The following is a 1,104,480-nucleotide window of genomic DNA, read 5'->3' on the forward strand; positions in this document are numbered from 1 at the left end:
TTTATGAATGGTTCTTTGTGCACACAAGTTTTTTGTCTCATGGTCAAGCATTGTCTTTTGCCGCTTGTTGCTGTCTGCACCCAATGCTCATCAACATTGTATTACCAGCCCTGTGGTTCATACTGATACCAAATACCACAAGGACTTTACCTAAGGCTAACAACAAGAGGGGGATATGATCGTATGTTACAGCCGGAGACAAAAAAATTGTACTTGTAATTTATTAATAATTTTCACCTTACTGGTTAATAATTGAGTATTTTATTGAAAATGTTTAACATCTTCATTGAATTTCCATCTCCTCATCTCATACAAAGGGATTAAAACAATGATGTGTTAAGGTAGAAGATATGAATTAGAAATGTGTAATTTCTGATCACAGAGTAAGAAACATTCATCACTGAGTAAATTAAAGATACTGAAGTGTGGAGCCTTTTCATCAGTACATTTACACCTTATTACCCTAATTAGCCACCTAATTATCATAGACATTTACATAATGCCATCCTCAGAATACTTTTGGAAATGATTTTGATTTCAATTGTATATTCGGTGATCTGTTAAATTCCTCATTTATTAACTGGATTGCCCATAAAAGCCATTACAGGTGTTCGCAGAATTATCTCTGCACACGTTGTCTATTCTGACAACAAAGTTACCGCAACAGGCAGGTGCTGCTTATTTAGCATATTTTCTTTACAGTTTCGATTTGGTGTAGATGGCCCGACGTCTTATTTCTGTTGTGCACTCCTTCACCAATTGTGCAGCTTCCTTCGCAGTTCCCCAGTGGAAAGAAACTCCAGCCCCAGCGTGACCATAATTGTGCACCAAATACATGTGACGCCCGTCACGTTCCAGCTTCTCCTTTTCCAGTCTCAACACTGCCCTCGCTGGCCTCAGACCCACCCTTTCAAATAGCTTACGAGAGAGCTTGAGACTCGGTTCGTAAGCACAAGACCCCTCGAAAATCGCCTTGCTGTCAGATGGGTCGACTGCCATCCGCCAATCATCTTTCTGCCTTGTTCCGCCCACTGTAACACTGGAGATTCCTGGGTAGATATAAGAGGTGCCATCGCCTACACGGACAAAGTGTTTCAGCCAAGGAGCATGAACTTTATGGACTTGGCCCCTTATCGGATATAATTTCCTATCCCCAGTAAGTGCCCTGGCTCCAATACCTGAACAGTTCACAATAATGTCATACTTTCCATCAAGCTCCCAGAAATCCGTGATCGTCCCAGCCTGTAATTGGCCTCCAGCGTTCTTTAACCTGCAATTAATAATTCAATCTTCATCAATACACTGTGTTTACAATTACTGGTCTCAAGAAAATTGTAAAATCAGTGTTAATAGGTTTATTGAAAAATAGGAGAGTATCAGGTTCCCCTCCCTACCCCACAAGACCTGCCGGGATCACATTATTCTCCACTTGACTGTCAGGGATTTGTGCCTCTTCCCACTTGACTTGAATGCCTTTCCCATCAGACACTTTCTTCCCCCCAGTAGACCTCTGCAGCAACTGATATGCCACCCCCCCATCCCACCCCCATCTTTGTCGCTCTGGCTTCAGCTGCAACGTGAACAATCATGACTGTGTGAAACTAACAGCAGGAAATAAAAATAATGGTAGACGAGCAGTCAAAGGCTATCTCTAATGAGGCATCAGAACCTAAAGGATCAGATGTGAGTCGAATCCAGGCATTCAAGTGTTACAAATTTCAAGTCTGCCTTAGCTATTCCCTCGGGTACAGTGGTGACTCCTGTAAGCGATCCCAGGTCTTACTGTCAAGGCCGTGCTTGTACTGCTGACTATCTAATTATATGATAGCGTACCCTGGGGGTGTAACAGTAGTACCCCCTCGTGATCTGAACTGGAGATTGTGTTTTTCACACATGCCTTCATGTATGTTTCTCCAATCTTTCTAACAGCAAACTGAAACAGTTTAGTGAGACAAGGGCAGATACAAATCATTAAGAAGCTTTATTTTACACACGGCAAGTGAACGAATGGAGTAACAGTTATAATCAAGTCTCAACTTTATTCCACTAACTACAGAATCCTCCTCGAGGACAAGAAAAATAATTCAGAGGCACCACACTATCCCTATTTGTCGGCTTGCTTAACTTTTCCTGGTTAGTCTTCTGATTCTGTCCAGCTCGGAGCTTGAGATGAGTGAGCTTCCCCTTGTTAGGCTCGGCCTCCTCCAACATTTACCTGACTGACAGACTGCCCCTGTGTCCCATTGTCCTTTTTCTCTCCATGTTGCTGATAAGTGGGAGAATGCCACTGATTTCTTACCGATTCAGTGATTCACCAGTAGGCCTGTCAATAAAACCGGCTACTTCTCCTTCACGTCTCTGTGTGCGTGTTTAAAAAAAACCATCTCCTGCTTTTTCTCAAAATGAATAGGGACCATCCTGGTTTTGTGGGCCTGGGATCAGACAATTGGCTCTTATTGTCTCAGTTTGATATAAGACTGTGAGCCATGGCATTCCATAAGCCAGCTCATCTGTTTTTAATACGCATCTTCAATGTCTGGCCCATTAACAAATAAACCCTTCAAATAGATAGCATCAGCCTGTGGCTTTTTAAGCAAAGTGGAGTCATTTTGTTTCAAAGCAGAACCCTTAAACATAATTCAATCCCAAATCCTTTCCGTGAAGACCAACAAAAAAAAATCAAAAATTCCAAAATACTGCATTTGCAATTTGCACCCTTAAATGAATAAATACATACACACAAATAAAATAATAAGTAAAAATTATAAATGTTGGAAATCTGAAACATAAAGCTGGAAACAAACAATAGATCAATTAGAATCTGTGGAGAGGACAGACTAAATTAATGTCCGAGCTCGGCCCTTCTTCAGAACTGAAAAATGAACAAACATTTTAATCGAATCTGAACAAAGGAGAGAGGGAGCCAAAAAAAAACTAACACTGAAGGGAAGTAGTGTTGCAAAGTGTTTAAAACCAAAACAGGACCTTGAATAGATGACTGAGACGACATTTATATCAGACAATGGAAGGAAAAGTTAAAGGTATTAGAGAAACAAAGAACATGTAAAAAGCTCAGACAGTGAAAGGCAACCCAAGGAACAAGAAGATGGGAGACACTAAAAACACAGAAAACCTGCAAACCAGGTATGAAATTAGAACAGAAAATGCTGGTAAAATATTGTGGAGTCCAGAAGAACATAAGAAATAGCAGCAGGAGTAGGCCATGCGGCCCCTCGAGCTTGTTCCGTCATTTAATCAGATCAAGGCTGATCTTTGACCTCAACTCCACTGTCCCCCATCCCCTTATCCCTTCATTCCCTTAGTGTCCAAATATCCATCGATCTCAGTCTTGTATATACTCAACGACTGAGCATCCACAGCCCTGTGAGGTAGAGAATTCCAAAGATTCACAACCCTCTGAGTGAAGATATTTTTCCTCATCTCGGTCCTAAATGGCCGGCCCCTTATCCTGAGACTATGACCTCTAGTTCTAGACTCTCCAGTCAGGGGAAACAGCCTCTCAGCAACTACCCTGTCAAGCCCTCTAAGAATTTTGTACATTTCAATGAGAGCACCTCTCATTCTTCTAAACTCTAGAGAATATAGGCCCATTCTGCTCAATCTCTCCTCACAGGACAACCCTCTCATCCCAGGAATCAATCTAGTGAACCTTTGTTGCAGCCCCTCTAAGGAAAATATATCCTTCTTTAGGTAAGGAGACTGAACTGTACACGGTACTCCAGGTGTGGTCTCACCAGAGCCCTATATAATTGCAGCAAGACCTCCTTACTCTTATACTCCAACCCCCTTGCAATAAAGGCTAACGTACCATTTGCATAAAAACTTGCCGTTTCTTTTTACTCTCTTCAAGTCCTCTCACTGCCCTCCAATAAAAGCCTGACTCTCTGCATTCCCTTTCCCAGCTCTACTTTCCCCTCAAAACCGGCTCCTACACTTTTCGTCCAAAGTGGGCAATTAAACTCTCCCCCATCCCTTCCTGCCAAGAGAATTATGTAGCCCCATGAAATTGTCCTGTTACCCTCTTCTTTTTTTGCATTCTTCACCCCTTTTCTCTTCCAGGTGCTGGTACATGCTAGGTATGTTTCCCCTCCAGCACTCCACTCAAATGACCATTCTGCACGTATGAACTGGACAGTGCGGACAAACTATTTGATCTTGTGATGCATCGTGCCGTAGACTGATCCTGTCCTCACCCGAATTTAGCAGGGTCATTTAACAGTGGTCAGAGACAGAGACCCTGGCCCACGCAGGCTACGCCCAATTGTAGGACCCGTAGATCAGACGTGGCTCAGTAGTACCATTGAGTCAGAAGGTTGTGGGTTCAAGTCCCACTCCAGAGACTTGAGCACAAAATCTAGGCTGACACTCCAGTGCAGCACTGCCGGAGATACCATCTCTCGGATGAGACGTTAAACCGAGTCCCCGTCTGCCCTCTCAAGCGCACTTAAAAGATCCACTATTTCAAAGAAGAGCAGGGAAATTCACCACTGGTGTCCTGGCCAATATTTATCCCTCAACCAACATCACTAAAATAGATTATCTGGTCATTATCACATTGTTGTTTGTGGGATCTTGCTGTGTGTAAATTGGCTGTCGCGTTTCCTACATTACAACAGTGACTTCAAAAGTACTTAATTGGCTGTAAAGCGCTTTGGGACGTCCTGAAGTTGTGAAAGGCCCTATATAAATGCAAGACTTTCCACTGATGTCCTCTCTAAGATCAGATAACTCAACACAGAATTGGGACCATCATGGTGTGTATGGCCCAGTACCATGTGTGGTAGTGCATTTATCCACCTGATTGTACATATGTGTAAAAAACATAGGAACGCAGAGAAATCCTGACATCCAAATATTTACATTTAATCTGAATGTGATGAACCAAATTGAAAGATTGTTCTGCAACATGACTCTAGAGTTAAGAGGACGTTTCAACTGGCATTAATTTAAATCGTAGTAATAGCAGGAAATTCAAATCAGGCTGAAGGAGAAACTAATTACAAAAACTTACATTTCCATAATGCTCATTATGTACAAAGAGAAGTCTTGGAGTGCTTCACAACAACCACATTTATATAGTGCCTTTAACATAGTAAAACTTTCCAAGGCACTTCACAGGAGCGATTATCAAACAAAACTTAACACAGAGCCACGTAAGGAGATATTAGGACAGGTTGGTCAAAGAGGTAGGTTTTAAGGAGCATCTTAATGGAGGAGAGAGTGGTAGTGAGGCGGAAAAGTTTAGGGAGGGAAATCCAGAGCTCAGGACAATCAAAGTGATATAGATTTATACTTCTCTCCCAAATAATCTCTAGATCCTCTAATTCCTCCCCTTGATGTCCCTTTATGGTGTCTTGGCCCTATTCTTTACCCATAGACTGTGAAATGCTGTCTGAGTGGGAGGGACAACGGTGGTGAGAGGAGGTTTGGATGGCATGGATACTAGAGTCTGGGTACTGGGTCAGGCGATATCCCTTCAATGGTTATAGCTCTGATGCTGCGACCAGCAGCGTCTGCCCACTTCCTCAGACCTCCTCAATCATTGGAGGACCTAGGTGAAGAGGGAATTTGTGTGGCCTCTTTGAGCTACCAGGCAAACTTAAAATTTGTGTAAGTGGACCACTCAAGCCTGATGGCTTTTTCTAGTGCACGATAAAGGAAACACATTGCTTTTTAACTTTATTAAAAGACGTTTTATTATAACTGAACTGTGCTGAGAGTAAAAGATGTAAGGCAGGAGGCAATGAATACTTTACTGAGTAAGAACTCTCTTCCAGATAGCAATGGTGCCACAAAGCCACGTTACACTAGAAGTAAAGGGAATTAGGGGTTACGGGGAGCGGGCAGGAAATTGGACATGAATTTAGATTTGAGGTTAGGATCAGATCAGCCATGATCTTATTGAATGGCGGAGCAGGCTCGAGGGGCCGATTGGCCTACTCCTGCTCCTATTTCTTATGTTCTTATGTTCTACACTGTGTATATTGTCGTTTGGTGTGATTGTGTGTGTTTGCTGCAATAGAATTACAGGTTTATGAGATTGCAGCCCTTCCTTAAACAAATCCCAAAATATCCGCAGTGAAACCTGCTTGGTATATAATCAAATGCTGTACAGTGGTGTCTTGTGTGCAGTTCTGATGGAAGTAAATTATTAATGTTGTCACCCAGTTGGTTTCTCACAATCTGTAACAGTATAATCAGAGCTGTTAGAGCCAAATCTGGTCGGATGCTACTTTTTGTCTGCCCCGACCTATTGCATTCAAGAGGATTCCAATGTCTATGGTGAGCCTATCTTTGCTGAAACCTGTAAGTGTCCTTAACGGTTTCTCTCAAGAGTAGCACTTCCCTCAGTTGGGACTTCAAAAGGTACAGGATACTAGGACACTCCCCGGAAACAAACCTCACCATGCCCGTCGGTCCTCTATAAAGAGGCCAAAATAATCCTACCTTTTCAATGAACCTTCAGCGCTCCATGCCTAGGTGGGCACCAGAACCGCTATTCCGCAGGCCGGTACGCCTCATTAATTTCTATAATAGGCTGCCAATCTCCTAAGTGACATTTCCCAACCAAGGGGCACAGGAACCCTCAGCGTTGAGAGTCCCCACCCCCAGTCCTGCCCAAGACTGCATCGTTGGCCTTGTTTCGGACAGGTGGAGGGTCTGGTTCAGCAGGACCAAGGGGAAATTGTTAGGCTGGGATTCACGCACCTGGGGTCTGGTCTATGTTGTAGCCCTTTTGACGCACACCAGCTGGAGTTACGGTGGGAGTGATAGGAGTCAGAAATATAAGATGGTCACTAACAAATCCAATAAGCAATTCAGGAGAAACTTCTTTACTCAGAGAGTGGTTAGAATGTGGAATTTGCTACCACATGGAGTAGTTGAGGCGAATAACATAAGGTGCATTTAAGGGGAAGCTAGATGAGTGCACGAAGGAGAAAGGAATAGAAGAATATGCTGATAGGGTCAGATGAAATAGGGTGGGAGGAGGCTCGTGTGGAGCATAAACACTGGCACAGCCCAGTTGGGCTGAATGGCCTGTTTCTGTGCTGTAAATTCTATGTAATCCTATGAAATCCACAGATCTCTAGGACATTGCTCAGAGAATTGAAGGACATACTGTTTTCTAACAAGGTAGATGTCATATCATGATGTGGAGATGCCAGTGATGGACTGGGGTGGACAAATGTAAGGAATCTTACAACACCAGGTTATAGTCCAACAATTTTATTTGAAAATCTGTTGGACTATAACCTGGTGTTGTAAGATTCCTTACAGATGTTATATCATGTAGCACACAATGTGTTATTGTCAGGCCTACTTAATTATAAAAACTGAATGAGTGAAGCTGCATTTTTATTGGATGGTCTTCTGTGATTTTTGCTAGTGTTTTGGGGATTAAAATCTTTCAGTTCCAATTTTCTGTGAAAACTGTATTTCAATGGACGTGAATATTAGTTATGTTCTTTTATCTACGTACTCAATTTTTATCTTTTAACTAGTTTACAATGGCAACAACAACTTGCATTTATATAGTGCCTTTAACATAAGAAAAGTACATCACAATGCACCTCACAGAGGTGTAAAGGGAAAAAATGGGCTCCATGCCAAAGAAGAACATATTAAGATGGGTCACCAAAAGAGTGGGGGGGGGGTATAAAGGAGATGGAGATGGAGAGGCAGAGGGGTTTCAAGAGGAAATCCCAGAGTGTTAGTCCAGGCAGTTGAAAGCATGGCTGCCAACGGTGAGGCAAAAGGAAAGGAGGATGCACAACAAGTCAGAGTCAGGGGGAGATTGCATTACTGGAGTAGGTTATAGAGATGGGGAGGGGTGAGTTCATGGAGGGATTAAACCTTAGGGTGAGGATTTTAATTTTGAGATGCTGGGGACTGGGAACCAATGTAGGTCAGCAAGAACAAGGGTGATGGGTGAACGGGACTTGGTGCAGGATAGGATACGGACAGCAGAGTTTTGAATGAGCTGAAGTTTATCGAGGGTGGAGAATGGGAGGCCGGCCAGGATAGCATTGGAGTAATCAAGTCTAGAGATGACAAAGGCATGAATGAGCAGCAGATGGGGTGAGGTAGGAGCAGAGGTGAGTGATGTTACAGGGGTTGAATTAGACGGTCTTTGTAATGAAGAGGATGCTCAGCTCAGGATCGAAGTTGCAATCAGTCTGGTTCAGCCTGAGATTGTGGCAGGCGAGGGGGAGGGTCGAGTTGGTAGCAAGGGTACAGAGTTAGTGCCAGGGGCTGATGATGGCATTGTCTTTAGCCTTCCTGATCTTTAAAGTGTCGAATTTGGAAGGTATTAACGGGATTGGACAACGGGTTTATGAAAGGGAAATCATGCTTAACAAATCTACTGGAGTTTTTTGAGGAGGTAACTAGTAGAATAGATAGGGGAGAACCAGTGGATGTAGTGTACTTGGATTTTCAGAAGGCTTTTGATAAGGTCCCACACAAGAGGTTAGTGAGCAAAATTAAAGCATATGGGATTGGGGGGAATATACTGGCATGGATTGGGAATTGGTTGACAGACAGGAAACAGAGAAGGAATAAACGGGTCTTTTTCCAGGTGGCAGGCAGTGACTAGTGGGGTACCGCAGGGATCAGTCCTTGGGCCCCAGCTATTCACAATATATATCAATGATTTGGATGAGGGAACGGAATGTAACATTTCTAAGTTTGCAGGCGACACAAAGCTGGGGTGGAATGTGAGCTGTGAGGAGGATGCAAAGAGGCTCCAATGTGATTTAGACAAGTTGGGTGAGTGGGCAAGAACATGGCAGATGTAGTATAACGTGGATAAATGTGAGGTTATCCACTTTGGTTGTAAAAACAGAAAAACAGATTGTTATCTGAATGGCGATAGATTGGGAAAAGGGAGGTGCAACGAGACCTGGGTGTCCTTGTACACCAGTTGCTGAAAGCGAGCATTCAGGTGCAGCAAGTAGTTAGGAAGGCGAATGGTATGTTGGCGTTCATTGCAAGAGGATTTCTTACTGCAGTTGTACAGGGCCTTGGTGAGACCACATCTGGAGTATTGTGTGCAGTTTTGGTCTCCTTATCTGAGGAAGGATGTCCTTGCCATGGAGGGAGTGCAACGAAGGTTTCCCAGACTGATTCCTGGGATGGCAGGACTGACGTATGAGGAGAGATTGGGTCGACTAGGCCTATATTCACTAGAGTTTAGAAGAAAGAGAAGTGATCTCATCGAGACATATAAAATTCTAACAGGACTAGACAGACTAGATGCAGGGAAGATGTTCCCGATGGCTGGGGAGACCAGAACCAGAGGTCACAGTCTCAGGATACGGGGTATGCCATTTAGAACCGAGATGAGGAGAAATTTCTTCACTCAGAGGGTGGTGAACCTGTGGAATTCTCTACCACAGAAGGCAGTGGAGGCCAAGTCATTAGATGTATTCAAGAAGGAGATAGATATATTTCTTAATGCTAAAGAGATCAAGGGATATGGGGAAAAAGCGGGAACAGGATACTGAGATAGACGATCAGCCATGATCATTTTGAATGGCGGAGCAGGCCCGAAGGGCCGAATGGCCTACTCTTGCTCCTATTTTCTATGTTTTCTATGTTTCTGTGAATAGGCAGGAAGATCATAGGGAAGCTATAACAGGTTGGAGGTAGGCATCTGCTGTTCAGGAGCAAGGTGGTGCTGTGGGTGGGGGGTCCATAGGGTTTGGCAGCACTTTAGTGGACGATTGGTGGAACTGAGGTGAGGGTTATGGTGTTTGGTAGAATTGTGCTGGAGGTGCTGAGGTTTTGCAATGTAGCAGATTTCACTTGATTACAGACTTTTAACTTATATCTCTTTGGGTACAAAAATAATAAATTACACATCTCCGAAACTCTTTTAGTAAAACAAAACCTGGGCCAGCACCCATTGCAGAAAACTTAAATCAGAAGGTTTAGACAAACCACCACAGACCTCCATCATCTCTCGTAATAGATTAAAAAGAACTGTCACATTTATCCACAGAATCAGAAGCTTTTGGCCATAGGGGAATTCTCCCTGGTGTCCTGGCCAATATTTATCCCTCAACCAACATCACTAAAGAACAGATTATCTGATCATTATCACATTGCTGTTTGTGGGACTTTGCTGTGTGCAAATTGGCTGCCGCGTTTCCTACATTACAACAGTGACTACACTTCAAAAGTACTTCATTGGCTGTAAAGCGCTTTGGGATGTCCTGAGGTCGTGAAAAGCACTATATAAATGTAAGTCTTTCTTTAACAGAGCTGTTTGTTAAAGTGGGCTTCATAAAGTATCAGTGCCCCATCTCCTCAAAACCTGCCTGAACTCCTCCACTGCTTTCCAGATCAACAACAACCACCTGCATTTATATAGCACCTTTAATGTAATAAAACGTCCCAAGGCGCTTAAAATGTGGGGTTGGACAGGAGATGTAACTGATCATAGAACCATAGAATAGCATAGAAGGAGTCCATTCGGCCCATCGTGCCCATGCTGGCTCTTTGAAAGAGCTATCCAATTAGTCCCATTTCCCTGCCCTTTCCGCACAGCCCTACAAATTTTTCCCCTTCGAGTATTTAGCCAATTCCCTTTTGAAAGTTATTATTGAATCTGCTTAAAAAGTAAAAAAATACAATCACATTACTACAGAAGGTGGTGTGCTGATCGGTTGGCTGGAGGAGAATTCATATCAGTTCGTGCAAAATGACAGAGCGAGAGATTGCGACTGTAGTTTGCGCATGTAACTCATCCCAACTGTGTATAATGGTTTAAGGATCTCAGGAGAACAAGGAAACTGAGCACAAAGAGACTGCAACTGATCATAATAACTCGCTGCTTAAAAAAATCTCCTCATCTCGCCTCTGGTTCTTTTGCCAATTACCTAAAATCTGTGCCCACCGGTTACCGACTCTTCTGCCACTGGGAACAGTTTCTCCTTTTTTACTCTATCAAAACCCTTCATGATTTTGAACACCTTTATTAAATCTTCCCTTAACCTTCTGTGCTCTAAGGAAAGCAACCCCAGCTTCTCTAGTCTCTCCATGTAACTGAAGTCCTGCATCTGTGGTACCATTCTAGTAAATCTCCTCTGCACCCTCTCTAAGGACTTGACATCCTAAAGTGTGGTGCCCAGATTTGAACACATACTCCAGCTGGCACCTAACCAGTGATTTATAAAGGTTTAGCATAACTTCATACATTTGTACTCTATGCCTCTATTTATAAAGCCAAGAATCCTGTATGCTTTTTAACAGCCTTCTCAACTTGTCCTGCCACCTTCAAAGATTTGTGCAAGAACACTCCCATGTCCCTCTGTTCCTGCACCCCCTTTAGAATTGTACCATTTAGTTTATATTGCCTCTCCTCATTCTTCCTACCAAAATGTATCACTTCACACTTCTCCGCATTAAATTTTATCTGCCACGTGTCTGCCATTTCACCAGTCTGTCTATGTCCTCCTGAAATCTGCTATTATCCTCTTCACTGTTTACTACATTTCCCAGTTTTGTGTCATCTGCAAACTTTGAAATTATACTCTGTATACCCAAGTCCAGGTCATTAATATAGATCAAAAAGAGCAATGGTCCTAACACTAATCCCTGGGGAACACCATTGTGTACTTCCCTCCAGTCTGATAAACAACCACTCACCACTACTCTCTGCTTTCTGTCTCTTAGCCAAGTTTGTATTCACGCTGCCACTGTCCCTTTAAGCCCATGGGTTTAAATTTTGCTAACAAGTCTATTATATACGATTTGTCAGAAAATTTATAATCTCCCTCCTCTTGTTCATTGTTGAAATCTGCAGATTCTAATCAGTTAATTGTTGCATTACATGGAGAATAAAAATGACTGCATTAGAATGAATGGGAGGAATTTAGACAGGTCGATCAATAGTGGTAAGAAGGATAGACTGGAACTGGATAGAAGTATCACGGTACATCAGAAAATGGCTGCAGTGTATTCCATTAATTCATCACAGCTGAATTGCAAGCACAGTCAAATTGTGTCTTGAATGTAATATGCCTGTTTATCTGCTAGTGTTCAGTTCTGATAAAGGGTACACCCAATACATTATCACCTGCCTTTTCTTCTTTACAGATGCTGACTGACTATCATGTGCTCTCAGCATTCTCGGTTTTTATTGCAGATTCCAGCGTTTGCAGATCTTTCTTTTTGTGTGTGTCTCGCGAATCTGGTCAGTAAAGCACTTGTTCACACACCAACTCAAGACATTTTAAATGTCTACAGGATACCTGCCAGACGGAGGGAGAATAAACCCTTCAATCATGAAGAAAATTATTGAGGAAGTAGACGAGGATGCAGCTAATATTTCTAGAAATTTCCTCAGTGCAGGGATTGTGCCCAAGGAGTATAGCAAATGGAATCATGCTGTTGAAATAAAGCAGTGAAACATGAATCAGGGATAGAGATCAGTAGTAAAGAAAATGCTCAAGCATTTTATGGGACACTATCAATATTCCTCTAAAGAGAATAGAGGCCACAGGGATTAGTCAGCACGGTTTCAGAAGTAATGGGTCATGCCTTACAGTCTACTGGAATTCTTTGAGGCAGTAACTAAATTAGCCGACCAGTACTATCGGACGTAGGTCATTTTTCTTCATTTCCAAAATTCAGTTGAAAATTTGCAAACCTGAGGCTTTTAATTAAAGATAAAGGCATATGCAATTATATTCATTGCAAGTTAACTAGCTGTTATACATTTGTACTGATTGTTTTGCATACTGGAACAAATTTACTGTATAAAATATTCCTGATGCATTACCAGCAGTGTGCATAACTCTTGATCATTTAAACTGCTGACAAGACAATTCATTTTGGTGTACCCACTTGGCTGAACTGCCAATAGGTTTTCTCATCAGGCCCCTTGCACTTTAAAAAACCTCAGAGGTTTTACCTATTAATTTAATGATGTAAACAGGTCAAATTTGATGCCCTATGTATTGACTGGCTAAACACCAGTCTTTGGGAGCAGCTCCAGAATGGATGGTAGGTAAGTGGAGTCACAGGAAAACAGGTAATTTTATATTCAAACACATAATTAAAGAATATAAATAAGAAAAAATATCTGCACTATATTAAAAAATTTCATTCAGCTACATCCATGACTCTAACAGCCGCTGTCACTTTAACAAATATTGGTTTTCCAGCCCCAACCATCTCCTTTTCACTATGGACATACAGTCCCTTCACACCTCGATACCTCAACGGGCCTTCTGCTTCTTCCTTGAGCCACAGCCCAGCCAGTCCCCATCCACCGCTACCCTCCTCCGTTTGGTCTAACATGTTCTCACTTTGAACAACTTCTCCTTCAACTGCACTACCCCCCAGATAAAAGGCGTTGCTTTGGGAACCGATGTAAGCCCCAGCTATGCCTTTCTTTTTGCAAGAAATGTTGAACGCTCTTCGTTCCAATTTTACTCAGGCCCTCAAACACTCCTTCTGTGTGGGACAGCATTTTATGTGTACTTCCTCCGGGTGACTTGGGTGATGTCCACCCAGACGTGGTGCTGTGTCTTCCTCTAACCTCCTCAGTCCATTGCTGACTACCTTATCTGAACACTCTGTTTTAGTGCTCCCACCCTTGAAAAAAATTCAACTTCTGCGGTGGGGAAATTGCCTATGGTTTACTCTGTGGACACAGGGAATTCATTTAGCGCACTTGCTACCCCTTGGTCACAGGGTATCTTTCGATAGCCCTACCATTTCCTTTTTTACCTGCTTGCTGCAAGTATGCTTACAGAAGTGCTTCTTATTTCTTTTAATATACTCTGCTGTCCTAATCTAATTTTCTATTTTAGCTCTCCCGTACTGTTTCTTAAACTCCTTTACTGTGATTTGATATTTGTCTCGGTCTATGTGCTATCCGTACCTCCTTGTTGCCTTATTCCCCAAATTAATTCCAATGTTGATCCACATCAGTCTTTTTCTTCTATAATCCTTCTTCCCTAGTGGTGTGTGTCTGTTCTGCACTCTGTATTTCTAAACATGATCCACTTTTATTTCCTCCATGCACTTCCCTTCCAGCATCGCTTTCCCCTCCAGTTTCCTGAGCACACTCAAGGAAAATCAAATGCGTTCCTTTACGGCAAAACCCCACAATTGTAATCACTAGCGAAAAAAGAAATTGGTAATACAATAGTTATGTCCGCTGAAGAGAACGTTACTATCGGCTGAAATCAATGGTGTGATCACACTTGCAAAGGGTAGAAGGTTGAAACGTGACATTCATGAAGTAGTGTAGCGTGATTTACAGGCGGCCATGATAACATTTACTCATCACCTGCAATTGATTTATGAAGTTATTATGAAGTCAGTGTTGCATAAAGAATAATGGATATCCAAGAGAGATTACAGTCAGTGTTCTCATCAATAGGCTGTAATGAAGGGGATGAAAGTTCAAGAAAAATGTTTATAGCCATTGCACAAGCCTTGAGATTATTCACCTGAAATCAATTCTATGTATTGTTATTTGTTTATAGCACAGCCTGTGGAGTCCATGAAGGCTATTCTTGAGCCTGCTGTTTGTTGCTGCTGTAGATATCGTGGCAGTCATCAATAGTCAGTGTGCTGCATGTTGCTGATGTGTGATGCTGTTTAAACCGTAGAATTAATAACTGTGAGCTATGTTTGTGCAGTAATCATCCAGAGTTTAATACTACCAAACATCAATCCATATCAATATATTAAAATATAAGGGAAATAAAACGTCAGCCAGGGTTCTTGATCCCTATCCGGTGACCCTGTTGCAGTGGAGAGGATTGGACTCAGTTGCAACATTATCTTTTAAAAAGCCTGCTGTTTCCTCACTGACCAGGATCATACATAAACAATGGCCCCCTTAGTAAGATGCTGGAGAGCTATTCACAACCATGAAACTGTATCCCAGCACTAGTCAGGAATTGAAAGGAAAGGAGGAAAGTCAGGGGTGAAATAATGCATATGAGAGCAGCATCAATAGGTAATTATAACATTATGATTTTCCTTCCACAGAAAGTATTTGGAGAAAGAGTTATATTAATGTTACGTTTTTAAAAGGATATTCTATTCACACAAGTCAAAAAGAGGCTCTGAGATTCTAATGAGCTAGCATTGATGTTGTTTCCCCATTGACTGTAAATAAATCAGTTCATTAGACTGTCTCAGCAACTGAAAATGCATCTCACACCCAATGTGTTGGAAAGCTTTTGATCCTATTTCTGGCTATAAACAGCGAGAGATAAAACTCGCAGACACAGACAGTCAGGGAAACAGAATAATCAAGACACTGAGGCAGAAAAGGAAAGAGAGGATGGAGTACAGGAAACCATAGACAGCAATTATCATTTACGTCAAGTAAAATAGCCCACTAATGTCGGGACACATGGTGTGTTCTTTACTCTGTATTATTACATAAAGATAAGTTGCACTGTTTGAATTAAGTGAGTCCGATCATAACTGTTGTTCTGTATGTTCAACTTACTGTGAAATAAAGCTACTTATCGATTGGTATTGGGCCTCATCTCACCAAGTGTTTGCTTGGTCCACCTTTGAAAAGATTGAAGTACCACCCATATGAAAAACAAGAATTTCCACTTATGCCCCTGGGTTCACTATCATGCAAATGGATATAGGGCAGTGTGAGTCAACTCTATAAAAGAAAGATGCTCAGAGCGCTTATGGGAGCAACTGACACAACTTAACCTGAGAAAGTATTTATAGAAGACCTGCATTTGTTCTGGTGGTAGCTATTTGGGATTCCAATGATCTACATTGGTGACAAAGGCAATTCAAATCTTTTTTAAAAATTTAAGTGGACTGAACAGAAAATGTCCAAATCAAATGAAGTTGAACTTGAGTTAGTGAAGGAGGCAGCTGAAGGGAGTGAAGGAGAAAAAACTTCAATTAAAAGAGCATCAGTTTCAATTAGAACCTGAGCAACATGGTGGTTTATATGGACTTTCAAAAGGCATTTGATAAAGTGCTGCATAGTAGGCTTGTCATCAAGATTGAAGCCCATGGAATAAAGGGGGCAGTAGCAGCATGGATACAAAATTGGCTAAGTAACAGGAAGCAGAGAGTAGTGAACGGTTGTTTTTCGGACTAGAGGGAGGTGTACCGTGGTGTTCCCCAGGGGTTGGTACTAGGACCACTGCTTTTCTTAATATATAATAATGACTTGGACTTGGGTGTACAGGGCACAATTTCAAAATTTGCAGCTGACACAAAACTTGGAAGTGTAATGAACAATGAGGAGGATAGTGATAGACTTCAAGAAGATATAGACAGGCTGCTGAAATGGGCAGACACGTGGCAGATGAAATTTAACACCGAAAAATGCAAAGTGATACATTTTGGTAGGAAGAACGAGGAGAGGCAATATAAACTAGAGGGCACAATTCTAAAAGAGGTACAGGAACAGAGAGATCTGGGGATATATGTGCACAAATCGTTGAAAGTGGCAAAGCAAGTTGAGAAAGCAGTTAAAAAAGCATACGGGATCCTGGGCTTTATAAATAAAGGCACAGAGTACAAAAGTATGGAAGTCATGATGAACCTTTATAAAACACTGGTTCGAGCACAACTGGAGTATTGTGTCCAGTTCTGGGCACCGTACTTTAGGAAAGATGTGAAGGCCTTAGAGAGGGTGCAGAAAAGATTTACTAGAATGATTCCGTGGATGAGGGACTTTAGTTACATCAATAGACTGGAGAAGCTGGGGTTGTTCTCCTTGGAACAGAGAAGGTTGAGAGAAGATTTGATAGAGGTATTCAAAATCATGAAGGGTCTAGACAGAATAGATAGAGAGAAACTGTTCCCATTGGCGGAAGGGTCAAGAACCAGAGGACATGGATTTAAGGTGATTGGTAAAAGAACCAAAGGCGACATGAGGAAAAACTTTTTTACGTAGTAAGTGTTTAAGATCTGGAATTCACTGCCTGAGGGGGTGGTGGAGGCAGATTCAATCATGGCCTTCAAAAGGGAACTGGATAAGTACTTGAAAGGAAAACATCTGCAGGGCCACGGGGATAGGGCGGGGGAGTGGGACTAGCTGGATTGCTCTTGCATAGAGCCGGCATGGGCTCAATGGGCCAAATGGCCTCCTTCCATGCTGTAACTTTTCAATGATTCGAACATAGGCAGAAAGAAGAGCAATGTAAATAGGTAGCGAGGGAACAACGTTCATTTGAGTCCAGTAATAAGGAGAAACAATGCCAGCACAAGGCGGAAGAGAAGAAGAGACTGTGGCAGCGTGAGGACAACAAGAGAAAGAGGTTTGTCATGCTCTTGAACTGGCAGAGAAACCCACATCAGCATTAAGTCCATAAGTGGGGGGCGTGGAAATCAGGGCCCACCATCTTACTAATTCAAAATCTATTCCAAATATTAAAAGGCGGTGGAGGGGTTGACACTGATTGTTTCTGGGATTTGAATTGTTAACTAGGACCCAAGGCCATCTTACTTGACGTAAACGATAATTGCTGTCTATTGTTTCCTGTACTCCACCTTCTCATAGCCTTTGCTCCCTCAGTGATATTCAAGCTCCACAGGGAAGAGGAATTCAGGGCAACGCAGTCTAACTGGTCCAGTGCGGGCACCCGCAGAAGTCACTAATCAATTTGCACGAGTTCAAGGGCTCCCCACACCTGAAGAGACACAGAAGGATGAGGCGATTTCAGGCAGAGGACTTGCTGGGTTAGCTTGGAGCACCACAGAGGAGGGCAGGGTGGCAGCAATGGCACGCCACAGAATACAGGGAACCTCGATAGTACAGACTGAGTGCGGTTGGAAGAGGTGCTGCAGCTGCCCAACCATGCGCAGGGCCTCAGGGAAAACCAGACAGACTGATTCAAAAGGGCACCATATCCTAGTTCAGTCACACATGGAGGTCACAGGATGTGTGGGAAGCAGGTGTGTACCACACCTCATGCTGGATGAAATAGCCTTGTGGCATCCTACCTGTTAAAACGTGACACCCTCAGTACATGTCCCCCAGAGATTAAGTGTTCAACTTAATCAACAAAGGTTAACTTGATTAATAGGTTTGAAAAGAAAAACATCCTCCTCCCCCCCACCACCTGACTACAGGTACAAAATCAGGTTATAACGTTTCATTACGTAACTGCTTAGCACAACCACAGAAAGTCAGGGGGCAGAACTTTGTCAGTGCATTATATTTAGCCCAGTGGTTAACAAGCTCATAGCAATATTTTAACAAAATCATTAATCTGTTTATTTTCGTTAAAATAGCGCACATGGGAATTTGATGGAAACACTTTAATTAAAAATAGCCCAGAGAAGAATTGCAGCACCCTGGTTGGATTATCAGCTCCACTACTGGAAACATACACATGAACGTTTGTTCCCAAACTCCTTTTTGGTGAACCTCCTGTTAAAGTATGTGAATTTGGATGTATTTTGTGTGCAATTTACAAAGCATGAGTGTGACATCAGCTGGCAGAAAACGAGTACTGCACCCTGCACCTTGTCTGTGCGCAAAGTCTAAATTCGTAACTACAATAACTCACCTACATCCTTTCACTCTGTCGAAAGAGGGAATTTAAGAAGATTCTGCCTTTAGAAACCATCAAAATAAGAGCTTACAACAGTAATACCCATCTTGGTTTTGCTTCTGTGTCCTTGAAGAAATTCATATAAAAAGACCACAAGGACATTTAAAGACTGGTTAAAAGCAGCTTTTCTACCTTGGGTATTATCAGTGCCACTCACTTTTATGTCTAATGTCTATACTAGTGTCACTATTCATTTTCTACCTACATTGTTCAGCTACCACATCTAAACCATCACCTAAATACACATTCACCTGAACAAGTTCCATTTATTTTAATGTTGCTTATCCAGAAATAAGGAAACAGGGTTTTTATGCTGGGTTGTTTTTTTGGATGATAATAATAATAGCATCAATAATAAATGTGAAGGAGATAGATGCAGTAATTGTTTCAATTAAATATGTGATTAAAAACAAGATTAACTGAGATTAAAATTTTTAACTGCGAGATTAATCGCAATTAAATCTTTTAATCGCTCGACGGCCTTAATACTAACCATTTAGTACTGTTTCTGTAAATAAATAATGGTTCCTATGATGGTTTAGATGTTTATTTCTGTTTTGCACTCATTCACCAGTTGTGCAGCTTCCTTCGCAGTTCCCCAGTGGTGGGAAATTCCAGCCACGCCATGGCCGTAATTGTGCACCAAATACATGATGTGGAGATGCCGGTGATGGACTGGGGTTGACAATTGTAAACAATTTTACAACACCAAGTTATAGTCCAGCAATTTTATTTTAAATTCACAAGCTTTCGGAGACTTCCTCCTTCCTCAGGTAAATGTTCAGGAGCTCCCAAATACATGAGACACCCGTCGCGTTCCAGCTTCTCCTTTTCCGGCCTCAACACTGCCCTCGCTGGCCTCAGACCCACCCCTTCAAATAGCTTACGAGAGAGCTTGAGACTCGGTTCATAAGCATAACACCCCTCGAAAATCGCCTTGCTGTCAGGCGGGTCGACTGCCATCCGCCACTCGTCTTTCAGCCTTGTTCCGCCCACAGTAACTCTGGAGATTCCTGGGTAGATACCAAGTTTCCCACCAACAATTTTATGATTTCAGCTCTCTTCATATTCTCAGCAACAGCAAATTTGTACTTCCCATGACCCAAAACTTACAATTTAAAGCTTTGAATGGATACAGCGTGTCTCAAGGTTAACAATATATCCTGGCACTGTGGGTTATTCACAGAATGTCATGTGGATTTCCCAAAACATAGTATCATAGAATTGTACAGCACAGAAGGAGGCCATTCAGCCCATCTTACATGCGCCAGCTCTTTGACAGAGCTATCCAATTAGTCCCACTCCCCTACTCTTTCTGCTTCCACCACCCTTTCAGGCAATGCATTCCAAATCATAACAACTCGCCATGGAAAAAAAATGTCTCATCTCACCTCTGGCTCTTTTGTCAATTACCTTAAATCTGTGTCCTTTGGTTACTGACCCTTCTGCCAGTAGAAACAGTTTCTCATTACTTACTCTATCAAAACCCTTCATGATTTTGAACGCCTCTATTAAATCTATGGTTGTTAGACCTAAAACAACAAGTTGAATTTATTACAAGAATAAAATATAAACGGAAGCAAAATACACTAGCAAGTCAACAGCAAGATGGTCCTTAACTTCCAATAGCTATTTGTCAATTCAACACCATCAGGGTTCTGTGCACTGTCTCCTCTTCTTACCATGATGGATGGTCACCCATTTCCCTTCTTCACAAATTCACTCTGCTTGTAGGGTGACCATCTCCTAGAATGTGCATTGCAGGAACCCTTCAGCCTCCTGTATATCACAGTGTGTTCCCAGCTACTCCAACAAGCTTAGAAACTTTGAGCTTGGCCGCAAGTAGTCGGGGGCTCTGCCTGCATGTATGATCATCACTGATGCACAAAGCCCACGTCATGCAGGTACTGCTCATCGCAGTCTTCAGCTGTCTTCCCTTCGCCCCCCCCCCCCAAATACTAAACAAAACTGTTTTCACTTAAAAGTTTGATAATCTAATTTTGGGCCAACTGCACCTCAAGGCTGAACACTTGCTGCGGCTAAGCTCCACGCCCTCCTGACCTTTCACACTCCACCGCTTTCCCTTTTGCAGAAGACTAACCTCTTGCTAGCAAACTTAAATTTATAGGCACAGGCTTTCCGTGGCACTGATTTGTCATTGGGTTTGAGGCAAGCAGAGGCGCAAAGCTACTCAGGGGCACCCGTCAACACGTCTCCACCTCCCTACTGTTTTCCATGGGCCGAACTTGTCGAATAACAATATGCCTAATCCATGCATTGGTGGGTATATGTTAACAACGTGCAAATGAGGGAAACAGCCTCCGTACAAGGAGGAGAGCAGCCTGCGCCAATGCTCTCAGATCAAGGCTGTGCACAAGCCCCATCAATATGAAAATGTTTCTGTGAAAATCGTTTCTCTTTTTTTAAAAAAAGGTAGTTCACCGGCTGCCCTTTTCTCCCGCTGTGGCAGGGCTCCCATGGCGGAGGCCGGGGAGCCCACTGTCACAGGAAAAAAAACAGACAGAGAACAACTAATCGCACCAATTATGTAATCAAATATTTATTATCGGCTCAAACTGGCCCACGGGTAAAGCACCAAATAAACAAGCTTAAACCGTTCTGGTGCTGAATAACTAAAGTTAAGTAAATTAATGTTAAAATACAATTAAGACAAATAAGTAAAAATTCCAGTACTTTTGCACCAATCATTCTACACTCTCCTCGCAGTTTTGAACTCCACTGGTTTCTTGATGTACAGGGGCTCAGGAAATGAGTGAAGAAATAGGCAAGGCTTTCATTAAACATTTAGGAGCTTCCTTCCCAGGAGACAAACAATGCATGGTGTCAAAGTAATTAAGGACGAAGTTCAAAAAGATCTAGAGGTATAAATAGATTTGACTCTCAACATGTCCAGTCGGTGCTGAATAGCCATCATCAAAGCAAACAGAATGCTAAACTATAAAAACTGTATAACCAAACTGGTACATTACAAGTCAAAGGAAGGCGTGCTTAAAATATTTGTTGCCCTGGTCAGATCACGCCTTATTTGCCCTGTTCTGTTATGGTCACTGAGTCACAGGGGAAACATTTAACTCCTGGATGCACTGCAGAGAAGAGGTACAAGACTGATCCCCAGTGTCAGAGAACTGACTTAGAAGGAAAGCCAGGAGAAATTTTGTTATTTCAGCCTTTGAAGGAGTGACTGTGATGTGGACCTTAGGGAGAGCTCCAAGCTAGTAAACGATATAGAAAAGATAAATCCGGAATGCTACTTCCAATTGAATGATTACAGTAGGACAAGGAGGCGCAGGTTCAAACGAGCAAAAAAGCATATTTAGGACTGATGGCAGGAAGTTCTTCAAACAAATAGTGATTAATACCTGGAATGGTCTTCCAAGTAGGGTAGTGGAGACAATGGGCTCGATTTTCCCAGGAAATTGCAGGTGCGTTGGGGGCGGAGGGGCTCCGAAAATCAGGGAAATCCTCTTCGGGTTTGGAGCCCGGCTCCAACCCGCCGACGTCCGAGTTCCCCACGAATGCACCTGTGTGCGCCCGGGCGTCCTGAATCCAGAGGTCCCGCCAGCAATTAAAGCCAGTGGGATGATAGTTAAAGAGCCAAATGTACCTCATTGAGGTACTTAAGGCACTTTACTTGTGACAGAGTAAGTCATTAGAAAGATTTTTAACTTAACTGGGCGGCTTTCCCACAGCTTCTGATTCACACTTGGTGAAACCAGACATGAAGGGCCAGATCAGGCAAAAAGAAACAAAATAAATTACATAAAAAACCATTGCACAAAGTTAAAACACAAAATCAACCTATCTTTCCACCCTGCTCCGATGTCTCCCTCTCCGATCTCCCCTTCTTCACCCCCCGATCTTTCACTCTCCCCCTGATCTTCCACTCTCCCCCACCCCAATCTTCCACTCTCCCCTCTCGATCTTCCACTCTTCCCCCCCTCCCCACCCCGTTCCCCGATCTTCCTGTCAATCAGGCTGGCTGCCAGGCACAAAACCCTGAAAGAACATTAATCACCATCAATTATGATGCGATTGTGTTGGAAATGGTAAGTTTTGTTTACTCGGGTTTGCCACGCGCACCTTCACCACCACCCGTCCCCCGCCAACCCGCCACCATTTCAAAATTAAGCCCAACAAATCAGGAGTCATTCAAGAGATAGTTAGATGTTGCGATGGGGACTATCGGTTTCTACGGAATGACGAGTCAGACGGGGCTGTATGGCTTTCCTCATCTCTACATATCTTTCTAATCTTTGTTTGTGAACACACGGTATGTACTTCCAGGTAGGGTAGCAGAGGCAAAAACTCTAAATAACTTAAGAGACAATTGCATCTATTGGAGACAGGATTGTCATTTCTATCTGGATGGATGGACTAAGATGGTGGGGATAGCCTTCCTAATCCATATCTGTCTTTTGATATAAAGGCACATCGCCTTGGCTAGGAGGCTGTTCTTTTCCAAGAGGCAGATAAGTGGCAGATGTAGTTCAATGAGGAGAAATGTAAGTACATTTTGGGAAAAAAAAATCATGAAAGCGAGTATACCTTAAATGGTAAGGTCCTTAAGAATAAAGGGAAATTAAGAGATACGTAGTTCTTTAAAGCAAGATTGCAGTTAGAAATGGCCATAAAAGAGTAAATGGGACACTGGGTTTTATACTGAATGTAAAAACCAAAGAAGTGATGTTGAGTTTGTACAATACAGTGGTCAGGTCACAGTTGGGTACTGAATGCAATTGTGGGCATCCCATTATAGGATGGATATTAGAACCATAGAAAGGATACAGCAAAGATTCACTGGAATGATTGCAGGTATGAGGAGTTAGTGAAAAAGAAAATAAGGGCTTTTTCTCACAGGAACAGAGGCTAAGGGGACAAATCTAAGAGATTTTCAAAATTATGAAGATTTTGAAAGGGTAAACAGAAAGACTGTTTCCATTGGTTGACAAGGGGGCATAGACTCTGTGTTATCACTTAAAAGAATATAAAGGAAAATTAGAAAAATAATTCACAAAGAGGATTATCAGCCCAGGAAATGCTTCACCACCGGTGCCTATTGAGTCAGAGGTTAGAACATAACTTAAAAGGGGAATTGGATGGGCATTTGAAAAGGAAGAATATTAAAGGATACACGGAAAGGCAACTGGACTAAAATAAGCAGGTCTAGTTGAAGAGCTTGTTCCAGCACAGGTACGATGGAATAAATGGCCTCCTTCTGTGCTGCAAATTCAATGACTATGAATCTATGAGAAGGAAGACAAATAATCGGTCAACAACATGTAAAAGAGTTTATTTAGTTCTCAAGGTAGCGGGGGAGGGGGAGGAGGAGAGAGAGAGAAAAGGAGGGGACAAAGCTTGGGAGAAACAGAACATTACTTGGAAGTATACAACTAATTTTTTTTGACATAGTTCACTTTTCAGACTAGTGCATGACACGAACAGGGAATGGCAGCGATACTGAAGTTGTCTATGGTCCACCTGCACATCTTTGCTGAAAAGCTGTCAGGACCATGATTGACATCTGAGGTTTGTGCTGGCTGAATGACGAACTGTTCTCGCAGGATACTGCAAAGTAAGCTCATGAATCTAAGTCAAATAAGCTGCCTTCACCCGTTGAGGCTTGCGGAGGGAGCATGACTAAAGGGGGGGGGGAGGGGGAGAGACTGCAAAAATCTCGATAGCTTGCAGCATTTAAACTCGACTATTCCGATGCTCTTCTGGCCAGCCTCCCATATTCCACCCTCCATAAACTTGAGCTCATCCAAAACACTGTTACCAGCTGAGCCAAGCATAGTATGAATCCTCACTTTTTGCCTTAGTTTCTTGGTACCAATTCTTGCTGATCATTCCTATCCGGTCACTATTCACCCAATAATCACAAACTATAAACTGGAGAAAGGAACCAAACCAGCATAGGGCCGTTAAGAAGAAACCATGGAATGACTGCATTTATCAAGTGGCTGTAGGTTAAAAGCAATTAATGAATCATCTTTAGCACAAGAATGTGACTGGAAATGAAAGATCAGAGGAGGTGTGAGTCCAGTGAAGTGGAACGACAGGAAAGGTGCGCTTAGGTAGGTTCTAGTAGTGAGAAATGAGAGTGGACCTGAGAAAACTCTCAAACCACTAAATTAAAAGAGTTTAAAAAGTAACTAAATTATCTGAACTTCAGGTGCTGTTCCGTGTACACAGAAACACACAGGGCCATTGACTGCATTCAAGACTCCACTAACACCTACTGTCACTGCTGTTTCTCGAAAGCTCAGTTGCCAAAGTAGAACTATGCAGGTGTTCTTTAAACTGATATTTCAAAGTAAAACTTTAAAGCTATTCCACCAATTTTAGAATTACTAACCAGGTAATTTGTTGCTCTTTGAAAGGGTCTGTAATCATCATGTATAGATATTGACTTGATGTGCCACCAAGCAGCAGTCTTCTTCAAAGGAACATGACTTACATTTACCTCCCATCATTTGCATTGCAGCTTTCCTAGTCTCACTGTCCTGTGCACATGTACAATTTGGAGACTCAAAAATGCTGGCTTTTAGCATGTTTGATGGCAACGGGCTTAAATGTTGATTGGATTGTTAGTTTAATCACCAAATGAGGTACCAAATATTATAGTTACCATTCCTATTTCACAGGGATTTATACTCCTTCAGACTGCAACACAAGTATAGCAGATTTAATTTTGTACTGAAGATGACAGCAGTTCAATGTAATCAAAGACTGATATCAAAGTATATGAAAAATAGTACATCGTTTTGTAGGGGCAATATATATACCCTTTAAAATTTTGACTTGCAAAGTTACAAAGGGCTTCCACAGTACTATTACAGTACCTATATTGTAAGGTATGCTGAAGACATCAAAGTCAGGCAAAAGTGATTGAGAAAATCTAGTTAATCAGGGAATTTATCACAGCAGTGACTTTACTTGAATATAATTAAGAAGCATAACAGATTTAATCTCTCAAAAGTGGTTATCTGAATCTAAAATATTTAGCTTTGTTATGTTTAGCAACTGCAAAAATGTTCCAGTTGGATGAACTTATTGAACATTTTTCCCTCCCTCCTATATGATGTTTGAAGATTTGCCTTTGCTCATTCCTTGTGGGGTGTTGACCCTTAACTTATATCCTTCACTCTACCACCAAAACTCCAGAAAAGAAGTACAGTAGGGGTGATCCATACCGGTGCTGAAACCCTTACCTTTTCTCCAACCAAGGTAAATAGCAGGTACATTCGCAAAGCAAAGTGGTGTACATCCAGCCAAATGTGGCCTGTGGAAACCTCTTCAGCTCAGAATCATCCATGATCCGAAATCCCAGCACAGCATCAGACCAGAATGGGATCCGTTCCTTAGGAGGCACATTAAATATCTCCCATCTTGAAAGGTATAGAAAGAAAAAATTTAATCAGCCAGAAGATCAATGTAACATTTTATTTACAATTATGTTCCTAAACCTCTCCGCCTCTCCCTCCTCCTTTAAGACGCTCCTTAAAACCTACCTCTTTGACCAAGCTTTTGGTCACTGTCCTAATGTCTACTTCTTTGGTTCAATGTCAATTTTTGTCTGATAACGCTCCTGTGAAGCGCCTTGGGACGTTTTACTACGTTAAAGGCTCTGTATAAATGCAAGTTGTTGTTTTATTTAAAGTCACGATATTCAAAAGTTAAAGAAGCCATATCATTTCAAAGTCAATGAAAATTAATAAATGTTTTAAATGGCTATTTTCCCATTGCCAGCAATGATGAGGCCAGTGATTTTTGGAAGTTTTTTTCAAATAAAAATTGCAGTTCAGGTGATAAATTTTTTAAATGTCAGGGATATTAGCAGGACTTCCATAAAGCAAAATGGTGGGCATCACCCAGTGTTGCAACGTTACTTGTGAAAGTATAAAAGATAGAACATATGTCCAGCAAAATTTGAGTACTCAACAAATGGAACTGAAAAAGGAAAACACAAACTGGCCTAGTCCAAGACCACACTGAATCTTGTGTGACATTAGTGACACTGTCATGGCTTCCTGTACTGTAGGCAGAGCTTGAAAACATGCCGAATGGGCACACAGTGTCGGAGTGTGTGCTCCGTGCAACTATAGTTCCATGCACTGCAAGGTGACTTGTCTAACTCAACAGTGGGTTCATCTTTAACTACATTCTTGATGCTGCACCTTTAAAATAAAATACCAATTTCAGTTCTATGCCAGTGTAAAATTTGTGGAGATGCCGGTGATGGACTGGGGTTAACAATTGTAAACAATTTTACAACACCAAGTTATAGTCCAACGATTTTATTTTTAATCCCACAAGCTTTCGGGGGCTTTCCCCTTCCTCAGGCGGTGTGGAAACATGCCTGAGGAAGGGGAAAGCCCCCGAAAGCTTGTGGGATTAAAAATAAAATCGTTGGACTATAACTTGGTGTTGTAAAATTGTTTACAAGTGTAAAATTTAACAGAGAAAAGAAAACCTCATCCTGTTTTTAAATAATAAAATGTTATGCCATTTGCAATTTCATTCTGCAGTCTTCTGGGCTGAATATTAACTGTGGCAGCTTCAGATCACAAGATTGTTATGGATGAGGAAGGCCATTCGGCTCACCTTAGTTCATCCATCCAGAAAGACTCTGCATTCCCCCATTGCAGGATCAACTTGTTCGTTAAATGATTCCAGGGTTTTTCCCACTACTGCTCTGTCTGGAAACTCCATTTCAAGTATTGATCACTCCTTGTTACAACAGAGACAGCCCAATAAGTATATCAGACCCAGGTTGCAAAACCCAAGTTTGAATACAAATCTAAACAAGTACCTGGATATCCCACACCTAAACATTCTTTCCATGGAAGACAGTTATTATATTTATTGCAAGCTCCAATCTCCTGTATTGTACTCACTGATCATACTGTGGTATTTTCTATACTGAGGAGATCAAACCAAGATTGGGTGACGGTTGCCAAATATTTCCGTTCTGTCCCGTGGCCCTTTCAACTCCCTCTACTTTTCCAATTCTGGCCTTTCCACCATTTGTTGGCTACACCGATCCAACCAGGTTCAAGACACAATTCAGGAACAGCATCTCTTCTTCCTTCTGGCATTCTGCAGTCCACTGGGCTGAATATTAACTGTGGCAATTTCAGATCACAATCGGCCCACCTTAGTTTATCCACCCAGAAAGACCCTAAAGTCCCTTCATTGGCTACATCCATGTGTTGATCAATGTTTGGGTGAAGAAGAACTTCCTGATTTTAATTATTTAATTTATCTTTTACTAATTTGAACCTGTGTCCCCTTGGCTTACTCTTGCAATTTAATATTCTGAATTTACCTTTCTCAACTCCTTAACTGTCTTGTAAGATCAACTCTTGGGTGTCTCCTTCCCAGGCTGAAAAACCCATGTTTTTTTTTTATTCGTTCATGGGATGTGGGCGTCGCTGGTGAGGCCGGCATTTATTGCCCATCTCTAATTGCCCTTGTGAAGGTGGTGATGATGAGCCGCCTTCTTGAACTGCTGCAGTCTGTGTGGTGAAGGTTCTCCCACAGTGCTGTTAGGAAGGGAGTTCCAGGATTTTGACCCAGCGATGATGAAGGAACGGTGATATATTTCCAAGTTGGGATGGTGTGTGACTTGGAGGGGAACATGCACGTGATGTTTCTCCAGTCTTTCTGTCTAACTCAAGACCTTCTACACTAGGATCAGCTTGTGGCTCATGTCTGCATTTCCTCCAGTGCATGAATGTCTGCCTTATTTCTCAATGACCAGATCTTGGTATAGTACTGAAGGTGCAGTCAGAGCACTGTACAGTTTGATCATGACTTCCTCTGACTTACTGGGCCTGAAAATGTTTGATCCCGCTCCTCACTGGTGCTGTTGACGCTGCCAAAGTATCTAGGGTCAGGGCAGGTTCAGTACATTTATGTATCATGAGTGGGTGCTCAGGCCAGTATGGGTACATCTTGACCACCCACTATGGGGAGGGTTGCGGACAGTCACCCTTATCAGAAGGTGTAGCAGCAAAAATGATTGTCCCCCTTTATAAGACGGCTGATCAGAAAAGGTCCAGGGAACAATTTCCATAGGCCAGGACCCCTACCTGGAGACCTTGGTCAACCCCAATTCCAGCCTTAGCTGACCTATATGCCAGTTCATTCCAGCATCCAGGTCACTGGTTGGAAAAGAGGCCAGGACTGAGTAAATTCCCAGCGTGGGAAAACATACCCCTGACCCTGTCCCCTCTGAAATTATGGGCCATGTTCAGGAGTGAACAAAGGTTTTGCCCACCTCAGGCCCCATCAAAAATTGCCAGCCCAAGGAAATTTGGGACCATTTTTTACTCTCTTGGATATGTAGTTCAGCATTCTATCAGCTTTGTTAATTGCTGCTCTGCATTGGTTGAGCGTGTTAAGTATCAAATGTACCAGGATTCCTAGGTCTCTTTCAATTTTTCAATTGTGATTCTTATATCTAAAAAAGGAGATAGGACTAGTCCAGGGAACTATAGACCAATTAGTTTAACTTTGGTGGTAGGAAAAATAATGGAATCCTTACTTAAAGATGTAATAGAAAAACATCTAGAAAGCAAAAATATAATAAAGAATAGTCAGCACGGATTTCAAAAGGGAAGGTCATGCTTGACCAACCTTATTGAACTCTTTGAAGAAGTAACAGAAAGGGCAGGCACGGGTAATGTAGTTGTAACATATTTGGATTTTCAAAAGGTCTTCGATAAGGTACCGCATAGTAGACTCATGACTAAGGTCAGGGGACAATTAGCAGAATGGATAGCATGCTGGCTGCAAAACAGAAAACAGAGAGTAGGGGTTAAGGGTAGTTACTCAGACTGGGAAGCGGTGTTCCACAAGGATCAGTGTTGGGATCACTGTTGTTCACCATTTACATAAACAATTTAGAATTGGGAATTGGAAGTACAATTTCAAAATTTGCGGATGACACTAAATTGGAGGGTACAGTTAATACCGAGGAAGAATGCGACAAAATACAGGAAGACGTTAATAAACTTGCAGAATGGGCATGTAATTGGCGAATTAATTTCAATATAGACAAGTGTGAAGTGGTACATTTTGGTAGGAAGAATATGGAGGCCACGTACTCCTTGGAAAATCAGAGTCTAAATGGGTTAAAGGAGCAGGGGTATCTGGGGGTACAGATATACAAATCACTAAAAGTAACGAAGCAGGTTAATAAGGCCATTAATAAAATGCAAACAAAGCACTTGGGTTCATTTCTAGAGGGATAGAATTGAAAAGCAGAGAAGTTATGTTAAACTTGTATAGAAGTTAGACCACACTTGGAGTACTGTGTACAATTCTGGTCTCCATAATATAAAAAGGACATAGAGGCACTGGAGAAGGTGCAAAAAACGATTTACTAGGATGATATCAGAACTGAGAGGTTATACCAATCAGGAAAGATTGAACAGGCTGGGGATCTTTTCTCCAGAAAAGAGAAGACTGAGGGGTGACCCGATAGAGATCTTTAAGGTAATGAAAGGGTTTGATATGTTAGACGTAGAGAAGATGTTTCCACTTGCAGGGGAGGCCAGAAGTAGGGGCTATAAATATAAGATAGTCACTAATGAATCCAATAGGGAATTCAGGAGAAGCTTCTTTACCCAGCGAGTGGTTAGAACGTGGAACTCGCTACCACAAAGAGTAGTTGAGGCGATTAGCATAGATGTGTTTATCTAGCTTCGCTTTAAATACATGAGGGAGAAAGGAATAGAAGGACATGTTGATGGGGTTAGATAAAGATAAAGAAAGGTGGAAGGAAGCTCGTGTGCAGCATAAACACCAGCATGGACCTGTTGGGCTGAATGGCCTGTTTCTGCGCTGTACATTCTATGTAACTTCATCCTTAGCTTTTTTAACACCATTCATAGAGTACATCTTTCACCCATTCTTCTGTACTTTTCCCTTGACTGTCTCCATGATTTTCCTGTTGGTTTTTACCTTTATAGTCCACTTTGTTCCTTTCTATTTTGAAGTTATTTTATGCATCTTTTGCTCTTGAATGCCATTCCACAGTCTTCCATTTCAGATGGTGACATTTTCCAGTTCTGATGAAGGGCCTCTATGTCAAACATTAATCTGTCTTCTTCCTATCAGATGATGATGGATCTACTGTGCACATTCAGCATTTTCTGTTTTTATTTTGGCAATTTTCAAGGTTATGGCAGTAGCTTAATGATTTAAAAAACGTGCATGTCTTCTTTCCACTATACTGAAGTATAGCCTACAGTTCAGATCAGTTCTGATGCAAGTAGATGCAGATTGTCAGGAAGGTCAAAGAGAACACATCTAATCCATGTTACAAATTGACCCAGGAGCACAGCCCTCTTTCAATTTCACAGACCCAAAAGGATAAATTAACAAAATATGTAAAAAAAAAGCAGCTTTTAAGTCTCGGATTCCTATTTGCCTTGTTGAAAAGTGTTACTTATTACATCTTATTCAAGGATCTGTGTTAATTGTCTTCAATCCCTGTGGGAAAATTGAGTGAACAGAGTTCTGATGAAAGGTCATCGACCTGAAACGTTAACACTGCTTCTCACTCCACAGATGGTGTCTGAGAGTTTCCAGCATTTCTGTTTTTATTTAACATGTTTATACTGCTGGCTACCAGTAGGGCAGCTCCACAACTGTTCTTAATGCTGTGCATGCCAAGTACAGCAGATGGCAGTATGCTTGTTTACTGTGGATTTATTATTACAGTTTATCATACTGGCAGCAAGAGGGAGAAGCAGTGAGCTGCTCATAAATGATATGAGATGAATAAGTGGGAAAGGTAATGAAAGTGGCTTGTCTACAATTTTCATGAAACTTGCAATCACTACCAGTGTTGGCACACAGGTTTGGTGCAATTTACACAGTGATATGGCGATCTGATTTGGGTTGAATCTGACCTCCAGACACTAGTATTAAACAGTATTCATGACAAACAAGTAATCTAATCAGTGCCAACACCACTGAATCTGGTTAAAGATTTTCAGCATGGTTTTAGATGTTGCTCAATATTTGCTCCAATAGTTTTCATTTGGGAGTTGCTATTTGGTCTGGTTAAACTTCATTAAAGGTTAATCAAGCCATTATTATACTTTTCTGAGACATAAACAAGATAGCAAACATCAGAAACTGTCACATATTATGTGTCCATGTCATAACCTTGAACATTCATCTCTCTCGAGTGTTCTAGCATCAGAGTTACATATTAATTAGTTAGTTCCTTCTCCTCCCCCTGCCACTGTTGGCTAAAGTTGGGTTGGCAAGATCCCCACTGGATTTCTTTTATTTGTTCTGAGGATGATGCTGACAGGGCCACATTTAATACACATCACCTCATTGCCCTGAGAAGGTAGTGTGGGTCTTCTTGAACCCCTGCAGTCCTTGTGGAAATGATGCTCCCACAACAGTGTAAGGTAGGAAATTCCAGGATTTTGATCCAGCAACTATGAAGAAACAGCGGAAATGTCCAAGTCAGGACAGTGTGATGTTGTTCCCATGACATTGCTGCTCTTGTACTTCTTGGTGGTAGAGGTCGCAGTGGAGGGAGATGCTGTTGAATTAATCTGGTGAGTTGCTGGAATGCATCCTGTCAATAGTACATCCTGTGTCCACAGTGCACCAGTGATGGAGGGGGTGTCTATCGAGTCCAGTGGCTGGAACGGTGATCAGGGGAATGCTCTGTCCTAGATGATGTTGAGCTTTATCAATGCTGTTGCAGCTGCACCCATCCAAGCAAGTGGCAAATATTCCATTCTACACCTGACTTGAAATCAACATACCAACAGCAAAAACTGTCAACCATGCAGATCATTGGCTAGTATTGGCTATCACTACAGGCTCAAATTCATTCAACACTTCTGCTCATCCTGGTGGGCCAGCTAGATGGGGTGTCAGTCACCACTCCCAATAGCTCCTGAACAGCCATTCTTGCCCTGAATCCTTTCTCATGTGGTTCTTTGTAATCTGCCCCAATATTCTTTCCCCTGGGCTCTCAATCCTCTTCATCACAATATCAGCCTTAATTCCTCTCATTCCCAGTGCTAAGAGTCTCACCATTCATTCTATCACAGATCCCCAAAAACACATCTTTATGCAGTTCATGCATCTGCCTCCATCTCTGCACTCAACCACTAATTCTGCCTCCTCTAATTTGTCTCCCATTAGGGTACAGCAAGTGCACCCTCCTTATTTGCTCTGATCATATCACTGCATCTGGTATTGTTCCCCAAGGCCTTTCTAATCTTTCACACCTGTCAATAATCCTCCTTAACTCTTTTTCTTAATACTCTCCCTCTGCTGTTCCTCTTCACAAACTCAATTACTGCTTGCCCATTTTGATTACCATCATTTACTTGTTCTACCTAATACTGCAGCACATCCTTGACATCCCCTAACAACCCCTATTATGGCACCACACGCACATGCTCAATAAAGACCTGGAGGCTGACAGGATGTGCTTCAAATGGGCTATCGTCGGAATGCACTCCGAGATTCAATTTTTCCCAATTCCATCTAATTAGCTGCATTTCACAGGCGTCTGCTACTTCTAACAACAGCACACATTCCAGCCATAATATCCTACCTAAGCTTCTATGTTAAAAAAGATTTAAAAATGAACAAACTTGCATTCATAATAGCATCTTATACCATCAGGACTTCCCAAAGCACTTACTTTTGAAGTGCAATCACTATTGTTATGTAGGCAAGTTCAGAAGCCAACATGCACTCTGCAATCAAGATAAATCATCAGTTAATCTATGTTTATAGTTTTGGTTGAGGGAGGAATGTTAGCCAAGACACCGGGAGAGCTCTGCTGTTCTTTGAATATTACTGTGGGCTCTTTTCCATACATATGAGGGGTTTTGATAGAGTAGTTAGGGACAAACTGTTTCCACTGGCAGGAGGGTCAGTAACTAGAGGATACAGATTTATGTTAATTGGCAAAATATCCAGGGTGGAAATAGGAGAAATTTTTTTACGCAAGTTGTTACTATCTGGAATGCACTACCCGATAGGGTGGTGGAAGCAAGTTCAGTAGTAACTTCCAAAAGGGAACTGGATAAATACTTGAAAAGGAGTAATTTGTAGGGCTATGGGGAAAGAGCGGGGGAGTGGGACTAATTGGATAGCTCTTTCAAAGAGGCACGATGGGCTGAATAGCCTACTTCTGTGCTGCATTATTCTATGAATCTATGAAAAGGCAGATGGGGCCTGTGTTTAATGTTTGATCGGAAAGATGGAAGACCCTTCGAATATCACTGATAGATCAGAGCTCAAAGGTGACTATGTACAGAGAAGCTCTAGTAGATAATGTATTCTATTCTTTAAAATAATATATATATTAATATATATCAACTGAAAATTGTCTCCTTACCCAGATAAGAACTGCACACCTACATCAGGTGCCTCTGCTGTCTGTGCAATAGAGAAGATGTGACCAAATGTATCTTCAAACCAGCGCTTCTGACGATTGACTGGTGTCTCTGATTTTAACAAGAAAGGATTCTTTTCAAAACAAGAATCAGTAAAAACGAAAACATTTGTAATCACCAACATTGTATACACACACACATATATATACACACATTTTACAATCATTTATGTGCCTTACAATTTCACACCTTCACCGAAAAAGAGTACCGAAAGTAAAACCAGCTATTAAGGACACAAGCCTACCATCGTCGTCACAAAAACGTTCAAATTATGATTAAAACTGCAGGAGTGTTAGATTATATACCATTGATAATGTGATTCAACCTTCACGTTTGGATATTGTTATGTCATCCATCCAGGAAGAAACGCTTTGTGCCACTGCCTCTTTATACATAAAAGTACACAGAAGTTACAACACGGAAACAGGCCATTCGCCTCAACCAGTCCATGTTGGCATTTAGTCTCTATCCGAACTTGGCAAGATAAAGAACCCATGACAGTTATATGACCTTCTTCACCCCTTCCACACACATTATATTTTTGCATCGGTCTATACATTATTAAAAAGGATATAACGAGAGGGAAGCAGGTAGTGGAGACTTTATGGTTTGAATTAAGAAATAGAAAAGGATTTAAGACTGGGGAATAGTGGGAGTTGTGTATAGGCCCCCTGTTAGCAGCTATAAAGTGGCAGAATGTATAAATGTAGAGATTAGACAAGCATGTAGCAAAGGCAGAATGGTTTTAATGGGAGATTTTAACTTTCATATGGATTGGGATAAGCAGACGACCTCATGTCAGAAAGGTAGCGAATTTCTTGAGTGTATTCAGGGCAGCTTTCTGAAACAATATGTCCTAGTACCAACAAGGGGGCTGGCCATATTAGATTTAATAATGAGTAATGAGCCAGATTTAGTTAACAGCCTAACGGTGTGTGAACATAATATGATCAAGTTCAACGTTGTGCTTGAAAGGGAGAAAACTGTATCAGCTACTAAGATTCTAAATTTAGGTAAGGCCGACTTCAACGGGATGAGACAGAGAGTGTCCACAGTAAACTGTTAATGGGTAAACCGACAGAAAATCAGTGGGAGGTGTTCAAAAAAGAATTTAACGTGATACAGATCCAGTTTATATCCCTAAGGGGCAAGAGCTCTACTTGCCAAAAAAAAACAGCCATGGATGACAAAAGAGGTAAGGGACGACATAAAACTAAAAGAAAAAGCATACAAAAATGCAAAAAAGTAGCACAGATCCTGACGACTGGGAGAGATACATAGAAAAGCAAAGGGTGACATAACAGATAGAAAGAGCTACAAAAAAGGAGTATGAAGAGAAACTTGCAAGGGATATTAAAAGCAACCCAAAAAAAATTACAAATATATTAGGAAAAAGAGGGTGGTCAAGAACAATGTGGGCCCATTAAAAACTGATAATGGTGATATTGTAAATGAAAATTAGGAAATGGCAGACATGTTAAATAATTACATTGCTTCAGTATTTACAGTAGAGGACGAGGATAGCATGTCAGACACCCCAAGGAAACTAATTTTGAATCAGAGACGGGACTCGCCATAATTAATGTAAGCAAATTAACAGTATTGCAGAAAATAATAGCACTAAAGAGTGACGAATCCCCAGGACCAGATGGTTTCCACCCAGGATTTTAAAGGAAGTAGGTGAGAACATTGCAGCTGCCCTAACTATAATCTTTCAAAGTTCTCTCAATTCAGGAACCATTCCTTTAGATCGGAAAATTGCACATGTCACTCCACTATTTAAGAAAGGTGAGAGAGGGAAACCAGGGAATTATAGACCAGTTAGCCTAATATCTGTTGTCAGGATATTACTAGAGTCTATAATTAAGGATACAGTGACTGAAAATTTTCAGCAGATCAGAGACAGCCAGCATGGATTTGTAAAGGCCTGACGAACCTGATTGAATTTTTTGAATAGGTGACTAAAATAGTGGGCAGGGGAATGTCTATGGAAGTTGTTTATATGCACTTCCAGAAGGCATTTGATAAAGTCCCTCATAAGAGACTGTTAGCTAAAGTTGAAGCTCATGGAATTGAGGGCGAATGGCAGAAGGCAGAAAGTGGGGATAATGGGCAGGTACTCAAATTGGCAGGATGTGACTAGTGGTGTCCCACAGGGATCTGTGTTGGAGCCTTAATTATTCACCTTATTTATTAACGACTTAGATGATGGGATAGAGAGCCACATATCCAAGTTAGCCGATGACACAAAGATAGGCAGCATTGTAAGCAGTGTAGATGGAAGCATAAAATTACAAAGATATTAATAAATTAAGTGAATGTAGCAAAACTTTGGCAAATGGATTTCAATGTAGGCAAGTGTGAGAGCATTCACTTTGGACCTAAAAAGGATAGATCAGAGTACTTTCTAAATGGTGAAAAGCCCAAAGAGGTCCAAAGAGACTTAGGGGTCCATGTACATAGATCATTAAAATGTCATGGACAGGTACAGAAAACAATCAAAAAGGCTAATGGAATGCTGGCCTTTATATCTAGAGGATTAGAATACAAGGGGGTAGAAGTTATGCTACAGCTGTACAAAGCCCTGGTTAGACCACACCTGGAGTACTGTGTTCAGTTCTGGGCACCACACCTTAGGAAGGATATATTGGCCTTGGAGGGAGTGCAGCGTAGATTTACTAGAATGATTCCTGGATTCCAAGAGTTAAATTACGAGGACAGATTACACAAACTAGGGTTGTATTCCCTAAAATTTAGAAGATTAAGGGGTGATTTGATCTAAGTTTTCAAGATATTAAGGGGAACTGATAGGATAGATAGAGAAACTATTTCCGCTGGTTGGGGAGTCTAGGACTAAGGTACATAGCCTAAAAATTAGAGCCAGGACTTCCAGGAGTGAAGTTGGGAAACACTTCTACACGCAAAGGGTGGCAGAAGTTTGGAACTCTCTTCCGCAAACGGTAGTTGATGCCAGCTCAATTGTTAATTTTAAATCTGAGATTGATAGATTTTTGTTAACCAAAGATATTAAGAGATACGGGGCTAAGGCGGATATATGGAGTTAGGTCACAGATCAGTCATGATCTCATTGAATGGTGGAACAGGCTCAAGGGGCTAAATGGCCTACTCCTGTTCCTATGTTCCTAAATGTCTTGCAAATAGTGCGCACTTCCTGTCCACACAACCTTACTTCCTCTTTCATGATGGAGTCACACGTAGTTAAAATCAATATTTAACACTAAAAGTCTATATATAAACATTTATAATGGCAAAACATTGTATAAACATGCAAATCACATTGTTGTTTGTGGGAGCTTGCTGTGCACTAATTGGCCGCCGTGTTTCCTACCTTACAATTGTGGCTACACTTCAAATTGGCTGTAAAGCACTTTGGGATGTCCTGAGGTTGTGAAAGGCGCTATAAAAATGCAAGCCTTTCCCTTTTTCAACTTGCCATCAGTTTGCTGATGAACCAATCAAATCACTCAAAATGCTATTTGAAAACAATTTCATCCACCATTTCTCAGGAGCTGAAAATTCTGTTGTTCAAAACATATTTCACAACAGCATGCTTAAACTTACCCAATTAACTTCAGCATCTTTTAATACCTTCATTAAAATGTTTACTTCAAGGCCTCAACCTGTCTCAGAAACCTGACCTTCGACTGGATTTTACCTCACAATTGTGCAGAGCTTTCAACCATATCTCTGCATTCTGAGCACGTGCAATCTGCCGAATTTCCCAGTTTGCGCACCAACATGAAGGGTCTGTCAACCTCATCCTGTGAAGATTTGAGAGCTCCTTTGCTTTTTTCAAAAGACTTCAAAAGAAATTGGAGACTGAATCCTCAAGAGTTTTATTTTAGGCAAATCTGCCTAAATCGTTAACAAATGCTGCATTCTATTAAGAACTACTCGGACAAATACACCTGCAATTATGGTTTCAAGAAAGAGATTATTTATCAAGTGCATCTCTCTTTTGTTGTCCGTCACCTCTTTATTGTTTCTGAAAATTCAGTTGAAAAATCTCTCCTCTGAACTATTCTTAAGGCCTAAGGATTTTTTTCTGTAAAAACTTGGAGAAGGCGTAAACTTTGAACTTGAGCATTTGTCAGGTATTTTCTGTTTGTTTGTGGAAATTTACTTTTGTCAAAGACTGTATAAGTCGACAAATTCTCTATTAGTGCACAAAAGGGTAACTTTTTCCACTTCTGCACTCCTGGTGCACATCAGATGCGCATATTGTCAAAATGCAGACCCCACCCCTGCCCCATGATTTTCAATCCATTAATTTTAGGGGGCAGAAAATTTAGGTGTGAATGTATTGAGGTAGGAGGAACACGGTGGGGAACATGCCTGAGGATGCAAAAGAGGCTGTGGATCAGTCCGGGATGAGAGGCTGATGGGAAAGACTGCAGTGGAATTGGGGTCTGATGGTTTGAAAACAGTCAGGTTCCGTTCTCTTGGGCTTCCTGCACCACGCAATTGTCAACCCCAGTCCATCACCGGCATCTCCACATCATGACTACATTCAAAGAATGAGAGCAACCCTAAAGACTGGTAATGTTGCAGTTTTTCTCAGTGATTCAGTATCCATATAGATTATTGTAAGGAATCTTACAACATCAAGTCGACATATAGATTAAGACAGATCAGTATAGAGAACAGTGGGTTTGCTGAATATTGAGGACCACAAACCTTGAGGCAGTAATGGGGAAATAATTTCCTTACAGTCCCAGTCAGTTTCTCCTGTCACCAGCGCTTCAGTTTTAATACCAGCATGCTTTAAAGTGCTAGGGCTCTCCCTCTCGGGCAATCCAAAACTGAAGGAAGTTCCCAGCTGCTTACTGTAACTGGTTACACAGTCAGCAAGTGCTCAGTGCACTGGTGGTGTAAACCGGTGCACATCCAGAGTCCGCAAAACCAGCTGCTTACCGTGGAAACTGCACTTACAGTTGGTGCTTGCTCCATTCCACAGACTGGCACTTTGATTCAGACTCTTAAGTTGAAACAGGGCCGGTGAGCTGAAGATTTGCTGACTGTACGACCAGCTGTTACAATAACCTTCACTCTTCACTGGGCCGAAAGAAGCAGAACGATAAAACCTGGTTATTAAAATTAAAGTGCCAGCGAACAGAGCAACTGATGGGGATAGCTGCACTGTGGAGTGAAAATCATCGAATTTATTGACGATGTTGCACCACCTGCCCAAATTAAGGGAATGAAAACCGTGTTCTGCCACTAACTAGGAATGGGTGAAAAATCGAGACTAAAGTGTATGGTATTTTTTGAGATTTCTGGACCGCCCAGATAAGCATTATTTATTCTTGTTATATTCTTATGCAATTCAATAGTTTTTTTCCAGGAACTTAATTTGCAGTGTCAATTCCAATGTGATTCTTGCAATTGCTTTTCACTGCAAATCTGCATTCACATGTGGTGCAAACTAATTCCCTGCTAGCTCACCTGGAGAGAAGTGTGGGCTGAGAATTCCGGCAGCGAGATCACTGGTTGTGTGCGGAGAGAATTTTTCGGCAATCACAGTAACAGAGCAATGTGGAATCGACTCGGCTACACAGACAGCGGTAGATAACCCCACAACACCGGCTCCAATCACAGCAACTCGGATCTCATCCATGGTCTGTATGAGAAACAAGAGTCAGAAACCACATAAAAACATAAGAAATAGGAGCAGAGGTAGGCCAATCGGCCCCTCGAGCCTGCTCCGCCATTCAATAAGATCATGGCTGATCTGATCCTAACCTCAAATCTAAATTCATGTCCAATTTCCTGCCCGCTCCCCGTAACCCCTAATTCCCTTTACTTCTAGGAAACTGTCTATTTCTGTTTTAAATTTATTTAATGATGTAGCTTCCACAGCTTCCTGGGGCAGAAAATTCCACAGACCTACTACCCTCTGAGTGAAGAAGTTTCTCCTCATCTCAGTTTTGAAAGAGCAGCCCCTTATTCTAAGATTATGCCCCCTAGTTCTAGTTTCACCCATCCTTGGGAACATCCTTACCGCATCCACCCGATCAAGCCCCTTCACAATCTTATATGTTTCAATAAGATCGCCTCTCATTCTTCTGAACTCCAATGAGTAGAGTACCAATCTACTCAACCTCTCCTCATATGTCCGCCCCCTCATCCCCGGGATTAACCGAGTGAACCTTCTTTGTACTGCCTCGAGAGCAAGTATGTCTTTTCTTAAGTATGGAGACCAAAACTGTATGCAGTATTCCAGGTGCGGTCTCACCAATACCTTATATAACTGCAGCAATACCTCCCTGTTTTTATATTCTATCCCCCTAGCAATAAAAGCCAACATTCCGTTGGCCTTCTTGATCACCTGCTGCACCTGCATACTAACCTTTTGATTTTCTTGCACGAGGACCCCCAGATCCCTTTGTACTGCAGTACTTTCCAGTTTCTCGCCATTAAGATAATAACTTGCTCTCCGATTTTTCCTGCCTAAGTGCATAACCTCACATTTTCCAACATTGTATTGCATCTGCCAAATCTCCGCCCACTCACCCAGCCTGTCTATATCCCCTTGTAGGTTTTTTATGTCCTCCTCACTCTCTACTTTCCCTCCCATCTTTGTATCATCTGCAAACTTTGAAATGTTACACTCGGTCCCCTCCTCCAAATCGTTAATATAGATTGTAAAGAGTTGGGGACCCAGCACCGACCCCTGCGGAACACCACTGGCTACAGGTTGCCAGTCCGAGAATGTACCATTTATCCCAACTCTCTGCTTCCTGTTAGATAACCAATCCTCCACCCATGCCAGAATATTACCCCCAATCCAGTGATTCTTTATCTTGAGCAATAATCTTTTATGTGGCACCTTGTCGAATGCCTTCTGGAAGTCCAAATACACTACGTCCACTGGTTCCCCTTTATCCACCCTGTACGTTATATCCTCAAAGAACTCAAGCAAATTTGTCAGACATGACTTCCCCTTTGTAAAGCTATGCTGACTTTGTCCTATTAAATTATGTTTATCCAAATGTTCTGCTACTGTCTCCTTAATAACAGACTCCAAAATTTTACCCACCACAGATGTTAAGCAACTGGTCTATAATTTCCAGCCTTCTGCCTACTACCCTTTTTAAATAAGGGTGTTACATTAGCAGTTTTCCAATCTGCCGGGACCTTTGCCGAGTCCAGAGAATTTTGGAAAATTATTACCAAAACATCCACAATCCCCACTGCCACTTCCCTCAAGACCCTAGGATGTAAGCCATCAGGTCCAGGGGATTTATCCGCCTTGAGTCCCATTAATTTACTGAGTACCAATTCCTTAGTGATTTTAATCGTATTTAGCTCCTCCCCCCCAGAGCCCCCTGTTTGTCCAGTGTTGGGATATTCTTAGTGTCCTCTACCGTAAAGACTGAAACAAAATATTTGTTCAGCATTTTTGCCATCTCCATGTTTCCCACCATTAATTTCCCGGTCTCATCCTCTAAAGGACCTACGTTTGCCTTAGCCACCCTTTTTCTTTTTATATAACTGTAGAAACTCTTGCTATCTGTTTTTATATTTTTTGCTAATTTATTTTCATAATCTATCTTCCCTTTCTTAATCAATCCTTCAGTTACTTTTTACTGTCTTTTGAAGACTTCCCAATCTTCTATCCTCCCACTAAGTTTGGCTACCTTATATGTCCTTGTTTTTAGTCGGATACTATCCTTAATTTCTTTACTTAGCCACGGATGGCTGTCATTTCTTTTACACCCTTTTTTCCTCAGTGGAATATTTTTTTTTTGAAAGTTGTAAAATAACTCCTTAAATGAACACCACTGCTCATGTACCGTCTTACCCTTTAATCTATTTTCCCAGTCCACTTTAATCATTTCCGCTCTCATACCATCATAGTCTCCTTTATTCAAGCTCAGTACGCTTGTTTGAGAACCAACCTTCTCACCCTCTAATTGGATATGGAATGTAACCATGTTATGGTCACTCATTCCAAGGGGATCCTTAACTAGGACATTATTAATTAATCCTGGCTCATTACACAGGACCAGGTCCAAGGTTGCTTGCCCCCTTGTTGGTTCAGTTACATACTGCTCAAGAAATCCATCCCTAATACACTCAATAAACTCTTCCTCAAGGCTACCCTGCCCAATTTGATTTGTCCAGTTAATATGATAGTTAAAATCCCCCATAATTATAGCTGTTCCCTTATTACATGCCCCGACTATTTCCTGATTAATACTTCTTCCAGCAGAGTTGCAACTATTAAGAGGCCTATATACTACGCCCACGAGTGTTTTATGCCCCTTATTATTCCTTATCTCTACCCAAACTGTTTCATTATCCTGATCCTTTGTCCCAATATCTTTTTTCTGTATTACAGTGATTCCTTCCCTTATTAACATAGCCACCCCACCTCCCCTTCCTTCCTGCCTGTCCTTCCTGATTGTTAAATACCCTGGCATATTTAATTCCCAGTCGTTGTCACCCTGCAGCCATGTTTCTGTAATGGCCACAAGATCATACCCATACGTCGTTATTTGTGCCGTTAACTCGTCCATTTTGTTACGAATGCTACGTGCATTCAGATAAAGAACTTTCAAATCTGTTTTGTGACACTTAGTTCCTGCTTTTTCCTTTTTTAACACTTTACCTTTTACTCCATACCTTCTGTCCCTTCCTGATACGCTTTCCTCTGTCTCCCTGCGCAGGTTCCCAACTCCCTGCCACAGCTTTGATGCTGGGTTAATCGCCTTACGCCTTCTAGTTTTCATTTTATCTGTCGTGCCTAAAGTACCTAAAGTGCCTAAAGTACACTTTCTTTCCGCTGCTCTATGCTTTTCCCTTTCACTTGTTCTTGAACAACTGTTTGTACTATTTGTATTGTAGATTTCCCCTGGGTCTTCCCCGCTCTTGCTGCTCTCAACTTTATTCCCTTCTGAGTCCCCGCTCAGGTTCCCATCCCCCTGCCACTCTAGTTTAAACCTTCCCCAACAACACTAGCAAACACCCCCGCGAGGACATTTGTCCCGGTCCTGCTCCGGTGTAACCCGTCACGCTTGTACAGGTCCCACCTTCCCCAGAACCGGTCCCAATGTCCCAGGAATCTAAATCCCTCCCTCCTACACCATCCCTGCAGCCACGCATTCATCCTGTCTATTCTCCTGTTCCTATACTCACTAGCACGTGGCACCGGTAGTAATCCTGAGGTCACTACCTTTGAAGTCCTGCTTTTTAATTTATCTCCTAACTCCTTAAATTCACCTTGCAGGACCTCATCCCTTTTTTTACCTATGTCGTTGGTACCAATATGGACCACGACTACTGGCTGTCCACCCTCCCCCTTAATTAACCTCCACAATATGAGAATTACAATCCCAAAGAAGCAGCTGCAGTTAAATTCTGTTCTAAGGCAATAAAGCAGAACAGACAAAATTTTGTCCAGATTTTTATATAGTAGGAGAGCTGCACCATTACTGACCGTGTAAGGAAAAAAATCTCGAATTCTAACAATTGACTTACATTAGGTTATTTTCAGGGAGGGGGGGGGTTGCTTTCCTCAGGACTGCATGGGCTAAATTTTATCCGGGAGCTGGGAAAGGGAGGGAGGAATTCCTGACAGGAAACCTGGAAGTACGGATTTGCCGGACGTCCGTACGATTTTAATGTAATTTAAAGCATGCTGGTATTAAAATTGAAGCCCTGGTGACGGGAGAAACTGACTGGGACTGTAAGGAAAGTATTTCCCCATTACTGCCTCAAGATTTGTGGTCTTCAATATTCAGCAAACCCACTGTTCTCTATTTGTAGGTTTCCTGCCCGACAGGCCGGTAGGATTGAGAGGCTGGCTGTCAGTCGGATGGGAGAGCAGCCAGGGAGCGGATGCCAGCGGGTAAGTCTTAGATCAGGGGGGCAGGGTCGGTCACTGGTGGGGGGGGTGGTCAGGATCAGAGGTCATCAGGAGTCAATCATCAGGGGTCATCAGGGGTTCAGTCATGGGGGATTGGATATCGCGGGGGGGGTCGGAGCTCGTGGGGGGTCAGAGATCGCTTGGGGGGTCGGAGATCACGGGAGAGGGTTGGACGTGGGGGCAGGGTTGTGGTCGATCGCGTGTGTGGGATCACGGCAGGTAAGTTTGTTGGGCCTGGAGGAAACAATTCTGCTCCTCCTGGCCCATAAGCAGTGCAATAAAGGCCTGTTGATCCGGGCCTTCTCGCCTCCTCTTGTGTGGTGTGAATCAGAAGGCCCGGGAATTCCAACCCTCAGCTTCCTTAAAAGATTTCACTGACTGACCTGCCTCCTAAGAGCAGGTTGGTCACCCGCCCTTCGACTTGCCTCCGTAAAAACCAGAAGTGGGCGGATTGGAGGTGAGCTGAGGTCAGGTTTTACTTTTTTTACAATTTTTACCTTCCCACCTGCCCCCAACACACCCGTTCGTGGGGTTAAAATTTACCCCAAAGTGTCAGAAGGAATAAAACAATAAGAAATAGTGCATGTGCCCTATTTGACAGTTGTGGGAATCCCAATAGACAATGATTGCTCATCAGTATCCTTACAACCAATAAATACTGGCTTAGATTATTTTTTAAAAACTTTACAGAAAAAAAGCTACCATTAAGTTAGAAGACAAATTTATGGAGCACACTTTAAGGTACTGTACCTGTACCAAAGGAGTCTGTTTATATTTTTACATTTTAACAGCCTTGAAATCAATTTTGCATTCCTTGTGCTTCCCGCTCTCAGTTACCATTGACCTTCCCTGTGTATTTAGCCCACAATGGTATTTGGAAGTGATGGTGCAAAAACGATACATATTGTCATAGTGAATGAATAGTTGTTGCAACATCTCAAACAGAACAGCCTATTATCTGGTTACCAGTCAGAGCAAACCAATCTGTGATACCATTATTGGTCTGTGAGATTGTGTAACAAATCTCTCAATGCCAGCATGAGGTTAGAGCAGCAGCTGTCAATATTTCTGGAGCCTCTGATAATGTACAGAAGCCTAGCGTTATTGTGAAGGTGGTGTCCTGTAGTGTTATCTGATAAGGTTGCTGACATAGATCCGCAACTTCCTCTGAGGAATATATATTAAGTCAGAATAAATAGGTACTTGTCTTATTGCAATATCTACAACAAGAACTTACATTTATTGAGCGCCTTCAGGTAGTAAAATGTCCCAAGGTGCTTCACAGGAGCAATTATCAAACAAAATTTGACACCGAGCCACATAAGGCAATATTAGGACAGGTGACCAAAAGCTTGGTCAAAGAGGTAGGTTTTAAGGAGCATCTTAAAGGAGGAGTGAGAGGTGGAGAGGCAGAGAGGATTAGGGAGGGAATTCTAGAGCTTAGGGCCTAGGCATCTGAAGGTACGGCCACCAATGGTGGAGCGATTAAAATCGGGGATGCGCAAGAAGCAAGAATTGGAGGAGCGCAGAGATCTCGGAGGGTTGTAGGGCTGGAGGAGGTTTCAGAGATAGGGAGGGGCGAGGCCATGGAGGGATTTGAAAACAAGGACAAGAATTTTAAAATCGAGGCGTCCCCAGAGCTGGAGCCAATGTAGGACAGTGAGCATGGGGTGATGGGTGAACGGGACTTGGTGCGACTGATCGATTGGTGAAGTGTTTTTGGTCCAACTCTTTTCTTCCCACCTGTCATCGTTAACATGGTGGAGGTTATCAAAAATTATGTTGTTATTTATGATACCATCATCTACATACTACTTAATTTTCCATCTGAAAGGTAACTAGCAACTGAACTGCTGTAGGCAGTGATAGAAAGAATTGCAGCAGCAACACAGTAGCAGAGTTGCACCAAACACACTTCCCTGATCATCTAGTCTGTACATATTGCAGTAAGACAAATACCCATTTATTTCTGGCCTGATGTTTGTATTTTTTGAGGAAGCTGCTAGCACTTAGCAAAGCCTCCACATTCACGCTAAGAGATGCTGCCATTGCACCTCAACATTCTGTTATCAATCCAAAAAGTCTGCATAGAATACGAGTAGTGAACCTTCACACGCTCAAAAGCAAAATATTGCGGATGCTGGAAATCTGAAATAAAAACAGAAAACGCTGGAAATACTCAGCATATCAGACAGCATCTGTGGAGAAAGAAACAGAGTTAATGTTCCAGGCCGATGACCTTTCATCAGAACTGGAAGAAGTTTAACAGTTTTTAAGTAAGTACAGAGCCAGGCAAAGGGGAGGGAAAGAAGGGGAGGGGAGGAAAGAACAAGAGGGAAGGTCTCTGATAGCGTGGAGGGCAGGAGTGATTAAATGACAAAAGGGATGATGGTGCAAGGCAAGGAGGGTGGTAATGGGACAAGTAAAGAAACAAAAGACGGGTCTAGAGGAGCTGTAAATGGCAACAGCAGAACCATTACCAGCACCTGCCAACCGAAAAAATGGGAGCGGTGATTATGATCTGAAGTTATTGAAATCAATACCCACCTGTACTAATTAGAGAAACTTTGTCAGGGTGAAGATTGGAGTACTGAGTGGCGCCACTCCTGTTTCCAATTTACATAGATGGCTTGGATTCAATGCAAAGTGGCCAATTTCCAGATGCCAAACTAGGAGGGGCAGTGAATCTAGAGGAGGCAGCTAAGAAATGATAGAATGAGTTGGACAAAATATGTAAGCAGATTGATAAATGACAGATGCAATTTAATGCTAACAAGTGTAAAATACCACAGATGGGAAGTAAAATTAGATGACACACATACTTGATGAATAGTACTTAAATAGCTAAGGAGGAATCTGAGAGAGTCCCTATAGTCTCAGGCAACTCAACATGTCCAACCAATGTAGAGCAGCAATCAACAACACATAATAGGATGTTGAACTACATAACTGAAAGAATACAATATAAGTCAAAAGTACTGTGCAGAAGTCAGAAGCTCTGGTGAAACCACAGTTTGACAATAGTGTCCAGCTCTGGTTGCCGAAACTCAAGGGATATATTCAAGCACTAGAGACAGTGAAGAGCTAGAAGGCTGATTCCTGGTGTCAAAGGTCTGTGTTTTATGAGGAAAGATTGGAGAAATGTGTTCTTTTCAGCGTGGTATACAAGGTAAAAGGAATGGAAAAGATTAATTCTAAATATTATTGTTCAACCAAGTAAAAGGTAAATATAGGACGGATATCATGAAGTTCTTCACACAAAGAGCAATCAAACACATGGAATGGACTTCCAGATAAAGCAGCAGAATCACTTAAAAAAAGAGTTACATGCTGCAAGGTAAACTTTAGTATCTTTCTGGATGGATGATTTAAGAGAGCCAAATGGCTGTCCTCATCTGTAATTGTCTTATACAGTTGAATGGCCTGGCAACATTCATTATCTAAGAAAAACAAAAAGCAATATACTGATGATGCAAGAAATATGAAATATAAAACAGAATGGTTGGAAGAATGAGGAGAGGCAATATAATCTAAATGGTGCAATTTTAAAGGGGGTGCAGGAACAGAGAGACCTGGGGGTATATGTCCACAAATCTTTGAAGGTGGCAGGACAAGTTGAGAAGGCTGTTAAAAAAGCATATGGTATCCTTGGCTTTATAAACCGAGGCATTGAGTACAAAAGCAAGGAGGTTATGCTTAACTTTTATAAATCACTGGATAGACTCCAGCTGGAGTATTGTGTCCAATTCTGGGCACCACACTTTAGGAAGGATATCATGGCCTTACAGAAGGTGTAGAGGAGATTTACTAGAATGGTACCAGGGATGCGGGACTTCAGATATGTGAAGAGACTAGAGAATCATAGAATCATAGAATGGTTACAGCACAGAAGGAGTCCATTCGGCCCACCAAACCAGTGCCGGCTCTTTGTAAGAGCAATCTAGTTAGTCTCATTCCCCCGCTCTTTCCCCGTAGCCCTGTAAATTTTTCCCTTCAAGTATTTATCTAATTCCTTTTTGAAAGCCACGATTGAATCTGCTTCCACCACCCTTTCAGGCAGCGCATTCCAGATCATAACTACTCGCTGTGTAAAAACATTTCTCCTCATGTCGCCTTTCGTTCCTTTGCCAATCACCTTAAATCTGTGTTCTCTTGTTCTCGATCCTTCTGCCAATGGGAACAGTTTCTCTTTATTAACTTTATCTAAACCCTTCATGATTTTGAACACTTCTATCAAATCTCCCCTTAACCTTCTCTGCTCTAAGGAGAATAACCCCAGCTTCTCCAGACAATCCATGTAACTGAAGTCCCTCATCCCTGGAACCATTCTAGTAAATATTTTCTGCACCCACTCTAAGGCCTTCACATCCTTCCTAAAGTGCGGTGCCCAGAACTAGACACAAAACTCCATTTGTGGCCGAACCAGTGTTTTATAAAGGTTCAACATAACTTCCTTGCTTTTATGAAGCCCAGGATCCCGTATGCTTTTTTAACTGCTTTCTCAACCTGTCCTGCCATCTTCGAAGATTTGTGCACATATACCCCCAGGTCTCTCTGTTCCTGCAACCCCTTTAGAATTGTCTCATTTAGTTTATATTGCCTCTCCTCATTCTTCCTGCTAAAATGTATTACTTTGCACTTCTCTGCATTAAATTTCATCAGTCATGTGTCTGCCTATTTCATCAGCCTGCCTCTGTCCTCATGAGGTCTATTACTATCCTCCTCACAGATTTCTCCACTTCCAAATTTTGTGTCATCTGCAAATTTTGAAATTGTGCCCTCTACACCCAAGTTCAAGTCATTAATATATATCAAAAAAAGCAGTGGTCCCAGTACCGACCCCTGCGGAACACCACTGTATACCTTCCTCCAGTCCGAAAAACAACCGTTCACCACTACTCTGTTTCCTGTCGCTTAGCCAATTTTGTATTCATGCTGCCGCTGCCCCTTTTATTCCAATGACTTCAATTTTGCTGACAAGCTGATTATGTGGCACTTTATTAAACACTTTTTGAAAGTCCACATACACCACATCAACTGCCTTGCTCTCATCAACCCTGGCTGAAGCACAGAGCAGGCATTGCGAACAGAGTGGATCATGAACCAAGTGGGAACTTGAGAATTTGGTGAGAGTGGGACTCTGGTAAAGTAGTGGGTGATCGGAAATTAAAATTTAGTTTAAAATTTAACTTAGAACTTTAAAACTTTAAAAGAAGCTACAAGTCAGTTAACGGTTAACAGAAACTGCAAGTCAGTGGCTGTTAACAGTCAATCAGCTGTTAGTGATTGTCTGAATAGAGGGTAATTATTCTGAGCTAGAAACTGATTGAGCAGTTGTAACTGCTGTTCTCAAAAGGTGTGTAAAGTAGAAGGTTATCTGCTGAAGCACAGAGTGTGTATCGTGAACTGAGTGGGAACTTGAGCCCCAGGTATCAGAACAGAAGTGGGGTTGGAGCCGAGTCGAGAGATGCGGGGCTGAGCCCCAGGGGAGGAGCCCCAGGTATCAGAACAGAAGTGGGGTTGGAGCCGAGTCGAGAGATGCGGGGCTGAGCCCCAGGGGAGGAGCCCCAGGTATCAGAACAGAAGTGGGGTTGGAGCCGAGTCGAGAGATGCGGGGCTGAGCCCCAGGGGAGGAACACTTTTCCCATTCACTAAGAACAGAGTGACATCACAGTGAACAGAGAGGAGCTCTGAGAGACCCGGAATTAAAGGGTAGAATAATCGGGGTAAGTAAACAGTAAGTAAATTAATAATAGCGTATCTAAAGGGAGCTTAGGAAAAAAAGGTTTCTAAATATAATGGATGAGCAGCTGAGACCCATTGCCTGCAACTCCTGCACCATGTGGAAACTTCAGGATGCTTCATGTGTCCTGGAGAGCCACATGTGCAGGAAATGCCTCCAGTTGTTCAAACTCAAGCTTAGGGTTTCTGAGCTTGAGGGGCAGCTGGAGACACTGCAGAGCATAAGGGAGGCTGAAGGTTTCCTGGATCGTACGTTCCAGGAGGTGGTCATCCCGCAGCCACAGAGAGTTCAGGATAGCAAGTGGGTGGCCATTCGAAAGGGTAGGAAGAAGCAGGCAGTGCAGGAATCTTCTGGGTGTGTGGCACTCTCAAACCGGTATTCATACCAGTGAGGGTGACAACACCTCGAAGGAGCGCAGTCCTGAGCATGGCACCATGGGGCAAAGGACTGCACAGTGGGGCACAGTGAAGTGTAGAAATGCAGTAGTCATAGGGGATTCGATAGTCAAGAGAACAGACAGGTGTTTCTGTGACCACCGACATGCCGCATGGTGTGTTGCCTCCCTGGTGCCAGGGTAAAGGACATCACTGAGAGGGTGCAGAACATTCTGCGGGGGGAAGGGGAACAGCCACAACTCGTGGCCCTTGCGGGTATCAACGACATAGGAATGAAAAGGGATGAGGTCCTGTGGTCAGAGTTTCAGGAGCTAGGGAGGAAGTTAAAAAGCAGGACCTCAAAGGTTAATCTCTGGATTACTCCCAGTGCCACAAGTAGTGAGAAGCTGGGGTTGTTCTCCTTGGAGCAGAGAAAGTTAAGGGGAGATTTAATAGAGGTGTTCAAAATCATATGAAGAGTTTTGATAGAGTAAATAAAGAGAAATTATTTCCAGTGGCAGAAGGGCTGGTAACCAGAGGACACAGATTTAAGGTGATCGGCAAAAGAACTAGAGACGATGTGAGGAGCGATGTTTTTTTAACGCAGCGAGTTGTTATGATCTGGAAAGCATTGCCTGAAAGGGTGGTGGAAGTAGATTCAATAGTAACTTTCAAAGGGGTAAACACTTGAAGGGGACAAATCTGCAGGGCTATGGGGTAAGGGCAGGAAGTGGGACTAATTGGATAGCTCTTTCAAAGAGCCAGCATAGGCACGATGGACCGAATGGCTTCCTTCCGTGCTGTATCATTCTATGAAAATGCTGGAAACATTCAGCAGGCCAGGCATCATGGAGAAAGGAAAAAAGTTAACATTTTAGGTCTTATGACCTATGAAAAGTTATATCTAAAACGTTAACATTTTTTTCCTTACCTTTCTCCACAGATGCTGCCTGACCTGCTGAGTGTTTCCAGCATCTTCTGTATTCATTATCTAAAATTGTACATTAAGGATGGCCACTTGACCAAGGTACCAGGTGGCACAGGTACCTGTGGAATTATTCTGAATTTCTATCCCACTTAGGGATAGAAATTCATTAATTTTTTAAAAAAAACTTAACTCTCAAAACAGGCTAACTCTACAGTGAGGGCTGGAGATGACAGCATGCATGTCAGCCATGCTACCAATCAACATTTTGGGGACCATGGGGGTAAATTTAACCCCCAAGAACGGGTGGATGGGGGAGGGTGGGAGGTCAAAACAGCCGCTTTTTGGAGCGGGACCGCATCCCGGCTCCAACACGCCCACAGGCGCATTTGGATGTGTGAGCACAACAGACACCCGGAAGTCCTGCCCCCACTTAAAGCTGGCGGGCCAAAACTTAAAGGGGCAATGTACCTCATTGAAATAGTTGAGATACTTAATTTTTTGTGTATTGCACCAGTTAAATGAATTTAACCGTATCTGTTCGGGTTTCCCATCGCTTCCGATTTACGTCAGGAGAAAGCAGGTAGGAAGGGCCTGATCCATGAGGTGAGTGCCTTTATTGCACTGCTTGTGGGCCCGGAGGAGCAGGAGTGTTTCATCCAGGCCCAGCAAGCTCACCTGGTGCAACATGACGCCGCGATCGGCCAATAGTGGTGGCATTTGACATGACCAAATCTCATTGAGGTTAAATGGGCAAAGGCAAGTCTAGCTAACAGTGGTCGTCATTCGTTGACCGGTTACAGCAAATTCTGGGCCATTAACTGGGAAATTGGGAGGGTTGTGAAAGAATAGATATGTTTTTACATTATTTTGATACGGAACGAAGACAGAACAGCGTATGTAGCGATTATGGTTAAACCACATGAGCCAGCCAGAATTGGTTCAAACTGTATGCTGGCAGATCACAATGGGCAATAAATGCCGGCCTCGCCAGCGATGCCCACATCCCACGAACGAATAAAAAAAACAATGACACCCTAGGACAAAAGCCATAGTTCAGAAAGACCAAACATAGGAAGCAAAGGTTGTAAACATTCAACTCTTTCCTTTGGCCGAGGTACTGGAGAGCACTTGGAAGGTGTAAACATAGAACCAGAAAGCAAGCGCTCACACCTTCAGGACAGGAGGAGTTGACATTAGTGGGGACAATAACTCATTTAATTTACATAAGAATGCATTTAGAGAGGGTGCCGTAACAAAGCTGTGTTTTTTTTAAATCCCAACAAATAAATGCACTGTGGCAGAGTCAGGTACCAGCAAACATATAAGTGACAGTGACCCGAACTTTGGGGGAAAATGACCCCCTCAGCCAGTCGGGTTACGGTGTACTGACCCTCGCCGGGTTTAACTTCTCCAGAGGCGGCCGCCGCACTTCCTCCATTTCCGTGGAGCTGGGGAAGGTTGAGGTTCGGGGTTTGGGCTTTTAAATGTCTTTCTCCAACTGCACTAACGTTAGCAACTTCAACTGAAAACGTCTCCGTTCCGATCCCTACCTGTAGCCAACAACCAGCACTTACCCCGGGAAACAAATTATAAATAATCTCCGTCCTAACTCTTAGTGCAAGACAGAGCAGCAAAGTAACGCAGCAGGGACAAGAGGAGCAGCCAACTGGCTGGGAATTCATGTGACATCAATTGGCACAAACGCGAAGCAAGTGTCACTAAAACCCAACAGCCACCAGGACTCTCAGTATAAACGTTTCTTTAAAAAGTTGCATTTTTAAAAATATATAAAACCAATATATTTAAAATTAAATTCAAATATATTTGCCTGTGGTGCATAAAGAATGCATAATGGGTAGTGGTTAGGAAAATACCATAATTTGTGATGGCAGACATGTAATCAATCTACTGACATTAATGCAGGCGTTACTCTGTGGTATATTTTCTATCTGCCACCCGTACCCAGCTTGCATCCTCCTTCTATCAACCTGTATAGTGTCATAAACAAAGCCACTGATTTATGGTTTTCACAGTAAAATGGATGGAAGCAGAAAATTCAGTCCGAAATATCTGTAAAAAATCCTGGAATTCCATGTCATAAAAACAGAATTTGACTTATATGGTCACTATAAACTAATAGCCCGAATTGTAAATGGATCAAATCACAGACAGCGAGCCCAAGAACACCAGTAAAAATCCTGGAATTTCATGTTACATTAAAAAAAACAGCTTTTAACTTATTCAATCACAGTAGGATCAGTGGCCCAGGTTATAACACACCTGACCACAAATAGTGTGTTCCCAGCAGCCTGACCTGGAGTAGTGTGTACTGTAGTGGCCAGTCTTCCCGTTATCGAACCCCACCTGTTATCTCTTGAGCCAGGCTTTAATTTTTTTTCTCACTATTTGTGGTGGGGGGGTGGTAGTGATGGAAAGAGTGGGAACAGGTTTAAGAGTCATAACATAGGTGGCAGGTTCAACATACCCAAGAGAGGATAAATACATTTTATTCTAAAGATTAAATGGCACAGTAACTGGGTGCAGGTGGACGCAACTGTAACAAGAAACCACATGTCACAAAATTGACCCTGAAGGTTTCTGAGAGTACAGAAAGACATTGGGGAAACTGTACTGATGGACCATTGTGCGACTCAGATTCCCCACAGCCTGATGCATGTTTTAGGAATCCTAAGCGATGGTTATCTCTGCACTTGGACTTCCATTGCCAAAACACGAGTTCCAGGCATCAACAGTGTCTACGAGAGTCTTGGTGATGAGTAAGGTTATAAAGTGAAAAAGGCATTCCCGTGTGTTTTATATTGGATTAGAGAGCTTTGAGACAAATATTTGTCTGTGTGTAGTTGGCTCTCAGTCCCTTATTCTAAACTAAAACTTGCATTATCACAGTAAATTCCACAAGCTAATTTCTTAGGACTAGATATTTAAGTTTCTCCATCCTCAAAAGGACCAGAATGCATAGATTTTTAAAGTAAAAGCTGAAACCATAATACCACACCATCACTAATAGCACCTATACTTACACACCACCACTGGTGACTATGGACATATGCTTGCTACTACACTGCCAGAGAACACCCATGGCAGTGAAAACCTGGGAAGATCCAGGAGGAAACTGTCCTTAGTCAGCTATGCAAAGCAAAAGCATAGTCCTGATCTTTATAAATGGTTTATGATTTTGTTACATATAGTGCAAGAGTGAATTCTCCATCATGCCCTCCCCATACTGTTACAAATTTTAAAAGTCCAACTTTATCCCTACCCATGTCAGCCGTGGTAGCACTCTTGCCTCTGAGTCAGAAGGTAGTGGGTTCAAGTCCCAATCCAGAGAAGTGAGCACAAAATCTAGGCTGATTCTCCAGTGCAGTACAGAGGAGGTGCCGTCTTTCGGATGAGACGTTAAATCGAGGCCCCATCCGCCCTCTAAGGTGGACGGTAAAGACCCACAGCACTATTCAAAGAAGGGCAGGGGAGTTCTCCCAGTGTCCTGTCCAACATTTATCCCTCAACCAACACCTAAAACGGATTATCATAGAATCATAGAATGATACAGAACAGAAGGAGGCCATTCAGCCCATCACGCCTGTGCTGGCTTTTTGAAAGAGCTATGCAATTAATCCCACTCCCTGCTCTTTCCCCATAGCCTTGAAATGTTTTCCCTTTCAAGTATTTATCCAATTTCCCTTTTGAAAGTTATTATTGAATCTGCTTCCACCACCCTTTCAGGCAGTACATACCAGATCATAACAACTCGCTGTGTAAAAAAATTTCTCCTCACCTTGCCTCTGGTTCTTTTGCCAATTACCTTAAATCTGTGCTCTCCGGTTACTGACCCTTCTACCACTGGAAACAATTTCTCCTTAATTATTCTATCAAAACCCTTCACGATTTTGAACACCTCTATTACATCTCCCCTTAACTGTCTCTGCTCTAAGGAGATCAGCCCCAGCTTCTCCAGTCTCTCCACATAACTGAAGTCCTCCATCCCTGGTACCATTCTAGTAAATCTCCTCTGCACCTTCTCTAAGGCTTTGACATCCTTCCTAAAGTGTGTTGCCCAGAATTGGCCACAATACTCCAGCTGGGGCCTAACCAGTGATTTATAAAAGTTTAGCATAACTTCCCTGTTTTTGAATGCTATGGGGTAAATTTTAACTTCGAGCCTGGAAGGGGGTGGGGGGAGAGAGGGGGGAGATTTCCAGGTGCGAAGCCCAGAAGGTTAATGAGGCCCATCAATTACACTTCCAGGTTTCGCGCCGGGGATCAGAGGAAGGGAGTGATGATGGGCTGGAGAAAGGATTGGGGGGGGGGGGGGTCGCAGAGAAGATCAAGGGGTGGCCGGGAGAAGATCGGGGGGGGGGTGCTGAGGAAGAGATCGGGGAGCTGAGAAGAAGATTGGAGGTCGCTGGAGGTTGGGTGAAAAATCGGAGGTAGGTGGGGGCCAACATGCTGGGGGGGTCCACCATGGGTGGGGAGGCTTCATCAGGTTGGGGGGGTGGGGTTGGCGGATCGCAAGGGTCCTGTCGGCCAGATGAGCTTGTTGGGCCTGGATGAAGCACTCCTGCTCCTCCGGGCCCACAAGCAGTGCAATAAAGGCACTCACCTCATGGGTCTGTCCCTTCCCGCCTGCATTCACCTGACATGAATGGGAAGCGGTTAAATTTACTTTATTGTTCCAATGCACAAAATATTAAGTACCTCAAGTATCTCAATGAGGTACATTGCCCTTTTAAGTATCAGCCCATTTAAGTGGGGGCAGGACTTCCTGGTGTCTGCTGTCCACACAGACAAACGTGCCTGGGTTAAATCCAGAAGCAGGCATGTTGGAGCCGGGATGCGGTCCCACTCTGAAAACGGAATACTTTTACTCCCCATCCGCCCCCAACCCACCCGTTCTTGGGGGTTAAAATTCACCCCTATGCCTCTGTTAATAAAACCCAAGATCCCATATGCTTTTTTAACAGCTTTCTCAACTTGTCCTGCCACCTTCAAAGATTTGTGTACCTATCTGATCATTTATTTTATTGCCGTTGTTGGAGTTTGTTGTGTGCAAGTTGGCTGCCACTTTTCCTACATTACAACAGTGACTACACTTCAAAGGTACTTCATTGGATGTAAATCACTTTGGGGCGTCTTGTGGTCATGAAAGGTGCTATATAAATGCAAGCCTTTCTTTTTTAACAGAAGACCAAATCAATGAGTTCAGGCATGGTCTTAGCTCACCTATGATAAGAAAGTAGGAATGACAGAATGCCATCCAGGCATTCCAGCTCACTCCATCATATAGCTCCTTTTTCCATGCCTCGACTTGAATTCACCCGATTGGTGAGAAGAATTTGATGCAAGTTTTTTCTACAAAGGGACCCTAACTTTGTTACTCACAAGTGAAAAAGTTACAGTTTCATTACAGATACAAACTTAGCTTTGGTTATGAAAAAATACTTTGCACTACAACTTAAATCCAGTTCACAGTACATCAACTGGGACAAAGCAAACATTAAGTTGAGCAAGTAAAATTACAGAGTGTACTTTTCACAGTTTTTATGCCAGTTAGCAGCAATGCCAAGTCAGCATAAGCTAAGTTTAAGATAATGGGACAATGGGAGCATAAATATTTTCAAATTTGAGCTTTCAAATTACAAAGGCAGATATTTACTGCCATGGGTCTAATAGGTGACTTTCAGGGTGTTCATACATTTTAGCAGTGACTTCCTCTTTCACACTTTGTCTGTAGACATATTAAACTGTGTTCAATCCTCTGAGGTTCTGGTACTGGTGCCTTTTAAGCAAGAAAGACTGAAAGTAATTTTCAATTGTTCAGAGTCCTGAAAATGTTCTAAACCCTCCATCTTCTTAGTTTGCCACGGCAAAGTCAATCTATCTGTAACAAACTAAAAATATTCACCTGGAATATCCGCAGGGGTTCTCTCAAAGTCCTGCTGAAACTTCGAGAGAGGAGTGATGAAAACCACAGAGAAACGGTAAGCAGTCATTTACAACGTGTTGCAGGGTTTGTGCCGATCCTCTGCTGACGCTATGGAGGGAGATCGGGAGACTCCCACAGAAGTTCTCCCCTACCCTCCCTATGTGCTGAATTTGCATCATCAGCAGCAGCAGGAGTAGGAAGAGGAGCATGCTGGAGCTGTAGCAGGTCTTGTCAGAGCACCACGTATGACGGGGGTTAAACTCAGGTGATCCTACCCTCCACATAGGGTCTGTAGACTCTGAATTAGTTTCACGGAGCTCACAGAGGAACAATGTGTCAGGAGGCTCATATTCTCCTGCCAGATGGTTGCAAATCTGTGCAGCCTCCTGGTGGGAGAAGCGGCCCCATTTCTCTGCCATCTGGTCACTCTCTGCCAGTGGCGATCAAAGTGACCGTTGCCCTCAATTTTTATGCATTAGGGTCCTTCCGGGCTGCAATGGGGGACATGGCACATGTTAGGCAGGCAGCAGCACTTGGCTGCAGAAAGCAGGTGACATTTGCTCTGTTTGAGACAGCAAATCAATGCATCAACTTCCCCTTGGACATCGCAAGTCAACATGACAGAGCAGTGGGATTTGCTATTGACTGCACTCATGTGGCAATTAAGACACTGCCACATGAGCCAAGACCTTTCATTAACAGACAAGGGTTCCACTCTCTCAATGTCCAGCTGGCAAGTGACTATTGTCTAAGAATCATGCAGGTGTGTGCAAGGTACCCCGGGAGCAGCCATGGTGCGTTCATACTGCATCACTCCAACATCTCGGACCTATTTGAGGAAGAGCATCAGGTCCAAGGATGGCTACTAGGGTACAAAGGGTACAAGGGCTACCCGCTTTGGCTGATGGCACCCATCTGGCCACCCATTCACTCCCGCTTAAAGGTGATACAATGGGGATGACCAAGGCAGTCACGAGCCAGCAATTGGAGTGCTCAAACAGCATATCAGGCGCCATGATAAATCTGGCGGTTTTCTTCAGTACCGACTCCATCGCTTCTCCCCCATTGTCGTCGTCTGCTGCGACCTCCATAACCTCGCTTCGCAATGGGGGCTAGACATGGGGCCAGCAGCAGCTGAGGAGGAGTTCTCATCAGAGGAAGAAAAGGCTCAGGAACAAGAGGAAGCAGGAGAATGCTACAGCTAGACCTAGCAACCAGGGCTGTTAGGCAGCAGCTGATAAACCATCGCTTCCAGTGAAATAAAATTCAGAACCAACCCTTTCACATCACCCCTGCATCAACAGTTCTTCAACACCAATCCACGTAACCCTCCACATTGCAAGAAAAAGCCCCCAGACTCTGACCACCATTTCCGCAGATGCCATCTACCGTTGATGGATGAGTATCTCATTATAATCCTTGTAACAGCCAAATTTGCACCGTTCAGCTTTTAAAAAATTCTTTCATGGCATTGGGCATCGCTGGCAAGGCCAGCATTTATTGCCCATCCCTTGAGAAGGTGGTGGTGAGCCGCCTTCTTGAACCGCTGCAGTCAGTGTGGTGAAGGCTGTTATCATTTTTAATGCATTCACGCAGTGGCAAAACAAAACTATTTCACCCCCATCGTGCTCTTCTTAAGTGCATTCTTACCTATCTACTGTTTTTACAAGGTGCTCTCCCAGCAGGAGTGGTGGAAGTCTGCTTTTGCTCCGATCAGGGTCTATGAGATGCTCATAATAAGTGACCTCCAGCAACTCAGGCCCCTGAAGACCTGCCTGGAGACTGCGATATCTCGGCTGGTCCAGCTACCTTTCATGCACCATTGCGGGCACTGGTTGAAGGGGTGACGCAGGAGCTGACTTGCTATCGTCCTGAGAGAGGGCAACAGGTGCCACTCCCATTGAACCACTGCCACTCCCATCAGCCTGCAGGACCTCACTCCTACTGATCAATAGGAGAGCAGACCGTAGGAGATCGGTGACACTTTGGAAGCCCGTATCAATGTGTTCCACCAGAATTTTAAAGCTGGCGGATACTGCGGAACCCAGAGCCTGGGTGGCACCAGTCTGAGCTTCCATCAAAGCTGCCAGAACTGGTGACACAGACTCCTGTGCAGGGGTCCTGCCAACAGCATCCATAGAGGTGACCACACACTCCATGGTAGACTGCAGACTGCTCTGGCCAGAATACTGCACATGTTGGAATGGATCTCCTCCATACTCTCAGACAGGCTCCAGCAACTCCTAGGCAGGCTGTCCAACAACTCCTGGTGAATGTCAAGGAGTCTCCTTCTGTAGGCTGGAACTCAGAGATCTGCATCTCCATCCACTGCAGCACAGTTTGGACCCGGGCTTTCAATCCAGTAGGCCGTGTCCTGGACCTCCTTTTTCACTGCCTTTTGCCCCTGCTCACAAGTGCTGTGTGTGATTCACCCTGTGCATTCGCCTCGACCTCACTTTCTATCCAATCGGGGTGCCGATCCCTGAGCTGGTGCCCAGAGAAGATTGAGCGAGTGACAGTGCTTCTTTGGGAGTACTTAACCAGTTCCCTTTTGAAGGCCATGATTGAATCTGCCTCCACCACCCCCTCGGGCAGTGCATTCCAGATCCTAACCATTCGCTGTATAAAAAAGTTTTTCCTCATGTCACTTTTGGTTCTTTTGCCAATCACCTTAAAACTATGCCCTCTGGTTCTTGACCCTTCCGCCAATGGGAACAGTTTCTCTCTATCTACTCTGTCTAGACCCTTCACGATTTTGAATACCTCTATCAAATCTCCTCTCAACCGTCTCTGTTCCAAGGAGAACGACCCCAGCTTCTCCAGTCTATCCACATAACTAAAGTCTCTACATCCCTGGAATCATTCTAGTAAATCTCTTCTGCACCCTCTCTAAGGCCTTGACATCTTTCCTAAAGTGCAGTGCCCAGAACTGGACACAATACTCCAGCTGTGACCGAACCAGTGTTTTATAAAGGTTCATCATAAGAACATTAGAAATACGAGCAGGAGTAGGCCAATCGGCCCCTCGAGCCTGCTCCGCCATTCAATAAGATCATGGCTGATCTGATCCTAACCTCAAATTTAAATTCATGTCCAATTTCCTGCCCGCTCCCCGTAACCCCTAATTCCCTTTACTTCTAGGAAACTGTCTATTTCTGTTTTAAATTTATTTAATGATGTAGCTTCCACAGCTTCCTGGGGCAGCAAATTCCACAGAGCTACTACCCTCTGAGTGAAGAAGTTTCTCCTCATCTCAGTTTTGAAAGAGCAGCCCCTTATTCTAAGATTATGCCCCCTAGTTCTAGTTTCACCCATCCTTGGGAACATCCTTACCGCATCCACCCGATCAAGCCCCTTCACAATCTTATATGTTTCAATAAGGTCATCTCTCATTCTTCTGAACTCCAATGAGTAGAGTCCCAATCTACTCAACCTCTCCTCATATGTCCACCCCCTCATCCCCAGGATTAACCGAGTGAACCTTCTTTGTACTGCCTCGAGAGCAAGTATGTCTTTTCTTAAGTATGGACACCAAAACTGTATGCAGTATTCCAGGTGCGGTCTCACCAATACCTTATATAACTGCAGCAATACCTCCCTGTTTTTATATTCTATCCCCCTAGCAATAAAAGCCAACATTCCGTTGGCCTTCTTGATCACCTGCTGCACCTGCATACTAACTTTTTGATTTTCTTGCACGAGGACCCCCAGATCCCTTTGTACTGCAGTACTTTCCAGTTTCTCGCCATTAAGATAATAACTTGCTCTCCGATTTTTCCTGCCAAAGTGCATAACCTCACATTTTCCAATATTGTATTGCATCTGCCAAATCTCCGCCCACTCAGCCAGCCTGTCTATATCCCCTTGTAGGTTTTTTATGTCCTCCTCACTTTCTACTTTCCCTCCCATCTTTGGATCATCTGCAAACTTTGATATGTTACACTCCGTCCCCTCCTCCAAATCGTTAATATAGATTGTAAAGAGTTGGGGACCCAGCACCGACCCCTGCGGAACACCACTGGCTACTGGTTGCCAGTCCGAGAATGTACCATTTATCCCAACTCTCTGCTTCCTGTTAGATAACCAATCCTCCACCCATGCCAGAATATTACCCCCAATCCAGTGATTCTTTATCTTGAGCAATAATCTTTTATGTGGCACCTTGTCGAATACCTTCTGGAAGTCTAAATGCACTACGTCCACTGGTTCCCCTTTATCCACCCTGTACGTTATGTCCTCAAAGAACTCAAGCAAATTTGTCAGACATGACTTCCCCTTCATAAAGCCATGCTGACTTTGTCCTATTAAATTATGTTTATCCAAATGTTCCGCTACGGTCTCCTTAATAATAGATAATAGACTCCAAAATTTTACCCACCACAGATGTTAGGCTAACTGGTCTATAATTTCCAGCCTTCTGCCTACTACCCTTTTTAAATAAGGGTGTTACATTGGCAGTTTTCCAATCTGCCGGGACCTTTGCCGAGTCCAGAGAATTTTGGAAAATTATTACCAAAGCATCCACAATCCCCACTGCCACTTCCCTCAAGACCCTAGGATGTAAGCCATCAGGTCCAGGGGATTTATCCACCTTGAGTCCCATTAATTTACTGAGTACCAATTCCTTAGTGATTTTAATCGTATTTAGCTCCTCCCCCCCAGAGCCCCCTGTTTGTCCAGTGTTGGGATATTCTTAGTGTCCTCTACCGTAAAGACTGAAACAAAATATTTGTTCAGCATTTTTGCCATCTCCATGTTTCCCACCATTAATTTCCCGGTCTCATCCTCTAAAGGACCTACGTTTGCCTTAGCCACCCTTTTTCTTTTTATATAACTGTAGAAACTCTTGCTATCTGTTTTTATATTTTTTGCTAATTTATTTTCATAATCTATCTTCCCTTTCTTAATCAATCCTTTAGTTACTTTTTGCTGTCTTTTGAAGACTTCCCAATCTTCTATCCTCCCACTAAGTTTGGCTACCTTATATGTCCTTGTTTTTAGTCGGATACTTAGCCGCGGATGGCTGTCATTTCTTTTACACCCTTTTTTCCCTCAGTGGAATATATTTTTTTTGAAAGTTGTAAAATAACTCCTTAAATGAACACCATGAACATCATGACTTCATTACTTTTGTACTCTGTGCCTCTATTTATAAAGCCCAGGATCCCGTATACCTTTTTAACCGCTTTCTCAACCTGCCCTGCCACCTTCAACGATTTGTGCAGATATACCCCCAGATCTCTCTGTTCCGGTACCCTTATTAGATTTGTGCCCTCTAAATTATATTTTATCTCCTCATTTTTCCTACCGAAATGCACCACCTCGCATTTTTCTGCGTTAAATTTCATCTGCCACGTGTCCGCCCATTCCTCCTCTTGAAGTCTATCACTATCCTCCTCACTGTTCACTACACTTTCAATTTTTGTGTCATCTGCAAATTTTGAAATTGTGCTCTGTACACCCAAGTTCAAGACATTAATAGATATCAAGAAAAGCAGTGGTCCCAGCACCGACCCCTGGGGAACACCATCGTACACCTCCCTCCAGTTCAAAAAAAAAATGTTCACCACTACTCTCCCTTTCCTGTCACTCTCAATCTTTTTCATCATCCAGGGAGCTCTGGCTTTGGTTGCCCTACATTTCCCTCTTGCAGGAATGTACCTGATTATCGATTAGTTTTGCCAATCTTTGATTCCAATTTACCAGAGCCAGATCCGTTCTCAATCCACTGAAATTGGCCGTGCTCCAATTAAGTATTTTTACTCTAGATTGCTCCATGTCCTTTTCTATAACTAATCTAAACCTTATGATACTATGATTGCTGTTCCCTAAATTTTCCCCCACTGACACTTGCTCCACTTGACCCACCTCATTCCCCAGGACCAGATCCAGCAATGCCTCCTTCCTCGTTGGGCCGGGAACGTACTGATCAAGGAAGCTCTCCTGAACACACTTAATTTATATAGCGCCTTTAACATAGTAAAGCGTCCCAAGGCGCTTCACAGGAGCGTTAACAGACACAAATCGACACTGAGCCACATACTGGACAGGTGACCAAAAGCTTGATCAAAGAAGTAGGTTTTAAGAAGAGGTAGAGAGGCGGAGAGGTCTAGGGAGGGAATTCCAGAGCTTAGGGCCAAGGCAGCTGAAGGGGCAGCCGCCAATGGTGCAACAAAGGAAATTGGGGATGAGGCCAGAATTGGAGGAGCGCAGAGATCTCGGAGTGTTGTAGGGCTGGAGGAGGTTACAGAGAGAGGGAGGGGCGAGGCCATGGAGAGACGAGTGTCATGTGCATGGGAGGTGGGGTGACCCAAAACCGCGATGGAAAGATGTGTCCCATCTAAATGAAGACAGAAAGACCTGCACCTGAGCCTTGCTGTCCTGGCCAGATCATTGAACGTCTCGCTGCATTGCAGCTCGGTCCTTGGGGGTTGTGCTGCGCTGAACACCTCGGCAACCTCCCTCCAGGCCTGCAGCTGCGTTTTCCACACTCTGGTGCTAACCTTTGCCATATCGGCTCCACCAATTCCCCCCACCGCCCTCGACAGTGAAGATGGGAGATCGTGCCCTCGACAGTCAACAGACGCTGCAAGCAAGTGGAAAACCAGAATAAACAGCTTAGACTCAAATAGCAGAATTAAAGAACAGGACTTGCACTTCTCCGGGCCAGCGAACCAATAAGGTCCGCAGCTAACACTTTTCTCAGGGTGTCTGCACCCTTTAAAAATTGGAGGTCGGAGGCAGGAGTACCGCCTCACAATCGGGCCAAGGCCTGGCCGTGAAAGTCGGGCCAGGATCCCCCCAGCGCCCAGCAGCTGCCTCAATAGCACTCCGGGGGGGTCGTAACTTGTCTTTTCTCTTTACAGATGCCGACTGACCTGCTCTGCATTTTCAGCATTTTCTGTTTTTATTTCGGATTTCCAGTATTTGCAGTGTTTCCCCTGTGTGGTTATTTTTAACTGTCGGATAGGTACATTTACCATTATATTTACTGTTCACTCCTCCCAACAATAGGTGGCACTGCTGCTCCTCCCAGCTCCATCTCTCAGGAGCCTGTTGGCACTAAGGATAAGTTTTACTAATTTTATATTGTTTTCACTCTGTGCGCCACCTGCAGATTGGTTTAATTTTATAGTTATTTAACTTTTGATTAACTTTTAAGTTGCTTACCCTTTTAATTTTAACTTTAAAAAGTTGCTTACCTTTTATTTGCCATACCATGGCTTGCTGCCTGCATTTACCCTCTCTCGTTTTTGCTGCTCCCTCTTCCATTGCCGTCATTGGAAAAGAAAATAGATACGGCATATTACAGGCTGCCAATTTGCCATCGCCTGCTTCACGCTTTCGCCAAAAAAACAATTTAATCTCCGTTGACTCCTTGTTGGGAGGATGGTCCCATGTGTGTTGGTTGCCCAAATTGGTAATTTTTCCTGTTAGAGCCTAGACAGTGAATGGCAGCAGGCTACCCAACCACAAGAACCATCTCAGCTGAGTCTGTCCTCGCCCGATAGCCTCATACTTCCAGCAACAACAACATCTTGCATTTATCTAGCGCTTTTAACAGCAAAACATCCCAAGGCACTTCACAGGATCGATTATCAAACAACATTTGACACCGAGCCACATAAAGAGATATTGGGATAAGTGACCAAAAGCTTGGTTAAAGAGTTAGGTTTTAAGGAGCCTCTTAAAGGAGGAGAGAGCGAGGCAGAGAGGTTTAGGGTGGGCATTCCAGAGCTTAGGGCCTAGGCAGCTGAAGACACGGCCGCCAATGTCACTCAATAGCAATCAGAAAGGTGACCTCGTAACCAATTTTCCCCATCCTTCCTCGGGAGCACAGAGACCTTTTGGAATTCCCCTACTACTGTCTACCTGGGATCAGCTAATTCAACAGAGGCTTGGTTTGGAACTTAGAAACTTCCTAGTCTGAATGTTCAGCTGTGCAGTGTCACTAGAGGACCCTGAAAAAATTGATGAGTAATTGTTTTGCATTTCTTCCATAATTAGACAAGAATTAAAAACAAAATTTGCCACATCACTCATACAAAGATATAGTAAAGATCAAATTCAGTATTGCACTGTTTCCCTAATCAAATATTCCCAAATTGCAAAAAAACAAGGACTATGATGAATATGCGGCTAACCTGCCGTATTCCAGGATTTTTCTTTCCTTACCTTGCAAATTTCAAAGACTGCTGGCTTCAGCTCGGCTCAGATCATTCCCTTCTTGACTCTCCTTCCTGCTGGCTTTTCATAGGATATTTATACAATTTTCCAGACTCGCATGCTAAGACATAAAAATGTGATTCGCGAAAAGGTGTTGAGCATGCAAGTTCTACCTGCTCCTCCTGCATTTGGAGGACAACCTTTGGATCTAAGATTGCATGGTTAAAAATACAATCTTAACCACCATTGTCGCTTCTTGACATAATAAAACACGATAAAAGATTTCAGCATCCAAGAGCATTGATAATCATTGCCCTTGATAGATTTCCAACTTTGTGTGTAAAAAAAAGACCTTTACTAGTCTTTTCAGGCATTCACTGAAGGTAACAGAAACCTGTTAGTATTTAGAAATATTTTTAAAATGGCACAAAAGCTTTAGTGAGATGACTTTTTGGAGCATGCAGGGAAGGATTGAATGGTATTAAACCGTAGAGAAAAATAACTGACAGAACAAACTTCTTACAGATTGAATCCCATTTACCATCTGATGCTGCACCTGATAAACGTGGACTAAGTACTTATTTCAAATACAATCGCCTTTATCAAAACATTTAACAAAGTTTTCCCAGTGTATTCAGGTAATGAGTCGTCCCTTTGTGTTGAATAAACACAGAGGTAATTTGGTTTTGGAAAAAATTAAAACATTTGTTAATCAGAATACAAAGAACCTGCTCTACAATGGCAGACAGTGCAGATTTTTATTTTAATGATTACACAATATTTTGCAGTCAAGGACAAAGGCCATCTGAATTATGAACACTTGATAACTGATTTGAATAAAACAACGCATTGAATATAAAGAAAAAGAATTTCAGTAATTTCAAATCTGTATCCTTTTTTGGTATTTTCCTTTTCCACCCTTCCATATATATCAAAGGCATTTTCCCCTCCATTGGTGAAAAAAATGTGACAAGGTGGGAAACCTATCCAAAACAGCTTCTAATTAGTCTGAAAACAGACTGTTCACACACCACAAAGGTTGAAAAAATAAGGGACCATCAAAATGAGGAAGTAATGATTAATGGCATCAAGCTTGGATTTTAAAAGCATAATGATTGTAGGAGAAAGGAAAGATTGAGGGAAGTAGGGGATTCCATGTTTTTGAGGTGATGGGAAATAAGAGCAGTAGGCTGTATGATGATCCTTGATTCCAGGATCGAAGGGATGTAGGAAAAAGAAAGAGCGTATAGGATGTGAAAGAAAGTTAAGAAGAGCACCGACCATAGTAACGTTGATAAAATGGAGATAGAGAAGAAAGTTTCCGATGGGGAGAGAATGGTTGGAAACTATGATCAAAGATAGAGAGATAATTTGCCTCTCTCGTCTATCAAAGGCAAGCTTTCTCTTGTAACCTGTTCAGGAGTGTAAAGGACTTGCTAGAGAAGACTCCCGAGAGGTCAGAGCCGTATTTAAGTCTTTGAAGGGCATACGGTTTATAGACAGTTAAGAGTTGTGCAGGAGAAAAGAAGTGTTTGACATAAAACTAAGATTCTTAAAGACAGCTTTACTGATGGAGAAGCTGTAAAGTGACAGAATATTGCAGGCTGGTGAATGCAGAAGCAGAAAACCCTGGCCGGTGACTTGAGATGAAACAAGATAGCCGAGAAACATAGCTTTGGTGGGAGGCCATATGATTACAACTTGTTTAGAAGTCCCATGGTGCCAGACTCTGTCAAAGGCTTCGGAGATGTCTAGGCAATTATAGATGATTCACCAAATTGTTCAAGAACAGAGTTCTAGAGTTGTGTATCATAGAAAACAAGATGTCCAGTAGAACAGTCATGCTGAAAACCATACAGGTGATCAAGAATTAGGCCAGGACTTTGAAGAAACTGGATAATTTAGTTAGCAGTTTCCATAACTTCAGAAAGTACCAATGGGCCTAATTATCAACTCACTGGTGGGTTTCCCACCTGATTTACTGATCTGCCAGGAAACCTGCCCACTTCCGGAGCTCAATTTCTGGCAGGTCAGCCAGAGGCCTATTTAAAGCGGAATGGGATACCAACGTGAAGAAGCTGATGCCTGCTGAGGGAATGTTACTGGCTTATAACAGTCCAGCAGCTTGTCTGCTCCACTGATTTGCCAGTGTAATGGAAAAGTACAGGGCTCCCTGGTGAATAGGATTATTTTAAAAACTAATTGCTCAAACAGCTTCTCACAAACCTAGGGCTATGTACTTACCATTCTGAATACTTATCACCAGCTATTTCCACTTTTAAAGGAGCATTCACCTGGAATTTTCGTGGGGTTCTGCCAACTTTGGCGGAAGAATGGCTGAAGCCCTAGAGAAATGGTGCAAACAGATCCAGGGTTTCCGCCGACCTTCCGCCAAAGTTACTGTGGGTGATCGGGAGAACCATACGGCAATTCTCCCCTGTTGTCTTTATGAATAGAGGAGGAAAAAGAGAGAGGAGTGGATTGGCTCTGTGCCAATTTTGTCGCAATGAAGTTAGGTGCAAGCAACTTGATGGTATTTTCACATCACAGTAAGGCAGTTTGACATGACTTGTATGACGATGGAGTCTAGGAAAATGAAAAAAACGTTTGCCAAACACTTTTTGATGAAGTGTCCCTTTAATTAATTTGGAACTGATACCTGCATTCATTTATACAACAACAAAAACTTGCATTTATATCGCACCTTTAACGTAGTAAAACGTCACACGGCGCTTCACAGGAGCGATTATCAAACAAAATTTGACACTGAGCCACATAAGGAGATATTAGGACAGGTGACCAAAAGCTTGGTCAATGAGGTAGGTTTTAAGGAGCGTCTTAAAGGAGGAGAGAGAGGTAGAGAGGCGGAGAGGTTTACGGAGGAAATTCCAGAGCTTAGGGCCTAGGCAGCTGAAGTGGTGGAGCGATGAAAATCGGGGATGCGCAAGAGGCCAGAATTGGAGGAGCACAGAGGTCTCAGAGTGTTGTAGGGCTGGAAGGGAGTTACAGAGATAGGGAGGGGCGGGGCCATAGAGGGATTTGAACACAAGGATGAGAATTTTAAAATCAAGGCATTCCCGGACCGGGAGCCAATGTAGGTCAGCCAGCATAGGGGTGATGGGTGAACGGGACTTGGTGTGAGTTAGGCTACAGGCAGCAGAGTTTAGGATGACCTCAAGTTTATGGTGGGTGGAAGATGAGAGGCCGGCCAGGAGAGCATTGGAATAGTCAACTCTAGGGGTAACTAAAGCATATGCCAATTCAAAAGGACTATGCACAACACCAGTGCCAAAGCTTCAAAAACAATCTCGTACTGACAAGAACCTGGCGTATGGACGGTAACTTCTTCCCCCTCACCGATGTCTCCCAGCCTGGCTATACATTCCATCACTTGCTGTGGCAGTTGCGTAGCTCTTGTCAGTACGTTGCAACGTGCTCCTCCGCCTACTACTCTTGCACGTTCTCCTCCTTCAAGCACCTCACCCCCTTTCATTCCTCGCATCTCTCAGTTAAAATCCTTTACCTGTATCACACTTCCAAGGCCTCTGATGACTTCTTCACCTAGATCTCCTCCGTTAGCTTCTGCACTGAGCAACTCCTCATCCATCGTCACTTCAACCTACACCTAAACACCTCTAGTTCTCTTTCCTCTGACTTTTCTGGCCTAAAACAATCTGACTCTTCATGTAAGTTCCCTGACCCACACTCAATCTCACCATCTCTCGTGGCCTCTCCACTCCCAAGGTCTCATTCAACACCAAAACTATATTTGACCTTGTCTCCCTTACCACCCACATCTCCCAACATGTCCCCAAACCCACCACCCCCACTATCTGCCAATGGAAAAACTCTTCCCAATTCCCAAACTAATTCACTTTGAAATTCCTGATGCCCTCTCCTTTACTCCTCCACCTGTCCTTGCCACCTTTGCTACTGTTAACCTGCGAAGCTACTCCCTCACCTCGGCTTTCGGTGCCCTGGTTGCCACCAACTCACTCACAGAAAGCAACCACCGCCATTCGCCCATTTTCACTCTATAGTCAGAAGGCCGTAAGAACGAGTGTATCTTTGTTTACCTGAGGGCTGCTGTGACGCTAGTGAAGCCCGACCTTCAATCATTCTTTGTTGGCGGGTTCTTTGCACCTTGTCAGCGTGATAGAAATGAGGCCTGAAGCCCAATATCTAGAGCGCCTCGGGCCTCACTATTCAAGTGCAGGGATCGTACCCTGCACCCCCTTCCCCCTAGGTGCCCAAAAATGAGCACACCTGAATTTCTACCCCTCAGTCTCCTCAGCCAAATGCTCCGAATGTTATGGGTTTATCATTGAGGGCAAGGACAACCCTAGGCTCCTTTTCTCCATGACAAATTGCCTCCTTAAATATCTTTCCCCTGCCCCTGCTGTTCTCACCTTCAATTCAAATGGAAAGAGTTCATAGAATCATAGAATCATGGAAAGGTTACAGCACAGAAGGAGGCCATTTGGCCCATCAAGTCCGTGCCGGCTCTGTACAAGATCAATCCAGTTAGTCCCGCTCCCCCACCCTATTCCCGTAGCCCTACAAATTATTTTCCTTTCAAGTACTTATCCAGTTCCCTTTTGAAAGCCACGATTGAATCTGCCTCCACCACCCCCCACCTCGGGCAGTGTATTCCAGATCTTAATCACTGGCTGTGTGATAAAGTTTTTCCTCATGTCACCTTTGGTGCTTTTGCCAATCACCTTAAATCTATGTCCTCTGGTTCTTGGCCCTTCTGCCAATGGGAACAGTTTCTCTCTATCTACTCTGTCTAGACCCTTCATGATTTTAAATACCTCTATCAAATCTCCTCTCAACCTTCCCTGTTCCAAGGAGAACAACCCCAGCTTCTGCAGTCTATCCACGTAACTAAAGTCCCTCATCCCTGGAATCATTCTAGCAAATCTCTTCTGCACCCTCTCTAAGGCCTTCACATCTTTCCTAAAGTGCAGTGCCCAGAACTGGACACAATACTCCAGTTGTGGTCGAACCAGTGTTTTATAAAAGTTCATGGTATTTTTTGCCTTTATGACTGAACGTTTTGTGCAGCTGCCTGCTCTGCTACCTCCCCTTCCTCTTCCTCCACTGCTCCCAACCTCTCACCCCAGTTTCCCACTCCAGCTCCAATCCTCAGTCATTCTGCAGTTTCCCTGCCATCTCGTGGTCATTTTCAAATCCCTGCATGACCTTGCCTAACCCTTTCTCTCTAACCCCTCCAGCCTTATATCCTGTCCTGTATCCCTTAGTCCTCTGACTCTGTCCTTTTGTGCATCCTGCCCTCCCTTTGCCCCACCACTGGTGACAAAGCCTTCAGCCAACTCGACCCTACTCTCCTGAACTCTTTCTGTAAACCCCTCCAGCTCGCCACTTGCCCCTCTGCCTTTAAAAACCTAATGAAAACTCATCTTTTTGACCAAGCTTTTGGTCATCTCTCCCAACTTTCCCTCCACTGCTCAGAAGCTGTTCCTTTGTTTCTTGTCCTTCTCTCTCCGTCAAATGCCTGGGGATATTTTCTACATTAAAGGCACGATATAAATGCAAGTTGTTGTTTATTCTCCAGGTCTTGGAACACCTCAACAGCACCTCTTTGTGCACAGAGTCAAATGCACAATTAACCATCATTTGCTGTACCAGGATGAAATTTGTTCTAGGATTCCAACAGGCAAATCGTAAAATTCCCACAGACTAATTAATATATTCTCCAAGTCTTACTGTGTTGGTAGGAACCACAAGGGTCAATTCCGTGATCCATCAGTTCTTGTTGTAGACATATCCAGCTGGCTCCTTTATTATGTCTCATAACACTAAAAAAACACACACATACACGCAGATCCCTATTTCCATTTAGTCTTGGCAACATTGTAGCACATTCTGTCTATATTATCACAAGAGTTTGCATAAGGCAATCGGAATGCCACTGGTTCAGGCTTGAATGGGAATCAAGAATTTGAATTCAAGCCTGAAGTCGAGATGAACTTGAACTTTTTAATTCTCTTTTTTAAAGATTGATTGGTTGATTCACAGCTTGTCTTTGTACTGTGAAGCTAGACCGGTCGATAATGAGGCCTGATTCTGCAGGATCTGTCTAAGTGGGTTTTAGTCAAGATTTTTGCAATGAACAGAAGAGAAATGATGATGCATCGTACTTTCAAACTGTAGCCTTGATTTTAACTTAGGGTCAGAATCAGGCAGGTGGGGGGTGGGGGGCAGGAGCAGAGCGAGCGGGAAGCTCCCATGACGATGTCAGCGTGAAGCCTGGCCAATTTTAATGCCCGAGCCTCATATTAATGTGATTGACAGGCTGCTCACCCTATTGCGACCTAAGGCCTATTTAAAGCAGGGATGCACCTCTTAAAGTGTGGTATTTTACACCTCTTAAATCCAGGTTGCATTCCCTGCTTTCAGATCTCTGTCATACTTTTACAAATGTAAGGAATCTTACACCAGGTTATAGTCCAACTGTTTTATTTGAAAATCACAAGCTTCCGGAGGCTTTCTCCATCGTCAGGTGAGCAAGTGTCACTCGCTCACCTGACGAAGGAGAAAGCCTCCGAAAGCTTGTGATTTTCAAATAAAACAGTTGGACTATAACCTGGTGTTGTAAGATTCCTTACATTTGTCAACCCCAGTCCATCACCGGCATCTCCACATCATGGATACTTTTACAAGGAGGGGAAGCTCAGAAATGAGTCAGAGGGCTGTCCCCAGGTTTTCTGATGGAGGAGTTCAGGGCAAGGACGAAGGTAGTGTTCTCCAGCAGCCTCAGGAGCATCCCCAGTGCCACTATCTAGCAAGCCTGGGCTGAGGTGACCGACAGGGTCAGTGTCTCCAGCATCATCTCCAGGATCTGGCTTCAATGTAGGAAGAGGTTCAATGACCTCCCGAGAGCAGCAAGGTTGTGTACAGCTCTTCACCTCCCCACCTCTCTCAGCAGCACCTGACAACATTCCTTTCACCCCCCCCCCTCTCTCCCAACACTCTCAACAGTTTCCTCCCCACCGTCACATCCTTCAGCATTGAATCATAAAGCCACGCTGCAACACCTCTCTTTCTCATTTCAAACACGCTCACCTCTTCCTTTGCTCTCTTCACCCCACGCACTAGCAGCATTCTCTTCTCACATCCTAGCACAACAAGCAACTCCTCCCAGCGCTCCTTCCTCATCTCACATTCCGCACACAGCTTTTTACATTCACCGTGGCGAAGCCATGAGCATCGGGGAAGGCTGGGCTGGCGGCTTCACTGAGCAGGGCGTCTGCCTATTTATTATACGTGACTCTTCATTCACCTCAGCAAATATTCAGCAAGCTTCACAACTTCGAGCTGCATTCTCAAGACTGTCTCCTGCTAACGGCCAGCCTCTCAGTGCTATCCCGACTCTTGTCCCTTTTCGCTTTTCTCCACGCCCTTCTCAAGAGCTTCTCCTTCAAGAGCTTCCTGAAGAAGACAACTCAGAGGAGGACAACTAAGGATGCACCGTCACGAGGAACAGCAGCCTGCCACCAGCTTTGCTGAGGCCACTGGGTGGGTACCTCGTAGGAATAGTAGAGTTAGTAAACTCCTTATAAGAAATGGCACCATGCGTTGACACTTGGCTGAGAGGTAAATGGAAGGCAGTTTTTGTGTTGGGAATTGAATTCATCACCTTGATACTGCTTCAGTGGCTCTGAGAGACCAATCTGACTAGGTTTTACTGGTGGATTGGGCACTGGGCAGAACTTCCACAATTTTGTGTTAAAGGGCATTCTGTCATGGGGCTCCAATTTACAAGTAATCACGAGGCCCCTTCCTGCCTGTGGCAGGCGCCCCGACCAACTCTGAAAACTTTAGGGTTAAAATGGCAGGCGGCGGGAACACATCGGTAACAGATTGGTAAATATTCTGCAGAGATTTTAACCACAAACCTGCCCTGTTTAAGAGGGCAGGGTTAAAATCGCCCCTCGTATGGTGTGGTTCCTTCCTTCACCTCCAGATGCAAAAGACGCTTGTCCTATTCTGGCTATTAGCCAATGCCGAAGCTGCGGAATGGTGGGACATTCACAGCTACTGCAGTTTACATACGCATACCAAGGCCTCAAAAATCTGTGGGGAAATGTATTTCAGTGTAAATACCGAGATGTGCCCACCCCTGGACCTTGTTTGCTGGCCCTACCAAATTTTGTGGGGTCAGGGAATATCCCATGATTTGTGTCCCTTCAGTAGGATAAGGGCACATCTGATGAATGCCATGCCCCAGTGGCAGGTTCCTCCTCTTCCCCCGGATGAAAATTTAGGGCCAAGTATTCGTGGTTCAAGCTTCAAGCCCAACCTGGATCCCCAGGTGAGCCCCACAACTATCGGTCGGTTGGCTGGCATATCTGGTCTGGCCAGCCATATCTGAGACAACTGTATGTCAGGTCCCAAGGTAGGCGTGGAGTATGAGAATGCCAATGTTTGGAGTCCCTGCTCCGAGCCCCTCAACCCACCCTCACGGCGATGGCCTCGTTTTTGGTCATTCTAGCAGACACCTTCCAAAATTATGGCAGAAGTCTGCCAGAATGACTGCGGATCTTCAGAGCCCAAGCCTCTTATGAATCAAAATCTATGGCCTACAAATTCAATGGCGCCATGCACGGTTTGCAGGTGCAAAACGGGCGCCTAAGCGTCCAACAGGACAGGAAGGGGGCACGCACTCATTACGCGCCAGAAGTGCGCAGCCCGCCATATTGGATCAGGTTGCTCCACAGGCGTCCAAGGCACACGCCAGAACTATTTCAAACAATGAATAAATTATTCAAATTATGGTCTTTGCTTGTTGTAGGACACTTTTGTGAAACTGGGCTGCTCTGGTGCCAGGCTCGCTACGTGATAAACTCGCTCAGCAACTTGTGGCACTAACGAGCAGGAAGGACCCTCCAGCAGTGCTATTTAAAGGGCTCATCCATTACTTACAGGTTATTTGCTGATTTGGCATTAGAGGCTGCTGGTTAACTTCTTGCCATTTTCTGGCCTGTTTTCTGACTCTGAAAACCTTAATTCTGACTGCCGAGAAGAAACTTTTGCCGGTGCTGCACTGTTTTCGGCTGCCTTCTAATCATATTTACTGCTGCAGTCATGGGTTGTCTGGTAGGGTTGCCTTCGGGTCTGGAGGAGGAGGGAGAGCAGCAAGGAAGACAGGAGAGAGCCGGAGCAGTTTGCAGGTGACAGCGTTAGGAAGGAGTTAGGAAGCTATTGTTTTCTCTTTATATTAGTTTCTTTATATTAATTATGTCCAGTAACTTTTCAATTGCAGCTGATCTCACTCGCAGTTTAATTATCGCTTTGATATAAACAGGTTCTGTAACTAACTTGTAACAGGACCTTGGGAGTTTATAGGCCTGAGTTGGTGTGCAGACAACACGGCATCTTATAGGCTATTCATCTTTCAACTTCGCAGGGACACAGGAGATGTATGATATTCTTATGATGTTTAGATGTCTGCAAAGTTGAAGGTGGCAGGAAAGGCTTGTATCGATCAGATAAAAACGGCTGCATGTGAAGGCAACTTTGGAAGGTTACATCTGTCAATGGAATACGGCCTTGATTGATGGAAAAGTAACACCCTCACAGATTGTTAGAAGGCCTTCACTAGTTCATGAATTTCTGTAACTGTCTTCAGCCTAAATATTTGATTGACAGATCAATCAGGATGTGTAAAACTGAAATTATTGATAAGGGACATGAAAGGAAGATAAGGTATTGCTGAAACATAACAGGATTGAAAAAGAGTGGTTGCTGAGGGAGATATCTCAGAATTCGTTTAAGGTCTGATCAACCTGGAAAACTTTGAGCTCCAAACTGTTAACGTGTGTGAATTCTCCAGTGAACTCTCAAGGTTTTGCCGTAAGAGCTGCTGTTAAGTGTATGTTTAATTATTGTCAATAATAGTCTTATCAGATGCTTAATAAATCTGTGAATGTCCTGCTGTGATGCCTATTATTTTGAGGAGTAACTTATAAGTACGAACACTCATCCTCTAACAAGGGAGGAGGAGGGCACTGCACTGGGGGCCACACCCACAGTGGGTCTTCAGGGAGCACTTCTCCTACATAAACTTCTTAGAGGAGCAATATCTCAGGCACCACCGCTTCACAAAGGAGGCGGTCACTGAGCTATGTCACCTCCTGCAGCCACAAATCAACCCTCAGACCAGGGCATGGACAGCACTGCCTGTGGTTGTCAGGGTCAGCGTATTCCTTAACTTTTATGCCACAGGCTGTAGCGGGTGAGATCAGCGACATCTCCCAGTTTGCAGTCCATTGTTGTGTCAGGGAAGTCACTGAGGCTCTCTACACCAGAGGAAATACCTACATCTCTTTCCCCATGGACAGAGCGAAGCAGGATGAGAGAGTACTAGGCTTTGCACGCTTTGCAGGCTTCCCCAGAGTCCAAGGTCCCATAGATTAACTCCTGTACTCTCCATACACCAGCCTGGCATCTCTGTCAATAGAAAGGGATTCTACTCCCTCACATCCAGCTTGTTTTATGATCACAGGCAGCGCATCATGCAGGTCTGTGCCCAGTTTCCTCTCCTCATTCTTCCTACCAAAATGTATCATTTCACACTTCTCTGCATTAAATTTCATCCTCCATGTGTCTGCTCATTTCACCAGTCTGTTCATGTCCTTCTGAAGTCTCCTACTATCCTCCTCACTGTTTACTACTTTTCCGAGTTTCATGTCATCTGCGAACTTAGAAATTATACCCTCTATACCCAAGACCAAGTCATTAATATATATCAAAAAGAGCAGTGGCCCTAATACTGTCCCCTGGGGGACACCACTGCATACTTCTAGCAATTCCTGTGTTCCTATGCTGTAAAAGCACTGAGAAACAACTACATAGTGTGGACTTGGAGTAACATGTAGGCCAGACTGGGTAGACATAGCAGGTTTCCTTCTATGAAGGCCATTAGTTAGCCAGGTGGCTTTTTTGTGATCTAGGCTCAAGAGCACGACCTCAATGGTACTAATATCAGGATTAATCCTCTCGCCATGCACTGGGAGAGGAAGTGGTGCAGAAGACAGGCTTTCAGAATTCTGGGACATGGGGGCTAATTCTGGGAAGTGCAGAAGCTGTACAGAAGGAATGGTCTTCACCTGAATCGAAATGTCATCAATGACCTTACAGAGAGTATAAATCAGATAATGGAGTGGATTTAAACTTGTTAGACAGGGAGAGAGTCAAGTACCACAGGCCAAAAACTATAGGTGTTAATGAGCTTTGAGGGGTTTCCACATTAGAAAGGGAAAATGTTGCAGGGAGCAACGTACAGAGAGGAGTTTCTGTGAGTTGAACTAAGGGATTGAAGTTTTCAGCAGGAATCTCACTGGAGCTGTGGTAGAGTGAACTTTGTACCCACCCATGGCTCCCAATGCTAACCGAGGTGGATTTTACTGAGTCATCAGCTAATTTAAATACAGTATTGTTGGGCAGACTTCTGGCAGGATTTATGGCAGTGATGGGAAGCCTGCTCCTGGGGGTTTGGAGAAGCGATGTCACCACTGTAGGCCTCAGGCACTCACAGCAGCAAAGCATGGCAGCTGAAGAAGGCAGTGACTTTTTTCCCAGTTGTACATTTGGTGCACTAGCATCTATTGTAACAGAAGCCCAGGATGAATTCCTCACCTCTGATATGTAACTATCTCACAGCAGAATAAGACTGGTGGCTAACATAAAAGGGAATCCAAAAATCTTCAATAGGCATATAAATAGTAAAAGTGTAGTAAGAGGAGAGGTGGGGCCGATTAGGGACCAAAAAAGAGATCTATGCATGGAGGCAAAGGGCATGGGTGAGGCAGTAAATGATTACTTTGCATCTGTCTTTACCAAGGAAGAAGATGCTGCCAAAGTCAGAGTAAAAGAGGAGATGGTTGAGCTATTAGATGGGCTAAAAATTGATCAAGAGAAGGTACTAGAAAGGCTAGCTGTACTTAAAGTAGATAAGTCACCAGGTCCGGATGGGATGCATCCTAGGTTGCCGAGGTAAGTATTGGTGGAAATTGCGGAGGTGCTGGCCATAATCTTCCAAACATCCATAGATATGGGGGTGGTGCCAGAGGACTGGAGAATTGAAAATGTTACACCCTTGTTCAAAAAAGGGTGTAAGGATAAACCCAGCAACTACAGGCCAGTCAGTTTAACCTCGGTGGTGGGGAAACTTTTAGAAACGATAATCCGGGACAGAATTAACAGTCACTTGGACAAGTGTGGATTAATTAAGGAAAGCCAGCACGGATTTGTTAAAGGCAAATCGTGTTTAACTAACTTGATTGCGTTTTTTGATGAGGTAACAGAACGGGTTGAGGAGGGCAATGTGGTTGATGTGTAAAGAGATTTTCAAAAGGCATTGAATAAAGTGCCACATAATAGGCTTGTCAGCAAAATTGAAACTCATGGAATAATAGGGGCAGTGGCAGCACGGATACGAAATTGGCTAAGTGACAGGAAACAGAGAGTAGTGGTAAACGGTTGTTTTTCGGACTGGAGGGAGGTGTACAATGGTGTTCCCCAGGAGTTGGTACTAGAACCACTGCTTTTTTTGATATATATTAATGCCTTGGATTTGGGTGTACAGGGCACAATTCAAAATTTGCAGATGACACAAACTTTAAGTGTAGTAAACAGTGAGGATAGTGATCGACTTCAAGAGGACATAGACAGGCTGGTGGAATGGGCAGACACATGACAGATGAAATTTAATGCAGAGAAATGCGTAGTGATACATTTTGGCAGGAAGAATGAGGAGAGGCAATATAAACTAAATGGTACAATTCTAAAGGGGGTGTAGGAACAGAGAGACCTGGGGGTATATGTGCATAAATCTTTGAAGATGGCAGGGCAGGTTGACAAATCGGTTAAAAAAGTATTCGGGATCCTGGGCATTATAAATAGAGGCATAGAGTACAAAAGCAAGGAAGTTATGTTGAACCTTTATAAAACACTGGTTCGGCCGCAACTGGAGTATTGTGTTTAATTCTGGGCACTGCACTTTAGGGTGGATGCAAAGGCCTTAGAGAGGGTGCAGAAAAGATTTACTGGAATGGTTCCAGGGATGAGGGACTTCAGTTACATGGTAGACTAGAGTTCTCCTTAGAGCAGAGAAGGTTAAGAGGAGATTTGATAGAAGTGTTCAAAATCATGAAGGGCTTAGATAAAGTAAATAAAGAGAAACTGTTCCTATTGGTGGAAGGGTCGAGAACCAGAAGACACAGATTTAAGGTGATTGGCAAAAGAACAATGGCGACATGAGGAAAAACTTCTTTACGCAGCGAGTGGTTACGATCTGGAATGCATTGCCTGAAATGGTGGTGCAAGCTGATTCAATCGTGGCTTTCAAAAAGGAATTGGATAAATACTTGAAGGGAAGCTGACATGGGCTCGATGGGCTGAATGGCCACCTTCTGTTCTGTAACCATTCTATGATCCTATGATTCTAGCACACAGGAATCATTATGCTCATATTCTTCTCCGTTTCTTGTGTTTTATTATCCCTCACATCTTTGTCAAAGCAAGTCATTGAATCAAAGAACAGCACAGTCGGAGGCCGTTTGGCTCAACAGTCTCCTGTGAGCTCTCTGAAAGAGCTATCCACTCAGTCCCATTCTTTCCCCAAACCCTTTTAAATTTTTCCTTCTCAAATATTTATCGACTCCCTTTTAAGAGCAATTATGGAGTCTGCTAATTTGTGGATATTGCAACTTACTGGCCAACAAAAAGAAAAGCCTAGAAATTGTGCTTTAGAAGGGGTGGAAATCTAATCGACTTTTAATGGAAGGGAAGGAAACTGGAGCAGGAGGCATTTCTGTTGGGTTCTATCAAAAGGGTTAAATTATGAGGCCAGGTTGCAAAGACACGCCTTGTATTCCCTTGAGTATAAAAGATTAAGGGGTGATCTAATCGAGGTGTTTAAGATGATTAAAGGATTTGATAGAGTAGATAGAAACTATTTCCTCTGGTGGGGGAGTCCGGAACAAGGGGGCATAATCCTAAAATTACAGCTAGGCAGTTCACGGGTGATGTCAGGAAGCACTTCTTCACACAAAGTGTAGTAGAAATCTGGAACTCTCTCCCCCAAAAAGCTGTTGAGGCTGCGGATCAATTGAAAATCTCAAAACCGAGATTGATTGATTTTTGTTAGGCACGGGTGTTGAGGGTTATGGAACACAGGCAGGTAAATGGAGTTAAGGTACACATCAGCCATGATCTAATTGAATGGTGGAACAGGCTCGAGGGGCAAAATGTTCTTATGCCTTTCCTCACTGCACCAAGAATGTCCAACTAGAGTGGGGGGGGCGGGGGAGTGCTTCTTCCACCTCCTCCTCATCCCAAAATCACATTTGTTGCTGCATTTGGCCGGACCTCCTCCAGAAACCATGCCAAGTATGCCTCTTATACTGTCAGTGTGACTGTATGAAGCATGGGTACTTGCCGTACAGGGCCAAATCTGGGACTCTCAATGCTGTATTCAAGCAGCAATCAATCTCAGAGAAACCAATTGCTATCCCAATATGGAGCCCACCAGCAAGGGAGCAGCAGCCAAGAAGATTTGATCCATTAAAGCCTCCGGACAGACCAACCTTGTCCACTGCCTCCCCCACTCCACCCCACCCTTAGAAATAGTAAAGTGCCACTCCAAAATCCCGCATGGTATGCACCCCGGTACTAGCACGGGCACCCGGCCTTAATATGTAAATAACCCTTCCCCCGGGATTTGGGACAGGGTCATGACAAGGACAGACAGGTGGGCAGTTCTGCTCTGCTGAACTTCCAGCAGTGCAATGTTTCAGAAGATCCCGATGGAAGAATTTGCACCCTAAGCGAATAACAAAGCCAATTTGTAGAGAGAGGGGTCATCTGCAGTCAAGGGATTTTACAGAATTTTCTACGTATGTACTGATTTCCAACCTTGTGTTGTTTGGATATGTAGCATGATGTTTAAAAAGGTATTTGCCGAGTCAACTTTCTTTAGCTTGTTTTCCTAGAACTGCCGTCATGCATCAACAACATTGCCTGTTTTTTAAGGTCAGATGACGTAAGTTGTACGGACATGTTATTAAAATGGCTGTAATATTCGTTTTGAAAACTAAAACATTAATAAATTGCCATTGCACTTACAGCTAGATTTCTGTTCTTCAGCTTCGGGTGATGGATAAGAATTTGAAAGCCCGCCTCTTATTTTCCTGCTTAAAAAAAACCTAACAGCTTCTGGAATATTTAGTCTCTAAGATGTTCTGATGATACCACAATGCTTAATGCGAAGGGTCGTTATGATTGTGAAGAAAAAAGACTTGCATTTATATAGCATCTTATCATATTTCTCAGGAACCTCTCAAAGAGCTTCATGCACAATTAATGACGTTGAAATGTAATGACTGTTATGCAGCCATTTTACACACAAGGTCCCAAAAAGAAAAAATTAGATGACTGGCCGGTTAACCTTTTTAGGTGTTGGCCAGAACATCAGGAGAACTCTTTGGTCTTGTTGAAATAATTTCATGAGATCTTTAATATCCACCAGAACAGGCAGACAGAGCCTCAGTTTAACGTCTCATCTAAAAAAAACTGCACCTCCAGCAACACAGCACTCCCTCAGTACTGCACTGGAATATCAGCTTAATTTATGTAACCCAAATCCTGGAGTGTATGTATCCATTCAACAAGCGTACATTTAGGATAGTGCACTAGGGTAGTGCAATGTACTTCAGGTTCAAGAACATAAAGCAATGTTTAGAACATATTCACCAGTCTTCTGTGTTGATGCACCATGTTTCTCCAGACATGAGGTATAATAAGGTCACTTTTTTTCCACTGATGCATTCTGTGTGATAATTAATTTTTATTGTGCTGACTTTTCAACCACAGCATTAACTTGAAACCCAAACTGAGTTTTACTAAAACAAAAATCCAGACAAATGTGCCGATAATAATTTGCTGATTGCAGCTATGATAAAGCTAATGGGACCCACAAATAACAATTCAGATTAACTGTTGTTTTATTTCCACAGAGATTAACATTTAGTTGCTTTGATAAAGCTGCTATTATAAAAGCACGTGATGATGAATTTGTACAAGACATTGGTTAGTTCATAGTTGAAGTCATGTGTGAGGTTTGGGTGCCATATAATAAAAAGGATAAAAGGTGCAGAGTAGATTCATTAAGATGATACCAGGATGAGCAGATATAGTTATAGTTATAATGAAACATGAAAAAGGAGGGCTATATTTACAGGACCAGGGAAGATTAAGGAGGCTCTAAATGAAGTGTTCAAAATTATGAAAGGGTTGGATAGGATAAATAATGAAAGATTATTTTTACTGGGGTCAGAGGTCCAGGGATCATAAATTCAAATTCATCTACCTGCAATTTGTGAGTAACTCAAGTTACCTGTTCCCAATGGGAGCAAACTTTGAGTGTGGTTTTAATATTTATCGACACCACTTCAGTTTAAGATTAAACCAAAGATAAAGTATGTGATTGGATAGCTGTAAAGCAAGTACAACTCTGAACATTTGCACTACGAGGCAAAGATTTAAAACAAACAATTTATTTGCAGTACAGCTAATGACCAGTACCTTACTTTGGACATATCACTACCACCCTTATGACCTGCTGGTTGTTCACTTCATAATCTATAACTATGCAGTGTACACATCTTGCTAATTAACCCATGCCCCCTACAGCAGGACTGGGACAAAATCCAGGCTGGGGATAACATGTAGCAGGCAACATTCCCACCATGAGTGCCAGGCAATGACAATCTCAATCGTCATTGAGATTGTCAATGACGATTGAGATTGTCATTGCCTGGCAATGTCAATCAAGGTCGCCAATCTTCAATGACACTGCCATTATCATATCCCTCATGATCAATATTTTCATTGACCAGAAGCTTATCTGGACTAGGCATATCAGCAGCTTGGGTACAAGAGCAGGGCAGCGTTTGGGTACTTTGTGACACATCTCTGACCCCTCAGAACCTCTTTACCATCTACAAGGCTCAAGTCAGGAGTGTGATGCTATACTCACCACCCACCTGGATGGGTGAGGCTGCAACAACACTTAAGACGCTCAACACTAACAAATGAATCTGCTTGATCAGTGGCCATACCACTGGATTCAATATCTACCCCCTCCATCAACAGCGCACTGCGGATGCATTATGTACCGTCAACAGGGTACACTGCAGCAATTCACCAAGATTACTTCAATAGCACCTCACAGCCCCGCAACCTCTACCACCGAGAAGGACGAGCGGCAATGTCATGAGAACTCCATCACGTGCAAGTTCCCATCCAAGCCACACACCATCCTGACTTGGACATATATCATTGTTCCTTTATTGTCAAAATCCTGGAATTCCCTACCTACACCATTGTATAAGTATTTTTGCCACAAGAACTGCATCAGTTCAAGAAGAATGCCCACCAACATCCTATCAGGGAAAGTAGGGATTAGCAATAAATGTAGCATTGTCAGTGTTGCCCAAGAACAAATAAAAAAAACTTGCTTTCCCATGGTTTTTATTCAAGGTCATTTTTGAGTTACATAAGAACATAAGAAATAGGAGCAAGAGTAGGCCATACGGCCATTCAATCAGATCATGGCTGATCTTCGACCTCAACTTCACTTTCCCGCCCGATCCCCATATTCCATTATTCCCTTAGAGTCCAAAAATCTATCCATCTCAGCTTTGAATAAACTCAACGACTCAGCATCCACAGTCCTCTGGGGTAGAGAATTCAAATATTCATGACTCTCTGAGTAAAGAAATTTCTTGTCATCCAAGGTGCATACAGGAGTCTGCGAGCAAGTGAAGGTGTACCCCAGCATCTGACCCCCCTGTTTTGATGGCTATCCTGAAGCAGAAGTGGTGCCCTTAGAGGTGGTTGTGAGTATGGCGGTCTTCTCCATGGTAACATCCCCATAGGTTTGCGCTGCAGCATGCTTGCAAGGAAGTGGCAGCAGTTGATCATTTCTTCCGTTGGATGTGCACACCCTATGGTGCATGATAATTGCTAATAAGGCACATCAACCTCTGCTCATCCAGACCCTGAAAAGAATGTTTCCAATGGCCATTGCCAGCAAGGTGTGCCAGGGTTTGGCATCTTGGCATGATTACCCTGGCATGCCTTCGTTCATGCAGTGCCATTGAATGCAGGATGTCCTGTGATAAGAAGTGCTTCTGAGGAAACATCCAGCGGTACGGTTAGTCAGGCATTCATATCTTAGTGGACAACTGGAACAAAAGATCGTGAGAGTGTAAATGTCAGAGAAATTAAACATGGAGAAGAAGAAAAAATGTTCGAAGAATTTTTTTTTTTATTAATCATTCTGGGGATGTGGGCATCTCTAGCAAGGCCAGCATTTATTGCCCATCCCTAGTTGTCTTTGAGAAGGTGGTGATGAGCTGCCTCCTTGAACCACTGCAGTCCATGTGGTGAAGGTGCTTTCACAGTGCTGTTAGTTAAAGAGTTACAGGATTTTGACTCAGCAACAGTGAAGGAACAGTGATAAATGTCCAATTCAGCATGGTGTGGGACTTGGAGGGGAACTTGGACGTGGTGATGTTTTAAAATAAACTTAATAGATCTACCCTTTCCATGGGCTTTGGCAAATATATTAGAGCTCATCAATCTGAGGCAGCGGAGCAGAGGAGCGGTCCATAAAATGGCGAGAGTCAGGTAGGACAAAGATAGAACAGGAGTTAAAGTTTTCAATTGGGGAAAGGCCAATTTTACTAAGCTGAGAAGTGATTTAGCAAAACTGGACTGGAAGCAGCTACTAGAAGGTAAATCAATGTCAGAACAGTGGGAGGCATTCAAGGGGGAGATTCAAGGGGGTTCAGAGTAAACATGTTCCCACAAAGAAAAAGGGTGGGGCTGCCAAACCTAGAGCCCCCTGGATGTCATGGAGCATACAGGGTAAGGTAAGGCAAAAAAGGAAAGCTTCTGTCAGACATCGAGAACTCAATACTACAGAAAGACTGGAGGAGTATAGAAAGTGCAGGGGTGAAATTAAAAAGGAAATTAGGAAAGCAAAGAGAGGGCTTGAAAAAATATTGGCAAGTAAAATCAAGGAAAACCCAAAGATGATTTATAAATACATAAAAAGCAAGAGGATAACTAAGGAAAGAGTAGGGCCTATTAGAGACCAAAAAGGTAACCTATGTGTGGAGGTGGAAGATATTGGTACGGTTCTTAATGACTACTTTGTGTCTGTTTTCACAAAAGAGAGGGACGATGCAGAGATTGTAGTTAAGGAGGAGGAGTGTGAAATATTGGATGGGATAAACATAGTGAGAGAGGAAGTATTAAGGGGATTTTTTTTTATTCGTTCATGGGATATGGGCGTCGCTGGTGAGGCCAGCATTTATTGTCCATCCCAAATTGCCCTTGAGAAGGTGGTGGTGAGCTGCCTTCTTGAACCGCTGCAGTCCGTGTGGTGAAGGTTCTCCCACAGTGCTGTTAGGAAGGGAATTCCAGGATTTTGACCCAGCGACGATGAAGGAACGGCGATATATTTCCAAGTCGGGATGGTGTGTGACTTGGAGGGGAACGTGCAGGTGGTGTACCTGCTGCTCTTGTCCTTCTAGGTGGTAGAGGTCGCGGGTTTGGGAGTTGCTGTCGAAGAAGCCTTGGTGAGTTGCTGCAGTGCATCCTGTGGATGGTACACACTGCAGCCACAGTGCGCCAGTGGTGAAGGGAGTGAATGTTTAGGGTGGTGGATGGGGTGCCAATCAAGCGGACTGCTTTGTCCTGGATGGTGTCAACCTTCTTGAGTGTTGTTGGAGCTACACTCATCCAGGCAAGTGGAGAGTATTCCATCACACTCCTGACTTGTGCCTTGTAGATGGTGGAAAGGCTTTGGGGAGTCAGGAGGTGAGTCACTCACCGCAGAATACCCAGCCTCTGACCTGCTCTTGTAGCCACAGTATTTATATGGCTGGTCCAGTTAAGTTTCTGGTCAATGGTGACACCCAGGATGTTGATGGTGGGGGATTCGGCAATGGTAATGCCGTTGAACGTCAAGGGGAGGTGGTTAGACTTTCTCTTGTTGGAGATGTTCATTGCCTGGCACTTGTCTGGCACGAATGTTACATGCCACTTATCAGCCCAAGCCTGGATGTTGTCCAGGTCTTGCTGCAGGCGGGCTCGGACTGCTTCATTATCTGAGGGGTTGCGAATGGAACTGAACACTGTGCAATCATCAGCGAATATCCCCATTTCTGACCTTATGATGGAGGGAAGGTCATTGATGAAGCAGCTGAAGATGATTGGGCCTAGGACACTGCCCTGAGGAACTCCTGCAGCAATGTCCTGGGGCTGAGGTGATTGGCCTCCAACAACCACTACCATCTTCCTTTGTGCTTGGTATGACTCCAGCCACTGGAGAGTCTTCCCCCTGATTCCCATTGACTTCAATTTTACTAGGGCTCCTTGGTGCCACACTCGGTCAAATGCTGCCTTGATGTCAAGGGCAGTCACTTCTCACCTCACCTCTGGAATTCAGCTCTTTTGTCCATGTTTGGACCAAGGCTTTAATGAGGTCTGGAGCCGAGTGGTCCTGGCGGAACCCAAACTGAGCATTGGTGAGCAGGTTATTGGTAAGTAAGTGCCGCTTGATAGCACTGTTGACGACACCTTCCATCACTTTGCTGATGATTGAGAGTAGACTGATGGGGCGGTAATTGGCCGGATTGGATTTGTCCTGCTTTTTGTGGACAGGACATACCTGGGCAATTTTCCACATTGTCGGGGAGATGCCAGTGTTGTAGCTGTACTGGAACAGCTTGGCTAGAGGCGCAGCTAGTTCTGGAGCACAAGTCTTCAGCACTACAGCCGAGATGTTGCCGGTGCCCATAGCCTTTGCTGTATCCAGTGCACTCAGCCGTTTCTTGATATCACGTGGAGTGAATCGAATTGGATGAAAAATGGCTGCTGTGGTGGTGGGGATATCGGGAGGAGGCCGAGATGGATTATCCACTCGGCATTTCTGGCTGAAGATGGTTGCAAACGCTTCAGCCTTGTCTTTTGCACTCATGTGCTGGACTCCGCCATCATGGGGATGGGGATGTTTACAGAACCTCCTCCTCCCGTTAGTTGTTTAATTGTCCACCACCATTCATGACTGGATGTGGCAGGACTGCAGAGCTTTGATCTGATCCGTTGGTTGTGGAATCACTTAGCTCTGTCTATAGCATGTTGCTTCCGCTGTTTAGCATGCATGTAGTCCTGAGTTGTAGCTTCACCAGGTTGGCACCTTATTTTTAGGTACGCCTGGTCCTGCTCCTGGCATGTTCTTCTACACTCCTCATTGAACCAGGGTTGATCCCCTGGCTTGTTGGTAATGGTAGATGAGGAATATGCCGGGCCATGAGGTTACAGATTATGCTGGAATACAATTCTGCTGCTGCTGATGGCCCACAATGCCTCATGGATGCCCAGTTTTGAGCTGCTCGATCTGTTCTGAATCTATCCCATTTAACACGGTGGTAGTGCCACACAACACGTTGGATGGTGTCCTCAGTGCGAAGACGGGACTTCGTCTCCACGAGGACTGTGCGGTGGTCACTCCTACCAATACTGCCATGGACAGATGCATTTGCGATTGGTAGATTAGTGAGGACGAGGTCAAGTAAGTTTTTCCCTCGTGTTGGTTCGCTCACCACCTGCCGCAGGCCCAGACTGGCAGCTGTGTCCTTCAGGACTCGGCCAGCTCGGTCAGTAATGGTGCTACCGAGCCACTCTTGATGATGGACATTGAAGTCGCCCACCCAGAGTACATTCTGTGCCCTTGCTACCCTCAGTGCTTCCTCCAAGTGGTGTTCAACATGGAGGAGGACTGATTCATCAGCTGAGGGAGGGCGGTAGGTGGTAATCAGCGGGTTTCCTTGCCCATGTTTGACCTGATGCCATGAGATTTCATGGGGTCCAGAGTCAATGTTGAGGACTCCCAGGGCCACTCCCTCCTGACTGTGTATTACTGTACCGCCACCTTTGGTTGGACTCTTCCATCACCATCCTGGGTATGTCCTGTGCCGGTGGGACAGGACATACCCAGGATGGTGATGGAAGAGTCTGGGACGTTGGCTGAAAGGTCTGATTCTGTGAGTATGGCTATGGCAGGCTGTTGCTTGACTAGTCTGTGGGACAGCTCTCCCAATTTTGGCACAAGTTCCCAGATGTTAGTGAGGAGGACTTTGCAGGGTCGACTGGGCTTGGTTTGCCTTTGTCGTGTCCGATGCCGGGTGGTCCTTCTGGTTTTATTCTTATTATGACTTTTTTAGCGAGATTTTACAACTGAGTGGCTTGCTAGGCCATTTCAGAGGGCAATTAAGAATCAACCACATTGCTGTGGGTCTGGAGTCACATATAGGCCAGACTGGGTAAGGACGGCAGGTTTCCTTCCCTAAAAGGACATTAGTGAACCAGGTGGGTTTTTACGACAATCCGGTAGTTTCATGGCCACCATTACTGATACTAGTTTTTTTTAATTCCAGATTTTATTTTAATTAATTGAATTTAAATTCTTTGAAAGTAGATAAATCACCAGGCCCGGATGAAATGTATCCCAGGCTGTTAAAAGAAGCGAGGGAGGAAATAACGGAGGCTCTGACCATCATTTTCCAATCCTCACTGGATACAGGCATGGTGCCGGAGGATTGGAGGATTGCTAACATTGTAGCATTGTTTAAAAAGGGAGCGAGGGATAGACTGAGTAATTACAGGCCAGTTCGTCTAACCTCGGTAGTGGGCAAATTATTGGAATCAATTCTGAGAGACAGGATAAACGTCACTTAGAAAGGCACGGAGTAATCAAGGACAGTCAGACTAGATTTGTTAAAGGAAGGTCGTGTCTGGCTAACTTGATTGAATTTTTTGAGGAGGTAACCAGGAGGGTCGATGAGGATAATGAGTTAGATGTAATCTACATGGATTTTAGCAGGTTTTTGACAAGGTTCTGCGTGACAGACTGGTCAGAAAAGTACAAGCCCATGGGATCCAAGGGAAAGTGGCAAGTTGAATCCAAAATTGGCTCAGTGGCAGGAAGCAAAGGTTAATGGTCAACAGGTGTTTTTGTGACTGGAGGGCTGTTTCCAGTGGGGTTCTGCAGGGCTCAGTACTAAGTCCCTTGCTTTTGGTGATATATATTAGTGATTTGAACTTAAATGTAGGGGGCATGATTAAGAAGTTTGCAGATGATACAAAAATTGCCCATGTGGTTGATAGTGAGGAGGAAAGTTGTAGAATGCAGGAAGATATCAATGGACTGGTCAGGTGGGCAGAAAAATGGCAAATGGAATTCAATCCGGAGAAGTGTGAGGTAATGCATTTGGAGAGGCCAAACAAGGCAAGAGAGTACACAATAAATGGGAGGATACTGAAAGATGTAGAGGAAGTGAAGGACCTTGGAGTGCATGTCCACAGATCCCTGAAGGTAGCAGGACAGGTAGGTAGGTCGTTAAGAAGGCATATTTATTAGCCGAGGCAAAGCATATAAGAGTAGGGAGATTATGCTAGAACTGTATAAAACACTAGTTAGGCCACAGCTTGAGTACTGTGTACAGTTCTGGTCACCACATTACAGGAAGGATGTAATTGCACTAGAGAGGGTACAGAGGAGATTTACGAGGATGTTGCCAGGACTGGAGAATTTTAGCTATGAGGAAAGATTGGATAGGCTGGGGTTGTTCTCTTTGGAACAGAGGAGGAGTGTTTTAATTGAGGTACACAAAATTATGAGGGACCTAGATAGAGTGGACAGGAAGGACCTATTTCCCTTAGCAAAAAGGTCAATAATCAGGGGGCATAGATTTAAAGTGATTGGTAGAAGGATTAGAGGGGAGCTGAGGAAAAATGTTTTCATCCAGAGGGTGGTAGGGGTCTGGAACTCACTGCCTGAAAGGGTGGTAGAGGCAGAAACCCTCAACTCATTTAAAAAATACCTGGATGTGCACCTGAAATGCCGTAACCTACAAGGCTACGGACCAAGTGCTGGAAAGTGGGATTAGGCTGGGTGGCTCATTTTCGGCCTGCGTGGACATGATGGGCTGAATGGCCTCCTTCTGCCTAAATTTTCTATAATTGTATGATTCTTCAAATGGGCATGATTCATGTTGGACATTCCTGTTCACCAGAATGGCAGGAAATAGTGAGCAGGTCAGGCATGCACCCAAATTAATGTTTAATTAAAATTCGAGGAATGGTTTCATTGCCATTTAGTCCGGCCCACCAGAAAGTGCGTTGCCATACAAAGTGGGTAAAGTTCCATACGACTTCCATCCATTTTCTGATACCTCCTGCACAATCAATGCTGCAGCAAAATCCAGATTGAAGTATCTTATACGAGTCAGAAAGGCATTAATATGCTAATATTCCAATTGCAGCTTTGTTTACCCACTGGTTTTGCTCTAAAAGTAGTCTGGTACGACGATCTAATAAATGAGGGGTAACATCTTAATCGTTTCAGTGTGCTAGAAACTTTTAATTTGATACTGGGAAAGAGTTGGATACGTTCTGTCACACAAGCTTAAGGCAGTGGTTATTTTTGACTAAACCTTTTGAGATGGATAAGGGATTGGCTGAAAAAGAGTAACTGACATGAGTTAGGGGAGTAATGTGGGGCTGAGAGTTGTACTGATTGAAGTATCCCAGGGACCCTCTACTGTTTCTAATATATAGCCTGGATTTGGAAAGGCAGCAAAAGTTGGTCAAATCCAAAGTTGATATGAAATTGGGGGAAAGGAGATAACAGAGTCTAATGAAGCAGCCGAGCAGTTACAGTAAGACCTAGATAATGTTTGAAAATTCACAGAACACTGGCAGATAACTGAATTGGATCAGTAAATGAAAAGGAAGAACAGGAAATTAATTTAGACAGGTGCAGTTGAAGGGCTGAATGATTTTCTTCTGTGCTGCAATTTCTGTGATTTTACGAAAGGTTCGGAAAAACTCAAACTATTCAGCCTTCAAAGGAAATACATGAGAGAATTTATTGAGGTATGCAAGATATGAAGTGGATAGGAAAAGGTTAATCTGGAGCATTCTTCCCAGTTAAAATGCGATTGCTGGATACGGGGACATGCGTAGAAACCAGTAAAAGGCAAGTTCAGGACTTTTCATGCAAAGAGCGATTAAAACCTTGGATGGTCTTTTGGGTAGGGTGGTAGAGGCAAGAGCTCTGAACTCTTTCAAGAGGCTATGATGGGTGCAGATATGTTTCTGTGGAAAGATGAACTAAATAGGCTTAATGGCCTTGAGAATCCCTACGTGGTCAGTTTTCGGTAAAATATTAAGATGCCTATGTGGCAAAGAAGCAGAATGCAAAATGGTTAGAAAGGGTTAATTAGTTAGTAACTGAGATTGGTACAGGTGGCCTGGCCTCCTGCTGGGCCATATGTTTGCGTAGTCAGCAGGTTTGCATGGTCTTAGCAATGTAGAGTCTTTGATGTGATTCAAGGACTGGTCTGAATGTCTCCATGTTTATGGCAGATCAATATAGGTAACGAGCTTAGCCAAAGTTGAAAGACATTCCAGGTTGGGAGATAAGGAACAGAAGGAACAGGGAAGAACATTCCAAGTTGGAAGGTGAGGAAGTATCCCCTTTGATGTCTAACAGCAGCATGATCAGCACATGGACGATTTATGATTGGCCGGAAATAATGTAACCTCGCATGGCAACCTATGCCCGGCTTATGATTGGTGTTGACTCTCGTTAAGTATGTTCCAACCCTATTGATTTGTATAAAAACGTGTGGATTTCTGTATGTTTTTGTTCTTGCTCTGCCAGCATAGAGGGACTCTATCAGGAGTCCAAATCAATGCTGCAGACTAAGAACCCTGCTATTAAAGTTGTGCTGAACTTTAAAATGTATTCGACTTCAGTTTTTACTGAACCAGACTGAGGGGAAAGAATCCGGATCGTCATTTGGTGGCAGCGGTGGGATCTTAACGGTCGTTCACCGAGAGTTCGCGGAGTAAGAGGCGGATTGTCTCAGACACGGAGGAAGGAAATGGCGCCCCGATGTAAGTAGTCTTAATTTACTACGTCGGTTTTCCTCCAATCCGTCAGTCTGACGACGAATCGTCCAATCGCTAACACTCGTGTGGCGTCCTTACAAGATTCAGGTCAGTCTGGCGAATACACAGAAATAGCAGGAAGACGTCAGTGGTCGAATATCACTGGGGGTCAGCTCCGGCTGAGGGTCAGCGTACGTACTGAGGGAATAACTTGTAAGCGGTAGGTCAGTGGTTAATATCACTGAGGGTAGTCAGGGTTTAAGTTCCTGGTGATTGGATATAAACAGGAACTATTGATAAAACTTAGATGCCGCCAAAAAGGCTCAGGAATTAATTTGGAAAAATAACAGAGGTACCACAGCCAAAGAACTAATTGCTTTATGGAGACAGTACTGTAAAAAAAATATGGATAGAATTAAGTGACTAGACAAATGTTTAAAAGACAGAGACCCGAAAAAGAAAGGTTCTGTTGTTTAAGTGTACTGTCCCTTTAAAAAGCCTGTCTTGATCAGTGTTTTTTTTGTCGGTGTTGTGGGCCACGCCCCCTTCTTACTGTGTCTTACGTGTTTTCTTCCTTTGTGTAATGTATCTGTCTTGTCGTGTGTTTAATTCTGATACTGTTGAATTAAAATTGGAGGTATTGAGGTTAAGTGACCTATTAAATTCTGGTTCTTATAAAGTGTGGGCATGTTAAATTCCAGACATGGGATCTTCAAAAAATTGGCATTTTGAATGTTTATTTTGTGATTGGCTGTGGTTTAAAAAGAGGTTAAAAATTAACGGGATAGATTAAAAAAACTATCTGGTATCATTGTGATAGGAAAAGTCGGAAAGCTGGAACAGCTTGGAGCGTTGATTATAATCACATCCACTAAAAGTATGTGAAAAAATAGTGTGCAAAAATATAGTATAAAGCAATCCACAAATGTGAGAAGTAAAAAAATCAGTCAAACCTGTGTGAAGTGAAATTTTGAAGGTGGGAACTTAATCTCAAAAGGGAGAAGGATCAAGTTACTCCTACCACAAGAGCAAGTTAATGTTAACCCCTTCCATCCCAAGAAGCCAGACTGTCATGCCAAGACCAGTTCAAACAGATAGAAATGACCCAGTCGGTTGAGAACTGTCTGAGGCTAACCATTACACAGGTGAACATGAGGTAACAATTGGTATAGGTTATATTAGTAAAATTGTCCCAATCACTCGGAAATGCCAAAGGCTACAATTGACTGAGATATAAGTTTTCACGCTGCAGTGAAAAATTGATAAGAAAGGAATGTAAAACAAATCATATGAAAAGGAAGCATAGGTTAGACAATTGGAAGTCCATTACTTGAGCTATGTACTGACACAGGGTACTAAACGCCTATCAGTTTTACCCTGCCACAGTATGATAAGGAAGTTTTGACAAGTTCTGGGGCTATTCAATTTTATTTGAAATTAATAGTAGAATACAAGATCTGACCAAAGAGGGGAGACCTTCCCTGACAAATTATATAACTCGCATTGAGACTGCTAAGAAAACTCAACAATTAGATCAACACCTCCTAACTCAAGTGTTAAAACAAAGAGCCACATGGAATGGAGGTGGACATCGTAAAAAGAGATAGGCAAATATAGAGACGTAAAGATCTGTGATAAGTGATATAGCAACTGCCTTTGCCTCAGTTGTTAACACCATTGATTTGACAACATTAGATCAAAAGGTCAGAGATTTAGGGTCTCGCATTAAAGATATATTAAAAGATAAATGAAAATACAGATAAGGAATTGTCTGAGGATCAAATGCTGACCATATATTTGCAAAGGATAGCTACAGTGCTAGAAACACATGCCCAAACCATTAATAAATTAATAAAAGAGGAATATAACGTATCTTAGCAGGCGGCTGCTAATGATATCTGCTTAATGTGGTTACATCTTGAAAACACAGAGATTAGGACTTGGAGTTAGAAATTCCAGTCTGCAGCCCTGCGTACATCTGTATGTGGGAGAGACAGTGTTTATTTCAGACAGGCTGCGTGCTTCAGAGAGAGGGCGAGAGTGGAACTAGGCAATTTCTCTCTCCTGTTTTGTTTTCTGAATTTGTTTCGGGTATAGGGATTATTCCTTTGGATAAATAAATGAAGATTTGACAAATTAATCACTTGGGCTCTCAAGAAGAGCCGCAATGGATTTTCTGTGTTTCTTTTAAAACAGGTGACCCTGGTTTTTTTTTGGGACCACGTGAGTGTTGATGGTGCAGGATTACCAAGAGTAGTGACAAAGTTACGGTGCAACCTTTGCTGGAGAAATTTGGTGCAGGAAACGATCCAGTGGTGTTAAAGATTTAAGACTTTAGCTGCAGACATCAGCGGATACCAAATGTCACAGCGTGGTGATATCAACCTGATTCTCTTCTTTTGAAAACATTTTGATTTGTTTTGTTTTAACCTATTTGTTGTCTTCCGAGACAGAGTGCTCGAGGTGGGGAGATATGGGAATTTCTCTAAAGTCATTGAATTGCGCATGATAAAAAAATCAATCTGGCATAAATATACAATCTAGTGGAAGTCAGGAAAGTGTAGTTGAGAATAGTAAATTGATAGCTTTCTCGTGGAGATATTTGTGTCCTTGCCTATAATGAATAATGAGAAAACTACACTCAATAGCCTGGCCACTACCCTGACATCGGGACCATGCAGGGGGAGATAAGCACTCTAGACACCCCTGATCTTTTTGATAAGATAACCTGAAAACCTAAGAGTGGCTACAGTGGACATAAAAGATACAAATGTATGTTGCCATCATCTGAAATGGAGACCAGGATGAAGAACATGATTACAAAGGCCTATGGCCTGGTGAGCTAATGCAACCACTCTTTAAACAAACCAGTTGCTTTTACAGGACTGAATCCTACAGGACATATGATGTGTGCCATGGAAAATGTTCGGAAATACCATGAGGAAGAAGAGACTGGCCAGCAGAAAGTTAATATCCAAGAACACTAAGCTCATTCCTATGAGATGCTGCTAGTATGCGGAGATACATGAAGAAGATACATTGAAGAATGAGTCTCAGACAGGCTCAGTTACTTGACAACAGCACAACAGGAAAATGGTTAATGTGGTCCAGGCGAGTGAGAAATCCTTTTAAACAAGGCACTGAAACATGGTCCATAGAGAAACCAACTAATTAATGAAACAGTCAGGAAACACTGGTATCAATCAAAAGGACTGAAATTAAAGTAAAGAGGGACACAGTAATTTGGATTTCCAAAATTCAGGGTTAGGTTCCCATCAGTTAACAATAAAATTGGGAGAAACAATATTTAGAAGATATCCGCACGATGGATACAAAATTACAAGATTATGAGGGGCCCAGATAAAGTAGACAGGAAGTACCTGTTTCCCCTAGCAGAGGGTTCAAGAACTAGAGGACGTAGATTTAAGCTGATTGGCTGGAACAAAATTAAAGGGATGTGTTACTAGACATGCTGTCACTGTGTGTCCACATAGTGTTGGACACAGCCTAGAAGCACAGTGTGGGTTTAATACCGGTACCAATCGGGATATTAACTGTACCATGGAGGTCCTAGAGGCGGATCTAAAACCCACTTAAGTGGTATATGCCGGAGAGGGCGAATACTGTGTTACAACTAATTTGAAAACGTTTAAATATGCCAATCTAACTTGTGATATTTTAAGTCCAGAATTCTACTCCATTTCTGAAGTCCTGGTTCGGATTGGACCCGAGGAACTGGTAGAGATACACCGGCATAACCTCACCACCTTACAAGTTTCTGAGAATGTCAGAAAGGACTTCAAAGCATATCAGGACACATTTGGGTATCTGACACCCCTGTTGCCTAAATACTTGAAAACATTGCGAATGGAGATACGCCTCTCCCAGAAGGTTTATTATAACCTACAACAGGACAATAACAACATTAAGCATGACATTGACCAAATTAAAGTCACCACCTGGTGAAATGACCTCTGGAATTTGGGACTGAATATACAGATCCATCCTTGGATTAGATTAATTTCATATGTATTAGTCGTAGTGCAGTTTGTTGTAATGTGCTTCTTGATTTTCATTGCATGTAATAAATGTAAGCAGAGGATGAAGGGTTTGGCAAAGGTAGTAAAACAGAGCCTGGGTGAGAATGTCCCCATTGTCTCTGTGGTTTCAACTAAGAACACATCTTAATGGTACTGGGAGTAGCACCCGCTGGGGTAAGGTGCATGTAAAAGGGAAGACAATTATAGCTTGATAGGATTATCAGATGCTCTGCCTCTCTTCCACCCGGACTGGTGGCCAACACGAAGGGAACCTGGTTAAGATGAGGTACAGCATCTAACGGGATATTGTAGGGAGAATTTGGATTAAGGGATATAATGGGGAGGGCACCAATTCACAGGTGTAAAATGGTCTGAAAGGTACCATTCAGTCTAGTTAGGCTGGAAACAAAATATAAAGCACCATAGGATATTTGACTATGTTAGCCTTTTCAAACTAACATGAATAGGTTTAGCTGACCAAGGACATTCGCAGCTTACTTGAGAGATGTTTAGAAGGAGTCTGTTCCTGAGAACAGATAAGATACAAAGGCGTATTGATGAAACATGTCTGTGTTCTATTGGGACTTCTCTAGTTCAAGGGCTAGTCATATTCATTGTTATAATTCTTATAGTTTATTGCTTACTTAAATGTTGCTGCACTGCAGAACCAGTGAGCACCGTAATAATTGGTTATCATAAAATGATAAAAGGGGGGAATGAGAATCCCTACGTGGTCAGTTTTCGGTAAAATATTAAGATGCCTATGTGGCAAAGAAGCAGAATGCAAAATGGTTAGAAAGGGTTAATTAGTTAGTAACTGAGATTGGTACAGGTGGCCTGGCCTCCTGCTGGGCCATATGTTTGCGTAGTCAGCAGGTTTGCATGGTCTTAGCAATGTAGAGTCTTTGATGTGATTCAAGGACTGGTCTGAATGTCTCCATGTTTATGGCAGATCAATATAGGTAACGAGCTTAGCCAAAGTTGAAAGACATTCCAGGTTGGGAGATAAGGAACAGAAGGAACAGGGAAGAACATTCCAAGTTGGAAGGTGAGGAAGTATCCCCTTTGATGTCTAACAGCAGCATGATCAGCACATGGACGATTTATGATTGGCCGGAAATAATGTAACCTCGCATGGCAACCTATGCCCGGCTTATGATTGGTGTTGACTCTCGTTAAGTATGTTCCAACCCTATTGATTTGTATAAAAACGTGTGGATTTCTGTATGTTTTTGTTCTTGCTCTGCCAGCATAGAGGGACTCTATCAGGAGTCCAAATCAATGCTGCAGACTAAGAACCCTGCTATTAAAGTTGTGCTGAACTTTAAAATGTATTCGACTTCAGTTTTTACTGAACCAGACTGAGGGGAAAGAATCCGGATCGTCAGCCTCTTTCAACTGCACTTACTTTTGTGAAAATAATTCCTTCAGATCTGCTCCACAACCTTCCCAGTTTGTCCAAAAACTGATAGATTGTGGAATGTAGTTACTCTTCTCTTCCCTTTACCCTCTTTTGATAATTAATCATATTCACTTGAAATTTGATAGTTGAAGAAGTTTCCTATTTGGCCTTTCTCTGGGTGTCTGGGTTTTCGTTTATCTGAGAATTCTAGTTAAGGATTATTCTCTCAAGGCATGTGATCTTCTTGGCAGAAGTTCTAAACTCCTATTTTGGAAACCCCTACTCACATTTACCTCATTAGGCACTGTAACTTTGTGTCTTGCTCTTTGTGAATGTGTATTTATTCTGTCGCTTGGAGACAATTTAAATTTGCTATTTGCGCTGCTAATCTAAATAGCAATTTCACCAAAGCACTGTAAGAGAAATCAAGTTTATGGAAAAAGTTTATGGAGCCGAAAATCCGCAGCCCTTCTGGTGCATCCCTGTCATAACTCCAGCGGAAGTGCACCAAAAATTAGGCCTCACCCTCCCAGCAGGGAACTTCGCCCTCAAGCATATAAGAAAGTGCAGCACTTGACTTTCCAACCAGTAATCTAAATGGTCCCAAAAATGTGCTGGAATTTCCAATAGGTTCTCTCGGTAGCCAAGGACCCCCACTGGGAATATGAAATTGGAAAACTAGTTGTTATCTCCGTACCACTTTTTTTTACATTGGACTAAATTAACCCCGAGTAACAAAAGAGAAGCTATTTTGATTTGGAATCAACACAAGGATCCTACAAGTGATTTTTAATCAAGCTAAATTATAAATAGCTCTGATGCTTTTTGACAATCCTTTCAGTGTAAGTAACTATGTGGTAAAAGCTGCCTGGGGTCAAGCAATATCTCACCTGGGATCTGCTTTGAAGTACCATTCTTGATTGCAGCCACCAGTGCAATTGGCATATTATCAGAGAGTTGTGAATCTTTAGAATTCTCTACCCCTGGATGTTGAGTCGTTGAGTATATTGAAGACTGAGCTAGATAGATTTTTAGACTCCTGGGGAATCAAGGGATATGGGGATCGGGCAGGAAAGTGGAGTTGAGGTTGAAGATCAGCCATGATCTGATTGAATGGCGAAGCAGGCTCGAGGGGCCGTATGGCCTAATCCTGCTCCTATTTGTTATGTTCTTATCATTTCTCCCATCCTTAACTTTCACATCTAGCTAGCAGGTTTCTGATATATAGAGAGGAAGCACCCACAATAAAGGAGAGACTCCCTCCAATCATGGGAAGAGATTGAATGATCAACCAAGGTAATAAAATATCCTCTTCTGCTGACTAGGATATGTCTTTTCTTGGAATTATGTCACAAGCGTTGCTGGCCTGATTTAGCACTCAGGCCTCTTGCTGAGACTGCATAGTTCATATACATTTCACTATTAAAAGTTATAGTTTTGCTTATTTAATCTTCTTAACCTTCATAAACTTTGATTAGGCCCTTGTTCTTGATTGCACACATGATTCCTGTCTTGCCTTATTCGAACCAAAGACCTTGTGCTTGGCAACATCATCTTTTATATTAAACTGCTATAGAAATTTCTGATAAAATTTAGTCTGCATGTGCCCTAATTGTCTACAATTAAGAGCTTGGGATCATTGTGCCTGTAGGAGTTAAGATTATTGTGGTAATAGGTTTTTATATTGCTACTGGTCTATCAATGACCTTCCCTACTCACCATTGATCGAAGGAGGTCAGGGATGGTGTTTTGCTAACTCCATTGACAGTCACCAACTTCCTTTGGATAGCACACTTACAACCTCTTCTCACAGTGCAATGGCTTAATTACTCCATCTTGATTTCTTCTAAATCCTTCAATGGGGCAACAACAATCTTGTTCCTTTCAACATTTTAACGACAGTTTTCTCGTGTCTCCCAAAAGTCTAGTCAACAGCTACCAAACAGTCTTACCTGTTCACGTCCTTAGATTCACCATCTTCCTTGACCCTAAGTGGAACTGTTGCACTCCTCCATTGTTAAGGCTGCATTTTTTTGTACCAAATACATTTACCCTTAACAACTCTTTAAGCCTCTATGGCCAAAATTCATCCAAGACTTGAATACTCCTCCCATATGTGATGAAGCTCTTCCAGCACCCCTCTGACATTTCTCTGATCAGGATACAGGATAAAAAGTTGCTTGATGGGAAATCCTGCTCTTACCTCTAGCCTCTTCATTGCCTATCTCGTTATTTCACTATTTTATTAATACTATCATAGCCAATGCTGCTCTGTTCCTTCTAGGCTCCAGATATGCCATCTTACATGTTCTTCTCCTTAATTCAGTCTTAAATTGCATCATACAGTCACTTCTTCGCTCTTCTAAAACCCAAGTTTAGTATCACCTAATAGATATTTTCTGATATATCTCATCTTCTATTTTACTGTTTTCAAATTTAGTGATTTCCTGCACTATAAGCATTCACCTTGGTTTCACAATTTTAAAAAAAACAACACATCGTTATCGGCACAGCATTAAAATTGCTTTTCTCATGATAATTTGCCAGCAATTTTAGGTTAATGGAATGTAATGGGCTGGTCTGTACCACTTCGTCCCAACAATAAAACCACTATTTTCTGATGCGTGCTGGCAGCATACACTTGGGGAGAATTACCCCATTTGTTTCAAAAAGCCAGTAAATTACAATGATTAGTGTAAAGGAAATTGTTAGTATTGAAAAGAAAGCTGCTCAAGTTAAGCAGACAAGTTAAAGATTGGCATGTGGGTAACTATGAGCCTGAATTTTCCAAGTGTACAACGCTAGCCAGGAACCTCGCCCGCAGGCAGTGAATATCGGAAAATCGTAGGCTTGTTTCCCCTTGGAGTTATCATCCATTGAAATGAAAGTACCTGTGATTTTCTGATACGCATTTGTGGCGGGTGAGGGTCCTTGTGCCGGTCTGTACTCGGAAAATTGTCCCCAGATTGGAAGATGGAACTTATACATAATGAACGGTTGTTCATTTGCAAGGATGGGAAATGAACAGCAAAAGCATTCGAGTGTTATCGCTGACTGCTGAAAATTATCATCAAGAGTAAATGAGTATAAGGAGGACATTTGTTATTTTTAGTTATCTTGAGGGCAGGTTATTTTAACCTCTTATGACTCACTAGTAAAGCAACATTTAGAACATTGTGTGCACACTTGGATTTCTTGGCCCCACTTATGTGGAGGACTGCTTGGTCCTTCTGAGCACCTGCTGACGTGCAGCAGCCCGATGGGAAAGCTGCGGTGGCTTCTCTGCTCGGGGTCTCAGTTACAATGTCCTATTGATGTCGTAGGACCTCGATTAGCATTGATGCACTAGGCTGCCGCCTGAGTTTGGTGGGCACCTCGTCTGCTGACTAAACCAGTGCCGCTAAAATCGGAGATCATTAGGAATGGAGTGGGAAATAGAGCCATGTCATTTTAACTGCTTGCCCGCTTTGTTCCCGCCCAGTGGGCAGAGTACAAATTTCCCCCCTGAGTTTTTTTCAAGTTAACATGATCCAAGTTTCTTTTGAAATCCCAAGTAGCCCAGATAAAGTGGACATTAGGAAACTACAACTTAGATTGTGATCACAGAACCAGAAGACAGAAGCACAAAACTAACAGGCAGCTAGAGACTGCAGATGAGTAGAAGTTATTTAACCCACAGAATAGTGATATGTGGCATAGATTCATAAGAAATATAGATGATATGTATTAACTCCTTTTTAAAAGCATTAGTTGAGAACCGATCAAAAGGTCATAATCAGATCAAAAGGTCATATGGATAAGTATAGATATAGCTAATGAAATACTCTATGGAAGATGATAGTTTGCTGAGTGTGGAAATGTCATCCATGAAATGTAACTGGTCAGGGTAAAATAATATAGGTTGTAATATTAGATAGGTATCGTGGAGTTTATCTGTTTGTTTTCGGGGCTAGGAAGTAATTTTGTAGAAGTTTGTCATTTTTGTGGAACTTGTGTCTGGGTGGGAGTCCCCTCAGGAGATTAAGCATTGGGGCATAACCCATGATGGGGCAAGTTGTTTGAGGGGAGAGTGGTTTTGATGGGTTGAATGGTGTTTTCTCATTGACCTGTGCTATACCTCACTGGGAATAGTGGGGAACAGGTGGGAAAATTGATGTCTCTCATCTAGATAACTACATGGCCCCAAAAGAGGTGAGGTGAGAGTGACTGCCCATGACATCAAGGTAGCATTTGACCGAGTGTGGCACCAAGGAGCCCTAGTAAAATTGAAGTCAATGGGAATCAGGGGGAAAACTCTCCAGTGGTTGGAGTCATACCTAGCACAAAGGAAGATGGTAGTGGTTGTTGGAGGCCAATCATCTCAGCCCCAGGACATTGTGGCAGGAGTTCCTCAGGGCAGTGTCCTAGGCCCAACCACCTTCAGCTGCTTCATCAATGACCTTCCCTCCATCATAAGGTCAGAAATGGGGATATCCGCTGATGATTGCACAGTGTTCAGTTTCATTCACATCCCCTCAGATAATGAAGCTGTCCGTGCCCGCATGCAGCGAGACCTGGACAACATCCAGGCTTGGGCTGATAAGTGACAAGTAACATTCGCGCCAGACAAGTGCCAGGCAATGACCATCTCCAACAAGAGAGATTCTAACCACCTCCCCTTGACATTCAACGGCATTACCATCGCCGAATCCCCCACCATCAACATCCTGGGCGTCACCATTGACCAGAAACTTAACTGGACCAGCCATATAAATACTGTGGCTACGAGAGCAGGTCAGAGGCTGGGTATTCTGCGGCGAGTGACTCACCTCCTGACTCCCCAAAGCCTTTCCACCATCTACAAGGCACAAGTCAGGAGTGTGATGGAATACTCTCCACTTGCCTGGATGAGTGCAGCTCCAACAACACTCAAGAAGCTCGACACCATCCAAGATAAAGCAGCCCGCTTGATTGGCACCCCATCCACCACCCTAAACATTCACTCCCTTCACCACCGGCGCACTGTGGCTGCAGTGTGTACCATCCACAGGATGCACTGCAGCAACTCGCCAAGGCTTCTTCGACAGCACCTCCCAAACCCGCGACCTCTACCACCTAGAAGGACAAGGGCAGCAGGCGCATGGGAACAACACCACCTGCACGTTCCCCTCCAAGTCACACACCATCCCGACTTGGAAATATATCACTGTTCCTTCATTGTCGCTGGGTCAAAATCCTGGAACTCCCTTCCTAACAGCACTGTGGGAGAACCGTCACCACACGGACTGCAGCGGTTCAAGAAGGCGGCTCACCACCACCTTCTCGAGGGCAATTAGGGATGGGCAATAAATGCCGGCCTTGCCAGCGACGCCCACATCCCGTGAACGAATAAAAAAAAAAATGTACTACCTACAGGATTCATTGCAGAAACTCGCCAAGGCTTCTTCAGCAGCACCTCCCGAATCGCGACCTCCAGCACCTCAAAGTGCAAGGGCAGCAGGTGTATGGGATCACCATCAGGTCCAAGTTTCTGTCCAAGTCACACACCAGAAGAGTCCTCCTGGCCCACAATGAAACCTTAAAAAAATTTAAATAATTACGTACCTGGGTTGTTTCTGGGTCTTGTGGCCGCTTTCCCGTGTGACTCACGCGGCCCGGGGTTAAAGTCGGGTTCCGATTGACGCCATTAAACCCTATCTATTTAATATTTATAAGGCCCTCACCTGCCTGTGGCGAAGGTCTCATGCTTCCCAAAACCTGGGAGTTAGAATTTCGGCCGGCAAGATTTCAGCAGGAATGGGAAGGTGAGTGCTCTGCCCCTATTTTAAATCCCCGCAAGCCCTGTTCTCATCGGGCGTGGGGGGCTAAAATTGGGGCTATTGAGTTTTGGATGAAATGTTAAACTGAGCTCCATCCATCTGCCTGTAAAGTTGGACATAAAATAATCACATGGTACTATTCAAGGAGGAGAAGGGAATTCTTCTAGTATCCTGACTGACATTTCTCCCTCAACCAACACCATCTCATTTGCTGGTTTTGGGAACGAGCTGTGGGCAAATTAGCTACCACATTTTCTTACATAAAAACGGTGACTACACTTCAAGTAGAAAATTTATTGGCTGTGAAATACTTTGAGTGACCCAAGGATATAAATGCTCTTAAGTGCCTCACTGACCATTCAGTGAAGAAAATTGGAGAAATTATTTGAAATGCATAAAGTATCTGGCTGTAAAACAAAAAATGTACGGAAGAAATGGCCACTTACCTAAAAACTTTAAAAATGAATAGGGGAAATCCTGGGAGAACAGGGCTGTAAAATTTGGTGCCTGATGATCCATAAACATTGTGATTTTGTTTTTACTGCAAACTTCTGCCTCGTTATTACCGCCTGGTTTGTGCACTCTGTGCACTTCACCCAGTGTTCTGAGTAAGGAGCTATATATGGCTAAGTTTCTTTCCCCATAGACATCCAGCTGTTTCAACGCCTTTTCAGGAGGAATTGGCACTATTCCCTACAGAGGAGGCCTACCACATTTCATCTTCACCTGAAAGACAACTAGCAAGTCAGCAGGTAACTGTAAACACAATCCCTTTGGATGTTTAGTCCCTCTGAGTCTTCCACCTGATGGGAAACAACCACAACCGTTTGGAGTAGGTTTGCCTGGACTGCCTTTGTTGCAGCCGATATTGCGGACTTGCTAACATAAACCCATCAAAACTTGGATGCCCGTTATGTTTACAAGATCCGTAACCGTTCTGTACATCTGTGCCTTAGTTTGAACCAATAGCTGAGAGGCAATAAGTACTCAAAGATATGCTGAATTAGCAGTCTGACACTGGTTTAATTCTGAACACTGAGGAACTTCTTGGAATGTTGAGGTTCTTTTGCGCTGAAAAAAAATCAAGCTTGAACATTCTAGTGACCAGTAACTCCCTTCAACAAGGACAACTTGCATTTATTTCGCACCTTCAATGTAGTAAAATGTGGCAAAACGTCCCAAGGTGCTTCACAGGAGTGGTAGCAGACAAAATTTGACACCGACTCACATAGAGACATTAGGGCAGGTGATCAAAAACCTGGTCAAAGAGGTAGATTTTGAGGAGCAACTTAAAGGAGGAGAGAGAGGTAGAGAGCGGAGAGGTTTAGGGCCGAATGACAGAGTTGATCACTTTGACCACGTGTTAAATCTGGACCAGGGGCCCAATATTAGGGGGTGGCGGGTTGGCAGCGGGGGGGTCGACTGGGTGCGTGGGTAATGCGCTCAGTGAAATCGGGGTGCTCCACACGCAATCGCAGCTTGATTGAAGGTTTGATTGAAACCTTTGCTTTCGGGTTTCGCGCTGGAAAGCTGCGCAGTGGGCAGACTGCGTGGGCACATCATAGGCTGCCAGCTGGAGGAGCCCTATTTAAAGGGGCAGTCCTCCACTGACTGATGCTGCAGAAAATAGGCAAAATTACAGCATGGAGCAGCCCAGGGGGAAGGCTGCTCCCAGGTTTAATGATGCCTCAGCCCAGGTATCATTAGATGGGGTGAGGAGGAGGGGTGGGGGGGGAGGAAGCGGCCTGACTCTGCCACCAAGAAGGCCTGGCTCGATCGAGGTGGCAGAGGAGGTCACCAGCATATCGCGCACCTACATACAGTGCAGGAGGCGCTTCAATGACCTAAGTAGGTCAGCCAAAGTGAGTACACTTACTCATTCCCCTACACTCCGTCTGCCACATCACCGCCCCCACCCCACATCTCCTTCTGCACTGCCAACACTACTCTGTCACATCACTCCTCACACCCACTGAAAGCTCATCCTCATCTTACCTGCACTTACTCACCTCGCCAGTACTCATCCCACCACTACCACTCAACCCAATCCTCATACAATCTCATGGCTCTATCTCATACTCACCCTCTCGTGCATCTCTTTCACAGTCAGCCTCACTCAACCTGCCACTACCTGTGCTGCAGCCACAGGGCATGCATCACATATGTGCAGTAGGAAGCGTAAGGCAAACGTGTCGTGAGCATGAAGGGGATGCACAAGGGTGTTTGAGGGTTTGTCATGGTTTTTATTTATATTTGATTTCTGATCAACTCACATTACATATTATATTGTCACTACTACTGCCCTTTCCTGAGGATCACCATGAAGACCCACAACTGATGCCACCCTTTGTGTCACTGCAGAGTGGGCGTGGGTGTATTTGCAGGGCTCTTTTGTGCAGACGACTAAGACGTCAGCGATGTCCCCGGTGGCACCCTGGAAGGATGCGGAGGAGAAGTTGTTGAGGGCAGTGGTGACTTTGACAGCAGCAAGTAAGAAGATGGTGCTCGGGCCAGCCGGGAGCAGCTTGGCATGAAGGAGCTGCAGATGTCCACGACTACATGTCGAGTGACTCTGAGCCTCCGTGTGCACTGCTGTTCAGAGAGGTCTAGGAGGCTGAGCCTCGGTCTGTAGACCCTGTGGCGAGGGTATTGCCTTCTGCGATGCATCTCTCTCTGCAGTTGCCCTCCCTCCTGCTGTGCAGGTGGATGTGTCACAGCACTGTGTTGTGGAGCTCCACGTGTCAGAGGTGGACGGCGTGGCCGGCGAGGCTGGTGATGCTGTTCGCCCTCCGAGGAGGTCATGACTGCAGCTATGGCGGCCCCCATCTTGAGGGGGTCCGCAAGGTAGGTAAATGTGCCTGCACACCAGGGCAAGTGTGCAAGTTTGTGAATTTTATTGTTAGGAGGAGGATGGTGGAGGCCAAACTTTGTCCAAAGTGACAGAGTGGCCTCCTGCAATGAGTGAGGGTCTCCCCCCCACTTCCTGTCAAATGGACCTTTGCAGCTGCCACAGGCTGATGGCTGCAACACGTCCATTTCAACTGGGAGTGTTTCCCCCAGTACGGGAAACAGTCTCAGTTGTTTGGAAAATCCCACCCCTCCTAAAATATCATGTTAATCAGGTCTGTAAACGACCTGAAGTACCTACTTAATTAGTTTAAGTGGCATCCCGCCGGCTTTAATTGTCGGCGGGAGTCCCACATGCGGGGGCTGCGCGCGCATGTCAGCACGTCACTGGGGAACCCGGAAGTGGGCGGGTTGGAGCCGGGCTCTGGACCCGCCTCGGGAATCCCCGATTTTTGGAGCCCCCCCCCGCCACGAACCCGCCGGCTCGGGGGTCCAAAAATTGAGCCCCAGGTTTTTACACAAGGAATTCTCTAATGGCGATGGAAGGCAACACAGATAGGTGTCAATGATTCTCTGTTGCTGGGGAAAATTTGTTGTGAGATACAAATGTTGAAGCCATTGATCAGCAGCCAGACCCTGAGGTCTGAAATAAAAACAGAAAATGCTGGAAATACGAAGCAGGTCAGGCAGCATTTGTGGAGAGAAACAGAGTTAATGGGCCCGATTTTACCAGGGCTACGGGTTCTCGGCGGATGGGCTAGCGGGCGCGTGGGTAACGCGCCCGGTGAAATTAGTGGGTTTCCCGCGCGATCGCAGCAGGCAAACCACTAATTGGATTCACTTACCTGCTCCTCCGGGTTCCCCGCTGCTGATCTGCGCGTCGGGCGGGCTGCGCATGCGCAGTAAGATCTGTCAGCTGGAGGCGCTCTATTTAAAGGGGCAGTCCTCCACTGACAGATGCTGCAACCAATAGCAAAGATGACTGCATGGAGCAGACCAGGGGGAAGGCTGCTCCCAGTTTAATGATGCCTTACCCCAGGTATCAATACATGGGGTGAGGAGGAGGGGGAGGACAGAGATCTTCCACCTGGCGGGCGGGAGGAAGCGGCCCGCCTCCGCCACCAGGAAGGGCTGGCTCGAGGTGGCAGAGGGGGTCACCTGCGCCACCTACATATCGCCCACCTGCACACAGTGCAGGAGGCGGTCCAATGACCTCAGTAGGTCAGCCACAGTGAGTACACGTAGTCCTTCACCTGCACTCCGTCTGCCACATCACTGCCCCCACCCCACATATCCTTCGGCACTGCCAACACTACTCTGTCACATCACCCCTCATACCCACTCAAACCCCATCCTCATCTTACCTGCACCTACTCACCTCGCTAGTGCTCATCCCGCCACTACCACGCAACCCAATCCTCATACAATCTCATGGCTCTATCCCATAGTCACCCTCTCGTGCATCTCTCTCACGGCCAGCCTCACTCAACCTGCCACCACCTGTGCTGCAGCCACAGGGCATGCATCACATATGTGCAGTAGGCAGCGTAAGGCAAACGTGTCGTGAGCATGAAGGGGATGCACAAGGGTGTTTGAGGGTTTGTCATGGTTGTTACTTATATTGAATTTCAGAACAACTCACATCACACATTCTATTGGCACTACTGCCATGTCTTCGCGAATCCTGTCCGGTTTGTGCAATAATGCCCACTCCTGGGTATCACTATGAGGACCCACCACTGATGCCACCCATTGTGTCACTGCAGAGTGGGTGTAGGTGTATTTGCAGGGCTCTTCTGCGCAGACGACTGAGAGACATCGGCGATGTCCCCGGTTGCACCCTGGAAGGCTGCGGAGGAGAAGTTCGGGAGGGCAGTGGTGACTTTGACAGCGACAGGTAGGAAGATGGTGCACGGGCCAGCCAGGAGCAGCTCGGCATGAAAGAGGCTGCAGATGTCCACGGCTACATGTCGAGTGACTCTGAGCCTCCGTGTGCACTGCTGCTCAGAGACGTCCAGGAGGCTGAGCCTCGGTCTGTGGAACCTGTGGCGAGGGTAGTGCCCTCTGCGATGCATCTCTCTCTGCGGTAGCCCTCCCTCCTGCTGTACAGGTGGATGTGTCACAGCACTCTGTTGTGGGGCTCCACGTGTCAGAGGTGGACGGCGTGGATGGCGAGGCTGGTGATGCTGTTCGCCCTCCGAGGTGGTCATGACACCGAGGTGTTTCCCCCAGTGTGGGAAACAGTCCCATGTTGTTCAAAAATCCCACATAGTCCCTTAATCAGGTCAGTTAATGACCTGAAATACCAAACTGAATATTGTCAAGTGGCATCCCGCTGGCTTTAATTGCCTGCGGGATTCCCACCAGCGGGGGCTGCGCGCGCACGCCGGCGCGTCAGCGGGGAACCCGGAAGTGGGCGGGATCGAGGCGGGATCCGGTCCCGCTCCTGGATGTCCCAATTTTCGGGGCCCCCCCGCCGAGAACGCACCCGATAGCGGGTGGTAAAATCAAGCCCAATGTTTCAGGTCGATGACCTTTCGTCAGAACCCTGAGGTCTGACTGATTGATGAAAACCTGAGGAAGTTGCAAACCAATCCAAATGTGTACACAAGATGGCACACAAACTATTTTTCCAGCTAAACTCCAACAAAGCTTGAATTGAACTGCCCCTCTTGATGCCAAGGGGCTGAAAGAAATGATTTTACTAACTAGAAACTCAAAGACTTTTCTCATTCAAGATTACAGATCTGGGGGAGTGGGGGTGGATTGAGGACTGCCTCAGTACAAGGCTGTTACACATCAGATGGGGGGGCAGGGGGAGAAAACAGCTGACTGGCAGGGTGAACATTTTTTTCATGGGTCCTGGTAATTTTCCTCCTGTGTGATTGCAGTAATTCCTATTTATATGTGGAGGTTGAAAAAAATAGCAAAAATTGAACAGTTTGTTCTTTGTCTTCTTCAAACAGTCCTAGGTGAAGTACAGAATAGAATAGATTAAGGCATTATGGCCCAACAAAAGTAAATGTGAATATAAAGACCGCTTAGGAAAACCTACTTGAATATGCCTGAAACCCAAACATTACTTCCTGCTGCACCAGCATGGCATTCCCATTCCACTTATTTATTGTCTCTCCAGGATTGCCAATGTGTGTGAAATGTGGACCATTTGTGATGTTGCCACCAATTAGGAACCAAACTGAGACTGCTCAAAGTGATTTCACATAGAATCCTCCTTAAAAGCAGGCAGAGGAAGGTGAGGCGGAGCGGGAGAGAAAGAGAGAGAAATGACTTTCATTCCATCACTACGGCTGTATTTGAGCACAAATCCCTGTGGTGAAAGGTCAGTGTGCCAAACCATCTGGTCACCAGTCCAGCTTGTATTTATTTATATCTTTGTTCTGGTTTATTGAGCACGGTTTGCATTGTGATTCCAAGTGAAAAGGTAATATTAATAAAGCCCATACATTCAACTAAACTATTTCAATAAAATTTATTAAAGAAATTCATATCATGTATAGTAATGGAAAAGCAAAGAAAATTTCACAGAATTCCAAATGACCATCCTAGTCCATAAAGACAGTTCCCAAACTCAATACCTGTAGCACTGAAATTAGGGCTTTATGGGTCTACATTGAACGAGTCTGTTTTAAACTCGGAAAATGAGAACCTAAGTGATTGAATAGACTTTCAAACTGAAAAATTACTATCACTTTTATTCTTAAAGGAGAACTCCAGCCTGCTGTTAAAAAGGGTCAATTTTAATTATTTACTCAGATATAATATTGTCTATGGCACGGTGCTGCACCAGCACTCCATGACCTGGAGCGTGAGAATGTGCTAAGTTTCCAATCTCAATAAGAATGGAGGTCAGGCACATCATCCCAGGAAGCAAGGAAAAAATATTAATGGCAAATTGTCCTAGCCTGCTCTGATGCCTGAAAGCAGCAGTAGAGTGGGCCGCCCGCCTATTTGACCTTCTCTGACAAGGAATGGCAGGTGGCCTGCATAAGCTTATAGATAAAGAAAGATGAAAAGTGTTGAGGCAGGGGATCCTCTGACAATGTGTTCTGAACCACTCTGGATAAGCATTTGATTTCTTCACCATCAGGGCAATGTCACTACTTCTCCTACCTGCTATGCATTCCCATGGCTAGCTTGTGCTCTGCATCTAGAACATTCCACAGAATTTTGCTTTTTTTTTAAATTTACCATTTTTAAAATTGGATAGAGTTCCCTTTAAGCTTAAAGCAGAAAAAGCTTACTCAAAGCAGTCAGGAAAATATTTCACCACCATATCTAAAATATTACAGCAATGGTTTGTTTTTGTATCATTTCCTGAAGGTTGCTTGGACGGGCAATTAACAGCAAACTATATGACACCTTTCAGAAGTATTGGTCAATTCTCACATCAACAAAACTAAATGGTACTAATGCACAATATGTTTAGCTTTCTGGCTTAATTAAAGCCTACATTTATTCCACAGTGCATAACTGAAATGAAACTATTCAGCAAAGCACAAATCAATGAATTGCAATAGGTAAGAGTTAGTAGAGCTAGTATATACACAAGAAACTTAAGTTACATTCACAGCAATCAGATTTTAGGTCTTGTGGTCCAATACATTTTTCAGGTACAGTATAAACAATACACATTTTAATACAGTGACTTGAATACAGATTCTCTAATCACAAATACAGTTTAATTTCAAAGAACCACAAATAACCTGCCTAAACATCTAGAGCATAGGTCTATTTATAATTTGACCTGCCAAAGTTTTTGATTCGGTTCATATTATGAACACATCAAACCTAATTTTAGTTCATGTACGTAAATATAGTGAGGTGCTGTTTGCAAACCCACTGACTGTTTTCAGTGGTCTGAAGAGTTACGGCCAGTGCCACTAACACAGAAGCTGTGCTATGCTAAATATGTATACATTTGAATGTTGTTCGCATATTGTAAGTTTACACTGCCCAGAGTACTTTTTGTTCTGATTTAAGTTTGTGTCTGTGCTGGTGACAAGGTTAACATTTATCAGTTAACTGTATCAATAAATCCTCAGAGGATCAGTAGAACATCAAAGTGAAAGTGAGTTTAATGTTACAGTTTATTCAGATGATACTTTGATCAAGGAATTTTTCTCAGGTGTCTTCACTTTTGCTTTGTAATAGTGCCTTAGAAATTGACAGAAAATACTTTTTCACGTGTGCTGAACTTGAAACAGGGGTTCAAGTTTGGAAAAAAAAATCTTAGGGGACCCCTAGTGTTTTTTGTTGAACTTAATTTCTGTGGATTTCCACACATTTTAATACTAATGACATGAATGGCTGCGTCACTTTGTGGACAGCACAGAAATACTGAAATGGGAAATTTTGCGTGCCTTTGCATGACACCACTTTCACACAGCAGCAGTTCTGAAAAATCCATCGTCAATGCACCTGTTTAGAAAGCGCCATCCAACATTCTAAAGGTTAGAAATACTTAAAACTGTGAACAGTGTATCTTTCAAAGTAGTGTATTTGTTCATTCTATGGACCAATTATTTGAAACACAACTTTTTTTCTACCCGGGCCTTTTTAATATGTTCAATAAAGTATTATTTAAAAAATAACTGACTGTAGAAAAATGGCTTCTTAATTTGCTTAGTGTTGCATTATTTTTTAAAGGTGTGAGTTTAATTGCTTTAACAGACAAATTTCAACTCTACTAATTACTTTCCTGTAGGTGGATCTCGAATAGATTTTCCTGTTTCCACTTCTCCCCCTCCCCCACATAAAAGGTTTGTTAAATAGACATAATATACCTGCTTTTCATAACATCTCTGCAATGTCCAGATTTGTTCTCAAATCAAAGCACCATTAAATTTCCATCAGGACACTGGCAGTAAATCCAGTACTGCCCAAGATCCTCATGTCCTCTCATCCTGCACACATGAACCTGAATGTACTTAATGCACGAGAAACTTTGGCAAAGATGACTAGCTTCCAAGAGCTTCCTACAGCAGATCAGATTGACCAGGACATGCTGTACTTAATTTTTACCATAATGTTTAGATTAACTTTTAAGAAAAAAAATACAATCTGTTGTTTTAAGGGTAAAAGGCCGTGGGGGTGGATTTTAATATTTGGCGGTCGACTGGCGGAACGTGCCAGCCACACACCCGTTCCGGCAGCAAAGAGGCCGGAGCCATTTTGAGGCCCTGGCTTTATTTGGGGCACTTGTCGAGCTGCAGGCAACAAATTTGCATCTCGATGCAGCTTTCCGGATTCAGGCAGGTGCAAGGTAAGTCCTGGGGGAGGGGCACGATCGCGGTGGTTAGGGGTACTCGGCGTAACAGTGGCCCAGATTATTTTTGTGGGGCCCGGAGGAGCACTCCTGCTCCTTCTGGCCACACAAAAATAATTTAAAACGTACCTTTTTGGGGCCTCTTTGGTTGTGCATATCATAGGGTCCTAATTTGCATGTCAAAAGGGGCCCATCGCCTGAAATAGTTGTGTGCTTTGGTCGCCCAGCAGTAGGGACCTGTAAACATGGTAGCTGCCAGAGAGTTGGTGTTAACAGGGCCCTTTTATGAATGTTAAATTCATCTCTCAGTTGACAGAAATCTTCCAAATAGAATCAGATGCAGAGCACTACTGTCATCCATTAGATCCACCATTTCCCAGTGGGATGGACTTCACCGATTCCAGCTGTACACTCCTACCCCTCTGTAAACTCTCGCTATTGCCCAAGTAGCACGTGATACATGACAGATGAAGGGATTCTACATACTCCATTGTATCTGTCATTCTACCTGACTTAGAGGGATCTGGCTAGATTCTAGAAATGATTACCAAATGTATTAACTGAAAGTAATAAATAGAGTCTTTCAGAAACAATGTTTTCACATGGAACAAGGATACATTAAATTTATATTTAAAATATAAATAAATACTGATCTCCTTTAATTATGTGATATGTTTTCAAAATTCCTTCAAAGCACTTTGTATTTGGTAGAAAAGATGGCTGTTTAGACATTCCTTTTTGGGGTTTTTTTTGGTACATGCTCTTTTGATAGGGTACAACAGCTCAAAGTGTTGCTGAGAAGTGTCACAAAGATTAGTTTTCCCTTGGGCATTACAAACACAATGAGGCATGTGCTAGCCAAATTGATTTTCTAAACAGCTATTTTCAATGATAGATTGAATAGACATCTGTTTTCAGGTAACAAAGTTTAGGAAGGGCTGCACTAGCTGTACAATTTACTATCAAAGAATGGATTCTTTTCCCTTTAAAGACAAATGATCACCTATCAGCAATCACCTACACTTCGCTGTCTGTGCACAAGCCTCAAAGGTGTACAATATTGCCAGAGGTGTTGCATAGTGGCATAAGTCCACCTTGCATAAATTGCTATGTAATTTTAGCACCACTTCATATCAATGCTATGTTTTGGACTGGGACAACAGTGAGGTATAACAGTATCCAAATCTGCATTAGTTTGCCACTGGTCAAATGAGCTGCACTGTGTGACCAAATCTTGAGGTACACTGTTATTCCATTTTTTAATACTAGTATGTGCTGTCACCTACTGTTAGTAAAATGTTATAGATCTAATTAACACCCTTATCATTACTAGGGTTTTCACACCAGTATAAGAAGTATAAACTCAGCATGTAAATCCCAATAGAAGTAGCTGTATTGCCCTCTGCTTCAGCTGCCCTGCCTCCATCTGATATTGCAGCGATGTTGTGTCTGCTCCAGTATAACATTTCAAGCCAACTCTGTGTCCCAGAAACTAGTGTATCGGCACAGCTCTATCTACTTACCGGCACAAGTCTAATCGCTTTAAATGTGTGGCCAGCTGAAACAGGCCTCACACACAGGACACTCTGGTTTCCTCCAACATTTGGCATGGCAGTGGAAAAACAAGTAAACACTGAAGTGACGCCTACATGCGTGCCTGTGAATAATGGGCATCTGAGGTTTGGGCAATACAGGAATATCAATGACTGTGAGTGACTGATGCAAGCGAGGTGGCATTGTTTAATTCATCTCACTCCTGCCAGCCCTGTTTCCCAGGGTATAACAAGGGCATTAACTTCTTCATAAGCCATTAAATAATACAGCCATGGGTTCAAGTAAGTGGTCTCTAGTTCTCAAGTACTCAAAAGTAGGGACTGAGGATAAAGTTCCAAATTAGATTCTCAGTAAGCTGGAATCTTACCTCACAACCATTCAACTTGAATATTACGGGCAAATGACCGAAAGCAAGGACACTTTAGAAGCTCTTATATTGCGCTTGTGCTGCTGGGTTCCCCAAGCATGGTTCGTGCACTGCTGGCTAAAAGCCAAGTGTAAAACTACCAGGATTCTCTAAGACTGATGGCCTGGAAGATCCAACAAAAAAAATGGGTCTTCCCAGCAGCTGGTCATAACAAGTCCCTGCAGTTTTACATTTGGTTTTGTAGCCACCTGAAAGAGATCCGCACTTGGGCAACCCAGCGGCACAGGCATGGGTCTCGTGCAATAGAACAGTGCCCATTATTTTATTATATGTAATACATATTTTCACTTTTTATATTATTAATTAATTGCTAATAGGTTTAACGCATTGTTATGGATTCCACAAATCAAAGTACGATTTCAAGGAGTCTTCAGTTTTGTTTCTTTTTGTGCTTCTCAATTGGAAGGATTTCCTTGGGCTGCACACTAATTAATGTGTTAAGGTTAAATTCTTTAATAAGCTATAAAAAGTTATCTCTGCAGGTCTACTAAGAGTTGACATTGTAGTACCCTTGGAGGTATCTACAGTCTGTAATCTCTTGCCTTCCTGACTACAGAGGGCAGTGTAGATGTAGGAGAAAGAACATGGCTAACTTTGGGGCGGATAAAAAAATGAAAGAAGATTACCAAAAGATTTTTTAAAATGTTCTCATTGGAGGACAAACATCTTAAGGTTATTTGAACTCCAGCTTATGATGGACATTGCTACACAGTTTTGTATTTTTATTGCTGGTGCAAATTCGTTTTTTGGTTGGTGATAAACTAAAAATAATGTGATATTAGAAAATGGAAGACTGAGAGGTGATCTAATAGAGATCTTTAAAATTATGAGGTGTTTCGATAGGGCAGACTTGGAGAAGATGTTTCCACTTGTGGGGGAGTCCAAAACTAGGGACCATAAATATAAGATTGATTATTAATAAATCAATAGGGAATTCAGGAGAAACTTCTTTACCCAGAGAGTGATGAGAATGTGAATTTGCTACCACAAGGAGTTGTTGAGGTGAATAGCATAAATGCATTTAAGGGGAAGCTAGATAAGTACATGAGGGAGAAAGGAATAGAAGGTTATGCTGATAGGGTTAGATGAAAAGGGGTGGGAGGAGGCTCGTATGGAGCATAAATGCCAGTATGGACCAGTTGGGCCGAATGGCCTGTTTCTATGCTGTAAGTTCTATGTAATTACTGAGTGATGGGGTGTAGGTTCAATTCGGTTTGTTGCACTCAGTTCCTGTTCTCATGCACAGTGTTATGGATAGGTGCCAAGCAGAGATCAGGCACTTTCTCAAAAGAAGGACAACTAGAAGGATAATCACGTGTGGGCCATATGTTCTAATGCTGGTTCACAGTGACATTAGTGGAGAATTTTTGCCCAGAGTGCCTCTATGATCCAGGGTGGCCAGAAAATGGGGAAAACACCAGAGGGAGTCTTGCCCTCAAATATATATATTTAAATTTTGATACAAATTTGTCAGTCTTGGCAAAAATATGACACCACTAACAATAAAAATATGAAGACTGTGTTTCTTATGTCTACGTTTATAGTGGTTAGCATTTGTTGTTAAAGATCTAGCTAATGGGTGAGGATCAAGCCCAACAATTGGGTCCACTACAGTGGATTGTTTTTTTGTTGGACAACATGCTAATAGATAGCAGCTTATCTGACTCATGATTTGTGCAACTAATGCAACAAAATTAGTCTTAGCTACTTGTAGATCTGAATTCCCTCCCCAAAAAACACATCTCTCATCATCCAGTTCTGATTAATGTTATAGAAGACCTGAAACATTTATGTGTCAGTATTTTCTTAGAGGTCCTAGTGGATCAAAATTGAAGAGTAGATTTTTTTACCAGAAGAGACAGTTGCTAAGAGTATAAAATGCAGCCTACTGTAGGCTATGAGTTAGACTGTTATCAGTCAATATTCATTTTGCAGTTAAATTCCAATATATGTAAATTAGCATGCACTATAATTCATATGAAGTTGTTCTCTTGCTATCTAATAGGACTAATTCTTGACCATTATTAACTAGAGCAGGGACAAACTACTAAAAATCATATTGGGATCTACTTTTTTTTTGTTTGTATAGGTGCCAAACTGCTTCTATACTTTTGTTAGTTCACAGATTTAAGATATTAGTATCTAATCAATACCAGCTTTATAACACCTGCCTGTTTCAAGGCTTTATGTGATGAATAAATGAGCTTTATAACCTTGTTAAATGTTCAATCAGATTTTGCTCTTCCTTTGACTTCTCCATACCATCGATAATAAAGTCCTGTTTCTCAATATTTGCCATGGCAGCACTGCTACATCCTCCACATGACGAGACTTCTTTGGCTTTGTCTTGCTTAAACTTTCTTTGCAATTCTGCAGCCTCCTCAAAGGTCTGGGTCAGAGGCCTCCCGAGAGTTTCCGGGAGCAACAAGGTCAACAAGCCAGTCAGAAAGGACATGATTCCAACAATCAGCTGTCACAAAGGGACAAAGACGACATTAGTATTTTTAAATGTTTACTATTAAATTTATTGCATATTTGAAATCTTAAATGAAATCCAGAAGTATTTATTGTCTTCATTATGTCTGTTTATCATTACAAAGGAATATAAAACAATAATAAAACATTAAGAATGCCCGCTAAGTTAGAAAAGTGTAAAAGCTACACAGATATAACAAGCTAGACTAGCAGCACGCTGTAGTGAAGTTAATATTCCACAGCATCAGGAACAAATATTGGAACGATAAAAATCCATTCAGCCTACTAAGCCGATTCTTTCCAATTAACCCTGTACGTTTTCTATAAGGCACCTTTTTACAATCATATCATTTCACTAAGCGCACGTCTTTAGGTCGGATGTTACGACTGTTATTGGTTTCACTGCCACATACACTTATCAATCTCCTGTGGCATTGCACACGGGGAGTCAAGGCCAAGTGTAGTCTTCAGGTCAGACAGTGTTAGCGGGCAGGGGAGAATTGGACCAGGCTGCAGAGACAGCATTTAGTCCCCATTTTATCCATACATTCTGTACTTATTTTTATATAATACTGGGACTAGATAAATAGAAAAAACCTACAGCAATTTGGAAGTAGAATTGGTTGGAGCATAGAAGTTTCTCTGCAGCAGATGTCGAGGAGCTGAGAGAGGCAAAATTGAAGCACTACAAGGCCACTACTGGCAGGAGGGTGTAATTACAGCATAACAAATTTACATGGACAGTTTCCAATATAAATGTGCACACAGAAATTTGTAATGGAAAAAATTTTCATTAAAAGGAAGTAAGGTTTTGTAGCCCCGAAGTGCACATAGACTAAATAGTTTTAATATATTATACATATACAGGTAATTTCTATTTAAATCCATTATACATTAGCTAACTTTTAAATAAGAATCTTATTACCTGTGGTAGATAGAGCCACACCGACGAAAGGAGAACACAAAAAGGAGCCACTGTGCTTCCAACACGGGCCATCATACTTCCACTACCGACAGCCAACGAACTGAAAGAAAACATTTTTCACTATCACCTAGCAGTTCTTATCCAGAGTTATTAAACTCTATTAATCAGAAGAGTCTAGAATTTCCACAGAAATTCGCGAGTGGGAGATCGACAGAACCCACAGAGAAATGGCATGACAGCTAAATATGGCTGTTTAAGTTGGTACTCCAGGGATCCGCCAATCTCCCACCCAAGTTACAACAGGAAATTAGGAGAACCCTGCAGAAATTAGGGGCCAATGTCTGTTATCATAATCTGGAGCTGCATTTCCCATCATCATGCCTCTGAACTGGGTACTTAGTTGACCCATTTCGTTCATACACTTATACTGGGTTTTCAGCAAAACAAAATTGTAAATGTGTCACAAACGATCTCTGCATTGTGGAAGTCTGAAGACTAGCATTATTTCATCATGGAGGGATATACTTTCCTCTGCTAATTTTAGCAACAAAAAACGATATGAATATAAAGTGGGCTTTACATTTTATTACTCATGTCTTTTTTTTTTGTTAAAATGAATGGGAGAGCAAAGTATAGCTCTAATTGTCTACAGAAGATTTTGCAAAAGGAAAAAACCAATGAACCCAAACAAGTCTTATCAGGAAAGGCTGAAAAGGCTGGGGCTCTTTTCTCTAGAAAAGAGAAAGCTGCAGGGTGAACTCATAGTGGCCTTTAAGATAATGAAAGGGTTTGATAGGGTAGACATAGAGAAAATGTTTCCACTTGTGGGGGAGTCCAAAACTAGAGGTCATAAATATAAGATAGTCACTAATCAATCCAATAGGAAATTCAGGAGAAACTTCTTTACCCAGAGAGTGGTTAGAATGTGGAACTCGCATCCACAAGGAGTAGTTGAGGCAAATAGCATAGATGCATTTAAGGTGAAGCTAGATAAGCACATGAGGGAGAAAGGAATAGAAGGATGTGCAGATAGGGTCAGATGAAGTAGGGAGGGATGAGGCTCGTGTGGAGATTAAACATCAGCATAGACCAGTTGGGTAAATGGCCTGCTTCTGTACTGTAGACTCAATGTAATTCGATGCAAGTCCATTCCTGTTTTACAGATCAAATCTGCTTATCGATCTTCTCAATATACAAGGTGAATTTAAGGAGTTAGGAGATAAATTAAAAAGCAGGACCTCAAGGGTAGTGATCTCAGGATTACTACCAATGCCACGTGCTAGTGAGTATAGGAACAGGGGAATAGACCAGATGAATGCGTGGCTGCAGGGATGGTGTAGGAGGGAGGGATTTAGATTCCTGGGACATTGGGACCGGTTCTGGGGAAGGTGGGACCTGTACAAGCGTGACGGGTTACACCCGAGCAGGACCGGGACCAATGTCCTCGCGGGGGTGTTTGCTAGTACTGTTGGGGAAGGTTTAAACTAGAATGGCAGGGGGATGGGAACCTGAGCGGGGAGACAGAAAGGAGTAAAGTTGAGAGCAGCAAGAGAGGGGAAGACCCAGGGGAAATTTACAATACAAATAGTACAAACAGTTGTTCAAGAACAAGTGAAAGGGAAAAGCGAAGAGCAGCAGAAAGAAAGTGTACTTTAGGCACTACAGATAAAGTGAAAACTAGAAGGCATAAGGCGATTAACCCAGCATCAAAGCTAAAGGTCAGGCTAGGGTGTGTGGCCCAACTAAGAGTTCTATCTACAAGTGCGTAGAGTATAAGGAATAAATTAGATGAACTACAGGTTCAAATTCAAATTGGAGGGTATGACATGATAGCTATTACTGAGACATGGCTGCAGGATGGTCAGGAGTGGGAACTAAATATATCGGGTTATAAGGTTTACAGGGGACATAGGGAAAATGGAAGGGGGGAGGAGTAGCCTGAGTGATTAGAGATGAAATCAATTCAATGATAAAGGAGGATATAACGAGAGGTAAGCAGCCAACAGAGACCTTATGGGTTGAATTAAGAAATAGGAAAGGATCTAAGACTAAAGTGGGAGTTGTGTATAGGACCCCTGGCAGCAGCTCTGATGTGCTAGATTGTATAAATGCGGAGATTAGACGAGCGTGTAGCAAAGGCATAGTGGTCTTAATGGGGGACTTTAACCTTCACATAGATTGGGAAAAGCAGACTCGCAACTGTCAGAAAGTTAGGGAATTTCTTGAGTGTGTCCGGGATAGTTTTCTACAGCAGTATGTCCCAGAGGCAACAAGGGGGCAAGCCATTCTAGATTTAGTAATGAGTAATGACCAGATTTAGTTAACAGCTTAACTGTGCGCGAACATCTATCCAATAGCGATCATAACATGATCGAGTTCAATGTAGTGTTTGAAAGGGAAAAAAGTGAATCAGCTGCTAAGATTCTAGACTTGGGTAAGGCCGACTTCAATGGGATGAGACAGAAACTGTCCACAGTAAACTGGACAAATCTGTTAATGGGTAAAACGACTGATGATCAGTGGGAAATGTTTAAAGAAACATTTAACGTGATACAGAATTGGTTTATACCCCTGAGGGGCAAGAACTCTACTTGCCAAAAAAAACAGCCAAGGACAACTAAAGAGGTAAGGGACAGTATAAGAAATAGGGAAAGGGCATACAAAAAGGCAAAAAATGGCACAGATCCTGGCGAATGGGAAAGATACAAAGATCAACAAAGGGTCACAAAACAGATAGTAAGAGCTACAAAAAGAGAGTATGAAAAGAAATTTGCAAGGGATATCAAAACCAATATGAAGAACGTTTATAGTTATATTAGGAAAAAGAGGGTGGTCAGGAGCAGTGTTGGCCCCTTAAAAACTGAAAGTGGGGATATTGTCATTGACAATGGGGAAATGGCGGACATGTTGAACAATTATTTTGTGTCAGTATTTACAGTAGAAAAAGAGGATAGCATGCCGGAAATCCCAAAAAAACTAATATTGAATCGGGGACAGGGACTCGATAAAATTAACATAAGTAAAGCAACAGTAATGAAGAAAATAATAGCACTAAAGAGTGACAAATCCCCAGGACCAGATGGTTTCCATCCCAGGGTTTTAAAGGAAGTAGGTGAGCACATTGCAGATGCCCTAACTATAATCTTTCAAAGTTCACTAGATTCAGGAACTATCCCTCTAGATTGGAAAATTGCACAAGTCACTCTGCTTTTTAAGAAAAGAGAGAGGGAAACCGGGCAATTATAGACCAGTAAGCCCCATCTGTTGTGGGGAAAATGCTGGAGTCTATAATTAAGGATAGGGTGACAGAACATCTCGAGAATTTTCAGTTAATCAGAGAGAGCCAGCATGGATTTGTGAAAGGTAGGTCGTGCCTGACAAACCTGATTGAATTTTATGAAGAGGTGACTAAAGTAGTGGACAGGGGAATGTCAATGGATGTTATTTATATGGACTTCCAGAAAGCATTTGATAAGGTCCCACATAAAAGACTGTTAGCTAAGATAGAAGCCCATGGAATCGAGGGAAAAGTACGGACTTGGTTAGGAAGTTGGCTGAGCGAAAGGCGACAGAGAGTAGGGATAATGGGAAGGTACTCACATTGGCAGGATGTGACTAGTGGAGTCCCGCAGGGATCTGTCTTGGAGCCTCAATTATTCACAATATTTATTAACGACTTAGATGAAGGCATAGAAAGTCTCATATCTGAGGTTGCCAATGACACAAAGATTGGTTGTAAACAATTTTACAACACCAAGTTATAGTCCAGCAATTTTATTTTAAATTCACAAGCTTTCGGAGGCTTCCTCCTTCGTCAGGTGAACGAAGGAGGAAGCCTCCGAAAGCTTGTGAATTTAAAATAAAATTGCTGGACTATAACTTGGTGTTGTAAAATCGTTTACAATTGTCAACCCCAGTCCATCACCGGCATCTCCACACAAAGATTGGTGGCATTGTAAGCAGTGTAGATGAAAACATAAAATTACAAAGCGATATTGATAGATTAGATGAATGGGCAAAACTGTGGCAAATGGAATTCAATGTAGACAAATGTGAGGTCATTCACTTTGGATCAAAAAAGGATAGAAAAGGGTACTTTCTAAATGGTAAAAGGTAAAAAACAGTGGATGTCCAAAGGGACTTAGGGGTTCAGGTACATAGATCATTGAAGTGTCATGAACAGGTGCAGAAAATAATCAATAAGGCTAAGGGAATGCTGGCCTTTATATCGAGAGGACTGGAGTACAAGGGGGCAGAAGTTATGCTGCAGCTATACAAAACCCTGGTTAGACCGCACCTGGAGTACTGTGAGCAGTTCTGGGCACCGCACCTTCAGAAGGACATATTGGCCTTGGAGGGAGTGCAATGTAGGTTTACTAGAATGATACCCGGACTTCAAGGGTTAAGTTACGAGGAGAGATTGCACAAATTGGGGTTGTATTCTCTAGAGTTTAGAAGGTTAAGGGGTGATCAGATCGAAGTTTATAAAATATTAAGGGGAACAGATAGGGCAGATAGAGAGAAACTATTTCCACTGGTTGGTGATTCTAGGAGTAGGGGGCACAGTCTAAAAATTAGAGCCAGACCTTTGAGGAGTGAGATCAGAAAACATTTCTACACACAAAGGTAGAGGTTTGGAACTCTCTTCCGCAAACGGCAATTGATACTAGCTCAATTGCTAAATTTAAATCTTAGATTGATAGCTTTTTGGCAACCAAAGGTATTAAGGGATATGGGCCAAAGGCAGGTATGTGGAGTTAAATCACAGATCAGCCATGATCTTATCAAATGGCGGAGCAGGCACGAGGGACTGAATGGCCTATTCCTGTTCCTATGTTCCTATATAATCCCTCGATTCTTTCTCTTTCCAGGAACACACCCAGTTGTCTTTTGAACCCATTTACACACTCAGCCTCAATGGTCTTCCCTGTTAACTCATAGTCCCCATTCTTGCATATTACGTGTTCGGGTAGTGGTGCAGTATGTTGGAACATCAGAGTGCTATGCCACAACTATGGGAGAGGGGACTTGATTTCCCTTGCGCTACTGTGAAGAATATGATAGCATGTAAAGGACTGTTCTTTCTTTTTTTTAAAAAAAATTGCAGAACTTTCATTTATGTAGCGTCTTTCATGGCCTCAGGACATCCCAAAGCACTTTATATCCAAATGAAGTACTTTTGAAGTGTAGTCACTGTTGTAATGTAGGGAAACATGGCAGCCAATTTGCGCACAGTAAGTTCCCACAAACAGCAATTAAATAGTTACAAGATAATCTGTTTTACTGATGTAGGTTGAGGGATAAATGTTGACCAGGACACCAGTGAGAACTCCCCTGTTCTTCTTCGAATAGTGCCATGGGATCTTTTACGTCCACCTGAGTGGGGAGACGGGGCCTCGGTTGAACGTCTCATCAAAAGACAGCACCTTTTACAGTGCAAAATTTCGTCAGTACTGCACTGAAGTGTCATCCTAGATTATGTGCTCCAGTTTGTGGAGCAGGACTAGAACCCATAACCTTCTGACTCTGAGACAAGTACTACTACTGAGCTAAGGCTGATACCTAAAGATGTGCTTTATTTGCTAAAATCTCCAAAACTGCAATTGCTGAGGCTTGGAAGTACAAAGTTCCCGACGAGGAGCTAGAATTATTCATTTATGAGGCTACTGGCCACCAGAATGTGCTATTTGGGTGTCCCCATCTCAGGCTGAATCAAGGAGATCATAACAAATTTTGGCAGATGGCCAAGAAAGTCTAAATGGGGGCCAATTTTCATCTTTATGAGAGAAAACATGCCAGTGTGATAACAGTCAATAGCCTGATTGGCCCCACCCATCGAGATGCCACCAATCTTAACTGCAGACCTTGGGATATCTACGAGTGGAACTGTTTGCACAAGTGCCTAGTCAGTAGGGAACCAGGTGCAGAACTGTCCCAATTGCTGCAAGGGCAGCATACACCATACACCAGTTAACATACACCAAAAGGTTGGTACAGCCAGTGACAGTAACAGTCAGCTATGGCCTCTAACCTGCCTTTCCAAGCATGCTGCAACATTGACCTATGAGGATGATGCTGTGATTGGCAAGTCTGTCCATCCTCCTCCACTTCAACAGCCATCAAACTAGGGGTTGGGTGCTGTGCTGTGCTACTTCGTCATTTGTCTGCAGACTCATGTCTGCATTTTGGATTCCCTTCTCCTTCATTTTTGGCTGTTACTTTTTAAGCCTTCTCTCCCTTCAGCCTTGATAAAGCCAACCATCAGGTTCAATTCCCTTTTGAGCCTTTCCAAAGCCTGTGTGGACTTTTGTCCCTTCTATTCTACCACTTCCCTTTAATTGTGTGCATCCCTTTAAACTTCACCTACATGTAGTTTCCTGGTGACATCACTATGCTCCCTCCCTTTACACATCCAAATCTGTACTTGGGTCTGTGAATAATTACTGAAATGTATATGTAAAACTGTATTCTTATTACATTATGGCTTGACTTACACCAGTTCTTATTCACTAAGGACTGAAATACACCAGTATACGAAAGTTGGCTCCAAGGCTTCTTAAGAAAGAAGATCTATTAAAGATATCAAGCACGGGTGGCACAAGAAAATGGTAGTACAACAAGCCAAGCATTCATACAATAATATTATATAGCATAATTTCCAGCGGATCGTGGCTATATGTTTGACAATCCCTTCTATAGTTTGCCACATATTTTTCCATAAGAACTGTTAACTAGTTTACCAAATGGCTCAGTGGGTAAATTCATTATCTGATGTGGTACTGGACTACACAAATCGGAACGGTCCCTATTCTAATCGCTGATCTCCGCTGGAGCAGTTGAAACTCAGGGTTCCAGTTCTGGTGGAGCAATTAAAATCGGGGATGTGTAAGAGGCAAGAATTGGAAGAGCGCAGAGATCTCGGAGGGTTGTTGGGCTGTAGGAGGTTACAGAGATAGGGAGGGGCGAGACCATGGAGGGATTTAAAAACAAGGATGAGAATTTTAAAATCGAGGCATTCCCAAACCAGGAGCCAATGTAGGTCAGTAAGCACAGGGATGATGGGGGAACAGGACTTGATGTGAGTTACGAAACGGGCAGCAGAGCTTTGGATGAGCTCAAGTCTATGGAGGGTGGACGACGGGAGGCCGGCCAGGAGAGCACTGGAATAGTCAAGTTTAGAGGTAACAAAGGCATGGATGAGGGTTCCAGCAGCAGATGAGCTGAGGCAGGGGCGGAGAAGAGTGATGTTATGGAGGTGGAAGTAGGAGGTCTTGATGAAACAGATATGTGGTCGGAAGCTCATCTTGGGGTCAATTAGGATGCCAAGTTTGCAACGGTCTGGTTCAGCCTCAGACAGTGGTCAGGGAGAGGGATGGGGTCAGTGACTAGGGAACGGTGTTTGTGGCGGGGATTGAAGCCAATGGCTTTTTGCTTATCCAGTACTGGATGTCGGTCAAGCAGTGTGACAAATCAGAGTCAGCAGAGGGGACGAGGGAGGTGGTGGTGAGGTAGAGCTGGGTGTCATCAGCATACATGTGGAACCTGTTGTCGTGTTAAGGGTATTAAGGGTTACTGAACCAAGGCGGGTAGATGGAATTAAGATACAGATCAGCCATGATCTAACTGAATGGTAGAACAGGCTCGAGAGGCTGAATGGCCTACTCCTGTTTCTATGTTCATTCCACCTAAAGCTTTCAACTTGCTTTTTCTTTATTTTATGGTTATAGTCTGGCTACATCTCTCCATTCCTCATTTTGTTTTGCCAGGATACCAAATCAAATATATTCCATAGAAACTCATGGCATGGTAAATAGTGTAGCTTACTCTTATGGTGATAATACCTTACTCTTATGGTGTAGCCTAACTCAAAGCATTTGGATTCCAATATTTGTACCACTTACCGTATTATAGTAGGGTACAGCTCAGCAGTGTACAGGTAAATCAGTCCAAATGCCAGAGCTATGGCAAACTTTCCTATCATGCTGACAGTGATAGACAGAGCCTCAATGTCCTGAAAGTAGAAAAGATTTATTTAGTATCACTTCCCCCAAAACATTACTTGAAACTACTTTCCACTCTGGCAACTTCCTCATCTCAGCCGTGCTACATAGGAAGGCCAGAGAAGTCTCCATGTATGAGGAACAAATTCAGAGGGTGAGCTGCCATCGAGCAACTCTCACTCACTCTTTAGCGCAGCATTGGCAGAACCTGGAGTTTAATTGCCTGCCTGCTGTTAATGTGTGGCCTCGCAGATCCACAACGGGAGGAGAAAAATAAGATTAAAACATGGCAAAAAAAAAGTGAAGCAATAGGCACGTATATGAAAGAGACAGTGCAAAAGTGCAATGCTACATTGGTACTCCGGATCTGAACTTATTATACCTCGTCTATCAACCAAATATAGATGGGCTTTGGGCAAGGTTTCTGTTAACTTTGAATTGTTAGTAAGAAAAAGCAGAAATAAAGTCATCAAAAAATGAAGATACTTACTGGACTGCCAAATATGAATTAATTCCATAAACGAGTGGAACTGAGTAACTCATGCAATGTTAACTCCCGGGCCTCATCTGCATGGTGATCAGTTGACCACCCGATACCAGTGGAAAGCGGCACCTGGCCGGTGGGTGGGAGTGGAATGGTGGGCGGAAGGAGGCTGCTGGCAAGGACGGAAGGAACGATCCCCGGCATTCAGAGAAGTCGCGGGAAGGGGGTTTTGAGAGGGGCCTTGCAATTGGGAAGATGGGAGGCCCGGGCAAGGGAAGGACTAAACTTTTCTTGTGGGGCACAGAGGAGCAGAAGCACTCCTTCTCCTCTTGACCCCACAAGAAAATTTTTTTTTTTTTTAAAGTTTCAAAAACTGACTCCTTGGGCCTCTTCTGCCCCCAACTCTTCTTCCTGCCAGCTTCACCTAGCCCTCTCTGTTCAGGCCACTGGTTAAAATAGCAGTCAGGCCCCCGATGACATCATTGGAGCCCGATCTGCATATTTAAAGCAGGAATCTGCCGGTTTCTGGCGAGTGTCCTTCCTACCTGCTCAGAAGAACAGCTTAAAATTGAAGACTGCATAAAGGAAGCAGGACGTCAGCGGGTAAGTCTTCTGGGTAATTTTGACTGCCTTCCCTCCGGCCTGGTTTCCAAAGGCGGGTAGAGTTAAAATCGGTCCTCGCATCTCCAGAAGTACCGAGAACACTTTCTAACACCAAGATATCAGCATACAGTATGGGCTAATATCTCTGTTATATCTTAACCTGTCAGCATGTGTAAAAGGAAGAGACTATTGTTGGCTCACCTGTATCAACCAGGTTATACCGATGACAACGGAAATGCATGTTCAGGCTTTCTTCAAAGCTCAAAAGAACGCAATAAACATACAGATCCTATAGGTTCATACCTGTGCTGATGGCAAGCTATAAATGGCAGTTGTGACACACGCTGGACTACGTAACATTTGAGTAAACTCCATGCCTACTGCTCCATTGGACCACCACCTTGGGTGTGTCTTAGTGGAGTTGACACACTTGGTTCTCTTTTTGAGTCAGAGGGAGAAGAAAATAAGGCGGGGTGCGAAACGGGCTGCCGATTCATAACTGCCCGTTTTAGGCTATCGCCAAAGACCAATGTCACCCCCAGAAGCTCTAAACTTGTTTAATACAATGCGATGCCGGTACGTTTTCATCACACAATTTTTGAAATTACTGAGCCATTACTGAAATCGTATTGATTTCTGAGAATATAATGTTGTTAGCAATTTGTTAGTTACAGAGACAATCATGCGAGCTCCCACTTTTTGCTAAGAGGAATCCAGCATCACCCCTCCCACCGTTTCCCCAGCCTCGCACTCCAAAAGTTGGGCAATTAATATCCACCAGTGTAGCTTTGTGTTATATATGATTAGAGCATCTGGCCAAGAAATTGGACTTGCGCCCAAAGCGGCGTTGGGTCCGCCAATTTGCACATGTAAGGTGCCGAACGCCTGTTTCAGACGAATGCCCTAGACACCTAAAAGTCACCTGCTTCCAATTTGGCAGCCGGTGCACTTCTGTGGGAGATTGGGTGGTGGGAGATTGAGACGCAACACTGGTCTCCCCAACGTTAATTTTAGGCCCAAAAAATGGGCGAAACGATGTTGAATTTCTCCCACTCTAACTCTTGGTTTTTTGTTAAAGGAGAAATTTCAGTCCCAAATTAGATTATGAGGAAAAAGAAATGTTAGAATCTCACCTGAGGAATCACCATGCTGAGAATACAGGCCAGTCCAGCCAGGAAGAGGGATGGTGCTAATGTATTTCTTCTTCCCAGTCTGTCCATCACAAAGCAAGCAACAATATAGGAAGGAATTTCCACCGCACCTGTCAATGGGTACATGGTTATAGATAATGCATTGGTCGCATAGTGGTAAGCAACTAGAGGAGTTTATTCAATAGAAAGTACACACAAAGTTCTTTTTAATAGGTATTTTCTCCTTTTTACTACTTTCTTGATCCATCTATACCACAGGTACATCATACTCTGAGGTAGATGAGAGTGCCCTTGGTTGATCCTTCCCTGCGGGAAGTGCTCAGCCACCCCATGTAGCATGGCTAAGGTTGGTTAATCAGGTAAGAGGGATCACAACCACATACCCATGTCTTGATTAGATCTTTTCAGTGGTAGCTTAGCATTCAAATATTGAAACAGATACATTCATCAACCATATTCAAGTAAATAATATAACTGCTAAAGAATTTGTGAGTTGAGTGGCATGAAAAATATTAAATATAATAAGTAATTTGTTATATGCTTAAGTAAACCAGCTTTGTTCACTTCACATCTTTTGGTGGTGCCAAGACAGATATTTGAAATATATAAAAAGGGATTCTGAAGAAGGGTACACATCCGAAACGACAATAACCTGCCTTTTCTCTTTACAGATGCTGACTTATATGCTTTTCATTTCAAGGATTTTCTATTTTAAAGGCATCTAGATTGCATAAATAGACAATAAAGCTCAAATCAAAGAAGTTAAGCTTGAAGCAGTTGAATATAATGAAATGGAACAAGAAGTCGCACAATAGACAGCTGATCAGTGAGGCAAGTTTTGTATCATATTTCAACAACTTTTTTTATCCTTGTGTGCAGACCAACTGCTAAAAGGCAACTGAAGTTAAGATTTGTAGTAAACGTTAATATATATGTTTGTAATAGTTCATGAAAGTTCAACTAGACAATGAGTGAGCACCATTCCCCCGTGTATTTTTAGAATTAAATCTGAATTACAAAGTCAACACTGCAGCTAGGAGTTCTTTGCTAACAGTGTTTGCATTTGGTTTCACTGCTTCCAAACTAGAGCACAAAACCTTGTTTACTTCGTATATTCATAAATGTTTAAAGCACTTTTATAATTGTTCAACCTACAGGGGAACAGTTTCCACTTTGGGAAAGAAACTGGTGCTGTAACTGACAGCAAAGTTTTGTGCTCATTGTGAGATCACTGACTGACCTCGGAGGATTTTCCAACATGGGCCTGATAACATATACTCTGTTCATTTCTGGTTTGGATTGGGTCTGCAAGAGCTCACTGTTAGCTGGGGGAAGTTGGGAAACTACATGAAGCTGGTGACCTTAAGGGGTACATGAATTGTTGCTGAGGGAAGGAGAAATGACTTCAGGAAGGAGCAGATCTGCTCCATTTTCAGAAGCACTCTTGGAGATGCTGGGAGAAGAAGTGTAGCAAATGAGTATTGTCCCTTTGACATGAAAGGGCACCTTCCTCTCAGAAGCAATGCACAGGTCGTTTGGCTAGTAGGTAGCTGTCAGGATAAATGCAGTGTCAGATGTTCAGACAACCTGGAGGCAGATGCAGAAAAATCTCAGCAAGTCTGCCAAGGTAAGGCTAGCCAACACTGCACCATATCAAGTAGATGGGGAAAAACTTCAGGCTACTGTAATACCGGAGCCAGTGGAGTGGGGTGGGGGGGAAGGGGACCCCCCAATCATTTTGAGGTCGGCCAATGTGGCTTTGGAGGACCGCCTCCATTTTTCTCTCAGGAATCTCTGTCCTCTGTCTTCAGCCCCCAGGTTCAGCCTGCAGATCTGTGCGGTTTCCGCTTCTGCCTTCAGACTAGGTATGTCGGTATTGCCTAGTTCCCAGCTTGGTCCCCTTCCTGCCAAGTTAGCCAAATCTTGAGTACATCCCCACCAGTTGGCGAGACCTAGCTCCGCCACTAGGCTACTAACAGTTTCCTCTTAACCTGTTACTCCTTGACAGTAGCTGCAAGCCCAGCCCTCAGAAAATAGCTCTTTCCAAGCTTCACATGCATGTTTATATTTCAGCTGGGCACACCTTATGTTGCCACTTTGAACAGTAGCCACTTCAAATTGCAACTGTTGTCAGATGACCATTGGTAAAGGTGATCCCACAAAGCAAGCTTTACAAATAACCCACATTATAAATGTTCAGTTGCTCACACACAAGTTGTGATGCAGGATGGCCACTTTGTACTGACTCTTTCGTATGTTCCTCCATATGTCAGCTCGGCTCAGTGGTAGCACTCTCACCTCTGAGTCAGAAGATTGTGGGTTCAAGTGCCACTCCAAGATATACCTAGGCTGACACGCCAGTGCAGTACTGAGTGAGTGCTGCGTTGTCAGAAGTGTTATCTTTTAGATGAGACATTAAACAGATATGTGTCTGTTCAGGTGGATGTAAAAGATCCATGGCACCATTTGAAGAGCAGGGAGTTCTCCTGGTGTCCTGGCCAAATATTCCTCCTTCAATCATCGCCACCAAAATAGATAAACTGGTCATTCATTTCATTGCTGTTTGTAGGATCTTGCACAAATTGACTGCCAAATTTCCCTAAATAGTAACAGTGACTGCATTTCAAAGGTATTTCATTGGCTGTAAAATGCTTTGAGATGTCCTGATAAAGTTCTATATAAATGCAAATTCTTTCTACCTTTAAACTTGCACCATCTCAACATTACTTCTCTACTTGCAGAAAGAAGCTGTGCATGACACAAGGGAGCGGACCCAACAGAAAGAAGTCTCCCTCAGTTTAGGACCTTTAGTGAGTATGAACCGGCCATGCTAGATGTGGTGGTGCCTGAGAAAAGAGGAAGTGGGCCATTATAAAACTTGAGGACTCCCCCCCCCCCCCCCCCCCCCCCGGTTCAGGACTAGTACAATCCTTTTCTTGTTATTCCTCCCCCCTCATATGCATTAAAGAAAACTACCATGGTACACACTGTTACCTATGTAGAACTCTTTAGTGCAATTATGCCAGCATTCCAACAGACATTATTCTTCTGTTTCTATAAGCATCCCTGAAGAACAAGCCGTAGGCTTCAGCAGCCCCTAGCAACTTATATCACTCTACACCTGTCCTATGTACCAGCAGAGATACATACACCCTAGGGGATTTAGGCAGTCAAGTGAAACACTGAACACTTGTGAGCAAAAACGGGTGATGGAGAGAGAGGAATTTCAAAGTAGATACTTGCCATTTATCTAAAAATGGTGTCAACTGTATTTAATAGATCAGCAGCCGGTGAGCAAAGGAACAGAATCCTGAGCTCATGTGAATTCAGCAGTTTGAGCGAAAGCTGAGCCAGCACTTGTTTTGATGTGATCCAGCTTTGTTCAGTGGAAATGCATTTTGAAACTGTGCACAAGCAGGTAAAAGTACTCCTGGCTCTAATTTGGTAGTAGTTGGAAAAATTAAAGAGTAAATTTAGTGCTGTGTATTGTACAATCACAACTTTTGGACTTGAGCCCATATTTCAAGCCTGTCCACCTCTTCAAAGGTGCCTTCTCAGAGATTTTTTAACATGTGCTGATATCATGTGGAAGGGTCACAAAGATGCTTGGGGTGGGAGATGGAAATGTTCGCGTGGTACTCTTCTGACATTCTTGTTTGCAAATCCCTCCATGGTCTTGCCCCTTCCTACCTCTGTAATTTCCACCAGCCTTACAACCCTCCGAGATCTCTGCGCTCCTCCAATTCTGGCCTTTTGCGCATCCCCGATTTTAATCGCTCCACCACTGGTGACCGTGCCTTCAGCTGCCTAGGCCATAAGCTCTGGAATTCCCTTCCTAAACCTCTCCGCCTCTCTATCCTCCTTTTAGACGTTCCTTAAAACCTACCTCTTTGACAAAGTTTTTGTTCACCTGTCCTAATAGCCTCTTATGTGGCTCGGTGTCAAATTTCGTTTGATAATTGCTCCTGTGAAACGCCCTGGGACATTTTACTACATTAAACGGCACTCTATAAACTCTACAAGTTGTTTTTGTTGTTAAGGCACACTGTTGGGGACAGTAACGAAGAGAGGCTGAGGTTACACCTTACCTTGGAATGGTCATGCTGACAATGGATGACAAAGTATTCCACTGCCCAGCACTCCTACACTTCTTCCCGATGAGCACAAGAAGAAAAAAAATTAATACAAGAAAAGAAGAGCTGCATACTGAAGGTGGATTCCAGTTTCATTCCAGGCCTCTGCTTACGCTGCAGAGGCATGAAATTTATATGAATGAGCCAAGATCTATTGATAGAAGTGTTTGTTTCTGTGCCATATGCCCCTGGTGTGTGGATTACAGTATAAATTTCATAGTACAACTGAATGTGTCTGGGGATGGGGGTGAGGGGGGAAGGTTGAGTAACTTTCAAGAGTTCCCATACTAATGCAAGCACTTGAAATATAACATTTGGATGAACAGTTGCATGTGTTCTATTCTTAGCAAGTTTGGAACATAAACGGACCAATCACAGACAGAGGGAGGGTAATGTGCAAATAGCATGCTGTTGATGAACAAGGACATATGGAGATGACCTATCACACTGTGAAAGCTGCAAATTCCCAATATCAGAAATAAGATTAATGTCTGCTCGGAAACCCTGAACAAGGCAATCGACCTATAAAGAGCCTCTCTGAGCAACAGCCCCCAGAGCATGTTTACTTGAACAAAGCAACAGTTCAGTTTGAGCAAAGTTAAGTTAAACATTTGTGACATCCAATCGTTTCTGACAGGTTCAGACTGTTGTAGGGACTTTGTCACAGTTTCTCAGTAAGAGCAATTTGCTACATCTACACTCCCTTTTAGAAAATATTACACTCTTGTGGCTCCAAATACAACCAAGCTGGGAAGAACACTGAGCTGAAAAATTGTTGCAGGCCAATTCACAACAAAAATTAGTTATAAATTGTGTTATTATGAATGTCTTGAAAACTGGTTGCTAGGTTGTCTCCAGAACAAAACTAGTACACACTGGGATTAGGACTCTCAATTATTGGTACAGTACATCTGCAGTCTTTATTTAGTCATGCCTTAAAGGAAATAGCTAAACAGATGGTAAATTCCCATATCCAACCTCAGTTGCATTTATTGTTCACATTAAAAGATAAGGCAAGTAGGTTAATATTCTGCTTAGATAAAAGCAAGTTGGCAGCTTTTAAGTACAGCCGGGTTTAGTCACATAATTAAAAAAGGCTTTGCTTTCAAAACAAGAAACAAAATTATAGCAACAAGGTTTTTTAGGGTTGTAAAACAAGAGGAATCTGATTAAGCAAAAAATGGTGAACAGCAGATTAAAAGTAAATCTGATTCCCAAACAGCTTCTGACAACGGTGTATGTCAACCGCAAAACAATGTGGCAAAATGGCAGCTAACAGGTTAGGACAGTTACCTGTGGGGTGTCCCTGTAGCTTTGTTGCTAAAGAGATGGAGTCCTACTCAGAGGTTCTGAATTCTAATCCTTTTCTCGCTAGATAACTCCTGGGTGTGTTTCAGTAGCTCTGAACAGAGCTAGATGGTTCATTTTGTACCAATGCATCAATACATTTTGTGGGCAGGAAAAAGGTAAGACTTGTTGGCCGATCACAGAGCATTTTTAGCACCTGCCACAAGGATTGATTGCACACCTTCACAATATGCTGCTGTTCCAACCCTGTTGTGCCACTGAAAAGTCGGATATTGTAGATTAATAGTGGGTTATACCCACAGAAAGCCACTTGACAGGTCACCGCTCTCCAAAGCGCTGTCATGGGAAGGTACCAAGTGGAAGTCAGGAGCTTTCCTACAGGGGAGGAAGTGCAGCTCACCTACTTTGCCATTTGTTATGATGGGACTCAAGGAAGCCCAATGGGAGATAATCCCTTTAATAAAGGTAATGTCATCTTTAAAATAAACAACTACACGACTGAAGCCATGGCAAAGGCCATACCGTGTTACCTTCCTGACTGAAGAAAATTTGGTACAATGAGCCAATAGTGGAGACCTAATGAAAAAAATAGAGTAAAGAGTCATAAAATGCTTTTGTTTTAGAAACATAATCCAAGTACATGATGGCTGGTGAAAGAGTTCAACTATGTATGAAATACATTTGGCAGGAAAAAAATTGTAACCAAATCTTTGGAAGGAGAGGTGCATACTTCACAATTAGGTTGCTGCTGATTGCCACAACTTTTCTCTCAGGACTACTTCAGGACTGCTTGGCCAAGTAAGTTTAGTCAGTTGTTAGCTCTTTGTTGAGTCGTATTTTTGACAGTGGAATCTTGCACTTTGAGACAAAGGGGTCGATTTTAGCACCCGCTATCGGGTGCGTTCCTGGCGGGGGGGGGCTCCGAAAATCGGGGATTCCCGGGGCGGGTCGGGAGCCCGGCTCCAACCCGCCCACTTCTGGGTTTCCCACAGACGCGCTGACATGCGCGCGCAGCCCCCGCATGTGGGACTCCTGCAGGCAATTAAAGCCGGCGGGGTGCCACTTAAGCTATTTATTTAGGTATTTCAGGTCATTTAGAGACCCGATTAAGGAGATATTTTACATGGGGTGGGATTTTGCAAACACTCCCAATTCAAATGGATGTGTTGCAGCCATCAGCCTGTGGCAGCTGCAAAGGTCCATTTGACAGGTTGGGGGGGGCGGAGACCCTCACTCATTGCAGGAGGCCACTAAGTCACTTGGGACAAAGTTTGGCCTCCACCACCCTCCTCCTAACAATAAAATTCATCAACTTGCACACTTACCCCAGTGTCCAGACACATTTACCTACCTTGCGGACCCCCTCAGATGTACATCTTCCGGATGGGGGCCGCCGTAGCTGCAGTCATGACCTCCTCGGAGAGCGAACAGCATCACCAGCCTCGCCGGCCACGTCGTCCACCTCTGACACGTGGAGCTCCACAAAACAGTGCTGTGACACATCCACCTGCACAGCAGGAGGGAGGGCAACAGCAGAGAGAGATGCGTCGCAGAGGGCACTACCCTCGCCACAGGGTCCACAGACCGAGGCTCAGCTTCCTGGACCTCTCTGAGCAGCAGTGCACACGGAGGCTCAGAGTCACTCGACATGTAGTCGTGGACATCTGCAGTCTCCTTCATGCCGAGCTGCTCCCGGCTGGCCCGAGCACCATCTTCTTACCTGTCGCTGTCAAAGTCACCACTGCCCTCAACAACTTCTCCTCCGCATCCTTCCAGGGTGCCACCGGGGACATCGCCGACGTCTCTCAGTCGTCTGCACAAAAGAGCCCTGCAAATTCACCTACACCCACTCTGCAGTGACACAATGGGTGGCATCAGGTGTGGGTCTTCATTGTGATCCTCAGGAAAGGGCATTATTGCACAAACCAGACAGGATTCGCAAAGACGTGGCAGTAGTGGTGCCAATGTAATATGTGATGTGAGTTGCTCAGAAATTAAATATAAGTAAAAACCATGACAAACCCTCAAACACCCTTGTGCATCCCCTTCATGCTCACGGCACATTTGCCTTACGCTGCCTACTGCACATATGTGATGCATGCCCTGTGGCTGCAGCACAGGTAATGACAGGTTGAGTGAGGCTGACCGTGAAAGAGATGCATGAGAGGGTGAGTATGAGATGGAGCCATGAGATTGTATGAGGATTGGGTTGAGTGGTGGTGGTGGGATGAGTACTGGCGAGGTGAGTAAGTGCAGGTAAGATGAGGATGAGCTTTGAGTGGGTGTGAGGGGTGATGTGACAGAGTAGTGTTGGCAGTGCAGAAGGAGGTGTGGGGTGGGGGCGGTGATGTGGCAGACGGAGTGTAGGGGAATGAGTAAGTGTACTCACTTTGGCTGACCTACTTAAGTCATTGCAGCGCCTCCTGCACTGTATGCAGGTGCACGATATGTTGGTGGTGCAGGTGACCTCCTCTGCCACCTTGAGCCAGGCCTTCTGGGTGGCAGAGGCAGGCCCCTTCCTCCCGGCCGCCGGGGGGAAGATCTCTGTGCTCCCCCTCCTCCTCGCCCCGTCCAATGATACCTGGAGTGAGGCATCATTAAACCTGGGAGCAGCCTTCCCCCTGGGCTGCTCCATGCCGTAATTTTTCCTATTTGTTGCAGCATCAGTCAGTGGAGGACTGCCCCTTTAAATAGAGCTCCTCCAGCTGACAGACCTTATTGCGCATGCACAGTCTGCCCGACGCGCAGCTCAGCAGCGGGGAACCCGGAAGTCCAGGTAAGTGGATCCAATTAGCCTGCGATTGCGCGCGGGGCAGACTGATTTCACCGGGCGCGTTACCCACGCGCCCAATAGACCCCCGGCCGCCCTGGTAATATCGAGCCCAAAGTGTCAGCACTGAGCTCACTCCTTTATATTAGACCAAGTATAGACATGCTTCGGTAAGGCTCCTGGAATAATCTGAAACCTAGGTCATGATCTGGAGAAAAAGAGTAGAATGTGGGAAATAGAGTTGGGGAAAGTGTGTAAAAATCTTATCTAACCATGTATGCTGCCCAGAATGTAAATTTAAACATTCATAGTCTAATAATTTCTATTTGTGACCATTTTCTTGCAATATTTTTCTTGTTAAAAATGATCCAAATATGCAAATACAATGCAATTCCATCTTTCCAACAAAGAACTTAATTTAACTTTGGCAGATGCTCTGTGATGTCAAAGCATTGTCCTCCTTTCACTGCTGATAATAATGAAAGTGGGTAAAATCAGCAGGACATTTTTATAAGGGTGGTTTTAGTAGAGAAGATATGAGGAAATGTGTCCAAATCACTCTATGAAAGATGGCCCAATCCACTAAATCTCCCGAGGAAAGGATCTGCAAGTGTCTACAAGCTTTCCCAAAGGTACATACATTGAATCTCCAGAATATCTATTTATCATTACATCCTATATTATTCATCCTTGACCAATGGCCTTCCTTTGACATTTCCACACCAGTATCTCATTCTAGGAACATAGGAACAGGAGAAGGCCATTCAGCCCCTCGTGCCTACTCCGCCATTTGATAAGATCATGGCTGATCTGTGATCTAACTCCATATACCTGCCTTTGGCCCATATCCCTTAATACCTTTGGTTGCCAAAAAGCTATCTATCTCAGATTTAAATTTAGCAATTGAGCTAGTATCAATTGCCGTTTGCGGAAGAGAGTTCCAAACTTCTACAACCATTCTAGACAGCATTTGATCATCTCTACCTGTACGTATTCTTGGATTCCTCAATCCTATTCCTAACCACACTCTGCTTATTTAGCAGAATTTCAGTCCACGTACCATCAAATCTTTTAGCTTTGGACATGTAAAGGTCAGGGTAGATGCTGAGAGGTACTGTTAACACCTGTTGTGAAGGAAAATAATCAAAGCCACAAGAGCACTTTCAGCAGTAGGAGTATATCTGTCAGAGACACCTTACTGTCCAAATAAATCTATCGACGGCAGAAAACCTGTCTTCCGAGAAAGCAAATTTTTTGACAGGCAGGGCTTCTGTATTAGTTGAATAGGCCAGACGTGATCTCATCAAGCTTACCAAGATGCTCTTGGGGAACAAGGGGAAAGGAAATAGAGACCAATTTTCAGTGATAAATTCTTATTACATACTTTGGGAGTTCAGAGAGGAAGCCTGTAAACTTCTCCTCGTTAAATAGGACATCAAGAATCTGAAAAATCTTAACAAGTGGAAGGCTTAATCTAGGTCAGGTCATCAAATAACTGTCAGATGTTTTAAATTGGAATATAATTCAACTTAACTACCTTAAGTGGCATGTCTCAAAGCATATCAAGACAAATATTTGGACACAGTGGAACCCCAACGAAAACTGCTGCAAGATACAGAAGAAAAGCATCAATAATTGACTTTACTGCAACAGTAGTATATGGTGGCAAAGATGGTCATGCATCCCAGTGAATACCTTGTGAAAATGGAGACAAAGTGCAGAAGGGCAGATTTCTAAGAAGTGCTTAGTGGCACACCAGAACCAAGATACCTCTTTATTTGGGGAAGTAATTAGACAATTTTGGCAAGATCTTGATCGCAATGAGACAAGTGCAGCAGATTATAGGAGGTGGTGGCCATCACTGCGGTGTTTATGGATTTTCCAGGGCTAATAGGGAATGTATCTTTTCTTCATTGCATTTCCAACATCTATTTGCAGTGCTTCTAGCACTTGCACTACTTTCCCAGTAAAAAGTTCAAGCCCCAGAGGGAGAAATCATCTACAGTTAAGGGTTATTCAATTCTGTAAAAGCCCACTGAGGTGGTAGGGATGGTATTCTGGAAGGATGTGGTCAAATAGGCTAAGGGCCCTTATTCATCTGAACCTTTCTTGTGAAAAGTACCTCTTAAAGGAGCCTTATTTGCATTGTCAACTCTTCAGATTGGGTTGCACCAGCCGCATTATACAATTGCCTGGAAATTCTACGGGGGTCCTACAGCAGAATCCCTGGGAAACAAAGTAAATGGCTAAAATGGCCATTTCCTCTGTTTCTATGGGGTATCCCTGGTTACAGCAGGACACTGGGAGAAGCTCCTGGAATTTCAGGACTAATAATATAATACTGCCTCCAGCACAATAATTTCTGATATGAAAGGTACCTTATACACACACACACAGTTATGCCTCATCATGTAGATTGAGGTAATAGAATGAATTCAGGATCCAGGATAACCAATAGCTCCAAGATAGACTAGTAGGTACTAGAAAACAATTTTAAGTTAGGTCCATAAATCTTGATACAAGATAACCCCAAGTAGATACCCCAGCGGGCTTCATAGGTAAATCCTAACATGCTTAGCAAGTTTTATATTCATTCTCATGAATATAAAAGCATGGGCATCGCTGGCAAGACCGGCATTTATTGCACATCTCTAATTGTCCTGAGAAGGTAGTGATGGACCTTCTTCTTGAACTGCTGCAGTCCGTGTGGTATTCCTTGTAACAGTTTGATACAACTGAGTGGCTGGCTAGGCCACTTCAGAGGGACGTAGATAGCTGTCACATATTGGCCAGACCAGGTAAGGACGGTAGGTTTTGTTCCCAAAAGGACATTAATGAACCAGTGGGGTTTTTATGACAAATCGACATCTTCACGGTCACTTTTACTGAGAGCAGCTTTTTATTTCCAGATTTTTTAAACTGAATTCAAAATCTCAAACTACCATGGTGGGATTTGAACTCAAGTTCTCTGGATTACTAGTCCGGGAACATAACCACTACACTACCATATCAGCCTAAGTTGCAAGATAACCAGTAAGTGGGAGCCACAAGTCCTGAGGTAGGCAGCAGGTACACAGTCACCAGATAAGGTCATGGATCCAGTAAAATGGTAACAGGCACAATAGAGACTAACCAAGAATCTCAACAACTCCTATGAGAATTCTAGAGTAGGGCTAGACAAATACTAGCTATGAGGCCATTAAGTTTCAGGACAGCTAAGTAGCACGAGGTTCATGGCAAGTGCCCCACCATAGAAGACAGGACTATGAGCCCACAGGCAGTGCAGTATGCAATGCCAATATAGTTAAATCCTATTTATAACTTTAAAGCCAGATAAACTGGAAATTAAAAAGAAATATGGTTTACACTGTATTATACTAAATAGTAAAAATGAAGGTTACCCTTTACTTTTATACAATGAAAGACTATTATATTAATTTATGAACACGGTATAATTTAACTATTAATTTGCATTGTAAATACTTTCAGATTTCCACGTGAGAATAAAAACTGACATTGCACCAGATCTGGTGATTGTCAGTTGTGTGGAGTTATCTTTCTTATATTACTTATATCCATTCCCTTATATGAACCTTGAGATGAAAAATATCCTTAGTTAGGTGTTGCACTCACAGTTAAGAACTCAAGTGCTATACACCAGAGAATGGGAAACCTATCATCTTAAATAAAAGCATAGAGTTGCTTATTACACCTTTTGATGTATGATGGTCTCCCCATGCCACATAGTGTCCCTGACTGAAAAGACAGGCAGAAAATTTGTTACAATGCCTCTGCCAATGCCACTCTGCAGTCAGTGGCCAGGAGGAATGCAGCAACTGTCTGTCCATATGGTTGCACCTATCCTCTGCTTGATGCCTTTTAAAAAGATACCACATAATGTATTCAATTGGAAATTCATCTGGGAACAAAGGATACTATTTCACGGCACAGTGCCTTGCATCTCCAATGAGTTACCGTGCACCATATCACAAATGCCACTTAGCACAATAATTCCTTTTCGTAGTTTTATGGTTTCAGAGCTGTCTTGTGCCAACAAAATTCCTTCTTCTGCAAGGAAAATGGGATGAACCTTTCTTCACTCCCAAGCTTTCTAACATGATGGCGTGCTCCATTCGTGAATCAGGCCAAAAACTGCTAAAACCTTCCCCACTGATGGAAGGTAAATAAGAACATTGCTAAAGAGTAGGAATCACCCTTTTGGTTAGGAATCAGATGCTCTTCCACCAGATCAAATTTGATTCCATTTTTGGAAAAAAAACACCTGTATTAAATAACTGCATACTGCTATTTCACTCTTGTTATTTCACTCTTCTAAAGTTGCATCAAATAACTCAAGAAATAAATTTTGATATTATATCACAGCAAAAATACTGACTCTGGCACACAGGTTTAAGCAGAATATTCAACACCGAGCAATCAAGTTACTAAAGTACAAAGTAAAATCCTATCCTACAGCGCACTTGAATTGTAAAGGCTCCCATTTCACCGAGATAATGTAAAGCACTGCTTCGTCAAACATGCCAATTTTCCAGATTAATTTTGCATTATGTTATTGCCCCCTTTATAGTCTCTACCTCTTCCTTTTCAATCCCCTACATAATACAAATCATTTATTAAGACTACCAGCTCTTAGGAATCCCTCATTACCATCTTTGAGCTGATTTTGTCTACTTAGTAAAATACTTACCACCAATTAACTTTGAAATTAGTATTAGCAAATTAAACTGTTAGACCATCAGCAGTGCTTTGATCCTTCAGTTCTAAGTATAATCTGGTATCTAAGAATAGTTATTCACTTATTACATTACCTGTACAGCTTCTACCACTACAGGGAGAAAGGCTGGTTAAAGAAAACATCAAACATTATGTAATGTCTCCCTTCACTATTCAACATTGGCAGCAAAAAGAAAACAAGTGCTGCTTTTTTTTTTCAGACCTGGGTAACTTGAAGGTTTTGAATACTAAGCTCTACTAAAATATTAATGGGCTGCCTGCTATATTTGTATTCACCTCTGTTTCAATGCAAATTTTCTCTTACCTGCTAGAAAGAGGTTCAGATATTCATTTCCACCCAGATTGACAGAGCCCAAAGAGCTAACATAATAGCCCAAGCTCCCAGTGAACCACACCAGCCAAACCGTGATGGTCCTCTTAGCCAAATTCCAGGTACGGAAAAGATCCAAGATACTGGTTTTGTTTACTTTGGTCATGTTTTGCTTTTTTGTAATTTCATTGTCCGTTGAATCCTCAGGACTATTCATCTGGATCACAGAGAGGTGACAAGGGATCTTGACTCTGTTCCACCGGGCAATTGTGTCAACCAGCTTCTGGACCTCTTCAAGCCGCCCTTTAGCCAGAAGCCACCAGGGGGTCTCAGGTAATAGCCAGCAGCAAAAGATGAAAGGAATGGTCACAAGCGACAGTACAAGTTGGTAGAACCGCCAGGCCCGTACCAGGAATCCAACCAAGGCTACTACCATAATGCCAACAGCAAAGTAAGCATGGACATGCATAGACGCCCAACTGCGGGCCTTCAATCCAGTATATTCTGTCACATAGACAAAAACTACCACAAGGTAGCCACTAGAAACCTGTTTCAAATACAAAAAAAGTTAAATGTAAGAATTACATCTAATTCTACAAATTCCTTCATTCTTCTTTAAAACTTTATGTTACTCTCTTCACTTGGGGCCCTTTCTCTCTTGTAGCACACATCATCCACAATCTAAATGGTGGGAAAACAACCTGTCTATGCCTCGTTGGAGATGACTGCTAGGATGCATGACATTCTCCTGTATTCATTTCTTCCCCCTACTTAACACTTATACCATTTGCTTGGCTGAGATTAGGGTTCATCACATAGGTAATTTTTCTTTGTCACCTATTTTCTTATATTTTAAATATACTGTTGCTCTCTGTTGAATTTCTATTTAATTTGATCTACTGCCTCTCCCCCCCTAACTAGATGGTTATTACAATACCAGCAGCAGTAACATTGCTCTGATGCAATGGCAGCTGTGAAGGTATCCATGCTTCTCCAGCACATAGCCCATTCCAAGAATTACCATAATAAAATGGAGTATAGGTTCCAATGTAGTAAAAGCCACACCTGATACTTTTATAGTAGGCAATCGAACACCAAAGGATCACTCACACCCATAAACAAATCACCATTTTCAGATCATGAAAGTCCAGCTTATTTACTGGATTTTACTGTATAGACACAGTAAAGGCAAACTCAGCCAAGATTGGTAACAATGAGGTTATTTCATGAGTGTGAAAGACCCATCAAAGCAAGCACAATGGTAGCATAGGAATTTTGCACAAAGTGGGTAATTTTAACCTAACCTGCCAGGTAGGAAACCGGACTGGTTCGAGTTGGCCGCCTGTTTTACATCCCGTCCGATTTTACTCTCCAAGTCAATGGAGAGTAAAATAAAACGGGCATCGGACCCAAACCTGCCTGGCAGGTTAGGTTAAAATTAGCTATTAAGTGAATGAGCCAGTGTATTCAGAGCGGCTTCAGAGTAACTCATTTGTTTGCTGTACAGTGCTATTTTTGAAAAATACACCCAGGTTTGACAGGGCTAACAGGTATAATGAAATTACTTTTAAAGTGTGAAATATCATTTGTCATTTGTGGAAAATAACACTTTATTCAGGAATTATCAATGATGCCCACAACATAAGTAGTAGAAGCACAATTTTGAACAACTGTTTGCAGCATTAATAATAGAACCATAGAAAAGATACAGGACAGAAGTGGGCCATTTGGCCCATTGTGTCTGCGCTGGTTCGAAGAACAACCAGGTGCCCATTCTAATCCCACCTTTCAGCAACCGGTCCGTAGCCCTGCAGCTTACAGCACTTTAGGTGCAGGTCCAGGTACTTTTTAAAAGAGTTGAGGGTCCCTGCCTTTACCACCAATTCGGGCAGCGAACTCTATACACCCACCACCCCTCTGGGTAAAAAAGTTTTTCCTCATGTCCCCTCTAATCCTTCCGCCAATCAGCTTAACTCTATGTCCTCTAGTTCTTGAACTCTCCGCTAGGGGAAACAGGTACTTCCTGTCTCCTCGATCTGATTCCCTCAATCAAGTCTCCCCTCAGCCTCCTCTGCTCCAAGGAAAACAACCCCAGCCTATCCAATCTCTCCTCGTAGCTGCAATTTTCAAGCCCTGGCAACATTCTTGTAAATTTTCTCTGCACTCTCTCCAGAGCAATTACGTCCTTCCTGTAATGTGGTGACCAGAACTATGCACAATACTCCAGCTGTGGCCTTACCAGCGTTTTATACAGTTCCATCATTACATCCCTGCTTTTGTATTCTATACCTCGGCTAATAACGGACAGCATTCCGTATGTCTTCTTCACAACCTTATCTACCTGTACTGCCACCTTCAGGGACCTGTGCACATGCACTCCAAGGTCTCTCACTTCCTCTACCCCTCTCAATATATTCCCTTTTACTGCGTATCCCCTTTTACTGTTTGCCCTCCCTAAGTGCATTACCTCACACTTCCCCGGGTTGAACTCCATTTGCCACTTTTCTGCCCACTCCACCAACCCATTGATATCTTCTTGGAGTCTACAGCTATCCTTTTCACTATCAATTACACGGCCAATTTTCGTGTCGTCTGCAAATTTGCCAATCATGCCCCCTACATTCAAGTCCAAATCATTAATATATTCCACAAACAGCAAGGGACCCAATACTGAGCCGTGTGGCACACCACTGGAAACGGATTTCCATTCGCAAAGACATCCATCGACTTTTACCTTTTGTTTCCTGTTACAGAGCCAATTTTGGATCCAATTTGCCACATTTCCCTGTATCCCATGGGCTTTTACTTTTCTGACCAGTCTGCCATGTGGGACCTTGTCAAATGCCTTACTAAAATCCATGTAGACAACATCCACTGCACTACCCTCATCAATCCTCCTTGTCACTTCCTCAAAGAATTCAATCAGATTTGTAAGGCATGACCTTCCCTGAACAAATCCATGCTGACGATCCCTGATTAAGCCATGCCTTTCCAAGTGATAGTTTATCCTATCTCTCAGTATTGATTCTAATAGTTTGCCCACCACCGAGGTAAGACTGACCAGCCTATAATTGTTCGGCCTTTCCCTTGTACCCTTTTTCAACAAAGGTACTACGTTTACAGTCTTCCAGTCCTCCAGTACCTCCCCTGTATCTAGTGAGGATTGGAAAATGATCCTCAGAGCATCCGCTATTTCCTCCCTGGTTTCCTTCTAGGAAACAATCCATCCGTCTCTGGTGACTTATGGTTGACTCTGGCAACTTTCAAGGATTCCAGTCCCTCTAGTACTTCCTCTCTCGTTATGTTTACCTTATCCAATATTTCACACCTCTCCTTTTTAACTACTATGTCCGGATCATCCCTTTCCTTTGTGAATACGGAGACAAAATATTCATTTAAAACCCTACCCACATCCTCTGCTTCTACACACAAATTACCCTTATCATCCCTGATAGGTCACACCTTTTCCTTAGCTATCCCTCTTGTTCTTAAAGTACTGATAAAACATCTTTGGGTTTTCTTTAATCTTACTAGCTAATATTTTTTCATACCCTCTCTTTGCTTTCCTTATTTCCTTTTTTACGTCATCCCTGTACTTTCTATACTCCTCTAGGCTTTCTGCTGTATTTACTTTAGTATATAATAATGATTTATATATATGCATCTGCACACAAAGATTTTTTTTACAAAATAAAATTAGATATTTGGATATAATATATATTTATTGATTTGGGGGGCAGGCTGCACTGCACTCAAGCCCCAATCTATTGATCATCTAAGATGCAGGGTTGCACCCATAATCTTCCCTACAATAAATAACATATTTCAGCCATGCCATTATGGGGAGGCACCAAACAGATACCAGGTGCTTCGCCACAGGGTGAGAGGGAAAATTATAGGGAGGGTCGCTATTGGCAACTGCTGTCTACCTGCTAGCTGCTGATTTCGAGATGGCTTATTCAAAGTCCTGGAAGCAGGTCATCTGCCTGCCTCTTGGCAGGGGATGTGGTAATGGTTGTGAGACTCCAGACACTGAATGGGGTGGGATGTGGGGGGGGGGGATGTCTTCTTTTTAAAAAGGGGATTCTCGCTCTCAGATAAAAATATATGCATTATGAATGACTTTTCAGGCTTCTTTAACTTTAGCAGCCCTAAACTGGAATTCTTCCCATCCCAATCCCTAGTCTGTGCTGAATTAGCTTATTTCAGCCAGCATAGCAGAAGGGATGCTACAATTAGCTTCAGTGCTCCTGGGTTAGGGATAAAAAAAATATAGGTAGCATTCCTGCTCCTGATCACTATTACTGGGGGTCCTAGTGCAAGAAAATCAAAAAGTTAGTATGCAGGTGCAGCAGGTGATCAAGAAGGCCAATGGAATGTTGGCTTTTATTGCTCGGGGGATAGAATATAAAAACAGGGAGGTATTGCTGCAGTTATATAAGGTATTGGTGAGACCGCACCTGGAATACTGCATACAGTTTTGGTCTCCATACTTAAGAAAAGACATACTTGCTCTCGAGGCAGTACAAAGAAGGTTCACTCGGTTAATCCCGGGGATGAGGGGGTGGACATATGAGGAGAGGTTGAGTAGATTGGGACTCTACTCATTGGAGTTCAGAAGAATGAGAGGCGATCTTATTGAAACATATAAGATTGTGAAGGGGCTTGATCGGGTGGATGCGGTAAGGATGTTCCCAAGGTTGGGTGAAACTAGAACGAGGGGGCATAATCTTAGAATAAGGGGCTGCTCTTTCAAAACTGAGATGAGGAGAAACTTCTTCACTCAGAGGGTAGTGGGTCTGTGGAATTTGCTGCCCCAGGAAGCTGTGGAAGCTACATCATTAAATAAATTTAAAACAGAAATAGACAGTTTCCTAGAAGTAAAGGGAATTGGGGGTTACGGGGAGCGGGCAGGAAATTGGACATGAATTTAGATTTGAGGTTAGGATCAGATCAGCCATGATCTTATTGAATGGCAGAGCAGGCTCGAGGGGCCGATTGGCCTACTCCTGCTCCTATTTCTTATGTTCTTATGTTCATAACTGACGTGCTGGAAATAAACATGTGTGGAAATAGGGTAAAAGCAGAATTGAGCTCGGTTGTGATGTCCCCTTGTTCAAATAGCCTGCTGACACTCACTCTTAAAACTTACAATTGAAGAATGACCACTTGGGTGAGGTGTCAGGGGGCTTCTAACACTTACATAACTTCACCTCAGAATTAGTTACTGCCTGTAGGAGAGGTAAAGGGCAAAAAACTGAAGATTGTCATAAAGTTTAAGCTAAACCCTAGGCTGAACACCAGGAAGACCACAGCAATTGTTTTTAGGCCCTGCCAAAAAACTTTGCACCTTGCCATCAACACTTCTCCCGCTTCATGCCTGCTTGCTGATGTTGAGCCACACTGCACACAAATTTGGCGTTTTGTTCAACTCAAGAATTGAAATTCAAATCTCCTTTTCCCATCCAGTATATCACTTACTTTTGCCTCTATAATATTGCCTGCCCTTTACTGTACCCCCCACCACCCCCCACCCTCGTGAAAACATTATCCATGCCTTTGTCACCTCTAAGCTTGATTTTTCAAACTTGCTGGCTTCCCAATCTCCATCCTCCATAAAGTCCAATCGTCAAAAATTCTACCACCTACATCCTTCCCACTCGCCCATCATCTTCATCCTCCCTGACCTGGCTCTCTGTTCCCCAACGAGTTAAATTTAAGATCCTTGTCTTGGTCCACAGCCTCGCCTTGCACCACGTAACTATGCAGCAACATCCTAATCTGATTTTCCAACCCAAAGGCAGTTGTTGCAGCCTCTGCCTTGCTCTTTAAGGGAAAAACAAGGGACAGTAGATGCAGAATGGGACATTTTTCCTCTCTGTGTTTGATAAAAAGTGCATCGCAATTAAACCTTAGGTCATGTTAGAATTTGCAAAAATAAACCTGAAATGGCGTAATTTGCGGTTACAAATTTGGTTTGCTGCGCATTGGTTATACATGCAGTCCGAAACATAGTCTGAAGCCTGGTTCTAATGTTTACCTAAAGTGACTCAACTGTTTAACACATAGTAAAAGGAAATAACATTTATGTCAGTTCAATACATACCAGGGCCAGGAGGAAACGGACAATGATGAAGCTATAATAATCATAGGTAAATGCGACAGCAACTCCAAACACAAACTGAGCTGTGCTTGTGAACCACAGTATAGAACGTCGACCCAACCTAGGCAGGTTAGAAAAAGGATAAGAATAACAAATTCAAGTATCTGAATGCTCAATGAAATGTAGCAGTAAACCTAAAACTGTGCAGCTGTGTAAATGCATTTATTAGCTCAGAGGTAACTTTAGACAAAGATGCTCCTTAGGAAGGATCTAAAAAATTTATATTAAGTGCGTAAAGAACACTGCAGCAGAGCTATTGCTGCAAAGTCAAATGAATCAAACAATTGAAGAGAGTAGTATTAAAAATATCCATTCTTGAAACCTAATAGGATGCACAATAATAAACTTACATTTTTCTAGTTTTTAGCACACTAAGGTAAGTTTTGACAAATAACTTTAGCTTGTATCAAAGTGGCCCATTCATGCTAAAACCCACAGTCAATGCTTTCAATTTGGATACGTGGCAAGACGCAGGTTCGGTCCACTGAGTTACCACTCTCAGCTGTACTGAGCAGGTGAGGTGCCTTCCCACCGGGCAAAAGATTGGGGGAGAAGTTGTCCTTGAGACACAATTGTGAGGCTCCTTGGAGCAGCATTGGTGCACATAAGGAGTAAGTCATCAACCATCCCCTTGGTTGTAGATTGTGTATGGCTTGGTGAGAAAAACAGAGAAATGGAGGTATTTCATACTCTCAAAAAAAAATTAATATTTGGGCTTCTGAAGCACATGGCTACAGAAGACCTTAAATTCAGATTTGTGAAGTCAGAAAACAGGTTTCCTAGAATAGGGTACATTCTGAAAAACACTATGGGGGTCAAATGGATGCATCCATTAGCCCAAAGGAGAACACAGCCATACTTCTCCTTCACACAAGTGTGTTAGGAATCCGAGAAATACCACCAGCGAACATAAGTTCTAACAATAATTTCCAATGATACCACCAGGTACAAAAATAAAACACTGTACTGATATTCTAGCCAGATATCCTAGTTGTCTCCCATCATAACAATGGAAAACTAACAGTGAAATATGGAAAATGACAACGCATAGTTGGCCTCCATTGGTATGTCCATGGTCATTTTTAAAAGGATACAGGGACCCAAATTCAAAAGTGGCTCAAGTCTGGGTATTTATGAATAAAGCCCAAATTATGAAATATGGGTCAATATGGACTAAAAATTCAGTTAAACATTCATCAATAATAAACACAGACCGTTCATTATTATTCATTCACTAGCTGATCTGACATGGCATTCCTCAAGGAGAGAAGGGTATTATCAATAAAGTGTGACATGGAAAGCGTGACAGAAAGTAGATGATGACACTTAAAGGAAGTGAGTGCTATATGTGAGACATTTTATATATTATACTAATAAATTGCCTGTGGCATTGCTCAAGATCAGTTGATGAATTTAAGTTTTCTTTTTCTTACAAGATAGCGACAGTTGGGAGACAGACTTTAAGGCGATTTAGACAAGTTGAGTGAGTGGGCAAATACCATGGCAGATGCAGTATAATGCGGATAAATGTGAAGTTATCCACTTCGGAAGGAAAAACAGAAAGGCAGAGTATTATTTAAATGATGATAGATTGGGAAATGTTGATGTACAAAGGGACCTGGGTGTCCTTGTACACCAGTCACTGAAAGCAAACATGCAGGTGCAGCAAGCAGTTAGGAAGGCAAATGGTATGTTGGCCTTCATTGCAAGAGGATTTGAGTACAGGAGCAAGGATGTCTTACTGCAGTTATACAGGTCCTTGGTGAGACCACACCTGGAGTATTGTGTGCAGTTTTGGTCTCCTTACCTAAGAAAGGATATACTTGCCATAGAGGGAGTGCAGCGAAGGTTCACCAGACTGATTCCTGGGATGGCAGGACTGTCGTATGAGAAGAGATTGGGTCGACTTGGCCTGTATTCACTCGAGTTTAGAAGAATGAGAGTAGATCTCCCTCTATGGCAAGTATATCCTTTCTTAGGTAAGGAGGCCAAAACTGCACACAATATTCCAGGTGTGGTCTCACCAAGGCCCTGTATAACTGCAGTAAGACATCCTTGCTCCTGTACTCAAATCCTCTTGCAATGAAGGCCAACATACCATTTGCCTTCCTAACTGCTTGCTGCAGGGCTAGACAGACTGGATGCACGGAGAATGTTTCTCCTGGCTGGGGGGTCCAGAACGAGGGGTCACAGTCTCAGGATACGGGGTAGGACATTTAGGACTGAGATGAGGAGAAATTTCTTCACTCAGAGGGTGGTGAACCTGTGGAATTCTCTACCACAGAAGGCTGTGGAGGCCAAGTCACTGAATATACTTAAGAAGGAGCTGGATAGATTTCTAGACACAAAGGCATCAAAGGGTATGGGGAGAGAGCAGGAATATGGTATTGAGACAGAGGATCAGCCATGATCATATTGAATGGTGGAGCAGGCTCAAAGGGCCTACTCCTGCTCCTATTTTCTATGTTTCTATGTAACCCACTCCACAGAGCCACCTGGAGGCTGCAACGATATTGTGACCATTGACATTAGAACTGGATAGGAAATATTAACTTAACAATTATAGCATCACTAAAAGATGTGACAAGAGTAAGAAAGATTAATGGACAGGAAGTGGATGCCATTTGCAAGATTTTTAACAATATATAGATTAATGCCTTCAATAATCTTTGATCGTGCATGTTTTTCAAATGAGATAGTCTTATAAATCTAGAATTTTCAATGAACCATCAGTTTGGCGTTGCTGGGGAGGGGTATTGTAATGGTTGTGCCTCCTCTCTCAGGCCACAAAAGGGTAGTAGAAATCTGGAGCTTTTATCTTTGTGATTCATAGTGTACTGTATATACTTGCGCATGAGACTAGAAATTTACATCCCTGTTTGGGCCTAAAAGTAGGTGGGTCGTATTCTCCCTCAGGTTTCCCTATTGGCTGGCTTCCTCCTATTGAAAGAACTTCACTAAAGACGGTGGACCCAGCAGTAGCACTATAATCAGTGCATTCCTAACAGCTACTACTGTCAGCTGTTGTCTGCATCCAGAGTGCTGTGATACTTAAATGGCAATTTTCTCTCCTGACTGAAGTTCAAGCTCCATGCCGATTTAAAATTGGAGACGGATAGATATAGGGGAGGAAATTTAAAGTCAGTAGCAAGAGTGAGAGTTTAAGTCAGGACAAAGAGCTACAATTTGAATGTCACACAGCTGCAGAAGTCGAACAGCAGCAGTTAGGAATCCACTGACTAAAAAGAGAAAGAACAGAAAGAAATATATTTGGGGACACCAGCTGACAAAGAAGTTTAGTCATGTTGGCCCCCATCTCATAAAAGAGTCCTGGATTTCTTGGCTGAAATTTTGAGGGGCTGCTTTATTTGTGGTTGCCTTATACATGAGTATGTACGGTACTTTACCCATCAAAATGGTGAAGTACTCCATTCCTTGCACCAAATTCTCAAGACTTTCCCTGTCCCATTGCTTTCTTTCTGACTCTTAGAACCAAAAACGCCACTTTTGCTTTAAAATCACTCCTAAGCCTCCCAGGACGACCACCAGTAAGTTATGGAAAAACAACCCAAGCATGACAGGTAGTCTGATTTTTCCTCCTTGAGGCTCCAATTGGAATCTTTTGCTAAGAAATGAAGTAAAACTATCCTACACAAGTTACCACATCACAGCATTTGGCTCTGCCGCTACCATTATCCATTTAGTGGTAAACCAGATTCAGCATTATCAATCCAGTTTCCAATCAATGTTACGCTCAAAGCACAAATGCCCCAGTTACATGGTGTTAGGAGAGTGGGAGGTCTCAAGTCTGTTGCAATCGGATCTCCGATGTGCAATATAATCTTTAGGAGGCATGTGTGGCGAATGAGAACAGGTGCAAACCAGTTGAATTTTAGTAGGTTGGTTTTATATAGACACTGTTTCAGATCCTCTGCCAATATAGTATACAGCACATACAAAGCCAAATCAGCCCAACTTTGCCGGTCATACTTTTAAGTAATATGCGCAGTGGACATTTTTTCCACTCGCTGTCAGTTGAGCTCTTGCTACAGGTTTTTGCAAAAAGTGTTTTGCATTTTGAGATGCAGACAACATACATGCATGCACATTGCAAAAAACATTGCTGTTTTTGGGACCTTGCCATGTGCTCAATATGTGCCTACATAACAACAAATCACTTCCATGTAATTCATTGTATATGAAGTGCTTTGGGATGTTTCTGAGAGATATATTAAGGTGCTTATAAATCCAAGTTCTTTCTTCTTTCTCTTGCTAAGAGCAACCAGTATAAATTGAACAGCTCCACTAAAGAATATATTAGTAGATTACAGCACTGGGTCTCCATATAACAGACAAAAGACACTACTGAAATTTGCCACTTAAAAGATAGGCACTATAGGAAATAGGAAAATTGCTAGTGCACTGGAGTTCTTTTGGACAACCTGAGGATGCAATAAGACACTATATAAATCCAAGTTCTTTTTCTTTCTTTTGCAGCTGGTGTTTCGTGGGAACTTAGCATCTGAATAGAGCTGCACATGACCTGGAGTACTTGATACTTTCACAGTACACAGAAGGAAATATTCAGTTTCGCAATAGAATCCTAACTTATCATAATGAGCTAAGTACTCAAAATTTAAAAAGTGTCAATTTTCCAAAAGCAGCAAATAGGGCTGGCACACTGGTACACTGCAGTGGAGCATCAACATGCTGTACTACAGAGTGTTGGAATGTGGATCTGTGCCTGTGATTCCTCACAAAGAGAGTTCCCTGACTGAACAATGCTGCGGTGGGAAAGCACAAACAAAGGCTAATTGCTTTATAACAGCAAGAAGGGAAAATCAGAGGGGCTAATCACCATTGCTCCTGGTAGTCAGTTATAGAAGAGCATTGGTATAGGCCTGGGAGTAGGTTTCCAGTTTTCCAGACTATCAATTCAGCTGAGGAAAGGGTATGATGCTAGGAAACTTTTGAAAGGGAAAGAAATGAGAAAATAAATTACAAATAAAAATTCAAAGAGTTAGCAACAATAGGAAGAATTACCTGTCTGCAATGTCCCCAAATATTACAGCCCCTAGCAGGACTCCAAGCATAAAGATGGGCTGGGTAAGTTTTGCCAACCATTCCCTGTCACAGACCAGGTCCCACTCAGTCACAATGCTATTTTCAATGTTGCTTTGATCATAATTAAAACCATCAGAGCAGGAATAACGTGTCCTGTTGCCTTGAAAGTCTTTTACCAGCTCGAAGCTCCCGATTCTTTTGAAACGATTACACCGCTCAGCTTCCCAGATCTCTCCGTTTTCCATCCGAGCGATAACACTGCGTGATCCTGGAGTCCACAAGTTCCACAGATCTCCTGGGCCGGCTGTAGTATTTGATATGAGGATTGTGGTCACATTTCCTGGTAACTTGCACACAAACTGTGGTGTCACAGCAAGAAACACTGAGGCCAAATAGTGAATCCCACATGCTATAGTTTGGAAATTGACTACAAAATACACAGAAGCTTGGAATCTGGAAAATACAAAGACGTTATCATAAGTAGCAAATAAAAGCACAGCTGCACAGAGCAATGTATTTAATCTAACTTCAATGTTTTTTTAAAAAAATAAGCAACTTCTTCTAATATGGTCAAAAACTAGTAATGAAAGGGAATTGAAACCTGGTTTATTTTTAATTTACCTTCACACAATCTTAAAATCATAGAATCATAGAATGATACAGCACAGGAGAGGCCATTCGGCCCATTGTGCCTGTGCTTTGAAAGAGCTATCCAATTAGTCCCACTCCCCTGCTCTTTCCCCATAGCCCTGCAAATTTTTCCACTTCAAGTAATTATCCAATTTCCTTTTCAAAGTTATTATTGAATCTGCTTCCACCACCCTTTCAGGCAGTGCATTCCAGATCATAACAACTTTCTGTGTAAAAAAATATTTCCTCATGTCGCCTCTGGTTCTTTTGCCGATCACCTTAAATCTGTGTCCTCTGGTTACTGACCCTTCTGCCATTGGAAACAGTTTCTCCTTATTTACTCTACCAAAACCCTTCATGATTTTGAACACCTATATCAAATCTCCCCTTAACCTTCTCTGTTCTAAGGCAAACAACCTCAGCTTCTCCAGTCTCTCCATGTAATTGAAGTCTTTCACCCCTGGAATCATTCTAGTAAATCTCCTCTGCACCCTCTCTAAGGCTTTGACATCTTTCCAAAAGTGCGTTGCCCAGAATTGGACACAATACTCCAGCTGGGGCCTAACCAGTGTTTTATAAAGGTTTAGCATAACCTCTTTGCTTTTGTACTCTATACCTCTATTTATAAAGGCAAGGATTCCGAATGCCTTTTTAACCGCATTCTCAACTTGTCCTGCCACCTTCAAAGACTTGCACCCCCAGGTCTTTCTGTTCCTGCACCCCCTTTAAAATTGTACCATTTAGTTCATGTTGCCTCTCCTCATTCTTCCTTCAAAAATGAATCATTTCACACTTCTCTGTGTTAAATTTCATCTGCAATGTGTCTGCCCATTTCACCAGTCTCTCTATGTCCTCCTGAAGTCTGTTACTATCCTCCTCACTGTTTACTACATTTCCAAGTTTTGTGTCATCTCCAAACTTTGAAATTATGCTCTGTATATCTAAGTCCAGGTCATTAATACATATCAAAAGAGCAGTGGTCTTAAAATAGATGTTTAACATCCAGATTTTTTTTTAAAAAGTGTTTTCCCTGTTTAAATTGCATATCAGGAATGACAAGAGTTTAAGACAAAGTTGCCGTTAGTCTTTAAATGCTGCTGTGTGTGCTACATTAGTAGTTACTAAGCAATGTCCCTAAGCAAAACTATTATTTTCTTTTAATGAAAAGAAAACTAACAAAAGCCAAAAATAAAAAGTGTAAAACATTTACCTTCCAAAGTGGCCAAGTTTGTCAAAGAGCTTTTCCAGAGTCTGTGGTGCCATGGAGATAAGTGGTACTTGCTGCCCTGCCTTTCCAGAAAGAGTGAAAGTTTAAGAGGACTGAAGGTAATGGGAGATTTGGCATGAGGACAATGTAAGAAGATAAATGGGGTATGGAGCGGTTTGAACTCCTCCCACAACCCAGTGAAAAAAACACACACAAATTGCATATACAAGAGAAATAAACCATACAGTTACTTTCTTTCCTTTGAATTTTCACTTTTTAAAGCATAAAAAAGACTAAAATATTAATAAGTTACCATCAGTGTACTGTCCCTAACAAATATCTAATCCTGCTTAAAGACACATCCATTCTCCCCTCCACCCACCCACCCTCCCTCCAGTAGACCTTGCTTATTCTCACCCTGGATCAAAATTGATAAAATGTTTAATTCAGCCACAGCTTTGGAATACTGAAGTTACAGTTTTTTTTTTCATTTTCCAGAGCCTACTGAAGTCTATAACAATTTCATTTGAAATATTTCATATCGAACAGATTTTTTTTTGTTTCCCCCATCAGGTTTACTTACCCTACATTTTATCACCGGTACTTGAGGGTCCCGTCACATTTTGAACTTATGAACCTGATCTGAAAGCTGCATGACACAGTCATTGGAAAAAGTGTTACTTAACTTTTCATTGTTTTAGCACAGTACTGTAGGGGCATGACAGCTCTGTTCCAACAGCAGCTTCTTGTTACATTTTAAAGCTGTTTTTTATTCAATTATGTGTTTTGTTTCGCTACAGAGGCTGCTGTGTGGTAACTCGTGTCCCCCAACGTTTCATAAACCAATGATTACAATTTTTAAAACATTTTATTCTTTTTTTTACCGTTACCTGACTTTTGGATTGACTTATGAATGACATTTCGATCTCTGTAAATATTTGCATCAGAAGTCTAAAAGGGCACCATGTGATCTGTATTTTTTTTTACGTCAGTGGAAGCAAAAATCGTTTTGCTTCATACCTGAGACTACACAGAGTTGTGTAATTTTCTGTTATCTTGTGGCACATGATAAAATAAAACATAAACAATGCAGCCTCTCTTTCCTGAACTTTTTAGACTTAAACTGAAACAGATTAGAAACAGTACACTGCCCCGTGTTTCAATTTCTGCAGTTATTTCATTCTCCTTTAAGGCTACCTAACCTTCGGAGTACTTTCAATGTAAAATATTTCCACCCTATAAATTGTGAAAAGAAAATCTACTTCCCATTACTGTGCAACGGGTTGCTAGGATTCATGTCCACTAGAGAGACATTTCATGGACATATAGGGCCAATGTATCACTGAGAGGCTCTCAAGAAAAAGGATCAGCACTCTGCCTGGGCATGGATACCATGTTCTAGAGTTATTTAAGAACTCACACGACCTACAACTCAGTGCCTAATCCTCTCCACTGATCTATGCTCACTTCAATGAGAGCTGTTCACTCGTGGATCCATTGCACAAGTCAGTGGAGCAGTTCTTTCCCAGATGTGACACCTAATATGATGGCTTTGAGTAGGCTGTTAATAAGGACTAAAATGTGTAAATTCTTCTCAAAGGTAAAAGGTTTTAAAAAGTATTTGGAAAGTGTTCCCCCCTAAGATATAGTTCACTTCTGCTTCTTTTCTAAATCATCCACAGGATGACCTCTATAGCAGATTGACTCCGTACACAGATAGTTTCTACTTAATACTCAGTTAAATGCAATTCATGTAGGACATAAAGGATTTTTTGTCAAAAAAAGTGATATGCGCTTAGAAAGTTTAGGCTTAAAATTTAGTCTTTATTGTTTCCTGCAAAAACTTCCTCTCAGTGTATCTTTTGAATATTTTAACCATTTCAAGTCACATTTCCACTTTCTGGAAAATACTTTAATTTTATACCAATAGTAACAATTTACAGCTAGAAAACAGTGCCTAGGTTTTGGTTCCTGTTTTCTAGCTCCTGGACACTGACCTTTGATGAGGGGCTGCTAGCACTGACGGATATAGTTGTGAGCCGCAACCAGTGCTTAAAATAAAGGAGAAATAAAAGAGACAAGAGCATTTGTTTCTAAAATAAGTATAAGTTATCACACTAAAAATATTATTGAGGAAGCTAGGTGAAGAGCCAAGGCTCATAGTGCAGGACAAAACCAAGGTTGAAAAGAGTAGGAGAAAAGATGAGATAAATCAAGAACTAATAATAACAAATAAGTAATAACAAGGAAATATACAATGATGAAACTTGACAGGCACATTATTGGAAATGAGATATGTTAAATGCAGCTTCAGTATGCACATTTCATATTTGCATTAATCTTCTGCACCAAGTTTTCTCTAAAGGGTTTCAAAATACAGCAAGGATTTCTAGGTAGGGACAGATGGTTGCAAAATTGGGATATAATGTACTGTAAGTTAAAGGTAAGAAAATGTCCTAATCTGTTGGTAACTTTTTGTTTGTAACAGGTAAGTAATTTGGTCTTTCACACTGCGTCTCAGGTCAAAGCCCCATTGTTTGTAACAAGTAATTTGTTCTCTCACACTGCCTGTCAGGTCAAAGCCCCATCTCTTTTGCTTTACTCTAGTTGTTATGGAGTTTTATTCTTTGCTGCACCTGGCCTATTTGAAGAACATTGTTAAACACTGATCTACTTAATCATTTGCCATTTCAGGGTTTTCCATGCTTTTCTGATTCTCACATTAAATAATCTGTCGCATTATTTCAGATAATAAATATTTGTTTTCAGAACTTACAAAATGATTTTCCCTGTTTTGAGCAAGTGACAAGAAACTCTGCCATTTTGAACTGTGCTGTGTTCTGCTGATTGGATAATTATACCACTGATGTGGGCCTATTTTCTGGTAAGCTTACTGCATTTTCTGACAGTGGAAAGTTAAGTAATCCAATAAGAAGGGCATTGCAATAATCTATTTTAACTACCGTAACTAACTAGAAATGACTCGGTTGACTTCTATAAATTACTGCCTGACAATACCACCATCAGAACACCGCAGAAAATGGCAGAGAAGCAATGAGAAAGCTACATTTCACAGAGCCAGATGTAGAAATGTCTACAAATCAGCCATGGCTAGAAGAGTCTTATATTTGCCACATCTATGCACCCGGGGACATGCAGGCAAGCTTGGAAAGAAATATTGAGGTGGCTGAATGCTATCCGTAAGAATAAAAAAAACCACCGTCGTGTTTCTAAAAGAGTTAATGATGTTACAATAGAAAGGAAAAGACAGCATATAAATGCAAGGCTACACGTGCCACTTGGGAAGAACCCAGCGCCTATAGGGAACTGAAGCTCAAGAAGAACGTGTGTCTGAGATCTTCTCCCTAGAAACTCAGAAGTAATGATACTGGTAGCTGACTCAGATTCTGGATAACATTGTTAAAATAATTACTATTATATTAAAACTGTTTGCTGAAACAGTTTCTTAAAATGTAAAGGTGACAAGATAATGGAACAGCAACTACAATGTGAGCAAATTCTATTTATAGATGTGCCAGGACCATCATGATTTGCCTCCACCAGTTCTACCACATAACTCATAACAGAAAGCACTACTACAACTACTAACCCTACAGCACCCACCACTAGCAGTGGCACAGGGAGGCTGTATCATTACAATAGCTAGGTTATCACCACCTACACAACATAAGCATTCACAGCTCACTGCAGATATTGAACTGCACCAGGAGAAAGGATATGTAAAGCACCCTATTGATTCACAGGTGATGACATATAGCTACTGTACAGTAGGAGTCACTGTATAGTGCAATTACCTACTGGACAAAACTGCTTGGCAGCTTAAGATGTTAGAAGTAGGCAAAACACACCTGCAAACATGCAGTAGAGCAAACCATGCAGGAACTGCACACTGACATGCATAGTGCACTGGCCTTTTGCTTGACTGGAATTCAATTAATTATGGAGCATAACATGAGTGACCTTGTTGACAGTTTGCAATCTGAGCTCAATGAGGGTTTTAACCGCCTTAGTGAGGGATTGCAGACTGCACTGATACATGCTTCTATGACATCGGAGCTACAATGCAAATTGCTCTGATTGTGGCTTTTGGCGACGTCAGGGAAACACTCCAACAAAATCTGTGTGCAGAGGTAGCAAGACACTGGACAAAACTTACATTCTGCTCTCCTGATTGCGTCTTTCAGAAATTAGGGATGTCATCCACATTGACTTTTTACCACTGTCAGGTCAGTTCTCTGAACACATTTTAACATTTAGGATGAGGACTCTCTGGTTACTGTCTGTGGCATTGAGTGACCTTTGTGTAGAAGTTTCAGCAGAAGCCATAATGCTGTCCTCTGAAACTGCTATGGACACTAAACAATTCATAGTGTCAGAGCTATCACTCAGTGGCACTGAAGCCTCCATACTCCCATATCTGACTCTTAACAAACTGATGTGGGTGACAGTCCTTCCTCTAGTGGCACAAGATCACAGCCACCAATTCTAACATTCATTAAGGAGCAGTTCTAAGACATATGAAGTGTCACAATTAGAAACTGCACACACATTATTTAAAAACACTTATAAATGGTTACTAGTTTATGATTTTTGTAATTCAGTCAAGAAACTGGATTCTTCTATTCTCTGATACAACTGCGTCTCTTGAAGCTTAAGTCATTGGTAACTTTTAAGTCTATTAGAGTGAAAATGAAACCTATTGTGATATTTTAGCATAACATGTTTTTTTCCTAAGTAAAATATTAGTTTTATTGTATTCAGGTAATTTGTTATCAATGTCTTTTGGATGACTTGAATGTGACCATGGGAAAAGGAGATAGAGCTTTAAGTGAATAATTAATCATTAAAGTTTGAACTAGGCTCTCACCATGATGTCTCCGTCTCAGGATGTTCGAAGTCCTCTTCGTCCACTGCCAAAATACAGCCATTCTTCTTGTATGTCGAGATTTATGCCCTTCTAGATTGCAATGTTAAACAGAATCCATATGGCATACTTTGTGTGTTGATTAATGTACAGCACCTCCAGAATGATGCAAAACCAAGGATCAAAATTTCTTTCTGTAACAGCTTACATATACTTGCGTACCCAGTTATAGCCGTACTCAGTTTACATTTACAGGCAGTTCAAAGATGTCATAAGCTGTGGCTTCATAGATTGTAACTTTGGTCCCTCCAAAAACCAGTCAAGGAATGCTCCTTCGTTCAAATGAACTGGGTGTACAAAACTATCTAAGAATGATGGGGTCAATGTGTTAACACTTGATATTTCACAGAACTCTGGAGGATTATATTTGGTAAAGGAAGCACTTGCAGTTGACATATGCCACAGGATTGGCTGACTGCACCAATAGCTGTGTGTGGTTACAATCACCCACTAACAGTACTCTGGGAAATCCAACAACTGTATTCAACTTTTGCTATGTGGCCAACTGTTTCTATGCCAGCTCGCTGGATCACAAAGGGACATACTTGACAGTGCAATGTCACTGTTGTCTCCTCCACCTACCTGCATGGAGGTTGTATTATTACAATACCCACACCATCACCACCTGAACACTCACAGTTCACAGCGGATATAGAACTGCACCGGGAAGAAGGACATGTAAAGCGTCCTATTGCTTCATAGGTCATGACATATAGCTACTGTACAGCAGGAATCACTGTATAGTGTAATTGCCTACTAGACAAAACTGCCGTTGTTATATAAATGTATAGCATATCACCTTTCAGCAATAGGCTCAGCACCTGGAGTCACTAAAAAGGAATCAAGATTTTGTGTCATCACCTAACTGATGTTGGTCAATGTTGTCCTGGTTAAGTTGCAACCTTCAAACACACTGCTTCTCCAATAAGCAAAAGTATTTCATCCTCTGATGACGTACCCTTTGAACTGGATAAGGTATTGCAGGATTAACCTTCCATCTTTCCCACCTTAGTCTCAGAACTTCTTTATCCAGCTCCAGCAAAATTGCTGCCACTCCTATCTGTCATGGGGGTTGCAAGTCTGATTGGACTTCTGGCATATCTAGATCATGTTTTATTTAAAAACACAGAGAATGGAAGCCTTGTTACTGATATCCTCAATAATTGGTTCAACTGGTGTTTTTAATTTAACAACAGTAATCATTAAATGATGTCTCAAACCTTTGTCAGGAAATATGGTGTTAGTAATACCATCAAAATTATTCTTGCAGCCAAAATTAGCATTTTTCTATGGCAGTAACATTCCTTCACATCAACAATTTGATACTCCCTCCATGCAGTTATTATGGCAGGGGTTCATTTTGTGCCTTTTTGCATGAACAGCGCCATTTTGTTTAAAAAGAGGCCTCAAAATTCAAGACTATATGAATAAATCTAAAGCATAATGAATGAGACTAAAGGACATTACTAAGTGCACCACTATCTCCTTTTATAACATTTGGGAACTATGTGGGGACATTCAAGTAGAAAAGTCTTCCTCTTTGAATCCTTCCCACAGGTTAGGGAGGAATTTAGCCTGGACAGATCTGATTTTTGTAGAATACTGTAAATCAAACTCAACCAATATCAAAATATGAATCCAGTCACACCAACTGAGCTTGACCTCTTTATTAAAAATTGCAGTACAGCAAAACTAATGTTCATATTCTACTGTGAGGCAATGTATTTGAAAATAAGGAGCTTCTTAAATCCACCAGGCAGAAGGTCTTGGGACCACCCAATAGATAATGAAGTCTCCTGGTCCTTAGTCCTGAAGAAGGTAAACAAACTTTCCACCTGTAATCAGATGAAAGAGAACCATTTCAAAATTCTTGACAGAAACCATTCTCCTCCTCCTCTTTCTGGCTGAATAAAATCTCTCGAGCATAATGGGCATTGTGCGGGCGCAATGTTGAAATGGAGCCAACCATGTTCTGGTCTCAGCTAAATTATTTCCTGCTGTAACTGAATCACCCATCAACTACTGTAAATGTAATGATGAACCTGTACCCTGAGTTCTACTTACTTATTATATAAGATTATAAAGAAGGGCCATAGAACATTCTTTTTAGAAATATGCCTTTTCGGCTGTCAAAAAACATCCCAATGAAGTGGTCCCCCTCAGATCCAAACAACTCTAGATGAAGCTCTCAATAAGACTTTGCAGCTCATGAAAAATCATAATTTCTTCTAACCAGTGATAATTTTTTATCTGCTCAAGTGTTTTTAGGAAAGGGCACAATATACATGGTCACGGGTAACTGGTATTATACCATACATCACAATTCGTTCCAGCCAGTTACAGGACAGCAATGATAAAGGTCCAGGAACAGGTTGCACCCTCTCAATTAAGATATCTTGTTTGCCATAAGGGACCAAAGGAGGCATTTTTTAAAAATAATAATGATTAATAATATTCTAGCAACCCACCTGCATGAACCATTTAATTCAAAATAAGCCTTATGGTATTTAATACCAAAAGATCGCATGGAACTGTTTCAAAGAAGAGCAGGGGAGTTCTCCCCAGTGTGCCAGCCAATATCTATCCCTCAATCAACGTCACTAAAACAGATGACCTGGTTATTATCATATTGCTGTTTGTGTGACCTTGCTGTGCGCATATTTCCTACAACAGTGACTACACTTCAAAAGTACTTTATGAAAGTGGCTGTAAAGCACTTTGGGACGTCCTGAGGGCGTGAAAGGCGCTATACAAGTGCAAGTTACTTCTTTTCTTTTTAATTTGCAATGTTAAGTATATTCTGTATACTAGATGCCATTAAGCATACACAGCTCCCTGCTCACATTAGTGCTAAAAATTGAATTACTGCATCTTTTGGTGTTTTACAAAATAGGTATTTGATGTGGATTTAAGTTTGGTTTACCATTTTATGGAAGTCATTCACTACATATTCAACATCAACTGGGTTTAGTGGATTGTCCTGATCATTATTTATTTTGTTAAAAGCAAATACAAATTGCTGTTGTTTTCCATTTTCTTCCGTGAGAACAGTGAGTTCTATCTGAACTGTTAGTTTGTAATCAATAATCAGATTAGCAAATTAAGAAAAAAAGTTAGAAAAGCTATTTGTGCATGTTTTGCAAGTTCCTCAAATCAGTCACTGGTGTTTTTTATTTGCTACTTTTTAGCCCTCCTGAGGACTGCTAATTTGGCCACCATCCCAAAAAAGTAAAATTCTGAAATGAAATTTATTCCCTAACACTAAAGGGATGCGCTATGGTCTATTGCCTCTTAAAATGAACCTTTAACATACGGACCACAAATTTACCCATCCATCAATAACTCTTCCTGTTTTAATACATTTTTGTGTCAGAGATTGACCTAGACATGATCAAGCCAATTTTCATCTTTGTGCTTCCAATTGGCTGAAAACATTTTTTTAACCAACCAAAACCCTGTTTTTCTCCCATCGTCAAAACATATGGTGCAAGCCAGAAGGAAGAAACAAAAACAACTTGCATTTATGTAGCATCTTTAATATAGAAAAACATTCCACGGGGCTTCTCAGGAGCATAATCTCATAAACATTGACACCAAGCCAAAGAAGAGGTGACTAAAAGCTTGGTTAAAGAGGTAGGTTTTAAGGAGCATCTTAAACAAGGACTTGAGAGGTTTAGGGAGGGAATTCTACAGCTTAGGGCCTTGATGGCTGAAGGCACGGCCACCAATGTTGAGGCAAAGAAAGCGGAGGATGCATAAGAGACCAGAGTTGGATAAATGCAGAATTGAGGGTTATAGGTCTAGAGTTTAGAGAGAGGGAGGGACGAAGCCATGGAGGGATTTGAACAAGGCAAGAGAAGTAATTTAAAGTTTGTTTCTAGAAGAAAAGTTCAAATGGACTAGTGGATCTTTCATGGCAATGCTCATAAATTTGTACGATCAGGCTCTTACCTGTGGTGTGCTGCTGCTGGTGGCAGATAGGCAAATATTTGACCGAGTGCGATGCAGGGTTAATTAGAATAGAATAGATTTTGATAAAACAAAGTAAAATTAAAGTTAAAATAATAAAAATTGGTGTGAGCGAGCACAAGGAAGAGTGTTTAGGGAAATAGGGTAGACAGAAGAGGCTGAAGAAAAGTATTTTGTAAAATTTTTATTGTAGTTGTAACTTTATTATTGTCATGTTAGTGTTTGTTGCAGCATGACGAGCTGAAATTTTACGTGGGTTCAAGCCTCACTCCAGAGACTTGAGCACGTAATCTAGGCTGACACTTCAGCGCATTACTGAGAAGTGCTGCACTGTCGGAGATGCCGTCTTTCGGATGAGATGTTAAACCGAGGCCCTGTATGCCCTCTCAGGTTGATGTAAAAGATCCTGTGCCACTATTCGAAGAGGAGCAGGGGAGTTCTCCCAGTGTTCTGGCCAATATTTGTCCCTCATCCAACAATACTAAAAAAAAATTATCTAGTCATTATCTCAATACTGTTTGTGGGACTTTGCTGGCTACTGCATTTCCCTACATTACAAAAGTGACACTTGAAAAGTACTTAATTGGCTGGAACAATCAAGATATTATTGTACAGTAACAGTTCCTTGCAAATGACTCAAACTTTAATTCATTCCATGCCTCATTCACTATTTGACAGAAATATACATTAAAGCAAAGAAACAAGTCTGCACTAGAATTTTTATCCGAGTTTAATCCCATTCTCCCGGTTGAATCCCATAATGGGCCGATGGGCCTCTATCCGTGCCGTATAACTCTATAATGATTAATATTCCTCTATTTCATTTATCTAATTCCCTTTTAAAAAAAACTTCCATTAATCTAACCGTCCTGTGTAAATGATTTTTCTCTAACCTCCCCTTAATTCCTTGTGATTATCTTCAATTTGCACCCTCTTGCTACCATCTCACTGACCAGTGGAAACAGTATTACTATTTACCATATCATTAACCCTTCATAATCTTGAAAACCTCTATCAAGTTACTTCTTAACTTGCTCAGCTCTTCTGAAAAAGTCCTTAACTCTCAAGTATGTATTCATAACTGTAACCATTCATCTCTGGTAATATCCTAGTCAATCTATGCTACATCTTTTCCATTGCTTTTATATCCTTCTTATAATGGAGTGCTCAGAAACATTACAAAATACTCTGTCGTCTGCTCAACTAAGGCTTTGTACAAGTTCAACATTACCTCCTTACTTTTGCATACTATGGGCTGGATTCCTCTTTGGTGTGGAGTAGTGGCGGGGAGGGACTTTTGTCCACCCCTCCAACTCTGCCCTGACTCATTTCCTTGGGTCGGGGTCATTGAATATGAATGATGGGCTCGTGATGCCAGCTGCAAAATCCCAACCATGCTGCAGTGGGATTGTTGCTGCTATCAGAAGAGGCAGCCAGGTATTTAAAGGGTCAGAAGAGGCCTGGAGATGAAGGAAGTTGAAGTTTTGTAGGTCTACGCAGGTAAGTGACTGAGCAGAGACTAAGGCCTATATAAATAAGTGAATGGGGTCTTATAAGCTTGTGGGGGAGTCCAAAACTAGGGACCATAAATGTAAGATAGTCACTAATAAATCCAATAAGGAATTCAGGAGAAACTTCTTTACTCAGAGAGTGTTGAGAATGTGGAACTCACTGCCACATGGAGTGGTTGAGGTGAATAGCATAGATGCATTTAAGGGGAAGCTAGATAACTACATGAGGGAAAAAGGAATAGAAGGTTATGTTAATAGAATGAGACGAAGTAAGGTGGGAGGAGTCTCATATGGAGCATAAAGACCGGCATAGACCTGTTGGGCCGAATGGCCTGTTTCTGTGCTGTAAAATCCTATGTAATTCTATGAAGAGAAAGCAGCCTCTACTAGGCTCTCTCCCTCCAATCCCTAACCTCAGGGTTACTTCCACAGCTACTGGGGCCTAATGCCAATTTCCACCCCCTCTCGGCATTTGCACCTGGCATGACAGAAGAGGCGTGGCCTGCAGTGGTCTCTGCAGGGAAAGGAAACTGAAGTAGGGACAACGAGGGAGTGGTAAGCCTCACACTCCTGATTATACCTCAATCCCTGCCCCTATCCAGCCCCATTTCAGGCAGGGTCATGGAGGAAAATCTAACCCCATGTCTGTAGATATAAAACCAAGGATTCTGTTAGCCTTATTGATATGAACTTTTGCTGCCACCTTTGAAAATCTGTGTATCTGCACAGCCAGGTTCCTTTGCACCTCTCCTCCACTGAAAATCTTACCATTTAAACTATTTCCAATCCCTATTCTTACTTTCAAAATGTATTACTTCAAATGTTTCCACATTAATCTGCATCTGTCACTTTTCTGGAGATCCTGCTAGCCCATTTACATTCTGTAGTCTTTCACAATCCTAGTCACAATTTGCCATTACCTCCAATTTGTTGTCATCAACAAATTTTGATACTGTTCCATCAAATACTAAACCCAAATCATTTATGTGTATAGTAAATCAGTGGAACACTGATCCCTGTGATTTGCTTTGTAATTAATTTCAAAATTTATTTAAAAATAGATTTCTGAATAAATCTACAATAATTCATGTTAATTTATCTTGTGTAAACATCATATACCAATAAGGATCATTAAAGTCGGTTTTATTGCCAATTTAAAATCAATTTTCAGATGTTTCTCAGGTTCTATATTTAGTGTCAAAAGCTGGTAGAAAATCAGGGGAAAAAACTGGACCCCAAAAAAACATTTTTTATTTGGAAAATCAGTTTTTATTCGGAAAATCAGTTTTTATTCGGAACAAGACTAGAAGTCAATAAAACAAGCAAGAGACTAAAAAAAAGGTCACAGTTAAGCTGAATGACTGCCTACAATAATTTACGCAGTCCACCAGATGTACATGTAATGCACCGACCAAGCACACAACACTGCCACAAGCATCAAGTTTGAGGTACAGAGGTTAGGACAATAGAGTCGGGGAAGAAAAAGTTACAGATTTCAACTATATAACACTTTTAAACGTTTATGGTAGACAAGACTTTACAAGACAGCATTTAAAAATTTTTATTCACTTTTAGTGCACATTAATTAATAACAGTAAAGAGGGGAAGAAAATCTGATACAGCAAGTGAAACGCAGGAGAGAGCAAACACTAGGTTAAAGGAAATGCCTCATTCTTAACAAAAGAGAAAATGCTCAGTTCTTGAATACTGCACATATTTAAAGTAGTGGAGCAAACAGTATTGGGAACATGTACAAAGTGATCGTGTAATGCTAGAAGCAGTGAGGGCTCTATCAGATCACTTGAAAAAAATAATGGTGTTTGAACCATACAGATAGTCTACTCTCACTGCTGAACACTTCAAGTTTTCAAGAATTCTCCTTACTTCTTTAGAAGAATTTAGGGCTGAAAATCAGATTCTGAGATGCTTCAATCTGATTTTCAGTGTGAAGATCAAGAGAATGTGTGATTTTTAATTGATTTTTTTACTGATCCACCAACCTGAAAAATCTGGGAATTTATGGTGGAAATCAGTAAAAATCAACTTTAATGATCTCCATGTATCAACATAGAATCACTACCAGCAACTAAAAAAAATAAACTCTGAAATAATTTCTGGGTGATAATCTAATCGCAGATGGAAGTTATGTCATCTAGACCCCTCAATTCAATTCCTTTTAACCACTCCTGGATGTCTATTATTTTCTATATAACACTGCGGCTGTTATTTTCTAACATATTAGCAAAATTTTCCTTGCACCACTTGTCCTTTTTTCATATGACATGAAATTTATGTCATGATTTGACATCATGTGACATAATCAAAGAATCTGCAGAGAACTGACATAGCAGAAGAAGCACAAAGTAATATCAGTTGTATCATAAGATATAGGGACAATGATAATCATGATTCCAATATCATGCCCTCATTGTTTTTTGACATCACCTGAACATTTCAACTTTACTGAAGCCACAAACCATAGTCTGGTCTAATTCACTGCAACAATGTCAATGAATAACTATGTTAGAAGTTGCATAAGATGAACATGGACTAGCTTGTATCATTCAGAAAAAAAGGGGGGTGGCAGAGGAAGAAAGGCTGATACGTGGGGAAAGGTATGGCTCAGCCTTTTTCGTGCAGAGCTCCCCGATTTACAATTGTTACAAATAACACTTAGTCAAGGTTGTTGTTGGCCTCATACAAATAAGATCAAGATAGATTTTTTTTTGTAAATGTCACTTTTTAAAAAGAGACTAAAATACAAAACATAGTGTGCATATATATATATATATATCTTTTGCAAAGCTAAATTATCTTCACAGTATACAAATAACTTATAGCAAAGTGAGCAGAATATTGGCACTGTACTTATTGAGTACAATCACATTCCCTGCTCACTTTGTTCGCCATTATAATCAACAAGTGAAAATTCTGTCCTAGAACAATATTTGAAAGACTGCTTACTATAATTACTATTTGAAAAATTATTCACTGTACCAAAAGTAGTGCAATCTTATTCCAAAGCACAACTCAGCTATTGAATAGTCTCAAGTCACTTGTACACAACAGATAGGTTTCTATTCTGTACAAGTAGTTTATTTTTGGTTTTAGGTACATACCCACCTGCAAGTATGGGTGACGGCCAATCTAATTTTCTTTTTCTTTATCTTCTCTCCCCTCCTTTTCTGAAGGTGTCGAGCTCCACAGGTGATAGTCACTCTATGGTAACTCATCCAAGTGCCCACTATTCACGACTGCCAACAGGCTATCCAACAATGGAGGACATCACAACGGAGCCCAAATTTCCTCACCTGGCATCCACATGTGGAATTCCAGTAGTGGTTCCTGCTTCGTGACCAGGACTGGGATCCCTGGGTGATCTTTCCATCCTAACCCAGGGATCCTTTAGGCAATCTTCGCTGTCCTGGCTAAGATCAGCTAACTCAACAAAGAGCGACAACTGAATCTGGGATTTCCTATTCTGTTCATCTCAAAGACACAGTTTATTTCTGGGTCATTGGAACAGGTAGGCAACCTGCTTCTAAATGTCTATTCTGAACCAGCCAACGAGGAGCACGCAAGAGATGCACGTAATACTCTCCTTCAGATTCTCACTCCAAGTTGGTGCAGAACCACCTAGCCTCTCCACAGTAATGTATCTGAGGTCAGCAACTCGGCTCATTTAGTTTTAAACTTGCATTCCACCATTCTGTGGCAACACAAAGTGGTGCATCAATGCACTATTCCTTTCAATTATTTTAAACATTTGCTTCAGCTTCAAGAAAAAAAACTTGTTTAGTATAACTTACAAAAGCACAACAGTGTGAATACCATACAGTTTGTACCACAGCAGAAAAAGCCTTGAGGTTAGTTGGTGATATTAGCAGTAGAACACTAAATGCATTCATATCATATCGCTTTGTCTGCTAGCGCTACTGCATTTAAAACAAGTATATGTTGATGCCCACATTAAAATAGTGGACAGAGGAATCTCATTCAAATGCATTAAGTGTTCACACTTATTGTCAACAGTAACTTCTAACCTAGTGACCTGTCACTTTCACAGATAGCCAACATGCCCCTTTGATATGCTATGAAATAAACACCATTAATTTCCACAAGGGTTCTCCTGATTGGCCACTGTAACTTTGGCAGAAGATCCTGGAAACCCCGCAGAAATGGCGTGAACACTGTTGATACTGTTTCTTTGGGGTTGCCACGGACCTTCCGCTTCATATAAAAAGCAGCCCTCAGCAGAATTCAGTCCACGTGACCTCACTATTAAGTCCCATTACAATGGTTTGTCTAGCTAGTTAATGTCCTGCCATCAATATTATCATTTCACCACCCCCCCTCCCCCACCCCAATGCCACCACTTAATTTGGTTCACTTTTTAAAAATTCATTATTGAGATGTGGGCGTCACTGGCACGGCCAGCATTCATTGCCCATCCCTAGTTGCCCTAAACAGTTGGACACAGCTCAGTGGCTTGCTAGTCCACTTCAGTCAGCCACGTTGATGTGGGACTGGAGACACATATAGGCTAGACCTGGTAAGGATGGCAGTTTTACTTTCCTAAAGGACATTAGTGAACCAATTGGGTTTTTATGACAACCCAACAGACCAGCCATGGATATAATTAAATGCAGAACAGACTCAAGGGGCTGAATGGCCTACTCCAGTTCCCATGATAGATTTATGGTCACTTTTATTGACACCAACTTTTTTTTTTAAAAACTGAATTCAAATTCTCAAACTGCCTTGGTGGGATTAGAACTCATTTTCTCAGCATTATTAGTTCAAGCCTTTGGATTACTAGTCCAATAACATAACACTATACTACCGTGCCCCCTTATATACTTGTATTTTGCTCTTCATTTTGCGGAATAGTATCCACAACATCTTTACTTACCTCATGCTCAACCACGCAAGTTTCCACTCCATCACTGCGTTCTGAGGATGTACTCATTATTAACTCAGGATTAGTACTAGAAGTATAAAGGGGAAGGTTAGAAGGATTTTTTCATGCAAAGGATTGTTAGAATATGAAATTCATTACAAGTAGGTATTGAAATCAAGTCAATTAGCATATTAAGAGAGAATTAAATAAACACAGAGAAAAATAGTAAACGGTGAGGAGAAAGCAGGGAAATGTGATTAGATAGCTCTGATGTGCAGTTAGCAGACTTGATGGGCCAACTGGTCTACTTCGGTGCTGAAATTTTCATGCCAAAGGCCACAAGGGATTTTGGGAACTTCTACATGTCTGCAATATTTCAATTTTTGTTTTTAATTTAGCCACAACTTGCTTGAGTTGCTCTGTCGGTTTTGCATTTGAACATACAAATTGCACACTCATATTTACATGAATTTGAATATCCCACTAATCTACAATTCAAACTCTCCTTATTTAAATTTTTCATGATATTCACAATTTTCCTATTTTTTGGCTTACAGTAAACATGCCACTTGAGAATTTTTTTTTGATACGTGTAGCATTGTGTTGGAAAAAGGGCTTTTGGTTTGCAACGGCTTAACTCATTGAAGATGATCTGTACTTGACAAGTGGTGAACAGGCTAAATGTCAATTTGATAATGGAAGGCGTTTACTGAGGACTGGATGTGTGGTGTTGTAATCAGAAGTGCACAATGGCAGGTTTTGAGCCATCTAAAGGGGCTATCCAGCATGATGCAGCCTTTTCTGTCAGATAATCATACTCCTAAATCAAAGCAGATGCCCATTATTTTTCAAAATTATCCTTTTGTAGTCAGGAACTCTGGAGCTAGAGAGACATAACTCACAAATATTATTCAATAGTTTAAAAAAAACCTTTAAAATGGCCTAGTGAAAACAGGCGATGCAACAGATGAGCACACTATGTTTTCACCTCTGGGACCAGGGTTCCAAACCAACCTAGATTTAAAAAATGAAAATCTAATTTCTCTGCCTGTTGCAGGTGTCCTTTGTGAACTGATTGTAAGCAGCATCAAGCTAGTTCATATTGGGAGTAGTTTCTCCATACAAAATTGTTTATAATTTCCACTCATAAATTGGCAATCTCACTCAAGAGACCAGACCATAGGAACAGCTGGGAATTAGAAAGGATTCAATTCTAAGGGACAGGATAAACCATCACTTAGAAAGACACGGAGTAATCAAGGACAATCAGCACGGATTTGTTAAGGGAAGGTCGTGTCTGACTAACTTGATTGAATTTTTTGAGGAAGTAACAAGGAGAGTCGATGAGGGTAGTGGATTTGATGTGGTCTACATGTATTTTAGCAAGGCTTTTGACAAGGTCCTACATGGCAGGCTGGTCAAAAAAGTACAAGCCCATGGGATCAGAGGGAGAGCGCCAATTTGGATCCAAAATTGGCTCAGTGGCAGGCAGCAAAGGGTAATGGTTGACGGGTATATTGTGACTGGAAGGCTGTTTCCAGTAGGGTTCCGCAGTGCTCAGTACCAGGTCCCTTGCTTTTTGTGATATATGTTAATGATTGGACTTAAATGTAGGGAGCACGATTAAGAAGTTTACAGATGATACAAAAATTGGCTGTGTAGTTGATAGTGAGGAAGAAAGCTGTAGACTGCAGGAAGATATCAATGGACTGGTCAGGAGGGCAGAAAAATGGCAAATGGAATTCAATCCAGAGAAGTGTGAAGTAATGCATTGGGCGAGGGCAAACAAGGCAAGTGAATCCACAATAAATGAGAGGATACTGAGGTATAGAAGAACCTTGGAGTGCATATCCACAGATCCAGGAAGGTAGCAGGACAGGTAATGTGGTCAAGAGGGCATATGGAATACTTTCCTTTATTAGCCAGGGCATAGCATATAAGAGCAGGGAGGTTATGCTGGAACTGTATAAAATGCTGATTAGGCTACAGCTTGAGTACTGTGTATAGTTCTGGTCAGCACATTACAGGAAGGATATAATTGCACTAGAGAGGGTAGGGAAGAGATTTACGAGGATGTTGCTAGGACTGGAGAATTTTAGCTATGGGGAAAGATTGGATAGGCTGAGTTTGTTCTCTTTGGAACAGAGGAGGCTGAGGGATGATTTAATTGAGGTGTACAAAATTATGAGGGACCTAGATAGAGTGGATAGGAAGGAACTATTTCTCTTAGCAGAGAGATCAATAACCAGGGGGCATAGATTTAAAGTGTTTGGTAGAAGGATTAGAAGGGAGCTGAGGAAAATTTTTTTCACCCAGAGGGTGGTAGGGGTCTGGAACTCACTGCCTGAAAGGGTGGTAGAGGCAGAAAGTACCTGGATGTGCACCTGAAATCCCATGACCTACAAGGCTACGCACCAAGTACTGGAAAGTGGGATTAGGCTGAGTGGCTCATTTTCGTCCGGCACGGACATGATGGGCCGAATGGCCTCCATCTGTGCCGTAAATTTTCTATGATTCTAACCCAGAGCAGGATGACATTCTCTTTTGTGTCATAGTAGCGATAGCTTTACAGTATATCTGACTGTGCTGCATGTGACCTGAGAGTGCCAGGTGGCAAGAGTGAAGATTCCATTATCCAGCACTGATTGATATCCCTCAACTTGATGAACTCACAGAGGAAGCAAAAAGGGAGAAAGGAATTAATCACTGTAGTTAGCAGATAAGCAGCCCAGTGTTTAAGAGCACCAAAGTACAGCGTAATGGAAAAGAGGATCATTGGTTCGATCTGCCCTATTGTGCTGGGTTCCCAATTTTTCAACTACGCTGCAGAGGTGGCAAGTGGAAACTAGGTGGCTTCTTGGAGAAGCAAAAGTATAACAGGGTGGGGTGGGATGGAGCAAACTTCACTAGGCTACTCTTGTTCATCTGGCTAATAGTAGTACTGACAGAAACCTGGGAACAGGTCATCCACCCATAACTGGTGCATGACCCAGGAAAACCAAAGATATATGTAAAAAGGCAAGTATCTTCGCACAAAAAACATAATGAAGTTGAAAGAAGCACAGCCCCTCCTTCCCGTGACCTCTGAGGAAAGTATGCACCTGCTTGCAGTCCAACATGTCACAGAACAGAAGTAGTTAGACCCAATCAAGATTAGCTTTCTTAACTATGCAGGAAAACAGCAGCTGATTTCAGTACCTTAATTTGGGCAGCAATACATACTGTAATCTGCCAACTTCCTTTGATTAGCCGGAGTCAATACACAATCAGCAGAGTAGGGAATGTTAGGTTAATGTCACCTACTTGTCAGTCAACCCTCAATACTTTTCTCTGCCTTAAGAGGTTCGCCCCCATCCCTGCAAAAGATGATTTAGTAATGAGAGACGTTCCATATGGCATATGCTGGATGCTGTTCACATGTCACTCTGATTGCAGACCTTAGCCGTAGGAAAGCAACAACTAATGTGTCAATGCAACACTTCCATTTCTTACACTTATCCTCTCTAAGAAAGATTGCCAAGTTTAGTGTAATTACTGTATATTAAAAATATTTTCTAATGCAGTGACAGGGACGTAAATGTGTTCCTCCCAATATAACAATGAAACCTTTCAGTGGGTTGCCAGGAATTAAGACATGGACCACTTGAGGCAGATATGGATCAATAAGAAACAGATGCTCCCCACTACACTCGGTGTCTATTAATAAACAAAATGCTCACCTTTGTTGTTGCATCTCCAACTACAGCTGACCCGTCAACTGTCATGATGCTGAGAAAATTTATACCAGTTGATAAGACTGCAGCATGTGTGGCCAGGCCCATATGTCTGAATCACAAACATCCAGATTGCTTAGATTTGGATTTGAAATTCACTTTTTCTTTCCTAGTTGGTAGCAATTACATTCTTGGCATTCAGTCCTTTTCTGAGAGAAACAAGTATTGCACGGTTGAGGATTTGGATTTCGTGCAGCAGAGGGTACTTAAAAAAGTCCAGGGACACCATGATGTCCTCATAAGCAGTTACAATTGCTGTACTGTGCAAAAAAAAATCTTCACCGAAAAAAGATCAAGTCAAATTCCTGTGTTCTTCTATGTAGCTTCCCAAGCCACACGAACTGACGCCCAGCTAGAATTATGAGACTGGCAATTCCTGGTATCCCAGCACCCTACACCAGTACTGCTCCATGGACAGCTAGCAATGCGTGGCCTCAGGTCAACACCTGAAGATTTTTTCTGTTTTGTTTGTTGTATGGTTGGAGATGTGCCAGATGGCCTGGCTGCAGTCAGGATAACAAAACGCATATATGACTTTCAATTCATGAAGCAGTATATTGTATCAAGCCAGTAGGTCTGATTAACAAATTGTCTCTAGTTTAACATTTAATGTTTCTGAAATACTGTACCTGTAGATTATCCTGTGCAATCTGCACTGGTTTTCATGGCTTTAGGGCATAATCTTCTAGCTGCTAGACAAAGCCTAAAAAGCCTTTTAGAAATGGAATTTATTTTGGCTGTACAAATACTATATTTATATATAATTTTTTAAAAGTTAAGACTAATTTCCTATTTGGTAAGAAGCATCTTCAATTTGCTCAATCATTTCCACTCTGGTGGAAACCTATCATTTTGAGTGTCCATTCATATCCAGCAACAATGTAGTTTGAGCTCAGCCCATTATACATTCCAGAATAGCTCCAGATGGAAAGTTACTGCTTGAACTGCCCAGATACTAATCTTAAGGCATTAAAGCTAACAAATTTTAGTATTTGTGATCAGTAGCTAGGCTGCTTCAGGATGGCTGTGGGCCACTGTAATAAAGTTATTCCTGAGTGTAAATGAAAAGCAGAAAAAGGCAGGTCTACATGGGAGGAGAAATGTAAATATACTGAAGATATTTCCTAGCAAGTAGCAGATATATTCTTAATAAATGGAGGTGGGGGGGGAGGGGGGCTGTAAAATGAAGATAACTTTGTACTTAAAATACTCCTTTAAGCTTTCCCTCCGCTTTAAATGGTCATTTGTTTGTTGTTTGGCAAGAAGCAATTCAGCACAAAAATCTTAACTGTATACGATTGGGGATTTGAACTCATATTTAATAAAGTCAAAAGGTGGTGACCTCAGTGTCATCTGGTTTTCCTGGTATAAACTTTTAAGCCTTTACATCAACTGTCAGCAGCTCCATGTAGCATAAAAAGCGCTAATGTAGTACCAGCAGTAACTTCTGGTACAATCCCTAACAGGTGTTTAGCTAGTGTCCATTTCATTTATTTCAACATTTAGCTGCACTGTCTTCTTTTGCATTACTCTGTGGATCTGCAACCAGAAGAAAATCTCTTGGCTCAGTGTCAAATGTCTCCTCTTCGAAATAATTATTCATTTCAGCAGACAGCTGAAGAACAAGTCATCTAAAATTAATTGACATATATGAGTAGAGATTGGTATGAATTAATGGTTCTAGTCTCTAATAGGCCCCTTATATAATAAACTACTAGAAACTAATTATCCTCATTTGTCACTGCAACACATTTACTATTACACTTTCCAACCGTAAATAAACCAGCTAGCTGGAAAGTAGTTTGCTGGCTGGAACATGAATAAATTTATATCCCATATTAGGCATCCATTCTTTGGGTACAAGTAGAAGCTTGGTGGCATGATAAGCCCATGTCGTAATAGGTTTACATTTTATGTATATATATTTTTCCTTTTGTTTCCCACTGCAGTTATCTTGGTTGTAAATGCACTTCCTGGTCAAGTATTCCTTCTAGTTTAAGTTAAACAAGCATTGGTGGCCCAGTCCAAATACTTGAACAGATGAAGGTGCGGCCAACTATTGCTGGTCTTATCCTAGCTACTATTTTGAGCACCAATAACAAATAAAAATTGTGAAAAAGATCCCAGGTACTGCCAAACAACCGTGATGTGTAGTGGACCTCTCCTTCCATCTAGACTAAGCAGTAGTTCGCCACTGCTCATACTAGATAAAGAGGTAAATCTGCAACAGCCATTTCTCCAAAGGCAGAGAATATTATCATGCAGTGGTCAGCTACACATAGTGATCAGTGGGGTGACCAAGTGTTATTGGCAAACTTAAGAATGACTCACCCTCACATAAAAATTTGCAACGCTAATGGAAACAATATTCTTTGTTAACTACAGAAGATAAATAGTTTAACCAATGCAAACATGCACGTTGGTGTGCCCACAGGGAAGTTGCTAACTTTATCTTTGGAAAAGATTGTTAAAATAAAATCAAAGATGGTTGAGAAACTAATTTGAATCATGTAACCAAATCTTTCACTGTAAGGCACCAAGGTAAATTCCAGGATTCCAACAAGGAATCCACACTTTAAGGGAGCACATGTAGATGAGGCTACAACAATGTAGTCGGATTCTTCCACTAGCACTCCCTGTACATGTGGAATTTATCCTTATGTATTTGTCATTTCAGCCACAGTTATGTGTAGCAGATTGCTGGACATCATAGGGCAAACTTTACAAATTCATCTTTCCATCTGCAGAGCTTCACCTAATGGGATGCCTATCAGGAATTCAGAATCAAAGGTCAGCAGCCCCTATGGGGTTTCCTCCACACCTGAACTGATATGTGCTCCTACAGAATGAAGCTCTACACTAAGAACACAAATTTGTAGAATTTACTCTATTTTTTTCCCTTGCCCAGGAGTTACCATTACTAGCAGTTGGAGAGGGTGGTATGAGGTTGCACCATCAAGCATAAAAGCAGTGATAAGCTTAATGTTCTTTTTTCCCCATGCTGTAGGTTAGTCAGACTTTTGAAGAGTCGTACTAAGTCTTTTTTTTAAAGGGCAAAACTGAAAATGCAAGACTAGCATTTTTTTTCTTATGTAAAAAATGTGATCTAACATAGCACATTCTTAATATTTCATAGTATTTATCAAGATCAATGTTAGGCTTTAAACGTGTTTGAAGCATCCAATGTGAATCTAAAGTGACAAGCAACTGTTTACACGTTCTCACTCCAGTTACTGTGCCCCTTGAGAATTTTTTTTACTGCAATAGCAGTGAGATGACCTAGCATGATTTCACAGTAAGGCCTTCATAGTTGTTAAACTGTGATAATGAATCTTGTTCTGTTGTCTTCATAGGAATTCCAATTTGGTAGGCAAACAATCTAATAGGTCAGAAATGGTCTCTTTTTAAATAACAATTTTAAGAATGGGAAGAAGCAGAAAATGACCAATCATAAACAGCAGTAAGAACAAACTAAAGACAGGCAAGAGACAAGGCATTAAATGAGAACCACAGTCGCATTCATGATGAAGTCTTGCTGAAGGTGTTCTTCAGGAGTTCCTGTGATGGCCATCAGAAATTGGCTGCATCTGTAGAACTGACAGCATGTATAAGTGCCTCTTTTCTTTGATTTGGAATTTACTTATCCAGCTGTAATACAGATAATGACTGGTACGGGGAAAGAGATTATACAGTTAAGAAGCCTAGTATTAAAACAGGCTAGATGTTTGTTTATTTTGTCAGTAAATACCACATATACTTGCATGAAAAATCAAAGAGTCTGACTGGCACAGGGACTAGTCTTTCATATCTACCAAACAAAAAGTAGAAAAATATAAATAATTAGCTTGGGATCAGGTGTCTGCACAAGAAACTTGGGAATCAAAAGAAAAATGTAATTGACAAGAAACAGCTGCAGAAAACAAGTTATCCAGCAAGGATGAAAATATCAAGATCACACCATATGTTATAATGTTATAGCAAAAAAACAGTAAACACTTAGCACAGATACAATTTTGAATGATATGTAACTAATGGGGTCTATCAGGACAGGATATTCAGCTTCCACATTCCACTGGGGAGAATATCAGAAGAATGGAAAGGAAAAGAGGAAGAAGACATCAAATCTAATCCAACCAAAGGGAAGGGGTGGTGTAAGGTCATCCCCCAGATCCCACTGGCCACATCAACGCAAAACTTAAAGTGCAAAGAAAGTCTTTCAAACTTGGCCAGCTCAGAGTCATCACCAACACAATATTTTTGACTCTTTCTTGATATGATGATTGTCTAGCAGCTATTGTTAATATTTTAAATTTTTTTTATTGTTTTTCAGAATTTTACAAATTTCCAACTTTAGTTATGGTGCACCTTTTGTTTATAGTGTTGGCAGAAATCAATAGGTTGGTATATTTAAGTTTTTAGCACAGTTGTATTTACTTTGGGGCACTGCACATGAAGTATGTTGAGATAGCTTCTTGGCTGATGCCCAGGGAAGTAAGAGTAGTTGATTTGGTCCTTTGCACATTTTCTTCAGATGATGCTGGGTTGGATCATTGACATTTACCAGGCTTTGGTTGAATTAATGTTGCTTATTCATTTCCCTATCTGGTATCCTACAGAGGTTTAGAGTGTTCTTGAAAGTGAAGCTGTCTCAGCCTACAAGAAGATATCCCAGACTGCTTGATAGTTCTCCAGATTGTTCAAAATGACATCACCCTCAGACGTTTGCTTGGTGGAAGGAAAGGCACTCTCCTGCTTGCAGTGGGGGTTACTCTAATCTACAAGGAACAGCATCCAGATATGCAGTTTGAGGTGATATATTCTTGACCTCCTGCCTGGAAAAGCTAGAGGCAGAATGTGCAGTTGCGTAGTTCTCTGGCCCATCAGACTCTCACTCCTCCGGCAAAAAGGTGACATTTCCGGAACATGTGTATGGAGTGGCATGTTTTGAGTTTACATTCTGCACATTGGGAGGTAATAAGCTCTGCTTCCAAATTTCTCCCCAAAAATGAAAAAAATGTCCAAACCAGAACAAAATGTCCACTACTACAAAATGAGTTAAAGTTATCCTGACTAGTTTTGGCAGCTGTCCTACTTTTGACAGAATTAACACAAACTGACACTTTTCAGTTAATTAAACTGGATAGAGTTGCACAATGACAAAAACATCAAAACAAATATATTAGAGGTATCCTAACTAAAATATGCCAATCTGCAATTTTCCAATATATTTTGTTCACAATAAAGCACATTTGAAACAGAATTTAAAACATCTAATGAATTTAAGAAATGCTTCATCATAAATCTGCCTCACATATTCAGCTACGTATCAAGTTGGTGTTATATACAGAATTATTAGGATTCAGTAACATTGACTTTGATACGACCAGTGAAGTTTTAGGAATTTTAAGCAACCATTTAAAAAAAATAAACTAGCTATTTGCTAAATGTTTGCTGAACGCCTGTGACAAACTTTAGATAAATGGAAACTTCATTCTAACTTACTTTTGACACATACAGTAAGGAAAGAAGAGCTCAGATGAAAGGCATGGTAAATTGCCTCGCCACTGTCTCCAGTGTTTGCTCTGCTATGTTTTGAAAAACCAACTCATTTCCAACTTCAAAAGAAAAGGACAAGAACTTATAAAGTGATGAAAAATGGCTATTCAACAAATTCTACTTTTTAAGCTATCTCTAGTGAGATTTGCCACTAATTTCATGACTATGTTTAATTCAATGTTGACTCCAATATATACCACTTCCATCCTCAGGCAGATGTTCAAGGCAGCCCTTAACAAATATGACAGTCACCTGTGGAGTTCACCACATTCCTACTGAAGTTGATTCATGAAGAACTGAAGTCAATACTCCTCCAGGCAGATCATCTTCTTGCTTGGTCTGTCCCTGAATTAGTGCCCAGAATTCTGAAGGTTCATGCTTATGCAACTGAAGACCACATCTGTGAAGGGCATGCACGCTGGAGGGGTAGAAGTTAGACTACCTCCTTTCCAACAAAAAAAATTAGCAACTTAAATAAGGTCTCACAGAAATATTAGGACCTTTAGTACATCACAGCTGATCTTGATCCACACTTTCCAATAAATTACAAGAACCTGGCTGATTCATTTGCCCATCACACGGAGGCCAACTGCAGTGCCTCTACAACTGGCCTTGCTGAGATTAGGTAACTCATAACAATGTTATTTCCTTAAAAAAATCATCGCTAGTCATAAGCAACTTTTATCCCTCCCGGGAACGGACAGATGCAGGTGGCTGGAAAAGTCCTCATGGCTACTTTCTTTATATAAATGCTTATTGTATTTTCTCTCCTATTTCCATTTTTCTTGGTAGTTTATATCATCTCAAGCCATCAATAATTTGCTTCCTTGCAGCACATGCCAAACACTGTTATGCTATCTTTAATGCATGACAAATCACTGGTATCGCTGGTATAGCCATAAATACTCTGCATGGAGGTTGATCTGCAAAGTGGACAGGCACTGAGCATTGCTAGACCATGTTTGAAAGGGCCCTCACACTGATGGACTTTCATTTCTCTCCCTCTTTTTAGTATAGCATCGTCCCAAAGGATGATTAATATTTAATGTTAAGGGCTTAACTCCTGTCAAGAGGAGGAAGATTCTGTTATTCTTGCATAAAAAAAATTACACTATTATAGGAGACCCATTTCTACTAGGTTGAATGTGAGAAGCTACATTGAGCAGATCATTCTTGTTATCCTTCTCACTCCTCGCATGATCAGTCTGGACAGCCATCTTAATTCACAGGAACCATCCATTCAATGTTAAGCAAAACATAACACATGTGCAGAGGTACGGTAAATTGGTAGCATCAGATGAACAGATCATATTCCTTAATGTCTATATCCTGTCTATATCCTGATTTTCTGAGCTTTATAACTGATAGATTCCTGACTCTTGCGTCATTTGTGCTAATACACAATTGCAAGAAAGGATTTTTAACCATGTTTTCATTCCTTGAGCTGACAGCTTTCCATTAGCCTAACAACACCTTCAAGGATGACTTATGCAATTATTGTGCAAATCTGGGTTAAATCATGTTTGGAGAAGGTGGAGATACATTTCTTCAAACTTCATCTTTTACTCTAATCCTTAGACATGATACTTGAGAATTGATTTTTTTCCCCCCATCTTTTAATCTAATTCCCAAGGATCATACTTGGGTCATTTTTTTCCATCTTAAAAGCCATAGCAGGAACATTCCCCTTCATTTGCTTTGGTTATTGTATCAGTTGCCCTGCTTGGGCAGGCCTGTTCAGATTTGTGGTTTTGGACTGCTGAGTTGATGCCTGTAATATTACTATATTCTTTTAATGTATTTCCATTCTCTGTGAATTGCTCCTCAGGATCAATTATACCAAGCCAGAAACCACGGCATTAGGATCTGAGTTGGGGGTGCTACCCAATTAAATGGGTTTCAATTACCTGCACTCCCAGATAATTCTTTATAAAGCCAACTATCCTGCCATCCAGTGCATCATTAAAGAATATACAGGTGATTGGCATGCCATATCCTCTTGGGTCATATGAATGAATGCATTCCCCATGACCTCTGAACTTGCACCAAAAGCACAGGCCTAATATCCCTCATATCTGATTCAAGGAATTAGGCCAACAAATTACCTACTTATTACATACATACATACAAGTTTACAACATGGAAACAGGCCCTTCGGCCCAACATGTCCATGTCGCCCAGTTTATACCACTAAGCTAGTCCCAATTGCCTGCACTTGGCCCGTATCCCTCTATACCCACCTTACCCATGTAACTGTCCAAATACTTTTTAAAAGACAAAAATGTACCCGCCTCTACTACTGCCTCTGGCAGCTCATTCCAGACACTCACCACCCTTTGAGTGAAAAAATTGCCCCTCTGGACCCTTTTGTACCTCTCCCCTCTCACCTTAAATCTATGCCCCCTCGTTATAGACTCCCCTACCTTTGGGAAAAGATTTTGACTATCTACCTTATCTATACCCCTCATTATTTTATAGACTTCTATAAGATCACCCCTAAACCCCCTACTCTCCAGGGAAAAAAGTCTCAGTCTATCCAACCTCTCCCTATAAGTCAAACCATCAAGTCCCGGTAGCATCCTAGTAAATCTTTTCTGCACTCTTTCTAGTTTAATAATATCCTTTCTATAATAGGGTGACCAGAACTGTACACAGTATTCCAAGTGTGGCCTTACTAATGTCTTGTACAACTTCAACAAGACATCCCAACTCCTGTATTCAATGTTCTGACCAATGAAACCAAGCATGCTGAATGCCTTCTTCACCACCCTATCCACCTGTGACTCCAGTTTCAAGGAGCTATGAACCTGTACTCCTAGATCTCTTTGTTCTATAACTCTCCCCAACGCCCTACCATTAACGGAGTAGGTCCTGGCCCGATTCGATCTACCAAAATGCATCACCTCACATTTATCTAAATTAAACTCCATCTGCCATTCATCGGCCCACTGGCCCAATTGTGCAGCAGCATTTAAGTTACTCTCACGCCCATCCACATCCCACTATTGCTCTTTATATACCATATAGATAAACCATGTTATCAATGGGAAGAATTGTGGAAGCAATTCCCTTCAAGGCATCTTCATCAGTCGTGCCATTATACGGTTGGTATAATGATTCTCCCTTCCAAACTGATAAAAAAAAGTTGCAACTTTCCTGGGCATCATCAGTTTTCCCCAGAAGTGAAGTAAGCAATTAACATGGTAAAATAATTTTGATATTTAACAGTTATAGATAATACAGGAACCAATTGGGCAAGAACATGGTAAGTGGAGTTGCTTTACATTTGAAGAATGCAGAAGACTACCGGGTAAATAATTTGCCTTTTTGCTTCACTTGAAACCCAACCCTCCACCTCCCCCTCCTGCATACCACAAGGATCACAACTATCGCCTGCTAAGGAGTGTGGAATGATCTGGGGGAATGTTAATAAGGCATGTCTAAATAACAATCCTTAGAAAACATATGATGAATGTTCCATATCACCATATATTGAATGCTGATAGTTTCTTGGGCTAACAAGTATCATGGAACAGGTACAACATCTGTTAATCATTCCATATGGTTTTCTTTCTAGATAAAAAGAGATGATACTCCAGTAGCCTTGTTCCACAAGAAACAAATAATTATCCAGTTTTATTGATGTCCTTCATTCTCTGAACATAGAGAACCAAGACCTACTTAGCATCCTCAATGAAAATACCATTCCACCTCTGAGTAGTGATGTGGAATGCAAAAATAGGGGCTAATAGATTTATTATCCATTATTTTTAGGAAGAACTTTACTGGAGCCGAAGACTGCTCTATACTCATGCCAAGTGACCTAGGATTGGTCAATCATAAAGGCCTGGAGTTTTATAATCCTTCTTTCAAGGCTCCACAACTACCAAAATGATATTCCAAGTGAAAAGTTTTAGGTTGCATGTGTGGGTACAGAAATTCATGTAAAATCAGGTACAGATCCTATACCGTAAGTTGGCAGTTTTGATTCACTAATCATGTTCCCTCCATTAACTTGGAGATATGGTGAATGTTTTCCAAGGGACCTTTCTGTGAGCACAAAGTAGAAAAGTTATTCCTATTACGTGGCTGTGCGCTGAGCTTAGTTTAAATCCAATGTGTTGCAGGTATTTCAACTATGGCATAAGACATTTCTTTCATTATATGTAAACCCCAAAAATAAAGACTTTCCTTGTGACCAATAAGCACTCCATTTTTAGAATAAAATTTCAGGTAGCCTTGTTAAGTAAAACTTCTTTGGTATGGGCTGTCTAATTCAGATGAAAAATGCCTTCTGCAACTTTGTAGGTTTGGATCAGCAGTAGAGTTGCATTACCTCCAAAAACCATTCCTTCTTCAGTCAAATTGGGACTACTAGAATCAGTAACACTCCTTCCACCCGAGCCATTTGCAGGATCCAAGGAATAACAGGAAGGCATTTCACTACTTCACAAAAAGCAGATAATCTAGAAAGAGATTCCAGTGATTCACTTTCCCTGAAACAGGACTGGAGTAACACAATGTTGATAATGGTTGTGAAGAAATGTAATACTGGTCAACATCCTGTTTCACCGGAATGGCCATCAGCAGTGATGGACCATACAGTCTTTTTAGAAGAGTGGATCAACATAGAGCTCAGGGAATTAGAGAGTTGAGTTACCAGTTACTGAGCATGGAAACTTGGTTCTCACGCCAGAATAGGATTTGCAAGGTGCTAGAGCAAATGATCTGTTCTTGCGTCTTGATCATAAAGAGAACCATCTTTGGGCTTACTATCCCAAGGTGGATCATCTAGTAGGAACTTGTTCTCTGAAATGATATATTTAGGCAAATGCACATAAAGACCAGATTAATGAGTGCTCCATTCCAGGATTTAAGCACATAATTTAGGCTGACACATCTGTGCAAGTACTCAGTGAGTGCAGTATTGTTGGAGATGCTATCCTTCAGATGAGGCATTAAACTGAGGCTACACCTGCTTAGTCAGGTGGACAGAAACGATCCTATGGCACTTTGAGGAGCAGGGAGTTCTCCCAGTGTCCAGGCCAGCAACCACCCCTCAACCAATACCAACAAAAAAGAACTGGTCATTCACATCATTGCTGTTTGTTAGGAGTTTGTTTTGTGCAAATTGGCTGCCACATTTGCCTAAAATTAACTGATTCAGGGCTGTGAAGCACTTTGGGACAGCCTGAGGACATGATAGGTGCTATATCATAGTAGGTACAGTACAGGAGGCGGCCATTCGGCCCAATATGCCTGTGCCTTTGAATGAGCTATCCAATTAGTCCCATTCCCCTGCTCTTTCCCCATAGCCCTGTAATTTTTTTCCACTTCAAGTATTTATCCAATTCCCTTTTGATAGTTACTACTGAATCTGCTTCCACCACCCTTTCAAGCAGTGCATTCCAGATCATTACAACTCGCTGCGTTAAAAAAAAAGTTTCCTCATGTCGCCTCTGGCTCTTTTGCCGTTCACCTTAAATCTGTGTCCTCTGGTTACCAACCCTTCTGCCACTGGAAACAGTTTCTCCTTACTTACTCTGTCAAAACCATTCATGATTTTGAACACCTCTATCAAATCTCCCCTTAACCTTCTCTATTCCAAGGAGAACAACCCCAGCTACTCCAGACTCTCCACATAACTGAAGTCCCTCATCCCTGGCACCATTCTTGTAAATCTCTTCTGCACCCTCTCTAAAGCCTTGACTTCCTTGCTAAAGCGTAGTGTCCTGAATTGAACAAAATACTCCAGCTGATGTCTAACCAGTGTATTATGAAGGTTTAGCATAACTTTGTACTCTATGCCTCTATTAATAAAGCCCAGAATCCCATATGTTTTTTTTAAAACAGCCTTCTCAACTTGTGCTGCCACCTTCAAAGATTTGTGTATGTGCACCCCAGGTCTCTCTCTTCCTGCATCCCCTTTAAAATTGTACCATTTAGTTTTTATTGCCTCTCCTTATTCTTCCTATCAAAATGCATCACTTCCCACTTCTCTTTGTTAAATTTCATCTGCCTTATGTCTGCCCATTTCACCAGTCTGTCTATGTACTTCTGAAGTATGTTACTATCCTCCACTTTGTTTACTACATTTCTGAGTTTCATGTCATCTGCAAACTTTGATATTATACCCTGTATATCCAAGTCAAGGTCATTAATATGTATCAAAAAGTGCAATGGTCCTAATACTGACCTCTGGGGACTGTATACTTCCCTCCAGTCTGAAAAACAACCATTTCTGTACCCGAACTAATTTTGTATCTACGTTGCCTCCCTCCCTTTAATCCCATGGCTGTTAATTTTGCTAACAAGACTATTATGTGGTACTTTATCAAATGTCTTTTGAAAATCCATACACACAATATCAACCACACTACCCTCGTTAATCTGCAAGTCTTTTCTTTAAATGGGTTATTCTGGACCCTTATTCTGTGGCTTGCAGATGTGCAGGCTGAAAAAGGTGGAATGTGTAGCCTACATAAACCTCATTACAGTTATCAAAGCCACATATCCTGTCTCCCAAAAAAATCTAAAACCAGGCTTTCTCAAGCTTGCCATCTAAGGAGAAGGGAATAGGGAACCAAGCACAACTGGGTAATTACTAAACCGTAAGCTCTGACCCACATTCAAATTTTTTGACTGAACTTCACCACAGATGATAGAATTGCTCAATTCTGAATGAGGTACTTTTAAATTCCTTTGGGGGAAAAAAAAGGGTTTTCCTTTCAAGAAAAAGTCCAAGGACAGTGTTTGGATATATGATTGAGAAAACTAGAATACTCGCAACAAGTTTCTAATTTGGACTGGTATTCTATCATCTGAACTCAGACTGTGCAAATCAACTGAATGCTGCATATTGTGATATTCCTTCCAACCAGCTAAATGTTTACACTGACTCACAACCTTGTTTTAAGTCAAAAAAATGTGCTGCAGCATTAGCCAAAAAGAAATGTTTCAGTAGATAGAGAAGATCAGTCAAACTGAAGAACAGATCTGTCAGTGGAGTTACAAGTCCACGTTCAGTTCCAAACGTATTTCTTACGTTGGATGCAATCCCACTACCTCCCATCGTCCTGAAAGGGAGAGAATTGCAGGCTTCACGTCGTTGTGAATAAAGCAGAGTCCTTGGAACACCAGATCCGAAATCCATGTCAGGTATCAAAAGTTCCATTTAAGTGTAACAAACAACTAACCAAATGAAGATTAGCTTAAATCAAGTTAAACAGCTCCTTCAAAATTGATCCTAGAAAAACTGATGCCATAGGTTAGGGGTGTCCAAATTGCAGCCCATGGACCACATGCAGCCCCTTAACCCTAGAAGATCAGAAACTATTTGAACTTGTATTTATTATTCACTGCTTTGTCTTGCTTGGATTTTGTTTGGAAAGAGCTGCTCTTAGTATTTTTGCCACATTAGTGGATAAATCCTAAGTGAGCACACCAATATCTATTAATAGCCATAACTTAAGATATATGCAAATCAAATGAAATACAGATTTAAACTTTATATGTGGCCCCCAGGTTCTATGGTATACATCATTGCCTACAAAGGCAAAATTCTTTGGACACCTCAGCCATAGATACTCAGATTTTGAGCTCAATCTGAGGAATTAGTTACTCTTGCTCCCCCGAAGCAAACCTAGGTTTATTTGGGATATTGGTTTTATTACTTTATAGGGAAATCAGTATTTAAGCCAATAAGCATTAGTGATAGTACAATTTTAAAGGGAGCGCAGGAACAGAGAGACCTGGGGATGTATGTACACAAATCTTTGAAGGTGGCAAGACAAGTTGAGATGGCTGTTAAAAAAAGCATATGGGATCTTGGGCTTTATTAATAGAGGCACAGAATCCAAAAGCAAGGAAGTTATGCTAAACCTTTATAAAACGCTGGTTAGCCAGAGTATTGTGTTCAATTCTGGGCACCACACTTTAGGAAGGATGTCATGGCCTTAGAGAGGGTGCAGAAGAGGTTTACTAGAAAGGTACCAGGGATGAGGGACTTCAGTTATGAGGAGAGACTGGAGAAGCTGGGATTGTTCTTCTTCGAACAGAAAAGGTTACAGGGAGATTTGTTAGAGGTGTTCAAAATCATGAAGCGTTTTGATAGAGTAAATGAGAAACTGTTTCCAGTGGCAGAAAGGTTGGTAACCAGAGGGGACAGATTTAAAGTGATCGGCAAAAGAGTTAGCGGCGACATGAGGAAGCATTTTTTTTTTACACAGCGAGTTGTAATGATCTGGAATGCATTGCCTGAAAGGGTGGTGGAAGCAAATTCAATAGTCACTTTCAAAAGGGAATTGGATAATTATTTGAAGGGAAAAAATTTATAGAGCTATGGGGAAAGGGACTTATTGGATAACTCTTTCGAAGAGCCGGCACAGGCACAATGGGTTGAATGGCTCCTCCTGTGCTGTACCTACTATGATCATCCCCTTCAATTGCTCCCACTAGTAAGTGGCAGACTATAACAGCAACACTTCACTGTTCCTCAAGCAACTATTTCCAGTCGTAAAGGTGTCAGCCGTGGCTCAGTGGAACAGTAGGCCATTCAGCCCCTTGAGCTTATTCTGCTATTCAATTAGATCATGGATGAGCTGCACCTCAACTCCATTTGCCCGCATTTGTTCAATATCCCTTGATACCCTTACTTAACATTAATCTATCAATCTGATTTCAAGATTTCAATTGGCCCAGCATCCAGTCTTTTGGGGGAGCAAGTTCCAGATTTCCTCTACCCTGTGTGAAAAAGGATGTAGTGATTTCACTCTTAAATAACCTAGCTTTAATTTTAAGATTATGCCCACTTGTTGCAGATTTCCCCACCAGAGGAAATAATTTCTCTGTATCTACCCTTTCGAATCACTATCATTTTAAACAACTCAATCAGGTCACCCTTGAACAATCTAAACTCAAGTGACTACAAGCCAAGTTTATGCAACCTGCACTGTTAGTTTAACCCTTTAAGCCCTGGTATCATTCTGGTGAACCTGCTCTATACCCCTTCCAAAGTTAATATATCTTTCCTGAGGATTGGTGCCCAAAGCAACAGGCGCATGGGAGCATCACCACCTGCACGTTCCCCTCCAAGTCACACACCATCCCGACTTGGAAATATATTGCCGTTCCTTCATCATCGCTGGGTCAAAATCCTGAAACTCCCTACCCAACAGCACTGTGGGAGAACCTTCACCACACGGACTGCAGCGGTTCAAGGCGGCGGCTTGCCACCACCTTCTCAAAGGCAATTAGGGATGGGCAATAAATGCTGGCCTTGCCAGTAATGACCACATCCCATGAATGAATAAAACAAAACTGAATACTGTACTCCAGATGAGATCTGACCAAGGTTCTGTAAACCTGAAGTATCACTTCATTTTTTAATTCCAATCCCCTAGAGATATAGGTCAACATTCCATTAGCCTTTTTGTGTAGTTGCACTCTCACCTGAGTCAGAAGGTTGTGGGTTAAAGCCCCACTTTTAAAGTCCTTGTGCACATAATCCAAGCTCACACTTCAGTGCAGTATTGACGTGTTAGTGTTTGGTGGAGCATGACAAGGTGAAACTTTACATGAGTTCAAGCCCCAATCCAGAGACTTGAGCACATTATCTAGGATGGCACTTCAGGGCAGTACTGAGGGAATGCTGCACTGGTCGGGGGTGCCGTCTTTCAGATGAGATGTTAAACTGAGGCCCCATATGCCGTCAAGTGGCGTAAAAGATCCCATGGCACTATTCGAAGAAGAGCAAGGGAGTTCTAAGGTTGTTAAAGGTGCTATATAAATGCAAATCTTTTCCTTTAAACCAAATTTGGAAGGACAATGTTTGTAAATTAACTGCCGTGCTGGGTGTTTTCACAGTTCAGGGATACATGGTGTGTTTATTGAAAACCTACAGACAACATTATTTGACTTATCAACTAGTGTTGTTCCACTTAAATGGAAACCAGCAAAAAATATGCCCATTCACAAAAAGTGATCAGTCAAATCCTAATAATTAGACTAACATTCCTACTGCCATGACAATCGAGTCAAAGCTCATGGAAAAGATAGCCAGGGAGAAGTTGTTCCAGCTTCTCAATCACAACAACCTGGTAACTAGTCATTAATTCGACTTCAGAGCACATCACAGTGCGATGCTCACAATCTTAGTGTAGAAATGAAATGAGCCTCTCAATGTCCAGTATTTGGGGAAAGCAGTAGCCCTTAACATTTCCATACCTTTCAATAGCTTCCTACTCATGAAGAAGCTAGCCCCTTGCAAAATTCAGGTGAGCTGCCAAACTAGATGCACACGTGTCATAAGAGACAGGCACTGGGTCATGATATTCATCTCATCGAAACACCTTTTTGTGGATTATTCAGGAAAGCATTCTTCGCCCCACTGAATTTCTCATGTTCACCAACAATTTGGTGGATGCCATGACTGCTGCGGAAAAGACTGAGGTTGGTCCAATTTTGGCCTAAAAGGATATTTGCATGCTCTTTGGTGGAGTTTGCTCGTCTAATTTTTTTTTATATAGGAATTGCCCCCTGGTTTCATTTTTTAAAAAATATAGTCCTCAAATTTCTGAAGTTCATCTGCAAATAATGTCTCCCAGGGTGATGGCATTGCTTGAGGTTTGCATTGAAGATTTGTAGTGAAGCCTAAAATTCAGTCATAAATGTCTGTATTTTTGACCCCCTCCCCACCTCCATGTGTTTACCTCCCATGCCATTCCTTTACAGAAGTTACCTCATATGTCTGTTCACCAAATTGTTTAATTGCCAGTGCCAGGATTTAGTGTTGCTCCTTCAACAAAGCAAAGGGACAGTATTATAAGGTGCCCATTGCACAACTAAAAGGGCTCCACGATCAATTGTAAACAATTTTACAACACCAAGTTATAGTCCAACGATTTTATTTGAAATCTACAAGCTTTCGGAGGCTTCCTCCTTCCTCAGGTAAATGTCAGGAATTCCTGACATTTACCTGAGGAAGGAGGAAGCCTCCGAAAGCTTGTAGATTTCAAATAAAATCGTTGGACTATAACTTGGTGTTGTAAAATTGTTTACAATTGTCAACCCCAGTCCATCACCGGCATCTCCACATCATGTCCACGATCAACGCATAATGGAGGTTGGCACAGCTGTCTTGTGTCTCAATAGCATTCCCTTGTGTCATATTGGTAAAAAGCAAGAAGCAGGTTGAATCCCAACGCTGGTAGCTAACACCAACAGCAATATATTCAGGGAATAGAGGTACAAAAACATGTGCATCCAGTGGGCAGGATGTGGTAGGTAAGCAGTCACTGGATACAGCATATTTTAGACCTGCATCAAGGTACAACCCTTTTGGGGTGAGGTTCCAATGAAGGTGAAGATGATCAAGCAGTAGACAGCGACTAAAAAACAAATGATCATCTTTTGGGTTTCTGTTCAACATACTCTTGTCTGTGTAAGTTCCATGGATTTGTTATTTACAACTTGCCAATCCACTGCATTACATTGGTCCTGACACCAACCTTAAACACCTGCATTCAAGTCTTACTCAAAATTCAGCAGGCGTTAAAGGTAAAAGATAACATTCTTAGTACAACTGGAACACAGAAGTTCTTACCAGTATGGTCCCTTCGCCTGCATCATTGCCAGGAAAAAAGAGGAACATCCCCAAAAACCTATATCACATGCCTGAAGGGAAGAATAATAGGTTAAAGCTGGATATTGAATATATCAAACCAGGCAAAACTCGTTCACTGTCGCAACATGCGTATTGCTCTCTCCTATATCATTTACCAAATATACATCATGTATAAGACCCGATCTGTGTATTAAGCTCTGCTAGAAAATTTGTACCCAAGCATCAATCTTCTATTATACATGCATTTTGTCTGCATGACCACTGTATAAAACAAATTGCCTTGAAAAGTTTTTTTAAAAAAACCTCCTCACAATACTCAAGGAAATTTTGTAATTTCTATGTTCACATCTATAAAGAATTCATCTAAGTTATGGGTTTTCAAACTGGGATCCCTAAATTTTGCAAAGAGATTTAGAGGTGTCCGGAACTTAGGATTTCTGTTAGTGTGACTGGGCAGATGAGTGCCCATGAGCAGTGTCTCATGATTTTTTTTTTCTGTACTTGTTGATATGCTAGCACAGGTTTTCTGTTATTGTGCACCAATGAAATAGATTTTTTGCAACAATAACCCGGTTCTGCATTGGATTACTGGCACTGTTCTTCTGACATAAGGACTGGGTATCTGTGGGAGTGTGTAAATATTTGCAGGTAGTCCCACCCCCCCCACCCCATAAAAAGGTTTAAAAAAACACTAATCCAATAATTGCATGAGTAGATTAAGAACCTACTTCAGGAACCATATCTCTCAGGTGTCCCAGGAACCCTGATTTCAATGGCAAAAAAAGGCACTTTTTCTTCCTACAAAGACCGTGCTAACAATAGTCAGCGTCACAGTCCAGCAGGAGGAAAAAAAGAATTCAGATGTTAAAGATTGCAGTTCCCCAGAAAACAAAGCAAATTAACCAGGCAGGATCAATTAGAATAGCTGTCAATTGGCATGTAGCCCCGTCCATTCTCAACAGCAATTTGGTATGCAGCATGAGGTAGATGGTAAAACCGTTTCCAAGTGGCTGATTCAGATGCCAATAGGGTGAGTACCAATGTCCAGTAGTCTGGTTTGGTTTCTCCCATTGCCTAGCACAAGAGTTTGATGCTGCAAGAGAAAAAATGGCAACACTTCAAAAGCCAACACCTGGCAGGTCCTCAAGTAAGCAGATAGAAAGTTAGGTGAGGAGAGAAACATAAAAAGGATAGATAAAGAGAAAGCGATAGAGAGGTAAAGAGACATGTTCCATATATATACTGCACTGAAGGATAGTTTTGACTATTTTCACTGGTGCAAGCAGGAAGCAATGTGTTGCCTGTTGACATTGTTTCGAAGCTGGGGAAGACAGAGCTTCACACATGGTAGCAAACACATGCAAGAAGCACTGTTCACTTACCACCCCCACAGACTCAGTGCAATTTCTAATGACTAAAGTTAGCTGAAGAGATAAGAAGTCAGCTCTTTCCAATTATTAAAATGCAAATGGCTAGACAATGGACAACTGAAGTTTGCTTTTAACTGTAGCTTACCTTTTTAAAAAAAAACAAAAGCAGAACATTGCACCAACTGCATTTATACTATGGTCAGTGATCCTTACTGGTACGAGATGTCCTCTTCCAGGTGGCTTCAGTTACTCTTGTGCTTACCCAATTTTATATTGTATCTTTGGTGTTGAGTCTACACTCAAGAAGCCACTGCACCAACACCAAAACTGCAGTATAAGGTAATGTAACTGACATAATACAACATTCACGTGATATATAGTTTTAAGTGGCAGGTTACTACACTGCAGAGACACGTGAAAATTAGGGCCAGGGATGATATATGAAGCCAAAAATAAACTAATTTAGGTAATTTGTCCCCAAATTTAGCAGGACATGACTCCAAGTGGTTGATTCAAAGGAGCAGTTATGGCTGTGATTGAGGAAGGCAAATCCCAAGATTCAGTGGGTGAAATCTCACAAAAGGCAGATCTGAAGATCTACCTAAAATGTAGGAAGAAACATATCAACCACAGGGATCAGGAACTTCCCCCTCCATATCATAGTACAAAACCAGAACCAGCAGGATTCAAGGATATGGATACTATAAAGCCTGCATTACATCAGATGCAAAATTTAATATTCTTGTATCGGGATATGCAAGTAGGCTAACCAAAATTCATCAATCTGCTGACTATACTAATCAGCATCCAGCTGCTTTCCTCCACGGTGTATAGGGATGTCATAATATTTCTTCTTTGCAGTCTCCTAATAGCCAGTCTAGTGGGATTGTAAGATGAAGATCTTAAGAGGTACATGCCCTGGAGCTTGGCTCCAGATAATCTGATTCACATTGTTGTGCATCTACAAATTACATCAGGAAACTGATAGTAAAGTTATTATTTTATTATGCAACATAATGCAATACATTTACTTTTTTAAATAAACAATTTTTCATTGCTTCTGCATACATCTTTTTTCTTTGATCCTGGTAACCAGTTACCATTCCAGAGTTTTAAACATTAAAACAAAAAATGCTTAGTAGCAATTCTCCACCTCACTGAGCTTTCACTTTCTAAAAAGTATTTGGTGCATGTGATGCTTTTACCCTCCCCACCCTGATTTCCTCAATGCGCATACATTGAAGGTAGCTAGCTTATGTATGTCAATTAAAGGTGTGATTTCTATTCATATTAAAAGTCTGCTCCTTTAAATTAAGTGTACAAAATAATGTAATTAAATGTGGCAATTTTAAAAATTACATATTGTTGACATAAAATGCATTAGTCAAGTGAAAAATCAAAGTCCTATTGTACAATTCACATCAGATTCATACTTAGCTCAAAATATAGGGGATTTGTGAAAGTATGGGTTGGAGGTATTAAGTTGTTCTTTAAATGATATATATAAGCCATCTGAATTTAGGGTTAAATCCAATTAAACTCAGTAATAATTACCTTCCCCAAAATTAGTGTCAAACCGCTAAAACCCATAGACATTATTCGGTATTCTGCAGTTCTAGTGTAATACATGCAGTTGCTTTTCCCTTTTTGATGCAGGGTGCCATTCATCTTCTCTCGTAGCCACAGGCATCACCAGCGTAGAGTAGACCTTCGGTTGGCTGTCACATACAGGCAGTAGAATGAAGTTCTACAAGGAAGGAAGCACCAAAGGTGCAGCTAATGATGTACATTATACTTTGTGAAGAAAGTTATAAGCATTAAAATATTGTAGTTCTCCCTTCCAAAATTGTTTTGCTTAAATTTATTTGTTTCTTCCAAAGTTGTGTTGATTCAATCCAATTAAACTGAAAGTTTTCTAATTACAAACATTTTGTTTGACATTTGACAGGAGAAAAAAAAATGGTATTTTTTTGCACTTTTTTAATATAAATACAGGAATTAAAACTCTTGATAATCAGTAGTTCTACTTATATAGCGCATGTATAGACATTTTTCCTCCCCATCCCAAGAATGCACAATGCTATTTTAATTGATTTAATTAATGTGCTGAGTTTAACCCTGGAGCATCATATACAATTTATTTTGGAGGATTAAATCAGGCTTCTGGTGCACGAATGAGACAACTGTCTTGCAACAACTCTTGGTTTTTGATGCATAAAATGTGCAAAAAGCGAATGTAGTTTTTCAAGTTACTATCTCCTACATGCTTGTGTTGTGCCCATAGATTCAACAATATTATGGGAGATCAAAACTAAGACTGTCATGAATGTTTCAATTGGGTCCAATTCTCTGTATTGCATTTTGGGACACCATGTAGAGGCCCCTATGTCATTTGCTGACCTTTGTGTTTGAGCATATTGTCGAAGCCTAGTCTTTTCTGTCAGGAGAGAGTGCCTCCACATGGGTTAATAAACTGGAGGCTATCTTGGAGAAGATTATGCACTCCTTTTGTTTTATGCCAATTAAGTTTCTCATTTACCAAGAATGAGGTCAACGGGTGAAGTAGGGTTAGTGGGATCTTGTAATTGCAGGGTTCTGGGGTCATTGACAGTTAACCTGTAGTTGTGCTCATCTGGAAAAGGGGCTCTGCATTTCGTCCTTTGGAGCAACCCTGCCATTTCTTTCTTGGTTTGTTGGGGATTTTATTTTCTGTTCCTTATAGCTTCCTATCCTGACTATCCTCCCTATGTAAACAATTTTACAACACCAAGTTATAGTCCAGCAATTTTATTTTAAATTCACAAGCTTTCGGAGGCTTCCTCCTTCGTCAGGTGAACGATGTGAAAATGAAATCCTTGAAATGAAATCGCATTTATAATTCACAGAACAATGCTTGGTGAGTACAGACAGTTTTTTCAACTGCCCGTTGCCAAGGCAATCAGTGTGCAGACAGACAGGTGTTACCTGCCAGGTCTCACAGAATATACAAATCACCAAAAAAAAACAACAAACAAAAAAAAGAGATAGAGAGGTAGAAACATAGAAAAGACAGCAATTGACCCGTTATATTGCAGTCATGGACATTCATCCACCGACCTTCGGGTAAGCGTTCTCCAAGGCGGCCTTCGAGACACACGACAACGCAAAATCGTCGAGCAGAAATTGATAGCCAAGTTCCGCACCCATGAGGACGGCCTCAACCGGGATCTTGGGTTCATGTCACGCTACACGTTACCCCACCAGCGAACAAATGTTATCTGTTTTTAATATAACGGGTCAGTTGCTGTCTTTTCTATGTTTCTACCTCTCTATCTCTGTTTTTTTTGTTTGTTGCTTTTTTTTGGTGATTTGTATATTCTGTGAGACCTGGCAGGTAACACCTGTCTGTCTGCACACTGATTGCCTTGGCAACGGGCAGTTGAAAAAACTGTCTGTACTCACCAAGCATTGTTCTGTGAATTATAAATGCGATTTCATTTCGAGGATTTCATTTTCACATCGTTCACCTGACGAAGGAGGAAGCCTCCGAAAGCTTGTGAATTTAAAATAAAATTGCTGGACTATAACTTGGTGTTGTAAAATTGTTTACAATTGTCAACCCCAGTCCATCACCGGCATCTCCACATCATATCCTCCCTATGGAGGACATGGATGACATTCTTTAGATCCAACCCTTTTTTCTCTCCTTCTTGGCTGTCACGTAATTCTTAGGTATCCCTTTAACTGTTTGAAGAGCCTTAATTTTGTTTCAGGTTTTGTGGCTTTACTTTAATCTAGTTGGATGTTTATGGTGAGCTCCAGGTTCATATGATTGTTACATTATATATTCCTTGTGGAAATGTATGTTGATCTATGTTATGTGATTCTTTATCATTATCTTGTCTGGTTTTAGCACTGTTTTTGTTTATCATTCTGCAAATGAAAACTTTCAAAAATCTATTCATTTTAAATTGAGCTGGTCACATCTATATGACCATATCAATTTTTAGACTTCCAGCAGTTAATGGCTAACAAAAAAGTAATCAGTTTTCAGTCAGAAGCCATATTATTCAATCTGGGCCCCACCTCTAAAGTGGAACCCAGGAGGCAGAAAGTGTTACTCAGTAGAAGTACTGAAATAAATCAACGGCTAAAAAAAAATCACAAGAAGAGAATCAGGAAGAATAACAAAAAAACGACGTAAGTTAAAAGTTTTTAAAAATTTAGAATGTTGTTTATTTTAGTAGTTTGTTTCCTATGCGGCATATAAATCTACTTCTGATATGAGTAGTTTTGATATTACAGCAAGCTTTATTTCAGTGTGATAGCATATAGGTTAAAAGCCACCGAAAGGAGCTTAGAATTCCCTGGACCAGCTGGTGCTTTAAGGGTTACTGTGTCAAAAATATTCCAATGTTATATTACCAGCAGTAGTATCATACTGCAATAGCAGTAAAACGTGCAGTAAGGTTTGTGCACAAGATAATCCAGGTGAGTCAGCGACATCCATACGCTGAGGTGTTACTAAGTAGTCAGCTGTTCTTCTCTTCCAAGCACCTCTTGACTAGTTGAGAGCTGGCAAGGACAAGGATTAGAGTATGCGAATCCATGATGACATTCCTGGTGAGGCATACCACCTTATTTATTATGTAGAAACACTTCCCATTAAGATAGACATTCTTGAAATGTTCATGGATGGATATGTGGATACCTAAACATTAGGGAAGTTCTGAAATGGCAAAGGTCTCACTGGTTATTTATGGTTGCAGGGACACCATAAATCAGATGATATGATGCATTCCCCTGAGGCATTACACTTGAGAAGTAACTCAACTTTCAAGCTGAGTTGCATTGGCAACTGACTGATGCTCATAATTCAACAAAAAGTCAGCAGAAAAGTGGGAATTCTCAAGAAACCTCACCCCCACTCATCACACCTGGAAACTTGAGTGTTTCATCGTCTGTAACTGCCCAGTGATGGAATATTATAACCTTATTTGGCAGGCTACAGAGAACCCATCTTTTACTTGTGGACTCATTACAGTCCAAAGCAATTTAGACCATTGGTTCAGATTAAGTTGGCATACTCATCCTCCGCAACATCTGAGACATTGCTATTCTGACAGTCCTCTTCAAAAACATGACTGGAGCAGTGCCGCAGGAGTCGCACTGCTTAAGCTAGACCTCCATGTTTATGCCAGGAACACAAGAGCTGATGCAGTTGCACTTCAACATCCTGTATCATTCCAAACAGTCGACATGGAACACCAGCAGCAAAGCATCACACATTCCTGCTCCTACTTGTGGAGCTCTCTCCCAAACAGCACCGTCACCTTGAAGTCTGTCTCGTGCGCAGAAATTCAATCACAGTTAAGCATTACTTATTGAACCTGGAGTTGTTAGAGCACACATAGGCCATGGAAAAGCTCTGGCTTACCATTTGGTACTCCAGTAAAATTTCTCCAGACCTTTCAGTGCTCTAAACAAACCATCAGGGTCAAATCTGAGAGTCATCTGTTCTTGTTACAGTTGCCTCCGGCTGTACCCTGCTGTTATTCCACCTAATGTACACACACAGAAAAAAAACACTTGTCACACAGCATTTACTTACATTGGGTTATTAGAAACGTATATCTCTGAAAATAGTGCCAGTCAGACCAATTATTAAAACTAATGCAACATCAGTAAATCCTGACAAACTACTCTTTTCACAGTAATGTGCCTGTACCAACAATACCCACCCATCTTTGCAAACTAAACAAAACATGAAAACAGCCATTATTCAAAATCTCAACTGTTATTTACTCCAATGCAATGCAGCACAAAAGTCTTCCCTGGGCTGGATTCAAGAGATACACAGCAATGGAGTAAAGATACTAACTTTTAAACAGAGCTTTCATGAATAGAATTGTATGATGCACCAAAATGACTCGATGTATGTGCAAAATGCATTCTAACAACACACCCAATACAGAATATGACACACACAAATCAATGGCACACAACGCATTCTGTATGTATCAAGAATACAGTGCAGCTTTTGCATAAAATTTAACCATCTGGAAACTGGGTGGTGCAATTTACAACAATGTTCTTTCAACTCTAAATTTTAGGAATCAAACCCAGTCCAGACTAATGGAATGAGTTTGGGCAGCCTTAACCCAGTCCCGGAGTACAAAACTGCCAATAACAATTAGCATTGCATTAAATTGTCACTTACTTAAAAACCACAAAGATAGCTGGAGTAGGCAATGGAAATGTCAAACTACTGTGGTAGGAAATGCTAAATACCAACACTGAATGGAAATACTGTATATTCTTTCCCAGCAGACAACTCCAGCCTTTGTGACCACAAAATCCAACACCATTTTAAAAATGTGAATAATTTAGCTTATTGACATGCATTCTTCTACAAACATGTCAAGTGCTTCTTCATCCCAGGATATCCACCTCCCCTTTCCACCAGGTATTTTCTGTTGCCCCACCCCACGAACCACAACACTCACCCACCAATGCTGTATCAGTGCTCTATTTGCCAACATTAGCTTCCCATTCTCTTCCCAGGAGCCTGCCTCCCTACCCTTCAAGTCGGTCTCCACCCCCAATACAGTTGTCTCCTATCCATCACCCTTCTCACTGACTTCTATCCATTTCCCCTCCTACAACACACCAGTACTTGCCCACTATTTTTGCATTTGCCTCCATTACCACACCAAGCTTTCCTCTAGCCCCATATCCCCATCTACCACATGCTGCTGCTTGCCATTCACCCTGACTGGTAACTTCAAATATTCCCATCTCCTGTTCTCCAGCACACATTCTACTCATCGCCCTTTGGTGCCAAATGGCCACTCCCATCCTCCCTGTCCCCATGCTCTGCCACACCGTCCTGAGGACCCAACCACTCCCTCTGCTGTACCGCACTCAACATTCCTGACCCAAGTCATGGTCTTCATCTCTCCACTACAATTCTGCCTTCTTTCTCCACATCAACACTTCTCTTTCACATCCATCAACATGAGAAGCTCACATTGCCCCTCCCCTCCCAATCACACTCTTCTATGGCCTATGTCCACTCTCTTGTTTCTACTGTGCTCCCTCATGGTCCTGTCCTCTCTTTCTACCATGGTATTGAGGACCCCTACGTCACTTCACTCTCCTCCCCGGTTGCTGTCTGTCTCTCTCTCTGCCATGCACCTCAGAGTCCCATTCCATCTGCCTGCTGCACTCTCCCGTGTCTCTGCCCCTTAGATTGCTGACCTCCCACTCCCATTTTGCTGTTGCACCATTAGGTAGGTTTCCTTTCAGCCACACCCACTGAAACAATTGGCCTTTCAACCACACCCCCTCACTTCTATCCACTGTAACCCCCAACTTTGCATGGCCCACTTCCTCCGGTGTCTCCATCACCTCATTCTGTACTTCGGCAGCTCCACGTTTCACTATCTCTTTCCCCAGTTTCTCCATGTGTCACTTCCCAATCCACGTGGGCATATATCTGACTCCTAACTGAATTAACCAAACCATGTTCAATCTAAACCCATCTGTTCACTTTTCACCATCACCCTCGTTTCCTCACCTCTACCCTCTTTTCTTCCTGTGTGTTTCCCCCTATTCACACCACCATTACCTCCACCTCCCTTTTGCCCCAACCCCATAGCCAATTGCATGCCTGCCCTCCTGTCACCTCCAAACCTCAGTCTGCTTCCCATTGTCTATGTATCTCTAATCTTCACCTTCTTCCACTAGACTCTCAACTCTACACCCCATTCCAAATATTCAACTTCCTGCACTTGGTTCCCATCCTATCCACCTCCGTGCTTTACACTTTCTCTCTCCCCACCTGCCTGCCCCACCCGCACCTCACCCAGTAACAACCTCCAATTCCCAGCATACTTCTGTCCATTCCATTTCCCCATACTTCTGCATCTGCCTTTACCCAGCTGCTATTATCAGGATTCAGCCCTGCTCACAACATTCTTGGGGACATGGATTGCCTCTGGTTTCCACAGCACAAATAAAGGCCCTATTAACACTATGGTCCCATCATAGCTGATGCAGCATTTCTACTCATACAATGGAGACTGCGATTGTTACCCCCTTTGGAAAGGAACAGTACTGAATCCTGACAATGCCAAACTGGGAAATGGAATGCAAGGCATAAGGACACAGGCAGGGCTGGAGCAGAAATGGGAAGCAAAGGGAATTCCAAGAGATTACATGGCTTGTACAAAAGCTGAAGGTGGAGAAAAGAAATCTGTAGATCCACACAAAGCGTACATGCACCTACTGTGCCACAGCACACTGGAACACCAACTTTCTGTGGCACTATGCCCACACTAAAATATTACTTTTATTTGCCCCTATCAATTTTTCTGCCCCATTTTAAAACATCTCCACCCCAGTCATACCCAACAAGAGGCAAGGCCACTCAGCCTCCACCACCGTCATTCTGTAACTAGCTTTTAGATTTACTGCTGAGCATCATTAAGTGGTTTGCCTCCACCCCCAGATAAGGAACTCACTTGTGTGGGGAAAGAGAGTATGAACCCACATCTTACCACTGTTTTACACTCACGATTTTATTTCAATTGCATGATGCCCTCAAATTCTTACAACATATTCCTGTAGAGAGAGAATTTAAATAAATATTATACTCTCCAGTCTTTATTGACTGTAAACCTCGAGCTTTAAAAAAAACCAGTCACACGATTTTTAAATTATGGAGGTTGGCAAAAATATCTCGTTAGTAAGCGGAAATTTGCGCTGGCTGATTGGGAATTGCGAGTTTTCATTTTTTTTTTAATTTAATTTTTTTATAGGTTTAAATTGGCAATCCTTATAGTGAGGATATGGCCAAATCGATCGTTCGTTTATAGAATTCGAGTTAATTAGTTCAACATTTTAAGCCACAATAAATATATATATATATATATATTAGGAACTTGGAAGCCTCACATTGTTTGCAATTTCCAGATTTGTTTCAAGGTGTTATTATATGTGTAAAAATAACACCCTGAGAAAAAAAAATCCAATGCAACCACTAGGAGGCTTCCTATCCCCTACATGCGTAAAGTGAATGAAATCAAGACCATTTCTCCATCCTCGGCAGCCTGCGGCCATTATCCGCAACGCGGAACGTGGGTCGGTTTAGCCTCTGGCGAGATCCGTATCCCCGAGACGGGGTTTTTAAAAAAATAACGGTCGAAAGTCGGTTCCATTTTCATTCAAAAAAAGGGCACGTGCCGAGCCCCCAACCCCCTCCGTGTTTTATTCATTTTAAAAGTAAGTAACGGACATTAATATATTTGGTCCAAATAATAATGTTTTTTTAAAAAAAGTTATATTTTCGGTTACTTTTTTTTTTAAATCGTCGAATAAATAAATATCTTTGCTATCCTCGGGTTGCGAGGACGCGGTCCCTGCGGCGCGCTATTATCTCCGCGGGATGGACCAGAGAGAAAGAAACTCGGCACCATCATCCATGGCACCGCTTTTAATTCGTGTGATAATAGTCCCGCCACCAATAATACAAAAGGATTTAGGGAAGGGGTGGGAAAGAGAGAATCAAAACAAACCCCACACTTTAGATTAGATACCGATAACGCGGTGAAGATTAAAGCCAATTTTACTCGCCACACCGTATTGGCGGCATGGATGAAATGAGACGAGTTGAGGCAGGGGGGGGGGGGAAGGTGGGAAAAAAAAATCCTGAAAATTCAGGTTTTCCCGACCGCTCAGCCCGTATTCATCCATTTTTTTTTAACATTTAGTAAGAAAGGTGCTTTTCTTCTTACCTCGTTCCGATAAAAATCGGAAGTTTTGTGATTTTCTGTCTTGCCCGCCATTGCTAGAGCCGCGCACCACACACGTTAACCTCCCTTCTTGCTCCCCAGCTTCACCGACTAATGACGCACCATGGCTGAAACACGATACATCTCAGCAACTCCTCCTCCCCATCCCTCCTTGGGGGTCTTGTGAATGGAGGAGGAGGAGGGGGGGAAGAGAGAGAGAAAAAAAAACCTGCACCTCCGGAATCTGTCCAGGCCGAGGGTTTATTATTATATTCTTTATCGATTCCGATCTTTAATATTAAACCGTTGGAACGTGATTAATCCAGTTTGTGATGTGCTGGAATTAATTTCTTAAAATAAATGATGTGCGTATAAATCATTACCTCTTGGCCGGCCCGCATCATCCATGACATCTCAATGGCTATCGAAGCCGCGCGATTTAGGGGGGGTTAAGGTCAGTGGTTAGGGTTCGAGTTAGAAACACCTATTTGACCACTTTGTCTTGGAGCAGAATGTAAAGTCTCGATCGTGAAAAGCAGCGTTATTTGAATTTTTTGAGCTTATCCAGATGGTAGGTGCCAGTGCTGGAAATGGAGCTTCCTTGACCCCTTCACTTTCTCACCCTGCCCCATCATCAGGCTGGATACAGTGTAACCCAGATGTAGATGCCTCTGCTCTTGTCCCAACTGTGCACAGGTTTGAGATTAGCTCTGAATTTATGATTCTCAGACATTCTCCAAAGACTGGTCCATTCTGTTTCCAGCATCGAGTCCAACCACTAGCCCTGTAGAGAAGGATGGAGTTACCTGTTGTACAGAAATTCGCAGATAAAGTGGATTTGTTGAAAACCACAGTTGCTGAAAAGTCACCAGATATCCAAGGTTAGTGCTAAAAATCCAGTTGAATTGTAACATTGCAGTCGTCATCATTTTTCCTGCGCAGTTGAGGCGCATAAGTCAGTAGTCATTCAAAGCCATTCAGTTCTGTCTTGGGCTTTTGCCTCTAACACACATAGTTGCAAGTACTCTTCAGATGCATGGTTATTATTGTGTTGCATAGAGTTCCTCTTGGTCAACCTCTAGCTCTTTTCCCTTGTGACATCCATTTCCATGTTTGCTTAAGGATCTTTGTGTCAGGCATTCTCAGAATAAGAACATAAGAAATAGGAGCAGGAGTAGGCCATGTGACCCCTTGAGCCTGCTCCGCCATTCAATCAGATCATGGCTGATCTTCAACCTCAACTCCACTTTCCTGCCCAATCCCCATATCCCTTGATTCCCCTAGAATCCAAAAATCTATCCATCTGAGCCTTGAATATATTCAATGACTCAGGATCCACAGCCCTCTGGGGTAGAGAATTCCAAAGATTCACAACCCTCTGCATGAAGAAATTCCTCCTCATCTCAGTCTTGAATGGCCGACCCCGTATCCTGCGATTATGCCCCCTAATTCTAGACTCTAGCCAGGGGAAAAAAATCTCTCAGCATCTACCCTGTCAAGCCCCCTCATAATCTTATATATTTCAATGAGATCCCCTCTCATTCTTCTAAACTCCAGAGAGTATAGACCCATTCTACTCAACCTTCATAGGACAACCCTCTCGACCCAGGAATTAATCTAGTGAACCTTCGTTGCGCTGTCTCTAAGGCAAGTATATTCTTCCTTAGATAAGGAGACCAAAACTATACACAGTACTCCAGGTGAGGTCTCACCAATGCCATGTACGAATGTAGTAAGACTTCCTTACTTTTGTACTCCAACCCCCTTGCAATAAAGGCCAACGTGCCATTTACCTTCCTAATTGCCTGCTGTACCTGCATACTAATTTTTTGTATTTCTTGTACGAGGACACCCAAGTCTCTCTGAACACCAACATTTAATACTTTCTCACCATTTAAAAAATATTCTGTTTTTCTATTCTTTGTACCAAAGTGAATAACCTCACATTTTCCCACATAATACTCCATCTGCCACCTTCTCGCCCACTCACTTAACCTGTCTATATCCCTTTGCAGATTCTTTGTGTCCTCCTCAATGCTTACTTTCCCATCTAGCTTTGTATCGTCTGCAAACTTGGATACATTACACTTGGTCCCTTCATCTAAGTCATTTATATAGATTGTAAATAGCTGTGGCCCAAGCACTGATCCTTGCGGCACCCCACTAGTTACAGCCTGCAAACCTGAGAATGACCTGTTTTTCCCTACACTCTGTTTTCTGTCCTTTAACCAATCTTCTATCCATGCTAATATATTACCCCCAACCCCATGAGCTCTTACCTTGTGTAACAACCTTTTACGTGGCACCTTATCGAATGCCTTTTGAAAATCCAAATATAATACATCCACTGGTTCTCCTTTATCTACCCTGCTAGTTACATCCTCAAAAAACTCTAATACATTTGTCAAACATGATTTGCCTTTCATAAAACCATGTTGACGCTGCCTAATCATATTATGATTTTCTAAGTGCCCTGTTACCACTTCCTTAATAATGGATTCCAGCATTTTCCCGATGAACGATGTCAGGCTAAGTGGCTTGTAGTTCCCTATTTTCTATCTCCTTCCTTTCTTGAATAGCGGGGTAATATTTGCTACCTTCCAATCCACTGGGACCATTCCAGAATCTAGAGAACTTTGGAAGATCATAACCAATGCATCCACTATCTCTGCAGCCACCTCTTTTAGAACCCTCGGACGTAGGCCATCAGTCCAGGGCATTTGTCGGCTTTTAGTCGGCACTGGATACAGCAAAGACTATGGGCCCCGACAACATCCCAGCTGTAGTGCTGAAGACTTGTGCTCCAGAACTAGCTGCGCCTCCAGCCAAACTGTTCCAGTACAGCTACAACACTGGCATCTACCCGACAATGTGGAAAATTGTCCAGGTATGTCCTGTCCACAAAAAGCAGGACAAATCCAATCCGGCCAATTACTGTCCCATCAGTCTACTCTCAATCATCAGCAAAGTGATGGAAGGTGTCATCGACAGTGCTACCAAGCGGCACTTACTCAGCAATAACCTGCTCACCGATGCTCAGTTTGTGTTCCGCCAGGACCACTCGGCTCCAGATCTCATTACAGCCTTGGTCCAAACATGGACAAAAGAGCTGAATTCCAGAGATGAGGTGAGAGTGACTGCTCTTGACATCAAGGCAGCATTTGACCGAGTGTGGCACCAAGGAGCCCTAGTAAAATTAAAGTCAATGGGAATCGGGGCAAACTCTCCAGTGGCTGGAGTCACACCTAGCACAAAGGAAAATGGTAGTGGTTGTTGGAGGCCAGTTATCTCAGCCCCAGGACATTGCTGCAGGAATTCCTCAGGGCAGTGTCCTAGGCCCAACCATCTTCAGCTGCTTCATCAATGACCTTGCCTCCATCATAAGGTCAGAAATGGGGATGTTCGCTGATGATTGCACGGTGTTCAGTTCCATTTGCGACCCCTCAAATAATGAAGCAGTCCGAGCGCGTATTCTGCAAGACATGGACTACATCCAGGCTGATGTGGCAAGTAACATTCGCGCCAGATAAGTGCCAGGCAATGACCACCTCCAACAAGAGAGAGTCTAACCACCTCTCCTTGACATTCAACAGCATTACCATCGCCGAATGCCCCACCATCAACATCCTGGGGGTCACCATTGACCAGAAACTTAACTGGACCAGCCATATAAATACTGTGGCTATAAGAGCAGGTCAGAGGCTGGGTATTCTGCGGCGAGTGACTCACCTCCTGACTTTCCAAAGCCTTTCTACCATTTACAAGGCACAAGTCAGGAGTGTGATGGAATACTCTCCACTTGCCTGGATGACTGCAGCTCCAACAATACTCAAGAAGCTCGACACCATCCAGGATAAAGCAGCCCGCTTGATTGGCACCCCATCCACCACCCTAAACATTCACTCCCTTCACCACCGGCACACAGTGGCTGCAGTGTGTACCATCCACAGGATGCACTGCAACAACTCGCCAAGGCTTCTTCGACAGCACCTCCCAAACCCGCGACCTCTACCACCTAGAAGGACAAGAGCAGCAGGCACATGGGAACAACACCACCTGCACATTCCCCTCCAAGTCACACACCATCCTGACTTGGAAATATATCACCATTCCTTCATCGTCGCTGGGTCAAAATCCTGGAACTCCCTTCCTAACAGCACTGTGGGAGAACCTTCACCACACGGACTTCAGCAGTTCAAGAAGACGGCTCACCACCACCTTCTCCAGGGCAATTAGGAATGGGCAAAAATGCTGGCCTCGCCAGCAACGCCCACATCCCATGAACGAATAAAAAAAAACTCCTGCAGCAATGTCCTCAGGCTGAGATGATTGGCCTCCAACAACCACTACCATCTTCCTTTGTGCTAGGTATGACACCAGCCACTGGAGAGTTTTCCCCCTGATTCCTATTGACTTCAATTTTACTAGGGCTGCTTGGTGCCACACTCGGTTAAATGCTGCCTTGACTTGACTATCATCCTACATCTATGTAATTTACTGTGGGGAAAAAAACACTAAAAGTTTGGACAATAGGAATCATTGTCAAGATTTCCAAGAAGGGAGACAGAAATGATTGTAACATCTAGTGTGATATTACATTACTTTCTGTCGGTGGCATACTCTTCTGTACCATTATCTTCAGTAGAATTAGGGTGGCCTTTGATGTGGACTAAAAAAAGAGCAAGCTGGCTTTTGACAGAACAGATCTGGCATTGGCCAGATCTTTACTCTTTGCCATTCTTTGCTTTGCTCAATGATAGTACAATTACTGGTGGTGCTGAATTTCGTTGACTTTTTAGAAGGCATTTGATAGTGTTGCGAGAAATTCACTATGGCAGATTCTTGAAATGTATGGGTTACATGGGAACATAGGAATTGCTCGATGAAAAGGTTCACCTTCTACCATCCTGGTAATCGCATGATACAACAATAATGGAGTTGTTGACTAATCATGGCAATCAATCGCTATCTATTAGTCCACAACAGACCCAGACACGAGGCGAGGAAAAGCTTTGGAAACTACAGGTCCAAAGTCACCTGTTCTTCCCAAGCATGCTACACCTACCAAATGTCATTTCTCAAATTACTCATTTACTTTACCCCAAAATATTATTTCTGAAACAAATCTAACTAATTTGCATTTGAATAAATCAATGTTATCAGCTTCCACCATCCCCCTGGGAAGGTTGTTCCATAGATTTAGCACTCACTCGCTGAAATAATGTTTTGCACAGAATAGTTTTGAATTTACCCCCTTTCAAGCGCAGGCCGTGTCCTCTGGTCTTACAGTTCTGGACAAGGTGAAATAGCTTATGATCTACATTATCTAGTCCCTTTAGAATCCCAAAAACAGCAATTATATCACCTCTCAACCTTCTCTTTTCTAGTGATAACATTCCCAATTTAAGTAATTGCTCATCATAATCCAATCCATCCATCCCCTCAATCATTCTGGTTGCCCTCTTCTGTATCCTTTCAATAGCTTTATGTATTGCGGTGACCGGAACTGTACACAATATTCTAAGTGCGGTTGCATTAGTGATTTATAAAGTGGTAAGATTACCTCACTATTTCAACTCAATATTAACCTTTTAATATATCCAGACATCTGATTTAATTTACTCACCCCTACTGAGCATTGTTGCGATAGCTTCAATATATTGTCAGTCAGGACCCGCACATCTCTTTCATTTTCCGCACATGTTATTTTCTTTCCATTTAAGTAATAGTCCCTTCCTGGATTTTTTGCCTCCATATGAAGCACTGCATTTCTCTACGTTGAATTTCATCTGCCACCTGTCTGCCCAATTCCCAAGTATATTCAAATCCTCCTGTAGCTTATCCTGTTCAGCTTTGCAGTCTACCACCTTCATTAGTTTTATATCATCTGCAAATTTAGCCACTGTGCTTGTGACTCATTTTTTTTTATTCGTTCATGGGATGTGGGCGTCGCTGGCAAGGCCGGCATTTATTGCCCATCCCTAATTGCCCTTGAGAAGGTGATGGTGAGCCGCCTTCTTGAAACGCTGCAGTCCGTGTGGTGACGGTTCTCCCACAGTGCTGTTAGGAAGGGAGTTCCAGGATTTTGACCCAGCGACGAAGAAGGATCGGCGATATATTTCCAAGTCGGGATGGTGTGTGACTTGGAGGGGAACGTGCAGGTGGTGTTGTTCCCAAGTACCTGCTGCTCTTGTCCTTCTAGGTGGTAGAGGTCGCGGGTTTGGGAGGTGCTGTCGAAGAAGCCTTGGCGAGTTGTTGCAGTGCATCCTGTGGATGGTACACACTGCAGCCACTGTGCGCCGGTGGTGAAGTGAGTGAATGTTTACAGTGGTGGATGGGGTGCCAATCAAGCGGGCTGCTTTGTCCTGGATAGTGTCGAGCTTCTTGAGTGTTGTTGGAGCTGCACTCATCCAAGCAAGTGGAGAGTATTCCATCACACTCCTGACTTGTGCCTTGTAGATGGTGGAAAGGCTTTGGGGAGTCAGGAGGTGAGTCACTCTCCGCAGAATACCCAGCCTCTGACCTGCTCTTATAGCCACAGTATTTATATGGCTGGTCCAGTTAAGTTTCTGGTCAATGGTGACCCCCAGGATGTTGATGGTGGGGGATACGGCGATGGTAATGCTGTTGAATGTCAAGGGGAGGTGGTTAGACTCTCTCTTGTTGGAGATGGTCATTGCCTGGCACTTATCTGGCGCGAATGTTACTTGCCACTTATGAGCCCAAGCCTGGATGTTGTCCAGGTCTTGCAGAATGCGGGCTCGGACTGCTTCATTATTTGAGGGGTTGCGAATGGAACTGAACACTGTGCAATCATCAGCGAACATCCCCCTTTCTGACCTTATGATGGAGGGAAGGTCATTGATGAAGCAGCTGAAGATGGTCAGGCCTAGGACACTGCCCTGAGGAACTCCTGCAACAATGCCCCGGGGCTGAGATGATTGGCGTCCAACAACCACTACCATCTTCCTTTGTGCTAGGTATGACTCCAACCACTGGAGAGTTTTCCCCTTGATTCCCATTGACTTTATTTTTACTAGGGCTTCTTGGTGCCACACTCGGTCAAATACTGCCTTAATGTCAAGGGCAGTCACTCTCACCTCACTTCTGGAATTCAGCTCTTTTGTCCATGTTTGGACCAAGGCTGTAATGAGGTCTGGAGCCGAGTGGTCCTGGCGGAACCCAAACTGAGCATCGGTGAGCAGGTTATTGGTGAGTAAGTGCCGCTTGATAGCATTGTCGACGACACCTTCCATCACTTTGCTGATGATTGAGAGTAGACTGATGGGGCGGTAATTGGCCGGATTGGATTTGTCCTGCTTTTTGTGGACAGGACATACCTGGACAATTTTCCACATTGTCGGGTAGATGCCAGTGTTGTAGCTGTACTGGAACAGTTTGGCTGGAGGTGCAACTAGTTCTGGAGCACAAGACTTCAGCACTACAGCTGGGATGTTGTCGGGGCCCATAGCCTTTGCTGTATCCAGTGCACTCAGCCGTTTCTTGATATCACGTGGAGTGAATCGAATTGGATGAAGACTGGCTTCTGTGATGGTGGGGATATCGGGAGGCGGCCGAGATGGATCATCCACTCGGCACTTCTGGCTGAAGATGGTTGCAAACGCTTCAGCCTTGTCTTTTGCACTCACGTGCTGGACTCCGCCATTATTGAGGATGGGGATGTTTGCAGAGCCTCCTCCTCCCGTTAGTTGTTTAATTGTCCAGCACCATTCACGACTGGATGTGGCAGGACTGCAGAGCTTTGATCTGATCCGTTGGTTGTGGAATCACTTAGCTCTGTCTATAGCATGTTGCTTCCGCTGTTTAGCATGCATGTAGTCCTGAGTTGTAGCTTCACCAGGTTGGCACCTCATTTTTAGGTACGCCTGGTGCTGCTCCTGGCATGCTCTTCTGCACTCCTCATTGAACCAGGGTTGATCCCCTTGTTTGTTGGTAATGGTAGAGTGAGGAATATGCCGGGCCATGAGGTTACAGATTATGCTGGAATACAATTCTGCTGCTGCTGATGGCCCACAGTGCCTCATGGATGCCCAGTTTTGAGCTGCCAGATCTGTTCTGAATCAATCCCATTTAGCACGGTGGTAGTGCCATACAACACGTTGGATGGTGTCCTCAGTGCGAAGACGGGACTTCATCTCCACGAGTTCCAGATCATGTATGAAGATATTAAACAAACGAGGTCCCAAAACAGACCCCTGTGGGCCACTGGTAACATTCTTCCAGGTTGATGACAATCCCTGTATCACCACCCTTTGGGTTCTATCGGGCAATTAATCATGTATCCATTGTAAAATATTTCCACTGATTCCTGTTTTCTTTATTTCCAGTACCAGCTTTTCCAGAGGGACTGTATCAAAGGCCTTACTGAAATCCAAGTACACCACACTGCCTTACCCCTATCAAGCTCCTTTGTTACAGACTCAAAGAAAACCATTAAATTAGATTGGAACCCATATTGGCTATCTTTTATGATTTTATTTCTATCCTTATGCTCCATCATCTTATCTTTAATAAGAGTTCCCATAACTTTACCCACAATGGATGTCAGACTCACTGGTCTGCAATTTCCTGGGTTACTTTTGTTACCTTTCTTAAAAATAGGAGTAACATCTCCCTTTCTCCAGTATTCAGTGATTTCTGAAGATTTGTGCCAGAGTTCCTGCAATATCCTCACTTAGTTCCTTAAGGATTCTCAAATGCATCTTATCCAGCCCCTGAGATTTACTTACCTTAAGTTTGCACAACTGTTCGGCAATGATGTGAAGTATATGAATAGTGTCACTCTGCAATACCCTCTAGTTCCCTTTCCAGATCAAATAAGTTACCTGTTTCTTCCTTGGTAAAAACTGAGGCTTAACACTTAATTAGCACTTTTGCAGCCTGTGTAGTATCAGTTGTCATGTCTCACCCGATTTCACTTTCAATAGCCCCACCTCATCCCACGTTTTTCTTTTACTCTTAATATAACTTTAAAAAAAACAATTATTATCCTTCACTTTGCTTGCCGTATACAATTCGAAATTTGTTACCCAGGAAAGTGGTTAGCATCATCAAGATTCTGTATGAAGAAACACAGTGTGCGGTGAGAGCAGGCAATGAGCTATCCGACTGGTTCAATATAACAACTGGTGTCAGACAAGACTGTATCTTGTCCCCTATACTTTTTGACATTGTGAAGAATGCAATCAACCAATTCAAAATCTGAATCAAGAAAGCTAAACTTTTCCTTTCAAAAACTTAACTCTGAATATGTTACTGGCTCTTACGACATAGATGATCAGGCACTCAGAACCCTGTTCAAGAAATTGGCTGCTCCCTGACTCATCTGTTTCAGCTGTCACTGTCAACCAATATTGTTGCATAAACATAGAAAGTAGCAAATAACATGATTTTAGCTCGGAGCCAGGAACCCAGCATATCCGTAGATATTCGGAACCTGGAAGCCAAATGAGGGCATCACACTTTGCGATCGCAACTCAATTGATAAGTATTTGTACTTCCGGGTTTCCCTCGCGTCAGGCAGCCAGATTTACAGGCTGGCTGCCTGGTGAGAGGGAAAGGAGCTGCGAATCGGAGAGAGAGCGATCGTGAGCCCTGGATCAAATTGGAGATGAAGGGACGTGGACGACATTGGGTGGGCCTTGGAAAAGATTGGGGTGGGGAGTCCACCCATCGTTGGGGGGAGGGTCAGCCAGGTGAACTTGTTGGGCCTGGATGAAACACTCTTGCTCCTCCGAGCCCACAAGCAGTGCAATAAAGGCACTTACCTCTTGGATCCGGCCCTTCCCGCCTGCTTTCACCTGATGTGAAACAGAAGCAATGGGAAACCCGAACAGGTAAGGTTAAATTTGTTTGACATTTCTAATACAAAAAATTAAGTGCCTCAACTATTGCATTGAGGTATATTGCTCTTTAATGTATCGGTCCGCCAGCTTTAAAAGGGGATGGGACTTCCAGCCTTTGTTGCTTGCGTGCATCCTAACACGCCTGGGTTAAACCTGGAAGTGGGCGTGTTGGAGCTGGGATGTGGTCCCGCTCCAAAAATCTGCTATTTTTATTGCCCACCCATTCATGGGGGTTAAAATTACCCCCCTTGTCTTTCCATAAGAAAGGATCAAATTCAAACCTCATACCTACATCTCTTCTGCCAATCATATCAAAGCTTATGGAAATCATAGTGAATGAGAAGCTTCTGTAATATCTCAATCACAACAACCTGCTTACGTAGTTGCCAGTTTATTTTCAGAGTAAATCAACTGACTTGCAACCAGGGATGTAGAATTTAAAATTGTGCACACTCCTTACAAATACTACCATTTTGCCCAGTGAGTATGCATTTCTGGGGTGGAGGTCCTGGAGCATGCTCCCTGGAAAATAGTTTAAATTAAAAATAGTGCATTCTTATTAATTTTAGAACATAATTTTATTTCATAATTGATAGATTTTTAACTTATAAAAAAGAAAAATAAGTGGTTTTTAAGTTTGTTGATATTTAATAGATTAGCATTCCCTAAAAGCTACCTGACCAATCACCTTTCCTCCTAGGAGCACTCTCTCCCCGAACATGAACTGTTCACATAGGCACTCTTCCCTCATAACCATCCCATTTTAGAGGCAATATTCACCCAACTCCCAGTTCAGAGGTCAAAGACATTGAGATATCACAAGACTTACTGACTTCAATTGAATCAGACAGTAGCCTCAGAATAATGTCTCAACAATACCACTATGTTTTGGATATTGATGAACTGAAACAAAAGACAAACACAACAGAAATTCTGCAGAAATGCAGTAGATAAAGAAAAACAGACTGCCGTTGAGGTGAAACACGTACTAAATAATGTACGTAACGTATAGTATAGAAGTCCCAATTGTAATAAGATTTTGAGCCACCCTGATGCTCAAAAAAGAGTGAAGATGCTGTAGCATAAAGCTGAGACTCTTTTGATAGGCCAGAAAGGTGACACTGGAGTTTGACCCAGTGCCCTCAACGGAAAAATACATTCTACAAGTGCTCTCTTGAGAAGAAGGCACCACTAATACAATGGGCCAAGCAAAACTAAAATATAGTAAATCACAATATTATCATGCCCAAATAGTCAGCCAACCTATTTCCAGTGGTTATAACCCATATTCATTGGTTGCAGAAGGCTTGAAGTGCACTGATGGATACCACGTGATTCCTCTCCAAGGGCACCCGGGCATGCACAAGATCACGGAAGAGAGGCCAGCAGTCTGAGCAGTTCCTACATATCTTGGACCTGTAGATGGCAGTCTTAGCAAGGCCCAGGAGCATATCAACTAGGAGGTCACCCCACACACCAGGTGACCAAAGATAAGCAGGGTAGGCTAAAGTGCAGCCAGAAAGTGAGGAGCAGCTTTAGATAGTGAAATATGGAAAGTATCTTCATTCAGGCTTCAGTATGGGCAAGTGCCCTGGGTATCCGTAAAGTGGTTCAAAAGATTTGAAGGCACCGCGCCGTGCAACACTTTCCACCCCATGTCCCCAGTGATGTCAGGGAGGATCCCCAAAAACAGGGGTTTTAGAATGAAGCTGAATTATTATTATCTGTTGGAAGTTCTAAACTTGAATTATTAAATAGATTGATGAAAAGTTGTACAAATGCAGAAAGCCTTGGAGGAAAAATCACACAAACAAATATAACACCACTGGTCCTGGCTCCATCTCCAACCTGATGCTTTTGTATCACTCTGGGATCAGCCTCTGTGCCACGTGCAAGAATTCCTCAACATCTGGAATTCCCACAAGCAGCCCATGGCAAAGACCACGTGAAGCTGCGCCAGGACCGGCAATTAGAACTTTGGGAGCAGAGCAACAGCAAATTCCTGGCCCCTTCCCTTGGGGCAGCAAATCGACTGCTGCCAGTAGTGCAACCACCAACAAAATGGTGATTTGGGACGTTTATGTAAACTTTCTATAAAAGGATACAGAAGAAGGAGAGGGGACATGGGACTAGAGTATTTAGCTATAATTGAAGAGCTAGTACCAGTGGGCTGGGCTGAATGGCCTACTGCTGTGCTCTAATTTCTATATTCTACACTGAATAAATCAATGTAATTAGCTTACTTGTATCAGATGAAAATCTACATTTGGGAGGAAACACAGCTCACGAACTTTGCTCGGTGACTCACAGATCATATGTCGATACAAACAACATAATACGATAATATTGAAGAACTAATTGCTATTGAAGACAATTGCATTATCAGGCAATTCCATTAGCATTGCTGGGAAACATGGGTTGCAATCCCCCTGATGGAACCTTAGGACTTAGCACAAACATTAACAAATTTAACCATCTCATTGACTTGCTGCACTAACCTTATGAGTTTCTGTGAATTAATATGTCCAGTTCTCTAGCATGAATCATTCTAGTGAATACAATTTTACCATATATCTACAGATTATAGATTCCAGGAACATTCTAGCATGTTTGAAACACCAGTAGAGTCAAGTGGTGGTAAGTGAGATCTGAGAGCCCACAGTTGCCATGCATGATTAAGATCAGTGGCCAGTAGCTCTCTGTTTGCTGACCATTTATGTTCTATTTCTTTGATTCTAAATACATGCTCCTCCACAAAATGGAGGTTGTTTAATCTCTGCATGGAGCTATGATGGTGATGTTCTGATGCTACATATTGCAGTAATACGATGCTGGCTTGTAGCCATGTGCTGACCTCTGATCTTGGCTATGGCAAGGGACAACAACACACATTTATTCTCCAGACAGTGTCTGCATCTCATAGAATTCCTAACAAACACACAAAGACAAGTCATTGAGGAGGAAAAGTTTCATTTTAAAATGTTTGTGTGAGAGAAAGTTGCATATGGCATTTGCTTAGCCTGTTCTAATCCTAACCCCTGTGTTCCTCTCAATTGAAACTTCGGGGTGAATGCCATCTCATTGCAGATCCTTTCAACTGATTGGATATAGGGAACCCCAATTGACAATGGAATGGAGTACTCACAAGCCAAATTGCCCTTGAAATTGTAATATTGTTCATGTATCTCTATTCTGTAAGAGTTGCAAACTCTTTTTCACTTACAAACCTTTAGATCCTTGCTTTAGGATCATATCTTATGAATTTATGGCAAAGGTGGTTGGAAAAGGTAGGACTCCTCAAATTAGTTTAACCCTATTTATTGCTACAAGCAGCTTCAGTATCCTGCAAAGTCCATACATGCCCATTAGTGGATTATTGCCGATCAATGTACTGGATAAAGATGAATTATGCCATGCCAGAGTTCATCCTGCACTTAGTTAGAGACATGGCTGGGTTGTTCATTGCAAGATCACAATTGGAGTAGCCGCATAAGAAATTTTGTAGCACTTGAGCAAGTCCTCCATTTTCATGCCAGAGGCTCTTCAGCTGCATCTTGGCATTTTGTATCAGTCCAAAAAGTCTGCATAGAATGTCAATGGGCAAGTTTCACACATCCATCTTATGCTTGTGGGACTCTTTCCCAGACAGTGATATTGACTGTCCTTTAAGTGCATAGTTAGCTGTCTCTTACTGAAACTTGCTTGTTGGACCAAGCAGTAGGCTGTGGGAAATCTGCTGTTTGATACCCCCATGTAATTCTTCCAAATTCTTCTGAGTGCTCAGAACTAATTGAGTCAATATACTGAGCTTTTCTGTTTCCTACAGAAGTTATTTTGTGGCTTCTCTAAGAGACAGTGTATTATTTTTGGGAGCATTGTGCTGTGATCTTGGTAAGTTCCATTATCATAGTAGGTACAGCACAGGAGGAGGCCGCTCGGCCCATCTCTGTCTTTAAGGTCACTTACTGAGATGTACACTATAGCTTGGATGGGAAGGCAGGCTTCCAGACTGCTGCCAGTGCCACTTTGTAAATTATTGTCTTGTTGTTAGATCATGAGAGTAACTTAGTAAATTTTACTCTTCTCCCTTAATTCTTAAATCACAGAAGGAGGCCATTCAGCCAATCGTGCCTGTGCCGGATCTTTTAAAGAGCTATCCAATTAATCCCTGTTCTTTCCCCACAGCCCTGCAAATTTTTCCCTTTAAGTATTTATCCAATCCCCTTTTGAAAGTTATTATTGAATCTGCTTCCACCACCCCTTCAGGCAGTGCATTCCAGATCATAACAACTTGCTGTGTAAAAAAAAGTTCTCCTCGTTTCCCCTCTGGTTCTTTTGCCAATCACCTTATCTGTGTCCTCTGGTTACTGACCATTTGTGGAACATCTGCTCAGTTTCTCTCCTAATGGTAGGAGCGTTCAGAGATCATTCATCCTAATGAATATTCATCCAACCCCCAATTCAGAGGTCAAAGACATTGAGAGCAGGGAGGTCATGCTAGAACTGTATAAAACATTGGTTAGGCCAGAGCTTGAGTACTGCATACAGTTCTGGTCACCACATTACAGGAAAGATGTGATTGCACTAGAGAGGGTGCAGAGGAGATTTATGAGGATGTTGCCAGGGCTGGAGAATTTTAGCTATGAGAAAAGATTGGATAGGCTGGGGTTGCTTTCTTTGGAACAAAGGGGAAATTTAATTGAGGTATATAAAATTATGACTGGACTAGATAGAGTGGATAGGGAGGATCTATTTCCCTTAGCAGAGGGGTCAGTGACCAGGGGGCATTGATTTAAAGTAATTGGTAGAAGGATTAGACGAGAGCTGAGGAGAAATTTTTTCACCCAGAGGGTGGTGGGGGTCTGGAGCTCACTGCCTGAAAGGGTGGTAGAAGCAGAAACCCTCAACTCATTTAGAAAGTATTTGGATGTGCACTTGAAGTGCCATAACCTACAGGACTACGGACCAAGTGCTGGAAAGTGGGATTAAGCTGGATAGCTCTTTTCCTCCGGCACGGACACGATGGGCCGAATGGGCTCCTTCTGTGCCGTAACTGTCCATGATTCTGTAGTACAACTTATGTCAGAAACTCAATGTGTATGGTATTGTACATGTGAAGTTACCCTGGTACAGTGAGTGGGAGCTCTAAACAGGCCATGAATTCATCATTTTTTACTAGGCAATGATATGATTTGTTTTGAGAATTTGCAGCAATCAGCCCAAGTCACTTGGTATAGATAGATCAGGCAGGCAAATATAATGTGCCGTAAGGTCAGAAATCTCCCAGAATGTGGTAGAAAGTTTTTATGCATCTGAAAAGATTCCAGGACATACGTGTGGAATGCTGCTTGAGCAAACTAACCATTGAACAAAATTGACATGACACAATAGCCTAGATATTCTGATTAGGCATAAGCCTGACTGGAGGTGTGCAATGAGAGAAAAGCACCCATCTGACTTGTAATCTGCTGACACCATGTATATTTTTGTGGTTAATGATATTTGCATAATTTTAAGGAGCTCCCAGTGTGGAAAATGTCTTTGATTGGGAGTCTGCCCTTTGTTGGTCAGATAATCATGTGTTGTTGCAGGATTTAACGGCCTGCTGCATCTTGGAGTGGCAGGCATTGTGATTTACAAGGCAACACACTTCTTTTCCCAAACATGTCTGCAAACAGTTCAACAGTGCACAAACTATTTGACTGATGGGGCCATAGAAATTCTGATGGAGAAAGTGAGGCACACGAGGGAAGCTTTCTTTCGGACAGAGCGCTGCAGGTTCTCCAGGCAAGCTACCCAACAAGAATGATGGGAGGCAGCAACAGCATGAATGTCATGTAAACATATCAAGTAACTGGATCAATGTAAAAAGTTAAATGATGCCTGGTCAATCTAGCTAAGGTGTCTTACCGATATTTGACGACAAAGGCAAGTCTTGGGTGGCTCCTGGGCGGTTAAGGCTATCATACGGGGCCATGGTGGTATCCAGGACACCAGGTTGCGAAGTCTAGTTCCGCTTGAGACAGTGGCTGGAGAAGGGTGGGAAAGGAAGATAATAGGGTAATTTTGACTTGGGCGATAGTGAATCGGCAGCCTGTTTTACATCTCTCCCAATTTTCATTTCCATTGAAGTCAATTATAAAATGGGCTGTCGATTTGCTATCACCTTTTTTACACTATCACCAAAGTCAAAATTATCCCCAATGATTTTGGTCTTCTCAATGTTTGCAATGGAGGAAGTTAAACTCACCCAGGACTAGATGTTGAACAAGCAGCCTGAGCACAGAGGCAATGGAGGTGTTGAGAGCAGTTATGGAGAGGTAGCGTTGGGTGTCATCGACGTACATCTGGAAGTTGATCCCATGCTGGTGGAAGATGTCACCATGGGGATGCATGTAGATAAGGAAGAATGGATCCTTGGCAGACTCTGGAGGTGACTGGTGTGAGAAGAGACGCCTTTGGTATAGATGCTCTGGCTACGATTATAGAGTTACAAATAGAATCAAATGAGGACAATCCCACTGAGGAGAGGTGTTGGAGGAGAATAGTGTGATTTGACCACATTGACCTCTCTGCAATTTTCAAAGAGGATGACTTGCAAAATCTGAAATTGATTGTTGCACGAGTTGCCCTGAGAAGGTGGTGGTAGGCCTTCATCTTGGACCACTTGATGCAACTGAGTGCCTTGCTAGGCCACTTCAGAGGGCAGTTAAGAATCAACCACATTGGTGTGGGACTAGAGACACATATAGACCAGACTGGATAAAGACAGCAAGTTTCTCTTCCTAAAGGACTTTGACGAAGCAGTTGGGTTGTTACGACGGCTTTGTGGGCACTTTTACTAATCCCAGCTTTTTATTTCCTTATTATTGTTTTATTATTATTTTTTATAAACTGAATACAAATTCTCAAACTACCATGGTAGGATTTGACCTCCCGTTCTCTGGATTATTAGTCCAAGCCTCTGGATTACTAGTCCAATAACATAACCACTCCACCTCCGTACCCATAATAGACGCACAGAGCTACCTGGATGCAATCTATAATCCCCTGGACATTTGGATATCCTGCCACATGGTAAAATTACACAGCCCTCTCATGCTGTAGGCGTTGTCCAAGGAGATGAAATTACTTGTTCGAGCAAACAAGGCATTTGTCATTTGTTTTATATGTTTATGTAATGCAGATTATCTAATGTGGCTCATCTTGTCTTGGAATGATCTGAAGGGATAGATGTTCAGGGCTGTTGTGATCTTCACAGCCACTGGCAGTGCTGTGCATGTGGATGAGTTTGGCTGCAAGTCACTGCAGCATGTGGCACAACTCAGTTATAGCAATCCTTATGAATTTCAGCCAGCATAAACACGCTTTCTTAGACAGTTGGAGTTACATGTGTCTGGGTAGGTAAGTACAAGGGCCCCAAGATGTGAGTACGGATTGCGTCTGGTGAAGACTGTCCTATTTATATCCCTTCTTTGGCCTTCCAAAAAACGTAAGTACAGGAGAATTCCCATGGGAAAACCCATTGTCTGCTATTAATAAGGTTGGGCCAAAAATGGCACAGACCTAACAGTTGTGAATCAAAAAAGACAAACAAGAAGATCAAAGAGATGGTTATTAAGAAAGGTCTTAAACGAGGTGAGGGAGGTGGAGAGATGGAAGGGTTTACGGAGGGAATTCTAGTGTAGGACCATCTCAGCGGAAGGCATTGCCTCTAGTTCAGGGGGGAGGGGACTTCTATGTCTGAAGGTGATAGGGAGGGGCCATGAAGGGATTTAAACATGAGGATGATAATTTTAAATTTAAGGTATTGGGGATCCTGGAGCCAATAAGTCAGCGAGGACAGGGATGAATGAGCGGGACCGTGCAAGATGGGATACAGGCAGCAGAGTTTTGGATGAGCTAAGTTTACAGAGAGTGGAGATGGGAGGCTGGTCAGGGGATTATTGGAATAATCAATTGTGGAGATGACAAAGGCATGGATGAGGATTTCAACGACAGATGAGCTTGTAGGGACAGAGGCGAGCAATGTTATGGAGGTTGAAGCAGGTGGACCTTATGATTGCACGATATGAGATCGGAAGCTCAGCTCGGGGTCAAATAGGAGGCCGAGGTTGCGAACAGTCCGGTTCAGCCTGAGACAGTGGCCGGGGAGGGAGAATGAAATCGTTGGCAAGGGTACAACAGAAAGACATAAATTAGAGAAAAATTTAACAACTGGAATTCTGTTCCGATGAAGGATATACACCTGAAATGCTATAATCTGTCTTCTGGCTGTTAATTTACCACTGTCATGAAGCAAAGCTGCTGTAGGACATCTGTAAAACAGTTAAATGTTGTCACTAGAATTTTAATAAAGTGTAATGATGGGCATGTAGAATTTTTGCACTTTATCTGTACTATATTACAAACTGAAAAGCATCCGGCACTGTAATTATATATATTTTGTCCTGCTAAATATGGCAGGATAGAGCATTCTGAGCTTTATATCAGGGTGAAGTATAATGGCTACTGTTCTGTCACTGATGGGTAGTGATGGGAACAGTTTCAGATGAATTAAGAGTATCAGACAAGAAGCATATTTATACAGCATGCAAGTGTTAATATGACTTCCTCTACAGTGTATTGGCACTAATATATATTGCTTTGATACTAATACGCTGTGTAGGCCTATTGACAATATTGCAGTTAGTATGTGCATACGATGAGAGACCTGAAGCGTACTTGCTCGGTCTTACTTTGTATAATTTGTCTTGTGTCCATTCCCTTCCAAATAGCACTGAAATGCATCTCCAGCTGCCTTAATGGAAACCTGCCATGGAATGTTCTTTGAATACAATTTTAAAGTTGCCAACCATGCGTGAAGTAACTTGTTCCTAGGGAGCTATCCATAATTGTCATGATTTTTGCAAGAGTACAAAGTGTACCCTGGGAGGGAGGGGTTTAATGTTATATGAACACTTTCATTTATATACAAAATATTATGAATTTTTGTAATTTTTTTGCTGCATTCTTTTGGATGGTTATGTAAAGCAAAAAGAGTGCCCTTAGAACACGTCTAAAAACTATGCATGATACTTATTTAATGATGAAGACGTTGCAAGGAACGTTAACGTTTGTTTAGCAAAAGTGAAGTTGAAAGTTTTACAGTATTTTATTTATATAAATAAATACTTGTCTGCTTAATGTTTGAAGAATTTAAAATCCATCTTTACTTGAACTTCAACATCAACATCAACATACGCTATCAGAGTCCAAAAGGTTCGTTCTTCATAGTATATATTTATTTAAAGTGAAGTCTGTGAAGACATATTATAATTTTCAAATGTGGTGCGCATATTTGTCTCTCCAGCCCCTCTACATCCATGGAGGCTCTTTTAGAGGTTGGCTATGGCACAAAAATATAAGCCCCGATTTTAACTCCCGGCTGGGAATCGTGTGGGCGGCAGCCGGGGCGGACAGCAAATCGTCTGGCCCTTCTCAGTTTGAGACCGGGATGCTTTCAACTTCTGGGCCTCATCCGCATAGGCCTCATGAGTCTCCCACCCGAACCCAACGGAAAGCGGTAGCTGGGCGCTGGGCAGGAGCAGGATGTCGGACGGCAGGGGGCTACCTCTGGGGACCTGAAAGAACGATCCCTGGCACTTAGGTAAGTGGTTGGCTGGGAGCTTGGGAGGGTCTCGCAGTCAGGAGAGCAAGAGAGAAGCCCCGGGCAGGGAAGGTCCAAGGTTTCATGTGGGGCCTGGAGGAACACTCCTGCTCCTCCTGGCCCACAAGGAAACTAAAATTAAAATAAAATCCTCTTGCTGTCAGGTTTACAGGGAAGCCACAATGGCTTCCCCGCGCTAGCCTCCGGTTAAAATAGCAGTCAGGCCCCAATGATGTCATTGGAGCCCGGTCTGCACATTTAAATAAGGACCCCACTGCCTTCCAGCAGGCATCTCTCTTGATTGCTCACAAGAGCAGGTTAGGATCGCAACCCATGTGAAAGCAGTGGGAACTGTGCAGGATAAGTCACAAATGGCAGGATAAGCCATTTAAAAATCGGCTCTATAGTCTCTATGGATGACAGATCTGTAATAACTTTAAAACTAGCATGTATCTAGAAATCTGATAATTTAGTGCTGGGTTGGGTGGCTGTTGGGTGATGGTTTGTTTCCTTCAAAAGCCACTGATGTTGCTGCCTAATCAATTGCACCAAAAAAAAATCACGTGGTATAAAATAGATAAATAACTTGATACGCATTATAGAGTCGTAATGCCACTCAGGAATTTCCTTTTCAAATACAAACCACAGCTCACTATTGTTTACCTTTTTTATATAATTTCTTCAGTTGCAGAGTAGGAGCTGCATTTAAAATCTACTTTATTAGTTTCATATATCCTGGAAACAGATGGGTAGATTTTCAACTTCCACCCAGGCATAAAACTGGCATTGTGGATCGGCAGCCTGTTATAGAAATCACCCGATTTTAATTTCTAGCAGGTTGCCAATTCACAATGTTACTTTCACATCCGGTGGCAAGTTGAAAATGTACATTTGAGTTCCCAAAAGATGCAGCATTTCTCTGATTCCCCAACAGCTTTATGTGAATTTCTAATGAATTTTATAGAGTAAAATTACAAAAATGTGTGGGGCCTGGGAATAGTTCTTCTATCTTGTTAACAACTGGTAACCTGGAAGTAGGTGTGTGAAATCTGACTATTTGATTGGATGAATTAAATATAGCCAGCTTTCCAATTGTAAAACAAATCAGCTTCTGAAACAATGCAAATATTGCCTAGTCTAATTACACCTCTGTAAACCGTATTGGCATTTATAAGCAAATCATTTCTTTTTTTGAACTAGTGACCTCTGCTAGAAGAGACTTCGGGTCATTTCATTCATCAAATGTGCAGGAACTTCTTGGAGCCATAAAGGTTTGATTTTTACTTATATACTTTTTTAGCAGGGTAGGTGGTTAATCATTGTCTTTTATGTAGAGGATTAATAATTAAAAGGATACTGAGATACAGAATATTTGCATTGAAAACCAGGAATTTTTGCTTCTAACAAATCAACCACTTTGGAGATTCTAAGATAGCTTTGATTCATTGCAGCATTTAGAAAAGAGTTGTACCGCAGGAGTTTTAAAAGCCATGATCTTTAGATAGGAATTTTTATGTTAAAATTGTACTCTGAAGGATTATTTATTTAGAAATTGCTCTCCCGACACGATCATTACAGTAATGCTCAAGCTGTTCTAAAATGTTACCATTATCACACTATCATTATCACATGCTTCCTGACCCAATAACAATGTGCCTCCAATTCCTTCATATATATAGTTGGTGTAACTTCATCGGTTAAAGCTGGTGAGTTTTGAAACTTTCAATTTTTTCAAAAAACTGCGACAGGTGAAGAAATAAGTTTAAAAAAAAACTCAACAAGTTTAACATTTCAATTTTAGCCGTATTTGGCAGGAAGGGAAAGCACCATAGGAGCAGGTACTAGGTTCAGGGACACTTCTTTGGAACTGGAAGAATAAAGAATCCGACACATAACATTTTGGCTTGAAAGCCACTTTCGTTTGTTCACCTGGTGCATATGCTGTCTGGGCAAAGGAATGTTATTGCTGGGGCAGAGGTTCTGGGCTTGTGGGTACTGATGTAGAAAATCATGGTCTGAGAAGATGGTGTGAGGATTGTGGTGGTTGTGATAATAGACTATTCTTTCAGGAAAATATTTAGTTTACTAATGTTTGCCACTTGGCTCTAGCAGCTTTCAGCAGGCCTGCTGGTGAGGCCTCCTCATCCTCTTCTGGATCGTCAGGTCCCTTCTACATTTCCTCTTTTGAGGACTCCTGCTGCTAATTCTCTAGGTGCATGCCTTTGTCAATTGCCAGGGTGTGCAATATGCAGCACACAACAATGATCCAGGACACTTTGGTAGGTTGGTGCAGCAGAATGCACCCTGACCTGTCCAGGCACTGGAGCCACTGTTTCACCATGCCTATTGTGTGCTTAAAGATGTTTTTGGTGGAGTGATGAGCTTCACTGTATGAATTCTGGGCTGCAGTTGGGAATGGTGCAAAAGGGTCGTGAGCCAAGGCAACAGCAGGTATGCCGAGTCCCCTAGGAGCCAACCCTTAATTACAGGATGTCTGCAAACAACAAAACACTGTTGACTGCCTCAGAACAAAGGCATCAAGTGTTGTCAGGGAATCTTGCATTCACCTGCATGATCTTATGGCGATGGTCACACACAAGCCAGATATTGACAATAGGAACCCATAAAGGTGGCTCTACAGAGAAGCACAAAGGCCATCAATCACTTCCTGGACCTTGGTGAACCAAGCCATGTGAAAAAGCTAAATGCTTGGGCATGCTGATCCATGGATTCCATAGAAAAGATGGTTTATTGGCCAGCTTTGGAAAATAATGCATTAATCACTTGGTAAATGCACTGATACATTAATATGGAAGCTGAAATCATGATTACTGATGGTAGAAGAATTTTAAATCTTCTATTCTATTTAGACAGGAAATTATGTCCCCCCTTCATTGCCGTTTGACCTACCTCAGTTTTCGTATCGAAATGGAAATACACCATCATTTGGTCAAGAGATGAGGAAAAAGCATTTTCTTCTGGAGGAGGTAGGATTTCTTCAGTATTGACAAAAAAAAAGATTTTTTCTGATCTTTTCTATTTGTTGTCTTGCTCTTTTATTTACCAATTCTTCTGAACAGACCAATCATTTTGGTGCACAAGATTTATTACTTTGAGTTGATATTAACTCTGTGACTGATTGTCACAACATTGTAAGATATCTGGGGGGAGAAATTCAACACACGCCGGTGTCTGGTGGGAAATGGGCATCTTGATCGGAACGCACGCCTGATCATGTGAGGGAGAGGCACAAGCGAAATTGGTGCTTGTGCATTTGATTAAGATTGGCCAGTTGCCAGCGCTACTTGCGCTGTGTATTGGCAGCCTGCCGATGGGGGCGCGCGGGAAATCGGGTGTCAGTGATGCCATTTATAGGCAGCCTGCACCTCTTAAAGGGGAGGTGCACTTTGGCTGCCATCATCCGCATTGAAGTTGAACAGGCAAAAGGGCAGATACAGATGCTGCAGTGCTGCAAAAAGCCCTCAAACTTTTCTGATGCTGCTTTAGAGGTGTCGGTAGAGGAGGTGACCAGGAGGACAGAGCTGCACTTCCCTTCAGACGGTAGAAGAGTGCCAAGGCAAGTTGCCCGGCACCTGTGGGAAAAGGTGGCAGAGCAGTTCATTGCACCCGGGATCTGGCACCCTGCATAGTTCACAGGGTCAGTTAGAGGGGTCTGCACTCGGAGGTTCACCCAGCACATGTAAGCTGGAGCAAGGGCAGGGGGATAGGACAGCCCAGCAACAGCCTGCATTTTAGCCCTGCTACAGAGGGCACAGATGCTGACTTGTAAGGCCTGGTTTTTAGAATAGGCGCTTTTATTTTAATACCTTAATGAGGACCTCGCTGATTACAGGCGGCCGCCTGGACAACCAAAATGGCCCGATCCAATATAGTGGGAAACACACTTCCGGGGGAGATCGGGCGCATGAAATCATGACCTGAAACTCATTCCCCTAACGTTCATTTTACGCCCAATAAATGGACGCAACAATGTTGAATTTCCCCTCCCTGGTATAGTCACCAAGCATTTAATTGAACGGGCAGGAAAATTGGATGGATGGCTGTTGAGGATCAAAACTATCCACTGCAGCCATGACTGCTTACTCAATTGATGAACCTCAGGACGAGAGAAGAGGAGTAATATAATGAGGCACAATCTACCACCAGGATCTTGGTTGAGCACACCATTGGCATTCTGAAGCAAAGGTTCAGATACCTGGACCAATCAGGAGAGTGCTGAAGCACAGCCCGGCACAGAAGGCCAAATTATTGTAGCCTGTTGCATTTTACATAACTTTACCTGGCCTTACGATGAAACAGACTGCAGAGGGCAGCATCATGAGCTAGTCACAGAAGATGACCTTGACCAAAATCCAAAAGACATGTCTACCCAAAACAAGTAGGCATTCAACCAGATTGATAAAACAGTCTCTCATAGAAGACACTTTCACTTAACTACATAAATAGTAAAAGAACAACAGTCATTTCCATATGTGCTCAAAACCCGAACCAAATAAAACCTTGCTTCTTTTGTTGGTCGCCTAATGTCAGGACCTCTGAATATAGTTTCTCACTAAATACTTTGATCTGATTTGCACCAAATGAATAGGCGTGAGGTCTGGATCTCTGTGCTCAGCAGTTGTTGGAGTTCTTGAGCTGCCTTCTGGCCAGCTGGTTGTACCTCCTGCATTTCCACTTGCACCTGCTCCTCCTCATTTGTGCTCTATGCTTCACCAAGTGTTTCCTCCTGAGTCTCGCTAAATGAGTGCACATATATCTGTGCTAGTGCTCACCACCTCAGGAGTGGGTGATGCAGAATGCTGTGAGGTGCTCTGTTATTTTTTGTTGTTCCAGCAAATGTGGGCCTGAGGGATCGAGAGTCACAGTTGGCAATTGCTATATCTCCTCAGAGACTGATCTCAGAGCCTGCACATGACTTCTGGGTCCCATGACTCCATGTCATGGTTCAGGATTCTGTGGCCATTTTTTCCATGATTGGACATGGACATTAATTGTTTTAAAATGCATTTTGAGCAGAACTTTGGCTAATGTGGTTAGCTGCTCCAGACAGTCCCATACTGAGTTATCAATCAAGTGGCAGCTGGGAGATGTTTCAAAAGTGAGATGGGCTATTGCTTTGAAGAGTTCCCAAACATTGGCTCATTTTTTAGCAATGCCTGGTCATTCAGGAGACATTTACCACCTTGGTGCTGACAGATTTATTTGATTTCTGTTAGTCATTCCATTCCATTGCCTGTCTTGCAAGAGTGTGGTGTTAATTACATGTGTAATTCATTTTTTCTGTACATAGGTGTATTCTGGCTGAATATCAGTTTTATGATGTGTTTATTTCTTTATATAATGCAGTTCGGACTGTACAAGGTTAACACAGTGATTACATTTTTCCTCCAGCATAATTTACTGCCTATACATGAATGGATGAACTTAATAATGATCTTTTATATCAGAGAATGCACTGACTTATCCACTTTTCCTGGAGTTTATTTTGGTTTCTAAATTGCCCAGAATGGAATGTGTGAAATTAGGCAGATTGTGTTTTTAGGGAGAAGATGGGGACCGTTACAGGGTGTTCCATCTTAAAGCTTGGCACAGAACCAATGAAAGAATTTGCTTGTGTTATGCAGGCAGTCAGGTTACAGTGTTTATAAACCTCTAAAGTGGAATATCAAATAAAGTGGTGGAAATGTATGTTTGCTTCAATCCCTACAATTATTCATAGAGATTATTAATAGTTCCATTGTCTTATAAAAAGGCTTTCTATGAAGATTGGATTTCATCCAAAGAATCTTTTATTTGTAAAAGTAGCAGTGCATGTGCATTTCTGTCATCTTTGATTGCAGTATACCAGCAAATGTATAGACTATCTCCTGTATTCCAGGGTTGAAATTATCTTGGAAGAATTATGGCAATCAGATTCTGTCCGCAGTGAGTTAGATCCTCCTCTTCAAAATAAAATAATTTATCAAGAACATGTGCTTGCCAGTGATGAGCTCATTTTATTTAATGAAAATACACATTCTACAACAACTTGCATTTATATATGACCATACGAATTAAGAACAGGAGTGTAGACCATTCGGTCCCTCGAGCCTGCTCTGCCATTTGATAAGATCTGGGCTGATCTGATTGCGACCTCAACCCTACTTTCCTGTCTACCTACTATAACCTTTGACTCCCTTGTTAATCAGGAATCTATCTAACTCAGCCTTAAAAATATTCAATGATCCTGCCTCCACCGCTCTCTGGGGAAGGGAGTTCCACAGACTCACCACCCTCTGAGAGAAAAAATTTCTCCTCGTCTCCGTCTTAAATGGAGACCCCTTATTTTTAAACTGTGGCCCCTAGTTCTAGTCTCTCCCACAAGGGGAAACATCCACTCAGCATCTACCCCTTCTAGTCCCCTCAGGATCTTATATGTTTCAATAAGATCACCTCTTATTCTTCTAAATTCCAGGCCCAACTTGTCCAACCTTTCCTCATAAGATAACCCCCTCATCATATAGCGCCTTTAACATTGGAAAAATGTCCCAATGTACTTCACAGAGGCACAAGGGAAAAATGAATGACGAGCTAAAGAAACAGGTGGTAGGAGGGGCGATCGAAAGGTTGGTTGAAAAGTTTGGATTTAAGGAGTGTCTTAAAGGAGGAGAGTAAAGTGGAGAGGTGGTGGGAGCAAATTCCAGAGTGTGGGGCCTAGACAACCTAAAACACATGAATCTGATGTGTGCAAGTGGGATTGATTATCCTAATCTCAGTTCCAATGGCCTATCTAAAATTTGGACCTTTTGATGTTATTTGCTTAACGCTTTCGGTGGGCCATCTTTAAAGGAGACACTTGTTAAGTCCAATCCTGCAATTCCCACCAGCCTACTTAAAATAGGACAAATCCATTATGTCCACATATACATGCAATGCCAAAGGCTGAAGCACCCACTATGATTACTTGAGTGGTTTGCTTTTACATTTTTAATTTAATTGTCCTCTGACCCTGTTTATTTTGGGTCATCTGATGTGCTAGGGTAACTGTTCAGAGGACCTCCTGGAGGGTCTGCTTCTGGTCCAGCCGGGGTTGCCCACCTTCCCGGATTGCATGGGTGTCTCCTGGAATCGGTGATTGGTATCCCGGGTGCTGCTGCTGGCAACACAGTGGGAAAGGTTCCTTTTATGCGCTGTTTGCATTCAGCCAATCAGCAATGTATTCCTAGGCCTCTGCTTGCCAACTTGCCACTTCCAGTGAAGTTACGGTGGTGGAGGATGAGCTGTTGTGGAGTGCGCAAGGAAAAAGTTAGTGGTGGTGGAGGAGCTAGTGTGGGAGAGTAGGAGGACTGAAAATTTTGAAGAAAGAGAGAATTGGAATTTTGAAGATAGGATTACAAGGACCTGAGCCAACTATAGTTGAACTATAGTTCATGCCCAGGTAACCCTTGAACATGTGGGTTGAGGTTTTCCATTTTTGCATTCACCCGCCCACGATTTTCCATTTTTAAACTGAATGGGTGGAAAATCACAGGCTGCTGAGTGCGGAAGTGGAAAACTCCAGCTGTGGTGTCCAAAGGGTGGTCGGTAGAAACCAGATTGAATTAGGTTTTCCCTAATTTTACCATTTTAATTTAATTTTGTTATTTTTATTTTGTTTTTAAATAATCATTTCACGTGAGCCACTCCTTCCTCGTTGGAGCCTCTTTTTAAGTGCAGGCCCTTACTGTTTCCCTGTAGAGTTAGGCTCTGCCCCGATTTTAACTCGTGGGGAACCAGTGCAAGGAAGAAGCTTGGATGGCCTCGCCGGCATAAAGCCCATTTTAATTCCCCAGCCTCATTTTAATTTTCCAAATTGGTCTCCCACCCGAAGCTAGCGGAAATGATGTGATGGCCGACAGGCAGGAGCGGGAAATGGCGCAGCAGCAGGCCATCACCTGAATATGTTATCCTCTCAACACAGCCAAGGTTATTCCTTGAGGGTGCTCCCACCTTTCCCAATCCTCCAGGTACGGAACGGTAGGGTATGGTAGCACAGTGGTTCTGTTACTGGACTAGTAATCCAGAGGCCTGGACTAATAATCTAGAGTCATGAGTTCAAATCCCACTGGGGAATTTAAATTCAAATAATTAAATAAAATCTGGAATAAAATAAAACTAGTATCAGTAATAGTGGCCATGAAATGACCAGATTGTCGTAAAAACCCATCTGGTTCACTAATACCCTTTAGGGAAGGAAACCTGCCGTCCTTACCCAGTCTGGCCTATATGTGACTCTAGACCCACAGCAATGTGGTTGATTCTTAATCGCCCTCTGAAATGGCCTAACAAGCTGCTCAGTTGTCAAGAACGTAGCTCGTCACCACCTTCTCAAGGGCAATTAATGGATGGGCAATAAATGCCGGCCTTGCCAGCGACACCCACATCCCATGAACGAATAAAAAAAAAAAATCCCCATGTTCATTGAATCACAATCTAATCCCCCCTAGGTGAAACTCTGAGTTGTACCTGGGAGAGAGGAAGCAACTTGGAAGGGGTTGGGGCAGAGGTTATTGGCAAGGGTGCAATCAGGTGGAAGTGTAGCCTGGGATGGTTTTCCTCCTTCTTATCATTCTTGCCTTTTGGGACGAGGGGAAGAAAGACCCCCAGGTCCTCCTCAACCTCTTTCAGCTGAGCACCCCCCCCCCACTTTCCCCCTGTTGCTGTGGTTAATCAGCAGGAAAGGATGGCAGAAGATAAGAATGGGTGAGCATGAGAACCTCAGGGTGAAGGAGACCTAGAGAGGAGGTAGAAGGCTGAGTGTATGTGGTTCTCCAAAGGGCTGTCTGGGCTACCATTCTAGAGACTCAGTTACTAACCTGGTGCTGGCAAGATGCCACCAACCTTGGCTTCTATCACAGTAATAACTGCATGTGTGCCTATGAGCTGCATGGCCTTGTCCTCATAGGGAATGAAGGGTTTGAAGATGAGGATGTTCCTTCCGTTGGATTGCCTTGGTCGGCCATTGTGCGCCAACTACTCCTGCAAAGAGATAAGTAAATGAGGGCAAGGATGGCAGTGAAGGCGTTTGTGGCAAGTGAAGTAAGAAATATATGCATGTGAGAGTGATACAGTGCAGGAAGATGTTTTGGGATTGTGAAAGGCAAATGCTGTGTGCTAGGAGAGCTGTATACCTATAGTGCGGGATAAGTAGAGGCACCCTTAACCAGAGTGCAATGTGAAGGGTTAGTTGTGTGTGTTTTGCTTTAAGAGGGTGAACTGTGTGGTGGTGCCCAGGGAGGGCAACGACAAAACGGAGAGTGTGATCTGCCAGCCCTGGTCAAGTTGTTTAACTTCTTTCATCATTGTTCTGCAATTCTGGGAGTGGGGGAGTTGGCTCTCAGTGCCAGTGCCACCTCTGTCCAAGCGGCATGACTGACATGCCTGGCCAGCTTGGTGGATTACAGACCCAGGAATTTGTGCCTCCTGGCTTCCATCTCATTCAGGAAGCTTGGAGATCTTCATCGGAAAGGTTTTGGGTCCTTCTGGCTTTTGCCCTGCCCTGCTGCCTTCTGGGCAAGGATGGCATTTGACTGCCTGTAATACTGCCAAAATTTAATCAAGATATTGATGAGAAATGCATTAAAGTAATTTGGGGGAGAAATGAAAGAGAGAAGCAGCGTTTGTGACGTACCTGTTTGTCTCTCAGAGTGCTGCCAAAGAGTATAGGATGAACAACATGTTTAAAATGTTGCACAGAAACTTCCTGGAGGCTCAGCTCCTTCCACAGGATGTTTGCACCAGAGGATATGTAAATAAGCATACCCAGAAAACCTCCGTGTGTCACCCTCTAGAGGCCAGTGGCAGACGTGGAACTTCTATTAAAGGAGGAGCAGTGTACATCACATCAAGGAAATTCTGGGTCCATGGCATTACTAAGGGGGGAATTTCCCTGGGGCTTCTCTGCTCTGTCATTGTAAGTTTGGCAGAAATCCCATTTATGCCTATTAACTGGGTTTCTGTTGAACTTCCAACGAAGTTACGATGCCAGAGCAGGAGAATTTTCAAGGAAATTCTTGGCGAATGTGTGGAAGAATAGCCCAGTTTCAGTTACATTCCAGCTAATGGATAATTCCTTCTAAGAGAAGAGATGGTTGACAAAGCATCTCTTTGGCTGAATAGCTGTTTGTGGCATACTTAGTATGTAAGAGAGAATGAGTGATACAAGTGAAATCTCTATGCATATGTGAACGGGCACATCAGTTTAGATGGAGAAAGTGAATGTGGTGGGGTATACAAATTCTGGTGTTTTTTTTAAAAATGGTAATTCTCAAAATATGGAAGTGGGAATGTTTCATATTTTATACATGTTTTTTCATTGATGTTAATTGTAAAAAGATAATTGAAAAAAATTATAAGACATCCATAAGAAAAAAAAAATGCATATTGTGGGTTACAGTAATGTTTTTTTTAATCAACTGTTTCTGTTTGCTGCAGCAGACAACATTTATCAATCACGGTGCTTTTGGCGGTACTTTAAAAGATGCTCTGGATGTTGCACAGGTGCGATTCAAGTAATATTAGCCTAGAGACTATTGTTGCCATTACAAAGAATACCTATTCTATTTCTGGGTTACAGAGAAGTAATATAGTTCCCACCTGTTTACTGAATGGTGCCTAATTGCTGTTTGGATGAAGTGGCCGTGAGCACTACAGTGCTGAAGACTTGCGGTAACCCACCAAACTAATTATCACCACTAATAGGTAGTTAAGTGGAAAACATACAGTATATCAGATATGTGGCGTGTTGCTAACTCTTGCATTATAAACTGCTATTGATGTAATCTATGTGCCTGTACTGGGTAAGCTGCTACATAGATGAATTGAAACCTACACTATTTTGCCTACTCTGAGTATTGGATTCAGTGCTCCACTAGCACTCCAATTGGCTGAGGAAGAGCAATAAGAGCAAGAAAGGGATGCCTGTGATGTTAGGTCCTGCTTCTGCACATCACACCTGGTCTACCGTCTCAGATCTAGCTACCTTGACTGACAGAGGAACATTGCCTTAGGAAGCTGGGACTAAGCATTGAAACTGTGACACAACTGCCATTTGTTTCATGATGACCTCCATACATGATCAGTAACGGACTTTTAGTCCGTTAATCCTCCATTTCAAAACTGCTACCATCACCCCTTCCTCAAAAACACACACTCAACCCTTCTATCCTCACTAACTACCGCTCCATCTCCCAATTCCATTTTCTCTCCAAGGTCGTTGAACAGGTTGTTATCTCTTAGTTCCATGCTGATCTTTCTGCAACACCTTTTTTGAATCCCTCCAATCTAACTTCCAACCCTACCATAGCACCAAGACTCTTGGTGACATCATCCACAGATATTAGATCAGCTTTCACAAGTGCAGCAAGTACACACAGCTCTTAACTCCACCGTCTCTCTTGATCCCTTCACTGCCTCGTGCTGTCAAACTACATGGTTGACTTTTGATGACCTCTGAAGTGGGCTAGCAAGCCACTCAGTTGTAAACAATTGCTACAAAATTTAATAAAAAGAAAGAAAGTATTACACTTGTATAGTGCCTTTCATGACCCCAGGACATCCCAAAGCGCTTTACAGCCAATTAAGTACTTTTTTTGAAGTGTAGGCGCTGTTGTAATGTAGGAAATGAAGGAGGGATTCTGAGACTATTCTTTTTATCAGTGACCATCATGAGATGACATCTTCCATCAATGTTATGTGCGACGTAGCACTGGAGCAGCTGGTTCACACTCATGTAAACAGCAGTTCTGTATCATCATGTCACTTGTGCAGGGCTACCTTAGGTACTGCCTCTGAGAGCAAAGAGCCTAAAGCAAATTCAGCCACTCAAGAGCACAGTGCATTGGTATAACTGCATTCCAATTCATTACTGAACAGATTTTTATTTATCTTTGTTTTAAATGATCACAACATTCAGAAGAACAAAAGTCACTTTATTATTTTAAACTCTGTTACAGAAATGGCAGGTATATATTGAACGGCAGCCACTGCGGTTCTATGACAGAGAACTGCTTCCTCATCTTGTGTTTGTTACCAAGCGATTAGCTGAGTTTGTAGGTAGGAAATGTTGCATTTTTCTTTTTCTCACTCTCATATATTACACAGTATCTCTGTTTGTGTCTCACAATCATTTTGACATATTTGACACTGTTTACTATAACTGTATGTGTTAGAGGTTGTTTTTGCTGTATTTAAGGATGCTCTCCCACTGATTTAGTGCTGGTGCCAAATGTTACCATGGCAATGAACTGTGTTGTAAGAAGTCAGGATCTGAAGCAGGGAGACACTGCATTCATGCTAAATGTGACCTATGGTATGTACACTCTGTTTTGGTTAATTTGTAACTGACATTATTTCATCAAAAACAAAAATTCCTTGGGAGGTTCATCAACCTCCTGCTGTAACTTCAGTGGGAGACCGGTAGAACTCCTAGGAAAACAACTGTGACCTGGTTGTGCTGGGTTTTTGACATTTTCTGGTTGAGTTTGTAAGGGTGTATGTGAGCTTTACCGGTGAGGCCCGGGTAAAGCAAGCCAAAGAGAGGGTCAACTGGACTATCCACATAAATGCCATGGCTACAAGAGCAGGTCAGAGGCTGGGTCTGCAGCAGCGAGTGGTTCACCTCCTGACTCCCCAAAGCCTTTTCACAGTCTACAAGGCACAAGTCAGGAGTGTGATGGAATACTTTCCACTTTCCTGGATGAGTGCAGCTCCAACAATACTCAAGAAGCTCGACACCATCCAGGACAAAGCACTCCGCTTGATCGGCAGACCATCCATTACCCTAAACATTCACTCCCTCCACCACCGGCACACCATGGCTGCAATGTGTACTATCTATAGGAAGCACTGCAGCAACTCGCCAAGGCTTCTTCAACAGCACCTCCCAAACCTACGACCTCCACCACCTAGGACAAGAGCAGCAGGTGCATGGGAACAGTAGTGCCTCCAAGTTCCCCTCCAAGTCTCACACCATCCCAACTTGGAGATATACGGCCAGTACATCATCCTCGCTGGGTCAAAATCCTGGAACACCCTACCTAATAACAATGCGGGAGTATCTTCACCACATGGACTGCAATGGTTCAAAAAGAAGGCTCACCATCACCTTCTCGAGGACAACAAGGGATGGGCAATAATTGTTGGCCTTACCAGCGATGCCCACATCCCGAGACTGAATATAAATAAAAGGCAGATTTTTGTTTTTAAAAAAAAAACAATTTTGCAGTTAGGCTTAGTTGCTCAGGGGGCCAGAAGGGCGTGGGCACCCCTCTCCAACTGGTGGTTGGGTGCCAGAGTTTCAGGCAGCCATGGGCAGGTGGGCACCAAGGATGTGCCTCAAGTGGCGTGTGTGCCTTCTTGCCCCATGATAATTAGGTCTCCACCCACTGACCCCATAAACTCTGGCAGGGTCAGTGTTGGAGGGCACCCACAGGTTTTCAACCCCATTATTTTCAATGATCAAATACACTTTTTCCTTTGGATGATGGGGAAATTGCATTAGGTACTCAATCCTCAACAAGATTTAATGTGCAGTTTCTTTAAATAGTCTATTTTATATTTTATGGCCTGGTAAAGTATAAATTTAGCATTTTTTTTTGAACATTGAACTCCATCTCACCAGTAATTGAGTGAGCTGATTCCATGTTGATTTCCACTGAGAATTTCCTAGATGTAAACAAACCAGCTGCTCAGTGGTGCTAAAGATTGCAGTTAACTGAATTTGGCACTTAAAGCAGCACCCTATTTTGTTTAATTTGAATCTAATTTGTTCATTTATTATCTTCTCCTCCTGAATTAACTTCCTTCGTAGGTTGAAATTGTTGCCATATTTCCTCCTTTAATTGGTGTAAGGAATCTTACAACACCAGGTTATAGTCCAACTGTTTTATTTGAAAATCACAAGCTTTTGGAGGCTTTCTCCTTCGTCAGGTGAGCGAGTGTGGGATTCCATGGAAGGTTACCGCATTTATAGTCAGAGAACAATACCTGGTGATTACAGATAATCTTTCCAACTGCCCGTTGTCAAGGCAATCAAAGTGTTCAGACAGAGAGATGTTACCTACAGGACCCCCGAATACACAAACTGCCAGAACAAAAGACAGACAGAGAGAGAGAGAGAAACATCCGAAAGGAAGAAAAAGACAGAGAATGACCCGTTGTGTTAAAAACAGATAAGTTTTTTACGCTGGTGGGGTTACGTGCAGCGTGATATGAACCCAAGATCCCGGTTGAGGCCGTCCTCATGGGTGCGGAACTTGGCTATCAATTTCTGTTCGACGATTTTGCGTTGTCGTGTGTCTCGAAGGCCGCCTTGGAGAACGCTTACCCGAAGATCGGTGGCTGAATGTCCTTGACTGCTGAAGTGTTCCCCGACTGGGAGAGTTCGAGCAGGACTTCTTCACTGCACAGGACCTCCAACCAACGCTATACACCAGATTCATCGACGACATTTTCCTCCTATGGACCCATGGCGAAGAATCACTGAAGAGACTACACGATAACATCAACAAGTTCCATCCCACCATCAAGCTCACCATGGACTACTCCTCAGAATTGGTTTCTTTCTTGGACACACGAATCTCCATCAAAGACGGGCACCTCAGCACCTCACTCTACCGCAAGCCCACGGACAACCTCACGATGCTCCACTTTTCCAGCTCCCACCCTAACCACGTCAAAGAGGCCATCCCCTATGGACAGGCCCTGCGAATACACAGGATCTGCTCAGACGAGGAGGAACGCGATGGACACCTACAGACGCTGAAAGACGCCCTCGTAAGAACGGGATATGACGCTCGACTCGTCGATCGACAGTTCCGACGGGCCACAGCGAAAAATCGCATAGACCTCCTCAGAAGACTAACATGGGACGCAACCAACAGAGTACCCTTCGTCGTCCAGTACTCCCCCGGAGCGGAGAAACTACGCCATGTTCTCCGCAGCCTTCAACATGTCATCGATGACGACGAACACCTCGCTAAGGCCATCCCCACACCTCCACTACTTGCCTTCAAACAGCCACCCAACCTCAAACAGACCATCGTTCGCAGCAAATTACCCAGCTTTCAGGAGAACAGCGTCTACGACACCACACAACCCTGCCACGGCAACCTCTGCAAGACATGCCAGATCATCAACACAGACACCACCATCACACGAGAGGACACCAGGTACATGATTCATACTCCTGTGACTCGGCCAATGTTGTCTACCTCATACGTTGCAGGAAAGGATGCCCCGGAGCATGGTACATTGGCGAGACTATGCAGACACTGCGACAACGGATGAACGGACACCGCGCAACAATCGCCAGACAGGAGGGTTCCCTCCCAGTTGGGGAACACTTCAGCAGTCAAGGACATTCAGCCACCGATCTTCGGGTAAGCGTTCTCCAAGGCGGCCTTCGAGACACACGACAACGCAAAATCGTCGAACAGAAATTGATAGCCAAGTTCCGCACCCATGAGGACGGCCTCAACCGGGATCTTGGGTTCATGTCACGCTACACGTAACCCCACCAGCGAGAAAAAGTTACTGTTTTTAACACAACGGGTCATTCTCTGTCTTTCTCTTCCTTTCGGATGTTTCTCTCTCTCTCTCTGTCTGTCTTTTGTTCTGGCAGTTTGTGTAATTGGGGGTCCTGTAGGTAACATCACTCTGTCTGAACACTTTGATTGCCTTGACAACGGGCAGTTGGAAAGATTATCTGTAATCACCAGGTATTGTTCTCTGACTATAAATGCGGTAACCTTCCATGGAATCCCACACTCGCTCACCTGACGAAGGAGAAAGCCTCCGAAAGCTTGTGATTTTCAAATAAAACAGTTGGACTATAACCTGGTGTTGTAAGATTCCTTACATTTGTCAACCCCAGTCCATCACCGGCATCTCCACATCCTTTAATTGGGATGGAGAGGTGGGTATATGATCAATGCTACAGTTTCCTCTGCAACTGCTGTTTGAAATGACCCAAGTTAGTGCTGGGCAAACATAGTCTGAATTGTTTTTGCTCATCTCTCTTTTCCTCTTGTGCTTTTTCCACTTCAGTTTTCCCAAGATAGATGAACAGTATTGAAATTGATTAAAGAATGATGATCTAAAAGACAGTAATGAGTAATAGTAAATAGAAGGCACCTGGGAAAGTGTTATTAGTGGTGTGCCACAGGGATTGGGATTGGGACCAGTGCTAATTATCATCTTTACAAATAATATGCAGCATGGAGTCAGTTCAAAAATGTCTAACTTCCAGACGACACCAAAATAGGAGAGGCAAATAATTTGATCCAGAGAGAATTTCAGAAGGATTTGTAGATGCTGGGTTTATGGACAGAAAACAGGTAAATATAGTTTAATGCAGGTAAATGTTAGGTCTTGAGACTTGGTAAAAGAAAAAGGAACATACTGGAGATATCAGACTAGAAGAAGAGATCTAGGAATATTGGTGAACAGGTTAATAACACCATCAGCCCAGTTGTTATGAAAACAAAAAGTTGAGTTGCATAGCAAAAGGTACAACATATAAATTAAAAGAGTTGGTGTGGGGGGTGCGGAGTGGAGTAGATCTCCTCGAGGGTACTCCTGCTTTTCTGAGGTCTCTGCAGCTTTTTTGCCAAAGTTAAAGCGCACAAGGAGAAGTCTTATGAAAATTCATCCCTTCGATTTTAAAATTGTACATAGTCTTGATGAGAAGATATCTGGAAAATTGAGGGAGAAATTAGTTTAAAGTGGGCAGCACATCTAGGATGTGTGGCAGAGGACGAATTTGGGTCTTGGGGTTCTTCTCCATAATACAGGCGAGTTGCAGACACCAGTCAGGAGTAACGACACAGCTCGCCAGTCAGGGCCTTGCCAAAATCGTCCGGCTCGGATGCCGAGCCATCTCCCAGGTAAGTCCTGGGAGGAGGGGGAAGGCAAACGTAGGGGGAGTGGGCTGATAGCAGCCTGCAGTACTGTTGTTGAAGTCAGGAGGAGCACTCCTACTTCTCCTGGCTTCACTTTATGGTCATTAAAAGTTTGGAAACTTACCTTAACGTTGGTTAGGCTAGGTTAGACCTGGAAAACCTGAGCAGAGCATGCACAGCGCATACCCCATCCAGTTTCTGCCAAATTTCTCAGCGGGGTCCCAAATCAGACATTAGCATATTTAAGGGGCCTAACGCCTGTTTTAGGCAGGCTCCCCAGACACTCAGAAGGTGCCATCTGTCAATTTGACAGTGGGCACACATCCGGGTGGATTGGGCACGGGAGATAGCACTCGAAAATTGGTCTCCCCCAAAGTGCCTTTCCTGCCGAAAAAACATACACTACAGGGACCAATTTCTTCCCCATTGTGTCCAGTTTTAGAAGCGATATCATATAATTGGAGAGGATTCAAGAGGCTACAAGATTAATACTAAATCCTTGGGGACTGAGTTATGAAAATTGATTGAGAGAAGACTGAGAGCAGATTATGAAGGAGCTCATTAAGTTGGAATCAGAGAGGTTTTTGTGTGGTATTCAAAATTCCAGAATGAGAGAAATATAAAGATAAGGAAAGCTAAAGTAAACAGGCATTCAGATAACATTTGTCCAGAAAAATGTGCTCAAATATGGAACAAACTGCCAATGTGTGGTGGAACAAGAAACTAAGGGAGGTAAGAAAGGAATAGACAAATTCCTGGCATCTAAAGAGATTCCGGATTATTGCATTTTATATATTATATATGCACTTGTGTATTACAGAGAAAAGAAGATATTTTGATGGCCAGGCTAAACAGGCTGCTGGTTTTCTCTTGTTTAAGATACATTATTATGTTACTATGATTGTTATTTTGTTAAGATCACTTTTCAGCCACATAGTACTCCATCTAGTAGCTCAGGTAAAAACAAACTTGCATTCTGAATGGAGAACGGATGCTCCAATCAACTGCAAATTCTACTTGAATTTGACTTCTGAACATTTTCATTCTTCTGAGTACTCAGCTAATCTTTTTTGGGCTCCTTAGGTGCTGTGAAGAAGCTTCTTAAACAAGTTTGTGAAGAACGAGGGGCTACACTGCAGGAGGAAAGTCTGGAATTTCCATTATTAGGACCTAGTCAGGTGCTGCTTTCAGTGCAACTTTACACAAGCAATATCTCAAGTCCTCTTCTTCCTTCATTCTGGGATTTCTGCTAAACTCAGAGATACATATTGGATCTATTAGGACTAATTTGCCAGATACCAAGATTCGGTACAGTTCTATTGTGTTTTGGTTGTGATATGCTTTTCCATCTTTTAAAAAACATGTTATCACTATGTGAATCATTTTAGTTCAACAGCAACAAGAACAACATATTTAGAAAGCACTTTTAACGTAGTAAAAGCACTTTCCCAAAAGCACTTCATAGAAGAATAAAGAAAGAAATAGATGCTGAGCCAAAGATGGAGATGTTAAGAGACGTGACCAAAAGCTTGGTCAAACAGGTGGGTTTCAAGGACAGTCTTAGAAAAAGAGAGGGAGTTGGAGGGGTTTTAGGGAGGGAATTTCAGACCATGGGGTCTAGGTGGCTGAAGGCACAACCACCAATGGTGGGGCGATGGGAGGTATTGCTGCAGTTATATAAGGTATTGGTGAGACCGCACCTGGAATACTGCATACAGTTTTGGTGTCCATACTTAAGAAAAGACATACTTGCTCTCGAGGCAGTACAAAGAAGGTTCACTCGGCTAATCCCGGGGATGAGGGGGTGGACATATGAGGAGAGGTTGAGTAGATTGGGACTCTACTCATTGGAGTTCAGAAGAGTGAGAGGGGATCTTATTGAAACATATAAGATTGTGAAGGGGCTTGATCGGGTGGATGCGGTAAGGATGTTCCCAAGGATGGGTGAAACTAGAACTAGGGAGCATAATCTTAGAATAAGGGGCTGCTCTTTCAAAACTGAGATGAGGAGAAACTTCTTCACTCAGAGGGTAGTGGGTCTGTGGAATTTGCTGCCCCAGGAAGCTGTGGAAGCTACATCATTAAATAAATTTAAAACAGAGATAGACAGTTTCCTAGAAGTAAAGGGAATTAGGGGTTACGGGGAGCGAGCAGGAAATTGGACATGAAGCTGAGTTCGGATCGGTCAATGCCCTGTGGGTGGTGGAGCGGGCCCAGGGGCTGAGTGGCCGGGTCCTGTTCCTACTTCTTGTGTTCTTTAGATTTGAGGTTAGGATCAGATCAGCCATGATCTTATTGAATGGCGGAGCAGGCTCGAGGGGCCGATTGGCCTACTCCTGCTCCTATTTCTTATGTTCTTATAGGTAAGATGACAAGAAGCTGATTCAAAGGATCAGAGAGTTGAAGGAGGATTGCAGCGCTAATGTAGGTACGGCCACAGAGGCATCTAAATATAAGGGGATAGAGGATGGGGGTGGGGTGGGGTGGGGGGGGCGGCCTGGACACTATTGAAGTAATCGAATCTGGAGGTGACAAAGCCACTGATGATGGTTTCAGCAGATGAGGATTTAGCTGCAGATGAGGCAAGGTGGGCCATGTTACCGAGGTTGAAATTGGCAATCTCAATGATGGACAGCAGTTGGAAGCTCAGCTCAGAGTCGAACAGGATGCTGAGGTTGCGAGCAGTCTGGTTCAGCCTGAGATAGTGGATGGAGAGGAGGATGGAATTGCAAGTGAGGGTATGGAGTTTGTGCCAGGGGCCGAAGATGATGGCTTTGGTCTTCCCAGTGTTTAGCTGGAGGAAATTGCAGCTCATCCCAGAGTGGATGTCGGACAAGCAGTCTAACAGCACACAGGCAGTGGAGGGATCAAGAGATGGTGAGAGGTAGAGTTGGGTGTTGACAGTGTACATGTGGAAGCTGACCCCAAGTTTACAGATAATGTCACCAAAGGCAACATGTAAATGAACAGGAGGTGACCAAGGACACATCCTTATGGGACTCCTAAGATGATGGTGTGGGATGGGACGAGAAGCCATTGGTAGAGATGCTCTGGCTACAATTGGATAGGTAAGCGTGGAACCAAACAAATGCAGTCCTACCAAATTGGACAGTAGAAGAGTGGCATTGGAGGAGGATGGTGTGGTTGAACGTATCAAAGACTGCAAAGAGGCACCACAGTCGTAGAGAATGTTTATATCTAACTATACCACTATAGTGGCAGTTATGGGCAAGAGCCAGAGTAATAGAGGTTAATGGGTTGAGGAAAAAATGCCTTACCCTTATGCGTGTTTCTCATTTGTGGTAGTTTGAGTAAAAATTCCTAGAAGCCTGATGGCAGAATATTAGTTTTCAGAAAGGGGATGAGAATTGCAGGCAAGTGAACTCCATATTACTCTTGTGTGTTTAGTTGCTGGTTACAAAGTGGCAATGTCGGAGTCCTGGCATCCAATTTCCAAAGTACTCTGACATGGTATAGAACACAAGAGGGGACAAATAAGTTCAAGGAATTGTTTCCTTTCTCTTACCCTTTTTTAGTGTGACAATCTAGTCAGTTTTTTCAAATTGATGCTGATTTCTGGTTGAATATTTTAATTGATAATATATTGTTCTTTTTTGAATACTACAATATATTTGAAAAGTTTGTGTACCATTGTGTCGATTCAATTTGTCCCAAGGATTGATTATCATTATTTTCAGGGATTTAATTGACTGTTTCTGTTATTTGTGAAAGCATAGTGTGCAGTTCCTAATACATCATAATTAGGAACACTGCTCTTTTTGATATATACTAATGACCTGGACTGGGGTATTCAGGGCATAGTTTGCAGATGACACAAAACTCGGAAATGTAGTAAACAATGAGGAGGATAGTAACACACTTCAGGAGGACATAGACTGGTGAAATGGGCAGACATATGGCGGATGAAATTTAACACAGAGAAGTGTGAAGTGATGCATTTTGATAGGAAGAATGAGAAGAGGCAATATAAACTAAATGGTACAATTTTAAAGGGGGTGCAGGAACAGAAAGATCTGGGGGTTTACATACACAAATCTTTGAAGGTGGCAGGACAAGTTGAGAAGGCTGTTAAGAAAGCATATGGAATGCTTGGCTTTATGAACAGAGGCATTGAGTGCAAAAGCAAGGAAGTTATGCTAAACCTTTATTAATTACTGGTAGGCCCCAGCTGGGGTATTGTGTCCAATTCTGGGCACCACACTTTAGGAAAGATGTCAAGACCTTAGAGAGGGTGCAAAGGAGATTTACTAGAATGGTGCCAGGGATGTGGGTCTTCAGTTATGTGGACAGACTGGAGAAGCTGGGGTTGTTCTCCTTAGAGCAGAGAAGGTTAAGGAGAGATTTAATAGAAGTGTTCCAAATCAGGAAGGGTTTTGATAGAGTAATTAAGGAGAAACTGTTTCTAATGGCAGAAGGGTCGGTAACCAAAGGATACAGATTTAAAGCAATTGGCAAAAGAACCATAGGCGAGATGAGGGGAATTTTTTTTATGCAGCGAGTTGTTATGATATGGAATGCACTGCCTGAAAGGGTGGTGGAAGCAGATTCAATAATAACTTTCAAAAGGGAAAGATAAATACTTGAAGGGGAAAAATTTGCAGGGCTATGGGGGAAGGGCAGGGAGTGGGACTAATTGGATAGCTCTTTCAAAGAGCCGGCACAGACACGATGGGCTGAATGGCCTCCTGTGCTGTATCATTCTATGATAACAATACTTTAGCTACACTGCGGTGGCAGGAGACAAGGGCACAGATTCAGGATTGTGAAAGACAAGGACAGAAGTCAAAATGTATTTATTCATCTACACATCAGTTAGGAATGAGTTGCCAGGGAGAGTGGTTGAGTCTAGGACACTGGATTAATTTAAGAACCAGTTAAATACTGTATTGGGGAAAGTGGTACTGTTGGCATTCAGGAAGGATAAGATCAAATGGGCCAAAGGGGCTTTTCCATCCAAATCTTTCTTACAGTAAATTGTTATAGCACGGCTAACCAACTAGGTAAGGGACAACAGATATATCTGTGAGCAGAGATATATGTGGAACATACACTCTCAACCAAAGGATATTTTGTTCCTACAGCGCTGCTTAGTATGTAGCATTCAAGGAGAAAGAAATGTAAATATTATTTGTAAAAGTATTAAAATATGTAAATATTATATGTAGGCATATCAGCCTCGAAAATCTGATTCCAGCATAACTGCTGGGATCATGCCCATCATTGCCCTCCAGTGCTGACCACACTGGAGAGAGATTGCAGGCTCAGTGGGAGAGCATTTCTTTTGCACAGGGCAGGTGGGCACCAGATTTGCCCTTGTAGCGGCACTAGCAGCTGCCAGCCCCATGCAGCCAGCAAGTCCACTGGGGTAAGAGGGTTGCTGAGATCTCCTCCCTGCCTCCCCTCCCCCCATACACTCCATCCGTCTCCCCCTCAAACCCTGTGTAAGAGGACTAATAAATTACGTTCAGTGGTCCAGGTCAGTTGCTTCACCTGGACCTCCACCCTTCCCCTTATTGGGGCCCACTTGCACCTATCTGGAGTCCAGTAAATTTCAGCATACTAAAGTCCAGTAATTCAGCAGCCCCATTCTATGCTGGGGAAGCAGGAACTGCCAACGTAGGGAATCCCCACTCCTGGCTCTGCTCCCTTAATGTCATGGAGATTCCTTTTAAAGGCAACTGGGAATCCCTGGAGTTGGTGGGGACCTGGGTTCCTGCCTTTTTCTGGTAAGTCCTGCCGGACTTCCACCTGAATTATGGCAGGTGTCGGGTGGACACGTCCAGGAAATGCGGGGCCAATGTTCAGATATCACAATTTCGTTAAAAATTTGAATGCTACTTAGAGATATTTAACTACAAAACATATGAAAAATTGACAGGAAAAGACCTAATGGTCCATCCAATTTTGATGTCTTAAGTATCACAATACATACACTCCCTCCCCCTCACCCGGAAGCTATGTAATCTCCTGGGAGAGGCATAAAAACCCAGGCCAATTAAGGAAAAAAAATTTTGAAAGTTCCTCTCCGACCCCCTTAGGCGATCAAAACTTACCTAGGAGACCGCTGTAGCCCTGACTAATGTTATATGGTACCTACCTCTTGTACAAGGTGATCTCCATCCCAGCTCTCGCTTGTAGGAATTCAGTGAATCAGCATTCACTACACGAGCTGCCAGTCTGCTATAGGTCCACTATTCTCTGGGAAAACAACCACCTCCTAACATATAAACTAGTTCTAGCCTTTACATAACTTGAGATGGTGACCCCTGGTCCTCCCTAGCCTATTTAGTTGAATCTGTCTACACAAACACAATCTAGTGCCTTCATCATCTTATAAACCTCGATCGAATCACCCTAAGTCTATGTTTCTCTAAAGTGTAGAGACGCAGCTCTTTGAGCCTATCTGGATAACTGAGATGCTATAAACTGGGAATTAATCTTGTGGCCCTCCTCTGCATCCTTTCCAAAGCCTGAATATCACCCACCATGTGAGGAGACCAAAACTGGACACAGTATTCTAAGGCCTAACCAAGGTCTCCTACAAGGACAAAATAGTATGCTTTGTTTTATAGTTATTGTCTTGTAAATACACCCTAGTATCCTATTTGCCCTAGCTATCACTTCATGACATTGGTCATGAACCTTTAGAGATAGAACTCCCAGATCTCTTTCTTTCTCCATTGGCTTTAGTTCTTTTCCCTGAAGGGTGTATTCAGTATTCAACCTGCCCACATGTGTAACACTGCACTTTTCTAAGTTAAGCATCATTTGCCGGTCGTGGGCCCAATCCCCCCCCAGCACATCTAGATCCACTTGCAGTAGTCGAGCATCGTCTACAGTTCTGACTCTCGCACATATCTTAGTATCATTTGCAAATTTGCAGATCGTTCCCCCAACACCTACATCTAGATCATTAATAAAAATAGTAAATAGCAACGGTCCTAACACCAATTCCTGCGAGACACCTCTGGTGACTGGTCTCCAATCAGATCCAAATCCATCTACAACCATTTTCTACCTACAGGCTTTCAGCCAGTTCTTACTCCAGTGCAGTAGATTGCTACTAATACTGAGGCTCCAATCTTGTAGAGAAGCCCCTGATGCGGTACCTTATCAAAGGCTTTTTGAAAGTCTAGGTAGACAATATCTAACGGGTTTCCCTCATCCACTTTTTGGTGACTTCTTCAAAAAATACAATCAAATTAGTAAGGCAGGACCTCCTTTTTCTGAAGCCATGTTGGGCAACCCTGATGTGTCCCCTCTGTCTAAGTAGCCATATAGTGCATCCCTAATGATTCTGTCAAGCATCTTCTCTATTACTGACATCAAGCTAATTGGCCTATTGTTACCCAGATCTGTCTTAACTCCCTTTTTAAAGATAGGAACTACATTAGCCTCCTTCCAGTCAAAAGGAACAGCCCCAAACTAACTCAGCCTCGGCCATCGGGGGGAATCTCAGGCAGCAAGATGTGTAACCTACAAAGAGTAAACGTCCATGGAAATCCACGATGTGGAAACACAAACAGAATTAGCAGTAGAATCCTCACAGCAATAGACAACGCCAAAGAATGAATCCCAAGGCCCCATAGAAGGTCCAGAGGAGGGCCATTAGATTAATATCTCTGCAGGGAATTTCCTTAGGGCATCACCTGCTCCTTCAGGGTTTCTGCCAAAGTTACGGCAAGAGAGCAGGAGAAACCCCGAGGAAGTTCACCTTTCAAGTCTTAGGGCACTTAGTTATAAGGACTGGCTGAGGGAACTGAGAAACAAAGGGCATGGTTTTTAATTGGAGCAGTGGACTCAGCGGGTGGGTAGATTTTCGAGTGGGAAACCCGGAAGTGAAGTGCGTGCGTTGGAATCTGCGATCGCAAGTCTATTGAAGGCAATTATTTTTGCTTCCGGGTTTCCCATGTGACAACCAGCCAGATTGAGAGGCTGGCTGCCTGTTGTGTGGGAAAGCAGCCGAAGAGTGGATGCCAGGTAAGTCTGAGATCAGGGAGTGGGGGAGTCAGAGACATCACGGGGGGTCTTGGCCATTGTGGGTGGGGGTGGGGGTCAGAGACATTGCAGGGTGGGGTCGGAGACGTCGCGGGGGCTCTCAGCCATCGGGGGGGGGGGGGGGGGGGGAGGGGAGCCTCGGCCATCGGGGGGAATCTCAGGCTGAATGTTTGTTCAAATCCTAACTAGCAGTTTCTGAGATGGTGGTGAATGAGAGTTTTTGATCCTATGCCAGGATTTCTGCTCAGTGGTAGAAAGGAGGTTTGTTATTCTATCCTGGAATTTCTGCTGTGTGTTCGTTGTCCTATACCGTGGGGATGCATTTAGCCTTATGGTCATTTTTTGGGGGCTTGTTTCTGGATATATACTCATTGGCTTGGTTCCCAATATTTGCTCAGTGGGTGGGGTATTTATCTTTTATTTTTTTGCTCACTTGAGTGGGGGCTATGTTTATTATTCTACCAGGGGATGTAGAAAGTGATGCAATGGCGTTGCTGCCGGGGAGATATTTCTTTTAGTTGGTCGCAGTTTTTGCTAGTTGATCTCCCATGGCGCTGCACGGGGAGTCAAAACCAACTAAACTTTTCAGGTCAACCAAGGGAGATAATTGAACCAAGACAGGGAGGGGAGGGGTGAGAGAAAGGGAGAGGGTGAGAACAGTGAAGGCAGACTGAGTGAGGGGGAGAGGAAGGGTAGGGAACGGAGAGGCAGCAAGGGAGAGGAATTGGAAGGGGAGAGAGGACAGATAGAGGGTGAGGTGAGGGAGAGATGAGGGGAGAGGAGGATGGTAAGGGAGAGGAGAGGGAAAATGAAAGAGGAGGGAGGAACAGAGAGGGAGCAGGAGGCAGGGAGAGAGAGAAGAAGGTGAGGTGAAGGAGGAAGGAAACAGGTGAGGGGGAGAGAGGGATGAGTAGGGGAAGGGGCAATGAGGCAGGAGCTTGAGATTTATCCGATTTCTGGATGATGTGTCTTGGTGCTTCCCAAGAACTCAGCAACAAGTCTGATTGGTAGCTTCCTCGGCAGGTTGGAAGTTTGCCGAGCTATAGCAGGACATGTACACCCGCCGCCAGCCACAAGTGTAATCCAAGTAGATTTGTTAACAAACTTTCTCAATCATTTTTGGTTGGTTTCTATGTTTCATATTATTTGGGATTCATTCTTTGGGGTTGTCTATTGCTGTGAGGATTCTACTGCTAATTCTGTTTGTGTTTCCACCATCGTGGATTTCCATGGACGTTTACTCTTTGTAGGTTACACATCTTGCTGTATTTTTAAGGCGCTCTACACTTCCTTATGTTTACAAACAACTTTAGGTTTTTTTATTACTGACCGTATATTGGTCAATGGGATATACTGAAATTGAGCAGGGAGTCAATGGGAGCCATCAGCATCTCGCACCCCCTGCAATACATGCCGGTCTGCATTCAGGCTGCACGGGGAGGAGGGCATGAAGAGCAGGCTCCAGATTCAGGCCAGGAATAAGGAACATATACTAGGGTGAGCAGGAAAGAATCGATTTCATGATCAGTGCAATATAAGTAACATTCGTATTTAGAACTTGCTAACAGCACGAGCACTAGCCATAAGCATTAGAAGATGAAAAGCATAACGGATGTCCCTGGCAGTTATTTTCTGCTGCTTATGGGAAATTTAGTGGATTCTATCAAAGGACCTGTCTACCACTGCTGAGGGAAGACTCAGCAGGGGAAAAAGGACCTTTAGGAACTCTGGTGTGGAAAGTAGATTTATTACAGCAGTTATGACAGAGAAGGAGAAAGGATTGAAATATTTACTGGAAGTGGGGTGGGAACAAACACAATCCAAATAGTTGTGGGAGTCCGAGCTTGTAATAATTATCTATGGAAAGCCTATTGCCAAAGATGGAGAGAGAGAGAAAGCCAGAAAATGAAGGGAAGAGATGGAGCACACAGAGGTAAAGAATGGATGAGAATTGGAAACATATTTGGAGTGCTATAATTTATATTAGCAAAGTTCTTATAAAATTTTATGATTCTTTCAAGTAACTTGACTGCAGAATATTCCAATATTTCAGATTTTGTCATCATTCTTAAAAATATAAGCTTGTGCATATACTCAACACTGATTCAGGATATTAACAATTGATTATTTTCTGAATCTTTAATTTAGTTGAGTGATGGCTGGAAGAGTGAATAGAGACCCAACAGAAAGAACTCTCAGCTAAACGTTTGCCTGAGAGAACTGAGAGAGCAGCTGCAATACCTGAGCTGCTATTGATATGTGTCAATCACAGGTTTAAAGGGCTAAATCAACTGTAGCTGCACCTTGCCTCCGTTTCAATGGCGAGTTTGAGAAGCCATGGTAAATCTGTGCAGGTGAAGTAAAATTCATTTCAGGTTCGGAATCAACAAAAAATTACCTACCTCAAGTATTTTAAGTAGGTAAATTGCCCCTTTAACGATCTGCCCGCTGGCATTAATTGGGGATGCGACTTCTAGGTTTTGGCTGCGCGCGCATCCAAATGCACCCACGTTAAACCCGGAAGTAGAAATGTTAGAGCTGGGTTGCGGTCGCACTTCAAAAAGCCGTTATTTTAACCTCCAACCCACCCAATCTTTGGGATTAAAATTTCCCCCATAGACTTCAGGGGGATATGATTAAGGTATTTAAACTGATGAAGGTAATAGATTCTGTTTGGATGGATAGGATATCTCAGTCAGATACTGAGAGTAGGACTGGAAGGGAATCAGTACAAATAAAAGAAAGCATAGAGTGAGGTTAGTTGCCAGGAAGTACTTATTTTCACAGAGAGGCATAGACCTTTATACAGATTGCCAGGATGTGTGATGAGCATGGATTCACTACAGGCCTTCAAATAAGGGCTAGAAGACATCTGGGACTAGCAGGGATTAATGTATCAACAATGATAGTCTCCTGGATCTTACTTGATTGCATTCAAGAGTCAGAGACAAATTTCACTGTGATTTTTTCTAAACTTTCGAAGAATTTTTCTTTTTTTTGCCTTCTCCAGGAGATTGCATGACTTGGGGTTGGGTTGATGGTGCACATAGGCTGCACCATGTCTTGTTCGGACAGGCAGAATGGGCCAGTCAGCCTTTTCTTGTCCATGTTTTTGTATTTTCATAAAACATAAGAGATTGCCAAACATTTCTTCATGAAGACAATGCCCTAGAAATTTGATTGCGACTGGAAACGGGCATTCAGGGGGTGAAGTGCGCACTGCCTGCTGGCATCAACTCGAGCAGCACGCAATATTCATGATAATGAGCGGTTCCTGCTCTCTCCTGCCTTCCTTGCTGCTCCACTGCTCCTCCAGCCCCAAAGGCAGTCCTACCAGACCACTGTGCAGTATAACTGTTTGGAAGGAAATCAAAAACAATGCAACACCAATAAAATCATTTTCTTCACAGTCAGAAAACAAGCCAAAAAACGTTGAGATGTTAACCAGCAGCCTCAAATGACAAGCTAGCAACTAACCTTTAAGTAATAGATGAGTGCTTTAAATAGTGCTGCAAAAGGGTCCTTCCTGCGTGTTAGTCCCATGTGCTGCTGGACAAATTTATTCCATGACTAGTCAGGCATGGGGCATACCAATATCAGAAAAAGGGTCCTACAACAAGCGTAGGAAACTAATTTGAATATTTTATTCATTGTTTTAAATAGTTCTGGCCTGCGCCCCAGATGCCTTTGGATCTGACCGATCCAGTATGGTGGAAGGTGCACTTCCGGCTCGTAATGAGCACGCGCCACGCCTGCAATATTGGGTGCTTAGGTGCCCGTTTTGCGCCTGAACAGGCACACTCCCCTTTCTTTCAAAACTGCGATCCTTACTTTCCTCCTCAAAAAAACACCAAAAACCCCTGTATCTTTGCAAACTGGTGCCCGATCTCCAAACTCCCTTTCCTCTCCAAGGCCTTTCAACATGTTGTCACCTCCCAATCTGTGCCTAGCCCTCCAATCTGCTCCTTCCACTGCACCTAACGAGCCTCAACCAAAGTTACGAATAATATTCTTTGTGACTGTGACCCTGATGCATTATTCCTGCTTGTCTTTAATGACCTTTTTGCAACCGTCAACACAGGTGACCATAACATCCTCCTCCAACACCTCTCCTCCATTGTCCAGCTTTGTGGGTGTGCCCTCGCTTGATTCCTTCCACTTTTATCTATCCATTTGCAGCGAGAGCATCTCTAGTAATGGCTTCTCTTCCCACCGCTGTACTGTAACATTGGGAGTCTTGCAAAGATCTATCCTTGACCCCCTCTTACATGCTGCCCCTTGACAACAACATCCACAGCTATTGGATCAGCTTCCATGTGTACACTGATGACACCCAGCTCTAACTTTCTTGATCCTTCCACTACCGTTGTGCTGTCAGACTGCATGTCCGACATTCATCTTAAATGAGTTACAAATTCCTCCAGCTAAATATTGGGACGACCAAAGTCGTCGTCTTGAGCCACAACACAGATTTCGTACCCTTGTTACCAACTGCGTTCCCCCACTCCCCCCCGGACACTGTCTCATGCTGAACCAGACTGTCCGCATCCTTGGTGTCCTGTTCGACCCAAACTGAGCGTCTGACTCCATATGCTCTCCATCAGAAAGACTGCCTACTTCCGCCTCTAGTATTGCTCACCTGTTTTGCTACCTCAGCCTATTTGCCACTGCAACTCTCATTGGCAGCGTGCCTTCAGCTGCCTAGACCCCATGCGCTGGATTTGCCTTCCCTTCCCATACCAATCTGTCTCTCCATCATCCTCTCCTCCTTTGACCAAACTTTTGGTCATCCCGGTTAATCTCTTTCTGTGGTTCAGCATCCATCTTATCCTTACACCTCTGTGAAAAACCATGGGACATTTTAAACATTAAAGACGCTGTATAAATGTAAGGTGTTATTTGAGATGTAGTGCATAAAATTTCTGCGCTGGAGGCCATCATTCAACATTGTGACTAGGCCAGTGAATTCTCAGTGACTGCTGAATATAGCAAAATAAGAACAGTATTCCAAACCACTTTCATTATGACTGCAACCAACATTAATTCTCCAATTCACTTTGAGTGGAAAGTTTACAGAAATAGAAGGTTTTGCAGAGGTGAGCGATGACATTCAATCTGGTCTCAACCAAATTAATGGCAGCATTCAGCGTCAACAGAACTATAGTGCATGAAGTCAATAGCTATCAAATCTACAGCCTGTATACAGTGTCACAGAGCCTAAGCACACTCTTGTTTCAGGGCCTCCCAAGATATTGAGCCCTCTCTTGAGATGATTCAACCCATTCCATTTTGTAATGCCCCAATGTAAAAGAGTGCTGTTGATACCTCCCTAAACTCCACATTCTAAATTGCATCCTTCACACCCCGCGCCCCCCACCACCTCTTCTTGGATGTGACTCCTACCTCCAATATTGAAGGAATAGAACACCTTATGCTTGATGTACCTCAGATGAATTGACAGCACTCATGCCTCCATCTAAGTGCACTCTTATCACACCCTGGATGCTGGCAAGTCAGAAATAGCATTAAGCTTTTGCTGTCTGGCAACTGTCCCTGAGGATTCATAGATAATGGAAGAACTCACTAGTCTTCTAGAATAGTCACCTGCTGAACAAAGATGGATGGTGCTCTGATTATTGTCAGCAAAAATCATCCACAAAAATAAAGAATAACCCTGTAATAAAAGAAATTTACGATATTGTCACTTCAACAGCCATAGGCAGTGAAACAGAATGTAAATTATTCAGCATCTGTAAATGCTTTTTCAGGGGTAATGCATGGTAATCTTCCTCCATTGGTGCATTACTCTTTTCTGTTCCTCTTCTGATTCTGCTACAAACAATGCCATACCATCCATTTTTTTCAAATAGCTAGGCATAACTTACTCTGTTACTGGTTGACAAACTGGTCCAAATGTAACTTACTGCACAGGCATTCGTTTTTTTCTAACTAATGAAAATAACAGGATGATAATTGGTGATGGGCCATTTTCGGCCCATAAACGACAGCAAGCAAGGAATGCCGCCTCAACCAAATCCATATCCTTATAATTAGCTCGTTTGGTATTTTTAGTCTGCTGACAGAAATTATTTAACACTGAGGTAACCAACATGAGGAAATATGACATGGTGTTAACTGTAAATTGGCATAAGATTAACAGCACCATGAAAATAGATCCGAAGTGATAGAAACATAAATATTTTGTGGAAATATGAACACTAAATGCAATATATATTAATAGTAATTTTCAACTGAATGAAACACTAGTGTAATTATCAGAACAATACTGACATCTTACTAAAATGAACAGTGTATGTGCTAAAATTGGTCCAAATTAAGTGACTGCTAAGTAGTTCTGGCCCAGAAATTCGGGCCCATACTTATCCTGCACCAGAATGGTGAGATCCGAGGCTCCCCAGATATTGGCCTTTGGGACTCATTAGTGGAGCAGACGGGGCGCAACAGCCCACCAACGAAGAGTAGTGGAAAATTGTGCAACTGCTGGTGATGCAGTGGCCCTCAAGTAAGTGGGTCCGGGATCGGATCAGGGGGCCAGGTAATGCAGAGCTGGCGACTGGGAGTGCGAGAATCGGGGGGGTGAGGGAACGGGGGAACGTGGATCAGGGCCTTGTAACACCGAGCTGAGGGACGAGGAACGCAGGGCTGGGGTCTGGATCGGGGGTCGGGGCCAGGATCAGCGGCGATGGGGGGTGGCGAGCAGCAGCGATAAGTTGGGGGGGGGGGATTGGGATTGGTGGTTGGGAGAAGCAGCAGTTGAGGGGGAAGCTTTGGCGATCGGTTCCTTTAATTGTGGTATAAGTTACATACCTTCTTTGTTGCAGGCAATCTCTAGGGCTAGTTTCCCTGAGTGCAGCCCGCGATGGCACTGCCTGCCTCGGCAAATCAGTCTTGGAGAGGGGACCTCAAACAGGCGTTGGGGCCCTTATTTGCATATGCAAACGTTCTAATGCCTGCTCCAGGCGTGGCTAAAGGATGCCTCTTGTTTGTCCTTACCCAATATGGCGAACTGCGCACTTCTGGCTGGAAATGTGCGCATACTTTCTGCCCACCATATTGGGGCCTTAGTAGTCCGAATAGTGACCGAAAAACAGACAGTGCACAGACCAATTTTTAGGCCTCTGTTAGCTATGGTAAAAGTTCCTATTTATTGAACTTGACTGGCTAAGAGACTTGTAGATAAAATGTTGTTTAACATTCTGTCTGAAAATTAGAGAAACACTGCAGAGTGCAATAGATTTGATCAGTATTTTTTCTGTGCTTTAGATTATTACAAAAGTGAAGGAGTCTTTGCAGCCAGGGACAAAACTGGCTGTATTTGATCACATTCCCAGCAACGCGTCATTTGTAAATCCGTTGCCAGAAATCATTGACATCTGTCACCAAAGGTAATGTGCAAGAAAATCCAATTGAGTCATGCAATAATTTTTATAATTTGTTTTGGGGAAGGAATAGGATTGCCAACTCTGGGTGTATTCCTGGAGGTTTCATCACATGACCTCTCGCCTTGAACCGTCCCATCCCCACACTCCCGCCATTGGTCCATCCTCTGGACACACTGCCTTCCCACACTAAATGGAAAGCAAGCAGACTCTTTTGCCCTGATAATAACAGGGCGGTGGGAAGGGAGCAGTGGGGGGGGGGAAACCGGGAAATTTCCCGGAAGTCCTGCCAAATTTAACAGCAGGACTTGTATTAAATTTTTCAAATCGATTGTAAGGCTGGCTGGCTGTCGGGCGGGAAGGTCTGTGGCAATGGAGCGGAGAGGAGGTGGGGAGGGGGAGATTGTGGGCTGTAGATGACTTGGAGGGTGGGCGGGGAGGACATCGGGGGGTGGAGGGCTCGGGAGTTCGCGAACTGGATTGAGTTGGGAGGGGGTGGGGTTTGATGCTGGGTGGAGGAGATCGGGTTGGGAGGGTGTGTGCAGCCTTGAGGAGATGGGGCAGTGGGATCAATCATCGGGGGCCCGATTTTACCAGGGGTGCGGGTTCTCGGCGGGTAGGCCAGCGGGCGCGTTGAAAACACGCCCGGTGAAATTAGTGGGTTGCCTGCGCGATCGTAGCAGGCAACACACTGATTGGAGCCACTTACCTGCTCCTCCGGGTTCCCCGACGCTGATCTGCGCGTCGGGCGGGCTGCGAATGCGCAGTAAGATCTGTCAGCTGGAGGCGCTCTATTTAAAGGGGCAGTCCTCCACTGACAGATGCTGCCACAAACAGCAAAAATTACAGCATGGAGCAGCCCAGGGGGAAGGCTGCTCCCAGTTTAATGATGCCTCACCCCAGGTATCATTAGATGGGGTGAGGAGGAGGGGGAGGACAGAGATCTTCCCTCCGGCGGGCAGGAGGAAGTGGCCCGCCGCCGCCACCAGGAAGGCCTGGCTCGAGGTGGCAGAGGGGGTCACCTGCGCCACCAACATATCGCCCATCTGCATACAGTGCAGGAGGCGCTCCAATGACCTCAGTAGGTCAGCCACAGTGAGTACACGTAGTCTTTCCCCTACACTCCGTCCGCCACAACACTGCCCCCACCCCACATCTCCTTCGGCACTGCCAACACAACTCTGTCACATGACCCCTCATACCCACGCAAACCTCATCCTCATCTTACCTGCACCTACTCACCTCGCCAGTACTCACCCCGCCACTACCACGCAACCCAATCCTCATACAATCTCATGGCTCTATCCCATACTCACCCTCTCGTGCATCTCTCTCACGGCCAGCCTCACTCAACCTGCCACCACCTGTGCTGCAGCCACAGGGCATGCATCACATATGTGCAGTAGGCAGCGTAAGGCAAACGTGTCGTGAGCATGAAGGGGATGCACAAGGGTGTTTGCAGGTTCGTCATGGTTCTTACTTCTATTGAATTAAAGAACAACTCACATCACACATTATATTGGCACCACTACTGCCATGTCTTCGCGAATCCTGTCTGGTTTGTGCAATAATGCCCACGCCTGGGTATCCCTATGAGGACCCACCACTGATGCCACCCAGTGTGTCACTGCAGAGTGGGTGTAGGTGTATTTGCAGGGCTCTTCTGCGCAGACGACTGAGAGACATCGGGGATGTCCCCGGTTGCAGCCTGGAAGGCTGTGGAGCAGAAGTTCGGGAGGGCAGTGGTGACTTTGACAGCGACAGGTAGGAAGATGGTGCATGGGCTAGCCAGGAGCAGCTCGGCCTGAAAGAGGCTGCAGATGTCCACGGCTACATGTCGACTGACTCTGAGCCTCCGTGTGCACTGCTGCTCAGGGAGGTCCAGGAGGCTGAGCCTCGGTCTGTGGAACATGTGGCGAGGGTAGTGCCCTCTGCGACGCATCTCTCTCTGCGGTAGCCCTCCCTCCTGCTGTGCAGGTGGATGTGCCACAGCACTGTGTTGTGGAGCTCCACGTGTCAGCGGTGGACGGCGTGGATGGCGACGCTGGTGATGCTGTTCGCCCTCCGAGGAAGTCATGACTGCAGCTACGGCGGCCCCCATCCGCAAGATGTACATCTGAGGGGGTCCGCAAGGTAGGTACATGTCTCCAGACCCCGGGGTAAGTGTGCAGGTTGGTGACCTCGACCATCAGGAGGAGGGTAGTGGAAGCCATACTTTATACCAAGTGACAGAGCGGCCTCCTGCAATGGCTGAGGGTCTCCCCCCCCCCCCCCCCCCACCTGTCAAATGGACCTTTGCAGCTGCCACAGGCTGACAGCTGCAACACGTCCATTTCAACTGGGAGTGTTTCCCCCAGTGTGTGAAACAGTCACATGTTTATCCAAAATCACACACAGTCCCTTAATCAGGTCAGTTAATGACCTGAACAAGCAAAGTAAATACACTCAAGTGGCATCCCGCTGGCTTTAATTGCCTGCGGGATTCCCACCAGCGGGGGCTGCGCACGCACTCCCGCACGTCAGCGCGGAACCCGGAAGTGGGCGGAATCGAGGCGCGATCCGGTCCCGCACCTGGATTTTGGGATTTTCGGGGCCCCCCGCCGAGAACGCACCCGGTAGCGGGTGCTAAAATCGGGCCCCGGGTGTCCGATTGTGGGGAGTGGGGGAGGGGGTCTGATCGTGGGGGTCGGATCACGGGGTTGTTACAGGTGAGCTTGGTGGGCTGGGGGGGAAGCACACTTGCTCCTCCTGGCCCAAAAGCAGTACTGGAAATGCACTTTCCTGTTTCATTTAGCCATTTTCACCTCCCTGAACTGAATAATATATTGAAACTGAAATTTGCTTACCCAGCTGTTTATTTGTACTTCCCCATTTTTACCTTTTTGACAAGACTCTCACCTTCACGCATCCTCCTCCATTAGGGGAGGGTAGAATGACCAGGCCACAGACTGCTCCTTGACAGCCATCAATGTCAGTCAGCGATCGGGCAGCAGGAGACACAATTGAAACCCAGCTTGATGGATAACGTTACTATCTCCCTGCCTTCTGAAACAGAACATTTTTGAATATGACTCCTTTTAGGTGTCTGAGCGCTAAAAAAAAAATCCTCACCCAAATAAGGCAACTGAGTTTTATCAATAGGCAACAAGTTGAACTCACAGCAAGCTGGTTGAAAGTTATGTTTTCAACCATTGAGTATCTGGGCTGATCCAACACAATCCCTGTTCTGACTTTCTACGGAGATTGGACAGTAAACTCTTGTTTCAAGCACAAGCTCAGAATGGCTACCCAGATTGTGGAACACTGAGCATTGGAGCATTAAAGCTTAATGTCACAAAGTAGAAGATTCAGTTTCTCACCCCTACACTGTACAGTTTTTGACTTGAGTCACATACACATTGGGGTACTGGGTACAGCCTGTGGAATATTGATGTAGGGAGGAGAGAAAACTAGGTCTAGATTATCGTCACCAATCCCTATAATCGCATACCTCCTGGTAAATAGTAAAAGTGAGCATTGGTGGAACCGAATTAGCTGACTACCTTCTCCTGGCAGCAGGGATACAGGTCTATACAACCTGGGGAGAAATTTGAGAGTATATACCTTACATTGAGGGGAGATGCCCTCAGCAAAAAAAAAGAAAAAAACGATTAACTGTGTAAATTCATTTCATAGAAATGTGTTGAAATGTGTGTGCTAAATATTTTCATCAAAAATACTGACAATATATAAAAATGTTAGGTTTGCTGTTTTAAAATTCGTCAGCCGCTCTATAGGATGACCGATTCCACAGAAATGGATGGTGATTTTTTGTTTGATACTGATTGCCAGTTCAGACAGGCACCTGGGGAAAAGTGAAACAAAGATATGAAGGGCATATAGCACAGTTGGAGTATGAATGGTGAGTTAGGGCAACCAAGTGCTGGATGAAGCATAAACCAATGGCCAGTGGGTACCTGGAGGAAGATACTAGAAATTGGTCTGTCTGGGGTCAGTTATTTTCCAGTTAATACAAGACTCTCTGTCATAGAATGTGATTGAACAGGAACTTCAGCTGTCTGCTACAACTTCCCCTCTCAAAAAAAATGCAATGGTCCTGGTACCAACTGCATTACAAGCTGTAAGCAGAATAATAATACAGTAAAAGATAGCAAAGAAATGACCAGGATGCTAAATGACATTTTAGACAATCCCATTAATAATATAGATTTAGTTACTATTTAAAGCAAATCAGCAGGAGGAAATTTAAGCAAACCAACAGACATGTGACAGGAAATACCACCTGGAACATACTTTTATTCTGAAATTTATACCTGCTCTGTTTCTGAGAGATTGTTTTGTCTGACTCTAGTGAAATGTCAGTTCTTTTAATGCTGTGTCTGAGAACCAAATGTTAAAAGTGTTGTGGGAGAATTGGTAAATTGAATGTTCTTTATGGGTCATTTTATTACTGAGGGGAGCAATAAATGGTGTGTTTATATCAAAGGTTGTAAAGCAGTCTTATTCTGTATAATTCAACCATAATTCTGATCTGTGCATGCAATTTCACTGCACCATTCTTCTACAGTTTCCTTATTAAAATATAACATTTCTAATTAGGTGTGAATTTATCTATGATTTAGATGTAATTGCCAACTTTTTTTAATGAACATGGCTATAAAATTGGCTAAGTGACAGGAAACAGAGAGTAGTGGTGAACAGTTGTTTTTTGGACTGTTGGAAGGTATACGGTGGTGTTCCCCAGGGGTCAGTACTAGGACCGCTGCTGTTTTTGATCTATTTTAATGACTTGGACTTGGATGTACAGAGCACAATTTCAAAATTTGGAGATGACACAAAACTTGGAAGTGTAGTAAACAGTGAGGAGGATAAACTTCACGAGAACATAGACAGGCTGGTGGAATGGGCAGACATATGACAGATGAAATTTAATGCGGAGAAGTGCGAAGTGATACATTTTGGCAGGAAGAATGAGGAGAGGCAACATAAACTAAATGGTACAATTCTAAAAGGGGTGCAGGAACAGAGAGACCTCGGGGCGTATGTGCACAAATCTTTGAAGGTGGCGGGACTGGTTGAGAAAGCAGTTAAGAAAGCATACGGGCCTGGGCTGGGTCCTGGGCTTTATACATGGAGGCATAGTGTACAAAAGCAAGGAAGTTATGTTGAACCTTTATAAAACACACTGGTTCAGCCACAGCTGGAGTATTGTGTCCAATTCTGGGCATTGCACTTTAGGAAGGATGTGAAGGCCTTAGAGAGGGTGCAAAAAAGATTTACTAGAATGGTTCCAGGGATGAGGGACTTCAGTTACATAGACTGGAGAAAATGGGGTTGTTCTCCTTTAGAGCAGAGAAGATTAAGAGGAGATTTGATAGAAGTGTTCAAAATCATGAAGGGTTTAGATAAAGTAAATAAAGAGAAACTCTTCCCATTGGCGGAAGGGTCGAGAACCAGAGGATGCAGATTTAAGGTGATTGGCAAAAGAACCAAAAGCAACATAAGGAAAAACTTTTTTTATGCAGCAAGTAGTTACAATCTGGAATGCGCTGCCTGAAAGGGTGGTGGAAGCAGATTCAATTGTGGTTTTCAAAAAGGAATTGGATAAATACTTGCAAGGAAAAAATTTGCAAGGCTCCGGGGAAAGAGCGGAGGAATGGGACTAACTGGATTGCTCTTACAAAGAGCCGGCACCAGCTCGATGGGCAAATGGCCTCCTTCTATGCTGTAACCATTCTATGATTCTAGTTACTGAAATCTGTTCTATATCTAATAGGGGTACAAAAGTACTAATTGATGGAGCACACGCACTTGGTGTAATGGATCTGAAACTCAGGCAAGTAGACCCACACTGCTAATTTTAACTGATAGTGATTAGAAAGCTGTTGTGATTCATGGTGCCAATAGTTTACACAATATATTTACCTATCAGGAAAAGATGAAAGAAAATACTTGCATTTATCTAGAGCCTTTCACATTCTTAAACTGTCAAGCACTTCACAATCAACAAATTAATTTTGAAGTATAGTCACCATTTTGTAGATAAATGAGGCAATCCACAAACAATAAATGAGTCATTCAAATGCTGGAGACAGTGCAGAGAAGAGCTACTAGGCCAATCCCCAGTGTCAAGGTCCTGAATTATGACCAAAGATTGGAGAAACTTGGGCTTTTCAGCCTACAAAGGAGGCATTTGAGGTGATCTTATATGGAAGATATATGAGGATATAGAAAAAGCTAACCTGGATGTAGAACTGGGGGCACAAGTTCAAACTAATAAAAGGTAATTTTAGGACTGATATCAGGAAATTCTTCACACAAAGCATGAAATGCACCGATTGGTCGCCTGCATTCGAAGCGGCGCCAATGGCCCAGATTATTTTTGAGGGACCTGGAGCAGCCGCCTACTCCTCCTGGCCTCACAAAAATAATATCATACTTACCTTAGCTGATCTGTTTGTGAGTCCACTTAGCTCTGCCAATAGCATGCTACTTTTAGATGCTTAGTATGTAGGTTGCCCTATGTTGTAACTTCACTAGGTTGATACCTCATTCTAAGTTATGCCTGGTGCTGCTCCTGGCAAGCACTTCTACATTTCCCATTGATTCAGGGTTGGTGCCTGACTTGATGGTGATGAACGAATCAGGGATATCCTGGGTCACGGGGATACAGATTGTGCGGGTATACTATTCTGCTGCTGATGGCCCATAGCACCTCATGATGCTCCGTTTGCACTGCTTATCTAGCCCAGCAATAGTGCCATACTTGGCAATAGAGGGTGCCGTCACTGTAGGGATGAGATTTTAGTTTCACCAAGACTATGCAGTGGTCACTCCTACCAGGCCATTGTGGACAGATGTGTTTGCAGCAGCTGAGGATAGGTCAAGTAGGTTACTTATATTGGTTCCCTGACCTCCTTAGGCAGGGTCCAGTCTGACAGCTATTTGAACTCACGACCTCTGGGTACCATAACTGCTACACTACTTTACCCTTACCAAAATTGTATTGCCTTTGAATGATTAAAAGTATGTTTAACTATAATAATTCTGTATCTCAGCTCTCTAGGTGCTGATTACTATACATCCAATTGCCATAAATGGTTCTGTAGTCCAAAAGGTTGTGCTTTCTTATATGTGAAGCCAGAGCTCCAAAACTGCTTACACCCACTTGTGATTTCACATGGATTTGGCTATGGCTTCAATTCTGAGTACATCTGGACAGGTAAAGTAGGCATTCAACAACATGTTTACTGTGAACAGATGCTTTTACAAATGTTGTTTACAAATAAATATGAACAGTCCCTCAATTAGCTCAGGAAGTAATTATATTTGTAAATGTGCACCATTTGATGTAGTACTGAATCATGCAACCGTGGAAGATGCCCGGTTTGAACACTGGTTGCTGCTGAGTTAGACGATCTCAGCAATCTCAGATGACGGAGAGGTTGCTACAGTTGATCTCAGCATCCCCAAGCTAAGCGCAGAAAAAAGCAAAAGTTAGTGCACTTTGGTGTGTATGTCAGATGTTGGCAGAGGATTGGACTTGGCTGTGATGCTTTTCCTCTCCCGTCCGTTCCCATGGTCATATAGAATGAGCCACCAGAAGGCTCTCTTGTATAAATAGCAATTATTAACCTTTAAACAATAGGAAAAGTCAAACACAGTTATACCGTATTAGCAGAATAATACATTGTACATTACACTGTATAATGTTTCTTCATTTAAAAAACAGTGCATCATCCAACTTACCATGAGAAATACCATTATCTTATATCAACTACATCTACTCCATTTCCTCATCTTTCTGGGAACAGGAGTAAGCCATTCAGCCAGAGCCTGTCCGCCATTCAATTAGATCATGGCTGATCCTGATCATTTTAACCCATTAGACTCCAAGGGGTAGATTTTCAACTTGCTGCCCAGGCATAAAACTGTTATGGATTGGCTGCCTGTTATTGAAACTGCCGGATTTTCATTTCCATTGATTTCAATGGACTGTAAATTGATACCCAATGCTGAAATAAAATGTGTTTGTGCGTTTAGGGTACTGGATTTATTAAGAGGGATCAGCTCTGATAAACCCACGAGTGAGGCAGAATTTGCAGTCTGGGTCATGAGTAGGATAAATTCCATATCCCACGCTCTGGACAGAGTTCCTACTTATACTGCAAGGAACAATAAGATCATTTTTTGTTTTAATTTGAATCCATTTAGCATCTGACCTTTTGGTTTTGGCAGACAGCACATCTTGACTGTGTGCAAACTAAGACAGCTTTGTTGAGGATTTTGCTAACTCATGGGTACATAAGTCTCATGTAGGTGTGTATACAGATTATTATTTATTCCCTTCACATTTTATCCAGTATTGTCTAATTGGCAACTATTTAATTCATAAATTACCAATTGTTACTATATTGTGCCTGGCTGCAAAGGACAAATAGTTAATTTACCCACAAACACTTTTTCATTTCAAATAGCAATTTGTAAACTGGGGTTCAAAAATTAATGATCTGAATGTGTTATTGTACCGTATTTTTGCAGTCTTTAACACAGACTATCTTAAATCAATTGACTGTTATTTCAGGCTTAAAAGACTACAGTGCTTTCCTGGCTCTTCACACTGTGTTGGACTTCTGGGAATCTGTGGGTTTGCAGCAAATTCGAGGATATATCAAAGACCTTGTGTCCCAAGCTGGTGAGGGTGATTAATATAATTACCTTTACCTGTCAGCACCAAAATCTATTTGTTGGTTACTTCTCAGTTGACATTCAATTATACAGATTTAGGTTCCCACGATGTAACATTAATCTGCTTAAATGTGTAGGGCTTTGCTAGGTCATTGCTGACTACTTTTTAAAAGATGTTCTCACTAGTTTTCTCTGTTCCTCTCCTGAAGGTACCTTGTCCAAGTCACCATTATTCATACATGCACTTCCCATATAGGTTACTGCAATGAAAATGTAAAATACTGGAAATGCATAGCAGATCAACATCTGCAAAGAAAATAAGACAAATTATGAAGGGTACACACACGAAATGGCGTAACCTGTGTTGTATTATTTCAGATGATGGCTGACCTGCTGTGTATTGAGTAATTTTTAAATTTCAGATTTCCAGCAGTTGTTTTTTTTTCCTCTTTATTTTAATGGGTTACTCAATAGTGGTTAGTAGCAGGAACCTTGGTCAATTTTCCACTCACTAATAAGGGAACACTGAGGCATACTGTAGTGCCCATATCACTGCCCAATCTTAGATTACGAATACTGCTTTCTAATCACCTAATGGAGACTTTCAATTAAAAAAGGTGAACTTTAATTGCCCTTAAATTCAACATACAGCTAATTAGCTTGGATAAGGCTGAAAAGTCAGGAGTAGAGCTGTTTATATACAGCTGGTACAGCTATCAATAAAATTCAGTATGAGCTATAAAGGTTCTGGTTTCATAATAGTGTAGCATTTATTTGCTAAAATTAGACTATATGCTTTAGATGTGAAAATTTTAATTTATAGAGACCAACTTTGCTCTTTTACGGTAAGTTGTATGTAAATATTTAAAGATGCTGCTAATGCTGTCTCAGTGGTAACATGTTACTAGTACTCAAATTTCCTGGGTCAGCTCATTTGCATCTTTATTCACAGCTGCAGGTACAAACATGAGCAGGTGTAGTCAGCCCACTAGAGATAGGAGAGGAAATTTGTATGTAAAAGATAGGGATAATCAAATGGGAGTCACAGAGTGGTGGGACAAAAGTTCTGAATGCCTTTAGAAAAGCTCAAAAGATATCTCAGCTCATTAGCAGCCTTTGCCAAGGGGGAAGGAGCAGAGGATTAAGAAGTCACTGACAAAAGTGAAAGGAAAGGAAGCCTCATGTGCAGGTTTGAGGCTGCAAGTGACTGGCTCTGTCACTTGTGCTAGTTCCTATGGTGCATGTTACCAGCAGGTGTCCTTTCAGCAGATGGCACATCTGTGCATCTGGCTATGCTGGCCTGGATCCTGTGAAGAAATTTCCCACAACAGTTGCCAGGTAAGCGCAACGATGTCTACAGATATGGTTAGTGACATCTTGGGTGCAGCCAATCAGCCTTTGCTGGCTGATGATTACCCTGGCGTGCCTTTTCTCATGCAATACCAAATAAAGCATGACGTGCTGTAATTGGGATGCTTTTGAAGAATCTGCCAGCAAAATGGTCAGTTAGACTTTTGGGCATTAAGACATTGAGAGTTGGAGCCTCTACCTGCACTAATTGTGTGCCAATAGATCTGGTCACCTCCGTACAAAAAAAAAACAACTTCCATTTATGTTAAAAGAGAAAAGAAAGACTTGCATTTATATAGCGTGTTTCACGACCTCAGGACGTCCCAAAGCACTTCACAGCCAATGAAGTACGCTCTTGAAGTGCAGTCACTGTTGTGATGTAGGAAACATGACAGCCAATTTGCACTCAGCAAGGTCCCACAAACAGCAATGTGATAATGATCAGATGACCTGTTTTTAGGTGTTGGTTGAGGGATAAATATTGGACAGGACATTGAGAAGAATTCCCCAGCTCTTCTTTGAAATAGTGCCAAGGGATCTTTTATATCCACCTGAGAGACGAGACAGAGATATGTTGTGCTTTTAACAGCGCAAGGTGCTTCACAAAATAAGTATATGGAAAACGGACACTGAGCCAAGAAAGGAGAGATTAGTGGCTGGATTCTCCTTTCATTGGCAGGTTAACAGCAGGACAGGTTAGCAGTCAAACAGAACTTCTGCCCACCAACATGACCTGTCGCTAACCCACTGCCTTTTCCTCTGGGGTTCTTAATCAGTTATGCTGAGTAGGTTATGAGCAGTAATACCGCAGTTCGGTGGGTTATTACTGCTGGGATGGAGGGAAATAGAGTCATGCTGAAGTGTTTAAAATGTTGCAGCTAATTAGAGGGGTACATGACTTTTTCCAGAGGAGGAGACACAATGACAGAGAAAACAGCAGCCTCGAGAGGATCAGCAGCAGGAAAGGCTCCCGGATTCTCATTTACATCAGTCGATGTTTTACTGGCTGAAGTATGGGTTAAAAGGGAAAGACTGAGGACAAGAAGCCCCTTAATCGGGTGCTTCGAGTCATGAAGGAGGTTGCTGAAACAGTCAGTGCAACCGTTCTATGAACTCACATTACCTGCCACAAGGGATTCTGCTAGTCTTGAAGGACATTTGATATAAAGGGATAATGCACCGGCAGCTCTTGTCTTCATAGGATACATGCACTTGGAGAAGTATCTACACCACTCATATTCCTTTAACATTCTCTCCCTGCAAAGGAAAAGATTGTGATAACTTTTGCCAGAAAAATTAAACTGGCGGACGAACACCGCTATTTTGTTTCCTACCCTTCTACCAGTTTCGTATCCATTCCCAGGGTTTACCCTGAATCCCCGTAGGATTGAGCTTAATGAATAGTCTTTCATGTGGAACTTTGTGTTGGTTTTGTCACCTTTTTTAATATGAGCACCACATTAGCCTGTTTCCAATCTACTGATACCTCCCCATTGCCCATTGACTATCTCATACTGATTGTCGGTGCCTCACAGATCTCCCTAGTATCTCTCAGCACTGGGATAAATATCATTTATCCCTAGGGATTTATTTGTTTTTAGCATTTAGCCTGCCTAGGGCTTCCATTCTCATTGATAATTCCTACATTACAACAGCAACTACATTTGAAAAAATACTTAATTCGCTGTAAAGCGCTTTTGGACGTCCTGAAATTGTGAAAGGTGCTAAATAAATGCAAGTCCTTTCCATCCATCCATCCATCCCTCCCTCCCATATTCATCCCCTATCCCTCCATCTCATTTCCCTCCATCCCATCCATCTTTGTTTGGAGGGGGCATGTTGCACATGTCTTCCCTTGTGAATACTTAAGAGGAAATATTCATTCAGAATATTTACTATTTTATGCTCATTCTCGGTTTCATGCCAGTTTCTGTCTTTTATGGTTTTCACCTCCTTTCTGGCTGCCCAGTACCATGTTCTCACTACCACTATCTAATTCTCAATGGGTGAAAGAATCTGAGATGGTGCTTGGGGGTGAGGAAGAAAGTGCCACAGGTGGTGAGTTGGCAGGATTTTGGGTAGAGGAAGACAGGGCAAGATTAAGCAGCTGGGCAGGAAGGTGTCCTGCCTTTCATACTCCTCTTCCTCATCATCATAGTCTTATGACGAGGGAGAAAGATGTCCCCATGTCTTCCTTCTCATCATCATCATCTTCCTCTTCCTGTACCCCCTATTGCTGTGGGTACCCCTTATTGCTGTGGTGAATCTGCAGGAAAGGGGAGTGGAAGGCAAGAATGGGTGAACATTACCTCCTTGGGATTAAGACCAAGAAAGGGGGTGGAAGATTATGTCTGTGTGGTGTTTCAGAGAGATGCCGGGGCGACAATGTAGTAGCTCAATCAATAACCTGGCATTGACCAGATGCCACTGACCTTGCCATTTCAAGAGCTGGGTGACTACCCACAAGCTCCGTGGCTTGTCCTCGAAGGGGGTGAGGAGTTTGAATATGGGGATGCCCCCTCTGGTAGTCTGCCTTTGCTGGTCATTGTGTGCTATTTGTTCTGTAAAAAGATAAAATAAATGAGAGTAAGGCTATCCGCTGTGTACAAGTGGCTTGGGGGAGATGATATAAGAGATGTGGGGTTTGAGGCTGTTAAAGTGGAGGAAAGAGGTTTTCTGGCTGTGCGTGCTAGTTCTTGGTGTTAGGGGAGCGGTGTAGCCATAGTGCAGGATACGGAGTTATAGCTGCCCTTAACCACAATGCAGTGTGAATGGTTGGTTGTGTAAGTGTTGCTTTAAGAGGTTGAAGAGTGTGCTGATGCCCATGATGAGCAAGGAAGAAAGAGAGTGTGCCCTGGTGAGGTTGTTAAATATTTTCAAGCAATGTTCTGCAGTCTGGAGGGGTAAGGGAGTTGGCAGTCATTCCTGGGGCTGGATAGGGGAGAAAGTTCCATTTCCATTCCACGGGTAGAGGTGGCTAGGAATATGGGACAGAACCCAGTTACACCGGGATTCCACCCCATTTGCACAGGCCCGTTAAATTCTAATTAGGCTGTGGGTGGATCTTCTACTTGCCCAAGGTGACACGTCAGGGAGAGTTCCTGGGCTATCCTGGGAATTCCACCTATTATACCATCTGACAGCTGGGGGTAATTTTAACCCCCAAGAACAGGTGAGCTGGGGGCGGGTGGGTAATCAAAATTGTAGATTTTAGCAGCGGGACTGAAACCCGGCTCCAACACGCCCACTTCCAGGTTTAATGCACGCATCTGAAACCCGGAAGTCATGTCCCCACTTAATGCTGATAGGTGCATTGTTAAAGGGGCAATTTACCTCATTGAAATAGTTGAGGTGATTAATTTATTGTGCATTCTAATGTGAAACTAATTTATTCTAACCTGCATGGGTTTCCCATGGATACTCAATCTCACCAGTGAAATGGAGTGCCAGTATCTGCGCTGGTGTATGGCTGTACGTCCTGTGACAGTGCACCCTCAGAAGGAATGAGGTGCTCTGAGGAATCTTTGTCTTCCATCTCGCCACATTCTTCTTGAACTTGTGAAGGCCCTGGAAGACAGCATAAAGCGATATTAATTATTCATCGACAAAGTGACAATCTCTCCAATCACCATAATGTGGTCGTCAGAGTTCAGTCATTAGTGAAATAAAGTCATTGTGTGTGTAAAAGATATTAAAGTTCTGTCACCGGGCATCTGTGGGTTCCCAGTCTCTCCATCTCCGATGGATAGGGATGCAGTTATCCCACTTATCTCCACGGCCTCCTCCTCTGCATCTGTTAGCTGGACTATCTGTGGTCCAGTCCCCACCTTCTCCCTTGTGTTTTGCACTCTCTTCCCCTACGAGGGGAGAAAGAAGGTGCTGTGATTGAAGGTGCTATATTCACCAGATTAACGCATTGCTTTGGGTGAGGCTGACTATGAAACAGATGCATCAGAGGGTGACTATCAGACAGATGCATCACATTGCATCAGGATTGGGGTGAGTGGCAGTGGTGGCTGTGTAAATGGGGAGGTGAGGAAGTGCATAGAAAGTGAAGGATGGTTAATGCTGAAACTTAACTGGGTGTGAGGAGTGATATGATGGATAGGCATGCCAACACAGAGTTGGGGGAGGGGGGGGGGATGGAAAAAGAGGTCTTGCACAACACAGGATGTGGGTGAATCAGCACATGCACTCGCTTTTCCTGACCAGGTTAGGTCATTAAAATGCCCCCTGCACTGCAGCCAAGACCTGGGCACGGTGCTCCTGCCGGTGACCTCTTTTGCCACCTCCAGCCACGCCTTCTTGGTGACAGAACCAGGTTTCTTCCTCCGATCACTTGAGTAGATGACCTCCCTCCTGCTGCCCACAGCACCCAGTAGTACTTCAAGTGACGTGTCCGAGAACCTGGGAGCTGCCTTTCCTCTATGCGCTTCCATGGCTTTACTTCCTCCTTTCTCCTCCAAAATCCATTTTTGCATTGGCCCTTTAAATAGTGGACTTCAGATTGTGTCATGTGGGTGCGCAGTATGCCCACTGCGCAGCTTGGAGACGCAAAACCCGGAATTAAAATTAACTGCCTTCAATTTACTTGCTATCGTAGATTCCGATGCGCTCAAATTATTTCCGGGTTTCCCATGTGATTATCTACCCACCCGCTGAGTTCCTGGCTCCAGGTAAAAATCATGCCCCTGATGTCAGTCTTGTTAATAGCCTTGGGAGTCACCAGACCTTTACTAAGGAAGGGTAATTAATGTCAGAAGGGATCGATTACCTCCCCAAAGAGGCCGGCTTGCTCCATTGGGAGCAGAAGATCTGAATAAAAGAATTTTCTTCAGGACTTCAGCGGCCTCCTCTCTGCCACCAGAGTGACATGGCACAATTCTGACAATCCAGCTGGCAGATCGAGGTGGGTACTGCTGATACACACTCCTTGGCCATGCAAATTTGGGGTGGCCCAGGGTTGTGATCGACGGGGTTTAATTCTGCTGCAATTGCGCAAGTGGTAACTCCAGGAATTTGGAACCAATATATAAAATTTTAGGTTCCTGGAATAAACTGGAGGATGCAGGTTCTGTTACTGAAGTAGTTTGTAATTCAATCAGAGAAAAAGCTGCAGCTGCTCATCTCAATACATTCTAGACTGAAAATCCAATAGTTCATTGCTAATGATATTTAGCAAGCCCCACTCCAGAAACTTGAGCACATAATAGAGCCTGACACTTCAATGCAATACTGAGGGAGTGCTGTACCGTTGGAGGTGCTGTCATTCAGATGAGACATTAAATTGAGGCCCCACCTGCCCTTTCAGGTGGACGTGAAACGTCCCACGGCACTATTTGAAGAAGAACAAGAACATTCTCCTAGTGTCCTGGCCAATATTTATCCCTCAATCAATACCCCTAAAACAGATTATCTGGTTATTTGTATCATTACTGTTTCTGACCCTGCCGTGTGCAAATTGGTTGCTGTGTTCCCCTACATACAACAGTGACTTCACTTCAAAACAACTTCATTAGCCATGAAGTGCTTTGGGATGTTCTGAAGTCTTGAAAGGCACTTTAGAAAATGAGTTCATTCTTTCCTTTCTTTTAGGACAACTACTTGACAATTTATGCAGTATCAGGAAAGAAATGAACAGTGAGAGGTATTTTGTAAGTTACTGAAGGACTTCAGGGGGAAAAATTCAGTTGTAACTGCCTTGTGAGGTACTGATAACACACCATTGCAATGTTAGGCTGGTTGTATCTAGGCCTTAGTCCTTCAGGGAGTCAATCAGAGCTTACTCGTTTAACCATGAAAAATACAACCATATGAAACTGCAATATTATTAGCCTCAAACACAAAAAATTATGATGATCATTCAAAGAGCATGATAAAAATCATGGAATTTTAAGATTGCTAAGTACTATCATCTTTCCTTTTTAAATGTTTTTAATAATTGGCCATTTCTCTTGATATGATTTTATTGTATAGAGATATTTTTATGATTTTTCATTTTTTCTCTATTTTGCTGGTTCTTGGGAGTAGCATACTTGGCAACTAATGGCCAGCGAGGCACAGGGGAGGGAAGAAGGAAGATATCAAAGAGAAAGACAGGGAGACAAAGGTAGAGAAAAGAAGATAACAAAAAGGGAGAAAAAAGATGATGGACAGCAAAAGGAGAAAAAAAGATTTACCAATAGAGGAGAAAGGAGATAGCAAAGAGAGAGAAACAAAACTACAACGAGAGGTAAGGCTGCAGTTTTTTTCTTATTCGTTCATGGGATGTGGGCGTCGCTGGCGAGGCCGGCATTTATTGCCCATCCCTAATTGCCCTTGAGAAGGTGGTGGTGAGCCGCCTTCTTGAACCGCTGCAGTCTGTGTGGTGAAGGTTCTCCCACAGTGCTGTTAGGAAGGGAGTTCCAGGATTTTGACCCAGCGACGATGAAGGAACGGCGATATATTTCCAAGTCGGGATGGTGTGTGACTTGGAGGGGAACGTGCAGGTGGTGTTGTTCCCATGTACTTGCTGCTCTTGTCCTTCTAGGTGGTAGAGGTCGTGGGTTTGGGAGGTGCTGTCAAAGAAGCCTTGGCAACTTGCAGTAGTGCATCCTGTGGATGGTACACACTGTGCGCCGGTGGTGAAGGGAGTGAATGTTTAGGGAGGTGGATGGGGTGCCAATCAAGCGGGCTGCTTTGTCCTGGATGGTATCGAGCTTCTTGAGTGTTGTTGGAGCTGCACTCAAACAAGCAAGTGGAGAGTATTCCATCACACTCCTGACTTGTGCCTTGTAGAGGTGGAAAGGCTTTGGGGAGTCAGGAGGTGAGTCATTCGCCGCAGAATACCCAGCCTCTGACCTGCTTTTGTAGCCACAGTATTTATATGGCTGGTCCAGTTAAGTTTCTGGTCAATGGTTACAGAAAAAGAAAATCGCAGAAAGAAATTGGACCATTTTGGTTTACATGCAGTTGTGCTTTGCCACCCACCAGTTCATGGGAACCCAACTGAGAGAAGTGATAAGCTTACTATCATATCTGTCTCTTTAGCTTATCTCGAGGGAGGCAGGACCAGCTGAGTTAGTATGGGCACGAGCGCAACTCTAACAAAATTTTTTGTTGTGTGTTTTTTGTAGTGCTCCCTAATGGTATTTGGTGCACTTTATCCTCATTTTTGTGATTTCAATATGCCCTGGGTCTGCCATAGAAACAGTGGCATAAGTCACTCCTGTAAGTAGTCTGGAGCATTTTATTTTTGTGGCAGTAACTGCACTGCCCTAAATCTGCTTATACTACTGTTAATTAGTTGGCCCAATGCTGTATCAACTGCTTGAGATTCTGACCTTACGCCCTAGCATGCCCCAGCTGGTTCATCAATAAGAACATAAGAAATCGGAGCAGGAGTAGGCATACGGCCCCTCGAGCCTGCTCCGCCATTCAATAAGATCATGGCTGATCTTCGACCTGAACTCCACTTTCCCGCCCGATCCCCATATCCCTTGATTCCCCTAGAGTCCAAAAATTTATCAATCTCAGCCTTGAGCATATTCAACGACTCAGGGGTAGAGAATTCCAAAGATTCACAAGCCTCTGAATTAAGAAAATCCTCTGCATTTCAGTCTTAAATGGCCGACCCCTTGGCTTGAGACTATGCCCCCTGGTTCTAGACTCTCCAACCTCTCAGCATCTACCTTGTCGAGATCACCTCTCATTCGTCTAAACTCCAGAGCGTATAGGCCCATTCTACTCAATCTCTCCTCATAGGAATCAATCTAGTGAACCTTCATTGCACCGCCTCGAAGGCAAGTATATCCTTCCTTAGATAAGGAGACCAAAACTGTACACAGTCCTCCAGGAGTAGTGTCACCAAAGCTCTATTTGCTTTGTATAAGTGTATACAATTATACGATTGTAGTAAGACTTCTACTCTTGTACTCCAGCCCCCTTGCAATAAAAGCCAACATGCCATTTGCCTTCCTAGTTGCCTGCTGTACCTGCATGCTAACTTTTTGTGTTTCTTGTACGAGGACACCCAAATCTCTCTGAACACCAACATTTAGTAGTTTCTCACCATTTAAAAAAATATTCTGTTTTTCTATTCTTCCTACCAAAGTGAATAACCTCAGATTTCTGTACATTATACTCCATCTGCCACCTTCTTGCCCACTCATCTAACCTGTCTATATCCCTTTGCAGACTCTTTGTGTCCTCTTCGCAGCTTACTTTACCACCTAGCTTTGTATTATCAGCAAACTTCGATACATTACATACGGTCCCTTCATCTAAGTCATTAATATAGATTGTAAATAGCTGAGGCCCAAGCACTGATCCTTGCGGCACTCCAGTAGTTACAGCCTGTCAACCTGAAAATGACCTGTTAATCCCTACTCTCTGTTTTCTGTTCATTAACCAATTCTCTATCTATGCTAATATATTACCCCCAATCCCATGAGCCCTTATCTTGCATAACAACCTTTATGTGGCACCTTATCGAATGCCTTTTGAAAATCCAAATATGCTACATCCACTGGTTCTCCTTTATCTATCCTGCTAGTTACATTATCAAAAAAACTCTAATAAATTTGTCAAACACTATTTCCCTTTCATAAAACTGTGTTGACTCTAATCACAATATGATTTTCTAAATGCCCTGTTACCACTTCCTTAATAATGGATTCCAGCATTTTCCTGACAACTGAAGTCAGGCTAACTGGCCTGTAGTTCCCTGTTTTCTCCCTCTCTCCATTCTTGAAGAGTGGGGTTACATTTGCTACCTTCCAATCCACTGGGACCTTTCTAGAATCTAGGGAACTTAAGAAGATCATAACCAATGCATCCGCTATCTCTACAACCACCTCTTTTAGAACCCTCGGATGTAAGCCATCAGGTCCAGGGATTCATCGGATTTTCATCCCATTAGTTTCTCCAGTACTTTTTCCTTTACTGATATTAATTACTTTGAGTTCCTCACTCTCATTAGCCCCTTGGTTCCCCAGTATTTCTGGTATGTTTTTTGTGTCTTCTACTATGAAGACAGATACAAAATATTTTTTGTAACATCTCTGCCATTTCCTTATTCCCCATTATAATTTCTCCTGGCTCAGCCTCTAAGGGACCCACGTTTACTTTTGCTACTCTCTTCCTTTTAATATACTTGTAGAAGCTCTTACAATCAGTTTTTATATTTCTTGCTAGTTTACTTTCATATTCTATTTTCTCCCTTTTTATCAATTTTTTGGTCATCCTTTGCTGGTTTCTAATATTCTCCCAATCCTCAGGCTTATTACTCTTCTTCACAACATTATAGGCCTCTTCTTTTAATCTAATACTATCCTTAACTTCTTTAGTTAGCCACGGATGAATCACTTTTCCCCATGGAGTTTTTATTTCTCAATAGAAAGTTTATTAGTTGAGAATATTGAAATATTTAATAGAACCATAGAAAAGATACAGCACAGAAGGGGGCCATTCGGCCCATCGTGTCCGCGCCGGCTCGGAGAACAACTAGGTGCCCATTCTAATCCCACCTTCCAGCACCCGGTCCGTAGCCCTGCAGCTAACAGCACTTTAGGCGCAGGTCCGGGAACTTTTTAAAAGAGTTGAGGGTCCCTGCCTCTACCACCAATTCGGGCAGCGAATTCCATACACCCACCACCTTCTGGGTAGAAAAGTTTTTCCTCATGTCCCCTCTAATCCTTCCGCTAATCAGTTTAAATCTCTGTCCTCTAGTTCTTGAACTCTCTGCTAGGGTAAACAGGTACTTCCTGTCTACTCTATCTGGGCCCCTCATAATTTTGTACACCTCAATCAAGTCTCCCCTCAGCCTCCTCTGCTCCAATGAAAACAGCCCCAGCCTATCCAATCTCTCCTCGTAGCTGCAATTTTCAAGCCCTGGCAACATTCTTGTAAATCTTCTCTGCACTCTCTCCAGAGCAATTACGTCCTTCCTGTAATGTGGTGACCAGAACTGCGCACCCTCTTTAAGCCAGGTTTCTGTTATAGCAATGATATCATGCTGCCATGTGTCTATCTGTGCCCTTAGCTCATCTGCTTTGTTTGTAATACTCCTTGCATTGATGTATATATCCTTTAACCCCATCAAATTCCTGTGCAGAACACTATTTAACCTTTGCTTCTTTAGCCTTTCTGAGTCGCTAACTACGTCACTAACTGCTTTTCTACTTTCCGTTTCCTGGTCTGAATTTGTCCTATCTGTACCTGCCCTTTGGTTCCCATCCCCCTGCCATACTAGCAAATACACCCGCGAGAATATTGGCCCTGGATCTGCTTGGGTGCAACTCGTCCAGCTTGTACAGGTCCCGCCTTTCCCAGAATCGGTCCCAATGCCTCAGGAATTTAAACCCCTCCCTCCTACACCATCTCTCAAGCCATGCATTCATCTGGTCTATTCTCCTATTTATGCTCTCGCTAGCACGTGGCACTGGGAGTAATCCTGAGATTACTACCTTAGAGGTCCTGCTTTTTAATTTATTTCCTAACTCCCTATATTCTGCTTGCAGGACCTCATCCCTTTTTTTACCGATGTCGTTGGTACCGATATGGACCACGACGTCTGGCTGTTCACCCTCCCCCTTCAGAATGTCCTGCAGCCGCTCTGTGATACCCTTGACCCTAGCACCAGGGAGGCAACATACCATCCTGGAGTCACGTCTGAGGACGCAGAAACGCCTATCTATTCCCCTTACGATGGAATCCCTTATCACTATTGCTCTCCCATTCTTTTTCCTCCCCTCCTGTGCAGCTGAGTCACTCATGGACCTTGCTGCATTCCCCTGATAAGCCATCTCCTCCAACAATATCCAAAGCGGGATATCTGTTTGAGGGGGAGTTGGCCCTGGGGGACTCCTGCTCTACCTGCCTAGTCCTTTTACTTTACCTGGCGGTCACCCATTTCCTTTCTGGCTGCGTAATCTTTACCTGCGGTGTGACCACCTCACTGAACGTGCTATCCACAATAATCTCAGCATCGCGGATGTTCCACAGTGAATCCACCCGCAGCTCCAGCTCTGAAATGCAGTTAACCAGTAGCTGCAGCTGGACGCACTTCCTGCACACATGGTCGCCAGGGACACCGGTAGTGTCCATGACTTCCCACATAGCGCAGGAGGAGCATATCACGGGTGCAAGCTCTGCTGCCATGACTTGCCTTAGATTAAGCTCGTTAGTTACTCCTTTAAATTACTCTTAATTTAGAGAATGTTAACTACACTAGGGACCTTGATTCACTAAAAAATGCTACTTGCTATAACTAAATTAAGTTTAGTTTTTTAAAAAAAAATTAGTTTTATGCTATAAGTTACTTAGCCCACAGTCCTAAGAAAGAAGAAAACAGAAGAGATACTCACCACCAACCACCTACCTGCCTTACCTGTGACGTCACAGTGCAGTTTTGTTTTGTTGTTGCTGTGACCTGCTCTCGGTAAGCTCCTCTCTGCTGACTAATCAAATGCACCTCACCACTTACTGCATCGAATCCCCTCATTCACCAAATTCCCAATTGTAGACTCCGTCGAAACCAGACTCCGTCAATAGCTGCTACTCCGTGCTCCCTCACTCCCTTCTTTAAATGTTTGCCTTTGCTTACCTACTATCATACCTTTTCATCTAATTTCCTAATCTACCTTAGCCAACTCGCACTTCATACCTATGTAATCGGCTTTATTTAAGTTTAAGACTCTAGTTTCGGTCTTAAGTATGTCACTCTCAAACTCAATGTGAAATTCTATCATATTATGATCACTCTTCCCCAGAGGATCCTTTACTGTGAGATTACTAATTAACCCTGTCTCACTACTCAATACAAGATCTAAAATAGCCTGTTCGCTGGTTGGTTCCACGATGTATTGTTCTAGGAAACTGTCTCGAATACATTCCATGAAATCATCCTCCAGACTGCCTTTGCCAATTTGATTTGCTCAGTCTGTATGAAGATTAAAGTCCCCCACGATTATTGCATTACCTTTGTTACAAGCCTCTATTATTTCTTGATTAATACTCTGTCCAACTGTATAGCTACTGTTAGGGGGCCTATAAACTACTCCCACCATTGTTTTCTGCCCCTTGTTATTCCTTATTTCCACCCATACTGATTCTACTTCCTTATCCTCCAAGCCAGGATCCTTTCTCAGCATTGTCCTTATGTCATCCTTTATTATCAGGGCTACCCCCGCTCCCCCCAACTCCTTTTCCATTCTGCTTGTCTTTTCGAAAGGTCAAATACCCTGGAATATTTAGTTCCCAACCTTGGTCACCTTGCAACCATGTCTCTGTAATGGCCATCTGATTAAACCCATTTACCTCTATTTGTGCCACTAATTTGTCTGTCTTGTTATGAATGCTTCATGCATTCAGATAAAGAGCCATTAATTTTAACTTTTTACCATTTTTCCCTGCTTTGACCTTATTCGCTGATTCCCCATCTGCCATTAAACTCTCTGTCCCTTCCTGCCACAGTCTGCTTATCTTTACCCAAATCACTGCACTGCTCTGTTGCCTTGACTTTTCTCTTTCGATTTCTAATTTTCCCCTCCCCCCACCTTTTTTTTTAGTTTAAATCCTATCTGCAGCCCTAGTTATTCGATTCACCAGGACACTGGTCCTAGCCCGGTTTAAATGGAGCCCACCCCAACGGAACAGCTCTCTCTTTCCCCAGTACTGGTGCCGGTGCCCCATGAATCAAAACCCCTGTCTCCCACACCACTCTCTGATCTGTTTGACCCGATGCCAATTTGCGCATAACCTTCCCTCCATCGTAAGGTCAGAAGTGGGGCAGTTCACTGATTATTGCACAATGTTCAATTCCATTTGCAATTCCTCAAATAATGAAGCAGTGTCCACATGCAGCAAGAACAGGACAACATCCATACATGGGCTGATAAGTGGCAAGTAACATTCGTGCCACACAAGTGACCATCTCCAACGAGAGAGTCTGACCACCTCCTCTTGTCATTCAACGGCATTACCAATGCCAAATTCCCCACCATCGGGGGTCACAACAGACCTGAAACTCAACTGGACCAGTCACATAGGTACCGTGGGTACGACAGCAGATCAGAAGCTGGGTATTCTGTGGCGAGTGGCTCAATTCCTGACTCCTTAAAGCTTCTTAGAGCAGATAAAGCGCGGGAGAAGCGGCTGAGAGGAGCAGATAAAGCGCGGGAGAAGCGGCTGAGAGGAGCAGATAAAGAGCGGGAGAAGCGGCTGAGAGGAGCAGATAAAGCGCGGGAGAAGCGGCTGAGAGGAGCAGATAAAGAGCGGGAGAAGCGGCTGAGAGGAGCAGATAAAGCGCGGGAGAAGCGGCTGAGAGGAGCAGATAAAGAGCGGGAGAAGCGGCTGAGAGGAGCAGATAAAGCGCGGGAGAAGCAGCTGAGAGGAGCAGATAAAGCGCGGGAGAAGCGGCTGAGAGGAGCAGATAAAGAGCGGGAGAAGCGGCTGAGAGGAGCAGATAAAGAGCGGGAGAAGCGGCTGAGAGGAGCAGATAAAGAGCGGGAGAAGCGGCTGAGAGGAGCAGATAAAGAGCGGGAGAAGCGGCTGAGAGGAGCAGATAAAGAGCGGGAGAAGCGGCTGAGAGGAGCAGATAAAGAGCGGGAGAAGCGGCTGAGAGGAGCAGATAAAGCGCGGGAGAAGCGGCTGAGAGGAGCAGATAAAGAGCGGGAGAAGCGGCTGAGAGGAGCACATAAAGAGCGGGAGAAGCGGCTGAGAGGAGCAGATAAAGATCGGGAGAAGCGGCTGAGAGGAGCAGATAAAGCGCGGGAGAAGCGGCTGAGAGGAGCAGATAAAGCGCGGGAGAAGCGGCTGAGAGGAGCAGATAAAGAGCGGGAGAAGCGGCTGAGAGGAGCAGATAAAGAGCGGGAGAAGCGGCTGAGAGGAGCACATAAAGAGCGGGAGAAGCGGCTGAGAGGAGCAGATAAAGCGCGGGAGAAGCGGCTGAGAGGAGCACATAAAGAGCGGGAGAAGCGGCTGAGAGGAGCAGATAAAGAGCGGGAGAAGCGGCTGAGAGGAGCACATAAAGAGCGGGAGAAGCGGCTGAGAGGAGCAGATAAAGAGCGGGAGAAGCGGCTGAGAGGAGCAGATAAAGAGCGGGAGAAGCGGCTGAGAGGAGCAGATAAAGAGCGGGAGAAGCGGCTGAGAGGAGCAGATAAAGAGCGGGAGAAGCGGCTGAGAGGAGCAGATAAAGAGCGGGAGAAGCGGCTGAGAGGAGCAGATAAAGAGCGGGAGAAGCGGCTGAGAGGAGCAGATAAAGCGCGGGAGAAGCGGCTGAGAGTAGCAGATAAAGAGCGGGAGAAGCGGCTGAGAGGAGCACATAAAGAGCGGGAGAAGCGGCTGAGAGGAGCAGATAAAGAGCGGGAGAAGCGGCTGAGAGGAGCACACAAAGAGCGGGACCGACACTCTGAGACCAGCGGCAGAGTTCGGGGTGACGTCACCAGTCAAAGTGACGCGGCACAGGGGAGGCAGCTGATTGGTGACTAGGTTCATGTGAATATTTCTACCATTTTACTGTAAGTAAAGTAATAACAAAAGGAAGGTCTGCAGGTTTTATAGCAGGTAGTGTTTTTTTTTAGTGAACCGAGGTCCCTAGTATAGTTAACATTTTCTAATTTCAACGTAATTTAAGAGGGGTAACTAAGCTAAGGCAAGTCATGGCAGCAGACCTCGCACCCGTGATATTTTTTTTTATTCGTTCACGGGATGTGGGCGTCGCTGGCAAGGCTGGCATTTATTGCCCATCCCTAATTGCCCTCGAGAAGGTGGTGGTGAGCCGCCTTCTTGAACCGCTGCAGTCCGTGTGGTGACGGTTCTCCCACAGTGCTGTTAGGAAGGGAGTTCCAGGATTTTGACCCAGCGACGAAGAAGGATCGGCGATATATTTCCAAATCGGGATGGTGTGTGACTTGGAGGGGAACGTGCAGGTGGTGTTGTTCCCATGCGCCTGCTGCCCTTGTCCTTCTAGGTGGTAGAGGTCGCGGGTTTGGGAGGTGCTGTCGAAGAAGCCTTGGCGAGTTGCTGCAGTGCATCCTGTGGATGGTGCACACTGCAGCCACAGTGCGCCGGTGGTGAAGGGAGTGAATGTTTAGGGTGGTGGATGGGGTGCCAATCAAGCGGGCTGCTTTATCTTGGATGGTGTCGAGCTTCTTGAGTGTTGTTGGAGCTGCACTCATCCAGGCAAGTGGAGAGTATTCCATCACACTCCTGACTTGTGCCTTGTAGATGGTGGAAAGGCTTTGGGGAGTCAGGAGGTGAGTCACTCGCCACAGAATACCCAGCCTCTGACCTGCTCTCGTAGCCACAGTATTTATATGGCTGGTCCAGTTAAGTTTCTGGTCAATGGTGATCCCCAGGATGTTGATGGTGGGGGATTCGGCGATGGTAATGCCGTTGAATGTCAAGGGGAGGTGGTTAGACTCTCTCTTGTTGGAGATGGTCATTGCCTGGCACTTATCTGGCGCGAATGTTACTTGCCACTTATGAGCCCAAGCCTGGATGTTGTCCAGGTCTTGCTGCATGCAGGCTCGGACTGCTTCATTATCTGAGGGGTTGCGAATGGAACTGAACACTGTGCAGTCATCAGCGAACATCCCCATTTCTGACCTTATGATGGAGGGAAGGTCATTGATGAAGCAGCTGAAGATGGTTGGGCCTAGGACACTGCCCTGAGGAACTCCTGCAGCAATGCCCTGGGGCTGAGATGATTGGCCTCCAACAACCACTACCATCTTCCTTTGTGCTTGGTATGACTCCAGCCACTGGAGAGTTTTCCCCCTGATTCCCATGGACTTCAATTTTACGAGGGCTCCTTGGTGCCACACTCGGTCAAATGCTGCCTTGATGTCAAGGGCAGTCACTCTCACCTCACCTCTGGAATTCAGCTCTTTTGTCCATGTTTGGACCAAGGCTGTAATGAGGTCTGGAGCCGAGTGGTCCTGGCGGAACCCAAACTGAGCATCGGTGAGCAGGTTATTGGTGAGTAAGTGCCGCTTGATAGCACTGTCGACGACACCTTCCATCACTTTGCTGATGATTGAGAGTAGACTGATGGGGCGGTAATTGGCTGGATTGGATTTGTCCTGCTTTTTGTGGACAGGACATACCTGGGCAATTTTCCACATTGTCGGGTGGATGCCAGTGTTGTAGCTGTACTGGAACAGCTTGGCTAGAGGCGCAGCTAGTTCTGGAGCACAAGTCTTCAGCACCACAGCTGGGATGTTGTCGGGGCCCATAGCCTTTGCTGTATCCAGTGCACTCAGCCGTTTCTTGATATCACGTGGAGTGAATCGAATTGGCCGAAGACTGGCTTCCGTGATGGTGGGGATATCGGGAGGAGGCTGAGATGGATTATCCACTCGGCACTTCTGGCTGAAGATGGTTGCAGTGATATGCCCCTCCTGCAAGATGTGGGAAGTCATGGACACTACCAGTGTCCCTGCCGACCACGTGTGCAGGAAGTGTGTCCACCTGCAGCTACTGACCGATCGTATCTCGGAGCTGGAGCTGCGGGTGGACTCACTGTGGAGCATCCGCGATGCAGAGAAACTCGTGGATAGCACGTTTAGCGAGTTGGTCACATCGCAGGTTAAGGGTGTACAGGCAGGAAGTAAATGGGTGACCACCAGGCAGAGTAAGAGGTGTAGGCAGGTAGTGCAGGGGTCCCCTGTGGCCATCCCCCTCTCAAACAGGTATACCGTTTTGGATACTGTTGGGGGAGATGGCTCACCAGGGGAAGGTGACAGTGGCCAGGTTCATGGCACCGTGGCTGGCTCTGCTGCACAGGAGGGCAGGAAAAAGAGTGGCAGAGCTCTAGTGATAGGGGACTCGATTGTAATGGGAACAGACAGGCGTTTCTGCGGGCGCAACCGAGACTCCAGGATGGTATGGTGCCTCCCTGGTGCAAGGGTCAGGGATGTCTCGGAGCGGCTGCAGGACATTCTGGAGGGGGAGGGTGAACAGCCAGTTGTCGTGGTGCATATCGGTACCAACGATATAGGTAAAAAACGGGATGAGGTCCTACAAGCTGAATTTAGGGAGTTAGGAGTTAAACTAAAAAGTAGGACCTCAAAGGTAGTAATCTCAGGATTGCTAGCAGTGCCACTGGCTAGTCAGAGTAGGAATGACAGGATAGCTAGGATGAATACGTGGCTTGAGAAATGGTGCAAGAGGGAGGGATTCAAATTCCTGGGCCAATGGAACCAGTTCTGGGGGAGGTGGGACCAGTACAAATTGGACGGTCTGCATCTGGGCAGGACTGGAACCAATGTCCTAGGGGGAGTGTTTGCTAGTGCTGTTGGGGAGGGTTTAAACTAATGTGGCAGGGGGATGGGAACCGATGCAGGAAGTCAGTGGGAAGTAACGTGGTCACAGAAACAAAAGCCAGTAAGGGAGAGTGTACAAAACATGACCGGACAGATGGTCTGAGAAAGCAGGGCAAAGACCAAGGGAAGTCTGGATTAAACTGCATTTATTTCAATGCAAGAAGTCTGATGGGCAAGGTAGATGAACTCAGGGCATGGATGGGTACATGGGACTGGGATGTTATAGCTATTACTGAAACATGGCTAAGGGAGGGGCAGGACTGGCAGCTCAATGTTCCAGATAGAGCAGGAGGTAAGAGAGGAGGGGGAGTTGCGTTCTTGATTAGGGAGAACATCACGGCAGTAGTGAGAGGGGATATATCCGAGGGTTCGCCCACTGAGTCTATATGGGTAGAACTGAAAAATAAGAAGGGAGAGATCACTTTGATAGGATTGTACTACAGACCCCCAAATAGTCAACGGGAAATTGAGGAGCAAATATGTAAGGAGATTACAGACAGCTGCAAGAATAATAGGGTGGTAATCGTAGGGGACTTTAACTTTCCCAACATTGACTGGGACAGCCATAGCATTAGGGGCTTGGATGGAGAGAAATTTGTTGAGTGTATTCAGGAGGAATTTCTCATCCAGTATGTGGATGGCCCGACGAGAGAGGGGGCAAAACTTGACCTCCTCTTGGGAAATAAGGAAGGGCAGGTGACAGAAGTGTTGGTGAGGGATCACTTTGGGACCAGTGATCATAATTCCATTAGTTTTAAGATAGCTATGGAGAAGGATAGGTCTGGCCCAAAAGTTAAAATTCTAAATTGGGGAAAGGCCAATTTTGATGGTATTAGACAGGAACTTTCAGAAGTTGATTGGGAGAGTCTGTTGGCAGGCAAAGGGACGTCTGGTAAGTGGGAGGCTTTCAAAAGTGTGTTAACCAGGGTTCAGGGTAAGCACATTCCTTATAAAGTGAAGGGCAAGGCTGGTAGAAGTAGGGAACCTTGGATGACTCGGGAGATTGAGGCACTAGTCAAAAAGAAGAAGGAGGCATATGACATGCATAGACAGCTGGGATCAAGCGGATCACTTGAAGAGTATAGTGATTGCCGGAGTAGAGTTAAGAGAGAAATCAGGAGGGCAAAAAGGGGACATGAGATTGCTTTGGCAGATAAGGCAAAGGAGAATCCAAAGAGCTTCTACAAATACATAAAGGGCAAAAGAGTAACTAGGGAGAGAGTAGGGCCTCTTAAGGATCAACAAGGTCATCTATGTGCGGAACCACAAGAGATGGGTGAGATCCTGAATGAATATTTTGCATCGGTATTTACGGTTGAGAAAGGCATGGATGTTAGGGAAATAAATAGTGATGTCTTGAGGAGTGTACATATTACAGCGAGGGAGGTGCTGGAAGTCTTAACGCGCATCAAGGTAGATTAATCTCCGGGACCTGATGAAATGTATCCCAGGACGTTATGGGAGGTTAGGGAGGAAATTGCGGGTCCCCTAGCAGAGATATTTGAATCATCGACAGCTACAGGTGAGGTGCCTGAAGATTGGAGGGTAGCAAATGTTGTGCTTTTGTTTAAGAAGGGCGGCAGGGAAAAGCCTGGGAACTACAGACCGGTGAGCCTGACATCTGTAGTGGGTAAGTTGTTAGAGGGTATCCTGAGAGACAGGATCTACGGGCATTTGGAGAGGCAGGGACTGATTAGGAACAGTCAGCATGGTTTTGTGGGAGGAAAATCATGTCTCACAAATTTGATTGAGTTTTTTGAAGGGGTAACGAAGAAGATAGATGAGGGCTATGCAGTAGACGTGGTCTACATGGACTTTAGCAAAGCGTTTGACAAGGTACCGCATGGTAGGTTGTTACATAAGGTTAGATCTCACGGGATCCAAGGTGAGGTAGCCATTGGATACAAAATTGGATTGACGGCAGAAGACAGAGGGTGGTTGTAGAGGGCTGTTTTTCAAACTGGAGGCCTGTGACCAGCGGTGTGCCTCAGGGATCGGTGCTGGGTCCGCTGTTATTTGTTATTTATATTAATGATTTGGATGAGAATTTAGGAGGCATGGTTAGTAAGTTTGCAGATGACACCAAGATTGGTGGCATTGTGGACAGTGAAGAAGGTTATCTAGGATTGCAACGGGATCTTGATAAATTGGGCCAGTGGGCCGATGAATGGCAGATGGAGTTTAATTTAGATAAATGTGAGGTGATGCATTTTGGTAGATCAAATCGGGCCAGGACCTACTCCGTTAATGGTAGGGCGTTGGGGAGAGTTATAGAACAAAGAGATCTAGGAGTACAGGTTCATAGCTCCTTGAAAGTGGAGTCACAGGTGGATAGGGTGGTGAAGAAGGCATTCAGCATGCTTGGTTTCATTGGTCAGAACATTGAATACAGGAGTTGGGATGTCTTGTTGAAGTTGTACAAGACCACACTTGGAATACTGTGTACAGTTCTGGTCACCCTATTATAGAAAGGATATTATTAAACTAGAAAGAGTGCAGAAAAGATTTACTAGGATGCTACCGGGACTTGATGGTTTGACTTATAGGGAGAGGTTGGATCGACTGAGACTTTCTTCCCTGGAGAGTAGGAGGTTTAGGGTTGATCTTATAGAGGTCTATAAAATAATGAGGGGCATAGATAAGGTAGATAGTCAAAATCTTTTCCCAAAGGTAGGGGAGTCTATAACGAGGGGGCATAGATTTAAGGTGAGAGGGGAGAGATACAAAAGGGTCCAGAGGGGCAGTTTTTTCACTCAAAGGGTGGTGAGTGTCTGGAACGAGCTGCCAGAGGCAGTAGTAGAGGCGGGTACAATTTTGTCTTTTAAAAAGCATTTGGACAGTTACATGGGTAAGATGGGTATAGAGGGATATGGGCCAAGTGCAGGCAACTGGGACTAGCTTAGTGGTATAAACTGGGTGGCATGGACATGTTGGGCCGAAGGGCCTGTTTCCATGTTGTAACTTCTATGATTCTATGATTCTCCACCACCTACAAGGCACAAGTCAGGAGTGTGATGGAATACTCTTCACTGGTCTGGATGAGTGCAGCTCCAACAACACTCAAGAAGCTCAACACCATCCAGGGCAAAGCAGCCCATCCACCACTGTAAACATTTGCTCTCTCCACCACCAGCGCACTGTGGCTGCAGTGTGTACCATCTACAGGATGTACTGCAGCAAGTCGCCAAGGCTTCTTCGACAGCACCTCCCAAGCCCACAACTTATACCACTAGAAGGACAAGGGCAGCAGGCACATGGGAAAATCATCACTTCCAAGTTCCTCTCCAAGTCACACACCATCCTGATTTGGAAATATATCGCAGTTCCTTCATTGTTGCTGGTTGAAATGCTGGAATTCCCTACCTAACAGCACTGTGGGAATACCTTCACCATATGGACGGCAGCAGCTCAAGAAGGCAGCTCACCACCTTCTCAAGGGCAACTAGGGATTGGCAATAAATGCTGGCCTTGTTAGCTACTCCAATTTTCCAAGAATGAATTAAAAAGAAAACAATAGTACCTCTTTTGGCCTGATCCAATATTAGTTTCTTTTGCATCAATCTGTCTGAAGGCAGACGAAGCAAACACTTGGTGAGAAGGCCAGATACAAATCGTTAAGTGGATTTATTTCACAGTAAGGTGAAAATACAGAATAGCTGTTATGACCAGATTCACTTAATTCAAACTGTACAATTTATCTTCGCATAATAATACAAGGGAAAGAACATGCAATGCTGGTGCACAATCATGGGTTGTCTTGACAAATAAAATGGTTTCTAACCATCCTCCAGTATTTCTAACCTCTTCAGTCCTTATGCATGTCCTACCCCAGAGACCCACTTCAACAGTAGGCTGCAAAGGTGATAGGCTCAAAATAACTGTCAATGCCACTTTTGTCCCTGTCATGAGAAGGTTGTACACAAGCGCAGTCCTAGGTAGCTAGAATTTATTCAGGTAGTGTCCCCAGCAATATTGTTGAAATCAGAAATCATCAAGTAGGGAGTTTCAGGCACGAACTTGACTCTGTAGGAACAGCATGTTAGAATATCGGAGAATTGTGCCATTGCTTTGTCAGTGTCAGAAACAATGTTTTAAATTCTAAACCAATTCAAATAAGAAAATTCTCTTGTGTTGCTAACCTGTAGCTTTACTCTGAAAAGGGAAAAACTGATGGGTTTGACATAGCCTGACAAGGTCTTGCATGGCATCTTTCTAGAATTGTATCTTCTTGCTGGTGACAGATGGCAGATGAATTCAAACTGGGTAATGCTGCTTTTTATCCTTGAGCCAGGAGCGTCACTATCTGCACAGCTGTAAATATTCCTCCTATTTTTGTAACCAGATGAAATTCAGGCCTACATACTCTTGCATTATTTGGGTCTTTTTATCACATGTTGACATCTGCTAAGAGTGAGTCATAAACGATACAAGCGTACCTAACAGCCCACCACTTGTTTTTCAGAAATCCATCTATGACTAGAAGCTGGGTAGCGAATCATTGTGTTACAAAATGGGGTTAATCAAGGTGGAATTTGGTGACCTGCATCACTGATGAAAGTTGTGTAATAGAACAATTATTTGCATCAGTAAAAATGGCTATGTCAATTAGTGAATAATCTTGTTAAGCAGTTGGCCCATTGCTGTACCAACTACTTGAGATTCTGACAGTCGCTGAATTATTGATACAGAAATACTGAACCAGCTACTGAAGATGTGAATAAATTGAGCCACTATAACAATGAGGTATGGTAGATATTAATTATCACATAATTCCTGTTTGTGTTTCCCACATTGCCAGCATAAAATATTTTTGCTCTCCCACTTTCATGTAACAAAACCTGTAAGGGCCATGATTCCTCTCCCTGGTACTGTCCAGGAGCAATTTCGGTGCAGTGCAACAGAAGTGCACTGCACCAAGAGCACATCCTTAGCGCCCAAACTTCCTGTGGGGCCTAATTAAATCCTGCAGCTCAGATTATGTAAAATCAAACTGCATATTTAGTTTAATCTTCCCTTCCTTTGTAGTGGAAGGTTCAGGATGGAAATTATGGCAAGGAATCAGTGATAATTTTTCTTCTAGTATATGTTTACAGTATTTTTCCCCTTTCTGTTTATGGTGCACAAGCGCTTGTTTATATTTCTGTTATCTCCTTTTGTGTACATAGAAATAGAACTGATTTGCATTTAATATTAAAATATGCAAGTAATCACTTTGTCTTTTCTCAGTGGATTTACTAGTGAACCGCTGGAAAACTGGATTGTTGGCCCCAAAAGAAATGTTTGGCTCTATGGCGTGTGTTCAACTCCCAAAATGCCTACTTAAAGATGGATGTGCAAATTATGAACAAGCAGAGATCATCCAGAATGTCCTTTACAGCCAGTATAACATTGAGGTATGGTAGATGATTATATTTATCACCTAATTCCTGGTTTTGTTTTCCACATTGCCAGCAAAAAATATTTTTGCTCTCCCACTTTCATGTAACAAAACTTGTAAGAACCATTAATCCTCCCCTGGCACTGTCCATGAACAATTTGGGCGAAGTGTAACAGAAGTGCACTGCACCAAGAGCGCAATCTTAGCACCCAAACTTACTGTGGGGCCTAATTATCATCAAACTGATACACAGTGAGGCACACTGTTGGGCACGTGGCTAGAGCAAAAAGGAAATGCAGGCATTGCCTGAGTCTTAAAGACAACAACAATGTTAAAGGGGCAGGTAAAATGGGAGAGCCGGAAGGACTTTGACTTTTACAGGTGCAGGAGTTTTATCAGGACAGCATCTGATGAACAGTGGTATTTTTAAAAATTAATTTATGCCTGCCAGAAGTGTAATTTAGATGTCAGTGGTCTTCATGTTTATTTAAAGGTTCCATCCCCTGTGAATGAGATCATGCTACTGTGCCATGGCTTGGATGGCAGTAGCTGTCTGGGCACCCCTGCAATCTTCCTTAGAAGAAATTGGTAAGAAAGTGGCACAGTAGTTCTAACCAGTAGGTGAAGGAACAGGGAAACTGTGTGGGTATGAAGAAAGATGGTGCGGGAATAGGAGGGGGTGCTGGTTTTTATTCCAGGTGGGATGGAGCAGTTGTACAGTCGAGGGAGGAGGGATTCTGCGGTTGGGAAAACAGTGTTTGTGGCTCAGCAGCTATTAAGAGATCATATGGTTGTTTCTCCACGTCTGTCTCCAAATAGAATCAGAAGTATACAACATGGAAACAGGCCCTTCGGCCCAACATGTCCATGTCGCCCAGTTTATACCACTAAGCTAGTCCCAGTTGCCTGCACTTGGCCCATATCCCTCTATACCCATCTTACCCATGTAACTGTCCAAATGCTTTTTAAAAGACAAAATTGTACCCGCCTCTACTACTGCCTCTGGCAGCTCGTTCCAGACACTCACCACCATTTGAGTGAAAAAATTGCCCCTCTGGACCCTTTTGTATCTCTCCCCTCTCACCTTAAATCTATGCCCCCTCGTTATAGACTCCCCTACCTTTGGGAAAAGATTTTGACTATCTACCTTATCTATGCCCCTCATTATTTTATAGACTTCTGTAAGATCACCCCTAAACCTCCTACTCTCCAGGGAAGAAAGTCTCAGTCTATCCAACCTCTCCCTATAAGTCAAACCATCAAGTCCCGGTAGCATCCTAGTAAATCTTTTCTGCACTCTTTCTAGTTTAATAATATCCTTTCTATAATAGGGTGACCAGAACTGTACACAGTATTCCAAATGTGGCCTTACTAATGTCTTGTACAACTTCAACAAGACATCCCAACTCCTGTATTCATTGTTCTGACCAATGAAATCAAGCATGCTGAATGCCTTCTTCACCACCCTATCCACCTGTGACTCCACTTTCAAGGAGCTATGAACCTGTACTCCTAGATCTCTTTGTTCTATAACTCTCCCCAACGCCCTACCATTAACGGAGTAGGTCCTGGCCCGATTCGATCTACCAAAATGCATCACCTCACATTTATCTAAATTAAACTCCATCTGCCATTCATCGGCCCACTGGCCCAATTTATCAAGATCCCGTTGCAATCCTAGATAACCTTCTTCACTGTCCACAATGCCACCAATCTTGGTGTCATCTGCAAACTTACTAACCATGCCTCCTAAATTCTCATCCAAATCATTAATATAAATAACAAATAACAGCGGACCCAGCACCGATCCCTGAGGCACACCGCTGGTCACAGGCCTCCAGTTTGAAAAACAACCCTCTACAACCACCCTCTATCTTCAAGCCAATTTTGTATCCAATTGGCTACCTCACCTTGGATCCCGTGAGATTTCACCTTATGTAACAACCTACCATGCAGTACCTTGTCAAACGCTTTGCTAAAGTCCATGTAGACCACGTCTACGGCACAGCCCTCATCTATCTTCTTGGTTACCCTTCAAAAAACTCAATCAAATTCGTGAGACATGATTTTTCTCTCACAAAACCATGCTGACTGTTCCTAATCAGTCCCTGCCTCTCCAAATGCCTGTAGATCCTGTCTCTCAGAATACCCTCTAACAACTTACCCACTACAGATGTCAGGCTCACCGGTCTGTAGTTCCCAGGCTTTTCCCTGCTGCCCTTCTTAAACAAAGGCACAACATTTGCTACCCTCCAATCTTCAGGCACCTCACCTGTAGCTGTCGATGATTCAAATATCTCTGCTAGGGGACCCGCAATTTCCTCCCTAACCTCCCATAACGTCCTGGGATACATTTCATCAGGTCCCGGAGATTCATCTACCTTGATGCGCGTTAAGACTTCCAGCACCTCCCTCTCTGTAATATGTATTGCAGAAGAGTGGGTAGCACAGAACTGAACACAGCCTCCATCACTACATGTAAAAGATTAATAGCACTCAGGAACATGTTCTGAAGCTGCAACACCATTTTTAAAGCCATACGCCAAAAATGAAGATCATTCTTGACAATACCAGCCTGTCCCTTTAAGACAGAGCGCACCTAAATGGCAGCTTGGGATGTAGTGGGGTCAGGTTTTAATGGGGGTAGTCTGTCCCTGATCTGCACCCAGTGTATTAGAGGAATTCTGTGTGCAAAGTCCTGTAACAACTATTTGTATGTGATTTACATTGCTGCACCAGAAAAATCATAGAGGAAGTTCAGGTGCAATACTATTCAGTTGCTGTGTCCATTTTTCCTTTGCATTGCACCCGTTTTTCAGGCTCTATTTGGAAGCAAGGCAATGGAAAATCAGCCTGTAAACTGTTATTGTACATGTCCATTTCTTGTTTCCATTGATTAAACAAGTTTTTCTGTTTAATATCTAACAGATGCATTCCATGTAATGATACAGTACCGATTAGTGATTAGTTTGAATTTTACAAACTCTGTTGGGAAGTTTAATATGCATATACAACATAATTTCCCTCCCTTGCACACAGTTCAACCATCCATGTGGCTTATTTCTCAGTGCAGGGCACCTAATTCACTTGTGGCTACTCTAGTTTTTGAAGCTGGAGGGGCAATCATTTTACTGACAGGGTAGAAATAGTCATTGGAATTTCCACAGGTGTTCACCGGCAGGAGATTGGAAGAACCGCCGGAGAAATGATAGAAACAGCAAAATATGGCCATTCACATCATTTCTCCGGGAGTTCTGCAGATGTCCCATCAAGTTACTTCAGGAGAGTGGGAGAGTCCTGTGGAAATTCAAGGCCTTAAGATTCACCAACTGCTCCTGCAGTTTTTCATGGTATTGGCCTGTTGGTCAATTTACTAAGGGTAAATTTTGAAAGGCCCTGCTGGTGGTCTAAAGGCTCACATACATTAGGTGCAGGTTGGAAAATTGGGCTGATGGCTCTTGGGGCAGGTACGTAGGATCTGGATGATTGCAAAAACTGAGTCAGCAACCACCCTCCATAAAGCTGGCACCTGGGCTTTTAGTGGAAAGTGGCCAACATCCCCCAAAAGGGTCACCGTCTTTTGGTGCAACAGGAGCTCCAACTCCTCAGTATCAAAGGGATCAGTGTTGCTGTGCTATTGCAAACATTTAGACCAGTAGAGGGAACAGAGCGTGAGACCCGGTGAGTATAAAGAGAGCTCTGAAACTGACGGAGCGAGAGACCCGGTGAGTATAGAGAGCTGTGAAACTGACCTGGGAGACCCGGTGAGTATAAAGTGAGCTGTGAAACTGATGGAGTGGGAGACCCGGTGAGTATAAAGTGAGCTGTGAAACTGATGGAGTGGGAGACCCGGTGAGTATAAAGTGCTGCCAACTGCTCGAGCTCAGAGTTTCTGAACTTGAGGGACAGCTGGCGTCACTACAGTGCATACGGAAAGCAAAGAGTTTCCTGGACAGCACGTTTCAGGAAGTGGTCACCCTGCAGCTATAGAGAGTTCAGGCAGAGAGGGAATGGGTGACCACCAGACAGACTAGGAGGAACAGGCAGGCAGTGCAGGAGTCTCCTGGGAGTGTGGCACTCACAAATCGGGATTCATTGTTGAATACCAGTGAAGATGTTGACACCTCGGGGGAGTGCAGTCAGGAGCAAATCCACAGCACCGTGGGTGTCTCGGGGGCAAAGAAATGCAGTTGTTAAAGGGGATTCGCTAGTCAGGGGGATAGACAGGCGTTCCTGCAACCGCCGATGTGAGTCTCGCCTGGTGTGTTGCCTCCCTGGTGCCAGGGTAAAGGACATCACTGAGAGGGTGCAGAACATTTTGAGGGGGGAAGGGGAACAGCCAGAAGTTGTGGTCCATGTGGGAACCAATGATATAGGAAGGAAAAGGGCTGAGGTCCTGCAGTCACAGTTTCAGAAGCTAGGGAGGAAGTTAAAAAGCAGGACCTCAAAGGTAGTAATCTCTGGATTACTCCCAGTGCCACATGCTAGTGAGTGCAGGAATAGTAGGAAAAGACAGGTTAATGCGTGGATGGAGCAATGGTGCAGGAGGGAGGGCTTCAGATTCCTGGGGCATTGGGACCAGTTCTGGGGCAGGAGGGATCTGTTCAAAGTGGACGGGTTGCACCTCAGCAGAGCTGGGACCAATGTCCTAGCGGGGAGGTTAACTGGTGCTGTGGGGGAGGGTTTAAACTAATTTGGCAGGGGGGTGGGCACCAGGATGAAACATTTGAGAGGACTGGGAGGGACAAGTAGCACTAGAGTAAAGAATAGTTCAGAAATAGGAGGGATCAGATAGGGGGCAAATACAAGGCAGTCTAAGATGAGATTGGAGTGCATGTATGTAAATGCACGTAATGTGGTAAATGAGGTTGGTGAGCTGCAGGCTCACGTCGCCAAATAGAACTATGATATAGTGGCAATAACAGAGACCTGGCTCAGAGAATGGGAGGATTGGGTACTTAATATTCCTGGCTGCAAGGTATTCAGGAAAAATAGGGAAGAGAAGAAAGGAGGGGATGGCAGTATTAATCAAAGAAACTATTATAGCACTGTAAAGGAATGATGTAGTTGAAGGGACAAAGACAGAATCAATTTGGTTAGAAGTAAGGAACAATAGAGGAGCTATTACGCTACTGGGTATGTACTATAGGCCACCAAATAGTGGGAAGGATATAGAGGAGCAAATTTGCAGGCAAATTATAGAAAGATGCAAGAACTATAGAGTAGAGATAATGGGGGACTTCAATTATCCCAATATAGACTGGGACAGTAACAGTGTAAAGGGTGAAGAGGGGGAGGAATTCCTGAAATGGGTACAAGAGAACTTTCTGAAACAGTGTGTTTCCAGCCCAACCAGGAAGAAAACAGTGCTGGATCTAGTTCTGGGGAATGAAGTGGGGCAGGTGGAGCATGTTTCAGTGGGGGAGCATTTGGGGTACAGTGATCATAATATCATCAGGTTTAGAATAGTTATGGAAAAGGACAAGGAACAATCAAATGTGAAAATACTAAACTGGAGGCGAGATAATTTTAGTGAGTTAAAAAGGGATCTTGCCCAGGTGGATTGGAATCAGAAATTGGTAGGTAAAACAGTAATTGAACAATGGGAGGCCTTCAAAGAGGAGTTGGTTCAGGTACAGAGTAGACACATTCCCACGAGGGGGAAAGGAAGGGCATCCAAACCTGGAGCTCCCTGGATGATTAAAGATATAGAGATTAAAATGAAACTGAAAAAGGTTTATGATGAATTTGAGGTTCATAATACAGTAGTGAACCAAGCTTAATACAGAAAGTACAGAGGAGATCTAAAAAAGGAAATAAGAGGGGCAAAGAGAGAGTAAGAGAATAGATTAGCAGCCAACATAAAAGGGAACCCAAAAGTCTTTTATAAACATATAAATAGTAAAAGGATAGTCAAAGGAAGTGTGGGACCGATTAGGGACAAAAACGGAGATCTTCTTTTGGAGGCAGAGGGCATGGCTGAGGGACTAAACGAATATTTTGCATCCATCTTCACTAGAGAAAAGGATGAGCAGTAAAGGAGGAGGTAGTAGCGATATTGGAGAGGATAAAAATAGATAAAGAGGAGGCACTTAAAAGGTTGGCAGTACTCAAAGTAGAAAAGTCACCTGGTCCAGGTTACTGAGGGAAGTAAGGATGGAAATAGTGGAGGCTGTGGTCACAATCTTCCAATCCTGCTTAGATATGGGGACGGTGCCGGAGGACTGGAGGATTGCAAATATTACACCCCTGTTCAAAAAAAAAGGGGACAGTGATAAACCCGGCAATTACAGGTCAGTCAGCCTAACATCGGTGGTGGGGGAACTTTTAGAGACAATAATCTGGGACAAAATTAATTGGCACTTGGAAAAGTATGGGCTAATAAATGAAAGTGAGCACAGATTTGTTAAAGGAAAATCGTATTTGACTAACTTGATTGAGTTCTTTGATGAAGTAACAGAGAGTGTTGATGAGGGTAGTGCGGTTAATGAATGTATGGACTTTCAAAAGGCATTTGACAAAGTAACGCATAATAGACTTGTTAGCAAAATTAACGCCCATGGGATTAAAGTGACATTGGCAGCGTGGGTACAAAATTGGCTAAGGGACAGAAAGCAGAGAGTAGTGGAGAACGGTTGTTTTTCAGACTGGAGGGTAGTATACAATGGTGTTCCCTAGGGGTCTGTATTAGGGCTACTGCTCTTTTTGATATGTATTAGTGACCTGGACTTGGGTATAGAGGGTATAATTTCAAAGTTTGCAGATGAAACAAAACTCAGAAATGTAGTAAACAAAGTGGAGGATAGTAACAGACTTCAGGAGGAAATAGACAGACTGGTGAAATGGGCAGACACATGGCAGATGAAATTTAATGCAGAGAAGTGTGAAGTGATACATTTTGGTAGGAAGAATGAGGACAGAAAATAGAAACTAAATGGTACAATTTTAATGGGAGTGCAGGAACAGAGAGACCTAGGGGTTCACATACACAAATCTTTGAAGGTGGCAGGACAAGTTGGGAAGGCTGTTAAAAAAAGCATATGGGATCTGGGGCTTTATTAATAGAGGCTTAGAGTACAAAAGCAAGGAAGTTATGCTAAACCTTTATTAAACAGTGGTTAGGCCCCAGCTGGGGTATTGTGTTGAATTCTAGTCACCACACTTTAGGAAAGAAAAATTGAGGCCTTAGAGAGAGTGCAGAAGAGTTTACTAGAATGGTACCAGGGATGAAGGACTTCAGTTATGTGGAGAGATTGGAGAATGACATAGAATATGCAAAATATATTTTAGCACATAAATTTCTGGTGATCAAGTATCCGGTCACAGTGAAAATAACAGCGCCCATTCTAACTGAGGTTGTTCTCCTTAGAACAGAGAAGGTTAAGGGGAGATTTGATAGAGGTGTTCAAAATCATGAATGGTTTTGAGAGAGTAAATAAGGAGAAACTGTTTCCAGTGGCAGAAGGGTCGGTAACCAGAGGACACAGATTTAAGGTGATCTGCAAAAGAGTCAGAGGCGACATGAGGAAACTTTTTTTTAATGCAGCGAGTTGTAATAATCTGGAATGCACTGCCTGAAAAGGTGGTAGAAGCAGATTCAGTACTAACTTTCAAAAGAGAATTGGATAAATACTTGAAGGGGAAAAAATTATAGGGTTATGGGGAAAGAGCAGGGGAATCGGACTAATTGGATAGTTCTTTCAAAGAGCCGGCACAGGCACAATGGGCCGAATGGCCTCCTCCTGTGCTGTACTTACTACAATACTTTACTTCCACCATATGACTTCCTCTTTTATGGCCAGCTATGGTCCTTTAAAAGCTGCTGTTTTGCAGGATTCTGTGCCCCCTAGCCAAGTGTGCTACAGCAAAGGTCTGTGGGCAAGCTTTTCCTGTATCTATAGCCTATTCAAAATAGGTGGCGATCTTATATTATGTAATTCAGCACAATCTGCCCTGTGACTCCCTGCAGAGATGGGTCTGCATACTGAGCCAGTGCAGCTTCATTTTTGCCTGCCTCACAAAATTGAGGCTATAAAGTAATGTCTTTTTGTACTTACGCTGTGAAGATGACCCACCGGACAGATGTTATTTAATTTGTATGTAGTTAGAGTGGCCTGGGGTGCTGTTATTTTCACTGTAACTGATTACTTGCTGACCAGAAATTTTGTGTGCTAAAATACATTTTGCATACTCCGTCATTTGTGAATAACATAAATGTTAATTTACAGGGAAACTGCCCAGCAATACCAAGCCCTGTATTCCAACTTAATGATTATATTGCACAAATTTTCCAACAGAAGACAGCAGTTTAGGTGCCAAGGGAATACTTAGCAGTATTACTGCTATTGTGAACTTTATAGCTTAAACCGAGTGGTAAATGCTTATCACAAATGAAATCAAAATTACAATTTAAGTAATTAATAGGGACATTTGTTATCTTTTGATATTTATGAGCACCAAAAGTCACAATCCAGTTTTCATAACTACAAATAGAATTTAATGAATACATTTAATATAATGTTTGATATTTATGACAAAAATTGGAGTATAAATTGAGTATTTCACCCTCTGATGCAGGTAAAATTTTTAATATAAGGCAGAAATGCACTGTTTTCCAAGCACAGAAGCCTTATATGATTTAATGCACAATTTATCATTCTGTTGTTGAAGTGTAGGTGTGTGTCCCACATAAAGTGTAATTGCTCTGCATTCTTTCAATGGATACTAGGGTTGGTTACAGGTCAGGCTGGGATCATTTCACTCTTTACCTAAGTGCATAAGCAGGTTGAAAGGTCAGGGCACTGTAGAGACTGGAACGTGCTCATTAATCTCAGTTTGCAACTGAGAAGCACACTGTTTCGTAATATTGTATTGCATCTATAACAAAGTATGGCATCTGGAGTGTTGACGTACCACTTTTAATATATTACCATTTGATTTCCTGTGATGTTGCCCACAAGTAAAATGGGTTGATTTGCAATAAAAGGTGGTGAAGCTATAAATTGATAGAATGTTATTGTTAATGTTTGTGTGGAAGCGATTGCTGGAAAGTTGTTTATGTGTTTAGTGACAATGACATTTACTGAGAAATTTAAATGTAGTGAATAAATTAGTAATTTGGTAAGCTATTAAATGTTAATAGTGATTGAATAAATTAGGTAAGTCTAATGTCGTGGGTAGATTCAAAATGGAAAAATATAAAAGTGCTCTATGTGAGAAATGAGACAGTGGTCCCGATAATTACGGGTAGGTGGGGAGGGAGCAGGGGGGAATCCCGGAAGTACGGGTTTCGCAGAGGTCCTGCCGAAATTAACAGCTGAACCTGATCTAGATTTTTGGACTCCGTTTCCTGGCCACAGCCAGCCAGATCGAGAGGCAGGCAGGCAGGCTGTCGGGCAGGAAGGCCTGTAACACCAGGCCAGGGAAGGGAGGAAGGGGGAGAGATCGTGGTGGGGGAGGCCTGGAGAGATTGATCAGGGGCCAGAGAGGTGGATCGGGGGTCGGAGAGATCATGGTGGGAGGCAGACAGCTGACCGTGGGGGTCTGATCGTGTGGTGGGGGGTGATTGAGGGGAGGTTGAGAGGTTTGCTTGGGCGGCCGGGGGGAAGCACTCCCGCTTCTCCTGGAAAGGTACTTACCAGTTGGATCCAGCCTTCTTGCCTAACTTCAGCTGCCGGTTTCCCTAATCTTGCGAAATCCAGCCCGCAGGTGTTAAATCTTAAACACAGCTAACATTTGAGGCAAGCAGTCTCGTTACAACACACTCTCCTTCAAGCATTCACATACTTTTTTTTCTGAAATATGAAGGTTTTTTTTGAGGTGTCAGCTGAATCCTGTTGGTTGTCTTTTACTAGTTTTGTAGATCAGCTTATATGTTTTAGTCAGAATATGACCCCTCCTTGTGTCAGTTACTTAAACTGATCACATAAGAAAAAGTCAATTCATACAGTCTCTGACCACAGTATCTGGTGTGAAATTTGTGGGAGTGATACCTTTCATTTATTCCTGGCTAGTCATAGTGCATCCATGCTGACAGTGAGCATGTGATGTACCTCCCTATCTGTCAGTGCCAGATCTCTACCATCAAGGCTATGGAAAAGACTGGTTGCGATGGGAATGGGTTAGAAGTACCGCCAAGATGCTGTCCTTTAATTTAATTCCTACCACACACATATAGCACATCCATAATAGACAATTTCCCATGAGGAGTTAAGGCCAAACATAGTCTTCAGGTGAAGTGGGGTTACAGGCCAGGAGATAATTAAATCAGATTGTGCAGATTCATTCCCAAATTTAAAGTCTTACATTCTGTTTTTATTTTTGTATTTCCTTTATAAATTCCTATGTGCCTCAGAAGGCTGTACTTACCCCCGGAGACTGTTGAGATAGATCCGCTGTTGTCTGAAGAACTACAGCTTTGTCAGTTAAAGTCACCACAGCCTTGAATTTCTTTGCCATTGGAGTCTTCCAGGCAGCATTTGGTGACTTCTGTCACATTAGTCAGGCAGTAGCTCACCACTGCATCGAGAAGGTAATCAATGCTTTATTCAGGAGGGCCATGCAATTCATGTACTTCCTAATGGAACCAGGGAAGCAGAGAGCCCTCCAATTCTACTGACTGGCAGGTTTCTGACAGGTGCAAAGAGCAATTGACGGAATGTATACGGTACTCAAAGCCACGTATGAGAACCTCCCACCAATTTTACAAACAGGAAAGGGTTATTCAATTAATGTGCAGCTGCTGTGCGTTGCCAATCAACTTAAACTGCACATGAATGCCCGATACCCAGGAAGCTGTCATGACAACAATCTATCGTATCAGCACTTGTGACTCAGAGCCGTGTATCAGGATAGTTGTTTGGCGATCGGGGCTATCCACTCCAGTCATAGCTTATGATGCCAGTAAGGCTTGTGCAGACAGAGGAAGGTAACAGATGTAATTGAGTTCAGTAGAAGAAATGTCAGAGCAGTGTGTAGGTATTCTGAAGTCTTGTTTTTTTAGATGCCTGGATAAATCTGTGGAGCCCTGCAATACAGCCCAGCGAGACTCAAGAATCATTGTAGCTTGCTGTGTACTACATAAAATTGCAGTGAAGAAAGGCTTGCTGCTTCTGGAAGCCGGTCTAAACCTTGTCAATAGTTATCTAGGAATAGTTATCTAGGTCTAAATTCTTCCCTTAAGTTGAAAATCTTTCAGTGCCTCCAACATGAAGTGAAGGACACAGGCTTGTCCCAGCACTTCTCCTTACAATGATCTTCTGTTCTCAGCCTTCTCACTAGAGTAAACAATTTTACAACTCCAAGTTATAGTCCAGCAATTTTATTTTAAATTCACAAGCTTTCGGAGGCTTCCCCCTTCGTCAGGTGAACGATGTGAAAATGAAATCCTCGAAATGAAATCGCATTTATAATTCACAGAACAATGCTTGGTGAGTACAGACAGTTTTTTCAACTGCCCGTTGCCAAGGCAATCAGTGTGCAGACAGACAGGTGTTACCTGCCAGGTCTCACAGAATATACAAATCACCCAAATATACACGTTACCCCACCAGCGAACAAATGTTATCTGTTTTTAATATATCGGGTCAGTTGCTGTCTTTTCTATGTTTCTACCTCTCTATCTCTGTTTTTTTTTGTTTGTTTTTTTTTTGGTGATTTGTATATTCTGTGAGACCTGGCAGGTAACACCTGTCTGTCTGCACACTGATTGCCTTGGCAACGGGCAGTTGAAAAAACTGTCTGTACTCACCAAGCATTGTTCTGTGAATTATAAATGCGATTTCATTTCGAGGATCTCATTTCATATCGTTCACCTGACGAAGGGGGAAGCCTCCGAAAGCTTGTGAATTTAAAATAAAATTGCTGGACTATAACTTGGTGTTGTAAAATTGTTTACAATTGTCAACCCCAGTCCATCACCGGCATCTCCACATCATTCTCACTAGAGGGCAGCATTGGTTTAAGTCCTTATAGTGAGGAAGGGAAATCTGCAAGGAAAATCATCACCCCCCCCCCACCCCCGCTCTGTCCACAGCTACATGTCGGGGTTCAGGTATCAGGACCTTCTGGCTGCTGATCTCCATTGTGAATGTTCAACAGGAGGGTTTAAAAATGTTCAACAGCCACTTATCTCCTGTCTTTGCCTGCCCCTGGACCCCTGTAAGGCCCTCTGGTTGGCAGGAGTCTGGAGTTATGCCAGTGTGCCTTGTTTCACTAAGCATCCCTTCCTTTGGGATGCCCAGCCAGTGTTGCAGCAAGAAAATGAGATAGGAGGCTAGGAATAGTGTCTTATGCCTCATTTGAATGGGATTGTCAGGCCTGTGCCTACTGCAAGTGCAAGCCCAACTTCAGCCCCCCTCCGCATCCCTTCTTCCTGACTGCATCTGGGAAAATGGAATTTCCCCAGGGACAAGGGTTGGGAAAATTATTCCTTTATTTTGCACTTTCTAGCAGCTAGTTCATTAACATGGGAATAGGTCACCTCTTCCCTTCTCTTTTAGCCAAGGTACAGCTTTGTATTCAAAAAAATGGTTATGCTGCTGTTCCATTGTATATTTTCTGTTTATTCACACAAATCAAGGTAGAGAATATTATACATCAATTTTGCATTTAGCTGGTATTTAAAAACTGATTTCAAAAGTCTTTGCTACCCACACTGTATTGAAACTAATTTTGTTTTTTATGACGGGCAAAATTTGTTTTATGCACTTTGACCATTTTGTGTCTAATCAGGTGCCAGTCAAGGCATTGGGAGGAAAACTGTATGTTCGGATCTCCATACACATCTACAATGAACTGAAGCAGTACCAGAAACTTGCAGATGCAGTTGAAGAAATGACACTATAGAGTAGGCCAGAGAGACAAGGCACCTCCCCTTCGGTTTTCCGGCCAGCTGTGGTCTTACTACAGCACTTCTGATTTTACGATTTTTTTTACTTGTAGAAGTGCTATATATGGGAATCTACCATTGATACTCATATACTGTATCCCAAAATGTTATTTCCTGAAAGAAGTCTAATTTTCATTTGAATGAATCAGTACTAAGGTTGTTTTGTTTTGATTGCACTATTAACTGAGATCCAGTAGGAGCACAGCACCCGATAGAATCGGACTCCAGCCATGTTGCAGATTAATGGCATAAATTGGCATTTCGAAAGCAACTGAATGCAAACCACAAAATTGCCAGAGCCAATGGGCCGCCACAGCTGCTGGACTTTCCACGGGTACCAATGATAGTTTAGTCATTAAAAACTATCAAGGGGAAGGTTACATCCATTATACTGAAATGTCTGCATTTTGTTCTGTCTAGGATGCCTTATATTAATAAACAGAATGTTAAAAGAAAATACAGTACCAGCCCTTGGTTTTGATTGGAATGTGACATCTATCCCTATTGTTTATGTGAAGGGCTGTGCTTCTTTTATAGTCACTAACCTAGAAATTCAGGGAGCGCAGGGTAAAAGCCCTGTGCCAGAATGGCGTCCCTGATATTGGGCTTCGGACTTCAATTTAATAGAGCCAGGGTGGCATTGCAACTTGGGCAAAGAGAGGATTGGTGTGAAGAAAAATCGAGCCACTCGAGGTATCCGGTCGGGGATGGCGGGGAGGGTGCCGAGAGAACATGGGGCCACGGGTCAGGATCAGGCTGGGGGGCCTGGAGTCTTGAGGGAGGGAGTCGGGGCCGGGAGGAGGGAGATCGGGAGTCAGGGATCTCTGGGCCGGGAAGGGGGGAGATTGGGAGTTAGGGATCTCTGGGCCGGGAGGAGGGAGATCGGGAGTCAGGGATCTCTGGGCCGGGAAGGGGGGAGATTGGGAGTTAGGGATCTCTGGGCCGGGAGGAGGGAGATCGGGAGTCAGAGATCTCTGGGCCGGGAGTGGGGGGGAGATTGGGAGTCAGGGATCTCTGGGCCAGGAGGGAGGGAGATCGGGAGTCAGAGATCTCTGGGCCGGGAGTGGGGGGAGATTGGGAGTCGGGGATCTCTGGGCCGGGAGGGAGGGGGAGATTGGGATTCGGGGATCTCTGGGCCGGGAGCAGGGGAGATCAGGAGTCAGAGATCTCTGGGCCGGGAGCGGGGGAGATCGGGAGTCAGAGATCTCTGGGCCGGGAGCGGGGGGAGATTGGGAGTCAGGGATCTCTGGGCCGGAGGTGGGTGGAGATCGGGAGTCAGGGATCTCTGGGCCGGGAGGGAGGGGGAGATTGCGATTCGGGGATCTCTGGGCCAGGAGCGGGGGAGATCGGGAGTCAGAGATCTCTGGGCCGGGGTGGGGGGGGGTAGGAGATCGGGCTGATCTCCCTAGAAGGGAGCCAGTTCCATAGATTAACCTCTCGCTCACTGAAATATTGTTTCCACAGAAATAAATGGAATTTATCCCCATTCTAGCGCAGGCCATGTCCTCTGGTTCTACTGTTCTGGACAAGGTGAAATAGCTCATCATGGTCTTACATTATCTAGTCCGTTTAGAATCCTTAGAACAGCAATTGTATCACCTCTTCTCTTTTCCAGTGAGAACATACTCAATTTACATAATCACTCCTCATAATCCAATCCCTCCATCCCCTCAATCATCCTGGTTGCTCTCTTCTATAGTCTTTCTGTAGCTGCAACATCCTTTTTGTACTGTGGCAACCAAAACTATACACAGTATTCGAAGTGCGGTCGCACCAATGATTTATAAAGTTGGCAGGTTTACCTCACTATTTTAGTTCAATATTGAGAGGAATACATAAATTTTCATATGAATTTTGTTTTAACGATAAGGCACTTTGTAATTTGTACTGAGGTGTTTGGAATAGACTGAATTAAAAATATTATCTGAGAACCTTTCATATCAATTTTCCAGATGGCAGCTCCAATTTCAGCAAATAAGATTCCTTCTGGAATCATTTGTGGTGCACTGGCTGATTCATCAGATGATCTGCTGGCTCACAACTCTCCCATGCACCTAGCTGCAAGATCAATAAGGGTTCAGTAACCAAATTATTATTAGTGGGAAGTTGGAGGAACTGAGCCGTTCCCTTGAAAGTTTATTATTCAAATAAAAGCAGTGGGCCGTGGGCTTCCCCCTCAATTTATAAATTAAATAGAAGCAGTGGGCATTTCATCCACACGCTTAAGAAAATTTAATAAAAGGACGAAATAATACATAGTTGCTGCAAAATTTATTACTGAGATAAAAGCAGCAGGCATTATAAAATTAATCATACACCTGGTGGGAGCAGGCTGGGAACATTTTTAAATTAATTTATACAACTGCAGGGAGAACCATCAAAAGTTATAGAGGAAGCTCTCAGGTTAGATTTTTAAACTAAAAAGAGTTGAAAGGTCTGAATAAAAACTCCAAATAGAAATTAAGCATATTTATTTCTTGATGTTTAGATTTTGATATAGTCATGCTTTACGTATATCATATATAAACTATTTATATGTATATCTATAATTTTAGATGTATATTGAGCAGCAACTGGTAAGCTGAAGGAGGAGCTTTGCAGGCTGATTGAAGTAGTTGATTGAAGAAACACTGCGGGGCCCAGCAGGACAGCCGATGAGTGAACAGGGTAGGTCATTTGCTTGGGAGTGTTGCTAGTGGCTGGAGGGCTGGGAGAAGCAGCAGCATGGGGGCTAGCAGGAGAGCTGAAGATACATCGGGGTAGGCCGGGCCAGCTGATCGGGCATGGCAGTAGTGACCTGAAAGTAACTGGAGAGGGCCACAGGGTGGATCCCTGAACATGAGCCGCATGTACTCTGCTGAAAGACTAGGGGGAGAGGCAGAGTAGGGCCGAACAAAAGGGTCAAAAAGAGAGCAGCATTGGCTGGCCCAATGAGAGTGACGAAACTGCATGGAAGAGCAGAATAATTTTTTTAAAGCTAGAGGGAGGAAATATTAAATTAGTATATAAATTAGAAATAAAATATATTAAATTTAAAATGAACTTACCTGAGATGAAAATTCAGTTTAAAAAAACAAGATGGCAGGTGGAGCTGAGAGATGGACAAGAAACGAGCTTATGATTACCTAATGTTGTCACCCATCAGAATAGCTCAGATAACATTTTCATTCAGTCTATTTTAAAACATAACACCAATATAAATTCCAAGGACTTTGGCTAAATGACGTTCTACTGTATTGCAAAAATGACAGAAGAGGGATTATTTTTGGAAATAATTGCTTTATTATTGTTTAACAACAGTTTCTTGCTGTTAAATATCAAAAACAGGCACTTCATATTTTCAGAAAAAAACTGAAAAGCTTTTTAATCAACACACAAATGATCAAGAGCAGATTGAATTTTTTTTAGTGATAATGATTGCCATTTTAAATCACTGCACACTTTTATTTCCTTGTAAGCAAACATTAGCTGATTGTATTCTCTTGTGAGCTTTACATCCTAACAAGATTTACATGGGTGAAGGCATTTGGTGAATCATAATTAAATTCACAAGCACCTAAGTGGACAAAATGTGGAAATGGAACTAAAAGGTCATTGACCTGAATCATGAACCTTTTTTTCTCTACAGATGCTGCCTTACTTGCTGAGTATTTCCAGCATTTTCTGTTTTTATACCAAAATATACTTGACTGACCCCTAGATGGCAGGCTATACACATGCCATTAGTGATCATTGTATCAGAAATTAAAACAACCTTGTGTGCACAGGTTGGTGTTGCTAACATGCGCCCTCCCCAAAAAAATAATACCTGTGCCTTTTGAGTTCAAAGATGAAGAAATTAAGATATCATTTTGTGCCTGATGTTGCTCTTGGAAAGTTAGAGTTCACTGACTCCTGCCTGATGTAACACACTTACAAATGACACAATAAGCCCTTTGTCAGACATATCAGTGTTGCAAGTTGAGAACCTTTGCTCGAAATAATCATCAGACAACACATAGATGGGAGTCTAAACGGACAATAATGAGACAATAGTTACATGTGAAAGGACATATTCGGCTATGCATACTTGCAGCCACGGCCGATATAAGAGTAAACATACACATTGATGAATATGAAAGGAAAACTCCAATCAATTGTAATTGTACATAATGTCTTTGTCCTTAGAATAACTGGTACAGATTCTTTCCGTCTTTACTACACTAGCCCTCACATTTTTAATTCATGAATTCAACACTTCAGTGTCCTTGGTTGCCTGGAGATATGGAACTCTATCTGAATTGGCAAAGCAATATCACTTGCGTGGGCTGGGAATATTTTTCATATTTATTTTCCATACTAGTGATGTCCTTACGAACCCAGATACAAACTGGACCCATGGCATGACTGCTGAAGTTGGGGCTTGCTTAACTAACCTAATCTGGTCAAAGACACTTCTTAACGTGTCTTGGCTTGGCTTCTGTGCACGTTCTCCAGAAGCTGCATGTGCTGAGCACTGGAGGACCCTCAAGGCATAGGTGTGTCACTTTAGGTATAGTCTTGCTGTACCGTTTCCTGTCTGCCCATTGCCCTGTATAGCCCGGAGCTTGAAAGGTGACTTGAATCCCTCCAAGATGGTGCTCTGTGCTTCCTTTCCAAGGTTTGCAATCACATGGCATCAGCAAGGGTTCAGAGCGACACTGGAATTAATCACATAGTTGGGAATAGCTTTCAAATTGTGCTGGTCAATATCACTGGGAAACTTTGCATCACTTGCTGGTTTCCTTCTTCGTCAAGAGATCAGCTCTTAGCTGGTATTACAAAGATAGATGACTACCAAGTTGGAGTAGCTGATAGCTTCTGTGTGCTATCAATAATCATGCAAATGTGTTCAGCCACAAGGTGGATATTGCTGACTATGAATCCTAGCACTGCATCTCTGTGAGGATCGATAAGGCAGTGGAGGATGTGGCCTGTGATTTTCTTGCATCAGCTGCTGTTGTGAACATGTTTGTGCTAATGGCGGTTCATCCACTAAGCATGATACTGCTAAGATAACTGAACTGAAGAAGGTGGTGTAAGCAAAAGATCATTAAAGCATTTTCAAAGCCCCTTTGGAGCAACTGAGAGCTGCTGATTTAATGCTTCAGGATGGTAAGAGGGTCATTAAGTAGATAGAAAAAAAGAACTTGCATTTATATAGCATTATATCACATTCTCAAATGAATTTAAATGAATAATCAAATAACCTGTTTTTGGTGGTGTTGGTTGAGGGAGGAATGTTGGCCAGGACACCGGGAGAACTCCCTGCTCTTCTTCAAATAGTGCTATAGCGTCTTTTACATTCACCTAAACATGCAGGCAGGGGTTTACTTTAACATTTCATCTGAAAGATGGCACCTCCAACAATTCAGCAGTCTCTTAGTAGCCTAGATTATGTGTTTGGCCATAGTGAGTCTTGAATCCGCAGCCTTCTGACACAGAGATCAGAATGTTACCCAAATGACATGATGAAATAATGGGCCTGATCTTGCAGGATAGCGGGGCATCTGGTGGCGCACCCTGTTAGACTTTTTTCTGAACCCTTCAGCTCAACAAGTCTTTGCGCTATAACTTGCTGGAAGTGTGAGCTGATAATGTGTGGCCTAATGAAAGATTACGCACAAATTATCTTAGATTATTTTTCCATGGTTCAAAGTTGTTGTCAATTATGGTCAAAAATGTTCATTTGGGCTAGTGCCAATGGTTGTAAAATCCAGTACTCTTCACCAAACACATGAGGATATTCTCATGAAATCTGGAAGGAGCATTATACTGACTTGGCATCTGACCCAACAGGCTGCAATACGAACCCATCTGTATGGAGGCTGGACTGTACTGTGCAGATAGAAGATCTTAATGAAGCAGTTCAATAATAGGAAGCGGACATTGCACTATTTAGCTTAGCAGCAGCTATGGATGGTATTTATAATTAATTCCAGTACCTTTCGTTGTAGGCTAGGTGGAGAAGAATGGTAATGGTTTTAGAGATCAAAGCCAAAAACCATTGACTCACCTTAGAGCTAGCCTTCCGAGACTGCAGAATAGGATTCTGCTTGAGGCAGAACACAACTGTGGTTTTCTATCTACATGAAGGGACATGCTTGTCAGATCAAAACAAGCAAGGAATTACTAATGACTATTGAGATGGAATTTCAGGTTGCTTTTGGAGGCTGACAGTGTAATCAAAAAGGAATAGGCTGGATATTGTTCTTGTGAAGACATTACATAGAATTACACAGAAAGTACAACACAGAAACAGGCTGTTTGGACCAACCACAAGCGGTAGTCCTAATCCTATCTGCCCGTTCTGTTCCCATCTCTCTTTATTCCCCTTTCTTCAACCCTTATTTAACCTATTCTTAAATGTTGACATGGTCTCTACTTCAAACAGTAACTCTGGTAGTGCATTGCAGAGACTCCCAACCCTCTGTGGTAAAATTGTTTTCCCTGCTCTGTCTTAATAGTTTACATTTAATCTTACACATATATGTCCCCTTGTTCTAGACTGTTTCACTACTGGAAAATATCTGTTTCTCTATACCTATCCCATCCCTTCTTGGTTTTAAACATCTTTATCAAATCACTTTGTGATTGCCTCTGTTCTAATGAAAACAGCCTCAATTTAGAAGGGTTTAGATAAAGTAAATAAAGAGAAACTCTTTCCATTGGTGGAAGGGTCGAGAACCAGAGGACTCAGATTTAAGGTGATTGGCAAAAGAACCAAAGGAGACGTGAGGAAAAACTTTTTTACGCAACAAGTAGTTATGATCTGGAATGCGCTGCCTGAAAGGGTGGTGGAAGCAGATTCAATCGTGGCTTTCAAGAAGGAATTGGATCAATACTTGAAGGGAAAAAATGTGCAAGGCTACGGGGAAAGAGCGGAGGAATGGGACTAACTGCATTGCTCTCACAAAGAGCCGGCACGGGCTCGATTGGCTGAATGGCCTCCTGTGCTGTAACCATTCTGATTGTATGATTCTATAATTTTTAAAATCCTTCTTCATACCATATTCCCTCATACCAGGCAGCATCCTAGTGAATTTGTACTGCACCCTTTCAATTGCCTCAACATCCTTCCTATAGTGTGGAGCCCAAAGCTGCACACGGTACTCCAACTTTGATTTTACTAAGGTTTTATATAGATTCACCATCTCAGCTATTCTATACCTCTTGCTATAAAGCCCAATATTCTATTAACTTTTTATGGTCTTATCCACTTGAGGTACTGCCCCTTTAATGTCTTGTGAACCTAAACCCCCAAATCCCTCTGCTCTTCTGATGTACTCGACCTCTCCCATTCAAAGTATAATTATTACTTTCATTTTTTCTACCTCACACTGACTGACATTGAATTCCATTTCTCACTTTTTGCCCATTCCACCATATTATTAATATTCCCTTGCAGCTTCCTTTGGTCCTCAGAATTATTTACTATGCTTCCTATTTTAGCAGCATCTGCAAACTCCGACGCCACTCCCTCTAGCCCTATATCCAAATCACTGACAGTGAACAGAAGCAGTCCCAGGACCCTGTGGGAACCCCAACCCACTACCAACGACTCTGAAAACCTGTCCTTAACTCCTATTTTCCATTTCATCTTTTCCAACTAGTTTTTAATTTAACTTGCTACCCTTTCCCTAATTCCATATTGCTTAATCTTCTCCCAGTCTCCTGTGCAGTACCTTGTCAAAGGCTTGCTACAAGTCCATGCACACTGCATCCATTATATTTCCCCCATCCACCTTATCTGTCACCTCAAAGAACTTAATTAGGTTTGTTAAGCACAATCTGCCTTTCTGAAATCTGTGTTGACTGCTTCTAATTATTTTCTCTTCAATAAGTTATTTAGTAATTTTACCTTTAATTAAAGCCTCTAAAATTTTCTCTACCGCAAATGTTAAACAAACTGGCCTGTAATTACCTGGATTAGCTCTGACTCCCTTTTTGAAGATGGTTATTATGTTGGCCATTCTACAGTCCTCCAGTACATGTCTATTCTCAGTAGAACCCTGAACTATAATTTCTAGGACCTGTGCTATTCCACCATTTCTCTCAGGATCTTTGAATGTCCCAGTACTTTTTCCTCCTTTAGATTAACTAACTTTTCTAATGCTTTTTAAAAATTAATTATATCTCTAAGACCATGTAGTGCATGCAACTTGTCATTTTCTATGAGATCACAGAATGTTGTGAAACTCGAGGAGGCCTGCTTGTATGCTTTCATCAATTTGTAACAGGCTTTCAATATAGTGGCTCATGCAGCCCAATGAAGAAAATCAAAGCTATAGGGTATACTTGGACAAATCTTGGGAATTTATCTGGGATGTGTACTTCAGCTCTAAGATCTGTGTAAGAGTAGATTGGAGATTCACTGAGCCTGTATCTCTTGCCTCATTGTGGCATGCTTGTTCACTGTTAGCCCTTCTATTCAATGTCATCATCATTGGTGTTTTGGGTGGTAAGTGATTGTTGGTGGTGCCATCTTTTGGATGACACATTAAACCAAGGCCCCATCTGCCTATTCATTTGGATATGAGATCCCATGGCACTTTTTTGAAGTTGAATAAGGAGTTCCCTGGTATCTGGCCAACATTCATCTATCAACCAACATCACCAAAACAAATTAACTGGTTGATTATCTCATTCCCATTTGTGGGCCCTTGTGTGCAAATTGGCAGTTCGCTGGGGTGTGCTGTTGCTGCCAAGAGAATCTTTGATGCTGAAGCTGGGTAGGAAAAGAGGAAAAATGTGCCACTCCCTGCTGGTTCTTTCCTTTATTAGCCGAGGCATAGAATATAAGAGCAGGGAGGTTATACTAGAACTGTATAAAACACTAGTTAGGCCACAGCTTGAGTACTGCATACAGTTCTGGTCACCACATTACAGGAAGGATGTGATTGCACTCGAGTGGGTACAGAGGAGATTTACGAGGATGTTGCCAGGGCTGAAGAATTTTAGCTATGAGGAACGATTGGATAGGCTGGGGTTGTTTTCATTGGAACAGAGGAGGCTGAGGAGTGATTTAATTGAGGTGTATAAAATTATGAGGGGCCTAGACAGAGTGGATAGGGAGGAACTATTTCCCTTATCTGAGGGGTTAGTGACCAGGGGGCATAGATTTAAAGTAATTGGTAGAAGGATTAGAGGGGAGCTGAGGAGAATTTTTTCACCCAGAGGGTGGTGGGGGTCTGGAACTCACTGCCTGAAAGGGTGGTAGAGGCACTCTCAACTCATTTAAAAAGTACTTAGATGTGCACTTGAAGTGCCGTAACCTCTAGAGATACAGACCAAATGCTGGAAATTGGGATTAAGATGGATAGCTTTTTTTCGGCCGGCAAGGACACGATGGGCCAAATGGCCTCCTTCTGTGCCGTAACTTTCTATGATTCTGTGGTGATGGGCAAACATAGTGCCCAATAATCAACAATTTTTTCTTATGGACCAACACTCACCAGGATCTGTGTTAAGTAAGGACTCTGTAAGATAACTCCTTCAAATAGCTATGAGTGAGTTAATTTAGCAGGTTTTATTTAAGTATTTTTGAGTTCCATTTCTGGAAAGCAAATTTAAGAGGAATTTTGCTGTCTCTGAGATCACAGTGCCTCTACTGTGTGTCAGGTAGAGCTGCATGCTGTTACAGGAATACACACAGTATCACCTTTATTTAAAAGCTGTGATGGGCAACAAAAGAATCCTAACACCAAGTATGATCAGTCCAACAGTGTATATGGGAGGTTCATCTTAGTCAAATTCCATCTCAGAAGAGAGGAAAAACCTGTTAGCTCACTGTGTGGCAGCTCTGGAAAAGTCCTCTGGCCAAATCACCATTTCCCCTTGTCTAAAGGAGGAAGTTTGATTTCGGTCAGGAACTTTAAAAAAAAAACAAACACTAACTTTTGTTTAAAAAGCAAAGTTGTTTTTATTTTTTTCTCTTTCAATACTCTCATGTTTAGGTTGCCCATTGTTGCTTCCCTCTCCTGCCACCACATTTCCTCCTTCAACTTGGAGTTTTATTCAACAAACTGGCAGGCAGCACCTGTAAAGAACAAACAGGAAATGAGCTTGCACAGGACAAAGCAGTTATACCAGCCTCGTGAGATGGAAAATTCCAGTGTTATACTGTAGGTCCTCCAGCTGCACAGTGTGTCCTTCAGTGCTCCCGGGCTCTCTGGCCACTCTTTGCTGGTGGGAGGCCAGCTCTTTACTTTTGAAAGCTGCTAAGGAAAAATAATTCAGAAAATATATTATGAGCGTTTTAAGAATTAAATTGCCAGGTTCCTACCGGCAAAGAGCAGCCAGCAAGTCCTGGGGATACTGTGGCAAAATAAAGTGCAAGAAGGAGATGAAGGGGAAGGTAGATTGAGGAAGACTGAACACATAGGGTGACCGTAGACAAAGGAGGAGAGATTTTCCCAGGCAGTAAAGAGTAATGGGGCTAGAGACATTTCATCAGGTCTCCAAACCCCCGCCCCCCCAGGCCTGCAGCTATGCTCCTGTTTCTGCCCTCCTCCCCATCTCATTGCAAGACTGTGCCAGGGGGGCTAACCTGTGCCAGAAATGCTCCTGAACTATGCAAATAGACAGGCCAGGAAAATTGCAGCGTATGCTTCCTGTTGAGGACCCAGATAGGAAAACTGCCCTAAGATATGCTACAAGGGCAGGTACAAAGCAGCAGAGTAGAAGTGGGGAAGTAAGAAAGTGGAGATGACAAAAGGGGCAAGGCAATGGGGAGAGGGTTAAAGAGTGGGAATGGTGATGGCAGGGTAACACTGAGACTATGACGGGAGAATGAGAGAGGAAGAAGAAAATGGTGACAGCAAGAGGGAAAGAGTGAGGGGAAGGGGAGAAATAGTGGCAACAGGTAAAGAGAGACTAGTAGCAAGGGTGAAGGAAAAAAGGATGAACAAAGGCAGAAAGGAAGAAAGGGAACAAGACAAGAGGAAAGAAAAAAAAACTTACTTTAATGTAGTGCATCCTCAGGACGTCCCAAAGCACCTCATTGTAGTCACTGTTGTAATGTAGGGAAATGTGACTGTCAAATTGTACACAGCAAAGTCCCACAAACAACGAGATCAATGACCAGATAATTCATATAGTGATGTTGGCCAGGACACTGGGACAACTGCCCTGCTCTTTTTTGAATAGTGCCATGAGATCTTTTATGTCCACCTGAGAGGACAGACAGGACCTTGATTTAAAATTTCATTTGAAAGATGGCACCTTTGACAGTGCAACACTCTCAGTACTGCACTGAACTGTCAGCCTGCATTGTGCTTATTTCTCTGGAGTGGGGCTTGAAGCCATGATATTCTGACTGAGAGGCAAGGGTTCTAGCATTGAGCGAAGGACGACAAGAAGTGGAAGTATGAAGGGAATGCAAGAGGTGGAAAGGCATGGAGAGAAGTGGATACAAAGATGCGCATCAGGGAATGAACAGAAGTGCCAAACAATGGTGAAGGGGTAGAACGTAACAGTGGTGATATGCTGTGGAAAATGGGTAAGGAAATAGATAAGAATGAGGAGGGAGAGACTCAGCAACACAAAGATGACATGACAGATAAGACAGATAACATATCCAATGACTTCCTGTGAGCAATGCCACAAAAGATCTACAAAAAGAAATAACTTGCATTTATATAGTGCCCTTCACGACCTCAGGACGTCCCAAAGCACGTTACAGCCAATGAAGTACTTTTGAAGTGTAGTCACTGTTATAATGTAGGAGTGTATCTGTACATTTAATGGTTGCTTGGGAATTTTACCTAATTTTGGGAGCTGAGGGGAAACAACAGAACTTTCTCAGGAAACTAAATGTGTCTCTGCAGGAATTGCAGTGACTGCATCAGCATGAATTCCTCTTTGGGCTACTTTAATGCAATTGTTATCCTATTTAAAGTAAATGGATTCATGATTTTTTAAAAATAGTCTTCAATTTTATATGAAAGACTTGCATTTATATAGCTCCTTTCACGACCTCAGGACATCCCAAAGCGCTTCACAGCCAATGAAGCACTTTTGAAGTGTATCACTGTTGTAATGTAAGACATGTGGCAGCCAGTTTGCATACAGCAAGGTCCCACAAACAGCAATGTGAGAATGACCAGATAATCTGTTTTAGTGATGTTAGTTGAAGGATAAATATTGGCCGGGACACCGGAGAGATCCCCCCTGCTCTTCTTTGAAATAGTGCCATGGGATCTTTTAAGTCCACCCGAGAGGGAAGATGGGGCCTCGGTTTAACAAGGGAGAGTGTTTCAGACATGGAGGAGAGAGAGGGAGACGCTTAGGCACCGGGGACGGTGGGGGTGAGAGGGAGAGGGAGAGGGAGAGAGAAAAATTCAGACAAAGAGAAAAGTTCAGACATAAGGAGAAGTAGGAGTTCAGGGTGAAACAAAAGTTCAGCTACATAGAAAGAGTTCAGCAACACATAGAGAGATGGATAGTAATGCAAACATGTAAAATCATAGAAGTTCATAACACAGAAGATCTGTGAACTCACTGTGTCAATGGCAGCTCTTTGAAAGAGTAATTCAAAACTAATCCTACTGCCCTGCTCTTTCCCAATAGCCCTGTATCTTCTTCTACTTCAAATTTTTATCCAGTTTTGCCTTAAAAGATGTAATGGTCTCTATCACGACTCCCATTCCATTTATCCCCTCTGACAATTTTAAAAGGATGATAACTTGTCACTGACTGCCCAAGCATTGGACATAGTCTTTTGCTTTTCACCCCATCATAACTTTTTAAACCTCTTAAATCTCCTCCACTCTAGTGACAGATAGTCCCAGTATCTCAACTTTCCTCATAATTATATGAGAAGTTCAGGTTCAAGGAGAAATAGTTCAGACACACAGAAGAATATGTTCAAACTCTCAAGGAAAAGCAGCATTAAACACACAGTGAGAGGGAGAGTTGTTCAGACATGTGGAAATAGAAATGTTGACACAATAAATGGGTAGTAAGAGGAAGGGTGGGGCCGATTAGGGACCAAAAAGGAAATCTATTCATGGAGGCAGAGGGCGTGGCCCAGGTACTAAATGAGTACTTTGCATCTGTCTTTACTAAGGAAGAAGATGCTGCCAAAGTCTCAGTAAAGGAGATGTAGTTGAGATACTGGATGGGCTAAAAATTGATAAAGAGGAGGTACTAGAAAGGCTAGCTGTACTTAAAGTAGATAAGTCACCCAGTTCGGATGGGATGCATCCTAGGTTGCTGAAGGAAGGAAGTGTAGAAATTGCGGAGGTACTGGCCATAATCTTCCAAACATCCATAGATATGGGGGTGATGCCAGAGGACTGGAGAATTGCAAATGTTACACCCTTGTTCAAAAAAGGGTGTAAGGATAAACCCAGCAACTATAGGCCAGTCAGTTTAACCTCGGTGGTGGGGTAACTTTTAGAAACTGTAATCCGGGACAGAATTAACAGTCACTTGGACAAGTGTGGATTGATTAGGGAAAGCCAGCACAGATTTGTCAAAGGCAAATCGGGTTTAACTAACTTGATAAGAGTTTTTTGATGAGGTAACAGAGAGGGTAGATGAGGGCAATGCAGTTAATGTGGTGTATATGGACTTTCAAAAGGCGTTTGATAAAGTGCCGCATAATAGGCTTCTCATCAAGATTGAAGCCCAAGGAATAAAAGGGACAGTAGCAGCATGGATACAGAATTGGCTAAGTAACAGGGAACAGAGAGTAGCGGTGAACAGTTGTTTTTCGGACTGGAGGGAGGTGTACAGTGGTGTTCCCCAGGAGTCGGTACTGGGACCACTGCTTTTCTTGATATATATTGACGACTTGGACTTGGGTGCAGAGGACACAATTTCCAAATTTGCAGATGACACAAAACTTGGAAGTGTAGTGAACAGTGGGGAGGATAGTGATAGATTTCAAGAGGATATAGACAGGCTGGTGGCATGGGCAGAAACGTGGCAGATGAAATTTAACGCAGAAAAATGCGAGGTGATACATTTCGGTAGGAAGAATGAGGAGAGGCAATATAAACTAGAGGGCACAATTCTAAAAGGGGTACAGGAACAGAGCGATCTGGGGGCAGGGCAGGTTGAGAAAGCAGTTAAAAAAGCATACGGGATCATGGGCTTTATAAATAGAGGCACAGAGTACAAAAGAATGGACATCATGATGAACCTTTATAAAACCCTGGTTCGATCACAATTGGAGTATCGTGTCCAGTTCTGGACACCGCACTGTAGGAAAGATGTGAAGGCCTTAGAGAGAGTGCAGAAAAGATTTACTAGAATGATTCCAGGGATGAGGGACTTTAGTTACATGGATTGACTGGAGAAGCTGAGTTTGTTCTCCTTGGAACAGAGAAGGTTGCGAGGAGATTTGATAGAGGTATTCAAAATCATGAAAGGTCTAGACAGAGTAGATAGAGAGAAACTGTTCCCATTGGCGGAAGGGTCAAGAACCAGAGGTGATTGGCAAAAGAACCAAAGGTGATATGAGGAAAAACTTTTTTACACAGCAAGTGGTTAGGATCCGGAATGCACTGCCCGAGGAGGTGGTGGAGGCAGATTCAATCATGGCTTTCAAAAGGGAACTGGATAAATACTTGAAAGGAAAAAAATTTGCAGGGCTACAGGGATAGGGCAGGGGAGTGGGACTAGCTGGATTGCTCTTGCATAGAGCCGGCACAGACTCGATGGGCCGAATGGCCTCCTTCCATGCTGCAACCTTTCTATAATTCTGAAGGAGAGAAGTCAGATACATGGGGAGATGCAGTAAGGGAGAAGCAAAGACACAAAGGCAAAGAGAAATATAGAGGGACTTTCAGCCAATGATGGACACACACATGCAGTGGCAAGAGAGGAGACCATAAATATCCACGGGCTACATATGTATAATGAGAGATATGAGAACGTAGTCACGCACAAGGGCAGGGATTGGTTTTGATTAGTTATGGCCACTGATAAACTTGTTGCATGGGCCCATGGAAACGTGCTTATGAAATGTGAAAACAAAATCATATTGCTCCAAAGCTTCATGATTTTGCTCCAACAAAATACGATGCACCCACCCCTGTAATGACCAAAAAAAAAGTGGTTACATATGTACAAAGGTGACAGATTGTTATGTACTGTATTATGCTGTTACTTTTTAATAATACTAATTTCTCCTCTTTGACCTGGTTTCTTTATAACATGCATTACCCTGGCTGAGAGGCTAACAAGCAACTAAATAACAGGCCTTTGCCAAAAGCAGCAAAGAGGGAATTCCCTCTCTCATTTTTCTTTCCTTAGAATATGGAGAATTACCTTTCTTCCTCCCCAGATCTTCTGTTAGTTGAAATCAGAAAGTCACCATGTGCGATACGACCATTCCATGATACACAAAGCAGGAATTCCAAGGTGTAGTGACATGCAGGGTCAGTTACCTGATTTTGACAACGCAACTTCCAATAACTTTTAAACTCAGAAACAGTAGCAAGCAAGGCTTTTATTACAATTGAGGATATAAAATAAATTCACAGAACTCGTTAGTTATAACAGTCTTTTTTTAAAATCAGCAAAGTTTTTTTTAACATTTTTTATGCCAAAAGCAATTAATAATATGCTTTATAATTCCAGTGATGCTTTTCTATTCTCACGATGACATCTTTGTATTGCCATTGTTGAAAGCTATGAAATCACAGTAACAAAGCTTCAGAAGCTCACACATCAGATACATTACACAGTAGTAAAACTAAGAAAATGTTCATATTCATTTGCTCATACACAAAAGGGGAAAATATGATAAGCACATAACCTTCACAAGGAAAACTGGGAATAACAAGTGCAGTTTCCAAATGCTCAGTAATGTGTGATTATAATGTAATTTTTGGCGGTGATAAAGTTCATCATGCCCTTATTTCCGCTACATTACACTCTTTCTTTTAGAGTCTAAGTAGACAATTACTTATAAAAAATATTAAATACATTGGAATACTTTATCTAGAAGATTATGGAGATAACAGTGCTTTAAGAAAAAACTAAGCCTAGCAGTGAAGTCCTTTATTCTATAGATTGGTAAGAATATTGTAGAATATACACAGCATATTTTATTAATCTACAGGCAAATTAACATTTTAAAATAATTTGTCTCAGGCAATTAATTAAGGATTTTTTTGCCTTTGTAAGTAGTGCTTGTCTCATCTATAAAATATATGCGAGAACCTTTCTACAGACAATGGTTCTACTATCTGTCAATCTGAATAAGTAGAATACTACTTTTAAAAAACTTGATTGCAGATTAAATAATTGACTTTTTAGAAAAAAAACTTATTTTTTTTACAAATATGTTTGAAATTTAAACACAGCTTTCTTTCTGAAAGCCTTAGCTGCTCCATTTATGTATAGATACACTACTGCTGAGGTAAAGGATGAAAGGGAGATTTGTAGAAATTCACCCACAATTAACATTTTAGTGTGCAGCTAGAGATTGTTGTAGAGTTCGTACGGGCTGCCGGATCTGTTGTATGGTTATGTTTATTGCTGGATCAGCACTCTCAAAACATGCAGTTTATGGAACTAGTTTATAAACATGGAAACTATTCTAGGAAATACATTTATATACAGCTGAAATCAGAATACATTGTCTTGAGCTGCAATTACTTTTTTTTAAAAACCATTACACTTTAATTCCACACCACAGTAGCGCATTTACAGAAATGCAGGATGTAAACATCAGGGGAACAGGATATTAGATTACAGACAGTGCACCGTCATTGTTCTTTGACAGGTTTAAAACCGCCATAGTTCATTCACTGACTAGCTATGAAACCCTTTTTCATGAGTGAATGAACAGCAGTGCCCAGCACCTGCTATCGCATTCTGTTATGCTGCTGCTATTATTAGACGGGTGTAATGCAGGAATACAGTGGGACAGATTTCTGCTTTTTTAATGCACAAGTGCAAACATGGATTTCTTGCAGAACACAATCAATCCCTGTGCAATCTCATAATTTTTTCCTACTTGTGCACAGCACCCGCAGAATTTAGTATGTGGACATCTTGTGAATTGTAGACAGGAGAAATGGACATAGAGGGCACGCAAAAGGTTGTTCTCCTTCTGTGATTTGAAAACCTACCATAAAAACAGTCTCATCTGCATAAAGTCTCGACAGATTTAAGTTCACAGTTCAAAGTGGGATAACTGCCTTACTGGGTAGTGCTGTAAGTTTTACCATCCTAGTGCTTATAAGGAATTGAGAATTTCATGTGGTGTGGTCTTAGCATCAGTAACAAATTGAAAATAATTTTTCTGGGTGCAAATAGTGGGGAAACAAAAGAATAATCTTTTCTTAAAGTTAGGACACTGCAAAGTGCTAACAATTTGAAGACATTTAATTCTGTTATATTGCTTTTATTTTCAGTGAGTGGCATATCATGTGAAAACAGCAACAATTTTCATAGAAAATTATCCATTTCACACAGATTTGTTGTTAAACGGACTGTAAAAGCAGGTTATTTGAGTGAGTTTGCATATGATGAAATAAAGCAAAATAAAGTTGTGGATACAGGGCTGGGGGAAAGAAGAGGTTGATGGTTTTGTTGAAAAGAAACATCACAGGCTCATCGTATGTGGTATGTGTTAAAGGAACTATTTGGGTACTGGATCAATCCAGCTACTTCATGCCAGCATGCTGATTCCTTCATTGCCCAGTACCTCTGTTAGCATGAACTTTTAGCATCTATGGTGCTCTAATTGCATATATGTCACAAAAATGAAACCCTGCAGGCAGTATACCATTCTTAATTATGCAGGCAGGAACAAGATCTACCCAAGGCAGTAACCTTCCTGCTGTCATAGGAACAGAAGTAGGCCATTCAGTCCTTCGAGCCTGTTCCACCATTTTGTTAATTCATGGTTGATCTGTACCTTAACTCCATTTATCCGCCTTTGCTCCATTCCCTCGATGCCCTTACCCAATAAAAACCTATTGAGCTCAGTCTTGAAAATTTCAATTGACCCAGCATCCACAGCTCCATTCATACATCTAGATCCAACACAATACCTCAGAATCAACTGCATGTCACAACACATGGTGCATTTCAGTGTCACCAGTAGACTTATTTATTGGTATTAATCAGACTCCTCAGATTGACAGCAGTTGGACTGGTAGATAAGGTCAAATTATGTTGGCTGGTGACACTGGCTACATACATTAGATGATGTGGCTTTCTCTGAATTATAAAACATCGCCATTACCCTGATTTGACAAACATATATAGAATGTGAGACAAAATGCATTACATGTGTCCTTTTCTCATATGTGGCTGTTTTTCTCTGATACAGAGGAAGAAGGGTGGACAGAAAGTACAACTCAGCTGGCACCAATAGAACTGCATTACAATATTTAGATCTAAGGCACTGCAACTCATGCTGGAAGGTAAATGTAACTGCAACATTAGTATAGGATGTTGCTCATAAGGTAACTAGTTGTCTGCTTCACTAGACTACCAATGAGATCTCTCATCAAATGCTCAATGTTGCATTCAGAAAGATGTAAAATTGACCTGATCACCTCAGTAATGCAACCTGTTGATCCTTAATGCCTGGATGAAAAATATCCGTTAGAACTAGTTTTCAGCCAATTAGAAGGCAATTTTGGACAACACAGGCCTCTTCAACATAGTCAGGAAAATAGGTAAATTTAATTGTTAAAGTTAAGAAGAGAGTTAATAGCAAAGTTAAAATAAGTATATTTAGAAATCAAGTAAATTAAAGTTAAAACAAAAATAGGAAAGACATGGGAAGACATAACCTAGTTAACCTCGCACTCACCAAACTACCTGTTGCAGCTATGTTTGGCAAAGATAGCACTGGTAAGAGTGACCATCGCACAGTCCTTATGAAGGCAAAGTCTTAATTTCACAATGAGAACATTCTCCATCAAATAGTGAGGCACTATCACCATATTAAGTGGGACTGAATAAGGACAGATTTAGCAGTCCAAATCTGGACATCCATGAGGCGCTGTGGGCCATCAGCAGCAACAGAATTGTATACCACCACAATGTGTAACTTAATGGCCCGGCACATCCCTTATTCCTTGACCACCATCAAGTCAGGAGTCCAACCTTGGTTCAGTGGGGAGTGTAGAAAGGCATGCCAGGAGCAGCATCAGGCATACCTTAGAATGAGGTATCAACTTAGTGAAACTACTACATAGAGCTACCTGCATGCTAAGCACCAATGTCAGCAGGCTATATAAAGAGCTAAGTGGTCCCACAACCAATGGATCAGAGTAAAGTACTGTAGCCCTACCACATCCAGTTGAGAATGGTGATGGTCAACCAGGGAACTAACAGGAGGAAGTAGTTCTATGAACATTCCCATTCTCAATCATGGTGGAGCCCAGCACGAGTGCAAGAGACAAAGCTGAAGTGTTTACAAGTGTCTTCAGTCAAAATTGTGAAATGAATGATCCTACGTGGCCTCCTCCCAAGATCCCCATTGTAAACGCCATGATTATGTCCCTCCAATTTGATTCACTCATGTGACATTAAGAAATGGCTGAGTGCACTGGACACAGCAAAGATTATGAGCTCTGACAACATCCTGGCTGCAGTGTTGAAGACCTGTGCACCAGAGTTAACTGTTCTTCCAACCAAGCGGTTCCATAACAGCTATGACACTGGCATCTACCTGACAATGTGGAAGATTTCCCAGGTATGTTCTGTCACAAAAAAATAGGATAAAGCTAAGGCCCTATCACCCTATCAGCTTTAATATAATGATGGAATGAGCCATCAATAGTACCATTAAGTGACATCTACTCACCAATAACTTGCTCACCAATGTTCTGGTCAGACTGCACCACAATCATTCAGCTCCAGATCTCATCACAGTCTTGAATCAGACGTGGACACCAGCCAAATTCTAGATGGTAGCTGCCCTCGATATCAAGGTAGTATTTAACCAAGTATGGCACCAGGAAAATCTAACAGAACTAAGCTTAAGGAGTCAAAGGAAAAGTTCTCTGATGGCTGCAGTCATACTTGACACAAAGGAAGATCGTTGTGATGGTTCAGAAACCAATTATCGCAAACCCAGGACAGCAATTCAGTGTTTCCTCATGGAAGTGTCCTCAGCTGATTCATTCAGCTGCTTCATCAATGACTTTCCCTCCATCGTAAGATCATGAGTCGGGCTGTTCCCTGACAATTCAAGTGTTTGGCTTCATTCACAACTCCTCCAGGAATGAAGCAGTCCATGCCAGCCTAGAGTAGGGCTGGGCTGACCAAATGGAAGGTAACATTCGTGCCACATAACTGCTGGGTAATGACCATCTTGAACAAAAGAAATCTCAGTCAAATTCCCCACCATTAACATCTTGGAGGTCACCACTGAAAAGAAACTTACCTGGACCAAACATATGAACACCATGGCTACAAGATCAAGGCTCTGTTACAAATGGATCACCTCCTGATCCTTCATGTGTCTCCACCATCTACAAGGCTTAAGTCAATGCGATGGAAATACTTACCACTCACCTGGATTGGTGCAGTGCAACAACACTCTAGAAGCTTGACACCATCCAAGGTAGAGCAGTTCGCTTGATTAACACCCGTCACTGGACTTAATATCCAACCCCTCCATCATTAACACAGTGTGGCTGCAGTATGTACATTCTACAGGGTACACTAAAGCAACTCACCAAGGTAACTTTGACAGCACTTCCCTGCCCTGGAACCTCCACCACCAAGAAGGACAAATGCAGCAATGTCATGGGAATATCATCACCTCCAAGTCACACATCATCTTTACTTGAACATATATCGCTGTTCCTTCATTATCACTGGGTCAATATCCTAGAATTCTCTAACTAATACAGCCATCACCCCTGTGCTCGCTGACCTGCATTGGCTCCCAGTCCGGCAACACCTCGATTTTAAAATTCTCATCCTTGTTTTCAAATCCCTCCATGGCCTTGCCCCTCCCTATCTCTGTAACCTCCTCCAGCCCTACAACCCTCTGAGATCTCTGCGCTCCTCCAATTCTGGCCTATTGCGGATCCCTGATTTTCATCACTCCACCACTGACAGCCGTGCCTTCAGCTGCCTAGTCCCTAAGCTCTGGAATTCCTTCCCTAAACTTCTCTGCCTCTCTACCTCTCTCCTCCTTTAAAACACTCCTTAAAACCTACCTCTTTGATCAAGCTTTTGTTCACCTGTCCTAATACTTCCCTATGTGGCTTGGTATCAAATTTTCTTTGATAACACTCCTGTGAAGTGCCTTGGCACATTTTACTACGTTAAAGGTGCTATATAAATACAAGTTGCTGTTATTGTTGTTGGTGGGAGCACCATCACCACAAGGATTGCAGCGGTTCAAAAGAGAAGGTCCACCTCCACCTCCACCTTCTCTGGACAAATAAGGATAGGCAATAAATGTGGCCTTGGCAGCATTGCCTACATCTTAGGAACAAAAAGAGAATAAGAGGGAACCCTGTTTGTCTGAAGGAATCCAGATGGCTGGACTTTTGGAGATGATGTGGTTTTGCCAAGGATAATTTGGATGCAGATAGTCTATCACACCCAATGAGCAGGATGCTCAGATTGGAAGGTTTTCCAGATTCTGTTCAGGTCAGGTCTCCCCAATAGCCAATTCTGGTTAATGAGTTAACAAGGCATAGGAAGACACCAATCAAGGGCAAGAATCCAGTGCATTCTCTGCATCTTTCAAAATCTTGGTTTTCTTATTAACTACAAGAAATCTCAATTAGAGGCAATGTAGGACAGACAATTATGGAAATTACTTACTTGCCAAAAGGAACAATTTTTCACTTTTAAGAGTGTGCTGTCTCCTCTGCAAGAGGGGAACACAGATATTTATGCAATACTACTTAATGTGTTCAGTCTGATGGTAGCAGCTTTCTTTGTGGCACTGAATACAAAGCTCTTTGTAAGGCAATTACATCCAAACCTCCTTCCTCCAATGGTCGCCAAATTACCTCTCAATTTCACTAGTGATAATAGAATGCCAATTGGCTCTGGGCCTCCAGTAAGCTCCTTGGTGCATAATGGGCTCTCCAGTTCAGGTACAGCCCCTATCAACATCTTTGACATTGGGCCTCATAAGCAAGATTCATGGACCTTGCAGGAAAAGTGACCTTAAACATAGTGTTTTAAATTACCTTGATGAACCTCTGGAAGACTCAAAGAACTAATGTTAAGCATACTGGGAGGTTTACATTGCACACCTACACCAAAGGACTCTTACAACTAGCAGCATGCTCCAATTAGCGACTGGAGCAGATAGTCCTAGTTTGTCAAGGTCACAGCCTAGAGATAATGTATGGGTTATGCTGTCTGGGTAAGATAAGACAGACTGGGGAGTGACTTAAAGGAACGCCTCTTTTATCTGCTATCGTCTGATTTACTATTATTTAAGGCTGGGAAAATAAAAGGAGATTGCAGACGACAAGCAAGTCCGTTTCTTAATTGAATAATGAAAATTTGCTTATTAGAAGTCCTTGGTAAGTGACTGTTGAAGGCAATTGATACCTAAAAGTGAATCATTACAATGAGATTAGTCATCTTTATTGGTCAGTCATCAAAATATGTGTGAAACTAAATGTGAAACTAAGGGCCCGATTTTAGCAGGGCTGCGGGTTCTCAGCGGATGGGCTAGCGGGCGCGTGGGTAACGCGCCCGGTGAAATTAGTGGGTTTCCCGCGCGATCGTAGCAGGAAAACCACTAATTGGATTCACTTACCTGCTCCTCCGGGTTCCCCGCTGCTGATCTGCGCGTCGGGCGGGCTGCGCATGCGCAGTAAGATCTGTCAGCTGGAGGCGCTCTATTTAAAGGGGCAGTCCTCCACTGACAGATGCTGCAACCAATAGCAAAGATGACTGCATGGAGCAGCCCAGGGGGAAGGCTGCTCCCAGTTTAATGATGCCTCACCCCAGGTATCAATACATGGGGTGAGGAGGAGGGGGAGGACAGAGATCTTCCACCTGGCGGGCGGGAGGAAGCGGCCCGCCTCCGCCACCAGGAAGGCCTGGCTCGGGGTGGCAGAGGGGGTCACCTGCACCACCAACATATCGCCCACCTGCACACAGTGCAGGAGGCGGTCCAATGACCTCAGTAGGTCAGCCACAGTGAGTACACGTAGTCTTTCCCCTACACTCCGTCTGCCACATCACTGCCCCCACCCCACATCTCCTTCGGCACTGCCAACACTACTCTGTCACATCACCCCTCATACCCACTCAAACCTCATCCTCATCTTACCTGCACCTACTCACCTTGCCAGTACTCACCCCGCCACTACCACGCAACCCAATCCTCATACAATCTCATGGCTGTATCCCATACTCACCCTCTCGTGCATCTCTCTCACGGCCAGCCTCACTCAACCTGCCACCACCTGTGCTGCAGCCACAGGGCATGCATCACATATGTGCAGTAGGCAGCGTAAGGCAAACGTGTCGTGAGCATGAAGGGGATGCACAAGGGTGTTTGAGGGTTTGTCATGGTTGTTACTTCTATTGAATTTCAGAACAACTCACATCACACATTATATTGGCACCACTACTGCCATGTCTTCGCGAATCCTGTCCGGTTTGTGCAATAATGCCCGCTCCTGGGTATCACTATGAGGACCCACCACTGATGCCACCCATCGTGTCACTGCAGAGTGGGTGTAGGTGTATTTGCAGGGCTTTTCTGCGCTGATGACTGAGAGACATCGGCGATGTCCCCGGTTGCACCCTGGAAGGCTGCTGAAGAGAAGTTCAGGAGGGCAGTGGTGACTTTGACAGCGACAGGTAGGAAGATGGTGCACGGGTCAGCCAGGAGCAGCTCGGCATGAAAGAGACTGCAGATGTCCACGGCTACATGTCGAGTGACTGAGCCTCCGTGTGCACTGCTGCTCAGAGAGGTCCAGGAGGCTGCGCCTCGGTCTGTGGAACCTGTGGCGAGGGTAGTGCCCTCCGCGACGCATCTCTCTCTGCGGTAGCCCTCCCTCCTGCTGTGCAGGTGGATGTGGCACAGCACTCTGTTGTGGAGCTCCACGTGTCAGAGGTGGATGGCGAGGCTGGTGAGGTTGCTGATGCTGTTCGCCCTCCGAGGAAGTCATGACTGCAGCTACGGCGGCCCCCATCCGCAAGATGTACATCTGAGGGGGTCCGCAAGGTAGGTACATGTCTCCGGACCCCGGGGTAAGTGTGCAGGTTGGTGACTTTGACCGTCAGGAGGAGGGTGATGGAGGCCAAATTTTGTCCCAAGTGACAGAGTGGCCTCCTGCAATGGGTGAGGGTCTCCCCCCCCCCCCCCCCACCTGTCAAATGGACCTTTGCAGCTACCACAGGCTGACAGCTGCAACACGTCCATTCGAGCTGGGAGTGTTTCCCCCAGTGTGGGAAACAGTCCCATGTTGTTCAAAAATCCCACATAGTCCCTTAATCAGGTCAGTTAATGACCTGAAATACCAAACTGAATATTGTCAAGTGGCATCCCGCTGGCTTTAATTGCCTGCGGGATTCCCATCAGCGGGGGCTGCGCGCACACTCCGGCGTGTCAGCGGGGAACCCGGAAGTGGGTGGGATCGAGGCGGGATCCGGTCCCACTCCTGGATTTCGCGATTTTCGGGGCCCCCCCCCCCCCCCGCCGAGAACGCACCCGATAGCGGGTGGTAAAATCGAGCCCTAAATGTATGAAAGATTGTGCTTCAGTCACTCAAACTAGAAAAGAAAAAATAGTCTGGAGAGGTTTGGAGAAATCTGGGAAAGATTCTGATTAGATTACAAAGCAAATCTTCTAAGCTGAATATGTGCTAAGAGGGAGAATTCAAAAAGTTTACGAAGTCTAGTCAGATATATGCAGATGTTTAGGTGTATCACCTGCATGCAATAGTTCAAGTCTCTGAGAAGGACAGAAGTTAGCACATAAAGTAAGGTGCAATGTTAGATCATGACAGAAGAAAGAAGGAATACCACGATGGAAATCAACCTCGTTGGTGTCTTCAGAGGTGAATATGAGTGACCATGGGAGGCAGATCCATCTACTACAGCCAACCTGAAAGGATAAGGTTGTATGAAATTCTGGGATAATATTGTCAAATCTATTAGTTTATCAGCAATACACTGAAACAGTATTTAAATGTACTTGGATGGACTTGTTATCCAAAGCTGTTAACCAGTCAACAGTGTAACTAATATCTGTACTGATTTACAAATCTTGTATGAAGACCGTAATCCTGCATTGTATTAAGTAGAACTCAGCTAACACTAAGTTGTCGTGATATATTTAAACTATGTTGGAAGTTGTAACTATTGAACTTTTGTTAATTAATAATCTTTCCTCAACTATTTTATGTATTGCTTTATGCTAATCTTATGGTGGTATTAATTGTGTTGTAATAGAGGTATTAATGAAGTAATGTTAACTCATGTACATCTGTGTCTGGCCTCATTTTTGATGACTCTGGGAAGAGGAAGGTAACTAATTTACTCAGTGGTGTGCAGTGTTCCAGCTGGGATTGATTTGGTTTCTGTAACTTATTTTACTTTGAACTGGTTAATGTAAGACAGTTCAAATGAGCTATACTTTAGGTATCTAATAAACCTTTGATGTGGAAGGTATATCTCCAACTCAGTTCTATGATGTGGAGTTGAAGGAAATGGTTAAAGATTCATCTGATACCCTTTAACTGATAGTCCTTACATGGTTTATGAAATTAGAAACATAGGAACATAGGAACAGGAGTAGGCCATTCAGCCCCTCGGGCCTGCTCCACCATTCAATTAGATCATGGCTGATCTGTACCTAAACTCCAGTTACCCAACTTAGCTCCATATCCCTTGATACCCTTACCTAACAAAAATCTATCGATCTCAGTCTTGAAAGCTCCAATTGTTCCAGCATCCACAGCCTTTTGGGGGAGAGAATTCCAGATTTGTACCCTTTGTGTGAAAAAGTGCTTCCTGATTTAATTCCTAAATGGCCTAGCTCTAATTTTAAGATTGTCCCCTCGTTCTTGATTCCTTCATCAGAGGAAGTAGTTTCTCTGTATTTACCCTATCGACCCTTCCTGCCATATTGTTCTTTAACTTAGGATGTCTGAACTGCTGATGTCACATCAGCTGGCTTCATCTTTGTTGCATAGTGTAAAATGATGTCACTACTTGGTCTGGGATTCTCAGATCACCACAATTCCTCCTAAGGGCGAAGGTAAAGTTATATCTGTCCTTCATTCCTTGCAGCACTGCCAATATTATTATAATTTGCTCAAAATGAACTTCCTTAGCTCCACTTTGGTGCTACTTCCAGACTCCCTCTTGGACATTGTGCTAAGACTCCCTTTGAGCAAATCTACTTCCGGGCCCCCAAATCGCTTTCAGAGTAACAGCACTAGACCCAGGCCAAAGAATCCCTCCCCTCCACTAATTGCTGCAACCTCAGTCCCACATCCAGTCCATCCTCAGTGCTGGATGCAGTTGCAAGGCTTCTTCTAAAATTCTGGGTGTCTCCATACCTGTCAGAGCCAGGTAAATCCAAATTCACTACAATGCAGGACAGTAATTGCCTGTGGAAAGTTCAGTCCTGTATTTCTTACTAATGTTAATTCAACTTTCTTGTACTATTTGGGTGCAGCTAATTACTGACATCCAAAGGATGTCATCAATCTTCAGCACTTATAAATACATTCCTCCCTTCTCCCAAAAACAAGAAATGCTAAGATTAATTCTTTGCAATGGTTTGATTTTTTTAAACTGAGTACTATAGACATGGTTCCTACTTTCACCTCTTGCCTTATTAAACATTAAAATTAAATTTCTGTTTAGTGTAAAAATGATCTTGTTTGACTAATGAGTTAAATAAAGAAATCAAATATGTAGTTCATATTCAATCATGGGGGAAAAAAACAAAAAACAAAAGTTTTTTTTCCACTGCTTGAAACAATATTTTAAAAGACCACATTTTATAACCCAGTATTACCATAACGATCGGATGAAGGCAGGTTAATGATAGGAAGCCTGGAATTTCCACAGGGGTTATCCAGCAAAGACTGCCAGAACATCTGGATAAATGGTGTAAATGGCCATTTCCATCGCTTCTCCAGGGGTTCTGCTGATCTCCTGCTGAAATTATTGAATGAGATCGGGAGAAACCTTTGGAAATTCAGGGCCAAGTTATTTTGAAATCTCTCCTTGCACTTTGACTGTTGTGATCCACTGCAATGGTTTATTAATGTTTTAATTCACAATCCCAGTAGCTTTAAATCAAAAAATAAAATGTCTTGTATGTTCAAAGCTACTCTGTAATTTAGTTTTACCCTATCTGCAGAAACACTCAATGATGCACAGTATACACAAGTGTAACACAATCCTTCAACCCTGCAAAAGCACCCTCATTGATCGAGTTTGAACTGTCAGCACTGTTAGTGCAAGAATCTAAGTATTTGGACCATTGTGTTTGTAATCAGTTAACTCTTTAAGCACTACCAAGTAATTTATTTCAGGACATTCTTAATGCATGTGGTTGCACATGTCCTTGAAGAACATTATGGACTTTAAGGGATGAACATATTTTTCTTAAAAAAGAAAAAAAATCTGATATCAAAATGGATGGCCAGGGCAAAACTATATGCAGCTTCTTCTATCAATGCTGCTGCAGTGACACAATATTTACTGGAGTACCTGTATAATTAAAAACTAATATTTACAACTACACATAAAGAGAAAGATATTTCAAAGTGCTTAAATTTCCACAAATCTTAACATTTCACCCAATAGACTAATGGATACAGGTTGAGAAATCTGGTGAAAAGTATAGGCTGTATTACATTATACTTTCATTTTCTAACTTGCAAGGATGATAGCAGACAGAAAACACTACTTATATAGTCCTTGCTGCTTATTTAACAGGGGGCTTAGTACCCGTAAAGATAACAGCAAACAGATGACTGCTGCAACTACAATCTAATCCTAATAATTCAGTCATTTGTTGAGCTAAAAAGTTTGAATGATCTAATAATTTGAAGTAAGCAATGTAAGTAACATAGTGAAGTGGGAATTTATTGCTTAAAAATTGAGATAATTTAAATTAAGTGACTTTGTATTAAAAGGCATACAATCTATATCTTAAACAGTCTTTTGAGTATATATCTAAAAATATTACCATTACAGAAAATGCAGGTGTTTGTCAACAGGAGTTTGTTAATTCACAGGCCCTTTTGAAAGAGTGATGCTGGATTTTAAAGAGTATTTTACAAGTATGAAAGATAGCTTACAGAATAGCGTAAATAGTTACAGATGCAGCAAAGTCAGATTTCAGCATTTGGCTAGAACTTTGCACTGCAAAGCAAATGACACTCATTAGGAATATGTCTTACTAACTGCTGCATTTTGTTTTCAAACAGTTACCTCAATATCAATGCCTAGCTACATGGACAACACATAGGTGATTATTTCCCATGGCTTGCACTTCTTGAAATGGATCCCTGAGCAGTTTGAAGTTTAAGTAATTTGAAATGTGGTCAATTAATTCTCAAATTAAAAAAGTAGAAATATCAGCAAGTAACACTCTCTGTCGGATTGATCTATCAATAGCCTGAGTTACAATTCCATATTAGATAATGGTGTAGGGAAGCCTCAGGCTGATTAAAACGCTTGGCCATTGATCACCTTATGCTATAATCATCTTTCTGGACTTTAATCCAGAACGGAACTGGTGCATTTGCACACTGGGATTTGGTAAATGAGAGCTAGTTAATCTTGCTGTTAAAGTATATTTTCCCATGTCATTTCGGAAATACTAATAAATCAACATGAAGAGGATCAGGAGACTCTTCTGGCTGATAATTTTAAAGGACAGATTAACTGTCCATAATTTTTGCTAATGTGAATTAAGCAATGATCTTTGGAATGACTGAATAAAACTAAGTAAAAAGCTGCTGAATATGGCTGAAATAATATAAGTTGTGTGTGAATATAATTCCAGGACTGTAATCAGAGGAAATACCATCTTCAGCCTTCAGGTCAATATTGTCACCAGTGGAGGTGAAAATAAGCTATTAAGGATATTTTGCCTTTTATAAATCTACAGTTATTAAAAATAATGCAGATTATTGATACTGAATGCTTGGATCCATTTTTCCCTAATCTTAATAAGACACCATTACAAAATGATCAACGCATGGATAAATTTCTATAATTATTCTGTTTCTCATTTCTCTTGTTTTTTACAAGATTTAGCTACATGATTGTGAACCTGACTTTTAGGCAATACTTAAATTAAGTCAACAATCAAGTTAGTTTATGTCCATTACCTGTGGCTTCATAAATGGGCCTCTGGGGGGAAAAAAAGACAGGTGGAAATATCACGTGATCAGATATGTAGATTTAATGCAAAGCTGTGCACGTAGTAAGTTTAAGATGTCGTAACTGTTCAGTTTCTGCAATGCATGAGCTGTGGGAGGCAGCTACTGTCTTAATGATGTAAAAGAATTGCTGTATGTTCCACTGCGCTGACATAACAGGTAAAATGGCAGTTTAAGTCAATTCTCTGACCTGACATTTTACTGGTACAGAATTAATACAAAGATAGGAATTTCCCTCTAATCTACTTCTAACTGTTTCCCAATAAACCTGTAGTAAATGGTATCCCAAACAGTGACTAGGCTGCTGCGAATTTCGTTCAGAACTGCGCGGAAAGTTCCCCAAAATGGTAAGAAGCCCTGAAACTTCAAAAAAAAGGTAAACATTTTACAACACACACTTGAAATCACATATGCTAGAAAAAAACAACAGATCTTTAACCTAATCTCAGGTTTGGAAAAGGGTTTTAGATATTTCAAGTTTTGTTCGTGTATTATGCTATCTGAATACCTCAATTAGTTTATAACCTTACAAGCACACCCAGACAACTAATTAATTTCTGTGAGATATTATGGCTATTAGCAGTGTCAGTCACAGATATACATGCATAACAATTGGAATACTGGGAGTCAGTGAGTTGCCGCTAAAAATGAAACAAAATCTGTGAAATATATGGGTTTGATAGAAAAAAGAGAGCTGAAGACTCTGAAAACTGGAGATTCCCTGAGAAACTGGCCAGCTGGAGGCTCAAAGAGATTGTTCTGAAGATAAGGGAGAAACACAGGGATGGATTTTTAGAAAGTGTAGTAGAAAAGTAAGGTTACATTTTACAATTTAGTGCTCCAGGCATAGAGTGCATATTGGCAATTGAGGCATTTAGGTTGGTGCACCTGATTTGTGGCTTCCACAATTTTCCTCCCATACTTCATGGATATAATTTGTGCAGGCTGCCAATCGGGTACACTGACCTCCACGCCCAAATTCTGCATACGTGCGCCAATTGAATGTAGCCCTGCGTGAGAGCACTAAATAGTGGAATTTAGTCTGCAACCTCTTATGGTGAGCACCATTGAAGCACATCCAGTGTAATTAACAGGCAGGTTATGTGGAATAATGCTGAGGCCTGATGTGCATATTGGGCTATGCACTGCAGAATTAAAACAGAAAACGAATGATTTTCACACTTGCTGAAACCGAAATTGAAACTTTTAAACAAGGTGAAGGTTTAAAAATAAAGAAAAACCTTTCAAAATTATATTTCTGCAGAACATTTTAGATATGTAGCAAAATGAAAAAATGTCCTTATTAAAAGTATATGTTTAAAAACACAGAATCAGCCATACTGCATGAAACTGTATAGTGCTTGAAGAGTTAACCGACTAATGGTATATCAAGACAGCATATGTGTATGTGTGTTTTTTTATATATATAACATTTTTTCAGCCATAAGCCTAAAAAATAGAACTCCTACATTTAGGTCTTAGGACAAGCAACAGGAAACCCTGTTACTGCATCAAAAAGTGCTCTAAAAACAGTGAACACATTTCACCTGCTCCTTAGTAGAAGAGCTCTTGTGCTGGGTTCAACGTTATCTTCTTGTTTTTTTTAAAAAGATATTTACACATAGCTTCATGGAAATAGTCTTGACAGGAATCTTCTCAGTGGCATTGGTAATTGAAAAATTCCAGACTGTCAGAACATTATTTCGTGAACAATTTTTTCTCTCTAATAATTTTTGCTAAATAATGCCAGTTTATACTTCTGAATACAAGAAAATTTACATGCATCAGTCAAGTTCACTGGGCTCCTCTTATTGGAACCTTTTACCGTAATATTGCTGAAGGCTTTCCTTTGAAGTCCTTGCTGCCAGCAGTGCTGATCAGTACCTGTGAGACTGGTGTGAATACTGAGAGCTCTGCTGAGTTGAAGAGGAATATCCCGTAGTGCTCTGGGATTGGGAAGAACCCTGCACATTGCTTTGGAAACCCAGGCGTGTACCGGAGTGCTGCGAACAAACAAAAATGCAATTTCAATACAACAAGCTTTGCCACAGCTGTTTGACAATAGAGTGAAAAATCGAATGGCTGATTTTCCAGGTTTGCCCTGCCTGCAGACTCAGGAAATTATTCCTCTTGAAAATGCATTGCGGCTTTAAGAGCTAGTTTAACCACATTGTCAATTAGAATAATTGTAAAATATTAAACAAAGGATCATTACATTAATTAAAATTCAATTGAAAAGTCCCTTTTTATATAAGCAATATACATTTTTTGCCAGCTTTGATTTTTATGCCTTACCCCACTTCTGCTGAAGGCAGCGACTCAAGCAGGAGTATTGTTCCAGCGCTGCTGGGAGCCATCTGGATTACTATAATACGCTCTGTCAATAGGAGTACTCCCACACTCAGTGGGAGAGGGGAAGCTACAATATTTTAAGTTTCAGGGCACCACACCAGCAGGGACAGAATAACAGAGGCAGCATTACCATATTTAATTCACCAGTCTAAGGATTAAAGCAACAACATCCATTAGCTATTTATAGTACTGCTGAATAGTGACTGAGACCATTCAGCTGTCCATTCCCTTGCATGCCATATCTAAATATAGGGAAGTGCAACAGAGTTATAGATTCCAAGTGGTGGATTTTCCAGCTATCGCTGACCAAGGCACAGTGTCAACTCATTAGTAAATTTATGGACAGAATGATGAGCTCATTCAAACTCTGTTTATCTGTAGAGTGGAATTTACTTCTCTTTTTCTTCCTTCCAATCTTCTCACAGACTCCTGCTGGGATCTGGGACATGGCACTGGCAGCCCACTGGTATCTCACTCAAATAGGCATTCTTCATGTGCAAGCGTAGATGGTGAATATCAGGAAGCTATTCCCCAATGGAGGTCATCACATCCAAGGCTCATTCTGTCCTAGCCTAAGATCCACATAGGTGTACTTTCTATATGGGATCACTGGTTAGTGATCAGGAGCAAAAACAAACGTGGAACATTCTTTGTTCTAATTCTACTCAGGTCCCCTCCATCACCTCTTTTCCTGTTTCGTTGGTGACTGTATCGGTGCCGTTTCCTGCTCTCGCCCCGAACTAGAAAATTTCATCAACTTCTTTGACTTCTCTATCTCCATTTCTGGGGTAGGCTGTCAACCAATATCTACTATAAGCCCACTGACTCTCACAGCTACTTTGATTACACTTTCTCCCACCCTGCTTCCTGTCTATTCCATTCTCCCAGTTTCTCCGTCACCATCGCATCTGTTCCAACGATGCCACCTTCCACACCAGTGCTTCTGTTATGTCTTCCTTTTTCCTCAAATGAGGATTCCCCTCCACTGTGGTTGACAAGGTCCTCATCCGTGTCTGTCCCATTTCCCGCACTTCTGCCCTCACCCCTTCCCCTCCCTCTCAGAACCACAATAGGACAAGGTCCCCTTTGTCCTCACCTTCCACTCCACCAGCATGCATATTCAACGGTTCATCCTCCGCCATTTCCGCCACCTCCAGTGCGATGCCACCACCAAACACATCTTACCCTCCCCTTCCCTTTAAGCATTCCGAAGGGACCTATCTCTGCACGACACCCTGGTCCACTCTTCTATCACCCCTAACACACGCTCCCCTTCCATGGCACCTTCTCGTACAAGCGCAGGAAATGCAACACCTGTCCTTTCATCTCCTCCCTTCCCACCGTCCAGGGCCCCAAACACTTCTTCCAGGTGAAACAGTGATTTACTTGAAAATTCTTTCAATTTAGTAAACTGTATTCGCTGCTCACGATTCAGTCTCCTCTGCAATGGGGAGACCATCGCAGATTGGGTGATCGCTTTACTGAACACCTCCATTCAGTCCGCAAGCATGACCATGAGCTTCCGGTCACTTGCCATTTTAATTCTCTGCACCTCTCTGTCCTCGGCCTCCTACACTGTTCCAATGAAGCTCAACGTAAGCTCTAGCTATAGCACCTCAGCTTTCGATTAGGCACTTTACAACCTTCCGGACTCAACACCGATTTCAGATCATAACCACTAACTTCAGATCATAACCACTGCTCCCATTTTTTTCAGACAGCATGTGCTGGTAATGGTTCTGCTGTTGCCATTTACAGCTCCTCTAAACCCATCTTTTGATTCTTTACTTGTCCCGTTACCACTCCCTTTGCCTTGCACCATCATCCCTGTTGCTATTTTTAAAAATTTGTTCATAGGATGTGGGCGTTGCTGGCGAGGCCGGCATTTATTGCCTATCCCTAATTGCTCTCGAGAAGGTGGTGGTGAGCCGCCTTCTTGAACCGCTGCGGTCTGTGTGGTGAAGGTTCTCCCACAGTGCTGTTAGGAAGGGAGTTCTAGGATTTTGACCCAGCGACGATGAAGCGGCGATATATTTCCAAGTCGGGATGGTGTGTGACTTGGAGGGAAACGTGCAGGTGGTGTTGTTACCATGTACCTGCTGCTTTTGTCCTTCTAGGTGGTAGAGGTCGCGGGTTTGGGAGGTGCTATCGAAGAAGCCTTGGCAGGTTGCTGCACTGCATCCTGTGGATGGTACACACTGCAGCCACAGTCATAGAGTCATAGAGTCATACAGCACGGATAGAGGCCCTTCGGCCCATCGTGTCCGCGCCGGCCATCAAGCCCTGTCTACTCTAATCCCATATTCCAGCATTTGGTCCGTAGCCTTGTATGCTATGGCATTTCAAGTGCTCATCCAAATGCTTCTTGAATGTTGTGAGGGTTCCTGCCTCCACAACCCTTTCAGGCAGTGAGTTCCAGACTCCAACCACCCTCTGGGTGAAAAAGTTCTTTCTCAAATCCCCTCTAAACCTCCCGCCTTTTACCTTGAATCTATGTCCCCTTGTTATAGAACCCTCAACGAAGGGAAAAAGCTCCTTAGTATCCATCCTATCTGTGCCCCTCATAATTTTGTACACCTCAATCATGTCCCCCCTCAGCCTCCTCTGCTCCAAGGAAAACAAACCCAATCTTCCCAGTCTCTCTTCATAGCTGAAGCGCTCCAGCCCTGGTAACATCCTGGTGAATCTCCTCTGCACCCTCTCCAAAGTGATCACATCCTTCCTGTAGTGTGGTGACCAGAACTGCACACAGTACTCCAGCTGTGGCCTAACCAGTGTTCTATACAGTGCGCCGGTGGTGAAGGGAGTGAATGTTTAGGGTGGTGGATGGGGTGCCAATGAAGCAGGCTGCTTTGTCCTGGATGGTGTCGAGCTTGTTGGAGCTGCACTCATCCAGGCAAGTGGAGAGTATTCCATCACACTCCTAACTTGTGCCTTGTAGATGGTGGAAAGGTTTTGGGGAGTCAGGAGGTGAGTCACTTGCCGCAGAATACCCAGCCTCTGACCTGCTCTTGTAGCCACAGTATTTATATGGCTGGTCCAGTTAAGTTTCTGGTCAATGGTGACCCCCAGGATGTAGATGGTGGGGGATTCAGCGATGGTAATGCTGCTGAATGTCAAGGGGAGGTGGTCATCGCCTGGCACTTGTCTGGTGCGAATGTTACTTGCCACTTATGAGCCCAAGCCTGGATGTTGTCCAGGTCTTGCTGCATGCGGACTCGGACTGCTACTTTATTTGAGGGGTTGCGAATGGAACTGAACACTGTGCAATCATCAGCGAACATCCCCATTTTTGACCATATGATGGAGGGAAGGTCATTGATGAAGCAGCTGAAGATGGTTGGGCCTAGCACACTGCCCTGAGGAACTCCTGCAGCAATGTCCTGGGGCTGAGATGGTTGGCCTCCAACAACCACTACCATCTTCCTTTGTGCTTGGTATGACTCCAGCCACTGGAAAGTTTTCCCCCTGATTTCCATTGACTTCAATTTTACTGGGGCTCCTTGGTGCCACACTCAGTCAAATGCTGCCTTGATGTCAAGGGCAGTCACTCCCACCTCACCTCTGGAATTCAGCTCTTTTGTCCATGTTTGGACCAAGGCTGTAATGAGGTCTGGAGCCGAGTGGTCCTGGCGGAACCCAAACTGAGCATCGGTGAGCAGGTTATTGGTGAGTAAGTGCCGCTTGATAGTACTGTCGACTACAACTTCCATCACTTTGCTGATGATTGAGAGTAGACTGATGGGGCGGTAATTGGCCAGATTGGATTTGTCCTGCTTTTTGTGGACAGGACATACCTGGACAATTTTCCACATTGTCGGGTAGATGCTCGTGTTGTAGCTGTACTGGAACAGCTTGGCTAGAGGCACAGCTAGTTCTGGAGCACAAGTCTTCAGCACTACAGCTGGGATGTTGTCAGGGCCATAGCCTTTGCTGTATCCAGTGCACTCAGCCGTTTCTTGATATCAAGTGGAGTCAATCAAATTGGCTGAAGACTGGCTTCTGTGATGGTGGGGATAGCGGGAGGAGCCCAAGATGGATCATCACTCGGCACTTCTGGCTGAAGATGGTTGCAAACGCTTCAGCCTTGTCTTTTGTACACGTGCTGGACTCTGCCATTATTGAGGATGGGGATGTTTGCAGAGCCTCCTCCTCCAGATAACTGTTTAATTGTCCACCACCATTCACAACTGGATGTGGCAGGACTGCAGAGCTTTGATCTGATCCGTTGGTTGTGGAATCGCATAGCTCTGTCTATAGCATGTTGCTTCCGCTGTTTAGCATGCATGTAGTCCTGTGTTGCAGCTTCACCAGGCTGGCACCTCATTTTTAGGTACGCCTGGTGTTGCTCCTGGCATGCTCTTCTACACTCCTCATTGAACCAGGGTTGATCCCCTGGCTTGTTGGTAATGGTAGAGTGAGGAATATGCCGCGCCGTGAGGTTACAGATTGTGCTGGAATACAATTCTGCTGCTGTTGATGGCCCACAGCGCCTCATGGATGCCCAGTTTTGAGCTGCTAGATCTGTTCTGAATCTATCCCATTTAGCACGGTGGCAGTACCACACAACACGTTGGATGGTATCCTCAGTGCGAAGGCAGGACTTCGTCTCCACGAGGACTGTGCGGTGGTCACTCCTACCAATACTGTCATGGACAGATGCATTTGCGACTGGTAGATTGGTGAGGATGGGGTCAAGTAAGTTTTTCCCTTGTGTTGATTCGCTCACCACCTGCCGCAGGCCCAGTCTGGCAGCTATGTCCTTCAGGACTCGGCCAGCTCGGTCAGTAGTGGTGCTATCGAGCCACTCTTGGTGATGGACATTGAAGTCCCCCACCCAGAATACATTCTGTGCCCTTGCTACCCTCAGTGCTTCCTCCAAGTGGTGTTCAACATGGAGGAGGACTGATTCATCAGCTGAGGGAGGGCGGTTGGTGGTAATCAGCAGGAGGTTTCCTTGCCCATGTTTGATCTGATGCCATGAGATTTCATGGGGTCCGGAGTCAATGTTGAGGACTCCCAGGGCCACTCCCTCCTGACTATATCACTGGACCACCACCTCTGGTCGGTCTGTCCTGCCGGTGGGACAGGACATACCCAGGGATGGTGATGGAAGAGTCTAGTTTAATCACTCCTGCCCTCCACCCTATCAAAGACCTTTTCTTTTGTTCTTTCCTCCCCTTCCCTTTCTCCCCACACTCTTTACCTGGCTCTGTACTTGCTTAAAAACTGTTAAAATCTTTACCTCTTCCAGTTCTGACGAACGGTCATCGACCTGAAACGTTAACTCTATTTCTTTCTCCACAGATGTTGCCTGACCTGCTGAGTATTTCCAGCACTTTCTGTTTTTATTTCAGATTTCCAGCATCCGCAGTATTTTGCTTTTGGCTCGGTGTTTTTGCTCTATTGCTCGGTGGGGATCAGCCCAACTGCCACCTGCCTGAAATCAGCTAACTCGGCAGAGACCAGGGACTGAATCTAGAAACCCCCCTGGTCTGTATGGATCAGTACCATAACACAAGGTGCATTTATCTACTAAGCCATCAAAGCAACATGAGTGGAATCTATTGCTAAATAAAAATATTTTTCCAATGTCTCGGGTTATTGAAACATGTAACCCCGCTGGAACATGACCTTTCCCCCCCACCCCGTACCATTCTGTCACTCTTGTGAGGAATCACTGGTACAAATCATTTCTCTACTCCTCTGCACTACACCACATTGGTATGTAAGTTGTCTTTTTTTTGCTTGCTTCTAGGTGCAGCTGTGCCACACATTATTTTGCAGAGTGAAAGCTGGGCAGTGCTGTTCTTTTCCCCTCCTCCCCAGAAAGCATTGCTTATTGCTGTGGTGCAATTCCAATGCCATGATATTAATCCCCCACGACAGGCGGGTTTAAATACTTAAATACGTGAAACTCGACCATAACACACTGGACACGTGCCTGCTGCCATTTTTACTGCGGCGGATATCGGGGGCCTTTAAGGAGGGTTTCAGCCTCGCCCCTGCCAATCGTGGCCTCTCTCTTTCCCCCCACCCACCCCCCCCCCCCGCCGTGTTTGCTGATCTCCCCCTCCCACCCCCAGCCCCGATGGCCTCTCTCTCTCCCTTCCCCCCCCCAGACCCAATCGCCGACTTTCCCCTGTCCCTAAGGGACCCCGGCTGTGGCCTCCTGCCGTTGGTTTACCCTCCCCACCACCAGCCAGGCTGTCAATTTGGCTGGCTGCTGTGCGGGAAATGGAACAAAAAAATTATAATGAATTCCTGCCGGTAAACTCGGCAGAACCTCCATGGCCCCGGCCTTGCCAGGAATCTTTGGCCTCTCCCACACCCTCCCCGCTTCCCCTTAAATATCGGGGCCCGTAGGCGTCAGTATCTCACTGAAGTAGTCATTCTTCATGCACAAGCCTCGACAGATAGTATTGGCAGGCTAGATGATCAAACGAGGCATCACAGCTGAAGCTCAGTCTTGTCCTCACCCAACACACCCACATGCACAATCCCAGCATGTGTTATTTTCCTTCCGTAACCCAACAACTTTATGTAGTGTCAAGGGGCTGAATGTATTCCTACGTTCCTTATATTTAGAGAAGCTTCCAAGGTGTTTCATAGAGGGAGTAGCAGGCATCAAACAGAATTTAGCAGATGTGTTATGGCACTCCTTACTGCTGCCCCAGCTGAGATCAGCAGACCAAAGATTGAACCATAGATCTTTCTGGTCTGCAAAGCTCAGCTACTCACTGCCTTAATTAACTAAGCTATCTAGGGAATCATTTGGTAAATTCTTGATCTTAGCTAAATCATCAGGAGATGTGCATAGAAAATGACAGATGCTTTCCCAGGAGAGGAACAGGCTCGAGGGGCTGAATGGCCTACTCCTGTTCCTATGGGAGCACAAAATTGGGAAGACAGGTCCATCTTTACTGCCTTTATGCATATCCTACTGATTAGTTCAAGAATGACACTGGCATAGGCCCTGGGACCAGGTCACTGTTTGTTCTGCAAGCTGAAATAGTGCACAACGTAGGAGGGATAAAAGCAGAGGGGGAAATAAATCAGTTTGGTTTCACATCTGTAAAGACACATTCAAATGGTACTTTCAAAACATTTTTAAATGAATAGTTAAAGAATATTTAAATACTTTTAAAGACATCTGCAAGGTTATTTATTCAACTGGTGGCTTTGGATCTTTCATTTCAATGTTAATTAAATGTTTTAAAACCGATCTGGAAAGATTTATGGTTATGAAGTGAATTAAAGGATCATAAGGATAAATATAGCACATAAGATATTCATAAGCAATGTCATCCAAGATCAATAAAACTATACAGTGGTACTTAGTAAAAGCAGGACTGCTGCTCCATGTTATAGCTATATGTAAGTTTTTAAAATACAAAAGTACAGATTGCCCTTACTGCTCGTGAGGAAGACAACTACCAACTCATAGCAGATTATAGAGTCTACATCCACTGTAATGAACTTTGATCTGACATTAGATGACAGTATCTCTTATCCCTGTAACGCACACCTCCTCACCTAATCCCTGGGCTTTCAGCCTCTCTTCGTTTATAACTAGGTCATCACTGGAATTTTGAGATGGAAAGTCTTCCCTCCAAATTTAGGAAGACAGATACTCTGTGCTTCCCAAGGCCACTAAACTCAACTCTAATAAGGGGGGGATGTGTAAGAACAAAGAACTCCTACAACTCTGGCCTCTTGTGCATTCCGAAATCCCTTTCCTTGGAGAAAATCTAGGGATTTTTGTGAATCTTCTCCAAAAAATATAACCCTTGTTCATTCACATTCTCTTCTTATTAGTTGAGTTTAATGGTGCATTCCCAAGGTTGTAGCCGGTTCCTGCCAAGGAAATGTACAATTATGTTGTTCATGCTTTTGTGGGCAGAGGTCAGCTTTTCTAGTTTTAGTGCACTGCAGAGTAGCGCAGCCTAACTCAGGCTGCCTGCTTATCAGACTGCACTATGAGAGAAGCCTAGATGGCGATCAAGTGAGCCACTGAACAAGTACCACAGATTAAGCAGCTATATGTAAATGCACAGGAGTGGATACAATTTCAGGAGTTGCATGTTCTCCAAGCTAAAGCAACAAGCATCAGGTAATGATGACTCTGAAAGACTGGCCAGATTTCAGAAATAAAATCATTAAGCATAAAACAAACAGCACACAAAAGTGACAGCCCACCTGTGAACAGGATACACAATGGGAAACCAATCACAGAAAAACAGATGCATGGGAATGAAATAACTTCTATGTGTAATAAATGTGGCATTTTGGAGGTAATTATCCATCTAAAATGAGACAAGTATCCTATGTTGCCTCAGGTAAACTTTGCAGATTGAACAGCAAACAAACCTACTCTACAAGATGATGTTTTAAACTACTAGCTGGAGTGAGAGGATGGAACAAAGAGCAATTCTCCAAAGAATGGCAAATAATCCTTTTGCGTTTGTTTTGCCTGCTCATCACCCTTCACAGTACAATTTCAGTATTATCTGCACTATGGCATCAATATTGATTGAAATAACGTGAAAGAATTAACTCTAATTCAACCTTTGAACTTCTACAATGTGGAGTGAACACAGTCCAACCCTTACTGTACTAATGCAGCAGGTCAGACAGTAAATATGTTTGTGCACACGCCATTAAAACTCTATCGAAGAAATTCTGATTAGAGGGGAAAAGACAGAAGTTGGGATGAAACTCAGATCCAGCAGGGCTCAGAAATTCCAGCACTTTCAAGGGAAGGCCTATAATACACCTGCGCACAAATAGGCGGATGTATTATAATACAATATTAATGAGGAAAACGTCATACAGCGTGTTTTCCTCACACACCTTATGGTGAATGCTATGGAGTCCCTGGGTTCCAGTGTTGTTAGGGCCAGATTACCTACATTGGCTCCTGGTTCCTCAGTGCCTCTGTTTTAAAATTTTCATCCTTATGTGCAAATCCCTTCATGGCATCATCCTTCTCTATAACCTTCTCCAGTCCTACAACTCTCCGAGAAATCTGCACTCCTACAACTCTGGCCTCTTGTGCATCCCGAAATTCCTTTGTCCCACAATTGTCATTCATGCCTTCAACGATCTAGGCCCTAAATTCTGGAATTCCCTCCTTATGCCTCTCCACCTCCTTCTTCTCCTTTAAGACCTTAAAACCCATCTCAAGCTTCTAGTTACCCCATCCAATATGTCCTTCTTTGGCTCGGTGTTGATTTTTGTCTGATTATGCTTCTTTGAAGTGCTTTAGTCCTTTAATTGCTGTGGTTCATGCCTTTCAGATGAGACATTAGACTGAGGTCCTGACTGCCCCTCTCAGGTGAAGAGAGAATCATCGAATCATACAAAGTTACATAGCAACAGAAGGAGGCCATTCGGCCCATCATGTCCATGCCAGCCGAAAAGGAGCTATCCAGCATAATCCCACTTTCCAGCACTTGGTCCGTAGCCCTGTAGGTTACGGCATTTCAAGTGCACATCCAAGTACTTTTTAAATGAGTTGAGGGTTTCTGCTTCTACCACCCTTTCAGGCAGTGAGTTCCAGACCCCCACCACCCTCTGGGTGAAAAAAATTCTCCTCAGCTCCCCTCTAATCCTTCTACCAATTACTTTAAATCTATGCCCCCTGGTCACCGACCTTTCTGCTAAGTAAAATATCGTTATATACCTCAATTAAATAATTTTATATACCTCAATTAAATCTCCCCTCAGCCTCCTTTGTTCCAAAGAAAACAACCCCAGTCAATCCAATCTTTTCACATAGCTAAAATTCTCCAGCCCTGGCAACATCCTCGAAAATCTCCTCTGTATCCTCTCTAGTGCAATCACATCTTTCCTGTAACGTGGTGACCATAACTGTACACAGTACTCAAGCTGTGGCCTAACCAATGTTTTATACAGTTCTAGCATAACCTCCCTGCTCTTATATTCTATGTCTCAGCTAATAAAGGAAAGCATCCCGTATGCCTTTTTAACCACCTTATTTACCTGTCCTGCTACCTTCAGGGATCTGTGGACATGCACTTCAAGGTCCCTCACTTCCTCTACACCATTCCAGTATCCTCCCATTTATTGTGTATTCCCTTGCCTTGTTTGCCCTCCCCAAATGCATTACCTCACACTTCTCTGGATTGAATACCATTTGCCACTTTTCTGCCCACCTGACCAGTCCATCGATATCTTCCTGCAGTCTACAGCTTTCCTCCTCACTATCAACCACACGGACAATTTTTGTATCATCTGCAAACTTCTTGATCAAGCACCCCACATTCAAGTCCAGATCATTAATATATACCACAAAAAGCAAGGGATCTAGTACTGAGCCTTGCGGAACCCCACTGGAAACAGCCTTCCAGTCGCAAAAACACCCGTCAACCATTACCCTTTGCTTCCCTCCACTGAGCCAATTTTGGATCCAACGTGCCACTTTCTCTTGGATCGCATGGGCTTTTACTTTTTTGACCAGTCTGCCATGTGGGACCTTGTCAAAAACCTTGCTAAAATCCACGTAGACTACATCAAACGCGTTATCCTCATCGACCCTCCTTGTTACCTCCTCAAAAAATTCAATCAAGTTAGTCAGACACGACCTTCCCTTAACAAATCCGTGCTGACTGTCCTTGATTAACCCATACCTTTCTAAATGATGATTTATGCTGTCCCTCAGAATTGATTCCAATAATTTGCCCACCACCAAGGTTAAACTGACTGGCCTATAATTACTCGGCCTATCTCTTCTTTTTTAAACAACGCTACAATGTTAGCAGTCCTCCAAACCCCCGTAGTCAGGGAGGATTGGAAAATGATGGTCAGAGCCTCCGCTATTTCCTCCCTTGCTTCTTTTAACAGCCTGGGATACATTTCATCTGGGCCTGGTGATTTATCTACTTTCAAAGATGCTAAACCCCTTAATACTTCCTCTCTCACTATGTTTATTCCATCCAATATTTCACACACCTCCTCCTTTACTATTAAAGACCCCATGATACTATTCGAAGAAGAGAAGGGGAGTTCTCTTGGCCAACACCTCAACAATAGCACCAAAATAGATTATCTGGTGATTTATCTCACTGGGACCTTGTGTGGAAATTGTCTGTTGCATTTCATTACATTACAACAATAGTAAAAGTAATTCAATGGCTGTGAATTGCTTTGGGGCATCCTAAGGACGTAGAAGACGTTATACAAATGCAATTTGTTTATTCTTTCTTAAACTAGTAAAAGGTAACTTTAGGACGGATAGCAGGAAATTCTTCTTCACATATGTGGAATAAACTTCCAGATAGAGTAGTGGAAGCAAAAACCCTGGAATTATTTAAGAAACAATTGTATGCTACCATTGGTGTAGATTGATGAACTAGGATAGGCCTAATGGCCTTCCTCCTCTGTAATTAGCTTGTAATCTGTTCTGACTGGCTGGATTGAAACTAAGGTTCCTAAAAATGGATGGGCAGCACTCTCACCCAATGCGCCACCTAGTTCCCAGAAACATAAGCATAGAAAAAAATAGTTCCATATTTTGGAGTGAATACAGTTGTACATGCCAGTATTGAAACCAGTGCAGCCATTCAAAGCATCCATTGAATAAACAAGCTGTAGATATTCTTATTGACACTGTTCTAGGACAAGCAGATAAATCCATGTTTTTCTTCAAAGCTGCATGTGCAGTTTAGGCAATACTCCTGATTGCTTCATCTGCTTCTTTTCCCTTGAGTGAGAAGATAGGGAATCTGAACAGCAATGTTCCTAATAATCTCAATTTTTCACAGCTGTGAGTGAGGCGCTCAATGGCTCACTATTAGATTATCAGCAGGAACAATTTTGAGCTTCTGGAAAAGCAGAAACATACTTCCCCCTGCAGATGGAGCTGTGGAATGGGAAAGAGCCACTGATGTGTGGGGAAGATTAGATAAGTGGACAACTTATTTCTAGCTTTGTTACAAAAATTTTTCCCACCCCACAAAAAGATATTTACAATCATATAGACTGCTTTCTGAAAAAAGTGCTCCATGCATAGCTAAAAGGAATGGATCGAAACAGTGTCGATTCAACCAAGATGTGTGATATGGTTGAAGTTTCCCTACTTTCTTTAAATATGGAAACTAATCTACTATTCAGAGATTTCAGTATATTTTATAGGAGATTTGAGAAAAGTAAAATAAGAAACAAAAAGAAACAGTGAATGGAGGATTCAGAAGTGGAGCATTTTTCTGGGTTATTAGTGATTCATATGGGAGCAAGTAAATTCTCTTGTCTGCTTCTAATGACACTCCTGACTTGATTAGTGTATTTTCCAAGGTTGACATTTTACTCTAGATGTCAGTCTCACTCAAATCTGACAGTGCAATTTGAATCTAAAAATAAATAAAGTACTAAATAATTCTGAACTCTTGTGAAACCAGAATTTTTTTTTAACATTAACATAATAGAAACCAAAATATAACTGAGTAGCTTCAAAACAATTCTAACAGTGAAATCATCTGCAGAATTTTTTTTAAAATTCCATTTGTTTTGCTCAGTATTATTAAGGTCAGTAAATATACTTATAACAATGGAGGACTGCAACAAATTATTTTTTTGTCAGAAAACAGAATTTATTAGAGTAGGCCAGAGATAAAAACACATCAGATGTATTTAATAAAATAAAGGAATGGCTTTAAAACAGCTCTACATGTACAAACTTGCGCATGTCTAGTTCTGAAATTGATGTTGGCGACCATTTCTTTAGTATTGCTCCCTCTGATAGGGTGTTACAATTTGAGTTAGAGGCGGTGCTGCTTTCAGAGCTGTAGCTGAAAACTCCCATCTTTGGTGATGCGCACTGTCACCAAAGGTAGCAAAATTTCTGGGATGATCATGAAGCCACATGGTTTCCAGCTAGAGAGGTGATGGCAATGAAGGATGTATTTAACAAGCCACTTGTCGAGATATAAGAACATATGAAATAGGAGCAGGAGTAGGCTATACAGCCTCTCAAGCCTCCTTCAATAAGATTATGGCTGATCTTCGACCTCAACTCTACTTTCCCGCCCAATCCACTACTTGGCAAATGGCTTATCATGAACCTTGGAACCATAGGTTAATAACTGATGGGATTGATGGAGAGATATAGTATGGTCTGCAAAGAAAGCAAAGCTGACAGCTATTGACATAATAAATCAACATTCCAACTCAGACTTAAGGTGGAGTGGATAACTGGAAGGGATTGTAATTTCTAGTCCTCCAGTGGGAACTTGGGCATGTTCTAAAAATCGCTCGATCAGTGTCAGATCAGGTAAGGCCGATTGGTGACCAGTAACTATATCTCACTAATCCAGCAAGTGAAAACTAAAGCAAAGCTGACAGTGCAGTCTTTCTTGGGAGAACTTTGAGTTCATGAGTACTAAGAGATTTGAAAGAGACATCAACTTGTAAAAAAACTAAGATGAAGTTCCAATTAAGGTTAAGAGGTGGTCTGCATGGATTCAATTTCTAAATCATCTCATGAAGCAGGAGACAGGATACATTTTGCTAATGAACCTGATAAATACGGGTCATGGACGATCAAAATTGCAGTTGTTGGATATGGACCAGACTAGGTTTCAGTCATGCACTGACAATGTGTTAAAGATGTTCTAGGACAGAAGGAACATAACAGAAGAGTGGACTACTGGCTTTAGAGAGAACAACTGTACAAAACTTCTTGATGTTGTAAGCTGAGGTAGTGAATGGTATGGATGAGCCAAGCAGTGTGTCTACTAATGGTGAGGCACAAACCTGCATAACAGGCTTCTCTTCTTCACAGCCATATCATGAATCAGAAAATAACTGGGTCCACATATAGGACCTACCTGTCAGTTGAGGGAGGTCTATGCTATGGAATAGTGAGATTGTGAAGACACTGCTCAACTCCGGAGTGTCTGAAAAATCACAGTTTGCAGGGCCAGTCAGGGTTACCAAAATACTACAATTTTCAGTAACCTTAGAAATCAGAGGAAAGAAACATTAATTTCCAGGAAAAAGACTGTCTAACTTCCACACTTGGGTCCTTGAGCAGAAACGAGAAAATTGGTGATTATCTGGTGATATAAATAGATTGATTCCATGACACCCCTTGTATTGATAGGGAGACTCTCTGGAATACCTTCAGCAAGGATCCTCCAGTGTGTGGGTGAATCACTGAGTGACAGAGGGCATTAGCTGTCATTATATCTATCCTGAATAGATGTTGTGCTGAGACCGTCAGCCAGTAATTCATGCTTCAAAGGGTAAATAGTGTCACATCTTGACATTGGAACTGAAATTTGACATGTTGGCTGTGCAGTGACTCACTCCGCACCAGAACTTGAAAGTGACACAAAGCTAGTGTACTACTAGAAATTCGAGTCTGTTGCTGTGCCAAAGTCCACTAACCCTATGTGGAATCCCCCCCCCCCCACCACCCATACAAGAAAGCGTCTGTTAGCAGTGAATTGGATCATATCAAGGCTGTGAGGGAGTCATCAACACCGGGCATGATGCACTGGGCACCTGCACCAATCCTTATTGGTTAATGTCTGCACTTCGGCGTCAGCTCATGAAGGATTCCAAGAGATAGCACTGGCAGAGTTGAACTCTGGGCTTTCCCCGATGATGTACATTGAGAAGCAGGAGATGGACTGGTGATTGGCTCAGTTAGTTTGCTCCACCTCTTGGTGGAGGAACATCTCTGGTACGACCCAAACCTTTGCGAAAGGCTTTTCCAGGACCTCAAAATCTTGGAACTCCTTTCATCCCTCATTCTTTCCTTCCTGCTACAATCTTCAGGCTTTTAAAAATCAAGCTGGTTGCAATCTAATCACCGTTTCCCAATTTGCAGGGTCTTGTCTTTTATATTTTTTTTCCTTTGCTAATTTTAGTGAAGAAATAGATGCAAGTACAATGTAATTAATACTGCTGTACGCTTACATGCACTTTCCCGTTAAAACTAGCAAACAGACAAAAGTCTACCCTTTATTCTACCGCATTTATGGTGGCCTGTACCTTCACTTTGATTTCTTAGTTAAAAAGAAACTTAGCTAGGCTGGTTATGTCCCTACAGGGAGAGAGTGTGCACCCATATTGGGCAAACAGACACTGCACCTGTGTGGGTTTCCAAGTAGTTTGGTTTGGGGACTCTTAAATATGAATTACATTTAAAAATTTTTTTTATTCATTCTCGGGATGTTGGCATTGTTGACAAGGCCAGCATTTATTGCCCATCCCTAGTTTCCCTAAGGAGGTGATGGTAGGCCTTGGTCTTGAGTCGCTGCAGTCCTTTTTGTAGCGGTTTAATACAACTGAATGGCTTGCCAGGCCACTTCAGAGAGCAGTTAAGAGTCAACCACGTTTCCACGCATCGGACACCAGGCTTGCTAAAAAAAAACAGTAATCAACATAAATAGCAATGCTTGTAATGTTATCTCTTAAATAGTGAGATGTATAGATAGCACACTGATCCTCAAAGAACACATTACCAAATTGATTGCCGAGATTTCTTTCAAATGCATTCTGATGCATGCTTTACACAGAAAGTAATAGCAATAATACACTCTGCACTCATTTTATCTCAGTCACATTAGGAAAATGGTATTCTGGAGGCAGTGATCAAATAGTCAGTTACCGCAAAAACTAAAAACATAAAACCATAGAAATTAGGTTATATTAAATTTAAACCCTACAACTCAAACAAATTAATCTTTGACAGACTTGAGTAGATTTAGTCCAATAGAGACGGTTTATGTTTCACCGTTATAACTTGTGAATGTACCCCCTACCTACTTAACAGAAACATCTAGGGCACAGAAGATTAGTCCATGCACATCATACTAGCGGTAGCAGTAGAGGTAATCTATCTGTCCCTGAAGTGCAAACAAACTACAGCAAAGCTTCTCTCATGTTCAGGAGGTCAAGATTACACACTGTGCTCTATGCTAATGTGCAGTAAGCACTGAATCACAAAAACTATAAACAAAAGATTAGATAATATATTGAAATGACAGTGGTAATGAACTAAGTAACTAAAAGTGTCCAAGATTGTTCCATATTGATTTGCTTTCAATCTGTTTTGTCTCCTGTACTGTCTTGTGTTTGCTCACTGCCCTTGAGGGAAAACCCAGTTTAAATAACCTTTCAAATTTAACTGGGATATTGCTTTTTCCTGTCAAATTTATCCCACCTTTCCTGAAACCAGTAAGTTATACTGGGGCACAGATCGACAGATACCACAAGCCGTCTGGCCAGTGAATGTTGCTAGGTCATTCAATCATGTTGGGAAGGGAGGAATGGGCAGTCCTGCCTTCATCCAATGCCTACACAGGAATACTTTCAGGAGGGGTCAAGGGGTCATTGGAGAGTTATCAGGAATTAGGAGCACTGGTGATTCCCTTTCTGCCTCTCCAGCTTCGGACGGCCAACTGTAGTATCTCCACGCCAGCCTAGCAATCGAACATTTTTTATAAATATTCCTCAAGAAATATAAATTTTAAAAATGAAGTTCCTTAAAAAAAAGTAAATTTGTGTGTGTCTAGCCCACTGGATTTCTGTACCTTTAAAGTACCCTGATAATTATTTTGGAAATGAATTCATCACCAGATTTGTACAAATCTGGTGATGAATTACCCAGGACAAGTTCTGGATAATTCAGTGAGGAACAACTTGAACTTATTTAATGTCTCTTTATGCTTCAAGAGTTTATTTGCACCAGATTTGTACGAACATGGATTTAACTTGGATTTGAGAAAAAAAGCCAGAAAATTAAAAAAAACAGAAGAAGCAAAAGGTACTCATTTACACCATAAATAACTATGATTACATTTTGCACCAGCACTTTCCTACTAAAGTACCAGCTGGTAAACGGCACTCCATTTATCATGAGAGTATTATATCACAGTATAATCAACACCAGCTTCTCTAAATGAAAACAAAGAAAGAGGGTAGCAACACAGAAATCATAACTGAAGACAATTTTCTGATTTACTTCTTTCTTTAGGGCTATATAATGTGGGAAATATAGCACATGAAACCTCAAAGGATGAGGGTTTCAGAAGGAGAGCCCCAAATCTCCCTTTCTTGACCCCATGCTAACTAACATTGGAAATGGTTCCCTCTCCTCAGGCACTATTCCCCATCCTTGCAAAGCCGCCGCCACACCCATTCCTCACAAAAACACCCTCAGGCCCCTCTGTCCTTGCAAACTACTGCCCCATCTCTAACCTCCCTTTCCTCTCCAAAGTTCTTTAATGTGTTGTTGCCTCCCAGATCTATGCCCATTTCTCCCACAAGTCCTTGCTTGAATCCCTCCAATCAAGTTACCACCACCTCTGCAGCACTGAAACGGCCTCAGCCAAAGTCCTGAACATCCTCTGTGACAGTGGTGCACTGTCCGTCCTTATCCTCTCTGCAGCCTTTGCAACTGTCGGTCACAACATCCTCCTTCAATGCATCTCATCCATTCTCCAGCTTAGTAGGAATGCCCATATTTGTTATCTTCTTACTTATCCAAATGTAGCTAGAGCATCTCTACCAATGGCTTCGTTTGCCAACCCCTTGTCCTGATCTTGGGAGTCCCCAAAAGATCCATCTTAGGCATCCTCATCTACATGTTGCCTCTTGCTGATGTCATCTGCAGATATGGGGTCAGCTTCCACACACACACTGATGACAACATGCGCTACTTCTCCAGTGCCCCTCTTGACCCCTCCACTGCCTATGTCAGTCAGAATGCTTGTCTGACATCAGGTCGGTGTAATGTTGAGCAATTTCCTCCAGTTCATTGTCTTCAGCCCCCGCAACAAACTCCGTACCCTCACCACCAACTCCATCCCCCTCCTCAGCTACTACCTCAGGCTGTATCAGACTGTTTGCATCCCAGGCATCCTATTCGATCCCAAGTTCGCCTTCCAACCCATATTCTCTCTATCACAAAAGTTGCTTATTTCCATCCCCATAACATTGCCCATGTCTAGCCCTACATCAGCCCATTTGCTGCTGTAACCCTCATCCGTGCCTTTGTCATCTCCGGACTTGACTATTCCAGTGCTCTCCTGGCTGGTCTCCCATTCTCCTTAAATATCAGTTCATTCAAAACTCTCTTGCCCCCTATCCCATCTGCATCAAATGCAGTTTATTCAACACCCTGTCATCACTTACCTACATCATCTCATGGTTCCAAAAGACCTCAGAATTAAAATTCTCATCCTCATGTTTAAATCAATCTATGGCATTGGTCCTTCATATTTCTGTAACCTCTCCAAGCACCATAGCCCCCTTCAACACTCTCCATTCCTCTGTCATCCCCCTCTTTTCACCCGTCCATTGATTGCCATGCCTTCAGCTGCCTAAACTCCACACTGGGATCCCCTCCATAAACCCTCCAACCCTTCCAGCCACCTCTCCTCCTTTAAGAGCCTTCTTAAAACCCATCTCTGACCAGGTTTTTGGTCACACCTAATATCTCACTTGGCGTCCATTGTTTTCCTTATGCCCCTGTGAAGACATTATTAAAGACACCATATAAACGCAAGTTGCTGTTTTTTTCTACAACACCCATGTTGAATCTGAAGAGTGTTAATTATGGAAACTGAAATTCCCTGAATAGTGGATACTGATTCACAGTAAAATCCCATTAAACAAAACATATAATTTAAATATCAAAGGATACAACAACACCTTTCTAAAAAAAGATTTTACCAGGTTTTTTTTTCCATTTTTTTCCCCCAGTTATTAGTAATTCATGCGGGAGGAGATTTCCACAGGTGCTGGCAGCTCTCTGATACCTTGCCTAAGAGACCAGTCTTCATGTGTGAGCATACAGCCAGTGAGTGACAACTGGGTACTCAATCATGAGAGCCAACACAGCCAAAGCTGATCCTTTTCTCTCCCAATATCTACACATGTGCACTTCATATCAGGGATCATTGGATAGAAGCAAGAACCTGGGCTGTGTTTTTATTCAGTCCCTAGCTCGGAGACACCAAATCCAATTGTAGTGCCTCCATCATTGCCTCAGATAATTCGGTAAAGACCAGTGATTGAACCAGGGATTTTCCTAGTGGTGCATTTAGCCATTAAGACACCAAGACAAACCTACGCCACATTCATAAAAAGCCCACATAGCATGGAAATCATAAAATATAGTATTGATTAAGGACTACAGTACAGAAAAGCACATGTTCCATATGCTGGCAGACAGAACAACACATTGCCGTGAAGACTACCTGCCTACATCTTTAGTATTCTCACCTATCACAGCAACAAGAATTGGATGTTATAGGAGAAATGCCCAAAGAATTGTCTTAAATTGTTCTCAAATTGGAGACAGTAGTCAGACTAAATGCTGGGAAAGGAAAGGACTAATGCTAATTAAACCATGTAGGTTTATACAAACAAAACATTCTTTACCAGGAATACAAAACAAGCCATCAGGACCATCGGCCTGGAGATGGCTTGTTAAGGGGGACACAAAGATATCTGGCCTTAACTGGACCACTGCAAGACCCTTTCTGACCAAAGATTTGAGAAGTTAGGGAGTAAATAAGGCACCTTGGCATGTCTACATGCTGGTGTTTCATTGATTTGAAGATCATCATGGTACCAACAGCACTGTGTAACTGACACTAAAAAGGTGGAATTATTCTAATATATGTGTCCCTCAGATTGGTCAATAGAACTGAAAAGTAAAGATATACAAGATAGCAGCAGGACAGGTTGAGAAAGCGGTCCTGGGATTTATAAAGAGAGGCATAGAGTACAAAAGCAAAGAAGTTATGTTGAACCTTTATTAAACACTGGTTCGGCCACAACTGGAGTATTATGTACAATTCTGGGCACCGCACTTTAGGAAGGATGTGAAGGCGTTGGAGAGGGTGTAGAAAAGATTTACTAGAATGAATCCAGGGATGAGGGACTTCAGTCACGTGGATAGACTGGAGAAGCTGGGGTTGTTCTCCTTAGAGCAGAGAAGGTTGAAAGGAGATTTGATAGAAGTGTTCAAAATCATGAAGGATTTAGATAAAGTAAATAAAGAGAAACTTCCCATTGGCGGAAGGGTCGAGAACCAGAGGACAGAGATTTAAGGTGATTGGTAAAAGGACTAAAGGCGACAAGAGGAAAAACTTTTTTACGCAGCGAGTAGTTATGATCTGGAACTCGCTGTCTGAAAGGGTGGTGGAAGCAGGTTCAATCGTGGCTTTCAAAAAGGAATTGGATAAATACTTGAAGGGAAAGAATTTGCAGGGCTACGGGGAAAGATCAGGGGACTGGGACTAACTGGATTGCTTTTACAAAGAGCCGACACAGGCTCAATGGGCTCATTTTATGATTCTATGGTGTTTTTGACATGAAAGTCCTCAGTCTTCAGGCCTTAGTTTAGATATATTTCCTTTAGTAGTTCTTATAGTAGTCTTTGTAGTAGATGGTGTACGAGTTTTTGTCTAGTATAAGTAGAAAGGTGTATGTAAAATCGGAAAGTGCATCTCTGACAGAGAGAGAAACGTTACAGAAGCTAACGGCTATACCAGCCAAATATCATGTAAATGTACAAGTTTCCCTGAGATCAAAGGAGGTGAAATTTAAGCCAGCTAGTCAGCTAATAGTGGAAAGGAAGAAGAAATATGTAAGCAAATATGTGAAATGAGTAAAGGATATAGAATAATAATCATGGGAAATTTTAAAGAGATAGGTAAAGGGGTACAGGGAATGGAGTTTTTACAATGTGTGCAGGACTCCTTTCTTACCCAGTATGTAAAACACCCAACAAGAAAGGAAGCATGGCTGGATCTAGTAATGGGAAATGAACCGGAACAGATAAGAGAAGTTAACACAGAGGAACATCTAGGCAATAGCAATCACAACATAATAAGGTTTAAAATAAAGATTGTGAAGGACATTATTACAACAAGACCAAAATAATAAATTGGAAAAAAGCTGATTTTAAGGGGATAAGAATGGAACTAGGGAAAATAAACTGGAAAAATTTACTGACAAACAAAGAAATAGAACAGCAGTGGGAAAATTTAAAACAGTGATCAAGAGTCCAGGAGAAATATATCCCACTAAAAAGCAAGAACAAACTAGCCAGTAATGGCACATCATGGATGAACGAAGAAATAAGCACAAAGTTGAAACTGAAGAAAAAGGTATACATAGACAACAAAGGAGAGGATGACAAAAGAGAATACAAAAAGGTTAGGAAAGAAGTCAAAAAAACAATTAGGAAGGCAAAGCGAAACTAAAAAATTTTAATTATCAAGGAGTATAAAAAGAACTAAAGTATTCTGCTGACACATAAATAACAAAAGAAACATCAGGATAGGGATAGGGTCACTAAATAATTACTTTGCCTCAATATTTACCAGGGAGACGAACATGGTGGGCATGACATTAGATAAGAGATCAAGAAAAATATAAAGACATTTAAGATAGAAAGAGGGGAGATAATTGATAAACTGATCAAACTTAGAGAGGATAAGTTAGATAGATTCCTGATTAACATGGGAGTCAAAGGTTATAGTAGGTAGACGAGAAAGTAGGGTCGAGGTCACAATCAGATCAGCCATGATCTTATCAAATGACAGAACAGGCTCGAGGGGCCGAATGGCCTACTCCTGCTCTTAATTCGTATGTTCGTATAGGACCCCGGGTCTGGATGAATTGCATCCTCATATATTAAAAGAAGTTGGGGAAGAGATAGCAGAGGCACTATTACATATCTATAAAAATTCGTTAGAAAAGAGAATAGTGCCAGAGGAATGGTGAACCGCTAACATGATTCCTATATTTAAAAAGGGAGTTAGAACAAGTACAGGGAACTATATACCAATTAGCTTAACATCAGTGGTAGGAAAGATAATGGAATCCTTACTCAAAAATGTAATAGAAAAACATCTAGAAAATGAAAATATAATAAAGAATAGTCAGCGCGGATTTCAAAAGGGGAGGTCATGCTTGACCAACCTTATTGAATTCTTTGAAGATGTAACAGAAAAGGTAGACAAGGGTAATGCAGTAGGTCTAATATATTTGGATTTCCAAAAGGCCTTCAATAAGGTACCGCATAGACTCATGACTAAGGCCAGAGCATGTGGAGTTAGGGGACAAGTAGCAGAATGGATAGCAAGCTGGCTACAAAACAGAAGAGGGTAGGGGTTAAAGATAGATATTCAGACTGGCAAAAAGGTGGGAGTGGTGTTCCACAAGGATCGGTGCTGGCACCACTGTTGTTCACCATTTACAGAAATGATGTGGAATCGGAAGTAAAATTTCAAAATTTGACGATGACACCAAATTGGGGGTATACTGAGGAGGACAGAGACAAAATACAGGATCACATTAATAAACTTGCAGAATGGGCATGAAATTGGCAAATGAATTTCAATATAGATAAATGTAAGATGGTACATTTTGATAGGAAGAATAAGGAGGCCACATACCGGGTACGGTAGCATGGTGGTTATGTTATTGAACTAGTAATCCAGAGGCCTAGACTAATAATCCAGAGGAGAATGAGTTCAAATCCTGCCACGGCAGCTGGGGAATTTAAATTCAATTAATTAAAATAAAATCTGGAATAAAAAATACTAGTATCAATAATGGTGGCCATAAAAACTACTGGATTGTCGTAAAAACCCATCTGGTTCACTAATGTCCTATAGGGAAGGATACCTGCCGTCTTTACCCAGTCTGACCTATATGTGACTCCAGACCCACAGCAATGTGGTTGATACTTAATCGCCCGCTGAAATAGCCTAGCAAGCCACTCAGTTGTACAATCTCGCTACGAAAATTCATAAGAAGAATAAAACCGGATGGACCACTGGACATGACAAAAGCAAACCAAGCCCAGTTGACCCTGCAAAGTCCTCCTCACTAACATCTGGGGACTTGTGCCAAAATTGGGAGAGCTGTCCCACAGACTAGTCAAGCAACAGCCTGACATAGCCATACTCACAGAATCATACTTTTCAGCCAACATCCCAGACTCTTCCATCATCATCCCTGGATATGTCCTGTCCCACCGGCAGGACAGACCCACCAGAGGTGGAGATAGAGTGATATACAGTCAGGAGGGAGTGGCCCTGGGAGTCCTCAACATCGACTCTGGACCCCATGAAATCTCATGGCATCAGGTGAAACATGGGCAAGGAAATCTCCTGCTGATTACCACCTACCGTCCTCGCTCAGCTGATGAATTAGTCCTCCTCCATGTTGAACACCACTTGGAGGAAGCACTGAGAGTAGCAAGGGCACAGAATGTACTCTGGGTAGGGGACTTCAATGTCCATCACCAAGAGTGGCTCGGTAGCACCACTACTGACCGAGCTGGCCGAGTCCTGAAGGACACAGCTGCCAGACTGAGCCTGTGGCAGATGGTGAGCAAACCACCATGAGGGAAAAACTTACTTGGCCTCGTTCTCACCAATCTACCTGTCGCAGATGTATCTGTCCATGACAGTATTGGTAGGAGTGACCACCGCACAGTCCTCGTGGAGACGAAGTCCTGTCTTCACACTGAGGGCACCATCCAACGTGTTGTGTGGCACCACCACCGTGCTAAATGGGATAGATTCAGAACAGATCTAGCAGCTCAAAACTGGGCATCCATGAGGCGCAGTGGGCCATTAGCAGCAGCAGAATTGTATTCCAGCACAATCTGTAACCTCATGGCCCGGCATATCCCTCACCCAACCATTACTAACAAGCCAGGGGATCAACCCTGGTTCAATGAGGAGTGTAGAAGAGTATGCCAGGAGCAGCACCAGGTGTACCGAAAAATGAGGTGCCAACCTGGTGAAGCTACAACTCAGGACTACATGCATGCTAAACAGCAGAAGCAACATGCCATAGACAGAGCTAAGCGATTCCACAACCAACGGATCAGATCAAAGCTCTGCAATCCTACCACATTCAGTCGAGAATAGTGGTGGACAATTAAACAACTAATGGGAGGAGGAGGCTCTGTAAAGATCCCCATCCTCAATGATGGCAGAGTCCAGCACGTGAGTGTAAAAGACAAGGCTGAAGCGTTTGCAGTCATCTTCAGCAAGAAGTGACGAGTGGATGATCCATCTCAGCCTCCTCCTGATATCCCCAACATCACAGAAGCCAGTCTTCAGCCAATTCGATTCACACCACGTGATATCAAGAAACGGCTGAGTGCACTGGATACAGCAAAGGCTATGGGCTCTGACAACAGCCCAGCTGTAGTGCTGCAGACTTGTGCTCCAGAACTAGCCACGCCTCTAGCCAAACTGTTCCAGTACAGCTATAACACTGGCATCTAGCCGACAATGTGGAAAATTGCCCAGGTATGTCCTGTCCACAAAAAGTAGGACAAATCCAATCCGGCCAATTACCGCCCCATCAGTCTACTCTCAATCATCAGCAAAGTGATGGAAGGTGTCATCAACAGTGCTATCAAGCGGCACTTACTTACCAATAACCTGCTCACCGATGCTCAGTTTGTGTTCTGCCAGGACCACTCGGCTCCAGACCTCATTACAGCCTTGGTCCAAACATGGACAAAAGAGCAGAATCCCAGAGGTGAGGTGAGAGTGGCTGCCCTTGACATCAAGGCAGCATTTGTCCGAGTGTGGCACCAAGGAGCCCTAGTAAAATTGAAGTCAATGGGAATCAGGGGGAAAACTCTCCAGTGGCTGGAGTCATACCTAGCACAAAGGAAGATGGTAGTGGTTGTTGGAGGCCAATCATCTCAGCCCCAGGACACTGCTGCAGGAGTTCCTCAGGGCAGTGTCCTAGGCCCAACCATCTTCAGCTACTTCATCAATGACCTTCCCTCCATCATAAGGTCAGAAATGGGGATGTTCGCTGATGATTGCACAGTGTTCAGTTCCATTCGCAACCCCTCAGATAATGAAGCAGTCCAAGCACGCATGCAGCAAAACTTGGACAACACCCAGCTTGGGCTGATAAGTGGCAAGTATCTTTCTCACCAGACAAGTGCCAGGCAATGACCATCTCCAACAAGAGAGAGTCGAACCACCTCCCCTTGACATTCAACGGCATTACTATCGCCGAATCACCCACCATCAACATCCTGGGGGTCACCATTGACCAGAAACTTAACTGGGCCAGCCACATAAATACTGTGGCTACAAGAGCAGGTCAGAGGCTGGGTATTCTGCGGTGACTGACTCACCTCCTGACTCCCCAAAGCCTTTCCACCATCTACAAGGCACAAGTCAGGAGTGAGATGGAATACTCTCCACTTGCCTGGATGAGTGCAGCTCCAACAACACTCAAGAAGCTCGACACCACCCAGGACAAAGCAGCCTGCTTAATTGGCACCCCATCCACCACCCTAAACATTCATTCCCTTCATTACCGGTGCACCGTGGCTGCAGTGTGTACTATCCAGAGGATGCACTGCAGCAACTCGCCAAGGCTTCTTCGACAGCACCTCCCAAACCCACAACCTCTACCACCTAGAAGGACAAGAGTAGCAGGCACATGGGAACAACACCACCTGCACGTTCCCCTCCAAGTCACACACCATCCTGACTTGGAAATATATCGCCGTTCCTTCATCGTCACTGGGTCAAAATCCTGGAACTCCCTACCTAACAGCACTGTGGGAGAACCTTCACCACACAGACTGCAGCGGTTCAAGAAGGCAGCTCATCACCACCTTCTCAAGGGCAATTAGGGATGGGCAATAAATGCCGGCCTCGCCAGCGACGCCCACATCCTATGAATGAATAAAAAAAAACATACTCCTTGGAAATTAAGATTCTAAATGGGGTGCAGGAGCAGAGGGATCTGGGGGCACAGATGCACAAACTATTAAAACTAGTGACACAGGTTAATAAGGCCATAAAAAAAGCAAACTAAGCACTGGGGTTCATTTCTCGAGCAATAGAATTGAAAAGCAGGGAAGTTATGTTATACTTGTATAAAACTTTGATTAGGCCACACTTGGAGTACTGTGCACAGTTCTGGTCTTCATATTATAAAAAGGATATGGAGGCATTGGAGAAGGTACAAAAAAGATTTACTAGGATGATACAAGAATTGAGAGGCTATACCAGGAAAGATTGAACAAGCTGGGGCTCTTTTCTCGAGAAAAGAGAAGACTCAAGGGTGACTTGATAGAGGTCTTTAAGATTATGAAAGGCTTTGATAGGGTCGACGTAGAGAAGATGTTTCCACTTGCAGGGGAGACCAGAAATAGGGGCCATAAATATAAGATACTCACTAATAAATCCAATCAGGAATTCAGGAGAAACTTCTTTACCCAGAGAGTAGTTACAATGTGGAACTCGCTACAAGGGGTAGTTGAGGCGACAAGCATCGATGCATTTAAGGGGAAACTAGATAAACACATGAGGGAGAAAGGAAAAGAAGGTTATGCTGATGTGGTTAGATGAAGAAGGGTGGGAGGAGGCTCGTGTGAAGCAAAGCACCAGCATTGACCTGTTGAGCCATATGGCCTGTTTCTGTGCTGTACATTCTATATAATTCTGATGTGGAGATGCCGTTGATGGACTGGGGTTGACAAATGTAAGGAATCTTACAACACCAGGTTATAGTCCAACTGTTTTATTTGAAAATCACAAGCTTTCGGAGGCTTTCTCCTTCATCAGGTGAGCGAGTGTGGGATTCCATGGAAGGTTACCGCATTTATAGTCACAGAACAATACCTGATGATTACAGATAATCTTTCCAACTGCCCGTTGTCAAGGCAATCAAAGTGTTCATACAGAGTGATGTTACCTACAGGACCACCGAATACACAAACGGCCAGAACACAAAACAGAGAGAGAGGGAGGGAAACATCCGAAAGGAAGAGAAAGACAGAGAATGTCCCGTTGTGTTAAAAACAGGTAACCTTTTTACGCTGAAGTGTTCCCCGACTGGGAGGGAACCCTCCTGTCTGGCGATTGTTGCGCGGTGTCTGTTCATCCGTTGTCGCAGTGTCTGCATGGTCTCGCCAATGTACCATGCTCCGGGGGCATCCTTTCCTGCAACGTATGAGGTAGACAACGTTGGCCGAGTCACAGGAGTATGAACCATGTACTGGTGGGTGGTGTCCTCTCGTGTGATGGTGTTTGAGGTTGGGTGGCTGTTTGAAGGCGAGTAGTGGAGGTGTGGGGATGGCCTTAGCGAGGTGTTCGTCGTCATCGATGACATGTTGAAGGCTGCGGAGAACATGGCGTAGTTTCTCCGCTCCGGGGAAGTACTCGCCTTCAAACAGCCACCCAGCCTCGGGCAGACCATCGTTCGCAGCAAATTGCCCAGCTTTCAGGAGAACAGCGTCCACGACACCACACAACCCTGCCACAGCAAACTCTGCAAGACATACCAGATCATCGACACAGACATCAACATCACACGAGAGGACGCCACCCACCAGGTACATGGTTCATACTCCTGTGACTCGGCCAACGTTGTCTGCCTCGTGCGTTGCGAGAGGGGATGCCCCAGAGCATGGTACATTGGCGAGACCATGCAGACACTGCGACAACGGATGAACAGACACCACGCAACAATCGCCAGACAGGAGGGTTCCCTCCCAGTCGGGGAACACTTCAGCAGTCAAGGACATTCAGCCACCGATCTTCGGGTAAGCGTTCTCCAAGGCGGCCTTCGAGACACACGACAACGCAAAATCGTCGAACAGAAATTGATAGCCAAGTTCCGCATCCATGAGGATGGCCTCAACCAGGATCTTGGGTTCATGTCACGCTACACGTAACCCCACCAGCGAAAAAAAGTTATCTGTTTTTAACACAACGGGTCATTCTCTGTCTTTCTCTTCCTTTCGGATGTTTCTCTCCCTCTCTCTCTCTGTTTTGTGTTCTGGCCGTTTGTGTATTCAGTGGTCCTGTAGGTAACATCCTTGACAACGGGCAGTTGGAAAGATTATCTGTAATCACCAGGTATTGTTCTCTGAATATAAATGCGGTAACCTTCCATGGAATCCCACACTCGCTCACCTGACGAAGGAGAAAGCCTCCGAAAGCTTGTGATTTTCAAATAAAACAGTTGGACTATAACCTGGTGTTGTAAGATTCCTTACATTTATATAATTCTGTGTAGTCCAAATACAGCTACCAGCATGGAAGGTGAATTTATCCAGAAGCAGAGGATCCAGGAATAATGGACAGCACCTCTACAGACAGAGATTCATCACTCTGACGTCTCTGACACCATCCTCCCAGAGGAAGGCGTGCCAACCAGTTCATCCACCCCAGCCCATAAGGACAGAGTCATAGAAGTTCTGGAAACATTGCTGCCTACAAGCATATAGACTTTAATATATTCAATAGAATGGCTATGTAATGCTGTTAACTTGTCAGCTATCTATGGCGTCTAATCCTAAACTAATCTCAGCAAATTATATCAATCTAAGATACTGATTGCGACAGTAAATTTATAATCAGCAAGCAGTTAATGCTGAATTACTGTGACATAACTTCCTATTTATTTCGTTAATTAACCCTATCTACTAATTATCTGCATACTCAGTGTTTAAGTTTAACTGCTGTTAACTATGACTGTAAGGTTAATAAACAATTGTTCACAACTTTGTTGTCTGACTTCTTGTCAATTGGCAAGAAAGGTTTAATTCATTCACTCAGTAGCTTGTGCATATCCTGATGGGAGTTTGGTAATGTAAACGCTAATACAATTCACACTGGTTGATGTGAGACAATTCAATGAGCCAAATTTAGGCATCATTAACTCATAGGCATAAACTCCAGATGGTTCCATGACAAAGAGTTAAAATGAAGGGCTCAAGGATTCGTCTGGTGCCCTTGATGAATATTCTTGTCAGGGTATCGATCCCAGTGTTGCTACAAGGAATTGCTATGTTTACTGTTGTATACTTTCTTGTTTTCAAGTAACGACTATGCCACGGTTTTTCAAAAAAATCTCAATGTTTAGATATTATGAGAATCGTGACTCTTGTTGCAATAATGAAAAGTAACAGTTGACAAAATTGTAAGTACCTGGTAATCAGTTGTCATGACAGGTCCACCAGAAGTTGTAGCTGATGTGCCTATTCGAGGCTTCTTGTTCGGAGGTCCCTGATTGAGACTGCTGTCCTGGTTATGCGGGAGGCCTCCTCCAGTTCCTCCTCCACCACCTCCTCCTCCCCCAGCAGCTGTTCCATTTGTCTGTGTGCTATTTTGTTGCTGGGGTGCTTGCTGCTGTTGTTGATTCTGTTGTGTTGTTTGCTGCTGGTGTTGCTGGGTTTGCTGCTGATTCTGTTGTTCAAGATAATAAACACAGTAATTAATCTATCTATAGCCCTAACAACCTCACAATCCTGATAACACCTACACACTATCTTAGGCTCATATACACTGAAGAAACATCATAGACAGCAGACACATGGGGCTCGATTTTAAAAGGGCGGCGGGATGGCAGCGGGGGGGGGGGGGGGGGTCAATGGACGTGTGGCAAACCCGAACAATAAAAACTTACCGTTCCCAACGCGATCGCAACTTAATTCGTGCCCCTTAACCTTGTTTCCGGGTTTGCCATCGGAAAGCTGGGTGACCACCAGGCAGAGTAAGAGTTGCAGGCAGGTAGTGCAGGGGTCCCCTGTGGCCATCCCCCTCTCAAACAGGTATACCGTTTTGGATACTGTTGGGGGAGATGGCTCACCAGGGGAAGGTGACAGCGGCCAGGTTCATGGCACCGTGGCTGGCTCTGCTGCACAGGAGGGCAGGAAAAAGAGTGGCAGAGCTATAGTGATAGGGGACTCGATTGTAAGGGGAATAGACAGGCGTTTCTGCGGACGCAACCGAGACTCCAGGATGGTATGTTGCCTCCCTGGTGCAAGGGTCAGGGATGTCTCGGAGCGGCTGCAGGACATTCTGGAGGGGGAGGGTGAACAGCCAGTTGTCGTGGTGCATATAGGTACCAACGATATAGGTAAAAAACGGGATGAGGTCCTACAAGCTGAATTTAGGGAGTTAGGAGTTAAACTAAAAAGTAGGACCTCAAAGGTAGTAATCTCAGGATTGCTACCACCGCCACGGGCTAGTCAGAGTAGGAATGACAGGATAGCTAGGATGAATACGTGGCTTGAGAAATGGTGCAAGAGGAAGGGATTCAAATTCCTGGGCCATTGGAACCGGTTCTGGGGGAGGTGGGACCAGTACAAATTGGACGGTCTGCATCTGGGCAGGACTGGAACCAATGTCCTAGGGGGAGTGTTTGCTAGTGCTGTTGGGGAGGGTTTAAACTAATGTGGCAGGGGGATGGGAACCGATGCAGGAAGTCAGTGGGAAGTAAAGTGGTGACAGAAACAAAAGGCAGTAAGGGAGAGTGTACAAAACATGACCGGACAGATGGTCTGAGAAAGCAGGGCAAAGACCAAGGGAAGTCTAGATTAAACTGCATTTATTTCAATGCAAGAAGTCTGATGGGCAAGGCAGATGAACTCAGGGCATGGATGGGTACATGGGACTGGGATGTTATAGCTATTACTGAAACATGGCTAAGGGAGGGGCAGGACTGGCAGCTCAATGTTCCAGGGTACAGATGCTATAGGAAAGATAGAGCAGGAGGTAAGAGAGGATGGGGAGTTGTGTTCTTGATTAGGGAGAACATCACGGCAGTAGTGAGAGGGGATATATCCGAGGGTTCGCCCACTGAGTCTATATGGGTAGAACTGAAAAATAAGAAGGGAGAGATCACTTTGATAGGATTGTACTACAGACCCCCAAATAGTCAACGGGAAATTGAGGAGCAAATATGTAAGGAGATTACAGACAGCTGCAAGAAAAATAGGGTGGTAATAGTAGGGGACTTTAACTTTCCCAACATTGACTGGGACAGTCATAGCATTAGGGGCTTGGATGGGGATAAATTTGTTGAGTGTATTCAGGAGGAATTTCTCATTCAGTATGTGGATGGCCCGACTAGAGAGGGGGCAAAACTTGACCTCCTCTTGGGAAATAAGGAAGGGCAGGTGACAGAAGTGTTAGTGAGGGATCACTTTGGGACCAGTGATCATAATTCCATTAGTTTTAAGATAGCTATGGAGAAGGATAGGTCTGGCCCAAAAGTTAAAATTCTAAATTGGGGAAAGGCCAATTTTGATGGTATTAGACAGGAACTTTCAGAAGTGATTGGGAGAGTCTGTTGGCAGACAAAGGGACGTCTGGTAAGTGGGAGGCTTTCAAAAGTGTGTTAACCAGGGTTCAGGGTAAGCACATTCCTTATAAAGTGAAGGGCAAGGCTGGTAGAAGTAGGGAACCTTGGATGACTCGGGAGATTGAGGCCCTAGTCAGAAAGAAGAAGGAGGCATATGACATGCATAGGCAGCTGGGATCAAGTGGATCCCTTGAAGAGTATAGAGATTGCCGGAGTAGAGTTAAGAGAGAAATCAGGAGGGCAAAAAGGGGACATGAGATTGCTTTGGCAGATAAGGCAAAGTAGAATCCAAAGAGCTTCTACAAATACATAAAGGACAAAAGAGTAACTAGGGAGAGAGTAGGGCCTCTTAAGGATCAACAAGGTCATCTATGTGCGGAACCACAAGAGATGGGTGAGATCCTAAATGAATATTTCACATCGGTATTTACGGTTGAGAAAGGCATGGATGTTAGGGAACTTGGGGAAATAAATAGTGATGTCTTGAGGAGTGTACATATTACAGAGAGGGAGGTGCTGGAAGTCTTAACGCGCATCAAGGTAGATAAATCTCCGGGACCTGATGAAATGTATCCCAGGACGTTATGGGAGGTTAGGGAGGAAATTGCGGGTCCCCTAGCAGAGATATTTGAATCATCGACAGCTACAGGTGAGGTGCCTGAAGATTGGAGGGTAGCAAATGTTGTGCCTTTGTTTAAGAAGGGCGGCAGGGAAAAGCCTGGGAACTACAGACCGGTGAGCCTGACATCTGCAGTGGGTAAGTTGTTAGAGGGTATTCTGAGAGACAGGATCTACAGGCATTTGGAGAGGCAGGGACTGATTAGGAACAGTCAGCATGGTTTTGTGAGAGGAAAATCATGTCTCACGAATTTGATTGAGTTTTTTGAAGGGGTAACCAAGAAGATAGATGAGGGCTGTGCAGTCGACATGGTCTACATGGACTTCAGCAAAGCCTTTGACAAGGTACCGCATGGTAGGTTGTTACATAAGGTTAAATCTCACGGGATCCAAGGTGAGGTAGCCAATTGGATACAAAATTGGATTGACGACAGAAGACAGAGGGTGGTTGCAGAGGGTTGTTATTCAAACTGGAGGCCTGTGACCAGCGGTGTGCCTCAGGGTTCGGTGCTGGGTCCGCTGTTATTTGTTATTTATATTAATGATTTGGATGAGAATTTAGGAGGCATGGTTAGTAAGTTTGCAGATGACACCAAGATTGGTGGCATTGTGGACAGTGAAGAAGGTTATCTAGGATTGCAACGGGATCTTGATAAATTGGGCCAGTGGGCCGATGAATGGCAGATGGAGTTTAATTTCGATAAATGTGAGGTGATGCATTTTGGTAGATCGAATCGGGCCAGGACCTACTCCGTTAATGGTAGGGCGTTGGGGAGAGTTATAGAACGAAGCGATCTAGGAGTACAGGTTCATAGCTCCTTGAAAGTGGAGTCACAGGTGGATAGGGTGGTGAAGAAGGCATTCGGCATGCTTGGTTGGGATGTCTTGTTGAAGTTGTACAAGACATTAGTAAGGCCACACTTGGAATACTGTGTACAGTTCTGGTCACCCTATTATAGAAAGGATATTATTAAACTAGAAAGAGTGCAGAAAAGATTTACTAGGATGCTACCGGGACTTGATGGTTTGACTTATAGGGAGAGGTTAGATAGGCTGGGACTTTTTCCCTGGAGAGTAGGAGGTTAAGGGGTGATCGTATAGAAGTCTATAAAATAATGAGGGGCATAGATAAGGTAGATAGTCAAAATCTTTTCCCAAAGGTAGGGGAGTCTATAACGAGGGGACATAGATTTAAGGTGAGAGGGGAGAGATACAAAAGGGTCCAGAGGGGCAATTTTTTCACTCAAAGGGTGGTGAGTGTCTGGAATGAGCTGCCAGAGGCAGTAGTAGAGGCGGGTACAATTTTGTCTTTTGAAAAGCATTTGGACAGTTACATGGGTAAGATGGGTATAGAGGGATATGGGCCAAGTGAAGGCAATTGGGACTAGCTTAGTGGTATAAACTGGGCGACATGGACATGTTGGGCCGAAGGGCCTGTTTCCATGCTGTAACTTCTATGATTCTATCGGGCGGACAGCGCGCCCACATGACAGGCTGTCAGCTGCAGCATCTAGATTTAAAGGGCCACTGCTTCAATGGATTTTGCTGGAGCAAAGAGGAAGAAGTCCCAATGGAACAGCACAGGGGCAAGGCTGCTCCAAGATTCAACAATGCCTCACTTCAGCTGCTACTAGCTGGGGTGAGGAGGAGGAAGGAACTATTTTACCCGGCGGACGGGAGGAAGCGCCCTGCCTCTGCCACCAAGGAGGCCTGGCTCGAGATGGCAGAGGAGGTCACCAGCAGGAGCAACATATCCCGCACTTGGGTCGAGTGCACGAGGCGTTTCAATGACCTAACTAGGTCAGCAAAAGTGAGTACACTTACTGATTCTCCTGCATTCTGTGTTCCACATCTCAACCGCCCACCCACCCCAACTCATTCTGCACTGCCAAGACTACTCTATCACATCACTCCTCACACCCACTTAAGGCTCATCCTCAACTTACCTTCACTTCCTGACCTCCCCATTTGTGACCCCACCACTACCACTCAGAGTCATAGAAAGCATGGAAAGTGCCCATTCGGCCCATCGAGTCCGCACTGGCTCTGTGCAAGAGCAATCCAGCTAGTCTCACTCCCCCGCCCTATCCCCGTAGGTCTGCAAATTTTTTCCTTTCAAGTACTTATCCCGTTCCCTTTTGAAAGCCATGATTGAATCTGCTTCCACCACCCCCTTGGGCAGTGCATTCCAGATCCTAACCACTTGCTGTGTAAAAAAGTTTTCTGTCACCGTTGCTTCTTTTGCCAATCACCTTATGTCCTCTGGTTCTTGAACCTTCTGCCAATGGGAACAGTTTCTCTCTATCAACTCTGTCTAGCTCCTTCACGATTTTGAATAACTATCAAATCTCCTCGCAACCTTCTTTGTTCCAAGGAGATTAACCCCAGCTTCTCCAGTCTATCCATGTAACTAAAGTCCATCATCCTTGGAATCATTCGAGTAAATCTCTTCTGCACCCCCTCTAAGGCCTTCATATCTTTCCTAAAGTGCAGTGCCCAGCAATGGACACAATACTACAGTTATGGCCAAACCAGTGTTTTATAAAGATTCATCATGACTTCCATACTTTTGTACTCAATGCCTCTATTTATAAAGCGCAGGATCCCATGTGCTTTTTTAACCACTTTCTCAACCTGCCCAGCCACCTTCAACAATTTGTGCACTTTTAATCCCAGATCTCTGTGTTCCTGTACCCCTTTTAGAGTTGTGCCCTCTAGTTTATATTGCCTCTCCTCGTTCTTCCTACCGAAATGTATCACTTCGCATTTTTCTGCGTTAAATTTCATCTGCCACGTGTCCGCCCATTCCACCAGCCTGTCTATATCCTAATGAAGTCTATCACTAGCCTCCTCACTGTTTACTACACTTCCAACTTTTGTGTCATGTGCAAATTTTGAAATTGTGCCCTGTACACCCAAGTCCAAGTCGTTAATACACATCAAGAAAAGCAATGGTCCCACCACTGTACACCTCCCTCCAGTCCGAAAAACAGCCATTCACCATTACTCTCTGTTTCCTGTCACTTAGCCAATTCTATATCGATGTTGTTACTGCCCCTTTATTCCATGGGCTGCAATCTTGATGATAAGCCTACCATGTGGCACTTTATCAAACGCCTTTTGAAAGTCCATTTACACCACATCAACTGCATTGCCCTCATCTACCCTTTCTGTTACCTCATCAAAAAACTCTATCAAGTTAGTTAAACACGATTTGCCTTTAAAAATCCGTGCTGGCTTTCCCTAATCAATCCACACTTGTCCAAGTGACTGTTAATTCTGTCCCGGATTATCGTTTCTAAAAGTTTCCCTACAACTGAGGTTAAACCGACTGGCCTATAGTTGCTGGGTTTATCCTTACACCCTTTTTTGAACAAGTGTGTTACAGTTGCAATTCTTGAGTCCTCTGGCACCACCCCCATATCTAAGAATGTTTGGAAGATTATGGCCAGTGCCTCCGCAATTTCCACCCTTACTTCCCTCAGCAACCTAGGATACATCCCATCCGGACCAGGTGACTTATCTACTTTAAATACAGCTAGGCTTTCTAGTACCTCTTCTTTATCAATTTTTATCCCGTCCAGTATCTCAACTACATCTTCCTTTACTGAGACTCTGGCAGCATCTTCTTCCTTGGTAAAGACAGATGCAAACTCATTTAGTACCTCAGCCATCCGCTCTGCCTCCGTGTAGGTCTCATTTATGGTCCCTGATCGGCCTCACCCTTCCTCTTACTGCCCGTTTACTGTTTACATGCTGTAGAAGACTTTTGGATTCCCTTTTATGTTGGCCGCCAGTCTATTCTCATACTCTCTCTTTGCCCCTCTTATTTCCTTTTTCACTTCCCCTCTGAACTTACTATATTCTGCCTGGTTCTCACTTGCGTTATCAACCTGACATCTGTCATACGCCCCTTTTTTCTGTTTCATCTTACTCACTATCTCTTGTGTCATCCAGGGAGCTCTGGCTTTAGTTGCCCTACCTTTCTGCCTCGTGGGAATGTGCCTAGACTGTACCCGAACCATCTCCTCCTTAAAGGTCGTCACTGTTCAATTATAGTTTTGCCTGACAATCTTTGATTTCAATTTACCCAGACCAGATCAGTTCTCATCCCACTGAAATTGGCCCTCCTCCAATTGAATATTTTTTACTTTAGAGTGGTCAGTGACCTTTTCCCTAGCTATCCTAAACCTTATGATACTATGATCGCTGCTCCCTAAATGCTCCCCCACTGGGAGCTCCACTTGGTCCGCCTCATTCTCTAGAAACAAGTCCAGCAATGCCTCCTTCCTTGTTGGGCCAGAAACATACTGGTCAAGAAAGTTATCCGGAACGCATTTCAAAAATTCCTCTTCCTCTTTTCCCCTTTATATTATTATTGTTATCCCAATCTATACTCGGATAGTTGAAGTCCCCAGTTATCAATACTCTATAGCTTTTGCAACTCTCTAATTTTCCTGCAAATTTGCTCCTCTATATCCTTCCCACTAGTTGGAGGCCTATAGAATACACCCAGTAGCATAATGGCACCTCTTTTATTTCTTAACTCGAACCAAATAGATTCTGTCCTTGACCCCTCCGGGATATCCTCCCTCTCCAGTCCTGCAATATTCTCCTTAATCAATACTGCCATCCCACCTCCTTTCTTTCCTTCCCTATCTTTCCTGAGCACCTTGTATCCAGGAATATTTAGTACCCAATCCTGCCCTTTTTTGGGCCAGGTCTCCGTTATTGCCACGACATCGTATTCCCATGTGGCTATTTGCGCCTGCAGCTCACCAACCTTGTTTACCATGCTTCATGCGTTTCCACACATGCACTGCAAATCAGTCCTAGACTTTCTTGTATTCTCTCTTAGTCTGATCCCAGTCTAATACTGTACTATTTCTTGCTCCAGTGCTATCTTTCTCTCCCGATCCTTTGTGCCCCTTGTTTCTCCTTTCCAATGCTGCATCCTGGTGCCCACCCCCCTGCCAAATTAGTTTAACCCCCCCCCACAGCACTAGCAAACCTCCCTGCAAGGACATTGGCCCCAGTTCCATTGAGGTGCAACCCGTCCAGCCTGTACAGGTCCCACCTTCCCCAGAACTGGTCCCAATGCCCCAGGAATCTAAAGCCCTCCATCCTGCACCATCTCTCCAGACACGCATTCATCTGCTCTATCCTCCTATTTTTATACTCGCTAGCGCGTGGCACTGGGAGTAATCCGGAGATTACTACCTTTGAGGTCCTGCTTCTTAATCTCTTTCCTAACTCCTTAAAATCTGCCTGTAGTAACTCATCCCTCTTTCTACCTATGTCATTGGTACTGATATAGACCACAACCTCTGGCTGTTCACCCTCCCCTCCCAGAATGTTCTGTAGCCGTTCAGTGACATCCTTGACCCTGGCACCAGGGAGGCAACATACCATCCTGGAATCACGTCTGCGGCCGCAGAAACGCCTGTCTGCTCCCCTAACTATAGAATCCCCTATCACTATTACTCTCCTGACATTTCTCCTCCCTCCCACCCCGTACTCCTCTCCAGGATCTGCTCAGCTGGGCGCAGATGATGAACCCTGGGGGCCATCCATTAAAAGGAGAATGATCGAGGGACAGCAGCACATTTGCGAGGTACTGAATACTGGTTAGAGAGCGAGATGCATTCAGAGGACTCCTGCACTATCTGCCTGGTCCTCTTTGTCTGTCTGGCGGTCACCCAGTCCCTCTCTGCCTGCACTCTCTTAAGCTGCGGGGTGACCACCTCCAGAAACGTGCTATCCACGTAGCACTCAGCCTCACTCCAATTCTGATCCAATGTGCTGTCTCTGTCTGATACTCACCCTATGATGCACCTCTTTCACGGTCAGCCTCACCCAAACCAATGCATTTATTGGCTGACCACTTCACCATCACTCACATCTGTACTTTCTCCCCTTGTAGGAGAAGAGAGCGCAAAATGCACGTGAGAGGGCAAGGACTGGAGGTGAACAAATAGCGGTCCTCACAGAGGCGAAGGAGGAGGCCCTGCAGATCAGCCGCACCCTTGAGTGCCTGTCCGTTGGGGACGCCGAGACTGGCATCCCACAAAAGTCTGGTGACACAACTTTAACATTCATCACACACTACATGAACTGATATTAACAATGATTGGCACGTTGAATACCGCAGTATGCTCATCGCAACATGACACATCTGTGATGATGCTTAATATTGCCTTCTATTCTCTTACAGGCCATTCAACGACCACAGTGACAGGAGAGGGTGATTCCTCAGAGGAGCTCCTGGCCTCTGAGGGCGCACCGTCACATCTTAGTGAGCCATCCACCAGCACAGATACTCACAATCTCGGTGGGTCCTAATAGTCAGTTAGTTGGGTTGGCACCTGGTGAGTCACCACACACACGTGTGCGTTAGCACTCACTGGTGGCAGGGGTAGCTGTGGAGAGTCCGCGTCGGTGGGTGCACTCCTCTCCAGGCTCTGCTCAGCTGGACGTCATCCATTAAAAGGAGAATGATCGAGGGACAGCAGCACATTTGCAAGGTACTGGAAAAGGTGCCACGCACATTCTCCACAATAGCGCAGAGGATGGAGGAGTCCAACTCCTGCATGAGTGGAATGGAGACACAGGTACGTGAGGGAATCTCTGAGATAGTGTCACAGGGACATGAGGAACTGTCTGAGATAGTGTCGCACGTAACTGCTGAAATGTCTGAGATAGTGTGGCAGGTGACTGCGGGAATGTCTGTAATGGAGGGAAGGCTAGCCTCCGTTGAGCTTCAAGCACGGCTCACAAATGAGTCCATTCAAGCCCTGACAACGGCTGCTCGGACTCACGATGAACAACATTCTGCCGCCTTAAACAGGCAGACAGAAACTTTGCAACTGGGCTTCCAAGGCATCATACATGTCCTCCTAACTGTTCTCCAGCAGTGGGGGGGGGGGGGTGGGGGCTGGTGTTGGCGCTGCTCTTTCCAGGTGAGCCGCTGCTCTGCTCATGGGTTTGTCCTCTTCCTGCTCCTCCTCAATGTGGATGGGGATGAGGGCATGGATACCCCTCTCTGTTGCGCCATGTTGTCAGGACACAACACACTAGCATAATGCGACCCACTCTCGCTGATGCGTATTGAAGCACTCCCCCAGAATGATTGAGGCACCGAAATCGCATCTTCAGCAGTCCTATCGCATGCTCAATTATAAACCTGGTGGTGATGTGGCTGTCGTTGTATCGACGCTGTTGCTCGCTGATGGGCTTCCTCGGAGGTGTCATGAGCCACATGTGCAGGGGGTATCCCTTGTCCCCGAGGGGCCAGTCCATAAGGGCTTTGGGTGTGTGGAAGAGGCCTGGGATGTTGGATTCCCTCAGAATGAATGAATCTTAGCAGCTGCCAGGGAATCTGGCGCAAGTGAAGAAATCTTATGCGGTGGTCACAAACGAGCTGAGCGTTGATGGAGTGATACCCCTTTCTGTTGATGAGTAGTCCTGGCTTGTGCAGAGGTGCTCGGATTGCTTTATGCATGTAATCGATTGCACACTGAACACGTGGGAAGCCAGTCACAGAGCGGAATCCCACTGCCCTCTCTGTCTGGCTGAGGTCGACCATGGGGAGTTGATGTATTGCGAGGCCCTGCGAAACAAATTGTCGGTGACCTGCCTTATGCACTTGTGTGCAAGTAACTGAGAGACCCCGGCATGTCACCGGTGGCACCCTGGAATGATCTGGTGGCGAAGAAGTTGAGGGCAGTGGTTACTTTAACTACCATGGGTAATGAGATGCCGCCAGGCCCAGCCGGGAGCAGCTTGGCATGAAAGAGGCTGCAGATGTCTGCAACCATCTGGTGACTCACTCTCAGCCTCCGTATGCACTGCTCCTGAAAGAGGTCCAGGAAGCTGAGCCTCAGTCTGTAGATCCTCCAACGAGGGTAGTGCCTCCTGCGACGTCGGTCCCTCTGTTATTCCCCTCTGTGCTCGTGCAGGTGCCTGTGGCACAGCACTGTGTTGTGGAGCTACAAATGGCGTAAGTGCACGTCGTGCCTGGCGTGGATGATGATGTCCCCCATCCTTGGATGTACTGGTGAATGCAGCCATTGCACCTACCCCCATCCTGATGGTGTCAGTTTGAGGGGGTCTGAAAAGTTGGTAAATATGTGTAAACAGAACAATTCTGAGTGGAAACCAAGAATTTTCAGTCTAAACATAAAGATCTCCCAGCCAAAAGTTTGTCTGAGAGAACTGAGTGCCCTGCTGCAATAACTCACCTTTTATCCCCATCTGTCAAACAGGGATTTAAATGTCCAAATGGCTGCCAGCTGAAACACGACTCGTTCCCCATGGCATGTTTCACACAGCACGGGAAACATGCTGAGGCAGCGTTGAAATAGCTTACCTTCATACCTAATTGTATTTTTGGATTTTTAAATTAGGTCAACTAGTTGAATTGATGCTTTAAATATCGTCCCGCAAGCTTTTAATTGCCGGTGGGACTTCTGGGTTCGGGAATGGCGCGCTCACCCAGATGACTCTGGGTTGTGCGCATTCTTAGGCGTGTTGGAGCCGGGATTTCTGCCTGCTCCTGGAAAATGCGATTTTCTTCGCCCCCCCACCCCCCACGCACTCGCACTTTCGTTTTAAAATGTCATCACTGACTGTAATCTTCACTATAAAGGACTTGAGCTCCGGAGGTCTGATGGCATCAGAGACCGAGAAGCTTGAAGTCGCAAATGTTACTTGGAAACAACCAATTACATGTATGTTCATCCACATGCTGTTATAGCAATGTAACAATGTTTGGGCAGAGGACTATTGGTTCATATAGCCTACCCTTCCAATCCTCCCATCTATTGCCCTTACTGGATCCTGTATTCCCTTTACTAATAGGAACTCATCTAGTCCTTTTTTTAAAACTGGCATGGCTTTCTGTTTTAATTATTCATTCATGGGATGTGGGCGTCGCTGGCAAGGTCAGCATTTATTGCCCATCCTTAATTGACCTTGAGAAGGTGGTGGTGAGCTGCCTTCTTGAGCCGCTGCAGTCCATAATGGTGAAGGTTCTCCCACAGTACTGTTAGGTAGGGAGTTCCAGGATTTTGACCCAGCGACGATGAAGGAACGGCGATATATTTCCAAGTCGGGATGGTGTGTGACGTGGAGAGGAACGTGCAGGTGGTGTTGTTCCCATGTACCTGCTGCCCTTGTCCTTGTCCTTCTAGGTAGTAGAGGTCGCGGGTTTGGGAGATGCTGTCGAAGAAGCCTTGGCGAGTTGCTACAGTGCATCCTGTGAATGGTACACACTGCAGCCATGGTACGCCAGTGGTGAAGGGAGTGAATGTTTAAGGTAGTGGATGGGGTGCCAATCAAGCGGGCTGCTTTGTCCTGGATGGTGTCGAGCTTCTTGAGTGTTGTTGGAGCTGCACTCATCCAGGCAAGTGGAGAGTATTCTATCACACTCCTGACTTGTGCCTTGTAGATGGTGGAAAGGCTTTGGGGAGTCAGGAGGTGAGTCACTCACTGCAGAATACCCACAGCCTCTGACCTGCTCTTGCAGCCACAGTATTTATGTGGCTGGTCCAGTTAAGTTTCTGGTCAATGGTGACCCCCAGGATGTTGATGGTGGGTGATTCGGCAATGGTAATGCCGTTGAATGTCAAGGGGAGGTGGTTAGACTCTCTCTTGTTGGAGATGGTCATTGCCTGGCACTTGTCTGGCAAGAAAGATACTTGCCACTTATCAGCCCAAGCCTGGGTGTTGTCCAAGTTTTGCTGCATGCGGGCACGGACTGCTTCATTATCTGAGGGGTTGCGAATGGAACTGAACACTGTGCAATCATCAGCTAACATCCCCATTTCTGACCTTATAATAAGGGAAAGTCATTGATGAAGCAGCTGAAGATGGTTGGGCCTAGGACACTCCCCTGAGGAACTCCTGCAGCAATGTCCTGGGGCTGAGATGATTGGCCTCCAACAACCACTATCATCTTGCTTTGTTCTATGTATGACTCCAGCCACTGGAGAGTTTTCCCCCTGATTCCCATTAACTTCAATTTTACTAGGGCTCTTTGGTGCCACACTCGGTCAAATGCTGCCTTCATGCTCCATTACCCCTAGTGGTAATCTGTTCCACAATTCTATCACCCTCTTACTAAAAATAAGTTGCCTATTTTCTTGGAATTTCCTGTGTATTTGTACCCAGAGACACATGTAATCAGGGCATAAAGTAAAGTAAAAGATTGAGGAAACTCGGGTGCAAGAGTCTCACGCATATAATAATGCTACGCCCGAAGTTCCTCGATTTTATGCCTATATATCGATCTCTGGGCCTGAACGCATCTCGGCTCATTATAATGGCTCCTCCCCAGGTTAAAGAGCCGTACACGCGAATCTTCTGCAATTACGCTGGCTCAAAACAGGTGTAAAATTAAGCCCAGATTTTTTTTTAGGTGCAGCAGGAAAAAGTCATTTTTCTGGTGTTTTATTGCAATTTCTTGAGCAATTTTTAAAATTTAACTTTATTGAGACCTGCACTATGTTTTTTGAATACATTTGTATGGTATCAGTATAAGTCACAGTAAAATTTGAAAAGCTTCGCAATTGCATGTCCTTAAACATGTGCATTTATGATAGTCAGATGGCTTTAATTTTCATACTTAAAAAATAAATATATGGTGTGAGTTCAGCGATTTCCTCGGGCCCCGATTGTTTATGCTGATTTCCGATTGTTTACGCCCATTTTTACGTAATGGGGTAAGTTAATGAGATTGGCAGGGAATTTGGGTGTAAACAGACATCAGCAAAATGGGATCACGTGGGATTAATTTTGGGTGTAATTTCCTGATTACGTCCCTACAGGAAATTCCATCCCAACCTGTCCAGATCGCTTTGGATTATCACATTTTGGCTAGCATTGCACCAATTTGGTGAAATTTGCAAACTTAGACATCATGGATAATATTCTGTCCTATAAATCATTTATTAAAATTATAAACTACACTGACCCCTGTGAGACTCCACTGGCATTCAGTTTTCACTTCAACACTGTAGTTCAATAATAGCTTGATGCCATTGCATATGTGTTTTTTCAATAATAACAAAAGAATTGTGGTAATGAAATTTAAGAATTTTGAACATTTAGTGCGGAGAGCTGGTTTCTTGGAGGGTGATATCAAAGGGTGGCTATGATCTTGTGGAATCTGGATTTTATAAAGCAGTGTAAGACATAGGTGGTAGAAATAGGGCTCATCTGATGCAGCTGTTGGGCAACATATACTGCTGATAAAAAGGTCTGTTGCAGTACATTTTAATAAGATGTCATTGTATCGTCACAGGTCTACATCTAAAACTATAAGATCTCTAATCTGACAGCTGCCATAAATTCAATGAATACAAAGGATTTGTCACAAAGTAAATATAACACTATTTATTTACAAGACCTTAGTATTTTGCTGACCATGAATGCACAAACTAAAAACTAACTGGACTGGCCAAGTCATCTAATATAGTTTATAGAGACATGTCAGCAAAGCAAAGGTTTATCTTTGTATTTCATGTTGTGTGCAATAATTTTGTGTTCATTAGGATGAGGGATATAAATGTTATTTTCCTCCTTGCATCAAGAACACCTGGGTTGGGTACAGCAGATTGGATGCAATACAGAGCATTTTCCTTACACTGGCTCAACAATGTACCTCCCTCACTCTATCAATGTTATATTTTCATTTCATAAAATCACCTCTCCTTTGAACCACTAGATGCAATTACCCAATGCATAGTAAGCTATGGGGAAGTAAGTCCATTGGGAACTGAGTTACAAGTGGCCAGACATTTCTACTAGGACCTAGAATATCTCGTACTCTCTTTAATGTTCCAAAAGGATGTCAGATCCTCTTGGAATACTAATCAAACTAACTCTACTGAATATGACACCCTTTTGGGACATTAAATGACTCAAACTCAAGCTATGTAGCCAGACTTCAAATTGATAACCACATCAGTATTTGGACTGAGACTGAAATAACTGAGGTTCAGCTGTTTATTGGCCACTAAAGAGGAACATGGGCTTCCCAAATACCTAAAATCATCTCTTCATTTCTGCTGACCATGCTCACCTTTTCATCGCAGACTTGCAGCCCTGACTGTGATTTTTACCCTACTGAGCTGAACAACTTCACAGGACCAAATGAAGAAAAATGAAATGTAAAAAAATCTTTAAATTACTTTAACGTTTTACTTTTCTTTAACTGGTCCGAAGTAGTGGGAAAGCCCACAACACATGGGTGAAAGCTAACTAAAGGATGATGAAATTGAGCAGGGGAGGTGACCTTCATGTTTGAAAGCTGCCTGCTGATTAAAATGGGGAGGGGGGGGGGATTTTAGACTCAGCTGGAACAGAAATTGGAGTTAAAAATGTATTCTATTAAACCCAAGGACTTTCACTGTGATATTCTATTGAACAGTTTCAATAAACACAGCTCTTACTAGTTCACTGAAATATCCATCTCAGTAATTAAAAGGTTAGATTCTCACATTATGAAAGATCCTCAGACAATTCTCCGGTTTAAATAGTACTTCAACAGCAAACTACCTTCTCTGACACATTTATTGTTGTTTCTAAATCAACTGTTGAAATACCAGTTACATTGTTCTAGACATGTGAAGTTCCTGCTTACTCAATAAAATAAGGTTTAAAAAAGTTATGAAATACTATTGTCGTAACATGCTCTTCACTGCAATTCTTTGCCTTCCTGAAAGACTTGTGATAGCAATGGGGAACATACTTCATATGTTGCCCATTTAACTTTTGGAGGACTGCAGTAATGAATGCCCTTTGATCATAACCAAAAAATAATACATTCTCCATTCTCATGGTCTGCCATGTGCTTTTGACACTTTCGTTCCTTGAGGATGGAGGATTTTCATCTGCTTAGCAGTGTTCTCAGGGGAAGGTGCTGGTCTGAGGTCAGGTGCTTCTCAACAGAGTGTAAATTACACTGGGTGCACCAGTGCAACTTTTAGCGGCATGACAGCATTGGCAGAAGCCTATAAGAAGGTTGCTTGTCCATACTCTGTGAGCAGCTTTTGGAAGGTGAAACAATTAACTTCGGTTTTGAAATTGGCAATATGTTTCACCAAAAAAGGAAATTGCTGAAAACCATTCATGGAGCTAAAACCTCAGTTTTAACTTGGAGCTTGAATTCCAAAAGTAGAAATCTCAGGCTGCGAGCTGAAATATTTTGCAGTAGTAGAGTATTCCTTTTCAGGTGGGAGGACGAATTTGTCACCTTTTGACGAAGTTATACCCTAAACATTAATTTATTTTTCTGTTGAACATTTCTACCATTTTCTGTTTTATTTATGATTGTGTACAGGGCACAATTTCCAAATTTGCAGATGACGCAAAGCTCGGAAGTGTAGTGAACAGTGAGGAGGATAATGATAGACTTCAAGAGGATATAGACAGGCTGGTGACATGGGCAGGCACCTGGCAGATGAAATTTAACGCAGAAAAATGCGAGGTGATACATTTCGGTAGGAAGAATGAGGAGAGGAACTATTAATTAAAGGGTACAATTCTAAAAGGGGTACAGGAACGGAGAGATCTGGGGGTATATGTACACAAATCGTTGAAGGTGGCAGGGCAGGTTGAGAAAGTGGTTAAAAAAGCTTACGGGATCCTGGGCTTTATAAATAGAGGCATAGAATACAAAAGCAAGGAAGTCATGATGAACCTTTACAAAACACTAATTCGGCCACAGCTAGAGTATTGTGTCCAGTTCTGGGCAGTGCACTTTAGGAAAGATGTGAAGACCTTAGAGAGGGTGCAGAAGAGATTTACTAGAATGATTCCAGGGATGAGGGACTTTAGTTACATGGATAGACTAGAGAAGCTGGGGTTGTTCTCCTTGGAACAGAGAAGGTTGAAAGGTCTAGACAGAGTAGAGAGAGAGAAAATGTTCCCATTGGCAAAAGGGTCAAGAACCAGAGGACACAGATTTAAGGTGATTGGCAAAAGAACCAAAGGTGACATGAGGAAAAACTTCTTTACACAGCGAGTGGTTAGGATCTGGAATGTACTGCCAGAGGGGGTGATGGAAGCAGATTCAATCATAGCCTTCAAAAGGGAACGGGATAAAAACTTGAAAGAAAGCGCATCAAGGTAGATAAATCTCCGGGACCTGATGAAATGTATCCCAGGACGTTATGGGAGGTTAGGGAGGAAATTGCGGGTCCCCTAGCAGAGATATCTGAATCATCGACAGCTACAGGTGAGGTGCCTGAAGATTGGAGGGTAGCAAATGTTGTGCCTTTGTTTAAGGGCAGCAGGGAAAAGCCTGGGAACGACAGACCGGTGAGCCTGACATCTGTAGTGGGTAAGTTGTTAGAGGGTATTCTGAGAGACAGGATCTACAGGCATTTGGAGAGGCAGGGACTGATTAGGAACAGTCAGCATGGTTTTGTGAGAGGAAAATCATGTCTCACGAATTTGATTGAGTTTTTTGAAGGGGTAACCAAGAAGATAGATGAGGGCTGTGCAGTAGACGTGGTCTACATGGACTTTAGCAAAGCCTTTGACAAGGTACCGCATGGTAGGTTGTTACATAAGGTTAGATCTCACGGGATCCAAGGTGAGGTAGCCAATTGGATACAAAATTGGATTGACGACAGAAGACAGAGGGTGGTTGCAGAGGGTTGTTTTTCAAACTGGAGGCCTGTGACCAGCGGTGTGCCTCAGGGATCGGTGCTGGGTCCGCTGTTATTTGTTATTTATATTAATGATTTGGATGAGAATTTAGGAGGCATGGTTAGTAAGTTTGCAGATGACACCAAGATTGGTGGCATTGTGGTCAGTGAAGAAGGTTATCTAGGATTGCAACGGGATCTTGATAAATTGGGCCAGTGGGCCGACGAATGGCAGATGGAGTTTAATTTAGATAAATGTGAGGTGATGCATTTTGGGAGATCAAATCGGGCCAGGACCTACTCCGTTAATGGTAGGGCGTTGGGGAGAGTTATAGAACAAAGAGATCTAGGAGTACAGGTTCATAGCTCCTTGAAAGTGGAGTCACAGGTGGATAGGGTGGTGGAGAAGGCATTCAGCATGCTTGGTTTCATTGGTCAGAACATTGAATACAGGAGTTGGGATGTCTTGTTGAAGTTGTACAAGACATTAGTTAGGCCACACTTGGAATACTGTGTACAGTTCTGGTCACCCTATTATAGAAAGGATATTATTAAACTAGAAAGAGTGCAGAAAAGATTTACTAGGATGCTACCGGGACTTGATGGTTTGACTTATAGGGAGAGGTTGGATAGAGTAAGACTTTTTTCCCTGGAGAGTAGGAGGTTTAGGGGTGATCTTATAGAAGTCTATAAAATAATGAGGGGCATAGATAAGGTAGATAGTCAAAATCTTTTCCCAAAGGTAGGGGAGTCTATAACGAGGGGGCATAGATTTAAGGTGAGAGGGGAGAGATACAAAAGGGTCCAGAGGGGCAATTTTTTCACTCAAAGGGTGGTGAGTGTCTGGAACGAACTGCCAGAGGCAGTAGTAGAGGCGGGTACAATTTTGTCTTTTAAAAAGCATTTGGACAGTTACATGGGTAAGATGGGTATAGAGGGATATGGGCCAAGTGCAGGCAATTGGGACTAGCTTAGTGGTATAAACTGGGCGACATGGACATGTTGGGCCGAAGGGCCTGTTTCCATGTTGTAAACTTCTATGATTCTATGATTCTATGAAAAACAGTTGCAGGGCTATGGGGATGGGGCGGGGGAGTGGGACTACTTGGGTTGCTATTGCATAGAGCCGGCACAGACTCGATGGGCCGAATGGCCTCCTTCCATGCTGTAACCTATGATTTCCAGCAATTGTGGTTTTCTTTTCACTCTAACCATAATTTCTAATGTCATCACCACTTTGCCTTGTCTTTTTGTTGATGTATTCTAAATGTTCATGAATTCCAAAACAACAACAGACTCACAAAAGACTACTAATACTTTTTATATATATATATATATATATATATATACACACACAAATAATGTGCAACAGCCTCGTATACATAGCAAACTGATCTGATACCTAATATTAAGAAGGAAATATCTCCAAATCATAATGAGGCAATACAATTTTGGTGAACATTTTAGAGTCATAGAGTCATAGAGTCATAGAGTTATACAGCACGGATAGAGGCCCTTCGGCCCATCGTGTCCGCGCCGGCCATCAAGCCCTGTCTACTCTAATCCCATATTCCAGCATTTGGTCCGTAGCCTTGTATGCTATGGCATTTCAAGTGCTCATCCAAATGCTTCTTGAATGTTGTGAGGGTTCCTGCCTCCACAACCCTTTCAGGCAGTGAGTTCCAGACTCCAACCACCCTCTGGGTGAAAAAGTTCTTTCTCAAATCCCCGCTAAACCTCCCGCCTTTTACCTTGAATCTATGTCCCCTTGTTATAGAACCCTCAACGAAGGGAAAAAGCTCCTTAGTATCCATCCTATCTGTGCCCCTCATAATTTTGTACACCTCAATCATGTCCCCCCTCAGCCTCCTCTGCTCCAAGGAAAACAAACCCAATCTTCCCAGTCTCTCTTCATAGCTGAAGCGCTCCAGCCCTGGTAACATCCTGGTGAATCCCCTCTGCACCCTCTCCAAAGAGATCACATCCTTCCTGTAGTGTGGCGACCAGAACTGCACACAGTACTCCAGCTGTGGCCTAACCAGTGTTTTATACAGCTCCATCATAACCTCCTTGCTCTTATATTCTATGCCTCGGCTAATAAAGGCAAGTATCCCATATGCCTTCTTTACCAGCTTATCTACCTGTTCCGCCGCCTTCAGGGATCTGTGAACTTGCACACCAAGATCCCTCTGACCGTCTGTCTTGCCTAGGGTCCTCCCATTCATTGTGTATTCCCTTGCCTTGTTAGTCCCTCCAAAGTGCATCACCTCGCACTTTTCCGGGTTAAATTCCATTTGCCACTGTTCCGCCCATCTGACCAACCCATCTATATCGTCCTGCAGACTGAGGCTATCCTCCTCGCTATTTACCACCCTACCAATTTTTGTATCATCAGCGAACTTACTGATCATACCTTTTACATTCATATCCAAGTCATTAATGTAGACCACAAACAGCAAGGGACCCAGCACCGATCCCTGTGGTACCCCACTGGCCACAGGCTTCCAGTCACAAAAACAACCTAGGAAGGGGTTTTATAAAATTATGAACAATATTATTATTTATCAGCTAATTCTTTTCAATGTGCCCAAAAGGTAGTAAACCTTGGCCTTTTGTTGCTTTAACCTCTAGCAATCTAGACAATTAAAAGAAAATATCCTTAATATCATAGAGTGACATTTCTGGTTGAATTAAATCAATGAACTTGCATTTATATTTACATTGGATCACCTTTGCTCTAAAGACAAGAATTCTTCACTTTTTCAAGTTAAAAGATAAAAGCATATAACGCAATTAGGCTATACCAGAGATTCATAATGGGAACATAATTTTAAACATTAAGACACTGGCTTTACAAGTGCTGAATAAGCCAAATGAAATGATGTTCATTGAAAAAAGCATCACAAGGTTAGACAAGTTAGACTGACTTTAGATTTGGATTAAGCTGTGAATTCCATGCGTTGCTTTTTCTCTTACCTTGTCACCTTTCTCTTCTGGTTCATCCTCATTTAGAAATTCTCGTTTAGGATATGGGATCTGACAACCTGCAAACACACTAAAATTAAAAAAAATAAATTTGTAAATTTGGAAGGGAGGTAATAGCGGAAAACATAACTATAAATTATTGTTACATGTTTTACATTTATTTTTTAAAACTCAAAACACAGAATGCTATAGAAACAAAGCAGTTCAAAGATTAGGAAAAGACCTGAAGAAGCACCTATTAAATAGTGTATTCAAGTATTTTTACCAAGCCAACCTAACTACCCCAATATAAATGTAAAATACTGTGGATGCTGGAAATCTGAAATAAAAACAGAAAATGCTGGAAACACTCAGCAGGTCAGGCAGCATCTATGGACAGAGAAACAGAGTTAATGTTTCAGGTAGATCACCTTTCATCAGAACTTCTCTCACCATAGATGCTGCCTGACCTGCTGAGTGTTCCCAGCATTTTCTGTTTTTATTTCAACTTAACCACCCGATGTGCTAAGCTTTGTTTAATGGACATCAAAATAATAATGTTAAGATAAACTATGAGGAACAAAGACACATTAATATACAGTGAAACCAAGTTACTATAAACTTTATTATCACCAGCATGAGAAAATATGCCCTTACACTACAATCAGAACAGGAGTTTAAACTTTGATGGGATGAACTCTTGATAAAAACCATTTAGTCAGCCATAACAAGCCTGCTGTAATGAAGTTTGACTATATTTTAACATTATTGTTTAAAATCATCCTTTCATTTCCAGTTATCCTAATCTCTAGCTGTGCTGTTAAAGGGGTGTGGGTGTCTCAAGTGGAGGCCAGGTACTTCCCCATGTGGAGGAAGAGAAAGAAAGCTGGGAGGAAGAAATGTCATTGCTAACACAGTAGCATGTGTGCAAGCATGAGAGGAATTATGTATGTTGTGGTGTGCGGGAAGAGTAGGAAGAAAATGTAATGGGGTTATCTTATGCTATGCAGCTGATGTTTTTCCAATACTGACCAGTGCCACAAGGCTGTTGCAAAAGCAAACAGAATGCTAGACTGTGTGCCAGGATAATCAATTACAAATCAAAAAAAACTATACTGTCTTCATACCTGGGTTATTCATCTAGAATACTAGAATGAGAGATATAGAGGTAAAATAGAAAAGGTTCTGAGGAGGGCCACTGGATTTATACCTGGTATAAAAGTCCTTAGTTACCATGATAGGCTTTTTACTCTAGAAAAGCATAGAATTTAAGGAGATTTGATTGACATATTTAAATAATGAAAGGATTAGATTTGGTCCATGTGGATAGGCTATTTAAGTTTGACAGGTCAGGGAGGACCACGGGACATGAGTATAAATTACATAAGCATTCAACTAAGTTAGATGTCAGGAGGTGTTTCTTTTTCCAGACCCATGGAACAATTTTCCAGCTCGGGCAATGATCGTAGATTGACTGTAAACGTTCAAAAGGGAGCTAGGTGAGTTCCTAACTGTGACCAACATACATATAAAAGGTATTGAGGGATGTGTCCCCAATCATTGTGGTCTCCTGGAACTTGTTTAGTCACCTTTGAGGGTCGAACAGGGATTTCTCATTTTCCACCCCCCCCACCCCCTCACTCTCCACTCTCCAAATTGACCTCGGGTTTTTTCTCAGGAGATTGTGTGGCTGGCCGGGGGCGGGGAAGATTGGGGTTATGGCTTGCATAAGATGCATCATTACAATATGGGACAGGCTTAATGGTCTTTTCCTGTACACTGTTTTTTGTACGTTTCATATACGTTCATAAGCTGTTCAAAAGTATTTCAGTTCTTCTCAGTTCACTTATTTTCTGCATGTTGCTTTACAAGTTCTACTCTGAGAATGGATCATCACAACATAACCAAGCTTAACACTACCAACATTTTAATGTCAGTAATATCATGTAAGATCAGTAATAATTCAAGTGACATCTGCAAATGATTCCTTTTACAAGCTGTGGTTTAGATTATTTATAAACTTTAATGAAAGCATTTGTCAGTTTAACAATTAGAGATGTGCATTTTTTTTATTTTTCCCATCACCAGCTTTCTTTGCTAATCTTTTCCTGAAGATGTTGACTTCTTGCTGGGGTTTGGCTCCAAATGTGTCAGTTTCCCACTAGTACCTCACCTCAGTAGTCATTATTTATGTGTGAGCCTTTACAGCGAGCATCAGCAGGCTATTCAATGAACGTGAGCTGATCCTTTTCTTACCCATTGACCACACGTGTACACATGAAGCAAACAAGAGCAGGATATTTGGAGAATTTACCAACCTTAACCCAGGGGCCCTGCAGGCAGTTAAAATACCCCTATTACCAATGACTCCACTGAGCAAAGACCAGAGTTTAAAATTGAGACCTTCCTTGTCTGTAAGGTCACTCATTGGATAAGCTCGCTGAACCATCAGGGAAATGGCATAAACATCAAAAGACCTGCCGCAAACTTGCCATTTGTGTAACACAGTATTTGCTTTGAACTAATCTCAATTATTTTCCCATTCTCTTGACAGAAGTTCTTTTCTGTGTGAGAAAATGGAAAAACGGGGAGAAAATGTACTTAAAATCATCAACTGGAATTACTTACTAAGTCATGTGAGGTTAAGCATCAGTTTTATGTCAAGACACTAAAATGATTATAAACAAGTGCTGGACATGTTTACTGATATGCTGCTGTTTGATACTCTCTAGAAAAAGTCAAAAGTCAGCATCCATGACCTAAATACACACAATGCCATTGTTCACTGGATCAGACAATGAACAGTTACCAAAGGGTCAAATGTTGCATCCTTTCAGAAGGACAGGTTTGCATTGCATTGTATTCAGTTTCCCAGTACTTCCACATGAGAATGCTGATCCACTGCACACACCACAGACAGAGCAGACAATTCCCCACAAGGTCAGTCTCAGCTGTGCCACCATAATGAAGTGCAGGATAGGCACCCTCCTAGCAAAACCCAAAGCAGTTATCTTGTGGTGTGATCTGCTATCAAGCAACTCATCATGGGAAGGTATACAATGGCAATGACAGATATCTGTGGAACAGGTGTCCATTACATTCTCTAGGCTCAAGTAGGCAGGTATGCAAAATCAGAAGACTTAGAGGGACCTGGGTTAAAATAACTTACAAATCAAAAAATACCCAGGATTATCATCATTTACCTTAATGGCCACATGTATGTTAAAAAAAACTCATGCAAAAATAATAATAATAAAAGCATACACTGTCCTTCATATTAAAAAATGGACCGAGTGGTCAGGTTGATGAACTACCTTGCAACTAGATACTTCAGGTCACCCATAGTCATGATGTAGATCGAATGCTGTAAAAACAGATTCTTCAGAATAGAAATTAGGAGCAAGGTATGTGAGATGCTTTTGTGTGATTTTTATTTATCTCTAGTGATTTCCCCACCACCACCCCCCCCACCCCGAATTGCACAGAAAGTATAAATTGACAAAGAGCACTTCTGTTCACTGCTATTTAAAAGGATCTGTAGGACTCTTAAATTTAATTCATCTTCTCTCAAGACTTTTTTAAAAAATTGTCAGCTTATCAAAAATGCTGAAGGCATGAGATTTATTTACCATGGAGGTATGATCCCGTCAAAACAATATGATTTTTGATACCTGTTTTCGTGCACATTGGCATTTTGGAGCTTATTGTAATCCTAAGTGGAAATCTCAGTGTAATCATCACCCTACAGTGTAATCAACTCCACTCCCTAATTTTTTTTTCCATATCCTGAAATTCTACAAGTGCAATGACAGGAATTCGCAAATAAATGTATTTAATGCACCCACACCAGGGAACAGCCATCTTAACTTAAAATTGCAGGTGCAATCAGTCTTCAAGAATATAAACCTTCACATAAAACAACAGGTGGGCATGAAACCCTGACCGTCGGTTTGAAAAAGTGATGGTTTGCATGAATGTGACATGTCTGTAATAATTCTAATTTTCTTTTCTTGAACCAGCATTTGGATTTTACCCCTGTCATTTTCCCACAATTGTTTGAACTGCTAATGTCTAACACCAAAACAATCTTTGGATTTGATCAGTTAACAGTTAAATCTTTTCTAATTTATCAACAACTGCGTGTGATTCCATTATATAGTTTTGCTTTTCTGCAGATTCATTCCAAAAAGCAATGGAAATGAGGAAAACAAACAGAGTGTGTGGAAAATAGCTGTATTTACGGTACACAGAGTACGAAATACCCAAACATCACTCTACTGCTACAGAGTCATGTTCTAAGTTTATACGCTCATTAGAGGTTCTGAAGGGGAATGTTCCCAAGGTCAGTGCTCAGCCATTTTCATGGCTCATCATATGTTTTTTTCTAAATCCTTGACTTCATACTCTAATGTATTTTCCGTTCACTTGAAGTTTTTATTAAAAAACCCTAATTGCTGCAAACATATTATAGGCCCATCAAAGCATTTCGTAGATGAGGTTCTGTGATGTCATCTGAGTAAACTAAAAGGGCTCCTCGCTGGACGACTTCTACATATTGAAATCTGGGGACACACTTAGGGGATTTTTCTTCATTATTTCTTTATCTTACCAATTTTCTCCCTTTCCCTTCTGAAGTTGTTGACTCTGTGCTTGTGTAAGGTTTCAAAGATGTCATTGCCCACTAATACCTAGCCCAAGTGGCTATCATTCCTCTGTGAGCCTTGACAGTGAATGGTGCCATTCAACTGAGGGGGTTATTGCAGTTAAACCTGGTGCTGTCTTCACCCAATGGTCACACATACTCACTTCCATCATTGGTTGCTGGACAGCAATTTAGGAGCAGGAACCGCAGCTTATTTTTCTCTTTCTTAACTCAGGAGTGCTGAGGCCAATTGTATTGCCCCTACTCTGCTGCCGTGGCTGAGATTAGCTAACTGAGCTCATGCCCATCCTAGCTCATCTGTCCAGAAATCAGCAGATCTTTTTACTACGAAGAAAGTTTTATTTAAAAAAAAGCTTTGCAAAGTACAATGAGACATTTTTCAATATAATAGGCAACTATAATTTGGGCCTGGAGTATTTGTTTAGCTCTGCACTGATAATGTACTCTCGAAACCCTCCTCTGTGATATTCAACAGCAAAGCATTAAGAGATAGCATCAATTCACACACACATGCACGTGCACGCACAGAGAAGGGTCTCCTAAAGCACTTACAAATAGTTCTATATTTCACTACCCAAGCTGGAACAAAGCCCACTAGTCATTATCCAGCTTCCAAGTCTCTACCATTTGTCCCACTCCCAATCTGTTGCCTTGGTTACGAGTGCACTATAACACGTAAATGGAGATTAACTGAAGTGTAGTATGCACTGACAGCAGAATTTTGTAATTAAAATATAAACTGTGCCGTGCTGTTTTAATGCCGTGATTTTGACCGGATCATGTCACACAAATAATGCCATACCTGACTAGTTGAGAATGACTTTTGATTTACATTAATGATATGCCATTAGCAATTTTGACATTATTCATCACTCTCGATATTTTTCTTCGCCAAAATCTGTCAATTTTCACATAAGAAATTTCTAATCTCAACTGTAAGATAAAAATAAACGGTACTGGACAGAGATCATGCACCACTCTACTGATAGAGGAAGAAATTTGGAGGGAAATCACCCACGCCACTCTCACATCACAACCAATACAGATGTGGAAGGCTATTTGGCCCATCCTAGCTCATCTGCTCAGAAAAAACGTGTACTTCCCCATCACAGTATCCAATTATTTCTTAAACATCACCAACGTTTTTGCTTCCACTACCCTACTCGGTAGTCCATTCCATGTGTTGACCACTCTGTGTGAAGGCTAATTTCCTGACATCAATTGGCACGGGCTCGACAGGCCGAATGGCCTCCTTCTATACTGTAGCCATTCTATGATTCTATGATCAATTCTAAATTTGCCTTTCACTAGTTTGAACCTGGGCCCTCTTGTTCTCCTGTCATAGTTTAATTTGAAGTAATGTCCCAGATTTGCCTTTTTTCTTGCACAGCTCCCAAGAGGCAATCCAAATATGACAACGGTGGAGAGCTGGGAAATTCTTGACCAGGTGTGTCAGATAGGGAACAGGTAATGCAGTGATATTGATGCAACGCCTTCCATTTTTTAAGTTAAGTTTTTAAGAGCTACCATATATGAGACACAAAATCTTATCTTTAGATGCCAACATTGGGCTAAAGAGAGCCACAAATATTGAGACAGAAATGGAAAAAAAAGAATTTTTGAGACAGAAAGCCAGAGACCAAAATAATACAACTGGGAATCTACTTAGCAGAATCAAGAACTTACATTTTCAAATTTGAAGCTTCAGTAAGACCCAAACTTAAAAAATGTTTTTGTGATTCTCCCCACCCCATCCTCACCATTTAGAATCACTGTTTTCCTTTAGTCTCGTTTCATTCTCTGATTATTTCCTTTCATTTTATTTCTTAGTCTTATTCTTGTTTTTCATCTTTTGACAGTCCATTTATTTAATTTAGCTTATTTTCACAGTTAAAATTAACAATTAACCCATTTTAACTTGAAAGTGAAGCCTGTGCACAAGCAGCACGAACAAGAAATGCAAACAGGAAGTGGGAAGGCTCAAAAATCATAAGTAAATACATCAGACCAGGACATTGTTTAAAATATCTTTCTTGTGATATCTGCCCAAATAATTTAATCACATGAACAGTTTCTTGAAAATAAAAAGTACCTGTTTGGAATTATTAAAGCTGATTAGGTTTACAATCCTTTAATGAAGCTAAATGCAACATTCTGCAGCGTAAAAGTATCAGTGCACATTAAATGAGAATAAAACCATGACCCTTGTATCTTAGGTTTAAAGACTGCATTCATAAGTCCATGCCTTTCTTGAGGAATACCAGCAGTTTGTTTGTAGCCGGCACTCCTTACTGAGAAAGTCTCCACTGGCTCTGACTTGCTTGGAGAGAAGCCAAAATAGGTTTAGAAACTGCAGCTGATTAATCAATCAGAGAATCTCTTGTTTCCTCAAGACACTTGTCACTTGGTGTCAGAGTAGCATGATTAAGAGATCTGGAGTGAGGAGAAACCCAATTTAAATTTACAGGAATCGTCAGCAGAATCGCACAGTTCAAGTGGGAGAATGAATGGATGCCTAGCAAGGATTTTAAAATACCAGGCCATGGAGGAGTGAAGGCAACAGGACAGACAACAGAGGAGCTGGAACTTATGAAAGCAGCAAAGCTAAAACAGCTAGCTGTGCTATTGCAGTGGCATCCAGTGGGAAGATAGTGTGCCTGGGACCCTGGGTTGAATGTCTGCATATTCCCAAGTATTTTTAAAGAAAACAATACAAATTTAGTTCTTTCCTTTCTGGCCTTCTCTTCAATAACTTTTTCTAAACTTTAAGCATTATTACCCTTAAATAATAAGGCTCTGCAAGCATTCTACTCTTATAAATATTAAAAGCAATGCTCAAAGTGCAACAACTATTCAAATCATAGGTGCTTTTTGCAATATGATAGATTCTGACAACAGTGTGTTGTGGGAAATGGAAGACATGATATGGCAAGGTACAACACTTGCTTAGGGAAAGAGAAGGGAATATTTTCTAGAGCAGGGAATATTTTCTAGAGCAACATGGAGAAACGACATACAGATACATTCGAGAGCGACAAGGAGAAATATATGGATAGAATAATGTGACTAGGAATCTTGTTTGCAGGATCAGTAATTCATTGGCACTTCAAATTTCAAAATGTAAGGTCCAAGTTAAAAAAATTGTTTGTGGTTTTCCTCCCACCCCTCTTCACACCATCACCATTTGGACCCAATATTTTTACTTTTAGTCTTGGGATAGAGTATGGAGCTGCAAGAATATAGTGTAGACCTTACCAGCGTCACAAAACAATGACGGCCTTTGCCAGTCAATGCCATTAATAAGTGACCCACCATAATGTCTAACTTCTTACCACTGTATTGACGCATCTGTCTGCCTGAATGATGAATACGACTGGCAGAAAGAAAGGGAAAAGATATTTAACCTGCCAGAGAAGGGTCAAAGAAGCAAGCCTTAGTACTTGGTCAATAATAAGAGCTGCATTCTCTCATATTAATGTATAGCATTGTAAAAAAGAAAAGATCCAAAGCGGGTGGCAAATTCTGATTTTCCTGATTCACATACACATAATTCACCCACACAAGCACTGTATATATTGCAGCTTTGTGCAAGTGCAAGTGCAAAATTGGCCGTTACTGATACCAATGTAAAGTCAATCGAGGCAATAAAGGTGGGGAGATAGGGATTGTGTAAATGTAATTCAAAATTTTGACAAATAATGGAAGTGAGGAGTGCAATTCTGCTGCTGTTAATGTAGAATTACAAATGTTTGGATATCAATATTTTTCACATATACAAATGTGGAATCCAATTCTGGTCCGATTCAGTCTGTATAATCCACAATACCGAACTAAATGTTTCCAATACGATAGCATAGTGGTTATGTTACTGGACTAGTAATCCTAGAGGCCTAGAATAATAATCCGGAGTCATGAGTTCAAATCCCGTCATGGCAGCTGGGGAATTTAAATTCAATTAATTAAATAAAATCTGGAATTAAAATACTAGTATCAGTAATGGTGGCCATGAAACTACCGGATTGTCGTAAAAAACCATCTGGTTCACTAATGTCCTTTAGGAAAGGAAACCTGCCGTCCTTACCCAGTCTGGCTGATATGTGACTCCAGGCCCACAATAATGTGGTTGATTCTTAATTGCCCTCTGAAATGGCCTAGCAAGCCACTCAGTTGTACAATCTCACTTAAAAAAGTCATAAGAATAAAACCGGACTAACCACTCGGCACCGGACACGACAAAGGCAAACCAAGCCCAGTCAACCCTGCAAAGTCCTCCTCACTAACATCTGGGAAATTGTGCCAAAATTGGGAGAGCTGTCCCACAGACTAGTCAAGCAACAGCCTGACATAGCCATACTCACAGAATCATACCTTTCAGCCAACGTCCCAAACTCTTCCATCACCATCCCTGGGTATGTCCTGTCCCACCAGCAGGACAGACCAACCAGAGGTGGCGGTACAGTGATATGCAGTCAGGAGGGAGTGGCCTTGGGAGTCCTCAACATTGACTCTGGACCCCATGAAATCTCATGGCATCAGGTCAAACATGGGCAAGGAAACCTCCTGCTGATTACCACCTACCGTCCTCCCTCAGCTGATGAATCAGTCCTCCTCCATGTTGAACACCACTTGGAGGAAGCACTGAGGGCGGCAAGGGCACAGAATGTACTCTGGTTGGGGGACTTCACTGTCCATCACCAAGAGTAGCTCGGTCAGTAGTGGTGCTGAGTCCTGAAGGATATAGCTGCCAGCCTGGGCCTGCGGTAGGTGGTGAGCGAACCAACACGAGGGAAAAACTTACTTGACCTCGTCCTCACCAATCTACCTATTCACAAATGCATATGTCCACGACAGTATTGGTAGAAGTGACCACCGCACAGTCCTCGTGGAGAAGAAGTCCCGTCTTCGCACTGAGGATACCATCCAACGTGTTGTGTGGCACTACCATCGTGCTAACTGGGATAGATTCAGAACAGATCTAGCAGCTCAAAACTGGGCATCCATGAGGTGCTGTGGGCCATCAGCAGCAGCAGAATTGTATTCCAGCACAATCTGTAACCTCATGGCCTGGCATATTCCTCACTCTACCATGATCAACCCTGGTTCAATGAGGAGTGTAGAAAAGCATGCCAGGAGCAGCACCAGGCGTACCTAAAAACGAGGTGCCAACCTGGTGAAACTACAACTCAGGACTACATGCATGCTAAACAGCGGAAGCAACATGCTACAGACAGAGCTAAGCGATTCCACAACCAACGGATCAGATCAAAGCTCTGCAGTCCTGCTACATCCAGTCATGAATGGTGGTGGACAATTAAACAACTAACGGGAGGAGGAGGCTCTGTAAACATCCCCATCCTCAATGATGACAGATTCCAGCACATGAGTGCAAAAGGCAAAGCTGAAGCATTTGCAACCATCTTCCGTCAGAAGTGCCTAAGTGGATGATCCATCTCGGCCTCCTCCCGATATCCCCACCATCACAGAAGCCAGTCTTCAGCCAATTCGATTCACTCCACGTGATATCAAGAAACGACTGAGTGCACTGGATACAGCAAAGGCTATGGGCCCCGACAACATCCCAGCTGTAGTGCTGAAGACTTGTGTTCCAGAACTAGCCGCGCCTCTAGCCAAGCTGTTCCAGTACAGCTACACCGACAATGTGGAAAATTGCCCAGGTATTTCCTGTCCACAAAAAGCAGGACAAATCCAATCCGGCCAATTACCGCCCCATCAGTCTACTCTCAATCATCAGCAAAGTGATGGAAGGTGTCGTCGACAGTGCTATCAAGCGGCACTTACTCACCAATAATCTGCTCACCGATGCTCAGTTTGGGTTCCGCCAGGACCACTCGGCTCCAGACATCATTACAGCCTTGGTCCAAACATGGACAAAGGAGCTGAATTCCAGAGGTGAGGTGAGAGTGTTTGCACTTGACATCAAGGCAGCATTTGACCGAGTGTGGCACCAAGGAGCCCCAGTAAAATTGAAGTCAATGGGAATCAGGGGTAAAAACTCTCCAGTGGCTGGAGTCATACCTAGCACAAAGCAAGATGGTAGTGGTTGTTGGAGGCCAATCATCTCAGCCCCAGGACATTGCTGCAGGAGTTCCTCAGGGCAGTGTGCTAGGCCCAACGATCTTCAGCTGCTTCATCAATGACCTTCCCTCCATCATAAGGTCAGAAATGGGGATGTTCGCTGATGATTGCACAGTGTTCAGTTCCATTCGCAACCCCTCAGATAATGAAGCAGTCCAAGCCCGCATGCTGCAAGACCTGGACAACATCCAGGCTTGGGCTCAGAAGTGGCAAGTAACATTCGCGCCAGACAAGTGCCAGGCAATGACCATCTCCAACAAGAGAGAGTCTAACCACCTCCCCTTGACATTCAACAGCATTACCATCGCCGAATCCCCCACCATCAACATCCTGGGGGTCACCATTGACCAGAAACTTAACTGGACCAGCCATATAAATACTGTGGCTACAAGAGCAGGTCAGAGGCTGGGTATTCTGCGGTGAGTGACACACCTCTTGACTCCCCAAAGCCTTTCCACCATCTACAAAGCACAAGTCAGGAGTGTGATGGAATACTCTCCACTTGCCTGGATGAGTGCAGCTCCAACAACACTCAAGAAGCTCGACACCATCCAGGACAAAGCAGCCCGCTTGATTGGCACCCCATCCACCACCCTAAACATTCACTCCCTTCACCACCGGCGCACAGTGGCTGCAGTGTGTACCATCCACAGGATGCACTGTAGCAACTCGCCAAGGCTTCTTTGACAGCACCTCCCAAACCCGTGACCTCTCCCACCTGGAAGGACAAGAGCAGCAGGCACATGGGAACAACACCACCTGCACGTTCCTCTCCAAGTCACACACCATCCCGACTTGAAAATATATCGCCGTTCCTTCGTTGCTGGATCAAAATCCTGGAACTCCCTTCCTAACAGCACTGTGGGAGAACCTTCACCACACCGACTGCAGCGGTTCAAGGCGGCGGCTCACCACCAACTTCTCAAGGGCAATTATGGATGGGTAATAAATGCTGGCCTCACCAGCGACGCCCACATCCCATGAACGAATGAAAAAAAAACTAAAAGTATTGTTGAACTAAATGTAAAAGAAATAATTTTTTATTTTATTTTCTCACCAATTTTCCACCTTTCCTTGCCCTGTGGAAGGTGCTAACCCCTTGCTTGGGTATTACATAGAATTACATAGAATGTAAAGCACAGAAACAGACCATTCGGCCCAACAGGTCCATGCTGGTGTTTATGCTCCACATGAACCTCCTCTCAGCCTTCTTTATTTAACCGTATCAATAAATCCTTCTATTCGTTTCTCCCTCATGTGTTTATTTTGCTTCCCCTTAAATGCATCTATGTTAATTGCCTCAACTACTCCTTGGGGTAGCAAGTTCCACATTCTAACCACTCTCTGGGTAAAAAAGTATCTCCTGAATTCCCTATTGGATTTATTAGTGACTATTTTAGATACACTCTTGGAACATTATTCCATTGAATGAGTGTCTGTTTCGAGTTTTTACGTGGCTCGTCCACGTGGTAAAGTCCAGTTACACAACAGCCAAGGGGAGGGGGCAGCGGGTACTGTGGTGGGGAGAGTTGGGGGGGGGCCGTTGTTAGGGGAAAGTCGTATCACTGAGTCTCAAAATTTCACCAAGCGTTGAAGTCCAACCACACAGAGAGCAAACTAGGTCTATTAGTCGATAGGCTAGTGGCAATATATGCCAGGTTCCCTTATCGTCATCGATGTTTGTGCATTGTTACTTCTGTTAAAATAATTAAATCAATTATCATGCCCGAGAAACATACTACATCACATTAATCATTTACATTTTACAACTAACAGCAAAAACTTAACTTAAACAATAATAATAACTGAGGAACTATCAAGAAGATAGATGAGGGCTGTGCAGTAGACGTGGTCTACATGGACTTTAGCAAAGCCTTTGACAAGGTACCGCATGGTAGGTTGTTACATAAGGTTAGATCTCACGGGATCCAAGGCGAGGTAGCCAATTGGATACAAAATTGGATTGACGACAGAAGACAGAGGGTGGTTGTAGAGGGTTGTTTTTCAAACTGGAGGCCTGTGACCAGCGGTGTGCCTCAGGGATCGGTGCTGGGTCCGCTGTTATTTGTTATTTATATTAATGATTTGGATGAGAATTTAGGAGGCATAGTTAGTAAGTTTGCAGATGACACCAAGATTAGTGACATTGTGGACAGTGAAGAAGGTTATCTAGGATTGCAACGGGATCTTGATAAATTGGGCCAGTGGGCCGATGAATGGCAGATGGAGTTTAATTTAGATAAATGTGAGGTGATGCATTTTGGGAGATCGAATCGGGCCAGGACCTACTCCGTTAATGGTAGGGCGTTGGGGAGAGTTATAGAACAAAGAGATCTAGGAGTACAGGTTCATAGCTCCTTGAGAGTGGAGTCACAGGTGGGTAGGGTGGTGAAGAAGGCATTCAGCATGCTTGGTTTCATTGGTCAGAACATTGAATACAGGAGTTGGGATGTCTTGTTGAAGTTGTACAAGACATTAGTTAGGCCACACTTGGAATACTGTGTACAGTTCTGGTCACCCTATTATAGAAAGGATATTATTAAACTAGAAAGAGTGCAGAAAAGATTTACTAGGATGCTACCGGGACTTGATGGTTTGACTTATAGGGAGAGGTTGGATAGAGTAAGACTTTTTTCCCTGGAGAGTAGGAGGTTTAGGGGTGATCTTATAGAAGTCTATAAAATAATGAGGGGCATAGATAAGGTAGATAGTCAAAATCTTTTCCCAAAGGTAGGGGAGTCTATAACGAGGGGGCATAGATTTAAGGTGAGAGGGGAGAGATACAAAAGGGTCCAGAGGGGCAATTTTTTCACTCAAAGGGTGGTGAGTGTCTGGAACGAGCTGCCAGAGGCAGTAGTAGAGGCGGGTACAATTTTGTCTTTTAAAAAGCATTTGGACAGTTACATGGGTAAGATGGGTATAGAGGGATATGGGCCAAGTGCAGGCAACTGGGACTAGCTTAGTGGTATAAACTGGGCGACATGGACATGTTGGGCCGAAGGGCCTGCTTCCATGTTGTAAACTTCTATGATTCTATGATTATTAGTGTTGTCTTTGACCACTAGGATCTACTTTTCACTCATTACTAAGTGTCCATAAAGATTTGTAGGATTTCTAGTCAACTGCAGTGTTAATTTTGATGTTTGGCTTGCAAAGGTCGTGTCGTGGTTGATGTTTGATGCCTCGGTGAGGATAAGATGGTAGTACATCCTGGGAATCATATGGGTCTTGAGTATCACGATCCTCTGAGTTGGTTTCAGTTGGCTTCTTTTAGGCTCTCTATCCATTTTTCGAGTTTTGTTATCCACTGGTCTTCTGTAACTCCTGCTCATGGGTCTATCCGAGCACCAAAATACTTTTCTATACTTCCGGGGGCTATAAATTCCAGTTCTTTACCATTCATCTGCCATTTAGTCCCGTGGTTGTACCGGAAGGTTTTCTTCTTGGTGGACATGTGAAAGCCTGCGGTCTTTTTGATGTTTATTTCTAGCCCGGTTTTCTTACAGAATGACTCCAGTATCGTTAAATTTTTCATCATTCCGGAGTGGGAATCACTCATAATTGCAATATCATCTGCAAAGGCTAGGGCAGTACATTTAATGTCCTGGTTGTTATCCTTCATCCAGACCCCTGAGCCATCTCTTTCTAGCGTGCAAAGAAGTGGGTCCATGGTTAAATTAAACAATAGTGGGGATAGGGGGGCTCCTTGTTTGACTCCATTTTTTATGTTTATTGGATCTGTCTTACACTTCTCTCCTTCAATGATTGTTGTGGTGTCTGTATACAGATTTTCAATGAGTTTAATGAATTTTTTATTAATTCCCATTCTCGTCAGACCTTTGGTTATCATGATGTGGCCCACAGAATCAAAGGCTTCGGCTAGGTCTACAAACACTGCAAGTTGTTTTCTGATGTTTTTTGCCCCTTTCATGATGTTTCGGAGGATGGCGATGTTTTCGTTGCATCCTGGGGTCGCCGCGATAAATCCTTTCTGTCTGGGGTTTAGGGTTACTGCTTCAGCCAAATTCTTTGCAATTACTTTGGTGAATAGACGTAATAATATTGGTCCTATAGTTATGGGCCGCCAGTTGTCAATGTTTTTCAGGAGTTCAGTGTCTTCTGATTTAGGAATAAGTACTGCTCTACTTTTCTTAAGGATGTCGGGAATGGTCGCAGTCTTCATCCAGAGGCAGAAGAGTCTCGGTAGAATCGAGGGGTCGCTTCCGTCCCATTCCTTGAGGTCGTGCACTGTTTTTCTGTCCGGGCCTGGTGCACTCCCTTCTTTCATGTTGTTAAAGGCTTGTTTAATTTCTTCTTCACTGATATCGCTCATCAAGCCTTCCTTCTTAGCCATCCTTATACATCCTGCGAATTTACCAATGTCTGATTTATTGTTTGGTTTTGATAGTTTTGCCTTGTAGCTTAGTTCGAGCTCTTCCTTTGAAAGAGGGCATTTAATATTAGTTGGACAGCCCATAATTTGTCGGACTAATCTTCTCCTGTCCTTGATCAACATGGTCTGTGTCTTTTTGTATTCGGCTTTCTTTTCAGCATATCTTTTTGACGTTCTTGTATTGTTGGTTGTTAGGGCCTTTTTCTTGGTTTCTTTTGTTTTGGACTGTTTACTTTCTTCCTTCTCTAGCCTCATTTCCGTAATTACCTCGATTAGTCCGATGGCTTGGGCTTCTTCTTCTTCGTTTGTCCTGTTTCTAACCAGCTGTTCGGCATCTAATAATAGGTTGCCTAAGTCTCTCTTTTCCTTGCTCCCTTTTGATGGGCATTTCGCTTTAGGTTCATTGCTTGTATTGTTTTGGTTTGAATGTTCGTGGCTTGTATCTTGATCAATGTATTCATCTGTTGCGTTATTTTCTGGGGTCATGTTAGTTGATAGAGTTCTTTCTTTGTTGGCTATGGTTTCGAATTGTCTCCTTTTCTCTGCGATTTGTTTATTAGTCTTTGATTTTAATTCCACACTTATTTTCTTATTTATGTTCCAACAACCTTTATATTTAATTTCCAATTCTTTAAGTTGTCGAACTTCCTCGTCTGACCAAATGGATTTCTTGCCTTTTTTCTTTGGTTTGGTTTCTTCTAATCTTTTCTCGTTTCTTAATTCGGGATGCTGGTGTCTCTCATGTTGTCCCAAACCAATTTTTAGTTGTGAATTTAAGAGGACATAATGTGCATTCTAGTATGCCTTCTGGCATTGGTTGTTCCTTTTTGTTGCATTTGGCATGGTGGCATGCTATGGAATGATTATATTTATGGCCCCTAGCTCTGGTCTCCCCTGCAAGTGGAAACATCTTCTCTACAAACCCTATCATAATCTTGAAGACCTCTATCACGTCACCCCTCAGTCTTCCCTTTTCGAGAGAAAAGAACCCCAGTCTGCTCAATCATTGCTGATAGGTATAACCTCTCAGTTCTGGTATCATCCTAGTAAATTTTTTTTGCACTTTCTCCAGTGCCTCTATATCCTTTTTATAACATGGATATTAGAAAGTCCTTCCTCTAGCCACATCAAGCCTGAAAACAATAAATCATTTCCCTCCCTTTTTTTACAAAATCAACAGATATACCTACTCTGTAGTTGGCAACGGCTCTTCCAAGAAGTAAGGGTCCTGTAGAGCTTGCTCAGAAGTGATTCTCTTTGTTGGATCCATAGTCAGCAGTTTTTGCAGCTAAAACAACAAGAATTAATGATCAGGTAAGCATTAATAATGAGGTCTGTGCTGCATGCAGAGGTAGGAGATCACATTCCAACACAGATCAGGGTGAAACATGAAGCAATTATGTTCAAGGCCCAAGATAATTGCTTTGTACTGATCAGGAGGACTGCTAATCTCGTACAGATTAGCAGTTGATTGATTGTGCTAAACTGTTTCTAAAGAGTAGGTTAGTGACTCAAACCTAAATGCTTACAGTTTTCCAATACAACCACTTGCTAAACTGCATTATTTCACTTCTTGTACATGGCACCATATCCAACAGAACTACAGAGGATCAAGAAGGTCTGCCACCAGCTTCTCAAGGCAGCGAAGTAAATGGTGGTGCTGTGGGCCATCAGCAGCAGCAGATTTGTATTGCAGCACAATCTGTAACCTCATGGCCTGGCATATTCCTCACTCTACCATTACCCACAAGCCAGGGGATCAACCCTGTTTCAATGAGGAGTGTAGAGGAGCATGCCAGGAGCAGCACCAGGCGTACATAAAAATGAGGTGCCAACCTGGTGAAGCTACAACTCAGGACTACATGCATGCTAAACAGCGGAAGCAACATACTATAGACAGAGCTAAGCGATTCCACAACCAACGGATCAGATCAAAGCTCTGCAGTCCTGCCACATCCAGTCGTGAATGGTGGTGGACAATTAAACAACTAACGGGAGGAGGAGGCTCTGTAAACATCCCCACCCTCAATGATGACGGAGTCCAGCACGTGAGTGCAAAAGACAAGGCTGAAGCGTTTGCAACCATCTTCAGCCAGAAGTGCCGAGTGGATGATCCATCTCGGCCTCCTCCCGATATCCCCACCATCACAGAAGCCAGTCTTCAGCAAATTCGATTCACACCACGTGATATCAAGAAACGACTGAGTGCACTGGATACAGCAAAGGCTATGGGCACCGGCAACATCTCGGCTGTAGTGCTGAAGACTTGTGCTCCAGAACTAGCCGCGCCTCTGGCCAAACTGTTCCAGTACAGCTACGACATTGGCATCTACCCGACAATGTGGAAAATTGCCCAGGTATGTCCTGTCCACAAAAAGCAGGACAAATCCAATCCAGCCAATTACTGCCCCATCAGTCTACTCTCAATCATCAGCAAAGTGATGGAAGGTGTCGTCAACAGTGCTATCAAGCGGCACTTACTCACCAATAACCTGCTCACCGATGCACAGTCTGGGTTCCGCCAGGACCAGTCGGCTCCAGACCTCATTACAGCCTTGGTCCAAACATGGACAAAAGAGCAGAATTCCAAAGGTGAGGTGAGAGTGACTGCACTTGACATCAAGGCAGCATTTGACCAAGTGTGGCACCAAGGAGCCCTAGTAAAATTGAAGTCAATGGGAATCAGGGGGAAAACTCTCCAGTGGCTGGAGTCATACCTAGCACAAAGCAAGATGGTAGTGATTGTAGGAGGCCAATCATCTCAGCCCCAGGACAATGCTGCAGGATTTCCTCAGGGCAGTTTCCTAGGCCCCACCATCTTCAGCTGCTTCATCAATGACTTTCCCTCCATCATAAGGTCAGAAATGGGGATGTTCGCTGATGATTGCACAGTGTTCAGTTCCATTCGCAACCCCTCACATAATGAAGCAGTCCCTGCCCGCATGCAGCAAGACCTGGACAACATCCAGGCTTGAGCTCAGAAGTGGCAAGTAACATTTGCGCCAGACAAGTGCCAGGCAATGACCATCTCCAACAAGAGAGAGTCTAACCACCTCCCCTTGACATTCAACGGCATTACCATCGCCGAATCTCCCACCATCAACATCCTGGGGGTCACCATTGACCAGAAACTTAATTGGACCAGCCACATAAATACTGTGGCTACAAGAGCAGGTCAGATGCTGGGTATTCTGCAGCGAGTGACTCGCCTCCTGACTCCCCAAAGCCTTTCCACCATCTACAAGGCACAAGTCAGGAGTGATGGAATACTTTCCACTTGTCTGGATGAGTGCAGCTCCAACAACACTCAAGAAGTTCAACACCATCCAGGATAAAGCAGCCCGCTTGATTGGCACCCCATCCACCACCCTAAACATTCACTCCCTTCACCACCGGCGCACAGTGACTGCAGTGTGTACCATCCAGAGGATGCACTGCAGCAACTCGCCAAGGCTTCTTCGACAGCACCTCCCAAACCCGTGACCTCTACCACCTAGAAGGACAAGGGCAGCAGGCACATGGGAACAACAACGCCTGCACGTTCCCCTCCAAGTCACACACCATCCCGACTTGGAAATATATCGCCGTTCCTTCATCGTCACTGGGTCAAAATCCTGGAACTCCCTTCCTAACAGCACTGTGGGAAAACCTTCACCTCATGAACTGCAGCGGTTCAAGAAGGCGGCTCACCACCACCTTCTCAAGGGCAATTAGGGATGAGCAATAAATGCTAGCCTTGCCAGCGACGCCCACATCCCATGAACGAATAAAAAAAAAATGCAGCCTTGTCAGTGTCGCTCATAAAAATGTGACAATTCTCAGGCAAGGTTTTCAAACTGGGATCCCTGTACCTTAATGGGTCTATGAGGAGATCCATGGAGTGCACAAGGTAAATCAAATTTCTGTCCCTCTGCTGTCAGATTTCTTCTAAAATGTTGTACTATAGCTGTATACTAATGAAAAGAAACAGTTTCTGCAAATGACAGCAGTGTTATTTTAGGCAGATAAGACTGTCTTTTGAAAATTAGGACTGGGTCCTTGAATACAAGTCAATATTGGCAGGATGTTCCTGGGAGAGTAGCAACATTTCCATGTGCTCGCTCTCCCCAAAGAAAAGTTTGAAAACCACTGTTTAAACCATTACCATGTGGAAAGATTCACTGGTATGAAATGATGAAAAGATAATTAACAATTGCCTTATTAATAACAAAAGGGGCGGGGGTAGCTACAAATGTTAGAAATCTTAAACAAAAACAGAAGTGCTGAAAATACACACAACAGGTCTAACAGCCTTCGTAAAGACAGATTAACGTTTCAAACACAACCCTTTGTCAGAACTGAAAACTAAAAGATAAGCAAGAATCTTCGTAGGGTTGGATTGGAGAATCTGTCTCCTCGCCCTTCTTTTTTGAATTGTGTATTTCTAGCATTTTCCTGTTATTGTTATTCGTACCTTATTGTTTAGACTTAACTAAGTATTCATGAAACCTGGTCAGCTACATTTAGATTTGAGCAAAGGAGCAACAAATATAAATGCATTTTGCGTTATGTCTATTCTGGTGGTTTACATTCTATTTGATAGGCCCAATCTTATGGCATGGAAAAATGTTCAGAATGACTAGATGCCTGTTCAAATGAAACACACTGAGCTGATTGCACGTAATTCTGTGGTGTCGTGTTATTTGAATAATTAGCATAAATTCCGGCACTGCTTTGGCCTTGCACCAGCAGCTAACCTAATAGGGCTTGTGGAAAATCCAGCTAGCAGCTCAAATTTCAAAGATGAGCCCACTTACGGCTACATGCTGGGGCAAATATAATTTTCACACTTCAGAAAAATTTAAAAGCGTATTCCAACGATTTGTCAGTCTTTGAGAGTGGTAATCGGGGTGGGGGGGTCGGTGGGGTGGGGGGGGGCGGGGGGAAGCAGCAGCGATAAACAACTGCCAGGCAAAAATGAAAAGAAATCCAATGCAAAGGCAGAAAACACAGTCTCCATACAAGTGATGTTGTAGAACAGCACACAATGCTTTTGTTTGATGGTTGGCAAAGTAGACATCCTGCTGCATGAGGTGGTTGCCCTGTTTGGCATTCCTGGGCACCTTCCCCAGAAGAAACCAGTGCACCTTGCCTTTCAGACTCTGTGCATACTTGGGTGCTACCTGAGGATGATCCGCACTCTTGGGAACTTTGACAGCCAAGAAAACTCTATGTGCTGTTGACCGGATGCCTCCATCTCCTTTCCGGAGTGATGAATGCTAGTTGTTATGATCTGGAATGTACTGCCTGAGAGGATGGTGGAAGCAGATTCAATAATAACTTTCAAAAGGGAATTGGATAAGTATTTGAAGGGAAAAAAATTACAGGGCTATGGGGAAAGAACAGGGGTGTCGGACTAATTGGATAGCTTGACCAAATAACTGGCACAGGCATGATGGGCCGAATGGCCTCCTTCTGTGCTGTATCCCAATATGAATGTGTTGCCCCTTCAAAACAAAACCCCTGTCACTTGCTTGATGCATCTGTTGTTAATTGTATCTATGTGACTCAAATCAATTAGTGTTAATTGTATTCAGGTGGTAGGTATCAATTGGGGATTCTCTTGTATCCATTTATAGGAGAGTGTGTAATGTTGAGCTGTGTGAATAAAGGCTTGGAAGCAACTGAAGACCAAGCTCTAGTATTCTATCCTTCACCACCTGGCTATCCAATTTATAACATATATATTGTGGCCCATGTCACCAGTGGCTTGGAAAGGTCAGATGGCATAAAATTTTAAGGAAATAATGACCCTCATCCCCTTTGATACAAGTGGCCTGCAGGTGAAATGAAAATGCAGAGAAAGCAAAATAACAAGTTAAAAAAAAAATAACTTTCCAACTTACGTGTAAGAAATTTAATTCTACAGCCAGGCTGCCAACACTGCAGCACCAGTATGAAATGAGCGAATGTACTCCTAATGAGAAATCTGCAAGTTCCAGTGTGGGACTCATTTAAATAAAATTTGTATGTACAATAATGGTTGTGTTGGTCACCAGTGCAGCCTTGATAATTGTGGCATTTTTCCTCACTGAAAAGCTAGAGCACCTGGCTCGCACGCCACATTTTGTGACTCATGCTCGTTCCCAGTGAGGTTCCGTACTTCCAGTGGAGCCTCGAAAATTCAAGGCTTATGTCTTCAGTAAGCCACTGCCAGAACTATCTATTAATAGTTGTGTTGTGAGACCAGAAGCACAAGCATCAATTCCAAAGCAACAATAATTGCATCTAATATAACATCGAGGCTCAAACTGAGAGGGGGAGAAAGCTGCAGAATAATGCAAATTCGGAAAATCTAAAATAAAAACAGAAAATGCTAGAAAGACTCAGCAGGTCATGCAGCATCTATGGAGATAAAAATGCAGGGTTCATGTTTCAGGTCAATGACCTATCATCAGAATTCTGATCAATTACAGCATTATGCAATCATAAATGAGGCTGATTATCAGGTAGAGTGAAGATTTTTTTCTATTCCAAAAATCAGCACACTGGCTGCTCACTGCTTTCACAGAGCAGGCATCAAGTGACAAAATATGATATTTCTGCATCTAGTTTTCGAATCACCAGGGAAGTGATGCCTTGATTGAGAGCAGCAGCCTCATTGGAAATTTTTTAATAATTATTTTTAAAGTCATAATTTTTGAATTCAAGTACAGAGGTTTATTTTTACCCAGATATTTGAGGATAACCCAAATGTAGACTTTCACCTTAGAACTACTGATTTAACCAGAACTCCAAAAGGGCATCACACGATGCTTTCTTTTTCACTCCAATCATAATTGTGCCTCTCTGAACGACGGCCAATTCAATGTAAAATTACAAATGGATTTCTGTGGACTGGTGCTCCCTGTAACAGCCCCAATTCATTTCACTTAGGACCCATGTAATTGGCAAAAAGAAGACTTTGAACTCATCCGCCTAGGCTGTCAAAGATACAAGGGTAGTGTGCTAACCACCCAGTTCCCTTTTCTTTAATTTTGCTAATTCTAATTTATAACAATTCTTAATTTATAACAATCAATTATAAGTGTAAAGACATTTAAACTTGTGGATGTTGAACCAAGGAAAATAATTCTGTCATCTGAAAAGTTAAAAGGTATTTTAGGACTCACAGGGATAAGGAGGCATTGTCTTCTGGAAGTACTGGCTACTAAAATTTTGTATCTTTGAAGTTATTCAAATACATTTTTGTTCTGAAAATTACAACGCCACCCAGCTGGTTCCTGTTTATATGTAGGAATGTCTAGGTCACAAGCTGGAAGCAATTATATTGGAAAGCCTGAAACAAACAAAAGACCATTCGGCCCACCCATTTAACCTTCTCCTTCTCCATGCATGACTACCTGAATTGTGGACTCACCCCACCCCACCCCCTCAATTTATTCAGAGCTTGGGGTGGAGTTCTGGCATAAAAGGGACGGGTTAAGGCTGCAGGGACAGGAGATCAAGCGGAGTCCAGAAATGCGGAGTCTTCGTCCTTCAGAGCAACATATGGGAATTCCCGTTGGAGACGGGGGCAGCTGGGCAGAAGTTCTGTCCACCCCATTGGTGGCCTGACATCAGGAACAAGGTGGAGCCAGGAGGATGGTGTCACCTGTGGCAATTTCTGCTCCTCCTCCCTCCTTTGCTGAGTGACCTGGACACCAGCAAGTTGTTGCCATCTGGTCATGGAGAGGTAGAAGTGGGGCCCACAGGAATGTCCAGGACTGGAACACTCCAGAAGATTGAAGGCAACTACAATAAAATCAGCAGTCTTATAAACAGCGCTGATTTCCACTGTTGGCATTTTTAGCTGGTCATGCCAGCTTCTCTCCCCAGTAGCTTTCCAGCAGTGGAACTTTGTCATCCTCTCTTCCCCTATCTCTAGCGGGAACCCAAGATGCTCACATACATACTGTCGTGGATGCTTGCCTGGTTTATGTTATTCACCAGGCTCAAGGTTTGCTGGTTATCTGCCACAGTTATCGAGGAACTTTGGCCTCCCTGATCTCATTATGCTCTTCCTAATCCCCATCTATTAGGGGATGAATTTTGGCAGGGTTCTCCCACTTGTCCACTATAGCTTTGGCAGAATAGCTCTGGAAACCCAGGAAAATTCTTTTCTATACAGATATTGATTTAGTTCCATTTTAACAGCATCAATTGACTCAGAATTAACTGCTTTTCTAGTAGTCAGTTCCACATGGGAAAAAAAATCCTTCCAACTTGATCACAAAGATCCTTTACAGCAATTCTTTGCAAAAAGCTTGAGGGTAAAACTCACCAGAAGAAATACTTTACTGTCAGGCTTGACTTTGTGTTTCTCCATATATTTAATGAGGCTGCTGTTAGCATAGCTAAATGCAAGAAAAGATCAACAAGTTAGACTTGCTTACCTATTTAACCACAATTGGACAAGACAAGACAATACTTAGTGAACATGATTTGCTAATAAAATATTGATTTAATTGCATTATTTACTGTTCTTCACCATGCGAGTGACATCACCAGCAAACCAAAAACAAGCAGATGAGAAACCTGGTGCACACTCACACATCTCTCAGCTGCTTAAGAGCCACAATAGCCTGCCCTCCCTCTCAGTCAGGGTATAGTGTATGGCCTGGGGAGACCAAAGGAGAGGAAGAGAAAATAAAATAGCACACAAATATCTTTTCTTATTGATTGTTATTTGCTGTAACTCCCATTACAGTAGTTCTGATGGAAACAAATTACAATGGCTCCAGTCATAAAGCAGTTTCTAAAATACTTAGCAAGTTGATGGTGTGAAAGAGTTAGTCTGATATTCTTCTGTGTGGATGGGAAGGCAGAGACAGAAACAAAAGAATGCTTTTTTTAAAAAAATGTTCTCAGAATGTGGGTGATGAGGCAAGACTCTCTTTATTGCCCATCCCTAGCTTTCCTGAGAAGGTGGTGTTGGAATAGCAATTGTTTTGCTAGGACATTTCCATGAGGGACTGGAGTTACATTTATGTCAGACTGGATAACAGTGTTCCCTTCCCTGAAAGACATGAAGAGAACAGTTGAGTTTCATAGTCATTTTTTCAGGTGCCAGCTGACAAATTACCATATTTATTGAACTCAGTTTCATAACTTGCCATGGGTAGCTAGTCTGGTATCATAACACTACATTACCGTACCTTAAAAATTAAACAGTATTGTGTGTGCAAAGTGGGAGATTCCTGTTGTCCAGTGTCACTGGATAGGTAATTGCTGATAAAGTCATATGCTAACTATTTACAAAATGGGCATTTCCAGCATGGATAAATAGATTGCCTGTGGGGAAAGAGACTGATTTTCCATTTAAAATATCAAAGGAGTTTAATTTCTTCAGAATGGCAGAGGATTACAAACACACTTTAGTAGAATGTGTTTTGGATAATTTTCTGGAATTTCATGCATAGGCAGCAAAGCTCCATAGCAGCTGCTTGTATTTTTGCTGGATCATGAATTTTGTACGGTCTGTTCAGTAAAAACTAGATGAAATTTCTGATGGCCCCCCTAAAGCATCTTCAAAGACAAGAATAGCCTGCTTCCCACTGAAGAAAATGGGAAATACCGCACTCTGTGAGTGGTGTGAATGTACCTTCAGCATGTCACTATTTTACAATACCCATCCCAGACACGAGAATCATTATCCCGGTTACAACAGACTTAGCTCTTAAATTCAGAAACTAGTGGGAGCTTCAGAACTTACGTTGTTCTCCTGAAGTCTTTCTGCAAAGTTGGGTATTCAGGCATCTTGCGGATATCTTCCCAGTCTTTATCTTGCAAAAAAAAACAGTTGTCCAATATGTGTCAAGAACATATGTAAATAATATCTTTAAAGTATATTATTCCCTCTAACGTTCACAAGAGTCTGAATAACATCGTACAAAATCAGTGCAGTTTGAATCAAATTTGCCAGCTAGGAGCTTACTTTTTGATTCTGCTAGCAATTTTCAAAAAGGTGAAGTACATTGTTTAAAAATTCTATAGAATATAACGTATTTCAAGATTGGTATAGTGTCACTGATAAACTGCTTGAGCTCTATTCTTATGACATCATCTGAACCCCTCAATTGTTACTGACTCATGACATGTTAGTTATGTGTCATATTTTTGTATCACCCATGTAGGTTTTCTCAAGGGTGCTATATCTGGTGACTTTGCAACAGTCCTTCAATTACTGTGTATGCACTACTGCTGTGGGATAACAAAATGTCACTTCTGGCATGCTCAAGGCCATACCATCCGCATACTGAATGGTACAAATGTCATCCTTTTACAACAGCTCTATAAAATCCAATTAATATATGAGAAATAAACAAAACATTGTGGAGCTAAATACGATTAAAATCACTAAGGAATTGGTACTCAGTAAATTAATGGGACTCAAGGCGGATAAATCCCCTGGACCTGATGGCTTACATCCTAGGGTCGTGAGGGAAGTGGCAGTGGGGATTGTGGATGCTTTGGTAATAATTTTCCAAAATTCTCTGGACTCGGCAAAGGTCCCGGCAGATTGGAAAACTGCTAATGTAACACCCTTATTTAAAAGGGGTAGTAGGCAGAAGGCTGGAAATTATAGACCAGTTAGCCTAACATCTGTGGTGGGTAAAATTTTGCAGTCTATTATTAAGGAGACAGTAGCGGAACATTTGGATAAACATAATTTAATAGGACAAAGTCAGCATGGCTTTACGAAGGGGAAGTCATGTCTGACAAATTGGCTTGAGTTCTTTGAGGACATAACGTACAGGGTGGATAAAGGGGAACCAGTGGACGTAGTGTATTTAGACTTCCAGAAGGCATTCGACAAGGTGCCACATAAAAGATTATTGCTCAAGATAAAGAATCACTGGATTGGGGGTAATATTCTGGCATGGGTGGAGAATTGGTTATCTAACAGGAAGCAGAGAGTTGGGATAAATGGTTCATTCTCGGACTGGCAACCAGTAGCCAGTGGTGTTCCGCAGGGGTCGGTGCTGGGTCCCCAACTCTTTACAATCTATATTAACGATTTGGAGGAGGGGACCGAGTGTAACATATCAAAGTTTGCAGATGATACAAAGATGGGAGGGAAAGTAGAGAGTGAGGAGGACATAAAAACCCTACAGGGGGATATAGACAGGCTGGGTGAGTGGGCGGAGATTTGGCAGATGCAATACAATATTGGAAAATGTGAGGTTATGCACTTTGGCAGGAAAAATCAGAGAGCAAGTTATTATCTTAATGGTGAGAAACTGGAAAGTACTGCAATACATAGGGATCTGGGGGTCCTAGTGCAAGAAAATCAAAAAGTTAGTATGCAGGTGCAGCAGGTGATCAAGAAGGCCAACGGAATGTTGGCTTTTATTGCTCGGGGGATAGAATATAAAAACAGGGAGGTATTGCTGCAGTTATATAAGGTATTGGTGAGACCGCACCTGGAATACTGCATACAGTTTTGGTGTCCATACTTAAGAAAAGACATACTTGCTCTCGAGGCAGTACAAAGAAGGTTCACTCGGTTAATCCCGGGGATGAGGGGTCGGACGCATGAGGAGAGGTTGAGTAGATTGGGACTCTACTCATTGGAGTTCAGAAGAATGAGAGGCGATCTTATTGAAACATATAAGATTGTGAAGGGGCTTGATCGGGTGGATGCGGTAAGGATGTTCCCAAGGATGGGTGAAACTAGAACTCGGGGGCATAATCTTAGAATAAGGGGCTGCTCTTTCAAAACTGAGATGAGGAGAAACTTCTTCACTCAGAGGGTAGTGGGTCTGTGGAATTTGCTGCCCCAGGAAGCTGTGGAAGCTACATCGTTAAATAAATTTAAAACAAAAACCGACAGTTTCCTGGAAGTAAAGGGAATTAGGGGTTACGGGGAGCGGGCAGGAAATTGGACATGAATTTAGATTTGAGGTTAGGATCAGATCAGCCATGATCTTATTGAATGGCGGAGCAGGCTCGAGGGGCCGATTGGCCTACTCCTGCTCCTATTTCTTATGTTCTTATAACATATATCTTGTACTTGCTTTTGACTGTTAACCAGCTTGCCACTAATTTATCTTCCCCGCACAACATCAAAGCTTGTATAACTATCTTTATATGCAATAGCTGCTGTTACTAACAACTACCTTCAGCAAAATACAGTTTTTTCAAATGGCACCTTAACATACTGGATTACTTTTAGAATTGTAAATATGAGTAAACATTAATAATTTCACAATATTTACTCTAGTTTTTGGTTGTTCTTTTCCTCCTTTGCATCACACTATGTCCTATCCCATTCCTCAACATGGTAAGTACCAAAAACTTTTTTTAAAAATGACTGTTTCTCAGATTTTGTTTTTGCATAAGAGAAACAATATGTGCTGAGAGCATAAACAGGAATTTACAATGCTTTACAAGGAAAAAACACACCACCCTTCCTCAGATACAAGATAAAAAATAGTTTATGCATATCTATAACCGCATCAATGACAGAAGAGGACAGCTAATAACTACAAAGGGAACATCACTCTCCAAGCCAAGCCAACAAGGAGGAGAATACCCCCATCCAACTTGGTACAGTGCAGGACTGTTGTTGCCAGCAAATCAGGAAATTGAAGCCCATGGAATAAATGGGGCAGTGGCAGCATGGATACAAAATTGGCTAAGTAACAGGAAGCAGAGAGTAATGAACGGTTGTTTTTCGGACTAGAGGGAGGTATACAGTGATGTCCCCAGGGGTCGGTACTAGGACCACTGCTTTTCTTGATATATATTAATGACTTGGACTTGGGTGTACAGGGTACAATTTCCAAATTTGCAGACTACACAAAACTTGGAAGTGTAGTGAACAGTGAGGAGGATAGTAATAGACTTCAAGAAGACATAGACAGGCTGGTGGAATGGGCGGACATGTGGGAAATGAAATTAATGCAGAGAAGTGCGAAATGATACATTTTGGTTCGAAAAACAAGAGGCAATATAAACTAGAGGGTACAATTCTAAAGGGGGTGCAGGAACAGAGAGACCTGGGGGTATATGTGCACAAATCGCTGAAAGTGGCAGGGCAGGTTGAGAAAGCAGTTTAAAAAAGCATACTGGATCCTGGGCTTTATAAATAGAGGCATAGAATACAAAAGCAAGGAAGTAATGATGAACTGTTATAGAACACTGGTTCGGCCACAACTGGAGAACTGTGTCCAATTCTGGGCACCGCACTTTAGGAAGGATGTGAAGGCCTTCGAGAGGGTGCAGTTACATGGATGGACTGGAGAAGCTGGGGTTGTTCTCCTTAGGGCAGAAGGTTGAGAGGAGATTTTATAGAGGTGTTCAAAATCATAAGGTGTCTAGACGGAGTAGATAGAGAGAAACTGTTCCCACTGACAGAAGGGTCAAGAATTAGTGGACATAGATTTAAGGTAATTGGCAAAAGAACCAAAGGCGACATGAGGAAAATCTTCTTTACGCAGCGAGTGGTTATGATCTGGAATGCACCGCCAGAAAGGGTGGTGGAGGCAGATTCAATCGTGACTTTCAAAAGGGAATTGGAAAAGTACTTGAAAGAAAAAATTTGCAGGGCTACAGGGAAAGGGCATGGGAGTGGGACTAGCTGGATTGCTCTTGCAGAGAGACGGCACGGGTCCGACGGGCCGAATGGCCTCCTTCTGTGCTGTAACCATTCTAAGACTACATAGAATTACAAAGAATTTACAGCACAGAAACAGACCGTTTGGCCCAATTGGTCTATGCTGGTGTTTGTACTCTACAAGAGCCTCCTTCCATCCTACTTCATCTCACTTTATCAGCATAACTTATTCTTTTCTCCCTCATGTGCTTATCTAGCTTCGCCTCAAATACTCGATGTGGTAGCAAGTTCCACATTCTAACCACTCTCTGGGTAAAGAAGTTTGTCCTGAATTCCCTGTTGGATTTATTGGTGACTATCTTACATTTATGGCCCCAAATTTTGGACTTCCCCACAAGTGGAAACATCTTCTCTACATCTACCCTATCAAACCCTTTCATAGTTTTAAAGATCTCCATCAGCTCACAGTCTTCTCTTTTCTAGAGATAAGAGCCCCAGCCGATTCAGTCTTTCCTGATAATTCTAATCTCTCAGTTCTGATATCATTCTTGTACGTCTTTTTTGCTCCTTCTCCAGTGCCTCAATATCATTTTTGTAATATGGAGACCAGAACTGTTCACAGTACTCCAAGTGTTGTGCAAGTCCTTACATTTAACCAAGGTTCTATACAGGTTTAACATAACTTCTTTGCTTTTCAGTTCTATTCCTCTAGAAATGAACCCCAGTGCTTTGTTTGCATTTTTTATGGCCTCGATAATCTGCATTACTACTTTTAATTTAGTTTGTGAATCTGCGCTCCTTGATCTCTTTACTCCTCTACCTCATTTGGACTCTTATTTTCCAAGGAGTATGTGGCCTCCTTATTTCTCCTACCAAAATGCACCACCTCACACTTACCTATATGGAAATTCATTTGCCATTTACACGCTGATTCTGCAAGTTTATTAATGTATTCTTGTATTTTGTCGCAGCCCTCCTCAGTAGTAACCATACCCCGATGGCACCATTTCGAAGACGAGCAGGGGAGCTCTCCCCAGTGTCCTGGCCAACCAACATCACTAAAACAGATTATCTGGTCATATCACATTGCTGTGTGCAAATTAGCTGCCGCATTTCATGCATTACAACAGTGACTACATTTTAAAAGTACTTCATTGTAAAGCACTTTGGGATGCCCTGAGGTCGTGGAAGGCGCTATAGAATGTTACAGCACAGAAGGAGGCCATTCGGCCCATTATGCCCGTGCCGGCTCTTTGAAAAAGCTACCCAATAAGTCCCATTCCCCTGCCCTTCCCCATAGCCTTGTAAATCTTTTCCCCTCAAGTATTTATCCAATTCCCTTTTGAAAGTTACTATTGACTCTGCTTCCACCACCTTTTCAGGCAGTGCATTCCAGATCATAACTCTCTGCATAAAAGAATGTTTCTTCATGTCGCCTCTGGTTCTTTTGCCAATCACCGTAAATCTGGATCCTCTGATTACCGACCCTTCTGCCACTGGAAACAGTTTCTCCTTATTTACTCTATCAAAACCGTTCATGATTTTGAACACCTCTATCAAATCTCCCATAACCTTCTCTGTTTTAAGGAGAACAATCCCAGCTTCTCCAATTTCTCGACTTGAAGTCCCTCATCCCTGGTACCATTGTAGTAAATCTCTTCTGCACCCTCTCTAAGGCCTTCACATCCTTCCTAAAGTGTGGTGCCCAAATGTGGTGGCCTAACCAGTGTTTTATAAAAGTTTAGCATAACTTCCTTGCTTTTGTACTCTATGCCTCTATTAATAAAGCCCAAGATCCCACATGCGTTTTTAACAGGCTTCTCAACTTGTCCTACCACCTTCAAAGATTTGTTTTTGTGCACCCCCAGGTCTCTCTGTTCCTGCACCACATTTAAAATTGTGCTATTTAGTTTATATTGCCTCGCCTCATTCTTCCTACCAAAATATATCACTTCACACTTCCTGTTGCAGAGATTTACCACTTGCTCAACGAAATAATGGGGGGAATTTTACCCCCACCTCCCACGACAGGAGGTGTGGGTAAAATGCGACCACAACCCCCCGCGTACACGCCCGCTGCCATTTTTACAGCGGCAGGTTGCATGGCGTGTTTGTGTCACGCTCTCGAGAGGCGGGACGCTTCATTATAATATTTAAAGCAGGCTCCCACAGTGCAGTTGGGAGCCTGATTTAAATTTAACGCCGGCCAGCCGGCCGGATTTCCCAGCACTCGGGAAATCGGGCAGCTAAATTTAGACAGGAACAGCTGCATCAAGCAGGTAAGTGCTTTTTATAGCAGTGCTTGTGGGCCAGAAGGAGTAGGAGTGCTCCCCTCGGCCCCTCAAGCAAATATTCTGCCGCTATCGGCCAACCCACACACAACACCCCCATCAAACCCGTGATCACGAACATTCTGCCCTTAGATCTCTCCCAGTCCCTACTCCCTCTCAATTGCCTGTCCGAACCCCCCCTTCTGCCCCATGATCACTCCTGGTCCCCCTTCTCTTCCCTTCTGGTTGCCGGTCCGCCCCCCCACCCCACCACCCAGCTCTCGGTTTCCGGGGACCAGCCCCAACGGTCCCCGGTTGTGGCCTTCTACCGCTGACTTTTCCACCCGGCAGTCGGCTAGCCTGTCAATCTGGCCGGCTGCCAGGCGGGAAATGGGGTAAAAAAAATAATTCGGCAGGACTTCGCGTTACCTGAATTTCCGGATTCCCCCCATCAAACACGCTCCCCTGCTCCCTCCCTGTAAATATTGTGAGAACTATGGGCTTTTAAACGAGGTATCAATCTAGTGGCCCTACTCTGAACCTTTTCCAGGGCCTCTATAATCACCCACCATGTGAGGGGACGAAAACTAAACGCAGTATTATATATGAGGCCTAACCAAGGTCTTGTACAAGGTCATTATGATGCTTTTTGTTCTATATCGGATTGTCCAACAATACATCATCATAGAATGATACAGCACAGAAGGAGGCCATTCAGCCCATCGTACCTGTGCCGGCTCTTTGAAAGAACTATCCAATTAGTCCCACTTCCCTGCTGTTCCCCGTAGCCCTGCAAATATTTCCCCTTCAAGTATTTATCCAATTCCCTTTTGAAAGTTACTGCTGAATCTGCTCAGAGCACATCTGGAGACAGCCAAACAGAAGCAGAGAGTTCAATTCTTTTTTTGTCTGCTCTAGACTCTGTTGAGCAGATGATCCTGCCTAAGGGATTACTGTGGATTTAATAATTCCCTTTTCTTCTTAAACATATACAATAATATTACATAAAGCATGGGGGTCACACTCTTCCACAATACAGGGATTGACATCCTCATTATCAGAATCTCAGGTAAAGCAATATATTTCACATCACCAAATAAACACCATCCCCAGCAGACAGAAGGAATGCAAAAACATTATGGACACACATCCACTGCTGCCAAACACCAAAAAAGAAACTAGCCGAAACAAAAGAAGAAAAAAACCAAGAACAGCAGCAGATATGATTGAACAGAAATAAATGATTCTACCTGTATTGTGACAGGAAATTGAAGACAGCTGTCTCATTTGTCAGTCATTGTGGCTGTTAATGGTGAAGCCATTAACTCTTTTATTATTCTTGGTAAATAAAGAAATATCACATTTACAATATATAAAAAAAATCATGGTTGGGAAGTATGAAGCCATTTTATACTTGTGCTCATTTTAGTTCAGATTCAAGGAGACCAGTGTCCACGAGCCAGCTCCTGGCTGTTAAACTGATAAATCCGCCTCCCTTATCCTGGGGACAGACTCACAGGCCCAATTTTTTGTGGCTCTATGATTCTGCAGCCAGGCTATGTAAGCTGAGTTTAGTAGCATAAACACAGTTGAATGCTCACAGAGGCCAATCTCCCAGAATTGGAACTAAAATAACTACAGTTTTAAAACAGCGTAAAATATCTTTTATTCACAAGAAAGGAGAGCCCTGCGTAGTGTGCAAGGCACAGTCTCACTCTATAACTAATGTTTATTTACATCTGCTGATAAAAGGGTTGACAATGGGGAAACTGTAGGCTGAAATGGGAGTGAAACCTTCTCCCACAGCACATTCAAAAAGCAGTTATTTTCTAGATACCATTATTGTAATCATACTGTTACAATGCTTCGTAGGAATGTTTTAATTGAACTCTTATAAACAGGTCCTACTGATGCTAAAATTGTTTTATTGTCTATGAGCATACTGAACAGTGTGAGGTTCCACTTTAAAAAAACAAAAAGTCATATTTTGGTTTTCTGCTTAAATGCAGCATCTTGTTAAATCACTGTGGAATCAATATTAATGTTGCGATTGGCTGTCACAGCACTGCAAACCCCCCATGTGTCCTCACTCATAATGTTGGTGTAGAGTTTTAATTCTACTTTGCAGGGTTATTTAAATAGCAAGTACAACCAACTCATTTACTATACAAGGAGGTTGGATTTGTATGTAAATTTAGATGAATCTGACATACATAAAATGTTACATGCAAGAATTAATCTGAAATCAAATGTTTGTGTCAGGCTTATCAATCTGGAAAGCTTTATACATATCTCATATCTCACAGTTTAATATCACTCCATCGGACAGCACATTGGTACATCAACATGTTACATCATTGAGTATCCTCTCTATAGAACCTCCACTTATTAGTTCAGTAGCAGGCTTCACTTTAGTGGGGCAGTAGACCAGCTTTATTAAACTGCACCAGACTTTTTTCCTATTAGTAATTAAACTAGAAATAAAATTTTGCATCAGCTAAACAAACTCACCAGCAGGAAACCCCATAACACTGAAAATACGATCCAACTGGTCATGGTGAAAGGGGTTACTTGTTTTGATATCTTCCTGACGGCAATGAAAGATGGGTTCTGATGTTAAAAGTTCTGCAAAAATACACCCAATTGCCCAAATATCTAAAATAAAAGACAGAAATAAAATGAGTCAGAAAATTACAATGCTGAATTCACTGTGATCCATGATATGTCTTAGTTATCTCTGTTCTGATGGTGCTACTATTGTGTAGGCTTTCAATCAACTGTGACCAAAAGAAATTCTACAGGGAACAATGAGCATGCCTGTAACTTTTGTATTTTCTGAAACGAAAATAATAGCTTGTATCCTCCCCAGCTCCTTGATAAATGTAGGTCATAAAGGTGTTGGCCTAAAAGGTCAAAATTGTCTTGTTATACTTGATATACCAGGACCAGGTAGAATCATGAGGGGCTGATAATATTTGTTATACCGTTAACATATAAGAATTTTGGAATTATCACAATGTTTCTGTCACCATTTGAGAAAGGCAGCATAAATGAACAGGCTTAAGATATGGAGATGTATGTAGATAGCATGCGACTCCTCATATCCCGTTAATTAACTAATCTCTTCTTCGTGGGTGGCCAAATGACACAGCATTTTGGTGTATTCCGTCAAGTTTGGGGATACGAGTTCACCTGCATCTGGCCAGGTTATATCTGACTTGAGAGTGGATGATTTGGTCACTGATTGACAACGGTGGAAAATTATTACATTCCCAGCACTAAGATACCTCATATGAGAAAAAATTACACTTTACAAAGTAAATCAAAAGTTTTCATCCTCCACGTAGTGAGTGTTCCTGATCTCCGTTGCATGGGCAGGTTGGAGGCATCAAGCAGAGCTTAGGTATTTTCCCACAGCCGGACACCAAGTTACACAGTGACATTAGGTGAGGTCTGGGAGAAGGTTGTTGTTTGCTAGACAATAGTTATTGGTGATAGGATGAAATGAAGTAGGGTGGGAGGAGGCTTGTGTGGAGCATAAACACCAGCAGCACGGACCAGTTGGGCCAAATGGCCTGCTCTGAGCTGTAATTTCCATGTAACTCATGGTTTTGGAAGACTGAAAAGAGGGATGAAAATAGTAAAATCTGTGATATGAAAAGAAAGTACTCGGCTAGCAACTCAAAACTGATAGGAATGTTTACGTTTGAAGATAAAAATGACTGTTCACAGCCCAATACAGGGATGGCATACTGCCACATTTGAAAGAAGAGAACCTACTTACAGGAGGTCACATACCAAATATTCTAGATTCTTTTTCTTTAAATTTTATTTTTCCCTTCTTTTTCTAAATGACTCCATGGTGAAGTAAGATTCCTTAGACACCAATCACCCTCCGGTACCTCATCAATGAGGCCATTATTCATGGACAAGTCTCGACAGTGAACGTTCATATGTTACTTCATGGACAGCACTCCAATAATGGTGTTGATATTGAGAGAGACCAAGAATATTAGTAGACTTGATAAGAACATAAGAAATAGGAGCAGGAGTAGGCCATCCGGCCCCATTCTACAAAATCATGGCTGATCTTCTACCTCAATGCCATTTTCCTGCACTATCCCCATATCCCGTGATGCCTTTAATATCTAGAAATCTATCGATCTCTGTTTTGAATGTACTCAATGACTGAGCCTCCACAGCCCTCTGGGGTAAAGAATTCCAAAGATTCACCACCCTCAGAGAAGAAATTTCTCCTCATCTCAGTCCTAAATGGCCTACCCCTTATTCCGTGACTGTGACCCCTGGTTCTAGACTCCCCAGCCAGGGGAAACATCCTCCCTGCATCTATCCTGTCGAGCCCTGTAAGAATTTTGTATGTTTCAATGAGATCACCTCTCATTCTTCTAAACTCGAGAGAATACAGGCCTAGTCTACTCAATCTCTCCTCATATGACAATCCCGCCATTCCAGGAATCAGTCTGGTGAACCTTTGTTGCACTCTCTCTATGGCAAGTATATCCTTTCTTAGGTAAGGAGACCAAAATTGTACACAATACTCCAGGTGCAGTCTCACCAAGGCCCTATATAATTGCAGTAAGTCATCTTTACTCATGTATTCAAATACTCTTGTAATAAAGGCCAACATACCATTTGCCTTCCTAATTGCTTGCTGCACCTGCATGTTAGCTTTCAGTGACTCATGTACAAGGACACCCAGGTCCCTTTGAACATCAACATTTCCCAATCTCTCACCATTTAAAAAATACTCTGCATTTCTGTTTTTCCTACCAAAGTGGATAACTTCACATTTTTCCACATTACATTCAACCTGCCATGTTCTTGCCTACTCACTCAGCCTGTTTATATCCCCTTGAAGCCTCTTTACATCCTCCTCACAACTCACATTCTCATCTACTTTTGTGCCATCAGCAAACTTGGAAATATTACATTTGGTCCCCTCATCCAAATCATTGATATAGATTGTGAATAGCTGGGGCCCAAGCACCGATCCCTGCAGTACCCTCCTAGTCACAGTCTGTTAACCTGAAAAAGACCTATTTATTCCTACTCTCTGTTTTCTGTCCATTAACCAATTCCCAATCCATGCCAGAATATTAACCCCAATTCCATGTGCTCTAACTTTGTTCACCAACCTCCTGTATGGGACCTTATCAAAAGCCTTCTGAAAATCCAAATACACCACATCCACTGGTTCCCCCTTATCTATTCTGCTAGTTACATCCTCAAAGAACTCCAATAGGTTTGTCAAACATAATTTCGCTTTCATTATTCCATGTTGATTTTGTCATATCCTATTACTATTTTCTAAGTGTCCTGTTATCACATCCTTTATAATAGATTCTAGCATTTTCCCTACTACTGATGTCAGGCTAACAGGTCTGTAGCTCCCTGTTTTCTCTCTCCCTCCTTTCTTAAATAGTGGGGTTACATTTGCTACCCTCCAATCTGCAGGAACCATTCCAGAATCTATAGAATTTTGGAAGATGACAACCAATGCATCCACTATCTCCATAAACACCTCTTTCAAAACCCAGGGATGTAGATCATCAGGTCCTTGAGATTTATCGACTTTCAGTCCCATTAATTTCTCCAGCACTTTTTTTTTACCAATACTAATTTCTTTCAGTTCCTCATTCTCGCCAGACCCTTGGTTCTCTAGAATTTCTGGGAGGTTTTTTGTGTCTTCTTCTGTGAAGACAGACACAAAGTATTTGTTTCATTTCTCTGCCATTTCCTTATTCCCCATTATAAATTCTCCGATCTCTGTCTGTAAGGAGTCCCACATTTGTCTTCGTCAGTCTTTTCCTTTTTACATACCCATAGAAGCTTTTACAGTTTGTTATTATGTTTCTCGCTAGTTTATTCTCATATTCGATTTTCCCTTTCTTTATTAATTTCTTGGTCCTCCTTTCCTGAAATCTAAAATGCTCCCAATCCTCAGGCTTTTTCTGGCAACTTTATATGCCTCTTTTTGATTTAACACTATCTTTAATTTCTCTTGTTAGCCACCGTTGGACCACTTTTCCTGTTGGGTTTTTGTGCCTTAAAGGAATATATATTTGTTGCAAATGATGTATTAATTCTTTAAATGCTAGCCGTTGCCTGTCTACCATCATACCTTTTAATGTAGTTCCCCAATCAACCACAGCCAACTGGCGCCTCATACCTTCGTAGTTTCCTTTGTTTAGATTTAAGACCCTAGTTTCGGATTGAACTACATCACTTTCAAACTTAATGAAGAATTCTATCATATTATGGTCACTCTTCCCTAAGGGCTCCTTTACAACAAGATTATTAATCAACCCTTTCTTATTGCACAATACTAGATCTAAAATAGCCTGTTCCCTAGTTGGTTCCTCAACATACTGATCTAGAAAACCATCCTGTATACATTCCAGAGATTTGTCCTCCACAGTATTAGTGCTAATTTGGTTTGCCCAATCTATATGTACATTAAAGTCTCCCATGATTAATGTATTACCTTTGTTACATGCACTTCTCATTTCCTGCTTTATACCGTGCCCCACATTACCACTACTGTTTGGTGGCCTATAAACAACTCCCACCAATGTTTTCTGCCCCTTGATGTTTCTTAGCTCCACCCAAACTGATTCTACATCTTGATCTTCTGAGCCAAGATCCTTTCTCACTATTGTACTGATTTCATCCTTTATTAACTGCGCTACCCCACCTCCTTTTCGCCTGTCCTTCCTAAATGTTGAATATCCTTGAATATTCAGTTCCCAGTCTTGGTCACCCTGCCGCCATGTCTCCGTAATGGCAATTAGATCATACCCATTTACTTCTATTTGTGCCGTCAATTCATCTACCTTGTTGCGAATGCTGTGGGGATTCAAGAAACGGCTGAGTGCACTGGATACAACAAAGGCTATGGGCTCTGACAACATCCCGGCTGTAGTGCTGAAGGCTTGTGCTCCAGAACTAGCCGCGCCTCCAGCCAAGCTGTTCCAGTACAGCTACAACACTGGCATCTACCCGACAATGTGGAAAATTGCCCAGGTATGTCCTGTCCACAAAAAGCAGGACAAATCCAATCCGGCCAATTACCGCCCCATCAGTCTACTCTCAATCATCAGCAAAGTGATGGAAGATGTCGTCGACAGTGCTATCAAGCAGCACTTACTCACCAATAACCTGCTCACCGATGCTCAGTTTGGGTTCCGCCAGGACCACTCGGCTCCAGACATCATTACAGCCTTGGTCCAAACATGGACAAAGGAGCTGAATTCCAGAGGTGAGGTGAGAGTGACTGCCCTTGACATCAAGGCAGCATTTGACCAAGTGTGGCACCAAGGAGCCCCAGTAAAATTGAAGTCAATGGGAATCAGGGGGAAAACTCTCCAGTGGCTGGAGTCATACCTAGCACAAAGGAAGATGGTAGTGGTTGTTGGAGGCCAATCATCTCAGCCCCAGGACATTGCTGCAGGAGTTCCTCAGGGCAGTGTCCTAGGCCCCACCATCTTCAGCTGCTTCATCAATGACCTTCCCTCCATCATAAGGTCAGAAATGGGGATGTTCGCTGATGATTGCAAAGTGTTCAGTTCCATTCGCAACCCCTCAAATAATGAAGCAGTCCGAGCCCGCATGCAACAAGACCTGGACAACATCCAGGCTTGGGCTCAGAAGTGGCAAGTAACATTCGCGCCAGATAAGTGCCAGGCAATGACCATCTCCAACAAGAGAGAGTCTAACCACCTCCCCTTGACATTCAACGGCATTACCATCGCCGAATCACCCACCATCAACATCCTGGGGGTCACCATTGACCAGAAACTTAACTGGACCAGCCATATAAATACTGTGGCTACAAGAGCAGGTCAGAGGCTAGGTATTCTGCAGTGAGTGACTCACCTCCTGACTCCCCAAAGCCTTTCCACCATCTACAAGGCACAAGTCAGGAGTGTGATGGAATACTCTCCACTTGCCTGGATGAGTGCAGCTCCAACAACACTCAAGAAGCTCGACAACATCCAGGACAAAGCAGCCCGCTTGATTGGCACCCCATCCACCACCCTAAACATTCACTCCCTTCACCACCGGCGCACTGTGGCTGCAGTGTGTACCATCCACAGGATGCACTGCAGCAACTCGTCAAGGCTTCTTCGACAGCACCTCCCAAACCCGCGACCTCTACCACCTAGAAGGACAAGAGCAGCAGGTGCATGGGAACAACACCACCTGCACGTTCCCCTCCAAGTCATGCACCATCCCGACTTGGAAATATATCGCCATTCCTTCATTGTCGCTGGGTCAAAATCCTGGAACTCCCTTCCTAACAGCACTGTGGGAGAACCTTCACCACACGGACTGTAGCGGTTCAAGAAGGCGGCTCACCACCACCTTCTCAAGGGCAATTAGTGATGGGCAATAAACGCCGGCCTCGCCAGCGACGCCCACATCCCATGAACGAATAATAAAAAGAAAATTTTGCCTTCTTAACATTTATTCCTATTTTGACCTTATTTGCTGCTGGCCTTTGTTTCCTCTGCCTTCCAATTTCACTTACTACTTTTCTGTCTTCCGCTTCCAGCTTTGTTACTTTCCCTTCTGAATCTCCTCTCAGGTTTCCACCCCCCTGCCAAGTTAGTTTAAACCCTCCCCAAAAGCACTAGCAAACCTCCCCGCAAGAATATTGGTCCCAGCCCTGTTGAGGTGCAACCCGTCTGGCTTGTACAGGTCCCACCTTCCCCAGAACCAGTCCCAATGCCCCAGGAATCTAAAGCCCTCCCTCCTGCACCATCTCTCCAGACACGCATTCATTTGCTCTATCCTCACTAGCATGAGGCACTGGGAATAATCTGGAGATTACTACCCTTGAGGTCCTGCTTGTTAATTTATTTCCTAACTCCTTAAAATCTGCTTGCAGGACCTCATCCCCCTTTCTACCTATGTTGTTGGTGCTGATATGAACCACGACCTCTGGCTGTTCACCCTCCCCCCACAGAATGTTCTGCAGCCGCTCAGTGACATCCTTGATCCTGGCACCAAGGAGGCAACATACCATCCTGGAATCAGGTCTGCGGCCGCAGAAACGCCTGTCTGCTCTCCTAACTATAGAACCCCCTACCACTATTGCTGTCCTGACCTTTCTCCTCCCCCCCCCCCGACGTACAGCTGGGCCACCCACGGTGCTATGGTCTTGGCTCTGGCTGCGCTCCGCAGAGGAACCCTCTCCCTCACCAGTATTCAGAACTGAATACTGGTTGGAGAGTGAGATGCCCTCAGGGGATTGCTGCACTACCTGCCTGTTCCTCCTTGTCCGTCTGGCGGTCACCCAGTCCCTCTCTGCCTGCACTCTCTTAAGCTGCGGGGTGACCACATCCTGAAACGTGCTATCCACGTAGCTCTCAACCTCGCAGATGCACTGCAGTGACGCCAGCTGTTGCTCAAGCTCCTCCAGCTGACGACACTTCCTGCACCTGTGGTTGTCCAGGACACGGGAAGCATCCTGGAGTTCCCACATGGCACAGGATGCGCATTCCATGGGTGTGAGCTGCCCTGCCATGCCTCAAGTTTAGTTAATCTAATAAATCAACTAGAAATAAACTAAAGACTTAAAAAAGACACTCAACGGTAAAAGAAAACCTCATCAGCTAGCAGCCAATTAGCTCCTTCCCTTGTGCTGACGTCACTCTTGATTTTCTTACCTTGCTCCTTGGAGCTCCAAACTCTTTATCACTGATCCCGCGCTCCGCTCTCTCTCGCTTCTCCTTTTATCTCTGATCCCACGCTCCGCTCTCTCTCTCTCCTCCTTTTATCGCTGATCCCGCGCTCCGCTCTCTCTCTCTCCTCCTTTTATCTCTGATCCCGCGCTCCGCTCTCTCTCGCTTCTCCTTTTATCTCTGATCCCACGCTCCGCTCTCTCTCTCTCCTCCTTTTATCGCTGATCCCGTGCTCCGCTCTCTCTCTCTCCTCCTTTTATCGCTGATCCCGCGCTCCGCTCTCTCTCTCTCCTCCTTTTATCGCTGATCCCGCGCTCCGCTCTCTCTCTCTCCTCCTTTTATCGCTGATCCCGCGCTCCACTCTCTCTCTCTCCTCCTTTTATCGCTGATCCCGCGCTCCACTCTCTCTCTCTCCTCCTTTTATCGCTGATCCCACACTCCGCTCTCTCTCTCTCCTCCTTTTATCGCTGATCCCGCGCTCCGCTCTCTCTCTCTCTTCCTTTTATCGTTGATCCCGCCGTCCGCTCTCTCTCTCTCTTCCTTTTATCGCTGATCCCACGCTCTCTCTCTCTCCTCCTTTTATCGCTGATCCCGCACTCCGCTCTCTCTCTCTCCTCCTTTTATCTCTGATCCCGCGCTCCGCTCTCTCTCTCTCCTCCTTTTATCGCTGATCCCGCACTCCGCTCTCTCTCTCTCCTCCTTTTATCGCTGATCCCGTGCTCCGCTCTCTCTCTCTCTCCTCCTTTTATCGCTGATCCCGTGCTCCGCTCTCTCTCTCTCTCCTCCTTTTATCGTTGATCCCGCACTCCGCTCTCTCTCTCTCCTCCTTTTATCGCTGATCCCGCGCTCCGCTCTCTCTCTCTCCTCCTTTTATCGCTGATCCCGCACTCCGCTCTCTCTCTCTCCTCCTTTTATCGCTGATCCCGCACTCCGCTCTCTCTCTCTCCTCCTTTTATCGCTGATCCCGCGCTCCGCTCTCTCTCTCTCCTCCTTTTATCTCTGATCCCGCGCTCCGCTCTCTCTCTCTCTTCCTTTTATCGCTGATCCCACGCTCTCTCTCTCTCCTCCTTTTATCGTTGATCCCACGCTCCGCTCTCTCTCTCTCTTCCTTTTATCGCTGATCCCGCGCTCCGCTCTCTCTCTCTCCTCCTTTTATCGCTGATCCCGCGCTCCGCTCTCTCTCTCTCTTCCTTTTATCGCTGATCCCGCGCTCCGCTCTCTCTCTCTCCTCCTTTTATCGCTGATCCCGCGCTCCACTCTCTCTCTCTCTTCCTTTTATCTCTGATCCCGCGCTCCGCTCTCTCTCTCTCCTCCTTTTATCGTTGATCCCGCGCTCCACTCTCTCTCTCCTCCTTTTATCGCTGATCCCGCGCTCCGCTCTCTCTCTCTCCTCCTTTTATCGCTGATCCCGCACTCCGCTCTCTCTCTCTCCTCCTTTTATCGCTGATCCCGCGCTCCGCTCTCTCTCTCTCCTCCTTTTATCGCTGATCCCGCGCTCCGCTCTCTCTCTCTCCTCCTTTTATCGTTGATCCCGCGCTCCACTCTCTCTCTCCTCCTTTTATCGCTGATCCCGCGCTCCGCTCTCTCTCTCTCCTCCTTTTATCGCTGATCCCGTGCTCCGCTCTCTCTCTCTCTCCTCCTTTTATCTCTGATCCCGCGCTCCGCTCTCTCTCCTCCTTTTATCGCTGATCCCGCGCTCCGCTCTCTCTCTCTCCTCCTTTTATCGCTGATCCCGCGCTCCGCTCTCTCTCTCTCCTCCTTTTATCGCTGATCCCGCGCTCCACTCTCTCTCTCTCCTCCTTTTATCGTTGATCCCGCGCTCCACTCTCTCTCTCCTCCTTTTATCTCTGATCCCGCGCTCCACTCTCTCTCTCTCCTCCTTTTATCGCTGATCCCGCGCTCCGCTCTCTCTCTCTCCTCCTTTTATCGCTGATCCCGCACTCTGCTCTCTCTCTCTCCTCCTTTTATCGCCGATCCCGCACTCCGCTCTCTCTCTCTCCTCCTTTTATCGCTGATCCCACGCTCCGCTCTCTCTCTCTCCTCCTTTTATCGCTGATCCCGCACTCCGCTCTCTCTCTCTCCTCCTTTTATCGCTGATCCCGTGCTCCGCTCTCTCCTCCTTTTATCGCTGATCCCGCACTCTGCTCTCTCTCTCTCCTCCTTTTATCTCTGATCCCGTGCTCCGCTCTCTCTCTCTCGCTTCTCCTTTTATCTCTGATCCCGCGCTCCACTCTCTCTCTCTCCTCCTTTTATCTCTGATCCCGCACTCCACTCTCTCTCTCTCCTCCTTTTATCGTTGATCCCGCGCTCCACTCTCTCTCTCCTCCTTTTATCTCTGATCCCGCGCTCCACTCTCTCTCTCTCCTCCTTTTATCGTTGATCCCGCGCTCCGCTCTCTCTCTCTCCTCCTTTTATCGCTGATCCCGCGCTCCGCTCTCTCTCTCTCCTCCTTTTATCGCTGATCCCGCACTCCACTCTCTCTCTCTCCTCCTTTTATCGCTGATCCCGTGCTCCGCTCTCTCTCTCTCCTCCTTTTATCGCTGATCCCGCACTCCACTCTCTCTCTCTCCTCCTTTTATCGCTGATCCCGTGCTCCGCTCTCTCTCTCTCCTCCTTTTATCTCTGATCCCGCGCTCCACTCTCTCTCTCTCCTCCTTTTATCGCTGATCCCGTGCTCCGCTCTCTCTCTCTCCTCCTTTTATCGTTGATCCCGCGCTCCGCTCTCTCTCTCTCCTCCTTTTATCGCTGATCCCGCACTCCGCTCTCTCTCTCTCCTCCTTTTATCGCTGATCCCGCGCTCCGCTCTCTCTCTCTCCTCCTTTTATCGCTGATCCCGCACTCCGCTCTCTCTCTCTCCTCCTTTTATCGCTGATCCCGCGCTCCGCTCTCTCTCTCTCCTTCTTTTATCGCTGATCCCGCGCTCCGCTCTCTCTCTCTCCTCCTTTTATCGCTGATCCCGCACTCCGCTCTCTCTCTCTCCTCCTTTTATCGCTGATCCCGCACTCCGCTCTCTCTCTCTCCTCCTTTTATCGCTGATCCCGCGCTCCGCTCTCTCTCTCTCCTCCTTTTATCGCTGATCCCGCACTCCGCTCTCTCTCTCTCCTCCTTTTATCGCTGATCCCGCGCTCCACTCTCTCTCTCTCCTCCTTTTATCGCTGATCCCGCACTCCGCTCTCTCTCTCTCCTCCTTTTATCGTTGATCCCGCGCTCCGCTCTCTCTCTCTCCTCCTTTTATCGCTGATCCCGCACTCCGCTCTCTCTCTCTCCTCCTTTTATCGCTGATCCCGCGCTCCGCTCTCTCTCTCTCCTCCTTTTATCGCTGATCCCGCGCTCCGCTCTCTCTCTCTCCTCCTTTTATCTCTGATCCCGCGCTCCGCTCTCTCTCCTCCTTTTATCGCTGATCCCGCGCTCCGCTCTCTCTCTCTCCTCCTTTTATCGTTGATCCCGCGCTCCGCTCTCTCTCTCTCCTCCTTTTATTGCTGATCCCGCGCTCCGCTCTCTCTCGCTTCTCCTTTTATCTCTGATCCCGCGCTCCGCTCTCTCTCTCTCCTCCTTTTATCTCTGATCCCGCGCTCCGCTCTCTCTCTCTCCTCCTTTTATTGCTGATCCCGCGCTCCGCTCTCTCTCTCTCTTCCTTTTATCGCTGATCCCGCGCTCCACTCTCTCTCTCCTCCTTTTATCGCTGATCCCGCGCTCCACTCTCTCTCTCTCCTCCTTTTATCGCTGATCCCACACTCCGCTCTCTCTCTCTCTTCCTTTTATCGCTGATCCCGCGCTCCGCTCTCTCTCTCTCCTCCTTTTATCGTTGATCCCGCGCTCCACTCTCTCTCTCCTCCTTTTATCGCTGATCCCGTGCTCCGCTCTCTCTCTCCTCCTTTTATCGCTGATCCCGCGCTCCGCTCTCTCTCTCTCCTCCTTTTATCTCTGATCCCGCGCTCCGCTCTCTCTCTCTCCTCCTTTTATCGCTGATCCCGCGCTCCACTCTCTCTCTCCTCCTTTTATCGCTGATCCCGCGCTCCACTCTCTCTCTCTCCTCCTTTTATCGCTGATCCCACACTCCGCTCTCTCTCTCTCCTCCTTTTATCGCTGATCCCGCGCTCCGCTCTCTCTCTCTCCTCCTTTTATCGTTGATCCCGCGCTCCACTCTCTCTCTCCTCCTTTTATCGCTGATCCCGTGCTCCGCTCTCTCTCTCCTCCTTTTATCGCTGATCCCGCGCTCCACTCTCTCTCTCCTCCTTTTATCGCTGATCCCGCGCTCCACTCTCTCTCTCCTCCTTTTATCGCTGATCCCGCGCTCCACTCTCTCTCTCTCCTCCTTTTATCGCTGATCCCGCGCTCCACTCTCTCTCTCCTCCTTTTATCGCTGATCCCGCGCTCCACTCTCTCTCTCCTCCTTTTATCGCTGATCCCGCGCTCCGCTCTCTCTCTCTCCTCCTTTTATCGTTGATCCCGCGCTCCGCTCTCTCTCTCTCCTCCTTTTATCTCTGATCCTGCGCTCCGCTCTCTCTCTCTCTCCTCCTTTTATCGCTGATCCCGCGCTCTCTCTCTCTCCTCCTTTTATCGCTGATCCCGTGCTCCGCTCTCTCCTCCTTTTATCGCTGATCCCGCGCTCCGCTCTCTCTCCTCTTTTTATCTCTGATCCCGCGCTCCGCTCTCTCTCTCCTCCTTTTATCGTTAATCCGCGCTCCACTCTCTCTCTCCTCCTTTATCGCTGATCCCGCGCTCCGTTCTCTCTCTCTCTCCTCCTTTTATCGCTGATCCCGCGCTCCGTTCTCTCTCTCTCTCCTCCTTTTATCGCTGATCCCGCGCTCTGCTCTCTCTTCTCCTTTTATCGCTGATCCCGCGCTCTGCTCTCTCTTCTCCTTTTATCACTGATCCCGCGCTCCGCTCTCTCTCTCTCCTCCTTTTATCGCTGATCCCGCGCTCCGTTCTCTCTCTCTCTCCTCCTTTTATCGCTGATCCCGCGCTCTGCTCTCTCTTCTCCTTTTATCGCTGATCCCGCGCTCTGCTCTCTCTTCTCCTTTTATCACTGATCCCGCGCTCCGCTCTCTCTCTTTCCTCCTTTTATTGCTGATCCTGCGCTCCGCTCTCTCTCCTCCTTTTATCGCTGATCCCATGGTCCACTCTCTCTCTCCTCCTTTTATTGCTGATCCCGTGATCCGCTCTCTCTCCTCTCTCGATCCTCCTTTTAGCACCGATCCCGCACTCCGCGCTCTCTCTCTCGCTCCTCCTTTTATCGCTGATCCCGCGTTCCGCTCGACATGTCCAACTAACACCGAACAGCAAGCAATAAAGCCAAAGGAATGTTGAACTACATAGCTAAAGCAGTAAAATATAAGGCAGAGAAGCTGTGATCAAAATGCACAACGCTCTGGCCAGATCATATCTCGAGTACTGTGTCCAGTTCTGGTTGCCAAGACACAAGGGAGACATTCGAAGGCGGGAGACATTGCTGAGGAAGAGCCATGAGGCTGATCCCTAGTGTCAAGGGTGTGTGTTATAAGAAGAAAAAAAGAGAAACTTGGACTTTTCAGCTTGCAAAGGAGGCGTCGGAGAGGTGCAATGTCTTATACTCTACCAAACGTCTCCTTATACCTCTCTCTCCTGCCCCCCTCCACCCTCACCTCCAACAAGTATGAGAAGCTCATGGATTACTTTGTCAAATAGATTGAGACCTCATCCTTCTCGACCTGTCTGCAGCTGTTGATATGGTTGATATGCCATCCTCCTCAAACGCCTCTCTTCCATTGTCCACCTGAGTGGGACTGCTGGCACCTGGTTCCACTCTTACGTTTCCAGTCGTAGCCAGAGAATCTCCCGCAATGGCTTCTCCCCGCCCCCCACACCATCACCTCTGGAGTCCCCCAAGGATCTATCCCTGGCCCCTTCCCATTTTTCATCTACATGCTGCTCCTCGATGACATCATCCGAAGACACGAAGTTAGGTTCCATCTGCACTCATGTTACCCAGCTCTACCTCACCACCACCTCTTAACCCCACCAGTCCCTCTGTGTTATCAGAATGATTGTCCGACATCCAGTCTTGGATGTGCCAAGATTTCCTCCAATTAAACACCGGAAAGACCGAAGCCATTGTCTTCGGCCCCGCCACAAACTCCATTCCCTAATCACCGATTCCATCCCCTCCCTGGCCCCTGTCCAGACGGTTTGCAACCATTTTACCCCGAGCTCAGCTTCCAACCACATATCCTTTCCATCACAAAGACCAAAGACCTACTTCCACCTCCGTAAGATCGCCGATTTCCACTTATGCCTCTGCCCATCTGCTGTTGAAACCCTCATCCATGCTTTTGTTACCTCTAGGTTCAACTATTACAATGCTCTCCTGGCTGGCCTCCCATCTTCCACCCTCCATAAACTTGAGCTCATCCAAAACTCTGCTGCCCGTATCCTAACTCGCACCAAGTCCCGTACATCCATAACCCCTGTCCTTGCTGACCTACATTGACTTCCGGTCCACCAAAGCCTCAACTTTAGAATTCTTATCCTCTTGTTCAAATCCCTCCATGGCCTCGCTTCTCCCGGCTCTGTAATGTCCTCCAGCCCTACAACCCTCCAAGAACTCTGTATTCCTCCAACTCCAGCCTCTTGTGCATTTCCCACTTCCTTTGCGCCATCACTGGCAGCTATGCCTTCAGTCGTCTAGGCCCTAAGCTCTGAAATTCTCTCCCCAAACCTATTCACCTCCTTTAAGACGCTGCTTTAAACCTACCTCTTGGACCAAGTGTTTGGTCACCCGTTCTAATCATAAAATCATAGAATGGTTACAGAACAGAAGGAGGCCATTCGGCCCATCGAGCCCATGCCAACTCTTTGCAAGAGCAATCAAGTTAGTCCCATTCCCCCGCTCTTTCCCCGAGCCCTGCAAATTTTTTCCCTTTAAGTATTTATCCAATTCCTTTTTGAAAGCCACGACTGAATCTCTTTCCACCACCCTTTCAGGCTGCGCATTCCAGATCATGACTATTTGCTGCGTAAAAAAGTTTTTCCTCATGTCGCCTTTGGTTCTTTTGTCAATCACCTTATCCTCTGTGTCCTCTGGTTCTCGACCCTTCTGCCAATGAGAACATTGACTGTGGCCGAATCAGTGTTTTATCAAGGTTCAAACATAACTTCCTTGCTTTTCTACGCTGTGCCTTTATTTAAAAAGCCCAGAATCCCGTATACTTTTTTAACCGCTTTCTCAACTGTTCTGCCACCTTCAAAGATTTATGCACATATACCCCCAGGTCTCTCTGTTCCTGCACCCACTTAAGAATTGCACCATTTAGTTTATATTGCCTCTCCTCATTCTTCCTGCCAAAATGTATCACTTCCCATTTTTCGGCGTTAAATTTCATCTGCCATGTGTTCGCCTATTCCACCAGCCTGACTATGTCCTCTTGAATTCTATTATTATCCTCCTCACTGTTCACTATAATTCCAAGTTTTGTGTCATCTGCAAATTTTGAAACTGTGCCCTGTACACCCAAGTCCAAGTTATTAATATATATCAAGGAAAGCAATGGTCCTGGTACCGACCCCTGGGGAACACCATTGTACACCTCCCTCCAGTCCAAAAAACGACTGTTCACTACTCTCTGCTTCCTCTTACTTAGTCAATTTTGTATCCATGCTGCCACTACCCCTTTTATTCCATGGGCTTCAATTTTGCTGACAAGTCTATGATGTGGTACTTTATCAAACGCCTTTTGAAAGTCCATATACACATCAACCACATTGCCCTCATCAACCCTCTCTGTTACCTCATCAAAAAATTCAATCAAGTTAGTTAAACACGATTTGCCTTTAACAAATCCATGCAGGCTTTCCTTTATTGATCCACACTTGTCCAAGTGGCTATTAATTTTGTCCTGGATTATCGTTTCTAAAAGCTTCCCCACCACTGAGGTTAAACTGATTGGCCTGTTGTTGGTGGGTTATCTTTACACCCTATTTGAACAAGGGTGTAACATTTGCAATTCTCCAGTCCTCTGGCATCAACCCCATATTTGAGGAGGATTGGAAGATTATGGCCAGCACCTCTACAATTTCCACTCTTACTTCCCTCAGCAACCTATGATGCATCCCATCCAGACCTGGTGACTTAACTACTTTAAGTACAGCCAACCCTACTAGTACCTCCTCTTGATCAATTTTTAGCCCATCCAGTCTCTCAACTACCTCCTCTTTTACTGTGACTTTGGCAGCATTTTCTTCCTTGATAAAGACAGATGCAAAGTACTCATTTAGTACCTCAGCCATGCCCTCTGCCTCCATATGTTGATCTCCTTTTGGTCCCTAATTGGCCCCAGCCCTCCTCTTACTACTCGTTTACTATTTATATGGCCTTTGGAAGACTTTTAGATTCCCTTTTATGTTAGCCGCTGATCTATTCTCAAACTCTCTCTTTGCCCCTCTTATTTGCTTTCACACTTCTCCTCTGTACTTTCTATATTTAGCCTGGTTCTCACTTGTATTATCAACCTAACAAGTGTCATACGCTCCCTTTTTCTGCTTCATCTTACTCTCTTCAACCAGGGAGCTCTGGCTTTGGTTGCCCTACCTCTCCCCCTCGTGGAAACGTACCTAGGCTGTACCTGAGCCATCTCCACTTTAAAGGCTGCTCATTGTTAGATTACAGTTTTACCTGCCAATCTTTGATTCCAATTTACCTGGGCCTGGTCCGTTCTCAACCCACCGAAATTGGCCCTTCTCCAGTTAAGTATTCTTACTCTAGATTGCTCCTTGTCCTTTTCCATAACTAATCTATACCTTATGATATTATGATCGCTGTTCCCTAAATGTTTCCCCATTGACACCTGCTCCACCTGACCCATCTCATTCCCCAGAACTCGATCCAGCAATGCCTCCTTCCTCGTTGGGCCAGAAACATACTGATCAAGAATGTTCTCCTGAACACACTTCAGAAATTCCTCCCCCTCTTTGCCCTTTATACTATTACTATCCCAGTCTATATTAGGATAGTTGAAGTCCCCCATTATCACGACTCTATAGTTCTTGCACCACTCTGTAATTTTCCTGCAAATTTGCTCCTCTATCTCCTTCCCACTAGTTGGTGGTCTATAGAATACACCCAGTAGTGTAATGGCACCTCTGTTGTTTCTTAACTCTAACCAAATAGATTCTGTCCTTGACCCCTCCAGGACATCCTCTCTCCAGCACTGAAATATTCTCCGTAATCAATACAGCCACCCCTCCTCCTTTTTTTCCTTCTCTCCTTCCCTAACTTTCCTGAATAGCTTGTATCCCAGAATATTTAGTACCCAATCCTGCCCTTTTCTTGAGCCAGGTCTCCGTTATCGACATTACATCATATTCCCATGTGGCTTTTAGCGCCTGCAGCTCAACAACCTTATTTACCAAGGTACGTGCGTTTACACACATGCACTCTAAATCTATCTTAGACCTTCTCGTATTCTCTCAATCTGATCTCACCTAATACTGTACTATTTCTTACTCTAGTGCTAGCTGTCTCTCCCAATCCTTTGTGCACCTTGTTTCTCCTTTCCAATGCTACATCCTGGTGTCTAACCCCCTGCCAAATTAGTTTAAACCCTCCCCCACAGCATTAGTGAACCTCCCCGTGAGCACATTGGTCCCAGCTCCATTGAGGTGCAACCCATCCATCTTGTACAGATCCCTCCTGCCCCAGAACTGGTCCCAATGCCCCAAGAATCTGAAGTCCTCCCTCTTGCACCATGTCTCGAACCATGCACTAACCTACCTTTATCTTCCTATTTCTGTACTCACTAGCGCATGGCACTGATTACTACCTTTGAGCTCCTGCTCTTTAGCTTCCTCCCTAGTTCCTGAAACTCTGACTGTAGGACCTCATCCCTTTCCTATGTCGTTGTTACCCAACGGACCACGACTTCTGGCTGTTCCCCTTCCTTCCGCAGAATGTTCTGCACCCTCCGTGGTGTCCTTTACCCTGGCACCAGGGAGGCAACACACCATGCGGGACTTACATGGCGGTCACAGAAATACCTGTCTGTTCTCTTGACTATCGAATCCCCTATGACTTCTGCGTTTCTACACTTCACTGTGCCCCACTATGCAGTCCTTTGCCCCATGGTGCCATTCCCAGGACTGCGCTCCTTCAAGGTGTCGTTACCCTCACTGGTATGAATACCGGTTTGAGAGTGCCACACACCCAGAAGATTCCTGCACTGCCTGCTTCTTCCTACCCTTTCGGATGGCCACCCACTTGCTATCCTGAACTCTCTGTGGCTGCGGGATGACCACCTCCTGAAACGTACGATCCAGGAAACCTTCATCCTCCCTTATGCTCTGCAGTGACTCCAGCTGCCCCTCAAGCTCAGAAACCCTCAGCTTGAGCTCGAGCAACTGGAGGCATTTCCTGCACATGTGGCCCTCCAGGACACATGAAGCATCCTGAAGTTTCCACATGTGCAGGAATTGCAGGCAATGGGTCTCAGCTGCCTGTCCATTATATTTAGAAACCTTTTTTTCTCCTAAACACCCTAAATGTCTCCTTTTTTTGATTTGGTGTCAATTTTTGTCTGATTACATTCCTATGAACCCCCATGTTAAAGGCGCATATATTGTTGTTGTATGGTAGTTAAGAAAATTAATATGGTAAATTGGGAAAATTGCTTTAAATTAAATTGCAAGAGTAGGACAAGGGGGCACAGGTTTAAACTAGTAAAAGGTAAATTTAGTGCTGATATCAGGAAGTTCTTCTTCACACATTGGGGATAATTTTAACTTTTGGTGATAGTATAAAATAGGCGATATCGGATCGGCTGTGCATTATACACCTTTCCCGATTTTCCTTTCCATTGACTTCAATCGAGAGAGGTGTATAACGGGCAACCAATCTGATGTCACCCGTTTTACACCAGTGCCAAAAGTTAAAATTACTCTCAAAGAGTGATCAATACATAGAATGGGATTCCAGATAAAGTAGTGAAGGCAAAAACTTGGAATCATTTATGAATGATGGAGAGTTTAACATTAAAGTGCATCAGTGAATAAGGTCAAATCAGGGAAAAATAGTAAAAAGTTAAAATTAAAGGCACTTTATCTGAATGCACAAAGCAGTCATAACAAGATAGACGAATTAATGACATAAATAGAGATAAATGGGTTTGATCTAGTAGCAATTACTGAGACGTGGTTGCAAGGTGACCAAGGTTGGGAACTAAATATTCCAGAGTACTTGACGTTTTGAAAAGACAGACAAAATGGAAAAGGAGGGGGGGAGTAGCCCTGATAATAAAGGATGACATAAAGACAGTAGTGAAAAAGGATCTTGGCTCGGAAGATCAGGAAATAGATCAGTATAAGTGGAGATAAGAAATAACAAGGGAGTAGTTTATAGGCCCCCTAGCTGTAGTTATACTGTTGGACAGAGTATTAATCAAGAAATAAGATCAGCTTGTAACAAAGGTAATGCTATAATCGCGGGGGACTTTAATCTTGATATAGACTGGGCAAATCAAATTGGCAGAAGTAGTTCGGAGGACGAGTTCATGGAGTGCATTTGAGACAGTTTCCTAGAACAATACGTCGTGGAACCAACCAGGGAACAGGCTATTTTAAATCTTGTCTTGTGTAATGAGACATGGTTAATTAGTAATCTAATAGGAAGGGATCTTCTGGGGAGGAGTGATCATATGATAGAATTTCACATCAAGCTCAAGAGTGACGTACTTAAGTCTGAAACTAGAATCTTAAACTTAAACAAAGCCAATTACATAGGTATGATGGGCGAATTGGCTACGGTTGATTGGGAAATTAGATTAAAAGGTATGACAGCAGATTAACAATGGCGAACATTCAAAGAAATATTTCAATATTCTCAGCAAATATACATTCCATTGAGGAATAAAAACTCAATGGGAAAAGTGATCCATCCATGGCTAACTAAAGAAGTTAAGGATTGTATTAGATTAAAAGAGGCTTATAATGTTGCCAAAAAAGTAGTAAGCCTGAGGATTGGGAGAGTTTTAGAAACCAGCAAAGGATGATCAAAAAATTGAAAAAGTGGGAGAAAATAGAATATGAGAGTAAACTGGCAAGAAATATAAAACAGATTGCTAGAGTTGCACAAGTATGTAAAAAGGAAGAGAGTAGCGAAAGTAAATGTGGGTCCCTTAGAGACTGAGACAAGAGAAGTTATAATGGGGAATAAGGAAATGGCAGAGATGTTAAACAAATATTTTGTATGTGTTTTCACAGTGGAAGACACAAAAAATGTACCAGAAATAATGGGGAACCAAGGGTCTAATGAGAGTGAGGAACTTAAAGTAATTAATATTGGTAAAGAGAAAGTACTGGAGAAATTAATGGGACTAAAAGCCGACAAATCCCCAAGACCTGATGGCCTACATCCTAGGGTTCTAAAAGAGGTGGCTGCAGAGATAGCATTGGTTCTGATCTTCCAAAATTCCCTAGATTCTAGAACGGACCCAGTGGATTGGAGGGTAGCAAATGTAACACCGTTATTCAAGAAAGGAGGAAGAGAGAAAACAGGGAACTACAGGCCAGTTAGCCTGACATCAGTGGTCGGGGAAATGCTGGAATCCATTATTAAGGACGTGGCAGCACTTGGAAAATCTTAACATGATTAGGCAGAGTCAACACGGTTTTATGAAAGGGAAATTGTGTTTGACAAATCTATTAGAGTTTCTTGAGGATGTAACTAGCCGGGTAGATGAAGGGGAATCAGTGATTGTAGTATATTTGGATTTTCAAAAGGCATTCGATAAGGTGCCACACAAAAGGTTGTTACACAAGGGCTCATGGGGTTGGGGTAATATATTAGTATGGATAGAGGATTGGTTAACGAACAGAAAAGAGAGTAGGAATAAATGGGTCACTTTCAGGTTGGCAGGCTGTAACTAGTGGGGTGCTGCAAGGATCAGTGCTTGAGCCTCAGCTATTTACAATCTACGTTAATGACTTAGATGAAGGGACCGAGTGCAATGTCTCCAAGTTTGCTGACGATACAAAGTGGGAAAGTAAGCTGTGAGGAGGTCAAAAAGAGGCTGCAAAGGTATATAGACAGGCTAAGTGAGTGGGCAAGGTGGTGGCAGATGGAGTATAATGTGGGGAAATGTGAGGTTATTCACTTTGGCTGGAAGAATAGAAAAACAGAATATTTTTTAAATGGTGAGAAACTATTAAATGTTGGTGTTCAGAGGGATTTGGGTGTCCTTATACACGAAACACAGAAAGTTAAAATGCAGGTACCGCAAGTAATTAGGAAGGCAAATGGCTTGTTGGCTTTTATTGCAAGGGGGCTGGAGAACAAGAGTAAGGAAGTATTGCTGTAATTGCACAGGGCTTTGGTGAAACCACACCTGGAGTACTGTGTACATCTCCTTACCTAAGGAAGGATATACTTGCCTTAGAGGGGGTGCAACGAAGGTTCACTAGATTGATTCCTGGGATGACAGGGTTGTCCTATGAGGAGAGATTGAGTAGAATAGGCCTATACTCTTTGAAGTTTAGAAGAATGAAAGGTGATCTCATTGAAACATGTATGATTCTGGGAGGGTTTGACAGGGTAGATTCTGAGAGGCTGCTTCCCCTGGCTGGAGAGTCTAGAACCAGGGAGCATAGTCTCAGAATAAGGGGTTGGCCATTTAGGACTGAGATGAGGAGAGATTTCTTCACTCAGAAGATTGTGAATCTTTGGAATTCTCTATCCCAGAGGGCTTTGGATGCTCAGTCGTTGAGTATATTCAAGGCTTAGATCAATAGATTTTTGGACTCGAAAGGAATCAAGGGATATGGGGATCGGGCAGGAAAGTGGAGTTGAGGTCGAAGATCAGCCATGATCTTATTGAACAGCGGAGCAAGCTTGAGGGACCGTATGGCCTACTCCTGCTCCTATTTCTTATGCTCTTATAGAAACAACTGGAGGCTTCAAGGGGGTCTTTAGGGTCTGTCTGGATGGAAGAATTAAGTTGGGGTGAATGCTCTTGCTCACTGTAATTATCTTGTGAGATGGGCATCACAGCCAAGACCAGTCTTGCCCCCATACACATCTACTTCCTGTAGGAGTTTCTGAATAGCAATCAGTAGCAAGAATTCTAGACATTCTCCCCTCTCTAGCCCAGAGCCAATTGTAGCGCCCAAACTGCTGCCTGGCTTAGATCAGGTTATTCTGCACACACCGCTCCTGATTTATATGGCTCAGCTACACACTGGCCAAACTTGCTGAACCAGCAGGGTTGCTGAACTAGTGTGTTTTAAAAATTTTGGCAGGTACCGGAGTTCACAATGAAGCAACAAGTAGCAACAGGACATAAATTCCTTTGCTATTAGAGCCTGAGGCATGTGGCTGAAGTTTAACACTTTTTATAGTAACATTTGCATATACACAGTAGCCATTCAGCACCAGCAACATTCCACAAACAATTATGAATTGAATGATCAGTTATTCCATTTTTGGCATTGGTTGAGGTTGGAATGTTGGTCAGGACATGGGAAAACTCTCTGCTCTTCTTCAAATAATGCTATGGGATCTTTAACATCCACCTGAACACGAGATGGGGCCTTTATTTGATGTCTCATCCAAAAGATTGTTTTTTTCATAAAGATCGATATATCATCAAGGGTAGTGTGCTTAGAAACAATGCATAAAACATAATCAAATGAAAGGCAGGTCATTGCTCAATAATTTTCTACTGACATTAATATATTCCCATGAACCATTTTTTTCTGTAATAAAATCACAATAGTCATGAAATCCTCATAAGAATGTAAGAATTTTAAGAAAAGGATCGAGCCATTAGGCTCAACAGGCCTTTTTCACAGATCATCTCTACCTATTTATCCCAATCCCATCACTCTCCAAAAGTTTTTTAAAAATTCATTCTCGGGATATGGGTGTCATTGGTAAGGCCAGCATTTACTGCCCATCTCTGGTTGCCCTTGAGAAAGTGGCGGCTAGCCTTCTTCTTGAACCACTGCAGTCCATGTGGTGAAGGTATTCCCACAGTGTTGTTAGGTAAGGAGTTCCAAGATTTTGACCCAACAACGATGAAGGAGTGGCGATATGTCCAAGTCAGGATGGTGTGTGACTTGGAAGCGGAACTTGGAAGCGATGGTGTTCCCAAGCACCTGCTGCCTTTGTTCTTCTAAGCGGTGGAAGTTGTGGGTTTGGGAAGTGCTGTCGAAGAAGCCATGGCGAATTGCTGCAGTATACCCTATAGATAGTACACACTGCAGCCACAGTGTGCACAAATACAACCAATTGACTCTTGAACCCTTTTATAATGTCCACGTTAGTGGAAAAATTCCACCTGACTTTGCTTCTTACTTCTAACTTCCCATTTTTGCCTTTTGTAATTTTGTTATTCTCTTCATAATCTTGAAATTTTCAATTACATCACTTTGAAGTTGCTTTTCTAAAAAAAAAGCCCAAATTCCTTGACATTTCCCTTTAATGTAAATTTCCAATACCCAGAACCATCTTGGTTCCTTGGCTCTGTTCCCTTTCAAGGACAATTATATCCTTTCTGTAATTAGATGACAGAATTGCACACAGTACTCCAAATGGGTTTGACCAATACTTAGCAACATAAAAACTCTTTTGATTCAAATGTTATCCCTCTGCTAATGCACAGCTTTAAAGAACAGTGGATTTGAAAAATCCAGCTTAAATGAAAGCAGTTGATTGATATCCAATTCTTAAAAACAAACGTAATATTGGACAGAGAATATCGGTGAAAACATATTTGGAAACTACTTTGATCCAAGACTATAGAAAGTTTAGGCAGGTGGTATGTAGTTAATCATGTTATCAACACATACATGATCAACACATGACCAATTTATTACCGAAGTGCATTTGAAAACAAGTCTTTAAATTAAGTATTTAATGTTGCACATTATTTTATTCGGCACAAAGTTCCCTATAATTTCACACGTTACTCATATAAACAGTAAATCAATCAATTGTTTTGATTTTTTTTAAATGAGTTTTCAGATTAATTTCAACTTCATTGTTCTTTAAACGTGTGCATTTATAGAACTACAGAGCAAAGAGGAGAAATGACACCCAAAATCCCACATTTAACTTAACAGTATGCTGACTAGTACGGCAAGGCACGCAAGTGTGCTGCTACTGAGTGACATGTTCATCATAACTAGCAACTCACTGTACTGGGAGTTTCTAATGTGGGCAATGCCATCAAAGGCATGCCGAGTGAAAGTGAGATAATTGCTTGAACAGAAGTAGAATTAGTGGCAAGTTCACTCCTGGTGGCCCTTCTGCATCTCTAAGCAGATGCCTGCAATGCAGCAGTGATACAGGCCTAGAAGCAGGTTACCTTGGTTACCCACTCAGCCAGTAACTGGTGCATGTGTAGAGGTGGATATCATAGAGGAAAATACATAAATTACAAACAGAACTTTGTTTAAAAAGGGTGAAACTCTGTTTCCAGAGTACATTCTCCCCTTCACCTTCTACAACCTGCTCCAGGTCTCCACCTCTTGCACTCTGAAGCTGGTGTAATGGCAATTGTTACGATTCTCCTTCCAATATACCGTCTCTCAAGTGTGATGAAATGCCTGGCCTCCGCTTGGCACTTTCCACTTGATGCAACTGCTGAGATGGGTATTTGAACATAGAAGAAGTTGTGTGCAAGAACCCATATTCCCATCCTTGGCGGTCCAACATGCTTCATAACGTCAACACCTGCGAAAAAAATCTAAAAGCTACCGATAATCTCAAAGATTAAAATGAAGTAACACTTTAATCAATTTCTTATAAGATTATGCGATGAATGCTGATTCGCTGCATCCCTTCCAAGTAATATAAATCACGGTCAGCGTGGTCTCTTGGACTAGTTTTGATCATCCAAGAGGGTCTGAGGGGAATTTTCCAGATTTTTTTCTCGTAAATTGGCCTTGGGTTTTTAATCTGTTTTTTGCCCCTCCCAGGAGATTACATGACTGCTGGTGGGGGGGGGGCGGTGTTGTTGTGAATCATAACACTGAAAAACATTACAGGGCACGTATAGGGCAGGCTCCTGTTCATCATTTTCTTATGTATCTGACTGTTACACAAGGAATAATATGAAATGCTTTCTGAAGCGCTAACTGATAACAGTTAAAAAACGTCTAAAGGAGAGGAGAGGTAACTGATGTTGTATTCAAGTGTATTTGTAAAGAAACTTCAGCACAAACCTCTGTTAAAAGAACAGTTCTTTCGGACTGCATCACTGCTTGAGTTTTGATTCTTTTATAGAATTACACAGAAATTAGAACACAGAAACGGGCCATTCAGCCCAATCAGTCTGTGTTGGTGTTTATCCTCTACATGAACAGCAGTCCTAATCCCATGTGCCTGCCCTTTTCCCAAATTCCTTTAGCCCCCTTCCTTCCATCACCTATCTAACCTATTCTTAAATGTTGATAATGGCCTCTGCTTCAATCACCAACTCGAGTAGTACATTCCACACCCTCATAACCCTCTCTGTAAAAAGCTTTCTCCTGCTTCCTGTCCTAAATCTCTTACATTTAACCTTATATCTATGGCCCCTTATTCTAACCCCTTTAACCACTGGAAACAGTGTGTTTCTATCTACCGTATCTCATCCCTTCATAATTTTAAACACATGTAACAAATAATCATGAGATTTTTACCACCCCCAAATAAACCAGCAAGAAGAGGTAGGTAAAGGGGTACAGGGAATGGAGTTTTTACAATGTGTGCAGGACTCCTTTCTTACCCAGTGTGTAAAAAGCCCAACAAGAGAGGAACCACTGCTGGATCTAGTAATGGTAAATAAACCAGAACAGATAAGAGAAGTAAGCGTAGGGGAACATCTAGGCAATAGCGATCACAATATCATAAAGTTTAAGATAAGGATTGAGAAGGTCATAAGTAAGACAAAGACCAAAGTAATAAATTGGAAAAAAAGCTGATTTTAAAGGGATCAGAATAGAACTAGGGAAAATAAACTGGTAAATTTTACTGATAAAGAAACAGAACAGCAGGGGGAAACATTTAAAATGGTGATCAATAGAGACCAGGAGAAATATATCCCACTAAAAAGCATAACAAACTAGCCAGTAATGACACACCATGGATGAATAAAGAAATAAATGCAAAATTGAAACTGAAGAAAAAGACATACGCTAAGTACACAGACAACAAAAGAGAGGATGACAAAAGAGAACACGAAAAGATTAGGAAAAAAGTAAAAAAAAACTAGGAAGGCAAAGAGAAACTACGAAATTAAATTATCGAGGAATATAAAAAGATATAGTAAAGTATTCTATAGGCACATAAATACTTTCAAAAGGCATTTGATAAAGTACCACATGGGATTAAAGGATTAGTGGCAGTGTGGATACAAAATTGGCTAAGGGACAGAAAGCAGAGAGTAGTGGTGAACTGTTGTTCTTCAGCCTGGAGGAAAGCATAGCCTCGTATTCCCCAGTATTAGGACCAGTGCTCATTTTGATATATATTAATCACCTGGACTTGGGTATAGATGGTATAATTTCAACGTTTGCAGATGACACGAAACTCGGAAATGTAGTAAACAATGTGGAGGACAGTAACAGACTTCAGGTGGATATAGACAGACTGGTGAAATGGTCAAACACATGGCAGATGAAATTTAATGCAGAGAAGTGTGAAGTGATACATTTTGGTAGGAAGAATGAGGAGAGGCAATATAAACTAAATGGTACAATTTTAAAGGGTGTGCAGGAACAGAGAGACCTGGGGCTGCACATACACAAATCTTTGAAGGTGGCAAGACAAGTTGAGAAGGCTGTTTAAAAAGCATATGGGATCCTGGGGGCGGGTGGGAGTTGAAAATAGTTGTTTTTTGGGTTGCAACCACAACCCGGCTTTATTTCCAGGTTTAACGTCGGCACGTAAGAGTACAGGCTTCTCATTGGGAACGCAAAGTCCGAATATTTTGCGGTTGCGACCCAAAAAAACAACTATTTTCAACTCCCACCCGCCCCCCAACCCACCTGTTCTTGGGGTTTAAAATCACCCCCATAGAGTACAAAAGCAAGGCAGTTATGCTAAACTTTTATAAAATATTGGTTAGGCCTTAGCTGGAGTATTCTGTTCAATTCTAGGCACCACACTTTAGGAAGGATGTCAAGGCCTTAGAGAGGGTACAAAAGAAATTTACTAGAATGGTACCAGGGATGAGGGACTTCAGTTATGAGGAGAGATTGGAGAAGCTGGGGTTGTTCTCCTTAGAATAGAAAAGGCTAAGGAGAGATTTGATAATTAAATCATGAAATCAAAATCATGAACGGTTTTGATAGAGTAAATAAGGAGAAACTGTTTCCAGTGGCAGAAGAATCAGTAAACAGAGGACACAGATTTAAGGTGATCGACAAAAGAGCCAGAGGCGACATGGGGAATTTTTTTTTTACACAACAAGTTGTAATGATCTGGAATGCACTGCCTGAAAGGCTGGTGGAAGCAGATTCAATAGTAACTTTCAAAAGGGAACTGGATAAATACAGGAAGGGAAAAGATTTACAGGGCTATGTGGAAAGAGCAGGGGAATGGAACTAATTGGATAGTTCTTTCAAGAGCCCGCAAAGGCATGATGAGCCGAATGGCCTCCTCCTGTGCTGTACCTACTATGATAACAAATGAAAAATCAGGATAGGGATGGGGCCACTAAGAGATGCACATGATAAACTCACAGGTAATGACAGCAAAATGGCAGAAATATTAAATTATTACCTTGCCTCAGTATTTATCAGGGAGACTAACATGTTGGGCATGGCATTAGAAGGAGAGGTCAAAACAGATATAAAGACATTTAAGATAGAAAAGGGGGAGATAATTGATAAACTATTCAAACTTAGAAAGGATATACCCTGGTCCGGATAGATTGCATAAACGCACATTAAAAGCTAGGGAGGAGATAGTAGAGGCATGATTACGTAAATATAAAAATTCATTCGAAAAGGGAATAGTGCCAGAGGACTGGCGGACAGCTAATATGATTCCTATATTTATAAAGGGAGATAGAGGAAGTCCAGGGAACTATAGACCAATTAGCTTAACGTCAGTGGTAGGAAAGATAATGGAATCCTTACTCAGAGATGTAATAGAAAAACATCTAGAAACCAAAAATATAATAAAGAATAGTCAGCATGGATTTCAAAAGGGAAGGTCATGCTTGACCAACTTTATTGAATTCTTTAAAGAAGTAACAGAAAGGGTAGACTAGGGTAATGCAGTAGATGTAATATATTTGGATTTTCAACAGTTCTTCAATAAGGTACCGCATAGTAGACTCATGACTAAGGTCAGATCATGTGGAGTAGGGGACAAGTAGCAGAATGGATAGCAAGCTGGCTACGAAACAGAAAACAGAGAGTTGGGGTTAAGGGTAGTTACTCAGACTGGCAAAAGGTGGGAAGTGGTGTTCCACAACGATCAGTGCTGGGACCACTGTTATTCACCATTTACATGAACGACTTGGACCTGGGACTCAGAAGTACAACTTCAAAATTAGCAGACGCCACCAAATTGGGGGGTATAGTTAATACTGAGGAGGACTGTGACAAAATAAGGAAAACATTAATAAACTTGCAGAATGGGCTGTAATTGGCAAATGAATTTCAATATAGATAAGTGTGAGGTGGTACATTTTGGTAGGAAGAATAAGAGTCTAAATGGGGTGGAGGAGCACAGGGATCTGGGGGTGCAGATACACAAATCATTAGAAGTAGCAACGCAGGTTAATAAGACCATGAAAAAAGCAAACCAAGCACTGGGTTTCATTTCTAGAGGGGTAGAATTGAAAAGCAGGGAAGTTATGTTAAACTTGTATAGAACCTTGGTTAGACCATACTTGGAATACTGTGAACCGTTCTGGTCTCCATATTATAAGAAGGATATAGAGGCACTGGAGGAGGTGCAAAAAAGATTTACTAGGATGATACCAGAACTGAGAGGTTATACCTATCAGGAAACACTGAACAGGCTGGGGCACTTTTCTCTGAGGGGTTTAAGATTATGAAAGGGTTTGAGGGTAGACGTAGAGAAGATGTTTCCACTTGCAGGGGAGACCAGAACTAGGGGCCATAAATATAAGATAGTCACTAATAAATCCAATAGGGAATTCAGGAGAAACCTCTTTACCCAGAGAGTAGTTAGAATGTGGAACTTGCTACCACAAGGAGTAGTTGAGGCGACTGGCATAGATGCATTTAAGGGGAAACTAGATAAACACATGAGGGAGAAAGGAATAGAAGGATATGTTGATGGGATGAGATGAAGAAGGGTGGGAGGAAGTTTGTGTGGAGCATAAATACCAGCATGGACCTGTTGGGCCGAATGGTTTCTGTGCTATATATTCTATATAATTCTATGTAATGTTCTGTCATTACCTCTGTTCTAATGAAAAGAGCCTCAATTTTTCAAAACTTTCTTTGTGTTTGAATTTCCTCATCCTAGGCAGTATCCTAGTGAATCTGCACTGTATTGCCTCAACATCCTTCCTGTAGTGCGAGCCCAAAACTGCACACTGTACTCCAACAATGGTCTTACTAAGGTTTCATATAGATTCAACATTGCATCTTGACTTTTATATTCCATTAGCTATTTTAATGGTTTTATCCACTTGAGATGCACTTTTTAATGTCTTGTGAACCTGAACTCCCATTTTTTATACTCAAAGCAATTAAAGGTGTAAAATAAACAATGGGCCACAATTTGCTGTAGCAGGTCATCTACGCCGTCTGCCATTAGTTAGACTTGTTCTTTTGCGTGGCAAGTTGCTGAAAATATGAGCTGATAACGTCACAGCAGGGAAACTGGGCATCTGAGATCTGAGTGAACAGGGCCAGCAACTGTGTATCTCCTTGACTGAAGGATTGAGAAATAAACAGCGCAAGGACTGAGAAGGAAGTGTAAGTTAGATTGGGTGAATTCAATGTCAAATCGGGAATAGAAAGAGAAATATAGAGAGGGAAAGAAAGATTGGTTTAGGAGAGAGAGTAAAGAAACAGAAAGGAAAAGTAAAGAATTTTTTAAAAATTTTACATATTTAAAATCTTCACCAACAATTAAAACCTGAAGGAATGAGACTCCACACTTTTAATAGTTAATTTTAATGCCAGAGAGGTTGACTGGCAGTAATTAACACTTATCATGTCATTAAAAGGATGCTTAGACTGAAATGGATGAGACTTAACTTTCTGTGGTGAGTTTAGTTCGTATCTACTGCACAAATACAGCAACTTCACACCATTCAATGTATTTCAATAGTGAGGCATATATGCCTTTTTCGTGAAGCTAACGGTGGAGCGGCGCATCTTTTGGATATTTAAGTCTAACTGCACATCTGCCCCTCGCCTGAAGTTGCTGTACCATTTGTGCATAAATAAAAGCGAGCGCCATTAGCCTCACCATTATTTTGACAGGAAAATCCGGGCCATTACATTTTTGTAGATCAAAATGAATTCAATGTCACTAGAGGAATCTCAGCAAGACATTTACATGAGTTCCTCGATTGATAGAAGTAGCATGTAACTGAGCCATATTGTACAGTAGGCCTTAAGTTTAATTCCCAGTCTGCGCTGAGTTAACTAAACTCAGTCGGAATGGATGCTACAGCATGCTTTGCGCCCCTTGGCTAGGGAGGGGAAAAACTAACAAGGGTTTCCCCTCTCAATTGCTATATAGTGGCTTTTGCAGGAAAGTGTGTGTGTGTAAGCGTGAAGAACAGGATCGGGCACTTCATGGTCAAATAGCCCGCCAACACCCACTCTCTAGACTCACTCATGAAGGACAGCCACTTAGGCGAGGTACCAGAGTGCAACCAGCATCTATGGAACCGTACCCCAACATGATTCAATCTGGAGAGGAGAGAATTAGTGGAGAAATGTATACATTTTGCTTCTTTTATGATATATATATATATATATATTTATTTTTAACTCTTGATTTAGTTTATTTAGGTTACACAACTACTTTTAAAGAAAATGCTACAAACTGATCACATCAGATCTGCATGTGCAGATCTCATCTGAACAATTAGGAAATAGCTGACAATTCTGTTAACTTTCAGCTGAAAAGTCACTAAAAACAAAAAGAGAAAACCTTAATAACAACACTCATACAGATGCATCATATTGCGACTGCGAATAGTTGAGTTTCTCTATTAAGTCACTGTATACAATAAGATCTGTTAAGCTTTGCCTTTCATGTAGTACACTGGGAGCTTATCAGGGCAATTGTAGTCAGGAATGTTCTCAAGACTTCATGAGAACTCTTAAGCTAACATTTTTAATCTGACATATCAAATTCATGATGTGGAGATGCCGGTGATGGACTGGGGTGGACAAATGTAAGGAGTCTTACAACACCAGGTTATAGTCCAACAGCTTTATTTGAAATCACAAGCTTTCGGAGGCTTCCTCCTTCGTCAGGAAAGTGTGTGTGTGTAAGCGTGAAGAATAGGATCGGGCTCTTCATGGTCAAATAGCCTGCCAACACCCACTCTCTCGACTCACTCATGAAGGACAGCCACTTAGGCGAGGTACCAGAGTGCAACCAGCATCTATGGAACCGTAAGGAGTCTTACAACCTGGTGTTGTAAGACTCCTTACACATATCAAATTCATTCTGAGCTATAGTCCTAGTTTATGTCTTGTGTGGTTAATAGGCAATTATTTATTCTGTCTCAGCAAGCCTCCAACAGCTGTGAACACATTCAACACTTCCAAGATCACCACACTGGGCTCCTCAGATCTCATCTAATTGATCTCATCTCATCTTACCAGCCTGTTCCTCTCTAACTTGCTACTTTTCATCCCAATTTGTCCCTCTAAAACTTGCTCCTTTCTGTTCTGCCTATTTTTCAGTCTCTATTTCTTCCCAATCCTTCTAAACTCCTGACACAATACTTGAGATAAAAGTATAATATTACATTGTTGCTTCAATTAATATCATGGGCAAGGCTTTCCACCTTCCTCCAATGGGCAGGACTTCTGCCTTGCACAGAGATGCCCCCCGATCCTGACTAAATTTCCGGCATTGGGATCATGGTCAAATTGGAGGAGGGCTTGCTTGCCTCCATGAGGAATCCTGCTGAAAAGAGAGTGGAGATTTATGCAGCAGGACTCAGAGATCCGTAGCAGCGTTGGCATGCAGGCAGCTTCCATGCCCTGTTCCAGAAAGTCTTGAGCCCCATTCTGAATCCTATGCAAGAAAGTGCTCCACGAATGTCTGCATAGGCCCTGACTGCACAGGGTTTTTTTGCCCTGACCATCGAATACTGGAGGCCTGGACAAAACAGACGGCCTCTGCATCAACTGTTCGAAGGCAGAGACGGTGTTTCCCTCATTATAATGTAATTTTATATGCCTGTCCACATCTGAGCAAATGCAATTTATGTCATCGGATCTGTCCTCTGAAAAAAGCGGGGGTGGAGGTTGGGGGGGGGGGGGGGGGGAAGGCGGGGTATAGTGGGGTGTTTCCCAAGCACATTTCTCTTCCCATCTGCCCAGATCCACAGGAAAACTGGGGGACAGGGAATTAAATCCTAGGCTCAGGTTTCTATTCTCTGTGCCTCATCCTTTTCCCACTGAATTGAATTTGCCTGGAACAACTACTTACATAAAAAAAAACTATGAAAACAAGTCGAAAACTTAAAATGCACTGCATAAGTAACATAAATAATGAAGAGCGATAATTTATGACGGAAAAATCAGCTTTTGATATCAAGCTATACAACAACAGTTCAGAGACTACTGTCTCACTTACCTGTTTCTGTTGTCATAGGAACAGTGGGCCATTCAGCTCATCTAGCATCATCTTCCATTCTATTAGATTATGGCTAATCTGTATCTCAACTCCATTTATCACCTTTTCTCCATATCCCTTGATACCCATACTTAACAAAAAATCTATCAATCAGTCTTGAAAATTTCAATTGACCCAGCATCCATAATCTTTTGGGGGACAGAGATCCAGATTTCCACTAGTCTTTATGCGAAAAAATGCTTCCTGATTTCACTTCTAAATGGCTTAGGTCTTAATTTAAGATTATGCCCCCTTGTTCTGGATTCCCCTACCAGAGAAAATAGTTTATCTGTATCTACCCAATCAAATCCCTTTATCTTATTAAACACCTCAATTAGATCACCTCTCAACCTTCCATACTCAAGGGAATACAAACCAAATTTATGCAACCTGTCCTCATAATTTAACCCTTTAAATCCCAGCATCATTCTGGGGAATCTGCGCTTGACCCTCCTCTAAAGCCCATGGGCTATAAATTGGGCTGTGCAGTGCCCATTTTGTAGGCCTGCTAAGGACCTAAAATGGCATCCGGAATGCGTGCGCACACTTCTAGCGTGACATGTGCTGGACGCTACCTTGGTAAAGGCATTCGTGCACGCATAGATAACGAACGCCGGCAGCATGTATAGGGAGAATATGAGTTAGATCAGTGTGCAACGCTGATTTAAAGGGACAGATATGATTTTGGAACTCAACGCTCCGACCAACGCACTCAACCTCGCACAGCTAAACAGGTCGCAAACAGCATGGAGGACCCCCCGCCAGCGCTATTTAAAGGGATCATGCAGGAGTTACAGGTTAGTTGCTGGATTATTGCTTCTGGCTGCTGATGCATTTGTACCTCTTTTTGGAGGTCTCCTATACTTGAGTACTAGGAACAAGGGACATAACCTAAAAATTAGAGCCAGGACTTTCAGGCGTGAAGTTATGAAACACTTCTACACTCAAAGAGTGGTAGAAGTTTGGAACGCTCTTCCGCAAACGGCAGTTGATGCTAGCTCAATTGTTAATTTTAAATCTGAGATTGATAGATTTTTTTGTTAACCAAAGGTATTAAGGGCTATGGGGCTAAGGCGGGTATATGGAGTTAGGTCACAGTTCAACCATGATCTCACTGAATGGCGGAACAGGCTCGAGAAGCTAAGTGGCCTACTCCTGTTCCTATCTGCCTATGTGCCTATAATAAAGTTTCAACACTCTACAGGAAGTGGGCTGGCTAGCTGACAGACAACAGCAAGGGCACTGGCGGAGTGGCAAGGGTGGGACAGAATGCTGTCATCCTGAGAGAGCCATGATGTGGAGATGTCGGTGATGGACTGGGGTTGACAATTGTAAACAATTTTACAACACCAAGTTAGAGTCCAACAATCTTATTTTAAAATCCACAAGCTTTCGGAGGCTTCCTCCTTCCTCAGGTGAATGTTCCTCACATTCACCTGAGGAAGGAGGAAGCCTCCGAAAGCTTGTGGATTTTAAAATAAAATTGTTGGACTATAACTTGGTGTTGTAAAATTGTTTACAATCCTGAGAGAGGACAGCAGGTTCATGTTCTATGGAGCCACTGCCACTTGCTGCCACCTGTTACGTGCTACCTTCTCCTGCAAGAAAGCAGCAAGCGTGTCAGTGTATCCTGCAAGATGTTTGGGTGATGTGGCTGTCATGGTTGAATATCTGCCAGTGTGTGTGACCTGTGACTTATGAGTGTGCAGCTTGAAACAGTGGTAATGTGCTAGGGTAAGAGGAAGCATCTGATTGGAAGAGTTGAGTACTGATGGAAAGAGTTTGTTGGTATGTCGGTGAAGGGGGTGCAGTGCGTGGAGCAATGGATGTGGTTAGAGGTGCAGTTGGTAGGAGATGCCACATGATGGTTGACCTCAGTCACCTTGACCACTTGTGTCAAAGCATTGAACTTCTTCCTACACTGCATCCACATTTGTGGTGCTATGCGCCTGGCATTGACTTCGTCCCCTATTGCCTCGGGAGCATATGTTTGGAGGGCCTCTTGCCCTCATGGTGGTATGGGATGCCCCTCCTGCTGTCCACCTCTTGCACCAAGGCCTCTAGTGCACCATCAGAGAACCTTGGTGCACGCTCTCTCACAGGCCCGGTCCAAACTCAGATCGGCAGATTGGTGAGGTCTGGCGTGCAGATTGGAGGATATGGGATTTAGTAGTGCACAACCTTTATTCAATGTTTTGACATAACTCAACAGTTTGTAAACATAGGGACGGAACCTGCATCAGTGTTTTACATGTCCGATGTCTGATCTCCGTTCGGACCCGTATCTTACTTTTTGCAACTAAGAGGAGCAGGCTGCCTTTAAGAGGTGCGAGCAACTCACCCGAGAATTGGGCCCCTCCTGCTGGTGAGAAAGCAGAGAGAACGGAGAAAATGGAGAGACGAACACAGCTAGGGCTCCATGCTGCTCATCAGGTAAATGAAGTTGCAGCACCAATCCAACCTCTCCCTATAAGTCAAACCATCAAGTCCCGGTAGCATCCTAGTAAACCTTTTCTGCACTCTTTCTAGTTTAATAATATCCTTTCTATAATAGGGTGACCAGAACTGTACACAGTATTCCAAGTGTGGCCTTACTAATGTCTTGTACAACTTCAACAAGACATCCCAACTCCAGTATTCAATGTTCCAACCAATGAAACCAAGCATGCTGAATGCCTTCTTCACCACCCTATCCACCTGTGACTCCACTTTCAAGGAGCTATGAACCTGTACTCCTAGATCTCTTTGTTCTATAACTCTCCCCAACGCCCTACCATTAACGGAGTAGGTCCTGGCCCGATTTGATCTACCAAAATGCATCACCTCACATTTATCTAAATTAAACTCCATCTGCCATTCATCGGCCCACTGGCCCAATTTATCAAGATCCCGTTGCAATCCTAGATAACCTTCTTCACTGTCCACAATGCCACCAATCTTGGTGTCATCTGCAAACTTACTAACCATGCCTTCTAAATTCTCATCCAAATCATTAATATAAATAACAAATAACAGCGGACCCAGCACCGATCCATGAGGCACACCGCTGGTCACAGGCCTCCAGTTTGAAAAACAACCCACTACAACCACCCTCTGTCTTCTGTGGTCAATCTAATTTTGTATCCAATTGGCTACCTCACCTTGGATCCCGTGAGATTTAACCTTATGTAACAACCTACCATGCGGTACCTTGTCAAAGGCTTTGCTAAAGTCCATGTAGACCACGTCTACTGCACAGCCCTCATCTATCTTCTTGGTTACCCCTTCAAAAAACTCAATCAAATTCGTGAGACATGATTTTCCACTCACAAAACCATGCTGACTGTTCCTAATCAGTCCCTGCCTCTCCAAATGCCTGTAGATCCTGTCCCTCAGAATACCCTCTAACAACTTACCCACTACAGATGTCAGGCTCACCGGTCTGTAGTTCCCAGGCTTTTCCCTGCCGCCCTTCTTAAACAAAGGCACAACATTTGCTACCCTCCAATCTTCAGGCACCTCACCTGTAGCTGTCGATGATTCAAATATCTCTGCTAGGGGACCCGCAATTTCCTCCCAAACCTCCCATAACGTCCTGGGATACATTTCATCAGGTCCCGGAGATTTATCTACCTTGATGCGCATTAAGACTTCCAGCACCTCCCTCTCTGTAATATGTACACTCCTCAAGACATCACTATTTATTTCCCCAAGTTCCCTAACATCCATGCCTTTCTCAACCGTAAATACCGATGTGAAATATTCATTTAGGATCTCACCCATCTCTTGTGGTTCTGCACATAGATGACCTTGTTGATCCTTAAGAGGCCCTACTCTCTCCCTAGTTACTCTTTTGCCCTTTATGTATTTGTAGAAGCTCTTTGGATTCTCCTTTGCCTTATCTGCCAAAGCAATCTCATGTCCTCTTTTTGCCCTCCTGATTTCTCTCTTAAGGAGGATAAATCATTTCCGTAGGAAATGGAACAAAAGCTGCTATGACAACAACTGAGCCTGCAAAGTGTTTCTTAAACTGGAAAAGAGTGACTTCAGTTTGCCAAATTACAGCACAGGCATAAGTTGCCGGAAGATACGAAACAAACAATTAGCCTTGGCAACTAACCATTCTATTTTATGCCTTAATTTGATACCAGAATAATTTAAATTTTAAACATTATTTTTGGATGCCTACTGCCCCGTTTATGCTAGAAATTGGGACGGTAGGCAAATAAAAATTTTAAAAATAACAAGTCTCGCCCATTAGCCGCTTAATGTCCGCAAGACTCAATTTTCGAGCAGGCCTCAAAGCGGATGGCCAGTGCTCCTGCCCAAACAGGTGGGAACCTTATTTCAATCGATCCTACACCTACTGTAGGACCTGATGCTATTTTTGTTATCCAATGGGCAGGGCATCCACGGCATACTCCCACTCATTGGTCCTTGGCGTGGAGTAGCCTAACCAGCAGCCTGCTCCAAAAACAGGCCAAAGTTTTTTATTTGATTAAATATACTCTCAACTCACTGTCAATCCCTGTGCGAGAAGGTAGCAAATGGGGGAAATGTGAAATTATCCACTTTGGTAGGAAGAATAGAAAAACAGAATATTTTTTTAAAAGGTGAGAGACTATGAAATGTTGGTATTCAGAGGGATTTGGATGTCCTTATATATGAATCACAGAAAGTTAACATGCAGGTACAGCAAGCAATTAGGAAGGCAAATGGAATGTTGGCCTTTACTGCAAGGGGGTTGGAATATCAGAGTAAGGAGGTCTTGCTCCAATTATATCGGGCTCTGGTGAGACCACACCTGGAGTGCTGTGCACAGTATTGGTCTCCTTACCTAAGGAAGGATATATTTGCCTTAGAGGGGGTGCAACAAAGGTTCACTAAACTGATTACTGGGATGAGAGGGTTGACCTATGAGGAGAGATTGAGTGGAATGGACCTATATTCTCTGATGTTTAGAAGAATGAGAGGTGATCTCAATGAACATATAAGATTCTGAGGGGGCTTGACAGGATAGAGGCTGAGAGGAGCGGGTGGATTAAAAGCGCAGTCAGCGCAAGGCCCGAGATCGGAGAGGAGCGGGAGGATAAAAAGCGCGGTCAGCGCAAGGGCCGAGATCGGAGAGGAGCGGGACGATAAAAAGCGCAGTCAACGCAAGGCTCGAGAGCGGGACGATAAAAAGTGCGGTCAGCGCAAGGCCTGAGATCGGAGAGGAGCGGGAGGATAAAAAGTGCGGTCAGCGCAAGGCCTGAGATCGGAGAGGAGCGGGACGATAAAAAGCGCAGTCAACGCAAGGCTCGAGAGCGGGAGGATAAAAAGCGCGGTCAGCACAAGGCCCGAGACTGGAGAGGAGCGGGAGGATAAAAAGTGCGGTCAGCGCAAGGCCTGAGATCGGAGAGGAGCGGGACGATAAAAAGCGCAGTCAACGCAAGGCTCGAGAGCGGGAGGATAAAAAGCGCGGTCAGCACAAGGGCCGAGATCGGAGAGGAGCGGGAGGATAAAAAGTGCGGTCAGCACAAGGGCCGAGATCGGAGAGGAGCGGGAGGATAAAAAGTGCGGTCAGCACAAGGGCCGAGATCGGAGAGGAGCGGGAGGATAAAAAGCGCGGTCAGCGCAAGGCCCGAGATCGGAGAGGAGCAGGAGAATGAAAAGTAAGTTAGCACAAGGGCCGAGATCGGAGAGGTGCAGGAGAATGAAAAGTAAGTTAGCACAAGGCCCAAGAGCTGAGAGGAGTGAGAGGATAAAAAGCATGGTCAGCGCAAGGCCCGAGAGCAGAGAGGAACGAGGGGATTAAAAGCGCAGTGAGCAGAAGGCCCGAGAGCGGAGAGGAGCGAGAGGATAGGGTACACGGGTTTTTACACAGTTCGCATCAAATCACACAGGCAGAAATTGAAAGAGTAACATCTTAGGTCAGCAGGTAGGTGATTGGTTAGTGAGTGTCACTTTTTTCTCTCTCTCTAAGTTAAGGCAGGGGTTTAACTAAGAGCTTAAATCAATAACTTAAAATAGATAAATTAATTAGTTAATAAAACCAAAAATAGCAAGTGATTAAAAACTTTAATAAAGTAAATAAATAAATTCTGTTTTGATAAGCGATGGCAAGGCAGGTGGTGTGACGTAGCTGCAGCGTGTGGGACTTGGTGGAGACCAGCGTGATCCCGGGCAACCACAATCTGCAGTAAGTGTCTGCAGCTCGAGGAACTTCGGCTCAGAGTTGTTGAGCTGGAGTCCAAGCTGCAGACATTACGATGCATCAGGGAGGGAGAGAGTTACCTGGACACTTTGATCCAGGAGGCCATCACAACCCTTAGGTTAGGTAGTAGCTTAGATTCATTTAGTGATCAGGGACAGGAGGAGCTGACTGCGAGTCAGGCAGGTATGGGGACCCAGGTTGTAATGATGGAGGAGCCTCAGCCCTTGACCTTGTCCAACAGGTACTTGCTACCTGTGTGGATGAGAACTAGGGCTGCAGGAAGGATGGGCGAACTGACCACGGCAATATGGTACAGGAGGCCAATCAAGTGGGGGGAGTAAAACGGAATGTGGTAGTGGTAGGGGATAGTATAGTTGGGGGATAGACAGAGAGTCCCGAAGGCTGTGTTGCCTGCCGGGTGCCACAGTTAAAGACATCTCCTCGCAGCTGGAAAAAAACTTGGAGTATGAGGGGGAGGATCCAGTTGTCATGGTCCACCTAGGAACCAACGACATAGGTAGAACTATGAATGGGGTTCTGCTCACACAGTTTGAGGAGCTTGGGTCTAAATTAATAAGCAGATCCTCAAAGGTAATAATCTCTGGATTACCAGCTCAGCCAAGTGCAAATTGACATAGGGACAAATAGATCAGAAAGCTAAATGTGTGGCTTAAAGAGTGGTGTGGGAGACAGGGTTTCAATTCATGGGGAACTGGCACCAGTACTGGGGAAAAAGGGAGCTGTTCCGTTGGGATGGGCTCCCAACGGAACAGCTCCCTTTAAACCGAGCTGGGACCAGTGTCCTGGCAAATCGAATAACTAGGGTTGTAGATAGGGCTTTAAACTAAAAGGGGGGAGGAGGGGTCAGGTGAGGGGAAATTTAGAAATCTAATGAGAAAAGTCAAGGCAACAGAGCAGTGTAGTGATTTGGGTAAAGATAAGCAGAAGGTGGCAGGGAGGGACAGAGAGTTTACCAATAATAGTGCATCAGCAAATATTGTTAAAGCACGAAAAAATGGTAAAAAGTCAAAATTAAAGGCCCTTTATCTGAATGCATGGAGCATTCGTAACACGATTGATGAATTAGTTGCACAAGTAAAGGATAAATGGGTTTGATCTAATAGCCATTACAGAGAGATGGGGGTCAATTTTAGCACCTGCTATCGGGTGCGTTCCTGGCGGCGGGGGGCTCTGAAAATCGGGGATTCCCGGGGCGGGTCGGGAGCCCGGCTCCAACCCGCCCACTTCCGGGTTTCCTACAGACGCGCTGACGTGCGCACGCAGCCCCCGCATGTGGGACTCCCGCAGGCAATTAAAGCCGGCGGGGTGCCACTTAAGCTATTTATTTAGGTATTTCAGGTCATTTAGAGACCTGATTAAGGAGATATTTTACATGGGGTGGGATTTTGCAAACAAATGGGACTGTTTCTCGTACTGGGGGATACGCTCCCAGTTGAAATGGACGTGTTGCAGCCATCAGCCTGTGGCAGCTGCAAAGGTCCATTTGACAGGTGGTGGGGGGTGACCTTCACTCATTGCAGGAGGCCACTCTGTCACTTTGGACAAAGTTTGGCCTCCACCACCCTCCTCCTAACAATAAAATTCACAAACTTGCACACTTACCCCGGTGTCCAGACACATTTACCTACCTTGCGGACCCCCTCAGATGTACATCTTCCGGATGGGGGCCGCCGTAGCTGCAGTCATGACCTCCTCGGAGGGCGAACAGCATCACCAGCCTCGCCGGCCACGCCGTCCACCTCTGACACGTGGAGCTCCACAACACAGTGCTGTGACACATCCACCTGCACAGCAGGAGGGAGGGCAACCGCAGAGAGAGATGCGTCGCAGAGGGCACTACCCTCGCCACAGGGTCCACAGACCGAGGCTCAGCTTCCTGGACCTCTCTGAGCAGCAGTGCACACGGAGGCTCAGAGTCACTCGACATGTAGTCGTGGACATCTGCAGCCTCCTTCATGCCGAGCTGCTCCCGGCTGGCCCGAGCAGCAACTTCTTACCTGTCGCTGTCAAAGTCACCACTGCCCTCAACAACTTCTCCTCCGCATCCTTCCAGGGTGCCAATGGGGACATCGCCGACGTCTCTCAGTCATCTGCACAAAAGAGCCCTGCAAATACACCTACACCCACTCTGCAGTGACACAATGGGTGGCATCAGTTGTGGGTCTTCATTGTGATCCTCAGGATAGGCCATTATGGCACAAACCAGACAAGATTTGCAAAGTGGTGCCAATATAATATGTGATGTGAGTTGCTCAGAAATTAAATAAAAATAAAAACCATGACAAACCCTCAAACACCCGTGTGCATCCCCTTCATGCAAACAACACGTTTGCCTTACGCTGCCTACTGCACATATGTGATGCATGCCCTGTGGCTGCAGCACAGGTAGTGGCAGGTTGAGTGAGGCTGACCGTGAAAGAGATGCATGAGAGGGTGAGTATGAGATAGAGCCATGAGATTGTATGAGGATTGGGTTGAGTGGTAGTGGCGGGATGAGTACTGGCAAGGTGAGTAAGTGCAGGTAAGATGAGGATGAGCTTTGAGTGGGTGTGAGGGGTGATGTGACAGAGTAGTGTTGGCAGTGCAGAAGGAGGTGTGGGGTGGGGACGGTGATGTGGCAGACGGAGTGTAGGGGAATGAGTAAGTGTACTCACTTTGGCTGACCTACTTAGGTCATTGAAGCGCCTCCTGCACTGTATGCAGGTGGGCGATATGTTGGTTGCGCTGGTGACCTCCTCTGCCACCTTGAGCCAGGCCTTCTTGGTGGCAGAGGCAGGCCGCTTCCTCCTGCCCGCCGGGGGGGAAGATCTCTGTCCTCCCCCTCCTCCTCACCCCATCCAATGATACCTGGAGTGAGGCATCATTAAACCTGGGAGCAGCCTTCCCCCGGGCTGCTCCATGCTGTAATTTTTCCTATTTCTTGCAGCATCAGTCAGTGGAGGACTGCCCCTTTAAATAGAGCTCCTCCAGCTGACAGACCTTACTGCACATGCGCAGTCCGCCCGACGCGCAGCTCAGCAGTGGGGCTCCCAGAAGACCAGTTAAGTGGATCCAATTAGCCTGCGATTGCGCGCGGGGCAGACTGATTTCACCGGGCGCGTGGACCCCCCGCCGCGAACCCGCCGCCCTGGTAATATCGAGCCCATGGTTGCAAAGTGACCAAAATTGGGAACTACATATTCCAGGATACATGACATTCAGAAAAGACAGGCAGAATGGAAAGGGAGGGAGTGTAGCCCTAATAATAAAGGATGACATAAGGACAGTGGTGAGAAGGATCTTGGCTCGGAAGATCAGGAAGTAGAATCAATATGGTTGGAAATAAGAAATAACAAGGGGCAGAGAACACTGGTGGGAGTAGTTTATAGACCCCCTTAATAGTAGCAATACCGTTGGACATAGTATTAATCATGAAATAATAGGAGCTTGTAACAAAGGTAACACAGTAATCGTGGGGGACTTTAATCCTCACTGGGCAAATCAAATTGGCAAAGGTAGTTTGGAGGATGAGTTCATGGAATGCATCAGAGATTGTTTCCTAGAGCAATACGCATGGAACCAACCAGGGAACAGGCTATTTTAGATCTTCTGTTAAGTAATGATGATGTGGAGATGCCGGTGATGGACTGGGGTTGACAAATGTAAAGAATCTAACACCACCAGGTTATAGTCCAACAATTTTATTTGAAAATCACAAGCTTTCGGAGACTTTCTCCTTCGTCAGGTGAATGTGGAAATCCTTGAACGCGAAACGTTCAAGGATTTCCACATTCACCTGACGAAGGATAAAGCCTCCGAAAGCTTGTGATTTTCAAATAAAATTGTTGGACTATAACCTGGTGTTGTAAGATTCTTTACGTTAAGTAATGAGACAGGGTTAATTAGTAATCTCAAAGTAAGAGATCCTCTGGGGAAGAGTGATCATAATATGATAGAATGTCACATTGAGTTTGAGAGTGATGTACTTAAGTCAGATACTAGAGTCTTAAACTTAAATAAAGCCAATTACATAGGTATGAGGGGCGAGTTGGCCAAGGTAGATTGGGAAACCAAATTAATGGGTATGACGGTTGAAAAGCATCGGCAAACATTTAAAGAAATATTTCAATATTCTCAACAAATATACATTCCACTGAGAAATAAAAACTCCAGGGAAAAGTGATCCACCCGTGGCTAACTAAAGAAGTTAAGGATAATATCAGATTAAAAGAAGAGGCCTATAATGTTGTCAAGAAGAGTAGTAAGCCTAAGGATTGGGAGAGTTTTAGAAACCAGCAAAGGACGACCAAAAAATTGATAAAAAGAGAGAAAATAGAATATGAAAGTAAACTAGCAAGAAATATAAAAATGGATTGTAAGAGCTTCTACAATTATGTTAAAAGGAAGAATTCCTGACATTTACCTGAGGAAGGAGGAAGCCTCCGAAAGCTTGTAGATTTCAAATAAAATCGTTGGACTATAACTTGGTGTTGTAAAATTGTTTACAGTTAAAAGGAAGAAAGTAGCAAAAGTAAACGTTGGTCCCTTACAGGCTGAGACAGGAGAAATTATAATGGGGAATCAGGAAATGGCAGAGACATTAAATGAATATTTTGTATCTGTCTTCATAGTAGAAGACACAAAAAGCGTACCAGAAATAGTGGGGATCCAAGGGGCTATTGAGAGTGAGGAACTTGAAGTACTTCAGAAACTAATGGGACTAAAAGCTGATAAATCCCCTGGACCTGATGGCCTACACCCTAGAGTTTTAAAAGAGGTGGATGCATTGGTTTTGATCTTCCAGAATTCCCTAGATTTTAGAACAGTGCCCGTGGATTGGATGGTAGCAAATGTAACCCCGCTATTCAAGAAAGGAGAGAGAGAAAAAACAGGGAACTACAGGTCACTTAGCCTGACATCAGTCATCAGGAAAATGCTGGAATCCATTATTAAGGAAGTGATAACAGGGCACTTGGAACATCATAATATGATTAGGCAGAGTCAACATGGTTTTATGAAAGGGAAATTGTGTTTGACTAACCTATTAGAGTTTTTTAAGGATGTAACTAGCAGGGTAGATAAAGGGGAACCAGTTGATTTTGTATATTTGGATTTTCAAATATCATGCATTCAATAAGGTGCCACATAAAAGGTTGTTACACAAGATAAGGGCTCATGGGGTTGGGGTAACATGTTAGCATGGATAGAGGATTGGTTAATGGACAGAAAACAGAGAGTAGGGATAAACGGGTCATTTTCAGGCTGGCAGGCCGTAACTAGTGGGGTGCTGCAAGGATCGGTGCTTGGACCTCAGCTATTTACAATCTATATTAATGACTTAGATGAAGGGATCGAGTGTAATGTATCCAAGTTTGCTGATGATACAAAGCTAGGTGGGAAAGTAAGCTGTGAGGAGGACACCAGGAGTCCACAAAGAGATATAGACAGATTAAGTGAGTGGGCAAGAAGGCGGCAGAGAATGTGGAGAAATGTGAAGTTATTCACTTTGGTAGGAAGAATAAAAAAACAGTATTTTTTAAATGGTGAGAAACTATTAAATGTTGGTGTTCAGAGAGATTTTGGTGTCCTCGTACAAGAAACACAAAAAGTTAGAATGCAGGTCCAGCAAACAATTAGGAAAGCAAATAGAATGTTGGCCTTTATTGCAAGGGGGTTGGAGTACAAGAGTAAGGAAGTGTTACTACAACTGTACAGGGCTTTGGTGAGACCACACCTGGAGTACTGTGTACAGTTTTGGACTCCTTATCTAAGAAAGGATATACTTGCCTTAGAGGCAAACAAAGGTTCACTAGATTAATTCCTGGGATGAGAGGGTTGACCTATGAAGAGAGGTTGAGTAGAATGGGCCTATGCTCTCTGGAGTTTAGAAGAATGAGAGGTCATCTAATTGAAACATATAAGATTATGGGGGGCTTGACAGGGTGGATGCTGAGAGGTTATTTCCCATGGCTGGAGAGTCTAGAACTAGAGGGCATAGTCGCAGGATAAGGGGTCGGCCATTTAAGACTGAGATGATGAGGAATTTCTTCACTCAGAGGGTTGTGAATCTTTGGAATTCTCTACCCCAGAGGGCTGTGGATGCTGAGTCATTGAATATATTCAAGACTGAGATAGACAGATTTCTGGACTCTAGGGGAATCAAGAGATATGGGGAAAGGGCGGGAAAGTGGAGTTGAGGTTGAAGATCAGCCATGATCTTATTGAATGGCGGAGCAGGCTCAAGGGGCCGTGTGGCCTATTCCTGCTCCTATTTCTTATGTTCTTATGCTATATCAATGCAAGTTGTTATTGTCCCCACTGAGGTAACCAGAATTGTTCTAATCAGATTTTGGAAAAGGGACTTCAAATTTACTTATCTGTCTGGATCTGCTGTATATTTCCAGCATTTTCTCTTGTTATTTTAAATTGTCAGCATTTGCAGTTTATTTTCTTTATAATTCTACAAATTAAATTTCCATTTCAATTAAATGAAATTCTAGTATCTTGAGGATTCCATCTATTTTCTGTGAAAACACAAAGCCAATGGCCTTACTTACAAGATACAAAGGGGCTGCTAGTCCTATATAATCAGGCTTATGGCTTAGTGATTGGGGATTGCAATGCGATTTTCTTTCCATTTTTCCGTGAAAATTAAAAACTACGGCCTTACCATTAAGGTCTGGCTCCATCAAAAGGGGTTATGCACCCATAATTTTAATATACTGAATGGATTAGCAACTTGACTCTTCAATGACCTTTAATTTCAAACAGTTTATTATCTCTACAGGAGATCAAATACAATATAGTATAATCTACCATCAACTTAACATTGCAGCAACCTAGAATCATTTTATGATAGAAGTCTTTTGTCTATGTTGCACCACAAACAAAATATTGATTTACTTCATAGGACTAAACTTAATTTTTTTAAATTTCAATTTTCTTTTCCAAATTTCTTTGCAGGGTTGCTGCTTATGCTGACATAACCTGCTATTACTTTTGTAAATAGAATTCTTATTTAATAATTTACTGCACTCAGCATGACATTTAAAATATATTTTTTATACTGTAGTAATTGAAAATGTAACACTTTGAAATTTCACAAAGCACATAAAATTACAAACTGAAAATCCCACTTTATTGATGATCACAAAAGTACAGCTGAAAGGCATAAATCCATCAGTAGATAATAACCTGTACTTTTGTAAATAGAACTTGTGGTCACCATGAAAAGTAAAGTGAGCTCTTTGTACTGTAACAGTTGAAAACATACCAAACAAGGTTAGTCAATGGGTCTGTTGCATTTACTGTGCTGCTACACGCCTCTCCCCATCTTCACCTTCCACCCAGCCTCCGCATTTGCCAAATCATCTTCTGCCACCTCCAATATGATCCCACCACCAAACGCATTTTTTCCTGCCCTCCCTGAAGGGACCATTCCCTCCAAGACACCTTGTTTATTCTTCCACCATCTCAACCACCTTCTTCTGGCACTTTCCCATGCGAGCATAGGAGATGCAACACTTGTCCATTTACCTCCTCCCACACACACACAGGACCCCAAACACTCTTTCCATGTGAGACAGCAATTTTCTCCAACCTAGTACACTGTATCTATTACTCACGGTGCAGTCTCCTCTATACTGGGGAGACGAAATGCAGATTAGATGACCAGCTTACCAAACAATCCCATTCTATCCGCAAATGTGTCTGAGCTCCCAGTCACTTGCCATGTAAATTTCCTCTGACCATCTGACCGTTCTGTTTTTGGACTTCTACACTGTTCCAATGATGCTCAAGGAACAGCACCTTGCGTTAGAAATTAGGACGTCTAGCGCCAGTTGTTTCAGTGCTACGTGGCCTCGAAATGCCAAGATGGCGTCTTGGCTGCGCAAGCAAGTTTCTAGCGTGATGTGCGCCGGATGCCATCTTGGTATAGGTATTAGCGTATGCGCAGAGAGCGAACGCCGGCAACATGTAAAGTAGGGAGAAAATGGATACAATCAGTGTGCAACGCTGATTTAAAGTGACAGACACCATTTTGGAACTTAACACTCAACTCAACGCAGTCTTAACCACGACCAACTGAACATGTGTTAGACGGCCTGGAGGACCACCCCCTATCAGCGCTATTTAAAAGGGACCATGCAAGATTTACAGGTTAGTTGCTGGATTATTCCGTTTGGCTGCTGATGCATTTGTAACTGTTTCTGGAGATCTCCTATATTTGCATATTAGGACGCGGGAACATAGCCTAACATTTAGAGCCAGGACTTGCTGGAGTGAAGTTAGTAAATGCTTCTACATGCAAAGGGTGGCAGAAGTTTGGAATGCTCTTCTGCAAACGGCAGCTGATGCTAGCTCAATTGTGAATTCTAAATCTGAGATTGATAGATTTCTGTGAACCAAGGGTATTAAGGAATATGGGGCTAAGGCGGGTGAATGGAGTTAGGTCACAGGTCCACCATGATCTCACTGAATGGCAGAACAGGCTCGAGGGGTTAAATGCCAATGCCACTTGCTACTTCCTATTATGTGCCAACTTCTCCAGCAAACAAGCAGGACATGTGTCTGGGTGATGTGCCTGTCATGGTTGAATAGCTACCAGTGTGTGTGTGTGGGCGGCTTGCAACTGTGGTAATGTGTGAGGGTGTGAGGAAGCATCTGATTGGTAGAGTTGAGAACTGATGGAAAGAGTTTGTTGGTATGTGGGTGATGGGGGGTGTAGTGCGTGGAGCAGTGGATGTGGCTAGTGGTGCAGTTGGTAGGAGACGCCACTTGACAGTTGACCTCGCTCACCTTGACCATTCGTGTCAAAGCATTGAACTTCTTCCTACACTGCATCCATGTTCGTGGTGCTGTGCGGCTGGCATTGAATTTGTCTCCTGCTGCCTCCCACTGCCTTTTGGACATATGTCTGGAGGGCCTCTTGCTCCCTCCGCTCCCTCCACCCCGCCCCCCCCTGCGGATATAGGATGTCCCTCCTTCTGACCACCTCTTCCACCAAGGCCTCTAATGCATCAGCAGAGAACCTTGGTGCACACACTCTCGCAGGCATGGTATATGCAGATTGGAGGATGTGGGATTTAGTAGTGCGCAACCTTTAGAAGAAACATAGAAACTTAGAAAATTTACGATGTGGAGATGCCGGTGATGGACTGGGGTTGACAATTGTAAACAATTTTACAACACCAAGTTATAGTCCAGCAATTTTATTTTAAATTCACAAGCTTTCGGAGATTTTCTCCTTCCTCAGGCAAATGTTTCAAGAGCTCCTTGAAGCCTACGCATTTATACATATTGAACAATACATGGTGTTTACAGACTGCCCCTGCAACTGCCCGTTGCCAAGGCAATCACCGTGTTCAGACAGAGAGGTGTCACCTGCAGAACCCCCGAATACACATTCAACAAAAAAACAAACAGGGAAAAAAAACAGAGAAAAAAAACACAGAGAGAGGCAGAAACATCCGGAAGGCAGAGAGAGCCAGCAAATGACCCATTATATTAAAAACAGATAACATTTGTTCGCTGGTGGGGTAACGTGTAGCGTGACATGAACCCAAGATCCCGGTTGAGGCCGTCCTCATGGGTGCGGAACTTGGCTATCAATTTCTGCTCGACGATTTTGCGTTGTCGTGTGTCTCGAAGGCCGCCTTGGAGTACGCTTACCCGAAGGTCGGTGGATGAATGTCCATGACTGCTGAAGTGTTCCCCGACTGGGAGGGAACCCTCCTGTTTGGCGATTGTTGCGCGGTGTCCGTTCATCCGTTGTCGCAGCGTCTGCATGGTCTCGCCAATGTACCATGCTCTGGGGCATCCTTTCCTGCAACGTATGAGGTAGACAACGTTGGCCGAGTCACAGGAGTATGAACCATGCACCTGGTGGGTGGTGTCATCTCGTGTGATGGTGGTATCTGTGTCGATGATCTGGCATGTCTTGCAGAGGTTACCGTGGCAGGGTACTCTGTTGGTTGCGTCCCGTGTTAGTCTCCTCAGGAGACTAACACGGGACGCAACCAACAGAGTACCCTTTGTCGTCCAGTACTTCCCCGGAGCGGAGAAACTACGCCATGTTCTCCGCAGCCTTCAACATGTCATCAATGAGGACAAACACCTCGCTATGGCCATCCCCACACCTCCACTACTCGCCTTTAAACAGCCACCCAACCTCAAACAGACCATCGTTCGCAGCAAACTACCTAGCTTTCAAGAGAACAGCGTCCACGACGCCACACAACCCTGCCACGGTAACCTCTGCAAGACATGCCAGATCATCGACACAGATACCACCATCACACGAGATGACACCACCCACCAGGTGCATGGTTCATACTCCTGTGACTCGGCCAACGTTGTCTACCTCATACGTTGCAGGAAAGGATGCCCCAGAGCATGGTACATTGGCGAGACCATGCAGACGCTGCGACAACGGATGAACGGACACCGCGCAACAATCGCCAAACAGGAGGGTTCCCTCCCAGTCGGGGAACACTTCAGCAGTCATGGACATTCATCCACCGACCTTCGGGTAAGCGTACTCCAAGGCGGCCTTCGAGACACACGACAACGCAAAATCGTCGAGCAGAAATTGATAGCCAAGTTCCGCACCCATGAGGACGGCCTCAACCGGGATCTTGGGTTCATGTCACGCTACACGTTACCCCACCAGCGAACAAATGTTATCTGTTTTTAATATAATGGGTCATTTGCTGGCTCTCTCTGCCTTCCGGATGTTTCTGCCTCTCTCTGTGTTTTTTTTCTCTGTTTTTTTTCCCTGTTTGTTTTTTTGTTGAATGTGTATTCGGGGGTTCTGCAGGTGACACCTCTCTGTCTGAACACGGTGATTGCCTTGGCAACGGGCAGTTGCAGGGGCAGTCTGTAAACACCATGTATTGTTCAATATGTATAAATGCGTAGGCTTCAAGGAGCTCTTGAAACATTTGCCTGAGGAAGGAGAAAATCTCCGAAAGCTTGTGAATTTAAAATAAAATTGCTGGACTATAACTTGGTGTTGTAAAATTGTTTACAATAGAAAATTTACGACACAGGAGGCCATTCAGCCCATTGTGTTTGTGCCGGTCGAAATAGAGCTACCCAGCCTAATCCCACTTTCCAGCACTTGGTCCGTCGCCTTGTGGATTATGGCACTTCAAGTACATATCCAAGTGCCTTTTAAATCTGATGAGGTTTCTGCCTCTACCACCCTTTCAGGTAGTGAGTTCCAGACCCCCACAACCCCCTGGGTGCAAATTTTTTTCCTCAGCTTCCCTCTAATCCTTCTACCAATTACTTTAAATCTTTGCCCCCTGGTTATTGACCTCTCGGCTAAGGGAAATAGGTCCTTCCTATACACTCTATTTAGGCCTCTCATAATTTTATATACCTCAATTAAATCACCCCTCAGCCCCCTATGTTCCAGAGAAAACAACCCCAGTCTATCCAATCTTTCCTCATAGCTAAAATTCTCCAGTCCTGGCAACATCCTCGTAAATCTCCTCTGTACCCTGTCTAGTGCAATCACATCTTTCCTGTAATGTGGTGACCAGAACTGTACACAGTACTCAAGCTGTGGCCTAACTAGTGTGTTATACAGTCCGTGCCTTTCTAAGCGATAGTTTATCCTGTCCCTCAGAATTGATTCCAATAATTTGCCCACCACCAAGGTTACACTGACTGGCCTGTAATTACTAGGTCTCCCTTTTTAAACAATGGTACGTTAGCAGTCCTCCAATCCTCCGGCACCATGCCTGTCGACAGAGAGGATCGGAAAATGATGGTCAGGGCCTCTGCTATTTCCTCCCTTGCTTCTTGTTTCAACGTTTTACCATAACTCATCAGTTTGTAAACATAGGGATGGGGCCTGCATCTGTGTTTTATATGTGCGATGTCTGATCTCCGTTCAGACTCCATGTAGATAGCAGACTGCTATTTTTAGCAAATAACAGGTACCGGCTACCTTTAGGAGATTTTAAGAGATATCCTCCCTTTAAGAGATGGGGGCTCTCCCAGTTGGTGGAAAGTGCACATTTCCATGAATCTTCGTGTCAGGCCTAATTTTTAACGCTGCTTGAAGGTGAGTCCTCAGGCTAGACGAATGTCTCGTCCTGCCTGCGCAGGAAGCACCGGGCGCGGGTTAATCGTGGATCGCGATTCCTGCGCCCGGTTTTGGGGATTAACCAATTTAACCCCCCTTGTCTTTTTATTAGGCATTTTGCAGTCCTTTGGCCTTATATTGATGTTAAGCAAGGCAATGAGAAAGTATGAGAATAGACTGGCGGCAAACATAAAAGGGAATCCAAAAGTCTTCTGTAGGCATGTAAACAGTAAAAGAGTAGTAAGTGTCAGGGTAGGGCCGATCTGGGACCAAAAAGGAGATCTACTCATGGAGGCAGAGGGCATGGTTGAGGTACTAAATGAGTACTTTGTATCTGTCTTTACCAAGGAAGAAGATGCTGCCAAAGTCTCAGTAAAGGAAGATGTAGTCGAGATGCTGGATGGGCTAAAAATTGATTAAAAAGAAATACTAGAAAGGCTAGCTGTACATAAAAGTAGATAAGTCACCCATTCTGGATGGGATGCATCCTAAGTTGCTGAGGGAAGTAAGGGTGGAAATTGCGGCTGTACTGGCCATAATCTTCCAAACATCCATAGATACGGGGGTGGTGCCAGAGGACTGGAGAATTGCAAATATTACATTCTTGTTCAAAAAAGGGTGTAAAGGTAAACGAAGCAACTATAGGCCAGTTAGTTTAACCTCGGTGGTGGGGAAACTTTTAGAAAAGATAATCCGGGACAGAATTGACAGTCACTTGGACAAGTGCGGATTGATAAGGGAAAGCCAGCACGGAATTGTTAAAGGCAAGTGGTGTTTAACTAACTTGATGGAGTTTTTTGATGAGGGAACAGAGAGGGTAGATGAGGGCAATGCGGTTGATGTGGTGTATATGGACTTTCAAAAGGCATTTGATAAAGTGCCGCATAATAGGCTTCTCATCAAGATTGAAGCCCATGGAATAAAGGGAGCAGTAGCAGCATGGATACAAAATTGGCTAAGCAACAGGAAGCAGAAAGTAGTGGTGAACGGTTGTTTTTCAGACTGGAGGGGTGTACAGTGATGTTCCCCAGGGGTTGGTACTAGGACCACTGCTTTTCTTGATATATATTAATGACTTGGACTTGGGTGTACAGGGCACAATTTCAAAATTTGCAGATGGCTCAAAACTTGTAAGTGTAGTGAATAGTGAGGAGGATAGTGTAGACTTCAAGAAAATATAGACAGGCTGGTGAAATGGGCGGACACGTGGCAGATGAAATTTAACATAGAAAATGCGAAGTGATGCATTTTGGTACGGAGATCAAGGAGAGGCAATATAAACTAGAGGGCACAATTCTAAAAGGAGTACAGGAACAGAGAGATCTGGGGGTATATGTGTACAAATCGTTGAAGGTGGCAAGGTAGGTTGAGAAAGCAGTTAAAAAAGCATATGGGACCCTGGGCTTTATAAATAGAGGCACAGAGTACAAAAGCAAGGAAGTCAGTTGAACCTTTATAAAACAATGGTTCAACCACAACTGGAGTATTGTGTCCAGTTCTGGGCACTGCACTTTAGGAAAGATGTGAAGGCTTTAGAGATAGTGCAGAAATGATTTACTAGAATGATTCCAGGGATGAGGGACTTTAGTTACATGGATAGACTGGAGAAGCTAGGGTTGTTCTCCTTGGAACAGAGAAGATTGAGAGGAGATTTGATAGAGGTATTTAAAATCATGAAGGGTCTAGACAGAATAGATAGAGAGAAACTGTTCCCATTGGCAGAAAGGTCAAGAACGAGAGGACATAGATTTAAGGTGATCAGCAAAAGAACCAAAGGTGACATGAGGAAAGACTTTTATACGCAGCGAGTGGTTATGATCTGGAATGCACTGCCAGGGTGGGTGGTGAAGGCAGATTAAATCTTGGCTTCCAAAAGGGAACTGGATAAGTACTTGAAAGGAAAAAATTTGCAGGGCTGCAGGGATAGGGCGGGGGAATGGGACTAGCTGGATTGCTCTTGCATGGAGCCAGTGCGGACTCGATGGGCCAAGTGGCCTCCTTCCGTCCTGTAACCTTTCTATGACTCTAACAACTTATAACTCCCTCTTTTTTTATGGTAGGAGATGCTGGTGAGGGTTTAAGGAGATGGGTTGGTACCTGGGACAGGGAATCTACATCAGAACACCGTGCTGATGGGGCATCCTGCATCGTTGGTGTTGGCCTGCCTTTTTTTTCTTTTCCTTGAGCTGCTGCATTTTCTTCCCTTTTGACAGCTTTCTGGTGTCCATTTCAGATCAGCATTACCCCCACCACAACCACCACCTCAGCTATTGATACATTCTCTGTATCTCTTAAATGTCTTCAATTCGTTTTAAGTGTCTTCAATTTATTTTATTATGTATTCTTCCTATCATATCATGTTACTATCACTTCAGCCATTTAACCAGCTCCTGTTTTTAATCTAACCATTTTAAAGGTCTTTCTACTTCTTCTCTATGTGTGGGTTTTTCCCCTCCTCTTCCCCATCCCCTTACGCTGTTCTTTTTTAAATGCTGTTTATCTGTAATTTCTCAGTTCTGATGAAGTGTTGTATCTAAAACGTTACCTTGTCTGATTGACCTGCTAAGTGCTTCCAGTATTTTCTGTTTTAGTTTCAGATTTCCAGTTTTTTAGTTTTTATTTATGGTTACTCCGCGAGAAGGTGGAAGGGTATGTACAGGCGGAAATAGTTCTGGAGGACACATTAACGATTTCTCATTTGTAAGCAGTAAGAACACTACATATTTTAGTTTGTCAGTTAGTGGCATTCAACAACAACTTACACTTAAATAGTGCCTTTAACATAGAAAAACATCCCAAGCCACTTCACAGAGCCATAATCATACAAGAAATGGATACCGTAGTCAGATATTAAGAAGGATGATCAAAAACTTGGTCAAAGAGGTGGGTTTTAAGGACGATCTTAAAGAAGAGAAGGCGGAAAGGCAGAGAGATTTTAGGGGGGAGTTTCAGAGTGCGGGACCTAGACAGCTGAAGGCACGGCTGGAGAAGGTTACAGAAATAGGGAGGGGCAAGGCCATGAAGAGATTTAAAAAGATGAGAATGAGAATTTTAAATTTAGGCCATTAGGGCACTGGGTGCCAATGTGGGTCAGCAAGGACAGGGGTGATGGGTGAGTAGGATTTGGTGCGGGAAAGGATATGGGAGAGATGAGAGTAGCTGCCCACTGCATCAAGGCAGCTCTTGACAGAGTATGGTACCAAGGACCTCTAGCAAAACCAAGGTCAATGGAGGGTCAAAGAAAAAACCCTACAGTGGTTGCAGTCATACTTGACACAAAGAAAGATAGTTGTGGTTGTCAAAGGCCAATAATTGTAGCCCCAAATCAACAATGCAGGAGTTCCTCAGGGAAGCATCCATGGCAAAACCATCTTTAGCTGCTTAATCAGTGACCTTCACTCCATCATGAAGTCAAGAGTGGGACTGCTCGTTGACATTTCCATAATGTTCAGCTCCATTCATAAATCAACTGATAATGAAGCAGCCCATGCCAAACTACAACAGGACCTGATAGCATCCAGACTTGGACTGACAAATGGCAGGTGACATTCACACCACATAAGTGTCAGGTAACGACCATCTGGAACAAGAGAAAGCCCAGTCATCTCCCCCAATCTTCAATTGCACCACCATCCCCCCGAGTCCTCCACAATCATCAGAGGGGACCAGGTGGGAGGGGTGGGTTCACCATTGACATGAAGCTTAACTGGTCCCATATATCAACATTGTGGCTATAAAAGAAAGGCAAAGGCTGGGTACTCTGATGAGTGAAGCACATCCTGACTTCTGAAAGCCTCTGCATCATCTACAGCTCAGTACACCACTCGCTTGGATGTATACGGCTGCAACAACACTCAAGAAGCTTAACACCATTAAGGACAGAGAAGTCCACTTGATCAGCTCCCTTGCCACTGAACTCAATATCCAACCCAACCATTACCAATGCACTGAAGCTGCAGTATCTTCAAAATACACTGCAGCAACTCACCAAGGTTACATTGACAGTACCTCTCGCTCCTGTGACCTCTACCACTGAGAAGAATAAGAGTAGCAATATCGTGGAAACATCATCACCTCCAAGTCCCACATCATCCTGACTTGGACATATGTTATTGGTCCTTCATCATTCCTGGGTTAGTAATTAGAATTGCCCCACACCATTTTGGGAGCAAAAGCACCACAGTGCAGCAGTTCAAGAAGGCGGCCAACAACCACTTCCTCAGGGAAACCAGGGATTGACAATAATTGCAGCCTGGCCAGTGTTGCTCACATTCTGAGAACAGTTAAGATCCCAAATAACAATCTAGAATGTACTCATGTCCCCCTGACAGCCCGTCTAGATCAAAAACTCAATGTGCGGGAGTAGCAAAGTGAAGCTGTATTCCATCACCCTGTGACACAGTGCCTTAGTTCATCAATGCTCTATGCCATTAAGCCATCTCCAACTCAGGATTGTTGTTTTGGTAGTCTTCCAGCAGAAAGGTTTGTGCTGGTTAAAACATCACAGCAAATGCAATAGCATTTAAAGCATGGCTTGCTTTGGCTGCACTTTGAATTATGTTGAATATGTAATCAACATCCAAATTCCCCAGTAGATGTGGACATAACAGTGATCAAGTGATAAAATGCTACACTATAATGGTCTACATAATTATGTTTCTTGTCTTTTCTTTTAATGATTTTCCTACTGCCTTTCCTGAAGGCACAAACCCTTGCTGGGGTATGATTTCGCGGACACCAGCAGCCTTCCTGTATCTCACCCAAGTATCCATTTTTCAAGTGTGAGCCTAGACAGCACATGTTGCCAGGCTATGTAGATGTTTCTTTGTTCCAGTAATCTTTTACCACTGAGGTAATGTTACAGCTCACTTCATTGCTCAATTCTGGTTTAACATAAGGTTTAGCAATCTCGAAGTATTATTTATCACACAGGGACCTAATGTACCTACCAATTGCTTTTGTGTAATGTCTGGCTCCCAACAATAACTCCGGCGCTCGATACCAAAACGTTACCACCACTGGATCCAAATCAGCCAAAGGCTTTAGTGGAGAATTAAAGAGTCTGGCAAAACCCATGTCAGCTGGAAATTAAAAATATGCAAGTTACAATTTACGACATGACTGTCTTCTTAATTATTGGCAGATGAATAATCTTAATTGTACAGTTATTTCATGAGTTGTGAATGGTTTGCATGATATGCAGTTACATTATCAAAAATACCCTGGTGGGGTCTTCTGCATTATTTAAATTAAATTAGCATCCATATATTTCAATACATCAATATGGCAATATAAAAGTCACAGGGTCATAATCCCTTTAACACATTTTTAATGTTTTGAGATTATGGCAGAGATCGCCCATTGGACCCACCTTTTTCCCTTCCTTGCACTTCAATTTTTTTACTCATAAATGCATGAATACGAAATAGATGGAATGTAAATGCTGGTTAAATAATTATTTTTAAGTTAAATTCCTTGTGTGGAAGACAACATTTTAACCATACTTGTTTAACTCCCACACACAAAAGGCAGCAACTCATGCTATGATTTAAATAGTGAACGCAAATGAAAATTTCTCAGTAATGTGCATAATTATTGGTATACAATAACAAAACGATCAAATTACTTGTGCAAGTGAATTGTCTACAAAATCATGTTTCTTGTGTCTTTTTACCCATTTTTTCTCCCTTTCCTGAAGGTACTTGCAGTTGCTGGGGTATAGTTCCACACGCAGCAGCAACCTTCTGGTGTGTAAACCTTTTATCAGTGAGTTTAGACAGTGAGGGTCAGCAGGTGACGTGACCATGGACAAATGAGCTTTCTTTTGCTCTTATCTGACATTTGTTTATGTGCACTTTTCAGTACAGGGTCACTGAGCTACAGTCAGGAACACAACCTCTTGCTAGCCCAAAGAAGCTAAGGCCAACTTAGCACCCCAGCTGCTGCCCAGGCTAACATCGGTCTTGCAGTAATATCTGCAAACACACACCGATGTATGGTACATTATGAGATAAATTTGTTGAAGGTTTTTCTAATGGCTAGAAGTTCCTATATCTGTCCCATGACCAGAATCATATTGACTTCATGAGTTTGGCTGTGGGATAAATGTAATGCATGGAAGAATCCCTAGCTCATGAAGCAGTGAACTTTCTAGGCAGCAATTCTTGTGGTTTCTTACGACTGAGCCCTAAAGAGACCATTTTATACAACAGATATTGCACTATAGATGTGTATGTGACAAACACAAGAATTTCTATCTTTATGATAGTTTGGGTAAATTTGATTTTAAAAAAATACTTCAGGCATCTGTGTCTGTGAGAGGATCCTTCTCTTTCTGTGTCAAAGTTGGCTTGTATGTGGCCAATGCAGGTGGCTAAGTGCATTTTAATTATGCTAGTCAACCAACTCAATGTGAAAGTCTGTCTCATATGGGTTTTCTTTGCTGCTTCAATCCATATCAGGCTACCCAAAATACAATTGTTTGTGTCCATAGGGACTACTTTTATATGAATACATCTTAGTGATAGCTATCTCAAAATGTAATTTCCTCTGTTATTGTGCTAGGAGGGTGTGAACAACATGAAGGAGAGACATCTCCTGAACCCTAACTCAAAGTGTACTGTGTTGGGGGCCATTGATTGTTAAAAACAACCTTTAAAGAAACTGCCTTTACATCAAAGGAAAAATAGTCCGGGGACCTGTCAGTCTTCAGTCTATTTGCCAAGTCTCTTTTATTTAACATAAGAACATAAGAACATAAGAAATAGGAGCAGGAGTAGGCCAATCGGCCCCTCGAGCCTGCTCCGCCATTCAATAAGATCATGGCTGATCTGATCCTAACCTCAAATCTAAATTCATGTCCAATTTCCTGCCCGCTCCCCGTAACACCTAATTCCCTTTACTTCTAGGAAACTGTCGGTTTTTGTTTTAAATTTATTTAATGATGTAGCTTCCACAGCTTCCTGGGGCAGCAAATTCCACAGACCCACCACCCTCTGAGTGAAGAAGTTTCTCCTCATCTCAGTTTTGAAAGAGCAGCCCCTTATTCTAAGATTATGCCCCCTAGTTCTAGTTTCACCCATCCTTGGGAACATCCTTACCGCATCCACCCGATCAAGCCCCTTCACAATCTTATATGTTTCAATAAGATCGCCTCTCATTCTTCTGAACTCCAATGAGTAGAGTCCCAATCTACTCAACCTCTCCTCATATGTCCACCCCCTCATCCCCGGGATTAACCGAGTGAACCTTCTTTGTACTGCCTCGAGAGCAAGTATGTCTTTTCTTAAGTATGGAGACCAAAACTGTATGCAGTATTCCAGGTGCGGTCTCACCAATACCTTATATAACTGCAGCAATACCTCCCTGTTTTTATATTCTATCCCCCGAGCAATAAAAGCCAACATTCCGTTGGCCTTCTTGATCACCTGCTGCACCTGCATACTAACTTTTTGATTTTCTTGCACGAGGACCCCCAGATCCCTTTGTACTGCAGTACTTTCCAGTTTCTCGCCATTAAGATAATAACTTGCTCTCTGATTTTTCCTGCCAAAGTGCATAACCTCACATTTTCCAATATTGTATTGCATCTGCCAAATCTCCGCCCACTCACCCAGCCTGTCTATATCCCCCTGTAGGGTTTTTATGTCCTCCTCACTCTCCACTTTCCCTCCCATCTGCAAACTTTGATATGTTACACTCGGTCTCCTCCTCCAAATCGTTAATATAGATTGTAAAGAGTTGGGGACCCAGCACCGACCCCTGCGGAACACCACTGGCTACTGGTTGCCAGTCCGAGAATGAACCATTTATCCCAACTCTCTGCTTCCTGTTAGATAACCAATCCTTCACCCATGCCAGAATATTACCCCCAATCCAGTGATTCTTTATCTTGAGCAATAATCTTTTATGTGGCACCTTGTCGAATGCCTTCTGGAAGTCTAAATACACTATGTCCACTGGTTCCCCTTTATCCACCCTGTACGTTATGTCCTCAAAGAACTCAAGCAAATTTGTCAGACATGACTTCCCCTTCGTAAAGCCATACTGACTTTGTCCTATTAAATTATGTTTATCCAAATGTTCTGCTACTGTCTCCTTAATAATAGACTCCAAAATTTTACCCACCACAGATGTTAGGCTAACTGGTCTATAATTTCCAGCCTTCTGCCTACAACCCTTTTTAAATAAGGGTGTTACATTAGCAGTTTTCCAATCTGCCGGGAGCTTTGCCGAGTCCAGAGAATTTTGGAAAATTATTACCAAAGCATCCACAATCCCTGCTGCCACTTCCTTCAAGACCCTAGGATGTAAGCCATCAGGTCCAGGGGATTTATCCGCCTTGAGTCCCATTAATTTACTGAGTACCAATTCCTTAGTGATTTTAATCGTATTTAGCTCCTCCCCCCTAGAGCCCCCTGTTTGTCCAGTGTTGGGATATTCTTAGTGTCCTCTACCGCAAAGACTGAAACAAAATATTTGTTCAGCATTTTTGCCATCTCCATGTTTCCCACCATTAATTTCCCGGTCTCATGCTCTAATGGACCTACGTTTGCCTTAGCCACCCGTTTTCTTTTTATGTAACTGTAGAAACTCTTGCTATCTGTTTTTATATTTTTTGCTAGTTTATTTTCATAATCTATCTTCCCTTTCTTAATCAATCCTTTAGTTACTTTTTGCTGTCTTTTGAAGACTTCCCAATCTTCTATCCTCCCACTAAGTTTGGCTACCTTATATGTCTTTGTTTTTAGTCGGATACTATCCTTAATTTCTTTACTTAGCCACGGATGGCTGTCATTTCTTTTACACCCTTTTTTCCTCAGTGGAATATATTTGTTTTGAAAGTTGTAAAATAACTCCTTGAATGAACACCACTGCTCATGTACCGTCTTACTCTTTAATCTATTTTCCCAGTCCACTTTAATCAATTCCGCTCTCATACCATCATAGTCTCCTTTATTCAAGCTCAGTACGCTTGTTTGAGAACCAACCTTCTCACCCTCTAATTGGATATGGAATGTAACCATGTTATGGTCACTCATTCCAAGGGGATCCTTAACTAGGACATTATTAATTAATCCTGGCTCATTACACAGGACCAGGTCCAAGGTTGCTTGCCCCCTTGTAGGATCAGTTACATACTGCTCAAGAAATCCATCCCTAATACACTCAATAAACTCTTCCTCAAGGCTGCCCTGCCCTATTTGATTTGTCCAGTTAATATGATAGTTAAAATCCCCCATAATTATAGCTGTTCCCTTATTACATGCCCGGACTATTTCCTGATTAATACTTCTTCCAGCAGAGTTGCAACTATTAGGAGGCCTATATACTACGCCCACTAGTGTTTTTTCCCCTTATTATTCCTTATCTCTACCCAAACTGTTTCATTATCCTGATCCTTTGTCCCAATATAATTTCTCTGTATTACAGTGATTCCTTCCTTTATTAACATAGCCACCCCACCTCCCCTTCCTTCCTGCCTGTCCTTCCTGATTGTTAAATACCCTGGCATATTTAATTCCCATTTAAGGGGGAATTGAAAATTAATGACAAATCATCTCACATAATGTACCATCAGAGATTGTATTTTTAAAACATGCTGAAAGGAAATGCAAGCATAATGGATGTTGTATTTCTATTGATCTACAACAATTTTTTTAGTCAATCTTGTACTGGGGTCTCCATTTCAGCAAAGCAGGGTTAAGTTTTGACAGTACTGCTTGGTGACTGAGCTGAGCTGTGACCAGGGTGAGGCTTCTTCTTTTTCCCCTACTGACTGTTTCCCAGTTGAGGAAACATGAAACATTGGGGGAATTTTAACCCACTGCACCCCCCCCCCCACATCGGCTCCAGCATTTCCTTAACATGTTCTCTAATTAACTCCTTGAACCTTGGTCTAAAAGGAAAACCTACATCCTAAACTTAGCATACTTACACAGCAATATGCCCTGGGTTGTGCAAGCATCTAAACCAAGGGCATTCACTGCATATTCCTACTGTAGCCAAGGAGTCTTCCTGAGGCAATAGGGAAGTAACATTTTGCAGCCATTTCTGCTTTTTTTCCCTGAAGCCAATGCCAAGTACCTCCTCACACGCTGGTACTGAATTGTGCAGAATGTCCCTGGCGACAACTGTTATATGGCCATTAGATCTTGGACAAGAGAGTTTGACTGCTGATGACTGGCAAGTCTTGAAGAAGTCCTTTGCACCAGTCTCAATCCTACAAGGCAGCACAGAGGCTTCCTCAGCTCCTTGTTCCTTGACTTGAATTCTTCAGTACTAATGCCTCCTAGAAGTCTCTCTGGGTTTAATCTTATGTTTGCAGCTCTGGTTACAAATCAAACATTCTACCTTCAAGGGTGTCCTTTATGGACCCTGCTGGGGACACCCACACATCTAGCACGGGCATAGAAATAAAGCCATTAAGGAGCAATCTTGACTATTGAATACAGAAAAGCATTGCTGGCACCTACAACAAAATTTAAAACCAGGTAACACCACTTTATTTTTACTGACCAAGGAAATCAGAACTCCATTCAAATAATAATCATTTTAAAAATCTTTAAAACCTTTTAAGTAGAATGTTAAAGATATAATATATTTTCCCTGAGTATAAAGTTAAATAAAAATTATTTTAATAAATATGCTTTTTAATAAACTATTAGAAACTAGTGAAAGTAGTTTCCTTTAACTTTAAACACAGAGGAAAATACACTCTATCATGTGTGAGTGATATTTACCTATTTTTACACGCCCTCGTTCTGGCCCTTCCCCCATTACTAGGATGTTTGCCGGTTTCTGGAAGATAGAATTAAAGACAGATTAATCCTTCACAACTAAAGCTAAAATATAAACTGTAGTTAGTAATAATGTGGATGACTAGTCTTTAAATCTAAAAGTTTAAATATTGTTAGCAAATTAAAATGACCATTTTTATCAGAGGTGCCATCGTGCATCGGAGCTCAAGCATGCTGCACCAAAGTGGTAAGACATGCATTCAGGCTTGCATTTCGCACAAGTTGCTGTCACCAACCATGCCATATGATAAATTTTGAGTTAAGTTCAGGTAATTCATCATGAGGAAGGAAAAATGGAAAGTTCAGCTATTCTGGACTGCTCTCATATAAAGTCAGCTGACTGAATGTGTGTCAGCAAGTTCCAAGGGACTTTCTGGACATTTCATTATCTGGGGAAAATATGTGGTGAGGAAACATTGAACAAGGGAGAAATAATAAAACAGAATCAAAAAACTTTATTTATTTTAGGTCAATTGATCACTGTGGGGCAATATTTCCTCTGTTATATGTAGAAAAATTGTAAATGCAATTTTTATATTTGGGTTTATGGTTTTGCTATAAAATCTACCCTATGTCTCAAAATGCTATTAAATGGCAGTAGAAGTATGAAAATAATCATAAATACCAAATCCACCAAAATTAACATGACCAACAGAACCTTTGACAGCACTAATTTCAAAACAACAAAGATACAAGAGATTGTGACATGAGTTAAGTGGTGAATTACATGAATATTTTACTCCGGGTTTAAAATTGCAGTATTACTTTCCAATACAGCATTACAGAAGTTTAAAAACAGGCAGCTCCCTAAGAATGAGTTCAGAATAGATGCTGAAATCCAAGTTAATCCAAATTTGGATTCATATATGCTAAATTTGTCCTCAACATTATAGACAGTCTTTTCTCTTTGCAGATGCTGACAGACTTGTGATTCTAGCATTTTTTGTTTTTCTTTCCAACTTTTCTTTCTATCAGTACATTTAAATAAAGGATTGGATTGTTGCACAAATCCAGCAATCGAATCTTGCTCACAAGCAGAGAACACATTTCTCAGTTCAGGATTGTAACATCTTTCCATCATGAAAGATTAACATTTTCTAATAATGACATACTTTCCTTCTTTGCTGGATAACCTGGACAAATACTATATATGACTGTAAGATATACATTAAACAATTTTTTTCTGGAACTGGTAGTACTGAATTGTTCGGGAATTTTAAACACCCTCGTCCTAAACTAGAAATATTTTACTAATTTGAACCAATGTTATATAATTATTAATACTGAGCAATGAATACAAGTCCCGCTCTGAAAGAAATATAACCAAAAATGGCAAATTAATGGAACTGAGGGACAGAATCAACATTCTTCATGCCAAAGCAGATTTTCATTATTTATATATATTAATATATGTAGTTTAAAATCGAGAGAGTGGGTAACAGTTCTCACAGTGCCATAATAGCTGAATGAAAAGACGATTTAGATAAATTTATTTGTGCAGTAACAGGATTGAACTTTTGCACTCATCAAGGAGAAGGATGTCAGAGCTGGAAAATGGAATATTTCTCCATTTTGGCACCCAATCTCAGCATCAAGTATTCTCAATGGCGTGAACGAGAGAGGGCTCTAAGAACAGGTTCACATTCAACTTGGGATATTCTGTGGTTAAGCAAACTTTGACGAGAAATAAAGCAGCATAAGGCATTATATTATGTATACAAGCAGAAATCAAACATCATGATTTGCATGAATTACATTACGGTGCATGTGACTATAAGTCAGTGTTTTGCTGAAGGGCTTCAGTTGATTGGTATTAACCCACACATTTGACTTCATGTCTGAGTAACAGTTCAAAATAGTAACATGATTTTGATATCCACACGAGTCCTGCTTTTCATCAAGATATATTTCCTATTACTGTCGTTTAGATTTTGTCAAAATACTAACAATCTTAAAATCACATAATTTAGGCAAACGTACGAAAAATCTTTTTAATTAGATGTGCAAGAATGACAACAAAATTTAGTCAAATATGCCACAGCGTTGGTTAACTTTCAAAGTCTCCATTTTACTGATAGTATCAATCATCAGGAAACAAATTCATCCTGCCAGTTCCATAAGACGGACCAGATTCACTCAAAATGACAGGAACAATGTGACTTATATAGACAATACATTTTGCATGCTATCATGTCATTGAGAGGCACAAGTAACACGGGAGTTAAAGAAGTGTGGGTTCATTCCAGCTGTCATTTAATAATCTCCATCCCACATCTGGGCAATTGCCACTTTACAAATCTGCTGTAACTCCCTGCACCCTTCGAAATACTGTTTGCTTCTTCACAGATGTCTGTTCCAGGTTCAACTAGAAGTCCAACAATCCCTCGCTGAGCCATATATCTCTGGTGTGGAAAGACACAAAAATAACAGGCATGTCCACCAAATTCCAAAAGAAAGACATTCCTGTGACCCTGATTGAAAACAGCTCTGGGAGGATGCTAAAACCACATTATAGTGATGGGAACTGACTATTTAAGCTTTGCTGTAGCACAGGGGTATCCAAACTATGGCCCATATGTTAGAAGCTACCCTCAAACCCTGGCAGTTATAATTGTATTTTTTTTTTATTTGCTGATTTGTTCTGTTTGAATTATGTAAGCCTCAAGGTTTGGAAAGGGCTGTTCTTAGTACTGCTGCCTCATTGGTGGATAAATGCCAAATCAAACTACCATCAGTATCTACAGCTTGTGGCATATGCAAATTAATAGAAACATTGCTTTAACCTTTATGAGGTCTGAGAGGCTTCATGGTATGCACCTAACACAGAAAGCTTGAGCTATATAAACAGGTCAGTCAGCATCTGTAAAGAGATAGGACAAGTTAACATTTCAGGTGTGCACCCTTCATCAGAACTGAAAACTGAAAGATAAGCAAATTTATCCTTTAATAAGGTTAAAAAAAAAAGAAGAAAGGAAAGGAACAGGAGTAGGCCATTCAGCCCATCAAGCCTGTTCCAAAAGGAAGAGAAACACCAGATACTGCAATGAGAGAGAGAAAGTTAATGGCTGAATGACCTAAAACTGCTTAATCGAAAACTAATAGATAATATAAAAAATTATCATGAGGCGATGCAAAGACATTAAAAGAAGAACATGAGTTAAGAGGGTGAAAAGACACGGGAAAGACCCACACAAACAAAAAGGCAAGAAGATGGGAGGAAACTGATAGAAAAAAGAGGATGGAAAATAATGGCACAATTTATAGCATGCTTTAGTTATCCAAATATAGCATATGTTAGTATCCACCTCATGATGGGTCTCTGAACACTTTCCAGTAGGAGGTGACTGGATAGCGACCAGGAAGGGAATCCTGGTTTAATTTATTTGTCCAGCTGGTGTCAATGAGGCCGTGACTAACTCAACACACACAAGGAAATGAACTTGGGACTACCCTGGTCTATAGCTCATACCATATCATGTCTATTTACTGAACCATCAGGTAGCAGTATTTTGTTTTTCTTGTCAATTTTCTCTCCTCTTCTCCCCTTCTCTGCTCTCACCAAGGGTCTGACTCCTTTCTGGGATTCAGTTTCACAGGGGCCAGGTGCCCTCCAGTACTTTCTCAAATGACCATTATTTGTGAGTGTTCACAGTTCACAGACTGTTGTGCCGTTTGCCTGATCTGATCCTCACTGGATGTTCCACAGGGGCAGCTGGATAGCAATCGGGAGTGGGAACTATGACCAATTTTTACTTCCCTAACCAAGTGATGCTGAGGCCAATTTTAGTGCTTCAGCTGAGATCACCTAACCCAGCACAAACCAGGGATTAAACATAGAACGTTACTGGTCTTTAAGGCTCAGCTCATCCCTGAGCCGTTGGGGGAACTCCAGAGTATTTCGTTAATAAGGTTATCCAACAAAAAAAGTTAAAAAGGATGTTTCGGTTATCAGACTGACACCATTTTAGCACATCAGAAAAAAATATCATTGATCTATAATGATTAATGTTAGCACCATGATTACTTTTTGCAACAATAGTATGCTAAAAGTCATTTACATGGTCTTATTATATTAATAAAAGGATCGATCACATGAAGAATCAAATGAGAACACTGGCTCACACTCTTGTGACTGATTAGTGGTAGTCCCAGGGAATCTGTTCCAGTACTTGTGGACAGATTTTCTGGTGATTTTTAAACAAACATCTCTTTCTGCTCTATAGTCAGCAAAATTAGATAATAAATATTCTCATTACAAAGTATAACATCAGGATTTATATACAAATTTTATAAGTGGTGAGTTCTGGTATATAATTGCATAGGGTGCGGGAAATGAACATTCTATTGATATGATTACATTTAATTTTCTCCATCAATTTATTCTTGAATTTCATATTAAAGTTTGTGATGCATAAATGTTTTAACTGTGTTCAGTTTTGTTCTCAGTTTAGATCACCATTTCTGCTTTCCTTTTTACATGTTTGATTAAGCAGGGGATTATCAATGGAAGTAGTGCTTTCAGAAAACAGTACATATGTACTTGAACTACAGTAGACCTAATGGATTATCAGGTTTAATGATCAGCTTGTTCTTATCTCTGGGTGCCAGGGAAACCCAACCACTGTTTGCATTTGTCTGAGATTTCAACCACGTTTCAATGAGCAGCATAAAACTGAGCCCTTAAGAACTAATGTTTCACACTGATATAAGACTGAGCTACAAAGTTTGTAAGAGTCTACACTGCTGAGTCTGTGGCAGAGTGCTTGAATTTTGTTGGGTGAGATACAAGTAAGCATTTTGGCTTTGTGGGCAGCGTAAGTGCACACCACATAGCCTTGCAGGCCTCATGTAAACATAAATCAACGTTACTATTAATTTGCATGTATTTCAAGTTCCAGACACTAGCAAATCTTGGTATTCCAAGATAGGATTTATCCACCAGTGAGGCAAAAAGGCGAAGGACAAGCCTTTACAAACCTCCAGGCCTGCAAAGTTCAAACATGACAAACCAGTAAGTAAAAAATATAAATGCAGGTAGAATTTAATTCTCTAGGCTTCATGGGCTAGATTGCCTGGGCTCATGGGCTCATAAAGCCTACAAGCCATAGTCTGGATATTCAGAAGTAAAGCCTCACAAATAATCTGATTCCTGGTCACCTCTTTTTGATTAAAAAAAAGAAAGCCATGTTTTATCTTGAAATCTTTACTTTCTCCCCAATCCACATACTGAACAGAGCCAAAAGGGTTCATGCCTCCTGCCAATGCTACTCTGAATGTTACTAAGAAATGTATGCCAGCAATCTACAGATGACTGTCCCTCCAATATTTTTCTTCCCCACGTGAAACAGTACCTGACCTCCCCTCAAAGCAGCACAGCCAAGTTTAGAAACGCAGTGGAGCAAGAGGAATTGCATCTGTGTCCCACAACTCTTTGATAGCACCAACTTGATCCATCACTTGAAGTATGCATTAGCTTTTGAAGAAAATGGGCTTTCATATTAACTGATGAAATATGTCCAAACAAAAATGTTTCAAATAGCCATCTTTCTCAGTGACCTGGTGAATTCCATTTTGATACAAATGACTAAAATGGAAATGTTTACTGTACTATAAACAAATAACTTACATTTATTTAGTACTTCTCACATAAAAAAAGGTCTCAGAGCATTTTACAAGGGGAGAGATAGAAACCAAGCAGTAAGTGAGTAAGTAATTTAAGAGCCGGTGACTAAAGGCATGGTCAAAGAAGTAGGTTTGCAGAAAGCAAGGACAGGTAGTATGATGGATTAATATAGCTGGGACATGACGGCCGAATGATAAGCCTTTGATGGTGCAGTGGAGGAACAGGTAATAATCGAGATTCAGTGGAATGTAAGGTGCAGGCCGGGATGTAGGTTGCGGAAGATTCCCTAAGTAGGATGGGCTAAGGTTGTGAAGAAATTTGATAATGAGAATGAAGATCTTAAAGTTAATTCAATGAGGCCCAAGTAGCCACTGGAGCTTGGCAAGAACAGGGGTGATGACATTTTGTGCCAGAAAACACTTTAGCCGCAGAATTTGTGAAGGTTAGAGGCCAACAAGGAGATGGTTAGAGAAATTGGTCCTCGTGATGCTTAAAACAAGGGTGAGGGTTTCAGCAGCAAATGTGAGGCAAGAGTCTTAGCGGACAATGTTCCAGTGATGGAAGCAATCAATGTTGGTGAATGACCAGCTGTGGAGTTGAAAACTCAACTCAGTGTTCAACAAGGTATTGATGTTGTACACCGCTGGATTTGCCCGAGTCAATGAGTTGATGGTATTAAAGAGGGAATTAAAGTATTATTCTTTCCTATCAGAACTAATTCATCATCCCTGTCAAGTAATAAAAAAACACCAGAGAAATATTACAACTCATAGCTGAGACGGAACCTATTTACCACTAAGGTTCTGCTTGTCATGTTTCAAACTGAGAACTGAATGGATTTGTTTTTAAACTGTAGAGCAAGTATGATCCCTTGAAAAGGAAGAGTAGACTTGAAGCTCAACATGTCTAAGCAATGCAGAGCAACAATCAACCTAGCAAGACTGTTGAACTATATAGCCAAAACAGTAGAATACAAGTCATGATCAAACTATACAGTGCTCTGGACAGACTGCATCTTAAGTACTGTTGCCAGTTCTGGTCACTGAGACACAAGGGAGATATTCAAGTGCTGGAGGCAGTGCAAAGAACATAAGAAACAGGAGCAGGAGTAGGCTATATGACCCCTCGAGCCTCCTCTGCCATTCAATAAGATCATGGCTGATCTTCGACCTCAACTTTTCCGCCTGAACCCCATATCCCTTGATTCCCCTAGAGTCCAAAAATCTATCGATCTCAGCCTTGAATATACTCAACGACTCAGCATCCACAGTCCTCTGGGGTAGAGAATTCCAAAGATTCACAACCCTCTGTGTGAAGAAATTCCTCCTCATCTCAGTCTTAAATGGCCAACCCCTTATCCTGAGACTATGCCCCTTAGTTCTAGACACTCTAGCCAGGGGAAACAATCTCTCAGCATCTACCCTATTAAGCCCCCTCAGAATCTTATATATTTCAATGAGGTCACCTCTCACTCTTCTAAATTTCAGAGAATATAGGCCCATTCTATTCAATCTCTCATCATAGGACAATCCTCTCATCCCAGGAATCAATCTAGCGAACCTTCGTTGCACCCCCTCTTAGGCAAGTATATCCCTCCTTAGATAAGGAGACCAAAACTGTGCACAGTACTCCAGGTGTAGTACAACTGTAGTAAGACTTCCTTACTCTTGTACTCCGACCCCCTAGCAATAAAGGCCAACATTCCATTTGCCTTCCTAATTGCTTGCTGTACCTGCATGCTAACTTTTTGTGTTTCTTGTGCAAGGACACCAAAATCTCTCTGAACACCAACATTTAATAAATTTCTCACCATTTAAGAAATATTCTGTATTTCTATTCTTCCTACCGAAGTGAATAACCTCACATTTCCCCACATTATACTTCATCTGCCACCTTCTTGCCCACTCACTTAACCTGTGTAGGGGAATGAGTAAGTGTACTCACTTTGGCTGACCTACTTAGGTCATTGCAGCGCCTCCTACACTGTATGCAGGTGCGCGATATGTTGGTGGTGCAGGTGACCTCCTCTGCCACCTCGAGCCAGGCCTTCTTGGTGGCAAAGGCAGGCGCTTCCTCCCGCCCGCCGGGGGGAAGATCTCTCCTCACCCCATCCAATGATACCTGGAGTGAGGCATCATTAAACCTGGGAGCAGCCTTCCCCCTGGGCTGCTCCATGCTGTAATTTTTCCTATTTCTTGCAGCATCAGTCAGTGGAGGACTGCCCCTTTAAATAGAGCTCCTCCAGCTGACAGACCTTACTGCACATGCGCAGTCCGCCCGACGCGCAGCTCAGCAGCGGGGAACCCGGAAGACCAGGTAAGTGGCTCCAATTATCCTGCGATTGCGCGCGGGGCAGACTGATTTCACTGGGTGCGTTACCCACACGCCTAATAGACCCCCCCACCACGAACCAGCCGCCCTGCTAATATCGAGCCCAAAATCTCTGGAATCTTTTAAGAAACATTTGGATGCCAAAATAGGGGGACTTCCAAATCTTTCTGGGTGGATGAGCTAAGATGTGCCAAATGTCTATCCTCATTCGGAACTATCTTGTGATCAATGATTTGCAAACAGTATCCTATTCAAACAGCTGACAATGGTGTGGTCACATGTTCAGAGTTGTTAACAAATACAAACTCATGGTCAGGACAACTATATTAAAAAAAGCACTCTATAAATATTTGCAGTGAAAAAAAAATTTTCTCCACAAAAGGTTCAAATAGATAGTCATCTGGTTTCATTCATATTCCAGCAAAACAATCTTTACATGTTTTAACAGGCCAAAAAAGTACTTCTGTGGAGTTTAGCAAAAAATGATTTGGAGATCTCTTTGAGCAGAACTCAAAGGTGTACATACCAAAGTTCTCTCGATTCCAGAACCATTACTTTAGATTGGAAAATTGCACATGTCACTTTGCTATTTAAGAAAGGTAAGATAGGGGAAACCAGAGAATTACAGACCAGTTAGCCTACAGAATCATAGAAAGGTACAACACGGAAGGAGGTCATTCAGCTCATCGAGTCCATGCCGGCTCTACGCAAGAGTAATCCAGCTAGTCTCACTCCTCTGCCCTATCCCCGTAGCCCTGCGAATTTTTACCTTTCAAGTACTTATCCAGTTCCTTTTTGTAGGCCATGATTGAATCTGCCTCCCCCGCACCCTCAGGCAGTGCATTCCAGATCCTAACCACTCACTGTGTAAAGAAGTTTTTCCTCACCTCACCTTTGGTTCTTTTGCCAATCACCTTAAATCTATGTCCTCTGGTTCTTGACCCCTCCACCAATGGGAACAGTTTCTCTCTTTTCTACTCTGTCGAGACCTTTCATGATTTTGAATACCTCTATCAAATCTCCTCGCAGCCTTCTCTGTTCCAAGGAGAACAACCCCAGCTTCTCCCGTCTATTCACGTAACTAAAGTCCCTCATCTCTGGAATCATTCAAGTAAATCACTTCTGCACCCTCTCTAAGGCCTTCACATCTTTCCTAAAGTGCTGTGCACAGAACTGGACACAATACTTCAGGTCTGGCTGAACCAATATTTTATAAAGGTTTATCATGACTTCCTTGCTTTTGTACTCAATGCCTCTATTTATAAATGTAAGGAATCTTACAACACCAGGTTATAGTCCAACAATTTTATTTTAAAATCACAAGCTTTCGGAGATTATCCCCTTCGTCTATTTATAAAGCCCAGGATCCCATATACTTTTTTAAGCACATTCTCAAACTGCCCTGCCACCTTCAACGATTTGTGTTCATATACCCCAGATCTCTCTGTTCCTGTACCCCTTTTAGAATTGTGCCATTTCGTTTATATTGCTTCTCCTCATTCTTCCTACCGAACGTATCACCCCGCATTTTTCTGCATCTATCACTACCTTCCTCAATGTTCACTACACTTCCAAGTTTTGTGTCATCTGCAAATTTGGAAATTGTGCCCTGTACACCCAAGTCCAAGTCATTACTATATATCCAGAAAAGCAGTGATCCTAGTATCGACCCCTGGGGAACACCACTGTACACCTTCCTGTAGTCCGAAAAACAACCGTTCACCACCACTCTATGCTTCCTGTTACCTAGCCAATTCCGTATCCATGCTGCCCCCTTTTATTCCATAGGCTTCAATCTTGATGACAAGCTTATTATGCGATACTTTATCAAACGCCTTTTGAAAGTCCATATACATCACATGAACTGCATTGCCCTCATCTACCCTCTCTGTTACCTCATCAAAAAACTCCATCAAGTTAGTTAAACACCATTTGCCTTTAATAGATCCTTGCTGGCTATCCTTAATTAATTAATCCACACTTGTCCAAGTGACTGTTAATTTTGTCCCAGATTATCGTTTCTAAAAGTTTCCCTTCCACCGAGGTTAAACTGGCTGGCCTGTAGTTGCTGTGTTTATCCTTGCAGCCTTTTTTGAACAAGGGTGTAACATTTGCAGTGTCAGAGCAGTGAGAGACATTCAAAGGGGTGATTCAAGGAGTTCAGGGAAAACATGTTCCCATAAAGAAAAAGGGAGGGGCTGCCAAATCTAGAGCCCCCTGGATGTCAAGAAGCATTCAGGGTAAGATGAGGCTGAAAAAGAAAGCCTATGATAGACACCGGGAAGTCAATAGTACGGAAAGCTGAGAGGAGTATACAAAGTGCAGGGGTGAAGTTAAAAAGGAAATTAGGAAAGCAAAGAGAGGGCATGAAAAAATATTAGCTGGTAAAATCAAAGAAAACCCAAAGATATTTTATAAATACATTAAGAGCAAGAGGATAACTAAGGAAAGAGTAGGGCCTATTAGAGACCAAAAAGGTAAACTATGTGCAGAGGCAGAAGGGGTGGGTATGGTTCTTAATGAATACTTTGCATCTGTCTTCGCAAAGGAGAGGGATGATGCAGGAATTGAAGGAGGAGGAGTGTGAAATATTGGAGAGAGAGGAAGTATTAAGGGGATTAGTATCTTTGAAAGTGGATAAATCACCAGGGCCGGATGAAATGTATCCCAGGCTGTTAAAAGGAGAGTAAATAGCAGAGGCTTTAACAATCATTTTCCAAACTTCACTGGATACAGGCGTAGTGCCGGAGGATTGGAGGACTGCTAACGTTGTACCGTTGTTTAAAAAGGGAGCGAAGGATACACCGAGTAATTACAGGCCAGTCAGCCTAACCTCGGTGATGGGCAAATTATTGGAATCAATTCTGAGGGACAGGATAAACTGTCACTTAGAAAGGCACGGACTAATCAAGGACACTCAGCACGGATTTGTTAAGGGGAGGTCGTGTCTGACTAACTTAATTGAATTTTTCGAGGAGGTGACAAGGAGGATCGATGAAGATAGCACAATTGATGTAGTCTACATGGATTTTAGCAAGGCTTTTGACAAGATCGCACATGGCAGATTGGTCAAAAAAATAAAGGCCCATGGGATCCAAGGGAATGTGGCAAATTGGATCCAAAATTGGCTCAGTGGCAGGAAGCAAAGGGCAATGGTCGACGGGTGTTTTTGCAACTGGAAGGCTGTTTTTAGTGGGATGCCGCAGGGCTCATAAGGCCATAAGAGATAGGAGCAGGAGTAGACCATTCGGCCCCTCGAGCCTGCTCCACCATTTAATGAGATCATAGCTGATCTGATTTTTACCTCAATTCCACTTTCCCGCCCTTTCCCCATATCCTTTGATTCCCTTGCTGATCAAAAATTTGTCGAATTCAGCCTTGAATGTATTCAATGACTCAGCCTCCACAGCTTTTTGGGGTAAAGAATTCCAAAGATTCACAACCCTCTGGGAGAAGAAATTCCTCCTCATTTCCATCTTAAACTGGCAACCCCTTATTCTGAGATTATGCCCCCTAGTTTTAGATTCCCCCATGAGGGGTCTCATCCTCTCAGCATCTATCCTATCGAGTCCCCTCAGAATCTTGTAGCGTACTGGTTATGTTATTGACAAATAATCCAAGAGGCCTGGACCAATAATCCGGAGTGAGAAGTTCAAATCCCACCACAGCAGCTGGGGAATTTAAATTTAATTAATTAAATTTTTAAAAATCTGGAATTAAAATACCAGTATCAGTAATGGTGGCCATGAAACTACCGGATTGTCGTAAAAACCCATCTGGTTCACCAATGTCCTTCAGGGAAGGAAATCTGCCGTCCTTACCCGGTCTGGCCTATATGTGACTCCAGACCCACAGCAATGTGGTTGATTCTTAATTGCCGTCTGAAATGGCCTAGCAAGTCACTCAGTTGCAAAATCTCGCTTAAAAAAAGTCACAATAAGAATAAAACCGGATGGACCACCTGGCATCAGGACCTCAAGGCTCTGGACACGACAAAGGCAAACCAAGCCCAGTCGACCCTGCAAAGTCCTCCTCACTAACATCTGGGGACTTGTGCCAAAATTGGGAGAGCCAGAGGTGGCAGTACAGTGATATACAGTCAGGAGGGAGTGGCCCTGGGAGTCCTCAACATTGACTCTGGACCCCATGAAATCTCATGGCATCAGGTCAAACATGGGCAAGGAAACCTCCTGCTGATTAACACCTACCGTCCTCCCACAGCTGATGAATCAGTCCTCCGCCATGTTGAGCACCACTTGGAGGAAGCACCGAGTGTAGCAAGGGCACAAAATGTACTCTGGGTGGGGGACTTCAATGTCCATCACCAAGTGTGGCTCGGTAGCACCACTACTGACCGAGCTGGCCGAGTCCTGAAGGATATAGCTGCCAGACTGGGCCTGCGGCAGGTGGTAAGCGAACCAACACGAGGGAAAAACTTACTTGACCTCGTCCTCACCAATCTACCTGTCGCAAATGCATCTGTCCATGACAGTATTGGTAGGAGTGACCACTGCACAGTCCTCATGGAGACGAAGTCCCGTCTTGCCACTGAGGATGTGTTGTGTGGCACTACCACCGTGCTAAATGGGATAGATTCAGAACAGATCTAGCAGCTCAAAACTGGGCATCCATGAGGTGCTGTGGGCCATCAGCAGCAGCAGAATTGTATTCCAGCACAATCAGTAACCTCATGGCCTGGCATATTCCTCACTCTACCATTACCAACAAGCCAGGGGATCAACCCTGGTTCAATGAGAAGTGTAGAAGAGCATGCCAGGAGCAGCACCAGGCGTACCTAAAAATGAAGTGCCAGCCTGGTGAAGCTACAACACAGGACTACATGGAAGCAACATGCTATAGACAGAGCTAAGCGATTCCACAACCAACGGATCAGATCAAACCCCTGCCACATCCAGTCGTGAATGGTGGTGGACAATTAAGCAACTAATGGGAGGAGGAGGCTCTGCAAACATCCCCATCCTCAATAATGGCAGAGTCCAGCACGTGAGTGCAAAAGACAAGGCTGAAGCATTTGCAACCATCTTCAGCCAGAAGTGCCGAGTGGATGATCCATCGCGGCCTCCTCCCGATATCCCCACCATCACAGAAGCCAGTCTTCGGCCAATTCGATTCACTCCATGTGATATCAAGAAACGGCTGAGTGCACTGGATACAGCAAAGGCTATGGGCCCCGACAACATCCCAGCTGTAGTGCTGAAGACTTGTACTCCAGAACTAGCTGCGCCTCTAGCCAAACTGTTCCAGTACAGCTACAACATTGGCATCTACCCGACAATGTGGAAAATTGCCCACGTATGTCCTGTCCACAAAAAGCAGGATAAATCCAATCCAGCCAATTACCGCCCCATCAGTCTACTCTCAATCATCAGCAAAGTGATGGAAGGTGTCGTCGACAGTGCTATCAAGCAGCACTTACTCACCAATAACCTGCTCACCGATGCTCAGTTTGGGTTCCACCAGGATCACTCGGCTTCAGACCTCATTACAGCCTTGGTCCAAACATGGACAAAAGAGCTGAATTCCAGACGTGAGGTGAGAGTGACTGCCCTTGACATCAAGGCAGCATTTGACCAAGTGTGGCACCAAGGAGCCCCAGTAAAATTGAAGTCAATGGGAATCAGGGGGAAAACTCTCCAGTGGCTGGAGTCATACCAAGCACAAAGCAAGATGGTAGTGGTTGTTGGAGGCCAATCATCTCAGCCCCAGGGCATTGCTGCAGGAGTTCCTCAGGGCAGTGTCCTAGGCCCAACCATCTTCAGCTGCTTCATCAATGACCTTCCCTCCATCACAAGGTCAGAAATGGGGATGTTTGCTGATGATTGCACAGTGTTCAGTTCCATTCACAACCCCTCATATAATGAAGCAGTCCGAGCCCGCATGCATCCACGCTTGGGCTCATAAGTGGCAAGTAACATTCGCGCCAGATAAGTGCCAGGCAACGACCATCTCCAACAAGAGAGAGTCTAACCACCTCCCCTTGACATTCAACGGCATTACCATCGCCGAATCCCCCATCATCAACATCCTGGGGGTCACCATTGACCAGGAACTTAACTGGTCCAGCCATATAAATACTTTGGCTACGAGAGCAGGTCAGAGGCTGGATATTCTGCAGCGAGTGACTCACCTCCTGACTCCCCAAAGCCTTTCCACCATCTACAAGGCACAAGTCAGGAGTGATGGAATACTCTCCACTTGCTTGGATGAGTGCAGCTCCAACAACACTCAAGAAGCTCGACACCATCCAAGATAAAGCAGCCTGCTTGATTGGCACCCCATCCACCACCCTAAACATTCACTCCCTTCACCACCGGCGCACTGTGGCTGCAGTGTGTACCATCCACAGGATGCACTGCAGCAACTCGCCAAGGCTTCTTCGACAGCACCTCCCAAACCCACGACCTCTACCACCTGGAAGGACAAGGGGAGCAGGCACATGGGAACAACACCACCTGCACGTTCCCCTCCAAGTCTCACATCATCCCGACTTGGAAATATATCGCCGTTCCTTCATCGTCGCTGGGTCAAAATCCTGGAACTCCCTCCCTAACAGCACTGTGGGAGAACCGTCAACACAAGGACTGCAGCGGTTCAAGAAGGTGCTCACCACCACCTTCTCAAGGGCAATTAGGGATGGGCAATAAATGCCGGCCTCGCCAGCGACGCCCACATCCCATGAACGAATAAAAAAAAAATCTCAATAAGATCTCCTCTCATTCTTCTAAACTCCAATGAGTATAGACCCAACCTGTTCAATCTTGGATAGGTTGGATAGGCTGGGGTTGTTTTCCTTGGAACAGGAGAGGCTGAGGGGTGATTTGATTGAGATGTACAAAATTATGAGGGGCCTAGATAGAGTGGATAGGAAGGACCTTTTTCCCTTAGCAGAGGGGTCAATAACCAGGGGGCATACATTTAAAGTGACTGGTAAAAGGATTAGAGCAGAAATGAGGAAAAAAATTTTCACTCAGAGGGTGATGGAGGTCTGGAACTCACTGCCTGAGAGGGTGGTAAAGGCAGAAACCCTCAACCCATTTAAAAAATACCTGCATGTGCACCTGAAGAGCCGTGACCTGCAGGGCTACGGACCAAATGCGGGAAAGTGGAATTAGGCTGGGTGGCTCGTTTCTCAGCCGGCGCAGACATGATGGGCCGAATGGCCTCCTTCTGTGCCATAAATTTTCTATGATTCTATGATTTGCAATTCTCCAATCCTCTGGCACCACCACTGTATCTAAGGATGTTTGGAAGATTATGGCCAGTACAGCCGCAATTTCCACCCTTACTTCCCTCAGCAACCTAGGATGCATCCCATCCAGACCGGGTGACTTATCTACTTTAAGTACAGCTAGCCTTTCTAGTACCTCTTAATCATGAATTTTTAGCCATCCAGTATCTCAACTACATCTTCCTTTACTGAGACTCTGGTAGCATCTTCTTCCTTAGTAAAGACAGATACAAAGTACTCATTTAGTACCTCAAACATGCCTTCTGCCTCCATGAGTAGATCTCCTTTTTGGTCCCTAATCGGCCCCACCCCTCCTCTTACTACCCGTTTACTGTTTACATGCCTATATAAGACTTTTGGATTCCCTTTTATGTTGGCCGCCAGTCTATTCTCATAATCTCTTTGCCCCTCATTTCCTTTTTCACTTCCCCTCTTGAAACTTTTTATATTCAAGCCTGGTTCTCACTTGTGTTATCAACCTGACAACTGTCATACGCCCTTTTTTTCTGCCCTCATTTTACTCTTTATCTCTTTTGTCATCCAGGGAGCTCTGGCATTAGTTGCTCTACCTTTCTCCCTCGTACCCAAACCATCTCTTCCTTAAAGGCCGCCCACTGTTCAATTACAGTTTTGCCTGCCAATCTTTGATTCCAATTTACCTGTGCCATATCTGTTCTCATCCCACTGAAATTGGCCCTCCTCCAATTGAGTATTTTTACTTTACAGTGGTCCATGTTCTCTTCCGTAGCTATTCTAAACCTTATAATACTATGATCACTGTTCCCTAAATGTTCCCCCACTTAGCCCACCTCATTCCCCAGAAGCAGATCCAGCAATGCCTCCTTCCTCATAGTCTGTTGTTGGGGAATTACTAGAGTCTATAATTAAGGATAGAGTGACTGAACACCGTGAAAATTTTCAGTTGATCAGAGAGAGCCAGCGTGGATTTGTAAAGGGTAGGTCATGCCTGACTAACCTGATTGAATTTTTTGAAGAGGTGAGGGTGGTTTGATCGAAGTTTACTAGATATGAAGGTGAACTGATAGGGTAGATAGACAGAAACTATTTCCACTGGTTAGGGAGTCTAGGACAAGGGGACATAGCCTAAAAATTAGAGCCAGGACTTTCAGGAGTGAAGTTAGGAAACACTTCTACATACAAGGGGTGGTAGAAGTTTTGGCACTCTCTTCCGCAAACAGCAGCTGATGCTAGCTCAATTGTTAATTTTAAATCGGAGATTGATGGATTTTTGTTAACGAAAGGTATTAAGGGATATGGGGCTAAGGCAGGTATGTGGAGTTAGGTCACACGTCAGCCCTGATCTCATTGAATGGCAGAACAGGCTCGAGGGGCTAAATGGCCTGCTCCTGTTCCTATGTTCCCAGATGTAAGCACAGAAGTAACTGGCTCAATTTTCTACCCTCCGTAAAGCAGTGACTACTGCTGTGGTGCAGGGTCAGGCTGGTTCAGTTGATAAGACCTTTGCTGGAGTCAGGAGCTTGTAGGTTTGAGCCTAACAGTATGAGTATGAATTAATAATTTGAGCTCCAGTGCAGTACCGAGGGAGCGCGTCGGAGGTGCAGTCAATCGGATGAGAAGTTAAACTGCGATACGGTCTACTTGTAACAAATGGTTCAGGTGCCTATTAAAGATCGAATGGCACTATTTGAAGAGCAGGAGAAAATGCTCTTTCTACAAATACCACTAAAAACAAATTAACTGGTTGTTCATCTCTGCTGTTCACAGGATCTTGCTGTGAGCAAAATGTCTGCTGCACTTGTCCACATAATTCATTGTATGTGAAGCAGTTTGCATTGTTTCTGAGCTGTGATCAGGTGCTATATAAATGCAAGTCTTCCATTTCTTTACAGTTCTATATGTCCCAACAACTTTCATCTGTGTGCAAATTACATATGTTTTTGTAATATTTGTGTAACAACACTGATCACTCTGCGGGTACTCATTTTGAAATGTGCTACCTGTACCTAACTTCTTAATTACTATAGTTTTTGTAAATAAATTGACCTTTCCTTTCAGTATCCATTTATTGTTTGTTAAAGCTTGTCAAATGACAGGAAAATTATACACCAAAGCTTTTATTTTGAAAACTGGACACAAATTATACACTCAGAAAATTTGTTCTCACACACAGTTTTGGAAAGCAATTTGGTCTCATAGCCTATCTGTAGTTTTTGTTTCCAATTCTGCGAAAATGTCCATGACAAATATTGTACCTTTAAAAGCAGTCTGTAGAATTTAACCAGTTCCTTACTCAACTATTCCTATAAGTTAGCAAAAAAACTTTGCTTAATAGCTGGAATCCAGTGCAGAAATTCTGCTACATAAATAATTCTCAGAAAGTCTGATGGTTCTGCTTTGCACTTTGTGGATACAAGAGGACGAATTCAAACGTACTTCATTTCAGTGATATGAAAAGGGAATTATCCTTATGTCTTCAGTAATAGTGCCCTGAGGTCGATAACTCAGCATGTGGAAGTCTCCAAACACAAACCTGTGTTCTATTACTCTTTAATGCTGTCCTTTTAACATTTAGGATTATGTGGCAATTTAATGCCATATATTTCACCTTTACGGTTGTGCAGCTCCGTCAATTGAGAGTTAGGATCAGGGCCAGAGATTTTGAGTTTAAATCCCAACAGGGTTCACTCAGCCTTTTATTCTTCTGAATTAGATAAAATGACTACCATGTCTCACGATATGCAGAGAAAACAGAATACTGTGGAGACTGAAGAAATTATGCAGTGCTTGCCTTTTGTTGCAGTATTATCTGGCTATCTCGCAATACAAATGGGGCTCATATGGCACCCAATAGGCATTTCAGCTGAGGCGTACCACTTGTATGCGCACCAGCCAGTGATTTCGTCCATTCATTTTAATGGATGGGAAATCATGGGCTGGCAAGTGCAGAAGTAGAAAATCCTGGCATTCATGTCTAATGTAGACTGAATTCTGTGGGTAATATCTAGTATAGTAGAATTTTACAATACAGGAGACCATTCAGTCCATCATGCCTGTGATAGCTCTCTGAAACAGCTATCAAGTTAGTCCCTTGCCCTTTCCCTATATCCTTATGACTTTTTCTTTTTCAAATATTTATCCACTTCCCTTTTAAAAGATATTATGGATCTCTTTCTTTTTAAGGTATCTGATATGCAGTCGGCATGATCTTTCCTGAGCATCCTCACAAATTGGCACCCTATTTCCTTAACTCCAGATTTCATGCTAATGTTATTCCAGTCATTTCATCCACACTTCCACAGGCTGGCCTGCATAACCAGGGTCACCAATAAGAGAAGACTCTCGTTTGTATTCCAATAAGGTTTGGTTTTCCTAACCTCACAATTCAACTAGCCTACTTACAATAAGGCCCATTACTAGTGCCCATAGTACTCAGCGATTCCGCAGTCATGAAATTTCTCCCCTGACAGTTTTTTTTTCTTGTTTTCCTTTCCCAAACAGTTTTCCTTATTGGAACTGATGCCCGGTGAATTGATACCTATACCTCATGTTTCAGATTTTGAATGGTGCTTGATAACATGAATCTTCTAATCACAATTGATATGTAGCCCCTTCATCTCCATTTATTTCACCCCGTTAATCTCATATTCTTAATCAACTGTTTTTAAAAAGATCTGAATCCAGTTTAGAAGGTAGGAATGCAAGTTGTAAATTAGCAAAATGCAAACCAATGGAAGACTGCCCTCCATTAATGCTATTCTGATTCAGGTAGTTGTTATTGGTTACTTACTACTCAACACTGAACTGTTATGGAGCAGCTGGCAGTCTCATGTGGCTAGGTGAAAAATCAGATTAGACAGAAAGGTATTCAAAACTAGCTATTACTAACGGCTCAGGCTATGCAAACCAAATTGCTTTTAGTAAGTTTAAAACATCTATTTTTTTAAACAAAAGCCTCTAGTTCAACATTGTTTTTATGTAGTATTTGAAAAATGTTCATTACATTGTCCACAAACCCTGGACAGACTCGCCACGGTATCTATAGTTTCATTTTAGTTGAGATTGCTACAGAAATTACCTTTGACATGCTTTTGACATGAATTGTGGAGGGCTTGCCCATAACTTTCCAATTAGCTGCTGTGATTATGGCACTGCACTGAACAAAACAAAAGCTGCCTCAATATTTTAAGAGCTGACAAATTTAACAAAGAAAAAACACATAAGGAAAAAGCAACAGGCCACAGCTTTCAAGTTAGTCAAGTGGTTAAGAAAACAGCTCTCAAACTTCTGTACATGAGTCCATTAATTCAATTACTACAAGGGATTTTAATTGTGATTGCAGCAATATCATCACAAAATTTATTTATGATTGCTAATAATAAAATACAGTAAAGTTTGACTACTTTTTGTACTAATATCAAGAAGTCACTGAATTCTACTAATCCCAGAGTCAAGAAATATCTGCACAGGGTGGATTTCAGCACAATTTGTAAAAAGTTCGATTTCTTCAGAATCTCTAATACATCATGTTGTCTGCAAAAAAGACATTTGGATTTAGATGTAAATTAGGATGATTCCACCACCCATTTTGTAATCTTATCTATGCAAACTCCCAGACTCCAAATTGGTCCTGACCTATATCAACCCTAATTCTTAGGCCTGGGCCACTTGGAATTTTCGAGAGAAAATAGATGCACCAAATCCCAAGTGCCTAAAAAAAATGGCTGCTGCTGTCTTTCCCTTAAGCATCAAAGCAAAATGATGGACTTTATACTTATCACTGGACATAACTAGTATGAGTCTGCACATGCGTGCATAAACACACATAAATATGTTACTATGGATTTCTTTCTTTTTAAGGTACCTGACATGCAGTAGGCATGATCTTTACTGAGCATCACAAACTGGCATCCCGTTTCCTTAATCCAGATTTCATGCCAATATGTTATTGTGTGCAGTATCTTTCTTTCAAAAGCTTCTGCTTTTCATGCCACAGTTTAAACTCTAAAACTACTAAACTTTAGGAAGACCTGTCTGAATAGGAGCTACAGCATAGGCCAACTTCAAGGTCACATCCTTAAAGTTAGGCCATATTGTGACTACAGCCCTTGTTTAATGACCTTTAAGGTTGCCAGGCAGATCGCTCAGTGCTAAGTGGTAACAATAATGTATACTTTCCACCAGCCACCCAGCACTTCTGTTTTGCAATAAGCAGTTCCAAGGTCATCTTCTCACAAAAGACAAATAGAAAGCTGACTTTTCTGAAAGCCTTAATTTTATCAACATAGTAACAGAGCGTCCTGTCTACTTTCCATTTCAGGCTTGTGCAGAGCTAGATAAAATGACACAATTATTTCCAAATATCATTATGCTATTGATTCTCCATTTCTTTGGTAGTGTACAACGCAGGCACCATATTCAATAAATACAAGGTGTGCACTGAGCATTGCTCAGTTTTTATGGTCTACAAAGCATGGGTAGTCTGATGTAGTGACATGGAACTTACTGACCATCCCAGTTAACAGATAATAGGGTGGAAATTCACCTTGGCGCTGCTTATGCAGCACGTGCCCCAACTGGGAGGCCCAAAGTCTGCACAAAATAGGGCCTTGGGCCTTATAAGCATTTTCGCGCTGTCTAGTGGCAGCTCAGGTTTTGTTTTCTCATTGACCTTCTTAGAGTATTATACTTACCAAGTCTCTGTGAAGAACCCAGTTTGCATGGAGGTAATGAATTCCATCAAGTATTTGATAAAGCAGTGATTTGACCATTCCCCTTGGCAGCTGTACTGGCTTTTTATTTGCTTTTGAAGCTCGATGGAACTTGATAATATGCTGTACAAAAAATAAAACAAAAGTAGAAACATTTTTAATCTTAAAGTCTACAAAATGCATTTTACTTTACGAGTAACCCTCCATACACTGTTTAATGGCTACACAACTTAAAATAAACTTTAAATAAACTTTGTTTACAATAACTAAAATGCTTTTCTCCTTATAGGTTAACAACCTGTAACAAAGCAATCTGGTTTATTCATTAGCATGCATACAAGCAGACATGACAGATACTGATACATGTACCTCAAGGAAAAGTTCCAGGTCCACTAAAGAAACAGCAAACAGCATCTTCACTTCACAGCAATAACACACAAACACATAGCACAGTCATCACTGGAAATAGGCATTAGTATCAGCTATTTCTGCTTACTCAGCTTGCATTCCATATTTACCTAAAATATGTCCCATTTACACAGTTAAGTCACTGCACATGATTCCACTTCACTTTGCAATGCTGGAATTGTATGCTGTTTCATAATATGGGCGTATATATTCTGCCCTTATTGTTATTCATTACAAGAAAAGAATCTCACCATATCTACCCAAAATCTGGAACATGACACTTCATTAAGATTTCTAATCTTGTATTCCACTGTTACAATTCGAGCTTGCTCCCCACACTCTATTTGTGTTCACCATGATAGGCATTTTCCACAAGCAGGCCCACACCTGCAAGTAACTGAAATGTAACTTTATCCCTGGAATAGATGGGACAGAAAGCTGAAAAACTGAGTTTGTAATCTATCTTTTCAGTGCTGAGTTATACCAGAAATACTATGGGATTCCTACCCCTAATCACTTCACAGGTTTAGGCTCTTAAGCTGAAAGGACAAAAGCAAATGTTGACAGAAATATAACAATGGGTCCCATTTTTAAAAAATCTCACAGCCCTCTTATCACTATAACTTAACTGAAAGGATAAAACATAGAAGTTTGATAACTTGAAAGGATTCATCCCTGTAACTGTCACAATCACATTAAATTAGTTAAATTCTAATGGTGCTTTGGGTATTAGATCTGCCCTATCATGTTGATATACAGTATGGCATATGGAACTTTTTTAAAGTTTTTTTGCCGATTCACTGTATCACCCAAAACATTTGCAGTTTCCTTTTGTGCTGGACATAGGAAGATGGTTCCTCAAAAGTAAGCTCTCTTTTCAGGAAACTCCCGATGCTGATTCGAAATTCTCAACCATTCTGCACCACCAATTTTAAATTCTTTGATCACAGCACTGAAACAGCCCTAGCCAAATTTTTTTTTATTCGTTCGTGGGATTTCGGCATCGCTGGCAAGGCCAGCCTTCATTGCCCTTCCTTAATTGCCCTTGAGAAGGTGGTGGTGAGCCGCCTTCTTGAACCGCTGCAATCTGTGTGGTGAAGGTTCTCCCACAGTGCTGTTAGGTAGGGAGTTCCAGGATTTTGACTCAGCGACGATGAAGGAACGGCAATACATTTCCAAGTCGGGATGGTGTGTGACCTGGAGAGGAACGTGCAGGTGGTGTTGTTCCCATGTGCCTGCTGCCCTTGTCCTTCTAAGAGGTCGAAGAAGCCTTGGTGAGTTGCTGCAGAGCATCCTGTAGATGGTACACACTGCAGCCACAGAGCGCCGGTAGTGAAGGGAGTGATTGTTTAGGGTAGTGGATGGGGTGCCAATCAAGCGAGCAATCAATTCAGCAATGACATCCTCTGTGACAGTGATCTCTGCAGATTTTGACACGGTCGACCACACCATCCTCCTCCAACACCTCTTCTCTGCCATCCAGCTCAGTGGGACTACACTCGCTTGGTTCCACTCTAACCTATCCAACTGTAGCCAGAGCATCTCCAGAAATGGCTTCTTTTCCCACCTCCAGAGTGCCCCAAGGATCTATCCCTGACCCCTTCCTCTTCCTCCTACAGGTTGCCACTTGGCTACATTATCCAAAGTCATGGGATCAGCTTCCACATGTACGCTAACACCACCCAATTCTAATCCTCCACTGCCACTATGTTGTCAGACTGCTCATCTGAAATCCAGTCTTGTATGAGCTGCAATTTCCTCCAGTTAAATATGAGGAAAACTGAAGTCATCATCTCTGGCCCCCACCACAAATGTCATACCATCCCCAACTATTGTCTCAGGCTGAAGCAGACTGTTCACAACCTCAGCACCCTATTCGACCGGGGGCTGAGTTTCCTCAGAAAGACCGACTTCCATCTCTATAATAGCAATTGCTTCCACCCCTGCCTCAGCCCATCTGCTGCTGAAACCATCCATGTCTTTATCACCTCAACTATTCCAATGTTCTCCTGGATGGCATCCCATCCTTCACCCTCCGTAAACTTTATCCAATCCTCTACTGCCCATATCCTATCTCCCATTCACCCATCACCCTTGCTGACTAACATTGGCTCCTGGTCCCCCAATGACTAAAATGGTATTTAAATCCCTTCAGGGTCTTGCCCTTCGCTATCTATGTAACCTCCTCCAGCCCTACAACCCCCAACTCCTGAACTCTCGATTCCTCTGACCCTGGCCTCTTGTTCATTTGTCTTCCCTTCACCCCACCATTGGTGACCATGCTTTCAGCTACCTAGGCCCCACGCTCTGGTATTCCCTCCATTAACCCCTTCACTTCCCCACGTCCCTCTCCTCCTTTAAAATCCTCCTTATAAACCATCTCTTTGACCAAGTTTTTAGTCACTCTCCTAATATCTCAGCATCCATTTTTTTCCTTATGCTTCTGTGAAGTGCCTTGGGAAGTTTTTTTTCTACTTTAAAGGTGCTATGTAAATTCAAGTTGTTATCTCTTGTTATTGTCCCCATTTCCCAACTCAGAAGTAGTAAGTTCTCACCAATATTTCAACAGATTTTCAATTAATACGGTCCATTTTTTCTTCATATGGACTGTCCAAAATTCCATTTCTAACCACTACCTTCCCCCACCACCATCATTATCCCATACTCAATGAGTCCACTCTCAATCCATCTATCCTCACAAATTATTGCTAACCCGCCTTTCTCTCCAAGGCTCTCAACGTAGTTGACCAGTACATTGTCCTCCATTGCCTTTCATCCTTGGTCCACCTCCGTGGCAATGTTCTCTCATGCTTCCATTATTGCCTCTTCCAATACAGTCAATATAGGTCCTTAAACAGTTTCTGTTCCTGTGGCAATGTAGTCACATCTGTTATACTCCATGGCTTCATTTTAGGTTCCTTTCCTATTCATTACCTACATGCTGTTGCTCAGTGGCTTTATAGAAGAATAGAGATTTACAGAAAGTAGCACAGAAGGAGACAATTTAGCCCATTGTGTCTGTGCCAGCTGTTTGCCAGAACTACGCACTCCCCATAGCCTTGAATTTTTCTCTGTTTCAAATATTTATCCAATTTTTCCTTAAAAGAACCAATAGTCTCTGCCTTAATCACTCCCTGTGGTAAACTATTTCATGCTCCAAAAACTGTGTAAAGAAACTTCTAACCTCTCTCCTCATTCTCTTAGTGATAATTTTAGGTTTCTGACCCCTCATCCAAAGGAAACAGTCTTTCCCTATTCACCCTTTCAAGGCCCTTCATAATTTTAAAAACCTCCATTAAATCTCATCTTAGCCTTCTCTGCTCCAGTATCTCAAGTCTTTCCTCACATCTATAGATTCCCATCTGGTGAATCTGGTTTTAATTTTATTTCAATCATGGGGCATCTTAACTGCACAGAGGCCTCTTACTGTGGTTTAACCAATGTTCTGTATAAAGTTAACATGACTTCTTTACACTTGTATTCTATGCTCCTATTTATAAAACCCCAAAATCTATTGGTCTTTTTATCTACTCATACTTTCAAGGGAACATCTAGGTCTCTTTGTTCATCCACATCCTATAGTGTCCTTCCACTAAGTGTATACTCCCGGTCCTCGCTCTTTCTCTGAAATTTATTAACTTACACTTATGCACGTTAAATTGCATCTGCCACCTATATGCCCATTCCATTAATCTGTCTATGTCTTCCTTAAGTGTTCTACAGACCTCCTCACTATTTGCCAAACCTCCTACTTCTGTGTAGTCAGCAAATTTTGAGATTTTGTTCCTATGCCCAAGTCCAAATCACCTATATACACAAGAGAGCAAAGGTAGACCCAACACTGACTCCTGGGTTAACCAATTCCAACCCTTCTCCAGTCCAAGCAACACCTTTTAGTTACTCTTTGTTGCCTGTCTGTCAACCAACTTTCTACCCATGATGCTACATTTCTTCTTATACCAAATGCTTGAATTTCTCCAGCAAGCCTCTTATCAAACATCTTCTGAAAATCTATATACATTATATCAACTACATTCCTTTATGCTGAAGTACAAAGTCAGCTTCTACATGTACACCAGTGGCAGCAAACTCTACGGGCTGGATTTTAGGAGGGAGGCGGGTTGGCAGCGAGGGGTCGACTGGGCGCGTGGGTAACACGCCCAGTGAATTTGGGGTGCTCTGCATGCGATCGCAGCCTAATTGAAGGCACTTACCTTGGCTTCCGGGTTTCGCGCTGGAAAGCTGCGCAGCGGGCGGACTGCGCAGCCACAACATAGGCTGTCAGCTGGAGGAGCCCTATTTAAAGGGGCAGTCCTCCACTGACTGATGCTGCAGAAAGGAGCCAAAATTACAGCATGGAGCAGCCTAGGGGGAAGGCTGCTCCCACGTTTAATGATGCCTCACTCCAGGTCCGCCTGGATGAGGTGAGGAGGAGGAGCACAAAGATCTTCTCCCCGGCAGACGGGTGGAAGTGGCCTGCCTCTGCCACCACGAAGGCTCAAGGTGGCAGAGAAGATCACCAGCACCACCAACATATCACACACCTGCATACAGTGAAGGAGGCGCTGCAATGACCTAAGTAGGTCAGCCAAAGTGAATTCACTTACTCATTCCGCTACACTCCGTCTGCCACATCACTGCCCCCACCCCACATCTCCTTCTGCGCTGCCAACACTACTCTATCACATCACTCCTCACACCCACTCAAAGCTCATCCTCATCTTACCTGCACTTACTCACCTCGCCAGTACTGATCCCACCGCCACCACTCAACCCAATCCTCATACAATCTCATGGCTCCATCTCATACTCACCCTCTCATGCATCTCTTTCACGGTCAGCTTCACTCAACCTGCCACTACCTGTGCTGCAGCCACAGGACATGCATCACAAATGTGTAGTAGGAAGCGTAAGGCAAACGTGTCGTGAGCATGAAGGGGATGCACAAGGGTGTTTGAGGGTTTGTCATGGTTTTTAAACTTATATTTGATTTCTGATCAACTCACATTACATATTATATTGTCACCACTTCTGCCATGTCTTTGTAAATCTTGTCTGGTTGGTGCAATAATGCCCTTTCCTGAGGATCAACACGAAGACCCACACCTGATGCCACCCATTGTGTCACTGCAGAGTGGATGTAGGTGTATTTTCAGGGCTCTTTTGTGCAGATGACTGAGAGATGTCGGCGATGTCCCCGGTGGCACCCTGGAAGGATGTGGAGGAGAAGTTGTTGAGGGCAGTGGTGACTTTGACAGCAACAGGTAAGAAGATGCTGCTCAGGCCAGCCGGGAGCAGCTCGGCATGAAGGAGGCTGCAGATGTCCACGACTACATGTCGAGTGACTCTGAGCTTCCGTGTGCACTGCTGCTCAGAGACGTCCAGGAAGCTGAGCCCAGGTCTGTAGACCCTGTGGCGAGGGTAGTGCCTTCTGCGACGCATCTCTCTCTGTGGTTGCCCTCCCTCCTGTTGTGCAGGTGGATGTGTCACAGCACTGTGTTGTGGAGCTCCACGTGTCAGAGGTGGATGGCGTGGCCGGTGAGGCTGGTGATGCTGTTTGTCTCCGAGGAGGTCATGACTGCAGCTATGGCAGCCCCCATCCGGAAGAGGTACGTTTGAGGGGATCCGCAAGGTAGGTAAATGTGTCTGCACACCGGGGTTGAGGTTGCAAGTTTGTGAATTTTATTGTTAGGAGGAGGGTGGTGGAGGCCAAACTTTGTCCAAAGTGACAGAATGGCCTTCTGCAATGAGTGAGGGTCTCCCCCCCCCACCTGTCAAATGGAACTTTGCAGCTGCCACAGGCTGGTGGCTGCAACACGTTCATTTCAACTGGGAGTATTTCCCCCAGTACAGGAAATATGCTCAGTTGAGTTGAAAATCCCACCCCTCCTAAAATATCCGACAAATCAAGTCTGCAAACGACCTGAACTATCTAATTAATTGGTTTAAGTGGGATCCCGCCAGCTGCGCGGGCATCTAAGCGCGTCACTGGGGAATCTGGAAGTGGGCGGGTTGGAGACGGGCTCCAGACCCGCCCCGGGAATCCCCGATTTTCGGAGCCCCCCCGACCACGAACCCGCCATCTTGGACATCCGAAAATCGAGCCCTACATCTCCACCGCCATCATTGACTCCGGAACTGTTGTTGGATATAACTGCCTATTCAACAATGAATCCTGGAAAGATCATTGGTAAAGCTGAAGCCGTCACCTAGATGCTTCTCATGGTGACTCCAGCAACATTTCTGGCTGCTCATTCAGGCTGAGCTGAATGCTGTGTAAGCTCAGCATTCTGTTTTACCCTGAGGTGAGCTTTCTACCGCATATCTGCTCTGTTACCAACACTGCCTTCTTCCATCTCCAGGCCATTACCTGCTTATGGCAGTACCTCACTCCTACCAGTGCCAAAACCATCAATCACACCTTCAAAATGTTAGGATCAACTATCCAAATGGTGTCTCCAGCCTTCCTGCCTCAACCCGTCCCAAACTTGAGCTAATCTATTTGCTTGATTGATCTCCTACACTAAGCACCTCTGTTCTTGTTCAATTCCACTGACTCCATGAGGGGAATTTTAACCCCCCCACGGGCAGGAGAGGGGGTTAAAAAAAATCAATAATGGAAAACCCAGCCCCAAACCGCCTCCAACGCACCCCAACCCATTTTAATGGAGGCAGGTTGAGAGGTGAGCAACTAACCTACTTTCCAGAGGCAAACTTGTCATTCAAATAGTTTAATGAGGCTGCGTGTCTCAGATTTTAGGGTAGTTTTAAATTTATTGGCTACAGGCTGGGTTTCTCGGGAAACCCGGCAGGTGAAAGGAGGCGGGAACAACCAGCCTCTCAACGTGGCTGGCTGCCGGCCGGGAACCAAGAGTCAAAAAATTTAAACGAGGTCCTGCCGTTAAATTCGTCAAGACCTCCGGGAAACACGCATTTCTGGGTTTCCTGGTCGCTACACCTTCCCCGCCACCCCGTAAATATCGGAGCCCATGAGTCCCAGCCAATTGACTTCAAGATGCTTGTCCTTGTTTTCAAATCCCTCTATGTCTTATCCCATCTTGTTATGGTAGTATATTCCCACCATACATCCTGGCCAACACCTTCCATTTCTTCTTCGACATGCAATCCTAAATGGCACCCACCGCAACAGGCAGATGTACCATTAATAAATTCAAATAATAAACTGCAAATAAATTATTCTGACTTGAAGCAGCCAAAATATTTTACTCACTGCACGTCGATCAGTACCGCGCACCAGACGACTCCCAGCTCTATTCAGAACCTCCTCTCGTGACCCCTCCACTGCCTCTGTGATGTCAGTCTGCCTGTACATCATCCAGTCCTGGTTGAACTGAAATTTCCTCCAATTAAACATTGGGAAGACCACTGTCTTCCTAAACTCTGGAATTCTCTCCCTAAACCTCTCCACATCTCTCTCCTCCTTTAAGGTGCTCCTTAAAACCTACCCCTTTGACCATCTGTCCTAATCCTATAATCATAGAATGGTTACAGCACAGAAGGAGGCCATTCGGCCCATCAAGCCGGTGCCGGCTATCTGCAAGGGCAATCAAGCTAGTCCCACTCCCCCGCCCTTTCCCCGTAGCCGTACAAATTTTTTCCCTTCAACTCCTTATCCAATTCCCTTTTGAAAGCCACAATTGAATCTGCCTCCATCACCTCCTCAGTGCATTCCAGATCATAACCATTTGTTGCATAAAAAGTTTTTCCTCATGGCACCTTTGGTTCTTTTGCCAATCACCTTAAATCTGCGACCTCTGGTTCTTGACCCTGCCGCCAATGGGAACAGTTTCTCTCTATCTACTCTGTCTAGACCCCTCATGATTTTGAACACCTCTATCAAATCTCCTCTTAACCTTCTCTGCTCTAAACAGAACAACTCCAGCTTCTCTAGTCTATGCACGTAACTAAAGTCCCTCATTCCTGGAACCATTCTAGTAAATCTTTTCTTCACCCTCTCTAAGGTCTTCAAATCCTTCCTAAAATGTGGTGCCCAGAATTGGACACAATACTCCGAACCAATGTTTTACAAAGGTTCATCATAACGTCCTTGCTTTTGTACTCTGTGCCTCTATTTATAAAGCCCAGGATCCTGTATGCTTTTTTAACCGCTTTCTCAACCTGCCCTGCCACCTTCAACGATTTGTGCACAAACACCCCCAGGTCTCTCTGTTCCTGCACACCCCTTTTAGAATTGTACCCTTTAGTTTATATTGCCTCTCCTCGTTCTTCCTACCAAAATGTATCACTTTGCACTTCTCTGCGTTCAATTTCATCTGCCACGTATCCGCCCATTCAACCAGCTGGTCTATGTCCTCTTGAAGTCGATCACTCACTGTTTGCTACACTTCTAAGTTTTGTGTCATCTGCAAATTTGGAAATTGTGCCCTGTACACCCAAGTCCAAGTCATTAATATATATCCAGAAAAGCAGTGGTCCTAGTACCGACCCCTGGATACCTTCCTCCCGACCGAAAAACAACCGTACACCACTACTCTCGGTTTCCTGTCACTTAGCCAATTTCGTATCCATGCTGCCACTGCCCCTTTTATTACATGGGCTTCAACTTTGCTGATAAGCCTATTATGTGGCACTTTATCAAACGCCTTTTGGAAGTCCATATCTACATCAACCACATTGCCCTAATCAAACTTCTCTGTGACCTCATCAAAAAACTCCATCAAGTTAGTTAAACACCATTTGCCTTTAACAAATCCTTGCTGGCTATCCTTAATTAATCCACACTTGTCCAAGTGACTGTTAATTTTGTCCCAGATTATCGTTTCTAAAAGTTTCCCTTCCACCGAGGTTAAACTGGCTGGCCTGTAGTTGCTGTGTTTATCCTTACAGCCTCTTTTGAACAAGGGTGTAACATTTGCAATTCTCCAGTCCTCTGGCACCACCCCCATATCTAAGGATGATTGGAAGATTGGAAGATTATGGCCAGTACCTCTACAATTTCCACCCTTACTTCCCTCAGCAACCTAAGTTGCATCCCATCCAGACGTGGTGACTTATCTACTTTAAGTACAGCCAGCCTTTCTAGTACCTCCTCTTTTTGTGGCCTCTTTTTGTGCTGTAAACTTCTATAGTTCTCAAATGTATAAATTTTATTGTGAGATAATGAATCAGCAATATTTTGAATACTGAATCGGGCTACAAATTATGAAAAATACATAATTTGGCACCACCCTCGTGGAAAGAGTGACAGGAACAGGTTATAGTAATCTGTACAAAATGGGGTGAAAAGGTACATTCAAAGTGAATGCAAACCGAAAATCTGTTAGTAAAAAATATATTCAAACGTCTTAAGCAATTTGCTTCATTGTTGTCAAAGAAACTTCCTCCAAACATAAGACCTGTTGTGCTAAAAGATTATAATGATGTTTTTCTTTGACTTTGTTCAAATGTACAGTATAACTAAGCAAAAGGTCAAAAATGTTTTTGTAAACAGTTTTTGTATAGAATCATAGAATCATAGAAGTTTACAACATGGAAACAGGCCCTTCGGCCCAACATGTCCATGTCGCCCAGTTTATACCACTAAGCACTCCCAATTGCCTGCACTTGGCCCATATCCCTCTATACCCATCTTACCCATGTAACTGTCCAAATGCTTTTTAAAAGACAAAATTGTACCCGCCTCTACTACTGCCTCTGGCAGCTCGTTCCAGACACTCACCACCCTTTGAGTGAAAAAATTGCCCCTCTGGACCCTTTTGTATCTCTCCCCTCTCACCTTAAATCTATGCCCCCTCGTTATAGACTCCCCTACCTTTGGGAAAAGATTTTTACTATCTACCTTATCTATGCCCCTCATTATTTTATAGACTTCTATAAGATCCCCCCGAAACCTCCTACTCTCCAGGGAAAAAAGTCTCAGCCTATCCAACCTCTCCCTATAAGTCAAACCATCAAGTCCCAGTAGCATCCTAGTAAATCTTTTCTGCACTCTTTCTAGTTTAATACTATCCTTTCTATAATAGGGTGACCAGAACTGTACACAGTATTCCAAGTGTGGCCTTACTAATGTCTTGTACAACTTCAACAAGACATCCCAACTCCTGTATTCAATGTTCTGACCAATGAAACCAAGCATGCTGAATGCCTTCTTCACTACCCTATCCACCTGTGACTCCACTTTCAAGGAGCTATGAACCTGTACTCCTAGATCTCTTTGTTCTATAACTCTCCCCAACGCCCTACCATTAACGGAGTAGGTCCTGGCCCGATTCGATCTCCCAAAATGCATCACCTCACATTTATCTAAATTAAACTCCATCTGCCATTCATCGGCCCACTGGCCCAATTTATCAAGATCCCGTTGCAATCCTAGATAACCTTCTTCACTGTCCACAACGCCACCAATCTTGGTGTCATCTGCAAACTTACTAACCATGCCTCCTAAATTCTCATCCAAATCATTAATATAAATAACAAATAACAGCGGACCCAGCACCGATCCCTGAGGCACACCGCTGGTCACAGGCCTCCAGTTTGAAAAACAACCCTCTACAACCACCGTCAATCCAATTTTGTATCCAATTGGCTACCTCACCTTGGATCCCGTGAGATCTAACCTTATGTAACAACCTACCATGCAGTACCTTATCAAAGGCTTTGCTAAAGTCCATGTAGACCACATCTACTGCACAGCCCGCATCCATCTTCTTGGTTACCCCTTCAAAAAACTCAATCAAATTTGTGAGACATGATTTTCCTCTCACAAAACCATGCTGATTATTCCTAATCAGTCCCTGCCTCTCCAAATGCCTGTAGATCCTGTCTCTCAGAATACCCTCTAACAACTTACCCACTACAGATGTCAGGCTCACCGGTCTGTAGTTCCCAGGCTTTTCCCTGCCGCCCTTCTTAAACAAAGGCACAACATTTGCTACCCTCCAATCTTCAGGCACCTCACCTGCAGCTGTCGATGATTCAAATATCTCTGCTAGGGGACCCGCAATTTCCTCCCTAACCTCCCATAACGTCCTGGGATACATTTCATCAGGCCCCGGAGACTTATCTACCTTGATGCGCGTTAAGACTTCCAGCACCTCCCTCTCTGTAATATGTACACTCCTCAAGACATCACTATTTATTTCCCCAAGTTCCCTAACATCCATGCCTTTCTCAACCGTAAATACCAATGCGAAACAGTCATTTAGGATCTCACCCATCTCTTGTGGTTCCGCACATAGATGACCTTGTTGATCCTTAAGAGGCCCTACTCTCTCCCTAGTTACTCTTTTGCCCTTTATGTATTTGTAGAAGCTCTTTGGATTCACCTTTGCCTTATCTGCCAAAGCAATCTCATATCCCCTTTTTGCCCTCCTGATTTCTCTCTTAACTCTACTCCGGCAATCTCTATACTCTTCAGGGGATCCACTTGATCCCAAGTGCATGTCATATGCCTCCTTCTTCTTTCTGACTAGGGCCTCAATCTCCCGAGTCATCCAAGGTTCCCTACTTCCACCAGCCTTGCCCTTCACTTTATAAGGAATGTGCTTACCCTGAACCCAGGTTAACACACTTTTGAAGGCCTCCCACTTACCAGACATCCCTTTGCCTGCCAACAGACTCTCCCAATCAACTTCTGAAAGTTCCTGTCTAATACCATCATTCTGTTATTCTGTTTACATATATAAAATTATTACGGATAGGTGGGAGGAGTATGTAATAAGGTAATAAATATTTCCCATTGCCAAATCATGAATATCTAAAAGCAAAACAGTGGTTAGTTTTTGTGATAATGGGGGGCGGGGGGGGGGTGGGGTGGGTGGTGGAGCTGAAAGTGAACTGACCTACTTATATTTCCACCTATGTTGTATTCAATACAGAACAAGGAATTTCATGTGCATGAGATTCTAGTGACAGAGTCCTTACCCATAAATCATGTTCTGCATAATCAAACAGGAGCCAGACCTTTCTGTCGCTGTGTGAAAGAAACACCTTCTGCAAAGCAATCACGTTGGGATGCTTCAACTCTCGCAGCAACTGGCAGAGAAAAAGAGTTAAAAATAAATGGGTTACAATATTCAATACAGAAAAGATAAAGGAGTGTAAAATGGGCTGCAGATTCACTATCACCCATTGTGCGCTACCACCCAAGACCAATTTTATCCCCACAGGACCTGTAAGCGTGTCATATAGATGTAGTTCAATCTTTATGCTTTGATATATAGAAAGCAAGAATGAAGCTTCAGTGATTTGCAATCATCAAATCTGATTATGTTATTGTGTACTGTATTAAAACAATCCAAGATTATTTTTAAAAATTAAATCAGAATCACAGGATTTTGGGTGTCTGAAAATGTGTTCATTAAAAATTAAAAAGCCTACTGTGGTAGCAACAAATACTGTGCTCTTTGTGAAGTGACACATAACTGAGTATCTAGGATCAGTGCTCAGTACTCAGTACAAGATTAGCTGTAATGCTCTCATAACTAAAAGGCATGGCAATACTCTTGTCCAACTTCACGTATGACTTGAGCAAGTTACCAGACGCTAACTGTATCCCAGCATGAATGAGTACGTTTAGGTGAGCAGGGGAGTAAAGTGAAAAAAAAATTGGAAAAATAAAATACACACAGATTAGGAGTTCTAACAACTGTTAAGGAAGGAGATTTGTTTTGTGCAAAAACAAATTATAGAAGATCCTCTTCTTATGCGTTATAATGAGAACAGCCATTTGAAAAACATACTTTATCATATACTGGATTAGATTTAGAATCATAGTATGTTACAGCATAGAAACAAGGCATTTTTCTCATTAAGTTTGCAATACTGTTTTCCTCCACATTAGCCACTTAGTCTAACCCACTCTCCTGTTCGCTCTCCATACCCTTTAGCATTCCTCTTGTTCAAGTAATTATCTAATTCCCTTTTAAAAGTACTGAAAGACCTTTTATTCTTTTGGTGATTATCTTTCATTTGTGCCCTCTCATTACCAGTTCACCAACCAATGGAAACAATCGATCAGTAATTACCCTAACATAAAGCTTCATAATTTTCAATACCTCTATCAGCCGTCCTCCACTAATCCCATCCCACCCCGCCCCTCCCACCCCAAACCATTAGTAAAGCAGATCAGCACAAAATAACCCTGTTAGTTTGTTTTCTCTTAAATATTTCAGTGGAATTATTGTTAATGCAAACACATGGGTAATGCTGAGGTGGCACCCATACCATTGGAGTAGCTAGGAGTTATTTTGTCACTGTTGGGGCATTCAGAATTACTGTAAATGCATTCTTTAGATTACATGCTTTCATTCTGCTCCAATAAAGCAAGTGCAGTCTCAATGGCATAGGAATGAATTTACCAAATTAGTGTGCGTTAAATGTAAACATTCTGTTGCTCCAACCCAATTCTCTATTCTACTTAGTGTAATGAAGGATTGAAAACCACTGAGAAAATCTAGAGGCAAGGATTAGACTGCTGAATAGAATGCAGCATGGAATCAACCTGATCTAGCTCCGGAGAGAGGGATAAAATGACATTGCATGCCACCTTGTTCAGTGATCGCACAGCTGCATTGACAGTGTCCATAGAGGATACTGCCCAGATCAGCCTGCCTGTTTGACATTTGGAGCATTGGGCTTTGTCAAGGGCGAAAGAAATTGGGAGAGAATTTCTTTCAACACTTCATTTAGTTTCTATAATAATTATTACTTGTAAAAATGTATACACAGTTTAACTTTACTTCTTCTAAAACAAGCAGCTATAAAATATTACTATTGCATCAGACTACACAATTCTAAATACACATTTTGTAATTTTTTTCTGAAGCTCAAGACATGTTTCTGCTTTTCACTAATAATTACTAAAGCACATGTTCCATACCAAACCATAAATAACCACAAGTATAGTGAAATACCCTTTACATGACTACGCTTCCATTTAAGTAGGATTCTGTGGTGTAGCCTAGCGCGTCGTGTGCAGTAAAATGAAACCATGTATGGAAACCGCACAGTAAGCAATTATCTCAAATGGAACTCCAATTGGAAATGATTCAGCAGCATATTATATTTCAGATCTAACAGCAATAAGTACAGGATAACATATCTATAAAATAGTTTAGATGTCATCATAAATCACAAAAGTCATGCTTTGGTAATTTAAGATTTTACCTGCACCTCGAGAGAGTCTTATAACATATACAGGCTATGCCACTTCTCTGTAGCGCAAGGGATATAAGACCTTATATCACTTTAAATCAAATTAGGGTACAACAGCAATTCAGTTCAAATGTGGATGTGGATGATGCAAATTCCAGTTCATTCATGGAGTTCAGATGTCCTGCCAGAAGTATAGAAGAAGCCCACAATTTTAAGATTCTCTGAAGGCAGTGCTCTCATTCATCCACAATCAAAGACACAATAAGTTACTGTTGAGCAATTTATCACAAATTAACCAAGTCCTAAATTCATACTTGCTAAGACAATGACAAGGCATAATTTAATTTGCACCTAGAACAAAGCCTTTCTGTCCTGACTAATTTCCAGATCAATTAACTTGCTTTAGCAAGGAAGTTATGGTAAACGTTTATAAATCACTGGTTAGGTCTCAGCTGGAGTACTGTGTCCAATTCTGCGCACCACAGATTAAGAAGGATGTCAAGGCCTTGGAGAGGGTGCAGTGAAGATTTAATAGGGATGAGGGACTTCAGCTATGTGGAGAGACTAGAGAAGCTGGGTTTGTTCTCCTTAGGTATAAAATATAAACATATAAAAAGTAAAAGGATCATTAAAGGAATGGTGGAGCCGATTAGGGACAAAGAAGGAAATCTTCTTGTGGAGGCAGAAGGCATGACTGAGGTATTGAATGAGTACTTTGCATCTGTCTTCACAAAAGAAGAGGATGAAGTTAATATCGCAGTAGAGGAGGAGGGAGTAGAGATATTGGATTGGATAAAAAGATAGAAATGAGGTGCTAAATAGGTTTGTATTTTTTTATTCGTTCATGGGATGTGGGCGTTGCTGGCAAGGCCAGCAATTATTGCCCATCCCTAATTGCCCTTGACAAGGTGGTGGTGAGTCGGCTTCTTGAACCGCTGCAGTCCGTGGGGTGAAGATTCTCCCACAATGCTGTTAGGTAGGAAGTTTCAGGATTTTGACCCAGCAACAATGAAGGAACAGCGATATATTGCCAAGTCGGGATGGTGTGTGACTTGGAGGGGAATGTGCAGGTGGTGTTGTTCCCTTATGCCTGATGCCCTTGTCCTTCTAGGTGGTAGAGGTCGCAGATTTAGGAGGTGCTGTCGAAGAAGCCTTGGCGAGTTACTGCAGTGCATCCTGTAGAATGGTACACACTGCAGCCACTGTGCGCCAGTGGTGAAGGGAGTGAATGTTTGGGGTGGTGGATGGGGTGCCAATCAAATGGGCTGCTTTGTCCTGGATGGTGTTGAGCTTCTTGAGTGTTGTTGGAGCTGCACTCATCCAGGCAAGTGGGAAGTATTCCATCACACTCCTGACTTGTGCCTTATAGATGGTGGAAAGGCTTTGGGGAGTCAGGAGGTAATTCACTCGCCGCAGAATACCCAGTCTCTGACCTGCTCTTGTGGCCACAGTATTTATGTGGCTGGTCCAGTTAAGTTTCTGGTCAATGGTGACCCCCAGGATGTTGATGGTGGGGGATTTGGCGATGGTGGTGCTGTTGAATGTCAAGGGGAGGTGGTTAGACACTCTCTTGTTGGAGATGGTCGTTGCCTGCCACTTGTGTGGCACGAAAGTTACTTGACACTTTTCAGCCCAAGCCTGGATGTTGTCCAGGTCTTGCTGCATGTGGGCACGGACTGCTTCATTATCTGAGGGTTGCGAATGGAACTGAAGACTGTGCAATCATCAGCGAACATCCCCATTTCTGATCTTATGATGGAGGGAAGGTCATTGATGAAGCAGCTGGAGATGGTTGAGCCTAGGACACTGCCCTGAGGCACTCCTGCAGCAATGTCCTGGGGCTTAGATGATTGGCCTCCAACAACCATTACCATCTTCATTTAAGCTAGGTATGACTTCAGCCACTGGAGAGTTTTCCCGATTCCCATTGACTTCAATTTTACTAGGGCTCCTTGGTGCCACACTCAGTCAAACGCTACCTTGATGTCAAGGGAGGCACTCTCACCTCACCTCACCTCTGGAATTCAGCTCTTTTGTCCATGATTGGACCAAGGCTGTAATGAGGTCTGGAGCCGAGTGGTCCTGGCGGAACCCAAACTGAGCATTGGTGAGCGGGTTATTGGTGAGTAAGTGCCGCTTGACAGCACTTTCGACAACACCTTCCATCACTTTGCTGATGATTGAGAGTAGACTGATGAGGCGGTAATTGGCCGGATTGGATTTGTCCTGCTTTTTGTGGACAGGACATACCTGGCAATTTTCCACATTGCCAGGTAGATGCCAGTATTGTAGCTGTACTGGAACAGTTTGGCTAGAGGCGCGGCTAGTTCTAGAGAACAACTCTTCAGCACTACAGCCGGGATGTTGTTGGTGCCCATAGCCAGTGCACTCCGCCATTTCTTGATATCACGTGGAGTGAATCGAATTGGCTGAAGACTGGCTTCTGTGATGTTGCGGCTATCGGGAGGAGGCCGAGATGGATCATTCACTCAGCACTTCTGGCTGAAGATGGTTGCAAATGCTTCAGCCTTGTCTTTTGCACTCACATGCTGGACTCTGCCATCATTGAGGATGGGGGTGGTATCACTCAAAATTAACAAGTCACCCGGTCCAGATGGGGATGCATCCTTGGCTGCTGAGGGAAACAAGAGTGGAGATAGCAGAAGCTCTGACTATAATCTTTCAATCCTCCTTGGATATTGGAGTGGTGCCAGAGGACTGGAGGATTACAAATTCAAAAAAGGGGAGAGGAATAAACCTGGTAACTACAGGACAATCAGTTTAACATCAGTGGTGGGAAAACTTCTAGAGACCAGTGTCAAGGACGAAATTAACGCTCACTTGGAGAAGCATGGGTTAATAATGGACAGCCAGCACGGATTTGTCAAAGGCAAATCATGCCTGACTAACCTGATTGAGTTCTTTGATAAAGTATCAGAGAGGGTTGATGAAGGTAGTGCAGCAGATGTTATAAATATGGACTTTCAAAAGGCATTTAATAAAGTCCCACATAACAGACTTATTCGGAAAATAGAGGCAGAGAGTAGTGGTGAAGGATGTTTTTCTGACAGAGAAGTACGCAGTGGGGTCCCCCAGGGATCGTATTAGGACCATTGCTTTTCTTCTTGTACATAAATGACCTGTACTTGGGTATAGGGAGTACAGTTTTGAAGTTTGCAGATGATACAAAACTTGGCAACGTAGTAAATAGTAAGGAGGATTGTAGTAGACTTCAGAAGGACATAGACAGGCTGGTGAAATGGGCAGACACGTGGCAGATGCAATTTAATGCAGATAAGTGTGAAGTGACGCACTTTGGGAGGAACAACATGAAGAGGCAGTATTATCTAAATGGTACTATTTTGAGGGGAGGTGCAAGAGCAGAGGGACCTGGGGTGCATATTCACAAATCTTTGAAGGTGGCAGGACAAGTTGATAAGGCGGTTAAGAAAGCATATGGGATACTTGGCTTTGTAAATAGGGGCATTAAATACAAAAACAAGTAAGTCATGCTGAACCTTTACAAATCACTGGTTAGGCCTCAGCTGGAGTATTGTGTACAATTCTGGGCACCACACTTTAGGAAGGATGTCAAAGCCTTGGAAAGGGTACTGGGGAGGTTTACCAGGATGATACCAGGGATGAGGGACTTCAGTTGAGTGGAGAGATTGGAGAAGTGGGGATTGTTCTCCTTAGAGCAGAGAAGGTTAAGGGGAGACCTAACAGAGGTATTCAAAATAATGAGGGGTTTTGATAGAGCAAATAGGGAGAAACTGTCTCCACTGGGAAGTGGATCAGTAACCAGAGGTCATAGATTTAAAATAATCAGCAAAAGAACGAGAGGAGAATTGAGGAGAAATTTTTTCACACAGAGGATTGTTAAGATCTGGAATGCACTGCCTGAAATAGTAGTGGAAGCAGATTCCATAGAAACTTTCAAAAGGGAATTGCACATGTATTTGAAGAGGACTAATTTGCAGGGTTATGAGGAAAAAGCTGAGGCTTCGGACTAAACTAACAGCTCTTTCACAGAGCCGGCACGGTACTACGGGCCGAGTGGCCTCCATCTGTGCTGCAAGATTCTATGATTCTAAAGTTAAGGGGAGATTTAATAGAGGTGTTCAAAATTATGAAGGAATTAATAACTTCGATAGAATAGATAGGGAGAAACTTTCCACTGGCAGGAGGGTCGGTAAACAGAGGACACAGGTTTAAGATAACTGGCAAAAGAACTGGGAGGAGATGAGGAAACATTTTTTTACGCAGGGAATTGTTATGATCTGAAATGCCTGAAAGGCTGGTGGATGCAATTTATCACAAATTAACAAAGTCTCAAATACTTGTTGATCTGTGCACAATTAGCTGTCCTCAGCTGGAGCAAGAGTAAAAGTGCTACGATTGCACTTTCTATGATTCTACTGAACTGAACTTCACAACTGAACCTAATATCATCAGGACCAACAGTCCTGGGACCTTTCTTTGCAATGATTGTTCCTGCAATAACTGGATATTCAACTGCAAAAGCATTTGCTCTGGTTAGATCTTGGAAGGGCAGGATGGGAGCAGGGCAGGTGCAGAGTGCGAGCAGACTCTGCCTCATGCATGCCGCCGCCATTTGCCCCACCATTGGTGGCCGTGCCTTCAGCTGCCTAGGTCCCACGCTCTCAAATTCCCTCTCTAAACCCTTCCACTCCTGCACCTGCCTCACCTTTTATAAGACCCACCACTGTGACCAAGCTTTTGGTCACTCTTTCTAATATCTCCTTCTTTGGTTCAGTGGCCATTTTTGTCTGATTACACCTCTCTGAAGCACCTTGAGACATTTTTTTACGTTAAAGGCTCTATATAAATGCAAGTTGTTGTTGTGCAAGTTATCTGTGTTCAGTTAGCTGACCTCAGCTGGAGCAGGAGTAAGAATGATTCAATTGCCTTTGGCATCCCTAGGCTAGCTATCCCTATAAAAATCGGGCATGTTTCCTAATCGTATACGCTATCCAATAACTCTTGCTGAAAAATTTGCCCGTGTGGACATTGGATCAAAAGTGCAACAAGCTCAGCTGTGAGAGATTCCATTTTTAAAAATCCTGATAATTTTTGTTGTCCAGGCTCAGATAAAGAATGATGTGGAGATGCCGGTGATGGACTGGGGTTGACAATTGTAAACAATTTTACAACACCAAGTTATAGTCCAGCAATTTTATTTTAAATTCACAAGCTTTCGGAGGCTTCCTCCTTCGTCAGGTGAACGATGTGAAAATGAAAACCTCGAAATGAAATCGCATTTATAATTCACAGAACAATGCTTGGTGATTACAGACAGTTTTTTCAACTGCCCGTTGCCAAGGCAATCAGTGTGCAGACAGACAGGTGTTACCTGCCAGGTCTCACAGAATATACAAATCACCAAAAAAAAACAACAAACAAAAAAAAACAGAGATAGAGAGGTAGAAACATAGAAAAGACAGCAACTGACCCGTTATATTAAAAACAGATAACATTTGTTCGCTGGTGGGGTAACGTGTAGCGTGACATGAACCCAAGATCCCGGTTGAGGCCGTCCTCATGGGTGCGGAACTTGGCTATCAATTTCTGCTCGACGATTTTGCGTTGTCGTGTGTCTCGAAGGCCGCCTTGGAGTACGCTTACCCGAAGGTCGGTGGATGAATGTCCATGACTGCTGAAGTGTTCCCCGACTGGGAGGGAATCCTCCTGTTTGGCGATTGTTGCGCGGTGTCCGTTCATCCGTTGTCGCAGCGTCTGCATGGTCTCGCCAATGTACCATGCTCTGGGGCATCCTTTCCTGCAACGTATGAGGTAGACAACGTTGGCCGAGTCACAGGAGTATGAACCATGCACCTGGTGGGTGGTGTCCTCTCGTGTGATGGTGGTATCTGTGTCGATGATCTGACATGTCTTGCAGAGGTTACCGTGGCAGGGTTGTGTGGTGTCGTGGACGCTGTTCTCTTGAAAGCTAGGTAATTTGCTGCGAACGATGGTCTGTTTGAGGTTGGGTGGCTGTTTAAAGGCGAGTCGTGGAGGTGTGGGGATGGCCATAGCGAGGTGTTTGTCCTCATTGATGACATGTTGAAGGCTGCGGAGAACATGGCATAGTTTCTCCGCTCCGGGGAAGTACTGGACGACAAAGGGTACTCTGTTGGTTGCGTCCCGTGTTAGTCTCCTGAGGAGGCCTATGCGATTTTTTGCTGTGGCCCGTCGGAACTGTCGATCGATGAGTCGAGCGTCATATCCCGTTCTTACTAGGGCGTCTTTCAGCGTCTGTAGGTGTCCATCGCGTTCCTCCTCGTCTGAGCAGACCCTGTGTATTCGCAGGGCCTGTCCATAGGGGATGGCCTCTTTGACGTGGTTAGGGTGGAAGCTGGAAAAGTGGAGCATCGTGAGGTTGTCCGTGGGCTTGCGGTAGAGTGAGGTGCTGAGGTGCCCGTCTTTGATGGAGATTCGTGTGTCCAAGAAAGAAACTGATTCTGAGGAGTAGTCCATGGTGAGCTTGATGGTGGGATGGAACGTGTAGTCTCTTTAGTGATTCCTTGCCGTGGGTCCATAGAAAGAAAATGTCGTCGATGTATCTGGTGTATAGTGTTGGTTGGAGGTCTTGTGCAGTGAAGAAGTCCTGCTCGAACTTGTGCATGAAAATGTTGGCGTATTGGGGTGCGAATTTGGTCCCCATGGCTGTTCCGTGTGTTTGGGTAAAGAACTGGTTATCGAAGGTGAAGACATTGTGATCCAGGATGAAACGGATGAGTTGTAGGATGGTGTCCGGAGATTGGCTGTTGTTGGTGTTGAGTATTGATGCTGTCGCAGCGATGCCGTCATCGTGGGGGATACTGGTGTATAGTGCCGAGACGTCCATCGTGGTGAGAAGTGTTCCTGGTTCAACTGGTCCGTGGGTACTGAGTTTTTGTAGGAAGTCTGTAGTGTCGCGACAGAAGCTGGGGGTTCCCTGTACGATGGGTTTCAGGATGCCCTCGATGTATCCAGAGAGGTTCTCACACAGGGTTCCGTTGCCTGATACGATAGGACGTCCGGGTGTGTTGGCTTTGTGTATCTTTGGGAGGCAGTAGAAGTCTCCCACGCGGGGAGTACGTGGGATGAGAGTGCGTAGGATGCTTTGAAGGTCTGGATCGAAGGTCTTGATCAGTTTGTTGAGCTGGTGGGTGTGTTCTTTGGTCGGATCTGCGGGTAACCGTCTGTAGTGTTCCTGGTTGTCCAGTTGTCGGTATGCTTCTTTGCAATAGTCCGTTCTGTTCTGTATGACGATGGCTCCTCCTTTGTCCGCTGGTTTGATGACGATGTTGCGGTTGGTCTTGAGAGCTTTGATGGCGTCCCCTATATTCTGTGAGACCTGGCAGGTAACACCTGTCTGTCTGCGCACTGATTGCCTTGGCAACGGGCAGTTGAAAAAACTGTCTGTAATCACCAAGCATTGTTCTGTGAATTATAAATGCGATTTCATTTCGAGGTTTTCATTTTCACATCGTTCACCTGACGAAGGAGGAAGCCTCCGAAAGCTTGTGAATTTAAAATAAAATTGCTGGACTATAACTTGGTGTTGTAAAATTGTTTACAATTGTCAACCCCAGTCCATCACCGGCATCTCCACATCATGACTACCATCGACACCACAAACTGCCGGCTCACAGTGGAAAGGATATCCAAGAAGATCGCGCATTTAGACACAGACATCAAGTTTTTACAGAGCTGCAAGAAAGCAGACAAGATCCCGAAAGGACTCCAGATCACGAACCCACTCAGGTCCACATACAACTCGGATTACGCTGAGAGACTCTGCCGCCGTACCTCTCGCACACTCCGCAACCATCTCATACACCAACTCTACAGCAGACGCCACAACCTCGAAACCAAATAGAGTCCATACTCTCAACCTGTACTCAGGACACAGCAGACCAGCTACGTTATACCGCCAAACAGACAAGGCAACGGAACTACGCTGCCTACATGAAAACCAAGAGCAGGAAGCTTGAGAAACTCGGCATCACCACCAGCATCGACCAAGCTTCCTCTGGTACCACGGTTGCAACCACAGGGAAGTCTGGGAGGACTGGGAGGGAGAGGGAGAGGGGGACTGGGAGGGAGAGGGAGAGGGGGACTGGGAGGGAGAGGGAGAGGGGGACTGGGAGGGAGAGGGAGAGGGAGAGGGGGACTGGGAGGGAGAGGGAGCTTTGGCAGGAAAAATCAGAGAGCAAGTTATTTTCTTAATGGCGAGAGACTGGAAAGTACTGCAGTACAATGGGATCTGGGGGTCCTAGTGCAAGAAAATCAAAAAGTTGGTATGCAGGTGCAGCAGGTGATCAAGAAAGCCAACGGAATGTTGGCTTTTATTGCTAGGGGGATAGAATATAAAAACAAGGAGGTATTGCTGCAGTTATATAAGGTATTGGTGAGACCGCACCTGGAATACTGCATACAGTTTTGGTCTCCATACTTAAGAAAAGACATACTTGCTCTCGAGGCAGTACAAAGAAGGTTCACTCGGTTAATCCCGGGGATGAGGGGGCGGACATATGAGGAGAGGTTGAGTAGATTGGGACTCTACTCATTGGAGTTCAGAAGAATGAGAGGCGATCTTATTGAAACATATAAGATTGTGAAGGGTCTTGATCGGGTGGATGCAGTAAGGATGTTCCCAAAGATGGGTGAAACTAGAACTAGGGGGCATAATCTTAGAATAAGGGGCTGCTCTTTCAAAACTGAGATGAGGAGAAACTTCTTCACTCAGAGGGTGGTAGGTCTGTGGAATTTGCTGCCCCAGGAAGCTGTGGAAGCTACATCATTAGATAAATTTAAAACAGAAATAGACAGTTTCCTAGAAGTAAAGGGAATTAGGGGTTATGGGGAGCGGGCAGGAAATTGGACATGAAGCTGAGTTCGGATCGGTCAATGCCCTGTGGGTGGCGGAGAGGGCCCAGGGGCTATGTGGCCGGGTCCTGCTCCGACTTCTTGTGTTCTTTAGATTTGTGGTTGGGATCAGATCAGCCATGATCTTATTGAATGGCGGAGCAGGCTCGAGGGGCCGATTGGCCTACTCCTGCTCCAATTTCTTATGTTCTTATGTTCTTATTGTCAATTTGTCCGACCACACCCTTCAACCAGACGAAATCGAAGTTCTCAGCCGAGGGCTCAATTTCTGCCCCACCACCAAAATGGACCCCACTAGTCTCGCGGCGGACACAGAGGAATTCATCAGGAGAATGAGGCTCCGGGAATTCTACCACAAACCCCAAGATTTCAGCAGCGAACCCAATGAGACAATCGACGATCCGGAACAGCAGACAGAGGGATCCGCGGTACAGCAACTGAAGAGGAAAGAGTCAAACTGGACTCCTCCGGAGGGTCGCTGCCCTCAGCTGGACATGTATGCTCAAGCTGTCAGGAAATGCGTCAATGCCAGATTCATCAGCCGCACTCAGAAGACAGTCCAGAATGTCACCCGAGCACAACGCAACGCCATCAACGCTCTCAAGACCAACCGCAACATCGTCATCAAACCAGCGGACAAAGGAGGAGCCATAGTCATACAGAACAGAACGGACTATTGCAAAGAAGCATACCGACAACTGGACAACCAGGAACACTACAGACGGTTACCCGCAGATCCGACCAAAGAACACACCCACCAGCTCAACAAACTGATCAAGACCTTCGATCCAGACCTTCAAAGCATCCTACGCACTCTCATCCCACGTACTCCCCGCGTGGGAGACTTCTACTGCCTCCCAAAGATACACAAAGCCAACACACCCGGACGTCCTATCGTATCAGGCAACGGAACCCTGTGTGAGAACCTCTCTGGATACATCGAGGGCATCCTGAAACCCATCGTACAGGGAACCCCCAGCTTCTGTCGCGACACTACAGACTTCCTACAAAAACTCAGTACCCACGGACCAGTTGAACCAGGAACACTTCTCACCACGATGGACGTCTCGGCACTATACACCAGTATCCCCCACGATGACGGCATCGCTGCGACAGCATCAATACTCAACACCAACAACAGCCAATCTCCGGACGCCATCCTACAACTCATCCGTTTCATCCTGGATCACAATGTCTTCACCTTCGATAACCAGTTCTTTACCCAAACACACGGAACAGCCATGGGGACCAAATTCGCACCCCAATACGCCAACATTTTCATGCACAAGTTCGAGCAGGACTTCTTCACTGCACAAGACCTCCAACCAACACTATACACCAGATACATCGACGACATTTTCTTTCTATGGACCCACGGCAAGGAATCACTAAAGAGACTACACGATAACATCAACAAGTTCCATCCCACCATCAAGCTCACCATGGACTACTCCTCAGAATCAGTTTCTTTCTTGGACACACAAATCTCCATCAAAGACGGGCACCTCAGCACCTCACTCTACCGCAAGCCCACGGACAACCTCACGATGCTCCACTTTTCCAGCTTCCACCCTAACCACGTCAAAGAGGCCATCCCCTATGGACAGGCCCTGCGAATACACAGGGTCTGCTCAGACGAGGAGGAACGCGATGGACACCTACAGACGCTGAAAGACGCCCTAGTAAGAACGGGATATGACGCTCGACTCATCGATCGACAGTTCCGACGGGCCACAGCAAAAAATCGCATAGGCCTCCTCAGGAGACTAACACGGGACGCAACCAACAGAGTACCCTTTGTCGTCCAGTACTTCCCCGGAGCGGAGAAACTACGCCATGTTCTCCGCAGCCTTCAACATGTCATCAATGAGGACAAACACCTCGCTATGGCCATCCCCACACCTCCACGACTCGCCTTTAAACAGCCACCCAACCTCAAACAGACCATCGTTCGCAGCAAATTACCTAGCTTTCAAGAGAACAGCGTCCACGACACCACACAACCCTGCCACGGTAACCTCTGCAAGACATGCCAGATCATCGACACAGATACCACCATCACACGAGAGGACACCACCCACCAGGTGCATGGTTCATACTCCTGTGACTCGGCCAACGTTGTCTACCTCATACGTTGCAGGAAAGGATGCCCCAGAGCATGATACATTGGCGAGACCATGCAGACGCTGCGACAACGGATGAACGGACACCGCGCAACAATCGCCAAACAGGAGGGTTCCCTCCCAGTCGGGGAACACTTCAGCAGTCATGGACATTCATCCACCGACCTTCGGGTAAGCGTACTCCAAGGCGGCCTTCGAGACACACGACAACGCAAAATCGTCGAGCAGAAATTGATAGCCAAGTTCCGCACCCATGAGGACGGCCTCAACCGGGATCTTGGGTTCATGTCACGCTACACGTTACCCCACCAGCGAACAAATGTTATCTGTTTTTAATATAACGGGTCAGTTGCTGTCTTTTCTATGTTTCTACCTCTCTATCTCTGTTTTTTTTTGTTTGTTGTTTTTTTTTGGTGATTTATATATTCTGTGAGACCTGGCAGGTAACACCTGTCTGTCTGCACACTGATTGCCTTGGCAACGGGCAGTTGAAAAAACTGTCTGTAATCACCAAGCATTGTTCTGTGAATTATAAATGCGATTTCATTTCGAGGTTTTCATTTTCACATCGTTCACCTGACGAAGGAGGAAGCCTCCGAAAGCTTGTGAATTTAAAATAAAATTGCTGGACTATAACTTGGTGTTGTAAAATTGTTTACAACAGATAAAGAATGGTCACTCAGGCAAGGTACCAGTGGACTATGGATACTTATGGAAACAGACCCCAGCGAAAGTCATACCGTCAAGGGAGGGAAAGTATCACGTTGGGGAGAAAGGTATAAGAAAGAGATTAAGGACATCAAATATTTTTGTTATGGCGACTTGTCTTGAATTACAGTACTTACAATGTCACAGCATAGCGAACAGTGTTAGCAAATCCAGTGCTCAACTTGCTTTGCGAGCGCAATCACGGCAATGAAGTGCACTCAAGGTTCTTGCCGATTACATTTGCAACATTTTGACTGAGACTCACTCAGTGTTGGTCCAGAGCATTGCAAATACAGTCCTCACGTCCTCTAAATTTTTAGCTACAGTGACAGCACTAGCTACTAATATGCTTAAGCACAACGTCGCACTATTAATATCGATGTTCACAGTTGGGGGAATTTTGCAGTTAATATCACAAGATGGCAGTGATGCATGGCAGGGTCAGCTGCTACGAGCACCAGCATGTTGATCTCCTGAAAGGAGAAGTGGCAACAGCGGGAACATGATCAGACTGGCTATTTAGGTCTGTAAAACGTGCAGGAGAGCTTGCCGCTCTCATATATAGGCCTTAATAGACAACAGAGCAGTCATCAAGACTGATTCTCTTTCCAGCAAGGGTTGGCATCTTCACGTACAAAGAACTACCACCACTGCTACAATTACTTAATTATCACTTTAAATTCCAGTAAAGTTGAAGAAGACAATGAACTGATAATTCAGTAATCGTAGCAACAACAACAACAATAACTTGCATTTATATAGCACCTTTAACGTAGTAAAACGTCCCAAGACACTTCACAGGGGTGTTATCAAACAGAATTTGACAACGGACCACATAAGGAGATATTAGGACCGGTGATCAAAAGCTTGGTTAAAGATATAGGTTTTAAAGAGCGTCTTAAAAGGAGGAGAGGTGGAGAGGCGGAGAGGTTTAGGGAGGGAATTCCAGAGCTTAGAGCCGAGGCAGCTGAAGGCACGGCTGCCAATGGTAGGGTGATGGAAATCAGGGATGCGCAAGAGGCCAGAATTGGAGGAGCGCAGAGATCTCAGAGGGTTGTAGGGCTGGAGGAGGTTACAGAGATAGGGAGAGGCGAGGCCATAGAGGGATTTGAACACAAAGATAAGAATTTTAAAATCATAACATTTCCAGACTGGGAGCCAATGTAGGTCAGCGAGCACAGGGGTGATGGGAGAAAGGGACTTGTGCGAGTTAGGCTATGGGCAACAGAGTTTAGGTTGAGCTCAAGTTTATGGAGGATGGAAGATGGGTGGCCAGCCAAGGGAGCTTTAATATAGTCAAGTCCAGAGATAAAAAAGGCCTGGATGAAGGTTTCAGCAGCAGATGAGCTGAGGCAGGAGCGGAGACGGGTAATGTTATGGAGATGGAAGTCGGCGGTCTTGGTGATAGAGCGAATATGTGGTCGGAAGCTCATCTCAGGGTCAAATACGGTGCCAAAGTTGCGAATGGTCTGGTTCAGCCTCAGACAGTGGCCAGGAAGAGGGATGGAGTTAGTGGCTAGGGAACAGAGTTTGTGGCAGGGACCGAAGGCAATGTCTTCAGTCTTCCCAACATTTAGTTGGAGGAAATTTTTGCTCATCCAGTACTAGATGTCACACAAGCATTGTGACAAATCAGAGACAGTGGAGGGGTCGCGGGAGATGGTGGTGAGGTAGAGCTGGGTGTCGTCAGCGTACATGTGGAACCTGACGTCGTGTTTTCGGACGATGTCACCAACGAGCAGCATGTATTTCAGAAATAGGAGGGAGCCAAGGATAGATCCTTGGGGGACTCCAGAGGTAACGGTGTGGGAGTGGGAAGAGAAGCCATTTCAGATGATTCTCTGGCTACGACTGGATAGATAAGAATGGAACCAGGCAAGCGCAGTCCCACCCACCTGTGTGACGGAGGAGAGGCATTGGAGAAGGATGGTGTGGTCAACCATGTTAAAGGCTGCAGCCAGGTCGAGAAGGATGAGGAGGGATAGTTTACCACAGTCAGAGTCGCATAGGATGTCATTTGTGACTTTGATAAGGGCCGTTTCAGCATTGTGGCAGGGGCAGAAACCTGATTGAAGGGATTCAAGTATGGGAGTTGCGGGAAAGATGGATGGATTTGGGAGGTGACAACACTTTCAAGGACTTTGGAGAGGAAAGGGAGGTTGAAGATGGGGCGTTAGTTTGCAAGGACAGAGGAGTTTTTGAGGAGGTGGTGATGATGACAAATTTGAAGGGGAGGGGACAGTATCTGAGGAGAGGGTACCGTTAACAATATCAGCTAACATGGGGCCAGGAAAGGAAGTTGGGTGGTCAGCAGTTTGGTGGGAATAGGGTCGAGGGAGTAGGAAGTGGGTCTCATGGTCAAGATGAGCTCAGAGAGAACACAAGGGGAGACAGGAAGAGAAACTAGAGAAAGATACCAGTTCAGGGCTAGGGCAGGGGGGAACCTTCGGGGAAGTTTGGCTTGGTGGGCTAGGGGAAAGGAGCAGTAGTTAGCACTGTGCTTTTAACTCAAACTTTCAAGAAAATTTTACGAGCATATATACTGTAAAGAGGTACTTTATAGCAAGACTTTCAAAATGGCTTTCAGAAAAGCCTTAAGGTTGGTGTTATCTTCCTAGATCTAACAGCAGCCTATGACACTGTCTGGCATACTGGTCGTCTGACAAAAACATTGAGAGTCCTGCCATATTGGCCCACCCATTTCACTGAATTACTGCTATGGGGCCAACATTTTGGAGTACACATGGCCGACCGCACCAGCTCGTGGAAATACCAAATCAATGGCCTCCCTCAGGGGTCAGTTCCAGAACCACTCCTTTTTAATCTGTACATAAACGACCTGCCTGCGAACAGATCACATAAATTCATCTATGCTGATAACAGTGCCTTTACTAGTCAAGCTAGTGACTTTTCCACCATGGAAACCACACTCACTGATGATATGAAACCACACTCACTGATGATATGAAACTTATGGCGGAGTACTGATGAAATGGCGTCATCAACCATGCACCGTAAGGATTTGATAACGTAGGTAGAGAGAAATTATTTCCTGTGGTAGGGACTCCAGAACAAGGGGGTATAACCTTAAAATTAGAGTTAGGCCGTTCAGGAGTGATGTCAGGAAGCATCTCTTCACACAAAGGATAGTGGAAATCTGGAACTCTCTCCCGCAAAAAGCTGTTGAGGCTTGGTCAATTGAAAAATTCAAAACTGAGATAAATAGATAGATTTATGTTAGATAAGGGTATTAAAGGATATGGAGCAAAAGCGGGTAAATGGAGTTGAGGTACAGATCAGTCAATTGAATGGCGAACAGACTTGAACGGATTAATGGCCTACTCCTGGTCCTATGTTCCTACCTATGTTGTAGTTGAGCACTTCTCAAATGCTTTTGACCTGGACAGGGACAGTGTGATTCAAATCTTCACCCATAGGACCTTTGTAATGACGACAAATAACCTTGCAGAAAATAGCCCTCCTGGACCTCTTGCCTCGAGTTCTTACTTTCCCCACTATCTACAATTGTGTTAGACTCATTTCTCCCCCCACTTTTTGATACTGTTAAGATATTCAAGAATTTACTCACAAACTGGGCAGCATTCACCTGTCATATGGATAATACTAATAAATAATACAACAAAGTTTTTGGACAGTTGGCAAAAATGGATAAATGTACCAACTTCAGCATGTTCTACCTTTTACACTTTTCTAATCAGGAAATGTGACACTGAAAGGTCATTTACTCACATCACATATACAGAAGGACAAACATCGTTGATGGAAAAATGTTAAGTCCCCAGTATACACAAACTCTGTGTACAGCAAGCAGTGCATGCAAGGGCTATTCATGTCTGTAAATCCAGACAGGTGCAAAAACACCATGGGGATCAAAATATCTGCTTTCACTGATATTACTGCAAAAGTACATGAGTAAAAGGTGGTGAAATGGACGTAGAAAATGCTCTATATTTAGCAATTCTTGAACCATTCCTATCCCTCAAAAAATTGATTAATAAATATGGAAAGTGAGAAAAAGCTAATTTTGCTCATTAAGATACTGTTACGGCTATTAATGAGAAACTCGTGCAGCATTCCGCAGCTCAGAGTAAAATCAAAAGGCAAGTATTTTAGCTCAAATCATACTTGTTGCTTTTGAGCTGAACTAAAAAGACAATTCTCAAAATTCACTCCTCAATATGGATCTGCTGTACATCAGCCATTCTTTCAAAGCAGGGGCACTGGAGAAAAGAAGGCTCAAGAGAGTTATTGTTGAGGCATTGAAGATTCTAAGCGTTACATTTAAATTGAATGTATACTTCTGCTATTTTGTTGATAGTTTTTCCCATTTTTCAGAACATTTGCTCCATGGTTGATAACTGAGCTGATTGTCCTTTCAACACAACAACTTGCATTTATATAGCATCTTTAACATAGTAAAATGTCCCAAAGTGCTTCACAGGAGCGTTATCAGACAAAATTTAACACCGAGCCAAAGAATGAGATATTAGGACAGATGGCCAAAAGCTTGGTCTAAGAAGTAGGTTTTAAGGAGCGCCTTAAAGGAGAGAGAGGCAAAGATGTTTGGGGAGGGAATTCCAGAGCTTAGGACAACACAGCTGAAGGCATGGCCACCAATGATGGAGTGAAGGAAGTGGGGGATGTGTAAGAGGCCAGAGTTGGAGGAATGTAGAGTTCTCAGATGGGTGTAGGCTTGGAGGAGGTTACAGAGATGGGAATGGGTGAGACCGTGGATGGATTTGAACACGAGGATGAGAATTTTAAAATCGAGGCTTTGGTGCACCAGGAGCCAATGTAGGTCAGCGAGCACAGTGATAACGGGACTTGATGCGAGTTAGGATATGGGCAGCAGAGTTTTGGATGAGTTCAAGTTTTTGGAGGGTGGAAGCTGGGAGAATGGCCAGGAGACCATTGGAATAGTCGAGTCTGGAGATAACAAAAGCATGGATGAGGGTTTCAGCAGCAGATGGCTGAGGCTACATTACACAGTTGGAAGTAGGCGGTCTTTGTGGGAGAGGATAAGGGGTTGGAAGCTCAGCCCAGGGTCAAATAGGACACTGAGGCTGTGAGCAGGAAGGGGGATGGAATCTGTGGTTAGGGAACAGAGTTTGCGGCGGAGGCCAAAGACAATGGCTTCGGTCTTCCCTATGTTCAATTGGAGGAAATTTCGGCTCATCCAGGATTGGATGTCGGACAAGCAGTCTGACAACGGAGTGCAGCAGAACACAGAGTGAACACTTCAGAGTTTGCTAAGTGTGGGAGTTCGGTGAAGTGGGGGAAGGAGGTGCTGCTTTGCCTTGCTTTTCCTAATTTTTTCCGCAGAGCGGCGGTGGACCTGAGCAGCAGAAGACTGAGAGTGAGGATAGAAGCAGCAGCAGACCTGCAACAAGAGACAACTACTGTGCAACGTCACAGGTGAGGCAGGAGAGTCCGAGAGGTGAGGACAGTATAAAAGGAGAGACCGAGAGCAGGAGGAGAGTCTGAGAAGCAAGTCATGGCAGCAGAGCTCGCACCCGTGATATGCTCCTCCTGCACTATGTGGGAAGTCATGGACACTACCAGTGTCCCTGATGACCATGTGTGCAGGAAGTGTGTCCAGCTGCAGTTACTGGCAAACCACATTTCGGAGCTGGAGCTGCGGGTGGATTCACTGTGGAGCATCCGCGATGCTGAGACTATCGTGGATAGCACGTTCAGTGAGGTGGTCACACCGCAGGTAAAGATTACGCAGGCAGAAAGGAAATGGGTGACCGCCAGGCAGAGTAAAAAGACCAGGCAGGTAGAGCAGGAGTCCCCTGGGGCCATCTCCCTCTCAAACAGATATTCTGCTTTGGATACTGTTGGGGGAGATGGTTTATCGGGGGAAAGCAGCAAGAGCCAAGTTCGTGGCACCACGGGTGGCTCTGCTGCACAGGAGGGGAGGAAGAAGAGTGGCAGGGCTATAGTGATAGGGGATTCAATTGTAAGGGGAACAGATAGGCGTTTCTGCGGCCGTAAATGTGACTCCAGGATGGTATGTTGCCTCCCTGGTGCTAGGGTCAAGGATGTCACGGAGCGGCTGCAGGGCATTCTGGAGGGGAAGGGTGAACAGTCAGTAGTCGTGGTCCATATCAGTACCAACGAAATAGGTAAAAAAAGGGATGAGGTCCTGCAAGATGAATTCAAGGAGTTAGGAGATAAATTAAAAAGCAGGACCTCAAAGGTAGTGATCTCGTTACATCTTGCCAACCTGAAAATGACCCATTTATGCCTACTCTCCGTTTCCTGTTAGCTAACCAATCCTTTATCCATGCTAATATGTTACCCCCTACACCATGAGCTCTTATTTTGTGTTGTAGCCTTTGATGTGGCACCTTGTCAAAAGCCTTCTGGAAATCCAAGTATCTACTATCTCTGCATCCACTTCTTTGAAGTCTGTCAGGTCCAGGGGACTTGTCAGCTTTTATTTCTCATTTTTTTTCAAAACCCTTTCCGTGCTGACTTTAATTTATTAGCCCATACTTTTCCAAGTGCCAATTAATTTTGTCCCGGATTATTGTCTCTAAAAGTTTCCCCACCACTGATGTTGGACTGACTGGCCTGTAATTGCCGGGTTTATCCCTCTCCTCTTTTTTGAACAAGGGTGTAAAATTTGCAATTTTCCAGTCCAGGGGAAATGGCGGACATGTTGAATAATTATTTTGCGTCAGATTTACAGTAGAAAAAGAGGATAGCATGACGGAAATCCCAAGAAAACTAATATTGAATCGGGGACAGGGACTCAATAAAATTAACATAAGTAAAGCAACAGTAATGAAGAAAATAATAGCACTAAAGAGTGACCAATCCCCAGGACCAGATGGTTTCCATTCCAGGGTTTTAAAGGAAGTAGGTGAGCACATTGCAGATGCCCTAACTATAATCTTTCAAAGTTCTCTAGATTCAGGAACTGTTCCTCTAGATTGGAAAATTGCACATGTCACTCCGCTTTTTAAGAAAGGAGAGAGAGAGAAACCGGGGAATTATAGACCAGTTAGCCGAACATCTGTTGTGGGGAAATTGCTGGAGTCTATAATTAAGGATAGGGTGACTGAGCACCTCGAAAATTTTCAGTTAATCGGGGACAGCCTGCATGGATTTGTGAAAGGTAGGTCGTGCCTGACAAACCTGATTGAATTTTTTGAAGAGGTGACTAAAGTAGTGGTCAGGGGAATGTCAATGGATGTTATTTATATGGACTTCCAGAAGGCATTTGATAAGGTCCCACATAAGAGACTGTTAGCTAAGTTAGAAGCCCATGGAATTGAGGGGAAAGTACGGACTTGGTTAGGAAACTGGCTGAGCGAAAGGCGACAGAGAGTAGGGATAATGGGTAAGTATTCACATTGGCAGGATGTGACTAGTGGAGTCCGCAGGGATCTGTCTTGGGGCCTCAATTATTCACAATATTTATTAATGACTTAGATGAAGGCATAGAAAGTCTCATATCTAAGTTTGCCGATGACACAAAGATTGGTGGCATTGTAAGCAGTGTAGATGAAAACATAAAATTACAAAGCGATATTGACAAATTAGGTGAATGGGCAAAATTGTGGCAAATGGAATTCAATGTAGACAAATGTGAGGTCATTCACTTTGGATCAAAAAAGGATAGAACAGGGTACTTTCTAAATGGTAAAAAGTTAAAGACTGTGGATGTCCAAAGGGACTTAGGGGTTCAGGTACATTGATCATTGAAGTGTCATGAACAGGTGCAGAAAATAATCAAGAAGGCTAATGGAATGCTGGCCTTTATATCTAGAGGACTAGAGTACAAGAGGGCAGAAGTTATGCTGCAGCTATACAAAACCCTGGTTAGACCGCACCTGGAGTACTGTGAGCAGTTCTGGGCACTGCACCTTTGGAAGGACATATTGGCCTCGGAGGGAGTGCAGCGTAGGTTTACTAGAATGATAGCCGGACTTCAAGGGTTAAGTTACGAGGAGAGATTACACAAATTGGGGTTGTATTCTCTCGAGTTTCGAAGGTTAAGGGGTGATCTGATCGAAGTTCATAAGATATTAAGGGGAACGGATAGGGTGGATAGAGAGAAACTATTTCCACTGGTTGGGGATTTTGGGAGTAGGGGGCACAGTCTAAAAATTAGAGTCAGACCTTTGAGGAGTGAGATTAGAAAACATTTCTACACACAAAGGGTGGTAGAAGTTTGGAACTCTCTTGCGCTAACGGCAATTGATACTAGCTCAATTGCTAAATTTAAATCTGAGATTGATAGCTTTTTGGCAACCAAAGGTATTAAGGGATATGGGCCAAAGGCAGGTATATGGAGCTAGATCACAGATCAGCCATGATCTTATCAAATGGCGGAGCAGGCACGAGGGGCTGAATGGCCTACTCCTGTTCCTATGTTCCTACAACACAGATGCAGTGGAGGGGTTGAGAGAGGTGGTGGTGACGTAGAGCTGGGTATTGTCAGTATACGTGGAACCTGACATTAAATTGGATAACCCTTGAAAACGGGCGTGGGGATGTGATTAACCCACACCCATTCATACCGATGCATGCAGCACATTAAATTTGTGCTGCCTGCTGATTTAAATGATTGCCGCGTGCAGCCAGCGCTATCTGCACTGTTCATTGGCATCAGCAGGGGTCCCGATATCGCGAGTGGCTAGCCCCATTTAAAGGCAGTCTGCACCTCTTAATCGTGGCTACAAGAAGTAGTGGAAGTCAATTGTGAAGTGAATCTGTGCTGTTGTGTATTGAAGAATGGCTGAACATGCAAAAGAGCGTGCACCAGAGTTCTCTGATAATGCACTAGAGGCCTTAGTGCAAGAGGTGGAGAGAAGGAGGGGCATCCTGAATCCGCAGGGGGTTGGAGGCCCTCCAGACATATGCTCAGGAGGCAGTGGGAAGAAGTAGCGGAGGAAGTCAATGCCAAAAGCACAGTTCTAAGAACATGGATGCAAAGCAGGAAGAAGTTCAATGATCTGACACGAGTTGTCAAAGTGAGTGAGTTCAATCTTCAAATGGCACATCCTACTAACTGCACCACCAGCATCATTCACTGCTCAATTCATTAAACCCACATCACCCACCTACAAACAATCTCTATCAATCAGTGCTCATCCCTTCAATTCATACGCTTTACCTCACCCTCGCACACTTAGCACTATTGCAAGCCTCATACCGACAACTCACAGTTGACACACACACACTGGCAGCTATTCAACCATGACAGCCACATCACCCAAACACCTTGCAGGACACTCACTGACACATTTCCCTCTTTCTTGCAGGAGAGGATGCAGCAACGAACAACTGGAGGAGGACAAGCATGCCTACACGTTTTACCACCCATGGAAGAGACAGTGCTAGCCATCATGGGAAAGAGCATCGCAGAGGCCGTGACTGCTGGAGGCATCGATGATGAGGGTCTTTGCATACCTAATCCTCCTTCTCTCTTCCCACTTCTCCCTCATCCCACAATCTTTTCTGACTCACAAGCTGCAGATGGTATAAGCACACACTTCTTACTTTCTCCTCTATCCTACCACAACCCAACCCTTGTCCCTTTTTCATTTCAGATACCCAAGAACTGGGACCTTCCCCGTCAGAGGAAGAAGTCAGTGATGATGAAGACACACCGTCACTTGATCTTACACCCTCAGCCACCAGCTCTGAGACTGACACTGCGCGTACTTTAGAGGCTAGGATAGAGGAGGGATCTGTACATGGTGAGACACGGGCACAAGTGCGGAGGAGGTAGAGTGGGGGGAAAGGATACCACAGGTGCCAGCTCGCCAGAGGGCAAGGTTGCACACTAGTTCTGCTGCAGAGGATTCAGATGAGGACTTCAATGGCCCAGGCTATAGAAGAAGGCTGATGGGCATACACAACCAAATGCTTGGTACACTGGAAAGACTGCCAGAAAACCTGCACACAATGTCAAGAAGGATGGAGGAGTCCAGCTTCAACTTGGCACAGGGCTTTGCGCATATCCTTTCCAACATGGAACAGGTGGTCACCTCCATCAACACACCTGTGGAACCCACATGATGCAGCGTCCGATGACCGATGTCACAGGTCTGACTGCTGCACTGGAAGCTCAGAATGCTGCCAACATGGCTCTGGGTGCCACTGTTGAAAGGGGATTCCAAGGCATCACAGCAATCTGTTCTGCAACAGATCACCAGGATTGCCGAGGCGCCGTCCCGGGAGAGTGGCAGTGGCTCCATGGAAGAGGAACCTGCTATCCTCTCTCAGGTTGACAGCATTCCTGCTCCCAACCCTGCCACTCCGCCAATGCCCTTGCAGTTACCTGTCAGCCAGCCAGCCCAGACTGAGATGGTGCAGTCTGAAGCTGGGCCCTTTAGGTCCAGAGCGGCTCGAGGTCGTCCTCCAAGGCCATCTGTAGTCTCCTCAATTGAAGGTGAGCAGCCTTCCACCACCCATGCTCCAGCCACCGGGGAAGCACCTCATAGGAGCACTAGGAAAGGTAAAGGCACACGAAAAACAATAAGGGAATGCACAAGGGTGAATAGTTTCATTTCGTATGCATTATTTAATGAGTTTATAAATGTGGATTTGAATTTGCATTTGGTGGTGGTTTTTATTCCTGCGGTGAGCTGAGGGAGGAACCAATGTGTAATCATAAAGAAGATGATGTGATGGTCAGTGAGAAAAGAAAGGTAAGGAGTGTGGGACTGTTGGTGAACGGGAGGTGTAGTTGAGGTTACTGGTATCGCTCATTAATAATCTGATCACGTAGAGCTCTGGCAGGAAGAGCTTGTCCACGCGTTATAGCCTCCCTTCCCTTGCACTTCCTCCTCCTCTTGCTCATGCTCCTCAGGTTCTTGTCGGATACGCATTGGCAAGGGTGGTTCCCTCATAATGGCCAGGTTGTGCAGCATGCAACATACTACCACAAATCTCAATAACCGCTCAGCTGAGTACTGCAGAGCTCCTCCAGAGCGGTCCAGGCAGCAGAAGTGTTGCTTGAGGATGGTGTGCTCTATGATGTTCCTTGTGTAGCATGGCTCTCATTGTTGGCCTGCTGTGCACGTGTGCGTGAGTTCCTGACCAGAGTAATGAGCCATGTCATGAGGGGATAACCCTTGTCGCCCAGTAGCCAGCCTTTGACTTTCTGTTCTGGTTCAAATACAGGTAGAACAGAGGACTGCCGCAGAATGAATAAATCACGATTGTTACCATGGCAGCTGGCATTCATCTGCATGATCCACTGTCTGTGGTCGCACAGCAGCTGCACATTGAGGGAGTGGAATCCCCTTCTGTTGATGAATATGTCCAAGTTCAGATGAGGAGCACACAAGGCAATGTGCATGCAATCAATGGCACCCTGCACCATGGGGAATCCTGCAATCTGAGCAAAACCTCGTGCTCGCTCCTCGTGCTTGTCTCATAAGAACATAAGAGATAGGAGCAGGAGTAGACCATACGGCCCCTCGAGCCTGCTCCGCCATTCATTAAGACCATGGCTGATCGTTGACCTCAAACTCCACTTTCCAGCCCAATCCCCATGATTCTCCTTGATTCCCTTAGACTCCAAAAATCTATTGATCTCAGTCTTGAATATACTCTGCCTAATCATACTGTGATTTTCTAGGTGCCCCGTAACCACGTCCTTAATAATAGATCCCAGCATTTCTCCGACTACTGATGACAGGCTAACTGGCCTGTAGTTACGTTTTCTTTCTCCCTCCTTTCTTGGGTGACATTTGCTACCTTCTAATCCACTGGGACCGTTCTAGGATCTAGGGAATTTTGGAAGATCACAACCAATGCATCCACTATCACTGCAGCCACCACTTTAAGAACCCTAGGATGTAGGCCATCAGGTCCTGGGGATTTGTTGGCTTTTAGTCCCATTAATTTCTCCAGTACTTTTTCTTTACTAATATTAATTACTTTAAGTTCCTCACTCTCATTAGATCCTTGGTTCCCCACTCTCTCTGGTATGTTTTTTGTGTCTTCTACTGTGAAGACAGATACAAAATATTTGTTTAACATCTCTGCCATTTCCTTATTCCCCATTATAATTTCTCCTGTCTCAGCCTTTAAGGGACCCATGTTTACTTTCGCTACTTTCTTCCTTTTTATATAATTGTAAAAGCTCTTACAATCTGTTTTTATATTTCTTGCTAGATTACTCTCATATTCTATTTTCTCTCTCTATCAATTTTTTGGTCATCCTTTGCTGGTTTCTAAAACTCTCCCATTCCTCAGGCTTACTATTCTTCTTGGCAACATTATAAGCCTCATCTTTTAATCTAATACTATCCTTAACTTCTTTAGTTAGCCACGGATGGATCACTTTTCCCATGGAATTTTTATTCTTCAATGGAATGTATATTCATTAAGAATTACGAAATATTTCTTTAGATATTCACCATTGCCTATCTACTGTCATATCTTTTAATCTAATTTCCCAATCAACCTTAGCCAACTTGCCCCCTCAGACCTATGTAATTGGCTTTGTTTAAGTTTAAGATTCTAGTTTTGGATTTAAGTACGTCACTCTCGAACTCAACGTGAAATTCTATCATATTATGATCACTCCTCCCCAGAAGATCTCTTACTATGAGATTACTTATTAACCCTGTCTTATTACACAAGACAAGATTTAAAATAGCCTGATCCCTGGTTGGTTCCACAATGTATTGTTCTAGGAAACTGCCTCAAATGCATTCCATGAACTCATCGTCCAAACTACTTTTGCCAATTTATTTGCCAAGTCTATATGACGATTAAAGTCCCCCACGATTATTGCATTACCTTTGTTACAAGCTCCTCTTATTTCTTGATTAATACTCTGTCCAATAGTATAACTACTGTTAGGGCCTATAAACTACTCCCACCAGTGTTTTCTGTCCCTTGTTACTTCTTATCTCCTCCTATACTGATTTTACTTCCTGATCTTCCGAGCCAAGAGGGAATGAGATGAATGTGTTTCTCATTGTATAGAGAGCCTCAGTAACCTCCCTTATACTGCAGTGTACTGCAAACTGCGAGATGTTGCTTATATTTCCAGCAGCAACCTGAAAGGAGCTAGAGGCATTAAAATTAAGAGCCACAGTCATCTTGACAGCCACAAGCAATGCTGTCCTTGCTCTGCTTTGAGGCTGCAGTTGCGGCTGCAGCAGTTGATAAATTTCAGTCACGATCTCTTTTGTGAACCAAAGACATCTGATGCACTGGTCGTCGCTGAAGTAAAGGTAGAGAATTGTTCCCTGAAGACCCTCCATGGAGGTGGCCTTGTGCTGAGTGCTCTGCTCCTTCTCCTCCTCCTCCTCCCTCTTCTAGCAGCTTGTCCTGCCCTGCGTGGCCTCTCTTCATTCTCCCAGTCATGTTCAATTCCCAGAGGAAGTCCTACCAGGCCACCCATGTCTAGAAGCAGCTTTTTTAAGCACAATACTTTAAATTACACAAAAAAGTACTGCAAGACCAGCCAAACCACTTCCTGTATAGTATTGAGGTATGGGAAACCTCCAAAAACACATACAATTGCACCAGCAGCCGGAAGAAATAATCCAGCAACTAACCTGTAAGTACTTCATGATCCCTTTAAATAGCGCTGGTGGGGGGGGGTCCACGCTGTTTTAAGTCGTGTTCAGCTGTGTGAAGTTAAGACAGGGCGTTGGCTGGAGTGTGGAGATGCAAAATGACAGCGGTGGCTTCAAATCAGCATTGCACACTCATTCACATCATAATCTCCCTACTCTGCACGTTGCCGGCAGTCGTTAAGCGCGTGTGCACAAACCTATTTACCAAGATGGCATCCTGCCCATTTCCCGTCGGAAGTATGCACGCACATCTCGGACCCCATTTTCGAGTCTTAGTTATCCGCGTAGCGCCTACAAAACGGACCCTACACAGGCCAATATAACCCCCAATGTGCCTTCAGATGATGTTGCCAAGATAATAATTAGGAGGGGGCCATGGATAAATCCTCAGGAGACTCCAGAGGCAACAGCATGGAGCAGGAAGAGAAGCTATTGCAGGAGGTTCTCTGGCTGCACCTGGATAGAGGAGTGGAACCAGGCTAAGGCAGTCCCACTCAGCTGTACAACGGACGAGAGATGTTGGAGGTTGATGGTGTGGTCAACTATGTCAAAGGCTGCAGACAGATTGAGAAGGATGAGGAGAAATAGTGCACCACGGACACAGTCACAGAGTCATGTGTGACTTTAGGGCCGTTTCAGTGCTGTGGCAAGGGCAGAAACTAGATCGGGGAGGCTCAAACATGGAGTTGGGAGAAAGATTTGAGAGGTGACAATGCATTCAAGAACTTTGGAGAGGAAAGGGAGGTTAGAGATGGGGTAGTAGTTATGGGGCAGTAGTTTGCAAGGACAGAGGAGTCAAGGGTGTATTTTTTGAGGAGGCAGCTGATGTCAGCAGATTTGAAAAGGAGCGGGGCTGTACCTGAGGAGAGGGAACCATTTACAGCATGAGCTAGCATGCATGGAGGCCAGGAAGGGAAGTTGGATGGTCAGCAGTTTAGTGGGAATAGGGCTGAGAGAGTAAGAGGTGGCTCTCATGGACAAGATGCTAAGAGACTGTTTCCTCTGGCTGGAGTCTAAAACTGGGGAGCATAGTCTCAGGAAAAGGGGTCACCTATTTAGGACTGAGATGAGGAAAAATTTCTTTACTCAGAGGGATGTGAATCTTTGGAAGTATCAACCCCAGAGGGCTGTGGATGCTCAGTCGTTGAGTATAATCAAGGTTGAGATAGATAGATTTTTGGACTCATGGTGAATCAAGAGATATGGGGATCAGGCGGGAAAGTGGAGTTGAGGTCGAAGGTCAGCCATGATCTGATTGAATCGTGGAGCACGCTTGAGGAGCCATATGGCCTACTCCTGCTCCTATTTCTTAAGTTGTTATGTTCTTATAAACTTGGAGAGGCCATGAGGGGAGACAGGAGGGAAATTAGAGAGATGCAAGATCAGGGGTAGGGCAGGGGGAAACTTGGTGGAAGTTTGACTTGGTGGGCTACGGGAGGGATGCGGCAGAGTCAGCTGAACGGATGGTCTCAATCTTATTGACAAAGAAATCCATTAGCTTCTCACGCTTGTTGTTGGAAGCGGTTACGGAGGAGGCAGGGAAAGGGGTTTAAGGAAACGGTTGGTAGTGGAGAAAAGAAGCCGGGAGTTATCTTTGCAATACAGGATAATCCTGGAGTAGTGAGCAGTTTTGACTTTTTCACAAAAACATGCGCCTAGCGTTTCCAGAGGTTGTCCCAATTTCCTGCCTTAACGTTAGCAGAACCCCCAGAGAAATGTAGTAAAATAGCAAAAAACATCCAATAATGTTGCTATTCCACACTCTCTGCTGATCTTCCACTGAAGTCACGGCGGATCGGGAGAACCCCAAAGAAACTCCCTCTCGTGTTGTTTAACAATACAGTATGAAATTCAGCTAATACCTAATACACATAATGATAATGCATCATGAGCATGCACAAATTTCAGTTTTTCACAGATCAAACAATTCAACTCTTTCTTGTCTCATTGAAAGTTTATATCTTTTTATGTATTCACTTTTGTCATGTGTTATTTTTTCAATCTGTATTCAATGACATTCAAATTTAATTTCCATTTACCCTTTTACATTAAGAGTGTACTGGCATAGAAGCATTACTAATACCATATTCTTCTCAGTGTAATCGCCATTGCATTTATGAATAGCACTCAGAAGGCATCTAGGAAACTTGCCAGGTCAATTGAATGGTCTGCCAGCACCATTGGACACAAACAGAAATAGCATTGCCTATGTGATAAAACCACTAACATTACATGCTGAGTGACTGTCCAGCACCTTTTGCATTCATAAGCTTTTCAAGTAGCACCAGCTCCATTATAAATTGTTTGCACTGGGAATTCAATGCAAATCACCATCTCAATCGAGCTGCAGAATGAAATAGCTACACTTCATTTAATTTGCATTTTTGTGCCATTCAGCACAGGAATTCCCAGGTGAAGTAGACAATAGCCAGGTTCAGAGTAAATTTCAATCATCTTTGCCCCAACAATGTGTCTTAACCTCCAACTTAAAAAAAAACATACTACAATGTTCCTGTTTACTGCATCAGATATATTTACATCCTGATTGAGATTGCCAATTTATGCCAAATATCAGCAGATTTGTGCTGTGGGTTGACAGTGCCCAAATTACTTTCACAGAGAACTCTTTACTCCTTCTGGCTGTAACTTTCATCTCATCAGTCTGGGCTGGTTATGATCCCCAGGTTCCAGGGGTGTAACAGCTATTCGCCTGAAATACCAGCCTTAGTGATGTTAGCACATTTTATATACAATAACACTTAAATACACTATAAAGCAAAATTACAGTAATATAGCTAGCGCACATACAGGAAACAAAAATGTGTTTCATAGTTTACAGGACGCCAGCTCTGTTTTGAAGGTCCCCCAAAATGTTAAAGAGTTTCAGGGAGCGTTTAAATAAGGCTTCAGTCAGCCTTACTCTATCAACAATAGTTTTCGGTACACTAACAACTATCAGAGCTACAACAGCAGCAATTGCACTGCAAGATACTGTGTGTCCCACCAGCATAAATAGCACTGATATGGAACTGAATCACTTGAAACAATACCACATGTCATATAACTGGTCAAACTTAGATGTTACTGCCAGAAGAAAAATAACAATCTGCAAGCTGTTTTAATAACACACTCGATTCAAATTTCTGAAACAAAACTAATTAGATCATAAATCAAAATTTAATAACAGGCCAATTACATCACTCCACTTTGCAACAGGAACATTTATTCCTACTTTCTGTTTCCTGTCCATTAACCAATGCCAATATATTACCCACAACCCCATGAGCCCTTATCTTGTGTAACAACCTTTTGTGTGGCACCTTATTGAACGCTTTTTGAAAATCCAAATATACCATATCCACTGGTGCCCCCTTATCTACCCTGCTGGTAACATCCTCAAAAAACTCTAATAAATTTGTCAAATACAATTTCCCTTTCATAAAACCGTGGTGGCTCTGCCTAAGCACATTATGATTTTCTAAGTGCCCTATTACTACATCCTTAATGATAGATTCTAGCATTTTCCCTACTGATGTCAGGCTAACTGGCCTGTGGTTCCCTGTTTTCTCTCTCCCTCCATTCATGAATAGCTGGGTTACATTTGCTACCTTCCAATTCACGGGCACCGTTCTAGAATCTAGGGAATTCTGGAAGATCAAAACCAATGCATCCACCTCTTTTAAAAATCTAAGGTATAGGCCATCAGGTCCAGGGGATTGTCATCTTTCAGTCCCATTAATTTCTCCAGTACATTTTCTTTACTAATATTAATTATTTTACGTTCCTCACTCTCATTAGACCCTTGGTTTCCCACAATTTCTGCTATGTTTTTTGTGAAGACAGATACAAAATATTTGTTTAACGTCTCTGCCATTTCCTTATTCCCCATTATAATTTCTCCTCTCTCAGCCTCTAAGGGACCCACATTTACTTTCGCTACTCTCTTTCTTTTTACATACTTGTAGAAGCTCTTACAATCTTTTTTTATGCTTCTTGCTAGTTTACTCTCATATTCTGTTTTCTCCCTCTATCAATTTTTTGGTCATCCTTTGCTGGTTTCTATTTACAGTCTACATTAATGACTTAGATGAAAGGACCGAGTGTAATGTATCCAAGTTTGATGACGATAGGTGGGAAAGTAAGCTGTGAGAAGGACACAAAAAGGCTGCAAAGGGATATAGACAGGTTAAGTGAGTGGGCAAGAAGGTGGCAGATGAAGATGTGGGGAAATGTGAGGTTATTCACTTTGGTAGGGAGAATAGAAAAACAGAATATTTTTTAAATGGTGAGAAACTATTAAATGTTCAGAGAGATTTGGATGTCGTTGTCCATGAAACACAGAAAGTTAGGATGCAGGTACAGCAAGCAAGTAGGAAGGCAAATGGTATGTTCGCCTTTATTGCAAGGGTGTTGGAGTGCAAGAGTAAGGAAGTCTTGCTATAATTGTACAGGGCATTGGTAAGACCACACCTGGAGTACTGTGTACCGTTTTGGTCTCCTTACCTAAAGAAGGATATACTTGCTTTAGAGGCAGTGCAACGAAGGTTCACTAGATTCATTCCTAGGATGAGAGGGTTGTCCTGAGGAGAGATTGAATAGAATGGGTCTATACTCTCTGGAGTTTAGAAGAATGCGAGGTGATCTCATTGAAATGCATAAAATTCTTAGAGGGCTTGACAGGGTAGAAGAGGAAAGGCTGTTTTCCCTGGCTGGAGAGTCTAGAACTTGGGGGCATAATCTCAGGTTAAGAGGTCGGCGATTTAGGACTGAGATGATGAGGAATTTCTTCACTCAGAGGGTGGTGAAGCTTTGGAATTCTCTACCCCAGAGGGCTGTGGAGTATATTCAAGACTGAGATCGATAGATTTTTGGACTCTAAGGGAATCAAGGGATATGGGGATTGGGCGGGAAAGTGGAGTTGAGGTCGAAGATCACCCATGATCTTATTGAATGGCGGAGCAGGCTCGAGGGGCCGTATGGCCTACTCGTGCTCCTATTTTGTATGTTCGTATGTATGTTTGTATATACGTATGTTTAGTTAGCCATGGATGGATCACTTTTCCCATGAGATTTTATTCCTCAATGGAATGTATACTCATTGAGAATTATGAAATATTTATTTAAATGTTCGCCATTGCTTATCTACCGTCATATCCTTTAATCTAATTTCCCAATCAACTCTAGCCAACTCGCCCCTCACACCTATGTAATTGGCTTTGTTTAAGTTTAAGATTCTAGGACATGTGACCAGAAGCTTGGTTAATAAGGTAGGTTTTAAGAGTGTCTTAAAGGAGAGAGAGGTGGACAGATTTACGGAGGAAATTCCAGACCTTAGGGCCTAGGCAGCTGAAGGCACAGCTTCCAATGGTGGGGCAATGGAAATTCGGGGTGTGCAAGAGGGCAGAATTGGAGGAGTACAGAGGTCTCGGAGGGCTGTAAGGCAGGAAGAGTTTAGAGATAGGGAGGGATTTGAACACAAGGATGAGAATTTTAAATTTGAGACGTTGTCCGACAGGGAGCCAATGTAGGTTAGCGAGCACAGGGGTGATGGTGAAAAAGATTGGTGTGAATTAGGAAACAGGCAGTAGAATTTTGAATGTGCTGAAGTTTAGGGAGGATGGGAGGCCGGGCAGGAGAGCATTGGAATAGTCAAGTCTAGCGGTAACAAAAGCATGGATGAAGGTTTCATCAGAAGATGCGCTGAAGCAGGGGCGGAGTGTGATACTACGGAGATGGAAGTAGGCAGTCTTGGTGATGGAGAGGATATTGGATTGGAAGCTCAGCTCAGGGTCAAATAGGACACCGAGGTTGCGAACGGTCTGGTTCTCAGACAGTGGCCAGGGAGAGGGATGGAATTAGTGGCTAGGGAACAGAGTTGCTGGTTGGGGCAGAAGACAATGATCTTCTGTGACAGACTTGATAATTGCACACCAAGGCAAGTACGTAGTACTCCAGGATGCCGTTAATGATTAACCAACCAACTGCTTCATTGATGGGTCTTAGAGGGGTGGACTTTCAATGAAGGATGAGATTCTTCCCACTCAGCTCCAAACTATTCTGTAAGGCACTGCCATAATGGATATTGCTAGACCTTGCTGGACAAGCAACAGGAACCTTACCAGTGCTGTGTACTAGTAAGCTGCATGATTTTAGCCAATTAAATTCCAGTGCACTAAGCCTTGGCTCTTTCCCTCTGTTCCTAGTTTCTAGAATTAGATTAAGTGCACAAGAAGAGTGTGGATTCCACATCAAGTGACCAGGAACTTTTTACATAAATTTTGCAGTGCCTTATTTTGTAGATTGTTGGATTTCCATGGATGTCAGACACCCAGCTGACCAAAGAAAATGTTCCTGGTCTGATGGTGGTTGGCAAAAATCAGGCATGGAGACTTGAGATCAGCACCATAAAACAGCAGACAAACCTTGTGTTATCAATTTGGGTTCACTCTAGAGAACAAATTGAATGTGGAATCATTCTTTTCGTCCTTTCTGCTAGGAAAGTATCTTTAGCCTTTTCCTATTAGAGGGCACTGCAGCTTTAAATCATTGAATCATACAGCACAGAAGGGGGCCGTTCGACCCATCTTGCCTGTGCCAACTCTTTGCAAGAGCTATACAATTAGTCCCACACCTCTGCTCTTTTGTCATAGCCCTGCGAATTCACTGCATAAAAAATGTCTCCTCACCTCCCCTCTGGTTCTTTTGTCAATTATCTTAAATTTGTGTCCTCTGGTTAACAACCCTCCTACCAGTGGAAACAGTTTCTCCTTATTTACTCTGTCAAAACCCTTCATAATTTTGAACACCTCTATTAAATATCCCCTTAACTTTCTTTGCTGTAAGGAAAATCCTAGTCTCTCCACATAACTGAAGTCTCTCATCCCTGTTATCAGCCAAGTGTGTTAACAGCCAAGATACCTTTTGGACAGTGTACATATGACTATGACAGCTCCAAGTTTCCTCCTTCCTATTACTCAGATTGTGATTATCAAGCTGCCCAACATCTGTAATATGTACTTTACAGGGCAATAAATAATTCTAGTTTCTAGCATAATGCAGACCATATATCTGCTTTAATTCCATTTTAATTTGGGTTCATAAAATCAACGCTTACAAAAATTAGCTCTGCTTTTGTTAGGAAGAACATTGTACTGCATTGTTTCCCAGCATTTGTAATGTGGCAATACTGAATGTTCTAGTATGTTCGGTGTTGGAAGAAAACACAAGGCACCAATTAAAGCATAAGCTACAGCCAAGTATTTAAACAGTTCAAGATTAAAAGATGTTTGTTAACCTAGATACTCACACACAAAACTTTTTAAAAGTATATTTACTTTATTTATATATTATATATGCTGCTATTTCTATTGCTTAGAAGTGTTCACTCCTCCACTTCCAATTTATATTCTATATTTATGACAGTCATAATACATTTTATAGTCTAGAAAAATCCTTTGAAACTGTTCCAAAATGTTATTTTGTCATTCTGGTCTTTATTATATGGTTACCAAAAACCAATGAACTGGGATTGACTCTCATCAATGGCAGATTTCAGTCACAATATTCCTATGGATCAATCATAGTGCTCAAAATTGCCATTGTTCAAAAGTGACAAACACAGAATGGTCGTTTGATTACTGTTAGCCAATGAGATTGCTAGACAGTGACACTCACATTTGAAAAGTTGTGATTACTACAGGGAAACAAATTGTTAAAAATATTCCTCAAAAAGTTCCCCCTCAACAGTACAACTTTTCAATTCTTTCACTTACATACATTCATGCCCAAATTGCTGCAGTGCAATTTTTGTGACTGCCATATTCAGATATTGTTGTATTTAAATCTTTAAAGTTGTGCCCATAAAGTACTAACGACTAATTCCTTGCAGTCCTTCAAGAAGGTACTAGATGTATTTTTGGAAAACTACGGGATTATGCCTGAAGGAAGGTAAGGTTTTGGGCAATAACCAATGGGTTTGGGCCTCCTGGAGCTTGCTTGATTGCCTTTGATGGACTTGAGAGGAATATATAAGAGGATTCCTAAATGGTTTACGGTTCTGTTTTTTTGCATTTCTCTGAAAGTGGGTTGGGGGGGGAAGGAATGGTGGAATGCGGAGTTCAATTCAGTAAGAAGTGGCGCAAGCATGTATGGCCTTTTCACATCCTGAATACATAACATAACACTCCAATCTGTCCAAGCAGCTGAAGCTCTGTGTAGCATGTTCCACAAGGATCATGTGAAGCCATGTGCCTCATTATATTTGCATTCTCCTCTTGTTAGTGACCGTCTTAAGAGGATCATTAGCCTGGGCTATAAAGGGATATCATTGAGAAGACATTCATCCAGTCTCCCTTCTCCTGCAAATAATGGCAGCACCGTGGATTGGCGTAAAATAAAGCCAGAGTATCAGGTATTTACTTATTTTATTTGGTGCATTTAGCTACAGATAACCTAGTCAATGATTGAATGGTGCTTCTTTCTATATATGAACACCATGGGGCTGGTGTAGGACCCCAGATGGCCAGGTTTTGCAGCAGCATAAGGACACTGCACTATTATTAGGTGCCATGGTATTCCTAAGGCGTGCCCTCTTGGCAAACAATGTGTCTGTTGCCTGCACAATGTATCAGTGCATGCTGACTGACTCATTTGGCAAATATTACCCAAGGTTACTTGGAATGATCCACTGGCATAGGTTATAAACTGTCATCAATTTTACAGGCACCAACAGAGCCACCCCTGTGGTAGATGTCTGAAGTTTAGACTTGAGGAGACGGTATACTCAGTGTGCCTTCCTTGTGAAACGTAGGCAGAGAAGGCTGACATCTTGACATGCCCAGGTAATCTTGCCTTGGTCAATAGACCTGGTTTCTGGGGTAAGGCAATACACCTCTTGTGTAAGCATGCCTGCCTCCTCAGCAACTCTTCTTCACCCTCCAAACCTTCTGAATGCAAGAGGAATTCCCGGTCAGATTTTTGGTTGATGCAACTAAAATTGGAGCTCCTAAAAATACTGTAATGGGAAAAAGAGTCAAAAACAATCAAAAATGAAAACTAAAATGCAAAAAACAAAAACTGCCACAGGAAAAAGCTTCTGCAAAAGTAATCCAAAAACCTCAAAAACAAAAAAGTTCACCTACAATAGGAAACACTACAACACATCTTTAAGAATACAAACTCTTACAAGGTAGAACATGCCTTCCTGACATTGCACATTTTATCTGGGAGTACAAACTGTCAGCACATTCCTGGTGAAAAGCTCAGTAAGTTAGACTTGAGCAAGAAACAGGCCTAAGGCCTGCTCACCTGATTTCCCAATCCCCACACCCAGTCCATGCTGGTGCTTCACGTGGCAGATAAATATGAAATACAAACATTTTTATTTTGTTTAACAAACCCTATTTGTTTTGATTTTTTTTATAAACAATAAAACTTTCATTTATTGAGGCTCAATGTCACATGACTTTTGAATTGAAACTTGGCCGTTGAAATTCACAGGGCACTCTACAAGGAACACTTTGTTATTTGAATCCTTGGGACTGCAATCTGCACTCCAATAAAACAAGTTTTAATTTTTCAATGCAGAAGTGAGGAAGATTACAGTTTAGACTAGGCATCAAGTTTTTTGGGATAAATTTTCATGTTAAAATTGTCAATTAAACATTTTTACACGTCATGGTTAGTGCATGCAGACAACTATGAAAATCATCAGCTAGCTTACAGCCGCTCATATGATATCCTCAACCCATATCCTCAGCTACCCACTCGACCTCACCATGTCACTTGCCCTCTTTGCACCTGTGGTTTTCATCACTGACAAGGCCATCTCCAACCACTTCCTCATCTCACTCACTACACACTCCCTACCCTCCATCAAACCAAGTACTTTCACCATCCATCCAAGGAAAGACATTGCATACAGCCACATTCTCAAATTCCCAATTCTCTGGCCTTTGACCCTTTACTCTTCATGACACCTCTGCAGTTATCAACTTGCTTAACCACTCCCTCACTCTATCTTCGATGCCCTTGTTCCCCTCCATCCTCACCTCTAACATTAGATGAAGAGCTCATGGATTTCTTTGTCACCAACATCAAGGTCATCTATGGTCTTTCACAGCTCAGTAGCTGCTTTGACATATCAATAGCATGACGGGACTCCAACCAAGGCTATGAATTACTCTATCCATTAGTTACCACAAGTCAACAAATACGATCCAACTTCACATATTTCCAGTTATTGATAAATAACCTAATCAGCTCCTTGGGTTATTAAAGTATAAATCAGCAATGTCACAGTAAAATAATCCAAGGCGAAGCAGCTGAAAAGCTGAGTGGTAGGATATGTTCAGTATATAGAATTTTCTCACATGATCCAAAAGAAACTAATGCCGTTACTTGCCTAGAGATTCCCCTACCTAACGCATACAACCAACGCAAGCAGTCTAAAGCCATTCTAATATTTCACCATTCTGAGAATAACTATAAGGCTGTCATTCTACTTACCCATGGCACACATCAGGACTAATTTCAAGGAAGATTCCTTTAATTCTGATAGCCATCATCCTCACAACCACACCAATCATAATTTGCAGCCATGGATGGGAGCAGAAATTCATCTCCTACTTGATTGGATATCTACACCACTCATTAAACTCTCTACTAGTAAGAATGTATGAATATAAGAAAACATGGAACAAGGAAAGGTCATTCAACCCAAAAAGTTCATTTCTTTCACAGATGATATATAATGAACTCGATCCCGCCTTTTCAATCACTTGAAGGAAAGTTCTCCATTAATGCACTCTGATCTCTAAAAGTAATCGGAAAAACTGCAGAAACACATCTCCATTATTCGACCCTGGCTAGCTACTTTCCACAGACAACACTATTCTGGCAAAAAAAATCTTTTAATTTCTAGTTTCAGTTGAAGCATGCTTTCTAATTCAATGCCCAGTATCTAAGACAAACAGCCTGATTACATCTATATAATCTATATCTCTCAACCTTTTAAAGACCTGAAACATGCCCACTTCCCCTATTTAGATACTCAAAATCAGATAGTGAAGTCAATTTTATGTTTGCATTACAGCTTTTCAAGTTTGAACCTCCCTTGAGGAGCTCCCCGCTCCTTATCGTGGCCAGATTCTTCCCCCCACCCTTCCCAATCGCTCAACAGCCTTCACCCCCTCCCAATTCTTCCACAGGCTTGCCACCCCCCTCCCCACTGACTGCCAGCGACTGGTCGCATGCCGCCAGATGCTCACTTCTGCCCAACGGCCAGTCATTCTGGCCCGGTGTCGGGCAGGACTCTGCATTGTTTTATTTAAATGAGGCCCTGCCATTAAGATCAGCAGGGCCTCCATGTCCCCGGCCTTGCTGGGTTCATTGCCTGCTACCGGGCTCCCCTGCACCCTGCCCGTCTCCCCATTAATATCGAGGCCAAGGTCTCTGCTGATGTGGCGTGGCAGTGTGGCACTACAAAAGGCCCAGGATCTTATCTTGGGGTAAGAAGTAACTAACTATTGGTGGTTCCCACTCCCGATTACTATCCAATGGCTGTTTCTGTAAATAAACATGCATGCACAATGGATGATGACAGGATATTGCTCAGCTATGGTGCTCATGTGATCAAATTTACCACCAATAATCGCCGCCTAAGTTCACACATAAAGAATAGCCACTTGAGTGAGGCACTGAGCAGCTGCCATCTCTTGTGAAACCATGCTGAACCACATTGATAGCTTTCAGGAGAGGAGGAACAAAAATTAGGGGGAAAATAACTTCAATTGTACCAACATATAAACATAAAACTGACACAAATGCCACATTTTTAACCAGAACCATTAAAGATTACAACTACAATAGGACAATAGCTACATTAAATCATGTCCAAGTTTCTGTTACCCTGTAGTAAATTACTTCACAATCACACCATTAATCTTGCCAAAAAATTTTGCTGTGTACCCTTCTCCAAGTTCCAAGACCACAAGGTGACTGACTGGCACCACTGCAACTACAAAATGGCATCAATTACAGATACGTTTGGGAGGAGAATCTAACTTGTGGCATTTCCAAAGTACGCAATCAATACAAAGCAATTGTGCATATTTGAAGAGATAAACAAAGAATGATACTTTATTGAACATATTGGCCTATTCTAAATATGAGAAATACTCAAAGAACCTCTCCTTCTCAAAACATTAGTGCTAAAGGAGGTGTTAGAATCCACTGAAAAAGCAGTCAAAATAGCATGACAGTTGGTATAGCGAGGCAAGAATTGAAGAATCAGCTCAGTGTGGCAGGATATGAGATTACACAAATAAATGCAGAAAATGCTGGGAACACTCAGCAGGTCAGGCAGCATCTGTGGAGGATGGGTTTACACATGTGGTTCTCAATATTGTAAGCCCCCCCACCCTGTCCCGTTATGAATGACTGTATCAATGGAAGTGCCAAGCAGAGGCTCCATGCTTTAAAAAGGGGGGGAAATTTAAGTATCATTCTTGTGCAGTTCCAAGCAACTGGCAGTTGGCAATGACAGTATAACCACAATATGCATTTTAAATAACAGAGGTCCAAGCTGCTGGATCTATTTGTACAACTTTGGGGTGAGTGTGGGGATTAATGAAGGCTTCTAGCCTTTATTCTCATTCACCTCTCCACCCTAAGGCCCCTGTACCTTCCCCCTCATCATTCCCATCTCAAGCACCCATGACCTTCCCCTAATCGCTAGCACCAATTCACTTCTGTGAAAACCTGGGAACTAGCTTCAAATTGTTTAAAGCATTTACTGAGCTTGTATTAAGATAGTAATAGTACTTTAAAGAACTTCCTGGATCATATCATGGCCATGAACGTAGCTATAACACATTTCCTAGCAGCACCCCACAATCCTCCTTCCAATGATCCCACACCTCAGGAACTCAGTCCCAGTCCCAGTCTTCCTACACCCAGTAGCCCCCCTCCCCAATGCTCCCACACCCCATAATTACAGTCTCACTGCTCACACACAGTAAGACCACCTTCCCACCACTTTGCACTCTCTTAACACCATTCCCACTGCTCCCAGATGCCAGAACTCCCTTTCACTACACCAAGACCAGAGAACTTCCCTCTCACATTCTAAAATTCCTCTGCTCCTCTCACATCCCACCATCTTATTGTCGTACTACCAAACCACATCTCTCGTCCTTTTCCCCAGTACATTTATATTCCTCCTGGGATTTATAGAAAGAAACAGAGGAGTTATTAACAGAGGAGTCACAATGTCTGTGCCCTATCATTTCAAAACTAATCTTAGCAATCATCCTTTTAAAAAAGGCAAACAAAATCAGACATTTCATCCTCGGTTCTGACCTACAGCTTCATGGGCAAATAAAATTGAAATGCTTCTGAGCTGCAGGCAAAAACTGACAAGCACATTCCAAAGCTTGTTTCAAAGAAAGAACAACCCTGCATTTATATAGGACCTTTCATGTCCTCAGGATATCCCAAAGTTGTTCACAGCCAAAGAATTACTTTTAAAATATGATTGTTTTTGTTATATAGGCAAACTTGACAGTCAATTTGCACTCAGCAAGGTCCCACAAACAGTAAATTAATAACCAAATAATCTGTTTTGGCGTCATTGGGTGAGGAAAGGATGTCAGCCATGACACAGTGGGAGCCTCCTGTTCTTCTTTGAGTACTGCAATGGGGCCTTTTACATTTACCTGGAGAGGCTGACAGGGCCTTGTTTTAACATCTCAATCGAAAGACAGTACCTCCAACAATGCAATACTCTCTAAATACAACACTGAAGTGCCAATCTAGATTATGTGCTCAAATCCTGGCAAAGGGCTTGCACCACAATCTTCTGACTAGGAGGTACGACTGCTAGCAACTAAGCCAACTGACACCTCAATCTCAAAATTCCCATCCCAAACAACAATCAAGCCCTGAATTGAGCCTGTGTTTATTTCACAACAATTAAATATTCTGGCCTCAGAGATATATGTTTCCATCCCTGCAGAATTATATATTCCCATTTAAATTGTGTAACACTGCTGTCCTTATAAAACAATGCATCATCCAACTTACCATGAGCAAATTTCACATTCAAAAAACTGTAACAAATCACAGTAGAACATGTATGGAACTTACCAATCAGCAAGTAGCGAGCAGAAATGAAAATCTATAATCATAATATTAAAAAAAAACTACAAATTAAAAATGGGCAGTCAGCAAGTTACCAATAATAAAAAGGCAAAACCATCAAATCACTCAAAATAGTTTTTGAAAATCCTTTCTCCATTAACATTGGGTCTTGCTACTGGAAATAAGGTTTGTAGCAAAGATTTCAAAAGTACAAAATTTACAAGAAAATTATTAAACTTACCTATACTAATAGCTTTTTCCGAATTTGAAAAGCTTCTGCTTTCCACTGCCTATGTGGAGTTTCAGCTTAGAGATCATGGGAGTTTCCCAGAGCCCGCACTTCCAACTGAACAGACTCACTGGGTTGCAGGCTACAACTCCCAGCATGCATATATGCCTAAAGTACATTGGGCTCAATTTTCAAAGCAAAAATCGGGTGGGTTGGGGGCAGGGGGCATTGAAAATTGCCACCATTTCAGACCCACCCCCAACCTGCCCATTTCCGATTTTCATCGGAATGGGAAGAGGGGCAGGCGACCAACCCACTCCCAGGAGGTGGGTCGGGCCTTAAATCTTTTCAAGGAGGCGTTGGGCCTCCATTTTTCTGGACTTTCCGATTTCAACCCCGGGGGGCCGGGATTCCCAGGCCTTCTGTTTTTCGCCTCGTGAAAGGAAGCAAGAAGACCCGAGACTAACAGGTAGGTACCTGTGGGCCTGGATGAGCAGGAGTACTTCCCCCAGGCCCAACAAGCCTACCTGCACCGACACCCCCAACGATTGCGGATCCCCACCCCTGATCGCGGACCCCCGACCCCGATCCTTACCCCAACTCTGATCCTCCGACCCCGATCCTCCCCCCCACTCCGATCGTCCAACCCCGATCGTCCAACCCCGACCCTCCCCTCCACTTCAATCCTCCAACCCCCGATCCTACCCCCACTCCGATTCTCCGACCCTCCCCCTCAACGATCGCAGACCCCGTGATGACACCTGATCCCGACAACCCCCCCATGACTGGCCCCAATCCCATCCCCCAATCCCATCCCCCATGACTCACGACCCCCGTGCCAATCTATGCCCACCACCATCCATACTAACAAAGACTTAGCTGCAAACTTACCTAAACACATCCACTCCCTGGCTGGTCTCCCATCCGACTGAGACCAGCCTATCACTCAGTCGGACGGGAAACCGACAAAAAAAATAAAAGACATCCTTACGTCAAAATCGTAAGGACGTCCGGGAAACCAGTATTAATGGGTTTTCCCCCTCAATTTGACCCCTCCCGCCCCCTTCCCGGCTTGGTTTTAAAATTGAGCCCATTGTTTTTTTTCGCGATTGACAAAACAAGCCATTCACAGAGCATGGAAGACTTGGACAAATCTGTTAGTTACAGATTGCGAAACTCTCCGGAAAGCCATCATTTGAGTTAAGGTCTTTTGCATTTTATTGTATAAAACTTCAAAAATAAGGTAAAGCATAAATCCCTCCACTTTTCCTGTGGTAACTTTGAAAGCAATAACGGTGTATACCAGCTGTCCTCCCACAATTACAGACAGCAAGCACTGTAAAGCATTGAATACAAATACAACTGAGAAGAAAAACATTGAATGTGAATTTACTTAAATGGGAATCGATTAGAACAAATATTTACATTTTGTAATGTATTTTAGATTTCTTTCACATGTTTATTTAACTCTGAATTCATAAGAACATTAGCAAGTTCTGGAAAGACTGTACATTATTTAAGTTTACAAGCGGGGTCCTGAGTAAAATTCCTGGTTAAAACACATGTATTCAAGTAGAGCCTTTTGGTAAACACTAAATACATGCAAAGATGGATGATGAAGGAAGAAAGATGCAAATTTGTTGAAGCAATTCTAAAGTTTTGGTCTCCTTATCTAAGGAAGGATATACTTGCCTTAGAGGCAGTGTAACAAAGGTTCACTGGGATGAGAGGGTTGTCCTATGATGAGAGATTGAGTAGAATGGGCCTATACTCTCTGGAGTTTAGAAGAATGAGAGGTGATCTCATTGAAACATACAAGATTCTGAGGGGGCTTGACAGGGTAGATGTTGAGAGGTTGTTTCCCCTGGCTGGAGAGTCTAGAACTAGGGGGCATAGTCGCAGGATAAAGGGTTGGCCATTTATGACTGAGACGAGGAGGAATTTCTTCACACAGAGGGTTGTGAATCTTCGGAATTCTCTACCCCAGAGGACTGTGGATGCTGAGTCGTTGAGTATGTTCAAGGCTGAGATAGATAGATTTTTGGACTCTAAGGGAATCAATGGGTATGGGGATCAAGCAAGAAAGTGGAGTTGAGGTCGAAGATCAGCCACGATCTTATTGAATGGCGGAGCAGTCTCGAGGCCCACTCCTGTTCCTATTTCTTATGTTTTATATATTTCTTTGTGTCTACTATAAAAATTCACATTATACACAGATGTATAACAAAGATTATGGACAATAATAAATAAAAGGCCAGGACAACCACATTGTCAACTTACTAAAGAAGGGTAAAATAAAGATTTTGTTTTTGCTTTTTATTTTTCACTTCAAAACACCTACAATGGAAGATAATAGCTGATTTGTGGCAATCAGCCAGATTAATTATTTTGATATACTGAAAATGCTGGGCTTTCCCTTTTATAGATCCCAGCTATTGCAAACAATTGCAACTATTTATTGTTCACGTCAATACAATAAATGTAGGCCAATACTGAAGGAATTGCCCAGTTCAATCACAGGTTTTACATCCCACTATCATACACACATAGCATAACTAAACTTTCTATCATAGGTTATAAGGAAAAGTGTTAGATAATAAAACATCTCAGATATACAAACTATAAGTCATTCTTGTACACTTACCGCAATCTCTCTGCACGCAGACATGGAGATACCAGTACCTTCAATCTGTTTAAGAGCGTACTCTTTCTCATCGTTCCTGCCAGAGGAAATTAAAAAATCAAAACAGTTCAAATAAAATGGAAAGCAAAGTGTTACAACATCTTTTCTGGAAATCATAGCTAAATACATAGTAATCCCAAATGAATCATACAATCACGTCAAGTGAGATCTCAAAATTAGGCTTTAAGATTGAAACTTAGTAATTACAAAGATAAAATAAAAACTACAAGCCGAAAACCTGAAATAAGAACAGAAAAAGCTGGAATAGTTAAAGAAAGGGTAGGCCCAGTTAGAAATAAAAAAAATAAATCTTACGGAAGATGAAAGAATGGCAGAGAAACAAAATGATTACTTTACTTTTCACATAAATTGTGGTAGTGGAAGTGAAAAGGTAAAATAGGAAGAAGTGAAGCAATTATAAATGATAACTATAAATAAGATAGTTATGCTGAAAAAGCTGGGGAAATTCAAAGCAGAAAAGACACCCAGACCTGGCAGCATGTATCCTAGAATGCTGAGATAAATCAGAAAATAGCAGAGCCCCTGGCCACAATCTTTCAAACATTCTTGGATGTGGACATTGCACCACAGGACTAGAGGGTTGCCAATGTAACACCTCCGTTCAAAAAGGAATATAAATCAGGTAACTTTAGATCAGGCAGCCTAACATCAGTTGTGGGAAAGCATGACTCGGGCTGCTTTTGCAGCATAGAGAATGAAGGGAGTGGGCTGGGATATTAGGAGCACAGAGGCTGTTATATGAAGCAAGATGCATGTGTTGGAGCTCTGGTGTCTGATGACTTCTGGGATTAGAGACTTACATTGGAAAGAGACACTTGCGCAATAGCAATTTGTTTTGTTTACATTGGGCCTCTGAATGTCGGGAATCAGTTAGCTGGACAGGTGTCATGAAGTATTGAGAGGTGTACCCAAAATCCAGGTTATTCGGGAACCCGCAAGGCACAAGTGTTAGTTGGGGGGGGGGGGGTGGTGTGGGGATGAAGAGGATGGAATTTGAAATTAAGCTTATGGGTAAGATTTTCTTTGTTACTTTTATGTGTTTCATGCGGTAAATTTTATTCTTAAACAGAATATTGTGGGGTAAGTGTGGTTGTATTTTGAAAAATTGTGATTGGGTAGAATGGTTTGGTAGACTGTGATTGGAGAGAAAATTGAAATTATGGAGAAAGGTTTTACATAACACAATTGATGAATAACAATAGCAGAAATAACCAATTTCAAAGCAGAAAGACAAAGAGATCTAAACACTTGACTAGTGGCCTCCAATCTTACACCCTCCATTAACTTAAGCAAATCCAAAACTCTGCTGCCCGTATCCTCAATCACACCCAAGTCCCATTCACCCATCACCCTGTATTTGCTGACCTACATTGGTTCCCAGTCCACCAATGCCTTGATTTTAAAATTCTCATCATCATGTTCAAATCTCTCCCTTTCTCTACAACCTCCTCCAGTCCTACAACTCTTTGAGAACTCTGCATTCCTTCAGCTCTGGCCTCTTGTGCATCCCCCACTTCTTTTGCCCCACCATTGGCAGCCGTGCCATCAGCCATCTAGGCCCTAAGCTTTGGAATTCCATCCCGACACCTCTCTGAATCTCCACCTCTCTCTCCTCCTTTAAGACGCTCCTTCAACCTACCTCTTTGACCAAGCTTTTGGTCACCTGTCCTAATGTGTCCTTCTTTGGCTCGGCATCAATTTTTATCTGATTACGCTCCAATGAAGCACCTTGGAACATTTCACTACATTAAAGGCGCTATATAAATGCAAGTTGTTGTTGTACTGAGGAAGAAGAAAATTGACAAACAGCCTCAATGGCCACAACTTGGGTGATAGATTTGAGTCACATGGCAGGCACAAGAAATGTTATTACAAAGATTAAATTCAAATATAGAAAGGACGCATGTTCTTATAAGGGTACGGTAACATAGTGGTTATGTTACTGGACTAGTAATCCAGAGACCTGAACTAATAATCCGGAGTCATGAGTTCAAATCCCGCCACGGCAGCTGGAGAATTTAAATTCAATTAAATAAATAAAATATTAAAATATTAGTATCAGTAATGGTGGCCATGAAACTACTGGATTGTCATAAAAACCCATCTGGTTCACTAATGTCCTTCAGGGAAGGAAACCTGCCGACCTTCCCCGGTCTGGCCAATATATGACTCCAGACCCACAGCAATGTGGGGTTGATTCTTAACTGCCCTCTGAAATGGCCTTGCAAGCCACTCAGTTGTAAAAAGTCACAATAAGAATAAAACCGGACGGGCCACCCGGCATCAGACCACTGGGCACTGGACATGACAAAGGCAAACCAAGCCCAGTCAACCCTGCAAAGTCCTCCTCACTAACATCTGGGATCTTGTGCCAAAATTGGGAGAGCTGTCCCACAGACTAGTCGAGCAACAGCCTGACATAATCATACCTTTCAGCCAACGACCCAGACTCTTCCATCACCATCCTTGGGCATGTCCTGTCCCACCGGCAGGACAGACCCACCAGAGGTGGCGGTACAGTGATATACAGTCAGGAGGGAGTGGCCCTGGGAGTCCTCAACATTGACTCTGGACCCCATGAAATCTCATGGCATCAGGTCAAACATGGGCAAGGAAACCTTCTGCTGATTACCACCTGCCGCCCTCCCTCAGCTGATGAATCAGTCCTCCTCCATGTTGAACATCACTTGGAGGAAGCACTGAGGGTAGCAAGGGCACAGAATGTACTCTGGGTGGGGGACTTCAATGTCCATCACTAAGAGTGGCTCGGTAGCATCATTACTGACCAAGCCCTGAAGGACAGAGCTGCCAGACTGGGCCTGCAGCAGGTGGTAAGCGAACCAACACAAGGGAAAAACTTACTTGACCTCGTCCTCACCAATCTACCTGTCGCAAATGCATCTGTCCATGACAGTATTGATAGGAGTGACCACCGCACAGTCCTTGTGGAGAAAAAGTCCTGTCTTTGCACTGAGGACGCCATCCAACGTGTTGTGTGGCACTACCACCGTGCTAAATGGGATAGATTCAGAACAGAACTAGCAGCTCAAAACTGGGCATCCATAAGACGCTGTGGTCCATCAGCAGCAGAATTGTATTCCAGCACAATCTGTAACCTCATGGCCCGGCATATTCCTCACTCTACCATTACCAACAAGCCAGGGGATCAACCCTGGTTCAATGAGGAGTGTAGAGGAGCATGCCAGGAGCAGCACCAGGCGTACATAAAAATGAGGTGCCAACCTGGTGAAGCTACAACTCAGGACTACATGCATTTTTTTTAATATTCGTTCATGGGATATGGGTATCGCTGGCGAGGCCGGCATTTATTGCCCATCCCTAATTGCCCTTGCATGCTAAACAGCGGAAGCAACATGCTATAGACAAAGCTAAGCGATTCCACAACCAACGGATCAGATCAAAGCTCTGCAGTTCTGCCACATCCAGTCGTGAATGGTGGTGGACAATTAAACAACTAACTGGAGGAGGAGGCTCTGTAAACATCCCCATCCTCAATGATGGCGGAGTCCAGCACGTGAGTGCAAAAGACAAGGCTGAAGCGTTTGCAACCATCTTCAGCCAGAAGTGCCAAGTAGATGATCCATCTCGGCCTCCTCCCGATATTCCCACCATCACAGAAGCCAGTTTTCAGCCAATTCGATTCTCTCCACGTGATATCAAGAAACAGCTGAGTTCACTGGATACAGCAAAGGCTATGGGCCCCGACAACATCCCGGCTGCAGAGCTGAAGTCTTGTGCTCCAGAACTAGCTGCGCCTCTAGCCAAACTGTTCCAGTACAGCTACAACATTGGCATCTGCCCGACAATGTGGAAAATTGCCCAGGCATGTCCTGTCCACAAAAAGCAGGACAAATCCAATCCGGCCAATTACCGCCCCATCAGTCTACTCTCAATCATCAGCAAAGTGATGGAAGGTGTCATCGACAGTGCTATCAAGCAGCACTTACTCACCAATAACCTGCTCACCGATGCTCAGTTTGGGTTCCGCCAGGACCACTCGGCGCCAGACCTCATTACAGCCTTGGTCCAAACATGGACAAAAGAGCTGAATTCCAGACGTGAGGTGAGAGTGACTGCCCTTGACATCAAGGCAGCATTTGGCCGAGTGTGGCATCAAGGAGCCCGAGTAAAATTGAAGTCAATGGGAATCAGGGGGAAAACTCTCCAGTGGCTGGAGTCATACCTAGCACAAAGGAAGATGGTAGTGGTTGTTGGAGGCCAATCATCTCAGCCCCAGGACATTGCTGCAGGAGTTCCTCAGGGCAGTGTCCTAGGCCCAACCATCTTCAGCTGCTTCATCAATGACCTTCCCTCCATCATAAGGTCAGAAATGGGGATGGTCGCTGATGATTGCACAGTGTTCAGTTCCATTCGCAACCCCTCAGATAATGAAGCAGTCCGAGCCCGCATGCAGCAAGACCTGGACAACATCCAGGCTTGGGCTGATAAGTGGCAAGTGACATTCGCGCCAGACAAGTGCCAGGAAATGACCATCTCCAACAAGAGAGGGTCTAACCACCTCCCCTTGACATTCAATGGCATTACCATCACCGAATTCCCCACCATCAACATCCTGGGGGTCACCATTGACCAGGAACTTAACTGGACCAGCCAAATAAATACTGTGGCTACAAGAGCAGGTCAGAGGCTGGGTATTCTGCGGTGAGTGACTCACCTCCTGACTCCCCAAAGCCTTTCCACCATCAACAAGGCACAAGTCAGGAGTGTGATGGAATACTCTCCACTTGCCTGGATGAGTGCAGCTCCATCAACACTCAAGAAGCTCGACACTATCCAGGACAAAGCAGCTCGCTTGATTGGCACCCCATCCACCACCCTAAACATTCACTCTCTTCACCACCGGCGCACTGTGGCTGCAGTGTGTACCATCCACAGGATGCACTACAGCAACTCGCCAAGGCTTCTTCGACAGCACCTCCCAAACCCGCGACCTCTACCACCTAGAAGGACAAGAGCAGCAGGTCATGGGAACAACACCACCTGCACGTTCCCCTCCAAGTCATACACCATCCCGACTTGGAAATATGTCGCCATTCCTTCGGCGTCGCTGGGTCAAAATCCTGGAACTCCCTACCTAACAGCAATGTGGGAGAACCTTCACCACACGGACTGCAGCTGTTCAAGAAGGCGGCTCACCACCACCTTCTCAAGGGCAATTAGGGATGGGCAATAAATGCTGGCCTCGCCAGCGACGCCCACATCCAATGAATAAATAAATAAGTACGGTAAATACTATGAAGTATACACCAACAATATAAATTTACCAGTTTACCACTAGGGTTTTAAAAGAACTATTCTACTCTTCTTAATTCAGAGTTGCTAAAATCAAAATAGCAGATAATTCAAGTTTTTTCTTAGCACTAAATTCCCACGTTGCTGTTAATTACTTTGGTCAACTTAAATTATTGAATAATTCAATTTTTTAGTGCATAAAACTACTTTGAATTATCACTGTAAACTGTTACGGTTATTGAAATGGACTGAAGGATTCTCACAAACAAGCAGAGCAGAGACCTGCGAAGGTTCTTTTCAATTGTGACCAGAATCATTTTTCTCCTGTCCAGTATTCAGTGATTCCTGCTGGAAAGTGGGCAGACGGGGACATAGGGTGAGGTCAAGATCAGCTGTGATGCCCCATGATCAAGTAGCCTACCTATGGAATTCTATCCCAGGAAAGAAAAGGGATAAAATTGGACGAGAAACCGCTGTTTCCACTGGTTTTATCAACGCAAACCAGCGCAAAAGATCGCGGAATCTCAAGCGTAAATTACGTCAAGCATAAATCGAGTTTCCGCGATCTTCAACGCTGGTTCAAAAATCATTGCGCCCAAAGCCAGCCCCACCAATAAAACTGGCCAGGCCCCATATCGAAACAATGAGGATGGCGAGTTTCTGCCGATTGTGACCATCTGCGGCCGTTTGAGGAGGGTCTTCAAATTGAGCTTGTTTTCTTAGGCGCACAGGCACCAGTAGGCACGTTTTAAAAGTTTTTACATATTAAAAAATAGTAAATTTACTAAGAAACTGACTAGTGTACACCAATGAAACTAGTAAATGGTCAGTATAGTCTTTTTTAAGTCATTTTCAGTGATTTAAAATCAGGACCAGACACTTATTAAAAATGCTTATTTTTGGTGATACACCCATTTTCAGCTGTATTAATAAAACTGTACCAGGTTACCACGCTTAAATACATCAATGAATATTTTTTAATACAAAGATAAAAAAAAGATTACGTTCAATTACGCTGACCGATTGCGGTAATTCATGGAAGATTTTGCGTTTGTGATTATGCAAATGCATTTTAGCAGAAACTTGAACTGTAACCTAACCAGTGCAATTTCAAGTGCAATTTGCACCCAATTTGCCAATTGTGCCCAAAGCGGAAACTCTACCCCTTAGTGTTTAAACAGTTTGTAATATTTATGATTTTAATCTAACATTCTGGTGATGTTGGCAGCTCGAAGAGTCTTACTACATCAAGACCTCATTGCAGTTGTAAATCTACTTCCCTGCTGGAAAGGACTGAAAATTGTCAGTTGAATCACTCACCTCCCAGAAGCTAGCCATGGAATGGCACTGACAAAAGACCATGAATAGGCTTCCTAGCTACCTTCTTTACTACTGAATGATATGGGCAGCAGTGGGGAAGGGATAAATAAAGAAGGGGAGAAATAGCTTTTGGAAATTTAAAAAAATTCCACACAGTTTTAGGGACACAGCATTCACAAGTTTCGAATGCCTTCTTCTTCATCCACACTTTAATCTATAAATACTGATCATGCAAAATACTGCTGTACTTTCTGCTTCTGCACTGAAACAATTTGGTCACAAATAGCTGCCAATGTTAAAAAGTGCAAAACAGAATGAACGAGTGCATTCACTCATTCACTGTGCAATGCAATTTGCTACAGCTCACATCTGCCTTATGCAACTGAAAAAGAGATCTCCCTCAGGAATGACAAAAGAGTTATGCCAAGTGGTTTACTAAATCAATAAAGAAAAATGGATTTCAGAGAATGCTTGAATACATCTTAACAAGACAAGGGTAATGTAGTAGATGTAATATATTTGGATTTTCAAAAGGCCTTCCATAAGGTAACGCATAGTAGACTTGTAACTAAGGTTAGAGCATGTGGAGTTAGGTGACAAATTGCAGAACGGACAGCAAGCTGGCTACAAAACAGAAAACAGAGAGTAGGGGTTAAAGATAGTTATACAGACTGGCAAAAGGTGAGAAGTGGTGTTCCACAAGGATCTGTGCTGGGACCATTTAGTTCACTATTTACATAAATGATTTGGACTCGGGAATTGGAAGTACAATTTCAAAATTTGCGGACGACGTCAAATTGGGGGGCGTAGTTAATACAGAGGACTGTGACAAAATACAGGAAGACATTAATAAACTTGCAGAATGGGGCTTTAATTGGCAAATGAATTTCAATATAAATAAGTGTGAGGTATTACATCTTGGTAGGAAGAATAAGGGGGCCACATACTGCTTGGATAATAAGAGTCTAAATGGAAGGAATCTTACAACACCAGGTTATAGTCCAACAGTTTTATTTGAAAATCACAAGCTTTCGGAGGCTTTCTCCTTCGTCAGGTGAGCGAGTGTGGGATTCCATGAAGGTTATCGCATATATAGTCAGAGAACAATGCCTGGTGATTACAGATAATCTTTCCAACTGCCCATTGTCAAGGCAATCAGACAGAGAGACATTACATACAGGACTACTGAATATACAAACGGTCCGAACCCAAAGACAGAGAGAGAAAGAGAGAGAGAGAGAGAGAGAGGAGAGAGAGAAATATCCGAAAGGAAGAGAAAGAGAGAGAATGACCAGTTGTATTAGAAACAGATAACTCTTTTTTCGCTGGTGGGGTTACGTGTAGCGTGACATGAACCCAAGATCCCGGTTGAGGCCGTCCTCATGGGTGCGGAACTTGGCTATCAATTTCTGCTCGACGATTTTGCGTTGTCGTGTGTCTCGAAGGCCGCCTTGGAGAACGCTTACCCGAAGATCGGTGGCTGAATGTCCTTGACTGCTGAAGTGTTCCCCAACTGGGAGGGAACCCTCCTGTCTGGCGATTGTTGCGCGGTGTCCGTTCATCCGTTCTCGCAGTGTCTGCATGGTCTCGCCAATGTACCATGCTCCGGGGCATCCTTTCCTGCAACGTATGAGGTAGACAATGTTGGCCGAGTCACAGGAGTATGAACCATGTACCTGGTGGGTGGTGTCCTCACCTGTGATGGTGGTATCTGTGTCGATGATCTGGCATGTCTTGCAGAGGTTGCCGTGGCAGGGTTGTGTGGTGTCGTAGACGCTGTTCTCCTGAAAGCTGGGTAATTTGCTGCGAACGATGGTCTGTTTGAGGTTGGGTGGCTGTTTGAAGGCGAGTAGTGGAGGCGTGGGGATGGCCTTAGCGAGGTGTTCGTCATCATCGATGACATGTTGAAGGCTGCGGAGAACATGGCGTAGTTTCTCCACTCCGGGGAAGTACTGGACGACGAAAGGTACTCTGTTGGTTGCGTCCCGTGTTTGTTTTCTGAGGAGGTCTATGCGATTTTTCGCTTTGGCCCGTTGGAACTGTCGATCGACGAGTCGAGCGTCATATCCCGTTCTTACGAGGGCGTCTTTCAGCGCCTGTAGGTGTCCATCGCGTTCCTCCTCGTCTGAGCAGATCCTGTGTATTCATAGAGCCTGTCCATAGGGGATGGCCTCTTTGACGTGGTTAGGGTGGAAGGTGGAAAAGTGGAGCATCGTGAGGTTGGCCGTGGGCTTGCGGTAGAGTGAGGTGCTGAGGTGTCCGTCTTTGATGGAGATTCATGTGTCCAAGAAAGAAACCGATTCTGAGGCCTCATTCTCCTGAGGATGGTGGGATGGAACTTGTTGATGTTATTGTGTAGTCTCTTCAGTGATTCTTCGCCGTGGGTCCATAGAAAGAAAATGTCGTCGATGTATCTGGTGTATAGCGTTGGTTGGAGGTCCTGTGCAGCGAAGAAGTCCTGCTCGAACTTGTGCATGAAAATGTTGGCGTATTGGGGTGCGAATTTGGTCCCCATGGCTGTTCCGTGTGTTTGGGTAAAGAACTGGTTATTGAAGGTGAAGACATTGTGATCCAGGATGAAGCGGATGAGTTGTAGGATGGCGTCTGGAGATTGGCTGTTGTTGGTGTTGAGTATTGATGCTGTTGCAGCAATGCCGTCATTGTGGGGGATACTGGTGTATAGTGCCGAGACGTCCATCGTGGTGAGAAGTGTTCCTGGTTCAACTGGTCCATGGGTGCTGAGTTTTTGTAGGAAGTCTGTAGTGTCGTGACAGAAGCTGGGGGTTCCCTGTACGATGGGTTTCAGGATGCCCTCGACGTATCCAGAGAGGTTCTCACACAGGGTTCCGTTGCCTGATACGATAGGACGTCCGGGTGTGTTGGCTTTGTGTATCTTTGGGAGGCAGTAGAAGTCTCCCATGCGGGAAGTACGTGGGATGAGAGCGTGTAGGATGCTTTGAAGATCTGGATCGAAGGTCTTGATCAGTTTGTTGAGCTGGTGGGTGTGTTCTTTGGTTAGATCTGCGGGTAACCGTCTGTAGTGTTCCTGGTTGTCCAGTTGTCGGTATGCTTCTTTGCAATAGTCCGTTCTGTTCTGTATGACGATGGCTCCTCCTTTGTCCGCTGGTTTGATGACGATGTTGCGGTTGGTCTTGAGAGCGTTGATGGCGTTGCGTTGTGCTCGGGTGACATTCTGGACTGTCTTGTGAGTGCGGCTGATGAATCTGGCGTTGACCCATCTCCTGATAGCTTGAGCATACATGTCAAGCTTCGGGCAGCGACCCTCTGGAGGAGTCCAGTTTGATTCTTTCTTCTTCGGTTGCTGTGCCACGGATCCTTCTGTCCGCTGTTCCGGATCGTTGATTGTCTCATTGGGTTCGCTGCTGAAATCTTGGGATTTGTGGAAGAATTCCCGAAGCCTCATTCTCCTGATGAATTCCTCTGTGTCCGCTGCGAGACCAATGGGGTCCATTTTGGTGGTGGGGCAGAAATTGAGCCCTCGGCTGAGAACTTCAATTTCGTCTGGTTGAAGGGTGTGGTCGGACAAATTGACAATAGACTTCCCTGTGGTTGCAACGGTGGTACCGGGGGAGGCTTGGTTGATGCTGGTGGTGATGCCGAGTTTCTCAAGCTTCCTGCTCTTGGTTTAGAGGGTAGAGGGGCAGAGGGATCTTCGGGGACAGATACACAAATCACGAAAAGTAGTGAAGCAGGTTAATAAGGCCATAAAAAAAGCAAACCAAGCACTGGGGTCCATTCCTAGAGGGACAGAATTGAAAAGCAGAGAAGTTATGTTAAACTTGTGTAGAACCTTGGTTAGACTACTCTTGGAGTACTGTGAACAGTACTGGTCTCCATATCATAAAAAGGATATAAAGGCACTGGAGAAGGTGCAAAAAAGATTAGCTTGGATGATACCAGAAATGAGAGGTTATACCTAGCAGGAAAGATTGAGCAGGCTGGTGCTCTTTTCTCTAGAAAAGAGAAAACTGAGGGGTGACCTGATAGAGGTCTTTAAGATTATGAAAGGGTTTGACGTTTCCACATGCGGGAGAGACCTGAACTAGGGGCCATACTATGACTCTCTTTGAGGCCTTAGTAGGTGGTCTCGGAGTTTTGCCCTTTGGTTGCTTTAGCTGTGACAATCTTGCAAGTTCTCGGTCACAGTGAGCCATGCCTCCACATGGTCCCGCTGGAAATACCATATCGTTGGCTGAATGGGCTGCTCAAAGAACTTGTTGAAGGGTGATCTGCATAGATCCGCGGAGGTAAGTGATTTCTCTCTTGACCTGTTCAGGCAAGAGCCCAGGTGGATGCCTGGTGTGCAGCCAAAAGTTGGGAGTAACGACGTGGCCTCAACCAGTGTTTGTTTTAGTAAGTCCGGTTACAGTCGGATTTTTATTTTAATCCGTTCATGGGATGTGGGCGTCGCTGGCGAGGCCAGCATTTATTGCCCATCCCTAATTGCTCTTGAGAAGGTGGTGGTGAGCCGCCTTCTTGAACCGCTGCAGTCCGTGTGGTGAAGGTTCTCCCACAGTGCTGTTAGGAAGGGAGTTCCAGGATTTTGACCCAGTGACGATGAAGGAACGGTGATATATTTTCAAGTCGGAATGGTGTGTGTCTTGGAGGGGAACGTGCAGGTGGTGTTGTTCCCACATGCCTGCTGCTCGTCCTTCTAGGTGATAGAGGTCACAGGTTTGGGAGGTGCTGTCGAAGAAACCTTGGCGAGTTGCTGCAGTGCATCCTCTGGATGGTATACACTGCAGCCACAGTGCGCCGGTGGTGAAGGGAGTGAATGTTTAGGGTGGTGGACGGGGTGCCAATCAAGTGGGCTGCTTTGTCCTGGATGGTGTTGAGCTTCTTGAGTGTTGCTGGAGCTGCACTCATCCAGGCAAGTGGAGAGTATTCCATCACACTCCTGACTTGTGCCTTGTAGATGGTGGAAAGGCTTTGGGGAGTCAGGAGGTGAGTCACTCGCCGCAGAATACCCAGCCTCTGACCTGCTCTTGTAGCCACAGTATTTATATGGCTGGTCCAGTTAAGTTTCTGGTCAATGGTGACCCCCAGGATGTTGAAGGTGGGGGATTCGGCGATGGTAATGCCGTTGAATGTCAAGGGGAGGTGGTTAGAATCTCTCTTGTTGGAGATGGTCATTTCCTGGTAGCTGTAGTCGTGCAGCTCTGCTATTAAATCACGACCAAACTAACACTCATTTGGTGGAGTCTTCATACTACTGTGGCTGTGATCGTCTTGTGCATTCTCGGTCACAGTGAGTCGTGTTCCCGCCAGCCTCCATACGATACATGGCTGTTTCGACTGCTCAAAGAATACACTTAGGGTGATTTGACAGAGATCACACTTCCTCAGGAGGGGAACCTTCTAAAACAAAAATATGTGAGTTCGCTCACGGCCAGATGGGATTGCCAACGGGCAAAAAACCTCCCCGCCGAATGGTGGCAGCTAACCAAGGCGTAAAATACAACAGCTGCACCGCTAGACTGACTCCTGCAGTACTAGCATCACGAGCCTCCATTAAGTAGATCTGGAAGGAGGAAGGCAACAAGTCAAAATCTACAAGTGCTGAGCTGTAAACCAAATCGTGGAAGACTGGACTGGAACGGACTGTTAGTCAATTCCGAAGACCAGGGGACCGCGGAAGTAGTTCTCAGCCGGTGATATCGAAGAGAGCTCCACAGAACCTCAAGGAAGGAATTCAGAGAGGAGAGCCGATACACCATTCGATCCCCAATTTAGTGGATATGGAAACCAGAATAGAAGCAACCCCGCGGGGGTCCCCGAAACAAGAGCCGCTAGTATGGACATTGAAATGGCAAAGTTGATGGGTCAACTAAAGAGCCACTAGTTCGACTCTCTAAATATGTTACATGTTAAATCCGTTGTTGTTGTTATGATACGTTATCTGATGTGTGTTAATTAGTAAAAAAGCACAATCATCAGATGATGATCATGGGTAATCGGCAAGCAAGGCCGCTAATCAAATGACACTAGCACAGTTGCGTCTCTCTGTTATGGTGGATTCCATGCCAAGTGAACCTGGCGGTAACTTTGTTTTCCTAATCACAGATCAACCCCTCCTCCCAACCTTAAGTACCTGCGGTTCACTAACAGCCGACCCAACTTGGTCTGTGGTGAAGCTGGGTATTGCAACGTGGATGAGCCACGTGAAGACACAAAACAGGCACTCATTCAATGCGAAGCTGTCTCACGCGTGTATCAAAAAGATAGTCACTAATTAATCCAATCGGGAATTCAGAAGAAACTTCTTTACCCAGAGAGTGGTTGGAATGTGGAACTTGCGACCACAATGAGTAGTTGAGGCGACTAGCAGAGGTGCATTTAAGGGGAAGCTTGATAAGCACATGAGGGAAAAAGGAATAGAAGGGGATATGCTGATAGGGTTAGATGAAGTAGGAAGCTGAGGAGGAGGCTCGTGTGGAACATAAACACCGGCGTGGACCTGTTGGGCCAAATGGCCTGTTTCTGTGCTGTACATTCTATGTAGTTAAAGAATTACATGGAAATTACAACGCAGAAACAGACTATTCATGAACCAGATTTAGTTAACAGCTTAACTGTGCGTGAACATCTATCAAATAGCGATCATAACATGATCGAGTTCAATGTAGTGTTTGAAAGGGAAAAAAGTGAATCAGCTGCTAAGACTTCAGACTTGGGTAAGGCCGACTTCAATGCGATGAGACAGAGACTGTCCACAGTAAACTGGGCAAATCTGTTAATGGGTAAAACGACTGATGATCAGTGGGAAATGTTAAATGTTTCTTTAAACGTGATACAGAATCGGTTTATACCCCTGAGGGTCAAGAACTCTACTTGCCAAAAAAAACAGCCATGGACAACTAAAGAGGTAAGGGACAGTATAAGACATAATGAAAGGGCATACAAAAAGGCAAAAAATGGCACAGATCCTGGTGAATGGGAAAGATACAAAGATCAACAAAGGGTCACAAAACAAATCGTAAGAGCTACAAAAATAGAGTATGAAAAGAAACTTGCAAGGGATATCAAAACCAATACGAAGAACTTTTATAGTTACATTAGGAAAAAGAGGGTGGTCAGGAGCAGTGTTGGCCCCCTAAAAACTGAAAGTGGGGATGTTGTCATTGACAATGGGGAAATGGCGGACATGTTGAACAATTACTTTGCGTCAGTATTTACAGTAGAAAAAGAGGATAGCATGCCGGAAATCCCAAGAAAACTAATATTGAATCGGGGACAAGAACTCAATAAAATTAACATAAGTAAAGCAACAGTAATGAAGAAAATAATAGCACTAAAGAGTGACAAATCCCCAGGACCAGATGGTTTCCATCCCAGGGTTTTAAAGGAAGTAGGTGAGCACATTGCAGATGCCCTAACTATAATCTTTCAAAGTTCTCTAGATTCAGGAACTGTCCCTCTAGATTGGAGAATTGCATGTCACTCTGCTTTTTAAGAAAGGAGAAAGAGGGAAACCAGGTAATTATAGACCAGTTAGCCGAACATCTGTTGTGGGGAAAATGCTGGAGTCTATAATTAAGGATAGGGTGACTGAACACCTCGAGAATTTTCAGTTAATCAGAGAGAGCCAGCGTGGATTTGTGAAAGGTAGTTCGTGCCTGACAAACCTGATTGAATTTTTTGAAGAGGTGACTAAAGTAGTGGACAGGGAAATGTCAACGGATGTTATTTATATGGACTTCCAGAAAGCATTTGATAAGGTCCCACATAAGAGACTGTGACCTAAGAGAGAAGCCCATGGAGTCGAGGGAAAAGTACGGACTTGGTTAGGAAGTTGGCTGAGCGAAAGACGACAGAGAGTAGGGAGAATGGGTAGGTAGTCACATTGGCAGGATGTGACTAGTGGAGTCCGCAGGGATCTGTCTTGGGGCCTCAATTATTCACAATATTTATTAACGACTTAGATGAAGGCATAGAAAGTCTCATATCTAAGTTTGCCGATGACACAAAGATTGGTGACATTGTAAGCAATATAGATGAAAACATAAAATTACAAAGCGATATTGATAGATTAGGTGAATGGGCAAAACTGTGGCAAATGGAATTCAATGTAGGCAAATGTGAGGTCATCCACTTTGGATCAAAAAAGGATAGAACAGGGTACTTTCTAAATGGTAAAAAGTTAAAAACTGTGGATGTCCAAAGGGACATAGCGGTACAGATACATAGATCATTGAAGTGTCATGAACAGGTGCAGAAAATAATCAATAAGGCTATTGGAATGCTGGCCTTTATATCTAGAGGACTAGAGTACAAGGGGGCAGAAGTTATGCTACAGCTATACAAAACCTTGGTTAGACCACACCTGGAGTACTGTGAGCAGTTCTGGGCACCGCACCTTCGGAAGGACATATTGGCCTTGGAGGGAGTGCAGCGTAGGTTTACTAGAATGATAGCCGGACTTCAAGGGTTAACTTACAAGGAGAGATTACACAAATTGGGGTTGTATTCTCTCGAGTTTAGAAGGTTAAGGGGTGATCTGATCGAAGTTTATAAGATATTAAGGGGAACAGATAGGGTGGATAGAGAAACTATTTCCGCTGGTTGGGGATTCTAGGAGTAGGGGGCACAGTCTAAAAATTAGAGCCAGACCTTTCAGGAGTGAGATTAGGAAACATTTCTACACACAAAGGGTGGTAGAAGTTTGGAAGTCTCTTGCGCAAACGGCAATTGAAACTAGCTCAATTGCTAAATTTATATCTGAGATAGATAGGTTTTTATCAACCAAAGGTATTAAGGGATATGGGCCAAAGGCAGGTATATGGAGTTCGATCACAGATCAGCCATGATCTTATCAAATGGCGGAGCAGGCACGAGGGGCTGAATGGCCTACTCCTGTTCCTATGTTCCTATGTTGGTGCTTTATTCTCCACACCTGCAGAAGTACTAAGCCCAAGAGCCCATTTTGTTCCCATATCTCTTTATTCCCCTTACTTTCAACCACCTAACTGATCTTTGCTTCAATCCCAACACTGGTAGTGCATTCCACAGCCTAACAAACCTTTGTGTTTCTCCTTCTCTCTGTCTCAAATTGCTTACATTATCTATGTCTCCTTGTTCTAGGCCCCTCAATTACTGAAAAGTTTGTTTCAATCTACTCTGTCCTCACTCTCATAATTCTATCAAATCACACCGTAATCTGACGTTATAATGAAAACAGCCCCAATTTTCCAAGTCTTTCTTTTTATTTTTATTTCCTCATACCAGGCAGCATCCTAGTGAATCACTGCTATACTTTCTCTATTGCCTCAACATCCTTCCAATAGTGTGAAGCCCAAAAGTACACAGTACTCCAACTATGGTCTTACTAAGGTTTTATGTAGATTCAACATTACATCTTGATTTTTATATTTTACTCCTCTTGTCATAAAGTCCAGTATTCCATTAACTTTTTTTATGGTGTTATTCCCTTAAGGTGCTGCTTTTAAAGTCTTGCGAACCTCAACCCCCAAATCCCTCAACTCTTCCACATCACGCAGCTTTCCTCATTCAAAATATAATTATTACTTTTTCTTAAAAAAACAAAATGTACTACTTCACATTTACTGACAATGAATTTCATCTGCCACTTTTTGCCCATATTATCAATATCCCCTTGCAGATTCCTTGGTTCTCAGAATTATTTACTTTGTCTCTTATTTCAGAATCATCTGAAAATTTGGACATTAAGAAGAAATATGGAAAATCACTTGAAAAATCGGGTCTTTTTTCGCTAAGAAACGCAGATTACAGGGCGATATAACAGAATTTATTAGAATTATGAAGGAATGGGACAGGGTAGATAGTTGAGGGGTCAAGAACAAGGGAATATAGATAGAAGATTAAATGTAAGTGATTTAGAACAGAGGGCAGGAGAAACTACTTTACACAGCATCATAAGGCTGTGGAATTCACTTTCAGCATTAGTGGTACGCAGAAACTATATCAACCTTCAAGATTAGATTGGACAGGTGGATGAAGGAAAAGGGGTTGACAAGATACGGGAACAGGGTGGGTAAATGTGATTAGAACTGCTTCCTTGAGTGGATGCTAAATGCCGACACGGACTGGTTGGGCCAAATGGCCTGTTTTCCCCTATACTCCCAATAACTTCTACTCCCTCTGGTTCTATATCCAAGTCACTGTAAACACTGTGTGACACCACTACCCACTTCCAACCACTATAAGAAACTGTCCTTAACTCCTACTCTCAGTTTCCTCTCTTCTAATCGCTTTTGAATCCATAGAACTACAAAAGAGTAGTTGGTGCCTAATAAGTCAAGACTGGGATTTTCTGACATATTCCGCAATATGACTAACAGACCAGCTGTGGTAACATCCAAGAAGAAAAGCCATTGCAGAAGACTCTCTGATTACGACTGGATAGGCAAGGGTGGAAACAGGTGAGAGCAGTCCCACTCAGCTCGGCAATAGAGGAGAGGCATTGAAGGAAGATAGTGTGGTCACAGACCCAGAACAGAAAACTATGTGTCAAAGGTTGCAGAGAAATGGAGAAAGATGAGGGATAGTACACCATGGTCGCAGACACAGAGGATGTCGTTTGTGGCCTGTTTCAATGCTGTGGCACAAGCAGAAACCTGACTGGAGAGGTTCAAACATGGATTTGCAGGAGAGATGAGGACGAATTTGGTAGGCAACAACAGGGTCAAGTATTTTGGGCAGGTTGGAGATGGGGCAGTAGTTTGAAAGAACAGAGGGTTCAAGGGTGTTTGTTTTTGAGGGGGGTGATGATGGCAAATTCAAAAGGGAAAGGGACAGTACCTGAGAAAGAACTGTTTACAATATCAGCTAGCATGGGAGCCACAAAGGGAGCATTTTAGTTGCAATAGCATCGAGAGAGCAGGAAGTGGAACTCATGGACAGAATGAGCTGGTAGAGGACATGAGGGGAGACGGGAGAGAAACTAGAGAAAGATGCGGGTTCAGGGCTAGGGCTAGGGCAGGGGGTACCTTGGGGAAAACTTGGCTTGGAGAGCAAGGGGAATGAAGGGATGAGGCAGAGGCAGCTGAACGGATGATCTCAAATCTTAATGACAAAAAAATCCATGAGTTCCTCGCATTTGTTGTTGGAAGTGAGGGTAGATGAGGCAGGGGAGAGGGGTTTAAGGAGATGGTTGGTAGTGGAGAAAAGAAGCCAGGGGTTATCTTTGCATTCCAGAGTAGTGAACAGTTTTGGCCAATGAGAACAACGCCCAATAGTGCTTGATGTTTTTTTTTATTATTCGTTCACGGGATGTGGGCGTCGCTGGCGAGGCCAGCATTTATTGCCCATCCCTAATTGCCCTCGAGAAGGTGATGGTGAGCCGCCTTCTTGAACCGCTGCAGTCCGTGTGGTGACGGTTCTCCCACAGTGCTGTTAGGAAGGGAGTTCCAGGATTTTGACCCAGCGACAATGAAGGAACAGCGATATATTTCCAAGTCGGGATGGTGTGTGACTTGGAGGGGAACGTGCAGGTGGTGTTGTTCCCATGCACCTGCTGCTCTCGTCCTTCTAGGTGGTAGAGGTCGCGGGTTTGGGAGGTGCTGTCGAAGAAGCCTTGGCGAGTTGCTGCAGTGCATCCTGTGGATGGTGCACACTGCAGCCACAGTGCGCCGGTGGTGAAGGGAGTGAATGTTTAGGGTGGTGGATGGGGTGCCAATCAAGCGGGCTGCTTTATCTTGGATGGTGTCGAGCTTCTTGAGTGTTGTTGGAGCTGCACTCATCCAGGCAAGTGGAGAGTATTCCATCACACTCCTGACTTGTGCCTTGTAGATGGTGGAAAGGCTTTGGGGAGTCAGGAGGTGAGTCCTGATCCAGCTAGAGCTGATGATGAATAGCTAAACCAGTTGTGTGCTATATATGTTCAAGTCTGTAGTCCTTGAACTTAAAGGAGTGAAGATCGGGGTCCTACCAGGGGGAATGGCCAGGGTTGGAGAGAGTAAGGGTTTTACTGGGGATAAGGGCATTAAAGGCAGAGGTGACGGAGTGATTGAGCAGATTGGCAGCTGCAGAACTACTGTGGCAAATGGAAGGCCAAAGGCTATACAGTTGGTAGTTTGAAAGCGCAGTTGTAAGTGACTCGGAGGAGAGTTTGTTCCAGGGACAGACGCAGAAGGCGGTGGGACTGGAAGACTGAAGTGTGGGTGACAGATACAAGAAAGTGATCAGAGATGGTTTTGTCTGTGATGGAGAGGAACAGAGAGGCTACGAGAGGTGGACATGAATAGGGGTAGGAGAGCTTATATGGAGGGAGAGATAGTGGTGGGGAAGGGTTGTTTGCTTTGGAAGATGTGCTGTGTGATGATTTTGCACAAAACTCCTGTGTACAAAGGGAATTTTCCATTTCAGTAGGTTCAGAATTTTGTTACGTGCTCATAGATTATTTATTCATGGATTCATGATTGTTTTCATAGAATCATAGAAAATTTACGGACAGGAGGAGGCCATTTGGCCCATCGTGTCCGTGCCGGCGGAAAATGCTCAGCCAGCCTAATCCCACTTTCCAGCACTTGGTCCGTAGCCTTGTAGATTATGGCACTTCAGGTGCATATCCAGGTACTTTTTAAGTGAGTTGAGGGTTTCTGACTCTACCACCCTTTCAGGCAGTGAGGTCCAGGCCCCTACCATTTGCCACTTTTCTGACCAGTCCATTGATATCTTCCTGCAGTCTACCACTTTCCTCCTCACTATCAACCACGCGGCCAATTTTTGTATCATCTGCAAACTTCTTAATCATGCCCCCTACATTTAAGTCCAAATCATTAATATATACCACAAAAAGCAAGGGACCCAGTACTGAGCCCTGCATAACCCCACTGGAAACAGCCCTCCAGTCACAAAAACACCCATCGACCATTACCCTTTGCTTCCTGCCACTGAGCTAATTTTGGATCCAACTTGCCACTCTCCCTTGGATCCCATGGGCTTGTACTTTTTTGACCAGTCTGCCATGTGGGACGTTGTCAAAAGCCTTGCTAAAATCCAGGTAGACTACATCAAACGCACTACCCTCATCGACCCCCCCTTGCTACCTCCTCAAAAAATTCAATCAAGTTAGTCAGTCGCGACCTTCCTTTAACAAATCCATGCTGACTGTCGTTTCTACGTGACTGTCCCTCAGAATTGATTCCGATAATTTGCCCACTACCGAGATTAGACTGACTGGCCTGTAATTACTCGGTCTATCCCTCACTCCCTTTTTAAACAACGGTACAACTTTAGCAGTTCTCCAACCCCCCCGACACCACGCCTGTACCCAGTGAGGGTTGGAAAATGATGGTCAGAGCCTCTGCTATTTCCTCCCTTGCTTCTCTTAACAGCCTGGAATACATATCATCCGGGCCTGCCGATTTATCTACTCTCAATGATACTAATCCCCTTAATACTTCCTCTCTCACTATGTTTATCCCATCCAATATTTCACACACCTCCTCCTTAACTACAATGCCTGCATTGTCCCTCTCTTTTGTGAAAACAGATGCAAAGTATTCATTAAGAACCGTACCAACATCTTCCGCCTCCGCACATAGGTTACCTTTTTGGTCTCTAATAGGCCCTACTCTTTCCTTAGTTATCCTCTTGCTCTTAATGTATTTAAAAAACATCTTTGGGCTTTCCTTGATTTTACTTGCCAATATTTTTTCATGCTCTCTCTCTGCTTTCCTAATTTCCTTTTTTAATTTCACCCCTGCATTTTCTATACTCCTCTAGGCTTTCTGTAGTATTGCGTTCTCGGTGTTTACCATAAGCTTTCCTTTTTTGCCTTACCTTACCCTGTATGCTCCTTGTCATCCAGGGGGCTCTAGATTTGGCAGTCCCACCCTTTTTGTTTGTGGGAACACGTTTACTCTGCAACTCTTGAATCTCCCCCTTGAATGCCTCCCACTGCTCTGACATTGATTTACCTTCAAGTAGCTGCTTCTAGCCCATTATTGCTAAATCACTTCTCAGCTTAGTAAAATTGGCCTTTCCCCAATTGAGAACTTTAACTCCTGTTCCATCTTTGTCCTTTTCCATAACTATGCTAAATCTAACTGAATTATGATCACTACCACCAAAATGCACTCCCGCTGCTACTCCTTCCGCCCAGCTTAATGTCCTAAAACTAAATCCAGAACTGCCCCTTCTCTTGTTGGGCTTGCTATGTACTGGCTAAAAAAGTTCTCCTGAATGCAATTGAAGAATTTTGTGCCCTTCGCATTGTTTGTATCCCAATTAATATTAGGGTAGTTGAAATCCCCTACTATTATTGCCCTATTGTTTTTGCACTTCTCAGAAATTTGCCTACATATTTGGTCTTCTATCTCCCTCTGACTGTTTAGGGGTCTATAGAACACTCCCAGTAGTGTGACTGCCCCTTTTTTGTTCCTTAGGTCAACCCATATGGCCTCATTTGATGATCCTTCTAACTTATCATCCCTCCTTACAGCTGTAATTGTTTCTTTAATCAAAATTGCCAACCCCCCTCCTTTTTTATCCCCCCTCTATCTCGTCTGAAAACCCTGTAACCAGGTACGTTGAGCTGGATACAGGTGCACCGCACTTCTTTTACGATATCACATTGCTCAGCAGCACGGCCATTTTCAACACATCTTGGAAAAGTCAGGATATACTTTCAACAACATGAAATCTTATGAATTCCAATCATGTGTTATTTTTCACTTTGGGGTCCGTTCACTTGGCCAGTTTCTGGGAGAACACAAACGGAGATTGTTGTTGCAATGACTACCTGGAGATTACTGAGGGTGCAATTTGGGGCTGTCACGTAATGTTCGGTGATGCCCTATTGTAATCAGTCATGTAATGTTAAAGTTACAACACCACCTACGGGCACAGTACCTCAGGAACCCTTAGACCATTTCACCTTTTTTAATATATAATATAGTGTCACATGGTTGCCCAGGTAACAGCAATCAATAACAGATATAGCAATCACCTGATTGTCAGCGATCAGATCAACTGGACGGAGAGGGATTTTATTAGTGCATGAGTGAATAAATAAAGAAAGTCAACACTTTTTTGAATCAGTCATTTCTGATAACCTTGTAAAAATATAATCTTCAAAGTGAAATTGAATATTTCCTCATCAAAATTGTCACAAATGGTAATCTTTCAGAAAATCGCAGCACTCAAGAATTATTATACATGAACACTAGAGTGGGGAAATGTTACATGGATATTCAACCTTCTGAAGATTACTATAATTTTTCTCAGATACTAGTTTTGCATCACTTAAGGTGCCACCCGCATCTAAATTACACAACAGTAATTCCACCAATAATAGACGGTCTGGAGTAGCAGCAAATTTCACAATCCATATGGCAAATGTTTGACAAATGTCAATCTTAAATTTGAAGTTACACTAATCAAATAATACTTAACAGCTCCACACAGCGCATAGTCTCACAGCGGTCACAAGTTGCATGACCTTTGCACAGGCAGTATGCCTCACCCAAAATGGTATATTCTGAGTGTTATTTAATTTGCATTCAACAACACATGGTTTACTTTCAAATGCGGCACTTCTGAGATATCTACGTTTGGCATTCATTGACAAACTACCACAGTTATTTCCTATGCTATTCCGTGCCCATTAAAATTATTTTACAATTATGGCTTGGTATATTTCACATAAGGTAGTAGTTCAGTTTGCAGTTGTGAAAAATTGCACCTGGCTGCAGTTTTCTCAGAAGTAATTAACATGCTGACTCATTTTTTGTTTTAAATGCCATGACCACAAAGTAATCTCTGCCCCCAACCTCCTGGACCAGCCTTTGCACTAGTCCTTGTTTCAAAATAACATATTCCTCATATCAAAGTATTCTTCACATACAACACTTTTTAAAAAAATCAAAGACCTGTTTCCAAGTTTTTCCTCCCCTTCTCTCTTAAAGGCACTGGCTTTATTTTGGGTCTCAAGATGACCCTGCAACTAATGCTAACAGTTCCACTCCTGCACTGGCTCAGTGCTCTTGCCTACTTCCTAGCACTTTCTTAGTCCTTTGAGGGAGCCAGCTGAGTTAAATGGAAGGGGAGTCATGCTGAGCGGTAGTTGCCTCATCTATGCCACCTCCTGCCAGGTCCCACTGCTGGCCATTCCTTCTGGATGACCAGGGGTCTGCATGGGGGCAGGCCATTGGTCACTATTGAGGAATGGGAAGCCCACTATCAAGGCTCTCTCAATCAATTCCCCAAGCCTGCCCAATCCTGTAAGTTGGCGTCCCAGATCTCATCAGCTGCAGTCTTAATATTCATGAGAAAATAGCTTCTGCACTTTGGATTCCTGTCCTTGAGGGTTCGTGGAGTTGCCACTCACTCCATGGTGGACTGCAAATTTCTGCATCCCACATGCATTGCTACACTGATGTCAGAGCTACACTACACTTGTTCAGGATTTCTGACATCCATGCAGGATGCTTCTGCTCATTAATGAGCTCCATGCTATAGTCCACAAGGTAAGAAGCTCTGCCTTTTATAACCTAGGACCATCTGAGGCTGAACCTCCATTCAGTTGGTTCCTGCCCTCTTGCTGCCACCTCCATTTGTTCCTGCTCACTTGCGCTGTGTGCTTCAACTACAGGCTCCCTCCTGACTCTGAATTCCATACCCCCACCCCCAGGTGAATATATCTGAGCAAGTGTCTGTGCAATCAGGGATATGTGACAGGTGTTCATGAGATAGACAGACTTTCTGCTAGTTTCTGGTATCAGCTACATCATCTTGGGAGCTCCCTATACAAAGAGGAAAAGAACATCTGTTAGCATGGTGTCTGTATGAAATGGCTATCGACGGTGTTCCAATGCAAATACATTATATACCATGCTGCTGTTGTCCAGAATCAGCCTGGGTCTGAATGAATTTGATGAAGGGGCATGCAAAAGAGGACACAAGCCTTGCTCTCCTTCGTATACACCCTCTATCGACTCCACCCCAATTATTAGCGGAAGTGCCTCTTCATGACAATTGAATCTTCTCATGTTGGGGGGATCATCAATAGTTCTTGTCGTCTCCCTATCGTTACAGAAAGCCTTTTCCTAAGCCATAAAACATGAATAGCTGTTAGCATTTGGAAAAGTGGAGAATGCCACCAGCCTCCATCCCATCTTGAGTGAATCCATGGCAAAACAACATGCACAGACTTAAGATTTCAGTTTGATTTGAGGCCACAAAATGAAAAGTGTATAGAAGCATTTCGCAACAGTCACAAAGTTTATGCTGTGGCAAAATGGACATGAAAGTGCAGGTGCGAAAGACCGTGGCAGTGCTTCCATGATTCTTTGCTGATGCTATACTAAAGAGTACAATGTTTATGGCATGCATGCGATAGCTATATAGTCAATTAGACTTTTTCAAATAAGATGTTAAACTAAGGACCCAACTGCCTGCCCAGGTGGCTGTAAAAGATCACATGACACTATTCAAAGAAGAGCAGGGAGTTCTCGCAGTGTCCTGGCCAACACTGCTTCATCAGCCAACATCATCAAAAACATATTATCTGGCTACTCATTCATTTGCTGTTTGTGGGACCTCGCCGTACACAAACCGCCTGCCACGACTGCCTACATAACAAATGTGACTGCACGCCAAAACTGCATTAGTTATAAAGTCTTTTTCTGAGAATGTGATAAAATACTATGTTAAAGCAAGCTCTCGCTCTCATTTTTAGCAATGGCAAATTCCAGCCTGCCTTACCTTGGCACATTACCTCAAACCAGAGAGCTTTTCTTTTTAAACTACTCTCATGACCTATGGGTGAGAGACAGTGTTGACAAAACACGCCACCTCCTGCATTGCTTGCTGTAAACTGAGACACACAGAAGGGTGCCACAGCACCAAATAGGGCTACTCCCCAAACATACTCCACCTCTACCAGGAAATCATCTATGCTTTCTTCATCAAAGGAGGCAGCACTACCCAGGTTCCCATTGTCATATTTAATTTGTCAGATTTACTGCAGCCAAAAAATAGGCTAGCTTGAAGTGGGAGCTGCTTCCTTTAAAGAGCTCCTTTACTCTGGATATCCACTCCTCTGCCAAATAGTGCTCCCTGTACTTGTGAAAATGTGCTGAGAGCCTATTCTAATTTTATTCACGAGTTGACTTTGCTGAGTTGTGAGAGAAGTTGGCCTTCTTCTTGCGCAAAGTCCCACGAGTGCACAGCAATCCCAGCACATTTCAGCCAGGATTGCAGAATCATAGAATGGTTACAGCATGGAAGGGGGCCATTCGGCCCATCGAGTCCATACCGGCTCTCTGCAAGAGCAATCCAGCTACTCTCACTCCCCCACCCTTTCCTCAAAGCCCTGCAAATTTTTTCCCTTCAAGTCCTTATCCAATTCCCTTTTGAAAGCCACAATTGAATCTGCCTTCACCATCCCCTCAGGCAGTGCATTCCAGATCTTAACCACTCGCTGTGTAAAGAAGTTTTTCCTCATGTCGCCTTTGGTTCTTTTGCGAATCACTTAAATCTATATTCTCTTGACCCTTCCACCAATGGGAAGAGTTTCTCTCTATTTACTCTGTCTAAGCCCATCATGATCTTGAATATGTCTATCAAATCTCCTTGCAACCTTCTCTGCTGTAAGAACAACTCCAGCTTCTCCAGTCTATCCATGTAACTGAAGTTCTTCATCCCTGGAACCATTTTAGTATTTTCTTTCTGCACTCTCTCTAAGGCCTTCACATCATTCCGAAAGTGAGGTGCACAGAATTGGACACAAAACTCAAGTTGTGGCCGAATCAGTGTTTTATAAAGGTCATCATGACTTCCTTGCTTTTGTACTCTATGCCGCTATTTATAAAGCCCAGGATCCTATGTGCTTTTTTAACCGCTTTCTCAATCTGCCCTGTCACCTTCAAAGATTTGTGCACATATACCCCCAGATCTCTCTGTTCCTGCACCCTTTTTATAATTAATTGTACCCTTTAGTTTACATTGCTTCGTCTCGTTCTTCCTACCAAAATGTATCACTTCGCACTTTTCTGCGTTAAATTACATCTGCCATGTGTCCGCCCATTCCACCAGCCTGTCTATGTCCTCTTCAAGTGTGTCACTATCCTTCTCACTGTTCACTACACTTCCAAGTTTTGTGTCATCTGCAAATTTGGAAATTGTGCCCTGTACACCCAGGTCCAAATCATTAATTTATATCAAGAAAAACAGTGGTTCTAGTACCACTGGGGAACACCACTGTATACCCCCGTCCAGTCCGAAAAACAACTGTTCACCATTTCTCTCTGCTTCCTGTCACTTAGCCAATTTCATATCCATGCTGCCACTGCTCCTTTTATTCCATGGGCTTCCACTTTGATGACAAGCCTATTATGCGGCACTTTATCAAACACCTTTTGGAAGTCCATATACACCACGTCAACTGCATTGCCCACATCTATCCTCTCTGTTACCTCATCAAAAAACTCAATCAAATTAGTTAAACACACTTTGCCTTTAACAAATCCGTGCTAGCTTTCCTTAATTAATCCACACTTGTCCAAGTGGCTATTAATTTTATCCCGGATTATCATTTCTAAAAGTTTCCCCACCACCGAGGTTAAACTGACTGGCCTCTAGTTGCTGGGTTTATCCTTACACCCTTTTTTGAACAAGCAATTCTCCAGTCCTCTGGCACCACCCCCATCTTAAGTCCCAAACAAGGTTGCTCATGACTTTCATTCCCTTTCTTACTGCAGCACCAAATTCATCTAGCTTTCCACATACATTAGCAAAATCTTGTTTTGGAGTTCCAGAAACATTCAAACAGATCTAGTTTCTTCTGGTGTCTCTTCTGAAGAGACAAACAGAATAGAAGAAAAGCTTTTCCTCAAGGCTGTCCAAGGATCCTGTTCCAAGAACTGGACAAACATGGATTTACTCTCTACTCCTGGATGGATTCCCTGGTACCTACTTCCAGCAAAAAAAAAGAAGAGATATAAAGATAACCTGTATGGGTATATGTATAACAGTAGTGTTGTACCAATAGATTACTAACCTTTTTGTTAGAGCTGGTCTGTGTTGGGTCTCTTTGTGTTGGGTTTCTTTGTGTTCAGTCCCCTTTGGTCCCTCCTTACTTTCTGTACTTGGCTATTCTTGATACATCTAAGAGTAGTCTCCAACTAACTGTCATCAAGGCCTTCTTTTTATGTGAAGATTTTGCTGACCATTTCATTTTACTAAATTAGTTTGTTAGTTCCCCTCTGGTGGTGGCCATTGCCTTTTCGCGATCAATTTTGTCCTCTGGATGCTTCCTTTTTGGATTGTCGATTCCACTATTTCTGTCACTCTTTTTGATTAGACAAAGGTAATGAGATATTAAATAATTTCGAAGGGGGGAGTAATAGGACCTTTTCAAATCAGGAGGCATCCACTTTCGAAGTTACCCCTGCTTGGTCAAGTTTGTGCTAGAGATTAATACGGCTGTCTCTCGTTCCACCTATTCTTAGCACATGTGCCATTTCAATGCTTTTCCATTGAAATGAACAAGAGAAAAGTTAACATTTCTTGTGTAATAGATGGCAATTCTTCAAAACTTCCACTCAAGAGTTTGACAAACTAATAAATCTAAACTTACATTAGTTTGTACTCTTCCTTCCACTCCTCTTTTAAAGCACTGACTCAGGCAACATTCTTCCAGTAGTTTGCCCAAGATATTTAAATATGTGAGCCAAATCTATGAGTGTTGGCAGGTTAAATAATTACAGGGGCTTCAGAGCTGAGCCCAATTCTGTTCTCACTGAACATCCATATATGCACATTTTTCAGCAAGAACCATGATTAGTTTTTCTTTTCTCTAGCCCAAGAGCATAGAGGTCCATTGTAATAACCCTACTGCAACAAGCAAACTCGACACAAACCAGGTATTGAACCATGCACTTATTTTGTAAACATTACATACAGCATTTACACACTGAGCCATTGTGGTGCATCAGTGCATACACACTACAATTTACAAACTCCGCCAACCGTACACCCTCTTTTATACCTTTCAATCTTCTGGCTCTGAGGTTCAGTGCATTCCCATTCTCCATTCTAGCAATGGCGACAGAACCTTTAGATGCTTTAGCCCTACCCGCTAGAACTCCCTCCCTCTCCGCCTTCAAAAGCCTTCTAAAAACCCATCTTTTTAATGAAACTTTTGGTCACCTCTCCTAACTTTCCCACTAATGCTCAGCGTCCATTCCTTTTGTTCTCTGTGCTTTGGAATTTTTTTTTACATTAAAGTTGCTATATAAATGCAAATTGTTGTTGCTACTGGAAGCTCTAGTGTGTGCATGAGTGCTCTGGATACCTTCCAATACTGACAGGGACCACAGAACACATTGAAAGATTGGGGTAATTAGTAAAAACCAGTTATAATTTTAATTTTTGCAAATTTTCTTTTCAGAATATTAGTTTAGGTTGATTTGGCCTCCCTGAATTATTAGTGGCGTCTGTTCTGTTAGAAGCTCCTGCTGATGCAACCGCGTATTACTGGGACAGGTAACATCTTATTTTAAAATAGTACCACTTCATCTTGTACACATCTCATTTTGAAAATAAAAACTGTGGTTGGGAAACAAATAATTATTTCACACCATCTGAGCACTTACAGTAGACATATTATGTAGTCCAAGGCTCAGAAGGCAAGTATATTCTCTGTTATAATATAATTGCCAATTTAATGTGTGAAAATTAAGTGAACTTCTCTGTTGAGTCATATCAGGAAAATGTACACTGTGTGGGATTTAGTTTTGAAATCATTGTATTAATGCCACTGACAAACTACATTGTCATTTTGAAATCCCTTAATTTTACACTGCTAAGAGTTAGGGTTTCAAACTGATATGAAGCGTGGAAAACAAGCTTACATTTTTATTTGACAATTCCAAAAAGATGATGTAATCTTAAATTATGACAAGCATTGGTTTAATAGCTGATCGTCAGCAGAACATATACAAAATAACAAACTCTAGAACAAAAACCCCAAAATAGACTGTTTTATATCATACCAATGATGCTATAAATAAAGCTATAGTTTCCAAAACAAACGTATTAGGGTTGGAGGCCTTGGCCTGAAATAGACGGGTTACTAGCAGAAGTGTAAACACAAGGTGTTATGATATATTTACAAACCAGAAACATAAACATTGGTTTGTGCAGCACGTGAACCGAGTAACCCAGAAATGGGCTTTTTAAAAAAAACTCATCTAATGTGCAGCAACAGCATCCCCACAGAAATCAGTTTGAACGTATTAATTTCTTACCCATCTTTTCTTTTTGCTTTATAAACATGACCGTAGGTACCACGACCCACTTTGCAACCTTCATATTCAAACAGATCTTCCACTTTCTCTCGCTCGGCTGCTAGTTTCGTTTTAAAATCGTAATCCATCGTTGTCACTCCATAAATACATAAATAATTTATATTTTTTGAAAAAAATAAAATAAACGGGTTCAATTATTTAGTTTAAAGCACTGCTCATTTCGTGTTTTGGTCTCTTCCAACAAGTTCACACGGCGACATTTACGGTACGTTTGTTGTGTTGACGTTAGCACCATACAATGGCGACCCGCGAGGCATGCTGGTACATGTAGTCCCTTGAGTATCCGCTCCCGTTTTCCAGACGTAGTTGTGCCGTGGGAAAAACGACAACTCCCGTCGTGCACCCTCTGCGGACGGTCTGACCGTTTTCGGTTTGCAAAAGTCGAGATTGTTAGTCCGAGGAGGGAGGGAGGATACGTACAAGCGTTTCCTACATACTTTAGTAGAAATAATCAATTTAACCCAAAAATGAGATAAAATATTAGAATAATTACAATCCTATAAAGATTTTTTTAAATCCCATTTTTACTAGTTTGTATATTAAATTCCCGCCTTCTCCCAATGCTGCGGGTAGTCCGGGAAACATTGATTGATACTAAAACTAGCCAATCGCGTTATGCCTTTTTTAAAAAAAATTAAATCGAAGGTCCTTTATTTACTTTAAAGAGAAACAGATTCAAACTTCATTTTTTTTTGCTTTCAATTCGAGACCCGCCTCCGCCCGTTACGAACGGTTTTCTTACGCTCGAGCCGGCAGAGCGCGCTCAGTACTCTTCTCCGTTGATGACGCCACAGACCCACCATTATGCCGCCGGGAGGTGGGGGGGGCGAATGGGACGGAGGTTATAAAAGGGAAGCGCAGTGCACGGCACGGTGCTATTCACAGTATGGCCGGCGATATTAGCTAGCGGTCGCTCAAAGCAATTCTCTGTAAAAAGGGATTGGGCAAAGGAAAAGAAATAATAAAATCGGACTGTTAAGAACCCACTAAAACAGAGCAATTGAAACTAACTTATTCTAATTAAGCTTTTACCAGAAAAAAAAATTTTAAAAAAGTTTTTTTTTTCGTTTCGTGCGATTTGTTTCACGATGGAAAACGGTGCACACTTTTTCGAAGGTACCGAGAAGCTGTTGGAGGTGTGGTTTTCTCGGCAGGATACGTACAAGGGATCGGGAGACCTCCGGACCATTCCAAGGTAATAAATAGGAGGAACATTTTTGTTTAAATATATTTTTTAAAAGGGTGTGCCATTGATGGGATTTAGTTTTCTGGGGCCTTTTTTTAAAATTAAAAAAACGTGTTTAAACCAGGACACCCCACCCCAAGAGGGCGATTTAAGCCGCGGGGCCGTGAGTGCGAGCTGTGGCCTTTCCAAGAAAAAATGCGCCACAATATTTGAGGGAGAGACAGACACACAAGACAGCGCTTTGCAGTATCCCCGGATCCCCCCATCCCCTCCACTTGGCTCCCTTCTTTGACCTGTAAGGGGTTTAGAACAAAATAATTCACATGAAAGCAATCGAAAGGCTCACGGGTACAATAAAAACAAATGTAACCGAGATCAGTGGGTAAGGTGCATATGTTTTTTATTTTTTTTAAAGAAAATGAAGGCTCACGTCTTGAGTCGGGAAAGCGGCCGCATGGCGGGGATCTGCCTCTTTCCTGGCGTTTGCTGGGCTCTGGGATTTCACTGTAAAGTTAATTCCCAGTGTTAGTCGGGCGCGGTTTACATTGGGATGTTCTCATTTACCCACCCGCTTTATGTATCTATTAAAAACAAGTTGAGATGATGTGTGGTCGGTCATGCACAAGATGGTAGTCTCCCGTGTAAAATAACCTGCCTTCATGAGCAACAGGTCACCTTAAGCTAAGATCTGGATCTGGCGTCGGAGCAGCGACCTCATTCAAACAGCAGTTAAAAGGGAGGAGAATCCGCTGCTGCTTCCATATCCAGTCTAATTCCTTAATTACTTGTCTTCAAAATAACATACAGACCAGTCCGTCCCAGTTCCACCCCACCTACTGACAGTCTCCGTGTCAGGTGTGAAAAAAATGTCCGAATTTGTGTTCCATACTTATAAATAGTCTTTCTTTTTAATATATAATTAATTTTAGATGTTGAAAATGAGGCAAACTTTTGGTTCCGAATCAATTTCACGTGTGGAAGTATTTTAATAAAAAATGGGCTTTCGGTAGGAATGAAGATATTTTTTAATCAACTGTCTATGAATCAGGAAGTGAGCTTTAAAACTCCGTGCCCTGACTAGTATTGGGCGTGAATTTATCTATTACATTTCGGGCAGTCAGGTGAAATGTTGTCTTTTTTTTCTTAAATGGGGTGGTCGGAGACTTTTTGGAGCAGGTCGGAGCTGAGTCTGCGGCGACGACGTCTCCTCTCGCTTCGAAAATAATGGTTAATATTAAAGATATATCTCGAGTCGCGCTGTCTCCACGTCACATGAAGGATTTTAATCTTTAAACTGAGCTCGCTACTAACGCGTAAACTGTTTACTAAAAGTCAGGTTTGGTGAGTTTTTGAGGGGGAGGGTCAGAAATGCTGCCTGCATACGGATGTCTCCTGTTTCTGCTGACAGAATTATTAAAATTGTGAGCATTTTACTGTTTCCTCCGAATGACCAATGCAATGAATATTGTTTATGCTGCTTACAAATCAGGTCGAGGACAAAATATCCGAACTTTCATATTAATGTTTGCAGCGCGTTGATGCGGTGCCGGAGACCAGGCGATTTATTGGGAGGACTTGCTTGCAGCTTCTTTTTGGCGGGCTCATCACGTGTTTATGGCTGAACAGCCACTACCTATTTCCACCCCCCACCCCCCCCCCCCCCCCCCGAACGTGATATTTGCGCCGTTTCCAATCAATGGACATGAACAATCTGGAAATTGTAGCAACTGGTTTCTCCATTTTGGGGGGAGAAGGGCGGTGGGAAATTAGGCGATCACAATTGCAAGCGCCCTAGTTTTTTTCATATATCCTTATCTTCCTGTTTCTGGTGTTCGGAGACTTGCAGCGGATTCGTAGTTTAGCACGACGAAGTGTAAAACCTCGATTTACAGCGGTTGTCTCACGCTAAACGCGTGAGAGGATAGGAATTGTCGTTTTGACGTCGTCGAGGTGGCCATTTTTAATTTTTTTTAATAAACAGCTCCTTTCCCCATTCCTCAGGTTTGGAACCTCTGCTGTCTCCCACGCATACCCTTATTTTATATTTTAAAAAAGAGACGCCATTGTGAAAAGACTGGTACTCTATTCAGAACTGTCTGTCGATCAACATACTACCGCAGTGCTCAGCTCTTTGCAGTCAATCCATGGGCATGGCGCCCTCTCGTACCACTATGTGTACTTTGCTTTGCGTTGAGACTTGCTCTTGAATGTGTTGTCACGAATTACTCACTTCCTGGGGTTTTCATACTTGTAAAGGCACCAAGCAACGGTAACATTTGAGATGTGGAGGAAAATAAATGCGTGAACGGCAAGTTGCTCGCAAATTTTAAAATGGACGCAGTGTGTTGAAGTTGGGATGTAATTTGAAACTACAAAAGGCAACATAAAGATCGAATTTGCTTTATAAGAAAGATGCCGAAGAGTTCAATTATGGAAATATTGATCAGCAAAAAGCCATTTAGTTTAAAGTCATTGGTTCTTCAAAACTAACTTTTAGAAATTTGCACTAATGGCTTACTGAGCACCTATAATGTTGACATTCAGTGTTGCTGAGCTACGTATGGAGGATGCCAACAATCCTAGACGAAAGAAAGAACTTACATTTATATAGAGCCTTTTGCAACCTCATAAGTGCTTCAGCCAACGTATTACTTTTGAAATGTAATCACTTGTAAGGGCTGTGGTTGCTCAGTCATTGAGTATATTCAAGACTGCGACAGATAGATTTTTGGACACTAAGGGAAAGTGGAGTTGAGGTAAAAGATCAGCAATGGTCTTAATGAATGGTGAAGCAGGCTCGAGGGCCCGTATGGCCCACTCCTGTCTCTACTTATGTAATGTAAGGAAACGTGCCAATTTGCACACAGCAAGGTTCCACAAACAGCAATGATTTTTTTTGTCATATTGGTTGAGGAATAATTGTTGCTCAGGATGCTTGGTGGTGGTGGTGGGGGGGTAGAATCTCCAGCTCTTCAAAAGTGCCCTGAGATCCTTTGCGTCCACCTGCACAGACAGATGGGACCTCGGTTTAACATTTCCTCGTCCGAAAGACGAAGGAACCACACGAATTGCAACGAATCCAGCAGGTCATATGGTTGACTGTAATTGCTTTAATTGTATGTATTTGGGTAGATCCCTGATGGCTTCAGATAATACATTTTACATTGAGTAGAATGGGCCTATGCTCTTTGGAGTTTAGAAGAATGAGAGGTGATCTCATTGAAACATATGATTTCTGAGCGGGCTTGACAGGTTAAATGCTGAGGTTGTTTCCCCTGGCTGGAGAGTCTAGAACTAGGGGGCATTGTCTCAGGATAAGGGGTTGGGCATTTAAGACCGAGATGAAGAGGAATTTCTTCACTCAGGGTTGTGAATGTTTGGAATTCTCTACCCCAGAGGACACCGGATGCTGAGTCATTGAATATATTCAAAGCTGAGATGGGTAAATTTTTGGATTCTAGGGGAATCAAGCGATATGGGGATCGGGCGGGAAAGTGTTGAGGTAGATCAGTCGTGACCTCATTGAATGGTGGAGTAGGCTCAAGGGGCCGTATGGCCTACTCCTATTTCTTATGTTCGTGCTGAGTCAGAGATCTGACAAGGGTTATGCATCGCATTTGGACTTGGCAATTCTGGACTAAGTGGAGAAAAATAGTCAATGGTTTTTGCCTCTGATTGCTATTCAGTGGTCTCTTGCTGAAAAATATGCAAGTGTGGGCATTGGATATGGTTGAAGGTGCCTCCCTCCCATACTTGAATAGCCTATGAACGGGTTTTGGAGGGCTCTTGCTGCCTTTGGAACAATGTCCCAGCATGAAATGTTACCGTTCCAAGATTGGAAGAAAAAAGAACTTTGGAGAAATTTGGATTTGTGGGGTTCGCTCATGCCCCAAGTATTTATCTTAAAATCAGTGATTAGCTCATGTTTTCCTTACCCGTGGGCCCCACTGCTGCCCATCACAAATTTCAGCTAACAGTTTGAAATGTCCCCAGAAAATTCCACTATCCTTGTTGAGCTCTACTGGTTCCCTGTGCTGAGAGAATAGACTTTAAGATTCTCATTAAATCTCCTCGGTCTGTTGTCTTCTCTAGCCATATGCCTGTACTTGCAGCAACCGATCTTGACTACATTATTATCTACTCCACCATTGGAGGACAAGCATTCATGGGAGAATGCAAACCATGCCCCCAGCTCCCTGCATTTGCAGTGCTAAAAGGACAATCCCTTACGAACCTGTACAGTTTTTGGAAGTGTGAAACATAGGCAGGAATCTTGTTCAGCTATGATTGTATTTAATTTTTGGACAGTTTTGGATTTTGCTTTGGTTTATCTAGAAGAGGGGATAAGTTCTTGAGTTACACCTTTCTGCTCCAGTTGAGGTAGAAGAACAGAATATTTTTATTTGCATTATGTTCCAGGTCAAGTGTAGCATTTGTAAACAATCAAGTGTAGCATTAGTTAGATGCATGCTAAATGTCCCTCTGCTTGCAGAACACCAGTTGAGCAGATGTAACATCTGAAGTTCCAGCAGCAGCTTCCATTTAGCTGTTGAAGGGTACATAAAATCGGCGGCGCTAAGTTCTAACAGTTGCTGGAAGATATTTTTGTTAAACTAATGTGCTTCTTAATTTGTTCAGTCATGGTATGCAGTGGAGCTCAAGCTGCTATAGGAATCGTTTTCATTTCTGGGGAAAGTGGGGAAAACTGGCAGGGCTTTGTGTATTCAGACATACTGTACATACAAAAAAGACTGTCGAGCCCTCCCCATCTTGTCAATGGTGCAACTTTTTTTGTATGTTGTTCACTCTCCCCATTACCATTCTTGCGGGGGAGGGGGTAGGGAGAAAGAGACAGACAGAGAGAGGAGAAAATGTGGCTAATTGAAGACCTCAAGTTCCTCTGGACTCCCTAAGACAATTAAGCAAGCTCCAGGTGATCAATTGTCCATAGCTCCACGTAATCACAGCTAATGAGCAACTTTCTTATCACTGAAAATGTCTTTTACGCTCAAACTTACCATGTTCCCTTTTAATGAACTTTGATGTTAAATATTTAATGTTAAATAACCGAGCTCACCAGACCGTTCATTCCTTTGTCATTTAGAAAAAGAATCTCAATTACAGTACATCCCGTCTAAGCCTGAGTTTCTTCAAAATAACACAAAATATAACTTTTGTTCTCTATCCTAAAAGCTGTAACAATTCATATCATTCTAGTTGTTCTCATATTGTCTCTGGATCCTCTATACCTCATGCAGGGACCAAAACAGGATATACTAGAACATTAAAGAATATAAGTATAATACTCTTGGTTTTGTTCTCAAATAGTATTAGCAGTACAAATTAAAACCCCATTTGCTTTCCTTACACTGCTTGTGCAATTTTAATGAGCAGTCTGCTGTTCCCGATTCCTTATCTTCAGTGGGTGTCTCGCATGCTATTAGCATAACCTGGGTATCCTAACTCCAAGTGCATGACACTGCACTTGTTCACGTTAAATGCTATCTGCCCCATATGGGTCCATTCACCTAACTTATCTAAATCAACCTGCAACTTGTTGATTTGGTATGAATTGTTAACCCCCTTGTCCGTTTTGCTATTTTTTTGAATAGTGCTATGGAATCTTTTCCACCCACTTAAACAAACAAGCTGTTTAATGCCTCAGCCAAAAGATGACATTTCCAACAATGTGGTACCGCACTGAAATGTTAACATAGGTTTTGTTCTCAATTCCTCGAGTGGGGCTTGAGCCTTGGCCTTGTGAATTGGGAGAGTGCCACCACTGAAATGGCTGGAGTTTTATGCTGCTCTTGCCAAAAAGGTATCACTTACTTTTAATTCGGACAATTGTAAGTCTTTTTTGCTTTGGATAGTGGGAATAATTCAGGCCCTGTAAGTATTTTACATTCTTAAAATATTGGCCTTTGCTGTCTTTTGTAGCATTGGTCTAAGGATAATAGTGAATGTTGCTGATATTTCTCCTTTGGGATTCATTTTAAATCGTGGCATCTTGTTTAATTGCAACAGTTTAACAGAGTAAATTTGTATATCTTACACTTTTAGCCTTTGACTGGCACCCATTGTTTTGAACTGCTACTTGAATTTATAAGAAAAGGGTTGCAATCACTGATTTGTCTAGATGTTACTGAATACAAATGTGTTGGGCTGCAAGACTATTTTTGTTCAATGTTAATCATTGTGGTAATTGGCAGTAATGGTTGAAATGACTAACAACGTTTTGTAGTTGGCCAAAATGGCTTGTTTACTGGGCACCATTATTAATGGTGTACAAGTGGAAAAACTCGTGGTAGAATTCCACTGATAGGTGACTTTTGTACAGTAAGCTTCAGTTGAAATTAAAACGTTCTTTAAGTTTGTAGCTGAAGCAGAGGACTGCTAGAAGTGCATTTTGATAATAGGGAGCTCTTTACAAGTGTTCTTCAATAAACATATGTTGTTTCTGTTGGGAAGATTTTTGAATTTGTGATCTTGCACTTCTGGACCATTATTTTATGCAGTGTACACGGGCTCCTCAGTGTGGAACTGGATGTGGGCCATCTGGTTGCATACAAAATATGTTGTGGGAAAAAAATAAAACCAGTCCTGCTCAGAACAACATCTTAAAAGCCACCAATGGGAACTTACTTACATTATAGTAAAGGCAGAGTTGTGAGCTTTAAAAACCAACATTGGTATGACATTGTGAAGTTGTTTTGGTCTCTATATTGGATAAAACCAGAGATACAGAGAAACTAGAAATAGAGAAACTAGAAATAAATGAGGAGGAGAAATGGTACTAACAGAAAAGTTGTAATGCATAAAATAATAGAATTGAAGCAGAACAAATCTCTACACCCAGTTGGTTTCCACCTGAGGATATTAAAAGCCATAATGAATGAAATCGGGATACATCTTTTAAGTTCTTTGGATTTAGGTATAGTACCAGAGGATTGGAAGGTAGCATGGGTTACAAAAAACGTGGCTTGTCCCTGCCTTCTAACAACAGGCCAGTGAGTAATGGTGAAAATTGCAAGAATCCCCTATTAGGACCAGAACAAGTGAGTACTTTGGAAAATTTTACACTGGTTGGGAGAGCTGACATTGTTGTGAAAGGGAGAGGGTCGTGCCTAACTAACTTGAGAGTTTTCTGGTCTTAAGGGATTGATAGAGGGAGATTGATGGATATCATGAATGTGGATTTGCTACGGCTCTGCACAAGAAATTGACTAAATTTAAGGATATGGAATTAGAGGTAAACTTTGTGCAATGGAAGGAAATTGCAGGATAGGAGGCAGAAAGTTTGAATAAAGAGGATATTGTTCGAGTGCTGGGCAAGAACAAATTGGCACTGAGGCCCTATTTTTATCTTCGTAGTCTTGGGACTAGAACAAAGTATCCAGGTTTACAGGTGGTAGAGCTAGGAGGCACTTACAATTATTTGCTCTTTGCTTCACCATTTTATTTAAAAATGATAGATATAGCAGTTACACTGGATGCAAGAATGGCTAATGGGTATGTGATCTAAAAGTTTAAAGCGCCTGGGGAGAGTGGGGTCGATGTTGACGCCCAGCTTCTGGTTGCAAAAAGCCAAATGAGATGATGGGCAATACAGAATATAAAAGCAAGGAAGTGCTGCTGCAGTTATCCAGGGGAGTTGTCAGACCTCATTTGGAATATTGTTTAGTTTTGGGCACCCCTCTCTTCCCCTTCAGCTATCAGAAAATGTAAACAGTCTACTGTCAACAAGACACATGATCAGAGCTTTTCTGTTTTATCTTCAACACTCAAATTATGGGGAAAGAAACTGTCTTTCTGTGACAGCAGTTTGCAATTAGAACATTTCTATTTTCTATCAGGAAAGCCATCCGTATTCAAATCATTTAGCTTTTTAAAGATTTCAAATTATGATGAGGAAAGACACTTTCTCTTGCCTTAATACACTTTCTGAAATTTAAAGTATATAAAATTTTGAAACCAACAAAGGCTGCAACAGGTATGTAATTGGAATAATCTACCATGCTTATTTTCCCCCTCACTCTCTCATACCCACCTTTTTTAAAAAAAACTACTAAATATTAACTTTACCTCAGTAAAGCTTTTGAAAATTATTTATAATTTTGAAAAATATTTTTTTTTAGAGAAATTGACAGAAACATTATTATTTGGCTGGCTAAATGCTATTGATGCATTCTGGGAAATTTGCACACTGCATATCCTCACACTGCAGGATCTGTATTCAGTTCCTAAGTCATGCAGCTCTACACAATAATATCAACTCAAGTCCAGGATTTTGGGAGAGGCTGAAGCTTTTAAGTTTTCTTTAAAAATTTGTTCTCAGTATATCAGTGTCACTGGCAAGGCTGACACTTATTGCCTGTCTCCAGTTGCCCTTAAGGTGGTGGTGGGCTGCTGCCTTGAACTGCTACAGTCCATGCAGTGAAGGTGACCCACAATGATGTTACAAGATGTGACTATTCAGTGGGAAGGAAAAAAAATACAAAAATGTAATTGTTTTCTATTTTGGACATTAAGGGATAGAATTTCCGTGGAGGTTCTCCTAATCTGCTGTAACTTCAGAAGATCCATAGAAAACATAAATGGCCATGTAGCCAATTCTCCAGTTTTTGCCAGTTACAAACAGGAGAACCCCCCACCATGGAAATTACTGGTGCAGAAAATTAAGTTACCAAGAAAATTGCTGGCAAATTCTTTCTAGAAGCATTTTGATTAACAAAGTGTGATGGTGAAATGTTATCATGTGGGATTTTTCCTTTGTGATGTGTTGAATTACAGGTTTTCCATTATAAAAGCATGACATGGGAAATGTGGTTAAAATGTACAGGAAGTGCACATGTTTAAGACTTAATTTATGGATGTATATAAACTTCACTGCAGTGCATCTTTAGTTTTCCTCCCATCTGTAGAAATTGTATCATCTCTACATAGCAAAAAGTCTGTCTTCTACACTTCAAGGTACAATTTGGTAGTTTTTCCTCTCTTGAAAGCACTGGCCTCTATTGTAGTTCTTGGATGCTAATAGTCCTCTAGCTATGTTCAAGCGGCTATTTTTCATGCAAGACAAGACAGTGGATGAAGATGGCCAGTTCAACCAGGGAGGATGTCACTGTCTAGCTGTCCCATTCTGTGTTTCAGCATGATTTTTGAACACCTATCAAATCTGCTTTCCTAAAGTGCGGTGCCCAGAATTGGCCCATCAGGCTAGTCAATTTAGCCTCGGTGGTGGGGAAACTTTTAAACGATAATCTGGGACAAAATTAATGGTCACTTGGACAAGAGCGGATTAATTAAGGAAAGCCAACACAGATTTGTTAAAGGCAAATCGTGTTTAACGAACCTGATTGAGTTTTTTGATGAGATAACAGAGAGGGTTGATGAGGGCTGTGCAGTTGATTTGGAGCATATGGACTTCCAAATGACATTTGATAAAGTGCCACATAATAGGCTCGTCAGCAAAGTTGAAACCCATGGAATAAAAGGGGCAGTGGCAGCATGAATACGAAATTGGCTAAGTGACAGGAAATAGAGTAGTGGTGAACGGTTGTTTTTCAGACTGGAGGAAGGTATACAGTGGTGTTCTCCGGGGGTTGGTACTAGGATCACTGCTTTTCTTGATATATTTTAATGACTTGGACTTGGCTGTCCAGGGCACAATTTCCAAATTTGCAGATGATACAAAACTTGGAAGCGTTGTAAACAGTGAGGAGGATAGTGATTGACTTCAAGAGGACATGCTGGTGGAATGAGCGGATACGTGGCAAATGGAATTTAACGCAGAGAAGTGCAAAGTGATACATTTTGGTTGGAAGAATGAGGAGAGGCAATATAAACTAAAGGGAGTGCAGTAACTGAGTCCTGAGAGTATGTGTGCACAAATTGTTGAAGGTGGCAGGATAAGAAAGTTGTTAAAAAAGCATATGGGATCCTAGGCTTTATACATAGAGGCAGAGTACAAAAGCAAGGAAGTAATGATGAACCTTTTTTTAAAAAAAACTGGTTCAGCCGCAACTGGAGTATTGTCTGATTCTGGGCACTACACTTTAGGAAGGATGTGAAGGCCTTAGAGGGGGTGCAGAAGAGATTTACTAGAATGGTAACAGGGATGAAGGACTTGTGTGAATAGATTGGAGAAGCTGGGGTGGTTCTTCGAGCAGGGAAGGTTGTGAGGAGATTTCATTTGAGGTGTTCAAAATTGTGACAGGTCTAGACAGAGTAGATAAAGAGAAACTGTTCCCATTGGTGGAAGAGTGAAGAACCAGAGGATACAGACTGATGGTGATTTGCAAAAGAACCAAAGGCGACATGAGGAAAAACTTTTTTTACACAGCGAATGGTTATGATCTGGAATGCACTGCCTGAGGGCGTGGTGGAAGCAGATTCGATCATGGCTTTCAAAAGGGAATTGGATAAGTACTCAAAGGGAAAAAAATTGCAGGGCTATGGGGAAAGGGTGGGTGAGTGGGACTAGCTGGATTGCTCTTGCAGAGAGCCAGCACAGGCCAAATGGCTGCCTTCTGTGTTGTAACCATTCTATGTCACTAGATGACTAACTTTCCCCAGCCTGATTGTTGTATGCTGTGGGGTTTCTTAGATATTTTCTCAGGCCCAAGATGTGCCCAAGATCTAACTATTCAATAGCATAACTTAGTAGTGTAACGCTTGTGATCTGAACTTGATATTTGTGTCTTTCACGTGCCCTCGCATGCACTTTATTTAGTCTTTTCAAAGGTGGACTGAAACATGAGATGACACCAGGTACAAATTGTAAATTACTATTTCAGACAGCAAGTGAAACTAGAGCAATAAAAACAGATTCCACTTAGCTCGATCTCACTTCTCTCTCCAAGAATTCACCAGCTGGCCTATCAACCAAACTGACTATCCCTTCTCCCAGGCTTATTTGCTGATACCCTATACTGTTCCCAAGTGAATAGAATGGTCTTCACTGTGGGTGTGAATTTGTTTGGCCACCTAAAACAAGATGACTAATCCTCTGGTTTTAATGCAAATTCTCCAATGCCTGTGCCCTTTTTTAAAACTTTACAAATTCACTTTGTTCTAAAACACAACCCTTAAGCATAACTCCATGCTTTCCTTAAAGAAAAAAAATCAAAAAACATGCAACGTGACATTGCGACAAAGGCTGATTGCACTCCCCTAACCCCTTACTACAGAAGATTTTTGAATTTTATTATGTGATGCTATCTCTACTTCAACTGATGTCCATTTATCATGCATTTCTATATTAGCCTACAGGGGTCTTAGAGATGAATGTTGATTAACGTACTGTGAATGTCGGCTACTCTCAGCACCTAACTTCAGCATCTGTATTGATTGCCTCAGATCATTTCCAGCCACTGCCAGTTGTCTACCAGTATGGCACAGCATGCAATCCTGTGAAATTTGTTTACGAACATAAATAGTAGGAGCAGGAGTAGGCCATCCAGCCCCTCGAGCCTGCTCCGCTATACAATGAAATCATTGCTGATCTTCTACCCCAACTCTACTTTCCCACCTTATCCCCAGCAGAAGGAGTTGTGATAAACTCACTTGCTGGAAGACCATTCTGTCAGCAACAAAGCTCATTCATTCTATTGAAGGGATCTTAAATTTCAAAGACAAATGCATCTTCAGCTTCAAGCTGTGGACAACATCCAAGTTCAGGCTATGACTGCTGAGAAGTATAATCTTGGAGACACCAGCAAAACACCATTGTGTTTGTTCATAAGGCTGGGAATAAGTGTTGGAATAAGAATTAAGAGCAGGAGTAGGCCATACAGTCCCTCGAGCCTGCTCCGCCATTCAATAAGATCATGGCTGATCTTTGACCTCAACTACACTTTCCTGCCGATCCCCATAACCCTTGATTACCCTACAGTCCAAAAATCTATCTATCTCAGTCTTGAATATACTCAACTACTCAGCATCCACAGCCCCCTGGGGTTGAGAATTACACAGATTCACAACCCTCTAAGTGAAGATATTCCTCCTCATCTCAGTATTAAATGGCCGACCCCATATGCTGTGACTATACCCCCTCGTTCTGGACACTCCAGCCAGGGGAAACAACCTCTCAGCATCTACCCTGTCGAGCCCCCCATAATCTTTTTATGTTTCAATGTGATCACCTCTCATTCTTCTAAACTCGAGAGTATAGGCCCATTCTACTCAATCTCTCCTCATAGGGCAATCCTCTCATCCCAGGAATCAATCTAGTAAACTTTCATTGCATACCCTGTAAGGCAAGTATATCCTTGGGTAAGGAGACTAAAACTGTGTACACTACTCCAGGTATGGTCTCACCAAAGCCCTATACAATTGTAGCAAGACTCCTTACTCTTGTACTCCAACTCCCTTGCAATAAAGGCCAACCTACCGTTTGCCTTCCTAATTGCTTGCTGTACTTGCATGTTAACTTTGTTTTGTGGCCAAGGACACCCAAATCTTTGAACACCAACATTTCATTGAATTTTTTTAAAATGGTGAGAAACTGTTTTTCCATTCTTCCTACCAAAGTGAATAACCTCACATTTCCCCACATTATACTCCATCTGCCACCTTCTTGCCCATTCACTTAACCTGTCTATATCCCTTTGCAACCTCTTTGTGTACTCCTCACAGCTTACTTTCCCACCTAGCTTTGTATCATCAGCAATCTTGGATACATTACACTTGGTCCCTCCATCAAAGTCATTAATATAGATTCTAAATAGCTGCGGCCCAAGCACTGATCCTTGCGGCACCCCGCTAGTTACAGCCTGCCAACCTGAAAATTATTCCTATTCTGTTTTCTGTCCTTTAACCAATGCTCTATCCATGCTAATATATTGCCCCCAACCCCATGAGCCCTTATCTTGTAACAACCTTTTGTGTGGCACATTATCAAATGCCTTTTGAAAATCCAAATATACTACATCTACAGGTTCCCCTTTATCTACCCTGCTAGTTACATCCTCAAAAAACTCTTAATAGATTTGTCAATCACGTTTTCCCTTAAAACCATGTTGACTGTGCCTAAATCATATTTTCTAAGTGCTCTGTTACCACTTCCTTAATAATGGATTCCAGCATTTTCCTGATGACTGATATCAGGCTAACTGGCCTGTAATTCCCTATTTTCTCTCTCCCTGCTTTCTTGAATAGTGGCGTTACATTTGCTACCTTCCAATCCACTGGGACCGTTCTGGAATTTAGAGAATTCTGGAAGATCAAAACCAATGCATCCACTATCTTTTAAAACCCTAGGATGTAGGTCATCAGGTCCAGGGGATTTGTCAGCTTTTAGTCCTATTAATTTCTCTAGTACTCCTTCTTTACTAATTATTACTTTAAATTTCTCGCCCTCATTAGACCCTTGGTTCCCCACTTTTTTTTGTCTTCCACTGTGGAAGACATGTACAAAATATTTGTTTAAGTCTCTGCCATGTCCATATTCCCCATTATAATTTCTCCCGTCTCAGCCTCTAAGGAACCCACATTTACTTTTGCTACTCTTTTTTACATACTTGTAGAAGCTCTTACAAACTTTTTATTTCTTGCTAGTTTACTCTCCTGTTTTCTCCCTCATCAATTTTTTGGTCAGCCTTTGGTTTCTAAATCTCAATCCTCAGGCTTACTACTTTTGGCAACATTATAAGCCTCTCTTAATCTAATACTATCCTTAAGTACTTTAGTTAGCCATGGATGGATCACTTTTCCCCTGGAGTTTTTCTTTCTTAATGGAATGTATGATTTGTTGAGAATTATGAAATATTTCTTTAAATGTTTGCCATTACTTATCTACTGTCATACCTTTTAATCAAATTTCTCAATCGACCTTAGCCAACTTACCCCTTATACCTATGTAATTGACTTTAAGTTTAAGACTTAAGTACGTTGCCCTCAAACTCAAATGTGAAATTCATCATATTATGATCACTCTTCCCAGAGGATCCCTTACTATGAGATCTCATGGAGTTTATAAACTGTAACTCCAGTTATGAAACTCTGTAGTCTAAGCTCAGCAGTTGATCCAGTGCCAACAGGCGATGAGATCCCATGGTGACGACAACAACTTGCATTTATGTAGTGCCTTTAGTGTAGTAAAACATCCCAAAGCGCTTCACAGGAGCGATTATCAAACAAAATTTGACACCGAGCCACATAAGGTGGTATTAGGACAGGTGACCAAAAGCTTGGTCAGAGAGTTAGGTTTTAAGGAGCACCTTAAAGGGGGAGAGGGAGGTGGAGAGGTTTAGGGGGGGAATTCCAGGGCTTAGGGCCCAGGCACCTGAAAGCACGGCCACCAATGGTGGAGCGATTACAATTGGGGATGTGCAAGAGGCAAGAATTGGAGGAATGCAGATTTGAGGGTTGTAGGGCTGGTGGAAGTTAGAGATGGGGAGGAGCGAGGCCATGGAGGGATTTGAACACAAGGATGAGAATGTTAAAATTGAGATGTTCCCAGACCGGGAACCAATCTAGGTCAGCGAGCACGTGGGACTTGGTATGTGTTAGGATATGGGCAGCAGAGTTTTGGATGAGCTCAAGCTTAGGGAGGGTGGAAAATGGGAGGCTGGCCAGGAGAGCATTGAAATAATCAAGTTTAGAGGTAACAAAGGCATGGACGAGGGTTTCAGCTGCAGGTGAGCTGAGACAGGGGCGGAAAAGAGTGATGTTATGGAGGTGGAAGTATGCGGTCTTGATGAAGCGGCTATGTGGTCGGAAGCTCAACTCTGTTAAATAGGATGCCAAGTTTGGTCTGGATCTGCCTAAAGACAGTTGCCGGGGAGAGGGATGGTGGGATCTTAACAGTAAACTTGGGTATTGATTGGCTTCAGCTGAAATTCCTTGTTTTTATTTTGTTAGCTCAGGCGTTTGGATATGAAGGAGAGGATAATAACCACCCACTCTGATGTGTATGTTCAGGTTCTGGCCATATTACCTTTGATTACTTCATAGGCTTTAGCAGAGTCTCATTTTTCAGAGCTCTAAATTCAGTGCAAACTCCAGATATCAACTTGTTGAATATGTACTACACATGCTTCCCAGTTTATATCTCCCATGTCTGTGAGCTTTCACAAGATCAGTATGAGAGCTTGGGTATGATTCCATGACCACTGGTTCCCTACCTTTTCATATAGCATGTGGGTGATTTTCTGTTATGGTTTTCTTGGTACATGAACAATGCAGGGAGAAGCACTTGTACTCTCAACAAAAAATGTAGACGGTGCTCTTGTTGCAGGGCACGCCACATGCCAGACTCATTTAGTAAGTTTATTCCTGAGCAAGTTATTCAAATAAGAGCTTTAACAGTTTAGGCTGTGATGCAGGGTAGTGTTGAAATTAATACAAAAGAGGTACAATACTGCAGCATTATCGTGGATGTCATTGATCAGGACCAGATCTAAAGATTGATTATCTGTGCTGAGTTGGTAGGTTTTACCAACTTATGGTATAATGCCAGTGTTGCATAGGATAAAAATCAGCTACAGCTTCTTCTGTTCTGATTACTATCCAGTGATAACTACTGGAAAGTGTATGTGTGGTTATTTGGTGAGAGCAGGATTGGAGTTGGGGTGATCAAGAATGGTCTCTTTGACAAATGACCACTTGCAAAAGATGTGACTAGTGCCCCAGCAGAAATCAATATCTTAAGGAGAGAGAGAAAGTCGATTTTAAAAAAAAATCGGCCAGGCATGCCAGTGAAAGAAGTGTTTGCTGTTAAAATACACTGTTTGGCTGCAAACCCCACCTGCCCCCAACTCATTGGCTGTTGTATCAATCGACATGCCGATGAAAGGGAAAAGTAAATGCTAAAATGTGGGCAGGATTAAAGCCAAATGGTTTGGCTTTTTGGTTTTGGCAGACATCAGTATTACATTAAAATATCTGGAGTTAAGTCCAAGTTTGACTTGGAAATGCTAGAAACTGGATTAAATGGATTTAACTAGCATTTTTTGCCCCGGTAACTGCTAAATTCTTAATTGATGACCACACAGCCTTGAGATGCTTTTGAAGATTTTTGTCTTTCTGGTTAAATCATAGGGATTAATTAACATTACAAAATGTTTGGGCCGCATCAGCCTGTTAATCAATGGTTTTTGGGAAATATTTAATGATGGTACCTCCTGAGATACTGCTTCCTTCTTGGAAATCGAACGTGTACTGTGAAGGTGTTCTTTTAACTTGAATATTGTGATTGCACATTTGGCTTGAATGGATTTATTTTGATTCTATGCAGATGTGCAAAATATCGGAAGAAAAATCTTTATTTGCTCCCTTCATTACCATCAAACATGATTCTCCTTTTATTATATGCACTTAAACCCACCAGAGAAATTGGCTTTGTGTTAGTATAAAATAGTTCTTGTTTGTTCATTCACTTCTGTTTCTAGCAAGAACATCATCTTACATTGTGCCAAAGATTTCATTTATCATTACATAAATGGGAAGTGACTTCTTAAACAGTTTAATGTGCAGGATTCTTGGAAGAAATTGTTGCCTTTTTAGTCCAAATAAATTTAGATTTCTGGAACTATTTAAATCGTGTTTTATTTAGTAAGATAACTGAATTGGATATTCTGACACGGTGACGGGAATAAAATACAACTGTTCATAAAGCACTGGTTAGACCTCATTTAGAGTACTGCGTTCATTTCTGGGCACCGCACCTCAGGAAGGATATATTGGCCTTGGAGGGCAGATTCACCAGAGTGATACTTGGGCTAAAAAGAATAAATTATGAGGACTGGTTGCAAAGACCAGGCTTGTATTCCCTTGAGTTTAGAAGATTAAGGGGTGATCCAATTTAAGATTATTAAAGGAGTTGATAGGGTAGATATGGAGAAACTATTTCCTCTGACGGGGGACTGCAGAACAAAGGGGCATAACCTTAAAATTAAAGCTAGGCCATTCAGGGATGATGTCAGGATGCACTTCACACAGAGTAGTGGAAGCCTGGAACTCTCCCCAAAAAAAGCTGTTGAGACTAGGTCAATTGAAAATTTCAAAATTGTGATTGACATTTTTTGTTAGGCATGGTTATTAAGGTTTACGGAACCAAGGCAGATAGATGGAGTTAAGATACAGATCAGCCTTGATCTAATTGAATAGCAGAACAGGCTTGAGGGGCTGAATGGCCGACTCCTGTTGCTGTGTTTATTGCTGCACGTTTTTGAACATTATATAACAAGTGCTTTCCTTGTCTGATTGCTGAGTCCTGATAGAGTAAGACATTCATAGAAATGTTTCATTTCCATGAAATAAGAAATTGCATCTTGGTAGTGTGGGGTTTCTGTTACTATGAAGCCAGAAAGTATTTGGCTTTGGATTAGATGAGTAAACTTATTTTCCTACCAACAGGTTTCTGATTACTTGATTAGAACACTGGAAAGGAATGGCATTAGATGCTTGACAACCTGTTCTCAGGATAATGTCCTCCATTAAGCAGAACATCTGCCATACTAACTTACTACCTTTATCCCTTCTAACAATGTTCTGTGCCCATAGTCATCAAATAACATTAATACTTTCTTTCCCCTGGAATATCAGGGAGATTCTAGCAATAAGGCCCAGAAGGTATTGACTGATGTGCTGTAGACCAGTCAACAACTGAGTGTTTCATTCAACTAAGCGTGCCAATGAGAGGTATTAGTGAAGAATTGTCAATGAAATACAAGCTGCACAATGTTAATTTTGCCATTGAAAGTACTTAATATACACAACACTGAAATCCTATTAGAACCAATTACAAGTTAGAATGCAGGCATTGCTTGCGCATGACCTGTGGATGTGTAGCTCATGACAATTGTCGTTTTACATGTACAAGTAGGCAGGCTTGAAGTCAATAGCTTGTATCTGTATTTGATTCCCCTCCCCCCCCCCCCCCCCCCACCCACCTCTTGGTTTGACAATACCTTTTTCACTTTTTTAAGAAGTCTGATAATTCCTGTAATCGTGACCTGAACAACTCTGCTTATATTTGGAATACTTATTTTGTCACATTTGGGTAGACAGAGTTGGAATGCCTTTTTTAAAACAAAGAAGTTGCAATTGCTGTGAATTACTGATAGTCTTCAGATTTTACAAAGATAGTTAATTTTATTTTAAACTAAAACCAGAATTGCAATGCTTACAACCTTTCCTCACTTTAATACTGTGACTCAAAACCTTTGGGTGGTGGGGGGAGACGGAATTTAAAACATTGGAACATTCCTGGGAGAACCATCAGTGCTGAAGACAGATTGCAGCACGTGCTTAACTCCAGATGGGCAGAAATGATATTGCAGACCCTAGTTTCAAAACCAATACATCTTAGTTACATGTATAATTTTTAGAGGATGTGTTGTCAAACTCCCCAGTGCTTTCCCAGATGAATTTGACTTGTATTCAGGGAGGAGTCAGCTTGGCGCATCGAGGAACCAGTTCCACGTTCGGAGATAGTTGTGGAAGGTGACTGAGTCCAGGAGTTGTTAAGGGACACTATCAATGGGCACACTACTGGAAATTGCCCAGTAGAAAATAGAGCCATGGATGCCTCCTCCAAGTCAGAAATCATTCTGAAACAATCATAAATAGGGGCAGAAAGCAACAACAAAAAAGACTAGTGTCAGTTGGCACCTGGAGCAGCAGACAAGTTAATGTTAACATCTGAACCCCATTTAGTGTGGTATAGATCAGACATGCAGATGACACAAAACTTGGAAGGGTAGTGATAGACTTAGAGAATGTAGGCAGGCTGGTGGCATGGGTGGACACGTGAAATTTAACGCAGAAAAATGTGAAGAGAGAGGCAATATAAACTAGAGGGCACAATTCTAAAAGGGGTACAGGAACAGAGATATCTGAGGGTATATGTACACAAATCGTTGAAGGTGGCAGGGCAGGTTGAGAAAACGGTTAAAAAAGCATATAGGATCCTGGGCTTTATAAATAGAGGCTTAGAGAATAAAAGTATGGAAGTCATGACGAACCTTTTATAAAACACTGGTTTGGCCACATCTGGAGTATTGTGTCCAGTTCTGGGCACTACACTTTAGGAAAGATGTGACAGGCTTAGAGAGGGTGCAAAAGAGATTTACTAGAATGATTCCAGGGAAGAGGGGCTTCAGCTACGTGAATAGACTGGAGAAGTTGGGGTTGTTCTCCTTGGAGCAGATGATTGCGAGGAGATTTGATAGAGGTATTCAAAATAATGAAGGGTCCAGACAGAATAGAAAGAGAAACTGTTCCCATTGGCAGAAGGGTCAAGAACCAGAGGGCATAGATTTAGGTGATTGGCAAAAGAACCAAAGGTGACACTAGGAAAAACTTTTTTACACAGCAAGTGGTTAGGATCTGGAATGCTGTCAGAGGGGGTGGTGGAGGCAGATTCAACCATGGCCTTCAAAAGGGAACTGGATAGGTACTTGAAAGGAAAAAAATTGCAGAGCATTGGGGATAGGGCGGGGGAGTGGATTGCTCTTGCATAGAGCCGGCGTGGACTTAATGGGCCGAATGGCGGCCTCCTGTGCTGTAACCTTTCTATGATTCTAGTTCAAATTACAGTTTCATGCGAAAGCACACTGTTGTAGAAAGACTATTTGCAGCTTCAAGCAGAAGGAATGGTAGCTCTTTATTTTTCTTTGGAAGAATGCTGGGGTGGTTAATTTTTTTTTAAAATCCTGGTCTTTACTGAGTTAGCTGATTTCAGCTGGGTAACAATAGGGGTACTATAATTGGTCACATTACACCATAGGCTAGGGAGGTGAAAAATGATCCAAAGTTCCTGCTCATAATTGTTGTCCAATTGAGTGTTGCTGAAAAGCAGATGTCATGTGGGGAAAGACTTCAGTTTGTGCACCAATAATCAAATGCCCTGCCAGTATTCACTGTTGAGTGTGAAGAGCGTCCACTTATGACATATTAGAGAGCACCTGATGCTCATGGAACCCTACTCCCCCTAAGGGGAGGAGGGGGGGAATTGATCTTTTGACTATTCTGGGAGATATAATTTTACTGTAAGTCTATTGTGCCATTGAATTAAAATTCTAATTACTGCTCTTGTATGTTACCAAATGTGTTTGGTGAGAACAAGTTCAGAACGTCCTCTAATTACAATGTGAATGTTGGATAGATCTATGTAATGCATTTGTTAAAGTTGAAACTGATCTTATTGTTCAAATGCTATTCCAGTTGAATAGTGCAAATCCTGAAGTACTGAAAAAGCACTTATGGAGCAAATCAAGCAGTATAAGTTACCATCTAGAATAGAATGCATCTGTGTGGTATGCGTATGACAGATTATCAGAAAATTTAAGATGTTCCCCCTATAGCCCCTTACCCAGTATAGAAGGTGTTTAGTCAAACTGTGCAGCATTACCTTTTTTTAAGATGTTCTGTTGTGCAAAGCTTGAAGCATATTAAAATGCTTAATTTGGAGTATCACTCATTTTAGTAGGTTATAATTGAAATGTATTGGACATTGTGTAACTCCTATAGTACTTTTAGAATCTTTTTCTAAGACTAATGAATGTTTCTCCTTTTTCTAGGTTTGAGTGGGACAAGCTGTTGGAAAATGTGCATTGTTTGATCATAAGTGTGACAAAGACAGACAGGCAGGAAGCCTATATACTCAGGTATTTGAATATTTGATATTTTATACATAACTATTTAGAATTGGATAGGATATATGTTGGATTATCGAACAGATTTTTGTTAGCAGTTTTTAAGATGTGAAACACAGGTGAGGGGGAGAAATTCAAGGACTAGTAGGTCAGTATCATTTTAATACCTTACCTTGATAAATATATTCATTTCTAAAATTAAGCAGCTTAAATGGTTATGTTGCCTGTCATAAATTGGGTTTATTTTAAAATTGAGTTATTGTGTCTGAATAGTAAAAATACTTAAGAATAGGGTAAAATTGGCACAGACCAGCATCAGGTTATTTAGTGCATCATAACTATTTGAATTAGAATCATAGAAGTTTACAACATGGAAACAGGCCCTTTGGCCCTACATGTCCATGTCGCCCAGTTTATACCACTAAGCTAGTCCCAATTGCCTGCACTTGGCCCATATCCCTCTATACCCATCTTACCCATGTAACTGTCCAAATGCTTTTTAAAAGACAAAATTGTACCCGCCTCTACTACTGCCTCTGGCAGCTCGTTCCAGACACTCGCCACCCTTTGAAAAAATTGCCCCTCTGGACCCTTTTGTATCTCTCCCCTCTCACCTTAAATCTATGCCCCCTCGTTATAGACTCCCCTACCTTTGGGAAAAGATTTTGACTATCTACCTTATCTATGCCCCTCATTATTTTATAGACTTCTATAAGATCACCCCTAAACCTCCTACTCTCCAGGAAAAAAAGTCTGTCTATCCAACCTCTCCCTATAAGTCAAACCATCAAGTCCCGGTAGCATCCGAGTAAATCTTTTCTGCACTCTTTCTAGTTTAATAATATCCTTTCTATAATAGGGTGACCAGAACTGTACACAGTATTCCAAGTGTGGCCATACTAATGTCTTGTACAACTTCGACAAGACATCCCAACTCCTGTATTCAATGCCCCTCATTAGACAGACTTTTTTCCCTGGAGAGTAGGAGGTTGAGGGGTGATCTTATACAAGTCTATAAAATAATGAGGGGCATAGATGAGATAGATAGTCAAAATCTTTTCCCAAAGGTAGGGGAGTCTATAACGAGGGGACATAGATTTAAGGTGAGAGGGGAGAGATACAAAAGGGTCCAGAGGGGCAATTTTTTCACTCAAAGGGTGGTGAGTGTCTTGAACGAGCTGCCAGAGGCAGTAGTAGAGGCGGGTACAATTTTGTCTTTTTAAAAAGCATTTGGACAGTTACATGGGTAAGATGGGTATAGAGGGATATGGGCCAAGTGCAGGAAATTGGGACTAGCTTAGTGGTATAAACTGGGTGACATGGATATGTTGTAAACTTCTATGAATGTTCTGACCAATGAAACCAAGCATGCTGAATGCCTTCTTCACCACCCTATCCACCTGTGACTCCACTTTCAAGGAGCTATGAACCTGTACTCCTAGATCTCTTTGTTCTATAACTCTCCCCAACGCCCTACCATTAACGGAGTAGGTCCTGGCCCGATTCGATCTACCAAACTGCATCACCTCACATTTATCTAAATTAAACTCCATCTGCCATTCATCGGCCCACTGGCCCAATTTATCAAGATCCTGTTGCAATCCTAGTTAACCTTCTTCACTGTCCACAATGCCACCAATCTTGGTGTCATCTGCAAACTTACTAACCATGCCTCCTAAATTCTCGTCCAAATCATTAATATAAATAACAAATAACAGCGGACCCAGCACCGATCCCTGAGGCACACCGCTGGTCACAGGCCTCCAGTTTGAAAAACAACCCTCTACAACCACCCTCTGTCTTCTGTCGTCAATCCAATTTTGTATCCAATTGGCTACCTCACCTTGGATCCCGTGAGATTTAACCTTATGTAACAACCTACCATGCGGTACCTTGTCAAAGGCTTTGCTGAAGTCCATGTAGACCACGTCTACTGCACAGCCCTCATCTATCTTCTTGGTTGCCCCTTCAAAAAACTCAATCAAATTTGTGAGACATGATTTTCCTCTCACAAAACCATGCTGACTGTTCCTAATCAGTCCCTGCCTCTCCAAATGCCTGTAGATCCTGTCTCTCAGAATACCCTCTAACAACTTACCCACTACAGATGTCAGGCTCACCGGTCTGTAGTTCCCAGGCTTTTCCCTGCCGCCCTTCTTAAACAAAGGCACAACATTTGCTACCCTCCAATCTTCAGGCACCTCACCTGTAGCTGTCGATGATTCAAATATCTCTGCTAGGGGACCCGCAATTTCCTCCCTAACCTCCCATAACGTCCTGGGATACATTTCATCAGGTCCCGGAGATTTATCTACCTTGATGCGCATTAAGACTTCCAGCACCTCCCTCTCTGTAATATGTACACTCCTCAAGACATCACTATTTATTTCCCCAAGTTCCCTAACATCCATGCCTTTCTCAACCGTAAATACCGATGTGAAATATTCATTTAGGATCTCACCCATCTCTTGTGGTTCCGCACATAGATGACCTTGTTGATCCTTAAGAGGCCCTACTCTCTCCCTAGTTACTCTTTTGCCCTTTATGTATTTGTAGAAGCTCTTTGGATTCTCCTTTGCCTTATCTGCCAAAGCAATCTCATGTCCCCTTTTTGCCTTCCTGATTTCTCTCTTAACTCTACTCCGGCAATCTCTATACTCCAAGGGATCCACTTGATCCCAGCTGTCTATGCATGTCATATGTCTCCTTTTTAACTAGGGCCTCAATCTCCCAAGTCATCCAAGGTTCCCTACCTCTACCAGCCTTGCCCTTCACTTTGTAAGGAATGTGCTTACCCTGAACCCTGGTTAACACACTTTTGAAGGCCTCCCACTTACCAGACGTCCCTTTGCCTGCCAACAGACTCTCCCAATCAACTTCTGAAAGTTCCTGTCTAATACCATCAAAATTGGCCTTTCCCCAATTTAGAATTTTAACTTTTGGGCCAGACCTATCATTCTCCATAGCTATCTTAAAACTAATGGAATTATGATCACTGGTCCCAAAGTGATCCCTCGCTAACACTTCTGTCACCTGCCCGTCCTTATTTCCCAAGAGGAGGTCAAGTTTTGCCCCCTCTCTAGTCGGGCCATCCACATACTGAATGAGAAATTCCTCCTGAATACACTCAACAAATTTCTCTCCATCCAAGCCCCTAATGCTATGGCTGTCCCAGTCAATGTTGGGAAAGTTATAGTCCCCTACTATTACCACCCTATTATTCTTGCAGCTGTCTGTAATCTCCTTACATATTTGCGCCTCAATTTCCCGTTGACTATTTGGGGGTCTGTAGTACAATCCTATCAAAGTGATCTCTCCCTTCTTATTTTTCAGTTCTACCCATATAGACTCAGTGGGCGAACCCTCGGATATATCCCCTCTCACTACTGCCGTGATGTTCTCCCTAATCAAGAACGCAACTCCCCCTCCTCTCTTACCTCCTGCTCTATCTTTCCTATAGCATCTGTACCCTGGAACATTGAGCTGCCCGTCCTGCCCCTCCCTTAGCCATGTTTCAGTAATAGCTATAACATCCCAGTCCCATGTACCCATCCATGCCCTGAGTTCATCTGCCTTGCCCATCAGACTACTTGCATTGAAATAAATGCAGTTTAATCTAGACTTCCCTTGGTCTTTGCCCTGCTTTCTCAGACCATCTGTCTGGTCATGTTTTGTACACTCTCCCTTGCTGCCTTTTGTTTCTGTCACCACTTTACTTCCCACTGACTTCCTGCATCGGTTCCCATCCCCCTGCCACATTAGTTTAAACCCTCCCCAACAGCACTTGCAAACACTCCCCCTAGGACATTGGTTCCAGTCCTGCCCAGATGCAGACCGTCCAATTTGTACTGGTCCCACCTTCCCCAGAACCGGTTCCAATGGCCCAGGAATTTGAATCCCTCCCTCTTGCACCATCTCTCAAGCCACGTATTCATCCTAGCTATCCTGTCATTCCTACTCTGACTAGCCCGTGGCACTGGTAGCAATCCTGAGATTACTATCTTTTGAGGTCCTACTTTTTAGTTTAACTCCTAACTCCCTAAATTCAGCTTGTAGGACCTCATCCCGTTTTTTACCTATATCGTTGGTACCTATATGCACCACGACAGCTGGCTGTTCACCCTCCCCCTCCAGAATGTCCTGCAGCCGCTCCGAGACATCCCTGACCCTTGCACCAGGGAGGCAACATACCATCCTGGGGGTCTCGGTTGTGTCCGCAGAAACGCCTGTGTATTCCCCTTACAATCGAGTCCCCTATCACTAATTAATCCGAAAATTAGGAAGCATGAGATCAGATCACTAATTGGGGAAACATAAATAACTCGTTGCGTTTTAAATACGGGAGAATAGAAGCAAATGAGTGATGCCAACAAGTTTGTAGTTATTCTGCAGTTGGCAATTCTTTGAACTTGGATCATTTGGTGATTTCAATTGGGTATGCTTGAGTTTCAGGATAGTATTGGGAGTATTATTTTATCTGTAGTAGTTGACTGTCAGAAGTGTTTGACACTTCCTAAAAATGTAATATAACTGAGTTTTAAGATTTTTAGATGGGTGGATTTTATCTGAAGTGCTCTTGTTTGATTCCTTGGTTTTATCCCTTCATTTTGAGCATTCAAAATATTGAAGTTTGCACTAAATTGAGGCATGAGCATTTCTCTTAGAGGAAAGTTGGCAGTCTCGATGCTTCAGCACAAGATGAAGGACACTTATTCAGCTTGACACGGCGTAAAGTAACTAGTATGGTGTAAAGTCTAATTTTAAAAAGTGTGCACAAAGGTGCAATCACTTCCACATCCTGGGCACTTCATCAGCTTAAACAGAGCTTATTTAATGAGTTTTGGGTACTCTGAATACATTTAAAATTTCCCATTTGAGAGCCGAGGTCTACTCTTGTAAGCACACACTCCCCTGGCTGCAGTCAGGCAGTATAAACAAGCTGAGCTCAGTCTTTACAGTATAGCTGCAGCCTTTAATTAATTAATAGTTTAATAACTTAAAAATAGGTGACACTTAATTCAGCACTTTAAAAGCTGATTTCTGGTTCAGGCTGATGTTGGCTTATTGTCCAGTATTGTTATGTAATCATTGGCTGACAACTGGATTATTCCCCAAGGGTGCTAGTCAGCATGTCACCTCAACCAATATGTAGACCATTATACACCGTGTTGGTACAGTGAGTGGTGAAAGTGTGGCATTTGTTGAGTAGAGCCAAAGGTCTAACCTGGAGAAGGTATCTGGACTCTGAATGCCTGTGTAATTTTAATACAAATTGGAGAGCTTTTTGATTTATTATTTTTATACAGAAATATAATTTTAAATTGAATGGTTTATGCTGTATAATTTGGCAATACTGGCATCAACACAGTTGAGTTGGGGGGTGGTCAGTTTTTTTTTGTTTGTTCATAGGATGTGGGCAGCGCTGCCAAGGCCAGCATTTATTGCACATCCCTTATTGCCCTTGAGAAGGTGGTGGTGAGCTGCTGCCTTCAACCGCTGCAGTTCATATGAAGGTTCTCCCACGGTGCTGTTAGGAAGGGAGTTCCAGGATTTTGACCCAGCGACGATGAAGGAACGGCGATATGTTTTCAAGTCGGGATGGTGTGTGACTTGGAGGGGAACATGCAGGTGGTGTTCCCATGTGCCTGCTGCCCTTGTCCTTCTAGGTGGTAGAGGTCGCGGGTTTGGGAGGTGCTGTCGAAGGAGCCTTGGCGAGTTGCTGCATTGCATCCTGTGGATGGTACACACTGCAGCCACGGTGTGCCGGAGTGAATGTTTAGGGTGGTGGATGGGGTGCCAATCAAGCGGGCTGCTTTGTCATAGAATCATAGAAAGGTTACAGCATGGAAGGAGGCCATTTGGCCCACCAAGTCCGCGTCGGTTTCCAAGCAAGAGCAATCCAGCTAGTCCCATTCCTCTGCCCTTTCCCCAGTGGCCCTGCAATTTTTTTACGTTCAAGTACTAATCCAGTTCCCATTTGAAGGCCATGATTGAATCCGCCTCCACACCCCCTCGGGCAGTGCATCCCAGATCCTAACCACTCGCCGTGTAAAGTTTTTCTTCATGTCACCTTTGGTTCTTTTTCCTCATGTCACCTTTAGTGTCATAAACACTGTACATTATTAGTAATGGTGTTATTAAACACCGATGGCTTATCCTGATTCCTATTATTTCTCTCTGTCTTGTTATATTTCTCGCTCTCAGTGATCGCCAGGCTGGATAATAACGGTGTCTCAGAATCTTGTGCTGACTCCGCTCTCAGTACAAACCGGTCACTGACTGTTCTGTCCCTGGATAAAAATAATCTGGGAGATTCAGGAGTGAAACTGCTGTCTGCAGCTCTGAGGAACCCGGACCTGATTCCTGTTGTCCTGGATGGTGTCGAGCTTCTTGAGTGTTGGCGCTGCACTCATCCAGGCAAGTGGAGAGTATTCCATCGCACTCCTGACTTGTGCCTTGTAGATGGTGGAAAGGCTTTGGGGAGTCAGGAGGTGAGTCACTTGCCGCAGAATATCCAGCTTCTGACCTGCTCTTGTAGCCACAGTATTTATATGGCTGGTCCAGTTAAGTTTCTGGTCAATGGTGACCCCCCAGGATGTTGATGGGGGATTTGGCGATGGTAATGCCATTGAATGTCATGGGGAGGTGGTTAGACTGACTCTCTTTGGAGACTGTCATTGTCTGGCACGAATGTTACTTGCCACTTATGAGCCCATGCCTGGATGTTGTCCAGGTCTTGCTGCATGCGGGCATGGACTGCTTCATTATCTGAGGGGTTGCGAATGGAACTGAACACTGTGCAATCATCGAACATCCCCATTTCTGACCTTATGATGGAGGGAAGGTCATTGATGAAGCAGCTGAAGATGGTTGTGCCTAGGACACTGTCCTGAGGAACTCCTGCAGCAATTTCCTGGGGCTGAGATGATTGGCCTCCAACAACCACTACCATCTTCCTTTGTGCTAGGTATGACTCCAGCCACTGGAGAGTTTTCCCCCTGATTCCCATTGACTTCGATTTTACTGGGGCTCCTTGGTGCCACACTCGGTCAAATGCTGCCTTGATGTCAAGGGCAGTCACTCTCACCTCACCTCTGGAATTCATCTCTCTTGTCCATGTTTGGACCAAGTCTGTAACATAGTGATATAGACGAAGGATAAGTAACTTTAAAACTCATCCTTTTGCGTAGGGAGAGACAAATTTAGAAGCTCAGAGCTAGACACTTGTGCAAGCATCAGTTGTTACCCCAACTGCTATTAAATGTATTTACAAAATGTACAAGGGATGTATCGTGACATAAAGTACTGCTGGACTATTCTGTTACATTACTGACTGTTACCTAGGAAGTGTTTTGTTCAGAAGTGTTCAAAGAATGAGTTTTCATTTTAGTTGAGATTTTCAATATGCTTTAGTGTGGTTAACCAAATGCTTTTGTTTTACCAACTTTTTTGCTTTAAACCACCAGATGTTTTTGTATTATCTTTAATCATGCAGCAGCCAATATTGATCAGTGTAATATTCAATAAATGACTGCTTTGCTCACCCAAAAGTCCAGTTTTGTTAATGTATGTAGAGAACTCAGTGTGAAATGGTAAATCATGGGGAGTAACACTCATTGGAGTATCAGCACAGAACACCACAAAGCGGAAGGATGTTGGTTCAGCCTTGCCTTTTACTAAGCTCCTGATAACATGGTTACAATGAACCATATGGCAGCTATACATGGAAAATAGCAAGCAGATGAAATGTTGCATTATTTTAATAGATTCTACACAAACCAAATTAAGCGAATATAAATCCAGTTCCACAATATAGTATTTTTTTTCCCCACTGGGTGTCCCCTCCTCCCCAACACATGTGCTGGCTCATACTGGGGTATGATTCCACAGGAACCAGGCATGCACCTTAGTGGCCATTTTTTCATGTGAGTCATTGGCGTCGTGGCTCAACCAGTCTTGTCCTGTCCTTGCCCATTACTCGTGCACGGTCCAGCATTTTTAAGTGGGAACATTTTCTGATTTCTCCTCTTTCCGTGGCCCTCGGACATACTGCATTCCCCCTGCTGCCATACCATGTCAACAGATGCGAAATTGAGTCTGGGAAAATCCTGTTCTATATTTGCCCATTAAGTCATCAAATCAGCTTAGGATTGGTATTTTACGTTTTATTGTACATCGTCCATATATCAACACCTCGCATTTATATAGTGCCTTTGATGTAGTAAAACGTCCCAAGGCACTTCACAGGAGTGTTATCAAACAACATTTGACACCAAGCCACATAAGGAAATATTAGGACAGGTGACCAAAAGCTTGATCAAAGAGATACCTTTTAAGGAATGTCTTGGAGGAGAGAGAGGCGAAGAGGTTTAGGGAGAGAATTCCAGAGCTTAGGGCCTAGGCACTTGAAGGCGTGGTTGCCAATGGTGGAGCGATGAAAATTGGGGATGCACAAGAGGCCAGAATTGGAGGAATGCAGAGATCTCGGAGGGTTGTAGTGCTGGAGCGGGTTACATAGATATTAATACAAGACTCAACAATTTTTGGTAGTAGAATCCCTGGGATGTAAAGAGGAAAAATCAACTACAATTTCTGTTCTTGAAATCAACGCAATGATCACTTCTGGAAAGTACACTTGTAGTCATTAGGCCAGGACAGGGTCAAACAAAAATAAAATGTTAGAAACACTCAAGTCAGGAAGCATCTATAAAGAAAGGAAAATGTTGCAGTAAACAACCTGACAACTACTCGAGGGGTGGCCACTTTAGTGTGAGGTACTGTAGGAGCTGCAGGTGTCTGCATCTTTGCTGCAGCATAAACGATGCTCAGTTTGGGTTCTGTCAGGGCCACTGAGCTCCAGACCTCATTACGGCCTTGGTCCAAACCGGGACAAAAGAGCTGAATTCCAGAGGTGAGGTGAGAGTGACTGCCCTTGACATCAAGGCAGCATTTGACCAAGTGTGGCACCAAGGAGCCCCAGTAAAATTGAAATCAATGGGAATCAGGGGGGAAACTCTCCAGTGGCTGGAGTCATACCTAGCACAAAGGAAGATGGTAGTGGTTGTTGGAGGCCAATCATCTCAGCCTGAGGACATTGCTGCAGGAGTTCCTCAGGACAGTGTCCTAGGCACAACCATCTTCAGCTGCTTCATCAATGACCTTCCCTCCATGAGGTCAGAAATGGGGATGTTCGCTGCTGATTGCACAGTGTTCAGTTCCATTCGCAACACCTCAAATAATGAAGCAGTCCGAGCCCATATGCAGCAAGACCTGGACAACATCCAGGCTTGGGCTCATAAGTGGCAAGTAACATTCGTGCCAGGCAATGACCATCTCCCCTTGAAATTCAACAGCATTACCATCGCTGAGTCCCCCACCATCAATATCCTGGGGGTCACCATTGACCAGAAACTTAACTGGACCAGCCATATAAATACTGTGGCTACAAGAGCAGGTCAGAGGCTGGGTATTCTGCTGCAAGTGACTCACCTCCTGACTCCCCAAAGCCTTTCCACCATCTACAAGGCACAAGTCAGGAGTGTGATGGAATACGCTCCACTTGCCTGGATGAATGCAGCTCGAACAACACTCAAGAAGCTCGACACCATCCAGGACAAAGCAGCCTTCTTGATTGGCACCCCATGCGCCACCCTAAACATTCACTCCCTTCACCACCGGCGCACTGTGGCTGCAGTGTGTACAATCTACAGAATGCACTGCAGCAACTCGCCAAGGCTTCTTCGACAGCACCGCCCAAACCCGTGACCTCTACCACCTAGAAGGACTAGAGCAGCAGGCACATGGGAGCAACACCACCTGCACGTTCCCTTCCAAGTCACACACCATCCCGACTTGAAAATATATCGCCATTCCTTCATGTTCGCTAGGTCAAAATCCTGGAACTCCCTTCCTAACAGCACTGGGAGAATCTTCACGGACTGCAGCGGTTGAAGGCGGCGGCTCACCACCACCTTCTCGAGGGCAATTAGGGATGGGCAATAAATGCCGGCCTCGCCAGCGGCGCCCACATCCCATGAACGAATAAATAAAAAATAAATAAATTGACAGTGCACAAGAATTGTGAAGAAAATGGGATTTTAAAAAAAAGTTTGGCCTGTTGAACTATTATTTAGAAATGATTAGTCAACTCAGATTTTCGTAACATTGTGCAATTAATGGTTTCGGACGGACAATGGAGCAGACCGTTGGTGTAAGATGTAAAGATTGCACGTTGTGGCTGTTTTGTAAACCAGTGCACCTTCTTACACCAGCTTCGCATTGGGATTCATCAATGAGTTGAGTACTGCAAGTGGCAGGTGAAAATTTAACTTGCTAGTGAGGGTAACATTAAAATCTTAAATCCAAAAGCTAAATGAGCATTCCTGTTCGGAGCACAATCTAAATGTAGGGGGTAATAGGGCACTCAGGATTTGAAAGAGAGGAATGTTGTTCATGTTCAATGGAGTTTAGGTATTTCCAAATGTGAGAAGTACTATGGTTATGAAATAATTTAAATTAATGCAATTTTTTAGATGCCAGTTGCATGTATATCTGTCGTAATAGGTGTGTCGACACTTCATTCTTGAGGTTTTAATGGCCTGTAGAAATGTGATGGCTTTACCTTTCAGGTATTTTGAAACTTGATGCATAGCATTGTTTTCTACTTGTCCATCATCTGCAACAAAAATGGATAAGCAATTATCCTATTTGGGAAGGGGAAGAGACTACTGCAGTGGCTCTTAAGAGTTACACACCATACAGGGACCTTGGCAGTGATGTAGTCTTTCCCATTTCTGTGCGTTTATACTCCTTGTTCTAGAAGCTTAAATCCAGTTCCTCCTATCGGCATCCATTCTGTTTTTTGTATTCTTCCTCAATTTTGCACTCTACGGTGCTGACTTATTCTGTAGTAGATGTTAGGCTCTGTGAAGAGGAAGGTAGAAATATCACAGCTGAAACCAGTTAAAATGCCTCAACTGCAATCGCAAAAGAGTAGAACCTTGAATCTTCCTGATCTGTGTGACTTATTTACCTATTGAGTCATTGGAGTTTACGAGGTGTGCTTCAGAGTTTGGGAACAGTTTGTATTTATCAGCTTTGCTTGACGCTAAATACTTCCCAGCAATCAACACCCACGAGAATTCTTCATTGATGACCTATAGCATCCAGTATTGCAGAGCAACAGGACTTGTTGGGGAAAGTAATGTGGATTTGAAGTATTTCTTTCCAGCATTTTCTATGTCTGGGCAGACCGTTAGTGTAAGGTGTAAAGATTGCTTCTAGCTTCTCATGTTGCTACAGGTGGTGAATTGAGTAGAGGTCAGGCTACTCTTAACAATAGTCCAGTATAACACTCGTGCTTGATAATATTGAAGAGATAATGGGCAATATCCTGTAACTTGGACCATGTAACTACTTACAGTAATGTTGGTGTTTTCTGGTTATTCACGTTATTTTACCGTTAAGTCACCGCACTATTAACCGCATGAAACTAGTTTGTGTTGATCCATGCTGACTGAATTAGGTGGTTTACTTTGATACAACAACTAGAATCAACACTCCCATCTCAGCTACTCCAGCAAATACCGGAACAAATTGGTAACTAAGCATCTTCCCTCCATGTTCTTTCAAAGAAGGCTCAAACTCGTAATGTGTACCATCCTTTTTTATTCGTTCATGGGATGTGGGCGTCACTGGTGAAGCCAGCATTTATTGCCCGTCCCTAATTGCCCTTGAGAAGGTGGTGGTGAGCCGCCTTCTACATTACTGCTATGTGCAACAGCAGCAGCTGCCACAGTTCTAAATGTATATTCCAATCTCAATAGAAACTGCTGGTCCATTGTGTAAGCTGCTACTGGAGGTCTGAAAGAATCTTTATCTGGATTTTGATGAGGGGGATAAACTTTTTAATCCTGACCTGTTTTACAGTGAGAGTAGCATGTTTGTCTCCAAGAGACGTTTCATTTTGAAGACATGTGGTACCACCCTCTTACTGCAAGCACTGGAGCCCCTGTTGGAACTTGCTCGTGAATACTGCGGCTTTGATTCCATTCAGGTAACTTTCATCATTCTGTAGGGATGTAGGTTTTGTACCTATGCCATATTTACATTAGGTATAATTAGCAAGTGAATTGTTCCAAGTTAGGGTAGCATTTACAAGTAATTCTGTGAAATGAAAATTATTGGCAATATGATTGCTCTGCATGTACAGAAAGATAGCAATATGAATACCAGTCAAGGTTTGTTTGTAATTTAGTTCTAAAAGTGTGGTATGATTGACTTGCTTCACAATTCAGAGATCCCCACTATAAATCCCAGGCCACTTATCCCCCAAATTTTGAGTGCACTGTCCAAACTCTAAGAGCTCCGGACTAGCCAAGTGTGCTGTTTGAGAGGAGAACTGACACTGGCAAATTCTCAAAAGGTGCGCCACTTGTCTTTTCTTTGTAGGTGGTATTGAAGATGGGTGTGTGTTATCTCAATTTTAAACACTTTTTTACAGGTGACTGGTTATTCTGTTAAATTTAGCACTAGTAGGAACACTAGATTCCTAGCAGTCGGTTTATAGGATCTGACTTATGATGGGTTTGGCTAAAATGCTTAATAATCTTATACAAATAAGTTTAGTCTTTGAAGCAGATTTAATTTTGTGAACTGTAGATTAAAAATAGTTTACAAATCTCTATGCAATAAATAGTAATTTGATTTTAGAAGATTTTTCCATTTTCGGGATGCAGACATCGCTGGCAAGACCAACATTTATTTGCTTTCCCTAGTTGCCCACGATTTGAATGCAACTGAATGGCTTGCTCGGTCATTTCAGAAGGCAGTTAAGTGTCCACCATGTTGGTGTGGGACTGGAGTCACATATAGGCCAGACTGGGTGAGGCTGACAGGTTTCCTTCTCTAAAGGACCTTACTGGACCAGTTGGGTTTTTACAACAATCTGACAGTTTCATGGTCAATTTTACTAGTACCAGCTTTTAATTTCCCAGGTTTTTTTAATCAAATTTCTAAATGTATAATTTTGACTGACTTGTGATGTCTATAAAATGGATCATTGGAAACTTTATGGTTGCAATTACACTTTTGGAACAGATGTGTGGTTGTGAAATTTACTGTTCATAGTGGTATAAATGTTAGCCTGGGAGCTTAGATTTAACTACACTTACTGTGGATTTTGGTTGTTAAAAGCTTTCACTACTAGATCCATTAGCAATTTATTTTACCAGTGTTTGAGAGTGGGTGTGCTGGAAGATCAATACCGACATTTAATTGCTAATTTTGCTAATACTGATCCAGTTATGCTCTAAATTCCATTTAATGGAAAATTTCTCCCCATGTGTCTTTTAATAAACTATACAGGATTTCTTCTATTCCCGCAAAAACTTTGTGAAGCCAGCACATCAGGAATACCCACATAGGAATTTTCAGGAGGAGGTAGAATTTCTGGATATGGTGTTCCCAAGTAAGTTCAGATCAGTAGAAATCGTTTGAGATTCCATTAGTTGCAATACTGATCAATTTTACAATTTTGAATGTGCTGAAGGTGGGGGAAATTATGGTGCTTGGTAACTGTATACTGTACACTTCAGAAAATGAGTCTGTATCAAGTACTCGCAGGGCAGATATAACACAAAACGGATAGTGGAGTTTGCTGCACCCTGCCCCAAACTGCCTCAATCCTAGCCTCGAGCGCAAGTAAATTTCTGTGTTCACCAAGATAATGCACAAAGGCTGAGGGAATTATTGAACACTGGAGGTTGTTGTGTAATGGAGTGCAAGGTAAATAGCATACAACAAGTTGCCATTAGCTTCTTCCTCAATGTCTCCCCTCCTGGAGGTGCTTGGGAGTGGTTCCACAGGGCTGCAGCCTTCTGGTACTTAAGTCATTATTGAGTCTCAACAGTAATATGAAGCTATTTTACCATAAGGGGCATTACAGCTGAGCATGATCCTACCCTCACCTGACCCCCATAGGTACACTTCTGACAGGATTATTATTGTGATTGGGGGAGGATTACTCGAGTCCCTGCCCACAGCAGAGCTAGTGTCGGTTGTACCTTTTTTTTGTGTGAAATGGGGAATGGTAGAACTGGGAAATAATACTTTCCATTTTAAACTCCCAATGTCAGCATCAAGTATTCTAGTGTCAGGGATAGTATGGTTAGATGCAGTGTAAAGTACCTTATGACATCTTTCTACTTCCCACACCAACCATCCTGTGGTCTCTGAGCGATACTTAGAGGGAGTGCTGATTTAGGAACAGATTTGTGCTATGGGCCTATTTCGAGGCCCGTACCCACTAGAAATGCGGCTGGATGGTCTCAGTTCAAGTTTGGTCCTTCTAGCCAGCAGAGGGGTTTTTGTCCAATTGATTTGAACTTAAAAATGAAAGACCAGTGTCTAACCTCCATCCACCCACTTCCCCAACTGCTGCTCCTTCTCCTTCTATCCCTTCACCTGGCTGTGAAAGCCTAACTTCAGCCAGATTCTTGGCTTTTGTGTGAACCATGCACCAATTGCTGCTGAGGACAGATGACTTGTTCCCAAGTCTCTGAACTGAAGCTATATCGCATACAAGATACTCCCATGGACAGTTCTCCTTCCAGGTTCCAACTCTGAGACTTTTTTTGTACTTTGACTCAGCAAGGTGGCTGATTATTTTATATGAAAAGAAGACTACCATGGCCTGTTTGTTCATTATAGCCTACTTCCTTCAAAAATTGAAAATCTTGCTCCAACGTGTAATCACATACTAATCTTGTTTAGAATTTCAGTTTAAAGTATGATTAGCAAAGTAGTTTACTTTTTAAGTCCAAAATCAGATTATTGTAGTGGAATAGTCTCTAACTGCAAATATTTATTCAATACCAGATGGGGCGGCCTATTGCATGGGACGTATGAATTCTGATTGCTGGTAAGATGAAATCTGTTTCTTAATTGTATGTTAGAATAAATGTTTTTGCAAATTTCTTGTAGGGACATGGGATCCAATTAATTTGAAATGCTTTAACTTTTTACCTTTTATCACAGTTGTTTTCAAGAGATACTAAGTTTGGGGGAAATGTCATCAGAGCAAAGAGCAGCACAAAGACAAACTTATCAATAACTTTAATATGGTATTGCATTCTCTTTTTAGTCCCTAGTTAATATGAAGTAACCCTAGGTTAGTTGCAGCTGAAAACATGCTGTCACTAAGATGCCAGGTTCCCAGTTATGGTGCTGGAGGAAAGCACAAGTAGCTGCAGTGCCCAGACTGATGCGGTTTCTTTGCACTTCAGAGATCCAGTTTTCATTTTTAGAACTTGCTGTTAGAAATCAGTTTACTACTATCAACCAGACCGTAGTCACAGTTAATTCTGGGCCTTACAAATCTTAAACACTGGTTCTGGTCGAAGTGGTAGCTTAGTTATTGAGTGCTGTATGAACTGCATTTTGGAATGTACTTTTCAATTGTGAAATATTTAGTTTAAAGGTTTATGCAAATATTTTCATTTATGTTTGATCCAGGTATCTTTACACTCTGGATATGCCAGAGGATAGTGGGATCAAACAGCCGGATCAGACACTAGAGGTTCTGATGAGTGAGCTTGATCCAGCTGTCATGGACCAGTTCTTCATGAAAGATGGTGTTACTGTAAATGATGTCACTCGAGTATGTACTATATTAACTTTGTAAAGTAAAAATAGATCAACTTTTATTTTTAAAGCTATGGAGTCTTAAACATAGCATCTTTTTTTCAGATGAGTGGAATTCGTGACCTGATACCGGGTTCAGTCATTGACGCCACATTGTTCGATCCTTGTGGCTATTCAATGAATGGAATGAAAGTGGATGTAAGTTTGTGCCCTGTCTTTACAAAATGTCTGGTTTCCTATAACCATTTCTTTCTGTCTTCCTTTCTACCCCCAAAAACACAAAAGATACTGGTCTTGTGCTCAGGCTACCCTTTTGTTGGGGCAGCGCTGGCAAAGATAGTCATCTCCAATAGCAGTACTCGTGAATAATCATTCTGCCAGGAGGTATTTGAACAAACCTAAATGAGTGGTGACAGAATGCTGCCAAAATGTTCCTTTTCTGTGCATTCAGGATCAGTAACTTGTATAGCTGGAGAAGGAATGTTAGGATTAAAAATGTCTGGGTATAGATTAGGTATATTCCAAAGTGATAAAATGTGAGCTCACATCTGAATGTCATCAATGTGGAATAATAGATTTTGTGTTGGAAGGGAAGTACTCTACACAGAAATAAGAGTTAGAGGAATCACCCCAGGGATACCTCTGGTGGACCAAAAGTGACATTGGCTGAAGCCCGGGGACAGATTATCTGTTCCTCTTTGGAATAGCGGGGAAATTAAATTGAAATTAAAATGAGGCAAAAAAGACAGTATTGCATTTTGCATTGGTTCAACGATGTATAGTAACATGCAGTGAGAGGTAATGTGTTCAGTCCTGTTCTTAATTCCGTACTCGGTTCTCAATCTGAGCTGTGCTTCACAGAGGTGCAAGTGAAGGCCACAATAATCTTCGCGAGAGGCACATCAGGGAGACTGTCCTCACCAGGTGGCTATTGTGTGTGCTGCCCTGCCAAAGCCGAAGAGGACATTGACAGGTCACGTGATTGTTGCCTTCGTTTATTGTCTAAACACCCTACGGTTGACTGGCAACATCATAGACTAATGAAAATGAGTGCTGGTGTGTGCCATTTGGTTAAGAGAAATGGATTCAGTAAAGATCAATAACACTTAGTTAAGAGTATCTGTAAATAAAGTAGCCATTTCACACATTTTCTAAATGAAGCAAGCTGAGGCTGCTTTTAGATGGGCAGTTGTCATTTGTTCACCAAGATTTACATGCTCGTCCCTAGCGTTTTCTAAAATATTGATCATTTTGGGATGTTTTTCTACTTTAAAGATGCTTGTTGAAAGTTGTTGATGGCCTAGACTGGTGGTTCTTAAAACTTTTTCAGGTTGCAACCCACCAAAAATTTGAGTTTTTCATGCCCCATCAGCTACATGTGTTTTACAAATGAATCTTTTTTTTGGGTGTGGGGAGATGCTTTAATCGACTTCAAAGTAAATGAGCATTCAATCTTAGACCAGAGTGCCTTTTGATCTTGTGGATGGCAAAATTACAAATTGGTCTGATCACTCATAAGATGTGCCTATTTGGGCGCTAGAATACCAGAAAGAAAAGCAGGATTACTTGGTTTGGGGTTCCATTGAATTATTGAAACCTAAAACAGATTTCCCTGCCCCCTCACCATACACCACCTGGACAGATCTTAAATTCCACCAAGGGGTTGCATACTATATCAGAGAACCACTGGTCTAAATAATAAATAATAATATGTATTGATAAGGGTGATGTATTAGCTTTGTTTTTGGAATTTTTTTAATGGCACTGTTAAAACAGCTTGTGACTGACTGAAACACATTATCAAATGCTTTTTCTTTTTAGGGAACTTACTGGACAATTCACATCACCCCAGAACCAGACTTTTCCTATGTTAGTTTTGAGACTAACCTGGCCCAGACTTCTTTCGATGATCTGATCAAAAAAGTTGTAGATGTCTTCAAGCCAGGAAAATTTGTCACAACCCTTTTTGTTAATCAGGTGAGATTCCAGGTCTGTCTGTAAAACCAAGTTTGTAAAGTGTAGATTGCGGGGTGTAGTGGTTATGTGACTGGACCAGTGATCCAGAGACCAGAATTAATAATCCAGAGATCGCGGGTTCACATCCCACCATGGCAGTTTGAGAATTGGAATTTTTTTAAAAAGCTGCTATCCATAAAAACCCAACTGGTTCACTAATGTCCTTTAGGGAAGGAAACCTGCTATCCTTACCTGATCTGGCCTATATGTGATGTCAGTCCCACACAAACTTGGTTGACTCTGAAGTGGCCTAGCAAACCACTCAGTTGTATTGAATTGCTACAACAGGGAAATTTGAGATGGGCATTAAATGCTGACCTTGTCAGCCGTACCCACATCCCAAGAATGAATTTTTTTTAAAACTCTGGCAGTGATTCTTCCAAATATTGCTTCCTACATAAATCTGAGTTGGAGAAAAATTCAGAATTTTTAAGAAGCTCTGGGAAGTTCAAAATCCAAGTCCTCAATTTATCATATTTGATGGCTAATCCATTTTTGTAACTTCTAATTCTTCAGAGTTGCAACTTCTATTTTGTGTTCCTTACTCAACATTTAATTGAACAAAGTTTTGGGTGGATGAAGTTATAAATTGCCAAATGTTCCTCTGATGTAATACGATTCTTTATTTTATTACAGAACTCCAAATGTCGCAGTTCATTTTCTTCTCCCCAGAAAATTGAAGGATTCAAGCGCCTCGATCGCCAGTGTGCCCAGTTTAATGATTACAATTTTGTCTTTACTAGTTATGTCAAGAATTGTCAGCGACTGCAGAGTTGAATATCAAAAATGAAAAAACGCAAAAAGAAAATGTGCAAGGTAAATGGTGGCAGTTCTCTAGTTCAAGGTAGCAAGGGCCAAACTCCACGCTGCCACCATTTTATCAGTTTTGTAGGCCCTATATGTAATCATAATAGATTTGTGTCAAGTTTGAAATGTAAGCGTTATTGTAACAAAGAGTTGGATATCTTGCATGAATGCTCTTTTCTCTGTTTAGGTATGCTAGGCCATTCTTGCTGTGATATTGAAGTGCATGTAGAACAGTTCAGTGCTTATTGTTTACAGTTATATAACACTTGCAAAGTTAGAAATGTGCAGTATGTAGGTTTTCTACAAGTGACGTCAAAAATTCTCCACAGACAAGGTTTTCGTCCTCATTAGGTGTGAGCCCTGGCATATTTGGAGCAGTTTGTTCACTTTCCTTTCAGTCAAATTTCCTTAAAGAATAGAGTTCTTCAATAAATTTCTAGGTATCGATCAACTTCCCAGATGCCCAGCCTGCACTGGGATAGCTTGTCAGGCGTTTGATCGAACTCTTAGTGTGGCTGGTAGATTTTTGTGGTGAGATTCTTGTATAATTATATCTCTTTACCTAAACGTGGGATTCAAGCAGACAAACTTTTGCAAATTCCATATGAATTCATTATTAAAACAGCTTTGGGATAATTGGCTGAAAAAACTGTTGAATATTCTAGTTTAAACATGCCAGGGATCACTCCAAATCTTTTTGTATGATCTGCCCATTTAAAGGTGAACAGGTAGTGTACACACTAATAGTTCAGTTGTAATTTTTTTGTTTAAGCAGCAACTGCTTCGGTTCAGATATTAAACAATCCTGACACCATGTCTATTCTCTCCTGTATCACATGGTGGTAAAACTAGTGTTAATAAATTGTTAGGAATATGCACCAATAGTATGGACACAGATAGCAAAAGACATGTCAACATGGCAAAATCAGAGTAAAATGTGGTATAATTGTAGGTGCTTGAAATCAAAATAAGATGGTTTGGGCTAATTGCTAATGATTTTCTGGAGATTTGGGTTGACTTATAGCATGATGTTCTTATGAACGTCAGTAAGCATACATGTGATGTGACATTTGTCCTGTAAATGTTTGAGCAGTGCAACTTTAGTTTCCTTGGAACAGTTTATAATCTTTTAAAATCTGGTTGTTGGTTAAGTGGTTGGTATATTTGCCACATTTTCATTAATTGGTGAGGTTCCAGTTTAAAAACTAAACTTTATTTGCAATAGTTTACAAGGGCATTGAAAGAAATAACCCATAAAGGCTGTGAGCTCTTTTGTGGACCAATCATTTTTTAAAATAAAAGACTTTGAAGAAATACAATCTTAAGGGGTTGTGAGCATACCTACAATTCTTCAGTTATCAAACTGTTCTATTCCATTTTAGAATGGATTGAGCTGTTGTATACATTATGCAGTTAGCTAAAACAATTACACTATTTTTGAAAAATGTAATTTGATTAATGATTAGCAACCTTTACTGTGAAAGATGAGGATATTTGCTCATTGGTGCTTTTAATTGTACCAGTTGAGGGGAAATTTTGGCGCCATTAAAACTTTTAAGCCAAGTTGTTTAAATATTTTAATTCAAGTTCTGAAATCTTTTATCTGTACTGCAAGATGCTTCAATAAAATACGATTTATGGAATCTGTTAATTTCATCCATGTCTGCTTCGACTGTTACCTATTCAGTGAGCAGTGTGTGTCCAGTATTTATCTCCCAGTGCAGTCGTACCACACCAACCTCCATGTCAGTCTATTGCTCCACATGGTCAATGTGAAATGAAAACAGAAAAATGTTGGAAATGTGCAGGTCAGCCAGCATCAGTAAAAGAATAAAGACTGGTTAATGAGATGGTGTTTGGAATGTAGAATATTTAAATTTCTTGTCGTCATTTAGATTTGTTGGTACTTTTTCCCTTTCAGCAATGATTAGCCTTCATTTGGAATGAGTGAGCTGGGTACAATTCTTCTACCAAACCCAGACGGGTATTTTATGTACATTTTACACTTGAGAAACGTGCAGAATCTTACTTACCACACAGCCAAATGCATTACAATCTAAACGTCTCTAATTAATGGAATGAAATTAAAAATGCTACTGGTCCTTCATCTCCACCTGCAACAAAGAATTGGAGGTGTTAGTCATCGTTTTAGTGGTAGGGAATTGATCAATTTTCACAGTCTACCTTTTGTAAGGACATAACCACAGCACACTATATTGAAGACCTCATTCTTCCACCTCATGATTGTACAGATACTTTAATTATTTGAGAAGTTACTGGATTCTCTCAATGAATGAAGGACCCTGACACAATGGGGATATGTTAACCCCTTTTGTTCTGTCCATTTTATAACTAATTACCCCCTTTGGTATGCTGTGCACTAAATCTTTTAATTAGTGTGGAGCACAAAGCAGTGTAAAATCGGTATAATCTCTTGGTGTAGTGAAGAATCAATCTTTAATGCTAGAGATGGGGAAGCTTTGAGGGGCATCACCTGGTGTCCGGGTTCATTGTAACTACCTGGAAGAGGCTATTGTTCATTGACACCACGTTGGGTTCTTAATCATGCTCTGTACAAATTCATGTGGACTGTATTTGAGCTTATGTTATGTGATTTTAAGCTTGCCACCCTTAGTAAAGTTATACTTGTGATCCCTGGGGTTTCTGCCCAACTTATAGTGGATCCCTGGGGTTTCTGCCCAACTTAGCAACTATTCAAAATTTGTTTCAGTTGCATCTCTGAAGAGATCATTTGGCTGAAAATTTGTCTGCCATCTCTCCGTTTTACTCGATTGTGCAACGTTACACAGCAGGGGTCAAAAAAACAGGATTTTCTGCATTGTTAACAGGCAGTGCCAACAGATTAGGTTAAAGAAGCAGTCCTTCTAACAATGCAGTTGCCATTTTTTTTTAAAACATCACCATTGCAACATGAAAGTATCTCAAAGAAAAAGGCCTGCAGTAGTAATGTGACACACTACATATGAATTCTTTCATGTTGGACTTTGATCTACCTCTAGCAAATACTGGAGCTTGAGTTGACAGTCATTTAAGTTTTAACTGTGGGGAACACATGAATATGAAAGTTAATGCCATGTCACTAAACTTCTGTTAATAAAGGGAAAAAACTTTTTTTTTAAAATTGAGCAGTAAACTTATCAAAACAAAAACTGCTCAAGCAGAAAACTGAAGGCCCAATTGCAACTGAACAAAATACACCATGTTGGGAACTTTTGTAAAAACTGCACCCATTGCTCATTCTGGCACAGAAATCCTCAAGGGGTGTGTTAGTTGCCTGCCACACAGATCCATTTGATAGGGTGGTGGCATGTACAGAACTTACATTTGGAGTGCAGTTTATTGTCAAAGCAAGGCTGATTTCAAACTTATTTAAATGTATGGAGTGGTATTAACTTTTGAGATGTATTAAAATCAGTTACCGTTTTAAAACAAAATAAGTAAGACTTAAGTCTGGCCTTGATTAAAGTCAAATATACATACGTTTCTCTTCAAAATTGCTTGCAGAAGTAATTTGTACTGTTTCATAACAATTCCTCTTAAGTTTTTCATCGTAAGATGCTAACTTCCAGTGCCTCTTAGAATCATAGAAGTTTACAACATGGAAACAGGCCCTTTGGCCCAACATGTCCATGTCGCCCAGTTTATACCACTAAGCTAGTCCCAATTGCCTGCACTTGGCCCATATCCCTCTATACCCATCTTGCCCATGCAACTGTCCAAATGCTTTTTAAAGGACAAAATTGTACCCGCCTCTACTACTGCCTCTGGCAGCGCGTTCCAGACACTCACCACCCTTTGAAAAAATTGCCCCTCTGGACCTTTTTGTATCTCTCCCCTCTCACCTTAAATCTGTCCCCTCGTTATAGACTCCCCGACCTTTGGGAAAAGATTTTGACTCTCTACCTTATCTATGCCCCTCATTATTTTATAGACTTCTGTAAGATCAACCCTAAACCACCTACTCTCCAGGGAAAAAAGTCTGTCTATCCAACCTCTCCCTATAAGTCAAACCATCAAGTCCCGGTAGCATCCTAGTAAATCTTTTCTGCACTCTTTCTAGTTTAATAATATCCTTTCTATAATAGGGTGACCAGAACTGTACACAGTATTCCAAGTGTGGCCTTACTAATGTCTTGTACAACTTCAACAAGACATCCCATCTCCTGTATTCAATGTTCTGACCAATGAAACCAAGCATGCTGAATGCCTTCTTCACCACCCTATCCACCTGTGACTCCACTTTCAAGGAGCTATGAACCTGTACTCCTAGATCTCTTTGTTCTATAACTCTCCCCAACGCCCTACCATTAACGGAGTAGGTCCTGGCCCGATTTGATCTACCAAAATGCATCACCTCACATTTATCTAAATTAAACTCCATCTGCCATTCATCGGCCCACTGGCCCAATTTATCAAGATCCCATTGCAATCCTAGATAACCTCCTTCACTGTCCACAATGCCACCAATCTTGGTGTCATCTGCAAACTTACTAACCATGCCTCCTAAATTCTGTCACCCGAGCACAACGCAACGCCATCAACGCTCTCAAGACCAACCACAACATCGTCATCAAACCAGCGGACAAAGGAGGAGCCAACGTCATACAGAACAGAACGGACTATTGCAAAGAAGCATACCGACAACTGGACAACCAGGAACACTACAGACGGTTACCCACAGATCCGACCAAAGAACACACCCACCAGCTCAACAAACTGATCAAGACCTTCGATCCAGACCTTCAAAGCATCCTACGCGCTCTCATCCCACGTACTCCCCGCGTGGGAGACTTCTACTGCCTCCCAAAGATACACAAAGCCAACAAACCCGGACGTCCTATCGTATCAGGCAACGGAACCCTGTGTGAGAACCTCTCTGGATACATCAAGGGCATCCTGAAACCCATCGTACAGGGAACTCCCGGCTTCTGTCGCGACACTACAGACTTCCTACAAAAACTCAGTACCTACGGACCAGTTGAACCAGGAACACTTCTCACCACGTTGGACGTCTCAGCACTCTACACCAGTATCCCCCACGATGACGGCATCGCTGCAACAGCATCAGTACTCAACACCAACAACAGCCAATCTCCAGACGCCATCCTACAACTCATCCGCTTCATCCTGGATCACAATGTCTTCACCTTCGATAACCAGTTCTTTACCCAAACACACGGAACAGCCATGGGGACCAAATTCGCACCCCAATACGCCAACATTTTCATGCACAAGTTCGAGCAGGACTTCTTCACTGCACTCCAACCAACGCTATACACCAGATACATCGACGACATTTTCTTTCTATGGACCCACGGCGAAGAATCACTAAAGAGACTACACGATAACATCAACAAGTTCCATCCCACCATCAAGCTCACCATGGACTACTACTCAGAATCAGTTCTTTCTTGGACACACAAATCTCCATCAAAGACGGGCACCTCAGCACCTCACTCGACCGCAAGCCCACGGACAACCTCACGATGCTCCACTTTTCCAGCTTCCACCCTAACCACCTCAAAGAGGCCATCCCCTATGGACAGGCCCTGCGAATACACAGGGTCTGCTCAGACGAGGAGGAACGCGATGGACACCTACAGACGCTTAAAGACGCCCTAGTAAGAACGGGATATGACGCTCGACTCATCGATCGACAGTTCCGTCGGGCCACAGCAAAAAATCGCATAGACCTCCTCTGAAGACTAACACGGGACACAACCAACAGAGTATCCTTCGTCGTCCAGTACTTCCCCGGAGCGGAGAAACTACGCCATGTTCTCCGCAGCCTTCAACATGTCATCAATGACGACGAACACCTCGCTATGGTCATCCCCACACCTCCACTACTCTCCTTTAAACAGCCACCCAACCTCAAACAGACCATCGTTCGCAGCAAATTACCCAGCTTTCAGGAGAACAGCGTTCACGACACCACACAACCCTGCCACGGTAACCTCTGCAAGACATGCCAGATCATCGACACAGATACCACCATCACACGAGAGGACACCACCCACCAGGTGCATGGTTCATACTCCTGTGACTCGGCCAACGTTGTCTACCTCATACGTTGCAGGAAAGGATGCCCCAGAGCATGGTACATTGGCGAGACCATGCAGACGCTGCGACAACGGATGAACGGACACCGCGCAACAATCGCCAGACAAGAGGGTTCCCTCCCAGTCGGGGAACACTTCAGCAGTCAAGGACATTCAGCCACCGACCTTCGGGTAAGCGTACTCCAAGGCGGCCTTCGAGACACAAGACAACGCAAAATTGTCGAGCAGAAATTAATAGCCAAGTTCCGCACCCATGAGGACGGCCTCAACCGGGATCTTGGGTTCATGTCACGCTACACGTAACCCCACCAGCGAACAAAAGTTATCTGTTTTTAATATAACGGGTCATTTGCTGTCTTTCTCTTCCTTCCGGATGTTTCTATGTTTCTGCCTCTTTTTTTTTGGTTGTTTGTATATTCGGTGGCCATGTAGGTAACACCTCTCTGTCTGCACACTGTGATTGCCTTGGCAACGGGCAGTTGGAAAGACTCTGTAATCACCAGGTATTGTTCTGTGATTTATAAATGCGAAGGGTTCGAGGATTTCATTTCCACATTCACCTAAGGAAGGAGGAAGCCTCCAAAAGCTTGTGAATTTCAAATAAAATTGTTGGACTATAACTTGGTGTTGTAAAATTGTTTACAATCCTAAATTCTCATCCAAATCATTAATATAAATAACATAACAGCGGACCCAGCACCGATCCCTGATGCACACCGCTGGTCACAGGCCTCCAGTTTGAAAAATAACCCTCTAAAACCACCCTCTGTCTTCTGTCGTCAATCCAATTTTGTATCCAATTGGCTACCTCACCTTGGATCCCGTGAGATTTAACCTTATGTAACAACCTACCATGCGGTACCTTGTCAGGCTTTGCTAAAGTCCATGTAGACCACGTCAACTTCACAGCCCTCATCTATCTTCTTGGTTACCCTCTTAGCTGCCTGTTTTCTCTTGATCGATCTCTCTCAACCTGCCTCCCCCCAAATCATCATCACTAAATATTGAATGTAGAATAGACTTAATTGGGCCCTAGCACAGCCTGGAGATTCTGCCAGTGACGTGCCCCAGCATATAGTATTCCGGTGCTATAAAGTCAGAAGGGAAGGAAGGTTGTTTCCTGGGGAAAAGTCAATAATTCAAAAGGAAGGTTTCATTCATGATTCCCCTTTTTCTGAAAATAGGTTGTTCCCTCCCTACACAAGCCAAATTGTAGAAAACACTGAATTAGTACATTTGTGCATTGTAAGACATATTGTACCAGACCTTCATAGCTTGTCATCTGAATTCCTAGATTAGATTACAGAATTATCATTCATTGGCAATTTTTCTTGCATTTTTGGCAGTTCCTGAATCAGCATGTAAAGGATTAATTCCCAAGGCTGCACACTATTCCTTTTAACAGAAAACCATGAGTTTAAACTAGTCTGCTTGTCTACTAGATTTTCCTCAAGGTACAAATTTATTTTGCCCCACATGTTTTTACATAAAATTTTACAGCTCAAACAAAGCATTCGACCCAACAGATCTATGCCGGTGTTTATGCTCCATGAACCTCCTCCCACCTTACTTCATATCCCCCTAGCAACATAACCTTCGATTCCTTTCTCCTGCATCTCTTATGTACTTATCTAGCTTCCCCTTAAAAACAACTATGCTATTCAACTCAACCACACCATGTGGTAGTGAATTCATCATTTGTTCTCATCATTCTGACTAAAGTTTCTCCTGAATTCCTTATTGGATTTATTAATGGCTATCTTATATTTATGGCCCCTAGTTTTGGACACCACCCACACACACAAAGTGGGAACATCTCTACGTCTACCCTATTGAACCCTGCCATAATTTTAAAGACTGCTTAGGCCAACCCTGGGGCTCTCTTTAAAGAGAAGACAGTGCGTTGACTTTCCTGATAGTTACGCCCTCAGTTCTAGTATCATCCTTATAAATCTTTTTTGCACTTTCTCCAGAACCTCTCTAGCCTTTTTGTAATATGGAGACCAGATCTGTGCACAGAATTGTTTTGTAGTGTTAATTTTCCCAGGGAGGCCTATTATTTTACAATCAAAATATCTCATGGTAATGTTAAAGATGGCCCCCATTGTCCCTATGGAATACCATTGCACGGTTGATTGAGGTGTTATATTCAATTTGTACAGTGTGCTGGGCAGACTTCTAAAAGTCCTGTGGTCTTACACCAAAGGATAGGCCCTCAACCCAGGGATAGTAACATAGATTGACAGCTATTTCTATGGTCAATGAGAAAAGGAGCAGGTTGTTAGGAACATATGAACAGGAGTAGGTCATTCAGACCCTCAAGCTTGCTCAGCCATTCAATTAGATCGCGGCTGATTTTTTCTTTATTCGTTCATGGAATGTGGGCGAGGCTGGCATTTATTGCCCATCCCTAATTGCCCTTGAGAAGGTGGTGGTGAGCCGCCGCCTTGAACCGCTGCAGTCCATGTGATGAAGGTTCTCCCACAGTGTTATTAGGAAGGGAGTTCCAGGATTTTGACCCAGCGACGATGAAGGAATGGCGATATAGTTCCATGTCGGGATGGTGTGTGACTTGGAGGGGAACGTGCAGGTGTTGTTCCCATGTGCCTGCTGCTCTTGTCCTTCTCGGTGGTAGAGGTCGCAGGTTTGGAAGGTGCTGTCAAAGAAGCCTTGGCGAGTTGCTGCAATGCATCCTGTGGATGGTACACATTGCAGTCACAGTGTGCCGGTGGTGAAGGGAGTGAATGTTTAGGGTGGTGGATGGGGTGCCAATCAAGCGGGCTGCTTTGTCCTGGATGGTGTTGAGCTTCTTGAGTGTTGTTGGAGCTGCACTCATCCAGGCAAGTGGAGAGTATTCCATCACACTCCTGACTTGTGCCTTGTAGATGGTGGAAAGGCTTTGGGGAGTCAGGAGGTGAGTCACTTGCCGCAGAATACCCAGCTTCTGACCTGCTCTTGTATTTATATGGCTGGTCCAGTTAAGTTTCTGGTCAATGGTGACCCCCAGGATGTTGATGGTGGGGGATTCGGCGATGGTAATGCCGTTGAATGTCAAGGGGAGGTGGTTAGACCCTCTCTTGTTGGAGATGGTCATTGTCTGGCGCGAATGTTACTTGCCACTTATGAGCCCAAGCGTGGATGTTGTCCAGGTCTTGCTGCATGCGGGCTCGGACTGCTTCATTATTTGAGGGGTTGCGATCTGTACCTCAACTCCATTTACCCAGCTTAGCTTCATATCCCTTGATACCATTACCTAAGAAAAATCTATCAATTTCAGTCTTGAAAGCTCCAATTGTCCCAGCCTTTTGGGGCAGAGAATTCCAGATTTCTACTACCCTTTGAGTGGAAAAAGTGCATCCTGATTTCACTCCAAGATGGCCTAGTTCTAATTTTTAAGATTATGGTCCCTCGTTCTCAATTCCCCTGAGGAAATAGTTTCTCTGTGTGTACCCTATCAAATCCTTTTAACATTTTAAACAACTCGATCAGATCACCTTCAATCTTCTATACTCAAGGTTCTTGATTGGCTGGAGCCCCTGTGATTGACAGGTTACAGAATTAATATTGCAGTTCTCAGACAGACAAGAAGATAGTCAGCAGCTATGATACTAAGTGTTTAAAGTTCTGACCCAGCCTGGCAAGAGAAATCAGGCTAGCCTGAAGTTATGGTAGTTTCTATTTAGAGACAAAGCAAGTTGTCTTTGTTGTTCTACATGATGAGAATTTAAAATTTTATGCTTTTGGAAACGGGAGCCAGGGAAAATGTATCTCATCTTGAAAACTGGGCACTGTTCGTTCATCTAACCTTTTGTTGGTTCGAAGCCTGTGTGTCGATTCGGTAAAAGTGCTTATACAGGCAGCTGTCCATAAAGAGAATAATTCACGTGGCAGCATGCAACACATTCCAATAGCCAATGTACAGAGTAAGGGTTCTCTATTGTAATCTTTAGGTCATGCTATCATTTGTCTAGGTATTAGACATAAAAGGGTGTATTCTAGATTGTAGGAGACACAAAGTCTGCTTACAGGAGTGGTCAGTGGCACTGAACCCAAGAGAGTATTCAGCATAGAAATCCAAAAATACCACTTCAAAACTAAGATAACCATAACATTACACCAACAGCTTGCATTTATATAGCACCTTTAACATAGAAAAATATTCCAAAGTACTTCAGAGTTTACCTTTTGACTTTTATATTCTGTACCTCTTGTGACAAAACCTAGAATTTCATTAGCTTTTTTTACAGCCTTATCTATTTGGAGCAGCAAACTGATAAAAGCTGTAGACTGGATTCAAAATGGATGAGTATAGCGCAGGTTATCAGTGAATAAAAATGCATGAATGACGGAACCTTGTTTTATGTACATTTTAGCCTTTAGGCTGCTGAGGTTGAAAATGCCACAGTCTGCTTGTATGTAGATGCTCTTGTTCAAATCTGTTGTGGCATTGTCCAACATAGCTGTGGAAATAACCCAAAAGGGTTGTGTTGTTATGGGTAATGCAGCAGATTAATCACCATCAGAAAATACCTAGCCAAAAGGAAAGGAAATTATTATTTTGTGAATTTTATGATAACCACATTTTGATATAAACTATTCTGTGATGAAAGCAGCCTTAATATCTTACCATTAATTCTAATATTGCACCTGTTAATGATAATTAGTTTAAAAATAATTAATTTGAAAAATGTTGATGGCTTATCCTTGTGGAAACATTGTAATCAGTATAGTGTACCTTGGTTTAAAACACAGCTGGGAAAGGCACTTTTAAAGAAGCTGAGTTTAATAACCATTCTTATTGAATCAAGACCTGTTCTCGTTGCTAAAAACAGCAACATTGCAAACACACTTTTTGAATGGATAGCAACCTGAGCAGTTATCTCTCCCTCCACCACCCCCCCACCCCATTATTTCTGGAGTGATTGAAGTGACCCATGAACCATGACATAAAAGCTCCAGTAATCCTGGACAGAACACATGCATGGATAATCTCAAAGTCATTTATCAGTCAAGACAGCTTTTGTTTTCATTTAACTGAGCTGAGCTCAATGAAGTGGATTAGAGATTCTGGAAAAGAACTGGAACTGCAGTGGGAACTGGTCTGCTGTTCAATGAGCAGGGCTGGCAAATTTAACAATAGGTCAAGCCCTGAATCCCATTTAACAAAAATCGGCTGGGTGACTTCAGAAACATCCTAAATACAACAACAACAACTTGCATTTATATAGTGCCTCTAACGTAGTAAAACACCCCAAGGCGCTTTAATTAGCGGCAATTTAGATCAATTTGGATTGAAAACCAAATCATTCCAATCCCAAAGATGCAGAAAGGATAAACAGAAGAGTGAGGAAAGATTTAAACTAATTAGGGCTGTAGGAGGGGAAAATTCACACAGTAAATCAAAAAGCGTGAGAAAAAGATCAGCAGAGCATATGGGCAGGATGGGGTAAGTTACTCAAATAAGAGTTCTGTACACGAATGTACATAAGAAATAATTTATGAGTTAGAAGCACGAATTCAGCTCAAAAGGATATGTTGCAGTAGCCATTACAGAGACCTGGCTACGAGTGTGATTGGCAGCTAAATATTCCAGGCTATAGGGCCGTTAGAAAGGACAAGGAAGTTGGGAAAGGAGGGGGAGTAGCAATAGTGATAAAAGACACAATTAACAGCAGTAGAAAGAAGATATTTCAGCGAGTAATCAGGCAGTGGAAATACTATGAGTAGAATTAAGGAACAGCAAAGGATGTGAGACTCTGGTAAAATTTGTCTATAGACGCAGAGTTCTCAGAGGGTTGTAGTACTGGAGGAAGTTACAGTGATAGGGAAGGGTGAGGCCATGGAGGGATTTGAACACGAGAATGAGAATATTAAAATGGAGGTGTTTGGGGACTGGGAGCCAATGTCGGCCAGCGAGCACTGGGATAATGGGTAAACAGGACTTGGTCCAAGTTAGGATGCGGGCAGCAAAGTTTCGGATGAACTTAAATTTATAGAGGGTAGGAGATGGGAGACTGACCAGGAGAGCATTGGAATAGTCGAGTCTGGAGGTAACAAAAGCATGGATGAGGGCTTCAGCAGCAGATGGGCTGAGGCAGGAGCGGAGACGGATGATATTACGGAGGTGCAAGTAGGCAGTCTTGCTGATGGTGAGGGTATGGGGTCGGAAGCTTATCTCAGGGTCAAATAGGACGCCAAGGTTACGAACAGTCCGGTTCAGCCTGAGACAGTGGCCTGGGAGGGGGGTGGAATTGGTGGCCAGGGAATGGAGTTTGTGGCGGGGACCGAAGACAATGGCTTCGGTCTTCTCAATGTTTAATTGGAGGAAATTTTGGCTCATCCAGAACTGGATTTCGGACAAGCGGTCTGACAACACAGGCAGTGGAAGGGTCGAGAGAGGTGGTGGTGAGGTAGAGCTGGTTGTTGTCAGCATACGTGGAACCTGATATTTTGTCTTTGGATGATGTCACTGAGAGGCAGCACGTAGATAAGCAAGAGGAGGGGGGCCAAGGATAGATCCTTGGGGGACTCCAGAGGTAACGGTGCAGGAGCAGGAAGCGAAGCCATTACAGGAGATTCTCTGGCTACAATTAGATAGGTAAGAATGGAACCAGGCAAGGGCTAGCCCAGTCAGCTGGACGACAGAGAGGCGTTGGAGGAGGATAGTGTGGTCAACCGTGTCAAAGGCTGCAGACGGTCAAGAAAGATGAGGAGGGATAGTTTACCACGGTCACAGTCACATAGGATGTCATTTGTGACTTTGATTAGGGCCGTTTTAGTGCTGTGGCAAGGGTAGAAATCTGGTTGGAGGGATTCAAACATGGAGTTTCCTGTTCATGCCAAGGGCTGCTGAAATTTTCAACTACTTGGGACCAATAATGGGGTAGAACTGCAAAATTAAAATTGTGTAGAACTGGCTGCCCGTCGCTTTATAAGGCTGGGCCATTCAGATGCAGCCTTTGCAACCTCAAGTGACCTCTTTAAATGGGGACACCGACCAAAGAAAAGGTAGGCAAAGGCACGCATCACATCATTTGATCCCTATTTCATAGAATCATACAATGATATAGCACAGAGGAGGCCATTTGGCCCATCGTGACTGCCGGCTCTTTGACAGAGCTAGCCCATTAGTCTCATTCCCCTGCCCTTTCCCCATAGCCCTGAAAATTTTTCCCCTTCAAGTGTTCAATATTGAATCTGCTTCCACCACCCTTTCAGGCAGTGCATTCCAGATCATTGCAACTCAGTGCTCTGCTTTGTGCTCCAAAAATAGGGGCAGTTGATTTTCACTCCCTTTCGGGGAAATGCCCCCCTCATTGCCACTTAGTGCTTCCACTGCTGTGGTGAAGATTCCGGCAAGGAATCAATGCCTTCAGAAGAGGGGTGATGAGAAAATAAATTAATACATTTCTTTAAAACTATTCAATGAATAAGTATTATTGGACTCATAGAATCATAGAAAGGTTACAGCACGGAAGGAGGCCATTCGGCCCGTCAAGTCCGTGCTGGCTCTATGCAAGAGCAATCCAGCTAGTCCCACTCCTCCACCCTATCCCCGTAGCCCTGCAAATTTTTTCTTTTCAAATACTTATCCAGTTCCCTTTTGAAAGCCATGATTGAATCTGCTTCAACTACCCCCCTCTGGCAGTGCATTCCATATCCTATCCACTCACAGTAAAAAAATAGTAAAAAATTTGTTTTGGATTTCCTTTTTGTTAATTTTCTCCCCTTTTCTCCCTTCCTTTCCTGAAGCAGTCCAACTCCTGATGAGCGTCCCATCAGCCTGGAAACTAAATGTTGGTAGAATATTCGACTATGGGGGCATCACAGCTGACACCACTCCAATCTACACACAATGCATCTTCACACACACATTTTCCAGCAAGAGTCACTGGATAGTGGTCAGAGCAGGAACACTTCCTTGATTTGTCCACTTCCCTGTCCAGGGGTGCTGAGGTCCAAATACTACAATAGCTGAGATCAGCCACCTCAGCACAGACTGGGAATCCAACTCAGGACTTTCTGGTCTGTCTGACTTAATACCACTAACATTTTTGGGTTATTTACCCTCGATATTTTCTTCAGGTTCGGTGTTAAAGGCCACTCCCATGAACAACCAGCTTCCTGTGATCCAATTGTGCCTTAAATTGTCCAATATCTAGATAAATGTAGCGAGCCCAGGGGGTTGCAAGCCCTTGTGTTTTGGTTTACTGAATACAGTATATTACATGCTGCCGTGCAGTATCCTCAACTTCGATAGGCAAAAGAATAAACACTCTTTTAGTGTGAGGCCTAAGCTACAAACTACTAGTCTACTGAACAAAAAAGAACGACTTGCATTTTTAGTGCCTTTCACAACCACAGCACATCACAAAGTGCTTTACAGCCAATGAAGTACTTTTGAAGTGCTGTCACTTTTGTAATGTCGGCAACACAGCAGCCAATTTGCGCACAGCAAGGTCCCACAAACAGCAATGAGATAATTACCAGATAATCTGTTTCAATGATGCTGGTTGAGGGATAAATATTGGCCAGGATACCCGGGAGAACTCCCCAGCTCTTCTTCGAATAGTGCCATGGGATCTTTTACATCCACCTGAGAGGACAGATGGGCCTCAGTTTAATGTCTCATCTGAAAGACAACACCCCTGACAGTGCAGCACTCCCTCAGTACTGCAGTGGAGTAACAGCCTAGATTTTTGTGCTCAAGTCTCTGAAGTGGTGCATTAACCCACGACCTTCTGTCTCAGAGGCGAGACACCTAAAAACAGATAAATGAACTGTACATTCACACTAATTACAAATGACTATTGTCCTCCAAATATCAAAAACAGCAAAGGTGCATTTCATGCATTAACACTCAGCATAAAACTGATCCCTGTAACCAGGTCCCTTATGTCTTTTTTGATGTTTGCTACCACAGAGCCTCTGGTTTGCCCTTATCCCTGATGGGTTGAGATTAACAGCTGACTGGGATAAAGTCAGCCTCAGGTATATTATTCAATAACCCTTTATGATATATGAAAATAAAGGACATTAAAAATGTATCTCTCAAAACTGATTTAGGTGGCGAGCCATTCACTGATAGTTACCGAAAGAAATAGAGCTACTAATCAAACCTCATCCATGCTTTTGTTACATCTGGACTCAACTATTCCAATGCTCTACTGGCGGCCTCCCATTTTCCACTCTCCGTGAACTTGAGCTCATCTAAAACTCAGCTGCCTGTATCCTAACCCACACCATTCACCCATCACCCCTGTGCTTGCTGATCTACATTGGCTCCCGTTCAGCAAAGCCTCGATTTTAAAATTCTCATCCTTGTGTTCAAATCCCTCCATGGCCTCGCCCCTCCCTATCTCTGTAACCTCCTCCAGCCCTACACCCCTCCGAGAACTCTGAGTTCCTCCAACTCTGGCCACTCGTGCAACACCAACTTCCTCAGCTGTCTAGGCCCTAAGCTCTGGAATTCTCTCCCTAAACCTCTCTGCCTCTCTCTCCTCCTTTAAGACACTCCTTAAAACCTAACACCTTGTCACCTGTCCTAATATCTCTTTATCTGGCTCAGAGTGAAATTTTGTCTGATAACACCCCTGTGAAGCGCCTTGGGATGTTTTACTACGTTAAAGGCACTATATAAACGCAAGTTATTATTGTAAACATATTTCAGAAAGATCCAAAGGTCTTTAAACTGAATGGCTTGACCCCTTATCTGAGACCAGATTATCTTGTCCCAACTGATTGCTGCTGTAACCAAGTGTCACCACTTTGCAACAGAATTCTGGAGCATAATGAACCAGGCAATCAGCCCCAGAATCACCAATTACCACATCCGATCGATGGCTACATAGATAACCCAACTATGTCCTGATCTGTTGTATATCGAACAACCTGGCCATTTTCTGGAAGTGAACCTGGGTTTTTAACCCCGCATGTATCCTAACTAAATGAAAGAAATCATGGACAAAAAGGTTTCATTTTTGTCACAACTAAATTGGTGATGTCTCTGCTCACAAGGCCATTGAGGGAACTTCATTTAGAATTTTTAAGTGGAATTTACTGATACACATCAATGCTGGATCTAGTTCTGGGGAATGAAGTGGGGCAGGTGGAGCCTATTTCAGTGGGAGATCATTTGGGGAACAGTGATCACAATTGGTAGGCAAAACAGTAATTGAACAATGGGAGGCCTTCAAAGAGGAGTTGGTTCAGGTACAGACATCCCTGCAAGGGGGAAAGGAAAGGCATCCAAAGCTGGAGCTTCCTGGATGACTAAAGGTATAGAGATTAAAATGAAACAGAAAAAGGAGGCTTATGATGAATGTAAGGTTCATAATATAGTAGAGAACCAGTCTGAATACAGAAAGTACAGAGGAGATCTAAAAAAGGGAATAAGAGGGGTAAAGAAAGAGTATGAGAATAGATTAGCAGCTAACATAAAAGGGAACCCAAAAGTCTTTTATAAACATATAAATAGTAAAAGGGTAATCAAAGGAAGCGTGAGATTGATTAGGGACAAAAAAAGGAGACCTTCTTGTGGAGGCAGAGGACATGACTGGGGTACTAAATGAATACTTCGCATCTGTCTTCACTAGAGTAGAGGATGCTGCCATTGTAGCAGTAAAGGTGGAGGTAGTTGCAATATTGGATAGGATAAAAATAGATAAAGAGGAGGTACTTAAAAGATTGGCAGTACTCAAAGTAGAAAAGTCATCTGGTCCAGATGGGATGCATCCTAGTTTACTGATGGAGATTGCCGTGACTCTGGCCATAATTTTCCAATCCTCCTTAGATGTGGGGATGGTGCCAGAGAACGAGAGGATTGCAAATGTTACACCCCTGTTCAAAAGAGGGACGAGGGATAAACCCAGCCATTACAGGCCAGTCAGCCTAATGTCAGTTGTTGGGAAACTTTTAGGGACAACGATCCAGGACAAAATTAATTGGCACTTCGAAAAGTATGGGCTAATAAATGAAAGTCAGCACAGATTTGTTAAAGGAAAATCATGTTTGACTTTTTTATTTGTTCACGGGATGTGGGCGTTGTTGGCGAGGCCAGCATTTATTGCCCATCCCTAATTGCCCTTGAGAGGGTGGTGGTGAGCTGCCTTCTTGAACCGCTGCAGTCCATGTGGTGAAGGTTCTCCCACAGTGCTGTTAGGAAGAGAGTTCCAGGATTTTGTCCCAGCGACGATGAAGGAACGGCGATATATTTCCAAGTCGGGATGGTGTGTGACTTGGAGAGGAACGTGCAGGTGGTGTTGTTCCCATGCACCTGCTGCCCTTGTCCTTCTAGGTGGTAGAGGTCGGGGGTTTGGGAGGTGCTGTCAAAGAAGCCTTGGCGAGTTGCTGCAGTGCATCCTGTGGATGGTACACACTGCAGCCACGGTGCATTGGTGGTGAAGGGAGTGAATGTTTAGGGTGGCGGATGGGGTGCCAATCCTGGATGGTGTCGAGCTTCTTGAGTGTTGTTGGAGCTGCACTCATCCAGGCAAGTGGAGAGGATTCCATCACACTCCTGACTTGTGCCTTGAAGATGGTGGAAAGGCTTTGGGGAGTCAGGAGGTGAGTCACTCGCCGCAGAATACCCAGCCTCTGACCTGCTCTTGTAGCCACAGTATTTATTTGGCTCGTCCAGTTAAGTTTCTGGTCAATGGTGACTCCCAGGATGTTGATGGTGGGGGATTCAGCAATGGTAATGCTGTTGAATGTCAAGGGGAGGTGGTTAGACTCTCTCTTGATTGAGTTCTTTGATGAAGTAACAGAGAGGGTTGATGAGGGTAGTGCAGTTGATGTTGTGTATATGGACTTTCAAAAGGTATTTAACAAAGTACTACATAATAGACTTGTTTGCAAAATTAAAGCCCTTGGGATTAAAGGGACAGTGGCAGTGTGGATACAAAATTGGCTAAGGGACAGAAAGCAGAGAGTAGTGGTGAACAGTTGTTTTTCAGACTGATGGGAAGTATACAACGGTGTTCCCCAGGGGTCAGTATTAGGACCACTGCTCTTTTTGGTGTATATTAATGACCTGGACATTTTGGGTATAGAGGGTATAATTTCTAATTTTGAAGATGAGACAAAACTCAGAAATCTAGTAAACAATGTGGAGGATAGTAATAGACTTCAGAAGGACATAGACACACTGGGGAAATGGGCAGACACATGGCAGATGAAATTTAATGCAGAAAAGTGTGAAGTGATACATTTTGGTAGGAAGAATGAGGAGAGGCAATATAAACTAAATGGTACAATTTTAAAATGGGTGCAGGAACAGAGAGACCTGGGAGGTGCATATACACAAATCTGTGAAGGTGGCAGGACAAGTTGAGAAGGCTATTAAAAAAGCATATGGGATCCTGGGCTTTATTAATAGAGGCATAGAGTACAAAAGCAAGGAAGTTATGCAAAACCTTTATAAAACACCGGTTAGGCCGCAGCTGGAGTATTGTGTTCAATTCTGGGCACACTTTAGGAAGGATGTCAAGGCCTTAGAGAGGGTGCAGAAGAGATTTACTAGAATGATACCAGGAATGAGGGACTTCAGTTATGGTGGAGAGACTGGAGAAGCTGGGGTTGTTCTCCTTAGAACAGAGAAGGTTAAGGGGAGATTTGATAGAGGTGTTCAAGATCATGACTGGTTTTGAGAGAGTAAATAAGGAGAAACTGTTTCCAGTGGCAGAAGGGTTGGTAATCAGAGGACACAGATTTAAGGTAATCGGCAAAAGAGCCAGAGGCGACATGAGGAAATATTTTTTTAAGCAGCGAGTTGTAATGATCGGGAATGCACTGCTTGAAAGAGTGGTGGAAGCAGATTAAATAGTAACTTTCAAAAGAAAATTAGATAAACACTTGAAGTGAAAAAATGTACAGGGCTTTGGGGAAAGAGCGGGGAAATTAGACAGCTCTTTCAAAGAACAGCACAGGCATGATGGTCTGAATGGCCTCCTCCTGTGTTGTACCTGCTAAGATACTATGATACATGACAGAAAACTTACATTTGTATTATGACTGAAAAATACTGTAAATCTGGATTTTGGTACAGTTGATCCCATGACAGAAAGAAAGACTTGCATTTATATAGTGCCTTTTATGATCTCAGGATGTCCCAAAGCGCTTTATAGCCAATGAAGTACTTTTGAAGTGTAGTCACTGTTGTAATGTAGGAAACACGGCAGCTAATTTGCACACAGCAAGGTCCCACAAATGGCAATGAGATAATTATCAGATGCAGTAATCTGTTTTAATGATGTTGGTTGAGGGATAAACATTGGCCAGAACACCAGGGAAAACGCCCCTGCTTTCCTTCGAATAGTGCCATGGGATCTTTACGTCCGCCTGAGAAGGCAGATGGGGGCTCGGTTTAACGTCTCATCTGAAATACAGCACCTCCGACAGTGCCGCACTGCCTCAGTACTACATGATGTGGAGATGCCGGTGATGGACTGGGGTTGACAATTGTAAACAATTTTACAACACCAAGTTATAGTCCTACACTGAAGTACGACACTGAAGAGTCAGCATGGATTATGTGCTCAAACCTCTGGAGAGTGCCACCACTGAGCTGAGCCAGACACTACAGTGAGTTTCAAAAGCGCCCACAATTTCATCTTGGTGTTATTGTTTCCCTTGCGTAACAACTCTGGATAAAGCTCCTCTTTCATAAAAATAAGGGAAGAAACAAGTTTGTGAAATGAATCATCACTAACAGTTTCTCACTTAGGGTGTATCCACACTATAACTGCAGTGGCACCAGGTTTCACTTCGCACCGATGCTACTGTTGTAGTGTAAATCCATCCTGAATCTGGAGTCCGGGCTTGACCTGACACCAGAACGAAGAACAGTGAGGCTTCCTGGAGGATTGAAGTCACATTGAAGTCAGTTCAGGCCTTGACAAACAATTTACAGTCCACAACTTTAACTTGTAGTGTGAATGTGCTGTAAAGGTGACATTTTTTTCCCTTTTCTCTCCCAGAACACGCTTTGAGGTTATTTTGCTCCCCTGTTTAATTTTCTCTACCATTTCCACCTAAGCAAGTACACAGGCAACTTGGGGATGAGTTCAGCACTCACATTTCCTGCCTGAAAAAATTGTCTGTCCTCTACTAACTGTCTCCTCCTGCAAACAAAGGCAAGGTTTTGTACTGATTATATAGGTTGCTAGAATCAACAACTGGTTGTTTACCATTCTGTGGCAATTTGTGATACAACATTAATATGTCAACCCCGTCCTCTCCCACCCGGGAGCTTTCAGATATTGCAACTTTGATTACCAGAAAATACAGTCAGCTAAGCACAGCCCCAAATCACCGTCCGAAACAAAGTCACACACACAAGATGTTTAAATTATGTATCTACTACAAAGTTATATTGTACACTGAAGTTGAAAATGTTGCCTATTTGTTTTAAAAGTAGAATTAGTGAAAGCCATCTACACCACTTTGGGAATTGTACGGTGACTGTTTTCGGCCAGTCTGAGTGGGAGATGACACTTTCCCACCAAGATATTTCAAGAATTTTCATTGTTCACACAGCATTTATACTGACTTGTGGAAAAGGGTTAGGAATAAATTCCTCCGATAAGATTGACGGTTGTAGGAATATGTACCAGTAATAGCACGATTTCCATGTATGGACCCTCAAAAAAAAAAGGATGTGGCCTTCAAACTAATGGGAGTTTTTTTTTGGGGACAAATACTTTTCTCGTATAACTTTTCCTTTCTAACTGCAAATAAATGTTCAATATGAGAATTATAAGGATTTTTGATCAGGAAAGAAAGGGCTTTACTGCCACCTGGTGGAAATGAAAAAAAGGTTCATCAGGTGCACTTTGGGCTGAATTTCTACCGCGGCACAAAAAAGGATAAATGTTCTCGTACCCATGGTCAGTGGTTGCCCGAATCGGGCAGAGATTGCAGTCACTAGATCTCAGCTCATTGGGCGCCGTGATATGATCTTTTAGTCGGCCTTTTAGGCCAGCCTAAAGGGTACAAGAGCTTCATTTTATCATTTCTATGCACGGTAATGAGATGGAAGTCAATGATTCCCTGATTTTCTCATGGGGAATGGGCTGTCTGTTCAGTATGTCCATATAAAATGGGTGATCTGGGCTTGAAAGGGGCCGGCAAGGTTTTTTTATTTGGAAAATATATTAAAAGCGATTGTAAATTTGGGTTTGTGAAAACTGAATTTTTTAGTGTTTATTTTTGTTGGCAGTTTGTTCACTTTTATTTCCTGTCCCAGATATTTGGCAACGAGACTTTTTATTACTGCAATCAAAAATCTGGATCAGGGAATTCCAATTTTCAAGTTATTCAGAGGAGGAGGAAGAAGATATGTAAGGAAGGTTCGATGGTACCAGAGGTGGACCGCCCACACTCGCCCCTACCTATTCATCCCTGGGTACGGACCTAGGTACAGGTATCTGGGAATGTTGGAAGAAAACTGGCCTCACAGGTTCCCCTTCAGAAGAGAAGCAGTGACAGAGCTGTACCATCTGCTCATATATAACCTGGCAACCTCCAACCTCCAAATCAGGCATAGCACTGCCAGTGGTAGTTAGGGTCATCACAACCCTGAGCTTTTATGCCTCACACTTATTACAAACTACCACAGTGGACATCAATCACATTAGTCAGGTGGCAGCTGTGGCTCAGTGGGAGACCTCTCAGTCTAGAAAATTGTGTGTTCAAGTCTTGCTCCAGAGGCTTAAACACATAATCTAGAGGTTAAACCAAGATTCTGAGCTGGGCATAAAGGGTCCTGTGGCACTACATGAGGACGAGCTGGAGTGTTCTGACCAACATCACTAAAACAGATGTTCTGGGCTTCAGGCAGGTGTCCTTCCTGCCTGCTATTTCAAATTGCAATAGGCTGGAAAGAAGTGGGTAAGTTTTCATAGAGAGTTATACAGCACGGATAGAGGCCCTTCGGCCCATCGTTTCCGCGCCGGCCATCAAGCCCTGTCTACTCTAAACCCATATTCCAGCATTTGGTCTGTAGCCTTGTATGCTATGGCATTTCAAGTGCTCATCCAAATGCTTCTTGAATGTTATGATGTGGAGATGCCGGTGATGGACTGGGGTTGACAATTGTAAACAATTTTACAACACCAAGTTATAGTCCAGCAATTTTATTTTAAATTCACAAGCTTTCGGAGATTTTCTCCTTCCTCAGGCAAACATTTGCCTGAGGAAGGAGAAAATCTCCGAAAGCTTGTGAATTTAAAATAAAATTGCTGGACTATAACTTGGTGTTGTAAAATTGTTTACAATTCTTGAATGTTGTGAGGGTTCCTGCCTCCACAACCCTTTCAGGCAGTGAGTTCCAGACTCCAACCACCCTCTGGGTGAAAAAGTTCTTTCTCAAATCCCCTCTAAACCTCCCGCCTTTTACCTTGAATCTATGTCCCCTTGTTATAGAACCCTCAACGAAGGGAAAAAGCTCCTTAGTATCCATCCTATCTGTGCCCCTCATAATTTTGTACACCTCAATCATGTCCCCCCTCAGCCTCCTCTGCTCCAAGGAAAACAAACCCAATCTTCCCAGTTTTGTGCTCCATTTTAACTGCTTTGTACTTGTACTTGTAGAACCATACCATATCATGAGTTAGCACCCTCAGAGGGTGTGGTTGGGGGAGACAACACATAATAAATAGACAAAAAAATGGGGGAGTAATCTTCCTTGATTCTGATGTACTTCACAATAGTGTTGAACCCTTAAGTTAAAGTCAGGCAGAGAAAACAACTTGCACAGAAGTTACTTTTGATAGAGAAATAACTTAAAATACTTTTAAAAAATGACTTGGCATTGTGAAAAAAAAGGTTACTTTGAATTGCATTGTTCATCCAAAGCTCACAAAGGGTATCATTGTAATTCAAATCAGCAATGGTATGAGAAACGGGTTTTAGAAAAGTACCTTAACGTGTGTGTATAACCTAAACCTATTAATTTCCTATGTGTGCTGTTAAAATGTGGAGTTGAGGGGACCTGATGCAGCTGGTGTGTTACACAAACAAGTTTTTATAGAAACACAGATCCCTGCTTCCTGAACAATCCTAACAGCAGCACCCAACTCAATTCTGAATGAAGTTCTATAAAACCACAGGAAAAGGGGTAATCAGATGCAAAGAGCTATAATAAAGGATGCATTGTTATCAAGAATTTCTAGCTTGCTGGCCAGAAATTTTTGTATGCAAACTGCTGCCAGTTGGAGTGTATCAAAGATGCTGGCAGACAAGCAAGTCCATCACAATTTTCGATTGCATCTTTGAAAGTTATTGTAAAAATTGTAAGAAACATATATCTGCCAGCTGCTTTAATAATCTTGAACTAAAACGCACTTTCAAATCAACTGCTTTTCTTAATAGAGAAGTGTGAATTAACATTGAAATATGGTCATCTTTAAAACAAACTACAGCAAACAAATCAATTAAACAGCCATTAAGCGCAAGTGTAGATGAGATTGGTGAGAATCTGCTTCACAGTAATCAGAAAAGCTTCACCCTGCTGTGCTCACACCACAATGTACAAGTAGGGTTGCCAAACCTCCTGGATTGCCCCGGAGTTTCCAGGAACGAAAGATTAATCTACAGGACACTGCTGCCAGCAACCCAGGAGAAAAATCATCGGGGCTTTAAAAAATGGTGTACATTTTTTCATTTTCGTTTAATAGGTTTAAAAATATTGGAGAAGGATAACAAAGGTTGTTTAACTGGCCGGAGTGGTTGGAGGCAGGAGGTCATGTAATGATTACCTCCAGGAATACATCCAACCAGATTTGGCAGCCCGATGTACAAGGAGTGCAACATCATTACTCGTAACATACAGATAAGGAGATGGGAGAAAATTTGTGCACAAAGCTGGACTGCAACCAATTAAAAAAAAAAGCAGAAACTGGGAAAGGTTATAAAACATTTAGGTTGAGGAGGCAGGGTATAACAAAACATGTACAGTACTTTTGAATTCAGTACGTCCCGTTTCTTTCCACTGAAAGGTCCTAACCCATTTGCCGGTGACGCCTGTGGGTAATGATGTTACGTGCGCTCTTTGGCTGCTGCAGTTTCATGCCCCAGTCTCTGGGTTGCTCTGCAGAGCACTTTTTACTCTGTGAACCACCAGTGTGTCGGCCATCTTGATTCTCGACAGCACTGGGTTCACAGCTCTGGGTGGACAAATTCCTGGAGGTTTTATCACACGATCTGTTTCCAGCGGCCCAAGCATAGATAACCGGAGGTCACAGATTTAAGGCGATCGGCAAAAGAGCCGGCGGGGACACGAGGAAACATTATTTTATGCAGCGAGTTGTCATGATCTGGAATGCACTGCCTGAAAGGGTGGTGGAAGCAGATTCAATAGTAACTTTCAAAAGGGAATTGGATAAATACTTGAAGGGAAAGAACTTGCAGGGCTATGGGGAATGAGCAGGGGAAGGGCACGAATTGGATAGATCTTTTAAAGAGCCAGCACAGGCATGATGGGCCGACTGGCCTCCTCCAGTGCTGTACATACTATGATGTGACTTCGAACCTACAACCGACCCACCCATCTCCAATATTTTATGAACAAATAAACGAAAGCTTGAAAGAGAATGAAACAAACAAGAGAATTTTTTTCAATATCCCAATGATATTTCTCCAGGGCGAGCTGTGAGCAGTGTCGAGGAGACAAATGTTTAATCAATGGAGGGTGCACGTCAACGGTGGATGGGTCTGAAGCATAACTAGGGCCTGCAATTTGGGTAAGTGTGACTGCACACCTTTAAGTAAAGAGAAAAAAACAAGCATGATGTGTATCATCATACGAGACTGAAAGTGCCAGATCTGATCGATCCAAGTAAGAATTAAGCCTGGTCAGCAGATAGATGAGTGATGACCTGGGAATACCAGGTGCAGTAGGCTTTTCTTGCCAGCAGAGGCTGCTCTCAGCTCTGCGCACTCCCTTCAATCACAAAGCTTTTTGCTGCTTGCTCCTGCACTCTCTCTCGCTTTCCTTTGCCCATTCCTTTGCTGCACATTCTCCTGCTGCCAGACAAAGGCAAGGGAGTCGACACAGAGTCAACAAAAAAAAACACATGAAGAAAATAAGCTGGCAAAAAACATACACAAAGCAGCAAGCGTTTAAGTAAAGAGAAGCAAAGCAGGCCATCGCTTACTCCCACACTCCTCTGAAAAGTACCCCATCCCATCCGATATCACAAGCTAAGTCAGAGGCAGGCCTGGTCAGTACTCGCTTGGGACACCGCCTGGAAATAGCAACTGCCGTCGGCTTTTCTTGTTCGCTGTTTGCTGATCTTCACGCCGACGCTGCCTTCATTTGCCAGTCTTTTTGCTGATCGCTCGCTCGCTCGCTCGCTCGCTGTTGCTCGCTTTCCTCGGCCCATTTCCTGGCAGCACGTTCATAGGAACGGGAGAAGGCCATTCAGCCCTTTGAGCCTGTTCTGCCATTCGTGACTGATGTGTACCTTAACTCCATTTACCCGCCTGTGCTCCATAACCCTCAACACCCGTGCCTAACAAAAATCAATCAATCTCGGTTTTGAGATTTTCAATTGATCCCCAGCCTCAACAGCTTTTTGGGGGAGAGAGTTCCAGATTTCTACTACACTTTGTGTGAAGAAGTGCTTCCTGACATCACCCGTGAACTGCCTAGCTGTAATTTTCAGATTATGCCCCCTTGTTCCGGACTCCCCCACCAGAGGAAATAGTTTCTCTATCGAGCCTATCAGCTCCTTTAATAATCTTAAACACCTCAATTAGATCTTAATCTTCTAAACTCAAGGGAATACGAGCCTAGTCGATGCAACCTGTCCTGACAACTTAACCCTTTTAGCCCCGGTATCATTTTGGTAAATGTGCGCTGCAGCCCCTCCAAGGCCAGTGCATCCTTCCTGAGGTGTGGTGCCCAGAACTGAACGCAGTACTCCAGATGCGGTCTAAGCAGAGCTTTATACAACCGTAGCATAACTTTGTATTGTATTCCAGCCCTGTTGAGATGAAGACTAACATTCGCCGACCTGCCGGTCAAATCGGGGCCAGCGGCTGCTTTTATCCATGTGCGGAAAGGCACACATCTTCTTCTGGCCTGAATTGGGCCAAGGTGACTTAAATTGGGGTCTGGGCTTGAGCCTTTTCTAAGCAGCTGGGCCTGGGAGAGGAGAAAAGGCTGCTCCCCGGTTGTCTGTATTTTGAGGCAGGAGGGAGCAGCGTTTTTGCAGCAGTGAGTGAGTGAGTGAGTGATTGGGTGAGTGAGTGAAGGAATGGTGAAGCTAATGAAGGTTAAGGCCAGGGGAAGGCAATGAAGGGTAGGTAGGGTTGCCAACTCTGGTTGGACGTTTTCCTGGAGAAACCTCCAATGACTTCCAACCACCCGACCCAGTCAAACATCCTTTTTGACCCATCTGCTATAATTTTCGAACTAATTAAGAAAAGCGTTCAAAGAAAAGGAAAAAACATTTTTCTTTTAATGCCTCTATGATGTTTCTCCACGGTTGGTTGGCAGCAGTGTCCAGGAGATTAACCTTTAATTCCTGGAGACTCCAGGGCAATCCTGGAGGCTTGGCAACCCTACAATTGCGTGAGGTAAGCAGTCAAGTACTGACTTTTCATATTGAATCTACATTTTCTTTACCCAACATTTGGACTTCTGTCCCTTTCTCCCCAGGTTTTGCCGGGCCTCCGCCAGGTCAATTTCACCCCTTAGGGCCTCTGCCTGCCCCATTTCTTATGCCTACACCACATAATCTACAAGCCTCTCCATCACCATTTTGATGCCCATTTTAGTTCATGCATCCAAGTCCTCTCCCGACCAACAATCACGGCATGTGTTTATTGAATGATTTCAGGGGCTTTCGTCGCGAAGACACTAGCCAGAAGTCCAGCGCAGGTGTTGATGAGTTTTTATGTGAGAAAGGTCAGTGCTAAGTTTACTTCTTAGTACAGCACAGAAGGAGGCCACAGGCCAGTAAATGTTTTCCCTTGCAGAGATTGCTACCTTTGAGTTCCTTGTTTTTAACTTGGTCCCTATCCGTAGCTGGTGAAAGTGTGAGTAGAGGACTAGAGTACAAGGGGGCAGAAGTTATGCTGCAGCTATACAAAACCCTGGTTAGACCGCACCTGGAGTACTGTGAGCAGTTCTGGGCACCGCACCTTCGGAAGGACATATCGGCCTCGGAGGGAGTGCAGCATAGGTTTACTAGAATGCTAGCCGGACTTCAAGGGTTAAGTTACGAGGAGAGATGACACAAATTGGGGTTGTATTCTCTGGAGTTTCGAAGGTTAAGGGGTGATCTGATGGAAGTTTATAAGATATTAAGGGGAACAGATAGGGTGGATAGAGAGCAACTATTTCCGCTGGTTGGGGATTCTAGGAGTAGGGGGCAGAGTCTAAAAATTAGAGCCAGACCTTTGAGGAGAGAGATGAGAAAACATTACTACACACAAAGGGTGGTAGAAGTTTGTAAGTCTCTCACGCAAAGGGCAATTGATAGGAGCTGAATTGCGAAATTGAAATGTGAGAGAGATAGGTTTTTGTCAAGCAAAGGTATGAAGGGATATGGGCGAAAGGCAGGTCTCTGGAGTTAGATGAGAGATGAGCCATGATGTTGTGAAATGGCGGAGCAGGCAGGCAGGCAGGCAGGCAGGCGGGTGTGAATGGCCTCCTCCTGTTGCTATGTTGTAGGATTTGATTGAAGCGTTGAGCTTGCTATGTGATTGTTTTGCAGATGAAGCAGGACTTGTGTGTGTTTGTGTTTGGCAGTGCGAATGCGTGTACCCTGTGAGTGATGTTGTTTCCCCCGGCGCCAGGCAAGTGCAGAAAGTGTGGTAAAGAATGAAGAAGAGGACTGCAGCCCTTTAAGTAAAGGGAAAAGCAAGCAATTGATGCCTACGGCCATACTAGTCTGAAAACGCCCGATCTCGTCTGATCTCGGAAACTAAGCAGAGTCAGGCCTGGTTAGTACTTGGATGGGAGACTGCCTGGGAATACCAGGTGCAGTAGGCTTTTCTTGCCAGCAGAGGCTGCTCTCAGCTCTGCGCACTCCCTTCAATCACAAAGCTTTTTGCTGCTTGCTCCTGCACTCTCTCTCGCTTTCCTTTGCCCATTCCTTTGCTGCACATTCTCCTGCTGCCAGACAAAGGCAAGGGAGTCGACACAGAGTCAACAAGAAAAAACACATGAAGAAAATAAGCTGGCAAAAAACTTACAGAAAGCAGCAAGCGTTTAAGTAAAGAGAAGCAAAGCAGGCCATCGCTTACTCCCACACTCCTCTGAAAAGTACCCCATCCCATCCGATATCACAAGCTAAGTCAGAGGCAGGCCTGGTCAGTACTCGCTTGGGACACCGCCTGGAAATAGCAACTGCCGTCGGCTTTTCTTGTTAGCTGTTTGCTGTTCTTCACGCCGACGCTGCCTTCATTTGCCAGTCTTTTTGCTGATCGCTCGCTCGCTGTTGCTCGCTTTCCTCGGCCCATTTCCTGGCAGCACGTTCATAGGAACGGGAGAAGGCCATTCAGCCTTTGAGCCTGTTCCGCCATTCGTGACTGATGTGTACCTTAACTCCATTTACCCGCCTGTGCTCCATAACCCTCAACACCCGTGCCTAACAAAAATCAATCAATCTCGGTTTTGAGATTTTCAATTGATCCCCAGCCTCAACAGCTTTTTGGGGGAGAGAGTTCCAGATTTCTACTACACTTTGTGTGAAGAAGTGCTTCCTGACATCACCCGTGAACTGCCTAGCTGTAATTTTCAGATTATGCCCCCTTGTTCCGGACTCCCCCACCAGAGGAAATAGTTTCTCTATCGAGCCTATCAGCTCCTTTAATAATCTTAAACACCTCAATTAGATCTTAATCTTCTAAACTCAAGGGAATACGAGCCTAGTCGATGCAACCTGTCCTGATAACTTAACCCTTTTAGCCCCGGTATCATTTTGGTAAATGAGCGCTGCAGCCCCTCCAAGACCAGTGTATCCTTCCTGAGGTGTGGTGCCCAGAACTGAACGCAGTACTCCAGATGCGGTCTAAGCAGAGCTTTATACAACCGTAGCATAACTTTGTATTGTATTCCAGCCCTGTTGAGATGAAGACTAACATTCGCCGACCTGCCGGTCAAATCGGGGCCAGCGGCTGCTTTTATCCATGTGCGGAAAGGCACACATCTTCTTCTGGCCTGAATTGGGCCAAGGTGACTTAAATTGGGGTCTGGGCTTGAGCCTTTTCTAAGCAGCTGGGCCTGGGAGAGGAGAAAAGGCTGCTCCCCGGTTGTCTGTATTTTGAGGCAGGAGGGAGCAGCGTTTTTGCAGCAGTGAGTGAGTGAGTGAGTGAGTGAGTGATTGGGTGAGTGAGTGAAGGAATGGTGAAGCTAATGAAGGTTAAGGCCAGGGGAAGGCAATGAAGGGTAGGTAGGGTTGCCAACTCTGGTTGGACGTTTTCCTGGAGAAACCTCCAATGACTTCCAACCACCCGACCCAGTCAAACATCCTTTTTGACCCATCTGCTATAATTTTCGAACTAATTAAGAAAAGCGTTCAAAGAAAAGGAAAAACCATTTTTCTTTTAATGCCTCTATGATGTTTCTCCACGGTTGGTTGGCAGCAGTGTCCAGGAGATTAATCTTTAATTCCTGGAGACTCCAGGGCAATCCTGGAGGCTTGGCAACCCTCCAATTGCGTGAGGTAAGCAGTCAAGTACTGACTTTTCATATTGAATCTACATTTTCTTTACCCAACATTTGGACTTCTGTCCCTTTCTCCCCAGGTTTTGCCGGGCCTCCGACAGGTCAATTTCACCCCTTAGGGCCTCTGCCTGCCCCATTTCTTATGCCTACACCACATAATCTACAAGCCTCTCCATCACCATTTTGATGCCCATTTTAGTTCATGCATCCGGAAAGTCCCGAAAGGCCTCTCCCGACCAACAATCACGGCATGTGTTTATTGAATGATTTCAGGGGCTTTCGTCGCGAAGACACTAGCCAGAAGTCCAGCGCAGGTGTTGATGAGTTTTTATGTGAGAAAGGTCAGTGCTAAGTTTACTTCTTAGTACAGCACAGAAGGAGGCCACAGGCCAGTAAATGTTTTCCCTTGCAGAGATTGCTACCTTTGAGGTCCTTGTTTTTAACTTGGTCCCTATCCGTAGCTGGTGAAAGTGTGAGTAGAGGACTAGAGTACAAGGGGGCAGAAGTTATGCTGCAGCTATACAAAACCCTGGTTAGACCGCACCTGGAGTACTGTGAGCAGTTCTGGGCACCGCACCTTCGGAAGGACATATCGGCCTCGGAGGGAGTGCAGCGTAGGTTTACTAGAACGCTAGCCGGACTTCAAGGGTTAAGTTACGAGGAGAGATGACACAAATTGGGGTTGTATTCTCTGGAGTTTCGAAGGTTAAGGGGTGATCTGATGGAAGTTCATAAGATATTAAGGGGAACAGATAGGGTGGATAGAGAGCAACTATTTCCGCTGGTTGGGGATTCTAGGAGTAGGGGGCAGAGTCTAAAAAGTAGAGCCAGACCTTTGAGGAGAGAGATGAGAAAACATTACTACCCACAAAGGGTGGTAGAAGTTTGTAAGTCTCTCACGCAAAGGGCAATTGATAGGAGCTGAATTGCGAAATTGAAATGTGAGAGAGATAGGTTTTTGTCAAGCAAAGGTATGAAGGGATATGGGCGAAAGGCAGGTCTCTGGAGTTAGATGAGAGATGAGCCATGATGTTGTGAAATGGCGGAGCAGGCAGGCAGGCAGGCAGGCAGGCGGGTGTGAATGGCCTCCTCCTGTTGCTATGTTGTAGGATTTGATTGAAGCGTTGAGCTTGCTATGTGATTGTTTTGCAGATGAAGCAGGACTTGTGTGTGTTTGTGTTTGGCAGTGCAAATGTGTGTACCCTGTGAGTGATGTTGTTTCCCCCGGCGCCAGGCAAGTGCAGAAAGTGTGGTAAAGAATGAAGAAGAGGACTGCAGCCCTTTAAGTAAAGGGAAAAGCAAGCAATTGATGCCTACGGCCATACTAGTCTGAAAACGCCCGATCTCGTCTGATCTCGGAAGCTAAGCAGAGTCAGGCCTGGTTAGTACTTGGATGGGAGACCGCCTGGGAATACCAGGTGCAGTAGGCTTTTCTTGCCAGCAGAGGCTGCTCTCAGCTCTGCGCACTCCCTTCAATCACAAAGCTTTTTGCTGCTTGCTCCTGCACTCTCTCTCGCTTTCCTTTGCCCATTCCTTTGCTGCACATTCTCCTGCTGCCAGACAAAGGCAAGGGAGTCGACACAGAGTCAACAAAAAAAAACACATGAAGAAAATAAGCTGGCAAAAAACATACACAAAGCAGCAAGCGTTTAAGTAAAGAGAAGCAAAGCAGGCCATCGCTTACTCCCACACTCCTCTGAAAAGTACCCCATCCCATCCGATATCACAAGCTAAGTCAGAGGCAGGCCTGGTCAGTACTCGCTTGGGACACCGCCTGGAAATAGCAACTGCCGTCGGCTTTTCTTGTTCGCTGTTTGCTGTTCTTCACGCCGACGCTGCCTTCATTTGCCAGTCTTTTTGCTGATCGCTCGCTCGCTCGCTGTTGCTCGCTTTCCTCGGCCCATTTCCTGGCAGCACGTTCATAGGAACGGGAGAAGGCCATTCAGCCCTTTGAGCCTGTTCCGCCATTCGTGACTGATGTGTACCTTAACTCCATTTACCCGCCTGTGCTCCATAACCCTCAACACCCGTGCCTAACAAAAATCAATCAATCTCGGTTTTGAGATTTTCAATTGATCCCCAGCCTCAACAGCTTTTTGGGGGAGAGAGTTCCAGATTTCTACTACACTTTGTGTGAAGAAGTGCTTCCTGACATCACCCGTGAACTGCCTAGCTGTAATTTTCAGATTATGCCCCCTTGTTCCGGACTCCCCCACCAGAGGAAATAGTTTCTCTATCGAGCCTATCAGCTCCTTTAATAATCTTAAACACCTCAATTAGATCTTAATCTTCTAAACTCAAGGGAATACGAGCCTAGTCGATGCAACCTGTCCTGACAACTTAACCCTTTTAGCCCCGGTATCATTTTGGTAAATGTGCGCTGCAGCCCCTCCAAGACCAGTGTATCCTTCCTGAGGTGTGGTGCCCAGAACTGAACGCAGTACTCCAGATGCGGTCTAAGCAGAGCTTTATACAACCGTAGCATAACTTTGTATTGTATTCCAGCCCTGTTGAGATGAAGACTAACATTCGCCGACCTGCCGGTCAAATCGGGGCCAGCGGCTGCTTTTATCCATGTGCGGAAAGGCACACATCTTCTTCTGGCCTGAATTGGGCCAAGGTGACTTAAATTGGGGTCTGGGCTTGAGCCTTTTCTAAGCAGCTGGGCCTGGGAGAGGAGAAAAGGCTGCTCCCCGGTTGTCTGTATTTTGAGGCAGGAGGGAGCAGCGTTTTTGCAGCAGTGAGTGAGTGAGTGAGTGAGTGATTGGGTGAGTGAGTGAAGGAATGGTGAAGCTAATGAAGGTTAAGGCCAGGGGAAGGCAATGAAGGGTAGGTAGGGTTGCCAACTCTGGTTGGACGTTTTCCTGGAGGTTCTATCACATGACTTCCAACCACCCGACCCAGTCAAACATCCTTTTTGACCCATCTGCTATAATTTTCGAACTAATTAAGAAAAGCGTTCAAAGAAAAGGAAAAACCATTTTTCTTTTAATGCCTCTATGATGTTTCTCCACGGTTGGTTGGCAGCAGTGTCCAGGAGATTAATCTTTAATTCCTGGAGACTCCAGGGCAATCCTGGAGGCTTGGCAACCCTCCAATTGCGTGAGGTAAGCAGTCAAGTACTGACTTTTCATATTGAATCTACATTTTCTTTACCCAACATTTGGACTTCTGTCCCTTTCTCCCCAGGTTTTGCCGGGCCTCCGACAGGTCAATTTCACCCCTTAGGGCCTCTGCCTGCCCCATTTCTTATGCCTACACCACATAATCTACAAGCCTCTCCATCACCATTTTGATGCCCATTTTAGTTCATGCATCCGGAAAGTCCCGAAAGGCCTCTCCCGACCAACAATCACGGCATGTGTTTATTGAATGATTTCAGGGGCTTTCGTCGCGAAGACACTAGCCAGAAGTCCAGCGCAGGTGTTGATGAGTTTTTATGTGAGAAAGGTCAGTGCTAAGTTTACTTCTTAGTACAGCACAGAAGGAGGCCACAGGCCAGTAAATGTTTTCCCTTGCAGAGATTGCTACCTTTGAGGTCCTTGTTTTTAACTTGGTCCCTATCCGTAGCTGGTGAAAGTGTGAGTAGAGGACTAGAGTACAAGGGGGCAGAAGTTATGCTGCAGCTATACAAAACCCTGGTTAGACCGCACCTGGAGTACTGTGAGCAGTTCTGGGCACCGCACCTTCGGAAGGACATATCGGCCTCGGAGGGAGTGCAGCGTAGGTTTACTAGAACGCTAGCCGGACTTCAAGGGTTAAGTTACGAGGAGAGATGACACAAATTGGGGTTGTATTCTCTGGAGTTTCGAAGGTTAAGGGGTGATCTGATGGAAGTTCATAAGATATTAAGGGGAACAGATAGGGTGGATAGAGAGCAACTATTTCCGCTGGTTGGGGATTCTAGGAGTAGGGGGCAGAGTCTAAAAAGTAGAGCCAGACCTTTGAGGAGAGAGATGAGAAAACATTACTACCCACAAAGGGTGGTAGAAGTTTGTAAGTCTCTCACGCAAAGGGCAATTGATAGGAGCTGAATTGCGAAATTGAAATGTGAGAGAGATAGGTTTTTGTCAAGCAAAGGTATGAAGGGATATGGGCGAAAGGCAGGTCTCTGGAGTTAGATGAGAGATGAGCCATGATGTTCTGAAATGGCGGAGCAGGCAGGCAGGGAGGCAGGCGGGTGTGAATGGCCTCCTCCTGTTGCTATGTTGTAGGATTTGAATGAAGCGTTGAGCTTGCTATGTGATTGTTTTGCAGATGAAGCAGGACTTGTGTGTGTTTGTGTTTGGCAGTGCGAATGCGTGTACCCTGTGAGTGATGTTGTTTCCCCCGGCGCCAGGCAAGTGCAGAAAGTGTGGTAAAGAATGAAGAAGAGGACTGCAGCCCTTTAAGTAAAGGGAAAAGCAAGCAATTGATGCCTACGGCCATACTAGTCTGAAAACGCCCGATCTCGTCTGATCTCGGAAGCTTAAGCAGAGTCAGGCCTGGTTAGTACTTGGATGGGAGACCGCCTGGGAATACCAGGTGCAGTTGGCTTTTCTTGCCAGCAGAGGCTGCTCTCAGCTCTGCGCACGCCCTTCAATCACAAAGCTTTTTGCTGCTTGCTCCTGCACTCTCTCTCGCTTTCCTTTGCCCATTCCTTTGCTGCACATTCTCCTGCTGCCAGACAAAGGCAAGGGAGTCGACACAGAGTCAACAAAAAAAAACACATGAAGAAAATAAGCTGGCAAAAAACATACACAAAGCAGCAAGCGTTTAAGTAAAGAGAAGCAAAGCAGGCCATCGCTTACTACCACACTCCTCTGAAAAGTACCCCATCCCATCCGATATCACAAGCTAAGTCAGAGGCAGGCCTGGTCAGTACTCGCTTGGGACACCGCCTGGAAATAGCAACTGCCGTCGGCTTTTCTTGTTCGCTGTTTGCTGTTCTTCACGCCGACGCTGCCTTCATTTGCCAGTCTTTTTGCTGATCGCTCGCTCGCTCGCTCGCTCGCTGTTGCTCGCTTTCCTCGGCCCATTTCCTGGCAGCACGTTCATAGGAACGGGAGAAGGCCATTCAGCCCTTTGAGCCTGTTCCGCCATTCGTGACTGATGTGTACCTTAACTCCATTTACCCGCCTGTGCTCCATAACCCTCAACACCCGTGCCTAACAAAAATCAATCAATCTCGGTTTTGAGATTTTCAATTGATCCCCAGCCTCAACAGCTTTTTGGGGGAGAGAGTTCCAGATTTCTACTACACTTTGTGTGAAGAAGTGCTTCCTGACATCACCCGTGAACTGCCTAGCTGTAATTTTCAGATTATGCCCCCTTGTTCCGGACTCCCCCACCAGAGGAAATAGTTTCTCTATCGAGCCTATCAGCTCCTTTAATAATCTTAAACACCTCAATTAGATCTTAATCTTCTAAACTCAAGGGAATACGAGCCGAGTCGATGCAACCTGTCCTGACAACTTAACCCTTTTAGCCCCGGTATCATTTTGGTAAATGTGCGCTGCAGCCCCTCCAAGACCAGTGTATCCTTCCTGAGGTGTGGTGCCCAGAACTGAACGCAGTACTCCAGATGCGGTCTAAGCAGAGATTTATACAACCGTAGCATAACTTTGTATTGTATTCCAGCCCTGTTGAGATGAAGACTAACATTCGCCGACCTGCCGGTCAAATCGGGGCCAGCGGCTGCTTTTATCCATGTGCGGAAAGGCACACATCTTCTTCTGGCCTGAATTGGGCCAAGGTGACTTAAATTGGGGTCTGGGCTTGAGCCTTTTCTAAGCAGCTGGGCCTGGGAGAGGAGAAAAGGCTGCTCCCCGGTTGTCTGTATTTTGAGGCAGGAGGGAGCAGCGTTTTTGCAGCAGTGAGTGAGTGAGTGAGTGAGTAAGTGAGTGAGTGAGTGATTGGGTGAGTGAGTGAAGGAATGGTGAAGCTAATGAAGGTTAAGGCCAGGGGAAGGCAATGAAGGGTAGGTAGGGTTGCCAACTCTGGTTGGACGTTTTCCTGGAGGTTTTATCACATGACTTCCAACCACCCGACCCAGTCAAACATCCTTTTTGACCCATCTGCTATAATTTTCGAACTAATTAAGAAAAGCGTTCAAAGAAAAGGAAAAACCATTTTTCTTTTAATGCCTCTATGATGTTTCTCCACGGTTGGTTGGCAGCAGTGTCCAGGAGATTAATCTTTAATTCCTGGAGACTCCAGGGCAATCCTGGAGGCTTGGCAACCCTCCAATTGCGTGAGGTAAGCAGTCAAGTACTGACTTTTCATATTGAATCTACATTTTCTTTACCCAACATTTGGACTTCTGTCCCTTTCTCCCCAGGTTTTGCCGGGCCTCCGACAGGTCAATTTCACCCCTTAGGGCCTCTGCCTGCCCCATTTCTTATGCCTGCACCACATAATCTACAAGCCTCTCCATCACCATTTTGATGCCCATTTTAGTTCATGCATGCGGAAAGTCCCGAAAGGCCTCTCCCGACCAACAATCACGGCATGTGTTTATTGAATGATTTCAGGGGCTTTCGTCGCGAAGACACTAGCCAGAAGTCCAGCGCAGGTGTTGATGAGTTTTTATGTGAGAAAGGTCAGTGCTAAGTTTATCTCTTAGTACAGCACAGAAGGAGGCCACAGGCCAGTAAATGTTTTCCCTTGCAGAGATTGCTACCTTTGAGGTCCTTGTTTTTAACTTGGTCCCTATCCGTAGCTGGTGAAAGTGTGAGTAGAGGACTAGAGTACAAGGCGGCAGAAGTTATGCTGCAGCTATACAAAACCCTGGTTAGACCGCACCTGGAGTACTGTGAGCAGTTCTGGGCACCGCACCTTCGGAAGGACATATCGGCCTCGGAGGGAGTGCAGCGTAGGTTTACTAGAACGCTAGCCGGACTTCAAGGGTTAAGTTACGAGGAGAGATGACACAAATTGGGGTTGTATTCTGTGGAGTTTCGAAGGTTAAGGGGTGATCTGATGGAAGTTCATAAGATATTAAGGGGAACAGATAGGGTGGATAGAGAGCAACTATTTCCGCTGGTTGGGGATTCTAGGAGTAGGGGGCAGAATCTAAAAAGTAGAGCCAGACCTTTGAGGAGAGAGATGAGAAAACATTACTACCCACAAAGGGTGGTAGAAGTTTGTAAGTCTCTCACGCAAAGGGCAATTGATAGGAGCTGAATTGCGAAATTGAAATGTGAGAGAGATAGGTTTTTGTCAAGCAAAGGTATGAAGGGATATGGGCGAAAGGCAGGTCTCTGGAGTTAGATGAGAGATGAGCCATGATGTTCTGAAATGGCGGAGCAGGCAGGCAGGGAGGCAGGCGGGTGTGAATGGCCTCCTCCTGTTGCTATGTTGTAGGATTTGAATGAAGCGTTGAGCTTGCTATGTGATTGTTTTGCAGATGAAGCAGGACTTGTGTGTGTTTGTGTTTGGCAGTGCGAATGCGTGTACCCTGTGAGTGATGTTGTTTCCCCCGGCGCCAGGCAAGTGCAGAAAGTGTGGTAAAGAATGAAGAAGAGGACTGCAGCCCTTTAAGTAAAGGGAAAAGCAAGCAATTGATGCCTACGGCCATACTAGTCTGAAAACGCCCGATCTCGTCTGATCTCGGAAGCTTAAGCAGAGTCAGGCCTGGTTAGTACTTGGATGGGAGACCGCCTGGGAATACCAGGTGCAGTTGGCTTTTCTTGCCAGCAGAGGCTGCTCTCAGCTCTGCGCACGCCCTTCAATCACAAAGCTTTTTGCTGCTTGCTCCTGCACTCTCTCTCGCTTTCCTTTGCCCATTCCTTTGCTGCACATTCTCCTGCTGCCAGACAAAGGCAAGGGAGTCGACACAGAGTCAACAAAAAAAAACACATGAAGAAAATAAGCTGGCAAAAAACATACACAAAGCAGCAAGCGTTTAAGTAAAGAGAAGCAAAGCAGGCCATCGCTTACTACCACACTCCTCTGAAAAGTACCCCATCCCATCCGATATCACAAGCTAAGTCAGAGGCAGGCCTGGTCAGTACTCGCTTGGGACACCGCCTGGAAATAGCAACTGCCGTCGGCTTTTCTTGTTCGCTGTTTGCTGTTCTTCACGCCGACGCTGCCTTCATTTGCCAGTCTTTTTGCTGATCGCTCGCTCGCTCGCTCGCTCGCTGTTGCTCGCTTTCCTCGGCCCATTTCCTGGCAGCACGTTCATAGGAACGGGAGAAGGCCATTCAGCCCTTTGAGCCTGTTCCGCCATTCGTGACTGATGTGTACCTTAACTCCATTTACCCGCCTGTGCTCCATAACCCTCAACACCCGTGCCTAACAAAAATCAATCAATCTCGGTTTTGAGATTTTCAATTGATCCCCAGCCTCAACAGCTTTTTGGGGGAGAGAGTTCCAGATTTCTACTACACTTTGTGTGAAGAAGTGCTTCCTGACATCACCCGTGAACTGCCTAGCTGTAATTTTCAGATTATGCCCCCTTGTTCCGGACTCCCCCACCAGAGGAAATAGTTTCTCTATCGAGCCTATCAGCTCCTTTAATAATCTTAAACACCTCAATTAGATCTTAATCTTCTAAACTCAAGGGAATACGAGCCGAGTCGATGCAACCTGTCCTGACAACTTAACCCTTTTAGCCCCGGTATCATTTTGGTAAATGTGCGCTGCAGCCCCTCCAAGACCAGTGTATCCTTCCTGAGGTGTGGTGCCCAGAACTGAACGCAGTACTCCAGATGCGGTCTAAGCAGAGATTTATACAACCGTAGCATAACTTTGTATTGTATTCCAGCCCTGTTGAGATGAAGACTAACATTCGCCGACCTGCCGGTCAAATCGGGGCCAGCGGCTGCTTTTATCCATGTGCGGAAAGGCACACATCTTCTTCTGGCCTGAATTGGGCCAAGGTGACTTAAATTGGGGTCTGGGCTTGAGCCTTTTCTAAGCAGCTGGGCCTGGGAGAGGAGAAAAGGCTGCTCCCCGGTTGTCTGTATTTTGAGGCAGGAGGGAGCAGCGTTTTTGCAGCAGTGAGTGAGTGAGTGAGTGAGTAAGTGAGTGAGTGAGTGATTGGGTGAGTGAGTGAAGGAATGGTGAAGCTAATGAAGGTTAAGGCCAGGGGAAGGCAATGAAGGGTAGGTAGGGTTGCCAACTCTGGTTGGACGTTTTCCTGGAGGTTTTATCACATGACTTCCAACCACCCGACCCAGTCAAACATCCTTTTTGACCCATCTGCTATAATTTTCGAACTAATTAAGAAAAGCGTTCAAAGAAAAGGAAAAACCATTTTTCTTTTAATGCCTCTATGATGTTTCTCCACGGTTGGTTGGCAGCAGTGTCCAGGAGATTAATCTTTAATTCCTGGAGACTCCAGGGCAATCCTGGAGGCTTGGCAACCCTACAATTGCGTGAGGTAAGCAGTCAAGTACTGACTTTTCATATTGAATCTACATTTTCTTTACCCAACATTTGGACTTCTGTCCCTTTCTCCCCAGGTTTTGCCGGGCCTCCGACAGGTCAATTTCACCCCTTAGGGCCTCTGCCTGCCCCATTTCTTATGCCTACACCACATAATCTACAAGCCTCTCCATCACCATTTTGATGCCCATTTTAGTTCATGCATCCGGAAAGTCCCGAAAGGCCTCTCCCGACCAACAATCACGGCATGTGTTTATTGAATGATTTCAGGGGCTTTCGTCGCGAAGACACTAGCCAGAAGTCCAGCGCAGGTGTTGATGAGTTTTTATGTGAGAAAGGTCAGTGCTAAGTTTATCTCTTAGTACAGCACAGAAGGAGGCCACAGGCCAGTAAATGTTTTCCCTTGCAGAGATTGCTACCTTTGAGGTCCTTGTTTTTAACTTGGTCCCTATCCGTAGCTGGTGAAAGTGTGAGTAGAGGACTAGAGTACAAGGCGGCAGAAGTTATGCTGCAGCTATACAAAACCCTGGTTAGACCGCACCTGGAGTACTGTGAGCAGTTCTGGGCACCGCACCTTCGGAAGGACATATCGGCCTCGGAGGGAGTGCAGCGTAGGTTTACTAGAACGCTAGCCGGACTTCAAGGGTTAAGTTACGAGGAGAGATGACACAAATTGGGGTTGTATTCTGTGGAGTTTCGAAGGTTAAGGGGTGATCTGATGGAAGTTCATAAGATATTAAGGGGAACAGATAGGGTGGATAGAGAGCAACTATTTCCGCTGGTTGGGGATTCTAGGAGTAGGGGGCAGAATCTAAAAAGTAGAGCCAGACCTTTGAGGAGAGAGATGAGAAAACATTACTACCCACAAAGGGTGGTAGAAGTTTGTAAGTCTCTCACGCAAAGGGCAATTGATAGGAGCTGAATTGCGAAATTGAAATGTGAGAGAGATAGGTTTTTGTCAAGCAAAGGTATGAAGGGATATGGGCGAAAGGCAGGTCTCTGGAGTTAGATGAGAGATGAGCCATGATGTTCTGAAATGGCGGAGCAGGCAGGCAGGCAGGCAGGCAGGCAGGGAGGCAGGCGGGTGTGAATGGCCTCCTCCTGTTGCTATGTTGTAGGATTTGAATGAAGCGTTGAGCTTGCTATGTGATTGTTTTGCAGATGAAGCAGGACTTGTGTGTGTTTGTGTTTGGCAGTGCGAATGCGTGTACCCTGTGAGTGATGTTGTTTCCCCCGGCGCCAGGCAAGTGCAGAAAGTGTGGTAAAGAATGAAGAAGAGGACTGCAGCCCTTTAAGTAAAGGGAAAAGCAAGCAATTGATGCCTACGGCCATACTAGTCTGAAAACGCCCGATCTCGTCTGATCTCGGAAGCTTAAGCAGAGTCAGGCCTGGTTAGTACTTGGATGGGAGACCGCCTGGGAATACCAGGTGCAGTAGGCTTTTCTTGCCAGCAGAGGCTGCTCTCAGCTCTGCGCACTCCCTTCAATCACAAAGCTTTTTGCTGCTTGCTCCTGCACTCTCTCTCGCTTTCCTTTGCCCATTCCTTTGCTGCACATTCTCCTGCTGCCAGACAAAGGCAAGGGAGTCGACACAGAGTCAACAAAAAAAAACACATGAAGAAAATAAGCTGGCAAAAAACATACACAAAGCAGCAAGCGTTTAAGTAAAGAGAAGCAAAGCAGGCCATCGCTTACTACCACACTCCTCTGAAAAGTACCCCATCCCATCCGATATCACAAGCTAAGTCAGAGGCAGGCCTGGTCAGTACTCGCTTGGGACACCGCCTGGAAATAGCAACTGCCGTCGGCTTTTCTTGTTCACTGTTTGCTGTTCTTCACGTCGACGCTGCCTTCATTTGCCAGTCTTTTTGCTGATCGCTCGCTCGCTCGCTCGCTCGCTGTTGCTCGCTTTCCTCGGCCCATTTCCTGGCAGCACGTTCATAGGAACGGGAGAAGGCCATTCAGCCCTTTGAGCCTGTTCCGCCATTCGTGACTGATGTGTACCTTAACTCCATTTACCCGCCTGTGCTCCATAACCCTCAACACCCGTGCCTAACAAAAATCAATCAATCTCGGTTTTGAGATTTTCAATTGATCCCCAGCCTCAACAGATTTTTGGGGGAGAGAGTTCCAGATTTCTACTGCACTTTGTGTGAAGAAGTGCTTCCTGACATCACCCGTGAACTGCCTAGCTGTAATTTTCAGATTATGCCCCCTTGTTCCGGACTCCCCCACCAGAGGAAATAGTTTCTCTATCGAGCCTATCAGCTCCTTTAATAATCTTAAACACCTCAATTAGATCTTAATCTTCTAAACTCAAGGGAATACGAGCCGAGTCGATGCAACCTGTCCTGACAACTTAACCCTTTTAGCCCCGGTATCATTTTGGTAAATGTGCGCTGCAGCCCCTCCAAGACCAGTGTATCCTTCCTGAGGTGTGGTGCCCAGAACTGAACGCAGTACTCCAGATGCGGTCTAAGCAGAGCTTTATACAACCGTAGCATAACTTTGTATTGTATTCCAGCCCTGTTGAGATGAAGACTAACATTCGCCGACCTGCCGGTCAAATCGGGGCCAGCGGCTGCTTTTATCCATGTGCGGAAAGGCACACATCTTCTTCTGGCCTGAATTGGGCCAAGGTGACTTAAATTGGGGTGTGGGCTTGAGCCTTTTCTAAGCAGCTGGGCCTGGGAGAGGAGAAAAGGCTGCTCCCCGGTTGTCTGTATTTTGAGGCAGGAGGGACCAGCGTTTTTGCAGCAGTGAGTGAGTGAGTGAGTGAGTGATTGGGTGAGTGAGTGAAGGAATGGTGAAGCTAATGAAGGTTAAGGCCAGGGGAAGGCAATGAAGGGTAGGTAGGGTTGCCAACTCTGGTTGGACGCATTCCTGGAGGTTTTATCACATGACTTCCAACCACCCGACCCAGTCAAACATCCTTTTTGACCCATCTGCTATAATTTTCGAACTAATTAAGAAAAGCGTTCAAAGAAAAGGAAAAACCATTTTTCTTTTAATGCCTCTATGATGTTTCTCCACGGTTGGTTGGCAGCAGTGTCCAGGAGATTAATCTTTAATTCCTGGAGACTCCAGGGCAATCCTGGAGGCTTGGCAACCCTCCAATTGCGTGAGGTAAGCAGTCAAGTACTGACTTTTCATATTGAATCTACATTTTCTTTACCCAACATTTGGACTTCTGTCCCTTTCTCCCCAGGTTTTGCCGGGCCTCCGACAGGTCAATTTCACCCCTTAGGGCCTCTGCCTGCCCCATTTCTTATGCCTACACCACATAATCTACAAGCCTCTCCATCACCATTTTGATGCCCATTTTAGTTCATGCATGCGGAAAGTCCCGAAAGGCCTCTCCCGACCAACAATCACGGCATGTGTTTATTGAATGATTTCAGGGGCTTTCGTCGCGAAGACACTAGCCAGAAGTCCAGCGCAGGTGTTGATGAGTTTTTATGTGAGAAAGGTCAGTGCTAAGTTTATCTCTTAGTACAGCACAGAAGGAGGCCACAGGCCAGTAAATGTTTTCCCTTGCAGAGATTGCTACCTTTGAGGTCCTTGTTTTTAACTTGGTCCCTATCCGTAGCTGGTGAAAGTGTGAGTAGAGGACTAGAGTACAAGGCGGCAGAAGTTATGCTGCAGCTATACAAAACCCTGGTTAGACCGCACCTGGAGTACTGTGAGCAGTTCTGGGCACCGCACCTTCGGAAGGACATATCGGCCTCGGAGGGAGTGCAGCGTAGGTTTACTAGAACGCTAGCCGGACTTCAAGGGTTAAGTTACGAGGAGAGATGACACAAATTGGGGTTGTATTCTCTGGAGTTTCGAAGGTTAAGGGGTGATCTGATGGAAGTTCATAAGATATTAAGGGGAACAGATAGGGTGGATAGAGAGCAACTATTTCCGCTGGTTGGGGATTCTAGGAGTAGGGGGCAGAGTCTAAAAAGTAGAGCCAGACCTTTGAGGAGAGAGATGAGAAAACATTACTACCCACAAAGGGTGGTAGAAGTTTGTAAGTCTCTCACGCAAAGGGCAATTGATAGGAGCTGAATTGCGAAATTGAAATGTGAGAGAGATAGGTTTTTGTCAAGCAAAGGTATGAAGGGATATGGGCGAAAGGCAGGTCTCTGGAGTTAGATGAGAGATGAGCCATGATGTTGTGAAATGGCGGAGCAGGCAGGCAGGCAGGCAGGCAGGCAGGCAGGCAGGCGGGTGTGAATGGCCTCCTCCTGTTGCTATGTTGTAGGATTTGAATGAAGCGTTGAGCTTGCTATGTGATTGTTTTGCAGATGAAGCAGGACTTGTGTGTGTTTGTGTTTGGCAGTGCGAATGCGTGTACCCTGTGAGTGATGTTGTTTCCCCCGGCGCCAGGCAAGTGCAGAAAGTGTGGTAAAGAATGAAGAAGAGGATTGCAGCCCTTTAAGTAAAGGGAAAAGCAAGCAATTGATGCCTACAGCCATACTAGTCTGAGAACGCCCGATCTCGTCTGATCTCGGTAGCTTAAGCAGAGTCAGGCCTGGTTAGTACTTGGATGGGAGACCGCCTGGGAATACCAGGTGCAGTAGGCTTTTCTTGCCAGCAGAGGCTGCTCTCAGCTCTGCGCACTCCCTTCAATCACAAAGCTTTTTGCTGCTTGCTCCTGCACTCTCTCTCGCTTTCCTTTGCCCATTCCTTTGCTGCACATTCTCCTGCTGCCAGACAAAGGCAAGGGAGTCGACACAGAGTCAACAAAAAAAAACACATGAAGAAAATAAGCTGGCAAAAAACATACACAAAGCAGCAAGCGTTTAAGTAAAGAGAAGCAAAGCAGGCCATCGCTTACTACCACACTCCTCTGAAAAGTACCCCATCCCATCCGATATCACAAGCTAAGTCAGAGGCAGGCCTGGTCAGTACTCGCTTGGGACACCGCCTGGAAATAGCAACTGCCGTCGGCTTTTCTTGTTCGCTGTTTGCTGTTCTTCACGCCGACGCTGCCTTCATTTGCCAGTCTTTTTGCTGATCGCTCGCTCGCTCGCTCGCTCGCTGTTGCTCGCTTTCCTCGGCCCATTTCCTGGCAGCACGTTCATAGGAACGGGAGAAGGCCATTCAGCCCTTTGAGCCTGTTCTGCCATTCGTGACTGATGTGTACCTTAACTCCATTTACCCGCCTGTGCTCCAGAACCCTCAATACCCGTGCCTAACAAAAATCAATCAATCTCGGTTTTGAGATTTTCAATTGATCCCCAGCCTCAACAGCTTTTTAGGGGAGAGAGTTCCAGATTTCTACTACACTTTGTGTGAAGAAGTGCTTCCTGACATCACCCGTGAACTGCCTAGCTGTAATTTTCAGATTATGCCCCCTTGTTCCGGACTCCCCCACCAGAGGAAATAGTTTCTCTATCGAGCCTATCAGCTCCTTTAATAATCTTAAACACCTCAATTAGATCTTAATCTTCTAAACTCAAGGGAATACGAGCCTAGTCGATGCAACCTGTCCTGACAACTTAACCCTTTTAGCCCCGGTATCATTTTGGTAAATGTGCGCTGCAGCCCCTCCAAGACCAGTGTATCCTTCCTGAGGTGTGGTGCCCAGAACTGAACGCAGTACTCCAGATGCGGTCTAAGCAGAGCTTTATACAACCGTAGCATAACTTTGTATTGTATTCCAGCCCTGTTGAGATGAAGACTAACATTCGCCGACCTGCCGGTCAAATCGGGGCCAGCGGCTGCTTTTATCCATGTGCGGAAAGGCACACATCTTCTTCTGGCCTGAATTGGGCCAAGGTGACTTAAATTGGGGTCTGGGCTTGAGCCTTTTCTAAGTAGCTGGGCCTGGGAGAGGAGAAAAGGCTGCTCCCCGGTTGTCTGTATTTTGAGGCAGGAGGGAGCAGCGTTTTTGCAGCAGTGAGTGAGTGAGTGAGTGATTGGGTGAGTGAGTGAAGGAATGGTGAAGCTAATGAAGGTTAAGGCCAGGGGAAGGCAATGAAGGGTAGGTAGGGTTGCCAACTCTGGTTGGACGCATTCCTGGAGGTTTTATCACATGACTTCCAACCACCCGACCCAGTCAAACATCCTTTTTGACCCATCTGCTATAATTTTCGAACTAATTAAGAAAAGCGTTCAAAGAAAAGGAAAAACCATTTTTCTTTTAATGCCTCTATGATGTTTCTCCACGGTTGGTTGGCAGCAGTGTCCAGGAGATTAATCTTTAATTCCTGGAGACTCCAGGGCAATCCTGGAGGCTTGGCAACCCTACAATTGCGTGAGGTAAGCAGTCAAGTACTGACTTTTCATATTGAATCTACATTTTCTTTACCCAACATTTGGACTTCTGTCCCTTTCTCCCCAGGTTTTGCCGGGCCTCCGACAGGTCAATTTCACCCCTTAGGGCCTCTGCCTGCCCCATTTCTTATGCCTACACCACATAATCTACAAGCCTCTCCATCACCATTTTGATGCCCATTTTAGTTCATGCATCCGGAAAGTCCCGAAAGGCCTCTCCCGACCAACAATCACGGCATGTGTTTATTGAATGATTTCAGGGGCTTTCGTCGCGAAGACACTAGCCAGAAGTCCAGCGCAGGTGTTGATGAGTTTTTATGTGAGAAAGGTCAGTGCTAAGTTTACTTCTTAGTACAGCACAGAAGGAGGCCACAGGCCAGTAAATGTTTTCCCTTGCAGAGATTGCTACCTTTGAGGTCCTTGTTTTTAACTTGGTCCCTATCCGTAGCTGGTGAAAGTGTGAGTAGAGGACTAGAGTACAAGGCGGCAGAAGTTATGCTGCAGCTATACAAAACCCTGGTTAGACCGCACCTGGAGTACTGTGAGCAGTTCTGGGCACCGCACCTTCGGAAGGACATATCGGCCTCGGAGGGAGTGCAGCGTAGGTTTACTAGAACGCTAGCCGGACTTCAAGGGTTAAGTTACGAGGATAGATGACACAAATTGGGGTTGTATTCTGTGGAGTTTCGAAGGTTAAGGGGTGATCTGATGGAAGTTCATAAGATATTAAGGGGAACAGATAGGGTGGATAGAGAGCAACTATTTCCGCTGGTTGGGGATTCTAGGAGTAGGGGGCAGAGTCTAAAAAGTAGAGCCAGACCTTTGAGGAGAGAGATGAGAAAACATTACTACCCACAAAGGGTGGTAGAAGTTTGTAAGTCTCTCACGCAAAGGGCAATTGATAGGAGCTGAATTGCGAAATTGAAATGTGAGAGAGATAGGTTTTTGTCAAGCAAAGGTATGAAGGGATATGGGCGAAAGGCAGGTCTCTGGAGTTAGATGAGAGATGAGCCATGATGTTGTGAAATGGCGGAGCAGGCAAGCAGGCAGGCAGGCAGGGAGGCGGGTGTGAATGGCCTCCTCCTGTTGCTATGTTGTAGGATTTGAATGAAGCGTTGAGCTTGCTATGTGATTGTTTTGCAGATGAAGCAGGACTTGTGTGTGTTTGTGTTTGGCAGTGCGAATGCGTGTACCCTGTGAGTGATGTTGTTTCCCCCGGCGCCAGGCAAGTGCAGAAAGTGTGGTAAAGAATGAAGAAGAGGACTGCAGCCCTTTAAGTAAAGGGAAAAGCAAGCAATTGATGCCTACGGCCATACTAGTCTGAGAACGCCCGATCTCGTCTGATCTCGGTAGCTTAAGCAGAGTCAGGCCTGGTTAGTACTTGGATGGGAGACCGCCTGGGAATACCAGGTGCAGTAGGCTTTTCTTGCCAGCAGAGGCTGCTCTCAGCTCTGCGCACTCCCTTCAATCACAAAGCTTTTTGCTGCTTGCTCCTGCACTCTCTCTCGCTTTCCTTTGCCCATTCCTTTGCTGCACATTCTCCTGCTGCCAGACAAAGGCAAGGGAGTCGACACAGAGTCAACAAAAAAAAACACATGAAGAAAATAAGCTGGCAAAAAACATACACAAAGCAGCAAGCGTTTAAGTAAAGAGAAGCAAAGCAGGCCATCGCTTACTACCACACTCCTCTGAAAAGTACCCCATCCCATCCGATATCACAAGCTAAGTCAGAGGCAGGCCTGGTCAGTACTCGCTTGGGACACCGCCTGGAAATAGCAACTGCCGTCGGCTTTTCTTGTTAGCTGTTTGCTGTTCTTCACGCCGACGCTGCCTTCATTTGCCAGTCTTTTTGCTGATCGCTCGCTCGCTCGCTCGCTCGCTGTTGCTCGCTTTCCTCGGCCCATTTCCTGGCAGCACGTTCATAGGAACGGGAGAAGGCCATTCAGCCCTTTGAGCCTGTTCTGCCATTCGTGACTGATGTGTACCTTAACTCCATTTACCCGCCTGTGCTCCATAACCCTCAACACCCGTGCCTAACAAAAATCAATCAATCTCGGTTTTGAGATTTTCAATTGATCCCCAGCCTCAACAGCTTTTTGGGGGAGAGAGTTCCAGATTTCTACTACACTTTGTGTGAAGAAGTGCTTCCTGACATCACCCGTGAACTGCCTAGCTGTAATTTTCAGATTATGCCCCCTTGTTCCGGACTCCCCCACCAGAGGAAATAGTTTCTCTATCGAGCCTATCAGCTCCTTTAATAATCTTAAACACCTCAATTAGATCTTAATCTTCTCAACTCAAGGGAATACGAGCCGAGTCGATGCAACCTGTCCTGACAACTTAACCCTTTTAGCCCCGGTATCATTTTGGTAAATGTGCGCTGCAGCCCCTCCAAGACCAGTGTATCCTTCCTGAGGTGTGGTGCCCAGAACTGAACGCAGTACTCCAGATGCGGTCTAAGCAGAGCTTTATACAACCGTAGCATAACTTTGTATTGTATTCCAGCCCTGTTGAGATGAAGACTAACATTCGCCGACCTGCCGGTCAAATCGGGGCCAGCGGCTGCTTTTATCCATGTGCGGAAAGGCACACATCTTCTTCTGGCCTGAATTGGGCCAAGGTGACTTAAATTGGGGTCTGGGCTTGAGCCTTTTCTAAGCAGCTGGGCCTGGGAGAGGAGAAAAGGCTGCTCCCCGGTTGTCTGTATTTTGAGGCAGGAGGGAGCAGCGTTTTTGCAGCAGTGAGTGAGTGAGTGAGTGAGTGAGTGATTGGGTGAGTGAGTGAAGGAATGGTGAAGCTAATGAAGGTTAAGGCCAGGGGAAGGCAATGAAGGGTAGGTAGGGTTGCCAACTCTGGTTGGACGCATTCCTGGAGGTTTTATCACATGACTTCCAACCACCCGACCCAGTCAAACATCCTTTTTGACCCATCTGCTATAATTTTCGAACTAATTAAGAAAAGCGTTCAAAGAAAAGGAAAAACCATTTTTCTTTTAATGCCTCTATGATGTTTCTCCACGGTTGGTTGGCAGCAGTGTCCAGGAGATTAATCTTTAATTCCTGGAGACTCCAGGGCAATCCTGGAGGCTTGGCAACCCTACAATTGCGTGAGGTAAGCAGTCAAGTACTGACTTTTCATATTGAATCTACATTTTCTTTACCCAACATTTGGACTTCTGTCCCTTTCTCCCCAGGTTTTGCCGGGCCTCCGACAGGTCAATTTCACCCCTTAGGGCCTCTGCCTGCCCCATTTCTTATGCCTACACCACATAATCTACAAGCCTCTCCATCACCATTTTGATGCCCATTTTAGTTCATGCATCCGGAAAGTCCCGAAAGGCCTCTCCCGACCAACAATCACGGCATGTGTTTATTGAATGATTTCAGGGGCTTTCGTCGCGAAGACACTAGCCAGAAGTCCAGCGCAGGTGTTGATGAGTTTTTATGTGAGAAAGGTCAGTGCTAAGTTTACTTCTTAGTACAGCACAGAAGGAGGCCACAGGCCAGTAAATGTTTTCCCTTGCAGAGATTGCTACCTTTGAGGTCCTTGTTTTTAACTTGGTCCCTATCCGTAGCTGGTGAAAGTGTGAGTAGAGGACTAGAGTACAAGGCGGCAGAAGTTATGCTGCAGCTATACAAAACCCTGGTTAGACCGCACCTGGAGTACTGTGAGCAGTTCTGGGCACCGCACCTTCGGAAGGACATATCGGCCTCGGAGGGAGTGCAGCGTAGGTTTACTAGAACGCTAGCCGGACTTCAAGGGTTAAGTTACGAGGATAGATGACACAAATTGGGGTTGTATTCTGTGGAGTTTCGAAGGTTAAGGGGTGATCTGATGGAAGTTCATAAGATATTAAGGGGAACAGATAGGGTGGATAGAGAGCAACTATTTCCGCTGGTTGGGGATTCTAGGAGTAGGGGGCAGAGTCTAAAAAGTAGAGCCAGACCTTTGAGGAGAGAGATGAGAAAACATTACTACCCACAAAGGGTGGTAGAAGTTTGTAAGTCTCTCACGCAAAGGGCAATTGATAGGAGCTGAATTGCGAAATTGAAATGTGAGAGAGATAGGTTTTTGTCAAGCAAAGGTATGAAGGGATATGGGCGAAAGGCAGGTCTCTGGAGTTAGATGAGAGATGAGCCATGATGTTGTGAAATGGCGGAGCAGGCAGGCAGGCAGGCAGGCAGGGAGGCAGGCAGGCAGGCGGGTGTGAATGGCCTCCTCCTGTTGCTATGTTGTAGGATTTGAATGAAGCGTTGAGCTTGCTATGTGATTGTTTTGCAGATGAAGCAGGACTTGTGTGTGTTTGTGTTTGGCAGTGCGAATGCGTGTACCCTGTGAGTGATGTTGTTTCCCCCGGCGCCAGGCAAGTGCAGAAAGTGTGGTAAAGAATGAAGAAGAGGACTGCAGCCCTTTAAGTAAAGGGAAAAGCAAGCAATTGATGCCTACGGCCATACTAGTCTGAAAACGCCCGATCTCGTCTGATCTCGGTAGCTTAAGCAGAGTCAGGCCTGGTTAGTACTTGGATGGGAGACCGCCTGGGAATACCAGGTGCAGTAGGCTTTTCTTGCCAGCAGAGGCTGCTCTCAGCTCTGCGCACTCCCTTCAATCACAAAGCTTTTTGCTGCTTGCTCCTGCACTCTCTCTCGCTTTCCTTTGCCCATTCCTTTGCTGCACATTCTCCTGCTGCCAGACAAAGGCAAGGGAGTCGACACAGAGTCAACAAAAAAAAACACATGAAGAAAATAAGCTGGCAAAAAACATACACAAAGCAGCAAGCGTTTAAGTAAAGAGAAGCAAAGCAGGCCATCGCTTACTCCCACACTCCTCTGAAAAGTACCCCATCCCATCCGATATCACAAGCTAAGTCAGAGGCAGGCCTGGTCAGTACTCGCTTGGGACACCGCCTGGAAATAGCAACTGCCGTCGGCTTTTCTTGTTCGCTGTTTGCTGTTCTTCACGCCGACGCTGCCTTCATTTGCCAGTCTTTTTGCTGATCACTCGTTCGCTCGCTCGCTCGCTGTTGCTCGCTTTCCTCGGCCCATTTCCTGGCAGCACGCTCATAGGAACGGGAGAAGGCCATTCAGCCCTTTGAGCCTGTTCCGCCATTCGTGACTGATGTGTACCTTAACTCCATTTACCCGCCTGTGCTCCATAACCCTCAACACCCGTGCCTAACAAAAATCAATCAATCTCGGTTTTGAGATTTTCAATTGATCCCCAGCCTCAACAGCTTTTTGGGGGAGAGAGTTCCAGATTTCTACTACACTTTGTGTGAAGAAGTGCTTCCTGACATCACCCGTGAACTGCCTAGCTGTAATTTTAAGATTATGCCCCCTTGTTCCGGACTCCCCCACCAGAGGAAATAGTTTCTCTATCGAGCCTATCAGCTCCTTTAATAATCTTAAACACCTCAATTAGATCTTAATCTTCTAAACTCAAGGGAATACGAGCCTAGTCGATGCAACCTGTCCTGACAACTTAACCCTTTTAGCCCCGGTATCATTTTGGTAAATGTGCGCTGCAGCCCCTCCAAGACCAGTGTATCCTTCCTGAGGTGTGGTGCCCAGAACTGAACGCAGTACTCCAGATGCGGTCTAAGCAGAGCTTTATACAACCGTAGCATAACTTTGTATTGTATTCCAGCCCTGTTGAGATGAAGACTAACATTCGCCGACCTGCCGGTCAAATCGGGGCCAGCGGCTGCTTTTATCCATGTGCGGAAAGGCACACATCTTCTTCTGGCCTGAATTGGGCCAAGGTGACTTAAATTGGGGTGTGGGCTTGAGCCTTTTCTAAGCAGCTGGGCCTGGGAGAGGAGAAAAGGCTGCTCCCCGGTTGTCTGTATTTTGAGGCAGGAGGGACCAGCGTTTTTGCAGCAGTGAGTGAGTGAGTGAGTGAGTGATTGGGTGAGTGAGTGAAGGAATGGTGAAGCTAATGAAGGTTAAGGCCAGGGGAAGGCAATGAAGGGTAGGTAGGGTTGCCAACTCTGGTTGGACGCATTCCTGGAGGTTTTATCACATGACTTCCAACCACCCGACCCAGTCAAACATCCTTTTTGACCCATCTGCTATAATTTTCGAACTAATTAAGAAAAGCGTTCAAAGAAAAGGAAAAACCATTTTTCTTTTAATGCCTCTATGATGTTTCTCCACGGTTGGTTGGCAGCAGTGTCCAGGAGATTAATCTTTAATTCCTGGAGACTCCAGGGCAATCCTGGAGGCTTGGCAACCCTCCAATTGCGTGAGGTAAGCAGTCAAGTACTGACTTTTCATATTGAATCTACATTTTCTTTACCCAACATTTGGACTTCTGTCCCTTTCTCCCCAGGTTTTGCCGGGCCTCCGACAGGTCAATTTCACCCCTTAGGGCCTCTGCCTGCCCCATTTCTTATGCCTACACCACATAATCTACAAGCCTCTCCATCACCATTTTGATGCCCATTTTAGTTCATGCATCCGGAAAGTCCCGAAAGGCCTCTCCCGACCAACAATCACGGCATGTGTTTATTGAATGATTTCAGGGGCATTCGTCGCGAAGACACTAGCCAGAAGTCCAGCGCAGGTGTTGATGAGTTTTTATGTGAGAAAGGTCAGTGCTAAGTTTACTTCTTAGTACAGCACAGAAGGAGGCCACAGGCCAGTAAATGTTTTCCCTTGCAGAGATTGCTACCTTTGAGGTCCTTGTTTTTAACTTGGTCCCTATCCGTAGCTGGTGAAAGTGTGAGTAGAGGACTAGAGTACAAGGCGGCAGAAGTTATGCTGCAGCTATACAAAACCCTGGTTAGACCGCACCTGGAGTACTGTGAGCAGTTCTGGGCACCGCACCTTCGGAAGGACATATCGGCCTCGGAGGGAGTGCAGCGTAGGTTTACTAGAACGCTAGCCGGACTTCAAGGGTTAAGTTACGAGGAGAGATGACACAAATTGGGGTTGTATTCTGTGGAGTTTCGAAGGTTAAGGGGTGATCTGATGGAAGTTCATAAGATATTAAGGGGAACAGATAGGGTGGATAGAGAGCAACTATTTCCGCTGGTTGGGGATTCTAGGAGTAGGGGGCAGAGTCTAAAAAGTAGAGCCAGACCTTTGAGGAGAGAGATGAGAAAACATTACTACCCACAAAGGGTGGTAGAAGTTTGTAAGTCTCTCACGCAAAGGGCAATTGATAGGAGCTGAATTGCGAAATTGAAATGTGAGAGAGATAGGTTTTTGTCAAGCAAAGGTATGAAGGGATATGGGCGAAAGGCAGGTCTCTGGAGTTAGATGAGAGATGAGCCATGATGTTGTGAAATGGCGGAGCAGGCAAGCAGGCAGGCAGGCAGGGAGGCGGGTGTGAATGGCCTCCTCCTGTTGCTATGTTGTAGGATTTGAATGAAGCGTTGAGCTTGCTATGTGATTGTTTTGCAGATGAAGCAGGACTTGTGTGTGTTTGTGTTTGGCAGTGCGAATGCGTGTACCCTGTGAGTGATGTTGTTTCCCCCGGCGCCAGGCAAGTGCAGAAAGTGTGGTAAAGAATGAAGAAGAGGACTGCAGCCCTTTAAGTAAAGGGAAAAGCAAGCAATTGATGCCTACGGCCATACTAGTCTGAAAACGCCCGATCTCGTCTGATCTCGGTAGCTTAAGCAGAGTCAGGCCTGGTTAGTACTTGGATGGGAGACCGCCTGGGAATACCAGGTGCAGTAGGCTTTTCTTGCCAGCAGAGGCTGCTCTCAGCTCTGCGCACTCCCTTCAATCACAAAGCTTTTTGCTGCTTGCTCCTGCACTCTCTCTCGCTTTCCTTTGCCCATTCCTTTGCTGCACATTCTCCTGCTGCCAGACAAAGGCAAGGGAGTCGACACAGAGTCAACAAAAAAAAACACATGAAGAAAATAAGCTGGCAAAAAACATACACAAAGCAGCAAGCGTTTAAGTAAAGAGAAGCAAAGCAGGCCATCGCTTACTACCACACTCCTCTGAAAAGTACCCCATCCCATCCGATATCACAAGCTAAGTCAGAGGCAGGCCTGGTCAGTACTCGCTTGGGACACCGCCTGGAAATAGCAACTGCCGTCGGCTTTTCTTGTTAGCTGTTTGCTGTTCTTCACGCCGACGCTGCCTTCATTTGCCAGTCTTTTTGCTGATCGCTCGCTCGCTCGCTCGCTCGCTGTTGCTCGCTTTCCTCGGCCCATTTCCTGGCAGCACGTTCATAGGAACGGGAGAAGGCCATTCAGCCCTTTGAGCCTGTTCTGCCATTCGTGACTGATGTGTACCTTAACTCCATTTACCCGCCTGTGCTCCATAACCCTCAACACCCGTGCCTAACAAAAATCAATCAATCTCGGTTTTGAGATTTTCAATTGATCCCCAGCCTCAACAGCTTTTTGGGGGAGAGAGTTCCAGATTTCTACTACACTTTGTGTGAAGAAGTGCTTCCTGACATCACCCGTGAACTGCCTAGCTGTAATTTTCAGATTATGCCCCCTTGTTCCGGACTCCCCCACCAGAGGAAATAGTTTCTCTATCGAGCCTATCAGCTCCTTTAATAATCTTAAACACCTCAATTAGATCTTAATCTTCTCAACTCAAGGGAATACGAGCCGAGTCGATGCAACCTGTCCTGACAACTTAACCCTTTTAGCCCCGGTATCATTTTGGTAAATGTGCGCTGCAGCCCCTCCAAGACCAGTGTATCCTTCCTGAGGTGTGGTGCCCAGAACTGAACGCAGTACTCCAGATGCGGTCTAAGCAGAGCTTTATACAACCGTAGCATAACTTTGTATTGTATTCCAGCCCTGTTGAGATGAAGACTAACATTCGCCGACCTGCCGGTCAAATCGGGGCCAGCGGCTGCTTTTATCCATGTGCGGAAAGGCACACATCTTCTTCTGGCCTGAATTGGGCCAAGGTGACTTAAATTGGGGTCTGGGCTTGAGCCTTTTCTAAGCAGCTGGGCCTGGGAGAGGAGAAAAGGCTGCTCCCCGGTTGTCTGTATTTTGAGGCAGGAGGGACCAGCGTTTTTGCAGCAGTGAGTGAGTGAGTGAGTGAGTGAGTGATTGGGTGAGTGAGTGAAGGAATGGTGAAGCTAATGAAGGTTAAGGCCAGGGGAAGGCAATGAAGGGTAGGTAGGGTTGCCAACTCTGGTTGGACGCATTCCTGGAGGTTTTATCACATGACTTCCAACCACCCGACCCAGTCAAACATCCTTTTTGACCCATCTGCTATAATTTTCGAACTAATTAAGAAAAGCGTTCAAAGAAAATGAAAAACCATTTTTCTTTTAATGCCTCTATGATGTTTCTCCACGGTTGGTTGGCAGCAGTGTCCAGGAGATTAATCTTTAATTCCTGGAGACTCCAGGGCAATCCTGGAGGCTTGGCAACCCTACAATTGCGTGAGGTAAGCAGTCAAGTACTGACTTTTCATATTGAATCTACATTTTCTTTACCCAACATTTGGACTTCTGTCCCTTTCTCCCCAGGTTTTGCCGGGCCTCCGACAGGTCAATTTCACCCCTTAGGGCCTCTGCCTGCCCCATTTCTTATGCCTACACCACATAATCTACAAGCCTCTCCATCACCATTTTGATGCCCATTTTAGTTCATGCATCCGGAAAGTCCCGAAAGGCCTCTCCCGACCAACAATCACGGCATGTGTTTATTGAATGATTTCAGGGGCTTTCGTCGCGAAGACACTAGCCAGAAGTCCAGCGCAGGTGTTGATGAGTTTTTATGTGAGAAAGGTCAGTGCTAAGTTTACTTCTTAGTACAGCACAGAAGGAGGCCACAGGCCAGTAAATGTTTTCCCTTGCAGAGATTGCTACCTTTGAGGTCCTTGTTTTTAACTTGGTCCCTATCCGTAGCTGGTGAAAGTGTGAGTAGAGGACTAGAGTACAAGGCGGCAGAAGTTATGCTGCAGCTATACAAAACCCTGGTTAGACCGCACCTGGAGTACTGTGAGCAGTTCTGGGCACCGCACCTTCGGAAGGACATATCGGCCTCGGAGGGAGTGCAGCGTAGGTTTACTAGAACGCTAGCCGGACTTCAAGGGTTAAGTTACGAGGATAGATGACACAAATTGGGGTTGTATTCTGTGGAGTTTCGAAGGTTAAGGGGTGATCTGATGGAAGTTCATAAGATATTAAGGGGAACAGATAGGGTGGATAGAGAGCAACTATTTCCGCTGGTTGGGGATTCTAGGAGTAGGGGGCAGAGTCTAAAAAGTAGAGCCAGACCTTTGAGGAGAGAGATGAGAAAACATTACTACCCACAAAGGGTGGTAGAAGTTTGTAAGTCTCTCACGCAAAGGGCAATTGATAGGAGCTGAATTGCGAAATTGAAATGTGAGAGAGATAGGTTTTTGTCAAGCAAAGGTATGAAGGGATATGGGCGAAAGGCAGGTCTCTGGAGTTAGATGAGAGATGAGCCATGATGTTGTGAAATGGCGGAGCAGGCAGGCAGGCAGGCAGGCAGGGAGGCAGGCAGGCAGGCGGGTGTGAATGGCCTCCTCCTGTTGCTATGTTGTAGGATTTGAATGAAGCGTTGAGCTTGCTATGTGATTGTTTTGCAGATGAAGCAGGACTTGTGTGTGTTTGTGTTTGGCAGTGCGAATGCGTGTACCCTGTGAGTGATGTTGTTTCCCCCGGCGCCAGGCAAGTGCAGAAAGTGTGGTAAAGAATGAAGAAGAGGACTGCAGCCCTTTAAGTAAAGGGAAAAGCAAGCAATTGATGCCTACGGCCATACTAGTCTGAAAACGCCCGATCTCGTCTGATCTCGGAAGCTTAAGCAGAGTCAGGCCTGGTTAGTACTTGGATGGGAGACCGCCTGGGAATACCAGGTGCAGTAGGCTTTTCTTGCCAGCAGAGGCTGCTCTCAGCTCTGCGCACTCCCTTCAATCACAAAGCTTTTTGCTGCTTGCTCCTGCACTCTCTCTCGCTTTCCTTTGCCCATTCCTTTGCTGCACATTCTCCTGCTGCCAGACAAAGGCAAGGGAGTCGACACAGAGTCAACAAAAAAAAACACATGAAGAAAATAAGCTGGCAAAAAACATACACAAAGCAGCAAGCGTTTAAGTAAAGAGAAGCAAAGCAGGCCATCGCTTACTACCACACTCCTCTGAAAAGTACCCCATCCCATCCGATATCACAAGCTAAGTCAGAGGCAGGCCTGGTCAGTACTCGCTTGGGACACCGCCTGGAAATAGCAACTGCCGTCGGCTTTTCTTGTTAGCTGTTTGCTGTTCTTCACGCCGACGCTGCCTTCATTTGCCAGTCTTTTTGCTGATCGCTCGCTCGCTCGCTCGCTCGCTGTTGCTCGCTTTCCTCGGCCCATTTCCTGGCAGCACGTTCATAGGAACGGGAGAAGGCCATTCAGCCCTTTGAGCCTGTTCTGCCATTCGTGACTGATGTGTACCTTAACTCCATTTACCCGCCTGTGCTCCATAACCCTCAACACCCGTGCCTAACAAAAATCAATCAATCTCGGTTTTGAGATTTTCAATTGATCCCCAGCCTCAACAGCTTTTTGGGGGAGAGAGTTCCAGATTTCTACTACACTTTGTGTGAAGAAGTGCTTCCTGACATCACCCGTGAACTGCCTAGCTGTAATTTTCAGATTATGCCCCCTTGTTCCGGACTCCCCCACCAGAGGAAATAGTTTCTCTATCGAGCCTATCAGCTCCTTTAATAATCTTAAACACCTCAATTAGATCTTAATCTTCTCAACTCAAGGGAATACGAGCCGAGTCGATGCAACCTGTCCTGACAACTTAACCCTTTTAGCCCCGGTATCATTTTGGTAAATGTGCGCTGCAGCCCCTCCAAGACCAGTGTATCCTTCCTGAGGTGTGGTGCCCAGAACTGAACGCAGTACTCCAGATGCGGTCTAAGCAGAGCTTTATACAACCGTAGCATAACTTTGTATTGTATTCCAGCCCTGTTGAGATGAAGACTAACATTCGCCGACCTGCCGGTCAAATCGGGGCCAGCGGCTGCTTTTATCCATGTGCGGAAAGGCACACATCTTCTTCTGGCCTGAATTGGGCCAAGGTGACTTAAATTGGGGTCTGGGCTTGAGCCTTTTCTAAGCAGCTGGGCCTGGGAGAGGAGAAAAGGCTGCTCCCCGGTTGTCTGTATTTTGAGGCAGGAGGGACCAGCGTTTTTGCAGCAGTGAGTGAGTGAGTGAGTGAGTGAGTGATTGGGTGAGTGAGTGAAGGAATGGTGAAGCTAATGAAGGTTAAGGCCAGGGGAAGGCAATGAAGGGTAGGTAGGGTTGCCAACTCTGGTTGGACGCATTCCTGGAGGTTTTATCACATGACTTCCAACCACCCGACCCAGTCAAACATCCTTTTTGACCCATCTGCTATAATTTTCGAACTAATTAAGAAAAGCGTTCAAAGAAAATGAAAAACCATTTTTCTTTTAATGCCTCTATGATGTTTCTCCACGGTTGGTTGGCAGCAGTGTCCAGGAGATTAATCTTTAATTCCTGGAGACTCCAGGGCAATCCTGGAGGCTTGGCAACCCTACAATTGCGTGAGGTAAGCAGTCAAGTACTGACTTTTCATATTGAATCTACATTTTCTTTACCCAACATTTGGACTTCTGTCCCTTTCTCCCCAGGTTTTGCCGGGCCTCCGACAGGTCAATTTCACCCCTTAGGGCCTCTGCCTGCCCCATTTCTTATGCCTACACCACATAATCTACAAGCCTCTCCATCACCATTTTGATGCCCATTTTAGTTCATGCATCCGGAAAGTCCCGAAAGGCCTCTCCCGACCAACAATCACGGCATGTGTTTATTGAATGATTTCAGGGGCTTTCGTCGCGAAGACACTAGCCAGAAGTCCAGCGCAGGTGTTGATGAGTTTTTATGTGAGAAAGGTCAGTGCTAAGTTTACTTCTTAGTACAGCACAGAAGGAGGCCACAGGCCAGTAAATGTTTTCCCTTGCAGAGATTGCTACCTTTGAGGTCCTTGTTTTTAACTTGGTCCCTATCCGTAGCTGGTGAAAGTGTGAGTAGAGGACTAGAGTACAAGGCGGCAGAAGTTATGCTGCAGCTATACAAAACCCTGGTTAGACCGCACCTGGAGTACTGTGAGCAGTTCTGGGCACCGCACCTTCGGAAGGACATATCGGCCTCGGAGGGAGTGCAGCGTAGGTTTACTAGAACGCTAGCCGGACTTCAAGGGTTAAGTTACGAGGATAGATGACACAAATTGGGGTTGTATTCTGTGGAGTTTCGAAGGTTAAGGGGTGATCTGATGGAAGTTCATAAGATATTAAGGGGAACAGATAGGGTGGATAGAGAGCAACTATTTCCGCTGGTTGGGGATTCTAGGAGTAGGGGGCAGAGTCTAAAAAGTAGAGCCAGACCTTTGAGGAGAGAGATGAGAAAACATTACTACCCACAAAGGGTGGTAGAAGTTTGTAAGTCTCTCACGCAAAGGGCAATTGATAGGAGCTGAATTGCGAAATTGAAATGTGAGAGAGATAGGTTTTTGTCAAGCAAAGGTATGAAGGGATATGGGCGAAAGGCAGGTCTCTGGAGTTAGATGAGAGATGAGCCATGATGTTGTGAAATGGCGGAGCAGGCAGGCAGGCAGGCAGGCAGGGAGGCAGGCAGGCAGGCGGGTGTGAATGGCCTCCTCCTGTTGCTATGTTGTAGGATTTGAATGAAGCGTTGAGCTTGCTATGTGATTGTTTTGCAGATGAAGCAGGACTTGTGTGTGTTTGTGTTTGGCAGTGCGAATGCGTGTACCCTGTGAGTGATGTTGTTTCCCCCGGCGCCAGGCAAGTGCAGAAAGTGTGGTAAAGAATGAAGAAGAGGACTGCAGCCCTTTAAGTAAAGGGAAAAGCAAGCAATTGATGCCTACGGCCATACTAGTCTGAAAACGCCCGATCTCGTCTGATCTCGGTAGCTTAAGCAGAGTCAGGCCTGGTTAGTACTTGGATGGGAGACCGCCTGGGAATACCAGGTGCAGTAGGCTTTTCTTGCCAGCAGAGGCTGCTCTCAGCTCTGCGCACTCCCTTCAATCACAAAGCTTTTTGCTGCTTGCTCCTGCACTCTCTCTCGCTTTCCTTTGCCCATTCCTTTGCTGCACATTCTCCTGCTGCCAGACAAAGGCAAGGGAGTCGACACAGAGTCAACAAAAAAAAACACATGAAGAAAATAAGCTGGCAAAAAACATACACAAAGCAGCAAGCGTTTAAGTAAAGAGAAGCAAAGCAGGCCATCGCTTACTACCACACTCCTCTGAAAAGTACCCCATCCCATCCGATATCACAAGCTAAGTCAGAGGCAGGCCTGGTCAGTACTCGCTTGGGACACCGCCTGGAAATAGCAACTGCCGTCGGCTTTTCTTGTTAGCTGTTTGCTGTTCTTCACGCCGACGCTGCCTTCATTTGCCAGTCTTTTTGCTGATCGCTCGCTCGCTCGCTCGCTCGCTGTTGCTCGCTTTCCTCGGCCCATTTCCTGGCAGCACGTTCATAGGAACGGGAGAAGGCCATTCAGCCCTTTGAGCCTGTTCTGCCATTCGTGACTGATGTGTACCTTAACTCCATTTACCCGCCTGTGCTCCATAACCCTCAACACCCGTGCCTAACAAAAATCAATCAATCTCGGTTTTGAGATTTTCAATTGATCCCCAGCCTCAACAGCTTTTTGGGGGAGAGAGTTCCAGATTTCTACTACACTTTGTGTGAAGAAGTGCTTCCTGACATCACCCGTGAACTGCCTAGCTGTAATTTTCAGATTATGCCCCCTTGTTCCGGACTCCCCCACCAGAGGAAATAGTTTCTCTATCGAGCCTATCAGCTCCTTTAATAATCTTAAACACCTCAATTAGATCTTAATCTTCTCAACTCAAGGGAATACGAGCCGAGTCGATGCAACCTGTCCTGACAACTTAACCCTTTTAGCCCCGGTATCATTTTGGTAAATGTGCGCTGCAGCCCCTCCAAGACCAGTGTATCCTTCCTGAGGTGTGGTGCCCAGAACTGAACGCAGTACTCCAGATGCGGTCTAAGCAGAGCTTTATACAACCGTAGCATAACTTTGTATTGTATTCCAGCCCTGTTGAGATGAAGACTAACATTCGCCGACCTGCCGGTCAAATCGGGGCCAGCGGCTGCTTTTATCCATGTGCGGAAAGGCACACATCTTCTTCTGGCCTGAATTGGGCCAAGGTGACTTAAATTGGGGTCTGGGCTTGAGCCTTTTCTAAGCAGCTGGGCCTGGGAGAGGAGAAAAGGCTGCTCCCCGGTTGTCTGTATTTTGAGGCAGGAGGGAGCAGCGTTTTTGCAGCAGTGAGTGAGTGAGTGAGTGATTGGGTGAGTGAGTGAAGGAATGGTGAAGCTAATGAAGGTTAAGGCCAGGGGAAGGCAATGAAGGGTAGGTAGGGTTGCCAACTCTGGTTGGACGCATTCCTGGAGGTTTTATCACATGACTTCCAACCACCCGACCCAGTCAAACATCCTTTTTGACCCATCTGCTATAATTTTCGAACTAATTAAGAAAAGCGTTCAAAGAAAAGGAAAAACCATTTTTCTTTTAATGCCTCTATGATGTTTCTCCACGGTTGGTTGGCAGCAGTGTCCAGGAGATTAATCTTTAATTCCTGGAGACTCCAGGGCAATCCTGGAGGCTTGGCAACCCTACAATTGCGTGAGGTAAGCAGTCAAGTACTGACTTTTCATATTGAATCTACATTTTCTTTACCCAACATTTGGACTTCTGTCCCTTTCTCCCCAGGTTTTGCCGGGCCTCCGACAGGTCAATTTCACCCCTTAGGGCCTCTGCCTGCCCCATTTCTTATGCCTACACCACATAATCTACAAGCCTCTCCATCACCATTTTGATGCCCATTTTAGTTCATGCATCCGGAAAGTCCCGAAAGGCCTCTCCCGACCAACAATCACGGCATGTGTTTATTGAATGATTTCAGGGGCTTTCGTCGCGAAGACACTAGCCAGAAGTCCAGCGCAGGTGTTGATGAGTTTTTATGTGAGAAAGGTCAGTGCTAAGTTTACTTCTTAGTACAGCACAGAAGGAGGCCACAGGCCAGTAAATGTTTTCCCTTGCAGAGATTGCTACCTTTGAGGTCCTTGTTTTTAACTTGGTCCCTATCCGTAGCTGGTGAAAGTGTGAGTAGAGGACTAGAGTACAAGGCGGCAGAAGTTATGCTGCAGCTATACAAAACCCTGGTTAGACCGCACCTGGAGTACTGTGAGCAGTTCTGGGCACCGCACCTTCGGAAGGACATATCGGCCTCGGAGGGAGTGCAGCGTAGGTTTACTAGAACGCTAGCCGGACTTCAAGGGTTAAGTTACGAGGATAGATGACACAAATTGGGGTTGTATTCTGTGGAGTTTCGAAGGTTAAGGGGTGATCTGATGGAAGTTCATAAGATATTAAGGGGAACAGATAGGGTGGATAGAGAGCAACTATTTCCGCTGGTTGGGGATTCTTGGAGTAGGGGGCAGAGTCTAAAAAGTAGAGCCAGACCTTTGAGGAGAGAGATGAGAAAACATTACTACCCACAAAGGGTGGTAGAAGTTTGTAAGTCTCTCACGCAAAGGGCAATTGATAGGAGCTGAATTGCGAAATTGAAATGTGAGAGAGATAGGTTTTTGTCAAGCAAAGGTATGAAGGGATATGGGCGAAAGGCAGGTCTCTGGAGTTAGATGAGAGATGAGCCATGATGTTGTGAAATGGCGGAGCAGGCAGGCAGGCAGGCAGGCAGGGAGGCAGGCAGGCAGGCGGGTGTGAATGGCCTCCTCCTGTTGCTATGTTGTAGGATTTGAATGAAGCGTTGAGCTTGCTATGTGATTGTTTTGCAGATGAAGCAGGACTTGTGTGTGTTTGTGTTTGGCAGTGCGAATGCGTGTACCCTGTGAGTGATGTTGTTTCCCCCGGCGCCAGGCAAGTGCAGAAAGTGTGGTAAAGAATGAAGAAGAGGACTGCAGCCCTTTAAGTAAAGGGAAAAGCAAGCAATTGATGCCTACGGCCATACTAGTCTGAGAACGCCCGATCTCGTCTGATCTCGGTAGCTTAAGCAGAGTCAGGCCTGGTTAGTACTTGGATGGGAGACCGCCTGGGAATACCAGGTGCAGTAGGCTTTTCTTGCCAGCAGAGGCTGCTCTCAGCTCTGCGCACTCCCTTCAATCACAAAGCTTTTTGCTGCTTGCTCCTGCACTCTCTCTCGCTTTCCTTTGCCCATTCCTTTGCTGCACATTCTCCTGCTGCCAGACAAAGGCAAGGGAGTCGACACAGAGTCAACAAAAAAAAACACATGAAGAAAATAAGCTGGCAAAAAACATACACAAAGCAGCAAGCGTTTAAGTAAAGAGAAGCAAAGCAGGCCATCGCTTACTACCACACTCCTCTGAAAAGTACCCCATCCCATCCGATATCACAAGCTAAGTCAGAGGCAGGCCTGGTCAGTACTCGCTTGGGACACCGCCTGGAAATAGCAACTGCCGTCGGCTTTTCTTGTTAGCTGTTTGCTGTTCTTCACGCCGACGCTGCCTTCATTTGCCAGTCTTTTTGCTGATCGCTCGCTCGCTCGCTCGCTCGCTGTTGCTCGCTTTCCTCGGCCCATTTCCTGGCAGCACGTTCATAGGAACGGGAGAAGGCCATTCAGCCCTTTGAGCCTGTTCTGCCATTCGTGACTGATGTGTACCTTAACTCCATTTACCCGCCTGTGCTCCATAACCCTCAACACCCGTGCCTAACAAAAATCAATCAATCTCGGTTTTGAGATTTTCAATTGATCCCCAGCCTCAACAGCTTTTTGGGGGAGAGAGTTCCAGATTTCTACTACACTTTGTGTGAAGAAGTGCTTCCTGACATCACCCGTGAACTGCCTAGCTGTAATTTTCAGATTATGCCCCCTTGTTCCGGACTCCCCCACCAGAGGAAATAGTTTCTCTATCGAGCCTATCAGCTCCTTTAATAATCTTAAACACCTCAATTAGATCTTAATCTTCTCAACTCAAGGGAATACGAGCCGAGTCGATGCAACCTGTCCTGACAACTTAACCCTTTTAGCCCCGGTATCATTTTGGTAAATGTGCGCTGCAGCCCCTCCAAGACCAGTGTATCCTTCCTGAGGTGTGGTGCCCAGAACTGAACGCAGTACTCCAGATGCGGTCTAAGCAGAGCTTTATACAACCGTAGCATAACTTTGTATTGTATTCCAGCCCTGTTGAGATGAAGACTAACATTCGCCGACCTGCCGGTCAAATCGGGGCCAGCGGCTGCTTTTATCCATGTGCGGAAAGGCACACATCTTCTTCTGGCCTGAATTGGGCCAAGGTGACTTAAATTGGGGTCTGGGCTTGAGCCTTTTCTAAGCAGCTGGGCCTGGGAGAGGAGAAAAGGCTGCTCCCCGGTTGTCTGTATTTTGAGGCAGGAGGGAGCAGCGTTTTTGCAGCAGTGAGTGAGTGAGTGAGTGAGTGAGTGAGTGATTGGGTGAGTGAGTGAAGGAATGGTGAAGCTAATGAAGGTTAAGGCCAGGGGAAGGCAATGAAGGGTAGGTAGGGTTGCCAACTCTGGTTGGACGCATTCCTGGAGGTTTTATCACATGACTTCCAACCACCCGACCCAGTCAAACATCCTTTTTGACCCATCTGCTATAATTTTCGAACTAATTAAGAAAAGCGTTCAAAGAAAATGAAAAACCATTTTTCTTTTAATGCCTCTATGATGTTTCTCCACGGTTGGTTGGCAGCAGTGTCCAGGAGATTAATCTTTAATTCCTGGAGACTCCAGGGCAATCCTGGAGGCTTGGCAACCCTCCAATTGCGTGAGGTAAGCAGTCAAGTACTGACTTTTCATATTGAATCTACATTTTCTTTACCCAACATTTGGACTTCTGTCCCTTTCTCCCCAGGTTTTGCCGGGCCTCCGACAGGTCAATTTCACCCCTTAGGGCCTCTGCCTGCCCCATTTCTTATGCCTACACCACATAATCTACAAGCCTCTCCATCACCATTTTGATGCCCATTTTAGTTCATGCATCCGGAAAGTCCCGAAAGGCCTCTCCCGACCAACAATCACGGCATGTGTTTATTGAATGATTTCAGGGGCTTTCGTCGCGAAGACACTAGCCAGAAGTCCAGCGCAGGTGTTGATGAGTTTTTATGTGAGAAAGGTCAGTGCTAAGTTTACTTCTTAGTACAGCACAGAAGGAGGCCACAGGCCAGTAAATGTTTTCCCTTGCAGAGATTGCTACCTTTGAGGTCCTTGTTTTTAACTTGGTCCCTATCCGTAGCTGGTGAAAGTGTGAGTAGAGGACTAGAGTACAAGGCGGCAGAAGTTATGCTGCAGCTATACAAAACCCTGGTTAGACCGCACCTGGAGTACTGTGAGCAGTTCTGGGCACCGCACCTTCGGAAGGACATATCGGCCTCGGAGGGAGTGCAGCGTAAGTTTACTAGAACGCTAGCCGGACTTCAAGGGTTAAGTTACGAGGATAGATGACACAAATTGGGGTTGTATTCTGTGGAGTTTCGAAGGTTAAGGGGTGATCTGATGGAAGTTCATAAGATATTAAGGGGAACAGATAGGGTGGATAGAGAGCAACTATTTCCGCTGGTTGGGGATTCTAGGAGTAGGGGGCAGAGTCTAAAAAGTAGAGCCAGACCTTTGAGGAGAGAGATGAGAAAACATTACTACCCACAAAGGGTGGTAGAAGTTTGTAAGTCTCTCACGCAAAGGGCAATTGATAGGAGCTGAATTGCGAAATTGAAATGTGAGAGAGATAGGTTTTTGTCAAGCAAAGGTATGAAGGGATATGGGCGAAAGGCAGGTCTCTGGAGTTAGATGAGAGATGAGCCATGATGTTGTGAAATGGCGGAGCAGGCAGGCAGGCAGGCAGGCAGGGAGGCAGGCAGGCAGGCGGGTGTGAATGGCCTCCTCCTGTTGCTATGTTGTAGGATTTGAATGAAGCGTTGAGCTTGCTATGTGATTGTTTTGCAGATGAAGCAGGACTTGTGTGTGTTTGTGTTTGGCAGTGCGAATGCGTGTACCCTGTGAGTGATGTTGTTTCCCCCGGCGCCAGGCAAGTGCAGAAAGTGTGGTAAAGAATGAAGAAGAGGACTGCAGCCCTTTAAGTAAAGGGAAAAGCAAGCAATTGATGCCTACGGCCATACTAGTCTGAGAACGCCCGATCTCGTCTGATCTCGGAAGCTTAAGCAGAGTCAGGTCTGGTTAGTACTTGGATGGGAGACCGCCTGGGAATACCAGGTGCAGTAGGCTTTTCTTGCCAGCAGAGGCTGCTCTCAGCTCTGCGCACTCCCTTCAATCACAAAGCTTTTTGCTGCTTGCTCCTGCACTCTCTCTCGCTTTCCTTTGCCCATTCCTTTGCTGCACATTCTCCTGCTGCCAGACAAAGGCAAGGGAGTCGACACAGAGTCAACAAAAAAAAACACATGAAGAAAATAAGCTGGCAAAAAACATACACAAAGCAGCAAGCGTTTAAGTAAAGAGAAGCAAAGCAGGCCATCGCTTACTACCACACTCCTCTGAAAAGTACCCCATCCCATCCGATATCACAAGCTAAGTCAGAGGCAGGCCTGGTCAGTACTCGCTTGGGACACCGCCTGGAAATAGCAACTGCCGTCGGCTTTTCTTGTTAGCTGTTTGCTGTTCTTCACGCCGACGCTGCCTTCATTTGCCAGTCTTTTTGCTGATCGCTCGCTCGCTCGCTCGCTCGCTGTTGCTCGCTTTCCTCGGCCCATTTCCTGGCAGCACGTTCATAGGAACGGGAGAAGGCCATTCAGCCCTTTGAGCCTGTTCTGCCATTCGTGACTGATGTGTACCTTAACTCCATTTACCCGCCTGTGCTCCATAACCCTCAACACCCGTGCCTAACAAAAATCAATCAATCTCGGTTTTGAGATTTTCAATTGATCCCCAGCCTCAACAGCTTTTTGGGGGAGAGAGTTCCAGATTTCTACTACACTTTGTGTGAAGAAGTGCTTCCTGACATCACCCGTGAACTGCCTAGCTGTAATTTTCAGATTATGCCCCCTTGTTCCGGACTCCCCCACCAGAGGAAATAGTTTCTCTATCGAGCCTATCAGCTCCTTTAATAATCTTAAACACCTCAATTAGATCTTAATCTTCTCAACTCAAGGGAATACGAGCCGAGTCGATGCAACCTGTCCTGACAACTTAACCCTTTTAGCCCCGGTATCATTTTGGTAAATGTGCGCTGCAGCCCCTCCAAGACCAGTGTATCCTTCCTGAGGTGTGGTGCCCAGAACTGAACGCAGTACTCCAGATGCGGTCTAAGCAGAGCTTTATACAACCGTAGCATAACTTTGTATTGTATTCCAGCCCTGTTGAGATGAAGACTAACATTCGCCGACCTGCCGGTCAAATCGGGGCCAGCGGCTGCTTTTATCCATGTGCGGAAAGGCACACATCTTCTTCTGGCCTGAATTGGGCCAAGGTGACTTAAATTGGGGTCTGGGCTTGAGCCTTTTCTAAGCAGCTGGGCCTGGGAGAGGAGAAAAGGCTGCTCCCCGGTTGTCTGTATTTTGAGGCAGGAGGGAGCAGCGTTTTTGCAGCAGTGAGTGAGTGAGTGAGTGAGTGAGTGAGTGATTGGGTGAGTGAGTGAAGGAATGGTGAAGCTAATGAAGGTTAAGGCCAGGGGAAGGCAATGAAGGGTAGGTAGGGTTGCCAACTCTGGTTGGACGCATTCCTGGAGGTTTTATCACATGACTTCCAACCACCCGACCCAGTCAAACATCCTTTTTGACCCATCTGCTATAATTTTCGAACTAATTAAGAAAAGCGTTCAAAGAAAATGAAAAACCATTTTTCTTTTAATGCCTCTATGATGTTTCTCCACGGTTGGTTGGCAGCAGTGTCCAGGAGATTAATCTTTAATTCCTGGAGACTCCAGGGCAATCCTGGAGGCTTGGCAACCCTCCAATTGCGTGAGGTAAGCAGTCAAGTACTGACTTTTCATATTGAATCTACATTTTCTTTACCCAACATTTGGACTTCTGTCCCTTTCTCCCCAGGTTTTGCCGGGCCTCCGACAGGTCAATTTCACCCCTTAGGGCCTCTGCCTGCCCCATTTCTTATGCCTACACCACATAATCTACAAGCCTCTCCATCACCATTTTGATGCCCATTTTAGTTCATGCATCCGGAAAGTCCCGAAAGGCCTCTCCCGACCAACAATCACGGCATGTGTTTATTGAATGATTTCAGGGGCTTTCGTCGCGAAGACACTAGCCAGAAGTCCAGCGCAGGTGTTGATGAGTTTTTATGTGAGAAAGGTCAGTGCTAAGTTTACTTCTTAGTACAGCACAGAAGGAGGCCACAGGCCAGTAAATGTTTTCCCTTGCAGAGATTGCTACCTTTGAGGTCCTTGTTTTTAACTTGGTCCCTATCCGTAGCTGGTGAAAGTGTGAGTAGAGGACTAGAGTACAAGGCGGCAGAAGTTATGCTGCAGCTATACAAAACCCTGGTTAGACCGCACCTGGAGTACTGTGAGCAGTTCTGGGCACCGCACCTTCGGAAGGACATATCGGCCTCGGAGGGAGTGCAGCGTAAGTTTACTAGAACGCTAGCCGGACTTCAAGGGTTAAGTTACGAGGATAGATGACACAAATTGGGGTTGTATTCTGTGGAGTTTCGAAGGTTAAGGGGTGATCTGATGGAAGTTCATAAGATATTAAGGGGAACAGATAGGGTGGATAGAGAGCAACTATTTCCGCTGGTTGGGGATTCTAGGAGTAGGGGGCAGAGTCTAAAAAGTAGAGCCAGACCTTTGAGGAGAGAGATGAGAAAACATTACTACCCACAAAGGGTGGTAGAAGTTTGTAAGTCTCTCACGCAAAGGGCAATTGATAGGAGCTGAATTGCGAAATTGAAATGTGAGAGAGATAGGTTTTTGTCAAGCAAAGGTATGAAGGGATATGGGCGAAAGGCAGGTCTCTGGAGTTAGATGAGAGATGAGCCATGATGTTGTGAAATGGCGGAGCAGGCAGGCAGGCAGGCAGGCAGGGAGGCAGGCAGGCAGGCGGGTGTGAATGGCCTCCTCCTGTTGCTATGTTGTAGGATTTGAATGAAGCGTTGAGCTTGCTATGTGATTGTTTTGCAGATGAAGCAGGACTTGTGTGTGTTTGTGTTTGGCAGTGCGAATGCGTGTACCCTGTGAGTGATGTTGTTTCCCCCGGCGCCAGGCAAGTGCAGAAAGTGTGGTAAAGAATGAAGAAGAGGACTGCAGCCCTTTAAGTAAAGGGAAAAGCAAGCAATTGATGCCTACGGCCATACTAGTCTGAGAACGCCCGATCTCGTCTGATCTCGGAAGCTTAAGCAGAGTCAGGCCTGGTTAGTACTTGGATGGGAGACCGCCTGGGAATACCAGGTGCAGTAGGCTTTTCTTGCCAGCAGAGGCTGCTCTCAGCTCTGCGCACTCCCTTCAATCACAAAGCTTTTTGCTGCTTGCTCCTGCACTCTCTCTCGCTTTCCTTTGCCCATTCCTTTGCTGCACATTCTCCTGCTGCCAGACAAAGGCAAGGGAGTCGACACAGAGTCAACAAAAAAAAACACATGAAGAAAATAAGCTGGCAAAAAACATACACAAAGCAGCAAGCGTTTAAGTAAAGAGAAGCAAAGCAGGCCATCGCTTACTACCACACTCCTCTGAAAAGTACCCCATCCCATCCGATATCACAAGCTAAGTCAGAGGCAGGCCTGGTCAGTACTCGCTTGGGACACCGCCTGGAAATAGCAACTGCCGTCGGCTTTTCTTGTTAGCTGTTTGCTGTTCTTCACGCCGACGCTGCCTTCATTTGCCAGTCTTTTTGCTGATCGCTCGCTCGCTCGCTCGCTCGCTGTTGCTCGCTTTCCTCGGCCCATTTCCTGGCAGCACGTTCATAGGAACGGGAGAAGGCCATTCAGCCCTTTGAGCCTGTTCTGCCATTCGTGACTGATGTGTACCTTAACTCCATTTACCCGCCTGTGCTCCATAACCCTCAACACCCGTGCCTAACAAAAATCAATCAATCTCGGTTTTGAGATTTTCAATTGATCCCCAGCCTCAACAGCTTTTTGGGGGAGAGAGTTCCAGATTTCTACTACACTTTGTGTGAAGAAGTGCTTCCTGACATCACCCGTGAACTGCCTAGCTGTAATTTTCAGATTATGCCCCCTTGTTCCGGACTCCCCCACCAGAGGAAATAGTTTCTCTATCGAGCCTATCAGCTCCTTTAATAATCTTAAACACCTCAATTAGATCTTAATCTTCTCAACTCAAGGGAATACGAGCCGAGTCGATGCAACCTGTCCTGACAACTTAACCCTTTTAGCCCCGGTATCATTTTGGTAAATGTGCGCTGCAGCCCCTCCAAGACCAGTGTATCCTTCCTGAGGTGTGGTGCCCAGAACTGAACGCAGTACTCCAGATGCGGTCTAAGCAGAGCTTTATACAACCGTAGCATAACTTTGTATTGTATTCCAGCCCTGTTGAGATGAAGACTAACATTCGCCGACCTGCCGGTCAAATCGGGGCCAGCGGCTGCTTTTATCCATGTGCGGAAAGGCACACATCTTCTTCTGGCCTGAATTGGGCCAAGGTGACTTAAATTGGGGTCTGGGCTTGAGCCTTTTCTAAGCAGCTGGGCCTGGGAGAGGAGAAAAGGCTGCTCCCCGGTTGTCTGTATTTTGAGGCAGGAGGGAGCAGCGTTTTTGCAGCAGTGAGTGAGTGAGTGAGTGAGTGAGTGAGTGATTGGGTGAGTGAGTGAAGGAATGGTGAAGCTAATGAAGGTTAAGGCCAGGGGAAGGCAATGAAGGGTAGGTAGGGTTGCCAACTCTGGTTGGACGCATTCCTGGAGGTTTTATCACATGACTTCCAACCACCCGACCCAGTCAAACATCCTTTTTGACCCATCTGCTATAATTTTCGAACTAATTAAGAAAAGCGTTCAAAGAAAAGGAAAAACCATTTTTCTTTTAATGCCTCTATGATGTTTCTCCACGGTTGGTTGGCAGCAGTGTCCAGGAGATTAATCTTTAATTCCTGGAGACTCCAGGGCAATCCTGGAGGCTTGGCAACCCTACAATTGCGTGAGGTAAGCAGTCAAGTACTGACTTTTCATATTGAATCTACATTTTCTTTACCCAACATTTGGACTTCTGTCCCTTTCTCCCCAGGTTTTGCCGGGCCTCCGACAGGTCAATTTCACCCCTTAGGGCCTCTGCCTGCCCCATTTCTTATGCCTACACCACATAATCTACAAGCCTCTCCATCACCATTTTGATGCCCATTTTAGTTCATGCATCCGGAAAGTCCCGAAAGGCCTCTCCCGACCAACAATCACGGCATGTGTTTATTGAATGATTTCAGGGGCTTTCGTCGCGAAGACACTAGCCAGAAGTCCAGCGCAGGTGTTGATGAGTTTTTATGTGAGAAAGGTCAGTGCTAAGTTTACTTCTTAGTACAGCACAGAAGGAGGCCACAGGCCAGTAAATGTTTTCCCTTGCAGAGATTGCTACCTTTGAGGTCCTTGTTTTTAACTTGGTCCCTATCCGTAGCTGGTGAAAGTGTGAGTAGAGGACTAGAGTACAAGGCGGCAGAAGTTATGCTGCAGCTATACAAAACCCTGGTTAGACCGCACCTGGAGTACTGTGAGCAGTTCTGGGCACCGCACCTTCGGAAGGACATATCGGCCTCGGAGGGAGTGCAGCGTAGGTTTACTAGAACGCTAGCCGGACTTCAAGGGTTAAGTTACGAGGATAGATGACACAAATTGGGGTTGTATTCTGTGGAGTTTCGAAGGTTAAGGGGTGATCTGATGGAAGTTCATAAGATATTAAGGGGAACAGATAGGGTGGATAGAGAGCAACTATTTCCGCTGGTTGGGGATTCTTGGAGTAGGGGGCAGAGTCTAAAAAGTAGAGCCAGACCTTTGAGGAGAGAGATGAGAAAACATTACTACCCACAAAGGGTGGTAGAAGTTTGTAAGTCTCTCACGCAAAGGGCAATTGATAGGAGCTGAATTGCGAAATTGAAATGTGAGAGAGATAGGTTTTTGTCAAGCAAAGGTATGAAGGGATATGGGCGAAAGGCAGGTCTCTGGAGTTAGATGAGAGATGAGCCATGATGTTGTGAAATGGCGGAGCAGGCAGGCAGGCAGGCAGGCAGGGAGGCAGGCAGGCAGGCGGGTGTGAATGGCCTCCTCCTGTTGCTATGTTGTAGGATTTGAATGAAGCGTTGAGCTTGCTATGTGATTGTTTTGCAGATGAAGCAGGACTTGTGTGTGTTTGTGTTTGGCAGTGCGAATGCGTGTACCCTGTGAGTGATGTTGTTTCCCCCGGCGCCAGGCAAGTGCAGAAAGTGTGGTAAAGAATGAAGAAGAGGACTGCAGCCCTTTAAGTAAAGGGAAAAGCAAGCAATTGATGCCTACGGCCATACTAGTCTGAAAACGCCCGATCTCGTCTGATCTCGGAAGCTAAGCAGAGTCAGGCCTGGTTAGTACTTGGATGGGAGACCGCCTGGGAATACCAGGTGCAGTAGGCTTTTCTTGCCAGCAGAGGCTGCTCTCAGCTCTGCGCACTCCCTTCAATCACAAAGCTTTTTGCTGCTTGCTCCTGCACTCTCTCTCGCTTTCCTTTGCCCATTCCTTTGCTGCACATTCTCCTGCTGCCAGACAAAGGCAAGGGAGTCGACACAGAGTCAACAAAAAAAAACACATGAAGAAAATAAGCTGGCAAAAAACATACACAAAGCAGCAAGCGTTTAAGTAAAGAGAAGCAAAGCAGGCCATCGCTTACTCCCACACTCCTCTGAAAAGTACCCCATCCCATCCGATATCACAAGCTAAGTCAGAGGCAGGCCTGGTCAGTACTCGCTTGGGACACCGCCTGGAAATAGCAACTGCCGTCGGCTTTTCTTGTTCGCTGTTTGCTGTTCTTCACGCCGACGCTGCCTTCATTTGCCAGTCTTTTTGCTGATCACTCGTTCGCTCGCTCGCTCGCTGTTGCTCGCTTTCCTCGGCCCATTTCCTGGCAGCACGCTCATAGGAACGGGAGAAGGCCATTCAGCCCTTTGAGCCTGTTCCGCCATTCGTGACTGATGTGTACCTTAACTCCATTTACCCGCCTGTGCTCCATAACCCTCAACACCCGTGCCTAACAAAAATCAATCAATCTCGGTTTTGAGATTTTCAATTGATCCCCAGCCTCAACAGCTTTTTGGGGGAGAGAGTTCCAGATTTCTACTACACTTTGTGTGAAGAAGTGCTTCCTGACATCACCCGTGAACTGCCTAGCTGTAATTTTAAGATTATGCCCCCTTGTTCCGGACTCCCCCACCAGAGGAAATAGTTTCTCTATCGAGCCTATCAGCTCCTTTAATAATCTTAAACACCTCAATTAGATCTTAATCTTCTAAACTCAAGGGAATACGAGCCTAGTCGATGCAACCTGTCCTGACAACTTAACCCTTTTAGCCCCGGTATCATTTTGGTAAATGTGCGCTGCAGCCCCTCCAAGACCAGTGTATCCTTCCTGAGGTGTGGTGCCCAGAACTGAACGCAGTACTCCAGATGCGGTCTAAGCAGAGCTTTATACAACCGTAGCATAACTTTGTATTGTATTCCAGCCCTGTTGAGATGAAGACTAACATTCGCCGACCTGCCGGTCAAATCGGGGCCAGCGGCTGCTTTTATCCATGTGCGGAAAGGCACACATCTTCTTCTGGCCTGAATTGGGCCAAGGTGACTTAAATTGGGGTGTGGGCTTGAGCCTTTTCTAAGCAGCTGGGCCTGGGAGAGGAGAAAAGGCTGCTCCCCGGTTGTCTGTATTTTGAGGCAGGAGGGACCAGCGTTTTTGCAGCAGTGAGTGAGTGAGTGAGTGAGTGATTGGGTGAGTGAGTGAAGGAATGGTGAAGCTAATGAAGGTTAAGGCCAGGGGAAGGCAATGAAGGGTAGGTAGGGTTGCCAACTCTGGTTGGACGCATTCCTGGAGGTTTTATCACATGACTTCCAACCACCCGACCCAGTCAAACATCCTTTTTGACCCATCTGCTATAATTTTCGAACTAATTAAGAAAAGCGTTCAAAGAAAAGGAAAAACCATTTTTCTTTTAATGCCTCTATGATGTTTCTCCACGGTTGGTTGGCAGCAGTGTCCAGGAGATTAATCTTTAATTCCTGGAGACTCCAGGGCAATCCTGGAGGCTTGGCAACCCTCCAATTGCGTGAGGTAAGCAGTCAAGTACTGACTTTTCATATTGAATCTACATTTTCTTTACCCAACATTTGGACTTCTGTCCCTTTCTCCCCAGGTTTTGCCGGGCCTCCGACAGGTCAATTTCACCCCTTAGGGCCTCTGCCTGCCCCATTTCTTATGCCTACACCACATAATCTACAAGCCTCTCCATCACCATTTTGATGCCCATTTTAGTTCATGCATCCGGAAAGTCCCGAAAGGCCTCTCCCGACCAACAATCACGGCATGTGTTTATTGAATGATTTCAGGGGCATTCGTCGCGAAGACACTAGCCAGAAGTCCAGCGCAGGTGTTGATGAGTTTTTATGTGAGAAAGGTCAGTGCTAAGTTTACTTCTTAGTACAGCACAGAAGGAGGCCACAGGCCAGTAAATGTTTTCCCTTGCAGAGATTGCTACCTTTGAGGTCCTTGTTTTTAACTTGGTCCCTATCCGTAGCTGGTGAAAGTGTGAGTAGAGGACTAGAGTACAAGGCGGCAGAAGTTATGCTGCAGCTATACAAAACCCTGGTTAGACCGCACCTGGAGTACTGTGAGCAGTTCTGGGCACCGCACCTTCGGAAGGACATATCGGCCTCGGAGGGAGTGCAGCGTAGGTTTACTAGAACGCTAGCCGGACTTCAAGGGTTAAGTTACGAGGAGAGATGACACAAATTGGGGTTGTATTCTGTGGAGTTTCGAAGGTTAAGGGGTGATCTGATGGAAGTTCATAAGATATGAAGGGGAACAGATAGGGTGGATAGAGAGCAACTATTTCCGCTGGTTGGGGATTCTAGGAGTAGGGGGCAGAGTCTAAAAAGTAGAGCCAGACCTTTGAGGAGAGAGATGAGAAAACATTACTACCCACAAAGGGTGGTAGAAGTTTGTAAGTCTCTCACGCAAAGGGCAATTGATAGGAGCTGAATTGCGAAATTGAAATGTGAGAGAGATAGGTTTTTGTCAAGCAAAGGTATGAAGGGATATGGGCGAAAGGCAGGTCTCTGGAGTTAGATGAGAGATGAGCCATGATGTTGTGAAATGGCGGAGCAGGCAAGCAGGCAGGCAGGCAGGGAGGCGGGTGTGAATGGCCTCCTCCTGTTGCTATGTTGTAGGATTTGAATGAAGCGTTGAGCTTGCTATGTGATTGTTTTGCAGATGAAGCAGGACTTGTGTGTGTTTGTGTTTGGCAGTGCGAATGCGTGTACCCTGTGAGTGATGTTGTTTCCCCCGGCGCCAGGCAAGTGCAGAAAGTGTGGTAAAGAATGAAGAAGAGGACTGCAGCCCTTTAAGTAAAGGGAAAAGCAAGCAATTGATGCCTACGGCCATACTAGTCTGAAAACGCCCGATCTCGTCTGATCTCGGTAGCTTAAGCAGAGTCAGGCCTGGTTAGTACTTGGATGGGAGACCGCCTGGGAATACCAGGTGCAGTAGGCTTTTCTTGCCAGCAGAGGCTGCTCTCAGCTCTGCGCACTCCCTTCAATCACAAAGCTTTTTGCTGCTTGCTCCTGCACTCTCTCTCGCTTTCCTTTGCCCATTCCTTTGCTGCACATTCTCCTGCTGCCAGACAAAGGCAAGGGAGTCGACACAGAGTCAACAAAAAAAAACACATGAAGAAAATAAGCTGGCAAAAAACATACACAAAGCAGCAAGCGTTTAAGTAAAGAGAAGCAAAGCAGGCCATCGCTTACTACCACACTCCTCTGAAAAGTACCCCATCCCATCCGATATCACAAGCTAAGTCAGAGGCAGGCCTGGTCAGTACTCGCTTGGGACACCGCCTGGAAATAGCAACTGCCGTCGGCTTTTCTTGTTAGCTGTTTGCTGTTCTTCACGCCGACGCTGCCTTCATTTGCCAGTCTTTTTGCTGATCGCTCGCTCGCTCGCTCGCTCGCTGTTGCTCGCTTTCCTCGGCCCATTTCCTGGCAGCACGTTCATAGGAACGGGAGAAGGCCATTCAGCCCTTTGAGCCTGTTCTGCCATTCGTGACTGATGTGTACCTTAACTCCATTTACCCGCCTGTGCTCCATAACCCTCAACACCCGTGCCTAACAAAAATCAATCAATCTCGGTTTTGAGATTTTCAATTGATCCCCAGCCTCAACAGCTTTTTGGGGGAGAGAGTTCCAGATTTCTACTACACTTTGTGTGAAGAAGTGCTTCCTGACATCACCCGTGAACTGCCTAGCTGTAATTTTCAGATTATGCCCCCTTGTTCCGGACTCCCCCACCAGAGGAAATAGTTTCTCTATCGAGCCTATCAGCTCCTTTAATAATCTTAAACACCTCAATTAGATCTTAATCTTCTCAACTCAAGGGAATACGAGCCGAGTCGATGCAACCTGTCCTGACAACTTAACCCTTTTAGCCCCGGTATCATTTTGGTAAATGTGCGCTGCAGCCCCTCCAAGACCAGTGTATCCTTCCTGAGGTGTGGTGCCCAGAACTGAACGCAGTACTCCAGATGCGGTCTAAGCAGAGCTTTATACAACCGTAGCATAACTTTGTATTGTATTCCAGCCCTGTTGAGATGAAGACTAACATTCGCCGACCTGCCGGTCAAATCGGGGCCAGCGGCTGCTTTTATCCATGTGCGGAAAGGCACACATCTTCTTCTGGCCTGAATTGGGCCAAGGTGACTTAAATTGGGGTCTGGGCTTGAGCCTTTTCTAAGCAGCTGGGCCTGGGAGAGGAGAAAAGGCTGCTCCCCGGTTGTCTGTATTTTGAGGCAGGAGGGAGCAGCGTTTTTGCAGCAGTGAGTGAGTGAGTGAGTGAGTGAGTGAGTGATTGGGTGAGTGAGTGAAGGAATGGTGAAGCTAATGAAGGTTAAGGCCAGGGGAAGGCAATGAAGGGTAGGTAGGGTTGCCAACTCTGGTTGGACGCATTCCTGGAGGTTTTATCACATGACTTCCAACCACCCGACCCAGTCAAACATCCTTTTTGACCCATCTGCTATAATTTTCGAACTAATTAAGAAAAGCGTTCAAAGAAAAGGAAAAACCATTTTTCTTTTAATGCCTCTATGATGTTTCTCCACGGTTGGTTGGCAGCAGTGTCCAGGAGATTAATCTTTAATTCCTGGAGACTCCAGGGCAATCCTGGAGGCTTGGCAACCCTACAATTGCGTGAGGTAAGCAGTCAAGTACTGACTTTTCATATTGAATCTACATTTTCTTTACCCAACATTTGGACTTCTGTCCCTTTCTTCCCAGGTTTTGCCGGGCCTCCGACAGGTCAATTTCACCCCTTAGGGCCTCTGCCTGCCCCATTTCTTATGCCTACACCACATAATCTACAAGCCTCTCCATCACCATTTTGATGCCCATTTTAGTTCATGCATCCGGAAAGTCCCGAAAGGCCTCTCCCGACCAACAATCACGGCATGTGTTTATTGAATGATTTCAGGGGCTTTCGTCGCGAAGACACTAGCCAGAAGTCCAGCGCAGGTGTTGATGAGTTTTTATGTGAGAAAGGTCAGTGCTAAGTTTACTTCTTAGTACAGCACAGAAGGAGGCCACAGGCCAGTAAATGTTTTCCCTTGCAGAGATTGCTACCTTTGAGGTCCTTGTTTTTAACTTGGTCCCTATCCGTAGCTGGTGAAAGTGTGAGTAGAGGACTAGAGTACAAGGCGGCAGAAGTTATGCTGCAGCTATACAAAACCCTGGTTAGACCGCACCTGGAGTACTGTGAGCAGTTCTGGGCACCGCACCTTCGGAAGGACATATCGGCCTCGGAGGGAGTGCAGCGTAGGTTTACTAGAACGCTAGCCGGACTTCAAGGGTTAAGTTACGAGGATAGATGACACAAATTGGGGTTGTATTCTGTGGAGTTTCGAAGGTTAAGGGGTGATCTGATGGAAGTTCATAAGATATTAAGGGGAACAGATAGGGTGGATAGAGAGCAACTATTTCCGCTGGTTGGGGATTCTAGGAGTAGGGGGCAGAGTCTAAAAAGTAGAGCCAGACCTTTGAGGAGAGAGATGAGAAAACATTACTACCCACAAAGGGTGGTAGAAGTTTGTAAGTCTCTCACGCAAAGGGCAATTGATAGGAGCTGAATTGCGAAATTGAAATGTGAGAGAGATAGGTTTTTGTCAAGCAAAGGTATGAAGGGATATGGGCGAAAGGCAGGTCTCTGGAGTTAGATGAGAGATGAGCCATGATGTTGTGAAATGGCGGAGCAGGCAAGCAGGCAGGCAGGCAGGGAGGCGGGTGTGAATGGCCTCCTCCTGTTGCTATGTTGTAGGATTTGAATGAAGCGTTGAGCTTGCTATGTGATTGTTTTGCAGATGAAGCAGGACTTGTGTGTGTTTGTGTTTGGCAGTGCGAATGCGTGTACCCTGTGAGTGATGTTGTTTCCCCCGGCGCCAGGCAAGTGCAGAAAGTGTGGTAAAGAATGAAGAAGAGGACTGCAGCCCTTTAAGTAAAGGGAAAAGCACGCAATTGATGCCTACGGCCATACTAGTCTGAAAACGCCCGATCTCGTCTGATCTCGGTAGCTTAAGCAGAGTCAGGCCTGGTTAGTACTTGGATGGGAGACCGCCTGGGAATACCAGGTGCAGTAGGCTTTTCTTGCCAGCAGAGGCTGCTCTCAGCTCTGCGCACTCCCTTCAATCACAAAGCTTTTTGCTGCTTGCTCCTGCACTCTCTCTCGCTTTCCTTTGCCCATTCCTTTGCTGCACATTCTCCTGCTGCCAGACAAAGGCAAGGGAGTCGACACAGAGTCAACAAAAAAAAACACATGAAGAAAATAAGCTGGCAAAAAACATACACAAAGCAGCAAGCGTTTAAGTAAAGAGAAGCAAAGCAGGCCATCGCTTACTACCACACTCCTCTGAAAAGTACCCCATCCCATCCGATATCACAAGCTAAGTCAGAGGCAGGCCTGGTCAGTACTCGCTTGGGACACCGCCTGGAAATAGCAACTGCCGTCGGCTTTTCTTGTTCGCTGTTTGCTGTTCTTCACGCCGACGCTGCCTTCATTTGCCAGTCTTTTTGCTGATCGCTCGCTCGCTCGCTCGCTCGCTCGCTGTTGCTCGCTTTCCTCGGCCCATTTCCTGGCAGCACGTTCATAGGAACGGGAGAAGGCCATTCAGCCCTTTGAGCCTGTTCTGCCATTCGTGACTGATGTGTACCTTAACTCCATTTACCCGCCTGTGCTCCATAACCCTCAACACCCGTGCCTAACAAAAATCAATCAATCTCGGTTTTGAGATTTTCAATTGATCCCCAGCCTCAACAGCTTTTTGGGGGAGAGAGTTCCAGATTTCTACTACACTTTGTGTGAAGAAGTGCTTCCTGACATCACCCGTGAACTGCCTAGCTGTAATTTTCAGATTATGCCCCCTTGTTCCGGACTCCCCCACCAGAGGAAATAGTTTCTCTATCGAGCCTATCAGCTCCTTTAATAATCTTAAACACCTCAATTAGATCTTAATCTTCTAAACTCAAGGGAATACGAGCCGAGTCGATGCAACCTGTCCTGACAACTTAACCCTTTTAGCCCCGGTATCATTTTGGTAAATGTGCGCTGCAGCCCCTCCAAGACCAGTGTATCCTTCCTGAGGTGTGGTGCCCAGAACTGAACGCAGTACTCCAGATGCGGTCTAAGCAGAGCTTTATACAACCGTAGCATAACTTTGTATTGTATTCCAGCCCTGTTGAGATGAAGACTAACATTCGCCGACCTGCCGGTCAAATCGGGGCCAGCGGCTGCTTTTATCCATGTGCGGAAAGGCACACATCTTCTTCTGGCCTGAATTGGGCCAAGGTGACTTAAATTGGGGTCTGGGCTTGAGCCTTTTCTAAGCAGCTGGGCCTGGGAGAGGAGAAAAGGCTGCTCCCCGGTTGTCTGTATTTTGAGGCAGGAGGGAGCAGTGTTTTTGCAGCAGTGAGTGAGTGAGTGAGTGATTGGGTGAGTGAGTGAAGGAATGGTGAAGCTAATGAAGGTTAAGGCCAGGGGAAGGCAATGAAGGGTAGGTAGGGTTGCCAACTCTGGTTGGACGCATTCCTGGAGGTTTTATCACATGACTTCCAACCACCCGACCCAGTCAAACATCCTTTTTGACCCATCTGCTATAATTTTCGAACTAATTAAGAAAAGCGTTCAAAGAAAAGGAAAAACCATTTTTCTTTTAATGCCTCTATGATGTTTCTCCACGGTTGGTTGGCAGCAGTGTCCAGGAGATTAATCTTTAATTCCTGGAGACTCCAGGGCAATCCTGGAGGCTTGGCAACCCTACAATTGCGTGAGGTAAGCAGTCAAGTACTGACTTTTCATATTGAATCTACATTTTCTTTACCCAACATTTGGACTTCTGTCCCTTTCTCCCCAGGTTTTGCCGGGCCTCCGACAGGTCAATTTCACCCCTTAGGGCCTCTGCCTGCCCCATTTCTTATGCCTACACCACATAATCTACAAGCCTCTCCATCACCATTTTGATGCCCATTTTAGTTCATGCATGCGGAAAGTCCCGAAAGGCCTCTCCCGACCAACAATCACGGCATGTGTTTATTGAATGATTTCAGGGGCTTTCGTCGCGAAGACACTAGCCAGAAGTCCAGCGCAGGTGTTGATGAGTTTTTATGTGAGAAAGGTCAGTGCTAAGTTTACTTCTTAGTACAGCACAGAAGGAGGCCACAGGCCAGTAAATGTTTTCCCTTGCAGAGATTGCTACCTTTGAGGTCCTTGTTTTTAACTTGGTCCCTATCCGTAGCTGGTGAAAGTGTGAGTAGAGGACTAGAGTACAAGGCGGCAGAAGTTATGCTGCAGCTATACAAAACCCTGGTTAGACCGCACCCGGAGTACTGTGAGCAGTTCTGGGCACCGCACCTTCGGAAGGACATATCGGCCTCGGAGGGAGTGCAGCGTAGGTTTACTAGAACGCTAGCCGGACTTCAAGGGTTAAGTTACGAGGAGAGATGACACAAATTGGGGTTGTATTCTCTGGAGTTTCGAAGGTTAAGGGGTGATCTGATGGAAGTTCATAAGATATTAAGGGGAACAGATAGGGTGGATAGAGAGCAACTATTTCCGCTGGTTGGGGATTCTAGGAGTAAGGGGCAGAGTCTAAAAAGTAGAGCCAGACCTTTGAGGAGAGAGATGAGAAAACATTACTACCCACAAAGGGTGGTAGAAGTTTGTAAGTCTCTCACGCAAAGGGCAATTGATAGGAGCTCAATTGCGAAATTGAAATGTGAGAGAGATAGGTTTTTGTCAAGCAAAGGTATGAAGGGATATGGGCGAAAGGCAGGTCTCTGGAGTTGGATGAGAGATGAGCCATGATGTTCTGAAATGGCGGAGCAGGCAGGCAGGCAGGCAGGCAGGCAGGCGGGTGTGAATGGCCTCCTCCTGTTGCTATGTTGTAGGATTTGAATGAAGCGTTGAGCTTGCTATGTGATTGTTTTGCAGATGAAGCAGGACTTGTGTGTGTTTGTGTTTGGCAGTGCGAATGCGTGTACCCTGTGAGTGATGTTGTTTCCCCCGGCGCCAGGCAAGTGCAGAAAGTGTGGTAAAGAATGAAGAAGAGGACTGCAGCCCTTTAAGTAAAGGGAAAAGCAAGCAATTGATGCCTACGGCCATACTAGTCTGAAAACGCCCGATCTCGTCTGATCTCGGAAGCTTAAGCAGAGTCAGGCCTGGTTAGTACTTGGATGGGAGACCGCCTGGGAATACGAGGTGCAGTAGGCTTTTCTTGCCAGCAGAGGCTGCTCTCAGCTCTGCGCACTCCCTTCAATCACAAAGCTTTTTGCTGCTTGCTCCTGCACTCTCTCTCGCTTTCCTTTGCCCATTCCTTTGCTGCACATTCTCCTGCTGCCAGACAAAGGCAAGGGAGTCGACACAGAGTCAACAAAAAAAAACACATGAAGAAAATAAGCTGGCAAAAAACATACACAAAGCAGCAAGCGTTTAAGTAAAGAGAAGCAAAGCAGGCCATCGCTTACTCCCACACTCCTCTGAAAAGTACCCCATCCCATCCGATATCACAAGCTAAGTCAGAGGCAGGCCTGGTCAGTACTCGCTTGGGACACCGCCTGGAAATAGCAACTGCCGTCGGCTTTTCTTGTTAGCTGTTTGCTGTTCTTCACGCCGACGCTGCCTTCATTTGCCAGTCTTTTTGCTGATCGCTCGCTCGCTCGCTCGCTCGCTGTTGCTCGCTTTCCTCGGCCCATTTCCTGGCAGCACGTTCATAGGAACGGGAGAAGGCCATTCAGCCCTTTGAGCCTGTTCTGCCATTCGTGACTGATGTGCACCTTAACTCCATTTACCCGCCTGTGCTCCATAACCCTCAACACCCGTGCCTAACAAAAATCAATCAATCTCGGTTTTGAGATTTTCAATTGATCCCCAGCCTCAACAGCTTTTTGGGGGAGAGAGTTCCAGATTTCTACTACACTTTGTGTGAAGAAGTGCTTCCTGACATCACCCGTGAACTGCCTAGCTGTAATTTTCAGATTATGCCCCCTTGTTCCGGACTCCCCCACCAGAGGAAATAGTTTCTCTATCGAGCCTATCAGCTCCTTTAATAATCTTAAACACCTCAATTAGATCTTAATCTTCTAAACTCAAGGGAATACGAGCCGAGTCGATGCAACCTGTCCTGACAACTTAACCCTTTTAGCCCCGGTATCATTTTGGTAAATGTGCGCTGCAGCCCCTCCAAGACCAGTGTATCCTTCCTGAGGTGTGGTGCCCAGAACTGAACGCAGTACTCCAGATGCGGTCTAAGCAGAGCTTTATACAACCGTAGCATAACTTTGTATTGTATTCCAGCCCTGTTGAGATGAAGACTAACATTCGCCGACCTGCCGGTCAAATCGGGGCCAGCGGCTGCTTTTATCCATGTGCGGAAAGGCACACATCTTCTTCTGGCCTGAATTGGGCCAAGGTGACTTAAATTGGGTTCTGGGCTTGAGCCTTTTCTAAGCAGCTGGGCCTGGGAGAGGAGAAAAGGCTGCTCCCCGGTTGTCTGTATTTTGAGGCAGGAGGGAGCAGCGTTTTTGCAGCAGTGAGTGAGTGAGTGAGTGAGTGATTGGGTGAGTGAGTGAAGGAATGGTGAAGCTAATGAAGGTTAAGGCCAGGGGAAGGCAATGAAGGGTAGGTAGGGTTGCCAACTCTGGTTGGACGCATTCCTGGAGGTTTTATCACATGACTTCCAACCACCCGACCCAGTCAAACATCCTTTTTGACCCATCTGCTATAATTTTCGAACTAATTAAGAAAAGCGTTCAAAGAAAATGAAAAACCATTTTTCTTTTAATGCCTCTATGATGTTTCTCCACGGTTGGTTGGCAGCAGTGTCCAGGAGATTAATCTTTAATTCCTGGAGACTCCAGGGCAATCCTGGAGGCTTGGCAACCCTACAATTGCGTGAGGTAAGCAGTCAAGTACTGACTTTTCATATTGAATCTACATTTTCTTTACCCAACATTTGGACTTCTGTCCCTTTCTCCCCAGGTTTTGCCGGGCCTCCGACAGGTCAATTTCACCCCTTAGGGCCTCTGCCTGCCCCATTTCTTATGCCTACACCACATAATCTACAAGCCTCTCCATCACCATTTTGATGCCCATTTTAGTTCATGCATGCGGAAAGTCCCGAAAGGCCTCTCCCGACCAACAATCACGGCATGTGTTTATTGAATGATTTCAGGGGCTTTCGTCGCGAAGACACTAGCCAGAAGTCCAGCGCAGGTGTTGATGAGTTTTTATGTGAGAAAGGTCAGTGCTAAGTTTACTTCTTAGTACAGCACAGAAGGAGGCCACAGGCCAGTAAATGTTTTCCCTTGCAGAGATTGCTACCTTTGAGGTCCTTGTTTTTAACTTGGTCCCTATCCGTAGCTGGTGAAAGTGTGAGTAGAGGACTAGAGTACAAGGCGGCAGAAGTTATGCTGCAGCTATACAAAACCCTGGTTAGACCGCACCTGGAGTACTGTGAGCAGTTCTGGGCACCGCACCTTCGGAAGGACATATCGGCCTCGGAGGGAGTGCAGCGTAGGTTTACTAGAACGCTAGCCGGACTTCAAGGGTTAAGTTACGAGGAGAGATGACACAAATTGGGGTTGTATTCTCTGGAGTTTCGAAGGTTAAGGGGTGATCTGATGGAAGTTCATAAGATATTAAGGGGAACAGATAGGGTGGATAGAGAGCAACTATTTCCGCTGGTTGGGGATTCTAGGAGTAAGGGGCAGAGTCTAAAAATTAGAGCCAGACCTTTGAGGAGAGAGACGAGAAAACATTACTACACACAAAGGGTGGTAGAAGTTTGTAAGTCTCTCACGCAAAGGGCAATTGATAGGAGCTGAATTGCGAAATTGAAATGTGAGAGAGATAGGTTTTTGTCAAGCAAAGGTATGAAGGGATATGGGCGAAAGGCAGGTCTCTGGAGTTAGATGAGAGATGAGCCATGATGTTCTGAAATGGCGGAGCAGGCAGGCAGGCAGGCAGGCAGGCAGGCGGGTGTGAATGGCCTCCTCCTGTTGCTATGTTGTAGGATTTGAATGAAGCGTTGAGCTTGCTATGTGATTGTTTTGCAGATGAAGCAGGACTTGTGTGTGTTTGTGTTTGGCAGTGCGAATGCGTGTACCCTGTGAGTGATGTTGTTTCCCCCGGCGCCAGGCAAGTGCAGAAAGTGTGGTAAAGAATGAAGAAGAGGACTGCAGCCCTTTAAGTAAAGGGAAAAGCAAGCAATTGATGCCTACGGCCATACTAGTCTGAAAACGCCCGATCTCGTCTGATCTCGGAAGCTTAAGCAGAGTCAGGCCTGGTTAGTACTTGGATGGGAGACCGCCTGGGAATACCAGGTGCAGTAGGCTTTTCTTGCCAGCAGAGGCTGCTCTCAGCTCTGCACACTCCCTTCAATCACAAAGCTTTTTGCTGCTTGCTCCTGCACTCTCTCTCGCTTTCCTTTGCCCATTCCTTTGCTGCACATTCTCCTGCTGCCAGACAAAGGCAAGGGAGTCGACACAGAGTCAACAAAAAAAAACACATGAAGAAAATAAGCTGGCAAAAAACATACACAAAGCAGCAAGCGTTTAAGTAAAGAGAAGCAAAGCAGGCCATCGCTTACTACCACACTCCTCTGAAAAGTACCCCATCCCATCCGATATCACAAGCTAAGTCAGAGGCAGGCCTGGTCAGTACTCGCTTGGGACACCGCCTGGAAATAGCAACTGCCGTCGGCTTTTCTTGTTCGCTGTTTGCTGTTCTTCACGCCGACGCTGCCTTCATTTGCCAGTCTTTTTGCTGATCGCTCGCTCGCTCGCTCGCTCGCTGTTGCTCGCTTTCCTCGGCCCATTTCCTGGCAGCACGTTCATAGGAACGGGAGAAGGCCATTCAGCCCTTTGAGCCTGTTCTGCCATTCGTGACTGATGTGTACCTTAACTCCATTTACCCGCCTGTGCTCCATAACCCTCAACACCCGTGCCTAACAAAAATCAATCAATCTCGGTTTTGAGATTTTCAATTGATCCCCAGCCTCAACAGCTTTTTGGGGGAGAGAGTTCCAGATTTCTACTACACTTTGTGTGAAGAAGTGCTTCCTGACATCACCCGTGAACTGCCTAGCTGTAATTTTCAGATTATGCCCCCTTGTTCCGGACTCCCCCACCAGAGGAAATAGTTTCTCTATCGAGCCTATCAGCTCCTTTAATAATCTTAAACACCTCAATTAGATCTTAATCTTCTAAACTCAAGGGAATACGAGCCGAGTCGATGCAACCTGTCCTGACAACTTAACCCTTTTAGCCCCGGTATCATTTTGGTAAATGTGCGCTGCAGCCCCTCCAAGACCAGTGTATCCTTCCTGAGGTGTGGTGCCCAGAACTGAACGCAGTACTCCAGATGCGGTCTAAGCAGAGCTTTATACAACCGTAGCATAACTTTGTATTGTATTCCAGCCCTGTTGAGATGAAGACTAACATTCGCCGACCTGCCGGTCAAATCGGGGCCAGCGGCTGCTTTTATCCATGTGCGGAAAGGCACACATCTTCTTCTGGCCTGAATTGGGCCAAGGTGACTTAAATTGGGGTCTGGGCTTGAGCCTTTTCTAAGCAGCTGGGCCTGGGAGAGGAGAAAAGGCTGCTCCCCGGTTGTCTGTATTTTGAGGCAGGAGGGAGCAGCGTTTTTGCAGCAGTGAGTGAGTGAGTGAGTGAGTGATTGGGTGAGTGAGTGAAGGAATGGTGAAGCTAATGAAGGTTAAGGCCAGGGGAAGGCAATGAAGGGTAGGTAGGGTTGCCAACTCTGGTTGGACGCATTCCTGGAGGTTTTATCACATGACTTCCAACCACCCGACCCAGTCAAACATCCTTTTTGACCCATCTGCTATAATTTTCGAACTAATTAAGAAAAGCGTTCAAAGAAAATGAAAAACCATTTTTCTTTTAATGCCTCTATGATGTTTCTCCACGGTTGGTTGGCAGCAGTGTCCAGGAGATTAATCTTTAATTCCTGGAGACTCCAGGGCAATCCTGGAGGCTTGGCAACCCTACAATTGCGTGAGGTAAGCAGTCAAGTACTGACTTTTCATATTGAATCTACATTTTCTTTACCCAACATTTGGACTTCTGTCCCTTTCTCCCCAGGTTTTGCCGGGCCTCCGACAGGTCAATTTCACCCCTTAGGGCCTCTGCCTGCCCCATTTCTTATGCCTACACCACATAATCTACAAGCCTCTCCATCACCATTTTGATGCCCATTTTAGTTCATGCATGCGGAAAGTCCCGAAAGGCCTCTCCCGACCAACAATCACGGCATGTGTTTATTGAATGATTTCAGGGGCTTTCGTCGCGAAGACACTAGCCAGAAGTCCAGCGCAGGTGTTGATGAGTTTTTATGTGAGAAAGGTCAGTGCTAAGTTTACTTCTTAGTACAGCACAGAAGGAGGCCACAGGCCAGTAAATGTTTTCCCTTGCAGAGATTGCTACCTTTGAGGTCCTTGTTTTTAACTTGGTCCCTATCCGTAGCTGGTGAAAGTGTGAGTAGAGGACTAGAGTACAAGGCGGCAGAAGTTATGCTGCAGCTATACAAAACCCTGGTTAGACCGCACCTGGAGTACTGTGAGCAGTTCTGGGCACCGCACCTTCGGAAGGACATATCGGCCTCGGAGGGAGTGCAGCGTAGGTTTACTAGAACGCTAGCCGGACTTCAAGGGTTAAGTTACGAGGAGAGATGACACAAATTGGGGTTGTATTCTCTGGAGTTTCGAAGGTTAAGGGGTGATCTGATGGAAGTTCATAAGATATTAAGGGGAACAGATAGGGTGGATAGAGAGCAACTATTTCCGCTGGTTGGGGATTCTAGGAGTAAGGGGCAGAGTCTAAAAAGTAGAGCCAGACCTTTGAGGAGAGAGATGAGAAAACATTACTACCCACAAAGGGTGGTAGAAGTTTCTAAGTCTCTCACGCAAAGGGCAATTGATAGGAGCTCAATTGCGAAATTGAAATGTGAGAGAGATAGGTTTTTGTCAAGCAAAGGTATGAAGGGATATGGGCGAAAGGCAGGTCTCTGGAGTTGGATGAGAGATGAGCCATGATGTTCTGAAATGGCGGAGCAGGCAGGCAGGCAGGCAGGCAGGCAGGCGGGTGTGAATGGCCTCCTCCTGTTGCTATGTTGTAGGATTTGAATGAAGCGTTGAGCTTGCTATGTGATTGTTTTGCAGATGAAGCAGGACTTGTGTGTGTTTGTGTTTGGCAGTGCGAATGCGTGTACCCTGTGAGTGATGTTGTTTCCCCCGGCGCCAGGCAAGTGCAGAAAGTGTGGTAAAGAATGAAGAAGAGGACTGCAGCCCTTTAAGTAAAGGGAAAAGCAAGCAATTGATGCCTACGGCCATACTAGTCTGAAAACGCCCGATCTCGTCTGATCTCGGAAGCTTAAGCAGAGTCAGGCCTGGTTAGTACTTGGATGGGAGACCGCCTGGGAATACCAGGTGCAGTAGGCTTTTCTTGCCAGCAGAGGCTGCTCTCAGCTCTGCGCACTCCCTTCAATCACAAAGCTTTTTGCTGCTTGCTCCTGCACTCTCTCTCGCTTTCCTTTGCCCATTCCTTTGCTGCACATTCTCCTGCTGCCAGACAAAGGCAAGGGAGTCGACACAGAGTCAACAAAAAAAAACACATGAAGAAAATAAGCTGGCAAAAAAAATACACAAAGCAGCAAGCGTTTAAGTAAAGAGAAGCAAAGCAGGCCATCGCTTACTACCACACTCCTCTGAAAAGTACCCCATCCCATCCGATATCACAAGCTAAGTCAGAGGCAGGCCTGGTCAGTACTCGCTTGGGACACCGCCTGGAAATAGCAACTGCCGTCGGCTTTTCTTGTTCGCTGTTTGCTGTTCTTCACGCCGACGCTGCCTTCATTTGCCAGTCTTTTTGCTGATCGCTCGCTCGCTCGCTCGCTCGCTGTTGCTCGCTTTCCTCGGCCCATTTCCTGGCAGCACGTTCATAGGAACGGGAGAAGGCCATTCAGCCCTTTGAGCCTGTTCTGCCATTCGTGACTGATGTGTACCTTAACTCCATTTACCCGCCTGTGCTCCATAACCCTCAACACCCGTGCCTAACAAAAATCAATCAATCTCGGTTTTGAGATTTTCAATTGATCCCCAGCCTCAACAGCTTTTTGGGGGAGAGAGTTCCAGATTTCTACTACACTTTGTGTGAAGAAGTGCTTCCTGACATCACCCGTGAACTGCCTAGCTGTAATTTTCAGATTATGCCCCCTTGTTCCGGACTCCCCCACCAGAGGAAATAGTTTCTCTATCGAGCCTATCAGCTCCTTTAATAATCTTAAACACCTCAATTAGATCTTAATCTTCTAAACTCAAGGGAATACGAGCCGAGTCGATGCAACCTGTCCTGACAACTTAACCCTTTTAGCCCCGGTATCATTTTGGTAAATGTGCGCTGCAGCCCCTCCAAGACCAGTGTATCCTTCCTGAGGTGTGGTGCCCAGAACTGAACGCAGTACTCCAGATGCGGTCTAAGCAGAGCTTTATACAACCGTAGCATAACTTTGTATTGTATTCCAGCCCTGTTGAGATGAAGACTAACATTCGCCGACCTGCCGGTCAAATCGGGGCCAGCGGCTGCTTTTATCCATGTGCGGAAAGGCACACATCTTCTTCTGGCCTGAATTGGGCCAAGGTGACTTAAATTGGGGTCTGGGCTTGAGCCTTTTCTAAGCAGCTGGGCCTGGGAGAGGAGAAAAGGCTGCTCCCCGGTTGTCTGTATTTTGAGGCAGGAGGGAGCAGCGTTTTTGCAGCAGTGAGTGAGTGAGTGAGTGAGTGATTGGGTGAGTGAGTGAAGGAATGGTGAAGCTAATGAAGGTTAAGGCCAGGGGAAGGCAATGAAGGGTAGGTAGGGTTGCCAACTCTGGTTGGACGCATTCCTGGAGGTTTTATCACATGACTTCCAACCACCCGACCCAGTCAAACATCCTTTTTGACCCATCTGCTATAATTTTCGAACTAATTAAGAAAAGCGTTCAAAGAAAATGAAAAACCATTTTTCTTTTAATGCCTCTATGATGTTTCTCCACGGTTGGTTGGCAGCAGTGTCCAGGAGATTAATCTTTAATTCCTGGAGACTCCAGGGCAATCCTGGAGGCTTGGCAACCCTACAATTGCGTGAGGTAAGCAGTCAAGTACTGACTTTTCATATTGAATCTACATTTTCTTTACCCAACATTTGGACTTCTGTCCCTTTCTCCCCAGGTTTTGCCGGGCCTCCGACAGGTCAATTTCACCCCTTAGGGCCTCTGCCTGCCCCATTTCTTATGCCTACACCACATAATCTACAAGCCTCTCCATCACCATTTTGATGCCCATTTTAGTTCATGCATGCGGAAAGTCCCGAAAGGCCTCTCCCGACCAACAATCACGGCATGTGTTTATTGAATGATTTCAGGGGCTTTCGTCGCGAAGACACTAGCCAGAAGTCCAGCGCAGGTGTTGATGAGTTTTTATGTGAGAAAGGTCAGTGCTAAGTTTACTTCTTAGTACAGCACAGAAGGAGGCCACAGGCCAGTAAATGTTTTCCCTTGCAGAGATTGCTACCTTTGAGGTCCTTGTTTTTAACTTGGTCCCTATCCGTAGCTGGTGAAAGTGTGAGTAGAGGACTAGAGTACAAGGCGGCAGAAGTTATGCTGCAGCTATACAAAACCCTGGTTAGACCGCACCTGGAGTACTGTGAGCAGTTCTGGGCACCGCACCTTCGGAAGGACATATCGGCCTCGGAGGGAGTGCAGCGTAGGTTTACTAGAACGCTAGCCGGACTTCAAGGGTTAAGTTACGAGGAGAGATGACACAAATTGGGGTTGTATTCTCTGGAGTTTCGAAGGTTAAGGGGTGATCTGATGGAAGTTCATAAGATATTAAGGGGAACAGATAGGGTGGATAGAGAGCAACTATTTCCGCTGGTTGGGGATTCTAGGAGTAAGGGGCAGAGTCTAAAAATTAGAGCCAGACCTTTGAGGAGAGAGACGAGAAAACATTACTACACACAAAGGGTGGTAGAAGTTTGTAAGTCTCTCACGCAAAGGGCAATTGATAGGAGCTGAATTGCGAAATTGAAATGTGAGAGAGATAGGTTTTTGTCAAGCAAAGGTATGAAGGGATATGGGCGAAAGGCAGGTCTCTGGAGTTAGATGAGAGATGAGCCATGATGTTCTGAAATGGCGGAGCAGGCAGGCAGGCAGGCAGGCAGGCAGGCGGGTGTGAATGGCCTCCTCCTGTTGCTATGTTGTAGGATTTGAATGAAGCGTTGAGCTTGCTATGTGATTGTTTTGCAGATGAAGCAGGACTTGTGTGTGTTTGTGTTTGGCAGTGCGAATGCGTGTACCCTGTGAGTGATGTTGTTTCCCCCGGCGCCAGGCAAGTGCAGAAAGTGTGGTAAAGAATGAAGAAGAGGACTGCAGCCCTTTAAGTAAAGGGAAAAGCAAGCAATTGATGCCTACGGCCATACTAGTCTGAAAACGCCCGATCTCGTCTGATCTCGGAAGCTTAAGCAGAGTCAGGCCTGGTTAGTACTTGGATGGGAGACCGCCTGGGAATACCAGGTGCAGTAGGCTTTTCTTGCCAGCAGAGGCTGCTCTCAGCTCTGCACACTCCCTTCAATCACAAAGCTTTTTGCTGCTTGCTCCTGCACTCTCTCTCGCTTTCCTTTGCCCATTCCTTTGCTGCACATTCTCCTGCTGCCAGACAAAGGCAAGGGAGTCGACACAGAGTCAACAAAAAAAAACACATGAAGAAAATAAGCTGGCAAAAAACATACACAAAGCAGCAAGCGTTTAAGTAAAGAGAAGCAAAGCAGGCCATCGCTTACTCCCACACTCCTCTGAAAAGTACCCCATCCCATCCGATATCACAAGCTAAGTCAGAGGCAGGCCTGGTCAGTACTCGCTTGGGACACCGCCTGGAAATAGCAACTGCCGTCGGCTTTTCTTGTTCGCTGTTTGCTGTTCTTCACGCCGACGCTGCCTTCATTTGCCAGTCTTTTTGCTGATCGCTCGCTCGCTCGCTCGCTCGCTGTTGCTCGCTTTCCTCGGCCCATTTCCTGGCAGCACGTTCATAGGAACGGGAGAAGGCCATTCAGCCCTTTGAGCCTGTTCTGCCATTCGTGACTGATGTGTACCTTAACTCCATTTACCCGCCTGTGCTCCATAACCCTCAACACCCGTGCCTAACAAAAATCAATCAATCTCGGTTTTGAGATTTTCAATTGATCCCCAGCCTCAACAGCTTTTTGGGGGAGAGAGTTCCAGATTTCTACTACACTTTGTGTGAAGAAGTGCTTCCTGACATCACCCGTGAACTGCCTAGCTGTAATTTTCAGATTATGCCCCCTTGTTCCGGACTCCCCCACCAGAGGAAATAGTTTCTCTATCGAGCCTATCAGCTCCTTTAATAATCTTAAACACCTCAATTAGATCTTAATCTTCTAAACTCAAGGGAATACGAGCCGAGTCGATGCAACCTGTCCTGACAACTTAACCCTTTTAGCCCCGGTATCATTTTGGTAAATGTGCGCTGCAGCCCCTCCAAGACCAGTGTATCCTTCCTGAGGTGTGGTGCCCAGAACTGAACGCAGTACTCCAGATGCGGTCTAAGCAGAGCTTTATACAACCGTAGCATAACTTTGTATTGTATTCCAGCCCTGTTGAGATGAAGACTAACATTCGCCGACCTGCCGGTCAAATCGGGGCCAGCGGCTGCTTTTATCCATGTGCGGAAAGGCACACATCTTCTTCTGGCCTGAATTGGGCCAAGGTGACTTAAATTGGGGTCTGGGCTTGAGCCTTTTCTAAGCAGCTGGGCCTGGGAGAGGAGAAAAGGCTGCTCCCCGGTTGTCTGTATTTTGAGGCAGGAGGGAGCAGCGTTTTTGCAGCAGTGAGTGAGTGAGTGAGTGAGTGATTGGGTGAGTGAGTGAAGGAATGGTGAAGCTAATGAAGGTTAAGGCCAGGGGAAGGCAATGAAGGGTAGGTAGGGTTGCCAACTCTGGTTGGACGCATTCCTGGAGGTTTTATCACATGACTTCCAACCACCCGACCCAGTCAAACATCCTTTTTGACCCATCTGCTATAATTTTCGAACTAATTAAGAAAAGCGTTCAAAGAAAATGAAAAACCATTTTTCTTTTAATGCCTCTATGATGTTTCTCCACGGTTGGTTGGCAGCAGTGTCCAGGAGATTAATCTTTAATTCCTGGAGACTCCAGGGCAATCCTGGAGGCTTGGCAACCCTACAATTGCGTGAGGTAAGCAGTCAAGTACTGACTTTTCATATTGAATCTACATTTTCTTTACCCAACATTTGGACTTCTGTCCCTTTCTCCCCAGGTTTTGCCGGGCCTCCGACAGGTCAATTTCACCCCTTAGGGCCTCTGCCTGCCCCATTTCTTATGCCTACACCACATAATCTACAAGCCTCTCCATCACCATTTTGATGCCCATTTTAGTTCATGCATGCGGAAAGTCCCGAAAGGCCTCTCCCGACCAACAATCACGGCATGTGTTTATTGAATGATTTCAGGGGCTTTCGTCGCGAAGACACTAGCCAGAAGTCCAGCGCAGGTGTTGATGAGTTTTTATGTGAGAAAGGTCAGTGCTAAGTTTACTTCTTAGTACAGCACAGAAGGAGGCCACAGGCCAGTAAATGTTTTCCCTTGCAGAGATTGCTACCTTTGAGGTCCTTGTTTTTAACTTGGTCCCTATCCGTAGCTGGTGAAAGTGTGAGTAGAGGACTAGAGTACAAGGCGGCAGAAGTTATGCTGCAGCTATACAAAACCCTGGTTAGACCGCACCTGGAGTACTGTGAGCAGTTCTGGGCACCGCACCTTCGGAAGGACATATCGGCCTCGGAGGGAGTGCAGCGTAGGTTTACTAGAACGCTAGCCGGACTTCAAGGGTTAAGTTACGAGGAGAGATGACACAAATTGGGGTTGTATTCTCTGGAGTTTCGAAGGTTAAGGGGTGATCTGATGGAAGTTCATAAGATATTAAGGGGAACAGATAGGGTGGATAGAGAGCAACTATTTCCGCTGGTTGGGGATTCTAGGAGTAAGGGGCAGAGTCTAAAAAGTAGAGCCAGACCTTTGAGGAGAGAGATGAGGAAACATTACTACCCACAAAGGGTGGTAGAAGTTTGTAAGTCTCTCACGCAAAGGGCAATTGATAGGAGCTCAATTGCGAAATTGAAATGTGAGAGAGATAGGTTTTTGTCAAGCAAAGGTATGAAGGGATATGGGCGAAAGGCAGGTCTCTGGAGTTAGATGAGAGATGAGCCATGATGTTCTGAAATGGCGGAGCAGGCAGGCAGGCAGGCAGGCAGGCAGGCGGGTGTGAATGGCCTCCTCCTGTTGCTATGTTGTAGGATTTGAATGAAGCGTTGAGCTTGCTATGTGATTGTTTTGCAGATGAAGCAGGACTTGTGTGTGTTTGTGTTTGGCAGTGCGAATGCGTGTACCCTGTGAGTGATGTTGTTTCCCCCGGCGCCAGGCAAGTGCAGAAAGTGTGGTAAAGAATGAAGAAGAGGACTGCAGCCCTTTAAGTAAAGGGAAAAGCAAGCAATTGATGCCTACGGCCATACTAGTCTGAAAACGCCCGATCTCGTCTGATTTCGGAAGCTTAAGCAGAGTCAGGCCTGGTTAGTACTTGGATGGGAGACCGCCTGGGAATACCAGGTGCAGTAGGCTTTTCTTGCCAGCAGAGGCTGCTCTCAGCTCTGCACACTCCCTTCAATCACAAAGCTTTTTGCTGCTTGCTCCTGCACTCTCTCTCGCTTTCCTTTGCCCATTCCTTTGCTGCACATTCTCCTGCTGCCAGACAAAGGCAAGGGAGTCGACACAGAGTCAACAAAAAAAAACACATGAAGAAAATAAGCTGGCAAAAAAAATACACAAAGCAGCAAGCGTTTAAGTAAAGAGAAGCAAAGCAGGCCATCGCTTACTACCACACTCCTCTGAAAAGTACCCCATCCCATCCGATATCACAAGCTAAGTCAGAGGCAGGCCTGGTCAGTACTCGCTTGGGACACCGCCTGGAAATAGCAACTGCCGTCGGCTTTTCTTGTTCGCTGTTTGCTGTTCTTCACGCCGACGCTGCCTTCATTTGCCAGTCTTTTTGCTGATCGCTCGCTCGCTCGCTCGCTGTTGCTCGCTTTCCTCGGCCCATTTCCTGGCAGCACGTTCATAGGAACGGGAGAAGGCCATTCAGCCCTTTGAGCCTGTTCTGCCATTCGTGACTGATGTGTACCTTAACTCCATTTACCCGCCTGTGCTCCATAACCCTCAACACCCGTGCCTAACAAAAATCAATCAATCTCGGTTTTGAGATTTTCAATTGATCCCCAGCCTCAACAGCTTTTTGGGGGAGAGAGTTCCAGATTTCTACTACACTTTGTGTGAAGAAGTGCTTCCTGACATCACCCGTGAACTGCCTAGCTGTAATTTTCAGATTATGCCCCCTTGTTCCGGACTCCCCCACCAGAGGAAATAGTTTCTCTATCGAGCCTATCAGCTCCTTTAATAATCTTAAACACCTCAATTAGATCTTAATCTTCTAAACTCAAGGGAATACGAGCCGAGTCGATGCAACCTGTCCTGACAACTTAACCCTTTTAGCCCCGGTATCATTTTGGTAAATGTGCGCTGCAGCCCCTCCAAGACCAGTGTATCCTTCCTGAGGTGTGGTGCCCAGAACTGAACGCAGTACTCCAGATGCGGTCTAAGCAGAGCTTTATACAACCGTAGCATAACTTTGTATTGTATTCCAGCCCTGTTGAGATGAAGACTAACATTCGCCGACCTGCCGGTCAAATCGGGGCCAGCGGCTGCTTTTATCCATGTGCGGAAAGGCACACATCTTCTTCTGGCCTGAATTGGGCCAAGGTGACTTAAATTGGGGTCTGGGCTTGAGCCTTTTCTAAGCAGCTGGGCCTGGGAGAGGAGAAAAGGCTGCTCCCCGGTTGTCTGTATTTTGAGGCAGGAGGGAGCAGCGTTTTTGCAGCAGTGAGTGAGTGAGTGAGTGAGTGATTGGGTGAGTGAGTGAAGGAATGGTGAAGCTAATGAAGGTTAAGGCCAGGGGAAGGCAATGAAGGGTAGGTAGGGTTGCCAACTCTGGTTGGACGCATTCCTGGAGGTTTTATCACATGACTTCCAACCACCCGACCCAGTCAAACATCCTTTTTGACCCATCTGCTATAATTTTCGAACTAATTAAGAAAAGCGTTCAAAGAAAATGAAAAACCATTTTTCTTTTAATGCCTCTATGATGTTTCTCCACGGTTGGTTGGCAGCAGTGTCCAGGAGATTAATCTTTAATTCCTGGAGACTCCAGGGCAATCCTGGAGGCTTGGCAACCCTACAATTGCGTGAGGTAAGCAGTCAAGTACTGACTTTTCATATTGAATCTACATTTTCTTTACCCAACATTTGGACTTCTGTCCCTTTCTCCCCAGGTTTTGCCGGGCCTCCGACAGGTCAATTTCACCCCTTAGGGCCTCTGCCTGCCCCATTTCTTATGCCTACACCACATAATCTACAAGCCTCTCCATCACCATTTTGATGCCCATTTTAGTTCATGCATGCGGAAAGTCCCGAAAGGCCTCTCCCGACCAACAATCACGGCATGTGTTTATTGAATGATTTCAGGGGCTTTCGTCGCGAAGACACTAGCCAGAAGTCCAGCGCAGGTGTTGATGAGTTTTTATGTGAGAAAGGTCAGTGCTAAGTTTACTTCTTAGTACAGCACAGAAGGAGGCCACAGGCCAGTAAATGTTTTCCCTTGCAGAGATTGCTACCTTTGAGGTCCTTGTTTTTAACTTGGTCCCTATCCGTAGCTGGTGAAAGTGTGAGTAGAGGACTAGAGTACAAGGCGGCAGAAGTTATGCTGCAGCTATACAAAACCCTGGTTAGACCGCACCTGGAGTACTGTGAGCAGTTCTGGGCACCGCACCTTCGGAAGGACATATCGGCCTCGGAGGGAGTGCAGCGTAGGTTTACTAGAACGCTAGCCGGACTTCAAGGGTTAAGTTACGAGGAGAGATGACACAAATTGGGGTTGTATTCTCTGGAGTTTCGAAGGTTAAGGGGTGATCTGATGGAAGTTCATAAGATATTAAGGGGAACAGATAGGGTGGATAGAGAGCAACTATTTCCGCTGGTTGGGGATTCTAGGAGTAAGGGGCAGAGTCTAAAAAGTAGAGCCAGACCTTTGAGGAGAGAGATGAGGAAACATTACTACCCACAAAGGGTGGTAGAAGTTTGTAAGTCTCTCACGCAAAGGGCAATTGATAGGAGCTCAATTGCGAAATTGAAATGTGAGAGAGATAGGTTTTTGTCAAGCAAAGGTATGAAGGGATATGGGCGAAAGGCAGGTCTCTGGAGTTAGATGAGAGATGAGCCATGATGTTCTGAAATGGCGGAGCAGGCAGGCAGGCAGGCAGGCAGGCAGGCGGGTGTGAATGGCCTCCTCCTGTTGCTATGTTGTAGGATTTGAATGAAGCGTTGAGCTTGCTATGTGATTGTTTTGCAGATGAAGCAGGACTTGTGTGTGTTTGTGTTTGGCAGTGCGAATGCGTGTACCCTGTGAGTGATGTTGTTTCCCCCGGCGCCAGGCAAGTGCAGAAAGTGTGGTAAAGAATGAAGAAGAGGACTGCAGCCCTTTAAGTAAAGGGAAAAGCAAGCAATTGATGCCTACGGCCATACTAGTCTGAAAACGCCCGATCTCGTCTGATTTCGGAAGCTTAAGCAGAGTCAGGCCTGGTTAGTACTTGGATGGGAGACCGCCTGGGAATACCAGGTGCAGTAGGCTTTTCTTGCCAGCAGAGGCTGCTCTCAGCTCTGCACACTCCCTTCAATCACAAAGCTTTTTGCTGCTTGCTCCTGCACTCTCTCTCGCTTTCCTTTGCCCATTCCTTTGCTGCACATTCTCCTGCTGCCAGACAAAGGCAAGGGAGTCGACACAGAGTCAACAAAAAAAAACACATGAAGAAAATAAGCTGGCAAAAAAAATACACAAAGCAGCAAGCGTTTAAGTAAAGAGAAGCAAAGCAGGCCATCGCTTACTACCACACTCCTCTGAAAAGTACCCCATCCCATCCGATATCACAAGCTAAGTCAGAGGCAGGCCTGGTCAGTACTCGCTTGGGACACCGCCTGGAAATAGCAACTGCCGTCGGCTTTTCTTGTTCGCTGTTTGCTGTTCTTCACGCCGACGCTGCCTTCATTTGCCAGTCTTTTTGCTGATCGCTCGCTCGCTCGCTCGCTGTTGCTCGCTTTCCTCGGCCCATTTCCTGGCAGCACGTTCATAGGAACGGGAGAAGGCCATTCAGCCCTTTGAGCCTGTTCTGCCATTCGTGACTGATGTGTACCTTAACTCCATTTACCCGCCTGTGCTCCATAACCCTCAACACCCGTGCCTAACAAAAATCAATCAATCTCGGTTTTGAGATTTTCAATTGATCCCCAGCCTCAACAGCTTTTTGGGGGAGAGAGTTCCAGATTTCTACTACACTTTGTGTGAAGAAGTGCTTCCTGACATCACCCGTGAACTGCCTAGCTGTAATTTTCAGATTATGCCCCCTTGTTCCGGACTCCCCCACCAGAGGAAATAGTTTCTCTATCGAGCCTATCAGCTCCTTTAATAATCTTAAACACCTCAATTAGATCTTAATCTTCTAAACTCAAGGGAATACGAGCCGAGTCGATGCAACCTGTCCTGACAACTTAACCCTTTTAGCCCCGGTATCATTTTGGTAAATGTGCGCTGCAGCCCCTCCAAGACCAGTGTATCCTTCCTGAGGTGTGGTGCCCAGAACTGAACGCAGTACTCCAGATGCGGTCTAAGCAGAGCTTTATACAACCGTAGCATAACTTTGTATTGTATTCCAGCCCTGTTGAGATGAAGACTAACATTCGCCGACCTGCCGGTCAAATCGGGGCCAGCGGCTGCTTTTATCCATGTGCGGAAAGGCACACATCTTCTTCTGGCCTGAATTGGGCCAAGGTGACTTAAATTGGGGTCTGGGCTTGAGCCTTTTCTAAGCAGCTGGGCCTGGGAGAGGAGAAAAGGCTGCTCCCCGGTTGTCTGTATTTTGAGGCAGGAGGGAGCAGCGTTTTTGCAGCAGTGAGTGAGTGAGTGAGTGAGTGATTGGGTGAGTGAGTGAAGGAATGGTGAAGCTAATGAAGGTTAAGGCCAGGGGAAGGCAATGAAGGGTAGGTAGGGTTGCCAACTCTGGTTGGACGCATTCCTGGAGGTTTTATCACATGACTTCCAACCACCCGACCCAGTCAAACATCCTTTTTGACCCATCTGCTATAATTTTCGAACTAATTAAGAAAAGCGTTCAAAGAAAATGAAAAACCATTTTTCTTTTAATGCCTCTATGATGTTTCTCCACGGTTGGTTGGCAGCAGTGTCCAGGAGATTAATCTTTAATTCCTGGAGACTCCAGGGCAATCCTGGAGGCTTGGCAACCCTACAATTGCGTGAGGTAAGCAGTCAAGTACTGACTTTTCATATTGAATCTACATTTTCTTTACCCAACATTTGGACTTCTGTCCCTTTCTCCCCAGGTTTTGCCGGGCCTCCGACAGGTCAATTTCACCCCTTAGGGCCTCTGCCTGCCCCATTTCTTATGCCTACACCACATAATCTACAAGCCTCTCCATCACCATTTTGATGCCCATTTTAGTTCATGCATGCGGAAAGTCCCGAAAGGCCTCTCCCGACCAACAATCACGGCATGTGTTTATTGAATGATTTCAGGGGCTTTCGTCGCGAAGACACTAGCCAGAAGTCCAGCGCAGGTGTTGATGAGTTTTTATGTGAGAAAGGTCAGTGCTAAGTTTACTTCTTAGTACAGCACAGAAGGAGGCCACAGGCCAGTAAATGTTTTCCCTTGCAGAGATTGCTACCTTTGAGGTCCTTGTTTTTAACTTGGTCCCTATCCGTAGCTGGTGAAAGTGTGAGTAGAGGACTAGAGTACAAGGCGGCAGAAGTTATGCTGCAGCTATACAAAACCCTGGTTAGACCGCACCTGGAGTACTGTGAGCAGTTCTGGGCACCGCACCTTCGGAAGGACATATCGGCCTCGGAGGGAGTGCAGCGTAGGTTTACTAGAACGCTAGCCGGACTTCAAGGGTTAAGTTACGAGGAGAGATGACACAAATTGGGGTTGTATTCTCTGGAGTTTCGAAGGTTAAGGGGTGATCTGATGGAAGTTCATAAGATATTAAGGGGAACAGATAGGGTGGATAGAGAGCAACTATTTCCGCTGGTTGGGGATTCTAGGAGTAAGGGGCAGAGTCTAAAAAGTAGAGCCAGACCTTTGAGGAGAGAGATGAGGAAACATTACTACCCACAAAGGGTGGTAGAAGTTTGTAAGTCTCTCACGCAAAGGGCAATTGATAGGAGCTCAATTGCGAAATTGAAATGTGAGAGAGATAGGTTTTTGTCAAGCAAAGGTATGAAGGGATATGGGCGAAAGGCAGGTCTCTGGAGTTAGATGAGAGATGAGCCATGATGTTCTGAAATGGCGGAGCAGGCAGGCAGGCAGGCAGGCAGGCAGGCGGGTGTGAATGGCCTCCTCCTGTTGCTATGTTGTAGGATTTGAATGAAGCGTTGAGCTTGCTATGTGATTGTTTTGCAGATGAAGCAGGACTTGTGTGTGTTTGTGTTTGGCAGTGCGAATGCGTGTACCCTGTGAGTGATGTTGTTTCCCCCGGCGCCAGGCAAGTGCAGAAAGTGTGGTAAAGAATGAAGAAGAGGACTGCAGCCCTTTAAGTAAAGGGAAAAGCAAGCAATTGATGCCTACGGCCATACTAGTCTGAAAACGCCCGATCTCGTCTGATTTCGGAAGCTTAAGCAGAGTCAGGCCTGGTTAGTACTTGGATGGGAGACCGCCTGGGAATACCAGGTGCAGTAGGCTTTTCTTGCCAGCAGAGGCTGCTCTCAGCTCTGCACACTCCCTTCAATCACAAAGCTTTTTGCTGCTTGCTCCTGCACTCTCTCTCGCTTTCCTTTGCCCATTCCTTTGCTGCACATTCTCCTGCTGCCAGACAAAGGCAAGGGAGTCGACACAGAGTCAACAAAAAAAAACACATGAAGAAAATAAGCTGGCAAAAAAAATACACAAAGCAGCAAGCGTTTAAGTAAAGAGAAGCAAAGCAGGCCATCGCTTACTACCACACTCCTCTGAAAAGTACCCCATCCCATCCGATATCACAAGCTAAGTCAGAGGCAGGCCTGGTCAGTACTCGCTTGGGACACCGCCTGGAAATAGCAACTGCCGTCGGCTTTTCTTGTTCGCTGTTTGCTGTTCTTCACGCCGACGCTGCCTTCATTTGCCAGTCTTTTTGCTGATCGCTCGCTCGCTCGCTCGCTGTTGCTCGCTTTCCTCGGCCCATTTCCTGGCAGCACGTTCATAGGAACGGGAGAAGGCCATTCAGCCCTTTGAGCCTGTTCTGCCATTCGTGACTGATGTGTACCTTAACTCCATTTACCCGCCTGTGCTCCATAACCCTCAACACCCGTGCCTAACAAAAATCAATCAATCTCGGTTTTGAGATTTTCAATTGATCCCCAGCCTCAACAGCTTTTTGGGGGAGAGAGTTCCAGATTTCTACTACACTTTGTGTGAAGAAGTGCTTCCTGACATCACCCGTGAACTGCCTAGCTGTAATTTTCAGATTATGCCCCCTTGTTCCGGACTCCCCCACCAGAGGAAATAGTTTCTCTATCGAGCCTATCAGCTCCTTTAATAATCTTAAACACCTCAATTAGATCTTAATCTTCTAAACTCAAGGGAATACGAGCCGAGTCGATGCAACCTGTCCTGACAACTTAACCCTTTTAGCCCCGGTATCATTTTGGTAAATGTGCGCTGCAGCCCCTCCAAGACCAGTGTATCCTTCCTGAGGTGTGGTGCCCAGAACTGAACGCAGTACTCCAGATGCGGTCTAAGCAGAGCTTTATACAACCGTAGCATAACTTTGTATTGTATTCCAGCCCTGTTGAGATGAAGACTAACATTCGCCGACCTGCCGGTCAAATCGGGGCCAGCGGCTGCTTTTATCCATGTGCGGAAAGGCACACATCTTCTTCTGGCCTGAATTGGGCCAAGGTGACTTAAATTGGGGTCTGGGCTTGAGCCTTTTCTAAGCAGCTGGGCCTGGGAGAGGAGAAAAGGCTGCTCCCCGGTTGTCTGTATTTTGAGGCAGGAGGGAGCAGCGTTTTTGCAGCAGTGAGTGAGTGAGTGAGTGAGTGATTGGGTGAGTGAGTGAAGGAATGGTGAAGCTAATGAAGGTTAAGGCCAGGGGAAGGCAATGAAGGGTAGGTAGGGTTGCCAACTCTGGTTGGACGCATTCCTGGAGGTTTTATCACATGACTTCCAACCACCCGACCCAGTCAAACATCCTTTTTGACCCATCTGCTATAATTTTCGAACTAATTAAGAAAAGCGTTCAAAGAAAATGAAAAACCATTTTTCTTTTAATGCCTCTATGATGTTTCTCCACGGTTGGTTGGCAGCAGTGTCCAGGAGATTAATCTTTAATTCCTGGAGACTCCAGGGCAATCCTGGAGGCTTGGCAACCCTACAATTGCGTGAGGTAAGCAGTCAAGTACTGACTTTTCATATTGAATCTACATTTTCTTTACCCAACATTTGGACTTCTGTCCCTTTCTCCCCAGGTTTTGCCGGGCCTCCGACAGGTCAATTTCACCCCTTAGGGCCTCTGCCTGCCCCATTTCTTATGCCTACACCACATAATCTACAAGCCTCTCCATCACCATTTTGATGCCCATTTTAGTTCATGCATGCGGAAAGTCCCGAAAGGCCTCTCCCGACCAACAATCACGGCATGTGTTTATTGAATGATTTCAGGGGCTTTCGTCGCGAAGACACTAGCCAGAAGTCCAGCGCAGGTGTTGATGAGTTTTTATGTGAGAAAGGTCAGTGCTAAGTTTACTTCTTAGTACAGCACAGAAGGAGGCCACAGGCCAGTAAATGTTTTCCCTTGCAGAGATTGCTACCTTTGAGGTCCTTGTTTTTAACTTGGTCCCTATCCGTAGCTGGTGAAAGTGTGAGTAGAGGACTAGAGTACAAGGCGGCAGAAGTTATGCTGCAGCTATACAAAACCCTGGTTAGACCGCACCTGGAGTACTGTGAGCAGTTCTGGGCACCGCACCTTCGGAAGGACATATCGGCCTCGGAGGGAGTGCAGCGTAGGTTTACTAGAACGCTAGCCGGACTTCAAGGGTTAAGTTACGAGGAGAGATGACACAAATTGGGGTTGTATTCTCTGGAGTTTCGAAGGTTAAGGGGTGATCTGATGGAAGTTCATAAGATATTAAGGGGAACAGATAGGGTGGATAGAGAGCAACTATTTCCGCTGGTTGGGGATTCTAGGAGTAAGGGGCAGAGTCTAAAAAGTAGAGCCAGACCTTTGAGGAGAGAGATGAGGAAACATTACTACCCACAAAGGGTGGTAGAAGTTTGTAAGTCTCTCACGCAAAGGGCAATTGATAGGAGCTCAATTGCGAAATTGAAATGTGAGAGAGATAGGTTTTTGTCAAGCAAAGGTATGAAGGGATATGGGCGAAAGGCAGGTCTCTGGAGTTAGATGAGAGATGAGCCATGATGTTCTGAAATGGCGGAGCAGGCAGGCAGGCAGGCAGGCAGGCAGGCGGGTGTGAATGGCCTCCTCCTGTTGCTATGTTGTAGGATTTGAATGAAGCGTTGAGCTTGCTATGTGATTGTTTTGCAGATGAAGCAGGACTTGTGTGTGTTTGTGTTTGGCAGTGCGAATGCGTGTACCCTGTGAGTGATGTTGTTTCCCCCGGCGCCAGGCAAGTGCAGAAAGTGTGGTAAAGAATGAAGAAGAGGACTGCAGCCCTTTAAGTAAAGGGAAAAGCAAGCAATTGATGCCTACGGCCATACTAGTCTGAAAACGCCCGATCTCGTCTGATTTCGGAAGCTTAAGCAGAGTCAGGCCTGGTTAGTACTTGGATGGGAGACCGCCTGGGAATACCAGGTGCAGTAGGCTTTTCTTGCCAGCAGAGGCTGCTCTCAGCTCTGCACACTCCCTTCAATCACAAAGCTTTTTGCTGCTTGCTCCTGCACTCTCTCTCGCTTTCCTTTGCCCATTCCTTTGCTGCACATTCTCCTGCTGCCAGACAAAGGCAAGGGAGTCGACACAGAGTCAACAAAAAAAAACACATGAAGAAAATAAGCTGGCAAAAAAAATACACAAAGCAGCAAGCGTTTAAGTAAAGAGAAGCAAAGCAGGCCATCGCTTACTCCCACACTCCTCTGAAAAGTACCCCATCCCATCCGATATCACAAGCTAAGTCAGAGGCAGGCCTGGTCAGTACTCGCTTGGGACACCGCCTGGAAATAGCAACTGCCGTCGGCTTTTCTTGTTCGCTGTTTGCTGTTCTTCACGCCGACGCTGCCTTCATTTGCCAGTCTTTTTGCTGATCGCTCGCTCGCTCGCTCGCTGTTGCTCGCTTTCCTCGGCCCATTTCCTGGCAGCACGTTCATAGGAACGGGAGAAGGCCATTCAGCCCTTTGAGCCTGTTCTGCCATTCGTGACTGATGTGTACCTTAACTCCATTTACCCGCCTGTGCTCCATAACCCTCAACACCCGTGCCTAACAAAAATCAATCAATCTCGGTTTTGAGATTTTCAATTGATCCCCAGCCTCAACAGCTTTTTGGGGGAGAGAGTTCCAGATTTCTACTACACTTTGTGTGAAGAAGTGCTTCCTGACATCACCCGTGAACTGCCTAGCTGTAATTTTCAGATTATGCCCCCTTGTTCCGGACTCCCCCACCAGAGGAAATAGTTTCTCTATCGAGCCTATCAGCTCCTTTAATAATCTTAAACACCTCAATTAGATCTTAATCTTCTAAACTCAAGGGAATACGAGCCGAGTCGATGCAACCTGTCCTGACAACTTAACCCTTTTAGCCCCGGTATCATTTTGGTAAATGTGCGCTGCAGCCCCTCCAAGACCAGTGTATCCTTCCTGAGGTGTGGTGCCCAGAACTGAACGCAGTACTCCAGATGCGGTCTAAGCAGAGCTTTATACAACCGTAGCATAACTTTGTATTGTATTCCAGCCCTGTTGAGATGAAGACTAACATTCGCCGACCTGCCGGTCAAATCGGGGCCAGCGGCTGCTTTTATCCATGTGCGGAAAGGCACACATCTTCTTCTGGCCTGAATTGGGCCAAGGTGACTTAAATTGGGGTCTGGGCTTGAGCCTTTTCTAAGCAGCTGGGCCTGGGAGAGGAGAAAAGGCTGCTCCCCGGTTGTCTGTATTTTGAGGCAGGAGGGAGCAGCGTTTTTGCAGCAGTGAGTGAGTGAGTGAGTGAGTGATTGGGTGAGTGAGTGAAGGAATGGTGAAGCTAATGAAGGTTAAGGCCAGGGGAAGGCAATGAAGGGTAGGTAGGGTTGCCAACTCTGGTTGGACGCATTCCTGGAGGTTTTATCACATGACTTCCAACCACCCGACCCAGTCAAACATCCTTTTTGACCCATCTGCTATAATTTTCGAACTAATTAAGAAAAGCGTTCAAAGAAAATGAAAAACCATTTTTCTTTTAATGCCTCTATGATGTTTCTCCACGGTTGGTTGGCAGCAGTGTCCAGGAGATTAATCTTTAATTCCTGGAGACTCCAGGGCAATCCTGGAGGCTTGGCAACCCTACAATTGCGTGAGGAAAGCAGTCAAGTACTGACTTTTCATATTGAATCTACATTTTCTTTACCCAACATTTGGACTTCTGTCCCTTTCTCCCCAGGTTTTGCCGGGCCTCCGACAGGTCAATTTCACCCCTTAGGGCCTCTGCCTGCCCCATTTCTTATGCCTACACCACATAATCTACAAGCCTCTCCATCACCATTTTGATGCCCATTTTAGTTCATGCATGCGGAAAGTCCCGAAAGGCCTCTCCCGACCAACAATCACGGCATGTGTTTATTGAATGATTTCAGGGGCTTTCGTCGCGAAGACACTAGCCAGAAGTCCAGCGCAGGTGTTGATGAGTTTTTATGTGAGAAAGGTCAGTGCTAAGTTTACTTCTTAGTACAGCACAGAAGGAGGCCACAGGCCAGTAAATGTTTTCCCTTGCAGAGATTGCTACCTTTGAGGTCCTTGTTTTTAACTTGGTCCCTATCCGTAGCTGGTGAAAGTGTGAGTAGAGGACTAGAGTACAAGGCGGCAGAAGTTATGCTGCAGCTATACAAAACCCTGGTTAGACCGCACCTGGAGTACTGTGAGCAGTTCTGGGCACCGCACCTTCGGAAGGACATATCGGCCTCGGAGGGAGTGCAGCGTAGGTTTACTAGAACGCTAGCCGGACTTCAAGGGTTAAGTTACGAGGAGAGATGACACAAATTGGGGTTGTATTCTCTGGAGTTTCGAAGGTTAAGGGGTGATCTGATGGAAGTTCATAAGATATTAAGGGGAACAGATAGGGTGGATAGAGAGCAACTATTTCCGCTGGTTGGGGATTCTAGGAGTAAGGGGCAGAGTCTAAAAAGTAGAGCCAGACCTTTGAGGAGAGAGATGAGAAAACATTACTACCCACAAAGGGTGGTAGAAGTTTGTAAGTCTCTCACGCAAAGGGCAATTGATAGGAGCTCAATTGCGAAATTGAAATGTGAGAGAGATAGGTTTTTGTCAAGCAAAGGTATGAAGGGATATGGGCGAAAGGCAGGTCTCTGGAGTTGGATGAGAGATGAGCCATGATGTTCTGAAATGGCGGAGCAGGCAGGCAGGCAGGCAGGCAGGCAGGCAGGCAGGCGGGTGTGAATGGCCTCCTCCTGTTGCTATGTTGTAGGATTTGAATGAAGCGTTGAGCTTGCTATGTGATTGTTTTGCAGATGAAGCAGGACTTGTGTGTGTTTGTGTTTGGCAGTGCGAATGCGTGTACCCTGTGAGTGATGTTGTTTCCCCCGGCGCCAGGCAAGTGCAGAAAGTGTGGTAAAGAATGAAGAAGAGGACTGCAGCCCTTTAAGTAAAGGGAAAAGCAAGCAATTGATGCCTACGGCCATACTAGTCTGAAAACGCCCGATCTCGTCTGATCTCGGAAGCTTAAGCAGAGTCAGGCCTGGTTAGTACTTGGATGGGAGACCGCCTGGGAATACCAGGTGCAGTAGGCTTTTCTTGCCAGCAGAGGCTGCTCTCAGCTCTGCGCACTCCCTTCAATCACAAAGCTTTTTGCTGCTTGCTCCTGCACTCTCTCTCGCTTTCCTTTGCCCATTCCTTTGCTGCACATTCTCCTGCTGCCAGACAAAGGCAAGGGAGTCGACACAGAGTCAACAAAAAAAAACACATGAAGAAAATAAGCTGGCAAAAAAAATACACAAAGCAGCAAGCGTTTAAGTAAAGAGAAGCAAAGCAGGCCATCGCTTAATACCACACTCCTCTGAAAAGTACCCCATCCCATCCGATATCACAAGCTAAGTCAGAGGCAGGCCTGGTCAGTACTCGCTTGGGACACCGCCTGGAAATAGCAACTGCCGTCGGCTTTTCTTGTTCGCTGTTTGCTGTTCTTCACGCCGACGCTGCCTTCATTTGCCAGTCTTTTTGCTGATCGCTCGCTCGCTCGCTCGCTGTTGCTCGCTTTCCTCGGCCCATTTCCTGGCAGCACGTTCATAGGAACGGGAGAAGGCCATTCAGCCCTTTGAGCCTGTTCTGCCATTCGTGACTGATGTGTACCTTAACTCCATTTACCCGCCTGTGCTCCATAACCCTCAACACCCGTGCCTAACAAAAATCAATCAATCTCGGTTTTGAGATTTTCAATTGATCCCCAGCCTCAACAGCTTTTTGGGGGAGAGAGTTCCAGATTTCTACTACACTTTGTGTGAAGAAGTGCTTCCTGACATCACCCGTGAACTGCCTAGCTGTAATTTTCAGATTATGCCCCCTTGTTCCGGACTCCCCCACCAGAGGAAATAGTTTCTCTATCGAGCCTATCAGCTCCTTTAATAATCTTAAACACCTCAATTAGATCTTAATCTTCTAAACTCAAGGGAATACGAGCCGAGTCGATGCAACCTGTCCTGACAACTTAACCCTTTTAGCCCCGGTATCATTTTGGTAAATGTGCGCTGCAGCCCCTCCAAGACCAGTGTATCCTTCCTGAGGTGTGGTGCCCAGAACTGAACGCAGTACTCCAGATGCGGTCTAAGCAGAGCTTTATACAACCGTAGCATAACTTTGTATTGTATTCCAGCCCTGTTGAGATGAAGACTAACATTCGCCGACCTGCCGGTCAAATCGGGGCCAGCGGCTGCTTTTATCCATGTGCGGAAAGGCACACATCTTCTTCTGGCCTGAATTGGGCCAAGGTGACTTAAATTGGGGTCTGGGCTTGAGCCTTTTCTAAGCAGCTGGGCCTGGGAGAGGAGAAAAGGCTGCTCCCCGGTTGTCTGTATTTTGAGGCAGGAGGGAGCAGCGTTTTTGCAGCAGTGAGTGAGTGAGTGAGTGAGTGATTGGGTGAGTGAGTGAAGGAATGGTGAAGCTAATGAAGGTTAAGGCCAGGGGAAGGCAATGAAGGGTAGGTAGGGTTGCCAACTCTGGTTGGACGCATTCCTGGAGGTTTTAACACATGACTTCCAACCACCCGACCCAGTCAAACATCCTTTTTGACCCATCTGCTATAATTTTCGAACTAATTAAGAAAAGCGTTCAAAGAAAATGAAAAACCATTTTTCTTTTAATGCCTCTATGATGTTTCTCCACGGTTGGTTGGCAGCAGTGTCCAGGAGATTAATCTTTAATTCCTGGAGACTCCAGGGCAATCCTGGAGGCTTGGCAACCCTACAATTGCGTGAGGTAAGCAGTCAAGTACTGACTTTTCATATTGAATCTACATTTTCTTTACCCAACATTTGGACTTCTGTCCCTTTCTCCCCAGGTTTTGCCGGGCCTCCGACAGGTCAATTTCACCCCTTAGGGCCTCTGCCTGCCCCATTTCTTATGCCTACACCACATAATCTACAAGCCTCTCCATCACCATTTTGATGCCCATTTTAGTTCATGCATCCGGAAAGTCCCGAAAGGCCTCTCCCGACCAACAATCACGGCATGTGTTTATTGAATGATTTCAGGGGCATTCGTCGCGAAGACACTAGCCAGAAGTCCAGCGCAGGTGTTGATGAGTTTTTATGTGAGAAAGGTCAGTGCTAAGTTTACTTCTTAGTACAGCACAGAAGGAGGCCACAGGCCAGTAAATGTTTTCCCTTGCAGAGATTGCTACCTTTGAGGTCCTTGTTTTTAACTTGGTCCCTATCCGTAGCTGGTGAAAGTGTGAGTAGAGGACTAGAGTACAAGGCGGCAGAAGTTATGCTGCAGCTATACAAAACCCTGGTTAGACCGCACCTGGAGTACTGTGAGCAGTTCTGGGCACCGCACCTTCGGAAGGACATATCGGCCTCGGAGGGAGTGCAGCGTAGGTTTACTAGAACGCTAGCCGGACTTCAAGGGTTAAGTTACGAGGAGAGATGACACAAATTGGGGTTGTATTCTCTGGAGTTTCGAAGGTTAAGGGGTGATCTGATGGAAGTTCATAAGATATTAAGGGGAACAGATAGGGTGGATAGAGAGCAACTATTTCCGCTGGTTGGGGATTCTAGGAGTAGGGGGCAGAGTCTAAAAAGTAGAGCCAGACCTTTGAGGAGAGAGATGAGAAAACATTACTACCCACAAAGGGTGGTAGAAGTTTGTAAGTCTCTCACGCAAAGGGCAATTGATAGGAGCTGAATTGCGAAATTGAAATGTGAGAGAGATAGGTTTTTGTCAAGCAAAGGTATGAAGGGATATGGGCGAAAGGCAGGTCTCTGGAGTTAGATGAGAGATGAGCCATGATGTTGTGAAATGGCGGAGCAGGCAGGCAGGCAGGCAGGCAGGGAGGCAGGCAGGCAGGCGGGTGTGAATGGCCTCCTCCTGTTGCTATGTTGTAGGATTTGAATGAAGCGTTGAGCTTGCTATGTGATTGTTTTGCAGATGAAGCAGGACTTGTGTGTGTTTGTGTTTGGCAGTGCGAATGCGTGTACCCTGTGAGTGATGTTGTTTCCCCCGGCGCCAGGCAAGTGCAGAAAGTGTGGTAAAGAATGAAGAAGAGGACTGCAGCCCTTTAAGTAAAGGGAAAAGCAAACAATTGATGCCTACGGCCATACTAGTCTGAAAACGCCCGATCTCGTCTGATCTCGGAAGCTTAAGCAGAGTCAGGCCTGGTTTGTACTTGGATGGGAGACCGCCTGGGAATACCAGGTGCAGTAGGCTTTTCTTGCCAGCAGAGGCTGCTCTCAGCTCTGCGCACTCCCTTCAATCACAAAGCTTTTTGCTGCTTGCTCCTGCACTCTCTCTCGCTTTCCTTTGCCCATTCCTTTGCTGCACATTCTCCTGCTGCCAGACAAAGGCAAGGGAGTCGACACAGAGTCAACAAAAAAAAACACATGAAGAAAATAAGCTGGCAAAAAACATACACAAAGCAGCAAGCGTTTAAGTAAAGAGAAGCAAAGCAGGCCATCGCTTACTACCACACTCCTCTGAAAAGTACCCCATCCCATCCGATATCACAAGCTAAGTCAGAGGCAGGCCTGGTCAGTACTCGCTTGGGACACCGCCTGGAAATAGCAACTGCCGTCGGCTTTTCTTGTTCGCTGTTTGCTGTTCTTCACGCCGACGCTGCCTTCATTTGCCAGTCTTTTTGCTGATCGCTCGCTCGCTCGCTCGCTCGCTGTTGCTCGCTTTCCTCGGCCCATTTCCTGGCAGCACGTTCATAGGAACGGGAGAAGGCCATTCAGCCCTTTGAGCCTGTTCCGCCATTCGTGACTGATGTGTACCTTAACTCCATTTACCCGCCTGTGCTCCATAACCCTCAACACCCGTGCCTAACAAAAATCAATCAATCTCGGTTTTGAGATTTTCAATTGATCCCCAGCCTCAACAGCTTTTTGGGGGAGAGAGTTCCAGATTTCTACTACACTTTGTGTGAAGAAGTGCTTCCTGACATCACCCGTGAACTGCCTAGCTGTAATTTTCAGATTATGCCCCCTTGTTCCGGACTCCCCCACCAGAGGAAATAGTTTCTCTATCGAGCCTATCAGCTCCTTTAATAATCTTAAACACCTCAATTAGATCTTAATCTTCTAAACTCAAGGGAATACGAGCCTAGTCGATGCAACCTGTCCTGACAACTTAACCCTTTTAGCCCCGGTATCATTTTGGTAAATGTGCGCTGCAGCCCCTCCAAGACCAGTGTATCCTTCCTGAGGTGTGGTGCCCAGAACTGAACGCAGTACTCCAGATGCGGTCTAAGCAGAGCTTTATACAACCGTAGCATAACTTTGTATTGTATTCCAGCCCTGTTGAGATGAAGACTAACATTCGCCGACCTGCCGGTCAAATCGGGGCCAGCGGCTGCTTTTATCCATGTGCGGAAAGGCACACATCTTCTTCTGGCCTGAATTGGGCCAAGGTGACTTAAATTGGGGTCTGGGCTTGAGCCTTTTCTAAGCAGCTGGGCCTGGGAGAGGAGAAAAGGCTGCTCCCCGGTTGTCTGTATTTTGAGGCAGGAGGGAGCAGCGTTTTTGCAGCAGTGAGTGAGTGAGTGAGTGAGTGATTGGGTGAGTGAGTGAAGGAATGGTGAAGCTAATGAAGGTTAAGGCCAGGGGAAGGCAATGAAGGGTAGGTAGGGTTGCCAACTCTGGTTGGACGCATTCCTGGAGGTTTTATCACATGACTTCCAACCACCCGACCCAGTCAAACATCCTTTTTGACCCATCTGCTATAATTTTCGAACTAATTAAGAAAAGCGTTCAAAGAAAAGGAAAAACCATTTTTCTTTTAATGTCTCTATGATGTTTCTCCACGGTTGGTTGGCAGCAGTGTCCAGGAGATTAATCTTTAATTCCTGGAGACTCCAGGGCAATCCTGGAGGCTTGGCAACCCTCCAATTGCGTGAGGTAAGCAGTCAAGTACTGACTTTTCATATTGAATCTACATTTTCTTTACCCAACATTTGGACTTCTGTCCCTTTCTCCCCAGGTTTTGCCGGGCCTCCGACAGGTCAATTTCACCCCTTAGGGCCTCTGCCTGCCCCATTTCTTATGCCTACACCACATAATCTACAAGCCTCTCCATCACCATTTTGATGCCCATTTTAGTTCATGCATCCGGAAAGTCCCGAAAGGCCTCTCCCGACCAACAATCACGGCATGTGTTTATTGAATGATTTCAGGGGCTTTCGTCGCGAAGACACTAGCCAGAAGTCCAGCGCAGGTGTTGATGAGTTTTTATGTGAGAAAGGTCAGTGCTAAGTTTACTTCTTAGTACAGCACAGAAGGAGGCCACAGGCCAGTAAATGTTTTCCCTTGCAGAGATTGCTACCTTTGAGGTCCTTGTTTTTAACTTGGTCCCTATCCGTAGCTGGTGAAAGTGTGAGTAGAGGACTAGAGTACAAGGCGGCAGAAGTTATGCTGCAGCTATACAAAACCCTGGTTAGACCGCACCTGGAGTACTGTGAGCAGTTCTGGGCACCGCACCTTCGGAAGGACATATCGGCCTCGGAGGGAGTGCAGCGTAGGTTTACTAGAACGCTAGCCGGACTTCAAGGGTTAAGTTACGAGGAGAGATGACACAAATTGGGGTTGTATTCTCTGGAGTTTCGAAGGTTAAGGGGTGATCTGATGGAAGTTCATAAGATATTAAGGGGAACAGATAGGGTGGATAGAGAGCAACTATTTCCGCTGGTTGGGGATTCTAGGAGTAGGGGGCAGAGTCTAAAAAGTAGAGCCAGACCTTTGAGGAGAGAGATGAGAAAACATTACTACCCACAAAGGGTGGTAGAAGTTTGTAAGTCTCTCACGCAAAGGGCAATTGATAGGAGCTGAATTGCGAAATTGAAATGTGAGAGAGATAGGTTTTTGTCAAGCAAAGGTATGAAGGGATATGGGCGAAAGGCAGGTCTCTGGAGTTAGATGAGAGATGAGCCATGATGTTCTGAAATGGCGGAGCAGGCAGGCAGGCAGGCAGGCAGGCAGGCGGGTGTGAATGGCCTCCTCCTGTTGCTATGTTGTAGGATTTGAATGAAGCGTTGAGCTTGCTATGTGATTGTTTTGCAGATGAAGCAGGACTTGTGTGTGTTTGTGTTTGGCAGTGCGAATGCGTGTACCCTGTGAGTGATGTTGTTTCCCCCGGCGCCAGGCAAGTGCAGAAAGTGTGGTAAAGAATGAAGAAGAGGATTGCAGCCCTTTAAGTAAAGGGAAAAGCAAGCAATTGATGCCTACGGCCATACTAGTCTGAAAACGCCCGATCTCGTCTGATCTCGGAAGCTTAAGCAGAGTCAGGCCTGGTTAGTACTTGGATGGGAGACCGCCTGGGAATACCAGGTGCAGTAGGCTTTTCTTGCCAGCAGAGGCTGCTCTCAGCTCTGCACACTCCCTTCAATCACAAAGCTTTTTGCTGCTTGCTCCTGCACTCTCTCTCGCTTTCCTTTGCCCATTCCTTTGCTGCACATTCTCCTGCTGCCAGACAAAGGCAAGGGAGTCGACACAGAGTCAACAAAAAAAAACACATGAAGAAAATAAGCTGGCAAAAAACATACACAAAGCAGCAAGCGTTTAAGTAAAGAGAAGCAAAGCAGGCCATCGCTTACTACCACACTCCTCTGAAAAGTACCCCATCCCATCCGATATCACAAGCTAAGTCAGAGGCAGGCCTGGTCAGTACTCGCTTGGGACACCGCCTGGAAATAGCAACTGCCGTCGGCTTTTCTTGTTCGCTGTTTGCTGTTCTTCACGCCGACGCTGCCTTCATTTGCCAGTCTTTTTGCTGATCGCTCGCTCGCTCGCTCGCTCGCTCGCTGTTGCTCGCTTTCCTCGGCCCATTTCCTGGCAGCACGTTCATAGGAACGGGAGAAGGCCATTCAGCCCTTTGAGCCTGTTCTGCCATTCGTGACTGATGTGTACCTTAACTCCATTTACCCGCCTGTGCTCCATAACCCTCAACACCCGTGCCTAACAAAAATCAATCAATCTCGGTTTTGAGATTTTCAATTGATCCCCAGCCTCAACAGCTTTTTGGGGGAGAGAGTTCCAGATTTCTACTACACTTTGTGTGAAGAAGTGCTTCCTGACATCACCCGTGAACTGCCTAGCTGTAATTTTCAGATTATGCCCCCTTGTTCCGGACTCCCCCACCAGAGGAAATAGTTTCTCTATCGAGCCTATCAGCTCCTTTAATAATCTTAAACACCTCAATTAGATCTTAATCTTCTAAACTCAAGGGAATACGAGCCGAGTCGATGCAACCTGTCCTGACAACTTAACCCTTTTAGCCCCGGTATCATTTTGGTAAATATGCGCTGCAGCCCCTCCAAGACCAGTGTATCCTTCCTGAGGTGTGGTGCCCAGAACTGAACGCAGTACTCCAGATGCGGTCTAAGCAGAGCTTTATACAACCGTAGCATAACTTTGTATTGTATTCCAGCCCTGTTGAGATGAAGACTAACATTCGCCGACCTGCCGGTCAAATCGGGGCCAGCGGCTGCTTTTATCCATGTGCGGAAAGGCACACATCTTCTTCTGGCCTGAATTGGGCCAAGGTGACTTAAATTGGGGTCTGGGCTTGAGCCTTTTCTAAGCAGCTGGGCCTGGGAGAGGAGAAAAGGCTGCTCCCCGGTTGTCTGTATTTTGAGGCAGGAGGGAGCAGCGTTTTTGCAGCAGTGAGTGAGTGAGTGAGTGAGTGAGTGAGTGATTGGGTGAGTGAGTGAAGGAATGGTGAAGCTAATGAAGGTTAAGGCCAGGGGAAGGCAATGAAGGGTAGGTAGGGTTGCCAACTCTGGTTGGACGCATTCCTGGAGGTTTTATCACATGACTTCCAACCACCCGACCCAGTCAAACATCCTTTTTGACCCATCTGCTATAATTTTCGAACTAATTAAGAAAAGCGTTCAAAGAAAAGGAAAAACCATTTTTCTTTTAATGCCTCTATGATGTTTCTCCACGGTTGGTTGGCAGCAGTGTCCAGGAGATTAATCTTTAATTCCTGGAGACTCCAGGGCAATCCTGGAGGCTTGGCAACCCTACAATTGCGTGAGGTAAGCAGTCAAGTACTGACTTTTCATATTGAATCTACATTTTCTTTACCCAACATTTGGACTTCTGTCCCTTTCTCCCCAGGTTTTGCCGGGCCTCCGACAGGTCAATTTCACCCCTTAGGGCCTCTGCCTGCCCCATTTCTTATGCCTACACCACATAATCTACAAGCCTCTCCATCACCATTTTGATGCCCATTTTAGTTCATGCATCCGGAAAGTCCCGAAAGGCCTCTCCCGACCAACAATCACGGCATGTGTTTATTGAATGATTTCAGGGGCTTTCGTCGCGAAGACACTAGCCAGAAGTCCAGCGCAGGTGTTGATGAGTTTTTATGTGAGAAAGGTCAGTGCTAAGTTTACTTCTTAGTACAGCACAGAAGGAGGCCACAGGCCAGTAAATGTTTTCCCTTGCAGAGATTGCTACCTTTGAGGTCCTTGTTTTTAACTTGGTCCCTATCCGTAGCTGGTGAAAGTGTGAGTAGAGGACTAGAGTACAAGGCGGCAGAAGTTATGCTGCAGCTATACAAAACCCTGGTAAGACCGCACCTGGAGTACTGTGAGCAGTTCTGGGCACCGCACCTTCGGAAGGACATATCGGCCTCGGAGGGAGTGCAGCGTAGGTTTACTAGAACGCTAGCCGGACTTCAAGGGTTAAGTTACGAGGAGAGATGACACAAATTGGGGTTGTATTCTCTGGAGTTTCGAAGGTTAAGGGGTGATCTGATGGAAGTTCATAAGATATTAAGGGGAACAGATAGGGTGGATAGAGAGCAACTATTTCCGCTGGTTGGGGATTCTAGGAGTAGGGGGCAGAGTCTAAAAAGTAGAGCCAGACCTTTGAGGAGAGAGATGAGAAAACATTACTACACACAAAGGGTGGTAGAAGTTTGTAAGTCTCTCACGCAAAGGGCAATTGATAGGAGCTGAATTGCGAAATTGAAATGTGAGAGAGATAGGTTTTTGTCAAGCAAAGGTATGAAGGGATATGGGCGAAAGGCAGGTCTCTGGAGTTGGATGAGAGATGAGCCATGATGTTCTGAAATGGCGGAGCAGGCAGGCAGGCAGGCAGGCAGGCAGGCAGGCAGGCGGGTGTGAATGGCCTCCTCCTGTTGCTATGTTGTAGGATTTGAATGAAGCGTTGAGCTTGCTATGTGATTGTTTTGCAGATGAAGCAGGACTTGTGTGTGTTTGTGTTTGGCAGTGCGAATGCGTGTACCCTGTGAGTGATGTTGTTTCCCCCGGCGCCAGGCAAGTGCAGAAAGTGTGGTAAAGAATGAAGAAGAGGACTGCAGCCCTTTAAGTAAAGGGAAAAGCAAACAATCGATGCCTACGGCCATACTAGTCTGAAAACGCCCGATCTCGTCTGATCTCGGAAGCTAAGCAGAGTCAGGCCTGGTTAGTACTTGGATGGGAGACCGCCTGGGAATACCAGGTGCAGTAGGCTTTTCTTGCCAGCAGAGGCTGCTCTCAGCTCTGCGCACTCCCTTCAATCACAAAGCTTTTTGCTGCTTGCTCCTGCACTCTCTCTCGCTTTCCTTTGCCCATTCCTTTGCTGCACATTCTCCTGCTGCCAGACAAAGGCAAGGGAGTCGACACAGAGTCAACAAAAAAAAACACATGAAGAAAATAAGCTGGCAAAAAACATACACAAAGCAGCAAGCGTTTAAGTAAAGAGAAGCAAAGCAGGCCATCGCTTACTACCACACTCCTCTGAAAAGTACCCCATCCCATCCGATATCACAAGCTAAGTCAGAGGCAGGCCTGGTCAGTACTCGCTTGGGACACCGCCTGGAAATAGCAACTGCCGTCGGCTTTTCTTGTTCGCTGTTTGCTGTTCTTCACGCCGACGCTGCCTTCATTTGCCAGTCTTTTTGCTGATCGCTCGCTCGCTCGCTTTCGTCGGCCCATTTCCTGGCAGCACGTTCATAGGAACGGGAGAAGGCCATTCAGCCCTTTGAGCCTGTTCCGCCATTCGTGACTGATGTGTACCTTAACTCCATTTACCCGCCTTTGCTCCATAACCCTCAACACCCGTGCCTAACAAAAATCAATCAATCTCGGTTTTGAGATTTTCAATTGATCCCCAGCCTCAACAGCTTTTTGGGGGAGAGAGTTCCAGATTTCTACTGCACTTTGTGTGAAGAAGTGCTTCCTGACATCACCCGTGAACTGCCTAGCTGTAATTTTCAGATTATGCCCCCTTGTTCCGGACTCCCCCACCAGAGGAAATAGTTTCTCTATCGAGCCTATCAGCTCCTTTAATAATCTTAAACACCTCAATTAGATCTTAATCTTCTAAACTCAAGGGAATACGAGCCGAGTCGATGCAACCTGTCCTGACAACTTAACCCTTTTAGCCCCGGTATCATTTTGGTAAATGTGCGCTGCAGCCCCTCCAAGACCAGTGTATCCTTCCTGAGGTGTGGTGCCCAGAACTGAACGCAGTACTCCAGATGCGGTCTAAGCAGAGCTTTATACAACCGTAGCATAACTTTGTATTGTATTCCAGCCCTGTTGAGATGAAGACTAACATTCGCCGACCTGCCGGTCAAATCGGGGCCAGCGGCTGCTTTTATCCATGTGCGGAAAGGCACACATCTTCTTCTGGCCTGAATTGGGCCAAGGTGACTTAAATTGGGGTGTGGGCTTGAGCCTTTTCTAAGCAGCTGGGCCTGGGAGAGGAGAAAAGGCTGCTCCCCGGTTGTCTGTATTTTGAGGCAGGAGGGAGCAGCGTTTTTGCAGCAGTGAGTGAGTGAGTGAGTGAGTGAGTGAGTGATTGGGTGAGTGAGTGAAGGAATGGTGAAGCTAATGAAGGTTAAGGCCAGGGGAAGGCAATGAAGGGTAGGTAGGGTTGCCAACTCTGGTTGGACGCATTCCTGGAGGTTTTATCACATGACTTCCAACCACCCGACCCAGTCAAACATCCTTTTTGACCCATCTGCTATAATTTTCGAACTAATTAAGAAAAGCGTTCAAAGAAAAGGAAAAACCATTTTTCTTTTAATGCCTCTATGATGTTTCTCCACGGTTGGTTGGCAGCAGTGTCCAGGAGATTAATCTTTAATTCCTGGAGACTCCAGGGCAATCCTGGAGGCTTGGCAACCCTACAATTGCGTGAGGTAAGCAGTCAAGTACTGACTTTTCATATTGAATCTACATTTTCTTTACCCAACATTTGGACTTCTGTCCCTTTCTCCCCAGGTTTTGCCGGGCCTCCGACAGGTCAATTTCACCCCTTAGGGCCTCTGCCTGCCCCATTTCTTATGCCTACACCACATAATCTACAAGCCTCTCCATCACCATTTTGATGCCCATTTTAGTTCATGCATCCGGAAAGTCCCGAAAGGCCTCTCCCGACCAACAATCACGGCATGTGTTTATTGAATGATTTCAGGGGCTTTCGTCGCGAAGACACTAGCCAGAAGTCCAGCGCAGGTGTTGATGAGTTTTTATGTGAGAAAGGTCAGTGCTAAGTTTACTTCTTAGTACAGCACAGAAGGAGGCCACAGGCCAGTAAATGTTTTCCCTTGCAGAGATTGCTACCTTTGAGGTCCTTGTTTTTAACTTGGTCCCTATCCGTAGCTGGTGAAAGTGTGAGTAGAGGACTAGAGTACAAGGCGGCAGAAGTTATGCTGCAGCTATACAAAACCCTGGTTAGACCGCACCTGGAGTACTGTGAGCAGTTCTGGGCACCGCACCTTCGGAAGGACATATCGGCCTCGGAGGGAGTGCAGCGTAGGTTTACTAGAACGCTAGCCGGACTTCAAGGGTTAAGTTACGAGGATAGATGACACAAATTGGGGTTGTATTCTGTGGAGTTTCGAAGGTTAAGGGGTGATCTGATGGAAGTTCATAAGATATTAAGGGGAACAGATAGGGTGGATAGAGAGCAACTATTTCCGCTGGTTGGGGATTCTTGGAGTAGGGGGCAGAGTCTAAAAAGTAGAGCCAGACCTTTGAGGAGAGAGATGAGAAAACATTACTACCCACAAAGGGTGGTAGAAGTTTGTAAGTCTCTCACGCAAAGGGCAATTGATAGGAGCTGAATTGCGAAATTGAAATGTGAGAGAGATAGGTTTTTGTCAAGCAAAGGTATGAAGGGATATGGGCGAAAGGCAGGTCTCTGGAGTTGGATGAGAGATGAGCCATGATGTTCTGAAATGGCGGAGCAGGCAGGCAGGCAGGCAGGCAGGCAGGCAGGCAGGCGGGTGTGAATGGCCTCCTCCTGTTGCTATGTTGTAGGATTTGAATGAAGCGTTGAGCTTGCTATGTGATTGTTTTGCAGATGAAGCAGGACTTGTGTGTGTTTGTGTTTGGCAGTGCGAATGCGTGTACCCTGTGAGTGATGTTGTTTCCCCCGGCGCCAGGCAAGTGCAGAAAGTGTGGTAAAGAATGAAGAAGAGGACTGCAGCCCTTTAAGTAAAGGGAAAAGCAAGCAATTGATGCCTACGGCCATACTAGTCTGAAAACGCCCGATCTCGTCTGATCTCGGAAGCTTAAGCAGAGTCAGGCGTGGTTAGTACTTGGATGGGAGACTGCCTGGGAATACCAGGTGCAGTAGGCTTTTCTTGCCAGCAGAGGCTGCTCTCAGCTCTGCGCACTCCCTTCAATCACAAAGCTTTTTGCTGCTTGCTCCTGCACTCTCTCTCGCTTTCCTTTGCCCATTCCTTTGCTGCACATTCTCCTGCTGCCAGACAAAGGCAAGGGAGTCGACACAGAGTCAACAAAAAAAAACACATGAAGAAAATAAGCTGGCAAAAAACATACACAAAGCAGCAAGCGTTTAAGTAAAGAGAAGCAAAGCAGGCCATCGCTTACTACCACACTCCTCTGAAAAGTACCCCATCCCATCCGATATCACAAGCTAAGTCAGAGGCAGGCCTGGTCAGTACTCGCTTGGGACACCGCCTGGAAATAGCAACTGCCGTCGGCTTTTCTTGTTCGCTGTTTGCTGTTCTTCACGCCGACGCTGCCTTCATTTGCCAGTCTTTTTGCTGATCGCTCGCTCGCTCGCTTTCGTCGGCCCATTTCCTGGCAGCACGTTCATAGGAACGGGAGAAGGCCATTCAGCCCTTTGAGCCTGTTCCGCCATTCGTGACTGATGTGTACCTTAACTCCATTTACCCGCCTTTGCTCCATAACCCTCAACACCCGTGCCTAACAAAAATCAATCAATCTCGGTTTTGAGATTTTCAATTGATCCCCAGCCTCAACAGCTTTTTGGGGGAGAGAGTTCCAGATTTCTACTGCACTTTGTGTGAAGAAGTGCTTCCTGACATCACCCGTGAACTGCCTAGCTGTAATTTTCAGATTATGCCCCCTTGTTCCGGACTCCCCCACCAGAGGAAATAGTTTCTCTATCGAGCCTATCAGCTCCTTTAATAATCTTAAACACCTCAATTAGATCTTAATCTTCTAAACTCAAGGGAATACGAGCCGAGTCGATGCAACCTGTCCTGACATCTTAACCCTTTTAGCCCCGGTATCATTTTGGTAAATGTGCGCTGCAGCCCCTCCAAGACCAGTGTATCCTTCCTGAGGTGTGGTGCCCAGAACTGAACGCAGTACTCCAGATGCGGTCTAAGCAGAGCTTTATACAACCGTAGCATAACTTTGTATTGTATTCCAGCCCTGTTGAGATGAAGACTAACATTCGCCGACCTGCCGGTCAAATCGGGGCCAGCGGCTGCTTTTATCCATGTGCGGAAAGGCACACATCTTCTTCTGGCCTGAATTGGGCCAAGGTGACTTAAATTGGGGTGTGGGCTTGAGCCTTTTCTAAGCAGCTGGGCCTGGGAGAGGAGAAAAGGCTGCTCCCCGGTTGTCTGTATTTTGAGGCAGGAGGGAGCAGCGTTTTTGCAGCAGTGAGTGAGTGAGTGAGTGAGTGAGTGAGTGATTGGGTGAGTGAGTGAAGGAATGGTGAAGCTAATGAAGGTTAAGGCCAGGGGAAGGCAATGAAGGGTAGGTAGGGTTGCCAACTCTGGTTGGACGCATTCCTGGAGGTTTTATCACATGACTTCCAACCACCCGACCCAGTCAAACATCCTTTTTGACCCATCTGCTATAATTTTCGAACTAATTAAGAAAAGCGTTCAAAGAAAAGGAAAAACCATTTTTCTTTTAATGCCTCTATGATGTTTCTCCACGGTTGGTTGGCAGCAGTGTCCAGGAGATTAATCTTTAATTCCTGGAGACTCCAGGGCAATCCTGGAGGCTTGGCAACCCTCCAATTGCGTGAGGTAAGCAGTCAAGTACTGACTTTTCATATTGAATCTACATTTTCTTTACCCAACATTTGGACTTCTGTCCCTTTCTCCCCAGGTTTTGCCGGGCCTCCGACAGGTCAATTTCACCCCTTAGGGCCTCTGCCTGCCCCATTTCTTATGCCTACACCACATAATCTACAAGCCTCTCCATCACCATTTTGATGCCCATTTTAGTTCATGCATGCGGAAAGTCCCGAAAGGCCTCTCCCGACCAACAATCACGGCATGTGTTTATTGAATGATTTCAGGGGCTTTCGTCGCGAAGACACTAGCCAGAAGTCCAGCGCAGGTGTTGATGAGTTTTTATGTGAGAAAGGTCAGTGCTAAGTTTACTTCTTAGTACAGCACAGAAGGAGGCCACAGGCCAGTAAATGTTTTCCCTTGCAGAGATTGCTACCTTTGAGGTCCTTGTTTTTAACTTGGTCCCTATCCGTAGCTGGTGAAAGTGTGAGTAGAGGACTAGAGTACAAGGCGGCAGAAGTTATGCTGCAGCTATACAAAACCCTGGTAAGACCGCACCTGGAGTACTGTGAGCAGTTCTGGGCACCGCACCTTCGGAAGGACATATCGGCCTCGGAGGGAGTGCAGCGTAGGTTTACTAGAACGCTAGCCGGACTTCAAGGGTTAAGTTACGAGGAGAGATGACACAAATTGGGGTTGTATTCTCTGGAGTTTCGAAGGTTAAAGGGTGATCTGATGGAAGTTCATAAGATATTAAGGGGAACAGATAGGGTGGATAGAGAGCAACTATTTCCGCTGGTTGGGGATTCTAGGAGTAGGGGGCAGAGTCTAAAAAGTAGAGCCAGACCTTTGAGGAGAGAGATGAGAAAACATTACTACACACAAAGGGTGGTAGAAGTTTGTAAGTCTCTCACGCAAAGGGCAATTGATAGGAGCTGAATTGCGAAATTGAAATGTGAGAGAGATAGGTTTTTGTCAAGCAAAGGTATGAAGGGATATGGGCGAAAGGCAGGTCTCTGGAGTTGGATGAGAGATGAGCCATGATGTTCTGAAATGGCGGAGCAGGCAGGCAGGCAGGCAGGCAGGCAGGCAGGCGGGTGTGAATGGCCTCCTCCTGTTGCTATGTTGTAGGATTTGAATGAAGCGTTGAGCTTGCTATGTGATTGTTTTGCAGATGAAGCAGGACTTGTGTGTGTTTGTGTTTGGCAGTGCGAATGCGTGTACCCTGTGAGTGATGTTGTTTCCCCCGGCGCCAGGCAAGTGCAGAAAGTGTGGTAAAGAATGAAGAAGAGGACTGCAGCCCTTTAAGTAAAGGGAAAAGCAAGCAATCAATGCCTACGGCCATACTAGTCTGAAAACGCCCGATCTCGTCTGATCTCGGAAGCTTAAGCAGAGTCAGGCCTGGTTAGTACTTGGATGGGAGACCGCCTGGGAATACCAGGTGCAGTAGGCTTTTCTTGCCAGCAGAGGCTGCTCTCAGCTCTGCGCACTCCCTTCAATCACAAAGCTTTTTGCTGCTTGCTCCTGCACTCTCTCTCGCTTTCCTTTGCCCATTCCTTTGCTGCACATTCTCCTGCTGCCAGACAAAGGCAAGGGAGTCGACACAGAGTCAACAAAAAAAAACACATGAAGAAAATAAGCTGGCAAAAAACATACACAAAGCAGCAAGCGTTTAAGTAAAGAGAAGCAAAGCAGGCCATCGCTTACTACCACACTCCTCTGAAAAGTACCCCATCCCATCCGATATCACAAGCTAAGTCAGAGGCAGGCCTGGTCAGTACTCGCTTGGGACACCGCCTGGAAATAGCAACTGCCGTCGGCTTTTCTTGTTCGCTGTTTGCTGTTCTTCACGCCGACGCTGCCTTCATTTGCCAGTCTTTTTGCTGATCGCTCGCTCGCTCGCTTTCGTCGGCCCATTTCCTGGCAGCACGTTCATAGGAACGGGAGAAGGCCATTCAGCCCTTTGAGCCTGTTCCGCCATTCGTGACTGATGTGTACCTTAACTCCATTTACCCGCCTTTGCTCCATAACCCTCAACACCCGTGCCTAACAAAAATCAATCAATCTCGGTTTTGAGATTTTCAATTGATCCCCAGCCTCAACAGCTTTTTGGGGGAGAGAGTTCCAGATTTCTACTGCACTTTGTGTGAAGAAGTGCTTCCTGACATCACCCGTGAACTGCCTAGCTGTAATTTTCAGATTATGCCCCCTTGTTCCGGACTCCCCCACCAGAGGAAATAGTTTCTCTATCGAGCCTATCAGCTCCTTTAATAATCTTAAACACCTCAATTAGATCTTAATCTTCTAAACTCAAGGGAATACGAGCCGAGTCGATGCAACCTGTCCTGACAACTTAACCCTTTTAGCCCCGGTATCATTTTGGTAAATGTGCGCTGCAGCCCCTCCAAGACCAGTGTATCCTTCCTGAGGTGTGGTGCCCAGAACTGAACGCAGTACTCCAGATGCGGTCTAAGCAGAGCTTTATACAACCGTAGCATAACTTTGTATTGTATTCCAGCCCTGTTGAGATGAAGACTAACATTCGCCGACCTGCCGGTCAAATCGGGGCCAGCGGCTGCTTTTATCCATGTGCGGAAAGGCACACATCTTCTTCTGGCCTGAATTGGGCCAAGGTGACTTAAATTGGGGTGTGGGCTTGAGCCTTTTCTAAGCAGCTGGGCCTGGGAGAGGAGAAAAGGCTGCTCCCCGGTTGTCTGTATTTTGAGGCAGGAGGGAGCAGCGTTTTTGCAGCAGTGAGTGAGTGAGTGAGTGAGTGAGTGAGTGATTGGGTGAGTGAGTGAAGGAATGGTGAAGCTAATGAAGGTTAAGGCCAGGGGAAGGCAATGAAGGGTAGGTAGGGTTGCCAACTCTGGTTGGACGCATTCCTGGAGGTTTTATCACATGACTTCCAACCACCCGACCCAGTCAAACATCCTTTTTGACCCATCTGCTATAATTTTCGAACTAATTAAGAAAAGCGTTCAAAGAAAAGGAAAAACCATTTTTCTTTTAATGCCTCTATGATGTTTCTCCACGGTTGGTTGGCAGCAGTGTCCAGGAGATTAATCTTTAATTCCTGGAGACTCCAGGGCAATCCTGGAGGCTTGGCAACCCTCCAATTGCGTGAGGTAAGCAGTCAAGTACTGACTTTTCATATTGAATCTACATTTTCTTTACCCAACATTTGGACTTCTGTCCCTTTCTCCCCAGGTTTTGCCGGGCCTCCGACAGGTCAATTTCACCCCTTAGGGCCTCTGCCTGCCCCATTTCTTATGCCTACACCACATAATCTACAAGCCTCTCCATCACCATTTTGATGCCCATTTTAGTTCATGCATGCGGAAAGTCCCGAAAGGCCTCTCCCGACCAACAATCACGGCATGTGTTTATTGAATGATTTCAGGGGCTTTCGTCGCGAAGACACTAGCCAGAAGTCCAGCGCAGGTGTTGATGAGTTTTTATGTGAGAAAGGTCAGTGCTAAGTTTACTTCTTAGTACAGCACAGAAGGAGGCCACAGGCCAGTAAATGTTTTCCCTTGCAGAGATTGCTACCTTTGAGGTCCTTGTTTTTAACTTGGTCCCTATCCGTAGCTGGTGAAAGTGTGAGTAGAGGACTAGAGTACAAGGCGGCAGAAGTTATGCTGCAGCTATACAAAACCCTGGTAAGACCGCACCTGGAGTACTGTGAGCAGTTCTGGGCACCGCACCTTCGGAAGGACATATCGGCCTCGGAGGGAGTGCAGCGTAGGTTTACTAGAACGCTAGCCGGACTTCAAGGGTTAAGTTACGAGGAGAGATGACACAAATTGGGGTTGTATTCTCTGGAGTTTCGAAGGTTAAAGGGTGATCTGATGGAAGTTCATAAGATATTAAGGGGAACAGATAGGGTGGATAGAGAGCAACTATTTCCGCTGGTTGGGGATTCTAGGAGTAGGGGGCAGAGTCTAAAAAGTAGAGCCAGACCTTTGAGGAGAGAGATGAGAAAACATTACTACACACAAAGGGTGGTAGAAGTTTGTAAGTCTCTCACGCAAAGGGCAATTGATAGGAGCTGAATTGCGAAATTGAAATGTGAGAGAGATAGGTTTTTGTCAAGCAAAGGTATGAAGGGATATGGGCGAAAGGCAGGTCTCTGGAGTTGGATGAGAGATGAGCCATGATGTTCTGAAATGGCGGAGCAGGCAGGCAGGCAGGCAGGCAGGCAGGCAGGCGGGTGTGAATGGCCTCCTCCTGTTGCTATGTTGTAGGATTTGAATGAAGCGTTGAGCTTGCTATGTGATTGTTTTGCAGATGAAGCAGGACTTGTGTGTGTTTGTGTTTGGCAGTGCGAATGCGTGTACCCTGTGAGTGATGTTGTTTCCCCCGGCGCCAGGCAAGTGCAGAAAGTGTGGTAAAGAATGAAGAAGAGGACTGCAGCCCTTTAAGTAAAGGGAAAAGCAAGCAATCAATGCCTACGGCCATACTAGTCTGAAAACGCCCGATCTCGTCTGATCTCGGAAGTTTAAGCAGAGTCAGGCCTGGTTAGTACTTGGATGGGAGACCGCCTGGGAATACCAGGTGCAGTAGGCTTTTCTTGCCAGCAGAGGCTGCTCTCAGCTCTGCGCACTCCCTTCAATCACAAAGCTTTTTGCTGCTTGCTCCTGCACTCTCTCTCGCTTTCCTTTGCCCATTCCTTTGCTGCACATTCTCCTGCTGCCAGACAAAGGCAAGGGAGTCGACACAGAGTCAACAAAAAAAAACACATGAAGAAAATAAGCTGGCAAAAAACATACACAAAGCAGCAAGCGTTTAAGTAAAGAGAAGCAAAGCAGGCCATCGCTTACTACCACACTCCTCTGAAAAGTACCCCATCCCATCCGATATCACAAGCTAAGTCAGAGGCAGGCCTGGTCAGTACTCGCTTGGGACACCGCCTGGAAATAGCAACTGCCGTCGGCTTTTCTTGTTCGCTGTTTGCTGTTCTTCACGCCGACGCTGCCTTCATTTGCCAGTCTTTTTGCTGATCGCTCGCTCGCTCGCTTTCGTCGGCCCATTTCCTGGCAGCACGTTCATAGGAACGGGAGAAGGCCATTCAGCCCTTTGAGCCTGTTCCGCCATTCGTGACTGATGTGTACCTTAACTCCATTTACCCGCCTTTGCTCCATAACCCTCAACACCCGTGCCTAACAAAAATCAATCAATCTCGGTTTTGAGATTTTCAATTGATCCCCAGCCTCAACAGCTTTTTGGGGGAGAGAGTTCCAGATTTCTACTGCACTTTGTGTGAAGAAGTGCTTCCTGACATCACCCGTGAACTGCCTAGCTGTAATTTTCAGATTATGCCCCCTTGTTCCGGACTCCCCCACCAGAGGAAATAGTTTCTCTATCGAGCCTATCAGCTCCTTTAATAATCTTAAACACCTCAATTAGATCTTAATCTTCTAAACTCAAGGGAATACGAGCCGAGTCGATGCAACCTGTCCTGACAACTTAACCCTTTTAGCCCCGGTATCATTTTGGTAAATGTGCGCTGCAGCCCCTCCAAGACCAGTGTATCCTTCCTGAGGTGTGGTGCCCAGAACTGAACGCAGTACTCCAGATGCGGTCTAAGCAGAGCTTTATACAACCGTAGCATAACTTTGTATTGTATTCCAGCCCTGTTGAGATGAAGACTAACATTCGCCGACCTGCCGGTCAAATCGGGGCCAGCGGCTGCTTTTATCCATGTGCGGAAAGGCACACATCTTCTTCTGGCCTGAATTGGGCCAAGGTGACTTAAATTGGGGTGTGGGCTTGAGCCTTTTCTAAGCAGCTGGGCCTGGGAGAGGAGAAAAGGCTGCTCCCCGGTTGTCTGTATTTTGAGGCAGGAGGGAGCAGCGTTTTTGCAGCAGTGAGTGAGTGAGTGAGTGAGTGAGTGAGTGATTGGGTGAGTGAGTGAAGGAATGGTGAAGCTAATGAAGGTTAAGGCCAGGGGAAGGCAATGAAGGGTAGGTAGGGTTGCCAACTCTGGTTGGACGCATTCCTGGAGGTTTTATCACATGACTTCCAACCACCCGACCCAGTCAAACATCCTTTTTGACCCATCTGCTATAATTTTCGAACTAATTAAGAAAAGCGTTCAAAGAAAAGGAAAAACCATTTTTCTTTTAATGCCTCTATGATGTTTCTCCACGGTTGGTTGGCAGCAGTGTCCAGGAGATTAATCTTTAATTCCTGGAGACTCCAGGGCAATCCTGGAGGCTTGGCAACCCTCCAATTGCGTGAGGTAAGCAGTCAAGTACTGACTTTTCATATTGAATCTACATTTTCTTTACCCAACATTTGGACTTCTGTCCCTTTCTCCCCAGGTTTTGCCGGGCCTCCGACAGGTCAATTTCACCCCTTAGGGCCTCTGCCTGCCCCATTTCTTATGCCTACACCACATAATCTACAAGCCTCTCCATCACCATTTTGATGCCCATTTTAGTTCATGCATGCGGAAAGTCCCGAAAGGCCTCTCCCGACCAACAATCACGGCATGTGTTTATTGAATGATTTCAGGGGCTTTCGTCGCGAAGACACTAGCCAGAAGTCCAGCGCAGGTGTTGATGAGTTTTTATGTGAGAAAGGTCAGTGCTAAGTTTACTTCTTAGTACAGCACAGAAGGAGGCCACAGGCCAGTAAATGTTTTCCCTTGCAGAGATTGCTACCTTTGAGGTCCTTGTTTTTAACTTGGTCCCTATCCGTAGCTGGTGAAAGTGTGAGTAGAGGACTAGAGTACAAGGCGGCAGAAGTTATGCTGCAGCTATACAAAACCCTGGTAAGACCGCACCTGGAGTACTGTGAGCAGTTCTGGGCACCGCACCTTCGGAAGGACATATCGGCCTCGGAGGGAGTGCAGCGTAGGTTTACTAGAACGCTAGCCGGACTTCAAGGGTTAAGTTACGAGGAGAGATGACACAAATTGGGGTTGTATTCTCTGGAGTTTCGAAGGTTAAGGGGTGATCTGATGGAAGTTCATAAGATATTAAGGGGAACAGATAGGGTGGATAGAGAGCAACTATTTCCGCTGGTTGGGGATTCTAGGAGTAGGGGGCAGAGTCTAAAAAGTAGAGCCAGACCTTTGAGGAGAGAGATGAGAAAACATTACTACCCACAAAGGGTGGTAGAAGTTTGTAAGTCTCTCACGCAAAGGGCAATTGATAGGAGCTGAATTGCGAAATTGAAATGTGAGAGAGATAGGTTTTTGTCAAGCAAAGGTATGAAGGGATATGGGCGAAAGGCAGGTCTCTGGAGTTGGATGAGAGATGAGCCATGATGTTCTGAAATGGCGGAGCAGGCAGGCAGGCAGGCAGGCAGGCAGGCAGGCAGGCGGGTGTGAATGGCCTCCTCCTGTTGCTATGTTGTAGGATTTGAATGAAGCGTTGAGCTTGCTATGTGATTGTTTTGCAGATGAAGCAGGACTTGTGTGTGTTTGTGTTTGGCAGTGCGAATGCGTGTACCCTGTGAGTGATGTTGTTTCCCCCGGCGCCAGGCAAGTGCAGAAAGTGTGGTAAAGAATGAAGAAGAGGACTGCAGCCCTTTAAGTAAAGGGAAAAGCAAGCAATCCATGCCTACGGCCATACTAGTCTGAAAAAGCCCGATCTTGTCTGATCTCGGAAGCTAAGCAGAGTCAGGCCTGGTTAGTACTTGGATGGGAGACCGCCTGGGAATACCAGGTGCAGTAGGCTTTTCTTGCCAGCAGAGGCTGCTCTCAGCTCTGCGCACTCCCTTCAATCACAAAGCTTTTTGCTGCTTGCTCCTGCACTCTCTCTCGCTTTCCTTTGCCCATTCCTTTGCTGCACATTCTCCTGCTGCCAGACAAAGGCAAGGGAGTCGACACAGAGTCAACAAAAAAAAACACATGAAGAAAATAAGCTGGCAAAAAACATACACAAAGCAGCAAGCGTTTAAGTAAAGAGAAGCAAAGCAGGCCATCGCTTACTCCCACACTCCTCTGAAAAGTACCCCATCCCATCCGATATCACAAGCTAAGTCAGAGGCAGGCCTGGTCAGTACTCGCTTGGGACACCGCCTGGAAATAGCAACTGCCGTCGGCTTTTCTTGTTCGCTGTTTGCTGTTCTTCACGCCGACGCTGCCTTCATTTGCCAGTCTTTTTGCTGATCGCTCGCTCGCTCGCTCGCTCGCTCGCTCGCTGTTGCTCGCTTTCCTCGGCCCATTTCCTGGCAGCACGTTCATAGGAACGGGAGAAGGCCATTCAGCCCTTTGAGCCTGTTCTGCCATTCGTGACTGATGTGTACCTTAACTCCATTTACCCGCCTGTGCTCCATAACCCTCAACACCCGTGCCTAACAAAAATCAATCAATCTCGGTTTTGAGATTTTCAATTGATCCCCAGCCTCAACAGCTTTTTGGGGGAGAGAGTTCCAGATTTCTACTACACTTTGTGTGAAGAAGTGCTTCCTGACATCACCCGTGAACTGCCTAGCTGTAATTTTCAGATTATGCCCCCTTGTTCCGGACTCCCCCACCAGAGGAAATAGTTTCTCTATCGAGCCTATCAGCTCCTTTAATAATCTTAAACACCTCAATTAGATCTTAATCTTCTCAACTCAAGGGAATACGAGCCGAGTCGATGCAACCTGTCCTGACAACTTAACCCTTTTAGCCCCGGTATCATTTTGGTAAATGTGCGCTGCAGCCCCTCCAAGACCAGTGTATCCTTCCTGAGGTGTGGTGCCCAGAACTGAACGCAGTACTCCAGATGCGGTCTAAGCAGAGCTTTATACAACCGTAGCATAAATTTGTATTGTATTCCAGCCCTGTTGAGATGAAGACTAACATTCGCCGACCTGCCGGTCAAATCGGGGCCAGCGGCTGCTTTTATCCATGTGCGGAAAGGCACACATCTTCTTCTGGCCTGAATTGGGCCAAGGTGACTTAAATTGGGGTGTGGGCTTGAGCCTTTTCTAAGCAGCTGGGCCTGGGAGAGGAGAAAAGGCTGCTCCCCGGTTGTCTGTATTTTGAGGCAGGAGGGACCAGCGTTTTTGCAGCAGTGAGTGAGTGAGTGAGTGATTGGGTGAGTGAGTGAAGGAATGGTGAAGCTAATGAAGGTTAAGGCCAGGGGAAGGCAATGAAGGGTAGGTAGGGTTGCCAACTCTGGTTGGACGCATTCCTGGAGGTTTTATCACATGACTTCCAACCACCCGACCCAGTCAAACATCCTTTTTGACCCATCTGCTATAATTTTCGTACTAATTAAGAAAAGCGTTCAAAGAAAAGGAAAAACCATTTTTCTTTTAATGCCTCTATGATGTTTCTCCACGGTTGGTTGGCAGCAGTGTCCAGGAGATTAATCTTTAATTCCTGGAGACTCCAGGGCAATCCTGGAGGCTTGGCAACCCTCCAATTGCGTGAGGTAAGCAGTCAAGTACTGACTTTTCATATTGAATCTACATTTTCTTTACCCAACATTTGGACTTCTGTCCCTTTCTCCCCAGGTTTTGCCGGGCCTCCGACAGGTCAATTTCACCCCTTAGGGCCTCTGCCTGCCCCATTTCTTATGCCTACACCACATAATCTACAAGCCTCTCCATCACCATTTTGATGCCCATTTTAGTTCATGCATGCGGAAAGTCCCGAAAGGCCTCTCCCGACCAACAATCACGGCATGTGTTTATTGAATGATTTCAGGGGCTTTCGTCGCGAAGACACTAGCCAGAAGTCCAGCGCAGGTGTTGATGAGTTTTTATGTGAGAAAGGTCAGTGCTAAGTTTACTTCTTAGTACAGCACAGAAGGAGGCCACAGGCCAGTAAATGTTTTCCCTTGCAGAGATTGCTACCTTTGAGGTCCTTGTTTTTAACTTGGTCCCTATCCGTAGCTGGTGAAAGTGTGAGTAGAGGACTAGAGTACAAGGCGGCAGAAGTTATGCTGCAGCTATACAAAACCCTGGTTAGACCGCACCTGGAGTACTGTGAGCAGTTCTGGGCACCGCACCTTCGGAAGGACATATCGGCCTCGGAGGGAGTGCAGCGTAGGTTTACTAGAACGCTAGCCGGACTTCAAGGGTTAAGTTACGAGGAGAGATGACACAAATTGGGGTTGTATTCTCTGGAGTTTCGAAGGTTAAGGGGTGATCTGATGGAAGTTCATAAGATATTAAGGGGAACAGATAGGGTGGATAGAGAGCAACTATTTCCGCTGGTTGGGGATTCTAGGAGTAAGGGGCAGAGTCTAAAAAGTAGAGCCAGACCTTTGAGGAGAGAGATGAGAAAACATTACTACCCACAAAGGGTGGTAGAAGTTTGTAAGTCTCTCACGCAAAGGGCAATTGATAGGAGCTGAATTGCGAAATTGAAATGTGAGAGAGATAGGTTTTTGTCAAGCAAAGGTATGAAGGGATATGGGCGAAAGGCAGGTCTCTGGAGTTGGATGAGAGATGAGCCATGATGTTGTGAAATGGCGGAGCAGGCAGGCAGGCAGGCAGGCAGGTGTGAATGGCCTCCTCCTGTTGCTATGTTGTAGGATTTGAATGAAGCGTTGAGCTTGCTATGTGATTGTTTTGCAGATGAAGCAGGACTTGTGTGTGTTTGTGTTTGGCAGTGCGAATGCGTGTACCCTGTGTGTGATGTTGTTTCCCCCGGCGCCAGGCAAGTGCAGAAAGTGTGGTAAAGAATGAAGAAGATGACTGCAGCCCTTTAAGTAAAGGGAAAAGCAAGCAATTGATGCCTACGGCCATACTAGTCTGAAAACGCCCGATCTCGTCTGATCTCGGAAGCTAAGCAGAGTCAGGCCTGGTTAGTACTTGGATGGGAGACCGCCTGGGAATACCAGGTGCAGTAGGCTTTTCTTGCCAGCAGAGGCTGCTCTCAGCTCTGCGCACTCCCTTCAATCACAAAGCTTTTTGCTGCTTGCTCCTGCACTCTCTCTCGCTTTCCTTTGCCCATTCCTTTGCTGCACATTCTCCTGCTGCCAGACAAAGGCAAGGGAGTCGACACAGAGTCAACAAAAAAAAACACATGAAGAAAATAAGCTGGCAAAAAACATACACAAAGCAGCAAGCGTTTAAGTAAAGAGAAGCAAAGCAGGCCATCGCTTACTACCACACTCCTCTGAAAAGTACCCCATCCCATCCGATATCACAAGCTAAGTCAGAGGCAGGCCTGGTCAGTACTCGCTTGGGACACCGCCTGGAAATAGCAACTGCCGTCGGCTTTTCTTGTTCGCTGTTTGCTGTTCTTCACGCCGACGCTGCCTTCATTTGCCAGTCTTTTTGCTGATCGCTCGCTCGCTCGCTGTTGCTCGCTTTCCTCGGCCCATTTCCTGGCAGCACGTTCATAGGAACGGGAGAAGGCCATTCAGCCCTTTGAGCCTGTTCCGCCATTCATGACTGATGTGTACCTTAACTCCATTTACCCGCCTGTGCTCCATAACCCTCAATACCCGTGCCGAACAAAAATCAATCAATCTCGGTTTTGAGATTTTCAATTGATCCCCAGCCTCAACAGCTTTTTGGGGGAGAGAGTTCCAGATTTCTACTACACTTTGTGTGAAGAAGTGCTTCCTGACATCACCCGTGAACTGCCTAGCTGTAATTTTCAGATTATGCCCCCTTGTTCCGGACTCCCCCACCAGAGGAAATAGTTTCTCTATCGAGCCTATCAGCTCCTTTAATCATCTTAAACACCTCAATTAGATCTTAATCTTCTAAACTCAAGGGAATACGAGCCTAGTCGATGCAACCTGTCCTGATAACTTAACCCTTTTAGCCCCGGTATCATTTTGGTAAATGTGCGCTGCAGCCCCTCCAAGGCCAGTGTATCCTTCCTGAGGTGTGGTGCCCAGAACTGAACGCAGTACTCCAGATGCGGTCTAAGCAGAGTTTTATACAACCGTAGCATAACTTTGTATTGTATTCCAGCCCTGTTGAGATGAAGACTAACATTCGCCGACCTGCCGGTCAAATCGGGGCCAGCGGCTGCTTTTATCCATGTGCGGAAAGGCAGACATCTTCTTCTGGCCTGAATTGGGCCAAGGTGACTTAAATTGGGGTGTGGGCTTGAGCCTTTTCTAAGCAGCTGGGCCTGGGAGAGGAGAAAAGGCTGCTCCCCGGTTGTCTGTATTTTGAGGCAGGAGGGAGCAGCGTTTTTGCAGCAGTGAGTGAGTGAGTGAGTGAGTGAGTGATTGGGTGAGTGAGTGAAGGAATGGTGAAGCTAATGAAGGTTAAGGCCAGGGGAAGGCAATGAAGGGTAGGTAGGGTTGCCAACTCTGGTTGGACGCATTCCTGGAGGTTTTATCACATGACTTCCAACCACCCGACCCAGTCAAACATCCTTTTTGACCCATCTGCTATAATTTTCGAACTAATTAAGAAAAGCGTTCAAAGAAAAGGAAAAACCATTTTTCTTTTAATGCCTCTATGATGTTTCTCCACGGTTGGTTGGCAGCAGTGTCCAGGAGATTAATCTTTAATTCCTGGAGACTCCAGGGCAATCCTGGAGGCTTGGTAACCCTCCAATTGCGTGAGGTAAGCAGTCAAGTACTGACTTTTCATATTGAATCTACATTTTCTTTACCCAACATTTGGACTTCTGTCCCTTTCTCCCCAGGTTTTGCCGGGCCTCCGACAGGTCAATTTCACCCCTTAGGGCCTCTGCCTGCCCCATTTCTTATGCCTACACCACATAATCTACAAGCCTCTCCATCACCATTTTGATGCCCATTTTAGTTCATGCATCCGGAAAGTCCCGAAAGGCCTCTCCCGACCAACAATCACGGCATGTGTTTATTGATGATTTCAGGGGCTTTCGTCGCGAAGACACTAGCCAGAAGTCCAGCGCAGGTGTTGATGAGTTTTTATGTGAGAAAGGTCAGTGCTAAGTTTACTTCTTAGTACAGCACAGAAGGAGGCCACAGGCCAGTAAATGTTTTCCCTTGCAGAGATTGCTACCTTTGAGGTCCTTGTTTTTAACTTGGTCCCTATCCGTAGCTGGTGAAAGTGTGAGTAGAGGACTAGAGTACAAGGCGGCAGAAGTTATGCTGCAGCTATACAAAACCCTGGTAAGACCGCACCTGGAGTACTGTGAGCAGTTCTGGGCACCGCACCTTCGGAAGGACATATCGGCCTCGGAGGGAGTGCAGCGTAGGTTTACTAGAACGCTAGCCGGACTTCAAGGGTTAAGTTACGAGGAGAGATGACACAAATTGGGGTTGTATTCTCTGGAGTTTCGAAGGTTAAGGGGTGATCTGATGGAAGTTCATAAGATATTAAGGGGAACAGATAGGGTGGATAGAGAGCAACTATTTCCGCTGGTTGGGGATTCTAGGAGTAGGGGGCAGAGTCTAAAAAGTAGAGCCAGACCTTTGAGGAGAGAGATGAGAAAACATTACTACCCACAAAGGGTGGTAGAAGTTTGTAAGTCTCTCACGCAAAGGGCAATTGATAGGAGCTGAATTGCGAAATTGAAATGTGAGAGAGATAGGTTTTTGTCAAGCAAAGGTATGAAGGGATATGGGCGAAAGGCAGGTCTCTGGAGTTGGATGAGAGATGAGCCATGATGTTCTGAAATGGCGGAGCAGGCAGGCAGGCAGGCAGGCAGGCAGGCGGGTGTGAATGGCCTCCTCCTGTTGCTATGTTGTAGGATTTGAATGAAGCGTTGAGCTTGCTATGTGATTGTTTTGCAGATGAAGCAGGACTTGTGTGTGTTTGTGTTTGGCAGTGCGAATGCGTGTACCCTGTGAGTGATGTTGTTTCCCCCGGCGCCAGGCAAGTGCAGAAAGTGTGGTAAAGAATGAAGAAGAGGACTGCAGCCCTTTAAGTAAAGGGAAAAGCAAGCAATTGATGCCTACGGCCATACTAGTCTGAGAACGCCCGATCTCGTCTGATCTCGGAAACTTAAGCGGAGTCAGGCCTGGTTAGTACTTGGATGGGAGACCGCCTGGGAATACCAGGTGCAGTAGGCTTTTCTTGCCAGCAGAGGCTGCTCTCAGCTCTGCACACTCCCTTCAATCACAAAGCTTTTTGCTGCTTGCTCCTGCACTCTCTCTCGCTTTCCTTTGCCCATTCCTTTGCTGCACATTCTCCTGCTGCCAGACAAAGGCAAGGGAGTCGACACAGAGTCAACAAAAAAAAACACATGAAGAAAATAAGCTGGCAAAAAACATACACAAAGCAGCAAGCGTTTAAGTAAAGAGAAGCAAAGCAGGCCATCGCTTACTACCGCACTCCTCTGAAAAGTACCCCATCCCATCCGATATCACAAGCTAAGTCAGAGGCAGGCCTGGTCAGTACTCGCTTGGGACACCGCCTGGAAATAGCAACTGCCGTCGGCTTTTCTTGTTCGCTGTTTGCTGTTCTTCACGCCGACGCTGCCTTCATTTGCCAGTCTTTTTGCTGATCGCTCGCTCGCTCGCTCGCTCGCTCGCTGTTGCTCGCTTTCCTCGGCCCATTTCCTGGCAGCACGTTCATAGGAACGGGAGAAGGCCATTCAGCCCTTTGAGCCTGTTCTGCCATTCGTGACTGATGTGTACCTTAACTCCATTTACCCGCCTGTGCTCCATAACCCTCAACACCCGTGCCTAACAAAAATCAATCAATCTCGGTTTTGAGATTTTCAATTGATCCCCAGCCTCAACAGCTTTTTGGGGGAGAGAGTTCCAGATTTCTACTACACTTTGTGTGAAGAAGTGCTTCCTGACATCACCCGTGAACTGCCTAGCTGTAATTTTCAGATTATGCCCCCTTGTTCCGGACTCCCCCACCAGAGGAAATAGTTTCTCTATCGAGCCTATCAGCTCCTTTAATAATCTTAAACACCTCAATTAGATCTTAATCTTCTAAACTCAAGGGAATACGAGCCGAGTCGATGCAACCTGTCCTGACAACTTAACCCTTTTAGCCCCGGTATCATTTTGGTAAATATGCGCTGCAGCCCCTCCAAGACCAGTGTATCCTTCCTGAGGTGTGGTGCCCAGAACTGAACGCAGTACTCCAGATGCGGTCTAAGCAGAGCTTTATACAACCGTAGCATAACTTTGTATTGTATTCCAGCCCTGTTGAGATGAAGACTAACATTCGCCGACCTGCCGGTCAAATCGGGGCCAGCGGCTGCTTTTATCCATGTGCGGAAAGGCACACATCTTCTTCTGGCCTGAATTGGGCCAAGGTGACTTAAATTGGGGTCTGGGCTTGAGCCTTTTCTAAGCAGCTGGGCCTGGGAGAGGAGAAAAGGCTGCTCCCCGGTTGTCTGTATTTTGAGGCAGGAGGGAGCAGCGTTTTTGCAGCAGTGAGTGAGTGAGTGAGTGAGTGAGTGAGTGATTGGGTGAGTGAGTGAAGGAATGGTGAAGCTAATGAAGGTTAAGGCCAGGGGAAGGCAATGAAGGGTAGGTAGGGTTGCCAACTCTGGTTGGACGCATTCCTGGAGGTTTTATCACATGACTTCCAACCACCCGACCCAGTCAAACATCCTTTTTGACCCATCTGCTATAATTTTCGAACTAATTAAGAAAAGCGTTCAAAGAAAAGGAAAAACCATTTTTCTTTTAATGCCTCTATGATGTTTCTCCACGGTTGGTTGGCAGCAGTGTCCAGGAGATTAATCTTTAATTCCTGGAGACTCCAGGGCAATCCTGGAGGCTTGGCAACCCTACAATTGCGTGAGGTAAGCAGTCAAGTACTGACTTTTCATATTGAATCTACATTTTCTTTACCCAACATTTGGACTTCTGTCCCTTTCTCCCCAGGTTTTGCCGGGCCTCCGACAGGTCAATTTCACCCCTTAGGGCCTCTGCCTGCCCCATTTCTTATGCCTACACCACATAATCTACAAGCCTCTCCATCACCATTTTGATGCCCATTTTAGTTCATGCATCCGGAAAGTCCCGAAAGGCCTCACCCGACCAACAATCACGGCATGTGTTTATTGAATGATTTCAGGGGCTTTCGTCGCGAAGACACTAGCCAGAAGTCCAGCGCAGGTGTTGATGAGTTTTTATGTGAGAAAGGTCAGTGCTAAGTTTACTTCTTAGTACAGCACAGAAGGAGGCCACAGGCCAGTAAATGTTTTCCCTTGCAGAGATTGCTACCTTTGAGGTCCTTGTTTTTAACTTGGTCCCTATCCGTAGCTGGTGAAAGTGTGAGTAGAGGACTAGAGTACAAGGCGGCAGAAGTTATGCTGCAGCTATACAAAACCCTGGTAAGACCGCACCTGGAGTACTGTGAGCAGTTCTGGGCACCGCACCTTCGGAAGGACATATCGGCCTCGGAGGGAGTGCAGCGTAGGTTTACTAGAACGCTAGCCGGACTTCAAGGGTTAAGTTACGAGGAGAGATGACACAAATTGGGGTTGTATTCTCTGGAGTTTCGAAGGTTAAGGGGTGATCTGATGGAAGTTCATAAGATATTAAGGGGAACAGATAGGGTGGATAGAGAGCAACTATTTCCGCTGGTTGGGGATTCTAGGAGTAGGGGGCAGAGTCTAAAAAGTAGAGCCAGACCTTTGAGGAGAGAGATGAGAAAACATTACTACACACAAAGGGTGGTAGAAGTTTGTAAGTCTCTCACGCAAAGGGCAATTGATAGGAGCTGAATTGCGAAATTGAAATGTGAGAGAGATAGGTTTTTGTCAAGCAAAGGTATGAAGGGATATGGGCGAAAGGCAGGTCTCTGGAGTTGGATGAGAGATGAGCCATGATGTTCTGAAATGGCGGAGCAGGCAGGCAGGCAGGCAGGCAGGCAGGCAGGCAGGCGGGTGTGAATGGCCTCCTCCTGTTGCTATGTTGTAGGATTTGAATGAAGCGTTGAGCTTGCTATGTGATTGTTTTGCAGATGAAGCAGGACTTGTGTGTGTTTGTGTTTGGCAGTGCGAATGCGTGTACCCTGTGAGTGATGTTGTTTCCCCCGGCGCCAGGCAAGTGCAGAAAGTGTGGTAAAGAATGAAGAAGAGGACTGCAGCCCTTTAAGTAAAGGGAAAAGCAAGCAATCAATGCCTACGGCCATACTAGTCTGAAAACGCCCGATCTCGTCTGATCTCGGAAGCTAAGCAGAGTCAGGCCTGGTTAGTACTTGGATGGGAGACCGCCTGGGAATACCAGGTGCAGTAGGCTTTTCTTGCCAGCAGAGGCTGCTCTCAGCTCTGCGCACTCCCTTCAATCACAAAGCTTTTTGCTGCTTGCTCCTGCACTCTCTCTCGCTTTCCTTTGCCCATTCCTTTGCTGCACATTCTCCTGCTGCCAGACAAAGGCAAGGGAGTCGACACAGAGTCAACAAAAAAAAACACATGAAGAAAATAAGCTGGCAAAAAACATACACAAAGCAGCAAGCGTTTAAGTAAAGAGAAGCAAAGCAGGCCATCGCTTACTACCACACTCCTCTGAAAAGTACCCCATCCCATCCGATATCACAAGCTAAGTCAGAGGCAGGCCTGGTCAGTACTCGCTTGGGACACCGCCTGGAAATAGCAACTGCCGTCGGCTTTTCTTGTTCGCTGTTTGCTGTTCTTCACGCCGACGCTGCCTTCATTTGCCAGTCTTTTTGCTGATCGCTCGCTCGCTCGCTTTCGTCGGCCCATTTCCTGGCAGCACGTTCATAGGAACGGGAGAAGGCCATTCAGCCCTTTGAGCCTGTTCCGCCATTCGTGACTGATGTGTACCTTAACTCCATTTACCCGCCTTTGCTCCATAACCCTCAACACCCGTGCCTAACAAAAATCAATCAATCTCGGTTTTGAGATTTTCAATTGATCCCCAGCCTCAACAGCTTTTTGGGGGAGAGAGTTCCAGATTTCTACTGCACTTTGTGTGAAGAAGTGCTTCCTGACATCACCCGTGAACTGCCTAGCTGTAATTTTCAGATTATGCCCCCTTGTTCCGGACTCCCCCACCAGAGGAAATAGTTTCTCTATCGAGCCTATCAGCTCCTTTAATAATCTTAAACACCTCAATTAGATCTTAATCTTCTAAACTCAAGGGAATACGAGCCGAGTCGATGCAACCTGTCCTGACAACTTAACCCTTTTAGCCCCGGTATCATTTTGGTAAATGTGCGCTGCAGCCCCTCCAAGACCAGTGTATCCTTCCTGAGGTGTGGTGCCCAGAACTGAACGCAGTACTCCAGATGCGGTCTAAGCAGAGCTTTATACAACCGTAGCATAACTTTGTATTGTATTCCAGCCCTGTTGAGATGAAGACTAACATTCGCCGACCTGCCGGTCAAATCGGGGCCAGCGGCTGCTTTTATCCATGTGCGGAAAGGCACACATCTTCTTCTGGCCTGAATTGGGCCAAGGTGACTTAAATTGGGGTGTGGGCTTGAGCCTTTTCTAAGCAGCTGGGCCTGGGAGAGGAGAAAAGGCTGCTCCCCGGTTGTCTGTATTTTGAGGCAGGAGGGAGCAGCGTTTTTGCAGCAGTGAGTGAGTGAGTGAGTGAGTGAGTGAGTGATTGGGTGAGTGAGTGAAGGAATGGTGAAGCTAATGAAGGTTAAGGCCAGGGGAAGGCAATGAAGGGTAGGTAGGGTTGCCAACTCTGGTTGGACGCATTCCTGGAGGTTTTATCACATGACTTCCAACCACCCGACCCAGTCAAACATCCTTTTTGACCCATCTGCTATAATTTTCGAACTAATTAAGAAAAGCGTTCAAAGAAAAGGAAAAACCATTTTTCTTTTAATGCCTCTATGATGTTTCTCCACGGTTGGTTGGCAGCAGTGTCCAGGAGATTAATCTTTAATTCCTGGAGACTCCAGGGCAATCCTGGAGGCTTGGCAACCCTCCAATTGCGTGAGGTAAGCAGTCAAGTACTGACTTTTCATATTGAATCTACATTTTCTTTACCCAACATTTGGACTTCTGTCCCTTTCTCCCCAGGTTTTGCCGGGCCTCCGACAGGTCAATTTCACCCCTTAGGGCCTCTGCCTGCCCCATTTCTTATGCCTACACCACATAATCTACAAGCCTCTCCATCACCATTTTGATGCCCATTTTAGTTCATGCATGCGGAAAGTCCCGAAAGGCCTCTCCCGACCAACAATCACGGCATGTGTTTATTGAATGATTTCAGGGGCTTTCGTCGCGAAGACACTAGCCAGAAGTCCAGCGCAGGTGTTGATGAGTTTTTATGTGAGAAAGGTCAGTGCTAAGTTTACTTCTTAGTACAGCACAGAAGGAGGCCACAGGCCAGTAAATGTTTTCCCTTGCAGAGATTGCTACCTTTGAGGTCCTTGTTTTTAACTTGGTCCCTATCCGTAGCTGGTGAAAGTGTGAGTAGAGGACTAGAGTACAAGGCGGCAGAAGTTATGCTGCAGCTATACAAAACCCTGGTAAGACCGCACCTGGAGTACTGTGAGCAGTTCTGGGCACCGCACCTTCGGAAGGACATATCGGCCTCGGAGGGAGTGCAGCGTAGGTTTACTAGAACGCTAGCCGGACTTCAAGGGTTAAGTTACGAGGAGAGATGACACAAATTGGGGTTGTATTCTCTGGAGTTTCGAAGGTTAAGGGGTGATCTGATGGAAGTTCATAAGATATTAAGGGGAACAGATAGGGTGGATAGAGAGCAACTATTTCCGCTGGTTGGGGATTCTAGGAGTAGGGGGCAGAGTCTAAAAAGTAGAGCCAGACCTTTGAGGAGAGAGATGAGAAAACATTACTACACACAAAGGGTGGTAGAAGTTTGTAAGTCTCTCACGCAAAGGGCAATTGATAGGAGCTGAATTGCGAAATTGAAATGTGAGAGAGATAGGTTTTTGTCAAGCAAAGGTATGAAGGGATATGGGCGAAAGGCAGGTCTCTGGAGTTGGATGAGAGATGAGCCATGATGTTCTGAAATGGCGGAGCAGGCAGGCAGGCAGGCAGGCAGGCAGGCAGGCAGGCGGGTGTGAATGGCCTCCTCCTGTTGCTATGTTGTAGGATTTGAATGAAGCGTTGAGCTTGCTATGTGATTGTTTTGCAGATGAAGCAGGACTTGTGTGTGTTTGTGTTTGGCAGTGCGAATGCGTGTACCCTGTGAGTGATGTTGTTTCCCCCGGCGCCAGGCAAGTGCAGAAAGTGTGGTAAAGAATGAAGAAGAGGACTGCAGCCCTTTAAGTAAAGGGAAAAGCAAGCAATCAATGCCTACGGCCATACTAGTCTGAAAACGCCCGATCTCGTCTGATCTCGGAAGCTTAAGCAGAGTCAGGCCTGGTTAGTACTTGGATGGGAGACCGCCTGGGAATACCAGGTGCAGTAGGCTTTTCTTGCCAGCAGAGGCTGCTCTCAGCTCTGCGCACTCCCTTCAATCACAAAGCTTTTTGCTGCTTGCTCCTGCACTCTCTCTCGCTTTCCTTTGCCCATTCCTTTGCTGCACATTCTCCTGCTGCCAGACAAAGGCAAGGGAGTCGACACAGAGTCAACAAAAAAAAACACATGAAGAAAATAAGCTGGCAAAAAACATACACAAAGCAGCAAGCGTTTAAGTAAAGAGAAGCAAAGCAGGCCATCGCTTACTACCACACTCCTCTGAAAAGTACCCCATCCCATCCGATATCACAAGCTAAGTCAGAGGCAGGCCTGGTCAGTACTCGCTTGGGACACCGCCTGGAAATAGCAACTGCCGTCGGCTTTTCTTGTTCGCTGTTTGCTGTTCTTCACGCCGACGCTGCCTTCATTTGCCAGTCTTTTTGCTGATCGCTCGCTCGCTCGCTTTCGTCGGCCCATTTCCTGGCAGCACGTTCATAGGAACGGGAGAAGGCCATTCAGCCCTTTGAGCCTGTTCCGCCATTCGTGACTGATGTGTACCTTAACTCCATTTACCCGCCTTTGCTCCATAACCCTCAACACCCGTGCCTAACAAAAATCAATCAATCTCGGTTTTGAGATTTTCAATTGATCCCCAGCCTCAACAGCTTTTTGGGGGAGAGAGTTCCAGATTTCTACTGCACTTTGTGTGAAGAAGTGCTTCCTGACATCACCCGTGAACTGCCTAGCTGTAATTTTCAGATTATGCCCCCTTGTTCCGGACTCCCCCACCAGAGGAAATAGTTTCTCTATCGAGCCTATCAGCTCCTTTAATAATCTTAAACACCTCAATTAGATCTTAATCTTCTAAACTCAAGGGAATACGAGCCGAGTCGATGCAACCTGTCCTGACAACTTAACCCTTTTAGCCCCGGTATCATTTTGGTAAATGTGCGCTGCAGCCCCTCCAAGACCAGTGTATCCTTCCTGAGGTGTGGTGCCCAGAACTGAACGCAGTACTCCAGATGCGGTCTAAGCAGAGCTTTATACAACCGTAGCATAACTTTGTATTGTATTCCAGCCCTGTTGAGATGAAGACTAACATTCGCCGACCTGCCGGTCAAATCGGGGCCAGCGGCTGCTTTTATCCATGTGCGGAAAGGCACACATCTTCTTCTGGCCTGAATTGGGCCAAGGTGACTTAAATTGGGGTGTGGGCTTGAGCCTTTTCTAAGCAGCTGGGCCTGGGAGAGGAGAAAAGGCTGCTCCCCGGTTGTCTGTATTTTGAGGCAGGAGGGAGCAGCGTTTTTGCAGCAGTGAGTGAGTGAGTGAGTGAGTGATTGGGTGAGTGAGTGAAGGAATGGTGAAGCTAATGAAGGTTAAGGCCAGGGGAAGGCAATGAAGGGTAGGTAGGGTTGCCAACTCTGGTTGGACGCATTCCTGGAGGTTTTATCACATGACTTCCAACCACCCGACCCAGTCAAACATCCTTTTTGACCCATCTGCTATAATTTTCGAACTAATTAAGAAAAGCGTTCAAAGAAAAGGAAAAACCATTTTTCTTTTAATGCCTCTATGATGTTTCTCCACGGTTGGTTGGCAGCAGTGTCCAGGAGATTAATCTTTAATTCCTGGAGACTCCAGGGCAATCCTGGAGGCTTGGCAACCCTCCAATTGCGTGAGGTAAGCAGTCAAGTACTGACTTTTCATATTGAATCTACATTTTCTTTACCCAACATTTGGACTTCTGTCCCTTTCTCCCCAGGTTTTGCCGGGCCTCCGACAGGTCAATTTCACCCCTTAGGGCCTCTGCCTGCCCCATTTCTTATGCCTACACCACATAATCTACAAGCCTCTCCATCACCATTTTGATGCCCATTTTAGTTCATGCATGCGGAAAGTCCCGAAAGGCCTCTCCCGACCAACAATCACGGCATGTGTTTATTGAATGATTTCAGGGGCTTTCGTCGCGAAGACACTAGCCAGAAGTCCAGCGCAGGTGTTGATGAGTTTTTATGTGAGAAAGGTCAGTGCTAAGTTTACTTCTTAGTACAGCACAGAAGGAGGCCACAGGCCAGTAAATGTTTTCCCTTGCAGAGATTGCTACCTTTGAGGTCCTTGTTTTTAACTTGGTCCCTATCCGTAGCTGGTGAAAGTGTGAGTAGAGGACTAGAGTACAAGGCGGCAGAAGTTATGCTGCAGCTATACAAAACCCTGGTAAGACCGCACCTGGAGTACTGTGAGCAGTTCTGGGCACCGCACCTTCGGAAGGACATATCGGCCTCGGAGGGAGTGCAGCGTAGGTTTACTAGAACGCTAGCCGGACTTCAAGGGTTAAGTTACGAGGAGAGATGACACAAATTGGGGTTGTATTCTCTGGAGTTTCGAAGGTTAAGGGGTGATCTGATGGAAGTTCATAAGATATTAAGGGGAACAGATAGGGTGGATAGAGAGCAACTATTTCCGCTGGTTGGGGATTCTAGGAGTAGGGGGCAGAGTCTAAAAAGTAGAGCCAGACCTTTGAGGAGAGAGATGAGAAAACATTACTACACACAAAGGGTGGTAGAAGTTTGTAAGTCTCTCACGCAAAGGGCAATTGATAGGAGCTGAATTGCGAAATTGAAATGTGAGAGAGATAGGTTTTTGTCAAGCAAAGGTATGAAGGGATATGGGCGAAAGGCAGGTCTCTGGAGTTGGATGAGAGATGAGCCATGATGTTCTGAAATGGCGGAGCAGGCAGGCAGGCAGGCAGGCAGGCAGGCAGGCAGGCGGGTGTGAATGGCCTCCTCCTGTTGCTATGTTGTAGGATTTGAATGAAGCGTTGAGCTTGCTATGTGATTGTTTTGCAGATGAAGCAGGACTTGTGTGTGTTTGTGTTTGGCAGTGCGAATGCGTGTACCCTGTGAGTGATGTTGTTTCCCCCGGCGCCAGGCAAGTGCAGAAAGTGTGGTAAAGAATGAAGAAGAGGACTGCAGCCCTTTAAGTAAAGGGAAAAGCAAACAATTGATGCCTACGGCCATACTAGTCTGAAAACGCCCGATCTCGTCTGATCTCGGAAGCTAAGCAGAGTCAGGCCTGGTTAGTACTTGGATGGGAGACCGCCTGGGAATACCAGGTGCAGTAGGCTTTTCTTGCCAGCAGAGGCTGCTCTCAGCTCTGCGCACTCCCTTCAATCACAAAGCTTTTTGCTGCTTGCTCCTGCACTCTCTCTCGCTTTCCTTTGCCCATTCCTTTGCTGCACATTCTCCTGCTGCCAGACAAAGGCAAGGGAGTCGACACAGAGTCAACAAAAAAAAACACATGAAGAAAATAAGCTGGCAAAAAACATACACAAAGCAGCAAGCGTTTAAGTAAAGAGAAGCAAAGCAGGCCATCGCTTACTACCACACTCCTCTGAAAAGTACCCCATCCCATCCGATATCACAAGCTAAGTCAGAGGCAGGCCTGGTCAGTACTCGCTTGGGACACCGCCTGGAAATAGCAACTGCCGTCGGCTTTTCTTGTTCGCTGTTTGCTGTTCTTCACGCCGACGCTGCCTTCATTTGCCAGTCTTTTTGCTGATCGCTCGCTCGCTCGCTTTCGTCGGCCCATTTCCTGGCAGCACGTTCATAGGAACGGGAGAAGGCCATTCAGCCCTTTGAGCCTGTTCCGCCATTCGTGACTGATGTGTACCTTAACTCCATTTACCCGCCTTTGCTCCATAACCCTCAACACCCGTGCCTAACAAAAATCAATCAATCTCGGTTTTGAGATTTTCAATTGATCCCCAGCCTCAACAGCTTTTTGGGGGAGAGAGTTCCAGATTTCTACTGCACTTTGTGTGAAGAAGTGCTTCCTGACATCACCCGTGAACTGCCTAGCTGTAATTTTCAGATTATGCCCCCTTGTTCCGGACTCCCCCACCAGAGGAAATAGTTTCTCTATCGAGCCTATCAGCTCCTTTAATAATCTTAAACACCTCAATTAGATCTTAATCTTCTAAACTCAAGGGAATACGAGCCGAGTCGATGCAACCTGTCCTGACAACTTAACCCTTTTAGCCCCGGTATCATTTTGGTAAATGTGCGCTGCAGCCCCTCCAAGACCAGTGTATCCTTCCTGAGGTGTGGTGCCCAGAACTGAACGCAGTACTCCAGATGCGGTCTAAGCAGAGCTTTATACAACCGTAGCATAACTTTGTATTGTATTCCAGCCCTGTTGAGATGAAGACTAACATTCGCCGACCTGCCGGTCAAATCGGGGCCAGCGGCTGCTTTTATCCATGTGCGGAAAGGCACACATCTTCTTCTGGCCTGAATTGGGCCAAGGTGACTTAAATTGGGGTGTGGGCTTGAGCCTTTTCTAAGCAGCTGGGCCTGGGAGAGGAGAAAAGGCTGCTCCCCGGTTGTCTGTATTTTGAGGCAGGAGGGAGCAGCGTTTTTGCAGCAGTGAGTGAGTGAGTGAGTGAGTGATTGGGTGAGTGAGTGAAGGAATGGTGAAGCTAATGAAGGTTAAGGCCAGGGGAAGGCAATGAAGGGTAGGTAGGGTTGCCAACTCTGGTTGGACGCATTCCTGGAGGTTTTATCACATGACTTCCAACCACCCGACCCAGTCAAACATCCTTTTTGACCCATCTGCTATAATTTTCGAACTAATTAAGAAAAGCGTTCAAAGAAAAGGAAAAACCATTTTTCTTTTAATGCCTCTATGATGTTTCTCCACGGTTGGTTGGCAGCAGTGTCCAGGAGATTAATCTTTAATTCCTGGAGACTCCAGGGCAATCCTGGAGGCTTGGCAACCCTCCAATTGCGTGAGGTAAGCAGTCAAGTACTGACTTTTCATATTGAATCTACATTTTCTTTACCCAACATTTGGACTTCTGTCCCTTTCTCCCCAGGTTTTGCCGGGCCTCCGACAGGTCAATTTCACCCCTTAGGGCCTCTGCCTGCCCCATTTCTTATGCCTACACCACATAATCTACAAGCCTCTCCATCACCATTTTGATGCCCATTTTAGTTCATGCATGCGGAAAGTCCCGAAAGGCCTCTCCCGACCAACAATCACGGCATGTGTTTATTGAATGATTTCAGGGGCTTTCGTCGCGAAGACACTAGCCAGAAGTCCAGCGCAGGTGTTGATGAGTTTTTATGTGAGAAAGGTCAGTGCTAAGTTTACTTCTTAGTACAGCACAGAAGGAGGCCACAGGCCAGTAAATGTTTTCCCTTGCAGAGATTGCTACCTTTGAGGTCCTTGTTTTTAACTTGGTCCCTATCCGTAGCTGGTGAAAGTGTGAGTAGAGGACTAGAGTACAAGGCGGCAGAAGTTATGCTGCAGCTATACAAAACCCTGGTAAGACCGCACCTGGAGTACTGTGAGCAGTTCTGGGCACCGCACCTTCGGAAGGACATATCGGCCTCGGAGGGAGTGCAGCGTAGGTTTACTAGAACGCTAGCCGGACTTCAAGGGTTAAGTTACGAGGAGAGATGACACAAATTGGGGTTGTATTCTCTGGAGTTTCGAAGGTTAAGGGGTGATCTGATGGAAGTTCATAAGATATTAAGGGGAACAGATAGGGTGGATAGAGAGCAACTATTTCCGCTGGTTGGGGATTCTAGGAGTAGGGGGCAGAGTCTAAAAAGTAGAGCCAGACCTTTGAGGAGAGAGATGAGAAAACATTACTACCCACAAAGGGTGGTAGAAGTTTGTAAGTCTCTCACGCAAAGGGCAATTGATAGGAGCTGAATTGCGAAATTGAAATGTGAGAGAGATAGGTTTTTGTCAAGCAAAGGTATGAAGGGATATGGGCGAAAGGCAGGTCTCTGGAGTTGGATGAGAGATGAGCCATGATGTTCTGAAATGGCGGAGCAGGCAGGCAGGCAGGCAGGCAGGCAGGCAGGCAGGCAGGCGGGTGTGAATGGCCTCCTCCTGTTGCTATGTTGTAGGATTTGAATGAAGCGTTGAGCTTGCTATGTGATTGTTTTGCAGATGAAGCAGGACTTGTGTGTGTTTGTGTTTGGCAGTGCGAATGCGTGTACCCTGTGAGTGATGTTGTTTCCCCCGGCGCCAGGCAAGTGCAGAAAGTGTGGTAAAGAATGAAGAAGAGGACTGCAGCCCTTTAAGTAAAGGGAAAAGCAAGCAATCAATGCCTACGGCCGTACTAGTCTGAAAACGCCCGATCTCGTCTGATCTCGGAAGCTAAGCAGAGTCAGGCCTGGTTAGTACTTGGATGGGAGACCGCCTGGGAATACCAGGTGCAGTAGGCTTTTCTTGCCAGCAGAGGCTGCTCTCAGCTCTGCGCACTCCCTTCAATCACAAAGCTTTTTGCTGCTTGCTCCTGCACTCTCTCTCGCTTTCCTTTGCCCATTCCTTTGCTGCACATTCTCCTGCTGCCAGACAAAGGCAAGGGAGTCGACACAGAGTCAACAAAAAAAAACACATGAAGAAAATAAGCTGGCAAAAAACATACACAAAGCAGCAAGCGTTTAAGTAAAGAGAAGCAAAGCAGGCCATCGCTTACTACCACACTCCTCTGAAAAGTACCCCATCCCATCCGATATCACAAGCTAAGTCAGAGGCAGGCCTGGTCAGTACTCGCTTGGGACACCGCCTGGAAATAGCAACTGCCGTCGGCTTTTCTTGTTCGCTGTTTGCTGTTCTTCACGCCGACGCTGCCTTCATTTGCCAGTCTTTTTGCTGATCGCTCGCTCGCTCGCTTTCGTCGGCCCATTTCCTGGCAGCACGTTCATAGGAACGGGAGAAGGCCATTCAGCCCTTTGAGCCTGTTCCGCCATTCGTGACTGATGTGTACCTTAACTCCATTTACCCGCCTTTGCTCCATAACCCTCAACACCCGTGCCTAACAAAAATCAATCAATCTCGGTTTTGAGATTTTCAATTGATCCCCAGCCTCAACAGCTTTTTGGGGGAGAGAGTTCCAGATTTCTACTGCACTTTGTGTGAAGAAGTGCTTCCTGACATCACCCGTGAACTGCCTAGCTGTAATTTTCAGATTATGCCCCCTTGTTCCGGACTCCCCCACCAGAGGAAATAGTTTCTCTATCGAGCCTATCAGCTCCTTTAATAATCTTAAACACCTCAATTAGATCTTAATCTTCTAAACTCAAGGGAATACGAGCCGAGTCGATGCAACCTGTCCTGACAACTTAACCCTTTTAGCCCCGGTATCATTTTGGTAAATGTGCGCTGCAGCCCCTCCAAGACCAGTGTATCCTTCCTGAGGTGTGGTGCCCAGAACTGAACGCAGTACTCCAGATGCGGTCTAAGCAGAGCTTTATACAACCGTAGCATAACTTTGTATTGTATTCCAGCCCTGTTGAGATGAAGACTAACATTCGCCGACCTGCCGGTCAAATCGGGGCCAGCGGCTGCTTTTATCCATGTGCGGAAAGGCACACATCTTCTTCTGGCCTGAATTGGGCCAAGGTGACTTAAATTGGGGTCTGGGCTTGAGCCTTTTCTAAGCAGCTGGGCCTGGGAGAGGAGAAAAGGCTGCTCCCCGGTTGTCTGTATTTTGAGGCAGGAGGGAGCAGCGTTTTTGCAGCAGTGAGTGAGTGAGTGAGTGAGTGATTGGGTGAGTGAGTGAAGGAATGGTGAAGCTAATGAAGGTTAAGGCCAGGGGAAGGCAATGAAGGGTAGGTAGGGTTGCCAACTCTGGTTGGACGCATTCCTGGAGGTTTTATCACATGACTTCCAACCACCCGACCCAGTCAAACATCCTTTTTGACCCATCTGCTATAATTTTCGAACTAATTAAGAAAAGCGTTCAAAGAAAAGGAAAAACCATTTTTCTTTTAATGCCTCTATGATGTTTCTCCACGGTTGGTTGGCAGCAGTGTCCAGGAGATTAATCTTTAATTCCTGGAGACTCCAGGGCAATCCTGGAGGCTTGGCAACCCTCCAATTGCGTGAGGTAAGCAGTCAAGTACTGACTTTTCATATTGAATCTACATTTTCTTTACCCAACATTTGGACTTCTGTCCCTTTCTCCCCAGGTTTTGCCGGGCCTCCGACAGGTCAATTTCACCCCTTAGGGCCTCTGCCTGCCCCATTTCTTATGCCTACACCACATAATCTACAAGCCTCTCCATCACCATTTTGATGCCCATTTTAGTTCATGCATGCGGAAAGTCCCGAAAGGCCTCTCCCGACCAACAATCACGGCATGTGTTTATTGAATGATTTCAGGGGCTTTCGTCGCGAAGACACTAGCCAGAAGTCCAGCGCAGGTGTTGATGAGTTTTTATGTGAGAAAGGTCAGTGCTAAGTTTACTTCTTAGTACAGCACAGAAGGAGGCCACAGGCCAGTAAATGTTTTCCCTTGCAGAGATTGCTACCTTTGAGGTCCTTGTTTTTAACTTGGTCCCTATCCGTAGCTGGTGAAAGTGTGAGTAGAGGACTAGAGTACAAGGCGGCAGAAGTTATGCTGCAGCTATACAAAACCCTGGTAAGACCGCACCTGGAGTACTGTGAGCAGTTCTGGGCACCGCACCTTCGGAAGGACATATCGGCCTCGGAGGGAGTGCAGCGTAGGTTTACTAGAACGCTAGCCGGACTTCAAGGGTTAAGTTACGAGGAGAGATGACACAAATTGGGGTTGTATTCTCTGGAGTTTCGAAGGTTAAGGGGTGATCTGATGGAAGTTCATAAGATATTAAGGGGAACAGATAGGGTGGATAGAGAGCAACTATTTCCGCTGGTTGGGGATTCTAGGAGTAGGGGGCAGAGTCTAAAAAGTAGAGCCAGACCTTTGAGGAGAGAGATGAGAAAACATTACTACCCACAAAGGGTGGTAGAAGTTTGTAAGTCTCTCACGCAAAGGGCAATTGATAGGAGCTGAATTGCGAAATTGAAATGTGAGAGAGATAGGTTTTTGTCAAGCAAAGGTATGAAGGGATATGGGCGAAAGGCAGGTCTCTGGAGTTGGATGAGAGATGAGCCATGATGTTCTGAAATGGCGGAGCAGGCAGGCAGGCAGGCAGGCAGGCAGGCAGGCGGGTGTGAATGGCCTCCTCCTGTTGCTATGTTGTAGGATTTGAATGAAGCGTTGAGCTTGCTATGTGATTGTTTTGCAGATGAAGCAGGACTTGAGTGTGTTTGTGTTTGGCAGTGCGAATGCGTGTACCCTGTGAGTGATGTTGTTTCCCCCGGCGCCAGGCAAGTGCAGAAAGTGTGGTAAAGAATGAAGAAGAGGACTGCAGCCCTTTAAGTAAAGGGAAAAGCAAGCAATCAATGCCTACGGCCATACTAGTCTGAAAATGCCCGATCTCGTCTGATCTCGGAAGCTAAGCAGAGTCAGGCCTGGTTAGTACTTGGATGGGAGACCGCCTGGGAATACCAGGTGCAGTAGGCTTTTCTTGCCAGCAGAGGCTGCTCTCAGCTCTGCGCACTCCCTTCAATCACAAAGCTTTTTGCTGCTTGCTCCTGCACTCTCTCTCGCTTTCCTTTGCCCATTCCTTTGCTGCACATTCTCCTGCTGCCAGACAAAGGCAAGGGAGTCGACACAGAGTCAACAAAAAAAAACACATGAAGAAAATAAGCTGGCAAAAAACATACACAAAGCAGCAAGCGTTTAAGTAAAGAGAAGCAAAGCAGGCCATCGCTTACTACCACACTCCTCTGAAAAGTACCCCATCCCATCCGATATCACAAGCTAAGTCAGAGGCAGGCCTGGTCAGTACTCGCTTGGGACACCGCCTGGAAATAGCAACTGCCGTCGGCTTTTCTTGTTCGCTGTTTGCTGTTCTTCACGCCGACGCTGCCTTCATTTGCCAGTCTTTTTGCTGATCGCTCGCTCGCTCGCTTTCGTCGGCCCATTTCCTGGCAGCACGTTCATAGGAACGGGAGAAGGCCATTCAGCCCTTTGAGCCTGTTCCGCCATTCGTGACTGATGTGTACCTTAACTCCATTTACCCGCCTTTGCTCCATAACCCTCAACACCCGTGCCTAACAAAAATCAATCAATCTCGGTTTTGAGATTTTCAATTGATCCCCAGCCTCAACAGCTTTTTGGGGGAGAGAGTTCCAGATTTCTACTGCACTTTGTGTGAAGAAGTGCTTCCTGACATCACCCGTGAACTGCCTAGCTGTAATTTTCAGATTATGCCCCCTTGTTCCGGACTCCCCCACCAGAGGAAATAGTTTCTCTATCGAGCCTATCAGCTCCTTTAATAATCTTAAACACCTCAATTAGATCTTAATCTTCTAAACTCAAGGGAATACGAGCCGAGTCGATGCAACCTGTCCTGACAACTTAACCCTTTTAGCCCCGGTATCATTTTGGTAAATGTGCGCTGCAGCCCCTCCAAGACCAGTGTATCCTTCCTGAGGTGTGGTGCCCAGAACTGAACGCAGTACTCCAGATGCGGTCTAAGCAGAGCTTTATACAACCGTAGCATAACTTTGTATTGTATTCCAGCCCTGTTGAGATGAAGACTAACATTCGCCGACCTGCCGGTCAAATCGGGGCCAGCGGCTGCTTTTATCCATGTGCGGAAAGGCACACATCTTCTTCTGGCCTGAATTGGGCCAAGGTGACTTAAATTGGGGTCTGGGCTTGAGCCTTTTCTAAGCAGCTGGGCCTGGGAGAGGAGAAAAGGCTGCTCCCCGGTTGTCTGTATTTTGAGGCAGGAGGGAGCAGCGTTTTTGCAGCAGTGAGTGAGTGAGTGAGTGAGTGATTGGGTGAGTGAGTGAAGGAATGGTGAAGCTAATGAAGGTTAAGGCCAGGGGAAGGCAATGAAGGGTAGGTAGGGTTGCCAACTCTGGTTGGACGCATTCCTGGAGGTTTTATCACATGACTTCCAACCACCCGACCCAGTCAAACATCCTTTTTGACCCATCTGCTATAATTTTCGAACTAATTAAGAAAAGCGTTCAAAGAAAAGGAAAAACCATTTTTCTTTTAATGCCTCTATGATGTTTCTCCACGGTTGGTTGGCAGCAGTGTCCAGGAGATTAATCTTTAATTCCTGGAGACTCCAGGGCAATCCTGGAGGCTTGGCAACCCTCCAATTGCGTGAGGTAAGCAGTCAAGTACTGACTTTTCATATTGAATCTACATTTTCTTTACCCAACATTTGGACTTCTGTCCCTTTCTCCCCAGGTTTTGCCGGGCCTCCGACAGGTCAATTTCACCCCTTAGGGCCTCTGCCTGCCCCATTTCTTATGCCTACACCACATAATCTACAAGCCTCTCCATCACCATTTTGATGCCCATTTTAGTTCATGCATGCGGAAAGTCCCGAAAGGCCTCTCCCGACCAACAATCACGGCATGTGTTTATTGAATGATTTCAGGGGCTTTCGTCGCGAAGACACTAGCCAGAAGTCCAGCGCAGGTGTTGATGAGTTTTTATGTGAGAAAGGTCAGTGCTAAGTTTACTTCTTAGTACAGCACAGAAGGAGGCCACAGGCCAGTAAATGTTTTCCCTTGCAGAGATTGCTACCTTTGAGGTCCTTGTTTTTAACTTGGTCCCTATCCGTAGCTGGTGAAAGTGTGAGTAGAGGACTAGAGTACAAGGCGGCAGAAGTTATGCTGCAGCTATACAAAACCCTGGTAAGACCGCACCTGGAGTACTGTGAGCAGTTCTGGGCACCGCACCTTCGGAAGGACATATCGGCCTCGGAGGGAGTGCAGCGTAGGTTTACTAGAACGCTAGCCGGACTTCAAGGGTTAAGTTACGAGGAGAGATGACACAAATTGGGGTTGTATTCTCTGGAGTTTCGAAGGTTAAGGGGTGATCTGATGGAAGTTCATAAGATATTAAGGGGAACAGATAGGGTGGATAGAGAGCAACTATTTCCGCTGGTTGGGGATTCTAGGAGTAGGGGGCAGAGTCTAAAAAGTAGAGCCAGACCTTTGAGGAGAGAGATGAGAAAACATTACTACCCACAAAGGGTGGTAGAAGTTTGTAAGTCTCTCACGCAAAGGGCAATTGATAGGAGCTGAATTGCGAAATTGAAATGTGAGAGAGATAGGTTTTTGTCAAGCAAAGGTATGAAGGGATATGGGCGAAAGGCAGGTCTCTGGAGTTGGATGAGAGATGAGCCATGATGTTCTGAAATGGCGGAGCAGGCAGGCAGGCAGGCAGGCAGGCAGGCAGGCGGGTGTGAATGGCCTCCTCCTGTTGCTATGTTGTAGGATTTGAATGAAGCGTTGAGCTTGCTATGTGATTGTTTTGCAGATGAAGCAGGACTTGTGTGTGTTTGTGTTTGGCAGTGCGAATGCGTGTACCCTGTGAGTGATGTTGTTTCCCCCGGCGCCAGGCAAGTGCAGAAAGTGTGGTAAAGAATGAAGAAGAGGATTGCAGCCCTTTAAGTAAAGGGAAAAGCAAGCAATTGATGCCTACGGCCATACTAGTCTGAAAACGCCCGATCTCGTCTGATCTCGGAAGCTTAAGCAGAGTCAGGCCTGGTTAGTACTTGGATGGGAGACCGCCTGGGAATACCAGGTGCAGTAGGCTTTTCTTGCCAGCAGAGGCTGCTCTCAGCTCTGCGCACTCCCTTCAATCACAAAGCTTTTTGCTGCTTGCTCCTGCACTCTCTCTCGCTTTCCTTTGCCCATTCCTTTGCTGCACATTCTCCTGCTGCCAGACAAAGGCAAGGGAGTCGACACAGAGTCAACAAAAAAAAACACATGAAGAAAATAAGCTGGCAAAAAACATACACAAAGCAGCAAGCGTTTAAGTAAAGAGAAGCAAAGCAGGCCATCGCTTACTACCACACTCCTCTGAAAAGTACCCCATCCCATCCGATATCACAAGCTAAGTCAGAGGCAGGCCTGGTCAGTACTCGCTTGGGACACCGCCTGGAAATAGCAACTGCCGTCGGCTTTTCTTGTTCGCTGTTTGCTGTTCTTCACGCCGACGCTGCCTTCATTTGCCAGTCTTTTTGCTGATCGCTCGCTCGCTCGCTTTCGTCGGCCCATTTCCTGGCAGCACGTTCATAGGAACGGGAGAAGGCCATTCAGCCCTTTGAGCCTGTTCCGCCATTCGTGACTGATGTGTACCTTAACTCCATTTACCCGCCTTTGCTCCATAACCCTCAACACCCGTGCCTAACAAAAATCAATCAATCTCGGTTTTGAGATTTTCAATTGATCCCCAGCCTCAACAGCTTTTTGGGGGAGAGAGTTCCAGATTTCTACTGCACTTTGTGTGAAGAAGTGCTTCCTGACATCACCCGTGAACTGCCTAGCTGTAATTTTCAGATTATGCCCCCTTGTTCCGGACTCCCCCACCAGAGGAAATAGTTTCTCTATCGAGCCTATCAGCTCCTTTAATAATCTTAAACACCTCAATTAGATCTTAATCTTCTAAACTCAAGGGAATACGAGCCGAGTCGATGCAACCTGTCCTGACAACTTAACCCTTTTAGCCCCGGTATCATTTTGGTAAATGTGCGCTGCAGCCCCTCCAAGACCAGTGTATCCTTCCTGAGGTGTGGTGCCCAGAACTGAACGCAGTACTCCAGATGCGGTCTAAGCAGAGCTTTATACAACCGTAGCATAACTTTGTATTGTATTCCAGCCCTGTTGAGATGAAGACTAACATTCGCCGACCTGCCGGTCAAATCGGGGCCAGCGGCTGCTTTTATCCATGTGCGGAAAGGCACACATCTTCTTCTGGCCTGAATTGGGCCAAGGTGACTTAAATTGGGGTGTGGGCTTGAGCCTTTTCTAAGCAGCTGGGCCTGGGAGAGGAGAAAAGGCTGCTCCCCGGTTGTCTGTATTTTGAGGCAGGAGGGAGCAGCGTTTTTGCAGCAGTGAGTGAGTGAGTGAGTGAGTGATTGGGTGAGTGAGTGAAGGAATGGTGAAGCTAATGAAGGTTAAGGCCAGGGGAAGGCAATGAAGGGTAGGTAGGGTTGCCAACTCTGGTTGGACGCATTCCTGGAGGTTTTATCACATGACTTCCAACCACCCGACCCAGTCAAACATCCTTTTTGACCCATCTGCTATAATTTTCGAACTAATTAAGAAAAGCGTTCAAAGAAAAGGAAAAACCATTTTTCTTTTAATGCCTCTATGATGTTTCTCCACGGTTGGTTGGCAGCAGTGTCCAGGAGATTAATCTTTAATTCCTGGAGACTCCAGGGCAATCCTGGAGGCTTGGCAACCCTCCAATTGCGTGAGGTAAGCAGTCAAGTACTGACTTTTCATATTGAATCTACATTTTCTTTACCCAACATTTGGACTTCTGTCCCTTTCTCCCCAGGTTTTGCCGGGCCTCCGACAGGTCAATTTCACCCCTTAGGGCCTCTGCCTGCCCCATTTCTTATGCCTACACCACATAATCTACAAGCCTCTCCATCACCATTTTGATGCCCATTTTAGTTCATGCATGCGGAAAGTCCCGAAAGGCCTCTCCCGACCAACAATCACGGCATGTGTTTATTGAATGATTTCAGGGGCTTTCGTCGCGAAGACACTAGCCAGAAGTCCAGCGCAGGTGTTGATGAGTTTTTATGTGAGAAAGGTCAGTGCTAAGTTTACTTCTTAGTACAGCACAGAAGGAGGCCACAGGCCAGTAAATGTTTTCCCTTGCAGAGATTGCTACCTTTGAGGTCCTTGTTTTTAACTTGGTCCCTATCCGTAGCTGGTGAAAGTGTGAGTAGAGGACTAGAGTACAAGGCGGCAGAAGTTATGCTGCAGCTATACAAAACCCTGGTAAGACCGCACCTGGAGTACTGTGAGCAGTTCTGGGCACCGCACCTTCGGAAGGACATATCGGCCTCGGAGGGAGTGCAGCGTAGGTTTACTAGAACGCTAGCCGGACTTCAAGGGTTAAGTTACGAGGAGAGATGACACAAATTGGGGTTGTATTCTCTGGAGTTTCGAAGGTTAAGGGGTGATCTGATGGAAGTTCATAAGATATTAAGGGGAACAGATAGGGTGGATAGAGAGCAACTATTTCCGCTGGTTGGGGATTCTAGGAGTAGGGGGCAGAGTCTAAAAAGTAGAGCCAGACCTTTGAGGAGAGAGATGAGAAAACATTACTACCCACAAAGGGTGGTAGAAGTTTGTAAGTCTCTCACGCAAAGGGCAATTGATAGGAGCTGAATTGCGAAATTGAAATGTGAGAGAGATAGGTTTTTGTCAAGCAAAGGTATGAAGGGATATGGGCGAAAGGCAGGTCTCTGGAGTTGGATGAGAGATGAGCCATGATGTTCTGAAATGGCGGAGCAGGCAGGCAGGCAGGCAGGCAGGCAGGCAGGCAGGCGGGTGTGAATGGCCTCCTCCTGTTGCTATGTTGTAGGATTTGAATGAAGCGTTGAGCTTGCTATGTGATTGTTTTGCAGATGAAGCAGGACTTGTGTGTGTTTGTGTTTGGCAGTGCGAATGCGTGTACCCTGTGAGTGATGTTGTTTCCCCCGGCGCCAGGCAAGTGCAGAAAGTGTGGTAAAGAATGAAGAAGAGGATTGCAGCCCTTTAAGTAAAGGGAAAAGCAAGCAATTGATGCCTACGGCCATACTAGTCTGAAAACGCCCGATCTCGTCTGATCTCGGAAGCTTAAGCAGAGTCAGGCCTGGTTAGTACTTGGATGGGAGACCGCCTGGGAATACCAGGTGCAGTAGGCTTTTCTTGCCAGCAGAGGCTGCTCTCAGCTCTGCGCACTCCCTTCAATCACAAAGCTTTTTGCTGCTTGCTCCTGCACTCTCTCTCGCTTTCCTTTGCCCATTCCTTTGCTGCACATTCTCCTGCTGCCAGACAAAGGCAAGGGAGTCGACACAGAGTCAACAAAAAAAAACACATGAAGAAAATAAGCTGGCAAAAAACATACACAAAGCAGCAAGCGTTTAAGTAAAGAGAAGCAAAGCAGGCCATCGCTTACTACCACACTCCTCTGAAAAGTACCCCATCCCATCCGATATCACAAGCTAAGTCAGAGGCAGGCCTGGTCAGTACTCGCTTGGGACACCGCCTGGAAATAGCAACTGCCGTCGGCTTTTCTTGTTCGCTGTTTGCTGTTCTTCACGCCGACGCTGCCTTCATTTGCCAGTCTTTTTGCTGATCGCTCGCTCGCTCGCTCGCTCGCTCGCTGTTGCTCGCTTTCCTCGGCCCATTTCCTGGCAGCACGTTCATAGGAACGGGAGAAGGCCATTCAGCCCTTTGAGCCTGTTCCGCCATTCGTGACTGATGTGTACCTTAACTCCATTTACCCGCCTGTGCTCCATAACCCTCAACACCCGTGCCTAACAAAAATCAATCAATCTCGGTTTTGAGATTTTCAATTGATCCCCAGCCTCAACAGCTTTTTGGGGGAGAGAGTTCCAGATTTCTACTACACTTTGTGTGAAGAAGTGCTTCCTGACATCACCCGTGAACTGCCTAGCTGTAATTTTCAGATTATGCCCCCTTGTTCCGGACTCCCCCACCAGAGGAAATAGTTTCTCTATCGAGCCTATCAGCTCCTTTAATAATCTTAAACACCTCAATTAGATCTTAATCTTCTAAACTCAAGGGAATACGAGCCGAGTCGATGCAACCTGTCCTGACAACTTAACCCTTTTAGCCCCGGTATCATTTTGGTAAATGTGCGCTGCAGCCCCTCCAAGACCAGTGTATCCTTCCTGAGGTGTGGTGCCCAGAACTGAACGCAGTACTCCAGATGCGGTCTAAGCAGAGCTTTATACAACCGTAGCATAACTTTGTATTGTATTCCAGCCCTGTTGAGATGAAGACTAACATTCGCCGACCTGCCGGTCAAATCGGGGCCAGCGGCTGCTTTTATCCATGTGCGGAAAGGCACACATCTTCTTCTGGCCTGAATTGGGCCAAGGTGACTTAAATTGGGGTCTGGGCTTGAGCCTTTTCTAAGCAGCTGGGCCTGGGAGAGGAGAAAAGGATGCTCCCCGGTTGTCTGTATTTTGAGGCAGGAGGGAGCAGCGTTTTTGCAGCAGTGAGTGAGTGAGTGAGTGAGTGATTGGGTGAGTGAGTGAAGGAATGGTGAAGCTAATGAAGGTTAAGGCCAGGGGAAGGCAATGAAGGGTAGGTAGGGTTGCGAACTCTGGTTGGACGCATTCCTGGAGGTTTTATCACATGACTTCCAACCACCCGACCCAGTCAAACATCCTTTTTGACCCATCTGCTATAATTTTCGAACTAATTAAGAAAAGCGTTCAAAGAAAAGGAAAAACCATTTTTCTTTTAATGCCTCTATGATGTTTCTCCACGGTTGGTTGGCAGCAGTGTCCAGGAGATTAATCTTTAATTCCTGGAGACTCCAGGGCAATCCTGGAGGCTTGGCAACCCTCCAATTGCGTGAGGTAAGCAGTCAAGTACTGACTTTTCATATTGAATCTACATTTTCTTTACCCAACATTTGGACTTCTGTCCCTTTCTCCCCAGGTTTTGCCGGGCCTCCGACAGGTCAATTTCACCCCTTAGGGCCTCTGCCTGCCCCATTTCTTATGCCTCCACCACATAATCTACAAGCCTCTCCATCACCATTTTGATGCCCATTTTAGTTCATGCATCCGGAAAGTCCCGAAAGGCCTCTCCCGACCAACAATCACGGCATGTGTTTATTGAATGATTTCAGGGGCTTTCGTTGCGAAGACACTAGCCAGAAGTCCAGCGCAGGTGTTGATGAGTTTTTATGTGAGAAAGGTCAGTGCTAAGTTTACTTCTTAGTACAGCACAGAAGGAGGCCACAGGCCAGTAAATGTTTTCCCTTGCAGAGATTGCTACCTTTGAGGTCCTTGTTTTTAACTTGGTCCCTATCCGTAGCTGGTGAAAGTGTGAGTAGAGGACTAGAGTACAAGGCGGCAGAAGTTATGCTGCAGCTATACAAAACCCTGGTTAGACCGCACCTGGAGTACTGTGAGCAGTTCTGGGCACCGCACCTTCGGAAGGACATATCGGCCTCGGAGGGAGTGCAGCGTAGGTTTACTAGAACGCTAGCCGGACTTCAAGGGTTAAGTTACGAGGAGAGATGACACAAATTGGGGTTGTATTCTGTGGAGTTTCGAAGGTTAAGGGGTGATCTGATGGAAGTTCATAAGATATTAAGGGGAACAGATAGGGTGGATAGAGAGCAACTATTTCCGCTGGTTGGGGATTCTAGGAGTAGGGGGCAGAGTCTAAAAAGTAGAGCCAGACCTTTGAGGAGAGAGATGAGAAAACATTACTACCCACAAAGGGTGGTAGAAGTTTGTAAGTCTCTCACGCAAAGGGCAATTGATAGGAGCTGAATTGCGAAATTGAAATGTGAGAGAGATAGGTTTTTGTCAAGCAAAGGTATGAAGGGATATGGGCGAAAGGCAGGTCTCTGGAGTTAGATGAGAGATGAGCCATGATGTTCTGAAATGGCGGAGCAGGCAGGCAGGCAGGCAGGCAGGCAGGCGGGTGTGAATGGCCTCCTCCTGTTGCTATGTTGTAGGATTTGAATGAAGCGTTGAGCTTGCTATGTGATTGTTTTGCAGATGAAGCAGGACTTGTGTGTGTTTGTGTTTGGCAGTGCGAATGCGTGTACCCTGTGAGTGATGTTGTTTCCCCCGGCGCCAGGCAAGTGCAGAAAGTGTGGTAAAGAATGAAGAAGAGGACTGCAGCCCTTTAAGTAAAGGGAAAAGGAAGCAATTGATGCCTACGGCCATACTAGTCTGAGAACGTCTGATCTCGGAAACTTAAGCGGAGTCAGGCCTGGTTAGTACTTGGATGGGAGACCGCCTGGGAATACCAGGTGCAGTCGGCTTTTCTTGCCAGCAGAGGCTGCTCTCAGCTCTGCACACTCCCTTCAATCACAAAGCTTTTTGCTGCTTGCTCCTGCACTCTCTCTCGCTTTCCTTTGCCCATTCCTTTGCTGCACATTCTCCTGCTGCCAGACAAAGGCAAGGGAGTCGACACAGAGTCAACAAAAAAAAACACATGAAGAAAATAAGCTGGCAAAAAACATACACAAAGCAGCAAGCGTTTAAGTAAAGAGAAGCAAAGCAGGCCATCGCTTACTACCACACTCCTCTGAAAAGTACCCCATCCCATCCGATATCACAAGCTAAGTCAGAGGCAGGCCTGGTCAGTACTCGCTTGGGACACCGCCTGGAAATAGCAACTGCCGTCGGCTTTTCTTGTTCGCTGTTTGCTGTTCTTCACGCCGACGCTGCCTTCATTTGCCAGTCTTTTTGCTGATCGCTCGCTCGCTCGCTCGCTCGCTCGCTGTTGCTCGCTTTCCTCGGCCCATTTCCTGGCAGCACGTTCATAGGAACGGGAGAAGGCCATTCAGCCCTTTGAGCCTGTTCCGCCATTCGTGACTGATGTGTACCTTAACTCCATTTACCCGCCTGTGCTCCATAACCCTCAACACCCGTGCCTAACAAAAATCAATCAATCTCGGTTTTGAGATTTTCAATTGATCCCCAGCCTCAACAGCTTTTTGGGGGAGAGAGTTCCAGATTTCTACTACACTTTGTGTGAAGAAGTGCTTCCTGACATCACCCGTGAACTGCCTAGCTGTAATTTTCAGATTATGCCCCCTTGTTCCGGACTCCCCCACCAGAGGAAATAGTTTCTCTATCGAGCCTATCAGCTCCTTTAATAATCTTAAACACCTCAATTAGATCTTAATCTTCTAAACTCAAGGGAATACGAGCCGAGTCGATGCAACCTGTCCTGACAACTTAACCCTTTTAGCCCCGGTATCATTTTGGTAAATGTGCGCTGCAGCCCCTCCAAGACCAGTGTATCCTTCCTGAGGTGTGGTGCCCAGAACTGAACGCAGTACTCCAGATGCGGTCTAAGCAGAGCTTTATACAACCGTAGCATAACTTTGTATTGTATTCCAGCCCTGTTGAGATGAAGACTAACATTCGCCGACCTGCCGGTCAAATCGGGGCCAGCGGCTGCTTTTATCCATGTGCGGAAAGGCACACATCTTCTTCTGGCCTGAATTGGGCCAAGGTGACTTAAATTGGGGTCTGGGCTTGAGCCTTTTCTAAGCAGCTGGGCCTGGGAGAGGAGAAAAGGATGCTCCCCGGTTGTCTGTATTTTGAGGCAGGAGGGAGCAGCGTTTTTGCAGCAGTGAGTGAGTGAGTGAGTGAGTGATTGGGTGAGTGAGTGAAGGAATGGTGAAGCTAATGAAGGTTAAGGCCAGGGGAAGGCAATGAAGGGTAGGTAGGGTTGCGAACTCTGGTTGGACGCATTCCTGGAGGTTTTATCACATGACTTCCAACCACCCGACCCAGTCAAACATCCTTTTTGACCCATCTGCTATAATTTTCGAACTAATTAAGAAAAGCGTTCAAAGAAAAGGAAAAACCATTTTTCTTTTAATGCCTCTATGATGTTTCTCCACGGTTGGTTGGCAGCAGTGTCCAGGAGATTAATCTTTAATTCCTGGAGACTCCAGGGCAATCCTGGAGGCTTGGCAACCCTCCAATTGCGTGAGGTAAGCAGTCAAGTACTGACTTTTCATATTGAATCTACATTTTCTTTACCCAACATTTGGACTTCTGTCCCTTTCTCCCCAGGTTTTGCCGGGCCTCCGACAGGTCAATTTCACCCCTTAGGGCCTCTGCCTGCCCCATTTCTTATGCCTCCACCACATAATCTACAAGCCTCTCCATCACCATTTTGATGCCCATTTTAGTTCATGCATCCGGAAAGTCCCGAAAGGCCTCTCCCGACCAACAATCACGGCATGTGTTTATTGAATGATTTCAGGGGCTTTCGTTGCGAAGACACTAGCCAGAAGTCCAGCGCAGGTGTTGATGAGTTTTTATGTGAGAAAGGTCAGTGCTAAGTTTACTTCTTAGTACAGCACAGAAGGAGGCCACAGGCCAGTAAATGTTTTCCCTTGCAGAGATTGCTACCTTTGAGGTCCTTGTTTTTAACTTGGTCCCTATCCGTAGCTGGTGAAAGTGTGAGTAGAGGACTAGAGTACAAGGCGGCAGAAGTTATGCTGCAGCTATACAAAACCCTGGTTAGACCGCACCTGGAGTACTGTGAGCAGTTCTGGGCACCGCACCTTCGGAAGGACATATCGGCCTCGGAGGGAGTGCAGCGTAGGTTTACTAGAACGCTAGCCGGACTTCAAGGGTTAAGTTACGAGGAGAGATGACACAAATTGGGGTTGTATTCTGTGGAGTTTCGAAGGTTAAGGGGTGATCTGATGGAAGTTCATAAGATATTAAGGGGAACAGATAGGGTGGATAGAGAGCAACTATTTCCGCTGGTTGGGGATTCTAGGAGTAGGGGGCAGAGTCTAAAAAGTAGAGCCAGACCTTTGAGGAGAGAGATGAGAAAACATTACTACCCACAAAGGGTGGTAGAAGTTTGTAAGTCTCTCACGCAAAGGGCAATTGATAGGAGCTGAATTGCGAAATTGAAATGTGAGAGAGATAGGTTTTTGTCAAGCAAAGGTATGAAGGGATATGGGCGAAAGGCAGGTCTCTGGAGTTAGATGAGAGATGAGCCATGATGTTCTGAAATGGCGGAGCAGGCAGGCAGGCAGGCAGGCAGGCAGGCAGGCAGGCGGTGTGAATGGCCTCCTCCTGTTGCTATGTTGTAGGATTTGAATGAAGCGTTGAGCTTGCTATGTGATTGTTTTGCAGATGAAGCAGGACTTGTGTGTGTTTGTGTTTGGCAGTGCGAATGCGTGTACCCTGTGAGTGATGTTGTTTCCCCCGGCGCCAGGCAAGTGCAGAAAGTGTGGTAAAGAATGAAGAAGAGGACTGCAGCCCTTTAAGTAAAGGGAAAAGGAAGCAATTGATGCCTACGGCCATACTAGTCTGAGAACGCCCGATCTCGTCTGATCTCGGAAACTTAAGCGGAGTCAGGCCTGGTTAGTACTTGGATGGGAGACCGCCTGGGAATACCAGGTGCAGTAGGCTTTTCTTGCCAGCAGAGGCTGCTCTCAGCTCTGCACACTCCCTTCAATCACAAAGCTTTTTGCTGCTTGCTCCTGCACTCTCTCTCGCTTTCCTTTGCCCATTCCTTTGCTGCACATTCTCCTGCTGCCAGACAAAGGCAAGGGAGTCGACACAGAGTCAACAAAAAAAAACACATGAAGAAAATAAGCTGGCAAAAAACATACACAAAGCAGCAAGCGTTTAAGTAAAGAGAAGCAAAGCAGGCCATCGCTTACTACCACACTCCTCTGAAAAGTACCCCATCCCATCCGATATCACAAGCTAAGTCAGAGGCAGGCCTGGTCAGTACTCGCTTGGGACACCGCCTGGAAATAGCAACTGCCGTCGGCTTTTCTTGTTCGCTGTTTGCTGTTCTTCACGCCGACGCTGCCTTCATTTGCCAGTCTTTTTGCTGATCGCTCGCTCGCTCGCTCGCTCGCTCGCTGTTGCTCGCTTTCCTCGGCCCATTTCCTGGCAGCACGTTCATAGGAACGGGAGAAGGCCATTCAGCCCTTTGAGCCTGTTCCGCCATTCGTGACTGATGTGTACCTTAACTCCATTTACCCGCCTGTGCTCCATAACCCTCAACACCCGTGCCTAACAAAAATCAATCAATCTCGGTTTTGAGATTTTCAATTGATCCCCAGCCTCAACAGCTTTTTGGGGGAGAGAGTTCCAGATTTCTACTACACTTTGTGTGAAGAAGTGCTTCCTGACATCACCCGTGAACTGCCTAGCTGTAATTTTCAGATTATGCCCCCTTGTTCCGGACTCCCCCACCAGAGGAAATAGTTTCTCTATCGAGCCTATCAGCTCCTTTAATAATCTTAAACACCTCAATTAGATCTTAATCTTCTAAACTCAAGGGAATACGAGCCGAGTCGATGCAACCTGTCCTGACAACTTAACCCTTTTAGCCCCGGTATCATTTTGGTAAATGTGCGCTGCAGCCCCTCCAAGACCAGTGTATCCTTCCTGAGGTGTGGTGCCCAGAACTGAACGCAGTACTCCAGATGCGGTCTAAGCAGAGCTTTATACAACCGTAGCATAACTTTGTATTGTATTCCAGCCCTGTTGAGATGAAGACTAACATTCGCCGACCTGCCGGTCAAATCGGGGCCAGCGGCTGCTTTTATCCATGTGCGGAAAGGCACACATCTTCTTCTGGCCTGAATTGGGCCAAGGTGACTTAAATTGGGGTCTGGGCTTGAGCCTTTTCTAAGCAGCTGGGCCTGGGAGAGGAGAAAAGGATGCTCCCCGGTTGTCTGTATTTTGAGGCAGGAGGGAGCAGCGTTTTTGCAGCAGTGAGTGAGTGAGTGAGTGAGTGATTGGGTGAGTGAGTGAAGGAATGGTGAAGCTAATGAAGGTTAAGGCCAGGGGAAGGCAATGAAGGGTAGGTAGGGTTGCGAACTCTGGTTGGACGCATTCCTGGAGGTTTTATCACATGACTTCCAACCACCCGACCCAGTCAAACATCCTTTTTGACCCATCTGCTATAATTTTCGAACTAATTAAGAAAAGCGTTCAAAGAAAAGGAAAAACCATTTTTCTTTTAATGCCTCTATGATGTTTCTCCACGGTTGGTTGGCAGCAGTGTCCAGGAGATTAATCTTTAATTCCTGGAGACTCCAGGGCAATCCTGGAGGCTTGGCAACCCTCCAATTGCGTGAGGTAAGCAGTCAAGTACTGACTTTTCATATTGAATCTACATTTTCTTTACCCAACATTTGGACTTCTGTCCCTTTCTCCCCAGGTTTTGCCGGGCCTCCGACAGGTCAATTTCACCCCTTAGGGCCTCTGCCTGCCCCATTTCTTATGCCTCCACCACATAATCTACAAGCCTCTCCATCACCATTTTGATGCCCATTTTAGTTCATGCATCCGGAAAGTCCCGAAAGGCCTCTCCCGACCAACAATCACGGCATGTGTTTATTGAATGATTTCAGGGGCTTTCGTTGCGAAGACACTAGCCAGAAGTCCAGCGCAGGTGTTGATGAGTTTTTATGTGAGAAAGGTCAGTGCTAAGTTTACTTCTTAGTACAGCACAGAAGGAGGCCACAGGCCAGTAAATGTTTTCCCTTGCAGAGATTGCTACCTTTGAGGTCCTTGTTTTTAACTTGGTCCCTATCCGTAGCTGGTGAAAGTGTGAGTAGAGGACTAGAGTACAAGGCGGCAGAAGTTATGCTGCAGCTATACAAAACCCTGGTTAGACCGCACCTGGAGTACTGTGAGCAGTTCTGGGCACCGCACCTTCGGAAGGACATATCGGCCTCGGAGGGAGTGCAGCGTAGGTTTACTAGAACGCTAGCCGGACTTCAAGGGTTAAGTTACGAGGAGAGATGACACAAATTGGGGTTGTATTCTGTGGAGTTTCGAAGGTTAAGGGGTGATCTGATGGAAGTTCATAAGATATTAAGGGGAACAGATAGGGTGGATAGAGAGCAACTATTTCCGCTGGTTGGGGATTCTAGGAGTAGGGGGCAGAGTCTAAAAAGTAGAGCCAGACCTTTGAGGAGAGAGATGAGAAAACATTACTACCCACAAAGGGTGGTAGAAGTTTGTAAGTCTCTCACGCAAAGGGCAATTGATAGGAGCTGAATTGCGAAATTGAAATGTGAGAGAGATAGGTTTTTGTCAAGCAAAGGTATGAAGGGATATGGGCGAAAGGCAGGTCTCTGGAGTTAGATGAGAGATGAGCCATGATGTTCTGAAATGGCGGAGCAGGCAGGCAGGCAGGCAGGCAGGCAGGCAGGCAGGCGGGTGTGAATGGCCTCCTCCTGTTGCTATGTTGTAGGATTTGAATGAAGCGTTGAGCTTGCTATGTGATTGTTTTGCAGATGAAGCAGGACTTGTGTGTGTTTGTGTTTGGCAGTGCGAATGCGTGTACCCTGTGAGTGATGTTGTTTCCCCCGGCGCCAGGCAAGTGCAGAAAGTGTGGTAAAGAATGAAGAAGAGGACTGCAGCCCTTTAAGTAAAGGGAAAATGAAGCAATTGATGCCTACGGCCATACTAGTCTGAGAACGCCCGATCTCGTCTGATCTCGGAAACTTAAGCGGAGTCAGGCCTGGTTAGTACTTGGATGGGAGACCGCCTGGGAATACCAGGTGCAGTAGGCTTTTCTTGCCAGCAGAGGCTGCTCTCAGCTCTGCACACTCCCTTCAATCACAAAGCTTTTTGCTGCTTGCTCCTGCACTCTCTCTCGCTTTCCTTTGCCCATTCCTTTGCTGCACATTCTCCTGCTGCCAGACAAAGGCAAGGGAGTCGACACAGAGTCAACAAAAAAAAACACATGAAGAAAATAAGCTGGCAAAAAACATACACAAAGCAGCAAGCGTTTAAGTAAAGAGAAGCAAAGCAGGCCATCGCTTACTACCACACTCCTCTGAAAAGTACCCCATCCCATCCGATATCACAAGCTAAGTCAGAGGCAGGCCTGGTCAGTACTCGCTTGGGACACCGCCTGGAAATAGCAACTGCCGTCGGCTTTTCTTGTTCGCTGTTTGCTGTTCTTCACGCCGACGCTGCCTTCATTTGCCAGTCTTTTTGCTGATCGCTCGCTCGCTCGCTTTCGTCGGCCCATTTCCTGGCAGCACGTTCATAGGAACGGGAGAAGGCCATTCAGCCCTTTGAGCCTGTTCCGCCATTCGTGACTGATGTGTACCTTAACTCCATTTACCCGCCTTTGCTCCATAACCCTCAACACCCGTGCCTAACAAAAATCAATCAATCTCGGTTTTGAGATTTTCAATTGATCCCCAGCCTCAACAGCTTTTTGGGGGAGAGAGTTCCAGATTTCTACTGCACTTTGTGTGAAGAAGTGCTTCCTGACATCACCCGTGAACTGCCTAGCTGTAATTTTCAGATTATGCCCCCTTGTTCCGGACTCCCCCACCAGAGGAAATAGTTTCTCTATCGAGCCTATCAGCTCCTTTAATAATCTTAAACACCTCAATTAGATCTTAATCTTCTAAACTCAAGGGAATACGAGCCGAGTCGATGCAACCTGTCCTGACAACTTAACCCTTTTAGCCCCGGTATCATTTTGGTAAATGTGCGCTGCAGCCCCTCCAAGACCAGTGTATCCTTCCTGAGGTGTGGTGCCCAGAACTGAACGCAGTACTCCAGATGCGGTCTAAGCAGAGCTTTATACAACCGTAGCATAACTTTGTATTGTATTCCAGCCCTGTTGAGATGAAGACTAACATTCGCCGACCTGCCGGTCAAATCGGGGCCAGCGGCTGCTTTTATCCATGTGCGGAAAGGCACACATCTTCTTCTGGCCTGAATTGGGCCAAGGTGACTTAAATTGGGGTGTGGGCTTGAGCCTTTTCTAAGCAGCTGGGCCTGGGAGAGGAGAAAAGGCTGCTCCCCGGTTGTCTGTATTTTGAGGCAGGAGGGAGCAGCGTTTTTGCAGCAGTGAGTGAGTGAGTGAGTGAGTGATTGGGTGAGTGAGTGAAGGAATGGTGAAGCTAATGAAGGTTAAGGCCAGGGGAAGGCAATGAAGGGTAGGTAGGGTTGCGAACTCTGGTTGGACGCATTCCTGGAGGTTTTATCACATGACTTCCAACCACCCGACCCAGTCAAACATCCTTTTTGACCCATCTGCTATAATTTTCGAACTAATTAAGAAAAGCGTTCAAAGAAAATGAAAAACCATTTTTCTTTTAATGCCTCTATGATGTTTCTCCACGGTTGGTTGGCAGCAGTGTCCAGGAGATTAATCTTTAATTCCTGGAGACTCCAGGGCAATCCTGGAGGCTTGGCAACCCTCCAATTGCGTGAGGTAAGCAGTCAAGTACTGACTTTTCATATTGAATCTACATTTTCTTTACCCAACATTTGGACTTCTGTCCCTTTCTCCCCAGGTTTTGCCGGGCCTCCGACAGGTCAATTTCACCCCTTAGGGCCTCTGCCTGCCCCATTTCTTATGCCTACACCACATAATCTACAAGCCTCTCCATCACCATTTTGATGCCCATTTTAGTTCATGCATGCGGAAAGTCCCGAAAGGCCTCTCCCGACCAACAATCACGGCATGTGTTTATTGAATGATTTCAGGGGCTTTCGTCGCGAAGACACTAGCCAGAAGTCCAGCGCAGGTGTTGATGAGTTTTTATGTGAGAAAGGTCAGTGCTAAGTTTACTTCTTAGTACAGCACAGAAGGAGGCCACAGGCCAGTAAATGTTTTCCCTTGCAGAGATTGCTACCTTTGAGGTCCTTGTTTTTAACTTGGTCCCTATCCGTAGCTGGTGAAAGTGTGAGTAGAGGACTAGAGTACAAGGCGGCAGAAGTTATGCTGCAGCTATACAAAACCCTGGTTAGACCGCACCTGGAGTACTGTGAGCAGTTCTGGGCACCGCACCTTCGGAAGGACATATCGGCCTCGGAGGGAGTGCAGCGTAGGTTTACTAGAACGCTAGCCGGACTTCAAGGGTTAAGTTACGAGGAGAGATGACACAAATTGGGGTTGTATTCTCTGGAGTTTCGAAGGTTAAGGGGTGATCTGATGGAAGTTCATAAGATATTAAGGGGAACAGATAGGGTGGATAGAGAGCAACTATTTCCGCTGGTTGGGGATTCTAGGAGTAGGGGGCAGAGTCTAAAAAGTAGAGCCAGACCTTTGAGGAGAGAGATGAGAAAACATTACTACACACAAAGGGTGGTAGAAGTTTGTAAGTCTCTCACGCAAAGGGCAATTGATAGGAGCTGAATTGCGAAATTGAAATGTGAGAGAGATAGGTTTTTGTCAAGCAAAGGTATGAAGGGATATGGGCGAAAGGCAGGTCTCTGGAGTTGGATGAGAGATGAGCCATGATGTTCTGAAATGGCGGAGCAGGCAGGTAGGCAGGCAGGCAGGCAGGCGGGTGTGAATGGCCTCCTCCTGTTGCTATGTTGTAGGATTTGAATGAAGCGTTGAGCTTGCTATGTGATTGTTTTGCAGATGAAGCAGGACTTGTGTGTGTTTGTGTTTGGCAGTGCGAATGCGTGTACCCTGTGAGTGATGTTGTTTCCCCCGGCGCCAGGCAAGTGCAGAAAGTGTGGTAAAGAATGAAGAAGAGGACTGCAGCCCTTTAAGTAAAGGGAAAAGCAAACAATTGATGCCTACGGCCATACTAGTCTGAAAACGCCCGATCTCGTCTGATCTCGGAAGCTAAGCAGAGTCAGGCCTGGTTAGTACTTGGATGGGAGACCGCCTGGGAATACGAGGTGCAGTAGGCTTTTCTTGCCAGCAGAGGCTGCTCTCAGCTCTGCGCACTCCCTTCAATCACAAAGCTTTTTGCTGCTTGCTCCTGCACTCTCTCTCGCTTTCCTTTGCCCATTCCTTTGCTGCACATTCTCCTGCTGCCAGACAAAGGCAAGGGAGTCGACACAGAGTCAACAAAAAAAAACACATGAAGAAAATAAGCTGGCAAAAAACATACACAAAGCAGCAAGCGTTTAAGTAAAGAGAAGCAAAGCAGGCCATCGCTTACTACCACACTCCTCTGAAAAGTAGCCCATCCCATCCGATATCACAAGCTAAGTCAGAGGCAGGCCTGGTCAGTACTCGCTTGGGACACCGCCTGGAAATAGCAACTGCCGTCGGCTTTTCTTGTTAGCTGTTTGCTGTTCTTCACGCCGACGCTGCCTTCATTTGCCAGTCTTTTTGCTGATCGCTCGCTCGCTCGCTCGCTCGCTCGCTCGCTGTTGCTCGCTTTCCTCGGCCCATTTCCTGGCAGCACGTTCATAGGAACGGGAGAAGGCCATTCAGCCCTTTGAGCCTGTTCTGCCATTCGTGACTGATGTGTACCTTAACTCCATTTACCCGCCTGTGCTCCATAACCCTCAACACCCGTGCCTAACAAAAATCAATCAATCTCGGTTTTGAGATTTTCAATTGATCCCCAGCCTCAACAGCTTTTTGGGGGAGAGAGTTCCAGATTTCTACTACACTTTGTGTGAAGAAGTGCTTCCTGACATCACCCGTGAACTGCCTAGCTGTAATTTTCAGATTATGCCCCCTTGTTCCGGACTCCCCCACCAGAGGAAATAGTTTCTCTATCGAGCCTATCAGCTCCTTTAATAATCTTAAACACCTCAATTAGATCTTAATCTTCTCAACTCAAGGGAATACGAGCCGAGTCGATGCAACCTGTCCTGACAACTTAACCCTTTTAGCCCCGGTATCATTTTGGTAAATGTGCGCTGCAGCCCCTCCAAGACCAGTGTATCCTTCCTGAGGTGTGGTGCCCAGAACTGAACGCAGTACTCCAGATGCGGTCTAAGCAGAGCTTTATACAACCGTAGCATAAATTTGTATTGTATTCCAGCCCTGTTGAGATGAAGACTAACATTCGCCGACCTGCCGGTCAAATCGGGGCCAGCGGCTGCTTTTATCCATGTGCGGAAAGGCACACATCTTCTTCTGGCCTGAATTGGGCCAAGGTGACTTAAATTGGGGTCTGGGCTTGAGCCTTTTCTAAGCAGCTGGGCCTGGGAGAGGAGAAAAGGCTGCTCCCCGGTTGTCTGTATTTTGAGGCAGGAGGGACCAGCGTTTTTGCAGCAGTGAGTGAGTGAGTGAGTGATTGGGTGAGTGAGTGAAGGAATGGTGAAGCTAATGAAGGTTAAGGCCAGGGGAAGGCAATGAAGGGTAGGTAGGGTTGCCAACTCTGGTTGGACGCATTCCTGGAGGTTTTATCACATGACTTCCAACCACCCGACCCAGTCAAACATCCTTTTTGACCCATCTGCTATAATTTTCGAACTAATTAAGAAAAGCGTTCAAAGAAAAGGAAAAACCATTTTTCTTTTAATGCCTCTATGATGTTTCTCCACGGTTGGTTGGCAGCAGTGTCCAGGAGATTAATCTTTAATTCCTGGAGACTCCAGGGCAATCCTGGAGGCTTGGCAACCCTCCAATTGCGTGAGGTAAGCAGTCAAGTACTGACTTTTCATATTGAATCTACATTTTCTTTACCCAACATTTGGACTTCTGTCCCTTTCTCCCCAGGTTTTGCCGGGCCTCCGACAGGTCAATTTCACCCCTTAGGGCCTCTGCCTGCCCCATTTCTTATGCCTACACCACATAATCTACAAGCCTCTCCATCACCATTTTGATGCCCATTTTAGTTCATGCATGCGGAAAGTCCCGAAAGGCCTCTCCCGACCAACAATCACGGCATGTGTTTATTGAATGATTTCAGGGGCTTTCGTCGCGAAGACACTAGCCAGAAGTCCAGCGCAGGTGTTGATGAGTTTTTATGTGAGAAAGGTCAGTGCTAAGTTTACTTCTTAGTACAGCACAGAAGGAGGCCACAGGCCAGTAAATGTTTTCCCTTGCAGAGATTGCTACCTTTGAGGTCCTTGTTTTTAACTTGGTCCCTATCCGTAGCTGGTGAAAGTGTGAGTAGAGGACTAGAGTACAAGGCGGCAGAAGTTATGCTGCAGCTATACAAAACCCTGGTTAGACCGCACCTGGAGTACTGTGAGCAGTTCTGGGCACCGCACCTTCGGAAGGACATATCGGCCTCGGAGGGAGTGCAGCGTAGGTTTACTAGAACGCTAGCCGGACTTCAAGGGTTAAGTTACGAGGAGAGATGACACAAATTGGGGTTGTATTCTCTGGAGTTTCGAAGGTTAAGGGGTGATCTGATGGAAGTTCATAAGATATTAAGGGGAACAGATAGGGTGGATAGAGAGCAACTATTTCCGCTGGTTGGGGATTCTAGGAGTAAGGGGCAGAGTCTAAAAAGTAGAGCCAGACCTTTGAGGAGAGAGATGAGAAAACATTACTACCCACAAAGGGTGGTAGAAGTTTGTAAGTCTCTCACGCAAAGGGCAATTGATAGGAGCTGAATTGCGAAATTGAAATGTGAGAGAGATAGGTTTTTGTCAAGCAAAGGTATGAAGGGATATGGGCGAAAGGCAGGTCTCTGGAGTTGGATGAGAGATGAGCCATGATGTTGTGAAATGGCGGAGCAGGCAGGCAGGCAGGCAGGCAGGTGTGAATGGCCTCCTCCTGTTGCTATGTTGTAGGATTTGAATGAAGCGTTGAGCTTGCTATGTGATTGTTTTGCAGATGAAGCAGGACTTGTGTGTGTTTGTGTTTGGCAGTGCGAATGCGTGTACCCTGTGTGTGATGTTGTTTCCCCCGGCGCCAGGCAAGTGCAGAAAGTGTGGTAAAGAATGAAGAAGATGACTGCAGCCCTTTAAGTAAAGGGAAAAGCAAGCAATTGATGCCTACGGCCATACTAGTCTGAAAACGCCCGATCTCGTCTGATCTCGGAAGCTAAGCAGAGTCAGGCCTGGTTAGTACTTGGATGGGAGACCGCCTGGGAATACCAGGTGCAGTAGGCTTTTCTTGCCAGCAGAGGCTGCTCTCAGCTCTGCGCACTCCCTTCAATCACAAAGCTTTTTGCTGCTTGCTCCTGCACTCTCTCTCGCTTTCCTTTGCCCATTCCTTTGCTGCACATTCTCCTGCTGCCAGACAAAGGCAAGGGAGTCGACACAGAGTCAACAAAAAAAACCACATGAAGAAAATAAGCTGGCAAAAAACATACACAAAGCAGCAAGCGTTTAAGTAAAGAGAAGCAAAGCAGGCCATCGCTTACTACCACACTCCTCTGAAAAGTACCCCATCCCATCCGATATCACAAGCTAAGTCAGAGGCAGGCCTGGTCAGTACTCGCTTGGGACACCGCCTGGAAATAGCAACTGCCGTCGGCTTTTCTTGTTCGCTGTTTGCTGTTCTTCACGCCGACGCTGCCTTCATTTGCCAGTCTTTTTGCTGATCGCTCGCTCGCTCGCTCGCTGTTGCTCGCTTTCCTCGGCCCATTTCCTGGCAGCACGTTCATAGGAACGGGAGAAGGCCATTCAGCCCTTTGAGCCTGTTCCGCCATTCATGACTGATGTGTACCTTAACTCCATTTACCCGCCTGTGCTCCATAACCCTCAATACCCGTGCCGAACAAAAATCAATCAATCTCGGTTTTGAGATTTTCAATTGATCCCCAGCCTCAACAGCTTTTTGGGGGAGAGAGTTCCAGATTTCTACTACACTTTGTGTGAAGAAGTGCTTCCTGACATCACCCGTGAACTGCCTAGCTGTAATTTTCAGATTATGCCCCCTTGTTCCGGACTCCCCCACCAGAGGAAATAGTTTCTCTATCGAGCCTATCAGCTCCTTTAATAATCTTAAACACCTCAATTAGATCTTAATCTTCTAAACTCAAGGGAATACGAGCCTAGTCGATGCAACCTGTCCTGATAACTTAACCCTTTTAGCCCCGGTATCATTTTGGTAAATGTGCGCTGCAGCCCCTCCAAGGCCAGTGTATCCTTCCTGAGGTGTGGTGCCCAGAACTGAACGCAGTACTCCAGATGCGGTCTAAGCAGAGTTTTATACAACCGTAGCATAACTTTGTATTGTATTCCAGCCCTGTTGAGATGAAGACTAACATTCGCCGACCTGCCGGTCAAATCGGGGCCAGCGGCTGCTTTTATCCATGTGCGGAAAGGCAGACATCTTCTTCTGGCCTGAATTGGGCCAAGGTGACTTAAATTGGGGTGTGGGCTTGAGCCTTTTCTAAGCAGCTGGGCCTGGGAGAGGAGAAAAGGCTGCTCCCCGGTTGTCTGTATTTTGAGGCAGGAGGGAGCAGCGTTTTTGCAGCAGTGAGTGAGTGAGTGAGTGAGTGAGTGATTGGGTGAGTGAGTGAAGGAATGGTGAAGCTAATGAAGGTTAAGGCCAGGGGAAGGCAATGAAGGGTAGGTAGGGTTGCCAACTCTGGTTGGACGCATTCCTGGAGGTTTTATCACATGACTTCCAACCACCCGACCCAGTCAAACATCCTTTTTGACCCATCTGCTATAATTTTCGAACTAATTAAGAAAAGCGTTCAAAGAAAAGGAAAAACCATTTTTCTTTTAATGCCTCTATGATGTTTCTCCACGGTTGGTTGGCAGCAGTGTCCAGGAGATTAATCTTTAATTCCTGGAGACTCCAGGGCAATCCTGGAGGCTTGGTAACCCTCCAATTGCGTGAGGTAAGCAGTCAAGTACTGACTTTTCATATTGAATCTACATTTTCTTTACCCAACATTTGGACTTCTGTCCCTTTCTCCCCAGGTTTTGCCGGGCCTCCGACAGGTCAATTTCACCCCTTAGGGCCTCTGCCTGCCCCATTTCTTATGCCTACACCACATAATCTACAAGCCTCTCCATCACCATTTTGATGCCCATTTTAGTTCATGCATCCGGAAAGTCCCGAAAGGCCTCTCCCGACCAACAATCACGGCATGTGTTTATTGATGATTTCAGGGGCTTTCGTCGCGAAGACACTAGCCAGAAGTCCAGCGCAGGTGTTGATGAGTTTTTATGTGAGAAAGGTCAGTGCTAAGTTTACTTCTTAGTACAGCACAGAAGGAGGCCACAGGCCAGTAAATGTTTTCCCTTGCAGAGATTGCTACCTTTGAGGTCCTTGTTTTTAACTTGGTCCCTATCCGTAGCTGGTGAAAGTGTGAGTAGAGGACTAGAGTACAAGGCGGCAGAAGTTATGCTGCAGCTATACAAAACCCTGGTAAGACCGCACCTGGAGTACTGTGAGCAGTTCTGGGCACCGCACCTTCGGAAGGACATATCGGCCTCGGAGGGAGTGCAGCGTAGGTTTACTAGAACGCTAGCCGGACTTCAAGGGTTAAGTTACGAGGAGAGATGACACAAATTGGGGTTGTATTCTCTGGAGTTTCGAAGGTTAAGGGGTGATCTGATGGAAGTTCATAAGATATTAAGGGGAACAGATAGGGTGGATAGAGAGCAACTATTTCCGCTGGTTGGGGATTCTAGGAGTAGGGGGCAGAGTCTAAAAAGTAGAGCCAGACCTTTGAGGAGAGAGATGAGAAAACATTACTACCCACAAAGGGTGGTAGAAGTTTGTAAGTCTCTCACGCAAAGGGCAATTGATAGGAGCTGAATTGCGAAATTGAAATGTGAGAGAGATAGGTTTTTGTCAAGCAAAGGTATGAAGGGATATGGGCGAAAGGCAGGTCTCTGGAGTTGGATGAGAGATGAGCCATGATGTTCTGAAATGGCGGAGCAGGCAGGCAGGCAGGCAGGCAGGCAGGCGGGTGTGAATGGCCTCCTCCTGTTGCTATGTTGTAGGATTTGAATGAAGCGTTGAGCTTGCTATGTGATTGTTTTGCAGATGAAGCAGGACTTGTGTGTGTTTGTGTTTGGCAGTGCGAATGCGTGTACCCTGTGAGTGATGTTGTTTCCCCCGGCGCCAGGCAAGTGCAGAAAGTGTGGTAAAGAATGAAGAAGAGGACTGCAGCCCTTTAAGTAAAGGGAAAAGCAAGCAATTGATGCCTACGGCCATACTAGTCTGAGAACGCCCGATCTCGTCTGATCTCGGAAACTTAAGCGGAGTCAGGCCTGGTTAGTACTTGGATGGGAGACCGCCTGGGAATACCAGGTGCAGTCGGCTTTTCTTGCCAGCAGAGGCTGCTCTCAGCTCTGCACACTCCCTTCAATCACAAAGCTTTTTGCTGCTTGCTCCTGCACTCTCTCTCGCTTTCCTTTGCCCATTCCTTTGCTGCACATTCTCCTGCTGCCAGACAAAGGCAAGGGAGTCGACACAGAGTCAACAAAAAAAAACACATGAAGAAAATAAGCTGGCAAAAAACATACACAAAGCAGCAAGCGTTTAAGTAAAGAGAAGCAAAGCAGGCCATCGCTTACTACCACACTCCTCTGAAAAGTACCCCATCCCATCCGATATCACAAGCTAAGTCAGAGGCAGGCCTGGTCAGTACTCGCTTGGGACACCGCCTGGAAATAGCAACTGCCGTCGGCTTTTCTTGTTCGCTGTTTGCTGTTCTTCACGCCGACGCTGCCTTCATTTGCCAGTCTTTTTGCTGATCGCTCGCTCGCTCGCTCGCTCGCTGTTGCTCGCTTTCCTCGGCCCATTTCCTGGCAGCACGTTCATAGGAACGGGAGAAGGCCATTCAGCCCTTTGAGCCTGTTCTGCCATTCGTGACTGATGTGTACCTTAACTCCATTTACCCGCCTGTGCTCCATAACCCTCAACACCCGTGCCTAACAAAAATCAATCAATCTCGGTTTTGAGATTTTCAATTGATCCCCAGCCTCAACAGCTTTTTGGGGGAGAGAGTTCCAGATTTCTACTACACTTTGTGTGAAGAAGTGCTTCCTGACATCACCCGTGAACTGCCTAGCTGTAATTTTAAGATTATGCCCCCTTGTTCCGGACTCCCCCACCAGAGGAAATAGTTTCTCTATCGAGCCTATCAGCTCCTTTAATAATCTTAAACACCTCAATTAGATCTTAATCTTCTAAACTCAAGGGAATACGAGCCGAGTCGATGCAACCTGTCCTGACAACTTAACCCTTTTAGCCCCGGTATCATTTTGGTAAATATGCGCTGCAGCCCCTCCAAGACCAGTGTATCCTTCCTGAGGTGTGGTGCCCAGAACTGAACGCAGTACTCCAGATGCGGTCTAAGCAGAGCTTTATACAACCGTAGCATAACTTTGTATTGTATTCCAGCCCTGTTGAGATGAAGACTAACATTCGCCGACCTGCCGGTCAAATCGGGGCCAGCGGCTGCTTTTATCCATGTGCGGAAAGGCACACATCTTCTTCTGGCCTGAATTGGGCCAAGGTGACTTAAATTGGGGTCTGGGCTTGAGCCTTTTCTAAGCAGCTGGGCCTGGGAGAGGAGAAAAGGCTGCTCCCCGGTTGTCTGTATTTTGAGGCAGGAGGGAGCAGCGTTTTTGCAGCAGTGAGTGAGTGAGTGAGTGAGTGATTGGGTGAGTGAGTGAAGGAATGGTGAAGCTAATGAAGGTTAAGGCCAGGGGAAGGCAATGAAGGGTAGGTAGGGTTGCCAACTCTGGTTGGACGCATTCCTGGAGGTTTTATCACATGACTTCCAACCACCCGACCCAGTCAAACATCCTTTTTGACCCATCTGCTATAATTTTCGAACTAATTAAGAAAAGCGTTCAAAGAAAAGGAAAAACCATTTTTCTTTTAATGCCTCTATGATGTTTCTCCACGGTTGGTTGGCAGCAGTGTCCAGGAGATTAATCTTTAATTCCTGGAGACTCCAGGGCAATCCTGGAGGCTTGGCAACCCTCCAATTGCGTGAGGTAAGCAGTCAAGTACTGACTTTTCATATTGAATCTACATTTTCTTTACCCAACATTTGGACTTCTGTCCCTTTCTCCCCAGGTTTTGCCGGGCCTCCGACAGGTCAATTTCACCCCTTAGGGCCTCTGCCTGCCCCATTTCTTATGCCTACACCACATAATCTACAAGCCTCTCCATCACCATTTTGATGCCCATTTTAGTTCATGCATGCGGAAAGTCCCGAAAGGCCTCTCCCGACCAACAATCACGGCATGTGTTTATTGAATGATTTCAGGGGCTTTCGTCGCGAAGACACTAGCCAGAAGTCCAGCGCAGGTGTTGATGAGTTTTTATGTGAGAAAGGTCAGTGCTAAGTTTACTTCTTAGTACAGCACAGAAGGAGGCCACAGGCCAGTAAATGTTTTCCCTTGCAGAGATTGCTACCTTTGAGGTCCTTGTTTTTAACTTGGTCCCTATCCGTAGCTGGTGAAAGTGTGAGTAGAGGACTAGAGTACAAGGTGGCAGAAGTTATGCTGCAGCTATACAAAACCCTGGTAAGACCGGACCTGGAGTACTGTGAGCAGTTCTGGGCACCGCACCTTCGGAAGGACATATCGGCCTCGGAGGGAGTGCAGCGTAGGTTTACTAGAACGCTAGCCGGACTTCAAGGGTTAAGTTACGAGGAGAGATGACACAAATTGGGGTTGTATTCTCTGGAGTTTCGAAGGTTAAGGGGTGATCTGATGGAAGTTCATAAGATATTAAGGGGAACAGATAGGGTGGATAGAGAGCAACTATTTCCGCTGGTTGGGGATTCTAGGAGTAGGGGGCAGAGTCTAAAAAGTAGAGCCAGACCTTTGAGGAGAGAGATGAGAAAACATTACTACACACAAAGGGTGGTAGAAGTTTGTAAGTCTCTCACGCAAAGGGCAATTGATAGGAGCTGAATTGCGAAATTGAAATGTGAGAGAGATAGGTTTTTGTCAAGCAAAGGTATGAAGGGATATGGGCGAAAGGCAGGTCTCTGGAGTTGGATGAGAGATGAGCCATGATGTTCTGAAATGGCGGAGCAGGCAGGCAGGCAGGCAGGCAGGCAGGCAGGCGGGTGTGAATGGCCTCCTCCTGTTGCTATGTTGTAGGATTTGAATGAAGCGTTGAGCTTGCTATGTGATTGTTTTGCAGATGAAGCAGGACTTGTGTGTGTTTGTGTTTGGCAGTGCGAATGCGTGTACCCTGTGAGTGATGTTGTTTCCCCCGGCGCCAGGCAAGTGCAGAAAGTGTGGTAAAGAATGAAGAAGAGGACTGCAGCCCTTTAAGTAAAGGGAAAAGCAAGCAATTGATGCCTACGGCCATACTAGTCTGAAAACGCCCGATCTCGTCTGATCTCGGAAGCTAAGCAGAGTCAGGCCTGGTTAGTACTTGGATGGGAGACCGCCTGGGAATACGAGGTGCAGTAGGCTTTTCTTGCCAGCAGAGGCTGCTCTCAGCTCTGCGCACTCCCTTCAATCACAAAGCTTTTTGCTGCTTGCTCCTGCACTCTCTCTCGCTTTCCTTTGCCCATTCCTTTGCTGCACATTCTCCTGCTGCCAGACAAAGGCAAGGGAGTCGACACAGAGTCAACAAAAAAAAACACATGAAGAAAATAAGCTGGCAAAAAACATACACAAAGCAGCAAGCGTTTAAGTAAAGAGAAGCAAAGCAGGCCATCGCTTACTACCACACTCCTCTGAAAAGTACCCCATCCCATCCGATATCACAAGCTAAGTCAGAGGCAGGCCTGGTCAGTACTCGCTTGGGACACCGCCTGGAAATAGCAACTGCCGTCGGCTTTTCTTGTTAGCTGTTTGCTGTTCTTCACGCCGACGCTGCCTTCATTTGCCAGTCTTTTTGCTGATCGCTCGCTCGCTCGCTCGCTCGCTGTTGCTCGCTTTCCTCGGCCCATTTCCTGGCAGCACGTTCATAGGAACGGGAGAAGGCCATTCAGCCCTTTGAGCCTGTTCTGCCATTCGTGACTGATGTGTACCTTAACTCCATTTACCCGCCTGTGCTCCATAACCCTCAACACCCGTGCCTAACAAAAATCAATCAATCTCGGTTTTGAGATTTTCAATTGATCCCCAGCCTCAACAGCTTTTTGGGGGAGAGAGTTCCAGATTTCTACTACACTTTGTGTGAAGAAGTGCTTCCTGACATCACCCGTGAACTGCCTAGCTGTAATTTTCAGATTATGCCCCCTTGTTCCGGACTCCCCCACCAGAGGAAATAGTTTCTCTATCGAGCCTATCAGCTCCTTTAATAATCTTAAACACCTCAATTAGATCTTAATCTTCTCAACTCAAGGGAATACGAGCCGAGTCGATGCAACCTGTCCTGACAACTTAACCCTTTTAGCCCCGGTATCATTTTGGTAAATGTGCGCTGCAGCCCCTCCAAGACCAGTGTATCCTTCCTGAGGTGTGGTGCCCAGAACTGAACGCAGTACTCCAGATGCGGTCTAAGCAGAGCTTTATACAACCGTAGCATAAATTTGTATTGTATTCCAGCCCTGTTGAGATGAAGACTAACATTCGCCGACCTGCCGGTCAAATCGGGGCCAGCGGCTGCTTTTATCCATGTGCGGAAAGGCACACATCTTCTTCTGGCCTGAATTGGGCCAAGGTGACTTAAATTGGGGTCTGGGCTTGAGCCTTTTCTAAGCAGCTGGGCCTGGGAGAGGAGAAAAGGCTGCTCCCCGGTTGTCTGTATTTTGAGGCAGGAGGGAGCAGCGTTTTTGCAGCAGTGAGTGAGTGAGTGAGTGAGTGATTGGGTGAGTGAGTGAAGGAATGGTGAAGCTAATGAAGGTTAAGGCCAGGGGAAGGCAATGAAGGGTAGGTAGGGTTGCCAACTCTGGTTGGACGCATTCCTGGAGGTTTTATCACATGACTTCCAACCACCCGACCCAGTCAAACATCCTTTTTGACCCATCTGCTATAATTTTCGAACTAATTAAGAAAAGCGTTCAAAGAAAAGGAAAAACCATTTTTCTTTTAATGCCTCTATGATGTTTCTCCACGGTTGGTTGGCAGCAGTGTCCAGGAGATTAATCTTTAATTCCTGGAGACTCCAGGGCAATCCTGGAGGCTTGGCAACCCTCCAATTGCGTGAGGTAAGCAGTCAAGTACTGACTTTTCATATTGAATCTACATTTTCTTTACCCAACATTTGGACTTCTGTCCCTTTCTCCCCAGGTTTTGCCGGGCCTCCGACAGGTCAATTTCACCCCTTAGGGCCTCTGCCTGCCCCATTTCTTATGCCTACACCACATAATCTACAAGCCTCTCCATCACCATTTTGATGCCCATTTTAGTTCATGCATGCGGAAAGTCCCGAAAGGCCTCTCCCGACCAACAATCACGGCATGTGTTTATTGAATGATTTCAGGGGCTTTCGTCGCGAAGACACTAGCCAGAAGTCCAGCGCAGGTGTTGATGAGTTTTTATGTGAGAAAGGTCAGTGCTAAGTTTACTTCTTAGTACAGCACAGAAGGAGGCCACAGGCCAGTAAATGTTTTCCCTTGCAGAGATTGCTACCTTTGAGGTCCTTGTTTTTAACTTGGTCCCTATCCGTAGCTGGTGAAAGTGTGAGTAGAGGACTAGAGTACAAGGCGGCAGAAGTTATGCTGCAGCTATACAAAACCCTGGTAAGACCGCACCTGGAGTACTGTGAGCAGTTCTGGGCACCGCACCTTCGGAAGGACATATCGGCCTCGGAGGGAGTGCAGCGTAGGTTTACTAGAACGCTAGCCGGACTTCAAGGGTTAAGTTACGAGGAGAGATGACACAAATTGGGGTTGTATTCTCTGGAGTTTCGAAGGTTAAGGGGTGATCTGATGGAAGTTCATAAGATATTAAGGGGAACAGATAGGGTGGATAGAGAGCAACTATTTCCGCTGGTTGGGGATTCTAGGAGTAGGGGGCAGAGTCTAAAAAGTAGAGCCAGACCTTTGAGGAGAGAGATGAGAAAACATTACTACACACAAAGGGTGGTAGAAGTTTGTAAGTCTCTCACGCAAAGGGCAATTGATAGGAGCTGAATTGCGAAATTGAAATGTGAGAGAGATAGGTTTTTGTCAAGCAAAGGTATGAAGGGATATGGGCGAAAGGCAGGTCTCTGGAGTTGGATGAGAGATGAGCCATGATGTTCTGAAATGGCGGAGCAGGCAGGCAGGCAGGCAGGCAGGCAGGCGGGTGTGAATGGCCTCCTCCTGTTGCTATGTTGTAGGATTTGAATGAAGCGTTGAGCTTGCTATGTGATTGTTTTGCAGATGAAGCAGGACTTGTGTGTGTTTGTGTTTGGCAGTGCGAATGCGTGTACCCTGTGAGTGATGTTGTTTCCCCCGGCGCCAGGCAAGTGCAGAAAGTGTGGTAAAGAATGAAGAAGAGGACTGCAGCCCTTTAAGTAAAGGGAAAAGCAAGCAATTGATGCCTACGGCCATACTAGTCTGAAAACGCCCGATCTCGTCTGATCTCGGTAGCTTAAGCAGAGTCAGGCCTGGTTAGTACTTGGATGGGAGACCGCCTGGGAATACGAGGTGCAGTAGGCTTTTCTTGCCAGCAGAGGCTGCTCTCAGCTCTGCGCACTCCCTTCAATCACAAAGCTTTTTGCTGCTTGCTCCTGCACTCTCTCTCGCTTTCCTTTGCCCATTCCTTTGCTGCACATTCTCCTGCTGCCAGACAAAGGCAAGGGAGTCGACACAGAGTCAACAAAAAAAAACACATGAAGAAAATAAGCTGGCAAAAAACATACACAAAGCAGCAAGCGTTTAAGTAAAGAGAAGCAAAGCAGGCCATCGCTTACTACCACACTCCTCTGAAAAGTACCCCATCCCATCCGATATCACAAGCTAAGTCAGAGGCAGGCCTGGTCAGTACTCGCTTGGGACACCGCCTGGAAATAGCAACTGCCGTCGGCTTTTCTTGTTAGCTGTTTGCTGTTCTTCACGCCGACGCTGCCTTCATTTGCCAGTCTTTTTGCTGATCGCTCGCTCGCTCGCTCGCTCGCTGTTGCTCGCTTTCCTCGGCCCATTTCCTGGCAGCACGTTCATAGGAACGGGAGAAGGCCATTCAGCCCTTTGAGCCTGTTCTGCCATTCGTGACTGATGTGTACCTTAACTCCATTTACCCGCCTGTGCTCCATAACCCTCAACACCCGTGCCTAACAAAAATCAATCAATCTCGGTTTTGAGATTTTCAATTGATCCCCAGCCTCAACAGCTTTTTGGGGGAGAGAGTTCCAGATTTCTACTACACTTTGTGTGAAGAAGTGCTTCCTGACATCACCCGTGAACTGCCTAGCTGTAATTTTCAGATTATGCCCCCTTGTTCCGGACTCCCCCACCAGAGGAAATAGTTTCTCTATCGAGCCTATCAGCTCCTTTAATAATCTTAAACACCTCAATTAGATCTTAATCTTCTAAACTCAAGGGAATACGAGCCGAGTCGATGCAACCTGTCCTGACAACTTAACCCTTTTAGCCCCGGTATCATTTTGGTAAATGTGCGCTGCAGCCCCTCCAAGACCAGTGTATCCTTCCTGAGGTGTGGTGCCCAGAATTGAACGCAGTACTCCAGATGCGGTCTAAGCAGAGCTTTATACAACCGTAGCATAACTTTGTATTGTATTCCAGCCCTGTTGAGATGAAGACTAACATTCGCCGACCTGCCGGTCAAATCGGGGCCAGCGGCTGCTTTTATCCATGTGCGGAAAGGCAGACATCTTCTTCTGGCCTGAATTGGGCCAAGGTGACTTAAATTGGGGTCTGGGCTTGAGCCTTTTCTAAGCAGCTGGGCCTGGGAGAGGAGAAAAGGCTGCTCCCCGGTTGTCTGTATTTTGAGGCAGGAGGGACCAGCGTTTTTGCAGCAGTGAGTGAGTGAGTGAGTGATTGGGTGAGTGAGTGAAGGAATGGTGAAGCTAATGAAGGTTAAGGCCAGGGGAAGGCAATGAAGGGTAGGTAGGGTTGCCAACTCTGGTTGGACGCATTCCTGGAGGTTTTATCACATGACTTCCAACCACCCGACCCAGTCAAACATCCTTTTTGACCCATCTGCTATAATTTTCGAACTAATTAAGAAAAGCGTTCAAAGAAAAGGAAAAACCATTTTTCTTTTAATGCCTCTATGATGTTTCTCCACGGTTGGTTGGCAGCAGTGTCCAGGAGATTAATCTTTAATTCCTGGAGACTCCAGGGCAATCCTGGAGGCTTGGCAACCCTCCAATTGCGTGAGGTAAGCAGTCAAGTACTGACTTTTCATATTGAATCTACATTTTCTTTACCCAACATTTGGACTTCTGTCCCTTTCTCCCCAGGTTTTGCCGGGCCTCCGACAGGTCAATTTCACCCCTTAGGGCCTCTGCCTGCCCCATTTCTTATGCCTACACCACATAATCTACAAGCCTCTCCATCACCATTTTGATGCCCATTTTAGTTCATGCATGCGGAAAGTCCCGAAAGGCCTCTCCCGACCAACAATCACGGCATGTGTTTATTGAATGATTTCAGGGGCTTTCGTCGCGAAGACACTAGCCAGAAGTCCAGCGCAGGTGTTGATGAGTTTTTATGTGAGAAAGGTCAGTGCTAAGTTTACTTCTTAGTACAGCACAGAAGGAGGCCACAGGCCAGTAAATGTTTTCCCTTGCAGAGATTGCTACCTTTGAGGTCCTTGTTTTTAACTTGGTCCCTATCCGTAGCTGGTGAAAGTGTGAGTAGAGGACTAGAGTACAAGGTGGCAGAAGTTATGCTGCAGCTATACAAAACCCTGGTAAGACCGGACCTGGAGTACTGTGAGCAGTTCTGGGCACCGCACCTTCGGAAGGACATATCGGCCTCGGAGGGAGTGCAGCGTAGGTTTACTAGAACGCTAGCCGGACTTCAAGGGTTAAGTTACGAGGAGAGATGACACAAATTGGGGTTGTATTCTCTGGAGTTTCGAAGGTTAAGGGGTGATCTGATGGAAGTTCATAAGATATTAAGGGGAACAGATAGGGTGGATAGAGAGCAACTATTTCCGCTGGTTGGGGATTCTAGGAGTAGGGGGCAGAGTCTAAAAAGTAGAGCCAGACCTTTGAGGAGAGAGATGAGAAAACATTACTACCCACAAAGGGTGGTAGAAGTTTGTAAGTCTCTCACGCAAAGGGCAATTGATAGGAGCTGAATTGCGAAATTGAAATGTGAGAGAGATAGGTTTTTGTCAAGCAAAGGTATGAAGGGATATGGGCGAAAGGCAGGTCTCTGGAGTTGGATGAGAGATGAGCCATGATGTTCTGAAATGGCGGAGCAGGCAGGCAGGCAGGCAGGCAGGCAGGCAGGCGGGTGTGAATGGCCTCCTCCTGTTGCTATGTTGTAGGATTTGAATGAAGCGTTGAGCTTGCTATGTGATTGTTTTGCAGATGAAGCAGGACTTGTGTGTGTTTGTGTTTGGCAGTGCGAATGCGTGTACCCTGTGAGTGATGTTGTTTCCCCCGGCGCCAGGCAAGTGCAGAAAGTGTGGTAAAGAATGAAGAAGAGGACTGCAGCCCTTTAAGTAAAGGGAAAAGCAAGCAATTGATGCCTACGGCCATACTAGTCTGAAAACGCCCGATCTCGTCTGATCTCGGAAGCTAAGCAGAGTCAGGCCTGGTTAGTACTTGGATGGGAGACCGCCTGGGAATACGAGGTGCAGTAGGCTTTTCTTGCCAGCAGAGGCTGCTCTCAGCTCTGCGCACTCCCTTCAATCACAAAGCTTTTTGCTGCTTGCTCCTGCACTCTCTCTCGCTTTCCTTTGCCCATTCCTTTGCTGCACATTCTCCTGCTGCCAGACAAAGGCAAGGGAGTCGACACAGAGTCAACAAAAAAAAACACATGAAGAAAATAAGCTGGCAAAAAACATACACAAAGCAGCAAGCGTTTAAGTAAAGAGAAGCAAAGCAGGCCATCGCTTACTACCACACTCCTCTGAAAAGTACCCCATCCCATCCGATATCACAAGCTAAGTCAGAGGCAGGCCTGGTCAGTACTCGCTTGGGACACCGCCTGGAAATAGCAACTGCCGTCGGCTTTTCTTGTTAGCTGTTTGCTGTTCTTCACGCCGACGCTGCCTTCATTTGCCAGTCTTTTTGCTGATCGCTCGCTCGCTCGCTGTTGCTCGCTTTCCTCGGCCCATTTCCTGGCAGCACGTTCATAGGAACGGGAGAAGGCCATTCAGCCCTTTGAGCCTGTTCCGCCATTCATGACTGATGTGTACCTTAACTCCATTTACCCGCCTGTGCTCCATAACCCTCAATACCCGTGCCGAACAAAAATCAATCAATCTCGGTTTTGAGATTTTCAATTGATCCCCAGCCTCAACAGCTTTTTGGGGGAGAGAGTTCCAGATTTCTACTACACTTTGTGTGAAGAAGTGCTTCCTGACATCACCCGTGAACTGCCTAGCTGTAATTTTCAGATTATGCCCCCTTGTTCCGGACTCCCCCACCAGAGGAAATAGTTTCTCTATCGAGCCTATCAGCTCCTTTAATAATCTTAAACACCTCAATTAGATCTTAATCTTCTAAACTCAAGGGAATACGAGCCTAGTCGATGCAACCTGTCCTGATAACTTAACCCTTTTAGCCCCGGTATCATTTTGGTAAATGTGCGCTGCAGCCCCTCCAAGGCCAGTGTATCCTTCCTGAGGTGTGGTGCCCAGAACTGAACGCAGTACTCCAGATGCGGTCTAAGCAGAGTTTTATACAACCGTAGCATAACTTTGTATTGTATTCCAGCCCTGTTGAGATGAAGACTAACATTCGCCGACCTGCCGGTCAAATCGGGGCCAGCGGCTGCTTTTATCCATGTGCGGAAAGGCAGACATCTTCTTCTGGCCTGAATTGGGCCAAGGTGACTTAAATTGGGGTGTGGGCTTGAGCCTTTTCTAAGCAGCTGGGCCTGGGAGAGGAGAAAAGGCTGCTCCCCGGTTGTCTGTATTTTGAGGCAGGAGGGAGCAGCGTTTTTGCAGCAGTGAGTGAGTGAGTGAGTGAGTGAGTGATTGGGTGAGTGAGTGAAGGAATGGTGAAGCTAATGAAGGTTAAGGCCAGGGGAAGGCAATGAAGGGTAGGTAGGGTTGCCAACTCTGGTTGGACGCATTCCTGGAGGTTTTATCACATGACTTCCAACCACCCGACCCAGTCAAACATCCTTTTTGACCCATCTGCTATAATTTTCGAACTAATTAAGAAAAGCGTTCAAAGAAAAGGAAAAACCATTTTTCTTTTAATGCCTCTATGATGTTTCTCCACGGTTGGTTGGCAGCAGTGTCCAGGAGATTAATCTTTAATTCCTGGAGACTCCAGGGCAATCCTGGAGGCTTGGCAACCCTACAATTGCGTGAGGTAAGCAGTCAAGTACTGACTTTTCATATTGAATCTACATTTTCTTTACCCAACATTTGGACTTCTGTCCCTTTCTCCCCAGGTTTTGCCGGGCCTCCGACAGGTCAATTTCACCCCTTAGGGCCTCTGCCTGCCCCATTTCTTATGCCTACACCACATAATCTACAAGCCTCTCCATCACCATTTTGATGCCCATTTTAGTTCATGCATCCGGAAAGTCCCGAAAGGCCTCTCCCGACCAACAATCACGGCATGTGTTTATTGATGATTTCAGGGGCTTTCGTCGCGAAGACACTAGCCAGAAGTCCAGCGCAGGTGTTGATGAGTTTTTATGTGAGAAAGGTCAGTGCTAAGTTTACTTCTTAGTACAGCACAGAAGGAGGCCACAGGCCAGTAAATGTTTTCCCTTGCAGAGATTGCTACCTTTGAGGTCCTTGTTTTTAACTTGGTCCCTATCCGTAGCTGGTGAAAGTGTGAGTAGAGGACTAGAGTACAAGGGGGCAGAAGTTATGCTGCAGCTATACAAAACCCTGGTTAGACCGCACCTGGAGTACTGTGAGCAGTTCTGGGCACCGCACCTTCGAAAGGACATATCGGCCTCGGAGGGAGTGCAGCGTAGGTTTACTAGAACGCTAGCCGGACTTCAAGGGTTATGTTACGAGGAGAGATGACACAAATTGGGGTTGTATTCTCTGGAGTTTCGAAGGTTAAGGGGTGATCTGATGGAAGTTCATAAGATATTAAGGGGAACAGATAGGGTGGATAGAGAGCAACTATTTCCGCTGGTTGGGGATTCTAGGAGTAGGGGGCAGAGTCTAAAAAGTAGAGCCAGACCTTTGAGGAGAGAGATGAGAAAACATTACTACACACAAAGGGTGGTAGAAGTTTGTAAGTCTCTCACGCAAAGGGCAATTGATAGGAGCTGAATTGCGAAATTGAAATGTGAGAGAGATAGGTTTTTGTCAAGCAAAGGTATGAAGGGATATGGGCGAAAGGCAGGTCTCTGGAGTTAGATGAGAGATGAGCCATGATGTTCTGAAATGGCGGAGCAGGCAGGCAGGCAGGCAGGGAGGCAGGCAGGCAGGCAGGTGTGAATGGCCTCCTCCTGTTGCTATGTTGTAGGATTTGAATGAAGCGTTGAGCTTGCTATGTGATTGTTTTGCAGATGAAGCAGGACTTGTGTGTGTTTGTGTTTGGCAGTGCGAATGCGTGTACCCTGTGAGTGATGTTGTTTCCCCCGGCGCCAGGCAAGTGCAGAAAGTGTGGTAAAGAATGAAGAAGAGGACTGCAGCCCTTTAAGTAAAGGGAAAAGCAAGCAATTGATGCCTACGGCCATACTAGTCTGAAAACGCCTGATCTCGTCTGATCTCGGAAGCTTAAGCAGAGTCAGGCCTGGTTAGTACTTGGATGGGAGACCGCCTGGGAATACCAGGTGCAGTAGGCTTTTCTTGCCAGCAGAGGCTGCTCTCAGCTCTGCGCACTCCCTTCAATCACAAAGCTTTTTGCTGCTTGCTCCTGCACTCTCTCTCGCTTTCCTTTGCCCATTCCTTTGCTGCACATTCTCCTGCTGCCAGACAAAGGCAAGGGAGTCGACACAGAGTCAACAAAAAAAAACACATGAAGAAAATAAGCTGGCAAAAAACATACACAAAGCAGCAAGCGTTTAAGTAAAGAGAAGCAAAGCAGGCCATCGCTTACCACCACACTCCTCTGAAAAGTACCCCATCCCATCCGATATCACAAGCTAAGTCAGAGGCAGGCCTGGTCAGTACTCGCTTGGGACACCGCCTGGAAATAGCAACTGCCGTCGGCTTTTCTTGTTCGCTGTTTGCTGTTCTTCACGCCGACGCTGCCTTCATTTGCCAGTGTTTTTGCTGATCGATCGCTCGCTCGCTGTTGCTCGCTTTCCTCGGCCCATTTCCTGGCAGCACGTTCATAGGAACGGGAGAAGGCCATTCAGCCCTTTGAGCCTGTTCCGCCATTCATGACTGATGTGTACCTTAACTCCATTTACCCGCCTGTGCTCCATAACCCTCAATACCCGTGCCTAACAAAAATCAATCAATCTCGGTTTTGAGATTTTCAATTGATCCCCAGCCTCAACAGCTTTTTGGGGGAGAGAGTTCCAGATTTCTACTACACTTTGTGTGAAGAAGTGCTTCCTGACATCACCCGTGAACTGCCTAGCTGTAATTTTCAGATTATGCCCCCTTGTTCCGGACTCCCCCACCAGAGGAAATAGTTTCTCTATCGAGCCTATCAGCTCCTTTAATAATCTTAAACACCTCAATTAGATCTTAATCTTCTAAACTCAAGGGAATACGAGCCTAGTCGATGCAACCTGTCCTGATAACTTAACCCTTTTAGCCCCGGTATCATTTTGGTAAATATGCGCTGCAGCCCCTCCAAGGCCAGTGTATCCTTCCTGAGGTGTGGTGCCCAGAACTGAACGCAGTACTCCAGATGCGGTCTAAGCAGAGTTTTATACAACCGTAGCATAACTTTGTATTGTATTCCAGCCCTGTTGAGATGAAGACTAACATTCGCCGACCTGCCGGTCAAATCGGGGCCAGCGGCTGCTTTTATCCATGTGCGGAAAGGCAGACATCTTCTTCTGGCCTGAATTGGGCCAAGGTGACTTAAATTGGGGTCTGGGCTTGAGCCTTTTCTAAGCAGCTGGGCCTGGGAGAGGAGAAAAGGCTGCTCCCCGGTTGTCTGTATTTTGAGGCAGGAGGGAGCAGCGTTTTTGCAGCAGTGAGTGAGTGAGTGAGTGAGTGAGTGATTGGGTGAGTGAGTGAAGGAATGGTGAAGCTAATGAAGGTTAAGGCCAGGGGAAGGCAATGAAGGGTAGGTAGGGTTGCCAACTCTGGTTGGACGCATTCCTGGAGGTTTTATCACATGACTTCCAACCACCCGACCCAGTCAAACATCCTTTTTGACCCATCTGCTATAATTTTCGAACTAATTAAGAAAAGCGTTCAAAGAAAATGAAAAACCATTTTTCTTTTAATGCCTCTATGATGTTTCTCCACGGTTGGTTGGCAGCAGTGTCCAGGAGATTAATCTTTAATTCCTGGAGACTCCAGGGCAATCCTGGAGGCTTGGCAACCCTCCAATTGCGTGAGGTAAGCAGTCAAGTACTGACTTTTCATATTGAATCTACATTTTCTTTACCCAACATTTGGACTTCTGTCCCTTTCTCCCCAGGTTTTGCCGGGCCTCCGACAGGTCAATTTCACCCCTTAGGGCCTCTGCCTGCCCCATTTCTTATGCCTACACCACATAATCTACAAGCCTCTCCATCACCATTTTGATGCCCATTTTAGTTCATGCATGCGGAAAGTCCCGAAAGGCCTCTCCCGACCAACAATCACGGCATGTGTTTATTGAATGATTTCAGGGGCTTTCGTCGCGAAGACACTAGCCAGAAGTCCAGCGCAGGTGTTGATGAGTTTTTATGTGAGAAAGGTCAGTGCTAAGTTTACTTCTTAGTACAGCACAGAAGGAGGCCACAGGCCAGTAAATGTTTTCCCTTGCAGAGATTGCTACCTTTGAGGTCCTTGTTTTTAACTTGGTCCCTATCCGTAGCTGGTGAAAGTGTGAGTAGAGGACTAGAGTACAAGGCGGCAGAAGTTATGCTGCAGCTATACAAAACCCTGGTAAGACCGCACCTGGAGTACTGTGAGCAGTTCTGGGCACCGCACCTTCGGAAGGACATATCGGCCTCGGAGGGAGTGCAGCGTAGGTTTACTAGAACGCTAGCCGGACTTCAAGGGTTAAGTTACGAGGAGAGATGACACAAATTGGGGTTGTATTCTCTGGAGTTTCGAAGGTTAAGGGGTGATCTGATGGAAGTTCATAAGATATTAAGGGGAACAGATAGGGTGGATAGAGAGCAACTATTTCCGCTGGTTGGGGATTCTAGGAGTAGGGGGCAGAGTCTAAAAAGTAGAGCCAGACCTTTGAGGAGAGAGATGAGAAAACATTACTACACACAAAGGGTGGTAGAAGTTTGTAAGTCTCTCACGCAAAGGGCAATTGATAGGAGCTGAATTGCGAAATTGAAATGTGAGAGAGATAGGTTTTTGTCAAGCAAAGGTATGAAGGGATATGGGCGAAAGGCAGGTCTCTGGAGTTGGATGAGAGATGAGCCATGATGTTCTGAAATGGCGGAGCAGGCAGGCAGGCAGGCAGGCAGGCAGGCGGGTGTGAATGGCCTCCTCCTGTTGCTATGTTGTAGGATTTGAATGAAGCGTTGAGCTTGCTATGTGATTGTTTTGCAGATGAAGCAGGACTTGTGTGTGTTTGTGTTTGGCAGTGCGAATGCGTGTACCCTGTGAGTGATGTTGTTTCCCCCGGCGCCAGGCAAGTGCAGAAAGTGTGGTAAAGAATGAAGAAGAGGACTGCAGCCCTTTAAGTAAAGGGAAAAGCAAGCAATTGATGCCTACGGCCATACTAGTCTGAAAACGCCCGATCTCGTCTGATCTCGGTAGCTTAAGCAGAGTCAGGCCTGGTTAGTACTTGGATGGGAGACCGCCTGGGAATACGAGGTGCAGTAGGCTTTTCTTGCCAGCAGAGGCTGCTCTCAGCTCTGCGCACTCCCTTCAATCACAAAGCTTTTTGCTGCTTGCTCCTGCACTCTCTCTCGCTTTCCTTTGCCCATTCCTTTGCTGCACATTCTCCTGCTGCCAGACAAAGGCAAGGGAGTCGACACAGAGTCAACAAAAAAAAACACATGAAGAAAATAAGCTGGCAAAAAACATACACAAAGCAGCAAGCGTTTAAGTAAAGAGAAGCAAAGCAGGCCATCGCTTACTACCACACTCCTCTGAAAAGTACCCCATCCCATCCGATATCACAAGCTAAGTCAGAGGCAGGCCTGGTCAGTACTCGCTTGGGACACCGCCTGGAAATAGCAACTGCCGTCGGCTTTTCTTGTTAGCTGTTTGCTGTTCTTCACGCCGACGCTGCCTTCATTTGCCAGTCTTTTTGCTGATCGCTCGCTCGCTCGCTCGCTCGCTGTTGCTCGCTTTCCTCGGCCCATTTCCTGGCAGCACGTTCATAGGAACGGGAGAAGGCCATTCAGCCCTTTGAGCCTGTTCTGCCATTCGTGACTGATGTGTACCTTAACTCCATTTACCCGCCTGTGCTCCATAACCCTCAACACCCGTGCCTAACAAAAATCAATCAATCTCGGTTTTGAGATTTTCAATTGATCCCCAGCCTCAACAGCTTTTTGGGGGAGAGAGTTCCAGATTTCTACTACACTTTGTGTGAAGAAGTGCTTCCTGACATCACCCGTGAACTGCCTAGCTGTAATTTTCAGATTATGCCCCCTTGTTCCGGACTCCCCCACCAGAGGAAATAGTTTCTCTATCGAGCCTATCAGCTCCTTTAATAATCTTAAACACCTCAATTAGATCTTAATCTTCTAAACTCAAGGGAATACGAGCCGAGTCGATGCAACCTGTCCTGACAACTTAACCCTTTTAGCCCCGGTATCATTTTGGTAAATGTGCGCTGCAGCCCCTCCAAGACCAGTGTATCCTTCCTGAGGTGTGGTGCCCAGAACTGAACGCAGTACTCCAGATGCGGTCTAAGCAGAGCTTTATACAACCGTAGCATAACTTTGTATTGTATTCCAGCCCTGTTGAGATGAAGACTAACATTCGCCGACCTGCCGGTCAAATCGGGGCCAGCGGCTGCTTTTATCCATGTGCGGAAAGGCACACATCTTCTTCTGGCCTGAATTGGGCCAAGGTGACTTAAATTGGGGTGTGGGCTTGAGCCTTTTCTAAGCAGCTGGGCCTGGGAGAGGAGAAAAGGCTGCTCCCCGGTTGTCTGTATTTTGAGGCAGGAGGGACCAGCGTTTTTGCAGCAGTGAGTGAGTGAGTGAGTGAGTGAAGGAATGGTGAAGCTAATGAAGGTTAAGGCCAGGGGAAGGCAATGAAGGGTAGGTAGGGTTGCCAACTCTGGTTGGACGCATTCCTGGAGGTTTTATCACATGACTTCCAACCACCCGACCCAGTCAAACATCCTTTTTGACCCATCTGCTATAATTTTCGAACTAATTAAGAAAAGCGTTCAAAGAAAAGGAAAAACCATTTTTCTTTTAATGCCTCTATGATGTTTCTCCACGGTTGGCTGGCAGCAGTGTCCAGGAGATTAATCTTTAATTCCTGGAGACTCCAGGGCAATCCTGGAGGCTTGGCAACCCTACAATTGCGTGAGGTAAGCATTCAAGTACTGACTTTTCATATTGAATCTACATTTTCTTTACCCAACATTTGGACTTCTGTCCCTTTCTCCCCAGGTTTTGCCGGGCCTCCGACAGGTCAATTTCACCCCTTAGGGCCTCTGCCTGCCCCATTTCTTATGCCTACACCACATAATCTACAAGCCTCTCCATCACCATTTTGATGCCCATTTTAGTTCATGCATCCGGAAAGTCCCGAAAGGCCTCTCCCGACCAACAATCACGGCATGTGTTTATTGAATGATTTCAGGGGCTTTCGTCGCGAAGACACTAGCCAGAAGTCCAGCGCAGGTGTTGATGAGTTTTTATGTGAGAAAGGTCAGTGCTAAGTTTACTTCTTAGTACAGCACAGAAGGAGGCCACAGGCCAGTAAATGTTTTCCCTTGCAGAGATTGCTACCTTTGAGGTCCTTGTTTTTAACTTGGTCCCTATCCGTAGCTGGTGAAAGTGTGAGTAGAGGACTAGAGTACAAGGCGGCAGAAGTTATGCTGCAGCTATACAAAACCCTGGTTAGACCGCACCTGGAGTACTGTGAGCAGTTCTGGGCACCGCACCTTCGGAAGGACATATCGGCCTCGGAGGGAGTGCGGCGTAGGTTTACTAGAACGCTAGCTGGACTTCAAGGGTTAAGTTACGAGGAGAGATGACACAAATTGGGGTTGTATTCTCTGGAGTTTCGAAGGTTAAGGGGTGATCTGATGGAAGTTCATAAGATATTAAGGGGAACAGATAGGGTGGATAGAGAGCAACTATTTCCGCTGGTTGGGGATTCTAGGAGTAGGGGGCAGAGTCTAAAAAGTAGAGCCAGACCTTTGAGGAGAGAGATGAGAAAACATTACTACCCACAAAGGGTGGTAGAAGTTTGTAAGTCTCTCACGCAAAGGGCAATTGATAGGAGCTGAATTGCGAAATTGAAATGTGAGAGAGATAGGTTTTTGTCAAGCAAAGGTATGAAGGGATATGGGCGAAAGGCAGGTCTCTGGAGTTAGATGAGAGATGAGCCATGATGTTCTGAAATGGCGGAGCAGGCAGGCAGGCAGGCAGACAGGCAGGCAGGCGGGTGGGTGTGAATGGCCTCCTCCTGTTGCTATGTTGTAGGATTTGAATGAAGCGTTGAGCTTGCTATGTGATTGTTTTGCAGATGAAGCAGGACTTGTGTGTGTTTGTGTTTGGCAGTGCGAATGCGTGTACCCTGTGAGTGATGTTGTTTCCCCCGGCGCCAGGCAAGTGCAGAAAGTATGGTAAAGAATGAAGAAGAAGACTGCAGCCCTTTAAGTAAAGGGAAAAGCAAGCAATTGATGCCTACGGCCATACTAGTCTGAAAACGCCCGATCTCGTCTGATCTCGGAAGCTAAGCAGAGTCAGGCCTGGTTAGTACTTGGATGGGAGACCGCCTGGGAATACCAGGTGCAGTAGGCTTTTCTTGCCAGCAGAGGCTGCTCTCAGCTCTGCGCACTCCCTTCAATCACAAAGCTTTTTGCTGCTTGCTCCTGCACACTCTCTCGCTTTCCTTTGCCCATTCCTTTGCTGCACATTCTCCTGCTGCCAGACAAAGGCAAGGGAGTCGACACAGAGTCAACAAAAAAAAACACATGAAGAAAATAAGCTGGCAAAAAACATACACAAAGCAGCAAGCGTTTAAGTAAAGAGAAGCAAAGCAGGCCATCGCTTACTCCCACACTCCTCTGAAAAGTACCCCATCCCATCCGATATCACAAGCTAAGTCAGAGGCAGGCCTGGTCAGTACTCGCTTGGGACACCGCCTGGAAATAGCAACTGCCGTCAGCTTTTCTTGTTAGCTGTTTGCTGTTCTTCACGCCGACGCTGCCTTCATTTGCCAGTCTTTTTGCTGATCGCTCGCTCGCTCGCTCACTCGCTCGCTCGCTGTTGCTCGCTTTCCTCGGCCCATTTCCTGGCAGCACGTTCATAGGAACGGGAGAAGGCCATTCAGCCCTTTGAGCCTGTTCCGCCATTCGTGACTGATGTGTACCTTAACTCCATTTACCCGCCTGTGCTCCATAACCCTCAACACCCGTGCCTAACAAAAATCAATCAATCTCGGTTTTGAGATTTTCAATTGATCCCCAGCCTCAACAGCTTTTTGGGGGAGAGAGTTCCAGATTTCTACTACACTTTGTGTGAAGAAGTGCTTCCTGACATCACCCGTGAACTGCCTAGCTGTAATTTTCAGATTATGCCCCCTTGTTCCGGACTCCCCCACCAGAGGAAATAGTTTCTCTATCGAGCCTATCAGCTCCTTTAATAATCTTAAACACCTCAATTAGATCTTAATCTTCTAAACTCAAGGGAATACGAGCCTAGTCGATGCAACCTGTCCTGACAACTTAACCCTTTTAGCCCCGGTATCATTTTGGTAAATGTGCGCTGCAGCCCCTCCAAGACCAGTGTATCCTTCCTGAGGTGTGGTGCCCAGAACTGAACGCAGTACTCCAGATGCGGTCTAAGCAGAGCTTTATACAACCGTAGCATAACTTTGTATTGTATTCCAGCCCTGTTGAGATGAAGACTAACATTCGCCGACCTGCCGGTCAAATCGGGGCCAGCGGCTGCTTTTATCCATGTGCGGAAAGGCACACATCTTCTTCTGGCCTGAATTGGGCCAAGGTGACTTAAATTGGGGTGTGGGCTTGAGCCTTTTCTAAGCAGCTGGGCCTGGGAGAGGAGAAAAGGCTGCTCCCCGGTTGTCTGTATTTTGAGGCAGGAGGGACCAGCGTTTTTGCAGCAGTGAGTGAGTGAGTGAGTGAGTGAAGGAATGGTGAAGCTAATGAAGGTTAAGGCCAGGGGAAGGCAATGAAGGGTAGGTAGGGTTGCCAACTCTGGTTGGACGCATTCCTGGAGGTTTTATCACATGACTTCCAACCACCCGACCCAGTCAAACATCCTTTTTGACCCATCTGCTATAATTTTCGAACTAATTAAGAAAAGCGTTCAAAGAAAAGGAAAAACCATTTTTCTTTTAATGCCTCTATGATGTTTCTCCACGGTTGGCTGGCAGCAGTGTCCAGGAGATTAATCTTTAATTCCTGGAGACTCCAGGGCAATCCTGGAGGCTTGGCAACCCTACAATTGCGTGAGGTAAGCATTCAAGTACTGACTTTTCATATTGAATCTACATTTTCTTTACCCAACATTTGGACTTCTGTCCCTTTCTCCCCAGGTTTTGCCGGGCCTCCGACAGGTCAATTTCACCCCTTAGGGCCTCTGCCTGCCCCATTTCTTATGCCTACACCACATAATCTACAAGCCTCTCCATCACCATTTTGATGCCCATTTTAGTTCATGCATCCGGAAAGTCCCGAAAGGCCTCTCCCGACCAACAATCACGGCATGTGTTTATTGAATGATTTCAGGGGCTTTCGTCGCGAAGACACTAGCCAGAAGTCCAGCGCAGGTGTTGATGAGTTTTTATGTGAGAAAGGTCAGTGCTAAGTTTACTTCTTAGTACAGCACAGAAGGAGGCCACAGGCCAGTAAATGTTTTCCCTTGCAGAGATTGCTACCTTTGAGGTCCTTGTTTTTAACTTGGTCCCTATCCGTAGCTGGTGAAAGTGTGAGTAGAGGACTAGAGTACAAGGCGGCAGAAGTTATGCTGCAGCTATACAAAACCCTGGTTAGACCGCACCTGGAGTACTGTGAGCAGTTCTGGGCACCGCACCTTCGGAAGGACATATCGGCCTCGGAGGGAGTGCAGCGTAGGTTTACTAGAACGCTAGCTGGACTTCAAGGGTTAAGTTACGAGGAGAGATGACACAAATTGGGGTTGTATTCTCTGGAGTTTCGAAGGTTAAGGGGTGATCTGATGGAAGTTCATAAGATATTAAGGGGAACAGATAGGGTGGATAGAGAGCAACTATTTCCGCTGGTTGGGGATTCTAGGAGTAGGGGGCAGAGTCTAAAAAGTAGAGCCAGACCTTTGAGGAGAGAGATGAGAAAACATTACTACCCACAAAGGGTGGTAGAAGTTTGTAAGTCTCTCACGCAAAGGGCAATTGATAGGAGCTGAATTGCGAAATTGAAATGTGAGAGAGATAGGTTTTTGTCAAGCAAAGGTATGAAGGGATATGGGCGAAAGGCAGGTCTCTGGAGTTAGATGAGAGATGAGCCATGATGTTCTGAAATGGCGGAGCAGGCAGGCAGGCAGGCAGACAGGCAGGCAGGCGGGTGGGTGTGAATGGCCTCCTCCTGTTGCTATGTTGTAGGATTTGAATGAAGCGTTGAGCTTGCTATGTGATTGTTTTGCAGATGAAGCAGGACTTGTGTGTGTTTGTGTTTGGCAGTGCGAATGCGTGTACCCTGTGAGTGATGTTGTTTCCCCCGGCGCCAGGCAAGTGCAGAAAGTATGGTAAAGAATGAAGAAGAAGACTGCAGCCCTTTAAGTAAAGGGAAAAGCAAGCAATTGATGCCTACGGCCATACTAGTCTGAAAACGTCTGATCTCGGAAGCTAAGCAGAGTCAGGCCTGGTTAGTACTTGGATGGGAGACCGCCTGGGAATACCAGGTGCAGTAGGCTTTTCTTGCCAGCAGAGGCTGCTCTCAGCTCTGCGCACTCCCTTCAATCACAAAGCTTTTTGCTGCTTGCTCCTGCACACTCTCTCGCTTTCCTTTGCCCATTCCTTTGCTGCACATTCTCCTGCTGCCAGACAAAGGCAAGGGAGTCGACACAGAGTCAACAAAAAAAAACACATGAAGAAAATAAGCTGGCAAAAAACATACACAAAGCAGCAAGCGTTTAAGTAAAGAGAAGCAAAGCAGGCCATCGCTTACTCCCACACTCCTCTGAAAAGTACCCCATCCCATCCGATATCACAAGCTAAGTCAGAGGCAGGCCTGGTCAGTACTCGCTTGGGACACCGCCTGGAAATAGCAACTGCCGTCAGCTTTTCTTGTTAGCTGTTTGCTGTTCTTCACGCCGACGCTGCCTTCATTTGCCAGTCTTTTTGCTGATCGCTCGCTCGCTCGCTCACTCGCTCGCTCGCTGTTGCTCGCTTTCCTCTGCCCATTTCCTGGCAGCACGTTCATAGGAACGGGAGAAGGCCATTCAGCCCTTTGAGCCTGTTCCGCCATTCGTGACTGATGTGTACCTTAACTCCATTTACCCGCCTGTGCTCCATAACCCTCAACACCCGTGCCTAACAAAAATCAATCAATCTCGGTTTTGAGATTTTCAATTGATCCCCAGCCTCAACAGCTTTTTGGGGGAGAGAGTTCCAGATTTCTACTACACTTTGTGTGAAGAAGTGCTTCCTGACATCACCCGTGAACTGCCTAGCTGTAATTTTCAGATTATGCCCCCTTGTTCCGGACTCCCCCACCAGAGGAAATAGTTTCTCTATCGAGCCTATCAGCTCCTTTAATAATCTTAAACACCTCAATTAGATCTTAATCTTCTAAACTCAAGGGAATACGAGCCTAGTCGATGCAACCTGTCCTGACAACTTAACCCTTTTAGCCCCGGTATCATTTTGGTAAATGTGCGCTGCAGCCCCTCCAAGACCAGTGTATCCTTCCTGAGGTGTGGTGCCCAGAACTGAACGCAGTACTCCAGATGCGGTCTAAGCAGAGCTTTATACAACCGTAGCATAACTTTGTATTGTATTCCAGCCCTGTTGAGATGAAGACTAACATTCGCCGACCTGCCGGTCAAATCGGGGCCAGCGGCTGCTTTTATCCATGTGCGGAAAGGCACACATCTTCTTCTGGCCTGAATTGGGCCAAGGTGACTTAAATTGGGGTGTGGGCTTGAGCCTTTTCTAAGCAGCTGGGCCTGGGAGAGGAGAAAAGGCTGCTCCCCGGTTGTCTGTATTTTGAGGCAGGAGGGACCAGCGTTTTTGCAGCAGTGAGTGAGTGAGTGAGTGAGTGAAGGAATGGTGAAGCTAATGAAGGTTAAGGCCAGGGGAAGGCAATGAAGGGTAGGTAGGGTTGCCAACTCTGGTTGGACGCATTCCTGGAGGTTTTATCACATGACTTCCAACCACCCGACCCAGTCAAACATCCTTTTTGACCCATCTGCTATAATTTTCGAACTAATTAAGAAAAGCGTTCAAAGAAAAGGAAAAACCATTTTTCTTTTAATGCCTCTATGATGTTTCTCCACGGTTGGCTGGCAGCAGTGTCCAGGAGATTAATCTTTAATTCCTGGAGACTCCAGGGCAATCCTGGAGGCTTGGCAACCCTACAATTGCGTGAGGTAAGCATTCAAGTACTGACTTTTCATATTGAATCTACATTTTCTTTACCCAACATTTGGACTTCTGTCCCTTTCTCCCCAGGTTTTGCCGGGCCTCCGACAGGTCAATTTCACCCCTTAGGGCCTCTGCCTGCCCCATTTCTTATGCCTACACCACATAATCTACAAGCCTCTCCATCACCATTTTGATGCCCATTTTAGTTCATGCATCCGGAAAGTCCCGAAAGGCCTCTCCCGACCAACAATCACGGCATGTGTTTATTGAATGATTTCAGGGGCTTTCGTCGCGAAGACACTAGCCAGAAGTCCAGCGCAGGTGTTGATGAGTTTTTATGTGAGAAAGGTCAGTGCTAAGTTTACTTCTTAGTACAGCACAGAAGGAGGCCACAGGCCAGTAAATGTTTTCCCTTGCAGAGATTGCTACCTTTGAGGTCCTTGTTTTTAACTTGGTCCCTATCCGTAGCTGGTGAAAGTGTGAGTAGAGGACTAGAGTACAAGGCGGCAGAAGTTATGCTGCAGCTATACAAAACCCTGGTTAGACCGCACCTGGAGTACTGTGAGCAGTTCTGGGCACCGCACCTTCGGAAGGACATATCGGCCTCGGAGGGAGTGCAGCGTAGGTTTACTAGAACGCTAGCTGGACTTCAAGGGTTAAGTTACGAGGAGAGATGACACAAATTGGGGTTGTATTCTCTGGAGTTTCGAAGGTTAAGGGGTGATCTGATGGAAGTTCATAAGATATTAAGGGGAACAGATAGGGTGGATAGAGAGCAACTATTTCCGCTGGTTGGGGATTCTAGGAGTAGGGGGCAGAGTCTAAAAAGTAGAGCCAGACCTTTGAGGAGAGAGATGAGAAAACATTACTACCCACAAAGGGTGGTAGAAGTTTGTAAGTCTCTCACGCAAAGGGCAATTGATAGGAGCTGAATTGCGAAATTGAAATGTGAGAGAGATAGGTTTTTGTCAAGCAAAGGTATGAAGGGATATGGGCGAAAGGCAGGTCTCTGGAGTTAGATGAGAGATGAGCCATGATGTTCTGAAATGGCGGAGCAGGCAGGCAGGCAGGCAGACAGGCAGGCAGGCGGGTGGGTGTGAATGGCCTCCTCCTGTTGCTATGTTGTAGGATTTGAATGAAGCGTTGAGCTTGCTATGTGATTGTTTTGCAGATGAAGCAGGACTTGTGTGTGTTTGTGTTTGGCAGTGCGAATGCGTGTACCCTGTGAGTGATGTTGTTTCCCCCGGCGCCAGGCAAGTGCAGAAAGTATGGTAAAGAATGAAGAAGAAGACTGCAGCCCTTTAAGTAAAGGGAAAAGCAAGCAATTGATGCCTACGGCCATACTAGTCTGAAAACGCCCGATCTCGTCTGATCTCGGAAGCTAAGCAGAGTCAGGCCTGGTTAGTACTTGGATGGGAGACCGCCTGGGAATACCAGGTGCAGTAGGCTTTTCTTGCCAGCAGAGGCTGCTCTCAGCTCTGCGCACTCCCTTCAATCACAAAGCTTTTTGCTGCTTGCTCCTGCACTCTCTCTCGCTTTCCTTTGCCCATTCCTTTGCTGCACATTCTCCTGCTGCCAGACAAAGGCAAGGGAGTCGACACAGAGTCAACAAAAAAAAACACATGAAGAAAATAAGCTGGCAAAAAACATACACAAAGCAGCAAGCGTTTAAGTAAAGAGAAGCAAAGCAGGCCATCGCTTACTCCCACACTCCTCTGAAAAGTACCCCATCCCATCCGATATCACAAGCTAAGTCAGAGGCAGGCCTGGTCAGTACTCGCTTGGGACACCGCCTGGAAATAGCAACTGCCGTCAGCTTTTCTTGTTAGCTGTTTGCTGTTCTTCACGCCGACGCTGCCTTCATTTGCCAGTCTTTTTGCTGATCGCTCGCTCGCTCGCTCACTCGCTCGCTCGCTGTTGCTCGCTTTCCTCTGCCCATTTCCTGGCAGCACGTTCATAGGAACGGGAGAAGGCCATTCAGCCCTTTGAGCCTGTTCCGCCATTCGTGACTGATGTGTACCTTAACTCCATTTACCCGCCTGTGCTCCATAACCCTCAACACCCGTGCCTAACAAAAATCAATCAATCTCGGTTTTGAGATTTTCAATTGATCCCCAGCCTCAACAGCTTTTTGGGGGAGAGAGTTCCAGATTTCTACTACACTTTGTGTGAAGAAGTGCTTCCTGACATCACCCGTGAACTGCCTAGCTGTAATTTTCAGATTATGCCCCCTTGTTCCGGACTCCCCCACCAGAGGAAATAGTTTCTCTATCGAGCCTATCAGCTCCTTTAATAATCTTAAACACCTCAATTAGATCTTAATCTTCTAAACTCAAGGGAATACGAGCCTAGTCGATGCAACCTGTCCTGACAACTTAACCCTTTTAGCCCCGGTATCATTTTGGTAAATGTGCGCTGCAGCCCCTCCAAGACCAGTGTATCCTTCCTGAGGTGTGGTGCCCAGAACTGAACGCAGTACTCCAGATGCGGTCTAAGCAGAGCTTTATACAACCGTAGCATAACTTTGTATTGTATTCCAGCCCTGTTGAGATGAAGACTAACATTCGCCGACCTGCCGGTCAAATCGGGGCCAGCGGCTGCTTTTATCCATGTGCGGAAAGGCACACATCTTCTTCTGGCCTGAATTGGGCCAAGGTGACTTAAATTGGGGTGTGGGCTTGAGCCTTTTCTAAGCAGCTGGGCCTGGGAGAGGAGAAAAGGCTGCTCCCCGGTTGTCTGTATTTTGAGGCAGGAGGGACCAGCGTTTTTGCAGCAGTGAGTGAGTGAGTGAGTGAGTGAAGGAATGGTGAAGCTAATGAAGGTTAAGGCCAGGGGAAGGCAATGAAGGGTAGGTAGGGTTGCCAACTCTGGTTGGACGCATTCCTGGAGGTTTTATCACATGACTTCCAACCACCCGACCCAGTCAAACATCCTTTTTGACCCATCTGCTATAATTTTCGAACTAATTAAGAAAAGCGTTCAAAGAAAAGGAAAAACCATTTTTCTTTTAATGCCTCTATGATGTTTCTCCACGGTTGGTTGGCAGCAGTGTCCAGGAGATTAATCTTTAATTCCTGGAGACTCCAGGGCAATCCTGGAGGCTTGGCAACCCTACAATTGCGTGAGGTAAGCAGTCAAGTACTGACTTTTCATATTGAATCTACATTTTCTTTACCCAACATTTGGACTTCTGTCCCTTTCTCCCCAGGTTTTGCCGGGCCTCCGACAGGTCAATTTCACCCCTTAGGGCCTCTGCCTGCCCCATTTCTTATGCCTACACCACATAATCTACAAGCCTCTCCATCACCATTTTGATGCCCATTTTAGTTCATGCATCCGGAAAGTCCCGAAAGGCCTCTCCCGACCAACAATCACGGCATGTGTTTATTGAATGATTTCAGGGGCTTTCGTCGCGAAGACACTAGCCAGAAGTCCAGCGCAGGTGTTGATGAGTTTTTATGTGAGAAAGGTCAGTGCTAAGTTTACTTCTTAGTACAGCACAGAAGGAGGCCACAGGCCAGTAAATGTTTTCCCTTGCAGAGATTGCTACCTTTGAGGTCCTTGTTTTTAACTTGGTCCCTATCCGTAGCTGGTGAAAGTGTGAGTAGAGGACTAGAGTACAAGGCGGCAGAAGTTATGCTGCAGCTATACAAAACCCTGGTTAGACCGCACCTGGAGTACTGTGAGCAGTTCTGGGCACCGCACCTTCGGAAGGACATATCGGCCTCGGAGGGAGTGCAGCGTAGGTTTACTAGAACGCTAGCTGGACTTCAAGGGTTAAGTTACGAGGAGAGATGACACAAATTGGGGTTGTATTCTCTGGAGTTTCGAAGGTTAAGGGGTGATCTGATGGAAGTTCATAAGATATTAAGGGGAACAGATAGGGTGGATAGAGAGCAACTATTTCCGCTGGTTGGGGATTCTAGGAGTAGGGGGCAGAGTCTAAAAAGTAGAGCCAGACCTTTGAGGAGAGAGATGAGAAAACATTACTACCCACAAAGGGTGGTAGAAGTTTGTAAGTCTCTCACGCAAAGGGCAATTGATAGGAGCTGAATTGCGAAATTGAAATGTGAGAGAGATAGGTTTTTGTCAAGCAAAGGTATGAAGGGATATGGGCGAAAGGCAGGTCTCTGGAGTTAGATGAGAGATGAGCCATGATGTTCTGAAATGGCGGAGCAGGCAGGCAGGCAGGCAGACAGGCAGGCAGGCGGGTGGGTGTGAATGGCCTCCTCCTGTTGCTATGTTGTAGGATTTGAATGAAGCGTTGAGCTTGCTATGTGATTGTTTTGCAGATGAAGCAGGACTTGTGTGTGTTTGTGTTTGGCAGTGCGAATGCGTGTACCCTGTGAGTGATGTTGTTTCCCCCGGCGCCAGGCAAGTGCAGAAAGTATGGTAAAGAATGAAGAAGAAGACTGCAGCCCTTTAAGTAAAGGGAAAAGCAAGCAATTGATGCCTACGGCCATACTAGTCTGAAAACGCCCGATCTCGTCTGATCTCGGAAGCTAAGCAGAGTCAGGCCTGGTTAGTACTTGGATGGGAGACCGCCTGGGAATACCAGGTGCAGTAGGCTTTTCTTGCCAGCAGAGGCTGCTCTCAGCTCTGCGCACTCCCTTCAATCACAAAGCTTTTTGCTGCTTGCTCCTGCACTCTCTCTCGCTTTCCTTTGCCCATTCCTTTGCTGCACATTCTCCTGCTGCCAGACAAAGGCAAGGGAGTCGACACAGAGTCAACAAAAAAAAACACATGAAGAAAATAAGCTGGCAAAAAACATACACAAAGCAGCAAGCGTTTAAGTAAAGAGAAGCAAAGCAGGCCATCGCTTACTCCCACACTCCTCTGAAAAGTACCCCATCCCATCCGATATCACAAGCTAAGTCAGAGGCAGGCCTGGTCAGTACTCGCTTGGGACACCGCCTGGAAATAGCAACTGCCGTCAGCTTTTCTTGTTAGCTGTTTGCTGTTCTTCACGCCGACGCTGCCTTCATTTGCCAGTCTTTTTGCTGATCGCTCGCTCGCTCGCTCACTCGCTCGCTCGCTGTTGCTCGCTTTCCTCTGCCCATTTCCTGGCAGCACGTTCATAGGAACGGGAGAAGGCCATTCAGCCCTTTGAGCCTGTTCCGCCATTCGTGACTGATGTGTACCTTAACTCCATTTACCCGCCTGTGCTCCATAACCCTCAACACCCGTGCCTAACAAAAATCAATCAATCTCGGTTTTGAGATTTTCAATTGATCCCCAGCCTCAACAGCTTTTTGGGGGAGAGAGTTCCAGATTTCTACTACACTTTGTGTGAAGAAGTGCTTCCTGACATCACCCGTGAACTGCCTAGCTGTAATTTTCAGATTATGCCCCCTTGTTCCGGACTCCCCCACCAGAGGAAATAGTTTCTCTATCGAGCCTATCAGCTCCTTTAATAATCTTAAACACCTCAATTAGATCTTAATCTTCTAAACTCAAGGGAATACGAGCCTAGTCGATGCAACCTGTCCTGACAACTTAACCCTTTTAGCCCCGGTATCATTTTGGTAAATGTGCGCTGCAGCCCCTCCAAGACCAGTGTATCCTTCCTGAGGTGTGGTGCCCAGAACTGAACGCAGTACTCCAGATGCGGTCTAAGCAGAGCTTTATACAACCGTAGCATAACTTTGTATTGTATTCCAGCCCTGTTGAGATGAAGACTAACATTCGCCGACCTGCCGGTCAAATCGGGGCCAGCGGCTGCTTTTATCCATGTGCGGAAAGGCACACATCTTCTTCTGGCCTGAATTGGGCCAAGGTGACTTAAATTGGGGTGTGGGCTTGAGCCTTTTCTAAGCAGCTGGGCCTGGGAGAGGAGAAAAGGCTGCTCCCCGGTTGTCTGTATTTTGAGGCAGGAGGGACCAGCGTTTTTGCAGCAGTGAGTGAGTGAGTGAGTGAGTGAAGGAATGGTGAAGCTAATGAAGGTTAAGGCCAGGGGAAGGCAATGAAGGGTAGGTAGGGTTGCCAACTCTGGTTGGACGCATTCCTGGAGGTTTTATCACATGACTTCCAACCACCCGACCCAGTCAAACATCCTTTTTGACCCATCTGCTATAATTTTCGAACTAATTAAGAAAAGCGTTCAAAGAAAAGGAAAAACCATTTTTCTTTTAATGCCTCTATGATGTTTCTCCACGGTTGGCTGGCAGCAGTGTCCAGGAGATTAATCTTTAATTCCTGGAGACTCCAGGGCAATCCTGGAGGCTTGGCAACCCTACAATTGCGTGAGGTAAGCAGTCAAGTACTGACTTTTCATATTGAATCTACATTTTCTTTACCCAACATTTGGACTTCTGTCCCTTTCTCCCCAGGTTTTGCCGGGCCTCCGACAGGTCAATTTCACCCCTTAGGGCCTCTGCCTGCCCCATTTCTTATGCCTACACCACATAATCTACAAGCCTCTCCATCACCATTTTGATGCCCATTTTAGTTCATGCATCCGGAAAGTCCCGAAAGGCCTCTCCCGACCAACAATCACGGCATGTGTTTATTGAATGATTTCAGGGGCTTTCGTCGCGAAGACACTAGCCAGAAGTCCAGCGCAGGTGTTGATGAGTTTTTATGTGAGAAAGGTCAGTGCTAAGTTTACTTCTTAGTACAGCACAGAAGGAGGCCACAGGCCAGTAAATGTTTTCCCTTGCAGAGATTGCTACCTTTGAGGTCCTTGTTTTTAACTTGGTCCCTATCCGTAGCTGGTGAAAGTGTGAGTAGAGGACTAGAGTACAAGGCGGCAGAAGTTATGCTGCAGCTATACAAAACCCTGGTTAGACCGCACCTGGAGTACTGTGAGCAGTTCTGGGCACCGCACCTTCGGAAGGACATATCGGCCTCGGAGGGAGTGCAGCGTAGGTTTACTAGAACGCTAGCTGGACTTCAAGGGTTAAGTTACGAGGAGAGATGACACAAATTGGGGTTGTATTCTCTGGAGTTTCGAAGGTTAAGGGGTGATCTGATGGAAGTTCATAAGATATTAAGGGGAACAGATAGGGTGGATAGAGAGCAACTATTTCCGCTGGTTGGGGATTCTAGGAGTAGGGGGCAGAGTCTAAAAAGTAGAGCCAGACCTTTGAGGAGAGAGATGAGAAAACATTACTACCCACAAAGGGTGGTAGAAGTTTGTAAGTCTCTCACGCAAAGGGCAATTGATAGGAGCTGAATTGCGAAATTGAAATGTGAGAGAGATAGGTTTTTGTCAAGCAAAGGTATGAAGGGATATGGGCGAAAGGCAGGTCTCTGGAGTTAGATGAGAGATGAGCCATGATGTTCTGAAATGGCGGAGCAGGCAGGCAGGCAGGCAGACAGGCAGGCAGGCGGGTGGGTGTGAATGGCCTCCTCCTGTTGCTATGTTGTAGGATTTGAATGAAGCGTTGAGCTTGCTATGTGATTGTTTTGCAGATGAAGCAGGACTTGTGTGTGTTTGTGTTTGGCAGTGCGAATGCGTGTACCCTGTGAGTGATGTTGTTTCCCCCGGCGCCAGGCAAGTGCAGAAAGTATGGTAAAGAATGAAGAAGAAGACTGCAGCCCTTTAAGTAAAGGGAAAAGCAAGCAATTGATGCCTACGGCCATACTAGTCTGAAAACGCCCGATCTCGTCTGATCTCGGAAGCTAAGCAGAGTCAGGCCTGGTTAGTACTTGGATGGGAGACCGCCTGGGAATACCAGGTGCAGTAGGCTTTTCTTGCCAGCAGAGGCTGCTCTCAGCTCTGCGCACTCCCTTCAATCACAAAGCTTTTTGCTGCTTGCTCCTGCACTCTCTCTCGCTTTCCTTTGCCCATTCCTTTGCTGCACATTCTCCTGCTGCCAGACAAAGGCAAGGGAGTCGACACAGAGTCAACAAAAAAAAACACATGAAGAAAATAAGCTGGCAAAAAACATACACAAAGCAGCAAGCGTTTAAGTAAAGAGAAGCAAAGCAGGCCATCGCTTACTCCCACACTCCTCTGAAAAGTACCCCATCCCATCCGATATCACAAGCTAAGTCAGAGGCAGGCCTGGTCAGTACTCGCTTGGGACACCGCCTGGAAATAGCAACTGCCGTCAGCTTTTCTTGTTAGCTGTTTGCTGTTCTTCACGCCGACGCTGCCTTCATTTGCCAGTCTTTTTGCTGATCGCTCGCTCGCTCGCTCACTCGGTCGCTCGCTGTTGCTCGCTTTCCTCGGCCCATTTCCTGGCAGCACGTTCATAGGAACGGGAGAAGGCCATTCAGCCCTTTGAGCCTGTTCCGCCATTCGTGACTGATGTGTACCTTAACTCCATTTACCCGCCTGTGCTCCATAACCCTCAACACCCGTGCCTAACAAAAATCAATCAATCTCGGTTTTGAGATTTTCAATTGATCCCCAGCCTCAACAGCTTTTTGGGGGAGAGAGTTCCAGATTTCTACTACACTTTGTGTGAAGAAGTGCTTCCTGACATCACCCGTGAACTGCCTAGCTGTAATTTTCAGATTATGCCCCCTTGTTCCGGACTCCCCCACCAGAGGAAATAGTTTCTCTATCGAGCCTATCAGCTCCTTTAATAATCTTAAACACCTCAATTAGATCTTAATCTTCTAAACTCAAGGGAATACGAGCCTAGTCGATGCAACCTGTCCTGACAACTTAACCCTTTTAGCCCCGGTATCATTTTGGTAAATGTGCGCTGCAGCCCCTCCAAGACCAGTGTATCCTTCCTGAGGTGTGGTGCCCAGAACTGAACGCAGTACTCCAGATGCGGTCTAAGCAGAGCTTTATACAACCGTAGCATAACTTTGTATTGTATTCCAGCCCTGTTGAGATGAAGACTAACATTCGCCGACCTGCCGGTCAAATCGGGGCCAGCGGCTGCTTTTATCCATGTGCGGAAAGGCACACATCTTCTTCTGGCCTGAATTGGGCCAAGGTGACTTAAATTGGGGTGTGGGCTTGAGCCTTTTCTAAGCAGCTGGGCCTGGGAGAGGAGAAAAGGCTGCTCCCCGGTTGTCTGTATTTTGAGGCAGGAGGGACCAGCGTTTTTGCAGCAGTGAGTGAGTGAGTGAGTGAGTGAAGGAATGGTGAAGCTAATGAAGGTTAAGGCCAGGGGAAGGCAATGAAGGGTAGGTAGGGTTGCCAACTCTGGTTGGACGCATTCCTGGAGGTTTTATCACATGACTTCCAACCACCCGACCCAGTCAAACATCCTTTTTGACCCATCTGCTATAATTTTCGAACTAATTAAGAAAAGCGTTCAAAGAAAAGGAAAAACCATTTTTCTTTTAATGCCTCTATGATGTTTCTCCACGGTTGGCTGGCAGCAGTGTCCAGGAGATTAATCTTTAATTCCTGGAGACTCCAGGGCAATCCTGGAGGCTTGGCAACCCTACAATTGCGTGAGGTAAGCATTCAAGTACTGACTTTTCATATTGAATCTACATTTTCTTTACCCAACATTTGGACTTCTGTCCCTTTCTCCCCAGGTTTTGCCGGGCCTCCGACAGGTCAATTTCACCCCTTAGGGCCTCTGCCTGCCCCATTTCTTATGCCTACACCACATAATCTACAAGCCTCTCCATCACCATTTTGATGCCCATTTTAGTTCATGCATGCGGAAAGTCCCGAAAGGCCTCTCCCGACCAACAATCACGGCATGTGTTTATTGAATGATTTCAGGGGCTTTCGTCGCGAAGACACTAGCCAGAAGTCCAGCGCAGGTGTTGATGAGTTTTTATGTGAGAAAGGTCAGTGCTAAGTTTACTTCTTAGTACAGCACAGAAGGAGGCCACAGGCCAGTAAATGTTTTCCCTTGCAGAGATTGCTACCTTTGAGGTCCTTGTTTTTAACTTGGTCCCTATCCGTAGCTGGTGAAAGTGTGAGTAGAGGACTAGAGTACAAGGCGGCAGAAGTTATGCTGCAGCTATACAAAACCCTGGTTAGACCGCACCTGGAGTACTGTGAGCAGTTCTGGGCACCGCACCTTCGGAAGGACATATCGGCCTCGGAGGGAGTGCAGCGTAGGTTTACTAGAACGCTAGCTGGACTTCAAGGGTTAAGTTACGAGGAGAGATGACACAAATTGGGGTTGTATTCTCTGGAGTTTCGAAGGTTAAGGGGTGATCTGATGGAAGTTCATAAGATATTAAGGGGAACAGATAGGGTGGATAGAGAGCAACTATTTCCGCTGGTTGGGGATTCTAGGAGTAGGGGGCAGAGTCTAAAAAGTAGAGCCAGACCTTTGAGGAGAGAGATGAGAAAACATTACTACCCACAAAGGGTGGTAGAAGTTTGTAAGTCTCTCACGCAAAGGGCAATTGATAGGAGCTGAATTGCGAAATTGAAATGTGAGAGAGATAGGTTTTTGTCAAGCAAAGGTATGAAGGGATATGGGCGAAAGGCAGGTCTCTGGAGTTAGATGAGAGATGAGCCATGATGTTCTGAAATGGCGGAGCAGGCAGGCAGGCAGGCAGACAGGCAGGCAGGCGGGTGTGAATGGCCTCCTCCTGTTGCTATGTTGTAGGATTTGAATGAAGCGTTGAGCTTGCTATGTGATTGTTTTGCAGATGAAGCAGGACTTGTGTGTGTTTGTGTTTGGCAGTGCGAATGCGTGTACCCTGTGAGTGATGTTGTTTCCCCCGGCGCCAGGCAAGTGCAGAAAGTATGGTAAAGAATGAAGAAGAAGACTGCAGCCCTTTAAGTAAAGGGAAAAGCAAGCAATTGATGCCTACGGCCATACTAGTCTGAAAACGCCCGATCTCGTCTGATCTCGGAAGCTAAGCAGAGTCAGGCCTGGTTAGTACTTGGATGGGAGACCGCCTGGGAATACCAGGTGCAGTAGGCTTTTCTTGCCAGCAGAGGCTGCTCTCAGCTCTGCGCACTCCCTTCAATCACAAAGCTTTTTGCTGCTTGCTCCTGCACTCTCTCTCGCTTTCCTTTGCCCATTCCTTTGCTGCACATTCTCCTGCTGCCAGACAAAGGCAAGGGAGTCGACACAGAGTCAACAAAAAAAAACACATGAAGAAAATAAGCTGGCAAAAAACATACACAAAGCAGCAAGCGTTTAAGTAAAGAGAAGCAAAGCAGGCCATCGCTTACTCCCACACTCCTCTGAAAAGTACCCCATCCCATCCGATATCACAAGCTAAGTCAGAGGCAGGCCTGGTCAGTACTCGCTTGGGACACCGCCTGGAAATAGCAACTGCCGTCAGCTTTTCTTGTTAGCTGTTTGCTGTTCTTCACGCCGACGCTGCCTTCATTTGCCAGTCTTTTTGCTGATCGCTCGCTCGCTCGCTCACTCGCTCGCTCGCTGTTGCTCGCTTTCCTCTGCCCATTTCCTGGCAGCACGTTCATAGGAACGGGAGAAGGCCATTCAGCCCTTTGAGCCTGTTCCGCCATTCGTGACTGATGTGTACCTTAACTCCATTTACCCGCCTGTGCTCCATAACCCTCAACACCCGTGCCTAACAAAAATCAATCAATCTCGGTTTTGAGATTTTCAATTGATCCCCAGCCTCAACAGCTTTTTGGGGGAGAGAGTTCCAGATTTCTACTACACTTTGTGTGAAGAAGTGCTTCCTGACATCACCCGTGAACTGCCTAGCTGTAATTTTCAGATTATGCCCCCTTGTTCCGGACTCCCCCACCAGAGGAAATAGTTTCTCTATCGAGCCTATCAGCTCCTTTAATAATCTTAAACACCTCAATTAGATCTTAATCTTCTAAACTCAAGGGAATACGAGCCTAGTCGATGCAACCTGTCCTGACAACTTAACCCTTTTAGCCCCGGTATCATTTTGGTAAATGTGCGCTGCAGCCCCTCCAAGACCAGTGTATCCTTCCTGAGGTGTGGTGCCCAGAACTGAACGCAGTACTCCAGATGCGGTCTAAGCAGAGCTTTATACAACCGTAGCATAACTTTGTATTGTATTCCAGCCCTGTTGAGATGAAGACTAACATTCGCCGACCTGCCGGTCAAATCGGGGCCAGCGGCTGCTTTTATCCATGTGCGGAAAGGCACACATCTTCTTCTGGCCTGAATTGGGCCAAGGTGACTTAAATTGGGGTGTGGGCTTGAGCCTTTTCTAAGCAGCTGGGCCTGGGAGAGGAGAAAAGGCTGCTCCCCGGTTGTCTGTATTTTGAGGCAGGAGGGACCAGCGTTTTTGCAGCAGTGAGTGAGTGAGTGAGTGAGTGAAGGAATGGTGAAGCTAATGAAGGTTAAGGCCAGGGGAAGGCAATGAAGGGTAGGTAGGGTTGCCAACTCTGGTTGGACGCATTCCTGGAGGTTTTATCACATGACTTCCAACCACCCGACCCAGTCAAACATCCTTTTTGACCCATCTGCTATAATTTTCGAACTAATTAAGAAAAGCGTTCAAAGAAAAGGAAAAACCATTTTTCTTTTAATGCCTCTATGATGTTTCTCCACGGTTGGTTGGCAGCAGTGTCCAGGAGATTAATCTTTAATTCCTGGAGACTCCAGGGCAATCCTGGAGGCTTGGCAACCCTACAATTGCGTGAGGTAAGCAGTCAAGTACTGACTTTTCATATTGAATCTACATTTTCTTTACCCAACATTTGGACTTCTGTCCCTTTCTCCCCAGGTTTTGCCGGGCCTCCGACAGGTCAATTTCACCCCTTAGGGCCTCTGCCTGCCCCATTTCTTATGCCTACACCACATAATCTACAAGCCTCTCCATCACCATTTTGATGCCCATTTTAGTTCATGCATGCGGAAAGTCCCGAAAGGCCTCTCCCGACCAACAATCACGGCATGTGTTTATTGAATGATTTCAGGGGCTTTCGTCGCGAAGACACTAGCCAGAAGTCCAGCGCAGGTGTTGATGAGTTTTTATGTGAGAAAGGTCAGTGCTAAGTTTACTTCTTAGTACAGCACAGAAGGAGGCCACAGGCCAGTAAATGTTTTCCCTTGCAGAGATTGCTACCTTTGAGGTCCTTGTTTTTAACTTGGTCCCTATCCGTAGCTGGTGAAAGTGTGAGTAGAGGACTAGAGTACAAGGCGGCAGAAGTTATGCTGCAGCTATACAAAACCCTGGTTAGACCGCACCTGGAGTACTGTGAGCAGTTCTGGGCACCGCACCTTCGGAAGGACATATCGGCCTCGGAGGGAGTGCAGCGTAGGTTTACTAGAACGCTAGCCGGACTTCAAGGGTTAAGTTACGAGGATAGATGACACAAATTGGGGTTGTATTCTCTGGAGTTTCGAAGGTTAAGGGGTGATCTGATGGAAGTTCATAAGATATTAAGGGGAACAGATAGGGTGGATAGAGAGCAACTATTTCCGCTGGTTGGGGATTCTTGGAGTAGGGGGCAGAGTCTAAAAAGTAGAGTCAGACCTTTGAGGAGAGAGATGAGAAAACATTACTACCCACAAAGGGTGGTAGAAGTTTGTAAGTCTCTCACGCAAAGGGCAATTGATAGGAGCTGAATTGCGAAATTGAAATGTGAGAGAGATAGGTTTTTGTCAAGCAAAGGTATGAAGGGATATGGGCGAAAGGCAGGTCTCTGGAGTTAGATGAGAGATGAGCCATGATGTTGTGAAATGGCGGAGCAGGCAGGCAGGCAGGCAGGCAGGGAGGCAGGCAGGCAGGCGGGTGTGAATGGCCTCCTCCTGTTGCTATGTTGTAGGATTTGAATGAAGCGTTGAGCTTGCTATGTGATTGTTTTGCAGATGAAGCAGGACTTGTGTGTGTTTGTGTTTGGCAGTGCGAATGCGTGTACCCTGTGAGTGATGTTGTTTCCCCCGGCGCCAGGCAAGTGCAGAAAGTGTGGTAAAGAATGAAGAAGAGGACTGCAGCCCTTTAAGTAAAGGGAAAAGCAAGCAATTGATGCCTACGGCCATACTAGTCTGAGAACGCCCGATCTCGTCTGATCTCGGTAGCTTAAGCAGAGTCAGGCCTGGTTAGTACTTGGATGGGAGACCGCCTGGGAATACCAGGTGCAGTAGGCTTTTCTTGCCAGCAGAGGCTGCTCTCAGCTCTGCGCACTCCCTTCAATCACAAAGCTTTTTGCTGCTTGCTCCTGCACTCTCTCTCGCTTTCCTTTGCCCATTCCTTTGCTGCACATTCTCCTGCTGCCAGACAAAGGCAAGGGAGTCGACACAGAGTCAACAAAAAAAAACACATGAAGAAAATAAGCTGGCAAAAAACATACACAAAGCAGCAAGCGTTTAAGTAAAGAGAAGCAAAGCAGGCCATCGCTTACTACCACACTCCTCTGAAAAGTACCCCATCCCATCCGATATCACAAGCTAAGTCAGAGGCAGGCCTGGTCAGTACTCGCTTGGGACACCGCCTGGAAATAGCAACTGCCGTCGGCTTTTCTTGTTAGCTGTTTGCTGTTCTTCACGCCGACGCTGCCTTCATTTGCCAGTCTTTTTGCTGATCGCTCGCTCGCTCGCTCGCTCGCTGTTGCTCGCTTTCCTCGGCCCATTTCCTGGCAGCACGTTCATAGGAACGGGAGAAGGCCATTCAGCCCTTTGAGCCTGTTCTGCCATTCGTGACTGATGTGTACCTTAACTCCATTTACCCGCCTGTGCTCCATAACCCTCAACACCCGTGCCTAACAAAAATCAATCAATCTCGGTTTTGAGATTTTCAATTGATCCCCAGCCTCAACAGCTTTTTGGGGGAGAGAGTTCCAGATTTCTACTACACTTTGTGTGAAGAAGTGCTTCCTGACATCACCCGTGAACTGCCTAGCTGTAATTTTCAGATTATGCCCCCTTGTTCCGGACTCCCCCACCAGAGGAAATAGTTTCTCTATCGAGCCTATCAGCTCCTTTAATAATCTTAAACACCTCAATTAGATCTTAATCTTCTCAACTCAAGGGAATACGAGCCGAGTCGATGCAACCTGTCCTGACAACTTAACCCTTTTAGCCCCGGTATCATTTTGGTAAATGTGCGCTGCAGCCCCTCCAAGACCAGTGTATCCTTCCTGAGGTGTGGTGCCCAGAACTGAACGCAGTACTCCAGATGCGGTCTAAGCAGAGCTTTATACAACCGTAGCATAACTTTGTATTGTATTCCAGCCCTGTTGAGATGAAGACTAACATTCGCCGACCTGCCGGTCAAATCGGGGCCAGCGGCTGCTTTTATCCATGTGCGGAAAGGCACACATCTTCTTCTGGCCTGAATTGGGCCAAGGTGACTTAAATTGGGGTCTGGGCTTGAGCCTTTTCTAAGCAGCTGGGCCTGGGAGAGGAGAAAAGGCTGCTCCCCGGTTGTCTGTATTTTGAGGCAGGAGGGAGCAGCGTTTTTGCAGCAGTGAGTGAGTGAGTGAGTGAGTGAGTGAGTGATTGGGTGAGTGAGTGAAGGAATGGTGAAGCTAATGAAGGTTAAGGCCAGGGGAAGGCAATGAAGGGTAGGTAGGGTTGCCAACTCTGGTTGGACGCATTCCTGGAGGTTTTATCACATGACTTCCAACCACCCGACCCAGTCAAACATCCTTTTTGACCCATCTGCTATAATTTTCGAACTAATTAAGAAAAGCGTTCAAAGAAAATGAAAAACCATTTTTCTTTTAATGCCTCTATGATGTTTCTCCACGGTTGGTTGGCAGCAGTGTCCAGGAGATTAATCTTTAATTCCTGGAGACTCCAGGGCAATCCTGGAGGCTTGGCAACCCTCCAATTGCGTGAGGTAAGCAGTCAAGTACTGACTTTTCATATTGAATCTACATTTTCTTTACCCAACATTTGGACTTCTGTCCCTTTCTCCCCAGGTTTTGCCGGGCCTCCGACAGGTCAATTTCACCCCTTAGGGCCTCTGCCTGCCCCATTTCTTATGCCTACACCACATAATCTACAAGCCTCTCCATCACCATTTTGATGCCCATTTTAGTTCATGCATCCGGAAAGTCCCGAAAGGCCTCTCCCGACCAACAATCACGGCATGTGTTTATTGAATGATTTCAGGGGCTTTCGTCGCGAAGACACTAGCCAGAAGTCCAGCGCAGGTGTTGATGAGTTTTTATGTGAGAAAGGTCAGTGCTAAGTTTACTTCTTAGTACAGCACAGAAGGAGGCCACAGGCCAGTAAATGTTTTCCCTTGCAGAGATTGCTACCTTTGAGGTCCTTGTTTTTAACTTGGTCCCTATCCGTAGCTGGTGAAAGTGTGAGTAGAGGACTAGAGTACAAGGCGGCAGAAGTTATGCTGCAGCTATACAAAACCCTGGTTAGACCGCACCTGGAGTACTGTGAGCAGTTCTGGGCACCGCACCTTCGGAAGGACATATCGGCCTCGGAGGGAGTGCAGCGTAAGTTTACTAGAACGCTAGCCGGACTTCAAGGGTTAAGTTACGAGGATAGATGACACAAATTGGGGTTGTATTCTGTGGAGTTTCGAAGGTTAAGGGGTGATCTGATGGAAGTTCATAAGATATTAAGGGGAACAGATAGGGTGGATAGAGAGCAACTATTTCCGCTGGTTGGGGATTCTAGGAGTAGGGGGCAGAGTCTAAAAAGTAGAGCCAGACCTTTGAGGAGAGAGATGAGAAAACATTACTACCCACAAAGGGTGGTAGAAGTTTGTAAGTCTCTCACGCAAAGGGCAATTGATAGGAGCTGAATTGCGAAATTGAAATGTGAGAGAGATAGGTTTTTGTCAAGCAAAGGTATGAAGGGATATGGGCGAAAGGCAGGTCTCTGGAGTTAGATGAGAGATGAGCCATGATGTTGTGAAATGGCGGAGCAGGCAGGCAGGCAGGCAGGCAGGGAGGCAGGCAGGCAGGCGGGTGTGAATGGCCTCCTCCTGTTGCTATGTTGTAGGATTTGAATGAAGCGTTGAGCTTGCTATGTGATTGTTTTGCAGATGAAGCAGGACTTGTGTGTGTTTGTGTTTGGCAGTGCGAATGCGTGTACCCTGTGAGTGATGTTGTTTCCCCCGGCGCCAGGCAAGTGCAGAAAGTGTGGTAAAGAATGAAGAAGAGGACTGCAGCCCTTTAAGTAAAGGGAAAAGCAAGCAATTGATGCCTACGGCCATACTAGTCTGAGAACGCCCGATCTCGTCTGATCTCGGAAGCTTAAGCAGAGTCAGGCCTGGTTAGTACTTGGATGGGAGACCGCCTGGGAATACCAGGTGCAGTAGGCTTTTCTTGCCAGCAGAGGCTGCTCTCAGCTCTGCGCACTCCCTTCAATCACAAAGCTTTTTGCTGCTTGCTCCTGCACTCTCTCTCGCTTTCCTTTGCCCATTCCTTTGCTGCACATTCTCCTGCTGCCAGACAAAGGCAAGGGAGTCGACACAGAGTCAACAAAAAAAAACACATGAAGAAAATAAGCTGGCAAAAAACATACACAAAGCAGCAAGCGTTTAAGTAAAGAGAAGCAAAGCAGGCCATCGCTTACTACCACACTCCTCTGAAAAGTACCCCATCCCATCCGATATCACAAGCTAAGTCAGAGGCAGGCCTGGTCAGTACTCGCTTGGGACACCGCCTGGAAATAGCAACTGCCGTCGGCTTTTCTTGTTAGCTGTTTGCTGTTCTTCACGCCGACGCTGCCTTCATTTGCCAGTCTTTTTGCTGATCGCTCGCTCGCTCGCTCGCTCGCTGTTGCTCGCTTTCCTCGGCCCATTTCCTGGCAGCACGTTCATAGGAACGGGAGAAGGCCATTCAGCCCTTTGAGCCTGTTCTGCCATTCGTGACTGATGTGTACCTTAACTCCATTTACCCGCCTGTGCTCCATAACCCTCAACACCCGTGCCTAACAAAAATCAATCAATCTCGGTTTTGAGATTTTCAATTGATCCCCAGCCTCAACAGCTTTTTGGGGGAGAGAGTTCCAGATTTCTACTACACTTTGTGTGAAGAAGTGCTTCCTGACATCACCCGTGAACTGCCTAGCTGTAATTTTCAGATTATGCCCCCTTGTTCCGGACTCCCCCACCAGAGGAAATAGTTTCTCTATCGAGCCTATCAGCTCCTTTAATAATCTTAAACACCTCAATTAGATCTTAATCTTCTCAACTCAAGGGAATACGAGCCGAGTCGATGCAACCTGTCCTGACAACTTAACCCTTTTAGCCCCGGTATCATTTTGGTAAATGTGCGCTGCAGCCCCTCCAAGACCAGTGTATCCTTCCTGAGGTGTGGTGCCCAGAACTGAACGCAGTACTCCAGATGCGGTCTAAGCAGAGCTTTATACAACCGTAGCATAACTTTGTATTGTATTCCAGCCCTGTTGAGATGAAGACTAACATTCGCCGACCTGCCGGTCAAATCGGGGCCAGCGGCTGCTTTTATCCATGTGCGGAAAGGCACACATCTTCTTCTGGCCTGAATTGGGCCAAGGTGACTTAAATTGGGGTCTGGGCTTGAGCCTTTTCTAAGCAGCTGGGCCTGGGAGAGGAGAAAAGGCTGCTCCCCGGTTGTCTGTATTTTGAGGCAGGAGGGAGCAGCGTTTTTGCAGCAGTGAGTGAGTGAGTGAGTGAGTGAGTGAGTGATTGGGTGAGTGAGTGAAGGAATGGTGAAGCTAATGAAGGTTAAGGCCAGGGGAAGGCAATGAAGGGTAGGTAGGGTTGCCAACTCTGGTTGGACGCATTCCTGGAGGTTTTATCACATGACTTCCAACCACCCGACCCAGTCAAACATCCTTTTTGACCCATCTGCTATAATTTTCGAACTAATTAAGAAAAGCGTTCAAAGAAAATGAAAAACCATTTTTCTTTTAATGCCTCTATGATGTTTCTCCACGGTTGGTTGGCAGCAGTGTCCAGGAGATTAATCTTTAATTCCTGGAGACTCCAGGGCAATCCTGGAGGCTTGGCAACCCTCCAATTGCGTGAGGTAAGCAGTCAAGTACTGACTTTTCATATTGAATCTACATTTTCTTTACCCAACATTTGGACTTCTGTCCCTTTCTCCCCAGGTTTTGCCGGGCCTCCGACAGGTCAATTTCACCCCTTAGGGCCTCTGCCTGCCCCATTTCTTATGCCTACACCACATAATCTACAAGCCTCTCCATCACCATTTTGATGCCCATTTTAGTTCATGCATCCGGAAAGTCCCGAAAGGCCTCTCCCGACCAACAATCACGGCATGTGTTTATTGAATGATTTCAGGGGCTTTCGTCGCGAAGACACTAGCCAGAAGTCCAGCGCAGGTGTTGATGAGTTTTTATGTGAGAAAGGTCAGTGCTAAGTTTACTTCTTAGTACAGCACAGAAGGAGGCCACAGGCCAGTAAATGTTTTCCCTTGCAGAGATTGCTACCTTTGAGGTCCTTGTTTTTAACTTGGTCCCTATCCGTAGCTGGTGAAAGTGTGAGTAGAGGACTAGAGTACAAGGCGGCAGAAGTTATGCTGCAGCTATACAAAACCCTGGTTAGACCGCACCTGGAGTACTGTGAGCAGTTCTGGGCACCGCACCTTCGGAAGGACATATCGGCCTCGGAGGGAGTGCAGCGTAAGTTTACTAGAACGCTAGCCGGACTTCAAGGGTTAAGTTACGAGGATAGATGACACAAATTGGGGTTGTATTCTGTGGAGTTTCGAAGGTTAAGGGGTGATCTGATGGAAGTTCATAAGATATTAAGGGGAACAGATAGGGTGGATAGAGAGCAACTATTTCCGCTGGTTGGGGATTCTAGGAGTAGGGGGCAGAGTCTAAAAAGTAGAGCCAGACCTTTGAGGAGAGAGATGAGAAAACATTACTACCCACAAAGGGTGGTAGAAGTTTGTAAGTCTCTCACGCAAAGGGCAATTGATAGGAGCTGAATTGCGAAATTGAAATGTGAGAGAGATAGGTTTTTGTCAAGCAAAGGTATGAAGGGATATGGGCGAAAGGCAGGTCTCTGGAGTTAGATGAGAGATGAGCCATGATGTTGTGAAATGGCGGAGCAGGCAGGCAGGCAGGCAGGCAGGGAGGCAGGCAGGCAGGCGGGTGTGAATGGCCTCCTCCTGTTGCTATGTTGTAGGATTTGAATGAAGCGTTGAGCTTGCTATGTGATTGTTTTGCAGATGAAGCAGGACTTGTGTGTGTTTGTGTTTGGCAGTGCGAATGCGTGTACCCTGTGAGTGATGTTGTTTCCCCCGGCGCCAGGCAAGTGCAGAAAGTGTGGTAAAGAATGAAGAAGAGGACTGCAGCCCTTTAAGTAAAGGGAAAAGCAAGCAATTGATGCCTACGGCCATACTAGTCTGAGAACGCCCGATCTCGTCTGATCTCGGAAGCTTAAGCAGAGTCAGGCCTGGTTAGTACTTGGATGGGAGACCGCCTGGGAATACCAGGTGCAGTAGGCTTTTCTTGCCAGCAGAGGCTGCTCTCAGCTCTGCGCACTCCCTTCAATCACAAAGCTTTTTGCTGCTTGCTCCTGCACTCTCTCTCGCTTTCCTTTGCCCATTCCTTTGCTGCACATTCTCCTGCTGCCAGACAAAGGCAAGGGAGTCGACACAGAGTCAACAAAAAAAAACACATGAAGAAAATAAGCTGGCAAAAAACATACACAAAGCAGCAAGCGTTTAAGTAAAGAGAAGCAAAGCAGGCCATCGCTTACTACCACACTCCTCTGAAAAGTACCCCATCCCATCCGATATCACAAGCTAAGTCAGAGGCAGGCCTGGTCAGTACTCGCTTGGGACACCGCCTGGAAATAGCAACTGCCGTCGGCTTTTCTTGTTAGCTGTTTGCTGTTCTTCACGCCGACGCTGCCTTCATTTGCCAGTCTTTTTGCTGATCGCTCGCTCGCTCGCTCGCTCGCTGTTGCTCGCTTTCCTCGGCCCATTTCCTGGCAGCACGTTCATAGGAACGGGAGAAGGCCATTCAGCCCTTTGAGCCTGTTCTGCCATTCGTGACTGATGTGTACCTTAACTCCATTTACCCGCCTGTGCTCCATAACCCTCAACACCCGTGCCTAACAAAAATCAATCAATCTCGGTTTTGAGATTTTCAATTGATCCCCAGCCTCAACAGCTTTTTGGGGGAGAGAGTTCCAGATTTCTACTACACTTTGTGTGAAGAAGTGCTTCCTGACATCACCCGTGAACTGCCTAGCTGTAATTTTCAGATTATGCCCCCTTGTTCCGGACTCCCCCACCAGAGGAAATAGTTTCTCTATCGAGCCTATCAGCTCCTTTAATAATCTTAAACACCTCAATTAGATCTTAATCTTCTCAACTCAAGGGAATACGAGCCGAGTCGATGCAACCTGTCCTGACAACTTAACCCTTTTAGCCCCGGTATCATTTTGGTAAATGTGCGCTGCAGCCCCTCCAAGACCAGTGTATCCTTCCTGAGGTGTGGTGCCCAGAACTGAACGCAGTACTCCAGATGCGGTCTAAGCAGAGCTTTATACAACCGTAGCATAACTTTGTATTGTATTCCAGCCCTGTTGAGATGAAGACTAACATTCGCCGACCTGCCGGTCAAATCGGGGCCAGCGGCTGCTTTTATCCATGTGCGGAAAGGCACACATCTTCTTCTGGCCTGAATTGGGCCAAGGTGACTTAAATTGGGGTCTGGGCTTGAGCCTTTTCTAAGCAGCTGGGCCTGGGAGAGGAGAAAAGGCTGCTCCCCGGTTGTCTGTATTTTGAGGCAGGAGGGAGCAGCGTTTTTGCAGCAGTGAGTGAGTGAGTGAGTGAGTGAGTGAGTGATTGGGTGAGTGAGTGAAGGAATGGTGAAGCTAATGAAGGTTAAGGCCAGGGGAAGGCAATGAAGGGTAGGTAGGGTTGCCAACTCTGGTTGGACGCATTCCTGGAGGTTTTATCACATGACTTCCAACCACCCGACCCAGTCAAACATCCTTTTTGACCCATCTGCTATAATTTTCGAACTAATTAAGAAAAGCGTTCAAAGAAAATGAAAAACCATTTTTCTTTTAATGCCTCTATGATGTTTCTCCACGGTTGGTTGGCAGCAGTGTCCAGGAGATTAATCTTTAATTCCTGGAGACTCCAGGGCAATCCTGGAGGCTTGGCAACCCTCCAATTGCGTGAGGTAAGCAGTCAAGTACTGACTTTTCATATTGAATCTACATTTTCTTTACCCAACATTTGGACTTCTGTCCCTTTCTCCCCAGGTTTTGCCGGGCCTCCGACAGGTCAATTTCACCCCTTAGGGCCTCTGCCTGCCCCATTTCTTATGCCTACACCACATAATCTACAAGCCTCTCCATCACCATTTTGATGCCCATTTTAGTTCATGCATCCGGAAAGTCCCGAAAGGCCTCTCCCGACCAACAATCACGGCATGTGTTTATTGAATGATTTCAGGGGCTTTCGTCGCGAAGACACTAGCCAGAAGTCCAGCGCAGGTGTTGATGAGTTTTTATGTGAGAAAGGTCAGTGCTAAGTTTACTTCTTAGTACAGCACAGAAGGAGGCCACAGGCCAGTAAATGTTTTCCCTTGCAGAGATTGCTACCTTTGAGGTCCTTGTTTTTAACTTGGTCCCTATCCGTAGCTGGTGAAAGTGTGAGTAGAGGACTAGAGTACAAGGCGGCAGAAGTTATGCTGCAGCTATACAAAACCCTGGTTAGACCGCACCTGGAGTACTGTGAGCAGTTCTGGGCACCGCACCTTCGGAAGGACATATCGGCCTCGGAGGGAGTGCAGCGTAGGTTTACTAGAACGCTAGCCGGACTTCAAGGGTTAAGTTACGAGGATAGATGACACAAATTGGGGTTGTATTCTGTGGAGTTTCGAAGGTTAAGGGGTGATCTGATGGAAGTTCATAAGATATTAAGGGGAACAGATAGGGTGGATAGAGAGCAACTATTTCCGCTGGTTGGGGATTCTAGGAGTAGGGGGCAGAGTCTAAAAAGTAGAGCCAGACCTTTGAGGAGAGAGATGAGAAAACATTACTACCCACAAAGGGTGGTAGAAGTTTGTAAGTCTCTCACGCAAAGGGCAATTGATAGGAGCTGAATTGCGAAATTGAAATGTGAGAGAGATAGGTTTTTGTCAAGCAAAGGTATGAAGGGATATGGGCGAAAGGCAGGTCTCTGGAGTTAGATGAGAGATGAGCCATGATGTTGTGAAATGGCGGAGCAGGCAGGCAGGCAGGCAGGCAGGGAGGCAGGCAGGCAGGCGGGTGTGAATGGCCTCCTCCTGTTGCTATGTTGTAGGATTTGAATGAAGCGTTGAGCTTGCTATGTGATTGTTTTGCAGATGAAGCAGGACTTGTGTGTGTTTGTGTTTGGCAGTGCGAATGCGTGTACCCTGTGAGTGATGTTGTTTCCCCCGGCGCCAGGCAAGTGCAGAAAGTGTGGTAAAGAATGAAGAAGAGGACTGCAGCCCTTTAAGTAAAGGGAAAAGCAAGCAATTGATGCCTACGGCCATACTCGTCTGAGAACGCCCGATCTCGTCTGATCTCGGAAGCTTAAGCAGAGTCAGGCCTGGTTAGTACTTGGATGGGAGACCGCCTGGGAATACCAGGTGCAGTAGGCTTTTCTTGCCAGCAGAGGCTGCTCTCAGCTCTGCGCACTCCCTTCAATCACAAAGCTTTTTGCTGCTTGCTCCTGCACTCTCTCTCGCTTTCCTTTGCCCATTCCTTTGCTGCACATTCTCCTGCTGCCAGACAAAGGCAAGGGAGTCGACACAGAGTCAACAAAAAAAAACACATGAAGAAAATAAGCTGGCAAAAAACATACACAAAGCAGCAAGCGTTTAAGTAAAGAGAAGCAAAGCAGGCCATCGCTTACTACCACACTCCTCTGAAAAGTACCCCATCCCATCCGATATCACAAGCTAAGTCAGAGGCAGGCCTGGTCAGTACTCGCTTGGGACACCGCCTGGAAATAGCAACTGCCGTCGGCTTTTCTTGTTAGCTGTTTGCTGTTCTTCACGCCGACGCTGCCTTCATTTGCCAGTCTTTTTGCTGATCGCTCGCTCGCTCGCTCGCTCGCTGTTGCTCGCTTTCCTCGGCCCATTTCCTGGCAGCACGTTCATAGGAACGGGAGAAGGCCATTCAGCCCTTTGAGCCTGTTCTGCCATTCGTGACTGATGTGTACCTTAACTCCATTTACCCGCCTGTGCTCCATAACCCTCAACACCCGTGCCTAACAAAAATCAATCAATCTCGGTTTTGAGATTTTCAATTGATCCCCAGCCTCAACAGCTTTTTGGGGGAGAGAGTTCCAGATTTCTACTACACTTTGTGTGAAGAAGTGCTTCCTGACATCACCCGTGAACTGCCTAGCTGTAATTTTCAGATTATGCCCCCTTGTTCCGGACTCCCCCACCAGAGGAAATAGTTTCTCTATCGAGCCTATCAGCTCCTTTAATAATCTTAAACACCTCAATTAGATCTTAATCTTCTCAACTCAAGGGAATACGAGCCGAGTCGATGCAACCTGTCCTGACAACTTAACCCTTTTAGCCCCGGTATCATTTTGGTAAATGTGCGCTGCAGCCCCTCCAAGACCAGTGTATCCTTCCTGAGGTGTGGTGCCCAGAACTGAACGCAGTACTCCAGATGCGGTCTAAGCAGAGCTTTATACAACCGTAGCATAACTTTGTATTGTATTCCAGCCCTGTTGAGATGAAGACTAACATTCGCCGACCTGCCGGTCAAATCGGGGCCAGCGGCTGCTTTTATCCATGTGCGGAAAGGCACACATCTTCTTCTGGCCTGAATTGGGCCAAGGTGACTTAAATTGGGGTCTGGGCTTGAGCCTTTTCTAAGCAGCTGGGCCTGGGAGAGGAGAAAAGGCTGCTCCCCGGTTGTCTGTATTTTGAGGCAGGAGGGAGCAGCGTTTTTGCAGCAGTGAGTGAGTGAGTGAGTGAGTGAGTGAGTGATTGGGTGAGTGAGTGAAGGAATGGTGAAGCTAATGAAGGTTAAGGCCAGGGGAAGGCAATGAAGGGTAGGTAGGGTTGCCAACTCTGGTTGGACGCATTCCTGGAGGTTTTATCACATGACTTCCAACCACCCGACCCAGTCAAACATCCTTTTTGACCCATCTGCTATAATTTTCGAACTAATTAAGAAAAGCGTTCAAAGAAAAGGAAAAACCATTTTTCTTTTAATGCCTCTATGATGTTTCTCCACGGTTGGTTGGCAGCAGTGTCCAGGAGATTAATCTTTAATTCCTGGAGACTCCAGGGCAATCCTGGAGGCTTGGCAACCCTACAATTGCGTGAGGTAAGCAGTCAAGTACTGACTTTTCATATTGAATCTACATTTTCTTTACCCAACATTTGGACTTCTGTCCCTTTCTCCCCAGGTTTTGCCGGGCCTCCGACAGGTCAATTTCACCCCTTAGGGCCTCTGCCTGCCCCATTTCTTATGCCTACACCACATAATCTACAAGCCTCTCCATCACCATTTTGATGCCCATTTTAGTTCATGCATCCGGAAAGTCCCGAAAGGCCTCTCCCGACCAACAATCACGGCATGTGTTTATTGAATGATTTCAGGGGCTTTCGTCGCGAAGACACTAGCCAGAAGTCCAGCGCAGGTGTTGATGAGTTTTTATGTGAGAAAGGTCAGTGCTAAGTTTACTTCTTAGTACAGCACAGAAGGAGGCCACAGGCCAGTAAATGTTTTCCCTTGCAGAGATTGCTACCTTTGAGGTCCTTGTTTTTAACTTGGTCCCTATCCGTAGCTGGTGAAAGTGTGAGTAGAGGACTAGAGTACAAGGCGGCAGAAGTTATGCTGCAGCTATACAAAACCCTGGTTAGACCGCACCTGGAGTACTGTGAGCAGTTCTGGGCACCGCACCTTCGGAAGGACATATCGGCCTCGGAGGGAGTGCAGCGTAGGTTTACTAGAACGCTAGCCGGACTTCAAGGGTTAAGTTACGAGGATAGATGACACAAATTGGGGTTGTATTCTGTGGAGTTTCGAAGGTTAAGGGGTGATCTGATGGAAGTTCATAAGATATTAAGGGGAACAGATAGGGTGGATAGAGAGCAACTATTTCCGCTGGTTGGGGATTCTTGGAGTAGGGGGCAGAGTCTAAAAAGTAGAGCCAGACCTTTGAGGAGAGAGATGAGAAAACATTACTACCCACAAAGGGTGGTAGAAGTTTGTAAGTCTCTCACGCAAAGGGCAATTGATAGGAGCTGAATTGCGAAATTGAAATGTGAGAGAGATAGGTTTTTGTCAAGCAAAGGTATGAAGGGATATGGGCGAAAGGCAGGTCTCTGGAGTTAGATGAGAGATGAGCCATGATGTTGTGAAATGGCGGAGCAGGCAGGCAGGCAGGCAGGCAGGGAGGCAGGCAGGCAGGCGGGTGTGAATGGCCTCCTCCTGTTGCTATGTTGTAGGATTTGAATGAAGCGTTGAGCTTGCTATGTGATTGTTTTGCAGATGAAGCAGGACTTGTGTGTGTTTGTGTTTGGCAGTGCGAATGCGTGTACCCTGTGAGTGATGTTGTTTCCCCCGGCGCCAGGCAAGTGCAGAAAGTGTGGTAAAGAATGAAGAAGAGGACTGCAGCCCTTTAAGTAAAGGGAAAAGCAAGCAATTGATGCCTACGGCCATACTAGTCTGAAAACGCCCGATCTCGTCTGATCTCGGAAGCTAAGCAGAGTCAGGCCTGGTTAGTACTTGGATGGGAGACCGCCTGGGAATACCAGGTGCAGTAGGCTTTTCTTGCCAGCAGAGGCTGCTCTCAGCTCTGCGCACTCCCTTCAATCACAAAGCTTTTTGCTGCTTGCTCCTGCACTCTCTCTCGCTTTCCTTTGCCCATTCCTTTGCTGCACATTCTCCTGCTGCCAGACAAAGGCAAGGGAGTCGACACAGAGTCAACAAAAAAAAACACATGAAGAAAATAAGCTGGCAAAAAACATACACAAAGCAGCAAGCGTTTAAGTAAAGAGAAGCAAAGCAGGCCATCGCTTACTCCCACACTCCTCTGAAAAGTACCCCATCCCATCCGATATCACAAGCTAAGTCAGAGGCAGGCCTGGTCAGTACTCGCTTGGGACACCGCCTGGAAATAGCAACTGCCGTCGGCTTTTCTTGTTCGCTGTTTGCTGTTCTTCACGCCGACGCTGCCTTCATTTGCCAGTCTTTTTGCTGATCACTCGTTCGCTCGCTCGCTCGCTGTTGCTCGCTTTCCTCGGCCCATTTCCTGGCAGCACGCTCATAGGAACGGGAGAAGGCCATTCAGCCCTTTGAGCCTGTTCCGCCATTCGTGACTGATGTGTACCTTAACTCCATTTACCCGCCTGTGCTCCATAACCCTCAACACCCGTGCCTAACAAAAATCAATCAATCTCGGTTTTGAGATTTTCAATTGATCCCCAGCCTCAACAGCTTTTTGGGGGAGAGAGTTCCAGATTTCTACTACACTTTGTGTGAAGAAGTGCTTCCTGACATCACCCGTGAACTGCCTAGCTGTAATTTTAAGATTATGCCCCCTTGTTCCGGACTCCCCCACCAGAGGAAATAGTTTCTCTATCGAGCCTATCAGCTCCTTTAATAATCTTAAACACCTCAATTAGATCTTAATCTTCTAAACTCAAGGGAATACGAGCCTAGTCGATGCAACCTGTCCTGACAACTTAACCCTTTTAGCCCCGGTATCATTTTGGTAAATGTGCGCTGCAGCCCCTCCAAGACCAGTGTATCCTTCCTGAGGTGTGGTGCCCAGAACTGAACGCAGTACTCCAGATGCGGTCTAAGCAGAGCTTTATACAACCGTAGCATAACTTTGTATTGTATTCCAGCCCTGTTGAGATGAAGACTAACATTCGCCGACCTGCCGGTCAAATCGGGGCCAGCGGCTGCTTTTATCCATGTGCGGAAAGGCACACATCTTCTTCTGGCCTGAATTGGGCCAAGGTGACTTAAATTGGGGTGTGGGCTTGAGCCTTTTCTAAGCAGCTGGGCCTGGGAGAGGAGAAAAGGCTGCTCCCCGGTTGTCTGTATTTTGAGGCAGGAGGGACCAGCGTTTTTGCAGCAGTGAGTGAGTGAGTGAGTGAGTGATTGGGTGAGTGAGTGAAGGAATGGTGAAGCTAATGAAGGTTAAGGCCAGGGGAAGGCAATGAAGGGTAGGTAGGGTTGCCAACTCTGGTTGGACGCATTCCTGGAGGTTTTATCACATGACTTCCAACCACCCGACCCAGTCAAACATCCTTTTTGACCCATCTGCTATAATTTTCGAACTAATTAAGAAAAGCGTTCAAAGAAAAGGAAAAACCATTTTTCTTTTAATGCCTCTATGATGTTTCTCCACGGTTGGTTGGCAGCAGTGTCCAGGAGATTAATCTTTAATTCCTGGAGACTCCAGGGCAATCCTGGAGGCTTGGCAACCCTCCAATTGCGTGAGGTAAGCAGTCAAGTACTGACTTTTCATATTGAATCTACATTTTCTTTACCCAACATTTGGACTTCTGTCCCTTTCTCCCCAGGTTTTGCCGGGCCTCCGACAGGTCAATTTCACCCCTTAGGGCCTCTGCCTGCCCCATTTCTTATGCCTACACCACATAATCTACAAGCCTCTCCATCACCATTTTGATGCCCATTTTAGTTCATGCATCCGGAAAGTCCCGAAAGGCCTCTCCCGACCAACAATCACGGCATGTGTTTATTGAATGATTTCAGGGGCATTCGTCGCGAAGACACTAGCCAGAAGTCCAGCGCAGGTGTTGATGAGTTTTTATGTGAGAAAGGTCAGTGCTAAGTTTACTTCTTAGTACAGCACAGAAGGAGGCCACAGGCCAGTAAATGTTTTCCCTTGCAGAGATTGCTACCTTTGAGGTCCTTGTTTTTAACTTGGTCCCTATCCGTAGCTGGTGAAAGTGTGAGTAGAGGACTAGAGTACAAGGCGGCAGAAGTTATGCTGCAGCTATACAAAACCCTGGTTAGACCGCACCTGGAGTACTGTGAGCAGTTCTGGGCACCGCACCTTCGGAAGGACATATCGGCCTCGGAGGGAGTGCAGCGTAGGTTTACTAGAACGCTAGCCGGACTTCAAGGGTTAAGTTACGAGGAGAGATGACACAAATTGGGGTTGTATTCTGTGGAGTTTCGAAGGTTAAGGGGTGATCTGATGGAAGTTCATAAGATATGAAGGGGAACAGATAGGGTGGATAGAGAGCAACTATTTCCGCTGGTTGGGGATTCTAGGAGTAGGGGGCAGAGTCTAAAAAGTAGAGCCAGACCTTTGAGGAGAGAGATGAGAAAACATTACTACCCACAAAGGGTGGTAGAAGTTTGTAAGTCTCTCACGCAAAGGGCAATTGATAGGAGCTCAATTGCGAAATTGAAATGTGAGAGAGATAGGTTTTTGTCAAGCAAAGGTATGAAGGGATATGGGCGAAAGGCAGGTCTCTGGAGTTAGATGAGAGATGAGCCATGATGTTGTGAAATGGCGGAGCAGGCAAGCAGGCAGGCAGGCAGGGAGGCGGGTGTGAATGGCCTCCTCCTGTTGCTATGTTGTAGGATTTGAATGAAGCGTTGAGCTTGCTATGTGATTGTTTTGCAGATGAAGCAGGACTTGTGTGTGTTTGTGTTTGGCAGTGCGAATGCGTGTACCCTGTGAGTGATGTTGTTTCCCCCGGCGCCAGGCAAGTGCAGAAAGTGTGGTAAAGAATGAAGAAGAGGACTGCAGCCCTTTAAGTAAAGGGAAAAGCAAGCAATTGATGCCTACGGCCATACTAGTCTGAAAACGCCCGATCTCGTCTGATCTCGGTAGCTTAAGCAGAATCAGGCCTGGTTAGTACTTGGATGGGAGACCGCCTGGGAATACCAGGTGCAGTAGGCTTTTCTTGCCAGCAGAGGCTGCTCTCAGCTCTGCGCACTCCCTTCAATCACAAAGCTTTTTGCTGCTTGCTCCTGCACTCTCTCTCGCTTTCCTTTGCCCATTCCTTTGCTGCACATTCTCCTGCTGCCAGACAAAGGCAAGGGAGTCGACACAGAGTCAACAAAAAAAAACACATGAAGAAAATAAGCTGGCAAAAAACATACACAAAGCAGCAAGCGTTTAAGTAAAGAGAAGCAAAGCAGGCCATCGCTTACTACCACACTCCTCTGAAAAGTACCCCATCCCATCCGATATCACAAGCTAAGTCAGAGGCAGGCCTGGTCAGTACTCGCTTGGGACACCGCCTGGAAATAGCAACTGCCGTCGGCTTTTCTTGTTAGCTGTTTGCTGTTCTTCACGCCGACGCTGCCTTCATTTGCCAGTCTTTTTGCTGATCGCTCGCTCGCTCGCTCGCTCGCTGTTGCTCGCTTTCCTCGGCCCATTTCCTGGCAGCACGTTCATAGGAACGGGAGAAGGCCATTCAGCCCTTTGAGCCTGTTCTGCCATTCGTGACTGATGTGTACCTTAACTCCATTTACCCGCCTGTGCTCCATAACCCTCAACACCCGTGCCTAACAAAAATCAATCAATCTCGGTTTTGAGATTTTCAATTGATCCCCAGCCTCAACAGCTTTTTGGGGGAGAGAGTTCCAGATTTCTACTACACTTTGTGTGAAGAAGTGCTTCCTGACATCACCCGTGAACTGCCTAGCTGTAATTTTCAGATTATGCCCCCTTGTTCCGGACTCCCCCACCAGAGGAAATAGTTTCTCTATCGAGCCTATCAGCTCCTTTAATAATCTTAAACACCTCAATTAGATCTTAATCTTCTCAACTCAAGGGAATACGAGCCGAGTCGATGCAACCTGTCCTGACAACTTAACCCTTTTAGCCCCGGTATCATTTTGGTAAATGTGCGCTGCAGCCCCTCCAAGACCAGTGTATCCTTCCTGAGGTGTGGTGCCCAGAACTGAACGCAGTACTCCAGATGCGGTCTAAGCAGAGCTTTATACAACCGTAGCATAACTTTGTATTGTATTCCAGCCCTGTTGAGATGAAGACTAACATTCGCCGACCTGCCGGTCAAATCGGGGCCAGCGGCTGCTTTTATCCATGTGCGGAAAGGCACACATCTTCTTCTGGCCTGAATTGGGCCAAGGTGACTTAAATTGGGGTCTGGGCTTGAGCCTTTTCTAAGCAGCTGGGCCTGGGAGAGGAGAAAAGGCTGCTCCCCGGTTGTCTGTATTTTGAGGCAGGAGGGAGCAGCGTTTTTGCAGCAGTGAGTGAGTGAGTGAGTGAGTGAGTGAGTGATTGGGTGAGTGAGTGAAGGAATGGTGAAGCTAATGAAGGTTAAGGCCAGGGGAAGGCAATGAAGGGTAGGTAGGGTTGCCAACTCTGGTTGGACGCATTCCTGGAGGTTTTATCACATGACTTCCAACCACCCGACCCAGTCAAACATCCTTTTTGACCCATCTGCTATAATTTTCGAACTAATTAAGAAAAGCGTTCAAAGAAAAGGAAAAACCATTTTTCTTTTAATGCCTCTATGATGTTTCTCCACGGTTGGTTGGCAGCAGTGTCCAGGAGATTAATCTTTAATTCCTGGAGACTCCAGGGCAATCCTGGAGGCTTGGCAACCCTACAATTGCGTGAGGTAAGCAGTCAAGTACTGACTTTTCATATTGAATCTACATTTTCTTTACCCAACATTTGGACTTCTGTCCCTTTCTCCCCAGGTTTTGCCGGGCCTCCGACAGGTCAATTTCACCCCTTAGGGCCTCTGCCTGCCCCATTTCTTATGCCTACACCACATAATCTACAAGCCTCTCCATCACCATTTTGATGCCCATTTTAGTTCATGCATCCGGAAAGTCCCGAAAGGCCTCTCCCGACCAACAATCACGGCATGTGTTTATTGAATGATTTCAGGGGCTTTCGTCGCGAAGACACTAGCCAGAAGTCCAGCGCAGGTGTTGATGAGTTTTTATGTGAGAAAGGTCAGTGCTAAGTTTACTTCTTAGTACAGCACAGAAGGAGGCCACAGGCCAGTAAATGTTTTCCCTTGCAGAGATTGCTACCTTTGAGGTCCTTGTTTTTAACTTGGTCCCTATCCGTAGCTGGTGAAAGTGTGAGTAGAGGACTAGAGTACAAGGCGGCAGAAGTTATGCTGCAGCTATACAAAACCCTGGTTAGACCGCACCTGGAGTACTGTGAGCAGTTCTGGGCACCGCACCTTCGGAAGGACATATCGGCCTCGGAGGGAGTGCAGCGTAGGTTTACTAGAACGCTAGCCGGACTTCAAGGGTTAAGTTACGAGGATAGATGACACAAATTGGGGTTGTATTCTGTGGAGTTTCGAAGGTTAAGGGGTGATCTGATGGAAGTTCATAAGATATTAAGGGGAACAGATAGGGTGGATAGAGAGCAACTATTTCCGCTGGTTGGGGATTCTTGGAGTAGGGGGCAGAGTCTAAAAAGTAGAGCCAGACCTTTGAGGAGAGAGATGAGAAAACATTACTACCCACAAAGGGTGGTAGAAGTTTGTAAGTCTCTCACGCAAAGGGCAATTGATAGGAGCTGAATTGCGAAATTGAAATGTGAGAGAGATAGGTTTTTGTCAAGCAAAGGTATGAAGGGATATGGGCGAAAGGCAGGTCTCTGGAGTTAGATGAGAGATGAGCCATGATGTTGTGAAATGGCGGAGCAGGCAGGCAGGCAGGCAGGCAGGGAGGCAGGCAGGCAGGCGGGTGTGAATGGCCTCCTCCTGTTGCTATGTTGTAGGATTTGAATGAAGCGTTGAGCTTGCTATGTGATTGTTTTGCAGATGAAGCAGGACTTGTGTGTGTTTGTGTTTGGCAGTGCGAATGCGTGTACCCTGTGAGTGATGTTGTTTCCCCCGGCGCCAGGCAAGTGCAGAAAGTGTGGTAAAGAATGAAGAAGAGGACTGCAGCCCTTTAAGTAAAGGGAAAAGCAAGCAATTGATGCCTACGGCCATACTAGTCTGAAAACGCCCGATCTCGTCTGATCTCGGAAGCTAAGCAGAGTCAGGCCTGGTTAGTACTTGGATGGGAGACCGCCTGGGAATACCAGGTGCAGTAGGCTTTTCTTGCCAGCAGAGGCTGCTCTCAGCTCTGCGCACTCCCTTCAATCACAAAGCTTTTTGCTGCTTGCTCCTGCACTCTCTCTCGCTTTCCTTTGCCCATTCCTTTGCTGCACATTCTCCTGCTGCCAGACAAAGGCAAGGGAGTCGACACAGAGTCAACAAAAAAAAACACATGAAGAAAATAAGCTGGCAAAAAACATACACAAAGCAGCAAGCGTTTAAGTAAAGAGAAGCAAAGCAGGCCATCGCTTACTCCCACACTCCTCTGAAAAGTACCCCATCCCATCCGATATCACAAGCTAAGTCAGAGGCAGGCCTGGTCAGTACTCGCTTGGGACACCGCCTGGAAATAGCAACTGCCGTCGGCTTTTCTTGTTCGCTGTTTGCTGTTCTTCACGCCGACGCTGCCTTCATTTGCCAGTCTTTTTGCTGATCACTCGTTCGCTCGCTCGCTCGCTGTTGCTCGCTTTCCTCGGCCCATTTCCTGGCAGCACGCTCATAGGAACGGGAGAAGGCCATTCAGCCCTTTGAGCCTGTTCCGCCATTCGTGACTGATGTGTACCTTAACTCCATTTACCCGCCTGTGCTCCATAACCCTCAACACCCGTGCCTAACAAAAATCAATCAATCTCGGTTTTGAGATTTTCAATTGATCCCCAGCCTCAACAGCTTTTTGGGGGAGAGAGTTCCAGATTTCTACTACACTTTGTGTGAAGAAGTGCTTCCTGACATCACCCGTGAACTGCCTAGCTGTAATTTTAAGATTATGCCCCCTTGTTCCGGACTCCCCCACCAGAGGAAATAGTTTCTCTATCGAGCCTATCAGCTCCTTTAATAATCTTAAACACCTCAATTAGATCTTAATCTTCTAAACTCAAGGGAATACGAGCCTAGTCGATGCAACCTGTCCTGACAACTTAACCCTTTTAGCCCCGGTATCATTTTGGTAAATGTGCGCTGCAGCCCCTCCAAGACCAGTGTATCCTTCCTGAGGTGTGGTGCCCAGAACTGAACGCAGTACTCCAGATGCGGTCTAAGCAGAGCTTTATACAACCGTAGCATAACTTTGTATTGTATTCCAGCCCTGTTGAGATGAAGACTAACATTCGCCGACCTGCCGGTCAAATCGGGGCCAGCGGCTGCTTTTATCCATGTGCGGAAAGGCACACATCTTCTTCTGGCCTGAATTGGGCCAAGGTGACTTAAATTGGGGTGTGGGCTTGAGCCTTTTCTAAGCAGCTGGGCCTGGGAGAGGAGAAAAGGCTGCTCCCCGGTTGTCTGTATTTTGAGGCAGGAGGGACCAGCGTTTTTGCAGCAGTGAGTGAGTGAGTGAGTGAGTGATTGGGTGAGTGAGTGAAGGAATGGTGAAGCTAATGAAGGTTAAGGCCAGGGGAAGGCAATGAAGGGTAGGTAGGGTTGCCAACTCTGGTTGGACGCATTCCTGGAGGTTTTATCACATGACTTCCAACCACCCGACCCAGTCAAACATCCTTTTTGACCCATCTGCTATAATTTTCGAACTAATTAAGAAAAGCGTTCAAAGAAAAGGAAAAACCATTTTTCTTTTAATGCCTCTATGATGTTTCTCCACGGTTGGTTGGCAGCAGTGTCCAGGAGATTAATCTTTAATTCCTGGAGACTCCAGGGCAATCCTGGAGGCTTGGCAACCCTCCAATTGCGTGAGGTAAGCAGTCAAGTACTGACTTTTCATATTGAATCTACATTTTCTTTACCCAACATTTGGACTTCTGTCCCTTTCTCCCCAGGTTTTGCCGGGCCTCCGACAGGTCAATTTCACCCCTTAGGGCCTCTGCCTGCCCCATTTCTTATGCCTACACCACATAATCTACAAGCCTCTCCATCACCATTTTGATGCCCATTTTAGTTCATGCATCCGGAAAGTCCCGAAAGGCCTCTCCCGACCAACAATCACGGCATGTGTTTATTGAATGATTTCAGGGGCATTCGTCGCGAAGACACTAGCCAGAAGTCCAGCGCAGGTGTTGATGAGTTTTTATGTGAGAAAGGTCAGTGCTAAGTTTACTTCTTAGTACAGCACAGAAGGAGGCCACAGGCCAGTAAATGTTTTCCCTTGCAGAGATTGCTACCTTTGAGGTCCTTGTTTTTAACTTGGTCCCTATCCGTAGCTGGTGAAAGTGTGAGTAGAGGACTAGAGTACAAGGCGGCAGAAGTTATGCTGCAGCTATACAAAACCCTGGTTAGACCGCACCTGGAGTACTGTGAGCAGTTCTGGGCACCGCACCTTCGGAAGGACATATCGGCCTCGGAGGGAGTGCAGCGTAGGTTTACTAGAACGCTAGCCGGACTTCAAGGGTTAAGTTACGAGGAGAGATGACACAAATTGGGGTTGTATTCTGTGGAGTTTCGAAGGTTAAGGGGTGATCTGATGGAAGTTCATAAGATATGAAGGGGAACAGATAGGGTGGATAGAGAGCAACTATTTCCGCTGGTTGGGGATTCTAGGAGTAGGGGGCAGAGTCTAAAAAGTAGAGCCAGACCTTTGAGGAGAGAGATGAGAAAACATTACTACCCACAAAGGGTGGTAGAAGTTTGTAAGTCTCTCACGCAAAGGGCAATTGATAGGAGCTCAATTGCGAAATTGAAATGTGAGAGAGATAGGTTTTTGTCAAGCAAAGGTATGAAGGGATATGGGCGAAAGGCAGGTCTCTGGAGTTAGATGAGAGATGAGCCATGATGTTGTGAAATGGCGGAGCAGGCAAGCAGGCAGGCAGGCAGGGAGGCGGGTGTGAATGGCCTCCTCCTGTTGCTATGTTGTAGGATTTGAATGAAGCGTTGAGCTTGCTATGTGATTGTTTTGCAGATGAAGCAGGACTTGTGTGTGTTTGTGTTTGGCAGTGCGAATGCGTGTACCCTGTGAGTGATGTTGTTTCCCCCGGCGCCAGGCAAGTGCAGAAAGTGTGGTAAAGAATGAAGAAGAGGACTGCAGCCCTTTAAGTAAAGGGAAAAGCAAGCAATTGATGCCTACGGCCATACTAGTCTGAAAACGCCCGATCTCGTCTGATCTCGGTAGCTTAAGCAGAGTCAGGCCTGGTTAGTACTTGGATGGGAGACCGCCTGGGAATACGAGGTGCAGTAGGCTTTTCTTGCCAGCAGAGGCTGCTCTCAGCTCTGCGCACTCCCTTCAATCACAAAGCTTTTTGCTGCTTGCTCCTGCACTCTCTCTCGCTTTCCTTTGCCCATTCCTTTGCTGCACATTCTCCTGCTGCCAGACAAAGGCAAGGGAGTCGACACAGAGTCAACAAAAAAAAACACATGAAGAAAATAAGCTGGCAAAAAACATACACAAAGCAGCAAGCGTTTAAGTAAAGAGAAGCAAAGCAGGCCATCGCTTACTACCACACTCCTCTGAAAAGTACCCCATCCCATCCGATATCACAAGCTAAGTCAGAGGCAGGCCTGGTCAGTACTCGCTTGGGACACCGCCTGGAAATAGCAACTGCCGTCGGCTTTTCTTGTTAGCTGTTTGCTGTTCTTCACGCCGACGCTGCCTTCATTTGCCAGTCTTTTTGCTGATCGCTCGCTCGCTCGCTCGCTCGCTGTTGCTCGCTTTCCTCGGCCCATTTCCTGGCAGCACGTTCATAGGAACGGGAGAAGGCCATTCAGCCCTTTGAGCCTGTTCTGCCATTCGTGACTGATGTGTACCTTAACTCCATTTACCCGCCTGTGCTCCATAACCCTCAACACCCGTGCCTAACAAAAATCAATCAATCTCGGTTTTGAGATTTTCAATTGATCCCCAGCCTCAACAGCTTTTTGGGGGAGAGAGTTCCAGATTTCTACTACACTTTGTGTGAAGAAGTGCTTCCTGACATCACCCGTGAACTGCCTAGCTGTAATTTTCAGATTATGCCCCCTTGTTCCGGACTCCCCCACCAGAGGAAATAGTTTCTCTATCGAGCCTATCAGCTCCTTTAATAATCTTAAACACCTCAATTAGATCTTAATCTTCTCAACTCAAGGGAATACGAGCCGAGTCGATGCAACCTGTCCTGACAACTTAACCCTTTTAGCCCCGGTATCATTTTGGTAAATGTGCGCTGCAGCCCCTCCAAGACCAGTGTATCCTTCCTGAGGTGTGGTGCCCAGAACTGAACGCAGTACTCCAGATGCGGTCTAAGCAGAGCTTTATACAACCGTAGCATAACTTTGTATTGTATTCCAGCCCTGTTGAGATGAAGACTAACATTCGCCGACCTGCCGGTCAAATCGGGGCCAGCGGCTGCTTTTATCCATGTGCGGAAAGGCACACATCTTCTTCTGGCCTGAATTGGGCCAAGGTGACTTAAATTGGGGTCTGGGCTTGAGCCTTTTCTAAGCAGCTGGGCCTGGGAGAGGAGAAAAGGCTGCTCCCCGGTTGTCTGTATTTTGAGGCAGGAGGGAGCAGCGTTTTTGCAGCAGTGAGTGAGTGAGTGAGTGAGTGATTGGGTGAGTGAGTGAAGGAATGGTGAAGCTAATGAAGGTTAAGGCCAGGGGAAGGCAATGAAGGGTAGGTAGGGTTGCCAACTCTGGTTGGACGCATTCCTGGAGGTTTTATCACATGACTTCCAACCACCCGACCCAGTCAAACATCCTTTTTGACCCATCTGCTATAATTTTCGAACTAATTAAGAAAAGCGTTCAAAGAAAAGGAAAAACCATTTTTCTTTTAATGCCTCTATGATGTTTCTCCACGGTTGGTTGGCAGCAGTGTCCAGGAGATTAATCTTTAATTCCTGGAGACTCCAGGGCAATCCTGGAGGCTTGGCAACCCTACAATTGCGTGAGGTAAGCAGTCAAGTACTGACTTTTCATATTGAATCTACATTTTCTTTACCCAACATTTGGACTTCTGTCCCTTTCTCCCCAGGTTTTGCCGGGCCTCCGACAGGTCAATTTCACCCCTTAGGGCCTCTGCCTGCCCCATTTCTTATGCCTACACCACATAATCTACAAGCCTCTCCATCACCATTTTGATGCCCATTTTAGTTCATGCATCCGGAAAGTCCCGAAAGGCCTCTCCCGACCAACAATCACGGCATGTGTTTATTGAATGATTTCAGGGGCTTTCGTCGCGAAGACACTAGCCAGAAGTCCAGCGCAGGTGTTGATGAGTTTTTATGTGAGAAAGGTCAGTGCTAAGTTTACTTCTTAGTACAGCACAGAAGGAGGCCACAGGCCAGTAAATGTTTTCCCTTGCAGAGATTGCTACCTTTGAGGTCCTTGTTTTTAACTTGGTCCCTATCCGTAGCTGGTGAAAGTGTGAGTAGAGGACTAGAGTACAAGGCGGCAGAAGTTATGCTGCAGCTATACAAAACCCTGGTTAGACCGCACCTGGAGTACTGTGAGCAGTTCTGGGCACCGCACCTTCGGAAGGACATATCGGCCTCGGAGGGAGTGCAGCGTAGGTTTACTAGAACGCTAGCCGGACTTCAAGGGTTAAGTTACGAGGATAGATGACACAAATTGGGGTTGTATTCTGTGGAGTTTCGAAGGTTAAGGGGTGATCTGATGGAAGTTCATAAGATATTAAGGGGAACAGATAGGGTGGATAGAGAGCAACTATTTCCGCTGGTTGGGGATTCTAGGAGTAGGGGGCAGAGTCTAAAAAGTAGAGCCAGACCTTTGAGGAGAGAGATGAGAAAACATTACTACCCACAAAGGGTGGTAGAAGTTTGTAAGTCTCTCACGCAAAGGGCAATTGATAGGAGCTGAATTGCGAAATTGAAATGTGAGAGAGATAGGTTTTTGTCAAGCAAAGGTATGAAGGGATATGGGCGAAAGGCAGGTCTCTGGAGTTAGATGAGAGATGAGCCATGATGTTGTGAAATGGCGGAGCAGGCAGGCAGGCAGGGAGGCAGGCAGGCAGGCGGGTGTGAATGGCCTCCTCCTGTTGCTATGTTGTAGGATTTGAATGAAGCGTTGAGCTTGCTATGTGATTGTTTTGCAGATGAAGCAGGACTTGTGTGTGTTTGTGTTTGGCAGTGCGAATGCGTGTACCCTGTGAGTGATGTTGTTTCCCCCGGCGCCAGGCAAGTGCAGAAAGTGTGGTAAAGAATGAAGAAGAGGACTGCAGCCCTTTAAGTAAAGGGAAAAGCAAGCAATTGATGCCTACGGCCATACTAGTCTGAAAACGCCCGATCTCGTCTGATCTCGGAAGCTAAGCAGAGTCAGGCCTGGTTAGTACTTGGATGGGAGGCCGCCTGGGAATACCAGGTGCAGTAGGCTTTTCTTGCCAGCAGAGGCTGCTCTCAGCTCTGCGCACTCCCTTCAATCACAAAGCTTTTTGCTGCTTGCTCCTGCACTCTCTCTCGCTTTCCTTTGCCCATTCCTTTGCTGCACATTCTCCTGCTGCCAGACAAAGGCAAGGGAGTCGACACAGAGTCAACAAAAAAAAACACATGAAGAAAATAAGCTGGCAAAAAACATACACAAAGCAGCAAGCGTTTAAGTAAAGAGAAGCAAAGCAGGCCATCGCTTTCTCCCACACTCCTCTGAAAAGTACCCCATCCCATCCGATATCACAAGCTAAGTCAGAGGCAGGCCTGGTCAGTACTCGCTTGGGACACCGCCTGGAAATAGCAACTGCCGTCGGCTTTTCTTGTTCGCTGTTTGCTGTTCTTCACGCCGACGCTGCCTTCATTTGCCAGTCTTTTTGCTGATCACTCGTTCGCTCGCTCGCTCGCTGTTGCTCGCTTTCCTCGGCCCATTTCCTGGCAGCACGCTCATAGGAACGGGAGAAGGCCATTCAGCCCTTTGAGCCTGTTCCGCCATTCGTGACTGATGTGTACCTTAACTCCATTTACCCGCCTGTGCTCCATAACCCTCAACACCCGTGCCTAACAAAAATCAATCAATCTCGGTTTTGAGATTTTCAATTGATCCCCAGCCTCAACAGCTTTTTGGGGGAGAGAGTTCCAGATTTCTACTACACTTTGTGTGAAGAAGTGCTTCCTGACATCACCCGTGAACTGCCTAGCTGTAATTTTAAGATTATGCCCCCTTGTTCCGGACTCCCCCACCAGAGGAAATAGTTTCTCTATCGAGCCTATCAGCTCCTTTAATAATCTTAAACACCTCAATTAGATCTTAATCTTCTAAACTCAAGGGAATACGAGCCTAGTCGATGCAACCTGTCCTGACAACTTAACCCTTTTAGCCCCGGTATCATTTTGGTAAATGTGCGCTGCAGCCCCTCCAAGACCAGTGTATCCTTCCTGAGGTGTGGTGCCCAGAACTGAACGCAGTACTCCAGATGCGGTCTAAGCAGAGCTTTATACAACCGTAGCATAACTTTGTATTGTATTCCAGCCCTGTTGAGATGAAGACTAACATTCGCCGACCTGCCGGTCAAATCGGGGCCAGCGGCTGCTTTTATCCATGTGCGGAAAGGCACACATCTTCTTCTGGCCTGAATTGGGCCAAGGTGACTTAAATTGGGGTGTGGGCTTGAGCCTTTTCTAAGCAGCTGGGCCTGGGAGAGGAGAAAAGGCTGCTCCCCGGTTGTCTGTATTTTGAGGCAGGAGGGACCAGCGTTTTTGCAGCAGTGAGTGAGTGAGTGAGTGAGTGATTGGGTGAGTGAGTGAAGGAATGGTGAAGCTAATGAAGGTTAAGGCCAGGGGAAGGCAATGAAGGGTAGGTAGGGTTGCCAACTCTGGTTGGACGCATTCCTGGAGGTTTTATCACATGACTTCCAACCACCCGACCCAGTCAAACATCCTTTTTGACCCATCTGCTATAATTTTCGAACTAATTAAGAAAAGCGTTCAAAGAAAAGGAAAAACCATTTTTCTTTTAATGCCTCTATGATGTTTCTCCACGGTTGGTTGGCAGCAGTGTCCAGGAGATTAATCTTTAATTCCTGGAGACTCCAGGGCAATCCTGGAGGCTTGGCAACCCTACAATTGCGTGAGGTAAGCAGTCAAGTACTGACTTTTCATATTGAATCTACATTTTCTTTACCCAACATTTGGACTTCTGTCCCTTTCTCCCCAGGTTTTGCCGGGCCTCCGACAGGTCAATTTCACCCCTTAGGGCCTCTGCCTGCCCCATTTCTTATGCCTACACCACATAATCTACAAGCCTCTCCATCACCATTTTGATGCCCATTTTAGTTCATGCATCCGGAAAGTCCCGAAAGGCCTCTCCCGACCAACAATCACGGCATGTGTTTATTGAATGATTTCAGGGGCATTCGTCGCGAAGACACTAGCCAGAAGTCCAGCGCAGGTGTTGATGAGTTTTTATGTGAGAAAGGTCAGTGCTAAGTTTACTTCTTAGTACAGCACAGAAGGAGGCCACAGGCCAGTAAATGTTTTCCCTTGCAGAGATTGCTACCTTTGAGGTCCTTGTTTTTAACTTGGTCCCTATCCGTAGCTGGTGAAAGTGTGAGTAGAGGACTAGAGTACAAGGCGGCAGAAGTTATGCTGCAGCTATACAAAACCCTGGTTAGACCGCACCTGGAGTACTGTGAGCAGTTCTGGGCACCGCACCTTCGGAAGGACATATCGGCCTCGGAGGGAGTGCAGCGTAGGTTTACTAGAACGCTAGCCGGACTTCAAGGGTTAAGTTACGAGGAGAGATGACACAAATTGGGGTTGTATTCTGTGGAGTTTCGAAGGTTAAGGGGTGATCTGATGGAAGTTCATAAGATATTAAGGGGAACAGATAGGGTGGATAGAGAGCAACTATTTCCGCTGGTTGGGGATTCTAGGAGTAGGGGGCAGAGTCTAAAAAGTAGAGCCAGACCTTTGAGGAGAGAGATGAGAAAACATTACTACCCACAAAGGGTGGTAGAAGTTTGTAAGTCTCTCACGCAAAGGGCAATTGATAGGAGCTGAATTGCGAAATTGAAATGTGAGAGAGATAGGTTTTTGTCAAGCAAAGGTATGAAGGGATATGGGCGAAAGGCAGGTCTCTGGAGTTAGATGAGAGATGAGCCATGATGTTCTGAAATGGCGGAGCAGGCAGGCAGGCAGGCAGACAGGCAGGCAGGCGGGTGTGAATGGCCTCCTCCTGTTGCTATGTTGTAGGATTTGAATGAAGCGTTGAGCTTGCTATGTGATTGTTTTGCAGATGAAGCAGGACTTGTGTGTGTTTGTGTTTGGCAGTGCGAATGCGTGTACCCTGTGAGTGATGTTGTTTCCCCCGGCGCCAGGCAAGTGCAGAAAGTGTGGTAAAGAATGAAGAAGAGGACTGCAGCCCTTTAAGTAAAGGGAAAAGCACGCAATTGATGCCTACGGCCATACTAGTCTGAAAACGCCCGATCTCGTCTGATCTCGGTAGCTTAAGCAGAGTCAGGCCTGGTTAGTACTTGGATGGGAGACCGCCTGGGAATACCAGGTGCAGTAGGCTTTTCTTGCCAGCAGAGGCTGCTCTCAGCTCTGCGCACTCCCTTCAATCACAAAGCTTTTTGCTGCTTGCTCCTGCACTCTCTCTCGCTTTCCTTTGCCCATTCCTTTGCTGCACATTCTCCTGCTGCCAGACAAAGGCAAGGGAGTCGACACAGAGTCAACAAAAAAAAACACATGAAGAAAATAAGCTGGCAAAAAACATACACAAAGCAGCAAGCGTTTAAGTAAAGAGAAGCAAAGCAGGCCATCGCTTACTACCACACTCCTCTGAAAAGTACCCCATCCCATCCGATATCACAAGCTAAGTCAGAGGCAGGCCTGGTCAGTACTCGCTTGGGACACCGCCTGGAAATAGCAACTGCCGTCGGCTTTTCTTGTTCGCTGTTTGCTGTTCTTCACGCCGACGCTGCCTTCATTTGCCAGTCTTTTTGCTGATCGCTCGCTCGCTCGCTCGCTCGCTCGCTGTTGCTCGCTTTCCTCGGCCCATTTCCTGGCAGCACGTTCATAGGAACGGGAGAAGGCCATTCAGCCCTTTGAGCCTGTTCTGCCATTCGTGACTGATGTGTACCTTAACTCCATTTACCCGCCTGTGCTCCATAACCCTCAACACCCGTGCCTAACAAAAATCAATCAATCTCGGTTTTGAGATTTTCAATTGATCCCCAGCCTCAACAGCTTTTTGGGGGAGAGAGTTCCAGATTTCTACTACACTTTGTGTGAAGAAGTGCTTCCTGACATCACCCGTGAACTGCCTAGCTGTAATTTTCAGATTATGCCCCCTTGTTCCGGACTCCCCCACCAGAGGAAATAGTTTCTCTATCGAGCCTATCAGCTCCTTTAATAATCTTAAACACCTCAATTAGATCTTAATCTTCTAAACTCAAGGGAATACGAGCCGAGTCGATGCAACCTGTCCTGACAACTTAACCCTTTTAGCCCCGGTATCATTTTGGTAAATGTGCGCTGCAGCCCCTCCAAGACCAGTGTATCCTTCCTGAGGTGTGGTGCCCAGAACTGAACGCAGTACTCCAGATGCGGTCTAAGCAGAGCTTTATACAACCGTAGCATAACTTTGTATTGTATTCCAGCCCTGTTGAGATGAAGACTAACATTCGCCGACCTGCCGGTCAAATCGGGGCCAGCGGCTGCTTTTATCCATGTGCGGAAAGGCACACATCTTCTTCTGGCCTGAATTGGGCCAAGGTGACTTAAATTGGGGTCTGGGCTTGAGCCTTTTCTAAGCAGCTGGGCCTGGGAGAGGAGAAAAGGCTGCTCCCCGGTTGTCTGTATTTTGAGGCAGGAGGGAGCAGTGTTTTTGCAGCAGTGAGTGAGTGAGTGAGTGATTGGGTGAGTGAGTGAAGGAATGGTGAAGCTAATGAAGGTTAAGGCCAGGGGAAGGCAATGAAGGGTAGGTAGGGTTGCCAACTCTGGTTGGACGCATTCCTGGAGGTTTTATCACATGACTTCCAACCACCCGACCCAGTCAAACATCCTTTTTGACCCATCTGCTATAATTTTCGAACTAATTAAGAAAAGCGTTCAAAGAAAAGGAAAAACCATTTTTCTTTTAATGCCTCTATGATGTTTCTCCACGGTTGGTTGGCAGCAGTGTCCAGGAGATTAATCTTTAATTCCTGGAGACTCCAGGGCAATCCTGGAGGCTTGGCAACCCTACAATTGCGTGAGGTAAGCAGTCAAGTACTGACTTTTCATATTGAATCTACATTTTCTTTACCCAACATTTGGACTTCTGTCCCTTTCTCCCCAGGTTTTGCCGGGCCTCCGACAGGTCAATTTCACCCCTTAGGGCCTCTGCCTGCCCCATTTCTTATGCCTACACCACATAATCTACAAGCCTCTCCATCACCATTTTGATGCCCATTTTAGTTCATGCATGCGGAAAGTCCCGAAAGGCCTCTCCCGACCAACAATCACGGCATGTGTTTATTGAATGATTTCAGGGGCTTTCGTCGCGAAGACACTAGCCAGAAGTCCAGCGCAGGTGTTGATGAGTTTTTATGTGAGAAAGGTCAGTGCTAAGTTTACTTCTTAGTACAGCACAGAAGGAGGCCACAGGCCAGTAAATGTTTTCCCTTGCAGAGATTGCTACCTTTGAGGTCCTTGTTTTTAACTTGGTCCCTATCCGTAGCTGGTGAAAGTGTGAGTAGAGGACTAGAGTACAAGGCGGCAGAAGTTATGCTGCAGCTATACAAAACCCTGGTTAGACCGCACCTGGAGTACTGTGAGCAGTTCTGGGCACCGCACCTTCGGAAGGACATATCGGCCTCGGAGGGAGTGCAGCGTAGGTTTACTAGAACGCTAGCCGGACTTCAAGGGTTAAGTTACGAGGAGAGATGACACAAATTGGGGTTGTATTCTCTGGAGTTTCGAAGGTTAAGGGGTGATCTGATGGAAGTTCATAAGATATTAAGGGGAACAGATAGGGTGGATAGAGAGCAACTATTTCCGCTGGTTGGGGATTCTAGGAGTAAGGGGCAGAGTCTAAAAAGTAGAGCCAGACCTTTGAGGAGAGAGATGAGAAAACATTACTACCCACAAAGGGTGGTAGAAGTTTGTAAGTCTCTCACGCAAAGGGCAATTGATAGGAGCTCAATTGCGAAATTGAAATGTGAGAGAGATAGGTTTTTGTCAAGCAAAGGTATGAAGGGATATGGGCGAAAGGCAGGTCTCTGGAGTTGGATGAGAGATGAGCCATGATGTTCTGAAATGGCGGAGCAGGCAGGCAGGCAGGCAGGCAGGCAGGCGGGTGTGAATGGCCTCCTCCTGTTGCTATGTTGTAGGATTTGAATGAAGCGTTGAGCTTGCTATGTGATTGTTTTGCAGATGAAGCAGGACTTGTGTGTGTTTGTGTTTGGCAGTGCGAATGCGTGTACCCTGTGAGTGATGTTGTTTCCCCCGGCGCCAGGCAAGTGCAGAAAGTGTGGTAAAGAATGAAGAAGAGGACTGCAGCCCTTTAAGTAAAGGGAAAAGCAAGCAATTGATGCCTACGGCCATACTAGTCTGAAAACGCCCGATCTCGTCTGATCTCGGAAGCTTAAGCAGAGTCAGGCCTGGTTAGTACTTGGATGGGAGACCGCCTGGGAATACCAGGTGCAGTAGGCTTTTCTTGCCAGCAGAGGCTGCTCTCAGCTCTGCGCACTCCCTTCAATCACAAAGCTTTTTGCTGCTTGCTCCTGCACTCTCTCTCGCTTTCCTTTGCCCATTCCTTTGCTGCACATTCTCCTGCTGCCAGACAAAGGCAAGGGAGTCGACACAGAGTCAACAAAAAAAAACACATGAAGAAAATAAGCTGGCAAAAAACATACACAAAGCAGCAAGCGTTTAAGTAAAGAGAAGCAAAGCAGGCCATCGCTTACTCCCACACTCCTCTGAAAAGTACCCCATCCCATCCGATATCACAAGCTAAGTCAGAGGCAGGCCTGGTCAGTACTCGCTTGGGACACCGCCTGGAAATAGCAACTGCCGTCGGCTTTTCTTGTTAGCTGTTTGCTGTTCTTCACGCCGACGCTGCCTTCATTTGCCAGTCTTTTTGCTGATCGCTCGCTCGCTCGCTCGCTCGCTGTTGCTCGCTTTCCTCGGCCCATTTCCTGGCAGCACGTTCATAGGAACGGGAGAAGGCCATTCAGCCCTTTGAGCCTGTTCTGCCATTCGTGACTGATGTGCACCTTAACTCCATTTACCCGCCTGTGCTCCATAACCCTCAACACCCGTGCCTAACAAAAATCAATCAATCTCGGTTTTGAGATTTTCAATTGATCCCCAGCCTCAACAGCTTTTTGGGGGAGAGAGTTCCAGATTTCTACTACACTTTGTGTGAAGAAGTGCTTCCTGACATCACCCGTGAACTGCCTAGCTGTAATTTTCAGATTATGCCCCCTTGTTCCGGACTCCCCCACCAGAGGAAATAGTTTCTCTATCGAGCCTATCAGCTCCTTTAATAATCTTAAACACCTCAATTAGATCTTAATCTTCTAAACTCAAGGGAATACGAGCCGAGTCGATGCAACCTGTCCTGACAACTTAACCCTTTTAGCCCCGGTATCATTTTGGTAAATGTGCGCTGCAGCCCCTCCAAGACCAGTGTATCCTTCCTGAGGTGTGGTGCCCAGAACTGAACGCAGTACTCCAGATGCGGTCTAAGCAGAGCTTTATACAACCGTAGCATAACTTTGTATTGTATTCCAGCCCTGTTGAGATGAAGACTAACATTCGCCGACCTGCCGGTCAAATCGGGGCCAGCGGCTGCTTTTATCCATGTGCGGAAAGGCACACATCTTCTTCTGGCCTGAATTGGGCCAAGGTGACTTAAATTGGGGTCTGGGCTTGAGCCTTTTCTAAGCAGCTGGGCCTGGGAGAGGAGAAAAGGCTGCTCCCCGGTTGTCTGTATTTTGAGGCAGGAGGGAGCAGCGTTTTTGCAGCAGTGAGTGAGTGAGTGAGTGAGTGATTGGGTGAGTGAGTGAAGGAATGGTGAAGCTAATGAAGGTTAAGGCCAGGGGAAGGCAATGAAGGGTAGGTAGGGTTGCCAACTCTGGTTGGACGCATTCCTGGAGGTTTTATCACATGACTTCCAACCACCCGACCCAGTCAAACATCCTTTTTGACCCATCTGCTATAATTTTCGAACTAATTAAGAAAAGCGTTCAAAGAAAATGAAAAACCATTTTTCTTTTAATGCCTCTATGATGTTTCTCCACGGTTGGTTGGCAGCAGTGTCCAGGAGATTAATCTTTAATTCCTGGAGACTCCAGGGCAATCCTGGAGGCTTGGCAACCCTACAATTGCGTGAGGTAAGCAGTCAAGTACTGACTTTTCATATTGAATCTACATTTTCTTTACCCAACATTTGGACTTCTGTCCCTTTCTCCCCAGGTTTTGCCGGGCCTCCGACAGGTCAATTTCACCCCTTAGGGCCTCTGCCTGCCCCATTTCTTATGCCTACACCACATAATCTACAAGCCTCTCCATCACCATTTTGATGCCCATTTTAGTTCATGCATGCGGAAAGTCCCGAAAGGCCTCTCCCGACCAACAATCACGGCATGTGTTTATTGAATGATTTCAGGGGCTTTCGTCGCGAAGACACTAGCCAGAAGTCCAGCGCAGGTGTTGATGAGTTTTTATGTGAGAAAGGTCAGTGCTAAGTTTACTTCTTAGTACAGCACAGAAGGAGGCCACAGGCCAGTAAATGTTTTCCCTTGCAGAGATTGCTACCTTTGAGGTCCTTGTTTTTAACTTGGTCCCTATCCGTAGCTGGTGAAAGTGTGAGTAGAGGACTAGAGTACAAGGCGGCAGAAGTTATGCTGCAGCTATACAAAACCCTGGTTAGACCGCACCTGGAGTACTGTGAGCAGTTCTGGGCACCGCACCTTCGGAAGGACATATCGGCCTCGGAGGGAGTGCAGCGTAGGTTTACTAGAACGCTAGCCGGACTTCAAGGGTTAAGTTACGAGGAGAGATGACACAAATTGGGGTTGTATTCTCTGGAGTTTCGAAGGTTAAGGGGTGATCTGATGGAAGTTCATAAGATATTAAGGGGAACAGATAGGGTGGATAGAGAGCAACTATTTCCGCTGGTTGGGGATTCTAGGAGTAAGGGGCAGAGTCTAAAAATTAGAGCCAGACCTTTGAGGAGAGAGACGAGAAAACATTACTACACACAAAGGGTGGTAGAAGTTTGTAAGTCTCTCACGCAAAGGGCAATTGATAGGAGCTGAATTGCGAAATTGAAATGTGAGAGAGATAGGTTTTTGTCAAGCAAAGGTATGAAGGGATATGGGCGAAAGGCAGGTCTCTGGAGTTAGATGAGAGATGAGCCATGATGTTCTGAAATGGCGGAGCAGGCAGGCAGGCAGGCAGGCAGGCAGGCGGGTGTGAATGGCCTCCTCCTGTTGCTATGTTGTAGGATTTGAATGAAGCGTTGAGCTTGCTATGTGATTGTTTTGCAGATGAAGCAGGACTTGTGTGTGTTTGTGTTTGGCAGTGCGAATGCGTGTACCCTGTGAGTGATGTTGTTTCCCCCGGCGCCAGGCAAGTGCAGAAAGTGTGGTAAAGAATGAAGAAGAGGACTGCAGCCCTTTAAGTAAAGGGAAAAGCAAGCAATTGATGCCTACGGCCATACTAGTCTGAAAACGCCCGATCTCGTCTGATCTCGGAAGCTTAAGCAGAGTCAGGCCTGGTTAGTACTTGGATGGGAGACCGCCTGGGAATACCAGGTGCAGTAGGCTTTTCTTGCCAGCAGAGGCTGCTCTCAGCTCTGCACACTCCCTTCAATCACAAAGCTTTTTGCTGCTTGCTCCTGCACTCTCTCTCGCTTTCCTTTGCCCATTCCTTTGCTGCACATTCTCCTGCTGCCAGACAAAGGCAAGGGAGTCGACACAGAGTCAACAAAAAAAAACACATGAAGAAAATAAGCTGGCAAAAAACATACACAAAGCAGCAAGCGTTTAAGTAAAGAGAAGCAAAGCAGGCCATCGCTTACTACCACACTCCTCTGAAAAGTACCCCATCCCATCCGATATCACAAGCTAAGTCAGAGGCAGGCCTGGTCAGTACTCGCTTGGGACACCGCCTGGAAATAGCAACTGCCGTCGGCTTTTCTTGTTCGCTGTTTGCTGTTCTTCACGCCGACGCTGCCTTCATTTGCCAGTCTTTTTGCTGATCGCTCGCTCGCTCGCTCGCTCGCTGTTGCTCGCTTTCCTCGGCCCATTTCCTGGCAGCACGTTCATAGGAACGGGAGAAGGCCATTCAGCCCTTTGAGCCTGTTCTGCCATTCGTGACTGATGTGTACCTTAACTCCATTTACCCGCCTGTGCTCCATAACCCTCAACACCCGTGCCTAACAAAAATCAATCAATCTCGGTTTTGAGATTTTCAATTGATCCCCAGCCTCAACAGCTTTTTGGGGGAGAGAGTTCCAGATTTCTACTACACTTTGTGTGAAGAAGTGCTTCCTGACATCACCCGTGAACTGCCTAGCTGTAATTTTCAGATTATGCCCCCTTGTTCCGGACTCCCCCACCAGAGGAAATAGTTTCTCTATCGAGCCTATCAGCTCCTTTAATAATCTTAAACACCTCAATTAGATCTTAATCTTCTAAACTCAAGGGAATACGAGCCGAGTCGATGCAACCTGTCCTGACAACTTAACCCTTTTAGCCCCGGTATCATTTTGGTAAATGTGCGCTGCAGCCCCTCCAAGACCAGTGTATCCTTCCTGAGGTGTGGTGCCCAGAACTGAACGCAGTACTCCAGATGCGGTCTAAGCAGAGCTTTATACAACCGTAGCATAACTTTGTATTGTATTCCAGCCCTGTTGAGATGAAGACTAACATTCGCCGACCTGCCGGTCAAATCGGGGCCAGCGGCTGCTTTTATCCATGTGCGGAAAGGCACACATCTTCTTCTGGCCTGAATTGGGCCAAGGTGACTTAAATTGGGGTCTGGGCTTGAGCCTTTTCTAAGCAGCTGGGCCTGGGAGAGGAGAAAAGGCTGCTCCCCGGTTGTCTGTATTTTGAGGCAGGAGGGAGCAGCGTTTTTGCAGCAGTGAGTGAGTGAGTGAGTGAGTGATTGGGTGAGTGAGTGAAGGAATGGTGAAGCTAATGAAGGTTAAGGCCAGGGGAAGGCAATGAAGGGTAGGTAGGGTTGCCAACTCTGGTTGGACGCATTCCTGGAGGTTTTATCACATGACTTCCAACCACCCGACCCAGTCAAACATCCTTTTTGACCCATCTGCTATAATTTTCGAACTAATTAAGAAAAGCGTTCAAAGAAAATGAAAAACCATTTTTCTTTTAATGCCTCTATGATGTTTCTCCACGGTTGGTTGGCAGCAGTGTCCAGGAGATTAATCTTTAATTCCTGGAGACTCCAGGGCAATCCTGGAGGCTTGGCAACCCTACAATTGCGTGAGGTAAGCAGTCAAGTACTGACTTTTCATATTGAATCTACATTTTCTTTACCCAACATTTGGACTTCTGTCCCTTTCTCCCCAGGTTTTGCCGGGCCTCCGACAGGTCAATTTCACCCCTTAGGGCCTCTGCCTGCCCCATTTCTTATGCCTACACCACATAATCTACAAGCCTCTCCATCACCATTTTGATGCCCATTTTAGTTCATGCATGCGGAAAGTCCCGAAAGGCCTCTCCCGACCAACAATCACGGCATGTGTTTATTGAATGATTTCAGGGGCTTTCGTCGCGAAGACACTAGCCAGAAGTCCAGCGCAGGTGTTGATGAGTTTTTATGTGAGAAAGGTCAGTGCTAAGTTTACTTCTTAGTACAGCACAGAAGGAGGCCACAGGCCAGTAAATGTTTTCCCTTGCAGAGATTGCTACCTTTGAGGTCCTTGTTTTTAACTTGGTCCCTATCCGTAGCTGGTGAAAGTGTGAGTAGAGGACTAGAGTACAAGGCGGCAGAAGTTATGCTGCAGCTATACAAAACCCTGGTTAGACCGCACCTGGAGTACTGTGAGCAGTTCTGGGCACCGCACCTTCGGAAGGACATATCGGCCTCGGAGGGAGTGCAGCGTAGGTTTACTAGAACGCTAGCCGGACTTCAAGGGTTAAGTTACGAGGAGAGATGACACAAATTGGGGTTGTATTCTCTGGAGTTTCGAAGGTTAAGGGGTGATCTGATGGAAGTTCATAAGATATTAAGGGGAACAGATAGGGTGGATAGAGAGCAACTATTTCCGCTGGTTGGGGATTCTAGGAGTAAGGGGCAGAGTCTAAAAAGTAGAGCCAGACCTTTGAGGAGAGAGATGAGGAAACATTACTACCCACAAAGGGTGGTAGAAGTTTGTAAGTCTCTCACGCAAAGGGCAATTGATAGGAGCTCAATTGCGAAATTGAAATGTGAGAGAGATAGGTTTTTGTCAAGCAAAGGTATGAAGGGATATGGGCGAAAGGCAGGTCTCTGGAGTTAGATGAGAGATGAGCCATGATGTTCTGAAATGGCGGAGCAGGCAGGCAGGCAGGCAGGCAGGCAGGCGGGTGTGAATGGCCTCCTCCTGTTGCTATGTTGTAGGATTTGAATGAAGCGTTGAGCTTGCTATGTGATTGTTTTGCAGATGAAGCAGGACTTGTGTGTGTTTGTGTTTGGCAGTGCGAATGCGTGTACCCTGTGAGTGATGTTGTTTCCCCCGGCGCCAGGCAAGTGCAGAAAGTGTGGTAAAGAATGAAGAAGAGGACTGCAGCCCTTTAAGTAAAGGGAAAAGCAAGCAATTGATGCCTACGGCCATACTAGTCTGAAAACGCCCGATCTCGTCTGATTTCGGAAGCTTAAGCAGAGTCAGGCCTGGTTAGTACTTGGATGGGAGACCGCCTGGGAATACCAGGTGCAGTAGGCTTTTCTTGCCAGCAGAGGCTGCTCTCAGCTCTGCACACTCCCTTCAATCACAAAGCTTTTTGCTGCTTGCTCCTGCACTCTCTCTCGCTTTCCTTTGCCCATTCCTTTGCTGCACATTCTCCTGCTGCCAGACAAAGGCAAGGGAGTCGACACAGAGTCAACAAAAAAAAACACATGAAGAAAATAAGCTGGCAAAAAAAATACACAAAGCAGCAAGCGTTTAAGTAAAGAGAAGCAAAGCAGGCCATCGCTTACTACCACACTCCTCTGAAAAGTACCCCATCCCATCCGATATCACAAGCTAAGTCAGAGGCAGGCCTGGTCAGTACTCGCTTGGGACACCGCCTGGAAATAGCAACTGCCGTCGGCTTTTCTTGTTCGCTGTTTGCTGTTCTTCACGCCGACGCTGCCTTCATTTGCCAGTCTTTTTGCTGATCGCTCGCTCGCTCGCTCGCTCGCTGTTGCTCGCTTTCCTCGGCCCATTTCCTGGCAGCACGTTCATAGGAACGGGAGAAGGCCATTCAGCCCTTTGAGCCTGTTCTGCCATTCGTGACTGATGTGTACCTTAACTCCATTTACCCGCCTGTGCTCCATAACCCTCAACACCCGTGCCTAACAAAAATCAATCAATCTCGGTTTTGAGATTTTCAATTGATCCCCAGCCTCAACAGCTTTTTGGGGGAGAGAGTTCCAGATTTCTACTACACTTTGTGTGAAGAAGTGCTTCCTGACATCACCCGTGAACTGCCTAGCTGTAATTTTCAGATTATGCCCCCTTGTTCCGGACTCCCCCACCAGAGGAAATAGTTTCTCTATCGAGCCTATCAGCTCCTTTAATAATCTTAAACACCTCAATTAGATCTTAATCTTCTAAACTCAAGGGAATACGAGCCGAGTCGATGCAACCTGTCCTGACAACTTAACCCTTTTAGCCCCGGTATCATTTTGGTAAATGTGCGCTGCAGCCCCTCCAAGACCAGTGTATCCTTCCTGAGGTGTGGTGCCCAGAACTGAACGCAGTACTCCAGATGCGGTCTAAGCAGAGCTTTATACAACCGTAGCATAACTTTGTATTGTATTCCAGCCCTGTTGAGATGAAGACTAACATTCGCCGACCTGCCGGTCAAATCGGGGCCAGCGGCTGCTTTTATCCATGTGCGGAAAGGCACACATCTTCTTCTGGCCTGAATTGGGCCAAGGTGACTTAAATTGGGGTCTGGGCTTGAGCCTTTTCTAAGCAGCTGGGCCTGGGAGAGGAGAAAAGGCTGCTCCCCGGTTGTCTGTATTTTGAGGCAGGAGGGAGCAGCGTTTTTGCAGCAGTGAGTGAGTGAGTGAGTGAGTGATTGGGTGAGTGAGTGAAGGAATGGTGAAGCTAATGAAGGTTAAGGCCAGGGGAAGGCAATGAAGGGTAGGTAGGGTTGCCAACTCTGGTTGGACGCATTCCTGGAGGTTTTATCACATGACTTCCAACCACCCGACCCAGTCAAACATCCTTTTTGACCCATCTGCTATAATTTTCGAACTAATTAAGAAAAGCGTTCAAAGAAAATGAAAAACCATTTTTCTTTTAATGCCTCTATGATGTTTCTCCACGGTTGGTTGGCAGCAGTGTCCAGGAGATTAATCTTTAATTCCTGGAGACTCCAGGGCAATCCTGGAGGCTTGGCAACCCTCCAATTGCGTGAGGTAAGCAGTCAAGTACTGACTTTTCATATTGAATCTACATTTTCTTTACCCAACATTTGGACTTCTGTCCCTTTCTCCCCAGGTTTTGCCGGGCCTCCGACAGGTCAATTTCACCCCTTAGGGCCTCTGCCTGCCCCATTTCTTATGCCTACACCACATAATCTACAAGCCTCTCCATCACCATTTTGATGCCCATTTTAGTTCATGCATGCGGAAAGTCCCGAAAGGCCTCTCCCGACCAACAATCACGGCATGTGTTTATTGAATGATTTCAGGGGCTTTCGTCGCGAAGACACTAGCCAGAAGTCCAGCGCAGGTGTTGATGAGTTTTTATGTGAGAAAGGTCAGTGCTAAGTTTACTTCTTAGTACAGCACAGAAGGAGGCCACAGGCCAGTAAATGTTTTCCCTTGCAGAGATTGCTACCTTTGAGGTCCTTGTTTTTAACTTGGTCCCTATCCGTAGCTGGTGAAAGTGTGAGTAGAGGACTAGAGTACAAGGCGGCAGAAGTTATGCTGCAGCTATACAAAACCCTGGTTAGACCGCACCTGGAGTACTGTGAGCAGTTCTGGGCACCGCACCTTCGGAAGGACATATCGGCCTCGGAGGGAGTGCAGCGTAGGTTTACTAGAACGCTAGCCGGACTTCAAGGGTTAAGTTACGAGGAGAGATGACACAAATTGGGGTTGTATTCTCTGGAGTTTCGAAGGTTAAGGGGTGATCTGATGGAAGTTCATAAGATATTAAGGGGAACAGATAGGGTGGATAGAGAGCAACTATTTCCGCTGGTTGGGGATTCTAGGAGTAAGGGGCAGAGTCTAAAAAGTAGAGCCAGACCTTTGAGGAGAGAGATGAGGAAACATTACTACCCACAAAGGGTGGTAGAAGTTTGTAAGTCTCTCACGCAAAGGGCAATTGATAGGAGCTCAATTGCGAAATTGAAATGTGAGAGAGATAGGTTTTTGTCAAGCAAAGGTATGAAGGGATATGGGCGAAAGGCAGGTCTCTGGAGTTAGATGAGAGATGAGCCATGATGTTGTGAAATGGCGGAGCAGGCAGGCAGGCAGGCAGGCAGGCAGGCGGGTGTGAATGGCCTCCTCCTGTTGCTATGTTGTAGGATTTGAATGAAGCGTTGAGCTTGCTATGTGATTGTTTTGCAGATGAAGCAGGACTTGTGTGTGTTTGTGTTTGGCAGTGCGAATGCGTGTACCCTGTGAGTGATGTTGTTTCCCCCGGCGCCAGGCAAGTGCAGAAAGTGTGGTAAAGAATGAAGAAGAGGACTGCAGCCCTTTAAGTAAAGGGAAAAGCAAGCAATTGATGCCTACGGCCATACTAGTCTGAAAACGCCCGATCTCGTCTGATTTCGGAAGCTTAAGCAGAGTCAGGCCTGGTTAGTACTTGGATGGGAGACCGCCTGGGAATACCAGGTGCAGTAGGCTTTTCTTGCCAGCAGAGGCTGCTCTCAGCTCTGCACACTCCCTTCAATCACAAAGCTTTTTGCTGCTTGCTCCTGCACTCTCTCTCGCTTTCCTTTGCCCATTCCTTTGCTGCACATTCTCCTGCTGCCAGACAAAGGCAAGGGAGTCGACACAGAGTCAACAAAAAAAAACACATGAAGAAAATAAGCTGGCAAAAAAAATACACAAAGCAGCAAGCGTTTAAGTAAAGAGAAGCAAAGCAGGCCATCGCTTACTACCACACTCCTCTGAAAAGTACCCCATCCCATCCGATATCACAAGCTAAGTCAGAGGCAGGCCTGGTCAGTACTCGCTTGGGACACCGCCTGGAAATAGCAACTGCCGTCGGCTTTTCTTGTTCGCTGTTTGCTGTTCTTCACGCCGACGCTGCCTTCATTTGCCAGTCTTTTTGCTGATCGCTCGCTCGCTCGCTCGCTGTTGCTCGCTTTCCTCGGCCCATTTCCTGGCAGCACGTTCATAGGAACGGGAGAAGGCCATTCAGCCCTTTGAGCCTGTTCTGCCATTCGTGACTGATGTGTACCTTAACTCCATTTACCCGCCTGTGCTCCATAACCCTCAACACCCGTGCCTAACAAAAATCAATCAATCTCGGTTTTGAGATTTTCAATTGATCCCCAGCCTCAACAGCTTTTTGGGGGAGAGAGTTCCAGATTTCTACTACACTTTGTGTGAAGAAGTGCTTCCTGACATCACCCGTGAACTGCCTAGCTGTAATTTTCAGATTATGCCCCCTTGTTCCGGACTCCCCCACCAGAGGAAATAGTTTCTCTATCGAGCCTATCAGCTCCTTTAATAATCTTAAACACCTCAATTAGATCTTAATCTTCTAAACTCAAGGGAATACGAGCCGAGTCGATGCAACCTGTCCTGACAACTTAACCCTTTTAGCCCCGGTATCATTTTGGTAAATGTGCGCTGCAGCCCCTCCAAGACCAGTGTATCCTTCCTGAGGTGTGGTGCCCAGAACTGAACGCAGTACTCCAGATGCGGTCTAAGCAGAGCTTTATACAACCGTAGCATAACTTTGTATTGTATTCCAGCCCTGTTGAGATGAAGACTAACATTCGCCGACCTGCCGGTCAAATCGGGGCCAGCGGCTGCTTTTATCCATGTGCGGAAAGGCACACATCTTCTTCTGGCCTGAATTGGGCCAAGGTGACTTAAATTGGGGTCTGGGCTTGAGCCTTTTCTAAGCAGCTGGGCCTGGGAGAGGAGAAAAGGCTGCTCCCCGGTTGTCTGTATTTTGAGGCAGGAGGGAGCAGCGTTTTTGCAGCAGTGAGTGAGTGAGTGAGTGAGTGATTGGGTGAGTGAGTGAAGGAATGGTGAAGCTAATGAAGGTTAAGGCCAGGGGAAGGCAATGAAGGGTAGGTAGGGTTGCCAACTCTGGTTGGACGCATTCCTGGAGGTTTTATCACATGACTTCCAACCACCCGACCCAGTCAAACATCCTTTTTGACCCATCTGCTATAATTTTCGAACTAATTAAGAAAAGCGTTCAAAGAAAATGAAAAACCATTTTTCTTTTAATGCCTCTATGATGTTTCTCCACGGTTGGTTGGCAGCAGTGTCCAGGAGATTAATCTTTAATTCCTGGAGACTCCAGGGCAATCCTGGAGGCTTGGCAACCCTCCAATTGCGTGAGGTAAGCAGTCAAGTACTGACTTTTCATATTGAATCTACATTTTCTTTACCCAACATTTGGACTTCTGTCCCTTTCTCCCCAGGTTTTGCCGGGCCTCCGACAGGTCAATTTCACCCCTTAGGGCCTCTGCCTGCCCCATTTCTTATGCCTACACCACATAATCTACAAGCCTCTCCATCACCATTTTGATGCCCATTTTAGTTCATGCATGCGGAAAGTCCCGAAAGGCCTCTCCCGACCAACAATCACGGCATGTGTTTATTGAATGATTTCAGGGGCTTTCGTCGCGAAGACACTAGCCAGAAGTCCAGCGCAGGTGTTGATGAGTTTTTATGTGAGAAAGGTCAGTGCTAAGTTTACTTCTTAGTACAGCACAGAAGGAGGCCACAGGCCAGTAAATGTTTTCCCTTGCAGAGATTGCTACCTTTGAGGTCCTTGTTTTTAACTTGGTCCCTATCCGTAGCTGGTGAAAGTGTGAGTAGAGGACTAGAGTACAAGGCGGCAGAAGTTATGCTGCAGCTATACAAAACCCTGGTTAGACCGCACCTGGAGTACTGTGAGCAGTTCTGGGCACCGCACCTTCGGAAGGACATATCGGCCTCGGAGGGAGTGCAGCGTAGGTTTACTAGAACGCTAGCCGGACTTCAAGGGTTAAGTTACGAGGAGAGATGACACAAATTGGGGTTGTATTCTCTGGAGTTTCGAAGGTTAAGGGGTGATCTGATGGAAGTTCATAAGATATTAAGGGGAACAGATAGGGTGGATAGAGAGCAACTATTTCCGCTGGTTGGGGATTCTAGGAGTAAGGGGCAGAGTCTAAAAAGTAGAGCCAGACCTTTGAGGAGAGAGATGAGGAAACATTACTACCCACAAAGGGTGGTAGAAGTTTGTAAGTCTCTCACGCAAAGGGCAATTGATAGGAGCTCAATTGCGAAATTGAAATGTGAGAGAGATAGGTTTTTGTCAAGCAAAGGTATGAAGGGATATGGGCGAAAGGCAGGTCTCTGGAGTTAGATGAGAGATGAGCCATGATGTTCTGAAATGGCGGAGCAGGCAGGCAGGCAGGCAGGCAGGCAGGCGGGTGTGAATGGCCTCCTCCTGTTGCTATGTTGTAGGATTTGAATGAAGCGTTGAGCTTGCTATGTGATTGTTTTGCAGATGAAGCAGGACTTGTGTGTGTTTGTGTTTGGCAGTGCGAATGCGTGTACCCTGTGAGTGATGTTGTTTCCCCCGGCGCCAGGCAAGTGCAGAAAGTGTGGTAAAGAATGAAGAAGAGGACTGCAGCCCTTTAAGTAAAGGGAAAAGCAAGCAATTGATGCCTACGGCCATACTAGTCTGAAAACGCCCGATCTCGTCTGATTTCGGAAGCTTAAGCAGAGTCAGGCCTGGTTAGTACTTGGATGGGAGACCGCCTGGGAATACCAGGTGCAGTAGGCTTTTCTTGCCAGCAGAGGCTGCTCTCAGCTCTGCACACTCCCTTCAATCACAAAGCTTTTTGCTGCTTGCTCCTGCACTCTCTCTCGCTTTCCTTTGCCCATTCCTTTGCTGCACATTCTCCTGCTGCCAGACAAAGGCAAGGGAGTCGACACAGAGTCAACAAAAAAAAACACATGAAGAAAATAAGCTGGCAAAAAAAATACACAAAGCAGCAAGCGTTTAAGTAAAGAGAAGCAAAGCAGGCCATCGCTTACTACCACACTCCTCTGAAAAGTACCCCATCCCATCCGATATCACAAGCTAAGTCAGAGGCAGGCCTGGTCAGTACTCGCTTGGGACACCGCCTGGAAATAGCAACTGCCGTCGGCTTTTCTTGTTCGCTGTTTGCTGTTCTTCACGCCGACGCTGCCTTCATTTGCCAGTCTTTTTGCTGATCGCTCGCTCGCTCGCTCGCTGTTGCTCGCTTTCCTCGGCCCATTTCCTGGCAGCACGTTCATAGGAACGGGAGAAGGCCATTCAGCCCTTTGAGCCTGTTCTGCCATTCGTGACTGATGTGTACCTTAACTCCATTTACCCGCCTGTGCTCCATAACCCTCAACACCCGTGCCTAACAAAAATCAATCAATCTCGGTTTTGAGATTTTCAATTGATCCCCAGCCTCAACAGCTTTTTGGGGGAGAGAGTTCCAGATTTCTACTACACTTTGTGTGAAGAAGTGCTTCCTGACATCACCCGTGAACTGCCTAGCTGTAATTTTCAGATTATGCCCCCTTGTTCCGGACTCCCCCACCAGAGGAAATAGTTTCTCTATCGAGCCTATCAGCTCCTTTAATAATCTTAAACACCTCAATTAGATCTTAATCTTCTAAACTCAAGGGAATACGAGCCGAGTCGATGCAACCTGTCCTGACAACTTAACCCTTTTAGCCCCGGTATCATTTTGGTAAATGTGCGCTGCAGCCCCTCCAAGACCAGTGTATCCTTCCTGAGGTGTGGTGCCCAGAACTGAACGCAGTACTCCAGATGCGGTCTAAGCAGAGCTTTATACAACCGTAGCATAACTTTGTATTGTATTCCAGCCCTGTTGAGATGAAGACTAACATTCGCCGACCTGCCGGTCAAATCGGGGCCAGCGGCTGCTTTTATCCATGTGCGGAAAGGCACACATCTTCTTCTGGCCTGAATTGGGCCAAGGTGACTTAAATTGGGGTCTGGGCTTGAGCCTTTTCTAAGCAGCTGGGCCTGGGAGAGGAGAAAAGGCTGCTCCCCGGTTGTCTGTATTTTGAGGCAGGAGGGAGCAGCGTTTTTGCAGCAGTGAGTGAGTGAGTGAGTGAGTGATTGGGTGAGTGAGTGAAGGAATGGTGAAGCTAATGAAGGTTAAGGCCAGGGGAAGGCAATGAAGGGTAGGTAGGGTTGCCAACTCTGGTTGGACGCATTCCTGGAGGTTTTATCACATGACTTCCAACCACCCGACCCAGTCAAACATCCTTTTTGACCCATCTGCTATAATTTTCGAACTAATTAAGAAAAGCGTTCAAAGAAAATGAAAAACCATTTTTCTTTTAATGCCTCTATGATGTTTCTCCACGGTTGGTTGGCAGCAGTGTCCAGGAGATTAATCTTTAATTCCTGGAGACTCCAGGGCAATCCTGGAGGCTTGGCAACCCTACAATTGCGTGAGGTAAGCAGTCAAGTACTGACTTTTCATATTGAATCTACATTTTCTTTACCCAACATTTGGACTTCTGTCCCTTTCTCCCCAGGTTTTGCCGGGCCTCCGACAGGTCAATTTCACCCCTTAGGGCCTCTGCCTGCCCCATTTCTTATGCCTACACCACATAATCTACAAGCCTCTCCATCACCATTTTGATGCCCATTTTAGTTCATGCATGCGGAAAGTCCCGAAAGGCCTCTCCCGACCAACAATCACGGCATGTGTTTATTGAATGATTTCAGGGGCTTTCGTCGCGAAGACACTAGCCAGAAGTCCAGCGCAGGTGTTGATGAGTTTTTATGTGAGAAAGGTCAGTGCTAAGTTTACTTCTTAGTACAGCACAGAAGGAGGCCACAGGCCAGTAAATGTTTTCCCTTGCAGAGATTGCTACCTTTGAGGTCCTTGTTTTTAACTTGGTCCCTATCCGTAGCTGGTGAAAGTGTGAGTAGAGGACTAGAGTACAAGGCGGCAGAAGTTATGCTGCAGCTATACAAAACCCTGGTTAGACCGCACCTGGAGTACTGTGAGCAGTTCTGGGCACCGCACCTTCGGAAGGACATATCGGCCTCGGAGGGAGTGCAGCGTAGGTTTACTAGAACGCTAGCCGGACTTCAAGGGTTAAGTTACGAGGAGAGATGACACAAATTGGGGTTGTATTCTCTGGAGTTTCGAAGGTTAAGGGGTGATCTGATGGAAGTTCATAAGATATTAAGGGGAACAGATAGGGTGGATAGAGAGCAACTATTTCCGCTGGTTGGGGATTCTAGGAGTAAGGGGCAGAGTCTAAAAAGTAGAGCCAGACCTTTGAGGAGAGAGATGAGAAAACATTACTACCCACAAAGGGTGGTAGAAGTTTGTAAGTCTCTCACGCAAAGGGCAATTGATAGGAGCTCAATTGCGAAATTGAAATGTGAGAGAGATAGGTTTTTGTCAAGCAAAGGTATGAAGGGATATGGGCGAAAGGCAGGTCTCTGGAGTTGGATGAGAGATGAGCCATGATGTTCTGAAATGGCGGAGCAGGCAGGCAGGCAGGCAGGCAGGCAGGCGGGTGTGAATGGCCTCCTCCTGTTGCTATGTTGTAGGATTTGAATGAAGCGTTGAGCTTGCTATGTGATTGTTTTGCAGATGAAGCAGGACTTGTGTGTGTTTGTGTTTGGCAGTGCGAATGCGTGTACCCTGTGAGTGATGTTGTTTCCCCCGGCGCCAGGCAAGTGCAGAAAGTGTGGTAAAGAATGAAGAAGAGGACTGCAGCCCTTTAAGTAAAGGGAAAAGCAAGCAATTGATGCCTACGGCCATACTAGTCTGAAAACGCCCGATCTCGTCTGATCTCGGAAGCTTAAGCAGAGTCAGGCCTGGTTAGTACTTGGATGGGAGACCGCCTGGGAATACCAGGTGCAGTAGGCTTTTCTTGCCAGCAGAGGCTGCTCTCAGCTCTGCGCACTCCCTTCAATCACAAAGCTTTTTGCTGCTTGCTCCTGCACTCTCTCTCGCTTTCCTTTGCCCATTCCTTTGCTGCACATTCTCCTGCTGCCAGACAAAGGCAAGGGAGTCGACACAGAGTCAACAAAAAAAAACACATGAAGAAAATAAGCTGGCAAAAAAAATACACAAAGCAGCAAGCGTTTAAGTAAAGAGAAGCAAAGCAGGCCATCGCTTAATACCACACTCCTCTGAAAAGTACCCCATCCCATCCGATATCACAAGCTAAGTCAGAGGCAGGCCTGGTCAGTACTCGCTTGGGACACCGCCTGGAAATAGCAACTGCCGTCGGCTTTTCTTGTTCGCTGTTTGCTGTTCTTCACGCCGACGCTGCCTTCATTTGCCAGTCTTTTTGCTGATCGCTCGCTCGCTCGCTCGCTGTTGCTCGCTTTCCTCGGCCCATTTCCTGGCAGCACGTTCATAGGAACGGGAGAAGGCCATTCAGCCCTTTGAGCCTGTTCTGCCATTCGTGACTGATGTGTACCTTAACTCCATTTACCCGCCTGTGCTCCATAACCCTCAACACCCGTGCCTAACAAAAATCAATCAATCTCGGTTTTGAGATTTTCAATTGATCCCCAGCCTCAACAGCTTTTTGGGGGAGAGAGTTCCAGATTTCTACTACACTTTGTGTGAAGAAGTGCTTCCTGACATCACCCGTGAACTGCCTAGCTGTAATTTTCAGATTATGCCCCCTTGTTCCGGACTCCCCCACCAGAGGAAATAGTTTCTCTATCGAGCCTATCAGCTCCTTTAATAATCTTAAACACCTCAATTAGATCTTAATCTTCTAAACTCAAGGGAATACGAGCCGAGTCGATGCAACCTGTCCTGACAACTTAACCCTTTTAGCCCCGGTATCATTTTGGTAAATGTGCGCTGCAGCCCCTCCAAGACCAGTGTATCCTTCCTGAGGTGTGGTGCCCAGAACTGAACGCAGTACTCCAGATGCGGTCTAAGCAGAGCTTTATACAACCGTAGCATAACTTTGTATTGTATTCCAGCCCTGTTGAGATGAAGACTAACATTCGCCGACCTGCCGGTCAAATCGGGGCCAGCGGCTGCTTTTATCCATGTGCGGAAAGGCACACATCTTCTTCTGGCCTGAATTGGGCCAAGGTGACTTAAATTGGGGTCTGGGCTTGAGCCTTTTCTAAGCAGCTGGGCCTGGGAGAGGAGAAAAGGCTGCTCCCCGGTTGTCTGTATTTTGAGGCAGGAGGGAGCAGCGTTTTTGCAGCAGTGAGTGAGTGAGTGAGTGAGTGATTGGGTGAGTGAGTGAAGGAATGGTGAAGCTAATGAAGGTTAAGGCCAGGGGAAGGCAATGAAGGGTAGGTAGGGTTGCCAACTCTGGTTGGACGCATTCCTGGAGGTTTTAACACATGACTTCCAACCACCCGACCCAGTCAAACATCCTTTTTGACCCATCTGCTATAATTTTCGAACTAATTAAGAAAAGCGTTCAAAGAAAATGAAAAACCATTTTTCTTTTAATGCCTCTATGATGTTTCTCCACGGTTGGTTGGCAGCAGTGTCCAGGAGATTAATCTTTAATTCCTGGAGACTCCAGGGCAATCCTGGAGGCTTGGCAACCCTACAATTGCGTGAGGTAAGCAGTCAAGTACTGACTTTTCATATTGAATCTACATTTTCTTTACCCAACATTTGGACTTCTGTCCCTTTCTCCCCAGGTTTTGCCGGGCCTCCGACAGGTCAATTTCACCCCTTAGGGCCTCTGCCTGCCCCATTTCTTATGCCTACACCACATAATCTACAAGCCTCTCCATCACCATTTTGATGCCCATTTTAGTTCATGCATCCGGAAAGTCCCGAAAGGCCTCTCCCGACCAACAATCACGGCATGTGTTTATTGAATGATTTCAGGGGCATTCGTCGCGAAGACACTAGCCAGAAGTCCAGCGCAGGTGTTGATGAGTTTTTATGTGAGAAAGGTCAGTGCTAAGTTTACTTCTTAGTACAGCACAGAAGGAGGCCACAGGCCAGTAAATGTTTTCCCTTGCAGAGATTGCTACCTTTGAGGTCCTTGTTTTTAACTTGGTCCCTATCCGTAGCTGGTGAAAGTGTGAGTAGAGGACTAGAGTACAAGGCGGCAGAAGTTATGCTGCAGCTATACAAAACCCTGGTTAGACCGCACCTGGAGTACTGTGAGCAGTTCTGGGCACCGCACCTTCGGAAGGACATATCGGCCTCGGAGGGAGTGCAGCGTAGGTTTACTAGAACGCTAGCCGGACTTCAAGGGTTAAGTTACGAGGAGAGATGACACAAATTGGGGTTGTATTCTCTGGAGTTTCGAAGGTTAAGGGGTGATCTGATGGAAGTTCATAAGATATTAAGGGGAACAGATAGGGTGGATAGAGAGCAACTATTTCCGCTGGTTGGGGATTCTAGGAGTAGGGGGCAGAGTCTAAAAAGTAGAGCCAGACCTTTGAGGAGAGAGATGAGAAAACATTACTACCCACAAAGGGTGGTAGAAGTTTGTAAGTCTCTCACGCAAAGGGCAATTGATAGGAGCTGAATTGCGAAATTGAAATGTGAGAGAGATAGGTTTTTGTCAAGCAAAGGTATGAAGGGATATGGGCGAAAGGCAGGTCTCTGGAGTTAGATGAGAGATGAGCCATGATGTTGTGAAATGGCGGAGCAGGCAGGCAGGCAGGCAGGCAGGGAGGCAGGCAGGCAGGCGGGTGTGAATGGCCTCCTCCTGTTGCTATGTTGTAGGATTTGAATGAAGCGTTGAGCTTGCTATGTGATTGTTTTGCAGATGAAGCAGGACTTGTGTGTGTTTGTGTTTGGCAGTGCGAATGCGTGTACCCTGTGAGTGATGTTGTTTCCCCCGGCGCCAGGCAAGTGCAGAAAGTGTGGTAAAGAATGAAGAAGAGGACTGCAGCCCTTTAAGTAAAGGGAAAAGCAAACAATTGATGCCTACGGCCATACTAGTCTGAAAACGCCCGATCTCGTCTGATCTCGGAAGCTTAAGCAGAGTCAGGCCTGGTTTGTACTTGGATGGGAGACCGCCTGGGAATACCAGGTGCAGTAGGCTTTTCTTGCCAGCAGAGGCTGCTCTCAGCTCTGCGCACTCCCTTCAATCACAAAGCTTTTTGCTGCTTGCTCCTGCACTCTCTCTCGCTTTCCTTTGCCCATTCCTTTGCTGCACATTCTCCTGCTGCCAGACAAAGGCAAGGGAGTCGACACAGAGTCAACAAAAAAAAACACATGAAGAAAATAAGCTGGCAAAAAACATACACAAAGCAGCAAGCGTTTAAGTAAAGAGAAGCAAAGCAGGCCATCGCTTACTACCACACTCCTCTGAAAAGTACCCCATCCCATCCGATATCACAAGCTAAGTCAGAGGCAGGCCTGGTCAGTACTCGCTTGGGACACCGCCTGGAAATAGCAACTGCCGTCGGCTTTTCTTGTTCGCTGTTTGCTGTTCTTCACGCCGACGCTGCCTTCATTTGCCAGTCTTTTTGCTGATCGCTCGCTCGCTCGCTCGCTCGCTCGCTGTTGCTCGCTTTCCTCGGCCCATTTCCTGGCAGCACGTTCATAGGAACGGGAGAAGGCCATTCAGCCCTTTGAGCCTGTTCTGCCATTCGTGACTGATGTGTACCTTAACTCCATTTACCCGCCTGTGCTCCATAACCCTCAACACCCGTGCCTAACAAAAATCAATCAATCTCGGTTTTGAGATTTTCAATTGATCCCCAGCCTCAACAGCTTTTTGGGGGAGAGAGTTCCAGATTTCTACTACACTTTGTGTGAAGAAGTGCTTCCTGACATCACCCGTGAACTGCCTAGCTGTAATTTTCAGATTATGCCCCCTTGTTCCGGACTCCCCCACCAGAGGAAATAGTTTCTCTATCGAGCCTATCAGCTCCTTTAATAATCTTAAACACCTCAATTAGATCTTAATCTTCTAAACTCAAGGGAATACGAGCCGAGTCGATGCAACCTGTCCTGACAACTTAACCCTTTTAGCCCCGGTATCATTTTGGTAAATGTGCGCTGCAGCCCCTCCAAGACCAGTGTATCCTTCCTGAGGTGTGGTGCCCAGAACTGAACGCAGTACTCCAGATGCGGTCTAAGCAGAGCTTTATACAACCGTAGCATAACTTTGTATTGTATTCCAGCCCTGTTGAGATGAAGACTAACATTCGCCGACCTGCCGGTCAAATCGGGGCCAGCGGCTGCTTTTATCCATGTGCGGAAAGGCACACATCTTCTTCTGGCCTGAATTGGGCCAAGGTGACTTAAATTGGGGTCTGGGCTTGAGCCTTTTCTAAGCAGCTGGGCCTGGGAGAGGAGAAAAGGCTGCTCCCCGGTTGTCTGTATTTTGAGGCAGGAGGGAGCAGCGTTTTTGCAGCAGTGAGTGAGTGAGTGAGTGAGTGAGTGAGTGATTGGGTGAGTGAGTGAAGGAATGGTGAAGCTAATGAAGGTTAAGGCCAGGGGAAGGCAATGAAGGGTAGGTAGGGTTGCCAACTCTGGTTGGACGCATTCCTGGAGGTTTTATCACATGACTTCCAACCACCCGACCCAGTCAAACATCCTTTTTGACCCATCTGCTATAATTTTCGAACTAATTAAGAAAAGCGTTCAAAGAAAAGGAAAAACCATTTTTCTTTTAATGCCTCTATGATGTTTCTCCACGGTTGGTTGGCAGCAGTGTCCAGGAGATTAATCTTTAATTCCTGGAGACTCCAGGGCAATCCTGGAGGCTTGGCAACCCTACAATTGCGTGAGGTAAGCAGTCAAGTACTGACTTTTCATATTGAATCTACATTTTCTTTACCCAACATTTGGACTTCTGTCCCTTTCTCCCCAGGTTTTGCCGGGCCTCCGACAGGTCAATTTCACCCCTTAGGGCCTCTGCCTGCCCCATTTCTTATGCCTACACCACATAATCTACAAGCCTCTCCATCACCATTTTGATGCCCATTTTAGTTCATGCATCCGGAAAGTCCCGAAAGGCCTCTCCCGACCAACAATCACGGCATGTGTTTATTGAATGATTTCAGGGGCTTTCGTCGCGAAGACACTAGCCAGAAGTCCAGCGCAGGTGTTGATGAGTTTTTATGTGAGAAAGGTCAGTGCTAAGTTTACTTCTTAGTACAGCACAGAAGGAGGCCACAGGCCAGTAAATGTTTTCCCTTGCAGAGATTGCTACCTTTGAGGTCCTTGTTTTTAACTTGGTCCCTATCCGTAGCTGGTGAAAGTGTGAGTAGAGGACTAGAGTACAAGGCGGCAGAAGTTATGCTGCAGCTATACAAAACCCTGGTTAGACCGCACCTGGAGTACTGTGAGCAGTTCTGGGCACCGCACCTTCGGAAGGACATATCGGCCTCGGAGGGAGTGCAGCGTAGGTTTACTAGAACGCTAGCCGGACTTCAAGGGTTAAGTTACGAGGAGAGATGACACAAATTGGGGTTGTATTCTCTGGAGTTTCGAAGGTTAAGGGGTGATCTGATGGAAGTTCATAAGATATTAAGGGGAACAGATAGGGTGGATAGAGAGCAACTATTTCCGCTGGTTGGGGATTCTAGGAGTAGGGGGCAGAGTCTAAAAAGTAGAGCCAGACCTTTGAGGAGAGAGATGAGAAAACATTACTACCCACAAAGGGTGGTAGAAGTTTGTAAGTCTCTCACGCAAAGGGCAATTGATAGGAGCTGAATTGCGAAATTGAAATGTGAGAGAGATAGGTTTTTGTCAAGCAAAGGTATGAAGGGATATGGGCGAAAGGCAGGTCTCTGGAGTTGGATGAGAGATGAGCCATGATGTTCTGAAATGGCGGAGCAGGCAGGCAGGCAGGCAGGCAGGCAGGCAGGCGGGTGTGAATGGCCTCCTCCTGTTGCTATGTTGTAGGATTTGAATGAAGCGTTGAGCTTGCTATGTGATTGTTTTGCAGATGAAGCAGGACTTGTGTGTGTTTGTGTTTGGCAGTGCGAATGCGTGTACCCTGTGAGTGATGTTGTTTCCCCCGGCGCCAGGCAAGTGCAGAAAGTGTGGTAAAGAATGAAGAAGAGGACTGCAGCCCTTTAAGTAAAGGGAAAAGCAAGCAATTGATGCCTACGGCCATACTAGTCTGAAAACGCCCGATCTCGTCTGATCTCGGAAGCTTAAGCAGAGTCAGGCCTGGTTAGTACTTGGATGGAAGACCGCCTGGGAATACCAGGTGCAGTAGGCTTTTCTTGCCAGCAGAGGCTGCTCTCAGCTCTGCGCACTCCCTTCAATCACAAAGCTTTTTGCTGCTTGCTCCTGCACTCTCTCTCGCTTTCCTTTGCCCATTCCTTTGCTGCACATTCTCCTGCTGCCAGACAAAGGCAAGGGAGTCGACACAGAGTCAACAAAAAAAAACACATGAAGAAAATAAGCTGGCAAAAAACATACACAAAGCAGCAAGCGTTTAAGTAAAGAGAAGCAAAGCAGGCCATCGCTTACTACCACACTCCTCTGAAAAGTACCCCATCCCATCCGATATCACAAGCTAAGTCAGAGGCAGGCCTGGTCAGTACTCGCTTGGGACACCGCCTGGAAATAGCAACTGCCGTCGGCTTTTCTTGTTCGCTGTTTGCTGTTCTTCACGCCGACGCTGCCTTCATTTGCCAGTCTTTTTGCTGATCGCTCGCTCGCTCGCTCGCTCGCTGTTGCTCGCTTTCCTCGGCCCATTTCCTGGCAGCACGTTCATAGGAACGGGAGAAGGCCATTCAGCCCTTTGAGCCTGTTCCGCCATTCGTGACTGATGTGTACCTTAACTCCATTTACCCGCCTGTGCTCCATAACCCTCAACACCCGTGCCTAACAAAAATCAATCAATCTCGGTTTTGAGATTTTCAATTGATCCCCAGCCTCAACAGCTTTTTGGGGGAGAGAGTTCCAGATTTCTACTACACTTTGTGTGAAGAAGTGCTTCCTGACATCACCCGTGAACTGCCTAGCTGTAATTTTCAGATTATGCCCCCTTGTTCCGGACTCCCCCACCAGAGGAAATAGTTTCTCTATCGAGCCTATCAGCTCCTTTAATAATCTTAAACACCTCAATTAGATCTTAATCTTCTAAACTCAAGGGAATACGAGCCTAGTCGATGCAACCTGTCCTGACAACTTAACCCTTTTAGCCCCGGTATCATTTTGGTAAATGTGCGCTGCAGCCCCTCCAAGACCAGTGTATCCTTCCTGAGGTGTGGTGCCCAGAACTGAACGCAGTACTCCAGATGCGGTCTAAGCAGAGCTTTATACAACCGTAGCATAACTTTGTATTGTATTCCAGCCCTGTTGAGATGAAGACTAACATTCGCCGACCTGCCGGTCAAATCGGGGCCAGCGGCTGCTTTTATCCATGTGCGGAAAGGCACACATCTTCTTCTGGCCTGAATTGGGCCAAGGTGACTTAAATTGGGGTCTGGGCTTGAGCCTTTTCTAAGCAGCTGGGCCTGGGAGAGGAGAAAAGGCTGCTCCCCGGTTGTCTGTATTTTGAGGCAGGAGGGAGCAGCGTTTTTGCAGCAGTGAGTGAGTGAGTGAGTGAGTGATTGGGTGAGTGAGTGAAGGAATGGTGAAGCTAATGAAGGTTAAGGCCAGGGGAAGGCAATGAAGGGTAGGTAGGGTTGCCAACTCTGGTTGGACGCATTCCTGGAGGTTTTATCACATGACTTCCAACCACCCGACCCAGTCAAACATCCTTTTTGACCCATCTGCTATAATTTTCGAACTAATTAAGAAAAGCGTTCAAAGAAAAGGAAAAACCATTTTTCTTTTAATGTCTCTATGATGTTTCTCCACGGTTGGTTGGCAGCAGTGTCCAGGAGATTAATCTTTAATTCCTGGAGACTCCAGGGCAATCCTGGAGGCTTGGCAACCCTCCAATTGCGTGAGGTAAGCAGTCAAGTACTGACTTTTCATATTGAATCTACATTTTCTTTACCCAACATTTGGACTTCTGTCCCTTTCTCCCCAGGTTTTGCCGGGCCTCCGACAGGTCAATTTCACCCCTTAGGGCCTCTGCCTGCCCCATTTCTTATGCCTACACCACATAATCTACAAGCCTCTCCATCACCATTTTGATGCCCATTTTAGTTCATGCATCCGGAAAGTCCCGAAAGGCCTCTCCCGACCAACAATCACGGCATGTGTTTATTGAATGATTTCAGGGGCTTTCGTCGCGAAGACACTAGCCAGAAGTCCAGCGCAGGTGTTGATGAGTTTTTATGTGAGAAAGGTCAGTGCTAAGTTTACTTCTTAGTACAGCACAGAAGGAGGCCACAGGCCAGTAAATGTTTTCCCTTGCAGAGATTGCTACCTTTGAGGTCCTTGTTTTTAACTTGGTCCCTATCCGTAGCTGGTGAAAGTGTGAGTAGAGGACTAGAGTACAAGGCGGCAGAAGTTATGCTGCAGCTATACAAAACCCTGGTTAGACCGCACCTGGAGTACTGTGAGCAGTTCTGGGCACCGCACCTTCGGAAGGACATATCGGCCTCGGAGGGAGTGCAGCGTAGGTTTACTAGAACGCTAGCCGGACTTCAAGGGTTAAGTTACGAGGAGAGATGACACAAATTGGGGTTGTATTCTCTGGAGTTTCGAAGGTTAAGGGGTGATCTGATGGAAGTTCATAAGATATTAAGGGGAACAGATAGGGTGGATAGAGAGCAACTATTTCCGCTGGTTGGGGATTCTAGGAGTAGGGGGCAGAGTCTAAAAAGTAGAGCCAGACCTTTGAGGAGAGAGATGAGAAAACATTACTACCCACAAAGGGTGGTAGAAGTTTGTAAGTCTCTCACGCAAAGGGCAATTGATAGGAGCTGAATTGCGAAATTGAAATGTGAGAGAGATAGGTTTTTGTCAAGCAAAGGTATGAAGGGATATGGGCGAAAGGCAGGTCTCTGGAGTTAGATGAGAGATGAGCCATGATGTTCTGAAATGGCGGAGCAGGCAGGCAGGCAGGCAGGCAGGCAGGCGGGTGTGAATGGCCTCCTCCTGTTGCTATGTTGTAGGATTTGAATGAAGCGTTGAGCTTGCTATGTGATTGTTTTGCAGATGAAGCAGGACTTGTGTGTGTTTGTGTTTGGCAGTGCGAATGCGTGTACCCTGTGAGTGATGTTGTTTCCCCCGGCGCCAGGCAAGTGCAGAAAGTGTGGTAAAGAATGAAGAAGAGGATTGCAGCCCTTTAAGTAAAGGGAAAAGCAAGCAATTGATGCCTACGGCCATACTAGTCTGAAAACGCCCGATCTCGTCTGATCTCGGAAGCTTAAGCAGAGTCAGGCCTGGTTAGTACTTGGATGGGAGACCGCCTGGGAATACCAGGTGCAGTAGGCTTTTCTTGCCAGCAGAGGCTGCTCTCAGCTCTGCGCACTCCCTTCAATCACAAAGCTTTTTGCTGCTTGCTCCTGCACTCTCTCTCGCTTTCCTTTGCCCATTCCTTTGCTGCACATTCTCCTGCTGCCAGACAAAGGCAAGGGAGTCGACACAGAGTCAACAAAAAAAAACACATGAAGAAAATAAGCTGGCAAAAAACATACACAAAGCAGCAAGCGTTTAAGTAAAGAGAAGCAAAGCAGGCCATCGCTTACTACCACACTCCTCTGAAAAGTACCCCATCCCATCCGATATCACAAGCTAAGTCAGAGGCAGGCCTGGTCAGTACTCGCTTGGGACACCGCCTGGAAATAGCAACTGCCGTCGGCTTTTCTTGTTCGCTGTTTGCTGTTCTTCACGCCGACGCTGCCTTCATTTGCCAGTCTTTTTGCTGATCGCTCGCTCGCTCGCTCGCTGTTGCTCGCTTTCCTCGGCCCATTTCCTGGCAGCACGTTCATAGGAACGGGAGAAGGCCATTCAGCCCTTTGAGCCTGTTCTGCCATTCGTGACTGATGTGTACCTTAACTCCATTTACCCGCCTGTGCTCCATAACCCTCAACACCCGTGCCTAACAAAAATCAATCAATCTCGGTTTTGAGATTTTCAATTGATCCCCAGCCTCAACAGCTTTTTGGGGGAGAGAGTTCCAGATTTCTACTACACTTTGTGTGAAGAAGTGCTTCCTGACATCACCCGTGAACTGCCTAGCTGTAATTTTCAGATTATGCCCCCTTGTTCCGGACTCCCCCACCAGAGGAAATAGTTTCTCTATCGAGCCTATCAGCTCCTTTAATAATCTTAAACACCTCAATTAGATCTTAATCTTCTAAACTCAAGGGAATACGAGCCGAGTCGATGCAACCTGTCCTGACAACTTAACCCTTTTAGCCCCGGTATCATTTTGGTAAATGTGCGCTGCAGCCCCTCCAAGACCAGTGTATCCTTCCTGAGGTGTGGTGCCCAGAACTGAACGCAGTACTCCAGATGCGGTCTAAGCAGAGCTTTATACAACCGTAGCATAACTTTGTATTGTATTCCAGCCCTGTTGAGATGAAGACTAACATTCGCCGACCTGCCGGTCAAATCGGGGCCAGCGGCTGCTTTTATCCATGTGCGGAAAGGCACACATCTTCTTCTGGCCTGAATTGGGCCAAGGTGACTTAAATTGGGGTCTGGGCTTGAGCCTTTTCTAAGCAGCTGGGCCTGGGAGAGGAGAAAAGGCTGCTCCCCGGTTGTCTGTATTTTGAGGCAGGAGGGAGCAGCGTTTTTGCAGCAGTGAGTGAGTGAGTGAGTGAGTGATTGGGTGAGTGAGTGAAGGAATGGTGAAGCTAATGAAGGTTAAGGCCAGGGGAAGGCAATGAAGGGTAGGTAGGGTTGCGAACTCTGGTTGGACGCATTCCTGGAGGTTTTATCACATGACTTCCAACCACCCGACCCAGTCAAACATCCTTTTTGACCCATCTGCTATAATTTTCGAACTAATTAAGAAAAGCGTTCAAAGAAAAGGAAAAACCATTTTTCTTTTAATGCCTCTATGATGTTTCTCCACGGTTGGTTGGCAGCAGTGTCCAGGAGATTAATCTTTAATTCCTGGAGACTCCAGGGCAATCCTGGAGGCTTGGCAACCCTCCAATTGCGTGAGGTATGCAGTCAAGTACTGACTTTTCATATTGAATCTACATTTTCTTTACCCAACATTTGGACTTCTGTCCCTTTCTCCCCAGGTTTTGCCGGGCCTCCGACAGGTCAATTTCACCCCTTAGGGCCTCTGCCTGCCCCATTTCTTATGCCTACACCACATAATCTACAAGCCTCTCCATCACCATTTTGATGCCCATTTTAGTTCATGCATCCGGAAAGTCCCGAAAGGCCTCTCCCGACCAACAATCACGGCATGTGTTTATTGAATGATTTCAGGGGCTTTCGTCGCGAAGACACTAGCCAGAAGTCCAGCGCAGGTGTTGATGAGTTTTTATGTGAGAAAGGTCAGTGCTAAGTTTACTTCTTAGTACAGCACAGAAGGAGGCCACAGGCCAGTAAATGTTTTCCCTTGCAGAGATTGCTACCTTTGAGGTCCTTGTTTTTAACTTGGTCCCTATCCGTAGCTGGTGAAAGTGTGAGTAGAGGACTAGAGTACAAGGCGGCAGAAGTTATGCTGCAGCTATACAAAACCCTGGTTAGACCGCACCTGGAGTACTGTGAGCAGTTCTGGGCACCGCACCTTCGGAAGGACATATCGGCCTCGGAGGGAGTGCAGCGTAGGTTTACTAGAACGCTAGCCGGACTTCAAGGGTTAAGTTACGAGGAGAGATGACACAAATTGGGGTTGTATTCTCTGGAGTTTCGAAGGTTAAGGGGTGATCTGATGGAAGTTCATAAGATATTAAGGGGAACAGATAGGGTGGATAGAGAGCAACTATTTCCGCTGGTTGGGGATTCTAGGAGTAGGGGGCAGAGTCTAAAAAGTAGAGCCAGACCTTTGAGGAGAGAGATGAGAAAACATTACTACCCACAAAGGGTGGTAGAAGTTTGTAAGTCTCTCACGCAAAGGGCAATTGATAGGAGCTGAATTGCGAAATTGAAATGTGAGAGAGATAGGTTTTTGTCAAGCAAAGGTATGAAGGGATATGGGCGAAAGGCAGGTCTCTGGAGTTAGATGAGAGATGAGCCATGATGTTCTGAAATGGCGGAGCAGGCAGGCAGGCAGGCAGGCAGGCAGGCGGGTGTGAATGGCCTCCTCCTGTTGCTATGTTGTAGGATTTGAATGAAGCGTTGAGCTTGCTATGTGATTGTTTTGCAGATGAAGCAGGACTTGTGTGTGTTTGTGTTTGGCAGTGCGAATGCGTGTACCCTGTGAGTGATGTTGTTTCCCCCGGCGCCAGGCAAGTGCAGAAAGTGTGGTAAAGAATGAAGAAGAGGACTGCAGCCCTTTAAGTAAAGGGAAAAGCAAGCAATTGATGCCTACGGCCATACTAGTCTGAAAACGCCCGATCTCGTCTGATCTCGGAAGCTTAAGCGGAGTCAGGCCTGGTTAGTACTTGGATGGGAGACCGCCTGGGAATACCAGGTGCAGTAGGCTTTTCTTGCCAGCAGAGGCTGCTCTCAGCTCTGCACACTCCCTTCAATCACAAAGCTTTTTGCTGCTTGCTCCTGCACTCTCTCTCGCTTTCCTTTGCCCATTCCTTTGCTGCACATTCTCCTGCTGCCAGACAAAGGCAAGGGAGTCGACACAGAGTCAACAAAAAAAAACACATGAAGAAAATAAGCTGGCAAAAAACATACACAAAGCAGCAAGCGTTTAAGTAAAGAGAAGCAAAGCAGGCCATCGCTTACTACCACACTCCTCTGAAAAGTACCCCATCCCATCCGATATCACAAGCTAAGTCAGAGGCAGGCCTGGTCAGTACTCGCTTGGGACACCGCCTGGAAATAGCAACTGCCGTCGGCTTTTCTTGTTCGCTGTTTGCTGTTCTTCACGCCGACGCTGCCTTCATTTGCCAGTCTTTTTGCTGATCGCTCGCTCGCTCGCTTTCGTCGGCCCATTTCCTGGCAGCACGTTCATAGGAACGGGAGAAGGCCATTCAGCCCTTTGAGCCTGTTCCGCCATTCGTGACTGATGTGTACCTTAACTCCATTTACCCGCCTTTGCTCCATAACCCTCAACACCCGTGCCTAACAAAAATCAATCAATCTCGGTTTTGAGATTTTCAATTGATCCCCAGCCTCAACAGCTTTTTGGGGGAGAGAGTTCCAGATTTCTACTGCACTTTGTGTGAAGAAGTGCTTCCTGACATCACCCGTGAACTGCCTAGCTGTAATTTTCAGATTATGCCCCCTTGTTCCGGACTCCCCCACCAGAGGAAATAGTTTCTCTATCGAGCCTATCAGCTCCTTTAATAATCTTAAACACCTCAATTAGATCTTAATCTTCTAAACTCAAGGGAATACGAGCCGAGTCGATGCAACCTGTCCTGACAACTTAACCCTTTTAGCCCCGGTATCATTTTGGTAAATGTGCGCTGCAGCCCCTCCAAGACCAGTGTATCCTTCCTGAGGTGTGGTGCCCAGAACTGAACGCAGTACTCCAGATGCGGTCTAAGCAGAGCTTTATACAACCGTAGCATAACTTTGTATTGTATTCCAGCCCTGTTGAGATGAAGACTAACATTCGCCGACCTGCCGGTCAAATCGGGGCCAGCGGCTGCTTTTATCCATGTGCGGAAAGGCACACATCTTCTTCTGGCCTGAATTGGGCCAAGGTGACTTAAATTGGGGTGTGGGCTTGAGCCTTTTCTAAGCAGCTGGGCCTGGGAGAGGAGAAAAGGCTGCTCCCCGGTTGTCTGTATTTTGAGGCAGGAGGGAGCAGCGTTTTTGCAGCAGTGAGTGAGTGAGTGAGTGAGTGAGTGAGTGATTGGGTGAGTGAGTGAAGGAATGGTGAAGCTAATGAAGGTTAAGGCCAGGGGAAGGCAATGAAGGGTAGGTAGGGTTGCCAACTCTGGTTGGACGCATTCCTGGAGGTTTTATCACATGACTTCCAACCACCCGACCCAGTCAAACATCCTTTTTGACCCATCTGCTATAATTTTCGAACTAATTAAGAAAAGCGTTCAAAGAAAAGGAAAAACCATTTTTCTTTTAATGCCTCTATGATGTTTCTCCACGGTTGGTTGGCAGCAGTGTCCAGGAGATTAATCTTTAATTCCTGGAGACTCCAGGGCAATCCTGGAGGCTTGGCAACCCTACAATTGCGTGAGGTAAGCAGTCAAGTACTGACTTTTCATATTGAATCTACATTTTCTTTACCCAACATTTGGACTTCTGTCCCTTTCTCCCCAGGTTTTGCCGGGCCTCCGACAGGTCAATTTCACCCCTTAGGGCCTCTGCCTGCCCCATTTCTTATGCCTACACCACATAATCTACAAGCCTCTCCATCACCATTTTGATGCCCATTTTAGTTCATGCATGCGGAAAGTCCCGAAAGGCCTCTCCCGACCAACAATCACGGCATGTGTTTATTGAATGATTTCAGGGGCTTTCGTCGCGAAGACACTAGCCAGAAGTCCAGCGCAGGTGTTGATGAGTTTTTATGTGAGAAAGGTCAGTGCTAAGTTTACTTCTTAGTACAGCACAGAAGGAGGCCACAGGCCAGTAAATGTTTTCCCTTGCAGAGATTGCTACCTTTGAGGTCCTTGTTTTTAACTTGGTCCCTATCCGTAGCTGGTGAAAGTGTGAGTAGAGGACTAGAGTACAAGGCGGCAGAAGTTATGCTGCAGCTATACAAAACCCTGGTAAGACCGCACCTGGAGTACTGTGAGCAGTTCTGGGCACCGCACCTTCGGAAGGACATATCGGCCTCGGAGGGAGTGCAGCGTAGGTTTACTAGAACGCTAGCCGGACTTCAAGGGTTAAGTTACGAGGAGAGATGACACAAATTGGGGTTGTATTCTCTGGAGTTTCGAAGGTTAAGGGGTGATCTGATGGAAGTTCATAAGATATTAAGGGGAACAGATAGGGTGGATAGAGAGCAACTATTTCCGCTGGTTGGGGATTCTAGGAGTAGGGGGCAGAGTCTAAAAAGTAGAGCCAGACCTTTGAGGAGAGAGATGAGAAAACATTACTACCCACAAAGGGTGGTAGAAGTTTGTAAGTCTCTCACGCAAAGGGCAATTGATAGGAGCTGAATTGCGAAATTGAAATGTGAGAGAGATAGGTTTTTGTCAAGCAAAGGTATGAAGGGATATGGGCGAAAGGCAGGTCTCTGGAGTTGGATGAGAGATGAGCCATGATGTTCTGAAATGGCGGAGCAGGCAGGCAGGCAGGCAGGCAGGCAGGCAGGCGGGTGTGAATGGCCTCCTCCTGTTGCTATGTTGTAGGATTTGAATGAAGCGTTGAGCTTGCTATGTGATTGTTTTGCAGATGAAGCAGGACTTGTGTGTGTTTGTGTTTGGCAGTGCGAATGCGTGTACCCTGTGAGTGATGTTGTTTCCCCCGGCGCCAGGCAAGTGCAGAAAGTGTGGTAAAGAATGAAGAAGAGGATTGCAGCCCTTTAAGTAAAGGGAAAAGCAAGCAATTGATGCCTACGGCCATACTAGTCTGAAAACGCCCGATCTCGTCTGATCTCGGAAGCTTAAGCAGAGTCAGGCCTGGTTAGTACTTGGATGGGAGACCGCCTGGGAATACCAGGTGCAGTAGGCTTTTCTTGCCAGCAGAGGCTGCTCTCAGCTCTGCGCACTCCCTTCAATCACAAAGCTTTTTGCTGCTTGCTCCTGCACTCTCTCTCGCTTTCCTTTGCCCATTCCTTTGCTGCACATTCTCCTGCTGCCAGACAAAGGCAAGGGAGTCGACACAGAGTCAACAAAAAAAAACACATGAAGAAAATAAGCTGGCAAAAAACATACACAAAGCAGCAAGCGTTTAAGTAAAGAGAAGCAAAGCAGGCCATCGCTTACTACCACACTCCTCTGAAAAGTACCCCATCCCATCCGATATCACAAGCTAAGTCAGAGGCAGGCCTGGTCAGTACTCGCTTGGGACACCGCCTGGAAATAGCAACTGCCGTCGGCTTTTCTTGTTCGCTGTTTGCTGTTCTTCACGCCGACGCTGCCTTCATTTGCCAGTCTTTTTGCTGATCGCTCGCTCGCTCGCTCGCTCGCTGTTGCTCGCTTTCCTCGGCCCATTTCCTGGCAGCACGTTCATAGGAACGGGAGAAGGCCATTCAGCCCTTTGAGCCTGTTCCGCCATTCGTGACTGATGTGTACCTTAACTCCATTTACCCGCCTGTGCTCCATAACCCTCAACACCCGTGCCTAACAAAAATCAATCAATCTCGGTTTTGAGATTTTCAATTGATCCCCGGCCTCAACAGCTTTTTGGGGGAGAGAGTTCCAGATTTCTACTACACTTTGTGTGAAGAAGTGCTTCCTGACATCACCCGTGAACTGCCTAGCTGTAATTTTCAGATTATGCCCCCTTGTTCCGGACTCCCCCACCAGAGGAAATAGTTTCTCTATCGAGCCTATCAGCTCCTTTAATAATCTTAAACACCTCAATTAGATCTTAATCTTCTAAACTCAAGGGAATACGAGCCGAGTCGATGCAACCTGTCCTGACAACTTAACCCTTTTAGCCCCGGTATCATTTTGGTAAATGTGCGCTGCAGCCCCTCCAAGACCAGTGTATCCTTCCTGAGGTGTGGTGCCCAGAACTGAACGCAGTACTCCAGATGCGGTCTAAGCAGAGCTTTATACAACCGTAGCATAACTTTGTATTGTATTCCAGCCCTGTTGAGATGAAGACTAACATTCGCCGACCTGCCGGTCAAATCGGGGCCAGCGGCTGCTTTTATCCATGTGCGGAAAGGCACACATCTTCTTCTGGCCTGAATTGGGCCAAGGTGACTTAAATTGGGGTCTGGGCTTGAGCCTTTTCTAAGCAGCTGGGCCTGGGAGAGGAGAAAAGGATGCTCCCCGGTTGTCTGTATTTTGAGGCAGGAGGGAGCAGCGTTTTTGCAGCAGTGAGTGAGTGAGTGAGTGAGTGATTGGGTGAGTGAGTGAAGGAATGGTGAAGCTAATGAAGGTTAAGGCCAGGGGAAGGCAATGAAGGGTAGGTAGGGTTGCCAACTCTGGTTGGACGCATTCCTGGAGGTTTTATCACATGACTTCCAACCACCCGACCCAGTCAAACATCCTTTTTGACCCATCTGCTATAATTTTCGAACTAATTAAGAAAAGCGTTCAAAGAAAAGGAAAAACCATTTTTCTTTTAATGCCTCTATGATGTTTCTCCACGGTTGGTTGGCAGCAGTGTCCAGGAGATTAATCTTTAATTCCTGGAGACTCCAGGGCAATCCTGGAGGCTTGGCAACCCTCCAATTGCGTGAGGTAAGCAGTCAAGTACTGACTTTTCATATTGAATCTACATTTTCTTTACCCAACATTTGGACTTCTGTCCCTTTCTCCCCAGGTTTTGCCGGGCCTCCGACAGGTCAATTTCACCCCTTAGGGCCTCTGCCTGCCCCATTTCTTATGCCTCCACCACATAATCTACAAGCCTCTCCATCACCATTTTGATGCCCATTTTAGTTCATGCATCCGGAAAGTCCCGAAAGGCCTCTCCCGACCAACAATCACGGCATGTGTTTATTGAATGATTTCAGGGGCTTTCGTTGCGAAGACACTAGCCAGAAGTCCAGCGCAGGTGTTGATGAGTTTTTATGTGAGAAAGGTCAGTGCTAAGTTTACTTCTTAGTACAGCACAGAAGGAGGCCACAGGCCAGTAAATGTTTTCCCTTGCAGAGATTGCTACCTTTGAGGTCCTTGTTTTTAACTTGGTCCCTATCCGTAGCTGGTGAAAGTGTGAGTAGAGGACTAGAGTACAAGGCGGCAGAAGTTATGCTGCAGCTATACAAAACCCTGGTTAGACCGCACCTGGAGTACTGTGAGCAGTTCTGGGCACCGCACCTTCGGAAGGACATATCGGCCTCGGAGGGAGTGCAGCGTAGGTTTACTAGAACGCTAGCCGGACTTCAAGGGTTAAGTTACGAGGAGAGATGACACAAATTGGGGTTGTATTCTGTGGAGTTTCGAAGGTTAAGGGGTGATCTGATGGAAGTTCATAAGATATTAAGGGGAACAGATAGGGTGGATAGAGAGCAACTATTTCCGCTGGTTGGGGATTCTAGGAGTAGGGGGCAGAGTCTAAAAAGTAGAGCCAGACCTTTGAGGAGAGAGATGAGAAAACATTACTACCCACAAAGGGTGGTAGAAGTTTGTAAGTCTCTCACGCAAAGGGCAATTGATAGGAGCTGAATTGCGAAATTGAAATGTGAGAGAGATAGGTTTTTGTCAAGCAAAGGTATGAAGGGATATGGGCGAAAGGCAGGTCTCTGGAGTTAGATGAGAGATGAGCCATGATGTTCTGAAATGGCGGAGCAGGCAGGCAGGCAGGCAGGCAGGCAGGCAGGCAGGCGGGTGTGAATGGCCTCCTCCTGTTGCTATGTTGTAGGATTTGAATGAAGCGTTGAGCTTGCTATGTGATTGTTTTGCAGATGAAGCAGGACTTGTGTGTGTTTGTGTTTGGCAGTGCGAATGCGTGTACCCTGTGAGTGATGTTGTTTCCCCCGGCGCCAGGCAAGTGCAGAAAGTGTGGTAAAGAATGAAGAAGAGGACTGCAGCCCTTTAAGTAAAGGGAAAAGGAAGCAATCGATGCCTACGGCCATACTAGTCTGAGAACGCCCGATCTCGTCTGATCTCGGAAACTTAAGCGGAGTCAGGCCTGGTTAGTACTTGGATGGGAGACCGCCTGGGAATACCAGGTGCAGTAGGCTTTTCTTGCCAGCAGAGGCTGCTCTCAGCTCTGCACACTCCCTTCAATCACAAAGCTTTTTGCTGCTTGCTCCTGCACTCTCTCTCGCTTTCCTTTGCCCATTCCTTTGCTGCACATTCTCCTGCTGCCAGACAAAGGCAAGGGAGTCGACACAGAGTCAACAAAAAAAAACACATGAAGAAAATAAGCTGGCAAAAAACATACACAAAGCAGCAAGCGTTTAAGTAAAGAGAAGCAAAGCAGGCCATCGCTTACTCCCACACTCCTCTGAAAAGTACCCCATCCCATCCGATATCACAAGCTAAGTCAGAGGCAGGCCTGGTCAGTACTCGCTTGGGACACCGCCTGGAAATAGCAACTGCCGTCGGCTTTTCTTGTTCGCTGTTTGCTGTTCTTCACGCCGACGCTGCCTTCATTTGCCAGTCTTTTTGCTGATCGCTCGCTCGCTCGCTTTCGTCGGCCCATTTCCTGGCAGCACGTTCATAGGAACGGGAGAAGGCCATTCAGCCCTTTGAGCCTGTTCCGCCATTCGTGACTGATGTGTACCTTAACTCCATTTACCCGCCTTTGCTCCATAACCCTCAACACCCGTGCCTAACAAAAATCAATCAATCTCGGTTTTGAGATTTTCAATTGATCCCCAGCCTCAACAGCTTTTTGGGGGAGAGAGTTCCAGATTTCTACTGCACTTTGTGTGAAGAAGTGCTTCCTGACATCACCCGTGAACTGCCTAGCTGTAATTTTCAGATTATGCCCCCTTGTTCCGGACTCCCCCACCAGAGGAAATAGTTTCTCTATCGAGCCTATCAGCTCCTTTAATAATCTTAAACACCTCAATTAGATCTTAATCTTCTAAACTCAAGGGAATACGAGCCGAGTCGATGCAACCTGTCCTGACAACTTAACCCTTTTAGCCCCGGTATCATTTTGGTAAATGTGCGCTGCAGCCCCTCCAAGACCAGTGTATCCTTCCTGAGGTGTGGTGCCCAGAACTGAACGCAGTACTCCAGATGCGGTCTAAGCAGAGCTTTATACAACCGTAGCATAACTTTGTATTGTATTCCAGCCCTGTTGAGATGAAGACTAACATTCGCCGACCTGCCGGTCAAATCGGGGCCAGCGGCTGCTTTTATCCATGTGCGGAAAGGCACACATCTTCTTCTGGCCTGAATTGGGCCAAGGTGACTTAAATTGGGGTGTGGGCTTGAGCCTTTTCTAAGCAGCTGGGCCTGGGAGAGGAGAAAAGGCTGCTCCCCGGTTGTCTGTATTTTGAGGCAGGAGGGAGCAGCGTTTTTGCAGCAGTGAGTGAGTGAGTGAGTGAGTGAGTGAGTGATTGGGTGAGTGAGTGAAGGAATGGTGAAGCTAATGAAGGTTAAGGCCAGGGGAAGGCAATGAAGGGTAGGTAGGGTTGCCAACTCTGGTTGGACGCATTCCTGGAGGTTTTATCACATGACTTCCAACCACCCGACCCAGTCAAACATCCTTTTTGACCCATCTGCTATAATTTTCGAACTAATTAAGAAAAGCGTTCAAAGAAAAGGAAAAACCATTTTTCTTTTAATGCCTCTATGATGTTTCTCCACGGTTGGTTGGCAGCAGTGTCCAGGAGATTAATCTTTAATTCCTGGAGACTCCAGGGCAATCCTGGAGGCTTGGCAACCCTACAATTGCGTGAGGTAAGCAGTCAAGTACTGACTTTTCATATTGAATCTACATTTTCTTTACCCAACATTTGGACTTCTGTCCCTTTCTCCCCAGGTTTTGCCGGGCCTCCGACAGGTCAATTTCACCCCTTAGGGCCTCTGCCTGCCCCATTTCTTATGCCTACACCACATAATCTACAAGCCTCTCCATCACCATTTTGATGCCCATTTTAGTTCATGCATCCGGAAAGTCCCGAAAGGCCTCTCCCGACCAACAATCACGGCATGTGTTTATTGAATGATTTCAGGGGCTTTCGTCGCGAAGACACTAGCCAGAAGTCCAGCGCAGGTGTTGATGAGTTTTTATGTGAGAAAGGTCAGTGCTAAGTTTACTTCTTAGTACAGCACAGAAGGAGGCCACAGGCCAGTAAATGTTTTCCCTTGCAGAGATTGCTACCTTTGAGGTCCTTGTTTTTAACTTGGTCCCTATCCGTAGCTGGTGAAAGTGTGAGTAGAGGACTAGAGTACAAGGCGGCAGAAGTTATGCTGCAGCTATACAAAACCCTGGTTAGACCGCACCTGGAGTACTGTGAGCAGTTCTGGGCACCGCACCTTCGGAAGGACATATCGGCCTCGGAGGGAGTGCAGCGTAGGTTTACTAGAACGCTAGCCGGACTTCAAGGGTTAAGTTACGAGGATAGATGACACAAATTGGGGTTGTATTCTGTGGAGTTTCGAAGGTTAAGGGGTGATCTGATGGAAGTTCATAAGATATTAAGGGGAACAGATAGGGTGGATAGAGAGCAACTATTTCCGCTGGTTGGGGATTCTTGGAGTAGGGGGCAGAGTCTAAAAAGTAGAGCCAGACCTTTGAGGAGAGAGATGAGAAAACATTACTACCCACAAAGGGTGGTAGAAGTTTGTAAGTCTCTCACGCAAAGGGCAATTGATAGGAGCTGAATTGCGAAATTGAAATGTGAGAGAGATAGGTTTTTGTCAAGCAAAGGTATGAAGGGATATGGGCGAAAGGCAGGTCTCTGGAGTTGGATGAGAGATGAGCCATGATGTTCTGAAATGGCGGAGCAGGCAGGCAGGCAGGCAGGCAGGCAGGCAGGCAGGCGGGTGTGAATGGCCTCCTCCTGTTGCTATGTTGTAGGATTTGAATGAAGCGTTGAGCTTGCTATGTGATTGTTTTGCAGATGAAGCAGGACTTGTGTGTGTTTGTGTTTGGCAGTGCGAATGCGTGTACCCTGTGAGTGATGTTGTTTCCCCCGGCGCCAGGCAAGTGCAGAAAGTGTGGTAAAGAATGAAGAAGAGGACTGCAGCCCTTTAAGTAAAGGGAAAAGCAAGCAATTGATGCCTACGGCCATACTAGTCTGAAAACGCCCGATCTCGTCTGATCTCGGAAGCTTAAGCAGAGTCAGGCGTGGTTAGTACTTGGATGGGAGACTGCCTGGGAATACCAGGTGCAGTAGGCTTTTCTTGCCAGCAGAGGCTGCTCTCAGCTCTGCGCACTCCCTTCAATCACAAAGCTTTTTGCTGCTTGCTCCTGCACTCTCTCTCGCTTTCCTTTGCCCATTCCTTTGCTGCACATTCTCCTGCTGCCAGACAAAGGCAAGGGAGTCGACACAGAGTCAACAAAAAAAAACACATGAAGAAAATAAGCTGGCAAAAAACATACACAAAGCAGCAAGCGTTTAAGTAAAGAGAAGCAAAGCAGGCCATCGCTTACTACCACACTCCTCTGAAAAGTACCCCATCCCATCCGATATCACAAGCTAAGTCAGAGGCAGGCCTGGTCAGTACTCGCTTGGGACACCGCCTGGAAATAGCAACTGCCGTCGGCTTTTCTTGTTCGCTGTTTGCTGTTCTTCACGCCGACGCTGCCTTCATTTGCCAGTCTTTTTGCTGATCGCTCGCTCGCTCGCTTTCGTCGGCCCATTTCCTGGCAGCACGTTCATAGGAACGGGAGAAGGCCATTCAGCCCTTTGAGCCTGTTCCGCCATTCGTGACTGATGTGTACCTTAACTCCATTTACCCGCCTTTGCTCCATAACCCTCAACACCCGTGCCTAACAAAAATCAATCAATCTCGGTTTTGAGATTTTCAATTGATCCCCAGCCTCAACAGCTTTTTGGGGGAGAGAGTTCCAGATTTCTACTGCACTTTGTGTGAAGAAGTGCTTCCTGACATCACCCGTGAACTGCCTAGCTGTAATTTTCAGATTATGCCCCCTTGTTCCGGACTCCCCCACCAGAGGAAATAGTTTCTCTATCGAGCCTATCAGCTCCTTTAATAATCTTAAACACCTCAATTAGATCTTAATCTTCTAAACTCAAGGGAATACGAGCCGAGTCGATGCAACCTGTCCTGACATCTTAACCCTTTTAGCCCCGGTATCATTTTGGTAAATGTGCGCTGCAGCCCCTCCAAGACCAGTGTATCCTTCCTGAGGTGTGGTGCCCAGAACTGAACGCAGTACTCCAGATGCGGTCTAAGCAGAGCTTTATACAACCGTAGCATAACTTTGTATTGTATTCCAGCCCTGTTGAGATGAAGACTAACATTCGCCGACCTGCCGGTCAAATCGGGGCCAGCGGCTGCTTTTATCCATGTGCGGAAAGGCACACATCTTCTTCTGGCCTGAATTGGGCCAAGGTGACTTAAATTGGGGTGTGGGCTTGAGCCTTTTCTAAGCAGCTGGGCCTGGGAGAGGAGAAAAGGCTGCTCCCCGGTTGTCTGTATTTTGAGGCAGGAGGGAGCAGCGTTTTTGCAGCAGTGAGTGAGTGAGTGAGTGAGTGAGTGAGTGAGTGATTGGGTGAGTGAGTGAAGGAATGGTGAAGCTAATGAAGGTTAAGGCCAGGGGAAGGCAATGAAGGGTAGGTAGGGTTGCCAACTCTGGTTGGACGCATTCCTGGAGGTTTTATCACATGACTTCCAACCACCCGACCCAGTCAAACATCCTTTTTGACCCATCTGCTATAATTTTCGAACTAATTAAGAAAAGCGTTCAAAGAAAAGGAAAAACCATTTTTCTTTTAATGCCTCTATGATGTTTCTCCACGGTTGGTTGGCAGCAGTGTCCAGGAGATTAATCTTTAATTCCTGGAGACTCCAGGGCAATCCTGGAGGCTTGGCAACCCTCCAATTGCGTGAGGTAAGCAGTCAAGTACTGACTTTTCATATTGAATCTACATTTTCTTTACCCAACATTTGGACTTCTGTCCCTTTCTCCCCAGGTTTTGCCGGGCCTCCGACAGGTCAATTTCACCCCTTAGGGCCTCTGCCTGCCCCATTTCTTATGCCTACACCACATAATCTACAAGCCTCTCCATCACCATTTTGATGCCCATTTTAGTTCATGCATGCGGAAAGTCCCGAAAGGCCTCTCCCGACCAACAATCACGGCATGTGTTTATTGAATGATTTCAGGGGCTTTCGTCGCGAAGACACTAGCCAGAAGTCCAGCGCAGGTGTTGATGAGTTTTTATGTGAGAAAGGTCAGTGCTAAGTTTACTTCTTAGTACAGCACAGAAGGAGGCCACAGGCCAGTAAATGTTTTCCCTTGCAGAGATTGCTACCTTTGAGGTCCTTGTTTTTAACTTGGTCCCTATCCGTAGCTGGTGAAAGTGTGAGTAGAGGACTAGAGTACAAGGCGGCAGAAGTTATGCTGCAGCTATACAAAACCCTGGTAAGACCGCACCTGGAGTACTGTGAGCAGTTCTGGGCACCGCACCTTCGGAAGGACATATCGGCCTCGGAGGGAGTGCAGCGTAGGTTTACTAGAACGCTAGCCGGACTTCAAGGGTTAAGTTACGAGGAGAGATGACACAAATTGGGGTTGTATTCTCTGGAGTTTCGAAGGTTAAAGGGTGATCTGATGGAAGTTCATAAGATATTAAGGGGAACAGATAGGGTGGATAGAGAGCAACTATTTCCGCTGGTTGGGGATTCTAGGAGTAGGGGGCAGAGTCTAAAAAGTAGAGCCAGACCTTTGAGGAGAGAGATGAGAAAACATTACTACACACAAAGGGTGGTAGAAGTTTGTAAGTCTCTCACGCAAAGGGCAATTGATAGGAGCTGAATTGCGAAATTGAAATGTGAGAGAGATAGGTTTTTGTCAAGCAAAGGTATGAAGGGATATGGGCGAAAGGCAGGTCTCTGGAGTTGGATGAGAGATGAGCCATGATGTTCTGAAATGGCGGAGCAGGCAGGCAGGCAGGCAGGCAGGCAGGCAGGCGGGTGTGAATGGCCTCCTCCTGTTGCTATGTTGTAGGATTTGAATGAAGCGTTGAGCTTGCTATGTGATTGTTTTGCAGATGAAGCAGGACTTGTGTGTGTTTGTGTTTGGCAGTGCGAATGCGTGTACCCTGTGAGTGATGTTGTTTCCCCCGGCGCCAGGCAAGTGCAGAAAGTGTGGTAAAGAATGAAGAAGAGGACTGCAGCCCTTTAAGTAAAGGGAAAAGCAAGCAATCAATGCCTACGGCCATACTAGTCTGAAAACGCCCGATCTCGTCTGATCTCGGAAGCTTAAGCAGAGTCAGGCCTGGTTAGTACTTGGATGGGAGACCGCCTGGGAATACCAGGTGCAGTAGGCTTTTCTTGCCAGCAGAGGCTGCTCTCAGCTCTGCGCACTCCCTTCAATCACAAAGCTTTTTTCTGCTTGCTCCTGCACTCTCTCTCGCTTTCCTTTGCCCATTCCTTTGCTGCACATTCTCCTGCTGCCAGACAAAGGCAAGGGAGTCGACACAGAGTCAACAAAAAAAAACACATGAAGAAAATAAGCTGGCAAAAAACATACACAAAGCAGCAAGCGTTTAAGTAAAGAGAAGCAAAGCAGGCCATCGCTTACTACCACACTCCTCTGAAAAGTACCCCATCCCATCCGATATCACAAGCTAAGTCAGAGGCAGGCCTGGTCAGTACTCGCTTGGGACACCGCCTGGAAATAGCAACTGCCGTCGGCTTTTCTTGTTCGCTGTTTGCTGTTCTTCACGCCGACGCTGCCTTCATTTGCCAGTCTTTTTGCTGATCGCTCGCTCGCTCGCTTTCGTCGGCCCATTTCCTGGCAGCACGTTCATAGGAACGGGAGAAGGCCATTCAGCCCTTTGAGCCTGTTCCGCCATTCGTGACTGATGTGTACCTTAACTCCATTTACCCGCCTTTGCTCCATAACCCTCAACACCCGTGCCTAACAAAAATCAATCAATCTCGGTTTTGAGATTTTCAATTGATCCCCAGCCTCAACAGCTTTTTGGGGGAGAGAGTTCCAGATTTCTACTGCACTTTGTGTGAAGAAGTGCTTCCTGACATCACCCGTGAACTGCCTAGCTGTAATTTTCAGATTATGCCCCCTTGTTCCGGACTCCCCCACCAGAGGAAATAGTTTCTCTATCGAGCCTATCAGCTCCTTTAATAATCTTAAACACCTCAATTAGATCTTAATCTTCTAAACTCAAGGGAATACGAGCCGAGTCGATGCAACCTGTCCTGACAACTTAACCCTTTTAGCCCCGGTATCATTTTGGTAAATGTGCGCTGCAGCCCCTCCAAGACCAGTGTATCCTTCCTGAGGTGTGGTGCCCAGAACTGAACGCAGTACTCCAGATGCGGTCTAAGCAGAGCTTTATACAACCGTAGCATAACTTTGTATTGTATTCCAGCCCTGTTGAGATGAAGACTAACATTCGCCGACCTGCCGGTCAAATCGGGGCCAGCGGCTGCTTTTATCCATGTGCGGAAAGGCACACATCTTCTTCTGGCCTGAATTGGGCCAAGGTGACTTAAATTGGGGTGTGGGCTTGAGCCTTTTCTAAGCAGCTGGGCCTGGGAGAGGAGAAAAGGCTGCTCCCCGGTTGTCTGTATTTTGAGGCAGGAGGGAGCAGCGTTTTTGCAGCAGTGAGTGAGTGAGTGAGTGAGTGATTGGGTGAGTGAGTGAAGGAATGGTGAAGCTAATGAAGGTTAAGGCCAGGGGAAGGCAATGAAGGGTAGGTAGGGTTGCCAACTCTGGTTGGACGCATTCCTGGAGGTTTTATCACATGACTTCCAACCACCCGACCCAGTCAAACATCCTTTTTGACCCATCTGCTATAATTTTCGAACTAATTAAGAAAAGCGTTCAAAGAAAAGGAAAAACCATTTTTCTTTTAATGCCTCTATGATGTTTCTCCACGGTTGGTTGGCAGCAGTGTCCAGGAGATTAATCTTTAATTCCTGGAGACTCCAGGGCAATCCTGGAGGCTTGGCAACCCTCCAATTGCGTGAGGTAAGCAGTCAAGTACTGACTTTTCATATTGAATCTACATTTTCTTTACCCAACATTTGGACTTCTGTCCCTTTCTCCCCAGGTTTTGCCGGGCCTCCGACAGGTCAATTTCACCCCTTAGGGCCTCTGCCTGCCCCATTTCTTATGCCTACACCACATAATCTACAAGCCTCTCCATCACCATTTTGATGCCCATTTTAGTTCATGCATGCGGAAAGTCCCGAAAGGCCTCTCCCGACCAACAATCACGGCATGTGTTTATTGAATGATTTCAGGGGCTTTCGTCGCGAAGACACTAGCCAGAAGTCCAGCGCAGGTGTTGATGAGTTTTTATGTGAGAAAGGTCAGTGCTAAGTTTACTTCTTAGTACAGCACAGAAGGAGGCCACAGGCCAGTAAATGTTTTCCCTTGCAGAGATTGCTACCTTTGAGGTCCTTGTTTTTAACTTGGTCCCTATCCGTAGCTGGTGAAAGTGTGAGTAGAGGACTAGAGTACAAGGCGGCAGAAGTTATGCTGCAGCTATACAAAACCCTGGTAAGACCGCACCTGGAGTACTGTGAGCAGTTCTGGGCACCGCACCTTCGGAAGGACATATCGGCCTCGGAGGGAGTGCAGCGTAGGTTTACTAGAACGCTAGCCGGACTTCAAGGGTTAAGTTACGAGGAGAGATGACACAAATTGGGGTTGTATTCTCTGGAGTTTCGAAGGTTAAAGGGTGATCTGATGGAAGTTCATAAGATATTAAGGGGAACAGATAGGGTGGATAGAGAGCAACTATTTCCGCTGGTTGGGGATTCTAGGAGTAGGGGGCAGAGTCTAAAAAGTAGAGCCAGACCTTTGAGGAGAGAGATGAGAAAACATTACTACACACAAAGGGTGGTAGAAGTTTGTAAGTCTCTCACGCAAAGGGCAATTGATAGGAGCTGAATTGCGAAATTGAAATGTGAGAGAGATAGGTTTTTGTCAAGCAAAGGTATGAAGGGATATGGGCGAAAGGCAGGTCTCTGGAGTTGGATGAGAGATGAGCCATGATGTTCTGAAATGGCGGAGCAGGCAGGCAGGCAGGCAGGCAGGCAGGCAGGCGGGTGTGAATGGCCTCCTCCTGTTGCTATGTTGTAGGATTTGAATGAAGCGTTGAGCTTGCTATGTGATTGTTTTGCAGATGAAGCAGGACTTGTGTGTGTTTGTGTTTGGCAGTGCGAATGCGTGTACCCTGTGAGTGATGTTGTTTCCCCCGGCGCCAGGCAAGTGCAGAAAGTGTGGTAAAGAATGAAGAAGAGGACTGCAGCCCTTTAAGTAAAGGGAAAAGCAAGCAATCAATGCCTACGGCCATACTAGTCTGAAAACGCCCGATCTCGTCTGATCTCGGAAGCTTAAGCAGAGTCAGGCCTGGTTAGTACTTGGATGGGAGACCGCCTGGGAATACCAGGTGCAGTAGGCTTTTCTTGCCAGCAGAGGCTGCTCTCAGCTCTGCGCACTCCCTTCAATCACAAAGCTTTTTGCTGCTTGCTCCTGCACTCTCTCTCGCTTTCCTTTGCCCATTCCTTTGCTGCACATTCTCCTGCTGCCAGACAAAGGCAAGGGAGTCGACACAGAGTCAACAAAAAAAAACACATGAAGAAAATAAGCTGGCAAAAAACATACACAAAGCAGCAAGCGTTTAAGTAAAGAGAAGCAAAGCAGGCCATCGCTTACTACCACACTCCTCTGAAAAGTACCCCATCCCATCCGATATCACAAGCTAAGTCAGAGGCAGGCCTGGTCAGTACTCGCTTGGGACACCGCCTGGAAATAGCAACTGCCGTCGGCTTTTCTTGTTCGCTGTTTGCTGTTCTTCACGCCGACGCTGCCTTCATTTGCCAGTCTTTTTGCTGATCGCTCGCTCGCTCGCTTTCGTCGGCCCATTTCCTGGCAGCACGTTCATAGGAACGGGAGAAGGCCATTCAGCCCTTTGAGCCTGTTCCGCCATTCGTGACTGATGTGTACCTTAACTCCATTTACCCGCCTTTGCTCCATAACCCTCAACACCCGTGCCTAACAAAAATCAATCAATCTCGGTTTTGAGATTTTCAATTGATCCCCAGCCTCAACAGCTTTTTGGGGGAGAGAGTTCCAGATTTCTACTGCACTTTGTGTGAAGAAGTGCTTCCTGACATCACCCGTGAACTGCCTAGCTGTAATTTTCAGATTATGCCCCCTTGTTCCGGACTCCCCCACCAGAGGAAATAGTTTCTCTATCGAGCCTATCAGCTCCTTTAATAATCTTAAACACCTCAATTAGATCTTAATCTTCTAAACTCAAGGGAATACGAGCCGAGTCGATGCAACCTGTCCTGACAACTTAACCCTTTTAGCCCCGGTATCATTTTGGTAAATGTGCGCTGCAGCCCCTCCAAGACCAGTGTATCCTTCCTGAGGTGTGGTGCCCAGAACTGAACGCAGTACTCCAGATGCGGTCTAAGCAGAGCTTTATACAACCGTAGCATAACTTTGTATTGTATTCCAGCCCTGTTGAGATGAAGACTAACATTCGCCGACCTGCCGGTCAAATCGGGGCCAGCGGCTGCTTTTATCCATGTGCGGAAAGGCACACATCTTCTTCTGGCCTGAATTGGGCCAAGGTGACTTAAATTGGGGTGTGGGCTTGAGCCTTTTCTAAGCAGCTGGGCCTGGGAGAGGAGAAAAGGCTGCTCCCCGGTTGTCTGTATTTTGAGGCAGGAGGGAGCAGCGTTTTTGCAGCAGTGAGTGAGTGAGTGAGTGAGTGAGTGAGTGATTGGGTGAGTGAGTGAAGGAATGGTGAAGCTAATGAAGGTTAAGGCCAGGGGAAGGCAATGAAGGGTAGGTAGGGTTGCCAACTCTGGTTGGACGCATTCCTGGAGGTTTTATCACATGACTTCCAACCACCCGACCCAGTCAAACATCCTTTTTGACCCATCTGCTATAATTTTCGAACTAATTAAGAAAAGCGTTCAAAGAAAAGGAAAAACCATTTTTCTTTTAATGCCTCTATGATGTTTCTCCACGGTTGGTTGGCAGCAGTGTCCAGGAGATTAATCTTTAATTCCTGGAGACTCCAGGGCAATCCTGGAGGCTTGGCAACCCTCCAATTGCGTGAGGTAAGCAGTCAAGTACTGACTTTTCATATTGAATCTACATTTTCTTTACCCAACATTTGGACTTCTGTCCCTTTCTCCCCAGGTTTTGCCGGGCCTCCGACAGGTCAATTTCACCCCTTAGGGCCTCTGCCTGCCCCATTTCTTATGCCTACACCACATAATCTACAAGCCTCTCCATCACCATTTTGATGCCCATTTTAGTTCATGCATGCGGAAAGTCCCGAAAGGCCTCTCCCGACCAACAATCACGGCATGTGTTTATTGAATGATTTCAGGGGCTTTCGTCGCGAAGACACTAGCCAGAAGTCCAGCGCAGGTGTTGATGAGTTTTTATGTGAGAAAGGTCAGTGCTAAGTTTACTTCTTAGTACAGCACAGAAGGAGGCCACAGGCCAGTAAATGTTTTCCCTTGCAGAGATTGCTACCTTTGAGGTCCTTGTTTTTAACTTGGTCCCTATCCGTAGCTGGTGAAAGTGTGAGTAGAGGACTAGAGTACAAGGCGGCAGAAGTTATGCTGCAGCTATACAAAACCCTGGTAAGACCGCACCTGGAGTACTGTGAGCAGTTCTGGGCACCGCACCTTCGGAAGGACATATCGGCCTCGGAGGGAGTGCAGCGTAGGTTTACTAGAACGCTAGCCGGACTTCAAGGGTTAAGTTACGAGGAGAGATGACACAAATTGGGGTTGTATTCTCTGGAGTTTCGAAGGTTAAGGGGTGATCTGATGGAAGTTCATAAGATATTAAGGGGAACAGATAGGGTGGATAGAGAGCAACTATTTCCGCTGGTTGGGGATTCTAGGAGTAGGGGGCAGAGTCTAAAAAGTAGAGCCAGACCTTTGAGGAGAGAGATGAGAAAACATTACTACCCACAAAGGGTGGTAGAAGTTTGTAAGTCTCTCACGCAAAGGGCAATTGATAGGAGCTGAATTGCGAAATTGAAATGTGAGAGAGATAGGTTTTTGTCAAGCAAAGGTATGAAGGGATATGGGCGAAAGGCAGGTCTCTGGAGTTGGATGAGAGATGAGCCATGATGTTCTGAAATGGCGGAGCAGGCAGGCAGGCAGGCAGGCAGGCAGGCAGGCAGGCGGGTGTGAATGGCCTCCTCCTGTTGCTATGTTGTAGGATTTGAATGAAGCGTTGAGCTTGCTATGTGATTGTTTTGCAGATGAAGCAGGACTTGTGTGTGTTTGTGTTTGGCAGTGCGAATGCGTGTACCCTGTGAGTGATGTTGTTTCCCCCGGCGCCAGGCAAGTGCAGAAAGTGTGGTAAAGAATGAAGAAGAGGACTGCAGCCCTTTAAGTAAAGGGAAAAGCAAGCAATCCATGCCTACGGCCATACTAGTCTGAAAACGCCCGATCTCGTCTGATCTCGGAAGCTAAGCAGAGTCAGGCCTGGTTAGTACTTGGATGGGAGACCGCCTGGGAATACCAGGTGCAGTAGGCTTTTCTTGCCAGCAGAGGCTGCTCTCAGCTCTGCGCACTCCCTTCAATCACAAAGCTTTTTGCTGCTTGCTCCTGCACTCTCTCTCGCTTTCCTTTGCCCATTCCTTTGCTGCACATTCTCCTGCTGCCAGACAAAGGCAAGGGAGTCGACACAGAGTCAACAAAAAAAAACACATGAAGAAAATAAGCTGGCAAAAAACATACACAAAGCAGCAAGCGTTTAAGTAAAGAGAAGCAAAGCAGGCCATCGCTTACTCCCACACTCCTCTGAAAAGTACCCCATCCCATCCGATATCACAAGCTAAGTCAGAGGCAGGCCTGGTCAGTACTCGCTTGGGACACCGCCTGGAAATAGCAACTGCCGTCGGCTTTTCTTGTTCGCTGTTTGCTGTTCTTCACGCCGACGCTGCCTTCATTTGCCAGTCTTTTTGCTGATCGCTCGCTCGCTCGCTCGCTCGCTCGCTCGCTGTTGCTCGCTTTCCTCGGCCCATTTCCTGGCAGCACGTTCATAGGAACGGGAGAAGGCCATTCAGCCCTTTGAGCCTGTTCTGCCATTCGTGACTGATGTGTACCTTAACTCCATTTACCCGCCTGTGCTCCATAACCCTCAACACCCGTGCCTAACAAAAATCAATCAATCTCGGTTTTGAGATTTTCAATTGATCCCCAGCCTCAACAGCTTTTTGGGGGAGAGAGTTCCAGATTTCTACTACACTTTGTGTGAAGAAGTGCTTCCTGACATCACCCGTGAACTGCCTAGCTGTAATTTTCAGATTATGCCCCCTTGTTCCGGACTCCCCCACCAGAGGAAATAGTTTCTCTATCGAGCCTATCAGCTCCTTTAATAATCTTAAACACCTCAATTAGATCTTAATCTTCTCAACTCAAGGGAATACGAGCCGAGTCGATGCAACCTGTCCTGACAACTTAACCCTTTTAGCCCCGGTATCATTTTGGTAAATGTGCGCTGCAGCCCCTCCAAGACCAGTGTATCCTTCCTGAGGTGTGGTGCCCAGAACTGAACGCAGTACTCCAGATGCGGTCTAAGCAGAGCTTTATACAACCGTAGCATAAATTTGTATTGTATTCCAGCCCTGTTGAGATGAAGACTAACATTCGCCGACCTGCCGGTCAAATCGGGGCCAGCGGCTGCTTTTATCCATGTGCGGAAAGGCACACATCTTCTTCTGGCCTGAATTGGGCCAAGGTGACTTAAATTGGGGTGTGGGCTTGAGCCTTTTCTAAGCAGCTGGGCCTGGGAGAGGAGAAAAGGCTGCTCCCCGGTTGTCTGTATTTTGAGGCAGGAGGGACCAGCGTTTTTGCAGCAGTGAGTGAGTGAGTGAGTGATTGGGTGAGTGAGTGAAGGAATGGTGAAGCTAATGAAGGTTAAGGCCAGGGGAAGGCAATGAAGGGTAGGTAGGGTTGCCAACTCTGGTTGGACGCATTCCTGGAGGTTTTATCACATGACTTCCAACCACCCGACCCAGTCAAACATCCTTTTTGACCCATCTGCTATAATTTTCGTACTAATTAAGAAAAGCGTTCAAAGAAAAGGAAAAACCATTTTTCTTTTAATGCCTCTATGATGTTTCTCCACGGTTGGTTGGCAGCAGTGTCCAGGAGATTAATCTTTAATTCCTGGAGACTCCAGGGCAATCCTGGAGGCTTGGCAACCCTCCAATTGCGTGAGGTAAGCAGTCAAGTACTGACTTTTCATATTGAATCTACATTTTCTTTACCCAACATTTGGACTTCTGTCCCTTTCTCCCCAGGTTTTGCCGGGCCTCCGACAGGTCAATTTCACCCCTTAGGGCCTCTGCCTGCCCCATTTCTTATGCCTACACCACATAATCTACAAGCCTCTCCATCACCATTTTGATGCCCATTTTAGTTCATGCATGCGGAAAGTCCCGAAAGGCCTCTCCCGACCAACAATCACGGCATGTGTTTATTGAATGATTTCAGGGGCTTTCGTCGCGAAGACACTAGCCAGAAGTCCAGCGCAGGTGTTGATGAGTTTTTATGTGAGAAAGGTCAGTGCTAAGTTTACTTCTTAGTACAGCACAGAAGGAGGCCACAGGCCAGTAAATGTTTTCCCTTGCAGAGATTGCTACCTTTGAGGTCCTTGTTTTTAACTTGGTCCCTATCCGTAGCTGGTGAAAGTGTGAGTAGAGGACTAGAGTACAAGGCGGCAGAAGTTATGCTGCAGCTATACAAAACCCTGGTTAGACCGCACCTGGAGTACTGTGAGCAGTTCTGGGCACCGCACCTTCGGAAGGACATATCGGCCTCGGAGGGAGTGCAGCGTAGGTTTACTAGAACGCTAGCCGGACTTCAAGGGTTATGTTACGAGGAGAGATGACACAAATTGGGGTTGTATTCTCTGGAGTTTCGAAGGTTAAGGGGTGATCTGATGGAAGTTCATAAGATATTAAGGGGAACAGATAGGGTGGATAGAGAGCAACTATTTCCGCTGGTTGGGGATTCTAGGAGTAAGGGGCAGAGTCTAAAAAGTAGAGCCAGACCTTTGAGGAGAGAGATGAGAAAACATTACTACCCACAAAGGGTGGTAGAAGTTTGTAAGTCTCTCACGCAAAGGGCAATTGATAGGAGCTGAATTGCGAAATTGAAATGTGAGAGAGATAGGTTTTTGTCAAGCAAAGGTATGAAGGGATATGGGCGAAAGGCAGGTCTCTGGAGTTGGATGAGAGATGAGCCATGATGTTGTGAAATGGCGGAGCAGGCAGGCAGGCAGGCAGGCAGGTGTGAATGGCCTCCTCCTGTTGCTATGTTGTAGGATTTGAATGAAGCGTTGAGCTTGCTATGTGATTGTTTTGCAGATGAAGCAGGACTTGTGTGTGTTTGTGTTTGGCAGTGCGAATGCGTGTACCCTGTGTGTGATGTTGTTTCCCCCGGCGCCAGGCAAGTGCAGAAAGTGTGGTAAAGAATGAAGAAGATGACTGCAGCCCTTTAAGTAAAGGGAAAAGCAAGCAATTGATGCCTACGGCCATACTAGTCTGAAAACGCCCGATCTCGTCTGATCTCGGAAGCTAAGCAGAGTCAGGCCTGGTTAGTACTTGGATGGGAGACCGCCTGGGAATACCAGGTGCAGTAGGCTTTTCTTGCCAGCAGAGGCTGCTCTCAGCTCTGCGCACTCCCTTCAATCACAAAGCTTTTTGCTGCTTGCTCCTGCACTCTCTCTCGCTTTCCTTTGCCCATTCCTTTGCTGCACATTCTCCTGCTGCCAGACAAAGGCAAGGGAGTCGACACAGAGTCAACAAAAAAAAACACATGAAGAAAATAAGCTGGCAAAAAACATACACAAAGCAGCAAGCGTTTAAGTAAAGAGAAGCAAAGCAGGCCATCGCTTACTACCACACTCCTCTGAAAAGTACCCCATCCCATCCGATATCACAAGCTAAGTCAGAGGCAGGCCTGGTCAGTACTCGCTTGGGACACCGCCTGGAAATAGCAACTGCCGTCGGCTTTTCTTGTTCGCTGTTTGCTGTTCTTCACGCCGACGCTGCCTTCATTTGCCAGTCTTTTTGCTGATCGCTCGCTCGCTCGCTGTTGCTCGCTTTCCTCGGCCCATTTCCTGGCAGCACGTTCATAGGAACGGGAGAAGGCCATTCAGCCCTTTGAGCCTGTTCCGCCATTCATGACTGATGTGTACCTTAACTCCATTTACCCGCCTGTGCTCCATAACCCTCAATACCCGTGCCGAACAAAAATCAATCAATCTCGGTTTTGAGATTTTCAATTGATCCCCAGCCTCAACAGCTTTTTGGGGGAGAGAGTTCCAGATTTCTACTACACTTTGTGTGAAGAAGTGCTTCCTGACATCACCCGTGAACTGCCTAGCTGTAATTTTCAGATTATGCCCCCTTGTTCCGGACTCCCCCACCAGAGGAAATAGTTTCTCTATCGAGCCTATCAGCTCCTTTAATAATCTTAAACACCTCAATTAGATCTTAATCTTCTAAACTCAAGGGAATACGAGCCTAGTCGATGCAACCTGTCCTGATAACTTAACCCTTTTAGCCCCGGTATCATTTTGGTAAATGTGCGCTGCAGCCCCTCCAAGGCCAGTGTATCCTTCCTGAGGTGTGGTGCCCAGAACTGAACGCAGTACTCCAGATGCGGTCTAAGCAGAGTTTTATACAACCGTAGCATAACTTTGTATTGTATTCCAGCCCTGTTGAGATGAAGACTAACATTCGCCGACCTGCCGGTCAAATCGGGGCCAGCGGCTGCTTTTATCCATGTGCGGAAAGGCAGACATCTTCTTCTGGCCTGAATTGGGCCAAGGTGACTTAAATTGGGGTGTGGGCTTGAGCCTTTTCTAAGCAGCTGGGCCTGGGAGAGGAGAAAAGGCTGCTCCCCGGTTGTCTGTATTTTGAGGCAGGAGGGAGCAGCGTTTTTGCAGCAGTGAGTGAGTGAGTGAGTGAGTGAGTGATTGGGTGAGTGAGTGAAGGAATGGTGAAGCTAATGAAGGTTAAGGCCAGGGGAAGGCAATGAAGGGTAGGTAGGGTTGCCAACTCTGGTTGGACGCATTCCTGGAGGTTTTATCACATGACTTCCAACCACCCGACCCAGTCAAACATCCTTTTTGACCCATCTGCTATAATTTTCGAACTAATTAAGAAAAGCGTTCAAAGAAAAGGAAAAACCATTTTTCTTTTAATGCCTCTATGATGTTTCTCCACGGTTGGTTGGCAGCAGTGTCCAGGAGATTAATCTTTAATTCCTGGAGACTCCAGGGCAATCCTGGAGGCTTGGTAACCCTCCAATTGCGTGAGGTAAGCAGTCAAGTACTGACTTTTCATATTGAATCTACATTTTCTTTACCCAACATTTGGACTTCTGTCCCTTTCTCCCCAGGTTTTGCCGGGCCTCCGACAGGTCAATTTCACCCCTTAGGGCCTCTGCCTGCCCCATTTCTTATGCCTACACCACATAATCTACAAGCCTCTCCATCACCATTTTGATGCCCATTTTAGTTCATGCATCCGGAAAGTCCCGAAAGGCCTCTCCCGACCAACAATCACGGCATGTGTTTATTGATGATTTCAGGGGCTTTCGTCGCGAAGACACTAGCCAGAAGTCCAGCGCAGGTGTTGATGAGTTTTTATGTGAGAAAGGTCAGTGCTAAGTTTACTTCTTAGTACAGCACAGAAGGAGGCCACAGGCCAGTAAATGTTTTCCCTTGCAGAGATTGCTACCTTTGAGGTCCTTGTTTTTAACTTGGTCCCTATCCGTAGCTGGTGAAAGTGTGAGTAGAGGACTAGAGTACAAGGCGGCAGAAGTTATGCTGCAGCTATACAAAACCCTGGTAAGACCGCACCTGGAGTACTGTGAGCAGTTCTGGGCACCGCACCTTCGGAAGGACATATCGGCCTCGGAGGGAGTGCAGCGTAGGTTTACTAGAACGCTAGCCGGACTTCAAGGGTTAAGTTACGAGGAGAGATGACACAAATTGGGGTTGTATTCTCTGGAGTTTCGAAGGTTAAGGGGTGATCTGATGGAAGTTCATAAGATATTAAGGGGAACAGATAGGGTGGATAGAGAGCAACTATTTCCGCTGGTTGGGGATTCTAGGAGTAGGGGGCAGAGTCTAAAAAGTAGAGCCAGACCTTTGAGGAGAGAGATGAGAAAACATTACTACCCACAAAGGGTGGTAGAAGTTTGTAAGTCTCTCACGCAAAGGGCAATTGATAGGAGCTGAATTGCGAAATTGAAATGTGAGAGAGATAGGTTTTTGTCAAGCAAAGGTATGAAGGGATATGGGCGAAAGGCAGGTCTCTGGAGTTGGATGAGAGATGAGCCATGATGTTCTGAAATGGCGGAGCAGGCAGGCAGGCAGGCAGGCAGGCAGGCGGGTGTGAATGGCCTCCTCCTGTTGCTATGTTGTAGGATTTGAATGAAGCGTTGAGCTTGCTATGTGATTGTTTTGCAGATGAAGCAGGACTTGTGTGTGTTTGTGTTTGGCAGTGCGAATGCGTGTACCCTGTGAGTGATGTTGTTTCCCCCGGCGCCAGGCAAGTGCAGAAAGTGTGGTAAAGAATGAAGAAGAGGACTGCAGCCCTTTAAGTAAAGGGAAAAGCAAGCAATTGATGCCTACGGCCATACTAGTCTGAGAACGCCCGATCTCGTCTGATCTCGGAAACTTAAGCGGAGTCAGGCCTGGTTAGTACTTGGATGGGAGACCGCCTGGGAATACCAGGTGCAGTAGGCTTTTCTTGCCAGCAGAGGCTGCTCTCAGCTCTGCACACTCCCTTCAATCACAAAGCTTTTTGCTGCTTGCTCCTGCACTCTCTCTCGCTTTCCTTTGCCCATTCCTTTGCTGCACATTCTCCTGCTGCCAGACAAAGGCAAGGGAGTCGACACAGAGTCAACAAAAAAAAACACATGAAGAAAATAAGCTGGCAAAAAACATACACAAAGCAGCAAGCGTTTAAGTAAAGAGAAGCAAAGCAGGCCATCGCTTACTACCACACTCCTCTGAAAAGTACCCCATCCCATCCGATATCACAAGCTAAGTCAGAGGCAGGCCTGGTCAGTACTCGCTTGGGACACCGCCTGGAAATAGCAACTGCCGTCGGCTTTTCTTGTTCGCTGTTTGCTGTTCTTCACGCCGACGCTGCCTTCATTTGCCAGTCTTTTTGCTGATCGCTCGCTCGCTCGCTCGCTCGCTCGCTGTTGCTCGCTTTCCTCGGCCCATTTCCTGGCAGCACGTTCATAGGAACGGGAGAAGGCCATTCAGCCCTTTGAGCCTGTTCTGCCATTCGTGACTGATGTGTACCTTAACTCCATTTACCCGCCTGTGCTCCATAACCCTCAACACCCGTGCCTAACAAAAATCAATCAATCTCGGTTTTGAGATTTTCAATTGATCCCCAGCCTCAACAGCTTTTTGGGGGAGAGAGTTCCAGATTTCTACTACACTTTGTGTGAAGAAGTGCTTCCTGACATCACCCGTGAACTGCCTAGCTGTAATTTTCAGATTATGCCCCCTTGTTCCGGACTCCCCCACCAGAGGAAATAGTTTCTCTATCGAGCCTATCAGCTCCTTTAATAATCTTAAACACCTCAATTAGATCTTAATCTTCTAAACTCAAGGGAATACGAGCCGAGTCGATGCAACCTGTCCTGACAACTTAACCCTTTTAGCCCCGGTATCATTTTGGTAAATATGCGCTGCAGCCCCTCCAAGACCAGTGTATCCTTCCTGAGGTGTGGTGCCCAGAACTGAACGCAGTACTCCAGATGCGGTCTAAGCAGAGCTTTATACAACCGTAGCATAACTTTGTATTGTATTCCAGCCCTGTTGAGATGAAGACTAACATTCGCCGACCTGCCGGTCAAATCGGGGCCAGCGGCTGCTTTTATCCATGTGCGGAAAGGCACACATCTTCTTCTGGCCTGAATTGGGCCAAGGTGACTTAAATTGGGGTCTGGGCTTGAGCCTTTTCTAAGCAGCTGGGCCTGGGAGAGGAGAAAAGGCTGCTCCCCGGTTGTCTGTATTTTGAGGCAGGAGGGAGCAGCGTTTTTGCAGCAGTGAGTGAGTGAGTGAGTGAGTGAGTGAGTGATTGGGTGAGTGAGTGAAGGAATGGTGAAGCTAATGAAGGTTAAGGCCAGGGGAAGGCAATGAAGGGTAGGTAGGGTTGCCAACTCTGGTTGGACGCATTCCTGGAGGTTTTATCACATGACTTCCAACCACCCGACCCAGTCAAACATCCTTTTTGACCCATCTGCTATAATTTTCGAACTAATTAAGAAAAGCGTTCAAAGAAAAGGAAAAACCATTTTTCTTTTAATGCCTCTATGATGTTTCTCCACGGTTGGTTGGCAGCAGTGTCCAGGAGATTAATCTTTAATTCCTGGAGACTCCAGGGCAATCCTGGAGGCTTGGCAACCCTACAATTGCGTGAGGTAAGCAGTCAAGTACTGACTTTTCATATTGAATCTACATTTTCTTTACCCAACATTTGGACTTCTGTCCCTTTCTCCCCAGGTTTTGCCGGGCCTCCGACAGGTCAATTTCACCCCTTAGGGCCTCTGCCTGCCCCATTTCTTATGCCTACACCACATAATCTACAAGCCTCTCCATCACCATTTTGATGCCCATTTTAGTTCATGCATCCGGAAAGTCCCGAAAGGCCTCACCCGACCAACAATCACGGCATGTGTTTATTGAATGATTTCAGGGGCTTTCGTCGCGAAGACACTAGCCAGAAGTCCAGCGCAGGTGTTGATGAGTTTTTATGTGAGAAAGGTCAGTGCTAAGTTTACTTCTTAGTACAGCACAGAAGGAGGCCACAGGCCAGTAAATGTTTTCCCTTGCAGAGATTGCTACCTTTGAGGTCCTTGTTTTTAACTTGGTCCCTATCCGTAGCTGGTGAAAGTGTGAGTAGAGGACTAGAGTACAAGGCGGCAGAAGTTATGCTGCAGCTATACAAAACCCTGGTAAGACCGCACCTGGAGTACTGTGAGCAGTTCTGGGCACCGCACCTTCGGAAGGACATATCGGCCTCGGAGGGAGTGCAGCGTAGGTTTACTAGAACGCTAGCCGGACTTCAAGGGTTAAGTTACGAGGAGAGATGACACAAATTGGGGTTGTATTCTCTGGAGTTTCGAAGGTTAAGGGGTGATCTGATGGAAGTTCATAAGATATTAAGGGGAACAGATAGGGTGGATAGAGAGCAACTATTTCCGCTGGTTGGGGATTCTAGGAGTAGGGGGCAGAGTCTAAAAAGTAGAGCCAGACCTTTGAGGAGAGAGATGAGAAAACATTACTACACACAAAGGGTGGTAGAAGTTTGTAAGTCTCTCACGCAAAGGGCAATTGATAGGAGCTGAATTGCGAAATTGAAATGTGAGAGAGATAGGTTTTTGTCAAGCAAAGGTATGAAGGGATATGGGCGAAAGGCAGGTCTCTGGAGTTGGATGAGAGATGAGCCATGATGTTCTGAAATGGCGGAGCAGGCAGGCAGGCAGGCAGGCAGGCAGGCAGGCAGGCGGGTGTGAATGGCCTCCTCCTGTTGCTATGTTGTAGGATTTGAATGAAGCGTTGAGCTTGCTATGTGATTGTTTTGCAGATGAAGCAGGACTTGTGTGTGTTTGTGTTTGGCAGTGCGAATGCGTGTACCCTGTGAGTGATGTTGTTTCCCCCGGCGCCAGGCAAGTGCAGAAAGTGTGGTAAAGAATGAAGAAGAGGACTGCAGCCCTTTAAGTAAAGGGAAAAGCAAGCAATCAATGCCTACGGCCATACTAGTCTGAAAACGCCCGATCTCGTCTGATCTCGGAAGCTAAGCAGAGTCAGGCCTGGTTAGTACTTGGATGGGAGACCGCCTGGGAATACCAGGTGCAGTAGGCTTTCCTTGCCAGCAGAGGCTGCTCTCAGCTCTGCGCACTCCCTTCAATCACAAAGCTTTTTGCTGCTTGCTCCTGCACTCTCTCTCGCTTTCCTTTGCCCATTCCTTTGCTGCACATTCTCCTGCTGCCAGACAAAGGCAAGGGAGTCGACACAGAGTCAACAAAAAAAAACACATGAAGAAAATAAGCTGGCAAAAAACATACACAAAGCAGCAAGCGTTTAAGTAAAGAGAAGCAAAGCAGGCCATCGCTTACTACCACACTCCTCTGAAAAGTACCCCATCCCATCCGATATCACAAGCTAAGTCAGAGGCAGGCCTGGTCAGTACTCGCTTGGGACACCGCCTGGAAATAGCAACTGCCGTCGGCTTTTCTTGTTCGCTGTTTGCTGTTCTTCACGCCGACGCTGCCTTCATTTGCCAGTCTTTTTGCTGATCGCTCGCTCGCTCGCTTTCGTCGGCCCATTTCCTGGCAGCACGTTCATAGGAACGGGAGAAGGCCATTCAGCCCTTTGAGCCTGTTCCGCCATTCGTGACTGATGTGTACCTTAACTCCATTTACCCGCCTTTGCTCCATAACCCTCAACACCCGTGCCTAACAAAAATCAATCAATCTCGGTTTTGAGATTTTCAATTGATCCCCAGCCTCAACAGCTTTTTGGGGGAGAGAGTTCCAGATTTCTACTGCACTTTGTGTGAAGAAGTGCTTCCTGACATCACCCGTGAACTGCCTAGCTGTAATTTTCAGATTATGCCCCCTTGTTCCGGACTCCCCCACCAGAGGAAATAGTTTCTCTATCGAGCCTATCAGCTCCTTTAATAATCTTAAACACCTCAATTAGATCTTAATCTTCTAAACTCAAGGGAATACGAGCCGAGTCGATGCAACCTGTCCTGACAACTTAACCCTTTTAGCCCCGGTATCATTTTGGTAAATGTGCGCTGCAGCCCCTCCAAGACCAGTGTATCCTTCCTGAGGTGTGGTGCCCAGAACTGAACGCAGTACTCCAGATGCGGTCTAAGCAGAGCTTTATACAACCGTAGCATAACTTTGTATTGTATTCCAGCCCTGTTGAGATGAAGACTAACATTCGCCGACCTGCCGGTCAAATCGGGGCCAGCGGCTGCTTTTATCCATGTGCGGAAAGGCACACATCTTCTTCTGGCCTGAATTGGGCCAAGGTGACTTAAATTGGGGTGTGGGCTTGAGCCTTTTCTAAGCAGCTGGGCCTGGGAGAGGAGAAAAGGCTGCTCCCCGGTTGTCTGTATTTTGAGGCAGGAGGGAGCAGCGTTTTTGCAGCAGTGAGTGAGTGAGTGAGTGAGTGATTGGGTGAGTGAGTGAAGGAATGGTGAAGCTAATGAAGGTTAAGGCCAGGGGAAGGCAATGAAGGGTAGGTAGGGTTGCCAACTCTGGTTGGACGCATTCCTGGAGGTTTTATCACATGACTTCCAACCACCCGACCCAGTCAAACATCCTTTTTGACCCATCTGCTATAATTTTCGAACTAATTAAGAAAAGCGTTCAAAGAAAAGGAAAAACCATTTTTCTTTTAATGCCTCTATGATGTTTCTCCACGGTTGGTTGGCAGCAGTGTCCAGGAGATTAATCTTTAATTCCTGGAGACTCCAGGGCAATCCTGGAGGCTTGGCAACCCTCCAATTGCGTGAGGTAAGCAGTCAAGTACTGACTTTTCATATTGAATCTACATTTTCTTTACCCAACATTTGGACTTCTGTCCCTTTCTCCCCAGGTTTTGCCGGGCCTCCGACAGGTCAATTTCACCCCTTAGGGCCTCTGCCTGCCCCATTTCTTATGCCTACACCACATAATCTACAAGCCTCTCCATCACCATTTTGATGCCCATTTTAGTTCATGCATGCGGAAAGTCCCGAAAGGCCTCTCCCGACCAACAATCACGGCATGTGTTTATTGAATGATTTCAGGGGCTTTCGTCGCGAAGACACTAGCCAGAAGTCCAGCGCAGGTGTTGATGAGTTTTTATGTGAGAAAGGTCAGTGCTAAGTTTACTTCTTAGTACAGCACAGAAGGAGGCCACAGGCCAGTAAATGTTTTCCCTTGCAGAGATTGCTACCTTTGAGGTCCTTGTTTTTAACTTGGTCCCTATCCGTAGCTGGTGAAAGTGTGAGTAGAGGACTAGAGTACAAGGCGGCAGAAGTTATGCTGCAGCTATACAAAACCCTGGTAAGACCGCACCTGGAGTACTGTGAGCAGTTCTGGGCACCGCACCTTCGGAAGGACATATCGGCCTCGGAGGGAGTGCAGCGTAGGTTTACTAGAACGCTAGCCGGACTTCAAGGGTTAAGTTACGAGGAGAGATGACACAAATTGGGGTTGTATTCTCTGGAGTTTCGAAGGTTAAGGGGTGATCTGATGGAAGTTCATAAGATATTAAGGGGAACAGATAGGGTGGATAGAGAGCAACTATTTCCGCTGGTTGGGGATTCTAGGAGTAGGGGGCAGAGTCTAAAAAGTAGAGCCAGACCTTTGAGGAGAGAGATGAGAAAACATTACTACCCACAAAGGGTGGTAGAAGTTTGTAAGTCTCTCACGCAAAGGGCAATTGATAGGAGCTGAATTGCGAAATTGAAATGTGAGAGAGATAGGTTTTTGTCAAGCAAAGGTATGAAGGGATATGGGCGAAAGGCAGGTCTCTGGAGTTGGATGAGAGATGAGCCATGATGTTCTGAAATGGCGGAGCAGGCAGGCAGGCAGGCAGGCAGGCAGGCAGGCAGGCAGGCGGGTGTGAATGGCCTCCTCCTGTTGCTATGTTGTAGGATTTGAATGAAGCGTTGAGCTTGCTATGTGATTGTTTTGCAGATGAAGCAGGACTTGTGTGTGTTTGTGTTTGGCAGTGCGAATGCGTGTACCCTGTGAGTGATGTTGTTTCCCCCGGCGCCAGGCAAGTGCAGAAAGTGTGGTAAAGAATGAAGAAGAGGACTGCAGCCCTTTAAGTAAAGGGAAAAGCAAGCAATCAATGCCTACGGCCGTACTAGTCTGAAAACGCCCGATCTCGTCTGATCTCGGAAGCTAAGCAGAGTCAGGCCTGGTTAGTACTTGGATGGGAGACCGCCTGGGAATACCAGGTGCAGTAGGCTTTTCTTGCCAGCAGAGGCTGCTCTCAGCTCTGCGCACTCCCTTCAATCACAAAGCTTTTTGCTGCTTGCTCCTGCACTCTCTCTCGCTTTCCTTTGCCCATTCCTTTGCTGCACATTCTCCTGCTGCCAGACAAAGGCAAGGGAGTCGACACAGAGTCAACAAAAAAAAACACATGAAGAAAATAAGCTGGCAAAAAACATACACAAAGCAGCAAGCGTTTAAGTAAAGAGAAGCAAAGCAGGCCATCGCTTACTACCACACTCCTCTGAAAAGTACCCCATCCCATCCGATATCACAAGCTAAGTCAGAGGCAGGCCTGGTCAGTACTCGCTTGGGACACCGCCTGGAAATAGCAACTGCCGTCGGCTTTTCTTGTTCGCTGTTTGCTGTTCTTCACGCCGACGCTGCCTTCATTTGCCAGTCTTTTTGCTGATCGCTCGCTCGCTCGCTTTCGTCGGCCCATTTCCTGGCAGCACGTTCATAGGAACGGGAGAAGGCCATTCAGCCCTTTGAGCCTGTTCCGCCATTCGTGACTGATGTGTACCTTAACTCCATTTACCCGCCTTTGCTCCATAACCCTCAACACCCGTGCCTAACAAAAATCAATCAATCTCGGTTTTGAGATTTTCAATTGATCCCCAGCCTCAACAGCTTTTTGGGGGAGAGAGTTCCAGATTTCTACTGCACTTTGTGTGAAGAAGTGCTTCCTGACATCACCCGTGAACTGCCTAGCTGTAATTTTCAGATTATGCCCCCTTGTTCCGGACTCCCCCACCAGAGGAAATAGTTTCTCTATCGAGCCTATCAGCTCCTTTAATAATCTTAAACACCTCAATTAGATCTTAATCTTCTAAACTCAAGGGAATACGAGCCGAGTCGATGCAACCTGTCCTGACAACTTAACCCTTTTAGCCCCGGTATCATTTTGGTAAATGTGCGCTGCAGCCCCTCCAAGACCAGTGTATCCTTCCTGAGGTGTGGTGCCCAGAACTGAACGCAGTACTCCAGATGCGGTCTAAGCAGAGCTTTATACAACCGTAGCATAACTTTGTATTGTATTCCAGCCCTGTTGAGATGAAGACTAACATTCGCCGACCTGCCGGTCAAATCGGGGCCAGCGGCTGCTTTTATCCATGTGCGGAAAGGCACACATCTTCTTCTGGCCTGAATTGGGCCAAGGTGACTTAAATTGGGGTGTGGGCTTGAGCCTTTTCTAAGCAGCTGGGCCTGGGAGAGGAGAAAAGGCTGCTCCCCGGTTGTCTGTATTTTGAGGCAGGAGGGAGCAGCGTTTTTGCAGCAGTGAGTGAGTGAGTGAGTGAGTGATTGGGTGAGTGAGTGAAGGAATGGTGAAGCTAATGAAGGTTAAGGCCAGGGGAAGGCAATGAAGGGTAGGTAGGGTTGCCAACTCTGGTTGGACGCATTCCTGGAGGTTTTATCACATGACTTCCAACCACCCGACCCAGTCAAACATCCTTTTTGACCCATCTGCTATAATTTTCGAACTAATTAAGAAAAGCGTTCAAAGAAAAGGAAAAACCATTTTTCTTTTAATGCCTCTATGATGTTTCTCCACGGTTGGTTGGCAGCAGTGTCCAGGAGATTAATCTTTAATTCCTGGAGACTCCAGGGCAATCCTGGAGGCTTGGCAACCCTCCAATTGCGTGAGGTAAGCAGTCAAGTACTGACTTTTCATATTGAATCTACATTTTCTTTACCCAACATTTGGACTTCTGTCCCTTTCTCCCCAGGTTTTGCCGGGCCTCCGACAGGTCAATTTCACCCCTTAGGGCCTCTGCCTGCCCCATTTCTTATGCCTACACCACATAATCTACAAGCCTCTCCATCACCATTTTGATGCCCATTTTAGTTCATGCATGCGGAAAGTCCCGAAAGGCCTCTCCCGACCAACAATCACGGCATGTGTTTATTGAATGATTTCAGGGGCTTTCGTCGCGAAGACACTAGCCAGAAGTCCAGCGCAGGTGTTGATGAGTTTTTATGTGAGAAAGGTCAGTGCTAAGTTTACTTCTTAGTACAGCACAGAAGGAGGCCACAGGCCAGTAAATGTTTTCCCTTGCAGAGATTGCTACCTTTGAGGTCCTTGTTTTTAACTTGGTCCCTATCCGTAGCTGGTGAAAGTGTGAGTAGAGGACTAGAGTACAAGGCGGCAGAAGTTATGCTGCAGCTATACAAAACCCTGGTAAGACCGCACCTGGAGTACTGTGAGCAGTTCTGGGCACCGCACCTTCGGAAGGACATATCGGCCTCGGAGGGAGTGCAGCGTAGGTTTACTAGAACGCTAGCCGGACTTCAAGGGTTAAGTTACGAGGAGAGATGACACAAATTGGGGTTGTATTCTCTGGAGTTTCGAAGGTTAAAGGGTGATCTGATGGAAGTTCATAAGATATTAAGGGGAACAGATAGGGTGGATAGAGAGCAACTATTTCCGCTGGTTGGGGATTCTAGGAGTAGGGGGCAGAGTCTAAAAAGTAGAGCCAGACCTTTGAGGAGAGAGATGAGAAAACATTACTACACACAAAGGGTGGTAGAAGTTTGTAAGTCTCTCACGCAAAGGGCAATTGATAGGAGCTGAATTGCGAAATTGAAATGTGAGAGAGATAGGTTTTTGTCAAGCAAAGGTATGAAGGGATATGGGCGAAAGGCAGGTCTCTGGAGTTGGATGAGAGATGAGCCATGATGTTCTGAAATGGCGGAGCAGGCAGGCAGGCAGGCAGGCAGGCAGGCAGGCGGGTGTGAATGGCCTCCTCCTGTTGCTATGTTGTAGGATTTGAATGAAGCGTTGAGCTTGCTATGTGATTGTTTTGCAGATGAAGCAGGACTTGTGTGTGTTTGTGTTTGGCAGTGCGAATGCGTGTACCCTGTGAGTGATGTTGTTTCCCCCGGCGCCAGGCAAGTGCAGAAAGTGTGGTAAAGAATGAAGAAGAGGACTGCAGCCCTTTAAGTAAAGGGAAAAGCAAGCAATCAATGCCTACGGCCATACTAGTCTGAAAACGCCCGATCTCGTCTGATCTCGGAAGCTTAAGCAGAGTCAGGCCTGGTTAGTACTTGGATGGGAGACCGCCTGGGAATACCAGGTGCAGTAGGCTTTTCTTGCCAGCAGAGGCTGCTCTCAGCTCTGCGCACTCCCTTCAATCACAAAGCTTTTTTCTGCTTGCTCCTGCACTCTCTCTCGCTTTCCTTTGCCCATTCCTTTGCTGCACATTCTCCTGCTGCCAGACAAAGGCAAGGGAGTCGACACAGAGTCAACAAAAAAAAACACATGAAGAAAATAAGCTGGCAAAAAACATACACAAAGCAGCAAGCGTTTAAGTAAAGAGAAGCAAAGCAGGCCATCGCTTACTACCACACTCCTCTGAAAAGTACCCCATCCCATCCGATATCACAAGCTAAGTCAGAGGCAGGCCTGGTCAGTACTCGCTTGGGACACCGCCTGGAAATAGCAACTGCCGTCGGCTTTTCTTGTTCGCTGTTTGCTGTTCTTCACGCCGACGCTGCCTTCATTTGCCAGTCTTTTTGCTGATCGCTCGCTCGCTCGCTTTCGTCGGCCCATTTCCTGGCAGCACGTTCATAGGAACGGGAGAAGGCCATTCAGCCCTTTGAGCCTGTTCCGCCATTCGTGACTGATGTGTACCTTAACTCCATTTACCCGCCTTTGCTCCATAACCCTCAACACCCGTGCCTAACAAAAATCAATCAATCTCGGTTTTGAGATTTTCAATTGATCCCCAGCCTCAACAGCTTTTTGGGGGAGAGAGTTCCAGATTTCTACTGCACTTTGTGTGAAGAAGTGCTTCCTGACATCACCCGTGAACTGCCTAGCTGTAATTTTCAGATTATGCCCCCTTGTTCCGGACTCCCCCACCAGAGGAAATAGTTTCTCTATCGAGCCTATCAGCTCCTTTAATAATCTTAAACACCTCAATTAGATCTTAATCTTCTAAACTCAAGGGAATACGAGCCGAGTCGATGCAACCTGTCCTGACAACTTAACCCTTTTAGCCCCGGTATCATTTTGGTAAATGTGCGCTGCAGCCCCTCCAAGACCAGTGTATCCTTCCTGAGGTGTGGTGCCCAGAACTGAACGCAGTACTCCAGATGCGGTCTAAGCAGAGCTTTATACAACCGTAGCATAACTTTGTATTGTATTCCAGCCCTGTTGAGATGAAGACTAACATTCGCCGACCTGCCGGTCAAATCGGGGCCAGCGGCTGCTTTTATCCATGTGCGGAAAGGCACACATCTTCTTCTGGCCTGAATTGGGCCAAGGTGACTTAAATTGGGGTGTGGGCTTGAGCCTTTTCTAAGCAGCTGGGCCTGGGAGAGGAGAAAAGGCTGCTCCCCGGTTGTCTGTATTTTGAGGCAGGAGGGAGCAGCGTTTTTGCAGCAGTGAGTGAGTGAGTGAGTGAGTGATTGGGTGAGTGAGTGAAGGAATGGTGAAGCTAATGAAGGTTAAGGCCAGGGGAAGGCAATGAAGGGTAGGTAGGGTTGCCAACTCTGGTTGGACGCATTCCTGGAGGTTTTATCACATGACTTCCAACCACCCGACCCAGTCAAACATCCTTTTTGACCCATCTGCTATAATTTTCGAACTAATTAAGAAAAGCGTTCAAAGAAAAGGAAAAACCATTTTTCTTTTAATGCCTCTATGATGTTTCTCCACGGTTGGTTGGCAGCAGTGTCCAGGAGATTAATCTTTAATTCCTGGAGACTCCAGGGCAATCCTGGAGGCTTGGCAACCCTCCAATTGCGTGAGGTAAGCAGTCAAGTACTGACTTTTCATATTGAATCTACATTTTCTTTACCCAACATTTGGACTTCTGTCCCTTTCTCCCCAGGTTTTGCCGGGCCTCCGACAGGTCAATTTCACCCCTTAGGGCCTCTGCCTGCCCCATTTCTTATGCCTACACCACATAATCTACAAGCCTCTCCATCACCATTTTGATGCCCATTTTAGTTCATGCATGCGGAAAGTCCCGAAAGGCCTCTCCCGACCAACAATCACGGCATGTGTTTATTGAATGATTTCAGGGGCTTTCGTCGCGAAGACACTAGCCAGAAGTCCAGCGCAGGTGTTGATGAGTTTTTATGTGAGAAAGGTCAGTGCTAAGTTTACTTCTTAGTACAGCACAGAAGGAGGCCACAGGCCAGTAAATGTTTTCCCTTGCAGAGATTGCTACCTTTGAGGTCCTTGTTTTTAACTTGGTCCCTATCCGTAGCTGGTGAAAGTGTGAGTAGAGGACTAGAGTACAAGGCGGCAGAAGTTATGCTGCAGCTATACAAAACCCTGGTAAGACCGCACCTGGAGTACTGTGAGCAGTTCTGGGCACCGCACCTTCGGAAGGACATATCGGCCTCGGAGGGAGTGCAGCGTAGGTTTACTAGAACGCTAGCCGGACTTCAAGGGTTAAGTTACGAGGAGAGATGACACAAATTGGGGTTGTATTCTCTGGAGTTTCGAAGGTTAAGGGGTGATCTGATGGAAGTTCATAAGATATTAAGGGGAACAGATAGGGTGGATAGAGAGCAACTATTTCCGCTGGTTGGGGATTCTAGGAGTAGGGGGCAGAGTCTAAAAAGTAGAGCCAGACCTTTGAGGAGAGAGATGAGAAAACATTACTACCCACAAAGGGTGGTAGAAGTTTGTAAGTCTCTCACGCAAAGGGCAATTGATAGGAGCTGAATTGCGAAATTGAAATGTGAGAGAGATAGGTTTTTGTCAAGCAAAGGTATGAAGGGATATGGGCGAAAGGCAGGTCTCTGGAGTTGGATGAGAGATGAGCCATGATGTTCTGAAATGGCGGAGCAGGCAGGCAGGCAGGCAGGCAGGCAGGCAGGCAGGCAGGCGGGTGTGAATGGCCTCCTCCTGTTGCTATGTTGTAGGATTTGAATGAAGCGTTGAGCTTGCTATGTGATTGTTTTGCAGATGAAGCAGGACTTGTGTGTGTTTGTGTTTGGCAGTGCGAATGCGTGTACCCTGTGAGTGATGTTGTTTCCCCCGGCGCCAGGCAAGTGCAGAAAGTGTGGTAAAGAATGAAGAAGAGGACTGCAGCCCTTTAAGTAAAGGGAAAAGCAAGCAATCAATGCCTACGGCCGTACTAGTCTGAAAACGCCCGATCTCGTCTGATCTCGGAAGCTAAGCAGAGTCAGGCCTGGTTAGTACTTGGATGGGAGACCGCCTGGGAATACCAGGTGCAGTAGGCTTTTCTTGCCAGCAGAGGCTGCTCTCAGCTCTGCGCACTCCCTTCAATCACAAAGCTTTTTGCTGCTTGCTCCTGCACTCTCTCTCGCTTTCCTTTGCCCATTCCTTTGCTGCACATTCTCCTGCTGCCAGACAAAGGCAAGGGAGTCGACACAGAGTCAACAAAAAAAAACACATGAAGAAAATAAGCTGGCAAAAAACATACACAAAGCAGCAAGCGTTTAAGTAAAGAGAAGCAAAGCAGGCCATCGCTTACTACCACACTCCTCTGAAAAGTACCCCATCCCATCCGATATCACAAGCTAAGTCAGAGGCAGGCCTGGTCAGTACTCGCTTGGGACACCGCCTGGAAATAGCAACTGCCGTCGGCTTTTCTTGTTCGCTGTTTGCTGTTCTTCACGCCGACGCTGCCTTCATTTGCCAGTCTTTTTGCTGATCGCTCGCTCGCTCGCTTTCGTCGGCCCATTTCCTGGCAGCACGTTCATAGGAACGGGAGAAGGCCATTCAGCCCTTTGAGCCTGTTCCGCCATTCGTGACTGATGTGTACCTTAACTCCATTTACCCGCCTTTGCTCCATAACCCTCAACACCCGTGCCTAACAAAAATCAATCAATCTCGGTTTTGAGATTTTCAATTGATCCCCAGCCTCAACAGCTTTTTGGGGGAGAGAGTTCCAGATTTCTACTGCACTTTGTGTGAAGAAGTGCTTCCTGACATCACCCGTGAACTGCCTAGCTGTAATTTTCAGATTATGCCCCCTTGTTCCGGACTCCCCCACCAGAGGAAATAGTTTCTCTATCGAGCCTATCAGCTCCTTTAATAATCTTAAACACCTCAATTAGATCTTAATCTTCTAAACTCAAGGGAATACGAGCCGAGTCGATGCAACCTGTCCTGACAACTTAACCCTTTTAGCCCCGGTATCATTTTGGTAAATGTGCGCTGCAGCCCCTCCAAGACCAGTGTATCCTTCCTGAGGTGTGGTGCCCAGAACTGAACGCAGTACTCCAGATGCGGTCTAAGCAGAGCTTTATACAACCGTAGCATAACTTTGTATTGTATTCCAGCCCTGTTGAGATGAAGACTAACATTCGCCGACCTGCCGGTCAAATCGGGGCCAGCGGCTGCTTTTATCCATGTGCGGAAAGGCACACATCTTCTTCTGGCCTGAATTGGGCCAAGGTGACTTAAATTGGGGTGTGGGCTTGAGCCTTTTCTAAGCAGCTGGGCCTGGGAGAGGAGAAAAGGCTGCTCCCCGGTTGTCTGTATTTTGAGGCAGGAGGGAGCAGCGTTTTTGCAGCAGTGAGTGAGTGAGTGAGTGAGTGATTGGGTGAGTGAGTGAAGGAATGGTGAAGCTAATGAAGGTTAAGGCCAGGGGAAGGCAATGAAGGGTAGGTAGGGTTGCCAACTCTGGTTGGACGCATTCCTGGAGGTTTTATCACATGACTTCCAACCACCCGACCCAGTCAAACATCCTTTTTGACCCATCTGCTATAATTTTCGAACTAATTAAGAAAAGCGTTCAAAGAAAAGGAAAAACCATTTTTCTTTTAATGCCTCTATGATGTTTCTCCACGGTTGGTTGGCAGCAGTGTCCAGGAGATTAATCTTTAATTCCTGGAGACTCCAGGGCAATCCTGGAGGCTTGGCAACCCTCCAATTGCGTGAGGTAAGCAGTCAAGTACTGACTTTTCATATTGAATCTACATTTTCTTTACCCAACATTTGGACTTCTGTCCCTTTCTCCCCAGGTTTTGCCGGGCCTCCGACAGGTCAATTTCACCCCTTAGGGCCTCTGCCTGCCCCATTTCTTATGCCTACACCACATAATCTACAAGCCTCTCCATCACCATTTTGATGCCCATTTTAGTTCATGCATGCGGAAAGTCCCGAAAGGCCTCTCCCGACCAACAATCACGGCATGTGTTTATTGAATGATTTCAGGGGCTTTCGTCGCGAAGACACTAGCCAGAAGTCCAGCGCAGGTGTTGATGAGTTTTTATGTGAGAAAGGTCAGTGCTAAGTTTACTTCTTAGTACAGCACAGAAGGAGGCCACAGGCCAGTAAATGTTTTCCCTTGCAGAGATTGCTACCTTTGAGGTCCTTGTTTTTAACTTGGTCCCTATCCGTAGCTGGTGAAAGTGTGAGTAGAGGACTAGAGTACAAGGCGGCAGAAGTTATGCTGCAGCTATACAAAACCCTGGTAAGACCGCACCTGGAGTACTGTGAGCAGTTCTGGGCACCGCACCTTCGGAAGGACATATCGGCCTCGGAGGGAGTGCAGCGTAGGTTTACTAGAACGCTAGCCGGACTTCAAGGGTTAAGTTACGAGGAGAGATGACACAAATTGGGGTTGTATTCTCTGGAGTTTCGAAGGTTAAAGGGTGATCTGATGGAAGTTCATAAGATATTAAGGGGAACAGATAGGGTGGATAGAGAGCAACTATTTCCGCTGGTTGGGGATTCTAGGAGTAGGGGGCAGAGTCTAAAAAGTAGAGCCAGACCTTTGAGGAGAGAGATGAGAAAACATTACTACACACAAAGGGTGGTAGAAGTTTGTAAGTCTCTCACGCAAAGGGCAATTGATAGGAGCTGAATTGCGAAATTGAAATGTGAGAGAGATAGGTTTTTGTCAAGCAAAGGTATGAAGGGATATGGGCGAAAGGCAGGTCTCTGGAGTTGGATGAGAGATGAGCCATGATGTTCTGAAATGGCGGAGCAGGCAGGCAGGCAGGCAGGCAGGCAGGCAGGCGGGTGTGAATGGCCTCCTCCTGTTGCTATGTTGTAGGATTTGAATGAAGCGTTGAGCTTGCTATGTGATTGTTTTGCAGATGAAGCAGGACTTGTGTGTGTTTGTGTTTGGCAGTGCGAATGCGTGTACCCTGTGAGTGATGTTGTTTCCCCCGGCGCCAGGCAAGTGCAGAAAGTGTGGTAAAGAATGAAGAAGAGGACTGCAGCCCTTTAAGTAAAGGGAAAAGCAAGCAATCAATGCCTACGGCCATACTAGTCTGAAAACGCCCGATCTCGTCTGATCTCGGAAGCTTAAGCAGAGTCAGGCCTGGTTAGTACTTGGATGGGAGACCGCCTGGGAATACCAGGTGCAGTAGGCTTTTCTTGCCAGCAGAGGCTGCTCTCAGCTCTGCGCACTCCCTTCAATCACAAAGCTTTTTTCTGCTTGCTCCTGCACTCTCTCTCGCTTTCCTTTGCCCATTCCTTTGCTGCACATTCTCCTGCTGCCAGACAAAGGCAAGGGAGTCGACACAGAGTCAACAAAAAAAAACACATGAAGAAAATAAGCTGGCAAAAAACATACACAAAGCAGCAAGCGTTTAAGTAAAGAGAAGCAAAGCAGGCCATCGCTTACTACCACACTCCTCTGAAAAGTACCCCATCCCATCCGATATCACAAGCTAAGTCAGAGGCAGGCCTGGTCAGTACTCGCTTGGGACACCGCCTGGAAATAGCAACTGCCGTCGGCTTTTCTTGTTCGCTGTTTGCTGTTCTTCACGCCGACGCTGCCTTCATTTGCCAGTCTTTTTGCTGATCGCTCGCTCGCTCGCTTTCGTCGGCCCATTTCCTGGCAGCACGTTCATAGGAACGGGAGAAGGCCATTCAGCCCTTTGAGCCTGTTCCGCCATTCGTGACTGATGTGTACCTTAACTCCATTTACCCGCCTTTGCTCCATAACCCTCAACACCCGTGCCTAACAAAAATCAATCAATCTCGGTTTTGAGATTTTCAATTGATCCCCAGCCTCAACAGCTTTTTGGGGGAGAGAGTTCCAGATTTCTACTGCACTTTGTGTGAAGAAGTGCTTCCTGACATCACCCGTGAACTGCCTAGCTGTAATTTTCAGATTATGCCCCCTTGTTCCGGACTCCCCCACCAGAGGAAATAGTTTCTCTATCGAGCCTATCAGCTCCTTTAATAATCTTAAACACCTCAATTAGATCTTAATCTTCTAAACTCAAGGGAATACGAGCCGAGTCGATGCAACCTGTCCTGACATCTTAACCCTTTTAGCCCCGGTATCATTTTGGTAAATGTGCGCTGCAGCCCCTCCAAGACCAGTGTATCCTTCCTGAGGTGTGGTGCCCAGAACTGAACGCAGTACTCCAGATGCGGTCTAAGCAGAGCTTTATACAACCGTAGCATAACTTTGTATTGTATTCCAGCCCTGTTGAGATGAAGACTAACATTCGCCGACCTGCCGGTCAAATCGGGGCCAGCGGCTGCTTTTATCCATGTGCGGAAAGGCACACATCTTCTTCTGGCCTGAATTGGGCCAAGGTGACTTAAATTGGGGTGTGGGCTTGAGCCTTTTCTAAGCAGCTGGGCCTGGGAGAGGAGAAAAGGCTGCTCCCCGGTTGTCTGTATTTTGAGGCAGGAGGGAGCAGCGTTTTTGCAGCAGTGAGTGAGTGAGTGAGTGAGTGAGTGAGTGATTGGGTGAGTGAGTGAAGGAATGGTGAAGCTAATGAAGGTTAAGGCCAGGGGAAGGCAATGAAGGGTAGGTAGGGTTGCCAACTCTGGTTGGACGCATTCCTGGAGGTTTTATCACATGACTTCCAACCACCCGACCCAGTCAAACATCCTTTTTGACCCATCTGCTATAATTTTCGAACTAATTAAGAAAAGCGTTCAAAGAAAAGGAAAAACCATTTTTCTTTTAATGCCTCTATGATGTTTCTCCACGGTTGGTTGGCAGCAGTGTCCAGGAGATTAATCTTTAATTCCTGGAGACTCCAGGGCAATCCTGGAGGCTTGGCAACCCTCCAATTGCGTGAGGTAAGCAGTCAAGTACTGACTTTTCATATTGAATCTACATTTTCTTTACCCAACATTTGGACTTCTGTCCCTTTCTCCCCAGGTTTTGCCGGGCCTCCGACAGGTCAATTTCACCCCTTAGGGCCTCTGCCTGCCCCATTTCTTATGCCTACACCACATAATCTACAAGCCTCTCCATCACCATTTTGATGCCCATTTTAGTTCATGCATGCGGAAAGTCCCGAAAGGCCTCTCCCGACCAACAATCACGGCATGTGTTTATTGAATGATTTCAGGGGCTTTCGTCGCGAAGACACTAGCCAGAAGTCCAGCGCAGGTGTTGATGAGTTTTTATGTGAGAAAGGTCAGTGCTAAGTTTACTTCTTAGTACAGCACAGAAGGAGGCCACAGGCCAGTAAATGTTTTCCCTTGCAGAGATTGCTACCTTTGAGGTCCTTGTTTTTAACTTGGTCCCTATCCGTAGCTGGTGAAAGTGTGAGTAGAGGACTAGAGTACAAGGCGGCAGAAGTTATGCTGCAGCTATACAAAACCCTGGTAAGACCGCACCTGGAGTACTGTGAGCAGTTCTGGGCACCGCACCTTCGGAAGGACATATCGGCCTCGGAGGGAGTGCAGCGTAGGTTTACTAGAACGCTAGCCGGACTTCAAGGGTTAAGTTACGAGGAGAGATGACACAAATTGGGGTTGTATTCTCTGGAGTTTCGAAGGTTAAAGGGTGATCTGATGGAAGTTCATAAGATATTAAGGGGAACAGATAGGGTGGATAGAGAGCAACTATTTCCGCTGGTTGGGGATTCTAGGAGTAGGGGGCAGAGTCTAAAAAGTAGAGCCAGACCTTTGAGGAGAGAGATGAGAAAACATTACTACACACAAAGGGTGGTAGAAGTTTGTAAGTCTCTCACGCAAAGGGCAATTGATAGGAGCTGAATTGCGAAATTGAAATGTGAGAGAGATAGGTTTTTGTCAAGCAAAGGTATGAAGGGATATGGGCGAAAGGCAGGTCTCTGGAGTTGGATGAGAGATGAGCCATGATGTTCTGAAATGGCGGAGCAGGCAGGCAGGCAGGCAGGCAGGCAGGCAGGCGGGTGTGAATGGCCTCCTCCTGTTGCTATGTTGTAGGATTTGAATGAAGCGTTGAGCTTGCTATGTGATTGTTTTGCAGATGAAGCAGGACTTGTGTGTGTTTGTGTTTGGCAGTGCGAATGCGTGTACCCTGTGAGTGATGTTGTTTCCCCCGGCGCCAGGCAAGTGCAGAAAGTGTGGTAAAGAATGAAGAAGAGGACTGCAGCCCTTTAAGTAAAGGGAAAAGCAAGCAATCAATGCCTACGGCCATACTAGTCTGAAAACGCCCGATCTCGTCTGATCTCGGAAGCTTAAGCAGAGTCAGGCCTGGTTAGTACTTGGATGGGAGACCGCCTGGGAATACCAGGTGCAGTAGGCTTTTCTTGCCAGCAGAGGCTGCTCTCAGCTCTGCGCACTCCCTTCAATCACAAAGCTTTTTTCTGCTTGCTCCTGCACTCTCTCTCGCTTTCCTTTGCCCATTCCTTTGCTGCACATTCTCCTGCTGCCAGACAAAGGCAAGGGAGTCGACACAGAGTCAACAAAAAAAAACACATGAAGAAAATAAGCTGGCAAAAAACATACACAAAGCAGCAAGCGTTTAAGTAAAGAGAAGCAAAGCAGGCCATCGCTTACTACCACACTCCTCTGAAAAGTACCCCATCCCATCCGATATCACAAGCTAAGTCAGAGGCAGGCCTGGTCAGTACTCGCTTGGGACACCGCCTGGAAATAGCAACTGCCGTCGGCTTTTCTTGTTCGCTGTTTGCTGTTCTTCACGCCGACGCTGCCTTCATTTGCCAGTCTTTTTGCTGATCGCTCGCTCGCTCGCTTTCGTCGGCCCATTTCCTGGCAGCACGTTCATAGGAACGGGAGAAGGCCATTCAGCCCTTTGAGCCTGTTCCGCCATTCGTGACTGATGTGTACCTTAACTCCATTTACCCGCCTTTGCTCCATAACCCTCAACACCCGTGCCTAACAAAAATCAATCAATCTCGGTTTTGAGATTTTCAATTGATCCCCAGCCTCAACAGCTTTTTGGGGGAGAGAGTTCCAGATTTCTACTGCACTTTGTGTGAAGAAGTGCTTCCTGACATCACCCGTGAACTGCCTAGCTGTAATTTTCAGATTATGCCCCCTTGTTCCGGACTCCCCCACCAGAGGAAATAGTTTCTCTATCGAGCCTATCAGCTCCTTTAATAATCTTAAACACCTCAATTAGATCTTAATCTTCTAAACTCAAGGGAATACGAGCCGAGTCGATGCAACCTGTCCTGACAACTTAACCCTTTTAGCCCCGGTATCATTTTGGTAAATGTGCGCTGCAGCCCCTCCAAGACCAGTGTATCCTTCCTGAGGTGTGGTGCCCAGAACTGAACGCAGTACTCCAGATGCGGTCTAAGCAGAGCTTTATACAACCGTAGCATAACTTTGTATTGTATTCCAGCCCTGTTGAGATGAAGACTAACATTCGCCGACCTGCCGGTCAAATCGGGGCCAGCGGCTGCTTTTATCCATGTGCGGAAAGGCACACATCTTCTTCTGGCCTGAATTGGGCCAAGGTGACTTAAATTGGGGTGTGGGCTTGAGCCTTTTCTAAGCAGCTGGGCCTGGGAGAGGAGAAAAGGCTGCTCCCCGGTTGTCTGTATTTTGAGGCAGGAGGGAGCAGCGTTTTTGCAGCAGTGAGTGAGTGAGTGAGTGAGTGAGTGAGTGATTGGGTGAGTGAGTGAAGGAATGGTGAAGCTAATGAAGGTTAAGGCCAGGGGAAGGCAATGAAGGGTAGGTAGGGTTGCCAACTCTGGTTGGACGCATTCCTGGAGGTTTTATCACATGACTTCCAACCACCCGACCCAGTCAAACATCCTTTTTGACCCATCTGCTATAATTTTCGAACTAATTAAGAAAAGCGTTCAAAGAAAAGGAAAAACCATTTTTCTTTTAATGCCTCTATGATGTTTCTCCACGGTTGGTTGGCAGCAGTGTCCAGGAGATTAATCTTTAATTCCTGGAGACTCCAGGGCAATCCTGGAGGCTTGGCAACCCTCCAATTGCGTGAGGTAAGCAGTCAAGTACTGACTTTTCATATTGAATCTACATTTTCTTTACCCAACATTTGGACTTCTGTCCCTTTCTCCCCAGGTTTTGCCGGGCCTCCGACAGGTCAATTTCACCCCTTAGGGCCTCTGCCTGCCCCATTTCTTATGCCTACACCACATAATCTACAAGCCTCTCCATCACCATTTTGATGCCCATTTTAGTTCATGCATGCGGAAAGTCCCGAAAGGCCTCTCCCGACCAACAATCACGGCATGTGTTTATTGAATGATTTCAGGGGCTTTCGTCGCGAAGACACTAGCCAGAAGTCCAGCGCAGGTGTTGATGAGTTTTTATGTGAGAAAGGTCAGTGCTAAGTTTACTTCTTAGTACAGCACAGAAGGAGGCCACAGGCCAGTAAATGTTTTCCCTTGCAGAGATTGCTACCTTTGAGGTCCTTGTTTTTAACTTGGTCCCTATCCGTAGCTGGTGAAAGTGTGAGTAGAGGACTAGAGTACAAGGCGGCAGAAGTTATGCTGCAGCTATACAAAACCCTGGTAAGACCGCACCTGGAGTACTGTGAGCAGTTCTGGGCACCGCACCTTCGGAAGGACATATCGGCCTCGGAGGGAGTGCAGCGTAGGTTTACTAGAACGCTAGCCGGACTTCAAGGGTTAAGTTACGAGGAGAGATGACACAAATTGGGGTTGTATTCTCTGGAGTTTCGAAGGTTAAAGGGTGATCTGATGGAAGTTCATAAGATATTAAGGGGAACAGATAGGGTGGATAGAGAGCAACTATTTCCGCTGGTTGGGGATTCTAGGAGTAGGGGGCAGAGTCTAAAAAGTAGAGCCAGACCTTTGAGGAGAGAGATGAGAAAACATTACTACACACAAAGGGTGGTAGAAGTTTGTAAGTCTCTCACGCAAAGGGCAATTGATAGGAGCTGAATTGCGAAATTGAAATGTGAGAGAGATAGGTTTTTGTCAAGCAAAGGTATGAAGGGATATGGGCGAAAGGCAGGTCTCTGGAGTTGGATGAGAGATGAGCCATGATGTTCTGAAATGGCGGAGCAGGCAGGCAGGCAGGCAGGCAGGCAGGCAGGCGGGTGTGAATGGCCTCCTCCTGTTGCTATGTTGTAGGATTTGAATGAAGCGTTGAGCTTGCTATGTGATTGTTTTGCAGATGAAGCAGGACTTGTGTGTGTTTGTGTTTGGCAGTGCGAATGCGTGTACCCTGTGAGTGATGTTGTTTCCCCCGGCGCCAGGCAAGTGCAGAAAGTGTGGTAAAGAATGAAGAAGAGGACTGCAGCCCTTTAAGTAAAGGGAAAAGCAAGCAATCAATGCCTACGGCCATACTAGTCTGAAAATGCCCGATCTCGTCTGATCTCGGAAGCTAAGCAGAGTCAGGCCTGGTTAGTACTTGGATGGGAGACCGCCTGGGAATACCAGGTGCAGTAGGCTTTTCTTGCCAGCAGAGGCTGCTCTCAGCTCTGCGCACTCCCTTCAATCACAAAGCTTTTTGCTGCTTGCTCCTGCACTCTCTCTCGCTTTCCTTTGCCCATTCCTTTGCTGCACATTCTCCTGCTGCCAGACAAAGGCAAGGGAGTCGACACAGAGTCAACAAAAAAAAACACATGAAGAAAATAAGCTGGCAAAAAACATACACAAAGCAGCAAGCGTTTAAGTAAAGAGAAGCAAAGCAGGCCATCGCTTACTACCACACTCCTCTGAAAAGTACCCCATCCCATCCGATATCACAAGCTAAGTCAGAGGCAGGCCTGGTCAGTACTCGCTTGGGACACCGCCTGGAAATAGCAACTGCCGTCGGCTTTTCTTGTTCGCTGTTTGCTGTTCTTCACGCCGACGCTGCCTTCATTTGCCAGTCTTTTTGCTGATCGCTCGCTCGCTCGCTTTCGTCGGCCCATTTCCTGGCAGCACGTTCATAGGAACGGGAGAAGGCCATTCAGCCCTTTGAGCCTGTTCCGCCATTCGTGACTGATGTGTACCTTAACTCCATTTACCCGCCTTTGCTCCATAACCCTCAACACCCGTGCCTAACAAAAATCAATCAATCTCGGTTTTGAGATTTTCAATTGATCCCCAGCCTCAACAGCTTTTTGGGGGAGAGAGTTCCAGATTTCTACTGCACTTTGTGTGAAGAAGTGCTTCCTGACATCACCCGTGAACTGCCTAGCTGTAATTTTCAGATTATGCCCCCTTGTTCCGGACTCCCCCACCAGAGGAAATAGTTTCTCTATCGAGCCTATCAGCTCCTTTAATAATCTTAAACACCTCAATTAGATCTTAATCTTCTAAACTCAAGGGAATACGAGCCGAGTCGATGCAACCTGTCCTGACAACTTAACCCTTTTAGCCCCGGTATCATTTTGGTAAATGTGCGCTGCAGCCCCTCCAAGACCAGTGTATCCTTCCTGAGGTGTGGTGCCCAGAACTGAACGCAGTACTCCAGATGCGGTCTAAGCAGAGCTTTATACAACCGTAGCATAACTTTGTATTGTATTCCAGCCCTGTTGAGATGAAGACTAACATTCGCCGACCTGCCGGTCAAATCGGGGCCAGCGGCTGCTTTTATCCATGTGCGGAAAGGCACACATCTTCTTCTGGCCTGAATTGGGCCAAGGTGACTTAAATTGGGGTGTGGGCTTGAGCCTTTTCTAAGCAGCTGGGCCTGGGAGAGGAGAAAAGGCTGCTCCCCGGTTGTCTGTATTTTGAGGCAGGAGGGAGCAGCGTTTTTGCAGCAGTGAGTGAGTGAGTGAGTGAGTGATTGGGTGAGTGAGTGAAGGAATGGTGAAGCTAATGAAGGTTAAGGCCAGGGGAAGGCAATGAAGGGTAGGTAGGGTTGCCAACTCTGGTTGGACGCATTCCTGGAGGTTTTATCACATGACTTCCAACCACCCGACCCAGTCAAACATCCTTTTTGACCCATCTGCTATAATTTTCGAACTAATTAAGAAAAGCGTTCAAAGAAAAGGAAAAACCATTTTTCTTTTAATGCCTCTATGATGTTTCTCCACGGTTGGTTGGCAGCAGTGTCCAGGAGATTAATCTTTAATTCCTGGAGACTCCAGGGCAATCCTGGAGGCTTGGCAACCCTCCAATTGCGTGAGGTAAGCAGTCAAGTACTGACTTTTCATATTGAATCTACATTTTCTTTACCCAACATTTGGACTTCTGTCCCTTTCTCCCCAGGTTTTGCCGGGCCTCCGACAGGTCAATTTCACCCCTTAGGGCCTCTGCCTGCCCCATTTCTTATGCCTACACCACATAATCTACAAGCCTCTCCATCACCATTTTGATGCCCATTTTAGTTCATGCATGCGGAAAGTCCCGAAAGGCCTCTCCCGACCAACAATCACGGCATGTGTTTATTGAATGATTTCAGGGGCTTTCGTCGCGAAGACACTAGCCAGAAGTCCAGCGCAGGTGTTGATGAGTTTTTATGTGAGAAAGGTCAGTGCTAAGTTTACTTCTTAGTACAGCACAGAAGGAGGCCACAGGCCAGTAAATGTTTTCCCTTGCAGAGATTGCTACCTTTGAGGTCCTTGTTTTTAACTTGGTCCCTATCCGTAGCTGGTGAAAGTGTGAGTAGAGGACTAGAGTACAAGGCGGCAGAAGTTATGCTGCAGCTATACAAAACCCTGGTAAGACCGCACCTGGAGTACTGTGAGCAGTTCTGGGCACCGCACCTTCGGAAGGACATATCGGCCTCGGAGGGAGTGCAGCGTAGGTTTACTAGAACGCTAGCCGGACTTCAAGGGTTAAGTTACGAGGAGAGATGACACAAATTGGGGTTGTATTCTCTGGAGTTTCGAAGGTTAAGGGGTGATCTGATGGAAGTTCATAAGATATTAAGGGGAACAGATAGGGTGGATAGAGAGCAACTATTTCCGCTGGTTGGGGATTCTAGGAGTAGGGGGCAGAGTCTAAAAAGTAGAGCCAGACCTTTGAGGAGAGAGATGAGAAAACATTACTACCCACAAAGGGTGGTAGAAGTTTGTAAGTCTCTCACGCAAAGGGCAATTGATAGGAGCTGAATTGCGAAATTGAAATGTGAGAGAGATAGGTTTTTGTCAAGCAAAGGTATGAAGGGATATGGGCGAAAGGCAGGTCTCTGGAGTTGGATGAGAGATGAGCCATGATGTTCTGAAATGGCGGAGCAGGCAGGCAGGCAGGCAGGCAGGCAGGCAGGCAGGCGGGTGTGAATGGCCTCCTCCTGTTGCTATGTTGTAGGATTTGAATGAAGCGTTGAGCTTGCTATGTGATTGTTTTGCAGATGAAGCAGGACTTGTGTGTGTTTGTGTTTGGCAGTGCGAATGCGTGTACCCTGTGAGTGATGTTGTTTCCCCCGGCGCCAGGCAAGTGCAGAAAGTGTGGTAAAGAATGAAGAAGAGGATTGCAGCCCTTTAAGTAAAGGGAAAAGCAAGCAATTGATGCCTACGGCCATACTAGTCTGAAAACGCCCGATCTCGTCTGATCTCGGAAGCTTAAGCAGAGTCAGGCCTGGTTAGTACTTGGATGGGAGACCGCCTGGGAATACCAGGTGCAGTAGGCTTTTCTTGCCAGCAGAGGCTGCTCTCAGCTCTGCGCACTCCCTTCAATCACAAAGCTTTTTGCTGCTTGCTCCTGCACTCTCTCTCGCTTTCCTTTGCCCATTCCTTTGCTGCACATTCTCCTGCTGCCAGACAAAGGCAAGGGAGTCGACACAGAGTCAACAAAAAAAAACACATGAAGAAAATAAGCTGGCAAAAAACATACACAAAGCAGCAAGCGTTTAAGTAAAGAGAAGCAAAGCAGGCCATCGCTTACTACCACACTCCTCTGAAAAGTACCCCATCCCATCCGATATCACAAGCTAAGTCAGAGGCAGGCCTGGTCAGTACTCGCTTGGGACACCGCCTGGAAATAGCAACTGCCGTCGGCTTTTCTTGTTCGCTGTTTGCTGTTCTTCACGCCGACGCTGCCTTCATTTGCCAGTCTTTTTGCTGATCGCTCGCTCGCTCGCTTTCGTCGGCCCATTTCCTGGCAGCACGTTCATAGGAACGGGAGAAGGCCATTCAGCCCTTTGAGCCTGTTCCGCCATTCGTGACTGATGTGTACCTTAACTCCATTTACCCGCCTTTGCTCCATAACCCTCAACACCCGTGCCTAACAAAAATCAATCAATCTCGGTTTTGAGATTTTCAATTGATCCCCAGCCTCAACAGCTTTTTGGGGGAGAGAGTTCCAGATTTCTACTGCACTTTGTGTGAAGAAGTGCTTCCTGACATCACCCGTGAACTGCCTAGCTGTAATTTTCAGATTATGCCCCCTTGTTCCGGACTCCCCCACCAGAGGAAATAGTTTCTCTATCGAGCCTATCAGCTCCTTTAATAATCTTAAACACCTCAATTAGATCTTAATCTTCTAAACTCAAGGGAATACGAGCCGAGTCGATGCAACCTGTCCTGACAACTTAACCCTTTTAGCCCCGGTATCATTTTGGTAAATGTGCGCTGCAGCCCCTCCAAGACCAGTGTATCCTTCCTGAGGTGTGGTGCCCAGAACTGAACGCAGTACTCCAGATGCGGTCTAAGCAGAGCTTTATACAACCGTAGCATAACTTTGTATTGTATTCCAGCCCTGTTGAGATGAAGACTAACATTCGCCGACCTGCCGGTCAAATCGGGGCCAGCGGCTGCTTTTATCCATGTGCGGAAAGGCACACATCTTCTTCTGGCCTGAATTGGGCCAAGGTGACTTAAATTGGGGTGTGGGCTTGAGCCTTTTCTAAGCAGCTGGGCCTGGGAGAGGAGAAAAGGCTGCTCCCCGGTTGTCTGTATTTTGAGGCAGGAGGGAGCAGCGTTTTTGCAGCAGTGAGTGAGTGAGTGAGTGAGTGATTGGGTGAGTGAGTGAAGGAATGGTGAAGCTAATGAAGGTTAAGGCCAGGGGAAGGCAATGAAGGGTAGGTAGGGTTGCCAACTCTGGTTGGACGCATTCCTGGAGGTTTTATCACATGACTTCCAACCACCCGACCCAGTCAAACATCCTTTTTGACCCATCTGCTATAATTTTCGAACTAATTAAGAAAAGCGTTCAAAGAAAAGGAAAAACCATTTTTCTTTTAATGCCTCTATGATGTTTCTCCACGGTTGGTTGGCAGCAGTGTCCAGGAGATTAATCTTTAATTCCTGGAGACTCCAGGGCAATCCTGGAGGCTTGGCAACCCTCCAATTGCGTGAGGTAAGCAGTCAAGTACTGACTTTTCATATTGAATCTACATTTTCTTTACCCAACATTTGGACTTCTGTCCCTTTCTCCCCAGGTTTTGCCGGGCCTCCGACAGGTCAATTTCACCCCTTAGGGCCTCTGCCTGCCCCATTTCTTATGCCTACACCACATAATCTACAAGCCTCTCCATCACCATTTTGATGCCCATTTTAGTTCATGCATGCGGAAAGTCCCGAAAGGCCTCTCCCGACCAACAATCACGGCATGTGTTTATTGAATGATTTCAGGGGCTTTCGTCGCGAAGACACTAGCCAGAAGTCCAGCGCAGGTGTTGATGAGTTTTTATGTGAGAAAGGTCAGTGCTAAGTTTACTTCTTAGTACAGCACAGAAGGAGGCCACAGGCCAGTAAATGTTTTCCCTTGCAGAGATTGCTACCTTTGAGGTCCTTGTTTTTAACTTGGTCCCTATCCGTAGCTGGTGAAAGTGTGAGTAGAGGACTAGAGTACAAGGCGGCAGAAGTTATGCTGCAGCTATACAAAACCCTGGTAAGACCGCACCTGGAGTACTGTGAGCAGTTCTGGGCACCGCACCTTCGGAAGGACATATCGGCCTCGGAGGGAGTGCAGCGTAGGTTTACTAGAACGCTAGCCGGACTTCAAGGGTTAAGTTACGAGGAGAGATGACACAAATTGGGGTTGTATTCTCTGGAGTTTCGAAGGTTAAGGGGTGATCTGATGGAAGTTCATAAGATATTAAGGGGAACAGATAGGGTGGATAGAGAGCAACTATTTCCGCTGGTTGGGGATTCTAGGAGTAGGGGGCAGAGTCTAAAAAGTAGAGCCAGACCTTTGAGGAGAGAGATGAGAAAACATTACTACCCACAAAGGGTGGTAGAAGTTTGTAAGTCTCTCACGCAAAGGGCAATTGATAGGAGCTGAATTGCGAAATTGAAATGTGAGAGAGATAGGTTTTTGTCAAGCAAAGGTATGAAGGGATATGGGCGAAAGGCAGGTCTCTGGAGTTGGATGAGAGATGAGCCATGATGTTCTGAAATGGCGGAGCAGGCAGGCAGGCAGGCAGGCAGGCAGGCAGGCAGGCGGGTGTGAATGGCCTCCTCCTGTTGCTATGTTGTAGGATTTGAATGAAGCGTTGAGCTTGCTATGTGATTGTTTTGCAGATGAAGCAGGACTTGTGTGTGTTTGTGTTTGGCAGTGCGAATGCGTGTACCCTGTGAGTGATGTTGTTTCCCCCGGCGCCAGGCAAGTGCAGAAAGTGTGGTAAAGAATGAAGAAGAGGATTGCAGCCCTTTAAGTAAAGGGAAAAGCAAGCAATTGATGCCTACGGCCATACTAGTCTGAAAACGCCCGATCTCGTCTGATCTCGGAAGCTTAAGCAGAGTCAGGCCTGGTTAGTACTTGGATGGGAGACCGCCTGGGAATACCAGGTGCAGTAGGCTTTTCTTGCCAGCAGAGGCTGCTCTCAGCTCTGCGCACTCCCTTCAATCACAAAGCTTTTTGCTGCTTGCTCCTGCACTCTCTCTCGCTTTCCTTTGCCCATTCCTTTGCTGCACATTCTCCTGCTGCCAGACAAAGGCAAGGGAGTCGACACAGAGTCAACAAAAAAAAACACATGAAGAAAATAAGCTGGCAAAAAACATACACAAAGCAGCAAGCGTTTAAGTAAAGAGAAGCAAAGCAGGCCATCGCTTACTACCACACTCCTCTGAAAAGTACCCCATCCCATCCGATATCACAAGCTAAGTCAGAGGCAGGCCTGGTCAGTACTCGCTTGGGACACCGCCTGGAAATAGCAACTGCCGTCGGCTTTTCTTGTTCGCTGTTTGCTGTTCTTCACGCCGACGCTGCCTTCATTTGCCAGTCTTTTTGCTGATCGCTCGCTCGCTCGCTCGCTCGCTCGCTGTTGCTCGCTTTCCTCGGCCCATTTCCTGGCAGCACGTTCATAGGAACGGGAGAAGGCCATTCAGCCCTTTGAGCCTGTTCCGCCATTCGTGACTGATGTGTACCTTAACTCCATTTACCCGCCTGTGCTCCATAACCCTCAACACCCGTGCCTAACAAAAATCAATCAATCTCGGTTTTGAGATTTTCAATTGATCCCCAGCCTCAACAGCTTTTTGGGGGAGAGAGTTCCAGATTTCTACTACACTTTGTGTGAAGAAGTGCTTCCTGACATCACCCGTGAACTGCCTAGCTGTAATTTTCAGATTATGCCCCCTTGTTCCGGACTCCCCCACCAGAGGAAATAGTTTCTCTATCGAGCCTATCAGCTCCTTTAATAATCTTAAACACCTCAATTAGATCTTAATCTTCTAAACTCAAGGGAATACGAGCCGAGTCGATGCAACCTGTCCTGACAACTTAACCCTTTTAGCCCCGGTATCATTTTGGTAAATGTGCGCTGCAGCCCCTCCAAGACCAGTGTATCCTTCCTGAGGTGTGGTGCCCAGAACTGAACGCAGTACTCCAGATGCGGTCTAAGCAGAGCTTTATACAACCGTAGCATAACTTTGTATTGTATTCCAGCCCTGTTGAGATGAAGACTAACATTCGCCGACCTGCCGGTCAAATCGGGGCCAGCGGCTGCTTTTATCCATGTGCGGAAAGGCACACATCTTCTTCTGGCCTGAATTGGGCCAAGGTGACTTAAATTGGGGTCTGGGCTTGAGCCTTTTCTAAGCAGCTGGGCCTGGGAGAGGAGAAAAGGATGCTCCCCGGTTGTCTGTATTTTGAGGCAGGAGGGAGCAGCGTTTTTGCAGCAGTGAGTGAGTGAGTGAGTGAGTGATTGGGTGAGTGAGTGAAGGAATGGTGAAGCTAATGAAGGTTAAGGCCAGGGGAAGGCAATGAAGGGTAGGTAGGGTTGCGAACTCTGGTTGGACGCATTCCTGGAGGTTTTATCACATGACTTCCAACCACCCGACCCAGTCAAACATCCTTTTTGACCCATCTGCTATAATTTTCGAACTAATTAAGAAAAGCGTTCAAAGAAAAGGAAAAACCATTTTTCTTTTAATGCCTCTATGATGTTTCTCCACGGTTGGTTGGCAGCAGTGTCCAGGAGATTAATCTTTAATTCCTGGAGACTCCAGGGCAATCCTGGAGGCTTGGCAACCCTCCAATTGCGTGAGGTAAGCAGTCAAGTACTGACTTTTCATATTGAATCTACATTTTCTTTACCCAACATTTGGACTTCTGTCCCTTTCTCCCCAGGTTTTGCCGGGCCTCCGACAGGTCAATTTCACCCCTTAGGGCCTCTGCCTGCCCCATTTCTTATGCCTCCACCACATAATCTACAAGCCTCTCCATCACCATTTTGATGCCCATTTTAGTTCATGCATCCGGAAAGTCCCGAAAGGCCTCTCCCGACCAACAATCACGGCATGTGTTTATTGAATGATTTCAGGGGCTTTCGTTGCGAAGACACTAGCCAGAAGTCCAGCGCAGGTGTTGATGAGTTTTTATGTGAGAAAGGTCAGTGCTAAGTTTACTTCTTAGTACAGCACAGAAGGAGGCCACAGGCCAGTAAATGTTTTCCCTTGCAGAGATTGCTACCTTTGAGGTCCTTGTTTTTAACTTGGTCCCTATCCGTAGCTGGTGAAAGTGTGAGTAGAGGACTAGAGTACAAGGCGGCAGAAGTTATGCTGCAGCTATACAAAACCCTGGTTAGACCGCACCTGGAGTACTGTGAGCAGTTCTGGGCACCGCACCTTCGGAAGGACATATCGGCCTCGGAGGGAGTGCAGCGTAGGTTTACTAGAACGCTAGCCGGACTTCAAGGGTTAAGTTACGAGGAGAGATGACACAAATTGGGGTTGTATTCTGTGGAGTTTCGAAGGTTAAGGGGTGATCTGATGGAAGTTCATAAGATATTAAGGGGAACAGATAGGGTGGATAGAGAGCAACTATTTCCGCTGGTTGGGGATTCTAGGAGTAGGGGGCAGAGTCTAAAAAGTAGAGCCAGACCTTTGAGGAGAGAGATGAGAAAACATTACTACCCACAAAGGGTGGTAGAAGTTTGTAAGTCTCTCACGCAAAGGGCAATTGATAGGAGCTGAATTGCGAAATTGAAATGTGAGAGAGATAGGTTTTTGTCAAGCAAAGGTATGAAGGGATATGGGCGAAAGGCAGGTCTCTGGAGTTAGATGAGAGATGAGCCATGATGTTCTGAAATGGCGGAGCAGGCAGGCAGGCAGGCAGGCAGGCAGGCGGGTGTGAATGGCCTCCTCCTGTTGCTATGTTGTAGGATTTGAATGAAGCGTTGAGCTTGCTATGTGATTGTTTTGCAGATGAAGCAGGACTTGTGTGTGTTTGTGTTTGGCAGTGCGAATGCGTGTACCCTGTGAGTGATGTTGTTTCCCCCGGCGCCAGGCAAGTGCAGAAAGTGTGGTAAAGAATGAAGAAGAGGACTGCAGCCCTTTAAGTAAAGGGAAAAGGAAGCAATTGATGCCTACGGCCATACTAGTCTGAGAACGTCTGATCTCGGAAACTTAAGCGGAGTCAGGCCTGGTTAGTACTTGGATGGGAGACCGCCTGGGAATACCAGGTGCAGTAGGCTTTTCTTGCCAGCAGAGGCTGCTCTCAGCTCTGCACACTCCCTTCAATCACAAAGCTTTTTGCTGCTTGCTCCTGCACTCTCTCTCGCTTTCCTTTGCCCATTCCTTTGCTGCACATTCTCCTGCTGCCAGACAAAGGCAAGGGAGTCGACACAGAGTCAACAAAAAAAAACACATGAAGAAAATAAGCTGGCAAAAAACATACACAAAGCAGCAAGCGTTTAAGTAAAGAGAAGCAAAGCAGGCCATCGCTTACTACCACACTCCTCTGAAAAGTACCCCATCCCATCCGATATCACAAGCTAAGTCAGAGGCAGGCCTGGTCAGTACTCGCTTGGGACACCGCCTGGAAATAGCAACTGCCGTCGGCTTTTCTTGTTCGCTGTTTGCTGTTCTTCACGCCGACGCTGCCTTCATTTGCCAGTCTTTTTGCTGATCGCTCGCTCGCTCGCTCGCTCGCTGTTGCTCGCTTTCCTCGGCCCATTTCCTGGCAGCACGTTCATAGGAACGGGAGAAGGCCATTCAGCCCTTTGAGCCTGTTCCGCCATTCGTGACTGATGTGTACCTTAACTCCATTTACCCGCCTGTGCTCCATAACCCTCAACACCCGTGCCTAACAAAAATCAATCAATCTCGGTTTTGAGATTTTCAATTGATCCCCAGCCTCAACAGCTTTTTGGGGGAGAGAGTTCCAGATTTCTACTACACTTTGTGTGAAGAAGTGCTTCCTGACATCACCCGTGAACTGCCTAGCTGTAATTTTCAGATTATGCCCCCTTGTTCCGGACTCCCCCACCAGAGGAAATAGTTTCTCTATCGAGCCTATCAGCTCCTTTAATAATCTTAAACACCTCAATTAGATCTTAATCTTCTAAACTCAAGGGAATACGAGCCGAGTCGATGCAACCTGTCCTGACAACTTAACCCTTTTAGCCCCGGTATCATTTTGGTAAATGTGCGCTGCAGCCCCTCCAAGACCAGTGTATCCTTCCTGAGGTGTGGTGCCCAGAACTGAACGCAGTACTCCAGATGCGGTCTAAGCAGAGCTTTATACAACCGTAGCATAACTTTGTATTGTATTCCAGCCCTGTTGAGATGAAGACTAACATTCGCCGACCTGCCGGTCAAATCGGGGCCAGCGGCTGCTTTTATCCATGTGCGGAAAGGCACACATCTTCTTCTGGCCTGAATTGGGCCAAGGTGACTTAAATTGGGGTGTGGGCTTGAGCCTTTTCTAAGCAGCTGGGCCTGGGAGAGGAGAAAAGGCTGCTCCCCGGTTGTCTGTATTTTGAGGCAGGAGGGAGCAGCGTTTTTGCAGCAGTGAGTGAGTGAGTGAGTGAGTGATTGGGTGAGTGAGTGAAGGAATGGTGAAGCTAATGAAGGTTAAGGCCAGGGGAAGGCAATGAAGGGTAGGTAGGGTTGCCAACTCTGGTTGGACGCATTCCTGGAGGTTTTATCACATGACTTCCAACCACCCGACCCAGTCAAACATCCTTTTTGACCCATCTGCTATAATTTTCGAACTAATTAAGAAAAGCGTTCAAAGAAAAGGAAAAACCATTTTTCTTTTAATGCCTCTATGATGTTTCTCCACGGTTGGTTGGCAGCAGTGTCCAGGAGATTAATCTTTAATTCCTGGAGACTCCAGGGCAATCCTGGAGGCTTGGCAACCCTCCAATTGCGTGAGGTAAGCAGTCAAGTACTGACTTTTCATATTGAATCTACATTTTCTTTACCCAACATTTGGACTTCTGTCCCTTTCTCCCCAGGTTTTGCCGGGCCTCCGACAGGTCAATTTCACCCCTTAGGGCCTCTGCCTGCCCCATTTCTTATGCCTACACCACATAATCTACAAGCCTCTCCATCACCATTTTGATGCCCATTTTAGTTCATGCATGCGGAAAGTCCCGAAAGGCCTCTCCCGACCAACAATCACGGCATGTGTTTATTGAATGATTTCAGGGGCTTTCGTCGCGAAGACACTAGCCAGAAGTCCAGCGCAGGTGTTGATGAGTTTTTATGTGAGAAAGGTCAGTGCTAAGTTTACTTCTTAGTACAGCACAGAAGGAGGCCACAGGCCAGTAAATGTTTTCCCTTGCAGAGATTGCTACCTTTGAGGTCCTTGTTTTTAACTTGGTCCCTATCCGTAGCTGGTGAAAGTGTGAGTAGAGGACTAGAGTACAAGGCGGCAGAAGTTATGCTGCAGCTATACAAAACCCTGGTAAGACCGCACCTGGAGTACTGTGAGCAGTTCTGGGCACCGCACCTTCGGAAGGACATATCGGCCTCGGAGGGAGTGCAGCGTAGGTTTACTAGAACGCTAGCCGGACTTCAAGGGTTAAGTTACGAGGAGAGATGACACAAATTGGGGTTGTATTCTCTGGAGTTTCGAAGGTTAAGGGGTGATCTGATGGAAGTTCATAAGATATTAAGGGGAACAGATAGGGTGGATAGAGAGCAACTATTTCCGCTGGTTGGGGATTCTAGGAGTAGGGGGCAGAGTCTAAAAAGTAGAGCCAGACCTTTGAGGAGAGAGATGAGAAAACATTACTACCCACAAAGGGTGGTAGAAGTTTGTAAGTCTCTCACGCAAAGGGCAATTGATAGGAGCTGAATTGCGAAATTGAAATGTGAGAGAGATAGGTTTTTGTCAAGCAAAGGTATGAAGGGATATGGGCGAAAGGCAGGTCTCTGGAGTTGGATGAGAGATGAGCCATGATGTTCTGAAATGGCGGAGCAGGCAGGCAGGCAGGCAGGCAGGCAGGCAGGCAGGCGGGTGTGAATGGCCTCCTCCTGTTGCTATGTTGTAGGATTTGAATGAAGCGTTGAGCTTGCTATGTGATTGTTTTGCAGATGAAGCAGGACTTGTGTGTGTTTGTGTTTGGCAGTGCGAATGCGTGTACCCTGTGAGTGATGTTGTTTCCCCCGGCGCCAGGCAAGTGCAGAAAGTGTGGTAAAGAATGAAGAAGAGGATTGCAGCCCTTTAAGTAAAGGGAAAAGCAAGCAATTGATGCCTACGGCCATACTAGTCTGAAAACGCCCGATCTCGTCTGATCTCGGAAGCTTAAGCAGAGTCAGGCCTGGTTAGTACTTGGATGGGAGACCGCCTGGGAATACCAGGTGCAGTAGGCTTTTCTTGCCAGCAGAGGCTGCTCTCAGCTCTGCGCACTCCCTTCAATCACAAAGCTTTTTGCTGCTTGCTCCTGCACTCTCTCTCGCTTTCCTTTGCCCATTCCTTTGCTGCACATTCTCCTGCTGCCAGACAAAGGCAAGGGAGTCGACACAGAGTCAACAAAAAAAAACACATGAAGAAAATAAGCTGGCAAAAAACATACACAAAGCAGCAAGCGTTTAAGTAAAGAGAAGCAAAGCAGGCCATCGCTTACTACCACACTCCTCTGAAAAGTACCCCATCCCATCCGATATCACAAGCTAAGTCAGAGGCAGGCCTGGTCAGTACTCGCTTGGGACACCGCCTGGAAATAGCAACTGCCGTCGGCTTTTCTTGTTCGCTGTTTGCTGTTCTTCACGCCGACGCTGCCTTCATTTGCCAGTCTTTTTGCTGATCGCTCGCTCGCTCGCTCGCTCGCTCGCTGTTGCTCGCTTTCCTCGGCCCATTTCCTGGCAGCACGTTCATAGGAACGGGAGAAGGCCATTCAGCCCTTTGAGCCTGTTCCGCCATTCGTGACTGATGTGTACCTTAACTCCATTTACCCGCCTGTGCTCCATAACCCTCAACACCCGTGCCTAACAAAAATCAATCAATCTCGGTTTTGAGATTTTCAATTGATCCCCAGCCTCAACAGCTTTTTGGGGGAGAGAGTTCCAGATTTCTACTACACTTTGTGTGAAGAAGTGCTTCCTGACATCACCCGTGAACTGCCTAGCTGTAATTTTCAGATTATGCCCCCTTGTTCCGGACTCCCCCACCAGAGGAAATAGTTTCTCTATCGAGCCTATCAGCTCCTTTAATAATCTTAAACACCTCAATTAGATCTTAATCTTCTAAACTCAAGGGAATACGAGCCGAGTCGATGCAACCTGTCCTGACAACTTAACCCTTTTAGCCCCGGTATCATTTTGGTAAATGTGCGCTGCAGCCCCTCCAAGACCAGTGTATCCTTCCTGAGGTGTGGTGCCCAGAACTGAACGCAGTACTCCAGATGCGGTCTAAGCAGAGCTTTATACAACCGTAGCATAACTTTGTATTGTATTCCAGCCCTGTTGAGATGAAGACTAACATTCGCCGACCTGCCGGTCAAATCGGGGCCAGCGGCTGCTTTTATCCATGTGCGGAAAGGCACACATCTTCTTCTGGCCTGAATTGGGCCAAGGTGACTTAAATTGGGGTCTGGGCTTGAGCCTTTTCTAAGCAGCTGGGCCTGGGAGAGGAGAAAAGGATGCTCCCCGGTTGTCTGTATTTTGAGGCAGGAGGGAGCAGCGTTTTTGCAGCAGTGAGTGAGTGAGTGAGTGAGTGATTGGGTGAGTGAGTGAAGGAATGGTGAAGCTAATGAAGGTTAAGGCCAGGGGAAGGCAATGAAGGGTAGGTAGGGTTGCGAACTCTGGTTGGACGCATTCCTGGAGGTTTTATCACATGACTTCCAACCACCCGACCCAGTCAAACATCCTTTTTGACCCATCTGCTATAATTTTCGAACTAATTAAGAAAAGCGTTCAAAGAAAAGGAAAAACCATTTTTCTTTTAATGCCTCTATGATGTTTCTCCACGGTTGGTTGGCAGCAGTGTCCAGGAGATTAATCTTTAATTCCTGGAGACTCCAGGGCAATCCTGGAGGCTTGGCAACCCTCCAATTGCGTGAGGTAAGCAGTCAAGTACTGACTTTTCATATTGAATCTACATTTTCTTTACCCAACATTTGGACTTCTGTCCCTTTCTCCCCAGGTTTTGCCGGGCCTCCGACAGATCAATTTCACCCCTTAGGGCCTCTGCCTGCCCCATTTCTTATGCCTCCACCACATAATCTACAAGCCTCTCCATCACCATTTTGATGCCCATTTTAGTTCATGCATCCGGAAAGTCCCGAAAGGCCTCTCCCGACCAACAATCACGGCATGTGTTTATTGAATGATTTCAGGGGCTTTCGTTGCGAAGACACTAGCCAGAAGTCCAGCGCAGGTGTTGATGAGTTTTTATGTGAGAAAGGTCAGTGCTAAGTTTACTTCTTAGTACAGCACAGAAGGAGGCCACAGGCCAGTAAATGTTTTCCCTTGCAGAGATTGCTACCTTTGAGGTCCTTGTTTTTAACTTGGTCCCTATCCGTAGCTGGTGAAAGTGTGAGTAGAGGACTAGAGTACAAGGCGGCAGAAGTTATGCTGCAGCTATACAAAACCCTGGTTAGACCGCACCTGGAGTACTGTGAGCAGTTCTGGGCACCGCACCTTCGGAAGGACATATCGGCCTCGGAGGGAGTGCAGCGTAGGTTTACTAGAACGCTAGCCGGACTTCAAGGGTTAAGTTACGAGGAGAGATGACACAAATTGGGGTTGTATTCTGTGGAGTTTCGAAGGTTAAGGGGTGATCTGATGGAAGTTCATAAGATATTAAGGGGAACAGATAGGGTGGATAGAGAGCAACTATTTCCGCTGGTTGGGGATTCTAGGAGTAGGGGGCAGAGTCTAAAAAGTAGAGCCAGACCTTTGAGGAGAGAGATGAGAAAACATTACTACCCACAAAGGGTGGTAGAAGTTTGTAAGTCTCTCACGCAAAGGGCAATTGATAGGAGCTGAATTGCGAAATTGAAATGTGAGAGAGATAGGTTTTTGTCAAGCAAAGGTATGAAGGGATATGGGCGAAAGGCAGGTCTCTGGAGTTAGATGAGAGATGAGCCATGATGTTCTGAAATGGCGGAGCAGGCAGGCAGGCAGGCAGGCAGGCAGGCGGGTGTGAATGGCCTCCTCCTGTTGCTATGTTGTAGGATTTGAATGAAGCGTTGAGCTTGCTATGTGATTGTTTTGCAGATGAAGCAGGACTTGTGTGTGTTTGTGTTTGGCAGTGCGAATGCGTGTACCCTGTGAGTGATGTTGTTTCCCCCGGCGCCAGGCAAGTGCAGAAAGTGTGGTAAAGAATGAAGAAGAGGACTGCAGCCCTTTAAGTAAAGGGAAAAGGAAGCAATTGATGCCTACGGCCATACTAGTCTGAGAACGTCTGATCTCGGAAACTTAAGCGGAGTCAGGCCTGGTTAGTACTTGGATGGGAGACCGCCTGGGAATACCAGGTGCAGTAGGCTTTTCTTGCCAGCAGAGGCTGCTCTCAGCTCTGCACACTCCCTTCAATCACAAAGCTTTTTGCTGCTTGCTCCTGCACTCTCTCTCGCTTTCCTTTGCCCATTCCTTTGCTGCACATTCTCCTGCTGCCAGACAAAGGCAAGGGAGTCGACACAGAGTCAACAAAAAAAAACACATGAAGAAAATAAGCTGGCAAAAAACATACACAAAGCAGCAAGCGTTTAAGTAAAGAGAAGCAAAGCAGGCCATCGCTTACTACCACACTCCTCTGAAAAGTACCCCATCCCATCCGATATCACAAGCTAAGTCAGAGGCAGGCCTGGTCAGTACTCGCTTGGGACACCGCCTGGAAATAGCAACTGCCGTCGGCTTTTCTTGTTCGCTGTTTGCTGTTCTTCACGCCGACGCTGCCTTCATTTGCCAGTCTTTTTGCTGATCGCTCGCTCGCTCGCTCGCTCGCTGTTGCTCGCTTTCCTCGGCCCATTTCCTGGCAGCACGTTCATAGGAACGGGAGAAGGCCATTCAGCCCTTTGAGCCTGTTCCGCCATTCGTGACTGATGTGTACCTTAACTCCATTTACCCGCCTGTGCTCCATAACCCTCAACACCCGTGCCTAACAAAAATCAATCAATCTCGGTTTTGAGATTTTCAATTGATCCCCAGCCTCAACAGCTTTTTGGGGGAGAGAGTTCCAGATTTCTACTACACTTTGTGTGAAGAAGTGCTTCCTGACATCACCCGTGAACTGCCTAGCTGTAATTTTCAGATTATGCCCCCTTGTTCCGGACTCCCCCACCAGAGGAAATAGTTTCTCTATCGAGCCTATCAGCTCCTTTAATAATCTTAAACACCTCAATTAGATCTTAATCTTCTAAACTCAAGGGAATACGAGCCGAGTCGATGCAACCTGTCCTGACAACTTAACCCTTTTAGCCCCGGTATCATTTTGGTAAATGTGCGCTGCAGCCCCTCCAAGACCAGTGTATCCTTCCTGAGGTGTGGTGCCCAGAACTGAACGCAGTACTCCAGATGCGGTCTAAGCAGAGCTTTATACAACCGTAGCATAACTTTGTATTGTATTCCAGCCCTGTTGAGATGAAGACTAACATTCGCCGACCTGCCGGTCAAATCGGGGCCAGCGGCTGCTTTTATCCATGTGCGGAAAGGCACACATCTTCTTCTGGCCTGAATTGGGCCAAGGTGACTTAAATTGGGGTCTGGGCTTGAGCCTTTTCTAAGCAGCTGGGCCTGGGAGGGGAGAAAAGGATGCTCCCCGGTTGTCTGTATTTTGAGGCAGGAGGGAGCAGCGTTTTTGCAGCAGTGAGTGAGTGAGTGAGTGAGTGATTGGGTGAGTGAGTGAAGGAATGGTGAAGCTAATGAAGGTTAAGGCCAGGGGAAGGCAATGAAGGGTAGGTAGGGTTGCGAACTCTGGTTGGACGCATTCCTGGAGGTTTTATCACATGACTTCCAACCACCCGACCCAGTCAAACATCCTTTTTGACCCATCTGCTATAATTTTCGAACTAATTAAGAAAAGCGTTCAAAGAAAAGGAAAAACCATTTTTCTTTTAATGCCTCTATGATGTTTCTCCACGGTTGGTTGGCAGCAGTGTCCAGGAGATTAATCTTTAATTCCTGGAGACTCCAGGGCAATCCTGGAGGCTTGGCAACCCTCCAATTGCGTGAGGTAAGCAGTCAAGTACTGACTTTTCATATTGAATCTACATTTTCTTTACCCAACATTTGGACTTCTGTCCCTTTCTCCCCAGGTTTTGCCGGGCCTCCGACAGGTCAATTTCACCCCTTAGGGCCTCTGCCTGCCCCATTTCTTATGCCTCCACCACATAATCTACAAGCCTCTCCATCACCATTTTGATGCCCATTTTAGTTCATGCATCCGGAAAGTCCCGAAAGGCCTCTCCCGACCAACAATCACGGCATGTGTTTATTGAATGATTTCAGGGGCTTTCGTTGCGAAGACACTAGCCAGAAGTCCAGCGCAGGTGTTGATGAGTTTTTATGTGAGAAAGGTCAGTGCTAAGTTTACTTCTTAGTACAGCACAGAAGGAGGCCACAGGCCAGTAAATGTTTTCCCTTGCAGAGATTGCTACCTTTGAGGTCCTTGTTTTTAACTTGGTCCCTATCCGTAGCTGGTGAAAGTGTGAGTAGAGGACTAGAGTACAAGGCGGCAGAAGTTATGCTGCAGCTATACAAAACCCTGGTTAGACCGCACCTGGAGTACTGTGAGCAGTTCTGGGCACCGCACCTTCGGAAGGACATATCGGCCTCGGAGGGAGTGCAGCGTAGGTTTACTAGAACGCTAGCCGGACTTCAAGGGTTAAGTTACGAGGAGAGATGACACAAATTGGGGTTGTATTCTGTGGAGTTTCGAAGGTTAAGGGGTGATCTGATGGAAGTTCATAAGATATTAAGGGGAACAGATAGGGTGGATAGAGAGCAACTATTTCCGCTGGTTGGGGATTCTAGGAGTAGGGGGCAGAGTCTAAAAAGTAGAGCCAGACCTTTGAGGAGAGAGATGAGAAAACATTACTACCCACAAAGGGTGGTAGAAGTTTGTAAGTCTCTCACGCAAAGGGCAATTGATAGGAGCTGAATTGCGAAATTGAAATGTGAGAGAGATAGGTTTTTGTCAAGCAAAGGTATGAAGGGATATGGGCGAAAGGCAGGTCTCTGGAGTTAGATGAGAGATGAGCCATGATGTTCTGAAATGGCGGAGCAGGCAGGCAGGCAGGCAGGCAGGCAGGCAGGCAGGCGGGTGTGAATGGCCTCCTCCTGTTGCTATGTTGTAGGATTTGAATGAAGCGTTGAGCTTGCTATGTGATTGTTTTGCAGATGAAGCAGGACTTGTGTGTGTTTGTGTTTGGCAGTGCGAATGCGTGTACCCTGTGAGTGATGTTGTTTCCCCCGGCGCCAGGCAAGTGCAGAAAGTGTGGTAAAGAATGAAGAAGAGGACTGCAGCCCTTTAAGTAAAGGGAAAAGGAAGCAATTGATGCCTACGGCCATACTAGTCTGAGAACGCCCGATCTCGTCTGATCTCGGAAACTTAAGCGGAGTCAGGCCTGGTTAGTACTTGGATGGGAGACCGCCTGGGAATACCAGGTGCAGTAGGCTTTTCTTGCCAGCAGAGGCTGCTCTCAGCTCTGCACACTCCCTTCAATCACAAAGCTTTTTGCTGCTTGCTCCTGCACTCTCTCTCGCTTTCCTTTGCCCATTCCTTTGCTGCACATTCTCCTGCTGCCAGACAAAGGCAAGGGAGTCGACACAGAGTCAACAAAAAAAAACACATGAAGAAAATAAGCTGGCAAAAAACATACACAAAGCAGCAAGCGTTTAAGTAAAGAGAAGCAAAGCAGGCCATCGCTTCCTACCACACTCCTCTGAAAAGTACCCCATCCCATCCGATATCACAAGCTAAGTCAGAGGCAGGCCTGGTCAGTACTCGCTTGGGACACCGCCTGGAAATAGCAACTGCCGTCGGCTTTTCTTGTTCGCTGTTTGCTGTTCTTCACGCCGACGCTGCCTTCATTTGCCAGTCTTTTTGCTGATCGCTCGCTCGCTCGCTCGCTCGCTCGCTGTTGCTCGCTTTCCTCGGCCCATTTCCTGGCAGCACGTTCATAGGAACGGGAGAAGGCCATTCAGCCCTTTGAGCCTGTTCCGCCATTCGTGACTGATGTGTACCTTAACTCCATTTACCCGCCTGTGCTCCATAACCCTCAACACCCGTGCCTAACAAAAATCAATCAATCTCGGTTTTGAGATTTTCAATTGATCCCCAGCCTCAACAGCTTTTTGGGGGAGAGAGTTCCAGATTTCTACTACACTTTGTGTGAAGAAGTGCTTCCTGACATCACCCGTGAACTGCCTAGCTGTAATTTTCAGATTATGCCCCCTTGTTCCGGACTCCCCCACCAGAGGAAATAGTTTCTCTATCGAGCCTATCAGCTCCTTTAATAATCTTAAACACCTCAATTAGATCTTAATCTTCTAAACTCAAGGGAATACGAGCCTAGTCGATGCAACCTGTCCTGACAACTTAACCCTTTTAGCCCCGGTATCATTTTGGTAAATGTGCGCTGCAGCCCCTCCAAGACCAGTGTATCCTTCCTGAGGTGTGGTGCCCAGAACTGAACGCAGTACTCCAGATGCGGTCTAAGCAGAGCTTTATACAACCGTAGCATAACTTTGTATTGTATTCCAGCCCTGTTGAGATGAAGACTAACATTCGCCGACCTGCCGGTCAAATCGGGGCCAGCGGCTGCTTTTATCCATGTGCGGAAAGGCACACATCTTCTTCTGGCCTGAATTGGGCCAAGGTGACTTAAATTGGGGTCTGGGCTTGAGCCTTTTCTAAGCAGCTGGGCCTGGGAGAGGAGAAAAGGATGCTCCCCGGTTGTCTGTATTTTGAGGCAGGAGGGAGCAGCGTTTTTGCAGCAGTGAGTGAGTGAGTGAGTGAGTGATTGGGTGAGTGAGTGAAGGAATGGTGAAGCTAATGAAGGTTAAGGCCAGGGGAAGGCAATGAAGGGTAGGTAGGGTTGCGAACTCTGGTTGGACGCATTCCTGGAGGTTTTATCACATGACTTCCAACCACCCGACCCAGTCAAACATCCTTTTTGACCCATCTGCTATAATTTTCGAACTAATTAAGAAAAGCGTTCAAAGAAAAGGAAAAACCATTTTTCTTTTAATGCCTCTATGATGTTTCTCCACGGTTGGTTGGCAGCAGTGTCCAGGAGATTAATCTTTAATTCCTGGAGACTCCAGGGCAATCCTGGAGGCTTGGCAACCCTCCAATTGCGTGAGGTAAGCAGTCAAGTACTGACTTTTCATATTGAATCTACATTTTCTTTACCCAACATTTGGACTTCTGTCCCTTTCTCCCCAGGTTTTGCCGGGCCTCCGACAGGTCAATTTCACCCCTTAGGGCCTCTGCCTGCCCCATTTCTTATGCCTCCACCACATAATCTACAAGCCTCTCCATCACCATTTTGATGCCCATTTTAGTTCATGCATCCGGAAAGTCCCGAAAGGCCTCTCCCGACCAACAATCACGGCATGTGTTTATTGAATGATTTCAGGGGCTTTCGTTGCGAAGACACTAGCCAGAAGTCCAGCGCAGGTGTTGATGAGTTTTTATGTGAGAAAGGTCAGTGCTAAGTTTACTTCTTAGTACAGCACAGAAGGAGGCCACAGGCCAGTAAATGTTTTCCCTTGCAGAGATTGCTACCTTTGAGGTCCTTGTTTTTAACTTGGTCCCTATCCGTAGCTGGTGAAAGTGTGAGTAGAGGACTAGAGTACAAGGCGGCAGAAGTTATGCTGCAGCTATACAAAACCCTGGTTAGACCGCACCTGGAGTACTGTGAGCAGTTCTGGGCACCGCACCTTCGGAAGGACATATCGGCCTCGGAGGGAGTGCAGCGTAGGTTTACTAGAACGCTAGCCGGACTTCAAGGGTTAAGTTACGAGGAGAGATGACACAAATTGGGGTTGTATTCTGTGGAGTTTCGAAGGTTAAGGGGTGATCTGATGGAAGTTCATAAGATATTAAGGGGAACAGATAGGGTGGATAGAGAGCAACTATTTCCGCTGGTTGGGGATTCTAGGAGTAGGGGGCAGAGTCTAAAAAGTAGAGCCAGACCTTTGAGGAGAGAGATGAGAAAACATTACTACCCACAAAGGGTGGTAGAAGTTTGTAAGTCTCTCACGCAAAGGGCAATTGATAGGAGCTGAATTGCGAAATTGAAATGTGAGAGAGATAGGTTTTTGTCAAGCAAAGGTATGAAGGGATATGGGCGAAAGGCAGGTCTCTGGAGTTAGATGAGAGATGAGCCATGATGTTCTGAAATGGCGGAGCAGGCAGGCAGGCAGGCAGGCAGGCAGGCAGGCAGGCGGGTGTGAATGGCCTCCTCCTGTTGCTATGTTGTAGGATTTGAATGAAGCGTTGAGCTTGCTATGTGATTGTTTTGCAGATGAAGCAGGACTTGTGTGTGTTTGTGTTTGGCAGTGCGAATGCGTGTACCCTGTGAGTGATGTTGTTTCCCCCGGCGCCAGGCAAATGCAGAAAGTGTGGTAAAGAATGAAGAAGAGGACTGCAGCCCTTTAAGTAAAGGGAAAATGAAGCAATTGATGCCTACGGCCATACTAGTCTGAGAACGCCCGATCTCGTCTGATCTCGGAAACTTAAGCGGAGTCAGGCCTGGTTAGTACTTGGATGGGAGACCGCCTGGGAATACCAGGTGCAGTAGGCTTTTCTTGCCAGCAGAGGCTGCTCTCAGCTCTGCACACTCCCTTCAATCACAAAGCTTTTTGCTGCTTGCTCCTGCACTCTCTCTCGCTTTCCTTTGCCCATTCCTTTGCTGCACATTCTCCTGCTGCCAGACAAAGGCAAGGGAGTCGACACAGAGTCAACAAAAAAAAACACATGAAGAAAATAAGCTGGCAAAAAACATACACAAAGCAGCAAGCGTTTAAGTAAAGAGAAGCAAAGCAGGCCATCGCTTACTACCACACTCCTCTGAAAAGTACCCCATCCCATCCGATATCACAAGCTAAGTCAGAGGCAGGCCTGGTCAGTACTCGCTTGGGACACCGCCTGGAAATAGCAACTGCCGTCGGCTTTTCTTGTTCGCTGTTTGCTGTTCTTCACGCCGACGCTGCCTTCATTTGCCAGTCTTTTTGCTGATCGCTCGCTCGCTCGCTTTCGTCGGCCCATTTCCTGGCAGCACGTTCATAGGAACGGGAGAAGGCCATTCAGCCCTTTGAGCCTGTTCCGCCATTCGTGACTGATGTGTACCTTAACTCCATTTACCCGCCTTTGCTCCATAACCCTCAACACCCGTGCCTAACAAAAATCAATCAATCTCGGTTTTGAGATTTTCAATTGATCCCCAGCCTCAACAGCTTTTTGGGGGAGAGAGTTCCAGATTTCTACTGCACTTTGTGTGAAGAAGTGCTTCCTGACATCACCCGTGAACTGCCTAGCTGTAATTTTCAGATTATGCCCCCTTGTTCCGGACTCCCCCACCAGAGGAAATAGTTTCTCTATCGAGCCTATCAGCTCCTTTAATAATCTTAAACACCTCAATTAGATCTTAATCTTCTAAACTCAAGGGAATACGAGCCGAGTCGATGCAACCTGTCCTGACAACTTAACCCTTTTAGCCCCGGTATCATTTTGGTAAATGTGCGCTGCAGCCCCTCCAAGACCAGTGTATCCTTCCTGAGGTGTGGTGCCCAGAACTGAACGCAGTACTCCAGATGCGGTCTAAGCAGAGCTTTATACAACCGTAGCATAACTTTGTATTGTATTCCAGCCCTGTTGAGATGAAGACTAACATTCGCCGACCTGCCGGTCAAATCGGGGCCAGCGGCTGCTTTTATCCATGTGCGGAAAGGCACACATCTTCTTCTGGCCTGAATTGGGCCAAGGTGACTTAAATTGGGGTGTGGGCTTGAGCCTTTTCTAAGCAGCTGGGCCTGGGAGAGGAGAAAAGGCTGCTCCCCGGTTGTCTGTATTTTGAGGCAGGAGGGAGCAGCGTTTTTGCAGCAGTGAGTGAGTGAGTGAGTGAGTGATTGGGTGAGTGAGTGAAGGAATGGTGAAGCTAATGAAGGTTAAGGCCAGGGGAAGGCAATGAAGGGTAGGTAGGGTTGCGAACTCTGGTTGGACGCATTCCTGGAGGTTTTATCACATGACTTCCAACCACCCGACCCAGTCAAACATCCTTTTTGACCCATCTGCTATAATTTTCGAACTAATTAAGAAAAGCGTTCAAAGAAAATGAAAAACCATTTTTCTTTTAATGCCTCTATGATGTTTCTCCACGGTTGGTTGGCAGCAGTGTCCAGGAGATTAATCTTTAATTCCTGGAGACTCCAGGGCAATCCTGGAGGCTTGGCAACCCTCCAATTGCGTGAGGTAAGCAGTCAAGTACTGACTTTTCATATTGAATCTACATTTTCTTTACCCAACATTTGGACTTCTGTCCCTTTCTCCCCAGGTTTTGCCGGGCCTCCGACAGGTCAATTTCACCCCTTAGGGCCTCTGCCTGCCCCATTTCTTATGCCTACACCACATAATCTACAAGCCTCTCCATCACCATTTTGATGCCCATTTTAGTTCATGCATGCGGAAAGTCCCGAAAGGCCTCTCCCGACCAACAATCACGGCATGTGTTTATTGAATGATTTCAGGGGCTTTCGTCGCGAAGACACTAGCCAGAAGTCCAGCGCAGGTGTTGATGAGTTTTTATGTGAGAAAGGTCAGTGCTAAGTTTACTTCTTAGTACAGCACAGAAGGAGGCCACAGGCCAGTAAATGTTTTCCCTTGCAGAGATTGCTACCTTTGAGGTCCTTGTTTTTAACTTGGTCCCTATCCGTAGCTGGTGAAAGTGTGAGTAGAGGACTAGAGTACAAGGCGGCAGAAGTTATGCTGCAGCTATACAAAACCCTGGTTAGACCGCACCTGGAGTACTGTGAGCAGTTCTGGGCACCGCACCTTCGGAAGGACATATCGGCCTCGGAGGGAGTGCAGCGTAGGTTTACTAGAACGCTAGCCGGACTTCAAGGGTTAAGTTACGAGGAGAGATGACACAAATTGGGGTTGTATTCTCTGGAGTTTCGAAGGTTAAGGGGTGATCTGATGGAAGTTCATAAGATATTAAGGGGAACAGATAGGGTGGATAGAGAGCAACTATTTCCGCTGGTTGGGGATTCTAGGAGTAGGGGGCAGAGTCTAAAAAGTAGAGCCAGACCTTTGAGGAGAGAGATGAGAAAACATTACTACACACAAAGGGTGGTAGAAGTTTGTAAGTCTCTCACGCAAAGGGCAATTGATAGGAGCTGAATTGCGAAATTGAAATGTGAGAGAGATAGGTTTTTGTCAAGCAAAGGTATGAAGGGATATGGGCGAAAGGCAGGTCTCTGGAGTTGGATGAGAGATGAGCCATGATGTTCTGAAATGGCGGAGCAGGCAGGTAGGCAGGCAGGCAGGCAGGCGGGTGTGAATGGCCTCCTCCTGTTGCTATGTTGTAGGATTTGAATGAAGCGTTGAGCTTGCTATGTGATTGTTTTGCAGATGAAGCAGGACTTGTGTGTGTTTGTGTTTGGCAGTGCGAATGCGTGTACCCTGTGAGTGATGTTGTTTCCCCCGGCGCCAGGCAAGTGCAGAAAGTGTGGTAAAGAATGAAGAAGAGGACTGCAGCCCTTTAAGTAAAGGGAAAAGCAAACAATTGATGCCTACGGCCATACTAGTCTGAAAACGCCCGATCTCGTCTGATCTCGGAAGCTAAGCAGAGTCAGGCCTGGTTAGTACTTGGATGGGAGACCGCCTGGGAATACCAGGTGCAGTAGGCTTTTCTTGCCAGCAGAGGCTGCTCTCAGCTCTGCGCACTCCCTTCAATCACAAAGCTTTTTGCTGCTTGCTCCTGCACTCTCTCTCGCTTTCCTTTGCCCATTCCTTTGCTGCACATTCTCCTGCTGCCAGACAAAGGCAAGGGAGTCGACACAGAGTCAACAAAAAAAAACACATGAAGAAAATAAGCTGGCAAAAAACATACACAAAGCAGCAAGCGTTTAAGTAAAGAGAAGCAAAGCAGGCCATCGCTTACTACCACACTCCTCTGAAAAGTACCCCATCCCATCCGATATCACAAGCTAAGTCAGAGGCAGGCCTGGTCAGTACTCGCTTGGGACACCGCCTGGAAATAGCAACTGCCGTCGGCTTTTCTTGTTAGCTGTTTGCTGTTCTTCACGCCGACGCTGCCTTCATTTGCCAGTCTTTTTGCTGCTCGCTCGCTCGCTCGCTCGCTCGCTCGCTGTTGCTCGCTTTCCTCGGCCCATTTCCTGGCAGCACGTTCATAGGAACGGGAGAAGGCCATTCAGCCCTTTGAGCCTGTTCTGCCATTCGTGACTGATGTGTACCTTAACTCCATTTACCCGCCTGTGCTCCATAACCCTCAACACCCGTGCCTAACAAAAATCAATCAATCTCGGTTTTGAGATTTTCAATTGATCCCCAGCCTCAACAGCTTTTTGGGGGAGAGAGTTCCAGATTTCTACTACACTTTGTGTGAAGAAGTGCTTCCTGACATCACCCGTGAACTGCCTAGCTGTAATTTTCAGATTATGCCCCCTTGTTCCGGACTCCCCCACCAGAGGAAATAGTTTCTCTATCGAGCCTATCAGCTCCTTTAATAATCTTAAACACCTCAATTAGATCTTAATCTTCTCAACTCAAGGGAATACGAGCCGAGTCGATGCAACCTGTCCTGACAACTTAACCCTTTTAGCCCCGGTATCATTTTGGTAAATGTGCGCTGCAGCCCCTCCAAGACCAGTGTATCCTTCCTGAGGTGTGGTGCCCAGAACTGAACGCAGTACTCCAGATGCGGTCTAAGCAGAGCTTTATACAACCGTAGCATAAATTTGTATTGTATTCCAGCCCTGTTGAGATGAAGACTAACATTCGCCGACCTGCCGGTCAAATCGGGGCCAGCGGCTGCTTTTATCCATGTGCGGAAAGGCACACATCTTCTTCTGGCCTGAATTGGGCCAAGGTGACTTAAATTGGGGTCTGGGCTTGAGCCTTTTCTAAGCAGCTGGGCCTGGGAGAGGAGAAAAGGCTGCTCCCCGGTTGTCTGTATTTTGAGGCAGGAGGGACCAGCGTTTTTGCAGCAGTGAGTGAGTGAGTGAGTGATTGGGTGAGTGAGTGAAGGAATGGTGAAGCTAATGAAGGTTAAGGCCAGGGGAAGGCAATGAAGGGTAGGTAGGGTTGCCAACTCTGGTTGGACGCATTCCTGGAGGTTTTATCACATGACTTCCAACCACCCGACCCAGTCAAACATCCTTTTTGACCCATCTGCTATAATTTTCGAACTAATTAAGAAAAGCGTTCAAAGAAAAGGAAAAACCATTTTTCTTTTAATGCCTCTATGATGTTTCTCCACGGTTGGTTGGCAGCAGTGTCCAGGAGATTAATCTTTAATTCCTGGAGACTCCAGGGCAATCCTGGAGGCTTGGCAACCCTCCAATTGCGTGAGGTAAGCAGTCAAGTACTGACTTTTCATATTGAATCTACATTTTCTTTACCCAACATTTGGACTTCTGTCCCTTTCTCCCCAGGTTTTGCCGGGCCTCCGACAGGTCAATTTCACCCCTTAGGGCCTCTGCCTGCCCCATTTCTTATGCCTACACCACATAATCTACAAGCCTCTCCATCACCATTTTGATGCCCATTTTAGTTCATGCATGCGGAAAGTCCCGAAAGGCCTCTCCCGACCAACAATCACGGCATGTGTTTATTGAATGATTTCAGGGGCTTTCGTCGCGAAGACACTAGCCAGAAGTCCAGCGCAGGTGTTGATGAGTTTTTATGTGAGAAAGGTCAGTGCTAAGTTTACTTCTTAGTACAGCACAGAAGGAGGCCACAGGCCAGTAAATGTTTTCCCTTGCAGAGATTGCTACCTTTGAGGTCCTTGTTTTTAACTTGGTCCCTATCCGTAGCTGGTGAAAGTGTGAGTAGAGGACTAGAGTACAAGGCGGCAGAAGTTATGCTGCAGCTATACAAAACCCTGGTTAGACCGCACCTGGAGTACTGTGAGCAGTTCTGGGCACCGCACCTTCGGAAGGACATATCGGCCTCGGAGGGAGTGCAGCGTAGGTTTACTAGAACGCTAGCCGGACTTCAAGGGTTAAGTTACGAGGAGAGATGACACAAATTGGGGTTGTATTCTCTGGAGTTTCGAAGGTTAAGGGGTGATCTGATGGAAGTTCATAAGATATTAAGGGGAACAGATAGGGTGGATAGAGAGCAACTATTTCCGCTGGTTGGGGATTCTAGGAGTAAGGGGCAGAGTCTAAAAAGTAGAGCCAGACCTTTGAGGAGAGAGATGAGAAAACATTACTACCCACAAAGGGTGGTAGAAGTTTGTAAGTCTCTCACGCAAAGGGCAATTGATAGGAGCTGAATTGCGAAATTGAAATGTGAGAGAGATAGGTTTTTGTCAAGCAAAGGTATGAAGGGATATGGGCGAAAGGCAGGTCTCTGGAGTTGGATGAGAGATGAGCCATGATGTTGTGAAATGGCGGAGCAGGCAGGCAGGCAGGCAGGCAGGTGTGAATGGCCTCCTCCTGTTGCTATGTTGTAGGATTTGAATGAAGCGTTGAGCTTGCTATGTGATTGTTTTGCAGATGAAGCAGGACTTGTGTGTGTTTGTGTTTGGCAGTGCGAATGCGTGTACCCTGTGTGTGATGTTGTTTCCCCCGGCGCCAGGCAAGTGCAGAAAGTGTGGTAAAGAATGAAGAAGATGACTGCAGCCCTTTAAGTAAAGGGAAAAGCAAGCAATTGATGCCTACGGCCATACTAGTCTGAAAACGCCCGATCTCGTCTGATCTCGGAAGCTAAGCAGAGTCAGGCCTGGTTAGTACTTGGATGGGAGACCGCCTGGGAATACCAGGTGCAGTAGGCTTTTCTTGCCAGCAGAGGCTGCTCTCAGCTCTGCGCACTCCCTTCAATCACAAAGCTTTTTGCTGCTTGCTCCTGCACTCTCTCTCGCTTTCCTTTGCCCATTCCTTTGCTGCACATTCTCCTGCTGCCAGACAAAGGCAAGGGAGTCGACACAGAGTCAACAAAAAAAAACACATGAAGAAAATAAGCTGGCAAAAAACATACACAAAGCAGCAAGCGTTTAAGTAAAGAGAAGCAAAGCAGGCCATCGCTTACTACCACACTCCTCTGAAAAGTACCCCATCCCATCCGATATCACAAGCTAAGTCAGAGGCAGGCCTGGTCAGTACTCGCTTGGGACACCGCCTGGAAATAGCAACTGCCGTCGGCTTTTCTTGTTCGCTGTTTGCTGTTCTTCACGCCGACGCTGCCTTCATTTGCCAGTCTTTTTGCTGATCGCTCGCTCGCTCGCTCGCTGTTGCTCGCTTTCCTCGGCCCATTTCCTGGCAGCACGTTCATAGGAACGGGAGAAGGCCATTCAGCCCTTTGAGCCTGTTCCGCCATTCATGACTGATGTGTACCTTAACTCCATTTACCCGCCTGTGCTCCATAACCCTCAATACCCGTGCCGAACAAAAATCAATCAATCTCGGTTTTGAGATTTTCAATTGATCCCCAGCCTCAACAGCTTTTTGGGGGAGAGAGTTCCAGATTTCTACTACACTTTGTGTGAAGAAGTGCTTCCTGACATCACCCGTGAACTGCCTAGCTGTAATTTTCAGATTATGCCCCCTTGTTCCGGACTCCCCCACCAGAGGAAATAGTTTCTCTATCGAGCCTATCAGCTCCTTTAATAATCTTAAACACCTCAATTAGATCTTAATCTTCTAAACTCAAGGGAATACGAGCCTAGTCGATGCAACCTGTCCTGATAACTTAACCCTTTTAGCCCCGGTATCATTTTGGTAAATGTGCGCTGCAGCCCCTCCAAGGCCAGTGTATCCTTCCTGAGGTGTGGTGCCCAGAACTGAACGCAGTACTCCAGATGCGGTCTAAGCAGAGTTTTATACAACCGTAGCATAACTTTGTATTGTATTCCAGCCCTGTTGAGATGAAGACTAACATTCGCCGACCTGCCGGTCAAATCGGGGCCAGCGGCTGCTTTTATCCATGTGCGGAAAGGCAGACATCTTCTTCTGGCCTGAATTGGGCCAAGGTGACTTAAATTGGGGTGTGGGCTTGAGCCTTTTCTAAGCAGCTGGGCCTGGGAGAGGAGAAAAGGCTGCTCCCCGGTTGTCTGTATTTTGAGGCAGGAGGGAGCAGCGTTTTTGCAGCAGTGAGTGAGTGAGTGAGTGAGTGATTGGGTGAGTGAGTGAAGGAATGGTGAAGCTAATGAAGGTTAAGGCCAGGGGAAGGCAATGAAGGGTAGGTAGGGTTGCCAACTCTGGTTGGACGCATTCCTGGAGGTTTTATCACATGACTTCCAACCACCCGACCCAGTCAAACATCCTTTTTGACCCATCTGCTATAATTTTCGAACTAATTAAGAAAAGCGTTCAAAGAAAAGGAAAAACCATTTTTCTTTTAATGCCTCTATGATGTTTCTCCACGGTTGGTTGGCAGCAGTGTCCAGGAGATTAATCTTTAATTCCTGGAGACTCCAGGGCAATCCTGGAGGCTTGGTAACCCTCCAATTGCGTGAGGTAAGCAGTCAAGTACTGACTTTTCATATTGAATCTACATTTTCTTTACCCAACATTTGGACTTCTGTCCCTTTCTCCCCAGGTTTTGCCGGGCCTCCGACAGGTCAATTTCACCCCTTAGGGCCTCTGCCTGCCCCATTTCTTATGCCTACACCACATAATCTACAAGCCTCTCCATCACCATTTTGATGCCCATTTTAGTTCATGCATCCGGAAAGTCCCGAAAGGCCTCTCCCGACCAACAATCACGGCATGTGTTTATTGATGATTTCAGGGGCTTTCGTCGCGAAGACACTAGCCAGAAGTCCAGCGCAGGTGTTGATGAGTTTTTATGTGAGAAAGGTCAGTGCTAAGTTTACTTCTTAGTACAGCACAGAAGGAGGCCACAGGCCAGTAAATGTTTTCCCTTGCAGAGATTGCTACCTTTGAGGTCCTTGTTTTTAACTTGGTCCCTATCCGTAGCTGGTGAAAGTGTGAGTAGAGGACTAGAGTACAAGGCGGCAGAAGTTATGCTGCAGCTATACAAAACCCTGGTAAGACCGCACCTGGAGTACTGTGAGCAGTTCTGGGCACCGCACCTTCGGAAGGACATATCGGCCTCGGAGGGAGTGCAGCGTAGGTTTACTAGAACGCTAGCCGGACTTCAAGGGTTAAGTTACGAGGAGAGATGACACAAATTGGGGTTGTATTCTCTGGAGTTTCGAAGGTTAAGGGGTGATCTGATGGAAGTTCATAAGATATTAAGGGGAACAGATAGGGTGGATAGAGAGCAACTATTTCCGCTGGTTGGGGATTCTAGGAGTAGGGGGCAGAGTCTAAAAAGTAGAGCCAGACCTTTGAGGAGAGAGATGAGAAAACATTACTACCCACAAAGGGTGGTAGAAGTTTGTAAGTCTCTCACGCAAAGGGCAATTGATAGGAGCTGAATTGCGAAATTGAAATGTGAGAGAGATAGGTTTTTGTCAAGCAAAGGTATGAAGGGATATGGGCGAAAGGCAGGTCTCTGGAGTTGGATGAGAGATGAGCCATGATGTTCTGAAATGGCGGAGCAGGCAGGCAGGCAGGCAGGCAGGCAGGCGGGTGTGAATGGCCTCCTCCTGTTGCTATGTTGTAGGATTTGAATGAAGCGTTGAGCTTGCTATGTGATTGTTTTGCAGATGAAGCAGGACTTGTGTGTGTTTGTGTTTGGCAGTGCGAATGCGTGTACCCTGTGAGTGATGTTGTTTCCCCCGGCGCCAGGCAAGTGCAGAAAGTGTGGTAAAGAATGAAGAAGAGGACTGCAGCCCTTTAAGTAAAGGGAAAAGCAAGCAATTGATGCCTACGGCCATACTAGTCTGAGAACGCCCGATCTCGTCTGATCTCGGAAACTTAAGCGGAGTCAGGCCTGGTTAGTACTTGGATGGGAGACCGCCTGGGAATACCAGGTGCAGTCGGCTTTTCTTGCCAGCAGAGGCTGCTCTCAGCTCTGCACACTCCCTTCAATCACAAAGCTTTTTGCTGCTTGCTCCTGCACTCTCTCTCGCTTTCCTTTGCCCATTCCTTTGCTGCACATTCTCCTGCTGCCAGACAAAGGCAAGGGAGTCGACACAGAGTCAACAAAAAAAAACACATGAAGAAAATAAGCTGGCAAAAAACATACACAAAGCAGCAAGCGTTTAAGTAAAGAGAAGCAAAGCAGGCCATCGCTTACTACCACACTCCTCTGAAAAGTACCCCATCCCATCCGATATCACAAGCTAAGTCAGAGGCAGGCCTGGTCAGTACTCGCTTGGGACACCGCCTGGAAATAGCAACTGCCGTCGGCTTTTCTTGTTCGCTGTTTGCTGTTCTTCACGCCGACGCTGCCTTCATTTGCCAGTCTTTTTGCTGATCGCTCGCTCGCTCGCTCGCTCGCTGTTGCTCGCTTTCCTCGGCCCATTTCCTGGCAGCACGTTCATAGGAACGGGAGAAGGCCATTCAGCCCTTTGAGCCTGTTCTGCCATTCGTGACTGATGTGTACCTTAACTCCATTTACCCGCCTGTGCTCCATAACCCTCAACACCCGTGCCTAACAAAAATCAATCAATCTCGGTTTTGAGATTTTCAATTGATCCCCAGCCTCAACAGCTTTTTGGGGGAGAGAGTTCCAGATTTCTACTACACTTTGTGTGAAGAAGTGCTTCCTGACATCACCCGTGAACTGCCTAGCTGTAATTTTAAGATTATGCCCCCTTGTTCCGGACTCCCCCACCAGAGGAAATAGTTTCTCTATCGAGCCTATCAGCTCCTTTAATAATCTTAAACACCTCAATTAGATCTTAATCTTCTAAACTCAAGGGAATACGAGCCGAGTCGATGCAACCTGTCCTGACAACTTAACCCTTTTAGCCCCGGTATCATTTTGGTAAATATGCGCTGCAGCCCCTCCAAGACCAGTGTATCCTTCCTGAGGTGTGGTGCCCAGAACTGAACGCAGTACTCCAGATGCGGTCTAAGCAGAGCTTTATACAACCGTAGCATAACTTTGTATTGTATTCCAGCCCTGTTGAGATGAAGACTAACATTCGCCGACCTGCCGGTCAAATCGGGGCCAGCGGCTGCTTTTATCCATGTGCGGAAAGGCACACATCTTCTTCTGGCCTGAATTGGGCCAAGGTGACTTAAATTGGGGTCTGGGCTTGAGCCTTTTCTAAGCAGCTGGGCCTGGGAGAGGAGAAAAGGCTGCTCCCCGGTTGTCTGTATTTTGAGGCAGGAGGGAGCAGCGTTTTTGCAGCAGTGAGTGAGTGAGTGAGTGAGTGATTGGGTGAGTGAGTGAAGGAATGGTGAAGCTAATGAAGGTTAAGGCCAGGGGAAGGCAATGAAGGGTAGGTAGGGTTGCCAACTCTGGTTGGACGCATTCCTGGAGGTTTTATCACATGACTTCCAACCACCCGACCCAGTCAAACATCCTTTTTGACCCATCTGCTATAATTTTCGAACTAATTAAGAAAAGCGTTCAAAGAAAAGGAAAAACCATTTTTCTTTTAATGCCTCTATGATGTTTCTCCACGGTTGGTTGGCAGCAGTGTCCAGGAGATTAATCTTTAATTCCTGGAGACTCCAGGGCAATCCTGGAGGCTTGGCAACCCTCCAATTGCGTGAGGTAAGCAGTCAAGTACTGACTTTTCATATTGAATCTACATTTTCTTTACCCAACATTTGGACTTCTGTCCCTTTCTCCCCAGGTTTTGCCGGGCCTCCGACAGGTCAATTTCACCCCTTAGGGCCTCTGCCTGCCCCATTTCTTATGCCTACACCACATAATCTACAAGCCTCTCCATCACCATTTTGATGCCCATTTTAGTTCATGCATGCGGAAAGTCCCGAAAGGCCTCTCCCGACCAACAATCACGGCATGTGTTTATTGAATGATTTCAGGGGCTTTCGTCGCGAAGACACTAGCCAGAAGTCCAGCGCAGGTGTTGATGAGTTTTTATGTGAGAAAGGTCAGTGCTAAGTTTACTTCTTAGTACAGCACAGAAGGAGGCCACAGGCCAGTAAATGTTTTCCCTTGCAGAGATTGCTACCTTTGAGGTCCTTGTTTTTAACTTGGTCCCTATCCGTAGCTGGTGAAAGTGTGAGTAGAGGACTAGAGTACAAGGTGGCAGAAGTTATGCTGCAGCTATACAAAACCCTGGTAAGACCGGACCTGGAGTACTGTGAGCAGTTCTGGGCACCGCACCTTCGGAAGGACATATCGGCCTCGGAGGGAGTGCAGCGTAGGTTTACTAGAACGCTAGCCGGACTTCAAGGGTTAAGTTACGAGGAGAGATGACACAAATTGGGGTTGTATTCTCTGGAGTTTCGAAGGTTAAGGGGTGATCTGATGGAAGTTCATAAGATATTAAGGGGAACAGATAGGGTGGATAGAGAGCAACTATTTCCGCTGGTTGGGGATTCTAGGAGTAGGGGGCAGAGTCTAAAAAGTAGAGCCAGACCTTTGAGGAGAGAGATGAGAAAACATTACTACACACAAAGGGTGGTAGAAGTTTGTAAGTCTCTCACGCAAAGGGCAATTGATAGGAGCTGAATTGCGAAATTGAAATGTGAGAGAGATAGGTTTTTGTCAAGCAAAGGTATGAAGGGATATGGGCGAAAGGCAGGTCTCTGGAGTTGGATGAGAGATGAGCCATGATGTTCTGAAATGGCGGAGCAGGCAGGCAGGCAGGCAGGCAGGCAGGCGGGTGTGAATGGCCTCCTCCTGTTGCTATGTTGTAGGATTTGAATGAAGCGTTGAGCTTGCTATGTGATTGTTTTGCAGATGAAGCAGGACTTGTGTGTGTTTGTGTTTGGCAGTGCGAATGCGTGTACCCTGTGAGTGATGTTGTTTCCCCCGGCGCCAGGCAAGTGCAGAAAGTGTGGTAAAGAATGAAGAAGAGGACTGCAGCCCTTTAAGTAAAGCGAAAAGCAAGCAATTGATGCCTACGGCCATACTAGTCTGAAAACGCCCGATCTCGTCTGATCTCGGAAGCTAAGCAGAGTCAGGCCTGGTTAGTACTTGGATGGGAGACCGCCTGGGAATACGAGGTGCAGTAGGCTTTTCTTGCCAGCAGAGGCTGCTCTCAGCTCTGCGCACTCCCTTCAATCACAAAGCTTTTTGCTGCTTGCTCCTGCACTCTCTCTCGCTTTCCTTTGCCCATTCCTTTGCTGCACATTCTCCTGCTGCCAGACAAAGGCAAGGGAGTCGACACAGAGTCAACAAAAAAAAACACATGAAGAAAATAAGCTGGCAAAAAACATACACAAAGCAGCAAGCGTTTAAGTAAAGAGAAGCAAAGCAGGCCATCGCTTACTACCACACTCCTCTGAAAAGTACCCCATCCCATCCGATATCACAAGCTAAGTCAGAGGCAGGCCTGGTCAGTACTCGCTTGGGACACCGCCTGGAAATAGCAACTGCCGTCGGCTTTTCTTGTTAGCTGTTTGCTGTTCTTCACGCCGACGCTGCCTTCATTTGCCAGTCTTTTTGCTGATCGCTCGCTCGCTCGCTCGCTCGCTGTTGCTCGCTTTCCTCGGCCCATTTCCTGGCAGCACGTTCATAGGAACGGGAGAAGGCCATTCAGCCCTTTGAGCCTGTTCTGCCATTCGTGACTGATGTGTACCTTAACTCCATTTACCCGCCTGTGCTCCATAACCCTCAACACCCGTGCCTAACAAAAATCAATCAATCTCGGTTTTGAGATTTTCAATTGATCCCCAGCCTCAACAGCTTTTTGGGGGAGAGAGTTCCAGATTTCTACTACACTTTGTGTGAAGAAGTGCTTCCTGACATCACCCGTGAACTGCCTAGCTGTAATTTTCAGATTATGCCCCCTTGTTCCGGACTCCCCCACCAGAGGAAATAGTTTCTCTATCGAGCCTATCAGCTCCTTTAATAATCTTAAACACCTCAATTAGATCTTAATCTTCTCAACTCAAGGGAATACGAGCCGAGTCGATGCAACCTGTCCTGACAACTTAACCCTTTTAGCCCCGGTATCATTTTGGTAAATGTGCGCTGCAGCCCCTCCAAGACCAGTGTATCCTTCCTGAGGTGTGGTGCCCAGAACTGAACGCAGTACTCCAGATGCGGTCTAAGCAGAGCTTTATACAACCGTAGCATAAATTTGTATTGTATTCCAGCCCTGTTGAGATGAAGACTAACATTCGCCGACCTGCCGGTCAAATCGGGGCCAGCGGCTGCTTTTATCCATGTGCGGAAAGGCACACATCTTCTTCTGGCCTGAATTGGGCCAAGGTGACTTAAATTGGGGTGTGGGCTTGAGCCTTTTCTAAGCAGCTGGGCCTGGGAGAGGAGAAAAGGCTGCTCCCCGGTTGTCTGTATTTTGAGGCAGGAGGGACCAGCGTTTTTGCAGCAGTGAGTGAGTGAGTGAGTGAGTGATTGGGTGAGTGAGTGAAGGAATGGTGAAGCTAATGAAGGTTAAGGCCAGGGGAAGGCAATGAAGGGTAGGTAGGGTTGCCAACTCTGGTTGGACGCATTCCTGGAGGTTTTATCACATGACTTCCAACCACCCGACCCAGTCAAACATCCTTTTTGACCCATCTGCTATAATTTTCGAACTAATTAAGAAAAGCGTTCAAAGAAAAGGAAAAACCATTTTTCTTTTAATGCCTCTATGATGTTTCTCCACGGTTGGTTGGCAGCAGTGTCCAGGAGATTAATCTTTAATTCCTGGAGACTCCAGGGCAATCCTGGAGGCTTGGCAACCCTCCAATTGCGTGAGGTAAGCAGTCAAGTACTGACTTTTCATATTGAATCTACATTTTCTTTACCCAACATTTGGACTTCTGTCCCTTTCTCCCCAGGTTTTGCCGGGCCTCCGACAGGTCAATTTCACCCCTTAGGGCCTCTGCCTGCCCCATTTCTTATGCCTACACCACATAATCTACAAGCCTCTCCATCACCATTTTGATGCCCATTTTAGTTCATGCATGCGGAAAGTCCCGAAAGGCCTCTCCCGACCAACAATCACGGCATGTGTTTATTGAATGATTTCAGGGGCTTTCGTCGCGAAGACACTAGCCAGAAGTCCAGCGCAGGTGTTGATGAGTTTTTATGTGAGAAAGGTCAGTGCTAAGTTTACTTCTTAGTACAGCACAGAAGGAGGCCACAGGCCAGTAAATGTTTTCCCTTGCAGAGATTGCTACCTTTGAGGTCCTTGTTTTTAACTTGGTCCCTATCCGTAGCTGGTGAAAGTGTGAGTAGAGGACTAGAGTACAAGGTGGCAGAAGTTATGCTGCAGCTATACAAAACCCTGGTAAGACCGGACCTGGAGTACTGTGAGCAGTTCTGGGCACCGCACCTTCGGAAGGACATATCGGCCTCGGAGGGAGTGCAGCGTAGGTTTACTAGAACGCTAGCCGGACTTCAAGGGTTAAGTTACGAGGAGAGATGACACAAATTGGGGTTGTATTCTCTGGAGTTTCGAAGGTTAAGGGGTGATCTGATGGAAGTTCATAAGATATTAAGGGGAACAGATAGGGTGGATAGAGAGCAACTATTTCCGCTGGTTGGGGATTCTAGGAGTAGGGGGCAGAGTCTAAAAAGTAGAGCCAGACCTTTGAGGAGAGAGATGAGAAAACATTACTACACACAAAGGGTGGTAGAAGTTTGTAAGTCTCTCACGCAAAGGGCAATTGATAGGAGCTGAATTGCGAAATTGAAATGTGAGAGAGATAGGTTTTTGTCAAGCAAAGGTATGAAGGGATATGGGCGAAAGGCAGGTCTCTGGAGTTGGATGAGAGATGAGCCATGATGTTCTGAAATGGCGGAGCAGGCAGGCAGGCAGGCAGGCAGGCAGGCAGGCGGGTGTGAATGGCCTCCTCCTGTTGCTATGTTGTAGGATTTGAATGAAGCGTTGAGCTTGCTATGTGATTGTTTTGCAGATGAAGCAGGACTTGTGTGTGTTTGTGTTTGGCAGTGCGAATGCGTGTACCCTGTGAGTGATGTTGTTTCCCCCGGCGCCAGGCAAGTGCAGAAAGTGTGGTAAAGAATGAAGAAGAGGACTGCAGCCCTTTAAGTAAAGGGAAAAGCAAGCAATTGATGCCTACGGCCATACTAGTCTGAAAACGCCCGATCTCGTCTGATCTCGGAAGCTAAGCAGAGTCAGGCCTGGTTAGTACTTGGATGGGAGACCGCCTGGGAATACGAGGTGCAGTAGGCTTTTCTTGCCAGCAGAGGCTGCTCTCAGCTCTGCGCACTCCCTTCAATCACAAAGCTTTTTGCTGCTTGCTCCTGCACTCTCTCTCGCTTTCCTTTGCCCATTCCTTTGCTGCACATTCTCCTGCTGCCAGACAAAGGCAAGGGAGTCGACACAGAGTCAACAAAAAAAAACACATGAAGAAAATAAGCTGGCAAAAAACATACACAAAGCAGCAAGCGTTTAAGTAAAGAGAAGCAAAGCAGGCCATCGCTTACTACCACACTCCTCTGAAAAGTACCCCATCCCATCCGATATCACAAGCTAAGTCAGAGGCAGGCCTGGTCAGTACTCGCTTGGGACACCGCCTGGAAATAGCAACTGCCGTCGGCTTTTCTTGTTAGCTGTTTGCTGTTCTTCACGCCGACGCTGCCTTCATTTGCCAGTCTTTTTGCTGATCGCTCGCTCGCTCGCTCGCTCGCTGTTGCTCGCTTTCCTCGGCCCATTTCCTGGCAGCACGTTCATAGGAACGGGAGAAGGCCATTCAGCCCTTTGAGCCTGTTCTGCCATTCGTGACTGATGTGTACCTTAACTCCATTTACCCGCCTGTGCTCCATAACCCTCAACACCCGTGCCTAACAAAAATCAATCAATCTCGGTTTTGAGATTTTCAATTGATCCCCAGCCTCAACAGCTTTTTGGGGGAGAGAGTTCCAGATTTCTACTACACTTTGTGTGAAGAAGTGCTTCCTGACATCACCCGTGAACTGCCTAGCTGTAATTTTCAGATTATGCCCCCTTGTTCCGGACTCCCCCACCAGAGGAAATAGTTTCTCTATCGAGCCTATCAGCTCCTTTAATAATCTTAAACACCTCAATTAGATCTTAATCTTCTCAACTCAAGGGAATACGAGCCGAGTCGATGCAACCTGTCCTGACAACTTAACCCTTTTAGCCCCGGTATCATTTTGGTAAATGTGCGCTGCAGCCCCTCCAAGACCAGTGTATCCTTCCTGAGGTGTGGTGCCCAGAACTGAACGCAGTACTCCAGATGCGGTCTAAGCAGAGCTTTATACAACCGTAGCATAAATTTGTATTGTATTCCAGCCCTGTTGAGATGAAGACTAACATTCGCCGACCTGCCGGTCAAATCGGGGCCAGCGGCTGCTTTTATCCATGTGCGGAAAGGCACACATCTTCTTCTGGCCTGAATTGGGCCAAGGTGACTTAAATTGGGGTCTGGGCTTGAGCCTTTTCTAAGCAGCTGGGCCTGGGAGAGGAGAAAAGGCTGCTCCCCGGTTGTCTGTATTTTGAGGCAGGAGGGACCAGCGTTTTTGCAGCAGTGAGTGAGTGAGAGTGAGTGATTGGGTGAGTGAGTGAAGGAATGGTGAAGCTAATGAAGGTTAAGGCCAGGGGAAGGCAATGAAGGGTAGGTAGGGTTGCCAACTCTGGTTGGACGCATTCCTGGAGGTTTTATCACATGACTTCCAACCACCCGACCCAGTCAAACATCCTTTTTGACCCATCTGCTATAATTTTCGAACTAATTAAGAAAAGCGTTCAAAGAAAAGGAAAAACCATTTTTCTTTTAATGCCTCTATGATGTTTCTCCACGGTTGGTTGGCAGCAGTGTCCAGGAGATTAATCTTTAATTCCTGGAGACTCCAGGGCAATCCTGGAGGCTTGGCAACCCTCCAATTGCGTGAGGTAAGCAGTCAAGTACTGACTTTTCATATTGAATCTACATTTTCTTTACCCAACATTTGGACTTCTGTCCCTTTCTCCCCAGGTTTTGCCGGGCCTCCGACAGGTCAATTTCACCCCTTAGGGCCTCTGCCTGCCCCATTTCTTATGCCTACACCACATAATCTACAAGCCTCTCCATCACCATTTTGATGCCCATTTTAGTTCATGCATGCGGAAAGTCCCGAAAGGCCTCTCCCGACCAACAATCACGGCATGTGTTTATTGAATGATTTCAGGGGCTTTCGTCGCGAAGACACTAGCCAGAAGTCCAGCGCAGGTGTTGATGAGTTTTTATGTGAGAAAGGTCAGTGCTAAGTTTACTTCTTAGTACAGCACAGAAGGAGGCCACAGGCCAGTAAATGTTTTCCCTTGCAGAGATTGCTACCTTTGAGGTCCTTGTTTTTAACTTGGTCCCTATCCGTAGCTGGTGAAAGTGTGAGTAGAGGACTAGAGTACAAGGCGGCAGAAGTTATGCTGCAGCTATACAAAACCCTGGTAAGACCGCACCTGGAGTACTGTGAGCAGTTCTGGGCACCGCACCTTCGGAAGGACATATCGGCCTCGGAGGGAGTGCAGCGTAGGTTTACTAGAACGCTAGCCGGACTTCAAGGGTTAAGTTACGAGGAGAGATGACACAAATTGGGGTTGTATTCTCTGGAGTTTCGAAGGTTAAGGGGTGATCTGATGGAAGTTCATAAGATATTAAGGGGAACAGATAGGGTGGATAGAGAGCAACTATTTCCGCTGGTTGGGGATTCTAGGAGTAGGGGGCAGAGTCTAAAAAGTAGAGCCAGACCTTTGAGGAGAGAGATGAGAAAACATTACTACACACAAAGGGTGGTAGAAGTTTGTAAGTCTCTCACGCAAAGGGCAATTGATAGGAGCTGAATTGCGAAATTGAAATGTGAGAGAGATAGGTTTTTGTCAAGCAAAGGTATGAAGGGATATGGGCGAAAGGCAGGTCTCTGGAGTTGGATGAGAGATGAGCCATGATGTTCTGAAATGGCGGAGCAGGCAGGCAGGCAGGCAGGCAGGCAGGCGGGTGTGAATGGCCTCCTCCTGTTGCTATGTTGTAGGATTTGAATGAAGCGTTGAGCTTGCTATGTGATTGTTTTGCAGATGAAGCAGGACTTGTGTGTGTTTGTGTTTGGCAGTGCGAATGCGTGTACCCTGTGAGTGATGTTGTTTCCCCCGGCGCCAGGCAAGTGCAGAAAGTGTGGTAAAGAATGAAGAAGAGGACTGCAGCCCTTTAAGTAAAGGGAAAAGCAAGCAATTGATGCCTACGGCCATACTAGTCTGAAAACGCCCGATCTCGTCTGATCTCGGTAGCTTAAGCAGAGTCAGGCCTGGTTAGTACTTGGATGGGAGACCGCCTGGGAATACGAGGTGCAGTAGGCTTTTCTTGCCAGCAGAGGCTGCTCTCAGCTCTGCGCACTCCCTTCAATCACAAAGCTTTTTGCTGCTTGCTCCTGCACTCTCTCTCGCTTTCCTTTGCCCATTCCTTTGCTGCACATTCTCCTGCTGCCAGACAAAGGCAAGGGAGTCGACACAGAGTCAACAAAAAAAAACACATGAAGAAAATAAGCTGGCAAAAAACATACACAAAGCAGCAAGCGTTTAAGTAAAGAGAAGCAAAGCAGGCCATCGCTTACTACCACACTCCTCTGAAAAGTACCCCATCCCATCCGATATCACAAGCTAAGTCAGAGGCAGGCCTGGTCAGTACTCGCTTGGGACACCGCCTGGAAATAGCAACTGCCGTCGGCTTTTCTTGTTAGCTGTTTGCTGTTCTTCACGCCGACGCTGCCTTCATTTGCCAGTCTTTTTGCTGATCGCTCGCTCGCTCGCTCGCTCGCTGTTGCTCGCTTTCCTCGGCCCATTTCCTGGCAGCACGTTCATAGGAACGGGAGAAGGCCATTCAGCCCTTTGAGCCTGTTCTGCCATTCGTGACTGATGTGTACCTTAACTCCATTTACCCGCCTGTGCTCCATAACCCTCAACACCCGTGCCTAACAAAAATCAATCAATCTCGGTTTTGAGATTTTCAATTGATCCCCAGCCTCAACAGCTTTTTGGGGGAGAGAGTTCCAGATTTCTACTACACTTTGTGTGAAGAAGTGCTTCCTGACATCACCCGTGAACTGCCTAGCTGTAATTTTCAGATTATGCCCCCTTGTTCCGGACTCCCCCACCAGAGGAAATAGTTTCTCTATCGAGCCTATCAGCTCCTTTAATAATCTTAAACACCTCAATTAGATCTTAATCTTCTAAACTCAAGGGAATACGAGCCGAGTCGATGCAACCTGTCCTGACAACTTAACCCTTTTAGCCCCGGTATCATTTTGGTAAATGTGCGCTGCAGCCCCTCCAAGACCAGTGTATCCTTCCTGAGGTGTGGTGCCCAGAATTGAACGCAGTACTCCAGATGCGGTCTAAGCAGAGCTTTATACAACCGTAGCATAACTTTGTATTGTATTCCAGCCCTGTTGAGATGAAGACTAACATTCGCCGACCTGCCGGTCAAATCGGGGCCAGCGGCTGCTTTTATCCATGTGCGGAAAGGCACACATCTTCTTCTGGCCTGAATTGGGCCAAGGTGACTTAAATTGGGGTCTGGGCTTGAGCCTTTTCTAAGCAGCTGGGCCTGGGAGAGGAGAAAAGGCTGCTCCCCGGTTGTCTGTATTTTGAGGCAGGAGGGACCAGCGTTTTTGCAGCAGTGAGTGAGTGAGTGAGTGATTGGGTGAGTGAGTGAAGGAATGGTGAAGCTAATGAAGGTTAAGGCCAGGGGAAGGCAATGAAGGGTAGGTAGGGTTGCCAACTCTGGTTGGACGCATTCCTGGAGGTTTTATCACATGACTTCCAACCACCCGACCCAGTCAAACATCCTTTTTGACCCATCTGCTATAATTTTCGAACTAATTAAGAAAAGCGTTCAAAGAAAAGGAAAAACCATTTTTCTTTTAATGCCTCTATGATGTTTCTCCACGGTTGGTTGGCAGCAGTGTCCAGGAGATTAATCTTTAATTCCTGGAGACTCCAGGGCAATCCTGGAGGCTTGGCAACCCTCCAATTGCGTGAGGTAAGCAGTCAAGTACTGACTTTTCATATTGAATCTACATTTTCTTTACCCAACATTTGGACTTCTGTCCCTTTCTCCCCAGGTTTTGCCGGGCCTCCGACAGGTCAATTTCACCCCTTAGGGCCTCTGCCTGCCCCATTTCTTATGCCTACACCACATAATCTACAAGCCTCTCCATCACCATTTTGATGCCCATTTTAGTTCATGCATGCGGAAAGTCCCGAAAGGCCTCTCCCGACCAACAATCACGGCATGTGTTTATTGAATGATTTCAGGGGCTTTCGTCGCGAAGACACTAGCCAGAAGTCCAGCGCAGGTGTTGATGAGTTTTTATGTGAGAAAGGTCAGTGCTAAGTTTACTTCTTAGTACAGCACAGAAGGAGGCCACAGGCCAGTAAATGTTTTCCCTTGCAGAGATTGCTACCTTTGAGGTCCTTGTTTTTAACTTGGTCCCTATCCGTAGCTGGTGAAAGTGTGAGTAGAGGACTAGAGTACAAGGTGGCAGAAGTTATGCTGCAGCTATACAAAACCCTGGTAAGACCGGACCTGGAGTACTGTGAGCAGTTCTGGGCACCGCACCTTCGGAAGGACATATCGGCCTCGGAGGGAGTGCAGCGTAGGTTTACTAGAACGCTAGCCGGACTTCAAGGGTTAAGTTACGAGGAGAGATGACACAAATTGGGGTTGTATTCTCTGGAGTTTCGAAGGTTAAGGGGTGATCTGATGGAAGTTCATAAGATATTAAGGGGAACAGATAGGGTGGATAGAGAGCAACTATTTCCGCTGGTTGGGGATTCTAGGAGTAGGGGGCAGAGTCTAAAAAGTAGAGCCAGACCTTTGAGGAGAGAGATGAGAAAACATTACTACACACAAAGGGTGGTAGAAGTTTGTAAGTCTCTCACGCAAAGGGCAATTGATAGGAGCTGAATTGCGAAATTGAAATGTGAGAGAGATAGGTTTTTGTCAAGCAAAGGTATGAAGGGATATGGGCGAAAGGCAGGTCTCTGGAGTTGGATGAGAGATGAGCCATGATGTTCTGAAATGGCGGAGCAGGCAGGCAGGCAGGCAGGCAGGCAGGCGGGTGTGAATGGCCTCCTCCTGTTGCTATGTTGTAGGATTTGAATGAAGCGTTGAGCTTGCTATGTGATTGTTTTGCAGATGAAGCAGGACTTGTGTGTGTTTGTGTTTGGCAGTGCGAATGCGTGTACCCTGTGAGTGATGTTGTTTCCCCCGGCGCCAGGCAAGTGCAGAAAGTGTGGTAAAGAATGAAGAAGAGGACTGCAGCCCTTTAAGTAAAGGGAAAAGCAAGCAATTGATGCCTACGGCCATACTAGTCTGAAAACGCCCGATCTCGTCTGATCTCGGAAGCTAAGCAGAGTCAGGCCTGGTTAGTACTTGGATGGGAGACCGCCTGGGAATACGAGGTGCAGTAGGCTTTTCTTGCCAGCAGAGGCTGCTCTCAGCTCTGCGCACTCCCTTCAATCACAAAGCTTTTTGCTGCTTGCTCCTGCACTCTCTCTCGCTTTCCTTTGCCCATTCCTTTGCTGCACATTCTCCTGCTGCCAGACAAAGGCAAGGGAGTCGACACAGAGTCAACAAAAAAAAACACATGAAGAAAATAAGCTGGCAAAAAACATACACAAAGCAGCAAGCGTTTAAGTAAAGAGAAGCAAAGCAGGCCATCGCTTACTACCACACTCCTCTGAAAAGTACCCCATCCCATCCGATATCACAAGCTAAGTCAGAGGCAGGCCTGGTCAGTACTCGCTTGGGACACCGCCTGGAAATAGCAACTGCCGTCGGCTTTTCTTGTTAGCTGTTTGCTGTTCTTCACGCCGACGCTGCCTTCATTTGCCAGTCTTTTTGCTGATCGCTCGCTCGCTCGCTCGCTCGCTGTTGCTCGCTTTCCTCGGCCCATTTCCTGGCAGCACGTTCATAGGAACGGGAGAAGGCCATTCAGCCCTTTGAGCCTGTTCTGCCATTCGTGACTGATGTGTACCTTAACTCCATTTACCCGCCTGTGCTCCATAACCCTCAACACCCGTGCCTAACAAAAATCAATCAATCTCGGTTTTGAGATTTTCAATTGATCCCCAGCCTCAACAGCTTTTTGGGGGAGAGAGTTCCAGATTTCTACTACACTTTGTGTGAAGAAGTGCTTCCTGACATCACCCGTGAACTGCCTAGCTGTAATTTTCAGATTATGCCCCCTTGTTCCGGACTCCCCCACCAGAGGAAATAGTTTCTCTATCGAGCCTATCAGCTCCTTTAATAATCTTAAACACCTCAATTAGATCTTAATCTTCTCAACTCAAGGGAATACGAGCCGAGTCGATGCAACCTGTCCTGACAACTTAACCCTTTTAGCCCCGGTATCATTTTGGTAAATGTGCGCTGCAGCCCCTCCAAGACCAGTGTATCCTTCCTGAGGTGTGGTGCCCAGAACTGAACGCAGTACTCCAGATGCGGTCTAAGCAGAGCTTTATACAACCGTAGCATAAATTTGTATTGTATTCCAGCCCTGTTGAGATGAAGACTAACATTCGCCGACCTGCCGGTCAAATCGGGGCCAGCGGCTGCTTTTATCCATGTGCGGAAAGGCACACATCTTCTTCTGGCCTGAATTGGGCCAAGGTGACTTAAATTGGGGTCTGGGCTTGAGCCTTTTCTAAGCAGCTGGGCCTGGGAGAGGAGAAAAGGCTGCTCCCCGGTTGTCTGTATTTTGAGGCAGGAGGGACCAGCGTTTTTGCAGCAGTGAGTGAGTGAGTGAGTGATTGGGTGAGTGAGTGAAGGAATGGTGAAGCTAATGAAGGTTAAGGCCAGGGGAAGGCAATGAAGGGTAGGTAGGGTTGCCAACTCTGGTTGGACGCATTCCTGGAGGTTTTATCACATGACTTCCAACCACCCGACCCAGTCAAACATCCTTTTTGACCCATCTGCTATAATTTTCGAACTAATTAAGAAAAGCGTTCAAAGAAAATGAAAAACCATTTTTCTTTTAATGCCTCTATGATGTTTCTCCACGGTTGGTTGGCAGCAGTGTCCAGGAGATTAATCTTTAATTCCTGGAGACTCCAGGGCAATCCTGGAGGCTTGGCAACCCTCCAATTGCGTGAGGTAAGCAGTCAAGTACTGACTTTTCATATTGAATCTACATTTTCTTTACCCAACATTTGGACTTCTGTCCCTTTCTCCCCAGGTTTTGCCGGGCCTCCGACAGGTCAATTTCACCCCTTAGGGCCTCTGCCTGCCCCATTTCTTATGCCTACACCACATAATCTACAAGCCTCTCCATCACCATTTTGATGCCCATTTTAGTTCATGCATGCGGAAAGTCCCGAAAGGCCTCTCCCGACCAACAATCACGGCATGTGTTTATTGAATGATTTCAGGGGCTTTCGTCGCGAAGACACTAGCCAGAAGTCCAGCGCAGGTGTTGATGAGTTTTTATGTGAGAAAGGTCAGTGCTAAGTTTACTTCTTAGTACAGCACAGAAGGAGGCCACAGGCCAGTAAATGTTTTCCCTTGCAGAGATTGCTACCTTTGAGGTCCTTGTTTTTAACTTGGTCCCTATCCGTAGCTGGTGAAAGTGTGAGTAGAGGACTAGAGTACAAGGCGGCAGAAGTTATGCTGCAGCTATACAAAACCCTGGTAAGACCGCACCTGGAGTACTGTGAGCAGTTCTGGGCACCGCACCTTCGGAAGGACATATCGGCCTCGGAGGGAGTGCAGCGTAGGTTTACTAGAACGCTAGCCGGACTTCAAGGGTTAAGTTACGAGGAGAGATGACACAAATTGGGGTTGTATTCTCTGGAGTTTCGAAGGTTAAGGGGTGATCTGATGGAAGTTCATAAGATATTAAGGGGAACAGATAGGGTGGATAGAGAGCAACTATTTCCGCTGGTTGGGGATTCTAGGAGTAGGGGGCAGAGTCTAAAAAGTAGAGCCAGACCTTTGAGGAGAGAGATGAGAAAACATTACTACACACAAAGGGTGGTAGAAGTTTGTAAGTCTCTCACGCAAAGGGCAATTGATAGGAGCTGAATTGCGAAATTGAAATGTGAGAGAGATAGGTTTTTGTCAAGCAAAGGTATGAAGGGATATGGGCGAAAGGCAGGTCTCTGGAGTTGGATGAGAGATGAGCCATGATGTTCTGAAATGGCGGAGCAGGCAGGCAGGCAGGCAGGCAGGCAGGCGGGTGTGAATGGCCTCCTCCTGTTGCTATGTTGTAGGATTTGAATGAAGCGTTGAGCTTGCTATGTGATTGTTTTGCAGATGAAGCAGGACTTGTGTGTGTTTGTGTTTGGCAGTGCGAATGCGTGTACCCTGTGAGTGATGTTGTTTCCCCCGGCGCCAGGCAAGTGCAGAAAGTGTGGTAAAGAATGAAGAAGAGGACTGCAGCCCTTTAAGTAAAGGGAAAAGCAAGCAATTGATGCCTACGGCCATACTAGTCTGAAAACGCCCGATCTCGTCTGATCTCGGTAGCTTAAGCAGAGTCAGGCCTGGTTAGTACTTGGATGGGAGACCGCCTGGGAATACGAGGTGCAGTAGGCTTTTCTTGCCAGCAGAGGCTGCTCTCAGCTCTGCGCACTCCCTTCAATCACAAAACTTTTTGCTGCTTGCTCCTGCACTCTCTCTCGCTTTCCTTTGCCCATTCCTTTGCTGCACATTCTCCTGCTGCCAGACAAAGGCAAGGGAGTCGACACAGAGTCAACAAAAAAAAACACATGAAGAAAATAAGCTGGCAAAAAACATACACAAAGCAGCAAGCGTTTAAGTAAAGAGAAGCAAAGCAGGCCATCGCTTACTACCACACTCCTCTGAAAAGTACCCCATCCCATCCGATATCACAAGCTAAGTCAGAGGCAGGCCTGGTCAGTACTCGCTTGGGACACCGCCTGGAAATAGCAACTGCCGTCGGCTTTTCTTGTTAGCTGTTTGCTGTTCTTCACGCCGACGCTGCCTTCATTTGCCAGTCTTTTTGCTGATCGCTCGCTCGCTCGCTCGCTCGCTGTTGCTCGCTTTCCTCGGCCCATTTCCTGGCAGCACGTTCATAGGAACGGGAGAAGGCCATTCAGCCCTTTGAGCCTGTTCTGCCATTCGTGACTGATGTGTACCTTAACTCCATTTACCCGCCTGTGCTCCATAACCCTCAACACCCGTGCCTAACAAAAATCAATCAATCTCGGTTTTGAGATTTTCAATTGATCCCCAGCCTCAACAGCTTTTTGGGGGAGAGAGTTCCAGATTTCTACTACACTTTGTGTGAAGAAGTGCTTCCTGACATCACCCGTGAACTGCCTAGCTGTAATTTTCAGATTATGCCCCCTTGTTCCGGACTCCCCCACCAGAGGAAATAGTTTCTCTATCGAGCCTATCAGCTCCTTTAATAATCTTAAACACCTCAATTAGATCTTAATCTTCTCAACTCAAGGGAATACGAGCCGAGTCGATGCAACCTGTCCTGACAACTTAACCCTTTTAGCCCCGGTATCATTTTGGTAAATGTGCGCTGCAGCCCCTCCAAGACCAGTGTATCCTTCCTGAGGTGTGGTGCCCAGAACTGAACGCAGTACTCCAGATGCGGTCTAAGCAGAGCTTTATACAACCGTAGCATAAATTTGTATTGTATTCCAGCCCTGTTGAGATGAAGACTAACATTCGCCGACCTGCCGGTCAAATCGGGGCCAGCGGCTGCTTTTATCCATGTGCGGAAAGGCACACATCTTCTTCTGGCCTGAATTGGGCCAAGGTGACTTAAATTGGGGTCTGGGCTTGAGCCTTTTCTAAGCAGCTGGGCCTGGGAGAGGAGAAAAGGCTGCTCCCCGGTTGTCTGTATTTTGAGGCAGGAGGGACCAGCGTTTTTGCAGCAGTGAGTGAGTGAGTGAGTGATTGGGTGAGTGAGTGAAGGAATGGTGAAGCTAATGAAGGTTAAGGCCAGGGGAAGGCAATGAAGGGTAGGTAGGGTTGCCAACTCTGGTTGGACGCATTCCTGGAGGTTTTATCACATGACTTCCAACCACCCGACCCAGTCAAACATCCTTTTTGACCCATCTGCTATAATTTTCGAACTAATTAAGAAAAGCGTTCAAAGAAAATGAAAAACCATTTTTCTTTTAATGCCTCTATGATGTTTCTCCACGGTTGGTTGGCAGCAGTGTCCAGGAGATTAATCTTTAATTCCTGGAGACTCCAGGGCAATCCTGGAGGCTTGGCAACCCTCCAATTGCGTGAGGTAAGCAGTCAAGTACTGACTTTTCATATTGAATCTACATTTTCTTTACCCAACATTTGGACTTCTGTCCCTTTCTCCCCAGGTTTTGCCGGGCCTCCGACAGGTCAATTTCACCCCTTAGGGCCTCTGCCTGCCCCATTTCTTATGCCTACACCACATAATCTACAAGCCTCTCCATCACCATTTTGATGCCCATTTTAGTTCATGCATGCGGAAAGTCCCGAAAGGCCTCTCCCGACCAACAATCACGGCATGTGTTTATTGAATGATTTCAGGGGCTTTCGTCGCGAAGACACTAGCCAGAAGTCCAGCGCAGGTGTTGATGAGTTTTTATGTGAGAAAGGTCAGTGCTAAGTTTACTTCTTAGTACAGCACAGAAGGAGGCCACAGGCCAGTAAATGTTTTCCCTTGCAGAGATTGCTACCTTTGAGGTCCTTGTTTTTAACTTGGTCCCTATCCGTAGCTGGTGAAAGTGTGAGTAGAGGACTAGAGTACAAGGCGGCAGAAGTTATGCTGCAGCTATACAAAACCCTGGTAAGACCGCACCTGGAGTACTGTGAGCAGTTCTGGGCACCGCACCTTCGGAAGGACATATCGGCCTCGGAGGGAGTGCAGCGTAGGTTTACTAGAACGCTAGCCGGACTTCAAGGGTTAAGTTACGAGGAGAGATGACACAAATTGGGGTTGTATTCTCTGGAGTTTCGAAGGTTAAGGGGTGATCTGATGGAAGTTCATAAGATATTAAGGGGAACAGATAGGGTGGATAGAGAGCAACTATTTCCGCTGGTTGGGGATTCTAGGAGTAGGGGGCAGAGTCTAAAAAGTAGAGCCAGACCTTTGAGGAGAGAGATGAGAAAACATTACTACACACAAAGGGTGGTAGAAGTTTGTAAGTCTCTCACGCAAAGGGCAATTGATAGGAGCTGAATTGCGAAATTGAAATGTGAGAGAGATAGGTTTTTGTCAAGCAAAGGTATGAAGGGATATGGGCGAAAGGCAGGTCTCTGGAGTTGGATGAGAGATGAGCCATGATGTTCTGAAATGGCGGAGCAGGCAGGCAGGCAGGCAGGCAGGCAGGCGGGTGTGAATGGCCTCCTCCTGTTGCTATGTTGTAGGATTTGAATGAAGCGTTGAGCTTGCTATGTGATTGTTTTGCAGATGAAGCAGGACTTGTGTGTGTTTGTGTTTGGCAGTGCGAATGCGTGTACCCTGTGAGTGATGTTGTTTCCCCCGGCGCCAGGCAAGTGCAGAAAGTGTGGTAAAGAATGAAGAAGAGGACTGCAGCCCTTTAAGTAAAGGGAAAAGCAAGCAATTGATGCCTACGGCCATACTAGTCTGAAAACGCCCGATCTCGTCTGATCTCGGTAGCTTAAGCAGAGTCAGGCCTGGTTAGTACTTGGATGGGAGACCGCCTGGGAATACGAGGTGCAGTAGGCTTTTCTTGCCAGCAGAGGCTGCTCTCAGCTCTGCGCACTCCCTTCAATCACAAAGCTTTTTGCTGCTTGCTCCTGCACTCTCTCTCGCTTTCCTTTGCCCATTCCTTTGCTGCACATTCTCCTGCTGCCAGACAAAGGCAAGGGAGTCGACACAGAGTCAACAAAAAAAAACACATGAAGAAAATAAGCTGGCAAAAAACATACACAAAGCAGCAAGCGTTTAAGTAAAGAGAAGCAAAGCAGGCCATCGCTTACTACCACACTCCTCTGAAAAGTACCCCATCCCATCCGATATCACAAGCTAAGTCAGAGGCAGGCCTGGTCAGTACTCGCTTGGGACACCGCCTGGAAATAGCAACTGCCGTCGGCTTTTCTTGTTAGCTGTTTGCTGTTCTTCACGCCGACGCTGCCTTCATTTGCCAGTCTTTTTGCTGATCGCTCGCTCGCTCGCTCGCTCGCTGTTGCTCGCTTTCCTCGGCCCATTTCCTGGCAGCACGTTCATAGGAACGGGAGAAGGCCATTCAGCCCTTTGAGCCTGTTCTGCCATTCGTGACTGATGTGTACCTTAACTCCATTTACCCGCCTGTGCTCCATAACCCTCAACACCCGTGCCTAACAAAAATCAATCAATCTCGGTTTTGAGATTTTCAATTGATCCCCAGCCTCAACAGCTTTTTGGGGGAGAGAGTTCCAGATTTCTACTACACTTTGTGTGAAGAAGTGCTTCCTGACATCACCCGTGAACTGCCTAGCTGTAATTTTCAGATTATGCCCCCTTGTTCCGGACTCCCCCACCAGAGGAAATAGTTTCTCTATCGAGCCTATCAGCTCCTTTAATAATCTTAAACACCTCAATTAGATCTTAATCTTCTAAACTCAAGGGAATACGAGCCGAGTCGATGCAACCTGTCCTGACAACTTAACCCTTTTAGCCCCGGTATCATTTTGGTAAATGTGCGCTGCAGCCCCTCCAAGACCAGTGTATCCTTCCTGAGGTGTGGTGCCCAGAATTGAACGCAGTACTCCAGATGCGGTCTAAGCAGAGCTTTATACAACCGTAGCATAACTTTGTATTGTATTCCAGCCCTGTTGAGATGAAGACTAACATTCGCCGACCTGCCGGTCAAATCGGGGCCAGCGGCTGCTTTTATCCATGTGCGGAAAGGCACACATCTTCTTCTGGCCTGAATTGGGCCAAGGTGACTTAAATTGGGGTCTGGGCTTGAGCCTTTTCTAAGCAGCTGGGCCTGGGAGAGGAGAAAAGGCTGCTCCCCGGTTGTCTGTATTTTGAGGCAGGAGGGACCAGCGTTTTTGCAGCAGTGAGTGAGTGAGTGAGTGATTGGGTGAGTGAGTGAAGGAATGGTGAAGCTAATGAAGGTTAAGGCCAGGGGAAGGCAATGAAGGGTAGGTAGGGTTGCCAACTCTGGTTGGACGCATTCCTGGAGGTTTTATCACATGACTTCCAACCACCCGACCCAGTCAAACATCCTTTTTGACCCATCTGCTATAATTTTCGAACTAATTAAGAAAAGCGTTCAAAGAAAAGGAAAAACCATTTTTCTTTTAATGCCTCTATGATGTTTCTCCACGGTTGGTTGGCAGCAGTGTCCAGGAGATTAATCTTTAATTCCTGGAGACTCCAGGGCAATCCTGGAGGCTTGGCAACCCTCCAATTGCGTGAGGTAAGCAGTCAAGTACTGACTTTTCATATTGAATCTACATTTTCTTTACCCAACATTTGGACTTCTGTCCCTTTCTCCCCAGGTTTTGCCGGGCCTCCGACAGGTCAATTTCACCCCTTAGGGCCTCTGCCTGCCCCATTTCTTATGCCTACACCACATAATCTACAAGCCTCTCCATCACCATTTTGATGCCCATTTTAGTTCATGCATGCGGAAAGTCCCGAAAGGCCTCTCCCGACCAACAATCACGGCATGTGTTTATTGAATGATTTCAGGGGCTTTCGTCGCGAAGACACTAGCCAGAAGTCCAGCGCAGGTGTTGATGAGTTTTTATGTGAGAAAGGTCAGTGCTAAGTTTACTTCTTAGTACAGCACAGAAGGAGGCCACAGGCCAGTAAATGTTTTCCCTTGCAGAGATTGCTACCTTTGAGGTCCTTGTTTTTAACTTGGTCCCTATCCGTAGCTGGTGAAAGTGTGAGTAGAGGACTAGAGTACAAGGTGGCAGAAGTTATGCTGCAGCTATACAAAACCCTGGTAAGACCGGACCTGGAGTACTGTGAGCAGTTCTGGGCACCGCACCTTCGGAAGGACATATCGGCCTCGGAGGGAGTGCAGCGTAGGTTTACTAGAACGCTAGCCGGACTTCAAGGGTTAAGTTACGAGGAGAGATGACACAAATTGGGGTTGTATTCTCTGGAGTTTCGAAGGTTAAGGGGTGATCTGATGGAAGTTCATAAGATATTAAGGGGAACAGATAGGGTGGATAGAGAGCAACTATTTCCGCTGGTTGGGGATTCTAGGAGTAGGGGGCAGAGTCTAAAAAGTAGAGCCAGACCTTTGAGGAGAGAGATGAGAAAACATTACTACACACAAAGGGTGGTAGAAGTTTGTAAGTCTCTCACGCAAAGGGCAATTGATAGGAGCTGAATTGCGAAATTGAAATGTGAGAGAGATAGGTTTTTGTCAAGCAAAGGTATGAAGGGATATGGGCGAAAGGCAGGTCTCTGGAGTTGGATGAGAGATGAGCCATGATGTTCTGAAATGGCGGAGCAGGCAGGCAGGCAGGCAGGCAGGCAGGCAGGCGGGTGTGAATGGCCTCCTCCTGTTGCTATGTTGTAGGATTTGAATGAAGCGTTGAGCTTGCTATGTGATTGTTTTGCAGATGAAGCAGGACTTGTGTGTGTTTGTGTTTGGCAGTGCGAATGCGTGTACCCTGTGAGTGATGTTGTTTCCCCCGGCGCCAGGCAAGTGCAGAAAGTGTGGTAAAGAATGAAGAAGAGGACTGCAGCCCTTTAAGTAAAGGGAAAAGCAAGCAATTGATGCCTACGGCCATACTAGTCTGAAAACGCCCGATCTCGTCTGATCTCGGAAGCTAAGCAGAGTCAGGCCTGGTTAGTACTTGGATGGGAGACCGCCTGGGAATACGAGGTGCAGTAGGCTTTTCTTGCCAGCAGAGGCTGCTCTCAGCTCTGCGCACTCCCTTCAATCACAAAGCTTTTTGCTGCTTGCTCCTGCACTCTCTCTCGCTTTCCTTTGCCCATTCCTTTGCTGCACATTCTCCTGCTGCCAGACAAAGGCAAGGGAGTCGACACAGAGTCAACAAAAAAAAACACATGAAGAAAATAAGCTGGCAAAAAACATACACAAAGCAGCAAGCGTTTAAGTAAAGAGAAGCAAAGCAGGCCATCGCTTACTACCACACTCCTCTGAAAAGTACCCCATCCCATCCGATATCACAAGCTAAGTCAGAGGCAGGCCTGGTCAGTACTCGCTTGGGACACCGCCTGGAAATAGCAACTGCCGTCGGCTTTTCTTGTTAGCTGTTTGCTGTTCTTCACGCCGACGCTGCCTTCATTTGCCAGTCTTTTTGCTGATCGCTCGCTCGCTCGCTCGCTCGCTGTTGCTCGCTTTCCTCGGCCCATTTCCTGGCAGCACGTTCATAGGAACGGGAGAAGGCCATTCAGCCCTTTGAGCCTGTTCTGCCATTCGTGACTGATGTGTACCTTAACTCCATTTACCCGCCTGTGCTCCATAACCCTCAACACCCGTGCCTAACAAAAATCAATCAATCTCGGTTTTGAGATTTTCAATTGATCCCCAGCCTCAACAGCTTTTTGGGGGAGAGAGTTCCAGATTTCTACTACACTTTGTGTGAAGAAGTGCTTCCTGACATCACCCGTGAACTGCCTAGCTGTAATTTTCAGATTATGCCCCCTTGTTCCGGACTCCCCCACCAGAGGAAATAGTTTCTCTATCGAGCCTATCAGCTCCTTTAATAATCTTAAACACCTCAATTAGATCTTAATCTTCTCAACTCAAGGGAATACGAGCCGAGTCGATGCAACCTGTCCTGACAACTTAACCCTTTTAGCCCCGGTATCATTTTGGTAAATGTGCGCTGCAGCCCCTCCAAGACCAGTGTATCCTTCCTGAGGTGTGGTGCCCAGAACTGAACGCAGTACTCCAGATGCGGTCTAAGCAGAGCTTTATACAACCGTAGCATAAATTTGTATTGTATTCCAGCCCTGTTGAGATGAAGACTAACATTCGCCGACCTGCCGGTCAAATCGGGGCCAGCGGCTGCTTTTATCCATGTGCGGAAAGGCACACATCTTCTTCTGGCCTGAATTGGGCCAAGGTGACTTAAATTGGGGTCTGGGCTTGAGCCTTTTCTAAGCAGCTGGGCCTGGGAGAGGAGAAAAGGCTGCTCCCCGGTTGTCTGTATTTTGAGGCAGGAGGGACCAGCGTTTTTGCAGCAGTGAGTGAGTGAGTGAGTGATTGGGTGAGTGAGTGAAGGAATGGTGAAGCTAATGAAGGTTAAGGCCAGGGGAAGGCAATGAAGGGTAGGTAGGGTTGCCAACTCTGGTTGGACGCATTCCTGGAGGTTTTATCACATGACTTCCAACCACCCGACCCAGTCAAACATCCTTTTTGACCCATCTGCTATAATTTTCGAACTAATTAAGAAAAGCGTTCAAAGAAAAGGAAAAACCATTTTTCTTTTAATGCCTCTATGATGTTTCTCCACGGTTGGTTGGCAGCAGTGTCCAGGAGATTAATCTTTAATTCCTGGAGACTCCAGGGCAATCCTGGAGGCTTGGCAACCCTCCAATTGCGTGAGGTAAGCAGTCAAGTACTGACTTTTCATATTGAATCTACATTTTCTTTACCCAACATTTGGACTTCTGTCCCTTTCTCCCCAGGTTTTGCCGGGCCTCCGACAGGTCAATTTCACCCCTTAGGGCCTCTGCCTGCCCCATTTCTTATGCCTACACCACATAATCTACAAGCCTCTCCATCACCATTTTGATGCCCATTTTAGTTCATGCATGCGGAAAGTCCCGAAAGGCCTCTCCCGACCAACAATCACGGCATGTGTTTATTGAATGATTTCAGGGGCTTTCGTCGCGAAGACACTAGCCAGAAGTCCAGCGCAGGTGTTGATGAGTTTTTATGTGAGAAAGGTCAGTGCTAAGTTTACTTCTTAGTACAGCACAGAAGGAGGCCACAGGCCAGTAAATGTTTTCCCTTGCAGAGATTGCTACCTTTGAGGTCCTTGTTTTTAACTTGGTCCCTATCCGTAGCTGGTGAAAGTGTGAGTAGAGGACTAGAGTACAAGGCGGCAGAAGTTATGCTGCAGCTATACAAAACCCTGGTAAGACCGCACCTGGAGTACTGTGAGCAGTTCTGGGCACCGCACCTTCGGAAGGACATATCGGCCTCGGAGGGAGTGCAGCGTAGGTTTACTAGAACGCTAGCCGGACTTCAAGGGTTAAGTTACGAGGAGAGATGACACAAATTGGGGTTGTATTCTCTGGAGTTTCGAAGGTTAAGGGGTGATCTGATGGAAGTTCATAAGATATTAAGGGGAACAGATAGGGTGGATAGAGAGCAACTATTTCCGCTGGTTGGGGATTCTAGGAGTAGGGGGCAGAGTCTAAAAAGTAGAGCCAGACCTTTGAGGAGAGAGATGAGAAAACATTACTACACACAAAGGGTGGTAGAAGTTTGTAAGTCTCTCACGCAAAGGGCAATTGATAGGAGCTGAATTGCGAAATTGAAATGTGAGAGAGATAGGTTTTTGTCAAGCAAAGGTATGAAGGGATATGGGCGAAAGGCAGGTCTCTGGAGTTGGATGAGAGATGAGCCATGATGTTCTGAAATGGCGGAGCAGGCAGGCAGGCAGGCAGGCAGGCAGGCGGGTGTGAATGGCCTCCTCCTGTTGCTATGTTGTAGGATTTGAATGAAGCGTTGAGCTTGCTATGTGATTGTTTTGCAGATGAAGCAGGACTTGTGTGTGTTTGTGTTTGGCAGTGCGAATGCGTGTACCCTGTGAGTGATGTTGTTTCCCCCGGCGCCAGGCAAGTGCAGAAAGTGTGGTAAAGAATGAAGAAGAGGACTGCAGCCCTTTAAGTAAAGGGAAAAGCAAGCAATTGATGCCTACGGCCATACTAGTCTGAAAACGCCCGATCTCGTCTGATCTCGGTAGCTTAAGCAGAGTCAGGCCTGGTTAGTACTTGGATGGGAGACCGCCTGGGAATACGAGGTGCAGTAGGCTTTTCTTGCCAGCAGAGGCTGCTCTCAGCTCTGCGCACTCCCTTCAATCACAAAGCTTTTTGCTGCTTGCTCCTGCACTCTCTCTCGCTTTCCTTTGCCCATTCCTTTGCTGCACATTCTCCTGCTGCCAGACAAAGGCAAGGGAGTCGACACAGAGTCAACAAAAAAAAACACATGAAGAAAATAAGCTGGCAAAAAACATACACAAAGCAGCAAGCGTTTAAGTAAAGAGAAGCAAAGCAGGCCATCGCTTACTACCACACTCCTCTGAAAAGTACCCCATCCCATCCGATATCACAAGCTAAGTCAGAGGCAGGCCTGGTCAGTACTCGCTTGGGACACCGCCTGGAAATAGCAACTGCCGTCGGCTTTTCTTGTTAGCTGTTTGCTGTTCTTCACGCCGACGCTGCCTTCATTTGCCAGTCTTTTTGCTGATCGCTCGCTCGCTCGCTCGCTCGCTGTTGCTCGCTTTCCTCGGCCCATTTCCTGGCAGCACGTTCATAGGAACGGGAGAAGGCCATTCAGCCCTTTGAGCCTGTTCTGCCATTCGTGACTGATGTGTACCTTAACTCCATTTACCCGCCTGTGCTCCATAACCCTCAACACCCGTGCCTAACAAAAATCAATCAATCTCGGTTTTGAGATTTTCAATTGATCCCCAGCCTCAACAGCTTTTTGGGGGAGAGAGTTCCAGATTTCTACTACACTTTGTGTGAAGAAGTGCTTCCTGACATCACCCGTGAACTGCCTAGCTGTAATTTTCAGATTATGCCCCCTTGTTCCGGACTCCCCCACCAGAGGAAATAGTTTCTCTATCGAGCCTATCAGCTCCTTTAATAATCTTAAACACCTCAATTAGATCTTAATCTTCTAAACTCAAGGGAATACGAGCCGAGTCGATGCAACCTGTCCTGACAACTTAACCCTTTTAGCCCCGGTATCATTTTGGTAAATGTGCGCTGCAGCCCCTCCAAGACCAGTGTATCCTTCCTGAGGTGTGGTGCCCAGAATTGAACGCAGTACTCCAGATGCGGTCTAAGCAGAGCTTTATACAACCGTAGCATAACTTTGTATTGTATTCCAGCCCTGTTGAGATGAAGACTAACATTCGCCGACCTGCCGGTCAAATCGGGGCCAGCGGCTGCTTTTATCCATGTGCGGAAAGGCACACATCTTCTTCTGGCCTGAATTGGGCCAAGGTGACTTAAATTGGGGTCTGGGCTTGAGCCTTTTCTAAGCAGCTGGGCCTGGGAGAGGAGAAAAGGCTGCTCCCCGGTTGTCTGTATTTTGAGGCAGGAGGGACCAGCGTTTTTGCAGCAGTGAGTGAGTGAGTGAGTGATTGGGTGAGTGAGTGAAGGAATGGTGAAGCTAATGAAGGTTAAGGCCAGGGGAAGGCAATGAAGGGTAGGTAGGGTTGCCAACTCTGGTTGGACGCATTCCTGGAGGTTTTATCACATGACTTCCAACCACCCGACCCAGTCAAACATCCTTTTTGACCCATCTGCTATAATTTTCGAACTAATTAAGAAAAGCGTTCAAAGAAAAGGAAAAACCATTTTTCTTTTAATGCCTCTATGATGTTTCTCCACGGTTGGTTGGCAGCAGTGTCCAGGAGATTAATCTTTAATTCCTGGAGACTCCAGGGCAATCCTGGAGGCTTGGCAACCCTCCAATTGCGTGAGGTAAGCAGTCAAGTACTGACTTTTCATATTGAATCTACATTTTCTTTACCCAACATTTGGACTTCTGTCCCTTTCTCCCCAGGTTTTGCCGGGCCTCCGACAGGTCAATTTCACCCCTTAGGGCCTCTGCCTGCCCCATTTCTTATGCCTACACCACATAATCTACAAGCCTCTCCATCACCATTTTGATGCCCATTTTAGTTCATGCATGCGGAAAGTCCCGAAAGGCCTCTCCCGACCAACAATCACGGCATGTGTTTATTGAATGATTTCAGGGGCTTTCGTCGCGAAGACACTAGCCAGAAGTCCAGCGCAGGTGTTGATGAGTTTTTATGTGAGAAAGGTCAGTGCTAAGTTTACTTCTTAGTACAGCACAGAAGGAGGCCACAGGCCAGTAAATGTTTTCCCTTGCAGAGATTGCTACCTTTGAGGTCCTTGTTTTTAACTTGGTCCCTATCCGTAGCTGGTGAAAGTGTGAGTAGAGGACTAGAGTACAAGGCGGCAGAAGTTATGCTGCAGCTATACAAAACCCTGGTTAGACCGCACCTGGAGTACTGTGAGCAGTTCTGGGCACCGCACCTTCGGAAGGACATATCGGCCTCGGAGGGAGTGCAGCGTAGGTTTACTAGAACGCTAGCCGGACTTCAAGGGTTAAGTTACGAGGAGAGATGACACAAATTGGGGTTGTATTCTCTGGAGTTTCGAAGGTTAAGGGGTGATCTGATGGAAGTTCATAAGATATTAAGGGGAACAGATAGGGTGGATAGAGAGCAACTATTTCCGCTGGTTGGGGATTCTAGGAGTAAGGGGCAGAGTCTAAAAAGTAGAGCCAGACCTTTGAGGAGAGAGATGAGAAAACATTACTACACACAAAGGGTGGTAGAAGTTTGTAAGTCTCTCACGCAAAGGGCAATTGATAGGAGCTGAATTGCGAAATTGAAATGTGAGAGAGATAGGTTTTTGTCAAGCAAAGGTATGAAGGGATATGGGTGAAAGGCAGGTCTCTGGAGTTAGATGAGAGATGAGCCATGATGTTGTGAAATGGCGGAGCAGGCAGGCAGGCAGGCAGGCAGGCAGGCAGGCGGGTGTGAATGGCCTCCTCCTGTTGCTATGTTGTAGGATTTGAATGAAGCGTTGAGCTTGCTATGTGATTGTTTTGCAGATGAAGCAGGACTTGTGTGTGTTTGTGTTTGGCAGTGCGAATGCGTGTACCCTGTGTGTGATGTTGTTTCCCCCGGCGCCAGGCAAGTGCAGAAAGTGTGGTAAAGAATGAAGAAGAGGACTGCAGCCCTTTAAGTAAAGGGAAAAGCAAACAATTGATACCTACGGCCATACTAGTCTGAAAACGCCCGATCTCGTCTGATCTCGGAAGCTAAGCAGAGTCAGGCCTGGTTAGTACTTGGATGGGAGACCGCCTGGGAATACCAGGTGCAGTAGGCTTTTCTTGCCAGCAGAGGCTGCTCTCAGCTCTGCGCACTCCCTTCAATCACAAAGCTTTTTGCTGCTTGCTCCTGCACTCTCTCTCGCTTTCCTTTGCCCATTCCTTTGCTGCACATTCTCCTGCTGCCAGACAAAGGCAAGGGAGTCGACACAGAGTCAACAAAAAAAAACACATGAAGAAAATAAGCTGGCAAAAAACATACACAAAGCAGCAAGCGTTTAAGTAAAGAGAAGCAAAGCAGGCCATCGCTTACTACCACACTCCTCTGAAAAGTACCCCATCCCATCCGATATCACAAGCTAAGTCAGAGGCAGGCCTGGTCAGTACTCGCTTGGGACACCGCCTGGAAATAGCAACTGCCGTCGGCTTTTCTTGTTCGCTGTTTGCTGTTCTTCACGCCGACGCTGCCTTCATTTGCCAGTCTTTTTGCTGATCGCTCGCTCGCTCGCTGTTGCTCGCTTTCCTCGGCCCATTTCCTGGCAGCACGTTCATAGGAACGGGAGAAGGCCATTCAGCCCTTTGAGCCTGTTCCGCCATTCATGACTGATGTGTACCTTAACTCCATTTACCCGCCTGTGCTCCATAACCCTCAATACCCGTGCCGAACAAAAATCAATCAATCTCGGTTTTGAGATTTTCAATTGATCCCCAGCCTCAACAGCTTTTTGGGGGAGAGAGTTCCAGATTTCTACTACACTTTGTGTGAAGAAGTGCTTCCTGACATCACCCGTGAACTGCCTAGCTGTAATTTTCAGATTATGCCCCCTTGTTCCGGACTCCCCCACCAGAGGAAATAGTTTCTCTATCGAGCCTATCAGCTCCTTTAATAATCTTAAACACCTCAATTAGATCTTAATCTTCTAAACTCAAGGGAATACGAGCCTAGTCGATGCAACCTGTCCTGATAACTTAACCCTTTTAGCCCCGGTATCATTTTGGTAAATGTGCGCTGCAGCCCCTCCAAGGCCAGTGTATCCTTCCTGAGGTGTGGTGCCCAGAACTGAACGCAGTACTCCAGATGCGGTCTAAGCAGAGTTTTATACAACCGTAGCATAACTTTGTATTGTATTCCAGCCCTGTTGAGATGAAGACTAACATTCGCCGACCTGCCGGTCAAATCGGGGCCAGCGGCTGCTTTTATCCATGTGCGGAAAGGCAGACATCTTCTTCTGGCCTGAATTGGGCCAAGGTGACTTAAATTGGGGTGTGGGCTTGAGCCTTTTCTAAGCAGCTGGGCCTGGGAGAGGAGAAAAGGCTGCTCCCCGGTTGTCTGTATTTTGAGGCAGGAGGGAGCAGCGTTTTTGCAGCAGTGAGTGAGTGAGTGAGTGAGTGATTGGGTGAGTGAGTGAAGGAATGGTGAAGCTAATGAAGGTTAAGGCCAGGGGAAGGCAATGAAGGGTAGGTAGGGTTGCCAACTCTGGTTGGACGCATTCCTGGAGGTTTTATCACATGACTTCCAACCACCCGACCCAGTCAAACATCCTTTTTGACCCATCTGCTATAATTTTCGAACTAATTAAGAAAAGCGTTCAAAGAAAAGGAAAAACCATTTTTCTTTTAATGCCTCTATGATGTTTCTCCACGGTTGGTTGGCAGCAGTGTCCAGGAGATTAATCTTTAATTCCTGGAGACTCCAGGGCAATCCTGGAGGCTTGGCAACCCTCCAATTGCGTGAGGTAAGCAGTCAAGTACTGACTTTTCATATTGAATCTACATTTTCTTTACCCAACATTTGGACTTCTGTCCCTTTCTCCCCAGGTTTTGCCGGGCCTCCGACAGGTCAATTTCACCCCTTAGGGCCTCTGCCTGCCCCATTTCTTATGCCTACACCACATAATCTACAAGCCTCTCCATCACCATTTTGATGCCCATTTTAGTTCATGCATCCGGAAAGTCCCGAAAGGCCTCTCCCGACCAACAATCACGGCATGTGTTTATTGATGATTTCAGGGGCTTTCGTCGCGAAGACACTAGCCAGAAGTCCAGCGCAGGTGTTGATGAGTTTTTATGTGAGAAAGGTCAGTGCTAAGTTTACTTCTTAGTACAGCACAGAAGGAGGCCACAGGCCAGTAAATGTTTTCCCTTGCAGAGATTGCTACCTTTGAGGTCCTTGTTTTTAACTTGGTCCCTATCCGTAGCTGGTGAAAGTGTGAGTAGAGGACTAGAGTACAAGGGGGCAGAAGTTATGCTGCAGCTATACAAAACCCTGGTTAGACCGCACCTGGAGTACTGTGAGCAGTTCTGGGCACCGCACCTTCGAAAGGACATATCGGCCTCGGAGGGAGTGCAGCGTAGGTTTACTAGAACGCTAGCCGGACTTCAAGGGTTATGTTACGAGGAGAGATGACACAAATTGGGGTTGTATTCTCTGGAGTTTCGAAGGTTAAGGGGTGATCTGATGGAAGTTCATAAGATATTAAGGGCAACAGATAGGGTGGATAGAGAGCAACTATTTCCGCTGGTTGGGGATTCTAGGAGTAGGGGGCAGAGTCTAAAAAGTAGAGCCAGACCTTTGAGGAGAGAGATGAGAAAACATTACTACACACAAAGGGTGGTAGAAGTTTGTAAGTCTCTCACGCAAAGGGCAATTGATAGGAGCTGAATTGCGAAATTGAAATGTGAGAGAGATAGGTTTTTGTCAAGCAAAGGTATGAAGGGATATGGGCGAAAGGCAGGTCTCTGGAGTTAGATGAGAGATGAGCCATGATGTTCTGAAATGGCGGAGCAGGCAGGCAGGCAGGCAGGGAGGCAGGCAGGCAGGCAGGTGTGAATGGCCTCCTCCTGTTGCTATGTTGTAGGATTTGAATGAAGCGTTGAGCTTGCTATGTGATTGTTTTGCAGATGAAGCAGGACTTGTGTGTGTTTGTGTTTGGCAGTGCGAATGCGTGTACCCTGTGAGTGATGTTGTTTCCCCCGGCGCCAGGCAAGTGCAGAAAGTGTGGTAAAGAATGAAGAAGAGGACTGCAGCCCTTTAAGTAAAGGGAAAAGCAAGCAATTGATGCCTACGGCCATACTAGTCTGAAAACGCCTGATCTCGTCTGATCTCGGAAGCTTAAGCAGAGTCAGGCCTGGTTAGTACTTGGATGGGAGACCGCCTGGGAATACCAGGTGCAGTAGGCTTTTCTTGCCAGCAGAGGCTGCTCTCAGCTCTGCGCACTCCCTTCAATCACAAAGCTTTTTGCTGCTTGCTCCTGCACTCTCTCTCGCTTTCCTTTGCCCATTCCTTTGCTGCACATTCTCCTGCTGCCAGACAAAGGCAAGGGAGTCGACACAGAGTCAACAAAAAAAAACACATGAAGAAAATAAGCTGGCAAAAAACATACACAAAGCAGCAAGCGTTTAAGTAAAGAGAAGCAAAGCAGGCCATCGCTTACTACCACACTCCTCTGAAAAGTACCCCATCCCATCCGATATCACAAGCTAAGTCAGAGGCAGGCCTGGTCAGTACTCGCTTGGGACACCGCCTGGAAATAGCAACTGCCGTCGGCTTTTCTTGTTCGCTGTTTGCTGTTCTTCACGCCGACGCTGCCTTCATTTGCCAGTCTTTTTGCTGATCGCTCGCTCGCTCGCTGTTGCTCGCTTTCCTCGGCCCATTTCCTGGCAGCACGTTCATAGGAACGGGAGAAGGCCATTCAGCCCTTTGAGCCTGTTCCGCCATTCATGACTGATGTGTACCTTAACTCCATTTACCCGCCTGTGCTCCATAACCCTCAATACCCGTGCCGAACAAAAATCAATCAATCTCGGTTTTGAGATTTTCAATTGATCCCCAGCCTCAACAGCTTTTTGGGGGAGAGAGTTCCAGATTTCTACTACACTTTGTGTGAAGAAGTGCTTCCTGACATCACCCGTGAACTGCCTAGCTGTAATTTTCAGATTATGCCCCCTTGTTCCGGACTCCCCCACCAGAGGAAATAGTTTCTCTATCGAGCCTATCAGCTCCTTTAATAATCTTAAACACCTCAATTAGATCTTAATCTTCTAAACTCAAGGGAATACGAGCCTAGTCGATGCAACCTGTCCTGATAACTTAACCCTTTTAGCCCCGGTATCATTTTGGTAAATGTGCGCTGCAGCCCCTCCAAGGCCAGTGTATCCTTCCTGAGGTGTGGTGCCCAGAACTGAACGCAGTACTCCAGATGCGGTCTAAGCAGAGTTTTATACAACCGTAGCATAACTTTGTATTGTATTCCAGCCCTGTTGAGATGAAGACTAACATTCGCCGACCTGCCGGTCAAATCGGGGCCAGCGGCTGCTTTTATCCATGTGCGGAAAGGCAGACATCTTCTTCTGGCCTGAATTGGGCCAAGGTGACTTAAATTGGGGTGTGGGCTTGAGCCTTTTCTAAGCAGCTGGGCCTGGGAGAGGAGAAAAGGCTGCTCCCCGGTTGTCTGTATTTTGAGGCAGGAGGGAGCAGCGTTTTTGCAGCAGTGAGTGAGTGAGTGAGTGAGTGAGTGATTGGGTGAGTGAGTGAAGGAATGGTGAAGCTAATGAAGGTTAAGGCCAGGGGAAGGCAATGAAGGGTAGGTAGGGTTGCCAACTCTGGTTGGACGCATTCCTGGAGGTTTTATCACATGACTTCCAACCACCCGACCCAGTCAAACATCCTTTTTGACCCATCTGCTATAATTTTCGAACTAATTAAGAAAAGCGTTCAAAGAAAAGGAAAAACCATTTTTCTTTTAATGCCTCTATGATGTTTCTCCACGGTTGGTTGGCAGCAGTGTCCAGGAGATTAATCTTTAATTCCTGGAGACTCCAGGGCAATCCTGGAGGCTTGGCAACCCTCCAATTGCGTGAGGTAAGCAGTCAAGTACTGACTTTTCATATTGAATCTACATTTTCTTTACCCAACATTTGGACTTCTGTCCCTTTCTCCCCAGGTTTTGCCGGGCCTCCGACAGGTCAATTTCACCCCTTAGGGCCTCTGCCTGCCCCATTTCTTATGCCTACACCACATAATCTACAAGCCTCTCCATCACCATTTTGATGCCCATTTTAGTTCATGCATCCGGAAAGTCCCGAAAGGCCTCTCCCGACCAACAATCACGGCATGTGTTTATTGATGATTTCAGGGGCTTTCGTCGCGAAGACACTAGCCAGAAGTCCAGCGCAGGTGTTGATGAGTTTTTATGTGAGAAAGGTCAGTGCTAAGTTTACTTCTTAGTACAGCACAGAAGGAGGCCACAGGCCAGTAAATGTTTTCCCTTGCAGAGATTGCTACCTTTGAGGTCCTTGTTTTTAACTTGGTCCCTATCCGTAGCTGGTGAAAGTGTGAGTAGAGGACTAGAGTACAAGGGGGCAGAAGTTATGCTGCAGCTATACAAAACCCTGGTTAGACCGCACCTGGAGTACTGTGAGCAGTTCTGGGCACCGCACCTTCGAAAGGACATATCGGCCTCGGAGGGAGTGCAGCGTAGGTTTACTAGAACGCTAGCCGGACTTCAAGGGTTATGTTACGAGGAGAGATGACACAAATTGGGGTTGTATTCTCTGGAGTTTCGAAGGTTAAGGGGTGATCTGATGGAAGTTCATAAGATATTAAGGGGAACAGATAGGGTGGATAGAGAGCAACTATTTCCGCTGGTTGGGGATTCTAGGAGTAGGGGGCAGAGTCTAAAAAGTAGAGCCAGACCTTTGAGGAGAGAGATGAGAAAACATTACTACACACAAAGGGTGGTAGAAGTTTGTAAGTCTCTCACGCAAAGGGCAATTGATAGGAGCTGAATTGCGAAATTGAAATGTGAGAGAGATAGGTTTTTGTCAAGCAAAGGTATGAAGGGATATGGGCGAAAGGCAGGTCTCTGGAGTTAGATGAGAGATGAGCCATGATGTTCTGAAATGGCGGAGCAGGCAGGCAGGCAGGCAGGGAGGCAGGCAGGCAGGCAGGTGTGAATGGCCTCCTCCTGTTGCTATGTTGTAGGATTTGAATGAAGCGTTGAGCTTGCTATGTGATTGTTTTGCAGATGAAGCAGGACTTGTGTGTGTTTGTGTTTGGCAGTGCGAATGCGTGTACCCTGTGAGTGATGTTGTTTCCCCCGGCGCCAGGCAAGTGCAGAAAGTGTGGTAAAGAATGAAGAAGAGGACTGCAGCCCTTTAAGTAAAGGGAAAAGCAAGCAATTGATGCCTACGGCCATACTAGTCTGAAAACGCCTGATCTCGTCTGATCTCGGAAGCTTAAGCAGAGTCAGGCCTGGTTAGTACTTGGATGGGAGACCGCCTGGGAATACCAGGTGCAGTAGGCTTTTCTTGCCAGCAGAGGCTGCTCTCAGCTCTGCGCACTCCCTTCAATCACAAAGCTTTTTGCTGCTTGCTCCTGCACTCTCTCTCGCTTTCCTTTGCCCATTCCTTTGCTGCACATTCTCCTGCTGCCAGACAAAGGCAAGGGAGTCGACACAGAGTCAACAAAAAAAAACACATGAAGAAAATAAGCTGGCAAAAAACATACACAAAGCAGCAAGCGTTTAAGTAAAGAGAAGCAAAGCAGGCCATCGCTTACCACCACACTCCTCTGAAAAGTACCCCATCCCATCCGATATCACAAGCTAAGTCAGAGGCAGGCCTGGTCAGTACTCGCTTGGGACACCGCCTGGAAATAGCAACTGCCGTCGGCTTTTCTTGTTCGCTGTTTGCTGTTCTTCACGCCGACGCTGCCTTCATTTGCCAGTCTTTTTGCTGATCGCTCGCTCGCTCGCTGTTGCTCGCTTTCCTCGGCCCATTTCCTGGCAGCACGTTCATAGGAACGGGAGAAGGCCATTCAGCCCTTTGAGCCTGTTCCGCCATTCATGACTGATGTGTACCTTAACTCCATTTACCCGCCTGTGCTCCATAACCCTCAATACCCGTGCCGAACAAAAATCAATCAATCTCGGTTTTGAGATTTTCAATTGATCCCCAGCCTCAACAGCTTTTTGGGGGAGAGAGTTCCAGATTTCTACTACACTTTGTGTGAAGAAGTGCTTCCTGACATCACCCGTGAACTGCCTAGCTGTAATTTTCAGATTATGCCCCCTTGTTCCGGACTCCCCCACCAGAGGAAATAGTTTCTCTATCGAGCCTATCAGCTCCTTTAATAATCTTAAACACCTCAATTAGATCTTAATCTTCTAAACTCAAGGGAATACGAGCCTAGTCGATGCAACCTGTCCTGATAACTTAACCCTTTTAGCCCCGGTATCATTTTGGTAAATGTGCGCTGCAGCCCCTCCAAGGCCAGTGTATCCTTCCTGAGGTGTGGTGCCCAGAACTGAACGCAGTACTCCAGATGCGGTCTAAGCAGAGTTTTATACAACCGTAGCATAACTTTGTATTGTATTCCAGCCCTGTTGAGATGAAGACTAACATTCGCCGACCTGCCGGTCAAATCGGGGCCAGCGGCTGCTTTTATCCATGTGCGGAAAGGCAGACATCTTCTTCTGGCCTGAATTGGGCCAAGGTGACTTAAATTGGGGTGTGGGCTTGAGCCTTTTCTAAGCAGCTGGGCCTGGGAGAGGAGAAAAGGCTGCTCCCCGGTTGTCTGTATTTTGAGGCAGGAGGGAGCAGCGTTTTTGCAGCAGTGAGTGAGTGAGTGAGTGAGTGAGTGATTGGGTGAGTGAGTGAAGGAATGGTGAAGCTAATGAAGGTTAAGGCCAGGGGAAGGCAATGAAGGGTAGGTAGGGTTGCCAACTCTGGTTGGACGCATTCCTGGAGGTTTTATCACATGACTTCCAACCACCCGACCCAGTCAAACATCCTTTTTGACCCATCTGCTATAATTTTCGAACTAATTAAGAAAAGCGTTCAAAGAAAAGGAAAAACCATTTTTCTTTTAATGCCTCTATGATGTTTCTCCACGGTTGGTTGGCAGCAGTGTCCAGGAGATTAATCTTTAATTCCTGGAGACTCCAGGGCAATCCTGGAGGCTTGGCAACCCTACAATTGCGTGAGGTAAGCAGTCAAGTACTGACTTTTCATATTGAATCTACATTTTCTTTACCCAACATTTGGACTTCTGTCCCTTTCTCCCCAGGTTTTGCCGGGCCTCCGACAGGTCAATTTCACCCCTTAGGGCCTCTGCCTGCCCCATTTCTTATGCCTACACCACATAATCTACAAGCCTCTCCATCACCATTTTGATGCCCATTTTAGTTCATGCATGCGGAAAGTCCCGAAAGGCCTCTCCCGACCAACAATCACGGCATGTGTTTATTGAATGATTTCAGGGGCTTTCGTCGCGAAGACACTAGCCAGAAGTCCAGCGCAGGTGTTGATGAGTTTTTATGTGAGAAAGGTCAGTGCTAAGTTTACTTCTTAGTACAGCACAGAAGGAGGCCACAGGCCAGTAAATGTTTTCCCTTGCAGAGATTGCTACCTTTGAGGTCCTTGTTTTTAACTTGGTCCCTATCCGTAGCTGGTGATAGTGTGAGTAGAGGACTAGAGTACAAGGCGGCAGAAGTTATGCTGCAGCTATACAAAACCCTGGTAAGACCGCACCTGGAGTACTGTGAGCAGTTCTGGGCACCGCACCTTCGGAAGGACATATCGGCCTCGGAGGGAGTGCAGCGTAGGTTTACTAGAACGCTAGCCGGACTTCAAGGGTTAAGTTACGAGGAGAGATGACACAAATTGGGGTTGTATTCTCTGGAGTTTCGAAGGTTAAGGGGTGATCTGATGGAAGTTCATAAGATATTAAGGGGAACAGATAGGGTGGATAGAGAGCAACTATTTCCGCTGGTTGGGGATTCTAGGAGTAGGGGGCAGAGTCTAAAAAGTAGAGCCAGACCTTTGAGGAGAGAGATGAGAAAACATTACTACACACAAAGGGTGGTAGAAGTTTGTAAGTCTCTCACGCAAAGGGCAATTGATAGGAGCTGAATTGCGAAATTGAAATGTGAGAGAGATAGGTTTTTGTCAAGCAAAGGTATGAAGGGATATGGGCGAAAGGCAGGTCTCTGGAGTTGGATGAGAGATGAGCCATGATGTTCTGAAATGGCGGAGCAGGCAGGCAGGCAGGCAGGCAGGCAGGCGGGTGTGAATGGCCTCCTCCTGTTGCTATGTTGTAGGATTTGAATGAAGCGTTGAGCTTGCTATGTGATTGTTTTGCAGATGAAGCAGGACTTGTGTGTGTTTGTGTTTGGCAGTGCGAATGCGTGTACCCTGTGAGTGATGTTGTTTCCCCCGGCGCCAGGCAAGTGCAGAAAGTGTGGTAAAGAATGAAGAAGAGGACTGCAGCCCTTTAAGTAAAGGGAAAAGCAAGCAATTGATGCCTACGGCCATACTAGTCTGAAAACGCCCGATCTCGTCTGATCTCGGTAGCTTAAGCAGAGTCAGGCCTGGTTAGTACTTGGATGGGAGACCGCCTGGGAATACGAGGTGCAGTAGGCTTTTCTTGCCAGCAGAGGCTGCTCTCAGCTCTGCGCACTCCCTTCAATCACAAAGCTTTTTGCTGCTTGCTCCTGCACTCTCTCTCGCTTTCCTTTGCCCATTCCTTTGCTGCACATTCTCCTGCTGCCAGACAAAGGCAAGGGAGTCGACACAGAGTCAACAAAAAAAAACACATGAAGAAAATAAGCTGGCAAAAAACATACACAAAGCAGCAAGCGTTTAAGTAAAGAGAAGCAAAGCAGGCCATCGCTTACTACCACACTCCTCTGAAAAGTACCCCATCCCATCCGATATCACAAGCTAAGTCAGAGGCAGGCCTGGTCAGTACTCGCTTGGGACACCGCCTGGAAATAGCAACTGCCGTCGGCTTTTCTTGTTAGCTGTTTGCTGTTCTTCACGCCGACGCTGCCTTCATTTGCCAGTCTTTTTGCTGATCGCTCGCTCGCTCGCTCACTCGGTCGCTCGCTGTTGCTCGCTTTCCTCGGCCCATTTCCTGGCAGCACGTTCATAGGAACGGGAGAAGGCCATTCAGCCCTTTGAGCCTGTTCCGCCATTCGTGACTGATGTGTACCTTAACTCCATTTACCCGCCTGTGCTCCATAACCCTCAACACCCGTGCCTAACAAAAATCAATCAATCTCGGTTTTGAGATTTTCAATTGATCCCCAGCCTCAACAGCTTTTTGGGGGAGAGAGTTCCAGATTTCTACTACACTTTGTGTGAAGAAGTGCTTCCTGACATCACCCGTGAACTGCCTAGCTGTAATTTTCAGATTATGCCCCCTTGTTCCGGACTCCCCCACCAGAGGAAATAGTTTCTCTATCGAGCCTATCAGCTCCTTTAATAATCTTAAACACCTCAATTAGATCTTAATCTTCTAAACTCAAGGGAATACGAGCCTAGTCGATGCAACCTGTCCTGACAACTTAACCCTTTTAGCCCCGGTATCATTTTGGTAAATGTGCGCTGCAGCCCCTCCAAGACCAGTGTATCCTTCCTGAGGTGTGGTGCCCAGAACTGAACGCAGTACTCCAGATGCGGTCTAAGCAGAGCTTTATACAACCGTAGCATAACTTTGTATTGTATTCCAGCCCTGTTGAGATGAAGACTAACATTCGCCGACCTGCCGGTCAAATCGGGGCCAGCGGCTGCTTTTATCCATGTGCGGAAAGGCACACATCTTCTTCTGGCCTGAATTGGGCCAAGGTGACTTAAATTGGGGTGTGGGCTTGAGCCTTTTCTAAGCAGCTGGGCCTGGGAGAGGAGAAAAGGCTGCTCCCCGGTTGTCTGTATTTTGAGGCAGGAGGGACCAGCGTTTTTGCAGCAGTGAGTGAGTGAGTGAGTGAGTGAAGGAATGGTGAAGCTAATGAAGGTTAAGGCCAGGGGAAGGCAATGAAGGGTAGGTAGGGTTGCCAACTCTGGTTGGACGCATTCCTGGAGGTTTTATCACATGACTTCCAACCACCCGACCCAGTCAAACATCCTTTTTGACCCATCTGCTATAATTTTCGAACTAATTAAGAAAAGCGTTCAAAGAAAAGGAAAAAACATTTTTCTTTTAATGCCTCTATGATGTTTCTCCACGGTTGGCTGGCAGCAGTGTCCAGGAGATTAATCTTTAATTCCTGGAGACTCCAGGGCAATCCTGGAGGCTTGGCAACCCTACAATTGCGTGAGGTAAGCATTCAAGTACTGACTTTTCATATTGAATCTACATTTTCTTTACCCAACATTTGGACTTCTGTCCCTTTCTCCCCAGGTTTTGCCGGGCCTCCGACAGGTCAATTTCACCCCTTAGGGCCTCTGCCTGCCCCATTTCTTATGCCTACACCACATAATCTACAAGCCTCTCCATCACCATTTTGATGCCCATTTTAGTTCATGCATCCGGAAAGTCCCGAAAGGCCTCTCCCGACCAACAATCACGGCATGTGTTTATTGAATGATTTCAGGGGCTTTCGTCGCGAAGACACTAGCCAGAAGTCCAGCGCAGGTGTTGATGAGTTTTTATGTGAGAAAGGTCAGTGCTAAGTTTACTTCTTAGTACAGCACAGAAGGAGGCCACAGGCCAGTAAATGTTTTCCCTTGCAGAGATTGCTACCTTTGAGGTCCTTGTTTTTAACTTGGTCCCTATCCGTAGCTGGTGAAAGTGTGAGTAGAGGACTAGAGTACAAGGCGGCAGAAGTTATGCTGCAGCTATACAAAACCCTGGTTAGACCGCACCTGGAGTACTGTGAGCAGTTCTGGGCACCGCACCTTCGGAAGGACATATCGGCCTCGGAGGGAGTGCGGCGTAGGTTTACTAGAACGCTAGCTGGACTTCAAGGGTTAAGTTACGAGGAGAGATGACACAAATTGGGGTTGTATTCTCTGGAGTTTCGAAGGTTAAGGGGTGATCTGATGGAAGTTCATAAGATATTAAGGGGAACAGATAGGGTGGATAGAGAGCAACTATTTCCGCTGGTTGGGGATTCTAGGAGTAGGGGGCAGAGTCTAAAAAGTAGAGCCAGACCTTTGAGGAGAGAGATGAGAAAACATTACTACCCACAAAGGGTGGTAGAAGTTTGTAAGTCTCTCACGCAAAGGGCAATTGATAGGAGCTGAATTGCGAAATTGAAATGTGAGAGAGATAGGTTTTTGTCAAGCAAAGGTATGAAGGGATATGGGCGAAAGGCAGGTCTCTGGAGTTAGATGAGAGATGAGCCATGATGTTCTGAAATGGCGGAGCAGGCAGGCAGGCAGGCAGACAGGCAGGCAGGCGGGTGTGAATGGCCTCCTCCTGTTGCTATGTTGTAGGATTTGAATGAAGCGTTGAGCTTGCTATGTGATTGTTTTGCAGATGAAGCAGGACTTGTGTGTGTTTGTGTTTGGCAGTGCGAATGCGTGTACCCTGTGAGTGATGTTGTTTCCCCCGGCGCCAGGCAAGTGCAGAAAGTATGGTAAAGAATGAAGAAGAAGACTGCAGCCCTTTAAGTAAAGGGAAAAGCAAGCAATTGATGCCTACGGCCATACTAGTCTGAAAACGCCCGATCTCGTCTGATCTCGGAAGCTAAGCAGAGTCAGGCCTGGTTAGTACTTGGATGGGAGACCGCCTGGGAATACCAGGTGCAGTAGGCTTTTCTTGCCAGCAGAGGCTGCTCTCAGCTCTGCGCACTCCCTTCAATCACAAAGCTTTTTGCTGCTTGCTCCTGCACTCTCTCTCGCTTTCCTTTGCCCATTCCTTTGCTGCACATTCTCCTGCTGCCAGACAAAGGCAAGGGAGTCGACACAGAGTCAACAAAAAAAAACACATGAAGAAAATAAGCTGGCAAAAAACATACACAAAGCAGCAAGCGTTTAAGTAAAGAGAAGCAAAGCAGGCCATCGCTTACTCCCACACTCCTCTGAAAAGTACCCCATCCCATCCGATATCACAAGCTAAGTCAGAGGCAGGCCTGGTCAGTACTCGCTTGGGACACCGCCTGGAAATAGCAACTGCCGTCAGCTTTTCTTGTTAGCTGTTTGCTGTTCTTCACGCCGACGCTGCCTTCATTTGCCAGTCTTTTTGCTGATCGCTCGCTCGCTCGCTCACTCGCTCGCTCGCTGTTGCTCGCTTTCCTCTGCCCATTTCCTGGCAGCACGTTCATAGGAACGGGAGAAGGCCATTCAGCCCTTTGAGCCTGTTCCGCCATTCGTGACTGATGTGTACCTTAACTCCATTTACCCGCCTGTGCTCCATAACCCTCAACACCCGTGCCTAACAAAAATCAATCAATCTCGGTTTTGAGATTTTCAATTGATCCCCAGCCTCAACAGCTTTTTGGGGGAGAGAGTTCCAGATTTCTACTACACTTTGTGTGAAGAAGTGCTTCCTGACATCACCCGTGAACTGCCTAGCTGTAATTTTCAGATTATGCCCCCTTGTTCCGGACTCCCCCACCAGAGGAAATAGTTTCTCTATCGAGCCTATCAGCTCCTTTAATAATCTTAAACACCTCAATTAGATCTTAATCTTCTAAACTCAAGGGAATACGAGCCTAGTCGATGCAACCTGTCCTGACAACTTAACCCTTTTAGCCCCGGTATCATTTTGGTAAATGTGCGCTGCAGCCCCTCCAAGACCAGTGTATCCTTCCTGAGGTGTGGTGCCCAGAACTGAACGCAGTACTCCAGATGCAGTCTAAGCAGAGCTTTATACAACCGTAGCATAACTTTGTATTGTATTCCAGCCCTGTTGAGATGAAGACTAACATTCGCCGACCTGCCGGTCAAATCGGGGCCAGCGGCTGCTTTTATCCATGTGCGGAAAGGCACACATCTTCTTCTGGCCTGAATTGGGCCAAGGTGACTTAAATTGGGGTGTGGGCTTGAGCCTTTTCTAAGCAGCTGGGCCTGGGAGAGGAGAAAAGGCTGCTCCCCGGTTGTCTGTATTTTGAGGCAGGAGGGACCAGCGTTTTTGCAGCAGTGAGTGAGTGAGTGAGTGAGTGAAGGAATGGTGAAGCTAATGAAGGTTAAGGCCAGGGGAAGGCAATGAAGGGTAGGTAGGGTTGCCAACTCTGGTTGGACGCATTCCTGGAGGTTTTATCACATGACTTCCAACCACCCGACCCAGTCAAACATCCTTTTTGACCCATCTGCTATAATTTTCGAACTAATTAAGAAAAGCGTTCAAAGAAAAGGAAAAACCATTTTTCTTTTAATGCCTCTATGATGTTTCTCCACGGTTGGTTGGCAGCAGTGTCCAGGAGATTAATCTTTAATTCCTGGAGACTCCAGGGCAATCCTGGAGGCTTGGCAACCCTACAATTGCGTGAGGTAAGCAGTCAAGTACTGACTTTTCATATTGAATCTACATTTTCTTTACCCAACATTTGGACTTCTGTCCCTTTCTCCCCAGGTTTTGCCGGGCCTCCGACAGGTCAATTTCACCCCTTAGGGCCTCTGCCTGCCCCATTTCTTATGCCTACACCACATAATCTACAAGCCTCTCCATCACCATTTTGATGCCCATTTTAGTTCATGCATCCGGAAAGTCCCGAAAGGCCTCTCCCGACCAACAATCACGGCATGTGTTTATTGAATGATTTCAGGGGCTTTCGTCGCGAAGACACTAGCCAGAAGTCCAGCGCAGGTGTTGATGAGTTTTTATGTGAGAAAGGTCAGTGCTAAGTTTACTTCTTAGTACAGCACAGAAGGAGGCCACAGGCCAGTAAATGTTTTCCCTTGCAGAGATTGCTACCTTTGAGGTCCTTGTTTTTAACTTGGTCCCTATCCGTAGCTGGTGAAAGTGTGAGTAGAGGACTAGAGTACAAGGCGGCAGAAGTTATGCTGCAGCTATACAAAACCCTGGTTAGACCGCACCTGGAGTACTGTGAGCAGTTCTGGGCACCGCACCTTCGGAAGGACATATCGGCCTCGGAGGGAGTGCAGCGTAGGTTTACTAGAACGCTAGCCGGACTTCAAGGGTTAAGTTACGAGGAGAGATGACACAAATTGGGGTTGTATTCTCTGGAGTTTCGAAGGTTAAGGGGTGATCTGATGGAAGTTCATAAGATATTAAGGGGAACAGATAGGGTGGATAGAGAGCAACTATTTCCGCTGGTTGGGGATTCTAGGAGTAGGGGGCAGAGTCTAAAAAGTAGAGCCAGACCTTTGAGGAGAGAGATGAGAAAACATTACTACCCACAAAGGGTGGTAGAAGTTTGTAAGTCTCTCACGCAAAGGGCAATTGATAGGAGCTGAATTGCGAAATTGAAATGTGAGAGAGATAGGTTTTTGTCAAGCAAAGGTATGAAGGGATATGGGCGAAAGGCAGGTCTCTGGAGTTAGATGAGAGATGAGCCATGATGTTCTGAAATGGCGGAGCAGGCAGGCAGGCAGGCAGACAGGCAGGCAGGCGGGTGGGTGTGAATGGCCTCCTCCTGTTGCTATGTTGTAGGATTTGAATGAAGCGTTGAGCTTGCTATGTGATTGTTTTGCAGATGAAGCAGGACTTGTGTGTGTTTGTGTTTGGCAGTGCGAATGCGTGTACCCTGTGAGTGATGTTGTTTCCCCCGGCGCCAGGCAAGTGCAGAAAGTATGGTAAAGAATGAAGAAGAAGACTGCAGCCCTTTAAGTAAAGGGAAAAGCAAGCAATTGATGCCTACGGCCATACTAGTCTGAAAACGCCCGATCTCGTCTGATCTCGGAAGCTAAGCAGAGTCAGGCCTGGTTAGTACTTGGATGGGAGACCGCCTGGGAATACCAGGTGCAGTAGGCTTTTCTTGCCAGCAGAGGCTGCTCTCAGCTCTGCGCACTCCCTTCAATCACAAAGCTTTTTGCTGCTTGCTCCTGCACTCTCTCTCGCTTTCCTTTGCCCATTCCTTTGCTGCACATTCTCCTGCTGCCAGACAAAGGCAAGGGAGTCGACACAGAGTCAACAAAAAAAAACACATGAAGAAAATAAGCTGGCAAAAAACATACACAAAGCAGCAAGCGTTTAAGTAAAGAGAAGCAAAGCAGGCCATCGCTTACTCCCACACTCCTCTGAAAAGTACCCCATCCCATCCGATATCACAAGCTAAGTCAGAGGCAGGCCTGGTCAGTACTCGCTTGGGACACCGCCTGGAAATAGCAACTGCCGTCAGCTTTTCTTGTTAGCTGTTTGCTGTTCTTCACGCCGACGCTGCCTTCATTTGCCAGTCTTTTTGCTGATCGCTCGCTCGCTCGCTCACTCGGTCGCTCGCTGTTGCTCGCTTTCCTCGGCCCATTTCCTGGCAGCACGTTCATAGGAACGGGAGAAGGCCATTCAGCCCTTTGAGCCTGTTCCGCCATTCGTGACTGATGTGTACCTTAACTCCATTTACCCGCCTGTGCTCCATAACCCTCAACACCCGTGCCTAACAAAAATCAATCAATCTCGGTTTTGAGATTTTCAATTGATCCCCAGCCTCAACAGCTTTTTGGGGGAGAGAGTTCCAGATTTCTACTACACTTTGTGTGAAGAAGTGCTTCCTGACATCACCCGTGAACTGCCTAGCTGTAATTTTCAGATTATGCCCCCTTGTTCCGGACTCCCCCACCAGAGGAAATAGTTTCTCTATCGAGCCTATCAGCTCCTTTAATAATCTTAAACACCTCAATTAGATCTTAATCTTCTAAACTCAAGGGAATACGAGCCTAGTCGATGCAACCTGTCCTGACAACTTAACCCTTTTAGCCCCGGTATCATTTTGGTAAATGTGCGCTGCAGCCCCTCCAAGACCAGTGTATCCTTCCTGAGGTGTGGTGCCCAGAACTGAACGCAGTACTCCAGATGCGGTCTAAGCAGAGCTTTATACAACCGTAGCATAACTTTGTATTGTATTCCAGCCCTGTTGAGATGAAGACTAACATTCGCCGACCTGCCGGTCAAATCGGGGCCAGCGGCTGCTTTTATCCATGTGCGGAAAGGCACACATCTTCTTCTGGCCTGAATTGGGCCAAGGTGACTTAAATTGGGGTGTGGGCTTGAGCCTTTTCTAAGCAGCTGGGCCTGGGAGAGGAGAAAAGGCTGCTCCCCGGTTGTCTGTATTTTGAGGCAGGAGGGACCAGCGTTTTTGCAGCAGTGAGTGAGTGAGTGAGTGAGTGAAGGAATGGTGAAGCTAATGAAGGTTAAGGCCAGGGGAAGGCAATGAAGGGTAGGTAGGGTTGCCAACTCTGGTTGGACGCATTCCTGGAGGTTTTATCACATGACTTCCAACCACCCGACCCAGTCAAACATCCTTTTTGACCCATCTGCTATAATTTTCGAACTAATTAAGAAAAGCGTTCAAAGAAAAGGAAAAAACATTTTTCTTTTAATGCCTCTATGATGTTTCTCCACGGTTGGCTGGCAGCAGTGTCCAGGAGATTAATCTTTAATTCCTGGAGACTCCAGGGCAATCCTGGAGGCTTGGCAACCCTACAATTGCGTGAGGTAAGCATTCAAGTACTGACTTTTCATATTGAATCTACATTTTCTTTACCCAACATTTGGACTTCTGTCCCTTTCTCCCCAGGTTTTGCCGGGCCTCCGACAGGTCAATTTCACCCCTTAGGGCCTCTGCCTGCCCCATTTCTTATGCCTACACCACATAATCTACAAGCCTCTCCATCACCATTTTGATGCCCATTTTAGTTCATGCATCCGGAAAGTCCCGAAAGGCCTCTCCCGACCAACAATCACGGCATGTGTTTATTGAATGATTTCAGGGGCTTTCGTCGCGAAGACACTAGCCAGAAGTCCAGCGCAGGTGTTGATGAGTTTTTATGTGAGAAAGGTCAGTGCTAAGTTTACTTCTTAGTACAGCACAGAAGGAGGCCACAGGCCAGTAAATGTTTTCCCTTGCAGAGATTGCTACCTTTGAGGTCCTTGTTTTTAACTTGGTCCCTATCCGTAGCTGGTGAAAGTGTGAGTAGAGGACTAGAGTACAAGGCGGCAGAAGTTATGCTGCAGCTATACAAAACCCTGGTTAGACCGCACCTGGAGTACTGTGAGCAGTTCTGGGCACCGCACCTTCGGAAGGACATATCGGCCTCGGAGGGAGTGCGGCGTAGGTTTACTAGAACGCTAGCCGGACTTCAAGGGTTAAGTTACGAGGAGAGATGACACAAATTGGGGTTGTATTCTCTGGAGTTTCGAAGGTTAAGGGGTGATCTGATGGAAGTTCATAAGATATTAAGGGGAACAGATAGGGTGGATAGAGAGCAACTATTTCCGCTGGTTGGGGATTCTAGGAGTAGGGGGCAGAGTCTAAAAAGTAGAGCCAGACCTTTGAGGAGAGAGATGAGAAAACATTACTACCCACAAAGGGTGGTAGAAGTTTGTAAGTCTCTCACGCAAAGGGCAATTGATAGGAGCTGAATTGCGAAATTGAAATGTGAGAGAGATAGGTTTTTGTCAAGCAAAGGTATGAAGGGATATGGGCGAAAGGCAGGTCTCTGGAGTTAGATGAGAGATGAGCCATGATGTTCTGAAATGGCGGAGCAGGCAGGCAGGCAGGCAGGCAGACAGGCAGGCAGGCGGGTGTGAATGGCCTCCTCCTGTTGCTATGTTGTAGGATTTGAATGAAGCGTTGAGCTTGCTATGTGATTGTTTTGCAGATGAAGCAGGACTTGTGTGTGTTTGTGTTTGGCAGTGCGAATGCGTGTACCCTGTGAGTGATGTTGTTTCCCCCGGCGCCAGGCAAGTGCAGAAAGTGTGGTAAAGAATGAAGTAGAGGACTGCAGCCCTTTAAGTAAAGGGAAAAGCAAGCAATTGATGCCTACGGCCATACTAGTCTGAAAACCCCCGATCTCGTCTGATCTCGGAAGCTAAGCAGAGTCAGGCCTGGTTAGTACTTGGATGGGAGACTGCCTGGGAATACCAGGTGCAGTAGGCTTTTCTTGCCAGCAGAGGCTGCTCTCAGCTCTGCGCACTCCCTTCAATCACAAAGCTTTTTGCTGCTTGCTCCTGCACTCTCTCTCGCTTTCCTTTGCCCATTCCTTTGCTGCACATTCTCCTGCTGCCAGACAAAGGCAAGGGAGTCGACACAGAGTCAACAAAAAAAAACACATGAAGAAAATAAGCTGGCAAAAAACATACACAAAGCAGCAAGCGTTTAAGTAAAGAGAAGCAAAGCAGGCCATCGCTTACTCCCACACTCCTCTGAAAAGTACCCCATCCCATCCGATATCACAAGCTAAGTCAGAGGCAGGCCTGGTCAGTACTCGCTTGGGACACCGCCTGGAAATAGCAACTGCCGTCAGCTTTTCTTGTTAGCTGTTTGCTGTTCTTCACGCCGACGCTGCCTTCATTTGCCAGTCTTTTTGCTGATCGCTCGCTCGCTCGCTCACTCGCTCGCTCGCTGTTGCTCGCTTTCCTCTGCCCATTTCCTGGCAGCACGTTCATAGGAACGGGAGAAGGCCATTCAGCCCTTTGAGCCTGTTCCGCCATTCGTGACTGATGTGTACCTTAACTCCATTTACCCGCCTGTGCTCCATAACCCTCAACACCCGTGCCTAACAAAAATCAATCAATCTCGGTTTTGAGATTTTCAATTGATCCCCAGCCTCAACAGCTTTTTGGGGGAGAGAGTTCCAGATTTCTACTACACTTTGTGTGAAGAAGTGCTTCCTGACATCACCCGTGAACTGCCTAGCTGTAATTTTCAGATTATGCCCCCTTGTTCCGGACTCCCCCACCAGAGGAAATAGTTTCTCTATCGAGCCTATCAGCTCCTTTAATAATCTTAAACACCTCAATTAGATCTTAATCTTCTAAACTCAAGGGAATACGAGCCTAGTCGATGCAACCTGTCCTGACAACTTAACCCTTTTAGCCCCGGTATCATTTTGGTAAATGTGCGCTGCAGCCCCTCCAAGACCAGTGTATCCTTCCTGAGGTGTGGTGCCCAGAACTGAACGCAGTACTCCAGATGCGGTCTAAGCAGAGCTTTATACAACCGTAGCATAACTTTGTATTGTATTCCAGCCCTGTTGAGATGAAGACTAACATTCGCCGACCTGCCGGTCAAATCGGGGCCAGCGGCTGCTTTTATCCATGTGCGGAAAGGCACACATCTTCTTCTGGCCTGAATTGGGCCAAGGTGACTTAAATTGGGGTGTGGGCTTGAGCCTTTTCTAAGCAGCTGGGCCTGGGAGAGGAGAAAAGGCTGCTCCCCGGTTGTCTGTATTTTGAGGCAGGAGGGACCAGCGTTTTTGCAGCAGTGAGTGAGTGAGTGAGTGAGTGAAGGAATGGTGAAGCTAATGAAGGTTAAGGCCAGGGGAAGGCAATGAAGGGTAGGTAGGGTTGCCAACTCTGGTTGGACGCATTCCTGGAGGTTTTATCACATGACTTCCAACCACCCGACCCAGTCAAACATCCTTTTTGACCCATCTGCTATAATTTTCGAACTAATTAAGAAAAGCGTTCAAAGAAAAGGAAAAAACATTTTTCTTTTAATGCCTCTATGATGTTTCTCCACGGTTGGCTGGCAGCAGTGTCCAGGAGATTAATCTTTAATTCCTGGAGACTCCAGGGCAATCCTGGAGGCTTGGCAACCCTACAATTGCGTGAGGTAAGCATTCAAGTACTGACTTTTCATATTGAATCTACATTTTCTTTACCCAACATTTGGACTTCTGTCCCTTTCTCCCCAGGTTTTGCCGGGCCTCCGACAGGTCAATTTCACCCCTTAGGGCCTCTGCCTGCCCCATTTCTTATGCCTACACCACATAATCTACAAGCCTCTCCATCACCATTTTGATGCCCATTTTAGTTCATGCATCCGGAAAGTCCCGAAAGGCCTCTCCCGACCAACAATCACGGCATGTGTTTATTGAATGATTTCAGGGGCTTTCGTCGCGAAGACACTAGCCAGAAGTCCAGCGCAGGTGTTGATGAGTTTTTATGTGAGAAAGGTCAGTGCTAAGTTTACTTCTTAGTACAGCACAGAAGGAGGCCACAGGCCAGTAAATGTTTTCCCTTGCAGAGATTGCTACCTTTGAGGTCCTTGTTTTTAACTTGGTCCCTATCCGTAGCTGGTGAAAGTGTGAGTAGAGGACTAGAGTACAAGGCGGCAGAAGTTATGCTGCAGCTATACAAAACCCTGGTTAGACCGCACCTGGAGTACTGTGAGCAGTTCTGGGCACCGCACCTTCGGAAGGACATATCGGCCTCGGAGGGAGTGCAGCGTAGGTTTACTAGAACGCTAGCTGGACTTCAAGGGTTAAGTTACGAGGAGAGATGACACAAATTGGGGTTGTATTCTCTGGAGTTTCGAAGGTTAAGGGGTGATCTGATGGAAGTTCATAAGATATTAAGGGGAACAGATAGGGTGGATAGAGAGCAACTATTTCCGCTGGTTGGGGATTCTAGGAGTAGGGGGCAGAGTCTAAAAAGTAGAGCCAGACCTTTGAGGAGAGAGATGAGAAAACATTACTACCCACAAAGGGTGGTAGAAGTTTGTAAGTCTCTCACGCAAAGGGCAATTGATAGGAGCTGAATTGCGAAATTGAAATGTGAGAGAGATAGGTTTTTGTCAAGCAAAGGTATGAAGGGATATGGGCGAAAGGCAGGTCTCTGGAGTTAGATGAGAGATGAGCCATGATGTTCTGAAATGGCGGAGCAGGCAGGCAGGCAGGCAGACAGGCAGGCAGGCGGGTGTGAATGGCCTCCTCCTGTTGCTATGTTGTAGGATTTGAATGAAGCGTTGAGCTTGCTATGTGATTGTTTTGCAGATGAAGCAGGACTTGTGTGTGTTTGTGTTTGGCAGTGCGAATGCGTGTACCCTGTGAGTGATGTTGTTTCCCCCGGCGCCAGGCAAGTGCAGAAAGTATGGTAAAGAATGAAGAAGAAGACTGCAGCCCTTTAAGTAAAGGGAAAAGCAAGCAATTGATGCCTACGGCCATACTAGTCTGAAAACGCCTGATCTCGTCTGATCTCGGAAGCTAAGCAGAGTCAGGCCTGGTTAGTACTTGGATGGGAGACCGCCTGGGAATACCAGGTGCAGTAGGCTTTTCTTGCCAGCAGAGGCTGCTCTCAGCTCTGCGCACTCCCTTCAATCACAAAGCTTTTTGCTGCTTGCTCCTGCACTCTCTCTCGCTTTCCTTTGCCCATTCCTTTGCTGCACATTCTCCTGCTGCCAGACAAAGGCAAGGGAGTCGACACAGAGTCAACAAAAAAAAACACATGAAGAAAATAAGCTGGCAAAAAACATACACAAAGCAGCAAGCGTTTAAGTAAAGAGAAGCAAAGCAGGCCATCGCTTACTCCCACACTCCTCTGAAAAGTACCCCATCCCATCCGATATCACAAGCTAAGTCAGAGGCAGGCCTGGTCAGTACTCGCTTGGGACACCGCCTGGAAATAGCAACTGCCGTCAGCTTTTCTTGTTAGCTGTTTGCTGTTCTTCACGCCGACGCTGCCTTCATTTGCCAGTCTTTTTGCTGATCGCTCGCTCGCTCGCTCACTCGGTCGCTCGCTGTTGCTCGCTTTCCTCGGCCCATTTCCTGGCAGCACGTTCATAGGAACGGGAGAAGGCCATTCAGCCCTTTGAGCCTGTTCCGCCATTCGTGACTGATGTGTACCTTAACTCCATTTACCCGCCTGTGCTCCATAACCCTCAACACCCGTGCCTAACAAAAATCAATCAATCTCGGTTTTGAGATTTTCAATTGATCCCCAGCCTCAACAGCTTTTTGGGGGAGAGAGTTCCAGATTTCTACTACACTTTGTGTGAAGAAGTGCTTCCTGACATCACCCGTGAACTGCCTAGCTGTAATTTTCAGATTATGCCCCCTTGTTCCGGACTCCCCCACCAGAGGAAATAGTTTCTCTATCGAGCCTATCAGCTCCTTTAATAATCTTAAACACCTCAATTAGATCTTAATCTTCTAAACTCAAGGGAATACGAGCCTAGTCGATGCAACCTGTCCTGACAACTTAACCCTTTTAGCCCCGGTATCATTTTGGTAAATGTGCGCTGCAGCCCCTCCAAGACCAGTGTATCCTTCCTGAGGTGTGGTGCCCAGAACTGAACGCAGTACTCCAGATGCGGTCTAAGCAGAGCTTTATACAACCGTAGCATAACTTTGTATTGTATTCCAGCCCTGTTGAGATGAAGACTAACATTCGCCGACCTGCCGGTCAAATCGGGGCCAGCGGCTGCTTTTATCCATGTGCGGAAAGGCACACATCTTCTTCTGGCCTGAATTGGGCCAAGGTGACTTAAATTGGGGTGTGGGCTTGAGCCTTTTCTAAGCAGCTGGGCCTGGGAGAGGAGAAAAGGCTGCTCCCCGGTTGTCTGTATTTTGAGGCAGGAGGGACCAGCGTTTTTGCAGCAGTGAGTGAGTGAGTGAGTGAGTGAAGGAATGGTGAAGCTAATGAAGGTTAAGGCCAGGGGAAGGCAATGAAGGGTAGGTAGGGTTGCCAACTCTGGTTGGACGCATTCCTGGAGGTTTTATCACATGACTTCCAACCACCCGACCCAGTCAAACATCCTTTTTGACCCATCTGCTATAATTTTCGAACTAATTAAGAAAAGCGTTCAAAGAAAAGGAAAAAACATTTTTCTTTTAATGCCTCTATGATGTTTCTCCACGGTTGGTTGGCAGCAGTGTCCAGGAGATTAATCTTTAATTCCTGGAGACTCCAGGGCAATCCTGGAGGCTTGGCAACCCTCCAATTGCGTGAGGTAAGCAGTCAAGTACTGACTTTTCATATTGAATCTACATTTTCTTTACCCAACATTTGGACTTCTGTCCCTTTCTCCCCAGGTTTTGCCGGGCCTCCGACAGGTCAATTTCACCCCTTAGGGCCTCTGCCTGCCCCATTTCTTATGCCTACACCACATAATCTACAAGCCTCTCCATCACCATTTTGATGCCCATTTTAGTTCATGCATGCGGAAAGTCCCGAAAGGCCTCTCCCGACCAACAATCACGGCATGTGTTTATTGAATGATTTCAGGGGCTTTCGTCGCGAAGACACTAGCCAGAAGTCCAGCGCAGGTGTTGATGAGTTTTTATGTGAGAAAGGTCAGTGCTAAGTTTACTTCTTAGTACAGCACAGAAGGAGGCCACAGGCCAGTAAATGTTTTCCCTTGCAGAGATTGCTACCTTTGAGGTCCTTGTTTTTAACTTGGTCCCTATCCGTAGCTGGTGAAAGTGTGAGTAGAGGACTAGAGTACAAGGCGGCAGAAGTTATGCTGCAGCTATACAAAACCCTGGTTAGACCGCACCTGGAGTACTGTGAGCAGTTCTGGGCACCGCACCTTCGGAAGGACATATCGGCCTCGGAGGGAGTGCAGCGTAGGTTTACTAGAACGCTAGCCGGACTTCAAGGGTTAAGTTACGAGGAGAGATGACACAAATTGGGGTTGTATTCTCTGGAGTTTCGAAGGTTAAGGGGTGATCTGATGGAAGTTCATAAGATATTAAGGGGAACAGATAGGGTGGATAGAGAGCAACTATTTCCGCTGGTTGGGGATTCTAGGAGTAGGGGGCAGAGTCTAAAAAGTAGAGCCAGACCTTTGAGGAGAGAGATGAGAAAACATTACTACCCACAAAGGGTGGTAGAAGTTTGTAAGTCTCTCACGCAAAGGGCAATTGATAGGAGCTGAATTGCGAAATTGAAATGTGAGAGAGATAGGTTTTTGTCAAGCAAAGGTATGAAGGGATATGGGCGAAAGGCAGGTCTCTGGAGTTAGATGAGAGATGAGCCATGATGTTCTGAAATGGCGGAGCAGGCAGGCAGGCAGGCAGACAGGCAGGCAGGCGGGTGGGTGTGAATGGCCTCCTCCTGTTGCTATGTTGTAGGATTTGAATGAAGCGTTGAGCTTGCTATGTGATTGTTTTGCAGATGAAGCAGGACTTGTGTGTGTTTGTGTTTGGCAGTGCGAATGCGTGTACCCTGTGAGTGATGTTGTTTCCCCCGGCGCCAGGCAAGTGCAGAAAGTATGGTAAAGAATGAAGAAGAAGACTGCAGCCCTTTAAGTAAAGGGAAAAGCAAGCAATTGATGCCTACGGCCATACTAGTCTGAAAACGCCCGATCTCGTCTGATCTCGGTAGCTTAAGCAGAGTCAGGCCTGGTTAGTACTTGGATGGGAGACCGCCTGGGAATACCAGGTGCAGTAGGCTTTTCTTGCCAGCAGAGGCTGCTCTCAGCTCTGCGCACTCCCTTCAATCACAAAGCTTTTTGCTGCTTGCTCCTGCACTCTCTCTCGCTTTCCTTTGCCCATTCCTTTGCTGCACATTCTCCTGCTGCCAGACAAAGGCAAGGGAGTCGACACAGAGTCAACAAAAAAAAACACATGAAGAAAATAAGCTGGCAAAAAACATACACAAAGCAGCAAGCGTTTAAGTAAAGAGAAGCAAAGCAGGCCATCGCTTACTCCCACACTCCTCTGAAAAGTACCCCATCCCATCCGATATCACAAGCTAAGTCAGAGGCAGGCCTGGTCAGTACTCGCTTGGGACACCGCCTGGAAATAGCAACTGCCGTCAGCTTTTCTTGTTAGCTGTTTGCTGTTCTTCACGCCGACGCTGCCTTCATTTGCCAGTCTTTTTGCTGATCGCTCGCTCGCTCGCTCACTCGGTCGCTCGCTGTTGCTCGCTTTCCTCGGCCCATTTCCTGGCAGCACGTTCATAGGAACGGGAGAAGGCCATTCAGCCCTTTGAGCCTGTTCCGCCATTCGTGACTGATGTGTACCTTAACTCCATTTACCCGCCTGTGCTCCATAACCCTCAACACCCGTGCCTAACAAAAATCAATCAATCTCGGTTTTGAGATTTTCAATTGATCCCCAGCCTCAACAGCTTTTTGGGGGAGAGAGTTCCAGATTTCTACTACACTTTGTGTGAAGAAGTGCTTCCTGACATCACCCGTGAACTGCCTAGCTGTAATTTTCAGATTATGCCCCCTTGTTCCGGACTCCCCCACCAGAGGAAATAGTTTCTCTATCGAGCCTATCAGCTCCTTTAATAATCTTAAACACCTCAATTAGATCTTAATCTTCTAAACTCAAGGGAATACGAGCCTAGTCGATGCAACCTGTCCTGACAACTTAACCCTTTTAGCCCCGGTATCATTTTGGTAAATGTGCGCTGCAGCCCCTCCAAGACCAGTGTATCCTTCCTGAGGTGTGGTGCCCAGAACTGAACGCAGTACTCCAGATGCGGTCTAAGCAGAGCTTTATACAACCGTAGCATAACTTTGTATTGTATTCCAGCCCTGTTGAGATGAAGACTAACATTCGCCGACCTGCCGGTCAAATCGGGGCCAGCGGCTGCTTTTATCCATGTGCGGAAAGGCACACATCTTCTTCTGGCCTGAATTGGGCCAAGGTGACTTAAATTGGGGTGTGGGCTTGAGCCTTTTCTAAGCAGCTGGGCCTGGGAGAGGAGAAAAGGCTGCTCCCCGGTTGTCTGTATTTTGAGGCAGGAGGGACCAGCGTTTTTGCAGCAGTGAGTGAGTGAGTGAGTGAGTGAAGGAATGGTGAAGCTAATGAAGGTTAAGGCCAGGGGAAGGCAATGAAGGGTAGGTAGGGTTGCCAACTCTGGTTGGACGCATTCCTGGAGGTTTTATCACATGACTTCCAACCACCCGACCCAGTCAAACATCCTTTTTGACCCATCTGCTATAATTTTCGAACTAATTAAGAAAAGCGTTCAAAGAAAAGGAAAAAACATTTTTCTTTTAATGCCTCTATGATGTTTCTCCACGGTTGGCTGGCAGCAGTGTCCAGGAGATTAATCTTTAATTCCTGGAGACTCCAGGGCAATCCTGGAGGCTTGGCAACCCTACAATTGCGTGAGGTAAGCATTCAAGTACTGACTTTTCATATTGAATCTACATTTTCTTTACCCAACATTTGGACTTCTGTCCCTTTCTCCCCAGGTTTTGCCGGGCCTCCGACAGGTCAATTTCACCCCTTAGGGCCTCTGCCTGCCCCATTTCTTATGCCTACACCACATAATCTACAAGCCTCTCCATCACCATTTTGATGCCCATTTTAGTTCATGCATCCGGAAAGTCCCGAAAGGCCTCTCCCGACCAACAATCACGGCATGTGTTTATTGAATGATTTCAGGGGCTTTCGTCGCGAAGACACTAGCCAGAAGTCCAGCGCAGGTGTTGATGAGTTTTTATGTGAGAAAGGTCAGTGCTAAGTTTACTTCTTAGTACAGCACAGAAGGAGGCCACAGGCCAGTAAATGTTTTCCCTTGCAGAGATTGCTACCTTTGAGGTCCTTGTTTTTAACTTGGTCCCTATCCGTAGCTGGTGAAAGTGTGAGTAGAGGACTAGAGTACAAGGCGGCAGAAGTTATGCTGCAGCTATACAAAACCCTGGTTAGACCGCACCTGGAGTACTGTGAGCAGTTCTGGGCACCGCACCTTCGGAAGGACATATCGGCCTCGGAGGGAGTGCGGCGTAGGTTTACTAGAACGCTAGCCGGACTTCAAGGGTTAAGTTACGAGGAGAGATGACACAAATTGGGGTTGTATTCTCTGGAGTTTCGAAGGTTAAGGGGTGATCTGATGGAAGTTCATAAGATATTAAGGGGAACAGATAGGGTGGATAGAGAGCAACTATTTCCGCTGGTTGGGGATTCTAGGAGTAGGGGGCAGAGTCTAAAAAGTAGAGCCAGACCTTTGAGGAGAGAGATGAGAAAACATTACTACCCACAAAGGGTGGTAGAAGTTTGTAAGTCTCTCACGCAAAGGGCAATTGATAGGAGCTGAATTGCGAAATTGAAATGTGAGAGAGATAGGTTTTTGTCAAGCAAAGGTATGAAGGGATATGGGCGAAAGGCAGGTCTCTGGAGTTAGATGAGAGATGAGCCATGATGTTCTGAAATGGCGGAGCAGGCAGGCAGGCAGGCAGGCAGACAGGCAGGCAGGCGGGTGTGAATGGCCTCCTCCTGTTGCTATGTTGTAGGATTTGAATGAAGCGTTGAGCTTGCTATGTGATTGTTTTGCAGATGAAGCAGGACTTGTGTGTGTTTGTGTTTGGCAGTGCGAATGCGTGTACCCTGTGAGTGATGTTGTTTCCCCCGGCGCCAGGCAAGTGCAGAAAGTGTGGTAAAGAATGAAGTAGAGGACTGCAGCCCTTTAAGTAAAGGGAAAAGCAAGCAATTGATGCCTACGGCCATACTAGTCTGAAAACGCCCGATCTCGTCTGATCTCGGAAGCTAAGCAGAGTCAGGCCTGGTTAGTACTTGGATGGGAGACCGCCTGGGAATACCAGGTGCAGTAGGCTTTTCTTGCCAGCAGAGGCTGCTCTCAGCTCTGCGCACTCCCTTCAATCACAAAGCTTTTTGCTGCTTGCTCCTGCACTCTCTCTCGCTTTCCTTTGCCCATTCCTTTGCTGCACATTCTCCTGCTGCCAGACAAAGGCAAGGGAGTCGACACAGAGTCAACAAAAAAAAACACATGAAGAAAATAAGCTGGCAAAAAACATACACAAAGCAGCAAGCGTTTAAGTAAAGAGAAGCAAAGCAGGCCATCGCTTACTCCCACACTCCTCTGAAAAGTACCCCATCCCATCCGATATCACAAGCTAAGTCAGAGGCAGGCCTGGTCAGTACTCGCTTGGGACACCGCCTGGAAATAGCAACTGCCGTCAGCTTTTCTTGTTAGCTGTTTGCTGTTCTTCACGCCGACGCTGCCTTCATTTGCCAGTCTTTTTGCTGATCGCTCGCTCGCTCGCTCACTCGCTCGCTCGCTCGCTCACTCGCTCGCTCGCTGTTGCTCGCTTTCCTCTGCCCATTTCCTGGCAGCACGTTCATAGGAACGGGAGAAGGCCATTCAGCCCTTTGAGCCTGTTCCGCCATTCGTGACTGATGTGTACCTTAACTCCATTTACCCGCCTGTGCTCCATAACCCTCAACACCCGTGCCTAACAAAAATCAATCAATCTCGGTTTTGAGATTTTCAATTGATCCCCAGCCTCAACAGCTTTTTGGGGGAGAGAGTTCCAGATTTCTACTACACTTTGTGTGAAGAAGTGCTTCCTGACATCACCCGTGAACTGCCTAGCTGTAATTTTCAGATTATGCCCCCTTGTTCCGGACTCCCCCACCAGAGGAAATAGTTTCTCTATCGAGCCTATCAGCTCCTTTAATAATCTTAAACACCTCAATTAGATCTTAATCTTCTAAACTCAAGGGAATACGAGCCTAGTCGATGCAACCTGTCCTGACAACTTAACCCTTTTAGCCCCGGTATCATTTTGGTAAATGTGCGCTGCAGCCCCTCCAAGACCAGTGTATCCTTCCTGAGGTGTGGTGCCCAGAACTGAACGCAGTACTCCAGATGCGGTCTAAGCAGAGCTTTATACAACCGTAGCATAACTTTGTATTGTATTCCAGCCCTGTTGAGATGAAGACTAACATTCGCCGACCTGCCGGTCAAATCGGGGCCAGCGGCTGCTTTTATCCATGTGCGGAAAGGCACACATCTTCTTCTGGCCTGAATTGGGCCAAGGTGACTTAAATTGGGGTGTGGGCTTGAGCCTTTTCTAAGCAGCTGGGCCTGGGAGAGGAGAAAAGGCTGCTCCCCGGTTGTCTGTATTTTGAGGCAGGAGGGACCAGCGTTTTTGCAGCAGTGAGTGAGTGAGTGAGTGAGTGAAGGAATGGTGAAGCTAATGAAGGTTAAGGCCAGGGGAAGGCAATGAAGGGTAGGTAGGGTTGCCAACTCTGGTTGGACGCATTCCTGGAGGTTTTATCACATGACTTCCAACCACCCGACCCAGTCAAACATCCTTTTTGACCCATCTGCTATAATTTTCGAACTAATTAAGAAAAGCGTTCAAAGAAAAGGAAAAACCATTTTTCTTTTAATGCCTCTATGATGTTTCTCCACGGTTGGTTGGCAGCAGTGTCCAGGAGATTAATCTTTAATTCCTGGAGACTCCAGGGCAATCCTGGAGGCTTGGCAACCCTACAATTGCGTGAGGTAAGCAGTCAAGTACTGACTTTTCATATTGAATCTACATTTTCTTTACCCAACATTTGGACTTCTGTCCCTTTCTCCCCAGGTTTTGCCGGGCCTCCGACAGGTCAATTTCACCCCTTAGGGCCTCTGCCTGCCCCATTTCTTATGCCTACACCACATAATCTACAAGCCTCTCCATCACCATTTTGATGCCCATTTTAGTTCATGCATCCGGAAAGTCCCGAAAGGCCTCTCCCGACCAACAATCACGGCATGTGTTTATTGAATGATTTCAGGGGCTTTCGTCGCGAAGACACTAGCCAGAAGTCCAGCGCAGGTGTTGATGAGTTTTTATGTGAGAAAGGTCAGTGCTAAGTTTACTTCTTAGTACAGCACAGAAGGAGGCCACAGGCCAGTAAATGTTTTCCCTTGCAGAGATTGCTACCTTTGAGGTCCTTGTTTTTAACTTGGTCCCTATCCGTAGCTGGTGAAAGTGTGAGTAGAGGACTAGAGTACAAGGCGGCAGAAGTTATGCTGCAGCTATACAAAACCCTGGTTAGACCGCACCTGGAGTACTGTGAGCAGTTCTGGGCACCGCACCTTCGGAAGGACATATCGGCCTCGGAGGGAGTGCAGCGTAGGTTTACTAGAACGCTAGCCGGACTTCAAGGGTTAAGTTACGAGGAGAGATGACACAAATTGGGGTTGTATTCTCTGGAGTTTCGAAGGTTAAGGGGTGATCTGATGGAAGTTCATAAGATATTAAGGGGAACAGATAGGGTGGATAGAGAGCAACTATTTCCGCTGGTTGGGGATTCTAGGAGTAGGGGGCAGAGTCTAAAAAGTAGAGCCAGACCTTTGAGGAGAGAGATGAGAAAACATTACTACCCACAAAGGGTGGTAGAAGTTTGTAAGTCTCTCACGCAAAGGGCAATTGATAGGAGCTGAATTGCGAAATTGAAATGTGAGAGAGATAGGTTTTTGTCAAGCAAAGGTATGAAGGGATATGGGCGAAAGGCAGGTCTCTGGAGTTAGATGAGAGATGAGCCATGATGTTCTGAAATGGCGGAGCAGGCAGGCAGGCAGGCAGACAGGCAGGCAGGCGGGTGGGTGTGAATGGCCTCCTCCTGTTGCTATGTTGTAGGATTTGAATGAAGCGTTGAGCTTGCTATGTGATTGTTTTGCAGATGAAGCAGGACTTGTGTGTGTTTGTGTTTGGCAGTGCGAATGCGTGTACCCTGTGAGTGATGTTGTTTCCCCCGGCGCCAGGCAAGTGCAGAAAGTATGGTAAAGAATGAAGAAGAAGACTGCAGCCCTTTAAGTAAAGGGAAAAGCAAGCAATTGATGCCTACGGCCATACTAGTCTGAAAACGCCCGATCTCGTCTGATCTCGGAAACTAAGCAGAGTCAGGCCTGGTTAGTACTTGGATGGGAGACCGCCTGGGAATACCAGGTGCAGTAGGCTTTTCTTGCCAGCAGAGGCTGCTCTCAGCTCTGCGCACTCCCTTCAATCACAAAGCTTTTTGCTGCTTGCTCCTGCACTCTCTCTCGCTTTCCTTTGCCCATTCCTTTGCTGCACATTCTCCTGCTGCCAGACAAAGGCAAGGGAGTCGACACAGAGTCAACAAAAAAAAACACATGAAGAAAATAAGCTGGCAAAAAACATACACAAAGCAGCAAGCGTTTAAGTAAAGAGAAGCAAAGCAGGCCATCGCTTACTCCCACACTCCTCTGAAAAGTACCCCATCCCATCCGATATCACAAGCTAAGTCAGAGGCAGGCCTGGTCAGTACTCGCTTGGGACACCGCCTGGAAATAGCAACTGCCGTCAGCTTTTCTTGTTAGCTGTTTGCTGTTCTTCACGCCGACGCTGCCTTCATTTGCCAGTCTTTTTGCTGATCGCTCGCTCGCTCGCTCACTCGGTCGCTCGCTGTTGCTCGCTTTCCTCGGCCCATTTCCTGGCAGCACGTTCATAGGAACGGGAGAAGGCCATTCAGCCCTTTGAGCCTGTTCCGCCATTCGTGACTGATGTGTACCTTAACTCCATTTACCCGCCTGTGCTCCATAACCCTCAACACCCGTGCCTAACAAAAATCAATCAATCTCGGTTTTGAGATTTTCAATTGATCCCCAGCCTCAACAGCTTTTTGGGGGAGAGAGTTCCAGATTTCTACTACACTTTGTGTGAAGAAGTGCTTCCTGACATCACCCGTGAACTGCCTAGCTGTAATTTTCAGATTATGCCCCCTTGTTCCGGACTCCCCCACCAGAGGAAATAGTTTCTCTATCGAGCCTATCAGCTCCTTTAATAATCTTAAACACCTCAATTAGATCTTAATCTTCTAAACTCAAGGGAATACGAGCCTAGTCGATGCAACCTGTCCTGACAACTTAACCCTTTTAGCCCCGGTATCATTTTGGTAAATGTGCGCTGCAGCCCCTCCAAGACCAGTGTATCCTTCCTGAGGTGTGGTGCCCAGAACTGAACGCAGTACTCCAGATGCGGTCTAAGCAGAGCTTTATACAACCGTAGCATAACTTTGTATTGTATTCCAGCCCTGTTGAGATGAAGACTAACATTCGCCGACCTGCCGGTCAAATCGGGGCCAGCGGCTGCTTTTATCCATGTGCGGAAAGGCACACATCTTCTTCTGGCCTGAATTGGGCCAAGGTGACTTAAATTGGGGTGTGGGCTTGAGCCTTTTCTAAGCAGCTGGGCCTGGGAGAGGAGAAAAGGCTGCTCCCCGGTTGTCTGTATTTTGAGGCAGGAGGGACCAGCGTTTTTGCAGCAGTGAGTGAGTGAGTGAGTGAGTGAAGGAATGGTGAAGCTAATGAAGGTTAAGGCCAGGGGAAGGCAATGAAGGGTAGGTAGGGTTGCCAACTCTGGTTGGACGCATTCCTGGAGGTTTTATCACATGACTTCCAACCACCCGACCCAGTCAAACATCCTTTTTGACCCATCTGCTATAATTTTCGAACTAATTAAGAAAAGCGTTCAAAGAAAAGGAAAAACCATTTTTCTTTTAATGCCTCTATGATGTTTCTCCACGGTTGGTTGGCAGCAGTGTCCAGGAGATTAATCTTTAATTCCTGGAGACTCCAGGGCAATCCTGGAGGCTTGGCAACCCTACAATTGCGTGAGGTAAGCAGTCAAGTACTGACTTTTCATATTGAATCTACATTTTCTTTACCCAACATTTGGACTTCTGTCCCTTTCTCCCCAGGTTTTGCCGGGCCTCCGACAGGTCAATTTCACCCCTTAGGGCCTCTGCCTGCCCCATTTCTTATGCCTACACCACATAATCTACAAGCCTCTCCATCACCATTTTGATGCCCATTTTAGTTCATGCATCCGGAAAGTCCCGAAAGGCCTCTCCCGACCAACAATCACGGCATGTGTTTATTGAATGATTTCAGGGGCTTTCGTCGCGAAGACACTAGCCAGAAGTCCAGCGCAGGTGTTGATGAGTTTTTATGTGAGAAAGGTCAGTGCTAAGTTTACTTCTTAGTACAGCACAGAAGGAGGCCACAGGCCAGTAAATGTTTTCCCTTGCAGAGATTGCTACCTTTGAGGTCCTTGTTTTTAACTTGGTCCCTATCCGTAGCTGGTGAAAGTGTGAGTAGAGGACTAGAGTACAAGGCGGCAGAAGTTATGCTGCAGCTATACAAAACCCTGGTTAGACCGCACCTGGAGTACTGTGAGCAGTTCTGGGCACCGCACCTTCGGAAGGACATATCGGCCTCGGAGGGAGTGCGGCGTAGGTTTACTAGAACGCTAGCCGGACTTCAAGGGTTAAGTTACGAGGAGAGATGACACAAATTGGGGTTGTATTCTCTGGAGTTTCGAAGGTTAAGGGGTGATCTGATGGAAGTTCATAAGATATTAAGGGGAACAGATAGGGTGGATAGAGAGCAACTATTTCCGCTGGTTGGGGATTCTAGGAGTAGGGGGCAGAGTCTAAAAAGTAGAGCCAGACCTTTGAGGAGAGAGATGAGAAAACATTACTACCCACAAAGGGTGGTAGAAGTTTGTAAGTCTCTCACGCAAAGGGCAATTGATAGGAGCTGAATTGCGAAATTGAAATGTGAGAGAGATAGGTTTTTGTCAAGCAAAGGTATGAAGGGATATGGGCGAAAGGCAGGTCTCTGGAGTTAGATGAGAGATGAGCCATGATGTTCTGAAATGGCGGAGCAGGCAGGCAGGCAGGCAGGCAGACAGGCAGGCAGGCGGGTGTGAATGGCCTCCTCCTGTTGCTATGTTGTAGGATTTGAATGAAGCGTTGAGCTTGCTATGTGATTGTTTTGCAGATGAAGCAGGACTTGTGTGTGTTTGTGTTTGGCAGTGCGAATGCGTGTACCCTGTGAGTGATGTTGTTTCCCCCGGCGCCAGGCAAGTGCAGAAAGTGTGGTAAAGAATGAAGTAGAGGACTGCAGCCCTTTAAGTAAAGGGAAAAGCAAGCAATTGATGCCTACGGCCATACTAGTCTGAAAACCCCCGATCTCGTCTGATCTCGGAAGCTAAGCAGAGTCAGGCCTGGTTAGTACTTGGATGGGAGACTGCCTGGGAATACCAGGTGCAGTAGGCTTTTCTTGCCAGCAGAGGCTGCTCTCAGCTCTGCGCACTCCCTTCAATCACAAAGCTTTTTGCTGCTTGCTCCTGCACTCTCTCTCGCTTTCCTTTGCCCATTCCTTTGCTGCACATTCTCCTGCTGCCAGACAAAGGCAAGGGAGTCGACACAGAGTCAACAAAAAAAAACACATGAAGAAAATAAGCTGGCAAAAAACATACACAAAGCAGCAAGCGTTTAAGTAAAGAGAAGCAAAGCAGGCCATCGCTTACTCCCACACTCCTCTGAAAAGTACCCCATCCCATCCGATATCACAAGCTAAGTCAGAGGCAGGCCTGGTCAGTACTCGCTTGGGACACCGCCTGGAAATAGCAACTGCCGTCAGCTTTTCTTGTTAGCTGTTTGCTGTTCTTCACGCCGACGCTGCCTTCATTTGCCAGTCTTTTTGCTGATCGCTCGCTCGCTCGCTCACTCGCTCGCTCGCTGTTGCTCGCTTTCCTCTGCCCATTTCCTGGCAGCACGTTCATAGGAACGGGAGAAGGCCATTCAGCCCTTTGAGCCTGTTCCGCCATTCGTGACTGATGTGTACCTTAACTCCATTTACCCGCCTGTGCTCCATAACCCTCAACACCCGTGCCTAACAAAAATCAATCAATCTCGGTTTTGAGATTTTCAATTGATCCCCAGCCTCAACAGCTTTTTGGGGGAGAGAGTTCCAGATTTCTACTACACTTTGTGTGAAGAAGTGCTTCCTGACATCACCCGTGAACTGCCTAGCTGTAATTTTCAGATTATGCCCCCTTGTTCCGGACTCCCCCACCAGAGGAAATAGTTTCTCTATCGAGCCTATCAGCTCCTTTAATAATCTTAAACACCTCAATTAGATCTTAATCTTCTAAACTCAAGGGAATACGAGCCTAGTCGATGCAACCTGTCCTGACAACTTAACCCTTTTAGCCCCGGTATCATTTTGGTAAATGTGCGCTGCAGCCCCTCCAAGACCAGTGTATCCTTCCTGAGGTGTGGTGCCCAGAACTGAACGCAGTACTCCAGATGCGGTCTAAGCAGAGCTTTATACAACCGTAGCATAACTTTGTATTGTATTCCAGCCCTGTTGAGATGAAGACTAACATTCGCCGACCTGCCGGTCAAATCGGGGCCAGCGGCTGCTTTTATCCATGTGCGGAAAGGCACACATCTTCTTCTGGCCTGAATTGGGCCAAGGTGACTTAAATTGGGGTGTGGGCTTGAGCCTTTTCTAAGCAGCTGGGCCTGGGAGAGGAGAAAAGGCTGCTCCCCGGTTGTCTGTATTTTGAGGCAGGAGGGACCAGCGTTTTTGCAGCAGTGAGTGAGTGAGTGAGTGAGTGAAGGAATGGTGAAGCTAATGAAGGTTAAGGCCAGGGGAAGGCAATGAAGGGTAGGTAGGGTTGCCAACTCTGGTTGGACGCATTCCTGGAGGTTTTATCACATGACTTCCAACCACCCGACCCAGTCAAACATCCTTTTTGACCCATCTGCTATAATTTTCGAACTAATTAAGAAAAGCGTTCAAAGAAAAGGAAAAAACATTTTTCTTTTAATGCCTCTATGATGTTTCTCCACGGTTGGCTGGCAGCAGTGTCCAGGAGATTAATCTTTAATTCCTGGAGACTCCAGGGCAATCCTGGAGGCTTGGCAACCCTACAATTGCGTGAGGTAAGCATTCAAGTACTGACTTTTCATATTGAATCTACATTTTCTTTACCCAACATTTGGACTTCTGTCCCTTTCTCCCCAGGTTTTGCCGGGCCTCCGACAGGTCAATTTCACCCCTTAGGGCCTCTGCCTGCCCCATTTCTTATGCCTACACCACATAATCTACAAGCCTCTCCATCACCATTTTGATGCCCATTTTAGTTCATGCATCCGGAAAGTCCCGAAAGGCCTCTCCCGACCAACAATCACGGCATGTGTTTATTGAATGATTTCAGGGGCTTTCGTCGCGAAGACACTAGCCAGAAGTCCAGCGCAGGTGTTGATGAGTTTTTATGTGAGAAAGGTCAGTGCTAAGTTTACTTCTTAGTACAGCACAGAAGGAGGCCACAGGCCAGTAAATGTTTTCCCTTGCAGAGATTGCTACCTTTGAGGTCCTTGTTTTTAACTTGGTCCCTATCCGTAGCTGGTGAAAGTGTGAGTAGAGGACTAGAGTACAAGGCGGCAGAAGTTATGCTGCAGCTATACAAAACCCTGGTTAGACCGCACCTGGAGTACTGTGAGCAGTTCTGGGCACCGCACCTTCGGAAGGACATATCGGCCTCGGAGGGAGTGCAGCGTAGGTTTACTAGAACGCTAGCTGGACTTCAAGGGTTAAGTTACGAGGAGAGATGACACAAATTGGGGTTGTATTCTCTGGAGTTTCGAAGGTTAAGGGGTGATCTGATGGAAGTTCATAAGATATTAAGGGGAACAGATAGGGTGGATAGAGAGCAACTATTTCCGCTGGTTGGGGATTCTAGGAGTAGGGGGCAGAGTCTAAAAAGTAGAGCCAGACCTTTGAGGAGAGAGATGAGAAAACATTACTACCCACAAAGGGTGGTAGAAGTTTGTAAGTCTCTCACGCAAAGGGCAATTGATAGGAGCTGAATTGCGAAATTGAAATGTGAGAGAGATAGGTTTTTGTCAAGCAAAGGTATGAAGGGATATGGGCGAAAGGCAGGTCTCTGGAGTTAGATGAGAGATGAGCCATGATGTTCTGAAATGGCGGAGCAGGCAGGCAGGCAGGCAGACAGGCAGGCAGGCGGGTGTGAATGGCCTCCTCCTGTTGCTATGTTGTAGGATTTGAATGAAGCGTTGAGCTTGCTATGTGATTGTTTTGCAGATGAAGCAGGACTTGTGTGTGTTTGTGTTTGGCAGTGCGAATGCGTGTACCCTGTGAGTGATGTTGTTTCCCCCGGCGCCAGGCAAGTGCAGAAAGTATGGTAAAGAATGAAGAAGAAGACTGCAGCCCTTTAAGTAAAGGGAAAAGCAAGCAATTGATGCCTACGGCCATACTAGTCTGAAAACGCCTGATCTCGTCTGATCTCGGAAGCTAAGCAGAGTCAGGCCTGGTTAGTACTTGGATGGGAGACCGCCTGGGAATACCAGGTGCAGTAGGCTTTTCTTGCCAGCAGAGGCTGCTCTCAGCTCTGCGCACTCCCTTCAATCACAAAGCTTTTTGCTGCTTGCTCCTGCACTCTCTCTCGCTTTCCTTTGCCCATTCCTTTGCTGCACATTCTCCTGCTGCCAGACAAAGGCAAGGGAGTCGACACAGAGTCAACAAAAAAAAACACATGAAGAAAATAAGCTGGCAAAAAACATACACAAAGCAGCAAGCGTTTAAGTAAAGAGAAGCAAAGCAGGCCATCGCTTACTCCCACACTCCTCTGAAAAGTACCCCATCCCATCCGATATCACAAGCTAAGTCAGAGGCAGGCCTGGTCAGTACTCGCTTGGGACACCGCCTGGAAATAGCAACTGCCGTCAGCTTTTCTTGTTAGCTGTTTGCTGTTCTTCACGCCGACGCTGCCTTCATTTGCCAGTCTTTTTGCTGATCGCTCGCTCGCTCGCTCACTCGGTCGCTCGCTGTTGCTCGCTTTCCTCGGCCCATTTCCTGGCAGCACGTTCATAGGAACGGGAGAAGGCCATTCAGCCCTTTGAGCCTGTTCCGCCATTCGTGACTGATGTGTACCTTAACTCCATTTACCCGCCTGTGCTCCATAACCCTCAACACCCGTGCCTAACAAAAATCAATCAATCTCGGTTTTGAGATTTTCAATTGATCCCCAGCCTCAACAGCTTTTTGGGGGAGAGAGTTCCAGATTTCTACTACACTTTGTGTGAAGAAGTGCTTCCTGACATCACCCGTGAACTGCCTAGCTGTAATTTTCAGATTATGCCCCCTTGTTCCGGACTCCCCCACCAGAGGAAATAGTTTCTCTATCGAGCCTATCAGCTCCTTTAATAATCTTAAACACCTCAATTAGATCTTAATCTTCTAAACTCAAGGGAATACGAGCCTAGTCGATGCAACCTGTCCTGACAACTTAACCCTTTTAGCCCCGGTATCATTTTGGTAAATGTGCGCTGCAGCCCCTCCAAGACCAGTGTATCCTTCCTGAGGTGTGGTGCCCAGAACTGAACGCAGTACTCCAGATGCGGTCTAAGCAGAGCTTTATACAACCGTAGCATAACTTTGTATTGTATTCCAGCCCTGTTGAGATGAAGACTAACATTCGCCGACCTGCCGGTCAAATCGGGGCCAGCGGCTGCTTTTATCCATGTGCGGAAAGGCACACATCTTCTTCTGGCCTGAATTGGGCCAAGGTGACTTAAATTGGGGTGTGGGCTTGAGCCTTTTCTAAGCAGCTGGGCCTGGGAGAGGAGAAAAGGCTGCTCCCCGGTTGTCTGTATTTTGAGGCAGGAGGGACCAGCGTTTTTGCAGCAGTGAGTGAGTGAGTGAGTGAGTGAAGGAATGGTGAAGCTAATGAAGGTTAAGGCCAGGGGAAGGCAATGAAGGGTAGGTAGGGTTGCCAACTCTGGTTGGACGCATTCCTGGAGGTTTTATCACATGACTTCCAACCACCCGACCCAGTCAAACATCCTTTTTGACCCATCTGCTATAATTTTCGAACTAATTAAGAAAAGCGTTCAAAGAAAAGGAAAAAACATTTTTCTTTTAATGCCTCTATGATGTTTCTCCACGGTTGGTTGGCAGCAGTGTCCAGGAGATTAATCTTTAATTCCTGGAGACTCCAGGGCAATCCTGGAGGCTTGGCAACCCTCCAATTGCGTGAGGTAAGCAGTCAAGTACTGACTTTTCATATTGAATCTACATTTTCTTTACCCAACATTTGGACTTCTGTCCCTTTCTCCCCAGGTTTTGCCGGGCCTCCGACAGGTCAATTTCACCCCTTAGGGCCTCTGCCTGCCCCATTTCTTATGCCTACACCACATAATCTACAAGCCTCTCCATCACCATTTTGATGCCCATTTTAGTTCATGCATGCGGAAAGTCCCGAAAGGCCTCTCCCGACCAACAATCACGGCATGTGTTTATTGAATGATTTCAGGGGCTTTCGTCGCGAAGACACTAGCCAGAAGTCCAGCGCAGGTGTTGATGAGTTTTTATGTGAGAAAGGTCAGTGCTAAGTTTACTTCTTAGTACAGCACAGAAGGAGGCCACAGGCCAGTAAATGTTTTCCCTTGCAGAGATTGCTACCTTTGAGGTCCTTGTTTTTAACTTGGTCCCTATCCGTAGCTGGTGAAAGTGTGAGTAGAGGACTAGAGTACAAGGCGGCAGAAGTTATGCTGCAGCTATACAAAACCCTGGTTAGACCGCACCTGGAGTACTGTGAGCAGTTCTGGGCACCGCACCTTCGGAAGGACATATCGGCCTCGGAGGGAGTGCAGCGTAGGTTTACTAGAACGCTAGCCGGACTTCAAGGGTTAAGTTACGAGGAGAGATGACACAAATTGGGGTTGTATTCTCTGGAGTTTCGAAGGTTAAGGGGTGATCTGATGGAAGTTCATAAGATATTAAGGGGAACAGATAGGGTGGATAGAGAGCAACTATTTCCGCTGGTTGGGGATTCTAGGAGTAGGGGGCAGAGTCTAAAAAGTAGAGCCAGACCTTTGAGGAGAGAGATGAGAAAACATTACTACCCACAAAGGGTGGTAGAAGTTTGTAAGTCTCTCACGCAAAGGGCAATTGATAGGAGCTGAATTGCGAAATTGAAATGTGAGAGAGATAGGTTTTTGTCAAGCAAAGGTATGAAGGGATATGGGCGAAAGGCAGGTCTCTGGAGTTAGATGAGAGATGAGCCATGATGTTCTGAAATGGCGGAGCAGGCAGGCAGGCAGGCAGACAGGCAGGCAGGCGGGTGGGTGTGAATGGCCTCCTCCTGTTGCTATGTTGTAGGATTTGAATGAAGCGTTGAGCTTGCTATGTGATTGTTTTGCAGATGAAGCAGGACTTGTGTGTGTTTGTGTTTGGCAGTGCGAATGCGTGTACCCTGTGAGTGATGTTGTTTCCCCCGGCGCCAGGCAAGTGCAGAAAGTATGGTAAAGAATGAAGAAGAAGACTGCAGCCCTTTAAGTAAAGGGAAAAGCAAGCAATTGATGCCTACGGCCATACTAGTCTGAAAACGCCCGATCTCGTCTGATCTCGGTAGCTTAAGCAGAGTCAGGCCTGGTTAGTACTTGGATGGGAGACCGCCTGGGAATACCAGGTGCAGTAGGCTTTTCTTGCCAGCAGAGGCTGCTCTCAGCTCTGCGCACTCCCTTCAATCACAAAGCTTTTTGCTGCTTGCTCCTGCACTCTCTCTCGCTTTCCTTTGCCCATTCCTTTGCTGCACATTCTCCTGCTGCCAGACAAAGGCAAGGGAGTCGACACAGAGTCAACAAAAAAAAACACATGAAGAAAATAAGCTGGCAAAAAACATACACAAAGCAGCAAGCGTTTAAGTAAAGAGAAGCAAAGCAGGCCATCGCTTACTCCCACACTCCTCTGAAAAGTACCCCATCCCATCCGATATCACAAGCTAAGTCAGAGGCAGGCCTGGTCAGTACTCGCTTGGGACACCGCCTGGAAATAGCAACTGCCGTCAGCTTTTCTTGTTAGCTGTTTGCTGTTCTTCACGCCGACGCTGCCTTCATTTGCCAGTCTTTTTGCTGATCGCTCGCTCGCTCGCTCACTCGGTCGCTCGCTGTTGCTCGCTTTCCTCGGCCCATTTCCTGGCAGCACGTTCATAGGAACGGGAGAAGGCCATTCAGCCCTTTGAGCCTGTTCCGCCATTCGTGACTGATGTGTACCTTAACTCCATTTACCCGCCTGTGCTCCATAACCCTCAACACCCGTGCCTAACAAAAATCAATCAATCTCGGTTTTGAGATTTTCAATTGATCCCCAGCCTCAACAGCTTTTTGGGGGAGAGAGTTCCAGATTTCTACTACACTTTGTGTGAAGAAGTGCTTCCTGACATCACCCGTGAACTGCCTAGCTGTAATTTTCAGATTATGCCCCCTTGTTCCGGACTCCCCCACCAGAGGAAATAGTTTCTCTATCGAGCCTATCAGCTCCTTTAATAATCTTAAACACCTCAATTAGATCTTAATCTTCTAAACTCAAGGGAATACGAGCCTAGTCGATGCAACCTGTCCTGACAACTTAACCCTTTTAGCCCCGGTATCATTTTGGTAAATGTGCGCTGCAGCCCCTCCAAGACCAGTGTATCCTTCCTGAGGTGTGGTGCCCAGAACTGAACGCAGTACTCCAGATGCGGTCTAAGCAGAGCTTTATACAACCGTAGCATAACTTTGTATTGTATTCCAGCCCTGTTGAGATGAAGACTAACATTCGCCGACCTGCCGGTCAAATCGGGGCCAGCGGCTGCTTTTATCCATGTGCGGAAAGGCACACATCTTCTTCTGGCCTGAATTGGGCCAAGGTGACTTAAATTGGGGTGTGGGCTTGAGCCTTTTCTAAGCAGCTGGGCCTGGGAGAGGAGAAAAGGCTGCTCCCCGGTTGTCTGTATTTTGAGGCAGGAGGGACCAGCGTTTTTGCAGCAGTGAGTGAGTGAGTGAGTGAGTGAAGGAATGGTGAAGCTAATGAAGGTTAAGGCCAGGGGAAGGCAATGAAGGGTAGGTAGGGTTGCCAACTCTGGTTGGACGCATTCCTGGAGGTTTTATCACATGACTTCCAACCACCCGACCCAGTCAAACATCCTTTTTGACCCATCTGCTATAATTTTCGAACTAATTAAGAAAAGCGTTCAAAGAAAAGGAAAAAACATTTTTCTTTTAATGCCTCTATGATGTTTCTCCACGGTTGGCTGGCAGCAGTGTCCAGGAGATTAATCTTTAATTCCTGGAGACTCCAGGGCAATCCTGGAGGCTTGGCAACCCTACAATTGCGTGAGGTAAGCATTCAAGTACTGACTTTTCATATTGAATCTACATTTTCTTTACCCAACATTTGGACTTCTGTCCCTTTCTCCCCAGGTTTTGCCGGGCCTCCGACAGGTCAATTTCACCCCTTAGGGCCTCTGCCTGCCCCATTTCTTATGCCTACACCACATAATCTACAAGCCTCTCCATCACCATTTTGATGCCCATTTTAGTTCATGCATCCGGAAAGTCCCGAAAGGCCTCTCCCGACCAACAATCACGGCATGTGTTTATTGAATGATTTCAGGGGCTTTCGTCGCGAAGACACTAGCCAGAAGTCCAGCGCAGGTGTTGATGAGTTTTTATGTGAGAAAGGTCAGTGCTAAGTTTACTTCTTAGTACAGCACAGAAGGAGGCCACAGGCCAGTAAATGTTTTCCCTTGCAGAGATTGCTACCTTTGAGGTCCTTGTTTTTAACTTGGTCCCTATCCGTAGCTGGTGAAAGTGTGAGTAGAGGACTAGAGTACAAGGCGGCAGAAGTTATGCTGCAGCTATACAAAACCCTGGTTAGACCGCACCTGGAGTACTGTGAGCAGTTCTGGGCACCGCACCTTCGGAAGGACATATCGGCCTCGGAGGGAGTGCGGCGTAGGTTTACTAGAACGCTAGCCGGACTTCAAGGGTTAAGTTACGAGGAGAGATGACACAAATTGGGGTTGTATTCTCTGGAGTTTCGAAGGTTAAGGGGTGATCTGATGGAAGTTCATAAGATATTAAGGGGAACAGATAGGGTGGATAGAGAGCAACTATTTCCGCTGGTTGGGGATTCTAGGAGTAGGGGGCAGAGTCTAAAAAGTAGAGCCAGACCTTTGAGGAGAGAGATGAGAAAACATTACTACCCACAAAGGGTGGTAGAAGTTTGTAAGTCTCTCACGCAAAGGGCAATTGATAGGAGCTGAATTGCGAAATTGAAATGTGAGAGAGATAGGTTTTTGTCAAGCAAAGGTATGAAGGGATATGGGCGAAAGGCAGGTCTCTGGAGTTAGATGAGAGATGAGCCATGATGTTCTGAAATGGCGGAGCAGGCAGGCAGGCAGGCAGGCAGACAGGCAGGCAGGCGGGTGTGAATGGCCTCCTCCTGTTGCTATGTTGTAGGATTTGAATGAAGCGTTGAGCTTGCTATGTGATTGTTTTGCAGATGAAGCAGGACTTGTGTGTGTTTGTGTTTGGCAGTGCGAATGCGTGTACCCTGTGAGTGATGTTGTTTCCCCCGGCGCCAGGCAAGTGCAGAAAGTGTGGTAAAGAATGAAGTAGAGGACTGCAGCCCTTTAAGTAAAGGGAAAAGCAAGCAATTGATGCCTACGGCCATACTAGTCTGAAAACGCCCGATCTCGTCTGATCTCGGAAGCTAAGCAGAGTCAGGCCTGGTTAGTACTTGGATGGGAGACCGCCTGGGAATACCAGGTGCAGTAGGCTTTTCTTGCCAGCAGAGGCTGCTCTCAGCTCTGCGCACTCCCTTCAATCACAAAGCTTTTTGCTGCTTGCTCCTGCACTCTCTCTCGCTTTCCTTTGCCCATTCCTTTGCTGCACATTCTCCTGCTGCCAGACAAAGGCAAGGGAGTCGACACAGAGTCAACAAAAAAAAACACATGAAGAAAATAAGCTGGCAAAAAACATACACAAAGCAGCAAGCGTTTAAGTAAAGAGAAGCAAAGCAGGCCATCGCTTACTCCCACACTCCTCTGAAAAGTACCCCATCCCATCCGATATCACAAGCTAAGTCAGAGGCAGGCCTGGTCAGTACTCGCTTGGGACACCGCCTGGAAATAGCAACTGCCGTCAGCTTTTCTTGTTAGCTGTTTGCTGTTCTTCACGCCGACGCTGCCTTCATTTGCCAGTCTTTTTGCTGATCGCTCGCTCGCTCGCTCACTCGCTCGCTCGCTCGCTCACTCGCTCGCTCGCTGTTGCTCGCTTTCCTCTGCCCATTTCCTGGCAGCACGTTCATAGGAACGGGAGAAGGCCATTCAGCCCTTTGAGCCTGTTCCGCCATTCGTGACTGATGTGTACCTTAACTCCATTTACCCGCCTGTGCTCCATAACCCTCAACACCCGTGCCTAACAAAAATCAATCAATCTCGGTTTTGAGATTTTCAATTGATCCCCAGCCTCAACAGCTTTTTGGGGGAGAGAGTTCCAGATTTCTACTACACTTTGTGTGAAGAAGTGCTTCCTGACATCACCCGTGAACTGCCTAGCTGTAATTTTCAGATTATGCCCCCTTGTTCCGGACTCCCCCACCAGAGGAAATAGTTTCTCTATCGAGCCTATCAGCTCCTTTAATAATCTTAAACACCTCAATTAGATCTTAATCTTCTAAACTCAAGGGAATACGAGCCTAGTCGATGCAACCTGTCCTGACAACTTAACCCTTTTAGCCCCGGTATCATTTTGGTAAATGTGCGCTGCAGCCCCTCCAAGACCAGTGTATCCTTCCTGAGGTGTGGTGCCCAGAACTGAACGCAGTACTCCAGATGCGGTCTAAGCAGAGCTTTATACAACCGTAGCATAACTTTGTATTGTATTCCAGCCCTGTTGAGATGAAGACTAACATTCGCCGACCTGCCGGTCAAATCGGGGCCAGCGGCTGCTTTTATCCATGTGCGGAAAGGCACACATCTTCTTCTGGCCTGAATTGGGCCAAGGTGACTTAAATTGGGGTGTGGGCTTGAGCCTTTTCTAAGCAGCTGGGCCTGGGAGAGGAGAAAAGGCTGCTCCCCGGTTGTCTGTATTTTGAGGCAGGAGGGACCAGCGTTTTTGCAGCAGTGAGTGAGTGAGTGAGTGAGTGAAGGAATGGTGAAGCTAATGAAGGTTAAGGCCAGGGGAAGGCAATGAAGGGTAGGTAGGGTTGCCAACTCTGGTTGGACGCATTCCTGGAGGTTTTATCACATGACTTCCAACCACCCGACCCAGTCAAACATCCTTTTTGACCCATCTGCTATAATTTTCGAACTAATTAAGAAAAGCGTTCAAAGAAAAGGAAAAACCATTTTTCTTTTAATGCCTCTATGATGTTTCTCCACGGTTGGTTGGCAGCAGTGTCCAGGAGATTAATCTTTAATTCCTGGAGACTCCAGGGCAATCCTGGAGGCTTGGCAACCCTACAATTGCGTGAGGTAAGCAGTCAAGTACTGACTTTTCATATTGAATCTACATTTTCTTTACCCAACATTTGGACTTCTGTCCCTTTCTCCCCAGGTTTTGCCGGGCCTCCGACAGGTCAATTTCACCCCTTAGGGCCTCTGCCTGCCCCATTTCTTATGCCTACACCACATAATCTACAAGCCTCTCCATCACCATTTTGATGCCCATTTTAGTTCATGCATCCGGAAAGTCCCGAAAGGCCTCTCCCGACCAACAATCACGGCATGTGTTTATTGAATGATTTCAGGGGCTTTCGTCGCGAAGACACTAGCCAGAAGTCCAGCGCAGGTGTTGATGAGTTTTTATGTGAGAAAGGTCAGTGCTAAGTTTACTTCTTAGTACAGCACAGAAGGAGGCCACAGGCCAGTAAATGTTTTCCCTTGCAGAGATTGCTACCTTTGAGGTCCTTGTTTTTAACTTGGTCCCTATCCGTAGCTGGTGAAAGTGTGAGTAGAGGACTAGAGTACAAGGCGGCAGAAGTTATGCTGCAGCTATACAAAACCCTGGTTAGACCGCACCTGGAGTACTGTGAGCAGTTCTGGGCACCGCACCTTCGGAAGGACATATCGGCCTCGGAGGGAGTGCAGCGTAGGTTTACTAGAACGCTAGCCGGACTTCAAGGGTTAAGTTACGAGGAGAGATGACACAAATTGGGGTTGTATTCTCTGGAGTTTCGAAGGTTAAGGGGTGATCTGATGGAAGTTCATAAGATATTAAGGGGAACAGATAGGGTGGATAGAGAGCAACTATTTCCGCTGGTTGGGGATTCTAGGAGTAGGGGGCAGAGTCTAAAAAGTAGAGCCAGACCTTTGAGGAGAGAGATGAGAAAACATTACTACCCACAAAGGGTGGTAGAAGTTTGTAAGTCTCTCACGCAAAGGGCAATTGATAGGAGCTGAATTGCGAAATTGAAATGTGAGAGAGATAGGTTTTTGTCAAGCAAAGGTATGAAGGGATATGGGCGAAAGGCAGGTCTCTGGAGTTAGATGAGAGATGAGCCATGATGTTCTGAAATGGCGGAGCAGGCAGGCAGGCAGGCAGACAGGCAGGCAGGCGGGTGGGTGTGAATGGCCTCCTCCTGTTGCTATGTTGTAGGATTTGAATGAAGCGTTGAGCTTGCTATGTGATTGTTTTGCAGATGAAGCAGGACTTGTGTGTGTTTGTGTTTGGCAGTGCGAATGCGTGTACCCTGTGAGTGATGTTGTTTCCCCCGGCGCCAGGCAAGTGCAGAAAGTATGGTAAAGAATGAAGAAGAAGACTGCAGCCCTTTAAGTAAAGGGAAAAGCAAGCAATTGATGCCTACGGCCATACTAGTCTGAAAACGCCCGATCTCGTCTGATCTCGGAAACTAAGCAGAGTCAGGCCTGGTTAGTACTTGGATGGGAGACCGCCTGGGAATACCAGGTGCAGTAGGCTTTTCTTGCCAGCAGAGGCTGCTCTCAGCTCTGCGCACTCCCTTCAATCACAAAGCTTTTTGCTGCTTGCTCCTGCACTCTCTCTCGCTTTCCTTTGCCCATTCCTTTGCTGCACATTCTCCTGCTGCCAGACAAAGGCAAGGGAGTCGACACAGAGTCAACAAAAAAAAACACATGAAGAAAATAAGCTGGCAAAAAACATACACAAAGCAGCAAGCGTTTAAGTAAAGAGAAGCAAAGCAGGCCATCGCTTACTCCCACACTCCTCTGAAAAGTACCCCATCCCATCCGATATCACAAGCTAAGTCAGAGGCAGGCCTGGTCAGTACTCGCTTGGGACACCGCCTGGAAATAGCAACTGCCGTCAGCTTTTCTTGTTAGCTGTTTGCTGTTCTTCACGCCGACGCTGCCTTCATTTGCCAGTCTTTTTGCTGATCGCTCGCTCGCTCGCTCACTCGGTCGCTCGCTGTTGCTCGCTTTCCTCGGCCCATTTCCTGGCAGCACGTTCATAGGAACGGGAGAAGGCCATTCAGCCCTTTGAGCCTGTTCCGCCATTCGTGACTGATGTGTACCTTAACTCCATTTACCCGCCTGTGCTCCATAACCCTCAACACCCGTGCCTAACAAAAATCAATCAATCTCGGTTTTGAGATTTTCAATTGATCCCCAGCCTCAACAGCTTTTTGGGGGAGAGAGTTCCAGATTTCTACTACACTTTGTGTGAAGAAGTGCTTCCTGACATCACCCGTGAACTGCCTAGCTGTAATTTTCAGATTATGCCCCCTTGTTCCGGACTCCCCCACCAGAGGAAATAGTTTCTCTATCGAGCCTATCAGCTCCTTTAATAATCTTAAACACCTCAATTAGATCTTAATCTTCTAAACTCAAGGGAATACGAGCCTAGTCGATGCAACCTGTCCTGACAACTTAACCCTTTTAGCCCCGGTATCATTTTGGTAAATGTGCGCTGCAGCCCCTCCAAGACCAGTGTATCCTTCCTGAGGTGTGGTGCCCAGAACTGAACGCAGTACTCCAGATGCGGTCTAAGCAGAGCTTTATACAACCGTAGCATAACTTTGTATTGTATTCCAGCCCTGTTGAGATGAAGACTAACATTCGCCGACCTGCCGGTCAAATCGGGGCCAGCGGCTGCTTTTATCCATGTGCGGAAAGGCACACATCTTCTTCTGGCCTGAATTGGGCCAAGGTGACTTAAATTGGGGTGTGGGCTTGAGCCTTTTCTAAGCAGCTGGGCCTGGGAGAGGAGAAAAGGCTGCTCCCCGGTTGTCTGTATTTTGAGGCAGGAGGGACCAGCGTTTTTGCAGCAGTGAGTGAGTGAGTGAGTGAGTGAAGGAATGGTGAAGCTAATGAAGGTTAAGGCCAGGGGAAGGCAATGAAGGGTAGGTAGGGTTGCCAACTCTGGTTGGACGCATTCCTGGAGGTTTTATCACATGACTTCCAACCACCCGACCCAGTCAAACATCCTTTTTGACCCATCTGCTATAATTTTCGAACTAATTAAGAAAAGCGTTCAAAGAAAAGGAAAAACCATTTTTCTTTTAATGCCTCTATGATGTTTCTCCACGGTTGGTTGGCAGCAGTGTCCAGGAGATTAATCTTTAATTCCTGGAGACTCCAGGGCAATCCTGGAGGCTTGGCAACCCTACAATTGCGTGAGGTAAGCAGTCAAGTACTGACTTTTCATATTGAATCTACATTTTCTTTACCCAACATTTGGACTTCTGTCCCTTTCTCCCCAGGTTTTGCCGGGCCTCCGACAGGTCAATTTCACCCCTTAGGGCCTCTGCCTGCCCCATTTCTTATGCCTGCACCACATAATCTACAAGCCTCTCCATCACCATTTTGATGCCCATTTTAGTTCATGCATCCGGAAAGTCCCGAAAGGCCTCTCCCGACCAACAATCACGGCATGTGTTTATTGAATGATTTCAGGGGCTTTCGTCGCGAAGACACTAGCCAGAAGTCCAGCGCAGGTGTTGATGAGTTTTTATGTGAGAAAGGTCAGTGCTAAGTTTACTTCTTAGTACAGCACAGAAGGAGGCCACAGGCCAGTAAATGTTTTCCCTTGCAGAGATTGCTACCTTTGAGGTCCTTGTTTTTAACTTGGTCCCTATCCGTAGCTGGTGAAAGTGTGAGTAGAGGACTAGAGTACAAGGCGGCAGAAGTTATGCTGCAGCTATACAAAACCCTGGTTAGACCGCACCTGGAGTACTGTGAGCAGTTCTGGGCACCGCACCTTCGGAAGGACATATCGGCCTCGGAGGGAGTGCAGCGTAGGTTTACTAGAACGCTAGCCGGACTTCAAGGGTTAAGTTACGAGGAGAGATGACACAAATTGGGGTTGTATTCTCTGGAGTTTCGAAGGTTAAGGGGTGATCTGATGGAAGTTCATAAGATATTAAGGGGAACAGATAGGGTGGATAGAGAGCAACTATTTCCGCTGGTTGGGGATTCTAGGAGTAGGGGGCAGAGTCTAAAAAGTAGAGCCAGACCTTTGAGGAGAGAGATGAGAAAACATTACTACCCACAAAGGGTGGTAGAAGTTTGTAAGTCTCTCACGCAAAGGGCAATTGATAGGAGCTGAATTGCGAAATTGAAATGTGAGAGAGATAGGTTTTTGTCAAGCAAAGGTATGAAGGGATATGGGCGAAAGGCAGGTCTCTGGAGTTAGATGAGAGATGAGCCATGATGTTCTGAAATGGCGGAGCAGGCAGGCAGGCAGGCAGACAGGCAGGCAGGCGGGTGGGTGTGAATGGCCTCCTCCTGTTGCTATGTTGTAGGATTTGAATGAAGCGTTGAGCTTGCTATGTGATTGTTTTGCAGATGAAGCAGGACTTGTGTGTGTTTGTGTTTGGCAGTGCGAATGCGTGTACCCTGTGAGTGATGTTGTTTCCCCCGGCGCCAGGCAAGTGCAGAAAGTATGGTAAAGAATGAAGAAGAAGACTGCAGCCCTTTAAGTAAAGGGAAAAGCAAGCAATTGATGCCTACGGCCATACTAGTCTGAAAACGCCCGATCTCGTCTGATCTCGGAAGCTAAGCAGAGTCAGGCCTGGTTAGTACTTGGATGGGAGACCGCCTGGGAATACCAGGTGCAGTAGGCTTTTCTTGCCAGCAGAGGCTGCTCTCAGCTCTGCGCACTCCCTTCAATCACAAAGCTTTTTGCTGCTTGCTCCTGCACTCTCTCTCGCTTTCCTTTGCCCATTCCTTTGCTGCACATTCTCCTGCTGCCAGACAAAGGCAAGGGAGTCGACACAGAGTCAACAAAAAAAAACACATGAAGAAAATAAGCTGGCAAAAAACATACACAAAGCAGCAAGCGTTTAAGTAAAGAGAAGCAAAGCAGGCCATCGCTTACTCCCACACTCCTCTGAAAAGTACCCCATCCCATCCGATATCACAAGCTAAGTCAGAGGCAGGCCTGGTCAGTACTCGCTTGGGACACCGCCTGGAAATAGCAACTGCCGTCAGCTTTTCTTGTTAGCTGTTTGCTGTTCTTCACGCCGACGCTGCCTTCATTTGCCAGTCTTTTTGCTGATCGCTCGCTCGCTCGCTCACTCGGTCGCTCGCTGTTGCTCGCTTTCCTCGGCCCATTTCCTGGCAGCACGTTCATAGGAACGGGAGAAGGCCATTCAGCCCTTTGAGCCTGTTCCGCCATTCGTGACTGATGTGTACCTTAACTCCATTTACCCGCCTGTGCTCCATAACCCTCAACACCCGTGCCTAACAAAAATCAATCAATCTCGGTTTTGAGATTTTCAATTGATCCCCAGCCTCAACAGCTTTTTGGGGGAGAGAGTTCCAGATTTCTACTACACTTTGTGTGAAGAAGTGCTTCCTGACATCACCCGTGAACTGCCTAGCTGTAATTTTCAGATTATGCCCCCTTGTTCCGGACTCCCCCACCAGAGGAAATAGTTTCTCTATCGAGCCTATCAGCTCCTTTAATAATCTTAAACACCTCAATTAGATCTTAATCTTCTAAACTCAAGGGAATACGAGCCTAGTCGATGCAACCTGTCCTGACAACTTAACCCTTTTAGCCCCGGTATCATTTTGGTAAATGTGCGCTGCAGCCCCTCCAAGACCAGTGTATCCTTCCTGAGGTGTGGTGCCCAGAACTGAACGCAGTACTCCAGATGCGGTCTAAGCAGAGCTTTATACAACCGTAGCATAACTTTGTATTGTATTCCAGCCCTGTTGAGATGAAGACTAACATTCGCCGACCTGCCGGTCAAATCGGGGCCAGCGGCTGCTTTTATCCATGTGCGGAAAGGCACACATCTTCTTCTGGCCTGAATTGGGCCAAGGTGACTTAAATTGGGGTGTGGGCTTGAGCCTTTTCTAAGCAGCTGGGCCTGGGAGAGGAGAAAAGGCTGCTCCCCGGTTGTCTGTATTTTGAGGCAGGAGGGACCAGCGTTTTTGCAGCAGTGAGTGAGTGAGTGAGTGAGTGAAGGAATGGTGAAGCTAATGAAGGTTAAGGCCAGGGGAAGGCAATGAAGGGTAGGTAGGGTTGCCAACTCTGGTTGGACGCATTCCTGGAGGTTTTATCACATGACTTCCAACCACCCGACCCAGTCAAACATCCTTTTTGACCCATCTGCTATAATTTTCGAACTAATTAAGAAAAGCGTTCAAAGAAAAGGAAAAAACATTTTTCTTTTAATGCCTCTATGATGTTTCTCCACGGTTGGTTGGCAGCAGTGTCCAGGAGATTAATCTTTAATTCCTGGAGACTCCAGGGCAATCCTGGAGGCTTGGCAACCCTACAATTGCGTGAGGTAAGCAGTCAAGTACTGACTTTTCATATTGAATCTACATTTTCTTTACCCAACATTTGGACTTCTGTCCCTTTCTCCCCAGGTTTTGCCGGGCCTCCGACAGGTCAATTTCACCCCTTAGGGCCTCTGCCTGCCCCATTTCTTATGCCTACACCACATAATCTACAAGCCTCTCCATCACCATTTTGATGCCCATTTTAGTTCATGCATCCGGAAAGTCCCGAAAGGCCTCTCCCGACCAACAATCACGGCATGTGTTTATTGAATGATTTCAGGGGCTTTCGTCGCGAAGACACTAGCCAGAAGTCCAGCGCAGGTGTTGATGAGTTTTTATGTGAGAAAGGTCAGTGCTAAGTTTACTTCTTAGTACAGCACAGAAGGAGGCCACAGGCCAGTAAATGTTTTCCCTTGCAGAGATTGCTACCTTTGAGGTCCTTGTTTTTAACTTGGTCCCTATCCGTAGCTGGTGAAAGTGTGAGTAGAGGACTAGAGTACAAGGCGGCAGAAGTTATGCTGCAGCTATACAAAACCCTGGTTAGACCGCACCTGGAGTACTGTGAGCAGTTCTGGGCACCGCACCTTCGGAAGGACATATCGGCCTCGGAGGGAGTGCAGCGTAGGTTTACTAGAACGCTAGCCGGACTTCAAGGGTTAAGTTACGAGGAGAGATGACACAAATTGGGGTTGTATTCTCTGGAGTTTCGAAGGTTAAGGGGTGATCTGATGGAAGTTCATAAGATATTAAGGGGAACAGATAGGGTGGATAGAGAGCAACTATTTCCGCTGGTTGGGGATTCTAGGAGTAGGGGGCAGAGTCTAAAAAGTAGAGCCAGACCTTTGAGGAGAGAGATGAGAAAACATTACTACCCACAAAGGGTGGTAGAAGTTTGTAAGTCTCTCACGCAAAGGGCAATTGATAGGAGCTGAATTGCGAAATTGAAATGTGAGAGAGATAGGTTTTTGTCAAGCAAAGGTATGAAGGGATATGGGCGAAAGGCAGGTCTCTGGAGTTAGATGAGAGATGAGCCATGATGTTCTGAAATGGCGGAGCAGGCAGGCAGGCAGGCAGACAGGCAGGCAGGCGGGTGGGTGTGAATGGCCTCCTCCTGTTGCTATGTTGTAGGATTTGAATGAAGCGTTGAGCTTGCTATGTGATTGTTTTGCAGATGAAGCAGGACTTGTGTGTGTTTGTGTTTGGCAGTGCGAATGCGTGTACCCTGTGAGTGATGTTGTTTCCCCCGGCGCCAGGCAAGTGCAGAAAGTATGGTAAAGAATGAAGAAGAAGACTGCAGCCCTTTAAGTAAAGGGAAAAGCAAGCAATTGATGCCTACGGCCATACTAGTCTGAAAACGCCCGATCTCGTCTGATCTCGGTAGCTTAAGCAGAGTCAGGCCTGGTTAGTACTTGGATGGGAGACCGCCTGGGAATACCAGGTGCAGTAGGCTTTTCTTGCCAGCAGAGGCTGCTCTCAGCTCTGCGCACTCCCTTCAATCACAAAGCTTTTTGCTGCTTGCTCCTGCACTCTCTCTCGCTTTCCTTTGCCCATTCCTTTGCTGCACATTCTCCTGCTGCCAGACAAAGGCAAGGGAGTCGACACAGAGTCAACAAAAAAAAACACATGAAGAAAATAAGCTGGCAAAAAACATACACAAAGCAGCAAGCGTTTAAGTAAAGAGAAGCAAAGCAGGCCATCGCTTACTCCCACACTCCTCTGAAAAGTACCCCATCCCATCCGATATCACAAGCTAAGTCAGAGGCAGGCCTGGTCAGTACTCGCTTGGGACACCGCCTGGAAATAGCAACTGCCGTCAGCTTTTCTTGTTAGCTGTTTGCTGTTCTTCACGCCGACGCTGCCTTCATTTGCCAGTCTTTTTGCTGATCGCTCGCTCGCTCGCTCACTCGGTCGCTCGCTGTTGCTCGCTTTCCTCGGCCCATTTCCTGGCAGCACGTTCATAGGAACGGGAGAAGGCCATTCAGCCCTTTGAGCCTGTTCCGCCATTCGTGACTGATGTGTACCTTAACTCCATTTACCCGCCTGTGCTCCATAACCCTCAACACCCGTGCCTAACAAAAATCAATCAATCTCGGTTTTGAGATTTTCAATTGATCCCCAGCCTCAACAGCTTTTTGGGGGAGAGAGTTCCAGATTTCTACTACACTTTGTGTGAAGAAGTGCTTCCTGACATCACCCGTGAACTGCCTAGCTGTAATTTTCAGATTATGCCCCCTTGTTCCGGACTCCCCCACCAGAGGAAATAGTTTCTCTATCGAGCCTATCAGCTCCTTTAATAATCTTAAACACCTCAATTAGATCTTAATCTTCTAAACTCAAGGGAATACGAGCCTAGTCGATGCAACCTGTCCTGACAACTTAACCCTTTTAGCCCCGGTATCATTTTGGTAAATGTGCGCTGCAGCCCCTCCAAGACCAGTGTATCCTTCCTGAGGTGTGGTGCCCAGAACTGAACGCAGTACTCCAGATGCGGTCTAAGCAGAGCTTTATACAACCGTAGCATAACTTTGTATTGTATTCCAGCCCTGTTGAGATGAAGACTAACATTCGCCGACCTGCCGGTCAAATCGGGGCCAGCGGCTGCTTTTATCCATGTGCGGAAAGGCACACATCTTCTTCTGGCCTGAATTGGGCCAAGGTGACTTAAATTGGGGTGTGGGCTTGAGCCTTTTCTAAGCAGCTGGGCCTGGGAGAGGAGAAAAGGCTGCTCCCCGGTTGTCTGTATTTTGAGGCAGGAGGGACCAGCGTTTTTGCAGCAGTGAGTGAGTGAGTGAGTGAGTGAAGGAATGGTGAAGCTAATGAAGGTTAAGGCCAGGGGAAGGCAATGAAGGGTAGGTAGGGTTGCCAACTCTGGTTGGACGCATTCCTGGAGGTTTTATCACATGACTTCCAACCACCCGACCCAGTCAAACATCCTTTTTGACCCATCTGCTATAATTTTCGAACTAATTAAGAAAAGCGTTCAAAGAAAAGGAAAAAACATTTTTCTTTTAATGCCTCTATGATGTTTCTCCACGGTTGGCTGGCAGCAGTGTCCAGGAGATTAATCTTTAATTCCTGGAGACTCCAGGGCAATCCTGGAGGCTTGGCAACCCTACAATTGCGTGAGGTAAGCATTCAAGTACTGACTTTTCATATTGAATCTACATTTTCTTTACCCAACATTTGGACTTCTGTCCCTTTCTCCCCAGGTTTTGCCGGGCCTCCGACAGGTCAATTTCACCCCTTAGGGCCTCTGCCTGCCCCATTTCTTATGCCTACACCACATAATCTACAAGCCTCTCCATCACCATTTTGATGCCCATTTTAGTTCATGCATCCGGAAAGTCCCGAAAGGCCTCTCCCGACCAACAATCACGGCATGTGTTTATTGAATGATTTCAGGGGCTTTCGTCGCGAAGACACTAGCCAGAAGTCCAGCGCAGGTGTTGATGAGTTTTTATGTGAGAAAGGTCAGTGCTAAGTTTACTTCTTAGTACAGCACAGAAGGAGGCCACAGGCCAGTAAATGTTTTCCCTTGCAGAGATTGCTACCTTTGAGGTCCTTGTTTTTAACTTGGTCCCTATCCGTAGCTGGTGAAAGTGTGAGTAGAGGACTAGAGTACAAGGCGGCAGAAGTTATGCTGCAGCTATACAAAACCCTGGTTAGACCGCACCTGGAGTACTGTGAGCAGTTCTGGGCACCGCACCTTCGGAAGGACATATCGGCCTCGGAGGGAGTGCGGCGTAGGTTTACTAGAACGCTAGCCGGACTTCAAGGGTTAAGTTACGAGGAGAGATGACACAAATTGGGGTTGTATTCTCTGGAGTTTCGAAGGTTAAGGGGTGATCTGATGGAAGTTCATAAGATATTAAGGGGAACAGATAGGGTGGATAGAGAGCAACTATTTCCGCTGGTTGGGGATTCTAGGAGTAGGGGGCAGAGTCTAAAAAGTAGAGCCAGACCTTTGAGGAGAGAGATGAGAAAACATTACTACCCACAAAGGGTGGTAGAAGTTTGTAAGTCTCTCACGCAAAGGGCAATTGATAGGAGCTGAATTGCGAAATTGAAATGTGAGAGAGATAGGTTTTTGTCAAGCAAAGGTATGAAGGGATATGGGCGAAAGGCAGGTCTCTGGAGTTAGATGAGAGATGAGCCATGATGTTCTGAAATGGCGGAGCAGGCAGGCAGGCAGGCAGGCAGACAGGCAGGCAGGCGGGTGTGAATGGCCTCCTCCTGTTGCTATGTTGTAGGATTTGAATGAAGCGTTGAGCTTGCTATGTGATTGTTTTGCAGATGAAGCAGGACTTGTGTGTGTTTGTGTTTGGCAGTGCGAATGCGTGTACCCTGTGAGTGATGTTGTTTCCCCCGGCGCCAGGCAAGTGCAGAAAGTGTGGTAAAGAATGAAGTAGAGGACTGCAGCCCTTTAAGTAAAGGGAAAAGCAAGCAATTGATGCCTACGGCCATACTAGTCTGAAAACGCCCGATCTCGTCTGATCTCGGAAGCTAAGCAGAGTCAGGCCTGGTTAGTACTTGGATGGGAGACCGCCTGGGAATACCAGGTGCAGTAGGCTTTTCTTGCCAGCAGAGGCTGCTCTCAGCTCTGCGCACTCCCTTCAATCACAAAGCTTTTTGCTGCTTGCTCCTGCACTCTCTCTCGCTTTCCTTTGCCCATTCCTTTGCTGCACATTCTCCTGCTGCCAGACAAAGGCAAGGGAGTCGACACAGAGTCAACAAAAAAAAACACATGAAGAAAATAAGCTGGCAAAAAACATACACAAAGCAGCAAGCGTTTAAGTAAAGAGAAGCAAAGCAGGCCATCGCTTACTCCCACACTCCTCTGAAAAGTACCCCATCCCATCCGATATCACAAGCTAAGTCAGAGGCAGGCCTGGTCAGTACTCGCTTGGGACACCGCCTGGAAATAGCAACTGCCGTCAGCTTTTCTTGTTAGCTGTTTGCTGTTCTTCACGCCGACGCTGCCTTCATTTGCCAGTCTTTTTGCTGATCGCTCGCTCGCTCGCTCACTCGCTCGCTCGCTCGCTCACTCGCTCGCTCGCTGTTGCTCGCTTTCCTCTGCCCATTTCCTGGCAGCACGTTCATAGGAACGGGAGAAGGCCATTCAGCCCTTTGAGCCTGTTCCGCCATTCGTGACTGATGTGTACCTTAACTCCATTTACCCGCCTGTGCTCCATAACCCTCAACACCCGTGCCTAACAAAAATCAATCAATCTCGGTTTTGAGATTTTCAATTGATCCCCAGCCTCAACAGCTTTTTGGGGGAGAGAGTTCCAGATTTCTACTACACTTTGTGTGAAGAAGTGCTTCCTGACATCACCCGTGAACTGCCTAGCTGTAATTTTCAGATTATGCCCCCTTGTTCCGGACTCCCCCACCAGAGGAAATAGTTTCTCTATCGAGCCTATCAGCTCCTTTAATAATCTTAAACACCTCAATTAGATCTTAATCTTCTAAACTCAAGGGAATACGAGCCTAGTCGATGCAACCTGTCCTGACAACTTAACCCTTTTAGCCCCGGTATCATTTTGGTAAATGTGCGCTGCAGCCCCTCCAAGACCAGTGTATCCTTCCTGAGGTGTGGTGCCCAGAACTGAACGCAGTACTCCAGATGCGGTCTAAGCAGAGCTTTATACAACCGTAGCATAACTTTGTATTGTATTCCAGCCCTGTTGAGATGAAGACTAACATTCGCCGACCTGCCGGTCAAATCGGGGCCAGCGGCTGCTTTTATCCATGTGCGGAAAGGCACACATCTTCTTCTGGCCTGAATTGGGCCAAGGTGACTTAAATTGGGGTGTGGGCTTGAGCCTTTTCTAAGCAGCTGGGCCTGGGAGAGGAGAAAAGGCTGCTCCCCGGTTGTCTGTATTTTGAGGCAGGAGGGACCAGCGTTTTTGCAGCAGTGAGTGAGTGAGTGAGTGAGTGAAGGAATGGTGAAGCTAATGAAGGTTAAGGCCAGGGGAAGGCAATGAAGGGTAGGTAGGGTTGCCAACTCTGGTTGGACGCATTCCTGGAGGTTTTATCACATGACTTCCAACCACCCGACCCAGTCAAACATCCTTTTTGACCCATCTGCTATAATTTTCGAACTAATTAAGAAAAGCGTTCAAAGAAAAGGAAAAACCATTTTTCTTTTAATGCCTCTATGATGTTTCTCCACGGTTGGTTGGCAGCAGTGTCCAGGAGATTAATCTTTAATTCCTGGAGACTCCAGGGCAATCCTGGAGGCTTGGCAACCCTACAATTGCGTGAGGTAAGCAGTCAAGTACTGACTTTTCATATTGAATCTACATTTTCTTTACCCAACATTTGGACTTCTGTCCCTTTCTCCCCAGGTTTTGCCGGGCCTCCGACAGGTCAATTTCACCCCTTAGGGCCTCTGCCTGCCCCATTTCTTATGCCTACACCACATAATCTACAAGCCTCTCCATCACCATTTTGATGCCCATTTTAGTTCATGCATCCGGAAAGTCCCGAAAGGCCTCTCCCGACCAACAATCACGGCATGTGTTTATTGAATGATTTCAGGGGCTTTCGTCGCGAAGACACTAGCCAGAAGTCCAGCGCAGGTGTTGATGAGTTTTTATGTGAGAAAGGTCAGTGCTAAGTTTACTTCTTAGTACAGCACAGAAGGAGGCCACAGGCCAGTAAATGTTTTCCCTTGCAGAGATTGCTACCTTTGAGGTCCTTGTTTTTAACTTGGTCCCTATCCGTAGCTGGTGAAAGTGTGAGTAGAGGACTAGAGTACAAGGCGGCAGAAGTTATGCTGCAGCTATACAAAACCCTGGTTAGACCGCACCTGGAGTACTGTGAGCAGTTCTGGGCACCGCACCTTCGGAAGGACATATCGGCCTCGGAGGGAGTGCAGCGTAGGTTTACTAGAACGCTAGCCGGACTTCAAGGGTTAAGTTACGAGGAGAGATGACACAAATTGGGGTTGTATTCTCTGGAGTTTCGAAGGTTAAGGGGTGATCTGATGGAAGTTCATAAGATATTAAGGGGAACAGATAGGGTGGATAGAGAGCAACTATTTCCGCTGGTTGGGGATTCTAGGAGTAGGGGGCAGAGTCTAAAAAGTAGAGCCAGACCTTTGAGGAGAGAGATGAGAAAACATTACTACCCACAAAGGGTGGTAGAAGTTTGTAAGTCTCTCACGCAAAGGGCAATTGATAGGAGCTGAATTGCGAAATTGAAATGTGAGAGAGATAGGTTTTTGTCAAGCAAAGGTATGAAGGGATATGGGCGAAAGGCAGGTCTCTGGAGTTAGATGAGAGATGAGCCATGATGTTCTGAAATGGCGGAGCAGGCAGGCAGGCAGGCAGACAGGCAGGCAGGCGGGTGGGTGTGAATGGCCTCCTCCTGTTGCTATGTTGTAGGATTTGAATGAAGCGTTGAGCTTGCTATGTGATTGTTTTGCAGATGAAGCAGGACTTGTGTGTGTTTGTGTTTGGCAGTGCGAATGCGTGTACCCTGTGAGTGATGTTGTTTCCCCCGGCGCCAGGCAAGTGCAGAAAGTATGGTAAAGAATGAAGAAGAAGACTGCAGCCCTTTAAGTAAAGGGAAAAGCAAGCAATTGATGCCTACGGCCATACTAGTCTGAAAACGCCCGATCTCGTCTGATCTCGGAAACTAAGCAGAGTCAGGCCTGGTTAGTACTTGGATGGGAGACCGCCTGGGAATACCAGGTGCAGTAGGCTTTTCTTGCCAGCAGAGGCTGCTCTCAGCTCTGCGCACTCCCTTCAATCACAAAGCTTTTTGCTGCTTGCTCCTGCACTCTCTCTCGCTTTCCTTTGCCCATTCCTTTGCTGCACATTCTCCTGCTGCCAGACAAAGGCAAGGGAGTCGACACAGAGTCAACAAAAAAAAACACATGAAGAAAATAAGCTGGCAAAAAACATACACAAAGCAGCAAGCGTTTAAGTAAAGAGAAGCAAAGCAGGCCATCGCTTACTCCCACACTCCTCTGAAAAGTACCCCATCCCATCCGATATCACAAGCTAAGTCAGAGGCAGGCCTGGTCAGTACTCGCTTGGGACACCGCCTGGAAATAGCAACTGCCGTCAGCTTTTCTTGTTAGCTGTTTGCTGTTCTTCACGCCGACGCTGCCTTCATTTGCCAGTCTTTTTGCTGATCGCTCGCTCGCTCGCTCACTCGGTCGCTCGCTGTTGCTCGCTTTCCTCGGCCCATTTCCTGGCAGCACGTTCATAGGAACGGGAGAAGGCCATTCAGCCCTTTGAGCCTGTTCCGCCATTCGTGACTGATGTGTACCTTAACTCCATTTACCCGCCTGTGCTCCATAACCCTCAACACCCGTGCCTAACAAAAATCAATCAATCTCGGTTTTGAGATTTTCAATTGATCCCCAGCCTCAACAGCTTTTTGGGGGAGAGAGTTCCAGATTTCTACTACACTTTGTGTGAAGAAGTGCTTCCTGACATCACCCGTGAACTGCCTAGCTGTAATTTTCAGATTATGCCCCCTTGTTCCGGACTCCCCCACCAGAGGAAATAGTTTCTCTATCGAGCCTATCAGCTCCTTTAATAATCTTAAACACCTCAATTAGATCTTAATCTTCTAAACTCAAGGGAATACGAGCCTAGTCGATGCAACCTGTCCTGACAACTTAACCCTTTTAGCCCCGGTATCATTTTGGTAAATGTGCGCTGCAGCCCCTCCAAGACCAGTGTATCCTTCCTGAGGTGTGGTGCCCAGAACTGAACGCAGTACTCCAGATGCGGTCTAAGCAGAGCTTTATACAACCGTAGCATAACTTTGTATTGTATTCCAGCCCTGTTGAGATGAAGACTAACATTCGCCGACCTGCCGGTCAAATCGGGGCCAGCGGCTGCTTTTATCCATGTGCGGAAAGGCACACATCTTCTTCTGGCCTGAATTGGGCCAAGGTGACTTAAATTGGGGTGTGGGCTTGAGCCTTTTCTAAGCAGCTGGGCCTGGGAGAGGAGAAAAGGCTGCTCCCCGGTTGTCTGTATTTTGAGGCAGGAGGGACCAGCGTTTTTGCAGCAGTGAGTGAGTGAGTGAGTGAGTGAAGGAATGGTGAAGCTAATGAAGGTTAAGGCCAGGGGAAGGCAATGAAGGGTAGGTAGGGTTGCCAACTCTGGTTGGACGCATTCCTGGAGGTTTTATCACATGACTTCCAACCACCCGACCCAGTCAAACATCCTTTTTGACCCATCTGCTATAATTTTCGAACTAATTAAGAAAAGCGTTCAAAGAAAAGGAAAAACCATTTTTCTTTTAATGCCTCTATGATGTTTCTCCACGGTTGGTTGGCAGCAGTGTCCAGGAGATTAATCTTTAATTCCTGGAGACTCCAGGGCAATCCTGGAGGCTTGGCAACCCTACAATTGCGTGAGGTAAGCAGTCAAGTACTGACTTTTCATATTGAATCTACATTTTCTTTACCCAACATTTGGACTTCTGTCCCTTTCTCCCCAGGTTTTGCCGGGCCTCCGACAGGTCAATTTCACCCCTTAGGGCCTCTGCCTGCCCCATTTCTTATGCCTGCACCACATAATCTACAAGCCTCTCCATCACCATTTTGATGCCCATTTTAGTTCATGCATCCGGAAAGTCCCGAAAGGCCTCTCCCGACCAACAATCACGGCATGTGTTTATTGAATGATTTCAGGGGCTTTCGTCGCGAAGACACTAGCCAGAAGTCCAGCGCAGGTGTTGATGAGTTTTTATGTGAGAAAGGTCAGTGCTAAGTTTACTTCTTAGTACAGCACAGAAGGAGGCCACAGGCCAGTAAATGTTTTCCCTTGCAGAGATTGCTACCTTTGAGGTCCTTGTTTTTAACTTGGTCCCTATCCGTAGCTGGTGAAAGTGTGAGTAGAGGACTAGAGTACAAGGCGGCAGAAGTTATGCTGCAGCTATACAAAACCCTGGTTAGACCGCACCTGGAGTACTGTGAGCAGTTCTGGGCACCGCACCTTCGGAAGGACATATCGGCCTCGGAGGGAGTGCAGCGTAGGTTTACTAGAACGCTAGCCGGACTTCAAGGGTTAAGTTACGAGGAGAGATGACACAAATTGGGGTTGTATTCTCTGGAGTTTCGAAGGTTAAGGGGTGATCTGATGGAAGTTCATAAGATATTAAGGGGAACAGATAGGGTGGATAGAGAGCAACTATTTCCGCTGGTTGGGGATTCTAGGAGTAGGGGGCAGAGTCTAAAAAGTAGAGCCAGACCTTTGAGGAGAGAGATGAGAAAACATTACTACCCACAAAGGGTGGTAGAAGTTTGTAAGTCTCTCACGCAAAGGGCAATTGATAGGAGCTGAATTGCGAAATTGAAATGTGAGAGAGATAGGTTTTTGTCAAGCAAAGGTATGAAGGGATATGGGCGAAAGGCAGGTCTCTGGAGTTAGATGAGAGATGAGCCATGATGTTCTGAAATGGCGGAGCAGGCAGGCAGGCAGGCAGACAGGCAGGCAGGCGGGTGGGTGTGAATGGCCTCCTCCTGTTGCTATGTTGTAGGATTTGAATGAAGCGTTGAGCTTGCTATGTGATTGTTTTGCAGATGAAGCAGGACTTGTGTGTGTTTGTGTTTGGCAGTGCGAATGCGTGTACCCTGTGAGTGATGTTGTTTCCCCCGGCGCCAGGCAAGTGCAGAAAGTATGGTAAAGAATGAAGAAGAAGACTGCAGCCCTTTAAGTAAAGGGAAAAGCAAGCAATTGATGCCTACGGCCATACTAGTCTGAAAACGCCCGATCTCGTCTGATCTCGGAAGCTAAGCAGAGTCAGGCCTGGTTAGTACTTGGATGGGAGACCGCCTGGGAATACCAGGTGCAGTAGGCTTTTCTTGCCAGCAGAGGCTGCTCTCAGCTCTGCGCACTCCCTTCAATCACAAAGCTTTTTGCTGCTTGCTCCTGCACTCTCTCTCGCTTTCCTTTGCCCATTCCTTTGCTGCACATTCTCCTGCTGCCAGACAAAGGCAAGGGAGTCGACACAGAGTCAACAAAAAAAAACACATGAAGAAAATAAGCTGGCAAAAAACATACACAAAGCAGCAAGCGTTTAAGTAAAGAGAAGCAAAGCAGGCCATCGCTTACTCCCACACTCCTCTGAAAAGTACCCCATCCCATCCGATATCACAAGCTAAGTCAGAGGCAGGCCTGGTCAGTACTCGCTTGGGACACCGCCTGGAAATAGCAACTGCCGTCAGCTTTTCTTGTTAGCTGTTTGCTGTTCTTCACGCCGACGCTGCCTTCATTTGCCAGTCTTTTTGCTGATCGCTCGCTCGCTCGCTCACTCGGTCGCTCGCTGTTGCTCGCTTTCCTCGGCCCATTTCCTGGCAGCACGTTCATAGGAACGGGAGAAGGCCATTCAGCCCTTTGAGCCTGTTCCGCCATTCGTGACTGATGTGTACCTTAACTCCATTTACCCGCCTGTGCTCCATAACCCTCAACACCCGTGCCTAACAAAAATCAATCAATCTCGGTTTTGAGATTTTCAATTGATCCCCAGCCTCAACAGCTTTTTGGGGGAGAGAGTTCCAGATTTCTACTACACTTTGTGTGAAGAAGTGCTTCCTGACATCACCCGTGAACTGCCTAGCTGTAATTTTCAGATTATGCCCCCTTGTTCCGGACTCCCCCACCAGAGGAAATAGTTTCTCTATCGAGCCTATCAGCTCCTTTAATAATCTTAAACACCTCAATTAGATCTTAATCTTCTAAACTCAAGGGAATACGAGCCTAGTCGATGCAACCTGTCCTGACAACTTAACCCTTTTAGCCCCGGTATCATTTTGGTAAATGTGCGCTGCAGCCCCTCCAAGACCAGTGTATCCTTCCTGAGGTGTGGTGCCCAGAACTGAACGCAGTACTCCAGATGCGGTCTAAGCAGAGCTTTATACAACCGTAGCATAACTTTGTATTGTATTCCAGCCCTGTTGAGATGAAGACTAACATTCGCCGACCTGCCGGTCAAATCGGGGCCAGCGGCTGCTTTTATCCATGTGCGGAAAGGCACACATCTTCTTCTGGCCTGAATTGGGCCAAGGTGACTTAAATTGGGGTGTGGGCTTGAGCCTTTTCTAAGCAGCTGGGCCTGGGAGAGGAGAAAAGGCTGCTCCCCGGTTGTCTGTATTTTGAGGCAGGAGGGACCAGCGTTTTTGCAGCAGTGAGTGAGTGAGTGAGTGAGTGAAGGAATGGTGAAGCTAATGAAGGTTAAGGCCAGGGGAAGGCAATGAAGGGTAGGTAGGGTTGCCAACTCTGGTTGGACGCATTCCTGGAGGTTTTATCACATGACTTCCAACCACCCGACCCAGTCAAACATCCTTTTTGACCCATCTGCTATAATTTTCGAACTAATTAAGAAAAGCGTTCAAAGAAAAGGAAAAAACATTTTTCTTTTAATGCCTCTATGATGTTTCTCCACGGTTGGCTGGCAGCAGTGTCCAGGAGATTAATCTTTAATTCCTGGAGACTCCAGGGCAATCCTGGAGGCTTGGCAACCCTACAATTGCGTGAGGTAAGCATTCAAGTACTGACTTTTCATATTGAATCTACATTTTCTTTACCCAACATTTGGACTTCTGTCCCTTTCTCCCCAGGTTTTGCCGGGCCTCCGACAGGTCAATTTCACCCCTTAGGGCCTCTGCCTGCCCCATTTCTTATGCCTACACCACATAATCTACAAGCCTCTCCATCACCATTTTGATGCCCATTTTAGTTCATGCATCCGGAAAGTCCCGAAAGGCCTCTCCCGACCAACAATCACGGCATGTGTTTATTGAATGATTTCAGGGGCTTTCGTCGCGAAGACACTAGCCAGAAGTCCAGCGCAGGTGTTGATGAGTTTTTATGTGAGAAAGGTCAGTGCTAAGTTTACTTCTTAGTACAGCACAGAAGGAGGCCACAGGCCAGTAAATGTTTTCCCTTGCAGAGATTGCTACCTTTGAGGTCCTTGTTTTTAACTTGGTCCCTATCCGTAGCTGGTGAAAGTGTGAGTAGAGGACTAGAGTACAAGGCGGCAGAAGTTATGCTGCAGCTATACAAAACCCTGGTTAGACCGCACCTGGAGTACTGTGAGCAGTTCTGGGCACCGCACCTTCGGAAGGACATATCGGCCTCGGAGGGAGTGCGGCGTAGGTTTACTAGAACGCTAGCCGGACTTCAAGGGTTAAGTTACGAGGAGAGATGACACAAATTGGGGTTGTATTCTCTGGAGTTTCGAAGGTTAAGGGGTGATCTGATGGAAGTTCATAAGATATTAAGGGGAACAGATAGGGTGGATAGAGAGCAACTATTTCCGCTGGTTGGGGATTCTAGGAGTAGGGGGCAGAGTCTAAAAAGTAGAGCCAGACCTTTGAGGAGAGAGATGAGAAAACATTACTACCCACAAAGGGTGGTAGAAGTTTGTAAGTCTCTCACGCAAAGGGCAATTGATAGGAGCTGAATTGCGAAATTGAAATGTGAGAGAGATAGGTTTTTGTCAAGCAAAGGTATGAAGGGATATGGGCGAAAGGCAGGTCTCTGGAGTTAGATGAGAGATGAGCCATGATGTTCTGAAATGGCGGAGCAGGCAGGCAGGCAGGCAGGCAGACAGGCAGGCAGGCGGGTGTGAATGGCCTCCTCCTGTTGCTATGTTGTAGGATTTGAATGAAGCGTTGAGCTTGCTATGTGATTGTTTTGCAGATGAAGCAGGACTTGTGTGTGTTTGTGTTTGGCAGTGCGAATGCGTGTACCCTGTGAGTGATGTTGTTTCCCCCGGCGCCAGGCAAGTGCAGAAAGTGTGGTAAAGAATGAAGTAGAGGACTGCAGCCCTTTAAGTAAAGGGAAAAGCAAGCAATTGATGCCTACGGCCATACTAGTCTGAAAACGCCCGATCTCGTCTGATCTCGGAAACTAAGCAGAGTCAGGCCTGGTTAGTACTTGGATGGGAGACCGCCTGGGAATACCAGGTGCAGTAGGCTTTTCTTGCCAGCAGAGGCTGCTCTCAGCTCTGCGCACTCCCTTCAATCACAAAGCTTTTTGCTGCTTGCTCCTGCACTCTCTCTCGCTTTCCTTTGCCCATTCCTTTGCTGCACATTCTCCTGCTGCCAGACAAAGGCAAGGGAGTCGACACAGAGTCAACAAAAAAAAACACATGAAGAAAATAAGCTGGCAAAAAACATACACAAAGCAGCAAGCGTTTAAGTAAAGAGAAGCAAAGCAGGCCATCGCTTACTCCCACACTCCTCTGAAAAGTACCCCATCCCATCCGATATCACAAGCTAAGTCAGAGGCAGGCCTGGTCAGTACTCGCTTGGGACACCGCCTGGAAATAGCAACTGCCGTCAGCTTTTCTTGTTAGCTGTTTGCTGTTCTTCACGCCGACGCTGCCTTCATTTGCCAGTCTTTTTGCTGATCGCTCGCTCGCTCGCTCACTCGCTCGCTCGCTGTTGCTCGCTTTCCTCTGCCCATTTCCTGGCAGCACGTTCATAGGAACGGGAGAAGGCCATTCAGCCCTTTGAGCCTGTTCCGCCATTCGTGACTGATGTGTACCTTAACTCCATTTACCCGCCTGTGCTCCATAACCCTCAACACCCGTGCCTAACAAAAATCAATCAATCTCGGTTTTGAGATTTTCAATTGATCCCCAGCCTCAACAGCTTTTTGGGGGAGAGAGTTCCAGATTTCTACTACACTTTGTGTGAAGAAGTGCTTCCTGACATCACCCGTGAACTGCCTAGCTGTAATTTTCAGATTATGCCCCCTTGTTCCGGACTCCCCCACCAGAGGAAATAGTTTCTCTATCGAGCCTATCAGCTCCTTTAATAATCTTAAACACCTCAATTAGATCTTAATCTTCTAAACTCAAGGGAATACGAGCCTAGTCGATGCAACCTGTCCTGACAACTTAACCCTTTTAGCCCCGGTATCATTTTGGTAAATGTGCGCTGCAGCCCCTCCAAGACCAGTGTATCCTTCCTGAGGTGTGGTGCCCAGAACTGAACGCAGTACTCCAGATGCGGTCTAAGCAGAGCTTTATACAACCGTAGCATAACTTTGTATTGTATTCCAGCCCTGTTGAGATGAAGACTAACATTCGCCGACCTGCCGGTCAAATCGGGGCCAGCGGCTGCTTTTATCCATGTGCGGAAAGGCACACATCTTCTTCTGGCCTGAATTGGGCCAAGGTGACTTAAATTGGGGTGTGGGCTTGAGCCTTTTCTAAGCAGCTGGGCCTGGGAGAGGAGAAAAGGCTGCTCCCCGGTTGTCTGTATTTTGAGGCAGGAGGGACCAGCGTTTTTGCAGCAGTGAGTGAGTGAGTGAGTGAGTGAAGGAATGGTGAAGCTAATGAAGGTTAAGGCCAGGGGAAGGCAATGAAGGGTAGGTAGGGTTGCCAACTCTGGTTGGACGCATTCCTGGAGGTTTTATCACATGACTTCCAACCACCCGACCCAGTCAAACATCCTTTTTGACCCATCTGCTATAATTTTCGAACTAATTAAGAAAAGCGTTCAAAGAAAAGGAAAAACCATTTTTCTTTTAATGCCTCTATGATGTTTCTCCACGGTTGGTTGGCAGCAGTGTCCAGGAGATTAATCTTTAATTCCTGGAGACTCCAGGGCAATCCTGGAGGCTTGGCAACCCTACAATTGCGTGAGGTAAGCAGTCAAGTACTGACTTTTCATATTGAATCTACATTTTCTTTACCCAACATTTGGACTTCTGTCCCTTTCTCCCCAGGTTTTGCCGGGCCTCCGACAGGTCAATTTCACCCCTTAGGGCCTCTGCCTGCCCCATTTCTTATGCCTGCACCACATAATCTACAAGCCTCTCCATCACCATTTTGATGCCCATTTTAGTTCATGCATCCGGAAAGTCCCGAAAGGCCTCTCCCGACCAACAATCACGGCATGTGTTTATTGAATGATTTCAGGGGCTTTCGTCGCGAAGACACTAGCCAGAAGTCCAGCGCAGGTGTTGATGAGTTTTTATGTGAGAAAGGTCAGTGCTAAGTTTACTTCTTAGTACAGCACAGAAGGAGGCCACAGGCCAGTAAATGTTTTCCCTTGCAGAGATTGCTACCTTTGAGGTCCTTGTTTTTAACTTGGTCCCTATCCGTAGCTGGTGAAAGTGTGAGTAGAGGACTAGAGTACAAGGCGGCAGAAGTTATGCTGCAGCTATACAAAACCCTGGTTAGACCGCACCTGGAGTACTGTGAGCAGTTCTGGGCACCGCACCTTCGGAAGGACATATCGGCCTCGGAGGGAGTGCAGCGTAGGTTTACTAGAACGCTAGCCGGACTTCAAGGGTTAAGTTACGAGGAGAGATGACACAAATTGGGGTTGTATTCTCTGGAGTTTCGAAGGTTAAGGGGTGATCTGATGGAAGTTCATAAGATATTAAGGGGAACAGATAGGGTGGATAGAGAGCAACTATTTCCGCTGGTTGGGGATTCTAGGAGTAGGGGGCAGAGTCTAAAAAGTAGAGCCAGACCTTTGAGGAGAGAGATGAGAAAACATTACTACCCACAAAGGGTGGTAGAAGTTTGTAAGTCTCTCACGCAAAGGGCAATTGATAGGAGCTGAATTGCGAAATTGAAATGTGAGAGAGATAGGTTTTTGTCAAGCAAAGGTATGAAGGGATATGGGCGAAAGGCAGGTCTCTGGAGTTAGATGAGAGATGAGCCATGATGTTCTGAAATGGCGGAGCAGGCAGGCAGGCAGGCAGACAGGCAGGCAGGCGGGTGGGTGTGAATGGCCTCCTCCTGTTGCTATGTTGTAGGATTTGAATGAAGCGTTGAGCTTGCTATGTGATTGTTTTGCAGATGAAGCAGGACTTGTGTGTGTTTGTGTTTGGCAGTGCGAATGCGTGTACCCTGTGAGTGATGTTGTTTCCCCCGGCGCCAGGCAAGTGCAGAAAGTATGGTAAAGAATGAAGAAGAAGACTGCAGCCCTTTAAGTAAAGGGAAAAGCAAGCAATTGATGCCTACGGCCATACTAGTCTGAAAACGCCCGATCTCGTCTGATCTCGGAAGCTAAGCAGAGTCAGGCCTGGTTAGTACTTGGATGGGAGACCGCCTGGGAATACCAGGTGCAGTAGGCTTTTCTTGCCAGCAGAGGCTGCTCTCAGCTCTGCGCACTCCCTTCAATCACAAAGCTTTTTGCTGCTTGCTCCTGCACTCTCTCTCGCTTTCCTTTGCCCATTCCTTTGCTGCACATTCTCCTGCTGCCAGACAAAGGCAAGGGAGTCGACACAGAGTCAACAAAAAAAAACACATGAAGAAAATAAGCTGGCAAAAAACATACACAAAGCAGCAAGCGTTTAAGTAAAGAGAAGCAAAGCAGGCCATCGCTTACTCCCACACTCCTCTGAAAAGTACCCCATCCCATCCGATATCACAAGCTAAGTCAGAGGCAGGCCTGGTCAGTACTCGCTTGGGACACCGCCTGGAAATAGCAACTGCCGTCAGCTTTTCTTGTTAGCTGTTTGCTGTTCTTCACGCCGACGCTGCCTTCATTTGCCAGTCTTTTTGCTGATCGCTCGCTCGCTCGCTCACTCGGTCGCTCGCTGTTGCTCGCTTTCCTCGGCCCATTTCCTGGCAGCACGTTCATAGGAACGGGAGAAGGCCATTCAGCCCTTTGAGCCTGTTCCGCCATTCGTGACTGATGTGTACCTTAACTCCATTTACCCGCCTGTGCTCCATAACCCTCAACACCCGTGCCTAACAAAAATCAATCAATCTCGGTTTTGAGATTTTCAATTGATCCCCAGCCTCAACAGCTTTTTGGGGGAGAGAGTTCCAGATTTCTACTACACTTTGTGTGAAGAAGTGCTTCCTGACATCACCCGTGAACTGCCTAGCTGTAATTTTCAGATTATGCCCCCTTGTTCCGGACTCCCCCACCAGAGGAAATAGTTTCTCTATCGAGCCTATCAGCTCCTTTAATAATCTTAAACACCTCAATTAGATCTTAATCTTCTAAACTCAAGGGAATACGAGCCTAGTCGATGCAACCTGTCCTGACAACTTAACCCTTTTAGCCCCGGTATCATTTTGGTAAATGTGCGCTGCAGCCCCTCCAAGACCAGTGTATCCTTCCTGAGGTGTGGTGCCCAGAACTGAACGCAGTACTCCAGATGCGGTCTAAGCAGAGCTTTATACAACCGTAGCATAACTTTGTATTGTATTCCAGCCCTGTTGAGATGAAGACTAACATTCGCCGACCTGCCGGTCAAATCGGGGCCAGCGGCTGCTTTTATCCATGTGCGGAAAGGCACACATCTTCTTCTGGCCTGAATTGGGCCAAGGTGACTTAAATTGGGGTGTGGGCTTGAGCCTTTTCTAAGCAGCTGGGCCTGGGAGAGGAGAAAAGGCTGCTCCCCGGTTGTCTGTATTTTGAGGCAGGAGGGACCAGCGTTTTTGCAGCAGTGAGTGAGTGAGTGAGTGAGTGAAGGAATGGTGAAGCTAATGAAGGTTAAGGCCAGGGGAAGGCAATGAAGGGTAGGTAGGGTTGCCAACTCTGGTTGGACGCATTCCTGGAGGTTTTATCACATGACTTCCAACCACCCGACCCAGTCAAACATCCTTTTTGACCCATCTGCTATAATTTTCGAACTAATTAAGAAAAGCGTTCAAAGAAAAGGAAAAAACATTTTTCTTTTAATGCCTCTATGATGTTTCTCCACGGTTGGCTGGCAGCAGTGTCCAGGAGATTAATCTTTAATTCCTGGAGACTCCAGGGCAATCCTGGAGGCTTGGCAACCCTACAATTGCGTGAGGTAAGCATTCAAGTACTGACTTTTCATATTGAATCTACATTTTCTTTACCCAACATTTGGACTTCTGTCCCTTTCTCCCCAGGTTTTGCCGGGCCTCCGACAGGTCAATTTCACCCCTTAGGGCCTCTGCCTGCCCCATTTCTTATGCCTACACCACATAATCTACAAGCCTCTCCATCACCATTTTGATGCCCATTTTAGTTCATGCATCCGGAAAGTCCCGAAAGGCCTCTCCCGACCAACAATCACGGCATGTGTTTATTGAATGATTTCAGGGGCTTTCGTCGCGAAGACACTAGCCAGAAGTCCAGCGCAGGTGTTGATGAGTTTTTATGTGAGAAAGGTCAGTGCTAAGTTTACTTCTTAGTACAGCACAGAAGGAGGCCACAGGCCAGTAAATGTTTTCCCTTGCAGAGATTGCTACCTTTGAGGTCCTTGTTTTTAACTTGGTCCCTATCCGTAGCTGGTGAAAGTGTGAGTAGAGGACTAGAGTACAAGGCGGCAGAAGTTATGCTGCAGCTATACAAAACCCTGGTTAGACCGCACCTGGAGTACTGTGAGCAGTTCTGGGCACCGCACCTTCGGAAGGACATATCGGCCTCGGAGGGAGTGCGGCGTAGGTTTACTAGAACGCTAGCCGGACTTCAAGGGTTAAGTTACGAGGAGAGATGACACAAATTGGGGTTGTATTCTCTGGAGTTTCGAAGGTTAAGGGGTGATCTGATGGAAGTTCATAAGATATTAAGGGGAACAGATAGGGTGGATAGAGAGCAACTATTTCCGCTGGTTGGGGATTCTAGGAGTAGGGGGCAGAGTCTAAAAAGTAGAGCCAGACCTTTGAGGAGAGAGATGAGAAAACATTACTACCCACAAAGGGTGGTAGAAGTTTGTAAGTCTCTCACGCAAAGGGCAATTGATAGGAGCTGAATTGCGAAATTGAAATGTGAGAGAGATAGGTTTTTGTCAAGCAAAGGTATGAAGGGATATGGGCGAAAGGCAGGTCTCTGGAGTTAGATGAGAGATGAGCCATGATGTTCTGAAATGGCGGAGCAGGCAGGCAGGCAGGCAGGCAGACAGGCAGGCAGGCGGGTGTGAATGGCCTCCTCCTGTTGCTATGTTGTAGGATTTGAATGAAGCGTTGAGCTTGCTATGTGATTGTTTTGCAGATGAAGCAGGACTTGTGTGTGTTTGTGTTTGGCAGTGCGAATGCGTGTACCCTGTGAGTGATGTTGTTTCCCCCGGCGCCAGGCAAGTGCAGAAAGTGTGGTAAAGAATGAAGTAGAGGACTGCAGCCCTTTAAGTAAAGGGAAAAGCAAGCAATTGATGCCTACGGCCATACTAGTCTGAAAACGCCCGATCTCGTCTGATCTCGGAAACTAAGCAGAGTCAGGCCTGGTTAGTACTTGGATGGGAGACCGCCTGGGAATACCAGGTGCAGTAGGCTTTTCTTGCCAGCAGAGGCTGCTCTCAGCTCTGCGCACTCCCTTCAATCACAAAGCTTTTTGCTGCTTGCTCCTGCACTCTCTCTCGCTTTCCTTTGCCCATTCCTTTGCTGCACATTCTCCTGCTGCCAGACAAAGGCAAGGGAGTCGACACAGAGTCAACAAAAAAAAACACATGAAGAAAATAAGCTGGCAAAAAACATACACAAAGCAGCAAGCGTTTAAGTAAAGAGAAGCAAAGCAGGCCATCGCTTACTCCCACACTCCTCTGAAAAGTACCCCATCCCATCCGATATCACAAGCTAAGTCAGAGGCAGGCCTGGTCAGTACTCGCTTGGGACACCGCCTGGAAATAGCAACTGCCGTCAGCTTTTCTTGTTAGCTGTTTGCTGTTCTTCACGCCGACGCTGCCTTCATTTGCCAGTCTTTTTGCTGATCGCTCGCTCGCTCGCTCACTCGCTCGCTCGCTGTTGCTCGCTTTCCTCTGCCCATTTCCTGGCAGCACGTTCATAGGAACGGGAGAAGGCCATTCAGCCCTTTGAGCCTGTTCCGCCATTCGTGACTGATGTGTACCTTAACTCCATTTACCCGCCTGTGCTCCATAACCCTCAACACCCGTGCCTAACAAAAATCAATCAATCTCGGTTTTGAGATTTTCAATTGATCCCCAGCCTCAACAGCTTTTTGGGGGAGAGAGTTCCAGATTTCTACTACACTTTGTGTGAAGAAGTGCTTCCTGACATCACCCGTGAACTGCCTAGCTGTAATTTTCAGATTATGCCCCCTTGTTCCGGACTCCCCCACCAGAGGAAATAGTTTCTCTATCGAGCCTATCAGCTCCTTTAATAATCTTAAACACCTCAATTAGATCTTAATCTTCTAAACTCAAGGGAATACGAGCCTAGTCGATGCAACCTGTCCTGACAACTTAACCCTTTTAGCCCCGGTATCATTTTGGTAAATGTGCGCTGCAGCCCCTCCAAGACCAGTGTATCCTTCCTGAGGTGTGGTGCCCAGAACTGAACGCAGTACTCCAGATGCGGTCTAAGCAGAGCTTTATACAACCGTAGCATAACTTTGTATTGTATTCCAGCCCTGTTGAGATGAAGACTAACATTCGCCGACCTGCCGGTCAAATCGGGGCCAGCGGCTGCTTTTATCCATGTGCGGAAAGGCACACATCTTCTTCTGGCCTGAATTGGGCCAAGGTGACTTAAATTGGGGTGTGGGCTTGAGCCTTTTCTAAGCAGCTGGGCCTGGGAGAGGAGAAAAGGCTGCTCCCCGGTTGTCTGTATTTTGAGGCAGGAGGGACCAGCGTTTTTGCAGCAGTGAGTGAGTGAGTGAGTGAGTGAAGGAATGGTGAAGCTAATGAAGGTTAAGGCCAGGGGAAGGCAATGAAGGGTAGGTAGGGTTGCCAACTCTGGTTGGACGCATTCCTGGAGGTTTTATCACATGACTTCCAACCACCCGACCCAGTCAAACATCCTTTTTGACCCATCTGCTATAATTTTCGAACTAATTAAGAAAAGCGTTCAAAGAAAAGGAAAAACCATTTTTCTTTTAATGCCTCTATGATGTTTCTCCACGGTTGGTTGGCAGCAGTGTCCAGGAGATTAATCTTTAATTCCTGGAGACTCCAGGGCAATCCTGGAGGCTTGGCAACCCTACAATTGCGTGAGGTAAGCAGTCAAGTACTGACTTTTCATATTGAATCTACATTTTCTTTACCCAACATTTGGACTTCTGTCCCTTTCTCCCCAGGTTTTGCCGGGCCTCCGACAGGTCAATTTCACCCCTTAGGGCCTCTGCCTGCCCCATTTCTTATGCCTACACCACATAATCTACAAGCCTCTCCATCACCATTTTGATGCCCATTTTAGTTCATGCATCCGGAAAGTCCCGAAAGGCCTCTCCCGACCAACAATCACGGCATGTGTTTATTGAATGATTTCAGGGGCTTTCGTCGCGAAGACACTAGCCAGAAGTCCAGCGCAGGTGTTGATGAGTTTTTATGTGAGAAAGGTCAGTGCTAAGTTTACTTCTTAGTACAGCACAGAAGGAGGCCACAGGCCAGTAAATGTTTTCCCTTGCAGAGATTGCTACCTTTGAGGTCCTTGTTTTTAACTTGGTCCCTATCCGTAGCTGGTGAAAGTGTGAGTAGAGGACTAGAGTACAAGGCGGCAGAAGTTATGCTGCAGCTATACAAAACCCTGGTTAGACCGCACCTGGAGTACTGTGAGCAGTTCTGGGCACCGCACCTTCGGAAGGACATATCGGCCTCGGAGGGAGTGCAGCGTAGGTTTACTAGAACGCTAGCCGGACTTCAAGGGTTAAGTTACGAGGAGAGATGACACAAATTGGGGTTGTATTCTCTGGAGTTTCGAAGGTTAAGGGGTGATCTGATGGAAGTTCATAAGATATTAAGGGGAACAGATAGGGTGGATAGAGAGCAACTATTTCCGCTGGTTGGGGATTCTAGGAGTAGGGGGCAGAGTCTAAAAAGTAGAGCCAGACCTTTGAGGAGAGAGATGAGAAAACATTACTACCCACAAAGGGTGGTAGAAGTTTGTAAGTCTCTCACGCAAAGGGCAATTGATAGGAGCTGAATTGCGAAATTGAAATGTGAGAGAGATAGGTTTTTGTCAAGCAAAGGTATGAAGGGATATGGGCGAAAGGCAGGTCTCTGGAGTTAGATGAGAGATGAGCCATGATGTTCTGAAATGGCGGAGCAGGCAGGCAGGCAGGCAGACAGGCAGGCAGGCGGGTGGGTGTGAATGGCCTCCTCCTGTTGCTATGTTGTAGGATTTGAATGAAGCGTTGAGCTTGCTATGTGATTGTTTTGCAGATGAAGCAGGACTTGTGTGTGTTTGTGTTTGGCAGTGCGAATGCGTGTACCCTGTGAGTGATGTTGTTTCCCCCGGCGCCAGGCAAGTGCAGAAAGTATGGTAAAGAATGAAGAAGAAGACTGCAGCCCTTTAAGTAAAGGGAAAAGCAAGCAATTGATGCCTACGGCCATACTAGTCTGAAAACGCCCGATCTCGTCTGATCTCGGAAGCTAAGCAGAGTCAGGCCTGGTTAGTACTTGGATGGGAGACCGCCTGGGAATACCAGGTGCAGTAGGCTTTTCTTGCCAGCAGAGGCTGCTCTCAGCTCTGCGCACTCCCTTCAATCACAAAGCTTTTTGCTGCTTGCTCCTGCACTCTCTCTCGCTTTCCTTTGCCCATTCCTTTGCTGCACATTCTCCTGCTGCCAGACAAAGGCAAGGGAGTCGACACAGAGTCAACAAAAAAAAACACATGAAGAAAATAAGCTGGCAAAAAACATACACAAAGCAGCAAGCGTTTAAGTAAAGAGAAGCAAAGCAGGCCATCGCTTACTCCCACACTCCTCTGAAAAGTACCCCATCCCATCCGATATCACAAGCTAAGTCAGAGGCAGGCCTGGTCAGTACTCGCTTGGGACACCGCCTGGAAATAGCAACTGCCGTCAGCTTTTCTTGTTAGCTGTTTGCTGTTCTTCACGCCGACGCTGCCTTCATTTGCCAGTCTTTTTGCTGATCGCTCGCTCGCTCGCTCACTCGCTCGCTCGCTGTTGCTCGCTTTCCTCGGCCCATTTCCTGGCAGCACGTTCATAGGAACGGGAGAAGGCCATTCAGCCCTTTGAGCCTGTTCCGCCATTCGTGACTGATGTGTACCTTAACTCCATTTACCCGCCTGTGCTCCATAACCCTCAACACCCGTGCCTAACAAAAATCAATCAATCTCGGTTTTGAGATTTTCAATTGATCCCCAGCCTCAACAGCTTTTTGGGGGAGAGAGTTCCAGATTTCTACTACACTTTGTGTGAAGAAGTGCTTCCTGACATCACCCGTGAACTGCCTAGCTGTAATTTTCAGATTATGCCCCCTTGTTCCGGACTCCCCCACCAGAGGAAATAGTTTCTCTATCGAGCCTATCAGCTCCTTTAATAATCTTAAACACCTCAATTAGATCTTAATCTTCTAAACTCAAGGGAATACGAGCCTAGTCGATGCAACCTGTCCTGACAACTTAACCCTTTTAGCCCCGGTATCATTTTGGTAAATGTGCGCTGCAGCCCCTCCAAGACCAGTGTATCCTTCCTGAGGTGTGGTGCCCAGAACTGAACGCAGTACTCCAGATGCGGTCTAAGCAGAGCTTTATACAACCGTAGCATAACTTTGTATTGTATTCCAGCCCTGTTGAGATGAAGACTAACATTCGCCGACCTGCCGGTCAAATCGGGGCCAGCGGCTGCTTTTATCCATGTGCGGAAAGGCACACATCTTCTTCTGGCCTGAATTGGGCCAAGGTGACTTAAATTGGGGTGTGGGCTTGAGCCTTTTCTAAGCAGCTGGGCCTGGGAGAGGAGAAAAGGCTGCTCCCCGGTTGTCTGTATTTTGAGGCAGGAGGGACCAGCGTTTTTGCAGCAGTGAGTGAGTGAGTGAGTGAGTGAAGGAATGGTGAAGCTAATGAAGGTTAAGGCCAGGGGAAGGCAATGAAGGGTAGGTAGGGTTGCCAACTCTGGTTGGACGCATTCCTGGAGGTTTTATCACATGACTTCCAACCACCCGACCCAGTCAAACATCCTTTTTGACCCATCTGCTATAATTTTCGAACTAATTAAGAAAAGCGTTCAAAGAAAAGGAAAAAACATTTTTCTTTTAATGCCTCTATGATGTTTCTCCACGGTTGGCTGGCAGCAGTGTCCAGGAGATTAATCTTTAATTCCTGGAGACTCCAGGGCAATCCTGGAGGCTTGGCAACCCTACAATTGCGTGAGGTAAGCATTCAAGTACTGACTTTTCATATTGAATCTACATTTTCTTTACCCAACATTTGGACTTCTGTCCCTTTCTCCCCAGGTTTTGCCGGGCCTCCGACAGGTCAATTTCACCCCTTAGGGCCTCTGCCTGCCCCATTTCTTATGCCTACACCACATAATCTACAAGCCTCTCCATCACCATTTTGATGCCCATTTTAGTTCATGCATCCGGAAAGTCCCGAAAGGCCTCTCCCGACCAACAATCACGGCATGTGTTTATTGAATGATTTCAGGGGCTTTCGTCGCGAAGACACTAGCCAGAAGTCCAGCGCAGGTGTTGATGAGTTTTTATGTGAGAAAGGTCAGTGCTAAGTTTACTTCTTAGTACAGCACAGAAGGAGGCCACAGGCCAGTAAATGTTTTCCCTTGCAGAGATTGCTACCTTTGAGGTCCTTGTTTTTAACTTGGTCCCTATCCGTAGCTGGTGAAAGTGTGAGTAGAGGACTAGAGTACAAGGCGGCAGAAGTTATGCTGCAGCTATACAAAACCCTGGTTAGACCGCACCTGGAGTACTGTGAGCAGTTCTGGGCACCGCACCTTCGGAAGGACATATCGGCCTCGGAGGGAGTGCAGCGTAGGTTTACTAGAACGCTAGCTGGACTTCAAGGGTTAAGTTACGAGGAGAGATGACACAAATTGGGGTTGTATTCTCTGGAGTTTCGAAGGTTAAGGGGTGATCTGATGGAAGTTCATAAGATATTAAGGGGAACAGATAGGGTGGATAGAGAGCAACTATTTCCGCTGGTTGGGGATTCTAGGAGTAGGGGGCAGAGTCTAAAAAGTAGAGCCAGACCTTTGAGGAGAGAGATGAGAAAACATTACTACCCACAAAGGGTGGTAGAAGTTTGTAAGTCTCTCACGCAAAGGGCAATTGATAGGAGCTGAATTGCGAAATTGAAATGTGAGAGAGATAGGTTTTTGTCAAGCAAAGGTATGAAGGGATATGGGCGAAAGGCAGGTCTCTGGAGTTAGATGAGAGATGAGCCATGATGTTCTGAAATGGCGGAGCAGGCAGGCAGGCAGGCAGACAGGCAGGCAGGCGGGTGTGAATGGCCTCCTCCTGTTGCTATGTTGTAGGATTTGAATGAAGCGTTGAGCTTGCTATGTGATTGTTTTGCAGATGAAGCAGGACTTGTGTGTGTTTGTGTTTGGCAGTGCGAATGCGTGTACCCTGTGAGTGATGTTGTTTCCCCCGGCGCCAGGCAAGTGCAGAAAGTATGGTAAAGAATGAAGAAGAAGACTGCAGCCCTTTAAGTAAAGGGAAAAGCAAGCAATCCATGCCTACGGCCATACTAGTCTGAAAACGCCCGATCTCGTCTGATCTCGGAAGCTAAGCAGAGTCAGGCCTGGTTAGTACTTGGATGGGAGACCGCCTGGGAATACCAGGTGCAGTAGGCTTTTCTTGCCAGCAGAGGCTGCTCTCAGCTCTGCGCACTCCCTTCAATCACAAAGCTTTTTGCTGCTTGCTCCTGCACTCTCTCTCGCTTTCCTTTGCCCATTCCTTTGCTGCACATTCTCCTGCTGCCAGACAAAGGCAAGGGAGTCGACACAGAGTCAACAAAAAAAAACACATGAAGAAAATAAGCTGGCAAAAAACATACACAAAGCAGCAAGCGTTTAAGTAAAGAGAAGCAAAGCAGGCCATCGCTTACTCCCACACTCCTCTGAAAAGTACCCCATCCCATCCGATATCACAAGCTAAGTCAGAGGCAGGCCTGGTCAGTACTCGCTTGGGACACCGCCTGGAAATAGCAACTGCCGTCAGCTTTTCTTGTTAGCTGTTTGCTGTTCTTCACGCCGACGCTGCCTTCATTTGCCAGTCTTTTTGCTGATCGCTCGCTCGCTCGCTCACTCGCTCGCTCGCTGTTGCTCGCTTTCCTCTGCCCATTTCCTGGCAGCACGTTCATAGGAACGGGAGAAGGCCATTCAGCCCTTTGAGCCTGTTCCGCCATTCGTGACTGATGTGTACCTTAACTCCATTTACCCGCCTGTGCTCCATAACCCTCAACACCCGTGCCTAACAAAAATCAATCAATCTCGGTTTTGAGATTTTCAATTGATCCCCAGCCTCAACAGCTTTTTGGGGGAGAGAGTTCCAGATTTCTACTACACTTTGTGTGAAGAAGTGCTTCCTGACATCACCCGTGAACTGCCTAGCTGTAATTTTCAGATTATGCCCCCTTGTTCCGGACTCCCCCACCAGAGGAAATAGTTTCTCTATCGAGCCTATCAGCTCCTTTAATAATCTTAAACACCTCAATTAGATCTTAATCTTCTAAACTCAAGGGAATACGAGCCTAGTCGATGCAACCTGTCCTGACAACTTAACCCTTTTAGCCCCGGTATCATTTTGGTAAATGTGCGCTGCAGCCCCTCCAAGACCAGTGTATCCTTCCTGAGGTGTGGTGCCCAGAACTGAACGCAGTACTCCAGATGCGGTCTAAGCAGAGCTTTATACAACCGTAGCATAACTTTGTATTGTATTCCAGCCCTGTTGAGATGAAGACTAACATTCGCCGACCTGCCGGTCAAATCGGGGCCAGCGGCTGCTTTTATCCATGTGCGGAAAGGCACACATCTTCTTCTGGCCTGAATTGGGCCAAGGTGACTTAAATTGGGGTGTGGGCTTGAGCCTTTTCTAAGCAGCTGGGCCTGGGAGAGGAGAAAAGGCTGCTCCCCGGTTGTCTGTATTTTGAGGCAGGAGGGACCAGCGTTTTTGCAGCAGTGAGTGAGTGAGTGAGTGAGTGAAGGAATGGTGAAGCTAATGAAGGTTAAGGCCAGGGGAAGGCAATGAAGGGTAGGTAGGGTTGCCAACTCTGGTTGGACGCATTCCTGGAGGTTTTATCACATGACTTCCAACCACCCGACCCAGTCAAACATCCTTTTTGACCCATCTGCTATAATTTTCGAACTAATTAAGAAAAGCGTTCAAAGAAAAGGAAAAAACATTTTTCTTTTAATGCCTCTATGATGTTTCTCCACGGTTGGCTGGCAGCAGTGTCCAGGAGATTAATCTTTAATTCCTGGAGACTCCAGGGCAATCCTGGAGGCTTGGCAACCCTACAATTGCGTGAGGTAAGCATTCAAGTACTGACTTTTCATATTGAATCTACATTTTCTTTACCCAACATTTGGACTTCTGTCCCTTTCTCCCCAGGTTTTGCCGGGCCTCCGACAGGTCAATTTCACCCCTTAGGGCCTCTGCCTGCCCCATTTCTTATGCCTACACCACATAATCTACAAGCCTCTCCATCACCATTTTGATGCCCATTTTAGTTCATGCATCCGGAAAGTCCCGAAAGGCCTCTCCCGACCAACAATCACGGCATGTGTTTATTGAATGATTTCAGGGGCTTTCGTCGCGAAGACACTAGCCAGAAGTCCAGCGCAGGTGTTGATGAGTTTTTATGTGAGAAAGGTCAGTGCTAAGTTTACTTCTTAGTACAGCACAGAAGGAGGCCACAGGCCAGTAAATGTTTTCCCTTGCAGAGATTGCTACCATTGAGGTCCTTGTTTTTAACTTGGTCCCTATCCGTAGCTGGTGAAAGTGTGAGTAGAGGACTAGAGTACAAGGCGGCAGAAGTTATGCTGCAGCTATACAAAACCCTGGTTAGACCGCACCTGGAGTACTGTGAGCAGTTCTGGGCACCGCACCTTCGGAAGGACATATCGGCCTCGGAGGGAGTGCAGCGTAGGTTTACTAGAACGCTAGCTGGACTTCAAGGGTTAAGTTACGAGGAGAGATGACACAAATTGGGGTTGTATTCTCTGGAGTTTCGAAGGTTAAGGGGTGATCTGATGGAAGTTCATAAGATATTAAGGGGAACAGATAGGGTGGATAGAGAGCAACTATTTCCGCTGGTTGGGGATTCTAGGAGTAGGGGGCAGAGTCTAAAAAGTAGAGCCAGACCTTTGAGGAGAGAGATGAGAAAACATTACTACCCACAAAGGGTGGTAGAAGTTTGTAAGTCTCTCACGCAAAGGGCAATTGATAGGAGCTGAATTGCGAAATTGAAATGTGAGAGAGATAGGTTTTTGTCAAGCAAAGGTATGAAGGGATATGGGCGAAAGGCAGGTCTCTGGAGTTAGATGAGAGATGAGCCATGATGTTCTGAAATGGCGGAGCAGGCAGGCAGGCAGGCAGACAGGCAGGCAGGCGGGTGGGTGTGAATGGCCTCCTCCTGTTGCTATGTTGTAGGATTTGAATGAAGCGTTGAGCTTGCTATGTGATTGTTTTGCAGATGAAGCAGGACTTGTGTGTGTTTGTGTTTGGCAGTGCGAATGCGTGTACCCTGTGAGTGATGTTGTTTCCCCCGGCGCCAGGCAAGTGCAGAAAGTATGGTAAAGAATGAAGAAGAAGACTGCAGCCCTTTAAGTAAAGGGAAAAGCAAGCAATTGATGCCTACGGCCATACTAGTCTGAAAACGCCCGATCTCGTCTGATCTCGGAAGCTAAGCAGAGTCAGGCCTGGTTAGTACTTGGATGGGAGACCGCCTGGGAATACCAGGTGCAGTAGGCTTTTCTTGCCAGCAGAGGCTGCTCTCAGCTCTGCGCACTCCCTTCAATCACAAAGCTTTTTGCTGCTTGCTCCTGCACTCTCTCTCGCTTTCCTTTGCCCATTCCTTTGCTGCACATTCTCCTGCTGCCAGACAAAGGCAAGGGAGTCGACACAGAGTCAACAAAAAAAAACACATGAAGAAAATAAGCTGGCAAAAAACATACACAAAGCAGCAAGCGTTTAAGTAAAGAGAAGCAAAGCAGGCCATCGCTTACTCCCACACTCCTCTGAAAAGTACCCCATCCCATCCGATATCACAAGCTAAGTCAGAGGCAGGCCTGGTCAGTACTCGCTTGGGACACCGCCTGGAAATAGCAACTGCCGTCAGCTTTTCTTGTTAGCTGTTTGCTGTTCTTCACGCCGACGCTGCCTTCATTTGCCAGTCTTTTTGCTGATCGCTCGCTCGCTCGCTCACTCGCTCGCTCGCTGTTGCTCGCTTTCCTCTGCCCATTTCCTGGCAGCACGTTCATAGGAACGGGAGAAGGCCATTCAGCCCTTTGAGCCTGTTCCGCCATTCGTGACTGATGTGTACCTTAACTCCATTTACCCGCCTGTGCTCCATAACCCTCAACACCCGTGCCTAACAAAAATCAATCAATCTCGGTTTTGAGATTTTCAATTGATCCCCAGCCTCAACAGCTTTTTGGGGGAGAGAGTTCCAGATTTCTACTACACTTTGTGTGAAGAAGTGCTTCCTGACATCACCCGTGAACTGCCTAGCTGTAATTTTCAGATTATGCCCCCTTGTTCCGGACTCCCCCACCAGAGGAAATAGTTTCTCTATCGAGCCTATCAGCTCCTTTAATAATCTTAAACACCTCAATTAGATCTTAATCTTCTAAACTCAAGGGAATACGAGCCTAGTCGATGCAACCTGTCCTGACAACTTAACCCTTTTAGCCCCGGTATCATTTTGGTAAATGTGCGCTGCAGCCCCTCCAAGACCAGTGTATCCTTCCTGAGGTGTGGTGCCCAGAACTGAACGCAGTACTCCAGATGCGGTCTAAGCAGAGCTTTATACAACCGTAGCATAACTTTGTATTGTATTCCAGCCCTGTTGAGATGAAGACTAACATTCGCCGACCTGCCGGTCAAATCGGGGCCAGCGGCTGCTTTTATCCATGTGCGGAAAGGCACACATCTTCTTCTGGCCTGAATTGGGCCAAGGTGACTTAAATTGGGGTGTGGGCTTGAGCCTTTTCTAAGCAGCTGGGCCTGGGAGAGGAGAAAAGGCTGCTCCCCGGTTGTCTGTATTTTGAGGCAGGAGGGACCAGCGTTTTTGCAGCAGTGAGTGAGTGAGTGAGTGAGTGAAGGAATGGTGAAGCTAATGAAGGTTAAGGCCAGGGGAAGGCAATGAAGGGTAGGTAGGGTTGCCAACTCTGGTTGGACGCATTCCTGGAGGTTTTATCACATGACTTCCAACCACCCGACCCAGTCAAACATCCTTTTTGACCCATCTGCTATAATTTTCGAACTAATTAAGAAAAGCGTTCAAAGAAAAGGAAAAACCATTTTTCTTTTAATGCCTCTATGATGTTTCTCCACGGTTGGTTGGCAGCAGTGTCCAGGAGATTAATCTTTAATTCCTGGAGACTCCAGGGCAATCCTGGAGGCTTGGCAACCCTACAATTGCGTGAGGTAAGCAGTCAAGTACTGACTTTTCATATTGAATCTACATTTTCTTTACCCAACATTTGGACTTCTGTCCCTTTCTCCCCAGGTTTTGCCGGGCCTCCGACAGGTCAATTTCACCCCTTAGGGCCTCTGCCTGCCCCATTTCTTATGCCTACACCACATAATCTACAAGCCTCTCCATCACCATTTTGATGCCCATTTTAGTTCATGCATCCGGAAAGTCCCGAAAGGCCTCTCCCGACCAACAATCACGGCATGTGTTTATTGAATGATTTCAGGGGCTTTCGTCGCGAAGACACTAGCCAGAAGTCCAGCGCAGGTGTTGATGAGTTTTTATGTGAGAAAGGTCAGTGCTAAGTTTACTTCTTAGTACAGCACAGAAGGAGGCCACAGGCCAGTAAATGTTTTCCCTTGCAGAGATTGCTACCTTTGAGGTCCTTGTTTTTAACTTGGTCCCTATCCGTAGCTGGTGAAAGTGTGAGTAGAGGACTAGAGTACAAGGCGGCAGAAGTTATGCTGCAGCTATACAAAACCCTGGTTAGACCGCACCTGGAGTACTGTGAGCAGTTCTGGGCACCGCACCTTCGGAAGGACATATCGGCCTCGGAGGGAGTGCAGCGTAGGTTTACTAGAACGCTAGCCGGACTTCAAGGGTTAAGTTACGAGGAGAGATGACACAAATTGGGGTTGTATTCTCTGGAGTTTCGAAGGTTAAGGGGTGATCTGATGGAAGTTCATAAGATATTAAGGGGAACAGATAGGGTGGATAGAGAGCAACTATTTCCGCTGGTTGGGGATTCTAGGAGTAGGGGGCAGAGTCTAAAAAGTAGAGCCAGACCTTTGAGGAGAGAGATGAGAAAACATTACTACCCACAAAGGGTGGTAGAAGTTTGTAAGTCTCTCACGCAAAGGGCAATTGATAGGAGCTGAATTGCGAAATTGAAATGTGAGAGAGATAGGTTTTTGTCAAGCAAAGGTATGAAGGGATATGGGCGAAAGGCAGGTCTCTGGAGTTAGATGAGAGATGAGCCATGATGTTCTGAAATGGCGGAGCAGGCAGGCAGGCAGGCAGACAGGCAGGCAGGCGGGTGGGTGTGAATGGCCTCCTCCTGTTGCTATGTTGTAGGATTTGAATGAAGCGTTGAGCTTGCTATGTGATTGTTTTGCAGATGAAGCAGGACTTGTGTGTGTTTGTGTTTGGCAGTGCGAATGCGTGTACCCTGTGAGTGATGTTGTTTCCCCCGGCGCCAGGCAAGTGCAGAAAGTATGGTAAAGAATGAAGAAGAAGACTGCAGCCCTTTAAGTAAAGGGAAAAGCAAGCAATTGATGCCTACGGCCATACTAGTCTGAAAACGCCCGATCTCGTCTGATCTCGGAAGCTTAAGCAGAGTCAGGCCTGGTTAGTACTTGGATGGGAGACCGCCTGGGAATACCAGGTGCAGTAGGCTTTTCTTGCCAGCAGAGGCTGCTCTCAGCTCTGCGCACTCCCTTCAATCACAAAGCTTTTTGCTGCTTGCTCCTGCACTCTCTCTCGCTTTCCTTTGCCCATTCCTTTGCTGCACATTCTCCTGCTGCCAGACAAAGGCAAGGGAGTCGACACAGAGTCAACAAAAAAAAACACATGAAGAAAATAAGCTGGCAAAAAACATACACAAAGCAGCAAGCGTTTAAGTAAAGAGAAGCAAAGCAGGCCATCGCTTACTCCCACACTCCTCTGAAAAGTACCCCATCCCATCCGATATCACAAGCTAAGTCAGAGGCAGGCCTGGTCAGTACTCGCTTGGGACACCGCCTGGAAATAGCAACTGCCGTCAGCTTTTCTTGTTAGCTGTTTGCTGTTCTTCACGCCGACGCTGCCTTCATTTGCCAGTCTTTTTGCTGATCGCTCGCTCGCTCGCTCACTCGGTCGCTCGCTGTTGCTCGCTTTCCTCGGCCCATTTCCTGGCAGCACGTTCATAGGAACGGGAGAAGGCCATTCAGCCCTTTGAGCCTGTTCCGCCATTCGTGACTGATGTGTACCTTAACTCCATTTACCCGCCTGTGCTCCATAACCCTCAACACCCGTGCCTAACAAAAATCAATCAATCTCGGTTTTGAGATTTTCAATTGATCCCCAGCCTCAACAGCTTTTTGGGGGAGAGAGTTCCAGATTTCTACTACACTTTGTGTGAAGAAGTGCTTCCTGACATCACCCGTGAACTGCCTAGCTGTAATTTTCAGATTATGCCCCCTTGTTCCGGACTCCCCCACCAGAGGAAATAGTTTCTCTATCGAGCCTATCAGCTCCTTTAATAATCTTAAACACCTCAATTAGATCTTAATCTTCTAAACTCAAGGGAATACGAGCCTAGTCGATGCAACCTGTCCTGACAACTTAACCCTTTTAGCCCCGGTATCATTTTGGTAAATGTGCGCTGCAGCCCCTCCAAGACCAGTGTATCCTTCCTGAGGTGTGGTGCCCAGAACTGAACGCAGTACTCCAGATGCGGTCTAAGCAGAGCTTTATACAACCGTAGCATAACTTTGTATTGTATTCCAGCCCTGTTGAGATGAAGACTAACATTCGCCGACCTGCCGGTCAAATCGGGGCCAGCGGCTGCTTTTATCCATGTGCGGAAAGGCACACATCTTCTTCTGGCCTGAATTGGGCCAAGGTGACTTAAATTGGGGTGTGGGCTTGAGCCTTTTCTAAGCAGCTGGGCCTGGGAGAGGAGAAAAGGCTGCTCCCCGGTTGTCTGTATTTTGAGGCAGGAGGGACCAGCGTTTTTGCAGCAGTGAGTGAGTGAGTGAGTGAGTGAAGGAATGGTGAAGCTAATGAAGGTTAAGGCCAGGGGAAGGCAATGAAGGGTAGGTAGGGTTGCCAACTCTGGTTGGACGCATTCCTGGAGGTTTTATCACATGACTTCCAACCACCCGACCCAGTCAAACATCCTTTTTGACCCATCTGCTATAATTTTCGAACTAATTAAGAAAAGCGTTCAAAGAAAAGGAAAAACCATTTTTCTTTTAATGCCTCTATGATGTTTCTCCACGGTTGGCTGGCAGCAGTGTCCAGGAGATTAATCTTTAATTCCTGGAGACTCCAGGGCAATCCTGGAGGCTTGGCAACCCTACAATTGCGTGAGGTAAGCATTCAAGTACTGACTTTTCATATTGAATCTACATTTTCTTTACCCAACATTTGGACTTCTGTCCCTTTCTCCCCAGGTTTTGCCGGGCCTCCGACAGGTCAATTTCACCCCTTAGGGCCTCTGCCTGCCCCATTTCTTATGCCTACACCACATAATCTACAAGCCTCTCCATCACCATTTTGATGCCCATTTTAGTTCATGCATCCGGAAAGTCCCGAAAGGCCTCTCCCGACCAACAATCACGGCATGTGTTTATTGAATGATTTCAGGGGCTTTCGTCGCGAAGACACTAGCCAGAAGTCCAGCGCAGGTGTTGATGAGTTTTTATGTGAGAAAGGTCAGTGCTAAGTTTACTTCTTAGTACAGCACAGAAGGAGGCCACAGGCCAGTAAATGTTTTCCCTTGCAGAGATTGCTACCTTTGAGGTCCTTGTTTTTAACTTGGTCCCTATCCGTAGCTGGTGAAAGTGTGAGTAGAGGACTAGAGTACAAGGCGGCAGAAGTTATGCTGCAGCTATACAAAACCCTGGTTAGACCGCACCTGGAGTACTGTGAGCAGTTCTGGGCACCGCACCTTCGGAAGGACATATCGGCCTCGGAGGGAGTGCAGCGTAGGTTTACTAGAACGCTAGCTGGACTTCAAGGGTTAAGTTACGAGGAGAGATGACACAAATTGGGGTTGTATTCTCTGGAGTTTCGAAGGTTAAGGGGTGATCTGATGGAAGTTCATAAGATATTAAGGGGAACAGATAGGGTGGATAGAGAGCAACTATTTCCGCTGGTTGGGGATTCTAGGAGTAGGGGGCAGAGTCTAAAAAGTAGAGCCAGACCTTTGAGGAGAGAGATGAGAAAACATTACTACCCACAAAGGGTGGTAGAAGTTTGTAAGTCTCTCACGCAAAGGGCAATTGATAGGAGCTGAATTGCGAAATTGAAATGTGAGAGAGATAGGTTTTTGTCAAGCAAAGGTATGAAGGGATATGGGCGAAAGGCAGGTCTCTGGAGTTAGATGAGAGATGAGCCATGATGTTCTGAAATGGCGGAGCAGGCAGGCAGGCAGGCAGACAGGCAGGCAGGCGGGTGTGAATGGCCTCCTCCTGTTGCTATGTTGTAGGATTTGAATGAAGCGTTGAGCTTGCTATGTGATTGTTTTGCAGATGAAGCAGGACTTGTGTGTGTTTGTGTTTGGCAGTGCGAATGCGTGTACCCTGTGAGTGATGTTGTTTCCCCCGGCGCCAGGCAAGTGCAGAAAGTATGGTAAAGAATGAAGAAGAAGACTGCAGCCCTTTAAGTAAAGGGAAAAGCAAGCAATTGATGCCTACGGCCATACTAGTCTGAAAACGCCTGATCTCGTCTGATCTCGGAAGCTAAGCAGAGTCAGGCCTGGTTAGTACTTGGATGGGAGACCGCCTGGGAATACCAGGTGCAGTAGGCTTTTCTTGCCAGCAGAGGCTGCTCTCAGCTCTGCGCACTCCCTTCAATCACAAAGCTTTTTGCTGCTTGCTCCTGCACTCTCTCTCGCTTTCCTTTGCCCATTCCTTTGCTGCACATTCTCCTGCTGCCAGACAAAGGCAAGGGAGTCGACACAGAGTCAACAAAAAAAAACACATGAAGAAAATAAGCTGGCAAAAAACATACACAAAGCAGCAAGCGTTTAAGTAAAGAGAAGCAAAGCAGGCCATCGCTTACTCCCACACTCCTCTGAAAAGTACCCCATCCCATCCGATATCACAAGCTAAGTCAGAGGCAGGCCTGGTCAGTACTCGCTTGGGACACCGCCTGGAAATAGCAACTGCCGTCAGCTTTTCTTGTTAGCTGTTTGCTGTTCTTCACGCCGACGCTGCCTTCATTTGCCAGTCTTTTTGCTGATCGCTCGCTCGCTCGCTCACTCGCTCGCTCGCTGTTGCTCGCTTTCCTCTGCCCATTTCCTGGCAGCACGTTCATAGGAACGGGAGAAGGCCATTCAGCCCTTTGAGCCTGTTCCGCCATTCGTGACTGATGTGTACCTTAACTCCATTTACCCGCCTGTGCTCCATAACCCTCAACACCCGTGCCTAACAAAAATCAATCAATCTCGGTTTTGAGATTTTCAATTGATCCCCAGCCTCAACAGCTTTTTGGGGGAGAGAGTTCCAGATTTCTACTACACTTTGTGTGAAGAAGTGCTTCCTGACATCACCCGTGAACTGCCTAGCTGTAATTTTCAGATTATGCCCCCTTGTTCCGGACTCCCCCACCAGAGGAAATAGTTTCTCTATCGAGCCTATCAGCTCCTTTAATAATCTTAAACACCTCAATTAGATCTTAATCTTCTAAACTCAAGGGAATACGAGCCTAGTCGATGCAACCTGTCCTGACAACTTAACCCTTTTAGCCCCGGTATCATTTTGGTAAATGTGCGCTGCAGCCCCTCCAAGACCAGTGTATCCTTCCTGAGGTGTGGTGCCCAGAACTGAACGCAGTACTCCAGATGCGGTCTAAGCAGAGCTTTATACAACCGTAGCATAACTTTGTATTGTATTCCAGCCCTGTTGAGATGAAGACTAACATTCGCCGACCTGCCGGTCAAATCGGGGCCAGCGGCTGCTTTTATCCATGTGCGGAAAGGCACACATCTTCTTCTGGCCTGAATTGGGCCAAGGTGACTTAAATTGGGGTGTGGGCTTGAGCCTTTTCTAAGCAGCTGGGCCTGGGAGAGGAGAAAAGGCTGCTCCCCGGTTGTCTGTATTTTGAGGCAGGAGGGACCAGCGTTTTTGCAGCAGTGAGTGAGTGAGTGAGTGAGTGAAGGAATGGTGAAGCTAATGAAGGTTAAGGCCAGGGGAAGGCAATGAAGGGTAGGTAGGGTTGCCAACTCTGGTTGGACGCATTCCTGGAGGTTTTATCACATGACTTCCAACCACCCGACCCAGTCAAACATCCTTTTTGACCCATCTGCTATAATTTTCGAACTAATTAAGAAAAGCGTTCAAAGAAAAGGAAAAACCATTTTTCTTTTAATGCCTCTATGATGTTTCTCCACGGTTGGTTGGCAGCAGTGTCCAGGAGATTAATCTTTAATTCCTGGAGACTCCAGGGCAATCCTGGAGGCTTGGCAACCCTACAATTGCGTGAGGTAAGCAGTCAAGTACTGACTTTTCATATTGAATCTACATTTTCTTTACCCAACATTTGGACTTCTGTCCCTTTCTCCCCAGGTTTTGCCGGGCCTCCGACAGGTCAATTTCACCCCTTAGGGCCTCTGCCTGCCCCATTTCTTATGCCTACACCACATAATCTACAAGCCTCTCCATCACCATTTTGATGCCCATTTTAGTTCATGCATGCGGAAAGTCCCGAAAGGCCTCTCCCGACCAACAATCACGGCATGTGTTTATTGAATGATTTCAGGGGCTTTCGTCGCGAAGACACTAGCCAGAAGTCCAGCGCAGGTGTTGATGAGTTTTTATGTGAGAAAGGTCAGTGCTAAGTTTACTTCTTAGTACAGCACAGAAGGAGGCCACAGGCCAGTAAATGTTTTCCCTTGCAGAGATTGCTACCTTTGAGGTCCTTGTTTTTAACTTGGTCCCTATCCGTAGCTGGTGAAAGTGTGAGTAGAGGACTAGAGTACAAGGCGGCAGAAGTTATGCTGCAGCTATACAAAACCCTGGTTAGACCGCACCTGGAGTACTGTGAGCAGTTCTGGGCACCGCACCTTCGGAAGGACATATCGGCCTCGGAGGGAGTGCAGCGTAGGTTTACTAGAACGCTAGCCGGACTTCAAGGGTTAAGTTACGAGGAGAGATGACACAAATTGGGGTTGTATTCTCTGGAGTTTCGAAGGTTAAGGGGTGATCTGATGGAAGTTCATAAGATATTAAGGGGAACAGATAGGGTGGATAGAGAGCAACTATTTCCGCTGGTTGGGGATTCTAGGAGTAGGGGGCAGAGTCTAAAAAGTAGAGCCAGACCTTTGAGGAGAGAGATGAGAAAACATTACTACCCACAAAGGGTGGTAGAAGTTTGTAAGTCTCTCACGCAAAGGGCAATTGATAGGAGCTGAATTGCGAAATTGAAATGTGAGAGAGATAGGTTTTTGTCAAGCAAAGGTATGAAGGGATATGGGCGAAAGGCAGGTCTCTGGAGTTAGATGAGAGATGAGCCATGATGTTCTGAAATGGCGGAGCAGGCAGACAGGCAGGCAGACAGGCAGGCAGGCGGGTGGGTGTGAATGGCCTCCTCCTGTTGCTATGTTGTAGGATTTGAATGAAGCGTTGAGCTTGCTATGTGATTGTTTTGCAGATGAAGCAGGACTTGTGTGTGTTTGTGTTTGGCAGTGCGAATGCGTGTACCCTGTGAGTGATGTTGTTTCCCCCGGCGCCAGGCAAGTGCAGAAAGTATGGTAAAGAATGAAGAAGAAGACTGCAGCCCTTTAAGTAAAGGGAAAAGCAAGCAATTGCTGCCTACGGCCATACTAGTCTGAAAACGCCTGATCTCGTCTGATCTCGGAAGCTAAGCAGAGTCAGGCCTGGTTAGTACTTGGATGGGAGACCGCCTGGGAATACCAGGTGCAGTAGGCTTTTCTTGCCAGCAGAGGCTGCTCTCAGCTCTGCGCACTCCCTTCAATCACAAAGCTTTTTGCTGCTTGCTCCTGCACTCTCTCTCGCTTTCCTTTGCCCATTCCTTTGCTGCACATTCTCCTGCTGCCAGACAAAGGCAAGGGAGTCGACACAGAGTCAACAAAAAAAAACACATGAAGAAAATAAGCTGGCAAAAAACATACACAAAGCAGCAAGCGTTTAAGTAAAGAGAAGCAAAGCAGGCCATCGCTTACTCCCACACTCCTCTGAAAAGTACCCCATCCCATCCGATATCACAAGCTAAGTCAGAGGCAGGCCTGGTCAGTACTCGCTTGGGACACCGCCTGGAAATAGCAACTGCCGTCAGCTTTTCTTGTTAGCTGTTTGCTGTTCTTCACGCCGACGCTGCCTTCATTTGCCAGTCTTTTTGCTGATCGCTCGCTCGCTCGCTCACTCGCTCGCTCGCTGTTGCTCGCTTTCCTCGGCCCATTTCCTGGCAGCACGTTCATAGGAACGGGAGAAGGCCATTCAGCCCTTTGAGCCTGTTCCGCCATTCGTGACTGATGTGTACCTTAACTCCATTTACCCGCCTGTGCTCCATAACCCTCAACACCCGTGCCTAACAAAAATCAATCAATCTCGGTTTTGAGATTTTCAATTGATCCCCAGCCTCAACAGCTTTTTGGGGGAGAGAGTTCCAGATTTCTACTACACTTTGTGTGAAGAAGTGCTTCCTGACATCACCCGTGAACTGCCTAGCTGTAATTTTCAGATTATGCCCCCTTGTTCCGGACTCCCCCACCAGAGGAAATAGTTTCTCTATCGAGCCTATCAGCTCCTTTAATAATCTTAAACACCTCAATTAGATCTTAATCTTCTAAACTCAAGGGAATACGAGCCTAGTCGATGCAACCTGTCCTGACAACTTAACCCTTTTAGCCCCGGTATCATTTTGGTAAATGTGCGCTGCAGCCCCTCCAAGACCAGTGTATCCTTCCTGAGGTGTGGTGCCCAGAACTGAACGCAGTACTCCAGATGCGGTCTAAGCAGAGCTTTATACAACCGTAGCATAACTTTGTATTGTATTCCAGCCCTGTTGAGATGAAGACTAACATTCGCCGACCTGCCGGTCAAATCGGGGCCAGCGGCTGCTTTTATCCATGTGCGGAAAGGCACACATCTTCTTCTGGCCTGAATTGGGCCAAGGTGACTTAAATTGGGGTGTGGGCTTGAGCCTTTTCTAAGCAGCTGGGCCTGGGAGAGGAGAAAAGGCTGCTCCCCGGTTGTCTGTATTTTGAGGCAGGAGGGACCAGCGTTTTTGCAGCAGTGAGTGAGTGAGTGAGTGAGTGAAGGAATGGTGAAGCTAATGAAGGTTAAGGCCAGGGGAAGGCAATGAAGGGTAGGTAGGGTTGCCAACTCTGGTTGGACGCATTCCTGGAGGTTTTATCACATGACTTCCAACCACCCGACCCAGTCAAACATCCTTTTTGACCCATCTGCTATAATTTTCGAACTAATTAAGAAAAGCGTTCAAAGAAAAGGAAAAAACATTTTTCTTTTAATGCCTCTATGATGTTTCTCCACGGTTGGCTGGCAGCAGTGTCCAGGAGATTAATCTTTAATTCCTGGAGACTCCAGGGCAATCCTGGAGGCTTGGCAACCCTACAATTGCGTGAGGTAAGCATTCAAGTACTGACTTTTCATATTGAATCTACATTTTCTTTACCCAACATTTGGACTTCTGTCCCTTTCTCCCCAGGTTTTGCCGGGCCTCCGACAGGTCAATTTCACCCCTTAGGGCCTCTGCCTGCCCCATTTCTTATGCCTACACCACATAATCTACAAGCCTCTCCATCACCATTTTGATGCCCATTTTAGTTCATGCATCCGGAAAGTCCCGAAAGGCCTCTCCCGACCAACAATCACGGCATGTGTTTATTGAATGATTTCAGGGGCTTTCGTCGCGAAGACACTAGCCAGAAGTCCAGCGCAGGTGTTGATGAGTTTTTATGTGAGAAAGGTCAGTGCTAAGTTTACTTCTTAGTACAGCACAGAAGGAGGCCACAGGCCAGTAAATGTTTTCCCTTGCAGAGATTGCTACCTTTGAGGTCCTTGTTTTTAACTTGGTCCCTATCCGTAGCTGGTGAAAGTGTGAGTAGAGGACTAGAGTACAAGGCGGCAGAAGTTATGCTGCAGCTATACAAAACCCTGGTTAGACCGCACCTGGAGTACTGTGAGCAGTTCTGGGCACCGCACCTTCGGAAGGACATATCGGCCTCGGAGGGAGTGCGGCGTAGGTTTACTAGAACGCTAGCCGGACTTCAAGGGTTAAGTTACGAGGAGAGATGACACAAATTGGGGTTGTATTCTCTGGAGTTTCGAAGGTTAAGGGGTGATCTGATGGAAGTTCATAAGATATTAAGGGGAACAGATAGGGTGGATAGAGAGCAACTATTTCCGCTGGTTGGGGATTCTAGGAGTAGGGGGCAGAGTCTAAAAAGTAGAGCCAGACCTTTGAGGAGAGAGATGAGAAAACATTACTACCCACAAAGGGTGGTAGAAGTTTGTAAGTCTCTCACGCAAAGGGCAATTGATAGGAGCTGAATTGCGAAATTGAAATGTGAGAGAGATAGGTTTTTGTCAAGCAAAGGTATGAAGGGATATGGGCGAAAGGCAGGTCTCTGGAGTTAGATGAGAGATGAGCCATGATGTTCTGAAATGGCGGAGCAGGCAGGCAGGCAGGCAGGCAGACAGGCAGGCAGGCGGGTGTGAATGGCCTCCTCCTGTTGCTATGTTGTAGGATTTGAATGAAGCGTTGAGCTTGCTATGTGATTGTTTTGCAGATGAAGCAGGACTTGTGTGTGTTTGTGTTTGGCAGTGCGAATGCGTGTACCCTGTGAGTGATGTTGTTTCCCCCGGCGCCAGGCAAGTGCAGAAAGTGTGGTAAAGAATGAAGTAGAGGACTGCAGCCCTTTAAGTAAAGGGAAAAGCAAGCAATTGATGCCTACGGCCATACTAGTCTGAAAACGCCCGATCTCGTCTGATCTCGGAAACTAAGCAGAGTCAGGCCTGGTTAGTACTTGGATGGGAGACCGCCTGGGAATACGAGGTGCAGTAGGCTTTTCTTGCCAGCAGAGGCTGCTCTCAGCTCTGCGCACTCCCTTCAATCACAAAGCTTTTTGCTGCTTGCTCCTGCACTCTCTCTCGCTTTCCTTTGCCCATTCCTTTGCTGCACATTCTCCTGCTGCCAGACAAAGGCAAGGGAGTCGACACAGAGTCAACAAAAAAAAACACATGAAGAAAATAAGCTGGCAAAAAACATACACAAAGCAGCAAGCGTTTAAGTAAAGAGAAGCAAAGCAGGCCATCGCTTACTACCACACTCCTCTGAAAAGTACCCCATCCCATCCGATATCACAAGCTAAGTCAGAGGCAGGCCTGGTCAGTACTCGCTTGGGACACCGCCTGGAAATAGCAACTGCCGTCGGCTTTTCTTGTTAGCTGTTTGCTGTTCTTCACGCCGACGCTGCCTTCATTTGCCAGTCTTTTTGCTGATCGCTCGCTCGCTCGCTCACTCGCTCGCTCGCTGTTGCTCGCTTTCCTCGGCCCATTTCCTGGCAGCACGTTCATAGGAACGGGAGAAGGCCATTCAGCCCTTTGAGCCTGTTCCGCCATTCGTGACTGATGTGTACCTTAACTCCATTTACCCGCCTGTGCTCCATAACCCTCAACACCCGTGCCTAACAAAAATCAATCAATCTCGGTTTTGAGATTTTCAATTGATCCCCAGCCTCAACAGCTTTTTGGGGGAGAGAGTTCCAGATTTCTACTACACTTTGTGTGAAGAAGTGCTTCCTGACATCACCCGTGAACTGCCTAGCTGTAATTTTCAGATTATGCCCCCTTGTTCCGGACTCCCCCACCAGAGGAAATAGTTTCTCTATCGAGCCTATCAGCTCCTTTAATAATCTTAAACACCTCAATTAGATCTTAATCTTCTAAACTCAAGGGAATACGAGCCTAGTCGATGCAACCTGTCCTGACAACTTAACCCTTTTAGCCCCGGTATCATTTTGGTAAATGTGCGCTGCAGCCCCTCCAAGACCAGTGTATCCTTCCTGAGGTGTGGTGCCCAGAACTGAACGCAGTACTCCAGATGCGGTCTAAGCAGAGCTTTATACAACCGTAGCATAACTTTGTATTGTATTCCAGCCCTGTTGAGATGAAGACTAACATTCGCCGACCTGCCGGTCAAATCGGGGCCAGCGGCTGCTTTTATCCATGTGCGGAAAGGCACACATCTTCTTCTGGCCTGAATTGGGCCAAGGTGACTTAAATTGGGGTGTGGGCTTGAGCCTTTTCTAAGCAGCTGGGCCTGGGAGAGGAGAAAAGGCTGCTCCCCGGTTGTCTGTATTTTGAGGCAGGAGGGACCAGCGTTTTTGCAGCAGTGAGTGAGTGAGTGAGTGAGTGAAGGAATGGTGAAGCTAATGAAGGTTAAGGCCAGGGGAAGGCAATGAAGGGTAGGTAGGGTTGCCAACTCTGGTTGGACGCATTCCTGGAGGTTTTATCACATGACTTCCAACCACCCGACCCAGTCAAACATCCTTTTTGACCCATCTGCTATAATTTTCGAACTAATTAAGAAAAGCGTTCAAAGAAAAGGAAAAACCATTTTTCTTTTAATGCCTCTATGATGTTTCTCCACGGTTGGTTGGCAGCAGTGTCCAGGAGATTAATCTTTAATTCCTGGAGACTCCAGGGCAATCCTGGAGGCTTGGCAACCCTACAATTGCGTGAGGTAAGCAGTCAAGTACTGACTTTTCATATTGAATCTACATTTTCTTTACCCAACATTTGGACTTCTGTCCCTTTCTCCCCAGGTTTTGCCGGGCCTCCGACAGGTCAATTTCACCCCTTAGGGCCTCTGCCTGCCCCATTTCTTATGCCTACACCACATAATCTACAAGCCTCTCCATCACCATTTTGATGCCCATTTTAGTTCATGCATCCGGAAAGTCCCGAAAGGCCTCTCCCGACCAACAATCACGGCATGTGTTTATTGAATGATTTCAGGGGCTTTCGTCGCGAAGACACTAGCCAGAAGTCCAGCGCAGGTGTTGATGAGTTTTTATGTGAGAAAGGTCAGTGCTAAGTTTACTTCTTAGTACAGCACAGAAGGAGGCCACAGGCCAGTAAATGTTTTCCCTTGCAGAGATTGCTACCTTTGAGGTCCTTGTTTTTAACTTGGTCCCTATCCGTAGCTGGTGAAAGTGTGAGTAGAGGACTAGAGTACAAGGCGGCAGAAGTTATGCTGCAGCTATACAAAACCCTGGTTAGACCGCACCTGGAGTACTGTGAGCAGTTCTGGGCACCGCACCTTCGGAAGGACATATCGGCCTCGGAGGGAGTGCAGCGTAGGTTTACTAGAACGCTAGCCGGACTTCAAGGGTTAAGTTACGAGGAGAGATGACACAAATTGGGGTTGTATTCTCTGGAGTTTCGAAGGTTAAGGGGTGATCTGATGGAAGTTCATAAGATATTAAGGGGAACAGATAGGGTGGATAGAGAGCAACTATTTCCGCTGGTTGGGGATTCTAGGAGTAGGGGGCAGAGTCTAAAAAGTAGAGCCAGACCTTTGAGGAGAGAGATGAGAAAACATTACTACCCACAAAGGGTGGTAGAAGTTTGTAAGTCTCTCACGCAAAGGGCAATTGATAGGAGCTGAATTGCGAAATTGAAATGTGAGAGAGATAGGTTTTTGTCAAGCAAAGGTATGAAGGGATATGGGCGAAAGGCAGGTCTCTGGAGTTAGATGAGAGATGAGCCATGATGTTCTGAAATGGCGGAGCAGGCAGGCAGGCAGGCAGACAGGCAGGCAGGCGGGTGGGTGTGAATGGCCTCCTCCTGTTGCTATGTTGTAGGATTTGAATGAAGCGTTGAGCTTGCTATGTGATTGTTTTGCAGATGAAGCAGGACTTGTGTGTGTTTGTGTTTGGCAGTGCGAATGCGTGTACCCTGTGAGTGATGTTGTTTCCCCCGGCGCCAGGCAAGTGCAGAAAGTATGGTAAAGAATGAAGAAGAAGACTGCAGCCCTTTAAGTAAAGGGAAAAGCAAGCAATTGATGCCTACGGCCATACTAGTCTGAAAACGCCCGATCTCGTCTGATCTCGGAAGCTAAGCAGAGTCAGGCCTGGTTAGTACTTGGATGGGAGACCGCCTGGGAATACCAGGTGCAGTAGGCTTTTCTTGCCAGCAGAGGCTGCTCTCAGCTCTGTGCACTCCCTTCAATCACAAAGCTTTTTGCTGCTTGCTCCTGCACTCTCTCTCGCTTTCCTTTGCCCATTCCTTTGCTGCACATTCTCCTGCTGCCAGACAAAGGCAAGGGAGTCGACACAGAGTCAACAAAAAAAAACACATGAAGAAAATAAGCTGGCAAAAAACATACACAAAGCAGCAAGCGTTTAAGTAAAGAGAAGCAAAGCAGGCCATCGCTTACTCCCACACTCCTCTGAAAAGTACCCCATCCCATCCGATATCACAAGCTAAGTCAGAGGCAGGCCTGGTCAGTACTCGCTTGGGACACCGCCTGGAAATAGCAACTGCCGTCGGCTTTTCTTGTTAGCTGTTTGCTGTTCTTCACGCCGACGCTGCCTTCATTTGCCAGTCTTTTTGCTGATCGCTCGCTCGCTCGCTCACTCGGTCGCTCGCTGTTGCTCGCTTTCCTCGGCCCATTTCCTGGCAGCACGTTCATAGGAACGGGAGAAGGCCATTCAGCCCTTTGAGCCTGTTCCGCCATTCGTGACTGATGTGTACCTTAACTCCATTTACCCGCCTGTGCTCCATAACCCTCAACACCCGTGCCTAACAAAAATCAATCAATCTCGGTTTTGAGATTTTCAATTGATCCCCAGCCTCAACAGCTTTTTGGGGGAGAGAGTTCCAGATTTCTACTACACTTTGTGTGAAGAAGTGCTTCCTGACATCACCCGTGAACTGCCTAGCTGTAATTTTCAGATTATGCCCCCTTGTTCCGGACTCCCCCACCAGAGGAAATAGTTTCTCTATCGAGCCTATCAGCTCCTTTAATAATCTTAAACACCTCAATTAGATCTTAATCTTCTAAACTCAAGGGAATACGAGCCTAGTCGATGCAACCTGTCCTGACAACTTAACCCTTTTAGCCCCGGTATCATTTTGGTAAATGTGCGCTGCAGCCCCTCCAAGACCAGTGTATCCTTCCTGAGGTGTGGTGCCCAGAACTGAACGCAGTACTCCAGATGCGGTCTAAGCAGAGCTTTATACAACCGTAGCATAACTTTGTATTGTATTCCAGCCCTGTTGAGATGAAGACTAACATTCGCCGACCTGCCGGTCAAATCGGGGCCAGCGGCTGCTTTTATCCATGTGCGGAAAGGCACACATCTTCTTCTGGCCTGAATTGGGCCAAGGTGACTTAAATTGGGGTGTGGGCTTGAGCCTTTTCTAAGCAGCTGGGCCTGGGAGAGGAGAAAAGGCTGCTCCCCGGTTGTCTGTATTTTGAGGCAGGAGGGACCAGCGTTTTTGCAGCAGTGAGTGAGTGAGTGAGTGAGTGAAGGAATGGTGAAGCTAATGAAGGTTAAGGCCAGGGGAAGGCAATGAAGGGTAGGTAGGGTTGCCAACTCTGGTTGGACGCATTCCTGGAGGTTTTATCACATGACTTCCAACCACCCGACCCAGTCAAACATCCTTTTTGACCCATCTGCTATAATTTTCGAACTAATTAAGAAAAGCGTTCAAAGAAAAGGAAAAACCATTTTTCTTTTAATGCCTCTATGATGTTTCTCCACGGTTGGCTGGCAGCAGTGTCCAGGAGATTAATCTTTAATTCCTGGAGACTCCAGGGCAATCCTGGAGGCTTGGCAACCCTACAATTGCGTGAGGTAAGCATTCAAGTACTGACTTTTCATATTGAATCTACATTTTCTTTACCCAACATTTGGACTTCTGTCCCTTTCTCCCCAGGTTTTGCCGGGCCTCCGACAGGTCAATTTCACCCCTTAGGGCCTCTGCCTGCCCCATTTCTTATGCCTACACCACATAATCTACAAGCCTCTCCATCACCATTTTGATGCCCATTTTAGTTCATGCATCCGGAAAGTCCCGAAAGGCCTCTCCCGACCAACAATCACGGCATGTGTTTATTGAATGATTTCAGGGGCTTTCGTCGCGAAGACACTAGCCAGAAGTCCAGCGCAGGTGTTGATGAGTTTTTATGTGAGAAAGGTCAGTGCTAAGTTTACTTCTTAGTACAGCACAGAAGGAGGCCACAGGCCAGTAAATGTTTTCCCTTGCAGAGATTGCTACCTTTGAGGTCCTTGTTTTTAACTTGGTCCCTATCCGTAGCTGGTGAAAGTGTGAGTAGAGGACTAGAGTACAAGGCGGCAGAAGTTATGCTGCAGCTATACAAAACCCTGGTTAGACCGCACCTGGAGTACTGTGAGCAGTTCTGGGCACCGCACCTTCGGAAGGACATATCGGCCTCGGAGGGAGTGCGGCGTAGGTTTACTAGAACGCTAGCCGGACTTCAAGGGTTAAGTTACGAGGAGAGATGACACAAATTGGGGTTGTATTCTCTGGAGTTTCGAAGGTTAAGGGGTGATCTGATGGAAGTTCATAAGATATTAAGGGGAACAGATAGGGTGGATAGAGAGCAACTATTTCCGCTGGTTGGGGATTCTAGGAGTAGGGGGCAGAGTCTAAAAAGTAGAGCCAGACCTTTGAGGAGAGAGATGAGAAAACATTACTACCCACAAAGGGTGGTAGAAGTTTGTAAGTCTCTCACGCAAAGGGCAATTGATAGGAGCTGAATTGCGAAATTGAAATGTGAGAGAGATAGGTTTTTGTCAAGCAAAGGTATGAAGGGATATGGGCGAAAGGCAGGTCTCTGGAGTTAGATGAGAGATGAGCCATGATGTTCTGAAATGGCGGAGCAGGCAGGCAGGCAGGCAGGCAGACAGGCAGGCAGGCGGGTGTGAATGGCCTCCTCCTGTTGCTATGTTGTAGGATTTGAATGAAGCGTTGAGCTTGCTATGTGATTGTTTTGCAGATGAAGCAGGACTTGTGTGTGTTTGTGTTTGGCAGTGCGAATGCGTGTACCCTGTGAGTGATGTTGTTTCCCCCGGCGCCAGGCAAGTGCAGAAAGTGTGGTAAAGAATGAAGTAGAGGACTGCAGCCCTTTAAGTAAAGGGAAAAGCAAGCAATTGATGCCTACGGCCATACTAGTCTGAAAACGCCCGATCTCGTCTGATCTCGGAAGCTAAGCAGAGTCAGGCCTGGTTAGTACTTGGATGGGAGACCGCCTGGGAATACCAGGTGCAGTAGGCTTTTCTTGCCAGCAGAGGCTGCTCTCAGCTCTGCGCACTCCCTTCAATCACAAAGCTTTTTGCTGCTTGCTCCTGCACTCTCTCTCGCTTTCCTTTGCCCATTCCTTTGCTGCACATTCTCCTGCTGCCAGACAAAGGCAAGGGAGTCGACACAGAGTCAACAAAAAAAAACACATGAAGAAAATAAGCTGGCAAAAAACATACACAAAGCAGCAAGCGTTTAAGTAAAGAGAAGCAAAGCAGGCCATCGCTTACTCCCACACTCCTCTGAAAAGTACCCCATCCCATCCGATATCACAAGCTAAGTCAGAGGCAGGCCTGGTCAGTACTCGCTTGGGACACCGCCTGGAAATAGCAACTGCCGTCAGCTTTTCTTGTTAGCTGTTTGCTGTTCTTCACGCCGACGCTGCCTTCATTTGCCAGTCTTTTTGCTGATCGCTCGCTCGCTCGCTCACTCGCTCGCTCGCTGTTGCTCGCTTTCCTCTGCCCATTTCCTGGCAGCACGTTCATAGGAACGGGAGAAGGCCATTCAGCCCTTTGAGCCTGTTCCGCCATTCGTGACTGATGTGTACCTTAACTCCATTTACCCGCCTGTGCTCCATAACCCTCAACACCCGTGCCTAACAAAAATCAATCAATCTCGGTTTTGAGATTTTCAATTGATCCCCAGCCTCAACAGCTTTTTGGGGGAGAGAGTTCCAGATTTCTACTACACTTTGTGTGAAGAAGTGCTTCCTGACATCACCCGTGAACTGCCTAGCTGTAATTTTCAGATTATGCCCCCTTGTTCCGGACTCCCCCACCAGAGGAAATAGTTTCTCTATCGAGCCTATCAGCTCCTTTAATAATCTTAAACACCTCAATTAGATCTTAATCTTCTAAACTCAAGGGAATACGAGCCTAGTCGATGCAACCTGTCCTGACAACTTAACCCTTTTAGCCCCGGTATCATTTTGGTAAATGTGCGCTGCAGCCCCTCCAAGACCAGTGTATCCTTCCTGAGGTGTGGTGCCCAGAACTGAACGCAGTACTCCAGATGCGGTCTAAGCAGAGCTTTATACAACCGTAGCATAACTTTGTATTGTATTCCAGCCCTGTTGAGATGAAGACTAACATTCGCCGACCTGCCGGTCAAATCGGGGCCAGCGGCTGCTTTTATCCATGTGCGGAAAGGCACACATCTTCTTCTGGCCTGAATTGGGCCAAGGTGACTTAAATTGGGGTGTGGGCTTGAGCCTTTTCTAAGCAGCTGGGCCTGGGAGAGGAGAAAAGGCTGCTCCCCGGTTGTCTGTATTTTGAGGCAGGAGGGACCAGCGTTTTTGCAGCAGTGAGTGAGTGAGTGAGTGAGTGAAGGAATGGTGAAGCTAATGAAGGTTAAGGCCAGGGGAAGGCAATGAAGGGTAGGTAGGGTTGCCAACTCTGGTTGGACGCATTCCTGGAGGTTTTATCACATGACTTCCAACCACCCGACCCAGTCAAACATCCTTTTTGACCCATCTGCTATAATTTTCGAACTAATTAAGAAAAGCGTTCAAAGAAAAGGAAAAACCATTTTTCTTTTAATGCCTCTATGATGTTTCTCCACGGTTGGCTGGCAGCAGTGTCCAGGAGATTAATCTTTAATTCCTGGAGACTCCAGGGCAATCCTGGAGGCTTGGCAACCCTACAATTGCGTGAGGTAAGCATTCAAGTACTGACTTTTCATATTGAATCTACATTTTCTTTACCCAACATTTGGACTTCTGTCCCTTTCTCCCCAGGTTTTGCCGGGCCTCCGACAGGTCAATTTCACCCCTTAGGGCCTCTGCCTGCCCCATTTCTTATGCCTACACCACATAATCTACAAGCCTCTCCATCACCATTTTGATGCCCATTTTAGTTCATGCATCCGGAAAGTCCCGAAAGGCCTCTCCCGACCAACAATCACGGCATGTGTTTATTGAATGATTTCAGGGGCTTTCGTCGCGAAGACACTAGCCAGAAGTCCAGCGCAGGTGTTGATGAGTTTTTATGTGAGAAAGGTCAGTGCTAAGTTTACTTCTTAGTACAGCACAGAAGGAGGCCACAGGCCAGTAAATGTTTTCCCTTGCAGAGATTGCTACCTTTGAGGTCCTTGTTTTTAACTTGGTCCCTATCCGTAGCTGGTGAAAGTGTGAGTAGAGGACTAGAGTACAAGGCGGCAGAAGTTATGCTGCAGCTATACAAAACCCTGGTTAGACCGCACCTGGAGTACTGTGAGCAGTTCTGGGCACCGCACCTTCGGAAGGACATATCGGCCTCGGAGGGAGTGCGGCGTAGGTTTACTAGAACGCTAGCCGGACTTCAAGGGTTAAGTTACGAGGAGAGATGACACAAATTGGGGTTGTATTCTCTGGAGTTTCGAAGGTTAAGGGGTGATCTGATGGAAGTTCATAAGATATTAAGGGGAACAGATAGGGTGGATAGAGAGCAACTATTTCCGCTGGTTGGGGATTCTAGGAGTAGGGGGCAGAGTCTAAAAAGTAGAGCCAGACCTTTGAGGAGAGAGATGAGAAAACATTACTACCCACAAAGGGTGGTAGAAGTTTGTAAGTCTCTCACGCAAAGGGCAATTGATAGGAGCTGAATTGCGAAATTGAAATGTGAGAGAGATAGGTTTTTGTCAAGCAAAGGTATGAAGGGATATGGGCGAAAGGCAGGTCTCTGGAGTTAGATGAGAGATGAGCCATGATGTTCTGAAATGGCGGAGCAGGCAGGCAGGCAGGCAGGCAGACAGGCAGGCAGGCGGGTGTGAATGGCCTCCTCCTGTTGCTATGTTGTAGGATTTGAATGAAGCGTTGAGCTTGCTATGTGATTGTTTTGCAGATGAAGCAGGACTTGTGTGTGTTTGTGTTTGGCAGTGCGAATGCGTGTACCCTGTGAGTGATGTTGTTTCCCCCGGCGCCAGGCAAGTGCAGAAAGTGTGGTAAAGAATGAAGTAGAGGACTGCAGCCCTTTAAGTAAAGGGAAAAGCAAGCAATTGATGCCTACGGCCATACTAGTCTGAAAACGCCCGATCTCGTCTGATCTCGGAAGCTAAGCAGAGTCAGGCCTGGTTAGTACTTGGATGGGAGACCGCCTGGGAATACCAGGTGCAGTAGGCTTTTCTTGCCAGCAGAGGCTGCTCTCAGCTCTGTGCACTCCCTTCAATCACAAAGCTTTTTGCTGCTTGCTCCTGCACTCTCTCTCGCTTTCCTTTGCCCATTCCTTTGCTGCACATTCTCCTGCTGCCAGACAAAGGCAAGGGAGTCGACACAGAGTCAACAAAAAAAAACACATGAAGAAAATAAGCTGGCAAAAAACATACACAAAGCAGCAAGCGTTTAAGTAAAGAGAAGCAAAGCAGGCCATCGCTTACTCCCACACTCCTCTGAAAAGTACCCCATCCCATCCGATATCACAAGCTAAGTCAGAGGCAGGCCTGGTCAGTACTCGCTTGGGACACCGCCTGGAAATAGCAACTGCCGTCGGCTTTTCTTGTTAGCTGTTTGCTGTTCTTCACGCCGACGCTGCCTTCATTTGCCAGTCTTTTTGCTGATCGCTCGCTCGCTCGCTCACTCGGTCGCTCGCTGTTGCTCGCTTTCCTCGGCCCATTTCCTGGCAGCACGTTCATAGGAACGGGAGAAGGCCATTCAGCCCTTTGAGCCTGTTCCGCCATTCGTGACTGATGTGTACCTTAACTCCATTTACCCGCCTGTGCTCCATAACCCTCAACACCCGTGCCTAACAAAAATCAATCAATCTCGGTTTTGAGATTTTCAATTGATCCCCAGCCTCAACAGCTTTTTGGGGGAGAGAGTTCCAGATTTCTACTACACTTTGTGTGAAGAAGTGCTTCCTGACATCACCCGTGAACTGCCTAGCTGTAATTTTCAGATTATGCCCCCTTGTTCCGGACTCCCCCACCAGAGGAAATAGTTTCTCTATCGAGCCTATCAGCTCCTTTAATAATCTTAAACACCTCAATTAGATCTTAATCTTCTAAACTCAAGGGAATACGAGCCTAGTCGATGCAACCTGTCCTGACAACTTAACCCTTTTAGCCCCGGTATCATTTTGGTAAATGTGCGCTGCAGCCCCTCCAAGACCAGTGTATCCTTCCTGAGGTGTGGTGCCCAGAACTGAACGCAGTACTCCAGATGCGGTCTAAGCAGAGCTTTATACAACCGTAGCATAACTTTGTATTGTATTCCAGCCCTGTTGAGATGAAGACTAACATTCGCCGACCTGCCGGTCAAATCGGGGCCAGCGGCTGCTTTTATCCATGTGCGGAAAGGCACACATCTTCTTCTGGCCTGAATTGGGCCAAGGTGACTTAAATTGGGGTGTGGGCTTGAGCCTTTTCTAAGCAGCTGGGCCTGGGAGAGGAGAAAAGGCTGCTCCCCGGTTGTCTGTATTTTGAGGCAGGAGGGACCAGCGTTTTTGCAGCAGTGAGTGAGTGAGTGAGTGAGTGAAGGAATGGTGAAGCTAATGAAGGTTAAGGCCAGGGGAAGGCAATGAAGGGTAGGTAGGGTTGCCAACTCTGGTTGGACGCATTCCTGGAGGTTTTATCACATGACTTCCAACCACCCGACCCAGTCAAACATCCTTTTTGACCCATCTGCTATAATTTTCGAACTAATTAAGAAAAGCGTTCAAAGAAAAGGAAAAACCATTTTTCTTTTAATGCCTCTATGATGTTTCTCCACGGTTGGCTGGCAGCAGTGTCCAGGAGATTAATCTTTAATTCCTGGAGACTCCAGGGCAATCCTGGAGGCTTGGCAACCCTACAATTGCGTGAGGTAAGCATTCAAGTACTGACTTTTCATATTGAATCTACATTTTCTTTACCCAACATTTGGACTTCTGTCCCTTTCTCCCCAGGTTTTGCCGGGCCTCCGACAGGTCAATTTCACCCCTTAGGGCCTCTGCCTGCCCCATTTCTTATGCCTACACCACATAATCTACAAGCCTCTCCATCACCATTTTGATGCCCATTTTAGTTCATGCATCCGGAAAGTCCCGAAAGGCCTCTCCCGACCAACAATCACGGCATGTGTTTATTGAATGATTTCAGGGGCTTTCGTCGCGAAGACACTAGCCAGAAGTCCAGCGCAGGTGTTGATGAGTTTTTATGTGAGAAAGGTCAGTGCTAAGTTTACTTCTTAGTACAGCACAGAAGGAGGCCACAGGCCAGTAAATGTTTTCCCTTGCAGAGATTGCTACCTTTGAGGTCCTTGTTTTTAACTTGGTCCCTATCCGTAGCTGGTGAAAGTGTGAGTAGAGGACTAGAGTACAAGGCGGCAGAAGTTATGCTGCAGCTATACAAAACCCTGGTTAGACCGCACCTGGAGTACTGTGAGCAGTTCTGGGCACCGCACCTTCGGAAGGACATATCGGCCTCGGAGGGAGTGCGGCGTAGGTTTACTAGAACGCTAGCCGGACTTCAAGGGTTAAGTTACGAGGAGAGATGACACAAATTGGGGTTGTATTCTCTGGAGTTTCGAAGGTTAAGGGGTGATCTGATGGAAGTTCATAAGATATTAAGGGGAACAGATAGGGTGGATAGAGAGCAACTATTTCCGCTGGTTGGGGATTCTAGGAGTAGGGGGCAGAGTCTAAAAAGTAGAGCCAGACCTTTGAGGAGAGAGATGAGAAAACATTACTACCCACAAAGGGTGGTAGAAGTTTGTAAGTCTCTCACGCAAAGG

General features: G+C 45.3%; 5 protein-coding genes, 3 long non-coding RNA genes, 106 other non-coding genes and 37 pseudogenes across 126 annotated transcripts; 146 read left to right on the forward strand and 5 right to left on the reverse strand.

The window, feature by feature from the left end:
• Positions 1-239: 239 nt before the first annotated feature.
• Positions 240-65,248, reverse strand: ddo (D-aspartate oxidase). Of its 8 annotated transcripts, XM_067985036.1 has the most exons (7): positions 63,832-63,926; positions 63,457-63,539; positions 46,512-46,664; positions 39,539-39,713; positions 34,015-34,123; positions 25,829-26,005; positions 240-1,270 (listed from the first exon to the last, which is right to left on the reverse strand). In XM_067985036.1, the coding sequence occupies exons 4-7, from the start codon at positions 39,708-39,710 to the stop codon at positions 697-699; spliced, it is 1,032 nt and encodes a 343-aa protein (XP_067841137.1). In that variant the 5' UTR covers positions 39,711-39,713; positions 46,512-46,664; positions 63,457-63,539; positions 63,832-63,926; the 3' UTR covers positions 240-696. The 8 variants fall into 8 exon arrangements, with proteins under 8 accessions (XP_067841137.1, XP_067841136.1, XP_067841134.1 ...); XM_067985035.1 differs by lacking the exons at positions 63,457-63,539; positions 63,832-63,926 and adding an exon at positions 65,129-65,247; XM_067985033.1 differs by lacking the exon at positions 63,457-63,539.
• LOC137322023 (uncharacterized) lies at positions 49,335-96,551 on the forward strand. The gene is made up of 4 exons (XR_010962943.1): positions 49,335-49,690; positions 51,025-51,124; positions 82,945-83,046; positions 93,374-96,551. It is a non-coding gene; the product is annotated as an uncharacterized lncRNA (long non-coding RNA).
• Positions 96,552-108,735: 12,184 nt separating this feature from the next.
• Positions 108,736-153,591, reverse strand: slc22a16 (solute carrier family 22 member 16). Its single transcript, XM_067985042.1, has 8 exons — positions 153,513-153,591; positions 151,652-152,125; positions 146,552-146,669; positions 140,440-140,992; positions 127,152-127,279; positions 124,833-124,942; positions 116,932-117,031; positions 108,736-116,001 (listed from the first exon to the last, which is right to left on the reverse strand). Exons 1-8 carry the CDS (start codon positions 153,563-153,565, stop codon positions 115,738-115,740), a joined length of 1,800 nt encoding a protein of 599 aa, XP_067841143.1. The 5' UTR covers positions 153,566-153,591; the 3' UTR covers positions 108,736-115,737.
• A 6,515-nt stretch (positions 153,592-160,106) lies between these two features.
• Positions 160,107-172,129, reverse strand: LOC137322027 (uncharacterized). Its single transcript, XR_010962945.1, has 2 exons — positions 172,033-172,129; positions 160,107-160,289 (listed from the first exon to the last, which is right to left on the reverse strand). It is a non-coding gene; the product is annotated as an uncharacterized lncRNA (long non-coding RNA).
• Positions 172,130-195,347: 23,218 nt separating this feature from the next.
• LOC137322026 (uncharacterized) lies at positions 195,348-201,162 on the reverse strand. The gene is made up of 3 exons (XR_010962944.1): positions 200,933-201,162; positions 199,697-199,760; positions 195,348-196,696 (listed from the first exon to the last, which is right to left on the reverse strand). It is a non-coding gene; the product is annotated as an uncharacterized lncRNA (long non-coding RNA).
• LOC137322025 (uncharacterized) lies at positions 200,216-298,870 on the forward strand. Of its 4 annotated transcripts, none has more exons than XM_067985043.1 (14): positions 200,216-200,420; positions 201,659-201,810; positions 221,645-221,715; positions 223,315-223,431; positions 230,918-230,983; positions 232,438-232,537; positions 232,677-232,793; positions 238,468-238,562; positions 252,688-252,809; positions 258,580-258,639; positions 259,862-260,025; positions 261,388-261,498; positions 285,374-285,540; positions 298,257-298,870. In XM_067985043.1, the coding sequence occupies exons 2-14, from the start codon at positions 201,726-201,728 to the stop codon at positions 298,368-298,370; spliced, it is 1,389 nt and encodes a 462-aa protein (XP_067841144.1). In that variant the 5' UTR covers positions 200,216-200,420; positions 201,659-201,725; the 3' UTR covers positions 298,371-298,870. The 4 variants fall into 4 exon arrangements, with proteins under 4 accessions (XP_067841144.1, XP_067841146.1, XP_067841145.1 ...); XM_067985045.1 differs by having other exon boundaries at positions 230,921-230,983; XM_067985044.1 differs by having other exon boundaries at positions 201,693-201,810.
• A 9,498-nt stretch (positions 298,871-308,368) lies between these two features.
• cdk19 (cyclin dependent kinase 19) lies at positions 308,369-581,099 on the reverse strand. 2 transcript variants are annotated; one of them, XM_067985049.1, is made up of 14 exons: positions 580,751-581,099; positions 551,841-551,916; positions 507,288-507,398; positions 494,958-495,098; positions 474,026-474,083; positions 468,233-468,364; positions 413,008-413,151; positions 404,381-404,450; positions 402,950-403,022; positions 395,838-395,935; positions 379,508-379,586; positions 359,102-359,359; positions 329,649-329,767; positions 308,369-308,470 (listed from the first exon to the last, which is right to left on the reverse strand). In XM_067985049.1, exons 1-14 carry the CDS (start codon positions 580,876-580,878, stop codon positions 308,449-308,451), a joined length of 1,509 nt encoding a protein of 502 aa, XP_067841150.1. In that variant the 5' UTR covers positions 580,879-581,099; the 3' UTR covers positions 308,369-308,448. The 2 variants fall into 2 exon arrangements, with proteins under 2 accessions (XP_067841150.1, XP_067841149.1); XM_067985048.1 differs by lacking the exon at positions 308,369-308,470 and adding an exon at positions 313,874-318,726.
• A 578-nt stretch (positions 581,100-581,677) lies between these two features.
• On the forward strand, positions 581,678-622,707 carry amd1 (adenosylmethionine decarboxylase 1). 2 transcript variants are annotated; one of them, XM_067985050.1, is made up of 9 exons: positions 581,678-582,005; positions 602,525-602,611; positions 614,528-614,654; positions 615,965-616,067; positions 617,477-617,519; positions 618,113-618,257; positions 618,347-618,439; positions 620,063-620,218; positions 620,894-622,707. In XM_067985050.1, exons 1-9 carry the CDS (start codon positions 581,899-581,901, stop codon positions 621,032-621,034), a joined length of 1,002 nt encoding a protein of 333 aa, XP_067841151.1. In that variant the 5' UTR covers positions 581,678-581,898; the 3' UTR covers positions 621,035-622,707. The 2 variants fall into 2 exon arrangements, with proteins under 2 accessions (XP_067841151.1, XP_067841152.1); XM_067985051.1 differs by lacking the exon at positions 581,678-582,005 and adding an exon at positions 583,359-583,417.
• Positions 622,708-649,028: 26,321 nt separating this feature from the next.
• On the forward strand, positions 649,029-649,147 carry LOC137322291 (5S ribosomal RNA). The gene has a single exon (XR_010963046.1). It is a non-coding gene; the product is annotated as a 5S ribosomal RNA (ribosomal RNA).
• Positions 649,148-652,135: 2,988 nt separating this feature from the next.
• LOC137322369 (5S ribosomal RNA) lies at positions 652,136-652,254 on the forward strand. Its single transcript, XR_010963084.1, has one exon. It is a non-coding gene; the product is annotated as a 5S ribosomal RNA (ribosomal RNA).
• A 2,986-nt stretch (positions 652,255-655,240) lies between these two features.
• On the forward strand, positions 655,241-655,360 carry LOC137322317 (5S ribosomal RNA; annotated as a pseudogene).
• A 3,010-nt stretch (positions 655,361-658,370) lies between these two features.
• LOC137322318 (5S ribosomal RNA) lies at positions 658,371-658,490 on the forward strand (annotated as a pseudogene).
• A 3,026-nt stretch (positions 658,491-661,516) lies between these two features.
• LOC137322256 (5S ribosomal RNA) lies at positions 661,517-661,636 on the forward strand. The gene has a single exon (XR_010963013.1). It is a non-coding gene; the product is annotated as a 5S ribosomal RNA (ribosomal RNA).
• Positions 661,637-664,646: 3,010 nt separating this feature from the next.
• Positions 664,647-664,766, forward strand: LOC137322336 (5S ribosomal RNA; annotated as a pseudogene).
• A 2,998-nt stretch (positions 664,767-667,764) lies between these two features.
• Positions 667,765-667,884, forward strand: LOC137322331 (5S ribosomal RNA; annotated as a pseudogene).
• A 3,018-nt stretch (positions 667,885-670,902) lies between these two features.
• Positions 670,903-671,022, forward strand: LOC137322297 (5S ribosomal RNA). The gene has a single exon (XR_010963051.1). It is a non-coding gene; the product is annotated as a 5S ribosomal RNA (ribosomal RNA).
• Positions 671,023-674,024: 3,002 nt separating this feature from the next.
• On the forward strand, positions 674,025-674,144 carry LOC137322298 (5S ribosomal RNA). Its single transcript, XR_010963052.1, has one exon. It is a non-coding gene; the product is annotated as a 5S ribosomal RNA (ribosomal RNA).
• A 3,018-nt stretch (positions 674,145-677,162) lies between these two features.
• On the forward strand, positions 677,163-677,282 carry LOC137322257 (5S ribosomal RNA). Its single transcript, XR_010963014.1, has one exon. It is a non-coding gene; the product is annotated as a 5S ribosomal RNA (ribosomal RNA).
• A 3,018-nt stretch (positions 677,283-680,300) lies between these two features.
• On the forward strand, positions 680,301-680,420 carry LOC137322300 (5S ribosomal RNA). The gene has a single exon (XR_010963054.1). It is a non-coding gene; the product is annotated as a 5S ribosomal RNA (ribosomal RNA).
• A 3,010-nt stretch (positions 680,421-683,430) lies between these two features.
• Positions 683,431-683,550, forward strand: LOC137322332 (5S ribosomal RNA; annotated as a pseudogene).
• A 3,022-nt stretch (positions 683,551-686,572) lies between these two features.
• Positions 686,573-686,692, forward strand: LOC137322346 (5S ribosomal RNA; annotated as a pseudogene).
• A 3,022-nt stretch (positions 686,693-689,714) lies between these two features.
• On the forward strand, positions 689,715-689,834 carry LOC137322307 (5S ribosomal RNA). The gene has a single exon (XR_010963061.1). It is a non-coding gene; the product is annotated as a 5S ribosomal RNA (ribosomal RNA).
• A 3,022-nt stretch (positions 689,835-692,856) lies between these two features.
• LOC137322380 (5S ribosomal RNA) lies at positions 692,857-692,975 on the forward strand. Its single transcript, XR_010963095.1, has one exon. It is a non-coding gene; the product is annotated as a 5S ribosomal RNA (ribosomal RNA).
• Positions 692,976-695,977: 3,002 nt separating this feature from the next.
• On the forward strand, positions 695,978-696,097 carry LOC137322301 (5S ribosomal RNA). The gene has a single exon (XR_010963055.1). It is a non-coding gene; the product is annotated as a 5S ribosomal RNA (ribosomal RNA).
• A 3,010-nt stretch (positions 696,098-699,107) lies between these two features.
• On the forward strand, positions 699,108-699,227 carry LOC137322302 (5S ribosomal RNA). The gene has a single exon (XR_010963056.1). It is a non-coding gene; the product is annotated as a 5S ribosomal RNA (ribosomal RNA).
• Positions 699,228-702,229: 3,002 nt separating this feature from the next.
• LOC137322337 (5S ribosomal RNA) lies at positions 702,230-702,349 on the forward strand (annotated as a pseudogene).
• Positions 702,350-705,351: 3,002 nt separating this feature from the next.
• Positions 705,352-705,471, forward strand: LOC137322258 (5S ribosomal RNA). The gene has a single exon (XR_010963015.1). It is a non-coding gene; the product is annotated as a 5S ribosomal RNA (ribosomal RNA).
• Positions 705,472-708,473: 3,002 nt separating this feature from the next.
• LOC137322259 (5S ribosomal RNA) lies at positions 708,474-708,593 on the forward strand. The gene has a single exon (XR_010963016.1). It is a non-coding gene; the product is annotated as a 5S ribosomal RNA (ribosomal RNA).
• Positions 708,594-711,595: 3,002 nt separating this feature from the next.
• LOC137322260 (5S ribosomal RNA) lies at positions 711,596-711,715 on the forward strand. Its single transcript, XR_010963017.1, has one exon. It is a non-coding gene; the product is annotated as a 5S ribosomal RNA (ribosomal RNA).
• A 3,002-nt stretch (positions 711,716-714,717) lies between these two features.
• Positions 714,718-714,837, forward strand: LOC137322320 (5S ribosomal RNA; annotated as a pseudogene).
• A 2,998-nt stretch (positions 714,838-717,835) lies between these two features.
• Positions 717,836-717,955, forward strand: LOC137322323 (5S ribosomal RNA; annotated as a pseudogene).
• Positions 717,956-720,953: 2,998 nt separating this feature from the next.
• LOC137322324 (5S ribosomal RNA) lies at positions 720,954-721,073 on the forward strand (annotated as a pseudogene).
• A 2,998-nt stretch (positions 721,074-724,071) lies between these two features.
• Positions 724,072-724,191, forward strand: LOC137322325 (5S ribosomal RNA; annotated as a pseudogene).
• Positions 724,192-727,197: 3,006 nt separating this feature from the next.
• On the forward strand, positions 727,198-727,317 carry LOC137322261 (5S ribosomal RNA). The gene has a single exon (XR_010963018.1). It is a non-coding gene; the product is annotated as a 5S ribosomal RNA (ribosomal RNA).
• Positions 727,318-730,327: 3,010 nt separating this feature from the next.
• On the forward strand, positions 730,328-730,447 carry LOC137322311 (5S ribosomal RNA). The gene has a single exon (XR_010963065.1). It is a non-coding gene; the product is annotated as a 5S ribosomal RNA (ribosomal RNA).
• A 3,002-nt stretch (positions 730,448-733,449) lies between these two features.
• Positions 733,450-733,569, forward strand: LOC137322262 (5S ribosomal RNA). The gene has a single exon (XR_010963019.1). It is a non-coding gene; the product is annotated as a 5S ribosomal RNA (ribosomal RNA).
• Positions 733,570-736,591: 3,022 nt separating this feature from the next.
• On the forward strand, positions 736,592-736,710 carry LOC137322406 (5S ribosomal RNA). The gene has a single exon (XR_010963114.1). It is a non-coding gene; the product is annotated as a 5S ribosomal RNA (ribosomal RNA).
• A 3,000-nt stretch (positions 736,711-739,710) lies between these two features.
• On the forward strand, positions 739,711-739,830 carry LOC137322356 (5S ribosomal RNA; annotated as a pseudogene).
• A 2,996-nt stretch (positions 739,831-742,826) lies between these two features.
• On the forward strand, positions 742,827-742,946 carry LOC137322265 (5S ribosomal RNA). The gene has a single exon (XR_010963021.1). It is a non-coding gene; the product is annotated as a 5S ribosomal RNA (ribosomal RNA).
• Positions 742,947-745,942: 2,996 nt separating this feature from the next.
• On the forward strand, positions 745,943-746,062 carry LOC137322255 (5S ribosomal RNA). The gene has a single exon (XR_010963012.1). It is a non-coding gene; the product is annotated as a 5S ribosomal RNA (ribosomal RNA).
• A 3,000-nt stretch (positions 746,063-749,062) lies between these two features.
• LOC137322293 (5S ribosomal RNA) lies at positions 749,063-749,181 on the forward strand. The gene has a single exon (XR_010963048.1). It is a non-coding gene; the product is annotated as a 5S ribosomal RNA (ribosomal RNA).
• A 2,998-nt stretch (positions 749,182-752,179) lies between these two features.
• On the forward strand, positions 752,180-752,298 carry LOC137322219 (5S ribosomal RNA). The gene has a single exon (XR_010962976.1). It is a non-coding gene; the product is annotated as a 5S ribosomal RNA (ribosomal RNA).
• Positions 752,299-755,295: 2,997 nt separating this feature from the next.
• Positions 755,296-755,415, forward strand: LOC137322338 (5S ribosomal RNA; annotated as a pseudogene).
• A 3,022-nt stretch (positions 755,416-758,437) lies between these two features.
• Positions 758,438-758,556, forward strand: LOC137322230 (5S ribosomal RNA). The gene has a single exon (XR_010962987.1). It is a non-coding gene; the product is annotated as a 5S ribosomal RNA (ribosomal RNA).
• Positions 758,557-761,556: 3,000 nt separating this feature from the next.
• LOC137322266 (5S ribosomal RNA) lies at positions 761,557-761,676 on the forward strand. Its single transcript, XR_010963022.1, has one exon. It is a non-coding gene; the product is annotated as a 5S ribosomal RNA (ribosomal RNA).
• Positions 761,677-764,668: 2,992 nt separating this feature from the next.
• On the forward strand, positions 764,669-764,787 carry LOC137322241 (5S ribosomal RNA). The gene has a single exon (XR_010962998.1). It is a non-coding gene; the product is annotated as a 5S ribosomal RNA (ribosomal RNA).
• Positions 764,788-767,783: 2,996 nt separating this feature from the next.
• On the forward strand, positions 767,784-767,902 carry LOC137322235 (5S ribosomal RNA). Its single transcript, XR_010962992.1, has one exon. It is a non-coding gene; the product is annotated as a 5S ribosomal RNA (ribosomal RNA).
• Positions 767,903-770,890: 2,988 nt separating this feature from the next.
• On the forward strand, positions 770,891-771,009 carry LOC137322226 (5S ribosomal RNA). Its single transcript, XR_010962983.1, has one exon. It is a non-coding gene; the product is annotated as a 5S ribosomal RNA (ribosomal RNA).
• A 2,988-nt stretch (positions 771,010-773,997) lies between these two features.
• On the forward strand, positions 773,998-774,117 carry LOC137322267 (5S ribosomal RNA). Its single transcript, XR_010963023.1, has one exon. It is a non-coding gene; the product is annotated as a 5S ribosomal RNA (ribosomal RNA).
• A 2,992-nt stretch (positions 774,118-777,109) lies between these two features.
• Positions 777,110-777,229, forward strand: LOC137322268 (5S ribosomal RNA). The gene has a single exon (XR_010963024.1). It is a non-coding gene; the product is annotated as a 5S ribosomal RNA (ribosomal RNA).
• A 6,129-nt stretch (positions 777,230-783,358) lies between these two features.
• On the forward strand, positions 783,359-783,478 carry LOC137322339 (5S ribosomal RNA; annotated as a pseudogene).
• Positions 783,479-786,492: 3,014 nt separating this feature from the next.
• LOC137322340 (5S ribosomal RNA) lies at positions 786,493-786,612 on the forward strand (annotated as a pseudogene).
• A 2,984-nt stretch (positions 786,613-789,596) lies between these two features.
• On the forward strand, positions 789,597-789,715 carry LOC137322247 (5S ribosomal RNA). The gene has a single exon (XR_010963004.1). It is a non-coding gene; the product is annotated as a 5S ribosomal RNA (ribosomal RNA).
• Positions 789,716-792,713: 2,998 nt separating this feature from the next.
• On the forward strand, positions 792,714-792,832 carry LOC137322252 (5S ribosomal RNA). Its single transcript, XR_010963009.1, has one exon. It is a non-coding gene; the product is annotated as a 5S ribosomal RNA (ribosomal RNA).
• A 3,001-nt stretch (positions 792,833-795,833) lies between these two features.
• On the forward strand, positions 795,834-795,953 carry LOC137322359 (5S ribosomal RNA; annotated as a pseudogene).
• Positions 795,954-798,959: 3,006 nt separating this feature from the next.
• Positions 798,960-799,078, forward strand: LOC137322248 (5S ribosomal RNA). The gene has a single exon (XR_010963005.1). It is a non-coding gene; the product is annotated as a 5S ribosomal RNA (ribosomal RNA).
• Positions 799,079-802,080: 3,002 nt separating this feature from the next.
• Positions 802,081-802,200, forward strand: LOC137322348 (5S ribosomal RNA; annotated as a pseudogene).
• A 3,002-nt stretch (positions 802,201-805,202) lies between these two features.
• LOC137322249 (5S ribosomal RNA) lies at positions 805,203-805,321 on the forward strand. The gene has a single exon (XR_010963006.1). It is a non-coding gene; the product is annotated as a 5S ribosomal RNA (ribosomal RNA).
• A 3,005-nt stretch (positions 805,322-808,326) lies between these two features.
• On the forward strand, positions 808,327-808,446 carry LOC137322314 (5S ribosomal RNA). Its single transcript, XR_010963068.1, has one exon. It is a non-coding gene; the product is annotated as a 5S ribosomal RNA (ribosomal RNA).
• A 2,998-nt stretch (positions 808,447-811,444) lies between these two features.
• Positions 811,445-811,564, forward strand: LOC137322349 (5S ribosomal RNA; annotated as a pseudogene).
• A 2,994-nt stretch (positions 811,565-814,558) lies between these two features.
• LOC137322264 (5S ribosomal RNA) lies at positions 814,559-814,677 on the forward strand. The gene has a single exon (XR_010963020.1). It is a non-coding gene; the product is annotated as a 5S ribosomal RNA (ribosomal RNA).
• A 3,002-nt stretch (positions 814,678-817,679) lies between these two features.
• On the forward strand, positions 817,680-817,788 carry LOC137322361 (5S ribosomal RNA; annotated as a pseudogene).
• Positions 817,789-820,790: 3,002 nt separating this feature from the next.
• On the forward strand, positions 820,791-820,909 carry LOC137322275 (5S ribosomal RNA). The gene has a single exon (XR_010963031.1). It is a non-coding gene; the product is annotated as a 5S ribosomal RNA (ribosomal RNA).
• Positions 820,910-823,911: 3,002 nt separating this feature from the next.
• On the forward strand, positions 823,912-824,030 carry LOC137322287 (5S ribosomal RNA). Its single transcript, XR_010963042.1, has one exon. It is a non-coding gene; the product is annotated as a 5S ribosomal RNA (ribosomal RNA).
• A 3,002-nt stretch (positions 824,031-827,032) lies between these two features.
• On the forward strand, positions 827,033-827,151 carry LOC137322299 (5S ribosomal RNA). The gene has a single exon (XR_010963053.1). It is a non-coding gene; the product is annotated as a 5S ribosomal RNA (ribosomal RNA).
• A 2,998-nt stretch (positions 827,152-830,149) lies between these two features.
• Positions 830,150-830,268, forward strand: LOC137322310 (5S ribosomal RNA). The gene has a single exon (XR_010963064.1). It is a non-coding gene; the product is annotated as a 5S ribosomal RNA (ribosomal RNA).
• Positions 830,269-833,274: 3,006 nt separating this feature from the next.
• On the forward strand, positions 833,275-833,394 carry LOC137322333 (5S ribosomal RNA; annotated as a pseudogene).
• Positions 833,395-836,416: 3,022 nt separating this feature from the next.
• Positions 836,417-836,536, forward strand: LOC137322308 (5S ribosomal RNA). The gene has a single exon (XR_010963062.1). It is a non-coding gene; the product is annotated as a 5S ribosomal RNA (ribosomal RNA).
• Positions 836,537-839,558: 3,022 nt separating this feature from the next.
• On the forward strand, positions 839,559-839,678 carry LOC137322309 (5S ribosomal RNA). The gene has a single exon (XR_010963063.1). It is a non-coding gene; the product is annotated as a 5S ribosomal RNA (ribosomal RNA).
• A 3,022-nt stretch (positions 839,679-842,700) lies between these two features.
• LOC137322330 (5S ribosomal RNA) lies at positions 842,701-842,820 on the forward strand (annotated as a pseudogene).
• Positions 842,821-845,842: 3,022 nt separating this feature from the next.
• LOC137322322 (5S ribosomal RNA) lies at positions 845,843-845,961 on the forward strand. The gene has a single exon (XR_010963071.1). It is a non-coding gene; the product is annotated as a 5S ribosomal RNA (ribosomal RNA).
• Positions 845,962-848,963: 3,002 nt separating this feature from the next.
• Positions 848,964-849,083, forward strand: LOC137322294 (5S ribosomal RNA). Its single transcript, XR_010963049.1, has one exon. It is a non-coding gene; the product is annotated as a 5S ribosomal RNA (ribosomal RNA).
• A 3,022-nt stretch (positions 849,084-852,105) lies between these two features.
• Positions 852,106-852,224, forward strand: LOC137322334 (5S ribosomal RNA). The gene has a single exon (XR_010963073.1). It is a non-coding gene; the product is annotated as a 5S ribosomal RNA (ribosomal RNA).
• A 3,002-nt stretch (positions 852,225-855,226) lies between these two features.
• Positions 855,227-855,346, forward strand: LOC137322350 (5S ribosomal RNA; annotated as a pseudogene).
• Positions 855,347-858,352: 3,006 nt separating this feature from the next.
• LOC137322233 (5S ribosomal RNA) lies at positions 858,353-858,471 on the forward strand. Its single transcript, XR_010962990.1, has one exon. It is a non-coding gene; the product is annotated as a 5S ribosomal RNA (ribosomal RNA).
• A 3,006-nt stretch (positions 858,472-861,477) lies between these two features.
• LOC137322303 (5S ribosomal RNA) lies at positions 861,478-861,597 on the forward strand. The gene has a single exon (XR_010963057.1). It is a non-coding gene; the product is annotated as a 5S ribosomal RNA (ribosomal RNA).
• Positions 861,598-864,599: 3,002 nt separating this feature from the next.
• On the forward strand, positions 864,600-864,719 carry LOC137322269 (5S ribosomal RNA). Its single transcript, XR_010963025.1, has one exon. It is a non-coding gene; the product is annotated as a 5S ribosomal RNA (ribosomal RNA).
• Positions 864,720-867,721: 3,002 nt separating this feature from the next.
• On the forward strand, positions 867,722-867,841 carry LOC137322270 (5S ribosomal RNA). Its single transcript, XR_010963026.1, has one exon. It is a non-coding gene; the product is annotated as a 5S ribosomal RNA (ribosomal RNA).
• A 3,002-nt stretch (positions 867,842-870,843) lies between these two features.
• On the forward strand, positions 870,844-870,963 carry LOC137322326 (5S ribosomal RNA; annotated as a pseudogene).
• A 3,002-nt stretch (positions 870,964-873,965) lies between these two features.
• LOC137322327 (5S ribosomal RNA) lies at positions 873,966-874,085 on the forward strand (annotated as a pseudogene).
• Positions 874,086-877,083: 2,998 nt separating this feature from the next.
• Positions 877,084-877,203, forward strand: LOC137322329 (5S ribosomal RNA; annotated as a pseudogene).
• Positions 877,204-880,201: 2,998 nt separating this feature from the next.
• LOC137322271 (5S ribosomal RNA) lies at positions 880,202-880,321 on the forward strand. Its single transcript, XR_010963027.1, has one exon. It is a non-coding gene; the product is annotated as a 5S ribosomal RNA (ribosomal RNA).
• A 3,010-nt stretch (positions 880,322-883,331) lies between these two features.
• LOC137322312 (5S ribosomal RNA) lies at positions 883,332-883,451 on the forward strand. Its single transcript, XR_010963066.1, has one exon. It is a non-coding gene; the product is annotated as a 5S ribosomal RNA (ribosomal RNA).
• Positions 883,452-886,469: 3,018 nt separating this feature from the next.
• Positions 886,470-886,589, forward strand: LOC137322319 (5S ribosomal RNA; annotated as a pseudogene).
• Positions 886,590-889,591: 3,002 nt separating this feature from the next.
• LOC137322272 (5S ribosomal RNA) lies at positions 889,592-889,711 on the forward strand. Its single transcript, XR_010963028.1, has one exon. It is a non-coding gene; the product is annotated as a 5S ribosomal RNA (ribosomal RNA).
• A 2,998-nt stretch (positions 889,712-892,709) lies between these two features.
• Positions 892,710-892,829, forward strand: LOC137322292 (5S ribosomal RNA). Its single transcript, XR_010963047.1, has one exon. It is a non-coding gene; the product is annotated as a 5S ribosomal RNA (ribosomal RNA).
• A 2,996-nt stretch (positions 892,830-895,825) lies between these two features.
• LOC137322273 (5S ribosomal RNA) lies at positions 895,826-895,945 on the forward strand. The gene has a single exon (XR_010963029.1). It is a non-coding gene; the product is annotated as a 5S ribosomal RNA (ribosomal RNA).
• Positions 895,946-898,955: 3,010 nt separating this feature from the next.
• Positions 898,956-899,075, forward strand: LOC137322341 (5S ribosomal RNA; annotated as a pseudogene).
• Positions 899,076-902,075: 3,000 nt separating this feature from the next.
• Positions 902,076-902,195, forward strand: LOC137322358 (5S ribosomal RNA; annotated as a pseudogene).
• Positions 902,196-905,195: 3,000 nt separating this feature from the next.
• Positions 905,196-905,315, forward strand: LOC137322274 (5S ribosomal RNA). Its single transcript, XR_010963030.1, has one exon. It is a non-coding gene; the product is annotated as a 5S ribosomal RNA (ribosomal RNA).
• A 2,988-nt stretch (positions 905,316-908,303) lies between these two features.
• LOC137322276 (5S ribosomal RNA) lies at positions 908,304-908,423 on the forward strand. The gene has a single exon (XR_010963032.1). It is a non-coding gene; the product is annotated as a 5S ribosomal RNA (ribosomal RNA).
• Positions 908,424-911,423: 3,000 nt separating this feature from the next.
• Positions 911,424-911,542, forward strand: LOC137322345 (5S ribosomal RNA). The gene has a single exon (XR_010963075.1). It is a non-coding gene; the product is annotated as a 5S ribosomal RNA (ribosomal RNA).
• Positions 911,543-914,540: 2,998 nt separating this feature from the next.
• Positions 914,541-914,659, forward strand: LOC137322357 (5S ribosomal RNA). Its single transcript, XR_010963076.1, has one exon. It is a non-coding gene; the product is annotated as a 5S ribosomal RNA (ribosomal RNA).
• A 2,997-nt stretch (positions 914,660-917,656) lies between these two features.
• Positions 917,657-917,776, forward strand: LOC137322342 (5S ribosomal RNA; annotated as a pseudogene).
• Positions 917,777-920,798: 3,022 nt separating this feature from the next.
• On the forward strand, positions 920,799-920,917 carry LOC137322362 (5S ribosomal RNA). Its single transcript, XR_010963077.1, has one exon. It is a non-coding gene; the product is annotated as a 5S ribosomal RNA (ribosomal RNA).
• A 2,996-nt stretch (positions 920,918-923,913) lies between these two features.
• On the forward strand, positions 923,914-924,032 carry LOC137322236 (5S ribosomal RNA). The gene has a single exon (XR_010962993.1). It is a non-coding gene; the product is annotated as a 5S ribosomal RNA (ribosomal RNA).
• A 2,988-nt stretch (positions 924,033-927,020) lies between these two features.
• Positions 927,021-927,140, forward strand: LOC137322277 (5S ribosomal RNA). The gene has a single exon (XR_010963033.1). It is a non-coding gene; the product is annotated as a 5S ribosomal RNA (ribosomal RNA).
• A 2,996-nt stretch (positions 927,141-930,136) lies between these two features.
• LOC137322237 (5S ribosomal RNA) lies at positions 930,137-930,255 on the forward strand. The gene has a single exon (XR_010962994.1). It is a non-coding gene; the product is annotated as a 5S ribosomal RNA (ribosomal RNA).
• Positions 930,256-933,243: 2,988 nt separating this feature from the next.
• Positions 933,244-933,363, forward strand: LOC137322278 (5S ribosomal RNA). The gene has a single exon (XR_010963034.1). It is a non-coding gene; the product is annotated as a 5S ribosomal RNA (ribosomal RNA).
• Positions 933,364-936,359: 2,996 nt separating this feature from the next.
• On the forward strand, positions 936,360-936,479 carry LOC137322280 (5S ribosomal RNA). The gene has a single exon (XR_010963035.1). It is a non-coding gene; the product is annotated as a 5S ribosomal RNA (ribosomal RNA).
• A 2,996-nt stretch (positions 936,480-939,475) lies between these two features.
• LOC137322227 (5S ribosomal RNA) lies at positions 939,476-939,594 on the forward strand. Its single transcript, XR_010962984.1, has one exon. It is a non-coding gene; the product is annotated as a 5S ribosomal RNA (ribosomal RNA).
• A 2,992-nt stretch (positions 939,595-942,586) lies between these two features.
• LOC137322281 (5S ribosomal RNA) lies at positions 942,587-942,706 on the forward strand. The gene has a single exon (XR_010963036.1). It is a non-coding gene; the product is annotated as a 5S ribosomal RNA (ribosomal RNA).
• A 2,992-nt stretch (positions 942,707-945,698) lies between these two features.
• On the forward strand, positions 945,699-945,818 carry LOC137322282 (5S ribosomal RNA). Its single transcript, XR_010963037.1, has one exon. It is a non-coding gene; the product is annotated as a 5S ribosomal RNA (ribosomal RNA).
• Positions 945,819-951,944: 6,126 nt separating this feature from the next.
• LOC137322283 (5S ribosomal RNA) lies at positions 951,945-952,064 on the forward strand. Its single transcript, XR_010963038.1, has one exon. It is a non-coding gene; the product is annotated as a 5S ribosomal RNA (ribosomal RNA).
• A 6,126-nt stretch (positions 952,065-958,190) lies between these two features.
• Positions 958,191-958,310, forward strand: LOC137322343 (5S ribosomal RNA; annotated as a pseudogene).
• A 3,014-nt stretch (positions 958,311-961,324) lies between these two features.
• Positions 961,325-961,444, forward strand: LOC137322344 (5S ribosomal RNA; annotated as a pseudogene).
• Positions 961,445-964,428: 2,984 nt separating this feature from the next.
• On the forward strand, positions 964,429-964,547 carry LOC137322363 (5S ribosomal RNA). The gene has a single exon (XR_010963078.1). It is a non-coding gene; the product is annotated as a 5S ribosomal RNA (ribosomal RNA).
• A 2,994-nt stretch (positions 964,548-967,541) lies between these two features.
• On the forward strand, positions 967,542-967,660 carry LOC137322364 (5S ribosomal RNA). Its single transcript, XR_010963079.1, has one exon. It is a non-coding gene; the product is annotated as a 5S ribosomal RNA (ribosomal RNA).
• A 2,997-nt stretch (positions 967,661-970,657) lies between these two features.
• Positions 970,658-970,777, forward strand: LOC137322360 (5S ribosomal RNA; annotated as a pseudogene).
• Positions 970,778-973,779: 3,002 nt separating this feature from the next.
• On the forward strand, positions 973,780-973,898 carry LOC137322250 (5S ribosomal RNA). Its single transcript, XR_010963007.1, has one exon. It is a non-coding gene; the product is annotated as a 5S ribosomal RNA (ribosomal RNA).
• A 3,006-nt stretch (positions 973,899-976,904) lies between these two features.
• On the forward strand, positions 976,905-977,023 carry LOC137322251 (5S ribosomal RNA). The gene has a single exon (XR_010963008.1). It is a non-coding gene; the product is annotated as a 5S ribosomal RNA (ribosomal RNA).
• Positions 977,024-980,023: 3,000 nt separating this feature from the next.
• LOC137322351 (5S ribosomal RNA) lies at positions 980,024-980,143 on the forward strand (annotated as a pseudogene).
• Positions 980,144-983,141: 2,998 nt separating this feature from the next.
• LOC137322253 (5S ribosomal RNA) lies at positions 983,142-983,260 on the forward strand. The gene has a single exon (XR_010963010.1). It is a non-coding gene; the product is annotated as a 5S ribosomal RNA (ribosomal RNA).
• Positions 983,261-986,258: 2,998 nt separating this feature from the next.
• Positions 986,259-986,378, forward strand: LOC137322352 (5S ribosomal RNA; annotated as a pseudogene).
• A 2,998-nt stretch (positions 986,379-989,376) lies between these two features.
• LOC137322353 (5S ribosomal RNA) lies at positions 989,377-989,496 on the forward strand (annotated as a pseudogene).
• A 3,002-nt stretch (positions 989,497-992,498) lies between these two features.
• On the forward strand, positions 992,499-992,617 carry LOC137322254 (5S ribosomal RNA). The gene has a single exon (XR_010963011.1). It is a non-coding gene; the product is annotated as a 5S ribosomal RNA (ribosomal RNA).
• A 2,998-nt stretch (positions 992,618-995,615) lies between these two features.
• LOC137322354 (5S ribosomal RNA) lies at positions 995,616-995,735 on the forward strand (annotated as a pseudogene).
• A 3,002-nt stretch (positions 995,736-998,737) lies between these two features.
• On the forward strand, positions 998,738-998,856 carry LOC137322234 (5S ribosomal RNA). The gene has a single exon (XR_010962991.1). It is a non-coding gene; the product is annotated as a 5S ribosomal RNA (ribosomal RNA).
• Positions 998,857-1,001,857: 3,001 nt separating this feature from the next.
• On the forward strand, positions 1,001,858-1,001,977 carry LOC137322315 (5S ribosomal RNA). Its single transcript, XR_010963069.1, has one exon. It is a non-coding gene; the product is annotated as a 5S ribosomal RNA (ribosomal RNA).
• Positions 1,001,978-1,004,982: 3,005 nt separating this feature from the next.
• LOC137322316 (5S ribosomal RNA) lies at positions 1,004,983-1,005,102 on the forward strand. The gene has a single exon (XR_010963070.1). It is a non-coding gene; the product is annotated as a 5S ribosomal RNA (ribosomal RNA).
• Positions 1,005,103-1,008,100: 2,998 nt separating this feature from the next.
• Positions 1,008,101-1,008,220, forward strand: LOC137322355 (5S ribosomal RNA; annotated as a pseudogene).
• Positions 1,008,221-1,011,218: 2,998 nt separating this feature from the next.
• LOC137322365 (5S ribosomal RNA) lies at positions 1,011,219-1,011,337 on the forward strand. Its single transcript, XR_010963080.1, has one exon. It is a non-coding gene; the product is annotated as a 5S ribosomal RNA (ribosomal RNA).
• Positions 1,011,338-1,014,339: 3,002 nt separating this feature from the next.
• Positions 1,014,340-1,014,458, forward strand: LOC137322366 (5S ribosomal RNA). Its single transcript, XR_010963081.1, has one exon. It is a non-coding gene; the product is annotated as a 5S ribosomal RNA (ribosomal RNA).
• Positions 1,014,459-1,017,460: 3,002 nt separating this feature from the next.
• Positions 1,017,461-1,017,579, forward strand: LOC137322239 (5S ribosomal RNA). The gene has a single exon (XR_010962996.1). It is a non-coding gene; the product is annotated as a 5S ribosomal RNA (ribosomal RNA).
• A 2,998-nt stretch (positions 1,017,580-1,020,577) lies between these two features.
• On the forward strand, positions 1,020,578-1,020,696 carry LOC137322228 (5S ribosomal RNA). Its single transcript, XR_010962985.1, has one exon. It is a non-coding gene; the product is annotated as a 5S ribosomal RNA (ribosomal RNA).
• A 3,002-nt stretch (positions 1,020,697-1,023,698) lies between these two features.
• Positions 1,023,699-1,023,818, forward strand: LOC137322304 (5S ribosomal RNA). The gene has a single exon (XR_010963058.1). It is a non-coding gene; the product is annotated as a 5S ribosomal RNA (ribosomal RNA).
• A 3,002-nt stretch (positions 1,023,819-1,026,820) lies between these two features.
• On the forward strand, positions 1,026,821-1,026,939 carry LOC137322367 (5S ribosomal RNA). The gene has a single exon (XR_010963082.1). It is a non-coding gene; the product is annotated as a 5S ribosomal RNA (ribosomal RNA).
• A 3,022-nt stretch (positions 1,026,940-1,029,961) lies between these two features.
• LOC137322242 (5S ribosomal RNA) lies at positions 1,029,962-1,030,080 on the forward strand. Its single transcript, XR_010962999.1, has one exon. It is a non-coding gene; the product is annotated as a 5S ribosomal RNA (ribosomal RNA).
• A 3,002-nt stretch (positions 1,030,081-1,033,082) lies between these two features.
• Positions 1,033,083-1,033,201, forward strand: LOC137322240 (5S ribosomal RNA). The gene has a single exon (XR_010962997.1). It is a non-coding gene; the product is annotated as a 5S ribosomal RNA (ribosomal RNA).
• Positions 1,033,202-1,036,199: 2,998 nt separating this feature from the next.
• LOC137322229 (5S ribosomal RNA) lies at positions 1,036,200-1,036,318 on the forward strand. The gene has a single exon (XR_010962986.1). It is a non-coding gene; the product is annotated as a 5S ribosomal RNA (ribosomal RNA).
• Positions 1,036,319-1,039,320: 3,002 nt separating this feature from the next.
• On the forward strand, positions 1,039,321-1,039,440 carry LOC137322305 (5S ribosomal RNA). Its single transcript, XR_010963059.1, has one exon. It is a non-coding gene; the product is annotated as a 5S ribosomal RNA (ribosomal RNA).
• A 3,002-nt stretch (positions 1,039,441-1,042,442) lies between these two features.
• LOC137322368 (5S ribosomal RNA) lies at positions 1,042,443-1,042,561 on the forward strand. Its single transcript, XR_010963083.1, has one exon. It is a non-coding gene; the product is annotated as a 5S ribosomal RNA (ribosomal RNA).
• Positions 1,042,562-1,045,583: 3,022 nt separating this feature from the next.
• Positions 1,045,584-1,045,702, forward strand: LOC137322243 (5S ribosomal RNA). The gene has a single exon (XR_010963000.1). It is a non-coding gene; the product is annotated as a 5S ribosomal RNA (ribosomal RNA).
• A 3,002-nt stretch (positions 1,045,703-1,048,704) lies between these two features.
• Positions 1,048,705-1,048,823, forward strand: LOC137322370 (5S ribosomal RNA). The gene has a single exon (XR_010963085.1). It is a non-coding gene; the product is annotated as a 5S ribosomal RNA (ribosomal RNA).
• Positions 1,048,824-1,051,825: 3,002 nt separating this feature from the next.
• LOC137322306 (5S ribosomal RNA) lies at positions 1,051,826-1,051,945 on the forward strand. Its single transcript, XR_010963060.1, has one exon. It is a non-coding gene; the product is annotated as a 5S ribosomal RNA (ribosomal RNA).
• Positions 1,051,946-1,054,947: 3,002 nt separating this feature from the next.
• Positions 1,054,948-1,055,066, forward strand: LOC137322371 (5S ribosomal RNA). Its single transcript, XR_010963086.1, has one exon. It is a non-coding gene; the product is annotated as a 5S ribosomal RNA (ribosomal RNA).
• Positions 1,055,067-1,058,088: 3,022 nt separating this feature from the next.
• Positions 1,058,089-1,058,207, forward strand: LOC137322244 (5S ribosomal RNA). The gene has a single exon (XR_010963001.1). It is a non-coding gene; the product is annotated as a 5S ribosomal RNA (ribosomal RNA).
• A 3,002-nt stretch (positions 1,058,208-1,061,209) lies between these two features.
• LOC137322372 (5S ribosomal RNA) lies at positions 1,061,210-1,061,328 on the forward strand. The gene has a single exon (XR_010963087.1). It is a non-coding gene; the product is annotated as a 5S ribosomal RNA (ribosomal RNA).
• Positions 1,061,329-1,064,330: 3,002 nt separating this feature from the next.
• On the forward strand, positions 1,064,331-1,064,449 carry LOC137322245 (5S ribosomal RNA). Its single transcript, XR_010963002.1, has one exon. It is a non-coding gene; the product is annotated as a 5S ribosomal RNA (ribosomal RNA).
• A 3,002-nt stretch (positions 1,064,450-1,067,451) lies between these two features.
• On the forward strand, positions 1,067,452-1,067,570 carry LOC137322373 (5S ribosomal RNA). The gene has a single exon (XR_010963088.1). It is a non-coding gene; the product is annotated as a 5S ribosomal RNA (ribosomal RNA).
• A 3,002-nt stretch (positions 1,067,571-1,070,572) lies between these two features.
• Positions 1,070,573-1,070,691, forward strand: LOC137322246 (5S ribosomal RNA). Its single transcript, XR_010963003.1, has one exon. It is a non-coding gene; the product is annotated as a 5S ribosomal RNA (ribosomal RNA).
• A 3,002-nt stretch (positions 1,070,692-1,073,693) lies between these two features.
• Positions 1,073,694-1,073,812, forward strand: LOC137322374 (5S ribosomal RNA). The gene has a single exon (XR_010963089.1). It is a non-coding gene; the product is annotated as a 5S ribosomal RNA (ribosomal RNA).
• Positions 1,073,813-1,076,810: 2,998 nt separating this feature from the next.
• Positions 1,076,811-1,076,929, forward strand: LOC137322375 (5S ribosomal RNA). The gene has a single exon (XR_010963090.1). It is a non-coding gene; the product is annotated as a 5S ribosomal RNA (ribosomal RNA).
• Positions 1,076,930-1,079,931: 3,002 nt separating this feature from the next.
• LOC137322376 (5S ribosomal RNA) lies at positions 1,079,932-1,080,050 on the forward strand. Its single transcript, XR_010963091.1, has one exon. It is a non-coding gene; the product is annotated as a 5S ribosomal RNA (ribosomal RNA).
• A 3,002-nt stretch (positions 1,080,051-1,083,052) lies between these two features.
• On the forward strand, positions 1,083,053-1,083,172 carry LOC137322284 (5S ribosomal RNA). The gene has a single exon (XR_010963039.1). It is a non-coding gene; the product is annotated as a 5S ribosomal RNA (ribosomal RNA).
• A 2,998-nt stretch (positions 1,083,173-1,086,170) lies between these two features.
• LOC137322231 (5S ribosomal RNA) lies at positions 1,086,171-1,086,289 on the forward strand. Its single transcript, XR_010962988.1, has one exon. It is a non-coding gene; the product is annotated as a 5S ribosomal RNA (ribosomal RNA).
• Positions 1,086,290-1,089,291: 3,002 nt separating this feature from the next.
• Positions 1,089,292-1,089,410, forward strand: LOC137322232 (5S ribosomal RNA). Its single transcript, XR_010962989.1, has one exon. It is a non-coding gene; the product is annotated as a 5S ribosomal RNA (ribosomal RNA).
• Positions 1,089,411-1,092,412: 3,002 nt separating this feature from the next.
• Positions 1,092,413-1,092,531, forward strand: LOC137322313 (5S ribosomal RNA). The gene has a single exon (XR_010963067.1). It is a non-coding gene; the product is annotated as a 5S ribosomal RNA (ribosomal RNA).
• A 3,002-nt stretch (positions 1,092,532-1,095,533) lies between these two features.
• LOC137322377 (5S ribosomal RNA) lies at positions 1,095,534-1,095,652 on the forward strand. Its single transcript, XR_010963092.1, has one exon. It is a non-coding gene; the product is annotated as a 5S ribosomal RNA (ribosomal RNA).
• A 3,002-nt stretch (positions 1,095,653-1,098,654) lies between these two features.
• LOC137322378 (5S ribosomal RNA) lies at positions 1,098,655-1,098,773 on the forward strand. The gene has a single exon (XR_010963093.1). It is a non-coding gene; the product is annotated as a 5S ribosomal RNA (ribosomal RNA).
• A 3,002-nt stretch (positions 1,098,774-1,101,775) lies between these two features.
• LOC137322379 (5S ribosomal RNA) lies at positions 1,101,776-1,101,894 on the forward strand. The gene has a single exon (XR_010963094.1). It is a non-coding gene; the product is annotated as a 5S ribosomal RNA (ribosomal RNA).
• The last annotated feature ends 2,586 nt before the right edge of the window (positions 1,101,895-1,104,480 follow it).

The sequence above is a fragment of the Heptranchias perlo genome, chromosome 5, assembly GCF_035084215.1.
Source record: "Heptranchias perlo isolate sHepPer1 chromosome 5, sHepPer1.hap1, whole genome shotgun sequence".
NCBI classification, from domain to species: Eukaryota; Metazoa; Chordata; class Chondrichthyes; order Hexanchiformes; family Hexanchidae; genus Heptranchias; species Heptranchias perlo.

Coding starts and splice junctions, on each gene's coding strand:
- slc22a16 (XM_067985042.1), bottom strand. CDS start 153,565: ATGGCACCACAGACTCTGGAAAAGCTCTTTGACAAACTTGGCCACTTT. Junction 146,670..151,651: donor TTTGGGGACATTGCAGACAG/GTAATTCTTCCT, acceptor TAACCTGCCTAG/GTTGGGTCGACGTTCTATAC. Junction 117,032..124,832: donor CTGTACCCTACTATAATACG/GTAAGTGGTACA, acceptor GTTTTCTTTCAG/TTCGTTGGCTGTCGGTAGTG.
- cdk19 (XM_067985048.1), bottom strand. CDS start 580,878: ATGGATTACGATTTTAAAACGAAACTAGCAGCCGAGCGAGAGAAAGTG. Junction 403,023..404,380: donor AAAGACTTCAGGAGAACAAC/GTAAGTTCTGAA, acceptor TCTTGCATTTAG/CTATGCTAACAGCAGCCTCA. Junction 379,587..395,837: donor GAGCCGTTGCCAACTACAGA/GTAGGTATATCT, acceptor TTTTAATTTTAG/TGTGTTTGCAGGTTGTCAGA.
- ddo (XM_067985040.1), bottom strand. CDS start 39,710: ATGGATGAGATCCGAGTTGCTGTGATTGGAGCCGGTGTTGTGGGGTTA. Junction 34,124..39,538: donor CAGCCCACACTTCTCTCCAG/GTGAGCTAGCAG, acceptor TGTTAAAATCAG/AGACACCAGTCAATCGTCAG. Junction 26,006..34,014: donor GGTGTGCAGTTCTTATCTGG/GTAAGGAGACAA, acceptor ATACCTTTCAAG/ATGGGAGATATTTAATGTGC.
- amd1 (XM_067985050.1), top strand. CDS start 581,899: ATGGAAAACGGTGCACACTTTTTCGAAGGTACCGAGAAGCTGTTGGAG. Junction 614,655..615,964: donor GCGGCTTTGATTCCATTCAG/GTAACTTTCATC, acceptor TAAACTATACAG/GATTTCTTCTATTCCCGCAA. Junction 618,258..618,346: donor CTGTAAATGATGTCACTCGA/GTATGTACTATA, acceptor TCTTTTTTTCAG/ATGAGTGGAATTCGTGACCT.
- LOC137322025 (XM_067985043.1), top strand. CDS start 201,726: ATGGAGTTACCTGTTGTACAGAAATTCGCAGATAAAGTGGATTTGTTG. Junction 221,716..223,314: donor AACTTCTTGGAGCCATAAAG/GTTTGATTTTTA, acceptor TATTCTATTTAG/ACAGGAAATTATGTCCCCCC. Junction 232,794..238,467: donor CATGCTAAATGTGACCTATG/GTATGTACACTC, acceptor TGGGCTCCTTAG/GTGCTGTGAAGAAGCTTCTT.